The sequence below is a fragment of the Falco peregrinus genome, chromosome 5 (assembly GCF_023634155.1).
Source record: "Falco peregrinus isolate bFalPer1 chromosome 5, bFalPer1.pri, whole genome shotgun sequence".
NCBI classification, from domain to species: domain Eukaryota; kingdom Metazoa; phylum Chordata; class Aves; order Falconiformes; family Falconidae; genus Falco; species Falco peregrinus.
Window position 1 is genome coordinate 15146400 of NC_073725.1, and position 1064849 is coordinate 16211248.

At 39.8% G+C, this 1064849-nt stretch overlaps 14 protein-coding genes and 3 long non-coding RNA genes across 38 annotated transcripts; 10 read left to right on the forward strand and 7 right to left on the reverse strand.

Moving 5' to 3' along the window:
- Window positions 1–1387: 1387 nt before the first annotated feature.
- PIK3R4 (phosphoinositide-3-kinase regulatory subunit 4) lies at window positions 1388–30126 on the reverse strand. Its single transcript, XM_055805699.1, has 20 exons — window positions 30010–30126; window positions 29011–29793; window positions 27574–27707; window positions 26812–27394; window positions 24439–24573; window positions 22856–23077; window positions 20234–20407; window positions 18945–19090; window positions 15996–16199; window positions 14571–14772; window positions 12665–12864; window positions 11494–11704; window positions 9428–9593; window positions 8551–8715; window positions 6463–6674; window positions 6047–6178; window positions 4558–4658; window positions 3459–3547; window positions 2955–3063; window positions 1388–2004 (listed from the first exon to the last, which is right to left on the reverse strand). The coding sequence occupies exons 2-20, from the start codon at window positions 29738–29740 to the stop codon at window positions 1834–1836; spliced, it is 4086 nt and encodes a 1361-aa protein (XP_055661674.1). The 5' UTR covers window positions 29741–29793; window positions 30010–30126; the 3' UTR covers window positions 1388–1833.
- Window positions 30127–35353: 5227 nt separating this feature from the next.
- LOC129784625 (uncharacterized) lies at window positions 35354–53578 on the forward strand. Its single transcript, XR_008747595.1, has 4 exons — window positions 35354–35776; window positions 48386–48487; window positions 49384–49434; window positions 53430–53578. It is a non-coding gene; the product is annotated as an uncharacterized LOC129784625 (long non-coding RNA).
- Window positions 53579–66292: 12714 nt separating this feature from the next.
- Window positions 66293–130743, forward strand: ATP2C1 (ATPase secretory pathway Ca2+ transporting 1). Of its 5 annotated transcripts, none has more exons than XM_055806733.1 (28): window positions 80732–80926; window positions 81384–81630; window positions 97397–97507; window positions 98432–98548; window positions 100201–100290; window positions 102998–103033; window positions 104986–105047; window positions 105389–105497; window positions 107181–107336; window positions 107980–108048; window positions 109604–109679; window positions 110185–110251; window positions 111378–111502; window positions 112764–112861; window positions 114565–114660; window positions 114769–114858; window positions 116328–116432; window positions 118065–118221; window positions 119511–119681; window positions 120647–120744; window positions 122392–122442; window positions 123218–123384; window positions 125167–125235; window positions 126482–126598; window positions 127261–127408; window positions 128032–128127; window positions 128917–129058; window positions 129910–130743. In XM_055806733.1, the coding sequence occupies exons 3-28, from the start codon at window positions 97439–97441 to the stop codon at window positions 130044–130046; spliced, it is 2718 nt and encodes a 905-aa protein (XP_055662708.1). In that variant the 5' UTR covers window positions 80732–80926; window positions 81384–81630; window positions 97397–97438; the 3' UTR covers window positions 130047–130743. The 5 variants fall into 5 exon arrangements, with proteins under 5 accessions (XP_027649551.1, XP_055662708.1, XP_055662706.1 ...); XM_055806731.1 differs by having other exon boundaries at window positions 81384–81552; XM_055806732.1 differs by having other exon boundaries at window positions 81402–81552.
- Window positions 130744–134662: 3919 nt separating this feature from the next.
- ASTE1 (asteroid homolog 1) lies at window positions 134663–140065 on the reverse strand. The gene is given in 5 exon segments (XM_013303069.3): window positions 134663–135135; window positions 135421–135616; window positions 136525–136735; window positions 138646–139209; window positions 139211–140065. Coding segments are annotated over 5 exon segments (2016 nt in total). The 5' UTR covers window positions 139961–140065; the 3' UTR covers window positions 134663–134840.
- Window positions 140066–140109: 44 nt separating this feature from the next.
- Window positions 140110–224025, forward strand: NEK11 (NIMA related kinase 11). Its single transcript, XM_055803698.1, is given in 20 exon segments — window positions 140110–140192; window positions 143865–144117; window positions 160573–160738; window positions 165767–165827; window positions 165830–165886; window positions 171933–171947; window positions 172145–172173; window positions 172175–172193; window positions 172669–172795; window positions 180752–180812; window positions 180814–180867; window positions 180869–180903; window positions 180987–181065; window positions 181578–181663; window positions 190180–190493; window positions 193286–193410; window positions 198963–199026; window positions 203249–203306; window positions 206248–206343; window positions 223044–224025. Coding segments are annotated over 19 exon segments (1818 nt in total). The 5' UTR covers window positions 140110–140192; window positions 143865–143950; the 3' UTR covers window positions 223249–224025.
- Window positions 224026–238265: 14240 nt separating this feature from the next.
- LOC114013524 (uncharacterized) lies at window positions 238266–257652 on the forward strand. 2 transcript variants are annotated; one of them, XR_008747597.1, is made up of 4 exons: window positions 238266–238770; window positions 252823–253009; window positions 253115–253399; window positions 256187–257652. It is a non-coding gene; the product is annotated as an uncharacterized LOC114013524 (long non-coding RNA). The 2 variants fall into 2 exon arrangements; XR_008747596.1 differs by having other exon boundaries at window positions 252823–253399.
- A 21763-nt stretch (window positions 257653–279415) lies between these two features.
- MRPL3 (mitochondrial ribosomal protein L3) lies at window positions 279416–310567 on the reverse strand. Of its 2 annotated transcripts, XM_055805247.1 has the most exons (11): window positions 310347–310567; window positions 308240–308418; window positions 307112–307203; window positions 306121–306219; window positions 302275–302374; window positions 300307–300367; window positions 291558–291666; window positions 289551–289628; window positions 288162–288239; window positions 281165–281215; window positions 279888–280018 (listed from the first exon to the last, which is right to left on the reverse strand). In XM_055805247.1, exons 1-10 carry the CDS (start codon window positions 310442–310444, stop codon window positions 281204–281206), a joined length of 906 nt encoding a protein of 301 aa, XP_055661222.1. In that variant the 5' UTR covers window positions 310445–310567; the 3' UTR covers window positions 279888–280018; window positions 281165–281203. The 2 variants fall into 2 exon arrangements, with proteins under 2 accessions (XP_055661221.1, XP_055661222.1); XM_055805246.1 differs by lacking the exon at window positions 281165–281215 and having other exon boundaries at window positions 279416–280018.
- Window positions 310568–316432: 5865 nt separating this feature from the next.
- CPNE4 (copine 4) lies at window positions 316433–631946 on the reverse strand. Of its 3 annotated transcripts, none has more exons than XM_005242246.4 (16): window positions 631838–631946; window positions 512583–512770; window positions 436013–436192; window positions 420316–420387; window positions 416395–416469; window positions 410551–410634; window positions 409984–410073; window positions 374390–374488; window positions 365003–365089; window positions 364342–364401; window positions 356468–356601; window positions 337670–337724; window positions 327851–327902; window positions 325826–325959; window positions 323396–323632; window positions 316433–317015 (listed from the first exon to the last, which is right to left on the reverse strand). In XM_005242246.4, exons 2-16 carry the CDS (start codon window positions 512760–512762, stop codon window positions 316884–316886), a joined length of 1671 nt encoding a protein of 556 aa, XP_005242303.1. In that variant the 5' UTR covers window positions 512763–512770; window positions 631838–631946; the 3' UTR covers window positions 316433–316883. The 3 variants fall into 3 exon arrangements, with proteins under 3 accessions (XP_005242303.1, XP_055662267.1, XP_055662266.1); XM_055806292.1 differs by lacking the exon at window positions 631838–631946 and adding an exon at window positions 561297–561436; XM_055806291.1 differs by lacking the exon at window positions 364342–364401.
- LOC101911354 (prostatic acid phosphatase-like) lies at window positions 616768–629428 on the forward strand. Its single transcript, XM_005242245.3, has 10 exons — window positions 616768–616881; window positions 618221–618316; window positions 620806–620892; window positions 621529–621681; window positions 622638–622736; window positions 623844–623939; window positions 626388–626520; window positions 627771–627856; window positions 628708–628814; window positions 629272–629428. The coding sequence occupies exons 1-10, from the start codon at window positions 616768–616770 to the stop codon at window positions 629426–629428; spliced, it is 1128 nt and encodes a 375-aa protein (XP_005242302.1).
- Window positions 631947–638538: 6592 nt separating the features above from the next.
- Window positions 638539–661015, forward strand: LOC101911180 (prostatic acid phosphatase). The gene is made up of 11 exons (XM_005242244.3): window positions 638539–638654; window positions 644578–644673; window positions 646048–646134; window positions 647087–647239; window positions 649817–649915; window positions 651381–651485; window positions 652507–652639; window positions 654039–654121; window positions 655918–656024; window positions 656602–656771; window positions 657700–661015. The coding sequence occupies exons 1-11, from the start codon at window positions 638541–638543 to the stop codon at window positions 657816–657818; spliced, it is 1266 nt and encodes a 421-aa protein (XP_005242301.1). The 5' UTR covers window positions 638539–638540; the 3' UTR covers window positions 657819–661015.
- LOC114013525 (uncharacterized) lies at window positions 649378–678499 on the reverse strand. Its single transcript, XR_003556563.2, has 4 exons — window positions 678209–678499; window positions 675481–675570; window positions 656654–656717; window positions 649378–649458 (listed from the first exon to the last, which is right to left on the reverse strand). It is a non-coding gene; the product is annotated as an uncharacterized LOC114013525 (long non-coding RNA).
- A 280-nt stretch (window positions 678500–678779) lies between these two features.
- DNAJC13 (DnaJ heat shock protein family (Hsp40) member C13) lies at window positions 678780–734239 on the forward strand. 2 transcript variants are annotated; one of them, XM_055805614.1, is made up of 57 exons: window positions 678780–679048; window positions 686012–686092; window positions 689310–689385; window positions 689878–690027; window positions 690350–690391; window positions 691487–691687; window positions 692799–693005; window positions 693092–693187; window positions 693342–693433; window positions 694232–694398; window positions 694498–694577; window positions 694659–694828; window positions 695536–695635; window positions 695885–695992; window positions 696551–696706; window positions 697448–697504; window positions 698773–698894; window positions 700098–700173; window positions 701195–701290; window positions 701440–701583; window positions 702762–702776; window positions 703289–703371; window positions 704499–704652; window positions 706831–706934; window positions 707008–707167; window positions 708198–708260; window positions 708580–708681; window positions 708827–708931; window positions 709327–709529; window positions 709959–710043; window positions 710522–710676; window positions 711642–711687; window positions 711906–712060; window positions 712694–712895; window positions 713661–713776; window positions 714588–714666; window positions 715245–715380; window positions 716493–716677; window positions 718130–718204; window positions 718388–718507; window positions 719353–719532; window positions 720426–720593; window positions 721198–721311; window positions 721615–721731; window positions 722260–722437; window positions 723516–723607; window positions 723980–724079; window positions 724535–724609; window positions 724778–724890; window positions 725300–725469; window positions 725841–725883; window positions 726796–726969; window positions 728007–728186; window positions 728458–728598; window positions 729081–729224; window positions 730062–730161; window positions 733392–734239. In XM_055805614.1, the coding sequence occupies exons 2-57, from the start codon at window positions 686025–686027 to the stop codon at window positions 733487–733489; spliced, it is 6738 nt and encodes a 2245-aa protein (XP_055661589.1). In that variant the 5' UTR covers window positions 678780–679048; window positions 686012–686024; the 3' UTR covers window positions 733490–734239. The 2 variants fall into 2 exon arrangements, with proteins under 2 accessions (XP_055661589.1, XP_055661590.1); XM_055805615.1 differs by lacking the exon at window positions 702762–702776 and having other exon boundaries at window positions 678781–679048.
- A 1190-nt stretch (window positions 734240–735429) lies between these two features.
- Window positions 735430–769404, reverse strand: ACAD11 (acyl-CoA dehydrogenase family member 11). 3 transcript variants are annotated; one of them, XM_055805620.1, is made up of 20 exons: window positions 769222–769404; window positions 767102–767201; window positions 766741–766866; window positions 762002–762163; window positions 761384–761548; window positions 759615–759762; window positions 758927–759048; window positions 757723–757829; window positions 757467–757590; window positions 755749–755826; window positions 755232–755370; window positions 755015–755122; window positions 753699–753797; window positions 741882–741948; window positions 740301–740386; window positions 740035–740106; window positions 739022–739176; window positions 737062–737178; window positions 736501–736610; window positions 735430–735988 (listed from the first exon to the last, which is right to left on the reverse strand). In XM_055805620.1, exons 1-20 carry the CDS (start codon window positions 769356–769358, stop codon window positions 735874–735876), a joined length of 2337 nt encoding a protein of 778 aa, XP_055661595.1. In that variant the 5' UTR covers window positions 769359–769404; the 3' UTR covers window positions 735430–735873. The 3 variants fall into 3 exon arrangements, with proteins under 3 accessions (XP_055661595.1, XP_055661594.1, XP_055661596.1); XM_055805619.1 differs by having other exon boundaries at window positions 755749–755850; window positions 769222–769398; XM_055805621.1 differs by lacking the exon at window positions 769222–769404 and adding an exon at window positions 768673–768705 and having other exon boundaries at window positions 755749–755850.
- Window positions 741955–751824, forward strand: ACKR4 (atypical chemokine receptor 4). The gene is given in 2 exon segments (XM_005242241.4): window positions 741955–746884; window positions 749761–751824. Coding segments are annotated over 2 exon segments (1161 nt in total). The 5' UTR covers window positions 741955–746804; the 3' UTR covers window positions 750842–751824.
- Window positions 769405–769667: 263 nt separating the features above from the next.
- Window positions 769668–780645, forward strand: UBA5 (ubiquitin like modifier activating enzyme 5). Of its 2 annotated transcripts, XM_005242242.4 has the most exons (12): window positions 769668–769881; window positions 770938–770983; window positions 771076–771165; window positions 772252–772361; window positions 772776–772862; window positions 773542–773626; window positions 774457–774561; window positions 774742–774869; window positions 776343–776478; window positions 776931–777006; window positions 777804–777910; window positions 778417–780645. In XM_005242242.4, exons 1-12 carry the CDS (start codon window positions 769736–769738, stop codon window positions 778498–778500), a joined length of 1200 nt encoding a protein of 399 aa, XP_005242299.2. In that variant the 5' UTR covers window positions 769668–769735; the 3' UTR covers window positions 778501–780645. The 2 variants fall into 2 exon arrangements, with proteins under 2 accessions (XP_005242299.2, XP_027649370.1); XM_027793569.2 differs by lacking the exon at window positions 769668–769881 and having other exon boundaries at window positions 770936–770983; window positions 771076–771160.
- Window position 780646: 1 nt separating this feature from the next.
- Window positions 780647–810135, reverse strand: NPHP3 (nephrocystin 3). 6 transcript variants are annotated; one of them, XM_005242292.4, is made up of 27 exons: window positions 809517–810134; window positions 809032–809157; window positions 807584–807734; window positions 805924–806076; window positions 804443–804576; window positions 804046–804206; window positions 802002–802149; window positions 801361–801435; window positions 800627–800803; window positions 799088–799191; window positions 798238–798352; window positions 797210–797353; window positions 796563–796660; window positions 795966–796068; window positions 795307–795389; window positions 794145–794283; window positions 793153–793317; window positions 792539–792636; window positions 791579–791701; window positions 791018–791207; window positions 790634–790875; window positions 790157–790232; window positions 788853–788980; window positions 786419–786659; window positions 784399–784524; window positions 783381–783496; window positions 780647–783184 (listed from the first exon to the last, which is right to left on the reverse strand). In XM_005242292.4, the coding sequence occupies exons 1-27, from the start codon at window positions 809865–809867 to the stop codon at window positions 783004–783006; spliced, it is 3948 nt and encodes a 1315-aa protein (XP_005242349.2). In that variant the 5' UTR covers window positions 809868–810134; the 3' UTR covers window positions 780647–783003. The 6 variants fall into 6 exon arrangements, 3 of the variants coding, with proteins under 3 accessions (XP_005242349.2, XP_055661591.1, XP_055661592.1); XR_008747404.1 differs by lacking the exons at window positions 780647–783184; window positions 783381–783496; window positions 786419–786659 and having other exon boundaries at window positions 788853–789036; window positions 809517–810135; XM_055805616.1 differs by lacking the exons at window positions 780647–783184; window positions 783381–783496; window positions 786419–786659 and having other exon boundaries at window positions 809517–810135.
- Window positions 810136–896270: 86135 nt separating this feature from the next.
- TMEM108 (transmembrane protein 108) lies at window positions 896271–1063690 on the forward strand. 5 transcript variants are annotated; one of them, XM_055805466.1, is made up of 6 exons: window positions 896271–896462; window positions 904883–905013; window positions 976988–977069; window positions 1051613–1052725; window positions 1061487–1061641; window positions 1063349–1063690. In XM_055805466.1, exons 3-6 carry the CDS (start codon window positions 977030–977032, stop codon window positions 1063469–1063471), a joined length of 1431 nt encoding a protein of 476 aa, XP_055661441.1. In that variant the 5' UTR covers window positions 896271–896462; window positions 904883–905013; window positions 976988–977029; the 3' UTR covers window positions 1063472–1063690. The 5 variants fall into 5 exon arrangements, with proteins under 5 accessions (XP_055661441.1, XP_027649386.2, XP_027649387.2 ...); XM_027793585.2 differs by lacking the exons at window positions 896271–896462; window positions 904883–905013 and adding exons at window positions 912749–912865; window positions 914470–914507; XM_027793586.2 differs by lacking the exons at window positions 896271–896462; window positions 904883–905013 and adding an exon at window positions 912764–912865.
- The last annotated feature ends 1159 nt before the right edge of the window (window positions 1063691–1064849 follow it).

Below are 1064849 nucleotides of genomic sequence, written 5' to 3' on the forward strand. Positions count from 1 at the left end.
GCCAGAGTGGAGTCTGTGCACTATACTGCTTACTTCCAAGAAAAAATTTGGGTGCTCATGTGCACGTACAGTAGCATGTGTTTGATTACACATACTTTACCTTTCATACTGGCTTGTTCCTTTTACACTGGGGTCCTTTGTGCTGAGCTGACTTGACTTTGAATGGTAGAAAATGAAACTGGAAACATAAAGACCCTTAAGACTATGGGCAAAGCGGGCAGGTGCCTGTGGTGGGAAATCACTTTCATGTGCAGGGCAGCCCCGTTGTCTGTGGCTGACTTGTTCCTGCTTTAGCCACTGCCAAGAAGGGGGCCAGGGTGTTTAGGGTCTCTTTTAACCCTGTCGAGTCCACCTCTCCCAGCAGCAGCTGATGCATCTTCAATTCCTCTCTTTGGCAGCAGGCATAGAAAGCCATACTCCTCTCCATGCCTCCTCTGCCCCCAAAACATCAGCAAGCCTTCATCCTTCCCCTCCTCTTCCCATCAGCATCGTGGGAGCTGCAAGACCCTTGCTAGTGCTGGGGAGAAGGGAGGAAAGGCAGATTCTGGGTCACAGGAATGGAGGTGGGCTGGAAAGGAGGACCCCCCAGGGCACAACCTTAAGGGAAAGGAAGAAGAGGGCTTTGACTTGGTGTGGGTGGGAGAGAGAAGGAGATGCCTTTAACTCGTGTAACACTACCTACGGTTCCCAAACCACCTCTGCATACTTGATGCTTTCTCACACTGTTGAAAGCCTTATTTTGCCTCTGGCCAGAGATGTAACTTCCTGCTACCTGAAAGGTGTTTTCCAGGCATTTGAATCTTCTTTATGGAGTGTCCTGCAACTGTGTGTTTTTTCTGTTAAGGATGACTAGAAATCCAGCAAAGTGACACAGGGTGGATGAAGTAACGGCTTAAGGCGTCACAGCATATATTCAACAAAAGTATGGCGAGTGTGAGCTTTCCTTTTCCTTCTTTTAGTGTATTCGCTGTATTATACCAAGTTTAGATTTTAAATATATACATCTAGATGTAGCCATAAGAAGCTCTTTTCACTTCAGTGGATGAAGAAAGCACTTGGTAATTTACAGTATCAAACATGTATGAATTTTTGGTTTTGAAATATAGTTTTAGGATAGTCTTAGACATCATGGGAGTTTTGATTTACATAACCCTTTGGGAGCTGCTATAACCCTTTTAGTTAGTTAGGTGTTCCTAGGACAGCAGAGCTTAGCATTAGACTCAGGTTTAAAGCAAGCTGAATGCAAGGCACAAAGTACAGTTGAGGATGTGACACAAGGTTAAGCTGATCTCAAACTACAATTAACAGCCTAGTAGCTCTGGCTGCTGAGATTACAGAATCAGCGCAGAGGAACAACGGATATAAAGAAACCCAAGTACTAAACAGGGAAGCTTAAGTGGACTTTATTATAGTGATTAGAATGTACAGGGACAGTAGTGCACTGATTCTTATTTCGTTTCTCAGATTCAACATAGGAGCAGTTACACACAGAAGTACTTGTACCAGCTCTTTGCACATTTAGAATGTGTAATGTGGGGTGTCTTTTTAGCTCATTTTCTGAAGGATCCTTGAAGAGCAATGTAGTCACAAAACCAGGCCAAATCATTTCTCTAGAGATGGCTTGGTATTTCAAGGAAATGCTATAGATACCAAACATCTTTAATAAAATAAGTGATTAAGAAGTGCTAACAGAGTGGTAGGATACAGATAACTGATTTTATGGTCACCTTTATAAAGTCCCTTCTATTCCATGATCTGGAAACAGTCCTTGAAAACTTCATTATAACACTACTACTTTATTACAAATATTTACATACTATGTATTAGTACAATTTATTTCCACACTTTAACGATTCCATCCCTTGATGCAGTTACGATAAACCCTTGTGTGGTCTGGAAAGTTGCAATATCTGTGATAATATCATGATGTCCAACTGGGAGAGACTCTGGACCTTTCCGAGGGGCCTCATCAGTGGGTCCCAGTTTTTGCTTGTTTTGAATTTCCTGTACAAAACCAAAAAGTGATAAATATTATTTACAGGAAGGTGAGCATTTGCAGAAAGGAATTGTCATACATTAGGTTGTCAGTGTTAAAAGACCAAAAAACCTCTTAAACAAAAACCCAAACACAAAACCTCTCACCTGCTGGTAGCTTTCTTAGGACTACACCTGGGTTCATTTCTTTTCATCACACACAACGTAAGTCTTAATCTGAACTGACATTACAGCTCTCTGATTAGGGAAAGGATTTTTGTTTTCCCCCTCTTATATTTATTTCAATGACACTACTAAGATTTTATATTCGGGGGGGTGGGGGGTGGTCAGCTACAGCAACACATACACCTTAGCTCCCCAAGGCTTTTATAAAAGCTGGTTCAATAGCATGAATGTAATTGTTTAAGAACTGCAGATGAAACACTAAAATATTATAGTGCATAAGCAGACCCTCACTGACAGGTTTTTTTTCCCAGTCACCTCTGAAGTAGCATTCATTCAACTAAACTGAAATAAAACATTGTGCTACTCAACAATGAGCAACACTGCCAGTTCCAAAAGTCACTCTGAAGTTTGTAATACAAACCATATTATTTTGGTCCCACTACATCTCATATTGCCTGGCTAATCCTACACAAAAGACATTCCAAAGACTGATCAAGGACAAAAGTGTTAAAACACTATATTTCAATATCCCAAAAGAAACATATGAATGGCTTCTGCATGTAAGTAGTATTTGGTAAGTCTAATTCTGTCCAAAACAACTGATTTTTTAATTTTGAAATAACTTCTTCCTAACTGCCTGAAGACACAACACTGACTCCATCCATGAAAGGTAATAGTTAGATAGATAGTTATAATTCAAGCCATGTAATTAATACATCAGTGATGTAATTAATATCACCCATGGGGCCATCCAAAAGGCAAAGCAGAATAGCTGTCTATCAAAAGCAAAATACCTGAACCACCTCTGTGCCCTCAATTATCTTCCTGTAGTAGGAAACAGATGGGCAGTTAGAACTTCCAGCAACAACATATGATCTCTCAGGGTAGGCTAGATCCCAAAACCTAAACGCAAAGAAACAAAATGAAGCCAAGATGTTCAATTTTATCAGCTTAATACAGCTGTTTAAAAGCTGTCTTGCACTTAGGATGAAAATGAGCGGGCACAAATGCTATATGCTTTCTACACTTAGTAGAAGAGTGATGCAGAGAAATCAACATTCATATCAAGCTTATACATAAGTTATTGTTTTGTTTCTTGTCACGCAGCTTATCAAGAAGCAGCAAGTTTTGCATATTTTTGCTGAGAACAATTCTCTCAGCATACTGATGGTACTTACTGACTGATGAACACATCTTCAGCATTATTGTTCTGACTCTTTGGAGCTTACTTAGGCAAAAATTTAGTACACCAGCAGGGGTGGAGGGAAGAGTGTCAAACAAAAAAGTTGTTTTATTACCTTATTTTCATGTCTGAGCCTGCTGTCAGTAATATGGGATTACCAGATGCTGGACTACAGTATATTCCGTGGATGCTGTGAGGAGACGGCTGATAGGGAAAAGTGATATATAAAAATAATCACCAACAGCTGCTGCCATGCTTCAGAAAGGGAATACATTCTTTACCACATTCATCCACCCTATTTCCAAATCTTTCTGACAAATGCCAAGGTATTTTAACAGACCACATCTTAAATCTGTTGCATTTCTCTGTGAAATGTAAAGAAGGAATCTACTTTAACTCTCCCTAAAGCCTTTCTTGGAAATTACATTCTCAATGATGGCAAATGAGAGAGATTATTTTAAAATAATCAAGAAAGGAAATCATTCTGAAAAGCACAGGGATGCTCAATATATATGAAGTCATTAAGGGTCAGATACACAACAGAAAATTAGCTTGAAGCACAATGTTCCCTGCGCATAGAGCACATTAACAAAATGAACTCAACCTGCAATCTTTGTAGCATGTACAAATTCAAGTTTAGGTAGATCCCAGATCTGCATTTACAACATTTATAGAAGCAGATGTGGTTATTTTTGGTTTTGTGTTTTAAGAACAATATCCCCAATTAACTCCTTGAAGAAGAGCAACTTCATGCTTTAAAGTAGCAGTTAAGTGTAGCAAAGCCATTATGTTACAGAAAGAATATGCAGAAGGAATATGCAAAAGAGCAGATGCTTACAGAAGGATGCACAATCCCAGAAACAGTACGTCAAAGTATAAGATGCTACACCATGAATTTTGACTTTGCCCTAATCTTTACAGGTTTGACCAGCCCACTGGCTTTCTAAGAACATCACTGGATATAGTGAGTGTTACAAGTACATTCCACAGATAATGGAAGATACCAATGCAGATTCAGGTTACACTGCTGTTTTACAAAGGAGATGTAATTTTGACAGCAAAACAATTATGGTACCAACATAAATCCCAGGACAAGTTCCTGGTGCCAAACTGGCAGGGCCATGGAGTCAGGTAACTGTACTGATGTACAGCATGGAGTCTGAGGTTGTTTTAGAACTGGACACAACAGAAACCGGGGAAGAAGGAGACCAGACCTGCAGTTCTGAAAGAGGCGGTGCACTGCTGGCCCACAAAGTGAAGCGTCGATCACCAGTTTCCATATCCCACATGGAGACTTCATTGTTGCCTTGGACAGCTATAGGAAACATATAGCCAACACAAAAAATATAAAACAGGTCAGTTGGTTCTCACTACTTGTTCTACTGATATGACATAGAGGGTATGACACAGAGACACTCTCCACTTGCTTTCTGCAGCATTTGTGTTAGTCTTGCTTTAGCAGTAAAGCCATGCACATGTTTTGCTTGGTTTACCACTTGGAAGCAGTTTCACTGTAGTAAAACCACCTAATTTAAGAGAATTTATAGCAAGTTTCATTTAATCTCCAACCCTATTAAAAAGGTATTAAAACTTCACCTTCCTACCTAGATAACTTCTCATCCTTCTTTAAGAAGGATGGATCATCTGTTCAGCAGGGGCAGCAGTGACTGGACAGCTAAGACAGCAATCCAAATTTACAGAATTCAGTAGCTACAATGAAGTTCCACACCTGTGGTTAGTGTGGACAGGCAAAGAATTCTGTTCAAGGGATTGTTTACATGCCTGGCAGCAACCTAGCAGGCAGGGACTTTTTAATAATATTCTGAAGTCATGAAATCTTGTCACTCATTTATACTTCAGCAGGGAAGGAAACACTAGAAAACATTGAGAAGCTTGCTTTATTTGTATGTTTTTTGAAGAAATTTCTTTTTTCTCCCAGGGTGGTTAATAACTAAAATAAGAAGTGAAGTCTAAGAAGCAAGTAAAATACAAAACTCAAATTACTCCCATTTTACAGCAACTTTATCAATTTTATTGTTGTAGGATTAGTTTAAGCTACTTCTCCACATCAGGATGTGTTCCTGACACAGACATTTCAAAGTATATGACAGTGCTACATGCAGTGAGGATGAAGCAGCTGTGAGCATACCAGATGAGGAATCTTAGGAGATTTTTGAAAGCTCTAACCCCTGACACAGCTGGGTTAGATGCAAGTGGGAATTGGAATGGGACCACCTTTCAGTCTCTGCTCTACAGAGGCACTGAAGGCAATGGCAGAATTCCCATCAAATTCGATATATGTCATGAATCTGGGTTTTCTCTTTTATAACATTTTGTCCTTAAAAAGTGATGTGGTAGACAGCACACTAGGAGCAATCCTCGTGAGAGTTGTAATGCTCAGCAGACGAGAACTGTAAAGTCTGTCATTTTCATAATGTCTTAACACTACACCAGCCTCTCTCTCTTTATTTCAAAAAGCCACAAAGAGCACAGTGGCAGAACACAAGTATGAACCTTCCCTTTTTCCTCTCCCCAAGCAAAGTACAAGAAAAACTACAAGGAATTTAAACCCCAAAACAAAACAACACCACAAACAAAGAGACCCTAACAACTCCCCTCAGGGCTTGAAGCAGAAGCTGAAACAGAAGCTGCTTTAATTACAACCTCTGGCACCGATGAGGTTAAGTTTAAGACATCTTTTACCTGCAATTACCCAGGACTGATAGACAGGATGCATGAGCAGGCGTCTGATTCGGGCCTTGGAAGGGTGAGAATGGCTGGAGATAGGTAACTGAAACCTCATGTCCCAGCATGCCATGGTACCATTGCTTGTCCCTGGTGAGAGAAAGCTCCCCAGAGTCAGGGGTATAAATATATGGGGGTTTGCCCATACCCCTTCTGCTCTGTTCTTCAGGAGATAGACTTAAGCCTCAAGTGCTTACAGGGTAGAATACTTCCCACAAATGAAGAGGTGTTTCTCTCATCTTGTTTGAGAAAAGCATATTCTAGTCAAATCAGATTAAACAAAAGCTTGATCTATAGTTATTTTAAACGAAAAAACAGAAGGGGGTGTGGGGCTGGAAAGAGGGAAGCTAACAAGACAAGAAATACAGGCTTACCAATACACAGCCAGCATTGGTGTATGTCCACAGCAAACGAAGTTATGAGGCCTAACTTCAAATCATGTTTCAGTGTCCAAGCATTGCTGCTAGATCGCAAATCCCATCCAACCAGAGATCCATTAACTGTACCATAAGCCAGTACTGACTGGGCTCCTGAATTGAAGTGATGCATATCTACCACACAGCCATCATCCTTCAGATCTAAGGACCTGGGTTAAAAGAACAACTGAATTTAGAAACAGATTATGACTCCCTCCAAGTTTAAGACTCTTTCCAATTCACCTGATGCTGAGCAGCATTTTCCTCTTCATGTCACTTCAACACATCTGCCACAAACAACTTGCCACTTTTAGTACAACAGATGCTTATGCTCTCTCAAATCTCTCTGCCCTGACCCATGCGCAGGACTGAGAGACCCAGAGCACAGAGCTATGTTTATGTCTGCAAAGAGCTGCTGACAGCATTTTACTAGCCCGTAGAAGGCTTGCAGGTCCTATCAGCAATCACAAACACAAAAACAGGCTGGGTGGAGAATGGACTGAGAGCAGACCTGAGAAGAAAGGCTTAGGGGTGCTGGTGGACGAAAAGCTCAACGTGGCCCAGCAATGTGTGCTTGCAGCCCAGAAAGCCAACCAAATTCTTGGCTGCATCAAAAGAAGCGTGACCAGCAGGTCAAAGGAGGCGATTCTCTCCCTCTACTCTGCTCTATGAGACCCCACCTGGAGTACCATATTCAGCTCTGAATCCTCCAACATAAAGGAGGACATGAACCCGTTGGAGCAAGTCCAGAGCAGGGCCACACAGATGCTCAGAGGGTTGGAGCACCTCTCCTATGAGGACAGGCTGAGAGAGTTGGGATTGTTCAGCCTGGAGAAGAGAAGGCTCCAGGGAGACCTTATAGCAGCCTTCCAGTACCTAAAGGGGGTCTACAAGAAAACTCAAGAGGAACTTTTTACAAGGGCCTGTAGTGATAGGACAAGGGGTAATGGCTTTAAACTGAAAGAGGGTAGATTTAGATGAGATATTAGGAATAAATATTTTACTGGAACAGGTTTCCCAGAGAAGCTGTGGATGCCCCCTCCCTGGCAGTGTTCCAGGCCAGGCTGGATGGGGCTTTGAGCAACCTGGTCTAGTGGAAGGTGTCCCTGCCCATGGCAGGGGGTTGGAACCAGATGATCTTTAAGATCCCTTCCAACCCAAACCATTCTGTGATTCATGCTCCACATTTATCAAATATTCACCTACCCGGGCAGGAACACTCCTCTTCATGTTATACTGCCAGCACTGGCATCACTCACTTTACTGTGTGTGCAAACAGATACCTTCAGGCACAAATGCAGTGTATACCAAAAAGGGAAACCTGGTTTGTTTTGATTAGATTTGGCTTATTTAATTTCTGAATTTAATCTCAAATAAGAGAGGATATTTGAGACAGATACCTTACTTTTACTTTGGACAGAAAAGAGGTCTTTAAGATGGTCGCTAGATTTGCTGGAGCCTAGATGTGTCCCTCACTCAAGGTGGAAGATTAAGCTGTTGAATCAGTGCCAAATACTCAAAACCTGCTCATATGGAGAGAGGTAAGAAAGAGCTAAACCATTCCCAAAGATTCCCCTAAATAGTGTCCCATCCCCCATACCTTTGCTGCCTTACTCACATTAAAAGCTTGAGAGAAAAAATTGCAGGTCTGAGACCAAACCACATGTATGTTTGTAAACATTTATCTAATGACCTATAAAAGAGCCTCCAAAATAATTTTATAAGCATTAACATTGCAACAGAGGAGGTAAGAAACTACCAATCCCAGTGCATAAATAAAAGACTTGAGAGCTATTGAGACTGTTTCAAGCTGACAATGAATCCAGTGACACAGAAGGCACCAATAACGTAGAGCTATAAATTCTCAGCCCTACACAGCTGCCTTTCAACCCTTCTTTATGAAGCAGAGTAAGACCATAGATTACAGCCTTCCAGTACAGCCTGAGCTCAGCCAGCAGGAAGCCTAGAGCAAATCAAGTGATCTAATCAAGAAATATACTAACAGCCTGAGCTGTGCAGTGAGATTTAACTGCTCTAAGTACATACCTGCTTTGTATTGGATGAATTTTAGGAGATTTAGGGAGCTTTGAAGCTTCAATACTAAGAAGCTGGATGGCACCATTATCCGAAGCTATAGCCAAGTAATGAGAGCCTTGGCAGAATGTAAGTGTCTTTACATGTCCCCCAATCCGAGAGTATGTCAAAATTGATCTAAACAGTATAGAAAGGGAGAGGAAAAATAAGAAATGTTTTAATTAAATTAAAACAAGAAAAGAATTACTCCTCTCAAACACCTACTTCAAACCAATGGCTCTTGAGAGAGCTCTGAAAATAGCATTTTCTGAGTGTTCCAAGCTCAGAAAGCAACAAAGCTTGTGTTGCCTCTGCAAGCTTAACTCTCCATCTTTGAGCCTCTGGGTTATAACAGTCTCCAACTGCAGAAGCACACATCCGTCTATCAGTAAAATGAAAGTCTAACCTAGATCTGTATCACATAGCATACCACACCACCCATGTTCCAACCAGCAAAACAGCTTTCCTGCATCAAGTATCAGTGGATGAGATAGTTAAGCAAAAAGCTAATTTGTTAAAAAAAATAAAAATAAAAATCAGATGGCTTTTAAACAACATGAGAATATATTTATGTATGTGTAGAAATGAAATAAAAAAGCTTGTAATTACTACAGCCACAAAGCAGTCTCTTTGCATTTACTAACCACTTTCTTCTTTTACTAATTGAAACAGCTGCATGTTTCATACATTTTTAGCTAATATTTTATAGCTGCATGCCAAGAGGAACAGCAGTATATTTCATTATTGATATCTCTAGCACACCCACAAGGGATTCATATCTTCCTCCCTGCTCTACTTCACTTCACAGTCCAAAACAGCATCCCCCAAATCCCATGAGTTATAAAGCTACCTGGTTGTAGTGGTTTTTCCTTCCATTTTTTGGCTGTTCCAGATTTTCACTGTGCCATCATTTGAGCAAGTGGCAAAAATGGAGTGTTCATCAGAGACCCGAATGCGGTTCACCGCAGACTTGTGTTCATGAAGATGAGCTACCAACAATCCTTTGGGACGCCATCCTACAGGGAAAACAAAACCATAACGGTCGGTGTTGATTTCATAACCTAATTAGGAACAAACAAATCTCCCTGATCCCATCCACCAACAGCTGTATTGGTATATAGTCATTACAGCTGCAAAGCACAGAAGGCGGCATTTTAAACATTAAAGGCAGAAGCCTACTTTTGCTCAATTCTAAACTAAACCCTACTGGCAGATCTGGGTACGATTTTTCTTTTAGATGGGTTCCATGTATATTCAGTGAAACTAGAAAGAGTGCTTCTACATAGAGTTTGAGAGATACTAGTGCACAGTTCTGCTATCATGCAGATTGCTGTGCTGCAAATGGCAACTCAATACATGCCCAAAATGCACATGATGAGCAACAAATTTGAACAGTCTTGAGTTCCTGGATTGTCTGCAGAGTACTTGAATGGACAAGTTCAGTGTTGCACTATGTGCTATGCTGTCAAGCCTTATGAACCCAGGAAAATGAAAAAACAGCACTTCTAAATCCCACATAACATTTACTCAATTTCTTTTTGAAGGACTGAAGGAATTGAGCTGACACAAAATAACTCTTGCCAAGAAACTGCCAACATTTGTGTGACGTTTCTTCCTCTGAAATAAGCAACACATAAGTATCTGGCTGCACTTCTAACCGGCATCTACTTTAATGAAGGATTAACAGCAGATGAAGATAACAAAGGACAGACCACAGCAAATTTCAGAATATGACACAAACTTCAAATAAGAACACTTTTTCTGGCATCCACTCCCTTGTGTAAGGGAGCACGTCAGCTACTTGTATTGGGCCACGTTATTTCATAGGTTGTAAAAGTCTCAAGACGACAAACACATGGCTTAGCCAAGCTCAGTCAAGGTTAGCTATGTTCAAACGCTATCTGGTTGGATCATTTTCCTGATGATTTTCTACTACTTCCCTTAAATTTACATGGTAGCTGTATATGCCTAGGTATGCATATCTAATGCTAGATTTACCAAAGACTTTAGCATCACTGCGTTGATTACTGCAAGCCTAGCTGGTACAGACTCTGCTCTCAATATCTGCAGTTTAAGCACAGGAACTCCCAACAGTAAAGGCCAGTGAAAAATCTCCATATGGGATACCCAGTAACAGCAGAAAACACGAGCAGAAAATGCTAAGGACTAATCTGAGTAAATCCCAATATCAATTTGGAGCTCCAAATATAAGTTGTGGCCATATAAAGATGGTTAAATTATGTTTGCTGCCAGAGCCCTAATCAGCAAAACCTGACTGGCGCTACCAGGGAGGAACAAGAGGTAAAAATGTCTCTCCTTTCCCTCTGAAAGCAACAATGTAGTATGAGAATACACATCTTCTCTTTGTGGGTGGGCACTGTGTCACTGTCCCCAGTGCTGGTGGGGACAGGCTCCTTTGTGAAAAAGCACAGCTCAAGCAGCCCACCCCAGTATGCATGCCACTGGGTTAGAAAACCTGGCCAAGAGTTTACAATACCCACAGGATGGCTGAAAATCTGGAGCCACCCCAGGCAGAATACATTTCTCACCTCCCAACACAGCGTTTCTCCTCTTGCCCAAACCAAGCTACAGGCTGTTACAGGATGGCAAGTTATCTGCCATACACCTGGTTACAAACAATCTGCTTCAGAAAACTCACTGGTAAAAGGTGCACAACCTGGGCTTCAGACCAGTGGTTTGGGTCCACCACTGCAAAGGTAAAGATCTAGGTTCCAGACCCTCTCTCATAGGTCACGTATATATTCAGCCAAATAGGTGTTCTGCATAGGAGGCACATTTCCTAAACTAATAATTTCCTCTTTTCCTTGTCTTTTGCATTTTTTCCCTGAGATTATGATATTTTGACTTTCTTGTTTGTTTGTTTGTTAATAATAACCTCAGTGGCCCATGATTTACCTGGAGGTGGGGGCTTGCTTTCCCACTCGGCATTCTCCATCATCTGTTTGGCAAGTCTCTCTGCATTACACTGTTCTCGCTTCTGCTGGATCAGCTGCTGAAGTTCAGTTTTGCAAGTGGTGATGCGTAACTGGTGTGCAGATGGGGATGCTGTACTGCTTAGTACCTGCATAGTCTGTTTCCTGGGTTGAACAACTGTTCCATCAGATGCCTGTAAGAGATAAGCACTTAAAAATAGATGCCTTCCATTCCACACACAGATAAATCCTGCTCTTAAGATTACTGGGTCACACCAAAGGAAAATGTAAAAATCTTTTTTAATTGAATCAATTAACAATGAATTAGCATAAAAAAAATTCATGCTTACATGAAAACAATTTAAAATTATCATTTACAGAAAAGCTTACCCACTCAATTCTACCCCATTTGCCTAGTCTGTTCTGTATTCTATTTATAGAAACTGTAATGTGCCACGCACACCTCTATGTCATTAATACAGAAGCAGTTACTGCTCTCAAGACTGACAGAATTACAGGTTAGCTCTTGAACAATTATTTGTTTATATTGGGCTGTAAAAATAAAAATTAAAATGTGAAGTGTCTCCCTCTTGGTACAGAATGGATGCATTTAAAGCTAGCAGAACTTAAGCTCCAGCTAGTAACCAAACAGAAAACAGTGTTCCATATCAAGAGATGCCGCCACAGCTTTGAGGGCTCCCAGCCCATCCTTCTGTAGCCAGTACAAAGTATTACAGGTATGGGACGTTTCAATGCAGCCATGATGTGATACACCAGTTCCAAGTTAAAATCATGGCATCTCTTCTCTTCCTCATAGGGCATGCAATTTGAGGAAAAGTCTTCCCTGCCAGAACAGCTTACCTAATAACTGGCTAATCCACAAAGCCCCATCCCTTCGTGCAAAGCATATATTTGTTAGTTAAGCTCTTCTGTTGAGGTGACTAAAATTACTTCCATCCTCTCTCAATTCCTATTTCAAAACTAAGAACTCAAAAGTCAGCTACTCTGCTGGAGAACACACCAGGGAATAGCATGACCAGCGTCAAATAACCTCCAAACAAAATAAGAACACCACATCCCTATAGTCCCACTTGGCTTCAAAACAATTGAATCACTTCAGTTTAAAATGCAAAGATAGTATTTTTCAGGAATACCTGTGGAGAGGATGACAAAGTGGCACAAATGCCAACTGAGGACTCTGAACGGAGTGGTTTCCCAGCCTGGATGGCTTCAGGATCAGTAGTTTGCCCATGTCCTTTAGATATTGGCTGGGAGATGTTTGTTGGTTCCAGGGACCCAAACATGCTTTTCCATTCTTCATTTACATTTGAATCTTGCTTTACATGTTTTCTAGCTATAAGCAATTAGGAGGGAGGGAGGTGATGGAAAGAGGGGCAGGGAGGAAGGGGGAGACCAACCACATTATCATGACAACATTCACTCACGCTGGTCATTACTTTCAGGCTATATGCAAGTCCAACATATACGTGCCAGTTTATTATTTATATATAGAGAAAACTCTACTTCTACATTAAGTCAGCTGACAGGAATTTATGAGGCAAACAAAACAGAACACTTGCCACATGTGTGCACACCTCATTAATCCTACAACTGACTCATGCAATAAATCATTCCAGTATAGGGAAAGTTTGCATCTAGAAGGTCACAGGATTAAACTCCATGTGAAAATTTTTACTTTTTAAAATATTTATATATAAATAATAAATACATAGATAAATACATAAAATAATTTTTTTTTTTTTTTTACAATTTATTACAGAACCATAGAATGGTTTGGGTTGGAAGGGACCTTCAAAGATCATCTACTCCAATCCCTCTGCAATGAGCACAGACATCAGGGATAAACTGGTAATATCAGAGTATGCAAATTATTGCCAGTGTCAAATACAATCAGTTTTCTGTCACAATTGCAACATCACCTGTAGATTCAAGAATGTTATCTGTAAACAGGAAACGTTTTTATTTTCAGCATTCCTTGGGAGTCACTTAAAACATAAAACAAAATTTGGGACGAATTTGATTTGGACAAAGTCAGTGCAGAAAAGTTAAAGGCATGAAGACTTTGCAAGGGACGGTTTTGGGTGAAATAAGTCAGTTCAAATACAGACTTCATATACACTCATTTTTAAATCCTGTCCACTACTGACTCCAGAGGATGCAAAAACATAAAATGAAAAATCCTGTGCTTATGTATTTTCCTTTAAATGATATGCAAGACATTTGCAGACAAGCATCTTAACTCTGGAAATAAGATGCCAATAGCTACATGGTTTGCAGATATTTCTGTATTTTTATGTCTAAAAACACAGAACCTATCAGCAGTGTAACAGAGGATGGATTTACAAGCTTGAGAGAGCAAAGCAGATGCTCAAACACTGTATGGAAGAGAAGAATTTTGAGGATACAGAGAACTGGAACAGTTAGCAGCAAGTGGATTTCAAAGCTGAACAAGGAAATGTAAGAGGTTTTTCAAGCTGAAAGAGGAGCAGGCAAAACAGTAAAATGGGGGTAGATGAGCAGCTGAAGACCCCTAAGGCCAAGAAGCATGTACTTGATGGGTGAGCAACAGTTGGCACCCCTCTGTGTGAGACTTTCAGCATCACACCTAGGCCTCAGTTTTCTCCAGGTTACCTCAAGAAAACACCCTGGATTTTCACAGTTATAGAACTCATCACTTCTTGACAGGAAGCAGACAGAGCAGAAAGGTAGCCTTCATAATTGACACTGTTACCATGGGTCACTAGAACCCTATTTGTCACAACCAGCTAGACAACTGCTGCATATTACTACTGCAAATGCAGTCAAACTGATTTAAATATTCTCGGGGCAAAACATCCCCATCTTCCGCTGATCCAGAAAGCATTCCACCACATCACATTTCAAATAGCAGCAGTAATCCTGTTATTGCAAACTCAGTAAGGATGGTGATAGTTATGTAGGCTGAATTACTGAGAATAATTGTTGAGTAAGTTAGACTTAATTCTCTGATTCCAAAAGAAAGGCTATACTTTATCTATAAAGCTCACAAAATGTACCAACCACGTTTGTCATCAGGCTCCTGCTTTGTTTTAACAAGATCCACTTGTCTTCCAGTTATTCCCAGAGCTGACAAGTCAATCACCCCTTTCTGACTGCTGTCGTGCAGATGGCTCTGATCCACTATATTGGCTTTAGCTTTATTTGATTTTAACATAAAGTCTTTCAGTGCTAACAGCTTGTCTTCTTCCTCCTCAGTCATCCCCTATAGAATAACAGGAGAGATAATATCATTTGCTTTTGAACAAGAACATGCATCACAGCATGAAGATGTAAGAAGCAGTAAAATTAATGACTAACTCAGAACTGGAAGGAGAGCGCACAACCCCAGCATTCAAGACAATACTCTATCGCTCATACAAGATGTTAGGTAAGCCACTGTGGTATAAGAATATCTTTCCTCCTCAAGAACAGGGCTAGAAATAGCAAAAGGGCCGAATAGCATTTAGTACTGAATTGCTGTCTGGTGCGAGCTGCTTAACTGCCACCTAGGCCGTACCTGGGGCCCACAAGCCCTAGGGAAAAAACAAGACACACTCAGCTGCAGTTCTTCCTCTTCCCAGATCTCAATACTTTGTATGGGTGATTCTTTGTGCTTCCCTCTTCATATAAAAGCGTCAATACTTTCCAGCTTTGGTTTTGGCACTGCATGTTTCTCTCTTCCTAGCATCGTAGAATGGTTTGGGTTGGAAGGGACCTTAAAGATCATCTAGCTCCAACCCTCCTGCCATGGACAAGGACACCTACTATAGACCAGGTTGCTCAAAGCTCCATCCAGCCTGGCCTGGAACTCTTCCAGGGAGGGGGCATCCACAGCTTCTCTGGGAAACCTGTTCCAGTACCTCATCAACCTCACAATAAAGAATTTATTCCTAATATCTCATCTAAATCTACCCTCTTTCAGTTTAAAGCCATTACCCCTTGTCCTATCACTACAGGCCCTTGTAAAAAGTCTGTTCCCAGCTTTCTTATAAGCCCCCTTTAGGCACTGCAAGGCTGCTATAAGGTCTCCCCACAGCCTTCTCTTCTCCAGGCTGAACAATCCCAAGTCTCTCAGCCTGTCTTCACAGGAGACAAATGCATACTCCTTTATCCAACACAATACACAGCACACGTTCTGTAACACTGCTACACCACAGATGTGTCAGAAATTTGAGATGTATTTTTTTATTTTAAGAACTTAGGTTGTATTTGGGAAATCCAGACACAAGGTTGCCCTATTTCTGGCAGATCTTTTTAAAATCTTCCTTAACTTTTAAAGAACTTTCCTACAAGCATATACTAAAATCAATGAAGCTAATCGTTTGAAGTATTAGAAGGACTGGGAGTCCCTCACAGCAGCAACTGTGAGGTCAGGGTCTGTGGAAATGTACAGAGTCCAAAAGCATCTCAAGCCTGACTTTCAAAGTACAAATTAAAAAGAACTACCTGTGAAAGAAGCTTCTTCAACAGCTGTGCAATGGCAGGGTCCTCTGGTGGTGGGCAGTCAGGGAGAGCACCATTCCTCTTCTTTTGACGCATGTGAAGGTGTCGGAAAAGGCTTGTGATATCCTTTGATCTTAAGACGTAATCAAATATGGAACGGCTGACAGGCTCTTTAAGTACACTTAGCAGGACTATTTCTTTATCTATCTGCAATTCAAAAAAAAGAGACCAGTCATCATGGAGCACGATGATAGCCATATAAACATGAGAAAATCTAGCAGTAAATACTGTCATCTCATGCCTAGAGTGTTTGCATTTTTTTCTCCTATCATTAAAGTCAGTAACTGGATAGCTGCAAATATTTATATAAACATCTTCCTCTGAATGCATGTTCTGAAAAAAAAAAAAAACCAGTTTCCAGCTCAGTCCTTGTCCTGGTTTCAGCCAGAATAGCGTTAATTTTCTTCTTAGTAGCTGGTACAGTGTTGTGTTTTAGATTTAGCGTGAGAGTAATGTTGATAACACACTGATGTTTCAGTTGTTGCTGAGTAGTGCTTACTGTGAATCAAGGACTTTTCCAGTTTCCCAAGCTCTGCCAGTGAGCAGGTGCACGTGAAGCTGGGAGGGAGCGTGGCCAGAACAGCTGACCTGAACTATCCAAAGTGATATTCCATACCATAGAATGTCACGCTCAGTATATAAACTGGGGGGAGTTGGTTGGGAGCCACCAATCACTGCTGGGGGAGTTGGTTGGGCATTGGTCAGCAGGTGGTGAGCAACTGTGTTGTGCATCACTTGGGTTTTGGGGGTTAGTTTGTTGGGGGTTATTTATTTCCTTGGGTTGAATTCCTCTCTCTTTCTCTCTCCTTTTCATTAAAATCATCATTATTTTTATTATATTTTACTTTATTTCAATTATTAAATCATTCTTAACCCACTAGTGTTAACTTTTCCCATTTCTCCTCCCCATCCCACCAGGGTGGGAGGGAGCGTGAGCAAGCAGGTGCATGGTACTTAGCTGTCAGCTGAGGTTAAACCATGACAGTCCTAGAGAGATGCTTTCTAGCTCACAATAAGGAAAAAAAAAAAAAAAAAAAGTCACGTAGGACTTCAAAATTATTGCACATCATTGTGCCAATAACCTAGATTCAACTTCTCCCCTTTCTTGAAAATAAATACATGTTGGTCATGTCAGATTTTCTCCATTTTCTTTCCCCTTTCTGCCAGCAGTCTCAGAACAGTAACCTGGCATTGACAGATGGGATTAAAAGTTCTACTACTAGTATGATGATATTTCAAACACCGTTTTTCTCTGTCCTACATTTACCCTATGAAAACACCAAGTAGAAGAGCTCTTCCCCTGTGTCAGTCAGATTACCAGGTTTCCTACTATGTATACAAGGGAATAAGGATGCACAAACATGTAATTAATATTCAAAAGCATACTGGAAGATTAGTAAACAGTCGTAAGAAACTTATGAGTTAGGGCATAATTTAGAATCATTAACTGGGGAAGTCCTTAAAAAGATTGTTCATTACTACTAAAACAAACCAAAAAAAAAAAACCCACCAAGTTTCTGTTTTCCCAGGTAACAAATCAATGTCTGTTTGTGTCCAGAGAACATGTCTGGACAAAGTCTTGTAGGCAATGCAGATTACTTGCAGCCCCAATATTCCTTTGAGTTTATATCTTTTAGTACTTGATCTTTGTTGTTTCAAGAGCACATCTTAAGATAATGGGGGCAGGCAAGCCGTATTCATGAAATAGGCCCACAGTTACAGTCCTACAGTTAAATAGCCAAACCTAATTCAGACTAAAATTAGGACACAAATGCTTGTACAAAAGTTGGAATACTCAAAGTAATTAATGGGAGATGTTGGGGTTGGACTGCAATTCTTCCTTCACAACAGTGTCAGAAGACCAGAAGACCTCGTTCATATAACGTGCTTTGCATAGCTGTCTAAATGAAAAACAACTTCAAAAGTGAGTCCAAAGTGAGGACTTCCTCATTGCATTCTAACTCAATGTTACCCTCTACTTGCTTACTATATTTAGTGTTGCATAGCAAAGAAAAATTTACATACTAAAACGAAGCAAGAAGTGAAAAAGACAGAAATTTAACAATCAATGCCTAAAACACTGCACAAGGTGTCTAGGGAGTTGTAAACAAAGAAAAATACTATTTTGATGAAGTTACCACCTCCATGGTTTACAAGAAAGTGTTAAACACATGATGTACTTTTCAATATAAGTACTGCAACTGTTTCTTATCTATTTAAGCACTTGAGAGATGCATTCTGCAGGTCCTAAAATTATAGCAAAGATGCCTATATGATCATACTAGCAGCATCATGCAGGTCATTCCTAGACATGTGCTGTTATGATATGGCTTAACTCATTCACACAGAGAGCTCTGCCCTTACCCTTGGCAAAGCATAGAAACACAGGAGTAGCACTGCTGAAATCACAAGCACAGTAATCACTACTTAACAGACTGTTCGTGTTTTCAGAGGGTCAGGCCCACAGTTAAGTATGTTAGCGGGGCAGTGCTGGAATACTCGATCTTGTACATGAAGGCATAGAACTCAGAAACAATTGTTTCACAGCCAACTTTTCATGCCTTTTAGACTCCTAGAAACTAGCATAGTATCGCGAGAGTTTGATCGTAAACAAGGCAGAGGGGCTTGAACCAAAGACATATCTGTTGATTTTAGGCTTTGTAAAGCGTTCTGCAATTGGCAGCAAATTTGTGGAAGCAGTCTTTCAAACATTCAAATGGGCAATGCCCATTCTTCAATGTCTGCCAGCAAGTATCGAAGAACTATATCGTCTCTAACCTTAACTGAAAAAACACAATCTAATATCCTTATCACCAGGACCACAGCCAAGACAGACTTTAAGAATTCTAACTGGTTTAGATACATACACGTTAAAGTTATTTAAGGTATTACCTGTATTATTGGTTGCGTGATAAAAGGATGGAGGTATGGCATGAGCTTGCAGTAGACATCAGCAATATTCAAATACTGTGCTACCACAGTGATAAATCCAACTGCACCGTAACGTATCCAAAGATTAGGATGACACAGGAAAGGTGCTGAAAAAAAATTAGGCTGTTAAAATACATCATTCATGTTAAATAGAGGGGAGCATCCTATATATGGCAGCCTATGATGACATTTCCTTCCCCCAGAATTATCCCCAAACTGAGTCTTCCCTACTGCAGGGCACCAAGGTTAAAACACTCATACTGAGAAAATTATTTCATTGTGCCTGTGCTGGTCAGCTTCCTTGCTGTTGCCAAACAGCATGTTTTTCCTATTTATTCATGTCAATCCCTAACTGTCAACTCCAGATCTGCAAAGACGACTAATCAAAAAATAAGCCTCAACCTTATTCCAGACAATTATGGAGAATCCTAATACCAGTGATTTTTTTTTTTCTTTTTAGAGTAAATACTTTATTCTTTCCTTCTTCCCCTCTCTTCCTTGAATAGTCACTACTCGTACTGTAAGACTCAGAAATCCATTTCAATTATGTGGGTTTTAAGAAGTTGTGATCGAGGGACTGTATCTAGTCATGAGATATATTCACAGATCATCTGCCTCAAATTCTGAGCGCATTTGAAAAGCCATGACATTAGGAAGAAGCAGGCTACATCTCCAAAGATCAGTTGGTATTTTCTTTTCCATAAATAGCTGGTAAATCTTGGGTACACCTAAATCAAATTGATAAGCCTGATGAGGAAGGAGAGACCAACTCTGTATTCAGGGTTCTATTGAGTTAAATGGGGGGTTATGGTTTTAGAAATAGGATGAGAAGGGATTGTCTGAGGGACTGGCTTCCCTTCTTCCTCAAAGGTCAATAGGTAAGAGTTTGCAAGTTATGTGCCTGATCAACTTCCAGAAGTAACAAGGAGGTTTTCTTTATAGGAGGTTGGCATGAAGAACAAGGAAAGGCCTTAAAGCAGGAAGTTTTTGGACTAAGTGTTGTTTGCTGCTGTCCTGTATAAAATCAGAGAAGATGCCTCCAATTTGTTCCACCAAAATTATTATTTTAGAATTGGTTCTGAGCACTAACATGGTCCAACTAGCAATAGTTCGTTAACACAGTTTTTGTAGATTCTAAAACAGTACTATAGGTTTGCACATTGGACAGCTAAGCTGGCTGCAAACAGCTTTATGTAGTACTAAAATTTCTTAACTAGGAAAATAAGGCATTCTCCAGTATTCCAACTTACCAATATCACAAGCAAACTCGTAAATATGTGGCTTTTGCAACAGCCCCAACTGGCACATACAAGTAAGAGCATTGAGGGCTTTATAAATGACAAATTCTTCAGCATCACTGAGACCTTGCTGAAGTAGAGGTTTCAGTATCGATGAGCTCTGCCAGCCAACATAAGCAGCAACACCTGAAACATAAAAAGAACACATAAAACCCCAAAACTAGCACTTCCTTGCCTTTCCTCACCGAAGTTTAAAATTACTGTCCCACAGAGACATCTCAAAACAGATTATTAGTCATTAGAAAAAAAAAAAAAAAAAAAAAAAGGAAGCTGCTTTCCATTAAAGTCAGACTAATATTCTGAAAACTGTTTGATAAAAGCAGATCCTTGTGCCTGCAGAGGTCCTTCCAGAAGCCAGGCATAGATGTCAGCACACAACTGGCCAGCAGAAGCCTGAAACTGCAAGGCAACACCAGCAGCCTAAGGGGCGGGGATGCAGTGCCTGCATTTGTACATGGAAAGGACAACTGAGCAACAATGAAAGTCTCTGCTAGCAGGATTTTGTCTTTTAACTTAGCAGTGACTGTAATTTGGAAGACCTGAAAAGACCGAACTGGATACTGGGCTAATTTTCAGCAACAAAAACCTATAACATACATTCACTTAGCCACAAAATAAAGAGTCAGTAATAGTCAAAAAGGAACTTACAGAAAAATCTTCTAAAACTCTTCCAGCCTGAAACGGCTGCAAGATTTGCTGTTTAGTTAACTAGTCTCAAATTACTTGCTGGCATGAAGCCACTTTGACCCTAGTTTCAAAAATAAATGCAATTTTTAAATAACTTATTTCAAAATCTTAGAAGGAAGCCAAGACCAAAAGCAGCTAAGTGAAAGTAATTCCTTTGAAGCTGCTGGGTAAAAACGTATTAACCGGATCTCAGTAAAAGAGACTGCTTTCCTATCCTTCTTCCTTTCCCATGTGAAAACCACCCACTGGCCACATGAAACTGTCATTTGGAAATGCTTGTTTGGATTAGATAACCCACGTACAATAATTAATCTCTGGCAATGGTCAGGGAGATGGACCTTGTCAATTTCTATCTTTCCTCTAGCTTTACATCCATCAAGTGAACATTCCTTCCCAAAAAACAACTGAGCAAGTCCTCTTACTGTTCTCAAGAGAAAAAAAATGAGGTTTTCATTTAATAGCTCAGGCTTTTTGTTGCTATCGTCATTCGTGCTACATAGCACAGACTGTAACCGCCTCTGCTTCTAACTCAAGTCGTTTGGGACTGATAAATACCACAAGATTCAACGTCCTTTCATCAGAATCTAGATTAAACATAAAATTACTTTATCATAGTAAAAGTGATAAAGTTATAATTAATATACTTGCTCATGTATTAATGCTGGGCTTTGCAACTAATTGCTAAAAAAAGAAGAGAATAAGGTAGAAATAGCACAGGTAAGAGAAATCCCCTCGGTGCCGCTGTTACAGAAGGGCACGTGCCCACAGCCACAGGCAGTGGTGCCTGCACACACTTAAACACGAGTTTGAACACTCAGTTTTAAAGATGTGCAAAAGCTTTAAGTAAAACAGTGTGAAACAAAAATATGAGTTCTGAACTTTATCTGAATTCTTCTGTGGAGGTTTTGATACTGGGACAGGAGGAGGAGCAGCTAAAAATATAGTTTACATGTCTTGACTTTCACATTTAATTGCCTCACATCTACCTACATGTCTTTTGCAAGAAGGCAAGACACTGTGACCTGTGCTTTCACCACCCCATTGCTCCTTGCAAACAAATTCTGACAAGTTATTAGCATCGCATCTTGTCAGGGCTTGCCAGCACAGCACTTTGTGGCTTCCAGTCATAATGTAATGCGTGCCTACCATAATGGCCCTGCTGGAAGTTTGACCATGCTCTTTTTTTCTTGCCTTGCATCTGAAGTACCATTTCACCCCCCAGGTACTGCAATGGAAAACCTGGTCAAGAAAACCTGCAAATCCTGAGTGCTGACTCTCAGCAACGGTCATGTGGAATAATTTCCAACATTCATGGAACATTACATAAACTTAATAACAATTTTAAAAAATCTTACCAGTGATGACATCAGCTGTTAAGCTTTCTGAGATGACAGGAATCTTTAAGTGAGGTTTTAAGGCATTAAAAAAATGTTTCAAATTATAATTTTAGGCTATACCAGTACACAGTTTTCATCATGTGAGCAGGTCTACTGAAGTTAATGGGCTCACACACACGTGAAACACTGCATCTACTAGACAACTTGCAAAAATCTTAGTATTTACTTGTCACAATTCAGCTTTTTGAGTTATTTTCTTTAGCAAAGACTCAAAAATAAAAAGCATTTAAAGTTTATTGTTTATGTTAAACCAACTTATACTTAAATACCTCAGTCTCATTTGTATTAATTATCTGGACTAAAAGAAAAATATACTTGTAATTACATTGTTTCATCTTCACTCCCAATAATTCACCAAAGTCTTTTCCTATAAATTATAGAATTCTTTATAAGAAAGGACCTTTATATGACTGTTAACAGTTTCCAGGATATGCAAAACTTATTTACATTATTATCTCACTACTCTGTTTGGCTGAAACCCAACATTTACCAACAATGCTGTCAAAGAAAGCTCCTCGAAGATGCCAGTCATTCTTATCATTTAAGAAAGTGATCATATGAGACAGAAGAACATCATTGGCTTTCTGACGTCCAAAAAAGACACAGAGACGCGTTATTCCATTTTCCATCAGTGTCTGTTTCACAATATTCTCTGGGTCACTTAGCAAAGTCACAACTTTCTGCTGAACCATTTCATGCAAGGCTTGCAGCTCTGCAAGAGACAACACGATGAACATTTGGGTTGGCGAGAAGCATTATGTGCAGGCGTACTACCTGCTGCTAAAAGAGCTACACTCAGTAAGATGGGCAATGCAATATAGCCTCAACAATTCCAACAACTAGCTTACCAAAGACTTCAGACTAAGCAGGAGGGGGTGGCAAAGCCAAAAAGTATAGAGATGTGAGACATTCTTACCAAATCAATAAATTCTAAACTTGTCATAACTTCAACTAAGATGATCCAGCTTATTTCATATATATGTAGGTGAAATGCAGATGTGAAAAACAAAACAGAACCGTTCAACTGTCTTTCTTCCTTGTGTTACTTCTTTCATGTCCATGCTATTTTGAGGGGTAGGGGACAGTACTTCTTAGAAATACAATTCATACTATGAGGCTTCCTCTGTCACACCTCAGCAAATCTGAGCACCCCATGCTTTATGTGAAGGAACTCAAAGGGGATTTTTTTATGTTTGGTTTTGGTAGGTTTTGTTTGGTTGTTGTTGGGGTTTTTTTAAAGTATCATCCTACAACTAGTTAAGAGATAATTGAAACATGCCTTTTTCCCTACCAAATGGAGTATGTGTGGGATGTTTACCAATTATGATTAGTCACAGATTGATCTACTTAGCCGAAAAGAGAAATGACAGTTCTTAACCACAAACTCTTCCCAGCTTAGAAGACTTGCCTGGCATTGCTCTGGAAATTTATGCATCACTGAAAGTCACCGGAGCAGACACACAGGTCACTCCTTCCCAAGGGAAAGGAAAAGAAAAGCCATCCTTAGGATTTTAACTCATTCTCTGTCCTACAGTTACAATAGCACAGATAGCAGTGTTACCACCCAACGGCATCCCAACGTTCAGCTTCTTCAGGCAAAAAGACAAGAACTGCCAGGCATAGGAACAGAAAAGAAAGAATGACTGAAAAATACAGTACTATACCTATGGTAGAATCTGACAGTTTTTTTCAAAGCTAACACTGCTTGCCACTTCATCGGAAGCAGTATTTGGAACATAGCCATGTTTTCACAGCTGACTTGTTTACAGGACTGTGAGTGAAGCTGGATACAAAACCAGGCAGCCAGCACCACAGTCAAATACCTTGGGAACTTTTGGAGAAAAGAATGCCCATTTACACATTTTTTTTTTGTCTCTCACAATGCTCAGAACAGAGGTGTCTGCTTCTGCACGAAGCTGCAACACACGTGCTTTGATACTAGTCAAGGCAAAGCATTCTTCCCATTTAACAGGAAGGCTAAGCTTTAAGAGGTGAGGAAGATTAGTACTAACTAGGAGCTTTGGCCCATGATTTGCTATTATAAGCAGGCAAGGTAAGCAGAAGTGACATTACCTGTGTCATAGTTATCACTAGGATGAGAAGTTTCATCCATTTCTTCACCATTTGGCTCATTTTCCATATTGAGATTTTTCAACTGTACCAACTCCAGAAATCTCAGAGCTGTTTCTGCCAACAACGCTATGTTTTCTGCAAAGGAAAACATTTTGGTTAAGAATTGTTCTACTTTGCCTATTTACATCAGTCTGACAATCCCCCCGATGAGGGCTTATAACCGTTGACAATACCAGTCATGATGGACAAATGGAACTGAAATTACACAACATTCTCTGGTCAACCCACTTCTGTTGGCCTGACTCCAGCAAAGCTACCAAGTATATTAAATCACATGGTATTTTGTCACAAAAACAAGGGTAGAAATTTTAAGTATATCAAGTGGTAACAAGGACTAACTTCAGACTTCCAGAACTAGCCCTAAATGCCACCTAAACTCAGGCTAATGACTAAATAACTTGATAGAACTTAAAGGCAAATTAACCTGAACTAACTAACATGCCCACATGGTAGACTGCAGCAAAACAACCGCAACAAACCACTGTGCCAGGATATGTGTCCTAGAGAGTAACAACAGGGTTACCCCTAAGCGCTGGATTCCACTTTTAGAGCATTTATCCCCAAATCCATCCATGTGATTTAGCACCGTTCTGCAACATTTGGAAGTTGCTAACGCAACTCAGGCTATGTTATATGGGTCAGGCCACTGCTGGCACAGGAATGATCCTGTTGAGGCAGAAGACCCACTTAAGCAGCCATTCTGAGTGTCATCCAAGACAAGAGCAGCGTGCCAATGGAGCCTGTCCACAGCCCAGATCAAATCCTGTTAAGTCACCCCTCTGACCACTATCAAAAAGCGTGCTATAGCAACACAAGTTAATGTAATTATTAGACTACCTTTAAATACATTTATTTATTTGAAATTGCTTTCTTAAAAGAAAAGCTATCTGAAGTTAAGGAAACTTAATCAGACTTAACCACCTACAGTTCAAATAACTTTTTCAAGTTTCAGAAAATATTCTAGTTGTACTCAGTTTGAAAATAAAGTCAAAACCACTGAAGAACCTCTGTGTAAGCAGGTGCAACTGGAGTCTGTGGGTACTGAGACCTGTAGCCTTTTTGCACTTGCAGATAAGGAAACTGCATTTTGTTTCTTCTATTTCAGCTTATTTAACAAGTTCAGCTTTATATTAGTTTGTTTAAAGGTTAATTCTAAAAAGACTATAATTTTACAAGATTTGGGGTTTTTTTCTTATCTACAAATAAAAGTGAGTCATGAAGAAAACTGTTCTTTCATAAAGCCCTAAATGATCAAGGTGACCAAAAGCTGTTGGTTCCATTCATTAACTATGCATTGTCTTCAATAATTAGTTTTATCAGCTGACTTAGTAAACAAAAGAAAAACATCACCGGGAATTTTCAACTCAGTTCTACATTTATATCCAAAACAAACCAACACACTTAAAAATATGCTAGTCATGGCAAATAAGGGTACATACTAAATAGCAAACACAGGCATAACTAAAAAGTTTCTTCCTGAACCAGGCAGAACTCCTATCTGAATATCATGCAAAGAAAACATCTGCTACACTATAAGGCAATCTATTACATAACAAATAATGTAACTTCAGCCCCTAAATATCAAATTTCATTTTGTGAAACTACCTCTGAAGCACAGCAACACACTGATGCTTTTAGTTCCACATTTATTTCAGTTCATTCAGGCTGCTCTAAGCAAACAATCTGAGCTAATGAGATGTGAATTAAGGTAAATTAATACAAACAGCAAAAGGCAGGCAAGCTCAGAAAGCCCTGTTCACATATTTAGCTACACAAAGACCACCTAGACAAGTACTTTTCTTTGTTATGCTCTTGCTTATACAGGGAATAAAGCTGGGGGGCTTCCCTGAGCACGAGGCTCTAAACTGACCCTTACCTTAGCCATGGGCAGGCCTGCTGTGTTCTGCATCCAGCCTAGCCCAAAGCACATGTACACATTCTGTAAGTTGCTTTTACATGCAAAACTACAGAAAAGAATGAATGTTAATTTTAAAGACAGTTAATTCATCTAGCAGAGAGCAAACAGGTTTTGTCAACTATTTAAAATGTAATTATTTACTCTGGGTACAGATCTACACTGGAAATCCACCTGTTAGTATAACTTAACTCATTAATTATTAAGTTGCTGCCATCACCTGCACCAGTTAGCTTAAGTGAATACAGGTGTCTTTACCTGCAGTCATTTATGAGACTTCCGGGGAGATTTACTGAAATAGAAACAGCAAGCTCTGTGATGATTTTGAGCAGAGGAGAAAACAGTTAAGGAAACAGAGAAAAGCCCAAGACTGGAGTTTTGACTGGATTTCCTCTTACCAGCATATGCAAGTCTGACGATGGTGGCTTCATCCTGGGCCAAGTGTGCAATGCCTGGCAGAATGTATTCTGGGTAAATGTTAATATCATTGCGTGGCACCTCTTTGACGAGAGCAAGAACTTTAGTTAGTGTCCTCACAGATTCTGCCCTCACCCTGGGCACAGAGTCGTTGCTGAAATGTAACAGATAAGGAGTAATACGATCCAGAAGAATCTCTACACTTAATCTTGGTGCTAAATGAAGAATCAGTTCCAAAGCGGCCAGTTTTGAATCACAGTATTTCAGAGTCTGTAAACAGGAAGTTATCACAGACACTAGAATAACCAGCCCATTCTCTTTTGTCTCTCCCTCGGCTTTCTCTGTGCGATCATGCCCACAGAGATTGTGAATGATGTTATCCAGATCTTTACGTATGACCAATATACGCTCATCTGCTGACACAAATGTTTCCTTGGCAAACTGGGCCATGTAAGGCTGAAGGAAAGTGTAAAATATTTCAGGAAATGCATTGTTACGTTGCTGTTTCAAATAATCTTCAGCTGCTAAACGTTTATCTGGCTCGCGATGGACCATCTGAGTGACCTTGAGAAAGGCAGAAGTAGGAGGGAGTGGGAGAGAAAGATTAAAGGTTTAGACATTTGTAATACATAAACAAAACAAAAAAACCCCAAACCAAACAATAAATGATTTGTCACCAAAGTAGGTGAAATAGACTACAAACGGACCACACACATGGTTCTAATGCTGTAGTCTATCCTTACCAGTTCTCTGATACTGCGGTCTTCAATTTTGTTTAGGACTTGATCAGGGGAAAAGAGGCCATTTCTGTAAGCCAAAAGCTGAGATAAATCAAACAAGGGTACGCCTTCTGTGAAAAGCTCTGCTATTACACAGCCTGGGGAACGAAAAAAGAGTCAAGGATGTCAGAGGATTATAAACAGACACTTTAACTTCACTTTCTACATGTGGACAAAACCAAACTCTATGCAACTCTTATTTGCCTTATTTTTAATTGAGCTAAGTCGCCACATTAACTTGGGGAAAGGAGATGCATCTCAAGCTCCAAAAGCTGGCTTTTACACTTGATCCTTGAAATATCTCCCAAGTATTTTATTTCAAACATGCCAACAGTAGAGGAGTTTGCAATTAGGAAACATGAGGCAGTGACTTCAGCCACCTGCCAGCTGGAAAACACACCACCCGAAAAGGAAGCCGCATCACTGTCACGTGGAAGAAGAGTGCCAGTAAGTCAGCATGGATCAGGCAGTAGGTCAAAATTAAGCAGCCCTTTTACAGAAGGTAAGGAAATAACCTCTGCTTCCACAGTGATGCTGGGAGACTGCACAGATTCATTCACACAAGCTCATAAGCACAGTGAGAAATACTACAATTGCCAAACACAGCCCTCCCTGTTGTATGACACACAGTCTTTCCCAAGGTCCCACTCCCGCAGTTTGCTCCCAAGGGTCAGCATCTTGCTTTATCAGTGGAGTGCCCTAGAAGTCCGGCCATAAAAGCAGCTTGTAAAATGAAGTAACCGTTACCTTTAAATTCAGGTTTTTCAATCACTTTAAGAAAAAAAAAAAGCCAAACTTAGAGCTTTCAAAGTGCTGAAGACAAGCCCGAGACCCAAGACAAGCTCCCACGGTCAGACTCTTTAAGTATTTGTGAGTGAGACTATGACAGCAGCTTAGTTAGTTATCGAACCTCCCACCTGTGGGGAAAATGAAATGAGAATGGGCTTCTAAAGCCAATGTTGCCACATTGCCCTGAAAGCTGTCTCAGCCCCCAGGCAGCTGGATTTTAGGTGAACCACTGATTGGCTTCCTCCTCTTGGGTCCCATAAGGCATATGCTATGTGTCCCAGAACCTCAGCCACAAGATGATGGTCTGTGGCTTTGCAGAACCATGTCTTCCTCAGGGCAGAGTTGAGCCATAGAGAACAGTTTGTGACTTCCCTCCTCTGATAACACGGTGATGCACTTATGTAGCTTGCTGTATTGTGTCTCTACTTTTTCTGTGAAGGAAAGATCTGGGGTTGGGTCTTGCCTAAAAAAAGCAAGTTTTTCCGCATGCTGTTCTCTAAGCCCACTGTTAAAAAAACAAACAACAAAACAACCCCCCAAACCAAAATAAGGTTGTCTGCACCCCAACACACAATCATAAACACACTGCTTTCCCCTGATGGGTCCAAGTACCTGCAGAAAAGATATCCATGGCACGTTTTAGCTCCCCTCTTGTTCGCTGGTTGCTGTTTGCCAGGTCTACTAAAGGAGTTGAAGGGTCCCGCATGTTTTCCAGCTCTGTAGCAAACATACTGCCATCGACAAAGCGCTCGGGAGCAATGTAACATGTTCTCCTCCGTGACGTGTCAAAGAAATAATTGAAGTCAGCAGGATTGTCTTCAGGAAGGTAAGTTGGCTTAAAACTGGCAAAGTCAGTTAAAAGAACCCAGTTCCAGCTAGTCACCATGATGTTCTCAGTTTTAATATCCCCATGGCGGACTCCAGATTTGTGTGCTTGGTCCACCGCCGTAAGGATCTGGAAGGCAATCCACCTTTTTTCAATGTTGTTCAGGAACGGCCTAGTACTAATTCGATCATAAAGGTTGTCCCGCACGTACTGTCTGAAAAGCATGGCGGCCTTCTCGGACAGGGTCGCTTTCTGGAAGGGAAGGCAGTTCTGTGCCGAGTGCAGCCTTATTTTCAGCTCCTCCAGCTCCTGCTTGTAGCTCGTCAGGGGCAAGGTGGGGTCCTGAATGGCGAACACCTTCACCACCACCAGTCCCTCCCGGTGCTTGGCGCGGGCGACCTTGAAGAAGCGGGTGCTCCCCAGGCTCTTGTCGTATTCGAAGTCGTGGATGTCAGAGAAGTAGCTGTCCACCGAGAGGATCTGCGAGGGGGCGATGCCAGCCAGCTGGTTCCCCATGGCGGCACCTCCCCCCGGGCGCTGCCACCGCACCGCGGCTCTCCCGCGTCAGCCTGGGGAAAAAGCACACACAACGCGCCCTTCGCACCGGTCGCAGCCGCGGGCTCGCCCCACTGCCCCCGGGCCCTCTGCCACGGGCCCCCCGCCCCGGGCGGGCCCTGCCGCCGCGCCTCCCACCCCTCCGCAGGCCCCGCCGCCGGGGCAGCGCCGGGCCCGGGCCCAGCGGAGCGAGGCGCCGCGGCGGCGGGTCCACCGTCCGCAGCGCTCACCGGCGCGGCCCGCCCGGCCCAGGCAGCGCCGGGACCCCCGGCCCCGACGGCGGGATGGAGCGAGGCGGGACTCGGCGCGGCGGAACCGGCACCGTGAGGCGGGCGGGGAAGGGGCGGCGCCGTGAGCTCACGTCCGGGGCCGCCCCGAGCCCCTGGGGAAAGGGGCCGGCGGCGGGAGCGGCCTCAGCAGCGCAGCCGGGGGCAGTGCCGCGGGCCGCCCTGGGTGTCTCCTGGTGACCTTCTTCTTTTGCCGGCTGTGTGCCCTGGAAGGGCTGCTTCTTGTTTTGTGCCTTGTAATGGGAGGAGGCGGCAGCAGCAGCACGGTCATGGCCGGGCACTTCGCTTTGTTTAGCAGCGTCGAGGAGGACCCGAGGGGGATACAGCATAGCCGTTAATATTTATTGATAATTCGGTATCATTTCTGCTCCTGTGAGGTGGGCACTGGGGCAGCGCGAGCCATGTGGAGCAAGAAGGTGCTGGGAAGAGAGCGGGCGTGTTGGTGGAACAGGCCTCAGCTGCATCAGCCAGCACCTTCCTTCTCTCTCTCGGCAAACAGAACTGCTGCCGTTCCTTCTCCTGATGCTCGGCAGACAGAAAAGTCTGTGGGGCTTTTGTAGATGATTTCATGGCTAGTGCAAGATGACTTCACTGCTAGGTCTGTCCTGACAGGGTTTCATGTATCTGAAATATGAGAAAAAGGCTTTTCATAGCAAACTCAGAGGGACACAAAAAGGGCGCCTTTCTTACTGTTCGACCTTAAAGTGCTTGAGAGCAAGAAGCCCAAGGCAGAGTTTGTTCATCCTTCCCTTTGCTTTTTGCCTTTGCCATGTTGTACCTATAACAGGTGACTGAAGAAGTGATGTTTGGGTCCCTCGCACCAGTGCCTGTACAACCAAAACCTGCCCAATATATGATTTCCACCAGCCATGCATGAGGTCACTGAATCGCGTTCTCTCCGAAGAGGCGGGGGCTGTGCTAGCAAGGGCTTCCTGCCAGCAGGACTCTCCCACCGGCAGTTGAAACCTGGATGTTCACCATGTCCCAGTACAGAAATCTTAGCCAGGCCTAGGGTTACAGTTAGGACTAGGGTGAGGAGAGTAAGAAAGAAAGCTACGGGCAGGAAATAGGTGCCTAGGCGCCTTCTAGAGTTGTAGCTTGCTGCTGGGCCCTTTTTTTCTCCTTGGGATGCCATGATATGGACATAACTGTTCCACTCGCAAGACCTTTACCTGGATGGCAGGCAGGGTATACATCGAGTGCTGCTGAGGGGGATCTGGAAGAGAAGGAAAACAGAGTCACTCTTCTGCTCTGCTTGAGGCTTGGCAGGTCGGCTTCATGCTGTAACACTGATGCTCTTGACCTGCTGTTTAGCTCCTGTCATAGCAGGTAGAGAAGGGAATGTGGAGTCGTGACTTTTTGACTGAGATAGCAAGCTAATGGTACCCTGTTCTGATCACTCTTAATCGCCTAGAACTTCAGCCCCTCCTTTTAGGGCATGACATGGGTGGAGGCAGCTGTGTGGACGGAGTAGCTGCTGAAAGTCTGTGGCTAAACTGGACATTGATTGTCTTGTCAGTAGGTGGGTGATCAGCAAATCTTGGTTGGCTTGTCTGCAAAACAGTTATATAGAGGTTGCTGTCTCTGATGGGGAAAGGTAGTGGATTTAAAGAAAAATTTTCTTAGTTGAATCAGATGCATGGAGTACCAATTCAGAAGACAATATCTGAGGCTGTTCAGTAAGCATAAATCCCATGAAAACTACTTCAATTATGTTCTGGCTGCGTGTTCAATGAAGAACAGAACTTCCGTTCATGCTGTGACTTACTTCATGCTCAAATCATTGAACTATGACTGTAGTTACAGCAACCCCTAGTTAAGGTTTTGAAACTATCAGGGTTTGGTCAGAAGGCAGCCAGCTCACCTTGATGATGTGCCTATCATGCTCTTTGAACAGCAAACATGTTACTGCTAACGATGTTGGAGCCTACACCTCCCAAAACTGAGTGCACAAGTGTTTATGCTTCCCCATGACCCAGCACCCATCTTGGTTGTGAAGGGATGCCAGAGACTGCATAGTCAAGCTCCAGACTTGGCTGGAGAGGAGCATCTGTCAGCCACTGTGGCTTAGCTGTGCTCTCCTCCCTTTGCTCATAGGAGGTAAGTTCAGTTTTCAAAAGCGGGTGGGAGGTTTTGTAACTCCTGTAGGCAGACTTTGCTCCCAGCTAAGGTGTTACTGTCTCCTAGCTAAGACATATTGTCTGTGCATATGGTTGTGCTGGGCTAAAGTCACAGTTTAAGCCAGTTTTTCAGCCACTTGTCTTAGGGTGACGGCCTCTGCAGCTCTGCCGGGCGTAAAGCATGAGAGGGCAGAGGTGCTCCGGCAATAATAGTTGCACATTTTCATGCACTCTAATTGGAGTTAACTCTGGTTAAGCTAAACTGGTCACAATAAATGGAGAACGTACACTTGTGGCTTCAGAGCAATCAAATTGAAAAAAATGAGTGGCTTGTGTATATGCTCTCCTCCTACCATTCCTCCCCTTCCTAAGTTATATACTTTTCAGGTGCTTCTCTATATTAAAGACTGATAGAAAGGAAAACTTATCATTTCACTACGGTGTCTTTGGTCAGCACTTATTCAAATGTATGCAAGAAGTAAAGAGACACTTTGCAGTTCCTGTTGGCTACACTGAAGTTAGTGGAAGTGAAATAGGCTGCCAAATACATTGTCAACTTTTTCCCTCTCTCCCAAGTCTGATTCCCTTCTAAAGCAAACATCCATGGGTACCTATGGAAATGGTTTTGCCTTTTATCATGTCTTGAAAATGTCAGAACTGTGCTGTTTTGCAGAGTTGAACTTCGATACAGAAAAGCAAAAACATTTTTGTACTAGAAATCTCATTTAAATGGTGGACGAGGACTGAAAATACCCTGGAAACTCATTGTGCTCAGTGTTATACCCTACAGACTTCTATCGTTCCTCGCCCAGTATCAAGAATTTGCCCCATATGTAGAAATTCATGGGAAGGGATCAACATGCAGGTTGTTTTAAAATAACAGGTTGTCTGTAACAGGGGGAAGAATTGTGTCTGTGAATCACAAAAAAATGCTTCATCAGGCAATGAAGGAAAAGGCACAGGAGACATAACTCTTAAGGAAACTCCAGGGTTTATGGAGGTATTCATGTGGTATAAGGGCCCTTTCTGAGAAAAGGCTTTGTTCGTTATCTCAGGCTGCCAGGCTGCAGAGTGATTATGCCTTAAATTGTAGTGAGGAAGCAACTAGCACTAAATCTGGCTCTCTGAGCTCACCTGCAAATGAATTCTGTGCACACCTGTCTGCAATGAGGAGCATGCCCAAAGCCTCCACATCTTAAGTACTGGGGAAGAAGATGATTGTCTCAGATGAGCATGGAGGGAGTAAACAGCTTGATGGAGTGTGGACTAGCTGCAAAGGTGCTTTGCTGTATGTAGACATATTCCAGAGCAGAACTTGGGTGGATAAGCAATTGTATATAACCAGCACTTATGTATGCAATAAAGGATCTCACTTGGAGTCTGTGCTTTCATATGCCACAGTAAGAAACCAAAACTGATTTGAAAGAAAAAAATAGGTTTAATGAATCTCCACTCTAAAGCATCTTGGAATAAGAGAGTTTCTGAAACTCTCAAATCCATATGTTTTATTGAAAAGGGGCTTGGGAGGTTTTCATTTAAATGATTATGTCAGTGTTTTGGGTAACTTTTTGCTTTTTAAAAGGTTTATTGATCTATCAGTTTACTTAATCTGAACGGTGCTTTTTTCATTACTAATTTCCAAAGGGAGTCAAGATTTGTTCATCTTGTCCCTGATAAGTATGTGCAAACGTTTTAAAAACCTCCTGCAGCACCATTCTGCTCTATCAAATATTCTGACAGTCTGTCCTGCTGATTTAGCATGACTTCACCGCATGTGATATGGCAGTGATCCGAGGGACTTAAATGGGTAAGAGAAATGGTTTATAGAATACTTTCTTTAAAATCACCTAAAGGAGGACAATTGCCTGAAGTTTAGCCTCCAGACTGACGTACTGACAGATTTGTTCCCTAGCTATGTGCTAATTGTTTTGGAATGAGAATCACTTGCTCCTGGATGCTTCTACCAAAGCAGCATGTACAAAGTTAATTCCATAAAACTCAGCAAGAGACCATATGGAAGGGAAAAGTGATATTTATTTTAAACAAAGTTGATTTCAGTTACTAACATATTGTGTTATAGATGTCACTCCCTTGTACTCCCACACCATGTACTCGGAAGCATCAAGGCGTGTGCATGATACTTTCACACAAGCTTTTCTGTTAATGTTTCATTCAGACAAAGTTTAGTATTTCTGCCACACATAAAGTTAAACTATACTAGCATACATTCCCACCATTAAGTTGTACTAGAGCAGTTTTCTTCAGTGTCTGTGGCTACTTTTAACTGGGGGGTGTGTGTGTGTGTGTGTTTTAAAAAGAGAAAGTAGGAAATCGTAAAGCCAAGCTCTAGTAACACCCTAAACATACCTGTAAGCTGTTGGTAGTGCCTACCAGCCACCCCCTGGCAACCAGAGAAGAGCAGGAAAAATGTTTTCTTTTACAGAACTATGGAAATTCACAGGGAGAAATGTCAGCCCATTTCAAACTTGAAGTAAAAGTCTAGTAACTCATTAAACTCAAGGACTGACCTATGTTAACTTTCCCCCTTCCTGCCTTTGACTCCCCTGTCCGAGACTCCGAAATGGCTGTTCCGTATTAGCCACAAATCAGCTAATAGCCATCTTTTCTTGGCCTAAGTCAGCTCCAGTACCAGCCAAACACCTTTTGCTCTTTTATGTATTTATTGGGGTTTTTTTTTCAAGACTATGGCTATTTAGTCTTCCTCAGAAATCCTGGGTACAGAACCAAAGCGGCGCTCCCAGGCAGTGCTTTATTGAATACGTACTGAGCGTGTTCTTCCATAAAAATCCCAGCCCTCTGCTAAATGAGCTAATCCCGGCAAGATCTGAGTCCGCAGGTTTGAGCCCGGGGGAAGAGTCGAGCCCAGTCGTCAGGCGCGGTGGCACCGCCGCGCCGCCCCGCTCGGATCCGCTCCCTTCTCCGCGCTCCGCCCCGCCCCTCCGCCCGCCGCGCCCCGCCCCTCCGCCCGCCGCGCCCCCGCCCCTCCGCCCGCCGCGCCCCGCCCCTCCGCCCGCCGCGCCCCGCCCCTCCGCCCCTCCGCCCCGCCCCTCCGCCCCTCCGCCCCGCCCCTCCGCCCCGCCCCGCGCCGCTCCCCGCCCCGCCCCGCCGCGCCCCGCCCCGCTCCCTTCCCCTCCCCTGCCCTCCGCTCCGGGCCGCGCCGCACCGTTCCGCTCCGCACCGCTCCCTTCCGCGCTGCCCTGGCCGGGCGAGCAGATGCTTCACACCCCCCAGGGCTCGGGGGCTGCCGTCCAGCTGTGACCTCTCGGAAATGCGAAGTATTTCCAAGCAAGCGGACCTCTGCGGAGAGGTTTCGTGTGTTTCATCTGTTTAGTTTGTACGCGGATTAGAATGGGGGAAGGCCCAACAGAGTAGCTAGCACATTTCGGAAGTCAGTTTGTATAGGCAGATTTTACGGAAAGCGGAGACCTTCCCAAAACAATTGTAGCTCGCCATTTCCAGGGCTTTGGCTTCCCGTGCCTCACTAGTTCCTGTCTCAGCAGGCAAGAATTTTACCGAGAGAGGGGACTGACTCTTCAAGCATCTACTGACAAAAGGCTGAGTATTATGTTGTAAGTGCATGCACATATTAAGCTATCGTTTGCTGGAATTTTAAAGGCAAAAGACAGTATAGAACTGGGCTTGAACATAACATTTCCAAGCAAAGAACAGCAAGCAGGTCCTAGCTGCTGTGAAACCTGGATCTATGTTTAAGTTTTTTAAAGGGGTTCCTCCCTTGCCAGGGAGATGATAGGAGTGTGATCTCTTTGAGAACAGGTACAGTGTGGAGAAAGACTGCTGTGATAACTCAGTTGTTAAGCAAGAGCCAGCTTGCCTGGCACACAACTGGTAGGAGAATTGGAATGGCAGCATCTGGGGAGGTGATGCAGGGCTGGGAACATCTGGTTGGCCAGTGGCATTAGTTACAGGAATGTCAGCGAAGCAGGCAGTGAAATAGTTACGGCCAGTCCCATAACTGAGCACAACAATTGCCCTCGAGGCCTGTGTGTGAGAGCAAACACTGTGGTGCTGGGTTTGTCCCCATGAGAAAGGAGCAAGAACAGAACTGCTGCTCTTCATGATCTCCGCATGTGGACACACAGTATTAAAAACAGTTGCATCTTACTCTTTCAATGACAACTTCCTGGCAGAAGCAGAAGCAGTAATGTTTATGCTGTCATATCAAATAGCGCCCTTTCTTTTCCGCTCTTACCCTTCCTCACTGAAATACTAAAATATCAGGTAAAGCCATTCCTGGAGTCTTCTGTCTTGCTGGAGGCAGAGTTTATGTTTGGCTCTAAATCCCAGTCTGAATACAACATCTAGTATTGTCAAAGATTTTGGTTATTCAAATTTGAGAGGAACATGGTTGATTCAGGCCCATCTTTAGTGAATGATCTATTATCAGATGCCTGGGATAGTTGTATCAGAGCATAATTACATAAATCTGTGCAATATTAAGTTGTTATCATTCTTGCTTTATGATGAAACACATGGCAGTTTCTGGTTTTGATTAGCATCTCCATTACCTGCTCTCAGTAAATAGATTTTTTTTTTTTAAACAGAAATTGGCACGCATATTCACCTTCCACACAATCTAGTTATCCAGCCTGCTTTAATGTGTGCTGCAAGTAATAAATGAGCAGCTGCCATGGCTACTGTAGCCATACAAATACAAAGAAAAGCTTTTTAGTTTTTAAGGAGTGGCTGGAGTCAGGTAATTAACCCTGATTCCGCTCCTTGCACACAAAGCGCATGGAAGGAAATGCACAGGGCATCCCTGTGGGTTTTGCTTTTATGAGCGCTACTTCAAGGACTGCAACATCACTGCCATTTCTGGGTACAGCGAGAGAGTAAGAAAAAGCAAGGCTAAGTGCTACAATGCTCAACAGAATCCTCTCTAGCAAATCTAGTTGTGATTAAGTTGCTGATAACAAAGGGGTCTTAAAAATAATAGATTCATCTGGAGAGCATCCTTCTCCTGCTTCCTTTTCCCTGTTTTTCTCCTTTGGTCTAGTCTCTCCACTGCTTCAAGAAAAGCATCTCTAATGCGTCCAGGAGTGTGAAGGTGTTCACCAAAAGATTTTGCAACTTTTCTGAGCTCTTGGCTTTTTTCATATTGATGCATTGTCATTTATGCATCTTAATATGCCACTCCTATATTTTTAAAGAATCCTTGATATTATAGAACTATTTTAAAAATCACTTTTTTAACAGGCAGGGTAAACCACATTCTCATATGTAGCAGATTATTATTTTTCTGTCAGCTCACAGTAAGAGGTCTGATTTCTGTCTGCCACCTTCACTGGGAAGTTCTTGGTTTCCTATAATGAGGGTAAAATTGGGTCCAAGAGTGTTAAATTATATCTTCTCCAGCATAGAAGAGCACACCCAGGCTTTCAGCCATATCACTATATTTGCAAACACCAGTGAAATTCTTTTTTTGGTCTCACTGAGCCATGACAACATGATAGTCTCTTAGAGCTATAGATTGGATTTCAGGACAGAAATTGCTTCTACCAGCTAGTTCGAATTCTTGTAGAGAGGCAGAAATTCAGCCAGAAACTTGCTGCAAAACTGTACATCCTGCTTGAGCTGTAGGCCAAGAATTGCAACCTCTGTCTCAATAACAAAAAACACTTACCAGGAAAGCTACTGATATTAGTTTATTGGAGCATATTTTCTCTTGGTCTTTTTCATGTCCCATTCAGAGCTTACTATTCCTTACTTCACTTGCCTCTGAAATTCAAACCGTTAGTGGTTGCTCTTTAAAAGACAACAATAATTTTAATTTGCTATAAAATTAATCTGAAGCGGAAGTTGCATTTTCATTCATACTTTTACTGTTCATCTAGTATATTTTAAAGTGTATAGGGCTTTGGGCCAAACATTGGTATAAATCAGAATAAACACTTGGCTGACTGACTTGGGTATCTTCCGTCAGCAGTCTGTTTCTAGTTCATGGTTTGGCCCTCTTTGCAGCTGGGATACCTGTTTCTTTTCCTGCCAGCTTTTTCTCATGCGGTTTTCTTTCTTCTTTTACATCTTCTGTCTGAAGCAAAAATCCACCTTGGTTCAGCAGTCTAACATCTTTCTTTGTGATTCCTCAACATTCTTTCCAGTCAAGTTTTCAAGCTTCTTGGACTTCTGTCCCTGCAATCCACCTGTTTTTAAAATATACTGCTTATTACCTAGGTTATGTAATTCACTGTAATTTATTTTGCTGAGACAGCAGTTAAGAGTGATAACTGCTGGCATTGACTCACATTGCTGTTTGTGCCCATCCTGCCTATCTGTTGACTTCAGTAAGGCTGGTCACGGAAGGTTTGCAAGCCTCCGCAAGAAAGTATGTGCAGTTCCTCCTTATAGAGGCCCTTCTTTTTAAAATCCCTGTAGGTAACATTTCATCTCTGTTCTCTCCCCACACCCATCCTGACTCCCCAACCGTGTTTTCTGTGACCCCACTCCTAAGGCATATTTGAGCCTTGCATAATGCCTAACTGGAGAGGAGGGAAACAGTGATGACAGCTAACTCCCTTAGCTGGCTGGGCAACTGGCTGCTAAACTTAAGAGGGGGAATCAGCTTTTGTCCTTGGTCTCCACCATCCCCTTCTACACCAGCACTGACTGCGAGAGCCAGCTCAGTAACTGGTGAGGAACTGATTTGGAGTGACCGGATGCCTCTAGGGAGGTTCAATTCTAGGTGTCTTCTGGGCTTCTGCAGTCTTTTAAAAGGCTGTGTGGGATGTTTTGTTGTCCTTCTGTTGCTTTTAACTGTTCCATGTCTCTTTTAAACTTGGGGACAGTATTTGGGTAGCAAGTGAATGAAATAGTCCTCTTAGCATCTTTGGAAAATAATACTTTGAAGAGCAGCAGAGAGCAACCTAGAGGGAAAATATTTCCCACGGGACTTGCACATTTTGGGGTAATTGTGTTTGCAGCCCTGGATCGTTTAGAGACTTTCTCAGCATGCACACTGCAGACCACCAGGAAAAAAAAAAAAAAAAGCAAAAGGAGAGGCTAAACAACTGGATTTTCTACTGTACTAGCATCCACTGGCTGACCAATACACTCACTTTGAAAAAACGCATCGCAATTCATCCTGGTAAAAATCTGAGCAGTGAAAGAACAGCAACAGTGAGCTGCAGGGTAGGGACCACATCTACGTGGCTCAGTGCTGGTAAATTCACTCCGGCTATGAAACTGGAAAGAGGCTTTGAGCTCCTCTTGGGTCGTACTTTTGCGGCAAAGCCAACTGATGGCAAAAATACAGTAGGAAGGGACACTTGGGGAGTTACGGAAGATTATTAAGGGATGTGCCTTTGTAAGGAAATGCCTCTTCTTTGCACCACAGAGCCAGGCACAATACTTGTCCTTGTGCTCTTTGAATACAAGGACAGCCTGTGCCTCGTGTAAGAGCAGTGTTGACCATCTCAAAACATTTGCAGAGAAGCAAAGCACAGGAAGGGCCCACTCTACCACGTGCTGCAGCTCAGCTGCACAACAGCACTGTACAAGGAAAACATATTTTCTACCTTCAGTAAAAAGCTTATCGCATTAGAAGCAGCAGGACGAATTCTGCTATGCTTCCATTTTAAACTAATTGTGTATTGGGGTATACTCAAGATAATTTTAAAGCAAGATTTTTTGTTTCCAGCCTGCAAAAGATTCCATTTTCCAGCTGCTGGAAAACATCATGAGCTGATCCTGTAATGAACTCTCTCATGTAAGAATAGCTTTATTACCATTAAATGTTGCCAGCTCTTAGATTTGTGTTCTGCTGCATAAATTCCAAAAAGCAGCTCAATGTATTTAGGAGCTATTTCTCTGTTTTAAAAGGAACCAGAGTCTCTTCCAGGACCCAAGCCAGATCCTTTACGGTTTAAATGAAGACAGATTGCCATGAGCTTATTTCAAAAGATGAAGAAAAAGTTTTTGCAAAGCAATTTCTTTTTCCTTTTTTTCTTTTTTCTTTATTGCCTTCTGTTTTTAAGTAACAAGAACTTGTGCGCTTTTTTTTTGTTCTGAAGAACAGTGAATAAGCCCAGCAAAATTACACTATTGTATGTGCCCACTAGTCAAGTATTAACATTATAATCAATTTTTTCCTTTGGCAGAGGGCAATAAAGGTCCCGAATCCCTTCTCCCTGATTCTACATACCAATTCCATAGGGTTCAGTTCACTTCAAACCAGGGTGGAGCTGTGTTGGAGGGACTATTGATGAGCTCTGGAGGATTTCTCCCTTCAGTTGTTAATTTGAATATAATCCAAGTCAATGTTGATGACTTTAGGTCAGCTCTGTGTTGCCTGACTTTTGTAAAACAATGGAAGTCTCTTCTAAATCATGATGGGTGATTACTGCAACTTTTCACTTTTATTAGCAGCCTGAAGTACTAAATAGGAAAAAGAGGCAATTTTCTTTTCTTATCTAGAAAGGTATAGGCAGAGCAGCACAAGAAATTTGCACTGTTAGTCATGTTGCATATACCCATAAGAAATAGAATGGAATTTGCTACGGGCTGCAAAAGCACTTCACACAAATAAATTTGCCAAGGAGAACATCAGTTCTGAACTGTGTACCTTCCAAATATCTGGGAAATCTGCCTGGGCAACAGAGTATGTTGGATCTTAGTGGTCAGTGACACACGCATGTTGGATTTAACTTATAAATCTTTCCCAAAGGAGCTGAGAATGGAAAAAAACCCCAAACTATAATGCAGTTGGGCATTTGTCAGTTCCCATTATAAAAACTGGCTGCTTTCAGCATGTCAAGGCAGATTTAAACAAATGAGGTCAACTAAACAGTGATTGTATATATACATAAATTAATGCATGAGAGCTTCCAGTAATTTATCTATTAAAATGCTGCTGTGATTTTGACTTTGAGATGGGAAGTTCCTTAGAAGAATCAGAAGGCAGTATCCCATGGCAAACAACCAAAAGTGGATGAGTTCAAAGGTGCAAGAGGATATGTATTCAGTTTGTCCAAGAGGGAGCATGCAGCTGTGTCCTAATAAAAAGAGATAACTGAGTTTATTTGATCTCCTAGGATTGTTTCCTTCATAAACTATGCAAGAGAGCATTTTTTAATTCTGTGACTTTTTTTTCATAATGGTTTTCAAAACAAGGCCTAATGTCAAGAACCCTTCTTTTCTAGTGTTAGCCCTGACATTTATCTATTAGTGTGTTCATTACATAGGATCGCTCCTGCACTGCTCCTGGAGAACTTCAAAGCAGTCACAACAGCAGACCAGCCTGGAAGGCCACGGCTGTGCCTGGACTACAGGTTTCCCATGCATACTGGGCAGAGGTGTACAGAAAGGGAAGGAGCCAGGTCTGACATGACAGTGCTGGGAGAAGCTTCTAGTTTAATTAACACTTGGAGCACCAAACCATTGGACTCACTGCAGGGACTTCTTTCATTATCTGAACCTAAAATACAGTTTTGCTTGTCATGTCCTGACTAGAAGTAGTGTACCTACAGCATGCTGAAATTCCAAATGTATGTCAAAAATTTAACTGTTGTACCCTATTCAGCCATCACTTGGTGTTCCTCAGTTGAAACAAAACTGCTTTTTCTTCCACTTTTTCCTCAGAAAACCTGTTCACAATTATAATTTCTTAATGCAAGAAGGGCTGAAAAATTTGGCATCTGAACATCACCACCTTATGGCATGCTGTACCTGAGCAAAAATTCACCCACACGCTTTACAAAAGCGGAGTCCATGGAAGGAACAGTTGTAGCACTTTGAAGTGCTATTTATGCTGTCAGTTCTCTTTCCATAAATGTTTTTAAATCAGGGATTTAAATTAAGCACTCACATTAATCACTCTCAAACTAATCAGTGAATCAATTCCAAATCTGGCAGCTAGTCAGTGTTGATAACAAGATTTGCTGCATGTATACTCCCAAATTTTGTTTCCACAGTATTTTATTGCAAATATAAAAAGGAAAATGCAGTTGTCAATTATCAGTGAAATAAATCCAGGATAAACTGAAGAAAAAAACTTCAGTTTTGTTGATGAGGTGTATATACCCTCATCAACCTGTCAGTATGGATAAAACTACCTGTGAGTTGACATTTAGTACTTATTTGCTAGGTCTTCTTGTAAATGATAAATCACTTTTTCTTTTTGCAAACCACATGAACTGTATTCATCATTTGAGACTCTTTACATTATTAACAGCGTGGCAGGGAGTTCAGAAACTTAGCTGAAGAAAATATTCAGGAGAACCTATATAGTTTATGTTAAGATTCCGTGCTGATCTTTTGTACAGATGCCTTCCTATTTTACCAGAAAGTTTCCATAACTTTGTATTAGACAGGAAAGTCATGCTTTTTCACTTCCTTGGTGCATTTCCATACTGCAAGTATTCTGAAATACGATTTGAGTAACAAGAATCATAGGATCATGGAATGGTTTGGGTTGGAAGGGAGCTTTAAAGATCACCTAGTTCAAGCCCCTGCCAATGGCAGGGACACCTTCCAGTAGACCAGGCTGCTCAAAGCCCCATCCAAACTGGCCTTGAGAATTTCCAATGATGGGGCATCCACAGCTTCTCTGGGCAACCTGTTCCAGTGTCTCACCACGCTCATCGTAAAAAAATTCTTCCTTATATCAAATCTAAATCTTTCCCCTTTCAATTTAAAACAGTTTCCTCTCATCCTATCACTACAGGAAGGCTGGGATCTTTTTTACTCATGTAATGCATGCAGTTTACTGTGTACTTTAGAAAGTAAGAAGTTTTCATCAGAGCTGATGTGCCAAGGTGTAAATTTCTTCTCAGGAGTGGTCTGGCACAACATGGGTCCTAAAAGAAGCCATGGCAAAACAAGGGAAGGAAGACCAGAGGCTGAAGTGCGAAGAGCGTACAGCCAATTTAAGCAACTGGAGAACCTGAATACAAAATAATCCTATTCCTCCTCTGAAGACAATAACACAGAGAAATGTGTCTTTGGAGCTAAAGCTGGTTACTTTCTAGCCTCAACATGCTTCACAAAATTATTTCTATGATATAGCCAACAATAACATGCCATTATCTGATGAAGGCTGCGGTACCTTAAGAGCCTCACTGAGCGATGCAGAGCTGGGCCTGCATGTTTACTCCAAAAAATGCCAAAAGACAGGATGTCCCTGTGCCGGAAGGAAATCCCATATCCTCACTGGAAGAGTTTAGTGGCCAAAAAGAGGAAAAAAATCTACCATGAAAGAAAAAAAGAACTCTGAGGTTCAAGAAGCACAAAACAAAGTCTTGATGATGTATCCCTTTCTCCAAGTCCGTTTCATTATCTGAACTATACCTTTACAAGTTAGAAACTTTGCTAGTAATGATTTTTTCTGCATAAGACCCCTACTAGTATTTCCTATTTAGTTATTTGTTGCCCTGGGCTGGCCAAGAGTATGCAGGGCAGAGCGTACAGCATAGCCCCCTGATTTGAGAACAGGGAAGTAGAGAATACAGAGGACTGCTTCATCTGGGAGAAAACTCAGCAGGAAAGGGTTTGTGTTCAGGCATGGATCTCATACCTTTTTGTTGGAGCTGTAGTGAGCATGGGGAGGGTGGGCATGGAAGTGGGGGACAATGACACAGGCAGGGGTCTATTGCAGTATGTGCACTTGATTTTTAGCTATAGCAGTAGAAACCCTCGCCTTACGCTTTCAGTACAAAAGCCAGGGGCCTGAGCACCCTGGGGTACTTGTAGGTGTTTCAAGAAAGATGAGGACCATCCTGTTCTTGCACACCCCAAAAATCTCCACAGGAACAGCCAGGTTTGGCTCTAGGTCTTGAAATGACGTGTGGGCTGCTGCAAGTAAAGCTACTCATTAACTGTTTATTAATTCCTTTCTAGAAGTAATTTCTTCTTTTTTCTTTCTTTTTCTCCAGTAGACATCTCTTCCTCTGTTTTTGTGTCATGAAGATAACCTGCAGGGATAAAAGGAATTGGGTTTGTGCCCTTATTTCTAGAGTGTTTTGGGTTGGTGGTGTATCACTCGATAAAACAGCCATCCTATTGCTAGGCCATTTTAATAATGATTTAGACACTTTTCCCTGATTTATTGTGGACTTTTTTTCCTAGTTCCTTGTTTTCTTATTCCAAACATCCAGTTTATACATACATAACCATTTAATGTAAACAAAACATAGATTTCTTCCAATAGTGATTTGTAACAGTGATATAAAATTTAAAAGGAAGAAAAGCAGTCTGCTACACTTAAGGAACATCTAATACCTGCAAAATCTCTTCATTGCTCTAACCTATACTCTTCAGCATATAAGCTTTGTTTTTCTAACTGAAGGACCTGCAGAAACATCACATCTGCACATCTGATCAGCTAAAGCTAGGCAAATCTGAACATTAATTCAGTAGAATCATCTGAACTGGTAGACATCCAACTCAATTAAACAGCTATCCTGATAAGGAGAGACAAAAGTACTTCTGAAAAGACTTGCCATGGCATAAAGTACCCACCAAAGTAAAATTACAGCAATAAGGATATTATTCACAGCATTTCATTTTTCTTTGGCATTTATTTCCTTGTTATTACTGGAATCTCTGTTTGTGATGGAAGTGAAGTTTGGCATTTCACACTGATTTAAGGGCTTGGTAATACTTAATTCCCTGTGTCTGAATGAATATATCCCTGTTAAGCGGTTTTACTGTCATTAAGTATAATTGTGCTAAATTAGCATCCATGGAGATGTCCTGGTTTAAAAGTTTTTACTATACCAGCAATTGTATACAAATAACACAATCCTGACAGAAAAAACCCAAACCTGTGAGCAGTAGCTAAGGGAAGGAATTCATAGTTGCTCTTCAGAACAGCAGGCAGGGAAGTGTCTCCACAGCAGCATCTCCTGAGGCAGGGAAGATTGCTTTTGTCAGCTAAGTCAGCAAAATGGTCGTGGGCCCTGGGCATTGCTATTTGATACAGGTGTTTCTCTAAAAGAGATGCGTGACCATTGCAGCCTCAGGTTTGGCAGAGTCCTGATTTTCAGAGTGTTTGGCACTCTGGCTGAGTGGAAATTACCTGCAATGCTGGTGTTCCTCTGGCTTTCTCTGTGCACAAGAACAGTTTGCTGTACAAATTCTTCAAGTGGTCCTCTTAAGAATTAATGTTACAAGAAGGCTTCTTCCTTTTTGAGCTGTTATGCTTAACATCTAATTAGCCCAGAGTGTCAAGGCTAACATGATAATTCTGTAATCCAGATATTTCTTATGAGGAGTAAAGCATAATTTAAAATGGTCATTAGGAGCTGCATGGTCTTGAAAACAGAAATTATTTTCACTTAATCTATAACTTCGGATAATTGTGCTACAGGTTTCCTTCCAATTTAGTGCTCATTTCTGAAGTTACTAGGTAAAATAACAAGCTGACTTCTGTACTGTATCATATGCTTGATCACCTGCATATGCAGAAAGTGGCCAAAGAACAATTTCAGATAACCAAGTGATTTGATGCATGAGGGAATTTTCAATATAATTAATCAGCATCTGGGGACATTAACAAGTTTGCTTAAGAAGGATTGTTAGTTAATCGAGGTTCACAAACTAAGGTTACATAGCAACCTTTAGTTCAGCCTTGAAGCCTTGCACTGAAGGGTGTTTCAGAAAATTATTTGAAAAAATGTTTTTCATATCTAATAATTTGCCTCTAACCATCCTTAATTACTAGCCATTTGATTATCTTTCATCTCATGTCCAGTAAGCTAAACTGACAGAAAATTATCTTCCTCTTTTATATAAAAGCAAGACTAAGAGTTGGTCCTTACCTACCTACAGAGAACCTTTGAGTAACAAAACCTTGCTTCCAGTAGTGCTGAAGCATGTTAAGTATCATTAATTCATATTCATGTGCACACAACAAACAAATGCATATTTTGAAGCTATACTGATATAATCTATCACAGCCTGCTTCAGTCAAAGCACCAGGACTGTGTTAGATGGGAAGGAAGAATGAATTCTAGAAGAAGGTATCTCCACTGATCCTGCCTTTCCCAAGCCTCTAGACATTTAAACCCAGATATCTGCAACTGAGAACTTCACAGCTAATTTTGACAATTAAGCAAAAAGACCAATGGACTTCCTCAGGTAACCAGGCATAATGAGCTGTATTCTCTGGAGAGTAAGGGGTTTGGTTTTATAGCACAATATTGCCTCCCAGAGATGACTATTTATGCTACCTTTTCTGCATTGTTACAGGAATAATATTACCATATAGCAAATTGCTTTTTCACCAGCAGCACCTACCTCCTACATAACACACCTTCATTTGTGCTTCTTGGCAACTCTTGCACTGCCGCATGCAGATCCCCATGTTGGCTTGGCATACCAGATGGGATGCCTTGGCTTGTGCTTCAGACTAGAAGGCAGGTTTTGTAACATTTTGCTGCACATTTTCATGTGCTAGTAACAGGAGCATGTGATCCCTAATTCCTGAGGTACAGCATCACTTCCTACTCCCATGCCAAGCCTTTTCTGAACAGGCTTAGCCAGCTTTGAAACTGCAACAGTCATTTTTCTCTAACACCTATAGACAGGGACTAGAATAATACTGTGAAACTGCCTTTCAGATCTTGTGAGTAAAGAAGGATCTGCAACATGTGAAAAGCTAGTATCAAAATATCTTCTAATGCCATACTATCATCTAATGCTGGTTCCTGGGTATTTGATTTAACATCCTAGTATCATAACATTTCTATAGACCTTCAGGGCAGTTTTGAGTAAGGTCATTAAAATTGTCTCAGAAGCTAATAACTTTCAATATTTCATTCTTTTATGTTTAGTTCTTAATTACTCATTGTTTAATTACGTCTGAAAATGAGTACTCTTTTTCAGCGAAGAATGAAAGAACATGGTTTATACAATTTCTATTTTCATTTTCTTAAGAAATTGCTGTATGAAGGAATCACAGGGGCCACATTCGGACCGGCAGATTACTCAGCTCAATTGATCACTGGATTGGTTCATGTGTCACTCATGGAAGTTGTGTAATTTCCATCCCTGAAAGTCTTTGGTCACAGAGTAAACAAATGCTGTGAGGAATAACATACACAAAATTTAGGACAGAGCAATGGTCTATGTCAATGTTCCTCAGCCTTTTTTAGTTGAAGAACAAGCCAAACTTTAAGCAAAGGAAGATATATCTTCTTTGTTTTTTTCATAATTGTTTTCTTGTATAACTAAACAACATGTGGGCTGCAATAGGACTGTTCGTGCTTTAAGATTTTTACTGTCATTTTTATTCATTTGTTTGCTTATGTTTGGCTGTATATTTCACCATTATGGAGTTTTAAATTGTGCAGCAAATGTGCCATCTAAGATCTGACGAACCAGTGGTGAAAACAGTTAAGAAGAATTCAACTAGGTAACTTCTACAGGTCCTTTCTATCCATTTGCTTTACAGCTCTCTGATACTTAGGCATTTGCAAGCAGGTGTTCTCTGGCAGCCCAGCTTGTACCATTCACTCCATAGTAGTAAGAGTGAGGATGAGAGATTTTCCCCTGCATTCTGCTGGTCCTTTATACACACTGTTAAGTTACCAGGGCAAGCAGGAATGTTTACAGCTGCTGTCTACAGTCCATTCATCCAAATTTCATTCTTTCCATGACCTTTCTTGTAGTAGCTGTGTATAATGTTCGTAAAAACAGCAGATTTTGAGGCAAGGGATTTGTTTATAACTTCTCATTTACTTCTGCCTATTTTATTTCTGATGAAAGGTCCTGATTGACAAAATGAAGTGTAATCTGTTTAAAGACCAGCCTAGACTGATACTGCTTTACAGCTAATATTTTATGAGGTTTTGTGAGCTCTTGAGTCAGTATGAATGTCATTGTGGGAAATATGTTTCATCTTTCTGCACAGCTGTTTTTATCAACCTTCACCTCAACCATTAATAAACAGCTGATAATGCTCTCAGGGGAACTTGCCATGACGCATACTGAAATTGGTTTCTCCAACCTGTCCATTCTGTTACCTAGTGGAAAGTTAATGCTTTAAATTGGTCAGAGAGTTTGAGAAGACTTGGAAAAATTCAGGAGTGGTTACACAGGTGGCAAGAGGTCTGACCTTAGCCCACCGTCTCATGTGAAATGAGAAGACAACTCATCTCACTGGAACCAAGACCACTTTTTAAATGCTGTGCTGAATTTTGTGATTTGCTAATTTATATCCATAGCTCAGCTGCTCCAGATGGAAACTCTGACTCACAACCTGGGGGGCTGCAAGTGAAGTAAGGCCAAAGCACTTTCTGCCTGTCTGCAAGCTCTGAAGGGAGGCTGTAAGTACAGTAATTTGATAAATGCTATTCTGGACTAATGCTTTAAAAAGACTGGGCTGAAAACCTTCTTTCAGTAAAATCAGTAAGGACATTTCCATTGTTTTCAGTACAATCAGAAAATCATGCTGAAGAGGGAGGAATGTAATTTCAGAGTGACTTCCCTGACAGTAGAGGCTATATGCCATGATTTACCTAGAAAGTTATTTTTCTAGTGCCTGGGAAATTCTGGTTTTCAGTTCAGTCAAAATTACTCTGTGTTTGTCAACAATATTTATTCATGACACATTACTCTATAACATAGTCTTTCTTTGCTGTGTTTACCTGACAGAAGTGATTCAGCGGGACAATTATGCCATTGGGTAGATGATATTTAGGGTAGAATGTCTGAATTGTCCCTTGGCTGGAAGAGCATGTGAGTGTTGCTAATAGTTATTCATTGTGGCCAATCTAGAACTTAAAAGGTACTGAAGGAGTGCTTCAGTTCTGAAAATACATATGCTTTTGAGTGGAAAAATGGTAGTATTATAAGAGAACTTCTTTATCAGTGTTTTGTGACCTTGAAAATGATACCACAAGAGTGACAAGTGCTTTCCTGTGAATTTATGGCCATGTTCATACATGGCATCCTATAGTATCCCAGTGTAAACCTTTAGAAGTCTGACATGACTTTATTGGAGGTACTCTGGATTTACATCAGAGCAAATTCATTGGAAAGCATCCTCTGATACCTTCAGTTTTAACTTTCATGGTACTCTAGAATTCAATATGGTAGTTACACAAAGGGACTTTGTGTATATATATATATATAATGTCAGCTGTAGAAACTAAAGCCTTTTATTTGCAGCCAAGATGTAAAGTGTGCATTACTCTTGTAAAATACCTGTTTTGCCTTCTAGTGTCCCTTTAGCTTTTGGTACAGAGGATCACAGCTGAATCTGAGAATGGAGGTAAGGCTTGGTTTTCCTGCTTTTCACAGAAAATACATGTAGTAAACACTCCTCTTACAACAGTGCGTCATCTATGCTACCTGCATGTACATGCTTAGCACCGGACAAATTACATGAGGTAATTTTGCAATGGATAGCAAGTGGCTGAAAGATGGAAGCATTCTGTAATTTAATACCAGACCTTTGGAATTATTGGTTTTAAATGTTTAATAACAGATGCAACTTACAACTATTTATTAGAACCTTAGAGCACTGCAGGTTTGTTTAATATCCCAGCTAGTCAGTGTAACCATTTTGTGGTTACTGAGTGGTTTTCTACTGGGAAGATGGGGAGGCAACCGGAAGAGTGAAAGTCCAAGTAGAAGGTCTGGGAGGGAATCATTTCTATTCTCTCTGTGTCGTACACCATATTTTGAAAATGCTCAAATAGTTCAGTTACCAAACCTTTAATAGTTAAAAGTTAGAATCAAGGCAAGTGGGCAGGAAATGTTTTTATATATGGCTATTCTGTCATCAATATGCAATGAATCAGTGGTGGCACAAAAACCCACTTGATAGAGTACCAGTGTTCACTTCATCGTAGTGGCCATGACGAGACTAACTAGGTACTGGGACTTAAAGAACCTCTTACCCTTGGGGGAGATTTGGCCTGTATTTCCAGCTGCCTGAGCTTCATGTCTTGTGAGAAGACAACTCATTGCAAATGCATCGGGTAAATTATGCACAGATGCTGTACCTGAGACACAAAAATGGATGTAAAGACTGCTTTCCTTTTCACTGAAAGCTCTATTTCTGTTCCCACCACCTTCTCCTGTATCAGTACATTTATTTTATTTCCATTAATGGGCACTCTGTGTACCCATTTAATTAAGGGAACGAAATAACCCAGTACTGCTGAATCGAATTCTGATATAGTAAAAATAAATGCAGTTGCTTCCTATATGCAGGCTTCCCAGGTGGTTAATTGACAGTTTAAGCAAATGATATTTTTTTGCACTTAATAATTTGTTGTTAAGTGTGTCATAATACATTTATTTACAAAATCTAACTTTGTATTGACAGCCAGGAGTACAGCACACTTTTTGTAAAGTCAGTCTGAAGATTGTTATTTAAAGCAGAATCAAAGCCTTACAAAGAAGACAGGGTCTTTGCTTCCATGAGGTGATAAGGGAAATTGCATTGAGACAACGGAGCAGGTTAGCTTCCTGTGCTCTGGAATGGAGAGCTATGAGAAGCAAAGGGCAACAGTAGTAAATTACAGGGTGATGGCATCATGTTGTTTCATGGGATGCCCTGGCAAAACAAATGGGAGGAGAACAGTATTACATCTTATACATGCACTGTAAGCATCTACAGGATGACTGAGCGACTTGTGTGCTTAAGATGGGTTTAAATAGAAAAATGGGGAGAAGAGAGGGGTGAGATGCCCTGTTAACTCCAGTAGTGACACAACTAACTCCACTAGAAACCCTATTTGAAATGATCTCCTGAAAGCATGAAACATAACTCTTTATTCTCCCACCCCAAAATCATAGCAGCTCAAGAGCATTCAATAAGTTTGATTGTTCTGTGTAGAGGAAGCCCTTGAGGTGACTCTCACAACGAAAACCCTGAAATGGAGGCATAAGGATAATGTAGGCTTCCTTTTTTGTCGCTGTTTTAAAGCCAGCAGGGCACCGCTGGCATCAGCTTTCTGCATCAGATGGGGAAGTGGGTATCTTCCCTTACAAGATAAGTTGCTGTTGGAGAGCAGCAACAGCCTGAAAATGCCTGGAGCAACTCAAGACAGGCTGGAAGTGCACTGTATTTGATGCCTTAAGCTGGGCCCTATGGCGTATATGCCCAGCTAGCTTTGGCAACAAGCTCTCAGGAGCGCTGTTTGAAACCTGCTCCTTCAATCAAATGCATGTAATGCCAAGAAAAAATACTCAGGGATGGAGCAAGTTTTGCTGCACTTCAAAAGGCAATGCAACAAGGGTATAACAGTGCAGTATCCTAATCCCCAATGTGCACGTTCCCATTGCAGAGACATGGGGAAAAGACCCTGCAGTTGATACCAGCAGTGGATGATATTCTGCTGATGTCCTGATCTGTCCCAGTTCTGCAACGTTCTTTCTCAGATTTTCTCCATAATCCATAAGTTAGCAAGACTTTCCCAGTTATATGCTGCACTGAATAACCCAAATACGGGATTTGTATGGTAATTTTCTTTTCTGACTGACAAATTATATACTGTTCCTCTGGCATGAAAACTCGATTGAGTCTGGAAACAGCATTTGTGCATATTTGGTGTATTGATCATAACGGGGAGAAAGCCAAGAGCAGGCCTTCTCTATAGAAATGCAAGTGGGAGCGCCATGTCTTCTCTCAGTGATAAATGGCACTGACACTGTGTTTGCTTTGCTATTATAGTCTCTGGAGGTATCTTTATGCAATAAAATTTTTGCTAACATACCCTTTACTTCCCTTTTTTAATTTGCTGGGTGTTTTGTTGCCAAATTTTACAAAAACCAAACACATTGTATCACTTCTTCCCAAGAGACCTTTTACTAGTATCGCTGAGCCTGAAATTTTTATTTCCATGTGAACACAGTAGCATCATATCATTCAAAACAACTGATCCTTCTGTGGCTATACCAGATTGAGGTCTATTCTCAGTTACTCATAAGAATTCAGCAGTAATTTAGCTACAAATCCATGCACAAAAAAAATTCATCTGGTCCCTTACACCTAAAGACACCACTTCTGGTGCAGGAAATCCTTGACCTGCAGACTGCTGGAAACTGATGAAAGTACCATGAGGAAGCAGCACTATGTGCCTGCTCTGTTCTTAGTCGGTTCTTTGGGCATCTGTTACAAGCCACTGCAGGAAGCAGGTTTCAATGGACACATACTCTGATGAGGTACTGCTGCTCTTATGATCACTTAAGGCAAATGGTGGGACCTACGAAGAGAATCCACGGAACTGCAACTTGTGATACAAGAACATCACAATACACCTTCTGTTTGGCAGAAACGGATGAGGATAGTCTCTCACCTTGTGTCAGGGCCCTAAGGGCACTCCCCACCCCTTCTAGGGGTTTGGCTGCCTGGGCTCAGGGCCAGTCTAGTGCCCTGTGATGCAGCTGGTGGTCTTATGGAGAGAGTTGGGAGGACTCAGTTAGGTCCGTCCCAACTTCCCATTCATCCAGGATCTGGTTTTGAGCTCATACTCTGGCTCCTTGGGTCACAGCCAATCTACATTGTGCCACTTCATGGCCATGCCCATGCTTGGCTGTGGAACCTGCTGATGCATGCACTGACCCTGACCCATGAACTAGCTTCCCAGCCTGACCCCAGACTTGCCTCATCACCCATGGACTTGCATGATGACCTGGGCTCCAGGCCATGCCTGGCTATTCCCTTCCAGCCTGCCCTGCTCCCTCCATGAGGGCAGCAGGGTAGGCCCTGGCTGGTGAGGCCATGCCCTCCTGCCCTGCAGATCCCCCGTGGCTCACAGCTACATCTCTTTTAGCTTTATGTCTCACTTCTTGCTGTGCCACACCAATGTCTGTAGCCCACACTGACATCTGATGTGCTGTGAGAAGGTCAGTGACCCAACCTGTGATACACTGACCATTGAACATGGAGCAGGTGATGGAAGGTTGGTGTTTTGTGCACCTATGTCGTTTGTGCACGTATTGGATCTGGCTGAGCCTCACAGCAGCCCTCACAGTACTGTGCTTTGTATCAGTAGCTAGAAAAGTGCTGATAACACACTTCTTCAAACAAAGTGTTTTGGCCACTGCTGAGCAGTGCTTGCACAGCATCAAGGCTGTCCCTCCAACCTTCCCCCCGCTTCACCAGTAGGCTGGTGGTGGGCAAGATCTCAGCAGGGGACATAGACCCAAACTGACCAAAGGGATATTCCATTCCATATGACATCTGCCCAGATATAAAAGCTAAGAGAAAGGAGGAGGAAGAGGGGGCATTTGTTATTTACGTTTCTCTTACAGAGCAACTGCTATGCATACTGAAGCCCTGCTCCTGGGAAGCAGCTGAACATCGCCTGCTGATGGGAAGTGGAGAATACCATCTTTTGTTTTCCTTTGCTTCTCCATGTGCAACTTCTGCTATTGCTTTCATTAAACTGCCTCTATCCTGATCCACAAGTATTTTTTCATCTTTTCTCCCTATCCTCTTCTGCTGAGGAGGGGATGATAGCGTGGCTTGGTGGGCACTTGGCATCCAGCCAAGGTCCACCCTCCACAGCACACCTTTAACTGTGGGACACAGGCACACACCCTAGCTGTCACCCCCATCACCCCCCATCACATTGCCTGCTTGCCTCTTTGCCATGTGAATCTAGCAAATGCGGTCCCACATACTGGGAGAAAAAGTGCTAAGTCTGACAGTAATATTATGCTTGGTTATGCAGCACCACGGATCCTACAATTCAGTTACATCTTCACAGAGATTCTCCTGCAAAGAATTTATGAAGTTGAAGGTTGTGCCAAACAGAAAGGTTAGGGGTATGTACGGGCATGGCTGCTCAATAAACTCCAGCAACAATGGTAAAGTGACTAAGACATGTCTTGCCAGGGGTTTGTAGAAATTCTTTTGACTTCAAACAGGAGGTGGTAATAAAATGGCCTGGGCTGAAACATGGCTTATGGCTCACTTGCGGCCATAAGCTAGGTTAATGAAGATCACTCCAGCTACCAACAGACTGGTTATCAACTTATGCAGTGGTCAGAGTTGGGAAAAGTTAATAACATAGCATACTCTGCAATTGGAATCTGTTTATCCAGTTTGCCTCATGAGACAGAAAATTGGTGGTGGGTTTTCTCTTTCTGCCTGCCTGCCTACCTTGAGAATTCAGTGTAAAAGGAAGCTAGTTTCAAACAGCCCTGATGAATGATCATTTCTCTGAACAAAATATATAATTCAAGTGTCATCACCCTTTCCTGTCAACAAGTTTCAGTGCTGTTGGGAAAGGATTATTTCTATGTTACTTCCCGCCTCTGCTAGAACTGAACCATGTCCAGGCTCAGGATGAGAATGTACATATAGCAAATCATTTAGACAAATTGCTTGCCTCAGTAAAGCATCAACTTATATTAACAAAACTTTTAAACATTTAATATTGCATCTGGTCTGTAATTTGGTTCACTGTAATTTTTCTTTTAATAAAAAATCCATTTATTCATCTCTTCAATATGCCACAGTTCTGTTCAACCCTCTTTGTAACTGTGGTGCATTTTTTTCTTCCACTTAGAGACCTGGAGCACTTTTCCTGTCTGCTTACATTTGCACCTTACTGTGCCTACCCTCAGAACCTTGCTCCATTTCTCTCTAGCTGATTAATTGGTGTTTCATCCCTTTCCTTTTTCTAAAGAGTAAGTTGGGGTTTTTCCTCATAAGTCATCACATGTTGATTTGTTTGTATTTTTGCTAATTCTATTCGTATTTCCTTTTGCATCTATATCCTCCCCTTGTGTTTTGGATCAAAAGCATTATAAATAAATTAACAACTCTTTCCCTGTCTACCAGGATAACTGCTTATAAAAGTCTGGTTTCTAATACTATAGAGTTGATGAGGGACTTATGCCCTGAAGCACACTTCATATCCCAGCCTGTACCCTTTCTAATGAATGTTCCCATTATATGCTTACTTATCCAATCTTCTTTTGAATCTGAGTAATGTTTGGCCTCTGAGATGACAGATGCAGAAAAAAAATTTCCATGTTTTAATCACTTCCTATTTTATTCAAAAGAAAATCTATTAAAAAAAGAGAATTCTTTCCTGCATTTCAGATGTGCTGTGGCTTGGTTCTTCCGTTGTGTAGGGTAAAAGCAAATAAGACCTCAGCTCTTCTTTGCTGTACCTTGTTCTTCTGTACTGTCATTCATTTCCCTCTCTCTGTCTCCTGCCTGCTCTAAACAGTTTGCATCTTTTCAATCCTTCTTCATATAAAAGCTTTTGTATGACTATTCATGACCATGATCTGTCTCATGTCTTTGCACTTCTGCAGTTGTTTTTTGTCAGATGATCATACATCCAGCTATAGGTGCTCCCAGTTAGACACATCCTTGGTTTCTAAAAGAGAAAATAATACATCCTCATCTCATTCTCTTAGGCATACTTTTTTGGATCATCCATGCATAATGCACGCAATACCTTCTGCTTGATGTCTTTAAAGTAGCTGTATATCCTCTGCGCTAGAGATCTAGGCTATCTCAAACTGACAGGTAATTGAATCCTAAAATAATTTTTGGAGTGTGTACAAAGCAGAAAGAACAGATTGACATGCAGCTACTAGGAAGAGCATCCTTTGATATATAAAAATACAAAGTCTAAACCAGACATAATTTTCTAGAATCCATTTTCTGAATGTCTTTTTACTTCCAAATACCATTCTTCAAGTCAGCCATTTGACAATTTAGTACATGAAAGTCAGAGCCTATTGGCCAGGCTTTTATTCTACTATTGTGCTGATTATTCCTTTTAGCTGTATGTAGGTTTCCAACATGTTCTTCTTTTTATCTGATCAACAGAGAAATGAACTGGCCTGACAGGTGAACCTTTTATAAATGAAGTCTCTTACAAAGCAGGGTATGGGCTTTTTCAGTAGATTCTAAGCAGCTTGAACTATTAAATTGCACCTGGAGTTTCAGGTGCTCAGCATTTGGTCCTTACTCTCCACCAGCTTTCAAATTACATATATGCTTTCAATTAGATCCTTTATACCATGTTATTGGCAGGATTCACATCTTATACTCTAGGATAAGTCACATTTCACTTACAGTATCTCCTCTCCTGTCCTTGCTTGCTTACTTCATCAGCCTGAAGTCTGAGATCTTTGTGAAGACAAGAGGAAAAAAACCCCTAGAATTACCTAGCAGTACTCTTCTTAAACCATGGGCTAGGCCAGGTGGTTTAAAGTGAAAGGAAGGGGCCGCAAGGTGAGCCCTTATAAATTCAGTATTGCAACCCCCTTCTGTTTTTCTGTGGTGTGTAGTAGCCTTACCAAGAGACATGTTCCTAGAGGAACATTTGGAAGGTCTTCGGAAAAGAAGAATTACAGCCCATGAGAAGATGGGAAAAAAGGTTAGTTGGTTAGTTATTTTTGGTTCTGAGCTGTTGAATGGTAACTATGTTTAGAAAGAAAAAAGGTTTATATAGGTATAAAGCCACAAGGAAATACAGCACAGTATATTGAGCAGCAGGTTTGAGAAGCAAGGTTGAGTTGCTACAAGATACCACTTCTGCTTTAGTGAAGTGTCTCCTTAATTTCAAGGAGAAAGTTGTATGTCAAATCTGACAGAATGCATGTTGAGGTTTTTCTGTTATCTTTCCTAGTCTTATGTGAGAAATAATTTGAAAACCTAGTGCCAAGTGTTTAAGGGTGACTTGCTGGAATTTGACTCAGTTTGGAAAAGACTTCTCTTGTTTAGGTGTGAAGAGGAGGAAGGTAACTCAAAAACAAGCAGGACTTTTGGGTCTTACTATAACTTTTCTGAAAAGAGGCTTTAAAAATCTAATATTTTTTTTAATCTTATGGGGCTCCTAGCAAGAATGAATCTCTTATCCCTAAGAAGATGTGTAGATCTAATCCTTGATGTCCAGTATGCAATTTCTGTAAAGCCTGTACTTAAATAGGAGGGGTTTGTTAATAATCTGACCTTGTATGTCTCCAATTATGTCTCAAATAAGTGGGCCTATTAAAAACCAGGACTTAAGTGCTCTCCACCTGAGGCAAACCTCGAGTGAAAGTGCGTTTGCATAGGACTCTTCTGAATAAGAGGTGGAAAACATTCAGATGAGTCCTCTTCAGAGCTGGAAGATCTGTATGTCTGTGAAATGAAGGCTAATGAGAAAAGGCCCCCTTCATTGCAATACTACACACACCCCCTCAAGCATCTTCTGTTGGCTAGGACCTTACTGGGGTTTTGGATAGGCTGGCTGATTTCCTGTGCTTCAAGGCAAATCTGAGGATAGCTACTGCACAACAGCTCTATAGGATGATTAATTGTGTTAGGCAAACAAGACTGTGGTGATGTAACATGTTGGACCTTGGATGAGAGAGAGTTAGAGGCGAGAAGAAGCTCAGCTGGCTGCCAGGTTCACAAGCAGTGGACTTCAGCCTGGCCTCTCTAGCCCTGCTGCTCTGTCAAGCACCCTAAAACTAACCCACAGCCTACCAGCACAGTGAGGAAGATGCTTTCATGCTCTTTTGAGACATTTGTGAACAATTAGTTATCTTTTCTATTCTGGCAAAGTTAATAGTTCACAGTATATTATGTGTTCAGTAGGCAAATAAAACACAGTGGATTTCTGTTACCTAACTCTATCATGGCTTCTTGTCGCTATGTGCGGGAAGCTCCTTCAGGAAGAATTCAGTAGGAAAAAAGCCTTTCTCTGCTTCATAATCCTTTAATATGAATACAGAATTGCCTGGGCTACAATGTCAGAACAATTAACAATGAAACACCAGTGGCAAGGGAGCTATCAAATGGGATATCTCCCAATCAGTATTGAGTTTGGTATTAATTAATGAAAACCCTAATTAAGGTTTCTATTAAACAATCTGGAAGAAAAAACAAAGCATGCATTGATGAAATTTGCAGAGGCCAGGCTGTAGCTACAGAGTGATTGATCCAGAGATTTTGGAGTAAAAGGTATATTTTAAATACGGTGAGATTTTAATTTAGATAAACGTTAAACAGTGCACTAAGGGTAACACTTTATAAAATGGAAGGCTGCCGATTACAAGTCTGTAATGCAGAGAAGAACTTAGGAGAGCAAGTAACAAATGGGGCACAAATCCCAATACCATACAGCTTTAAAAAGACAAAAAGCTTTTTTGGCTGTAGAGAGAGTAAAAGGGAGGCCATTTGTAGGACAGCAGCCATAAGGATATCTATTCTGTGTTTCTAGTGTGGCAATGCAAGTGTAAAGCTTCAACAAGTCACCCTTGTGAAATAAACTCTTTAATTGTGACCTCAAGGTTGGATGGTAAAGGAATAAAGTTTCTGAACACGATGCAGAGGTGATAGATATGTGTACACAGCCTTGGAGAGGCACGTGAGCACAGTGTGCTCCACTGACAATCCATCTTTCAGCTAGGTGGCACCTGATCGGGCACCCTGCATATGATCCATTGATGCCAGCTCCTGATGCATTCCTGTACTTTGCAAAATGCAATGGGAAGGAGCTGCTTCAGTCATGGAAAATGTAGCAGGATATAAGAGCAGAACTTTCAGCCTTCATTTACTGTCTTACCAGCCTGTTCCTACCAGCCACAAAACTGAATTAACGGTATCTTCTGATTGGTGTGGAAGGCTGATGACCATGAATAACATAACCAAGGAAAGAAGTTTTGAGAGATGGGTGCTGCTTTTGAGCCTTCTTTTTAGAGCTGTGGTGTCTCTTTATAAAGTGACTTCATCTAGATTGAGGCCCTGGCAAAGCAGAGGTACCATTGCAGGCAGCTGCTTCTCATGACTTGGTACTTTTGGGAACTGAGATGTCTCTAGGAAGAAAAGGGGGAAGCAGACTGCTTCATGCATGTGTGGGAGAGGTAGAAAAAAAATCTCAAAATATTTCAGTGGCTAGGAGGAGTTATAGGCCAGTTATCTGGTCAAACAGTCCCAAGTAAGCTATTAGCCACATAACTTGTAGTTTATGTAGTTATTTGTGTGTTTGTGAGAATGCTTCTACACAAAAGTACTGTTTAATGTTTGAGAGTCATTATAAAGACTCAGGTAAATTCTTTCTTACAGTAAAACTAAATGTTATATTTTGGCACTGCACCAACAATGAAACTATACGCTTGGGAATCAGTTTACTGGTGACATTTTTTAAAATTGTATCTTCTTTCCTTAAAAAGCACTTATTTTTACACAGAATCAATGATACCAATTGCATATGCTTAGGACTTTTTTATAGTAATGGCTTGTAATTTCACAGAGTTGTACAATAGCTGAGGTTGGAAGGGACCCCTGGAAATCATCTAGTACAATACTATTGTTCAGTCAGAATAATACAGTCAGAAAGAGCAGACTGCTCAGAACGGATTGTAAAGTTTTTAATATCTCCAAGGTTGAAGACTCCACAACCTTTCTGAGCAGCAAGTTCCAGTTATTAATCACTATTACAGTGGCTTATTAAATAATTATTTTTAGATGGAGCTTCCTGTATTTCAGTTTGTGCCCATTGCTTCCTGTCCTTTCACAGGGCAGTGCTGACAAGTCTCGCTCTTTCTTCTCCATTTCAGCCCCTCAGGTATTTATGTACATTAAGAAGATCCCACTGAGCCTTTTCTTCTCCAGGCTGAACAGTCCCAGCTCTCTCTGTCTCTCCTCCTATGACTGATGCTCCAGTCCCTTAATCATTTTTGTGGCACTTTGCTGGACTTACTCCACTTATACCCATGTCTCTCTTGTACTGGGGAGCCCATAACTAGACGTGGAACTAAAAATATACTGTTTCATTAAAATCTTAGAAAATCTAAATCAGTGATTCATATTGAAGATCAGCGTTTGCATCATTCAAAATAAAAAAGGAACTGGATCAGGTTTTAACTAGAATTGAACTAATATATCCTGCCCACAAGAACAGGAAATTAAATGAGTTTAAAATCTTATACTAACAGCTATGTTGGAATTACTGTTACTTATCAAAGTAATGAGGTGGGGAGAGATGGAGGAAGAAGCAAATTCTTATTGTGACAATACACAAACCCAAAACACCATGCTTCCTTTAAGCATATCCTATATCCTTAAAGGATGCAAAAGGCATGGTTTCATTGGGATAGAGAATACTTGGCCTAAGAAACTTTGAAATGAAAGGTTTTGAAAGAGGGAGGTCTTTAGCTGAGACGTCAAGATGGTAGAAGATGACAAAACAGCTCACAATGAGCAAGAGTTATATCTTGCAACCTGTCTGTCCAGTTACTCACAGGGAGTAGTAGGACAAAGTCTGTATTTGTGTTCTATGTGTTTTGTGTGCATACATATATATAGGTATACACATATACCTGTATAGATGCGCATATATATATTATTTTTTATTCAATAAAAAGAGAATTATTGACATCTTTTACAACAGGATCTGGATGCTGTTTGTAGATTTTGACTGATAGTGATATACTTTATTGCTATCATTAAAGATTTTTATAATATGGGGCAGGGGCTGTTTAAATGCTGTATGGGAGCTGCTGAAATCACCTTGACTGATAGAACATGCATTAGTTAAACAAATAGGTTAATGCTATTCTTGTTGATACTGGATAGTTGCCATGCCAGAGCTGAGGGGTTTAGTCTGTGTTCTCTGCTGTTTTCTGAATACATAGTAGATCATTATTTTAGTATAAATTGGGTTTGTTCCTAGGTAAACCTGAAGTGTCTATATTTCTTTCATTGCCTTTTAAATATATTGTGGCATAAGAAGTCATGGGATTTCTTTAACAAAAACACAGGGCACAACAGGAAGAAACTGTTCCTTCAGGTGTCAAAATGCCTGTTAGGAAATTTTTGTCACATTATTTTAAACCAGAGAAAAGAGAATCTTTCACTAAAACTCTTAAACTAAAACATTCTGACAGCTGATGTAGCATGTTGAAAGCTTGTCTTTGCTTCCCTTGGCTTGTTACTATCTTTCTTAAAGGGGGGTGGAAGGGGGGAGAACATTAGTGATATGTACCACTGACTTACTCTTGTTATTGCACATTTTTCTAGTTAAGAAAGCCAGTTTAATACTTCATCTCTGTTGCAGTAAGGAGTTTAAGGGATATTAAAGAAAATGTAGACTTCTGATATTGGCTAAGGCCAAGTTATGTAGCAACCAGATGATGTCCTCCTACACTTTGATGGCTCCAGCCATCTGGATTACTGCATATGTCTCCCTTTGTGCTCAGTAAGTACCCCTATGCAGCATCTAAGAGGTGGGTGTACATGGGCTGCTGGAGCGCTGATGTTAGGCTAGCCTGAAACAAGCCTGCCAGTTAAGTGATCCATTCCTCTGGAAGAGCTTGGTCATGCACTTCAGAACTTTGTGAAGAAGCATCTTCAGCCTGGTGTGATTTTTCAGTGAATGGCATAAACCGTAACACTGATCTTAGGTAGAAGTTACAGGTTATACAAAACAAATATATCCTAGTATTTGTCCATTTTAAAAGAACCATTACAGTAAAGTGGAGCTCAATGCTTTCACCTACTTGAATCATCTATGTCTGTGGCTTGTCTTCAGTTTTACTATCCCTGTCTTTCTGCTTATGGCAATTCTGGCTTTGCAGAGTGTTTACAATTAAAATCTTCACGCTGTGATGTTTCACTGATCTTCATAACATTCCCCTGGCTTCACAGCAACAAGTGTATTTGGCAGTTCCCAGTGCTGACAACTCCAGTTTTCTTCCTCTGCTGTGCAGCTGGTCAGAGCCACACAAGTGCCAATAAATTTGATAAAGCACAGAAGCAGTGTTTCTGACTCGGCATGTATTTGTACCAAAATGAGGGCAGGAGAGGTATTATGCTGAGTGCTCAAAACTGGCTGGCATCTCTAGATGGGGAAAGTGAAGTAAAACTGGAAGATCACCTTGTAAGCAGGCCTGGTGTCCTCCAGAGAGATGGGCTGAAGTATAAGCAGCCAAATGGTCCTTTAGGAACATGAAATCGATTTGCTGAAGGCAGGTTTCCAAGCATGAATGTCAGGATGGTTGCCTGTGTCAACCCTCCAAACCTGAAGGGAAGGATATGTGTGAGAAGTGTGGGATGAGCTAACACTGAAAACAAACATGAAAATCTGTCTTGGATCCTTTCCTGGATCCATTGAAATATTTTTGCATAGCTGTGAGACCTAGAAGGGATGAGTGGGAGAAAAGTCCTGCAAAAGCTGTATTACTTCCCCACCATATGAATGACTTGCCACAAACTGTGCTGACAAGGTAAAGAAATTATTTCTTTTGCCTTCCACAGCTGTTGATGTGCAGGAGGCACATAATGTTGCTCTGGCTGGTTAGTCTGTGGCAGCTGTATTTAATAGCTTTGGGACAAATTCTGTAGTATTAGCCAAGGTCTAAATAATTTCCTATAGACTGAAATATACCTTAGCAAAGACTTTAAAGACTTTGAGTTAATCTCCAATGGCTGTGGAGTTGTGGTGCAGACTGAACTGCCTTGCTGTAATAAGAAGCCAGCTTCTCTCTGGGACTTTTCTGCTTAAAAGATTAACAACAAAGGGGAGGGTCTGGGGGGACCCAAGCCAAATTTCCATAACTCTAAACCTTAAGAATTTAGGATGATAACTGATGGAAGTGTGCTTTGCTGCTCTTCCATCCACTACAAAAGCTAGGCAAACACTAACTACTTCTCTGCTGATCAAAGGCACAAAGCAGAGAAGGGCTCACAGAAAGAGGAAATGTAATGACTTGAAAGGGAATGAGTTTGCAGGTAAGATTCGAGGCAAAACCTCCAACTGCAAGCTAAGCTTTATCTGAGCTTACATTGTTATGCCTTGTAACTGGTGCCTTGCAGTTCCAGTTTGGAAAGCGGAGAAAGAAAGAAAGCATTTATCTGGCTGAAATCCACATAACAGGATTGTGTGCGAAACAAAAGTGAAATCAGACAGTGCAGTCGGTGAAATACAGCTTGAGGAGGAGGGGGGAATATGCTAGAAACAGCAGTTTTCTAACCACTTTACTGCAGCTGAACAAGCTTTAAGAGGCATTAAGGTTTGTTCTTTGTGGCAAGAGGGGTAGGGAAAATCAGGACCTAGTTACTGTTGTTTGATTATTTTTTTTTTACAGCCGAATATTCTTACCAGGAGCAGGGCTGTTACAGCATGCTGTCAGGGAAATTATTTGCATTTTTGCACTGGTAGAACTGCCCCTCAGTTCTTCCAGCTCACACTGCCCTTGTGGCACTTTAACACTGGTCATTTGTTGTAGGCTGTGCACTTGATGTTTTGGTTTTCACCAGCTGTTCTGCAGAAAAGGATTGTGCAACAGTCAAGGACTACTGATCTTTGGGAAGAGGCAGAAAACATGCATTCAGATCTCAGACTCCAGACGGAGAAGACTCTTTAACTGTGCAGTAACAGAAATTGCTTAAATTATGGATAATCTGCTAGATAAGAGGTCTGTCTTCTATTTCATAAAGCTTCCTATCCATGCAATTTGGAGACTTGTATCGACAGTGAAAGACAAGAGGATTCAAGAAAAGGTAAAGCAAATTAAAACAGACAGACAAAAAAACCCAAACCCCAACCTTCAATTGCAGCCCTGTGGGTGATCTAGCAATATCGTAAAGGGAGAGGATCAGAAATGTAGCTGCACTGTTTTCTAAATGTCAGTATCTGGGATTAATGGCTGTGTTCAAGTTTTTATGAGAGCTCTGTGACTTTGAGAAAATTTGCCCTGAGAACAAAGGATTCTTGATTCTGAGGAAATTACTGGACACTTAAAGCAATTGAGGTCTGAGACGATGAAGCTTTATGTGGTCATTACCTGTCTGTTGCGGATCACAAGAATCCATATTTCACTACTGTTCTGAGCTGTTCTTAGTGTAATTCCAGTTCATCTTGCATCACTCATCTCCATCCTAGCTGGCTGAAGAAATTGTTAAACTTCCTTTTACTTTTGATAGTTTTGAATCTGCTTGTTACGCTAAAGATGGTATATCTGAGAAAATTAATTTCTAAATATGTATATAAAGTAAAGCAGACTTCCCCTCTCAGCTCTTTTGTTAGCCATAACTTTATGCTCTGCTGTTCTTAGTGCTATAAAGGCTTTGTCTCTACTAAGAGCTGTTAATTAGCCTGAGATCAGGTATAGGGACTGGTCAGTATTTGGGCCTTCTGCCATGTAAATCTACGTTAGATAAAAAGTTGAATTCTTGGCACTAAGGCTTGTAACTTGGTTTCTTAAATGTTTTGGTAGATCATGATTTCTTGACTTAAAGTGCAACATGGACATCCTTAGAACTGAATTGTTACCTGAAGCTGTTGCCGTCTCACAAGGAATTGGCAGCTATTTAGCATGGGAGGGAAGAGAAGGGGTGAGTGTGGAAGGGGGCCATCTCTGAGTTACTGTTCTTTCTCATCCAATATGTGCTTGATATTAAGCTATGTGATAAGCATTCAGAAGAAGCCTATAACCAGAGCTAAACTTCTGCATTCCTTTGAAATGGTTAAACTTCTTTGCTCTTTGTGCACTAAATGATGCTGAATAGCATACTTCTCTAAATGAGAGGTCAGCAGGCAAAGAAAGGCACATTCCTTTGACATGATATATTTTGGAGAAAAAAGTACCAGGGCTATAACTGGGGGGGTGGGGAGTGGGTGGAAATCTGCTTTTCCTGTTTTGGTCCAGTAATGTTCATTATTTTCATTCTCACTGCTAATGTTTTTACAATGGCTAACAGCTCAAGCACTACATGCTTAAAGAAACAACATGTTTGTTCTCTTTGGGTTTGTCCAATGTTGGCAGGGCTGATATCGACCAAATACTAAATTTTCTGCTTTGACTGTATAAACACTTACGGGGTGGGAAGCGCAGTTGAGCTCAGTGGCTTGCTCTACGTGGTATTGAGAATAAGCTTTTTATTTGAGGATTGCATTCTTCTATCTAGCAGGGTAAGTCTTTGGGATTGTTTGCTTAATACTGGCTCAATGCCTTTTAATAAATGTTATCGGTAGATGACTAACTGCTTTTTCTTTAGGGTTTTTTGCTGTTGTCTTCTCAATATTCACCCATTACTGATCTTGACAGGTATTAAATTAAAGCTCAAAAGAACTGATGGCTTCTGATAGGTTTTCATGTTCTGATAGGTTTTGTTGTCTGATGTGCATAGTGCTGCTTGTCCAGTCATGGAGGCAAAAATCACAAGCAAAGGATGCATGCAGAGCTAGTTGGCTAATAGCTTTTGAGTTGTTCAAGGCTTGTCCTGACAGCTGAACTTCAGAGGATGCATAGACAAACTTGTTCATTCATTGGTGGAACTGAATGGTTTAGAGAGCAACCTGTAACTTGATGCTAAATTTAATCATTCCATTTGTGTAACAATGTGAATATCTTTAGTGCAATATACCTCTGGCACTGTTTCTGGTTTCCAGACGAAAATGCAGCTCACTAAAGTGAGCATGCAAAACTGACATCAGACTGAGACTATTTCTGGCACTGTTGCTCCAAACTGCTGGAAGAAATGCATTTAATGAACACAAGCATTCACATGGTTATTAACATGTTAGTCCTAAGACAGAAAGCTTTACCAATATAAAGTGAATTGAATGTGATGCTAATACTCATTCTCTTTACATTGACTGATATTATGCACTGAATGTAATGAGGCTTGTTGAAGAACTGCTGTTCACTGTGACATTTCAGAAAAGATACACAGCCTAAAAGACCTGTCAAACATTTTAAATCAAATACAATGTTAAAGTAAGTCTAATGGTTTCAATTTCAGGTCAGCTTTGCATGCTCACTTTAATGAGTTGCATTTTACTCTGGAAACCAGAAAACTAAAAATCCTGTTTAACAGTTGCTTAGAAACTTCAAGAAACTGATCATCAGTAAGAATATTAGTCATCAAATATTTCAGTAAAAACTAAAGCTGTGGAATAAGTGCGTATCATTCAGAAACAACAGATTCTGGAAATTACCACAGTATCTTGTGATGTCCAAGAGATAAACAGATGATAAGGAGGACATGTGTATAGATAAGAACATCCAGACTTATACTAAGAAGGATAAACCTGCTTGCTTCAGGTACACAGTACAGTTTAGAAAGACTGTTTCCATACTGGCAGTGTATTATGTTTCCTTTCTTGGAAGACCTTCTGGAATCATTCGTTACTGAACATACCAGGTCCAGGAGCGCAGACTTCATGGAGTATCGGTATGATCCAATAATGGAATTATCTTTAAGATTTTCTCTCCTGTTTTTAACTCAATCTCAAATGTTTTAAAGCACAAAAATCTGAAAGCTGCTTGACAAGCTTTATAGAATGGTATGAAAATGTGTTTTATGGCTACATGGTAGAGTTTCTTGGAGAGTAAGTGACACTTTAACAGCATAGTTGAGTTTAGGAGGTAATTCTGGTTAAATGAGGCTTTTATCTAGACCTGTATAGCTATTCCTTATGGGAATATGCATTTTTTTTAAAAGAGTAATTCTTATCTAGTTCTAGACATTGATTTTTTTTCCATAAAATTACTATGACTAAGTTCTTAGAAGGTATGATACTTAATATTCATTCAGCCTGAGTAAGGAGATGAATGAGATAATGACAGTTTCACATCCTAGGACATTGACAGGTGAAGCAGAATTTTTTTCTTGGAACTTAAAAAATAAGCTCCAAATAAAAATGATAATAAAGGAATTTAGAAGATGATGAAAGGAAGACACCAGAGAGAAGGTGAAAATACAATGTATGTTTTGATATGGCTACTGCTTCTTTTTGGGGAGCTAGAAATCCAAAGCTGTGTGAATTTTAGCCTTGGAAGTGGCTGGAAGCAACCCTGAAATAGCAGCTGAGTAGCCCTGGAAATGAGGTTTTCCTCAGTGACTATGCAATGGGCTTGTGGTTTTAATGACCTGACCAACTAATCCCACTCAACCCCATTTCTGAGTATATAAATCAGAAAACTTTGTTTGCTTCTGCTGATAAAGCCATAGCATAGCTGTAAACATGACAGTTATTTTCTTGCCAAACCCAAAAGGCCTATTATTTCAAGGTGTTTGAGGCATCTCTGCTTAGATAAAATATGATAGAAAGCATGTATATGGCTTTTTTAATGGTGTATATGCTGGCAGGGTTCCCTCCTTTCCTTGAAGTAATTTTTCAATTAATTTGGCAAAACAAGAAATATATTTTGCCTTTGCTATTTTGGGTATACCTAAACTAGCATTTGAGGAAATGACTTTTCAAGAGTATTTTAAGGTTACCTCTTTCCAAAGCATGGCCATAAAACTTAGACTTCCTGTTGAAAATGCCAGTTGGACCCAGATAGAAACTTCTCCTTAAGGAAACCAGAGGATGCTTTTTTTCCTTTACAGTTGGCTTCCAAAGGTCACGTGAGCAATGTTAAAGAAAATGGAGGAAACATTGTTTGTGCTGAGAAACCACCAGCTTTCCTTCTGAATCCTAGCAGTAAACAGAAATTTCTGGCAGTTTGTCCAGACAATACTGCTTTAGAATTATTTTTGAGCTACACACCAGTCTCCATATGAATGCTAAAATAATTTCTCTAGCTAACAGTTCATGTGTAAGAGTGGCACTGTCAATGAGCATAACATACGTAAGCATTAACAGGGAGGGTTCAATCCCTTATGGAAACCACCAAATGAGCTCTGGAAGTCCAGAACTGAGGCAGCACAGAATGATTTGTACATTGTGCTTGGCACTGAGAGTATGTATGTCTTTACAATTAACACAGCTGCTTTGGCAGGACCCTTTTCAGCCTCTTTTCTGAAGGAAGTGAGCTGTATCTCTCCCTTTCCCCCAGCAACTGGGATTCATGGATAGAAGAGTCTTAAAGATGTGGAACACCCACACACTTAATGAAAGTAAGACTGGTAAGAGGGGAGACATCCTATCAAAATACCCTTTAAGAGTAGCATTTTATTAAGAGATCATGCTGGGGAGAGCAATTGTGAGTACTTCATATACTGGAAAACCTCCAGTCGCTGTTGGCACCTCTTGGGTATTAAAACAAACAAAAAACCCAACAAGCACAACCCTCCCAAAAAACACCCCCAAACCCTACCCTAGAGAACATACTTGAAAAAATCCTTGACTTAAATATCTGGTAGTGGTTGATTCCCTGCAGTCAATTAACAAGTCAATCAACCAGGGGACACCAGACTGCTGGAAACCAGGCAGGATATTCCCCTAAATGTCATGGGAGAGCTATTCCCTGCCATGAAAACCTATTTGTCTTTCTCAGGTTCACTATTTGCAATTCAATCACTGCTTTCTAAATTTGCTTAGAGGTGGATAATAGCATCTATGCTGAGTTGCATCGAGTTGTCCTTCCTTGAAATCACTGTCCCAATTGTGACTGGGCAAGATGTGTAAGTTGTTCTGAGGTCTGAGTAGGAATAGAGTACAGTTCCTCTTGTGAGGGTGTTCTTGTAACAGAACTTATCAGATGCTTGCTTGTGTAATGCACTGTTCTTTTGCCTTACCTTTTGTTATCCTCAAAAATGGCAACTCTGCTCAGTTTAACAGTCCAAGTCTTATCTTGAAGTAACTGAGGAAGACAGTGCTCACAAAGGATAGGTCTTTAATCAAAGAGAAAAAAGCTTGCAGGCTGCATGCAAATAGGAAATAAGGTATGCCTTTCAATAAGTATTTAATGTTTGGAATAATTTATCTGTTGTCAGTCTATACTCTGAAATTTTGGCTAGAGGCACTTATAAAAGACTTTATATAGATGAAATGGAGGTTGTAGTCTTTGTGCACAGTTTACAGATGTTCTCTTACATACACAGTCAGCTTTGATTACAGAAATAATTCCTCACAGCTTTAAAATCTACATTTGTTGAGTAAAAACGGCACTGTTGAACTTCATCTGTAACTGTAGTCATTGTATGCCAAATGACATTAGTGCAACTGAATCAAACATATGTTTGATACACCGTTCCTGAAATTACAGGACTACAGGCATTTTAAAGGACATTTTTGTGTCCTCAAGTGACAATCTAAGACTTTTGCAAGAATTAAATCTTGCAGGTGGGAAAGATTTTTGGACACCTAGTCAGCCTGGAGATGAGATACTGAGGATGAAGCTGAAGGGTCTAAACAGGACACATTATCCAGTAAAAGATTCAGCAGCTTTTGCTGCAATAGCTGGCACTTGATGTCTGCTTGGAGATGAACAGTACCTCCCATTGTGCACAGGTTAACCTCTAGCTAGAAGTGATGATGTCTCTTAGTATGTATAGAAGAGATCTATTATTGCCAGTGTTGTAACTGTGATAATGTTTGTCTTATGGCTGTGGTAGTCCAAGTGTTACTATTGGGTTAAAAAAAAGAGGGAGGCACGTGTAGTCTGGCTTTGTTCTGCTTTTTTAAATATTTCTGCATCTAAAGATGCATTTGGAGTAGCTGCCTCAAGTTTCCAGCATAAGGACTCTATGAAATATGCCAGTATTACAAATGACAGTATTTCTCTGCTAGGACAACTAAGAAATCTATATAGCTATTAATGAAAACTAATGGCTTTAGACACGTTAAGTTTGTTTAATAAAAGTGGTATACTCTTTGCTATGTAAAAACTATGCATATGTTAAATTTGAGATTATACATTAAAAGTGGTGCTTGCTTTGAATGACTAAGGTGCTATGATTTTTGTGGTTGAACAGAGGTTTGACTTGTTTCTCTAAAGAAACACTTCCCTAGTTTCTGGTCTTTATTGTTCTGAAGTGTAAAAAGCGCTAACGATTGCTTTGTGCCCCTGGGGTGGTATGTCCTGAGTCTGAAATACTTCGTGAGCCTCTGGGGCTGATGGTTATTATATTGTTTAATATTTCATGCTTAACACCATCATGTCAAAATTATTCTTGTGTCCTAACAGGTCCTTGCAATTCACAAATTCATTTTAGTGTCATTATAAGAGAACAGCAGCACTATGCTAAACAAGGATTCTAATCTTAAGGCATTGAGCTTCTACCTTTTTGACAAAAGTGAAGAGGAGCTGTGGTCCCTTAGCGTCTTGAACTTCTCTAGCTGCTTATGGACTGTGGCAGCAATTGACTAATGGTTTATACTATTAAAATTCTTATCTTAAGAATTTGAAAACTTAATAATCTAAATGGTCAATGATTTTGTGGCATCTGAAGTTTATGAGACTGTCTGAAGAATTCTTACATTGTTGACATTTAAAATAGAATTGTATTAAATTTCCTGAAATACTTTTTTCATTTAGGCACTTTTAGTGACACTCGCGTTATCTCAACCAGATATGGTCAGGTCCTTCACTTAGACCAGTATCATGACTGAATGGCTGCTGACAACAGCTACTGCTTGGGCAGGGGGCAACGGAGTGGGCTGGGTGCCACTTCTGAGATCTAGTAAAATGAAAAACCTTAACAGAATAGGCTGTGAAGTAGAAAGCTTCAAGACTAAAGAGAGACTAACTTCAACTTTTACAGCATTATTTGAATAACTGGTAGAGCAGTGTACGAGTATGTCAAGGATTGAAGGCCAAGAGAAAAGGTTTCAAAACTAAGATATATTCCATTACTGTAGCTTTATTTGTGTACAAATTAAACAAATTTTTAATTAAAAAAAATCTTTGTCCTATCCCACTGTTTCCTCCCTTTTTAAACTGAATAAGTCTGCCAGATACAGATGCATTGGATTTAATTTATGGGACCTTCATGTTAGCATTTCTAATGCCACAGAAAGACAAGAAACACCAAAATGTAGGTAGCATTTAAAGTTCTGAGACAGTCAAACAAAACAGATGCTTGTGATTCCTGTTTTCTTAATTGCATTTCTTCAGCTGCACTCTGTCAAACTAGCTTATCACACCATCAGATGCACTGAACATGTGCTACAATTAAGAGGTATTGGGCTCATGTACACTCAGTAACACATGTATGTATTCACATTTCTCCCCAGGAAATCGGACAGAAATATAGCAGCCTTATTTTCTTACCAGATTTTAAAATGAATTAGAGCAGAAAATGCTCAAGAAGCATTAAGAAAGGCTAGCTGAAAATGCTTCTTAAATGCTAGGAATTCCAGGACTGTTAATCGCAACAATTACAAAAATGATTTAGCCTTTAAAATTCTGATTTCTTGTCAGAGACATTTCATTTGGCCTTTCTATCCAAGTTTTGAGGTTCATTCCTTCAAGATTTTGCTGTGCAAATAAAAGGACTAGAAACTTCTTTCAGCATAGGCAAACACCTTTGATATACTTGCACAGTTTCACAAACCAGTATGTAACATCAAAGAATATGATATTAAAGCACAGGAACTGCAAATGCCATTAACACAGCAGTATGATAGGAATCAGGCTTTTGATTGTAGCCTTTCTCTGGTGTTAATGCCATGCCTCTTTCTTTATGGTATTTGCTTTGCATCCACAGGGAGTTTGTTATGAGCTACAACAGTCCAAACCGAGTCCACAGGACAAAGGGAGGAACCAGAATTATTGATAGCAATTTATTAATAGCAGTTGCCTTTCATAGTAGCGTGTGATATTTTCAAAGAGGGTTAACATCAAAAAAATATAGTAGCAACAATCCTATATACGGGACTCAAAAATGCTGGGATTGCTGTTAGAAACTTTGAAATCTAAAGTAGCTGCTCCTTCAATTACAGGGCTGCAAGAAGCACTGTGTTTGGGCAGGGCTGATTTTACATGGAAGCCACAGCTATTTTAAAAGGTTGAGTGGAATTGCTGTCACAATGGTGAGGCTGGCTCAAAATTATGTAAACATAACAAAAACAAGTCCTGCCTAAAGATAAGTGGAAGCTTGTATACCTGCAGTAAACCTGGAATGCATTAGAAAATATTTGCTAAAAAGTTCCTGTTGGGATCAGCAGTCATTGTGTGCAGGGCTGCAGAAATGTATTAAGTCACTTTTTCTTTTCTTCAAAATGGATGCACTTCTTTAAGTGGCCTAGGACTTGAGAAAAAAACGAGGGTTTTCCTTTTGCCACAAACAGGACAAGAAAATGCTATTTTTGTCAAAATCTTTAATCTAAAAATGGACTGTATTTTTTTTTCTCACTGATTTCCAGTTTCTCTGTAATGGTTTTGCATTCCTTATGCTTTGACCCTAGAAGCAGTAACTTGATTAGACTCCGTAGGATGTAATAGCTTAATTGTCGCAAAGCGTAATTTCTTCAAATCTAGTGCTCTATTCAGATATTCCAGTGAGACTATGTCTTAGGATGTAACAGACTTTATCAACAGGAAAGCATGAAACACTAAGGTTACCTTATTTAAAATCCTTTGTAATCTGCCCAAGGAAGTGAAAAACAGCATCAGACTGTACGCACATATTGAAGATGTGAGGCTGTAAACAACCAAAGATCCACTTTTCAAAACAGGGAAAACAACTTGGAGTAAAAATTATGGGAGATATGAAAGATAAATTCTTAAAAGCACCTGGTTTACTGGAATCTGCATCTACTGAAGAAAATTCTCTAGGAATCCTGTTCTGTAACTTCAAGTAGCAAAATCCAGGTTTTGGTTCCCAATGCATACACATGTAAGTAACTTCTAGTTAATCCATGTTGCTCCTACAATGTCAGAGGCTTCCAATGATAGTTTTATTTTTTCCCCAGATAGATGATTTTTCACATTTCAATGATAAGGAATCAGAAGCTTTTACAGCTTTATCTTCTCAGTTCAGCGTATTAAATAAACCACAGATATGTGGCTGGATAGATATATGATTATATATAACCTAGTGATAGATATAAACATATAGAATTATGATTAAGTAAATAATAGATATGATGTAAGAAATTTAAGATATATTTGATGTGATATGGTAAATAGGATCTCATAACCATAACATCTTAGTGCATCTTATAATATGATAACATTATAATTGTCTGGCCTTAAATATATTATATGAAATATGCAAGATATGATAGAAATCATGCCTCTGTTTATATCTAAACAGATTCTAGGCTGTTTTCAAATAGTGTATAGGATCTTCAGGGTTATAATTTAATTTAGGCTGAACTTCAAATAGGAAGCAAGCTTTTCACTGATCCATCACTACCAGTTTCTGTAGTCTATAAATAGTATTGTATCCTCAGAACTCCTCAATAGATCTGGATTACGTTGGAGGCCCTTAAAGATGGAATGGGAATGCCTAATATTTTTACTGAATGAAACGTCTTTTTTTTTTTTTTTTTTTTTTTCCTTCTGAGTAGACAGTTGGCATGCTGAATTTGTACAGAATGTCCCCAGTAAGCAGATGGTGGGGAGGAGGGCATATGGTACAAGTTTCAACTCTTTAAATTAAATCCCCCTCTGGTTCTTGCTGGCTTGTTGCAGATGCACAGAACGCAGCTGAGGTTAGTTACTGATTTTGTGGAAGGGAGAGAGAGGGGCACCTCGGGGCCCTTTTAACTCTCCCATTGTGATAGGCTGGTGGAATATACCCTTCCAGTTCATATGATATTACTGTAAGGTCTGTCCCTCCCATATCCACTCCTGCCCAATCCATCTGGGGCTGTATGCAAACTTGGGTCATGCATGGGCTTGAGTATGTGATCTGTTATGTTAAGAGTTAGGCTGAAGATGGTGATGTTGCTGGAAAATGTTCTAGCACCTATTTCCAAGGCACACAGGCGCCTTTTTGTGCTGCTGTGAAATTGATTTTGTTTTTTTTAATTCCCTTGTGCTGAAGTCTGATATTCAGCAGCAGTTGTACTTGCTCCCATCTCCATTTTGACCCAGCACAAGCTTGTGTAGCTGGGTAGGGAACCAGGTCTGAACAATCTTGTTAAGTTTGGGTATTTTTACTAAGTGTACTTTTAATTTCTAAGTGTTGCATAACCTGTGGTTTTACGCCTCCCCTTGCAGCCTTATTGTTGGGGTTGATTAAAAATGCATCTGAATACAGATTTGGTCTTTCAATTAACCACCTGGTTTACGTTAATGTTAGGGGTCTTTCATGCTAGAGCACATAGTTGCAACAGAATCACGCTGTGTTGATGGCTTTTATCAGTAGCCTCTACCAGCTTTAAAAAAATTACCTCAGAACACTTCTGTTTTTAAGACACAGGGGAGCAAAAAAACCCTCTGAATACTTGACTTTCATTTACATACACATAGTAGTAATTCTGTAAAGAAAAATAAGTGGAATGTGAACTCTTCTGTAAAACAAAAGTTTGTAATGAATTTCTCCCAACCTGAAAAGCTACCACATGCTTTCACTTGATAAAATGCTTGGCTCTGAATCTGAATAAAATTACACAGCCCAACACATTATGCATAAGTATTTTATCAAACAAATTATCTTAGTCTTGCCAGGAGCTGAAATCCTATAAGCATGTAAACGTCTGTTTACTCACTGCAAATTCCTTACTATTACCTTCACCCCATTTTACCCCCACCAATAGTCTTGAAAAAGAATTTCCAAGTGCCAAAGACTTGGTTGGCAAAATTACTTGTCTGTAATATAAGCAGCATTCCTGAAATTCTTGGCACATTAGCCTTGAATCAATTCAAAGTACTTTACTACCACTGGGGTTTTTAACTGTTTATAGTTTCATTGTTCAAACATCTTTATTCTCCACCACAGACATCTTACTATAATGTAACTGAAATCTTTCAAAAGTAAATGGACTGTTCTTCTACCCCATTCAACGAATTGCAGTAATCCTTTGGCAATATGTAAATGTTTGTTAGGTAACAGTTTTCCACCTTCTGCTATACTCAGGCCATAGCATGACTAGATGCAGCTGATGGTGCAGAGGAGTGATGCCTTTGTCCTGTAGCAGACATCGTAACAGGGCATGTTGCCTGTCCCAGCTAAGACCTCCAATAGTAAGTTGCTTCACAGCATATTCCAATTATAGAGCATAATTTCCTTGGACGTGTGTCTTGGCTGCCTTTTACAGGCAGCAGGAAACTAGCTCTTACTTCACAAAATGAGTAGGATTGTCTCTGGAGGTATGAAGCCTCAGTAGATAGGATAGAGGCCCTTCTGAGAGCTTCCACTTGAGTAATGAAGCTTTTACTGGAGGAGTCAGCTTTGAAAACAATCACTGAGGGTAAAACAGAAACTGCTGAAGAACTCTGTATGCCCTAAATGAAAGGAGGGAAAAACTCTATGGAAAATATGCAATTAATATTTTCAACTGTTTCAAAACAGTGTGGCTGAAGGAAAAGAATGGCAGGTAAATATGGAATATGTGGTATGGAAGGTTATCGAGAGAAGTATAGAAGATGAAATACAGGTTTGAGACAACAGTTGAGCACTATGGTCAGAAAATTAGTTCATTTAGTCTTTCCTTGAAGGACAGATTAAACCAGATTTCCTTGAATGCTCTGAGAGCATATGTTCATTACAGTTCAAACTGATTTAAGGTTGGAGCTCCCTTAGTCCTGCCACTGCCCCAGCTACCTTCCTGTACCAGTTCTCGGAGTTCATCAGTAATGCCTTCTTTTTTGAGGCAGGCTTTCTTCTTGGCCCCCAAGCTGGGTTGTAAGAGATGAGAGTGTCAGTACCAGAACATGGGAAGCACAGAACTGAGCATCAGCAAAAACAGAATCACAAAAGCCTGACTTCACGTTGACTTAAACTGTTGGGGTGTTGCACCCCCTCTCTGAATGTAGAATGTTGGTAGGGATGCTTATATAGGGATGGGATGAAAGGGTTAAATTTAATACTGTTTTAAAAATTAGTGAAATGTAATTTAAGATTGTCATAAACCCAAGTTCCTTACTTAGCATAATTGCAGTGTCAAGACAGGGATGAGCCAAGGTAATTTGGAAATGTAGCTGTGTTTCTCACTACTTAACATGCTCAGATTTATAAAATGAAATGGGTACTTGTTTCGTCTGGGGAAAAATCGTATCATCTTTTTTTTTCTTTTAAACTTAGTGATTTCATATACACACACACACACACATATATATATATATATATATATATATATATAAACATTCAAACTTCAGGTGGAATTGGCATGGATTTTCCTCTGGAGAATTCCATTCAGAGACGAGGTGATTGCTTCTATCAGCTCTCAGTTGAACAGCATGGGTGGAAAGGATATGGGGAGGAAATATGCAACGTGGGCTTTGCAAATGGCACATGCCATTTAAAATGTGTAAATGAGAAGCTCCAGTATCATCTTTCCCCTGTCTTGACTCCAGTCATACAAGTACTCTGCAGCAGACTGTAAAAGCACTGCTGAGTTTTTGACACCAAGATGAAAGACAACAAATAATGAAATTAAATCAAATCAAAGTCCATCTTACCAGAAAGTGATTATTTTTTTTCTTCCAGGAAAGCCAATTTGTGATTAGTGTATTGAGGGCAGTTTGAATTATACTTAAAGCAAAATAAGCAAATAGTTGAGAAGCTTGTTTTGACAGAAAAATCTCATATTAACCTTTTCTGTTCCAAACTGAAGTGCTGTAGAAAGCTTTGTCCATATTAAAACACTATTGATATTATGAATCAGTAAAATGTTTCTCTTACTATAATGTATGAATAAACTTCTCATGAGATTAACAAAATTTGTAGCAGATTTCATTAGCATTACTCAACACTGATGGAATTTTAACAAATGCATTTTTAGAAGAATCCTTTAAAAGGATCTGGAAGCTCACTTCAGAGCAACAAGTATTTCAAGTCCTATTACAGTCTGAAAAGTGACCTAAACAGAATTCCGTATAATATGTCTTCAATCTGTGAGCCATGCAGTTACAGGTATCTTTGTTATGTTTAAAATACATTTTACTACTTCTGGTAGTGCTATAGCACAAGGGAGTAGTTGATATGAAGTTGAATTGATTGTGATCCTGAAGACTAAATCAAACTTGAAGGTAAGCTTGCAGATAAACATACTGCAGGTTAAGGCCCTCTGTTTAATGTTATTAGACTGAATTCTCCCTTCTTTCCTTCCAACTGATCAATGGTACTATGTGGAATGTCACATATTTATCACCTTTAATTTTTTTCCAAGCCTTCCAGAGGCCCTTAATTCTTCTGAAGAAGTAGAAAGACAACTAAAAGCAACCATTTGAGTTGCCTTTAGATTCATACAGAAGCTAACTGTGCTTTTTTACAGCTGGCTATTAAAAAAACCTAACCAACCAAACCCTTCCATCAAATCACTAGTTTTCAGCCCTGAAGGCTTAAGGGAGCAGAGAAAGTACTGAAAGCTGCAGTACCTACTCATGCTTCCCATACCTGTTCCAATGTCTTGGCTGTGCCAGAACAACCACTTCTGGTTTAGTCTGTATTAACTGATTTGCTGGGTTATTCCAAACATGAATCAGTTACCATATAAACTTAGGTGCCGGTCAGTTTGAGGTTGTAGTTCTGAGATACTCTAGTGGCTCCATGCTGCTGATAGCCACTGGCAGAAGGCAAAGTCTGACCTGGATGTCAACAGGAGGTAGAGATAGGAGAATTCTGTTGGGAAAAGGAGGGGGGGGGGTGGTGAGGTGGCAGGATGACAGGAACTCTTTGTTAATGCAGGATGCCAAGGTGGTGCTGTGTAGCATCCAAACTTGACAACACACCAAGAGAAGGAGAATGACTGGGGCCTGCTTAAGCTGGTATTGAACGATCATGAAACTCTGCTCTCTGAAATGCCATCCCATTATCAGCAGGTTCACTTGTTTTTAGGAGGTATTCTCAGGTCCCTGAACTAGAAAGGCAAAACTGGTGATCCAAGTCTGTTTGGTCTTTTTTTTTTTTTTTTTTTTCCCCTCCCTTCCCAAAACCTATCAGTATTGCATATCCCTTCAAGAACTATTTTTTAAAAAAAGAGATTCTAACTGTGAAGTTTAGGGATTGTTTGGACTTTTATATTTGAATGTATATATGTTCTTCTAGTTTGCATATGTGTTTTCACTGGAATGATTCTGTTGTGGCTAGACATATTTGTTCATTGGATATTTGGAGAAGCATTTTATTGCAAGATTTTTTTACAAGATTAGAAAATGTAAAAAATATTATTGTAATTTGTGAGTGCAACTGGCTACAACTGGTTACTGTAAACAAAGCCTTTTTTTTTAAAGTTCAGAATTTAACTCCACAATCATATTCTAATAATGTTGCTTTGGTTTGCCAAATAATGCCTTTCCCACACACTTCTATGAGGTTTCCTGAAGATATTAAGGTTGTCCTAATATTCCTGCATATCAAGCTCACATTAAGGTCAGGATTTTTTAAGAACCAGTATTTAGCAGCAGGTGGAGATAAAATATTTCAAGCATTGTTTATTAAACAGCCACAGTTTGTAGGTATAGAGTATGGCAGAAACAGTAATACCATTTTCAAGGATGGATATAGGTCCTGGTATAATGCAGAAGAGGCACCTCCCAGCTGCCTGACAGCATCACAGGCAGGTATGACTGGCAGATATATGCTAATGCGAAAGAGATTAAGCCTCAGAGATGAATCTTTTTTAGTTTTAACTATACAGTAGGGCTTGCTTTTGGCTTCCTTCTTCTCTTTAAGGGCATGTGAACACAGGATTTTTCTTAGTAGGCAGGCTATCACAGATATTTAGATCTCAAAGGCTCCAGTTGTGAACAAGCTCAATGATATTTGAGAACTCCCAATTTTCTCCCCAGAACTTTTCACAACATAGTGTAGAGGCATTCAAGTATGCTGTAGATGTAAACGTTATCAGGACCTACAAGTTGGTTTTTTTGGGTTTTTTTTTACATTTAATGAGAACATCTGATATTGAAAGCAAGAGCTACCTGTTTTAACGAAGTGATTAAATGTTTTACCTAATGTGCATTGGGTTTGTGTTGAAATTGAGACACCGTAACTAGCATCACAAGTAGCTCAACATGGTTCTTAACTTACAAACAAGTTAACAGAAGTATCTTGGGGAAGAGTAACTACCTACTTGTAGTGGGGTACTCGTGGAGTAACCATGAAGAGATATTCAAGTAACACAGCAACTATATGGGACAGGTCAGAAATTATGCATTAGGTATTCTCAAACAATTAACCTGCTTGTTGTCATCTTATTTTCCAGAATGCAAACATCTAGGGCCTGTACTTTAAATCAGCACTTGTAACTCTTCTTTACCTCTCAAAATATATTGACAAATTTATATTAGCATTCAAACAAATTTATCTTAAAGAGCTCCAAAAGAAGCAAGTATGCTCTTTAACTTCACCTTGTTTAGCTGATGGATTCAAGAGGCATGCTGTTATGGGTTGGGAAATTTAATTAAAATGTTTAAAACTTAGTTCTGTTAAATGCTTCTTATGAACTGACAATGACTGATTTTTGGTTTATTCTACTGCTTAAGAGAAACAAAGCCAAGGTGACAGGTCATTAATGGTGAGATGTCAATGCAATCATATTTCTCCTACTGTGTTGTCATGCTTCTTTAGAAAGCCCTGCAATTAGCACGTCTCTCTTAGATTTTGACCTTGAAAGTCAAAAGGCATTTTGTTCTTACTAGTGCTGCGTGTCATACCTCAAATACAAAATGTATTATCTCAATAGAAATTACTTTAAAAATTTCCCCAGCCTCGGAGCTCAGCATCGGAATTGTGGTTTCAAGCGATACTCGTTTGGCATCTAGGTAAACATAATGGCATTGGTAAAGCATTTATTTTTTCCCACAGTACTTGAGCAGGGGCAAGGGCCAGTGGTTATGTGGTTGGTACCTAAAACCAGGTTTTAAAAGTAGTCACCTGAAGGGTTTAAGGTTCTGTATTGAGTCTGGTGGTGGGTGTTTGGTTGGTTTGTTGGAGTTTCGTTTTGGTTTTTTTGCTAACATTTGAAAGAGCACGAGGATTTGTCTGTTGATTCAAAACTAACTGGCCTACAACTCCAGGCTGGGTGTACTGTAACGCTAAAAATAGCAGCTACTCCGTCCGTCTGTGTGACACTAGTTTTTCACAGAACTACCGCTTCGGAGACGGGCGGCGCGGAAGGCTGCAGAGCGCTCCGAGGCCGGTGGGTGGTACGGGATTCTTTCCTCCCACGACCGGCCCGTGCCCGCAAGGCCGGTCCCGGTCCCCGGCCCCCGGCGGGGCACAGGAGCCGGCCAGCCCGGCACTGGAGCCGGCGGGGCCGAGGCACGGCCCGGGCTCGGCGGCGCTGGGGCCTCTCGGGCGGGGCCGGTCGGACGCGCTGCGGCGGCACCGCCGCCCCTGGCTCCTCGGCCGCCCGCGCCCCTGACTGAGACCGCTCGGCACTGCTCGCGGCTCCGCGTCCCTCACGGTAACGCGCTTTCTCTGCCCGGCAGCGAGGTGAGGAGGCTTCGCCGCGGAGGCGGGCACCGGGGCCGTAGGCCTCCACGCCGGGGGCACCCCCCGAGGCTCCAGCAGCGGCTGGGGACTTAAAATGCGTTTATTTTCGTGGCTCGCCGCGCAGTGGCGGGGCTCTCCGCAGCCTGCCAATCTCCAGCCCGCGGCTGCGGCCAAAGCCCACTTCGCGTGCGTGGCTGAGGGGGGTGACGGGGCCACTAGGGCCGCCCCGTCGTCCCCTCGGCAACCTCCCGCACGCCGCTGCCGGCAGGGAGCCGCCGCTTCCCTCCTGCGGCGCAGGCGCCCCTGCGCGCGGTGGGGGGGACCTGCCCGCCCTTCCGCTGCCGCGCCCCGCCCCGTCCGCTGCCTCCCCCTTCCCCCGCCGCCCGCGGAAGTGAGCGGAGCGGGGATGCGGCCGTGCCGCCGCTGCTGCCGCCCCGAGCCTCAGCGGTGAGAGGCGCCGCGAGGCGGCAGGGACGAGGCGGCGGCGGTGGTGGTGAGGGAGCTGCCGCTTGCGCCTGTTTCCCCTCCGCGCCACCCTGCTTCCCGCGGCGGCCTGTGCCACAGGGTGAGCGGGCGGGGCCGGGGCGGCTGAGGGAGCCGGGGCGGGAGTCGCCGCGGGCAGCGTCGGGGCCGCCGAGCTTCAGGGAGCCGCCGCTTTCCTCCCGCCTGGCGCTGAGGGGACGGGGTGCGGGGAGGGCAGGCCGGGGTATGCGTGGGTTACTTGGGGTGAGGGTTTATTTTTAGGTGCGGGGCGTTCATTCCGAGCGGAGCCCCTCCCCGGGCGGGACAAGGCAGTTGGAGGCGAGGAGGAAGCGGCGGCGCTGCTCTGTGCTGCTGTAGCTGCTGGGCAACTAATCCTAATCCTTGGTGGCCTCTGACAGCTCTGCGGGCTCCCTGCGTGCGTGTGCCTGCTCCGCTCTGGCGTGAGTGCAGAGACCGTGGAGACTTACTGGGTTCGGCTGTGGTTGGTTTTGTTTGTGTTTTTTTTTTTTTTAAATATCACCTTTATTTTCCTTTTTTAGCGCTGGTTTCTCTTGCAGATGTTGCTGCAGGTGGGGGCAAAGGGAGCAGTGTGATTGCCTGGGATCTTGGGGCATCTCTCTCTTCACCTTTCAGCTCCTCCTCCAGTGCTGCTGTCGCTAAAGGCTTTTGTAACTATCGACTCAAGTACAATTTCGATGGAAAATGAAGGTAAAGGTCTCATCAGAGTCACTGGCTTCATTGGAGCTAAGAGGATTTTTGCATGCGATTTGGTGACAACTCCAACTGGTGCGTGTGTATGTTTTACCGTTCCAGGGGTTTGCAGGGTTGCTGTCGTGTGTCAGTCTCGTGGTAGGAATTCTGATCTGCGTTTTCTAGTTTAAGAGTTGTAGGACCATTGCTTTTCCTTTATTTGTACTGCTTGCTTGTTGATCTAAATAGACGTTATTTCCTCTTTTGACAGATACTCAAAGCATCCATGGCGTATTTTAGTGCTCTGTGTGTTTGAAATAGAAATCTCTTATTTAGGGGCTTCTGAGCATTAGTTGCTTGGTATTTTGCTTAGATTATATGATTTCATTAAAATTCATCTTTCAGGGTGAGATTGAGAAGCAATAGTTGCATTTTTTTAAAAAAATATTTTTTGTGCGTATTTTGTAGTCTTAAAAATGACTGAACTTTGTTCTCTTGGACAGTATTTAAATAAAAAGTGGCACTGAAGTTTTGAATTCTACCACTTGAAAGATCTTGTGTGAAGTTGTAAACTCTGTGTACTGAAAGAAGTTGCTCTGTTAGGCTTTCCCCTTCTTGTCTAGCTTGTAAATGACTTAATCCAGAGAGTTATCTCAGTTTTAACGTATTGGTCTTCAGTTTATGCTTGGGGAACCTCAAAAGCCCCTTTGCATTGGTGATGATGACTGAGCTTCATTAATGACTTTTTTCTTTCCTTTTCTATTTGACTCTGGGTTTTGAAAATACCTGAAACATTTTTATTTCTATATATTTAAGAAAAAAACTTTTCCCTCCACCTCCACTTACATCATCAGTAGTTTTTGAAGATATTAGATGGATTTTTTTTTTTCAGGTAACTACTGGATTTCCTTTGCTATAGGTTATGTGAGACACAGGAGCTCTTTTTCTTCCCACCCCAGTCTGAAAAGAGAGGTACTTTTTAGTAGTATGACTTGAGTGAAGAACTTAATTGAATTTGTAGGTAGACTAACTGAATTATTTTCTGAGGTTGAATATTGTTCCGTTCTGACTTCCATGACTGAAGAGTTGTAATTGCAAAGTCCAACCTATGTTGAAAACTGTGTAGGTTATTATAACGTGGGATTTCTGAACTCTTTTCTAACTTAAAAATAAATAGTTTTCTTAATTGTAGTGATCATATCTTCCAACTGAATGTTTGTAATAAAGAGCATGGAACTTGCTAGGTAGAAGGAATTTTGAAGTGTGTATGAGAATCTCTAGAAGATTGATCTTTGTTCTGAGAGGCTAGATAGCTGATAGAAGTAGTGTCGGTGCCTTTGTGTTTCAGTCACCGGGTTGCAAGTAAAAGGTCTTTGAATGGGCAGCACTGAAAGTGGGGGAAGGAAAGCAGATGTAATACCGTTGAACAGAAAAAACAGGGTGGGGGAAAAAGAGACCTAGCTGACACTTATCTGCCAAAACTAAAACAGCAGGAAGACTTAATGCTTTTTAGTTCTATTACCAAACAAATAGTTTATCATAGATGTAGTTTATAATCAAGCTGCATATGATAGTATGGTCCATTCTAATTCTTCTGAATGCTGGTAGCACAAAGATGGCATTTCTTAAGTTTTTTATGGGATAAATAATGTTTAAAAATTGCTAATATTTGTATGATAAAAGTAATGTGAAAAAAGCTTTATCTAGGGGAAAAATACTTCAAAAGATTATCAGATGCCTATTTCAAAGGCATAAAGAAATGCCATAGTTTGTTGAGGGCTTTCAAAACGGAGTAGACTTCTGGGGGTAGAAGGAAAGCTAAACTCCAGTGTGAATAAAAAGACTGGTTCTCTTAACATTTGAATTACTTTCTCTCCCCTCCTTCCACACGCCCACCCGCCGTGTCATAATTGACTCTCCAGACAGGCACATATATTGACAACTGTCTACTGTCTGTTTTGGTGTTCTTGGTATTTCTGAGCCATCCTTTTTCTATATGTTTGACATTTTGAGACAGCTAGGCACTAGCAGTGCTCGTATTGGAACTTTTCAGAACTCTATTAAGGATCCTTAATGTATTTTCTCCAGGAGACAGCTGAAGAATCTTTGTAATCTCATAGAACAAAGATTGCAGTTAGACTATCTTTAAACTCTTTTATTTTGTTTTGTAAGATTGCATTTGAAAGGTCTCCTTACTTGGGATACTGAGCAAGAGATGGCAGATTTCCTGCCCCCCACCCCTCCCATTTGGATGGATATTCAAGATTGGGAAGTGATAAGGTGGTTTGGAAAATTGTTGTTTTCCTGTGTTAATTCATTACTCACAGGCAGTATTGTATGTTTGCTCTCAGTTAATGCTTTGTCCCAAGACTTTTGCAGTTCCTGTTTCTTGTGTTAGGATGATTAAACTTCTGCAAAAATCCATGTATCTCATGGTAATGGAGAAGAGAATTTCCCATCATAGGAAGACTTTGTATTTCTGTTCAGAAACGCCGAATTTTGTGACTTTTTTCCGTAAGTGGAGTTTTTTCTTACTGTAGACAGTAAAGATAAGTTGCATAGAGAAAACGTAACTGAGTGCAAACTAGGCTCTCTAATTTTTGGTTCTCTGTGTTAATGCCTTTGGGCTGTTTTAAGTAATTTTCTGTATTGTAATCTGTTCGTTCGTTCCCCCCTCCCCCCCATCTTTTTATCAGCATCTTTTAGATTGTGACAGGTTCTTTTTTTTTCTACTGAGGAGTGTCTTGTAGAAGACTGCCTTTTAATACGAAAATAAGGTTACAGTTTAGGCTACATCAGCTTTTTGAGTTTCTCTACTCTGAGGTCAAACTATGATTACAAATGTAAATTGTTAAATAGGAGCACTGTTTTGTTACCAAGGCCCTCTGCAGCATTTGTTTTCAGATCATTAAGTGCCTAACGGAAGAGGTAAGAGTAACATTTTCCCACTTGTAAACTAAAAAGACTTTCCCAAAATTATGTAGAATGTTGGTACAAAAACTCAGACCAGACTTACTGTAAGTAATAAAAACATCATGTGGTGATTCTGAAATTCTCCTTAATCTTCGTTGTTTTGAGTCCTAGTTAATTTCAGCTAATTGTCAAAGACTGATGGCTGTTAACTTCAGCCTGTAGTCTGTCAGGAGTAATTTCAGGAGTATTTTGATAATTAGATGAATGGTGAAATATAAGTCAAGATTTTTTTTTTTTTCTTTGAAAAAGGTGCTTTAGTTCTTCACATAATCCTGAGATGACAAATAGGGTTTTTTTGTCATGTGCTGTTGAATTTCTTAATGATTTTCATGTGTGTTTTTCTTAAATGGTGAAAATGGGTTTAGTTTCTAAACTAACAGATTGAAGATCAGTAAATAGGTTTTGGTTTTGGGGGGCAGTGAGTTAGCACCCTGGACTAGCTCATCGTGGGTTAGGCAGCTGTAAGTGTAAGGGGTGGAGGATGTATACGTGGAACTGACAACAGAGGGGTAAGGGATACCTGTAGCAGCAGTGACTTGAAAAGAGTGTAAATTGTTCCAGAGTGGCATTATCAGTCGTTTGTGAAAGTAATATCCAAAATAATCAACTAAATTTGTGATGGGAAACGTTAGAAATTCTGAAATGGACTTGGTGCTATTACAGCAGTTCATGTTTCTTTTGACATGTAGATAATTTCTTAATAATGTAGTAGGTAAAAGAAGAATTTTGATATTCATTGATTGCTGCTTTTTACCATCTACAGCTTGCAGAAGATCATAACCCAATACTTTACACCTATGTTAGCAAAAAAGTCACATCTCTTGTTTAACTTGGAGGGTAAGGTGAGAGAAGAGATTCCCCCCCCTCCCCTTTTGTTAAAAAGTGGAGTCTTCACTGAAGACCGGTTCTGATAGATACCTGCCTATCTTTTAACAGTGCTGTGTTAACTTTAATAACTAAGTTAACACAGCACTTCTCTTGCATTAGAAACATGTATTTTCTTTTAAATGGAACAGTCGGTGTCATCTTTTAATCTGTTGTTTGACTGTTGATGGAGCATTAGATAGCTTTAGTCTTTTCTTTCCCCTTTTTCCCTATGCGGATAAATCAGAAATGTTAAATCTATAATAATATAGAAGTGGTTTAACATGGAGTCTGCTTGAGTGCAGACATCACAGAGTGTATGTTTAGTTATTTTGCTAGCTTTGTACGTCCTTTACGTGGAGGGTCTATCGCATAATCTCTTAGTGAGTTAGGAAAAACAGTGTAATGAAATGTGTAACGAAAATGCAGACAGTTCTTAGGGTAGCTAATTTAACCGAAGAGAAACAAATATTTTCACTTGTCACTCTTCACCAAAAAAACCCTGTGGTGATCTTGGGATGCTCTTCTGTAGGACTGAATGAAAATGGTCTCATTACTGCTGAAAGAAGATCTTACTTTCAGCTGTCTTCCTGCTGTCTGCATTGTCCTGGCTACTGGTTGTTGAGTTTGACTGACTTGCTAGCTTGGTGGAAGGTTAGTCCAGCCCTTCTTTTCCCTAGCCCCCTGTTGAACAACTTTCTGTTGAATTAGTAAATTGAATGGGCTCACGAAGTGCCCAGTTGACGGTGGAAACAGTGAAGGGCAAAGGAGTGAGACCTCTTCCTGTTAGAACAGGCAGACCATTAGCTTAACTCAGTTCTTTATGTAATTGTAGCTTCAGTTCAGTATAAATTCACCCATAGGCCGTGGTGGAATTTTGCAAGAATGGAATAAGTTAATAAGATTTTAGTTGATACCTGTTTTCGAGTTCATGAAAGCATTCAGGTGATACCTTATTGGCAATGGGTGATAAAATTGGCATTTGTAGTGTGGTTTGTAGAAGCTAGAAGGAATGATGAAGTTTCTGTGCAGAAAAGAGAGGGAAAATAAAATACAATAATCAAGGTATAAACTTTGGACAAGCATCTATTTCTAGTTATTTGCTTTGTAAACATTTTATCCTAACAATTAGAAGGATTAAAATGGATAGTGGGTTATCAGATGCAGCCTACAGAATCTTTTATAAATATTTTTAATTCATAAATTTTCTGCAGCACTTTTTTTCTGCATACATAATTCACCAAAAAAAGCTTGGTGAATACAATGTTGCTGCTTTCTTAACGCTAATTATAAGAAAGCTTATTAACATAAGTAGAGTAATTATGCATTGAGTTATGTTTGCATTTAAATCAGCACTGACGCTAGCTTGGTACTGAGACCTGTTGTAAACAGTAAGTTCAGGATTTTTTTGGTTAGAATTTTGTCGCATTATGAAGTAACTGCATAGCTGTCAAGCATATAATTGTTGATTGGGTCTTGGAGCTTCACTTTTTTTATAAAACAAATACTGAGCAAATATTTTTGTTCTTTTTGCTTAATACAATTATGGCAACTGAAGTCTGCACATGTCATAGATATTGTAGTAGTATATCATAGGGTGCTAAAATTTTTACTAGTGTTTGCTGTTTGAGTGCCATCCTTCATTTTGAGAAGCTCAGCAGTTAAGTGTGTGAGATAAAGCAGTCTATTGGAGAGGAGCCATGTGATCTTATTTCTGAGCATAAATGTTCTCTTCTGGAAAGTTAGCACCTCTCTGGCAAGATAATTGACTGATATTTAGACCCAAAGGTCTTTTGACCTTCAACTTCTGAAAGATTTCATGTGAATCGGGATTTAAGCAGAGGCGTATGCTGTTTGGAGTCATGAGAGGTGGCCATCGGTGCTCTTCCTTGGGTGATGAGTTTCTGAACTGGCCCAACGCTGTTATGTATAAACTTTGCTTTCATCAAGGTACTAGCATTGATTTGGTCATTTTAGTGTGTGCTTAGGATTCTGTATCTTTTTGTTCTTCTGATTAATAAGTAAATGCAAAATGTATGAAATGTTCAAGCAGACTTTTTCCAGTGTTCAAGGAGTATTTTTGAACAATAAGAATCAAAGCTGAATATTTTGGTCAACCAAATACAGATTGGTCTGATGTTTTTTGTCAGTGCATTCTTGGTAACTGATGCCACCTCAAGGCTTTCAGTAACCAGGCTTTAAATTAGTCATAGTACATCCTCCAGAGTATACAGGAATGTTCTAAATGGTAAATCTTTTGTAATGATTGAATGCAAAGTTTCAATGTTTGGTGTTCTTAAGTTTCAAGTGTGTACTACATAAGTGAGCTAAAGGAAGATAAAGTGGTCTTGGGGTTTTTAGTCTGAATTTCTGTTGCCATTACTCTTACAGTCTACAGCGCTGCAGTTGAGTTAAGGTATCATTATTTTTGTGAAATATTTTTTGTAGCTGAAGAGGAGGCAAGTTGTCATTCACAAGGCTTGCAAGATTACCACATGGTATATATTACAATTACAGAAAATTGCCCAGCTTTATTGTTGTGTTGGTAGCCTCAATTGAACTAGATGTCCTACTTTCTATTTTTTAAATTAAAGAAGGCATGTTGAAACATCCTGAAAGAGTAAGATGTATTTCAGGTTGTAGGGACTTGTTTCTTGGAGAAGTCTTTTTTTTTTTTTTTTTTTAGAAGATATTTTTAGTACTTGAAAGTAGTTCTTGCGCTTTAGACTGCTGTAGAGTTAGTAAGTTGTATGTTAAATGGAGCATCATAGTTTCAGTCACACTGACTGAAGTAGATGGGGTTGGGGATAGGTTTAAGAAAATGCTTCACAAATGTTAAGATTGGGCAAACCTTGAGATTTAACATGGTCAGTGCCAGTATTCAGATCTGGTCAGAAATGCCAAGGAGCACAGTTCTGTGTTACGGCTGGTGGTTGGCCATAGTGAAAGTCCTAATCACTGCTGAAATAGTATTTGAATACACGGCAGGTTTTTTCAGGCTTACAGGCAGTTTAGCAGGTTGTTCTCATCAATTTGGGTATTTGAATTTCTTTGGTTATTGCGTGGTGTCAGTGCTAGGTTGAATATCACCCTTTTTTCCATCAAGTCTCTCAAAATAACACACAGTAGCAAGGGGCTGGAACTATGTGACCTCCCAGGATAGAAATTACTCTGCAAGGAGAACTCATCAATGCAAATTAGTCTTACTCTTTCCTTCTGGCTTTTTTAGAGACAGAACTTTTCTGTGTGCACTTCCTTTGATGTGGTAAAATGTTTAAACTACAATACTGTTGAATAGGAATCAATTTCTTTGAATATTAGAATACATGGCTGCTGCAGCTGTTTCCCCAGAAGTGAAAATTCATCACACTTTTCCAAAGGAGTCCATTCAAATGAAGATAGTAGACAGTAACTTCAAAGCCTTTAAAAAGTACTTTTTATCCTGAGCAAACAGTGCCTGGTAGAAAACAAGTGGCTCATTAGTCTGCAGACTTGAACCTTTTGGGGTGGGAAGGGACAGCTCTTTGTTGTGGCAAGTAAAATACACTTTTTGCAAATTGGTCATGGTTGTTTGTATTGAATGAGTGTTGGCACTTACTTGTCACTCTAAGAAAGCAGCATTATTTCCCATAAAGGTATTTGACAGGGTATAATACTTTCTGACCAGGTTCTTTTAGATAACCCACATATGGAGGGTGTAACGTTTACTATCAAATGTACGTATCTGATGATACTTGATATGTGGGATTTCTGATTTAGTGGATTGTCACACTTGTGCTATGTTTTCAGTATATTTTCTAAGTTACACTTAGCAAAATACAGAAATACGCAGGCCAATCACAATGCCAGTTTGGTTCCTGTTACTAGTCTCTATAATGTGCTCACCATCGTGATGCTGGGCATCCTCAGGTGGGGGATGCTCTCTTTGAAATTTTGTTGGTTGTTCAGTGCATATGTTGGACTGAGCCACATATGCATCCCCCACCCATGCTGGTCTGGCTAACTGGCATTCACGTTTTTTTGATGAAATTGAGGAGAAACATTTACAGCAGTAGAAGATTCACTCAACTGACATAGCTGTTTATCGAAAGCAAAGGCCACCGTCTAGTCCCCGTTGTGTTGAGGTAAAGTTAGCCTCCTTTCAACAGCTGTGGTTAGTCACACTTTCCACTATTTCCTGAGCTTCATGGGCACATGGCTATTGCCCGTCTCTTCTGAGCCTTGTGTTATAGGGGTTTATTGGTCAGTCACAGTATTTGAGTATTTTTCATATCTAAATTTTCAAGGTTTTGAGGCTCATTAGAGAAATTGCTAGTTGAGAATACAGGATGTACTTGGTCTTTGATTTAATCACATACGAGGTATATTACACGCAACTTTATCAGTGGAGTCTGTATAGATGAAGCCTTCCTGAATATAATGTCCAATTTTATGTGCATCATCAAAGCATAGATAACTAGTCCAAAGGTCAAGAGTAAGATATTAAAAAATTAAATTTATTTAATGTTAGTTTGTAGCTTGTCTGCATCTGTAGTTTGTGAACTTAATTGCACTGATTTTTATAAATTTTATTAAATCTGAATCCACTACACTCAGCTACTCCTACCTACTGCATCTATTAGCATAACTGGTGAGTTTCTCTGGAAATTTAATTCCTGTTAAAATCTCGCAGAATTGCAAGGAGGAAGTTTCGTCATTGTCACAACCATGTTGGGTAGTGCTTGTTCCAGAATGAGGGCGGGCTCTTCATGTGCTCTTGTCCACCCTGTCTCAACTTTTGGAATCCTGCTGGGCATCTGGGGTTTGCTGCTGGGTAGGCAGTTGATCTAAGACTTTTAACTGTTGAGTGTGCTTAATGTTTTTTTGTTGTTGTTTTTTGTGCTTGGCTTTTTGCTGTGTGTTGTCATCACTTGGTTATTGTTCTGTAGCTGGGACTTGTATCGAGGTTATTGAGGTTCAAGGAGCACCTTGCCTTCTAGACAAATGAGGGAGGCAAAGATGGCAGAAACATCTAGTGAAATAAATATTTTTGAGGGCATTGTTGGAAAGAGGCTCTGTGGAATCACAAGCATGATTCCTGATGCTGAGCAATGACCTATTTAAGTGGAGAGTTTGAAGATGAACAATGAGATGGTTAAAGATCTGGATCTCTGAAACCTCTAGCCACCACCATGTGCTTATGAGTAGGAGAAGACTTTGCACCAATGCTTCATGTCTGATGGAACTGACAGAAAACAGGATTACTTCTATTTTGGGTAAGAGTCTTCTCCTTAAAGATTCTTTTCTCCATCAGGAGTCTTTGCCTAGCAGGAGCTGTTTCCAAAGTCCACACACACACACACAAACAGACTCAGGCCTCTATGCCCATTGGCGTCTAGTTGATCTCTAACCCCCTGTGCTTTCAGGATTCCAGACAGTGCAGAAGAGGTAAGCGCTTGGTATTTTATTATGTTACTGTGTGCACAGATGTCTACAGTAGTTGATCTATCTGTCATTACCCCTCTGCACCCACCATCCTGGCTCTGAATTGTAGAGAACTGGAGAAAAATATGCTTAGTAGGATCTGAGTTCCTGAACCTTTTAGTATCCATCACAGAGTTTTATCATACAAAAAGTCCAGGAAATGGGAAGCTTGTAAGTTTCAGTCTGTTTTGTATTCAATGAAATACCTTTTTATTGTGCTCTTGAACACTATTGCTTTTTCAGTGTGGGGAAGGTAGATAAAAAAATGGAAGCTAATTCTTCTGGTGGGTGAGGAAATGCTGATTCTTTGGGGATCCCAATAAGAAAGCGACAAACACTTGCAAGGCAGGTGACTATTAATAACTCAGAAAAAGTGATAGCAAGGTATAAAATTGTAGAGGAATAAAGTTGGGTTAATTAGCATTGCTAATATACAACTGTGGGTTGGCTTCAGGGGTGGTGGGTTGACTGATGTAGATAACTGCACCAGCCACACCTGCACCTTAAGTGGTTGAGAGCCAGTGAAGAGAGAGCAGCCAAATAAGAGAGAGGAGGAAGAAGCAGAGAGAAAAGAGAGGGAGTGAGCACATGTGTCCTAGGTGAGGAGAGACTAGGAGAAGGCAGCAGAGGGACTGGCATGAAGAGTATGCTGGTATGAGATGGTAAAAGACCTTGTTGCAGCCAGCTAGTTTGGAGAGTGCTGTGACATAAAATCATATGTTCTTTCTGATGCTGGGAACCCTGAGATGATATGGCTTTGGATGGATCCCTGGTCAGGGCATGGCACACTGTAAATCTTGTCAGTTCTTGAGTTAGCTAGTACTCTTATGGGGTTTTGCTCACAGCAGAGATTCATCAATCACTAATAGCAATTGGGTTTGGAATGTGGGTGTTGAGGTGTCCCTTGGATAACATGCTCTGATACCCTTATCTCATTAATAAAGCTGTAGTTCCTGAGCAGGTACATGTGATATTTCAAGTGGAAAAGACACTGTACAGTATGTATAGTTAAGAGTAAATGCACATCAATTACACATCGATTGTGTGCATTCATTAATTTTATTATTGATTAGACATGGCAAGATTCAGTAGCGATCGTATGGTATCCATGTTAGTCATATACCTGGATGTGGGTCACTAACTGCTTGTACAATATTAGTCTTACAGATTGATCAGTACAAAGAAGTTGAAAGGCCTTTGTAGTACTTGAGTTGGCCTCAGAGGGGTTCAGTTACACAGGGACTAATGGGGTAGATTCAGGCCGACTTAATCAGCTGTTCAGGTGGATGGGAAGATTCAGAAGAAAGTGATAGGTATGGTTAAGATGTAACTATAGAAAGCATGCTGAGTCAGTGCTTCCAGTCTTTTTTTAACATTCACAGTTTTGCCATGGTGTTTTCTGAGAACTCTCTCTACTAACCTGCAGTTTGTCAGTTTCTTGTGTGGTAGGGTGAACACTTCTGAGAGTGGAGTGTTCAAACGCAGGTGTCTTCTATGTCAGTTTTCTGAAGGAACTTCTCAAAGAGCCAGCATTTCTCTCAAGTATCTCAACTTAAATTTCATGGTTTTGAAAACCTCTGGATTTTTTGTTTGGTGGTTTTTTCCCCACTTTTACTGTTCTCTGTAGTTTTGTTCCTACACCACCTTTGTATTTTGCACTTTTAGGTCAGTTGAGTAACTGTATGTAACATTTACAGGACTTTATATTAGCAAGTTAGCCAAAGTGTTTTGGTCACAAGTTTGTCTAAAAATAGGTTTTGCTGCTGGAGTGTTCTAAATTTTTAGACCACTCTTGGTGAATGTAGGTCCTGCCATTTGCATTCTCTGAGCAAGCAGAGCTTCCCCTTAAAAATAATTGTGAAGTTTCTCAATGTCAGTGAGCCCTGCTGATTGATAATGGACTCTTCCTGCTAATCTGAGAAACAGAATGGTGTAAGTTGTTGGTACTTTGTATTGATCGTGGTAGAAAGAGGGTAGACATGCTCTTGTAGCGTATGAGGAAGAAGAAAGAGTAGCACATTACTGGTAACTGGATTTTCCTTTAGATAAAGAGAACTCCGAATTTCTGGTAGTCTAAGCCTTCAGATGAATTTGTATTAATTTCGATAAACATACTTTGGTCACAGTTCTGTGGTCATATGATTAATGTGTATTTCTTGGCCTAGAAATAGTGGTGTACATTGGAAGTGGTCCAAGAAAAGTCCTTCCCGAGGCAGCTATTTATTTTTATTAGCTAGAATCCTGCTGCTTTGTTCTTTGGTAGCATTGCAAGTAGGGAATGGAAAGCTGTAGTCATAGCTCCAGAAGCTTCAGTGGTCATGTATGTATGTGCTGCCTATCTGATATAGCAGTATGGGCTAGTACAATTTCTTAGCCCAATTATCCATATGAAAACTTGGCCTACAACAAAGAATTTAACTGTATAAGGTATCAGCTGATAGATGCTTGAAAACTAATTGCAACATAGGATGGGAAGACATCTTACTATATGTGGGTAGACTCCTTTATTGTGGAACACTGGTTTTTTGGGGGTAGCTTCTGCTAAAAGGTGTTGCAGAAGCCCAGCTCTCCAGTGTATAGATCTGGGCAGCAGTGCAAAGCACTGTAGAGCCTTTGCCAACAGTCGAGTAAGTAATCTTTCTCTTGCTTTGTGGAAGTAATGCATAGTAAAGGCAAAATTACTCGCTTAAATATAGTTTTTGTGTTCTAGCAGATAGCAGGCACTCTTTCTAACTATTTTTTTTATCTGAATCTGTTGGTATAACTTGCTTTATATGTTGGAAGGGGGTGATGAAGGGAGCAGTAATCAGTTTCTCATTGTCTTAAGCAACTGGATTTAATTGGTAAAGTGTTAGATATTTGAAACACTTCTGAACTACAAGTGTAGCATAATGCACACAGATTGTAGAGGTTTTTGAGAAATTAGATGAGGATCCATCCAGAAGAGTCTTAAGATATCTAATTTTGCTCTAGAGAAAGGAGCTGGCTATAAAAAGACCTTCTGAGCCTTTATTTTTCTAATCCTATACCAGATTTTCTCTACATACAGTAGAGTTTTCTTTGTAAAAAGTGGGAGATGATATGAATGAAACACACGTTCAAAAGTAATGGCTTTTTGAGTCTGTCAAAAAAAGATTGTCAAAATAGGCTTTTTGTAGTACAATCCTTCTGTGCTAGTGAAGAGTTATTTGGAAAAGCCTGGTCTCTGTTTAAAAATACTTAACTTCTTAAAATATCCCTAAAAAGCATGTTAGACTTTCTGAAGTCCTAATTGGTAATACTAGGGAAATGATCTGTAATCAGTATCCTTTTTTGGAATTGTTGTTTGTGTTTAGCATATGTGTCAGGTGGTATAGGGAAAAAGATTTTTCTCCAGATTAAAATTTGTAATGCTGGTCAGTTGACTTTTGCCTGCTCTTACTGGCAAAGCTTGATTGCTCAGCATTTTTGTTGAATGTGGAGTCATCTTGGTCAAAGTCATTTGTTTGTGAGTTTGTTTTGAAACAGCACTTAGGCGTAATGATATTCAGCCCTAAACTGATGTTTGGTAGCTAATACCATGAATGTGGTATCTGTTTTTCAATAAAGATCAAAAGCTAGTACTTAAGATAGGAAATCTTAAAGAAAACATGAGCTGTAATTCTGTAGGGTGTGTTATCAATGAGGGGAGATTGTGGCAAAATTCTGGGTGAATTTTCGGTTTAGAAAACTGAAACACAAGTAAGGTTAAAATCCAAAGTATAACCATGTAAAGTATGAAAAGTCATAATCTCCAATGGCAATTTCCTGAGAATTGATTTAACTTAACATTGGCTTGTATGTGGACATTTAACAGCAGCTGTTAACTGGGTGTGTTAACTGCAAAATAGGTGACTTAGAACAAAACTTTCTTCCTAGGGTGTGGGAGAGGAGGACAGAGGATGTCTGAAGAGAGATATATGAGAGGAGGATGGAGAATGTCTGAACTGGCAGGGGATGAGAGAACAGCTGGGTATTGTGAAGGAGAGTAAGAAAGATAAACATGGTTATCTAGTAGCAAAAAGGTGTCTGCGTGCTTGTAGTGAATATAGCTATGTAACTGCATGAATGGTTTCTGCCTTGAGCCTGGTGGTACATATAGCTGGAATTTGTATCTGGGCTCAGAGATATAAATATGAGCTTCTCTGTACAATAAAGTGTCTCTGGTTGAACCGCAGCTGGAGTCTGTGCCTTCGTACTCCACAAAAGGGAATGAATCTTGTGAGCATCAAGTGTTTCGTGAATTCTGGTAAAAGTGGTTGTATGCTTAAATCAAAGGCTGTCTGTCTGCATGAAAGACTGAGTGATCATGATGATGTATCACTTCCCATAATGACATTTTGGGGAAATGAATCTGTAGATACCAAAGAGTATTTTATAAGGCTTAGGGTCACAAAGTCTGTATTCTTCTTAACTGAAATACCTACTATTCTGCTGCTGCTGTGGTCAGCTTAAGTTGATTTAATAATAGTTCGGTGTTGTAGAGGGAGTCTGTGGTGCTGTATTCCATGAGTAGCCTTAGACTGTGAAGCAAATGTTTGTCCCTCTGGTCCAGAATAGGTCTAACCTTGTTCATGTAAGGGCTTTTTACCACTGGGTTTTGTAATAAGACGCCTTGTTAGGACAGAATTATACTAATAATTTTGGTTTTCTTCTGATGTTGAAAGTAATAGTTCTTTTGAAATATCTCAAATGTACATAAAATGTTGAGAGAGGAAAAGCCTGTTGTTTTGTTGAACCATGGCTGAGATATTTTTGACTGATTTTTTTCTTATCTGATTTGAAACATGTAAAGGTATTTGAAAATGATAACTTGGTGGATAATTTTGTTTATGTATTTATAGTGTATAATAATATGTATTCACCATAATTTTAAAAGACTACTTACACTGGTGTAACATCAGTGTATATACTTAAGGTTTCAGTAAGTACCTAGCCAATGTTAAAGTGTATTTAAGTCACATATTTTGTAATACTCCAGAAATTAGGCCATAGACTTTCCAATTCTGGTCTTTGCACAAATGCATCGTTAAAAGGATAGTAAAGAACAAAACAAAGGTCTTGCAGTGGGATGAAATATAGAAACTGGAGTGGAGGTGTGGCAGACCATAGCTGAGCGTTTATTCCTGGCCTTTGCTGAGCTGCATTCCAGCTGCTGAGTCCTGCTGGTTTCAGTCTACAGAAAGCTGAGTGGGGCCCAAGGGACTCCCCATCTTTGGAGGCCAGTAAACACACCGTTAAGGTGCAGTTCTTTTCTCTGCCATCTCCCCTGCCCAAGAGCTCAAACCCACACCCCGTTTCACCTGCCTCTCACCTTAAGTCTCTAGACCTGCTTTCTTAGAACTACAGTGAAGGAGCAAGTCTTGTTGCTTTACTGTTTGACTAGGAGCTACATGGCAAGTGTAGAGAGTTTCCAAGGGGTTCTCTTGAAAGTGAAAGCGCGCGCACTTTCACCTTTGCTCATTGTTCCATTGGGCCCCTGGGATGAAATCTCTGTGGAGTCTCTTTAGGTAAGGAGCTAGAACAACATGTACTGAGTTACATAAATCTCAGCTATTCTATTTGAGTACATGGCAAACTGCATTCAGGATAGAAAATGAAGATTGTCCTACCTTTTTTAGGGGACAAAAATGCTGGAATCTCTTAATGTATTGTCATCTTCAAGTACTTTATCTTATATTTTATGTCTCAGCATCCATGGAGGAGATTTATATATGACAATTATTTTTTTTAAAGCATAAAACCACCTATTTGAATTCTGTGACAGTATTAATGGGAATACAATTTCTGTGGTGTGCATGTTTGCATGTTAGGTGTCTTCCAGTTAATGGAAGGGAGTGGATATGTGTGGCACGATGGGACGAGATATTAATTGTGGGTGCAATAAGGTAGTGAGGGGGGAAGAAAGAGTACCATTCCAGCTTCTCTTTTACTAAGTAAGAATTTGGAAATTCTGAAGCTTCATTAAATATCAAAGCAGTACTGAGCTGTGTGGTCAATGTTGCTATTGCACTGTGTTGTAGTTCACAGAATTTTCACTTTGGAAAATTACCAGAAAACATTGCTTTTTATAGCATTGACTTAAAGTTTTTGTACTATAGTCAAATTTTATTACTTTATTTGCATCTGTGCTCATTTGAGGTTTTCTTAATGTTGTTTCGCCTTTCTTTGTGTACAAGAAATGTGAATAGGCCTGCTTAGACCACCTTCATTAATGAGTAGAAAGTTGGGGCAGGGAGTGATTACTTTCTGACCAGCTATTGGTGATAATGAGCCTAAAGGATTATGAATTCATTTAACTGTTAGGATCTTTGTCATCGCTGAACATGTCATTAAAGAAATAAGTCTTCAGTTGCATGTCTAGCATTTTCTTTTATTATTGTAGGTGGTACTGCATGAAAATAAGCTGAACTGTAGATTTTAAGTGCAGTGGTTATCAAAAACTACCTTTTAATGACATTAATACTGTATTGCTCTGGTATATGTTTTTTGAAATGAAATGGTAGTGCACTCTTTCCCTTCAGACTTTGATTCTATTTCTTAGGTTGCACGTCTTGAAAAAATCCCTGATGGTGACAATGAGACAATGATTCCTGTACTGTCTTCAAAAAAAGCAAGTGAATTGCCGGTTGATGAAGTAGCAAGCATTCTGCAAGTAAGTGATTGATTTTGTATCTCTTAAGAAGACACTGATGTTACCAAACAATAAGTTTGTTATTTCTTAAGGACAGATCTTGTCATTGGATGTCTGTGCATTGTCATGCAGTTTGGTACTGGCTATTGCCTACTTCTAAAAGCATGTTGATTTTTAAATTGTTACTTGAAATATCCTGATCTAACATTTTTTTTTTTTTTTTTAAATTGAGGATTTGGAGGGGGGGGTGGGATTCAGCTTGAAAGTGTTTGGATTTCTGTACGCTTTGTATAAGATTTTTTTGTTAATATAAACGCCAGAGTCAATCTTATTAAATTCTGTCCTCTTTCTCATAGCTATTGCTTCAGTTTCTTTAAGGAATCCTTAATGTCCTTAATTTGTTTTGGTAGCCTCCATTTTAAGTGGAGGAACAGGACTGGAAAAGCTACCCATTGACAGATTTATGAACCATTGAATCTGGGTTAATTTTCATGATAGATGGTCTTTTTTCATTCTCTGTATGCTTGACTGCTTGAGGCGTACACAGTGGTAAGAGTTTGTCACTGACAGCTCAGACTTTGAAGCTATTGCTGTTTTTTGGCTGTGTGACCAAACTCCTGACATAATCCTCAAGGGTCTGAACTGTGCCCATAGTTTGGCTGCTTGTAGAGTTTCTGCAGGGAAGATCAGCAATCTTTTAGAGATGTTAAACAGCATCTGCTTCTGTAGTAGTTCTGTGAATTTTTTGTTGAATCTCTTAATTACTGCCAACTTGAGTTTTGAAATAGTTAGCTTATATTGTTGTACAAACATTAGTACCAAGTTTGTCTTTCTGATACCAGCCAAATTTGTATAATCTAAGGCTATATATTTAGGTGTTGGAATTCAGTTTGGAGTCTTACCAGTGTAATTGCTGACTGTTTTATTCTTTTCATATTTTAATAGGCTAATATTCAGAATGGCTTAAAAAACTGTGAAGTTTGTCATAGACGGGCATTCCATGGATGGAATGAATTTGATATTAGTGAAGATGAACCACTATGGAAAAAATACATTTCCCAGGTTAAGATTTTTGTCCTTTCTGCTTTTTGGTTTCAATACTTGTCAGTAGCATTGAATTTTATTTCAATTTACTTACCTTTTGTCTGCATGAACATCTTCTGATGAAAGTGGGGAAAATCTAGTAGAACAGGAAATGGCAGCTTCTGTAATTCATATCTGTTTTGTGTATTGAAAAAGCTTTTATTTAGATATATGCCAGTTTTAATTTAAATCTAATATCCAATTTAATGAAAATCTGGTGGTTTAATTACATGATTTGTTCTTGAACGTATCTTCATAACTAGCCAAAGTAGTACTGTTCATAACTAGCCTGAAGGCTGGAGAAGTAGAAAACAGTTCCCTGTAGGCAAACACTCGAGCACGAATCACACTAAGGTCAGGCACAGATGCATATGACTGTTGGTAAATATTTAAATGGAACATGAAGTATGAATAACTTGATAGACAAATTTTAAACAGCAAAATGGCTGCCTGTGAACTGAGGGTAGAGGTGTGAGGCACCTTCATTCTGGTGTTGGGCAGAACTGGTGAAAGTAAAGTATGATATTTTTTTTTCTATTACTGTGATTTATCTCATATATATATATATATATATGTGAATGAGCATGTGCAGCTTCCCTGAGTGGTGTGTAAGTGTCACTACTTCCTCTAGCCTACCTCTCCTGCCCCCCAGCTACACAAGATATTTACAACTAATTTTCACACAGAAGTTCTTTATAGTGAACATGTTGACATGAAATACTTTGGACACTGTTTCCTGCACCTTGTCTGAACAACAGCGCCATAAAGTTCTGGAGTAAACCCTGAAGTAATAGATGGTTAATTCTAAAGACACTGTTTTACTTGGGAGTGACTAAAAAAGGTGTTCAGTGCTCTGGTGATGTGATATCGGTGAGAACATCATCACATTAATGTCCCCGTCATTAATGTTTTATTTTCCCATGTGTAGTATCAAATTAGTCAGATCCATCAGAACGCTTCTAAAACATATTATCCAAGTCTATTTTAGATAGGATTTATTAAGATACACATTTGCTTTGAATGTGCTTATGTGCACTTTTAGAATGCTCTTTAATTGTAGGAGTGGGTTCTTTCTTGTAATATTTATTTAAAAAACCCCACATGTTAGCAACCAGTTGTCATGTACAAGCATGATTCTTCTTTATTTTAGCCTTAAAAATCTGAATAAAACATATGATCTAAAAGGAGAGCTTCCATCTAGTAAAAAAAGAAATAATGAATTGAAAGTTATGAAATACATTGCTGCCTTGATAGTGATCAGTTGCTGGTAACAGGATAGCCTGTTACCTCAAAGACAGTTTGATATGTTTGAGGCTTCTTTTTTTTATGTTTAAATACAGTATAAACAAATAAAGGAGATGATTGGTTTTGTTTTAAAAATGTGAATCAAATGTAACAAGTGTTTTTCCCGTTATATATCTAATACGGTCTTTTCAAGGTCTTTGATATTTAAAAAAACCCTCAGGTAAACATCTGAACTGTACAGAGTCAGATTTTCTTTGCACTGATAGGTTAGAAATATTTTATTTATAGAATAATATGTTTCAAAAGTAGATTAGATATACTTTGAGGGGTAGATAAAATGGTCTTTCTGTCAAGTACCACTAAATTACTGTTCTGTTTAATTTCAGTTTAAAAATCCTCTTATTATGCTTCTCCTGGCATCTGCAGTCATCAGTGTTGTAATGCATCAGTTTGATGATGCTGTCAGTATCACTGTGGTAAGGAATTAAAAATTTTATCTTTGGGAGTACTTCAGAATGTGTGATCGCATGTACTTTCAACATCATATAAATGCCAATGTGGGATGATATTACCTTATTCTAATTAATGACTTTGATTTGTATGCTGTCATTAAATCTTTTTAGCTTGTGACTGGATTTGTGTTTTAGGGTTTTTTTTTTTTTGTTGACTGATAGCAGTAACACATATCAAAATGCATCAATGAATAATTATCTGCCTGCCTCTCGCATCTTTACTCTTTCATTGGTTGAAATGCTTGTCTTCAGGCATGTGTTGCTATGTAATCTTTGTCTTAAATTATGCTTTAATTGCAAATTGAAACCAATATAAGCCTTCTATGAATTTACTTGCAAAATGTAATCTTTTAATAACGTCAAAATAAGTGAAGTCTTCAGAAACAGCAGATGGAAGTCCAAAGCTGAAATAATTTTTTTTTATAGAAACTTGCAGTTAAATAGGGTGCTAAACTAGTGAGCGAAATATAGTACTGCTAAACATTTGCTAATGACACAGAAAAATATTATCATCCCTTTGACCTTTTTGGGGTGACAGGTGATAACTGAAGATTGGGATTTCAGTATGATCAGAGGCAACTTCTAGCTGTTTTGTCTTGGTTAAGCTCTACACTCTCTATGATGAGTTTTCTTTTGTAATTAACTGTAATTAAATAAGGGTAACTGGGAGTTTGCTCCTAACCCCTCTAATTCTTTAGAGAGTGTAGTTTTATTTGGAATATAAACTATGTGTCTGCTTTAAGAAAAACAAGCTATTTTGAATTTGATTATAGTGTTAGTTTGGAACGGTCCATTGTATTCCTAAATTGGGTTTAGGTAAATCATTGTATTACGAAATGTATTTAATTATATTGTGGCTGAAAGTTTAATTATTTCATTTTTTTTTCCTTGGTTAGTGACCTTAAGTCTTGTTTCCTAACTCTTGAGCAAGGCAATGAGAAAAGAACAGGCCAGTTAGTGTAAGGGAGTGTTAATTTCTGCATTCTATGCTACAACTTGAGAAGGAATTTTTGATAGCCTCATGAATGTTAGTGGAGGTGTCTTAAAATACGGAGAAAAAGTATGGTTGCGTTAAAGTTCACCAGTTGTGGTTGTTGTCTAACTCTTGACTAACCTACCGTTTAGTCTTGTTGTTATTAATGCCCACTTTATCACCTAGTGAATATTTGTCTTGCTTCATTTTCAGATGATAGCGTAGTTTTTCTGTGACTGTGTATTTGTGGTCAGAACCTTGACAACAAAACTAATGTGCTGCTAAAGGTCCGTGAATTTATTTCTTTTGGTGGCAATGCTGGCTTGAGCAGCTTTTGTCATCTTTTTAGCTCTGCTGGTAAAAACATATCATAAAACTTCTTGATCTGGACTAGGAACTGATGAAGCTTTTAAAAAATTAGACTTTTTCCCATTTGGAGGATATTGGCTTCTTAATGTAAGCCATTGCACATTGACACAAGCTGAGACACCGATGTGAGGCTAGAGATGCAAAGTTATGTCAGGTAGCACAAACTGTAGAAGATAATACTGCTTCCAAAAGAAACACATGTAGCTTTGGTGGAAATTATTCCATGGAAAGATGGAATTTATATAATTATTTCCTAATACATAGTTGGTGAGGCGAATTTTAGTACCACAAATAAAGCAGATTTACTGGAGTTATCCTTGGATTTAGTGAAGAGTTCTTCAAGAAGGTTGTCTCTTAGAAAATGGTAATATCGTGGTTATTTGAGTGTCTTGTATCTTGGATATCTCGTTATTTGAGTTACAAATTCAGCTATTGTAACAAAACTCAATTTGAGAATATATTGAAGGGGAAGATGATGCTTAACTCTACACAAAGTTGATCTTTGTGACTTCCTGTAATAGATTTCATTGATTCATTCACTCACTCACTTTCACATCACATACTTACAAGCCCTGTGGTGTTTATATTGAAGTGTTGTGACCAGAATTGTATGTAATAATGGAGAACCTGTTGAGGCCTTAGTACTTCTCTTGGATTAATTGTGATAAGCAATTTTTTAAAGCTTTATTTGTTTGGGATCTCTTGCATCTTGACTTGTTTAGGGTATACTTCAGTGTCCTGTTTCACTCCTTGGGAGTCTTGGGCAGCTTATGAGTCTCATCTCCCTCTTGTTCTTGCTGGGATATTTTATGGCTTCAGACCTGTTCTTCAGCTTGCTACTTCATCTCTAGTCTTCAGTTTATTTTTAGTCTTTCTGTTACCTGTTGTTTGAATCAAACCACACCTATGATGCTCTGTAGCAGTTAACACACCATTCCTAACCGTTGTTCAGAGAGAACAGCATTCACACTTAATTCAGACCAGTTCTTCTTTGTGTCATGGATCTCTCTCCACTGCTGTCTTTTGCTCACCCTTTAGAAACAGGGAGCAGAGGAAGTTTTTCTTGAAAATTGCTGTCTAGTTATCGTAGTTTTAGTAAAATCAGGTTATTGAGTTCTTGGACATCACTAGAGCAGATGTAAATAGATAACGGCATTGCTTTTGTAACAAACCCAAGGGATGCAGCGTGATTCTGAGCATGAGAAAGTTTGTTTCAAATCATATTGTTAATATGTAGTAACAGCTGTGGCTGAGCAAACCCAAATATGATCACATACTTCTGTGGCCATTTGGAGTTCTTTTATCTCACCTGCTTTTGTTTTCTTGCAGGCAATACTCATTGTTGTTACAGTTGCCTTCGTTCAGGTAAGATAGCTGTTAAGATGATTGCTTTTATGTAAATTCTTCTATTTGTAAGACTGAAGTAGTTGTCTTGATGCATTGTGCTGTGAATGGTGGAGTACAAAGTGCTGTGCTTTTATCAGTCTTGCCTTTTCTAAATTGCATGATTTGTCCTGCTTTAACCACATTGACATTTACACATCTATATTGATATTATGCTCAGCCATAAAAGAGTACTTGTAAAGAAGTACTTAGAATAAACAGTGTAGAGGTACTTAAATATTTAACTTCATACAAAACAGATGTTGAAAACATAGCTCTGGCTTCAATTTTGTACAGGAATTGAAAAAAATATATAATCGTCTATATCAGATTGGTCAAGCATGATTAGCCTTCTGTGATGGAATGACTGTCTGGGTAGATGTGGGGGAGCAGTGGATGTTGTCTACCTTGACCTCAGCAAGGCTTTTTGACAGGCTTGTATAACATCCTCATAGGTAAGCCCAGGAAGTGTGGGTTAAATGATGGATTGAGAACTGGCTGAACAGCAGAGCTCAGAGGGTTGTGATCAATGGCACAGTCTCCAGCTGGAGGCCTGTAGCTAGTGGTGTTCGCCAGGGGTCAGTACTGGGTCCAGTCCTCGTCAACTTGATTCATCAGTGACCTGGATGGAGCGTGTCCTCAGCAAGTTTGCTGGTGATACAAAACTGGGAGGAGGAGGGGCTGATTCACCAGCAGGCTGTGCTGCCATTCAGCAAGACCTGGACCAGATGGGGAATTGGGTGGAGAGAAACCTGATGGAGTTCAGTAAATGCAAGTGTAAGGTCCTGCACCTGGGAAGGAGCAACCCCATGCACCGGTACAGGCTGGGGGCTGACCTGCTGGAAGGCAGCTCTGTGGAGAAGAATGTGGGAATGCTGGTGGATGACAGGTTGCCCATGGGCCAGCAGTGTGCCCTGTGGCCAAGAAGGCCAGTGGCATCCTGGGGTGCATCTGGAGTGCTGTGTCCAGTTCTGGGCTCCCCAGTTCAGGAGAGACAGGTGGGCGACAAAAATGATGAGGGGACTGCAGCATCTCCCTGATGAGGAAAGGCTGAGAGAGCCGGGGCTGTTTAGACTGGAGAAAAGACTGAGAGGGGATCTTACCAATGTCTACAAATACCTTAAGGGTGAGTGTCAAGCGGATGGGGCCAGGCTGTTTTCAGTGATGCCCAGAGACATGACAAGGGGGCAACAGGCAGGAACTGCAACATAAGAAATTCCTCTTAATATGAGGGAAAACTTTTTCATCTTGAGAGCAACAGAGCCCTTGGTGTGCCCAGCGAGGTTGTGGAGTCTCCTTCTCTGGAGACATTCAGAACCCACCTGGACATGATGCTGTGCAACCTGCTGTAGGTGAACCTCCTTTAGCAGCGGGTTGGACTAGATCTCCAGAGGTCCCTTCCAACCCCAGCCGTTGTGTGATTCTGTAGCTTTTTAAATCATAAAAATGTTGTTTAATTCTGTAAATACACAGCTTTACTCAGTGTGTGCCTAAACCAGAATTGCTTTGTGTCTCTGCTTTATGTCTTTGTTTACCTTAATTCTGTAGTGTGTTTACTAAGTTAAAGATGAGTTGTGTTACCTTAGTTCTTCAGGGGCTAAGAGCATGAACACAGTATTTTTCTTACTAACTTGTTAAACAGTAGAATTTAATCATGTATCTGACCCGAGTTTAGAAGCATTATTACAAAGACTTAAAGATACTGATGGAAAATGCAAAGGACCTCTGCTGTTCTTTCAGAAGAAATGCATGTAGACAAATCTGTAAATTTTTCAGTGTTTGGACCATATTTGCTTTTTAAAATGTGTAATGTAACAGAGCTGTTGAATGGCATCTGATTGTTTGGAATAGATGTGGATGTATCCTATTGCTGTTTAACTTTTGCCCGTTTTAAAAGATACCATCTGCTTTACTACCTAAAAATGTCTCTGCAGGAGTACAGATCAGAAAAATCTCTTGAAGAGCTTAGTAAACTTGTGCCTCCAGAATGCCATTGGTATGTAATTGTCCTTTCACTCCTAAATTTAATTTAACATGACTTAATCAGAAATGAGTAAATGAAAAAGATTTCACTGAACTTACTGCCTTTGTATCAAGCTCTTATTCTGGCATAGAACATGCTTTGCTTTTGCTCATTTTAAAGATTGTTTTATGAGCCAAAAACTTAATCCGCATTGCCCCTCTGAACCTTTCAAATGATGTTACTGATGTGTAACGTCAAAGAAACAAGCAGCAAATAATGTTTTGCTGAAACCAGTAACACTGCACACAACAGTGTGCTTTTGTCAGATAAAATGCCAAAGAAGACTTTCTTATTGTTCTTGGTTTTACCTACAGTGTACGAGAAGGTAGAGTGGAACATACACTTGCAAGAGATTTAGTCCCCGGTGATACAGTCTGCCTGTCAGTTGGAGACAGAGTCCCAGCTGATCTACGGTTATTTGAGGTATATACCTAATATTGCTTTAATACTTAATAACTTTTCTTTTTGTGGGACAGAGGGGAAAATAGCTACTGAATACAGAAGTGCAATAAGTGGTGGTGTTTGGAATTCATAACTATTTTGATAGAAATTTTGAAAGAATTACTTCTCAAATGTAACTAGGTTCTTAACAATATATGTAGTTTCTTACTGTAGGGCATGGAAGGAAAGAATGTGCCAATTTTATGTAGTAACGCATTCTTGAAAATTTTAGACTCCTTCTTCCTCGATGTTAAACTTTTTGTGAAATTATTTTTTTTTCAGTCTGAATGATACTTCGGCAGCTGGTTGCAGGTGGTTTTGAGTCTTTTATTTGTATTAATCTTTGGGATATAGTTTCAGTATTCTCTGATAATGGAATATTAAAAGAAATAATTGTGAAATCATACCAGTGTAATCTTTTCTCTCTGACACTTTTTCATCAGTGTGTGTTGTTCAGCATCTTCCAGTTTACTAAATATTTAATGTGTATCATTAACACTGCTGGAAGTGCTTGAGTTGAAGCAGTGGCACTGTAACAGTACTTGCAGATTCTCTAAATGAAGTGAATTGGGTATATATTAATCTTGCTTATTTTGATTCTTTTGTTTGAATAGTATCATGTTGCTTTCCTGTTAGATTGGGTGTCCTCAGGTTGTCCAGTCTGAGATGAATTTGTGGTGCTCTTCAGAAATTTGACTGGATCATCTGTTATGTTATGCATCCTGTAGAGCAGTTAGTACTTGAGTGGGTTTGTTTTTTGTGACTGTAGCCACTTTCTTCTTCCCTCAGCAATTGTACAGTCTCTGCATTGATACAAAATAGCTGTTGCAGCAGCATCTACTTTCTTGCTCATAGCATGCTATACTTACTGTAATAGCTATACTTAATCTAATAATGCAAAATTACTGTACTTACATTTTGTGAGCAGAGTTTTATGATTGAGTCTTGGCTCTTTTCAAGACCCATTAAAGTCAATACATTAAGATGTACAAATAGATGTCAGGTAGGGAAAGATATTTAATTTTATATTTTCATAAATTATTTTTTGTTTTGGATTGTATCTATGGAACACACATTTTCATCTGTCAGCTGATTAATACAGCATAATTTATTTTTAGCTCTTCCTTCTCTAACTGCCCCCACTTGCTACCAACAAACTACAAAAATAACACAAACGTTCCTCTAGTCTGTAAATGATGCCTGAAAATATAGCATATTTTCTCTAGAAGATTTGCGAGCAAAAACCACTGCATGAAATACGGTTCTCATTAGTGAGTTCTTAACAGACCGTGCTAGGAAGAAGTGGACAGAGGAAGAGTTGAAGGTAGTATGTATGTGCACTTGCATTCCCAGTTAATTATTTTGTTTGGTGACAAATGTTTCACAGTTGCAGCCCCTTGAATGTTTTATAAAAAACCAATAATGACTGCAAAATTTTGAGTAAACTTTTGAGTCTTCAAAGTGAGAACCTGTTGTATTGTTGCGGTGTTCTGTAGGAGTGCGCATTGCTGCTTTGATCCTTAAAATACAGTTGATGTTGCCATGGCATCTTAGCATATGAATAAATAGGATATGTTTTTAATAGTTGAAATCAGGAAACTTCTATTAACACTTCCAACTACTTACAAAAGATTGTCATGCTTTTTACCTATTTTGTTTTCAAAGGCTGTGGACCTTTCTATTGATGAATCCAGTCTCACAGGTGAGACAGCTCCTTGCTCTAAATCTACAACCCCTCAGCCAGCAGCAACCAATGGAGACCTTACTTCTAGAAGCAATATTGCTTTCATGGGAACATTGGTCAGATGTGGAAAAGCAAAGGTAAAGTCATTGTTGATAGGGAAGAATATTTTCCATGTTTCAACTATATGAAGGCAGTTCTTACTTTGAAAGTTCACCTGTCAATTCAGAAATGTACTTTAATGACTACATGTATGTTGAGTATTCTGATACAATAGAAATGGAATAGAAGTACACATTTTTACTGGAAATACAGAAGACTTTATTGTGATACGGTGCATAGCTGTACTCATTGGTGCTTTTTGAGAAACCGTTTTTAAAAGAAAATGAATCTAGGGGCAGGAGAATTTATAGGAAGCAGATGATGTGAAACTCTTTGGTCTAGGATATGGTATTTTACTTCTAGAACTACATTCATGTGTTTGAAAAGCTGTAACTGAAAAAACAGTTGTGGCTAGTGTTAGATAGGTGTAACCCTATTTGAGTTTTGTTACTGGTAATTACTAAACACTTTAGCAGCGCACAGAATAGCCATTAGTTTTACAGAGGCAAAATGTTTTTAGGAAAAACATTCCCTGCTTATGCCAAGAATTAATTTTATAAACAAAACTAACGAAGTTGTAGTAGAGTTAATGGTATTTGCCCACTCTCTGAGTCAGAGCAACTGCTAATAGTAAAATTTCAACTTCAGAGTTGAATTGGTTTTATTTTTGTTTTTTTTTAGGGGATAGTTATTGGAACAGGAGAGAATTCTGAGTTTGGGGAGGTTTTCAAAATGATGCAAGCAGAAGAGGTAAGAGTGAATATTTAGAAGCAAAGATATATATATATATATATTTAAGTATTTCATTAATGAAAACCTCAAATTTATACCATAGGAACTTAGTTAAGCATAGCTTTTAGTATTTTTTTCTCTAGTAAAACAAATCTTAGCTTTTGAATGTGAAAATAATTAAGTACAACAAAATATCCAAGCTGACCTAAAAATGTTGGCTGAAAATAATATTCTGAACCTGTTGAACAGAACAAATCTCACTGCAGTTTGTGGAAGTGTATTTCTTTCAGGTGGAACTACATTTGCGTGGAGGGGATTTGTATGACAGATTTGTGCGCTGTGTGCACGGGACTGTTTTCACTTTATTAGCAGTGTGCTTTGGGGTTATGCATGTGCCTCCTGCTGTTTCATGATCTCCACCTTATCCTTTTATAAGTTCCCTTTTAACTCTTGTATATCAAGCTCCCACAGAGTGATTTTTCTTTATTGCACTACACTGATCCACATGGGAATTCAGACTCTTGAGTGCTTTGTGTGTTGTTAGCTGCAGTGCCTTGCTACACATTTCAAGGGAATACTACTGTCCATTCTGTGAAGTGGAATCCACTTTAATACACATGAGGAAAATATGATCATCTGTTCAATAGTATTCAGTTTGTATTGTAAAAAGTGGAATTATTAATGAAAAAAAAAAAACCTAAGAGCGAGCCCTATGAGTGTTCTGCACCAACAGCATTCTGAAATAACAGAGTATTGTAAGGTTATTTTTTATGTTTACATTACAGTAAACTCTCTTTGTAAATTTTGAAGGTGAGAGTGAATCAAACTTGATACCAGCTTGCTTGTGTAGAGTGTATGGGCTTTTTTCATAACTTGTGGAACAAAGATGATGACCCGGTCTTCCTTTTTTTGCCAGGCTTTCTGTACTGTAGTCCACCATATATTACTGCTAAAAACCCCAAACTTATTGGCATCCAATGTAAAAATCCATTTTCCTGTTTTGTGGTGTGTTTTTTCTAATTCAGATTTTTTGCTTTGGGTCCTCTCCTTGTTTCTTTTTATTTTCTTTTTTTTTTTCCCCCACTATATTGTATAAATATTTCCATAATTTTCTGTTTGGCTAAATTGAATTTTTTGCAGGTGACTAACAAATTGGCCTTTCAGGGCTCTAATGCTTCAGTCTTGAAAAGTCAGTTTTATTCTTGCTATCAATAACTTTTTGGTCTTCAAACAAGTGCAGTGGCTTTTAGTCAACATGTTGTTGTGCGGGTTTTTTTCTGTATAGAATTGTTGATAAGACCTTTTGTATTAGATTTGCTGTAGACATAACAAAGCTCCCAAAGAATATTTCTAATAAATATTTCATTGAAGCATTCTTGAGTTGTCTTGCATTCTACACAAGAATGGAACAGAATAGTCTCTTTTCATAAAATAAACATGTAGAAACATTAGGGTATAACTGCATCTTATTCGTTGACAGCGTCTTGAAATCGTGTATCTGAAGTAATATGTGATACAGTTCATGGTTTTTAACCTGTGCTTGTTAACTGCTGTGTGTTTACCATTCATCAAGGCTCCAAAGACACCTCTGCAGAAGAGCATGGATCTCTTGGGAAAACAGCTTTCCTTGTATTCCTTTGGTATAATAGGTAAGGGAATTTACGTAAATGAATTACAAAATTGTATAATGTAACTGAAACTAGCATGTAGGCTTGGGAAAATGAAAGATTTGATCTTTTAAATATTTGGCTCTTCATTTTATTGGTCACTTGGAGTTCACACCGTAAACCGTATGAAGATTACTAATGTGACCTAACTTTGATCATAAGGGTATTTACTTGTTTCTTCCTGCAAAGTACTTTTCTGACTTTTTGTCCTCTAAACGCATCTTTTTAAATTGCAGTGTGTCTTTTTTTCTGGTTCAAGGTGTGCATGATCACCTCATTGTTGGTATGTTTGGGCAACTTGACTGGTAGAAACTTTCTTCACCTTTGCCATACTAGTGGAATCATACTTTGACAGTGAAAGGAGTAACAGATTTTTATAGATATCACAATGATAAGCTTAGTTTTAGCTGTTGGAGTTCTTTTTCTTGTCCCTTTGAGGCTACGGTATTGGTTTTTACATTTATCCTGATGACCATTTTCTTTACAGGAGTTATCATGCTGGTTGGCTGGTTGCAAGGAAAGCATATTCTTGATATGTTCACAATTGGTGTAAGGTAAGAATTTTGTTTTTAAATAGTGTGGATTGTGTATTACAACAAGTTTCTCAAAGCTAGTGATGTCTATTACAATATGCTTGCATACAGACTCTGCTTTGAAATTCGTATAAGGAATTAAAAATGAAAATAGACTTTGTTACAAAAAAGCAAATTCATACCTATTTTTAAGGATATGGTACATTGTCAGTCTCTCAAACTGCATTTGTATGGTGATTTCTGAGTGTCTTCTAGAAAATCTGCAAACAGATAAGAGTTGTACGATTTGAATTTCCATCACTGAATAAGTAACTGTAATTTTATAAGTGGCATCAGGTAAACTAAGTTACTACAGTCCTTGTCATGTATTTCATTAGCTCATTTTATAGCATATTATGGAAACTTAATCCCAGGGAGTTGTCTGCTGAGGGTAATGCTGAATTTAGATGATTTAACTCTAGCAATTCAGGAATTTTTCTCAGAGTACAACTACATGGACAGTGCAGAAAGCAGAAGTGCTCCTTTAAATTACAGGGTCAGACTCTAGAGATTTCCCTTTTTTTGGAGGGTGGGGGTTTTGGGAGGTGAGTGGGTCCGAGAAGCACAGTCAGCTGCATCTTTGAACATTGTGTAATGAGTTATGGTGATCTTGCTTGCACTGTTACTGGGTCTTTCATTTGTTTGTTTCTTAAATGATCTTCTGTGCCATTCCCATACTTGACTTGCTGCCACCTCATGATCTGGAAGTAACAGCTGTGGATGAGCAGTCAACATGCAGTGGTGGCATTTCCCAGTTCTGTTTAGTGCTGACTACACTTATTCTTCACAGTCATGCTTTGCACAGCTCTAACTGGTCTTTTCTGTAGGCAAAACAGACGTACAATTGATTTCTCCCTCCCCCCTGAGTTTTCTTCATACTTTTGCATAAGTAATGAATAGAAATGTCTTAAGTTACTGCATTTTGTTACTGTCTTCAGTGTGTGTTCTGTTGTGAATCTAGTTGTATATCATTCAGATGGCAGCTGATTCCTTTAACTTCCAACCTCAGTGAACAGGCACCTACAGAAACAATGTTTTGAAGTGTAAATGCATATGTATTCATGTATGATGTTATAAGACAAGATTTGTGTATTTACTTTCCTTACAGTTTGGCTGTAGCTGCAATCCCTGAAGGACTCCCAATTGTGGTAACAGTGACACTGGCTCTTGGTGTGATGAGAATGGTGAAGAAAAGGGCTATTGTAAAAAAACTGCCTATTGTTGAAACTTTAGGTATGACTAGACTAACTTATAAATAGTGTTTTGATACAAATATTGGGAAATTAACACAAATATTGATGACTAATAGTTAAAATAAAGCAGGTATTCTTATTTGCTGGTAACATGACATTATCTTTAAAATGTTTCTAAATGTAATGCATTTTACACAGTTAGAATGTTAGAATTCAGGTTTATGTTTTTGTGGGCCCTTTAACTATGTTTTTCATAGTTAACTGAAATAAACAGTCTGTCAGTTAATAATGTGCCACAGTAGCAGTATTCTAAACAGGCTGAGTGATTGGATGTATGGAATAGTCTTTATACTTGTTTGTTGCAAGGCGTTCTTGTTAAATGTGTAAAATGTTTTTTTAAAGTAAATTTTTGGTGTAAATTTAGGAGTGATAGTGACAGTTGAAAACAAATCCAGATATTAATATTAGAAAAAGCTTTTTAATCATAATGCACCTTCAGGGTGTTATGCTGCTCGTATTAAAACTTCAAAAACGTTAAGGCTTAAAAACATTCTGTATGCATTGCAGTCATAAAATGTAAAACACAAGGCATGGGAAAAAAAAGTAGAAATTCTAAGTTAAACGATTCTGCTGCATTTGAATTTCTTTTGGCATTTGAAGTTTGGAAGTATTTTTTCCAGTGCCTCTAGCAGAGATTCATTAGTTTTGCAAGGTTTCTCATTGCTTTTGCAATTTCACCTATTGTGTCCAGAAACATCAAGATACTGCAACACTCCTAAAATACCCTTTTCCTGAGTTAAAAAGGCATATACAATTTTCACATTTCTGTAATCTCTTCGATCTTACTGAAATTTGCAGGTTTAGTAGTCAGTCACAGTTGTGTGACGAAAACGTGGCTAGTGTTAGATGTTGCACTTTTTGATAAAGAAGAATGGCTGCTGTAAAGCAGGCTCTTAGCTTTCCTCCTCACCAGGAGTTACAATTTGAGGTTTCAGTAATGTACTTTGAGATAGAGTGGAATAAGGTGAAGGAGAGGTAGTGAATGGAAGTATTTCAGGTAAGTTGTGAATTTGGATTTTAATTACTTTTTTTGATTTATTGGATAAACTTGAGAAGAACCTTGTACAGTTATTTGTTAATAATTTAAAATTGGCTGTCTTTGTTAAATCTTGTTTTCTTTTGGGGTTTTTTTTGACAGCTGCACTATTTCTAGAAATTTTCCCTGTCTAGAATACTTTGTTCTTCCTAGTTACATTGTTCTAAACAAGCATTGTCTTATAAATGTTAATGGGTTATTTCAGGTTGTTGCAACGTAATTTGTTCAGATAAAACTGGAACTCTGACAAAGAACGAAATGACTGTTACTCATATTTTTACATCAGATGGGCAGCATGCTGAGGTATGTAGTGAGACTCTTAGACTCTAGTTTTCCTTTCCACTTGTGTGTATGAGCTGAAACATGCTTGAGCCCACTGCAGGTGAAACATCAGTTAAGAAAGCATAAATTTATTGCACCAAACTCCTGTTCCTCAACTTCCAGCTAATTTGTTCTTCATTTAGTATTGCAGCCTTTGAGCTGTGTTATCCAAGCCCTCTCTAGGTACAGAAGAATTTTTTTGTGTATTATGTTAAGTTCTTGAATCTCCTGCTGGTTGTAGGTCACAATAAGACAGATGCAGAGATATGGTACAAAGACAAGTTGAGAGATTGTGTTTCTCTTCATTACAGAAAGTTGAGGCTATTTTGCTGTTGCAGGTGCATAAAAACTTTTCATGTTACAAACATTTAAAATAGGGATATCCACCTTTTGACTGAAAGGCAATTTATTTTGTGAACCTTCATACTTAGTGCATACTGTCATTCTTGCTTTTTCATGATGGATGAAGTTGGAAGTAGGAGCAGGAGATGAAACATCAAACAGTGGTGGTTGAGGTTAGGGAGTTGTTGCAAGGACTGAAGTAAATGATCAAAAGCAGCAGAAATGGAAAAGCAGCAAGGTGTGGAGCTACATCTGGTTTTATGGGACTGTTTTAAAAAAAAGTTCTTAAGTTCTGGAACTCTTCTTGACCGGAGCTTTTTTCCCCACAATACAGTTAAGAGGGTCTTGTCATTGTCTTCTGTAGGCGTAAATACTGACACTTTTTCTTATTCTTTCCTGTCATTTACTGATGTTTGCTTATATATCCTGTTATTTATTTTTCTATTATTAGATATCTATAGGAATACTATAATTGCTTTTTCTTTAGTACTAGCACAGTTTGTTTACATCTGGGTCAAATCAGCTGCTCCTTCCTAAAATGAAAGAGAACTTGAAATGACTGTAAAATGTCTTGGCTGTTAGTGCTGTAGACATGGAGACTTTTTTAGGATCCTGATGGGATGCCTGGCTTATGTTCTCAAACAGGGGTCCTCAAACTATGGCCCGCGGGCCGGATACGGGCCCCCCAGGGTCCTCAATCTGGCCCCCCAGTATTTACAGACCCCCCTGCCGGGGGTTGCGGGGGGGAAACCAAGCAGCCACAGATGACTGCCTGCCACTTCATCCGCGCGCCGGCCCCCTGGTTAAAAAGTTTGAGGACCCGTGCGCTAAAAATACAGTTCTAGCTCTCTGAGACCTGAGAGGCTGTTCCATTATGTTGCTGTTGTGGTTGGTTTTTTTTTTTTCTTACTGGGTGAAAGTAGGACTCTCCTCTGCTTCCATTCCCCTGCAGGGGGTATGCATTATTAACCAGGATGAAGATGAATAGGAGGAAAAAATGAAAAAGCAAGAGAAATAAGAAAGATAGAAAGTTTGCCTAATACTTTAAGGAAACAACATATATTGCATTTATTTATGCTAAGAAATAAAATTGCTACTTTAAAAAAAATTAGTCTCTAATATATTTCATCGAACTCACTTGCCTTCAGTTTTTATTTCTTAATCTAGTATCTGCTACATTACAAGCTGAGTAGGAGAATCCATTAGCACTGGATAAAGTCAATCATTGTGGGTGGCGTTTTAAAAATTTTTCTATAGTTTATAGTAAAAAGCTGAGATTAAAACAGTTTGTGAACCTGGTGAATATCACATTGCATATTACCTTTTGGCTGTATGTCTTTCAGGTTACTGGAGTAGGTTATAACAGGTTTGGAGAAGTGATGCTTGATGGTGAAGTTATTCATGGTTACAACAACCCATCCATTAGCAAAATTGTTGAGGTAAGATCTTGGCACAGAGAGGTAAATTTTAATTGATGATGTAACTCAAGAACTTTGTATGGCATTTACTCTATTCTGTTTCCTCCCCTTCCCTTCCTTATCTTCTAGGCTGGTTGTGTGTGCAATGATGCTCTAATTAGAAACAACACATTAATGGGGAAACCAACAGAAGGGGCTTTAATTGCACTTGCTATGAAGGTGCGTACTTGATGGTGCTTTTTTGAATCAGGTGGCAGATGGGAAGTGTGTAGAAATAAGGTGTGGGTTTGGTCATCCCATCCCCATGTTGCGCTGCCCCCCTGCCATTTTCTTCTCCTTTGAGTCTCCTGGATTTGTGTTGCAACTGCTTATCTCCTAAGTTTCTTACTTGTTGGAACTCTTCGGGCATTCTAAAAGATGAGAGAAAATCGCTTAGAACTTAGGTGAATTATTTACTTTCAACTTTTTGCACTTAGTGCTGTCTCCGTACCTGCCACAGCTAATTCACCTGTTGAATATTGATTGTGCTGTCTCTTTCCCAGTTCTCATCAGAAGCAGTAAGAAGTTAACTGATGTAGTGGTGACTGTAGTATTTGTAGGGCCCTTTAAGTGCAGGGTACAGTTAGTTTGGATTGTGGTCACTGTGATTAAATGTTTTGGGTTTTTTTTTTTTTTAATAATGCTGTGATATACCCATTACAGCTACTAAGAAATGTGGCAAGCTATCTTGGCACTTAATTTTTTTTTTTAATTTCTTTCTGTGACAGTGAATAAACTCAAACTTTGAGAGATTAATGCTTTACAGTCTGTCTTTCCCTGTGTAGCTGAGGCCTGAGGTGTATCGATATTCTTTCTGAGACTCATTCCAAGTCCCCAGTCTTTGACTGGAGAGGATCAGAGTGGTGTTATTTTGGCAAGAGCCCGTAGAAACTGAGAACAACAGGAGTGTCTCACATCTGTTGCTGGCAAGGGAGGTAGTGAAGGAGTTGTGAAGTACAGTGTAAGTACTAGGAATGGCTTACAGCAGGCTGCTGCTTCTGCATCTTCTTTAGTTGGCACCTTCTCTTGGACTTAGTTAAGTGTAGAGCATGGAATGCTGTGAGTTGCATCAGGGGTGGGGAGATAACAGCATTTGAAATTAAATGCATTTTGTTTGGAGTCTTTGTGGTTAGTTTCAGATTAAATATTTGGGTGATTCTGATCACTAAAAGTAATTTCAGGTTGGATCATTCAAACTTAAAATCAGTGATTTGCCTTCCTCATACTTTGCCACAGTCTTGTGTTAGAATTTTGTAGGCCCTTCTAGCAGAGAAATTGTACAGAAGATACTGGGGGGAAAAAAATAATGCTCTGAGGTGATAGACATACTTTGTCAAACCAACATTGTCAGCCATTGCAAGATTTGTTTGTGAATGGTCATAATCTACAAAGGATTTCAAGATCTTTGGATCAAAGATAGTATATAGTGTTAAATGGTCTGACTTCAGATGAGGCCTGAAAGAAACTTCTAGGATTTTTCAGTGCTAGTTTGTCTAAACTGGAACAGCGTGCTCAAAAGCAACTTTGGAGATGAAACTGTTTTTTAACTAAATAATGATTATCTGAAATGTCTCGACAAGTCAATAAATTGCATACCTGTTTGAAAAGAAAAGGTCTTGACATTGTGGTAGTACTTCTGGTTTATACAGATGGGTTTAGATGGACTCCAGGAAGACTACATAAGGAAGGCTGAATATCCCTTCAGTTCGGAACAAAAATGGATGGCAGTTAAATGTGTTCACAGAACACAGCAGGTAAACTTCAGTCACTTCTTGCATTGTGCACTGGCTCTGTGGAATGGTTATCTGTCTTGTTTAATATCCTAGTTTTTTACTTCAGAAGTTATGGCAGGGTGGTGGTAGTGCATAGTCCTGGGAATATGGTTTGATAAGAGACAAATTGTAGTTTCAAGCTCTGAAGTGGAGGTTGAGAATTACAAGAAAGTCTTTGTGTAAAAGGCATATGGGGATATTATTTTAAATGTTTTGATACATGAGACTTTTAATGTGTACCTAGATGGTTTTTTTCTTCCTTCTCTTCCCCCCTCAAATATCTAAAGCAATTCTGCTAATCTGCTGCTGTTTCAGTGCTACATAGTTACATAATTAATTAAGAGCAAGATGTGTTGATGTTTGATTATGAAATACCTTTTGTTTGAAAACACAGGTTTTCTGGTTTTGATGCAGACTTTATTGATGTCAGCAGTGTCCTGGATTATCAATAGAAACCATTCTTTAACCTCTTCTTCTGTCTTCTGGGGCTTTCACATACATATTTGCATTTGTATTTAATTTAGACTAATCCACATGTTTTTGTTACAATAACTGAGACATCATCATTGCCAGTCTGGTAACTGAAGCCGCCTAGATAAGGGCTGTTGTTACATGTACAGTCTTGGACTTACGAAAGACTTCAAAGTACTTCTGACCAAAAAAAGGCTTGCTGACAGGGTTCAAGTATCACAGTGAAATCTTTGCCTTGGAAACAAGGCATTTGGCTCCTTTTATCTGTATGGATAGTATGTTTCTATTTTCCTTGTAACTGCTATATAATTTTCATCCATGTAAGGATTTACTGTGTGTGTGGTTTGGGATCAGCTTTTCAAAAGATTGTTGAAAAACTGGTAACAGTTTTAAAGGGAGCATAGGTTATATGAAGGCTAAGAAATGTAGCAGATTTAGAAACTTAGACCTCTGTCAGTTCAGCCTATCAGCAAGATTAAGGTAATGATTACTGTGCATAAATACCTTCAGAGGGATAAAACAGCTCTATTTAAAGAGCTTTTTAGCTCAACAGGACAGAAGATGAGAATCAGTGATTGGATATTGACCTAAGGCAGCAATTCTTGATGGAAAAAGGGGGAAGGGAAGATATGAGTTGATTTAGCATTGGAGTTAAGTGTTCCAGGTAGGTGGTGGATTCTCAGTCCATTGAAACTCTCAAGGCTAGATGACTATCTGGAAAATATTATAGGAGTTAGGCATGGTAAAAGGATGCAGGTGATTTTTTTATGACCTGTGCAGCTGGTCAAATGGTGAACTAAAGGTCCTTCAGGTCTAATGTTCTGTGTAGGTTTGATTTCTCGCTTCTGCACAGCCTCTTCAATATGTAAACTGTGACCTGCAGCATCTAATGTGTATGGTGAAGTGAGATATCAATTATTAGCTTGGCTTTTTAACATTACCACTTTTGAACATGCACTGTATAGAGATACTCAACAGATTTTTAGGATTGGAAGTGTAACTTGGATTTACATTATGTTCTGAAGACTTCATAGACAAGTATAGATATGCCATGCTTACATGTGCATGTCTATGTACTTGTGCGTGTATATTTATATATACATACATACACACGTTGTGTGCACATGATTTTTTTCCTTATAGGACAAACCTGAAGTTTGCTTTATGAAGGGTGCTTACGAACAAGTCATTAGGTACTGTACATCATATAACTGTAAGGGGCAGACCCTACCTCTTGTTCAGCAACAGAGAGAGCAGTATCAACAAGAGAAGACATCTATGGGCTCTGCAGGACTTAGGGGTAAGGATGTTTCAGTGTCTCAGAATAACCTTTTTTTTTAAAAAAAAAAAAAAAAGGCACTGCTTATTTAAAAGAAACAGAAACAACCAAAACCACTAGAAATTTTCTTATTGTTCAGTAAGGGCCACAGGTTTGCTTAGTTCAAAATGAGGGAGTGGAAAAACACGTGCTGTTGCCTAAGGCCTGTATAGTAACATGATTAAATTGCAAAGGGTGAGAAAAGGCCCTTGCTGGTTCCTGTCATCTCTTACCTGTGACCATAACTGAACAGTACATTGCTACCTAATAGCTTCCGTATCTCATAGATGTCTGTGGATTTTTTACAAAGTAAATATACTTTTTTTTTCTATTACTTTGGCTTCCAGCACCTGTCTGAGTTAGGCTAGCACAACTGATTATAGGTCAGAAGATGCCATTAGAATTACCTTTCATGTTAAAAAGCTGTGTAGATTTTAAAACATAACTGAAAGAATTTTTCACAACATGACTGATAGGTGTTGGGAGGCAAGCATTATATGTGGCTGGCTTTGAGCTCTGTAAAGAGACCTCTAGGCTCTTGAGTAATTTCCATAGCTTTTTAATTTTTATATTTTTTTAAGGTATGGGTACTCTGTGGCTCAGGAAATTCCTAGGATGCAAATTTCTAGAAACTGAGAGGATATGCTAAGAGTGGTATCTCTTTGTGCAGTTTTGTTTGGACAGTCATTTTTTGTCTGCTTCAGACCACTGTCAAAAAAACCTAGGGTATTTTTTTAAAACAAGTGGATTTGCTTTTCCCTTACAACTCTAATGTCACTTAAATATATTTGAATTAAATATCCTACTGTAAAAGACATTCCAGAAAATATTCATCATGTACTAAATGAAATCTGCTTCTCTAAAAGAAAAAAAAAAACAAAGCAGAAAATAACCATATTAACTGATCCTCCCTTTCATAGTTTTGCATAAAAGACTGTGCATGTACAGAGAAACCACAAAGCTAGATGCTGTTTCTTCCACACAGTGAAAGTATAAACACTTTAATCTGAGAATAAGCAGGAAAGTTGTCTTTAAAACCTGAAATATGTATATTTGGTAAGAAGACTACTCTTTACAAGAAAGGAATATACCCAAGTAGGCCATTCTGAATACAGACGATAATAGGCATTGCTACCAAGGTTTAAAAAAGAAAAATGGCGATTCCCGCCCTCTGCTTTATGCTGGCCTGCTATTTTAAAACGGTTGTTTTAAATGCTGATGTAAATGTTAATTTCAAATCTTAACCTTCTTTTTTCTTTGTCTCCTAAAAGTTCTGGCCTTAGCTTCTGGTCCTGAATTAGGACAACTGACTTTTTTGGGGCTTGTGGGAATAATTGATCCTCCACGGACTGGTGTAAAAGAAGCTGTTACTACACTTATCACATCAGGTGTTGCAATAAAAATGATTACTGGAGATTCACAGGAGACTGCAGTTGCCATTGGTAGGAATAGTCCACGTGTCACATTTCACTTGTTTTCTGTTTTGGCAGTGCCTAGCTAATTGTTGTAAAGCATAGGTATTAAGTCTTCAACATTTGTGAGTTCTGTGTATTAGGTTAACATATGGTACAGTGGAATTAGGAGGAAAAAAACCCACAAAACCCCAGCACCCTAACCTGAAGTGATCCTTTGATTTCAGCCTGAACTGTAGTGTTTCTAATTTGGTTAATGTATGACTTTTGCTACCTGAAACCATGCATTTTTGTACTGTATTTTGTTAAAACATGCTTGATTTCTGATTCTTGTTATTACATCCCCCACTAATCTCCCTACCGTCAGCTTTCAGACGCCCATCTTGGAGAAACAGTGAGAAACTAAAATAGTCGGCGATAATGAGTATTTAGGATGTATTGCACTTTTGAAGCTTAAGTACAATTAATAAATATTCAAACAAACTACTACTTTAATGTATTATATTGTAAAAAGTAAAAGTACTTTAACCAGAATATTATTTTTTTACATACGGGATGATGAACAAATTGTTGAATGTGCACATGAAAAGTATATTCTCAGATTAGCAGTGCTGTCAGAGGATTTTTTTCACCCTTTCCTCCCCCATGTCATTTTTCATTTTCTGTTTTGTTATTTTTGAACTGTGAATTCTTTAGAGATAACTTAGCTCTTGTGTTTATATGATACCTGGCATAATGAATTGCAGATTTTTTTAGTCCTAAAATTTGTAAGGGAAGAAATATCAGATTAGAATATACTTTGTAGCATGTGTTACTCAAGGGTTCAGATAAATTCCCTTCAGTATACTTAATTAGTAAGGTGTTAAGATGTTCTGTTCCAGGCATTTAAAATCTGAAATGCTGCAGAAAATAGTAGGTTTAAAAAAATAAAACTGGGTACTTAATGTTTTAAAAGGGTAAATTATTACAATGCCTTTTTTATTACTTATTTCCAGCAAGTCGACTGGGATTGTATTCAAAAAATTCACAGGCGATCTCTGGAGAAGAAATAGATGATTTAGATATTCAGCAGCTTTCTCAAATAACGCCAAAGGTTTGTTTTGATATACTACTTACTAAAATGCAATAAAGGACATATTTTATATTGAGAAATACTTTTGTCTGTGGAAAGCTAAACTAACTTCCGAGATGCAAATAATGTGGTTCTAATAGAAATGATAACAGTACATTACTAGAGGCTTTTAGTACAGAAACTGTCCCAGATCAAGCAAGTATCTTTGTTTGACATAAAACCGTACTGAAATATATTTCTCTCAACTCACAAGTTTATCTTTTTTAGTGAGCTTGTTTTTCTCTCTCTTAATGATTTGATTTGTTTTTACCTTTCAATGCCTGTATTGGAACTTTCATTTTGCCACTTCTCACTTTGAGTGACATCACCTTTTTGTCTTTTTGTAGTGTTAGACCGTTTTACTTTTTGAAGTAGCTCAGCTCATATATGTGTAACTTTAAAGTTATGTTCAGACAGTCCATCCTTTTGTAATTCATAAAAGGAGCTGTCTGTATCTTTAATGATTCTTAATTCTTAATGAAGTCATTGGTTGTGAATTTTGAAAGGGTCTATTTATTAAGCTACTGTTTAATAATTTTTAATTATTAAAAGCTAAAGGTATTAGCCAGTGTCAGTTTAAATGTGAAGGCATAATCAAATGCAGTTCAGGTTCAGCCTTGGCTATGTTGCAAAATTTATGCATGAAAATGCTGCCCTGTTTGCAAAAGACTGCAAAATTAGACTGCAGCATACTTGAGTCTGATGTAAGCAAGACAAAAGCCAGTATTTACAGTCAAGAAATGTGCATGACAGCTTTGTCTCTTTCCTTGGTGAGTCACACAAACTTCGAAAAAAAGAATTGTGTGGCAAATAGTAATTTTTGGTTTATTTGGTAATACTTGCTCTTAAGGGCTGTCTACTTTAAGTAGCTGAAATAGCTACACATTTACTTTGTGCATGTTTGACCTGAGACCCAATTAATTTTCTAGGCATTTATTTAAAATCTTACTAGGAATTAATTAAAATCAACCAGTAATATTGATATCTGTGTACAGTCTAAAGTGGCTGTTGAGAAGTCCAACTTCTTATCCAGTTTCTTAAAAAGGAAAAATACATGTGCGTGCTAACAGTAAGGTTATGGAAAACTAAATTCCACATGCTGAAATTTAAATTTACAGAGAAGACTAGAGACAAAAAAAATCTGAAAATTAATATAATCTTCTAAGATGAAATCTATATTAATTAGCTTTAAAAATTCGATCTGTTAATAATATGCTATGTAAAGTAGTAAAATTGAAACGTCCTGAGTAGCTTGGCACTAGTGCTGATAAGAGACAAGGACATTAACTGTAGTCAGCATGATGATTGCCTGCATGAATTTAGTCAGGAAGGCCAGCAGCAACCCATTCTATCTACCTCAGCTGCTCCATGATTTCAGAAGTTTTTAAAATTATATACTGTATCTTGAAATAAGTAGTACCAACTTTGTTTACCAGAGCACACTTTGAATCTTTTCTGGAATTAATGATTTCACTCTATTAAAAACGCAGCTTACTGGTGCTTCAACTTTAGAGCTAACGAGTACAGTTGACCTTTGATAGTATTTTTTTATCCTCTGGCTTTATAGAATCCAGTGTGATTCTTTTATTTTGTCACATTTTCACTAATTCTTCATTGTGCTTTTAACAGGTTGCAGTGTTTTACAGAGCCAGTCCCCGACATAAATTAAAAATTATAAAGGTATGTCTTACTAGAGGCTGGAATACTGGATACTGTTTGTGGTGCCTTTACTTAAATTATAACATGCTGCAGTGTATCGATATGAAATCGGAAATGCATTTGATTTGAAAGTGAAATGCATGTGAAAAAAATTGCCTAGAAAAATGCATAGTGCCCACAAGGGAAAGGCAGCTTGTGGTAGGCAGCGTCATGCTTTATATAGGGAGGTGGGGACTGATTGAGGTTTTGTCATGTAGCAGTTGAATTGACTAGGAACATGAAAGAACCATATTCTGATACTTCTTAGAACAAGATAAAAGGGCATGGATTTGAAGCCATGTCTGAGGTAATGCTTCTATTCAGAAGGTAGTGAAGAGGGACCTACTCAACGTAACAATCGGAAGAACTGGAAAAGCAACATTAAGCAGAAGGAAGTCAAATGTTAAGACAGTTGGAATGTATCAAGAATTTTAAGAGGGTGGTAATGTTAAAATGCAAGTACAATATAATCTTTCTGTCTAGAGGTTTTTTACTTTCTCTTAAAGGCAGATCTTACGTACCCTAGCTTTACAGTTTGGGCTCTTTGAATATGTGAACTGATGTTTAATCTAATATCTTGTATAAAAATTAATTGATATACAAACAGCTGCTGCTTTTCTTTTAAGGAAGTTACAGTGGAATTGTAAGAAATTGGAGGGGTGGGGGTGGTGACCAATGACGCCAACCTTGTATCTAGAATAACTTTATAGGATGGATTATTTCAATCCCTGATATAAATTGATTTCCCTTTCTTTAGTCCCTGCAAAATAACGGTGCAGTAGTAGCTATGACGGGAGATGGAGTGAATGATGCTGTTGCTCTGAAGGCTGCAGATATTGGTGTAGCAATGGGACAAACCGGAACAGATGTTTGTAAAGAGGCAGCAGATATGATCCTTGTGGATGATGATTTTCAGACAATAATGTAGGTGGCATTTATGTACATAACTTGTGCTATATAGTTTTAATGAAATGTGGTCTGAGTTAAAAACAAAAGGAATTCCCCAAACTTGTAAGTGTAGCAGCTGTGAATGAGTTCTCCACTAAATCAGGAGATTAATCTTTATGGTGATTACACGTATTATCCTTTTAAAGATCTGGGAGTATAATAGTATGAGGAGCAGCTAAGCATTTCTGTCTTTTTATGTATCTTAATAATATAAGAATGTATCTACATATTTAGAAGTTTTGCTACTTTGGTCTTGTACATAGATCAGATATAAGTAACAAAGGAGGTTATACATGTGTGTGCTATAAAAGCTAACCTGTATTTCTGCTTCTCCATGTAGAATTATGGTAGTAGCATATTTGGAAGTGTAACTGAGGTGGAATTGTGAGTCTGTTAGCTGTCAGTAGGATTCATCTTAATTTAATTTCTTACTTTGGAAGCATGAATCACATGTAAGAACAAGAGACCACATTCCTCTCTACTTAAAAATTTTACAGTGCTGCATTTTCAAGTCTCTATGTGGTAGTGTTTCAGAAAAGGAAAGGAATATAAGCTATTAAAGTATCACAGGTGAAAATAAATTACCAACTTCTGGTAACCAGCTGTTCACTATTTTGTTTGGTTGACTTCAAAGAGAGCAGAGCTAAACTTACCTCATTTTGAATTTAACCCATCTGACTTTTGAAGGTAGCGGTTGTTGGCAGAGCTGAACTGCTGCCTAGTGAGATAGGCTTCATTTCAAAATTATACATCAATCTCAGAACACTTCAGTTTGTCTGAAAGTATGATGCTTAACCCTTGGGAAGAAGTGAAATGCAGAAGTACAGTGTAAGAAAATCTACGTAGGCAGCAGTATGCCAACAGAAGATCTCTTACTTAAAACTTTCCATACTAATTCATCCAACAGTCATGTGCTGTTGTGCAAAAACAAAGGGAATAATTAAGCTATTCAAAAGAGTACATAGGATGGACATCTATGGTAAGTACTTCAGCTGGGCTTGATGAGGATTTTGTTGGAATGCTTTACCCAGTTTTGCTCACCTCATCAGGGAAGCTCTCAACAGGAGAGTGAAAAGTTATGAGTGCTAATGGGGGGAAAAAATATGAGCTTCCACAGTTCTACATCCTTCTTCCAACCCCTTGAATTTTTTGTCCTAAAAGTTACAAAAGAAATGCTGATTAATTGTTATTCTTGGCTACTGGGAGAATGGAAGGAAGAAACCTGTTTTATTTGCAGCAGAGTAGACTTGATTTAGCTATTTAGATAAAGATTTTTAGATAAAGTAGACTTTAGCACTACCATAGTCATGATAATGTGATAGGCAAGTTGAAACACATGCTGGAGGTTGAGAAGATGGTCTATCATTCTGGTGTAGTAAACATACATGGTCTTCTAAAGTCATACTGTATTTCTATGGTTTTGTAAAAGTGTGTGGGTGTGGGTTTATTTTAATTATCTAACTTGAATTGAAAGGCCTCATCAGGGATGATGGTGAATCTTGGACAAGGAGGAGATTTTACTGTTGATACCTCATTTTGAAAGTTAAGCAGCTGGAAAAATAACTTGTCATTAATCTCTTAGTGAAGTTGAAAAACTGACTGCTAAAGTTACAAGAACCTCAATTCAATTTGTTCTTGATGTTTGTATTGCTGCTTAAAGGATTTGTTTAAATTAATTTAATTAAATTAAAACAAAATTTATTTTTTTTGGCAGTAGTCTCGTTAGTCTAGTGATGTACTCTTTGTTTTTAATTGCAGGTCTGCAATTGAAGAGGGTAAAGGAATTTATAATAACATAAAAAATTTTGTTAGATTTCAACTGAGCACGTAAGTTTTTGAAAATTTAGCAATATCAGAAGGTTATAACTACATTATGAATTAAAGCATCATGAAGTAGATGCTGCATAAATTAATGTGAACATCGTAAATTTTGCATAGGATGCTGATATGCTATGCTTTTGAACATTCAGTAATTTGTATTTGGTGGCTTGTTTCATTTTTAAAGAACCAGAAAATAGTGCAATAAACAGACATCTAACTTTGTCACAGTTCTTCCTGTTAAGATGTGAAAAGTCAGTAACTGAGAGGATGGAGCATAGCTACCTTTGGGTCCTTGTTTAAAGGAGAAAGAAGTTAGTAGTCATTCCCTCCTTAACCAGAACATGTACATCAAATAGAAGAAACCAGGGAAATGGGAGGTTAGTTTCTCTGTAATCCATGTACTTGCTTGTGGAGTGAGATAGCTCTGAGAAGCTGAATTACTTTTCTTGCATATAAGGATTCCTATGCTAACTGTTTCTTGTCTTACGTACATGATGACAAGAGTTCAGATTTTTGCTGAATGAGTTACCTTTTTTTTTCTGTTCACCTTTGTCGGGAGAGCATAATAGTGTTCAGTAGAGCGCGAAACTTGGAATTACTCTAAGCCTTGCTCTCTTCTAGTTGGTTATGAAACCACTTAATCTTGCACTGAAAGCAATCTGTGCATACTAGTTTAGAGAGGTTTCTAATACCAGGCTTGCAAACAGCTAATCTGTTTCCAGTCTTTTGCCTAGCCTTCTCATCTTGCTAATGATGAGGGGTGGCAGAAGTACTTCTAGGAAGCTTGAGTAGTACCTTGCCTTGACTGATTAGTCAAAATAGTGACAGGTGCACAGGGTGGCTGTGTTTACATCAAAGATGTAAAAGCAATTTGTTTTTCAAAACTGTAATTAGAAGTTCTGTTTCTTGCACGATGAAAGTAAGGACCCAGTTGCCTGGTGAAAAATCAATTAGGTGAAGGTAAGTGATAACCCTGAAATGTTATCTTAAAAGTTTGGGAGGCTTCTAAGACACAAATTTGCTGCCTTTTTATTGCCAAAACAATGCTGGTTTAAATACGGACTGTGTCAAGATGAATAATCTAAATTCATTCATGTTCTACCTTTAAAGCTAGGCTTATGTCAGTCATGATTCACACTGTCAAAATCTGTATCTACTCTTAAGCAGTTGAAGTGTTGACTACAAAGCAGTTATCAGTGGATCTTCACAAATGTTCCATGCTGACAGTTATAAAAATGGATTCTTCCAACAGGAGTATAGCAGCACTGACTTTAATCTCACTGGCTACATTAATGAACTTTCCTAACCCTCTCAATGCCATGCAGATCTTATGGATCAATATTATTATGGATGGACCTCCAGCTCAAAGGTAAGTACTTATTTTAAATTCCAGTAGAGGTCTGTAGTCCTTCTGTTTCAGCAAGTAAAATGGTTGCTTATAAAGAAAACTTCAGTGAAATGCTTCTGAATCATCAAGAGTTTTTCTTTGAATCACAATGTTTGCATTGTAGTTCTATGCTCATTCCTTTTAGTTTGTTTTAGTATCTAATTATAATTATGGGGACAGTGTGGATACCTAAAGAGCATGGATATGCCCATGAAATTTGCGTGCAGGATTCTGGCTTCCCTCTGGGTTCTTCCTCTGACCCTCTTCATTGCAAGTAGATAGTGGAGGGAAGGTGGAAAGAAATTAGCAGTAAATTCCTTAGCTAGCTTGACAATAGTAACAGAAATAGGGAATGTAACTAATACTGCAGCTTGCTTTAAAATTAACATCTGGTAATTTTAATACGGTCGGATATCATGTGTTTATGGACTCTCAAACTGCAGTATTAGAATATTGCCTGTTACTAATACATTTAACTAAGTTTACAGAAAGTGAAAATATGTGCTTATTTGCATGAAATTATTCTTGGGCTGTGGAGAGAAGATTAAAATCTTTCTTTCAACTCAGAAAATCTGGTCCTTAAGTTAGAAGCAGTGAATTATTTTTACAATGATAAAAATCTAAGATGTTGTTTTAATTGTAAGTCTTGGGGTGGAGCCTGTGGATAAAGATGTTATTCGGAAGCCTCCAAGAAATTTGAAGGACAGCATTCTGACCAAAAACCTGATTGTTAAAATACTGGTTTCATCAATAATTATCGTGTGTGGGACACTGTTCGTCTTCTGGAGAGAGGTATGACAAAAATACAAAACTTAAAGCAGTAACAAAGTAAACTTCTAATTTAAAAGAAGTCCTTTTTATACCAGCAGTTGGAATTCAGAATTTGCATGAACTTGGCTGCAAGTTTTGTCCATGCTTATTAAATAATCTTCAGCTAGCAGGTTAGCAAGAAAGATTTTCAAAGTAGTTGTTGAAATGAGGGATACAGTTTTATTCTCCAGTCTCTATTTTAAGACAGACTTTTCCAGGTCCCAAATCTACTTGGGAAACCTTGGCCCATAGAAAGTAAATGTACAAATCTTCTAGCCAGACTGTTATGAAACAGCTATTTGACTTTCTTTTCCCAATAGAGAAAAATGTTTGAACTTTTGGTAGCACATCATAGAATTCTTGGTATTGCATGTGCTTGCATAAATGCTTGTCAGGAGGCTTCATTTAATCATAGCTTGGAATTACAAATTGTTATAAGTTACAGGTACATAATGTTTGCGGTATGATTTTATTAAATTAGCTTGGGGCAAACAAGTTGCTTTTGCTTTCATTTACTAGCTAGTAGAACTTGAATTGTTGTAATAACTTCGTTTAGTTGCAGAGGATTTAAAACATGCTAAAACTATTTCATTTTCTTTTGGCAGTTAAGAGACAACGTAATAACACCTCGAGATACAACCATGACTTTCACCTGTTTTGTATTTTTTGATATGTTCAATGCTTTGAGTTCTAGATCTCAGGTAAGTGATATATATTGTCTATTTACATAGTATTTACACAATAAGCAGAATTTTCCTTGAGGGATCTTGTTGCATTCATTTCAAATGTTTTCCAGCAGATTTACTTCATATCTGCTATTAAGCTTCAAAGTTTCACATATTTACTAGGTAGGATTTTTTGAATTACAGCTAAGTATTAGTTTCCTTAATGTGTTTACACAATGCAGAGCTGGTAGTAATACTTCTGTCCTGACAGAAGCAAGGAAGTTTTTATTCAAAGCTGAAGTGCAGTGGTCCTTTGTACTGCTGTATACACTTGGTTGGGTTTTTTTCCCTGAAAACTGTTAGTTCAGCATCCTAGCCAGAATCTGAAATTTCTGGAAGGCCTTAACTTTATTTTGTAACCCTAAACCCATAATCCAAGGAAAAATTCTTAAACTGTTCTGTCTATATATTTGTTTTAAGGAAGCAAATCTTGAAATCTTGTGCTAGTTGGAGAAAAGTACATTGCTGGTATAATATTACATTTACACTAATTTGCAGTGTATTTTCCGATGTGAATTATCAGGATCAACAAAACCACTTCCTTCTAGTGTAGAGGGAGTCCTCTTAATGCACTGTACTTGCAGAAAAGCTCAAAATAGAGGTTCTTGACTCTGAAGACAAGATTTGTACTGTTTAGCAGAGAGAACTTGTTCTGGATTATATAAAAGGTCAACAAGATTTTTTTTTTTAATTTTTCCAAAAATCTGGATGAAAAGAAACTGTAATCATGAATTATTTCAGTGTCATGTGCTGTTTGCTTTACAGACAAAATCTGTGTTTGAGATTGGACTCTGCAGTAACAAAATGTTCTGCTATGCTGTCCTTGGATCTATAATGGGGCAATTACTGGTCATTTACTTTCCCCCACTTCAGAAGGTTTTCCAAACAGAGAGCCTGAGTGTCTTGGGTAAGAACAGTTCCCTTTTCAAAACTGTACAATAGGGATTACTTTGCAAATGCATTAGCTGATGGTTCTGTAAGAGCACTTTCTGGCTGTTTGCATACAACAGGAATACAAACCCTGCTGACTTTTGGTTTTTTTTCTCTCTCTCAAAAAAATAAAAAAGTCCTTCTAGATGTTTTCTTTGGGAACCATGATTTAAATGCTTATGGTACACAACTGATCAGCACATTCTTAAATTTCATAGGTGTTTATGTGTATTAGGTTTCTTAACATAAGTTTTGATGTAGGCAAAAATTAAGCATAGACTTTATTGAAGTTTTTTTAAGCACTGTTAATAATGCTATTCAGCATTCTTTAAATATAAACACTTTATTTAGAAACGTTGATTCCTTATTTAATAATTAATTGTGTTGTTGTAGGGTAAAAAGACATGAGGATTTTAAGCAGCTATAGATACCGCTGTTGGCCTCATAAGACATTTATTATCTTGTGGCTTTCTGGAATTAAATGATTGTCACAAAATACATATTTTTACATAATTCTCTTTATTGAAGTGTTATTTCTGATGATACTAATATTTTTTCAGTATTAAGTTAATTATATTGCTAAGTGTTCTTTGTTTTCATAGTTGTTAATAAAAATAGGGTTATGAAATACATCAGAAGTTTGAAATACCATGGCCTCTACTTTTGATTTGTGCTTAAACTATGCATGTTAATCTTATGTTGCAAAAATTGATTCTTGCTTTATTTCTCCTGAACTTCTCCAATGATTGGGAGACAATTTGAAAGTCTTAATAGACTTGTTCTTTTTTAAGTTCCCTCAGCTTTAAATAGCAAATTATCTCTTTCCAGATTTACTGTTTCTTCTGGGACTCACTTCCTCTGTGTGCATAGTCACTGAGATCATAAAGAAGTTTGAAAGAAGCAAGGAAAAGATCCAGAAACGTGGAAGTTCTTCTTCGTCAACTTCGTCTTTTCTCGATGTATGATGCATATTGCATTCTTTTGTTTGCAAACTTAGAGATTGCTGTCTAAAGATGTAGGAGAAAGCAAAACATTATTTGGAGGATAAAGAAATCCTGAGGGCTTTTGACAAGTCCTTTGTTTCACTGGGTAATGATGAACATTCATGTTTCAAGACTGTTTAGAATTTAACTTCCACCTGTGGGAGTAACAAATGACATTATGCAACTTTGGTAACATTTTTCCTCAAACATAAATTTACTTTTGAGATTGAACGGGATTTTGCGGGGGTGGGGTGAGGGTGGGGTCTAATTTAAAGAAAGATCTAAGCCCAAGTCCCATTTTCTGCACTTAAAAGATATAACTGTGTAAAATCCTTCTCTTAGATATAAATATTTTAGTTCGGTTTTATTTAAAACATTGTACTATTTTACTTTTATGGTGGTGGGACTTTGCTACTAATACACAGATAAAAGAAATATTTCAGAGGCATTCCACTGGGTTTAGAGTCTGTCTCAAGAGTGCCATATTCTAGCTACTGTATTTATTTACTTTATCCTGCAATGTGTGAGCGGCTCAAGTACCTTGTGCTAGTTTTTTGTATCCCAAGTTTTGGTTTTTTGCACAGGATGTGACCGCTGTTGGATCACTGTTTCTCTTTTCTTTATTCTGTGATTGAAAAGCCTATACTGCAATTTGAAGTAAATGTTTGCTTTCTTAAAAGTGTGTTGTCTCTTTGTCTTAAAAGAAACTGGCATTTACACCAGATTAGCATGCTTGTTTTGATACAATTTTAGATCCAGTCTTTGTTCATGTCTTGTTCATATTTACTTTAGCTTATGACTGTTAGATCACTTGAGTGATTTTAAGACGGTACTGTTGAAATGACTTGTAGTGTATTGAATTAGAAAATGAATGCACTAATCCTCACTCTAATGGCAAAACCCCCCACCCTTTCTTTGAAAAAGAAGCTTGATTTTCCTTCTTCCTTCTTTCACTGTGACTATAAAAAATAAACTTTTTACTGGTAGTTTAACTTAAAAATTTAACCTACAGAATGACTTTTTCTGGCTAGAAAAGCATTGTAACAGATTTGTGTCTTCATATGTTGAAAGTATTAAGATATGATAATGCTTGAATAATATTCACTAATTGGAAATGTTCTTCAAAATAGACTTGCAGCTGTTGTCATTAGTGTCTTCTCATCACAGCAGGACTCGTCATTCCTTGAGGAAATGCAAGAAACAATCACTTAGGCAATCTTGAAAAGAGGATGTCTAGGATCTCTAGGGGGAGTTGGAGATGTAAAGGTATCTCTTTTACTTGAAAGCATGTGGATAACATACCTTTCACACGGTGGCCTCGAAGTGGAGCGTTGGTATTGGCTCTGGGCCCTGCTGTTACAATGGTCATCCTGTCAGTTAATGAGGAATCATTGGAAACAGGCACTGGGATATTTCTGCACTTACCTTTGTGGCTTGCCCCATGTGCCATGCTCAAAATCTGGGGAGTTCATGGTAAACAAGGCAGTTTGGAAAGTGCTGTTTGAACTCCTCTGCTAAGACATTATTTTAATTGTTTGGGGTTTTTCCCCCTTGGGAGATTCGCAGACTTGTTCAGGAAGTGGGGCTGCAGGCAGGATGTGAGTGTGCGACCGAGTCTGCTTTACATGGGCAGTTCATCCATTCATTGCTCTGGCTCAACCGGGGCCTACTCAATATGCACTTACTACCTGGACTACCAATGTACTGGAGATTTAGTTGTGTAAAGACAAAGACTGCAGCTTATGGCTCTCATCTCTTCCTGCATGGTTGTGAACCACTGAGCTGGTAGGGCCTGAACAAGATGACCTCTTACAGAAACACTGTCATGTTTTCAAGCAAAAGTTTATTTCCAGCAGTTTTGCCTCTCAGAAGTTGAACAGATTTGTCAGCGTTCTTCCTGTTGAACTATTAGTCTTTGGCAAGGTGGGGCTGTAGTTGCTCTGTATTGTAGTGCATTCAGTATCTTAATACAATTTGAGAATGCTTACTAATAAAATCTTTAGTATTCTATAGTAAAAACTGACAGTGCATGCTGATGAAGAATCTCTTGAACAAACTTGGGTTTTGAGAAACTCTGGGTTTTATAGCAACTGTGCCTTTCACATAGTAGGTCTTAACATGTTGATATTCTTCCATGGGTTTTGACTGTTTTGTTCTCTGCACTTGGAGTCTCGGAAATCCAGGTAAGTACAGAAGTGAAGTGAATGCCAGTTTTATTGTCTTGGCTTGGAAGTGTTACTGCCTAGTCTTTAAACAAATCTTATGAAGTACTCCTTTCCCAGCACAAGACTAACTTTCTGAATAAGGTATATCAGTCTAGACAAGAAATAAAATTTCAGTCTTTTAAAGAACAATTTCACCTTCTTGCAGGATGAACTAAATTGAATGTAATTCACTTTAAATATGCCAAACTATGCTTTCCAATGAAAGATGACACAGTAACAATTAATGTAGCTCAATCTCATTATTTACAGAAAATGCTTGGCCTGAATGCCATTACCTTTGTTTGGTGGTTGTTTTTTTTTTTTTGCTCCACTCTTGGTCATTGTCACCTAACAGAAAGGTTGAAAGATTTTTCTCCAGAGCAACTGAATCAATGGTAGGATCTTTCCACAAAAATTAAAAGGCATTTCACATGGGCTGAAAATAGGCAGCAACCACTGAAATTAGCTGGTCTTGCTAAAGCATGGAATAAAGAACTTTTCAGTTTTAATAAGGACCTTTATTTTTATTTTTCCTACAAAGAAGATAGAAAACCTATAATGATTTAAATGTTTCACTTATCCTTTTTGATTTAAATTCTGCATAGCAACCCTTGAATCAGTAATTACTTCAGCATACAGGATTGGTGGTTGGAACAAGATGTATTTTATTTTGTCAGCAACAAAAAATAGCCAAATTCTGCATTGAGAACACATTTCCAGTAGAGTTAATTCTTGATCATCAAGTCAGCACTCCCAAAATTTCCAAAATGCCATGTGATCATAGTAGTGTTTTTATCTGAAAGTGGAGTACTTGAGTTTATCCCAGTCTTCTGAACTATCTAATTGAAGATACTGCTTTTCAGCAAGTCTCAAGAATTTGTTCTCCAGCAGTTTTTCAGTATGGGATTTAGAGTAAATTAAGATCTCTTTTTCTCACATCACTAACAAAGTGGAACCAACCATGCCTGTATTTAAGACTTACTTTAAATGTGACTTACTTAAATGTTCCTGATGGTTAAAAACCATAAGGGCTTGGTAAAATGAAATGTGGATTCATAATGGATCAGAGGATGATTTAGACTATTAAGAATTGAAGGTTTAGTTACTAAAATCAAGAACTGTAAAGTTGAAAAAGGCTAAATTTCCATAGCCATCTGATGGAAATGTGACTAGGAAGTTGCAAATAGAAGTGTAATGGTTGTGAAGCGCTAGTAATTTGCTGTATGCTTGAGTGTAGATGCCATCTGCTGACAGTTTTAAGTAGGTTTGTACTGGGAAAAAATTAAAATACTATCACACACTATCTCAAAAATATTTTCTCATTAATATAATACTTGTTGTAAGTCAGTTCTCGTTAACATATTATGGCAGTATCAAGACTCAGCTGTATGGTATCGGGCATCCTTCCTGTAAGTCACAAGACAGTTACTTCCACGTGGATAACTTCTGTTAGGGGAGCACAACCAGATCTGAAAACAACATACAGCGATGCAGGGATCGAGCTTGAATTTTGGTAAGTAATGGGCAAAACTTTTTAATGATTAAAGGTGGAAATAACGATTTTCCCGAATATAAGAAAAAGGTATATGAGTTCTTGAGGAGAACATCCAGAAATGTAGTAATTTCACATGAGGAACACGCTGGAAAACCAAGTTTTATTAAAAAAAGCACTTACGCATGTATTATAATTGACTAATTTTGCTGGAAGTTGCTAATACAAAGCACTGAGAAATACTGATGATGTAGGATTTTTTTAAAATTGTTGTTCTGTATTACCACATTGATAGTAAAGGTTTGTCAAGTAACTGTGTATATCAGGGCCAGTTAAAACAGGTCTGTAATTTTCATACAGCTATTAGAGAAGGAGGTTTACTTGAACAACAACAGTTAATGACAGAAGATTGTACACAGTTACACTGAATTAGCAAACCTATGGAAACTTGCTACGATGTGGTAGCTTTGAACAGGCATTTAAGCATTTAACTCTTACTTAAACATACCAAATGGGGCAGGGATAAGGGGACACAACACAGAACAGAAGCTGGTTTCTCCCTGGGTGTAGTTTAGTACCTCTAATGCTCCAAGCACACTGCCTCAGCTATTGCTGAGAAAAGTGCTCTCTCCCTGAAAGTATAAATACTTGTACCTGTAAAGAGTATTTTTTAAAAACTTGTCAATCTCCATTTTCATCTGATCTGTAAGATTGTCATCACTGTTCCTCAAACACAAACTTAAAAATCTGATTTTCTGGACATCAGAAGTTTTCAGGGAGATAGAGGAATAGCCAAATATAAATGTTCAGGAAAATAATTCCTCTAAAATAGTCCAGCTCTGAAAGGCTGAACAACTTTGCTCTCATTGTCCACCTTTAAAGAAAAACCAAAACACCACAACTTTTATACAGCACCTCCTTTATAAGAATGTTGTTAGAAAAAAGGAAATAAAATTCCCTGCAGCAAGAATTGCTGGTAAAGACTGAATCAGCTACTTATGTGATTCCCATACAGTCACGTATTTTAATACAATTTTTCTTCCATCTGCATGGCATTAAGTTATTCCAGAAATAATACTTTCACTCATCCACTCCAAGTGATGCAAACCTATTAACATTGCATAAATGCTGAGTTTCTGGTATAGCACACCTGATAGGCTTTTTTTTCTTATTAGATGCTTTCTTCTTTTTGCAGGACTCAGATTTTGTCTTGGTCATCTTCTGAAAGCAGTCTGGAGGTACAGCTGACTTCACTGTATTTAACAAAATCTGATAAAGCCAAGTCATTTTTTGAGAGAAACTGAACAGATTTTCCACTGCAGGTGCTGATTTAAGCTCTTGATACAGTCTGTGCACAAGGGTCCCACTGTAAAGCCTGCTCAAAGGAAGGAGAGAATCCTCACTTTGAATCATACCTCAGCAAGACAGGTACAGAAGCATGCTGCTTCATGAAAAAACATGTCTGACTACAGACAGCATCCAATAGTAGGTTCCTATGGGATACCTATTCTACTCAGTATTTTTTTTCCAATCAGTATCTTTAAAGACAGGAGTTCAAGTACAGTAAAATTGGCCAAAGGAGTTTGACACATATAAACCAACATGTGAACACATTCTATCACGGGCTTGTGTGGAGAGTGGATCTCTGGAACATCCTTACCTACTCAGGTCTGGCTCAGAGAGAGGAGTGCCAAGTAGCTGGTTGAGATACAGTCCCATCTGAAGACAGCACTGCCATTGGCAAAAACTGTGTGCAGCATCTAAATCAAAGTCTTTATTTTGCAATTTCTTTTCCTTCCATTTTAGAAATTCATTATATGCAATACTGTCAACTTCAGCATGTAAAACTGTGGGATCTAGGTTAGAAACAAAAAATGACATGCGAATAAATGTTCTGCTGTGAACAGCAGAAAAGGTATCTACAGTCTACAGGGTCTTCAAACTTCCAGTTCCATTTCAGGAAGCATTAGTAATGTTTTCAAATGTCTCAAGCTGAACTTTCAAGATGTAAAATTCTGTAAACATTCAAGTATGAATATCCACAAGAATATAAAATTGTGAAATCGGGAATTGTATTTGTTAGGTAATTTGCTACGCTATTCTGTGAACAGATCAGTTCTAAACAAGATTTCCATTCTACTCCCACCCACTTGGGATAGCAGGTGGCAACCATGAAAGTCCAGTTTCTATAAACTAGAACCTAAAGAAACTGTATAACCCTGGCAAACTTTATCTTTGTCATCAAATGAAGGACTGCTAGAGGAAATGCCACCATGACTGTAATAGGTAGAAATATTACTGAAACAATTTCCTGATAATTTAGTCCTTTCAAATTCTTGCAATGCACAGGCAGATAAGGGGTGCCAGTGCAACTCAGTTTTAAGTACAGATAATTCTAGAAAAACTCATGAGAAAAACATCAGAATGCATCAGTAACAGTTATTATATTTTGATGCATGAGTATGTTAACCTTATTAATTTTTATATCAAAATTAATCTTTTAATCCTAAAGTAAGCATTTATGAAGGCAAATCGATGTTTTACAAGATGTCAAAGTACTGTTTTAACTATATAAAATGTGTTAAATTGATGACTAGCACTGTTCCTCTGTACTAACAGAAAGGGTGTGATGCTTCAGGATATAGTGTATATCAGTGCTAATTCATCTGAATTTTGACAACTTGCCACAAACGAGGAAAAACTAATTATGGTATAGATTTTCATAGTAGCTGAACACTTAAAATTGTATTCTTTGGAGACCTACCTGGATCACTTGTTATCCTGTGCAGTTCTCCAGATACTATCATTAGGAGTAAAGCCTTTAATTGATGCAAATTAACTTTTGGTTCTGAACAACAAATCCAGTAACATGTTACAGCAACAGGGAGTTGTAAGTGACTGGGGATAGATTCTATGAAACTCATTTTCACTCCTAGAGTCTCCAGCAAAAGCATCTGACGGCATGACATGGGTACCTGAAAACAAATTAAATTGGAATGGAAAATAAAGGCAAGATTTTATTTGCTGTGAGCAGTTTCCAAAAGGCAAATAAGCTTGTGTTTAAACTAGCTACTACTTCAGGTTTTCAACAAAAAATTAAGTTTCGTCGATATTCTGAACAGGAAATATTTTTAAATGCTACTTAAGCTTTAAAAACTACATGGTTAAATGTTAGGTAGAAGGATAAAAGTAGTTTTTTCAATTGCCTGAGGTTAGATTTTAAGAGGCTTCGGAGTTGTCTTCAAATCAGGTGACTTCTACGTAAAACTTTACTTGGACAATCTTGTAACCATAATGCAGTAAAAGTACTTTAGTATGGCAAATATATATGAAAAAAACTTCATTTTGTGCCTCTTAGAAGTTACCTTTGCTTTGTGAAATGCAAGGGTGAGACCTGTTCTTGATGCGTTTAAAACACCCTTACCTGTAATCACAATGAAATCCTGTAGTCTTCACCTGCAACATATTAATTCCTAGTACATGTTCCCTGTTTGTTGTGCTATTTAACTTCTAAAAAGTGGTGTTATAAACCTGATCCACAACTTCATGCATGCAGCAGAATCACAACAGGCTTAGGACGGTTTTGCCTATTCTTAGGCAGACATCCCCACAGTAGAAGACAACCTGATACCAGTTTTGGCTAGAGCACTTTAAATGCAGAATAACCCTTCTTATAACCTTCTGCTGAACTGGCAATTCCCCTGCCTTTAGTATGAAAAGTTGTAATAGCAGAAGCTCAAATTCATTAAAGCAGCAGCATACATACCAAGGCTCAAGAAGTAAGTTGTTAATGTTTCTTAAAATCCCCAAACATGATTTTTCTAACTCTTAAGTCTTTGCACGTTACTCATTTAAAAGGCCTGTAACAATAACTTGTGTAAAATAACCCATATGTAGGCCTTCGGATCCATAGCTATCTATAGTGTTTAATGGTTGTAGTAGTGATAAGACTTCGTTCTTATATATGAAATAGCCACCAGCAAGTAATGAAAACACAGCAGCACAGCCCACACACAGAGACATGTTAACAGCCGATCTGAATGCCAGATGCATAGAGCATGTGGCTTAAATATGCAGTATTAAAAGACACAGATTCTATTTCCAAATGTTTCAGAAATTACTGCATACAAAACTTCAGGTTATGCAACCCGTGAATGGGAAATTACTTTCTGTTCACAGCAAAAGTTACAGTCTTAATCATTAGAATTTAAATACAGAATTGCTAATGGTGACTGGAACTAACCTAGTACAACATCCCTTTGATTACAAGCTGTTTTTCAGGTGCTGTTGCGTCTGGCAAGCAGCAGGGGTCCACGTTAGCAGGATGCATACTCGTGGCAGGTAAAATTGCTGGACAGCTGCAAGATTCATACATGAAATAACAGTAATTTTTAGCAAAGAAGCATGGGTCTGATTCCGTTTTAAAGCATTGCTCTGAAACATCCACAGCTTGATCAAATATAAATTAACTTTTGTAGTGGTAAACTATACTCGTCTAAATGTCAGGAAACTGAGTTCCTTCCTATAGTTACAAAAGCAAGTATTAGTGTAACAGAATTCATAGGTATGAGAAGGGCTTAGAATGGAAAATTTAGGCAATACTACATATACACACAGCCAACTTATTGTATAATTTGTCTTGGCCCACTTGGGGGTGGGGGGAGGCAGAAAGGGAAGAAGATAAAGGCATAATCTATGTAGCTTCTGAAATACCGCAGGCCAAGCTGTGGGTACCTAAAGCCCTGTAGGTACCCATGAAGTAGTTACTGAGGTGGCCTAGTTCAGGCATCACGTTAGGAACAACCAGTTGGCAAACACGACTCCCAAGTATTTTTTGTCATGTGTGAAACATTGTTAACTGTGACCTGTTGTAACAACCATTTACCTCCATTAACTTGTCCAAAGTAAAATGATCATCACTAAAATCTGTGGGTAGGCTTGCTGCTTGAACAAATGTTTTTTTAAGTGTCTTTTGGAGTCTGTCAAATTCACATACAACTGGCAGCTCGTTGGTCTGCTTACTTGGAGAAGCGGCTTTGGCATTTTGAGCTACTTTCAGAAGCAGTCCATAGATAACTTGTCGAATGGGCAAAGCTGTGCTGTGTGCGCTAGGTCTCTGCATGTTCTCCACCTGAACGTGGAGGAAGATACTTCTTAGGATCAGGGCATCGCTGATGAATGGGGCCAGCTTACCTTTTGCCAAAGCATCAAGTACCCACCGCGGTACGCCTGCTTTCTGGGCAGCTTCACATTCGTACTTTCCATTCTGGAAAAATTCCTCAAGCTTCACGTCAGACGGCATATAATCCTCCACTGAAGCGCACAGAAGCTCCCTTATTTCTTCTCTCTGGTGCTTCTTAAGGTATTTCAGCACACCGTCCACAGCCTCGGTGGGCTCAGCGAACTGCGACAGCCAGTGCAGAAGCCCCTGCAGGCGGAGGTGCTTCCCCCCCCCTTCCCGACGCGCAGCCCCTAGGCAAGCGCACTTTGCTGAAGAACCCCTCGAGCGCTGCCACATCGATGTAGTCGTTGCCGTTCATGACGGCAAAGAGCGGGAGCAGGCGTCTGTCCAGGGGTCCGAAGTGCCTGCAGAACTTCTCCACGGAAAAGCAGCGCGCGGGCACGTAGCAGCCCTGCGCCCCCTCTCCCGCGCACACGCTCTGCCACTGGAAGTGGTTGAGGGGGCAGTACCCGGCCGCCAGGTCGAAGACGCAGAAGTCGCTGTCGAGGGAGAGGACGGGGCAGCCCCAGCGGTTGGCCAGGCCGGCGATCTCCCGGTCGGCCTCGGCGAAGCACTGCAGGAAGGGTACGCCGAGCCGGCCTAGCGCCTGCACGAAGGCCTCCCGGGTCAGCAGCGGCACCAGGCAGCCGCCGTCGCCGCGGGAGAGGCCGTGAGCCGCCCGCAGCCGCTCGGTGGCGCGGCCCCGCAGCGTGGGCAGCTTCCTGTCGTCGGCGCCGCGCCCGCCGTCCAGCACCACGAAGGGGGCGACGCTGCAGGCCCGCAGGCTGCCGAAGAAATCGCGCACGGCCGCCGCGAAGAGGCCGTAATCGCCGCCACGGCGGAAGTCGACGGCGGAGGCGAAGCACAGCCGGTGGTAGAGGCTGCTCCCGTCGATGACCAGCTTGGTGTCCCTCACCCGCAGCTCGGTGAAGAACGCCCCGCGCTCCTCCACGAAGCCCGTCAGCCCCTGGATGCCCATGGCGGCGGCGGCCACCCACCTCCCCAGCAACAGCGCCACGCCGCCGGCAGCCGTGCTAGGAGCGACGGGCTGCGTGCTCCGATCAGGGCGCCTCTTCCTCTTCCCGCCCACCGGCTCTCAGTACGCGTGCGCGGCGTCTCCTAGCGACGGGGCCGCAAACACGGGCCCGGCCGACGGGCCGGGGCGGGCAGCCTAACCGCGCCGGCCGGGTTGGCTCCCGAGGCCGGGCGAGGTAGGAGGCTGGGGCCGCTCCCTCTTTTTGCCTCGGGCTGGCAGCGCCTAGCCTCAGGCCGTCCTGAGGGGAGCCGGAGGACCCTGAGGGACCGTAGCCCCGCCGTCCGGCGGCCATGGCGGCTGTCCGGGGGCCGGGCCCTGGAAGGGCAGGAAACTTGTGGGGGAGGTCGTGTACCTGGTGGCGAATCCTGAGGGGTTCTGGGGAGCACCGCCTTCCCCGGAGGGCTGAGGGAGGCGGAGTGGGGGAAGGCATGGCGCTCTCTCCCGTCTGTGTGGGGGTATCTGGTCGGGGAAGCGGGGACACTTCGTACCGGGGGTGGCGCAAAGGGGAAGGTGCGCGCGTGCCCCGGTCGCTCGGAGCGTGAGGGGATCGCGGCGCCCTGAGTGTGCGTCAGGGAGAAAATTAATTAGCCTCTCTGATAGTCCCAGCTATCAATTTGACCTTGTTTTACCATCATCTGCAATCAAGCTTCTTTGCTACCGACGCTACTAATAAAATCTTTTTAGTTATCCTTTCTCTGGGAGGAGTAAACTGAGCCAAGTGAGGTGATGTTACTTTAGACTTGGCTAGGTTTATAATGATGTTGCAGAAAATTATAATGGCACCAGCGTTCAGGAGTTGGGTTTTTTTAAAATGAAAGAAAAAACCGAATAAATATTTCCCCCCCCCAAAAAAAATAAAAAAAAATTATGACTAGCCTGAAGTCATTGGCAGGAAAAAAAATCAAGGTAGTAAATACCGAGGATATTTAGAGTTTAAATATAAAAACTCTGGAATTTGTGTTGCAAGGGGTGAGGGGCAACAAATATTTATGTAGCATAGGGGTTCTTAAGGAATAAAAAGAAAACCTGATAGAATTGGAAAATGGCCTTTATTGGCAAAGAAGGGTTTATCTTGAAGTCAGGAAGTGTTATCTCTTCGCTGTTGCTAAAGAAACCTGAAGATTATGTAAAGAAAACTAAACCCCATATATTTCTTACATAAGCAAAGGAAGGTCAGAGGAAGAAGTGGAGGTGCTGTGCATTTAGCATGTGTAGGTGGAACTATGAAACCCTAAACAACAACTTTGCTTTAGCTTGCAACAACAACAACAAAAAAAAAACAAACAGGAAGGAGATTGAACTCTAGCCAAGGAAGAAGGGAAAATAAAAAAAGTGATCCAGATGATGTAGTTGCATTAGTATGGCATCTGCAGTCCGCCAGACTCTGGAATGGGGTTTGGTCCAAGGCGGAAATGAAGAATGTTAACTGTTTACCAGAGTGCTACTGGATAGAGCATGCTGGGATTTTTGAGGAAAAGCGGATGGAAAGTTGATTTCTTTGAGTTATCTCTAGTTCTTCTGAACTTTATTGAAGCAACTGATGTACTGCTCTTTGGGAAATACCTGTTCAGTGGGAGAAAATGGATGTGGGTAAAAAAATACACCAAAGGTTAGGCTAAAGGTTTGAGTGAGGTAGGAGAGGCTGCCCCATTCATATGCTTCCCAAAGAATCAGACTTACGGTTGAGTCAGGCTCTAAAGTCTAATGACTCATAGGGTATTTCTTTCAAATGCAGTGGCTCAGCGATCTATGTCTCTGTGCCATTAAAATGTGCCTGTGACATCACAACGGCAGTCAACAACCCCTGCCTTAGAACACTGTTCAGCAGTATATATCAAAAGTATTTCCCAAAGTTATATGACAGTCATTACTATATACAGAGGGAAATTGAAACAGAGTAGAGGGTGAGAGGCAGGGCTGGAAATAAAGTACAGCCATTACACTCAATGGGCTACTTGATGTCAAGTGTGATATTGTGGTGTAAAGGATTGTAATATACTCCTAGGGCCTAAGTAAGTAAAAAAAATTGAAAGTGAGCAGTGTTAAGGGACAGTTCTCCAGAAAAAAGGAATAGATAGTTCATCAGTTTTTGTAAATGTAGTTATTTTTAAAGGTTACGTGTTTCAAAGCTATTCTGTTTTGGAGTTTATAAAGGCGTCTGTAAAAGAGCAAATTCCTAGGAGAATAGGATAGTAAATGAAAAATATTAAAAATACATAAACTTTTCCAGAACTGGCAAAGTAATATTTTTATAGAGTTAATCTTACTCCTCTCCCCTCCTCCTCAACATGATCCATTTTTGCCTTTTCAGACAAATTCAGAGTTACAGAAGAAGTAATCTTCTAGCTGACATTATTTGCTTAGCATTTGCATTTCAAAATTTTTGTCACTTGCTGTCTGAAAGGGAATACAGAAAGAATCTCAGGAGTGCTTTTGATTAGAAACATACAGGATTTGTATCATTGTTAAGATGGCTTGTAATAATTAAAATTTGGCTGTGTTTTTCATAATATAGTGACACTGCAATGTCAAGCTTCTTGATACAGTGTGATAGTAGCTCAGCAGATGAATATTAAAATAGGTTCTTGCACACACACTGTTGTAAGATGCAAATCTGTAATCTTCATTTAAGCTCTGCATTTGTTCGGAAGTGAAGACAGCAACTTGGACCCAGCAGTTAGCTTTTAAAATTAACCAATTTGTCTTTTCTCTTCCAAACCCACCCACCCCCACCCTATTTTGATGTACTTGCATTGACATTAAAATACTATGGTGAACAAACCCAGTGTGGGAGCACTGCACTGCAGCGGGCAGTGCTGATAGTAGTATTGGTCACGCTGAATGTGGGATCTTGCAACATCTGTATTTGTTCCAAAGGATCCTCAAGCACAAATCATGCAGGCAGTGTTTTATAGAGGCAAGGTAATGAAAGCAATATTGTTTTATTATGTGCAGTTGAACACCCTTTATCTTTGGGAATGAGGAAGTTTGCGTAAACAAAGCTATAGTAAACTCACGTTCAGTTATTGAAAACCATAGAAACACCAGAGATTTGCCTTTGCAGTCCCTATGTTTGCAGAATTAGGACTCTGTTAGACAAGAATTTCAAGTCAAAGCTAAATTGTTAGAAATGTGGCTCAAGCAAGTTATTACAGTGAAAAAAAATGAAGAACTTTTGGAAGAATTGGATTTTACTGGAAGTCTTGTAGACTTCTGGGTGGCCATGAAGCTCTGATTTGCAGAAGGTACTAGTAGTGAATCACACAGAAGCTGTAAGGTCAGCACTGAAACACATGGTGAAATCTGAGGGGCAAACGAAAGAGTAGAGATAACAGCTTTGCAGTTATTGATAGGAGTGAATTCAAACTACAGGTGGAGATTATGTCTACTCTATACAAAAGTCATGAAACTTGTATTCTGAAACACAGCTATTTCTGGTGCCAGGTACCAAGTTGGTTATAAAAACAGGTGGTGAGGAAGAGTGCTATATCTAGGGGAACTGCCAAGTAAAATACAGGTATTGGTGTCCTTGCAAAAAGCACTTGAACTTTTAAATAAATTAATGTATAAGCACCTGCATTTTATTTGCCCTGTGTTGTCATTTCAGTGAATTAAATTAAGGTCCATTTAGAGGAAGGCTGATTATGTCACATCTACATTATATGGAGTTTCTTTATCAAGTCTGCAACTTAGCAGACTAATCAACTTAGCAACTAATGATTCCACTTAATCTGTGTTTTGCTGCAAGCTGAGCACCATAGGCACTGCCATAGAATTAAATGGTCATTTCATAGGGACTTAATAGGGCTAATACATTGACAAATAATTTTTTTTTCTCTTTTAAAAGTGTTTCCTGTGGGTGTCCATGGAAGAGTAAAAGGATCCGGAAGCTGCATTTGAGAGAAATTTCTGTAGTTTCTGTTACACAGAGAAATGCTGAAATTTCAAGAAACTGATAAGCATGTCGCTGCCAGATTTAATTCTGTTTGCTCAGACACTACAATTGCATGACGATACACTATTTGGAGGAAACTTGGCGATGGAAGCTTTGGAAATGTGTATCTGGTTTCTGAAAGAAAAGCAAAACAAGGAGAAGAATTGTAAGTAAACCCTTCACATACTTGATATAAAAATGTCTGGAACATATTTCTTGTATTGTGGTTGTTTTCTTTGTATGTGTGTCTCATCTCTGATGTTAACATTGCAGCCTTAACTTTAGACACAGGATAGGAGCAGGTTTTATGCTGACTCAGCATTATGGCTGAATCTCTCCTGGAAAAGACCCTTGTATTTGCTCAGAACCAAGGTAAATTTTATCATTGTCCTGACAAGAAGCAGGACAAAGATATATGTTAGGTTTCACAAATTTGCTGCTGCTCTTTGTAGCAAAATTGTTTGTTAAAGGCTTAAAGCTTTATAATTTACAAGGTACCATTTAACAATTATGTCAATATATATGTGTGTAGTAGTATTGTGTAGTTTATTTTTGCAGTCTTTTCATAATGTGGTATTTCATAAATAAACTCAGTTCTTGAAGCTCTTTCTTCAGAACACTCTACTAAAGTGCTGGCATTTGTCTTCCATCCCATACTTACCCATCTTCATGAACATCATGTTTTTGTTTTACGTGTGGAAAAAAAAAATTAGACTAGAATCATTACTCTAATCAAGTCCAGCTACTGCAATATCTAGCTCTATAATGCTTCATTCAGTTACACGTGCTCATTAAAGCATGGAACATTGAAAGGGAGCGTGAAAATGTCAGAATTTGAGTGTATTTTAATGGACTTCTTTCTTCGCTTCTGATAATTTCTGATTTTTTTACTGTAGATAAGTTTTTTGATAACGCATAATTGGAAGTTTTCAGGAATCAATTCTGTGTCATTGTAAGGACACAGATTGTTGGAGGGGTCTCAAAAGAAACTGTTCTATGTTGGTGTTCTATTTTTTGATAATTCAGTTGTCTAAATGAAACCTGAGAAGGAATATTTACAGAAATTTCAGTAAACACCTTTCCATTTACTGTATGCCTAACTGAGAGCACTTTTTTTTCATTGTCAGCAAATCTCGATTATTTTATTATTTTTTTTAGCCTGCCTGAATTTGGACAGGTCTTGTCAGTTTGGTTGATAAACCTTTTAGGATTCTGAAGCCACAAAGACAAAAGAACACTTTCAGGGTGTTCACATTTCTGTATGTGAGTTTAAAGTTGAGTGCCTGGGAAATGCATTACTAGCTGGACTTGCTGTTGTGTTAGAACTGTGTTTGTCTATCAGTTTGAAACCAAGTGAAATTTAGATGTGAATATTTTTGGTTTTATCCCATAAAATTTGTGAGGCTTTTTGTTTAAAGTCTCAAACATCTAATCAGTGTGCTTTTCAGCCAGAAATACATCCTTTCTTTAAATATGGGGGTCTATTGGTCCGTATTGATGAGTACATTAATGAGCACTATATGATAAAAGAGTTTTTTCTGATTCATTTGTGCCTCACTCTTGCTATTTATGACAATGCATTCTTGGCAATATTGCTTCAATAAATGTGCAGCCAAGGCATAGTTATTTCACTTGTTTTCCTTCTGCGCCATTTACAGTTTCTCAGCTCCTTGGATTAGAGTTAGAGGCTACTATGCTTTTAGCTTTTTCCAGCGGGCTTGTAAGACTTCTGGATCTCTCTTGGCCTTAGGTATGGTTTTCTGCAATAATGTTCTTTAATGAAAGCTTTCATTAAAACCAGTAGAAAATATTTTTCATTTTCTTTTTAAGTTAAATAATTTATCATGCAAATAGGGTGGCAGGAACTACCAGACTTATAAAACCCTTCAGAATTCAGCTATTTTAAACTCATTCTTAGAATGTTAAAAGTATAGTGAAATGTGTGTCTTCACACATTTGCTGCTGTAGCACAAGCTGCCAAACAAGGAATGCGTGCTTTGCCCTTAAGTAGTTACTATATCTATTTTTTTCCTTAAGAATTTTTTTTCCGAATGTTAGTTCAGAGTGACTGTGTTTTGAACAAACATTCACTGCCTGCAGCATTGAATGCCTGTGTTTTGTTAGGGATGAGGCTGAGTATGTCCTCTGCCAGCTTCAGGACAGACGCTGAGTATCAAATGGCGGGTTATTTTTTTATCAATCTCTTTGTGACTACGACGATATTGAACAAAGCGAAGTGGTAGTGTAATACTGTAGTTCATTCTTTCATCACTAGGGGGTACTTGTGTATCAGAGTTACTCATTTCTTCTGTGCCTCAAATGCAGATTTTCAAGTAGATTCCTCCAACTTTCTATCACTTACATTCTAATAGACGACAAAAATACTGGTCCAGGTGAACGTGAAAGCTCAGGTAGCATATTGAGCTAGAGTGTAGGCTATTTAAAAATACTGTTTCTCAAGGTGGAAAAATATATTAGAAGTCACATTCTTAACACTACTTTCAAATCAGAAAATACTTTCTTGTGCTTGTGGAACATTCCCAAGAAGGGTGGCATCTTAGATATTGGCACAGAAGCTGTTTGGGGATACCTTTTTCAATTTTCCACTAGTGCAATGTCTACAGAATGAGTTAATGCAGAGACAATGCTTATCATTTAATGTAATGTAATGTATGTTCAGCAAAGCTTTTGCATGTTTTTAGAAATAGCTTTTGGGCATGCCTTGTACTTTGTTACCTCTCAAGGATCTTGTCTGTGGTGAGTGAAGTGTTGTGCACAAAACTGCTTCAGCTGAGAGGGAGAAAGATTATTTGGGGCATGCCTCAAGTTGGCAGACTTACTTTACATAAAACTCACATACTGCTGCTCAGGCCAGCAATACCTGCCTCTCTTAGAAGTACGTGCCAGCTTCATGCAGATCTCCAGTCCTGTGCATGGATGGGATCTGGATACTGACTTTCTGAGATCATACTAGATCAGAAACATCCAGTGTGATATGGTGGAGTTGCATAGTCTATAAATAATAAGGTTATGAAGTACTACAAATATAGTAGCATATGTAAGTTTCTTACTTTAAGTCCCTCTTAAGTGTTGACTGTACGACACATTTCTTGCCTGTTGTTTTAACTTCCTCATTTGTATTTTTTGTAAATTGCATTTCCTGGTAATTTATGCTCATAGTCCTGTGTGATTTCTACAATTTTGCCTTCTTTTTTTATTAGCTGTCTCTGAAAACATTTTTAATTTCGCATTCTACCTTGTCTCAACTAGAAAATTATGTACTGCTGTAAACAGCTGTCAGTTACAGACATAGCTGTATACCTAAAAGGCTAAGTTAGGAAAATCCCTATTATACAGCAAGTCTTCTTGTGTCAGTGGACTCTGTTTTCCTTTAGAAAATAATAGTTGCAAGTCATTGTATAGTCTTAAATATGCTTTCATAGGCTCTGCTCACACTTAAGTTTACTGAGCAGTAGCTTCTCTGCTTGTATTGCTTGTGGTTTATGTTTTCCCAAAGTATATTATCCACAGTGGTCAGAGAAAGCCAAACCAGTGATTAGTATTCTGGAGTGAGATTGGGGTTATTTCAGACTGGTTGTTAGACTTAAGGATCACACTTACTTTATTCTGAGATACCAGCTTTGTGCAGACATGCGATGAATGACTTTTCTGAATTTCATAATAATTTCCTAAAAAGAAAAGTGCAAGTTCTTGATTTTAGGTTTAAAGCTAGGGAAGGTGACTTTTGTCTTCTATGTTTGTATAGAAAGTTACGCCATCGCCTTCTCACCAGGCATGACAGACAGTTAAAGGTCTCAGAGATAGAAGTTCCTGCAACTTTTGTGGAAACAAACAGCAGAGAACAAAACAAATGCCCTCATAAAGAGAAAAGTCAGAACCTGGGAGGCTGTTCACCATGAAAGAAGTTTCTCATGTCATAGACAATCAACACAGTAGAGGGATCATCAGTTTCCCCCAGTTTTGAAAGAAACTATGGTCACAATTTTTATCATAAGCCCTAAAGTCAGCTAAACACAAGAGACATATTTGTATGAATGCAAGCCTCTTAGTTCCCGTTACGCAGAATGGCTTGGTTTATGAATTATTTGATATTTTCCCTGTCAGATGTTTGCAAATCCTGTTTTGAGCCAGGTACTGTACATTCACTAAAACTGAGATTGAATTGCATGATGTTGACACTGTTTTCCATTCTAGTGGTCTCTAAAACAAGTTCTGGCAAGTCTTTATTTCAAAACGAAAACTGATTTACCTGATAGGTAATTGGATTCCAAAAAAGATTGGATACACCTGCAAGTATTTGCTGTGGTTTTTAATCTTTTCCAGAGTTTGAACTGAATTTAGGCACAGTAGGTGGGGATGCATATCACTAGTTGCCATTAGTGGAGTTCCACAAATTTTAAGCCTCTAAAAGGCTCTGGGTTTCACTCTTTTCAGAGGAAAAAATGGTAGCTTTAATTTGGGTAAAAACTACTACTTAATGTGGTTTTGTTAATTTTCCTATTTGTCTTTTGTAAATTTGCACCATTCATGAAGTTAGATCTAAGTGTCCCTCCTCCCCGCCCCCCCCCCTTTATGTTTGTATAATTTAATGTTACTAGCAACTAGCAAAGGATAAACAGTGCTACTCTGTCACTCTTCTAGACTCATGTATGCCCACCGTGGGATACTGTCTATTAAGAATGACTCTTTGCATGCATTTAGCACCTTTACTATTCTGAGACCTGAAAGCACTTCTCAGAGCTGTGAAGTATTACTATCCAATTTGCAAATGGGCAATAAACAGGAAGGTTAAAGAGTTTGCCTGGGTTCATGTAGCTAGGCTGTCGAAAATAAAGGGCCACTACTTCAGAAATCATTCCTTGATATCTTGATCTCGCTAAATGTTAGCAGAACTTCTAATGACATTGTAGGTGCTCGATCCTCTTCTAGAGCCTAATATCATAGGTTTCAGTTCTGTAGTTTGGAAACAAACTGTTCTGTGCATGTCAGGAAGGAAGCCTAGTTTCCTGTAGATTTACATCCTCTGTTCCCTTAATCTACCACAAGAAACCCTACCTTTTCACCACACATGTTATGACAACATTCCTGTTTCTGGGATGTCCCCTGTTTTGTTTTTTTTTAGTAGCTCCAGCTTCTCCCTTCCCTCTTGTATCCCCCCAATATTTATATTTTCCTTCCATATTCCCTAATTAGTGGTTGCAAGAGAAACAGGTCAAGCCATGGTGGTTCCTGAGCAGAGTGTTGGGTTAATGGTTGGACTCAATGATCTTAAGGTCTTTTCCAACCTAAATGATTCTATGATTGATATTCATACACTAGCCGCTTGGCAGGTCAAACAATGTGTAACTTTTGAGATCCAGGGCCCACTAAGGCTCTTGTGCTTCCTGCCTAGATCATTAAAGTCATCTTAAGATCCATGAAATTGCTACCCTTCTGACGGATTTGTTCGAAACTGGATGGTAGCTCCCTAAGATGAGTAGTGATTGCTAGATAGATTGTTTTTGCTTGGTAGACAAGGCTCTAAACTAAGGAAAATTGGAAAAAATTGGAAATGCTGGTGGAACAATTACACTACAAATTCTTCTGCACCTTTCCAATGTACTTGGTATTTAATACCTACCCTCAGTTCTTTACTAACATCATATGTAAATGCTTTGAAGCTTATTAGATCTTATTTGATAGGAAATTCAAGGTACGCCCATGTATGAATACAATGCCAATTTTGTTGGCAAAGTATCAGCAGCTCAGTAGTTATCAAGCCGGTACTGTTTTATAAAACTCTACCATCTCAATGGTCTGCTCAAATGCAATCTCTAATGACAAAGAAAAGGAAGGCATTTCAATATTGTGTCTAGAAAATAGTTTATATGAATTTTTGTAAATTGTGTCAGTATAGCTTTTAATTTATTGGTACATTCAGAGAAAATTTACAAATCACCTTCAAAATGCAGGACATCTGCAGGTGTTTGGTTTTTTCCCCCCAGATCCTTGACTTGCATATGTTTTTGCAAAAGTCTGTCTCAATTTTTGAGGAGTTTGCTTCTGTTTCTGGACATCATGGACCTAGACCTACCCAAAATAATTAGAAACTTGGTTTGTATAAAGTAGCAGGATTGTACCAGTATCTTTACAGCAAACAGTAATATTCCTGCAGTCACTTCTATCCTAGTCCCCCTGAGTAGCTTATTGGTTAAATTATAACAGGCAATTATGGTTAGAGTCAAAGCCTGTTATAGCAGAGATGTACATTCAGCAGTAGTCTTGAAGGACAGTGCTATCACGTATAGATAATGAATATCCCGATCAATTGTGCCAGGTGAAGCTCTAGGTTAAGTTTCACTAATTCATAACCATGCATGGGCAAGCAGCTGAAGTACACAGTAGGCAATAGGGACTTCTAGTTCATAAATATTCACAAGGTACTTACATGTCCCTATGGTGGAAAGCACACGCTGAGAAGCGCCAAACTCCCTGGACTGCTCCTGTGTGTGGTAATTGTGGGGCGTCAGCTCAGCCTCTGCATCTGACTTGCATTATACCATTAATCCAGACTCATGCTATGACTCCTTGGAAACTGTGCACTTAGCTGAATAATTTATCATGTGACTTTCAATTATTTATGACTTCTTATAACAAATGAAATAAAATCTAAAGCTGGAAGAGTTTTGTAACTTAGGAATATCCAAGTGACCATCAGCAGATTGCTGTGTTGTCAGTCCCTGTGTTTGGTGCCTGCTTGCTTCTCTGAAGGTATTCTATGGGAATGGTCATTTGATATTGAATTGATTAAACCAGTAAAAATTACTCCCTGCCAGTTGTTATCTGCACGTTCATCTAATTACGCTGCTTTCCTTTTTTCTTCTCCCTCATTTAATAATAAAAACTAGAAATTTAAACTAGAATCCATCGGGTCATTTTAGGTTTGTGAACAGATATTCATGATCACCTTGGAAACTGAACAAAGGTGCATTTCCTATAGGACCTTCCTGGTTGCTGCTTATTTTTAAATAAGCTTTTCCTAGTGAACCATCTTTTGCTTGGTTCAGTCAAGTGTGCCTCTGCATCTTCCTGTAAGGCTCAGACGACCATGTATCAGCTGAGCTGCCACCGTTACTACGGTGTGCAGTCATTCTTGGCCCCAAATAAGAATAACTGACAGAGAGGTCTTGCTGATTTAGCTAGAGCAGTTTGAAGAGTTAGCCTTCATGAGCTTTCCAGTTGAGTGGCTAAGCATGACTTTCATATTCTGTGAACAATGCTGCAGGAGTCAAGATGCAGCCAAGTGTCAAAGTCCTTGCTGAAATCTCTGTAGCCATGGCTGATGCTCTTGTGGCTTAGTTGAAGAGGACACCTGGAAATTCCACTGAACTGTAAATGTTTTTGTTTCAGTTTTGGTAGACAGTTGCAGCTGTGGCCACAATTGTTTCGGATAGTTTTTAGTGCAGACCAATACAGGTTCAGGGACCAGTTTGCTAACCCTGACTCATTCAAAGCAGTTCTCACTGAAGACTGTATGGGAAGGTGCTTTACTCCCTGCCTTCTGCATCCCTGTCAGTGCCCAGCTTTTCCTGCAGCCCGGCAATTGCTCTATAGGATTCCTCCTGGCTTTTGGCCCCTGGAGATCTGCAGACCTCTCTTGCAGTGGGAATTTGTCAATGCCAAAGTACAACACAGGTAGAGAAGGCAGGAGCTACCATTACAGCTCTGCATTCCTCTCTCCAGTAAAGCTATGCTTTTACACAGCTACCACAAAGCTACGGAAACAGACGCATACATGCATCTCTGCAGAAGGATGTTCTGCTAAAGCTGATAGAACAACAGAATTGATAGTTATGACACAGAGGAATCCAAGAAATGACCATCTCGTGCTGGAACAATTTATTTAGAGCTCAACATAAGAAAGTATTGAAAGTCCCTGTGCCAGATAAATCTCTAGTGGGGGCTGCAGGATAGCTTGACATTGGAGCACAGATGTGAGTTTTCACACTGCTCATGCTGGTGACAGATTTGGCAATTTAAAGTGACAGCCATGCTGGAGGCCTTTGGGCAAGCAATTTCTTTGTTAAAATTTCTAGTTCCCTTCCTTCTCAAAAAGTATAAAACCTGGTATTCTGTGGCTTCTTTGCCATTGAAGGGTGAATACTCAGAACATACTTGGGCTCTTTGCTCAGCTTGTGTAACACAGGTGCCTCTGAAAATCCTCTGCAGCAATGTCTGATGCAACGTTTGCATCTGCTGTCATCTGTATGAGTTTTGGTGGTATTGATATTTGGTTTTCTTTTTTTCTTATTTTTACACTTTTTTAACTAAGTAGCCTACTCTTCTTTCAGTGGGATTTGCCCATTTGACTGAGGTGCATTCTAACTATGCCCTTAATTTATGTGAGTGGGAGGCAGTGTTCCATAAAGAAAATACTACTTGGGTTTACTCCAAATTTCGTCCCCCACAGGCTCAGTGCTGTAGCACCTGCCATGTTCTGATCTTGTGTATGGGCACTGAGTGGTGCTGGTGGTTGAGTTCACTGTTTATCAAATTGTTTACAAGTAGCATTTCCAACATCAGGCAGAGAATTGTGCTTAAGGCGTTGTTGGTGAATTACTGGTTCTTTGAGATGCACAGCAGAGACAGTATTTAATGATTTTGTAATTAAGCAAATGCCTTGAGATCACTTCTGTCTCATTCGTTTTGTTGAAACTGAGATTTAGGGTTTATGCATTTGTAAGCTAGCTTTAGTAGGAAAGTTGAGAGGTATAGTATTATTACTTCAGGTTGAACTGTGACCACCTGCCTTAAAGATACAGTGTTTTTGCAACATTTGAATATGCCTGTCTATTGTATCTTGTTGCAGTTTACCCTTATTGGCAAGGTGTTTTCTCTTAAATTTGCATCAAGGATGTTGTCATTTCTTCCATGCAGAACAAGCCTCCAGCTCTTTGTTGTGTTCAGTACATTGTAATGAGAAAACTGCTGCAGTGAGTGAAATAAATTCTGGATTTGCTCGGCAGTCAGTGTATTTTTCCTTCTTTTCTGTTTTTTTGGTTGTGCTTATGTGACACAGTAGTAAATGTAATTCCTAGTTCACTGTTTCTCTTACATGCATGGTTTGCCCTTCATGTGATCTAAAATAACTTTTCAGTGTTGCTGGGTAGTTCCTTCATTTTTTAATTCACCTGTTTCACTGATTTCTAAGACCACAGTATCATACTCAGGAGGGCTGGAAAGTATTAAAAGATTGTTATCTAACAATAGATGTTATACACAATTAATTTCCTCAGCATTTCTTGATTCCCTTTGCTTTTGATTGTAGACTACTTAGTAATATGCTTTTGTAAAGGTACGAACTATGCTTTTATCTCTTTCTCTCCTCCCCCGCCTTTTTTTGTACCATAGATAATACATTGTATATCAGAAATAAACATTGCAGAAGATGCTTGCTGGAAAGAGACATGTAGGAAGAGTGAGTTTTTTCATTAAAGTTGCAGCAATTAGTATTTAAATTACTTATGGGAATTAGTTCCACTGAAGGGACAATACTGTTGACACAAATATCCTTGCAACATTGAAAGGAACATAGTTCTGCTTACCAATATATTTACATTCAGGAAAGAACCAAGTAAATTTTATACTAGGAAATGTTTTAGTTGAATTTCTATGGAATGCATTCTTATAGTGATTGTTAGTGTGCCTGGCTTCCCTTCAACTCCTGCTCTTCAAAACTGTTTTCTGTAAACTGGTGTATATGAAGCAGGTGATATGAGGGTCTTTCTTCAAAACTTTTAATTGAAACTGATTTCAAAATTCAAACTAATTTCTATACAAGGAAAATTCTTTTTGGCAGATGCTGCAGCCTAAGGATGCAAGTTGAAGAAATGTAACATTGCAATTTTGAGATGTTTAATCATATTATAATGCTTGAAAACAAAATGCTGCATCCAACTGTAGCTCTCTAACGGTATCTCTTTTATCTGAAGGGGAATATTAATTAGCAGAGAGCAGTTAATAGTGAAATGTATTGAGTGTGTGTAATGAAATCGCAATGGAGAAATGCCTGGTTTAGATGAGTTAATGTTTGATGGAATTAGGTCTTCAAAGATACAAAGAATAAACAAATTGTTTAGTCCTTGTCATATTTCTCCCTAAAATTCCATTTAGATTAGTGACAGCATGGTACTTAATTACATTCTTAAACAAGACTAGGATGTAGAAAAAAGGTTAAATGAACAGTAGATGGTGATAGTGCAACATGTAGAGATAAAGCATTGCTAAAAAAAGATTTAAAAAATTTACAGGTATTTAGTTTGCACGCCCTAACAATTTTTTTATAATTTTCCTGAGTAGACACAAATTTCTTCAGTTCAGTTAGTATTTGATTTAGAGCTTAAGCATATGCATAGACTATAAATCTAGTTCTGTTTTATCTTTTCATTTCTGTCAAGGACAAAAATTCTAGGTTTCAAAAATGTGGCTTTAGTGGAAAACTCTTCCTTTATTAATCAATGTCCACTTTTATTTTGTAATTTTTAATCAGTGTAGATGACAAGCCAAGAGATCCCAAAGAATTACACAAAATAAATAATTTTAATATCTAAATAAATAACATTCATGGATGCTTTTGTGCAGTAGTAATATGTCTTGTTCAGTTCTGTGCAGGATAACACAAGTACTCTGCTTTGCTTTGTAATTATTGATTTTTCCTCAGTGTTGGCACCTAAAGTTGACCAAAAATAATTTGAAATATGTGCCTTTGTATACATGAGATTTTTCTCATGCCAGAAGAAAATTATATAAGCTGTATTCCTTGAAGTTAACTTATTTCAGCAGTGTTCTCTTTCATGTTCCAGAAAAAATATTCTTTATTCCTTTGGGATACTAATTAAGAACTGTTAATTTTCAAATAACCATAAAATGTTTACATCATGAGCTGAACTGCTCAGTGTTAGTGCATATGTTAGAGCATTTGAAAATTAGGCATCTTGAAAAACATTTGTAGGTGCTATAATTGTGACTTGCTGATGGAAATGAAATGAATCATCCATTTCACTTGTAAATTTATGAAATCTTATCACCATTCAAAGATATTTAAGCTCAGTTAAATTCTTTAAAGTGCTTATTCAGAAAATGAAATTATATTTAATCCGTCTACAGATACTACAGTGTTCATACAGCAGTTGAAATCTTAGTGTTTAACTCGGGATTGGTTCTTGATGCTTGTGAACGTTTGTGAACAGCATGAATAGGCTGTTCTGGAGAATAGGAAAAAAACAGTCATTCATGAGTGTTACGGATTTACTAATAAGTCAATAGTGTTTGTGGGGATGGAAAAAGAAGTACAGCATTTGATTTAAGGAGTTGTGCAGCAATACATAGGATTGAAATGGGTTTATGTCTTAACTAATAAATCTGTAATGGCCGTAGGAATGATAAAAGGAATGCAAGATTTGATTTAAGAAATTGCGTAGTAACACTGAAGTTTGAAATGTTTTGGTTAATGAGTAAACATACGTATATAAGTAGGAGTAGGAAACAGCACTTGTAATTTGTTTTTCATTGGAAGTGTGGTAATCTTGATTTTTCCCACAGAAACCAAGTGCTCTTAATTTACTGTGAGTGTTTCTTTCCTTAACTAAAACCAAGTATTTGTTCTAGGTAGGACTGATTAGTGTGCTGACGTTTTGCATTTCATGGTTTCACCAGGTCCTTCTTTCCCTAACAGATAGATCAATGTCTTTAATCATCTGAGCATGCAGAAAATGGTGCTCTAAACATAGTGGATAAAATGTAAAGAATGATTATTTGATTTTTTCATACTAAGCTGTAAACTGCAGGAAAGCTAGTCACTGACACCAGGCAGAGGAATCTGGTGAGATTATTAGTAATGGGATAGCTGTATGTATGATGGGTAAGGATTAGATGAAAATTCCAATGGACTAGAAGACCAACCTAATTCAGGGAAGTAGTTTCCAGGCAACAGGGTGCCGTATAAAATCAGTGAAGTATCTTAATTGCAAATAAAAGATGGATGTGCTGAATTGAAATGTGATACAAAAGGAAACGTGTGGGAGTCATAATGCCTGATGGCAGGCAAGTTACTTTACGTGAAGAGAACCTCATATGCATAGTGGAATGTCAGAATCAAAGGAACTCTGTAATACCCAGATGTAAACTGTACAGAAAGGACAGTTTAAGTTGGAGATAGGCAGGACTATGTATCAAAAATTAGATTCCAGTAATGTAATATTTTCAATCTGGAAGTTATCAGCACAGATCTAAAATTATGATTTTAGAACTATTCTGTTGGCTGTAACTTGCAAATCTCATCAACTGTGCAATATTCTAGAAAGCAACTGACTGTGAGAAGTGGTAGTCATGGGTGACTTCATCTTGTCTGTAGGCACATGGTGTCCTTGTTACTGAATTTCCCATTAATACGTGGAAGCTGTTGTGCAGACAGGACTTCTGCATGAGGGTTGTCGCCTCTTCTTCATTTTGGCCCCCATTTGTAGAACCATACCTTCTCTGCTGTTTGATAAATAGAATTTAAGACATCATTAATTAGAGCTCACATTGAAAGAGTTATATTTCTTTTACTTCATTACCAGCAAGCAAATGTACCTAGTCAATAATTCATGTTGCAGTTTACTCAGTAAACAGTGCATTTTGAGAAAGGCAGTCTTTTGAGAATTGCAGCTGATCCGATTAACCAGATTATATAATAATAAAGTTTGTCATCAATGTAAACAAATACCAGACGGGTTGTAAAACATTTTAGATCAGTGCAAATAGACGGAGATAAACACTGCTGTGGCATATTGTCAGTCACTAGTAAAGCTCAGAAAGGGATTCCCACTGTGTGTCCATATCCTGGAGAATTCCACCTTCATGATTGTTTTTCTCTTGTTTTAAATCTTGCTCTATTTATGCCTATTTGCTCCACATAACTGCACTTTCAGATGTGGTGTGCTGGCCTGGCTGCATTTCAAAGCCTGACAATGCAAGCCAGCAAGGTTTTGGTGATGATAAGCTAGAACAGGGGTCCTCAAACTACAGCCCGCGGGCCGGATACGGCCCCCCAGGGTCCTCAATCCAGTCCCCGGTATTTACAGACCCCCCGCCATGGGTTGGGGGGAGAAACCAAGCAGCCGCAGATGACTGCCTGCCACTTCATCCGCGCACTGGCCCCCTGTCCAAAAAGTTTGAGGACCCCTGAGCTAGAAGGTGTTCCCAGGGAAGGTCTGTGAGCTTGCCAAGGCATGGGCCCTGCAGAGACAGGGCAGCTGCTTTCTGTGTTTTGGGGAGTGGGCTTATTGCTTGTGTTATTTTTCTGCCCTGAGGCGATGGATGCTGTTACCTGTACCAGACCCAACTTCCTCCGCGATGGATGTAAATAGTGACAGCCAGCGCTTTTTACTCCCAAGATGTCAATGCATTCACTGCAAGACTCTTCCAGTTACAGTCAGTTCAAGATAAAGTTCGAAGTGTCTTTGCACTATTAAATTGCATGGTTAGGGCTTTTTTCCCACACAGTTAACATCTGGAGGCTATTGTTCTGTATTTAAGGTATCTGCTAGCACTCCTATAACAGTTTTCTAGTTGTGTTCACTGACATTTTATCTTCTCTTTAGTTTAGGGACATGGGTTAGCGGTGAACTTGGCAGCATTATGTTTGAGTTGGACTTGATGATCTTAAAGGTCTTTTCCAACCTAAATGATTCTGTGATCCGCTTATGTGTCTGTATTCTAAATTAAATGGAATTTATAATAAATATATTTAAACTGGTACATCTCTTTTAGTATATTTGCTAATTTGGTATTTGGAGGGCATCCACATTTTAGTGGTTTTACCTGTTTTTCTGTCTGTGCCACCTAAACCTATGATCTCTTAGGTCATGCAAATAGTTTTGGACCTTTTAAGTCCCGCTTTATACTTGAGCCTAAATGGCAGAAAATATAGAGGTGGTTTTTATGAAAAAAGCTTCAGATAGACCTGTGTAGTTTAGATGGAGTCTTGACAAAGTCTTAACAGGAGGGTCTGTTATTCCCAATATCCATAATAAATGTTCATGTGGCATGCTTCAAAAGGTTTGTTTAAAATACTTTGTGTTACCTAACTCTGCTTCTAAACTCTTCAATGCAGGTTTTCAGCAGATGATACACTATGGCTGAAATACGAGCAATGATAACTTATTCTTTATTATAAGGCAACCTTAAAATGCAGGTTGGATCGTATAAACAGAAACACTTTTTGTCGCCTTCAAAGTGTAGAGCTGGATTTTCATAGTAGAGGGCAAATGCTGTCAGGATTGCTTAGCTAAGAAAAGTTTGTTCTTATGATTACTTTTTTTTTTTTTTTTTAATAGGCAGAGTATCAGGTTATGGATCTACCAGCCTATTTAGCATCACCAGGGATGTCTAATTTGAGTTTTCTTAGGAAATAGGTGAATCACAGAAATTGCTCATTTTATCTCCCTGTTCAGGTATAAGTTACTTGTGTAAACACTAAAATGGGGTAGAGTGAATTTAAGCACTCTTTAAGTGTTCTATGTATTGAAAAGTATAGTTAATTTATATAGATGAATTTCTGACTGAAGACTTCTAGCTTCATTGTTTTTCTCCTAAAGTTACCAGAAAAGAGCCGCTTCAGATCTGGAGGCTCGTCTGTTTTCACTGTGAGACTTCTGAGACTGACATAACTTCTTTGTCAATATTTAATCAACAGAGAGTTATTTAAGTATGCATTTTAAATTTTTAAGTGTAGGTATCAAAAGCTTTGTAGAAGGTATGAAGTCTAGTTACATTCTTTATATTAAATGCAGTAAAATCAAACCTTATCTACATATATACTTAATCTTAGATTGCATGACAAAAGTTTTCTTTCTAGATGCAAATGACTTCCAACTCTGGATATGAATTACCATTGTGTAGCAGAAAAGCAATACCTTATTTACAAAAAATACATTTTCCCGATTTCTTTTTCTGGGAATTAATTTAAATAAGAAAAACAAACACCTGTCTTGTCTGATGGCTGATGACAGCACCAAAATCACTGGGTGACTAAGATGACAAGCTATCCCTACGTATTAACACATCAGGCTTTTATTGCTGCCTTGGGTATACCAGAAACTTTTATTAAGTGGTGTTTAACAAAGACTCATTCTGTTTTGTCAGTTCTGTGACATGATCTATATGAAGGAAAGAGTAATGTCCCCATGTCAACTGGAGATGACAAGACTGGAGTAGGTGTTACCTGTCTCTGTGGTATGAAACTTGTCTGTAGAGTTGCAGACAAATTAAATGGCATGTGTTTTTCATCACACTGCCAGATGGGGATTAGGCAAGTTTATATAAAAATTTCATGCGTTGTTAGTCAGAAACAGGTGGTTGAGATTTAGGAAGAAATTTTCTTACGGAGAAATCAAGGGTTTTTTCCTTAGATCAAGTGAATTACTGTAGTTTTATCACTGTCATATTTACCTACTGTGACCTTACAACTGTGTAGTATTGAATAGGGAAATTACTAAAAGCACTGTGAAGACAACCTTTCAGTGTGGAACTGGCATTCCATGTATTCAAAAGTTATTGGAAATTCATCACTTTGTTTCAGTAAAATACCATTATATTCTCTAATAGTCTCAAAAGGCTCCTTCAGACATAGATCAGTAACGCATTCTTCAGCAGCTGGTGAAGGAGATAGAAATGGCATGCCTTTGTGTGATGTGTGCCTTTTAAAAACATTTCATCAGGAAGATCTCAGCAAAATACGCTTCCTTAATGTGCCCTGCACGAAGGGCTTTTTTCCAGAACAAGCTGACAATAAACTCTCCAAGTCCACATTCTGTTTAGAGTGAGGTCTGAACTACAGATTGTCCTATGGCATGTTCACATGTTAAAGTTGAAGAATATGAAAAATCCCTTTATTTTTTTCAGTCTTTCTCAGAGGATTTAGGGCCTCTCAAAGCAAATGTTAAGCACAGAAAATGTAGAGTTCATTGAAACAGTAGAATTAGGTTTCAACCACAAATCCAGATTTGCACTTTTCACTTAGGTGTTCAGGTGAAGGGCAGGCTGATCTTTGGAAAAAGAATTGGCATCCTGATATTATCACCAGAAAAATAGTCACAGAAATACTACCTTCTGTGTGATTTTTCTCATGCCTCCATGGAGAGACTTTGGCAGAAGCAGCAAAACCAGTTTCTTGGTGCTCCTTATTTCATGTATGAATCTTGAGCCATATGCTCTGAGTGGGTTTGAAGTCACTTAGATTTGATTTTTTCTTATTTATGTTTATTATTATGCACTAATCCCTACCACTGAAAACACATCATAAAGAAAGCAGTGCAATAGGGAATTAGTGGGAAAAATACTTCAAAGTAGTAGTTTCAAAATGTTGCTTAATCACTATGGTGCCTAGCATATTTATTTGCATTTTAATGCAGTCTCTTTGCTTACCCATGTTTGCCTCATTGGTTCCTGTTGCCAAATACTTGGTTAATGTCGTTATTTTTAATTTTAAGAAATTATGATGGGATTTTGAACATTATGTGATTTTTATATCTTACATTTTTCTGGGTTTATTAATATAAAGATTTCTTTTTTCCTCTAGAAAGGTCCTAAAGGAAATCTCTATTGGAGACCTAAAGGCTAATGAAACAGTTGAAGCAAATATGGAAGCACAGCTACTCTCCAAATTGGGTCATCCAGCCATTGTCAGATTTTATGCAAGCTTTGTGGAGCGAGATAGTTTTTGTATTATCACTGAATACCGTGAGGTGAGACTTGTAGATTACTTTGAAGAAATTTGACAGAATGTGTGCATTCATAGGGTCTTAAAAGAAGCCTAGCCCAGTTTTTTTAGGTTTTAGTTTGAATTTTATTCTTTGTTACTTGTGATGTCACCTGCTACTTGTTAGGTGTATTTCAAATAAGCAATGTTACCTGCTCACATGAGACTCATAGCTCATAGACAGACATACCAGAGAAGAAGAAATAGGTAATATTAAACACAAGTTCATTTCATTCACTAATTGGTATTATAAGAAGGATTTAAATGCAGACACTTTACCAGATCTATGGGTGAACTCAGAAAGGCTGTACCACATATGTACTAGTGATAGGTAAGAGAGGATGAGATTGGGAGTATGAGGGCACAATATGTAATCTGATATAAATGAGGAAGTGAAAACTCACTTGTGATTTGGAGGCGATTACAAGAAGCTTAAGCCTGATCATACAGATGATGAGTTTGGGAACAGCATTGGCTTTATGAAGTGAAAAGAATAGTATGAGTCAAAGACCAGAGTGTAGTAGAGGTAGACAGTAGATATTAAAGCAGGATATACTGCAGTATATTTGCCATTTTTTTTGGATCTCCGCATGTGGTTTAAAAACAGATTGCTGAAATTTTTCTTAAGGCTTTAAAATAAGAATCTAAACATATTTAAGCCAGCTTTTTAGGAGTTTGTGTAAAAAAGTGCCTACTTTATATTAAATATAGATGTGCTCTCTTTAAAAAAAAATCTGTCATACATACAGTGATCTTTTTATGAAACTGTAAAGCACACTCTTCAGTTGTGCTCTGCTAGACATTTGAAATGCTTTGAAAGCTAATGACCTTGGAATACTAAGTTACCTGCCCACAAATCAGGCTTGCATTAACTAATTTCTTCATTTCTTCAAGTATTTGGCTTGGTGTGAATAATTAAAGAAGTATTTACTATTCCTGCCAGTCACTACTTCCCCAGAAGCTTTCTTTGATGACATGATTCTTAAATGCCTATTTATTGCTGGGATTTTTGAACATTAAATCTGAAATGTTCAATTTATGTTATGTTATGCAAGCTGAATATTTGTTCACATGTTGTTCACCCATACAGAAGCTCTTTGCATCATTCCTTGAATGTCTGACAGTTGGGGCTTGATGGAAATTTGGTGTTGCCAACTCTGTGGAAATTCAGAGCTCAGAACTGAAGGATTATTCTAACTGCCCAGATATTCCCACACACTAAGATTTTCTCTCTGCTAGTGGTAGAAAGTGGCCCAACAGCAGACACGAGATCAGTTAAACCTATAGGAATAAAGGAGCTTCTTTCAGCTGCATTATATAGAGCTGGACTAGTGGCTTTGGGCCACTGGGGTTTTTTTTCTCTCTCTCTTCCCACCCCCCACCTTTTTTTTTAAAAAATCTGGAATAAAGTTTTCACCTAAAAAATAGGTGAATAAAAAAGAGCACAATATCAATCAACAGAGTAATCTCAAGCTGCTGCAGCACCCCTTGGGATTTTTTTTTAATTCAGGCAATATAAAATACCCTGCATGAAAACATTTCAGTGTGGAGTTACCCTAGGGTCTGGGAGTCATATACTTAAACACATGAGAATGTGTTAGAGCAAGGCAAATGAAGAAGTAGGAAATGGATGCGTTGGCTATGCAGCTGAATCTTCATTTTGAGTCTGCAAGGTCAGGTCAGAATGACAGTTGATCCACTGGGATATGCTTCTGACTTTTTCCTATGTATGTATGACACACTATGTAGTATCATTTCATTTAAGTAGTTATGATGTATTTAATCAAATGTTCAGACAAAAAAAGTACAAAGCAAGGTTTCACATAGTGCTATAATGTTTCTTTTCTGTTTTAGTGGGAGTATTTCCAGAAGGTATACTGTCTTATTTACTTACCTATAACCTGCCTTTGTATGTGGTGGGATTTGGACCTTTTACCTAAAAAATGCCTGTTTAAATTGCACATAAATTGAGAATGAGAAAAATGTCTTGCTACCTGATCCTTGTTTGGAAGTCTAGTACATTTAGTTTCTGGTGCATAGAGTAATTACCAAATTGGCAGTAATTGGTACTCTTGGGCAGACTCAAAACAAAAAATAAGCATTAAGTTGGCATAAAAACAGAACTATCCTCTGAGCCTTATTCTATTTTCTCCAAAGTAATGTGGCTTACTTAATAGCCACAGTACTTTGTTCATTCTTGCATGAGTAGCATAGAGTGAGTCTCCAATGCACCTGCCCAGTGCTATACCTGTCCTGTGAACAAAAGAGAACGCTGGTCTCCACTGCTCACCCGATGTCTTTTATTGTAACTGATTTCACTCAAAGTTGTAGAAAAGATGTCTATGTGTTCTGTTTTGATCTGCTTGTTGATCTTCTTTGGCAATTTTCCCAAATCACAATCTTACAGGCAATATAAACATTGTCAGAGAAGTCAGATTTCAAATAAAAATGCCTTCATGAACCTTGGATTTCATTTTATAACATAAATTAGACTTCAATAAAGTACAGTTTTTACAGAGTTGCATCATTTTAATACATCATAAACTAGAACTAGTTGTACTTTCCCCCAAACAATTATTTCTGTCTCTTCACTGTGGTCTCAGCCATGATGTGAGTTAAGGAAATCTGAGCAAAAGGAATAACTGAAGTAGTCTGTGCCTGTTCACATTATCAGCTGTAGATGCTAAGCTGTTTTAAATAAATTACTGGTGTGTTTGATACTCTTGATATTTAAATAGAAACTGCACCTTGGAAACTCCCTATGTACTTAATTTGTTAAATGCTTTATGAACTTCATTATACTGACCTTCCAAAACACAAAATTGGATTAACAAACTTCTTCAGAGTTTCATGGCAGCAGTATTTCAGCAAATTTGTTTGTTTGTTTGTTTGTTTTCCTTATTTAGACATAAAATCAAGGTTAAGTTATTTACAGGATGCTGAGACATGTCTTCTGTGCTTGAAGGTAAACTCCTTAGACCTTTAGAAGGAAGCGACCCCCAGCTTAAGGCAGTATTTGCTAGCCTAACTGTGTAGGGCCTACACTTCTTTTCTTTGCATTTCTAGTGGCAATGTGTGATTGTGAGAGGGGACACATTTGGACAGGGAGAAATGGTGATTGTCATTTGACATCTGTCATCACATGGATAGTACATAGTCCCTTGCAGCCAGTAGCCAGCTGACACATGTTTGAGCAGCCCCTGAGTCCTGGGCTGTTGCAACATTTGGCTCTGGATGGATGGTCTGGAGGAGCCGTCTGGAATAGATTATTTTTGAGGTGTGTGAGTATGCTCAGACACAGCCCATCTGGTTACTGTGCAGCAGAGTACCCAGCAATACTTTATTTTTCCTTCCTCTACTCTGCTGCAAGCAACCAGGGGGGAGCTGTTGAACATTTGGAGTTGCAAAGGGGAAGCAGCTGCTGAGAGGTCCAAGTTCCCAGAAGAGCTTCTCTCAGGGTTGCAGCAGGGGAGGCAGATGGAGAGCTGAAGCCATATTCCCTTCCCTAGTGAGTGAGATGATTCAGACATTTGAATTATAAGATTGCAGGACATGGTCAGGGAACACATTTTGATATATGACAAAACATATTTTCTTTTTTTAACACACTCAATCTTGCATGTTGTAACTTAGAACCTCAGGGACCACAGAAATTACTGTAAATTAATGTCGAAGTACAGGACAGAAATGTATGGATCTAGAAGGACAGAACCTACTTACTTTGCAGCAGCAGTATGAAGCACTGTGGTGTTGGAAACAGAAAAACAAGAAATGCTGAAGAGATCAGCAGTACATAGGATGATAGGAACAGTGGTACAGTTTAACCTGTTTTCTTATATATGGCACATAAAACTTCTAATTTTATGCAGAATTTATAGCATAAAAGTAATGATTTCAGGAGCTCATGTAAGGTAGTTAGCCACTGGAGTACAATGAGGCTCCGTCCCTTTGCTCTGGGATTAGTTACCTCAGCACAGTGCTTGCCACTAAGGTGCATTCTTGTAGACAAAGTCCATTTATTTTTTAAACTAGATAAACAACCAGATGACAACCATCTGTCTGGTTTTTAGCAAAATGAACAATTTTCATATAAGTCTTCTCAAAAAACTTTTATCACGCTGCTGTTCAACTGTTTTTTCTAAATGTCCCACTTAAAATTATCAAGTAGCCTTTTTCTGTATATTCTGCTTTATTTTCAGTGTCTACTGTGTGTCATATTGCTCCATCTCTGGTGTTACTTCAAGATCAATTTTAGTTTTAATGAAGTATTAATTATAACACATGCTACAGATTGTTGAAGCTTTAATTCTACTTTGTTTCTGGCAAAGTGGGTTTGGAAGAGGGATAAACTATCATAATTAAAAGAGACTGTATTTTAATTCTTAAGGAAACAGCATGGTTTCTTTGCTGACATGGTTATTTTAGCGTAATAAATGACAGTGTCTCTTAACTGTGCAATCTTTGACTTAAGTGGAAATGCTTTTCCCAAATTTATAAACTTACTTGGACTGATTGGAGCAGATTTAGGTGTCTCCATATTAGCCAGTCAATGCAGGCCCTCATCATAAACCTTTGCAGAGAAACAGCATTTCTACAACATGATCCATCCCTTCCTAAGGTAGACAGCTTAGATGGCAGAGGTAATTGCACTGTACAGATGCCTGTTCTTTGTGTTAACATTAAAGGGAGTTTAAGGTGACCGGCTCAGATGCACGTGTCTAAAGTTGGGTGACATGAAGTGAGAACAGTTGAAAAACGTCAATGATATTGTGTAACACTAAGAGAAAACCAACGTACTTTCTCTCTATGTAGCCAGTCTGCTTGATCTCATTTTGATCCTCGGTTGTGTATGCTTTTTCTGCTAGGAGAGTTCAGAATTCATGTGTAAGCATCAGTTTTACAGACTATGTGATAGGGAGCCTGAAGGTCTAAGAAAGTGGAGTTGTGTACTTTGAAGGAGAAGACATCTTAAGAACTTACTTTAAATGTACAAATACATTGTGATGTTTTTCAGGGTGATCTACACTTTAGAATTCAACAGTACAGAGAATCGGGGAAGACATTCGCTCAAAGACAATTATAGACTGGTTGATACAGTTGTTACTCGGAGTCAACTATATGCATGAAAGGTACAGTCATTTAAAATGAGAGCATTTAGCTTGGGAGGGGAATAGTAGGCTTACTGACTAGTTGTAGATATTCAAACAGAAACAAAACCATATGGATTGTCTTGTACTGGTATAAAGTCCTGTTCACCAAACTGCTGTAGTATGTCATATACCTAAAATGTAATTAACTATCCATCCTGCAAGAACACTGTGTATTAGTCTGTCTTTTAGCAGCAGTGGTAGATGTCTTTCAGCATTAGATATGCTTTTTCTAAGAGCCAAGTGAAGAATTTAGCACAATAGAAATAGTTGAATGTTGTTAGAAGGAAATGGATTAAAAGATTGTAACAAAGTCAGCTTTTTCAAGAGGAGTCAAAAGGATCTCATGAAGATATTTAATGTGAAGAATCCAATATATATGCTTGATGTACACCCTCTAAAATAAGTGAAGTTACATACATAAGTTCTTTGAAAACAGACATAACTTCTAACAGCACATCAAAGATTAACCTAAAAAAATACCGCAGGTCATCCAGACAGTGACATGTGGATATCACACTTGGTTTGGAGCAGAGGTAGATAACAGTTGAAGACCTAGCTGGTTATCTCCATGGGTGTAGTTCTTGCCTGCAACCTAATTTAGGCAGGCTAACTTCAGCAATTTGAACAGTTCCCTTGTTGCCAGTGTACTGGACACGTGTATGAGCCCTGTCCGCTTCCCTTCTCACATCATCCAGCGCTGTCACCTTTTGAAGTAGGTGAGACTATTTAGCATGGTACAAGGGAGACTGAGTGCTGTACTGAGCCAGGAGGAGAAGGCCCAGCACACTGCCACCCACATTGAGAGCTGGAGGAATGGCTGGCAAATGGGAATACCAAGCTCCTTTCCTGGTAGCTTTTCAGAAAGTAATCCAGTTGAAGTTAACCTGGCTTTCAGCATCTTCTTTTCTCTGGCTCCTCCCTCTTGCTTTTAGCCTGTTGGCAGCTGTGAAATGTTGTTAATGAACAAGACAGAGAATACTTTCCAAAAGAGCATTGTAGCCCAAAAGCCCAAGATTTTTCATCCTGCCAAGCCAAACTATTTGGACTATTATTCCTATTGAACTTTTAGAAATAAGAATGGCATGGCTTTAAGGGACTGTCTTAGCAGAGGCTAAGGATGTTTGTCTGTAATCATCTGCATGTTTTGGGGAGGTCATTTGGCTAAAATAATGGTCTAAATTATTAATTAATACAGACTGGGGGGAAGGAGCAGGGGAGAAGATGTTTATATTCGAAGGCTGCGTTACACCCAGAATCTGGAGATGAGAATTCAGGTTTTTTCAAGCTGCGTGTAAACTAGAATCCATAACCTTCTATCCTGCATGAGTGCTCAAAAACCAAGATTTTGATGAAAACACCAAACTGATGTAGCTGTTTCAGACATCTTTCACAGCAGGGCTTGGGTCAAATTTGGTTGCCTGAATTTGAGTTGCAAGAGTCGTAGATAAAGCCATTTGTCACCAAGAACAACCATTTCTGAGTTGAGCTGAAGTTTGTGGGATCTGTTTGATCTAAACTGATAGATCCCTAATGAGTTTTTGTACCTACAGTGTCAGAATGTAGAGGGAAAAGGGCAGAGTAAATTGCTGTCGCAGATGGAAGAGCATTTTGGTTCCTAAATGCCAATTAATCTGGGGCTTGTACATGAAGTGCTGCCCCCACCGACAGCAGCAATAGGAGCGCAGAGAAGAGAGCTCTCTTGGGATTCTGTGCTCTTCAACATTCACCTCAGGCTGAAAGGACAGAGGGAAATGGAAATAAAAATCCTGACTGTTTAACTAAGCTAGTGTTGTTTTTTGGTTTTTTTTCCCTTCTCGAATTCCAATTTAACAATTTATCATTAAAAGTTTTGATAATCCGAGAAGTCCACTTTTGGTGAAATCCTTTATGTATGTGTTTAAAGGATGCATTGTGCAGACTAATGCAGCGTAATAATAACTAGATGATCTTTGTAGGTCCCTTTCAACTGCACTATTCTATTGAATAAGTCATTATTTTTTTTCATTTTCTGTATTTCTTCATGCCTCTTTTATCTCTTGTTCTCCCATATGTCCTTTTTGTCTAGTCTCTCTATTTTTCTCATCTTCTACTTGTTCTCCAATAAATATATAAAAAAAACCCAACCTCATATGTCTTTGGTAAATATGTATATTAAATTACTGGGTTTCCTGAAGGGTCATTTAATTCTCCAGTGAAAGCAGCAATATTTGGTTTTCTAGACAGTATTTCATTTCCTATCTTTGAATCACAGCTATTTAATAGCGCCTCTCCAGATACATACAAACGACATGACAGTTTTGTTCTTATTTGAATTTCCTGTGTTGTAAAATGTGTTATTTGACTGTATGCACATTAGAAAATGTAATCTTTATCTTACTAGCTCAGAGACAAACAGTAGCTTAAGTGGAAAATGTTAGGCTTAAAATAATTTAGAACTACTTGCAGAAATGAATTTGAATTACTGAAATGTAGTAACAACCCTCTGTTTATGTACGGTCATACATGATTTCTTCTCTACTGGTAGGGAAAAAAGCTGTAATATGTTTGAACTATGTTCTAATGCAAAAACTTTTCCCTAGAATTAGAAGCTTGAAGTGTTCATTATGTGTGGGTTGGACTTCCTCATGCCATTCATTAAAAAAATTCAGCTGCTGTGAATGGGAATTTTTATTCTAGAGCAGGAATAATTACTATGTCTAGGTTTAGACATAGACTATTCTTTTGGTTGTCCTTCTTGCACAGCTTTAGTTGAACTTCTGCACTTTTTGAAAACTCTTATGCAGGAAACTTATTTTAACAGGACATTTTTTGCTGCCTCAGGTTATTTGGGTTTGGGGTTTTTTTTGTTTTGTTTTCCTGTGATTATAGGTAAAACACAGGAAAATCTAATCTGTATGCTTCATTAATCCCAAAGGGGGCATGAATATCTTGTGGCCATTATCCTGTCTAGTGGCTATTTTGCATAATTGGAAGATTTTTTTTTTATTTTAAACTTGAAAGCTAAATTATCTAGAATTAAATAGATTCAGTGTTCATCTGTCATTGATGGAACCTGAGAAAGAAGTACAGGACAGGCAGTGTAGTTCAGCAGTCTTACCTAGATGAAGACCGTTAGCACAAAACTATCATCTAGTGCAGGGGTCCTCAAACTACGGCCTGCGGGCCGGATATGGCCCCCCAGGGTCCTCAATACGGCCCCCGGTATTTACAGAACCCACTTACCCACCCCCCACCCCCCGCACCAGGGGTTGGGGGGGGAAACCAAGCAGCCGCAGATGACTGCCTGCCACTTCATCTGCGCACCGGCCCCCTGTTTAAAAAGTTTGAGGACCCTGATCTAGTGTCTCTGACTTGTAACCAGAATTCATATCAATGCACAAAATTGATCCCACAGCAATCAGGCAATGAGGCCGTTGATTCATTTAACCTCATTTTGAATCAAGCTGACCTTTTTTGATCATTTGGTCTGTAAAAAATGGATTGACCATTATCTATCACTTTACTAATCTTTATGGACAATATGCTAACACAGGTATGCAAAGAAAACTGTTGCTTTCAGTCTATGGAACAGAAGGCTTCACCCAAGTACTTTATCTGGATTTCATGTTGTCTTCCATAGTACAGGATTCAGACTTGCTCAGAACCTCTTACTTCTCTAAATAGTTCTTCAGATAGGGGAAAGAGACATTAATTGCTGGATATTTCACAGTGGTAAACTACTTCAGCTTCAATCAGCTTCATTTGCTGGTACGTTGCAGACGAAGCTTTATTCAAGGAGGCTGCCCACTGCTCAGTGCTTTGTGCTGCTTTTTTATGACTATGAGACAGCAAGCAGGTACTCTAGAACATAGGTAATGGGTATCTTTATAGCCCAAATTCAAAACTATCCCTAAGTGTTAATTTCTACCCAAAATGTCAATAACCACTTCACTGACTGTCAAATTAGAGTAAGTTTTGCTGGAGCCCAGTTAATTCATGTTACCTTTATAGGTCTCTCTTGCTACGTTAAAAAGTCACGCTCTTTCTAAAACGGGATTTACAGTGCAGGCTCAATATTTCTTACCAGAATTAAAATAGTTGTTTCAGTTAAGGTTTCAGCTTGTAACTTGTTTATCTTCTGATATATCCTGGCAGAATAAGGCGGTTTGCATTGAAGAGACATCATTGTGGGAAGTTCCAAAGAATCATCCCAAGTTTTTCTTAGTCATATTAATATGTAAAAGTATCTTATAATTACTGGTAATGCAAATAATGGGCATAACATTTTCATCAATATGTTGCAAGCTTATTGGCATTACATTCCAATTCAAACTAATGTGAGTTTCAAAACATCTTCTCTTCATCTCTTTTTCAAATAATATGCTACTGAAAGCTTTCTGGATAGTTTTTACAATTCAAGGTACCTGTTACTCAAATCACAGATATCCAGGATAATTTTAGGTTCAAAGAGTCCATGGTTATATTTCTACAAAGTAGTAGTAGTAGTAGTAGTAATAATAATAATAATGGTTAAAACCCACCAGTGCTCAACAATAGGCAAGAAAAATCTAACTTGGTAAAGTCCTTTTAAAGGCTCTGTGTGATGAATGGTAGGGAAAGGCTTTATGGATCTAAACTAACAGAGCAAGATTTATGTAAAACTGTGTATATATAGTTTTATGAAATAATAATGAATATCACTTTCGCTTAATTTCCTTACTGAGGTAATGTATGATGAGTGTACATGTATTGCTCCAGAAAGTTGCCAAGTAGAGCACAAATTATTTATAAGCATCAGTGGAGGCACACTGAATAAAACTCATTTTTCCCAATGTGCAAACCTTTCTCTACAAGCATTACATTCAGGACAAAAACTGGAGAGAGAGCCATAAGAAGCATAAAGAACTCTTTTCTTTGTCCCATAAAAATAGAAATGTTTCCTTTTCATACTCAGTGTATGTGCATACTAAAAGGTCTTCTATTGTTCACGGTTTTTTTTCCCCATTTGTGAACTGAGTATATTGAATTTAATGATTTTTTTCTTTTCTTGCAAAAATTGTTTTCAAATGAGTTGTGGACTAAATTGCTTATTTAAATTTTGCTGTAGAAGATGTATTTCCTAGTTGGAAACTAGGATTAATATGGCAACTGGTTTAGAGATCATATCTCAATGCGTAAGACTAACATTTTGATAAAATTTGAGGTAATACTTGAGGTTTGCTCAAAAAAAAATTAAAATAGATTTGTTTTTCCTGCTCACATATCAAGAATCTTAGAGTGTCAGTTGCTTTACCTGTTCTAAATGGCTGAACAACTACTGTATTTGTATTAGCAAATTCAGCTTCTGTAGCCGGTCCATACCAAATGCTATTCTAAGCTCCTCCTGAGCAGACCTGATGACTGTGTGTTATCAAGCTATTTTACAGACATCTTTTTCCATCAAAGACTGAAACAACATCAGAAGTGGATGAGTTCTAGTTTAGCTGAGGTTGTAGGGAACCCTTTTGGAAATGTTATTAACAAGAATTAATTGAGAACGTGTTTTGTACACTGTAAAGATATTTTATTTTCCTCAGGAGCTAGAGGAATACTGGCACACATTGAGATTTCAAGAAATGGAGAAGATGCTGTCTGTCCTCATGTGCTGTGTAGTTTATGATGTTGTTTCAGTCTTTGATAGAAAAACGAGTCTGTAAAAGCTGGTTATTCTTTTTCTTCTCCTTTTGATCTCTGTCCTTGTAAAGTTCTTTTATTTTTGACACAGTTGCTGTAAAAATTTGAACTACTAGCCTAGTCTATTATACATATTTGTTTTTCATTTTCTCTGAAGGAGAGTTCCCTGAGCTTTGAGAATCTCTTATTGCTGTTTTTCTCACCCCTTATTCTACCGTGAGGCATCTCATTCTCCTGGCAGAAACTACGAAAATAATTATTTTAAGAAAAGTCAGATAAGAAGACTTGCCTTTGTTCCTTCCTCTGCTCATGTTAAGTCTGTATCTGTATTCTCAAGCTGGGATCCCTGGGTGCATTTTTATTATCCTGGCTGCTTAGGCATCCTGCATGTGGGTGTATGTGAATGCACCTCTGTGTAGCTCCCTAATGCCATCATCTGTGAATTGTCATTTACAGGGTTGGAGTATAGCAGTGGTGGGCTGGCCTTCCTAACAAGGAATGAACTTAAATACTTCTTGTTATGTGACCATGAATGCTTTAAGTTGCATGAGGTTGAATTTCCTTTTATATTCCATGCGGATACTTAACAGATTTGAAAGCCAAGAATATATTTTTGAATAAATGATCTGCTTAAAATTGGTGAGATTTCCATACTTCCTAAAGATAATTTTAGTATGATAGAACAGTGTGGCAGATGTTTGTCTGTAAAGGGTTTTAAATAAAGTCATATCTGGTAGCATTTTGATTTGTGACAGTTGGACACAGGAACAGTGCCTCCCAGAGAGGCAGGGAGATCTCCGGCCTTGAAGGTGCTCCAAGCTTGGCTGGACCCGAGCAGCCTGATATAACTTTGAAGTAGGCTTTGCTTTGAGGCGGGGGTTTGAATCAAATGACCTTGTGAGGCCTCTTCAAACCTACATCATTCTATAGTTCTATGTTTGTATGGTGTTTTTATTTTGAAGAACTACAGAAAATTGTTTTTCCATATTTTAAAATACTGGCAGTTTTTTTTGACATACAGTCATTGTATCATGTCTAACAATAAACACAAAGAGTTTATATGAATGGATATAGGTTTATTTGAATGGATTATTGTTTCTGTTGTTACTTTTAGGGGACTTTGGAGTTTCTCGTCTTTTGATGGGTTCATGTGATCTGGCAACTACGTTTACTGGGACACCATACTACATGAGTCCAGAAGCACTGAAGCACCAGGGATATAACACAAAATCTGATATTTGGTGAGTAGTCAGCATGCTGTTTCGGTTGAATTAGGCATTTCTTTTCTAGGTCAGTATTTGGTGTTACTTAGGAACTACTTTTTTTTTTTTTCTCCTCCTTTTGAAAATGGCTCTCTATGTAGGGTGCTCACACCAATACTATTCCAGGACATTTATATCACAAGTTGCAATTTGAAGGTTTTCTTTTTGTGTTAAGAAGTGTGTCGTTTGCTATTGTTCTGGCTTGTCTGAGACTTTGAAGAGTGTAAGATTCAGGTCTGGTCTCTGCTGTGACAGAGGATGATTGTAGACCAAGTTCAGGTTTTGCTAGGAAGGGGAAAATCTTTATCTTTCTTATATTGAGACGAATGGAAAGAAGCAACTTTCTGTGAAACTTCCAAGTGGACAAGTAAAGAAGGATTCCAGGCTGGGAGGCAAGCAGAAGGACCTTAGGAACTGAACATTGGCAAATGCAAAAAGGAAGAAGGTACTTGGAAGGGGAGCTGAAAATGAGAATAACTAATTAAGTGTTAGGACAGAAGCGAAAAGGCGAAAAGGTAGAAAGACAAGTGTCAGTTCTGCACTTAGATCACAGAAATTACTGAGATGAAGACTTCTGAGGTGGTGGTTAGAAAATCAGGTTGAGATGCTGAGATATGTTGAAAAACTTAAGGAAGCCTTTAGGTGTGCAGCTATTCTTGCAAGCTAAGATGAAGAATGATTTTTTTGGAATCGAGAAAATATCTAGCTTGTGTGTCCTAAAACATCTCGTGCTTTAAGATGATAGAACTAATGTGTTTTTTAATTCTGTCATAGTATTTTTATATAAAATCTGCTTTCTTTTTTAAGAGGTGTTTTTTCTGTAGGTATGCATAACTGAAGGTTCTTTTTTAATGAATATTTCAAATCAGGAAATTTCCTTCATAAAACATTTGGCCACTGGAATGTAGTTTGTTAACTTGATAATTTGTAACTTCTGTTCAGTTTTCCTTTTTCAAAATATACTTGTGACTGCAGGATATAACTCTAAAAGTTGAGAACAGTCACCTGTACTTCCAACTGGTGGCAACCATTCTTCACAGTAATGTGTTTAATCCAGTGAATGGATATGTCAGGAATCTCATCTCATGGTCTATATAGCTGAACCGAGATGGATTTGCTGTCAGAGTCTTTCTGTTCATCTGTATCGAAACAAATATCCGTTATTACATGTAGTCAATAAAAATATATTGAGAGAAGATTTCAGAAGATGTCAAAACAAGTGAATAGACAGGAAAACTTGCCTTTTGTGCTCTTCTACTGTAAAAGAGTAGGTATTTTTGTTGCAGTTGAAATAGAATGTAAAATAATACTGAAGTTCTATTTGTGGTTACAAGTGTCAGTCCATATAAGTCACTGAAGCTGTACAGAGTAAATGAAAGAAGAGTTTAGTCCAGTATTTTTATAGATGATGTGTTGATCACTCTTTTAAAATTTACAAAATAGCTCACCCCCCCAACACACTAGCTCTTAGCTTTCTGCTATACTTCATGTATTTTGTAATCCTTCCACAGCAGTACCAAGGGCATTCATCTGAGGGTGGAACAACCTTCAGTAGGAGCTTCTTGGCCACCACTGTAGGGGCACTAAGGAGGAGGTGTGCCTCGACTCAGTAGACTCCCAGCCCACAAAACCCTTCTCTTTCCGAGCCAAGAAACTCTCTTTTGATCAGGACTTGTCAGCTGCCACAACTCATATGTTTGAAATTTTTGTAATGTCATCTCTTCATTTAATCTTTTAATAATGATTCTGTTTGATTATATTTTTTTTCTCACTTGCACCTCTAGCAGGGGCCAAGAGAGGAGAGGTCCCTGAGCGCCCAGGGGAGTCAACCCTGGAGGCTCCAGGTCAGATTAAATCCTTGTGCTGCTTTGCAGGAAGTTCAGTTTGCTCGTAAAGAAATTGTCCAGGTCTGGTTTAATGACGTAAAGAAATTGTTCAGAAATTGTAAACATAAAGAAATTGTTCATGTTTACCTGAAATTATGTTCTTCCTTCAGACTTCTTGTTCTGATCTCTAGCAGGACTCAAAATACGGCATATCAAAATTCTGAATTACAATTGTTCCCATATTAAATGTAAGAAAATGTAAACAGTTTGTGCTATCTCACTACATTATCATGGACCTCTCACCGTTTAGTCCAGTTAAGCATTGTTCATTTTTATGCTGCGTTAATGATGTACTCTATAAAGAGACATTGTGCTTTTCAGGTTCGCTGCAGCTGGCTCTTCAGAACTGGCTTGAATATTCACAGTGCAGCAGCTGGTGCAAGGAGTATTGTCCTTTATAACCCAAGGTCAACAGATAGGAAAAAGCCTCGTGTTTTACAGTTTTTACCTACTGAAGAAGTGCTGCAATTAGGCTCAGAGAAGCTGCAGTGTTTATGTTTGTCCTCAGTTAAAATTTTAGGGCTGGAGTTCTTTGCTGTTGCATGTTTTATGCCAAATCCTAATTCACAGGAGGCAAATTAAAATTGGCACACGTTTTCCTTGCCATCCCTGAGCCTGGACTGGCCAGGCAGTAAGTGAAAGCCTTTGCAGATGGCACAGTCTGGAGTTTCCCCCTCTGCAGGAGAGGAGCTTCCTCGGGGAGCTGGTCTCAATTCAGCAGCTCAGCGACCCCTCTGCCCTTCGGTGCTTCCCCGTAACGAGCCAGCAGAGGAAGAGTCAGCGCAGCGCCCGCAGCCAGGTGAGACAGTGACTAGCTCCAGAGGCCAGGCCAGGCCGGGGATTAGCCGCTGCGGTGTGTGCGTACATTTGGCAGCTGGGGCTCCGCTGTACAGGAGCACGGTGTGAGCCAGAGGCACAGCAGAGGGAGCCGCGTGAAATAGCCAGTAGCCTGGTGGCTAAGATGGTCCCCAGTGGTGCAAGGGACCAAAGTCAGTGTTTCTGGTCTGAATCAGATGAAGCAGAGACCTTGGTCTGAGCCTCTGATGTCCAGGACAAGCAGCAGGGTTGTTTTCAAAGCCCTCCAGGCAAAAGTTTCATCAAACCTCTGTGGCCGACAAAGCCTCCAAACTTCTTGTTCAGCCTAAGCTGATGTTCCAGTGATGTGCTCTTTCCCTGGAAAATGCCTGACCATCTCTGTTCTTACAGGGACACAACAAGCAGGGCTCATCCCCTGTGGTTAACCACATGTGCTAGGTGCTTTGGCCTTAGGCCGGTTGAGCTTATCAGTTCTTTTGTTTTATAAGGAATGTGTTGGTTTTATTTTGTTATTTGGGAGGGCTTTTTAAAAACTGTTGTTGGTAAGAAATAGTGGGTGAGAATCCACTCAGATTGTGTCAGCGTCATCCAGCTAAAACTGTCACAGAATTAGGGCACAACAGGTCTGCCAGCACTGACAAATGCAGATGGGGTCCCATCAGCAATGTTATCAGGAAAGCAATTAGAGATCCGAGGGGATTACATGAACGTCTTCCCAAGAAAGTAACAATTTTAATCTGTTTGCTTTCATTGCAGTCCGTACAGTGACTAAGGGTTCCCACTCCAGCCCGAAAGATGTGGTTTTCCTGACATGAGGCTGAGAAGACTGGGTTGTCCTCTGACTCCCAGAACTATTTGAAAGAAATGAGTGTCTTTCTTCCCACAGGAGAAGAAAGTGAAACAAAGCAGGTATCTAGTGCATTCAGGGACAGGGTGACGATGCATTAATGCATTAGTTGAGCACTTGCACTTTTTTCTCACATATTTGAGCTTTCCTAAACGACAGTGAGAGTAGGAGGGATACCTTTTTATACTTTCCAGTATCTTTATGCAACCTAGAAAGCTTAGACTTACCAAGGAGGTTGATGATGACAACTGCACATGGTCCTAAAGCTAAAGGGGAGTTGTAGCTTCCCCAGAGATGCCTTTTGTTCCAGGAGACTGGGGTTTCCCTTGGCACAAGGGTTCCTAACCTGTTTAGGTCCTGCTTTCTTCACACTGGGGACTGAGCATCACTCTTTCCCACCCCAGCTGAAACGATCTCCCTGTTCAGCTTGTGAGCAACGTTACCAAGATTTGCCTGCCGCTAGTGGTTAGCCTGTACTGCACCCACAGATTTTTGCAGGTTTTCTATGAGAGCTGGGAGTTGCTCAGATGTAGACGTAAATCTGTAGTTGCTGGGAGTCTGCCAAGGATCGGTATAAGTCTTTGAGTGCGAATATTGAGCACCCGTCTGTGTGGTGGTATTTTGTTTCTGAGTGGATGAGATAAAGTGTATGCAAACAGTTATCAGCAATAGCATTTTGTTTTTCTTTTCAAAGCTACGAGCATATAAGGTTAACTCCATCCAGGGGCTTTTCCAAGGATCTGTGCATTTTTTATTATATTTATATTGTTTAGATATTTTTATTTAATATAAATATTTGTATATTTATATAAATATTAAATATTTTATTATATTTATATTAAATATAAATTATCTCAATGGCAGAAATTATAACAGAAATCATTTAGTTGAAAAACAATGCTTTTTTTCACTTAAAGACTTAGCAAATTCTTTGAGAGGTACAAATAACTTCCTTTGTGTCTTCCAGAGACAAAGCAATATCACGGTCACATGTAAATCCATTGTACTCTATTGCCTTTCATCAAGTACTGTCAGATTTTGGCAGATGGTTTGTCTGTAGAGTTTGGGTAAACTGGGCTCCCTACACCACAGAACTTGGGACTTTCATTTTAATTGTGCTTGCTTGTCTGTGCTTTTCCCCTGGTTTAATATTTTGTTTAATATTAACAATCCAAAAATGGATAATTTTTTTTCCTGCTAAATTTTATGTAGAAGTAAAAGCAGTGAAGACCTGAAAAGCAGTGTCCGAGTGTCATGATGATTAGATTATCTCAGGTTGGGAGGGATCCATAAGCATGATCAAGTCCAACTCCCAGCTCCTCACACGACTGCCTAAAACTACATCATATGACTAAGAGCGTCACATTTATCATGCTTCATAGCAGCTTCCTTTTGTACATGGTAATAGACCTTGCGTCCACCCTCTATTTCCCAGCCACAGCACTGACAGTGTTCAGGTAGGTGTAAAGTTGATGCTGAGGTGATGGGGATCGGAAAGACAGCAGCGTGGGTTTCTCATTTTCTAATTTAAGGGAATGAAAGTATTTACAGAGGTTTGGGAGCATCCCTCCTCAGCAATAAGGCCTCGTACACCATCTGGAGCTAGTATCACTGCTGATGAGTATGTGAGGAAATTAAATTCAGAAACATATTCCTCATACACTTTGGAGTCAGCAAATTCTTAAGACCTCCTGGTATGATCAGGCTGAGAGATACAAGCCACAAAGGTATGTGCATTTACATTATCTGGCTTGTGGAGCTTAATTTAAAAGCTTGGAACTTACAGCCTTTGAAGAACTATATCATTTGGAAGGATCTACAAAAGATCTGAAGATATTAAATGGATGGCAACACTTATATGAACAATTAGAAGTTTTAGAATTTAGAAAATTAGAAACTAAAACTTCTCTTGAGAAGGAGAAGTTAGAGGTCTGTCAGTTGATATTGTAGAGAAGCCTGCCTGTCCAGATGCTCCATTTTATGATGTGATTGAGCGTAAGTAGCTCCAACGTGAAGTGATCATACATCAATTTTGCTGAAATGAAGTGCTGTTTAGGACCTTATATATATGTGTGTGTGTGTATGCACATATAATATTTGTATATATTTATAAATATATATATATTTTAAACATGATGCTCTTAGTCATATGATTTAGTTTTAGGCAGTCGTGTGAGGAGCAGGGAGTTGGACTTGATGATGCTTATGGATCCCTCCCAACTTCAGGTAATCTATGATTCTATGTGCACACATACTACCATCATGACTCTCAGACACTACTTTTTCAGGTCTTCACTCTTCTACATAAAATTTAGCAGAATATAGGGAGCCATCAAACCAAATGTGCTGGATGGATAGTTTAATGAGCATTTTAGTATTTTATAACACTGGTAGTTATACAAGATAAGATTAGAAAAGTAATTAAATTGTATGTTTGGGTCATGTGCAGATTGCTTATGGCAGGGGTCCTCAAACTTTTTAACCAGGGGGCCGGCACGTGGATGAAGTGGCAGGCAGTCATCTGCGGCTGCTTGGTTTCCCCCCCCAGCCCCCAGCTGGGGGGTGTCTTTAAATACCGGGGGCCGGATTGCGGACCCTGGGGGGCCGTATCCAGCCTGTGGGCGTGGTTTGACGACATCTGGCTTATGCGAATCAGGAAGCAATTTTCTCTCGTCCCTTACAAGATACTTAGACTGGAATGGTAGGAGCACAACTGAGAAATGCAGTTTTGAGGCAAAAGCTTGGTGGTAACTTCCTCAGACAACTGCAGCTCAGCAGCTATCCTGGGAAGAAACAGCTTTGCTCTGGGACCCAGGGCAGCATTTCTCATCTTAGGAGGTATTTATTTAATTTCAAAGAATTGTATCCTGCAGTAAAAACTTTATTCTTTTCCCCTCATTTTTCTTTTATTTTTTTTCATGGGACAGATGGGATTTTCCCCGGGGAGCCTGTTCATGGCCCTGGCTCAGCAGAATGCCCTGGGTATTCTTTTCATCTTTCTCCAAAGCCTCAGGTGTAGTCAAACTAGATGAATAAATGGGCTTCCCTGATGTGGCAAATCCTGTCCTCCTTAATGGCTCATTAAGCAATTTCTAGCTGCCAGAATCAAGCAGCCTCCAAAACCAACTGATTCTGCAAAAAGCAGTTACAGTGCACTCTGTCAGGTTGGGATTTTCCTTCCTTTTTTCTTCCTTCTGGCTGGTTTCCATTTTTGTTTGATGTTTTCAGATGCCATGTGTGCAGGGTTTTTTTGGCTGTTGTTTTTAAGTATTTTCTCACGTAATTATCTTGCTTCAGAGTTTGAACGTACATCATAAATATAGATCACAATCAAATACGACATTAAGAGTAAAGTGGCTCTGATATTTAATTTGGTTACTTAGACAAGTCTCACCCTGTAGCTGGCTCTTACAGGCATTTTCTGTGACCTTGAGTGTGACCTTGTCACTCATCAGTGCCTCAGTTCTTCTAACTGCAAACTGAAGGTAATGCTGAGCATCCTTCAAAGCCTGGAAAGCTCAACGCCCATATTTTTTTTAAAAATGTTTGTCAGATAGAACCTAGCTGAAGTGCAAATTGTTGTGAATAGTCATTACATAAATTATTGTGAGAATGTTTAATTTAAAATGTTCAACTTGATGATCTTTTATGATCTCCATTAGGACCAGTGAATAAAGCCTGGTAAATAAGGTGATGGTAAACCAGAGGCCCAATTAAAATTGTAATCATTCATCCTGGTTTTTAATGATTTAAAGCTGACACCAGTTCTTAGCTAGGTCTCCAGGACTACATGTTCAGATTTCTTCTTCTCCAAATAAAATTTGTTTTTATATGTTGCGATATGATGCTCTCATCTCAAAGTTGATATTTGAGTAGTACAAACTGATTTCAAAATCTGTTTTGAGTATGTGGCCAAATTAGTGAAATCACAGCAGAAGACACTTCTGTTATTTGAAACTGGCATTATTTAATTTGAACTCAAATTTTAGCCTCAGTTTGTTGTCAGATACTGATTTGCAAAACAATTTAAAGCTATGTCAAAACACCACAAAACTATTTTCTCAGTTAAGTCATTCTTAATGAGTAACCACTTAAAGCAGTTCATGTAATAGTTGGTAGTTCATGTAATAGGGTTTTGCTTTATTTTTTTATATATATATATACACACATGCAGAATTTAAGTTTGTGTCAGCACTTACAGAAATTGATGATTTCTCATCATTACAAATTTGTGATCTGAGTAAAAAAGTATTTCAGATGGAAAGGATAGCATGATAATGAACTACCCTGTTCCCAGAAGAGAAGGGCATAAAATTGTGATGTTACTTACGGCAATGTCACTTACAAAAATATTATTTATATGTCCCTATTATTTTATTCTTCAAGGTCCCTGGGATGCATTTTGTATGAGATGTGCTGTATGAACCATGCATTTACTGGACACAGTTTTTTTGTCTGTTGTGTTAAAAATTGTAGAAGGTGATACACCCTCTCTTCCTGATAAGATATCCAAGCCAACTGAATGCTGTGCTGCGCAGGTATGTTATTTTCTTATTTAGCAGGATTTTTAAGTTAATTTGGGAAATAGCTTAATTGTGACTTTTGGGTTTTAATGTTTCAGCATGTTAAATAAGAATGCTTCATTGAGACCAGCAGCAGCAGAGATCATAAAAGTCCCTTATATCGATGAGCAACTAAAGGTATATGAGAAAAAGAGATAGCTGTACACTTACTATTTGAGTATGTACTTTGCAAAAGCAGAATGGAGGCAAAGACAATGTGTTGAGGAAAAATAATTAATAGCAGTTCATGGGAGCATTAATCCAGGGGACTTTCAGAGCTAAATTCCAAATATGACTGAAGTACCGAGGCAGTGAGAAATGAAGCCCTTGTTGCTTTTATGCTGAATGTATATCCCCTTTTTGAGCAGTAATTAATTAATGGACATTTATGTGTAACAAGTGCAGATCATTCAGGCCTGGGTACATATTATCTCTAAACTGTCCTGCTTAGTAGTGTTTCTAAAGAAAAACAGTGCATCTTGCTTTTTCAGTCCCTGCTTTGGTGTATGTAATATCTGGCTTTCTAAGAAGTTGAGGAAAGAAACTGCTTAAGTCAAGTTTTACATTAGGACTCTATCGCGTCATAGCTGAAGAGTCGAGATCACTTTAGCCTCAAGTGTTGATACCACTTCTATTTTATTTCCTTGCAGAACATGCAGTACAAGTTCACAAACATGACTGTGAAAGACAAGGCAGAAAACTGGCAGAAAGAAGGTGCTCCCATGTTTGATGCTGTGTAAGTAGTTTTAAGTGTTATGATTATGGGCAACAGTATATGAATTTACACTGTTGCCAAATAATATGATGTTATTAATCTCATAGTGCTTTATAGTTAGAGAGACCCATTCCACTGAAATACAGAAGAGCAACCACATTAGTGAGACACACGGTTAAGATTTAGGGGGGATAAAAAGGATTTACAGATGAAATATTTTTATTATATAACTGTAAACTGCACGTGCATGTGGTGATATAGGCATATGTTAATTTAGTACCAATTGGTATGTAAATTATGACCTTTGTCTTTACGTTTTAAAGGTTTAGATCATCATCTTATGTCATGATCATTTATAGTGCTGCTGTTTGTGTCCCTATTGAAGGTGAAAGCCATGCTTCCTAAATGAGACCAAACTAAAACCATATACACTTAAACTAATATTCAGCTAATATGTCCATAGGGTACTATTATATTTGTCTTGTGAGTATAGTGAGAAATTAAGGCTAGCGATGTTTCTTGGCTCTTACGTCAGTACTGCCTTTGGAATATGCATGAACCCGTAATCTTATTATTACTTTCACTGTGTTTACGAGAATGTCAGCTGTCTGTGCTGGTAAGTAAATGTCTGTGGTGGTAAGTAAAATGCCAAATAATTTTTGCAATCCCAGATCTAAAGAGGTAGGTAAAATGAAATAAAAATACCTGCAAAATGTATTTTTTTATTTTGAGAGCAGAAAAGTGGAGGAGAAAGTGAATTTCCCACATCTGTAATAAAGCAATACTCTAGTCTAAGTTGCTTGTTATGGTGTCTTCCTCAATCATTGCTACTTTATGAATTTTTTTCTCATGAGGAATTATATTTGCCATGTATAGTTGAGTCTAGTTTCTGCTAGTAAAGGCCTTTTAATAGCTTACTATATTCCAATCCCATGCAAGTCATAACTTCAAATATTTAAAAGTAAGCATAAAGCTGTACAAGTTCAGTTGCAACTTGGATGAAAAATGGCTTTTTTTTCCTCAGGAGATTCTTATAATTTAAATCAGAGTTTTTTACCAGGGACAAGAAATATGTCTACATTATTCATACTTGAGGAGTTCCATTCCTATGAATAATTGCATTCTTCTTGTCTTTGTCCTTAATCTTCCATATTTCACACTAATATTCATAGCTTTACACTATTTCCCTCGATAGTCAACATTTGAAAAGCATAATGAAAACAACTCATTTATTAAAATCCTGATTTCAAAATGATAGTCCAGGAGTGTTACAAGTTGTATGGTTACAAAACATAGTAATTTGAAATTAATACTTGGTACGTATAGTAAAATACGTAGTTACTGTAGGATATGAGATAAAAGTCTGAGATCAATATTAGTCTGGTCAGAAAGACAGTCCATTATCAGAAAAAGGATATTAATCTCAGAGTTTGATAATGGACGAAAGACAAGACTAATATTGATCTCAGACTTTTAGAGATGGTCTATGGAGACCATTTTACCAGTGAGTTGTCTTTATTGATAAGGACCAGAAATTCAAGAGAAATTAAAGGAAAAATTTACACAGACGTGGGTACGACTAGGTTTGCTTTGATCACAACTCAGAGCAGGGCCACCATCAGTGAGTGGCAGAGAACAGTTCATCTATACATGCCAAATCATTAGTCAATGTCCAAATGTCCACACTCTGACTCTTTCTGAAAAGCTTGACTACTTTTTCATCTATGTTGTATATAGCACTTCATATTCTTTAGTGTTTAGTATTTGAGGACAGTATAAAAGGTTAAGCACAGTTTAAAAGAGTTTCTGTCTGCTTCTCTCATTGTTATAAAGACCATGGCATCAAGGTATTACTCACTCCTGCACTAGAGAGATAATTCAGGAAATGTTTTTCATATGTGTAAAATTAAAGCTACTTCCTTCTAACTCAGCATCTCATGGGAAGAAGGCGTGTTCACCTCCGTTGCTGCTCACAGGTCACTCAAACTTTGGAAACTCAGACCTCCTGACATGTAATCTTTCTGTACATACATCCACCTAGATTATCTTCCTTCTCTCTGAGATTTTTTTCGACAGCTTTACAAACCTGACCACATTTTATACTGCAGTTTCCATACTGCAGTTAACTACAAGGGACAAATCTTGCTTTCTTGATAGTAGGTTTCATTTCAACATCAAATTTTGAATTCTTACCATGGCCTGTAAGTTCAGACATGCAGGGTTGACTTGTCTCATTTCCACTTGGTTCATCATGTCTTATGGACACATAATCTCCTGTAGCGACTGGCTAAGACTGAATTGGGGGTTTTGAAGCCTGCTCGTCAGATTCCTTAGTTGAATTAAAGCAGCATGGAGACACAGGTACAGTTAGAGCTTTCAGCAGGAGCACAATACAACAGATGCTGGGACTTGTATTAGGCAAATACTAAAAAAAAAATAAATCCTTTTTTTTGGTAAATTATCAGTAGTGAGAGATTTAGTGTTTTTCCAGACACAAGGGGAAATCTAGTAACTAAAGGTAGAAGACAAGGCAAGATCTCATTATTTCTCTGATGCTTTCACTGACTGTTTCCAAACTGACAGTGCTACAACCGAACAGGCCTATCTTCTGTTGCAGATAGCTTAAAAGTAAAGGGACAGCTTATGCTGGGAGTCATTCCAAGACTTCATTCTTACTAAAAAGCCAGTTGAAACGTTAATATTCTTAATTAATCAAGTGAAAAGAACCACAGCCATGCCAACTTAGTGTTTAAAGGACTGCAGTTCTAAACATCTTGAAATTGAATGTATTTTGAGCAGATTTAGATTTAAGAGTGACTTAATACAAGAAAATTGTGCAATCAACAGAGTTTGTCGAACCATATATATACTTACCCTCACCATAGAGCCACAGGTTCAGCTAGGCCGTCCCAGGCTTTGATGCACTTCCCAATTATTAGTTTCAGAACAGGCCTGTGCCTCTAGTGCTAAAGAAAGCATGCAGGGAAACAAACGTGTTGTACACCGAATGTGCGTAAATGAGGCCTACCACAACCAGCCCATACTTACATGTAGGACATCGGCATTCAGCTGCTGAAAATTACAGGACCTGATTTCTTGCATTCCTTTGATATTTTCTTGGTATTTTTCTTCTGCCAGCTTTCTGGAAACACAGAATACTTGTGTTTAGGATGTGGTATCAGGGAGTGCACAAAAGGATCTTCTACAAAATGTGGAAAATCAAATTCCATAATTAGACTCCCATGGTACCAAATGCTCATCATGCCTTCTACTCAGTGCGAGGTTAGTTTTGGTGAACTCACAGAGATTCCAGGCCTTATTTCCAAACACTATTACATTTTTCTTTCACAACTTCATAATATAATTGAGAAATAGTAAATTATTAGTCCCAGTCTCATTTGTTTCTTCCAAAAGATCTGAAATACTTTGGACTTTATTCCACCACGTAAGTGCAGGGACTTTTCCGCTGAAGGCAGATGTGCCACATTTTGTGGGCTGTGAACGCCTCACCCTAGGGTTTTATTTCACTCTATAAAAATCATAAATCATAAAGCCTTTATAACATTTTGTTTCATTTTGATGCATGTTTTGATTAAGGTGCATTTTAATTAAGAGATTTGCCAATAGAAATTTATAGCTCAGATTATAGTCTTATCAAGTGGTCAAAGAGGGTAATGGATATGTTATCAAGGCTTTATGATTTATGATTTTTATTGAGTGAAACATAATAGAAGGGGAGATTTGGAGGAAGAATTAAGTACTGTTTCTGAGTGGAACAGCTGTAGGGCTATGTGTCTGTTATGCATGGATTCTTTTTCTAAATTAATAAGATTCTGCTGTTTTCACACCACACTTGAAGTTTTCCCCATAACCCTGTTGTGGCCAAAGCAAATTAGCAAGCAATTCAGTAAGGGCTAGCACAGAAAAACATTGCAAGGTGACATAAAGTCTGAATTGATGGCCTCAGAAACTCTGCAGCTACATATATATACTTGTGAATCAATAGTAATTGCAGTTGAGCAAAAACACTCTGTAAAAATCACATCCTAGTGTTACTTGTGCCAGCTTGCAATGCCCATATCCAAATGCTATGAACAAAAAGCTAAAGGCCTTGATTTCCTTTTGGAAAACATGTTTGATGAGCATTTATGTCTGCCTGATACTTACTTTTGTAAGCATTTGATACTGGAGATGGTACGTAAATTTATTGTCATTTTAAAAAACAAAAAATTCTCCCCGAATTGAAACCACTGTATAAAAGGTATTAAATTTACATCTCCTCTCCATGGTGTTTTCAATAATATGGCAGGCCAATTTTTGTACTTATATGGAGATTAGGAAATAATATTAATAGGGTAGTTCTAGGTTGCTTTTCATTTTTTCTTTGCTTTGTTGCATTTTAGTGTTTTCTTTCATGGGCTTTTTTTTCCCAGCAACAAAATTAAATATGTTTATTTTGTAATAAAAAGGCAACAATATTAATCTTCAAACCTTGTTGTCGGTCATGCATCTTGAAAATATATTAATCCCTGAGTTGTTTATAGCCAGATGACTTTGGCTGAAAGTGATTGCAACTAAACCCAGTGCCTTCTCAGACTGGAGTTCTACTTTCAGCAATGCAGATCTGGAGACGGATGGGAAGGGAACATAGTAATGGAAACTGGAAGAGCTGCTTGAGTGTAGCATCTGGCTTAAGTAGTCCCATACACAAAACCACAGTTACCAACTCTCCCCCCACCAGGGTGAGGCGTTCACAGCCCACAAAATGTGGCACATCTGCCTTCAGCAGAAAAGTCCCAGCACTTACGTGGTGGAATAAAGTCCAAAGTATTTCAGATCTTTTGGAAGAAACAAATAAGACTGGGACTAATAATTTACTATTTCTCAATTATACTATGAAGTTGTGAAAGAAAAATGTAATAGTGTTTGGAAATAAGGCCTGGAATCTCTGTGAGTTCACCAAAACTAACCTCGCACTGAGTAGAAGGCATGATGAGCATTTGGTACCATGGGAGTCTAATTATGGAATTTGATTTTCCACATTTTGTAGAAGATCCTTTTGTGCACTCCCTGATACCACATCCTAAACACAAGTATTCTGTGTTTCCAGAAAGCTGGCAGAAGAAAAATATCAAGAAAATATCAAAGGAATGCAAGAAAAATCAGGTCCCGTAATTTTCAGCAGCTGAATGCCGATGTCCTACATGTAAGTATGGGCTGGTTGTGGTAGGCCTCATTTACGCACATTCGGTGTACAACACGTTTGTTTCCCTGCATGCTTTCTTTAGCACTAGAGGCACAGGCCTGTTCTGAAACTAATAATTGGGAAGTGCATCAAAGCCTGGGACGGCCTAGCTGAACCTGTGGCTCTATGGTGAGGGTAAGTATATATATGGTTCGACAAACTCTGTTGATTGCACAATTTTCTTGTATTAAGTCACTCTTAAATCTAAATCTGCTCAAAATACATTCAATTTCAAGATGTTTAGAACTGCAGTCCTTTAAACACTAAGTTGGCATGGCTGTGGTTCTTTTCACTTGATTAATTAAGAATATTAACGTTTCAACTGGCTTTTTAGTAAGAATGAAGTCTTGGAATGACTCCCAGCATAAGCTGTCCCCTTACTTTTAAGCTATCTGCAACAGAAGATAGGCCTGTTCGGTTGTAGCACTGTCAGTTTGGAAACAGTCAGTGAAAGCATCAGAGAAATAATGAGATCTTGCCTTGTCTTCTACCTTTAGTTACTAGATTTCCCCTTGTGTCTGGAAAAACACTAAATCTCTCACTACTGATAATTTACAAAAATTATCTTGAAATTTACTTGAAAATAGACTCAGTTCCAGCTCTTGATTTTTCAATAGAATTTGGTTCTTGATCAATGGGCTAATACCAAAGAACAAGAACTAGAAGCAAGGCTGTAAGAAATGGTTTTATAAAGTTGTCTTACATGTTCATAGACTACAAAAACCAGACCAAGAAGCTCCCTAGTTACAACAACTAAAGACTGTTGAGGAAGGTAAGGAAAGGCAGGAGAGTGTTTATGAATGCCAAGGAGGCTCAGCAGCAGCCTATACTATTACTTCAGGACAGACTAAAATATCCTCTCAGGCATGGGAAAGGCTGGTGGGAACAACTAGGGAACAACTCCAATCCCAAACAGGTGGGGAGGCAAATTCTTTGGCTCATAAGCTGCAGTCCTCCTTAAAAAAACTTTGCTACACAAACAGGAAAGAGCCCTCAGCCAGCTTAGAGGATTGAAAGACCAGGCCCTTAAAGCGTTAGGGAGAGGAATAGAAAATAAAACACCTTATACTCTGCTTTCACTGAGGTTTAACTTTTTCCCAACTTTCAGTAAGTGTAATACCCTGTTCTTAAAATGTACTTATTAAACATTAACTTGAATGCTTTTCATTTATCTAACTACACTGACTAGGTTTTTCCAAACTTTCAGTAAGTGTAATACCCTATGTTTTTAAAATGAACTGATTAAACAAGGCAGTGTAGTTAGAGAAATGAAAATCACTATAGAGAGCCATCCTTGTTCACAGACATTTGTGTGCAAGTAAAAGCCTGGTGCAGTCTTTATTTACATCAGTTTAACCCTGAATCTAAAGTGCGGTGTAAAGCTGTATTGTTCTGTAAGGTGGACAGCTTAGAATAAAAACGACTGTCTTTCCAAGGAAGATAAAACACAAAGTATCTGCTACAGAATCTAGTATATAGTATTTTTTTGTACATACACAATCTTGGTGCACTTGATTAATTCCTTCCTAAATTCACACAGTGGGTTTGTAGATTTTAGCATAATGGTTTGGAAGCAGCGAAGAGACTTCCCAAGTAAGTTTTAAGAAGACTTTGCCAGAACTGTAGTCATTGGCCAAGGTGAGTTTTTTCAGGTACACTCTATTTATCAATGCCAAATTAAATCAGCATTAAAAAAAAGGAACTACAGTTAATATCAATGCCCCGTTGCATCTCCGGGGGATCATTCGGCTCGCCATTGTGCCCGCTCGGCCCCGCCCGCCCCTCGACGCTGTCGCCGGGGGGTCGTTCGGTTCGCCGTTTTGCTACTCGACACCGGCCCGCCAGTGATTCTGGCACTCACCCCACGGAGTTATGTGAGAGCCAACCTTATTCACACATGCTTTGTGTGCAGAAGTAAATGCGTGTGCATCTTTTTTATTCTAACAGCTGTGTGCACTAACTAACACTAACACTAACTAACACTAACACAAGTGCACAGTGCTGTTATTTCAATGTAAATGCATACGCATTTTCTTTCGCACACTAAAGTTGGCGCTCAGACAACGCTGTGGGGTAAGTGCCAGAATCACTGGCGGGCCGGTGTCGAGTAGCAAAACGGCGAACCGAACGACCCCCCGGCGACAGCGTCGAGGGGCGGGCGGGGCCGAGCGGGCACAATGGCGAGCCGAATGACACCCCCCCCTAACGGCGCCGGCCGGCCGGGCGGCTGCCGAGGGTCTGAAGGACGAGCCGAACGACCCGCCCCGCAACCGCGCCGCAGGACGGCCGGGTGCCGAACGGGCGGAAGGACGAGCGGAACGACCGCGCCTCCCGGCGGGCGGGTGCCGGGGGCAGAAGGGAGGGCAGAAGGGCGAACCGAAGGACCCCCCGGGCCGCCCGTCCACCCGGTGGGTGGGTGCCGAGGGGGCAGAAGGGCGAGCTGGTACGACCCCCCGGCGACCGCGACGAGGGGCGGGCAGGTGCCGAGCGGGCAGAATGGCGAAGCGAATGAAACACCACCACCACGACGGTGCAGAAGGGAGAGCCGAATGACACCACCCCCTCCCCGCTAACGGTGCCGCCCGACGGGCGGGTGCCGAGGGATCAGAAGGGCGAGTCGAACGACCCGCCCGGCAACCGCGCCGCGGAGCAGACGGGCGCCGAGCCTGCGGAACGGCGAGCGGAACGACCGCGCCGCCCGGCGGGCGGCTGCAGAGGGGCAGAAGGGCGAGCCGAACGACCCCCCGGGCCGCCCGTCCACTCGGTGGGCGGGTGCCGAGCGGGCGGAATGGCGAGCCTTAACGACCCCCCTGCGACCGCGCCGCGGGGCGGGCGGGTGCCGAGGGGCTAGAACGGCGAGCCGGTCCGGCCGGCGGCAATCGGCGAGCTCGTTATCGCCGGCTGCACCGATAGGCGGGCGTTTGCCGTGAAGGTAGAACGGCGAGCGGAACGACCGCCCCGTGACCGCTTTGTGGCCGGATACGCCGGTAATGATGGTTCGGAGTCGACACACGGGTCGCTGCTATATTACGGACTGCTACTTGTAAACAAAGTATCGCTGAAAAAGGATGGCTCTCACTTCACAATTGGGTAGCTATCGGAGTAATTTGCGGCCCGTTGCCGAAAAGGCATCACTGGGAGCCCACCGACCGCCTAGTGTTACTTCGGAGCTTGAGCAATCGCCTGCTCCTATAGTATGAACCGCGATAGCCCCGGGCCCGTCAGAGTCTTAAGAGGGGAGACTCCACCTACGGGGAGTAGCGCTAATGGCAGGGGCTCTTACTATGACGTAACCAGAGGTAGCGGTTAAGGATGACGCCTTCGGCAGCATCGATGGGGATAACATGTCTTCCCCTCGGGCCGGAAATGCTGCCATATTTTTCTGGCCCCGTGTAGACGTGGCCGCTCTTTTCGCAGAACGCTCCGGCAGCGGCCTGTCGGGCTCCCGGGCTCTCGCCGAAGGTCGTCCCGGGCTCCCGGAGCCGCGTAGACGGAATCGGCAAGACGCGAGTAACGATTTATTATTACTGGGTTTCGTTTCTCTTTTTTTTTTCTGTTCCTGTCTCAGTAGTGTCAGCAGTACTACAGCATCCATAGTGCACCGCGGTAAGCATGAGGCGATCGGTAACAGCTCAGTAACCGGTTAGACCTACACGGTCTCCTCATGAAAAAGACGCGTGTACAGAATTTAATTCTACGTTATTAACGGTGACGGAATTACTGCTTTCGTAGGCATTGCTCTACTCTAATACGAATGTAAGAGTAATAATTAAGCCGGTGCTAATCAATACCCAATGAAGAGTAACTTAAAGGACGCTGAACGAGCAATGTGTTTGTTATCTGACACGTACTCTCTTATGGAGGTCACTGTTGCTGCTTAAGCATTTAGTTAATGAACACGAAATTGCAATTAAATTGAGTTAAATAAATAAAAAAAACTTAAATAATTTTCCAATAATTTATTTTAAAAATCGACCAAAAGAGCCCCACGCGGCGCCTCAAAAAGCGAACGCTCCGTATGAAGGCCAGGTCTACCATGGCATCACGGCAGCGTGGGGCGGCCAGGTGTACTCGGTAGTATGGAGCCATCAGGGCGGCCAGGTCTGCCCGACGGTTCGGGCAAGGGAGACCACGTCTACCCCACGGTCTGAAGGGCCTTCCCACTCCAAAGCGAATTTTGCCCCCCACCTTCGAAATTACCATTCTCAGTTTCGGGTCCTGAGTGGAATGTGCTTTATCTTGGATACCCTATCCCTGCTGCTACTTACTCACAACCTTTCCAATTCTTTCTACATACCCTCCTGTCTAAACCGCTTTTATTACCATTTCCCCTGAAGACTGAGCTGACCCATGCAGTCGTCGAGCCTTGCACACTAGGAATTAACCCTGTGCATCTAGCAGTACTGAGACCTCCATCCCTAGTGTCACCGAAAATCGGGAATCAAACTCCTTAACACCAGTGTAGTATTAAGAAGCAGGCATTGCTTGCTGTGACGCCAGATATGCTGGGAATTGCTTCACTAAATATGCATCCACAACTGTTTCACGGGGATCAGTTTTATGTTACATCACTATATGTATTGATTACATGTCCAGTAATCAGCTGCATATATACGAGTCTTCTCAGGGCCTCCATTAGTATGACCGTGACCCTTTTTATGCCTGCGCAGGTGGTTGCCCCAATGATCTGGTAGTTGTTAACGTCCTGTTTACTTCTCTTCATCCCATTGTTTGCCCCATCACCCCCTGAGTTCTTACATGTAGTCCCTACTTGGCAAACCCCTTGACAAACCACAGAACTGGCTTGGCCTGTTTTTTCTGCTGCAGACCCTTTCTTACCACTTAACACATTCATTAACTAAGGTAAATATGTCCATAGAGGGTTAGCAGCTTCCTCCCCCCCCCCAAGTTCTCTTTCTTTATGCCTTAAAGATTAGAATTTTTCTTCCTGCCCAAGCTCCAATGTCTTTGTAATTTATTTTATTTTTATTCCTCTGTTTAAATCTTTTTTTGGTTTTTTAGCCACATGAAACAAGTAAAAAAGAAATCTACTAAACATTTTTATGTCGTATTGGTTGAATTTGATTTTCTTCAATGCAGTAATATGTAAAGTAAGTCGGTTTATATTTCTTTGAATGGCAGATTTAGTTGAGGAGAATGATGGAAATCATCAGCTAAAGTTAGGACTATGGTGATTTTTTACAGTTGAATATTAAGCATTTTTTTATCTTCAATAGTATTTCTTGCAGTAGTACCATGCAAGGATGGATACCAAACTTTTTTTTTAAAAGAAACTGCTAGTGTGAAAAACATTGTTTCTGGGCTTGGATGTAACTTTCCTTGATGAGTCAGTGAGGGACTGCCCAAAGTCAAAGCATGGGAGTTAGCTCTTCTGGACTCTCTCTCTTTGTGAGCGCTTAGGGCATCCCATCATGGGATGGCTGGTGAGCTGGGCTCCCTTGTCTTCTGACCCTGTCTCATGCTGGTGAGCCACGTCTCCCATGGGCGACTCTATGCCTTGCAGCTTTCTCTCTAGGAAAGTGGGGAATCTACTTTTTATCCAAAGAGTCATCACAGTCCAGCCTCTGCTTAGAATTCAACACATGCTTAAGTGCAGTTGCTGAGAAAGGACAGCTCCCCAAAGCAATCAGGCCTCAAGCCATCTCACAAAATCCTTACTTGTGGAGTCTGGGATACTAAAGGACTTCATCCAGAGCAGAATGGCTGGGTTGTTTTCCATGCTGTGAGGAATATGCTGATTGTACTTCATAGGCTCGTTGGCTTATAGTAAATTGAGAGAACATGATACCCAAGTATGCATAGCTTGACTTTACACCAGTTTCTTTTATTTTGTTATGGTTGTGCTTCAGGAAAATTTGGAAGAAGATAAGAGATTTTATTTCTTGTATATTTTAAACATGTGCCTGCTTATTTTTTTATTACTATTTTATATTAATAAAATAATAATTATTATTTTCCATTTTAGCTTAACAGTGGTATTCAGCACAGGTTATGTGTGTTAGAGAAAACCAAAGTGGGGCATAATGTCAGCTCACAAAAGCTGGATTCAGTTCAGTGCTGACCCTGCTTTGATGATCCCATGAGGTCCCTTCCAGCCTGAATTATACTATGGTTCAGTGATTTAAGCCCAAAGTCAATATAGATCCTTTCAGGTCATTAATTTACGGATGTTGAGGAACTGACCTTTTGCCAGAGAAAGCTTTAACACTGCTTATCATGTCATCGAATATGAACATTTTAACCTTAGAACCTATCCCATGATTTCAGTTAGGGAATGTATTGCTAGTAACATACCATGGGTGCTATAAAATCCATTTTGTCTTTAAAAATAATTTATTTTTTGTGTCTACATGCTATAAACTCATAACTGCTTTTAGAGATCCCTGAAGACCCAGAAATTGCAGAAGAATATTATAATGATGAGTTTGAATCCTGTTCAGAAGGCAGTGAAGAGGAGGAGGATGCAGAATCATCACAGACTGTCTCTAAGACAAATCACCAGGTATATATGACTTTTGGGAAAACAGTAGACACTTGATGCTCATTTTCCATGGGAAAATTAAGCTCCTTCCAAGATTTTTGTACTACTGACATTACTGAAATTTATTTTTGTTAAGAATGTGTGTGTATATCAGTACCATTAATTAATTATATGTGTATGTATATGTAATTCTTCTGAGATGTTGATGAGAGAGCTTTTTGCATTCCTTCAAGATTAAGGATATGAATACCATGAACACCTTAAGGTAGATCGTTGTCAGTAAAATGCCTTGTGACTGTAAAACACTCAGAGTGGGGTTCTCTCCTCTTGTTAGCTATGAGTAAATTAAGTTAAAGCTGAAAATATACTTCAAGCATAAGATCGAAGTTCCAGCTCTAATTCCCAAGCAGAGATAGGCACCTTTAGTTGCCACTTTTTCCTGCCTATATTAGACGTTTTCTAGGACAGTGTGTTGAACTATGAGCCTAAACAACTGCAAGACTTGACCAGCAAATCTGTAGATTTTCCCAAGAAACTCAGAAAGTGTCACTGAAGAGAAAACTTATTATTGAAAGTCTTAAAGTAGCTTTATCAGATGCTGCTGCTGCTACAAAAAAGTCTTGGGGATTCCAGTGAGAAGAAATTTGAAGATTATTGGAAAAGGCACCTAATCTAGATCTGATCAGAATGAGCTGAGGTGAATCTTGTCCGCAGTGACCAAGTCTCAGTGAAATCAATGAACTTAAATGCCCAAGTCAGTTCTGAAAATGGATCTTCCTAAGGCATTCAAGAACAATTGATTTCTCCCCTGGGCCACCAGCGTAAAACATTGAGTACAGTGACTCTGAACAGTATTGTCTGGTTCTGCTTAGGATCATATATGTTATTCAGTGTTTATGTGCAAATTTTGTAGAACAGAGTGTATGTCTTCTGCATTTCAGGGAACCAGCCAAGTATACTAATACTCTCCACTAAATTACAAATAACTTGTACTGATTTTTGAAAATTTTGAACGAATAGCTTCTTTAAGAGGAACTTTTTGAGGCAGAAATAAAATGTTTGCATGAGAAATCAGAACTCTACTTCTACCATGGTAGCAGGGAGTTCTGAAATTGTCTTATCAGTTAAACTTCAAGTTTACTCAGGAACAGCTTCATTCAATCTAGAAATGTCCTCCTAGCTTTCAAACTAAACACACAGGACGCTATAAAATTCAGGATCGGTGGTCTAAAGAAATTATTAGTCAGTTGTAAATCAGTGGAGTATCTAAGACAATGTTCTTTTTCAGTTTTATGGGTCTGTGCTTACCCACAAGACATAGACATGTACTGTGTTGCCCAGGAAGTCTACCGCAGATACCTTGAAAATAAATTATTGCTCAGCTTCATCAGACTCTCAGATAATTTTTTAGTTTTTAGTACACTGTTTAAAGTTTTCATTCAACTTTCATTGACAGTATCATTAAGTCTCAATCAGTAATACTTTTGAACAGGCACACTGCTGCTTAGAATTAATGAAGGGCAGAGGATAAAATTAGATTTCTCAATAATGCAGAAGAAATTAGGTGTTGGCATTCAAATCTGAGCAGGGACATTCTTTCATTTTGCAGTGACTCAGAATTCTGTAATGAAAAGAACCAGCACCATGGGCTAGAAGAGTTGTCCCACTGGCACCTTCTTGTCTGTATCCAGCCCTGATGGCCCTGAGGCTTTGCTTTACCAGCAGTCTGTGTGCTCACAGAGCAGTAAGCCCCTGACAACCAGCCTACACAGGCTGACTGGGAAGAATCCCCCGTGACCATTTGCCTTATAGGACTTCCTTTATCAAAGAAACTAATTGTCTGTCTTTGTTTTTTCTCATGTTGACCCCAGCACCTTAGATAAGGCAGAAGTGTGTTTCTGGTTATTGAAACAATCACCTTTTCTTTTTCTTGGGAAGTGAGCATAATTTTCAGTTTTCTCTTTCTCAAGTGAAAAATTCTGCAGTAAGTCTGAGGTCAAAGCAGACTGAACATAGCTGTACAAATCTGGACACCTGTGTCTGAACTAACCGAACAGAAAGTCTGTACATTAAAGGGGAGTAGGCAAGCATTTTTAGGGTATAATGTTATCTTGGTGTAAACATCTAACATAGGTTAGATGGAGTATACTAGGAAGTCCCTCTTTCTGGTGATTATAAAGGGATCAACAGTTGTTAGTATGCACAGGACATCTTCATTCTGGATGTCAACAGTTACGTGAAATGAATCCCACTCAAAGGTAGGTGGGATCATGCTCCATATTAATAGTAAGCTTCAAATCCTACCAGAATAGATTTGATCTTGCAAGTGTATGGCAGGGGTTTGCTTCCACAGTCATTTACTTAATACCAAAACTCCTACTCCTATTTCTATGATGGGATTCATACTCTTAAGCCCTTTCTTCAAAAATACCTTTATAAATTAGGCTTTTGGAGGTGTGTGCTATTAAAGAAGTCGTTCCACTGCAACACAGGGTAAGGACTTGTAAGATATTTACTTTCCTAATCTGTGCAAATCTCTCAATTTTCCAGTGCCAAGATTGCTTTACTGGTTACTTCTGTGCAGAGAGTGCAGAAATGCTGCACCTGGCAGTGCTCTCTAGTGACCCCATTACTTCAAACAATGACTAAAAAAATTTCTGATGTTCATGCAGTAGCATGGGGTCAGAGAAGTCATCTAATTGAACAACACATTGGGGTGCATGATGCAGAAAGAGATCTGAGCTATTTATTCAAGCTGTATTAGGTTCCCACAGATGTCAAGACAGACTGAGAAGTAGTGGCTTTACGTGGGATGTAGAGGAGGGAGGTAGGCACTGGAACGGTGTAACTTTAAAGGTATAGCATGGGAGCTGAGACAGCTGTTTTCCCCACGTTGATATCTTTCAGCACAGCCTGTGTGTTTTCAGCTACATCGTCCAGATGGAGGTGTGGAGTTACCACCAATTTCAGACCCTAAGCACATCTGTACCTCTCATCTTCGTTGTAGCATTGAAGTTTAGTGTCCTTTGTTTCTCTCTTTTGGAACAGAAATGCAGATTGCCAGATTTCAAGCAGCAATTTGCCAATTACTTTTCCAGACCTCTTACCTCTTTGAGCCAATGTCTCTTTTCCACATGTTTGGGGTTTTTTTGGGAACGTTGGTTTCTAACTACGGGAAAACATGAAGGAGAGTGAGAAACTGTTCCTAAAAAAATTAAAAAATATGAAGCTTGGGAGAGGTTTCATCTTGAAAAGTTAGTGCACAGTGAAGCTTTCATTGGCTTTGATTTAGCTGAGATGCTAATGGATGCTTGTTACTGCAGTTCATCACCTTGTGCTTTGTGTTTTCTTTTAGTGACAATAATAGCAAATTCACCTTTTCCATTATGACAAAGTCTACTAATGTGGTACATCAGCTTCCTATTTTCAGTCTCCAGGTTGCTTCTGAGACAGTCAAACCAGATAATCAGCTGGCCTAAATTATCATAGCTTCAGCAGCTGTGGGTGTTTGCGTGCTGTCACCCAAACAATGCTCCTAACATGTACCTTGGCATGACCTGTTGGTGTTAGAAGGGGGTTAATTTGTTCTGAATCTGAAATGTGCAAGCATTTATTCCACGCTGGCCCTTATGTGTCACCTTATGTGCACCTGCCAGAGGTGCATGCCTATTCTGTATGGCTTTGCTTTTACTGCAAAAAAGAGAAACATAAAAGAAATATATTAAATAGATAAACATAATAAATAAAACAGCTTAAATCCTCTTAGATTGCTAAACCCAAGTGGAGAGAAGGCATAGGTATTTTCTACTTCAGTGTAAGTTGATTAACCATCTATTCAACTGTTTACCACTGTGTGAAAACCACATTCTCTTCCTCATTGAAATTTTATTTCAAGATAGCCAAATTAAGCCAGCTAGTTTCCTTGAAAAGCAATGGTGATGAAAGTGTATCTTTTGCCTTACAGCATATTGAGAAAAAAATCAGCTCTGTTGTGGTATTTGGAGTAAATATGACATCCTATTGTGAGAAGTCAAAGGTTTGGTAGTTGCAGTCTTTATCCCCTTAAAAAAAAAAAAAAGGTTTTATTAAAGTAATTGTATTAGTATTTTATGTGGCCGTTTACCATGTTTTTTGTCTTGTCTCTGTAGATTTTCAGTTAACTGTTAGTGATAATGAAAATAAAAAGTAATTACCGATTTATATTAGCAGAAAATTAGTATAAAATATCAAGTTTGAATGAAAAATGTTTAATAACTTTTTAGTGAAGTCATAAAAGGTTCATTTGATTTTTTTTTGACAAATACAGAGAAATTATATCTGTAATATTAAGTCTGTCTTAATTCAATATTCAATGTATATTGTAAATATAAATGTAATGCATTCTGTAGCATTTCCTGCGCACTTTACTGCTAATTGACAAACCCTGGGTTAAGCAGGTTCAGATTAACTTGCTTTCTGAATTAACTCAGGCACTTTGGATGTACTGCAGAACTGTAAATTTGGTGCTGACTTTAACCAGCCAGGACTCCACAGGCTGCTCCAAAAGGACAAAGAGGCTCTTTCAAACCTATGAGCTTTTGGGTTATCTGTTGAAATGGCCAACCAAGAAGCTGATTCCCATCTTGCAAACATCAGCTAAAACAGCAGAGCCTGTTACAAGTATAAGCCCATGAAACAACTTAGGGTGATAAGATGTTAGATCGTGTTCATTCATAACAGCTCTCACTTGCACTGAAAGGTCACTAACCAGCTAACAGTCATTGCCAACAATTACTGTTACCCAGTTAAGGTATACTGGCAGTTCCTCAGTTTGAGAAATTTAGAATGAGCATTTTGAGTAAGGTTGCATAGAAATATAAAGCGGATTGTCCACTATAGAAGCTGAGGACAATATTGTTTCTTTTTATTCCAGTGTTTTAAATTTTAAAACCATAGGCAGATTTTTCAGCAAGGACGATTTTGTCTTTCATTTTTAAACAGTCAAGAAATGCCACGTTGTCAGATGTCATACAGCAGCAGCTTCTAGAAACTCAAGAGTCCAGGTTTGTCTTGGACTTCAATATACTTGTGACCTACTTCCTGGACCATAATCATGGCCAGATCTTTGAATTTCACCCATGTACACAAACAGCATTTCACATGAAAGGTATCATGGCAAAACTCTTAAGTCATCTGTCTGGTAGCAGTTAGTTGTTACTAGATATGTAAGTAGATGCAATTATAGGAAACGTAAGTATTAATTTGCAGTGGGCAGCTATCATAAGCATAAGAAACTTTAGCATAGTTAAGAAGTACATACTTGCCTTTTTCTGTGTGGTATTGTTTTAGATATTCCAGGACTAACTGGTAATAAATTGCTGGTGTTTTTTCAGAGATAGCACATCAGCTTCCACACTAAACATATCTTCTTTAAACTCTGTGCACAGTTGTTCTACACGCTTGTGTTCTGCAAGGAATCTGATGTAAATAATTGATTGTATGGAACACAGTGTTTATATTTAAATCTGGTACACAGTGTTTATATTTAAATCTGTGCTCACACTAATGCTATTCCTTATTTTATTTATCCACAGGAGGACAGTGATACTGAGGCAATGGTCAAGTATTTGGAGAGTGTCCTGAGTAACAGCTCAATAGGTAAGATGACATCTCTTCTTTAAATGCAGTAGCAGCAATTAGCAGTCTATATTAATCACAGTCCAATTATTTCCATTTTGCAACAAAGTAGCTCAAAAAATGTGACCTTCCTGAAAATTGCTTCCTTAATCTGCTGCAGAGAAGTATAGATATGCCAAAAGGCAAGGCATACACAGTTAAGTGCTTTTGTTGAAAATAATAGAGCCATAAAGCATGATGGTCAAAAGTCAGGAATGTTATAACAAAGACTTAAAAATTTGACTTCTGCCATCTTTTCTTCAGGAAGCAGGGGAAAATATTTAAGGATGTAAGTTGTTTTATAGTTTCTACTACTGGTAACACTAAAAGAAAATGAATTAAAATATTTGTAATTTTTTTTTAATTATGATCCAAGTTCGGATAATATTTTATTTTACAGTATCTTATTACAGGCACAGAAAAATCACTGAGAATTTAAGTTTGCATGTTAATCCTAAAATGTCCTGCAAATTCTGTCTGTAAATTTAGAGGTTTTTTGTGTTCTAAAAAGCTAAAAAGAAAACTTACACAAAAGAAGGCTATTTACTGAGGCTGGCATAGTCACGGTCCTTCAAGACCATTGAGTTGAACTGTGCCAGCAGCAGCCTGCGTGTGGTTTGCATGAAAGCCCAGCTGAGTTCCCAAAAGCTCCCACAGGAACCTCAGTGTTGTTTAGCTGCCTCATTTGCACTCATTCAGTCGGAATAAACCTATACATCTATTCTCTTCTGGCTCTAAAACTAGAATATAGTGGAAGCCTGGGAAGTCCTCCTTGTAGAGGTTCATCCAGTACCGAGCTCTATTTCACCCGTGCACGTGAGCATGAACTGGTAGGAAGAGAAAGCCAAAGAAGAAAAAGGGTGAAAGGGGGTAATCAAAGCTGTAGCTGTCATAGTCTTCTAGCCACTGAATCATGTCTGGTCACCTTCTGGGTTCCACATCAGGGAAATCCTTAGTACTGAAGGAAGGAATATTCATGTCCAGGTTGTCTTCACACTAACAGAGATCCCACAGTCTTCAAATTCTGCCCTCATTTATGCATTTGCAGCATCATTGTCTGCAGTGGGTTTGCAGAAGTGGAAATAGGAACAAAATTTAGCTCTGTGCTTCAGTATTTTGTTATTTTAATGAAAGAGAGGAATTGCCTTGAGGGCTTCTGGGAATAACCTAGAGCAGGGGTCCTCAAACTACGGCCCACGGGCTACATACGGCCCCCCAGGGTCCTCAATCTGGCCCCCAGTATTTACAGACCCCCCCGCTGGGGGCTGGGGGCGGAAACCAAGCAGCCGCAGATGACTGCCTGCCACTTCATCCACGCGCTGGCCCCTTGTTCAAAAAGTTTTGAGGACCCCTGATCTAGAGTATTAGCCAAACAGCAGTATTTTTTTGAAACTGTAGTATTAAAGGGACTCTTTTCTCCCTTTTTTCTTGCAGTAGTAAGAACAAGAAGATGCCTTTTTAAAGTATAGTGTTAAAGAATTAGATTGTGCTTTAATCCTTAAAAAAAACTCTGACCAATTTGTGCTGAAACTTAAAGCCTTTCTTCAAGCTGAGTTAGTAATTGGGTTTGTAGGATATGTTCCAAACAAATATATGTGATGATAATATGACAGAAATCTTCTAGGGTCCCTTTTATCTTTGTATGCACAGTGTCACTGAGGAAGTTTAAATGTTTACTATTTTATAGGTTCTTCCAAAAGCAAGCTACAAAGGTGCAAGTAGGGTCATTTTTCTATATTTACTAACATTCATTTATACCTCGCATTTTCTTCACTAGGCTGCGAATTCATGTTACATCAAAATTTTCTGTATATGGTGCATTTACATAGGTCAGACGCTTGTTCTCTTTGTTCACCCTAAAGCTAGTTATGCCCACTTCCAGGTCTGCATTTCTTTTAACTGACCGCTAGCATGTTGGTTATGGCCAAGGGATTGCCAGTACCAGCCTGTGCCCCAGCTCTTGTCATACCATGCCTATCCTTTACACCTTATCCTTTGTCCCCACTTTTCAAGGTATCTGCTGTTGTACCAGGCCTGTGTTTCTCTACATTAATTGAATTTAGTTAGTTATAAATATGTCATTCTGCACAGAATACTACTGTCCATCTAAAAATGGGGGTTGTACAATGCATAATAAGTGGAAATAAAACAAAGTAGCCACAACTACCTGATTGTTAGAAGAGTTGCTGTAACAGCTTCAACAATTAACTCAAAGTTCCTGGCAGGTCAAGGTAAGTTCAGACAAAGCCTGAAGCCTTGCAGGCTCACATCCAAGCTCTGTGACATGGTATTGCCTGTGACAATATCATATTACAGGGCTACATAGCTACAACATCATTATAATGGCTACTCCTGAAAAAAGTATGGATTTCATGGCAATAATAGGGCATATGCAGAAATCTGGCCTTGCCAGAATTTCTTGTAGGGTCTTTCATTGTTAAAGGGATTGTGAAAAACTTCATGCCATTTCAAGCAGATGTTAGAGAACATCTGAGTAGCATAAAATGAGAACTTTTTTTAGATCACCAAGGGCTGTAATAAAGAGGATGCAATAAATATACATTGTTTTTCCACTGTTAGAGTTTCTGTAGTATAAACCTCAGTGTCGGAGGGTAAAAGGACTTTTGAAGTAACTGAGTTTTCTCCTCAAGAGTTCCCACTGAGTTGCTATAAATACCAGTGCTTTAGTGTGGTACAAGGTTCATTTTGAGTTGGCTATACAGTTCCATGTGGATTGTGTTTGAAATAAGATAGTCCATGCTGACGAAGTTTGAAAAATTGGGAAGATCCCAGAAAAGAACTGCAAAATGCAAGAAACTTTGAAAAACTGTTTTTACAATTTATTGAATCTGCTTAGATTAAAGGAAGAGAAGGTTAAAGGCAGTTGGGTCACTTTGATTATAAACTCAGGAAAATACAGCTGATTCTAAGGAGCTTTTTAATCCTGTAGAAAAGGGCATTGTAGGATCTCTTACGTAGCAGTGAAAGCTGAAGAAAGAAATCTGAAACCCAAACAGAAGTCTAATATTCAGTGGAGATAATAGCTTCACAATACATAATGACTTACCAAGAGATGCAGTAGGTGTCACTAGTTATTCAGTTGTTAGCAGAAATGTTGGTATAGGAATGCATTTGGGCCATAATGTATGAAAAATCTCACTAGCTAATCATAATCACCTGTTTTAGATGTAAATACTTGTGAATAAATGTCAGCCAGAGGATTTATTTCCCTACAGATCCTTTCATCTTCCCTTTAACAGAGTAGGAAGGATGCAGTGAGAACCTCAAACTTGTGCTCCGTGACCTGAGAGGACAAAGATCTTTTGCCTTATGTTGTTCTCTGCAGTACTGGGCTAGACTCTGGGATGGTATTCATCTTTGAAATATATGTAGAAAGCCACAATACCTGCTTTTGAAAAGTCAGTGATCTTGCTTCATTTGATTTTGTTTAAAGAATCAAGAATGATATATTGCAAAATGCAAATAGTTACCTGGTCACTTTTTGAAGAATGGTTCCTTTTCCTGTGTTGGTGTGTGGGTAGGCAAGCTGCTTGAAGCTGGGTGCAAAATATATTACTAATCAAGTAACTGCTTTTAAGAAAATACCTCTGATACAGAAGTTGGTGTGGGTTATGAGTCGCCCAAGGAAAATTTTTCGAGGCTTTTTGTGGCAACAGTGTGTAAAGCTTTTAGCAGTTTTCACTGAGAACTCATTTTTCTATGACTAACGACACCTTTGCAGGATCCTACAATCTGTAGTCCTTGCAGGTGCCTCATAGTACCCAGGAAAGAATATTAAATGAGAGGAAGATAGATACTAGTTTGCATGTAGAGAATAAGTTTTGCTTGTCCAGCTGCCAGTGTGGAGAGCAGAAAGAGTAGGAACTATTTAGCCTGGAATCCCAGGAACAAGAAGAAAGATGTCTTTAATAATGAAATGTCAGAGGAGAAGGAGGTATTGTAGCAATAGACTGAACTCACTAAGCAGAAAGAGTATGCTGAGCTTTTACTACAGTGATATATCACGTAATAATAGTAATACCAGAATTTAGGTGGGACCTGTGGTTAAATAGAATCATAGAATCATTTAGGTTGGAAAAGACCTTTGACGACATCAAGTCCAGCCATTAACCCAGGACTGCCAAGTCCATCACTAAACCCTGTCCCTAAGCGCCACATCTATGTGTTTTTTAAATACCTCCAGGGATGGTGATTCCACCACGTCTCTGGGCAGCCTCTTCCAGTGCTGGACTACCCTTTCCGTGAAGAAATTTTTCCGAATATCCAATCTAAGCCTCGCCTGGTGTAACTTGAGGCTGTTTCCTCGTTTCCTGTTGCTTGTTATCTGGGAGAAGAGACCGACCCCCACCTGCCTACAGCCTCCTGTCAGGTAGTTGTAGAGAGCAGTAAGGTCCCCCCTGAGCATCCTCTCCAGGCTAAACAACCCCAGTTCCCTCAGCCACTCCTCATAAGACCTGTGCTCCAGACCCTTCACCAGCTTTGTTACCCTTCTCTGGACATGCTTCAGCATCTCTGCTTCCCTCTTGTAGTGAAGGGCCCAAAACTGAACAGAATATTCAAGGTGTGGCCTCACCAGTGCTGAGTACAGGGGAACCATCACTGCCCTAGTCCTGCTGGCCACACTGTTTTGCATACAAGCCAGGATGCTGTTGGCCACCTTGGCCACCGGGCATACTGGGGGCTCATGCTCAGCTGGCTGTCAACCAGTACCCCCAGGTCCTTTCCTACCAGGCAGCTTTCCAGCCACTCTTCCCCACGCCTGTAGCACTGCCTGGGGTTGTTGTGACCCAAGTGCAGGACCCGGCACTGAGCCTTGTTGAGCCTCATACAGCTGGCCTTGGCCCATTGATCCAGCCTGTCCAGATCCCTCTGCAGAGCCTTCCTGGCCTCCAGCAAATGAACACTCCTGCCCAACTTGGTGTCATCTGTAAACTTGCTGAGGGTGCACTTGATCCCCTTGGACAAGTTGTCGATAAGGATATTAAACAGGACTGGGCCCAGTACTGAGCCCTGGGGAACACCACTTGTGATGGGCTGCCAGCTGGATGTAACTCCATTTCCTACCACTCTTTGGGCTTAGCTATCCAGCTAGATTTTTACACAGCATGCTCTTTCTTAAGAGAATGTAAAGGTTATATTTTCCTTAGACCACTGGTGCTCAGGGCGTCAATTTTTTATTGCGTGTGAAAGCCCCACATCTGGACCTTAATTCTACGCCGACTTGAAGAGGAGTGTGCCGCCTGGTAAGTCATGAGCATTGCTTTGTGCAGCACTTGGGCTTTCCTCAGGGACACCATGAGGATGGCTGAATTTTCCAGTGCTGCTAAAGTAATAGAATGCTTACAGACTCCATGTAAAAATGCATGGATATGCATGTGTCGTGTTAAAGTAAATGATCAGGAAATGGTTGTTGCATCAATGGGTGAAGTTATTGGTTGCTAGTAGGAACTGAGCTTGTAAATTTTCATCTTTTAAGCTATGTTAACTATACCTCAGTTGTAATATTTAGGCATCAGACAGCTGTTAGCCATTAAGTGTAAAGAGAAGTTAGGAAAATGTTTTTAAAAGTCAAATTGTCCATAGCCAGATAACAGAGTCAGGAATTAATTTCTTCTGTGGTCGCTCTCTATGTCTACTTCCTATCTTCCGACTCTTAAGCACAGCTCTGAATACAGCAGACACTTACAGTGAGTGATTCAGTAGGATCCCTCATGACAGAAAGATTTTATCTCACTATTCAACCTCATGTGATCAGGATTTAGAATCATGTAAGACATAGAAGCTTAACTCTTGGGAAAGCCATGGTTACGCATTCCAGGGAAGCACTCTCTGGGGGTGTCTATTCTGCTTGTAGCGGCAAGGTAGCTTCAAGCTCCCTCTGGCTGTATGCGATCAATGTTAATGCAATCAAAACTAAACCCTAGCCGAGTCCTAGTGAAAAACCCCTGCTAGGAGAGGGAGTGTGTGTTCATGTAGACAAGGCATCGTGTTAATGTGTTTGTGTGAATTTTGGCTTGTTCATATCCCGTGCAGAGCCCTCCCATGTCTGTGCAGAACATGGGTCCTGTGTGCCACAGCCCACACATTTACGCAGGATGTAGTTCCACCATGATACATATTCTCCGCTTTTGGCAAGTGAAATCCTAATGCCAAATACTTTGCAAGAAGAAACTAAAATAGCTGCTTTGTTTAGCCTAGGAAATTGACCGTTGAAGTAGGATCTCTTTTTCCAATTATAAAGAAATGAAAGGAATATGGAAAAGGGAAGAGAAGAACTGTGTAAGCCAAAGAAAAAGGACTGGCACAGGAGAAAAATGATCATGAACTGGCCAATAGAGAAGTTTTGTTGGGAAATTAGAGGAGAGATTTTTAGCCACCAGCTCACAGTGAGGCTCTGGGATTGTCTTCTAGTGGGAACAGGTGGGGCAATAAATAAATAAACTCCTTAGGTTAAGCAGGGACTTGTGTGATAGAATGACAACATGAAATTGCAGGATATTTGAGCTGACAAACCTGACAGTTCTCTGTGATTCAGCACTTCTGTGTTCCTGTGAATGAGTACAACAATCTCTATTAGGTCTGTAGATACTGGAACAGCCCATGAGGCCTGTAAATAGAGAGAGTGTGCATATATGTATATTTCTCACAGTTACATATATATATATATATATATAAACATACCTCTGTGTATGTCTATGTAAAAAGAGTACCTTCATATGAAGGGGAAAGTGATGTCATAAGTTAAATATTTGCAGTTTACGGTAATAATCAAGCTAAGGGAGAGACTTGCCTGTTAGGAAGAAGGTTCTCACTCTTACCAGTAAGTGCAAGAACAGTGGAGAAAAATACATATTGTGTAAGTGAATTTCATTTTCTTGAATATTTACCTGTCTCAGGACTTCCTTGGGTGACTGTCCTTTCTGTTGTAATGTAATTCCCTGTATGATACACAAAAGGAAAATTGTTGTTACAATTCTGGTACCTTTAAGCTATAAATCTACTTATCCTTCAGAAAGGAGTTGCCCTTAATGTGCATTTAATAATCTAATTCATCTTTAATTAATGTGGCACTACCTTGTGAGAAACGGGAATAGTCTTCCTCCTTCTGACTGTCCTTGACTCTGCAACAGAGCTCAGGGGATGAAGATGAATAAGGTTATTGTCTGTGCATTGATTTGTAAGCTCAGGGACTGTCACCGGAGTGTCTCCAGAGGCGCCCCAGGGATTCAGAGCTCTCAACAGCACTACGGCTGAGACCAAACTGGAACACATGAGGGAGTAAGTAGCATGTTTATGAGTAACTAATGTTCAGACAAAGAGGATAGATCTGAAAAACTGCAGAACACAGCAAAGAGTTTTCGTTTTTGAAAAGAAAACAACAATGGTTTCATGTGTTGTTTCCCCACCCCAAAAAAACCCCTTAAAGTGGATGGTAAGGTATTCTTTACAGACTGGATGCCTGCTTGCCTCCAGAGAGGATGAAGGTTGGCTGTCACTTCTGATTGTTTTCTCTGCACGATCACTGTCATACCCCAGTTTGCCTTCACTGCTGTCGGTGGTGTTTTGAACTTTGCTTGCTTTGTTAGCTCAGCCCATGCCCATAAATTACCTGCAGATATTCATGTTCCCACCATGTTTGTTTCCTCACCCACACTTCATTCATGCCTGGAATGAAATACTAATGGATTTGTTTCACACGATGATACGATGATTTAAACCAAACGTGATTTCAGCTGTTGTCTGGGATTTTCAAATGAGACAGAGGAATTTACATGTGCAGCTCCCTTTGAAACTCATTGTCTAATTGATTTCAGCATCATTGATACCCCAGCTTTATTAATAAAGGTTTCAGTGTCTTAGTGAAACAAAGATCTGTGTTTCCTTCCTAGAATGTAGTAGTCAATGTATCTTGAGCTTTTGTCTTGATTCAGTAATTTCTGGCCTTCCAAGATTTATTGCACCCTAATTTAGGTACTGATCTGATAATCACAATGCTACGTATTATTTCTGAACTCAAATTTTCTTTGCAGTGTTACAAAATTCAACTGATCTCAGATCATAAACTTTAAAAAAAAGGCAGTTTTCTCTTGTGTAGGTGGACAGTGCCAACAGTATGGTGGATGTTATCAGAATACAAATAAGTTCAAACAGTTAATAGTAGTACTTATTTAAGTGAATCCTCTAAAGAAAATGAATGCATCCACAACAATGTTGATCCCAATCACTCTTTAAAACAAATTACAGCACCAGATGCACCATGTATTCAATGGAAATACCAATCAGATTTACCCCAGGTAGAAGTTGTTCAGTTTTATGATATTTCCTAGGGTTTCACTTCATGGCTTAGCCTTTATTGTGCAACTAGTTGGCATCACAGCCTACCACTCTGATTGCTTTCCATTCCCTTTTTATGGAAAGTACTTACAAAAATAAAAAAAATGCATCATGTTGTGCCAACTAGTTGCAAGGTGAGGTTGTTTAGCCCAAATGTTTAGTCACTAGTCTTACAGCCTTCACCTTGTATTCTCATGGCTAAAGGATAATCCTTAACTATGTGAACTTCACGGTCATTGCCTTTAGAGCTGAGGTATGATTAAATCTCTTGCTTCTTTCAAATTCTGTTTTTCCAGTGCTGTTTCATGGTTTCCACAGTTTGTTGGTTCTGATAGGATAAGCATGTATGTAGTGGTGATTAAATGCTGAAAAATTTGGAAGTGCTGTTATATGGTCCTTCAGAAACATCACATTTCAGAATAGTTCATAGAACAGCCATCTGCTAATGACAAACCTGATTAACTGCAGTAATTCACATTTAATGCATTAGACTTTGTGATTTTGGAACACTTTTCTGGTAATTGCATCCCTGAATGAGGACAGTCAGCTGGGTCTGTAGGCCAAAAGACCCACCCAACTGACATCTTGAGAACTTCCAGCAGACTGTACCCACAACCAATTTTCAAGTTACATTCATTAAGGGAACAAATGAAGGAGGGAATATGTTTTGGGTTTGTTTGTTTGTTTTGGTAAATAAAGGTACCGATCTCTTCTTGTGCACTGTAGCAGCTAGTTTAAAGAAGTCTATCAAAATATCTACTCACATTATTGCCCTTTCTCCTAAACATACTATGACCTTCTTGTTTTCTGAACATGTAAAGGTGAGCAAGTGTGTTAATTGCTTGGAAGTTAGGGTGTTAAATGAGTGAGCATAGTACCTAGCACGCACACACACACAAGGAGATCCCTGCAAACTCTTACATGTGGCCAATCTGCACACAGGGCACAGTGGGGGAGTTTTCAGTAGTGAGAAGGAAATAACATCTGGCTGCAGAATGGTGCATGGAGTCTCAACTGCTCTGCTCATCCCTCAGCAAACTTCACATGATGTGTTGTATGTCATCCACACAGCAGTGCCACTTAAGGAAGGCTAATATCATTTAGACTTGTGCTGTTCAGTTTTACTCAGGAAGCCACAGACTTACGTTGGGGTCTTCCAGATGACAGCTTCTGAAGAAAGAACGAACATGGGGTTTTTTTGTCTACAGAAACTGAGTAGCTGGAGTTCTCATGAGGAAACAGAAAAGAAGAGCAGGGGATACAATGTGGAAGTGCAGTGAAATCTGTTTGGGTGGAAAGTCACTACTGAAAGAGAAATATGAAGGTTTTGGATTTGTACCATTTTCAGATGCTAACAATAGTAGATTCTGATGAGGGAGACTCTTTTATGTCACGAATTGCTCAGAAAGTAAGCATTGTGCCTACGTATTACAAGTAACATTAATGAAAGAAACTCTCATTAGCTCTGATAAAATGGTAGATTCATGTAAAATAATACAGGGTCTAACAGCAAAAGGGCCTTTTAGCCATTTCTAATTGACACTTGAATGACATGGGCTTGCAAACTGCAGCAGGACAGTCACTTGACAAGATGTGATGTGCGCATTGCTTGAGTTATTGCAGTGTGCTGCACTAAATGCATTCTTTGACAGTAGAGAGACTTGTCGTTTATCAGAGTGCCACTTTAAGTAGTTTCTACTGTATTCTTGTGCAGGACTTTATAGAGGTACTCACAGGAGAGGGAAGTTCTGCTAAAAGTTTTACAAGAATGTAGAAGGAAGCCACACATGTTCTTGAATATGGTAGGTAGGAGTCCTTCGTCTCCTCCTATTTTGAATAAAAGAATGACTCAAGCGTAACCTGTAGACAGCCTTATAGTGTTTATGATTCAGTCACCAGCTTCCTTCACTACAATCCCTGAATATTTTCCCCCAACATATTTTTGCCAATTCCCATTGCACTCTGTTCTAGCATTTTGAATTGCTGTCCTCTCAGTAAAAGTCATGATAAAATCACCTACCCCAGTGACAACAATTTCTGGTTTGTTATACTTGTTATCAGTATTCATTATGAAGTTCATAGCAGCAGAGATTTAAATTTACCTTTCAAGTGGAGGTCATTCTCTCTGCAAAAATTTCTACTTCAGTGCTAACTATTTCGATATTGGGATCTTCTGCAGTGTTGATAAGAAATCACCATTTCTTGAACTAGCTCCTGCAAAGGTTATCTTGAACTTTTTCTCATTATGCTCCTTCCCAGCCTTGCATGTTAACAGTGAGAAGTCAAGCAAATACATAAATCAGAGTTGTGTCACTCATATTCCTCATATTGGGCTTTTAGGCTGAGGAATTCTTGGATGCAGGAAATAGGAGGAGCCGTTTCTTGGTGTTTTCTGTCCTGCCCACCATCTCATTCTCATGGTGGTTTGCATCCTTGATAGTACTGGGTAAGCTGGTGCATGCCTCAGTCTGAGAAGCTGTACTTTCACATGCTGTCCAGAGCCAAATTGTCTTCACCAGAGAGACCCATGAAGAAAAGCTAATGATGGTTCCACTGATGCTCCCCTATAGAGACTTTCTAACTACGCGTCTCAGAAAAGAATCATAGTGTTCTTCAGAAACAGCTCCTCAAGCCGAAGCATTTTTTCCCCCCATCAGATCAAATTGTTATAGCAGCTATTCCTTTTTTCCCTCTGAGGTCCATACTGCTTGTCAAAGTCTTTTTTACAAGATGTCAGAAGGCTTGGCAGTACCTGTTGTCTGAAAGATTGGCTTTGTCCCTAAGGAAAGCCTTTAGAAAGAAGAGTCATTGTAGCTAACACTAGCTTGTTTTCTGCCAGCTTCTGAAAAACTTAGTAGGCAAACTCTTCAGACTTGGGCTAACAGCTGTGATAGCTTGTAAGAGGCTAAAGAGGTCAAAATCTACATTAAAAGAGACAGTCCACCTTGTTTAGATCTCTAGCTGAGAAAGTTTTTCTACTTCTTTTCAGCTTACTGTATCTTACTATGAGGCGGCTCTTTCCAAATTTTTTACCACCTCAGACACAGTTTGACTGCAATGAAGGGCCTGGCAGAAGTGCAGAAGCCTATGCAAAGTCTTACGATGCATGCTTGACATCTCAAGTTTGTGCAGGTTTTCATGATCTAAAACAGAAAAGCAAAGGTGAGAAATATGACAAGAGTGTGCAGAAATTTGTGGACAACAAGCTTTATTAGGGGTTTTGGTGCAGCTGGCCGTATTCACATTTGCACCTCTCTATATTATGTAGCATTTGTATCCCAGGTCTCCAGTGAGTGAAGGCATCACCTTGAAGCCTCTTCAGTACTGTATAGCAAAATTAATTTCTTGGGCTTTGCAAAACCAGGATTTGTGTTTTACAGAGTAAGGATAATTTTTGAGTAATGGAATAGCCATGGAATAGAATGTATATCTTGTTCTCTCTTTTCTGAAAATATAAAAAGAAATAAAAATGTAGGAAATGAAGAAAAAAAAACTTAGTACAGAGTGCTTTGTTCTCCTTTGTGGAGTTATCTATGAATATATACAATGAGTCATTTTAATAGCCATGAACTTTAAGATGCAGTTTAGAATTCAATAAAATGTATGTCAGTAAAAGGAAGAGGCTTTTATGCCCCGAATTTTAAGTAAATTAAAATCCTTTAGCACAGCAGTAAGCACCTCTTAGTCAGTCCCTGAAGTCTTACACACAGCAGCATACCATGATCAGGCAAAAGACTTCATCATCACCCGCTGAGTGTAAGTAAAGCCATCTTTCAGAAGTCATGGAGAAAAGGCATTTGGTGATACTTCTGTTCCGTTCCTGTGAATACTACTGGTTTAGACTCATGAGCAGTATGCATATATACTTCTTGTACTTGTGACTTTGGTATCAGCTGTAATGTTTATTTTAAAAATTCAAAAAGAAAGGTCATACTGAAGTCATTGGATAGGTACTGGATATTCTTTAAGATAAGTAGTCCTAAAATGCCTGAAGTATAGAAGACTTACTCTGTGTTTGGTTTTGCACATTTTTTTAACAATTGCATGACATTGAGGGCAGCTTTAGGTGGAGGCAAAAGCAACAAAGAGAAAAGCTAATCAGTTTTTTAGGCTTCCGTAAAAAAAAATTCTCAGTGACCTTTTAATTGGCATTGACTGTCAGGTGGAAGGTGTCATGATGTAGACATAGATGTGGAATTCACAGACAAAAGATGTATTTGGACACTGTCTGAGCTATGACTGTTTTTTGCAGACAAATAGAGGACAGTATTCTTGAAGGTATTGATCCTGAAATGTTTTTGAGCATGAAATTTCCTTTTACACACACCACAGTTGTTCTGTTCAGCACTCCATTTTCTGGTAATAATTTCTTTCTGGTGATCCCAAGACATCTTACAGTATAACTGTAGCTTTTTGCTTCTTATGAGCTAAGCCAAAGTATTGCTTACTTATCCATCCTCCTCACCAGTATTTCTCACATTTCATTTTTAAAGGCCAGTCTCCATCTCTTTAATTGTTTAGGGCCAGATGAGCTCACTATGAAACACATCAAACATCTTAGCCCATGAGTTTCTTTTTCTTTTCCTGTTGATCTGTTTCAAGGTAATTGCATAGTTGCCTTCCAGACCCAGATTTGAAGGTCTGAAGTATTTTGGTTTTGCTGTTCACTTTACAGGCATGTGAAATAAGAATACAGTAAAACTAGCTGGGAATGCTAGGAGAGTTGAACCTGCCTTTATGTGACCAAGCTGGGAACTCGGTTCTTGGTTCCTGTCAGGGAGAAGTGAGTGAATGCTCCCAGCTTGTGAGTCCTTGCAGTCCTAGGGCAACAACTGAGAAAGGGGAAAAAGTGAGTACTGGACTCTTCCTGCCAAAGAAGAAATGAAGGTGAGCAAGGCAGTGGCTGCTGCCCAGAAGTGTAGGAGTCCTCTGCAGCAGAAGCAGTAGTTTCCCCCTCAAGGCTGAAGCTGGACTTGATGGTCTAATTCCCCAGGCATTTTCCATGGGTTTTCATTCAGCTTCTTCCCACTGTCCATGCTGTTCCCCTTTCCACAGCAAAAATGGGCTGCCTCTCTTGTTGTGTTGGCCCTCTGTCTTTTACAGTTCTCCATTCCATCCTGCATCTGGGGATGGGAAGAGCACGTCACCTGCTGATGCCATCATTTCAGCAGTTCTTAGCAGCTTTACGTTCGTTATGATGTACTTTGAAAGGAATAAAGAGAATAAACTTGGTGTTTGAGGTAGTGAGTGATTCTACTAGGGCATGGTTAAACTCTGATCTGTTTTCTTGGGATGCTCATCCTGGCACTCATTTTGTGCATTACTTGAACCCCAGGTCCAACTCTTAAAGTGTAAGATTTTGTGAATTTACTTAGATATGTAAAGAAAACTCAGACTTTTTCAGCTTCTCTACTAAGCTGCATGCCATAGATCTGTGAGCCATTCTGTTATCCTGAATTTTTAAGGATTTTTTTTTTTAAGTGGACAGTAATGTCATAATTGCTTTAGCACTACAGAGAGTTTTTATTCAGTTTGAAAATTGTATTCCAGTAGAAAACCACATAAAATGGTAAGTATAGACTCACTAATTTTAAAATTTCAAGTAGCCCCAAACACTTAAAACATTAGAAGAATTAGACTAATACATCTTTTTGCTTTGCACAGAAAGCATGATTTCCCTAGTTTCTCGTGCTGTGCATACATAATGCATAGATTGAGCTGTTCAGTTTTCTAGCACCTTGATTTTGTCAGTAGTTTAAAAATGGGAGAATGCTTTCATGTGGCTTTAATTATATAGTCTGGTTTTGATATGGAAGCACTTGAAGAATCTTGACAGTGTTTACTAGATGCAGCATTGTGACCTTGGGAGGTTTACAGAGACACTTGGGAGAAATATAGGTAGGGATTACGCAAAGGGCATTCACCAAACCCTTGCCAAGACTACTGATGTTTACCATTCCTGCATTGCTTCTGCCTTCATCTGCTTACTACTCTAATACCGTACTTGTCTGTAAGAAAAATCTGTCCTTTTCCTTCTTTCCTTCACCACATTTTTACTCAGTCATCAGATAGTGATTTCTTTCTTTTGTACATGTAAGTCATTTAAGATATACATCTCATATTCCCCATGTGGAAGGAGGTGAGCAATGTTGGTATCATTAAAAAATAGACCATGGGGTAGAACACCAGAGACTGGGCAACATGCAAACTGTCTTGTGTGAAGGAGAAGTTAGCAGACCCAAACCACTGCATTTGCCATTACTACAAAGGGAGCAGCTGCCACTTCTGAGAGTGTAGCGGCATCAGGGGTGACTCTGTTGTATGTTATGACTGCTACATTTCTGTAAATGTTATTAGAAATCTTCATTATTCTTTTATATGCCATATTTTCAGGAATCTAGATGTGCAATTATTTGATTTTCCAAGAGATATGAGACAAAGGAATGGCCAGGGTCCAATTTTGAAAAGTGTTCAGGTATTAAATGTTTACATTTGGAAAAAAAATAAAAGGACTAGACTGCTGTCTGCCTCTTTAAATGCCCAAATAGCTCTGTGAAGCTTGTCTCATTTTGATTAAGAGCCAGAAGAAACTAAATGCCTAAACCTTTCTAGGCCTTTCTGAAAGTCATAGGTCTACTGTCCATAGTTGGTAATTGCTTTTCTTTCTTTCTCTATAGTATAGTGTAGTCATGGGATTGTATGGCTCTGCCAAAATGTGGATTGACTTTAGTTCTGTTTTGTGCTATCAACTTCTTCAAGGGCTACAGATGTGTAAAGGGACCTGAGAGAAGTTGTGGCCTTAATCTGCCTACCTTCAGGCCCCTTTGAGTGGATATAGATGTGAACTAAGCCAAAATGGTTGATGTACAAAAACTTTACACATTTTTTTGTGTGTATATGTTAATATCTATTTTTATGTGTATGTGTATATGTGCATATATACTCGTCATAACTGGGTATCTCAGGATCAACAGTAGTTGGGGGTTTTTTTAGCTTTTAAAATGTCTTTTTGATTGGATTACTTAAGAGTATTATTACTTTTATGATAACTGTATGGTTGTTGAGCATAATTCAGCTCTCAAGTGCTGCTTCATCTCCCTCTGCTGTTGCACAGTACACAAGCCTAGCTGAAGGTTTTTTTAGTAAATTACTATGGGGCTTGTGATGTTTCTATCAAGAATTGTCCAGCTCCATACCAGCTGATTACATTAATCTCTCCATTGATGCACTTGACATGTTGACAGCATTTTAATGAGACTGGCTTATTGATAACTCAGAAATGTGTTGTTTTCCAGCCAATAGTAACATTTAATACAATATGGCTAAAGGCAACGCTTGCATTGAGCAAAAATATATGTAGTAGTATCTAATATTGTGATTGTTTCATTGAAATGCATAAATCTGTATTTTTTCCTTTCTCTGATGGGCAAATTGTTAGTTTTGTAACTGTCATTTTGGTGTGAGACCCTAAATCAGGAAAGACCCCCAAAAAAATTCAAGCCATGTAAAAGGAGATCAGCATTACCTCTGAATTACCACACAGCTGAATAAAAGATTGCAGTTTTATTCTTAAACTTGTATGACAACTGTATATAATTGTTGACTTTTCAGAGATAACTACTGTATGCTTGCATGCCCACATTCAAGAAGCAGCTGTATATTTTCTTGCTCTTCAGACACATCTGTCTAAAACAAATGCATTGACAATCAAAGCAAATGGCATCAGATATGTTAAATGTGCCTTGAATTTTTGCTTGATCTTTATCAGTGATGCTGAATGAGTTAAACTGATGATTTTTCAAAGATTCTTTGTATGCCACGACACTGTTAAAAACCAGGATGATGTTTAAAATAATTTTAGCAAGGCTAGGAAATCTCAAAATGTGTATAAAGAAACTGCTGCCGGGGGAAGCATGTTTCAGGTAATTCTTCATGGCCACTAAATGGTATCATTTTCAGCTGTCTTCCCCCCTGAAGAACAGCTCCACATAAGTAAACTTGTTTTTCATTTTTTATATTGGCAGTAAATTTGTTAATATAGGAAGACTAAAATTGAAATAGGTAGGTTTGATTTAAATGATCATGTTTTGTTGTGATTTGGTGGTTTTTTTCTGTGGGAAAAACTGAAAAACCATTTCCTCTTATGACAAACTATATTCTAAATCTGTAGTAGCTAGCATTCAACTAGCAGCTCGAAATTCTAAGTAACACTTCTTCCAAGAGCACATGTCAGCTTCAATTCCTATTTTACAAATTCATTTATGTCAGAAAATGAGATGCATGGAGAATATTATTGTTGATATTTTTTCAGCTGTGTGTCTACAGCTTTTAATAATAAGATCCTGCTTAGCTCATGGGAAAACATGTCCTAAATATGCTTTAGATTTTGCAGGTCTTTGAAGTAGGACATTAGAGAGTTTTGTTTGTAATCATATTAAGGTGCTATAATTCAGGAATTATGAAGTAATTAAGGTTGAATTATGAAAATTATCATTGTGTCTTCAAGTGAAGAAATTTTCATTCAGCAGTAATATGACAAAAGTCAAAGTCCATTGAGACTTGAAGGTGAAGTTAGGGGCTAATATTAGCAATTCAGATTTTCTTTTACTAGCTTTTATATAATAATTCTTTAAATTTCCTTTTTTTTTTTTTTAATTAAGCCCTTTTCTTAGACTTTGCCACACTTTTCACATTCCCAAGATGAAACAACTGTCAGAACTAGAAAGGTATTGCCCTACCTTTAGAAATAAGTTCCTAAAAAATAAGTCATGGAACTTATAATGAGCTTCTCCTAACAGATCTCAAAGGGTCTTTAGAAAGCAACAGACAAACTTTGCTGCAAATGCAATTTTGAACCTAGAGCTGTTTCTTTCAAGTTTCAGCACCGTTTTAATCGTTCATAATCAGTAATGCCAACATACTGAATGACAGGAAGATAACCTGAGAGGAAAGGGACCTTTTGTGTGGTAACTGAGATAAATCTGTTTGTTTACTGAACCATGAAATGCGGTAGCAGATAATCCTAAGATTTTCTGGTACAGTTAGAAAACAATATCTTGTATGAGATCAAAGATAGACAATTCCCTGATTCTTTTGCAAAGTAATTTCAGGAGATAAATGCAACACTTTTTCACCAAGATTCAGGTTACTACTGGTTAGCTGCAAAGTGGCACGATAGTACTCTGTTTTAAAGAGAAGTACAAGGTTAATAGATTCATGCTTAGAAATAACATGTTCAGGGACAAATCAGAGTTGGATGTAATAGTAAGTAATACTGCTGGACTCCATGGGGATACTGTTGAGTTAAGGAGAACAGAATTTAGTGACATCTGCTGAAATTAATCTTTCAGAGATCCCTACACTTCCTTTTACACCCTGGGAGCCCTTATCACAATGGATGTGTGTCCTATTTTACAATATGCTTGTTGGTGTAGGATGCAGACAGCCTGGCTGCATCCAAAAGGATAAATAAATGCCCACTGGAATAGGTATTCCATGTCCAGAAAGCTGCTCTTTTAAGGTTTGCCTTGAGGTAGCCACGAGTAACAGTAGTATTTTGAAATAACTTAATTTTCTGTGGTTGGCTTAGGAGCTGTGTGTTTGTTGCCTGTTATAGCAGAGGTGAGATGTTATTGCTGATGCCTGATCCAGAGGGACTTCCATGGTGTTATTCTGGTGTGCTCAGTAGTGACTTGTGCAGAGCATGGGCAGCTGCAGAGCCTCTCCTGGCTCCTGAGCATGGACCATGCCTCAGCTCCCTGGACGCACTAGTGGAAACTCAGTGTTTGTGAGCAAAAAGTGCTGCTTCCTTTTAGGGGTGGATGAGGGAAGGCAGAATGGTTTTAAATGATAGTTACTATCATGTTGAATGACATTTGAAAGTGAGAAGCTGAAAACCCCTTTAGCTGCTGATTTGTGTCGTAGTTATCCTTCAAGGCAGGCAATGACAAGCTGTTGAGAGATATTAACCCAGCTGCTAACACCCATGGAGGAGTGCAAAACTTAAGCATTAATCTTGTTTTGTGGCTTTTGTCAGTGTTGCATAAAGGAAGGTGTATTGTAATTGATCTCCAAACCAGAAAGGAAATGTCAGTATGTAGCTAGTAGTGGAATAGTCAAAATAAAGACCCATGGGATAATAGAAAATTCTTTTCACCCAGGGAAAGATTTACAACTTCCTCAGCCTGTTGAGAGCACAACATTATTACATTGTCAAATTTTAGTAATTTTGCACTGATGTGTAGGAAATCTGCTACAAATCACCAGATAGCCTGCCCAGATCCACTAAATGACTTGGAACCTTTTTAGACACCCTGAGTATAAAATTACAGTTCTCAAGGCTTCTGTTTAGCTCCCCTCTAACACTGGCAGCGAGTCAGAGTGCTAAGTGCCTATGATTTTGCTGATATTCGTACTGCTTCTCACATGCTTGGAAGCACCTTACCCTTGATAGAACCAAGTCCCTATCTCATGCCCAGATCCCATCAATAGCCACAAATCAGATACCTGCCTCTGTGGCCTTTGGGGCTTGCCCCAGCTGATTTTCTCCAGGTGTGGACTGAGTGCTGCACAAAAGCTTGCAGCAAGATGTGGGGTTTTTTTCAGACCACAGCTTCCACAGATGACAGTGTGGGGACTGGCAATATCTGCTGTCCAGCCAGTAGGTAGGTGGTTGCAGCGTACCTCCAGGCTGTGGAGGTCCCCAGCCCTGTGCCTTCTCTGCCTAGAGCATTGCTACTGCTCTCTGCAGCCAGGACTGAGGGAACTAGGGATCGCTGTTGAATCTCTTGCAGTTTGCATGAGAAAGCACACTCTCTGGGCACTCACACACATGTGGTAACCTGGATTTCAGTCCCCAGGACTGAAGGACTCCAAGGACTGCTCATACTATTTTATTCAGGGAGTTTTTCATGCAAATAATGCTTGCACATACTTCCAGTGTTGTCCATAGTCCTCAGTCTATCCAGAGTTATCCTCCATCATTGCACATGTTCTTCTGTCCCAAGACATCTGCTTTCATACAAATCAGAGTGGAAGTGGTGTCCTTTGTCCCCCATATCTGGTGATTATGGTACTGCTCTGGGAGGCATGTGTTTGAATCTTGTCCTTCCCCCAGGTTTCCAACTTTCTGGGTAAATGCTCTAACCATGGTCTCTATGTGTTCATGCTGAAGTGCAGCGAGTTCTGGGGGGGCAGAGGTGATTCCCAACTTCGGTAAAGCCAGAGAGGTGTCAGATTTAGGATATGCCTTTCTTCACTTGTGGTGGGCTCATGTTTTGGGTCAATGCCTTTCTGGGATTGCCTGCATTGTACAGGGAGCATAGGGTTCAACTAGAAAGCTGTGAATTTCATTGCTTAACAAGATGCTGAAAAGTTAGGAAACAGGATGCTCCAATGCCAGCAATGAATCCCTCCACATATGGAAGCCTCTGTAACAGTGAAACAAGAGAAAGAACAACCTGAGACATGACATTTAAGCACATTAGTGTATGTCATCCTGGGTGAGACCATTGGTTGGTAGAGCCTGATGTAACTTCTTTGATTTCAGCATAGCGAAAAACAGTTTAGGGCAGTGTGGGATGGGGTTGTGGCCCACAAAGTTTGTTACAGTAATGAAATCCCAGATGTCAGGTATCCCCTTTGCTCATGTACTCATGGCTGAGAAAGAAATGATGGCTCATTTCTGGCAGAAAATAGTGCATTTGTAGGTAAGCGAGCTATAAGACAACAGAAAGAGAATAAATCAGAAAACGTGGCCAAATGAGAGTGTAAGTGTGAGCTCTGTACTTGTTCTCACAGCACATTTGGTGGTAAGGCTTTTAACCATTTCAATACAGTGATGCAGGTGTCCTATATTTCATGTGAAATAGAAGTAACTATAAACAGAAGGGCATGGCAAAATCCGTAATCGTGCCTTTGTAGGAATTTGCATGGATAGACAAATATCCCCTAGCACAGGACTGGGGCCGTAAAGGGCAAACCTTGCTTTGCAGGAAACCACCTCCTCCTTCCCTCCATCAGGATGATAGATTCACTCAGTAACATCTATTTGACATTTAGTGTCTTAGATCCCACACGTCTACCTCTGTGACAGAAAAAGCATGATGTGGTAGCAGACTCACATTAATGCAGCTCTCAAGTCCAAACAGAGCCTGATGTCTTCTTTTGTAATAGCAAGTTGTAATTTTTGTTACCTACCCCTTAATTTTCAACCTGTGAACATTTTTCCCTGATTCTATTGTATCAGCTATTATACAGATTAGCCTATTTGCATGCTCTGCCAAGCTTAACCAAAAAGATTCAACTCTGCAGGTCACATTTATTAGCAGAAGGAATACTCCCAAGGTACGTTTGCTTAATTTTTCATCTTTAAATAGAGAGGATTGCCAAAAAATTAAACATCCTTGTCTTAAGAGGGAGAGAGGAGTCAGTAAAGGCATTGATGAAGTAGCAGTGATTTCAAAATAGCTTCTCATATGTTGAGTTTTAACCATTGGAGAGAAATACTGTGGTATTTCAGATTAAGTTTTGTGAAGAAATGTACATTATGTGCCAAACAAATCCCTACTTAGCTTCCTGTGGTAATCTGATTCCTAGGTTTTGAGTGTCTGATAATAACTTCCAACAGTTTTAGTTTTCCCCTAAACAGCACTGTTGGTAGAAAAAAATGCAGTTTCTAGTTACGGGAAGCAGGACTGAGTCGCATCTGGACCTGCAGAGCTTCCAGCTTGGCCCTGTGGCTTCTGATCCTGGGTCTTGGCTTTCTCTGCCCCAAGCTCTTGATCCACCTCTGTGTCAGGAGCCAGCAGGGAGTGGTAGTGTGTAGGCAAAGGGGAGATCTCAGCTGGGCATGACTGAGCTGCAGAAAAGCAGAGAGCAGGTGGGTGTGAGGAGAAGTGTTTCCTCCTGAGATCAGAGCAGACATCTAGGATAACAAGTAAAAATACCATATTGGCTGTATTGTCCGTTTTTACCAGCAGTAGGTCCTAATTTATATAGCAACAGGATTTTTCAGAAGTCTCTAACATGCTAGTGAAGTGGTTCTGTATTACTGAGGAAACTGTATATGTTTTCATATCAAATGAAGTTTGAGAAACAATAAAGTAAAATTCTTTGCAACGGTTTTCTAAGAATGGAGGAATTTTCATAATGTGGAAATTTTACTGACTGCAGTCTCACTATAACAATGTTATTACTCAGCAATAACAGGATGCCCACAGATGAAACATGAATTCACCCCTTTAGGTGAATTATGCTATCAGGTTAGAACAGTTGGCCTTACCCTGGTGTTAGATATGTAGCAAAATCAGTACAAAATCAGCAAAAAAATACAGCTGGAGTATGGGATGTTGCTGGAGGGTGGTGTGTGTGTTTTACCATTTAAACTGCCTTCGGGGAGTCTTGTGCATGTTCCCCTGAAGACACGATCTGCTCGTGCCTGAGGCTGTGCCGGCAAGCACACTGTGTGCAGAAGCAGGGAGCAGCTCAAAGCCCCCATCGGGGACAGTATAGACAGTAAACACTGTAAAAGCATGCTAATCCTTTCTAAATAATAGGCAGCTCACTGCTGGAGTGATAAATGAGGCAGTTCCCATCCTGGGACAACTCTGGGGGCCATTTTTCTCAGTTTTCCATTACATTTTCTCAGTTTTCCATAGTCTAAATTTGTAGAAAGCAGTGTGTGACAGAGAGTCAATGGTAAGGGAACATGAGCACAGATATCCAGGCTGAAATTTTGGAACACTGTGCAGTTTACTTCCTTGTACCTCCTTTTTTGTCTAAAAGAATTACCACCAAACAAAGTGTTAAGGTATCAAATGTTGTAACATGCTAGAGACACAATATGTATAGTGCTTGAGAAATACAAGAGAGCATTAGTTATTTTAGTATGGAGGGAAAATTTGTTGGAGAAACCTTGTTCAGATATGCTGAGAAGCTTTATTGAACAGGTCTTCATGCCATGATGGATTTCCTGAAAAAGGAGCGATTGCCCTATCTAAAACCCCTTGAAATCCTAACAAAATGCTAGTGGAAGGAAAGGCTGCTTACCACAACTTTACCCAACCAAAAGAAGACATTTTAAAATGCAAATTAAAGATGTTCGTGCAAGGTGATCCCAAATAGTCCAGCTTACTTTCTAAGTGAAGAGCATCATCACCCCTACAATGTGCAAGTTTGAACTAACAGACAATCAAATCTCAACTGCTCTAACATATAAAAGTTTAGTGAAAGAAAACAACACAAATCCTGTGGCAGATGTGTGCAAAGCAGGTAGATAGTTTGTGATATGCTGAAGGAAAATTAATCCAATATATTAATCAAAATATTATGAACCCATCACTGAATGGAAAATTTTATGTTACCTGTGGCTTGTGATACATGAATTTAAAGGTGTTTGCCTTTAGAAAAAGAAGTGCTGTTCATTGTCTTGTAGTTTGCAGATGGCTTTTCTTTATAAATTATAGCATTAAGATCCTGTGAGTGTATTCTTTGTCACTGAGTTACAGGTCTGTCTTCAGATAAAAGGAGAGTGCTGCAGGAAAAGAAAAAGATGTCAGTTGGCTTATGCTGAGCTTGTACAATGGTTTCCTTGTTATATGATAGAAGCTAAAATAAAGCAATGAATCCTGCAATGTGTTTGTTCATATAAAATGCCACTGGTGTATGGCTACTGGGGTTGCTCATTTTGGCTTGGATGAAATGCAGAGGCAATAATACATGTGTGTATACCAGGTTTCCTGTAGATAAAACAGTACGTCAGATTCAGCATGAAAAGGAATCTTGGTTTGTTAACAGTGATGATGGCCATGCTTCCCATGACATTACTATGGCCAGGTTTTTACTCCTGGGCTTTTTGTATAACAATCAATCACAGAGAAATTCCCCAGGAGACTTTAGTTCCTTGTACTGTCAGACAAATTGTTGTGGTTTAACCCCAGCTGGCAACCAAGCACCACGCAGCCACTTGCTCGCTCCCCCCCCCCCCCCCCCAGAGGGATGGGAAGGAGGATCGGAAAGGAATGTAAAACTCAAGGGTTGAGATAAGAACAATTTAATAGGTAAAGCAAAAGCTGTGCATGCAAGCAAAGCAAAGCAAAGTATTCATTCACCACTTCCCATGGGCAGGCAGGTGTTCGGCCATCCCCAGGACAGCAGGGCTCCATTACTCGGGAAGACAAACACCATAATGCCAAATGTCACGTCCCTCCCCTTCCTTCTTCCCCCAGTTTATATGCTCAGCATGACATCATATGGTATGGAATACCCCTTTGGCTAGCTTGGGTCACCTGTCCTGGCTGTGTCCCCTCCCAATTTCTTGTGCCCCTCCAGCCCTCTGGCTGGCAGGGCCCAAGAAACCAAAAAGTCCTTGATTTAGTATAAATATCACCCAGCAACAAATAAAGCCATCAGTGTGCTATCAACATTGTTCTCACATCATAGCCAAAACACAGCACTGCACTAACTACTAAGAAGAAAATTAACTCTATCCCAGCTAAAAGCAGGACACAAATGAAGTGCATCATTATATCATGTTAATCAAAGGTAGCTACAACATTTAGAAAAAATCAGTATGAACTATTGCTTGTATTAATATCTAATGTGAATTAACTTTTACTTGATCTTTATGTAATATTTATCCCCAGATTTGCCATTGAGAAGCTGGGAGTGGAACTTTTTGAGACCATGTACAGCTATCTCAAGCAAGCGAGACAGCAGAACGCCAGTGAGGTGGAGATCAGGAGACGTCTGGAGAAACTGGTTTCTAGAGCAAGCGATTGCTTTGAAGTGGATCAGCTTCTCTACTTTGAAGAGCAGCTACAGGCTTCAGAATCATGTCTTCAGGTGTAAAAGGTGTGTCAGTAACAGCGCTGGAAAGGCAAGGAGGTGTGAAGATGCTGAGCTGCCTTCCTCAGGCCAGCAAGCGTGGGAGGTGTTTAGAGGAAACTGCTGAAGGTAACGTAGTACACAAGCATGTGGGTGAACTCTATTTGAGAATCCAGACGGCAGTGCGAACTGGGTAAATATGGTACAGATTACAGGGGCAGGAGGAAGAACAAATGTTTGTGACATTCGAGAGGAGGATTCACTGTTACCAGAGTCCCCTTTTTTCACCACTTAAGGCATAAAGAAAGGTGTTCTGGGCCTGGGCCAGGTGTCAATCCTGCCCTCAGACATCCTGGCAAAGCTGCATCTGATGGAAATGGGGTTAGACTCCAGCTGCTGTCGATTATCCGGCACTTAACTGGTCCTCATGACATTTGAGCCCGTATTTTTTGTACTTCAGCAGATTTACCCTTGAACATACATGGCCACTAATTGTCTTGTTATTATTCATTGTTCAAAAGGACTGCATTTAATCTGTGTGACTTTCAAAGGAACTGTGAAATACATGCATACATGTATATTTATATTCATGCTCAGCTACGCAGAGATAGGTATATATATGCATAGAGGCAGAAGGATGTCAGGCCATATACCGAATGCATGTGCATGTGTAGAGACAGATGTGAGGCCTGAGCTATAGCCAACTATGTTAGATAGAAATCCTTACTGCGACTTCTAAGAGTTTTGGATCAAATTCATTGTACACAGATGGAACAATAAACGTGAGGGTTTTTGCTTGCACATAGTTACCATTAATGTTTTTTCTTAGTGTTTATGATCCTTTCTTCATATGCATCACACTTTTGCTGATGTCAGCTGTATATCATGCTCTGATTACATACCTGATGTTTTCCTTTCACCTCTTCTTTATTCTGCATGCTGAGCTCCTTCATCCATCTGTGTAAAACACTAAAAGGTAACAAAGTGGTACAATCCATAAGGGAATCTCAGATGAACTGTGGACCAAATTAATTTTAGGCATCAAACCATTATCATAATCCTTATAATTCCTGCTTTTATGCCACAACTCTTAAAGGACTCAGGGGCTGAATTAAATAAATTAAAAGAAATTAATAATATGAATATCAAAAAACATTGTTATTTGGCCTGAGATGAGTTATTTACAGCTAAGGATGCTGGTATTGATAGTAAATTAAGCAATGCTACTGATCCATCTTTGTGACATGCTTTAAGATGCTCAAAGGGAAAGGTAAGTAGGGTCATCTTAATCTGTCTCAGCAGCAACACAGACTGAGGAAGCAAAGGACATGCACAGCTACAGAAGATGTGGCATTGTATTTCCAGCTCAGAGTAATAGAAGATCCTGGCATGTTTGATTTCAGCTTTTATTTGGAATACATGGTGTTACAAACCAGAGGCTAAAATCTGCCGTGATGTTCACTGAGGCAGGGAAACATAAGGGTTTTTTTCTTCTATGTGGTGCTTCAGATCCCTTAGGTGGAGAGACAGTTTGAAGCCCAGATTTTCAGTAAGGTTCATTCTCTTTCCTGTTACTACTTCTTGTACTTACACTGCCCATCCTTCTCAGTGTTGTGTCTATACCTGCCTCCATATTTTTTGCACATGACTCCGTTTAAGACCATTTAAACACAGACGTGCCAAAGTCCAAGATACAGGAGGAGGGGTTGGATGTTGCAGGGACTAAAAAGTTCACAAAGCAAACAGTAACTGACACTTGGTGAGAATAATGTCAGAGAAAGATAATCTTGACTACTGCTCTTACCTCTGGCTGTGATTCAAAGTGATTTACCACAGAAACTTCAAAAACAGCCTCTGTAAGCAGCCAGTTCCATTTTATTAATGACAAACACCTCATCAGACTTTATTTGTGCAGCATGCAAGAAAGAGTTGCGTAGGAATGGGTCAGGCTCTTGAAGGCAGTCAAGCACTAGGAAGATCATTAAAGGGCAACCCTTAAAGCCTGGAAAACATGGTTTAGCCATGCAAGTTGCCCCTCAGGGAAACAGTTGCTCTCTGATGAGAAGTACTTCTGGTTGTTGCATGCAAAAAAGACATCACAGTGCTTTTTACAGTTACTTCAGTTGCTTTCTTCTTTCTGCAGGATATGACCTTCAAGTCATGTGAGGATCTGGAGGCTACTGCTTTACTGGTTATATGCTTTAAACGCTTTGGTTTGGTTTTGCCATCAATCATACCACAGTTAGGCGATGTGGTATACATATTAAACTCAGCAGGAACCTTTTTGTCTTTGTACTGTAGTAAAAGCACATAAATAAATACCGTGGATTTGACAGAAATTCTTACATGACTGTTTCTTTTGACAGTCATTTCAGAAAGGTGTTAGGTTGCATTATATGCCTTTGTTTCTACTCTGATTTTCCAATAAAGCCCTACCTTTTTCAGATCTCATCCCTTTCAAAATCCTCAGCAAATTGCTGGGTTTGAAACTGCATCATCCGGACCAGGACTGGCTCTTATTTTAGAGACAATTAGGTCTTTCTCCACCAGAACTTGATAAAACCCAATTAATTTGTTTCTGTCCTGCCTTCTGTACCCCAGGGAGGATATGCATCAGGAGTTCCACAGCTGACTTTTGGTTTGGTTTTAGTGATGTTTAAAGGCCTTATTCTACACTAATGCAGCTGCACTAATGCAGTGGGGATTTTGTGTGCTATCACCAAGCTTGCAGAGATGGGCATGTGCGTATATAGAAAAAAAAGTTGCAAGGTCTTTTTCCAGACAATTGCCATATCTATCTGTTTTACAACATAACAACTAAGTATACCCATCATACTGATATTATCTTGATAATGTATAGTCTACACTGTTCATGATTCATGTGATACTGTTATCATAAACCTTGCACAAACACACATGTCTCCTATCAGATTCTCTCTTGAGGTCGCCACTGGCTAAAAATCCACTGATTCTAAATATTTCAGACTAAATAGATCAATGAAGATTTTTTTAAAAAATATGTAGACACATGAATCAAAAATTGTGTATATTTTATAAAAATATATATAGACACATGAATCAAAAATTGTCTCTACACACCCTGGGGTAGAGAGGCTGGTGCCATAATATGGGTAGGCTGTCTTTGTGGAACCTGGGGAAGCTGCGTTTGGTACAATGGTATGAGTATTAAAGGTAACAGCATTTATTGAAATGTCATGCTGATAATCTCTATATGGTTACCAGATCAGTTATTTTTCTGTAGGCAAGTGCAGTATAAAAAGAGAATAGTAAATTTTGAACTGACAAAAAAAAGTATGGTAATGAATCCTTAGAGGTCCCTAGAAATGCCAAAAGTCTCAAGAAAGCAGGAATGGTCAGTGATCATGAAGTCCAAGCAATAGTCAAGCCCAGTCAGGCTTTTAACAGGCCTTATTGTTCCATGAACAGGTTAATCTACAAGGAGAGAAGGGCAGAGTTCTTTTCTAACCTAATAAAGCCTTGATGGAAGGAGAGAAACAGATCAAATTCATTACAAGGTCTATTACAAAATGCAGTGACTTGCCAGAATTTTTTTTTTTAGAAAAAATAAATCTCTTCATAGAAGATCAGATCTTGCATAGGATAGATTTTAGTTTTCAGGTTTATTCTGCTTGCTGCAGGAAAAGGGCTTAAGATGAAGAAAAGACTTAGTCCCTGTCTTTTATATATGAAATGCATTTCATATGTGAAAACAAAGGAATTACAAGCAAGTTCATTTCCAGCAAAATCCCATTGCTTGTGGTCATTAGTAGAAAACTAAAAGAAAGAAGGAGGGTTGTTACTATCATGTATCTTCAGTAATAAAAAAGCAACAGAGCTGCTGGAAGTGAATGTGAGGAAATAAATGTAAAGATGTTAGATTCCTGCAGATTGGGCTTCATAAAAGGTGTCATTTGACCTACGGATTTGTACCAAAAGCTTCACAAGCATTGGGCAACCTTGCTGCTTTTTTATTGACTCTCTTAAAAATGCTACGGGCTGTATTGATGCAGAGATAACTGCAAACAAAGGAAGTGAGGTGAGTAATTATTTAATGCTTTAGTGCCTTGAACCTGGTGAAAAGGTGCTTGAACTATAAAGGGAAAAAGAACATTTGAATTTTTTGATAAGGAGTAGAACTGTCAACATCTTGTCCACAGCTGGATTAGCAGGCAGACCAATTATATTTGTCACAGCAAAGAAAAAGTTAATCCTTTCTTAGAGGTGATTGGCCTGCCAGATAATCCCTAGAAGGCATCAGAGTTTCCTGTCTATAAAATGAATTAGATGTTTCCAGTGTCTGAAAATCCTACCTGCAGGAAAGGATCATCCTTCTGCAGGACCTGGCTCTGTGGGTGCTGCCTTGTGAGGACCAGCTCCGAGATGCCCTCAGGGCCAAACCACAAACCTGCAGCTGGCACAGCCAGAGCTCACCCCTGACCACTGCTGGCTCTCCAGCTCCACATGTAACTGGGGTGATGGAGCATCGAGCAGATACACAGGTGAAAAAAAGATAGGAGGCAGCAAAGCAGGCTTACAGACTTGCCTTTCAGTGCACTATAAGTGCAACTGGTGTTACCTGAAGGAATTTACTGGGCAAGAGAAGAAAAGCTCAAAGAGGAAAGTCACTTAGAGACAAGGAACAATAGGCATGTAGGCATACTTAATTTTATATCTGTAATATGTGTTCACAACACATCATAACCTGAAAACCCTTTAGTCTGTCTCCTCTGAAAACGGTGTTTTTCAGGAGAGGTCCCACAGAAAGTTTTCTGCATGTGATTATCAGTACTAAGTAGAAGTCTCATGAAAATACAGTCACCAACTGCTGATCTGGCTGATGATTATTACTGCTCAGGAATATGACTGCCTTGATGAGAACTACCCAGATGTCCTGGGCCTGTGTACATGAGAAGAGCTGGGAACAGCAAAGGCAAATGTATTTATGTACAGACTTGTTGGAACAGGGGGTGGGGAAGGGACAGAATAGAAAGAAAATGGTCATGGGTTCCTCCCTCTTGCACCTTCTCCTCATATACATAATTCCCCACCCAGTCCTACTTATTTTTGTCACTTTTTCATCACTGGGGGAAGGAAGGGAGAGTGGATGGTTTTCTGCAGGCACTGAAATAACTGGAATGAGACCAGGAGTGAAATCCTAGCAGGAAACCTTGACCTCAAGTGCAGTGTTCAGAGCAAGAGAAGACATGCAAAGAAGATATCCATACAACTATGGTTCCAATTTTCTTTTATCTGGATTGTAATATGTCCATCATATAATTAGTATTGACAGATAATTTGCCATGTTAGCTCTAGAGACAGGTTTCAGTCTTGAGTTGTTCACACATGGTTTGCTGCAGCCACCTGATTTTCGGTATTCCCACACTGTGTAGCTGGTCACTACCCCATCAGGTCAGGAAACAGAAACCAGGTCATGAGAATAAACTTCCCAGCAGAAAAATCAGTCTGTTGAGGAAAACAAACTTTTAGTCAGCTGGTTTAGAAGTGCATCTTTTAATTATTTAGTATATATTTATCCATTCCACTTGATGAGACCTGGCCAGGGATTCCCAGTGTTTTGCAACATGCCAGCAATGCACACATTGTGACTATCATCCCACAGATAAAATGGGCTCTTTTTTATTGTCATTTTCATTAATACCTGGGTAGCTGTTATCAAAGTACAAAGGCAGTGGTGTGCAAACAAGAAATAATACTTCCAAAGAAAAATGGCAAATGGAAGGGGAGAAGGTTACACCTTTCTACTAATTAACTGTCCTGTGTATTGATTCATTTTTCCATTTAGAATCTGCAGTCTGTCTTGGGGAATCTGAGAATGTTATATCTCCATATTTGTATCTATATAGAGAAAGTAATTGTGAATCTGTCATGATTTGTCTATCTGTCAAATGCCTGTACATCTACACATGCGCACACAGACATATATACACATATAGGTATGTATATATCCTTACGCACAGCACATCACCAAATCTTCAGGAATACTTTTTCTCTCTTAATAAACAAAACATCTGCCAACTACTCAGAAAAAATCTTACAAGCAGCTAAATGCACAGCTAAATACACCTTAAGGGGAAAAACCCCAAAAGTCCTGATAAGCACCAGCACCAGGCACTGTACAAAACAGTCCCAAGGCGATCCCAACTTCAGAGACCTCACAGCTGAAGTACCAAACTGGAAGATGCGTATAAGACGGCTCAGAGTAGCCTGAGCATGTGTAGCAAAATGCGACAGGCAGCCTGCAAAGTGCAGCACTCCTCTTGCTCCTCACCTGACACCATGCCAGGCAGTCAGGGTGGCTTGCAGGTACCGGGGGAGAGCAAGGTATTAAAGAGCAATGCAGTGCTTAGTGAGAGGTAAAATGAGTTTTAATATGGAAACTCATTATTTCATGAAATGTGACTCCATGGCTGTACAAGCGAGTGTGCAGGTGATGCACTATTGATAAGGTGATTCTGTGCCAGAACTTTATGCCCCAGAGGTTTCTGAGGGCTACAAACAAGCTGGGAACCTGTGAATTGCTCTGCTCCCTCCACTGCTATCTGCTGACCCCTCAAGGCCCACCTTATTGTACCATGTCATGTGGATATTTGCTTGGACTGTATAATTTGCCCTCAGCATCTCTAATATGATTTTTTTTTCCCTATTGAAGCCTCCTTTTTCTGGCAGAGGCCACTATATTGATCTGCATCTATAAAGGGTCAGCAGTGCGCGAGTAGTCTTAAAGTATTGGAGTTTGCTCCCTCTGCTCTCAGTGAGCTCTGGTGAAATGCTCCTTAGAACCACTGTGGAGCCTTCCCAGCTTGAACTGTCTCAGTTGCATTGTCTTGTCCTCTCTTCTCCCCATCTCCTCAAGGGCAGAAAGCAAAGCAAACTCAAGATGCTCAGAATTCAGAGAACAGATGCTGCTGTTTATTGTCCAGAGGCAATCCTTATAATCGAGGCAAGCTGCTTCTCTTTGTTTTGTAAGACAATTTTTGAGTGTGAGCATTACTTTATTGATGCCTGTATGCATCTGACAATCAGTGTCATTCTCTTGCCATCCTGTGTCTGCCAGTGGTTTTTTTCCCACCTCAAAATGAAGCTTGCTTGTTTTGAACACTCTGTTGGCAGGAGCTTGGCTCCTGATGCTGACAGTAAACGCTCCTGACTCCCTAGAGGCCTGAGTTCTGACAACTACTCATGCCAAGAAGCACATCCTTCTACAATCTGTCTTCACAACTAAGGGCTGTGTTTCTGGGAGGGGGTGCTATTCAAGCCAGAGTAAGTGAGGGCGTTGAGGTGGTCCTTATGTCAGCTGAGGAGGACGGGAATCACTGATGCGTCAGTCCCAGCCAAGGAGCATGGCATGGATGGTGGCAGCCAGAGCAGCCTCAGGTCTGGACATCTCCCCAGTGCTGTTGGAGGAGCCTCAGGGATTTGCTGCATCCCAGGTGGTGGGTGTCTGGGAGGCAGTGAAGCACTTGTGCCTGGGCCAGGAGGCTCACCAGCCCTTCCAGATTCACATTCACATCACACTCACTGTTTTGAGCTAATACTGCATTGAGGAGATTCACAGAGAGCAAGGAAATGAGTGAAGACAAGGAGTCTCCAGACTACCTAATGACTACTTAATGAGTGTCTAAGTACTGCACCATTATTGAATTTTAATTGCTTTCTTTCTGGCTTTGTGCTATAAAATGAAAAAGGAGCAAACACTACATGTAATGAGGGTAGATGAATAAAAAGCAATACCTAAGAGACACCCAAGCATTTGTGGAAAAGACCATGAAAATAATGTAACAAGAGAAAGCAATACTGTTGTGCGCCTGCCACCCCTTTGGATCAAAAGTACATTTTTACTTTTGTTAAAAACTGAAGTTTTCTTCAGCATGATCTGGCAGAAAAATAGATTATTGTGTGTCAGTGAGGTAATTAAAGTTATACTGAATGAAATACCGAGTAATTGCCAGTGTATGGAAAATCCAATCCACATCATCAGGTCAGTGCAGATGGTCTTTTCAGAGGTTGCTTTTTAGCATTGTGCCCTTTCTGATGTCTGCTTACATTATTTTTCACCATATCGAATGAACCTGCATTACGTGAGAAGTACACAGAGCAGAAAGGCCCAAATGAAAGAAGACAAAATGAGCCCTAAGTCCATCAAGCATTTAAACATGTGCTTAGCTTTGAATGCCAGCCCCACTGCTGCCAATCGCCAGGAGACCAGGGAACACCAGTCTGTAGTACTGAACAAAACACAGCACAGGCACTTTTTGCTTGTAAAAGATGTAGGTCTTCAGAGCTTGAAGCCCCAGCTTTGAAGCAACAGGCATTCAGAGGTCTGAGAAGACCTCCATCCACTGGAGATCTTGACAGTACTGCAGCCTGGTGGTCCAATCAGTTGAACTAAATGAATAGAGATTTATACAATCAAAAGATTTATTTAATTTAATTGACATTTAAATAAACAGAGTTCTATAAACAGATTGACATCCCCTTTTTCCTTTATTTTGTGTGTTCATAATCTGACTAAATGTAAAATGCAGCCGAGGCCTGGAGAGCAGGACACCCTTCTTAGCTGGGTTATCTCCGTTTGGCTGTCACCTGGCTGGGCTGCAGGGCCATGCATCACAGGTAGTTTTTCTCCCCTGCTACTCTAACAAGCTGTAGCATTTGATTTGACAGTGGGAACTCACCAGCGAGCAGCATTGGTGGAGCAGATGCATCTGTAATTACTTCCTTCTTAATGCTAGAAAATGATCTAAAGCAGCATTTGTCTGTAAATCACAACAAATCCCCATAAGATGACAGAAAATGTGGGTTTGGGATGATGACGACAACAGCCCACAGGCTCTCCCTTAATTTTACTCTTTTCAACTCTGAAGGATGCACATTTATGGGGTATTTTAACCTGAACCAACAGAAAACTCTGGCCAGGTGCTGACACCTCTGATTGTACCTGTCTGTTTCTCTCCTTTCATGTCCCGCATTTTGTCACCAGGCACTAATCTGACAGGTGTCTCTGATGCAACTTCTCTTTTGGCTTCTTCTCTGCTGGATTTTCTGGTAATTCTTAATGAAACATTTTGGGCTCCAATGTTTTCATAAAGAAAACAAAATCACACCCCACCCCACCCCACCCCTTTCTTTCTTTCTCTCTGTCTGTCTGTATTTGTTTGACTCTAAGAAGCTTTCTTATGAAATTTTCTTAGGAGTTTGTTGTACTGGGTGTCCACGTCCTGGTAACATTTCAGGAAATTATCCTTCCAAGCTTCTGACAGGTGTAAAGTTAGTGGTATAATTTTTCAGAAACTTTGGATCAATTGTTATGCTTTCTATCTATTTATTAATGGCTACCTCTTAAAAGACACCAGAACTATATTTCTGTCACATCTCTTCCTCTTGCTGTCCTTTTCCTTTTGAAGAGCTGAACTTTTCCTTTACACTTTCCAAGTGTTCCCTACATTTTAAATTAGTTTTGAACTTTTGAAATAATTACAAACACGAATTCTTCCTAGGGATGAAAGGCGAGCACCAAGCAATACTTCACAGCAAGACAGAAATACCATTCCAGCTAGAGACTCTACAAAGCAAAACATCAGAGAGAGAATTCAGAAAAAGGACCAGGTTTTCAGCTACCAAAAGAAGGGACAGTTTTTTCAGAATTATTGCCATGTAATGAAATACCTGCAAGATTATAAGAAAAATGGGAAGCATGATTTAGGCATTATTCTTACAAAATAAACCTACAGTATTTTAGTATTATCAGTACCTGAATCTAATTCTTTGCCATGAAAACAGCTTTTATATTACTTTGTTTATAGTCAGAACAGACAGGAAGAAGGTCATCCTGTTATTGTTATCTAAGAAAATACACAATTTTTCATCTTATTAAATCAAAGTTTGGCAGCAAAAACTGTAAAAGACTAAAAGCCTGGACAGATGACTTTGGAGAAAGTCACTTTTCTCCAGGATTTATGTCTTTTTTTCTAGAAAAGTAAAAAGAGTTTGAAAATGTCTAAAGTGTGAGCTGCATCAGCTGATTGTGTGAAAATGAGCTTCAATCAAACAGGCTTTGATTTCTCAAAGAGAATGAGGCACATATTCAATATATTCATTTGCAATCAAAAAGACTAGACAGATTTGACTTTTTTTTTCAGCAACAGATTCAGGGGTTTGCGGAACCTGAGGATGTGTTGATTTAATGACAATTCCCATGAATTATAATGAGTGGCATTCTCACACCTATGAACATTTCCATTTCTCCATGGTAGCGCACCAACTCATTTAAAGCTGCCTGAGACCAGGGATAAATTATTCCCTATGCAGTTACTATCTAGAAGAGCCACAAATGTCCTTGTGTGGACCATGTCTCAGGTCTGTGGTGGTAGAACCTGGTAGGGATGAGTAATAACAGAATCTTAGGCTAAAAGAAGAGCCTTGGTTCCATCTCTACTTGTGAGAAGTGCAGGTGCTATGGTGATATGAATGTGGGACTGCGCATGGGCACTGCTACTACCAGCAGCATCCCTAAGGCAGAACATGATCCTGTCTCTGCCTGGAGGTCTTGTTGCCGTGTCAATGAAAGGAGATGATCAAGGGAAATGGGCTCCCAAGGGCACAGGTGGTGTGATTTTGTTGGATCGCAAAAAAAGGAGACTTGAGCACCCAGTTCAGATGGTGAGGATGGATGGGGTGAATCGCTTCCTGAGAGCCAGGCAGAACAGGTCTGGGACCAGCACAGCAGCTTTCAGGTTTTTTTCCAAGGAGCCACAGAGTAAAATCTCAGTGCTGGTTCTACTTCTGTAAAAGGAGCCTGCTTGACTGCTGTGTGGTGCCTGCCTTTCCCAGCTGCTAACATCTGTCTGTAATTCCGACAAGGCAATGGAGACTCATGCAAATGAAAGCAGAGCTAGTACTGAGATGTGAAGAGTTATTGTTGCTGTTTAGTGCTAATGGCTTTCTGCATTATTCATGCCTATTCAAGCCATTCATGCCTATTGCTCGTGTCTTTGTCATATCCTTCTCACAGGTACAAGTTACTGTCACCGAAGACTGGAAGCAATTTACCGGTGCTGCTACCTACGCACAAGTTGCTAATTATAGACTAGGAGCAGGCAGAAGGAGCCAGGTACATTATGAATCTGTTTTGATTAACGAGCGAGCAGCTAGGCTGAGAGTTTCCAATTATGCTCTGTATGTCGACAGTGGATTTGCTTGTATCTTGGCTTCTGTTTCAGGAACGGGTACAGCAGTACCTGCTGGGTAGATGTGTGCTTCCAGTGGGAGCTGGACGTGCATTGATTAGCCTGCAGGTATGGAGCCCTGAAAGCAGTACACTGTGTGCTCAAATGCTGTGTGCCATCGCCCCCTAATTTAGCCTTTAAACACCATTAAAACCCACTAGTGTCGACACTCATTGTGGAAGCAAGACAAAAACTCATTTGCTGGTGAGGTGAGCTTTAGGCATTTATTCTCTAAAAGAGCTCTCGCTCTTGGATTTGTGACTTTCCACTTTTCTTTCCCTGCATTGCATGAGTTGCTGGCTATCTAGGCACAGTGATGACTTTCTGGCCACTGCTGCTGGTCATGCCACCGTTCTGTCTGCTGTGGGTCAGGTGAGAAGGAATATTTCATTCCACTTGGGCCAGTCAGCCCCCCCTGGACTCAGTAGTTGGTTACGTTTCCAAGAACAATGTAGAAGATGTATGAGGAAACTGTTTCTGGGAATGGGATGTATGAAGAGAGATGCAGAAACTCCAGATGAGCGGAGGATAAAAAGGAGAAGAGGCAGAATGCCTTGAAGATATAGACCTCAAACCCAGCCTGGTAAATGAGGACAAATAAGTCCCCTCAGAAGGTAGGAAGCCCTAAAAAAGAGACACATTTCTGAGGAGAGCCTTACTATCCCCATGGCTATCTGCCAATGTTTTAAGTTCTCTTTCAAACAAAATGGCAATTAAGTCTTTTGAGTACTAATAACACCATAAAACATGCCAGCTTTGTAAATTCAGATAGGCCTGGTGTGGCTGACCTCATGTTTCAAATAATTGTCCTCGTTAGGGCCCATCCCTTAAGACATCTGATTTCAGCCAAAGCAGAGCACTGGGGAACACAGCAGAGAAAGTGATCTTCCTCATTCTCCCTAGAGGATCAAATATAAATCAGGTATTTCATAATGTCAGCACTTTTTTAATGCCTGAATATTGTTAAATGTGTCTTGAGTTTAGAGCTGGGTCTGATGAGTTTAATACCAGCTATAAAATGTAATATAGCAGGGTGCTTGAATTCCCTTCCTGGGTTAATAAGATATACTGAAGTAGGAACAATTCTTTTCGTGTTAATAAACAGAGTGCTTTTTGTTGCTTTGGCAGCAGGAGGAATTTGAACTCAATTTGGAATAAAGCCCTTGATGTTGCAGTAGGCTGACTGTAGGCTGTTTGAATTACTTCTTTGTTTTAAGATTTATCAGTGTGAGGGTGAAGCTCATGTTCTTCAGCAAATGGTTTTCAATGAAATATCAGCTCCTTCATTAAGGGAAATTAGGCAAAAGGTGTCATGGATCAACAGTGCACCCTGAGATGTTTTTCTTATTAAATAAGGTTTGTGTTATGGTTTTACTCGGTGGCTGGATTGCCAGCAATGTACCTGTTCAGCAGCAGAGCTATCTCCAAAGGGTGTAGAGGTGAAAAAACAAGTCATGACAGGTGGCCAGAACAAAGGAATGAGAATTGAGGTGGCAAGAGAGCAAACCAGTAAGATCTATCAGCACAGGCAAGTCCACATGCACTACTCTTCTTCCAGAGAAGCACTGACTTATTGTCACATGACAGCATTAAGTGAACAAGGATGAAGCTGAGGGGAGTCAGGAAAGGGATGCTTGCAATAGAGAAAGTCAAAGGTGCTGGCTGGAGAATGGGATAAATGTGACTGCTCTCATCAATAGAGAGAAGGCAAGAACATGAGGTGGTAATGAAGGAATTGAGCTAAACCCAGGAGCTCTGGAAGATGAGGTTGGAGTCTGATGTATTTTATGGGTATGATAGGCCAAGAGATACAAAAAATAAGTTCTTCAATCACTGTATGTCGGTGTATGTGGTAGCTAATCACAAGCACAGTTTGGCTCAGAAAGACTCACACTGAGTGTGTCTTTGCTTACTGACCTGTGGGTAGCTCTGTTTGGTGTCCACTCCGCTCATTCCTTCGTGATAAATTGTGTTCACCACTTGAAATTACATGTCAAGACCCTGTACACTGGTTGTCTCAGGCTACTGGAAGTTAGCCACTGCCACGGTCTGGCTTGGGGGCAACTGAGCTGACAGAGCATTCTCAGTGCCATTTTGCAGTCTGTGGGTTTAGCACGGTGATAACCCAAGTGCAGCAGCTCTCAAAATGGGGAGCAAAGGGAACTTTATTTTTTTCTAATTCTGATCTGGGGAGGGGAGGAAAGTGCAAGCTGCCAGGCCACAGGGGGAATGGGGTTTTGGGGTGGACAGAGACGATGGCTAAGCAGAAACTAAACTGGCAAAAGAAGCCCAATATGGGGGTAGCGTGGGCAGTGTCTGGGGACAAGAAGGCATTTCCATGCTGAACCAGAAGTTAGTTCGTAGTCCTCCCCCTACTCCTGCCATCGCCTGTCTCAAATTTCTGTTCCCATCGAGATGACCCCACATTATTGATTTCCTGAGATCCTACAGAAATCACAGGGGATGGTACTGAGCAGCACAAAGAAATGAGCAGTTTGCAGTATCACTAAAGCCCTGTTAAGTGGCTTACATACTGCCTAACTGACAGCTCAGAAACTACCTGTCAGTAGGGAATTGTGATCCAACTATTTATTTTTTTTCTAGTGGGAATTGCAAGTGTTGGTACAAGGCCAACACCGCTCTGTTTCTGTCAGTGGTCTGGAATTGAGTATAATTGCTCTGCTGACAAAACATGACGGCACAACAATTTGTAATGGGTTTGGTGGGAAGCAAAATACACCTGACAGAGGCCAGCTCCTGGGCTCCAGTCAGCAGATGAAGAATCATGTCAACCCTGGCAAGGTTCTTGGGCCTCTACTGTGCCAGCATCTGAACAAGCATTTTTAACATAGTGATGTGATAAAACCTTTGCTAGCAGAATTTTTTCATGTCGAAGTGGAGGACTGGACCGTAGAAATAAGAAGGTGGGAGATACTGACCATCCTTTGTGGCTCACATACCATTTTATTGGTCTTATTTTGGAAAAGTCTTGGAAAAAAATGGGGAGGGGCACAAAAGATCCATGAAGGTCTTCAAGAACATATACTAAGACACATAGCTCAGACAGGTTATTTTATCAAAGGTGGAAGGTTAAAAAATGACTTGTTGATCTCTCATGTTGGGGAAAATACCAAGTACCTAAAGCTCTCTTGTATCTTGAGACAAAACATGTATCAAAACCTACAGCTGGCAAGGACTTCAGCTGTGTTCTGGTTGGTGTGTTTAACCGCAAGGACCAGGGAAAAGATTAATTCTCAGCCTCAGTGGTCTGAAAATAAAAAACTGGTAGACAGGCTTTAGCCCTGTACTGGTATGGGTATGAATAACAGCAGCTACAAGGTTCAAGTCACTTGGTCTAAGGAGGAGTTAGATAGGTGAAAGGAAAGGACCTATACAGGGTAGCGTGTCACAGCGGTAGACTGTAGCAGGCTTTCTGGCTCCCTGGGCAGCTTGGCAGGTATGTTTTTTATGCAGCCATACAAGCAAGAAGCAGTTATTTTTATCAGCACGATCTTTTCTGTGTTTGAAAGTGCTTGGGCAAACATTAGTTGATTGGAGAGGTGTATTCTTAAGGAACATCACACTGGGAGTTTCGGCCATGTCTGGTTTTCCTTTCCAAGCAAAAAGATGCAGACTGTGTCTTTTTGAATTGTGTCTTTTATGTAAGAGGGGTGGGGGGGTGGGGGGTGGAAGGGTTCAGAGGTGTTGTCACATCTTGATTGCCAAAGCAGAAATCGGTCTTCTCTAGTTTCAGAGCATTTGCTTCTGAAAAAATGACAGCCTCTCAGTGGCAGTGCACCACAATATAAAACTGTGCAGTTATTCAGTTAGAAACAACTTGCTGCTGCTGCTATCTGTTTAGTCTTGCCTCACTCAGCTCATGTCACTCAGAAAAGGACTTCCATTGGAAGGAGGGGATGCCTCATAGGCTTGCCAGATTGCAGTTTAATTGACTTCATTCCCCAGAGGCTAATCCTCAGAAGTTTTCAAAGTTGAAATTACAGTGGTGCAAGAAATGGTTTCCTCCTCCTTCACTTTAGCATCCCAGCGTGCATGTCCCCTCCCTACAGAGCTCACCAGTGGATTTCCTTGAGAAAATCACATGCTGATGAGCATTTAAGCTTTAACTCTGGTGGCATGTCGGGAAGAGAAGGCATGCAGAGGTGACAGCATGTGACAACAGTGCTTCCACAGAGATGCGGGTGCTCTGGAGAGGAGCAATTCCCAGCTGGGGCAGGAAGATGTGTCTGAGCTTGCCCAGAACCAAGGAAGAAGGCAGGTGGGTCTCAGTAGGGTGCATGCAGAAAGACCTCTGAGTGGTTGCCCACTGACAATTTGCCAGAGACAGCATCCCCTTGCTAACTACGGTATCTCTAGTATCTGCACTCTGTGCATGACTCAGACTTTGAAAAGCATTTCAAAGCCACTAACTGGATTTAGATATGCAGTTCCTATTACTGTCTCATTATTTGTTTTAATTGTCTGCCTAGATTAATTTATATTTGTTGATTAATTGAGCTTATGCTATTAAGACTGTTTCTTCTGATGTCTTAGTCCCAGTGATTCAGACCAGCTACTATCTACAACTGTCCTTGGTTCTATACAGAAACAATGGAGGAAGGATGCAGCATCCACTGTGGAGGCCAAAATAGTCATTTATAATAGCTTGCAAGAATAGGCTTACTGCTCATGGGCAGGCTGAGAAACTCTGACTAAATCAACAATGCATGGCTGTTCCTTGAGACAAGGTCTTGACAAGATTCTGGGAGCTGAAGTTGTCACTGTTGTAGTTTAACCCCAGCCAGTAACTGAGCACCAAGCAGCTGCTTGCTCACTCCCCGCCTCACGCAGAGGGGTGGGAAGGAGAATTAGAGAGGAATGTGAAACTTGAGGGTTGAGATAAGAGTAGTTTATTAATTGAAATAAAATAAATAAAAAAGGTCACAATAATAGTAACAGTTACAATGAAAAGGAGGGAAAAGGGGAGAGGAATGAAATCCAAAGGGAAGGGAGGAAAGAAAAAATGTGATGCACAATGCAGCTGCTCACCACCTGCTGACCGATGCCCAGCCAGTCCTTGAGCAGTGACCAGTAGCTCCCAGCCAACTCACCGCAGCTGGAAAATAAAGTGTGACGTTCTAGGGTATGGAATATCCCCTTGGCTAGTTCAGGTCAGCCATTCTGGCTGTGTCCCCTCCCAATTTCTTGTGCCCCTCCACCCTTCTTGCTGGCAGGGCCTGAGAAGCTGAAAATTCCTTGACTTAGTATAAACATTACCCAGCAACAACTGAAAACATCAGTGTGCTATCAACTTTGTTCTCACACCAAATACAAATTCAAACCACAGCACTGGACCAGCTAGTAAGAAGAAAATTAACCCTATCCTAGCTGAAACCAGGACAACTGCTAACCTCCAGCACAGGTCAAGCATCTCCTACAGTCAGGAGTAAAGACTACCAGATGAGAGACGTAAGACAGGGATGCATGGGAAGCGAGTAGTGCCTGGAAATTTATTTATTTGCTACTTGTCCTTTCTCGAACCATGCACGTTCCCATCCATTCTCAGCTCCATGGCTCTAGTCTGGAGAAAGGCAATAGGCATCCTTTCCTGCTTGCCCAAGCAGGGTAGCTCTTTGTGGTGTGAAACATACAAACACTCCTCCCCACACTGATATCTGGGTTTGAGGCATCACATTTACAGTTTCCTCTGAGAGAAGCACAACTCAAGAAAGCGAGTGCCTGACCCACCAGGTTATCTGCTGCCCCCCAGGTTCAGACCACACAATTGGGAAGTGCTAATTCTTGTTGCTTCTCCTTTTGCTTCACCTTCATGGACAGTATAAGATGCTGTTGGGAAGAAATGTAGTTACAGCTTCAGATGGATGACGCTACGGACTAGATTGAAAGGGAAAGCTGAGAGCACTGGCACTGTTCAAGTGCTCACAGACCCTGGGAAGGGTTTGTTGAAGTCTTGACTGCAGATGCAAAGCTTTTTGCTGCAGGTGTACTGGTGATACTCTATGAATTGGTATACTTCCTGCTGATACGCTCATTTGACCACAGAGGTGTGGAACTCACAGTACTATGTCTTCTAAAATCTAACTAGATTACTCAGAATTAACAAAACTGTATTTTAGGCTACTTAGTGCTCTCTCAGCAGTCTGTCTTGGGATGACTGCACACCCTGGTTCTCATGGTCTTCTTACAATAGATAGACTGAGGCATTGCTGAGCATGCCCAGCAGGCAGAAGGTCTGCTTTAGATAGCTCTGCTGCTGGGTTCTGTGCAGCTCCTTCTAGCTGAGTAACGGGTAACTGGAAAGGGCAGCCAATTAGCAGCTATGAAAAAGCCTGGTAAGTCATCCAACTGAGCTTTACCAAGCCTATAGGACCTTCTGCTTGGATTTGCCAGCCAGGCAGGGGACCTGCTGGGTGTCTGGTCTCCAGGAAACAGCATGAAGTTTGCAGCTTCTCACGCTGCTCTGGTAAAGAAATAGACAATCTTTCAGGGCAGTATCTTCCTAACGATTTAGTGCCTGATTCCAAATCTCAGTATTCGTACTCCTCCTTCAGCTGCTGCTTAGTCCTGGAAACCTCAATTTCCAAGTGTAACCCATCTGCCAGAACTTAACTGGCAACAACAAGGGCTGCGATCAAGCTTAAGAGTGTGAGCCAGAAACAAGGAAAACATCTACTAAATTCTGTTGTCCTTTGTGAGTTGATGTTCCGAACTTGCAAAGAGAAATCAGATGGCTTAATGAACATTATTTTTGTTAAAAGGGACAATAAAGCTCTAGCAAGATAGGTAAGCAGTAGCCATTGCAACTATTTTCTAAAGCAGAGCTAGAACTTAAACAATTGTCACTGCATTTTGTTTTGGTGAGGCAGCTGCTAGATTGCTTCCACTTGCTTCCTTGCACTAACCTAAATGAAGAAACTAAGATTCGCTCTGTAGCTGTTACAAGACCTGTACAACCTGACTGTCAGCTACTCCTTGCAGCTGTGTCCTTCAACCCCTTTCTCTGCCATCTATTTCCCATAGCAGCAGTCAGATGTACAAACTGCTACCAGCATTGTTGCACTCCATTTGTTCCCAAAAAAGAGGAAAAAATAGTAAGGCTACAAAACCAAGCAGAAACCAAAGGCATTTTGTTTGGTTTCAGGAGGGAAATGGCTTGTCCCTTTAGCTGTGCCACCATAACATCAGCTTTCAGCACTGGAAATGCTCAAGTCTTTGCTGTTCAGTTTGCCTGGGTGAAACGATACTGCTCCTGCTCTCATCACTCTTACTCACTGTAATCCTCATACTGTTTTAGCCAAACTCCTTGCACTAGTGAGACTAAACATGTGTTGCCCAGCTGTGCATCTGTCCTTCTTGGGCTGCTTCCCCAAGAGGTTCCCAGAGATTAAGGGTGCCTCTTCCAAGGATTTGGAGAGTCCATTGGAAGAGCAGCATTTGTTCTCTCTGAGCAGCCAGGCCCTCACTTGCTGATAGTACAAAACCAGAGTACCAGCTTTCTCCAGCAGCACTGCCTCCTAGGGAAAAGAAAAAAAGAGGGGGGGAAATAAGGTAATGAAAACAATTAATAGGTGCCATTCTGAACCACATCAACCTTGTTACACCAGTAAGGGAAGGTGGATGACTGAAAGACTGTGGTGATAAGGATGTCCTAGTAAGTAACTTCTGTATCTGCTTTCAAGAGAATATATATTTTACTGTCAGAAATATAATAAACTGCGTTCTTCCTGTGGACTGTTAGCTATGCCAGTGTAAATTAGTGATGGCAGTGGGTCTGCACTGAAGTTTTACTGCTTTATGGCCACTAAAGGTCTGGCTGCACCACTTACTGACTCTACAGACAAATCCAAGAACTTGCTTGACAAGGTTCAGACTCTGCAGCTACTTACAGATTAGCCTCAAAACAAAGCCAGAGGTCTGCCCCAGCACAGATTACCTTTTCCCAAATTTCAGGGCTAAGTCTGGAGCTACCGCACAGGTCAGGGTATCATAAGCCACCTTTTGTTTCTCAAGGCTTCATGTCTCCCCATGTAATTTGAGCTGGGAAAATACAATCTTGCTATTACCTATTCAAAACTATTTCCCTGCCTCTCACAGACTCTCTGAGGGTCTGGAGACACAGTGGGCCCTGGGACACAGATATGCAGAGGTGTGTCAAGCTGAAGGGACATTGATCCTGAGCACAGGTGCACACAGCTTTAGATCTCGTAGCTGTGTTTAGCCTGAGGCCAAAACAGCCGCACTACGGATGCTGGCAGCTGTAAGCTTAGTCTTTCTCTTGACGTACCACCTCTGCATGAGCCCAGCTGCACCTAACTCCCAGCAGCAGAGTAGCTGATCTGCCTGAAGTTACACAAGAAAAACTTCCTTTCGTGTGCTGAGCCTCACTTGTAGCTGACCTTAATTGCCCCTTGCTCAGTACCCAGCAGCATTATGAATTACAATGAGGCTGGTGGCAGGGAGCTCCAAGTCCAGAAACCGATATCTGAAAGGGCTATCGGGTCATCACTACCACAGGGGATCTATATAGGAGAGCATAAAAAAGCAAAGAAGAAAATAATAACAAAAATGGGGCTGGGAAAACGAAGCCAAAATTGCACAGGAAATAGCAGCTAAGAAGAAAAAGTGTTTGGAGTAGAGTTGTTGCAAAGGTCAGGGCAGGGTCAGGTAGATGGCAATGGCAGGAATACTAAGCATGTCAGGAAATGTAAATACGTTTTTTCCAGTGTTCACAGAGGGATAATGAGAACGACGCTGGGGACAGCCATACACCTTCAAGGGGAGTAAAAGAAATAATGAAGGGACTCCAGGTAAAGCCAGAGCAAGTGATAAAGAACTTGCTCTTGTTGCAGGTTACAACAAAGCTTCAGGGCAAGGATTCAGTTCCTGAGGATCTCAGCAGTGAGCTGGGAGAAGCCAGGGCTGTGCTGGATGGACAGACCTCCCTCATTACATTGCCACTGTGGTCTTGTGGCAAGGGCAGGCAAATGACGCAGGTAGTAATGAATCGGGTTTCTCAAATTGAACAGGTAGTGAGTCCAGACAGAACACCTAGAGAAGTGTAATTTGATTAAAAATAGTCTCAAGGACTGACAAAAGAAAATCATGCTTAACAGATTATATGGAAACTTATTGTTTCTGAAGTGGGTGACGTTAATAGCTGACAGGCAGATGCCGTGGGTGTAATTTACCTGGCCTTCAGTACAACCTTCAGTATAGAATAAATGAATATATTAAATTAGCATTTATATAGCCCCTTTTCATCTACACACCACAGCAATGCACTGTGCAAACATCACTGGGTCATACAATAGATGCATCCATGACAAGATGGGACAAAGAGATTATTGGGAAAGCAGGTCCTGAGGCTTTGGATTGGAGACATGGATGTCTTTTGTTGGAGGTGAATGGTCCACACCCAGTACCCACAGTCTACCCATAGAGAGCCACTTAATGATGAGGACATAAGCATGAAAATCACTTGGAAAACTACAGAAGTGAATTCCTGCTGTCCAACTAACACCAACTCTCCCTCCCTCCAAGGGGAATCCTCAACCAAGTGGTGTCTGGGCTGTACCTTACCCTCTTTTGGCTTTTAGGTGTATGATGATCGGAAGTAGCCTCACACCTCCCAGGTCCTGCAGCAGCAGGTGGAGCTGTATTCGTCACTATATCCTGCTCCTGCTAAGCGTGGCCCATATTGAACAAATCCCTTAGCAAAATGCTTATGAAAGCTTCTTTGCTTTTAAGTGGCCTCTGGTACAGCAATAAGGTAACACACTGCACTTTATAGAAGCACCTAAAAACCTCATTTAGAGTTGATCATAATATTTTAATAGGTGAAGAGGTGTTTTTTTTCAGTGAAAAACAGTAGAAGTGTTTCCAGGTAGCTGAGATGTGGTATATAGATTACCCTTATCAAAGGGTGTTTTCTTATTTTTATGAAAGATGGTTGTTGCACAGTTCTATGGTTGGAAATATTCGTGCAGCTGAACCCTGCTAGCAACCGCTTCAAAGCTATGCAAAGCAGGAGGATGGCTTTTTCACACTAAAAGTTTCAAAATCATGACTAATATGTAAGAATTAAAGATGACTTTCATGGCTCACTAGTGAAACCAGCTTGGAATTTCAAATTTTCATCTCAGAAAAATCACTATTAACTGCTCCCCCCCTAGGCTGGCACTGCACCAGGGAAGCTGGGGGCTTGTCTGCATTATCGCTAACAAAGAGACATACTCTGCTGTCCATCTCTCAAACTTAATGGCCAAATAATGAGTAGAATTTTATGACACATACAAGAAATGGACATTGTGGATTCATGAAGGTTTTCTAGCTTCAGTTCAACTCCACTTTGAAAGCCAAATGTCACCGCACTCTTGTTTTACTGAGGTGGGATTGTGGAAGAAAATGGGGGAGGTCTGGTCTTTCCTTTCCAAGAAGTGTCCTGAATTTTGGATGACTAAGAGAGGTGGCAGGAAGAGCCTACCAGCTGTGTGTTCAGGATACAGCCCAAGGCCTGCAGCTCCATGGCCCCGGTTCCAGCAAAGAGGGACTATAACTTTGTCTCCCTGCTCTCAGACCCAGGGCACTATCATGTGTATAGGCAGACCTAGCCAGGCTGCTCATGGTCTCTGCTCACTTCTGTGCAACGTAGCCTTTGCTGCCTTAGGTAACTAACTTCATAGTAATTGTGTCGGCAAGGATTTTAGCTGCATGTTGGCGTGAGGTCTCCACAGTACTTTGCAGTTCCTGGTTATCAGTTTATCCTGTGGGCTTACAAGCATTTCATTATCTCCAGCACTGCCGTAGTCCCATGCAAGCACAAGGCTAAGTCCCTCCACAGCTGTATAGTACGGCAAACTTGTAAATGGAAAGACTGTTCATCAGCAACTGAAGTGACTCTGACTAGCTATTTGGAATTTTTTTTAAAAAAAAGATTTTTCCCTCTTCTTTTGTAACTTGTAACCTTTTTTTCTGTTTTAAAGCTGTATAAAGTGCTTGCCGGTATAAATAGCAGTAACTTAAGGATCTAGCTCAAAGCTGTCTCTTCTTCAAACAATCCCTGGCTTATTCCAAAAGCATTTACTATGTGAAACAATTATGAGGAATTGCACTGACAGCCAAAGGCAACTTGTCTCCAGAGACTGATTTTAACAGATTATTTTTATTAGAAAACACTGGGGATTGTTAGTGAATGACAACTTAGAAAGCTGGTTTATGGAAGTCTTTTCAACAGCTATCTCTCCACGCTTAATCCACATCAATCTTAAATTAGTATCTCCTTTGAGGCTTATCTCATCTGCTCCAATTTTAGAAACAACTTAATAAAGTGCATTTATCACCTCTTCTCTGCATGGAAGCTAGGCTAGTTCTGCCTTTACTTGGCTTCGATGTGCATCTCAGCCTTGATCTCCTTTTCTTAAAAATATGCTTATCAGCCTTTTGATGAAGGGCATTTCCTCCTCCTTTTTTGCTCCTTGAGGCTAACGCCTCTGAGCTGTACTTATGCTGTTGCACTAAACTGTTCACTTTTTGTAGTTCAGCTTTTGATGAGAGTCAGTAATGGTTGTAGCAGGGTGTTTGTAATCCCACTGCCTTTATGTTTCAGCACGGTAAGGCATGGGGCATGATCAATAGCACTGTTTTGCAGGAAACCAGTTGCTTTGCTCCCAGGCTTCCAGTGCCACTTGATGTATATGCACGGTGGCTTCAGGGAAATCTCCTGATGGAGCTAGACTCTGCTTAAAATCCCAGGTGCCACATATGTATTCATTAATGTTGTTTAAAATACACACTGGGTAGCACTAATGAGATTTGGCTCTTAACACGTGCCAGCCTAGGCCAGGCCCTTCTCCCATCTGAAACTCCACTGGAAAGATAAACATACCTTTGTGATGGGGGAGAAGTGTGTTTTGGCACAGTGCAAAAATCCACTACTGTCGTCTTCCTGCTTTTCATTTTTTTCAGCTGAAATACTGATGTTCTTGGTTATAGTGGGAAGCAAGAGGGTGTAATTTGGATTGGCTCAACTTCCAGGATCTTTTTGTACAGCCTATGACTATTTCTTAGTAATTCTGTATTATGGGCTATCCCTGGGGCTTCTTCTCTCCAGCCCTGCTCTCAGGATGGACAATTGCAGTTTCAACATCTGTGCTTAGTCTTTGTCCTTCATGCTGTCACTTGGGGAAGAGACAGGGAGAGAGGGGACCCACCTGCATGGAGGGGAAAGAACATCCACAATCTGCCGTTCTGTGAGGAGCTGCCTCAAAGCAACGATGGGACAATTCCTGGGCCCTCAGGGCACACCAGCTCTCACAGGGCTTTACACTAGTATTTTATGTATGGCAGGCTCCCCCTGCAGAGTCACACACCCCTCACTGCCATGTAACCCCTTTGCTCCCAACCGAATTTAGTGTGCACTGGAGGGTTCATACGCTTTTACTCACAATCAGTTCTCGCCTCTCCTTCATCTCAGCATTGCCTCCACTGCTGTCAGCCCTCCTCTGTTCTGCGATCCTGGTTGCCTTCCCAATGGCGCACACATTTGCACGTTATTGTTACTCCCCTTCTTTTTTTCTGATGTCACAACTGTCCCAGATGCTGCAGATGTGTATTGAGAAGCCCACTCAAGTCTAAAGTGGTTCGAATGTTTCAGGAATAAGCCATCACTGAGTTTCCAAGGGTCAAAAATGGAGGCATTTCTCTTATACATGGCGTAAGTCTTGCATGGTGTGTGTTCAGTTGACTGTTGAAAGTTACCAGGCTTGCGTGGACTTGACAGTAACTCTAGCATTCATGTTTTCATGCATTGGAATAATTTCTGGAGTGACCTTCTATCAGACCATGTATTGACCACTTTTTTAAGAATAATGAATTTCTTTTGACCCACCAAAACAGAGCAGCGATGGGAAGGAAGGATGAGCAGAAGGGAAGAGGTAAATTAGCTCTTTTCCTGTAGGAATAGGGAATACGTAATAAAAACGAAGTCATTCAGAAAAAAATAGCTAAGATGGCATTTAAAACAAATCAAAGATACAAACACATACTTATTCTCACACAAACCCTTTAAGAATGGCACAGAGGGGACTGATCTTGTTCCTCACCTACCACTGGGAGCCATGATTTGTCTTTGCTTTGTTCTCACTACAAAGATGCAAAGGGGGTGAGAAATGGCTTGGCAGGAATCTAATATAATGACAAACTTAAGAGTAATATTGGGCTGCTTTATAAAGGTAGTTCAGCTTTATCACAGTTTCTGCATGACAATGCTCAGGCTCTCCCTCACTGGCTGCCTTTCTGGGACAGCACATCAGCTGGGAAAGTGTCTTCAGAGAATAGCCATAGTGATCTCCTGGCTTCTCAAGAAAGATTTTTAAACCCTTACCCAGGCAAGTCAAGGCTGCTGGAACATTAGAGTCTGACTTTGGTCTTTCCAGGGAATCAGTAGCATGTGTCCACAGAAATGTCCTTACACCTGGAAAAGCAGGAACATTTTTTTTTAACTGATTAATTGGCAGAGGTTACTGGGGCGTTGGCTGGATTGGGCAGCTGGCTGGTTAACTTCTGCAACAGCAGAGCCTAAAGAAAGTAACGCCACAGCACTTGCAGGGCCATGGGGGCTGCCACGCTCCACTGCGGGCATCTGCTGGACACCAGAGCCCAGGCTGCAGCTTGTAACTGCGGGGCCACACTGACCTGTGCTGGCAGACCCACACTGTCAAGCCTGCACAAGGGGTTTTCAGTGGCAATATACATCCTTTTTTTCCACCCTACTTGCCCTCGTCACCACTGCTTTGAAATGCCAGGTGTTTTTTTTTTTTTTTTTTAAAAAGGGAGGTGTAGCTCCTCAGGCATTTTTCTTCACCCTGTATAATCCCTACAGAGAAATGGAAATGGGTGGTTGGAGGCTCCTTCAATTCTTACTAGTGAAACAGTTACTTAAACCAAATAAGCCAAGCAGTGCATTCTCAAGTAAATCCATGAAAATCACACTACTGAAACAGTGATGCTGGTGCTCAAGGCTTGGGGGAAAAAAAAAAGTCTCCCCTTCCACCATCCTTTGCCTTCCTTACTTACAGTGGCAGATCCCATTCCCAACCTTCAATGTGTTATTCTGTTGTGATGCGGTGTGCTCAGTGACCAAGGAAAGACTACTAAGGGCATGCTAACCAGCATTTTTTCTCTTGGGAGTTTAAAGCCAGAAACCAAAGCCAGGTGTTTGGGACAAAATTATTTTTTTTCTTTAGGTTTTCCAAATTGCTGAGAATCACAAATTCAGCAGATGTCAAGCACATCCTCAGAAAGCATGTTGCAAATCCTCACAGTCAGTGGTACCTTGGGAAAAAAAATACCAAGTCAATTTTATTAGCTGTCTTAAAATGCACAAGAGTCTAAACTTACATCTGAAAATATCCTGGTCTTGTCACTTACCAGTCCTGCATTTTAATTTCTTAAGTGTAGGACCTAAGTATCTTACTTACCATTTCTAACTCAGGTAGAGGATTTTTGTATTCGTTTTTTATGAACTTCAGGATGCTACAGTCAGGATGTGGTCCCACAGCTACCCAGCCAGCCTTTTTTAGAGCAGACCTCAGTTAATACAGCTAATGAAGTCTTACTGTAACCAGCAAAAAAACCCCATTAGGATCTGTCACTGAATTTAGAGAAAAGTACTACTAGCAAGATAGTCCTTTACAGGATGACGAGAGAAAGGACATGATAAGAAATACAGGCTGTCCCAGTCCTTCAGTCTTTTCTTGGGTGATGAGACCTCAGAACTACGTGGCGCTTATTGACTGTGTACCAATTTCTAAGAAACCATGGCTGCACAGAAATGCATGCTACGTTTTTTAGCAGAGCCCGCAGCAGAAGTACCTGAAGCAAAGACCTCTAACACTTCTGCTAGGAGGAAAACACTTGAGCTTTGAAACAGGACAGCTGTCTGCTCGCTAGGACCAGCCGCTTGAGGGAGCCAAGATGACGCATGCTAAGAGCCGGCAGCTTAGATGAGCTGTCTCGGAGCTGGAGTAGCTCTCTTTCACTGTAATGCTAAATCTGTTGGGTCTGAAAGCTCTGAGAGCTGCTGCCTCAGAGTTAACTGCTATTTAATTTGGCTTCCGAAGAAAGCCTTGCACAGTTATGCTGTGTTTGTGTTTAGTCTGTCCCCTTTGATAACTTTTGGCAGTGTGACTCAGTTTCCAACAGATTTGGTAGCTGTTCAAAAGTCTCAACATTCACTTTCTACAAGTTGCATGAAAACAGACAGAAAACAGTCATGAAAATAGGTACAGTGGGGTCATTTTATGAAATCATCTAATACAGCTAGAAAAAATACACAGCTTCTTGGCCTGCAAAATTTCCTTCAGGTCCAAGCCTACTGTCTCTGTTTTAAACATTAGAGACTCCACAGAGGAGAAAGTTATAGATGAGTTATAGGAAATCAGGATCCAGTGGTCAAGGAGATACTTAATTTAGATATTACCCAGTGACTTTTCTGATATGGTTCCCTTTCCCCCCACTCCCTCTCCCCAAGACCCGGGTACTATTTTCTCCCACCTCATGAAATCCAACTGCTACCTTAATGTTAAGCAAGCATTTTCAGGAACATTATGACTCCAAGGAGAAAGCTCAGAGACTTAACTTGTCCTAGTTTTTTAGCCCATAGGATGGATTTACCATACAGTGAAGACTTCTCTATGGAACCAAGAGACTTCTCCAACTCCTTTGGATGCCTCAATAAATCTGGCCACTCCTAATAGCGCTTTGTGCTACCCAATTCAACAGTTTCAGTCTGAGGGTATCTGCATGCCAACCACCTCAATGACCATGTGTGAGGGTGGTGGGACCTTGTACCCATGACAATCTTGTTCCTGAAGGACTATGCTAGGCATGACTTGAGTGAGGAAGAGAGAAAACTGAGAGTCAAAGTAAGAGACAAGGGAAGGCAGAGCAATTTAAAAGAGAGCGTTACATGTTATACTTACCCAGCACCTACAAGGACCACCACATCCTTCCGTCTCTGGTTTTACAGAGTCATAGCCTTTGGTGGGTATGTCTGACAGGTTTTTGCAAAGGCTCTTAAAGGAAAATGGTAAAACATTGTTCAAGTTTTGTAAACAGTTGTTCAAGTTTCCTTTAAAATGCTATTCAAGTTTCAAAAATTATAGCTATGAGCTTGCAGAAAGTGACAACACAACCCTTTGATTTTACTTGTAATTCATTTCCACATGTACTGGGGAATAGCATTAGCATTTTGGCAGCATTGTTACCTTATGAGCTCTCATTTGCGTTTCTTTTTCCTCCCTGGTGGATTTTTTTTTTTGGTCCACATCAAAATGCAGAGACTGCTTCATCCATAAGATCCATGGCATACAAAGGAGATGTTATCAAAATGCATCTTACATCCTGGCAAGGAAAACAGCATTAGCAGAGTCATTCAGCAAGTGGACAGAAACAGGTGCCTGAAACAAAGTTTTCATACTAGCAGATCTGTATCAAATAAATCAAGAAATAAATATGAATAACACCTATCATATCATCACTATACATTGAAATACAACAGCAGCAAGTTTGGCCTATAATGTCACTTGACTGTAAGAATAATCCTAGAAAGACTCCACCTGGGGCTGGGGACAGGATTATCACAATACTGAAGGATGATAATAAAGATCAAGCCTCTTGCCCAGAAGAAACCTTTCTTCTGAATAGACAGGTGTCAATTTAAAAGCATTAAATCCATGTGCTTTTAAAAAAGACTGCATTTTGTAGTACATGTAAGTAGGTGTCTCCCTCTCCCTCTTCTTATAACTACACGTGTAAGCACACAAACACACGTACACTTCTTTCTTTCCTCAGCATCATGAAGGAGGGAAAGGCCCATAGGAAACTTAATGGTATAAAAATATGCCTCCTCCTAGAAGTCCAAATTAAATATTGCAGATGTTGTGAAGGATTATAAAAGTAAGTATCAGTACCATTCACCTTCTGTTGTCTTGTCCCTTGTATTCAGAAAAAAAATGTGCCTATATTTAGAAAGTAGAATTAGCACTGAAGCAATTTTCACATCACTGGTCCTTCAGCCTTCTCAAATATTGTTTATGGTATCTGCTTTCATGCAAGAGGATGGGGCCATGGAAAAGCAATCACAAGGATGGAAATGTTCTCAGCAGGAAGAAAAGGGATTATCAAAAAGCAGAGGAATAAGACTTCCAAATGTTTTGTGGTCCTGGGTATCCACATGCCATTTGAGCTATGTAGAGTATTAACAGATAGATCTAAAAATAAAGAATGCATTATTTATTAACTCATTAAGCTTTCAAAAAAAGGAGTTGAATATGTTTGGCTAATAAACTATATCAGATCACATCCACAGGAAGACAAACACATAAATTGGCTGAAGAGACATTTACAGCTCTTCATGAGGCCATTTAAAAGCTTAGAGACACAGTTACTTCTCTTCTAGGGAAAATGTATAGAACGGTGCCGTTTTTTAATAAGTCTGATGGCATCTATATACCGTCCTATATACCTGGCCATGCTCAGTTTTCCCTAGGTAGATATGCGTGATTCCAGATTTATTTCAGAAAAAAAGGTTTATCCAGAGGAAAATACGATCCAAGGGACTTATGATACCAGACAGCAAAATAAACGGAGAAAACAAACCACTGATAACATAGCATGAAGGCTGTTTGTTGGGATGTCATGACTCTCCAGACCTTTGGGATGAACAAAAACTGCTGAACGCACCAGGATGTAAAGAGCTGACTTACAAGTGGGACAACAGCCTGGATCAGCTTCCTCTGTTAGTCTTTCATAGAAGTCTGTCTATATTTGCAGACTTGCCTAGCTATGCTGAATAGAGAGATTAGCAGGAGAGGCTGGAGTGGTGACGACTTGTTTTGTGGTCTGATGCCTTTTTAAGGTCCAAGGAAAGGTGCACAGAGAGGTCCAGTCTGTCTCCCTGCTATTTTGTATAGCATAGGCCAGGTTCAGGGGCAAGGCATGGGTCTTGAACATTGTAATGATTTTTGTGGGAATTAGACTTAAATGCTAACTGCTCACTGTTATAATTTAATCACTTAAATGATAACTGCTCCTTGCAACCATACCCGTGGAGGTTATATAAAAAAAAATAAAATCAAGAGTTGAGGACTTCAGAGCCTGTGGGTTTTTGAGCTGGAGAATTCCTGGATTTTGGGGCTGGAAAGGCATGCAAAAGGCATGCCTCCTTTGCTCCACTTCCAAGTCAGAGTAGAGTTATGGTCTTTTGTGGGTGTAAAGTAAGGCTCCGTTCTCATTCTTCCTCATCCTCCAGCCAAGCATCTCCGTGTCGCCATGCTAACCATCCCTTCCCCACACAATGAGACCAACTCAGGACAGCCTGGTTGTATGCCAGCCCTGCCAGACGTCAAGGGAATGAAGGCCAGAAAGGGAGACCACGAAAACATATATCAGAATCATGGATAAATCTTTTGCAAAGGGAAAAGCCCTGATGGAAAAAGGTTGTTTGGTGATGAAGGAAAAAACTTTTCTACTCCTCAGCCCCTGATTTCAAGACTTGTATTATATATTTTTTATTTATGTATTTATCCACTGTCTTTTGCCAGAGCCTTTCTTGCAACCTCAACCTTGAAAACTACACTGCATGTTAGCCTAAATAACTAACCTGAATGCAATAGTGCTGTCTGGGTGCTTATCAGTAACTTCTGAAGCCACTGGGCAATGTTAATTGCACTTGGTAGGCTGAAGTTTCAAGAGAGGAAGTTTCTACTATTAGAGAAAAAAACAAAACAAGAGGGGTGAAAGTGACAAATAATGCCAACAGACCTTCCAGGCTGCAAGATGAACTCAGCTCATCCTAGAGAACGGAGGGCTTTCCCTAAAGGCACAAGGTCTTAGTACAGGCTTCATACTTTTGCTTATGAGTTGACTTACTTGGTTTATGACTTCCTTTTATTCCACTGTCTCCAGATGGCCAGAAACTGGTGTGAGATGCGATTGAAAGAACAACCATTATCTGTGTTTTAAAAGGGAATCCTACAAAAAAAAAAAAAAAAGGTTTTGTTTTGAACTCACAGGTTTTATTTTTTTTATATTCAACAAGAAAAACTTTTCCTGTTCTACCTGTAAAATTATATTACTTCTTGGTTTTGAAAAGGTCACATCACCTGATGTAGTAATTGCATGCAGCTGTTATGTAATTGTTCCTCATATTTCTATAAAAAGGCAGTAATGGGAAGAGTTTCTTGGATGTTATTATGTGGCAGGTACCTCCTGGGGAAAACAACAATAGCTATTCATCTGGAGGCAACGGTCCCCCATAGGGAGCTCAGGGCTGCCTGCAGGAGCTGGCATGGACCTGGCAAAGTTACATGCTCCAGCTCTTCACCGTGGAAGACAACAGTGGAGCGTGGGCAGATGAACTTTGTCGGCTCCATCTGTCTCACTGGCTTAGTGAGCCAGACTGGAAACCAGTGCATACATGCACACACCATTCCCTTCTCCCGAACCAGGAGCAAAAGGCCTCCACCTGCAAGGGCCAAACACTGCCCACAGCTGAGCAACTGCAGCATGGCAGCTCAGCTTGCTGCGTGATGATAGAGGGGAGCAGGGCAGGTGGGGAGGGCTCCTCCACCACATGAGGACACAGGCAGCAAGTGTGAGCCTTGCTCCCTGCAAGTGAGACTGTGCCCAAACATTTGCAGCAAAGTATGTGAACTGGGGACTGCTGGCTCCCTCCCTTTTCCTGCCAGATGCCCTGGAAGGGGCATTCGGGGCATCTCTCTCAGCAGTGTGGAACATGAAAGATTTGCAGGTCTGAATCCCTGTTTACTGGAATGCCCACGATGAGACTAAATGTCAATATATTAAAGGAAAAAAGCGACCCTCCTCTGTGTTCCATGTCACTGGCTGCAAAGTTCTGTTTTGCCTAACAGTATTGCCCAGCCTTCCCAAGCCCACAAAACTGTTCTTATGTCCTCTCCCTCCAGCTTTACCTGGAAGGGATGATGAAGGCCATACAGTAATGAGCAGTATTTACATATTACATTTACATCAGAAAACTAGCTTTAAATAGAGCCTTGTACCTTATAACTCAGTGTTAACAAGTTTCTGTTCAGAGGGGTTGCAGAGAAGCAATGCGTTTTTGTTCCCCCCAGCTGACTGAATTTGTTGTCACTAGTTTCCATCTCCTGGAGAATGAAATGACTGATATACACACGACACCACCCTGACCTGTGACAGTGCCAGAATAACTCATCTGAGGAGCTCCCCCACACTGGAGTGCCACTTAAGGCTAACCACAAAGCCACAGTTAATTGCAGCAGTCAGCTGTTGCATTTCATCTATGAGTCCTGCTCAGTTTAATTAACCTTTTGGGAATTAGCATTTCGTTGACTTGCAGTACCTGCTTTGAATTTCTGGCAATGTTACAGAAACACTGTCTTGATTGCAGAATGACTTGTTTCACGGAGAAGGGGGTGATATCTGAAGGCAATGACGTTAAGGAACAGTCTCTGGGCAGCAGCGGTTGATCCTGGGTCAGAAGAGCCTGGAAGAAAACAGCCCACACCTTTACTGGCACCTGGCTCATGCCCCCTGTGCTGGAACTGATCATTCACCCTCCCCACAGGGTCAGGTGAGAGTTCCTTGCTCCTCCCAAAGTCTCCTGAACACTCTTCATACTTGCTCATCACTGTGTGTTTACGGTAATTTCCAAGCACATTCTTCCAGTTGGCAGCTTCTCTGCCTGCATTTACCAAATAACATTCCTGTTCTGCCTCTGAAAAATGACCAGGCAACAGCTTGCTCATTGCAAGAGACAGTGCCCATCACAGGCAAGTGCAACTCACTGCCGTACCTGGGATGGACTTCTCCCATGCACCTGCTCTGTCTCCTGGTGCAGTGAGCCGTTGATAAGTCCAAGGAAGTGTTTGGCCAGGAATGAGACAGAAGTTTGGCTAAGCAATGTGTGTCTTGGGGCTTGCAGCTACCCAGGAGCCAGCCTGGCCTTGGAATACAGTTTTGATGAAGTTCCTTAAACCAGGCTGGCAGAAATACCTCCATCAAAGAAGGCATTTCCAGTTTCTCTTCAGAGGGCTGTACTGCCAAGTTCTCCCATGCCTCTCTCCTTTTCGACTTACATCTAGTCTGTGTTTTTTCCCTTCTTTGTTGATCTCTGGGTGACATCTAAGAGAACCACTGTGAGGGGCACGAGATGGGGTTATTGCAGGGAGCCAAAGAGAAGGACAGCCACAGGGGCTGCAGCAAGTCAGCCTAGTGCAGAGGTCCTCAAACTACAGCCCACAGGCCAGACACAGCCCCCCAGGATCCTCAATCCGGCCCCCGGTATTTACAGACCCCCCCGCCAGGGTTGGGGTGTGTGTGAAACCAAGCAGCTGCAGATGACTGCCTGCCACTTCATCTGGCCCCCTGTTCAAAAAGTTTGAGGACCCCTGGCCTAGTGCTTGGGCTGGAGAGGACTGCTGCCACATCGGGGTGCAGGAAGGGAGGTAATGTTGATGTGGCACTGGCTGGTGGCAGACTGGAATGCCAAACACAAGAGAGCTGCAAAGCAGGAGGGCATGTTTGTCACTGCTGAGTGGTGACCATGCTAGAGTGACTAATTGCTTCCATTTCATGCTGCCACTCACTATTTGTCCTGTTTTTTCCCGATTCAGCCACCACAACCACACCTGAGAGGAGAGGGCAGTTGGCCAAGGTGCATGTCCCAGAAGCTGGGGACCCCAGCCCAGCCCTGCTGGCTTGCAGGCACCTCCAGCAAGCGTAGTTAGACTGCTGCACCTAGAACTGGCTTAACCAGCCTCATACCATGAACTGACCTCCTACTGTTCTCCATGCCAAATCAATCCCAAGCTGCTCACCTGGGAATTAAACACCACCTGTCTGGACCTCTCCTTCATTTGACAAAGCAGCCAGGAAGGCATCTTCAGTGTGCCAGTACCAACACACTCTGCAGCCTCCAACCATCTGCTCTGTGGTTGACTTTCTCCCCTGCCTTTGGAGAGTGCTGAGACCAGAGGAAAATCAATGTAGTTGGTCAAATAATTGTGGATTGTGTTCTGGGGAGAGAACTGAAAAAGCACATTAAAGATAATCTGGATCAACAGGTTTCATGCAATATTTGAGCTTCTCCTGTTAGCTCTCATACTAATGCACTTTCATCTTTACCTCTGGTTTGGGGGACTTTAATGGGATCTACTGTAAAAACAGTTTTCTGTGGGAATGGTAAGAAGGGTAGCATATATGAAAAACAATGGGAAATGCTGTTTTTCCCATAATCATAATTAATTAGTTTTTTTTTTTAAAAGCCACTTTCCCTTCCCTACCAGAGACCTATAAACTTCTTACTCAGAAGTCTGACTGTAATTTAAGAACATAAATAAGAAACACAAAAACCAAAATACAAAAAATATGTATTCAGGTCATTTATAAAGCTAATGCACTGACGTTCAGCCATTTTCCTGGTAATTTAACAGTTGCTTCAGAAGACAACATAACACACGTTTTGCAGAAAAAAAATAATATGTTAAGTAGTCTACTGTCAAAGGAGTTGTCTCCCGCACATTTTCTGATTAAGGTTTGGTGGGGCTATTTTATTCTCCCTCCAGATGTATCTGTCTTGGTGTGAGACAGAATAATTACTGCTGATTTGCAAGGAAAGGTGATAATCTGAAGCACATTCGGACCTCTTTTTTCTTGAAGGAATTTAGTTGAAAAGCTGTTCTTTTCAACTGCAGTTTTCCATAATGCTAAACTACTATACCATTCAATGTAGGAGTAACTGATTTGCTGTTATATTGTTTGAGACAATGTTTACCTAACTGCTTATGTATTTCCACTTCTTGGAAAATTCTTTAGCAGAATATTATATTCATTAATTTCATATCAATTTGTTATTTTATGAGAAAGTGAATAAGGCTTGGTTTGACTGCTTCTATTCTATTTTTACAGGGAATGAGTGTTCAAAAGGGTCTTTGTTTTGTCTAACTGGTATGTTTCCTATAAATAGATCTAGTTACAATTTCACAGACTAAACTCACTTTGTTACTAAAGTTAGTGACTTTACCAGGGAAAACATTCTATTGTTTGGTTGTTTTTATAAATAAACACAAGGTTTGATTCACCAGTCCACCTACACTGTTTTGTCAATGGAGTTAACAACAGAAGAGCACTGGTTTTATAAAGGGAAAAATCATGCTTGTTACAGTCTATTACGAAGCAACACGTTTTTTTCCAGCCCTGCTACCTAATAAAATTATTTTTTTAGGGTATTATTCACCCCTCCCTGCTCTCCTCCAGACCAGGACATTCCCCATATTAGCCTGGGTAAGAGTAGAGGTTTGCATCTTAACATAAGCAATGGGTTACTTCTCTTCCAAAATCCACTGGATGAGCTGAGACATCCCACCCCATCCCCTGTTTCTTAGTAAGAAGCGTTTGGTTGGGCTGTTCAGGCTTTAATTTTCCACCTAAAGATGCAAGAAAATTCCCAGCTGAGATAATAGTTCCATCTACATTAATTATGTACCTAATTCTCGTTTCTCTGCAAGGATAGGCAAACCCCTGAGCTCCCTGGAGTTCAGTCCTATTTAGTACTCATCTGCACTGTCTCCTTCTGCTTGGCTGACTGTGACTCTCACCCTGTCAAACCTCTCCAGCCCCGTGGCAGGGATCAGGTTTTCAGGACATCCTCTCTGAACATCAGCCATAAGAAAAAAAACCCCAACCATCAGTACCACCCTTGGTTGTGCCTGCTTGGGTTAAATCTCTCCCAAACCATTTCATTCATGACCTTTTGCATTTTATTTTACGTCATCCTTCAGTTAAACAACAGTGGAGTGTATGAAAGTGAAGGCTGCTCTGGAGGTGATGGATGAGGCTCCCCACCACTTGCAGGCCATGAGTCATTTGCTAATTTCCTCAGCTAAAATTGGCAGTTACCAGGCATTTCATCATGGCCAACCAGTTCAGAGCTCACTTAATAAAATAAAGCACCTATGAAGTATGTGAAGAACAGAAATGTCTGTCTTTTGATAGCAATGACTACAAAAACTGCTGCCTACAACATTGTCTCTTAGAGCTTTAATATTTTATTGCTCATGCTTTGAGTTCTTGCTCTCTTTCCTCTCCTAGGGTTAAGATAATTTAAATATAATATTGCACAATACAGTGCATCCTGCATCTTTGCTGTTCCAAATCTTTCATCTGTATCTGCTTCTTTACCTTGCAAAACTCAAGAACTGTTAACTGCTTTATAAAAATACTGGAATAAATCACATTGTTGGTGGGTACTTTTAAAGGGTTCTTGTAAAAGGCACTCAGTGCCTCTCCCAATTGCTTCTGTATTTCAGATGATGATGTTTAGTGTGAATTTAGTACTTATAGTTTAGCGTAATAACTAACAAAAATCCCAGAGCTTCCCCCCAGCCCCGACCCAAGCCCTTTGGGGCTGTACTCTCAGCTTCCCTAGGCAGTGTTACACTGCTTAGCGAGGGTCTTCCTACCCATCTTCAGGTGGTCTAGACCTGTAGTAAAACCCTCCTCAGTATGCCTAGTGCTAAGGGCAACCCTGTAGCCTCCAGCCATGACACCACCACCAGCAGATGCTGCCTGCCTGTCACTGAGACCACCTGCTCCTCACAGCTCAGGGGCTGGAGCTGCTCTCCGCTGCTTGCAAGGTGATCAAGTGTGGGGCTGGGACCAGCTTCAGAGACTGCCATCCCTAACTGAGGATCCTATGTAAGCAAGACTCCGGCTGCAGGGAAAGGACCCTGTGTTCTCCCAGCAGCTGATTTAGGGGAAGCTTTTCAGGGCCACTCTAGTTCAAACTAATAGCAGAGGATAACCAGCCCGTGATCTACTGTAATGAAGGCTGTGCAAAGTTTCATGCTCATTGAGAGAATCTTGTCACCCTGCCCTTGTAAGGGCTTTTAAGAAATTTTATGATTGTCCTAAAACTGGCACATCAAAGCCAAGAGGTCCTGTCTGATGCGCAGTTTTGATTCCTTTCAAACTGATCAAATGCCTCATTTAAAAATGCATGGGCATCCCTAGCAGAGGATGCTCCAGCTTCAGAGAAATGACGTACCACAACGTTTTAAAAGGCAACACTTTCTTGGGTAGGGTAAACAACGCACATCTGCGCAGCCAGCCACAGCTAAAATGGCTTTGGGAGCTGGTAATACTTTTCATTCCCAGGAGAGCCCTGAGAGTACCAAATTCTGCAGTTTGACTTTATCATGTTCTCTATATGCTGCTGTCTCCCTCTCAGCTTTTTGATGTTTTGAGATGTTAAACCCCCATTATTTATACAGCAGAAGTAGCAGTGGTTAGCTGTGAACAGAGTTTGGGAAGAGACTGCATAGGCCTGATAGCCATCTTACATGGCCAGGTGGGCTTCATAAGATGAGAACCCTGGGTGTTAAAATGGACAAGTACAAGTCTCTACTGCTTAAGCCTCTTTTCAGGCTAAAGTTTATCCCTGGCCATTGAAAACCCTTCTTTCCTGATCTTCATTTCCCCACCTTCTGGCACAATTGCTAGAGAACAAGCATACCTCCTTCGTAAAAGGGCTCTTCTTCTCCTCAATGGCAATGTCCCCGTCCCTCTGCCTGTCCTTGTGTCTGTCCCTGTCTGCACCTGCATCCACTGAACCACATCTTCAACACTGGCAATCAGCTGCAGAAAATACTCCAGGCTTTAGTCTCCCTACTGAAAACACCTGGAAACTGAATCTTACTGTAAGGCATAAAATGTAGAGTACAAAAATTAGCCAAAATCAGGCATAATCTGGGAGTAAAAACATAATGTTTATTAATCTAGTTTCAAAACCTACACACACCTCTCACTCTTGGCTAGATCTTAACAGCTGGCAAGAACTCAGGCGCTAGAAATGTTTCTTGTTCTTATTTACTCAACTAAAAATAGCTGTCCGTGTTAAAGCATTCTAGCACTTCATCCTAGCACTTTTGCATTCTGTATGGGTGCATATATATGTAATGTGTTTGTATTATTTATATAGACACATGTGTAAAATGCATACAAAATATGTACACGGACATAAGTGTGTGCATCTATATGCATACATACACACACACATATAAATAAACACAATATTAATAAGTGCTTCATGATGCTATTTTGCATGAAGCAGAACATGCAACCAAAAACAGCCATGCAACAAATTCACATCTAATGTGTCTTACACCAGGAAACTTCTTTGTAGAAGTAATGGCTTATCTATATGGTGTTCACTCACTCCATCTTCTGCAACTTTATAAAACTTGTGCTGTCACTTAAACTAAGGTGGTTAAATCCTTTCCCTCCACTTGCAAATCACACAAGGTTCGTTCTCATAAAGTATTGATGTCACAAGCATTTATGGCTAGGGTAATCAGAGGAGGAAAGGTTACTGTCTATGTATGTGCACATTCATATGTATGACTTCTGCCAATTCTTTGTGTCTCCCCCTTTGATTCCCCAACACATCAGAAGGCTTGCGGAGGACCCAGCTGAGCAGCCACCTGCGGCGAGGAGGCACCCCAAGATAGTTTGCCGTCTTATCACAATGGCCCAGAGAAGGCAGGTGGGCTTCCCAGCTGGGCTTTCTGAAGAGGACTGCCTGAAAATGATTGTTTAAATTTCAGCACTCCCCAGGAAAATGTTGAGCCCTTCCTTTAGTATGTCTGGTTTTGTTAACACGCTGCCCTGGGCTAGTGAGCAGTGCCAATCCTCTATTATTTCATACAGGCTTGGTGCTCTTGTATGCCTGCTGAGCACAAAGGGTGGCCAAGGGTCCTGGAGAGGGAGCTGGATGTGTCACCCTTGGTCCTGTGTGAGCCAAGTCTGGCTATGATTTAGAGCTGCCAAAGGAGCTGCTCTAGCCTACAGCCCTGGCAGGGCACCTCAGCAGATTTCTGCCCCACTTCGCCTTCATTTGTCCTCTACATTTCTGGTATTTGAGACACACTGCTGAGAATATCCTTGCCCCTTCTAACCAGAACTGGGCCTCTTTACTGAGCCAGAGCATGACAGATCCTTGAACATGATGAATCCACCCAGACTCATTTCATTTTGTGGATATCCTAGAGCAAATACAGGCAAAAAAAAAAAAAATATGGGAAGCATGAGGGTGATGGGGAGAACAAGGAAAATAGGAGCCCTTAACTTCTCCATAGTTAACATCAACCAGTGCAAATCACACTTTCTCATGATGTGGTTCAATGCAACCAGTTGGGCACCCTATCAGATAGGAACCACATCCTTTTCTGACTCCTTTTTTTATTCCTCAAGCCTCTTTTCATCTATACTGTTCTATGGGCTGTCTGCGCGGGTGAGTCATTTCCACAAGGATTGCTGCTGATCCTGGCAGACTTGAAGTGGGAGTGTGACTGCACTCCAGGATGAAAATAAACCTTGCCTTGATAAATCCAGCATAATGAAAGGAAAAAACCCACAATCCTGTGAATTTGGGAACTGGCATTTATTTGAAACTGATCTTGGAACCTGCTTCAAAACCACCAGTGATCAAATCCAACAAGTTTGTGACTGTAAGTTATGACAACAGAATAATACTTTTTGTTTCAAGGAGCCCCATTCTCTACAGGAGCCTAATCCAAAGGCCCCAGGAATCAGAGGGAAGTTTTTGCTTACTCTAATGAGAGAGGCAGAGGACTGATGGCTGTCAGATATTTTTTTTTATTATTATTTGCCCCAGTGAAGTTATACAAACAATTTTTCTCTGCAAGAGGAAAACGTATCTGTTGACTGACCTGGCTGACTGAACACTGAGCCACTGTGATCAGAACTGGTGTGCTTATTAGTGACATGAATAAAAATCAAAAGCATGAAGCAGAGACAAAATGCTCAGGGCTTTTTAAAAGCAGGCATAACAAGAAAGTATGGAGAAAAACTAACCAGACAGAGTTCAGAAGTACCAGAAACAAACAATTATTTCAAGTCCTATAGAAAAAATTGTTGTTATACTTAATGAAAATAATAACTTCAGTTTTTTTGGGTGGGAACATGCAATAGCCTCCAAAACTACTTCCTCATTATATATATATATTTTAAAAAGTATGACATAATTAAGAAACAGATGAAAACACTAATACTACTATCTTCACAGACATTTTATGGATTAATATGGCTTTTGAATTACAGCCCTATAAACAGAACTCTCTTAAAGACAGTGGGCATTGGCCTGGCTTTGTGCCTATTTGGGTGACCCTCTTCAGCAAAGTGAGTTTCTCTCAACTTCTGCCCTTGAGTGGGTGGGTTCCTAAAACAGGGCTGTAGGAATGAGATCTTTATAGCTCTCTTTCACCTACACTTTCCCAGCTGGCTCTGCAACAGTGGGGTCAAATACCATTTGTAAAAAGGGAAAAAAAGAGGGCAGAAGCCTATTTAGAAACACTCAAGCTCCGTAAGTGCTGCATCTGCACCAACTCCAACCCCATCCTTTCTCAGTGACCCAATAGCATTTAAGGAGTTTTCACTATATCCTTTCCAAATGTCACAACATAGCACTAATTTCATCTTTGATCACAAGCTAGCCTGAGTTGCCACTGAAAGACATGGCAAAACCAACCCCCACACCAAACAGGCCCAGTTCAGCACAGATAAAACATCAGAAGGGAACATCACCCATCACAGCAGACACCTCCCCACGCAGCTTCCCCACATACACCTGTGTCCAGAGCCCTCAGCTGATGGTGGGCACAGGTTTTAGACATTTGCAGTGCACAGGGGTGACAGCTGCTCATTTTGGGATGGATGGGTGAAACCCTACTGTCCCCTAAAGGAGCCTGGCAAAACCTTGCAAAGATCCCACAGAGAATTTATTCCCTTAAGGCACCATCTTGAGACGCTTCCCCACAGAAGGTGATTCCTGATGGGAGGAGAGGAAAGGACAAAATCCTTGGGAGCACACAGAGCAATGATAATTAAGCAGGGCACTTACTAGCAAGGACAAAAGTAACAGAGCTAAAGATAACTTTTGGAAGAGACACTTGCAGTACGATTTCCTACTAATCAATGCAGCAAACGTTTTCAGCATCAAGCTTTGAAGACAGCCATAGTTTACTACCAATTTATTACCTGTTGTTGCATATAAGGTTGCAACAGTACACAGAGAGGTCACCCTTTCACCACAACAGGGCAGTGAAGGAGCACAAGTCATCCGGTTTTTGCTTATGTGTTGATGAGCTTCCTGCTCATCTTTCTCACAAGGGTAGAAGGAGTATCTGCACAATGCAAAATTAGACCATTTACTCATATGTCCACCTCTTATCTAGTGCCAGTAAAAGGCCTGGAGACGCAGCAAATCAAGAGTATATGTGTGGGGGCAGAGGAGGAGCAGGGACCAGTCAGCTCCACGATCTCACTCGCACAGAGTCTGGAGTAAAATGGCACCCATGGCACACCAACCCCTGATGCAAAGTCAGATCATGGTACCAGTCCCAGGTGACCTCACAGGATTTTCATCTTAGGCACAACCACACTTTCCTTTCTGCTCAACCTTGGCCCCAACTGATGCTTTTGCATGGCTGAGCATTGCTAGGTTGCATTGCATGCTTGAGGTTCAGGTGCAAGTCTACATCTTACAAGACAAGGAAAACCCCTGGGCTTTGGCCACTCTTCCTTGGTGGAAACATAACTGTCGAGGACTGCTGAGGTAGGTGGCTACTCCCAGGGACAGAACCAGCCGAATCAGGCTGCTGGGGCACAGTGATAGATGGGGGTCAGTGGCACAGAGCCAGGGAGAAACTTCCTTCCCCAGAGCCACACCAGGTTTCTGCCTGACTCCTTTAACTCAGGCACCCATCCCACTGGGCATAAACACTTTGTGTTCCCTTGGAGATTTGTTTGGACCCCATGTAACATGTGGAGAGTTGCAACCCCCTTCAAAATCCTCCATCTGGACTTGGCAGTAAGTACATTTTCCTGCAGGGCTTCATACCAAGCGCATTTCTCAGCAGGACCTAAATGTTATTGCTATTTACAGAGCAACCAAACTGCAGAGGGCTTTTGCAAGCAATCGAGGATGAAAATACACCTACCCCAAAGTGTTTATGCTTCACTAGGAAGAGACAACCTGTCTGCAGAGGTCAGATGAGATCTTCTGGAGGAAACCAGTGCCTGCCCTGACTGGGACACGACATTTTGGTGTGCCTCAGGGAGACATGTGCACTGGGGCACTCAACCTGCAGAATCCTTCATACAGCATCCCCCATGGCTGCCTGAGTCTGCTCCATAGACCCCAAAACCACCCCTGTGCCCAGGCTGCTCCTTTGGACTCTGCAGACAGGTCGTGGGGATGAGCATCCAAGCACCCCCAGGGCTACCTCCACAGCCCTCACCTGGCAGGGTAGACTCTTACAGAGACATTGAAAGTATTTTTGGTACTAGTAGGCATAGAAGTGTTTCAAACTTCTTTTTCTGCACTTACAGATTGTAAAGCTTAAATTGTATCTTGTTCCCCCTCTTTCGCTCCTCTGAGTTAAAACCCAGCAATCATCAGCACAATGGCGCTTTCTATTTCTGATGAGCCTGTGGAGAAAGCTGAACTGCAGAATGAAGAGAAACCCGGCACTCAGGCAGAAGAGTTTTTCTGCCTTTTTTTTTTTTCTTTAATATTAACTGTGTTTTGATTAATGCAAGTCGATCCATCCCTCAATAGACAGGGGAGTGCTGAGCCACACCAATGGAGCCAATGTACAGCACCTGCCTTCCTGTTATTTTCATCTTTTTAGAGCCTCCTACCACCTCTCCTGCAGACATTCATTTGAACTCTGCTCAATTTATGAGTATAAAAGGGGGGGGGGGGGGGCAGGGGGGGAAGCGTGGATTGGCTTAGATTGATGCTATAAATAATTCACGGCTGGTTTTATCCAATATAGGTGAAAAATCAGAGAGACCAAATAAATATGGGGGGTGGGGGGGGTGGGGGGGCAGCAAGCAAAGGAAGATGTACCAGTGAGATAACCAGTTCACCCTTCACTAAAGAGGCAGAGGCAAATGTCTGGCGCTGGAAGCCTTATCAAGGGACATTCTCACTTGGAGACATTACTAGAGCTAGGACAATATTGATCAGCTAAGGCTGTATCCCCCAAAAAACTTGCAGTGACCTGGGTTTTACCATCTAGCCCTACACTGTGCAGTGCAACAGGACTGTTTGGGAGGGGTGTCAGGCTCTGGTGCCAGATGGAAGAACTAGCTGCTCTCCAGGGGGGGAAGAAGCTGGTGCACTTTCTTAGAACAAAAAGTTGGGAATCTGAACACAACTCGGGACTTGGCAACTCAGATGCAACAGCTTACCTAGGAACCGTCATGGGAAACAACAAATTATCAGTAATTTTTCCAGAGATGCATCTCCTGGCATCTAGTAAGGAATTATATGGCTTGTGACTTCTACAGATGTAAAATCCCTTATCAACAGCCCCAGTCTGGCTACAGGTTCCTCCTGCCCAAAGCAAGGGGCTCACACCAGCACCACTGCTCATGCACCCAGTGGGAGCCTGGCTGAGGAAGGACTAGTGAAGACCTGAAGACAGAGCCTACTGAAATAGGCAGATCCATCATGTGTTGCTAAAGCTTACTGGCAAAAATAAAGCTAAATTTAAGATTGGGTTTATGTTTGAAAACATGATTATAGCCACATGGTTTGCTCTGGTATAAAATAGAGCTAGTGATTAAACTGCAGCTGTAGTCAGGCACTGCGAGTTTTGCTTGCTGCGGATGGGAAATGCACAGCAAAGGTTTTGACAGCACATTGCATTAAAAAAAAAAATAATTAACGCCCCTGTCCTTTCTGAACACACAGTAGAACAAAATTTTTTCTTGTCATTCATTATTTTCTTTTTGGCCATTTCATAACCATGAAGATCAACTTGCTGGCCTATACCTGAAATACAGACAGCCTAGGGTTGTTTTCACAGTGTCCCAGAAATGCTGGCTGAGCGCTGCCGGTGCCAATGTGCAGCAGTTGCCTTCCCATCATCTCTGACTCTCCCTCAGACACCAGTCTGAACTTTGCTTAATCTACAGCTTCTCAGTAACCTCTTCCAGTGTGGAGAAATTTCTTCCTAAATGTCCATCCTGAACCTCCCAAGCCACAATTTATGGACATTATCCCAGCTTACATATGACTTATGAAGAGCAGAATGCAAAGACCTAATTCTGACAGAGCAGCTCAGAGCTTTTTTTTCTTAGCCTTAAATTTCTTACATCTAAGTTTTAGGTACCTAAATAAATAGCCAAATAATTTGAAACACCTAGCTAATGAGATGTCCAGAGTTGGAAAATAAGCAAAACAATGCAGGAGACTAAATTTAGGTGCTTATTTTTTTAAAGTATCAGTCATTACAAGCAGACCATAAAGTGTAGTCAGTTTCTTAATTTTTATTTATGCTTTCTGTTTCATATTGTTCACTTTTATCATTCTTTTGGCCTGCTTTATTGATCCCCAAACTGACATAGGTTTAACTTCGGCTACCCAGGACCTGCAGAAAGCAGCACTTCCATAGGGACCACCAGCTTCTGGGATCCTCCTTCCCTGACTAGGGGTTCAGCTCAGTTAGCTCCACAAAGAGGGGCTGACCAGGCAGGAAGGCACAGCTCCTCTGGCTCCTCTCTTGCAGACTTTAGCAGCTCTTCCAGGCAAAGACCGCCCCAAAGGTACAAGCAGTGGAAGCAAAGGAGAGGGCCACTTCAACTGCACTCCCTAAGATCTTTGGTAAGATAAACAGCACTTGTTATTGATGCTGTAGCTGCTATTATTAATGATAGTAAGTAGTAATTTTAGACTTGAATACGGATTTCCAGAGATAACCCTCAACAAACAGTGAGCAGACAGGTCAAACTAGCTTGAAAGGCAGAGATATCATCTTTTCTGTAAGGAAAGCCCATTCAAAGTAATCAACAAGTCATATGAAAAGTGAGTATTTGAAAGGCCACCTTCACCTTGCTTTGCCCTTTAATTAGACGGTGACGTGTAGGATGGTAAGAAAAAAGGTGTGGTGAACCTGTGATGAAAAGGAATGTGTAATTAAGATTCATTGTGATAATGAAACCTGAGAATAGAGCTCATCTCCTCCCTTTTTTTCTTGGCTTGGATGCTTGTGGGTCTGTGGGACTAGGATTGGATACAAGTTGCATTCAACAAAGATACTTTATATGATGTTGGTGTTTCACAATACTGATGCAAATACAAGACTAAAGCAAAAGACAGCAAGAAGCTGCCAACAGTTTCCTTTTCTAAAAAGAAAATTATTAGCTTCTTAATTTTTGCTTTCCAGTTCTTTCAAAGACCCAAATAAATCTCATCACATGCATCTATAACAGCTCTAGTGATACAGTTTTGCTAAGGCATCAGCAAAAACCTATTTGCTTTTCCTTAAGAGGCTGCATCACTCCCTGCTCTACTGGAGGATTTTGGGGTCCAGCGCATGAATAGAGACAGCAGCAGAAGTCCTCTTAGCACAGGCAATGCAAGGTGAGCTACTCTGCCCTGTTCACAGGGAGCTCCAGCCTAGTCTGGAGCTGCTGCATAGAAACCTCTTTGAACACCCCAGATGGTTTGGTTGCCTCCTGTCTGTTTGTTCAATGGACTCATTAAATAAGACAGTGCTTGGCAGGTGTAACATGCTCACAAACCTGAGACAACCTCCAGGGCAGTGGACACCATTCATGGGCTGCAAGGAATGGGAACCAGCTCTGAGATTGGGACAGAGCTGTCAGCACTCCCCATAAAGTCAATAACTGGCAGCAGTTTCACTTCAGAGGCAGCGCAGCGAACACCAGCTCCTGCATGTCCCACCTGAATCGTCACATGCTGAAACACTGGGCAAGATACAACTCATCTTGAAGGGTAAAATGGAAGTGACAAAAATTTCCAATGAGCACTTGGGTTCCTACTGTTGCTGTCGGTGGTGCATACCCCATAATTAGATGACCTGAAATTTTTCCACACTCCAGAAAGCTTGCTCTGACTTTCTGAATAGTAATTGTAGGTCCCTGAGGACTTGCCTGGCTTTTTTGCTTTGCAGTCTGCACTGCTGCAACTCACTTGAAAACTGTGCTATGCTACATTGCCTCAGCACACAAAGGAGAGCTGAAGTGCATCTGTCCATGCAAAGTACATACATAAGGCCTCCTGCTTTTGTTAGTAATATACGATCAGCAAAAGGAGTTCATACTTTCTTTCTCATAAAGGTCTGGCTGCTTTATAGATGGATGAACTTAATGAAAACCCAAGCACCTGAGCCCTTAGCTCAAATTAATATCGTAGCCTACAGCATTTTACATTTACTGTATGAAACTTAATGACAGGAATTACTGGAGGAAGGTAGAAAAGTATAGGATTTTTTAACATAGGAGGTAGGTAATTTTCCTGGATACAAACAAAGCCTTTTTAAGCTTGATTTTTTCCTTAAGCCTTGATTTAACTCAAATTCTCTATTGCACACACACTTTTGTGGGCATGATTAATGTGATTTAGGGCAGAGACTTCTCCAAGGCACTCCACATTGGCTTACCCGTGTTCCCATGGGAACCACTGACCAAATGGAAACAAAATGATGCTGCAAACTTTCCTGAGATGCAGCATCCAGATATTCAATTTCTCTCACTGCATTTCTAAAATGAATTTTACAAGTAAACCTGCAAAACAGCAAACGAAAGGGGCCAACAGGCTTCAGCCGTCCAACTGGGAGTAAGACCAAGCAGAAGCTGTTATATACATCAACCTTAGTAACCTGAGTACAAGGAGCTGTTGGGGAACAAAACGCACTTTTTATAACTCTATATAATGCTTACCAGATCAGAGGAGCCCTCAAACCAGAGTTACATTTAGGTCCAAAGGCTTCCCTGTGCTACAGCAGGGAGCACTCCCAGGATGTGACAAGGCTTAGGACATGATATTTGGTTCTATAGGGCTCACCGGAGATTGCAGCACTGGCATCAGTTTTGAGGTTGGAAGCACAACCTTGCTCTCATCTCCCAGTGACAGGAAAGCATTTGGCCAGAGCAGAGCACACATTCTCCAGAGCTAGAAGCACATGTGGTCCTGCATTCCTCCAGTACAAGCCATGTCTTACAGTTGCTGCTTTCCCAGTCACACCCACATATCCCAGTCCTCCAGGTAAAGAGCTGACTCTGCAAAGCCTGCCCTCCACTTTCTTTTGAGTTATTGCTGCTGTGGAGATTGTACACCCACATTCACTCCCTCCACACAGGAGGGACACAGGTTCCCATGGGTCTGCCTTTGTAGCAGAACAAGCAAAAATATTTCTATATTCAGGGATTTTTTAAAAAGTATGCCTTTGCTGAAAGATGATGTGAAATCAGGAATTATATCTACAAGGTAGATTTTAGTTAACTTTGACTATTTGGTTACTCAGTCTAGACCTATAAAATCTGGTGCTAGATTTTGTGAGATCCAATTTCTAGTCTGTAAACTAATCAACCTCAGAGGACTTTAAGTTTTACTTTTGAATACTCGAACCCACAAAATGCAAAAACTGCCAGATCCTGCGCTGCTGTTCCCTACTTTAAACACAATGGAAAACCGAAAGAAGCGGAGAAGGAAAGAGGCAGCTGAGGAAAAGCAGATTAAAGTAACATGAAATAAAATCTATTCTGCAGCTCTCTGCAATGAAGGAGCCAAGCATACTCTGATTCTCACAGGAGAAATGAACCACTGGACTTCCCTGTGCAGAAACCTAAGCACCATTCATTGCTGTCACACCAAACCTGCAGTACCCGACAACAGATAATCAGGGTTTACAGACCTGGCTGGCAATTACAGTAAGGTACTGAAGAAAAAAAGAAAAAAGAAAGGGAAAAAAAAAAAAAAAAAGAAAAGAAAGAATTGGGCGGGGGGAAGAAGATTAAAACAAGAGAAAAAGAAAAAAGAAAAAAAAGATAGAAGAAAGCTTAGTTGTTACTAAGATATTATCACCTTTTAGGATTTTGTCTGTCAACACCTTTCTGGAGATGTTAACATAACCTGTGCTGTGTAAGAACTGCCAGGAAGAAAGATTTGATCAGTCACAAAGCCTGCCAGACACACGTTAAATTCCAAGTGAACCTGTCGAAGTATCAGGAGTGGGACTGTAAAACCTGTCACCCCATAGACATCAAGCACCACGGGTATAATTACATCTAGGCCTGATCCTGCATTCCCTCCCTATTCAAATATTTCATTGTAGCTAATTTTGGATGCAGAATGAAGCCTTTTATCTATTTAACTCCTTCCACAAAACATTCTCTTCCTCCACCTATCTAATACATTGCATCTTCTATGTTTCTTGTTAGCTTTTGCAGTAAGCTTACTGCCTGTAACACACCCAACAAGTCAGTGGTAGTAATAGAGTGTTATTAAATGACTGACAGCCGCTGCCACAGGGAGGCAGGTAGAGACAAACGAGAGGAGGACAGAGGGGCAGAGGCTGATGGACACCTCAGTACAGATCATCCTTGCATTGCACTCAGCTTTCAAAACATGAGGTCTGTACATCCTGCTGGCCCCATACCAAAATACTCTGGATATCAAGAGCACACAGCAGCTGGCACAGCAAGCAGGGGGCTACTTGAGAAAGCTAATAGGAATCACCAAAGATGGGACTTAAACTTAAATCCCACCCTTAATCAGGGAATGAAAGCCTAGTTGCAACTGGCAGGCATTTCCCTCAGAAAATAATTTAGTGCCAGAATTTCTCCTTTCAGGAGGGTTGCTTATCTTTTCTGCTGCGTTAAAGCACAGGGCTTTATCTTTATGCCCCCATCTTCCTCCAACACTGCCCTTCTGAGAGTTTATCTGTTTCTATAGGGTCATTCTTTCAGGTGATGCCCAGTCAGATCTTTTTAACACAGTCCTTAGCTACAAACACTTCCTAGATTTATTACCCACATCCATCCTGACTTTACAGTCTCTTCCCTTGCTCCCACCAACCTGCAGCACGAAGCCATGTTTCTCTCCTGTCAGCTGAGCCACTCCTCTGCAGATTCCTGGCCCTTGGGGGTCTCCTTCCCTGGGGACTGCAGCACTGGATTCCTCATACTCCTTTACACACCTTCCTCCTCACTCCCTTATCACTCCTCTCCCTCCCCATCAGCCTTCAGGTGTGCTGCCCTCAGTGCAGCACAGCTGTAACAACTTGCCCAGTCCTCAGCTGCCAGGTGTTTACTTTCCTCTTCTTCAAATCCCTTTTCTGAGCAGCACTTGCTTCTCCAGGACCTCACAAAACACTTGTCCTGTATTACATTTCATTTAAATTCCATAGGCCCTGGGACGGGGTATAAATCTTGCGGTTTACTGGCATCTCACAGACCTGTGCTCTCTTGTAGCTTACTAGCATAAATTTAAACACAGTTAACAGCTTTTGGAAACATAAGTCTGTGGTTGTAAAAATACTTTATAAATAAGGAACTGGGCACTAATAATTAATCAGGTGAATTATGTGATATGATTATATGAAAAATGTAAATTAACAGATGAGCTACTTACATGTTTATAAAATGGTAAATACCTTAACTTGATGTTCAGTAACTGTGAAATTGTTTTGTCAAAATCTCTCCATGCTTGCAAATAAGCAATTACTTTTAATCACCCACAATAAAGCTCATTAAGAGAGTAAGTGAACATGACCAGTTAAAACACAATGGCTTCAACGAGAACAGATGACACCACCTGATGATATTTCTGATACGGGCTGCATTTCAGACAGGAGCAAGTTTTGTGTTCACATCAAAGCATGTATTTTGGACATCAATAAACACGACAAATCTGGCTGTGGGGGATGCGGAATAGGGAAGAAAGCCAACATTTTAGCTTATACATCTACACTGAAGTTTCAGGACTGCGTTTGATTTTTTTTCGTTCCTACAAAGAGGGCAGAGAACAGACTGCTTTGCCAACTGCAGCAGTTTCATTGAATTGCAAACAGGTGATGCTTGAAAGCCTGTCACTGAGTCTCCCGATCCGAAATGAACAAACAGCAAGTGCTGGCAGACAGGCAGGCGCACACACACACACACACACACACAGTGTCTACACCATTATTGTTTGGCTTATTCAGCTACTAAGTCAGAGCTGGTACAAGTTCACAGCTATAAGAAGAGCCGCTGCACAGGGTACTTAGCAAATAGTGCTTCTAAAAGCACTTCTTTGCTTTTCCATAGCATGAGAAGACAAAGCCTCCCTGAAACTCTTTCCATGCCACGTGTATGGCATGGCTGGGTGAGTGTCCTCAGTGCACCCTGTAACACGTAGACTTCAGCAGCGGCACCATGACATTGTCCAATAGCTTCATATAACAAAGCCTGAAACATTCTGCCTCTGGCGCTTGGTGCGGCTGCAGGCTGATAGCCTTGGGCTCAGAGCCGTGGCCTTATGGATCCAAGACAGGGTGACAAAGAGCAGAAAGACATTTCTCAACATCTTCTCTGTGGGGATGAAATAGCAGTTTAGAAATCAACTGGCAATTTCACAGAAAACAATTGATTTTCTCTTTCAGTAGCATACAGGGAAAACAGCTCTCTGTTGACCTGTGATCAAGGGAAATAAAAGATGAGAGAAGGGAAATCAAATACTTTTATTTTCTGTCAGGCTATTTCTCCATATGCAGCTCTAAACTTTCAGGTCAAATAAAGGAAAATCTCAGGCTAGCCTAAGGAAGAACATGGATGCTCCCAAGGAAAATCCCCCTTTGAAAACAGGAGGTGAGATCTGAGAACAAACCAGCAGACAAAAATCCCTTTCTTGCTAACTGCAGAGAAAGGTACCACAATTTTTCAACTATCTACACCATGTGGTAAATCTCTCATCACCCACTACCAAATTATTTCATGCATATTTTGTGTGGTGCTGGACAGATGCATATTAAACAAGACTGAGGCACCAAAACTTTTTGTGCCACAAGTTCATTACTGTATGGAGCAACTTCACATCTCAGGCAGGATTTGGTGAGAATCTGTGTAACACTGCTTTCAGAGAGGCTCATGCAGAAAAGCCTCTGCTTCAGCAATGTTAATCTTTCCTCTTGACCTTGAAATCTTGATCTAGAAATAAAAAAAGAAACCTTTATAACATTACTGTCTTGCCTATGAAAGATGAATCATACTGATTTTCAATAGAGCAGCAGGTTTCCAGGGGACCCTCTTCAAGGTTATTGTTTTGAGAACCTGCAAAAACACCCAACCCCATTCTTTTATTAAGGTTTTCTACTACTTAAAAAGGAAAGGAAGAAGGAGATGAAAATGGACAGATGAAAACTTGACTTAGCTGAGCGCAAGACTGTGCACCCAGGGAAATGTGAAGCAAATTATATAACACAATTTGAATGATATCAAACTGGTTTAAGTCTATCTTCTGTTGACAACCTCCCCTTGCAATTCCACCCCTGCCAAATCCCCAGAAGCTGGATTCATCCATAGTTTGACTTCAATATGTACAGCTTATGGCAGAAGACTTTACACACTGCAATTCAGGAAACAGCAGCAAGCAACAGAGCACAAAAGGCTCCATCTCCAGGTATACTCATTAAGTTACAGCAAATATTTCAAGCCATTTTCCACATTCACACTGGTTTCTCAGCTGATTGCCTCTTCTGGGTTCTGTTCTAGTGCTCAAAGTTACTGCCATGAAAGTGAGTATTAATCACAAGCAGTGAATTTCAGTTCATCATGGGCAGTAGCTGGGTAGAAGCTCTAATTCTGCAGATTACTGGTTGCCCACTTAAATCAGAAAGGAAGAAAATACCTTGAGTCTTCACTTTTTAAACAGAAAGGAGTCTATGGCATATCAACCATGCACACAGGTGGGAACCCACACGTGATGTCCTACCGGTATGAAGGAAGTACAAACAGAGAGAACTAGCATATTATTAGTCCTAATGTTATCATGGATGTTGACGCTGCTAGAAATCTTTCTTGTGACGCCCACTCCAGTGATGCGTTCACCCTCACTGCACACATGCTTCTGTAAAGCAAGGGGAGAGATGCAAGGAAGAGCACACTGCCAGAATGACAAGGGACTGAACTGGTGTGACAGTCCTCCTCATTTCACATCACACATCTTTCTGGATACTTCATGAGGTAGGTCAGCTGGCTGCATTAATTTGGAGACTATCAGTCCTAATGTACAGCCTTACTACCTGACACTATAGCTTGCTGCAATACACAGCCCCCAGGAAAAACGGCCAGCCTTCTATCTGTTGGGCGGCCGCGCACCTCAAACACAGCAGAGCTGCACTGATAGAAATGAATTCTCTTGCTGGTGTGATAAAGTTAAGGCTACGTGTGACCAACTCAAACTCCTCCACCAGAAACTGCACACATTCTCCAAAACCAGTAAATACCCAAGACGAAGGTGAGCATTTTCGCATGTTTTCACAGATGTTAAGAGCCATCAAGTGTGTTATATAAATAAATTATACTATGCTATGTTACACACTAAGGTGTGTAACAGCACAGGGCAATTTGCTGCAGGTGAGAGATGCTCCATAATGCAATTAATAAGCACTATCTGTGCACTGAAGGGCACAGGAGCTAATTAGAAGACAGGGTGTCTAAGTAATGCTTACAGTTACAAAACCAAGGCACTCCCACACAAAATTTCAAGGAGATGTGGGAATAACATAAATCAGGAGAATGATCCCAGCCAAGTGATAGGAGTTACAGACACAGCACTAAATGAACTCACCCCACTGCTGTCCACACTGTGGTTACTAGGACAGGAACCATCCCTCTAATCGACAGACTTTATAAAGCACTCTAGGACTGGGCCAGCAATTTCTTTAAAATAGCAATCACCTTGGCATCATGCGGGAGCCCTGTGTGCCAGAGCTCACAGTATGGGGCTGGGACCAGTGCACTTGCCGGCTCTGCACCAGGCTGCCAGGGCAAAGCCACTGGTTGCGGGTGTTGGGCTCTCTGCTGCCAGGCATCACGGGGGCAGCTGGGTTACGCAATGTCAGCCTCCCTCATGGTCCACATTGTCATCAGTCTTCTTTCAGTCCTCCAAAGATTTTAGAATTTCAGCAAGGAAACAGCAATTTCTGGAAAAGCTTGGGCCACACCAGGCTCCAAAATCCACATGGAGGGTGGAGGAAGGTGAAAGTCTACATATGAACTCCTGTCATCTTTCAGCTTTTACTAGAGTAACGTTTATTAAATACTAAAAGAACAAACCACATTTTTCCACATCAAGTGAAAACAGCAAAGGAAAATGTTTATTGGTCTCACATAATGACAGAGCAACGGTATTTAAAAGTATGAATTCAAGAAAAATAAACTCCTTGTTTATCATCAACGACTGCAATTATGTTGTCAAGTGACAAATGAGTGTTTTGATTTCCTCTTCCTGCTGTCTTTTTACCTCAACTTATATTGTAAGCTTGCCACTGTTTATTCATGTACTATTACAGAACCGCTGAGAGGGGTTATTAATGAAGAGTATTTATTTTTCAAAGCAGTCACGCCATGAAGCCATGGATACAGCTAAAGCTTAACACTACATGCTCCTCCAAAGCAGCGTGTTAGCGATGCTAAAGACTCCTCCAGCCCAAACAGAACAGCCTAAGGAGTGGGTAACGTGCAAAGCCCAGCTCAGGGTCTAACCCATAGCCCTTATATTCCCAAATGCCTGCAGAAAACAGACCAAATCGAAGGCACTGCTTGGTACCCACGCTTTGCCTCACTGTTACAGAAACTTCCAGACAGTCAAATTCCCAGGGTGTACGGGCACTCGTGTAGGTGTTTTTCCAGAAAACACGAGCAAAAAAAAGCACTGCACAACATGTTTCCTGGTAAGATGGTAATACAGTAGAGGCCACAATAAATCTACTTGCACTCACAATTTTAAAAGCACTCACGCTTTTTTGCTGGATCCTCTCATGATTTTTAAGCATCACAAAGCAAAATGGTACATGCCAGAGAAAGTGCAGGCCCTTTACCAGCCCAAGGACACAGAAGAGGCTGAGGAGAGTGTGCACGACTTCCAAGCATTATACTCCCAGAAGAGAGGAATAATTTGCTCTCTCTCTGTGCTGAAGCAGCTACACAATTCACAGCAGATCTTAGCTGTTTCACAGGTTATGGCAGTGGCAGCAGAACTTGCCAACAATTACTTATTCAGACAGTAAAACGTTGGATAGGATGTTGTCCTATGGGATTCAGACTCCCGGTAACACGTTCAGCTCCTGCTTCTTTAATAATCTACAGGTAATATAGAGTAAGAGCTTCCTTTTGATGCTGTTATTGCTGCCTGGGCGTATGTTCCCTGGTGGCTCTAAACTTTTGATACTCGGGCACAGCAACAGAACGCACAGGTTATCTACTTGCAACTGAGCCCTTGGTTTGCCTTTTAGAAAACTGAACACAGCCCTTAGCACATGACACTGGTGGCTAATCAGACATGAGGACTTGGTATTTGCCTAATTTTGTCTGCTTTTATTTGACTCTCAAAAGCACATCTCTCAATAAACTTCAACAACCTTCAGCCATGTTGAGGAATTAAAGAATACTCAGCTCCAGCACCTTTGATAAAATCTAAAAATACTTCAGTAAGCACCCCTTAGCCTTTCCTAAGAATAAACTTGTAGGTGGGCTTAAAGTATTTGGTATCATTACACTTTTGAACAATTTTGGCCCCTGCAATAAATTCAGCCTGCCTTTTCCCTGCACAAAGTCCCTTCATTAGGCAGAAGAGCAGAAGACAGAGAGATGGAGAGCGTGTGGGAAATTAAATACAAAACACCATAAGCCTTCCTACGCCTGATGGAAGAACAGGTCTAATAGATGTTTATGTTCCAATCTAGGTTGCGCTACTTTGAGGTCATGTCAACAGATCTTACTCACCCATCTCACCCTGCATCTGCTCTACAGAAAATACTTACATTCAGGACATCAGTCTTTACTTAAGCCATGAAAGCTCTTGTCTTTAGAATCCAAGCACTCTTGATAAACAAAGATGGAAAAGGTTTCACTTGTACATCTCAAGAAAGCTGAGACCAATAATTACCTGAATAAGCTACATCTCAAAAAACAAAACTAACACCCTCACTCCCACCCACCCCAACACACGCACTAAAAAAAAACCCCTGACATCCCACATGCACTTCAAAAGCACAGCTGTAGAGACTACTCTGATAGCATATAGGCTTCAACAGAAATTTTAAAGCTAAAGAAATGGAAGGCAATGTTAACTACAGAATTTCCTGGATGACTACAGTCATTCCCTGGACAACAAAACTGAAAAGTAACATGATCAGATCATTGGAATTTCACTGTTTATGCCAAAAAGGGAGAAGTTCTCATACTAAAGAAACAGGAACTCAAGTAGGTTGTTGGTTTTCCCCTAAAGCTGAAATGTCATTTGATACCGAGTTAATCTTAACTTACTTTTTAAACCTGTGGCTCCCTTTGAACTCACATTTGATTCTTGGTGCTTTCCAAGGCATGTACTGAAAGCAAGCCCAGAATATAACAACTTACAGGTGAGGATCCCACAGTCTCGCAACCTCCGGCTGAGAAAACATGTAGGAGAAAGCATCTCTCCATGTGATCACCTCAGTCATAGTCCTGTACCATTACAAATTAAATTAAAAAAATAAAATAAAAAATAACAGCAAAGCTTCTCAAGGAAAACTTATGGGTGCCAGAATTATTCCATAAGCCAGCCCAAGAACAGCAAGCTACACACCTGTGCACACCCTGCTTTAAATATGTTCAAGGGCAAAAAAAAAATGGAAATGCTGTAACTTTTAAAGTATCATGGTCAAAACCCGACACCCCACTGGGTTATTTGCTACGTGTATAGGCTTTTTGCACCACACCTGCTGTGTGCGTGATGTCTGCACTTGCAGAGCCTGTGTTACTGAAGGGGAAGCATGAAGATGGTGCTGTTCTCCAGCATTCTGATGCACTCATTTCAATTGCATTTTTAACTCAACTGAATCCAGCTAAGAGGATACTCTACCATGTAGATATTTACCAGTTCACATTTCTATACCACAGTCTCTAAAGATGTCTCCTGGTCTCCTATAAGCCAGTAGTAGACAGTACAGCCTCTTTAAGATGGCATGTGGTTTCTTGAAGCTATTACCAAAAAAAAAAAGTCAAAATATTTTCAGTAACTGACATACCATCATGACAAGGACATCACCTTTCAAACTGGATAGTATTAACAAGGTCTTTAGAAATCTTGTATTTACTGTAGATATTTGATGTCTTGTGATGAAACTGCAAAGATGAGCAGACAGCACTGTCACAGTATTAATGGTAGGTTAGTATATGCAAATTCTTGAACTACTGCAGGGCTTGTAAGTGTGTGCTCAGAGGCCCTGACAGTTACGCAGCTACTTGCTTCTGCATGTGAGAGGATTTACAGTGTTCAAAAGATCAGACTTTTAAATAGTAAAACATGTAAGATGAAAAATAAATGGAGCATATTGATTCCAGCTGTCATTGAAAGGCGAGGTAGAAGGTAACGAGCACTATCATAAAGACAAATCCTTCACATTTGGCCTGTTCTCTTTATAATAGCTCTCCTGTAACAGCATACAAATCTAATACGGAGACAAGTGTAGATGTGGAGATATTTCTCCAGAGAGCATGCAAGGGATCCTTTGTGAAGTTCAGAACAAGTTGTCAATGAAGGCGACAAACAGGTGGCCACTGCAGTCTTAGTGCCGCTTTGTTACTGAACATTCCCCATCCAAACACCCCCTCACTGTACATGCTGCCAGAACTCCTCTGAAGGCAGTGGTTGGTATCATCTTCCCTCTAGAAAATTTGTTGTGTATATGCCACATTAAACTCAACAGAACACTAAAGCAAAAGGAGAGAAAGAGCTCTGGTGAAAAGAAGGAAACAAAACAAGCTCATGCTGCTACAGAGCATTTTCTTGTTTTATTTTGGATTATTCTTCATGGATCCCCCCAGAAGCAGATTTGGAAGCTTTTTTGATTGCTCAGAGTTGGACAGAATACTTTCCACAAAAGAAAAACAGAGTTTGGTAGCATTTAGAAAATTAAATGGAACCACCTTCAAAACAAGTTTTTCAGAAATGTCTAAGTTTTCACAGCCCGAGACAGAGGACAGAGGATCACTGAAGACAAACTATCTGGCGTGCTTCACAAGTTGTCCCTCGGCCTCACCTGCTGCTGTAAATACAGGTTTGAAACTGACAGCGGTAAATCTTATTACCTGACCAAAATGGCAATATCTGAAGTGTTCAAGTCAGTTGGCAAGACTGCAATTCATAGGTTTATTTTTATACAACATTGCAAAGTTTGTGAAAATAACAAAATTGTGTGTTTTTGAAGCTGTGAAGAACTTTATGCATATGTGACAGATGGGTCTGTGAACTGGAAAACCTCCTCATCATACAGGTCTTCTGGTAGTTTTTCATCTCCATCAGCAAAAAACGTAGGGAATGGAGGGTTTGTATTGCAGTCTTTGTAAGTAGGCAATCTGCTATCTTTGACCTAGAAAGCAGGAGGGGGAAGGGTAGGGTTAATAAGTCTCACAGAAGACATTCAGACAGTGATACACTAGAAATTAAAGAAATCACTTTGCATGCGTAAGAAAAAAACCCCAACAGCATTCCATTATCACATTACACTTGTATATGTGAAGAATCCCAGGTGTATCACCAGTTACTTTAACATCAACCCCAGATACTGAATTTAACATTTTGTACCCGTCACTAAGGAGTTTTTAACAAAACAGCAAAACAAAACAAAAAAGGAGAATTTATCACTTGTATGATAGGTTTATCAGTACTGTGAGAGAATCAAAACCAACCTACTCTCATTAATTCATTGCTCAATATTTTAAAATGTTATTAAAAGACATGTAAGTATGGCTTGTTTAAACTTTGTTTATATCCCACAGCACTTTCCCACATGACATACCAAGGTAAATTGGTATAATCACCCCTTCAACAACCAAGACATGCTTTTGCATTTATGATACAAACTAATTATGGCAACTAAGTTTGCAAAGACATGTGCATGTGCTGTATTCAGTCCTTCTGCCTACCGCAGAGCTATTCAGTGACTGCAATTAAGCATCTAAAATTCTTCATCTAGGAATCAGTACCCAAGTTTGTCAAACACGAGTTATTTCCAAGAACTGTAGTGCCACAGGGAAATTACTTTCCTTCACTGACCTCTCTACATATGGAAAGATTTAAAATCTAGCCCCCTGAAACTCCAATCTCTGAAGAAAATTAGTAGCTAGAATTATCAGCAAAAAGCAGTTTGTCTGCAGTAGATAGCTGGTATCTCTGAAGAAAAAAGGCTACAAATTCCCAAGTGATGAAATTTTATTTAAAATTAACTTCTTCATTTTTAAATTATTACATATGATCTTCCTCCTCAGCTGTAATAATCCCTTTCATCCACTATACTCAAGTGGATTAAAAAGAAAAAAAGTACAAATATATTAAACAAAATATAGAGAAGACAAGCTCTTCCTCTTATTTTTATGGTGGCCTTTTAAAGAACCAGAAGCTTGCTCTTACTTGGTTGGACAAAAACCTCACATAGGACAACCGTGATTTATGCCAGAAATTAAATAAAACAATTTTATGCCCACTGAAATTTCTGTTCTGACAGCACTATATTTACCAGATTCATATATGCGGTTACTTGAGCCTTTCCCAAAGTCTAGGATGATTCCTGCAGATGAAATGCACAATAAATCTGACTTACTTCAGCTTCTGAAGAACTGTTTTGGTTCTAGTTTTTTGTTGGTTTGTTTGGTTTTGTTTTTTTTTCCCCTGAGGAAGTTCCAACAGTTTTCTAAGCACAGGCTGGATAAACAAAATAAAACTTTTTTTCTAAGAATTGAGGGGTGAAGGGCTCAACATGTTGCACTGGTTAGGATGGCTACAGCTTTTCAAGCTGACCATTCCTCTTCTGTCAGACACTTCCCTATGAAAAGTGGTCTCTATTCACTTGTAAACTGCCATGTGTAGCTACCAAAGCACCTGTACTCCTGGCAGACAGCAATTTACATTGTGTATCTACATGGAATAGACGAGGCTGAGGTCCACATCCAAAGACCTCTGCTGCAACAGTTCCACCAGCAGTGGGTTCAGAGGAAACACAGCTTCAACGGTACCATCTGAACTGCTGAAGCTGAGAAGTCATCCTCCCCTTCCATTACGCTGCCACTGTTTCTTTTACCATATGAAAACAGGTTTTAATTAACTTCACCAGTTACCTATTATTTGCCTTGCCCCTTTCTCTTTTACTCCCTAATCCTATTACACATCACAAGCCTGCTTCATCAACAGTAAAAACCCCCATGGTCTCTACACGAGTTACCATAATATTAGGAAGATTAGAATAAATTATTTATTTCTGATAACTTATAACTTTCATACGTATCTTATTAAAATGCTTTGTTATTCTGGATTATTCTCACCATGAAATAATATTTGCTGTTACATACAGGCAGTTTTGAACATCTAGAAAATGAAACGAATTTAAATGGCCATGTTGTCCCCCACCCCCCCATCTTTTCTTACAACAACTTATCAACAGGGTTTATGAGTTGCCCTTAACTGAAGGCAAACCCAACAGTCTAATCTTAGTCCTGCATTAGTTTATCTAAATAAATGCAAAATTTCTGTGCCACCTTAACATTGTATTTTACATATTAATGTCAGGTGGCATTTTGCAGATAGTGCCTCTTGTGTGATAAGGAGAAATCTTGAAGTACTTTTAAGATTCTTACGAAACATTTTCAACAGACCATTGTTGTTCTCAGAGGAGTACAATACTATTTCATTTCACCCCTTCCAAAATCTTCAGATGCTTGACAGATCCCAGCAGCACAAGCCACATCTGATATTAAAATGATTTCCTTCTGATATGCTTTTTCTTGACTGGCATAACTGAAACAGTTCTTTTGACTGATGAAAATTACTGCTGCTCTTCCATTTTCTTCCACATTCATGGCTTTCAAACATAATTTAAGTTCTACTCCTGAAGCACCATCTTAGAGCATCCCTAACAAACTGAATGACCATACTCTTTCTCCATTCTAAGCTTCAAAAGTTAAAACAGATACTATTATTACTCCTCTCAAAGGGAAGAACTCAATTTCATTTTACATCTGAAAGTACTGATCAGCAACTTAAAAAAATTACCGAATGATTTCCTTTACATTTACCTTTACTGATCAGCAACTTAAAAAAATTACCAAATTATTTCCTTTACATTTACTTTGGGTATGGGCAGCACCATACCCAAAGGCTTCCTGTATGTACTACCTCAGATTCCTGCACAATAATTTCAGGGTATTATAAAGGGTTAAATGGTAGCAGCAGCAGTTACACTTGTCTGTATAAGCACATACACAGACAAGAAGTACATGCGACCCAGCACAGCTCTTCCTGCTCTCCCAATAACCTTCTGAGAACATCCCTAATAAAAGAGTAAGTTTTAATGCCGTGTTAGAAAATCCAGTGAATTTAGCTCTCATCCACAGAAGGAATCGGGCTGAAAGCCCAACTTGTTATTACAATCCATAAAAGCATTCACTGCATGACTCAATCTAACTAATCACTTGGCTTGCTCAACTTCTGTACTATTACCACTATATGTTACAGTACACTGTACTATAGATAGATGGTATATATTGTATATAAACTACAGTATATTCTCTGTGAAGTTTTTTATTAACAAAGTTACCAGCGAAAGCTGAAATCAGAGCTAGCTGGGATTTTGTCACTAGATCTTTAAAACAGTCATAAAGGTTTTGCAGACTAATAAATTGCACATATGCCTGTCCCATATATTCACTGCATAACAGATAGTATAAACAAATACAAATTCAGAAATCTATCACCACAAAATACTTAATATGGCCTTAAACAAGGCATTAAAACTTGATGCTTAAGTCACAACTCACATCTGTAGTTTAATGGGGCTTCAGGCTGTTAGCAACCACAGCAAAGAATGCAAGTTGTTTGCTGAACAGTAAAATGTGCTTAAATATACAGAATATTAGAAATAATCACCACAGGTGTCATATATTACCTAGCTCAGCTTCTCTGCTATTTTTGAAGCTAGACAAAAAATTGAATCCAAGAACTGTATCCATTTCTGACCAGCCTTATTTTGTCTTAAAACTAAAAAACCACCTTCACTCAATTCTATCATGGGGGCCAAAGTATGAAAGCATCACACTATGCTTGCATGTCCTCAATTTGAGCACAGCTCATCCAGCTTTATCAGCTGCTAGAAACAGAGACAGCAATACTGGCAAGTGTGATACAAAGTAAGTAGGATGCAAACCACTATGGACTTCAGCCCTGGCGCTGCCTCCCCCCCAACACCCCCCCCCCCCCCCAAAAAAAAAAAAAGCAGCAGTAGGTGAAAACTGAGAAGTTGTTTATTAGCTCAAGCAGAATGCTAAAGCAACTGTGTACACCAAGTTTAATTCAATTCCAGCATACAAAAAGGCCAGTTCAGTATCTAACTCGCTAAGTAATTCCTATGGGTTACAGGACTGGCCGGAATTTCTGCTTTCACCACAAGTGATATATTCAAAGTGATCAACATTGAATGTCCTAAGAAAACCAGATGCTTTAAAATTAGGACAGGTATAAAACATTATCAAAGACAAACTATAACATCCTGAATTATAATACACTATATTACAGTATCCCCTCCATTACAAAGCATCTACTTAAACAGGGTATTAGTCTTGGGCTTCTCTCTTGAATACCAGAAGAGGTAACTTTTTGGTAATACATTTCAGAGAGAAATTGAGAGCCACAAGCTTCCAAAAGAAAAAACTATTAGCTTTTTTTCTAGAGGATCAACACCACAGACGGTAACTATAGGCCCTGTGACCTAAGAAGATACATCAAGAGAAACAGGTATTACCTGAGGTAGGCTGCCTCGATAGGCACAAAACACTAATCTACAAATGCTTACTCTGTGATGTTACTCTTGTAACAGAAATATTCCATATATTCTAGCACACTGTTAAAGTTTCTTAATTTTATTAGACCTTGTCATTGAGAAAGAAATCCATGCTAAAGTAAGCTTTCCGATTAGTTTTCCAGTTGGCTAGAAACATTACTTATGTCAGTTATTTACATGCATGCTTCAGCGTGCCATAACAAATGAAAACTGATTTCTAATTAAACCAGGAATCCAGCAAATGCAGTATTCTGCACTTTTATTCTACTGAAAATGAAACTTGAAAAATTAAGTGTGTCACCTCTGTCTTGATATAGTGCTGATGCACTAAGTTTCCAAAAATAAAGAACATACAAAAAAAAAATAATTGCTTTAAGGAGTACTGTGGTTTTAATGGCTACCAGGCAACAGAGTGGGTACTGAGCACAAATGCCTTCCTCTTACAGACACACAAGGAAAAGCATTATGCAATATTCCAGTTTTTGAGCTCAAAACCAGATGGATCCAAATTCCCTAGACATTAGTCCTACCTAATTATAGGCAGGTATTTAGTGGAATGAACAGTAATTATGAATGCTAATATCCCAATTTCTCCCCCCAGCTACAGATACAAACAAATGTACAACAATGTATAGAAAGTCAAAGTCTATATGCAAACAAGAAAACACCCTGGAACAAAGGCATAAGACACAAGCTAAAACCACAACAGGTGAGTGCAGCAAGATTAAACAGAGAAAGAAAAACCAGAAATTAGAAAATACATGCTAAATAGTATTGCTTTGCATGCTTTTTTAACTAAAGCCTTCTCTCCTCTTCGGACATGTATTTGGAAATATAAGGGAAAAAAATCTAATTAATATATGTAATTCATGTAGCTTATGGAAGGAAACAAAACAGAATGGATTTATCAGTTTATGGAGCTGGAATGAACTGTTGCTGACTACATACTCCCTCCAATCACCAAATATGTGAGTGGAGGCAATTTAAAAAAAAACCTATTTCATAATAGTAATACCTACCACTGTGCCTTCATCTCAGTGTTATTTATTACTAAAAAGCCATGAAAATTGGAGTCTTGAGCACTTTGGTCAAGATCTTTCAAATACTATATTATGTTAATCAAACAGCTTGAAGGGATGAAATCCCTCATTCTTCCCATGGATCCTCAACCCTCATTAATGAAATTACCCACAACTCTAAAATGGGTATACCAAAATGCATACTTGAAGATACCTGGACTTCTAAACTGTAGATAACTATGACTTGAAACATTTTCAAATATAGCTGACTTATGAATACAATTAATCCAGATTCTGTATCTTGTAGAAGTCATGTACAAGGATTAATAAAGCAGTCAGAAAAATGCCTTGTGCCACTTAGTTAATACTGGTGCATTAAGTTTACTTTAAAAAAAAAACAAACAACAAACCACCAAGGGAGACATTTTAACTTTTGAACTTAGGATAAAGTTCCAACCATCACCCATGACAAATCAACTGAACAGAAATCACTCCTGGACATGGCAAGCACTTAAAATGGTATGCAGCAGACTGCCATGGCAATCAAAGTCCACTATCCTCTTCACATCACAGATGTCAAAACGGTTGTTTTCCTGCAGTATGCTCAAATAGCTTGGTCCAGCAGTCTCCTGTTAATAAGGCTGTTGACAGTACTGCTGCCTAAGAATTTTTTTAAGCTAATAGCAGGACTGCTTTCAGAACAAAACAGTAAATCCAAGGTGTTAAGGAGGATGCTTTCCTAGGCAAAAGTAATGCCTGAGTAAAGAGAAAGAAAAAGTGGAAGGAAAAGGTGGAAGTGACCCAGTCACGAGAGAAAGCACATAACACTTGCAGTAGTTTCTCCTCCAAGTGTAACTGAGCAGTGTCTGATAAGCAAGGGGGCATTGACTTGTTTAAATGAGATATTCATGGTGTATGTAAGAATGTGTGGTATTAACACACACGGCTTTGCTTTTAAAAACAGTTTATATTACAGGTGTTTAAAAAATGTTTCTTTTCTTAACTCACTTAAAACCAGAAATCAAAAAATTAATTTACTGAGTCTAGCTATTATGAGCTGGTAGAAATAAGTATTGTATTCAGAGTCTCAATGGCTTCATAAAATGTTGTATCCTTGCAGATAAGACAGAGATGTGCACATGCAGCTGCCACTGAATGATATAAGTGTGGATTTTAACAGCATGACTAGGAGAACAAGATGTAACATCTCTTGCAACAATTAGCTCTTGCTTATGAGCACCACTAAGATCAAAGAATGAAGTCTGGGCGTCAAATGTTACTCTTTTATTCAGCTACATGATGCTGCTTGCATACATACGTTGTCATTTAATTGTGCATTTGTCATAGGATGTAATTTTTAAACCTCAGACTAACATATAGCAACCAGGTTCATGGCTCAGGATTATAAAAAATTCTTAGAACACAGTTGAAAAGGGCATTCAGTCCAATACAAGGATGAAAACCCAGTCAAACTACAGTCTTACGTCTGTGTCACTGATGTCATGCCAAGTTATTTTGCAGCAGTTATCCTGAGAACTATTTCTCCTGGACATCTGTTAACCAATTTTCACTGTCTTGGGTGAGAAATGCAGGATGTATTTTCCAGGCTTGGGCTGGACATTACAATCACAGCAGTTTAAAGATACCTCACTCAGAAAAAAAGGCGATATTTCCAGTGAGAGAAACACAACAATAAACTTCATTTTTCTGTGTGTAAAACACCTACTCAAAAGCTAGGGTTGCTTTATTTAATGCCCAGTAACTGTGGAGTTCTGCTCCACAACTAGAAAACACGTAACAGAAACTGGGTGCCCATAGTAAAATATGACAAAAGCGTGAATAAACTAGTTGAAAAATCTGAACTTGAACTCTGTAACTTTTCAAGAACTGGATCGTTTAAATCCCTACAATACTGAGAATTTTAAGCTATATATCAGATACATAGGTATATGACCAACAAAATTTGCACTTGCAGTTGTGTAAATATACCTAATTAGAAAGAAAAATCTATTTTGAAAATCCTTAAGAGTACTTTCCTTGCTTTGATGCAGATTATTCACAAGAACACATATCAGAATCTTCATTGTTTCAGTTTTTCATAGACAATGCTGAAACAATCTCCATAAAATTTGAAATTAATTCTGTAGACTGCCACAGAAAATAACACTGACACATTTATACTTGTTGCAAAGGGAACTTGTATCACTATTGTGAACTCCAGCTGTCTCCTGTACCTCTCCTGCTCCTTAGAAAGGTAACTGCTACTGTTATGGGAATACTTTGAATAACCTTTAAAGCAGTGCCTGTTGTGCATTTCTGTTCACGAATACAGCCCTTAAATAACGTTCTGGAAATCTCACCACCGTGCTGTTGACTCAGGTTAGTGTTAAAAGGGATAGACCCAGCTCTGAGGGTCCTGTAACAGGGTTACAGTGACTGTGTTGGTTTATTATATGCTACATGGGTGCACAACCCCAGTGCAAAGCTAAAAATGAGCCATTTCAAGGAAGCTGGTGACCCACTGCCCCTATTAATCACCCTTTTACATAACTGATCCTACCATCCTTTAATTCAATAGTACAAGATGGGACTCTGAAGAAATGAAGATTGCATTGTAGAGAGCTTAGGAGTCACTAATACCACTAAGTTGAAACTAGTAAACATACCTTCACCAGACAATTTGTGTGACCTGGAACAGACCCATTTACATAAATAATATCATGTTTTGTGTTGATCCTCCACACCTAGAAGACAGAAAAAAAACCCAGACACTGAGCTCATATTAAAGACTATTCCCAGCTTTACAAACAACAGTCCAGCAAAGTACAAACTGATTAATTGGAGGTGGTACTCTGGGCAAGAAGAATGTTCTGCACAGGCATAAACTTGCCACAAAATTCAGTGACGTGCTACTCCGAGCGCAGAGCTTTCTAACACGGAGACTACTAAACAGTTCTAAAGGGCTTGTGATCAGGCTATGTTTGGTAAGGCAGCTCTTTGTTCAGTGTAACACCAACCAAAGCTCCAAAGCCTTTCCCTCTAACAGCAACAGCTGTTGAAAAACCTAACACCTGACAAATTAAACCAAATATGCTCATGAAAACCTTACTGTGCCCATTTGTTTGTTTCTTAATTCTATGAGGTGCTCAACTGAACACACATGTTTTTTGTTTCAAGAAATTAATTTCAGTTGGCAGACAGCAGCAGCACCACTTTTTTTTTTTTTTTTTTGGCAAACTAGAAGCTAATACACTTTTTGTGCAAACTGCAGAGGTTGCCTTTAGAGACACAGAGTAGTAGCTGTAATAGCAGAGGAACTGCTGCAGCTGTGTGCACATCAGAACCTGGACAGAAACTATAATCCCCTTTTTGCACATGGAAGTGAAGGACCATGATAAGGTTAGAACTTCAAACAACTCAGGCTTGGGTTGGGTTTGAAACAAGTGGAATAGGTATGAAAACATCACAGAATGGTCAGGGTTGGAAGGGACCTCTGAAGATCATCCAGTCCAACCCCCTGCCAAAGCAGGTTCTCCTAGAGCAGGTTGCACAGAGTCACGTCCAGGCGGGTTCTGAATGTCTCCACAGAAGGAGACTCCACAACCTCTCTGGGTAGCCTGTTCCAGTGCTCTGTGGTCCTCAAGGTAAAAAAGTTTTTCCTCATATTCAGATGGAACTTTCTGGCTTTCAGTTTGTGCCCATTGCCCCTTGCCCTATATCTGGGCACTAACATTAACTGAAGGTCACCAGAAGCCTGACTGTTTCCCATTCCAAAGGCAGAAGTCAAGGGATACAGTGAAAAACACATCAGATGTGGAAGTATCCCCTGGAAACCCAGTTCCCAGGGTACACAGATGCAAAGGGAATTCAGATAACTTATTTGTAACCCACAAGAAGACAGGAGTACACATTTGCTGCTCTTGTCTTTCCAGTTGCTTACTTCAAGATGCTCTGGATTCTAATAGAAATGACAGACAGTACACCAACACAATGGCTAAATCTATTGCTTGGCAATGCAACCCCCTCATACACATTCCAGTATACTCCAAACTCACCTTTAATCCAAAAGATGTCCTATAGATATTGCCCATTTTACCAGGCATTTTCTTTCCACGATAAACTTTAGCAGCTTTCTAGACAAAACCAGGGACAATAAAATTAATGTAACTGCAAGAGGTAAACTTACAAACTCAAGAGAAGTACCGAAGAAAATATGCTGGTATTTCCAATGTTGAAAATATCTAATATTGATTAGTATTTTAAATACCTCCTGCTAGAGATTAGGTATTACTCTACATGTTACCTGAAATACCTGCCCTCAATCATAAAATTGCTATACATACTGTCATATCAACAAACGGATTCTAGCTTTGCTTAATACTTAATGTGTATAGATTCAGAGCAAAATCTGCACTCATCCCATGTTTTCATGTCGTAAAAGTCAAGAAAAGTTTTTTTCCTAAAAGCTCTGTCAACACAAGACTCATCCACCTCACAAGACTGTAGCAAATGGAAACTTGCTTAAATTGTGGATGCTACCATAGCACTCCAGAGCAGTCCTGCCCAGGAAGGCTCCCAAAACGAAGATAATACTGTAGCTTCTTCCCTCTCCTTAATCCATGTCATTTATACTGATATAAACCAGATTTTTTAAAGCATGTATTTTTGAGAACTGAATTTTTAATTACATTCCTTGCTATTGCTTAGTTTTGGTATTCCATTTTTGTTTGGCTGGGTATAACCTGGAGAACAAAGGTGGAAAAGAAAAGGCAGGAGTAAGAGCAATAATTTTCGGTTCTACAGTATAATCAAGGCATTTGTGTCAGCTTCCTGCACCAATCTGTCATGCATTAATAATGTTTTGGTTTGGTGGTTTTTCAGGTTTTTTAATCATACGAAAGTCAGAATTTCAGGAAATCATCTGCAATTAAGTTCTAGTGACAGGATTCTGTAATAGACAATGCAGGATTACAAAAAAATATCTGAGGTGGTCAACACTGGACTGGAAAATAAAAGTCAAGACATTTTTTTTCCCCTATTGCATCCTTTCACTTTGTCTCCTTTTCATGATACCCATTTCCAATACTATTTCCCATTCTATATACTTTGTGAAATTACATCCAGCATCACTTCTTATGAAATTCTAATTTGAAGAGGGGTTATTTTGTAATGAATACAATCTGCTAACAAAAAAATAAATAAAAAAGTGTTGTACATTTAAACGTTTATATTTTTCAGTCTTCAGAGAAAATAGTGCCAGGTGTAAAATTCATTTTCCAGCTGAAATGAAGGACTGTAAATCAGTACTGTATGTTTTTACATTCTCAATTACTCTAACTTCATTGCCTGGTGCCTTTTTGCTTTTTATAATCCTTTTTCAATTTTTCTTTTAATTTCTCTAACAAAATTACAGACAATTCAGGTTCAGTACCGTGAATCAGTTGGTCTTAATTCTGTACAATGAAGCTAGTTTGCAAAAATCCCTCTTAGTTCAGCCTAAATATTGTGCAGTCTTTATAGGGACAAGCTTTAAATTAATCTGTTCCAAACAGCTTTTAAACTAATATTATTTACAGTTTGAAACTTAAAAATATGACTCTGTAATCTGCTTAAAAATTCTTAGAAGGCAACAAACTATTCTGTGAATCAAAAGAGTTCATTAAGCAGCTATGCATCCAGACAAGGTGATAAAAGCAAATAAGGTTCCAAAGAATAGTACAATATTTGCAGTATAAAATAACAGCTAAATCCTTTCCAATCTATAAAAGCTGTGATAAAAGATGCACAGAACTCTTTGAAGCATGAAGACTAGTTCTCTCAGCTATATCACAAAATACCACAATTTGCTCAGTTAGAATATGTTTGCTCACTTATAATCAAGGCATAAGAGAACAGCTATCTGCGTTGTTTATTATACAGGTTTCTGAACCTCCTTGAAACAGCTGGGATTCACTGCTACCACCGAGTATATACTAACAGCTAACTATTGTGAAATCGTTCACTTTTAGTAAGCAGTTCTCAAAATACTGAAGAATGTTTAAACAGGAAATAGGAACCCTCACATTGGTAGATATTGCTCCAGGACGTCTGTGAGTCTTTGTCTGGCCATGGCTTGCAGGCTGACCTTTAAATCCCCACCTCTTCATGACACCTTGAAATCCTTTACCAATTCTGAAAAGAAAAATAATTAAGAAACAAATCGGGGTTAGTTGGACTTAAGGTTTCTAGCAATAACCAGTAATTTAAATCAGGCTCATGATCTTTTTACCTTTAGCAAAGCTCAGCAGACAGAAGACTACACACATTTTAAAAAAATCTGTATTTTATACCATAAACATATTCTAGTGCAATACTTAAAGACTGCTTTACAGAATAAGAAGCACTAGAAGATAGTGAAATAGGCAAAAACACTAACATAAAATGCTCCTTGTTACGAAGGTCCTCAATACATGGTACTGTAATGAAGCTTTTGGCAAGGGGACACCGGAATAAACAAAAAAACCAACCAAAAAACCACAAATAAAAAGCAACTATGTAATAACACATACCAAAACTTAAGGACAGGACATAAGCATCATGAGAGGGAAAAGACGGCTGCTTAGACTAGTATAAAAATAAATGAAGAAACATTTATTTTCCAAACTAATCTCTTAAACAGTTTGCTATGTAGTGAAAACACAACTCTCTTGATCGGTACTCATCTGACAAATAAGGTCTAAACCACAATAACAAATAAAACATATTTTCAGGGTCCATGCCTTAATCTTTGAGGCACATGATAATGTTACTGGCTTTGGAGTTCTCTGTTTACTGCAGGGACAGACTTGACAGGAAAAACTCCCTCACCACGGCACAAAAGAAAAGCCGATTAAAGCTTGTGTTTAAACCAGCATTGTCTCTTTCCAAAAGAAAAAGTCTGACCACAGGGTTTATGGCTGCCTGATTATTTAATTAATTTAACAAGATGATCCTTTTCCTCCAGTTTACAGAAATCCTTTCCCTGCTAATGTACTTTGCAATGTCACGGTCCTATTACTTCAAGCATTAGAACCTTCCAGTCAAACACAGGAAAATAAATCTGGGTATGAGTATGCGCACAGCTGTATATATGGACTAAATTTTGCTGACTCCCCTGATAAGAAAAGCATTACCATTAAAAACTACAGAAAAATATACAAATGTGGAAAACAAAACCTGGATTCTTTCCTCTTCTATATTCTCCACTGATTGCTGGCCTACAGCAAGTCAAACTACAGTCAAAACCAGCCACAAACAGCAAGACTCACTAAAGCCACAGAACTGTAAGGAAACAAGACTAGAACAACCAGGGTGTACGTCTACCTGCTCAGAACCCAGTGGTCAACTCCAGTTAAATCTGGTACAGAAGACAGATATGTAATTGTTTGAAATCAAAAGTCCTGAGGAAATGCTAAAATGTGATTCAATTGGTGACATGTTCCTTTGGCTTGCCAGTTAGCCAGTCATGCAAGTGGTTGCCACCAGCAAGAGTCCTTCCAGGCCAGCTGACAGTGGTGAAACCTGGGGATATGGAGAGGGTCAGGGCTATGGGACAGAGCTGATGGCATCTGCAGGAGGGAGGACCTGGGCTACCTGGAATCAGGAACACAGGACAGAAATCTAAAGGATGCAATGTTTTGTTACACCAGTTTCTCATGAATCAGCTTATTTTAAAAGCCTGCAGTAACAGACAGAGATAATTGTGAAAAACAGTTTGAAAAATACACTTTAAGAAAGGCTCAAAATTTGTTTTTCTATGTCTGCAGATTGCTAGGGAATTAATAACTTTAAAATACATAGCAGAAACTAAGCTACACAAAAACTCTTATCTGCTCTGCCAAAATGCTGTTTTTTTCCTTTGGAACTATCTATTACTGGCCATGTTTCCAAGTAGACTGCTGCCGGCATCTCTAGCTGGAAGATGGAATTAGCAAACTCTCCAAACCCAACTGCAAGTGGGCTGCACAACAACAGTCGTGCAGATAGCTAGAGCAAGCAGATTGGGGAATTGATTGATTCTTTAGCTGAAGAAATGTACTTGCATTCAGAGAAAACCATACAACCATCAAAAGCTATCATTTCAAAAGAAAACTACTATCAACTTTCATCAAGAAGCATAAATCGCCGATGTAATGAAACCACTTCAATATTTCATCCAGATTGTTCGTTTTTAGACATGAACAATTTAGAGTACGGTAAACTGTACTTTTTAATAAAATATAAAAATATAAGAAAGAGTTAACTGTAAGAGATACTTTTTGAAAAAATGTTTACTTCATCAAATGCTATCAGGTATTTTCAGCAAGAAGCAATTATGTCACATGATATAATTGCTAGTGTTTAATGTCTTATGTAACAGACTATGCTCATCTTCTACTTGGTCTTTCCAACTACACATTTTCTGTGAAGACTGACTTGTACTTTACAATATTGAAGTCTTAGGAAATTCACAGCAAGTGTGGCCAGACTGAAAAAAGAACACTCTGGTAAACCTGAACATTCTTACGCATCTGTTGATCTGGAATATGAAAACAAATCTCCAACATCTGAAATACTGTGGCTCAAGTCAAGGAAAGATATCTCAATGATGAAATTAGAATATTTCATAAGGTAACAATGCTTTACTATCTACCAAGGTTCTTTTGTCATATTAGTTCAATGATAATGTTTTAGAATAGTTACATTTTTTAATTGTGAAAAACTGACTGAAATCTCTGAATTACCTACACACACACTTTATTTTTTGATTTTTTGAACATTTTCTATTCAACATGACACCGCCATCATCATGATTGAAAATAAAAACAAGTTGTTATTAATTAAATAAAAAGCTATAGTTTTCTTTCATTTTGGAGTTTTTGATTTTTTTAATAAACAGTTTATAATGTCCTTTAAACACATGTCAAGATGAAAAACAGTTACTGAGGTAGTGTATATTTCTTCCTAGACTCATGCTCTATGTGAAATAAAGCTGGAACCAGAATAAAAACTAAAGGGTTATGTAAATAAAATGTAAAATTTAAAATAAATTAAGGAACTACTAAGATCTTTAAACCAAATTTAGAAAGCAGGACTGTTCAACTATGTTCTTAGTAGCCCAGCCACTATAGCTCATTCGTTCTAGAAGAATACTGTTTTTCCAGCCTAAGTCCACCTTGATGTGACTGTGATCTCTGTGCTCAGGCAAGTGGTGAATTTCTGTACTACATGCGAAAAAACAAATATAAGGACTACATTTTCCATGACTCAAAATTTACCTGTATTTTTAATGCAACAATTTTTATATTCTTCCAATTGTATGAAAAGCAAAGTCCTTTTGAAATCAATACTCATATAAGCAAGGAAGAGAACTTAGATGCATACTGTTAAAAAAATATTATAGAAAATCTGAGAAGGATTGATACAGTTTGCAGTTTTTTAAACTATTTTATTTTTTCCAAAAAATCACAAATAAATGTAAGGATATTTTCTTGTTGACTTCTGAACAGATGCCAGATGTCAGCTAATAGTATCACTTATTAATTTCAAATTGTTTAATTGATTTCTTTGATCTTCTTAAAATTCACTAGGTGTGAATGCATTTAGCAAGTTATCACCAATAAAATACAAGAAAACTAATAATTGAAACTAAACCTAAAACAGTATTTTGCAAAAATGAATGAAAGACAAAAAATCCCCTCAAAGAACATGGGATCTTCTATTACTTAAAAAGTCTTGTGAGCTCATTTCCAACAAATATTTCATAACATTAAATTAGTGTGAGCTAGCCAAATCAAAAGTTTAAAACATATTGTTATTAAATATGCGATACATACTGTTTCATGTATACTATATATACATAATTCTATTTAATTTATTAGTCAACATATGTATAAAAGATACCAACCAAGCATGTACCTCTCCTGAAGTTATTTTCTTATGATGATCTGCATCACCATTTCATTTAAGAATGCATCAAAGGAATCCCTTATTTCCCCCAAAAAAGTCCTAACTACTGACATCCCACCACATCTAGCTCATTACAATCTGTGAAATATTTAAAAAGAAACACAATACAATTCTAATTTAGAACAAACTCAAACATGCATCAGAAGTGGTATAACTCCAAATCTCTCAATAGGCACAAGTACTGACAACTTCAGATATTTTTGAACAACATGCATGGTTTGTCAAAGTGGGATCTTAATCCAGAACCATCTAATAATTAAACAGAATTAATATCTACATTCCATTCTGAAAGAATCAAGTTGTGTGCAGTATCTGAGATGTGATAATCAAGAATGTACACTGAAGTAGAACATCTGTCATCCTACTTAACACTGTTGTAATTTCTTGCTAATATATCTTTTACCTGTCATCTTGGCTTGACTTAAAGACTATATATTTTTGTTCTGACAACAGTAACATTAAACACCATAACTGAACAAAAACCCATGCACAAGACCTATCTTTATTAGGTATGATACGCCTAATGCCACTGTTATTCCATAAATGAATTTAGTCACTGAACTTTGCTTTGCTGAAGCATGATTACCTGAGTCCCAGAAAGGAATCACAGGCAGCAATGATGATATGCAAAGCTAAGATACACAAATGTTAAATGAAAGGAAAATAATACTTCTTTAGAATTAAAAATATAGCTTAATTACAGTTGTTCTAGTCTCACCTGCAGGAAAGCAACTGTTCAGGTTAACCACCTAATTTTGTGCAAAACCTCATTTTCCAGGTTTGATACAAGTAAAATGCCAGTACCTAATGAGCCAGCTTTCATTTAGAAAGTTACTGGAATAAAGCACTCTAATTAAACAACAATTTAGTTTGCTGCTAACTCTTCAGACTTAGATAATTTAAAAGACAATTAATTAGATGCCGCAGAGGAAAAGGATTCCCAACTACTTAGTCAAATAATTCAGACAATCATAGAGCATACTTTCGGGCTCAGATTACACTGTTAACCTAGCAAAGCTTAAAAAACCCCCATAAACACACCATAATCACCACTTAATTCTGGCACATTTCAAATAAAACTACTGTTGGCTTTTTCTTTGGAATGACAAAACTTCTGATGTTCCAAAGGTTTCCTGAAATGTTGATGAAACAGGTCATGAAGTGGCAGAAAAAGGAGGGTATTTTTATACCTCCACGTCCATACAGCATTGGGCTACCACTGTAAGGCACAGTCCCACCTCTCCCCATCCTCATGTTTTGGTCATCTTTGTACTAGTGCAGAAGCTCACTCAGCTGATCAACAAGCTGGGACATGCAACTGATTCAGCTGAAAACTAACCTAGTGAAGAATACAGATTTCTCACACTGATCTTGTCCTTCATGCAACTCAGGATGCCAGTACCAGTGACAGAAGGTCAATGGGAGCTCTGTAGGAGCAAGCACCACCTCCCCTTTGGGCAGCAGCCTCTACTATGTTGGCTTAAAGAAGTGACAGAAGTGCAGCCCGTGAGAAGTGTTTGTGGACCGTGATATGTATTTTAGCCCAAAGCATATCAGGGTAAAACCAGACCATCAGCCCACAGGAATTCTGAAGTTTATTGCTGTCCCTAAAAAAGGCACCAAGCCTTTACATGTTTTTGAAAGATGCCTCTGAAGCACCAAGGAAAAGTCTTGTCATTAAAGACTGCTATAAAACTTTGGGATTGAGCTTTTAAATTGCTGAAAATAAGTATTAAGAAAAAAATTCAGCACTAAAGAAGAAGATTGACAGCATGCAGACGCACTGCCTACTGTCAGTGCTTTAAAAGCTACTCATACTGTGCTGAACAAATTACGAGACTTCAAATAAAAACAAACCGCACACATCTTTAACTGAACCTTCTTGTTTTTGTGAAAGTGTTTCTCTTCAGAGGTACAGATGGATCAAAACATTTCAAAAGACAAAAACATTTGCAAGGGAAGTTTAAAAGCAGTCATAAAAAAACACACTACACTTTGGTAACCAAATCAAGATGCTTAACCACGACTTCCAAAATGTAGTGCAAGTATGTTACTTAGTATGCTACGATAACTAAGAAAAGCTTGCTCAATTTTAAGGAACATATTTTTGATTTACATCTTGGCAGAAGGAAGCATACAGAAGGATATCTTGCTCATCGGAATCATTAGGAGTTGGTAAAAAAATAAAATATCCTTTATATTCCACTATATTATCTCCCCATTGAGGTGAACCTTTTTAAAGGAATAATTAGAATTAATCGTGCTATTAACAATAACACTGCTATTTTCATCTATATGATTTCAAACATTGCACACTTCAGTGTTTCCTCCAGTAAAACAAAACTACTGACCATTACAAAAAAGTAAAGAACATGTTCATGTAAAAGTATATCTAAAAACTTCATTAACGGCGATAGCAAGTTTCCAGGAATTACTGCCTTTTATGTCCATAATGATTTGATTCAGGTAGATGGAAGTTGTGGGAGGAAGGAGAGGAACTCACACTGTGCTCCCTATTGTAACCCAGCATTATATCCTGAAGTACCTTTTCAAAATGCCCCTATAGCTCAGGATTTTTCAAGTGCCTACACCACTTTTGAAAATGGGTCTTTAGAGAGTAATGTACAAAGGCTTTATTTCACGCTGTGAACCCTCCCCAGGTTCCCTCTTTGTTCAGTAGGGAGAAGCCGGCTTCTCTTGTGGGGGGTTCAGAACACAAGTCCAACATTAAGTATGTTCTCATGTTTCCCCCACAGCATAGCCCAAATGCTACAGCTCAATGCTATAATAACTTCCAAGAAAACTTTTTTTGCCCTTCACTGAAGCATTTCTTGGATATTTTTATGACATTGTGAAACCTGTACTTACAAGTACTGTAACTAAGAATGACAGAAACAGTATTCTGAAAAATAATGAAAAATCAAACCCTGCCCAAGTACCTGACTTAAAGCAACACTGGATGAAATTGCATGGAATAAAGTAAAAGACTCAAAGGAAAACTAGTAACTTAATTCTTGCCCAAGAGTTAAGGGAATGTGGTAAGTGCAACATTCCAGAAACATGGAAATTAAGATGAAAGAAGCATTAAAAGTAGAAATCAGCACGCAAGCAAGTCATAGAAAAAGGTTAAACTCCCCCCAGATACAGAAAGAATGGAATGATTAGAGAATCATATTGACAGAAATCCCACGATAAAAAAAATATAAATTTATCTTTCTCTTTGGCTGAAGAATTTTTTCTTCACCTGTATAGTAATATTGCATATAATAAGCTATCAAAATCAGCACTACAAACAAAAGGCTAATTTCTGATATGGGATCATAAAAATATCTGGAGAAAACAGATTAGAAATACTGAATTAAGATAGGATGGGTTCATGAACATGACCAAGAACCCAGTCTATTTTTAGCTTGCTCGTATTTTCAAATACATATAGCAAGATACAAATCAATACCCTGTGGCTGCTTACCAGTATCTTTTACATTACCAAAAAACGCCTTTCCTAGTTCTTGAAATCCTTCTAGGAAAGCAAAGCTTTTCTGCATTAACAAAGTGCACTTAATCTACGCGGAATGAGTGTATTCCTAATGACACTATGCTTTGCTTTGCAAACAAGCTATTGCCTCTTATAGGCTGTTCACTGAATGCAATTGAGAAGCAGAATGAATAATATACGAGCTCCGAGTATTACGTAATGAAGTTTGACAGAGAAAAATATTCATTCCAGTCAACTCCTTTACCTCCTTTCTCAACAGGGTGCCCTTACATGTGTATTAGAACTGACAGCTTGGCTGTACTGATATGGTTGGTTTCCCCATATATACAAAGCCCTGTGAATAATATTAGACATCTTTAAGTATTAAACATATGTGAGACAATTACAATGGATGACATTTCAACAAGACAAGTTGGATATTACCTTCATTACACAAAAAATAAAACATCAAATGGAAAACATTATCTTTGTATCACAACACAACAAAAATACACTTCATTGAAATACAGAGCTAGGAATTCTCAGTAGAAATCATGGACGTAATAGAAGAGGTAAGACTTAATCTTTGCTGCATGATGCCAGTTTTTCTTTTGACACCCTCTACCACTTGAGCTCTAATTTGGCATTCACAGTGGTCTGAGAGGAAATCATTCCTCCCACATTAAAGTAAAAGATCATTAGCCATTGCTGGCAAGGAGATGAGCTGGAACACGAGAGAAAACAAAAACGGAATCTGACAGCTCTGTTGTTCTGCTGAATGTATTCACAATCTTTTTGCTTTTCTTTTCGTCCACATGTTAAATCTCTCTCTGCCAAATCAAAATTAAGCAGTTTTTCTGGGAACTGATGCCTTTATGCAATTATTCCCCACTTTCACATATCACAGATGCAGCATTATAGACCTCTTCACCCCTGCTAAGCTAAAGGACCTCTTCTCAAGTTGTCTGTCAAGCCCTTCCATGCTAATCATACAATTGTTTAGGTTGGAAAAGACCTTTAAGATCACTGAGTGCAACTGTTAACCTAGCACTGCCAAGTCCAGCACTAGACCATGTGCCTAACTGCCACATCCACACATCTTAAATACCTCATGTATGTGTGACAGACAACACATCAGCACCATAGCTCTAACAGTACTATTTGTTGACCTTCGATATTCAAAGTCAAAAGTAAGCCTCAGCAAAGAAAGATAATTTTATATTTTTGACCCAATGGCTGAATGGACTTGTATTTCCTGCCACTACCCTTGCTTTTGTAAACCATGAGTTCAAGTCAAAGTAGAGGGGGAAAAAAATTCAACCAGTCTATTTGGAAGATGAACCATACACATTACATCATTAGGAACCTACGTTTTTGCAGTAACATCCACGAACTGCCCTGGGCGGAAGTGAGCAGCATACAAAGGAGTACCTTCAAAAGAAAAGAGATCATGTTCAGCCAAGTGCTGAAAACCTCAAACCACTATCCAGTCATTACCATCCAGCATAGATTACAGTCACAGGGAAGGAAACAAAACTTTATATTCACATATTATTTGTTCTTCCTTATAAACACCAACTAAACCAGATGCTTTGTAGTTACTACTTAAGCACATTTCTCAGTTCCTACCCCAGTTTCAGATGAGTAGGACCAGGAGGGGTCAGGACTTTACTCAGATATGCTGCACTTCAGACGCCAAAAGAGACAAAGCCCAAAATGCTTAATTAGTGAAGACTCACAATAAACAAACCTGGCAAGAAAACAAAACATGTTCCACTTATAACTACTAGCACTTCACAAGGTGGAGGGTTTTTTTTAAAAAAAAACAAACCCCTAAACGCTTCCTATTAAAAAATGGGGTTAGGAATCAAGAAAAAGATTTTTGCAATGCTTCCTCTTTGTTAAGACACAGTATTTCCAAACTAAAAAGACTGTGGCAGAAGTACAGATTCATTCACTGGGGAACTGCCCATTACAGTAGCCTTTAACAGAAGCAGTGCTACTGTAGGTCAGTGATATCACTCACCTGACTGCAATTACACTCATTCCAAGTGCTTGTAGTAGCAACATTTTAATTCTAATTAACATTTATTTTGTTGTCAGCATTTTTTTCATCTGAGTGCAATATTCTTTTATTAGCAGCTTTAAAAAAACACCCAACAAAACACCTGAATTGATAACTTAGTTAATTATAAATTAACTTTAATCTGGAGATGCATGCAGCAGCATGTTTAACAGTTTCCAGCCTGTTTTAAGACAATTAAAAAAAAGAAATTTTAATTGCTTCATATCCACACCTATTTTCATTGTGTTTTCAAATTTCTATGAACACAAACTGAAGTGATGTAAACCTCTCCTAAGTGTCAAGCATAAAAATACTCATATTATTTAATATTATATTTATACACACCTAGGATAAGATGCCTGTCAACTGACAAAAAATCATGTACATGAAAAGTGTTATGTACAAAATACACACAATTAAAATCAGTTTATTGAGAACTTCCAATTCTGCTTTATCTCAAAATTTTGCTTCCATTTATCAGTCCAGACTTCCTCTTCATGTCAGATTTTATTTTAATCAGTCACTGCACTGTCTTAAAAGGTCTTGCAAAAACCTTCTTTAAAGGTAAATAAAGATATGTATTAGAATTTCCTACGCTACATAATTCTTGGGAAAATACCTACAACTGTCAAAAAGCACAAAATGAAAGCAACCTAAATACACCAGCTAGTAAAACCTTAAAAACATAAAACTTTTCATTAAATCTCCAAACTTCTAAAACTAATTTTTAGTGAGAACATTATAATGTTGTATATAAATATATACATATACTATAAATATAAAGTTGTCAGAAAAAAACACTATATATGATAGCCATCAGTCCTACTTCTGAGTGCAGCAAGAAGAAACAAACCTCAAACTTCTATTTTAGGCTCCTGAGAAACATTGCCACAAAATTCTGTGCCCTTCTCATAAGGATAATCAGATAACTTCTTGTAAATGCATTCCTATTTATTCCCAACAAGTGAGTCAAGGTTACAGACAAGTATTTTTTTAACTCAATGTTCATATTAGCTAGTTCGGATCAGACATTCTCTAATCAATGGAAACACAGCATCCAGGAAAAAGGAAAAATCCTACTTCTCATCACCTAGAAAGTAAAGCCTAATTTCTAGTTTTCCCTAAGAAAAATGTTTGTAGTAAATGACAATGAATTAAGAATTCAGCAATTTCCATAATAAAAACTAAATACACGTGTCAACTTGGTTTAGGTCTACAAGCAGCAGATGTTAAATGATTACACATGTAATATGCAGTAGCTCAAAAAGATTACCTGGTTTAATTATGGCATCATCTGTTACGTTAAATGTTGTAACTTTCTGCTTCCGTGGTACTCCAGCTTCTTTAAAAATTTCCATTGCAGCCTCTGATACCTGTAACAAAGAGCAGCCATAAAAAAGAAGGATACCCAAGGATTAACCTAGCACAGAAAGGGATTGCAAACTGTCAACACCACTCAGAGAAACAGATATATCATACTACACTTTCATCCTGAGACTAGCATTTTAACTCTATAGAAAATCAATTTAAAACTCCTGTGTCTGCATTTTATTTTCTGTCAACTACTTACCCTACAGCTACATCACATAAACAAGAGACATACGGAAATTTCTAAGATCAGAAAAGAGAAAACAATCATTTAGAATGTACATCAGCTATATTACTGCCTTTTCATGGCTTTTAAGGAGTTTTGTAGTAATTTAAAAGCATTTTCTCTTTTTCAAAGCTTCTAACGACTTAGTTCCACACCACCATAAATATAATTTATTTAACTAACAAAACCACAGAAATAAAGCCTAGTCTTGCAAAAACTTCTCGAAATGCTTAACCTCCCACAGAAACCAAGCTAGAGTCTCCGAACAAAAAAAGAAAAATGAAGAATAATTTTACGATTCATGTATTTTTAAGATATACCAAGTACACTCAGTGTCAAAAAAATGCTGACCTATTAATGAAGGGCTCTTCTTTTGCAGTCTGACAAAACCAGAAGTACTTAAAATTGCTCTCAGCTCACAAGACAACTCATAGAACAGCTGGCCACTGAGATGATACCAAGCAATGGAAACTGATGCAGGAAAACTGTGGCCACAGGAAAAAAGCAGTGCAGCTGATTGTTTTTCAAATGAATTCTAGAAAGCAATTTAACCACCTGTGAATACTGTCACACTTGGATAGTCACATATCTGAGGTTCACTTCACAAACGTTCTGCGCAATTCTTTCTCTCTCTCTCAAAAATAATTTTGTGTATTTAAAGAGAGAATAATGTGAATGGCTTTAAAATCATAACTTATTTTGAAAATCTGCATGTTGACCTTCCTTTTGTTCTTATAGATCTGGTTTAAAAGTGTTAGGAGAACAAAGGAAGTTTTGTGAAGAATGAGGGAGCAAGATGATGAGGATCTCTGACATAGATACAAAATCTTAACTTTAAGAATCTGTCCTTATTTGAGGACAAAGTGTGCACACAAAGTCTTTGAGAGTTAAAAGGATTTTTGGAGTGGTTTGTTAATTTGAGTTCATAGTACAAACCCAAATTAAAAAACAAAATTAATCAACTAAATAAAAAATCTCCCCTACGACCACAAAAATTTAAAGCATCAATGGAGGCTAACTGTATTAAACTGTAGTAACATATGTAAGAATTAAAAATAAAGAAATCTGCTTCTTATTAAACGCCTGCATATTGATCCTTTATTTCCACTGTTATGCAAAACTGCCGCCTTAAGACGACAGCAAGGAGAGCTCTGTGCTCAGCACAACTGCTTGCAAAGAGCTACTACAGCTGAAGAAAAGCATAGTAAAGTCAAAGGGTAAAAACTGCTTCCATCTCAAGAGTCCCACCATAGCCTTGCACTCTTCTGATTCCAACAAGTTTTCTTCAGACAGTTAAGTCCGAGAGATGTACTTCTACAAACAAAATACTGCAGTCTTTACAAAGCCTTCCTAAAAAGCAATACTAAATAGAAGAACATTGAGTGAATTCTCAGATGTTCTTATTTCTGAAAAGACCAACAACATCTGCCAGTATTATAGAAACATGATCAATATGTCCTCACTTCAGGGAAGCATATAAAATATTTCTGACAAAAAACTGTTGTTACACTTACAGAATTGTACTTTCTAGAATAATTTTGCATTAAAAAAATCATGAAAAATCTGTTCACTTGTAATAGACATTCAAGTTTAAAAGAAAAAAAATATCTTGCTAAATATGCAATATTATGCATAAATATGTGATCATTTTCCAAGCAATATGAAATACATGAAACTCTTTCTTAGTAAAATTACTGATGGAATCATTACATTGAATTAATTAAAAATCGGTAGCTCTGAGGCATCTGAGGAAGAGAGATGTTCCTACAAGGAATTAACAGAAGATAAACTGCTTATGCTAATACAATACAGTATCATTCAGCTTTCTTTTAATTCTCACTTTCAGACACTTCAGAGATTAAAGAAACACATTAAAAGACTGATAAACATAGGAGAGCAATGATTCAAATCTGCAGCTAAGCCACAGAAAGACATCACCCAACCTTAACAAGCAAAATTGTTCAGAATCGGCATGCCAAATTCTTTCTTAGAAATTACCTAGTTTGTACAGTGATGATAACAACAATGGCAGCATCAATAACGGTAATATTACGGAGCTCAGTCTCAGGCCATGTCCTCACCACAGATTGGTCTAAGGGTATTTAATTAATTTCTTTACTGAAATAAGTCTAAATCCAATCAAATTAATAGGAGCTAACTTGTGAAAAGTCCAAGAGAGTCACTAACATAACTCAAACTACTAAAAAATCCTTGAGCTGACTTTTTAGGTAGTTTGGCTTTGAAAAAATTTTCTTAGTTCTCAAGAGCTGTTCAAATAGAAATTTTTTATATACCTCCTTGCTTCCTGCACATTTTTACTCTGACAATGTATTGAATCACGGGTAACATCATCTTTATGAAAAGATTGACTGTAAGGAGTCTAACGTGTGTAATAAAACTTGAAAATTATTATTTACATGATTCTTGCATGTCTTAAGCCAAGGTAACAGAAAACTAAAAACACAGCTGTCATTTCTCCAGGAAAAATGTCACACCTAGAAAATGGAAACGGACTGAAGTGACAGGATAGACACGAGAAAGTACAAGCAATGATGGTGAAACATGGCACAAACCCACTGAATAAAAGAAAGATAACTTTAAATATAAGCCTGTTCAAAATATAAAAGCCAAGAGATTTATCAAATGAAAAAAGCTCCTCCGTCTCTCACCTCCACTGAAGCAAAAACAAGTACACAGATTAATTTTGAGGCTCTGGGAAAACCTTTTGTTTGAAAAAGGGATATGTATGTCCTCAAAAAGCCACAATCACCAACTGAGACAATCTGCTTTGTAATCACAAGTCCTATTTATATTTACTAGTCTAAATCAAACAGACAAGTGTCAGGATACTGCAAGAAGTGAAAAGTGGTATTTTATAGAAATAATGGATCATGGAAACTGCAGTCCTTTGAGGGAAAGCTTTGTTCCTGCCTTGATCTATAATTCAATTTTCCTCAGGAACGACAGCTCTGCTAGACAAGCTTAGCCACTGAAGATTTCTGGGAATTCCACATCAGGCAACTGAGTTGTTTAGACAAGTGAGTTGTTTTGATACCACTGTCGATGAGCTAGAATCACAAAGCTGTCTTCCTGAAAATTAAGTCTTAAACTTATTAATCAGTAAAATTATATGCAAATTAGACAATCTCAACAGATCTGTGGAAAAATTACAACTAAAGCTAATAAAACAGGAAGAGTAAGGTAGAGAACAAAGTCTTCTGAAAAACTGATGAAGCTGGGTAAGTTTACAAAAGGCCATTAAAGCGTGTCTCTTGCAGTCCTTGTCTCAAATTGCATTTCCTAGAGAATCAAGAGGCAAAACCTTCAAAAAGTTCTTGCTATTCTCTTAACCAAGAATCAACACCAGCATTAAGGAAATAAGCAAAGGTGACTATGATAAAAGATCAGTTCCACAGCATGCATGTCTGCCAATTAATCTCTTGGAGAAGGCTACCTATGCTACTTTTGTACTGTAATCACAACAGAAAGTTACTCTAACAAAAACACTCAAAGTGGTTCACTTACAGAAAAAGGAGATGTGTTTTTGCCTCCAACAAGTAGCTTAGCTGTTTTTCCCCCTGACTCTTCTTTTGAAATGTATCTTAAAACATGGCAATCTTGCACCTTAAGAAAAGAAAAACAGTGTTTGAGTATATGCAGATTTGTATGCTCCAGGACCTTAAGTAAGAGATTATCAAAACAAGTGAAACAAAGTCAGTTTCTGTTTTCATTTGTATTTACATAACAGGAGATCCAGCCTACAAGAAGGGGAGTGTGTTACCTTTTTACCGTAAGACATCCTTCTTCCAATCAATTAAAGGCTTATCTATTATTAGTAATTATAATAAACATACTAATCATATAGTAAATATACTAATTATAGTATCTATTATTACTAATATTAAAATATTAGTAGAATGCAAACTATATTTCTATAAATGCTCTAGAAATCAAATAACATCCTACAGTCATCTTTTGCCTGCAAGATCTGTACAATTCCTACTATGTGCAGCGGTACAGCATACAGTAAGAGCCCACAGTTTAGGCTTCTGCTCCTTTACTCTGTAAACCTGACACCCTTCACAGCACTGGTTCATCATATGGAAGCAAGAGGTCACTGAACAGCTTCATCACTGCAGTTGCTGCCAGAGAATGTGAAGCAGCAGCTTCAGAGCTACAAAGGCTCAGAAATCAAGGTGAAACTTGTGCCTGCAGGTAGCAAAATAAAAGCAGCGAAGAGGGGCAGTTAAACCCAGCTTTATGCTGCCTCCCATCTCCCCTCACGTAATACTATGCACAGTTCTGCAGCACTTGAATAGCAGAAGGCAGACCACTCCTAGAAAGTTCAGGATATAAACAGAATAAGCATGGTGTACTATGCAGGGTTGAAAGAAATGGTTATTTTCTTCAGAGTTTTCCTACTCTGTACGAGGGATAAGTTTCACTTTTGCCTGAAACTTCTGGTTAACAATCTGAATACAGTCCAGGAGATGAAATTATTTATGATTTATTTCACCTTAAGTAGTGTGACAGCATGTTTTTTTCCTGACTTGGTCCATATTGGCATCATTCCCAGCTTTACTGCAACAACACCAACTCTGACAGAACCTGTAGATCAAAACAAAACATGGATGCAATTCCATACTTAATATTTGAAAGAGCCCATCTCATAACCTGCAAAGTCCCATTAATTCTGATCTTTCCTAAGGCGAGTTGAAGAAGGCGAGAAAACATTGCTGACTCCCTTTGTGAGTAGGCTGGGAATAACCTGTTCATTGCTTTTAATTCCACTAGCCATAAAGTTCTATCTGTTTCAGTTGTGTTTGACAGAACATGCAAATTAGCTCCCCATTTAAATAACCAATGCTTCAGACTCCTTTTTTCTTTTAGAAAACACAACACCCATGTAGTATATTAGAGCCGAAGAAACTATTGAAAAGTTTACTGTAGGGCATTCCTCCCAGCCCAAACCTTTGCATATTTTTTTGTCCTTGTAACCATACAGCAAAGGCAAACTGTCAAGTCTGGCTTCTGACAGTCCGTGATGTGAAAACCAAAACACTTAAGGTGAAGAATAAATGCTTTAAAGCTTGAAAAAAATGCCTTTTGTTCAAGTTTCCACTGTCATACCTGAGGATCTTCTCATGGATTTTCAGGCTGTCATGTTGTTGTTTGCTGTCAAGGGATGTGACCCTTCTGAAGGCTCAAAAACTTTACATTGTGTTCTAGTCCATAAGACTTTGGAATCATTGAACAGAAGGGATGTGTTAAATATTACACTTTTTCTTCAGAGTCCAGTGATATTTACAAGAACATTTTCAAGTTCACATACTTCACATCCTAGGGAGTCTTCTTAAATAAATTTTTAGTTTATTATCTTGTCATTGTGCAGCAGTGGGACTGGCCAAGTGCTGATTTGGACAAAAACCTAAGTTCTTACAAGGTTCTTAATACCTTGTAATACTTTAAATGCTCTTCAGAGAACAGATGTATTACATGTACTTACTGACTAGGACATGTATTGAATGGCTGAGGTAAAAGCAAAAAGAATACTTTATAAGACACAATCCTGTTGTTAGTGAGTGCAACAACAAAACAATAATTTCAGCATGAGTTTAGTATTTCAGAAGAGAGACTTTCTCACCTGGTTTCCACTCATTCAGTGCCCATGGCTCATCTTTCAGAGGGCACAGCTTGCTGGCTGTCTGAGCTTTGTACTCCTCCGCAGTTACCTTCTTGAGGAACTGGACGTTCTCTTCAGAAAGATGCTCATGCCACCACGTTACACTGTTAACGTGCCTGACTACAAAGCCCAGCTGTCCCCTTTCCAGTGGTGGGAAAAGTATTTTAAGTGTCTTATCAGTTCAAATAATGTCTCACAACACATATGTTCGCAATGTAATACATACCACATACCACAGTGTAGTCACGAAGACAGAAACCATACTAGCATGCTATTCAACCAACACCAAACTGGCCACCCTTGACCAACACCACCTAATTATTCATCAGGCATTCGTCTGACTTCAAAGTATTCTAAAATCTACCAAAGGGGAGCAAGCAGTAACAAATCAACCAACCACTCCTACGATAAAAAAACCTAGATCTGTGAACAAAGATATAGATAGCAGTGGGTTTTGTTTACTTGAACTTTAGCAAGGCTTTCAGCACAGTCTCCTGTGGCATCCTTCTCTCCAAACCGGGAGGTTATGGCACAGATGGGTGGGCTATCAAATGGGCAAAAACCTGGTTGGATCATCAGGCTGAACGAGTCACGGTTTACACGCTACCAGAGGGCCAGTTACAACTGGAGTTCCTCAAGAGTCTGTTCAGGGACTTGTCCAGTTTAATACCTTTATCAGTGACCTCTAACAGAGGATCAGTGCACCCTTCTTAAGTTTGTGAACAAAACTGAACTGAGGGGAGCAGTTGATAATGAATGCTCAAGGGCGTCCCTCTGTCAGTCAGAGGGAAAAGCCAACAAGGAACCCAATGAAATTAGTAAAGGAGAAATGCAAAGTCCCACAACTTGGATGGAATAACTACTTGCAATAGTACAGGCTGTGACTTCAGCAGAGCTGCTCCCCAGCCAGGCAAAGGACCTGGGAGTCCCGGGGGCAAAAAGGTAATAAAAGGAGCCAGCAAGCTCCTGGCAGCAATGAAAACTAACAGTAGCCTGGGCTGTATCAACAGAAGCACGGTGAGAAGATCAAGGGAAGCAGCTATCACCCTTTCTTTGGTGCTCCAAGTAGACCATATCTGTAATACTAAATCCAGTTTTGGGTCCCCAGCAGGGACACTTATAGACAAGTCCAGCAGTGGTACACAAAAATACAGGGGCTGCAGCACTTGCCTTACGAGGGGGATTGAGGTAACTGGGCTTGTTTAGTCTAGAGAGGAGCAGGCTTGGGGGGATGGGGGGGGCTGACAGCAGCTTTCCAATACCTATGAGAAGTGATAAGACAGGGCCAGGCCATGCTTACTGAGATACACTGCGGAGGATGAGAGAATTGGTATAAACTGAAAAAGGAAGTTCTGATTTGACATATGGAAAAAACGTTAACATTCAGCCTGAGGCCAGTCAAACACTGGAACAGGGGCCCAGAGATGCTTTGCAGCCTCCATCCTTGGAGCCCTAACAACTGCCCTGGCCTCAGAGCTGGCCACACTGCGAGCAGGAGGTTAGACCAGAAAGCTCCTCAGCTCCCCTCCAGCCCCAACAACTCTGATTTTATGTTTGCTGCTAAACAGCCTGCCATACTGACATAACTTTTAAGGGCTCGGAAAAGCTCAAGCCCCTCCATCCTCTGCAAGTACAATGAAACAGAGTATTTCACCATGGATTTAGCAAAGGCAGGTAGCTAGCTGTGACAGCAGGCCGAGGTGCCTGAAAGCACAGCAAGTCAAGTCGTTCACTAGGAAGCAAAGGTGCTCTGGATGCACACACGCGTGTCCCGCCGTCACTCCCACACGGCCTGGGGCTATTGCTAAGGCTCGAGTGCCCCGGCAGCAACCCGCGGCCCCACCACCTCTACCCGTGCAAACGCCCCGGGCGCTGCCGGCAGACTGCACCCCGAGGCCTCTCCCAGCGGCGGCGACCAGAGAGGCCGCGGCCGGGCAGGGGCCGCCGAGGTGTCCTCACGGTGTCCCTCGCCTCGGGCTGCGGCGGCCCCGCCTCTGCCCCCGCTCTTCCCGGCCCTCGCCGCGCCCCTCCCCGCTGCAGCCCCTTTCCCTCCCAGACCTTCCGCTACCTGCCGCCAGAAGCCCCCGCCGCCGCCCAGAGCGGCCTCCCTGGCGCTGCGGCCCGCAGCCGGCCCACCAGCCGGCTCAGCAGCCCCCCGCCCGCCATGCCGCGGCCGTCAGCGCACCCGCCGCCAGCTTCCGGCGCCGCCTGCTCCGGCGCTGAAAACCTCCCGTGCGGCCGCGCGAAGAAGGTTCCGGCCGCGCTCCCTGCGAGGGGGGCTGCGGTTAACTCCAAAGTAACTGTCCCGGGGGGACACGCTGCCCTCCCCAGGCGAAGGCACCTGCCCCGCGGCACTGCCTGCGGTTTGACCTGGGCCCTGGCGGGCGGCCGCTGGGCTGAGGGCTGCCCCGAGGCCCCGCGGGTCAGGGTTGCGGCATCCGTGGCGGATGGGGCTTCTCTGACACGGGGGCGGGGGGTAAGACCTCACGCAAGGGGGTGATGAGAGAGGACATGCAGAAATAGACACGAGCACCCTTCCCCCCGCAACACCACCACCCCTGCCATCGCTCCCCTTCCTCCGCTCTGGCCGCCACACAGTGACACGCGACATGTCGGCGTCAGCGGCGGCGCCCCCCGGAGCCCTTCCCCCCGCCCCGCCCCGGCGCCCCGCGGGCGGGCTGCGGCGCGTCTGGGTGCCGGAGCCCCGCGCAGTGTGGGGTTGGCTGCCTCGGGGGCTTCTCCGGGTGGGTAGGGCACGCAAGGAGGGAGGGAGGGCGACATTTTTGGTGAGAGTGTTTAATATAGTAGCCGGTGAAGTTACTGGTAAGGTTACAGCGGGTGGGCTGGGCAGCCTGGCACAAGGCTGGTACCTCTGGCCGGTCCCGGTGAGGTCTGGCTTTCATCAGCATTCAGAATTAACTCAGCCTTTCCCCTGAGCAGGGCACCAGCACAGCTGAGAGCGCACTAGTTAGGGAAGCGGAGGGCTGTGGACCCGAGGCTGCCTTTTGGTTTCAACAGAAATCTTTTTTAAAGATCTGTGACTGGTCAGGGTGGTCAGCTGAAGTCGGTCGTGGCTTTGCCTGTGTGTGCATGGGTGTTGCACCTGAGGCTTGTGGCCAGCTAGCCAGGCCTGACAGGGGCCGCAGGCACTGCAGGGTGGGCAACTGAGCAGAATTTTGGTGTTCACACCCAAAACTGTGACCCAGAAAACTACCAGCAGGTTTCACACATGCTCCTTGTCCTTATGTTTCCTTCTTGTCTTTTTAAGAAGTAAACACAAGGTGTGTTCTGAAATGCATCTCTCAAGTTCACGGTCCAACTGATACTCCCTCTCTGAAGCTGGTTAGTCATCTCTGCTACCATAGCAACCACTGCATCTTTTTGTTCTCTCCCTGACATCAGGAACCACAGGGGTGTTGCTAGATTTCATATAGACACTTTCTTGGGGTGTCCATCAGTAGCTTAGGCTGCTGCTCTGACAGGGACTTCTGTAGTAGGGGGAAGAAGGGATCTAAAAATGCTAAAAGTGATACCTCCCAATTTCTAAGCACTGTGACAACCCTACAGTGATGCTTACCCTGCCAAAGTCCCCAGAAGTAGCGAAATGCTATTTATCCTTGTTTTAAAGATGTGGAACCAAGGCACACAGCAAGATTAAGTGACTTGCCAAGTCATGATGGATGTTCCAGCTAGAGAAGGGGGCTGTCTTGATGCTAGCTAGCCTTGTTGCCACGGTATGATGCGTTTCTCATCTAGCATGCACTGTAGCTGAGATGATGCAGGACTTCATGTAGCAGTAACTTGGAAGTAATACATGCACACATTTTGGAAGGAAAAGTTTTCTCCTTTTTAACACGATGATGCAGTAGCAAACCTTTTTTAATTTTTTTTTTTGTCCATGCAGCTTTTCGTGATGCTAAAAAGGCATGAACTCTTGTCAATTTGTGTGCGTGTGTGTGTGTGTAGCAAGACGGCTGCAACTTTGAATGCACTCAGATTGCCAACTGCCTGCTCAATTCAGTGAATTCAAGTGCCTCCTGAACACAGCAGTACAAGGCTTTCTGCACAGTAGTAGAAAAGGCTAGCGCTTCTCTGGAGAGAAGGAAGAGAAAGAAACAGTGCCCATTACAAAATAACCTTCCCTGCCAGCCTGCTGCCTTGGGTAGTCAGAATTGCAGAAATGAGGAAATGGAAACATTGCTTTTGAACTGGCAGCCTTCACAAGGCGAAATCTCCTAGGTTCACTTGATCGGTTTGGAGGATCTCCCCAACTATGCAATGAAATTGGAAAAACAGAAAAGAGGGGGTGTGAGTGCAGGGAACTAATGGTTTGCAGTGAATGTTGCACGCAAATGTACATCTGGGCTGACCACTGTCACACACCTAGCTCTCTTAATTGCTGAACTTGTTTCTGGTAAAATGCAAGTTCTCAGCCCAGGCCTGCAGGTACAAGTAAGAGCTATGAAGGAAGGAGGATGGATAGTGCTATAAACTCTATTTTCCTTGTGGCAAAATGGCACTTTCTATAAATAAAGAGAAAAAACAATCTGAGGTGTAACCTTACCCTAGGAGTTCTCCAGCTCATCCTTCCCATTCAAAAAAATGGGAATGTAAATGTACCAATGCTTTGTGCCTGCAATGTCCATGCTACTTAGCAGTAAAGGGAGTTTGTCTAGTACCTTGTTCACTCTGGAAAGGTTGGATATAGGTTTAGATTCACATAGCAGCTGTGACTGCAAGACCCATAATCGCAAGTGAGGAAGGTCAATCTCAATAACCAGTTGGGTTCTTTCTGGGAGTAAACCATGTCCTGTTCGTGTTCGTGCAGCTGGAAAGCCAAGCTGAAGGAGGTAACTCAGTTTAACTCATCGGCAAAGATCTTACTACAGTACGGTAATGAGGCTCACTAAGCCACATGCTGCTCTGTCATAGTATCTGGTGTGTGAGTAAACCCAAGGAATGTAGTTGAGTGTTGCAGAGCTGCAGGGCTCTGTTGTGCAAATCTGCACAGGACTGGGGCCTTCCACCTGTGTATTTGTTGTAGTATCACCTCTGCAACCTGCAGCAAGCCTTGGCTCAGACTTCTGTTCTCCGTCGTGCTCAGCAGATCTCTAACAGATCAAACCATAAACATTTTAGCTGTCGTCAGTTGCATACCTTTGATAATTGGAGGCTAAAAGAAAATACGTGTTTTAAAGCAATACTATTATTATAATTTTGTTTTCATTACATACCTGTAGACTGTTTCATCAAATGCTATAGAACGTTATTGCTTATCATGGTAAGAACTTCATATGGGTAGGTTTCACTTTAGGGTAATAAGCAATTAGCAGTGTATAAGCACTTTTTTTTTTTTTATTATTGTAGACTTGGTTTCACCTACACAACTAAAAATACAACTTGGCTCAGTATCTGGCTCAAGATTTATGGGTGTTAATGTATTTTGGGCTAATAGGGATCATGAAGATATTTGAGTACTCTGGGACTTCTGGGTTTCGAATTGGATTTGAGAGATAGTAAAAAGGAAGGCAGGATTGCAGTTGGCAGAGAAGATATTTTAGATCATCAATTACTTCGAAAGGACAAGATATAATTTATTCTAAAGGATTTTTTAGAATTTAAAATGATCTATCAAAAGGCAGAAGTTTAAATCTGCATTAAAAAAATCTATAAGAGAAATTGATGGCGATTCAGCCTAAAGGCAGGATAGCCTTGCTAAAACCCTAAATAGATAAAACAGGAGGAAAAAAATGCCATTTCAGAGATATATTCCTATACTTAATGATATGACACTGCACAAAGCCCACAGAATCTTTTTGCACTGATTAACTTGGAGCAATGAAATTAACATTCAAAGCCTCATTAGAATGCCTTTGCCATATGGCTAGTTTTGTCTTCTGTGCATTCTCCTATACCAGCTCATCACACTACTACGTGCTTGTTTTACATTCTGGGTTCTGTATAGATTGAAGGAGATTTCCAGTTGTTTTTTTCAGTATCAAGGAGGTACCTTTTCCAATACCTTAAGGGCTGCTACAGAATTGCTGATCTATATTACCACTGATAATGACTTGTTTTTAAGTAGACAATATTTATAATCTGGATTGTGTGAAGTAAACAGAAAGATCTGCAGCAACTCTTGATTCTCTTGAGGCACTTATATAGACCACATGAAAATGACTGATGATTTATACAGCTCAGCATACAATAACTTGTTGATCTCTGCATTTTATGTGATGCTACGTTATAGAAGCACCTTGTAACACTTCTGCTAATGAAGAGTTGTAACTGCCAAATTCTATGTAACTATAAACACTTCAAAAATCAGTTTAGCCAAAGATCATACATAACAGAAGAACAATTTATCTGATTCCTAATTTTTCTTTCTGAAATCTTTCTTTTACTTTCCTCTAATCTGGCAAATAATAAAGAAAAGGCTTACCCCCTCCTCAGCTGTACATTACTTCTCTAAATTCATGTCCTAGGGTAATACTTTTTATGTGCTGAGAGCACAATCATGCCTCAGAGGATCTCAAATCACTTTTCAAATATTAAAGTCCTCCAGTACCATTGTGAGATATTTATGAATATATGGCAGTGACCTTCATTTTACAGAAGAGGAATCTGAGGTGGAGAAAAGTTAAACCTGGCCAAGATTACAAAATAAAATACTGGAGGAGCAAACAACATGGAGTCATTGATTTTTCAGTCATGTGCTTTACCAGTTAGAAAATGCTCTTTCTGAGAATAGGGAAGGAAAGAAAAAAGGGGAGAAATGGGTGTAAGAATCTAGAGACGTTGTACATGAAAATTAAGACATGTTGGCAGAGTGGTGTATGAGATGTAAAGGAAAATCACAGTAGCTTCCAGCTGAAATACATCCACAGAGGGAGATGTGCAGCTTGCTGGGGTAAGCTCTGCAATGAAGTGTCAGCCAGTGGATTTGAGATCTATCAGTTGGGATGTCTTCAGACAGTTTATACCTATGACTAAGTAATAGTGGCTGCTGTTCAATATTCTATCAGCTGAAGGAATCTTTACTAGCAAGCATGAATGATTGCACTGCAGGATATAGATGGAGCAGAACTGAATGTGCTGGGGAGACAGTCACATGCATCTTGGCTATCCCGTTGCCTTCATTTTATGGTACAAAATCATCAATCAAAGCTGATCCCATGGAAGTTACTTCTAAAGGAGAATCAGGGAGCTAGAGTTCTACATTACCTGCAAACTCATTTAAAAATAAATATTTCTAAATCAACCCCCCCTGCTCACAGGTGAGATTTTCCAAAATATTCAGCACTGGCCCCAAATGGCTTCTGGAAGTAGCAACAAGAATGTTTTCAATTCAGTGGGAGCACAACTGATCCAAAGCTGTGCCCTTTGGACAATCGCACACCAATTATTTTTGGTCAAATTTTACCTGTAACTTCTAACAAGTCACATTTTTCACTATTGTCTTTTAGCAAATGAAGAAGCCAAAATTCAAACACGATAAATAACAATGGTCTAATTTCTTCATTTATATACATAAATATGTCAACAGAAAGATCAATACACTGCCAATCTGTTCTTCTGTGTCCTCTTTAGGGGAATAAAAAAAAAAAGCGGATGGAAAATTATTTTGGTACAAAGGCAGTTTTCTGTGACACACGAATGATCTGCATACGCATGAAGTTTGTCACAAAATCAGGCTGTGTGAAATTTCTTTCAGAAAATGTGTCACGCAAAGTTTGATATTGGGTATGAGTTTAAAACATACAAATGAAACAAAATAAGAATTCCCAAACATAAGAGATTATAACTTTTTTTAGCCAAAACACAACCTGTTTGAAAGCCAGCCAGACCATTTGAATTAAGTAGGCATATTTTAAGACATGCAGTCCTGATGGATTAAGCCCTCCAAGCCAGACCTGTTTACAGCTATGGACTGAACCCTCCAGAACAACCAGATACGTCAGGCTTTTGAAAAATTGCTGCTCAGGCCACAGACTGAGTGGTCATGTTTGGGTGGCCATGTTACAAGCTGCTAACATTAGAAATGCCCATGTTTCAGGCCAATATCTCTTGAAACACTTTATTACCCTTTTATTGGAATATGGAAGTTGAAAGCAGGCAGCCTTGTGGCAGAGAGAGAAATAAAGACAACTGCAAAACTGTGTTGTTTTTATTTTAAACATGCAAAATACAGTTCATGCATCTGCCATTTTGAAAAATCTCTCAGTTCTTAGCAGATTAAACCAAATACTTTTTGGCTATCAACTCTCAATAAATATTTCAAAATGCTTTACAGTGTAAAGATAAGAAATTTAGCAAAATTTGAACAAACCTGTATAAAAAACAGATACAGATAACTTTTTATTTCAACGCGACATGCTGTAATGTAAAGAGTTCACTTTTTTTTTCTGGATTTTTTTTCTCATAAAAAGTTTTCAACAATACAACTGCTTAACAGATTTAAGCCTTTAGGCTACACATGCAAAAAAAATGGTTATTTTAGTTAAAAATCACCAAAACGTGCTATTTTTTTGTTTCATTTTTAAGTACAGTAGTTGTAGACAGTAGCATTTTTCTTTTTTAATTTTGTAAAAGAGTGCAGGCAGGTTCATGGAGCTAGTGTCCTGGAAGACTCGTACTCTGACATACATTTTGGTTTTATCCCTTTGCCATTGTAATAGTCCACGACTTGGTTTGGAACTTCAGCCAAAACGCTTTTTGCTAGAGCAGCTGGGGATGCCTGCAGGAAATGGTAGAAAACAGAAGCGTTAACCTGTCTCTCTGTTAGAAGTGCCATGGGTTTTCGAGGCATTGATGCCATGAAATCGAGGTGGGAAGTATGGTACAGAAATGGAAGGCAAAAAAGACTCAAAGTGAGTGGCACTGTTGCTGGAAACTCATTTTATCAGTCAGTTTGGGCATGTAGCTGTAACTGCCTGAAAGTACACTAAAGCCAGAGGTGCTCTACATGTTCTTCAGGTCTGTTTGTATTATTTTAAGTTCAGGCTAACTGAAATTCCCTGCACTCTGAGAGCACCATATTGTAATGAAAAGGGCTTTAAAGACTCCATTCATCAGTACTCAGCACAGAACCCTGCAGAGTTGCAAGATGAACATGAATGCACATCACTGTAAAATGGAGGCCCTCCCTTGTCACCATTCTGCTTGTCAGGTGCATGGTGTTTTAATGGCTGGGCAATTTTTTATTTCAATAAAAAGTAGTTTGTTTTTATTGAAATTAAACCATGGTCAGGACAAAGCTTCAGTCTAGGCTTTGTGGAGGCTTTAAAGCTCTTCCTGCAACACATAAATGGAGGGTGTCAACTAGACTTAGGAACTGCTGACCTTGAAATAAAGAGATGGATATAGAGATGACCACTGGCTTTTCCCCTGGACAGGAAGGAAGGCTACCTTTCAGTGCAATGAGAAACCATGCCCTCCATCAGCAACACACAATTGCTGCCTCACACTCTGACAATGCCTAATTTTAAGCAGCAGAGCCTGTGGATGTTTTGTGGGCAACCATTACCTACATGTGCTGGAGGGATTTTCCTTGGTCCCTGAATTCAACAGTAACAAAACTGGACTCCTCCTGTACTCCCATGCAGCCCAACAGCACCTAATGCAAGTGCCTGTATGTCCATTTGAGAGGTTTAAACTGATGTGTTCATCTCCAGATAGAGCACCCGTGGATCACCAATTGCAGCTCGGACGATGCATGGGTCACACTTTTCTGCACACCAAGTGCTTTTTCCCACATTAACGAACACTTCCCTCCTCACGGTCTGTTAGGGTGTCAGCCAGATTTAAAAACTACCTTGTCACAAAGTAGTTATATTGACTGTTTATTGCCTTGCCCTATTTCATGGGGTGGGATCCTTATAATTCCAGTCTTAAAATCAGGTTTACATAGGATGTAAATGGTAAACTATTTATAGGCAAGTTAATCTGGGGTTGCAGAAAGCTCCATTGCTATTATAAATTCCAGTATCAAATGCTACAATACTATAAATACAAAGATAATGCTAGCAAAAGCAGAAACAAAACTAGTTTTTGTATTATGGTATTTTGAGTAACATATGTGATTAGTAATGAATAAAATGAACTGCTGTTTTCCTACTGTGACATTTATACCAAAATATTTGTGCAGGCAAAAAAGCCTGCACCATTTCTGCATGAACAAACTGGCAAAGCAGAGCCCATACTTTCTGTAACAGCACAGCAACCCTCTTCAGGTGTTACACAGTAACAGAACCCATTTATTTTAATCCTTTAGAGTGAAACGCATGGTTTTCCACAGTTGCTGTTCTTGCGTAAACCTGTTCTCACCCAAATCAGCAGAAAATACCCCTTGGAGTCTGGCAAATAGCTGATTTCTATTTCACTACTGAGAATTACTGTTTTTATAAATCTTCTTCCCAGTGTGCCAAAGCAGTGTATACCTTAGCCTGCTTCTGTGCCACCTTACCAAAAATACAACCCTACAGAAAGGGTAAAAACAGGGCATGGGGGAAGAGTCCTGGGCTTGGCTGGACACACAAGCCCTAGCGATCAGGAAACTTCCCTCTGCTCTATCTTGAAAAAAACAGGAGCATTTGCCATCAGCCCCTCTGGATCACGTGTAGTCCACATGTCTGAACACTGGGCCAACACTCATCTCTCTGCATCATCCTCCTGCTGCCCCTTCTTTCTCTCCTGATGCCACATCCATTCTTCCTGAACAAAGGGTCAGCCCTTCAGAACAGGCTCTGTCAGGGCTCAGATGCACAGCTGAATCACCGCCAATTGAGGAGTCAGCTATGCACTCCTTGCCCAGCGTGCATGCGAAGTAAAAAGCCTTTCACTGACGTTTAAGCTAAGGCATTTACTGTGCCCACAGGCTCACAGGCAACATGCAGCCGCACACAGAGTGGCCCTGGGGTAGCTGGCTTGACTCTGTGCTTCAGTCTGAATACGGACAACTGTTACTTTACAGAGTTTTATCATGCTAGTGATGTCAGTTGGTTCTGGGGCTCTTTCTAGCAGGGAGCATCCCAAAACCAGGTCAGGGGTGATTTCCTGTCTGACAATTTGGGCCATCTGTACCTTACATACTTTTGTGGTGGTAAAGCACTCTTACTTCTAGACAAGATAGCACAAAACAGGATTTGTGTAAGTAAGAATCAGACCCAGTAATTTCTGAGCTAAAATCCATCCCCAGTTCAGCAGTGCTAGGTAAAGGTTACCTTAGCTGAGTTTTTAACATGGATGGTACATTAATATTTTACTGTAATGTTTTCTCCACTGTTTAACTCCTATGCTTGAAAAGCATCCTAGCAATAAACACCTCAAGATGAATAGTTCTCAGCTGATGGCTAATACACAACAATCAGATCAGCCAGCAGCAGGAATATAATCCCCTTTGATGATAATTGGTGTATATTACAAATTACTATTGATTCAGTTCTATAGCTTCACTGTGCTTAATCTTTAATTACAATGCATAGTGTGAAACATTGCTCCTTGCAAGTAGTTTAAGAGCTGTGCTTTTCACATTTGTGATATGTGTTATTAAGTCACAGTCGTTAGCCTTTATGATTAAATACAAGGCAGAGTAGAATACAATCTACCTGTGGCATCAGATCTATGCACAGTAAATAGATCGTGCATCCTAAAGGCAGAAAATTTAATCTCTTAAAATATGACTGTGAATGGATTGAGACAAGCAGTTTTCTTCAACTACATTTCAGCGATTGTGAGCATCACTGTTCAGATGAAGGACACTCACATTGCTGGGGTGGTCATAGTTATTGAAAGAAGAAATTCACTTGGGTTCAGGGAAAATATTTTCCTTTTGTTTGTTATGTTCCCCTGTAGTGAATTGCATCTGTCACTATACAATGGGACATCTTTTAAAGCAGTAATGGTTAACCTTGGTTTTATCAAGCCTCTGCAACTATAAGATTTGCCAAGAATCATATAAATGTTATTAATTTGATAGCTTCAAATGTATTCCTTAAAGAGAGAGTCAAAAAGGTAAGATGCTTTACTGAAGTAATCCTGACAAACTACATCATATAGGGGATTAAACCCCTACAACAGAGCTTTCCGTCTACATTGGGTCATAAGCCAGTAAAACACGGAAGGAGGTATGAAGTTTTAGGTTTGTGAATAACTGTAACTAATTGAAATATGTTAAATACCCCTATGAGTGCCATGCAGCATCAGAAGCTTCTCTGAAGTCATGCTTATAAAATAAAAGGGATTCACTCTGTAGATTACTTTTTAAAACTTCTTTCTCCCTCCTTTCGATTTTCTCACAGGAGCAGCTTTTGGATAGACTATTTTTGATGTCTTTGGATAGATATGAGATTTTGAGTTACAGGCTGACCTGAGACTTGAAGTAATGAAAAAAAAATATCATTTGGGTTGATTCCAAATGAATTTTGGTTTTTTGTTTCAGCAGAACAAAAAATAATTGCTCACAAATAACATTTTCTTCCCTCCTTCCATCAGTAGTTGAGGTAATATGGATTTAGGCATAAAGAAATACTTGATTTATCAGAAAAACCTGTAAAACTTATAAAACCTGATTTGCAGTCTTTCTAAAAAGATCCTTCAACATTTTTTTGCTGCTTAATACACTAAACAGAAGATACATTGACAAAAGGGATCTGATTTTTAACTAAATACATTTCTTACTTATAGCTGTCAAAAGTAATATGCTGATTTATTGTAATTCTTGTGTTTGACCAGAACTAATCTGACAGAAATCTCCCAGATGTATTAAATTCACATTTCTCTGTTGGGAAAAATAAGTTCGAATCAAAACATCACACTCATTTCTCCCATGAAAAATGATTGCACTATTTGATGCAAAAGGCATGATCTTTTGTTTGTGCTGAGGATAAATAAGCAAGATAGCTGTGAATGTCAGTTTGTTAAGAGAGGTATTATTTGGCATATAGCAACAAAGACATTCAACCAGAAATGGCTATTGTTATGGGCACTCATCCATTATACCGACATTTGTTGAAATACTGAAAAATCACAATAAACAGCCTAAATATCGAGTTGCATAAGATATACTGGCTTTTCTGATATAGCAAATACATTACCTATCTCTGTATTATCTCTGCTACTGAGAGAAAAGGGGAGAAAAATATCACTATTTAACAAGAGCAATACATTTTTAAGATTTCTATCCTCTCCCAGTACTGAAGAAGTTAAACTAAACCAGCTAAAAATAATATATGCTTGTCATTTGACCAATGCTAGCAATTAAAATCACACATAGATTCACTCACAAGTTAACACCAGAGGCACAATATATTCAGTGCCCAGAACTGCAACTGCCAGCATTAATCTATTCAATCAAGGAAGATTTCAACTTCGTTATAAAATCACAAAATGAAACTAAAAATAACAAATGCAGGTGGCTTTGCCAGTTCCTTGCAGAAACATGTTTTTGTTTCTGCAAAAAAAGTAGGTCTAGCACTAGCCCATAAATAACTTCCCTCTCAACACTTTTACGATAGACTACAGCACAGCACTACGCACTTGTGATTATCTGATGAAGGAGAATCACAAGCTATGAGCAGGTCATGCTCATACTTCATTCCAGCTGATAGGTGACTGAGTGACACTGTCAGCATAGAAATGTATGTATCTACAGTTCAGTGGCAAAGCTGCAGCCATTTGGCATGGTGTCACCAAACTAGTAGTGCAAGGTGAGTTTTCCCTCCTTGAGGATCTATTGTTTACCTAAAGGTAGAGGGAAAAGAGGAACAAGCTTGTTTCTCTTACTCCTCAGTGAAGTTTGTGAAAGTAAGTGCGTCTAGATCTAAGACAAATATGGCAAAATTGTATTTTTAAGTGAGAAAAGAACAACTCTTGAGAAGAGGAGAATAAAATGAAAGTATCTTGGAAGCAGCAAACAGAAAACAAATATCTCCTGTGGTAACAAGAAGCCTAGAAAAACTAAATAAATGTAAGCACTACGAACCCATATGCAGACCAAAACCAACCCAGAGTTGAAAACTTCTGTGTGACATATCCAGATCTAAGGATCACTAGTGTACGGGAACAGATTGGAAAAAGCAATCTCATGAGGAGAATGATTCAATGACACTGTGGGATAAACAAATTTTCAAATCAAATACTAAGGATATCCTTCTTAGACACTAAGGTGAGCAAAAAACCTGTCTGGAGACCCACTTAAATATAACAGAAGGACTGAGGGGCAGGAAGGGAGAGAAAGATGGAAAAACAGAAGGAAAGGGATGTGATCAGCAGCATCACCAAATGACCATTCCATGCCCCCATATGGAGGCAAAGGGCCCTGAAAAAAACATCTTTGTGTGGGAAAGCTCCTTCGGTGGGTGAACACTGTTTCTACCCATCTGCTGAGAAAGTCCTCGGAACAGGTGCTGCAATGTAGGGCAGGTGACTGAGGAGAAAAGTACACAGCCAAGGCATTATTTCAGATTTGGCAATTTAATGTTGGGTTTGTCCCTTCCTCTCCTACAGAGTGTCTCCTACACCACATTGGGCTTGGATAGAAACAGCTGGATGAGGGCACAGGGAATCTCTTAGTAACACCACTTTTCTGGTTGTGTTCTTGTATAGTATTTGAGGAAAGGGCTTGGAGGCAACCAGGATGCTGTGGGTGGATAGTCCTGCCTTTGAGAACTTAGGGACCTAAATTTCAGTAAGGAAACAGCCTGCTGGGGAACACTGTGAGTACAAATTCACAGCCATTTCAGCTGTCTGTGGAAATGAAGGGATGGAAAGAAGAATGAAGTGGTCCTAATAACAGGTGCAAAGAGAATGGAAAAGAGATACCAGGAAAAAAAAAGTAAGGGAGAGCAACCACACTAAAATCAGGGGGAAAGTGGAAGTAAAGACTGGCACCGTAAGAAGTATATGGATTCTGCCCCATCTTCCTTTCCCACCCTTACCATCTCACTAATGCAGCACATTTCATTCTGTATTCCTTTTAGTCTCCATTTCTGACACAATAATGCCATAGACTTACTAAACATTTCATGCCCACCCAAAGTTATGCCCAGCCCCAGGGACTGTTCAATATATGTTATATACATTTACCCTTCTGCAGAATGGATGGAAAAGTCAGCTTACATGTTTGAAGTTCCTAAATGGCACAAACTGGACAATGTCTCGAAGCACAGGCTCGCCCTTGGGAGACCTCAGGATCCCATCATCACCATCCAGCATCTGCATGTCACTAAAATCAGCGTTCCCCACCCCGACGATGATGACTGACATGGGAAGGTGAGAGGCATGGACAATGGCCTCTCTGGTGTCAGCCATGTCTGTGATGACGCCATCCGTCAGGATCAGCAAGATGAAATATTGCTGAAGTTGTTGGACAAGAAGTGAAAAATTACATCATTAGTCAATCTTCCAAAGCTGCTTGCCTTTTTCCAGTATAAAAGTGTTTCTGGTAAATCACTCATGGACTTTTTTAAATAGAAAAGAGGCTCAAGGGTTAAGTGCGTTTCCCGTCCAAACTTCCTTAGCTATTAATTTCTCCTCTTCTGGAGTTTAGCTGTAGTTCAGGTAATTTCCATGAGCTTGAGGGAGCCAAGGGATGCAGTGTAGAAAAGGGAGTTTCTAGCTGCTAGGGCTAGGAGAGTCAGGACTTTGGCTGGGAAGTCTGGATTAGTCCTGAGATCCTCACTAGCCCTGTTTTCATCTCCTGCACAATCACTTCTGCTGACAGTTTCTGATTACTTTTTTTTTAACCTTTGGGATCCAGTGGGAGGCATGGAGGGACAGGGTACTGAAGTGTTACAAGCTTGTAGCAGAGCTGTCAGGGAGGTTATGACAGCACTTTGCAGAGGAGCTTTTCTAACAGGTAAGTAGGATGGGTGCAGCTGTCTGCAAACTGGAGGCTGACCCACTGCCACCTGTGGGAGAAGCACCACACCATGGCAGGCCTACTGCATTCTGCGGAGTAACCGGGTCCCTGAGGAGAGCAAGGGCATGTGCAGGGAGGAATATACCCATCTTCAAACACTTCATAGACAGCCCTGAAGAGATGTTTTCTCATTCTCAAAAGGAGAGCAAGAAATTTTATGCACTTTTTTTTTTCTTTCCCAAAACTTCAAAGCCCACTGAACTGGAATCATGGGCTATGATACATCTTCACTTGGTAATGGGGAAGGGTAACTCTCACTAGGTTGCTTTATGAATTGTTAGGCAGCTGGAGTCATTTAACAAACATGCATTAATAGGAAAAATGAACAGGTCATAGAATTTGGTCACTCTGCGCAAGCAATACCAACACACTAAACATCATTAAAGTTTGTGTATACACAGCCATATAAACTCAAATGTTCTGTTCATCACTTCCTGCCATGAACAAAACAAAACACACAGGGAGAAAACCTTATATTGAAGACTTATGATATAAATTAATTCATTTTTCAAACAGAAAGAGGGGAAGCTTAAGTTTAGAAGAACGAAGCAACTTATTCAATATGACATACTAGTTCAGAGGCAGCACTGGGAACAGAGTGAGCCACCTCAGGATTAGGTGGATATGGAAATTCAAACATACCAATTCCCCATTTTAGGACTGGGACCTAAATACTATCAAGATCCTAGAGATGGCAGTGGAGTCATAATCACAAGCTGACTCATAAGCAGAAATATTTGGGAACTGCTGCCTTAATAGGACTTAAAAAAAGGCTCAGCACATGAAGAAAGCTTAGAGAAAGCTCTAGGCCTGGTAATGAGATGCATATCGGTGTACAGCTCTCTTCTGTTCATATACACAGGCATTTTACTTTCTGCAGTATACAAGTTCTCTGTTACATCCTTTATTCCCACAACACTATAAATGTTTCAGGCCTACTTACTCACATATTCTCTCATCTCCCTTTCTCCCTTTCGTCTAGAAGGCAGGAGAAAACCAAGCCTAATGCATTTCAAAGATGTACATTTAAAACACAATCTAGGCTTAAGTCTTCTAGCCCAAGAAATCTGTTGTGGGTTTTATGTCAGATGCAGGCTAACAGACTTGTCTCCTGATTTCTAAAATGCATGCGATACTCCATGTCAGTAATAGCAAATTGAAAACTACACTGAAAATCCCTACAGTTTTCAAAGGAATGGTTAGAAAAATCCCCTAGCTGAACAAAAGAGTCTTAGTACATCCTCTGCAAGAGACTTGAAACTGGGTGAGTGTAGGGAATGGTTTGAACTCATCTACTTGTATGATCAACACTCTTTGGGCTTGGCCTCTAAATTTTTGTAACCTTAGTGGTGCCATTTATGTTTACACAGTGAAGAATTGGATGTCTTACAGTAGCTTTAAAAGCAGGAAACAGAACAGTGAGGGCAGAATTTCAAGTTGTGACTATCAAAGCTATAAAGGCCAGATACATTGCCCCAGCTGAAACAGACTCAAGCTGCCTTCTGTGAAGGCAGTTAGTGAAAACTGTGAAGGCATGATTTACATACATGAAAAGGCCTTGTATTGATGGCCTACAAAAGATCCATCACAAGACAAGAAAAAAGCCAAACACAGCATTATGTCCTTACCGAGGCCTCCTTGGTGTTGGTCTCCTCTGATGCTGATTTTGCCACTTTCTGGATGATGGGAGCAATGTTTGTAGGCCCATATAGCTGCAGCTTGGGAAGGCAGCTCTGATAAGCCTCCACAACACCTTGTATTCCTGGCACAAAAAGCCACACAAAAGGAAAATAAATGTGGAGTACATCACCAATATCATGCTTGTTTAAAATGTAAACAACAGGCAGGTTCTTACTGAATAAATTTTAAATATAACATGATTAGCAAGGACTAACTGCTTCAGATAATTTCCAAGAAGTTGTCTCTAGCTGTCTTGAATCTAGTTTGTAATATATATAATTCATTATACCATGCTTCTCCTTTCCAGGAGTTTTTAATGTCTACTTTCCAGCTATCAGCTCGCAATGCCATAGCTTCCATCCTTGTCAGTTCAAGGTGGAAGTGATCACTTCCTGATCACCAGCTAAGATTCATCAATCTTGGGGTAGACATCAATCAAAAACACTTCAACACTTCTCTCTTCTCCTCTTCAGATACATATTTATTTCTGTTTATCATGGTAGTTATCAGCAAATTTGCCCTTTGTACTTATAACTTAGAGCTGTCAAGGAATTCAAACATCTTTTCAAATACCTGACTCCCCTGTGCTAAGAAAATAATTTTTCAGGGTGAATTTGCATAATTGCTCACAGGTTGAATTCAGCTATGACCAAAACACTGTGAAATCTTGGGAGAAACAGCAGGATGCTTTGCAGTCTACAGAAAAATCAGCTTTAGTCAAGAAGTTTTGATGGAAAGCTAGCTATTTTTGGCTTTTTTATTTCAGGATATGTAGCCAGACTTCTGCTGACACACTTGAAAGATCACAGAATGGAAACTGGTGTTTTCAATCATCAAGAAGAAGGATTTGTTGAAGTGATGCATGTTAGCCTCAACATTCAGAACTCCCAGCTTACCAGACCTAAAGGATTAGAGGTCAAAAGTTGGAAAGAAAGTGATAGACTGAAGAGCTTTGTAAAGGATGCTGAAGAACGGAATTACTTCAATAAGATCCTAAGCCAGTTTCAGTTTGCACTGAGACTAGCTCACTCAGGATATTTTACTCAACCATGTTTAGAGGATATATGGGTGCAGATCGATTACTAACAAATCACAGGGAGCTGTAATTGCTTTACAACAATACACCTGAACCTCCTATGAAAAAATGGTGGAGAACGCAGTCTTCTTTCTTTATAGCTACATATTTTTCTATTGCAGTGCTCACAGACAAAAGAACACGCTCCAATTATAGCTACGATTGGCTAAAATGTAATGTTACAACATTTCCCTTGGTAATTCCAGTGACTGAATTACATATTGCAAAACTAACGTTTGTCACTTACAAAGACAAGACATACAGCAACATCTGCTATGTGAATCTGGCCTCTGACTACCAAGGATTAGTGAATATTGCTAGAACACACCAATACCCTACACTGTGTTACAACAATCTCCTACTGCATTTGCTGTCATGGAAGTACGCTTCCTCTACCACAGTAGTCCTCAGCTTTACCCTGACCCTTTGGTGCTGGATGTCACTGGGCTGATTTGCAGCAGGCTACTGTAGCTACAGGTCTGGCCAAAGAACTGGCTCCAAGCTGAGGGAATCTTTGATCACAGAGGTTCACAGCCTGCTTTTGCATGCTCTGCCCTTCTTAGCTGCACAACCTATGTTGTTGATGTAGCTGAAGATCTGGAATGAATCTAGAAGACAAGGCTTTAGTTTTCAGGAATTGCTAGTGATTTGGGAAAGTACAAGTGCTGAATGTCCAAGATGGTATACTTTCAAAGGGACATATTTTTCAGGAAATTAATGTGTGGCACTTTCTCAGGTTTCTAAAGCTAAGCCAAATGGCTTGGAGTCTGTCAGGTTTCAAAAATCCTGGCTGCTTTCTTTAGAAACCACTTTGGATAACACAGGGGATACAATGAAAAATGCAAGCACATTTTGCACACAGCAAAAATACGGCAGTCTGTCCTAATGTGAGTGTTACCTGCACATTCTGGGTTGTCTTCATTGAAATTAATTGCAAAATCATGAGAGACCTGCAGATAAACAGAAAGAAGAGAAGACTGTAGTCAGAAAAAATATTCCAAGAGGACCTGCAGTTAAACAGCATTTACATTCTTTCTGCATGAAACCAGAGATCTCCCCACAGAAACAAAGTAATAAAACTAGAATCAAACTCATCAATAACAACAACAAACCCAAGAAAAAATAGCACAAAGAAAAAACACCCAAGTCCCTGAGAAATCACATCAATATGGTGTCAGGACTGGGCTATCAATGCCAGGCACTGAAGAGGGAACTATGGCTGAGGAGATTTAAACGCCAGCTCTCCCTAACTCAGCATCTCAAACTGCAGGAGAGAGAAAGCAGGTTGTGATACAGAACTGACAGAAAATCAGCCCCCTTCTGAATCCTGCACTCATATCTGTGACCAGTTCCTCATTTGAAGGCCATGGGAATACTGGGAAAAAATATTCTTCAAAGAGATCAAGGAAGTCACCCAGACCCTCTGTGAAATAATAATGTAAGAAATTTAAGGGGTCGAAGCTGGTTAAGAAGTTACGTTAGGCTGGGGGGAAATTAATAAGAAAAAACCTGAAGACTCTTGTTTTTCCTCAAATTTAGTGAATATCCCAGCCCCCACCCCCACCCCCACCCCCCACCCCCCAAAGAAATGACTGTGAACACAAAAAGGTTGCTGATTTTCTAATAAAACAATGTATTGTATCTTTCAAGGCTTAGGAAAATAATACAAGGCTTCTGTATGCACAAATAATGCAAGAGAATGCAAGTCTCAGGTTCCAGGCTTCCTCTGTCTGTTGCTTAGAGTTCTGCATCCACAGCACAAATCTGTTGGGACTGAAACTTTCTTCAGATGCTCTTTTCTGGTTCTAAGTTTTGTTCTTGCCTGCATTTTCTCCAGATTCCTTTTTGCTCCTTTGTTTGATCAATAAGAAGGCTTGATTCCTTTTAATCTCAGCTCTGAAGCTCAGTTTCTTAATTCTCCTGTTTGTCTTAAATTGTCTTGAATGAAGCCCAACTTTCGTCTTGCAATGCAATCTATACCTACATCTACATCTACATCTACATCTACATCTATATATCTATATCATCTATGTATTTGGTATGCAAAAGGTGGATATGGCCAAGAGTTAAGCAGGTGATTTGCGTAATTTAAAGTTGACATCAGGTATATCATCCCCAATTCATGAAGGCATTTACATATCTAACTCCGATTACACACATTTGAGACTTTATAGATCTCTGTAGGGCCTTCAGAAGCACCAACGGTCCTAGTCATATGGAAAGCAATCTGTTAACTCCCTTACAATGGAACCTGGATTATGTGCAGAGAGAGATTTATTTGTTGGACGTCGCTGGTTTATTTGCTAGTTTAGACAACTTGACAGCACACAGAAACTGGTCTATGACTAACAGACCCATAGATCAAATGTGATTACAGAGAAACTTCTGTGAAAGCAAAGTGGTGTAAGTTGGCTAATGACTGCCAAAGAGAGTTTCTCATAAATTGAATTTCCCCATCAGATGCTGGCCTTGCTTACCCCAGTGATGCTCACCATTGCTTATTAAGAGGTTAAATAAAGCAGGACTTCTACCACAATGGTAAAGGACTGAAGCAAAAACTCACTGACGAAACTGTAGGCACCTCAGCCCAGCCAGGAATTTGGTATGTCTACACCAAGCATCAGTTGCCTTTTATGGAGGGTTTTGTGTGGGCCATTCAGGCTACCCTACTTGGTCACGGAAGATAATCCATGAAGTCCCTACCTATGTTCCTCACTGAGCAGGCACAGAAGAGCAGGGCTGTCAGTTACACTCAGTAACTCAGAAGTGCTCCAGAGCCCTTCTGTCTGGCCGCTCTGCTATGTCTCTGTACACTTTGCCCAGCTGGTATCTGCCAGACTCATGACCAGCTGCAGGCCAAAGGTAATTGCAGCTGTCAAGAACAATTATATGAATTTTCACTCACTGATGATTTTTCTGTTGTTTCAGTAGCCCTCCTTCCTTTAGGTTCTCTATATTTTGTATTAACTGCATCTCAAGAGCAAGAAGGACAGTGATGCATGTTTATGTATTGCAGGCTGAGTCTTTCAACACTGTGACCCTTCAGTGATTTTGTTTTCTCCAAATGCATTCAAAATTATAGCTAAAGGAGTATCACAATTCTTTTCCAGAGCTATGAATACAGTATTTTAATCTCACGTGCAAGCATAGGCTGGATCCTTTTGTTGCTATACCTCTTTCAGAATCACACTATGCAAACAATTTATCTGGTTCAGAGCTAAGGCACCCAGTCTATTATTTAAGAAAAAAATGTAGACAATGGTTCAGGCTAACAAGGAAAGCCCAAGTCTAGTAAGTGTGTACAATGATCCAAAAAATATTACTATCTGAGCAACGGCTGCTATCCTCCCAAAGCAAATGTGCCTTCACACATTGTCATCCTCATTTACCAAGAAGAGTATTGAAACGTATCCTGAAGATAGGACAGGAAACACGGTGAATGTGCAAAAGATTAGGTTGTTTCCTATGCCATCTGAACAATATATCACAATTTAAACAAGATGTAAGTATAATGTGAAGGGGAGAAGTTCTTTGAGCAGCTCAGTGATGGTTCACAAACAGGAAATCATCACCTAAGGCAAGCCAACTTTTAAAGCAGAGTTCCTCCAGATGTCAGAACTCATTCTCCACCCAGGTAAGTAAAACCAGCTATGCTTCAACCCACCCCTGTGCTGTCTCCCCTGTGGTGGCCAAAGTTCAAGAGGGTCCAAGCCAGCAGAGACTTCAGACATATGACATGTACTAAAGGCCTTACTGAACTTGGGCTGCTACCTGATAAGACTCCATGTAAAGCCTACTCATGTCAGAAGGTGGTTTGGATCAAAGATTCAATGCTTTTGTTTTCAAAACAGTGCAAGGTAATGAGCCTTCCTCCTTTTTTTTTTTTTTTTTTTTTTAATTAAACATGCAAGGGCTTTTGTGACTAAAATGCAAACCATGCTGGTGACAGAGGACCAAAAGCTGGTATATTAAATGGCATCTTTCTGATATCGAATGGCGCAGTCCTCATGCACTCCCAGAACTGATAAAGTAATGAGGAAAAGGAGGCAAAACTGTGAACATATAAGATGCTGAAGTCTGGGAAATCCTCAGGGGAAACAAGAAGACACTTGGCTGTTCAGAAGCACTAGGGTGGTTTGTAAAATGGATAAATCTAACAGTCAGGAAATCCTGGAATATGGCAAGTCACACAAACACAGAGTGACTGCTTTACATTAGTGCCTGGCACAGAGAACTTTGCAAAGAACTGCAGATCGTGCTCTGTGGTAGAAGTCAGCCTCATGGTAAGGAATGTCCTCGCAGAACTGTGACTGTGTCATGGACCCTGGATTAAGTTTTGAATATGTAGCTGGCCCTCTGCTCAGCCCTCCTCCTCTCTCTCAACATCAGTCCATAAACTCAATAAAAGGAAAGGAAAGAGAAATTCTGGAGTGCAGAGGTGATTACATGTGATCAGTCTGGCATTACCTGGTTTGCTGCACAAAGCACCACTCAAAGCCTCTACCTATGGGCTTTTACTTGAACTTGACTACATATTAATCTTTTGCCTCTGCAGGACTCCAGATAAATTATTTAGCAGATAAAATCATGGATGTGGGATTATTAAAGCACAGCTGTTCAGGAACTTCCTGCACAAGGAACATATTATTTCGCAGGTAATTTCTTCAACTTTTTAACAAGAAAAATAAGTAGCTCTACCATATATCATGATGTAGATTACGATGACAGCATTTCTGAGGATATATCAAATAAATAAACAATCCAAAATATTTTTGCTAAGGCAGATTATAGTAATTTTTTGTCTTACTGCTGTACAATGCCTCCATTGCCTGTACATACACAGTGACAAGCACCTACATACAGAAAGGTAGTTGTCCATCAATGTGATGGCACCCATGAGGCTCTTGCAAGAATCATAACCATACTTCCACATGCTTATCACCAGTTTAGTAGAAAAGTCCCCTTGATTTAATGTAGCAGGTAACTTATTTCCCTTGTATTGGGGTGTAATGAAATTCACCCTCTTAGCACGGTCCTTGCTAAATAGGTTTTTAATTAAGTCTGAAAGGAGAATTTCCTAATTAACGAGAATTTCTGAGATTTAAAAAAAAAAAAAAAAAAGTCTTCTGGACTCAGACTGAAACCTCAGAACACAAACAAAAACCCTGCCTTGGAATCTGACAAATAATAAACCCCCACAAAATCATAAAGCAAATTTCTGCAAAGCTTCTGGACTACACAAAGTCATTTTATTTAAGTTGCATCAAAATATGTTATTCTATTTTGGCCTCCACACTTTTTTAAACCCCTTTAACTGAACTTCCATTTTTTAAATAGAAAGCTGTTTTGACTCAGAAACCACATTTTTCATTCATTTTGCAAATGCTGAATGTGGATGCCTGAATTCTGAGAATCAGTAGTACTTTTTTTCCCTCTCTAGATTGTTAAATTAATTTAACTTAACCTCCCTGTCCTAAATAGCTCCAGCTTTCCTGAAATCTCTATGGTGATGGTACTGGGACTACTTGACAAACAATCTGACAAATTCAGGCATGTTTAGGAATGCTTTCTTACTAATTTAAATAGAGATTGTCAAAAAACCATGAACAATACTTGCATACAAGCATAAAGGCTGAGATGCACAATGTTGAGCACTTATCTGAGAATAATTGAACACTATTAAGCCACTGCCAGTCTGAAAATTAAATATGGAATGCCTGCATATTTTGCAAAAACTTAAGACACTAACAAATTTAAAGAAACATTGCTGAAAAGCTATTATTTTCAGAATGCTCATTAATCAAATAGTTTGGGAGCTGGACAACTTGTGTCTCTGGCTAAGACTATGTTGTAGACATTTCTGCTTGGCAAACCCTGGCCATTTATTTTCCTTTGTACTTGATGTTTGAGCATGCTGCTCAGTTTCCACATGTAAATCCAAGTTGCGTGGATAAGGTGACAAATTCTGCTTTTCCCCTTGCTATGTTACACATCTTTCTGTTGGTTCTTTTTTTGTCAGGTTTGCATGTATTTTTTCCCTCCAGCTCCTGAAAAGTGCAGGAATCACAAAAAGCATAGCACTTTTCAAGTCCCTTACCTGTGCAGCAAACCAGACAGTGCAGGTTAGGGTTGTGAAGATGCAGTACTGTTTCTGTTAACTGCAGTAAGGTTCTCTCCAGCAGCTCTTCCCAGCATAAGCAGTGGATGAAGCTTTCATTAAGAAATGCAGAAATAACCAGGACTTCTTAAAACAAACTACAAGTTGTTTTGTACTTATTCAGGTCCCAGCCTGCAGTTCTTCTTTAGGAAAGACCACTTCATTATTGGCAATACAACCATCATGGGGCTGACAAAATTCGAACTTTCTTTCCATTTTAACAGTAAGTTTTGTGCTGCTGTGTGTTTTTTCAGCTGCTTTGAGTCCTGCCTGCTAAGAAATCAGTGTGTGTGGTCCAGCTTTCTTTCCTCCTCTTCCCTGTGACCTTTTGCAGCAGTGTCTGAGTCCATATTATCTGCCACCTCTTTGCTTTACGTCAGACTTCTCAGATATTTCTCATTGCAAAAAATAAGTAATGGGCTGCAGACACTGCTGTGGAATAACCAGCATGTTCTGCAAGTTTCATGTGATAGAAACTCAAGAGGGGAACATTGCTCTCAGAGGTTTACTTAGATCAGTGAGCAGGGTGACATGTTTGTTAGGCCTTGGGGAAAAAGGGTCATATTGCCAAACATTAGAAGAAAGATCTCTAAACTGATGCAGAATGTTATATATGGCAGTCTTGCCTTCCTCGCTCCCACAGGTTCCATATACCACTGAGAAACTGCTGGGTTTCTGCTAACAGCTTAAGTGTTTCATTTGGAGCTGAAATGAGGGAAAACCAAGTCAGTGTAACATAGCGGTGTGCTCTGGAAATGGAAATTCTGTAGAAAGCATATACAAAAATATGATTTAAAGGGGTTCAACCTCAAGAGATTAATTAAGAGCCTGCAGAGGTGGATACTGACATTGTTCTGAAGTGCTAATGTAAAATGGGGGAGGCGGGTATTTTTCCATGGGGAATAATAGTTGGCATAGCAAACATTGCTTTTCTTGTAGCATGTAAAAGGATGTGAGAAGGCTAGCATCTCACTAAACGGACAGGTGGATACTGCCCTCTAGTACCCATCCCAGGCTACTGGCAGGAGCTCAAGACAGCATGAAACCAAGGCACTGGTCTGACAAGGCTGGAAATGGACACCTTTCTCCCATGTGGCTGAGGGCACCAAGGAAACCTTAGCAAAAAATATTAAGAGCTTACGGACAACCTGAAAGCAGTGGCTTTCAGCTGCTAACATTGGTTAGCATTGATTCACGCTGAATAGTGAGTTACAGGACTCATTTTTCCATAGCTTGTGACTGAGCATGATATAAATTAGACATGAATCCACTCGATCCATTTCGCCTACTGTTTTTATCAGGCCGCTTACTTCTGTCCCTCCCTCACTGTGTTACTGTCATGCATATGTTGGTCAGCTTTCATTTAGACTTTCACGGAAGCTATGTTGTTTGAAGGGTCTCATGGTTGGTTACTTAGAAACCCTTGGCAGTGGGAATAATTTTTTTTCCACAGCCCTAGAAATTTGTTGTCTACTGGAAGAAATAAAAGAGCAGCTGCTGGTGTGCAGAGACCAACATGCTATGAGCAGGTTAGATCATCTCATTAAAACTGGAGGCTTGAAAGCAGACACTCTAAAATGAAAAGCTGATCTATCCACATGATGGGGTCAGAACTTGGAATTTCTTGTAATGATTCAAACTAAATTTGAAGATGTGAATTATTACAGTTACGATACTGCTGTCCTGTAATAAAGCAAAAGATATGTATGACTTGTAATACCTTTGACTGATAACATCAAAAGAACTTTTGTGTAGCACAAGATCTGCAGTGTTGCTGTGGTGTCTATAGTGTTACCATATTTTTGCAGAAAAACATAAGAAGTTATGGGAGACAAGTTGGGAATACTTTTTTCTACAGTCTTTCTCACTTCTAATTATAACAGATTCTTCTCTGTTTCTTATGCATCTTGGCTATGTTCCACATCAAACACTGATGTTGCCTTTAAATTAACTTTACGATACCAGTGTAGACTAAATTACTGAAGGATTTTCAGGTTTATTGGTCTTGACTTATAAAGGCATCATGATGAGGCTGACTCTTCACTCTCTTAGAGGGCGTATCTTTCAATTCAGAAGTGCAGCCAAAGGCAAGCACAAATTGGGAACTGCTGATACAGTTTATTTTAAGAGGACAAATACATGTATGGACTGTGTAGAGTATCACAATAGCACACAATGGATGGCTGTTAATTCCTAATACAGTTCCACTTGGATGTGTCCATGATAGACACCAAGCAAATTATTTGTGCCCATCTGGGGCACAAGAAGAGCTAGTCCCCCTGCGACATGGTTCTTCTCTTCTTCAAAGTCTTATTACATTGGTAAGCTGATGCCATGTCATTTTGTCTTTGTCATTTTCTGTCACAATTTTCCATAGTGGAGATAACAGACATTCTTCTGCCACTCACTTGCATATCCAGTTACTTTGGGACTTGTTGTGTTTCTCACACATGTTATCCACAAGCAAGTAGCTCCATCGTCTTAAGTCCCCCCTTACTCTTCCTGAAGTTTTCAAAATCTGAAGGTCATGATTCATCCCTTTTCTTACTTTGAGAGGTTAGTAACATACAGCAAGACTCTTCATCCATGCATGGGCTACTAAGTTCAGTGCAAGTCTCCAACTTTCTTAAGAGTAGTTGTCAGGAAATTATCCAAACACCAGTTCTGCCAAAGCAGAAAATCAAGTCATGTTGGTGACTGTAGGAATATCTGGTTACAAAGTCCCTCTGAAATCACTTTCTGGCAAGACATGTTTTTCAGCTGACACCTGAGATTTGCTCTCATAATCAGGTGAAGAGGCTGTTGCTGGGGTCTGACAAAACTAGTATGTTGCCAATATGCTCATGTGACCTGAGGCATCAATGCCATCAGCTGATTATTTTGGCTGAGAAAGAAGGAGTCTGTTAATAGCTCGTGCTATTAATTTCACTCTACTGCCACCACCAGCAAAACAGTGAAAAGACTTCAGCTGGTACAGTAACATCTTCCTTCAAGCAGTCCTTAGATAAGGATGGCTCTCTGCAGCTGAAAGAATTGCAAGTTTTCCCCCATGCAATGATGGCCAGTACTGGACTTGAAAGAATGATCTGGTTGTGATGTATAGCCCAACTCACCCAGTCAACACTGCTATACAGCCATGGGTGGGGAGGCACATATTCATGGCAAAGGGATGGACGTTTGGTAAGTAGATACTGCATTTCACTAATGTATCTGGTGGTAAGAGGCTGCTTATATTTATTCCCTAAAACACTTCCCCCTTATATAGTTGGATATAACCTTATATATGGTTGTCACTTGCTGCAGTTGGATTAGATAAACAACAGGCACAGATATTCTGTGCACATTTACCACATTAAAATCTATATCAAAGTTCTGGAAGATGTCTCTGATTTTGGAAAGCATTAACACTGGTGTTACTTTTCAGGAACAGAGCACTGCCAACACCTTGTCAGCCACAGTGGTCTTTTTTATAACAGTGCTTTTTAGCATAGAAGGCAATGTTGTTAAGACATATGCTGACTTACCTTAGCCACCTGTTTGCAAGACCTATCAAATTTGCTGTACCTCACTACTGTTACTTCTTACACAGGTATCAAATCTACAAGTCATGAGGAACACACTGGTACATTTTTTTTCATCTGCTGATTCATGCTTTACAATGCTGAGTGACACACAATCCCTCTCTGCACAGAAATTCTCACCTGCCCGGTATTCACCTCCCTACCCCAGCCACAACCAAGAGACACAACTCAGAGCAGGGGACAAGGGGATACTGGATGAAGTCTGCATAATCAGAAGTCTAATGCTGTTCTTTTCTAGCTAGTATCTGAGTTGCAGAATCCCCAGCTAGTTTTTGGTTACTTATTTGTACAGAACTACTCTCCCGCCCACATTACCTCTACATGTGCAACACAAGATCTGAACTTCTGCCTATTTCTTCTTAGGCCTTTCTCTGTTGGATGTTCCTTCTTTTACTCCACTGTCTCCACGCCAGCCCTCCCAGACTGCATATTTACACTCACAATTGCACCATCACTGTGGATCACTCTCATTTTGTTTATAAATACTACTTCTTTCCGGCATGGATACATGCTCTCATATTTCTCTTCCTGGTACTGATAATGTCCACAAATTTGCAGATCAAAACTCTTCCCAAGTCTTTGTTTTCAGGCAGATGTTAAGTCTCTTCATCATAAAGCATGGATGCTAGGTTACTCACTGAACCACATCTTCCAAACATGGTTCCATCAAACCAGGGCTCACAAAGCTTCAAAATATGCTTGGCATGTGTTGTTCAACAAATCAGTTCTCCTCTTACTAGACTAGCATCCGTTATCAAAGCTTCACCAATACCATGACATATTTTGGGTGTAACACAACCATCTTAAGTCTAGCCTTGATCTCTGGTTTCAGTGAGGTATCACTGGGTGAGAATGCCAGATGAAAGAAAACAAGCAGTAGGAGCTGCTTGCCCTAGCCCCTGCCCTGCCCCGAACAATTTCTCCCTTATTTTGTCCCTCATAAACCAAGGAAATTATAAAAAGTAATTTATGCACCTACTTTGTATTCTGGGGGTATCCTTGCTCCGAATCCAAAGGCTGGGAACATTTTGTCACTGAAAAAGAACAACAACAAAAAAAAAAAAAAAAAGAAAAAAAAAGAGATCCCACAGAGAAATGTATTTTGTTACAATAAACATTTATTCTTCTGTAAGCATTCATCAGAAATGCAAAGCAGTACAACCGTACAGAAATGGCTTCTACATTAAGAGTGTTACATGGCAGACTGGAAGGGTTTTGGATTAGAGAAGCAAGGGCATGTGCTGAGCAGATGGGGGAGTGATACGGGAGATCTTTCAGGGGAATCCCTAGTATTTTTGGGAAGTTAAAATCATTTGGAGAATACTGAGGGATCAAGATATCTTGCATTTCTCCCACAACTGCAGCAACAGGTCTGTATCACCCACTCTTCTGCACTACCTGACTGCAGTATGAGCATGAGTTGTCTTAAGAGCCTGTCACAACATTTATTTCACAGAAATACAGATGTGCTCTCCCAGCTCAGAAAACGGGTATAGTGAAGATATGACTCTGTAATTAAAAGTGTTTGCAAATTTGGGTTCTTACAGTTGTCCAGGTGCAAAATAGACTTCCAAAAATACCTGAAAGGGGCAATTTCACCCCCCCAAACCTGCAGGTTCTGTAAAGTTTTCCTGCATGTTCAGTAGTTCCACTGAAACATGAGATTATTTTAATTAGGCATAGGTTGACTGATAACCTAGCAAATGTGTAGTATGGTCAGTTAGCTTTCAAACACTTACAGAGAGGTTGTTCTACCCCAGTTAGATCTGTAGAGACAAAAATTCCTGATTCAGAGAACCTGGAAACTTCAAGGCTGCTAACACCCTTCCAGAAATGCAATAATGTCTCACACAGCCCACACGCTGTCAAGCTGCCTCTTCCCAGATGGCAAAGTGGAAAACAACAAGCTGTAAGGAATGTCTCGTCTCTGAGTCAGCAAAGCACTGGATCACACACTGGAGGTTAACAATTCACCCAAACATATGCTTAACTCTAAACACATCCTGAAGCCCCACTGAAGTCCCTGAACTGTACTCTAGTGCTCTGATGAATCAGACCCCTCATAGCTTGATCCTATTCTGCTTACTGGGCTTCAGGGCCCTTGGAAAAGTTGAGTTCCTACTACCATTATTGGCACTTTCAAAAATTCCAACAAGAGGCCAGAAGCTTCAGTTTCCTTCGTATAGTTCAAGACATTGCCACTCCAAGTATCAACTCAATAATTTGTTTCCCAGACATACTCAAGAAAGATAATAGCACCCATTAAAGCTCCTGGGTTACTCTGTCTGGCATTGGCTGTGAAAGACACCATGGTATTTCTGACAAAAGCTAAAGAAAAATGGAAGGGTTTAAAAGAAAGCAGAAATAAGCACACACACACCCCCACCCTCCAATTAACCACAAGATACAGACATATCCAACAGCTCGTTGGGAAATTATGATTGTCGTGTAAAGGTTTAGCTCTCACAATTGGCGTTCTGCTACAAAATGTAGTTGCCACACAGATCCTGGGAGCACAATTCTCTGTACCACATGTTACACTGTGTGACAATGGATGTTGGAGAGGAAGACTAACATCATTTGCATGGTAATGAAACATTTTTTCCAAGAGATGTCAGAAATGAAGTAGCTGCTGATACTTGATGCTAACCACCTGCTGATAGCCTTCTCTTTGATTAAACACTCCTGGAAGTGGGGAAACCCTTATAAGTAGATGCAGAGAATTCAGGTGCACACTTAGAGGGCAAGAAATAAGAAGCCATTAGAAAAGAATCTGAGGGGAGAAAGAAAATCTTGTTTTACATTAATGATTAAGCATGGTTGGGTTAGAAAATCAAACCCTGTGGAGTTGTAAGTTAATTGATTTTGGGCAAGAGCAAACAAAGACTAAAAAAGAATTTTACTTAGGTAGAACATAAGTGTCCAAGTTCAATATAGCGATCCAAAAGCTGATGTTGGCAGCCATTACCCAACCTGGGAGATGCCTAAACACATAGAGTGCCTGCATTTGTACTGCAATGTTTCTCGAATGTAAATAAGTGTAGGCACTCTTGTATCTGCAGCTCCATCTTCTGCTCTGCAGCAATTCAGAGACAGCACTAAGTGATACCTCCAGCAGCCTGGATTCTCCTTCTGGTGGGGAGACTCCCACATTCCCAGTCACCCAGTGGCATAGCCCCCACTGTTATTCTGCACATAGAATACCTTACCACCACAGTCAAGACACTTGCCTTTATGTCTGAATCTCCCATATGTCCTTTTTGAGCAAGTGCTAGTTACTGCTACCATTGCCTTGTGAAAGAGTAAAGCCTGATCAGGTACCCCTTCAAGACAGGATTCCACATGGCTGCTTTCTAGAGGGAAATGCATAAACTCTAGAGAGAAGGGGTATCCTGGGGTGCACTCCTGTGCTTAGTACTCTCTCTTGGTTCACTCAGAACAGCTCCACGCTCTCCTTAGGAAGCCCTTAATTTTACAGAGTTTAGGTACATACCTCTCATGTTTGGATTCAAGTTGCTAGGACCAAGGAATTAACTTTCATGTGCTCCTGGAGCTTGATCTTTAAAGTAAGAAGGGAACCTTTTGATTATATCTCATGAAATTCCTTGCATAAAAAAGATATGTTATTCCTTGATATCCATCTCAAAATTTGTGACTGACAGCTTTCAGAATAAAATAAAATTTTACTGTAAGCAATACTTTGCCTCCTATCACACAAAATAAGGTGTTTAGATAATATAAAGATCTCATTCTTTTGTAAGTATGCAGTTTAATGGCTTAGTGATATTTTACAAAGTAACCCTTTCTAGTCTTCCCATCCACCCCTCATTTGTCATCTGAGAAAAACTGCAGCAGCTGAACCTGCTGCTCTCGTTCTGCTTACCCTGCGCAACTGAGACACAGCAGGGAGAAAGTGACCCAGAAGGGAAGCCAAGGACTCTCTTGTTTTCAGGACAGTCCCTTGTGGTACAGAGGCATGGCAGAGCTACTCTAGCAGATCCAGGGCTATCATGGCAGCTTGCAGCAGAAAGAAGAGCAGCGTCCCAGCTTCTGGAAGCTATGTCAAGGGTTAGGCCATCCAGGCACTGAAACTACAGTCAGAAAATGAAAAGGTTTCCTCCTGCCTCAAGGGTGAGTTGCATGCATCACAGACTCCAGCCCTGTTTCCTAACCTTGCATTTCAGCACGAAAGGGATCTGCTCTAGTAACTTCTTTTCTTCTTTTTTAATTTAAACTCACTCAAAAGAAGAAAAGTCAGAACCAGTTTTCTTTTCCTTTGTGTTGCTTGCTCAGGCATTGGGGCTTCACAGGAAATAGGCCTGGGACCCTGACTGAAGCACTGGGACAGGACCAGAGACATGGTCTGTTAGCACTCTCCCTGGCACAGTGCTGGCTCCTGCCAACCAGCAGCCTCCAGAGCCTTCCCAGGGACAATGCTGGGGAGAGCTGTGCTTGAGACTGCTCCCAGTGGCAATTGGGCATCACCAGTTTGTGCTGGGAGGAAGAAAGCTGAGATACAAGGACACGGACAGTGTCATATCCTTGGCCTCAGGCCACATCAGGATCTTTGACTTGTTCTCTTTAAACCGAGCCAGAGAGTCCTTGGCATATGCAGGGAAACTGCCCGCACTGTCCTGCTGGAGACAGATTGCTAAAGGGACAGGAGAGAAATGCAGGAAAAGCAAGCTGGTTGTATAAAACCTCAAATTTACAAAATCAAGCAAGAAAAAGAGGATTGTGGCTTGACAGAATCTTTACAAAATTACTCTGTCAAGTCTACTTCACATTCTATACGGTTCTTTGTTTTATACAGGTTCCTCTGAAAATCAAAACTTGGCATAATTTTCAAAAAGCTGAGGTACTTGTCAGGAAGGTCAAAAAAGCAAAAGCATTAGATTTTGACTTTTATACCTGGTTATATAAGGGCCATGAGTAGTCATGCAAGCACAGATGTATATGACTTCTGGTACTTCCTTCAGTCAAACAGGCATATATTACTGAAAGATACCAAAGACTGAGCAGATCTAGGTTACACCCTAAAGGTAGAAGCAGGGAGAGGGTTCAGGTTCAATGTTCATATTGGTAAATGTAAGTTAGTGCACACAGAAAGAAACTGTCAGGACTCCAGGACTGCAGTCTTCCCAACAGATATATAGCCAGTTAGAGAGAAGTTCCTCAATAACCTCAACCATAACATAATGCATAGCAGAAAATAAATTCTGAGAATATCCCATATTATCCCTTTGGAACATTGCTCAGTTTTAGTCATCTATCCTTCAAGCTATTCAGTGGAAACAGAGGAAGTGCAATGACAAATCAGTATATTAATAGGGGCAGAGAGGAGAGGCATGTCAGTAAGCTGTGCTGCACAGACAGGAAAAGAGATGAATAGAGGAAGTAGTAAGGTTTTGACAATTAGTAAAAGTGATGCAGATAATACCTTTTTCTGTTTCACTAGGAATCCTAGTGATCACTGGAAGGTAAGATATATGTTTATAACAAAGATAAGGAGACAAAATTAAGAACATTAACTACTAGTACTCATTAACTGCTGGTGCCCTCTGACATCTAGTACCATTAAAACATGGAGCTCAGCTTTATCCTGAGAAGGATTTGCTATTTCTAGTAACAAGAAGAATTCCGGTAAAATTCTTCCACTGGGTGAAATTAATTAGTCAGGCATTAGAGAGTCTTCTGCAACTTCCTCTGAAGCTGCTGGCATAGACAATGCTGGAGATAGAGATAGATACTTACCAGTGTGGCAATACCTGTACTCAGAAAGCAAAACAAGAGCTGCCAGGGCCATGTGCTATGAAAATCAGTTCCCTTTTAAAATCTAAATGGGGAATCTAAGTTCTTAATTGCATGGAGTAAATGTAGGGGTAAAAAAGGCCTAAGCCATTCTATATGCCATTTATTTCTGAAAGATGAACTTCTATCTAGCCACTTACACAGGTTGTTTGGGATTCATTTTACTGGTGCTTGTGAAAGCTCCTTGGTATGTAATTATAGATGTACTTACCTTTAAGCTCCTGAAGTCAATGCAGCAATTTATATGGATGCTACTGAACTGACCTTGAAAAGCTTCAGTCTGAAAACATGCTCACTTTATGCTAGAGCAACATAGTAGCATCAGCAGTACTAAATATGAAGTGAATGGGGGGAAAAGAAAGAAACATAGGGTAGGAAGAGAGAAACACTAAAACCTCATCTTCAGTTTCAGGTGACCAAGAATCTTAAATTCACATCTCTTTGAAATTCTTGTAAGGAATATACATGATAGAATCCCTGGATATTAAGGTGTCACTTCTAATTTTGGTTTTGGGTCAGATCAGAATTATCAGAGAGGTATTTTTAAAGTACTGAGCTGGATGCAGCAAAAACAATTACTGTGCCTTTTGTTTTCAGTTCCAATCTTAAAAGAATAAACTATGGATCTGCTGTGCTCTACACACTTTCCCCATGATGAAATCAGATTTTTTTTCTCTGTTAGAAAAAAATGTCAAATTGCCCAAATATAAAAGGAGTGTCAGTTACACGTATCATGGACAGAAGTGTGAATGTGAGGAGGGGGAGAAGGAAAGGGAAAGGGCATGGGAAGAGGAAGAGGGAGAGAAGAGAGAGGAAAGGGTAAAGGAAAAGAAAAAGGAGAAAACAGCAAATGCCACAAACAAAATAGAATCATCTCTAAACTCAATGAAAATTGTAATCTTTCATGTTCAGGGAGCAAACTGGAGGAAAATGAACTGAATTAAGCGTTTCTTTTCTAAACCATATGAATGAATCATGTTCCTGAGTGTATTATTTAGTACTTATCTGAGAAGGGCTTGATGCCAACAAATTCTGAATCATAACATCTTACAGATTAGCAGCAACTCCAAAGAAAATACAGAAATCATTTGAAATATTTAAACATTTTCAGTCCCTGCTTTGCAAGCAGAGCTAGGTAAATAAAGGACACGATCTGTATGATCAAATAAGGCTAAATAAAACCATTTAAGTGGAAGGGACCAGAACACATCTGCTTCACCCCTTGCAGTCCTGCACAGCCACCTGTGCTCCTCCAGGATGGGCTGGAGCTATAGCCAGGCTGTGGTCCAGCTCTCAGACTGCCTCAGTCAGGGTCAGAATGAGCACAAGAGTTCAGCAGGAGCAGTGTTTTCTCCCCAAACTGCTATTCCTCTCTGGGGGACCGCAATGCTGTCACCACATATTCACTGCGCTTGTGCCTGGTTTGATACAACCACACCTCTGGTTTGGACCAGTTTACTGCGTGTTTAAACAAAGTTGCACTGTACCTAAGAAGGCTTGGCATCCAGCCCATAACGCACAGTGATTTTTAATGGAGCAGCAAGAATGAACCGATTACCATACATCTTGGTCACAAAAGAGAGCTGGGAGCATGCAAATCAGTGGTAAATCACTGCAACAGCTACATTGTTTGGTCTTTCACAGAGAAGCTACACAATTGTGCAAAACCCTGATGTTAAAATTCACTCACTACCTTTAATTACAGCTTTTAATCACCTTAGGGGAGCTGGAATCTGTTGAATACTGAGAAATAGATACTATCATGTAATTGGGTTTCAAGAATACAAGGGAATGCCTGTCTCACCTGTGAGGGAAATAGTTAATGAAGCAGGGGAATACAGACTCCCAGAAGCTAACCACCAAAAGGCATCAACTCATGAAATAACTAACAAAGCCAAATACAGGTACAATGGATTTAAACTTTCCCTTGTTAACATTAACTGAATTGCAAAAGAAGCTCTGCAGGGTAAAAATATCAAGTGAACTCAGAAATTCCTAGACTGAGGAAAAGTAAATACCCACAGAAAAAAAAGTCATCAGAGCTTGAAAGAGGTAAGCAAAATGAAATGGCAGCTAGATATAATTTGCTAGGACAGCCTAATAAAATGGCAGACTCAAGAAGGTGAGAAAAAAAGTCAGGCTTCCCTGCAAGATGACAAATAAATTGCAGTGACCTGATTTATAACTACATGAATGATCCAATTCAGTAAAATGTATCTAAGAAATGGGACTTTGTAACTGAGATAAAACTAGGGAAGGGGATGCTGTAAGGGAATGCTGCTGTAAGAGGCTACAGAGTTACATTTAACTTCTCAAAGCAGGCAGGTTCCAGACAGTCCTATATAAAAGGGTTGCACATATGCTCCTGTACCTTCCAAAACCTTAATTCTAGAGTGAATTTGCATATTTGTGGGATCATATATGGAAAACTGTACCATCACTAAAAAGGTCTTTCTGACACAGATTGTTACCTCAGATGTTTAAAACTTGACATGACTTGAAGACGACACTGCAGGCAGCAGGCCAAATTCCATCACGTAAGGTGCAGATCATCCAAACCGAATGGTGGTGGGACCCTGTCCTCTTGAAACACAAATGTGGCTTTCAAGTTTCAGGATGCACTGCACTAAGCCACCACAAGAACTAAAGCTTTGCTATGTATGCACATAATTTTGCCCTTTTTTTACAAATTAAAGTGGAAAGGGTTTGTCAGAGACCCTCCTCTGCAACATTTTCTATCAGCAAATAACTACCTATAAGGGGTATGCTGAGAAGAGAGGAATATGGGACTGCATCAGCATATGTATGCCGGAAGGTGCTGGCAGAGGAATTTCTCACCAAATGCTCTCAAGATACACATGAGTTTTCTAAGATGAGCAGGATAAAACCATTATAGAGAATATACTGTCATTTAATGTGACTAAACGAGCTGTTGATGTGATTTTACCAAAATACAAAATTACATTAAGTTAAAATGAAGAACTCTATCAAAACACGTTAGAGCAAAATTGTAAATGAAGTATACTGATGACTAACATTCAGCTAGGCATCACTGAATCTGTAGGAGGAAATGGGCTACTACCCTTTATTCATCTGCTGATTTGGAATCTCTGATCAAGGTTAATTTCACAATAATTTGGAGGAGATATAGTAAATGGAACCTAATTCACAAGAATTGCCTAGCTTTAACTGAGAGCAATTTGACCCACAAACATCCTGTTAAAATCAACTCAGGCAAAAGGTATCCACTTTCTGTAAAGGAGGAAACTTGCATGAGAAGATCTAGGCCATGGTGTTTACTTACCCCATGAATGGGTTTCCAAATAGGAATAATTTGTTTCTCAGCTATACGCTAATATAATGGAGTGGATGACTAGAATAGTTATAACCTTAACAATGCAAGGGGGAAATTCATGCTTCTGAAATTGAAGAAATGGTTGCACTGACTAAAGATACACCAGATCAGTATCAGACAGCATCAATGAAAATGGCAAGATAAATTGCTATCTCCTTTATTTATGCTTATTTACTTATAAATACTTATTTATTTACACAGGTGCCTAGTCTCTACAGCAGTAGGTGGTATGCAATTTCACATAAAGTTTGTAGGGTTTATACTTCAAGTCATTCTCTTCAGAAAGAAATGCTGACAAAGAAATCCCAACAGTACCAGTCTGCACAGTTCCAGAGAAGTGTCAACTTCCCTGACTACACAGAACAAAGCTCTTCCTCAGAGATTTCAAGCTGAATTGAGAAATAGCAAAGGCCACATAAGAAAAGCCATGCAGAGGATTCAGATTTTGATGTATCTACCAGCTGGCAATGCAGCAGAGGTCTTTCAAAAGCATGCAGAGGAGGCAGTGGTTTTGCTAAGCAACTTGGAAGGGACTGCTCATGACTGATATGCTGACATAGGAACTGAGTTCGTGGAAGAAGAGGCAGTGTACAGAAGACAGTAAGATGGAAATTCAGTAAGGGTAAAGACAGAACTGTAAGAATTCACAGTATCTGCCTAGATAAAGGGCCTGTAGATATATATACACACATGCATATATATATATATATACATACACAGATACATAGACATATATGTATATATGTATGTATGCATGTACACATGCAAAAGAAACTGTTACAAAGTCATCTCCCTGACACAGTTGTGGTACTAGGCTAATTCTCCTGTACTGGTTCTTAGGATAAGAAGTGGTGATTGCAGAAACCCTGTGTGGCAGCAGTCTGCCAATACACAATATATATGTATATATATATTATGCAATTGTGCCAGCCTAGGTCCTCAACAGTTAAATCCAAAGATTTTCAATCCAGTTTTGTGATTAAAAGTAACAGCAACTCCTTTTTCCCAGTGCAGTTTTAATCCTGGGTTATCCAGACACTTCAGAATATGTTTAATCACACCTGAGCTTATTGATAAACATAAGCTACAACTTTTTATGGATAGGTTACTGTTTTTCTGCTTTTCTTCTGGTTTATGTCTATGCAAATTTGCTCCTATTAAAGCACTAAATAAAAAGATTCATGTCTTTTCCCCTACGGCTTTTAAACTTGTTTAGATATGCTAATCAGCTTTTTTGCTTAACTGTCTCCAGAAAGGTTGTTTCTGTAATTAAAGTAATAAAGAGAGATGGTTAATAATTAAGCATATTTTTACTTATTGATCTGCAAGGGTAGATTAAATTTTTAATCTGTAGCTCTATGTATGAATTTCATGAAATATTTAATGTCACACATAGTGCCAGTTATTCTAGGCATCATTTTTACCCCAGTTTTAATGAACTACTATTACACTACTATCTCAACCAAAGCAAATTTCTGCTTTTCTCCTTGTGTTTGGCATAATTACCCCAAGGTATTTGATTCAGATCCCTCCAGTCAAAGTAACCCTCTGAGTCTTCATCCACAAACCCAGATAGAGCTTCAGGATGAATGACCTGTTAAGTAATTCTTGGGGATGAGGCTGTGATTTATAAAGCAGATTTCAAGGTGTAAACTCTGGGATCTCTTTTCCACTTAAAGCCTCAGTCCAAAACACAGCATTTAAGTACATACAGTTCTTTGTATTTGGGACCAATTGCACTTATTTATGTATGACTTCCATAGCACGTATTGCATTTTACATACCTTGTCCCCTGTCTCCTCCCTAACTGCCCTCTGCTGGGTACCACAGGAAATACGTTTCTGGGACAGATGGACCTTTCATCTGACTGACTTGGTTTTATTCACTTCTTAGGTCTACACTGATAAGACTGTGAACCCTAGTCTTTTTATTCTCTCCTTTCATTTCCCCCCCCCCCCCCCCTTCTTAATTTTCAAGTGCACTTTATTGAATGAGGGAAGGAAGGTTTTATACACAGTTTTCAGAGTGAACACACTCGCTCAGGCCTAAAATACTGAGGAAGAACTCATAGAGGAATTTCTGCATCTAGTCAGCTACCGTTGCAATTCATTGATTGCAGAATCTAATGTTGAAACTCAAACTGAATTCATGACTTGCATATCTTTTGTGGAACATGGCCCAGTTTTTAAATTTTCACTCTTAAGTATTTTATAGAGCTCTACACATAAATAATTTCTGCACTTTGCAGGAATAATGTACTCTTTGCTCATTAGTGGCCTTTGGGGAGGTTGCTAGACAAGTGTGTTTTACACAAGCAGTTTATTTGCTAACATATGATCTCAGTGTGAGTGTCAGTTTTAAAGAGCTACTTGAGTATTTAGAGTTAAGGAGGCTGTTTGCCTAAATGAAAGGATATTAGTGTCAAGAAACAGAATTTATCTTCCATGTGTTTCAAGGGCTCTTGGAAATAAAAATTAAAATCTGCAGTAACTTTAAGACTGAATAAACAGACATAGAGATTTAAAATAATTAAGAACTATTTTTTGAAATAGATTTTGAATACAGATAAAATGAAGAGCAATTTTATGACATCATTTTACAAAGCTATGTGGTCAAACATATGGACTCGTGAGTTGAGTGCATAGATCAGAACAGGGATGGCCCATAAAGAATGGGAAGTTCCAAAAATTTCCAATGCAACAAATGCTTAAAAGTATTTGACAAAATAAATCCAACCTTTGTCTTTTTCAAGGTATGAGTATTGATTTGACCACAAAAAAGCTGATTCTCACATGTGCTTGTGGAGCACTTTTTATCAATCCAGTGAAGAACTCTGTATATTTGCACAACTATAAGACTGCGTGTAAAAATTAATCATAAAGATCATCCAGGTATATGGGAGGAACTGAACATTAGGGTGTGGTGTGAGCAATTAACAATAAAGTTCAAATTCAGTAAAACCCTTAACTCCATCTTAGTGCCACCTGTATTTTGCATAATACTTCAGTGTTTGCTTGAGTCAGACTGATAATAAGCTCTAGTGTCTTGCTGAATCAGAATAGTTGTTTTAATGAAAAAATAAATATTTAATGTAATAGAAAGAGACTTGTAATAAGCAGAAGAGAAAGGAAAGCTAGTAATTGCAGAAAACAGATTTCAAACTGAGGAGCAGATTTGCAAGTCTTGCCATGGGCTTCGCTCACAATATCATCATTAAAACCTCTAATAATGTAAGATCGTTGTCCTGGTTTCAGTCCTGGTTTCAACATGCCACTGTACTGGAAAAGGATGAAGCTCTGGAACAACTGCAATACATTGATGATATCATCATGTGGAGCAATACAGCAGAAGTTGTTTTTGAGAAAGGGAAAAAATAGTCCAAATCCTTCTGAAAGTCAATTTTGCCATAAACCAAAGTAAAGTTGAGGGACCTGCAAAGGAAATCCAGTTTTTAGGAATAAAATGGCAAGATAGATGTCATCAGATCACAACAGGTGTGATCAACACAATAACAGCTACGTCTCCACCAATTGATAAGAAAGAAACCCAAGCTTTCTTAGGCACTGTGGGTCTTCGGAGAATGCATATTCTAAAGTACTGTCTGCTTGTGAGCCCTCTTTAACAAGTGACCTGGAAGAATGATTTCAAATGGAGCCCTGAGCAATGACAAGCCATTGAACAAATTAAACAGGAGATAGTTTGTGCAGCCCTTGGGCCAGTCCAGACAGGGCAAGATGTAAAACATGTGCTCTACACCACAGCCAGGGAGAACAGTCCTACCTGGAGCCCCTGGCAGAAAGCACCAGGGGAGAGTTGAGGTCAACCCTTAGGGTTTTGGAGCCAGGGATACTGAGGATCTGAGGCCTGCTATACTCCAATTGAAAAAAAGATATTGGCAGCTTATGAAGGGGTTAGAGCTGCTTCAGAAGTGATTGGTAGTGAAGCACAGCTCCTCCTGGCACCATGGTTGCTGCTGCTGGGACAGATGTTCAAAGGGAGGGTCTCCTCTACACATCATGCAACTGATGCTACATGGAGTAAGTGGGTCACACTGATCACACGAGATCAAATAGTTGTCCAGGAATCTTGGAAGTTATCATGAATTGGCCAGTAGGCAAAGATTTTGTAATGTCACCAGAGAAGGTGATAAGTGCTGAAGAAGCCCCACTATATTATAAATTACCAGAAAATGGGAGGCAATATGCTCAGTTTACTGATGGGTCCTGCCGTATTGTAGGAAAGCATCAGGCATGGAAGGCAGCTGTATGGATCCCCCTATGAGAAGCTGCAGAAACAGCTGAAGGAGAAGGTGAATCAAGTCAGTTTGCAGAGGTAAAAGCTATCCAGCTGGCTTTAGACATTTCTGAATGAGAAAAATGGCCAATACTTTATCTCTACACTGACTCATGGATGGTAGCAAATGCCCTGTGGTGGTGGCTACAGCAATGGAAGCAGAGTAACTGGCAGCTTAAATGCGTAAACCCATCTGGGCTGCAGCATTGTGGCAAGATACTGCTGCCCAGGTGGAGAACCTGGCTGTGAAGGTATGTCCCATAGATGTTCATGTACCCAAGAGCTGGACCACTGAAAAAATCAAAATAACCAACAGATGGGTCAGACTGCTAAGACTGAAGTGTCTTAGGTGGATCTGGACTGGCAACATAAGGGTGAAGTATTTATAGCTCAGCGGGCCCATGACATCTCAAGGCCATAAAGGAAGAGATGCAACAGGTAAACAGGCTCATGATCAGGGGTGGACTTGACCATGAACACTATCACACAGGGTATCCATGAATGTGAAACATGCGGTAAAATTAAGCAAGTCAAGTGGTTAAAGCCTCTCCAGTATGGAGGACAATGGCTGAAATATAACTGTGGGGAGGCCTGGCAGACTGACTGACTATACCACATTTCCACAAACCCCCCAAGGCAAGTGCCATATGCTAACCGTGGTGGAAGCAAACACCAGATGGCTGGAAACACACCCTGTGCCCCATGCCACTGCCTGGAACACTGCCCTGGGCCTTGAAAAGCAAGTCTTATGGTGACACTGTACCCTAGAAAGAACTGAGTCAGACAACGGGACTCATTTCCTGAACAACCTCATAGACACTTGGGCCAAACAGCATGGCATTGAGTGGGTATATCACATCCCCTATCATGCACCAGCCTCTGGAAAAATCATGTACTGTTTAACAGTATGGACTGTTAAAAACTACACTGAGAGCAATGGGTGGTGGGACCTTCAAACACTCGGTTCTGCATTTAGCAAAAACTGCCTGGTTAGTCAACACTAGAGGCCCTGACCAATCAAAGCTTTGGCATATTGTAGAAGGGGATAAAGTTCCTGTAGAACACATTAAATATATGCTGGGGAAAACTGGTTTATTCCTGCCTCAGGCAAAGGCAAACTCCTCCATGAGACTGCTTTTGCTCAAGGACATGGGTGCACTTGGTGGGTAACGCGTGAGGATGGGGAAGTCTGGTGTCTGCCTCCATGGGATTTGACTTTGGGTGAGAAGAGCCAATGAAATGGATTAAATTGTGTGATGTTGATTACTACATGACAGTGTATATTATCACCTTGATGGTGGCTAAATGCCCATCACCACACTGGGAACCTTGTGGTGCCCATCCCTGCCACTCTGGTTTTGGGGATCTGATTCTGACTCCCTTCTGATCACCACATTAATGAAAAATGAACTTCGATGAAACCAGACAAGCACAGTGGTGATGGAATCAGAACTGGCTTGAGCATGCAACAATCTAAGATGACACATCATCTTTCCTGCTCTGAAAGACTGTTATGACAGATGGAACTCGAAGTCATTGACTAAATGAACTCAATGGAATTTCATAGGGAAGCCCCACAGAGTAAGGGAATGATATCTACGTGTATATATCAAAAGACAGAAAAGGTGATGCTGTATTGGAAAGTGTGGGACCTGGGCATGACGTAAATGGTATAGAATAAGGGGTGGATACTGTCCTGCTTTCAGCTGGGATAGATTTATTTTTCTTCCTAGTAGCTGGTGCAGTGCTGTGTTTTGGATTTAGTATGAGAATAATGTTGATAACACACTGATATTTTGTTGTTGCTAAGTAGTGTTTATACCAAGTCAAGGACTTTTCAGCTTCTCAGGCCCTGCCAGCGAGAAGGCTGGAGGGGCACAAGAACTCAGGAGAGAACACAGCCAGGGTAGCTGACCCAAACTGACCAAAAGGATACTCCATACCATAGAATGTCATGTTCAGTACATAAACTGGGGGGCAGATTGCTGCTCAGGGACTGGCTGGGCATTGGTCAGCAATTGTATTGTGCATCACTTGGGGTTTTTTTAGCTTTTTTGTTTGATTGTGGGTTTTTTGTTTTTTTTCCTCCTTGAATGTTATTTCTCTTTCTTTTTTTGTTATCTCCCTTTTCATTACTACTACTACTATTATTATAATTATTTTCAGTAATAATAATAATAACAACAAAACCAACATTATTTCAATTATCCAATTGTTCTTAACTCAACCCATGGGTTTTACCTTTTTTTTCTGATTTTCCTCCCCATCCTGCTGTGGGAGGAGGCAGGTGGTGAGAGAGCAGCTGTGTGGTACTTAGTTGCTAGCTGGGGTTAAACTATGACAATCATTTAGGAAATAATTCAGCTATATTATATTATATTCAGCTATTAGGAAATAACATTGTGTGCATGTAATAGCATTTATCCTTACACTCAAGCTCTTTGCAGTCCCATTCCAGCCCTTTTTTCTTTACCAGAGCCATCAATCACTGTAGAATGAAAGATGAGCTACACTCATGGCTAGCTGGTTGTATTCCAGCACTGGTAAAACAAATCATTAAGATCAAAGGACCAGCCATTTTAATAAACTGTGTGCACTGTTGTTATTGTGACTTATGGCTTTGCTCTGCAGAGGCACATTCCAGTACTATTTGGGTGCTGGTTCTCACCTACACAAGGCAGCTGCGTTCTGTGCAGCTTGCAGGCACGGTCCCTGTGCCATTATTCAGACAGTACATTCTTCTGCAGACCATGGGAGCTCCTCCCTGTCCACATGCCTCTGTTTCCTTTCAGTAGAAACCAGGATGCATGAAGGGGAAGGGAGAGGACATAGTTCAGGTCCTGACTTAATGTCAGGACATGGCCAGACCTTATGCTGGGACACAGGGGAAAGGATATGTTCCCTGATTCCCCAGTTTAGCTATAGGCTTCTCTGGCTTACAAAGCAGTGCTGTTCCATGCTGAGCAGGGGGCAGTTTTGTGATACAAATGAAAAGTATTTGGGGAACAGAGAACAGGACACATTCAAAGTTATATAGTAATAACTACATACAGAATTTCATGGCTTTTATAAGATTCTGGTTCACAGGTCTGATATTTCAACTGATGAATGAGTCTGTCTTTCCTCATATCTGGGTATTCAATCAGCAAAGACACCTGCCATCTATCTTCCGAAAAGAGCATTCTCTTGAATGGGTGTCCATCAGGCTCCAAAACAAAAAGATGGGCAAACGCATTGTTCAGAATTGGTGAAAGTTAGAAGTCCTAACGCAGCCATAGTGCACAGAGAGCTAGGTATAACCTCATCTGTCGCAAGTACACTTGCTAACTCATTGTTCAAAACATGTAGAGGGAATATACGCACATTTGGTAGTGATCAACTTATTTTTGAGGATCCTGGCTAGGATGATACTGCTGGTCATCAGAAACCACTTGATTTGACTTCTGATTCAGAGAATTCAATACTGAAATTACTGAGGTAAAGAATAAAAATGGAATGATACAGAAGCAGATCCTTTTAATGTTAAACACTTCAGTGCCCAATGATTTTTCATCATTTTCATCTATACTACAAAAAGATGGAGAAGACTTCCCAATTTCAAGGTAAAATTACACCAGCGATATAATTCTTAATATAAAAGAAAACTTGTGAAACGTTTAAATGGAAATAAACATTTCTCATTTATCTGAAATAAATTCTTCTTCATGGAGCTGTCTGCTTATTTTACCAAATATTTTCAATAATAACTTTTTAATGTGTTTTCCCCTTTCCAGTATTTCTAAGTACATTTTAGAGCCCAATTCCTTAAAACTAATGAATGCTTCTCCTTCCGTTACGATCCATTGATATTGTTGCTTAGCCACTGATTGTATCACATACAAACTTCATCTTATCTCTTATGACAAATGCTGTTATAGCCTGACACAATTCCACCATATAGATAAAGTATTAAGTCTTTTGTGCAGATGAACAGCTCTTCCATTTCCCACACCATTATCAGATTGTCCTATTCCCATGGGACTGTAGCATTTCTATAATCAAGATAATAATCAAAGTCTATTTCTCATTCTCTGAATATTGCTGTTGAAAGAATGAATCTTACTCTTTCATGCTTAACTGTGCAGAACGGCGCTATTCATTTAAATGTTTCAGGAATCTCTGAACCATACAGATAAATGGGCTTTTGGATGAGCAGGGATTATTCCACTGTATCAAGGGATGTGAGTGAGGCAGCACTTAAATTGGAGCATTAATTACTTAGGGATACATTAGGCTGATATGTACAGAAACCTAAATTATGAGAAGATTTGGCTTGATCAGCAGAACTAAATAAAGTATATAAAGGAAAATTTTAGATTGTGAGTGTGAGTCTCTCTCTATATTACTTGCCAATCAAATTCCTCCCAAATTACAAATAAATTTGAATGTTTCTAATTAAAGAAGTATTTTAAGTAATAGCTATAGGCTTTTTTTTTTCATTCTTTCCAAATTATAAAAGCAGTCTCTCAGTATATAAGTGTAGCAAAAGTACTTAGCATTCAATAGCTGTGCTATTGGAATGCAAAAAGTATTTTATTTATTGGAATAAAATACTTTATTGCAGCTACTCTTGCATTTGACGCAAATACATTAATCCTGAGACACAAAGAAAACTACATAAAGGTTTGCTCCTCCTTATTTCTTCTCGTCTGTAGAGAAATTATAAGTTTTCATTTTTAGTTTGCTGGATTCAAAATGTGCAAGAAAAGGCCCTCGCTTGACATTTTGATCAGAAAGCACTGACCATGTTGAATCAACTTGCCCATGGAAATATATTAAGAGCATGTACAGGTCAAACACGTGCCAGAAAGGTGACATTTCCCTGGGAAAATAAATTCTGGATTTTGTTCAGCCTTACTCCATAGCTCATACAACCTCAGTTGTGCTGATCAGCATCAACAGGCATTTTCTGCAGCAACACAGAACTGAATGATGCTGATGATTTTATTTGAAAAATGACTGGCCATTAATTTTTGTACTGATTGGAATATGCTATATTGGGAGAGAGAAGAATCCTGATTTGGGATTAATATCTCCAAACAGGAGGGACTGCGCCACTTAACTATTTTATCTTTTTTAAAAAATACACCTTAAGTGATACATAAAAACAATCTGTGTGCATAAACCAGCCCTTTTTTATTCCTTTCCCTATTTTGAAGTATATTAATCCTCTGAATTCTTGCTAGTAAAATATCTTGCTGGATAATCACGAGGAATTATCAGCTCACATACAAAGAAATATGAATTTTCTTAGACTCATTTACTAAGTTTGACCATCAAATTTGTACAGAAATTGTATCAAGGCAGGATTTTCCACATTCTTTTTCGAGAAGACATTTCATTACCATGCAAATGGAAGTGCCTCTGAGCAGGCTAACTGATATATGCATCGTGTAACATGAAAACCACAGTATTAAGTCACCCCACAATTTATAGAGAAAGGATAGTTCAAATTTGATTGGAAATACCATTGGTTTTTTGAGATGTGGTATTTACATATGGCAAAGTGGTGGGTGGATGTCTATTACATGTGCAAAGTTTAGAAAGAATAATTGTGTAAGATACTGTGCCTCAGGAACAAAGAAAGAACATTTAAAGGAAATGCACTTAGTAATTAGATTAATAATGGGCAATTAATTTGACAGAAGCAGGCTGCTTATTTGAAAGCAACAGAAGTACATAATGTAATCAAAGCATATTTGGCCCAATTACTTGCATTTGTTTATTTATTTAAAGGCATGTTGAGTGCACACATTACCACTATTTTTTAATACTTATTTTAGAAGTGACTTTAATATTCAACAGGTCAGAAGAACACTGAAAAAGACCACACATTTATTTCTACTAGGCATGGCCACTAAGCAGTTTAGGCAACTACAAATTCAGTTTCGAACACAACATCTTGGGAACACTTTCCTGTAGGATGGGACAGAACCAGATTCCCAAGCATATCAGAAAGGATGCTATAGGCATCTGCAAAACAGGCTTCAAGTTTAACACGTGAAAAATCCACTAAACCATGCAATTTTGGCATGTGAATACAAACATGAAACTAAACACATGTATAGTGAAACAGCCAAGAACTGGGCCTTTCATTACCATGAAGCTAATCTAAACCCACTCAAAAGTATGTCAAGATAGACTAATCTTCCTGACATGCAGCCATTTCTCTTAAGTGACTAAACATGGAGCTACCGCAGCTGGCAGCAGGCAGTCATTGATTTCACACTGTGAAAACACTTTCTAAAGACAACTCTGTTATCTTATGTGGTTATTTACCTGTCATAGTCTTGGCAAATCTCCCCAACAGCTACCAATGCTTTCAAGTACTCATTGGGTTGATAGGGGTGGATATAGTGCAGTGAGCAGCTGTTCCTAGGATCACCATTTGATGCAGTAAAGTCTATAGCTACCTGGAAAAGAAGAAAAGTCAATGTGTTGCGGAGCATTTCTGGACATAAGTATACCCACATCAACCATGAACCTTTACCAGAAACAGTTTTCTGTAGAGATCACAGCCTTACAGCAAAGGTCATTTTATAGTGTCCTTCATCAAATTTGATTTAGGATAGTATTGATACATATGTCTAAAAGTACATGACAGCTTATAAAATAAGAAGTAATAAAAATAAAATGGCATAATTAGGAAAAAAATGAACTGCATTATTATCCTACGTGGAAAATTATGTTCTAATACAAATGAATCAAACTATCTTTAGGTTCTCATACTTAATTAAACTATTCCAGCTCAGGTGATGATCAGGACATAAAAGCTTTGCAGCAAAAATGTCCTGAGATTTAGAAGTCCTACTAAAACTACAAATTAAAAGTCCAGTTAAGGACATTTCTAAGCTATTTAGCCCTTACTGTGGCAGTATTAATTGTAGTAGATACTGCCTGTCTGGTATTTTTTATCTTCAAAGCATTTAAACATTAAATAATTAACCCTCCCAATGGCATAGCAAGCTCAAAGGTGAGCGGCAGGGTAAAAACAAAGCTTGAACACTGCACAGATTTTTGTGTTGAAAAGGCTTAGAGAAGATTGTGGGAAGCATTCAATGCAAAAGCAAATATTAACAAATCCTCTTAAAATTAATGTCTCTCTTTTAAAATGCTCTTTATACTTCTCACTGAATACATACTCTGGCATGCATCTTCCTGTGATAGGACTGTCATAGACCAGAAAGCCCTTTTCTGAATTTGTGATGTTGCTTTCTAGGAATTCCTAAAAGGAGCAACAAGAAACCCAAAGGCTCTCCTGAGGGAACAAAGCCATTCGCAAACTTCCTTATGATTTTGTCCAACAATGCTTCATCCAAAAAACCTGCTATACCTTGGCTATTCAATAGATGAATGAGCAGAGTTCAGATTTACAGCGCAGTTGACAGGTAAGGGCTTAGCTGAAGGCTGCAAAAAGAACTTTGAAGTCCCAGCATGCCACTGCAGATATGCAGCTTCCCCAGCTGAACCCTCTGCTTGGCACAGGGAAGACTATCTTATGCAGCTATAAAATGAAAATGAAACATGACATTTTCATTCTCCCTTAAAAAAATGACACAGTTCTGAAACTTTTTTGTTGCTAAAAACTAAAAGAGAAAAATCGTACTGGGTTTACCCAATGTGTCTTTTCCCCAGTGTTTCTGATTTTCCACCTCTAACTCCTACTTGAAGACAAATATTTTTCACTGGGCTCTAGTTAGCTTGGAAATGCCTTCAACACCTTGATCAACTATGAACCATTGGTACCTCACCACATTTCAGTCAGGAGATGTGAGCTTGATTTGGCTTGCAAAAAAAGTAATCTTTCACCTCTGCTTCCCTACTTACTGTTCATGCGCTGAAGCAATGAGTCTGTTTTCCACATAGGTCTTTTTCTGAAAATGATGGCTTGATTTAACTTGAGTAAATCAATGGGAAACCTCTCATGTTCTCACTTGCATGCATGTATGTAAGTGAGGAAGAAAGAAATACCAGTGGTTTGTGAAACCTGAGGTAAATCCACAGATGCTTGTATGGATTAGATTAGTTTGGGGACACATATTTTTAACAAATCTTAACTGAGGTGTGCATATTTTTTAAAAAATATGTGTATTTCCCCTGGTATTAATTTAATCTCAGGTTTTTGTTCTGATTATATGAAGTGCAAAAATGTAACTGTATGATAAACAAAGGGCATTTCTATAACATTGTTAAAAGTGAGCGTTTTTACTGATAATCTCAAGACAGACATTAAGAAGATTCAAGTGACAGATCAGAAAGGAGTGGACAAGTCTTCCTTTGTGGCTGTTAGCCATGACTAAGGGTTTTTTAACTAAAACCAAGAGCACAGTGTAGGAATAAGCAGTGGCTTTCATGAGCTTGGCAAAAAAGTCTGTGGCTACTGTTTGGGAAAATAAAAAAATCTCAGAACAAGCTTCCTTTTTCGAAACAGTCCTTGTAGTAGAGATCTGTGATAAGCAAAAAATATCCTAACTTCCTACCATGAAGCCTTTATTAATATTTGTAGTTGGATGCAGTGTGCTTGACTGACAGAAATCTCTGTTTGACTCCTGAGGGCAGGACTTTTAAGGAAGGTGACCGTCGTTACTTGCCATGATTCCAAAATAACAACACAAAGCTCTGCTCTTTTAGCATTACCCAGTAGCACAAAGGTTTTGTGCAAATACATAGGATAAGGATTTGTAACTAAGTTAACTTATCACAGAAGTTAGGCTAATATCAAAACAGAGCTAATATTGTGGGCAGCAAATCAGGAATCTTTCTTACCAGTGCATACATTTGATTTTTATCAGTGTATCTTTAAATCTATCAGTCATCTTCCCACAGCTAAATAAGAACATAACATAGCAATAACTACACTGGTAATACATTTTCCCCTCAGCCTTGTAAAAGGGTAATTTTCATTGCACTGGAAACATCCTACATAGCTTGGATCTGCTAGATCTGTCAGCAAGGAATCAGCCTACTCAATACCATGACCTGCCTGAGAGAGAATCTGTCCAATATATCTTTCTATTACAGTTCCTTTTATGCATGTTACACATCCTTTCTGCTGTATTTCCTAAACTGATGAAAATGTCTTCTGACTACAGACCCATTTGCACTTCCAGCTTCTGAACATTTCTTCTGCAGCAGGGAACACTGTCTAATAAGAGATACAAGGTTTTGCAGTAAGTAGTGCATAAAAATAGCAGACTGGAATCAGCACTATTGATCTCTATAGATGAAAGCTTGTTAACACTGAAGGAAAAGTTTACTTTTGATTTTCAGAAATATTCTTTCTAAGTATAAATTATGTTTCTACAATAGATTTACAAAGTATTTCAAGAACACACAGCATGATGTCACCAAAGCCTTCATTAGTGCCTTAAATTAGCAGGTACATCATACTACAGCCTTTTGTTATCAAATGTATGCTTAGCATCCCAGTTCCCCTCCCTCAGCAAGTGCCCTTTCAAATCACAGTTGTATCATACTGCCTGTACACAGCATGAACTCAATAGAAACGTCATTAATATTAAGACAAAAACAACAACAATACATGTGCCAGGAGAGTTTCAAACAATTCCAGATCCACTCGAGTTAAAAGAAATGGAAACCTGGGAAGGTGGAAGGAATAGGCCTCCTTGAGTTCAGTGATCTGAATTAACCAGGTTAGGACTATGTGAAAAGGAGATTATGTGATGTGTGCAGAAAGCAAGGCAACACTGAATATCTCCCCTGCAGGCTGCACCCTTTTGCTTCAGTGTCCACTGGAGAACCTCTGATATGTTTCTGGAAACAGCAACACATCTCACCACCAGTCTCTGCTACTATCACTGGGGACTGGTGCAAATGAGGCAGGAGGAAGAGTCAGATTGTGACAATCTTTAAGCAGAACCACTAAGTTATACATGAACAGAGCTACAGGCACAGAGCCATCCACAACAGCTTCCCCTGACTCCATGTAGGTTGAAAATGGATAGTGGTGAGTTTACACAATACTGTAGCTGGTGGATTTACCACTGAGGTCAGCAGTAATTCAGGGATCTCTGTGGTTCACAGTATATTGGATCTTTCATTTCCTTTTTGTCCTCACTGTCCATCCTTGCAGATGAATTCACCTAAGTTTCCTATTATCAATGGGTTTGTTTCATTTCAGTAAAATGAAACATTACAATAGTAAAATATAGTACAAGCAATACTAACGTTTTTAACAGAGACATTTTCAACTTGTGATTCACAGCCTACTAATAGGAAGTCTGTGACAAGTAAATAAAATGGAGCCAAATTGCCATGACCCTTCAGTGTGCTCTGTAAGGACTTGCTCTTCCACTGGAAAACATGTAGGATGAATCAACAAGTGTTTGAAAAGCACAGCTGTAACATAATAATAAGTATATCCCTAGACACTCTCTAATGGTTACAGAGCTCCTGTGCTTAAGCTAGAGTTGTGGGAAATGCATATTAACCAGTCTTTACATGTGCTTAAGCACCTGCCCCAATTAGAAAAGGCTTTTAAATATTACTTAATGACATTGCTGTCTTTCTGCTAATGACCTTGAACACATTTGATAATTGTGTTCTTCCAGTCGTATTTTTAGAGAGGAGATGTCAGGAAAGACATATCAAAGAGGTTTCCAGGGATGGGAAGAGTTTCAGACTTGGAGGAGAAATGGGCTTTGCAGGCAGGTGGGGATAACAGAAGAAGAAGCTGGCTAATATTCAAGTATCAGTTCCTCCCAGCTCAAGATCAGTGCATCCCCATGAGTAGGAAAACAAGCAAAGGGAGCAGGAGGCCTGCATGGATGAGCAAGGAGCTTCTGGCAAACCTCAAACAGAAGACAGAAGTTTACAGGATCTGGAAAAAGGGACAGAGAATACAGGGATGTGATCAGAATATGTAAGGAGACAACAAGAAAAGCAAAGGTCTGTTTAGAATTAAATCTGTCAAGAGAGGTCAAGAACAAGAATAGCTTCTTCCAGTACATCAGCAGAAAAAGGATGACTAGGGAAAATATGGGCCCACTGCTGAATGAGGTGGGTGCCCTGGAGATGAAGGATACAGAGAAAGAGTTACTGAATGCCTTCTTTGTTTCAGTCTTCACTGCCAAGGCTGGTCCTCAGGTTTCCTAGACCCTGGAGGCAGGGGAGGAAGTCTGGAGAAAGGAAGATTTTCCCTTGGGCAAGGAGGATCATGTTAGGGATCACTTAAGCAAACCTGACACCCACAAATCCATGGACCCTGATGGGATGCACTCCCGAGTGCTGAGGGAGCTGGCAGATGTTATTGCCAAGCCATTCTCCATCATCTTCGAAAGGTCATGGAGAACGGGAGAGGTGCCTGAAGACAGGAGGAAAGCCAATGTCACTCCAATCTTCAAAAAGGGCAAGAAGAAGGACCCAGGAAACTACAGCCCAGTCAGCCTCACCTCCATCCCTGGAAAGGTGATGGAACAGCTCATCTTGGGGGTCATCTTGAAGCACATTGAGGAAAAGAAGGTCATCAGGAACAGTCAACATGGATTCACCAAGGGGGAATCATGTCTGACCAACCTGATAGCCTTCTATGATGGAATGACTGGCTGGATAGATGAAGAGGGAGTGGTAGGTGTTGTCTACCTTGACCTCAGCAAGGCTTTTGACACTGTTTCCCATAACATCCTCATAGGTAAGCTCAGGAAGTGTGGGTTAGACAGTGGATTGAGGACTGGCTGAATGGCAGAGCTCACTGCTCTGCCAGATCAATGGCACAGAGTCCAGCTGGAGGCCTGTAGCTAGTGGTGTTCCCCAGGGGTCAGTACTGGGTCCAGTCTTGTTCAACTTGATTCACCAGTGACCTGGATGAAGGGACAGAGTGTACTCTCAGCAAGTTTGCTGATGATACAGAACTGGGAGGAGCAGCTGACCCAGCAGGAGGCTGCGCTGCCATTCAGTGAGACCTGGGCAGGCTGGAGAGCTGGGCGGGGAGAAACCTCATGGAGTTCAACAAAGGCCAGTGTAGGGTCCTGCACCTGGGGAGGGACAACCCCACACACCAGGACAGGCTCGGGCTGACCTGCTGGAAGGCAGCTCTGCGGAGAAGGACCTGGGAATGCTGGTGGATGGCAAGTTGCCCATGGGCAGCAGTGGCCAAGAAGGCCAGTGGGATCCTGGGCTGCATCAGGAGCACGGCCAGCAGGTCGAGGGAGGGGATCCTCCCCCTCTGCCCTGGTGAGGCACATCTGGGGTGCTGTGTCCAGTGCTCGGCTCCCCAGTTCAAGAGAGACAGGGAACTACTGGAGAGGGTCCAGTGGAGGGCTACAAAGAGGATGAGGGGACTGGAGCATCTCCCCAGTGAGGAAAGGCTGAGAGAGCTGGGCCTGTTTAGCTTGGAGAAGAGAAGATGGAGGGGGGGATCTTACTGATGCATACAAATATCTTAAGGGTGAGTGTCAAGAGGACGGGGCCGGGTTCTTTTCAGTGCTGCCCAGCGACAGCACAAGGGCCAATGGGCACAAACTGCAACACAGGAAGTTCCATCTGAATGTGAGGGAAAACTTCTTTACCTTGAGGGTAACAGAGCCCTGGCACAGGCTGCCCAGAAAAGTTTTGGAGTCTCCTCTGGAGGCATTCAAAACCTGCCTGGATGCGACTCTGTGCAACCTGCTGTAGGTGAACCTGCTTTAGCAGGGGGTTGGACTAGATGATCTCCAGAGGCCTCTTTCAAACCTGACTATTCTGTGATTTTTTGAGAAGGTGGAGAACTAATCACACAGGACACTTTGCTTGAGACAAGACAACTATAAAGATTTTTGTCCACTGTAGTAGGTATTTCCTTCAAAACCAGAAAGAGGGTCCTCAGTTCTGGGTGTTACCCAATGAGTTTACGAGGTGTACTGGCCAAGTGCATGTTTTACATTTCAAAAAGCTGATTTGTACACAAGAAGATAATCCACTACTGTCCATAGCTGCTGCTGTTGCTGAAACTTTCTGTTGGGGCAAAAAAAAGTATTTCTTTTTATTGTTAAATCTTTTTTCGAAAATGAAGGCTTGTCTGGAAAAAGTGAAATGGAACATTTCAGTAGCATCCAATGTCTGATACTTGATACTTGGGAGCAGAAACAGGGCAGGGTGCAACAGGAAAAGGAAAGATCTCCAGAAGAAGAATATTACCTTGGAGCACTAGATTTTACCCCTGTAACTGGCATGAAATTAGAGGTCACATAAAACAGACTGTAACTGAGCCAAAGTCTGTATTCCTGTGCTGTGGGAAACACTGATATATTATTTTATTTTAGTTTTATTTTATTTGCCAGATTCAAAATACCAAAAAAAAAAAGAAAAATCAAAACAACACAACATTGAATGTTTCTACAAATGATTATTTGGAAATGCAAAACATTGTATTTCTGTTTATGGAGAGCTCTGAAAATAATTTTATCCCCTATTCCTTGAATTAAATAGCTTCTGAATTCACTCTAAATTACAACTGTGTTCCCCCTGTAGTGCCATTGTACTGTTGGTAGCTATGGATAAGGTATGAAACATCAGTATTTACCCTAGCATTTACTCCAGACAAGCAGAGAGGGGTCCCTGGCTGGACTACCTTTCTTTCTTCTGCCAGTGACTTTCTGTATGGTGCTATGAGATGGGTAAAAACTTGCTTTAATGAAGGACTCATTCTGGAAAGGAAGACTGGCCGATAGGACTGATGAACAGGACATCTAAAATTTAAGTAGCTAAAGGTAGGTGAGATGAAATCCCTCCCTGTAATACAGCCCCAGCAAGGGAATTTATTCGAAATTCTTGTGAACAAACTGAGGCTCAAAAGCCAACGGCCAGTCAGCACTGTCACAGGGGCTAATTCAGCTCCCCAGCTTTTGGGACAGGGTGTAGCTTAGATGGAATTGATGGGACTACACCAGCTTAGCTTCTGACCCCTGTATGAAGTTGTCTTTACTTTTTGCAATGTGATTGTCATTGCTGCAAAACATAAAAGTAAATTAGCATGTGCAAGAAAATTCTTACTGCATTAGCATAGTTTTATTTTCTAGCCTTAATACATTTTGCAAGAAGACCTTAATAATTCATCAAGGAATGGCATATAAGAATAATTTCTCTGTGACAGTAATGATTTAGTATCTAAGGGGATTCCCTTTCTTTAAAGTAAGTTAGAGAAGTAAGACACTTACTGTAAACTGTATTTGGCAGCCTCCCATGATATAATCTAAGAAAGAATGCATCTTGTGGATCTGCAGACAAGAAAGTAAGACATTCAGCTTAGCTTTGTACTGCTAAAACATCAGAGAACTGCCTGGAAAAAGTAAATTGAAAGAAGGGGAGGAACCAAATGAAAATAAGGTAAATTAAGAAAGCATTAAATATAGTTTGAGACCGAAACAAAAATGTAAACAGAGAAAATATCGAAATTCTAAAACCATAGAAAGGAAAATTCACATCAAAAGTAGAATTAAGCTCTGCTACTTCTCAGTGGGAAGTCAGTGGAAATTTTGCTATTGATTTAGGAGGAACAAGAGCAATTTTGTAGAAATGATGGAAAGATTAGAAGGGAAACACACAAAAGGCCAATTGGAAAGCCTGTAGGTATGAGTTTAGTGCTGCCTACTCCATTGCACAACAGCAGGGGTCAGGCAAGAGAAATGAAGGAGCAGAGCTGGGGACAGTTAGCTCACTTTTGGGATTCAAGTCCTTGTCCTTACTTTTTGTAGTGAACCAGTTTCCATTGCTATTCTACTGGCAGTTCCACTTTGTTGTCTATATTTCCAAACAACATTAAAAAATATTGCTGAGAGCTTAGTAAAGTAACAGCCAGAAAGCAAAATACTTATTTACCTTGCACTGGTTAAGGATGACAATGCCTGAGTTCTTGTAATTCTTCTTCTTTGCCTTGTACTTGGGGTTAATGCATTCCCATTGTACCTGTGAAAAACAGCAGTCACTGCTTGAAGGAAAAATTATGTACAAATTGAATAATAAACAAAAATGGCACTGTCTGATTTCCATAGTTGACTAAATCCTACCAAATAATGCTGCACACAGAAGAAAAAATGAAAACAAATAACTACACAGAGAATTATCTTAAAAGAAAAGTTCCAGGGCAAATATTTGTCTTTGAACGTACATGTGTGGACACAGCACTAAGAGAGATACCCAGAATCATGTGTCATCATCTTCCAGTCTTGTAGGTTCAGGTGTTACATAAGCAAGATTGAGGATGTTTTGAGATATTTAAGAGGAGAAAAAAAGAAGGAACTTAATACAAATGACTTGGGGGAAGCAATCTGATGCATCGTGTTAACTACAAAACCGTCTACACAGTAACACTAGTGTTTAGTTTTAAACTGATGATTGGAGAAATTCTGATGAGAGATCATCTCGCTCTCTCTTGAAAGAGAGCAACAGTTTCTCCTTTAAGTCCAACAGTAGAATAAAAAGCCAAGAAAATCACTAAAAACTGCACGAAGCTGCAGTTAACTAATCACTGATATATTTGAAAATTATCCCTAGAGAAGATACTAAAACCTTTTCTTTGGAAAATGTTCTGATTGGTTTTATTTACAAATAGTCATTTTTACAGCAAAACTGTCCTACCTTGTTACTGAAATATGTTGTCTTGTTCCCATCATAACATCTCCCAGAGCCTTACTGACTTCCACTTCAACCATTCTGCCCTCCTCTGGTTTCAGGCAGATTGGTAAGGCCAACCTTTCAGACCCTGACTGCTGATGTCTAAAATATTATACGTGCCTCTTACTGCAGGAGTAAAATGTACGTTTGTTTGTACATGTAAGTATCTACTAGTATTTGTAAATCCAGAGTTGTATCTGTAATGTGCTATTAAATACCATTAAGAACATTACTATTTTCTTTGAGAGAGGTGTTTTCAAGTGCTGGGAGAAAACATGTGACACTGAGTAACATAATGAATATATCTCCAAAGGGAACCATGATGGCCTATTATCTAAAAATCCCTATTATGACATTTTAAAATGAAACATATCTGTCTTAAGTGTTACAATACTTTGTCTGTAGTGAAGACATTCATATAGAATCTGAGCAAAGTGTTTGAGCACATAAAACTGTTTTTTACCTTATGAACAGCCCAGTGATTTAATCAAGCTTCAAACAACTGCCTAACAGCAATTATTTGGATGCCTCTGAAGTATTTCAAGCTTAGGGTTTTTTTCAAATGTCAAAAAAGGGAAGCCAAAACATATGGCTTTGGAGCAATATGAGACCTTTTCTGCATAGGGGAGAAGTATTTTCATGACTGTTATTGGAGACAGGTGTCTGAGTGAAGAATGGGAAAAGACAAAAAATATTCCAACTGGAGGAAGCACATCTGCTTGCTCTCCCAGTTAGCCTACAGCTCAATTATTTGTCTTGTGAAATGAATTTTCCAACTGAGAAGACAGGCAGACACAGGCCCACATGTTCAGGGGAAATCCTCCATACGCATTTTTCCTCTACTCAAGAAGCAGTCAGGCTTAAGAAATAACAGCCCCTCTCTCTCCAAGAAAAAAGTGCCTTGCGTGACACAATGCCAGAGTGCAATAAGCTCATATTTGGGAAAGCAATCTGACAGCAAGGTAAAAGCACTGCCCACTCACGTCTTGATATGTTGCTGTCTGGCAAAATGGTTTAGCATACAGTTCTCTCCAAACTTGTTGGAAGCATTCCTACAGAGAAATTGTGCTGACTGTATATTATAAAGAAATTGTTATATATTGAATAGAGAGAAAAAATGATTCAGAATTTGTGTTCCTTCTTTTGACACTGAACTACACTGGGGAGACCTCATTGCTTTCCCCTGAATGCCCAAGGTGCACTTCCTTAATTTTATCATCCTCCAGTATGAACACTTTTCAATGTGCATGTTTAAACAAGGCCTGACCTATATCAGCCCCTACATTATGCACATAATTCTTCTCCTTGGGTAAGGGATTATTAAAGCCTGATAAACCTTATGTTCATGTAATTGTTTTCTGGAAGATGTTTGCACTATATAAGGACCAAAGCACCATAAAACACTACTTCAGGGGAGAAAAACCTGTGCCTGTGGCCAGCCTCTCAGCTTCTCTGTGCTAACTGTAGAATGTAACTAGGAATGTTCACCTACTTTTGTAATGCATTTTGAGATATATGGATAACAATTCTCAGCAGCTATCTAAAGCTCATTAAAATATTCCATGTGTAAGTCACTAACATGTCATTGGCTGATGTGGATAGTAAAGCAAAAGAAAGACTAGCAAATTCCTAGAAAGTAGGAAAACAGAAAGAAATCATAGTAATTTTGTACCTGCTAAATCTGTTGATGTGATAGTATAAAGAATGGAAGGGAACAGGAGAGGAGAGGAGGGAGAAGATATTTCCCCATTCATAGCCTTAAAAAAACAGTAAGACTGTTTTACATGAAACTCTCAATCTTCACTTACCCACCAAGATACAGTTCTGACTTTGGCAATTTCCACAGTTTGAGCTGGAGATGTGACAAGCATCATTTGAAGGAAATTCCATATACAGGCCTTGTCATATTACCAGCTCTCCTAAAGTGAACAGAGTTCAGAACACAGCTCTAAGCAGGTAAGTAATAATGAGAAACAATTTTCAAATATTTTGCTTGCACTGTGAGGCCAACCTCAATTTTCAGTCTGTTCCTACTTTCCCAGTATTGATTTGGTATCTGACATTGTTTTTTATTGATTCATTTTTGTCTCTTAAATTAACTTTTCAGTTGAGAGGAAACTAAGGCAAAAGCCTGCAATCTGACACTAATGGTAACCATCATGAAGTTTGGATTCATCATTCCTGGAAGTCACTTAGCATTTCCTCCAAATGCCTGGCACCTCTGAAATAATGCAGGCTCTTTTCCTGTCAAACAACACAGTGAATCTGAAACAGAAAGCAACCTGGTTTTAACTAACTCCTGTTATTTTAATATAAGTACTGTTGCAAATGTTGGTAATGAACTGCCAGACCATACTGCTTTGGTGTTTCTGTTATACCCTGAAATTTAAACCACTGTGTGGAGAATTTCTGAATGTAAAGCTAACTCCATCCAGCTATCCTTCAGAGAAAGTCAGCAAACTAATGTTGACACTTGGAAGGTCCTAATGCTCTCATTACTGTAATGAGAAGACACAGGTCCCTCAGTGGGAGATGTTACTCTCTGCAGTGAAAGGTGCCGCCTTCCCAAACATCCCTACCCCTTCTCTTACCAAACCTTCAGAAGAGAAGAGCAAACAATGTGACCACCCACGCCACACACCAGCAAAAGGAAGTGGAGGTGACTAAATGCAGGCAACTGTTGTACAACCAAAATTTTGACAGTATGTGGCTACCAATAGCACAAGTTATTCAGAGAAAGAAACGAAGGTGTCAAGAGTTTCATGTACTGTAAGGCAAGAGAAATCATCATATACAGCAGTCACTTTCTCTGGGATACCATGCTTGCACACTGGGACATTGGGTAGCCCTGCCAGGAAAGGGCTAGAGAGCTACTGCAAAGCTTGGGTTATCATTAGCATGTTCTCTTGCCTCCCCTGCTTTTTTTTCTCTCTTGTTCCTTCATGTACAGCTACTGCAACAAATTGCACAGCTTGTAAATAGGCATCACAGTCTAATGTACAAGGCGAAACCCCCTCATCAACAGCAGGCAGCGTCATATCCTGCATTATCTCTTTCTGACACCTCAAGAAAAGCAAGTCACTTTTAAGCAAACTGCAATAGGCATCACGGTCTAATGGACAAGGTGAAAAACCCCCATCGACAGCAGGCAGTGTTATATCCTGCATTATCCTTTTCTGACACCTCAAGAAAGGCAAGTCACTTTTAAGCAAACTGCAAGTCCTCCTGCCTGAAAGGATAGTTTATTCCTGCCGTCCCTTTAGGCAAGAGGACAGTATGGGTTGTTGCTTTTTTTTTTTTCCTTCTGTCCCAGAAATACATTCACCATGGGAGAAGAGCTGCTTTTAATCACTATTAGAAGTTTCTTCTGGAAATTTGCACCTAGGGCATGCCATGAGAATCCAAGCATTTCTTGTTTCCTCAGCCAAGGCCCCAGCCTCACCCACGCTCCTGAGGTGGCACCACTGGTTGATGGGATCGCATGGATATGGCAGGCGCCTGACATGGCTGCACCCTCCTCCGAGGCCTCTGCTGCCCTCTCTGGGGCCTGCAGCAGCTGCTGAGGTTGCAGACAGTCCTGGATGAACTTGACTGTCTCCTGATAAAACTAGGTATGGAAATGTCCACTGGTGTCAATAAACTCCTTGGCCCACTACCAAAGGCTTTTAAAGGTCCATGCACATTCACCTGACACAAAGGCCCTGAGCGAAGGCCACAGTCAGATATCTGGGCAAACAGGTGAACCTGACCCAGATCCCCGCAGGACCCCATGCAATCCTGTTCACCTCAGCAGCCTTCCTCAGCCCCTGATAACACACTGAACTTGTGGGAATGCCAGTGGAGATTGGAAGTGCAGCAGGGTTTCTTCCTCCCCTTTCCGTGTGTGCATGTGTGTATACACACATGTCCATTTTTATGTAATATAGGAACAGATTTTTCTCTTATGTAACTCCCATGCTGCATTGGGATCCAGGTGGTTTATGTTTCTGTGACTTCCCCCCCCCTCCCCCAATCCTTCTGGCTTTATTGCCTCCATTAAAAAAAAAAAAAAAGTGACTTTTTTCTCATTAGCAGAGGATTTCTCCTTTCAACTATGAAAAGCTTTAACAGTCTTTAAATTTTTATCAAGCTTTTCTAGTCTTGTATTAGAATGTTTGATAGATTAATATTAGAACACCTTATGAAATTGCCACTGTACACACATATTAAAAATGTATATTATGCATATATTTGGAACAAATCTTAAGCATACAATAAACTCCAAGTATTTACCAGTATTTCACTAAAAATATAACTGTCACAAAGAGGGATGCACTTGTTCTTACTTTGTTTTCTTGTGTCAAGACTAAGGTGAAGGAGTAAAATGATGAATTTTGGAATGGTGGAAAATGTTAAATAGAAGGTTTAGAAATGCCTGCTTCAGATGTGCATTTGAACAACAGCATATTTTTGTACTGTTTTTTGTTGGTGGTCAGTATGAAAACAGGCTAGGTGTCAGAATGTAACGGTCTGTGAAAACAAGGTAATTATTACAGAACAGAAACACACAACAAGCTATTATCCTGAGGTCGTTCATGATTAGGAAGTCTTCTTAAACAGTGTGAATTAATTTCATCTGTACCACCAACCAAAGACCAACAAACATTCCCATAATTCAGTCCTTTCAGTCATGGAGAAGCAACTGTCACTCTAAAGAAGTCATAATTCAAGACCTGTGAGTATCGACCAAGACCTGCCACGTTTAGAAAAGGAATTCATAAACTACTCATGCCACTTCTGATAAAAACAAGTCATCAGTCCTTCAGATAGGGAATCTGCTCTCCTTCCTTCACACAGTACTGGTACAACCACCAGCAAGCTGCCAGTGCTAGATTCACAATATTTATCTAAATGATGCCTGGTCTCAGACACAAATTCTCAAAAAATCTCACAGTGGAGGCAAGCCAGCAAGCCAACCATAAAATTACCAGATCCAACCATAAAATTACCAGATCAGAGGCTGACACTCAAAACTTGGGGTAATCAGTACGCAGCCCAGGGATGGAATTGAAACAGTCTTAAGAGCACCGCCACCTCCTGTAAGTAAGCAGGTGACACATACATATTCTGATCACCTCAAGTGGTTCTGTAGTGGTTGACAGATGGGCTACAAGATACTTCTATCATGTAGCTAAGAATGGAGCTTGAAGAATGGGTCAGAATACTCTGTGTTTTCTGGAGGACAAAATATGTACAATTAAAAGGCAACTTCAAGATCCTTGTCAAATGCTCCATAGATGAGGTGAACTGATGAAATGGTGAGAAGTACTAGCAGTTCACAGATAACACACAGTTCTTCCTGCTCCCCAGCACAAACTGTGTTACTCCCACTCTCACTGCTTAATGCACTTATGACAACTTGTGAAGCTGATACAAACTAATACAGACATTGCTGATGAGCAGAGAGAGAGAGCTGTGCCATTGGTGTAGCCTTCATTAACACCGCACAGATTTGCAGCTGGAGCTTAAGGAGAGTTCCTGGATCCCCTGTCAATGATAAATATTCCCTCCTGTTCTGTGCAGTTGCCTGGGAGAGTGAAAAACCCTGGCTGACAATCACTCGGGTGTTTTGATTATCTTTTGATTACCTTTTGACAGATCTATAGCAATGTCCATGAAGTCTACTGCACAAAAGAAAATATAACCAGAATAAGATCCTTCATAGTATCTCCTTAGCAACTCAAACAGGGATGTCAGACCTGAGTTCTGCTCTTTACACTGGTTTCCACAGCATCTGAGATGAAATTCCAAGTTTTGGTCCTCATCTTCAACACTCACTGTTGCGATGCTATGTGAAAGAATGCTTAATACCATGGGCTGGTGGATGTAGCTGGCAGTTTTATTCCTCTGACTGAAAGAAGTACTACATGGAAAACAACATTTTCCGGTCTGAGGTTATGAAGGAATCTCTTCTAGGAACAAAGGACTGCATCTAACCTCCTTATCACCTCACCCACGTGTAATTACATTTCTCTGATGTGGCCTTCCTTATTAGAAATACCTAGCAACACATCCACTTGAAGGCAGAACACCTCCCTCTTCCTTTATCATTCCCTTAAGGTTTACTAAACCCCCTTTATTCAAAGTAAACACTCTGTTGCACATGGTTTTTCTTTGGGAAGAATAAAACTAAGGAAAAAACCTGACAAATGCTTATCACATTACTTAATGTTGCACAAAGGATGTTGAGATAAACTATGCACTAAGATGTATTTATGGGGTCCACAGCTAATGGCATATATTGCCTTTAGAAGCAACAGTTATTCCTGGTGAATCAATAAAAGGAGATAGGAGGAAGGGAGGGAGGGAGGGAGAGAATAGAGAAAAAGGAGAGAGGATGAGGGAGGGAGAGGCAGAGGGAGAGATAAAGAGAGAAAGGGAAAGGGAAAATGCTCTCTGGGCTCCAGCCAAGTAATAAGTGACATGGTCTCCCACACAAGCAACCTCTCCTGTACAACATGTGATTACAACACTTTTTCCATAATAGCTATATCATTTTCACTAGGATCTGCTCAAACTTCCTATTGTTTGCACTTACCTATCATGCTATTAGCGCTCACTGAAGCCTGCTTTCATCAGATGCAACAGCCATCTAGCATGTGCATGCATATTTTTTGAGCAATATTTATTAGCCACTTAAATGACAATTACCTACTATCTTACCGACTAAATCTTGTTTTCCTCTAACTAGACTACAAATCAAGGATTACAAAAGAGGGGGGAGAAGTACGAATTCTCACATTGGTGGCGATTATGTCCTATGAGAATGGCTATAACAACATCATTGGGTTTCGCAGGTGCAAGCCCACAGAATAACTGCACAGTAACAGAATGAGAGCAACAAGAAAGAAATAATGCCATTATGCCTTAGGCATGTGGAGGAGAAAAAACTGCACTTTTGTAGTGAAAAGCAGATTGCAACATTACAGGTAAAAGGCAGCCAGTGGAATGCCAAATGGTAGGCCCTTAGCAAGACAAAGGTTCAGACACTTAAAGCATTGCACAACATGAAAACATTCCTGGATGGCACTCTGATACTGCTGTGTCAACTGAGAACAAGAATTGACAAATGGCTGCACTAACTTCTTGTGCCTCTGAAAGAGTAATCATCCTTTTTGCTAGCTGATGATGAAAAGAGTGGACTGTTTCTCCATCATAATAAAGAATATATATTCTTCACAGCCATTCCTGGCACTCTGGACTGCAAATCTCGTCTTGGCCAACAAGCTGTCTGTTCGGGAAGGACTGCAATGCTCTTTTGAAGGCATTTACATTGGAAATACACACCCTTTACCACTCTCACACAGTCCCTTTCCCAGCTGCAGGTATTTGTATGCAAAATTGGAGTGTTGTCACATCACTGGCCTTGTTAATGTTATTCACACTGGAATCTCTTTACCTCTTTAGGTATATTTACTAAAATTTTTAGTTCAAAATTTTCAGTTTTTTAAATTGAGTTTGGTTTAAGTTTTCATCCTCCGACTCAATTTCAGAGAACAAAACTGGGTTTCATTTACACTCAGGTTCTGTTCAGAAGTTATTCGTAATGGATTAATATATGACTGATATATATCAACAGTATTTTACGCACATGAGCAACATTTGCTAAACTCTAGGTTGTTCTAATTCTAAGAACATGAATAGAAAATATCTAGAAGACTCATAAAAACTACTTGACCTATGGAATAGCCTAACTGCTTGCCATTTATTAAACTTCTGTTGACTCTTTGATAGCTTTCTATTAACACACTATAAACAAAACCTTAATATAAAGCCCAAATAAAGCTTATTAGGCATTTGTGTTTGGTTTTGAGATCACATGAAGCAGTGAACACAAATTCTCAGCAGATTAGAAAGTCAACATTTTTAACTCCCTCTCAGAGAATTTATCAAAATTAACACCTTCAGGAGTAAGTAATAAGAGGAAATGACAATTTCTGGAATTAGATATGTTAAATTATTTATCATATTCAATAATTACCATCAACTTCAATTTGAAGGGATCAGGCTGACATAAGTGAAATTATTAATAAACTAACAATTTAATTTTCCCTTAGGATTGTAATTCATGAGATATTTAGGAAATTGATTACTTTCATCATGATGGGTTCAAGTGAGAGCTGGCAGCAATGAATGCAGCACATGAGAAAGAGAGAAAGACAGAATGACCCTCACTCATTAGAGGCCTTTAGGTCAGTAGGGCAATGCTTCGAGTACCCAGACTGTGCATCTGCTTTGCCATAACAGCACAGCAACTCACAGAAAACGTGTGCTTGGGCTCAAAGGATATAAATCTTAGCAGAAAGAAATGCCTGCAGAATGTGAACTAGAAAAAGACCCTAAGTATTTCAGGCATGGAAATACGGGAAAGGCTGCTTTTTACATTTTCAGATTACCATGCTCAGATAACAGTAAAACTTAAAGGAGAGATCAACACAGCAACTAACTTCTGAGACGATGAGGCAATATCACTTGCTTTATTACAGTATTGTCTGAGGGACACTGCTCTACAAAGCTTACATATTGAGACTGCTTGGGTGGTTTCCAACTTACCTGTCTTCCTTCCATAGCTCCTCGCATTTCCTTGAATGTCGAGCTAAATTCTCCAATGAAGTCATGCTTTCCATTCGAATCCCAGTCCCAAACTATGCACTGGGTAGACAAAGGGGAGAAGAACAAAAGAGCACATTTTTCTTTAGCTAGAGAACAGGTTTTATTGAAAAATACTACAGGAGAAATTATAATACGCATTGCGTGGAGTGTTTTACCCAGAAGGAAATCACAAGATATAATAAAATCATATCCTTGTCTGGATCAAAATGTAACGACAAGCAGAATTTCAACGCAGCTTGCTACTGACGAAAGCACATTTATGTATTTTAGAAAGAAATGATTCCTTGACTCCATCTTTTTGCTAGGTGTAAAAACACAGGATTGTGTGTATTAGCATGTTCATGGTCAAATGGTGTCCTGAATTAAGGGTAACTTACCTCATTGAAGTGCTTTACAAATATAAATCAGTATTCATAAGACTAGTTGTTGTGGGCAAAAATTACCATTATCATTTTTACAGGCAGTGAAGGTGAACCAATAGTTATAATTATTTGCAATGGCTTTGAATTTATAGATGTCAGTGTTTGGTGCCCCTAGCTTGGCTTTTTTTCCAGTGTTGCTCAACAGTGAATATTCAAGCCAAACCCTGCCAGTAAAAATTCCTAAATTCATGCATAAACATGAATATGTTAATGAGTTTGAGCCGTGAGAATTTTATTTTACAGATATTGCTAAATACAATTCAGCTAGCCAAGACTGAAGCACATAGCAATAGCTACATGCTTTGCTAAACATTAATTTTAAAACTGGCCTAAAGACAACAAAGGGGCTTACAACTTTAAAGAACAAAATCCTGAATTCAGCCTCATTGGTCTCGCTAGATAAAAGCTCGCATACATTGACAGATTCAGGAGGCCTTTACTGAAAATGTCCTGCTACAAAGTATCTTTTCTTACTATTTTTTTTAAAGCAGTAATGCCTCAAAGCCCTCTGCACTGTCACAGGAGGAGTGTACTGCCATTTGGCTATCAGATGACTTTGAGGGGAACTTCGACTTCCTACTGAGGGCCAGAGGCCTCTAGGTCTGCGCATGGGTGTAAGGTGAGGACGGAACTGGTGGAAGTAGTTGAGGAGTTCCCTACTGAGAAAGGCAGGAATGAAACATAACTGGGGGTGGCAGGGCTGCAATAGTGGGGTACCAGGCTTAACAACAGTGGGTTTTATCAGGCCACTTTGTCTCAATGAGGCTCAGTGCTTTTAACCCAGCACTGGTGGTCAGAAAACACAAGAAGAAGCACCTCAGAGAGTCCTCAAGCCATTTGAAGGTTGCTTGGTCCCAAGGGGCACTTTGAGTTCACCCAAAGGGGAACTGAAATTATTGGATCTCAGGTGGATCTTGAGTGTTAAATATTTCCAGGAAAACATTTAATTGAAACAGACTTCCATGTCCACCAGCTATGCTTTCTAACCAGCCTGAATAATCCAGTCAAAGCCAGTATGTGAGCACTGTAGCCAATCCCTTTTCACCACCAAACTAGTGGTTTGTAAATTCACTTTGAGGATAGAGGGAAGAACTCTATAGAAAGCTTGAGGTATGGGCAAAATGACTGAATTCTTTGAGTGAGAGCAAGAAAACAAACAAAGTTTCAGGAGAAAGACTGTCTAAAACAATTTAATTCACTACATTCGGGGTCTCTCACAAAGTTAGCCTTAATGGATGTTTATCACCTAACATCCTCTCACCACAGCCATAAATTAATAAATAGCATCTTCCACACAAATGTTTGTCCATGTGAGGTCCACGGACTTGAAGCACAGGTAGGTCTACATCTAAGCCAGCTACCTGAATTTATTATGCTGTTAAGTGCCCAGGCACCTTATTTGCCTTTGTAGAAGCAACACAGGTGGTGATCTTACTAAACTCATACCCAGAGCTCCTCCAGGCAGTATACCATCACTGATGTTATCATTTAGATTCCTTCTTTTTTAATAATTAGTCTAACTTTCTTTTGAACTTTCAACATTGTTTCACTTAGCCCCAGGAAGAGATTTGGTTTGAAGCAAGGGAAATTTCTTTGATCCCTATAGTAGACGTCCAGTAGCGGTACAAAGGACTGCCTATAGGGAAAGAGTACAAGTATACCTGTTATTGCTACTGACATGAATCAGTTGAAAGAGCTCCTGGTCAGGCAAAGACCTGGTTCTTGAGCCTTGTTACCTTTCCATCCTATCATCTGCAATTTTACCATTTTTGTTTCATAGAGCTTGAAAGAGCTTCATTTTCTTTTCCTGAGAAATTTATTGTTGATATAAATTCATCAATTTTTATTGAAATTACTTTCTAAATATTTAATGAAAAATAGATTTCATGGATGAAGCATGATTTAAAATTTTTTTGTTTTCTGTAATGATTGTGAAAATAAGATTTAAGATCCTAAAATGTTAAGTAAAAAGATTTGTCAAAATTTCATAGTAAAATTGATATGAATGTGCAAAAAGTATAGTTTTAGTAATGTTGGCAACTTTTCCAAAGATGTTTTTGAAAAAATGGCTATTTCAAAAAGAAAAAACAACAACCCTTATTGTGAAATTTTCCAACCAGATTTACTTTCCAGGTTCTATCTTTAAACTCTATTGGAGCATAAATACAAGAACAGACCCAAGGTTATCAGAGACTTCCATGAAAAAGTACTTTGAAAAAATTCTGTTTGGATGCTTGCTCTTATGAGGAAGGAAAAGCTCAGAGTGCTGATTTGTGGTTAGAATTTTAACCGGAGATGAGCAAAGTTAAATTAGATTTAAAACGTCCACCCAACAGGGATCCTGTGGATAACTGACTAGCTGAAAAGGGTCACATAGACATAGTCCAGCTGGCTGGACAAAAATGCACATCGCTCTCAGCTTATCTGAAGTAAAGCAAAATACACTGTCTTTGGCTGTCCTTGTTACACAATAACAGGAAGATTTTGGTGGGAAAAGAATGTTGCAGGTGGGAACAGAAAACTACAGAAGAGAAACTAGGGGTGGGCTTGGTATTTAGGCAACTAACCAATAATGAGCTTAACTTTTGTAATATGTATGGAGCTAATTATAAGAAGGCATAAAAGGTGACTGCAAGAGACAATAAACGAAGTCTGCTGATCACTCATATTGAGTGACTGTGTCTTCCCTCCGTCGCGACAGGATCCAACTGCTTTTTCAGTCAAGCTAGAGGTTTTCTAACTTTAGCTTTCAGAAAGTCAGATGGTACTTTAATCTTCATATTGGCTTCATGGAAAAGACAAACAATTACAGTATTATCTCAATGCCATTTGCACAATTAGAGCTAAGGGAGAAGCGTGGTCCCTATAAGTACATCCATTACAACTTCTTTTTCTTTTCAGAGTTTCACATCTGGCCATAGAAACGTATTGTTATTCTCAACAACAAAAACATGTTGTACACAGTAATGATTCTGCATTTGAACTGTATGTGAAAAGTATTTCTGAAACATATAAATACTAGACCTCAGAATTTTTATAAAAACTCAGTCAGACAGATAAAATAAGCAGGGAAAGACCTTTACAAATAATCCAGAATCAGGTAAAGAATAGAGGTGAGAACCAAAGAATTATTCCCCTATGATATACTTTACAGTTGTTTGGGGTTTGTTCCCTTTTTTTTTTTTTTTTTAAGAAGGCCCTATGTGCTTTTCAAATCAAATCCTCCACAAAACATTCTTTATCTTTAGGCAAACCTTAATATGCTCTTTGGGTGTGTACTTTTACAGGTTGCTTAAGCAGAAGATTAACAGTATACCTGTTTTACATATATATACACACACACACTCTCTCTCTCTCTCTCTATATATATATATAGTACTATATACTACACTGTATTAAAAGTCTCATTAAGAAGGCTTTCCATATGTTTAATTTTAAACATCGGTAAATCAGTGTTCAGATAACTGGTGAAAGAATTCAGTCTCCTACCTATTGGTTACAGGCTCAAATGCAGGGAATAAAAACATCTGTCCAATGCTGCATGGTGTTGAAATAGCACTGACTGGAGTGATGGAGAACATCTTCCACCCTTGCATGGTGCTTCTTCCCTCCCGAAAATACCTGCTGACTGCAGGTAGAGGGAACACTGCTTCAGGCCCTCTCAAGGCAAGGCGCTGTGCCTTACAGAGCTAACCAGTAGACTCAGTTAAGAGGACATCAGAGGATCACTTCTGGGTATCCACATCTTCATTCCTTCAGCTTTTTTTGTAAATAGCTCAAAAGGAAAGATTTCCTTTCAGGCTGAAATTGAACTTTTCACTGGAGAAAGGAGGGAGAAAGGTAGATTTTAAAAAGAAAAAGGTATCTCAGGTTGATGCAGATGGAAAATTTCCCTGATTTTATTTCTGTTCAGCTTTTTCACCAAGTGTAGATTTTAACAACACTCTCACTACAAAGGGAACTTCTGGGCAGCATGCAAGAAAAACTGCACTGGCACTGGAGCTACAACAGCACGGGCTCCTCTGGCTGAATTTCCTAATGCTTCTTGGAAGATGGCAGCCAGATTAATCTTCCTACCTCTGTGTGATCACAAAAACTCACTTGCACAATTTTTGATTTTAATATATATTTCACAAAAGCATTATCTGGACCATCCTCCAGCTCCAGCCAATACTGATAATCCGTGATGTGATGATGCCTAGAAATAAAGAAACCAATTTCTCTATGCAATGTCTCCCACAGAGTGAGGCAGTTTTCCTCTTTGATAATTCAACAGCAAAAAAAGAATTACTACCTCAGATCCAGATCATATGATCCAAACTCAGGTTTTAAAGTTTAATTTATGTGATCTAACTTGAGACAAGAAAGTGGTGTTCCAAATCTCAATATGAAAGTCAGACTATGTTTTCACTGAGCTAAATTCTTGTACAAGTGTCATAAAAAAATTCTTCCCATGCTCACCTAGCTTTAATCACAAGGAAATCTAAGAGAAAGGATTGACTACTGTAAAGTATGCTTTTGTGTGTGGGTGTCTGTAAGTACTGAGATAATTTTCCCTATACACCTTTAGGGAAATGCTTCAAGCTATTTGTCCCCATTAGACTGTCACAATGACAGAATTATTATATACAGCACCTTTGGGCAGGGGTAATGGAGAGACTTGTAACTTAACCTTCCAATTTATGAACCAGCCCAAAACATGCTCCAAAGATTAGTTTCTAAAAGACTGGCAGTGAATCTCATGACTAAATCCTATCTGGAAGCAGCTGACAGCCAGACCATGGAAATGTACTTCTTGAAAATAATCCAATTAAGTTTTTCCCCAGCTGGCCAGACACTGCAGTTCATAGCATGCACAAAGCCAGCAAAAACTAGAAAATTCCCAGTCTTCCCAGGCTGAGTTTCTTCAGCTCTGTGTATACTCAAAGTCCAATTATGAAACGTTAGTATGCCTTGTGCTGGTACTACCTTGCCATCTGGTTGAGGAGGTATAGTGTTAGACAGTCCTCCTGAAAACGTAAGATTCTTCTGTGTGTTGTTACTTCAGTATCTATCCCGATACTCAGTAAGGAGTGGAAGGGATACCTTTCAAGGAAAAGAACTATCTTTGTCCATTAATTGCCTGTAGTGCCTAGCTAGGTGTTGGGGGAACAGAACTGAACAAGAGTGGTTTGAATTCTGAACAGAAACTGTCTTGGATGGATTTTCCTGGCATTTCTGTGAAACAAGGTATCTTGTGGCTAGGCAAGAAGAAGAATGCTTGAATGTAATAAGTAATGGACTTGAATGTAATGAGTTATAGCCTGGTCAGTTATAAAGTTCTTACCTAAGTTCAACTCTAAACTAAAATAACACGACAATAATTTTTAGGTAGAGTTTATGTGACACTTACTTTCTCTCAAATAAATGAAGTCTTGACCCAAATGTCAGTGACCTACTCTAATTCTAGAATCACTTTGAGCTGCAGGTGGTACGAGGTGGCAAAAGGCTACAAACAGAAACTCTTCTTCAGTTCACTCTCTAGGATGAGTGACAACATAAAAAGAAAGAAAGAAAGAAAGAAAAAAAATACTCATAAAAGCCAGAGAAAGTGGAAAAAAAAAAACCTCAGAAAAAATTTACTTGATCATCAAAGTGCTTTTTCTGGAACAGTCTCTCTCTCTCATCAGGGTTATTATTACTTGATAACGAAGTAAACCTCCTACTGTACCTCCCTGAAGTATATGTACCCCACTTGGAATACTTCAAAGAAGGTCTTTTTATAGGAAGGCCTTTATCCACTACCTACCCATTCTCCTAACTTGGGTATGAGAAAAGCTACACAAAACCTTCAGTAAAAAAGCTAGAACACTTCATTTTATCCTGTTTCTGCAGTCATCATGTTCCAAGGCCAAATTCTAAATTAAAGACATCACGACCCTGGGTTACATGCTGGAGAATACCTGTATAGAGATTTGCTCTTTCCTGCTGTATATTAAATTCTTCACTCTGCTGCTTTTTTTTTTTTTTTTTTTTTTCATCCAAGCTGGCCATCACAGTTTTTTTCACTAGTTGCTCTTCTCCAAAAAGTTAAAATAAACTTTTTATGGCTCATTTCAGATTTCCTCTGAAGTTGGGCTCCAGTGAGAACAGAATGAAGCAGCTGAAACGAACCTTTGTTTCTTGCGAGCCTCTCACTAAACTAAAGCTTTTTTCAGAGCACTGTAGATACAATATTTGAATTTTTCCTCTTAGAAAGATTAACTCAATTCTTCAAACTAAACTGCTCAAAACCCCCTGGGCTAATGGGGGGAAAAGAGCTCGAACCCTATACTATTAGGCTATCTGCAGCCCCTGTGAGGCCCATCTGGAAGCAACTTTCAAAATTTTCTTCTTGACTACAAAGCCTCATCCTTTTTGAAAACTAATCTTCGGTTCTGAATGGACCAATACTCATCAATTCACCAGTGCAGCTGAGTTTGCTCCATAAGCATTAGGTGAAATCCTGGCTGCACTGCAGACAATGAGACCTTTCCTATTAAATTCCACAAGTGCCAGGATTTCATCAATACCTTTGTTCCTCCTGTACATGGATGGTGGTAATTGGTATTTTGAAAGTTGACAGGGTTGTATTGGATTCAGATCCTTTGCCCGTTGAAGGAGACTTGAGAAAGACAGTCATTGATAGCTTCTCTTGGTTAATCGTGAGTGATTCAGCATTCCCTTCAACATGCTGCAGTAAGTACAGCACCCAAGACAGTCAAAACACAAAGGGAAATAATCTTCCCGTGGAATCTAAATATATGGGGAGTTTGGTTTTAAAATCATCTGCTTGGGAGAGAAGAGTGGATGGAAGGCGAATTCTTACTTTTCTACAAAAAGTGGCAGGTTCTCTGATTCAAGATCAGAGTGAGTGAGTCATATTTTATTGACAGCTGTGATACGACACCAGCCTAAGCCTATTTCACCTCTTGCTGAATGAAAACAGGGACTGTTTACAGAGCTGTTATCACCAAGGCAGTCTCTCTACATCACCATAAGATACTTGAGCACATCGGTAGTGGCTCAGCAATGACGGGAAGCCTCACAGTTGGATGTTGTCTCTTCTTGACAGGTCACCGCAAGTAAGAACCATCTGGGTCATTCCAAAACCAATTACTTAAAACCATAGCTTGTCGATTACCCTTATTTTTATTACAAGGGTGCCTAGGAGCCTCAAACATAGATCCTTCACCCTGTTCAGTGCTGACAAATGAACCTCAGAGATATTCCTCTGAAACAGAGAAATATGCTGTAAGTTACATAATTGAGGGACAGCTTGTAACTGGATTTTCAATAACTCTGTAGGTTTTGAGGGTGACAACATAAATAAGCTTCTACTTTGCAGTCATAGTTAGGTTTATGCAACAAAATCCTCAGTATATATACCAGAAACTGTGCAGTTACTAATCATGGATATGAATGTGCACTTTGATTTGTGCACTGGCCTAAAATAGAGGTCTGTACAGTTGTAATGCATGCCTATACATTTATTAGAAACTACACTTTCTTTATGTTAAGGGCAAAGAACTCCACATTAATTACATTTCTTCTTTCCTATTTCCTCACCCAAAACACCCCTAGTAGCTTAATAAGCAACACAGAAATGGGACAATTTTTCAGTATCCTGCTTGTGTTCATGAAGACGTAGCTGTCCAGCAAATGAGAGAGCAGGCTGGAGCACTTTTTAAAACAAATATAAAATGGTGACCTTCCATCTCAATCAATGAGATTGGAGTTTTTGAGCCTATGTCTTTGGCCTAATCGCCCATAACATAATGTGCAACTTTTTTTGCATAAGATATGATACACACAAACCCAATAAAAAATAAAAAAAACCATAACAACAGCAAAACCATCTGCAAATACTACCCTAATGCTCCTCTTGTGAGATTATTAATATGTCTCAGGTAGTTTTCTTCATGAGTATCCTTCCTTTTAGTTCACTGACTGTCTTTATGCAAAAGAGCCTGTCTTCCAAAATTTATGTGAGAGGTGATAAACTGGCATACTGACCCAGTAGTGCCTCCTCTCATTACATGTAATGGAGATACCTGCACACCTAAGTAACAAATCCCTGTGTACCAGAAAAGGCACTGCTCATGGGCAGGCCTCCCTGAAGTACCTACTGGAGAAGCTGCAGGCAAAGCAGTGAAATTTGCCATAATTCATGGTAGCATAACAAAAAGCTCTCAGACAGGAGAAGACACAATCCAGTTCCCATTGTCTACTCTCAGTTCCTAAAAATAGCAAAGCTCAGGTCAGCTTTATCTTGCACTCTGAACATCAGGAGATCTTTATCCATCTACCATTGCCTTATATCCCGAGCAGGAAAGGAAGATGATGATACTTGGCAGAAAGAGTACAAAACACTCTTCCCCACCAGAGCAGCATGTCCCCAAACACCACTTATAATAATGAGTGTTTATACAAAGTGACTGTTACTTTCTGTTGTCAACACTGTTCTTTCTGTTGTCAATCAGTGGGGGAGTTAATTACACACATCTCTTGGATATCATTCCAAAAGAATTACTGGACAAAGAGCACTGGGTTTAATGGCCCTGAACCGGTCACTCTGTTCAGTGGATGATACAACAGCATAAACATACGTGGAGGTGAATCTTCAGAATTATGGGCAATTTATAAAACTAAGACTGGCAGAGGTTTCAAACATGGAAAGTTTTTAGTATAAAGTGGACAAGAAAATTAATTAAAAAAAGTGAAGCAATATGACATGTTATTAAACCTATATTCTAAACCACATTTCCTACAGAAAATGAAGCGATGAAATACTTAGATTTCTAGATTAAGTAGAGACCCAATGCATATGCCACTATAACTGAAATGGCTGAAGTAACATAAGAAGTCAAGGTTAAAGGTTAAACCTAAGCTTAATTTAAGGGTAAAGGTCTGAGAATAAAGGTCACAGTACCTTACCTCATATTCACATACTGGATTTTTTAAATCCTTGTGAAACTTATACTGAAAATTTCGCACTTGATGTAGCAGTCGTCACTGGGTGTAAATGGTCTCATTTCTAGGGTTTTTTTGTTGTTCTGAACTTCAGTTAGCATCCTCATGCAGATACACTGTTGCTTGAAGGAGAACCGTCCACATATCTCCTCTTGATTTGTGCACAGATTACATACTTATAACCAAAACCTCCAGCCTTTTTCACCACTGCTTTTAAGTTAGTGTTCTGGCCAGAGTCTTATTTGATCTCTTATTTTGTATTTAGTTTTGAATTAATCTCCTGTATGGACACTGAAAGCATTTCCATGAAGAATCTAAAACCCTGCACTGCCACAGGCTCCGGCAGCAATGTAGTGTTGAAGATTTCCAGTAAGACTTAAATTAAGATCATGACATGGTGTCTGGATCTTTAAAAAAAAATAACACATATCAGCTAAATACAGATATTTTCCTTGGAAGCTTACAAACAAGCTAAAACTGTGAAACATAACACTGCTGACATACTGTATTTTTAATTTAATTTTTCAGATCTTTGTGGTTTTTTGTACACTTACAGTAACCAGGTTTCTGTTTTTTGTTCTTGTACTGGGTAGAAAATAAGACTTTAATAGATTACATTAACTGCCTGCATAAATCTATAAGGTTTACTTTCCTATTTGTAATTTCCCTTCCATCTATTCAAGTGCTTAAAAAATGTTCTCCATAATAAGTTCTCAGTAACTGCTCTGTATTTTCTGGGTTTATTTCTTTCCATAAAAATGGATGTGACACTTTAGATAAGCAAACAGGCTGTATGGTGGGGTGAAAACTTGAGGATGAGCTCACTAGGAAAACTGGCACATGAACAGGGAGCTCCTCTTATATTTGCCAATTAGGTTTGTTTCCAACATCTCTTAAAAATCAGGAAGGAACAGACTGGAAACCCAAAGTGCTGCACCACAGTTACCCTAGATGACTGGCAAACCTTAAGTTACAGGCATATATGGATGGGTTGAATGAAGCAGACTCTTCTGAAAGAACATTTTGTAAAGATAAAGGCATGGGAGGAAGGGAGAAAACTTGTGGTAGAAAATATGCCACAGAAAATAGAACCATTGAGGTCTCCACGTGGGTGAAATGATCTAGAAACCAGATGAAAGCCTAAGTCTAATGAGGTAATTGAGTGGCTTGCTACAGCTTCTAGTGAGATCAGATTTTCCCCCTGTGGAGAAGATGAGACACTGTGGAATATACACATATATTGTAATGTACCATATTATAGTTCTATATTAATGTAAATAATATAGAATAAATTTATGAAATATAGTATATATAGTATCATATATACTATCACATATATAATATATATACAGTCCAAATCAACAATTAAAATAATATATTAAGCTTGCTTTATATGAATCCTTCCCTGCTTCTTGAGTAAGGAAACATGATGTCGTGTAAACGTTGACTTATAGGGAAACTGGGCTGCACATACTGAAACTAAAGAAGGAATCTGACAGCTTTCTGTGAGCCTAACAGTATTTCTGAGAGGCAAATAGTCTGCTGCACACAGAATGCCGTAGAAAGTAGTTGCCTTAAATCACTGTTGTGACTTTTTTTTACCAACTATGCAAAGCAAAGCATGTGCAAGCAGTATTTTGATTAATTTTGTCTCCCTCCCTCTTCTGAACAATCTACAAACAGATGATGATTTTTGTGAAATGATATATTTTGAAGAGTTTCTGTGCTTACCCTGTTTTCATCTGTGAGCAATTTCTTGTGACTAAGGGAAGGTTCAAAGTTTGGTACTAAACAATGTCAACAAAATTCTGACATATTCATAAAACAGCAAAGTTAAGAGCCCAAAGTGCCTAGAATCAGTGGTGAGAAGCCAACCATTAAGATTTTCAGGAAGGAAATACCCATTCAAATTCTATTTCTTGGCATGTTTTCTAGTGACAACAAAAGGTAACGTTGCTTAGTATCAAGTTTATTTTCAGGATTTCTCTGTTTCCATTGAACTATCACATTTCTAACAGATACTCAGCAGTTTTGAAAATAATCCTGTATCCAACCACCTTTTCTCCTTCAAAATAAGCAAATAAAGATTAGCACCAAACAGAGAAACCGACCCATGGCTATCAGCAGTGGCATATGAATTAGGTGGCAGAGATACACACCTTCACCCTACTCCAAAGAGCCAAGATTTTGGCAAAGGATCCTAGTGAAGACAGACACTCAGAGCTGGACTGTGGATGGCACTGCTGTTATTTGAGTGAATCCTACGTGACAGGGTACAGGGTGGGTTTTTCAATACAGGGACGACCCTCCAGATTCAGGATGGGAATGAAGCTTGCAGCAAAAAAATTCTGCTGCAACACTTATGTGCCACTGCTGCATCTGAGATGTGGCAAAAAACTTCTTCAAAGGACAAGAATGCTGACCCTGTTTACTGGCCTGATTCCAGCACAAGCAATTACATTTCTACCATCTCAGCAACCCCTGCAGTTCAGACCAGAACAGTGCTATTTGCTGTTCCCTGCCCTGAACTGTCGTAGTGTTTCTGCATGCTGTTGAGGAGTTGCCACAGTTCACCTCGAAAGATGGCTGCCTAACAGCAGCAGCAGAAGCCCTGCTCACATGCAAGACTTTGGAATTACTCTGTCAAAAGCAACTGAGAGCGAAGGCCTTCACTGCTTATTGTTCCACCATCATCTCTCATCAGCTGAAGAAAATCTAGGTCTAGCCCCTTTTTGTTATTGAAGATGACTAAGTTGTGAAGAGCAACTTAAAATACTTGTGCTTCCATGGCACAACAGCACAGAAGAATAAAATGAAAACATTTGTACATATCCGCCTATTTTCTGTTTCCTTCTCTGCACTTCAAATCTGTTCCCAGGGTGTACATAAGCAATGAGATTAAAGGAAAGAAAATTGCTGATTGCCTGTTAACTTTCTGTAAAAATAAACCCTATATATTTCAGAATGCTTGCTCTCAAGTTAAAACTACCCACTAACACACCCCAGACTGAGGGACACTGCAAAGTAGAATGGGATAAAAATAGTATGATCATCATGCTGGAGTATTTTATAGCATGTGGAACTAGCAAACAGTTTTGGAAAAAAGGTAGCAATGCCTGTTACCACTGGGTTTAGCAGTGGGCTTGGGTATTTTGAGAATGCAAAGAAATGCAGCGTTCTGGAAAAATGTAAACTTCAATAAAGGGTGTAACTAGTACTCTAAAACCAGACTTTCAATAGCTGGGCTCTAGGTTTGTGCTTCAAATAAATGGTAGGAAGTAACAGTGCTCAGTATCCAAGTACCTTCTCTGAATATGTTGTCAGGTTCTTAGATTGCATAAATGACCAAAATTATGCCATAAATAACTGGAGGTGAATAAAAAGAGGTCTGTTAAAACTGAGCTGATAATTCATTCCCTAATGTTAACATTTCGTCACATTAATGTGCAATTTCCTGTGCATTCAGGAAAATGATGTAGGTGTGGACATTCTTTCATTACTCTACTAGGTGAATTACAAAGCTATCATTAAAATAATTACCAATGGAAGAGGAAGAAGAATCAAACATTTAATTCAATGTAATTATAACCACTATTTCCTCCTTATGTGGGTCATTTATCTCCCTATGATTAAAGGAAGTAAGGACACTTAAGTAAAACACGTGACTGTATCAATAGGCTAGCTATTAAACAATGATCACATTCCAGTAAAAAAGAGACCCTACACAAAGAAGACTATTCAGGCATAGTAAAGTAGTTATTCTAACCAGTCAGCTGACACTCTCTGAAGACTACCCACAAAGAAAAGTAAGTGAAAAAAAAATCCAAGTTATAAATACCAAATTCATTCTATTAAACAACTGCAACTGGAACTAACTCTATTTCATCATGTTCCTTCTCCCAGTTTCCCAAACCAAGTGGGATGTTTGCACATTGATTCTGCACAGGTCAACACTTCTTAGAGATATATTTTCATGCATTTATGTAAAACATAACTGTGAAAAGGAGATGGAACAAAAAGCACTGAAAATATATCAAAATCCACATATTAAAAGTAATAGTAATAAAGAAACCACAGCAGAATACTCAGTAGTTGGGCATCCTTTGGCACTAGAAGACAGGCTTCCCCATCAAAAAAGAAGAGAAAACCCCTCAGAAAGATGAGAAAGACACAAAAGAACAACATTAATCAGTTAGTCATTCTGATTTTACCCTGCTAATAAAAAGAAAAATATCTCAGGTTCAAACACAGTTTACAGAGTACAAGCTTTTCTTATTTATGATGTGTGCACAGGAACTGCACTTGCAATCAAGTGTTTTAGCAGGTTCCAGCACACTTGGTATCATAAAGAGCTACAGAAAATAATATTACTGAGATTTATTGGATGTCCCTAACAAGTCACCAGTGCAAAGATTTTAGTTTCATTGGCTTCACTTTCAAGACAAATAGCGAGAAATTTAAGTTCTTATTATGGTAACAGAAATAAAGCAGCTCTTCTTAAAATGCAATGGTTTCTATAAATGACTGACTATTGTTATTCTTCCTGTTCCTGTGTTCAATGCTTTTATTATTGTGAGCCACACTATCTGAAACCACTTGTATAAGGCTCTGGACTGCAGGTGGCACCATTATGTCATTATGAAATGAAGCAACATTACTTCCAAGACAAGTAGGCAGCACAGAGGAGTCTAACCTACTTGGCGAAATACTCCATGAATATAAAGTATGCAATCTAATCGTAGTAATATATAGGAAGAACAATTCTCTCTGAGGCAAAGATTAGGAGGTATCATCTAATGCAAACTGTCAATATTAGCTGAAGTAAACGGAGATGTATCATTTAAACCACCTGAGAATGTCCCATTGACCTTCAATGGCCTTTGGAAGGGGCCCTCAGAAGGAACACCTGAGATAAAAAAACCGTGTAAGCATAATAGTGTGAGATCTCTATATTTAAAATAGGTGTGGTTTATGTACAGAAATGTATCTGTATGTACCTATCCTATGTACAGCTAACAAAAAGTTTGTGGTGGAGTTGGCAGGAACAGGATGCTACTTGGATGAAATAACAGGATGCTTCGCGGAGCTACTTGGATGAAGAGGGACCTCTACACCACTTACCTTAGCTGGTGCTATGACACATGAAAAGTACATTAGACCTGTGCCTAAATCTAAATCACCCAATGTAGCATGCTAACTGTGGAAGCTCTGCAGTCAGCACAAGACTTTTCTCTACCTTTCACGCGCAAACACAGAAATATTTCCAATTTGTGATGACTCTGCTGTGTACAGAAACACTGATTCTCAGGAGACTTCTCAGAAGAGGTACCTCTTGCAAGGTGTACAGCACACAAAAGCATTCACTTCCACTAGGTGTGGACCAGCATGTCAGCACTTAGCTTCACTGTCTTTCAAGTTTCTGCAGTATCATCAGGAGGAGTTCTGTAAGTCAGCAACAGCTGTCAATCTCCCTTTAAGCTAGCTCCCACCTACCAGTTTGATCAATTATTCCAAAGCTATATAAACTGTCCCAGGGAGGCCACCTCTGGATGAAGGAAAAATGTTGCTGCTTAGCAGTCAGTCAGTTAACAGACAAGATATTAAGGTGAGGCTGAGTAGTCAGCAGGGACTCACAAGTGGAAAGATGAAATCCAGGGTAAACTGTCTCAGGAATTATAAAGAGAAATAGGTAAATAACCTTTTATATGAACGGGTCTGAGAGTACTCAAGGCTGAGAGAAATCTGTATTCCAGACAAGTTAACAATATAGAGGATAGAAAATTCTTCAGTATTTGTCATACACTTTGCTTTCTGACCGCCCACAGAGCAGTGTTAGGCTTAATTCCAGTAGTGTATAAAAAAGCTGTTATGGTCCTTAATGGAGATTCAAATCACTGAAAACAGATCTTGGACTGAAGTGGATTGCACATTTTGAAGTCATAATTTCATTTCAGTATTGCACTATGCAAGTATGAGCTGAAATAAATGATGAAATTTGCAGAAAGATGTCAACTTATTACATGTAATTAAATTCTCACCATCTTACTGCCACATTCAGTTGGAAAGTGTATGTACAAAACGCTTCATATTCCGAAATGACTTGTAGGTACCTAAGCTCAAGATGCAGTGTCTGGAACTCCTAGAATAATTTGGAGCCAGGAGTTAAATTCTGTGCATTTTCATTTTTTTTTCCCCATCTGTTAAAAGGAGGTAACAACAAGCAAGCTGGCTAAGTACTTTTTTTTTTATATCCTCATCAAGAAATCCCTAAGAAGGAGCTGTTGCTCCTTTTAAAGGGAATTAATTTTATTAAACATTACGTTATTAAGCTACTCGTGCTATATTCTAATTCCTGTCCTTGGTCAACAGCCTAGCTATCCTGCATATCTCTAAGATCCTGCCTTGTACACCTGTCCTTGATAGCATTTGTAAATAAGAAATCTTTTTCTTATGAGACCATGAGGGAAAATGTTTTCTTCTCCCTGGAGGACTTTCAGGATTTCAGAAGCCTCCCTGCTTCTGTATCAGGTCAAAGCTGAGACTGTTCATATTTCTCTTAAGGACTGAGGGAGGGAACAGAAACCAGCATTTCTGCCCTGTGGGTAGGGCACTTTTTGCTTTGACTTCCTGCTCCACCATTTCCCCACTTTCCAGTGGCAGCCTTTATCCACTGAGCTATTCTAGGCTTCTGCTTGGTGCCTCTCTCTTATTCTCCGTTGGAGCTGTTTTGCTTTGCATAAATCTTTAAATATTTATTAAGGCAAGGTTTTGAACCTGAGTTTCCCACATCAAAGGAGAGCATTTAAATATCAGATGATAGCATCAGCCTCTCTCTTGTTCACTCCCTCCAGTTCAATTATACAATGTGGATCTACTTCAATAGAAAAGACTGGTAAAATCAGCTTGCAATTAGCCAATATGTGAATGACTTGTATTCACATGCCTTTTCCACATCTCAGCAGCTGTTCAGGGCCATAGGCTCTTGCAGTACTAATCGCTTGCTCCTTCTTTCTGTCATTCTAACCAGAATTTCCCATCCTGCTTAAAATATTTGTCATGGGAAATTTTTGTCAAAATAGGTGCATTTCCATGAATTTTCAGATGTAGTTAAATCAACATCTTCTGGTGTACAATCACCTACAGAAAACATCTATTGATGCTTATCACCCATCTTGTAGCATTGTCAAGTGTCAGGAACAAGTGGTAGTAGGTTCTAACACTGATGTGATCTCAGTTAAATTATTTACATACATAATCACTTTTTCCATTCACTGGCACCAAGAAAAAAGTGGACTTAAGGTGCAGAATTTCTTGGCTATGCTGCTGTGATGATGTCCCTGCATTGAACCAGAAGTGTGTTGTAACTTGTCCCAAATATCATAACATTTTTACATTTGACCTCCTGGAGTCCTGTGACTATATCTCAACTCACATATATAAAAAAGTGAGTCTTTGTACATATAAAAAAGTTTGAAAACCTGAACAGAAGGTAAGCAACAGGTTTTAAAATTGTTATGCTTTTACCTCACTTGTGTAACTTCCTGTGATCTGATTCATTATTTTGAACAATGGTGCTTGGCAGTATTATCTGAGGTAACAGCAGAGTCTAGGGCTTTACTTTCTCTAGTTCTCTCCAGGTGATTGTATTGTTATTACACAGCTTCATGTCCCGAGTATATAAAATTGTATATAACATGAAAAGTATTTCAAAATCCTTGAAGGAAATGCTCTGAATAAATACCAAATATTAAATCTATTAGGTGAATGTGTTAAGGAAAGACACATTAGTTCCACACATTGAAACTGTGAAATAAAGAAATGTATTTAATGAATGCACAAGAAAGTAGAAAAGGAATAACTCCTTTCAGTGGTTATAACCCTAATCTTTCATTCACTTACATAAAATTGGCTATTTATTACCACAGCATACTAGCTGAAGTTACAAAATCAAATGCAGTTAGCAAGAGTGTGTTTTAGCGATGTGTTCTTCACTGTGTTAGAAGATCCTGTCTTTCAGAAGTACTGAAAAATACCATATGAATTCATCAAGCACGACAGTTAACTGGCCCCTACCCAGGAACAATGATCCCTGCCTCTGTGTTTTTAAATTTAACAAGACAGCTAGGTGGGGGGCGGGGGGTGGGGTGGGGGCTAGACATATATCTAAACAAAATAATAAAGATGAGATACAGAAATAACTTCACAAACCAAAATTTTTCATCAGAGACTTGTGATTTTGATTCCTCCAGCTTAAGACTGTTCCAAGAGATTTTTCAGGAAGTGCTGAGAACATACCCCTTTGAAAAGCCAAATCTTCCTAGACTGCCTCAGGTTAGGTGCACAAAAATAACTGGTACTTTTAAAATCATAGCCAAAAATCTCCAGTATGTTTCAGTTAAAAGCACTTGAATCAGACTTCCTTCACATGGTTTCAGTTTACTTCCAGCTTAGGGACAGGATTTGGAGATTAAAACATCTTTCATAGTTATGCCCTACTTCTACATATTCATCTAAGAGAAATCCTGTTAACAAGGTCATTTGAATTCAAAATGTTAAGGTCCCTTCCAGGCTAAATTATTCTATAATTTTGTCATCATCTATGGGTATCTAGAATCTTAGCAGAAGGCCATGGAATTGCTCTCATTTTTTCCAGGGGATGACTCCTGGAACTTAGGGAGGTCTGTTATCCAGTGATTCAGTACAGACCCACGCCTGAAGAACACCTGTGATCTCATCTGAGCTCTGAAAGCCTTTCTACAGTTTAAGTCACTTCACTGATATGCTTTATTTATGCTATTAGTATCGTGGATGTAATAAAATATTTAAGGACTTCTGAGGGGGCTTTGGAAGTAAATGTAACTAATAAAATCTGTAGAAAAAAATATGCTTTAGAAGCGCTGATATTACGTTGGCTAACCATGATGTAAGAAGTGAAACAGAAATGGCTAGAAAAAAGTCAAGGTACCATTCCTGAATATTACAATATATTATCTATCCTTTTTGGATACGTGATTGTCCTCCTTCAGTTATCAGTGGGGAGAAAAAAAAACAACCAACAAAGAAGTAATGCTCAGACCTGTATTTGCTTTAAAGTAGGTTTGATACAAAATTCAAGGTAATGTAGGAACAAGGCCAGATATCGATATTAAAATAAAATACTTCTTGGCAGATTGGGGTCCACCTGTCTTTCATTAGCTGATATGTAATAGCCATTCTCAACAACTGAGAAATGTATGAAACAATGAAGCCCCTTTTTGGGAATCACTAAGAAGCAATGGAGACTCCAAATGAAAAGGAGATTCACATCACCTCTCAAAAAAAACCCTTGAAAAAAAGGAGTCTCACTGAAATGGCTCTGGTAGACCTTTCTAGCTGTATGTGAGGTAAGTAGGGATGGCAGAGGAGAAGCTGAGCTAAAAAGCACTGGAAAGCCAAAAACAAAAGCAGGAAAATAATTTTGGCTCAGCAGAAAAGAACTTGAAAGTATGAGCAAAGAAGCTGCCTGCCACTTGACTGTTGTGTTCAGAGTAACAGGGTTTTACACACTTTCTGTTAAAAAAAACACAAACCCCAAGACTTAATCAGAAACACTCCTGAGTTCTGAAACAAATGCTCCTCTCTAAGATGCTTAAGTATAGCATGAGAACAAATTTTCATTAATTGCAACACACTGGAGATGGTTCATAAGCTAGAAAGAAAGTTTCTATGATTCTAGTAATTATTTTATTTCACAGTATTTTTTTTTAATTGGGGCAGAAAGGAATGAGAGAAAACAAGCTGACAGGTTTCTTTTCCCAGCTACTACCACCTCTTTTTTTATAGATAAAATCACAGAGGTCTGAAACAGGAAAGGGCACTAAAGAATTATTACTAGCATGGAAATGCCACATGAAAAATAGATTCCTAAGGAGGAGAAGCTTTAAGCAGCTTGTTCAGCCTTTAAGAAACCAAAGTGGAGTATAAAAGAAGTCATGTATTAAGCTGTTTTTAGAAAATCCAAGCACAATTAGTTTCAAAATACCAGTCTGTTCATGTTCATTGAATAAAAGTATTCATGCTTAAATGTGGTTATGTTTCTCCTTTGTAAGAAATGACAGTAAATGGAACATGCAGTTTCTGCTTGCAGTGCTGTAACATTCATTTTAATAACACATCTCCTGTAGATGAAAACGGTATTTTATCACAAAGCCAATGGCAATGTAACTTCTCAAGTACTATTCCAAATTTACAAGGTAGTTTAAGATTCCCAGAGTATACTCAAGATACTTCATTTACAGGATACACCAGGAAGAAATTTAAAATGACTGATAAGTGGTCCCTTTTCATACAGGACAGCTGGGAATTGAAGATCTTGTCTATATGAAATGCATTCTTCCAAAATCCACCTTTCTACAAACCGTGAGGGGGCTTAAATCAAGCACCTGAACAGCAAAGACGCTGACTGCCTACTGCCTGTTCCCCAAGAACATCACCCTAGACTCACTGCTATCCAGTCTCCTTGCACAGGAACAGAACTATGTGAAATCCTATCTTCATTGGAGGTTGCAAAAGATATTATGCAAACTTGTCCTGTTTGATCTAAACCAATTAAAAACACATAAGACAACAGAAAAAGTCACGGGGTTTCAATTCCCAGTTTTAAAATTTAAGGTAAGAGAAGAAAATTTATCTATGAAATGCTGCCTTGAGTAGCAAAACATAAATATATTTGGTTTGCCGGGGACTCCTTTTGATGAACCGACTGGCAAAATTGTCATAGGTTCAAACTGTTTCAGCTGAACCAAGCAGGAAGTTTTGGTGAAAAAAGCTGGGATGAAAATCCTGTCAAACTTTGTTTAGCCCTTTGTATTTCTTCTGGTTTTAGGGGATATACGTTAAGCATAAAGATGGTATGAGCAGAGGGATGGGTGAAAAAGGGAATGAACACACTGCTGTCCCAAGGCTCTCCTTCAGCACAACGCTGTGTTGGCATAAATAGGCTATTCACTAAGTGCTCTTGTGGGGTTGCTATTGCAGGCTTGCACAGATACTTTTCTCTGTCCAGAACATCAAGTGGAAGCACACATCTAAAATTCACAAAAGGATCCTGGCATCACTGGATTTTGTGCAAACTTTCCTAAAGGATACAGGATAATATTTTTGAAAAATGATCAATAATTCTGGATGTTTCCAACAAGCACAATGCTGAGACACTGCAGCAATGGATATCCTGTGAGCAGCATGAATTGATGGACAGATAAAATATGGAAGGTGAAAGAAGAAGATCCTTCTTGGCAACTATTAAGAGAATAGTACTGACAAAATGTGCATCTTTTTATTCTCAATCCTGGCAGATAAATAAGGGAAGCTTTCAGTACTAAAAATATGCCTATTTTTTGCAGAATTCACTGGCATCTGTAGTGTTTGGGGTTGTGAAGGATCACTGCATCTGCATCTGCAATTGGGGGATACATATACTATGTCCGAAACATCATAAGCAGAACTGATTCCAGTACCGGCCTCTGCTAATGCTGTACTCCTTGAAACACAATTATTTTTTTTTTTAATTAACACAGGCAAACCTCTGCATGCCTTTTAAAATGAAAGAGTGCTTAAAAGTAATATCCTGTACAGATAACACTTGGCTTTACAGAAAACCTAAGCTATTTATAGGCTATTTGCCTATAAAGGAATGTTCACTTATACAAGACTAAGAAAAGGAATATCCTTCTTCGCCTTATTCCTCTTCCTCAGACTTCGCCTTTACCTCCTAAGCTCCTCTGAATATCTATCCTATAAACCTGATCTTGATCTTAAACTTGGTACCAAGCCTGTCCCTGTGCACACAGTGATGACAGTTACATAGTAGTGACCACAGTGATGTGTTGCTTTCTGTAGGAAGGCAGGAAATTACCAGCCAAAGGCATCAGCTCAAGAAGCTATATATAAGATAGATCAGGCCCTTACTTCTGTCTCATTACAGATCGAAGGAAAGAACTCAAATGTCAACAACTTTACAAGTACATGCTTAATGCTCTGAACAGCCAGGAAAATGGGAACAAGTCAGCCTAGGAGAGCATTCAATGAACATTACATTACCAGGATCCTGTATTTTACTTTTGCAGGTCACCTTAAAGCTATGTTGCATTGAGAATTTAAAGCTTTTAAGGAGATTAAGGGTTCAAGTGCTGTGAACAAACAAATTTAGGGTACTAAAATCACAATTCTAAATTTTAAAATGTGCATGAGATGATTATGAGTATGAGTTAGTGATTTTTAATTATTTTGTGCAAGTTTTACATATTCATAAGTCTGTCTGGAGAAGCACACGCTGCATTCTGATGAGGAATGCCATTATCTCATGCTCTTAACACAGCTTCAGTGCAGCACAAGACAAGGTTTCAGGGACAGGATGTAAAATAACATTGCAGTGGACTCAGTTTCAAATGTCCATAGTATGACTGGGGGATGATACTATCACAACCTCAATTCTAACCACACATGGCACCTTCTGCTGCCTGGCTCTGGCCCACCCACTCTGCTCAGCTCTGCCCTGCCCAGGGCTGACAGGCTTTAATCTGCATGAATTCCTCCTACCCAGATTAATATGGGGAACGGCTAGAGCCAGGCCATGCTTCTGCTTCCCTCATCTCAGCCAGCCCCTGCAAGTGTCACAGCTGGGGTCACCCAGGACTCCCAGGAGAGGGACAAGGGATGCTCAACTGTAGCAGAGGGATCCCATACTTGAAAGAGAGTGGGAAGGCATATAGGTTTTCTTACTATGCCCATGACAACTACTAGATGAAGTCCCCCATGGCCAGATCCTGACTCTTCCCAGACAGCTCAGACTGGTTGAGTAATGGGCACCTAGGGAGGAAGGAGACACCTTCCCCACAGGAACCTCTGTCAGATATCTGGTTGTGTCCTGATACCTTTCTTTCCTAGTGACAGTATCATGAAAAATTTAAGTGATAACTTTCAGCACTGCTTGGATCAACATAAGTAATTTATTAATAACATTTACAATCAGCCTGCAGCAATATTTCTCTGCCCCCCCCGGTGCCCTTGTATTCATGAATGGTTGCTTATAGTATTAACAAGAAAATACCTTTTGAATCTGACAACAGGCAAATTTTTTACTTCCACGTTTTAGCTTGGTCATGAGTTGAAGACTCATTTTTGGCACAAGTCTAAGTAAGTATTTTTTTCAGTATTTTGAAGAGCACTGACACACTTTTGTCTGCCTAAGAGAAGAATCATGATTGCCTAATGTGAGCAGACTACTTTTTAATTAGCCTGCAAAAATAAGCCTGCCTTTCCAGACATCTAGTCATCAGATTTTCAGATGTTTTACTTGCAACTAGAAACAGGTTCACTAAAACCCAGAAATAGCTGATATCAAACAGGGATTCTGTTGAAAGGTAGTATTTTTTATGAAAAATGTATAAACTAATACATACAAGAAAGAAACACAGCAGAGGGCTGTGCATGTGTAACCAGGGTCAGAGTGAGTATTTGAAGGCACACATAGAATTCCCTATGCTCTACTGCCGCTGCCATAAAATAGCAAAGGACTAGATGATCTTATTTATGTGTTTAGACACACTTAATCTCTAAATAATCCATTTACCTTTCACCTTTTCATGAAATTGTACTGGAAGAGAAGAAACCTTGTACCATGGCTCACTAGCGGTTTGTGCATACTCTTGCTATGAACATGCACAATTTCTCATATAATGAAATCCTAACCATTTAGAGCTTTTTCAGATGAAAATCAACACTTAAATTTCACTTCGAAAGCTACAAGCACTCACCATAAGAAAATATTAAAAGTACATGGTATAAGTATCATCTTTCTGTCAGATGCTAGTGAGTACTTGAAAAAGACTATGTAAGACAAGAAGAAGTACATTCATCTTTACTTCATCATATTCTCCCAGTTAACATCAGACTACAACTTTATACTCTTCTACAGCTGGAGAGTATCTGATATATGCTGTTAATAGCCAGCCATTGCAATAATAATTCATAAGTTTGTCTAGTCCCATTTTTAGCCTATTTACAGTTTTTGGCCTCCTGATGTCCCATCAGTGGCTGTACCCCATCATTGAATTGTGCTGTATGGAAAGAGAAGTCCCTTTTGTTTTAAGCATTGTTCCTGGTCACGGTGATTTTCAACTTCATGTACCCTGAGGACAAGTAATCGAACCATTCCCTCGCCATTTCCTCCAAGTCATTCATGACTTCAGAGTACCTGTATAAATTATTTTTCTTTCCAGTCTGAATTCAGTCTCTTTGCAGAAGGAAGCCTTCCTGTGATCATTTTTGTTGATTTTCTGTGGATCTTAGTGCCAATCATTAGCACTAAGATCCTTCTGTGACATTTTGAAGTCAAGACAATCCTAGATTACTTGGTCACCTACAAACTTTGTTACCCTGTTTTTCCCTTTCTCCAGTCATTTATGACTATCTTAAACAATATCTGGTCCCAGAAAAAGATAACGAGAAACTTCCTGCAGTTCTTCCCATCTTTTATTTCTTTTCTTTTATTCCAGGAAAAGCTGTCAACAGAAACTATGTTACTTAGTACACATCTAACTGCATTCTGCACAACGGTATGAATGGACCCAGCATTTATCTTCTTTGGGGCCCCAATACAATGGTCTAGTATCTTGGCTTCTGCAGTTACTTAGGAGGTCTGATGTGATTCAAGGTCCCATATATATTTCATGTACATTAAAACTGGAAATTATACTACTCTTCAGATTTCTGACGTGCTGTTCAGTATAATGCTGTGCTATTAATTCAAGGCATGGGTATGAATGACAGAACTTGTCCTGCTGTTGTAATTGTTTAAGAGGTATCACAAAGTCTTTGTCTGTCCAGTACTCCTCCTCTACTGCTGAACACTTGTTAAGTAATGGCAAGAGTGTGGAAAAGTGTGTGAGACTGAAGAGATCTTGCTGGCATTCCATGAGGAAATTTCCTAGTATAGATATCAGTAAATCCTGGACTTTCTCAGAAATAAAACAAATGAGGAGACTCAATAGGAACTCCAGGCTAGTCATGCAATGGTCAACAATGTAACAGGTGATTAGTAGAACTGAACAAACCTTAGGCAGTTGATAGCTAAAGAGTTGTCTAAGAGATCAGCCCCTGCTGCTGTTGCTGTTGCTGTTTATATGTTGTAACTTTAGACCAAGGCAATTAAGAGCGTAGGAGGCAGGCCAGCCATAGCCTTTCTAATGATCTCTTCTGAAAGCAGACAAGAAAACTCAACTGTCTGTAAAATACTGGTAACACCAATAAATTGTTTCTCACATGACTCTCCTTCTCCTTCACTTAAGGACGTATGGACTATCTATGCACTTATTAGAAGGGGAAGGATTAGTATGACTGTGATAGGAAACACTATCCCTTTTTTAATCTCAGCCAAAGCAGACATGATGAACGTCATGCTCAGGACACGAATCAGCTGCATAGCCACAAAGCAGTCTTAGGCTCAAAACAGCTTGCACATCCTTCGAGATGTTCAGTGGTAGCAATGAACTGGACACACTAATCTGGCGGCCACCTTGAACAATTCTATTGAGCAAGACTTCTATGAATAGCATGATGGAAACAGCCACACGGAAGGGGGAAAGGATTGCTGTGCTGCAGCTGGCCAGAGTTGGTGAGAAGCCCTGAAGAGCATTAACAGCCGGGGCTGCTGTACTGGCAGCTCAGAGCAGAGGGGTACAAGGAACACCTTTGTCCCAGGCTTCCTGAAAATATCCTGACAGCATTACTTTTGCTGAGCAGACCATTATAGTAACTCCACTGTCCCTAGTGAACAAGCAACTCAATTTCTTATTTTCTTAGGGGGACTAGGATGAAGGTTTCACAAAAAAGTTTTATCTCAACACCGAATCCTGCCCAAAGCTCAGAGCTAGTGGTAGTCAAATCTATGGTAAAACTTTCCTGGCATGCTTTAGCAGCTGTAACATACAAACAGAACAATAACTACGCACAACCACACTGAAGTGTCTGATCCCAAGAGCCTTGGTTTCTTCTAGCATTACCACAAGGAGGGTTGTGATCAGCTAACTGCTTTTTCTGGGGAGTCCTGCAGAGCATAGCTATCGAGCATTTTCAAAATAATTTGGAGATCCAACATACACTATAAACATGTTTAATTTAGATTTGGTAAGGCAGATAAAATTTTTTTATGACAAAACACAGCTCCATTCGTTATGTAAGGTGCATATACATTATATACATGTATGTACACGTTACCAAACATGCATGTCCTCTGACTGGGAGGAAGCATGCTCTTGGCAAATGGAAAATGCAGATCTAAGTTATTTTAACAGAGTGAGTGGTAGGTGAGATCAGTTTGTATGGAAGGGCTAAACACATATTTCCAGTGTGAGACAAAGTCCACACTTTTCAAGTGACCCCTGTGTACTGAGACATCTTCTTAAATAATAAAGTTTAGACACACTTAATAGCTATTTCTGCCCTAATACTGCCTACAGTATCACAAACATTAATTTGTAATTAGGTCTCTGAAAATATTTAGTGTAATTTTTTTAAAAACAAATATATTATGGTATGTCCTCTGAGAATAATATAATTTAGAATACACATTTTATTATCTGCACGGTGTAACCATTTTTGCGTGGCAGAATGTTATCACATAAACTATAAAGATTCAATGTATGAGTAGAATTTTAAGGTAAGCTTTCTATCTAAGTAGCAAAAATATACTGTTCATAGCGAAGAATATATTTATTACAACAAGAGAGGAATTTCCATGAGTCTATAATTTTCAGTTTAAAAAGATATCTGAAAAGAAACAAAGGTTCTTTATAAGTTGGTTATGTGTCAGCCAATTTAAGGCTTTGCTACTTTAAAAGAGTCTGAAATAAGATTGTCTGGAAATTGCCTTCACTATTTTTCCAGTCTCTAATGAAAGAAATGAAAAACGAATATTAATAAACTCCTTACATTTTCATTTTCTCTCATTTTTAATATAATGATACTGTAGGGCACACAGCAAAATGTCCTGCAGACACAAAGGTATGAGACTTACAGATTTTCTTTAAGATATGTAACACTTTAAAATTCACTACAGTGTTCAGCTGCTTTACAAGGTTACAGCTAACTCTCAATCTACTTTAGTGAAAGCAAAGCTTCTTTTTATTTTTTTTTCAATTCAAAATGGTAGCACTTGTTACCATAAGTACAGTAAGCAGCCCTGCAGCTAATATTGGGGTCTGTAGGATGTTCAGTACATTATCAACACAGTGGCCTGAAAATTGGAAAGAATGCAGAGGTCATTTAATTCATTAGCATCCCCTAGGCCCCACCCTCCATTGTGGAACTGATCCTCATTATCAGGGCTTTGCTTTGTCTCATTTTAAATGGTCCCAGGGATGGGATTTAGTACTTTATCAGCCATTACCCTGTGAAGGAACCAGACACCTCTGCTTTGGCTTATAGTCAGCAACATTTACAGGAGCCTCTGTTTCATTTCAGAGGATTAAAACTCACTTTCAAAGACAGCTCAAGACAGGCAAGAGAGGGCCCTTCGAAGTATTTCTCATACCGATGACTTGCGTAGCAAAGCTGTAGAAGGCTGTATTTATTTGTCTTGGGATGGAACTATAGAGGCAGTAAGCAATTTGAAGAAAGCTAACAATAAATGCAACGATGAATTATTTGTAGGCAATTATCTCTTATTTGGAAAAGAGAAACAGAGAAAACACTCCTCAAGTCCCCTAATCCAGGGAAACAAATTCCCACACAACATTTTTGCTTGTTTGTTGTTCTCTGCTGTTGTTTCGCACCATGAATGCTCCTTGCAATGTCAGGGGGAAGTTTCTTCATTTCTGTCCCAGGGCTCATGGAACTGGGGGCACTGGTAAGGAATGGCAAATAAAAATCTCCTTTTACAGGGTGAACTCTGAAATTCAGTCTGTCAGAATCACCCAACGGATGGGAGGAAGCCTCCTGTCCATTTTATTCATATGTAACAGCTCTTCAGCCGTTTATCACCATCTTTATTAGCAGCCCAAGCCCTTGGAGATGTGACTATGAACTCTTTTTAACCACTGTATATCAGATGATCTCTCTTGTGCAATCCACTTGCACCCCTAATTGTTGTGACAACACTTGTCATTTAGATAGCTCTTTCATCTTCAAAGCACTTCACAAACATCAATTAACCCAAATCTAGATTAATTAATCTGACAATTAAGTTGCTATATATCTAGCAGTTACAAAAATGAAGAACAAAGTAGTGCCTATAAAAGTAATCAGAATGAGTTCCCTTGTCTCTAATAAAAATGGGGTCAAGCTAATTTCTTGAGTCTATTTCTCTCTCCCAAATCTTCATCCCCAGCATCTTCAACTGCTTCATGAAGAACACAGCCAAGGAAAGGGGAGAAGAAAAAAAAGAAAAAAAAAAAAAAAAGGAATCTGTGAGCTGAGATCACACAGATAAGGAGTTAATTAGTTTTGTTTTAAGGATGACCTTAAATCTTGCACTCTGCCTGCACAGAGTGTATGAAGATTGATCTCATCAGTCCTTGACATGCTCAGATAAATCATGGTTTCAAACACATTGCTGCAATTAATGAATTCAGGAGGCACTCATATTATAAACCCATTGCTAAATTATAGATTAACCCAAACTGACAAAACAGGGTGAGTAGTTGCAGCGAATTCACCACAATCATTGTAGACCTTGTGAAGTAAGCCACTTGAGTTTTTAATAATTGGTGTGGACCCTGGAACCACAGGCACATTGAGAGAACAAGGGGAATATGAGAGAGAAAGGAAGAGAAACACTTAAGAACTGTAGCATTCTAATGAATCATTTACTGGAAGAGTAGGTCCGATGGCATTTATACAAGGTGGTGTCAGAAATTGGCTTTCACAGTGTGTCATTTAACTTTATAATAATCCTCAAAATAATGTATCATCCTCTCAGAAGACTTTTAAAAATCTTACTTTGGTTAAGTAGTATGCACTTATAGAAATATTTCTATTAGCTTTTTAAATATACACCACATCCCAATATTTAAGCCTAATTTTTTTGTGGGTTTTTTGACCATGAAGAAGGAACTTTTTATTATCTAAAATCATCAGCTGCACAGTCAGCTTTACAAGAACTTCTCTGGAAATTCACAACACGGTAACATCCTTAAAATGACTACTAAATAAACAGTATTCAGATGATAAGGATCTGCACCTTCCAAGAGTGAGGCAATTCTAAAGATTCCAGGAAAATGCCCTGACCTAATGAAAAAGAAAATACTTCTGAAAAAGTCATTTCAAGGCATCTTGTGATTCATATTCAAGACATGTAAAGGTTCAGTCCCCCTTTCTTGTTGTTGAAGACTTTCCACAAGTAGGACTCCATATGCAAATACATCTTCAGCAAGATCAGGGTAAGCAAGCAGGAAATTATTGGCTTCACTGGCATTAATTGTGTGAGTAAATTGAAGGGGAAAATGTAGAACTGTGTGGTTAATCAGGTATGACTGAAATCGCCCAATCAAGTAAATAAACATCAAGTCTAGCCTACACTGTAATTAATTCTTGGTGCCAGTCTCTTCCTACATGGAATTAAAAGCCCAAAGAAAACTGCAACCAAAAATGAGTGTTGTATTATGGAACAGTGTGAAATCCTTCAGCTCGTGCTTTTCTAATCACCGTTTGACACTGCTTGGACTACCCAGTTTGTGCCACATGCTTTTTTAAATCCTCCACAAATTATTGCTGTTGACCATAAACTGTATCTTTTCATGTTAGTGTTTCAAACACTATGACAGCTAAACTGTGAAAGAATAAAAGCACTAATGGATTTGTCTGAAAGTATTACTTATTGCTTATCTCTTAAGCTTTACTTGGCCTTCTTCACAGGTTCTGCTCAGTTACTTTCACCACTGGTTTTCAGAGATACTGAGGGCTTATTGAAGGATTACAGTTTACAATACACCTGTATAAGCAGAGCTGTAGCCAAGTATTAAAGGTCACTGAAAGCTTATTGATCTAAAGAACACTGCAGTAATAACTCAGAGAATATTAAAATAACCACTGCTATTTGCTCTGCCTTAATTCAGAATGGAGCAGCCAGTACACTTACAGAGCTTTAAGAAACATTTTTCCCCCTAATGATCCATCATTTTGCATGAAAGATTGAACACTTTGATGAAGAAAGCAGAAGGAAACAGAAGGTTACAACTACACAAGGAAAACCCAACCTTCTACCCCGCAAAGTGCCGCAACAGACCCTGGGGAAGAGATTATTAAATTAATAATAATAATTTTTAATTTTCTTTTTAAAAAATGATAAAATTAAAATGAAGCGATTGTCTATTTCCATCCAGCATAACATCAAAAACTTTCTCGTACACTGTGGAGCTTCTTCTATTAATATTGTAAGCAAGGATCACATTATATAACAGTATCAACGAGGCAGAAGAGGCACTGTATAGATTATTAATTTAAGCGAAGTGCAGACCGCTCAAGAAAACCTTGTAAACAACGGTCTACCACAGAAACATACAAAATTCATGGCCTGTGAAAATTCACATTGGAAAGTACAATGTATTGCTATTTAGAAAGGTCTCAGTATGGAAATGAATTGAAAATCACATGACCGTTAAACTCTTTGAGTGCATCTCACTAGCAGTAGAGCACCATAGACATACTGGGGCCTACTAGCATATGCAGACAGACCCCTCAGCGGAAACTCAAACATGTAATTCATGTGCTAAGACACAGCTGCTCCAGCAGGTCAGCTGGACAGAGCCAAGGAAGCCAAGTGGACACAAGAGAGAATGAAGAAGAATGGCAGAACAAGGTTTTAATGTCACTAAAAGTTCACAGGAAGAGTCAACCTTCTCACGATTACCCAAAAGTAAGCAACAGTAATGTCTCAGGGCTTCATGCTGCAAAGAGCCATTCATATACACAGAGGCTTTATGACCTGAGGCACGTAATAGCCCTGGTAGCCACAGCTGTGAGTCCTACTCATAACCATACATGCGTAAATGTCATCAGGAGCAGGATCATCACCTGTAACGTGGGTTAGGCAGGGATGAAACAATAAACTAACTGACAATGATACAGTTGTAACACAGAGATATTTGAAAGGTAGAAAAAACATCCAATGGACTTTCTTTGGCAAATTTCCCCTATGTGGGTGGAAGATGGAAAGGACTTTCTAAACAGATATGACACGTGCTTCCCTCTCTCCTTGCAGCTTAGTACTTCACCTGCAGCAATGTTTTTCTACCAGTTTTTTTTTGCCTCTTTTCCTACTTTTCCTTATGAAAATAATTTATTTCAGTAAGGTTCTCTGTACAACCTCAGCAGAAGATATTCTTACTCCATGCCACATGCACTGCTTGGCCTGTGCTTCTAGAGGCACCTTGTTAGGTGTTTATTTCCCAAATATTAAAATATCTAATACCAAAACAAAAAGAGATTATTTTTCTGTGTACATTACTAGGACTCCCACAGAAAAAGAGGAATGTTGCAACTATTAGTATGGATGGACAGTAGATGATCCCTACCATAAGATACTCAAAATGCAAGCCTGTATTTCAGATAAACCTTTGACAGCAACATACTTCACATGGTGAACCCAAACCTGAATGCCAAAGTTTCACAATTTACAGGACCTTCAGCACAGCAGACTAGGATAAAAACTGCTCTCAGAAGGATTATACCCCTCACTTGATTTGTCAGTAATTACCATGGTGAACTGAATCTCATTAAGTATTAGGAAAGCAATGCACAACTCTTGGATCAAAGAGGTATTTTGTTCACTTTAACGCATACACAAATTGTCTTTACCGTTAACATTAAAAGAAGTTATGACCGGCACTGAAGTGTGACCAGACTTCTCAGATGGTTTCAATGTCTGGGAAGGAAAGCTCAGTAGGTTCATAAATCTAATATATCTTTTTCATAATAAACCTAGAGCAGCAATAATTGCACTAAAGTTTTACAAGGCATCCTGAGAGAAATAGAAAAATTAACTGCTCTGCACCACAGCTAAATAAAGCAAAATTAAGATATTTTTTTTTTTTAAAGCCCATAAGGAAATCAAATGTATAGACTTTGTAAAGGATGCTAGTAAAAGACCTTTGAGGCAGACTGTAACCGATCGGTTTGTTTTTAGTGACCTTGCTTATCTTATCTTTCTAAACAGGCATTTAAAACAAGAAAGTTTCAAATGCCCCGTGTAAAGGCTGCTTTGGGTGCAAGACTTACAAAGAGCAAACTTCTGTAAGTTAAACTGAATTGGTTTAGTGTATTTTTGCCAAGTTAATCCTTATTTTTCATAACACAAATCAGACCACTGAGCTCCGTACACATGTGATTTCAGTGGCAGAGACGAAAGGCCAAGGCTTCAGATGCCAAACAGCCTACAGAGGCAAGCCAAAGGTAGTGACAATTGCAATATATCTGTTGTTGATAAAAAGTCTTCCTCCATTTGCAACATTTCCACAAGTTGACATTTCCCTCCAACCATTTCTGGTGCCTCTTAAAGCCTTAACTTTGATTATGCCTTCCAAAGTATGTAAAAAGGAAACAGCAGGTACAGGTACAAAACTACCCAGCGCTCCACAATTAATGTTCACAGTGATCAAGCAATCCTGGCGAGAAGCTGATGCTCTGCAAGGCAGCTGGAATACACTAAATCTCCCCACATTAAATATGGCACAGGGAATTCTTCCAACACTTAGCAGTAACATATTGCTGTATACTTTATGAAGTGAAACCAAGCAACTAAAGTCAAAAGTTCCAAGATATGGTAGCGTGAAGACTAGAATGCTTTGCCAATGTAAATCAAAGTATAAACATTGACACAGTCATAAACCTGTCACGGACACTTCACTTCTCTAATTCTTATAATTTTGACTTTTCTGTCCTTGCTGCCATCAAATTCCTAAGTTATAGTCTGTATAGAAAGCAAACAGAATAGTCATCTGACAAGTACTATATGCTATCTTTCAAACACAAGTGATTTTGGGGGTTGCTCTATCATAGCAGCCTTATCCTACACCCAGCAAAAAGTATAAAGGGCCTGAATTTTAAAGACTTTTCAGTTTTTTTCTTATTTCACTGCCATAATTAATTTTAAAATATTTCTAAACTCATGAATGATCTGGTGCAACTCATCCTATTTTTAGCTTTTCTGCAAATGCCTGAACTGCAGCCGCAGGCAACTACTCAGATATCTAAATCAGGGCCTGCAAACATTTGCATACATTAAAAAAAAAAGATATATTCTCTAAAAAAACAAAGGAAAAAAGAATATTCCACAGAATCAAGACTATTCCAAAAACTGTCAATAGGTTCATAAGATCCATCTTGCCCCGGTTCTCTTCTTCACCCATTCCTTCACTGAGTTTCCCCTCACCTTCTCTACAGGCAATCCGAAAGACTATTCTTGTTCCTCTTCCCTACTTCTTGAGCCTGTCTCTTGGCAGTATCATCTGCAAAAAATTCAACTACTGTCTCTCTGCTCATAGCTCAAAGACCCCCTTTATTCCCAGACCTATCTTCTTCTGCCCAAATTGAAATCTTAGCTATTCTCATACTTCTCACTTCAGTTTTGAAGAGATGATAGCATGTTTCTTCCTCCAGAACCACCTTTCTCTATCCTTACGCACTTGGCACCTTCTCTGACATTCTAAGCTTCACATTTTGTTTGCATCTCTTCCTAGGTTTTCTCATCTAAGTGATTTAAAGGCCAGATATACACAATGTGGTGAAAGCAGTGTTGTGCTAATTCTGCTTTTCATCTGAGTGGCAGAAATCTGATTCATCTCTTGTCTGAAACCTATATAGTCACCCTTTTCGATTTAAGCTGCCTCAAGAAGCAGATCCTATAAGGGCAGGCACAAATAATTGCTTGTTACTGTCAGATACAAGCTGGACTATGTGATCTGGGACCCTGTGCCAAGGAAGATGCAGGGTGCAACTTTCTGCATCTGGTTGTGTACAGTGCACCCTCAGAGGGGCTACAGATAACACAGATAATGTCACATTACATCTCTTCTTCAGCCTCTCAGCATCTCATGTTCTGAGCATACTATTTCTTTAGCATTGCCCTCTTCAGTCCTGCTCCCTTTCACCTTCACAGAATGCTGCAGCAGCTACAGCACTCCTACCTGCTTGAACCATGTCCCCTCTGTCTATATGTCCCACCAGTGGCTTGCCCTTCTCTGATACATCAAAGAATTGCTCACCCTCCCTTTCCAAGCCTTTCCAGGCTTACTCCTGGCAAAAGCTCAGCTCCCAGCCCTGTCTGAATTGTGAAGTAAACTCACTGCCCAAAGATGCACTGTCCGTGCTTATTCCAGCACTTCCCCTTTGTCATGAAGTAGCAGCCCAGTCATCAGAGGTGCCAATGGAGGCTCCAGCCATGGCAGTGCTCCTTGTCCTTGATCATCCTTTGAGTCACTCATGTTACTACCTCTGGAAGGTAGCTGCTCTTAGCTCTTTTTCTTTTCCTCTCCTGGAGATCTACATTGCTTATACAACACAAAGTAATTCACTTATCTTCAGGCAACTTCACAGATATTTAATCTACCCAGGAAGCTTATAAAATTGCAGCCTTACAAGATAACAAAGTCATTATCCTGACACTTGACATTGTTACCGTCCTATGCATAGTACAGCAAAAACCTTTTCTACATTTCTTAATTTGTATTAGAAATCCTCTTTAGCCAATACTGTTAATTTTGCTTGCAGTTTATAATGGAGGCTGCTCTTTCCCTACACCTCATTCTCTATTTCATCTGCTACACCTCTGTTTCAATCCCATTGGACATGCCAAACTCAATTGGTTTGACCATTTACTGACTAAGGGGTAAATGGAAAGATCTTTCACAACTGCTTCCCTGTACCATCTGAGGTGCTGAGCTTCCTTCCAACTTCTCAGATGCACCTGTCACAAACATGTTGGTCTGGCCTCTTAAGTATCCTGTGCTCCATCTACTTCATCCTTCACTTTTCCTTGCTACATCTCTCATTGTTTTCCCAAACTTCCTCATTCTTTTGGACTCATCTTGTTTGTCCAACAGTGCCACAAAGGACACAAACAACATATAAAAATAACCATTCATACCTGTGCCTTTCTTGTGCATGCCAATACTGTACAAACTCTGTGTCCGTACCACTGTTGTTCCATAAAAACAGTGCTGATTTTGTGAAGTTATAAATCACAATTATCATGACCAGTAAAAATCCAAGAATTCATAAGACCACTTTTTACCTTTTCCACCCATTTGTGGCATACATTGTAACATATACACACCAGGCATTTTAGTTTTCTTATCTGCACAGCACATTCTGCTGAGTGAAAAATTACCATACAGGTTCTGCAGGGTTGGGCAGCTATAATGACAAAAGAGGAAATTTTTTTATTATTTAATTTGGAAAGGTAAGAAAAAAACCCCACCAACATACTTTTGGGTCCAATGTCCTTTCATCAGGTCCAAGGGGCTGAATAGCCAATGAGGACAGTGCTCTTCATTTAACAGGTTTTAATTTAGTATTATTCTTAAACCTGATTAGAGTTTAAGAATAACTGGATTCAGCCTTGATTTAACACAAATTATCCAGAAGATGAATTTTTCTACAAAAAGCTCCAAGTTCCCAACAATCATTCTTTCTGCTGACTAGTAACACTGTCATTACTATGGTGCAGGTCTTTTTGTGGCCACCCTATTTATCAAATATAACAGATCTCATAGTTCAGCGCTTCTTTTACAGAGGGTCTCCAGACATAAGTGAGGAAATAGTAGTTAAAACAGTGGTAGAGCTGCCACTTCCCTTGAATATACTTCCACCAGTTAAATGATAGTGGGTTCAAATTATCCAACTGATTAGCAAAACCAGCCCCATCATTTTCTGAGGTTTCTGTAAGAAGTATAGAGCATAATCTACTGATTACAGTGGATTATGACTTCTCTGCATCCTTAATTTGATTGTGGTAATCATAAAGCAGCTGTGTGATCATCTTTTCCGTCAAAAAGGGCAGTTCAGGGTAGCAATCTTCAATTGAAAAAGAGAGACAAAGTTTTGTTTTCTATGAGTAGAACTATTCAAACAGTAGGAATGACTTCTGACCTTTAGCCTGCGGTCCTGGTCTCCACTGCACAGAGAATTTACAGACACTTTAAAGGTCTTCCAGGCTGGATTTAAGTTATTCATCACAACCTGTGAGTGAAAAGAAAGGAACGGAACCCTTAACATTTGCTCATCTCCAAACAGAATGCTAACAAGAGCCACAATTTTCAATATGGTACATTCACCAGAAAGAGAAGAACACAGAGCTTAGCTGGAGGTTTGCAGAAAAACATGCATGGGATATGTGCCCTTGAGCAACCTGCAGTTTGCAATATGCCTCCTCTGGAAAGCCCCAAAAAGGAGCACAGGTGGGAAATGGTCCCATACACAGATGATGCCACAGAGAGGTTGCAGAATACATCCCTGAACTGGGAGCCATGGAAGGCAGACAGGTCCAGGCAACGGAGATGGGCAGCATCAGTTTATAGCTATATGTAATTACACAAGAGATAGAAGAGTTTTTAAATGTGGGTGCTTGCAACACCTTTTATGACATGGGAAGCATAAACTATTTCTCCTGAAAGCCCACCTGTGTCCTTGGAAAGTAAATCCAACCCTATTCCTTACCTCAGTCCTGTGAACAAGTTGTTGGGTTGCATCATCATTCATGCGGAAAATCTCCAGAAAAGGATCAGATTTGCTGAAAAAATCCTAAAATAAAATATAGGACAGGTTACTCTTGAGAATTCTTTTTCGTTGAGCTTTTCAGGCACAGTGCACTGGTGCTTCCCTGACTGCTAATGAAAAAGGAGAGTCAGCATGGTTTAGTGCCCTTTGGTGTCTCTCAGCAACATTTCATTCTTGTCCTTGTTCCACAAGGATTTCTGTGGCATTGCTGTTCTCAGTTTGGCTGTTCAGTCATGGCAGTCAAAATATCATTTTAGAGCTTTTTACCTGCTTGAACCCAGCCCGGATTACTGAGCTTTAGCTCCTTCATCCACCTAACTTGTTTCTGTCCCCATAACCCATTTGGTCTTTTGACATCAGTTTTATCATGCAAGGCCCTTTGAAGCATATTCTACAGTGGGGTTGAACTTCACACTATTCACCCACCCTCTCAAAACAGAAGTTAATTGACCAAGACATAGTGCTGCTACCACCTAACACAAGTACTGGCAAGACAGATTAAAGAAGGTTAAAGAAGCAAGTCCTCTTTGGGATGTGATAATACGGTCCATGCTAAGACGACAAACAGAGCAGGGGAGTGCCAAAAATTACTTGATATCTCTAAGTACAAGCAAATCCATGACAGACATTAAGGTTCACATACTCACTGCACTGCAAACACCCTCCTCTAGTCTTACATCTAGCTAATAACCCTGAGTGTTCTTACAGAAACCTAGATTAAGTTACTTTCTGTAGCATTGTCGCAGTCTGGCCACAGCTTCTTTTGTTTCAATGACATTCCTTCTGGACATGCTGGCTGGGAGGCAGAAGAGTAGCTGGGTGTTAGCCCTCCACGGCTGGAGGGGGAAAGCTGGCTAACTCAAATTTCTAACTGTGCAAAGCTGCAAGAGCAGGATTCAAATGGACTCAGACCATTTTCTGTAGTTTCAACTCCCATCTTTATTTTCTTCTACAAAAGAGCCACATGATTAACTCTATGCATATCAGTATCATTCTTCTCTATAGGCCATATCCAAAACCACAGACCTCCACATCAGTTTGGAAAGTTTGCTCTCCCAGCGTTTCCATAAGAGCATTAATGTAAAAATGACTGTAATATGCATAGTTCTACAATTTTCTCCATACCAAATGCACACCATACTTATTTTTGACTAGCTGGATAGCCATTAGGATAGGAACAGCTTCAGGTAGATGCTATTCCAAGTATGTCTTTAAAATTTGACCAGTTTTACATTTTTGTAAAATGTAAATTTTCTTTACAATTTGACACATTTTTATAATTCCACAGCTGTGAAACATGCAAAGATATCAGGGCTTTGAAAAGGGACACCTTAATTTGAAAGTCTGGAGAAGGAAGTGAGTTGCTAGGGACCATGAAGCCTTGGGCAAGGCTCAAGCAACCTAAAGGTTTTCCCATGCCCTAAATTTGACACCTATCAAGACTGTGTTCAGTGCCATTCTGTGAACCATCTATTTCTTTTCCTCCTAGAGAAAAGGCAACAGTATGTTTAGGAACTGAAGCAAAGCACATGCATATGTATTTGTTAGATCCTACCATGTGGAGCTCTAACCAACAAAGCCAAATGTTTGCTTATTTGTTCCAATTATATGGACGCAAGACATTTAATGTAAGAGTGTGTAGAACCAGCACAAAACCCAACAAAGTCTGTAACTCCAGAGTTTGCCTCAAGGTCGTGATGTAGTTTTAGTATCTGGACTCCATTCAGCACTTGAAACTGATAGTAAACAGGGGGCTTTGGTGATCAAATTCTGCCAGATTACTACTGCATAGCAAAGAGAACAAGCAGAGAGTGGGGGTGCTGGTTTCAGCACAGTGACACCAAAATCCAGAGTGCATAGGGTTAAAAAAGTTTGAGCTGCCTCTTCTCACACATAGGCATACTGATTGAAGCTGAGTAAAAGCTTAATGTTAACAGATTCTTTATCAAATGCAAGTTTGACAAGAAAAGTTATCTGAAATAAAACATCTCAAGATGATACATCCAAAGAATGTACCTTGGAGTGCAGAAAAATTCAGAAAGGAAACCAGGATTTTGTGTAAGAATCAAAATATATCATAATTCCCGGTTGAGTATCATGAAAGTTGAAACAGCAAATCAGCAAAAGGGAAGTAATTTTAATATCTGGTTTTAACTACCAAGGCGATACCACCTAAAGGGAAAGATTTTAATGCTGGATGACAGCTTGTATCACCTCCCCTTCAATGCAAAAACAAAGCCTAATTCCTTTCTGAATGAAGGTACAAACAAAAAAAATCCTTCAATATTCAAGATGCCTCATAACAACTCAAAAATGGTAAGCTGAAGAAACATTTTGTTTCATAGCTATTAACATTTTCAAAGCTTTTTGGTTGTTACGCTGAATCTAACAGCTTTGCATTATCTCACAAGAATATCCTCTGAAAGAAGAATAGCTGCAATAAAGGTTTAATGTTCTGATATTTTAATAATGGTTAAATAATTAATGTAATGCATGTGCTAGTGGCATAATGCGTGTTGTTCTTTCAGTATGTGCAGCAGTTACACAGCAATAACACAAGTACCTGGCTTAAACTTTAAAAATTTAGCTACCTCTGTTTCTGAGTAACTACTTTGACACGTCTTTTAGTATATTAATCTTCAGAGCATGACACTTCTTAAAATTCAGGTTTTGGGGTGAAAGAGGTCTCTCAGGAAAGGGCTGAAGTAGCCAAAAGACACTAATAATTTTGAAAATTCTTCAGCAGCAACACAGGGCATTCAAGGATTATTTGTAGTAGCAGTAGTAGTAGTAGTAGTAGTAGTTTAGTACCAGGGCAGTATGTAAAAAAGTAATATTGGAGCTTGTATTTTGCAGACATTTGCTGGAGAATCTTTCCCAAGCAATAACTGCCTCTCAGAACAGGAAAAGAGTTTGCCTGCCTCAGTGCTCATAATATATTATAACTATCATAAAAATTTAGCTGCTTGTTATGGTAATTATGACACAGCTATTAATGCAATAGAAACTTTCCAAAAGACATTGTTCTCCTGTGAAGTGTTCTCAGTGGGTCTCTTGAAACAAAGATGTGCCACCTGAGCTGACAGGGCTTCAATAAAACATAAAAATGCAGTTATACCTTCCAAGCAAGCACTGCGATAAAAAAAAACAACCTTTATCTCTGCAAAGTCAGTTAAGTAAAGGAAAATTTCATATCTGTGACTTTCCTATAATTTTTCACTGAATTTTTCAGCCATGACTCCAGGGAAAATTGAGTAGGCCTTACTTGTTTTGTGTCTTCTCTAAAACTCTTGCAGTTTTATGTGGAGGGAGTAAAAGCAAACACAACAAGCATATTTTCTTTAATCTGCCAAAACTGTGTTGTTTACATCTTTTTCCTTAGTGGAGGAAACTCACATGTTTAAGGACACCGGTCTGGATCCTCTCTCAAAGAATTTTCTTTTAAAGGATGGAGGAAGAAAATTCCTGTCCATCCAAGTTACCACTGATGGTAATAGATGGAAAGAAATTCTTCTTCTTTTTATCCTTAAAGCACATCCAGAACCTCCTTCCACCTCTTCCTTTACCTGCAAGTTGTAAGACATCATAATTCAACTTGTCTTTTGCCACCTCCACAGCTACCAGTTCAGGAATCCCTGGGGTTACAAAGGTGACCCTCTGTAGCAGAGCATGAACAACTGCTTCCACAGGCTTCCTCTGTCTTTCAGGAGACTCCAAGGCCAGTTCCAGCTCTCAGTCTGCTTCTCTGATGTTACTTCTCTACTCAGGTGTTCACTTCTCTGAGTAGGGAGAGGCATGCAAAACCATGCTTAGGATTTTACAAGATGGGCTCTTCTCAATTCTCTGATTTTTTTTTTATCTTCATGTGACATAGGAACACATGCTTTTTCACCAAGGGCTGAACTATACAATTTAAGTAATTGCAAAATGACTAATAGGGCCTTGCATCTACTGACATCAAAGTATATTATAAGCCATACCAAAAGCCATAGCCTTTTCTTATAAATGAGGTAAGGAAAGGTTCAGCCAAGTTTAGAGCTACACCTCTAGCTGGAGGAAACGGAAAGACTGCTTTCAACTGTAATAGGCTTCCAGTGATTTTAATCAGCTGAAGACAGGAGTTTTGATTCAGATAACCCATGATGAGTCATTGCTTGAGCCGCACACTGCATCATCCAGGAATTTTTTATTAGATGAAGCCCACATTGACTGGAAATGTTAAAATGTCAGAAATTATAATATTCTTGCAATATTTCAGAAAGATCCTCCTTAACTTATCCCCATATAGTGTTTCAATCACTCTCTAAAGCTGTTGCCTAGACAGCACTGACCTGGCTCATAAGTGCACTCTGGCAGCATCCTTTTAATTTATACCAAGAGTCATAAGCAATCATAATATTTACACCAGATCACATTTTACATTCGTGGAAAAGGAATGACGAAGTAGAGTCTTATTACGTTGTATACATCCTTTCCTTTTATCTACATGTGACAGCATGTGCAACAGGAAGAAACGTGTATAACTTTGGAAATCACATCTAAAGATGGCTGTCTAAAGAGAGGTTGTTAAATCTACATTTTGACACGTAAATACATGATTTGGAAACATTAAGACTTCAGCAACTCTGGAGGAAGAGGTAATTAATCTTTCAGATGAGAAGCAAATTCAGGTCCTGATCATTTATGATTGTTAATGATCCTGAGCACAGTAATGTTATTTACCTGTATGTTCTACATAAATTCCAGTACTATTAATCTTTCTGTGTACTTTCTGCTTGCCTGAGATTTTCCGGTAGTTTCAACCGAAAATATTATTCATCAGTTATGGCCTGATTTTGAAAATCTGATGTATGTATCCAAAAATACTCTCACTAATGTGATTTTAAACTACTTACATGTCAAATGTTTACAAGCATTTGCTTGGAGCACCAGAATTATAAACTTTTCTGTAGTGTTAACATATGTTTCCAATTAGAAGCAGCTTCACGTATAAGAGACTATATACTAATAGTAGATACTGTGATCCAGTACAATTGTTATCATCTGATCTTCAATTATATGTAAAGCCCGATTATCTAAACAGGATCGTAGTCTTATGACATCTATTAACTACAAAGATATTCCCCTGATTACCTCAAATAATTATGTCTGCTATTACATTGAGATAACAGGCAGTGTGCCTTACAAGCAGTCATCTCCATTTCTGGGGCTGTGTGTTGCTTGAGATGCTTATTTTATATATACATATATATATATATATATATATATTGCTAAACAACAGTAGATATTTTCAGAAAGAGGTAGTCCTTATAATGAAGAGTAGTGTTTAAGTCAGTGGAGAACTTTCTTATTAAGGAGGGAAAAAGCTTTTAACAAATATTCAAGAATCTTTCTTACATTAAAGCTTCTTTTTGTTGAACAAAATGCGTATCATAACTGAGCTGTTATGAAGTTTTCTAGCTCTATTTTAAGACACTTTCAACTGTAACATCTTTGACTAGTTATAGAAAGTTTCACTTCTCTATGCACTTCTGATCTGTCTCATTTTAAATAATTAAATTGTCTTGGTTATAGAGTAATTAGCTTGTCTTGGTTTTAATTAGATTCCATTGGGTTTTTTTTAATTACTTTGCAACTTGAGGAAAGCCTCATTGTGAACATTCATCTGAAATCTCTGATGTGTTTAATAATATAAGCAAAAAATATCTGTTAGGGAAAACCTCATCAAATTAAACTTGCTGGCATTCTTGTATCTTTCAGTAAGGTTAATATCAAGCAGCTTACCTTGTCATCCAATTTCCGTGCACTGAATGAAAGTTCAACGTAGTCGTCATTGCCAGACAATTCCTCAGCAATCACCTAAATGGAAAGCTACATTTGAGTTTTGCATGGTGTAATGGAAGGGGAGTAAGAAGCCATTTTCCAGTGTGAAGACTCTAGACCCCATTAGGAAAAACTGAAATGTGGTACAAGTTAGTACATTTCTCTTTGCAGTCTGGAAGGGCTAAAAGCATTCAGTGAATCCTTTGCTCAGCAGATCAGTGCCACCCTGTTAAGCCTACAAACCTGAATCACTTTGTAACACACAACTATGCCTTGTCAATCACTTGTCAATGGACAGACATCAACATCCATCAGGGATCCCCTTCCTCTGACCAAGTACTTTTCCTCAGGTAGGACAAGGGAGAATTTCACAGTATCACACTGTCCAAGGAAACGAAAAAGCTATACAAGAGTTGTATTACTTCAGTGTAAAGTTTAATTATTTTTATGCTGCTTCAGCATCATTCGGCAAGCTAAATGGAAAAAGGAGTGAAGTCACCCATCTTAGTTGCCACGAAAGGCACACTTAAAGTAGAGGAGTTCTGGTATAGTTTTTCTGCAATAGCTACATCAGCAAAACCATTTACTCTAGACTGAGTCAGAAAAAAGTAACACAAAAATAATCTAGTGTGATTCTTTCAAATGGTGTAGGCTAGGCTAATAATGATGCCAGTTGCTGTGCTGTGCAATACTGTTAAAAAACCCAACAAAACCAACATAAACAGTCTTCCTGACTAGCCATTAGAATGGTTCAGTAGAGAGAGGGTATTAACGAAACCTGGGCTATTTCACTGGAAAATGTTTGAAACAAACCACGCTACATTCTATTTGACAGTTATAAAATCTTTCCCTATTGCAAATATTCTCCCCACAGATTAAATCGCCCCAAAGAACCGACTTATTGAGCGTTTCACGCCCATGGCCACACACTTGTCAGCCATGTCAGTCCCCAGCCAGGCTCAAACTGTCTCCGCTACATGGACTCCAGACTCCTTGGGAGCCACTTGGGACACCCCCCACTATTCTTCAAACCAGCTGAAGGCTGCTGAGGTTAGAGCTGCAGTCAGAGCATGCAGTGTGGGATGCATTCACTGCCCACATATGCAGCTCCCAGTAATTAGCCAGGCTGTCCACAGCCTCAATAAACTTCAGCATCACAGACTTTTTCTTTCTTTGCTGGAAACTTAGACTCTGTATCGGGCATAACTGGCAGGGGTTTGGTAGCAGGGGCTGCAGGGGTGACCTGTGTGGGGAGGCTGAGAACAGCCCCGTGTTTGTCACAGCCAGCTCCAGCTGGCTTGGCAGTGGGCAGAGGCTACAAACTGCACCCCAAAACATCAGCCCGTCAGAGGTGCATACAGCACCTCTGTGTGAACATATTTAAGAAAGGGCAGCAGCTGGTAGAGGCAGGAGGCACAAAAGGAGGAGCACTAGGAGGCCTGTGAGGCAACTGTAAAGATGATCCAGGAGGAAGCATGGCGAAGGGGATGTTGTTGGGGACACGGTTGGAGATGCACTCTTGGAAGGAGGTGTGCCATACCAGAGGAGATACCTCTGAGGGCCTGTACCCACAGGAAAACCTACACTGGAGCAAGGATGCCTCCAAAGAGACTGTTGCTCATGTGTAAGCCCATAGCAGGGCTGAAAAAATTGGTAACAAAGAGCAGAAAAAAAAAAAAAAAAATCACTATGCTCTGATCCTGACCTGTGCTACCCATCACCTCACCAAAGGGACTGAGCATAACATATAGTGAAGGCAAAGGGAGTGGAGACTATGAAGGGGCCAGGAGATGAGTCCATGGGAGGGTGAGGAAAGATATTTTCCCTAAGAGTTTGCTTTTCATATTTGTTTCTTAATATCAATCAGTAATTAAAAGTTTATGTTAATTGGCAATAAATTAAATTAAGTAAAATTCTCCAAGTTGAGCCTGTTCTGGCTATGACACATCACAGCCAGTGAACTGTGGTGCTTCCTCATGCAAAATATTCACATACAGCCATGTAGGAGCACAGTTGCTTAACTGTGCATTAAAGTACCATCACACAGGCACATATGTGGTGTTTCACACGTTCCAGGCAAATGTGAGCTTGCTGGAAATTTGGCCTATAAAGTCTGACACATTTACATGTAGTCTGATGTTTTAAAAGATCATAAGCTGTATATGACCAACAGTGGTCCAGGATTTGCACACCAAGTCTCACAAATATTTTTAACTGAAAATAATGAACCCTTTCTTACAAAGGTTGACAGACTTCTTAGTGGAGAAGGTGAGCAATGCCCTGTTTTCATCCCACAGCCATATAATAAAACTGTAGTGGTGAGACGTTATACAAAGGGCTAATAAAATTCCAAGAAAACATTCCAAGATAGGAACTTTCAAAATCCTACAAAAAACCCGTAATTCAGTACAATGAATGAGTTAGGTAACTAGTATTTGTAACTTCCATACTTGACAGACAACTCGTATGCCCCCAGGTCCAGAAATACTGACAAATAATCCACTTTGACTTATTCTGTCAAGATAGCAAACTTTTCACACAGTAATTTTTGTCTGAGTTCAGTTTCTCCCATCCAAGTAAAGTCAGCTTGCTCTTCAGTACTACTGGCCGAGAGCCAAAGCAAGGAACCAAGGTCTGCATTTCACAATTATCATCCAGTGTTAGGCCAGCAGGAACTATTAACGCATTTTCTCTCATCTTCTGTATATCACAGAGCATTATTTTTTGCCAGAACACTGTACAAACGAGCCTAATGATTTTAGTTGAACTAGAGTATTTGTGTTTTCACAAGACTAAACTCTGTGTCCCTCGCAAAACAGGAATTGCATCTAGACCACAGTGGGGTGGACGAGATGAAGTATGCCCAGTTAATCCCAGCAGGCAAACCACACCAAATTATTCAAGAAGAAAAGGTCTCTCCTGGTTCAGTTCAGCCAGATGAACAGGGAATTCCTTTCCAACCCCAGACCAAAAATGAGTTTATTTTATGCATTTAAGCAAATCACTTCCCAGCTAAGCAAGGAAGACATCTAAGAAAGAAAATTCCCTGGGCTCTCAGAAAGCATTATTTCTCACAGTCTGCTGTCTCTTCTGGGTCTGAAGAGAGGAAAAAAAATCCAAACAATCAAGCCAAAAGAAACCCATCTGGCTAATTGCACATCAAGGAAAAAAACTCCTTCTCAACCCCACGAGGCAACAGAGCAGAGATCCCCAAAGCAGAATATTTTACTGTAGCCTTTGTCTTAAAGCAGAGCTGCAAATGTCACAAGCTTGCTGATGCTAGCTTCAGTGCAGACAAGCTTGATCTCCCAAACAAGCCAGCAATAAGAAAGATGAAAGAGAGTCAACACATCGATTTGCAGATTTCAAGATACACATGGGGCTGTAACTATCCAGTGTGTAATTGTGTTACAACACAGCTAAAATACCTATTCTTAGCAAACTTCTGGATTTGCATATGGTATTGCTGGGTGTCTGTGTCTGAGTTGGTTTTTCTTCTTTTTTTTTTCTAGAAACTGGAAAAAGCCCAAAGTCCAAGAAACATCAGACTCCTTCATGTGTCAAAGCAAGCCAAAATGAATTTCTGAAGGTTCCAGAACTTCAACTAAAAGTATTCAAGCAGCACAACTTTCTTGCTGTCATCAGAGTACTTTAAATGTAGTAGTAAATATTGTGCTTTTGTACAAATCATACATTATTTGTTGCCATTTCCTTACAACAAGCATTTGCCTGAAACAGTACAAGTAATCTGTTAAATAATTTTAATACATTTCTCAATCAAGGGTTGTTCTGGTGACTTAGCAGGATGCTTTTAGGGAGAATTAGTCACATCAGATATTTCAAAATAACAGGAAAATAAGACTGTATTTAAGACTGACTTACTGTTATAGATGACTTTCCTGCTGTGTTCCCATGTTTAAGTAAGGACTTGGAGAGTTTCCTCTGAGAAACAATCTGCAGAAAAATAAAAACAAAGGGGGGGGGGGAATCGAATCTGTAGTAAACACATGGCTTATTTTGATTTTATGTTGATTTTTTTTTTAATCAAGGTAGTGTCTTAATCCATGATCAAAGTTAGCACAGTAAGACCATGACTGAGAAGAAAGGTTCCCAAGGAAGCCCACAGACAGGATGCAATGGAAGGACAAAGCAAGCGGAAGGGGTGGGGCAGAATGGGAAGAACACAGTTCGTTGAGTTTAACAGAATAGTGGAAACCACATCTCTGATTTTCCTCAATTATTGCAACAATGGTGACAGCAGGACAGCAGTAAGCTTTAAATGGACTTAAAAGGCAGTCAGAGGACAGCTGTACACAGCAAATCTATCATAGATGCCTCCAAAAGCTGTTTAATTTTACAGGAAACTGAAAGCCATTTCAAAGAGAAGACACTTATTTTATTTCAAAATATCAGCAAGTCTAAGCTCAGGACAGAAGCAAGCAATCTGCCCCATAGTTTTAGTTCCAAAATTGCCTCCTTTGCTTACCAGGTACCAGACCTCCTCTAGAACTCAGCATTGCAAATGAACTTTTCTGTACTTCAAATAAATGTTACCAGAGTGACACTAACAAAAGGTGTCATTTCCCATATATAATAATCATTAAATTTCCTGAATCATCCTGAAACATTTATAATCAGACCAGTAAAAATACTAGAAGAGGAAAAAACCTTACAATAATGCATAATTGTAAGCTATAGTGATGTCCCAGTATATTAGGTCCCTCTTCTCCGTAAAGTTAATGCAGTATTTATTTATTTGTTTTTTTAATTGGAAAACTTCCAAATGTAGACAGAGGTACAGCTAACTCCAAATACAGCTTAGGAATCACAATTAGTATAATTTTTAATGTGACAATACTGCAGCAGGATTGTGCTGTGCAGATACTGAGCAAAACATTGCTTCTGCCCTACAAAAATCCCTAACCTCTGGAATGTGGCTTTTATACCAGAAACAGTCCTTTCCCACATCCAACAGTACTTGGACAACCTCATCCTCATGGCTAATCCATAACACTTCAAATAAAATCATCCACAAATAGACATCTTTGGCAAAGCATGCATAAGTATTACTTGTAAAGGAGAGGCAATCATCAAGGCAGAAGAATGGCTCCAGGCCCCTCATTAGAGTCCTGGGCATCATACACATTTCGGCAATAAACCACATCAGTGGGTAATGGCCAGAGCCAGAGGAGTGTGAGTAATGCAAAGCCATGGCCAGGCAAAAAAGGCACTGTGAGACTGGAGTCAATAGGATGTAAATTTTTGCCCAACATCTCCATAGCGAAACATGTTTGTCCTGCCCATCAGTTTGCTGAATTGAACAGAAAAGCAAAATCAGCAGCTCAGATTATTCTTAGCTACTGTCATGACAGAAGCAGCAGGAAAGAAAAAAAATTAAATGGGCTTTATATGTGAGATAGAAGAGCCATGACAGGGCTGGAACACAGGCCTGCCACAGGGGTGGACCAGACATCCAGAATTATTTTACCCAGCTTCCCGGTCCTAATGCAGGACCAAGTACACCTGGGTCAGCTATAGTTGACAGGTGTGTGTCTAATCAGTTCTTAAAAATATCCAGAGGTAGAGGGAAACACACTCCTCTGGCAATTTATTACGGTATTCATTATCCTTACTGTAAATATGTTTTTCTAACACCTAACCCAATTATCTGCAGATTAAGCCCATTATTTCTGTCTAATGCACCATGAATAAGTGAAACAATCTTTTTCCCTTCCTCTCTCAAGCAGCCTTTGTACTCGAAGACTAACAGCAACTCCCTACAGTCTTCTTTAGAGTACAGAACCCAAGTTTGTTTTCTCTTTCCTTTTTGACCAAATTTTCTAGCCCTCAAGCCATTCCCACTGCTCTCTGCTAAGCCCTCACTGACTGGCCTATATCCTACTCTTAAGAGTAATGCTCAAAACTGGACATAATACTCTTGGTTCTTCCTATGCAAGAAGAGCTTCTCATATCTTGCAAGCTGTGCTGCTGATACACTCCAGAATTGCATTTGACTTATTTTAAGAACGTCACGATACTGTTAACTAATGTTCATTTTATGACCATGTCAGATTGCCAGCCGTTTCTTACACTGTATTTTTGCAGCTTGTTATTACTTAAGTGAATAATTTAACACGCATCCTTTTTGGACCGCCTTCCATAAACCAGCTTGCTGCCATCATCTCACTCACTTTTGAATATTAACTTTTGGATTTGACCACTGATATTGGTCAATGGCAACAACAGACAGGAGTAAAGGTAAGATGACCAGTAATGCCACGATTCAAATGTCATTTTTCTTCTGTAGGATCTTGGAAAGAGTGCTTGCTGTGACCCCGTACGTCACCCATATCTCTGTTTTCTTGCCAGCTAAACCAGTTCAAGAACAAATTGTTGCATTCTCGTGAATTGTGAGGTACAGTTTAAAAAAACTTGTTTGAGAATCTCAGATGGGAGGTAATACAGAAATATGACAGATTGTTCTTAATATATAATCAAAATTCTGTACCAACCAGACAATTAATTATGGCAGTTGGGGAGCAGGGCCCTTTATCTCTATGACCTCCACCTTCCCCAAGATGCACAGACAACTTTGTAAAACACATTAAGCTCTTTCATTGAAAGCTGTGGGTATTGTGTACCGGAAACCTTTTCAGATATGTTATATCTGATATATATACACCCATGGTATGAGATAGAACTTGGGTGGGAACCCATCCTTTAGCTAGACTCCTTTAGAAACATCAGGATCTCTCCCCCTGAACTACCCAAATTGCACCAGTTCCCTTTGCCGCTTTGAAAAGTGTCCCAGCTTTCAAGAGGCATCGGGCAGACAGAAACCTGAAGCTTGGGAGCTCCCATGCAGGTGCCAGGTAGACAGCTTGCAGTTCCTGAGAAGATAATTCATTCTGACATTCCCATTAGCAGATTGCATTAATAAGACTTGCTCTCTAAGCCATTAGCATCATTGTGACACTGTAAGCATTCTGCATACGTAAATACGTGTATTTGGGTGCAACCGTTTATCAGTTGCTAATTAAGTGGCCAGTAAAATGAATCTTCCATCTGGCAACAATGTGCCAACATCATTGCCTCAAACTGTAACTAGTGATTTAGGATCTGCAGGCTATCATTGCAGTAACTGTCAAAGAATCTATTTTCCTTAGCTGTAAATTGCCCTTTTTGTTCATGCGCTGTGCAAACCAGCTCTCATTGATTAAAAGAACCACTGGTAAAGAAGTTGCCATCGATTATATGTCATATTCATTGTTTACGTATCAGTGTAAATCTTCTGAAAATTATTATTAAAAGTTTTGCTGACCTGATTGCCAGACAGCAAGTCTTAAATAATGAAAACTCAAGGGCCTAGAAAGCATTTGCCTAAGTTCAGAGTTAGAGATAGCTGAACTGGCAAAATGGCTTAAAAGAAAGTAATTAACTAAAGGTCTCCGATTTGCCAGAACTCTTTGGTTTGACTCTTCGTTGTGGTTTAACCACAGCCCACAACTAAGTACCATGCAGCTGCTCACTCACACCTCTCTTCCCACTCCCCCCAAGTTGGATGGGGAGACGAACTAGAAAAAAAGGTAAAACTCATGGGCTGAGATAATAACAGTTTAAGAATTGAAATCTAAAAATATAGTAATATAATATAATATAATACAGCTCTAATACTACTAGTAACAGTTATAATAATAGTAATGAAAAGGGAGACAACAAAAAGAGAGAGAAATAAATACGAAGCCAGACAAGTGATGCACAGTACAATGCACAGTACAGTTGTTGACCCCCGACTGACTGATGCCCAGCCATCTCCTGAGCAGAGATCAGTGGCTCCCCTGGCCACCTCCCCGCAATTTATATACCGAGCACAATGTTTGATGGTATGGAAAAACCCTTTGGCTAGTTCGGGTCAGCTGTCCTGGCCACGCTCCCTCCCAGCTTCTTGCATATCTGCTCGCTGGCAGAGCATGGGAAACTGGAAAAGTCCTTGATTTAGAGCAAGCACTACTTAGCAACAACTAAACCATCAGCGTGTTATCAACATTATTCTTATACTAAATCCACAGAACACAGCACTGTACCAGCTACTAAGAAGAAAATTAACTCTATCCCAGCCAAAACCAGGACATTTCTACTTCAAATACTTGCATTTTACAACTTCAACTACAGAGAAAAAATGTATTTTGTTCTCCAAAACTGATGTGAAGTGCATTGTCTTTCTAAAACACAGATAGCAGAATCCAGTTCAGCCCTAGTAAATCTCATTACATTTCTAGAACACATTTTTTCATTAACATTTTATTAGAACCATGACCTACCAGTGAAGAAATGGATGTAGAAATCTCAGAGATCTAAGAAGTGAGGCTAAGAGAGACTTAGGAAGCGATGTTAAGTTTATTTGCTGCTACTGCCACCTATAAACTACTACCCAGTTCTGGTCTGAGACAGCCACATGTCCAATAAAACATATCACACTTAATACATTTGCAAGAGATGGGAACAGGAACAGCATATAAAAGCAGGTCATCTCGACTAGATTTCTTGTCTGTGGTGCTAAGGGATATCGGCTCTGTGGTAATATGGGGGTGGGAAATTCCCTCGAAGATTATCTCAATTTGCCTTATTACGTACAAGCCCGAATAGGCTGACAGATCTGGATTCACCTGCTGCCAATTTACAATATAGAAAAAGTGCCTTGCTTTTTTAAAAATTTATTTTAGAAGTATGAATAGATTCAACCCTTGGAAAAAGCACAAAGGCACTGACACTAGCTGTGTACAGTGCACTGCTCAGCAGTCACTCAGAGACAGGGACTCTGATGAATGTTTGCTCTCTCCTATGTCTGAGTCATGACTAATCAGCACTGTGTAAGATGAGCTGTGAAATATAATGACCTATTTCACCTGGCTTGTTTAAGAACCTTTTAAAATATATTTCCCCATGTGGTTCTTCCTTAACCAAATATAAGGATAACTTTCGATAATACCATACAGAATTCCCAATGCTTATCAATCAAACTAATGAGAAAATTTTAGCATTTAGTGATTTAGCATTGGTGGGAACAGATAAATCCCATATATCATACTGAGAAGTCCTGTTTACATTGACAGCTGGGACTGGTCAAAGTTCTTTCAACAGCATTGACTCAGTTTTCCAAGGTGCCACCCTGAGCCAGAGGCCCGATGGTCACAGCCCACATTTGCTCTGGGATTAGAAAGCTGTGTTATTTCTGTCTATTTACTTGCTTCAATTAAATTGACTTATATAATACCTAGCTCTGGACATAACACCAATGTTCTTTTGTTAAAGGCGTCTTGGAATGTCCATGGATAATGGCCATAGCTCCTTCTCTATTCATGTCCTATGCCACTTGGCTTTTGTTAACTCTTGTGGCATGTGAACCACTGGTCTCTGATTTTGACAGAACCAAGGACTTGGCAAATACTCTGCTTAGTGACATGTAAGAGTGTACACAACTTAGATTTGTGGTTATAAAACTAGAAGATTAGGATTATTTAAAATAACTCCTTCAATGTCTCAAATTCTTTATTCACACTGGGCTCTTCTGTCCACTGGATTTTCTTCCAGGAAGCCCAAATTTAGTTGTCTAGACAGCCAGGTTAAGCACAAATTTCCCTCCATAGTACACAGCTTGAAGAAGTCTTTGTATCTCTTCCTTGCCAGCTGGTACAGTCAGACAAATAACTTTAGCTAAACAATCATTCCCCAGGACCTCTGTGTTAATTCTTCTTCCAGATTTGTTATTCCTGTTACATGGACTTGCACAGTTGTTTAACTTTCTTCTAGCAGACCCAACTCTTTTCAGGACTGCAAAGAGCAGCTACTCACATTTTACTAGCATTTTTCACTTGATCCAAACGCCTTTTTCACAGACTGAATCTTCACCATCAAACGCATTCACTTGCCCAGTACAGAGCCCTTGATGCCACACACAATCCAACCCTGAGTCTGGAGAAGCAACCTCCCACCAAACAGCAGTGGTACACGCAGGAAGAGAATGCTCTTCTAACCGCATCCCCTAGAACCATGTTGATATAACAAGAAAAGAAAAGTAACTATCATACTCTTTCAAAAAATGTCTCTCTTGACTCTTTCACCAACTTTGTGTTGTGGTTTAATCCCAGATGGCAACTCAGCACCACACAGCCACCTGCTCACTCCCCCCAGGTAGGATGGGGGAGAGAATCAGAAGGGTAAAAATGAGAAAATTCATGGGCGGAGATAAATATAGTTTAATAGGTAAAACTAAAGCTGTGCACACAAGCAAAGCAAAACAAGGAATTCATTCACCACTTCCCATTGGCTGGCAGGTGTTCCGCCATACGCAGGAAGGCAGGGCTCCGTCACATGTAATGGTTACTGAGGAAGACAAATGCTGTCACTCCAAATATCTCCCCCCTTCCTTCTTCTTCACTCAGCTTTATATTGCTGAGCACGACATCATATGGTACAGAATATCTCTTTGTTCAGTTGAGGTCAGCTGTCCTGGCTGTGTCCCCCCCCAGCTTCTTGTGCACCCACCAGACTACTCATTGGCAGGGTGGTGAGAGAAGCAGAAAGGCCTTGACTCTGTGTAAGCACTGCTCAGTAAGAATGAAAACATCCCTGTATTATCAACACTTCTCAGCACAAATCCAAAACTTAATCTCATACAAGCTATTATGGAAAAAAAAAATTAAACTCTATCCCAGTCAAAACCAGAACACCTTGCTAATATCTGCAAATTCTTCATTAGACATGTAAGTACCCTCCAGTGGATGTTAACCCTGATCAGCTCTGTGGCTTGATAGGGCTTCTGACTCAACATGCATTACTTTTCCCACCTCCCCTAAGTGCTAAAATTTGTATCTTTCCAAATCGCAGTTGAACTACCTCTCTAGCTGCAAAATGACCACCGTAAGCTCTCAGTCTTGTCCATGGTTTTGGCATCATGTTAGCTCATGCACCAGTGTCTAGCTTAAGCCTCAAGAACATTCCCGCTGCTTTTGGACTGCTAGCCCATGCACCTTTAGCTGTGATACTGGTCATCTGCCCAACCTCTCTGAGCTAATCTTCTCGTCTTTTCGCCCACACTATGCATGTGCTTCCCAAGTGGCATATTACATGCAGCTATCAGTACCTTTTTTCAAACGTGGCACTACTTTGTTACAACAGTGTGTACACCTCCCTGTGGTGGTGTTTGTGAGGCCAGCTATGAAGCACATTCTGCCCAAATGGCATTCCTCTGTGATATCATGATTTACATTTCACAGTACCACAGCTCTCTTTCCTTCTCCTTCCTTAAAACTTCAGCAAGGGCTAATTCTGTTCCCTGCAGTTGTCTTTTTGAAGCATTTTGCCTCAGTTATTAGTTATGATTTAGTGTCTTAAGATGGGCTCAGTTAATACCGCGAACTGACAAGACTGAGTCTTCAACCTTACATCAGCCTTCCATATTTTCATTTGTTTTTTCTCAATTTGAAAAATGAACATGCTCCTTTTCAAAGGATATTCTTCAAATTCCTGTAATACATTGTTAGGTGCTCTTCTCCAGTTAAATCAAGCAATACCTACTAAAACATTAAATGCTTCAAACCCACTTTATAAGAAGACTGTCTCTATTTTACTGTCATCTTCTTTGCCGGCACCTCACTGCTTTTAGAGAGAGGATGAATACTATTTAAGCCTTCTTGGGCTGTCCTCCACATTTTTAGAAAGGAATCATTGTGTCACATCTTTCAATCGCTACTTTGGTTTTTTGGGTTTTTTTTCATGTTGTGCTCGGCATTGCTTGGATTCAACAACTGAGACAAGTACTTGTGAAATTTCACCTCCAAGTTCAGACTGCTCGGCACTGTACAGCAGTCTGCTTTTCTAAAGCAACAGTTGACTTGAATGAGTTTTTCAGGGCCTCCTAAAGTTACAGCTTTTTTAATTGTTTGCTACAAAAGGTGCTAAAATGCACAGCTTACCTAACCTAAAGAATCTTTTGTCTGAGTTCTGTCCCTTTCTTGACAAGCAATTGCTATCTTGCCAAGCTGGGGCAGAGATTTTAACACACTTAAAATGAATTGACTGTGTTGCAAAATCACTTTTATCCTCCGTACATAGGAAGGAAAGGATTCTGTGAAACGCAAAACTCAGGACATACCCATATGAAAAGCATTTACTAGTTATGACACATGGTCTCTTAAGCTCCCCCCTTCTTGCATAAAAACAATTAAACCCCTTAAAGCACCTTTTTCACAGCTACAAAGTCACCCAAGTGAAGAACTGCAGTACTTTTGCAATATTGCTGTAAGTAGAATGATACAACCAGAGTGGCTTGAGAAATGAGTGGAGATTTAACATTTGTAAAATGTATCTTGAAGCCTGTCAATTACAATATTAATGTGCTCTTAATACAATCCATTCAAGTCAAATACTGAAAGTCTCTGAACACCCACAAATAAAATGATGGACTTTACCGACATTTCACTTGTGTCAGTAAATGACCAATTTAAGCAAGGGCAGCAGAACTGAGGTAGCCCTGGCTCACAGTGTAAAATATCTCTCTTCTTCACACATTCACCTTTAGCTTGTTTTTTGACTAAGCAAGATTTGTACAACTCTGATGTGCTTGTGTCTTTCTATCTATCCTCCAGGAACTTTTGAACCCATCTAATAATTTCCGTGAATGGTGGCAGACAGTCGAAGGTGCATCAAACATGAAGAAAGACCAAACAGTAGGTCTGGTGACCTTGCCAGTGACTTTACTCCACTCTCAAGGAAAAAAAAAAAAAAAAAAAAAAGGAAGAAAAAAGTTTTGGGGATGAGTTTACCCCTTCACAGATACCCAGAAATCCCTGCAAGTTCTGATGCATATGTCCATAATGAAGGATGTTGCTGTCTAACTGCTCACAGAATTCTTGTTTCTTGGTAGAGCAGTTCTATAGCTATAATCATCCTCTTCCTATGTATGATACTTTCTGTACCATGTTCACCACTCTAAGATTTCTTTTGTTCCCTATAGTATTGATCAGCTCACAGCCTATTTACAGCTGAATTATACCTCTCCCTGTCTTTGTTAAAGACCTGTAGCTGAAACCAGTCAATCAAAACAGAACATTGAGAAAAAAAGATATCCCTAACACAAGTGGCAATAATGTTATTACAGGAAATGGCTTATCAATAGCATAAAAGGTCTTTGAATTTAATTAGTACGTAGTGCAGCACCCCTTTTAGAATTATGCATAATAATAACTCATTACAATAGCAAACTAAATTTTAAATTGCTTTTCTAAAGACTGCTACATACAAAAAGATGAAGTATATAAAAACAAAGCAGTACACACTGTACAAATAATTCCATTAAATTTGACTGGCAAGATTCATCTAGAACTGAAAACCTTACAGCTTCAGAGACGATGCTGCAATGGCAAACCAAGAGTTTCCTGGGGATAACTGAGGTGTTTAAATGGTTAGGTAAAGTTAGGGAGAGTGCTGTGTTGATGATTGGCTGTGCTCCGAGTCAGCCCTGGTAGAAAATGACATTCATACCTAATAAAGTACATTATTCATCCTACTAATGAACTGAGCAACTTCATTTGGAGGAGATCAAAGGCCAAGTATTTAAAGGTATTTAGATACCTAAGGAGGCATACAGACATCTAATGAGATTCAGGAATTCAAATACCTTGAAAAAACTGGTCCTATTGTCCTTTGCACCACACAAGCAGTCAACAGTCTATTAAACAAATACTCTTATACAGATTACTTCAATTTAATTAAATTCAAGTGTAATCATGGCTCTTTTTGCCTTTCTCCAATTCAAGAGTAAGGGGATTTGCAATGGCTGAAACTAAACTAATAATCAGTCAGCATTTTCAAGTACATAATCTGCTAATTCCATATACTATTAAAAGCACATGAGAAACAATAATATTACTTACTGAGAAGGAGTGTTTTCAATATAATTTTTACACAAAGACATGCATGAAAAACATTAAATCTCTAAATAATACCTGAAAACGTTCTTGGGAGGAAAAAATTACATCTCTGCAGTTTTCTTTACTTGTGCTACTAGCTGAGCAAGTAAGGGAGTTGTGAATTTAACTATAATTTAACACTTCTGTAAATTAAAGAAACCAAACATAAAATGGAATCACAGATTTGAAAATGATAAAGACCAGCCATGGTAAGTAATGAAATAAAAGCCACGAAGGCTATTCCCAGACTGCAGAGCTGGAATGGTTCACAGCATTTAAGAAATAAGAACTTTACTGGTTCCTATAATTTAATGATGTCGCAGGCATAGCTGAGCAGTAATCAAGAATGTCTGGGCAATTAAAATTTGTTTAGTTCTCATCAGAAAATGATTATTCAATGAAATATTTTTGGTGAGTTTTTAAAGCTCAGGCTGAGACACAAGAAGAAAAGGAGTTCCTAAGCCACCCTCCTGGTACTTAGTTCCCGTGAGGTTAAGAAGTTAACTTTGGCTATTAGAAAGTTTGATCCCTTGATGCGATTTCAATGCTTTGTAAAGTTTATGGAATACAGAACTGAAGAATTCCAACAAGACAGCTTTAGAGAGGCTCATTACACGTGAAGGCACTAACACATAAACAGAAAAGGATTTGGGTTTGGGGTTCTGTTATCCCAGCTGAACCATGAAAATTAGGCTATCAAATTTCTGACAGTACTTGTCCATCTAAAATTCGTTTCTATTGTTTCTGCACGGATAACAAAACCCAGCCCTCTTGACTGAACCCCCCTTCCCCCTAAACAACTATATCCTGCCCTTTGAAACAATCAATCACAGTTTTTGTGAGCAAAAGCCAACAGAAATATAAAACCTCCAGTGATTAGATGAGGGTTCAGTTGGAAGTGATGAGTCTGTGTGAGTGGAGTGCGTGAACATTTTACCTAGGAATGGGGAAGGGGAAAAGGAAAAACAAAAGTGGAAGAGAAGGGGGAGAATTTACTCTGTTAGAGACATCATTTGTAAAGCCAGAATGAAGGATGAACTGATTCATAGCACCTAAAGCAACTATATGAATGCAAGAGGCCACCTTTATATAGTGGTGCCCCAAAATGGCAGTTAAAATATCACTGCTTGCGATTTCACTGCTTATCACTACGAAGATACACGGGTGACTCTGATTGCCAGTGCCTATGCAAAGAACAGCAACTATTTAGAGTGAATCAGAAAGCTAGAAAACTAGTGCGCAGATGCACAGCCTGATGGAGCATCCCAAGCCACTTCTGTTGCAGTGAAAAGCACAGTGCCAAACCACGCTCCAAAGCATGAGAGCTGTCATCTACAGCAGCAGCTTGAAAAGGCTGCTATTATTCCCTTCCTCCCAAAGCAAGCCCAGCTACAGCTAAGTCATCGCTGCTTGTTTTACTTCTGATTTGCATATTCAGACTTTCTTTTACCACTTGAAGGCTACTACAAGTATTTGTAAATATTTCAACGCTACACAAGAGTGAGGGTTCATTATGCCTCTGCTTTTCTCTGGTCTTGCCAGAGGTAGGCAAGCCCTAGGGACAGGAAGCCATTGCTGTTGAGACAGTGGCAAAGCACTGGGACAAAGCCCAGAGAGGCTATAAAGATCTCCATCCTTGGAGACATTCAAAATGGGACTGGACAAGCCCCTGAGCAATCTGCTCTAACCTGTTTTGAGCAGTAGACTGAACTAGAGACTCCCGAGGTCCCTCCTCGCTTAAATTACTTTACAATTTGAACAGGAAGAGCACACATTCCCAAATGTCTATGCTACCTCCTTGCATGGCATTTCAAGTAAATTGCACTAAACTTTCCCTCCAATTTCAGCTTTCGTTAGGCCCACTTGAAACACACACACTGTTCTGTCACAGTTTAGTCTCTGCTTCCAGCCTCACACAGGTTTCTCAACCATATCTTCTCAAAGTTATTTCATGTGGAATGAGATTATCCAGACTCAGCCTTGAACTCAAGAATTAACAGATTCTGTCAGAACAAGGTGGTTGCATGCTCAAATTCTGATAAGAAATGTCTTCCACATAGGAATTCTGTGCACAAATACCTAAAATTAGGGTAAAAACTAGAAATGTTAACTTTCCTAGAATTGATCCACTCTTTCTATAGCAATATTTCTAAACAACGTCAAAGGTAAAACCCAAATAACGTTTCACAAACACATTTGGATAAAGGATGCTTCATGCTCTGTTGCATTTTGAAGAATATCACTGTTAAAAAAAAAAAGGTGTCCCATAATATCACAAATACGTTTCAGATTTGGAATAATCTTTGTGATGTTACAAGCACAACACAGTATAGTTTCCTTGCTTAAGTAGCTACCATATGACTACACAGCTTAATTGTTAAAAAACCAGTATTATTAGATGTTAGTCTTATTCAGTTACTTAGAAATTACCTCTAAAATGAAAAATAGTATCATATTTTAAAAATGCAGAGGTTTTAATTATGTGCCTTAACCTACCATTTAACAACGCCAGTTTATTTAAGTAATACAGCATGGATAGCTTAATTGGTTGGAGTATGGTAGATTCTTTGAGGTAAAGATCCTTAAGAAACTCTATTTTATAAACTACATGCAATTGCAGACCATATTTTAAGATTATGCTACTGATTGAGGAAAATTAGTTTGCACTTCCAAATTGAGCACCTTCTCTAGTATTTTAGGGCTTTTTTGATCTCACTATCATTCCATTTGTTAACATTCTGCAATTCGGCACATTACCGAAGAAGCTGGGAAACTGGAATGTAAAATGAGTCTTTCTGAGTGGAAGGAACAGACTTTCAGTACTTTAAAACAGACCAAAAAATTTCCACAAAAAACCTTGCACTAAACCTTCTCCCCCTCAAACCCTTCAAGAGGTACTGCTGTTATTTTCTTTGAAAGGGCAACTTTTGAGCATGATGGACAAAAGAAACTACTTTAAGGAAATGTCTCTATTTAGCACATTGACATTTTCTTAATTACACTCAGCAGGTATCTATCCACAACCACTTGTTCTAATGTGTTTAAATACTGTGGCATATGGAATTCCCCTTGATGCATCTACTCTTCAAATCCAGTTATAACTGACTGCACGCCAGGATGCTGCTAGCCACAGTATTTACCAGTAAAGGCACAGAATTGGATTGCCCTGGCAAGAGCAGAAGAAATAAATCTTGCTGAATATCCAGAGGGATGTCACTAGACGGTGTACATTCAGTATCTAACAGCCTACAAGTCACTCCCTTGGGACATAGGTTTATTATACTATAAAGGTTATTAAACTACTACTACCAATACTAATAAAAGTATTAAACTACTAGTAATGACACCTTCTGAAAGAACACATTTCTCCATTGTTCACATTCAACACTCCAAATTTTCAATAAGCTTGTATCTATCAGGTAGGCTACATGTAGGATTTAGATAGATCAGAAGAAACAGAAAACTCACTTTCCTCTGTCAGCTTACTGTATAACCATGCTATCGCCTTCCCCAGCACTTATTATTCCTACTGATTTTGTTTTAGGTAGGAGTATTACATGATTCTGGCAAAAATGCAGGTTTACTACACATCTAAATGATGATCTACAAACAGGTACGGGTAGCAGCGAATCTCTTATAGACCAACTATTACCTAGAAGAGAGCAACAGAAGTTGGCACATTTATGGTGGAGAGGGAACCAGTCTTTCAGACTATGCGTAAAAATCTACAGCCTTCCTACATGTATCAGGTAAGACCTACTTGCAATGGGAAAGTGAATTGATAGGCAGGCACATACTCACACAAAATCATGTTTTATTCAGGCATTCAAGTGAGGCAGAGCAACAAAATCATGTCAAAATTATCTCAAGAAAAGCCACGGCCCTATTACCATTAGTTAAAAAATGCAGTAACTACACTGAAGAGTTAAGCTTACGTGTAAACTCCTATTGTACAGCCTGTACTGCAGGATTTTCAATGCTGGATTTCTCATAATGGCTTTGCTTGGACTGCAATTCCAGTGTTAACATTTTTGGGTTTTAAATCAGTTGAGGAATTATGTAAAGTTAAAAAACTAGAGGGGGGGGGGGGGGAAACCCCATCAAAAAAGTCTAAATATGAGATCAGAGTCCTCAAGGCTACAATACTGTGAACAGATTTCACACTGTTATTATTTTTTCTTGGTTACCATTAAAATTACACTGCAACCAACCCAGCTGTGTGCTATTTATAGAGATCAAATCATTATAAAGACATTTATGCTACAGGCAGCAGCAATGACTTTTTTTCCTCCTCCTTTTTCAAGCCAATTAAGCAAGAACACTGTAATAGCTTCTTTCTTTTGTTTCTCATTCTCCTTGGTGTTATAGAATAGCTTATTTTCATTAAGGCCACAAGAAGTCTGTCAAAAAAACCAGACTTTATATGCACTTTAAATATCCTAAATACCAGTATCTTCATGTTGAGCTTTCAATTTAGTAAATACATCTATTTCATATTAATTCTCTCACTGAGAGGACTTTTCTTCTTTCAGTGGCTTTGGGAAGAAAAATAAAGGGATTCATGTGCAGTAAGGCTGAGGGAGCAACAACAAAAGGTGCGAAAATAGGAAACAAAAGCTTTGCAGCACCTTCCATGCCAAGCTACCATGTTCAGGGTACAAATTTACGTGGAAACACCTCAAGGGATAATCTAAATGAAAGCACTGCCTGTCTCATCACACGAGCTACCACAGAATGGAGAGCAAATTCACACTCAGCTCAGTGAAACTGAGACCATCCTTGGCATTGCCATTATGGACAGAGCCAAGATCTGTGTTATGAGATCCTGCATAACAAGAAGTCTGCCAGTCAGAAATAAACTGTGATACCTGGGACACTGTAGTGTGCTACCAGTCAACAATACAGGATTTCACTGCAGACCTGGCTCTGACAAGCTCTAGATATTGATCCTGTGGGTAGGACTCATCACCCTTAAATTTAGTCATCTAAAAAGTTAGGTATCTACTCTAAGCCAGCTGTCTAGACCCTCTCTGATATCTGATGAGGAAAGACAAGCATCTCCTCAAGGCAATTTATTGTAATCTATGATGGGTGTTCAGGTGGGATGAATCAACTCTTGGAACTGTCTGTTTCTCTCCACTGAACTAAAGATGGAAATCAGAAGAGTAACTTAACCTAGACACCTAACTTTTGAATGACTGAGAGTCAGGGAAATGAATCCAACCCTATCACTCTATTTGCCACATCAGCAGGCACGACTTCCTGTGAAAAAAAGTGTATTTGTAAGCATTCCTCAGACTTGGAACTTGCTTTAAATCCCATAAAGTGTTAGGAACAGTAACTATCTCCCAAATCAGTCTAATGAACCTGGTCTCTTACTGCACAAGGCCAAACACTGCCACTCAGTTTCCTACAACACTGTCTGACTTGAAGCTATACTACAGTAGTAAATCAAACCAGTATAAGTTCTTAATTATTCTGTTCAAAGTACTGATTAATAATTTTGTCATGAATGACAAATCTCACCCACCAGCCATTTAACAAAGCGATATATTTCAGATACATACAAAAGATGAATGACAAGGGGCAAAAATGGCAGCGATACCTACCTGTCCAAGAGTGCACTCCATGCCACCAAGAAAATCTGCTTCCTTCAGCCCATTGTGATTGCTGCTAATGTCATGGACTTCAAAACGCAACCTCTGCACCTCTTCAAAATAGAAGTCCACCGTGAACAGCTTGGAGAAAATGGGATTTATACAGGTTCGAATCACTTCTGTCCTGTCAACCTGCCAAACAGAAAAGAGGTCATATGAGTGGTTTCTTTTTCTACCAGTGACGGAATACAACGAGCTCCTCAAATACAGTTTGCTCATTTATCAGGACTGACATCTGTGACTGTGGCCATGAACACTACTATTTGTATGGGCAGCTGCTTCCATGTTTGTGCAGGGCTGGCCACATGCACAAGGTAAGGCCAGCTTCCCTGGTCTCTCCCTTCTAACAAGTCTTTTGGTAGACATTGGTAGGAATATGGGGCACAGTCTGCAGCCTCCTCTGCAGGGTGAGCAATGACTGCTCCCCATTGGGTGTACTAGATCAGTTAGGTGTCAGAGTCAGGAGCTGCACATAGGCAAAATGAACATCTTGTGCTAGACTAATAGCTGGGAAATCAACTATAGAATAACTACAGAATTTACATCTCCAGCAGCACCCATCCATCACTACAGAACAGCAGAGCAATACAGTTTTTTTCAAATTAAATGGAAAAGCAAGCAAATCCCCCAGTAATTACTCATTTTAGACAACTTGCATGATTAAGGAGAGGAGAATTAGATCCACAGCAAACAACTTTTCTTAAAAATATATCTATTTTTCCACATTGCTAACTTGCATTACAAGAATTTGATGGGTTATACGCTACTTATCCTACTTATCCCTACCTCTGAGCCTTACAACTGCTAAAGAAACACCATCAAATCAAAATTGCTATTTATTCAAGAAAGTATTCATAGAATACTTTCCAGTTCTCCCAAAACGTAGTACTTGGTTTTTGAAGTAGGCTTTTGCTGCTTTTCATTATGATGCATTATTGGTGACAGCATAAGCAATGAAGCGATTTCCTTTTTTCCACTCTCTTTGCTCTGGCACAGAAAAAAACCCCTAATAATTCTGTGAGATTAAAGGAACTGATCCTAAAATGAAGTAGGACTTGGGCGCATCAGTCACTAGACAGGAGGTAGCTGGTGTGCCATGGAACAGACAAATCAAATTGCTCAGAGGAAGAGTGATGAGATCCTTTGCCTGATTCCTGATCAGGAACATCTGTTGTGCAAAAAATGACAGCCACTTGCTTCACTTTTCAGGGTTTGTAATGCATTAGCCTTACTTGTAGTTATCGGCAAGGACACAAAGAGTCAAGCAAATCAAAAGCAGAGGGGAAAAAATGAGCATTTCCTGGTAGCACATACTTATTTTAGTGCTCATCAAAGATGTCAGATTGACAACTCTAACAGCTGAAAACTTTTAGCTAATCACCAAACAGATGCTACCAGTCATTGAACAGATGCAAACCAGTGTTGCCATTGCTGTCTTCTCACACAGCTGTGTCAATGTGCTTTGACTATGCCAAGACAAGACTGTCACAAGAAGGAAAGCAGCCTTACTTACGAATTCAATTCTTAATCTCTTTGCTTAGACTAGCTAAAAATGATGGTTCTGGTAACAGTGATGCAAAGCATGAGAATAACGTAAGTGGGAAAGGATATCGGCTACCTTCATTCAGGTCCTTAGCCTATCTCAAAATTTTTTTGATCTCCTCTTGCAATCAATGTGACTTGAAATCACCATTACTGCTAAAACATGAAATATTCCTTATGTCAGATGACCAGTCATTTAAATAGGATCTCCATGAGATCTAAGTGGAAAGTGATTTATTCCAACCACTTGCAGAAGAATGGTCACCTCATGAAATAGTGCATCAGCAGATCCAATAATCAACACATTTAAATGATCAGTTTGAAGTCTTTCTTGATAGCCATAGCAATCTCCTAAACTCATTCCTTGTAAGTATATAAAGTGTTAATTTAATGGTGTCATTTTAATTGCTTCATTGGTACAGCAGATGTCCTCAGGCAGTAACTGAATTTTCTCTGTTTACCGTTTCTCCTCATCTCTACCCTGCTGCTGGAATGTGGGGAAAGGGTTCTCCATTGCAAAATGCAGCAGGATCTACACTTGTGCTCAACACAGGTTAAATATGTGACTACTCAAAGGAGTAAAGTGCCTGAAAATGGAGGCACAGGTCTGCACACAGGGATGTTAAGAATTTCAGTCTCACATAGCAGTAAGACACTTGGCTTTTTCCAGCCTGTGACTGACTGACATTCTTTCATTGACAGACACAGTATTGAAATACAACCATTTCACTGAATTTCCCCAGTCTTCCCACATTATTGAAATAATGCATCAATCCAGCACGTCAAAGCATGGGATTGCATGGAAAAATCTATGTCAAAAGAAGCAATGCCAGCAGCTACACAAGCAATACACAATTCTTCAGCAGCATGCTGTTATCATTAGCCTTAGTGTACCTTGTCTCCCATCTGCTTTGTCAGTGTATTTCAGCTGCCCTGTTCTTTGGCTAGAAAGTCTGGCAGGTCTTCAGCAAGGGAAGCCCAGCTCCATTCCCTTGCTTTGACTACTGTGCAGCAGTGCTAAGCACTGATAACCAGCTTGAGTGACTCATGACAAAGCAGCAGTGGTGAACAGAACAGTTCAATAAATTCAGTAACTCTCACAGAAGACTCTAGGTTAAGAGAAGCTATATAAACACAAGATATAATCTCCATTTGACTTCTGCCACTTATTAGAGGCTGTTCTTTCTCAGGTATTCCTGCTCTCATAGTCAACTGCAAAGCCTTAACACTCTCTTTAGAAATGCTGGATGAGTGTGAAACCTTAATGAAAACTGGTGAGAATACTATTGCTAGGTGCAGTTCCATGCCACTAATCATCAAGGAGGTCATGATCTACAGTGCCGCAGACACTTAAAAAAAAAAAAAAGGCTGACTCGTCATTGGCCACAACAACTTATCCAATACCTGCGGGATCCATTTCATGTCATCCATGCGTCATGTTCCATACATACTAACCTGAAACGCAGGTCCATAGCAGTCTGACACAATGTTGACCCCATGCTGTATGTCCTTAATCCTGTCACCCAAAATCAGTAACAGTACTTCTACTTGCATGGACGATGAAGGCTCAAACACTTAAAGAAAACACTATTTAGCTTTGCCTAGCCTCACCAACTGAACATTCAGAGTTAGAACTTCTCAGCTTGAACGAGCTCCCAAACACAAAGAAGGACACCAGCAACCACATAAAACTTCCATTACTTTTGGGAAGACAGCTTTTGAGACCAACAACAGCACGTTATAAGCAAGTAGAACTTACACTTTGGGTCTTGTTACAGAAAACACCAAACTCTTGGGCAACCTAATCCTGAAGGCAGGTAGATTTCTCAACAGGACGTGGACAGGGGTCATGCCCACAGCTTTAGGATTTGCTGATGCCTGACATATGAGCCATCTGTTATTTCTAGACTTTGCTAGAACAAGGAATTTCTCCAATCTATTAAAGCAAAACTAATTTTCAAAAGAAACAATTGACAGCTACATGCATCTTTGGGCCGTGTCAACAGACCTTAAAAAGATCAGTGCTTCAGCTGACACCACAATCTGAACATCTGTTTTGTGGTACAGCTTTACCTGCACTTTCCCTTCAAGGACAATTTATACAGAGAATAGGACTTGCATCTTCACCTCCTGGGACGGAATCACGCTGCTTTCCCTCTTCATCTCTTTAGGCCCTTGTCACTCCACAGAAGGTGGCACCCTGCTGAGCAGCCAGGATTACTTGGCAGGCCCATCTGGATGCAGCCACCCTGTGAGCTTCCCCTTGGGGAACTGTGAATGACATACAAACACCAAAGCAGGCCTCCACAGTGTAAAGCATCATCTCAACAGCAAAAATTAAAATACAGTGAAGAAAAGGTCTGCTTGCTTTGGACTTTCTGAATCCTCTTGTGAAACCCAGAGGAAGCTGGAAGCTGGGTTTGAAAGTTTTCTTCTCTCTGTGCTGCTCACTGTGGATGGACAGTTAGTAGAAATGTTTGCCTCCTTTCCTGTCGGCCCACCATCACTGCCGAAGAACTGCAAAGCCACCCTTACAGTCAGATAGCGTCAAATCAAAGGAAGCTCAAAAGACAGACGAACAGATACTAAAATTCAGCCTTCTTATGCAGTCTGCATGATTCATCTGTGAGCTTATGAAAAGCAGTGAGCTTTGTGGAACTGTGATAAACACGGTAATTTCAGTGAGGAAACAATTCTTCATCCTAGCTAAAATTTCACTGACAAAGAAGTAATTCAATGGTTAAAGTACAGACTGAGGATCTCCTCCACATCTTCCACCATTAGTTGAAAAGTGAGGGTGAGGAAAACCAACCAGCCTGAGAGGGATTTTTTTCTTCTTCTTCTATCAAATTTAAATGAAGTATAAGCTATTACATATATATGTATGAACAAGGATTGGGTAGGAGCTTACTGTCACCTTGTAGCTCAGGCTTTCAAATGATCATAACCACAGCTTTGTCAGCATGCCTTTGGGAACCAAGGAAACAGAGAATTACCTACAGGACCTAAAGCTCTGCATCTCAAGACCATGCTTTAGCATTTAGCACAGATCAGCTGTGTGGAGAACTCAAGTGTCTCACACAGATAACTGGTACCTGCTCTCCACTCTGTTTCCAGCAAACATGTAACTAGCACAAAAGCAACATATTTTCAGTGGATGTTACTTGACATCTTTGAGGTGAGAGCAGCCAAGAGTGAAAGGACTGTGGAGAATTCACTGTCTTCTCACCAAAAGGACAATTATTTTGGGGAAATTTTAATCAGGCTCATGAAATACCATGGAAATGATATATTCAATAATGATACAGCTGTCTCATGAACTGAGGAAAATCTTTGGTCTACAGAACTATGGTCTGAAAATTCATCCTGCTGCTGCATTTCCTGTAAAAAAATAGTTGGAAAACCATAAATATGCAAATTCTATTAAATAGAGAGCAGGTGCTGCTATTCAGCCCAAAGCATGTTTTTTTGTGGCTGTTACGTTTTTAGCAAGTTCTTAGTTCAACAAATAAACCCACTGTTCCCTATACATTTTACAGCCCAACAATGAAAAACCAACAGTCTGTATTTTCAGTAGAAGTCATTATAAAATGCTGACTAAATCTATACGAATCACATTTGTCAGCTGAGATGACAAAAAGTACAGAAGCAAAGGGTAGCATTGTTTTTAGGTCATCTGAATTTTAACAAGACTGAAAATTTCCATGATACACTACCTTACGTGAAAATTTGACACCAAGCAGAAAGCAATTTACACTTTGCTTGGTGACTCCTGAGGAAGTTACTAATAATTATTTTTATTATTAAAAGTGCTTTCACACCATCACATCTCTATCCCACAAATGAAAAGTCATTGCAAACGTCACCATAATTTATAGCCCTTGTTTTCAGTTTAATTGATGATTAAAAACAGTGAAAACAAACCAGTAAACCAAGTCTTTAACTCTTTTTAGGCTGTAAAGCTCAAAGCTAAGCACAATCTTGCCAATGTTGGCAAAAACCTTTTGCCCACAGGTTGGCTGGAAGAGAAGCATTTAATTCCTGGAAATTATGGGCTTTATGGAAATTATCTGCAAGTAGTTTATTTTATTTATGTGACATAAATATTAGATAGCTTGTAAACCTCCCAGTCACAACCATGAAGATCTGCTTCCAAGCGCTGTAAAGACAAATACATAGAAACAGCCCAGGCTTTAAGGGGTTCCAGTCTGAACAACTGGAATTACAGTACAACAAGCATTATTATTTCTTAGTTGAAAAGTTCTTCATTAAGAAAGCCCAGTTGTCTGTTCAGGGCCACTGACTGTCCTCTGCTTAATAACTTTTACTGTCTCAGTTACTTTCCATTGTTCTGAAGCACGAAGCAGATAATTTATAATATATACTATGTATAAATTCTTTGAAAAGTTCCTGGATGGAGTTAGCCTTATATGCTTGAAAAGACGAGAGAAATATGATTGTTGATAGGTATTTGCATGTAGTTTCTCTCATCTACTCAGTAACAAAATATGATACAGTTAAGTAGCCTCTGCACAGATGGGCACTCAATATTTGCACTTTAAGACTTACACCGATCCTTGGCAGACTCCCAGCAACTACAGATTTATGTCTACATCTGAGCAACTCCCAGCTCTCACAGTTAGAAAACCTGCAAAAATCTGTGGGTGCAATAACCGCTAACTACTAGTGGCAGGCAAATCTTGGTAACGTTGTTCACAAGCTGAACAGGGAGATCGTTTCAGCTGGGGTGGGAAAGAGTGATGCTCAGTCCCCAGTGTGAAGAAAGCAGGACCTAAACCGGTTGGGAACCCTTGTGCCAAGGGAATCCCCAATCTCCTGGAACAAAAGGCATCTCTGGGGAAGCTACAACTCCCCTTTAGCTTTAGGACCATGTGCAGTTGTCATCATCAACCTCCTTGGTAAGTCTAAGCTTTCTAGGTTGCATAAAGATACTGGAAAGTATAAAAAGGTATCCCTCCTACTCTCACTGTCGTTTAGGAAAGCTCAAATATGTGAGAAAAAAGTGCAAGTGCTCAACTAATGCATTAATGCATCGTCACCCTGTCCCTGAATGCACTAGATACCTGCTTTGTTTCACTTTCTTCTCCTGTGGGAAGAAAGACACTCATTTCTTTCAAATAGTTCTGGGAGTCAGAGGACACCCAGTCTTCTCAGCCTCATGTCAGGAAAACCACATCTTTCGGGCTGGAGTGGGAACCCTTAGTCACTGTACGGACTGCAATGAAAGCAAACAGATTAAAATTGTTACTTTCTTGGGAAGACTTTCATGTAATCCCCTCGGATCTCTAATTGCTTTCCTGATAACATTGCTGATGGGACCCCATCTGCATTTGTCAGTGCTGGCAGACCTGTTGTGCCCTAATTCTGTGAGTTTTAGCTGGATGACGCTGACACAATCTGAGTGGATTCTCACCCACTATTTCTTACCAACAACAGTTTTTAAAAAGCCCTCCCAAATAACAAAATAAAACCAACACATTCCTTATAAAACAAAAGAACTGATAAGCTCAACCGGCCTAAGGCCAAAGCACCTAGCACATGTGGTTAACCACAGGGGATGAGCCCTGCTTGTTGTGTCCCTGTAAGAACAGAGATGGTCAGGCATTTTCCAGGGAAAGAGCACATCACTGGAACATCAGCTTAGGCTGAACAAGAAGTTTGGAGGCTTTGTCGGCCACAGAGGTTTGATGAAACTTTTGCCTGGAGGGCTTTGAAAACAACCCTGCTGCTTGTCCTGGACATCAGAGGCTCAGACCAAGGTCTCTGCTTCATCTGATTCAGACCAGAAACACTGACTTTGGTCCCTTGCACCACTGGGGACCATCTTAGCCACCAGGCTACTGGCTGTTTCACGTGGCTCCCTCTGCATTCTCCATCAATTATAAAACACTCACTGTCCCAGAGAAGCAGACTGCAACCGCATCCATGAACGCAGTGCCACAGGGCTGGTGGCGGGGGAGCGCCGGCCAACCCCCAGCACCGGCGTCAGTCCCACTACACGGTGCTTTAAGGCCAGGAAGGGCCACCAGGAGCCCGGCACAGCAGTGCCTCTGGCTCACACCGTGCTCCTGTACAGCGGAGCCCCAGCTGCCAAATGTACGCACACACCGCAGCGGCTAATCCCCGGCCTGGCCTGGCCTCTGGAGCTAGTCACTGTCTCACCTGGCTGCGGGCGCTGCGCTGACTCTTCCTCTGCTGGCTCGTTACGGGGAAGCACCGAAGGGCAGAGGGGTCGCTGAGCTGCTGAATTGAGACCAGCTCCCCGAGGAAGCTCCTCTCCTGCAGAGGGGGAAACTCCAGACTGTGCCATCTGCAAAGGCTTTCACTTACTGCCTGGCCAGTCCAGGCTCAGGGATGGCAAGGAAAACGTGTGCCAATTTTAATTTGCCTCCTGTGAATTAGGATTTGGCATAAAACATGCAACAGCAAAGAACTCCAGCCCTAAAATTTTAACTGAGGACAAACATGAACACTGCAGCTTCTCTGAGCCTAATTGCAGCACTTCTTCAGTAGGTAAAAACTGTAAAACACGAGGCTTTTTCCTATCTGTTGACCTTGGGTTATAAAGGACAATACTCCTTGCACCAGCTGCTGCACTGTGAATATTCAAGCCAGTTTTGAAGAGCCAGCTGCAGTGAACCTGAAAAGCACAATGTCTCTTTATAGAGTACATCATTAACACAGCATAAATTAAGGTCTTTCCAATGAAAAATGATTAAGAGGACTGAACACTGAGGGGACCATGATAACACAGTGAGATAGCACTACCTGTTTTTTCTAGAAGATATTTTACATTTTCTTACATTTAATATGGAACACTTGTAATTTTGAATTTTTGTGTTTAATATTTTGAGTCCTGCTAGAGATCAGAAGAAGTCTGAAGGGAGACCATCGCTTCAGGTAAGCATAAAAGACTGAAGCAACTTCTTTACAAGCAAACTGAACTTCCTGCAAAGCAGCACAAGGATTTTATCTGACCTGGAGCCTCAAGGGTGGGCTCCCCTGGGTGCTCAGGCATCACTTTGGTCCCTGCTATCACTGCCCTGTGTAGTCTCATGCCTCAGCATAGAGGATTGTGCAAGCTCTTTCATCTGTATTCCTGCTTAAATCACAAAGTTGTCTTCATAATTAGCTATGAGGTATCACTCAGAATGACCTAACACAATACCCTCTCAGGCATCCAAAAATATAGGCTTGCATTGCCGAATAACTAGTTGCTTTAAAGCCTTGACTTTTAAAACAAATTTTATTATTTTTTCTAACTTGAGGTACACACAGTACTTTGGAGCATAGTATCAATCTGTGAGACGGAGCCAGCACTCCAAAACAGGAGCTACCACTCAGTGTAAATGGTATGCTAGACCTTTGATGCTCTTCATCAGCTGAGGGAAGGTTGTGGCTCCATCTTCCTATAGGAGCCTCCATGTTGATGACATGCTGTGATCATAGTGTCATTAACACAAGATTTTCCAAAGGTGCCTGGGGACCCCTCCCTTTTAACCTCCAAAATCTGTTTGCTCCCCTCCCAGAAGTGCTTTGAGCAGATTTCTGTTCAAAGTGAATTGCCATTCTCCCTCTGATTCTACTGCCAGTTGCCATATATAGCAAATTACAGCAGCTCAAGAGCTACCTTTCTGCATTAACACCTGGCCAAAATGGATGAGCATGACTTGAAGTTTAAAAAAAAAAGACTTGAGCTGGCCCACATTCAATCCCCTGGTGAGAAAGCCCAGCAAACTCCCTGAGGCTCCCTTTGCACAAGGCCAGCAGCTGCAGGAGGTGATATTTTGGAGGCCACCCCTTCCAATGGCCATGGACGGAGCTGTGTTTTGGAGCAGGCAGCAATAAGAACGCTGCATGCTTGTCTGCACCAGCTTACCTCCTGCAGAGTCATTACAGAGAGACAAGCAATGATCATGCTACTCCTGCTAGAGGGTTCAGACAGTAAATGGAATTACGTCAAAGCCCTTTCTCTTACTCTGGTAAGACCTTCAGAGCCTTAACAAACATATATAAAATTGTCAGCTATAGACTCTTTGGTATTAGAGAGAGCTTCTGCTGAGGTAGTCAACACATCCTGACCCAGCTGTAAGTACCACAAATAGAAATCATTCAGTGGGAGGAGATATCCATGTATTGTGCTCCCTGCATATTTAACAAGCACTCAGCAAACATCAACACAAGTGGATAATGACCCGCACCAGCTCATGGGATAAGGTGCTGTAACCCACTCAGATGTGATTACACTGGCATAAGAAAAAAAAAAAGAATTAATTTTTTCACTGAAAACTCTTGAATGCTACCTCAAAGCTGAGCCCTGAAGCCTGGATGCTAAGTCTTGTTTTACTTTATATCCCAAATATAGCCCAGAAATTTAAAGACTGTGATGACTGCTGTTATTCCCCAATATTCATTTGATGTTGAGAGTGTCAATCCAATCTTCTTAATTTACATGTCCCTGAGGACACAGGGGTTTTGTAGAGGATAAGGCTGGTCCTTCGAAGTGGCAACAAAAATATTCACATATTACACCACTTAGCTCGACTCTCGACTAGTCACAAAATGCTAGTAAGCAGTGCAGTGCCTGGCAGCAGTCTGAAAGTCAAAGCACCATGCAGCTATTTGAAGGCTCTTCAGCCATATTCCTCCACAAATTAGAAAGTGAGCACTGGGAATACAGGTCTTCACTGATGGAGTTTCAATTTCATTGTTATTTGGTTGCTCATTTTTAGTCCACTTGTAGGGAGAAATGCAGTTTTGTTGTTTATTTTCACGCAACAAGGACAGTTTTTTATCAAGGCGTGTATCAATCACTTGACTGCTTTTCCCCATACAGATGATATTTTAATGTCTCCTCATCAGCTAAATTTTAAGTTATTTACTTTAAAAGGAAATTCTGTTTTGAATGTTCTTTTGATTCACAATGCAATGTATGACCTTGCCTGCATGACAGAAACAAAAGTGCTACATTACTGCGTTTTGGAATATGATTTAAAATGTGCCAGGTACCTGAAGGTTGCTTTTTTTCAAATGCAATTGCTTGGGAATCGTCAGTTCATTACCAGAATACTGTACTCACACAATTATATTCTGCTGCAGCATTGTACTACAAACAAATGAATTCAAACTTACTTTAGTCAGGATGCAAAGTATTTATTTGCTAATTACACCTTTCATTACTTGACAACTGACTTCCAGAATTAATTTTCAGTATTGCCAAGTATTGCCACCTTTTCCTAATCTCACATCCTGGGCACTGGGCTTCCACAGCAATTACAGGCGTTTTTTCTTCTTTGCCTGATGTCCTGGAGGGCAAGAGATTTAGAAGTTTAACGAAGGTATTGTAGTGCCAGCCCAATTTAAACACTGTTGTTGAGCAGCAATTAAGCCTGCAAAGAGGTCTTTAGAAGAGTGCATGGTGGCACAGAATTGATCAGGAGGGAAATCTGGCATCATACCATTTCTCAGGAGTTTACAGGTAATAGAGAACAGAGAAAAATTAAGTGATGGGATGATCCTTTGCTCACCGCGTATCAGTGGGACAATGTTATACTAAGTAGGAAATCTACACTGCTTCAGTAATTTGCTCTTTAATTAACCGGCTATAAATAGTGATTTGATAATTTATTTATGCTGAGAAAATTCTCTGCCTCATACACTCAGGTAAGTTAAGCACAACTAATATAGATTGTCATATGGGTTAATGAATTATATCAATTGATACAGGCCTAGTCAAGTTGTTAGTTGAAGAAATTAATTTGCTATCAAAGTGCTCATAATTAAAGATTTATTAATTTACCTCTAATGTTGTAATTCAACTGCTAAATCAATTATATCATCGAGGCATTAACAGCAGGAAGGCAACACGCTTTCATGCAAGACACATGCTGCTTTATCAGGCTCTTCTGAATTCCTATACCAGAAGTAACTATTTACAAGGCCCATTTAAACCAGTTTGAGTCTTCCCAAACAACTGGGGAATTTGGACCACGTGTTCCAATGACTGCCTAGAAATTTAACAGATTTCTTGTGACTCATGTCCATTATAAGCAACTCTCTTTTCTTTTCTTTTACACAGGCATCTTATTAAGCTTGTCAATGGGGTTGCCATTTGCTGGAATCACAGCAGCTCAACAGCTTGATCCACTACCCAGGAACAGCAGTGGAAGCCTTTCTGCGAACTACTACAAAACCCACGAAAATAGAACATGACATTATTTATTTTTCAGCCCAATTACACCCACAAGCACACGTTCTGGCACTGAATAGTACACAACTAACTGATTAGAAGTAGAGAGCAAGTTTAGCTGAGCTATATTACAGTTTTGCAGACAGCATCCTACCTCCTGACTCAGGAGCTGTTTGGTTTGCACTACTCTTGAAGGATCTCAGTTAGTTTGGTTCCTGTATTTATCTGGGAATATCTATGCCAAAGTGATTTCTGGAAAACAAAAACCTTACAATCAAGCTCGATATAGATGCCTGCTACCCAAAGATATATAAACGTCATCTGACATGACCACAATTTTCCCTTCCCCAAGAATGACTGCAGCCAGGGATACGCTAAATCTGACTTGCTCACACAATCACTTTGGGCAATAAGCAGTTGAAAGCTGCTTTCTGTATAATGGCTGCAGGCCCTCCTGGAAAGCATTATGACTTTCAGTTGCTTGTAAGCAGTATGCCTGACATGTCCGCCAGCATCAGATACATACAGCACACATACACATCAATCCCTTTTACATTCGTGATTTATAAAATTGGTTGGTATATGCATAGTTGTGAAGCAGGCTCATATTTGCATAGCACATCAAATCCACCCTGGTGCACCTCTTGGCAACAGCAGGGATGCTAAATACTGGCTTTTTCAACTAGTGAGCACAAGATTTGATCATAAAAGACAAGTGTTAGTCTTGCAGGTACTTCCACTAAGTGGAAGCAGTCCACAGTCCACATATCTACTGTTTCCTACTACCATGTTCTGCATATCGTAAACACAGGCCTATTAGTATAATTTATACATGCTCCATAATGATTCAATATTATACTGCTGATTGTATTACTTTAGAGCTGGAATTTTCAAGGGAGTTGGTTTCTCAAAAGTTTTAGCACCTTGTTATTTGAGGCCATAGGGACAGAAAAATTAGGAAGTCCCCTTGTGCACAGAAGAGCTTTGAGCTCAGAGAGGAGGTTTTCCTCATCTGTGATATAAACTCTTCAGCATCTGATTTGCTACTTTATCAGGTGCCTTAGCAGATGCAAGACAGTACATGGAGTTATGTCATGTCTTAGCGAAATAACTTGGAATGTCTTCAATAATTCACTTGTGAAGAAAAAAAATTGGCACTTACACCCGCACTTGCAAGAGCATCCTAATTATATAAATTAATTAAATAAATAATTCCATTTCCAGATGGTGTTTAAATTCCTGGTTTGAGATAGAAGATTCTAATTAATACTAATAATTATTCAGGAATGTTTTTAGAGTGGCCCCTCAATTTTAATTTTTTTTTCCCAAACTTCATTTTACTTCTATGTCATTATAATTAACCAATTTCCCATCTTTGCATGTTTTCTGTTTCCCAACTCATCTCACTGTCCTTCAGATCTTGTCAATCAGAGCTATTATTACTTCCCACTTTATAACACAGACTTCAGATGCGCAATACAGAGGCAAATCAGGCCCCAGACCAGCAATGAGCTAATTAAACTTTTATTTACTAACTCAACCTGAGAAGGTGGTAATAATTCCATGGCTTGGGCAAAAATCACTCCAAGGTTCTCCTGTCTGATTTAGGCCATAAGCTTAAGAAAGCACAAGTCTAACAGCATGAAGAGCCTAAGACAAGGTATATTCAATCACAGTGAAATTACACCTGCCAGTTTCTGTATTCATCTCCTTACAGCACACCATAAGGGGAAGGGAGTTTGGGATTTTTAAACCGGAGTATGAAGGGTATGTAAGAAATTGCTGACTACTGTAAAGATGAGCCATCATTTCACAATGCAGAATCTGTATATTCCACCATGAGATACTTCAGCCCTGGCACTCAGGGGTTTTAACTTATGATGAAACAGCCAACAGACAGAGCACAACATCCTGTGGAAGATATGCCTGTTAGGAGAGTGGTTAATACAACTATACAAGAAAGCTAGGCCAAAAATATCGCAGAATAGCTAAATCTGAGCAATCTTCAGATAAAACCCATGGAATTCACAGTAAGGCCCATGAAACTGCAGACGCTAATGGCCACAGTCAGCAAGCAGTGTCAGCAGGATCTGGTCTTCTTGGTAGAAGAATTTAAAACTTAGCTGTGACTGAAGCTATGAAGCAGCAGCTTGTAGCAAGGCAGATTTTGATGGAGACTTGTCCAGGTTTAGTTCAGGGTTGCCCTTCTGAGGCTCATAGTAAGGCTGGCTTTAGGCACAGGCAGACACATGGGTGTGAGAAAACAGTTTCAAAATGAAAACACTGCCCAGGCTACTCTGACTTCAAGAGTAGAGGCAAAATGTTCAGCATTCCCAAGCTGTTCAGCATGCCTGCAACATGTAGCAAGATCCCCGTTCTCACCCAGTTTGCATGCAGGGCACCTGCTCGCTCAGAAGGGGACAGTCATGGCCAAGGCTGTTCACAGCCCTTACACTTCCCCACCCCTGGTTCCCATACCACCTGCCCGGGGGACCACTGCAATGGAACTTGCTTACTCAGTTACTAATTCATAAGCCATTTTGACTTTATGCACGGGGTCTGAAAATTTCATTTTGGTGACACTGCTGAAAAGCTACGAGCTGTTTCTGGGATGAAATGCATCACTGAGAGACATTTTGGCTAAAATGTCCTGCATTTTATCTACTTTTAAAAAACAGAAGAAAAAATTAATGAAACCAAATATGATCAAATATTTTCTCATCCCAGAAGGCTGCCATGCTGGACTCACACAGAAGTACAGATTTGGCAGTAAGATTCTCTTGCCTTCACCTTCCAGTCACTATGAACCTGTTATAAACCAAAGAAAGCTTTGAGTGGATTTCAGTTCTCTCTGTCTGAGCTGTTTGCCTGATACCAGTAATTTTGAAGTCAACAAAACTCAAATATGCATTCTCATGTTTTGCTAAACAATAGAAATGGAAAACAATGGAAACCAGTGGCACTTGTTAGTATGTAAGTATGTATCTGCAGTGTGAAATGCATTCATTTTTTCTTTTTGCATAGAAGATGTTTTCTAAACTGGCCTTTCAGCCTAGTAATACGCTAATATTTCAGGCATGCTGTTTTTCAGCTGATACATTCAGAAAGTTTATCCAATCTTCCATGCAAAAAAATTAATATCTGCTCTCCACATCTTGTCTACAACTCCCTCTGACAAGACTTCTTTTCAGTACCTTCTCTGTGCATCATGGCATTTTCTATTAAAAAACTGATGTGAAAATGAGAAATGTAAATAATGTTTGATGGAAGTTCATCTTTATATCTGGAATACTCTAGAAAATTGTTCCTGTTGCACAGGTTTGGGCGGAAGAGAAAAAAATATTTTTGCATTCTGTTCCAATTTGAGAGACTTACAGCAATGCACTTACTCTTCTCCTATACCAACAGTCCAACCCCAAAACACATTCATGGTTGAGAGAGGATGCTCTCAGTAGTAGTTTCAGTGCAGAGCCTTGTGGTGAGCACAACATGGCCTCACTAGGGCTGAATTTAAACATGGAAGAGATGGGTTCAGGCACACTGCATGTATCCTCACTGAGGTGTACTTCCGTGCAGACTTCCATCAGGCTGCCACCTATCCAACCAACCCTGGCATTAGGTAATCTCTGGTATGGTGTAGCAAATCCTTTAGCGCTTTCCAGTGATTGACAAAACCAAAGGAAAACTCTCCCTATAGCAACTAAGTACAAGAGAGATCTCGGCTGAACCACACAGCGGAAACAAAGAGCAGCATGTCAGGGCACATCTTGCATTGATCCTATCATTCTAAGAGTATTGCCTGCATGTAGATATCACTGAGAGAACCCTTAGGCTATATGATCACTGATGGGACACTGGCAGGTTGCTCTATGTGTGTTAGAAGTCCAGCCTGTAATCCATTCCCTATCAGTCTGTTGTGTGTTTGGAGGTCCAGTTGCCAGCCCTGAAACACAAACATACTGCACTAAATGACTCTTCCCTGGGTGCTTCAGCCCAGGATATTGAGCCAACTCTCTTTGCATACTGAGAAAAGAATCCAGGGCCTGCTTGCTGCTGGACTGAGGCAGTGGCATCAGTGCTCTAGCAGAGTGACACACTATGAAATGTGGAGAAGACAGGTGAATAGCTAGCATGGCTAGAGGAAAATAAAGGCTAGGGAAAAGGGACAGCAGTAGGATGAAGCTCCCATGATACAATCGGGAGTGGAACATTGTTCATCCTGCTATCTTATTGCCACTCCGGCAGAATAAAAAGATAGCGGTGTGAAAGAATAATTATCACAGACACACTGCTCTCTTCAGCTTCAAATGGAGAGAACCAGGTGAAGTAGATACCAATCATGACAAAATATGTCAATATTGAGACACAATAGAGACATAACTGGTCTTCAAACAATCCGCAGCATCTCCAGAAGGCTTCTAATAAATTCCTGCTGTTCTTTTTTGATAGGACAATACTTCTATGTAATCAGAAGAAAGCAGCTCAAGGAGAATGCCTTTCTTTAACTAGACATGTTGAAAGCCAGGAAGAAAACAGTACAATCAATCAATTATTCATTGAATCCTACAGCCTTTACCCCTTTTTTCATCGTCTACTTCAGTTTTCTACCTTTGCTTTTATTTTATCAATAGTAAAGGATGGTTTCATATTTCTACCAGTTAGCAGATTTAACTGTGTCTCTAACATCACTTCCTGCATTTGCACAACAAATCTCTTGGGACTAAATGTATTCAATGGCGGCCTTTCATTTCAGGCATCTTTGTTGCAGTGTCTATCCATCAAGATACGTGTAGTCTGCCTTTTAAGGCTGCTGTGCTCCCAGCACTCCAGCTGATTCCAGCAAGAACTGTGAGTGCTCAGCAGTTTTGAAGGTCATATCTAAACCAGTGAGCAGTGGGACAGCCACAACCCAGCTTGGAGGTCTCCACAAAAGAATTCAGCTCCTTCGAGGTGTGAGGGAGCACAGAGGAAAGAAAAGCAAAGAGGATTGCATGTAATTTAACCTGGGGGTTATGCAGAGTTGTGCTGGGATGTTGCTGAGAGCAATGGGCAGAAGGTAGGCTAGGGAATTGGTAAATGCATTGAAAACTTAGTTACAATAACCTTTTCTATCCTTTCCAGTGCTGTCAATTGTCTTGGTTTTGCTGCAAGCAATGTGAGTTTTGGCACCTCTCATAAAGATCCCAGATGACACAAGTACCAGTTTTCTTATCTAAAGTTCTTTCCTTCATGTTTTTGGGAGAAGTTCTGAAATATAAGGAGAATTACCTAGTAATCTGAGAAACAGGATGACAGCAAACAACTACAATAGAGTTAACGTACTTTTCCTAATCTATTTCTTTTTCAATGACCTCACAAGCTGGAAGAGTTGATGCAATGCCCTGAAATGTGTGAAGCTGGCCTTGTCAACGTCTGTAATGCCTGCTGTAATGACATGATTGGTTGAGTCACATGTAGGGAATGAGTCCAGGATTTGATGCTTTTAGATTTTGGCATCCTGGGTTTGAATCTCTGGCATAAACTGCCACAGCATAGCATCCCACTTGGTCCTGTAAGCAACAATTTCTAGGAAAAGCATGAAACTATTAGTGAAAATTAAAATAAGGAGCAGGCAGTCATAGCTACAGAGTCCTGCTAATAAATGTTTATGTACTAGGGCCTCCCCATTATAATTAAAATAGATTTAATGCTAGCTACCAACAAATGCACTAGAAGTTGCATGCATCCATCAGGATGTCATTAGTGATCTAATCCACAGCAGTTAATGAGCCTTTCAGAATGTAAATCACTTATCTTCATTTCAGAGTCAGTTTTGGTGCAGGGAGGGGCTATCTGCTTCTAATCCACCTCAGCATTAGAGAAAGTTGGGTTTTCTCTCCATTAACTATGTAATGATATTGCAGAGAAACCTCAGTGTTAATCTAATATGTGAAAACATGGCTGTACAGGCTGCTGCCACCGCAGTTTCAAGGGACAGGTGTACCAAAACACAGGGGACAGCTCAGAAGAGAACAGTTTAGCCATGATCCCGTTAGGCATAATGAGCTGTGATCCTCATGAAGCAAAGTGATTTGATGAATCAGATACAGAGGACCCTCAGCTTTGCAGAATGAATATAGGTATATGTACTGTTTACAGGAAAAAAAACCAAACAAAACCAACCCACTTTGAGTTGAAAACCTAAAAGAAGACACATGAACGATAGACCCAAGCAATCTCCTTCTTCGTTTCTCCCCATCATCCCAGTTTAGCCTTTATTTTCCCCTCCTAATCATAGCTAGGTCTTCTAAGATACAGTGGGGACATTCCTAGAATCTAATTTAGCAGCAGAATATTTCACCACAAGTACTGATATAACAGGGGTGGAAAAGTTTAAGAAGGACATCTGCACAGATGCACCCATGTCAGCTGATGTGGAAGTGCAGATCACACACACCAGTGATAACGTAACTGTCTAACACTGCTTCCCTGCCAGTAAACCCATGCTTGAGATATCAGTGTTCAGAACCCATGTAAAACCACAGTGTAAAAGGACGTATTTCAATCATTGCCAAACTTTTCAGTGTTTCTACAAAAACTGTAAGAATGGATTTGCTGCCATATCTTTTTTCCAAAAAATGCCCTTTTTATTCATGTACTGCCCTATTTATTCTAGGAAAATTAACTATGTATATATGAAATCTTGCAGGGCTCATCAGAAACTAAGTTTTCATGGAATAGTAGGCAGTGCTGCTAATTTAACCCCGATTCAATGAAGCATTTACATACGTCCTTTCATGTAGGTGTAGAAGTCTCCCCAGCTGTAACGGATGATCAGACTGCACAAAGGTAATGAAGTACCTAAGTGTCTTGTGAATTGGGGCACTTCGTAGTACTTTGATTATGTAGCAACGTAACTCTTAAAAGTCATCTCTGCTAAGTCACAATATTGCTGTTTAAATTGCACAGGGGTCCTGTTTTAATTAGCCACTGCTACCCGGTATCTTAAAAACCTCTCTGAAAGGACAAAGACCTAACAATTATCTCAATAGTTCAAATCAAGCTTATTTTTGCTTGCTACAGTTATAATTGGGCCTTCAGTTAGTAATGCTACACACACTGGCACAAATATTTCCCTAGATGTTCAAGCATTGTTCAGTCTCATGGGACAGTTTTGCTATTGCTTATTTTCAGACACACAGCATTTGGGGCAAAAAGTACTGCAGGGAGGCAGGGTGTGTGAACCCTGGCTTCAGCACTCCAACTAGTAAGTTCTATGAAAAAGAACCTGGGCATCCCTGAGAAGCAGCAGGCCTGCTTTTTGTGGCATTTCTTTGAAGGACTGCCATAGACATAGTTATACAAGAAAAAATCACAGATGAACCACCACTGATTTCCTCAGCAAAAGAAAGTTATGGTTCTTGACATCTGCTCCTGCTCCATATGGAGGAAACAGGATTTTTAATCCCAACCTTAAAAAAAAAATTACAAATCTCTCACCTGTATTCTAGAAATACTGTAACATCCTACGTGGACTTGGCATCAATTGAATATCTTTCAGCATCTGTCTTAATCATGATACCCACCTTAATGAAAAGGGACAGTGATTTCATTCCTTTATCTTCTGCAGGGAACAGTTGTACTTTTAAATGCAATTTCTTAATTGTAATGGGGCATGGAATTACTGTAAGGCAAAGCTAAAAAAAAGCACCTATTTACAAATTCCTCAGAGCATTATCTTGGATTTTTTACCCCTGCAATATAAACCCACTGCACTGTACACCCAAACTCTTAATATATCACTGGCATTTTCACAACGTGACACAGCTATGTAAACAGCTAGTCTCAGAAAAAGAATTTGGAAGGCTGGGGTCAAGTTATTTTTTAGAAGGTAACTTATGTAAAAAGCTCCAAATGAAAGTGTACTTTGCACAGTTTTCCTCAGCTATAAAATCAATGACAGAATGAAAAAGAAAGGAAAAAAAAGCCAACATCTCTAGAAATAATCAGCAAGTTCCTGGAGTGGGTGTTTTTCTCATGCTACTCAATTGCTGAGATGTTCCTGGGTTAAAAACTGAAATCCAAACTTGTGCTGGTGATGCTTGGATGAAGCTCTGGGTACATAAGGAAAAACTGCACAGGGTCTGTCCAGACCAGATTTCAAAATATAAGGTGAAACTGTGCTTAAATTCCAATATCTATGGATAAAAAGTCACATAGATGATTGCTACAGTGAATCATCCAGAGACTTGAGATTCAGAGGGAAGGGCCACTTCGCTGTTACCTGTGGAGACATACTCCCTAGAGTCACAATAACAAAAATGAGAAACTAATATAGCCCCCACATTAGATACCACATAGTCTCTTTTGTGGTTACTTATGGAGCCAGCAATACCAAAAATATAGGATGGAAAAAAGCTACCAGTAGATCTAAGGGTGCAAAAAGACTACAATGTATTGTTGGCTTGTGATGGTGGCAGACTATTTACTGCTTGTATATTATTACTTATGAAATAACCTGAAAATCTAAATCTTTCTGCAAAGGCACTGCTCATCTCATGAGAAGGCCTAGAGTCTTTGCGAAATATTCTGAAGGGCAAAATATTCTCACATGACACATTTCGTTAAAAGAAGTGGGAGTTATTTCAAGGTGGTATGAAGTACAATGGAAAGCTTGTCAGGTGGCATATGGAAAATTTAAGCAGCATGTGCAGGAGTGCACATATGGCTGCGAGGCTCTTAGCAGCACTAGGAGAAGTGGCCAACAAGCAGCAAGATGATACCTCTGACACTGCACCGATCAGTTACAAGAAAAGACTTGTTGAACTTGGCTTTAGGTGCATCCCGTGACAAACAGCAACACAAACCACCAGGATTGTACAGAACTCTTGTTCACAGCAGATGTACATTACATTGAGGTAGCTCAGCAAACACATATCCAGTCCAGCACTCTCCTGCACATACAGTCCTGCTGGCTGAAAGGAGGAAGGTGCTTTTCAGATACTGGCTGGTTTTGACAACGTTTCATAAAACTCCTGAAGACCAGGGGGGCTGAACGCTCTTCTCCTGAGTACTAAACAGCTACCCACACCTTCTGTCAAGTACATCTGTTATTGCCAACAATATCGTCAACACCTCTATTTACAACGTAACACATTTGTAATTCATATCACTTCCAAACTGTGTGCACACACTACTATCTCCACCTGCTTCCCCAAAACTCAAACACATGCAACTCATGGAAAAGTTTCATGTGAAACAGAGAACCAGATTCTTGGGCAGCCTGTGATGGAGGCCACTAAGACCTGGACTCCTTTGCCTGTGCTGCAAGCTGGGTAGCTGAAAGCCAATTCTCATGAAGAAATCCAGCCTCTACCTTAAGGGGCCTAAAAGTCCTGAGAAGCTATACAAAAGCAAGCACTAGCCAACATCTGCCCTGTTCCCAGTATGTTTCTCCACACAGCTGTCACTGGCCACTGTAGGAGACGAGACACTGGTTATTTTTTTGTAGGATCTGTCAGTGGTGTAACACCGTGGTAGCCAACTGTAGCTAACTCTCCTTGGAAAAATGAAGGCAGAATCCGAGCACGTCCCATCAAATCCTGACTGGCCCATAGAGCTCTGGGCAGTGCAGAATCAGAAGGACATGCACTGACATTAGGGAGGAAGACTGTCCACCCCATCCTTCTAAGCTGCAGGCCTATGCTGAACACACTTCCACTACAGGCTTTACTCCTCACAAAGAAGTAACAGCAGAGAGAAGTCAGGAGAGGCAGAAGAGCTGCTGTAAATCCATATGCACATGGAAGCATATTTAGATGTGTCTCTAGATTTTCACACATGTAGAATCTGCTCTGAAATCTGTTTTCCTGAACAACTGTTAACAGAAGTGATACTAGCCATCCAATATAACACTTGCTAATTATACACAGTTTACCAACATTGCATCAAAATACTGAAATTTTCTTCCCATTTTTAATTTATGGTTGGAGCATCCTATTGCCTGGATGCACATGTACTTCAGTAGTGTCCCCCAAGCTGTGTGGTGCAGTAGACGTGCTGAAAGGAAGTGATGCCATCCAGAGGGACCTTGACAGGCTTGAGAGGTGGGCCTGTGCAAATCTCATGAAGTTCAACAAGGCCAAGTGCAACGTCCTGCACATGGGTCAAGGCAACCCCTGGCATCATTGCAGACTGGGCAGACAATGGACTGAAAGCAGCCCTGATGAGAAAGACCTGAGGGTGCTGGTGGATGAAAAGCTCACCATGAGCTGGCAATGTGTGCTTGCAGCCCAGAAAGCCAACCATATCCTGGGCTGCATCAAAAGAAGCGTGGCCAGCAGCAGGCTGAAGGAGGGGATTCTCCCCCTCTACTCTGCTGTGGTGAGACCCCACCTGCAGCACTGCGTTCAGCTCTGGGGCCCCCAATATAAGAACGACATGGGCCTGTTGGAGTGAGTCCAGAGCAGGGCCACACAGATGATCAGATGGCTGGAGCACCTCCCCTATGAAGACAGGTTGAGAGAGCCGGGGTTGTTCAGCCTGGAGAAGAGATGGCTCTGGAAAGACATCTTAGCAGCCTTGCAGAACCTAAAGAGGGTCTGCAAGAAAGCTCAAGAGGGAATTTTTACAAGGGCATGTGAGAGGACAAAGGTTAATGGCTTTCCATGGAAAGGGGATAGATTTAGATTAGGTATTAGGAAGGAATTCTTTACTGTGAAGATGGTAAGGCACTGGCACAGGTTGCCCAGAGAAGCTGTGGATGCCCCCTCCCTGGCAGTGTTCTAGGCCAGGCTGGATGGGGCTTTGAGCAACCTGGTGTAATAGAAGGTGCCCATGGCAGGGGGGATGGAACTGGATGATCTTTAAGGTCCCTTCCAACCCAAACCATTCTATGATTCTACGGTAATATGAGGGAATTACAGGATGGGAAGGATGGCTGGCATTGTAAGATACCAAACCAAAACTACATCACTGCTCAGTAATATGCTCAGAAGTGGTAGCAAATCATAAAACTCATTAATGTTCAGTGGATATTATGCGTCCCACTTGCACTCAAATCAAGACTATTTGGTTTGGTTTACATTTTAAATGGTTGTCCTTGCGTTGACTTTGCAAACACAAGGACCTTTCTATTTAATCTTGTGTTAAGATTCCCTTTTCTGCTTTAAGAGTAATGTCTTGTCTCACAGTGGTAAGGGGAAAATAAGCCCATCATGCACATATTAAGCATACAATCATAAAATTAATGTCAACAAATTATAAAATGTTCCTCCTTGCTTTCATTAATCTTTAAGATGATTAAAAAATATTTGCAGAAGTCATTTAGCCACAATGATTTAGTCTGATGCACATCATCAGTTAGGGAAAGAAATGGACCTAAATCCAGATGTGAGCACCATGAGCATCATGGGCATTGAGAGACAGTGCCAAAATTAAATGGGGTGTTTAGCTCTGGATGAAGTAATTCAAACAAAAGTCAGAATTACTCCAGGGTAATAAAACACTCCTGGAAAAGCTACACCTCAGGAAATGTGTGCTGTAGCTACTATGAGCTTCTGATTCCTCTTAAACAGAGCCATCCCATTCAGCGTGGAGAATTTTGCCTCCAGTAACCTAAGACATAAGTGAACATATTGTGAAATAATAAGCAAGAATCATTAGAACTGATGAGTAACTCAGGGAATCTGTCCTTACTTTACCTTCCTCCTGACCCCCAATACTATTCCTATAAGAATTTCTTCCATTGGACTGTTCCTGGTAAACAAGGACAAAATTCTGTTTAATGCAATACTACACAGGCAACAAAATGCTTATTGTTGTAAGGGAAAAAATACTCCACCGCTTAGCCTGATAGAAACAAAAAACTCTCTCAGGAAGCTTGAAGAAAATGGAATATAAGGCTGTTCTAAGAAAAACAAGGACTGCCTCAGTATAACTCAGGTTTACACACTTACTGGGCTAGGGAGCTACTGAAAGTGACTGATATTTTCTAGTCTGTATTTACAAAAGGATAACTGAAATGTTTATTTACACAGTGTCTTTAAATATACATGTACATATATTATATATATATGTATTTGTGCTTTTAGAAATAGGTAAATTTAGTCATATTTACAAAGGACTTGAGCACTTCAATCAGAGGAGGAGGTTTTCAGTACTTCTAAACCGCAACATGCTCACATGTTTTTTTTTCCTTAATATTTCTATCCAAATCTACATTCTTTCATAGAGGGATAAACCTCACTGCAGTGCCCTTATACAGTGCAGGTTGTCAGCCCCTCCCAGGCTCAATTCACCTGACACATTTGTACTTCAGTCAAAATGTATGTGAGATACCAACAGAGCTACCGATACTAGTCTTTTGCCATACAAGCGCACTGCCATCTCACCTTGGAAGATTTCCAGAAATTGTTCAGAGAAGCATACATCAGCTTAGACAATAATTAAGAAGTAACCAAAACAAAGAGGGAGCCAAAGTCAAGGTTTCTCAGGGGGCTCAAAATCTTTCACCTATTGTTTTCCATGCAATTATTAATCTCTCAGTGCTATTCACATCTTACTCATCCCATGCTGAGGAAGGAGAAATACACAGAAATAGCAAGCTGCCCAGTCCACTGCTACCACCACCCATGTGTGCACACTCATGCCTGAAGTGAGACTATGGCTTCACAGGATTCTCTTCTCCTCCCACCCCACCACACACAAAGGACAGCAAGGTAACAAAATACATATAAACCTCTTTAGTTTCAAGGAATCAAAGGCAGGGTGGCAGGGAGAAGAGAGAGGTATTTTTCCTCACTCTTACAATCTAGCAAAGGTACTACCTGACTCCCACGGTGTTTCTACCAGCTGTCAAAAATATCTCACATATCTGACAGTTGTAAGGGATATTAAATATCAGTGTGTTACCAAACTTCTAAGCACTGATTACTGACTTTTCCGTAACAGTAACAGGGGTTTAATGCAAAGGACATACTCTTGCTATATAGGTTCTTGATAAGCCAGTGTTATATTTGTTACTACAGATTTAAAGAGGATTTTGTGCCTAAGACAAAAGATTTCCTAGTTTTGGAAATGTGAATGATCAAAACTAAAATGGAAAATATAATGAAAAGTTCTGTAAAGAAAACTACTTTTCTCTGAGAGCTAAAAGGAGAAGTGTTATTCCTTCTTCCATCCCCCTCATGTTTCAGGAGGAAATGGATTTAACCTAATTTACTGCTCTCTAGGAAGAAACCATTCGGCCATAAGCCTCCCAGGGAGCTTCTGTTAGCTGTACAAAAAGCTCAAAATGTCACCGCATTTACAAATGAACAGAGCCTCTTACTCAAAGGGCTTCAATGGAGTCACCAGGAAGAGCAGTGGTCTGCAGGTTTCTTCCTCTCTGGCTGAATACTTTATTGGCAGGATAACATGCACGTTTCCATCAGAGAAGAGGTGCGATGGCCTTGGCCTAGGTTCAAATACATTTATAACCAGGTGTGGCCTCTCATTTCTACCTGTGTGAGCGGGGTCAAGGAATACTCTAATACACATCATGTGCATGATGCGTCCATGAGGTTATGCAAGATCAAATGTACTTGGTCTCGGTTTCGTTGCGGGTATTTCCAACAGCTTGAGCTTTTTCCTAGAACTGCACAACAGTTTCTTCTCAGTCTTCTACAGTAACAACATGGTGGGACCAGGTCACTCAGGAAATCAGGACACCAAACGGCGCTGAGCATCCAAATCTTCTCTTGGCTTTGAAAATCTGTTTGAGTGTCTGTATTATGGTGCTAACCACCCAGAGAGCTGAAAAGCACGGGTGAGCTGTGGCAGTGTCACAGATTCCTGCATACACACACCTGACTTTTGCACACGTACTGCCTCCAGATATGCTTGGACATTATTTTCTCCCGTTATAAATGTATGAATCCAAGTAATCCTCAAACCCTTGTTACTGTTAGCCATCTTTTTCACGGCTCTGAATCTCTGCCCTGTGCACTCAGTTTTCTCTTACCACAGGAGGAACACGTAACAATGGTGTCACAAAGTGCAACTGCTGGATGCTGCTGGGTGGCTGTTTCCAGCTTGGTCTAGATTCCTATATAGCTGTTTATTTTGTTATGGGAACAACAATGTTGGTGTACCCAGTTTGAGAGACATATTTTAACAGTTACTCAAACCTCAAAAAAATCTGCCTTTCTGGAAATTTTGGTTCTTGTCTCAGACTTTTCTCGCTTGACCCTTTGGTGACAGCTCTCTGCCATGGGCTTGTGCCAATTTAGCTGTATCAGGTGTCACTCCTGTGTAACACAGAGGGATCACCAAGTCCCACCAAATAAAGTTCTACCAACAAAACTGTTCTTTGCCAATAAGTCATTTCACTTAGGATGTTGTCTGGGTTTGCACAGGCTTTGCCAGCTAAGGGGCAACATTAGCTGTACCCCTAGGAGCTGTTTGGTGGTAGCTCTACCAGGCAAAACACTGATTACACAAACTTGGCCTGTGTTCATTCCCTACTGACATTACTTTGCCTTGAAATGGTTTCCCTGGGAGTTAAGAGCTAACATATGTTATAGCAGTATCACTTGCAGTGCTACGCAGGTGGCTAAATCCATCATCATATGGCATCCACTGCAGGCAAACTAGCTGTGAAAGGCACAATGCCAGCCAAATACAGACATGAATAGACAGAATGGGAAAAAAACCCCAACCACCCTCTATATAATTCAAGGCAAGGAAATATACAATTCATGAACAGTATATATAAAATATATGAATTCAAGGAAGGGGTTGAAGGAGGAGGGGCAGGGAGATGGGGCTATAAAATTCAGAAGGTGCTTTTCGCCACTGTTGCAAAGTCCCATTGCACCAAAATAAATAACCTGCCTTACTTGTGTGTATTCCTTTTTTTTTTTTTCTTTTTAACTGTGTGTACAGATGTGTGCATGGGTTTAAAAGGCATGTAACAGGTGGCCATTTAGCATTGGAACACTCAGCAATCTAACTGTGAATTCTCCACAAACTTGTGCATGTATGTGAGTACACACTAATAGCGTATGCATGTGTCTTTGAAATCTAGAAGTTATGCGTACCTGTGCTGCGAAATGGTTCACAAAAATGACAACACAAAAAGGTAAGAAAAAATGCTTACCATGGTCTAACAGAATCTCACATGACAGTACTTCTTAGCTCTCCTTCAGGAGAATAACAGAAGATTAAAAAGTCAATAAAAATGTAACAGAAAACAAAATGAGGCTTTGTAGCATTTGTTCAAATGATTTTTTGGCTGGCTGGGATACATACATAAACACAGTTCTCTCTTCACACATTCCTCATGTTCCTCTGTACCTGCACAATGACATTTTGAAAAAGAAGAGTCCCACTCCTTACCAAAAAAGCTTGCTACAGCAGAAGCACACACCTGAGATACACTTCCCACTAAACTGAGAGACTTGCTGAATTCCCGCTGAACTGAGAGACTTGCTGAAAACCTGCAGAATACTAAGTGTCAGTCATGAAGAGAAATAAAATACAAAACAGTTACATTTGCTTTTGTAAATGATCTAGCTTAACAACAGGAGAATATTTCTAAATTCCCTGCTTTCTTATTTTAACACAGTAATTCTGTGTGCATTTTAACCACACTCACTGATATTTTTCAACTGACAGACACTAAGATACCACACCACAGGAGTCTGCAAAAAGCTTTGGTTTTCTGACGTTAAAAATGCTTCCTGACAACACTCTTGACCAACAGGAAGATTGTCAGAAAAGTAGCAGAAATTCCTTCTGACAGGTCTTCTGAGCGGAGTCCTCGACAGATAATACAACAAGAGGAAAAATTAATCTATATTGTATTTGTTCTTATTTACTTTTATGTCCTTTCTTTAAAATGTGAGAACTATTTTTCTCCTTACCTCTCTTCCAATTAGGAAAAAGGACAAAACACCACACAACTCCGTGAGGATCATTTCCTTCCATTATTTACACTTAATGCAGTATTTTCTGCATGTACCTTAAACACTGAAGGTGTAATTCAGATGAATACATGCCCTACCCATAGAAACCTTAGTGTAATGACAAGGAGACTCGGAACACGTGAACTAGCTGATCCTATATTTGCATTCTTCAACTTCTCCAAGCCAGCCCTCAGTGTTTCTGTACGAGCAAAGCCTATCAGGCTTATCATATCATATTCCTTCCACAAAAATTAAACTGCATTTTAATTTACTACAATAGACCCCAAACCCACTAGAAAACTTATGCCTGTACCACAGTATATAATCTGATCAATAAAATATTGTAATGATTGCAGCATGCAAGGATTTTATTCAAGCAAGTTCAGTCTCAAGCAGACCCTTAAGTCTGTCCTGATTCTGCACAGCATACACTCAAGTCCAACTGATACCCAGGACGTTTAAATACATACTTAATTTTTTAATGAAAAGAAGTATTATTTAAATCTAAGATTAATTATTCTTCAGTTCAGCCTGTATTCCCAGGAGTTTGATTGGAAGAGCTGCCAGCTCCATGTTGAAAAAAAAATCACACTGCTTTAAAACCCAAAAAACACCTTATAGATATATTCAAGAAAGAGCTGTTGTCATCTTTGTACACATCTTAGGAAGAGGAAGCACACATACTCCAGCAGAAAACCACCTTTGGTAGGCTTGCTTTGCACCTCTGCTAAGGGGCTGTGCTCTCAAAGCTCTGCTGCCTTAGTTGCGTAGCACAGGTTCCATAGTGGTAGACAAAGCACAGCATTTCACTTGGATTTAGCAAAAAGAAGGGGACAGATGCATCTGCTAAGTCCTGAAAAAATTATGGTCAATGCTGGAAAAAAGAAATCCACAAGGATAAAGAGAGAAAATTAGCTGCATTCAAACTGCGTAATGAAAATCTGGATTAGTGCTTTATATAGGAAGACAGAATTTAGCGTCTTCTCTCTCCAAGCACCACCGAGTACAAATGAGATCAAACTATAAAAGGGTTCAGCCAGGTCACATTTTGAATTTAAATTGATCTTGTTTCATTGGCCTTAATAATAATTGTCTCTGAGGTATCCTGGAAAGACATTACCTGAAAGATTTCACATGCATTCATTCCCTTATTGTTTTACTTTTCCAGTTTTCTTAAAGGAAGTTCACTTGCAAAATGTATGCTGTGTAACCTATCTACTAGGCTTTCACAGCGTGCACTTCCCAATAGCCTTCAAGTACTTGAATCAAAGATTATGTAAAAATGAGCAAATAACTAGCTTTCAATTCATTAGATGTTTTTAAGACTGTCATGAAAGAAACCACTCTGAATACTCATATAAATACAAATCATCCTCTGCTTAAGCTCCAGTTAAACCAGGCTTCTAAGTTGCATTTTAGTGACTCTTCCCTCAGCAAAGCAGTCAGTCGCATGCTCAGTAATACAGGTAAGTCCTGGTAATAATATACTTAAGTCCAAATGAAAACAGCATGGCTTAAAACCCAGCATTTAAAACTTAGTGCATATTACAGCATTTTACTAAATATAGCTGATTAGCTGAAACAGATTTCTCGTCTAAATAAATACAATTTGGCTTATACGTTATTTAAAGGCAGCTTACATAAGCAGTAGCTACCAAAAAATGCTATTTCTATTAATATCAGTAATAATGAGTTAAATAGTTTTAAACTTGCATTATATAAACATGACGTACTATAATTCAGATGTAAATTAGATCGGTTTTATAATTTAATGGTTCCTTACAACCTTTTTTTCCTTCAAGTCATCCCCACCTTAAGAACCTGGTAAAACTGTCCTTGCAGAGATGCCATAAATCAAACACTGCAGAAAGCTAGAGCAGGGATGTATCAAAAAATGCATACCCCGAAAGAGATCTCTGATCCCAAACAAAAACCTCTGGAATATTTCTGGAGTGTGAGTTTTGGCCAGATGTGCAGAACAGATGCTCACCATTTTCTCTGAGCCTCTCTCCCTCAAAAACAAAATAAAACCAGTCAAAAAAGTCTTATTTGGAATCACAGATTTGATACAGGCATGGCTGAGCACCTGCCAGAACCCTGTTAAAAACTACACTATTTTTAATAAATGAAAGATGAATATTTATTCCACTTTTTCTTAGAGTTGTCAGTTGCACTGAATATCTCCTGGATGACCTGAAACTCAAAGAGATGGGGATACCACATTCTCAGATGTGAAGGAAAGAGAAGGCAGGGAGGTGGAAGTTGCAGAAAGCTGTAGTCTTGCCACAGAAATAAAACACAGAAAAAGCCTGGACAACATTTCCAAGTGAATAGACTATGCATTACTCTGTGTGGCATCTGCTGTTCCATTAAAGTCTAATAAAGCCAGTTCATAGAAGCTTCTGTCTCATGTCACAGAGGCTCTTTGAGCTTGTACTTTCTATAACTCAATAATTTAAATACTGTATTAGCACATTTAGTGGATGCTCCTTGATTGGCAGCAACCTGTAGATCACTGCTGATTTCAAGAACAGGCAATGGTTGCGACTTTGTTTTAAGACAACATATCCACAGGACGGGGAAGGATTCACAGCCCCTACACGAGCGAATACAGCATACTTCGAGAGCTAAACCTCTTACCTTAGCCTCTAAAAGATTACTTTGATTTAAAGGACTCATTGCCAGGCCCTGGTCAGGAGACCTTCCCTAACCCATTAACTGCAGCACTGAGTGTTCAAACAAAGCCTGTAATGATCACATAAGGTCAATTACCATTAAAGAGTTTCCAAGTGCCCAAAGGGCTAGAGAAGCCATGGGAAATAGTAGCCTGTGCAGGAAACTGATTTCCACAAACTTTCACAGCGCAGGACCCTACCAGTTCCTTTTCCCCTCCCTTTCAGGTCACAGAGCTCAGCATGCCGAGGCAGGTAGGTGAGGGCCAGTTATCTGTCCGAGTGGAAAAGAGCACAGACCTGACTGCGATGGAGCAAGCTGTACCTGCAGCTGCAACCAGCACACTGAAGAAGGATTCAAGGACAGGTCTGAGTTGCTAGCGCATGCTGAAGTCCCTGTCATTCCTTGCTGATTAAAGCTATTGCTGCTAAACCCGAAGAGCTGCCAGAGAGTAGGATTGAAAAATTGGTCTCATTTACACTTGAAAATGAGTGCAGTACAGCGGCACACACTACCCCATCCACCCCCAACTCTAGTGGATACCCAATCTGAGATGTGTACAGATACATCAGCTCAGATCTGAAATCCATAGTGTCATGCTGATGCAGTGGGGTTATTGGCTTTGCTGGCTACATTGCTGCGTAATCCAATCTGTCCTAAACCTGTATGTCTCTGTATTACACATTAGTTGGACAGAACTGACAGCTGCTGCTGTGTACCAGAAGACAGGAAAAAGGAGTAAATTAACCCAGCTCTTACAGCTGGCTATTGGCAAAATGAGAGGAGAAGCCAAACCCCACCGAGGACCACTTCCTGAACTGTACTTTCTCCAAGACACCATTTAAGTCAATCTGGCATGACTCTTACCAAAATGAATGCTTATTCTGCAACTCCTGCTAGGAATGGAAGAGTTAATAAACCAATTGGCAGGTAGCTAACTACCACACTTGAGATAAGTAGAGCTGAAGAGCATCAGGAGACATCTGGAGAGTTCAGAAACAACAAAAAAGTTTCTCTTAAAGAATGTCTGATTACAGCAGTATCTGGGAACAGTGAAAATAGTAACAAGGTAATTCAGAAATGGCTGGCAGGTCCCATGGATGGATAAAATGAGGATGGCTCTGAATTTCATAGCACAACCCAAGCAGAGTGAGGAAAGGTCCAGCATGGTGTTTTGGTGCTGGAAATTGCCATATTCATTTCACTTTGACCATCACTAAAAATCAAAGCAAACCATAAAAGTTCTATCCTGAAATGACCTTAAAAAATGACGTGTATTGCCAGCCATAGTACTTTGGAGCTGAAGGCCTCCAAGAAGAGACCTGCTATCCAAGCTCAGAGCTCCAAAGAAGCCTGGGATTTCCAGGGTCCAAGGCTCACAGCAAATCTTGTCTGAGGAAAACGTCAATCTGAATCATAACTTTTTCATGTGAATCATAATGCATTCACTTTGAGAGAAGTGAACAGCTTTGCCATTCTGAGTCCAACCGGCCTAATTCCAGGCTGCATTATTCTGAATACCATGCTCCTGTGCCACAATTTATATGATGCCTAGAGTATTGCATGGCACACACACACACAAAAAAAAAAAAAAAACAAAAAACCCACATAGAAAGCAATGTGAACCACTTAAGAGAGTATTATCTGTGGTGTCTTCTTTAATCAAGAATTTCAAGGTTGTTATCTGCAGTACCAGTAGTAAGACTTCCAGTTGACTAACACCAGGGCAAAAGAGAGAAAAGTGGGCAAAAAGGAAAAATTGCACAGGGTAGCGCAAACCATCGCTGCTGTATAACTTTGCCCCACTGCAATACTTTTCACAGAAAGATACTCCTTTACAAGCATTAATCAGCAGGATTTACTCTTGCATTTAAGTGTACAGAACTGGAAGGAAATTAGTAGACTGTGATGTAATTTTAATTGCATTAATATGCAATAAAAGTATGTTCTTGGCAGAAAACACTGTCACTATACTACTTATGGGTTTAAATATTAAATACAATTCTCTTCTTCAGAGCTCCTCTCCTAATTACACTTTTTATTTTCTAACATATATTTGTCTTCCTAAAAGCATTTTGGAAACTAATGACAACTTTCAGGTTGGATGGATTCCATTCTTTTTAATACAGCCAAGTAAGATTTAATTTGAAATCTGACAGCACCTTAAAATATTAATAAGATCAGGGTAGTTTTACAGTGTATATTCATCTTGGTGATGGAAAAGAGCTTGATAAAGTTGGTGCAGGCTTTAGGTATCTTAAAGTGTAAAAAAATCACATGTGAGAATCATATCAATATGCAGATGTATCTAAATCCCCTAGTTAGTAAAGGAACAAGAACACAGATCAAACTGAGGAGCTAAAGTACAGATTTTGTTGCGAATTATACTCAAAGCCAGCAACGCCTTGAAATCTACCCAAGGGGAGATGGTTCCTGGAACTCCGTATGAGAGAGAAAGGGTGTTATGTCCTCCCATAGGGATGTCATGCCCTACCACCTAACTCCTGCGGCAGCTCCACACACACAGCTGCTTCTGGGTCACACAGTCAACGTCAGCTCCCTTGCTGACAAAATTTAGAGCTGGCCAAGGCCAGCCTCGTTAGGTACATGGTCTGTAATCAATTGAACTTCCGGCAGCTCTCTTTCTGGGTAAACAGCGACATTTCCAAACTGCCTTCCTACTTGAACCATGCCATTTTCATTAAACTTAATTTCAGTGGCTTGGACTGTGGTGGACCAGCAGTTGAGAAGAGCATTGTTAAAGTTGTGGCACAATAGCTGTTGAGTCTGAGGAGATGTTAAGCTCCTTGTTAGAACCATGCAAGTTTGAACAATAGGAGCCACCACACAAAATCAGAGCCTGTGTCCAGGAACAGCAATGTAAGAGTGGATGGAGCTTCTCTGAATGGCTGAAAGAAAAGGTGAAAAATGGGGTTTACCTTGGTGAAATTACGTATGTGAACACTTACTGCCAGAAAAAAAAAAAACACTGAACCCAGAAAGAGCACAAAGTCTGGGACATCCATGGAAGCACTTAGATATTATGACCCCAAGAGGGAAGAGGAGCTGAAAGACAGCTTTCCCCTAGAGTCCCAATACAGAGAGAGCAGAGTTTTGGAATCTAAAAGAAGGAAAATGCCTGCTATGATACAATTCCTAGTGCGTCTCACAAAAGCAAACTTAGCATACAGTTTTGTCACAGAAACAAGACCAGATCAAAAAGGTGCAACTCACAGATATTTTTTTTCATATTTTTTTTTTCCAGAACGTCAGGTAACAACAATGTATGATCTCAGAATTGCAATAGCGACAGTGCAATGGACTCAGTGCAAGATAAGAGGGATGGCAATGGCAAGTGATAAGAAATCCTGAGATCAGCAGGGTCAAAAACCAGTTCTATATTAATTATTTTAACCACGTACTGTGCCGACCCAAACCGTCTTTGGAGATGATTTTGCTGCTTAGTGGTATAAGCAGTATAAATGTTGTGGTTTGAATAGGATCATCGGGCTAGCAGGGGCTTATAGGGTCTTCCATCAGTTTCTGGAGGGTGGATATAACTTCTTTGCCCAAGCAAAACAGAACATTGTATTTCTCAGGAGCTCATGAGTTATCAGTAAAACTACACTAGTGCCCCTCATCATGCTTAATTTCAATATCATACACAGCAGTACTGAAGTTTCAGCTCCCCAGTCCTACAGTCCTTGCAACAAGATGATGAAACATACGCTGAACTAACTTGCAAAAGGAAAACCATAATGCTTCCCGTCTGTACACATCCTACTCCCACAAGAACTCTCATAATGAAGCAATCTGTTGTAGCCATCAATTTTTTCTCTTATTCTTACTTCTGATTCTGTCCCACCCTTGTCACTCAAAGAATAGATAGCAAATTAGTCTATGCGAAAAAGACTAAAGAAATTATAGCACGGTGTGCATTATTACCACTGAAAACTGCTAAAGGTGCAATAGTTCTGAAGGGAAATTATTTTCAATGCCAGATTTACAAAAAAAAGTTACAAAATCCAGACTTTGGGCTAGCTGAAATTCCAAGTACCATCATGAGCAGTGATGATGCAAAGGATCAGAAATTCCAGTATAAAAGCAGAGAATGTTTTATGTAGCCAACAGAAGATTAGCAAACCTCGATCAGTTTAGAATCTCATTTTTTCTTTTCTTCTTTTGATGGGAGGCCATAGGGAGAAAAATAAAACATCTAGTTGCCAACTGTTGACAACTGATGATTCAAAAACCTGAAATATTGTAGTTACTTTAAAGGTACTAATTGCCTTATCTATTACACATTTCTTCACTTTTTCCCTCTTGAAAAAAATTCTTAAGAGACATTTTCATGCACACTTGTAAGCATCCCTCAAAATTTTTGATGTATCACTACTTCATTCTTGACATTTTTACCCACATTATTGTCAACATTTTTTGCCTGCCAGAAAAACAGAAAAGGAAACAGGTCTTGGTACATTAAAATGCTTCAGTGATACCCAATCCTTCTTTGTAAGACTGAAATCAACTCAGAATTAAGCTAACTGCCCAAAGAAAGTAAAACCACTAACACCACATTAGTTCTTCCTTGCACCTGTTGCATGTAAGCAAGAGATCTGAATTTAAGAATCTTGTTGGTAACCTTTATCTCCAACATTTTTTGTTACCTGCTTAGCTGAAGTCCATATACAGTCTATTGCCTTAACATCTGATAATACACCTATGTGACTTACTGTTTTGTAAGTGGGAAAGTAAAGGTACTTGGTCTTAAGAAAATGACTGCTATAAGCAAGCTATTGCCACTGGATGTGTAAGGAAAGACAGCACACATCACATTAATTTCAACTAGATAGTCACCAATAGACAGACTGTGAAAGCCTGATGCTGTATGTAAAGAAAAATACCATTTCTCATGCAACCTCCACTTTTACGAGGTTTTACATTTGAAAAAGCACAGCTCAGCTGCTCACTTTTAGGAAACAATATACCAGAGACAGGTAAGAGAACACTAGTGATTTAACACCTCAGCCTTTCTAGTTAACAACATTCATATTTAATTGATGTTAAGTGCTCAGTTTTCACAAAAGCTTTCTACAGATGTTTATCAGACCAAAGCAGATAACTGATGTGTTTTATCTAGGATGATTCTCAGTTTCACTCACCAAAGCCAAATATACTAGTATCCATCTTAGAATGTGATTTACTATCTAAAAGCAACAAATCTATCTCTAAGCATCAGATTCTTTTCTATGGAGAATCTGAAAAGGCTAGATCAGCTGAAATAAAGACAGTAAGGATTCTCATCCTTCCCTCCACCTGCATTTGTCATTTATATGACTATTTATTGAAGAGAAACACAACTATACATGCTAAGGAGAAAACAGGTTCAACACACTGAATACCTCCTTCAAAACATGCAATTTGGCATCAAGTACACAAGATCAGTTTCTAGAAGCACAAGACAGTTATGTGCAAAACTGGACAATCCCAAGAAATTGTACTGCAAACGTTGCTTAAGCTTAGGTGTGTGTTTGACAATAAAAACTGCTTGTAGTCAGAACCAACTATTTTAGCTGTATGACAAAAGATATTTTCACAGGGCCCTGTCAAGACTGTCTTACACTGTTACTTTCCTTACTATAAGGAAAGTAACGGTGACTCTTGAAGAGCCAGGAACTGTCTGTGTAAGCCAAACATCTCTAATAGCTTGTCTGTGGGAAAGAATGGTCTATACTCAATGCCACCATTTTTGGTTCCCATCAATAGACAGGACAGCCCTAAGGAATGTGCTTAGCAGAAACATCTTTTTGAGCAGAGATGCCTTCCTGAACAGAGACCCAAAGCATACACATAGTTAAGTGCTAAAGTCCCACTGAAATTAAGATCTAGGTTTGTGAGCCTTCATGCTGAGGGCTGTTCTGGTTTGTGAAGCTACCGTGAGGCTAGAGAGAGCCAAGTGCAAGAGCTCTGCAAGGCTAGAAGTGCAGAACAGCCTTGTTGCAGACATCCCAGACTCACATCTATAATCAGTATCCATTCATTTAGCTGCTCTGACCACAACAGAGCAAGGACTGCTGAACATCACGGCCAAAGAACTAAGTAATCACTGTAGTCCTGTTTTGCCTGAGAAAAAAAGAAGTGTATGTTGTCCTATGTATTCATCCATCTATATGTCCATTTACCTTGTAATACTTTAAAAGTAAATGCCTGTACTCATTGAATGTAAATATTCATAATACAAGGAATTTATTTTAAGACTTTAAGATTCCAAATATTTAAAATAAACTACAAATTTTTGTTAAATTAGGAAACAATTAAAAATCTGGGGGAAAGCACTATAAGACTATGCTAACAGACCCCATCTGGTCCCAAAAGTATGTATACGCAGTATTTTGAAAAGATACTTTCTCCCTCAGGAATGCCAAACACCGTTCTTCATGAATATGTATAATTAGATGTTCTCTGTGAGTGAGAAGTAGTAATTAATTCAGTGTTAAACATCACAACCTATTACTTGAACTCCATGGCAACCAACATTGGCAAAAGAGAAAATAAAATTTCAAAGCCTATTTTTAAACTATTACAGTTACACACTTCCCAAAATTTCAAAGCAAGTTTGTGCTATTTTTGGATACAGGCCATTTAAGTTAATTTCTCTAATTGGTAAAAGATTGAAGAGACAACTAATGATTTTTGCTTTTCTTTTAAAAAGGCCTGATGGCAGTAAATTACTGCTTCCGTGATACTCAGGGGTTTGAAGGCAGAGAAGAGGAAAGGTAGCTGACATTCACAGTAGTTACCCTGTGATATGCATAGCACTCCTAGGGATGTAATCCCGGTGGTTTTCACAGTTTCAGACACATTCCTCTCACTGACTGCTCTGACTGACCAGGCTACCACATGGGGATTTTAGGTTCTGACCTTAATGCTTGAACCAGTGATTTTTACCCCTGAACCCACTAAGGATGAAGGTAGGCTAAGGAAAGCCACTGCGAATCAGCGTATCTTCAAAATCTGAATAGCCTGGTTTAAACGTGGATGTTTGTGCCATTGCATTTTCTTCCTACCTAAAGAAAGCCAACAGGGACTGCAACAGAGTTTACAATCTTTGGCTTAGGAAAGCGGGAACAGCAAAATAAAAATCAATGGCATTCAGGGAGGCAAATTTCAGCACACACAAGAGATGCGACTACAGATCCCTAGGAACACTGGTCTAAAGGAAAAGGGTAGTAAAGAGTGACATTTCCTTAGAGAAAAAATAGTAATGGCAGAAATACAAAACATCCTGTGGGTGGAGGTAAAATAGCATACGTAACTAGAGGATGGATTTGACTATGCCCTGAGCACATCCTGTACCTTAAATTCAAGACAGTTTAAAAGCACCAGGCCAGTCTGTTAGGGGCAGGTAAAAAATACAGTATGCACTGGTATTTTCAAAGTCAGGAAAGCCAAGGCTATAGTCAGATGCAATTAACAAAGACCATCAAGAATAACAAGAAAGTGTCCTATAAATATTTTAATAGAAGAAGAAAATCAACAAAAGTGTCAGTCTACCACTCAGTGAAACTGGGCCTTCCTTAGGGATGTCACCTGGAAAGGTGAAATTTGGAATGCCTTATTTCGCATCATCATGTCATTAAACATCAGTTAGCTCTCATAATTAATACTAGCAACTGATGAAGACATCAGTCTCTAATCAGGAAAGAAAAGGATTAGATTACCTTGGTAAATCAGACAGTTTTAGTTTGGTCTGGCTTTCCTTGAAGAGCTGCTGGATGAGCTGTTGGCATTTATCTTGGAGGTCCCCTGGCATACAGTGAGTTACCAGAAAACTGCAAAATGGCAAACAATAAAAAGGAAGAGCCACAGACCTATAAAACCAAAAGCTTAGCTTCAATTCCCAGAACTGTAACAGAATAAATAATCAAACTACTTGTAAATACCTAGAGAAACAAACAAGAAGATGAATAACAGACAGCACAGATTGGTCAGGAAGGAGCCCCATCAAACCAACCTAATTTCCTTCTATGACAGGATAATGGCCTTTGGGGATAGAGGAAAAACAGTAGCTGTCATATTGCTTTACTTAAGTGAGTTTGACTTTGATTTCATGTGAGATTCTCTAAAACAGGATGGAAATATTAGGAAGTTCTAGAAATGGTTGGAAAAAGCTAGAGAAAGAAAACATACATGGCTCATGACAATTAAAGAGAGATGCATGCATTCAATGATATTCCACAGGGAAGTGTCCTAGATGTGGCATTACTGAATATTTTTCTTAATGTACTGAAGGACGGGAAAAAAAGTTTCTTACACAGCACTCAGCTGGGAGGGAGTTTAAGTATACTGGAAAGCAAGACTTCAAACTATCTTGGCAAACTGGAGAACAGGCTGAAAATAGTCAGTGCATGTGCTACCTGTAAGCAGTGTAATGTTCTATACCTCAGCAGGAGTAATTAGGTATATCACTGCAAGTCAGGGAATACCTGGCTACAGGGAAGGCAATCTGCAGATCAACAATGGACACATGACAACTGTTCCACCATGCTGTTGGGAAGACAGCAATCTTTTTATGGCAGTGTACAAGGCGAGGTACAGCTTGTGAGATGCACAAAGTGCGTCCTTCCACTCAGCTTTACCCAGATGGGTTACCTGCTCAGCTTGTGCATTGCATTCCAAAACAGGAATAGCCCCCTGAAGCATGCCCACAGACAGAATAATGAAGAACAAACATGGCTCTGGAAAACTTGAGGGAAAGACTGAGCAAACTGGGTTTGATGTCCTAAAAAGACTGACAGAAGTTTACAACCAGCTACTTCAAAAGAGGAGGGAAAAGTCTGTTCTTCATGCTCAGAGGATTTAAGTGCTGAAACTGCAAAAAAACCCAACCCACTAAGGTTAAATGCAATGGAAAATATAATGAAATGAACTTAAAGAGTAACAGTGCTATAACAGGATGCCTGGGGAAGCTCTGGATTCTCCATCACTGGAGGTCTTGAAGAGGTGAGACATACATCTGCTTTCAGAGCACAGAAAATGGACAAGGTCCTAGACCCTTTCCAGTTCTGCAAAGGACAGACAAAGAATCCTTTGCAAGGGGGAATAATGGGGAGAGGTATCCAGAAAAGAACCAAATCTGGACGACCTTTTGAAACTACTCAATATTAGACATGCCTCCATCCTCACCAGAACACAGAAGAAACAGGCACAATGATACTGCAAAGAGAAGTGCTTTCTTTAACACACAAGTAAGAATAAACCAGGGAGAGCTGGGCACCTCAGTGATGCCTACTGCTATAGTCAAAGCACATTTTCTGTGTCAGAGATTGCCAGATTAGGTGTCACTTAACAATCAGACATAGTCGGAGAGAGAAATTTCATTAGACACAGACAACAGGTGAATATCTGAATTAATGAATTGCTCAGTTACCAGGGAGCTCACACCATCTGCTGGATTGCCGATTCTGGCTCCTGAGCAAGCGCTGCCTAACAGTGGCAGAAGCTTTTGCCTGCAGTGGTCTGAAGGTAGTAACAATCCACTCCCAGCCCAAAAAGGCAGCTCTTAGGTCAAGTTCTCATTGCACTTCTGTTCTTTCTGTATTTCTCAATAAAGTTTAAAAGACAACTTTCCTTTTCATGTTACAACATCCGTTTTCTCAAAGAACAAGACATCTGACAGTAACTGGACAAGAATCTGACTTCCCCCAGCAGGCTACTGGCTGGGAAGAGAAATCATGGAGCCACGTGAAACTTCTGCCGATCTCCCTGTCAAGAAGATCTAGGAACACCACGTTGCAGTAATTAGTCAGGTATTCCCATTCTGCTCAAAAGTGAGACTTCACAAATAAATCTTACCGGCAGAGGTTTAAAAGAGTGATCAGCATTCTCTCCTTTTTCTGAGATGAAGCCATTTGGGGAACCAGGAGTTGAGAGCAATTAACTTTATGGATGCACTTCATATACTAGTGAAACAACAAAGCATACTGGTCTGCAACTTACTGATACTCCAAGGCTGCTCCTCAGCTGATAGAAAATGGCCTGCTTCTGCTTGCTGCAGGAGCGCTATGCAAGTTTGCACTGCTAATGATTTGCGTTTCAATTTCATTAGACTGCTGAGGAAAGGAATCTCCAAAGTATGGGAGTAATCAATCAAAGAGCACACCTGCTGAAAATGCTAAGACACTGAAGCAGTTGATACCGTAGTGAAAAGGAGTGAATGAAATTCTCATCCACATGTCATTTGTGCCACGATCAGCTTTTTTAATGCTTTTGTATCTAATCTTAGAGTTTCTAGAGTAGACAATATCTCCAAGGTGACTAATCTCTTGATGGTTAATCCCATTGAAAATATTTTCATATAGAAGAAATGCATTGTGTCCACTGGGATATACCATTAAAATTTACCACCCAAAATGTCAGCTATTGTTATGCATTGAGGTGCCCTGGGGAAAGATAAATAACACCATTGTCACTGAAATGTTTAAAAATACATTAAAAAAAAAACCCAGGAGAAGTAAGTGGAAAATGCTGCAGTGCAGTGTGTAGCACTCTGCTGGCAGTGCTGGGGAGAGACAAGTATGGCAGTATAAGAACACCACCAGGTGAAGTGAGATGAAATCAGCAGGATATGTCATGAAGACTTCGACACCACTGTTCCTGATGCTTATTCTTACATAACTGTCACTGGCTAAATAACAGTGACCATACTTCTTTCTCAAAGCATGAAGAAAGCTGTACATAACTGGAAAATAAGTGCTGCATGCAATAAACATGCCAGTTTGAGAGTGACACTCAAAGGTACTGTCTTTTTCATGGTCTCTGAGCTGCAATATTTCTCATCAAAGAGCAATGCGTTCTTTATGAGAGGATGCCACTTCTATGACACAAACCATCACTTTCGTAAGTGGATCCTTGCTTTCAGTTATCCACTGCTACGTAAACATTTAATTGGTAGGACTCCAGTTACTTTTAAGAAAATATAACATCAATAAGATGTCCTGTAATAAAAAGCCACAAATTCACAAATATAATCAAAACCATGCTGGATGTTTTACAGTCACATCCCTGGCCCTGCACAATTCTTTGCCCTAAATGCAACTTCAACTCTTACTGCTTGCTTTTTCACTCACCTGGGCAGTTCGGATGTTTAGGAAGCCTGTGCTAGATGGTCTGAGCAGCCAAGCCTTTAAATCAAGAAGAAGCCATTGCATGTACCACAAACCCAGTCAGATCACACAGCTGAAAGGATAAGCTCCTACTCTTTCTAGTCACAAGATTTATTCTGTTTATACTATTCTTCCTCTTACCATGTTGAAGAAACAACTCTGAATAATTTAAAAAAAAAGTTTGTAAAAATTGTACACATGAGGATACAGATAAAAAACTCCGAAAAGCCAGGGTAGGTTTAAAAATCTTACTAAAAATCTCACCAAGAACACGTTTAGAGTTCCTGATTCCCTAAATCAGTTTGAGGGTTATTTTAAGGTTAATTTGATATTCTACTGCTATTTACTGACTACCTGACAATTGGGCAGGAGTTCCTAAAGCAGTAAAGACATTTCTGAAGTCAGGAAAAAATAAAAAAAATTGCGCTGGGGGGTGGGGAATACTCCACAGAAGAAACATAAAAATTATATTAAGCTTCTGTTTTCTCCCTGAAACTAAAGGATGTTTGTTGATGGTGTGAGGTACATAATAAAAAGCCATCCATTATCATAACACAAGTTCTCCGGATTCTTTCTTCTTTCTTTTTTTTTTTTTTTTTCTGAAATACCATGCTTCAAGGTGTAGAAATAAGTGGTATTTGCTTAAAAGAAAATACCTGTTGCTGAAGAAAGTACCAAGAGTATCACAGATGGGGTAAAAAAATAGACCAATTTAAACCTGTTTGGAAAGTAATTTTCCAGTTCTTAATTCCAAAGATAATGCCTCAAGCCACAGAATGCAATAACTCTGTGTCTGCAGGGGTGGGATTTATCCTGATACTGAAGATAGCTCAATTTAATGTCTACGTGTGAGCTAGATGTCCAACCCTCCCATTATGGCCCATGGAGACTAACAGAGGCGGAAAGACCAAAAAGCCATCCCTTCAGCCAAGCAGCTATCAGGCATCTCTCCTTTAGGATGAGGTGGATCTGCACCTCCTTGCTTCCAGGTCTGGAGAAGGCAGGGAAGGAATATGGTTAAGCACAATCAGAAAAAAGACAAACTCAAACAACCAGCAGCTACACAGGAACCCCATGGTTGTTCAGAACTACCTGCTGTCACAGCCTTGTTCCCTCCTGTAAGCACCTCTTGATCAACTTTAGAGGACTTTGGTCAGTTTTAACCATGTTTGAAAGAGAGAAAGAAGCCTCAGAGAAGTGAATTCCTACAAGTTTGATGAAAATTAGAGACTTGAATTAGCACTCTGAGTGTCCACAGTAGTAGGGACATAAGTATTCAGTTTTCTTTTTCTTAGTGCTTCCATTTGATATGATGCAGAATTAGTATTTCCCCTCACATAGCAGGAAATTTTAAGATGGGAGCACACAAGATAAAATGCTCAGCATTTTATGATGTGCAATAGTGTTACTGTGTATTAACTATGTTTATGTAATACTGTCACACAACTTAAATAGACACACATACCCCTTGCATTAGAAAAGCATTATTAAAGTTGCTACATGAAATACACTTCCTTTCTTCTCAGGGTTGCCTGTACAACCCTAATTTTGGCCCTTTTGTCCATATACATTATGATACAGTTCTTAATTACATGTTCACATCCCCCTTTTTTTACCTAACCTTTGCCTCATTCAACACACAGAAAAGATGATACTCACTTCATGAGCAGCTGTCTTCTTCCTTTCTTCTTATTGTTCAATGTGCAACCCCTTATCCTATCCACTGCAGATTATTCAAACCGGGCTCTCAAAGCAGCATTAACAATTTTGTGGGATTTTCTGAGCTGTGCATCAGAGTGATATTTAAGTTCTCTACAATCAGGGACAAGTTCATCCACTAAAATCTAAGAAAATTTGATTAAACATAAGTTTATGGTTTAAAACATGCTTATTAGTTTTCTAAATACGGGCAGATTTTCCTAGAGAGGGCAACCCCTTCACCAAACTGCTGGTGGGAGGCACTACCTCTATCCAAAAAAGTGAATGCATCTTTGAATACAGGCAGGATAACATACTGCGTCATTAATTCCCCCCAACAAAAGGTTTGATGAGAGCAAAGATGCAGATAAAGTCACTATGTTCAGTCTGGTGCAGCGTAATCGTGGATGTGCAGCTCAGGTTTGATTCTCAATATCGGTTTCATAACAGCATATTTTGCCCTAGTCTAGTCATTAAATAGCTGGGGTTGGTACAAACTTCCACAAGAAATAATTCACCAGAAGGCTTATACCTATCTTGTAGCATGCCAACACAAACAGAAGCAGTTTGGCAAAATCATAAGCAACTGAAAACAAATTTTTAGCATGGAAGCATCAAAAGGTGTTTATAGTCATAGAATCCTAGAATGGTTTGGGTTGGAAGGGACCTTAAAGATCATCCAGTTCCATCCCCCCTGCCATGGGAGGCTGGACACACTCCACTAGACCAGGTTGCTAGTGGTGTTTTCATTAATATAGGAGCATGCTGTTAGCAGTTCTTGGTGAGCTGACTGCAGCATAGCATCACACCAATGCACTGTGGTGGACTGAAATGTGAAGCCTTCTTGGCGCAAAAGCATTGGTATCTAACCCGAGTGGTATTCATCTTCTCAAATTAGAAACATATAGCTGCCACTGAGGACAGCAAAAGCAAAGGGAAGAGCAGGCAACAGGAAAGCATGACAGAGAGCTGAAAATGAAAAGGCAAAGCAAAAATAATTTCTGGGTAAAGATGCCAGCTATTACCAAATCTTGCATGACCACAACACCAGATAAGTGGGGAGCTGAGATCTGCTCATCCTTTGCCTCACTAAGCTGAAGTCTGTAAAAAATTGCAAGTCAGTCCTCAGCATCTGAAATAGTAATTCTAGCCTCAAAAATCCTAAGTTGTTGATTTTCTTGTTTTAAATAGGTACATATTCAACAGTTCCACATTTACACTCCTTTTTGTGACCTTACAGATATACTCTCTCCTCCTTTCCATGCAAAAAGCAACAACTCATTTTTTCTGGGGGTGGGGTGAGGGGAGAAAGAAAAGAAGTGAGAGTCATTATGCCAGGAGGTCTGGCGTTAAGAGAAGCAACATATTTTATGAGATTTTTCCTGTGGGGCACAACACATCCCTTTTCTTAATTAGCTGCCCCTTATTAAGTTGACCTTTACTGTGCCATACTGTTAGATATGACAGTGACGAGGCTGAAGAAATCTACTGAAAGAAGATTTAGTAGCCCATTTATTCTGGCCTCTGGCCTATTTTCATAAAACTCTGAACTATGTGTGTTTGTTACAGAGCAACCTGTAAGAGAAGCACAGGCAGTGAGGTTCAGCCATTGCATTACTGAGACAGAAGTGGATGCATTAATCTAGAAACACAGAATTTGAATCTGAACCATTAGAACTCTGCCCACAGCCGGAATCTGCTGTAGTAGGAAGCATAATCTAGGAGAATTTTGTTTCATATTCATTTAGATTTCAGTAGTTATAGCATTGTACAATGAACTGGCTGTTTTCCAGAGAATACATCCTGGGAGACTATTCAAGAAGGAATGATAAATTGATCAGCAAACTGGTATTTCCATGCCAGTAGGAGGAAGACAAGCGAGACATTGGCCTGACAGTGCTGCTGGGGTGATAAAAGGATATTTAATAGTAACCAAGTATAAAACCCAAATTAAGGATTTGAAAGCCAAACGAGTCAGTCTGACAAATACAAGATAGCTATGTAAGTGTAATTCATCCATTATTCTCATTTGCTAGGGGACTCAAAGCTTATCTGATTTATGCAACCTCTTGGTAAGACACTGTGCCAAACAGCAGAGTTAGGATTTCTGAACAGCCAGAGCTGCACACTGCATGACTGATGGCACCAATGCACTGGATCAGCAGCCCAAAATTTTGCCATCCTCACTGTTGCAGCCTGCTTGGTTAAATCAAGCCTCAGACCTGGAGGCCAGAGAAGCACTGCCCCCATGTAAAGCGCAAGCAGCCAACTTTACACTGCACAGACTATAAATCTTTGACAGAATGGGATTCCTCAAGCTCTTTCAGCACAAAAGATGCAGCTGTAATGCTCTGGATTTGCACTGAAGTTAGCAACTACACTGCTGCACTGGGATGAGCACAGGCACTGCAGCTCTGCCACCTCTTGTCCCAGAGGCAGCTCAAAGGAGGTTGCTTTTCAGCTGCCTGGACCTTTGCTCATCAGAGGTCTCATTTCCAGCCCCAACACATGAAGTGAGCAAGCACCAAGCGCTTTGATACAAGGGATGTGGGGTTGTAATCAGAGGAGTTTCAAGAACATTTCCTGAGCTTTTCAGCCAGACCTCACACAATATTTTTCCAGATAGACAAGCATGCATGGGGGGAGGGAAGGGTCTCTCTTCTTGGATAACTGCAGCAAGGTGAACAGGGAGGATCAGAAATTGCTCTAGTGGTATTCATATTAGTGGATATCAAGGATACAAGATAGTAGACTATCCTAATCTATCCGATAGAAATTTTCATGTGTTACTATTTTGGGTATGTATCCAAAGAACAGCATACATTATTTTTACATTGCATACATGTATGTTTTCATCCCCTCAGACTACTGTATGAATACTCAGCTTAATGAGTAGTCCAGGTCATGAGTGTCAGACACTAACACAAAGGACTACCATGCCTGGCTCCTGAACCAGACTACTGGGAACAAAACACTCAGGTCCTTCCATGCTACCCTATTTCCCCTCCTGTCTCTCTTCCCAGCACCTCTAGTCTGTGAGCAGTGGTTGCCGCAAACCAATGGTTTTTAATAATATATGTGGTGAAGAAAAGGTTGCATGTCTGCCGAAGATGGAAGGGCAACAAAGATAAGAATGATGTGAAAGGAAGTGCTGTTAGGAAGGAACAGAAAAATGAGCCTATTGTACTACTTCCTTCCCACCCAAAATCATGCATTTTCATAGAATCATAGAACAGCTTGGGTTGGCAGGGAACTTTAAAGGTCATATAGTCCAACACACCCTGCAGTAAGCAGGGACATGTACAACTAGATCAGGCAGCTCAGAGCTTCATCTACACTGACCTTGAATGTTTCTAGGGATGGGGCATTTACCACCTCTCCAGGCAGCCTGTTCCTGGGTTTCACCACCATCATCAGAAAAAAGTTTCTTCCTTATATCTAGCCCGAACCTATTCCCTTTTAGTTTAAAACTGTTACCCCATGTCCTATTGCTACAGACCCTACTAAAAGTTTTGTCCCTCTCTTTCTTGTAAGCTCTCTTTAAGAACTGGAAGTTTGCAATAAGGTCTTCCCAGAGCCTTCTCTTCTCCAGGCTGAACAACCCCGGCTCTCTCGGCCTGTCTTCATAGGGGAGGTGCTTCAGCCATCTGAGCATCTGTGTGGCCCTGCTCTGGACCTGCTCCAACAGGTTCATGTCTTTCCTGTATTGGGGGCCCCAGAGCTGAACGCAGTGCTGCAGGTGGGGTCTCACCACAGCAGAGGGGGGAGAATCACTTCCTTCAGCCTGCTGCTGGCCACGCTTCTTTTGATGCAGCCCAGGATATGGTTGGCTTTCTGGGCTGTGAGCATTGCCAGCTCATGTCCAGCTTTTCATTCACCAGCACCCCCAAGACCTTCTCTGCAGGGCTGCTCTCAATCCCTTCATCCCCTAACCTGTATTGATACCAGGGGTTGCCTTGACCCATGCGCAGGACCTTGTGCTTGGCCTTGTTGAACCTCATGAAGTTTACATAAGCACACTTCTTGAGCTTGTGTATCTTCCCTCATATTAGTTTACATGGGTATTCATGGGTATTTATTTGTAAAAAAAACCCTGACATTGTATCAGGCTACAGAATTCCCATTGATAGGTATGAAACCATGGCAGCATATGTACAGTATAACAAAAAGGCGGGAAGTTCAAGGTTTCTACAGTCAGCTTCTCCAATTAACTGCTTAACTGACCACAGCCCTTAATTTTCCTTTCTTTTCCTTTCTGTTCCAGTCACCAGGCTATTTTAGCCCTTACTTACACTATCTGTATGCTCACTAGCTCTCAGCTGTACAGAGGCTTTGGTAGAGGAGAAATCAATAGGTGACCACTTGATATCGTTACCTGCTGACCAGCTTACCTCCAGACAGGACTGATATGCCAAAACCTACCCTTCTGAAGGCACCTGGCTGTTATCTTTTTAAATAGAATGCCCTTGCAGCAGGAAGACAGGTTCTTACCTGACATAGGCAACACTGCATAGCCTCTGTTCCCCAGTTAGCTTGCCTTGAAGATCCTCCCTGGCCTGAGGACCTACAGCCATCCAGCACCACTGTTCAGAGTCACAAGACCCCCCGGCAACAGAGGAGCTCAACCACCACTGCATGCCTGCCTGTCCTGCAAGGGCAAGACGGCTCACACTTCAGCAGCTCCCAGCTCTCCCACACTGACAAGCAAGTATAAAGCTTTCCAAAACAACAATGGCAGAGCAGCAGGAGAGCACTCTCCTCCTAAGCCAAACACCACTCTGGATGGCAATTTTTTCCAGAACAATCCCTACCATATTCAGATCTTACCCTTCAACTGACCTTCTTCCAAAACATTCAGTCCCTCTCTGCTCAGTAGGCACCAGGAATCAAGACTTAATATTTGATTACTTTTCCTCATCTGCCAAGGGAGGGAGGTAGCCAAAGAACTAGCACTTTTGTATCTACCCAGAATACATTTTTATCTACTCAAATGGATGATTAGGAGACTTGAATAGTACAAAGACTTAAAATAGAGAAAACGCAGAAAGTCAATAAACTTAATAAAGACACAATTACCTTGCATTTGTAAAAACACTCCCCCATCCACATAATTTTAATTCTGCTTTTTTGAAGATAAAATTCCACGAAGTATTCACATATGCTGTATTTTTTCAGAAAAACTGATGAAAGGTATTTGAGACACAAGTAGTAGTTCATTGCTCAGAAATCCATTCCATAATTCAGAAAAGTAAATTTTAATCTTTTCCATATTTATTTAGCAGCCTTCAAGAGACAAGTTCCTAGTTATACATTTGGAGAGCAGCATTTCCTTACTGCTTGTTTTGCTCAGCCTCTTTTAGGAAGGTAATATGGAATGAGGGGAAAAAATCATCACTAATTATTTCCATTTCAGTGTGTTTAGTTATTCCCAACTGAGGATTACATCTACAACACACTGCTCTGAAGACTGCATGTCTTTACATAAGCAGTACGGAAATGAACATGTGTGGAGCAATGGGCATCTTAGTTTCCCCAATAAGAGAAATCATGAAACTGCTCATGTCATTGCAGAGAGCTTTACAGGCATCACAAGGGACTGTTATTTTTGACAAGAAGTGTCCTTCATCATTAAGGCATATGTATGCGAAGGAGGCAAATCTCAGTTGTTGCTTAAGCCTGGTGCTCCTTCTGCTTGTGAGTCTCTTTAGTCTGGGGAGCAAGAAGGAAGAAACAACACTACCACCAAAGATTTGCCACCCCTGTAAGATAGGATATTAGCATTTTTATGACCTTCATACAAGAGAGCTGGATTTTGAAAAACTTTACTTCTACCAGAAGAAAACCCCAACAAAATAAACTTCCCCTTCTAATATTCCATCACACTAAACCTTGCTGAACTACCTTCAAAAAGCAACAGCATTTTTTTTCTCCTCTCTGGGATCTGGCCTAGAACCCAGAGACAGTATGCATGGGTCAAGGACCCATAAAAGTTCAGGAACAAACTGAACTCCTTCCCACTCCACTCCATGCTGTATGATGAGGGGACACAACTACAGGGAAGATGCCTTACAATGCTGCACCAGACACCTGGCACACACCTGAGGTCAAATGAAGGCCCACACCAGTCAGGACTGCAACATCACAGGAACTCCTCCATTACCATTTCATTTTGTGCCAGAAGAATGGTCCATTAGCGCATTCCTTGAATTGCTATCTTCAAGTAAAAAGCTGTTTTGTTCAGCTATATCTCTACCCATATCACAACAAACTTCAGGCTTTAATGGGCCAATGACATTTTTGGATTCAGCACTTGCCTGAAATACTCATGTCTAAGGTAGGATTTAAGAAAGAAAAAAAAAACCAGAAAAAAAAAGACAAGGAAACAGGGAAGAGATGGAAATTTAACAGTAATTACAAGTGAGTCCATGCTTAAAAACAAAGCAACAAAAAAAAAAAAGATTGGGAGATCACAAACTCTAGCAGAATTTGGGTCCAAAATCACATTCAAACTTTATGGGTTTCTCTCATTATAGAACTCATTTTCAATCCAAGTCAGATGCAGTTCCTGAAATGCTAGGCTGGGTTTGGTGGGCTCATGAAGTGTTTCTCTGGGTACTGGAGACCAATCTGCAAACTGGGAGCCGCTTACCTAACCCACAAGTGGAGGCAGGCAGCACTGTTAGATCACAGACAAGCTATAACAGAGCATATGACAAAGGAGCTCAGGGCTATGGGGCCAGCCCAGCGGTGCACCATTAGCCGCTCACACAAGCACCCAATGTCTCCACAAACACCAGACGCAGCTTAAGCTTTTCCATGCAGAAGGCTCATCTGTCCTATTTCTTTTCTCTGTGTTGCCCCTCAGAATCTCTCTGCCATTTTTTTCTCTTTCTCCTTGATTATAAGAGACAAGTCCCTGTGGTAGTTTGGGACTGGATTTGATACCCCATGGTGTCTTTCACTAATTGTGAAGCTTTCCTGAATGACATCTCAGAGTAACTTTTCCACTTTCTGCCTATTCAGTCATTTTGGTTCTCGCACACAGAGGGATATGTACATGTACAGAATCCATACCTAAAGTCTGGGAAGCAACTCGACATCTGGTGGTCTTGTGGCACATGCTTTCTTTGTAGCCATGGGTCTAACTTTTCACAGTGAGGATCATCTGTTCCTTCAGCTGGCTATTCCCAGCCGTGGCTCAGACTACAGTGTCAAAATGAAACCATTTCACACAGTCAGTTGCTCGAGCGACTGAAATAAAGACCAGTGATTATAAAAAATATTCTTAAACTACCCTCTATAGTTTTGTGCCACCACCATATTGCAAGGGCAAAGAACTATGGATATTTGGGTACCTCAGCACCTTAATATCAATTTGTGCCTCAGCTTAGGTCATTTACAGGCCAGAGAGACATAAATCCATCCTAAAATAATTTGTATTTCCAGCTTGTGGGTGTGAAAAAACATCACCTAAAACATGTCTTCTTGCTCATACTGTATATTTGATTTATCTAGCCAAACTGACATATTTTCCTTCACCTTGCAAAGAAACAAGGGCATTTACAAACTTCAGTGTAAAGCTAAACCACTGCAGGATGCTTATTCTAGCAAGTGAACGTCATCTGAGAAACCTTGTATTTGAGAGTAGTAAAAGACTATTATTTGTAAGATACTGGTTGGTAAGAAGCCACAGGATTTGCAATTAAAGTATACAAAACTGGAGTGGAATAGTGCTGTGTAAATTATGCACGTTTCTTACTAAATCAAATCCCTTTAACTCCTCTTCTCCTCCCCCCTCCACTTATTATACAACTTGTCATCTCTTATTTACATGCCATACGATACACTACCCAAACAGAGAGGGCAAACATCCACAATATGTGCAGGAAGAGAGATATTTGCATTTAAGACATGAATATGCATTAGCAGGCAACACATTCCAGATACATAGTTTAAAAGCGAGACTGTTTATTGTGACAGGCTTATTGCTAGAAATGCCACTATGTGCTCCCCCATGCCTCACAGCATGAAGTTGGTGCTCTGACTGAATACACAACACCCACCTTAGAAAGAGCAAAGATCCTGCTAAGCCAGTTTCAAAGGCATGGACTGAAGCCAGTTTCAAAGGCATGGACTGAAAAGGAAGCCATAACACTGGCAGGTGGAAGCAGGAACGTCTTGTAGACAGAGGAAGAATCCATTCATAGCATCCTCTCTTTTCTCCTTTATTTTTTTCTCCTTCTCTGTTCACTGTAACTTCTCTGTGAAACCAGAGAATTCCTCTGAAAAACTGGCATCTGCTGGAAAAAAGTACCACCTCTGAAATTAAAATTGAAAACTACTGGGTTTGTTTCTGAAATCAAAATAGGAAACCAGTCCTGAAGGGAAAGAAGACAACCCCTTGGGTGTTTCTCTCTTTTTTTTTTTTTTTTTTTTTGTCCTCCTTATTTGTCTCTGCTTTTCTCTCAAGCAAATGAATAAGGTCCAAAAAATTAAGCGTATTGCTTGGGATTTAAGCAAGCTTTATTCAGTTTCTTCTATTCCACAGATTTCTTATGTAACCTTGGGCAATCATTCAGATCACCTACTCTTGGATTATACACTTACACAAACAGCACAACAGTAAATACCAGCCTCACAGAGGTGATCCAAGTATAAATGAACTGGTACACAAACATGTGAATGAGGTAGATAAGCTAGACAGATAGACAACCCGCCTGGTCAAGGCACTGAACTCTAGAATCCAGGCTCTGCCATAGACGGGCTTTAGTTCTCAATTCAGTTTTAATTCTCAGCTGCTCATTCACTGGTACAAAAGAACAATACTTACCTTCCTCTCTAAAACGCCTGAAGGAATTAGAGAGTTTGGGACATAGCTGGCCAAATCTGAGACAGGAGATGGCATGCTTTGTTGTTGTAAAAGGGAAATGTCAATTTTCCCATTACATTTTTCAAACTTTTATATAAAAATATAAAAATACCCAAACACAGACTTCTCTTTCAGCCAAAATGTTATAACATATGGCTGCTTGAAAGGCACTCAGTAGTTTTCAACTTAAATGTACAGAAAGAAGTACTTTTCGCTCAAATAATTTAAGATAGCACCTTCCTCACAAGTGTCCAGCTTCCCCTCCTCATGGATTTTGCTAACACTTTGTGAAATGCATGAAAAAAAGAACCTGGTTCTACTCTATTTGGTTTTCCTTTAACTTTGAGTTGATATATACTTAGAGGTCTCCCTCTTCTTTCTTTTTTCCTTCTCTTTTCTACAAATCTACATGCTTTGTCCTGAGTTTCTAGGCAGCTGTCTAGAAACAACAACAGCTAACATAGTCGAATATGCTAGGCTTTGAGCAATGAGACTTGTAAATTTCACCAGCATGAAAGAACCAAAGAAGAACAAGAGTTACCCTGGACTACTACACAATCTGGACTGTGCAGCGTGCAGTAATTTTTCTTGCAACAACCCCAGAGAACTTGTCAGATGTACTAGGATTTTATAAGGGGTTTTGCTGTTGTACACTTTTTTTTAACCACCTAATACATCACAGACATCCATGGTGTTTTATGGAAACAAACTGACAATCTACTGCATGAGGTTCATAATATGAGGGTTTTGTTTGGTTGGTTCTGTTTATTTTATGCAAAGATGAGATTTAGAGAAGGGTTGGGATAGGAAAGACATGGTTTGCATAGGAATGCAACTGAATGGTTATTTGAAATTGAGCAACATTATATTCACACTCTTCTAAAATATAAATTCTGCTAGGCTTATTTTAAGTTATTCTAACTTACCAGAATCCAAAAGACTATACAGAAGTTCCAATAAATTCAGGGCCAGTCATCAAAAGAAGTTGCTTAAATGCATAACATTTTATATTCATTCTGGTTTCTAGCATCCCAAAGAAACTCTCAGTCTTCAGATGTGGCTTTTCAGAGCGGTTTTCAGGTGAGGCAAGAGCTCCTCAACTTGAACTCCACCAGACCTCAGTGAAAGCCACATGGTTATTCAAGAACGGTGACAGCAAGACCGTGCACATCCGTGACCTTCAGTATTAGAAAGAACTACTGTGTCATCATCACCTGGCTTACCCTGGACACACTGTGCTAATAGAGAAAGCTACATTCATAAGACACTAAATCCTACATACATTGTCTCCCATTGTAGCCATAACTTCAGCATGCAAACCCCCAGTATCATTGGGAGAGCATGGTATGGTACTTAAATAGAAAGACTGGTGGTAGTCTGCTCCTCAAAAGAGGCAAAAAGCACTAACCTGAACAGCTTAAAATTTTCTGGCCACCAAAAGAGAAATGTTGTGCTATCAACTGTTGAGCATCCTTAAGAACAGGGGTTCTCAAACTTTTTGAACAGGGGGCTGGAGTGGCAGGCAGTCATCTACGGCTCTTGGTTTCCCCCCCAAAACCCTGGCAGGGGGGTCTGTAAATACCGGGGGCCAGATTGAGGACCCTGGGGGGCCGTATCTGGCCCACGGGCCGTAGTTTGAGGACCCCTGCTTAAGAAAATACCTGGGCTTCAGAAAATGTGGGTCATGCCACTGATTTCATATACACCTTACTGTGTCTTTTGTCATTCCACTTAAGGAGTTTCAAACTGTGTCTGACACTAGTTGTAATTTATCTTAGACTCAGTGATATTTGCTTGCTAAACTCATGATTTAAAGCAGACAATACCATGGGACTTCAAGATACGTCAGGACACAATACTACCTGTTCAACCAGAAGACACAATTTAGGAACATTTTCTCTATATATGTTATGAATTTATAGTTAATAGTAACAATGTCATAGTAGAAAGACTTGCATTTTTAATGCTTTTAAGTGAAGGAATTTGCCATGTGGCCAACAAGGGGATACACTATGATCCTCCCAGACCAGGAAGGTTCATTAAGTTTATCTTACTAGCATGCACAGAAGGAAACGGGCATTTTTGGCTGAGGTGATTCAGCTTAACTGATGGTAAACTTACATGAGTGCTTTAATTCAGTCAGGACTGCAATTTTTAAGCCAGTCACCTGGTCATCTACTCTTACTGTGCATTGGTTGACATTATGTGCACATGGATCCACCCTCCTTTTGCATGAAATTAAATTGGAAGATACACTCCAGGAGTGCACCTAACACACTCCTGCCACTAACGAACATCCTGTGTCTGGAAACAGATGAGAAAGACTAGAGTTACAACTAGAAAAAAAAGTCTAAAACACAGAGGTGAGTGGATGTCAGGATGTCAGCACAAACTATTTTGCCTCACAGATCCACTCTTACCGGCCTGTGTCATTTACTAATACTAACATAGCCTGAGGGGTCAACAAAGTCAGCAAAAGCAACTTAAGCTGGAAAGAGTCCTAATTTCAAAGATAATTTCTGAGCTACAGAGGAATGGTTCTGGGTCAGTCCCACTGAAACAGGCTTTTGTGAAAACAGAAGCATGGAAAATAAAGTCTGTCTTGGATTTTCCTGTGATAGAGTAAGGAGAGACTGTGCTTCACAAATCTGTCCATCCGCAAAGTCCTTGAGTTAGGTCACTTTAGATCCAAATCACTGCTCCAGTCTCCTGGTGCTGCTCACATCACTGACACTGGAACCAGGGCTGGGGCTAAAAGGTAAGGATGGCTTCTGTGCACCAAGTGATGTGTTGGAGAGACAAGAGATACCAAATACTGAATAGGCAAGATCAGCCCTTGGGAAGTAACAGGTCCTGAGCTGAACTAATGAGAAGGATACTTGAGGCCAGGTTCCTGACACTGGTGAAGGAGAGATGCAACTTTATTAAACATTGGGGGATTTCTTCTTTTCTGGATAGCAAAGGGTATCCGATGTGGCTTCAGCAGGGTTTCTAGTGCATACAGAACACTCAAGGGAACACCACAATTAGTTTTGTAAACTAGTAAGTACAGCCACAGTGTGACACAGTCTTACCCTTTGGATATACTATATTCCCTTCTTTATATTTCAGTCTGTTTCACAATACCTGCAATTCTGTACACCATAGTAACAGAAACCCTTCCACAGCTTTTGCTGAATCATGTATTTTTATATTAAACATTGTACAGCATGCCAAAAAAGAGAAATTGAATTAACTGAAGTACCATAAAAATAGTGAGAAACTCCATAAGCTTTTAATACACCTTTGTGGCCAAAGATAATGAAAACTGTCAGGTTTTTTTACACAGTTGATGAACAGAATCTACTATTGCAATCCATTAGACTTTCAAACTAGATCAAAGCACATAAGCATATGGTACAAGCAGAAAATCCTACACATATAGCAGGTCTGCCTAAATACCTTTACAGGACTTCTTTGGCAATAAATTTACTATCTGTAATGAAACTGTTACATAATCTCAGGGTGAGAAATAATTTTGAAATAAGAAAGAAATAAGGTAAGCAGAGTCTCTTAATGTTACTTTCTCAGAAAACTGGGAGAACTTCAAGCCGGTACCATTAAAGAACATGCCATTGAGACAAGATTAACTGACATTTCATGTGTTTCTAGACCAAAATATCTCTTGTTCGCATAAGCAATCTGTTATCACACTGAATGGGATGCCAAAAGGAATGCAATTTCAGACCTGTCAGCAGAAATTCAAAATCCAGGTAACCAGTAGCTAGGAAATATACTATCAACATCACTACTTATATGGTCCCTTTTCTTCAGCTCACAATAATGTCCTATCCATCTAAAACTTGCAAACACAACTTAAAATACTTCACTGTCCTATGAAGAGTAAACCTACTGACTTGGATGGAACTATTCACAGTAATGGCACAGACATCAGTGCTCCTAACTTGCAAAAATCAAGGACATATCATTCATTCATATAATTTATAATAAGCAGGGACACTTAAATGATAAGACACAACAAAACAACCAACAGTAAAGCCCACGATAGAAAAAAATGTAAATCTCTTCTGGGTAGGGAAAAAGGGATCAAATGGTAGCACTTGCAAATATCTACAATAATTGCCCTGTTTTTTCAAGTTTTTCCACAGGTAAAAGGAAAACAACCCAAACCTAGACAAGTCTCACTCACTCCACGCCCCTTCTCCCACACAGCACCAGCAACTTCCCACGCTCACTTCACTTCTCCCAGGCTTCACAGAATCAGATGTATGCACAGCCACAAGCTCAACCACATCTGGGAAATGATCCAGCATAGTCCACGAGAAAGTGACAGCCCGCTCTTCCTCACAGTTACTACCTAACTGGGTCATTTCCTCACAGCAGGACCCACCACACTGGTGCCAAAATAACCTCACAGAGAGGCTACAGGAGAAGCACCCCTTTAGAGACCGAGATACAAACCAAGCCACAGAGGACATGGCACCACTTGGTCACTCACAATTACTGTTGTGCAAACACCAGTACTTGTTTAAAGGTGAAAGCAGTTCCCCTTTACTGAAGGCACCCCTAAAACAGGGGGCCTGTCCACAAATCTCACGGTCACAGAAAAATGCAGCCCTTTGATGGAGCTCAATTTGAAAAAGCCCCTTGGCTAAAGGGAAGCTTCCTTTCCGCAGTCAATGGGATGTCACTGCATACACGCTGATTCATGCACGCTGAGCTAACAGTGTGCATAAATGTTTGCAGGATCAGTATCAAATAACCACATTCCTCTTCAAAAGCTCTCTATATAATCTGCAGGAAGATTCACACCAATTATATATTTCATGACTAATTATTCTAATTAAACTGACTGGTAGCACATTAGCGATTCAGACAGAAAACAAAATACTCAGACTTTACATTCTCCTCCTCCACACTCCAGTGAAATCTCTAACATACCTTATGATGTAGCATTTATCTCAACCCAGAGGCAAAAATACGTTAAGCTTTTCCCCAAATAAATTATATCAGCTTCCTCCAGACTTTTATAAGAAATCCACGCAGTATGGGGAGATGCTGATGCTGTTTAATGTCATCCTCACTGTTTCACAGTTGCATTTTAGAAAAGATTTCTGCATTGGCATATACTTCCCCACACCATCCCGGAGCACCACTGCAAGTAGTCACAAACTGTTACCATGAGATGCCTGTTGGCAGCTTCTCATTGTATTGCAGCTATTGTATTACAGAGGTTCTGGCTGATGGTTCACGTCCCACTGAAATTCCAGTGAGTGACTTACAGACCCACCACTATAGCCCCAGCTGCTTGCAATCCCACCTGTGTACATCTGCAAGGGGCTGACTGCTCTATGGAGAGCAGAAACAAAAATCCCTCTATTTAGGACAATTATCACCTCTTGCTGAGAGTATACATTGCCACATTTTTGTACTTTTGAAAATAAAGCTAAGGAAGCAAATTACTGTCTTGTGTCACTTTATACGAGTAAAACATCATTATGTCCCTGCATTTCCATAGGGCATTCCAAAAACATCCAGAAAGTCTTCATTAAAATGAAGACATGTAGTTCAAAGCCAAGTACTCAGGGTAGTAATTTCCAGAACAAAGACTACCTGTACAGCCACAGTTTCTCTTTGCACCTGTGAATAATGATAAGTCTTAATTATGTGATGATTCCCTCCTCCCCTGCACCTCATCCCCACAGGTCTGCTGTCTCACATGGGGCACAGGGTAGACCATACTCCCATGTGGAGTACTGAAAACACATCTAAAGGATTGTTTCTTCTCCCCTCTCCCTGCTTTTACCCGGGACAAATCAATACACATAATTTACTGCAGTGCTTATGAACATTTCACTGATGAAAATACTTTCTTCAAATACTGAACTGATATGGTACAACTGGCTACTTTTACATGCCTGTCATTTCTTTTTAAACTTTTAAATGTCTTCCTGGTGACCTAAGGAACTTCTTCTATGCATAAGCAAAAGAGAAAAAATAAAATGTTTGATAAATCGAAAGATCCTAAACTAATTTCTTTGTCTGGGTGATATTCTTAAGATGACTGGCCTTGTAAGACCAAGAGGAGAGGATCATGATCTGCAGCTCAATGTGATTGAGAATTGGAAGCACTTCAAAATCTGAAGAGCTCAGCACCACACTGTTCAAATCAATTCCTCACCAACTACTCAAAAGAAAAAAAGAATTTAAATTACCCTACAATGTGCTGGCCCAGAGTTCTAATTTCTTCAATAAGATCCAGGTGCTCTTAAAAGTCTAAAGCAGCCTTCTAATTTTAAATTGATCTTCACTGCATGTGCCATGAATGCTCTTGAAAAAGCATGTCTAAATCAAAACACTCCATATTGCAGAATTTGTTTATAAAAACCCCAATGTCCTGGTCAAGTTCAGTGACAAGCCATGTTTAGTATCTTCTCTAAGCAAAAGATAAAAAAAATAATCTATGTATATAGTGCTCTGTTTTCTCCACACTTCAAATAAAAACTTTGACTCCAGGGTAAGCTACTACTTCACTTCAGCTGTATCAGACTTACTACTGTTCTGAGGCCTATCATTATGATTATTTACATTGTGATAGCACCTAGAGACCTAGATAAGATTCTTACTATCCTTTGCAAATAAAACAAAAGAGGTATTGTTAGCCCCTAAAAGTTTATATCTAAGTAGTTTATAAACACAGACAACAGCATGGCAAGCAATTGGGAAAAAAAATCACCAGAGCAAAATGACTACTTTTGGTCTGAGTTTGCATACTTGTATTTTTAGAAGAAAACTGCAATTTGTGAGATTGTGTATAAGATCCTTGTAGGGATTTAAGAGATCACCTTTAGCAGTGATGGTGAAGAATACATCTATCACACCTATACCTAGTGAAATCTGCCACATGAAGCATCACTCTGCAGATATACCATAATCAATCACTTTCATACAGATGTTGCAACTTGTACAAAAAGGCAAGAGTATCCAATAAAAAAATATCCACCCTGGTGAAGTATGATCCCACCTGAACTATATGCCAAGCTTTGGGTCCTGTAAGATTATTTCACTGAGAATGAAAATGGGTTAGAATAATACAATCATTTGGGTTGGGAAAGACCTTGGATGACATCAAGTCCAGCTGTAAATCTAACACTGCCAAGTCCACCATGAAACCATGTCCCTAAGTGCCACATCTACATGTCTTATAAATACCTCCAGGGATGTTGACTCAACCACTTCCCTGGGCAGCCTGTCCCAGTGCTTGACAAACCTTTCAGTAAAAATTTTTGTCCTAATACCCAATCTAAAACTTCCCCTGGTCCTCCTTGAGGCTGTTTCCTCTTGTCCTATCACTTGTTGCTTGGGAGAAGAGACCAACACCCACCTTGCTACAACCTCCTCTCAGGTTGTTGTAGAGAGCGGTAAGGTCTCCCCTGAGCCTCCTTCTCTCAGGCTAAACAACCCAGTTCCCTCAGCTTCTCCTCATAAGACTTGTTCTTTAGAACAGAGTAGCTTCCTAGAGTCAGTTAGCTTTGATGCAACTATTTTAAGACACTCGTAAAGAAGTCAAATGACCAAAGTTTTCCTTCCTCACAGCCCTAGTTGTCCTTTAGACACACCTCAGAACCAAAAGCCTATTCTGTAAGCTTCTCTTTGGCCCACCTTCCACTGCTCCCCAGGCTGTATTAAAGTTTCCGTGCTTATTGGGTTTTAGATACAATCTCATTTTGATTCTACATTAGCATCTCTTCCATCTTATCTCGATTCCCTCTTTCTCCCATTCACATATACATACAATCCCCAAATAAAACTAGCTTGAGCCCTTCCAGCCAGATCATTCAGTACTTTCATTAGCTCCCTGTTTGGACAGAATGTTTCCCAGAGCTGCCATAAAAGAATGCTGGTCACAAAATAAGATGTAGCCTGAGATTTTGAACACTGGCTGAAAGCAATATAGAGCTGTAAGGAAATCAACAAATATATCAGGAAAAAAACTCAAACAACTGCTTTTGAAACAAACTAATCCATCATAAACATTTCTCTTCAGTACTATGTGAGACACACCAGCTTTCTTTGTATTTCATGTCTTAACAGCAACTGCTGGCACAAAGCTGACTTCTGAGTAACAGAGTATGTAACTTGGTCAGCAGTTTACCAACCAGTTCTGTATACATGTTATACAACTGCCTCCTTTTCAGCTTTTCCTCTCCACATTTGTAGTGAAAGAAAAAGGGAAAGATGGACAGATGGTCAGTAAATTATGTATTCTTACTGCAAAGATCCCCGGGAGTAGCCAAATCATACAATGGTTCACAAGAGACATCAAGATAAAAGTGTATGCTCTTTAAATAGACTGACCTCCAACTCCAGCTAAAATCAGCAGAAAAAGCAGAACAATACAATGAAGAGGAGGAAAAAAATAATTAGTCCACATCAGCTGTGCTGCAGTTAAATCGGTAAGAGCACATGGCTGCCTTGAAAGAGGATATACAGCTGGAAAGAGGCATACTATGACAACGTAAATGCTATGAACTCTAGCACTGTGCCAGATTCGTACTTAAAAATATTCCCAACTGATACAATTAAAATGTATTAAAAAATATGGACTTCCTTGTTTTTAAAATTTGTTAAAGAAGCATATATTCCTTGCCGTTCTTAGTATTACCTCTCCAAGAATAACACAAACATAAACCCTTGATGCTCAGCTTAGTAGAGAATACGTACAGCTCTTCTAAATTACAAAGAAAACCTCAGGCTTTTGAATCATTCCTTAAAATGCAGTAACAATTCCTTTCATTCTTTAACTCCAAATTGTGTGAACTGGAAGGGTTTCTACCATAAAAGAAAAGCTGAGAGACACAAATGCTATCTAGTTAAAAGTGCTACACTAAGTGTGTTATTCTCCATTAAAACTGCAACTTGCAACCACCTTTTTTCCCAGAAAGCAGGCACACCTGGAGGTCAGGACACAGCCACTTCACATCATAACAACATTAGATCGATTACAAAAGGCAAAATCTATAAAATATTTTTTTTAAAAAAGCATGCAAACCCTGCAAGCACTTTATTTTTGGTGCCAATACTGCAATTTATTGTCAATCAGCAAATCCACAACCAACCAAAATCTGAGCAAAAAGCTCTAGAAGTTAAAAACCAGCATAACATACAAATTGAATAAAAAAATAGCACTTTTCTGTGGAAATGGAGTTGCACATAGAATTTTAACTTTTGTTAAGGATAAGTCTCGCTCAGTACCACAGGATTAGTTATTATCAACACTTTCCAATATTATTAGAGAATCTCAATAATTTCCCAGTGAAAAACACAAGTTATATATACGAAAAAGGAAAATTTGGCCTGTAATGTTTTGATGTGCCTTCATCATGGAGCTATTAGGCTAAGCATGGGAGACCATCAAGCAAGTCCCACCAACCTAAAGGAAGAAAGAAGAGACACTACTTACAAAATACATTAATAGCTTCTTTGTTAAGAGGAAGAATAAGATTAATGCAAAGATGGTCAAAGAACTACTATGGGATTTATATTAAAGAACCAAGGAAGCTAGCAGAGAAGCACAAGGCCTTTAACAATGTAAGCACACACTGGGCTGTAAACAGACTACTGAAACATTGGGTAGTAACTGACAACGTAAAGGCAGTGACTTCAAACAGAGAAACAAAGGCATAGGAATTTATATTATATGTTCCTGTGCAGAACAGGGAAGACACACGCATGGCAGCTGGCATAACCGATGTAAGCTGGAGAAGTGCAGATAGGGTTCTATAACAGCAAATGTCACTGTTTGTAAACAGTTCCTGCAGCCATGTGGAATCCAAAGGGCAGCCAGTGGAGTAAGGCTGTTGAAACTAGTCCAGTTCACATCGCAGTGACACGGCACAATCGTTTTAAGTTACACAAGTAATAAGGCTACTGCAGACTAATCAGCCCTCAAACAAACATATAAAGTTAAAATACAACAAGGTACGGTGATCATCATAATGCTTCCCTGAAGCAGCATTTAGAACTGATGTAGTACGCCTGGTTCTACAATAGCAGCCACTTCTACACCGACGGCACGCAATATGTTTTTCCAAATGTTGGGATAAACAAAAGCCTCAAACCACTTTTTTTCCCCCCTCTGATTAAGTATATCATAACAAATTCAGATTACCACAGTGGGTATTTTCTGCTTTAAAACCACAACATACTGGGTTGGTGGTGTGGAATGAAAACCGAGCATCTCACAAAATGATGAGATCTACCTCAGATAGTTGCAGTTAATATTTTACGATGAATTCAAGCTAAATTATAAAGAATCTCACTGAACAATACCTTATAGGTCTTTGAGCAGAAAAACTATTGATAGGGATCTGCAGCAATGATTGCAGTTCCAATGACTTACATGCTCTTCTAGAGGAGACTGTTCAAACCAAGAACTGGCTTATCACATACTTTTATTTCGCATGACATTTTGAACAAAAGACAGGTAAAATCTGTTGAACCAGATCACCTAAGCGACCTACACCCAAATAGTACAGACTGTCCATAGCGCCCTGACATTTTCTTGGCAAGTAAGCATCTTTGTAGAGCCAGGATTGGTAAAAGCATTTTGCTTTGCTGACAGCAGCAGTGGTGTGGTGGTGGCAGCAGCCACCACAAGCCCCCTGCCAAGAATAGGGGATTTTTTCAGCTTTATTGCTTTACTCCTCTGAAGCAGTCTTTTACCAGTTCACACATGCTACCATCTCAGATCTTCTTTTGGAGAATGCAAAGAGTAGTAAAAGAAACAAGAGCAGAAATCACATACACGATTAACACCACAAACTACGTAAGAAATCTCAATGCAGGTAATTAATGCAATGCGGTTCTGCTTGGATTTCATGGGGTTTATATGCAAAATTGTGAAGTTTTCAAGGGGAGAAAGGAAGAAAAAGTCAATCTGTTCCATTAAAAAAAAATTTAAAAAATCAGGCAAAGACTGAAAATATCTGTTAATAGATGAGGTCAGCATATCTATACAGAAATATAGTTTGGACACACTTAATTCTCAGTTAGATTTCATGGAGTCTATATTCTGTCTCGATTACAACAAATGTGAGGTAAGATTAAAAAAAACAACAGCTCCAGTGACATTGCTTTTACTTTTACATAAACTTAAAACTCCATCAACTGGTATCAACAGCATACTATCTTGTTATGCACTGGTTTTAAACCAAACCAGCTTAATTAATTTGGTCTCTCTTGTCATCAATATTTGAGTAGAAGATTTTTCAAAGAATATTCACAGTAATTCTGGCTGGTTTTCTAAATCAGTTAATCTCAGAGTTTCATAACCACTCTTTCCCTTCAGGAAACAATTCATATTAGGCTCTAAACCCCCTCCCAGTAAAAGCAGAAGAGGTTCAAATGCTGACAATCTCTCAGTCCTGTTCTGATGCTATAGGTTAAAATTAGTGCACCAAATCAATCAAGTGAATTATCTACCTACAAAGCAGCTCCAAAGACTCCCGTTTACTGTAGGTTTATCACAATCTGTCAGACTACTAAAGTCAAGTCAGGCTTAAAATCTGTCCTGGAGATGTGTGAACTTTGTGTATCTGTAATAAATAGCTCATGAGAGGCAGACATATCACTGAGTCAATCTGAAATGTGCATCTGCCTGCCCATGATAAAAGCAGCCTTAGACTCTTCAACTAAATTTAAAAATATTACGCATCTGATGGATAGATAATTAAACTGCAGGGAAAGAGAGCAAAAGAATAAAAAAGAATACTAAACGCAGTAAAGATACGCTTAATTCTAAATATAGTGATAATACATCCTCCCCACTTCACAGATCAGAGTTGGATCTCTGCAAAGTTCTCCCTAAGGCTGTTCAGTCACATGAGCTACTGGTATTCTGTACCTCTTCATCAGGAATCAGAACTATTTTTTTTTAAAAAAAAAAAGTAGCAGTCACATTTCTTTATTTCTCATATTTTTATTATCAGCTCTTTGGTTTCCTTTACTTGCTAAATGCCTCTGAAAAAGCTCTTTTGATGACCTATATCTGCAAAAGCCTAGTATAGTACGGCATGAAAAAAACACATCCCAGGTTTTATTTTACAATCTGGTTTAATTCATGAATGAAAGAGAAAGACGGAAAGCAAGCTCTTTCTTAAACTCATCCTTCATGGCTGTCAATTCTTTTATCTTGACACGCAAGGGAGCTGCAGATGAAGGCTTCCCACCATCTGCACCTTCTCAGTCCATGTTGTCTCTGCCCCACAGGGACACATGAAAACAAAAATAACCCTCCTCTTTAAGCATCTCTACCTAATGAGGCTGTCATTCTACTTAAAGGCTGTCCTCACACACTTGTGTACAGAAAAGCTCAAGTGCCCTTTTTTGTGCATCTGGGATTACTGCTACAGATTTTAGAGAAAGACTGATTGCTTTCTGCACTGGAATGAAATAATCACTCTCAGCCAGCCACAGGGCCCTCAGATCTATTCCTGACGCTCTGGGTACCGTGAGGAGTACTACTAGTAAGTACCATACACCAATGCTCAATCTTACAGGTGTGAAAGACAACTTCATATCTATTCTATAAAGATATACATTGTGACAGATTACCAAGCCAGTTACCCAGTGTTAACAAAGCAGTGGGAGCACTGTAAAGCATTCCTTTTCCCAGTATCTTCATTAGATAATTTTGAAAACATTTTGAACAGTCTCTCTTTTTTTCTTTTTTTTTTTACCCTTCTCATATACCAAAACTACAAGGCTTGACCTGGTTTAAAACATCAGTAATAGAAAACTCTTTTTTTATTAATATGACTGAGAACACTGTTCAAGCGTCACAGCTTTCATGGTGAGTCATCCTGAGAAAAAGTTGTGAAAAGTTAGTGAAGCATGAGTTGAGAACCATCAGACAGCATGGCTAAAGGTGGTATTTGCAAGCATATCTTAGGACCATTAGAAATACTAATGAAAGTGCAATAATAATAAAGAAATATTCACAACTGGGCGGGCAGAGGGTGTGGGGGGTGTGGAGAAGTGCCCTGTTTCTGAAGCAAAAAAAGCTTTTATTAATAGAAGATATGTATTTTGTCAGCCACGGTATTTTGATCAAATGTGATAACAAATAAATGATAACTCCTCCAAGTTGTATTCATTGCAGTATTTCATGTCTGCAAATTACTCAACAGTTAAGATGAAGGTAAAATTCCCAGGCAGCTTAAAACTATTCAAGACATTTCTACCAGCAACAATACACAATCATTTGCAAAGGTATAGAGAAGTCTAACAACTGAGCATTCATCCCAGTTCCCACTTTCACAGGCACAAATGGGAAGATACGTGCATAGTGCTGCTTGCAAAAACACTGATATGCACTAATTGAAGATGGCTGCTGGAGTATGGTTATACTGAAATTGTTCACGAGAAATGAACAGAGTTCTTCCTATCCACCGTCCCTGATCCACTGGACACTGAAACAGGATGTAAACAAGTACAGGTCTTTCAGATTTTCTTCTAAGCTACTACAGTATTAAACTGATTTTTAAGCAGGTAACTATTTCTCAACATGGAAAAATGACTATGTGATCCCACAAGTCTTTTGACTTTTTCATTTCCGTAGCTCTCCCAGAGGCAGATTTACCAGGCAGAAGGCTCCTGTGAAAACTGATCCCAGTGCAGATCTTCCCAGTAGATGATGTTCCAGGCCACAGGATCAGGGAGAGACCTCGTAGCTTTTACCACCTCTCTGTGTAAGTGTTCCTTCCTGGCTTCTCAGGAGTACACTTGCTTTTATTCATTTATGTACACTATGAGAAAACACTCTTCACTTTGCTATGACATGAAGACAGGGAACCTGAAGAGATTTTGTTGGACAGATGCAGCCAGAAGCCAGCCTCCGGCTGCTGCTACAGGCAGGGATCCCACAGCTCCAGTAGAGAGGCAGCAGCCTGCCCAAACATAACCACTGTCACTAAGAAAACAGACTTCTACAATGCAAGTTTTCTCTCCTTTGGTCATGCAGTATGTTTTACAAACTGCGCTACAGAGGCAGAAATTGCTGTTTGAGGTAGTGGGACATTATGATAGTTCATATATGATGACTCAATGTGACAGTATTTGACTTTAGTTGAGACAATCTGATTCAAATTAATTCAAGTTTAAAGACTAGTGGATTTTAAAAGATAGGGGGGGAAAGCACTGTGGCTATGTTTAAATGCTGAAATGAGGAAGCTCTAGAGAATGCAGCATTGATGGATGAGATAAAACCAAAAGTTATTATAAATTCCATTTAAAATAAATAGTCACTTATTACTACCTGGGGTGTAAAAAGAAAAATCTCATCAAAACCTAATGATGTTCGTGTTTCTGAACTAGGCACAGGAGGAAAAAATTCCCAGTACCAGCTTCTAATCAAGTATTTGCCAACACAGAAGATTTACAGCCTTTAGTTTTCAGACTTCTGACTTTGAGTATGTAGTTAGAAAAGACCTGAGAGAGGAAGAAGGTTGTCTTTCTTTTAAAAAAGAAGGGTAATATAAAACACAGTTCCAGGTTTTGAGTTTATGCATATATGTTTGTAAAAATATACTCAGTGCATTAGGAGTTGGACAGAATATTAAGGATGTCCTATAAGATATGGAGGAAAACTTCACAGTAGATTCCCTCCATAGAGAGAACTCTTCCCGAAAGTGTTAATGATAGGAGTTCTTCAACAGGCAAACACTTGGAACAGAGAATGCCTCCAAAATATTAAGGCTTGGAAAGTAAAATATCCAATTAGATGAATTCAGGCAGAGAATGGACCGAGATAAAATATTCAATTACCCTGCAGCCTGACCCCACAAACTTACATTGCTTTTTGAAAAAGATGAGCTGCCTTTGTCATTCACACCATACAGAAAGACTTCAGGGAAATTTACCAGCTGCAGAAAGCAGAAGCTAAAAGCAAATCTTAGCAGGAACAGAGGTTACCGAGTAGTCCTGAGCAAAGAAGAATTCATTAGCATCAACATACACTTAATGAAAAGTGAGAAAGAAAAGTACAATATTGAATCATGATAATACAATAGGCTATAAAGACATATACACAGGCACATTGCTGTGGTGTAAATAAAATCACAGCTGTTTCAACAGTTAGAACAAGAGAGATCTAATGGTACCTGAAAAAATGCTTAAGCATCACCTTCTAGGAATACTCCTTAGGAAATGAATGCAGCAGGACTGCTCCCATTTCTTCTTAGGTCCAAAGGTCAGTAATTGACATTTGTGCTAATAGATCATTACCTGCAAGATGCGCAGGGCACAGATCTGTGCACGAGACTAAGCGCTCTAAAGACCTGAGAGATCTGGGCAGTAGGGCTCAACCAGCTAGACTGCCAGCTCAAAGTCAGGAAATGTTGGACCTTGGCCACATGGTGGCTTCATTAAAAAAAAACAAAACAAAACAACTCACTGCCTTCCTTTTCTGGTGAAGATCTTGATCATTTCAGTAAATGACACAATTCTTCCCCGTTGGCTTTCACCACCAAAGAGTTGCATGAAATCAAAGATAATTACAATAAACCCAATATTTTACTAAAGACCTTATCCTAAGCTTTGGCCAGAGAAATTCAGGTAGCATTTCCAATTATCAGTCCCATTCTACATCCAGAAGAAAAAAAAATCCCAAATCTGCAAACAGATCGGAAGCTTCTTCACAACGAGAAGAGCTAACTTAACTTCATAATAGATACTGAATGAAAGCACCTCCCTTGCCACCAAATTGTGCATAATCTGATAAAAACCATCTCATTAGAACTTTGTAACTCCCTTACTTTGTCAGAGAAAAATCTTCATAAGATGGTATGTTCATCTTACTGTTACCTCATTACTTACAATTAATCTTATACAGGATGTTTGTTTACCAAGTTGAAATCTTAGTGAACTCAGAAAAAAAGAGCATCTAGAATCTGCTCTAGCATTGCCTATTATTAAAAAATAATAATTCAAAAAGCCACCAAATATCCAATAAATCAGCCCACTATGAAGCCTTGCAGCTCTCTAAAGCAGAGAATAAAACCCAAATCACTGCCTAAAAATCTCTATCAGAATATAGCAATCACTTTTGGCACAGCATCTCTACAGTGTTCTGAAATAAACATGGTTCAAATAACCATCCAAACTAATCCATGTTCCTTGACAGGTTAGATACTGATTTGTCACAGAAAAATCAGAAGACTAAAAGCCCAAATTAACAGAGATTTTCATAGAATGATAGAATGGTCAGGTTGGAAGGGACTTTAAAGATCATCTAGCTCAGGGGTCCTCAAACTACAGCCCGTGGGCCAGATACGGCCCCCCAGGGTCCTCAATCCGGCCCCCGGTATTTACAGACCCCCCCCGCCAGGGTTTGGGGGGGGAAACCAAGCAGCCGCAGATGACTGCCTGCCACTTCATCCGCGCGCCGGCCCCCTGGTTAAAAAGTTTGAGGACCCCTGAGCTAGCTCCACCTCCGTGCCACAGGCAGGGACACCTTCCACTAGCCCAGGTTGCTCAAAGCCCCATCCAGCCTGGCCTTGAACACTGCCAGGGAGGGGGCATCCACAGCTGCTCTGGGCAACCTGTTCCAGTGCCTTGCTACCCTCTCAGTAAAGAATGTATTCCTAGTATCTAATATAAATTGATCCTCTTCCACTGTAAAGCCTTTACCCATTGTCCTCTCACAACATGCCCTTCTAAAAAGTCCCTCTTGAGTTTTCTTGCAGACCCCCTTCAGGCACTGCAAGGCTGCTATAAGGTCTCCCCAGAGCCTTCTCTTCTCCAGACTGAACAACCCCGGCTCTCTCAACCTGTCTTCACAGAAGTGCTCCAGCCTCTGATCATCTGTGTGGCCCTCCTCTGGACTCACTCCAACAGGCCCATGTCGTTCTTATACTGAGGACCCCAGAGCTGAACGCAGTAGTCCAGGTGGGGTCTCACCACAGCAGAGGGGGGAGAATCCCCTCCTTCAGCCTGCTGCTGGCCACGCTTCTTTTGATGCAGCCCAGGATATGGTTGGCTTTCTGGGCTGTGAGCTCATGTCCAATTTTTCATCTACCTGTACCCCCAGGTCCTTCTCCTCAGGGCTGCCCTCAATTCCTTCATCCTCCAGCCTGTATTTGTGCTTGGGATTGCCTTGACCCAAGGACCCTGCACTTGGCCTTGTTGAACTCCATGAGGTTTGCACAGGCTCACCTCTCAAGCATGTCAAGGTCCCTCTGGATGGCATCACTTCCCTCCAGCACGTTAACTGCACCACACCTGGTGTCATCGGCAAATTTGCTGAGGGTGTGCTCAACCTCACTGTCCATGTCACTGACAAAAACGTTAAACAGCACCAGTCCCAATACCAACCCCTGAGGAACACCACTCGTCACTAGTCTCCACTTGGACATCAAGCCACTGATCACAACTCTTTGAGTGCAACCACACAGAAAATTCCTTATCCATTAAGTGGTCCATCCATCAAATCCATGTCTCTCCAGTTTAGAGATGGATGTTGTGCAGGACGGTGTCAAATGCTTTGCAGAAGTCCAGGTCGATGATGTCAAGGTTTTTTTCCCTCATCCATCAACACTGTAACCCCATCATAGAAGGCCACCAGATTTGTCAGGTATGATTTGCCCTTAGTGAAGGCACGTTGGCTGTCACTAATCACCTCTCTGTTTTCTCTGTGCCTTAGCATAGCTTCCAGGAGGAACTCTCAAAGCACAGAAGTGAGACTGACTGGCTTGTAGCTCCCAGGTCTTCATTTTTTCCCTTTTTAAAAATGCGCTTTATGTTTCCCCTTTTCCAGTCATTGGGAACTTCACCGGACTGCTACAGCTTCTCAAATATGATGGATAGTGGCTTAGTCACTTCATTTGTTACTTCCCTGAGGACCCGTGGATGCATCTCATTGTGTCCCATGGACTTGTGCACCTCCTGGTTCCTTAGATGTTTTTGAACCTGACCTCCTACAGTGGATGGTTCCTCATTCTCCCAGTCCCTGCCTTTGCATTCTGCGACTTGGATGGTGTGGCTAGACCACTTGCCAGTGAAGACTGAGGCAAAAAAAAAGTCATTGAGTACCCTCAGCCTTCTCCATATCCTGGGTAAAAGTTTCCTTCCAGAGAGGGCCCACATTTTCCCTAGTCTTCTTCTTATCACAGTATATTCCTTTTATCATAGTATCTTCCTTTTTTTTCACGGTGTCTCATCCTATACAGGAACAAGGGACTTAAAATGAATCAACAAGTGGCAAGTTCAGAAAATACAAGTAGTATTACTTTATTCAATCACCATTTAAGCTGCAGAACTCTTATGTCCCAGGATATCATGAAAGTTTATTTTTTTAAATACAGTAACTTTTAAAATCATTTGAACAAAGGTATGGAAGTTATTCTACCAATATTTTTTAACTACAAAGACACAAACTCTTATTTAAGAACTCCCTAAGCTGCAGAGCACTGAGGGCTGGTAGAGCAAGCTGGAAAGACACTTATATTTCCCTCACACTTCTTCACTGTCAGCAACTAGCAAATGCAAGACAGGGTTAGACGGGCCTTGAGCCTGGTTCTGTATGGCTGCTGGTGGTGGTAGTTCTTGTTTCTAATCATTAAAACTTTTCACTTCCATCCAGATGCTTCAGCTATTACTTTCAGTTCATGTAGATGAACAAAAAAATGTATTTATTTGGGTTTATTTGTATACCTATATATAGATGATGTTTTTCCTCTTCACAGTGCTTTTGTAGTTATTTTGGAACAGTTTGGTAGAGTCATGGAACATGTCAGCCCACAGACGCCCCTGTTTCATGGCTTGTTGGCTTCTGCGGTGGGCTGTAACAGCCACAGATGGATAACATGAGAGACTTTTGGGTTTCTATGGAAACAAGTAGCTGGAGTCTGACTCGAGGCCTTCTCTTCAGATCCCTCCCCCATGCTAGGAAGGGGCAAGGAATATCCCATGCTAGGAAGGGGCAAGGAATATCCCTCACCCTCCAAAATGCAGAGGAGCGAAACAAGGCAGCAGGTGCTAGGAAGCGAAATGGGGAGCTGAGGCAGGTGAAAAGGTAGAGGAAGGAGAAGGTAGCTGGAATTAATTCAGAAATGAAACAAAAGACAGAGCAGGACTACATGGAAAAGAAAACAGAGATTAAGAGCAAGACTGTATCCTTCCTATAGCTTGATTCCTAGTTAGCCCGTTTAGTAGGCTGCACTGGTATTCCACACATTCATTAGTTGCATGCATTTCCAAGGGAACTGTTCTCTACTGTCTGTTTGCATGAAAGTTTGTGTGGATGAGCAGGGTTAGTTCTCAAAGCAAAAGAAAAAAAAGATAACTCACTTTTGGTTTTTTTAATCATGCCAAGCTGATCCTTGAAATCAAATGTCATGCTAAATGGCAAGTGGATGCCTTTTATTTTAAATACACCAAAATTAAAAGTTGAGGGTTTGCCCTACACATTTTTATCAAAGCTTACTGAGCTTCACCAAATTTGTGACTTCAGATAACATTTTAATGAAAAAACTATTTCCATAAACAAACTTATCCATCCAAAAAATTTCACCCAATTCCATCAACATGAATTTTACGAACTGTACATTGCCTTTGTGTGCTGCTTTATTTGCTCTGCGGTTACTTCAAGCTTAATAACATCTTAGGGGAAAAAGCAAAAACTCCAGCTGGCTGTTCAGACCCACAAGGTAGCAGATACTCCATGTCCTGCTGCAGAAAGCTGTAGGAGTACAGCTACAGGAAGCCCACCCTGATTTCAAAACATGGCTACTGTCTTCTTAAGCTCCTCTCCTCTTTTCATAGTTACAGACATCACATTCCACCTGGCTACTTCAGGCTATATTACACCTTCTGATCTCATGTAATCTCGTATGACCAGACACAGCTCAGCAATCTACTTGACTTTCAAAATAACATGTACTTGCCACATGCAGGTTACAACCTGTGAACAGGCCCAAGCTACTTTCTTAGGAATAAGAAGTTAATGAGAATTTCAATGCTAACACATCTCAGCTGAAGACTGCAGTGCTATATACAATTAACATTTCTTACACAAGGACATTCACACTGCAGGTGGGTAAAATAACCATCGGAGCAAAGGAATTTATTATCATCTACCTTTGCCTGACTCCATTACCCCACTCAGCCATTCACCATCTGAAGCTTAGTCCATTAATTAAACTCCTTCAACATTCAAATCAATATGGAAAAACAGCCATCAAATTATTATCTTACATTGCTTAAGAAGTATAACATTTGGCCACCCTGCAAGTGTACCTGCCTAAAATTAAGGCCAGAAGAGCTAAAATTCAGCCCCGGATCAGCAAATTGTCTTCTGGTATGTTTGGACAGCATAATCTTAAATTCTGCTGTATCACACCAAAAACACAAACTTAATCTAAGAGAAGGAGTAAACTGCCGATTTTCCTGGGAGACACAATATATCATTTTAACTCTAGATCGGTGTAGATAGCGCTTTTCAGACAGCATCAACATACATACACAGAGAAATTTGAGGGGAGTGGTATGTCTTCACATTTTGAACATGCAGGTTTGTTTATGGGGAAACATCTACCCAGATAGAAAGATAAAACCAGCAAGCATATCTGTGCCAAAACTGGGGACAATACTCAGATTTCTTTGAGTACTTGTCCATGTCCTGCACATGTTCCTAATGGTTTCACGTCTGAGGAATAATATGGCCAACCTCAAATGATGCAGGGAACTACAGGCTGGACAATCTCACCTCAATTCCTGGGAAGGTGATGGAGCAGTTAATCTTGGAAACCATTTCCAGGGACATTAAGGATAAGAAAATCATCAGGAGTAGTCAACATGGCTTCACCAAGGGGAAGTCACGCTTGACCAATCTGACAGCCTGGTAGATGACAGAAGAGCAGTGGATATTGTCTACCTGGACTTCAGTAAGGCCTTTGACACAGTTTCTCCATAAGATCCTTATAGAGGACCTGTTAAGGTATGAATGGATGAGCAGACAGTGAAGTGGACTGAAAACTGGCTGAATGGCCAGGCCCAGAGACTGGTCATCAGTGACTCAAAGTCCAGTCCTCTTTAACATCTTCATTAATGATCTGAATGATAGGGTAGACTGTACCTTCATAGCAAGTTTGTAGATGGCATCAAACAGAGGAGTAGCTAATATGCCAGAGGGTCATGCTGCCATCCAGAGGGACTTTGACAGGCTGGAGGAATGAGTGAACAGGAACCTCATGAAGTTCTGAGGGAGATGCAGAGCCCTACCCCTGCAGAGGAATAACCCCATGCACAAATATGTGCTGAGGGTCCCAACCAGTTGGAAAGCAGCTTCGCAGAAAAGAACCTGGGGGTTCTGCTGGACAGAGTTGATCATGAGCCAGCAATGTGCCCTTGTGGCAAAGGCACATGGTATCCTTGACTACCTTAGACAAAGTATTGCCAGCAGATCAAGGGAGGTCATCCTTCCCCCCTACTCAGGATGGGCGAGGCCGCAGCTGGAGCACTTGGGGGTGGAGTGGATCTTATCAATGTATACAAATACCTGAAGGGAGGATGCAAAGATGACAAAGCCAGGCTTCTTTTTAGTGGTGGCTAGTGGCAGGACCAGAGACAATAGGCACCAGTAGAAACATAAGAACATCAGGAAACACTTTTTTTACTGTGAGGGTGACTGAGCAGTGGCATAGGGTTTACAGGGAGGTTGTAGAGTCCCCCTCCCTAGGTATATTCAAAAACCATCTGACATAGTCCTGGGCAATTGGCTCTAGGTTGAGCAGCAGGTGCTGGACCAGATGACCTCTAGAGGTCCCTTCCAACCTCACCCTTTCAGTGACTGAACAATAATAGTAATAACAATAATAATAATAATAACAGCAACAACCACGAAAAACAACAAACCACAGAAAATCCACCACATAAAAAAAAAAATACACATATGCTATTTCCAATCTCTGGAAACAGCACCTACCCACTCTACAACATCATGGATAGTTTCATTCTATATTTATATGTGCAAGTGGCATAATTTACACAAACACATATGCACAGTACTGCAGAACTGGAGAGAGAAAGAAAGAGAGAAAGAGAGAAAGAAAGAGAGAAAAAAAGAAAATTTCTCCTAAGTGACAGGCTGACATGTGTTACCAAAACTTTGCCAGAGACAAATATGCACAGATTTCTCACTTGCACGGATTGTCTGCATACGTAGACTGAGGCCATCATGTCCTACCATCTATAATTGCACCTACAATGCAATCCCATTAGCCTAAGCCCACCAGCTTCAGCTGCAGCTGGCCTAGCAGGAGCTGTGCAGTCAGTCCTCAGTACCTTCCATGCATTTCAAAAGCACCTATTTGCAAGAGCACAAGCATATACAGACCACAGCTTGTGCTCCATGTTTGTAAATCCTTCACACAATCAGAATGTGACCAGTATGCATGTTTCAGTAAGACTAGATTTTGCTACAGCCTGTTTGGAGACATCCAGCCTCCAAGGGGTTTAAGGTACCTGGACATTCAAGACAAGTTAATGAAATCACCAAATCCATAGATGCAAACCTCTTCAGTTCCACTCCACTCTGGGTTGCCATTTAGTGATTTCTATGTTGAATATACTCACTTCACTGGTAACTAGATTTTTTTATTTTCAATTACTAGTCTGCCTGCCATCTCAGGTCTTACTGGATCATTGATTGTCATCAGCAGAAGATCCTTGCAGCCAAATTATGTCTTCAGGTATACCTGAGTGACTCTGATTAATTTAGCTCAGCAACTGGAACTTGATTAAAAATTCTGTTGAGAATGTGCTGGCCAGAATAGGAAAAGGCTCATGTCAGAGCTGTATTAGCTCTGCTGCACTGATAGGAACATGAACTAATAAAAACTTTTTGTTCATACTAAAATGAATACCCTGGACTTTCATTATACAGTAGCAGCAACTGACATAAGATGAGAATCATATCAGCAAGCAGATCTGTTCTGCAAGAATTACTCTATTCAGACAATCACTTTCCAAATTAAAAACCACATCAAATAAAAGCAATCTCCATTACAACATAAGAATATATAATTTAAAGCTGCTTACCCTGCTCGTAACTGGCCACAGACAGACCATGTGAAATGCACTCACTGAAATGGCCCAAAAGATTTCAATCTTTCCTTTCCAAACAGGAGTGTTTCATTTATTTTGACCTTTAATCCACTGCTTGTTTAATTTCTACTATTTGAGTGATTACATACAGTGCAGCTGAATTCTCTTTTCTACATGACTAGCTAGAATTACCTTTTGGGGGGCTATTACATCACCTTAAATTTCAATTACATGAAGACACTGATTTTTGCAGCACTAGGACAATTGTGAAAGTTTTTTTTCTACTTATAAACTGGTTTCCTACCAGGCACCTATCTAACAGTTCCACAGCATTGAAATAAGAAAAGAGGAAAAATACCACCAAAAAATCCTTAACTGTGCTATGCTGCTACTGACCCTGCACTGGAATATTTCCAGAGGTCCATAGGTCAAAACCACACAATTGAAATAACTGGAACAAAACTCCCAAAGTCTGACAAACTTGGCTGAAAATGCTAAATTAAAACACTCATGAATTTGAGACTTTGCTTTCTGGATATGTTCACAGTTATTATCATTTTTATCTTCTGAAAGATAACACAATCTTAATCTGAATGCTAAAATGTCGAAAACAGAGGGATGAATGCTTACTCAAAATGAACTGGATTTAATACATTCCTAATTTTCTCACACATACTTTCCATTAAAACTCACACCTATTATAGCCTGATTAATCACAAACACTCAAGTGTAACTTGTAAGTAAAATAACCTACAAGATATCATTTAAAATATTACATTCCATTCTAATGTTCTTTATTTACAATTTGCATGCCTCTAAGACATCCCGTTTCCGTTATCTATGAAATGGTTTCTAAGATTAGGTAAAATAACACAAAGTGGGATATTAATCAAACCTGCAATCCAACTGTAACACTCAAAATTTGCAAATCAAGCTACTCTGTCACCAAATTCCTTGCAAGCTAGTAATAAATACTCCTCTCTTTCACAACATTTTTCTTCTTTAGATTGGAATACATGATGGTCACTATCATTACCTCTGATATTATACAGCTTTTATGAAACAAGAGGGCCTAAAGGGAAAAGTTTTATGATGCTTCATTCTTTATTCATCTTCATTTTTAATCTAGACTCCAAAGAGAAGTTCAAAGTGTCATTAAGAGTCTGATTCAAATTGTGTTAGAGTTAATGGAAAAATCTCCCTTCACTCTTACACGATTATGCCACATGCTTCAAATTGCTTCTTCTCTTTATTGTTCCTGCTATTTGTATTTTGCCTCACTTTGTCTATACTGTCCTAAAGCATCAGAAGAATTTTTATTCTATTAAACACTCACCTCAAACCACTGGCCATGTGACTGCATTTTAAGTATGACACAGGGATCTGGTTTTGAGAGGGCATCCCTGTCTGATATGCCTTTGCATGCAACTCGCAGCTCCACTTTAGTCAGGCATGGGCTGTTAAAAATTCCCAGGGTATTGGCTGCTGATTCGTAGATGTTGCTCATCTTCTTCATTCCTTTATCTGAAAGAGACAAAAAGTCCATTATGAACAGTGCACGCATGGTACAGTCTGTCCTCCCATGCAGAAGCCAACACAATATTCTACTAGCCAATGGGACCCCATAACTGTGAATGAGGTCCAAAGCAAGAGGGGAAATAAAATCAAAGGAGTACCTGTAGAAGAAAGAAATACATCGTCTTGTATGTTTAGAAATAAGTCAAGCTCAGAATTAAATTTTCCACCATGCCCCTGAACTCTGGGGGTGAACTGAGACCTCGACTTCCAGTTCTGTCCTTGCCAAAGGATAGACAGGATGGCAACTCTGAATTTCTTCAGATAACACCTTATTCCAGTAACAAGGCTAAATTAAATTTGTTAAGCACTCCTTCAATCTGCCTTTATTTCTCTATACTCCATCTAAAAAGCAAGTGGTTTATCTTACAGAAACTTTTAACGTAAATGCCATAGAAGGACCCTTTCATATCAACCTTAAATTCCCAAATACATTTCACTCTCTATTTCCACATTACTGCAGAAGATTACACCACCACCCCATTCCTAAGCAAGTAGTCAAGACTGACATCCCAAGCAGAAAAGCAGGATATTTATGCTGGCAAATCTTGTTGTTACACAGTTCTCGTGGTTTAACCCCAGCTGGCAACTAAGTACCATGCAGCTGCTTGCTCTGTGAAGTTAAAAATAAAACCAAAACTCACAAAGCCACACCTTCAGAATATCCAGCTTTCCTATGAATTATAAAGGCAACATTAGAAAGGTATTTCTAAATTCAGCGTTAAGAACAGTTGGCAGTACAGTGAGGACCTTGAATACATACAGATAAACTTAAGGAAGGTAAGCCTGAATGATGATGCGGACGATCTGCTCTCCTTGCAGATGAGAGAAAAGCTTGTTAACAACTTAGAATTCTTCAGCTCTATACAGCAACTTACTATATGACCACTGATCTGCTGCAAAAACCCAGCCTTCTGGTTTCGAGATGTTTGTAAGTGAACTGAGTGCAGATGGGCTCTAACTACCATCTCTAGCTCAGGCTCTGTGGACGTTTTTCCTTACGGTAAAACAGGCTTCTCGAAACATGAGCCGTGACACAACCATAGTGCCTGACATCCTAAGATCAAAACAGCCTCCTTCAGCCCTTCGCAGTCACCTGACCTGTAAATGCTGCCAGCTAAACTACGTTTCCTTGGATTCACCCCCAGGAAAGAAACATGACTGGGGAAAAAAGCAAAACTAAACAAACATGGTAAAATAACATAATGACATTAAGCTATGTTACAAAGCCCAAGGAGCATACTCAACTTCTACACAGTCTATTCCTATGCACTAGTTTAGCTTCTCATACATTTTTAGCTAAGACTCTTAACACTGAAAATAGACAAGCACACCTCAGTTCTCACAGTCTTTTACAGGGTAGGGAACAACATTTTGTGCTGGGTCAATTCGGGTCAGTGATGGCAAAGATCACAGTCCTACCTTGAAAGCAATGCCAAGGAGGGGGAACTGGGCTCTAGCCTAATCGGAACTACTCTGATAAAACCATAACCTGAGAAGCAATGATCTGCATGCAAGAAGGACTTGCCACCTCAACTAAGCACGACAATAATATCTGGACTACCAAAAGTGATGATTCAAAACAATGATTGGGAGACTAGTTTTCTTCTTTTTGTTGCTTTTTTTTCCAAAAAGAGAACAGTTTAAGGTGGTGGTAACTTTGACAAAGCCACTGAAGTCTATTTAGCTAAAAATTACAGAGAAGATTGTATGTATATGTATTTTGCTAGCAGTCATCACAAGTCTGTTTTTCCATTCTATTGCTGATATGTCTCTGATATATGATGTCAGGTACCCAAGTTTCCATTAACTGGGATTATGAAAAGACACAGAAATTGAGGTGGAGGAGAGACTGTTATCTAATTATTCATCATTTTATAATCCAGTCTCCTTCAGAAAGCTGCTCAACAAGCTCATCCCACACATTTACAAGACATTTTTACATGCTGCCCTTTCCAAATTGAAATCCATTTGAAAATTGGGTTAATTCTCTCTCATGCACATCTTACATCATTAATGAAATGTCATCCATTGTGCAGAAATGGGTTGGTGATTTAATTAAACTGGATGATTTCAACACTAAAGAGAAGGGGAAAAAGTAGCAGAGTGAGGGGGAGAGATGTATTTTTCCTCCTCCCACAATAATTATACACTGGTTTTTCAGAACAGCAGGCAAGTATAAAATTACATTTCTTTTTATCACTACAACTATTACAACAAGCCATAGTCTTATTCTTTTGTCCCATTATATTCTTCTTTTAGTATAATCACCAGCTTGGGCTGTTGTACTGATGTCAAGTTACCAGGAAGCTGGCAGCCTGGAAAATAGATTCTGAGTCTACTGAAGGTGGCTAAAAAAAGTATTATTTTACGTAAATGTAGATGAGGTAGATTGCGTAAGAAGTATTTTGTCAATTAACTATGTACATGGAAGAATAAATTGCTCATTTTTCATTGCTGCAAACTCTTCCTTCTTCACTTCATTATAACCTCATTATTTCTTCAATGTCCATGTGGCTTTAACATTCACTGAATAAGATCTGTTTCTGTGAGAGGAAAGTGACACTGTAGATAAGGAAGTGAACTAAGTGATAAATCACATACTACTGAAGTTTCCAGTTCATTGCTGCACACGTTCTTTTTCATTTCCGAGGAAAACAGTGTATCATCATACACTTCCCACACAAACTTCTTAGCCAGTGCTAGACTGCACAGAACGAGGAAGCAAGACCAGGCCTTATGGTTTCACCTCTCCATGGTGAAATAGCAAGGAAGAAGGCAGTACCAACTGGACAAAATTTAAAGTACACTGTGCTGAAACTGAAGCATATACTATGTTAACAAAAAACCCCAAGCCAAAGAAGAAAAAAAAAAAAAAAAAAAAAAAAGGTGTGAAAGACCTTGATAGCACCATGACCATGTACCCTATGGAATACAAAGAAAAAGTGAGGACCTTGGAAGACGGTTCCACTGTCCCAAAAATATTCTATGTCTAGCATACTTAGAGCTTATTTAGTAGAGATTAATGTGCTCTTCTGACATTTTTTTAAGAGATTCATGGCTCAGAGGGATCTGATGTGTATAAATTCCTGATGGGGGGGAATAAAGAACATGAAGCCAAAATTTTCTCAGCAGGGCCCAGTGATAGGACAACAGGCAATTGGCACAAACTGAAATACTGAAAATTCTGATTAAACAAATGGAAACTTTCTGCTGTAAGGTTGGTTGAATACTGGAACAAGCTGCTCAGAGAACTTGTGTCGACTCCATCCCTGGAGACACACACCTTGTCTGAGTGTTCCTGAGCAACAGGTTTGGGTGTTTGGGTGGAGACACCCAAACCTGAGCAACCTGCTTTGAGCAGAGTTTTAGAATAGATGATCTGCAGAGGTCCTTTCCAACCTCTAGTACTCTGTGACTAAGCAGGAGACAACGAAATTGTAAACTTCTTAGTTTACAGATTTCCTTTGTGATCTGTTTTTCATGTGCTTAGCACAGATGGATACTAATCAATGCTTTGGGCCCCTTGGCTCCAAAATCAGGTAGAAAATCAGAAGACAGACATGAGCCCAGCATTTCTGGTAACTAGCGCTACAAAAGCTCCTATGTGTAGCTACTGCATTAAAAGTAATAGCATGGAAGTCCAGAAGTCTGGCCTGGCTAGATAACTGGATTACACTGAAAACCAGTATTACACGTTTGCTAGCTAGTCTTTCTTCTCTCAGAGAGACTGAATGGCTTAAAAATGTTTAGCCATCTAGTGCCTACGAAAGTAAGGAACTCTGAGGTGAAATAGAAACAGTACATGCCTCTCATCGAGATCTAAAAGCCTTTAATTCAGCTCACACAATCAATCTACCTTGTTACAAAATATGATCCACAGAGGGCTTTAGAGAACCTCACTGCAAAGTTGTAACTGGGCTCCTTAGATTCATGAAATAACTCTAAGATGTTATCTGAATTCAGATTTCAAATTTTCTCCCATGTCCACACTGCCATTTTGCTGTCCTACACACACACACAAAAAAAAATCTCCAAAAAGCTTTTCTTCAAGTTGTCTGGGTGAAGTATAAGAAGTTTGCTTCTCCACAGCACCTTGCAAAGAATCAGGGAAACATGCACACTCAGCCTTACCGTCAGTTCAGGTAATAAATGAGTAGGGAAGAAGAAAGATGCTGAGATTAAAAGGAGTAACCAGTGTGCTCTGCATTTGGAAACAGGGCCTACTATTCTGAAACTTGTACTCCAGCCCAAAGTACATGCAAATGAATTTGGGAGTTGCAGGTTCCCCATCACCATTTGTTGAGGGCTGTGTCTGAACCATTTCTTTTATTGGCACTGTGGTCATGAAATGAAAATGAACCAAGAGCATCTGCCTGCTTCTGCAAAAATAAACAGCAAGACTCTACTCCTGGAGAGGTAAATGTTGTTTACAAGTATGTGCATGCAGTGGGAAATACTAACGGTAGTTATCTGAAATAAGAGTTGTGAATAAGCACCTCCAAAAGAGGGAAAGACCTAAAAACACTAGATGTTGTAGCATTAAGTGCTCCCTACTTACTTATACCTCCATACAGGACAGAAATTTAGCATTCAAGACAGGAGCAGCTGAACTCTCTAGACGGAAAGCTTTGAACCTACAGTTTCTGGATTTTCCAGGGCTTAGAGTCTAATAAAAATATGAAAACCAAGTCTACAGTTAGCAGCTTAAAATTCTTAAAACTCAGACTACCAACTTCTCCTGGAAAAAAGTTAGTGCTCCACAGTTCGAACCAGATGGAAACTCATTTTTCTACATGATTAAAAATGTGATCCTGTAGCACTAGGAAAATTGTTTCCTCTAATTCTGTTCTAGATTCTCAATTTATGTTATAACTCCGGCAAAATCAAAGTCTAAATAGTCGTATTCATATTGGGGTGAAATCACTAGCTTTAAGTGACAAGCAGAATCTGATTAAACAAAATACCATTGTGAAAGTATTTACTTTTTATAGGGTTTACTTTGAGATCCACAGAAGTCAGTGAGAAAATGTCCCACTGATTTCAATAGAGTGGGCAGCTGAGTAATATAGCACCCCAAGCAATCCTGTCTTCTCCCAGTGTATTTTATCATTTGACAACACAGTACTGAAACATAATCATCAGGCAAAGAGGGTTCAAATGCTTCAGAACCACCTCTTGGGGCCTGACCCAAATGCCACTAAGCTTATTCATTGGCTTCAAATGTGCATTTCTCAGGCCTTGAGGATTTCATGTGCTTCTCTCCTATCTCACATTATGATGCAAGACCAAGCTACACAAAATACAGTAAGGGCAAGATTTATAGAAAAAGATGAAATTACTTTGGGTGTTCAGGAATAAAAGTTTTAAAAGGTTCTTCTGTTTAGTTACCTGTTGAGCTCCAGCAGAATGTAGGCCACAGAGCCCTTCAGGAAATGATACTAATTGAGATAAGCAATAATTTTTCTTTAAGAAACTACACAATTTGGAATTCCCAGTCTCACTGAATTACTCTATCAGTTGTTGGCATCAAGGCTTCCTTGGCTGTAAAAAGCAAGCCCATTCCTTCTCATTCAGCTGCATGGTTGGCAAATAAGCTTTGCACAAATGAAGAAAGATGGGAATTCATTGTGACTGGAGATTCAGCAAGTTGATTAAATTAATATTCCATGTACGTAACGAGGAACTTGCTAAGACACCTGGCTGGCCCAGGACTGAAGGCAGAGCCCAGAGTGATAGTAGAGAAAGCAGACCTATCTTTATTACAAGTGTATATGAGTGATTGGAAACTAGTGATCAGCCACAACAGCTGATATTCATTGCCCTCCAGTTCCTCCGTATAGCAGAATTTTTTTCTCACTATAGCATTTTCATAGCATAGGGTTTTCTGCAACCCCTGTTACATCGTTTGACCAACCTCACTATGAACTATTTTTTTCCTTATTCCTAATCCTTGTTGCAGCTGTGACCACTGCCTCTTAGCCTTTCTCTGTGCATCTCTGCGATACTAGGGGAACTTTGCCAGTATGCGTAACTGTAAACGTTGCAACTGATGTATCCATGACATTGCTGAACTGTACAACACTGTATTATGTAGTTTAGCTACTAGTAGAACAGTGCATCATATAGTTTATCTATTAAGTAGATAAGAACCGGTCTGAAACAGAGACATGAGCCAAGAGTGGTGAAACAGGGCCAGAAGAAGAGAAGGTCATGAAAAGGATAAGAGGAGGAAGATGACAAAGAAGAGGATGAAGATGTCCCAAAACCACCACCAGAGGACCCTCAACCCATAAGGCCACACATGCGTGGTAAGAGTGTAGATATGATAAGCAGTTCTTGGAACTGTAATGAATATGCTAACAGTTTTTCAGAAATGTCATTAATATGTATAGATCTGCCACATAAACAGTGAACAGAGTCGGTATGCACATTGGGTGGAACTTATTCCCCGTGCATCCAACGCCGAAAATAAAGAATGCCTACTTTCTAAAACTCCAAACTGGGTATTAGAGAGTTTTGTCTCTGATTTTTCCCTATCATCTGGAAACTTACTTCTTACAAACAATCAATACTACCTTTAAACATGGTCATTCAATTACTTATCCTTAACCACACTACCAGCTGTATCTCTTATCACTGCACAAGACTCCTCCTATCAGTATTAAAATACTGTTCTGGTCAACATCAACTACATTATAAATTGCTACAGAAGTTTAAACATTCACATTCACAGGTAATACAGACAAAATGCCAGCTATCAAAATTAATTTGAATATAAATTACTATATAACAAGAAATCAACAGGTTAGCTAGACCCCTCCACAGGATAGTTTGTGCAATTAAAAATATTTTTTCCTCCTTCCCTTTCATTCTCTGACGCATACAACAATTAACAGGGATTATTTAAAGTTATACCTACTGAAGTTTGAAAGAACCCTTTGCTAAATGAGCAATAAACTCAGTAACGAAGGAGGATCTGGAGAATCCAGAGCAGTACTATTGTGAACAGTAAGACAGATCTGATAGTGTAAGCAATTTATTTGGACAGGAGGGGAGAAGGTTCAGAACAAAGTGCCAGCAGTGTAAATGGAACTATACACACATTGACAGTTCAAAAGGACTCATTACCACAGAGCAAATTACCAAAAAGAAATTGAGACACATAATGTATGACAGAACCCTGTACAAAAGTGTGCTGCACCTATACAAATAACTCCATTTCAATTAAGGGAGGGGAAAGCCCCACAATAACTGGAGCACTGGGAGATGCTTGAATGTGCCCAGTTCTGGATGCTCTGAGTAGTCCCCATTGCAGGCAGACTCACTTGACGCAATACAAACCATCTGTAAAAGTCAGCAGTTAAAATACATATATTCCATTACCCTCTACTAGAAGTACATATCTAAGATTCTCCCTTGTTCCTTTAGCATGTAGCTAACTAATGCCATCAGTCACCTCTTACTTTACAAAGTTCCCACTGTCTTCCCGCTTGCGATGTTGTAATATGTAGAAGAGACATCTTAAAAATCATTAATAGGAAAGACAGGAGACTGAACAAATTAAGAGACCAAAATAACTTACCTATGGATAAATGCAGACAAGAAGATCCTCCGCTACTGGAAAGCAGTACTGATGTTTTTTAGTGGGCAAGCAGCAAAGATTTTTCACAGAATTAAGCAAAGTCATGTTCACTGGATTTGTACCAGTCACAAGGAGTCTGCCTTTCCTGCAGCAAGGCTAGCTTACAGGCTTTTGGACCGAGGGTGCATATTTTGCACTGTTTATAAAATGACACCTTCTAAGACAGCGTGGCGTCTTAACAGGATAACAGAATATATTTTATTGGGAACAGCGTAGAAGCCAGGGAGAAAACAGACTAACTCCTCTATAGGCTGACACACTGGAACAGCTAGGCCCATAATTGTCCTCTTATCCACAGTCTTGTTTCTTAAATGTGCCTGTCCAAATCCTTCACTTAGAACTCGATACTGCCAAGCAAAAATATTAAACAGTCCCAGTGTTGCTCTTCCCAATTGTGAAAACAGCATATTTTATCTAAGAAAATATTAAAGAAACTGGGTTCGTTCTTAATTTCACTTCCATTTGCAAAGCTGTTAGAACTGATGTTCTACAGCACTTTCTCATAACTATAAAAGTTTAAAATGTATTTTAAAAGCAAAGGAAAGAAATACCAGCAAAGTTCAGATTGCTCTATAACATGACTCCATGAGCTGAGGGTTTACAAGCAGGACTGCACAACATGAAGGCCCAGTAAAATTCAGGCTGCCAAACAAGTAAACGACTTGCCTGATGGTTTGGCTATCGAATCTCAAGGAGTCAGCAGTATTATTGTTGAGATACCTGAAGCATAGGTAGCTGTAAGCGCAGAGACTAGGCACTGACACACAGAAAATCTCAGGACTATTGAATCCACTTCAAATGCCATACTGAGGAGTTTCACACAAAAAAATAACCCATTATACACACACCATGTGTGGTTTGTGAATGTAAGTGAAATGTAAGCATAGTAAATCACACTAATGTAATTGAATATCTTGAATCAACAACTTCAAAGCTATTAGCATGTGACGCTTGACTGCTTATCACTAAAATCCGTTACAATTATCTTAGCTTTGCCATTCTAGTTTGCTGCTTGTACTATGTAATATACCAAATGAAACACCGGAAAAAACCCTCTATTCACTCTGAGGATATGTTTGCTGCTTTTTTAAAATCAGTTCTCCCAGTTAGGTATTAAAGGAAAAATAAAACAGGGTTTGTCTTAACAAGAAGCCTTACAATATAGTTACTTATCCAAGAATCTTAAATAATTAAGGTTTAACTGATATTCCACTACACTTCAGAGAAAGATAAGCCTGGAACAAAATCAAATAGTCCCAGCACTCCAAGGTGTAGAAATCACAATTCTGCTATCAAATAAATCCAGCTGAGAGCCTTCAGAAGACATTTGAGCCAAAATAATTGTTCAAATAATTAGCCAGTTCTGAACAAGAAAGATTAAGAGTCTACTGTGTTAATTCTTGCATTATCATATAGACATATATAAAATACATTTGAAATGACAGTTACCCACTATCAAAAGCACGCTGGCTACCAGCTGCAGGGAAATCATAGAATCATAGATTTGTTTAAGTTGGAAAAGACCTTTAAGATCAAGTCCAACAGTTAACATAGTGCTGCCAAGTCTACCATGTCCCTAAGCACCACATCTACATGTCACAAATACCTCCAGGGACGGTGACTCCACTGCTTCCCTGGGCAGCCTGTTCCAGTGCTTGACAACCCTTTTGGTGAAGAAATTTTTCCTAATATCCAGACTAAACCTCTCCTGGTGCAACTTGAGGCCATTTCCTCTTGTCCTATTGCTTGTTACTTAGAAATGAAGCAGCAAATTGTATTCCTCAGTTATACTCAATTACACCAAAGTATCTATATAAACACATGTAATGCTTGGAAGAGTTTATCCATTTACAGATATAACATATTGCAAACTGCTCGTTTTCCTCAACAGATGGCCATAACGGCTTTTCCTGGAGCATAAAAATGATCCTACAAGAGAAGCTTCTTTCTGCTGCTAATCCAAAGATAGGCACATTAAGAACAACAGTGAGGACACTCTTCCCATTCAGCATTTAATTTCTGGATTTGCAATGGAACCTGAAGGTGTACTTACTATAAGTTGGCTTAGGGCTTCTTAGCAGTGTGAGAAAAACTGAATTTATCTACTACACAGGAATGTTCTTGGGGCCATGCTGAGCCCAAAACTGGGACAGAGCTTTAAAGTCAAGTTGTCCTGTCAGGTAGGCAGAAGAAAGGGAGAAACTGATACTGCCACAGGCAGTTGCTCTCTCACTTCATATGCTCCCCCAACATGCTTGATCCCTTTCTCAGCAACAACCAGAAGCTCTGTGCCCTCTCAGGGCTCTGATGCACAAAGAGCAGCCTGCCCACCCTCAGGGGGCTGCTTGGCAATGGCCAGCTTTGGCTGATCACTACAGCCAGTCCTGAGTTCACTTCCTTTGCAGCAGAGGTTCAATGACAACAGATGGGGCTTGTACCACTATTTTAATTCAGAGCATGAGCTTTTCTTCCTTCTTGTCATTTACTTACTATTTTCTTTTCAAGATCCTTGATCAAATGTTTGAAGTGTCACCCATGTGACTTAGGCCAAGAACACACTTCTACTGCCTCAACTAAATCAGCAAGGGATACAATGACATTGCAGCTCCAACTGAAGGCACCAGAAAATCCTAAAGGATTTTTGGCAGCTCTGCCAGCCAAATTATACAGCAAGTGTTCAGTTCTTTCCTAGATTCATTTCTACTAGCTTAGTCTGACCTTCCTCTGTGGAGCTATATCCTAACCCACTTTGGAAGTGCTCTGCAATCACAGTACCCCCATACCATGATAGACTCAGTCTCTGAAGAAGCCGGTAGCTGGTTTTGGTATCAAAATGATTCAAAAAATAATTGCAGCTCGCTTGTCAGCAAAAGCTCCTATCGGTGCCAAATGTACTGCTGGTGCCGCTGCCTTACCATTCCTCTGCTGGCAAGTCCATGCTCCACAGGAATAGTGAGCCACCAAAGCTGGGTCCTAATGTGTCAAGACACAGCGTAGTCTCACATATATCCTAACCTGGGCTCTGGAAGCAACAGAGCTTTGTCAGCAGTGTTATAATGGAGCTACTTCCTCCTGTCACAGTGCCAAGGCTTTGGCTTAACATCACTTTTGGAAAAAAGCTTTAAGGATCCAAGCCACCAAGAGTTTTCAAATGTTTCTCTCCCTCAGGAACTGTTGGGACATGAGAAACATCTTTGTTGTGAGCTAACACAGATAAGTAGTAAGATACTTGGAATGTCTTTTACAAAACTTTCTCTGACACAAGATTGTCTCTTAAACTTTTCAAAAAAGGAACCTAAGAGCATACACAGGAGTTACGCCTTCCTTGTGAAATCTGCAAGTCACCATCAGTCTTCGTTAGCATATACTGACAACAAAAGGATAACACAATTCAGCTCTGCCAGTTACTACAGAGTTTGAGGATGGAGGGAAGGGGTTCTCAGTTCTTAAATAACGTATACCAAAAAATAAGGACTCGTATCATCAGTATTGATGGAAATCCTACTACCAACCGCCACACACAAAGAACAGCATAAAACCTGCTGATCTTGACATCACTACCTGGTAGGAGAGCATTTAATGAAGTTCACATTAGGCAGGCAATACCCCTAAGATCTGGACACATGTTGCACAGGGCTTCACCTATATCCATCTGTCTTTAAAGGACAAATTTATGCAAATGAACCACCCACTGCAGCTGCTAGTTAAAATTACAGAGAGAATGCCAGTGAGTCGAGTCAGCAGTGATGCCACTCAGTGAAGAAGAGACAGAAGAGGGTGGTATCGAAGTCCCACCCATAGGTTTCCACTTCACAATAGGTCTGGTCAAATTACCTAAGTGCTGTATGAATTAGAAGTTTTAAGGCATCCCTGGGCTTCCTCTCCAAACCTGTGAAAATGATAAGATGAAATGAAAATGAAATTATTCTCTCCCCCACCTGCCCTCTGCTGAACATGATTTCTCTCCAAAAAGAAATTTATCAACTCTCTTACATTGTTTATTAAGAGACAGCTGCAAAGCATCAAGGAGATTATATAGATAAGGAATAGCAAAGCAGGGTCACCGTGACGTAATAATCCACTTTACATGGTGGGTGGAAGAACTCAGAAGATTACAATCTTCGCCCTAAGGGTAAATTGCAGCAGTAGAAAGAAAACAAGCATTTCACTTGAGCATAGCTTAAGTAGGTGTTCAATATTATGGTTTCTTTGAAATACCAAAATAGTTGCAAGTTTTATAAGCCTAAATAAAAAGGCTGTCAGCACTTTGCTCAAAAGTGATGCTACAGAGTTTTTAGTAAAAATAAAGGTGTGAAGCCAGACTGCAACATCTGGTTGTGCCTGTCATTCCCTCCACACTAGCTGCATTTGACTGACAAGAACTTGTATTGTGATGTTCTCTGCCTCATCACCAAGGGACAGAAACATCAAAACAAGCCTGGTCAAACTCTTTATGCTTATGGAGAGATTGATATTTCCTAAAAGCATGGAAAAGTAGAAGCCCACATAGAAGACTCAGTAGATATCCCATGATGCCAAAAAGGAGTGGTGATAACTAAGCTGTGTTCCAAGTGTCCACAAAAACTGCCAACTAAAGAAAACACAAAATCTAGAACACACTACAACCTGATCATTGCTCAGCGCACAAAGCAATGTCTTCACTGTTCAAGTATTTATATCTGGATTTTAACTTTAAAAGCATAGCCATCAGGCTCTATACCTACCTAGTTTTAGAGTTAGGAATATGCATGTTGACAGTAACTAAAACACAACTGTACCAACAGACAATACTCCAACTATACAAGACACTTAATATGTAGTCTGTGTTTATCCGTGTCTTAACCGCGATCTGCATTGATCCAGTACAAATAGGTCCAACAGTGTGAGATAGTTTTTCATAACTTTTTAAAAATTATATTGTCAAAATTTTATGTAACTACCTGTTTTAACGCGTAAACATGCTCATGCTCCAGCTACACAAGTGTAAGGGAACTCCAGACGGAAGAGATTTGACAGGCTTTTGTGAGTATGGAACCCAAGATCATAATTCTTGTTCCTCTTAACTAGCAGAAGACTTTTTTTTTATTTTCTTGTCTAGTGCCAGCAGTCCCCATAGGTAAAGGTGCTTGGAGAGGAAAAGAACAAACAAACAAACCATACAAATGAACACTGGAGAACGAACATAGCTTATAGTAAACATATGTCCTCACAATATCAATGTCTCAGTGGCAGATCTTTACATGCTTCTTCATACAGATCTGTGGTATCAAATCCAGCTGTGGATACCTATGGAAAAGATGTACTCAAAAGTTTTAAGACATTCTGAAAAGATAATGTCCTTTTAAAAGCATTGTGCTGTTTCAGTCATCAGCACTGTCTGCCAGTTACAAACACTACAGCAATTCAGATCTGGTCCAGTGAATGATGCATGACATTATGCTCTGGAGCCAGAATGCAAATTTTACCTATAATTCCTGCCCTGTACAAAAATTGGGTTATACATTCACCAGGTGCTTGACTGCTGTTGCACTAAGCCTGTAACGAGATGAAATGCAGTCATACCATTTAGTGTTCCAAATTGCTTCAACTTTGGAGTAAATACATCAACAAAGACTGAGCTGGGATATTAAGTTAGAGTAATACATCAAAGAAAGATGTTAATTTTCTGACATTACATGAAAATTATTTCTATATTTCACTGAAGAATTCTTCAAATGATTCACCTGTGTAATATGCTAGTAAATGAAGCACATAAAGAGAGACATCTTAAACATTAATTTAATTGAAGGTAGAAATAGCATGGACAAATTTTTAATACTTAGTGGAGGAAAACTCCAATTCTTCTCATGAGATTTTTACCGTAAGGTCGAAAGCCTGGCCTGAAAGTGCATTTCCTACCTGAATTACCCTGTGCTGGGTCTTAATTTTCCCCTTTTCAGGAACATGGGCATTTTGCAATGTTTTAAGAAAACTGATTCAGTCAAATTATTACTGCAGCATTTCTCACTTAGCTACTACTTCAGATACAAAGTTTCAGCTTGCTTTCTCCATTCCTCCCCTTTTTTGGCCTCTGAGCAGCTGTGTTTTTTCCTCTGTGGTAAGTAATCTATGACTGTCTTTTCCACCTCAGGCTTCTGCCAAGATTATGCTTCCAAGCGAGATGGGTTGCCTAAGAAAAATTTCAGTACAGTTTGAATATACCTACATCATGAGAGACAATGATATCACAAAGGAGCTCTTTAATTTTCAGTCACTGACACTTTGACATCTGACAAGATACGGTATTACTAAAGTGAAATTGCACTGGGTCTTTCATACAGTTAATGCAGGCAAACTGTCTGGTAAGAATAATTTAGGTTGAAAGGGACCTCTGGGGGTCTTTATTTCTAATCCCTAGCTCAAAGCAGGTCCAGTCCAGGTGAGTTCTGACTGTCTTCAAGGACAGCGATCCCACAGCCTCTCTGGGCCTCTATTCCAGCATTTGACCACTATCTCACTGAATAATTTATTGTGTTTCCTTGTTGCAACATGTGCCTGTTGCTACTCTTCCTACCACTGACCCTCCACGAAGAACCTGGCTTCATCTTCTCTGATGACAGCACTAAGACCACATCCCTTTGACCTTCTCTCTTAATACTGAACAAAGCTTGTTCTCAGATCCTTCCAGGACTCCCTTGTGAATTCACTGACTTAACTGGCATGTATCAGAAGGGCTGGTTAACTCAGTTACAGCAATTTAGGACAAAGAAGGAGAAAGCTCATTGCCACTTCCTGCATGTTACAGGCAGAAGACAGGCTTTAGAAGACCATAGTTACAATCAATCAAACAGCATATACCAACTGGGAGCTGCATCCATAAATGACTTTACAGAAAGCCATTTGCAATGCATGACAACTTTGGCTGGTCAAATCCTATGAACAAAACTGCAAGCTCTCGAACATCTCATTAACACATTGCCTACAGAGTAACTAATAATACATCTTTTATGGGGGTGTAGTACTTCCCATGCATTCCTTTAAGGGACACTCAACAAAGGTAAAACAAATTAACGCAAGTTTAGTCTGGTTGTTACAATGAAGTTTCTGAGTAGAAAGGTAGCTTAGCAGAAGACAGTGATAAATAGGGAGGACTGTTTAAAACTTTATCTTTCACTAGTTGGTCTTTTTGAATTTGTGAATAACTTCTTTCAGTCACTGAATACATTTGAACTCAGACAAATGGTATCTGGAGATTTTTTCCCCCTCGGAATTTTGTTCAATCAAAGACTGCACTGAGAAAATTAAATATTTAAAGTTACTTTTACCTTCTAATTGTTCAAAATGGTTTGTAATTTCTCTCTGCAGTATTTTAAAATTAAAAATTTCATTAAAATTGCACAGCAATTTTAAGAGTATTAATCTTCCTTGTTTCCTCAGCTTATCTATTGGCTGCCCTTTACAATTAGTATTTCTTAATGCATGAAAATTAGCCATTTGCTAGAAAAATTACTGTCTTAGCTTAAAAATGATGTTCAAAGTGAAAACACTTTGAATCTGCCTGTTATATAAACTTGTCTAGGAAAGACAAAGGAAGTTTGGAAACAAACTTATTGATACAGACTCTAATAAAGGCTCTTAGTTTGTCAACAATATCATGGTTTCCTTATTTGCCATATAGGTTGTAACTTTTAACTTTGCTGGAACCTGCATGTCTGACAGATGCTGGCCTTGTCTTTCCTTAGTAGTTAAAGCAATAATCTAAATGTCAGCTCAGCGCAGAAGTTGTATTTTCTATAGCCTTATCTCCGATATTCTCGTCTTTGATTTCTTATCTTTGAAATTTCTTCTCTGTTTCATGTTATTTTTGAAACAATAGCCTCAAACTCCCTAACAGCAAGATAAAAGCCCCAAGACATCAAAACTTAATTTTGTTCTCCCCATCCACAGAGAAGTAATACTTAGAAACTACTTAGAAAGAGATCACACAGAAGTTTCCTGCCAAAAAAAAGTGGAAAATGCTTCCTCAAAAACAGCTTTAAGCTTTTTTTTTTTTAAATCCTATTTCTGATTGCATTAAGCTTAGTTCAACGTAAAAAGGCAAAAAAAAATATCACGCTTTTCCTCTGACTACATGAAAATCCAAACTATTTTGCCCAAATATAATTTCATTACTCACCTGGCTACTCAAACATTTCAATTTTTGTCATGAAAATAATTTTATTTAGGCAATACCATTTGGAGTAGGTTTTTTATTCATTTATATTGATATAAATTATATTCATTTATAACGATCTAAAGGCAAGGAACCTTTTATATTGCCCCTCAAGGACCCACAAGCTAAAAACTCCTAAGCTGACACACCAGAGACCCCAAGCAGGAAGAACTCAGACCTGTTCTGTCGTTCCAATGTCTTTTTCATTTGCAATACAGAAACACAACAGTGCGTACAAATATCAATGTGTAAAATTGCATTCCTTAACTAACAACCAGCAGTCCGTTAGCTTATATGAGAACAAACCCAGGTGTTTACAGGAAAGGAGAAACCATTTCAATCTAGCCTGGCTTTGCTAGTTGTCTGACCTTATCTTGCCTGGTACTGAACTGACAAGTACTTATCTCTGCATCAGCAAAATCAGGACCTGCTATCAAGAGAAACTGAGTACTTCTTTGTATTTAAATAGTACAATGCATTTTGTTCTAAGAGGCTAAAAGAGGCTACCCAAAGTGTAAGCTGATTTAAACTACCCTGATGCAGAATGCCAAACTGCACCTCAGCTATGAACCACACATTTCTGCATGGCCGAGAACCTGACATCCCCGAACAGCAAATAACTCAAAGACCACACTGTTCCTCACCTTCCCTGTTTGTTAATGAGGATGGAGTGGTCCCGCTTCTAGCCTTGTCTGGTGCTGTTAGAAGTCCAGACTGGGGAAACCATTAATGCATTCTTCACTGTACACCTTTTTACATCTTTCTATCTCTGCACATAATATGCCTTCTAATTGCAAGATTTCTCTTTTATTTTCCTTTACCTAAGAACATCCCATCTTACACAGCTATCATTCAAGGTCAAACCACACAGAGGCAGGTAAATTCTTCAGATAATTAAGTCTGGTTTGATATAGCACCATGACTTAAACATTTGGGTAATGCTATTCATGGTGGAAAATGGAAGCTACATATTACCGGTAGCTTGTGCACTTTAAAACTATTAGCATGTACTTGTGCCTATCTAGTTCGTTCCTACCACCACTCAAATCAGCAAGATCACAAATGTTTATACACCCCTGTCTGCTTATAAGGATACCACAAATACACCTGTATGAGGTTTACCAGTGACCCAGAGGGAGAAAGCAGCATCTCTGACTAGCTGTCTCCCTCCTAATCATGGGGAGTCAAGGCAAACATTTGTTCTACAAAGTATATTTGAAAATAAGGGAAAATATCTTCAGCTGGAAGGCAAGTTCCACAGGGCACTTACTTCTGCCACAGCATGTTGCCCCTCAAACAGTTTGTGCTTACACAAACAACAACCTTTAGGATTTCCTATACACCTCCGCCTTAGATCAACAAATTCTTAATTCCAAGTTAAAACACAGTCCCCACACCAAGCAATGAAGTTCATTTATCAATCTATTGCCTGTAGGACTCCAAAGGTGACCTCCAAATAATCAACACGGCAGCCGATGACTCCACCTATTCAAAAAAGGACAGTGTTTCCAAACCATAGAAGGTAAGACTAAAGCCCTTCTCCCATTTGCCTCAAAATAAGGCCCAAAGCAAAACCACACACAATTCATGTCTTCAGAGCAGATATTATGAGGCCTAAACGCATAGTTACTGTGACTGAACAGAGGTCATGTGAAATTGGGGAGGGGCTACTCTTTTTCCAGTAGCCAATGTTCTGTCTCAAGGGTAAGATTTGGGATACTCATTTTGTCCTCTACTGTCAACACAGCAGCTGTACTGTTGTGCTCTTTGGTTAGAAAATAAATATATGGTACATCTTGCCAATAATGAAAACAGACCAACTGCTTCCCTTCTGGAGTGACAGTGAGGTTTGAGTGGTTGGGAGTTCCACACCCAACCCACAGACTACAACCAAAATCCTGTCACCTCCAGAGTCAGAAGCTTAGCTCTGATACAGCCAGTATTTTGCCAAAGGTATTTGTGCAAGAAAAGCACAAAATACCCAAAATGCACCTTTTAATGCCCTTAGCTCAATTATTCTACAGTGTTTAGTGGGACAAGTATTGTCACTGTGGCAATAGCATGGTCAAGAAGGACCACAAAAGCCACAAGAGAGAAAAAGAAGGGTATAGACATATTAGAGACTGGTTATGAACACAGCAAGGTGTTCCTGCCCCTAAAGATCCCCTCAGTGGCACTTCAGACAGTTAACATGCTGCAGAATTGAGACCCTTAAGACAGAAGCCAGCATTCCCCCTCAAAAAAACCTACAGTAAGCAGCAGTTCTTATTAAAACCCTTTTCAAAAAACTGTCTACCTCTGACTTTCCCTTTATTTTTCTTTGGCAAACTTATCACAGACCTTCTGTCCCATCTCCACCTTGGCCAGCTTCCCAATCTTTTTGGCAGCACTGCAATGTCACTCCTATTGCCAGCTATGGAAAGCTGAGTCTGCTGCTCTAGAATGATATTTAATGGACAAGAGGTGGAATGCAGAGGATGCACACAGTGTGGCACCAACATTCTCTGTCTCCAGCACAAACAGATGCTTTTTGAGTTCAGATAGGATTCATTCAGCTGGCAAGAGAAAGAAGAAAGTAGATCTGAACTGCTGAACCAAATGTATCCAGTAAACTTCCCTACACAAAGTCTGCAGCTGCTCCAAAAAGAGTGATGATTACTATAGATGATCATACTTAGCCAGGCCCACCTATCTTTACCCAAAAAAGGCAAGAAATCTCTCAATGTTTCCCCTTCAGAGCAACAAGGGTCAAAACTTTAATAAAGGAGGCATTTTCTACGCCACTTAGAGAAAATCCTCTCTCCATGAGATTTTGGTCATATAAGGTCAAATCAGAAAGACGACAGCCAACCCGCTGGCCGGTCACAAGTATGTAATAAAAACGGAGATCAATATTTATTGAAGAATGTTGTTTGCTACTCAAATTTTATTGAACAGCAAATGCACTGAGCACATTACCACCTTCTTCATGGACATTCTGCAAACACAGGGAGAGACAAACATCCGTTACATGAAGTATCCATTCAAAACTATTTGCACAGTTAAAATCATTTTATGGCTACAGAGTGGCATTTCCAGTCTTTCTGCAGGATTCCAGTGGCTCTCCAGATCAGAGCCTTCTGTCATTTACCAAGGCGTTCCAGCAACCTATATGATAGTATTATCCCTAGCAGAGCTGCTGCACACCGAGAAAGCAGATGAGACCCTTACAGTAAATTTGCAACATACATATGGAAGTAGTCATCACGTCAGAGGAAAAACTTGCTTTCAGTAACTGTTTTTTTATTAAACTTTATGACTTTCATATTAATACTCTTTGATTAAAAGATAAGCAATACAGCTATGCAGATTTCCAAGATCCTTAAAATGCTGTCAAGTGATATCCTAAGGTTGAATACTGCGAACCTTCCATCACAATTACACACAGCTTGCACTACCAAATGCTTTGTTCTTTGCAATTCCCTTGATTATAAAAGGAATTGATTTTCCAGCTAATTTTAGATCCTTTACAACACTGTAAATTGCATTACTAGATTGGAACATAAATCTTTACTGTTCAGGATGTTTTTCCACCTAATCTAATGAATTGCATCAAGGAACACACTTGAACAGTGAAGCATCCAGACAAATATTTAAAAAACAGGAAAAAAAACCCCTTTGTTTTGTATTATTCAGTGTTTGGAAAAAAAACCAAACATGCTTCCAAAATTAACGGAACTGCACTGAAGCAGTTCTTCTACATGTCTTCCCATTAATTAAGTCATTGGAGAAGGAAAAAGTTCCAGTCCAAATTTTGTCTCAATTTGAAGCCTACTCTAAAGCCTACTGAAGTAAATTTAAAGATGCCATTTACCTCAAAGGGCTGTGGAGTTCTCGTAGTCACTTGCTTTGGCAGCATTTGATCTTTGGTGCAGAAAAGCTATGGAGTGAGTCATCTACAAACCCATATGCTCTCAAGAAGAGTGGTAAAATTGCCACCTAAGATGGCAAAGGCCCTCCTGTTGCAGGATTGGCACCAAGAAAAAGGCATATGATCACTTCATAAAAGACAGTGTCATAACACACACAAGCTAGAAGGCTTAGTTAAGTCCATATGACACATTCTGTTCTGGCACTTCCTGATCCTCGAGCGCTTGGCTTTGCTTTTCAAAGGAGGGAGCTACATGAAATATGCCAGAGTTATTTAGAAAGTAAACCATAAGCAGACAGTCCATTCCAAGAAATACTTGATGGTACCAAACACTTACAGACATCAACAAGACAGAGGGGGTTTTATTGCATAGATATCTGCTGTTTGGAACCTCACAGCAGTAGTAGAGTTTCCGGTCTACCGTAGGCCATAGCAAAGTAAAGGCTGTGACAAAACACAACCTGTGGCAAAAGGCTCTGCACAAGGGGGCTTTGCTAATCCACTTTCAGTTAGTGTCACACAGGAGAGGAATGACTCCCTGATGACAGTTGTTGGCATAGGCATACAATACTCAGATCTTTGTAGCAAATACACTAAATGCAAAAGTTTTTGTGCCAAAAAGCACAAGAGCAGCAGAGGTGATGGGAGGAAGCACCTGGTTAACAAAGGTTTTTTTCATTGGAAGCTCTGCTATAAATTGTAGACTTAGAAGAATAAAAGGAGGGGCGAAGGTCCCATTCCAGGCTATAGCACAGCTATATAGCTATATACTGCTCCTTTATTAACCCTTGTTTTCTGCCACCTCTGCCTACCCTCTCTCTTTTCTACCCTTAGCTCGGTCTCATTTTCTGTTCCTCATTTGAGCTAAGATCACCAACCTTCTACCAAATTTCCTTGTTCAAATAGATACCAGCCTTAAATGCTCAAGTGCCTCTCAACCCACTGTGCTCTCCCTACTACAACATTTCTTTTGTTCTGGGTTTTTTGTTTTGTTTGTTTCTGGTTTGGGGTTGTTGGGGGGGGGGGGGGGGGTTTGAGGTTTTTTTTTGTGGTTTGGGTTTTTTTGTTTTGTTTTGTTTTTTTCCAGGAGGGGCAGGGGGGCTGGTTGGTTTGTTTCAAAAAGAAAATCCTCCTTGCCTTTTGCTCCCTCCATCCAGGTTTTCTTGCTCAGGAGACTCCCTATCATCTTCCCACCCAACCCTTTAAGCCTGTATTTCATGTATCTCAGCTCACTCCTCCTCCTCACTGTTGTTTCACAGCACTGGTCTCTGCCCTGTCCTCACCTCCTCAACAGAGCTCTTTCCAAATCTAACCAAGTTGTTACCTAACCCATCCAATTTCCTTGCCTAGTCTATAGCTCTCCTTCCCTTCCACCACAGGCTAATCTAATCTGTTTCTCTTCTCAAAGACAACTCTCAGTCCCTTTTGCCCAGAAAGGAAAGACCAACTTGAAATCACTGGTAACAACAGACAAGAAGGCTGAGGTAAACAACAACTTTTTTTCTTAAGTCTTCACTGGCAACCTCTCTTCCCACACCTCTCAAGTGGGTGGATTGTAAGACAGGGATGGGGGTAGAAAAGTCCCTCCCACCATAAGAGAAGATCAGGTTCATTACCACTGAGGAAACTAAACATACCAAGTCTATGGGACCTGATGAAATGCATCCCCGAGTCCTGAGGGAACTGACTGGCATAGCTGCCAAGCCACTCTCCATAGTATTTGAAAAGTCATGGTGGTCAGCTGAAATCCCCCAGTGACTGGAAAATGGGAAAATTGCACCCATTTTTAAAGAGGGTAGAAAAGGAGGACCCTGGGAACTACCAACCGGTCAGTTTCACCTCTGTGCCTGGGAAGGTCATAGAACAGATCCTCCTAGAAGCTATGCTAAAACACACGGGGGACAGGGAGGTGATTCGAGACAGCCAGCATAACCTTACCAAGGGCAAGTCTTGTGTGACCAGCCTAGTGCCCTTCTGTAATGGAGTGACCACACCAGTGGATAAGGGAAGGTCTATGGGTGTCATCTATGTGGTCTTCTGTAAGGCCTTTGACACTGTCCTCCACAACATCCTTGTCTCTAAATTGGAGAGATATTGATTTGATGCGTGGACTGTTCAGTGGATGAAGAACTGGTTGGATGGTTGCATCCAGACAATAGTGGTCAACAGCTCAACATCTAGATGGGGATCAGTGACAAGTGGTGTCCCTCAGGGGTCTGTATTGGGACCAGCACTGTTTAATATCTTCATCAATAACATAGAGGGATCAAGTAAATGCTCAGCAAGCTTGCCAATGACACCAAGCTGCGTGGTGCGGTTGACACGCCTGAGGGTCAGGACGCCATCCAGAGGGATCTGAACAAGCTCGAGAAGTAGGCCCAACAAGGCCAAGCACAAGGTCCTGCGCATGGGTCAAGGCAACCCCTGGTATCAATACAGGTTAGGGGATGAAGGGATTGAGAGCAGCCCTGCAGAGAAGGTCTTGGGGGTGCTGGTGAATGAAAAGCTGGACATGAGCTGGCAATGCTCACAGCCCAGAAAGCCAACCATATCCTGGGCTGCATCAAAAGAAGCGTGGCCAGCAGCAGGCTGAAGGAAGTGATTCTCCCCCCTCTGCTGTGGTGAGACCCCACCTGCAGCACTGCGTTCAGCTCTGGGGCCCCCAATACAGGAAAGACATGAACCTGTTGGAGCAGGTCCAGAGCAGGGCCACACAGATGCTCAGATGGCTGAAGCACCTCCCCTATGAAGACAGGCCGAGAGAGCCGGGGTTGTTCAGCCTGGAGAAGAGAAGGCTCTGGGGAGACCTTATTGCAAACTTCCAGTTCTTAAAGAGAGCTTACAAGAAAGAGAGGGACAAAACTTTTAGTAGGGTCTGTAGCAATAGGACATGGGGTAACAGTTTTAAACTAAAAGGGAATAGGTTCGGGCTAGATATAAGGAAGAAACTTTTTTCTGATGATGGTGGTGAAACCCAGGAACAGGCTGCCTGGAGAGGTGGTAAATGCCCCATCCCTAGAAACATTCAAGGTCAGTGTAGATGAAGCTCTGAGCTGCCTGATCTAGTTGTACATGTCCCTGCTTACTGCAGGGTGTGTTGGACTATATGACCTTTAAAGTTCCCTGCCAACCCAAGCTGTTCTATGAATTTTAAGAAGTAGGCAGGCAGGATGCTAGGGAAAAAGACATTGTACACAAAACCTGACCTGACCCTGTAGCTCCCAGCTCAAGTAGGTGGAGTGGCTCTAAAGACTGGTGAACAGTCAGAGCTATGAAATGCCCTGGCATACTCAAAGAATCAGACCTGATGGGTTTCAGTCTAGTCTACAGAAGTTCTTCCATTTTTAGCTGATATTCCTTGCAGCAGAAGACTGAGTCTGCCAAATTTCAAATCCCTCATCTACAACACAGAGAACTTAGTTTTATTCAAAGAAAAGACTACTGTATTTTATTTTAAAAGTATAAATATAACACTTTCTTGGAACCTTACTTGAAGAATGCTTTGGCTTTTCTTTGCAGTTACGAGGTTTTACATAGTATGGAACACAAATTCCAGCATGAAAGTTTATCAGAGTCAGCAAGCAATTCAGAATGGAGTATTGTAGTGTGAGCTGTCAGATGACCCTAATAATAACACACCATGCTCTTCTCTTCAATGTAAAGGGATGCAAAATAGTGTTGCAGTTTCTTTAAGACCATGGGTACCAAAGACAAAGTGTTGTAAAATATGCAGCAAGAAAAACATACATTCTGAACAAATAAAGTTTTAGGTTAACATCAGATTATGCCTACATTAACAGAGGCATTTGTCTCCCTCACCCAGCATGATCAGAAGATAACCAATCCCTTGGAGCTTACCATTCGTTCTTCCTTCATTTTTTAAAATAACATTGAAACTCACTTTCAGCATCCACCAAGATGAACTTCTGCTGACATTACTGCCTGAAATAATTTCATGTGACTCATGAATTTTCACAGGACGCTGTGGAAGGCTCTCCACATTCTGAAGAAATTAAGTGCTTAATTTAATCCACATGTATTTCTTTGGGTTTTCTTAATTATTCATTTATCCACAAGAACAGAATGTTGCAGGTCTGGAGTTACATATAGACATGGAAGTGGAAAGCAGAACAGAAGTCACTTGCCATGTTTGTTTATTTTGCTGGGCAAACTCAACACCTGCATGAATTGAGAAAGCTGTTAAGATACTAACTCTTTTGCCCCACCCGTAACTCAAAGAAACCCAAACAACAAAACCACACCGCAAAAAAAACCAACCGAACACCACCACCACAGTCAAAAGATCCATTATATAGATCCATTATATAATAGCACAGGATCACCTAATGCTGGAATTGTCACAAGTTTCTGTAACAGCACCTTGGCAGCTCAATCGGCACCTCTCAGTGCAGTTCACACGCTTATCCACCAAGCAGCACTGAGTGATCAATCAGTCCCAGCAGGGCACATACCCGATCAAATGGTGATGATAGGAGCTATCTAAACACTTCACAACTGCAGCTTAACTCAATAAATCTTTTTAGTGTTAAGGTATTTGACAGTTTGGCTTCTTTACAAAAGTCAAAAGGAGCAGCTCATCCAAACAATTTCATCATGGAGGTTTGGCCCTGGCAATATCTTCCCTTGTTAAAGAGCTGGCCGAGAGGACAGACATCTTACTCATTCACAAATACTCAGTGAGCTGTAATATTAATTCTCGAAGATGTGTTGCAACATCCTTCAAATGGACCATGACAAGAGGAGATTTAAAAGAAAAGCGTGATTCGTTTGTTAGATGCTGTGTTATTTTTTCTCCTTAATATTAGATATCACCCATTGCATTCATCAATAAACTTAGCAGGACACTGCCTGACATTTTTAAAAATGCAATCAATTATGAAAAGGCATGCTGTTTGAGAAAAATTTATCCCACACTGAAAATACAAGTTTAGTGACTCTCTCCAAGCTTTTAAGCTAATCTTATTATCCACATAATAATGTCCAGGGGCACAATAGTCTCTAGAGACATCAGACTATTGTGTCACTCACAGTGGAGTAAGTCTGTAGGAAAAAAATAATTACCTTGACCTTATCTAAATTTTTCTGATGGAAATATCTGAAATCCAGTTTTTCAGGCACAAGTGTTTATTCAGTACCCTCCTTTTACAGCGACTGAAGGACAAGCGGAATTCTGGCCTCTGCTTTCAAGTCCACTCCCACCATGCTAACCCACAGAGCTTACTCAGACTACCGCAGGGCAGTCCTCTCACACACAACTCAAAGCAAGCATATTCTTGGATGATCTGGATCCCCTCCCTAACAGCTGGGAGGGACTCTCCCATTCTAGCTTTCCCAGGGGCTGTTGACCAAAACCAAGAGCCAATCCCAAGCAAAGACATGGAGAGTGAAGTGGAAAGGACAGATACTGTTCTTGGGAATGGAACATTAATTATTGGCAATGAAAATACCCTTTTCCTTTAGAAACCTTGGTGAAGTTATCTATTCACACTTAACACTAAGAGGAAGTAATTTCTTTTTCAATTATCTACAAAAAGCAAACTGTGAAGTGAAAGAAAGTTGAAAGTGTAGCCCTGCCTCTACATGCATGCATATTTACTATACCTTATTTCATAAGATCAGCTGGTTTATATGTGGAAGTGTTAGCAGCTTCTTTCACCTAAAGTGAAAGGAGTCTTAATCAGCACAACTGTGGTTAGGTTTAAACCTTTATGCGAACAAGTCTTGCTTAGAAGAATCTAATTCCAATCTCTTTATTGCTCACCCAAGGCATCTATTGCACTTGATAGGCTGTGAAGAAGGGCAGCCAGACTGATCCCAAGGTTCTAGGATTGGAACTAATAGGAACTGTTATAAAATTTTAATATATGCCATCTTCCAGACGAAAGGAGACTCTAGGGAGAGCTGACCTTTGAGCGCAGAAACCTTAACAACATGTCAACAATGGGGTTATGTTTTCAATAAAAAAAAAGAATGACAAAATTAGGGAGACTGCACTACAGTTGTACTTTATAGAAATAACTCTCAAAGGAGAGGTTTCTGCTAGATTTAAGTGCATTTATGGGTTACATAAAAGACTGAAAAAACATAGGGCCAAAAAAAAAAATGCTGATATAGTTGCCATTGATTTCAGGCAAATCTGTACCAAACAACAGAACTCTTTTCATAGCTGATGCAAGCGTCACCTCATCTTAGCTTCTGATCACACACCCACAGTATTGACACTCTTTTTAGCAGCACAGTTCTCCTTCAATTTGTACCTTTCCATTCACAGTCACTATTAAGGGGCGGAGGGGGGAGCAACTATCTGCTCTAAATAAGCAGTTTATTCTTCACAAAAATAATTTAGGGAAAACAAAATTATTTGAAATTAAATTTACCAGATACTTTTGGCTGGAGAAAAAAATGTGGAGAGTCACAGTAACTTAAAATTGCAAGGGACCTCTGGAGGTCATCTGGTCAAACCCAAAGGAGGGAATATCTAAGAAGTTTTAAAGCCTAATTTTAAAGTTTCAGAATCGTTTTGCAGGTGATGCAATCTACGATTGATGACATGTTTATTTTCCAAATTTGCCTTCAAAAACATGCATAGAAAGTTGATACTTTCAAGCTGATCATGTCCTATTTTACCCCAATTGCTCTGTTCATGAAATGTTTGGTGGTGTTATTATTTTCCACTGTCTCTTGATTACATGGCTCTACCTAGACTTACATCCCCAATGTCTTTAATTCTTTCCACAACAAATTTAAATCCTCTTATGCATCTGATGATAGGAATGGTATTTTAAAAAACCAAAACCAATGAAACCAACAAATTAAAAGGTCCTCAAAAGTGTCCTTCAGGAAGTAATTCAGTGTCTTCGTAGAAACAGCATTCAAGAAATAGATAAGCTTCAGGAAGATCAATAGTTCCTTTCACATTACGAATATTTCTTATCTAGCTGCTTTACTGAATATGCTCCATAGCATTGTGCAGTACTCCCAACGGGTTTTATTAAAAATTCAGAATATAATATGGAAAGTTTATTGATTATTTTTCTGGTGTTTGAATTTGATATAAGTGTCTGGCACCCAGCGAAGAGGGGCTGGCAACTGACCTGTGGTAGTAAGTGAAATACACAAGCCTATATAAAGCATAGGCTGTCACCCATAACCACCATAAATTTAAATTAATAATGACCTGGAAAATACTTAATGTGTTATATCTCCTAGTAACAATAACTGGAATACTCAGCCCTTTACTAGACAGTCACATCAAGACAACAGTAATGAAAAAAGTGCTTTTGCCTTACAGTCATGCTTAAAAACATTCCTTAAAAAGCACTGGAAAGAAAAGGTGTATGCTTATACACAGCTTTGGGGTAAAGCCATGTACTTCCCTGTTCTCACTAGCTTTGCACAAGTTGTCACATATGAAATGACAATGATCCTACACTAAGTCTATATAGCAGATATATTTCTGCCTTTGCACTGTGTGATACCATTTGCTGAAGTTTCCTGTTTACTTTCCAGATCAATTACTCAGCCACATGTGCCTGCACAATATGAGGGTTTTTAAAGCACACAAGGCCTAATTATTTTCCTGGCTTAAATAACTAAACCAGGATTACCAGAATGTTTATCCAGGCATTTGCATTCAAGAAAGGCTGCTGGAAAACAAGCAAAAGCCAAATATTCTTCAAATACCTTCAGGAAATGAGGATGGAATTAACTTTAAGGAGCCTACAACCTTTTTGTTCTGCCAGCTCTATCATGACAGACCTGAGTCACAGTGGAAATCGAGAAAATTGTGAAAAAGCCCTTGTCACACAATAGGCAGCAGGAAGATCAGTCCTTTGTCAGCTGTATTTAAGGCACTCTAGAGACGGATGTGGTATGTGCTGCTCATACAAATGTGGGGGAATGGCAAGAGCTTGGGGTTAGGCAGACATAGATAGAAATATGAATATAGATGCTTTTATTCATTAAATTCTTCTAAAAAAGTTACTTTGACAGATTGATCTAGCAAGATCACGGGGCTAAGATGGAAGTCTCCATAGCAGGTTGAAGTAGAGCTCCTCCATATTACATATGTTCCTTTGATGAGAGGTTGCCAAATGGATTTTTGTATTCAGTAACTCAACATAAGAATGGGCAAATGAAATTAATTATGCCAGGAGATTATCTGGAACTTCTGGAAGTTCTAGACTATTTTAAATAGACATGGTAGCACTAGTACAGTCCCCAAAAAGGATGGCAGTCTTCAAGATGAAGTAATTCTAGGAAGTCCACAGAATCAAGCTGTGTGCTGCCTGCAATTGTTCACATTCTTCCTCCATGTTAAAGAAAAAATACCTTCTATAACAGGATATTACAATTACAATTAATCTACTTTGCTCCTATACCTAGCACTTACCTCCCCTTATGGTCACAGCATAAGGTGCAATGATGCATACCTCAGTATTGGTCTAAATAGAACTTTGATGCGATTAGCTTTGGGTGACTGCTACTTTTTTTTTCCTTTTTTTTTTTTTTTTTTAATTAAAGACAACACTAAATAAAGCATAAGGGACAGCTCCACATCATTTTGGTGCCTCTAGCTTCCCACTGATTTCCACCAATGCAGATACAGGAATCAGGCAACTATCTAATGCCATAGATGCTTCACAGAATCACAGAATGCTCAGGGTTGGAAGGGACACCTCTGGAGATCAACTAGTCTAACCCACCTGCTAAAGCAGGTTCATCTAGATCAGGTTGCTTTCTCTTAGCATTAGCTTAGATCAGGAAAGACTGTTCTAAATGACAGGTCAGTGGAACAGGATTTGGGAAGACAAATTCAAATTCCCAGTGAAAATTCCCAACAGAGCTTCAGCCAATCACCCTATATGTGGTTTGTTTATTTTTTGTTCTTGTTTTGTTTTTTAATCACCCTGATGATTAAAACCTGTGGTGAAAAATAAGACAAATCCTCCCAATGACATGCTGAAAAGATGGTTCTTAATTTTGGACTGAACATTTTGGAGACCAAATACAAATTTACCACTTGAGCTCTCGGTAATGTGGTATTTCCAGCCCAATATTGTCACACAGCAATAACTTCAGCTACAGGGAGCAACTCTCCAGTCAGTTTTCAGTATGTATCTATGAAAGAGTACTAACACAAGCAGTGACTCCGAGAACTTACAGTGTTTTGCCGTGTCTTCTTATTGTGTGGTTTATATTCATGGGTTTTTTTTTTAATCCTAGACATCCATACACTCTCATCTAGGAGTTTCAGTGAGAATATTTTCTGTTCTTCACAGCACCAAGCAGACAACATGGTCCTCTTCTCCCCAAAAGGATGCACAGACTCTGTATTGCAGAGTCTATTGGGCTGAGATTGCAGTCTCAAATAACCACGACAAAAAAAACTTCCCAGGATGACTCTTGCACTGCACTTCACCCTATTCTACAGAGTAAAACAGAACTGTAAAATCAGCCATATAAATCAAAACTTTGAAAAATGTATTACCTTAATACACTGTTTTGCCATGAAAAATTGCCAAAGCATATCTGCAGACTTAGTAATTCCTTTAAAAACTGGTTTCTCATTATTTACTTACCTAAACAGCAATTTTACTGTTTTCTGAACCTAGAATATTACATTAAATAGCTTTAACATTTTCCTCTCCTGCAATCAAGTTCCTTGAGACTCAGGAGACCAGACCATGCCTGATGGAACAGAGCAATTCAGTAACTTGATTAAAAGGACCAGGCTGCTCAACAAATAGGTCCAGCAAAGGTCCTGTGTTGAGGCTTTCATGTGCTAACCTTTTAATATCAGAATGACATTCAATAAGGGCAATAAATTAACTAATCAAAAGGACCTGCATGAGTGAGTTAGAGGTGGCTGAACTTGAACTGAGAAAGCATGCACATAGATTAAATAGAAAGGATAATAACTATATACACGCTCTCCTTTATAAGGACTGTACCTGCTGGGATACCCACTGTACCAGCACTTCAGAAAGAAACAAGGTAAAAAAAGGACTTTCTGGGAATATCTCTCCACTCTACCACTTTTTAAGTATCCACACCAGTATTTCCAGATCCTCATTTTCAAATCCCACACTTCACATTTCCAACTTCTATTCAAGATGCCCTGATAATAGGGCTGCAAAACAAGTAGTGCACTGCCAGTACCAAAACCCAGTCAATTCAGGAATGACCACACTGAGAATCCTTATTACTGTCTGAATTAGAAGCAATTCTCCCCACTGTTAATCTAGAGGCAGTGCAATTCAACAATATCAGGAACAGTGTATTAGTAACAATAGTTACTGTACCAGTCACTTAATATTCTATGATCATTATCTAGATGTGCTTTGAACAAGAAGAGATGCAATACCAGCACTAGAGGCATTCAGAGCATGCCATTCAAATACTGCGCACAGAGCTGAGAAAGCGATGTTTGACATATAGTGGGCATTCATGTGCCAATCTGACAGGGTCATCAAGGGCACCCATCAGTTTTTTGCACCCATCTCTTCTGCCCAAGAGAAGACATGGGAACATGGGAAAATTGCAGACTTTCTGGAGCACAGGCCAAAACAAGAACTAGGGAGGAAGGGAGTTGTAAACGATTCACAGGAAACAAACATTTTTCAGGTTTGGGGCAGGTTTCATTTGGTTTGTTTGCTTTTTTAAACAAACAGCAAATTCCTACACTTTCACGCCATCCAAGAGCAAGTTCCTGTATTTCACTGAAGGATTACTGAATCGTGGGTTCTTTATATGGTGCACCTAGCAGCGGTCTCACTGCATGCCCCCAGCCACAGCCCACATCCCTCCGTGTAAAGCTCTAGGGCAGGCGAGCACGCCGCGCACTGCCTGCTGACAGCTAACCTACAAACTCCCTTCTGCAGCCTTCTGACACAAATGCACAAGGAGCTCCTGGCACCAGCAAATTCACTCCAGCGCACAACACTGATGAGCCTTCATACAAGCACGAGTGACCTGAAGCAGAGCTCTACCTCATCATTCAAAATTCATCTTGCATGTATTCCATCTTTTCGAATAAGCTCTTTTAACAGCTCTCCCATCTCCTTTTCTGATTCATGAGCAGCATCTGACAGGGCTACGATACGCACAAAGACTGACAAACCATAATGTCACAAAGAGAAAACAGCCCTTCCTAAAACGGCTTTTTCTTTTTAAAACACCCACCATTCATAACATTTATTCAGCTACTACAGTCTGCGTGCTGTTTGTATTTTACTTATAGCCATTAAAATAAAAGAGAATTAAATGATGTACAGGAGAGGCCAGGAAAAACATTCTTTGGATCCCATGCTCTTTAAAACAGCCTCATCTTACAGATGACAGATTCAGGTCAGGGAGTCTAAAATGGGACACTATTGTCACATATAACACCATGAACAAGTAGTTAGTGCCCGCCCCCCCCACCCCAACACACCCTCAAAGAGACCTGACTTAAACACATTTGGGTTTATGATGCTTTGGAAACCTTTGATGACATCATATAATAGATATTTCTCTGGCACTTTTTTCTCTCCCCCGTAGCCCTGTATAGCACAGTCCCGTAGACAAAATGCTGACTCTGAGGTAGGCTCCCTTGACTTTACTGTACATCAGCAAAGCCCAAGGAGTGAAGAACAGAGTTGCAGAAACACTTTTGAAATAAAATTTCAAGACAATAGGGAAGAAATACACACATAGATACATATATTCATGTATATCCACAAATCTTGTCACTTTACAAACTAGTAGTCTTTAGGGGAGGCCTGTTTTCACATTAACCAACATACTGTAGGCACAGTAACAGCATAAAACCTAGAAAAACAGGCTCTCAGATCTGTTTCTATGGCTGCCAGAGATGAGAAAATGAATCACTGTAGAAGTCTTTTTCTGGTTTCTTATATCATCATTTCTACATCATCAGATCTCCCCTAGTCTGACACCTAAGCAGTGCAATGTGCTGAGCTTTTCCTTCCTCAACTTCATTTTCCCCAAGAGCTGCAAGAGTCCATTTTATACTGTGGAAAACCAGTAGGCATATCAATTATGTCAAAAACCAGATACAATTCAACTAGGTGAGCACATCGTAATAAACACAGAATACAACATAAATTTACTATCCAACCCCTGAGAAAGACAACAACTTGATGTCCTGATTCTGCAACAAGATTCTTATCTTGAGGGCAGAAAGGATCACTGTAAACAAGAAGTTTGATATTTTGCATCAGAAATCAGAAAAAGACTGTTTTCACCTAAGTTTTAAAGCAAGCCTATGACTCATCATTGAGTGAAGGACGAACTTTTATAAAGATAGAAATTATGAATAAGAATTACAATAACAATGAATTCACTACATCGGTAGTAAGTGCTTCCAAAGCTTGAATACTCTATTAAAACAAACACCTTACTGCAAGATTGGCTTATTGAGTATACTCAGCTGTTCATAATTGGTTTACAACATTAGTTTAGAATTTTCTTTTTTTTTATATGAGCTCAATATTTCCTGAAAACCGACTTTTTTGTAACATATTTCACCTATAGAAATAATAAAGTATGACAGAATTATGAATTTTAAGAAATTATTTGAAAATGAACATTCTAGATTGCTGCTACTTTGAAGGGTGCTTATAGTACCTTATAAGGGGGAAGAAGGAGGAGGTGGGGGGGTGGGGGGGAAGGAATTAAAAACCTTTTACAGCCACGCTCCCAGGTGGCATTAAATTATGTACCACTAGTTGCTGCTGAGAAAAGAAATGACTTCTGCCTGGGAAAATATGGTTCCTAGAGTTCAATTTGAGTGTTTTATAAAGAAAGATAGATGGCAAAAGCGTCATGTGAGAAAACAAGTAGAAAATTAAATAAAATCTGCATTTTTAACTGAACTGTGAACTGCTATTTGACTGCCAGCACACATATTCTCCAGCCAGGATTCCAAAGTGGATTGGCTGGGCTTGTCGGATGTTTACAGAGATACATCTTTCTTACACAGATGTGCCTGCTTTAAACTTGTTCAGTCGCACTCAGAATTACAGCAAGCTAGTTACCTGATAAGGGGGGATTCTTATTAAGCAGAGATTTTTAAGACAATCAAAGCTAGATGAGGTGGAAGAATCAACACTGTGCCTTTGCCTACACTCAGAAGACTTTGCTGGGACATCAAAATCTAAGAATTCTGTCACAATCATAGCAGGTATAAGCCTGCTAGTATAGTTTGGACCTCCATGAGCACTTTTACATGCTTTAACCTCTTTAACTTATATATCTTACATCAATATGAACTCGTGAAAAATCACAGGCTCTACAAAGATGTCTTGTGTAGGTACTGTGCTACCTGTCATTGTCCCGTCCCTATGGCTGTGACAGTAGAAAGCACTTTCTAATCTCCTTCCAGCAAAGTCAGTTGGATAACTCAAATCCACTCCCACATGCAAAGCAAGTTAAACTAACATCACGGATTCAGACTGAAACAGACTGGAATACTCTCACACATCTATTCTGCTTGCAGAGCTGTAGGGGAACAATCTCTGGCAACATGGCACTGGCAAGTACCAGCAGGTGACATCAACTTCAAATAGTGCAGCAACACGAACAACTGTTTGCAGCCAAAGATTTTGATTTCCAACATTCAGCTACAGTAGTCTAAAGGAGACACATGGTAGTCAAGTTCAGAGCATAAACATGGAGAGCTAACATGGCTCATCTGACTTACAGTAACTTGCTAGCCCTCCTCGACCCATGGTTCAGAGCCTGATATTGCTTACTTGAATCCCCTTCCTAAGCTTGGAAATAGCTGATAGTATCTGAGAAGGCATTGGGAGAGGATTCACTGAAGTACAGGCAAGTATTAGCTTTACTGGACAACTGTAGCAACAAAAGCAAAGCTACCATCTACTGATGGCCTACTGGTATTCCCCTACCCTCCTGCAATGCCGATAAATTAATTTAAAGCTGAGTTAATACAACTGAATGAACAAAGAAACCTTGCACAAAGTCTCAAAATGTTTTGGGGGTTTTTTTGTCTCTTTAAAACATCCTGGCAAAAAAAATGTTAGGACATTGCACAGGAATACCCAACTTGTTAAAACATTTATATAATCCCACCACAACCACACTAGAGACTAAGGAAAAAACATTCCTTGACTTTAGCGGGCTGTGGTCCTGTCCCTTAATGGTATATCTCCCGAAGTTTGATGTGCACCAGTTCTTTGTGCCCCTTAATGACCCACCCCTTAACAGCTAGGTCTTAAAACATCAGCACTTTAAATACCTGGTAACATCTAAATGTAGTGTAAAACTGAACTTCTAAGAGAGAGCGACAATGGTATCAGGGTAAGGCTAGGAGACTGCAGACCGTCTCCAACCACCACCCAACCCAGAATAAGCTTAATCCCTCCAGTTTCCCACCAAGGCCCACACCTCTAGGCAGGTCTCACCTGCATCGTCCTCATTCGTAATCAGTCCCCAAGCTTTCAGCTCAGCAAGCTGTGCAGTACAGCAGCATCTTGTTTATACCTCCAACACAAAGCAGCTGCTTGTCTTCTCGAACAGTAATCAAAAGTGATACTAATTCTCAAAAATCATCCACTGCTGCAGCCACATGGTTTTAAAAATATACATTATTTCAAGTAAAGGACAAGCTAACTGTGTATTGCAACATGATTTAAGTCACTGTCTTCCACATTCTTCCACACATTCATTTGGTTGACAGGCTGGAAAATACCAAAGCTCTAAAGGTTATTAGACTATTGTTTATATCAATGGGAGTGTGGAAGTTTGCCATCATGATAACATATTCAACATAAAAGAGAAGAAAATTGAAGACATGATTAAAAAAAACACCCTTACACACAAAAGCTCTGACTGTCCCTTTATGCAGCTGACAAAAGAGCTTTCTTCCCTCCTTTCCTCATAAAATTCTTTTAATCTCAACATATAATAAAGACTGAGAGGAACAGAAAAATTAATTTAATGGATTTTTCTACGTGCATTATGCAAAGCAATTTTTAGTCTAGAAAGAGGTACTGCAGTTTACCTAAATTGACTCTTGAGATTATTTTACTTTGAATGAATGTTTAATAGATGTTAGCTCAGTTGAAGAAGTAAATAGCTCATGGAAGATAAATAGCTCTAAATCTCTTCATAAATAGTAATTTTTCCACAAGTGCTTCTACATAGGCCAAAAGCATACCTGCACTATTGAAGTATCACAAGCAATTTCTGCCTGTCACTTAATTTTTTAATAGAAACTAATGAGAATCTTGGGATCAAGTTTTCTGCTCTTTTCTTCCAATATACACAGAATATGCACAAATGCTTTTTTAGAGGAATTGCATATAATTGTGTGCTGGACCAGAAGTCCAAACACCCCTCTTCTGGTGCCTCACTGCCACAGATCCCTAGTGTGAGTGCAGACAGATCACATAACCCTGCTGGCCCTCAGTTCCCAGACAGCAGAGTGGAAGCAGCATTGCTTCCCCTCTTTACACCAAATTTGAAAAAGCACAGCAGCAATGTTTGTGACTCACTCACCAAGGCAAAGAGGAGCAAAACTATTCAACATCTGTAAGAATTCATAAGCTGTTGGACTGTGACTTCAAAGGCAGTTTTTCTTTTTAATCTTCCCTTCCTTTTCTTCCTGCTTCAAGCTTTCATATTGCCTCTTACTTCCCAAATACACACCTTACAGAAGAGACACCATGACAGGGAGCAAAGGCGGATCTGTTACCCTGCATTGCTGCCCAGACATTCCTCACACCTGAACCCTGCTTTCCCCAGAATACTTCAGTCCCTCCCTACAGGAACAAAAGCAGAAAAAGCTGAGAGCCACCACTTTCCCTGACAGCTAGTAATACCCTGTGCAATAGTAATACTGTCTGGAGTTTCACATCAAGTTGAACTGGATGGGGGGAGAGCTACTGAAAATATTAGGAAAAACAACCCCAAAACCCCAGAGTTTTAGTCCCTCTGTCATAACAATTTATTAGTGATTTCCACTGACTTTGCTAAGTGCTTTCAACTAAAAATTGAATGACAACGTACATCAAAGAGCTGTAACCAGCCTCATCTTTTGTCCAAAGAATATTGGCCCCGGACAGGAAAAAGATTCAAGTTCCTCCACCTCTAATCAAAATGATTCAAAGGCTTTCCTCTCTCCTTCCAAACATTAGTGCTATTAATCCAGTTTTATTAGATATTTTGTACTGACGTCTAATGCATCCTTTTCCACAGAGGTCAACTGTGTTTTCCTTCCAATGGATGGCTATTAAGAACATTTAACACCAATCCTTCATTTATACATAAACTTTAAGCTGCACACTAATTTTTCCCCCACTTCAACACTAGTGACTTGATCTTCTACCTTATTTTCCAACTGCAATTTCAGTTCCAACACAGCACAAAATCCATAGTACAAAATTTCTTTGCTGCCAGAGCATAGGTCACATCAGAATCAGTTTAGAGAAACTGAATTGTGGTCTAACTTCTGTCATTCCTAAACCAAGAAAACCACAATCAATAATAGATTATGTTCGACTGAAGCTTCTTGGCAACAGCTGCATGAAAAATGTTAGGGCTACTCTCCCCTTTGTTTTCCCTTATCTTTCAGAAATCACTGGGTACTGCCACTTTTGCAGATCTCATGCATTCTGCTGGCAACCTACAAGGCAGTAATTTGTAAACATTGCTTGAATGCAGCTCCTATTTTGTCAGTGAATTTAAGGAGATCAGCTACATTGCAAGTCACTTGCTGAATCCATCTTCCCCGATTCTCTTAAGTTGAAGGAGAAATGGACCATTTCAAATTGATCAAATCCCCAACATTCCTCTCTCTCTGCTATTTTGTTCAACTCCAATTTAGCCTCTGGTCACAGATATAAAACTGCACCTTTTGAAAAAATTAGTATGTGACAAGTCATAGATGGTCACAGGGAAATGGATACAACAGCATGAAAGAATTATTCACCTGCTAAATGGGTCATTAAATATAACTACTTCCACAATAAAACTCCACCAAGACATAAGTGCAAATAAGTAAATTAACTCTGGGTACTCACTAAAGAGAGTGATTATACAGTAATTATTTGCCCACAGCGAAATGCATTATATCCGAGAAGGTAATAAAATTTGAGTCATGTAAAAATTTGCTTTTTGCCAATTATGATCATAAATGCCTACAGAACACATTTGGCTTCATCATCATCACTTATAAAAGTCATGCTTCATCTTATACTTAGTACGGACCAGCTTTACACTTTCTTAATACTATGTAGGTAGTATTTACATAAGAAAACTGTCAGGACCAGATTTATTTCAGTAAAAGAAGGCCAAATACAGCTTAATAGGACAGGAAAGGAAACCAATTCATTAACATCACAAGTAGGAAGGTGTAAAAATTAAAGATTCGTTTAAGGCAGGAAACAAGCATCCTCACCATGAAACTACTTTCTGTGAACACCAGTTAAACTTTGTTTAAACTGGTTAAACTTTGGTTCAAACCAAAGCCATTTCCATCACAGACTAGAACAGCTAACTTTACAAACTCCCCCAGTCAAGCCCGCTGAATATCACTGCTAAACTTCAAATACACCTCTTTGAGCAGTTAACTCAAAAAGTTTCAAGGATGCTTCCTCAAAAAAGGTTTTACTGAACTTCAAAACAACTGGTCTCTGATATTCTTGGGTTTTTTTTTTTTAAACAAACAAAGCAAATCCATCTTAGAACCCATAATTAAGTGAACAGCTAGAAAGAACTAGAAAGAACACTGCTCTAAGAAATTTCAGCTGAATGCAAGAACCATTGCAAGTTGTTGTTTTGCTACAGCATGAAGTAAAGATCACAGATGGACGGAAGAAAGGCCATAATAAAAATGAGGATTTCAGTCTTGTCATCCATTCAGTTAACTGTTTCCAAAAGCAATACTCACAGAAATTGTCCTATAAAGACTGTTGCAATTGCTCTCAAACTGAACACTTCACACACAAAAAAAAAAAAACCAACAAAAAATCCCCACAACCAAAATAAAACAAACCATGAAATACACCACACGCCAAAAAATAAACCTACACACAAACACCACCACTCCAGAGAGTAAAATAATCCTTAACAATCCAATTACTTATATTTTACTGCAGAAATAGTTAGAAGACGACTGGTGTGCCAGTCACTTTGATAACACCTGATGAATGCTTATGCCACTATGTCTGAAGCTTTAAGTATCATCTCTTAGAAGAAGATACCACATCCTCTGTCCCTATTCATAAGAAGTAGTGGGAAGTCACTCAAGTCACACTTGAGACTCAAGTCTCTAGTGGCAATAAAGGGGTGGCACTTTTCAGAGATGTCTGACTGATACCTGTACATAATTGTAAGTCATAGGGGCCACTTTTGGTTGTCAAAATAAATATCTAAATTGCAGCAGCAAAAAAATTTAAGAGCATTAATAAATAGCCAGTTCACAAGTAAGTACCATCACAGATTTGTTAACTCTTGTGATTTTATGTTAGAAACACATTGGCTTCCTTGATGTGCTGCACAGAGATCAACAATTTAAGAACTCTTTGCCTCCTGTGTAGAAGGGATCAAACATATTTGAAAGTCTGCTTTCTGGAAAATTTTATAAAATCACAAAGGGTGTGGTTGAAACATAAACTGCCCCCAAAACCGAATTAACTTTATCTCAAGATCTCATGGTAGATACTCTCTGTTCGTAAAACTTCCAGATGACTGAAATCTCACTTCCTTCAGAAATATTTTTCAGTTACACTACTGTTCCAGTAAGAAAGTTTTTCCCAGTGTTTGACCTGATTTTCCATTGCATATGGAAATGCTCCAAGTTTGTAAACTTAAAAATACAACAAAAAATTTAGGTTTTTTCCTGACATTCGAGACAGGAGTAATTCCAGCACCAGTGAATGCAATGTAAAGTTTTGCTTTGCATTTCAACAAGAGTCAGAAATTTACCAAATGAGTGGTTTTTAATGAAAAAAAAGCCAAACAGGATTTTTGATCCTTCTGCCTCTCAGGGAAATACGAAAAGTGTCTTCTCCTCTCTTCATAAAACCTGTTCTTATTTTTCCTTCTCTCCAATTTTACCTACTGCACCACCTTTTCGTAACTGTCACATAGAATGTAACATAGCAGGCCAGTATACTCATTCTCACCCTCAGTCAATTGCTCCTTTACAACTCCTGTCAACACCCTGAGCTTCATCTTCACCTGTTTCTTTAGATGGATTTCGTGCCATTTTTTTTGGATCATAGAATCATATAGGTTGGAAAAGGCCTTTAAGACCATTAAGTCTAACCATAAATGTAACACTTCCAAGTCCACCAGTAAACCATGTCCCTCAGCACCATATCTACAGGTCTTTTGAATACCTCCAGGAATGGCGACTCAACCTTTTCTGCAGCAGCCTATTCCAACGCTTGAGAACCCTTTCAGTGAAGATTTTTTTCTATCATTCAATCGAAACCTCCTAGACACAAAAAAAAAAAAAAAAAAAAAAAAAAAAAAAAAAAAAAAGGCGTTCCTTACCACAGGCAATCCATACCAGCACCACTTGTCACTGTGTAAGGCCAGGCAAAGAGCCAATTATAAACCATATTAGTGTCAGAAATACACACTGATGGATAACAGTCCAGCACAGAGAAAGCTTGTTACAAGGCTTCTCCTGCAGGCATTCAGTTATTTTGAAAGTAGTTCAAACAACCTTGCAGCTACTATTTGCTGTATGTCCTCCTAAGGGAATCAGCATAGCATAGCTCATACTGATTTCACACCTCAGCTTTCTGTGAATCCTTCTCCTAGGGGTTCAGCTGTCTGTGATCCAAGGCCTAGTTATGACACACTCAGAACTGCATAACCTTGAATCAAACTTCTGAGGAAACTGCCAGCTTGCAAGGAATCTGCGTGGCGATACTTAGACTTGAGCCATGATACATAAGAACAGTAAATTTGCAGTTAGACCTAAGATCCTTGAAACATAGGTTGTTAACTGTTCAAGCACTCAAAAAAAAAACAAACCCCAAAACAACAAACCAAACAAAACCCCATGAAAAGCTATGAAAACCTATAGTAGAAAAAAACCCTAGGGAATCAGAATATAGCATCTCCACAACACTGGGCATCAGTCCATCCAAGAAGCAGTAGAAGTCAACCTTCCCCAATACTGACGGCTGCCAGGCCAGCAACCATGCCAGAATGGGTGAGGCCACTAGAATACTGTGTCCAGTTCTGGGCTCCTCAGTAAAAGAGCAGCATGGACATACTGGAGAGAATCCAGCAAAGGGCCACAAGGATGATGAATGGACTGCATGGACTAGAGCACCTCACATAAGAGGAAAGGCTGTGAGAGAGCTGGGACTGTTCAGCCTGGAGAACAGAAGATTGAGAAGGAAGATCTTAACAATGTATACAAATACTTGAAGGGAGGATGCAAAGAGGACAGAGCCAGGCTTTTCCCAGTGGTGCCCAGTGACAGGACCAGAGGCAATGGGCACAAACTGAAACACAGGAGGTTCTCTCTGAAAATCAGGAAACATTTTTCACTGTGAGGGTGACCAAGCATGGCACAGGTTGCCCAAGGAAGCTGTAGAGTCTTTCTCCTTGGAGAAATTCAGAAACCGTCTAGACACAGTCCCGGGCAACTGGCTCCAGGTGGCCTTGCTTGAGGAAGGGCGTTGGACCCAATGACCTCCAGAGGTCCCTTCCAACCTCAACCATTCTGTGCTTCTGTCTTAACTGGAGTCTTAACTGGAGGTGGTATGTCAATGCTTTGCCCAGTTGCGCACTAATCCCATCTGCTACACACCTCAGTCAATAAATGGTTTAAGGTTACATCTCTCTTGCTTCCATAGTCGCTTCGTGCACAGTACAGTGTGAACAAAGTGGCCAAGAAAGAGCACTAAAGATAACTGCATTAGCTTCTCCCCGCAGGGGCAATTAACAGGATCTCTGTCTAACAGGATCTATGCTGCTGACCAAGTACACTGAATAGTTCTTAGAATTCTACTGTTATGAATGCACTGATGAAATAAGAAAGTCTTTGTTTATAATAAGTCCCTACAAACTAGGCATTTTATCTTTGTGTGCAAAAACTGGAATACCGTCTCCCTTACCAGCCCATGGAAGACATTTAAGTATTAGTCACCTAAAGACTGCTTCTCCAACAAAATTATCCTTGCAAACAATTTTATTCAATGTTGCAGTTATTCTTATTTTTAAAACTGTATCGAGTTGATGGGGAAGCATTAGATCAGCTTATTCAGTTCTATCATGTGCTATCTCTTTCTTGGGTCCGTAGTTGCACATAGTCCACCTATAAACAAGACTAATAAAATTCCACCCCAAAAAAGATGTTATTGTATAACTGTATATTGTGTAATTAGTCACTTTCATATCATTCTTGACACAATAGTTAGAGAAGTGACACAATATTTGATTCAGTACCAAGGGATAATCTCATAAACACATTTGTTTAAACATTTTTCATGCGTATACTTGTTGTGTATACTTTGTTCTAAATCAGCCATTCATTACAAATCCATGTTCAGAAAGATGAGGGTTTAGTCTCGTGTTTCTAATTATAAGCTGCATCTTGATGACATTTCAAACCAGTTACAACATGCATATAACAAGCATTTATTTTGCTTCACCTCCTAGCCCTTCAATAGAGAGAGATACAAAGTATCTCAGCTTGTGCAGAAATGACTTTCAAATACAGTTCACCAGCCTCCCCAGTTCTGACTACTCTATAGCCCTATGGCTCAATTCTTTCTTCTGGAAGGTAAGACTTCGATGGATATGAGAAGGAAGGACTGTCATTTTTCCTATAAGTTGCACTTGAGCTTTTAAGATATCAAATCAAAACTGACAAATATTTATTTTTAATCTCTATCAGTTAGGATGGCTGCTTATGTCACAAAGAGAAGCAAAATTAAAATTAAAGTTAGTCAAGCAGCAGTTAATCTAGGTGAAGAGACAAAAGGACACTTCCTAAGTTCAGAGGAAATTACATGTGCCTTTAAAGCTTCCGCTTGGTCTGTGGCCAACTCCAGCATGTACTGTAAGCCCCAGCACGAGGGCCGACATTTTATTTTATACATCCACAAAATAACAGAAAGCCAAGTTGTAGCATAGCAAACCTTCTTCCATTTCTTCCACACAAGTGAAGCTGAGCCTCAGCCCAGACCATTAATACAAGCTTAAGACTGAAAGCCTTTCTGCAAGTTCAGAAAACATACCCAGGCAGTTTACAAGCTGCCCACAATCTCTCACAGAGAATTGGAACCTACTCTGACAGACAGACTAGTGCAATTTTCTCTTTCTCCTTCCCTTATTCCTCTCCTCTCCTTCATCTATATGCTAACTCCACACAAATAATTTCATAATTTTTTTTTCTTCCTCATTCCTTTGATCACTATGCAAAGATGCTCCTATCTGGCCAAATGTCTGGCAAGATCTCAGAATCATTTTCAATCTTTCTCAGTGAACCTTCATGATCCCATAAAACTTTCAGCATAAATTAACAGCCAAGTAAAAGCATCTGTTTTATCCGTTACCAACACATGATGTACCAAAGCAATGTTTGCACCAAGAGTATACAAATGATGCTCAAATCCATTAGCAAATCCAACAGTAACAGCAATTAGCATAAAACCAAATAAGAAACGGCTGTCTACATTACTTAGCATACTTTTAGCTGTGGATTATTCCTTTGCTCACATTTCCAAGAATTTTACTGGCATTGACAAAGTGCCAGTCACTTACAGTCCTCACATAACTGTACGGATATATCCTTACTGCAGATTATATACAAGGTATTTTTTAATTCAACAAGACAATTCTGCATGTATCAGAATATCCAGTTGCTTACCGACAGAATCCTTCTAGGCAGAAACTAACATTAACAATCCTAGTCCTTCATGTTGTGCAGAGCCACAGTGACAAGAATTACTAAAGACAACAATCTTGCCTGAAGGCTCTAGACAAGATAATGCAAGAGGAGAAACTCCCTTAAGTAAACAGACAATTAAAAAAAAACACGGTAGAAATTAATTCCAAATATCACCCCTGTCCAAGCTGTACCCCGTAGCCAAATGATTGGCTTTTGCCACCTGTGAGAAGGGTGTCTTGCCCTCTCCAGATGTACAGTGAATATCTGTCTTGCTGCCTGATGACTGGCAATCCATGTAACATTCAGTGATCGATTCGAGTAAATAATTTAAATAATTCACTGGAGAAAATTACAGCAGGCAGTAGATTAGGAAAGCGTGGATTAACTGCACAGAGGTGTCGTGCCAAAACAGTTCCACAGCTCACAATCCTTTCCACCAAGAAAACTCTTCTTACTTAGGACTCATCTTTCCATTTGTCTGCTGTTCAAATAAAGGGAGTCTTATTCTGTACCACCCCAACTCTCCTTAACAGTCACTTACAGACTGCGCCGATCCACGAATGAGCCTCATTACCGAATCAAATGCTGTAGGTACCCCCCCCACCCCGTGTCAATCTACTGAAAATAAATGAGGAATCGAAGTCACATAGGTAGCTACAGCTGGGAACCACTGCTCTAGCCAGGAAAGGCTGGCCTGGCCTAGGGTCCTTGTGGCACCCACATCAGGAGGTGCTCAGGCTACCAAAGAAGCTGGCAGCCATTTCATTGCCAGCTTCAGAGGGGCTGCGCTGGAAAAGTAGGAAAGGTTAGCGGTAAAATGATGTTGGTGTTGGGGGCGCAAAGAGCTAAGCTAGGAGAGAAAACTCCTCCCGGCCAGACAACCTCCCGTAGCTAACCAGGCCCATCGTGAAAGGACTCTGCTGTTGAAGGACTTCTGCCAAAGCAGCGTTTTCCTCGCCCCGTGCCCCTCTTCCAGCAGCTCGCCCGCCAACACAGAGGGCCCGCTCCCTGTGGGAGCCAGCCAGGGTGCGCGGGCACCCGTGACACCAGGTCGCTTTGCCTTGCACAGGGATGCGGGGCAAAACTCATCTGAACCCCGCCGGGCAGCGCACCGCCCCGCCTCACCGCCGCGCACCTCGGCGGCCTGGCTTCCCTCGAGGTTACCTCGCTGCTGTCCGTAAGCCAAGGCCAGCGGAACGCGGCCCCTCACTGCGCACACGAGGGCGCGCAGGCGGGCGATGTAGTTTACCCGAGGAGTGGATCGGCTAAATTGGGATTAACGGCCCCACTCCGAAACCGGCCCGGATCCCCCGGGGAGGCGGCGGGACTCGGGCGCGCCCGCGCCCCGCACACCGCCGCCGCGCTCCGCCGGTCCTCGGGCGCCCCCTGGCGGCCCCGCGCCCGAAGGGGGCCTGGGGGCCAGCCCCGTTCCCCCCAGCGGCGTGCGGCCGGCCCCGTCTCCGCTGCCCTCAAATGAAGAGAGCGACATGCGGGCGGGCGGGACCGGGACCGCGGGTCCCCGCGAGCTGTCAAATTTACCAGCTACTCTAGCTTGTCAAATCGGCCTCACAGATTGCCACAAAAACGTTATTATCGGGCAAATCCCACAGTTTCTGCAAGCCACTGGTGGAACTCCCAAGGCAGTTTACTTGGATGCCCCCTTTATATGTATTTGGACGCCCCACTTTCTTAATGTAATCAACGGTAAGTAGAACAGTTACTGCAACAGTTTTCACCTGGTATTAGAGTATCAGAGAGAAAGGGAGAAATCCTGGTGAGATTTCCCAGCGAAGCCTGAACTAAGCCACTGGCAATGTTACGCTTCCCTTCTTGTCTGATAGCATGTATAATCCCACTCCTAATTCATTTTTGCTGTTCGGATGGTCTCCAAACTGGCAATGTTACGCTTCCCTTCTTGTCTGATAGCATGTATAATCCCACACCTAATTCATTTTTGCTGTTCGGATGGTCTCCAAACACCTGCACTGAAATACGTAACAAAGACTGTACTCAGCTGCAGCAGACTTCGTAGGTATAGTATTTCTGCACGCTCACAGCTGTGATTCAGCAAAGCACTCAAGCTTATTCACCAAAACATTTGGCCATGTGTTAGTTTTTAAGCATGCACGTAGCTCCCCTTTTCTCGGCACAGCTTTTTCTAGGGCACAAATGCCACTTTCAAACTTAACCTTTCTTTGAGAATCAAGGCTGTTTAAGGACATGCACCCCACCTTGAAAAGTATGTTCCTAAGCCAGAGCTAAAGGCAACTTCACAGCTGTGTAGCGTCTGCAGCATAAAAGGTCAAGCAGAAGCAATCTAACACACTTCTTTTTGTTAATTTGCAGTAAACACAGAAACTACAATTGGCTCATTAGTGGTAAACACCATGAGGGTCTTCAGCTGCTCAAACCTGAGTTTACACAGAACAAATGCCTCTCTCTCACTGCCATCAGCTAGCATCAGTGGTGCATGCAACTGAACCAGCAAAGGACACTCCAGTTGCAACTGCCAGCAACAGCAGAGCTCCTCAGGGAAGCACACCCTCTTACACAGAGGTTTTGCTGTCAGGCATCTTGGAAAAAGCTAAAACTGTTTAGCTACTCTTTAAAATTGTATGTTACAGTTTGTAAGAGCAAAAATGGACTTAAACTTTGAGTCATGAACACTTAAACCTCAAAGTTATCATTTTCACAGCAACCTCAGCACAGATCTTTGTAGACATGTATTCTTCATCCTCGAGTTAGAACTTCCTGCTTGCTTAAAGTCACCTTTCCGATGAAGTATGTACAGCGGATGATATTAAATTTTAGTTTGGATATTTATGTGAAGCGTTGCTGACTAATGGTTGCATCGGGAACCATAATGCTGACCACGGGCTATCTCACATTCAAATTCTCCACTCCAACACTCCATTAAGAGTGTGTTGTTTCTGCATGGAGTCTACTAGATAATTTTAAAACATTAAAATAACAAATCTAGGAAAAGGGAAGCTATGACAGCATAATCAAATACCAACATCTACAAAATATGCATGCAAAGACATAGAAAGCCATCTAACAGAAAATCACTTCATAAACTTTGAACATTGTAAGCCAACCACCGGATGCAATACCTAGAAATATCTTTATTTTATAGCATAATTCAAACGATCTATAGCAGACAAGGCAGACAATCCAGGTAGGATTGCCAGTCTAGACCTTCTCCCATCTGGCTTCAACTTCTTGCTCTTTCAGACTTCTCAAGTGACTCAGCAAGACACTTAGGAAAATATGAGGGATGTGGAGAGACAATCCTACCCCTATAAAGACAAATCAGCAATTACGATATTTCATTGCTAACTGCCATATAAATGCCTCCTGTAAACAGCACCGAACATGTAATACCACAATGTGTACTCCATTAGCTTTTCTGCTTATGGAGAGCTCCAAGCTTTGACATGCTGCTAAGAAGATAGTTTTTCTGTCCAAGGTACAAACATCCAATCTTAAGAGTACAATTACTTCATCGTACTCCACCTCACTTCAGTATTTTAAACTGGGGCTCATTTAAGCATCCTATTTTAGAAAAATCTCTCCCAAAAGATTAGGGGATGGACAGTTAGGCATGATAGCCCAGATACATAATGGCTACTGAGCTACACAAACCAATAAAGCTCTTTATATGCATATTAAAAAAATCTTTTTGAATGTTACCAACAGTTTGTCACTAAAGTTAAAAGTATTCAGGAAAGCAATTTGTGACAAAATCACAATTTAGTCACAAAAAACTCTAGCCCAGGAAAGCTGTTCAGCACATGCTTGAGTTTTTCCCATATACCTGTCCTTAAGGATATCTGGTACCCAAGCCACCAATGTGGCCATGAGGTTAACAGTACCAACACATGTCTCTACAGACACTGAATTTACATGCATGTATTCATACTGGATCATGGTCTTTGGGAACACCAGTACTGAAGTACTAACAGTTAGCTAACAGTTATGCTGGTATGCCCTAATTCAGAAACAATACCTGCTCTTTCATAACCAAATCAAATTGCTCCAAATACAGCAAACACACCTGCCCCACTAAAGATTATTTTAAGGCTATTTGAAACTTTCCAGTAATGTGCATTTGAACTCTACAGACCACAATACAGTGCCTTTTTCTTACTCGAAGAGCTAGACTGATGAGACTTTTGCCACCTGAAATTCCAAGGACCCAAGAACAAACTTGAGAAATGCCACCCCAAAGGAGTTCTCATCTGAAAGTAGGTACAACAAAAAAGTGTTGGGTTTTGGGGGTTTTTTTTGTTCCACTCTTCCCAAGCCTGGTCCTATATTGCTGCTATTTGAAGTGCAAGGAAGTTTCTATTTTATTTTACTTACTTTCGCACCTTAAAAAAAAAATAATTGACAGCAACTTTTGCAGTTGCAGCAACAAGAAAAGTTCCATGAACAACTGACTAGAATCCGTAACCCTGCTTACTAACAGGTATTTTAGGAACACAGAAAAAACAAAACTACAATGACTGAATAGTCAGCTCATGCGTGGAAATGGCAACCTGCAAGCTTTTCTGGGTGCAACGCTCTGTTTTCTGTAATATTTCTGCATAATCATACCAGAAAGGATGCTCTTTAATGGAGAGACGACAATTACATGCATGCCTGTACATCTTCTGTTACAGCTGGGTCCCTGGTTCCTGGTTGGGACTTCTAAAGCTCAACTGCGACACAAGCAGTAGGGAATAAAACACATCCAGGAATGAAAACAGCTGATTTTACCTGGCACTGCCAGCAAAATACCTATGCATTTCTAGATTTCAATCAGTATCTTCAAAGGATGTCACTCGTTTCTCTGTTTAACCAACAAGTTTGCTCTTCTTTTAAGGCAGATAAAACAGTTGTCCTGCTCCCTTAAGACATGTCAAGACTCCTTGAAGCGGTGCACCAAAACTAGTTTGACTCGAAAGTACTTCGACTGGACCAGTGAAAACAAGACCTAGATGCAAAGTTACCTAACGGAGCCCATACTGCACATCTACAGCCAGTTAGTTGTGTAACAAACCTCAGGACAATTTTACAGGTCTTAATCAGGCAAAACTCCCTGCTGATTTCCACGAGGGAGCTCTAATCAATCAGAAGCTTGCAAGGACTGGATCCGGTTTTCTCCTTTGTAGTGAAAAGGTTTATTCTGAGCTACGAGAACGCCAGATTATATGAAGTCGGCAAGCCCGTAACGCTCGCTTTAATGGCATAAGGAATTTGCCCCGTTTAATCTACCGACCACAGAAATTAATCCCGTCGGCACTCTGCCTTTGGTAGCAAACGAACCGCAAACCCTAAACTGACATAAAATAACTTCACAAATAACGGAGCCGTTCTCCAGCTGCGACCCTCGTACGCCAGTTAATCAGACAAGACGGCGCGGGCGGCGGGAGATGCGCGGCTCTGCAAGTAAACTACATCACCTCTGGGTAAGCGGGGGAGCCCCGCGTCCCCGCCCGGGTTCCCCCTGAAGTTGCGCCGCTTCCGCGGCAGCCGGGGAGATGCCGGCCGCAGCCGCTGGCGGGACGAGCGGGCACCCGCGACGCGTCCGCAAGCGGGCGGCGGCGCGGGGCTCCCCGGCTGCCGGTGTGCCCGCCGCCACGCCGAGACCGCGGCGGGAAGAGCCGGGCGGGCCGGCCGTGCCCGCTCCACGTGCGCCCCGCGCCAACGGCCGCCGCGCCCGGGTGAAGCCTCGCGCCGTAACCGACGCGCGCGGCCGGGGCGGCAGAGCCCCGCGCGCCCGTCCCGCCGCCACCCGCTCCCCAACTTCCCCTCAGGTTCGCCGCCCGCCCCTACCTGCCCGCCGGCGGCGAGCCCCCCGCGCCGGCTCCCTCTCGGCAGCTGGCAGGAGCGCCGTCCCTCCAGCAGGGCGAGCCCCATGTGAAGAGGAGCGAGGGAGCCCGGCGCCACCGCCGCCGCCGAGGGGAGGGGACGAAGGGAGGAGGCGGGCGCGCCCGCCCTGATGCGCCCGGCGCTCCCCCCGCGCGGTGCCGCCCCGGCCCCGGCGGTGCCGGAGCCGCGGAGCCCGCGGCAGCGCCCCCTGGGGGCCGCGGCGGGCGTGGAGCCTCCCTCGGCCGGCTCGTGCCCAGCCCCGCTCCCGTCGCCGGTGCCCGCCCAGCTGCCTTGGCCTCGGCGGCGCGGGGAGGCCGAGCCGCGGGGCTAGGGCGGGGCGGGTGCTGGAGCCGCTCCGCGCCTCTCTCGGGCGCATCTCCGCCCTCCCGGCCGGGAGCAGCCTGTTCTTCTCGGGGGCCGACCAGCAAACCTGATGGCCGGGCAGGAGCTGCGGTTCGCTGCGGCTGAGAAGCCCTGAGCGCGGCGTTAAGTCCAACCAGTATTTCCAGAAAGCCTTCTGGTTCAAGTTTAGCACCTGGTTAAATTCGGCCTGTAGCATGCACATGGCGGCAAGCAGCACAAATGCATCAGGGCCCGCAAGCCCATGGAGCAGCAGTGGCCTTGCAGGAGCGAGCAGGCAGGGCTGGTTGCTGAGGGGCCACCGCTCCTCCTGGCATCAGGGCTCTTGCTGATTCTGCAATGCCTCCCTAGATGACCTAACAGGGAGAAGGGATAGAATGGCCTCAGCTAAGCAGAAAAGAGTTCTTACAGTTAAAACACAGCACAAGGACCTGGGATATCAGGATTCACTCTTTGACTTTGCCCACCCATGGTGGCCATGCAGTACTTGATCTACCAAGCAGCTGTGGCGATGGCAAAGTGTGCTCCTGTGAAAAGCCTGGCTGGCTTCCCAGAAAACCTCAGATTACGAAGAGAACTGGATTTGCACTTGTCAGTTAAACACATGCCTAAATGTTTGTGGAATACAGCATCTTTGTGTCATAGCTTCCCATCTGTATAATCTAATTTCCACTCCCCACCTCACAAGAATCTGATGAAAAGAAGTTTATAGACGTCTCTGAGGCACACCGATTTGACAGTGATAGAGCTCCTGGAGCACAGCCACCGACAGAGAGATGCTGCAGTTGCATCCGTCCACCCCCAAATAGGCATAAAGATATATGCACAAAACATTTTGAAAAGAGAGTATCTCCAGTGATGCAAATTTTCCAGGAAAGGAAAGGAGCGCAAAACAAGCAAATCAGTCTTATGCTGCGAATTTGACATCAGGTGTTTGCTGAGCCGGCAAATCCTGGAGTACTGCTCCTGAGCACTGTGAGGTATGAAATAGAGAGCAGGCAACCAAACAAATTTGCTAGCCCATACCAGGAACACTCGTCACAAGACTTCCAAATTAAAAAGTATAACAACTGCTACTTGGGGTGTAGCTGAAATCTTCTGCCAGAAACCCCAGACTCTCTAATTAGAGACTTCAACATCATACTGCCACACGTTAGAAATATACACTGTAAACCTGGGTTTTTTTCACAGTGCAGATAAAAAGCAGCATTTTACTGAGCATATTATGCAAAAATACTGCTAATCGGTAATTTGTTCACAGCACTAAAAGCAAAGATCAGTCATTCTATTTCTGCATCTACAGAAATAAACTTAATTTACTTTTATAGTACAGTGAGGTTTACACAAAACTCATTTAAATATCATTTACTGTAATAAACAGTATGATCTCCCTTGTCTTTTCTGCTTACCTCATCTCTGTTACTATTCTTGTAAAAGAAAAGTTGAGATTTTTTTCCCTTATGCACCTAGTGCATCATAGCATAACCACAGAACTAATCAAGCTCTCCAGAGAGCCAAGGTTTCCCTTAGTTTTACTTGGATCTCACAAATATTTTAGCTTAATAACAGCAGAACCATATTGTGCTGAAATATATTGGTGAAGCCACCAGGGAAAAAAATCTATGTATCAGTAGGTACTAGTGCTGTCCCAGAATAACTGTTGGGCAAGGCTGCTTGGTTCCTAGACTCTGCATGCTGTGTCATGGCTAGGAGCTGTGACAGCACACTGGATCTGCTTCCTGCTAGTGGGACACAGCCTCTCTGCACACCACGGTGTTGGATGTTCAGCTCCACTCTCTAGAAAACAGCAAGAAATCCAGGATGCCCTGCAGGAACGAGCGAGACCTCGCACATCCGTAGCTCTGGCAAGATTTTCACAAAAATGTATTTGTGGTCTAGCTGTAGACTGGTGCCTACCACTTAGGTAACCGACAGTAGGGACTGTGAGAGGAAGGAGCAGGATCCAGCCTCAATCTGCACTTAACTGAATCCTGATGAACACCAAGCGTGAGATTTCTGTTCTCTATCTTACGCTCCAGCCCTCAAATCATACATCCCATTCTGAGGCATGGATACAATAAGGGCCTTGAATATCACCTTTAGTTACATGTCCACACAGATAGATGCCTCGACGTTTCCTCTGCTTGCTAATATTACCTGCTAGTCTCCTGCTAGTATTGCTGAAGCACCCTTCACAGGGCACAGAACTGCCGAAAGTACCTGCGTCCTCCTGTGGGTGGCATCAGAATATCTTCAGTGGACCAAGTGTTGCTTGGGAAAGAAGCAGGAGGGAGAAGATACTCCTTGCCAACACCTAAGTATCATTGCAGTGCAGGTGCTGCTTTTGCTAAGAAGCTCCCATAAACCAGTAGATCCTTAAATTAAATGAATGATATAAAATAGTAAGAATTAGCACCGCTCCAGCAACTCTTTTAATTCTGATAAAGAAAGCTCTATCACACCTTGCGTCCACGCCCTCTACATGTTGCAGTTACCACAAGAGGAAGATGCAAATGTGTGATTAAACATCTCAGCTTCCACAGCTTCAGCAAAATCAGAACTTTATCACCACCAGGAGTAGTGTCGCATCTTTTCATGTTGCCCTCAATGAGACAGTTACAAATTGATGAATATGAGTGAATCCCCACAGTCATCTGACAGGACACAGAAGTCTAAGTGCAAGCCAGGATATCAGAGGCTACAGATTTAAGATGTTCACTTGTAACCAGAGCAGGGTTGCTCTGTGTTTTTAAAATGTCATGTTACAACTGTCATGCTTGGGTTTGGTAGCTGTATAGATCAGGAAAGATCTTATTGCACTGAGATAAGTCAGTGCACACCCCGAAGCCAGTATGCACTTTCAAACACTCAAGTGCTAATGCGCAAAACTATATGGGTGTAACTACTGAGCAAATGACTATCTTACCTTCAGAGTATTACACAGCCAATATTTCTTAAGGCTAAGAAAGATAGGAATACAAAGCTCATTCTTGTGCTCATTTTAGAATACTTTTTTCAGAATTTCAGAGAGTACCTTGTACTGTTCAGTTGCCCATATGACTAAATTCCACAGCCTGACACCATAACCACAGCAAAGCTTAATCAGCATACGCCCAGAAACCATGACTGGTTGTAAATGGGGGAAAACAGGACCTTCAAAAACACATCAGGAAAAGCATTTGTGTTGGGTTTTTTTTTCCTTTTATTTTCTTCCCCTTCTTTAAAAGCATTTTAACTGATAAAAGTTGGTGTTTGTTGGCTTTGCAAGTGCTGGTCTGCTCACTGAACATTTACACCAGACTCTTCTACCAGATGTGTACAAGATTTTGCTTAGGAACTTCATTGACACTGTTGCTTGCAAAAGGCCTGGACTAATTGCATTTGAGACCAAATCCTTGATCTCCACAATGACTAGTGAGGTAAGATCCCTTTGTTTTAAAGTTTATATATGTGAGAGAAGGCTGAGGTTAAAATCATCCACCTTCTGAAAACTAGGTTCTTTCAGGGTGTTTCCAGGATCAGAAATCACATATGCTGCCCTAAAACTCACCTCTGATCTATGCTAATACAGGATCAATTCCAGTTTTTCATTTCCTCCCATGAATTTATTCCTAACAGTTATTACACAAAAAAAAGCAAGATTGGTTCTCCTGAGATTATGATTCTGTATGTACCATAGTCATTGTGAGTAGGTGGCACAGACTAAGGGTTTTTATCTTGTCAGCAGTGTTGCTGTTCTTAGTTTTCTACGCGGTCCTTGTGTGTGTCATAGGCACAATAGATACACATTGGCAGCTTTGATAGTATCAGAAAGGAGCTGATCTCCCAGTACAGGAAATCTCTAAAACTCTCATTGTATTGGCAGCAGAATTTTAACCAACAGTTCCCAAGAGCCTCCACCAGCACATCATTGCCTTTAGATGGCTCAGAGCTACTAAACATTAGAGAAAATGAAAATGACATGGGAATTATAAAAAAGAAAAAAAAGCAATAGTGAGTGGGGTTACAGCTATAGCTTGGGACCCAACAGTTTTACAAATCAACCAGGTGATCTTGTGATGCGTGGCAGTACCTGAACCCTTATACTGGACTCTCTTGGCTTCAATCCTTAATCACTCTGGAGTCCCTTAGCATAGTTTTGTGTCACCAAATAGCCATAAAGCTGATGCTATTGCTCTGTGTAGGACGTAATACTGAGTAATGTGAAAGAGGAGAAGGTACACATTAGCTTGAAGGCAGGCACTATGCTTTCTAGCAAAGCTCCTTTGGCCCTGCTAAGACATATCATCTCTTGCTGCCTGCCACTGCTGCATTACAGTCATTCATGCCATAGCAAGAATGACATGGAGTCTGAGTAGTGCCCAGCAGCTCCCAGGAGACAAAAGTTATCCCAAGCAAGACAATGACAAGCAATAACTGATGCAGAAATTACTGCCACTGACTTAGCAAGATCATATTATCTTCAGTTCCACCTGCTGAGCTATCCAACATCTCTGGAAAGTGACATCAAGTGAAAGAATTGGAAAAAGACAAAGATATCTTTGTTTCTCTAATAAAGGTTCCTGTTGAAGAAAACTATTGAAAAAGCAAGATAATCAAAGTAATAAGGGTTGAAAATTCTAAGGTACACAAAATCGCTTCAGCTTTTCCTGCCCAGCTTGCTAAGGGGTCCCCAAGCCATTTTGCCATGGATGGTAGTGTCGGCATCCCTATTGTACAATCTCACAAAGCCAGCCCTGCCTGGACATCAAGTCAATCAACACAGAATAAAAATAATCCTTCCTCTAGATAAAAAATATTTGTCACTGCCCAAAATTTAGCAAAGGAAAATTTAATCCTCCCTCATACTCCCCAGAAAACTCACAGGGGTTTTCTTGTGGCTACAGTGACAGTGGCCATCAGTGATGCCAGAGACATGTCCCATCTTGTAGCAATGCAATTCAGCTGCAACTGTAAGCGGACTGAAACGTAGAGCTTCCATCTGTGGATTTTAGGTCTTTAGTTCTGCTGATTTCAGTACATGCCTGTGTGATTCTGGCCTGAAGGCTTATTTATGAAGAACCATATAGGTCAGCAGAGATCAGCGTAAGCAGTTTTTATCAACTTGCAGAACTTGTGGCCACTGACACTGTAGCCACAAGAAAACTCCCTATATAGGTATATAGCTTCTCTATAAGCTCTGTAACCATATTCAAAAGACATTCAGCTACAGTTACTTTAATTTCATGCTAATTAGGTATTACAGAAATTAAGTTCACAGTGTTAAGGTCAGGGCACTACTGCAGGTCCCACTAGTACCACACTCCCTACATTTCATGAGTCTCTGTGTTGTCAGATAAGTAGTTAGGAGAGGCTGTGCCTCTCTGCCACTACAGAATCAATATTTTGGCTCCATTTACCCCTATACACATCTTCAAGCCCCATACAAGCAGCCAGTATGGCCTTTCACTGGCCAATGGACTGGTGATGCAAGACCTACCCAACACGTAGGATGCTGTCATGGCATCTGGCAGCACCACAAACAGGCATTGGTCAGGGTATCATAGCCATACTGCCTTCCATATGGTGACAAGGGGTGCAGGAGGCAAGATAACAGTGCCTATACTATAAAGAAGCTGTTCGCAACCTTTTTTGTTATATCTGCACTTAATGTGGGTGAATTTAAAAGACAGTTAAAAATGTAAACAAGCTATATGAAGATCATGGAAAAGTGAAGGCAGATCACAGCATCTAGACAGAGGGATATTGGTTTAAAGTGGCATTGTGTTATTCAATAAAGTTTTCCTTATAGCAATGGTGGAACTGAGAGGAATTACAGTAGGCCTCATCTAATATACTTTGGTGATCATTTGGCAAGGATATGCTAATATAACAATACTTTTTCTCTTACCAGCCTCTTCTGTGTTTTGGCAGCCCGTATATTTTTTTTGTGCCCCCTCCACTGCCCCCAGAGAAAACCAGAGAATGAGGAAATGTCACAGCCTAAAACAAGCTGAGAATAACCCATCCATCATAGCCTTTTTTCTGAATGAAACATGACATTCCACCTAAAAATAAAGGCTCCATTTGACTGCATTTTGTTCATCCACTAGTTAAGACAGGGTAAAGGTTACGCCTCATACAACACTTTGTCCACACTATTGCCCAAATGTGTTCGGTCATTTGCCATTCTGGCTGCTTCTTGGCAGATTTTTAGCTACTGTGTAGCATGTGCATTTCTATCGCTCTGTCAAACAGCCATTGATTATGCCAGCCTCATGCTATTTTCCTTGGAAAACTCCAAGGCTTGTTTAACAATAAGTGCCTGTTGCTTTCTCTCAACAATTGGCTGAGAGAAAAAGCATCTTTTGTTAGAAATAATGGTTTGCTTAAAAACACCCAGCTCCCTTTGTGCTTAAGTTTCATACACAGCAGGAGGCTATCTCAGTGTATCAGTAATAAAAAGTCTCTACCGTCAGGGTCAGAGGTGTTTCTTTACAAGGTACCATGGTTCCTGGCAACACTTAGAGCCCTGATATCATAGAAGATATTCAATACCCCATATTCCCTGTAACCTACAGATGGTAATTTGTAATGTTTTTTACAAGAATATGAATAAGGAGCTACTGTACCAAACTGGAATTTACCAATAAAAGTACATTCAGAGCTTTTAAATATCTTATTTTCACCATTTAAAGGTGTAGTTAAGCCAATTCTCTATAATAAGGTAGTAGTCTGTGAAGGTAAAATCAGTTTTTCAGTGTCAGAACAGAAACCTCCTCTTACACATATACTCCAGACAAGAAACAGAGGAAAAGTGCAAGTTCAGTGTCTTCTGATGCAAAGCTTCTGATCACCCCTTCCCAGTCCAGTTCAGCACTGGTGTGCTAAACTCCCATGAACAACCAAATAGTTACAACTCACCTATAGGTTTTGAGCATAGAAAAGTACTTACTATTAAGAAGCTGCTCCTTATTCAAGAAAAGCATAAGCTTTACAGTTGGAAGTGTACAGTTATCCCAGTGAACATTTCAGACAATCTAGCAATCTAGATTGGGATGACCCCTGGACTTTCACAAGAGAGGCATAGAATTACCCCCAAAATGCCTGTGTACACAACGTTTTTAACATTTGGTTAGGGAGAGCTATAGCAAGGACAGGGTGAGGAAGATGTCAGATGTAAACAGTTGCCTGAGCCACTCTGCCAGCTTTTGTGGCTAGTGCTAAGACAAAGACTTCCCACAGTGGCAAGGGTAGAAGAGGTCTTCTGGGGTGATGAAAATATATGCTAAAAGCATTTTACACAAAAGGATACATTAAATGTGTTCTTTGCAATCATTTTAACTAATACCATCCGAAGCAGGATGCTATTTTCTCTCTTACCGCTTCTGCTAGCGACAGGAGAAGTGTTTTAGATAAGTGTGAGTGATGGAACTTCAAACAGAAAATAAAAATATGCCAAGTGAAACTAGAATAAGGTAACCCTTACAGGGAGATTCTTGCCCTGTAAGATTACAAGGGTGTTCTGCAGAATTTAGCGGGGATCAGTCACAACAAATCACATGACAAGACAAGGGCTTAAAAAAACCCACCCACTATATTTGTAACCACACTCTTCAGAACTTACGACTATTTAAAAATCTAGTTGTTTAGAAGGAGTGCAGCTTTTCATACAGCACAGCAAATCCCAACCCCTATCTGACAAGACTAGGAAGAAATTGTGCCTGTGTACAGGTTACTCTAGATTAATCACCTGCCCACCGAGGCAACATTGCCATTCACAAAGGTAAGATGTCAGAACAAGATGAAGCATGGGTCTGATTCAGCATGAAACTTCTTACATGCTGCTGCTTTAGGTTTTCCCCAAAGTGCTGACTTTTATCCTACCCGAATTTAGTTCATACAAAAGTATAAAAAAAAAAAAAAACCAAAGGAAGAAAGAAAGATTGTCACCCTTCTTTCTTTAGGCTGCTGTGTGTGCATGTGTTTTTTCAGCCTGTGACAGGGCTTCCAAAAATGGGGTCTGTGATGTTCCAATGTTTCAGTCATTTTGCATCATAAATAAAAGGAGTGAGGAATCCTTAGATTTCCTACAGGAAGACTTTCCTTTGTAGTGTGGCTAACACTGCTGAGCTGATATTTTTCTGCATAATTGCTGAAGATGGAGGCCAAGGGCACTAAGATTTAATGAGAAAGGTTATCTCCTGGTGTGTCCCTTTTCAACGGCTTCTTTTTTCTTTTCTTTTCTTTTTTTTTTTTGCAAGTTAACAAAATATTTCCAAGAGTCTACCGTGATGCACCTGAACTGTTACCTGTGAAGAAGACATTCAACCATCTACTAAAGCATTTTTATATAGCACCTTGCTTAAGTCAGAAATGTTAGCTGAGGTAGTAATTCATGACCAAAGGGAAAGGACGCATGTGCGCATCTGTGCCTCAGAGCAGTTCTATGCAGGAAGCCAATGGGAAAATTAGAAACTCATTGGTTTATCCTTTCTAAGCTTCTTTTTTATCTTCTCTGTACAGGTCCTGCCTTTTTTCATTGATCTTACCTCTGGCCCATCATCTGGGATTCCATTTTTTTCTCTCCTCTTTCCTCATCCCCAATTTACTGACTCTTCTTTTCTAGCTCTATTTCACTAACCTCAGGTTTGGGTTTATTTTCCTTTCCAAACAATATTTAGGACTACAAACATTATCATTAATGACAAATTTTATCATTTTATTAATAATCTTTCATTATGCATCTTCTATACTGCTGAAGTCAATTAGGAAAATAATTATCTTCCTGTGTCTGAGCAGCAAATTGGCTTAACTCCAGAAAAAGGTGTTCCCCAGAAAGGCTTCCTACTGAAATGTAGCTTATGACATACAGTAGCCTGAATGCTATGGATCCTATTTACTGAGCCCTAGCCAGCCACAGTCTTTATTTCCCACAGCAAATTCATCAGTGATGAATCACTCAGTCCAGCAGCTCCTGTCAAAAGATTTGCACTTTCTTACTGGAGGGAAGCCTACATCATGTTACCCACAGACTCCCCTCAAGGGTCATCATTAGCTAAGAAAGAGCTTATTATTTCTTATATGCCATACTCTAGCCAAATGCAAATCAGCTACTGAAGTCTTTCTTGGTCCTTGGAGGCCATCCAAACCACCAGCCCTGACTGCCCCTGCCTAGCCTCCCTGGGGCTCTCCTCACCCTGCCCACTGTCCCAGCATCCCCAGGAGCACCAGATCCTGCCCCAGAAATGATGCAGCAAGGCCAGCCTCCAGTGTCCTACAGCCCTGCCTGGTCTGGCTATGGACCCCACTGACCTGGGGCCACATCCCGTCCCATCCCTGTCCACAGTGAGGTGTCTGATGCCCAGGGGTGGGGCTGACCTACTCTTCACTGGGATGGTGTGATGGGCCCTGGCTGCCCTGCAAAGTTCTTTTGAGTCCCTGTCTGTTAGGGAATAGCTGGCCCTTGCAGCACCCTGACAGTAATCACTATAAAACCTGTACATGTGAGACTCATTGGAAGAGTTGGTAACATGGATACTGACAGCTAAACAAAAAATCCCATTTCTAAGCATGAAGAACAAGAGATTCTCCTCCCAGAGAGGAGTGAGTGAAGTATTTGCCACAGCTATGAACAGAAATTAGTATGGATCACAAGGAAGAAATAAAGGGGACCAACTGAACAGGATAACAGCAGCATGAAGACATTGCAGCCATCATCCCTCCTCTTGCTCTCATTTGGTCCACTTTTTATTCTGGACTGCATCCAGTGAGCTTCCCTCCCAGTTCTGTAAAGTCCACAGTTCCTAGCTGAAAGGACAATAGGACCTGCCATATAGAGGTCTCTGTAAGAGCCCTATAAAGTCACACAGAATCAGATTAGCCACAATTCAGTGTCTGTACAAAAGCAAATATTCAAACATTGTTTGCTGCATCTGACCACAGCCCAGACCACTGTCTGTCTTGATTCATCCATGGACTTGCCCATCAGCTGGAACACACCCTCTGCCCATGTGAGGGGAAGAGCACATCCATCACACCAGCCACTTGTCTGATATAGCCCTCACCCTGGCCAACCGTGGTGGCAAGGACCCTCAGGACTTCAGAGTCTGACCAACAACCAACACAAGCCATTTACACAGGAGATCCTAGGCTCTGCTCATGATTGTGTGAAACCAGTGGGCAGCACATTCCTAACTTGGCTCAAGCTCTCCTCCCCAGGCCATCCACCTTCTGCTTTCTTTTCTGTGATTCTTCCCAAGAGAGTGGAGTTTCAGAGTCTTTCACCTCCAGTGTGCCATCCATCAGTCACATTCCCAGATGTACTTTTTCATCTTCTTTCCATCCCCATGCCTGCTGCTCTGCTAACGGAAGTCCTTTTCTATCAGCATTACCCAGCATATTGTGAAAGGTAAGCCTTTCGTCTCCCTGATGGGGCTACCCCCCACAGCTTTCCATCGAAGTGGGCTCTTCTCTCTGTACAGCCCCCATCATGGCTGGAGAGTGCACATCAATTAGGATGGCGGCAGGCAAGTACTTACCACCTCTGAATCAAACAATTTTCGCTGTTGCTTTCAAGTTTTATTAATGTTTATTAATTCCTGTTGATATCTTGCCAAAAGCATTTTTGGAGAATGGCAAAATAATTAGAAGATACCCATGCTCTTTTTCCCCCTCCCTCCTGGATGCTGACAAATTGTTTATTAAGGGGAAGACTAATTCATTATCCACAGATAGTTCATAACCGAAATATACTGCCACCTGCACACATCTATTTCTGGTAGCCTATTGAAGTATTCTGCCTCATAAAGTCCTTCAGTTCTGAAGCATGACAACAGAAAATTGCTGTGGAAACCTGAGGACAGAGGATGACTAACCTCTAACTCCAGTACTCGGAAAGGTGACAAGTCTGCATTTAATTTTATTTACCAGCTACAGCACAGCAAGAGAAGTGTTTACTCCCTTCAGTCCGGAGTTGCCACTAAGACAATAACAGCAGCTGCACTAAGACAGCTCTTTCCAGTTCTAAAGCACTTTGCATCTATTAACGCTTTGAGCCCAACAACTCCTTGAAAAAGGATAACAAAACAAAGAAAACTGAAGCAACTTGCCATTGAGAAATCACCCAAGCTACAATTACCTCTCAGAAGCATAAGATGTGTCCACACCTGTGTCTCCACAGTCTGCCAGTTTCTCAAATAATACTGCATTTATTGTCTTTATCCTCACCCACATAGATAGACACCTCATCTGCAAGCAAAAAAAGATAATTTGGTTCTAACAAGGAATCTGGAAAAAAAAACTCCTCAAGAAACAAAGATGCAGCCAAGTAGTAAGGGAAGAAAACACATAAGTGAGTATGAAGAACAAAGCCAAGACTCTACCCCCACAGTCTGTAGTTGTCAAAATGGACAGGTGTCTACCACTCCATCACACAGACATTTTAAAAATGCACTCTGCAGATGGGGGCTGGCATGTAGATCCCAAGCTGATTTTGAAATATCCTTACTTTTATATTTGTTTGACCACTAAACAAAGGTATTAACCTATCTGTAAAACACAAACCTGAATATAGAAAACATTTCCTGTTCTCAGTGCTACAGAAACCTACATAGGAAACCCTCATGACTGTATTTTAACCCTAAATATGCTGTAGGAGGACTCAGTGTATAGCTCATAGACAAATTTCTGGTGTAGAAGGTAACAAGTCTCCCATCTCCTCACATGACATCAGAGAATGACCTGCTAGTCCTTCCTGGCTGAATTTACACACTGACAGTGTCATTCTCATAGATCTGTCCTGATAAAAGTGGATTGCACTTTATTGCACATTATGATCCTACCAGAGCATGCCTAACTGGTGAAACTGAGGGGCAGAAGGATAGCTACCTCAGGATAATTACCTCTGTGTACAGTACACTCCAGAGCAAATATAACATTTTTCAAAACCATTATGTCTCTCCGTCTAAAAGGAAATAGGTATTCTGAAATACTGTAACTTATTCTGTGGCGGAGGGTTCACATGGAGAAGTATTCCAGTGCTACTATAAAGGAATAGTTTACACCAGTTCTGCAAAGTAAGTCTTAAGCCTTCTGTAAATTCATCATGCAGTTGTGCAAAAAGAAAGTGAACTTAGGATATTGTCAGTGAGTGGAAGACCTTTCACATCACCTCTTTGGCACAAAAGCAACTGTAGTAGTTTAACTCCAGCTGTCAACCAAGCACCATGCAGCTGCTCACCCACTCCCGCCACAGCGGGATACGGGAGAGAATTGGAAGAGTAGAAGTGAGAAAACTCATGAGCTAACATAAAGACAGCTTAATAGGAAAAGCAAAAGCCGCGCATGCCAGCAAAGCAAAACAAGGAATTCATTCACTGCTTCCCATTGGCAGGCAGGTGTTCGTTCAGCCATCTCCAGGAAAGCAGGGCTCCATCACGCCTAACAGTTACTCAGGAAGATAAATGCCATCACTTTGAATGTCCCCTCCTTCCTCCTTCTTCCACTAACTTATATATACTCAGCACGATGTCATATGGTATGGGATATTCCCCTGGCTAGCCTGGGTCAGCCATCCCAGCTGTGTCCCATCCCCAAGCCCCTGTGCCCCTCTAGCCTTCTCACTGGCAGAAACTGAAAAGTCCTTGACCTCATAAAAACACTACCTAGCAACAACCAAAACCATCACTGTATCAACACTGTTCTCACACCAAATCCAAAACACAGCACTGCACCAGCTGCTAAGAAGAAAACCAACTCTACCCCAGCCAAAACTAGGACAGCAACATTTTTTGAGGCTGTCCGGAGAGCACATCTAGAGACATGAAACTGTAGCAGAGCATGACCAGGTTATGTTGTTTTGCAGTTCACTATTAAACCTTTATATGCTGATGGTGAAACTCCACTGCATGCTCTCTAAATAACAACAGGAGGCAAGAGCAGATTCTGAGGCTCCAGGGAAAAGAGCTCTTTCAAGAGACAGAAAAAGGGACAAAGCAGCACAGAGGAAGTTACGGACAACTTACAGTGCTTTCCCTAGTACTACAACAAGGCAAAGTTTCAGTTACTCTAGAACTTCCTTTTTTTTTTTTTTTAAATGGTGAGTTCCTTTTCTTAGACATTCTCTAAGAAAAATAGATTACTTTTTTCATTAGTAAAGCAAATCAATGAGGTTTAGTGAAGTTTAGTACATTAAGTTTATTTCATCTAACATCAGCCAGATCAGGAAACTCTGACAATAATCACTGTCATGACAACACCACAGGTGCATCCTGTGTGCTTGTTACTATTCCAGGATGGAGCTATGTAACTCATAGGCTTTCCTGTGCTTTGTAATATATAGAGTAAATTCTATTTATTTCAGTTCCATAGACTTAGCAATTCCAAAAATGAGAAAACAAGCAACAACTTCTTGGCAATCCTTGCAACCACAAAGCTGTTTTGTATGAAGATTTGCTTACTTATTTTTATTTTAAGGGACAATGTTGTGTTCCAAAGGTTTCAGAGACACATAGAGAAGAAGTGGCTGGGAACGTAAACTGAGGCAATGTAGAGGGGCTGTCTTTTATTCAAGGTCTCACAGCAAGTCAAAAGCATCACCAATAATATAAGACTTTCCCTTATATGACCTACCTGGGTTTTGGAGACTAGTATCTACAAGAGAGATGTTTATTGTTATGAGCCCTGAAAAAAACCCTACCATTCCATACTATGCAATTGTAAGATGACCAGAGACCATTCTGCATATGTTATCTGTCTGCTGGTAAACATAGCGTCAGCAAGATTTTTAAATTTTTGTTTAACAGAAGAAAAAATAGTGAATATCCAGATAAAATGCTACTCTCAAATCAAGTACTGTTTAAGGATTGCATTGAGGGAGATTAAAAAGCTCAAAAGAATAAAAGCTCTGAATTTCTTACTCCATGATGCATTCTACTAATGTGTTTCAGTCTTCTGAGCAGTGACAAACAGATGGACACCCTCAGAAGACCCCTGATGTCTGGCCCTTGCTAAGGGATATTCTAAGCATCCTTGGAGCTAGCAGTCAAACTGCATTCAGAGCCCACAGGGATGTCCCCCTGCCTTGTAAGCTATATCAGACTGCAGGTAACCTTGTCACCAGCCTCTCAGAGGAAAGATTAGTGACCACTTGCAAAGTAAGGGTGTGCTGACAATGAATGAATGCAGTAAATTTAAGAGGAAGACTTTTCAAAAGGAAGCATTTTAACTTGCACAAAAGTGCTTAAATTGATCCCATTCAGAAGCCAAAGTGTACTTCGGGTCTTCTTGTTGAACAAAAGGTAATAATTGAGGCATTACCCCAATAACAGTCCAGTGAACTGCAAATATTCCTCTACTGTCAGATAATAGTTGAGATGGAAAGAATATTAGTGTCGTTGATGCAAAATTGCAGCACATTTTCATATTTACAGCTTAGTCAGCTACTCTGAAGAGTTCTGAATAGAGTAAGGAACAGCAACATGCATTTCCCTATCCCCATCATGCCAGCTGGAATACCTATGGAGGCTGCATTTCCTACTAGCTCCAAAATCCAGGCAGGCTTGAGGAGACCAAAATTTATCCTCAAGAGTTGCTACTGTTCTCAGAATTTATTTCAGTACAAATGCTAAATAATTCCCCTGGAGCAGAGGAAAGCACTTCAGGATGATGCTGGGGTACAGAATTGTATCCCATGATTTGTATGGTTTTCCTTTCCCTTCAGCACTGATTTTTGCTCAGTGTAATCATCTGATCTGGGGTCATTAATGGAAGTTTTGAGCTTATATAATAACCAGGCAATATTCTTTAGGGGATGGAGTGAATACCTAGTGCATTGATTCACTTAATTTCTCTGTAGGCATTGCCCAAACCTGTATCCTCAGTGGATCTAAGCAGTCTAATGTATCTTTCTGTTCAAAATGGCTAAAAATGTTTAGCTGCTTCGTTGTAAGTTTCTGCTCATGAAGAGCTGTTTCTTTTATGTAAAATGTTAATGTGTCGATACTTATAACTGAGATATGTTGGAGAGGTTTTCTTCCTTTAGCTAGCTACTTAAAATAGCTAGCGATGTGTGATGTATATTTCTAGAGGCTGTCAGGCAATGCTATTTTTGATGATACAATATGTCTGCTTTCCCTTACCACAGAGGAAGACAGTAATGCTGGACTGAACATGTTTTTCTCCCAGATGGGATGTCTTTGGGGAACCATCAAGAAAACTGACAATATATACACAAGAAAAAAGCATAATTGAACAGTTCCTGTCATAAGCCCCATTGTTTAAATGAAAGACAGTTTTGAATCGTTGATTTTATCAAGGAAATCAATGTCTTAACAACCATAGATCTACTCCTGAGATCAGTAGCAGACATGACAACTTTCAAACATACTTCAGACAGTTCACTTGTTCGTGTTGTTGCTATTACTGGGTTAGAGAGAGCAGTCTGCTAGTAAATTGGCATTCTAATACCAGTAGCAGTGTCACAAAGTAGCAGAGAAAAGCTGTAATTTGTGAGCTTGTTTGTTGTGAGATAGCTGTAGGTGTATGCAGTAGGAGTATAATACAGTCACCAGGACTATGTTGTGATTCATGCTATAGATCTTAATATAAACTAAGATGGAAAACACATTTATTAAAAACTGGAGCGTGCCTATCCCTTACAGGGACACACAGAAGTAGGAGTATGCTCTCTCTACCCAGTGGTCTTGGTATCAGCAAGTAAAGTTGTGCCAAATGTGTTCATAGGTGCCCTGCCTTTGCTGTTTATCAGATGCAATAGACTACTAAACTCAGCTTTCCCTTTACATACACAAATCCAATTGTTCTACAATTAAAAAACCCATACAATTAGAAAGACTTCTAGAAAAATGAAACAAAATCCCATAATGACATCACTAAAAGATGGATGCTAATGTCTGTGGGAACAATAGTTGGTACAGACCAAAGATCTCAGTTCTTCAGTGAAAGGAAAGAGCAGAATCTGGCCATGACATAAAACCCCTTCAGTGTAATAGTCTGTAATCTTAAATTAAATTTATATTAATTATATTATTTATTATTTATAGTAATTATAGTATAAATAATTTATATTAATTGTGTTGTAATTAATTAAATATGTAAAATTAAATTAAATTAAATTTAAAAAGTAATAGTAAAAACAGCATAAACCGTGATAGTCGAAGTATATGCTGACCTATAGAAAGCAAGTAGGTGTTTATGACCTGATCAGCTCCTACATGACTGAGCATTTCTACCACAAACCAGTCTGGTTCTTTCCAATCCCATCCTCAAGGACTGGACAAAAACTGGTTAAAAGACTGTTCTGGCAGATAAAGAATAAGCCTCAGCAGTAACACAAGCCATAGCAAAGTACCCTGATTCAGATTGCTGAAGTTTAAACACCGTTCCTAATTAACCCGAACTGAATCTCCACTGACTTCCCTGGAGCTGAAGTACAAATGAGTTTAGCCCATTGTAACCAAAGACAATAGCAAAACCAGAAGCCAGATGAGAAATTGCTCCGTGGTGGTGGCAAATAACAAATCAAGGGTCAGAAGAAACCTCCCATAGGAAGCATCCACAGTTACATACCTCCTGAAACACCAACATTGCTGTTTCCTGGTATAATGATCTGCTTCTGAACAGTGGATTTGCAGGCAATGAACAGCAAAATAAGACATCAGGATATTTAAGAATCTGAATAAGCCTAATATCAGGCATGAAAACATTATAAACTTATTACTGATCCACTGTAGCTATGAAGCCATAAGATATCAGAATCCTGTATCACACAGAATATGGTCATGCTAAACTGTACCTCATCTGACACCATTCTGGATAAAAGTATGTCCCACAGGTGACAAGGCAACTAAGTATGGCCAACAGCCACAAGGCACTCCTCTCTTTCCTCTTATTTTCCTTGGTGTTCAGTCACAGGTTTTCATCCAGCTGGTGGGAGAGCAGAGCCCTGGGGCAGAGGTCTTACCTCAAAGGTTAGAGCTGTAGGACTGTCTTCTGGCCCAGCAGATGAACTATCATATGCCTGCCCAGTGTCATTAGTCTACCTTGTACAGTCAGGGGCCTTATTGTTATAGTCAAACCAAAGTTGCTGGGTGCTGGACACTGTTAAAAAACAGTAAGAGACCTTGCCCAAAGGGCCTTGAAGCCAAAACCAAGAAATCAGCAATATCTTTACACTCTGTGGAGTCTGTTTCTCTGTTACAGATGACTGTAACTGAGAAAGACTTGTCAAACTGATTTTAAGTGAGAGGTGAGATGTTTTCATCCTTGATCTGTTCCTCGCTTAAGATGTGGCCCAAACTGAGTTTTATATGAAAGGAGGCTCTGCTGTTTTGCCTAGGTCTCCCCACAACTCGGAAAAGAAAGCTACTTACTGCTTGATTTTCCTTGGGACAAACAAGAGCACTTGGTCCAGATGCACAGAGGACACAGGAGCAGACAGCTGCAGGTTTGTGGAAGGGACGTGCAAGTTGCAATGCACCACAGAGAAATGTGTGAGTGTAGATGCAAACTTTCTTGCAAAACTTGTGGTCTCTTCCACCAACAGAAAGTTTCACATGTTAAATTTGCTACTAGTAAGTTGCCAAGTTCATAGTGCCTTAGAGTGTTTTGGTACAGGCAGTCCCACAACAGTAGCTGAACTTCCTTCCAGGGAAATTAATCCTTAACTTTTTAAAAACAGCTGATAAGCCTTGGCCCCTGATTTATCTTGCGGAGCCGCAGTATGGTAAACTGCCAGATGCTAGACAGGACCATCATGTTGCTGCCAAACCAGAAGGTGAAGAAACTGCAGTAAAGAATGACCTACAGTTTGTATTTAATTCAATTTTTTGGTTTCTGTGCCAGCTTGGAACAGCATTAGGGGTTCAGAGGGGCTGAGAGGAGTATAAGAAAAGATGAGCTGGAGAAAGCATGGAGGATTTTAAGTACTGAAGCAAGGAGATAGTGCTGGGGTTGAAAAGACAGTATGTTTTCACTGCAGAGAAAGAGGAAGTTTGATAAATTTTTTATGAAAAAGTGAGATTTTTGGCTGCAAATTTTTCCAGAGTGGCGTAGATGTATTCAGTCAGTTCCATAGCTTGCAAAGTATCTTCCGTGTGTAGCTTTTCCCCACAGAAGGGTGAAAACAGTTCGCTGTGTGTAACAGAGCTACAAAGATACAATTTAATAACTGACCCAATAACCAGCTTCTGCAATTCTATGTCTACCTTCTCTTGCTTTCTACAAATGTAGAGTTTTTACTTGTGTGTATACAGTAGTAATTTGGTTTACAAACTTCCTTGGCCTGTGAGGAAGTCTCTCAGATACATTTTCACTTGTAAATTATTCTGCATCCAAAATTTCTGAATGATGTTGCTGCACGAAACTACCTTCCCAGGCCACTGTCTGTCAACGTGGTTACTAGAGGGAGTAGACACAAGAGATTCAGCAATCACAGGTGTATGAAGCACAGCGGACATACTTTACACTTAACACAATTGCTTACAAGATTTGATTCTCCAATAGGCAACTTTCCACTTCAGCTATTTTATTTTATTATTCCTTCATAAATGAGTTTCTTTCTCTTTATTTCAGTGGGCTTTCACTATTAATTTCTGTAGAAGAGTGAGCTGACTGCAGTTATGTTCTCTTATTAGATCATACATTCAACCCACTGCATCTTATAGGATTAGTCAGGAAACAGGAGAGCACACGCTATTGGATTTTGGGCTTTGAATTTCTTGTGCATAGCTCAGATCACTAGAAGGGCCACTGCAACTTAATTACTCACTAAAATCAAGAAGACAAGTGCTGAGTAGTAATGAACTGCATTTTTCCCCAAAGTCCCTACCAGCACTCAGCATCTACTCAGATGTGCTTTACTGGTTCGTTTTTTGGCAGGGGATAAGCTGCATCACAAAATTTTAAGGGCCAAAGTACTTTTGCTTGACTTTCCCAAATCCCTTAGCATTTTAAAGTGAGTGAAAACTTAATTTGTCTCGGTAATCTACCATCAAATTTCCAGAGCCACCTGCAACCTTCCCTCTATATCCCCTCCATAAGTACCCATACACAAATAAACATTTCTTTTTAGCTGTACTAAAGTAAAATTTCTGTGACAGAAGCATTTGTTTTATGCAATATATCTGATGGAATCACAGCTCTGGAAATACATTTCTAACAGCCATTTCTAGCTATCTGGACAGATGCGTAATAAAACAGCTATCTAACTCACTCTGGATGTGTTTTCATGTGCACTGAAGATTTTATGTGCAAGATGACTAGATCCAAACATGTATGTAACTGAGTATTAGCAGATCATAAGCAGAGCAACTGAAATTACTGTCTTTGTATGCTGAAAGCATATTGTTTGCAGGACACTGAAATAGCAAAATTTATACCTGCTATGCCCAGTTGCTTCACTGAAATCATATCAAAGATGAGGCTCCCTTTTCCCCATGCACATAGCATTATCAGTCCCAAGGGAAAACTTAGGGGAAGTAGGAGCCAACAAGTTCATTGCTGCATCCTAGAGCAAGGTAGGATGAGAGGTGGCATTTCCATCCATACCATTCACACGAGGTCCATGTAAGCTGGTTGCTTTGCCAGCACCTTCTGTCTAACTCACGTGATTTCTGTGATGGAATTAATTTGAGCAGTGACCACCGTAATGGAGATACAACACTATCCCCTGGAAATACCAGTCTGTCTTAACTCTACTGAACCCCATAGTCCAACAATAAATAACAGTCTTCACTCCTGTCTTGTGCAACCCTAATCTTTGCCCGACCATCAGAAAATTAGACATTTGACACAGTCCCATGCAAATACTAAACCTTATCCTCTCATCATAAGCTTTGAGGAGTTACAAACAAATTGTATCTTTCACTCTCATTTTCAATAATTGTCACCTACCTGCAGCTCTGCCTTCCTCTGGCAGAGGAACTATGATGCTACTCAAGCTCCATATGTAACACTGACTCATGAGAATCATAGCTTTACTTCTAGGCTTTTACTGGATTCAGGAAGGAATTATTATATTTAGTCCTCTAATACTGACCTTAACCCTTACTCTTTCCCTGACAGAGCGCCTCAGTCATCTTACAAACCATATATTCCACACTGAGCTGCAGAAGCATGAATTTTCACCCCAAGTTTGTGGGCCATTCTGGATCGATCCATAAATTGCTTCAGTGTGATTCCACTAACCACAACTTCATCAGAAAACTAATCTGAAGCTTTCCATGTCGGAGTGAACTTAGTATTAGAAAAATGTTGGGTTTTCAAAATAGATTGCTGGGGGAAGGCTGTTGTATCTGACCTCATAGTTCTATTTCTTCTAACCTACATTTCTATTTCCAGATGTTTGTTTTAAAAATTAAGTTAATGCTCTTCAAAATGTGACAGGCTGATTGTACAGAAGTGAAATTTTTCTGTCCAGAGAAGGCTCACCTGTCGAGGCTCATCATCACAAAAGCAGAAGAGATATACACATGCTGTTGATTAATTGCAGTGCAAAATCTCAAGCGTAAAGTATTTCAGCCCCCCACAATCCCTTAAGACATTAGGGTGCTTTGTCAGGAAATCCCCAAAATGTTTATGTTATACAACAAAATGTAATGTTGCACTCCTACCTTAAAACTTCTCAAACACTTCATCCATAGCTGTCTGACAGCTTGTGAAGGAGGGTTACCACCACCTGAATGCAAACCAAGGCGCTTGGTTAGAAATTAAGTATTGGAACTGTCCTCGTGGTTTTGAATCAAGAGGGTCCATTTGAACTACATGATCATATTCCAAGCTCTGGGGGAATATCTTGCAGGGCCTTATTAATAAGCATAATACTTGCATAAGAGTCATCATCATAGAAATCAAAGTTTGAGTAGGATTTTCCCCTCCTATAATCATTGCAGACAAACTCCCTCTCTTTTTTTCATAATTCACTAGTCAGTCAAGTCCAGACACAGAGTAATATTTCAGAAATAACAACTTTTTCTGTGGGCACAAAATCTTTCATGACCTTTACAAACCCTTGTGTGGAATATCTTATGGATATAGATGATGTTGCCAGAGTCCATTTTTCCACCTTTGTTCACATAAGACGGGGACAGAATTTTTGCTAAATCAGAACCTGCTAACTATGCAGATATATTTATTTGTGCTTCTTTCCCTAAGGACACAGCATTCCAGTGAACAAGCTCATAAACTTTTAAAGAAAGCTTGATGTGGATGGAGTATCCACAGCATTACTGTGTGCCATAATGCAGATTTTCAGATGAAAAATAACATTTGCTGCTCTGAGGCTATAAGCAGAGTTCTCTGGACCCCATTTCAAACTCAGCCACCGGTCAGGAATGTGCAGTTGTCCCCAAAATAGCAAAAAAAAAATGAAAACAAAGCAAGAAACTAAGCCCTTGTGCCCAAATAAGGGTCTTAAACATTTATTAAAGTAAAACTACACCTTACACCACCTCTTATCTACCTACAGGATTTTGAATAAGTACACAGTGCCACTCAAGAGCAATCTAAGGCAAAGTCTTAATGTCAGAAGAAGATTTGCAGCTTGTAAGAATGTCTGTTTCTAATTTACCGTGATGAAATTTTTGCTCGTATTTCCAATTTCTGATGTTGGAGCAAATATCTGCAAAACCCTCTTAATGTGTAAGTAGGATCAATTGATCTATACACTAGCTACATGCAACTTTAAGGTACATCTTTCATGTTTCACATCATTCAGAGCCAAAAAAAAAATTAAGATTTCAGTAAAAAGAATTTATTTTCTTAAAGAGGAAATTAAGGGAAGATGGAACAATGTTCATTTTAATAAACATATTCAGCCAATCCATTTAAACCAAAGCTACATATTTGTTTCCCATAGGAACAAGCTTGAACATGTTAAGATGTAAATAACAGGAGGTTTTTGTTTCTGCTCACTGTAGGGAGTATGGCAATCATTCACTAACTTCAATTTCCAATTATTCACTCCTGTTGCACACCAAAAGAATACATTCTATCAAACATGTCAGGTACGAAGCAGTCAAGAAAATCAAAACCACTGACAGTCCATATGGACAGAAAACAAACTAGCCCCTGCAACAAAAACTAAATAGTGTCTACCCTTAGAACTGAAAAAGAGAGTTTCTCTGCGAGGACATTGCAAGAAGAGGTGGGAAAAAACATCTAAAGACGCATGATATCAGCTTGTCTTGCAAAATGTCATCATGTTGGACTAAACATACATAGAAAGCTGAGAAGACTGTGGCCTCAGTCATATTCTCTGGACTTTGAGCACAAATTTAACTTAAATGTTCAGTTTAGAGATCATCTTGGTATATCTTTCAGAAGTGCTCCCATCTACTCTGTAGTTACACATTAACATTAGTTTCTTAAGCAAGTATGATCATGCCAAGATTAAGCAGGTGATTTATTTTTTTTAAACAGTGTTACATATGGAACCTAGAAGGTGCATTTGCATACATATATATCTGTTTACATGCCAGTATATGTTAACTCCTGTATAGATATCAGCCATTGCTCTTACAGATGGGAGAGAGTCTGGTAACCAACGATTACCAAAGTATCATATGAAGACGTAGATTAGTTCAATCACAACTTGAAAACACTCTTTTTCTGTCAAACATCAATAATTTCATAAGTATGGAATCAAATGGACAACTTAACTTAGCAAAGGAAGCACTCTAAAGACCCTTTCACCTTCATTCAATTTTCCACACTAGGTTCAGCATTGTCTCTGTATTAAAAAAATTCATCCTCCCTTCACCCACAGGGTCAGTAACCTAGCTGCTGCCTGGTGATAATGACAGGGGGATGAAAAGTGACAAGATGATCTACTAGATTATATTTCAGCATTAAGAATAATGAAAGACATATCCACACACAACAGAATGTGATTGTAAATATGTCTATGGGTAGTGGTGAGAAACAGCTCTACTGCACTGCTATGTACCTTCATTAGGAGGGCTGATCTCCATCTTCAAAGGTCATTTGAAAAGGAGCTGAACAGTGATTTGAGGAGCTAGCACAGATGTCAATATCCAGGCCCTTTCTAATGCTTCCAGTGAGTCACCTAGTGACAATGGGAAGTCACTGGCTCTGAAGGAATAGAAGAGATAGATTTGTGGAGGAGGGTGCCTGAGGAAGTGCGCTGAAGTCAGAAGACCCACAACAGTTAATAGCAAGTGAGACACTATTTGCTCCTTTTCCCACCCCCACCCGCCTTGAGATTTCTTCTCAGTTTTCAAAGTCTACCTTTTTTCTTCTTTTTAAGTATGGATTTTCTCATAGGAAAGCAGAAAGAATTCACACCTCTACTAAACGCTAATTGAAGACCTGACTAAACAGTCCATGGAAGCAAAGAAAGAAACACTTCACAAGATAAAAGGAAAGAACAGTTCCCCTCCTTGTTACATTGCCCACACCAGGTTTCCCTTTAATTGAGGTGAGAGGCCAGCTCTGTAATTCTAATTGTGCTGTAATTGTCTGCTGTGTACCTTTAACACCTGCCTGTGCCATAAGGATCCAATACCAGTTAAGAACTTTTTTTGCTTTTCCCCCCTTCATGTGGTGAGTACTGTTTCTTTTCAGCTTGTCACAGTTAATATTATCTTTGTTGACATCTCAGTTGGCAAGGGAGTCTCTCCTCAGTATTATGTTAATCATTTTAGAAGGTAAATACACAGTGCTAATCCCTAAAAGACAGACAAATGAAACATCACTGTGTACCTGACTACAGCCCTGAACCTGAAATGACAGAGCTATTTTGTCTGACTGCAATGACACTGATCTCTCTCCTTCCATAAAATTATGCAACCATAAACCAAACCAGTGGTTCCATTATTTGAGCATCCAGCAAACAAAACTGGACATTATATCCTGGAACTTGGACGTCTGATATATGGACAGCTGCACCAAATGTTTGGTTGCTGGTAGACCATCTGCAAGATGTGTCACTGTAAATTGATTTATGGGGAATGGAAGGTAAAATTCTCTCGAGATACACAGTAAGTTAGACTCGCAATTCAAGAAGATTTTCCTCTTAACTACTGCAGTAATACTGAAGATTGGAAAAAAACACCCAGACACAGATGTTCCCCAGTTTTGGCTAGTGCTTGGTGACGGGCAGAACAATGAAAGTCCCAAACTTTCCTAACTTTCCTTTGGTAAAAGACCATGAGAACTTTGGGTCCTTGTCCAAGAGTTTGCATGTGATCCCATTTACCCAGTGCTCTTCTTTTTTTTTTTTTTTCTTTTTTTTTTTAAGAGCAAATAAAAGTTTGAGAATATTTCATTTTCACTGAAATAAACAGTATCAGAATTAAACTAACTTTTCTGTTGAGACAAGACATTAGTATAAACTCTGCAGCCTTGTAGTCAATATAGTTCTACTGAAGTCGATAATATTTTATTACACCAGAAAAAAATTGGTTTTCAGGCTCTTTTGCCCACTTTTGGCATCAAAATAAGCTAGCAGACCAATTCAAGCTACATGACAGTGGTCAACTGTATAACACATATCATTCAAAGATGGTTTAGTGCAGTGTGCCTCATCATTTGGGGTTGGTTATTCTGTATGCAAAGTCAGGTTGTTCAACTGACCAGAAAACAGCTTTGTGTCTGTTGCCAGGAAGGTGCAGGAGACAGCTCCTCTCCAAGCAAAGCAGAGTCGGGAGCCCAAGGTGACGCCAAAGCAGACACAGGGTAGTGGCCTCACTGAACAGAGGTGTTCAGTCCCGTGGCACCTGAACAAAAGTAGGAGCTCAAGGCTGGTGATGCTAACCTGGCTAAGCTGCTGAGCCAGTGATCATCAGACAAATCTATAGCAATAAGGCTCGTTGAGGTCAAGCTGGAAAGTAAAGCCACAGGTCAGGGTTTATCAGTAAGGTACATGGCCAGACATGGGCATGGCTGGGATGTAGCTGAAGCTTTCCTCTTAGCCTGTGCCTGATCTGCCTTGCGGCTCCAGAGCAAACAAGGGATCCTCTGATCAGTTCTTACACATCTTTTTACAGGAGTGTGATTCAAGGTGACACAGCCATGCCCTGAGTCCCTACAGCCATCCCACAGGGTGGGAGGCAAGAGGTCACACCTTGGGCCTGCACATCTATATAGGTTCTCCCTGACACTTTAGCAAGAGACAGGTGTGAACTCTATATATGCTAAGGTACAGATTTTAGATTGGGATAAAAAGCCAAGCTCTTGAGAAAAAATAATACTTTCCACATCTTAAGCAGTGACAATCTCATTGATTTTTATCTAGAAACCATAACTTTTATAATGTCTTTAAAAATTTCCCATGAAGAATATAGATCGCATAAATCAATATTTACCAATAAAACCAAAAGTTTTGCTCCAAACCTAACACTGAGCTAATACTATATTAGATACTTCGGTATGCCTGGTTTTCACAGGATTGAAGTACTGAAATATTAAAGGTTCTTCTCAAGATAGTCCTTGCTGAACAAAACCCAAGAAGTTTATCAAGATATATTTCCAGCCAATGGAGTTTGAACAAGTTTGCGACAAGGCATCTAGGTTCCTAAATATTTGAATCAAGGCTCTGAACCATGACAGGTAAAAGCATTCAAGAATATAAAAGACACTAAGAAAACAAAAAATGCCAGTGGGCAAAATATAAAGGCTATGTGACATCCTGTAGTTACCTATGACAGCTTTATAGCATTCCAAGAATATAACAGATACAACAGAGATTGCTCCAGAACGTTAATTCTTGGCCATACTAGCTCAAAAGAAAAAAACAACCAAAAACCAAAAACACACACACAAATCAAAAGAAGTCTTCAGTAGCTCTTCTGTACAGTGAAATACGCACTTTCATAACTTTGTGTACCGCAGCAACAAAACCATAGTGGTTCTCCCAAATTTGTATGTTAATATCTATGTACTCCAACTAAAATATGAAAAATTCTGAAGGGAAAGTACTAAAGTATTTACATTCATTCCATTCACTACTGCCAGAAACCGCAATTTCAAAACTGCTAAACAGAATTCAGTAAGAGAAACAAAACCAGGTACATCCAATTCAGAAATAAGCAAGCTCTCTAAGTGCCTTTTTCAAATACTAAGCTATAAACTGTCAGAAATAAAATATAATTGCACAGTTCATATCATTTAGGAAAGTTAGTCATGAAAGGCTGCAGGAAGCAAAAAATTCTTTGTGAAAAACACTGCACAGGTAAAGGCAGTGCTGCAGATGCAGCCAGACTTCATTAAACACATCAAGGAGTAAAACATTCTGAACACAAGCTTAGTATTAAACGCATGACTCTTGTGAGAAGCTGCGGGTGACAAAATACAGCACTGCAGCAAATTATGACCGTAAGAGGAAAGGGACTTCACTCATTAATCATTTTGATCATTACCACTGTTGTTATATAATAAGCAGCATCTATAAAAGTGAACAACATTAGGCTAAGTGAGATACGTGCAGAGTAGACTATAGCCCCTGCCTCCCTAGGAGCACATCCCTGCCCAGGCTCCAGGACAGAAACAGTTCAAAACAGGTGGCCTCTCGTTCAGTGCACTAACAGCAATATTGGCTTCCACTTAGATTACACTTTTAGAGGCAAGAGAAACTCTTGTGAAGGTTAAAGACTTATTTCAGGCTGCCTGTATCGATTGGCTTCCTTAGGAAGGAGCCTGCTGCAGGGTTTCTCCTGAGGTGCTTCCCTCAGAACCAGCCTTTCTGGAGGCTGTTGCCCAAATTCAGGGTTCACACAGATAAGATACATGAATGACTGCTGAGGAATTCTTTAGCTTCAGTTTAGTGCCAGGCCTGCTGTTGCAGCCACAACTCCTGGCCATCCAAAATTGACAATTTCAAGTATTAAACCTAAAATATTACTGTTACAAAATTGCTTCAGAGAGAATTGTCATGAACCCAATGGGAGCTAGTGAAGGCAGAAAGTCATTCTAGTCACCACCCATAGCTCTCCAGGGGACCATGGTTTGTATAGTTAATTCATCACACAGAAAGCAAGGGGGTAATTAAGATGTCTTACATAAAGAGCAGTTGAGAAGGGGAAGATTTGGTCCTGGCTACAATTCCCCTGTCTGTGTCCTGACACACCAATGCTATTATCTGTCCTCTCATTACTTACTCTTAGCAAATGCTAAAACCTCCTAGCCTTTTCTTTGCTGATAAGTTATCATTACTGGCAACTGGCCCTAAGGTTAAAAATAGCCAGCGGCAGCACTCCATCCATGCTGCTTTCAGAAAAAAAACCCTTAAAAAAATAATAGAGCCGAACACTGTAAAACTCCTTCCTTTGTGTATTTGACAGGAAGCCCAGTTACACTTCAGGGTCAGAGCCACAGATAGGTTAGATGGCACAGGGACTATCACAGACATCCATAGAAATAAAACATGTAAAGATCATCAATTATTACACCATTTAAAATAAGTAATTTTTACTATAAAGACATTAGGAGTTCATTGATCCCTCCCATTCCTACCTGAATCCCAATAATGCTGTCTTCCTTGATTTATTAAAAGGAATTAACAGCTCATCTAAATCACTCCAAATCTCTGTAGTTCACCACTAAGATATCTGGGAATTTGGATTTTTAGGTGGAGGTTTCGCTTTTCCACTGAAAAAGCCTCTTTATATCCTCTCTTTAATGCTGAGCAGTTAAGTACTGTATGCAGAGCCTACCTGATAGCAGCATAACTCCTAAGAATGAATTATTGGAAGTCCATTCATTCATTCATTCATTCACAGAATTAAATGAAGAGGCTGGCGATATGATATCACTAAGATATCCCAAAAGAGATTTTGGTCAGGTACTTTGCACACAGCTCTTGGTGAAGCACAGATCTTATCAGGAAAAACACCATATGATCTCGTGTGCTTCTCCCACAAGAAGGAAGTTCACTTTTCCAAGGAGACGATCATTGAAATAACTAAGAAAAAATACTGAAATCTCCATTCTCTAGCCAATACACTGGATATATGTAGAGAGCAGCAATGAAGAATATAAGGAGGAACTTCTTGTCTGCTAGGGAAGAAATTACTGACAAAGCACTACCTTCCCCAAATAGTCAGCACTCAATAACTTCCACTGGAAAAAGAATGAAGAAACCAACCTCACAGCAGCGTCAATGACAGAATATTTAGAGAGTTAAAACCATTTTGTGAACAAGGCTGTACAGAACTACTAATTTGTTTAAAGTGCACTTGTAATCAGGGCTGCTCCCTCCTCATAGGCACATAAGGGCATGAAAACAGCAGAGATGGTCCAAAGTGGAAAATCACCTATCCCAGGTGTAGAGCCAGAGTACATCTATGTCCTGAAGGCAGTGGCAAGAATTTCCTGAGGCAAGCCTTTCACCTGGGTACTTAGAGAAAGGCATCACTCTGTTATTCAAAGGAATCTCTTGTCTAGGCAACCTTTTAATTTTTTTAATTTCCTTTTCCTCAAAAATGCATTCTCTATACAATTTAAGAAGGTTGATTTATTTTTGTTGTGGTCATTGTAAAAAATATTATGCAAGTGGTTATCATACTTAAAAATAAACCTTTATGTTGTATACTTGGAAATTCAAAAAAACCCCAAACCCTTGAATGTCAGTAATTATTACTACTAATTTTGAGGGTTTTCAACCAATCCCATTGTTTAGTGAAACCACAGCAAGACGCAAAAAAAAAAAGAAGTAAAATACACCTCTTCCAGCCTCACCAGCTTCCTGAGTATCTTCCCAAAATGGGAAAGTACTAGTTTATGCTAAACAAAAGTACACTGCTGCATCATCTTAAGAGCACATAGCTGAAAAAAGGCCAGTAATATACAGCAACTTCAGTTCTCACAGTGCATCAGGCAAACCTGAGAAGGAGATGATAGAAGTGAACCACCACTGGTATATGGCTCAGGTTAGGGTGATCGATCGTTATTGCCATGTGTTTTTGGAATAAAAAATTCCCAGAGATGATAGGACAGATAACAAAGACCACAGAACTGTAAGCCGCCTCATACTAACACGTGGCCACCACCAGAATACAGAGAATAAAGATCCTAAGTCCAACCCTACAATCCACACTGCCACTTCACAGTACCTCCACATGTTACTGCATTGCATGTATTATTGTATATACATGCACATAGATTTACAATTTGCAGGTCCAGATCTGAACACAGAAATGACAGCCCTTTAAAGGAGGACAAGAGGTAGAAACACTTTCTTCCAAACACCGAAAGTCATTTACTTGAACCTTTAATTTCTTTTTTATAAATTAGCATTTTGAGAATGAATAAGGCACAAAATGTGTCTTGATTTTGAAAAGCTTATTTAACTCTGATGTGGTCTTTCATATGGAAATCAGACAGTATTTCTTCCCCTGAACAAACCTTATGTTCAGTTTATATGGAAATCTAGATTTACACATCCCTAAGAAAAGTAACCCCCCTATTTATTTCCAAACTCATTTTGAAATACAACCCAGACTCTGGTGATTTAAGTGATTGACCCACTGCCACCTACAATCTATGCAAATACAGCCAGCTTTGGCAAACCTTAGTCTTCTGCTCTTCCAGGATTTCTGCATGTTGTTTAGACAGAAGTTCACTCAAAATGGTTACTACAAATCAGCAGTGCGCAGCTGGTGTTTTTTGCGCTTTTGCTAAACAAAATCTGGAATTCCTAACGTTTTTGGCTTTCCACATATTGGGAAGATAAAATACTGATTTAACAGCTCGGCTAACTGGAAACAGACCAGAATCACCCAAACCATACATTTTTGTGACAAGAATGTATAATTAGCAACATATCAGAACAAATGAGCGTCATCCATGCCAAACTCCACAGAATCCACATTTGCTTAGCACCTAATATTTGACAAATATCTACCCTAACATGCTGATCCAGGTGAGCATTAAACAACTGTGAGCTGAGGATGTTGCTTCTAAAAATTCATGTGGAGTAATACAATGCACGTTACAAAATAATCCTTTTGTCTCATTGTTACAATGCATCTAAACCACACCGTAATTTTCACTCACAGTACTTATTTTTTTTCCCCACTCTTCTTTCCCTATGAACATTCATATCAGAGATTTTTCTGGCATTTGATTATTTGCAAAAGTTTAGAGTCTGGAACTGACATATGACACATTTGGGAGAAGGACCATTCACATGGGAACAACTATGGATCTACTTCTGCCAATTAATGTCCTCTCCAAACAGAATAGTAATAAGTGACCTGGGAAACCAGATCCACAGCATTAAGAGCAAGGCATAGGAAACAGTTAAAACTAGGCTGACTACTCCTTAAATTAAGACAGTGACTCAAATTCCCCAGTAGTGTTGGGGAACAGCGAGGGCCAGGGAAACAGAGCCAAGAGTTGATGGTGGCCACAATACAGGGCATGCCTTTACCACCTGGGCACAGTCCCACAGGGTCTGAACACATCAGACAGACCTGGGGACTGGTAAAAGGGTCCTTCAATAGCCACAGACCCAGAAAGTGATGAATGAAGTCCAAGGGTCCAACCACAGGCTTCAGTCAGGAGGCAAAGAAGACAGAGCTGGAGATAAGGCTATAACACACAACTAAGGGGTTCATCCAAGAGATGATCTACATGCAGCACATGGCAAAGATCCAGCCAGGAGGCAGAGAAAGAGGCAGACAAACCCGTAACAGCTCCTGAAAACCAAAGGCCCCAGGCTGAGCTTAAATGGGCGTGGGTGGAGGCCGCAGATGGGGTTGCTCAGAGCCAATGAAGTCTGTTAGTGCCCTGAGGGCCCTCACAAGAATGAGACAATGTCACCTTGTTTAAGGACCTTCCTCTGTACCAGTCATCCACATAGCAGTAGATGAGCTTCCTCTTGTTTAAGGAATTTTCTTATAGATCATCTGGTTGCTTACATGTTACACACGAACAATAACATAAAGACCCTATTGTGATCAATAAAAGCTTCAGTGCAGTCAGAATTTCACCCAATATGTAGTCAGCGCTCTGTTTGGAGCTTCAAAAATGAGGACCTGCACAAGCCTTTGATTCTGCAGAGCTGTGTGTGCATTAAACCCATTAGTTCTAAACATACAAAGCTGTATTTGAGTTTGTGTGGCAAGGTTTTCATAACAGGAGGGCTACAAGGGTGGCTTCTGTAAGAAGCTGCTAGAAGCTTCCCCCCATGTCTGATAGAGCCAATACCAGTTGGCTCCAAGACAGACCCACTGCTGGCCAAAGCTGAGCCCATCAGTGACGGTGGTAGCACCCCTGGGATAACATATCTAAGAAGGGGAAAAAAAACCCACCTGTGGAACTGCAGCAAAGAGGCAAGTGAGAACATGTGAGAGCAACAGCCCTGCAGACACTCAGAGCAGGAGGTCCTCCAGGCACTGGAGCAGAGATTCCTCTGCAGCCCGTGGTAAAGTCCATGGTGAGGCAGGCTGTGCCCTGCAGCCCATGAAGGCCCACAGTGAAGCAGACACCCCCAAGCCTTTTGTTGTATTTTCTCTCCCCTGTCAAGCTGAGGAGGGGAGTGACGGAACAGCTTGGTGGGTATCTGGTGTCAAGCCAGGGTCAACCCACCATAGAAACTTATGATCAAAAGTTTTCTGTGCTGTCATCAAAACCTACATGTTAGGGGCTACATACGTTCATCTTCTGTGCTAGCAGAGATCTCAGAGAACCAAATACAATGGCTTTGGTTGAAAGCATTAATGTTGGATCCCTTTATATCCAGGTGGACATGTTCTCTCCTTTTCTGTTTTCACAGGACACAATGGATGCTGGAAGAACCGTCACTCATCATACATTGCAAACATCCCCAGATGTCCTCCAGGGTAACACAAACGCAGGTAAAACAATGTAGCTCTCTGAGACTGTTTTCTGAGGGCTTTAATTTTTAAGAGCATTAGCTACAAGTGAGTTAACACACATCAGCAATCCAGTAGCTGCCAAGAAAGCCAGTCACAAGATCATTATGGTGGAGAACACGTTCTTGTATTTGTACACCTCAGCAGCATTACAATGACTAAATGCATACAAATGTCTAAAGACAGTGTAAACTGCACTTGATCATGTATTTTACAATAAAAAAAAAGCCACCCTTTTCCTTGTATTTCGTTTGCAATTAACAGTTGCAGAGCTGAAGGACAATAAATATGTTGCAGAGTTAAATTGTTGCTGAATTTGAAATGTTGATGTTTGATCCTGTGGAATAGAAATTAATTCAAAAGCACTGCTATGAAAAACTTATTAAATGGAAACGCTCCAGTAGGATAAGCTAGGCACTGTGTATACACATGTATTTCTGAGGTGCCTGGAATTGTTCCATGGTTCTTTGGTAGTTTTCTAGTGAATTTCTGGGAACCAGTATATTTTCCTTCTCCTTGCCCCTGCCCTGCCCTGCCCCCCCCCCCCCCCCCGACTTCATTTGTTGTTGTTAAATATTACTCCGTTCTCTGTACAGACCCATAGCAGTTCAAGCCACCCTTTGGTAGCCATTCAGAAATCTCTGAAACAAGGACATTCAGGTCACCTTTCTGCTGCATAGATGTTTAATCCTAGACCCATCAAATTCAGAGCAAAATTCTAGCTGCTTTCTATAGCATTGAATGAAAATAGTCTGAAGTCAATGGAAAATTTCTATGTACTCCAACAAGGCAGGATTCTAATACAATTGCCAACAGAGATTATTAATACAATATGAAGTTTCTTACCTTTAGGCTCTGTCTCTGAAACAAAGACTGCTAGTGTTCACACAGCATTTTAAGCATCAATTAATTATGATTTATAACTGGGCTGAACTGTGCTAGATGGGATGGACATGTGACAACTGACAGGAGCCTGTTTTGTCCAGCTTAAGAAAAGAAGGCTCAGGGAGACCTTGTTGCTGTCTACAACTGCCTCGTGACAGTGTAGAGAAGAGTCAGACTCTTCAGCTACACAGTGGGTGGAGGAGAGGCAATAACCACAAGCAGGAACTTGGGACACTTCCATTAGAAAAAAAAAAATAATTACTGTCAGAGTGGTCAAACACTGGCCCAGAGGGGTTGTGGGATTGAACTTGTTTTGAGCAGGAGTTTGGACTAGAAACCTCCAGAAGTTACTTTCAGCCCTAGTGATTCTCTGCAGCTTCACCAACATAAGCCCCCCACTACAGATCCAGAAACACTTTCAGACTTGTCAAATTGGGGTCATGCTCATTTGACCAGAAACAGGAATCCAGAAGGAAGATTTAGATATAAGAAAAATGACTGCAGTGAGAAGATAATTTCCTCAGACCAAGAAGGAAGAATAAGAAAAACTGTGCAGTTTTTTTTATACATGAAAGATGAGCTTCTCACTTCACATCTCACTGCCAATAAACTACCCTTGCCACTGTCTCCAGGAAACTTACTCCAATTTATGCTGATGTAGCTAGAAATTGCATCCAGTCTAGAGAATTTTCCAAACTTTTCCATAAAGCATCACCCCCACACCATCCCACAGGCACTTTGCCTTAGCAGTATTCAGCATTTTAAGTCTCACTGCAAAAGCTTAAGCATACTATAATTTTGATGTCTGTATTTTTAATTCTGCCCTGGGTAACACTTAGAAGGCACTGCTAAACTCAGAAAATATTGGGTTTTTTTAAGGCACTATATATGTGTTTTTGCCAAGGACATCGGAAATTTTACACGCTACTTATTCTTTCAGAAGTGTCTGGTCCTTTCATTTATTCCCTACCTGAAATTATAATCATCCCAAGGTGCATAATCATTCCTGCACCAACCAATTGATTTCATAGATTATTCTTTCATCGGAGGAATAAGCACAAGGTGATGAAACCTGCAGGAAAGAAAAGCATCCTTGAAAACTTTCCCCCATCCCTAGCTAAAAAAAAAAACAGAACAGCAGGCAAACTATATATGCAACAATTTCCAAAGTTTTCCTGAGAAACAAGTAGTCAAATGATAGTCAGCAAAGTAATGAAATATCTGGACAATCTGAGCATTGTGAGTGTTGATGCATCAGCAGATGCCTCTCTGAACTGAAGCCATTGTTGAGCTACACTGTCCCCTGTCCTTTTCTGATTTTCACTGACCAAGACTCCTTATATAGCAGATATCAAGAGAGCTAAGCAGGCTTCATGGGTACTACCAAGTGGTGCATGCCACCCACAAGTGGAAAGTTAGCATAACTCCATGTAGCACTGCCATCTTCCAAGCATCTGAGTTAGGGCAGTCCTAACATCTCCCGAATGCCATTTAACCCAGCACCCTATGGGAATGAAGTTGAATCATAGCCCCCTCTACACATCTGCATCAGGTAATGGAGGCACCTGAGGTATAGTCTCTTTCCACATTACCTCCCTTCTCTTGCTCTCCTACTTCCCAGAGTAAGCTATCACACCCTCTTATCAGATACAATCCTGCTCCTTACACTGACTGAATCAGAAATACAAAGAGCAGGTGCTTCCTAGTGACAGCCTAACACAATGGCTCTTAATCTTATGCATGCCACAGCCACTTTCACACAAGGTCAACTGCACCTATAATTTACACAAGCTGAACCCTCAGCTACCACCTTATACAGCCTTGCAAATGCATAGGCTGCACAAAACTGTATTGTTAATTAATTTGTCAAGCAAGTGCTAGGGAAAAACAACACTGGTAATTTATACCACAGATATTCGAATGAAACATCTTGCCTGAGTAATTTAATGTCAGAAAGTAGATCAGCGGCAAAGCAGAACAAAGAATTGGAGTCTTCCACCAGCTATTTCTTGTAGGAACATTACTGCAACATGTTATAAGCTAAATTCAGACCAGTAAAAACATATGGTCCTTCACTGAACTCATCTGGCTAGATTTTGGCATTAAAAATGGTTGTGAAATTATACACGCACATCCTATGTAAAGAGACTCTGGGATGATGAAGGATGCTAGAATTCAACCAGAAAAGATCTGTATGTTATCTCAAAAGGGCAGATATAGAACAGCTATTGGAAATATATGTTCCATCCTAGTTCTTTGCCAAAAAAAGCAGGACTGGTCACCCCACAACCTCCTTTTCTTTCTCCTCTCTTTACCACACTTAGTACTGTCAGAGGTATCGGGACCCTCATCCTTTGTTACTTGCAGTCCTCTCCACAATAGAACTTGTTGGTTGTAGTTGTTGTTGTTACTTCTTTCATGTCTGAAATTGAACTTCACTTTTTAAAAATGCTGCTTGGGTGATACTGCAGTGTTTTGCCAGCGTTATCTTAGATTCAGTTGACTTTTAAACAAATCAAAAGTACGATTCCCTGGCTTCGTGACTGCAATGGGCTTCACAGTCACTGACTTGGGACACACTGTAAGATAGAATGAATGCTTGCAGTCCTGGCAGAGTACTCTGTTTGAAAGTCCCAGAAGCTTCAGTTCCAACTGGGACAGCACCTCATCTCTGCTGCAGTGAGTTTTGGAGACTTGGTGAGAACTGCAGAATTTCTGATCTTGGATTAAAATCTATCTCAAAACCTGGTGTTCTGGAGTCCTGCCCTGCAAAAGGACTTCCTCAAGACTCAAGACTTCCAGTACCTATCAGAGGTCTGGGACAGCTGACATAAAGAAACTAAAGTTTCTCAGTCCAGAATCCGATACCATGTTTCTTGTTTTCCACGGCTTGGAAAGCTCTCGCCTATGCAGTCAAGCAGGAGCGAAGAAAAAGGAATTCTTACTGGTGGCAGAAGTTAGGTAAAGCATTTCAAATTTTGCTGACAAGAAAATGCCTTATAAACTATGAGAAACATATCCTTAGATGTATTCACAACAGATGACGGGACAAACTGCACCTCTATGAATAAAGAGGAAGAATTAAATAACGGTTCAAAAGAACTACTTCATTTTCCATGAGTATTGCCAGTTAGGATGTGATAGCCACATGAAATAGGCCTTCTCAGCATCTAGATGATCCATTTTCCTGGCTTGTTTGTCTTAGGATGATTCAGTGTGGTAAACCAGTGTATTTCTGAATGAGTGCTGGTAGAGCAAAACTCTTACTTAATTAGGAGGGCATAAATGTCATCCATAAATACTTAATAAATTCTGTGTCATTAATGCCACTAATCTCTTTCTCCCTTTTCCTCCATCAGGCATTTTCTACTATTTCTTTTTTTAAATAATTTGTAATTTTGAAATAAATGTAAATGAGAGATTCAGAAAGCTTAGTACAATCTAGGTATCTTATTCCTTATGCAGTTATGAGTAAGGAATGCTTGGTAAAACTTGTATGTAAAGTAAGTGAGAAATAAAACCAATTTTTTTCAGACTTTCCCCATAGAATATTTATTGACTATAGATCACCTTATTCTACTAAAGGATAAATAAAACTGTAAAACTGGACCCAGAAAGCAAGCTAGCTCCAGGTTGTTATTCTGCATTTGTGCAGAATTATAATAAATGACTGTGAATTGCTGACTCAGCTTCCAGTTTACTAATTTAGCAGCACCTTAACTCTTTCACAGGAACTGCTCAGTGGGATGATACTAACACTGTAACAGCGTTCAGTTGGTACGTACTAATCCAATCACCTAGTGTGACAGTCAGTCTAACCAATCTAAAAAATATAGGATGGGTAAGAGGCAATCATGATTAACCTATCCAGAGTATTATACTATAACCATAAAACAGTAGGCATATATCATTATTAAAAAATCATTAAACTTTTCAGCCTATCTCTGGTGGAGGATCAGTTTTCAAAGGAATGAACACAACTCATATCCCAGCAAGTGAAACTATGGGTAACTTTAAAAGGGAAAAAAGTAGTAGAAAGAGCAGACTAGCTTACACAACACAGGTTTTGTGACTGGAGAGAGGACTGACAGCCAGCACATCTGGCTTTGAAATCCCACATTTTTCATTCATCTCCTGGGAATCCATGAACAAGTCACTTCTCTTGCCTTGACTCCCTTGTGAATTAACTGGAACTGATGCATATGTGATGGGAATGTGACAATCCTGATGTGAATACCAGTTGAAAAGATTTTCAAAATCTCATATTGGAATGGATGGGCAGGACCAACCTCTTAGTTGTTTAATGAAAATTGGTTTTACTCACAACTTGGATTAATTCTTTCTCCTCTCAAGAAAGTTCAAGTTAGTAGCTGTCGGGAAGCTTGAAAATCGTATCAGCGGCCATAAAGACCAGCTACATGTCCATTACACTATCACCCAGTTAGAAATGCAGTACAGGGACTGCCAAATTACCAGCTGGCTAATGCTTCAAAACCCGGGACAGAGTGCATTACAACCCAGTAAGGAAGGAGACCATTTCTAAAGGATAGTAATCATACCCTGAATGCCACATAATAATTGTTCAATGGTTTTCAGCTGTAAAAATATGCTAATAGGATTAACAAACCAGGATAAAAAAAATTTGAAACAATGATGAACACAGACACAATAGCTCATTGAAGCAGAGATATTTCCACATGGCAGCCAAACATGAGCTAGGAAGCATTGCAGTGTCTTTTCTGAATACAAAGAAATAAGCAAGTGCCCAGCAGCAGACCTTACCTTAAAGCTGTACTTATACAGGGAGAGAAACTCAGTATTAGTTAGGGGCAAGGACTGTGAGGTTGAAGGAAACAAATCTGTACCATCTCATCTCATTTACAGACACTGAATACTTTTTTTTTTTTTTTTTTTTTTTTGACACTTTGGCCAAAAAGTGTTGACTGTCCTGTTACACTTTTAAAAAAGACTGTGGTCTGTGATGAAGGCCATGTTTTTTGGCTGTTGTACTTCATTATTTCTCTGGATACCTTCACTCCACACCTTTTGCTAAGAACTGCAAAAAACCCCAGGATCTGTCATAATTCTGACTGAGTTTTCCTGAGTAATCCTGTTCCTACTTGGAAATTAATAATAAAAACTCCCTCAGCTTTCTCTGGATTCTCTTCAAATATTGCCTAAAAATACCAAAATGGTATGCATCCATTCTCTCTGCCCTCAAGTTACCAACCAATACTGCTGACTAGATATATCCACACAGGTGACATGGTATGAGAGTTTATATTCCAAGGCTGAGAAAGAATGATGGCACAACGTCTGTTTCAGTTCAGTGCAGCAGCTAAAAATTCCTGTCGTAGTTTAACCCCTGCTGGCACCCAAGCACCACACAGCTGCTCGCTCACTCCCCCCATAGTGGGATGGGGGAGAGAATCAGAAGGGTAAAAGTGAGAAAACTTGTGGATTGAGATAAACAGATTAGTAGAAAAAGCAAAAGCCATGCATGCAAGCAAATAATAAAAAAATCCCATCAGCAGGCAGGTGTTCAGCCATCCCCAGGAAAGCAGGGCTCCATCTCTTTTAACAGTGACTTGGGAAGACAAACGCCACCACTCCAAATGTCTTTCCCTTCCTTCTTCTTCCACCAGCTTACCCAACATGATGTTTTATGGTATGGAATACCCCTTTGGCTAGTTTGGGTCAGCTGTCTTGGCTGTGTCCCCTCTCACTTTCTGGTGCCCCTCCACACTTCTCACTGGCAGGGCCTGAGAAACTGCAAAGTCCTTGACTTAGTATAAACATTACCTGCAACAACTAAAAACATCAGCATGTTGTCAACTTTGTTCCCACACCAAATCCAAAACACAACACTGGACCAGTTACTAAGAAAAAAAATCCATCCCAGCTGAAATCAGGACAGTTAGCTTCATCTCATGTGAAACCTAGCCTGTTGAGTCCATCAGATGTGAAACTGAAGGCAAAAACCAGACATCGTTGTAGTAGATAGCAAAACACAGAGCATGCCAAGAGTAGGATGGAAAAAGAGAGGACCTGCTGGCAAAAATTTTATTTCTTTTTTTTTTCTTTTCCACCAGAAAATCAGACTGGCCAGGAAATGCCATTGACCTCTAGAAAGTAACCTCCTGATCCTTACATTCTCAGACTACACTGGCTTGCAGGGTTACCATACAGGCAGCTACATCTTTTAGGGTATGTAATGGAAAGTTAGCAACACAATAGCTGGCAAGGTGGGTCATTTTGTGTTAAGTGGATTCCAAGAGGGATTCCAAGGAACAATGGCTTGGATGCTTTATTCAGTGTTCTGTTAGTTTAGTTGCACAAACATAGGTTTGTTACTTTAATTCACAAGTCACAGCTGATATGAAAAGTGCATTTGGTGTGGATGAAAGGCCCATGTAAGTGTCTAGCTGTCAACCACTGATGTTATTTTGTTTACCTCCTGCAAACCACACCTTTCTGTTTGAGAGAACATATACCTTGTCTAAAGAGCAATCACAGGTCAAGCTGGTGTTTTGAGATGTGCATTATACTAACATAAAATAGGCTGCAAGAAGCTGAGAATTACTACAGAGCTGCTGTGAACAAGATCAGATTGTTGGATGGGTCCCATTTGACACAGGGAAAAGGGGTCACACACTGCACAGAATCACAAAGGTTTCAGTCGTGAAGACTTCAGAAGAGGGAAGCACTTCAGAGATATTTATTCCTTCTCATTCTTGACTGCTTTTTTTTTTTTTTTTTTTTTGTGAGGAGGGTTGAGTAGCTGGCCACGTAGAAAGCTGCTCTTAATGCAGAACAGCCTACAACAGCAATTTCTATGATGCTAGGACCTGGCACAGATAGTGTACCATGGCCAGGAAGGACACCGTTCCAGAAAAGAAAAGTTAGCAAAAAAACACTTGTTCAGTTATAGGACCAGCATAAAGTAGTTTTAAAAAATATTATTGATATATGGACTTTTCAATCTGACATGCAGCAGAAGATCAAACTAGTTCATCCTAGTAATCATCTCCCACCCAACTCCCATACTAGCTACTTGAAAATGTGCTTCTTCACCATCTCCTCCCTCATTATTTGTCTCATACTAGTCATTTCCATTTTCTTCACTGTAACAACTGTTATGCTGCAGCTCCATGTAAGAACAAAACTATTCAATCAAATCATCACTGTTAAATATGATACTGCAAGTATGCAATTCTGATGTCCTTTGCAAGTTTAAGCTAGACATACTTTTTTATGCTGGCAAGCTCAAAGGAAGAATGCCTCTTAAGGTAACCCTTATAATTTATATGCAGCACAAATCATGGAGAAAATTGAAAGCCCAATGTATGCCTCTAAAAATTATGAAAAGAAGAATGCTTGGATCAAATATTAGTAGACTGTATAATTTAACCAAATTACTTAAATCACTGAGGTCCATACATAACCTTTTTGATCTAGTACAGATTAGATTTCATATAATTGGAACACTGACAGGAAATCTATGCTTGCTTTTCTTCTCATTATTTAAATGTTCACGCTGAGAAATAATTCTGAACATATGAACAGCTTGTTGACTGTACTATATTCTTCTTGTAATATTGCAAAGAGGTGACAACTACATGTAGTTTAATGCTGCCGAGAATAAGACTGAAAGTCAGATGAACAAAACTAGATAATTTTGTTAGTAAGTTGCTTTTGCTGTCTCTTTAGGGTAGGAAATACATCTACTTTCATATTTGTATGTGCCCAGTGAAGATATTCTAAGCCTAAAAACACCTTTAAGGCACTGCAGAAGAAAATGCACATTCTTCATAACTTCAAAGTTAACTCAGTGAATTATGCTAAGTAACTTGTGATTCTTACAAAAGACAAGGTAAATATTTTTTTTATTGCACAAGGTAATCATCAGAGAGAAGATTCATGTTTGATGTTCCACAGCCTCACTTTCATTGAGATTCAATAACAGCACAGATCTAACCTGACTCTGTTTACCCAGCAAAAGAACGTTAAAGGCAGGCTCATGCTCCCCAAGTGGCAAGCCCAGGAGAGAAACATGTTTTGCAGATCAGAGATGTCAGAGTCTGAAGCAAGCAAGCACCAGATGTTTCTATACATCACAGCAGAACGATTTATGATTTCTTGCAAGGCAGGTCACTGGGACTTTTGGAGACCAGTAGTTTGAATGCATTTGTGCGTGCACACACACAAGCATGTATGTATACAGCTGAGTCACAGATGTGACACTAAGACAGAGGTGCAGTACAACAGATGACCATTTGCCTGTTTTTCTTCCTCCATTCCATCTTGTACTAGTTTTCTAGTTTTCCAAAAAAGGTCCTCAGTTTTTCCTGGCAAGGTTACTGTCACAGACAACATACTAGCCAAAACTATTACAAACATGTCTCAGGAAAGAAACAGCTTTACTACCAGCTGTAAATAGAAAAAACTGTCTGTTGCAGCACAAACTAGTAGGCTACAACAAGGCTTTTACCATTGGTCAGATTCTACTGTCTGTCTTGTTTCTTCAAACTCTTTAGGTCAGTCCCCCTGCTTCTTCTTAGCTCGCTCACTCCAGATCTCTCTTCATTGGCTGCTCTTCTTTCATACAGTCCTTAGAGCTATTTAACTACTTAGCAGGAACCAGCCACAGCTGCACCTTATCCACATCAGCCAACCCACCGCCCCTGAAGCCAGCCCACAGCTGTATATTGTTAATTAACCCAGCTTCATTCCTCTACAACTGCCAGAGTAGCTTTGCTGGATGCATCTAACATTACTTTAAAATAAGAGAAAAAAATAGTACCAGAGATACGCAAAGTGTAAGAAGGAACAGCTAATTTATGAGTTTCACTCTCATCTAGCTTTTGTTAATGATTCCTTGACTAATATAAAGAGGAAGACCTCAAGCACTGTACAAACTACCTCTGTGCAGCAATTTTATAGTATACAAACCTCACATACTCAGTTTGGCCCCTCTACCCCACTTGATATCTGTCTGCACAGATAAATGGATAGTTTATAGACATCTATACTTCACAAGGGCTCTGATTTTTTTACCATTTAACTGGAGTTCTTCCTATGGAAATGGAGCTAAGGGAACCTGGTACTCTGTTAAACAGCTGTTGTGATTTCCATTTTATTAAGCGAGTCTATCCAATGTGCACTCTCAGCCAAATACCTGGCCAGTGTTATGAAGACCAAGTGTTTGAAAGAAGCTTTGCTTTGCTTAAATCCTTGTGTTGGAAATGTTACAGTTTCTGCCACAGCTTCACAGTTGGATATGTCACAGTTTCCAAGGTACATTAACACTGTTGATATGACTGATGTTTTTTCATGCAGCAGGACCATGTTCACATGAAGGAAATTTTTTTAGTATTCAGGATCAGAGAACTTCCTTTTTCTTTTCAGGAATCAATATATTTATTAAGCAAAATCAGGGTCCCAGGCCAAAACTTCATCCTTTAATCAGCAGCAATGAACACAAAGGGTGAAAGTTTATCCAAATCCCTGACTATGTGAAGAAACAAACCAGCATGAGCTTCTGGCACAGAGTGCTGAGAAAGCACGCCTTCCAGCTGCATGTTCAGTGTATTCTTCCCACATCAAAGTATGTGATCCTAAGTGAGGAGCTGTTGTCTCCTCCCTTTGAAAAGTTCTCGAAGCTCTCAAGTCTTTGAGATATGCATCTCTGTCGCAGGAAAATATGTCTGTGGTCATAGGGACTGGAAGTTTGGCCATCTCCACTCTTACAGAACAAAGCCCCTTAAGTGTTGCTTTCCAGGCAGTACTATTGGAAAGAAGCCAAAGGTTGAACTGTTCCTTAGCCTGAAGTCTGTGCACTTGAAATCCAAAGGTTTTTTCCCCTTTTCTGAGAAGACAAGGATAAGGAGGTATAGGTGGCAGATTTTGATTTCTATAAGTGGTAAAAGGCATTTGAACTCCACTACCTACACACTGGTAGTGTCTGTCCTTGAAATATGTGTCACTAGGGGAGGTGGAGAAATGTTTGTGCGTAAAGGCAGTAGAGACAAAAAACACTTTCAGGACCATGAATCCACACATGTGTGGATTTACACATGACTCTTGAACTGGGAAGAAAGTTAGGTCAGCTTTTATTGAGATTAGACTTGTTTTGTGCTGTTGGTTTGGGGTTTTTTTAATACAGTTGAAGCATCCTACCTTTCTTAATAAGGTTTTTTTAATGCTTAAGATCTTTATACTAACTCAATTTTTAATTTGCTGAATAAGTATTGTAAGGACTTTAATAAGTTGTTTCATTCAAATCAATTCAATGGCTGTTGTAACAGGGCCGTCTTACATGTAGTACTAATACAAGTGTTATCCACATGACCAGAAGTGGAAATCATTCTCCCAGTAGAAATCTTGGCAGTGAAGAGCAGCATCAGACAAATTAAATTCAGCATTACTTGGTAGTAGTCAGCCATGAAAACTAAAATGGTCAAAAATGAAAAACAAATTGATATAAAATTCAAGTAAGAGCCTCTAACCATACAATAGTATGCCATGGATACACATTTCTTTACGGTCTGAACTGGTGATCAACTTATGCTCTGGACATCTGAAGGACAAAATGCTTCCTGAACAGTACTGTAGAAATCCTATTCAGAAAAGTCTCCATTTTGAGCTTTAAAAAACCCCCAACAGACAACTAACACTTATAGGGAAGTTTATTATTGGGTTAAAATGCAAGGAATAATGATTGGGGCAAAGAACTAGAAAATGGAGCTGGCACATTTCCTACTTCTTTTCTAACTAAATGAATTATCTCACCAGTAGTAACAGACATTCACAGGCAGAAAAAGGTATACCCACGCTGAAACTTTTAGCAGTAACAAGTCAGGGAGGATGGGTCCTGGAGGGATTTCAGTCACAGTATCAGAACACTCCAACTCAGCTCATTCATTCAGCTTCTTGTGCAGCTACACTTAGCTTCATGTTACTGCTCTGCACTGCAATCACAGGGTGCTTCAACTGACGATGCCAGAGACAATTTATAACAGCACAGTGGTCTTCCAGCTGTATTGTTTCTGGTATATGGAATAGCTAGATCTGTACTAATTCATTATGTCTGCATTGCACTGTAATTTTTAGGAAGTCACACAGGAAATCAAATGTGGTCTTAGACTGGAGCCAGGTATCTTGCAACTCAGTTCAGGGCTTCACCCACAAAAATAATTTCTCCAGAATACTACAGATCACAGACAATTCATTCAGTCTTCTGCCATTTTCTGACTAGAGGAAGCTAAATATCTCTTCTTCTACAAGCCTGACAGTACCAAAATCAGCAGCTAGTAAGCAACAGAGATAATCATGCCTTTGTGCATAGGATTTAATGCCCATCAATTCCATGTAACAGATGATCTTCAGCTATCTAGATGTTTTCCTGTCATGCTGCCCATCTTTTACACTTTAACTGCACAAGCCTTGGTTACGGAAAGGATTTTGAAAAAATCCCAACAAAGGGAATTGACAGGGGGCTTGAGGGCAAAGTTTCTACAGAAACATCCAGGATGTGCTTCATTAATACAACCCCAAAAAAATTTTTTTTTGGCAGAGAATGTAATTTCTTATCTGTGTGCATCAGGTGGAGTGGCTAGTAACTGTGCTTGACACTTTGAATTTGGTCTCATTGCTTTCAACCAACTCATAGCTTCAACTATTCAACAGTACCATGGCAGAATGGAATTAAATATCAAACAGGTGAAAATGAACTCCATTTTTAAAAATGAACTTCACTAATTAGAAGCTGTACTATGCAATGCACAGAAATTAAATTGCCCAGGAGACGGTGCTTTAAAGTTGTCTCTAAGTGCAGCAGGCCATAACTATTTTCTGCTATCCAGACCCAATACCCAAGTTTTTAATTGCTAGAATTTTCAGTCCCAAAAGAATATCTGGTCCCTCAAACTAAATATTAGTAAATAGTACAACCCAGGACATTCATGTTGTGAAATCATAAAATCAGTGAACAATGGGAATGGAAGGGAAACCAAGAGGTGAGCTCTCCTATTCCAAATTCCACACAGCAGGTATGTATCTATACTCCTATAGCAGATATTCATGTAACTCACTTCTAAACACCTTCAGTGATGGAAACTTCACACTCTTCATAGGCAATACTTCATGTTCCTTACTTTTAGTTTGCGTTATTGCCTAAGCTCAGTCTGTTTCATTGCAATTCCAGACTATGTTTGTTTCTTTCCTTGCTCAGTATGGGGACGATTATTACTTTCCTCTTAGCAGCAGCTTTTAAATATATGAAGACTGTTGTGACGCGTTCTTTAGTCTGAACAGCCTCATTTTTCCTCAGCCTGTAAATGGTGGTGAACATGAACATTCAAATTTCAGGAGTTCTGAAAACAATAGAAAGACTTTTAACCTTTCCACTATATCCATATATAGAATTTAATTTTGTTTTTCACTTTTTTAATAAAAAAAAATCTATAGAACAGAATATAGTGAAGAGGATTCCTCTTTCTTGAAAAACAGAGATGGAAAATGTATTTGCATTAAGAGTTTATAATGCTGCCTTTGGTTTTTGAGAGGAAGTTGATTACAGTAAAAAACACAATGGCCTAGTCAGACCTGAAAGCCAGACTTTACATTCCTCCAAGAGATTTCTCTTGTATAGCCTTTTGGTTTCAAGGAGTACAAATTCATTAAAATTTTCTTGTAGATTTGGATAGTGTAAGGCATGCTACCTTACAAAATTGTGCAGCCGTTGAATTTTTATTGTTAGCACATGGGCACGGATGTGAAGATTTTGAGGGTATGTGTTGTATGAACCTGTCTGATCACTCAGTTTCAATTCATAAACAATTAGAACAATCAAGAACGAACATGAAGAAACTCACTCTAACAGATGGAGGTCTGGACCAATGGCTCAAGGGTTGGGGAATTAATGGATGGTTATTAGATTTGGTTAAACAAGGTGTAACGATTTCAGCAATTATTTTGTTTTTTAATACTTTTGATTCCTTGTATTCTTAAATGTATCTATGGAATAATAGAAAAGGCTATTAAGCGTGTTTTGATAGTCCAGGAAGAAAAAGGGGGAATTGTGGCAATGTATTTGGGAGAAAAGGGACACCTGGCCTATCAAAAGTAGCTCTTGCTTTAGCAGCTTGATATGATTAAAAGCTTTATCTGCCCAGCAAGGCCGCAAGGTTGTGTGAGAAAGACACCTGGAACAAAGAAAACAGGATCTCTGGCAGTTAAGCAGGCAGAAAAACAGGAGCTGTGCTGGGAACTGATGACAGCAAGAATGTCAACAATTTTAAAGATGGGACTAACCGCTTGTATGCTTTTAACCAATTAGTATCTGTATAGCAGCATGTGAACAGTGTATGTAACCAATAGAATTATGGTGTGACGTATGAATATTAGCATTGTATATAAGCCTGCAGAAACTTAAGTAAAGTGGATTCAACTAGGATCTTAGTGATATGTCACTGAGTCTGTGATTTTGCTCCTGCACATAGCCAACAGCTTAGGCAGGAGAAAACAAAGAAACATAAAAATTCTTTTAATAGCCCAAGGGAACAGAAATGATGGCTCTTTAGGGAAGTAGCAATAATATCTGCTCATGATTTAAAGAAAAGGGAAGGGAAATTCAGTTATCCAATGGACAAAGCAACCAAGTCAAAAGGCACTGATATCGCATTGCAATACTTGTATCATCCTTATGCAATGTTCCGCTGGTGTAACTCCACAGTAGTGTCACTTACTTACATAATAAATCTGGAGCCATTATAAAACACAGGTCAGTCCCAGAACATTGTGTCTGTCTCATGGTTTCAAAGACAGATAGTAACTCAATTAGAAATGCATAATGATATCTGCTAATGGGATCGCTCCCTTTCCTTTTTTCTGAAAGGGAAATCATTCATACGATTTCCAAAACTGAATTTACTTGTAATTTTCCCAAATTATCTAAGACTGCCTATGTCATTATCAAAACTTGGTATCTGTAATACAATGACTTCAGTAAAGTATGGATTTCCAATAGAATATTGTAAACAGTTTAGTGAAAGATCAAGCCATACTAAGCCTTCCAATATGTCAGAAAATGTTGTTTCCAGGAAACTAAAATTTAAACAGCAGAGTGTAGATTTAAATATTCTTTGCTTCACAAGGTGATAATGAAGGGGAAAAGAAACCCCAAACTTCTTGAAAGTAACTTTGTTAGACCATTATAGACAAGAGGCGAAGAAAGTGCTATGAAATCTGCCAGAAATTACCAACCTCCCAATCAATAAATGTTAGTTGTTTGAAAAAGAGCAAGTAAGAAACAGAGCCATGTATTCAAAAACTAAAGACAAACAAATAGAATATGGCACTGTATGAGAAAAAAAAATCCATTGCAGCCACGATTTTCTGACAACATAGTTTTATCTGAAACCAAACTTTAAAGTAGCTTAGTTACAAATAGCAAGCACAGGAGATGCTGCTAACTTGACTCCGACAAAGCTGGCTGGGTGCAAGTACAGAAGCTATACTTGCTATTCTTAAATATGTTCACATTTTTAACTTTAATATGTTCAGACATAATACAGAGTTAAGAAAGCTTCTGCTGCTTCTTCTCAGGATGTTCATTCTCAGGATGAAAAGAAAACAGACATATTAGCAGTCTAATAGTTAAGTTATACATACATAGGTAGGAAATAGATAAAACTCTGAATTTGTTTTTACCTTTCCAAGGCTAATAGATGATGAAATATAGAATAAACTTCTCCCTTTTCCTTTTCCTTCCCCTACCCAACAACTTTCAACAAATGTTTAGTGTAAATATGCTAGTTTGGAATGGCTGAAAACTTGTCTTCTATCATTTGAAAAAGATGTCTTAACAGAGCAAATAGCACTGCTGGATGTACTGGAGCTTTTATTATACTGTTTCTAGGTAAAACTAGTTTGTTTGTTTTTTTTTTTAAATCTAAGTCATACAATAGGAAATTACAGCTTCAATCACTAAAGTACTGAAAAGTTTTATATAACTATAAAGCAGGATGTCACAGAGGCAAAAGTCCTTTCTAAGAGGAAGTGTTTCCAGCCAGCTGATAGAATTCTAACCTTCAGTTCACTATCTGGAAGTCATTGCTATGAATCAGGGGAGTCCAAAGTTAAGAGAAAACATGGAAAGAGAGATGTGAAAGCAATGTCATCTTTGAATACCAACCAAAACAATCTACATAATTCCTCTGTTTCACTTTAAGTAAAACTCAGAACTGAGATGCATAGAAAAGGAGAAAAAAACCAACCCAATAAAATATGTGAGAGGAAAAGAAGCTACATTATCCCAGCTTGATCTTTGTGGCCACTCAGATTCTCTCATTTTGTAAAATAAATGCAAATGCCTCTCTTTCTACAAAGGTGTTGACTTCTTTTGAAAGATGACAACATAAATGAAAGCATACAAAGATAAAATTATTTATATACTGCAAGTATATAAAAACCACAACATTGAAAACAAACATGTTTTTTCACCACTTGTCATAATACTGAAAGAATTGGACGCCAACCTTTACAAACTCCTTCTGGAGAGTAAATTTATATTACCAGCAACCCTGAATATAGGAGTGAATATCATTGAACTTAATCTTTATTTATTTTAGAAACGTGGTCATATGTTCTTGTTGTCTGGTTGCAGTGATGCTGTTCTGCATTTCTCAATATGGATTTCCAATGATTCTCACAGGAGTGACTGTCAAGAATCTACTGCAACTACGCTAGCCCGAAGTACAGCAAACAGAAGAAAGTTTAACACTAGATGGCAATATGCCTTTACAAAATATTTCTCTGAGATGCCTAGACCTAGACATAGGTAAGTATTTTTCCAATCGTTATACTATTTCTTAGTTCTTATGTAGGTTTAGGCATACAGTTTTTGTTTTGTTTGAACTAAAATACACTTTCCTTTCATGCTATTGCATTTTTCTCATTGTTTGCTTTAAATTAAGTTTAGACGGTACTCTAACCTAGAGCTGACCAAACAGAAGAGATTCACAGTTTAACTGGAAGTATGTTATAAATCATTCACTACACAGTGTGAGTGTAAAAAGTGAAGAATCACATGATAAGTGTTGACCAATTGTATCATGCTTGGTGAACTGTAAATCAAAAGAAAGCTTATTTTGTGTGCCAATACCTTTCATCCACTGATGTAAATCAGAACATGAATGTGATCATGTACCTATTCAGCTCAGGATTCCTTTGAGTTACCTAAAGCATTAATCTTGGTTAGCCGTTTTGTGCTCATGCCTAAGCATGTGGCCTCTACTGAAGTCCAAGTCAGTTATGCAGGTCGAATAGCATGGATTGTACTACAGTTATCCAAGGTACTTTGGATGGCTTACCTATACTTAGTGTAGCGCTTTCCCAAATTCCTTGGAAAGCCTAACATGTTATAAATCAAATCTATAAACCCACACTTTGTAAAACTAAACTCACGTTATAATTACCTACTAAGCTGCTAATTAATGGGTTGCTTGGTTGTTTCCAAGAATGATTAGTATTTGAAGGTAACATTGATCTGTCTCAGCAGTGGCAGCATCTCAGAAAGCCCTTGGCCAATTCCCTGTGTGACTTTGAGCATGTCTTCCTTCTACTGGTGCTTCTTTTTTGATGAAAATGAGTCCTTGAAGCTATTACCACTCCCACATGCAACTTACTCTTCCTCCCACCGATTCAGTAAGTAACAGATCCCAAAACAACACAACAGGTTAACTGCCAGTACTATTCTTTCTGTTGATCATTTTAGCTATTGCCCTCTGAATAGTTTGTCTCATATTTCTGCAAAAGGAACTTCTACATCTTTTGTGATTTTATGGATGTGCCTGTGAAGGAAAACATGGACAATGCACAATTATAGTAGGCAAGAAGATGGGACATCTTTTTTAAGTACTTTGTAGAGGCAGATCAAAATACCTGACAGAACAAGCTCAATGTCACTTCTTAAATTAAGTGAAAGTCTGTAAACATCTTGAGTTTCTATTACCCTGATATGTAATATTTATTTCAGTTCAATTTAACATGAGAGAAACTGGATATATGACCTAGCAAAAATAGCAGTTTGCTTCTAACAACCACATTGACAGTTAATGAAAATTTCACTGATAAAAGTCACATTGGAAACGCCAAGGAGAGCTTGGAAGTAATACCAACATGCAGCCTATTTAGTATTCATAGACACAGTCCAGCAACATAAACCCACAGTTTTCCATTGTAACAGCTCTGACAGTTTCATTCAGAAAATGTTTGTGGTGATATTTAAATCAATCACTAGCCTCTCAGGAAAACACTTGATCAAAAAAGATTCAAAATCTGCTGTGAAAGTATGCCTATGACCTAGCATAAAATGCTTCACTGATTAAAATGAAAGAAGAGCAAAAATAACCACAAAGTCCAAGAATCCAAAGAGACTGAAGTATGAAAACAGTGTAGGACGAGAAGGAGGGGGGATAACAGTTTTGAAGCAAACAGCTAATTTACTAATTCAGTAATTCTTCATTCTTAATTCAGGATTTAAGTACCAAACCCTAAACTACATGGGTAGTTGACACATTACCAGCAAGATCCAATATTTATGAGAAATTGCTCTTATATTTGACCTCAGTTTGGGTTTTTACAAAGGACTTTTTGGTTTATTCCAAAAGAAATAAAAAAGTTACTGAAAGAACATTTCTTCCCTCCAACATATTTGCCTTCCAAATCTTAGAGCATTGTGCTAGGGCATGATCAGAAATCATTCCAGCTGAGCAGAACGATTGCTTTAATCATAGTTATTGTAGCCTACCTCAAAGTTAAATATAATTACTAAAATTTAAAGAAAGCAGCAACCCAAACCCCTCAGGTATTCTAAGGTGTACAAGGACAATAGCTTGATGCTTGATTACACACAGGGAGGTTGCTGTTGTTTGGACTTAATGTCAGCACCTGGATGAAACACTTCTGGTTTATGCCCAAGCTAGACAGCTATGATGATGGCTGGCTTGAAGAAAATGTTCTTTTCCTCCAGTACAAGAAACATCTCACCTCCCATTGCCAAAACAACAGGATCCTGTCAGTCCCATGCAACTCATTAGTAAGTCTAAATGACTAGATAGTGTTAGTGGTCTAAAGGTCTCTGTCTCCTAGCAATTTGCTACAAGGCTTACCTCTCTCCTGCAGTGGCAGTCTGGTTATGTGATACAGCCATCCATCACACCCAAGCAAGGTTGCTTGAATTCATTCACAGAATTTGGGAAATAGAATAAAGAGCTTTTACACTGCACAACATTCAGGTTTGTGACTCGCTGATGGCCTAAGACCAAAATAAGTACCACCACTGTGTGGAATAACGCCAGCTAAATCCCTTTGTCCTGATATTACAGTAATCATCTGTTAAGACACAAATATCAAGATGCACCTTAATCTGCAATTCCTCCATGTCAGTCTTGCTTCTCTGGAGTGGTATATTTTATGACAGCAAAGGTCAATCACATGGAGAGAAAAAACATTTGAGAGGAGGAAGCTTTACAGTCACACAAAACTCCAGACAAAGGTTGGATCTGGAATTTGATCTATTTTTGCACCAACACTGGGACCCAGGTTTTTAATAATGCTTTTTTTATCAGAACAGGTGGAATAAATTGATTTTAACATCCTCCTTTTCCTGTATTTTGAAGTACCTGTAAGCCAGTGCAACTCCATGAAAGACAAAGAGCTAATCTAACTCATACCAAATTAGGATCTGGAGCAGCAGATGTGTATGTCCCAAACACAGCCACAAAATGCAGAAGATCAGAATGTGCTGAGAAGAGCATCACTAGAAGAACAGCTGTGTAAACCTCAAGGGAAATATATCTGGAGTAAGTTCATCAACTTCTGCGCAGTTACTCTATATTTGCATCAGTCTAATGGAGAAGAACCTGGCTACAAGTATTTTATCTCAGATTGACATCAAGAGTGCAGCTTTGAACCCAAAGAGAAGGCAATTGCTTATAATGCTGAATGGCCTAAGACCAGCCAAAGCCCCACACCTTACAAGTCCCAAGACCAACTGCTGTCTCTGTTTTCTGCTGCCATTTAAGGAAGGTTTGGAGAATATGGAGCTCTGCCTCCTGCCAGCAGCAGCAAGAACATCACACACTGCTTTTTAGGGTGCCTGTTACCATTGCAGATTACTCTTATTTGCAGAGTGCAAATGCTCCATTTTGCTCATACTCCTGACAAGCCTTGACCCAGCTCCTCAGAACAGCTGAACATGCCTCTAAATCTTAAAATGGGCTGAAAGAACATTGCATGCCAGCCACTGAAATCATTAAGAGAAAGTGTGTATCTAATTGGGGGAGAATTCTTTTTGTGGTGGGGGTAATGTGTCCCTTGGACACAGGCATGGTGACATGACATGCCTTTGTTTTTTTTCCTAACGTTAAGGACCAAAGAAGTCTGTTAAGCATTAGCTAAATAGAGCAGCTGATACCTATCTATTTAGATACTAAGCAAGTGGCATGGAGTTGGAATTTTTTTGTTCTGGCTGTCAGTTTATCGCAGCTGAATGAATTATATCCTCACTATGCCCCACTAGGGGGCATTTCAGGAAAGGGGGAATGAGGGGAGGCAGGGTGGGAAGGTTGAAATCCTCCTACACCTGCCTTCTCTCCCCACTAATTCTACACTGAAGTCTTCTCCTAATATGCTTATCAGTGTATCTTCAACTGATTCTGATCCTCCTCCACTTCAGATGAAGACGTAGCATCTCAAATTTAAGTCCAATCCTACACTGTGTTTAAAAACCAAGCAGATTTTACCCTACACTTAAAAACTGGAGGAGAGGGTAAGCATCACAGCTTGGAGAAGATTCTTCACATTGCAGTTTGGGGAGAGAGGGCCAAATTTTGTCCTTTGGATTACTGAGCTTTTAAATACAACAACAGCACTTAAACTGTGAACCTACTTTAAAGCTCTGAAGGACTGTTAATGAAAACTTAAATTCCCTAAACAATGTCAGAGATCCAGCAGCATTTCTTAACACACTGACTCTTCAGACACCGCAATACAGGACACAACACAACACAACACAAAGCTGTACTTTTACTTGCTTATATAATGTTATGTTCATCACGATGCCTCAAATATTTCATCAAGTTTATTGGTAAAATAAAGGCATACAATCTACACCTCAGATATTTTCATTTGTACTTCCAAGGCAGTGAGGGAGGTTCACTTACTGTCTTTATCATTATCTCCTCCTCTTCTACCTTCAGCTGTTGTTTTAACACCGGCTGCAGGCATATTAAAGTATCAGTTACCTTGACTTTGAAAGCAGCTACAGTTTTCACACCTTTCACCACCTGCAACAAGGGATTTCTGCAGGTTAGAGTTAGCTGCCAAGAATGCTCCATTTCCCGCTCCCTAGAGTTTCACTCAGGAACACTGGTACACTGCACAGCACACTGTTTCATTCTCCCTCTATGACCTTCAGCAGGAACAGAGTTAACCAACACGGTGTACTTTAAAATAACTCCAGCCCTTTATGTGTCTACCCACAGAATTAGCAACACCAAGCTCAGATTGAAGGAAGCAAGTATCAGTTGTTACACTAATATTTTGCCATCTCCAAAGAAAGAGTAATTTCACCTTGCTTGTCAAAGAAAACTCACATAAAGTATGACACAATGGGTGCTTGAAAAGAATAAAGTTAAACCTTTCTGCTCCTGTTGTATATCTGCTGTCCCTGCTAGATGTATCTACAGTATCTGAAGAACCTGAATGGAGCCTTGCCATCCTGAGAACTTGCCTGCTTTTCCTTAGTGATACCAACTGGTCTAATTAAAAACCTTGCCTTGCAGAGCAGTGTATTTTAGGAGTGGCATCTGATGTCATGTCCTCTAGAAACAGCAAAATACATAGTCTCTTCAAAGAGCTTTTTGAAGTATGACAGCCAGTGGAGGCAAGAAAATGTACAGGGTGTGAGCAGCTTTAATTAGTTGACCCACATCTCCCCTTGGTTCCTTATCTAAAAAAAAATAAATAAATCTTTCTCAATAAATGCGGATGGTTCCCCGTATTTTTCTATTTCTGCATGAGTGTGTTAGACTTGTCAGGCACAAAAGCAGAAACAACAGATGAGCCATCTTGCACCAAGAAAGTCTGACCTCTGGAAGTTCCACAGAGGAATCTCTTCAGCTTTGACAGACGTGAAAGGTACAGCATTGTTACTTTAGGAAAGAGAACTGATGCCTTTAGACAAGGCTGTACCCAATAATTATGAAGGAAAGTTTTGCTTTTTGTGCCTTAAACTGGGCTGAGAGTATATAACCTTTTTAGGTAGCAATACTTTTGTTTCCACTAATTTCTTTTACATTCTTACATACAGAGAGCTTTTGATCATTCAGAAATCACCCTCAATTTTTTACATATTATCAGGGCTTCCATTAACACATGAATGTGACTGAACATAGACCAATAAGCTTGTAAGATCAATCCTGTCTTTTGCAACACTGTATCCAAACTACATTTTTTCTTTATTTAAAATATACTGGGGAAATGACAGAAACAATGTTTGAATTATGCATGCTGTAACAATGTGAGTGTTTGCAGCAAGAAAGATTTGAAAATAATGAATTTACCTAACTGTATTAAATTCTGTGGAATAGTTCTAGGAAACAGTGGCACACATTTTGCCACTAGAGACACAGTCAAACTACTGTAGAGATTAAAAGTTCATCCATGTAACTTTTTTTTTGTTTTCAATGAATTTGGTCTTATCCCTGCTCGTGTGCAACAAAACCTTCTGCTGTCTATTCCTTCTACAGACCACTGCCAAATCCAGGGGAAAATCCATAGATCCTTTATAAAAGAACAAATGTTAGCACTGGTCCTTCTAGCTTTCTAGTACAAAGTTCAGAGAAGCCTGTGTGAGCAGTAGGTATGAGGATGGTTTACTAGCTCTTCTGCATACAGCAAGAGACAGCATATCTGCAGCATTTTCACTTTTGAGAAGGCTGATTGACCATACTATATCCTAGCTTAAATAACAGAAGGCATCTTCTAGTTCTTTATGTTCACCTGCCTTGCAAGTGCCAGGACAGGAATTAGAGTGCTCAGAGATGCCACTTCATGTTATACATGGGACACAGAAATGGAGTGCAAATGCAAAATACACTTTTCATTTCACAAATCTCCTGAAAAGCACTAACCTTAGAAGGGAAAAAAGGGAGGAGGATGCAAGCTCACAGCCCGCTTTTGGACTTCACTGAGCACAACTGACTCCTCCCCTCTTAACCACATATCTACTGTACCACCACATCAGCCAGGGACCTTGGTGTGCAAAATAGCTGAAAGCTACCCTCAGGATGAGAGCAAGGCAGCTGGTGTGTGGAATCTGGAGTCTGTGTTTCATGTTCTGCCTTTTCTGCATCTTTCTTCAACAAACGACAGCTAAAAGAAAACTGAAGTTTGTGTCCATAGTAAGTAGATAGTTCATGGGCAAATGGAATTTCTTTAAAACTTGTCACTTACGGCTCTTGTACTCTAGGATAGGGGGGCAGGGGGCACTTTTTGAATATTTGTTTCCTGCATATTCAAAGTTCACTGTTGCATTGTACAACAAAATCCTCAATTTTAAATAAGAATGTATAATTTGTCTCCTTTGTGCAGTCCTAGATGAACTTAACTTTCTGGATTGACAAAGAATGCCTTTTTTATAGCACTAAGAGAGGAATCATGTAGAATTCTTCTTTAAATTGTAGAAGAAGATTTCACAACTAGTGCAAAAACCCTCTTTACCATGGAAGAGTTCCCACTTTTCCAGTGGTTGCAATGGATTAACATGCAAAACAAATTTCACTATGTGAAATCCAAACTAGTGTACTATGGCACTGAATAAGCAACACTGAACCAGTGTTGTGAAACTATAGCTACTTGCAATGATTATGATGTACTGTTTGTTTGCAGGAAGCCTGAATCTTGTTCTGAACACTGTATGTGCTTGTAAATCACTTATATACTATTTTTGCTGCAGTTTTCAATTTTATTTCTCTCTACTTGGATTAAAAAATAAAAAAAAATCTGGTGGTTAATTTTTAAAATTATGTGACACATAGATTAATATATATATACAGGAATTATGCTGGACAAGGAAATAATTCATTATAGAAATAAAAAATCTAGATGCATCTTTATAGATATACCTTCTATGTGAACTGAAATTGCAGAACAGGTTCAATGTTTTCAAACTAACAGTTTAGTCTGTATTTAGATATTGGATGACACTTCTATCATCTTGTGTGATGAAACTGTCAACAGGTGGCTTTTTAAGGCCAATTTCTTCCAAGAAAGAAGGCTTCAAAGCAGTCAGCCACAGAAACAGTATCTTAGAGCAGTAGTTTGGGGTTTTTTCCTTCTGAATTCCCCCTCAGTCCTACCAAAATATTAACATTATAATATTTCTGGAAAATTACTTACATGCTTCTGTTTGTTTTCTGTTTATTTAATGTTGTGATCTATAGCTCCTGAAATATATAAACCCTCTTTAAATTATATTAAGATATTTTATAGTTTTTATGACTTACCAAAATTTATTTAAGCTCATTACTTTTCAAATGCCAGGAAAAAAAGACAAGTTACACTTGTCTAAATAAATCAAACAGGTGGTGTAGCTCTCTAGACCCAAGAAAAGCAGCATGAGTATATTCAGCATCTGTCAGATACAGTACTCGCTGTCTTTGCATATTCCTTGTGACTGCACTAATTACATCTATCACAAAAATCCCAGTAATGCAAAGGGAATTCCATCTATTTCATCAGGTATTTCGTCATGGTGACCACACTCCACAAGAGTTTTTTCCAACTGACAACCACAGAGAAGTTGCAAGGCAGCAGGGATACGGACAGCTTACCAAGGTCTGTTTTCTTACCTGGCCCAATATACTGAAATATTGAAATGTAGCGTGTTGATATTTGGGGTTTGGAACTTTGTTCTCACTTGGGGGAAGCCCATATTAAGGTGCTATATATAGCTCTCCAAAAGGACAGCCAAAGAACTTACTAGGAAGCTACAGCTACGAGCAGTCACTGATTTTAAACGAGTCAGCCTGTTCTGGTCCAGTAGCAGCGTATGTTGAGTTGTTTGCAGATGTGGGTGTTTTGGGAGGAGCCAAGCACTAGTGACCATCACAGTCCACCTGAGACCAAACATGATGCTTTAATCATCAGTGGCATAAGGCGGTGGAAGTGTTCACAGACCAGCCTCAATCTCTGCTGAGTAGGAGTGCCTCCTAGCTCATGAACTACTAAAATCAGTACTAGCAGAAATTTCTCTCAAGCTGTACCAGGGAAAGTTGATTTAAAGCTCAGCTATTTTAGTGCAGGTATTGGTGGAATACAGCAGAGCTGAGCTTGCACACACGCATCAGCTGATGGCAGTAACTAGTAGCAGCTAAGGCAACTGCAGAGTCCAACTGCAGAAACTGTGCCTCTGCATTAACTGTAATTTTCTTAGCTGCCACCTCTTGTGAATGGAGCAAAGGGTGAACTCTTGTATCATCAGACTGTAATGGAGTATGTGGACACTAGTGGCTTTAACCCTTCTTCTGCTGCACTCCCACCAGCAGTACCCACTGTGTCTGTGCTTCATTCCTTTTTCCCCAAGATACGTTTTTTGGATAGAAAAATCCACTGGTTATTTGCCCAGGATCCTGGGAACCAGGCAGCCTCACTGAAGTAGTTTAGATGTGCCAGAAATCTGATGTTCCAGATGAATGGCTCTTGTGTATATGTAGGCAGACTGTGAGGTGTGTGTCTCTGTTAGGCTGCTGAAGTGAGTTCACTTACACACCTTATGTCCAGTGGGTCCAGCACAACGCACATGTTTTTCTCTCCTAGAGGAAGTAGCCACTTGCTAGGTCTTCACCAAAATCAGAATAGAACAAACGGCCTGAGGGGTTTCTCTTCCTCCACATTCTTAGGAGGCCAAACTGATCTCCAATGCAAAAGTCAGGCCTGTTTCCTCTCACGTCATCTCCCTTGAAGAAACAGGAGTAACAGACCAGCTTCCTATGCCTTAACTCGGCTGTGACTCAGTCATTCCACATAGACACTCTGTGAGTTCAGCACTACAAGCCAGCTTGTTCCAGGGCATGGAAGGCTTCAAGACCAGGGTGTCAGGATTTAACAACACACGTTAGGCAAGTTGGGGCAGAAGCCTAAGTCAAATATACCCTAGGAAACTGGATGCACAATTCCAGCAACAGAAAGAGGTGATCACACACACACACTGTGGGCCACATCTGGCACTCTGGATAATGCCCTGACTAACTTGGTCTGACCTCATAGCTGACTCTGCTGTGAACAGGAGGTTGGACTGGAGACTTCCTGAGCTCCCTTTCAACCTGAATTATCCTATGACTTACAAAAGGACTTTAGCAAGCAATGAGTAATCACTGTACCTGTGACTCCAGTGCAGAGTAGTGATTACTTGAGCAAAGTTGAATATATTTCTATGTATGCCACATAACACCAGGTACAAGTAAAAAGATAACAGTATTGAGACCATTACAGGGACATTGCATGTGATTCTCATGTCACGTGTTTACCAAATTATGTTGGTAAACTGGAAAATGTTCAGTTAGAGCTACTAAAATGCTGAGGCTGGAAAACATTTTTCTGTGAGAGTAGAGAATTGTCATCTACTTAGTTTAGCACAGAGATTAAGTGACTTGATTCCATCTTACTGATTATTATCTTACTGGGAATAAGATCTGTGATGGTAAAGAATGTGTCATTCAAAAATGTAACAAGATCCACTGACTGAAAACTGGGAACATAGAAAAGAACCAAGAATCAAATGTTTTAGACTGTTGATAATAATTAATCATTGCAGCAAAATACCTGAAGCGTTAGAGGACTTCTACTTGAAATCTTTGATTCAAGATTCAGGCCAAAACTGTAGCCTCCATACAGAATCACTGGTGATACTCTATGGGACTCATACCCTGGATGTGTCTTCAGGGACAGGTGGTTACTCTGAATTCCCAGTTAATCAGCTGTGAGCCATCCAAAGAGCAGAAACTAGACAGATGGTGTCAGGACATCTCTATGCCTGCTGTAAGTCACCCTGCCCCTCAGCCAGTCTTACTGGCTTGGATAAACATATACATAGCTTTCTGTAAAGCACAATGTAAAATGGCATCCGTCAGGAAGAGATCTCTAACATTATCCATTACTGTACATGCAGCAACTTTACTGCTTTTTTCCCCGTCTCCTTTCCTCCATTTTATAAAGGAAAAAGGTATTTGTCAAAATAATATGAAATACTGTCTCGTTTTTTGGTTGCAGAAATGGATGCATAGCACACTTCTTGAGCCTCTTACACTATTCTGTTACTTCTACAGCTTGGCATACAGCAACAGTATGAGCTTGGACAGTACATGCGGAGGAGATACTCTTATTTCCTGAGTGTCGTATACAAGCAGTGTGAGGCAAGTACTGGATCTGGGAGGGAAGATTTTTTTTCATGGATGTTAATGAGACTTCCTGAATGCATGAGAGTCCAAACCTGGTGAGGTTGGAGAAAATTTAATACCCACTGAATTCAATGTAATTTCAAAGTATCCCTGAAACTGGGTCAACTTTTATTCAGGCAGATGGCTAACTGAAAACCATGTGAAAGACTTTTTAGGCTATCACGTTCAGATGCCTCACTGTTGTATGGCAGAGTATCTATGTTGGATAACTCCAGTGCTACACTTCCACATGGAGTGCAGGTACAGCTTAGTTGTTTTCATTTAGAGTGCAACTGTTCAGTGCATACGCAATGTCCCAAAGCCTAGTGGTCAAATGGAGTCATTCTTATGCTTTCCACTAGGATTTCTAAGTGAAATGCTACCATGCTGCAGCTCACTTGTCCAACAACATTTTATTCCAAGGCCCTATTCCAGCTTCACTCTTTCTCCCTCCTCCTTCTTTCTCACAGCCCTTCTTCACCCCACGCCATTTTAATGAAAGCTTCCCCAGCACAGTACTGGTCGCCTTCTTTCCTACCAACAGAAAAAAAGAAACCCAAAACCTAAGAAGAGAAATGACCTTTCAAAATTTTTGTCTTTTTCTTGCTCCAGATTTATGTTCAAAGCACTGACTGTGATCACACACTTATGAGTGCTCAGGCAAGTCTTGCTGGGCTGTACCCACCAACACAGGGTGAGATTTGGAACCCCAGAATTCTTTGGCAGCCAATTCCAGTTCACACAGTGCCACTGTCACATGATAATGTGAGTATATACTAGAGGCATTTGTTTTCCCTTAATCATTAGTAAACTGCTTAGGATATGAGATGAAGAGGCCGCATAAAGGGCATGATAAAGGCAACGAAAAGTACATTATGTAACAAGCATTGCACAGAAAGTCCTAATAAGCTGAGTAGAAATATTGTCAAGAGCTTCCACAAGAATGGACTTATGTATCAGAGACCCGGACCTAACAAAAAAAGGAAGAAAAACAGAAGTCCTAGGTACAGAGAAAAAGAGTTATCCTATTATGTGAGTTAACCACTATAGAAGCAGATTAATCTTAAACTTATCACAAACATGGCTTGCTTTGTATGAGAAGAGGAAGCATACCTGTTTTCACTAGTGCTTCAACATTTCTCAGTTTGCAGCCAACAGAAAAGACAAAATAATTATTCTGGGACTTTCATTACTGTGAAAATTGAGTTGCAGGATTGTTTTTCATGCACTTTGAAGCTCAGTGCATGCACTTTGAGGTAAGCTGTGGTAAGTCCACTTAATACAGCTGAGTATGCACGAAGACTCCTATTGCAGTCCAGTTGCTGCTTGGCAATTTGTTGCAAAAAGGTGACGGTGTGTTTAAAGAAAGACTGAACACAATGAATGAAATCATCCCTGGGGAAGCCAAGCACAAAGCTGTACATGAGGGCTTGTGTTAGTCTTCTGTTGAGGGACAAATTTCATCTTGTGTAAATGGATCCCTTAACTTTGAACTACTGCAGCTATTAGTCCTCTGAACATTTAAAGATTATTTTGTAAGTAGTCATCAGTATGACTCTTACAGTCCTGAAGATTATTATCCTTGAAAACTACATTCCCAAATTATTTTTCAGCTTGTTCTAACTAGTGCAGCCAATTAGAACAACAATCTTGCCAGGGTATATTGAATTGCAGAACATAAAGCACCTTGCCTAACAAGTGTTTTGCAATTTTCTTTTCAGTTGTTATACTTACCTTTTTCACACTGCCCAAGATACAGTGAGCTTCTGAGAGAAACCTTTGAAACAAGGGATTTCCAAAGGCAATTCAAGCAGTACAAGGTAAAGTATTTTCAGTTCTGGAAATCCAGTTAAAATGGACCACTTTTGTCAACATTATCTAACAGGTAAGTTTAAAAAATGGCAGTCAATATGCTCCTTCCAGATCTCTAATCTTCACAGTGGGTGTAGGCAACATACCCAAAACATTATTACAACATTATAGATCCAGCTGGAGGGGGCTATTCCCATCAATTGAAAATTGGAAGTCATAGAAAAGATAAATTATTGACTACCTTGCAAAAACCCAGCCCACCTACCTTCTAGGACAGCAGACAAAACAAAAACTCAGATCAGTCGGTGCCAAAACCTCTCAAATCACTCCAACACCTCTCTCTGTTTACTCCCATGTAAAGCAATTCCTCTGTCTCTGTCTATATAACTCTCTGCTAGTTCAGATTCCTCTTCCACCTTCCTCATCCACAAGATGCTCACAGCTCAATTTCCCAGATTTTCTATAAAACAGACTCAGTGCTTTCCTCAAGTACCCGTTCATGTTTCACACCTGAAGTCTTCATTCATTGTTTTTGCCTCTGTAAGGTATCCTTTCCTTTCTTTCTCCACCACCAAAATCTTTCCATGGCTATGTAATCACTTGTTTATTCTGCTGCAACCGTCTTCTTCTCAGGTTTATTAAAAATGACACTATCAAACTCACCTGGTTTTCTATAATCTTTAATCACTGACCTCAGCCATCTATCTGTGGCTCTACATCTGGGTATTATACATGAGTGAATCATAATTCCCAGTTTTATCGTATTTACATCGTACTTCCCTTCTGCTGAGTACCAACATAATTCTGTTTATCACACTTCCTTTAAGCACTTTCTAAATTTCTGCCAGACTTCCTCATATATCAGTGTCCCTTCTACTCTGCCCCCTTCTGAACATTTCCATCAAGCATAAACCACCACCGTACTTCAAATCTGAACTCAGGTCACCAACCTTGTCTAGATGAATAGGCCTGATTCTCTTACCACTCAGCAACAGTTCATTGCTTAAGTGCAAAGACTATCTTGGTTCTAAAAATTACTATCTTCTAGTATGGCAGTGTGAGGAAATGATGTACAAAGGCCCTGTGTACTAAAAGTTTGCTTTTTTGTTTTCCAGCCATTTCTGAAGTTTTTAGCCACTCATACAGGATACCCATTGAAGAAGCTGAACACTGAAAGAATTCTGAAGCTCTCTGACACTTTACAATATGAGGTAATAATATAAAGAAAATTCCAAAGGTCCAATAGAAATACTTACACTTTCACAAAATTGTTTTAGCTCTTATTTCTACTGTCTGTAAGACGTCAAAAGAGGGTATCTCTGTGCTTCCAGACCTTTTTGAAGCACTATTTGCAGCTTCTTCCCCAGAAACCCTCACCTAACATCTAAATTGCAACTGAAAATCCTGTAAAGACAGTATGACTGTGTGAGGCTGCTGTGGGTCGTCCACCACTATAAGGAACAGAAAGCAATGACTTACCAAATTCAAGATCCTGTCAGTGACCGCATATGAGTTAGGTAAAAGCATACCTTTGGATAAAATTATCATGTTACTCCTCCAAACCCCTTCACAGAGATGCACACGAATAAAATATGTTGCTGGCAAAGAAACATAAGCATCCTTCCACAAAGATTTTATGCACATTGTATAAGCAACATAAGTCATTATTTGCATATGGACAGTAGCAGTCAAGAGTATTTTCAGGAATTAAGCAGCCATTGGAATGTCACAGATGGCTATTTGGGCAAGTTTAGGAGCCTGTTCTATGCAAAGGAACCAGGCACATCAGAAAGAAGCATGGATTTTATAACAAAAGGGGTACTGTGGTGCCCAGCTGTCATGGGTATCTGGGTCCCACAGTCTGGTACCTCTGATTGGAATTCGAAAAAATCCTGAGTGCCCTTAATGTAGCAACAAGCCCCTCTTCATGTCACTTCAAAGTCTAGACTTATCTCAGCTGAAGCAAGTGAGAACTGCAGTCTTGCGTTAACAAGTTATTGTTGCAGGCAGCTTTCACTACAAATGCTTTAATGCATAATTATTTTTAAATTCAAATAATAATGATAAATCAGTCATCAGTACTGGAATATTCCCTAGAAAACTGAGGCAGTTTTAATGTAGATTTCACAAGCAAATGTAATATTTGGGTGTGATGCTAATGAGTTTACCTTCTGTCCTTGCAGTTTCTGCAAAGGCCCAACTTTGGTCCAAATGGACCAAATGTTGAATAGAATGTTAGGCAGGCCTTAAGTTAAATGAAATGTTAACATGTTGGGATATCTCACTGTAATTTCATTGAGGTCACCCTTTCATATTTTCCAAATGCAGGATAGCTCAGCACCACAACTTTTTATTTCAATTGTTATATCATACTGAGAAACCTGTGCCATCAGAGAAATGTGCAAAATCAACAGCTCCCATCAAGGATCTAGCAAAATGTTGGAAGAAAAAGCTCATTAGTTGGGTTTTTCCTCCTAGTGTTAGATTTGATGAGCTTTGGTCTTTCATACTACTCAGTGAAGACTCTGGGGGTATCAATTAAGAAATCTACTATAAAAGCCACTCTCACCCTTTCAAGCATACAAAGAGAGCTTTCTCACATCGTTTTATAAAATACAATTCATGAAACTACAGTAGCTTGCATTCTGTATCTGTTACTTTTGGCTAAGTATCATCTGACTTTCAAGTGTCCTGGAAACTGAAGTACTTGCTTGCCTACAGTACTGTCTTAAATAGCACTCAACTAGCCAATTTTCCTCTCAAGATACAAATCATATCTGTTAAAAAAGAAAGTGATACATTGTGACCTGAGTTGGTGTAACCTAACATGTTCCATTGTTTCACTTGTTTAAACAAATGCGTTAAGTAGTTTGCATTTTCCTCAGAAGTCGTTGTTACAAGAACACTCCCTTTGGTGAGCTCAGTCCAATGGTTACATTGCACTGAAGGAAATGTACCCACCTTGTTTAAACAGGAATTCAAGGTAGTGCAAACCAGGAGTGTTGGGCAGATCTTCCCTTCTCATAGTTGTAACCATTAACATATCTTGGGCTGCATCCCTAGGGAAAGACTAATCCATTCCACTTTAGCTTGAGGACTGTGTCATTATCCAATAGACCTGGTATAGGTAGGTATGAATTCCATCTATGTTTCTAATCCTTATACATATAGCTTATACTCTGGTCCATCTGACTACAGCCATATATATTCCTACTGGACCTCTGGATCTCACTCATATCTCAGGGCTGCCAGCCCCTAAAATCCTGACATCTATCTAGGGTTTGTTTCAGTAAAGATCTCAGGATATATGCCAGTAAATGGCTGGAAAAGAAAGAGTCATAAAGTTCATTTTTTTGCACATGAAAACTGCATTAGTAATTCGCATAAATAATGCCAGTCACTTTTTGCATAATTTTTAGTATTATATTTCTTCTTCTTGTGGAACACTGCCATACAAATTTGTTTTGACCTATGTGATGCTATAAATAGAATACTACAGCTGTCTAAATGCAAAATACACTCATTATTTTATTATAGAGAAAATATTACTTGAGTGAAACATTCAGAATTTGTTCTGACAAGCATTTTGTGCCAGAACAACCAACAGTTAGCAGTAGGAATCTGTACGAAAATCACCATGTTCTCTTTCTTCACTGTAGGATATTAACAATTACACTTTACCTGTTTGGGCTACTCACGGTGTCAGGACCAAGCTGATAAAGCTCTCAGAATTGTTATTGCAGGCGGAATTTGGGTTCCACAAACGAATACAAAAATCACGTTTGCAGGGAGGTAAGCCGAATTCTTACCCCATTTAAAGCCACGAGTAGAATGGGAAAGAAGAGAGGGCATATCATAAAAATTGCTACTGATTCCGTAGCAGAACTATGAAAGATTCCATGATGTGGATATTGGTGATCAGCACTGAAAGATTTTGATTAATGCGAAGAGAGATGGTGAGGATATGAGTCATGAATATCCTAGTCCAACATTATAATGGAGGTATCATTTTGGTTACACTATACAAGAAATCCAAAGTAATATAGAGATCCTTGCTGAACAGAACCAAGTCTGAATTTAATGTAAAGCACCATGCTTAACTTACTTAAGAAGAGATTATTTGTAATAATCTCTAGGATGGTAATTTTGTTGCCTTACAGTCTTCATACACCATTACTAAGAGTACTAAAACGAGATTATTAAACTGCTTCTAAACTTTATTCTGCTCAGCAAATAGTAGCTGAAATTTCAAAATAGTTTATATCTTTTCAATCATTCATTCTCCTCCATTCATCCACTGTCACCTTTCAGGCCTTTTTTGTTTTATTTGGACACTGTACAGTCAGGCTCTGTGAGCTACAAGGACAAGTCACATTAAGCATGGACCAATTTGTTCGCTTTTTTGGAGTTCCAACTTACAAAACTAAGCACAAAGTTCACATCTCTGTTCTTGCTTTACTAACAATTGCTATTAAAAAACATGTGCCAGTAGCTGAAGACAATACATGTGTCTAATTCTGCTAGCATGTACGGTTCTCATTTTAGGATTTTAATTTGTCGAGATTCGAACCTTATGCTAACATACTGCTAGCACGGCCATTGATTTAATTCATATAGTTTGTCATACAACTTTTCAGCAGTTAACGTTAACAAAATACAGACAACCACATGATTTAAGAAGGCCAAGAATCCAAAGGATATGCTCTTTTCCTCTGGAAATCAGGAAGTCAATGGAGTTACACATAAAATAAGGTAGTATTCATTACCCTGCTCTTCTTGCACTGTTCTGCTGGCACAAAGCAGCTGTGAATGCACTGCTTGAAGCTGTTTAGGCTATTAGGGACACCCAAAACATTTCACGCAGGAGTAAAATAGGCCCACTGTTCATATAAGAGATAGTATCAGAATTAATCAGAGGACTCTGCACAAATCACCTATAGTCAATTGCATTTAAAGATAGATTGTGTTAAAACACCAACAAGTGATACAGATGTTGACACAAGCATCCCTTTCATTATCATTGCCTCCCCATTTTTTTTCAGGTATTCTTTTAAAAAATATTCTAAAGCATATCTCAGATGCTAGAAAAAAGCCTTCACACCAGCAAAAGATGGTTATGTATTCTGCGGTGAGTCCTTTCTGTTTCTTTTATGCTCCCTTTCTGCAGTTATTAAATGCAGTGAAAACCATGAAACTTTATTTCCTTCATGAAATGCACCTACAAGCATTTTTTATTTGGTTAAAGTTCAATATCACTGAATTATTTTCATTCTTTGATGAACAAATACTACTTTGAAACCTGCAGAATTCCATTTTCCACCTGATGTCATGGCTTGTTTCACTGTCTTATTGCTGGGATTGAGCAGAGAACTGGAAATACCATGCCTCATGTTTTATTGAATTTTTATGACAAAGATAATTTAGCAACAAACCTCCTGCTTCCTGTATCTTTTTCAGATGCCAGAAAAAAAAAAAAAGAAAAAAAAGAAAAATTAAGTTAAAGTTAGTTATTTTAGAAGGTCTTATGAAGTCAGTTACTCAACTGTGACTTTATATTTTGGCTTAGAATGTGCAAACACCATCACTGAGAAGGAAATACTTGGATTGCTGTCAGTTAAAAGCTCCTGTTTCTAAACTGCAGATAGATTATGACCTATAAGTTTTATATCGGCCAAAGAGTTTATTGATCTGATGTCAAATACTGTTTAATTAACATGCAAAATCACTAGTCCCTTTTAAAAGAAGTTTTAACAGCTCCTACTAACTTTGATAAGAACTGCAAGTGACTAAGACTTCTTAAATATTTACTTATGTTTATTGTACAGCCATTAAAAGGACAGTATTTTCTCAGTGTTGCAGAGGGCAAGTACTAATGAGGCCATGCAAGTAACATTAAGTGGACAGATACAGTGCTGGTTATATTGTTAAAAAATAGGTACATTTCATAGGCTTTTGATTAAAGGTTTCTTCTGTTTACAGCATGCAGCCACCATTGTTGCCTTACAGATGGCACTCAATGTCTTCAATGGGAAATTGCCTCCTTACAGTGCTTGTCATTTTTTTGAACTTTACCAGGAAACAAATGGGCAAGTATCTCCAAGCTTTACTGCTAACATAGACTTTTTCTAAAAAGCAATGTACTGATACCCCAGACTAATTAAACTGGATACACAAGGTTCACTACATAGGAAAAGATTATAGATTGATTTTAATTATTATAATTGGACTCAGTAGTTATTGACAATAGCAGAATTACAGCACTGCAGCCAGAAAACCCTCTGTCTGTTTCTTCATTACAGTTGTTATCTATGCTTTTAATCTATTGAACTCCTTGACTCTCTACCAAGAAGACAAACTACATGCAAGTTGGTGTTGACGAACTATTGTTTAAAAAGATTTCTTCAGACTACTAATGATAGATGTTAACAGCCAGACAAATAAGCTGGCTAAAAGTTTGTCCAGAAGTACAATCACTACCACATGGAAAGGCTGTGTGGTTTTGCATACCTAACTTCATTTTGACCCTTCTGTATTTTGAAACAGGCAATACACCATAGAAATGTACTATCGGAATAATTCCTTGAGAGGTCCTCACCCCCTCACTCTCCCTGGATGCAAATTTCGCTGTCCACTGGAGAGATTTACTCAGTTGGTCTACCCAGTCCTAGTACATTATTGGACAAGAGAATGTAGGATGTAGGACATTAAAAGAGGTAAGTTAAGTGTTTTGGGCACATGTACCCGAAAGTAAAGTCAGGATTACATCTGCCAAAAGCTCATTTGAAGTAACGATCATTCTCATAAGGGTCTGGTCTGAAATGAAAGACATGCAGATCCAGGAAGACAGAATTGTACCCATGGCCATAATTTCTGCTCCATTGATGTATTTATTCCAGCCCAACTTTCTAGTTCAATGGAACCAAGGCTGATTAGACTTTAGGATACTATTTTTCATGGGGTTTTTTGTTTTAGTACAGTCAAGAAGACCTGCAGTTACTGAAGAAGCAGATACACATGCAGTGAATTATAACAATTCACCTTATCTTCTCAAACTGTAGAGTATTTGTCCAAGCTGATATCAACATTATGCATTCCCTTGATTTTAGGAGACATTCAGAGGTCAAAGCAGGTAGATATTGAATAGCATACCAGTCTGGTACCAGAATGTCAAACATATACAGGCACACATTGGCATACTAACACATTCTCTAGTAAGTTGTCTGTATCTCCGTATTAGGATGCCTAACTTTCCACCTTGACCACTGATGATACTTACATTTGCAGAAAGAGGGAACAGGAAGGCAGAGAATTACACTGTCTCTCTTGTTTCTAGCTTTATATTCCTTAAGGGAGAGGAAATGCAAACAAGCCCCACTATTCAAAAGTGTCCCCACTTTTTTGATGATCAAATGTTGTACCTAATGTTAAAAAATCTGAACAGATTTTTGAATCACTGATCTTAAAAGAATTTGAAATTTCAGAGATTAGAAGCATGCAGGCAAGCCAACTTACCTTGTTGCAAATAATTTCCTATTAAATATCTTGAATTCATGAACAGACTAGAGATAGTTTAGCCAGAATGAATGAATAACTAGCAACTAATGATCATCTGAATATTTTTCTTCACTATATTAATTGCTCACAAATTCTCAGGAAACATCAGGAAATCAACACACTTAATTGCAAAAGGTAATTCATCAAGAGGAAGTTGGTTCAGACGACCTTTTTGGTCCAAGCCACTAATACAGTCATGGAAGACAGTGATAAGCACTTCATGTTTATACTGTGGCGTTTAGTAATCTAAGTTTTGTGGAGATTAGTTCCCCTTCTTCACAAAACAAACTGTATAACTGACCAAGCAAATAAAAAAAATATCTATTATATAATAAAAATTTAGCATTAATGAAGACACAATGTTTTAAGTTCAACACAAAGGCTGCAGATTGTTTTGGTTCTCAATTTTGCTTAAGCAGAACTTAGATGGTGTTCAGGCATTTTACACCACCAAGTCCAGCATCACTGCTGATGACTGCCTTCATTAGTGATACTGAGTGCTGAAATCACATACAGCCCACAAAAGAGATTTCACCCAGAACTGACACTCCAATTAAAATATTTGTCATGTTGTCAGATCAAAATTTGACACTTTCCCCTATTTTATCCTGATTCAGAATGGTTCCATCTCAGTACGTGTTAAGGCCAGAACCCAATTGTGGGGCTCACAACTCTTCCTGCAGGCAGAAGTTTTAAACTCTTCTGTGCTTGAATGGCACTTAAGAAAATGCCAAAAAACACTGCCCTGCAGCCTGCACAGTGCAGCACACTGGCAGAGGGACTGTGCTGTGCTAAACCACTGTGCATTACCAATTCTCAATGAATGCAGATAGGCTGGAACAGCTGGTCTTTAATGCCAGGAAGCCAACCCAAGCTGAAAAGTGATGCAAGGAGTTTACACGTCACATTTACACCTAACATACACAGCTGCAACATCACTGATTTCAGCTGTTTTCAGCTTTGTCAAAAATCATCTCAAATATTGTCCTTTGCTAATACATATGTTAATACTTTTATTATACATGCATTTGATGAAAAGAAGCCCATAAATGTGATTTTTTTTGAGTGAAATCCAGGAGTGTGACTGAGCTCAAAAATTTACCTCACATAGCTATTCGACATGAAGACACCATTTCCCAAACATAAAGCTGTTTCCAGAAAATGCTTAATTGAAATCTCATGGAGATGACTTATGTCCCCAGTATAAGGAAATATGGGGTTTAGGGAAGTAATGCTATTACAAGTCACACAAGAGCAGCAGTATTTCTTCCATGTAATGGTGGCCACAGTGTGGAACATAGGAGATGAAGACAGCTCAGCATATTTGGGAAGGAGATACAACATTTCTGTGTTCTTTTGGTTGCTCAAGAAGTTTTCAGTGTGGTTTGGCTCACCATTTCAACAGACTCTTCCTAAATCCATCAAAATGGGAGCAAATTTATTAACTCTTCTGCACTCAGTCTAAGCTACCCACTTGGTGAGGTACTATTAACAAATTTGCCATGTTTGCAGAGAACGAGGCTATACGCTAAGAACAATTCTCTTTTTTTCTTACCTTTAGGTGTTCCCTCCAAGATCTTCAGTGTGATTAGTTTTATGAAACAACTCCTCCCACTGTGATGTGACTACATTTCTCATTAATGTCCATCAGCATGACCAACAATCTCCTGATCTCTGTTGAAAGAAAACATCCCTCAGTAAAACAAATCAAAATTACAGAAAGCAGTGACCTATCCTTCATAAACATTTGCTTTATTTTATCAAGTGGCAAGACCTAAGTGTAATATGAAACCAGAGAAGTTTCTCAAAATCTATTCATTCCAAGAATGAAGAAGATTAGAAGAACTAATTTGAGAATGTAATTATAGTTACAGTGTTTTGAAGAGCTATAGCCTTAATTTAGCAAAACTGGAAAATACCTCTGAAGGAGTGTTGCCCTCTTTTGAAGAATGAGACAAGGGCTTCCAGGATTGGTGAGAGAAGCAGTGCTTCAAAAGGAGCCACCAAAAGGAGTATTCCAGTGTCCTTCTACTTTCCTTCTACTTTATTTTATTCAAGAAGTAATGAAGCATTTTACACAAACAGGTCACAGAAGCTACAAAAAATAGGGTAATAGCTGTTTACTTACCTAAGTGATATCTGTCTTTTTAATTTCTGTCTTATAAATGCACAAGTATACCACCTCTATACAGAAGGAAGGTGAGACTTATGGAAATAACAGGCCATGGATCTAGACCTAAGAGAAGCCTACAAACAGCCAGCCTGGCTACCATGAAAACCTGGCAGGCAATTAGCTGACCCAACAAGGCTTTTGGGTGTTAAGCCATTCTGTCTCTTTCCAAAAAGACAGCAAAGCCAACTGTTAATTTTGGAAGAAAAACCATTTGTGGTTGTCAAACAGCAGTGGTTTCAAACAGCTTTTCAAACATCTTCCTTTTGTTATATTACCTTGATTGTATACTCTGATCTGATCATTAAAAGTCTGTGCTTCAGGGAAGTCTGTAAGTCCATACTGTTCTTGACAATAACAACAAAAAGATCTTACTGACAACACAAAATGAAAAAATCCAGAGCTACATGCTAGTTAAAACATGCAGAACATGCTAGGCAATCCTTCGCTAGTTACATTTTCTAATATTGCTGTTGCAAAACTAATTTGTGTTCTTACTATAAAAGGTGGGTCAGAACAATCAGATGCAACTAACTTCTGAAAATAGTGGAAACCTTCTTTGCTTGAAAAACTAGGCTTTCTTATTTATTATTTCCTCACAGTGGACAGGACCTTTGTCCACAGCCTTGTTGCCCATGGATCATTTCAAAGAGAACCAGAATAGTGGATGAGATGCAGAAAGTTTTGGCATTCTAGTTCCTTTCGTCCGACTAGGCCTTTAAAATAGATGCTAAACCTATGAAATCTATATTCCTTTTTAGAACTACAGCATAAGCAGGAAAGTACTAGTCCATAAGCTACAAAAGAATAAAAAGAACAAAAAGATCCCTTCCCCCTCTAGCAAGAACCTTAAGTTTCAGAATTCTCACTGCAAAAGCCTATTCTCTTCTCAGCAGGGCCCAATTCCTGTGCTTCCTAAGCCAGCATATGAAACACAGTTCATCAAGAAGAGCTGTTACATTTCACAGCAAAGAAGTTCAAACACATAGATAAAAATAAATTATTCCCTCTAGTGAAAAATGCAATCCCTTTTATCATAGCATCCAAACAAGGGTAAAAATGTTTTCCAACAGCATGAGAAAACCATTTCTAAATGCTTCTAAATGCAAAGAAGAACAAGCTTGGTTTTTTCCATATTATCTTAACATCTATAATGGACACCAGCAGACAGCCTTCCTAAGTCTGGCAGCCCTCACAGGAGATTTAGTGCAAGCAGTTTAAATGATTCATCTCAAAAGCACACAGCTGATCATCACACCTCCCTTAACAAGAGGTAATTAAAAAAACATTGCCAAGAAAGCAGAGAGGAAAATTTAAGACTCCATCTTTATCGGTATTAGACTTCTAACAAGACTGTAGCCTTGGCTGCCAAAACCAAGTTTCCAGTCATCTTCTCTTCTATTTGGAACTTGTTCCTATTTCTCCTTTTTCTAAACTTGTGCCAACTTGTGTTGCTTGAGTTGCTTTTCATGTTTTGTTTGTGAAATATTTAGAACTAGAAGCTCAAGAGCTGTACAGGTGGTCTCATTCTTCTCCCATCAAATGCAAGGGTAAATTTTCTGCTGATTTCTTGACTCGGCAAGGCTCACATAGAAAATGCAATATAGAGCTGAGACATTCTTCATTACTCTCTTCAGCCTCCAGTTTCCAGTTTCTCCCTTCCTTCCTCACCCAAATCCATCCCAAAAATTTTCAGAACTGCATGAAGACCCTTCTGCCCACAGATTTGTCTGGAATGGGGGATCATGGAGCTGGACCCTGGCCTCAGCACTTCAGTTCAGTATGGAAGTGCATTCTAGCTGAGGCTGCTGCTCACAGAACACCAACAGAAGGTCCTCCTTTTCCATCACATTATAGGAAGATATCTTACCTTATATAGATTTCCATCACATATAAGAAGACCATGTCTTCTTCCCTGTTACATGCCCTAGTGAAAGTACCTTGGACATTCTGACTTCTGTTGAGCAAAATTAAATTTCAAATTAATTTCCTAAGATATTTCTAAAGCCTCATCCCTATTCAGCAGAAATCCCATCACACACATTCTTCATGTTTTTTGTTCTTAGGACTTTCCCTGTAGGAACACAGAAAGGAAGACTTCCTTTATACCTTGCTTACTTCAAGGAAAAATAAACATCAGTGTTCATTAAGTCTGAAACATCAAGCCCAGATCTTGTTGTAGGAATACAAATTGGGAGTGTCAGTGAATGAATAATAAAACACTTTAAATGATGTTTTTCTACAACTGCACCAGCTGACTCCATTTGAAAAATCTGTCCCATAGTCTTTTGCAGGTAAGAAACCATAAACAGTTTAATTTCAGTTCCTCTTAAAGAAGAAATGAGTAAAATATTACAGTTCAGCTTTGGAATTATTTAGAATGCAAATGAAAAGAATTTTTTATATTATGTTGCAAAAGCAGTATCACATGAAAATGGAACTCCCTTGCTTCCTTCACAAACAATGCATAGACAGTCCAGTCGTATTTAAAGAAGACTTGCTATAATACAATAGCCTGAATAGTCATAGGTGCTGTAATATAGGTGAGACGTAGCTCATGACACCCACTATTTTTCCCGTTGTACACTGAAACAATGTCAGTAAGATGGGGAATGAACAAAAGAAAAGCAACAGTAATCTTGTGCTGCCTGGGAAATGTGGCACCGTACTACCTGGACTGTAATTTTCCTTTTTTTCACCACTTCCTTTTCTCTTTAGGTTGTTTACTGAGCTGAGTGACTCCCTAAAAAAGAAAGAAAAAACCAAACCTACCATAATTCACAAATATGGATCAAATTCATTGACTAATTTTGATTTGTTTCATGGTAGTGCTACAAGTAGGTGTTCCTTCTTTTTACTTAGTGCTTAGGGTACTCATCTGAAATGTGGCAGGCACAAATTCAAATCCCTCCTGTACCGAAAGGATCTCACCCTACATCTTCCAGAAAAATAAAATCACCACCAAGCTGCAGAGTTTCAGAGAGGAATGTGAAGATGAATAGTACTTTCTACCTCTTTCTCATAGCAGTTCACTTTGTTTACATATTTTCTGGTGTGCAAATTAGGCTTCCTATGTCTCAGTCAAACACCTTAAACATAAGACCAGAAAGAAATTGTCTGAGTGCCCTGTAACCAGGTGAATACTATAAATTTGGCTAAAAAATTCTTAGGAGACATTGAGTAGACACTTTCTTCAACTCCTCCACCCCATCTCTCTTAGAATAGTAACTTCATGCTTAGAGCATTTTCTCCTGTATTGCAAGACACAGGTTCATGTCCTGTCACCAGCTTAAGCAAGTTAACTCTTCCCGTGTCACCAATGAACACTTTATCCCTTCCTACTCCCCACAATTGGGTGAAATCACCCCAAGACAGGACTGCAAGAAAGTCTTTTGGTTTTGTCATAAGTGCTTCAACACAGTTCTTGGAAAATTTGTCTCTTGTCACCAAAATTTTCTTTCCCTTTTCCAGCTCAAGAAAAAACCCGAGAAAAATGGTTGCAGATAAATCCAAACTAGGTTAAGTGCTGACCTGCCCATTCAGTCAGTGACAGATCCTGAGCTGTTTCCCCATGTGAGCAGCCTGGTCCATGGGTGCTGGCAATGCTTTCACACCCAGCTGCCTTGTCTGCAATGGCTTCTGCCCTTTCAGTGTGTAGGTTGTGCTTCACCAGCAGCAGTTACCTAAGGTAACCCTTGCAAACACTAAAGCATGGCTTCTTTTGCAACTATCCACTTCAAAGCCAATCTAGCTATGCTTCAGCAAGCCTTCAAGGTAGCTACATGCACTTAAAATGGACAATTGGTCCTAAGCTAATTCTACTTAATGCCATAATTTCATAATTAAAATATATGCCAATGAGCAAAATTAACATAAACATGATTCAGATTGTTTAGGTCCACTTGCATTATAATGCTTGGACAACTGTAACTAGATAGATATAGGAATGATTTTTTTTTTATTTTGAAGCAACTTTCCCCAAAAAAGGTAAGAATTTAATTGTTGCAGAACATGACAGTTTATAGCTGCCAAACACACAGTAGGAATGGAGACAAAAGAGAAGCAAGGAAATTTCCAAATTAAGTACATGCTACCAACATACTTACAGACTACCTCCAGGATTCCTACAGGACCCTGTCTTCACCACTATGACACATAAATGAGGGTATTCTTCCATTTTGGAATGTGTAGAGATTTATTTAAGATGTTGCAGTGCCCATTCTTTTGGGCATAAAATAATTTCACTAGCAAAGTATACATGCCAAAGGGAAGAGTGAAACCACAGAAAGTAGAACTATGTATCATATGCTTGGATGTTAGCAAATTTTTTCTATACAATGCAGATGTTATGTATTTTCAAACATTCCTGAATGATGCCATCAAGCATCACAAAAAATTGAGTTCACATCTAAAGGGAAATTACTGTAAGGGTTCTATAATAATGAGACTTCATTAGTCATAGTCACTCATCAAAGAAAGACAATAAACCAGCAAACCTTATAAAAACTAACGAGTTATGAATTTTATAAGGACCTAGGAAGGATGGCAAAAAATTCTGAGAGCCAACAAGGAGTCCTTGATCCAAAAAGTTTAGGAACCACTAATCCAAAAAGCTATGTAGATTAAAAAAGTAGGACATTCATGCTTGATTTTTGAGAGATATTGAAATATTCTAAAGAAAGCAAATTTTATGACCTGCACTCTTGATAGAGGAAGGTGATCAGCTTACGCTTGTTTTCGGAAAGACAAAGTATTATGTATTTATGAAGTACGGATTACTCTCTTACACCTTCTGCATTGGCACAATCATACCAGGAGAGACCAAAATGCAGGGTGGGGACATAACAGTGGAGGAAGAGAGAAGTGGTGAAAAGTGGGCATGGACTGACAAGAGAGATGGGAAAGCCTGGGAGCCATGGTCCTTCTTCTTCCACTCCCACCCATCAGATGAAATGAATACATCAGGTTATTCACACAACTCAGAGGAAAAAGCCCTTGAGGCTTAGTGGGGTTTAGGGCCCTAAAGACAGAATTTCTGGTAAACTGTAAAATACCAGTTGTAGACAATACTGTTGCAGAGAGCTCAACAGAAGACCCTGACACAGGTTTGGTTATAACAGAATGGGATGACTCAGACAATACACAGTAGATCTTAAGTTTTAACACTGAGAGAATTCTATTTATGGCCTCTGCAAACTGTAATTTATTTACTCAGAAAATCCTTATGAAATCAAGTCTAGAAATATCATTATGCTTATTTTATAGAAAGGAAGTCAGCCAAGGCAAGCTGACCAATCTTCTCAAAGTCAGTGAGCTATTGTCAGAAAGAGTGCTCTGAATCAGTAACAATAAAAATGAGAGCTCCAGGGCTTGTTCACAAGAAATTTAATAGAGAACTGAGGCTAAAGAAGAACTTGACAAAAGCAGTTACACAAGGGGAAGTATAGATATACTCCAAGGGAAAAGAGCACACACAAATTGAAGAGCAAATAGCTGCCCAGAAAGGAGCCTAAAGAACATACTTGTTGCAAGATTTATTCAACTGTTTTATCTGAGGGACTAGTAATTTTAACCTACATGAAATGTTGTTTGAAATAATTATACTGTTTTCAAGGGACAATGTAGAAGAGGAAAGAAAAAAGGAGGGGAGGAAAGCTGAAAAGAAGACTAATTGAGCAGCAAAGAGGAAAGAGAAACAGTATTGCCCAGCTCTTGATTCTAAGTTCATCCTCATGGCCATGCTATAGTCTGGAAAAATTCCAAGCCCTGAGAAGTGGAAACAGAACAGGTAGGTTGAAACATTAGGAAAGTTTAGTAACTCCTTCATATTTTAACCTCATCCTTACACTCCAAAAGAGAAAAATATCACAAAGGAAAAGGAACTGAGTTATGATTTGATTAAATAGAATGTAAACAGTAATTTGAAAACAAAGGGCAATGCAATTTGTTGCGTAGTCACACAACATTCCTCTTGGATTTGAAATTCACCAGCAGCAGTTCCACCCCTTTTGAAAGTACAGCCTGACGTCTGGGCTGTTCAGCCTGAGCAGCTGCTGGAGCTACAAAGCCTTTTTCATCCTCTGCCAGGATGGAAGTGATACGGTTTCCCAACCCATCTAGGATCCTATGTTTTTATTTTCATATTATCCTCATTCTGCTTCAGCAGACTACTGCAGAAAGAGAACTGAAGTTTGTGGCTGTAGTAAGTAGATTTTTTTCTATCTTGTTGCGGGCAACACAGGGAATTTGATAGGGCTGTTTAATCAAACAAGGTGTGTAGCTTCTTTGCTTCTTTTTAGACTTAAAGATAACCACTGCTGCCCTTCTGCTCTACTGAGGTTAAAGACTTTACTGAAAGAAGATAAAAATGCCTCAAGATACAAAATTTTTCATCTCATGACCTCTAGTTATTCTTTCAAGATAACCGAACAACTTAGCTTTGTGGTAGATGCATAGTGCACAGGAGAGATCTAAGGTCAATGTTTACCTGTTCTTGCTTAATTTAGCTGAAACTGATGCATAGTCTGAGAGCTGATGATTATGGCCTACATTCTCTGTTCTTGGAAGCTGAAGCTTATGATGTTACAGAAGTTACCATAAAAACAAATGTATTTTCCATTTCAGAATAACTGAATTGGCACAGCAGTACACTGAGAAACAGAAAAGGGCATTTTTATGTAGAGATTTGAGATACATGTTGCATTAACTGCAGCTTGGTTGCAAATGGACTGTAATAATTTTTGGTGGGTCACTTCTTATTTTAAAGTCTCTAGACACTACTCCAGTGTCATTTCCCCAATACCTCAGGTAAAAGAGAGATTAATTCAGTGAAATAGTTTGGATTGTAAAGGTTGCATCACAGTCCTGTTCATTATAATTTCTTTTTTTTAGTAAGAGATATACTGATAAAGAATAGTTAGTGTAAATGAAAATTTTCAATACGAAGTTGTGGGGATTTGAATTCACATTTAGAAATAGGAATTTTAAGATCTTCTTCCACCTTTCTCTATTTGACACATTTTGTGCATGTGCAGTAAATAGACAGAAGTACAGTGTCCAACACATATTACCTAGCTCTACGTAAATTATTTCATATCTAGCTGTCTATTGGCTGTATTGTAGATGTGCCACTTGGAAAGAGGCCAGAGTCCACAGGAAAAACCAGTTCCTACTCCTGCTGAGGTTTACTGCCCTATCAGACACTACACATGGCAGGGACTCAACACTAACTCCAGTAACCTGTGTATAGCAATATACTTAAATGTTGTTTTAATGATAAAACGGAGACCTGGATATGCAGATGAAATCAAGTAATCAGCAAGCTTTGGAGAATTAACTGTTTCAAGGGGAGGAGACACGTATTGAATTGCAGCTGTTACTGTGTTCTATCAAGCAGTGATTTTGCAGCAGGAGTTACAGGAAATGCTCACCACTATGGAGCTAGAGGTTTCCTATCCAAAATCAGCTGCTTACCACAACTATGCAGCCACCTACCAAAAAAAAATAATTAGGATTTTATTTATTTATAAGGTAGCTTATCACAATTAATATTAAAATAATAGGTAAATTTAATCTAAAATGTCTTCCTTTTATCCCTGATACTTTTACTCAGACTGACCAATCTGCATAACAATTTACAATAGGCTTAATTTTATTATCAACATGCATCTCTTTTCTCAAGGCATGGTTTCTGTGTCTTCAATTGAATTTTGCCTTCTGAACTCACTGATTGAATTTTCATGGGAACAGAACTGCTAGCATGGACAAATAGGATAGGAATTAGCCCCAGAACATTTCACTGATATAATGAGATATAACGAGGGTATGGCTACAGTCAAGGTAAGTCTAAAAGGCATTTTTCTGAGATAATTCAATAGCCATTTCCCAGCTATACTCTGTAAGTTGCTATGTTTTCACCTGGGAGTAGTACTGCATTGTGAAGATATGTCATAATGACTTCTTTAAACTTTTTCAGCAGAACTGCACAATATAAATACATCTACAGGGAAGAAAAAATGGATAAATGTTCCCTTTTGCTCATTTCTAGAATTGTTCTGTGCTCTGGGAAGGTGACTTAATCTCTGCTCATGATATCCATCTTTGTGCTGATTCTGTGCATTTTGATTACTGGCCACAAGTCCTTTTGGCTGAAAAGCTCTAATTCAAGCCAATTTGTCAAAATGCTATTTTAATTTTCTTTCTCACATGTACATATTAGCCTTCACCAGAATTCCTGTGCACTGAATTTAGACTAGACATAAAAGAAGAAATTAGGAAACATGTAGGAACATCAGATGCCCAAGTAGAAATGAAATACTGGTTTATTGTGTCTGTATAAAGAAGTTCTGACCTGTAATTTCTGGCTCCACACAGGCATTTCACCTGTCATATATACAAAGAGGTGCGGTTTTTGAAGTACTGTGATTTCATCATGTCTTTCTTCCTGTAACTCAAGATAGGAAGTGTTGACTGAGCATGTCATCTATGTGTCTGATCAAGCCAAGCCATTTGAACCTTGACAAAACATGCTCAGTGTTTCTGCATCTATGATTTCCCTGAACTGGCAGCATGACTGGTTCCATTTCTCTCTTGCTTTTTCATCCCTGTTGCCAGCTTAAGATAAAAATCTTTTTGTTTGAAGTTGAGTCTGTCAATAAAAAATGTCTGTAAGAGGCTCACTATTACTCAGAGTCAGATAATTAATGGCATTTCTGAATGAAGATGTTATGTATATTATACATGCCATATTCTCAGTTTACCCTCTCCTCCACCCGTTTTTCTCCAATATGATTTTTCACCTAAGATTACTGGAAGTAAATACTGGCCGAAGTCTGAGCCATGTGGCCATTTTGATCTGAAGTGATCACCCTCACAAAGTTACAAAGAGTGAATGGGAGAACCCAGACACCAAATCAGGTTCAAGCTGTATTAGAGCTGAAGGAGAGGGTATTTGGTAACTATCCATATATTGCTTTTGAGAACTGACTGAGGTGAAGCACCTCAGATAGAAGTACTGAAATAAATACACCAAACAGGTATACTTTGCTCCTTTTGTGTACATCCTCCTTGACCTCCCTTCCTTCTTGATTTCTAGTGTCTTTCCACCTTTTACGATGCCTCCTTGTTCCTTTTCTCTCATCCTGCCATGTTCTGTCTTCTGAAAGGTCAGGAATGCAATCTGTAGGCCAGGAGTAATAAATGCTGCAGTACATGTATTTTCAAATTAATTTGAAGGATCAACTCCTTTTTAACAAAATCCAAATGATGAATGTTGCAAAGCATATACTGATGAGCAAGTCATGCTCTGCAGGGAAACACTTTCTTTCCCTAACAGTATCAGGTGTTCTAATGAAAAAGACAAAACTTCCAAATACACAAGCTCTTCTTAAAGCTTTAAAACATATACTAAAAAAGTATCCTAAAATGTAGCTATGACTGAAGGAGTTAGCCTTTTAGGTTAAGTGGCTGTTCATAAGGTCATTGTTTCATTTCCAACTGCAACTGAAACAAGGTCATTTTCAGAAATAGCAAGCAAGGAGGTTTGAGCTCAAACAAAAATCAGTTGGCTGAAAAGCTTAGTCCTTCAACTCCTAAAAACAGGGTTCTGCTAAGTATCTGTTCTGTTCTTGCTACTTCCAACTTAGTATTAATATCACATTTATATGTCACTGTGCAATGAAGGTGCAGAAATACAAACAAGGAACTGAACTTTTTTTCTATTTTGTGTGGACTTAATGAAGCTGTGCTGCCTTTTAGAAGAGAACATACTCCACTGCTTCCATTTCTTAAGGTTACAAAGATAAAAAATATTTTTCTTTACATCACCTGCTCCCACATATATTTGAATATCTTTAAATCTTGATCTTTTTGCCCTCTAACCTCTGTTCAGATAAAATGCTACTCTGTTATGGCTTATGGAAAATTTTTAGGGTCCGACTGTTGTGACAGTGAAATACACACTGAGGATTATGTTGCACATTTAGTATAAAGTATCATAAACCAGTATTTAAAATCTAACATATTTTCAGTAATTTGTCAATAATAAAAAAGGCATATTTATTGGCAAAGTGTTGATCCATTGCTACATATTGCCTAACAAAATAATTTAAAGATGTCAGTCAGTTGGAATAACTGTTAGTTACCCATAAAAATGCTTTTCTGTGAAGCTGGATAATTTAAGAAGAAAGTATGCAGCTACATTTTAATTGGGAATTTAACCTTCATTCTTTAGAGTCATTAGCTTGTCCAGAAAAGCTGATGAATCCTACCTGACACCTATGTATGTCAGCATGTTAAAACACCAAGGAAATAAGCAGTGACACAAAAGTCCTCCTCACTCATTTTTCTTGCATGCAACTGAATCAGTCACCTGACGATGTAGCTCTTTACTTATTCTCCTGTTCACTAGAAATGATCTGAGAAATTATTATAAAGAACGGAGATTCCACATTAGAAAGAAGAGAATTAAAAATTGCATAGAGAAGCAAAAAAAAAAAAAAAAAAGAAAGCTTTTATGGACTCTTGCTGTACTTGAACTCAGAAAAAAAAAAGTTTGGTTTTTTTTTTCTTGAAAACTGTGCAATTTCATGTTGATCAACATGTTGTTGATCATGGTGAAAAAAACTCCTTGATTTGCTGAAAAATATTCACTTCAATTTGGTCACATCTTTAGTGAAATTCAACTAGCAAAGCAAAAAAGTAACAAGCAGTTTTCTACATGGTTCTAATGGTAACACTTAGTCTAGCAAACCTTGCTGCCTATTGTAGAAAATTAACATAGGGAGAAATCCAATTCTGTTTGCTTTTAAAGGACAGTATTTTCCACCTCTGAAGTACCTGCTCTAGCACAGGTTCGTGCACATTAGTCCAGAAGGCTGATGAAAAGGGTGTGTGTTGTAATTAAAACATTAAGCCACACTGCTTGTGTTTACTTTGAAAAATATAAACATAAAACACCTCCCAGTGGGAGTGGCAAACTAACTAGCAAGTACAAACCTCTCTGATGTTTGGGCAAGAATGATGTGGCTTAATAAGGCAATGGAGAGTATTAATTATAATCAAGCTCTATACCAGTGAGGTATTATGGAATAAATGTCACTTTATGAACAAATATACCATTCTGCCACATTGTCATTTTATTCTGCAGGAATGAGGTTCATTATGTGAACATTGATGCAAGCAAAGGTAATGTTTGCAACAGTTTAGGTCAGAATCCTGGAAGATTGTCTGGAGCCCTGTGAATTTGTATTTCAGCATTTCCTCTAATGTGAAACTTTTGTGGACTTCATTTTTCTAAGCCACACATGACATACTTAAGGAGGGTAATCCAGAATTTTTCAGAACCATTTAATCTAGAGTTGGCACTTCCTTTGTATGCTGGAAGAAAAATACAAAAAAAGGCTCATTTAAGGTTTCTGATGTAAAAATAATATGACTGAATGTATCACACTGATATTCACCATGCTGGAGTGTTTGGGATAGGAAAGCGACCAAATTCTTTGCTCTCACTGAATTTAACAGAAAAAAAAATCAACAAACCTACAGACTTTCAAAAGTATTTTCATACATCTATGTAAAAGTATTAATAAATATTAACTAAGCTAACAGTCTAAAAGTTTATACTTTTTCATCTTTATATTTTAGGATGACTTTAGAGATCAAACATAAGAGTCATGTGTACATGGAGTTACTATTGAAGATACTGCTATGAAAAAAGCAGTTACCAAAAGTTTCAAGTGTCTATGCCAAAGTAATTAAATACTAATATAAGCACATCAGAAACTGGTTTAATATTCAGAGGTGTCGAATGTACAAAATTCAGTCAGATTTCTTGTCTGAGTTCCTAGCTATGGATATAATCTCAGCATTAACATCTTGGCTGATTAATTTTATGTTCTAGGAGGAAGACTCATCAGGCTCACGTCTGCTAAATTCCTATATAATTATACATATTCTTGTGTGTAAAGAATGTACTCCGATCCTACATGACTAGGTTTCTGCAGACTCTGCGATATTTTAATTTGAAAAATGGCACTGGAAGTGTAATGTATGCTTGACTTCTAGCTAGGTAATAAAGGAATGTTAACAGTAATTAAATAAATTTTTTTCATTGGTAATATTGTTAGGTTTTCCGACATGGTGACCGAACACCAATTGTAAACTTTCCGACTGATCTACACAAAGAAAGTGAATGGCCCCAGGGATTTGGACAACTTACCAAGGTACATTGACTTTCTTAGAACTTATATATGCTACTAAAATAGGAAGTGGGCAGATTTGCTTACGTGTGCCTCAGAAATGTTAGCAAATCCCAAGTACTAACAGTTGGTATTAGCAATACCCCGTAATTCCTAAACATTTTTGTAACATTATTCATCCAATTACTGTTAAATTGAAATCTTGTTCATCATAGCTTTATAACTACCTTCCTAAAAGCAACAACTTCCTGATAGTGTGTTTGCATTCAAACAAATGGCAAGTTTAAACGTTGTCTATACTCTTAACATTGATGAAGTTCCAATGACCACTACGTACTGGGCCCTGTGACAGGGTAAAGGAATGACGCCTGCCCACCAGGTCAAGTGATGAGTCCACATCTCATCATTTGACTGGTAACCAACTACTCGCAAAACAAGGGATGTCTTGCAGGAGAAGGCTGCTTCTAACATGCCTTCTAATAAGGTTACTTTCAGCCCAGATTTTCAGTAGGATGCACTGAACCTACTTCTTCAACATCTAGCCTTAGCTCTTTAACTGTATCTGACATGAAATTCTGGAGCAAAGAAAGGCCAATGCATTTCCTAATACTTTATCATGATGCAGAAGCATGAATCAGAGTCAATTCAGCATTTGGTTTTTGAAGTGAGGCTTGAAGGATCTGTAAAATTCAGACGCTTGCACAACACATCACTATCTCCAGGTACATAGCTTATGTTGTAAGAAGAAACAAAAGTTTCTGCTTTGGCATGAATTTTGAGAGCTTTTTGCTATTCTATTATCTTTTTAGCAACAGTAGTAAAGAATGTAATTCTCTGACATCTAGAAGTTAGAAAGTTCAGCTCACAGCTTTTGAAATGAATAACAGAAAAGACAGCGTGCAATCTAACACAACTGCAGGTGCACCAAGGCAAACGTGAAAGAAAATCACTTAAGGCATGATTTGCAAGGCAGAAATTTATCAGGTTGATCCAATAGCAAAGCAATGACAATAATAAATACCAGGTTATCAATCACCCTTTCTCAGCTGTCACTAACTGACATGCATTGTAAAAAACAATGTTGATCATTAATAACTCCAGGAACATCCACAGAGCTACAGCACTGTGGAAACAGTACTTGTATAGAATCAGGCACATTGCCTTTCCTGTAGCAGATGTTGGAGTCTTAGCATTTCAGAATGTATCATTTTTCATAGATATGAGTATTTCTGTTAAAAATTCTAGATCACATACAACATATACAGTACTTTATATAAATGGTTAATGATCACTTAAAAACTGATTGCTGAAGACAAAAAATAAAACAGAAATGAAACTTCTACGTGAAGATCCTTCAGTGACCTTAATCTAATAGTCATCTGTTTGTTTGCCTCACAGACTGGAATGCAGCAGCTGTTTGAACTGGGACAGTACACAAGGGAAAGATATTCCAACTTTTTGAACAGCACATACAACCGGCAAGAGGTATATAGCAGAACTGTCTGGAGGACGTTTCTCTGGCATAGCAGAACTATAGACTTGTGCCAGATAAAAGCACATCATCATATTAATTTCATTAATAGAAAAATTAAGGTAATAAAAGAATAGCCCGGCTATCAAGTAAGGGTAAAAACATAGACTAGAGTCTAACTTTCAGCTCCTACATTTAGTTCAGGTCTTCTACTGCCCAGTTTTCCAGGACTGAACAGCTCCATGCCACCAAATTAATTGGGAAATTATACATAGTGACCCAATATTCCATTGAAAGGCGAATGAATGAGTATCCAACCATGTGATGGGCCATGCTCACATACTTCATCCTGTAAAAGAGAGGTCTAACAGTTGTTTGGATGTGTTTTTCGCATGGTACAGATCCATCGTGGGGAAGATACCACTATCATTTTGGTCTGTATGTGAGGGATCCGTTGATGGGAAGGCATAAAAGACTATAGCATTGCCCTGCTTCCAAGAGAAGTTTAAGTGCCTTCATTCCTGAGGTACAGCAGATGGATCATGGAATCATAAATCATTTAGGTGGGAAAAGACCTTTAAGATCATTGAGCCCAACAATAAACCTAGTGCTGTCAAGTCCATGGCTAAACCACATCCCTAAGTGACACATCTACGTATATCAATATTCCTCTGAATCTCAGAAGATAGAGTTTCATTCTTTTAAATCACGCTTTCTTATTCTTCCTAGTTCAATCTGAGGATCAGATTCCAAACTGAAAGTTTGCTTTGGCAATTTCATTTATGCAAATGAAGTAGGGCCCTAGGAAGCTGAGTTATGCTTTCACTGCTTTGATTTTAGGCAAAACGATAAAACTAAAAATGAGAATCCAGGATTTATGAGTTGGGTAAAATTTCCTTCTTTTTGGGTTTTGTTTTTTTTTTACTGTTTCCATTTTATTTTTAATCTTTTCCATTCTATCTTCAGTTTTACATCCAAAGTACAGACTATGATCGCACCATTATGAGTGCCCAGTCATACCTTTCTGGCCTCTTCCCACCAACTAGCAGCCAAATTTGGAACCCTGACCTTCTCTGGCAACCCATTCCAGTTCATATCCTGCAAAAATCAACAGACCAGGTGAGTACTGACTGGACACTTCCTATAACACCATAAACTTTCCCAGAATCAAAAAAGAGGAAAAATGGGGAAAAAAAGCTAAAAAATATTTTCTATTCTTTTTGAGTTCAATCTAATAGAAAACATCAACTGCAGCTACTGGCTGACAAGTATGTCATAGGCCAACTGTAATAGCTGCATGAATATCCTTCTTCTATAGTAACAGAATATCTGAATTGTCATATGTGCTACCATTTTCTTCAAGGTACAGCCCTAACATTTCTCCTGGCAAGGACACTTTTGAACAATATTATAGGGAAGTTGCCTAAACCTTTATAGAGAACAAGTGCTTTTCTAAGCACCAATCAGCTAGACAGGCCTCTCCTCTTTGTCAAGTTTGCCCCATAGTTTATTCAAAGAATGGAATTTTCACCAGCCACTGTCATGACCTCTCAATTATTACTTTCCTATTCTTGTAGCACTTAGGCACCTTAATTACAGACAAGGGTCCTTTTATGCTCAGTGTTATACAAACATTTAATGAAACCCTAGTGCTTGCCTTGTGGTTCATAGTAAGAGCAGACCTACCTGAATAATAGGTCTTGCAGAGAAGTTTTACTATACATAGTTCTCTCTGACTGACTCAGTTGTACATTTTAATTTCCCTGGCTCCAGTGGCAAGGATCGTGTAAGGAACAGTGTGTTAAACAAGGATAAAAAGTTACTGAGTGTAATGACAGAAAGGGTAGTTTTCTTCTGCCTTTAAGGACACAAGTTGAGTTTAAGGAAATGTATACACCCCCCCAACTCCCCCATTAAATAACCGCCTGTCCAGTCACCAACATCAGAGGATGGACTCTGTCATTAGGGGGTGGCCGCATGTGCCTCCCATTGGCATTCCTCTATTCTCGGAGGCCATGCTTGAAAGCAGGTACAGAGAGAAGGGGTTTCCACAAACTGTATTAGGCACAATGTGATTCAGCTTGAAACTTCAGCAGAAGACTGAAAAAGCATCAAAGTAGGGAGAGCTTTGGCTAAATAAAACCTCAAAGGCCTTAGGGGAATCACAGTGCAGTACAATGACCTGTCTGGAGAAGGCAAGCTCATTTGTAGGAAACTATGGTACCTTACCACTTCTGCAGCTGCCTCGGGGAGTACTGATGTTTCACTGAAACACAACTCTAAGGCAAGTCAAAATTCCTATTAAATATGCAAATCACCCCAAAACAATGGTTCCCTTGTTAAATGAAGGAGAAGTTTGAAGGAATTTTCAAGCCCTAAGCAACAGTGGTAAACTGAGGCCAAGTACAGTCCTGTAAAAAATCCTCATCACAGCTTACTTTTTGGCCTGACAGGCAACAGTACTGAGTACTGCTTGATGAGGCCAAAGGGAGTGGCTTAATTAATAACATCTAGAGTGGGATAATTATACCATAGAGCAGGGAAAACATTTGTTATTGTGTAATTAAGCAACATTCTCCAGTTCATATTGCAGCTTTAAGCCTTCACCCTCCAGTGTGCTGCTGTTACAGAAAAAATGCACCCTTGGAAATCCGTCCATGTGAAAGTGTACTAGTGTCAGTTGGTGGCTGCTGCAAGCTTCATGTTGATAAATCAAAAAGAAAAGATGCGCACTGGAAGTGCAGTCTGCTAAGGCTCACCCAAGACAAAGCAGACCTTCTTGCACATACATAAGCCATAGATCTTGAAGTTAATTTTACCACTGTATATTAAAGTCAGTTCCTTGCCATGATTTGTACGGTTGACAGGATAATATCAGTGCCGGGTCAAAAATGCTCTAGTGATGCAACATAAAGTGCTGAAACAACACAAGCTTATTTTGCTCATCATAACTTTCTACTGACACTTTATGCTGGATCAGATATCATCTGTCCTTCTGCAACTAGTGTAAAGTGTATTTGCTAGAGCAGCATCGGATGGACACATATGTATTTACACATGGTTCAGATAAATATGTACTATCAGGTGACCTCGTAAAGCATACACTTGGAGTTATTAAAAGTGAACCATATCCCTAAAAAAGAACAGAGCCATTAAGCTCACAGCTTTTTAGTATTTCAGGAGCACAGTTTCTTTTTCATTCTTCTTTCAAGTTCTGTCCATTAAGCGATACTTAAAATGCTTAATATAATATGCTGCTTATCTCCAAAGAGATGAGAGCAGGATGTGTAGATGCAGAAGCAATTCATATTCCAGTACCAGGTGGACTCAAGCTGCACCTGGGGGGATTCAGAAATTAAGAGGGAATTGTTAGCTTTTTTAAATTCCTGATAATGGACCTTGATCCATTTCTCAAAGTGATCCCCTGACAGATTAGCATAATTGCTTTTTGCCAAAACTGAGACAAATCAAGCTATTATAGCCACAAGTAGCCACTGAAAAAAGCAAGTTACCACAGTTCATTGCTTATGGTAACTGAATTCATGAACAAGGTACCTGAACAAACCATTATGGAGTAGCTGTACACAGCCATAAATCTATATAACAAATATTACATCAGCAATCTCAGGAACAGAAAAACTAGAAGTCTGATGATTAATTATAGAACTATTCTAAGTTTTGTATCTCTTGTTTCAGAGGCTCCATTTTCCTCTGCCTGACTGTCCCCGTTTTGATGAACTTCAGAATGAAACACAAACATCTAATGAATTTCAAAATAGAATACAACCATACATGGTAAGACAAAATAAAAAGGAACCAAAATCTAAGAAGAAGGAATGTAAGTAAGATGTAACAGTTACAGAATTGCATTGTTTCCTTTCACTAAAATGAAAAAAAAAAAAAATCCTGAGGGCTTTCTTAAAATTGGAAATTTAGGCCAATAGAATCAAAAAGTATGTTTTATATGCTTATGCATTTCTCACACTTTTCTATATCAATCTTTTAAAATGTGACTTTAACATTAATTTTCTGAGACTATTTAGAGCTGTATATAATTAAAGTTCCATGATATGAGGGGAGAAGAAATTTCTGGATGCAGTGATGTCATTCCACAGGGTAGCACAAAATGAATCTGAGTAAATCTGATAAATGTGAAACTTTGGAAGTTTTATTCCTTCCTGCTGTGCTTTTCTGAACTTGACACTACAACAGAGGACTAAAGAAGCCCATCCAGGTGAACACTCTGACTTAAGTAAATTTTTCTGAGATGTATTTTGGATCCATTACAAGACACGCTTCTGTTTTGGCCCTGACACAAGTCTTGACAGTGAGAGATTAAAAATTTCTGACTCCAGTGCTGCAGAAAGATGTAGGTATATGGATGTTATACCTGACTCAAGCAAATGTGTTCTTGTGGATAACAATTGCTCTAAACAGTGGTTACTGCTGCTCTCATTTGTCTACCATGCACTTCATAATAGCACTACTGCACAAAAAAGCATGGGTCTCATGTTCCTCATACCCCGACTGCACCTGTACACATTCTCTCTAAGTCACTTCAGGCTTACTGCTTGGGCTAAACCAAACAGTTTCCTTTTTTGGCTTATTTCTAACCTTTTGCTAGCTCAGCTGCTCTGGTCAGCCTTACTCACCTGCAGTGGGAGGGCAGTTAGGGCTTCACAGCTATCCTATCTCTCAGCTACTAGTATGAAACAGGTAACATGGGAACAAGGGTTATTAAAGAGTCCCTGTGGTAGCATGTAGCAAGAATCCCTATGGGAATTGTTGTGGAACTATTACATAGATATTCAGCTCCTCTTTAATGGTAGAAGGAAAACCTAGTTTCATTTTCAATTTCTTTTTGCCTCATCTTGAATATTTGCCTCAGCTGTCTTTAATTTTCTATTTTCTCCTCAACATTTTTCTCATGTTCCTTTTCCTTTAGTGCCTTCTGTGTATCTGAAGGCTTGAGATGACTGAGGTAGTCTCCTGGAACAGTCAGAAGAGAGAAGAGTGCAGTGCAGAGAGCACCAGACTTATCCATAGCAGGGCTGAGAAAAAGCAGTGTCTGAAACAGAGATCAGTACCTTGAGATGATTACAAAATGAAATCTGCAACAAAAATCTTCTCCTAAAAGGGCTTCACCCATGTAAAATTAAACACTACTGTGTTGCCAGGTTGGGTGTTAATGAATCTGTATGCATATATGTTCCATATGTATTGAGTATTTGTGGTATACACTTCACTTTTTTCCCCCCAGGATTTTTTACGAACAATGGCAGTTAATACAGGACTTGAACTAAATCATCTTAAAATACTGGACAATTTCCAGCTCTGGAATACATACGATACTCTACACTGTGAGGTAATAATAATACAATAGAGGTCAGGAAAGAGTATAACTCCTAAGCCGGGTTTCAATTAAACCATGGCAATGTGATTTCATAGGAATGAGTTGCCTTCTCTCATGGATTTGCTTGCTTCTTTTTTTTTTTTTTAGTTTGAATTTAAGTTCTAATTTAGTGCATTGGTAAAAGATAACCCAAAAAACATGGTTTACAGCTTGGGAAATTGCTGTTTCCTTTCGTTTTCTCCTGAAGTACTGGTACCAGAATCCATTCCTTTTATTATCTCATTTTCCTTCCGAATATGCTGCTATAGAATTATTTGAGCATGCTGCCTAGGTCATATTTATGATTTTTAACAGGAAAATGACATTATTTGATTTAATCTATCAACAGCCAAATGTCTAAATACTCAGATGTTCAAAATGAGAGGTAAGATTATGATCTCTCAGTTAGAAAATTAGGAGATTATGATTGCTACCAGGGAATAAAATCAGACTGGCTCAAAGCATGGAATGATTCTGTTTGGCCCAGTCATTATGAGCAGCGTGTGAAGGCTGCTGAACATATCCTCCACACACTGAGGCACTTAAACACTGTAAGACACTGTCACTGTTACATGACTGGAGAGTGACACTTGCCTGTTAATGGCCAGTGATGGAACTGGCACCTGACAACTGCATGGAAAAGGCAGGAAGAGCTGTAGCTAGGTTATACCCTGAAGACCCAGAGGAAAGCAAGAGAATAAGACACGTCTGCAATCTTTCACACTAGCAAAACCAAAAACATACATATATAGCAAGAACACATTAAACCTACAAGAGAATCCCTTCACATGGGTGTTTCCCCTCTTCCCATCCACCCACTTCAGGCTGATCCCCATTCCTACAAAGTGTATTTCAGGGAATGCTGGTGAGTGAAACCTCACTGGGCAAAGAATTGCAGGACAGAGAGTCTAAATGTGGTAGTGTGGGGCTGGGCAATAGGATGATGGAAACCAGTTGAAGAAAAAAACATTATTTTGTTTTCCTTTATCACTAGGGTATTCACAATTATACTCTCCCTGTATGGGCCACCAAAGATGTAATCGACAAGATGGAAAAACTGGCAGAATTGTCCTTATTATCACTATTTGGGCTTTATAAAACAGAAGAGAAATCACGACTACAAGGAGGTAAATTAAAAAATGCACAGCTCCCAGAAAGGAGACAATGTTTATGATAATGTGCAACATCCTGTCACCTGACTCATGCAAAATTATTGATACAGAACATTGGTTTGTAACTATGGACATTGGATGCCATATTAAGCATGAAAATACATGCTGAATGCTGGCATTTGCATGGATGATATATTGAAACAAGGTGTAAACATTAATGTATTAAGTTATACCATAGTTTTTAAGGGATTAGGATTTTAAGAAAGAATATAGAAAATCAAGGGAAAATTCAAGCCCTCATGGGTATGATCATTATTTGTCTCATACTAGGTTAGATTAAGTTTATATTCTGTTTCTCCATTTATTCTAATTGTTTCCTGACCTTTGTTTTTCCTTTTGATGTACTGGTTATATATTGCGCCCAAACCTTAGCAACACATTGGTAGCTCTCTGAGAGACTGATATAAAGCTGCTCCAGAACAGTCTGAGTCTGATCAGAATAGAAGATGAGAGATTCACGTTATGTCTATACTGCAAGAAATGGCATTACTGCTTAGCTCCAAAACTGGGGCACACAGGTTATGCACATGCTAACGCTACTTCAGGACACAACCCAGGAATTTATCATATGATCCTCAGGTGTCCATGAGCAGGAAACCCAAACAAGTCAGCTTGTATGTCTGCAGGCTGGACTGTTCGGGGCTAGCCTTTGTAATGCACGTACCCTGCAGTCTAGACCTAGGTAAAGAGTTATTAGCAGCCTCATCATCTGGGCATATATATCACCAGATCCATCCATATAGTAATTACAGGCCCAGCCTGCATTAAAGCCTTCTAGCTGGTAGCTGGCCATATCATGTGCTCAGGACGTTTTTCCTAGTGTTACACCAGTTACGTCCTCTTTCTCTAGAACTGTATAAATTGTGTTATGAGGAATTTCTGCTGCCCTTATCCCATTCGTTTTCGAATATCTCTGGTCTAGAGAATGAGAACAAAAGAGCTTTGGAAAAATGAAGAATTGATACTGTGTGACTTGTTGGAAGTAAACAGTTAAAAATATTTCTTCAGCATGTAGAGAGGAAGAGGCTAGCACAGCTGTCATTATTGCAACACTCCAAACAGACAAAAAATGATGGAGAGGAGATCTCAGCATAACAAAACTGGAAGCATCATTAGCCCCAGTTCTCAATAGAGTTCTAGATGATTTCCTGTAAATTCTGCCTCTTCACTTGACCTGGATGATATATTTCACCTCTGTAACGTTTTCTCTCTAGTTATGGACTTATAGTAAGCTAAAAAATGAGCACAGGACCCGAGTAGATGTCTTCTATTTGATACTCAAAATCTTTTGTCTTTTTGGTTTCTATGCAAATATCATCTCTTCATTCCTCTTCCTTGTTCCAATCTCTTTAAGGTGTCCTTGTGAATATTATCTTAAATAGTATTAAGCAAGCTGCCAATTCTTCAAAACAAAGAAAAATGGAGGTCTACTCTGCAGTGAGTATTTTCATGTTTCATAAATCTTGCTATGATTTTACCCATAAAAGACCCTTAAAGAGAATAATCAGTCTCCCTGTAAGTTAAATGAATGAATAATATAATATAGTTCAATTCAGCTAACAAGCTGAACACCAGTCAGTACAAGAACACAGCAGAAGCATGGATCTCACCTCAGTTTCAGTCAAACCGCATTTGGTAAAGAAAACTACATATTTTACCATCCATTTTTTCTGCCTAATGGTAGAGTTTCTGTAAGTTGCATCTTTCCTTAACTGCTCCTAACTCAGAGATGCTGGCACATAGCAGAACTTCAGTTGCGCCTCCAAACCTTTCCTCTGCTTAGAATAGGATGACATAGCTGTGGATTCTTTTTGTTTATTTTAGCGGATGAAGAGGGCCATTCGGGTCAGACCAAGCTCCACTTAGCTCATTCATTATCCTGTCTCTGACAATGGCCAACGGCAGGGAAGAATGTGAGAATAATGTCAGCACAGAGTGATGCTTCCCCTGATACAACCGTCCAGCAATCTGTGGCTTAGGACTTCCTGAGATAGAATCTGTATCTGAGTGTTTGATAGCTCTTGACAAACTTTCTTCCATCAATTTATCTAATCACTTTTTTAATGCATTTATACTTTTGGCCTCTGCAACATCCTGTGGCAATGACTTGTGTATTGAAAGAAAAAAAGTACTTCCTTATTTTTTTTTTAAACTGAGCTCCTTCTTAGCATTTCTATTGTGAGAAACAGGGGATAGTCATTCTTTATTCACTTTTTCTGGGTCACTGATGAATTTACTATTTTCTGTCATACCTCTTCCACCTTTCCTTTTCCAAGATAGAGTCCTACTCTATTTAAATCTTTACTCATGTAGAAACCACTCAATATCTTAAATCTTCCTTGCTGCTTTTTTCTGTTTTCTAGCCCTATTGTATTATTTTTGAAAAGGAAGAAGTGCATACAGAATTTTTTTCATTGCTGCTTTAATGCCTTGAAGCCAACTATACTCTTATTTTTGAAACTGATCAGTCTAAAAAGTTCCAGATCCTGAATAGAAATTAAAGCATAGCTATTAGACTATAATACAAATAACCCTAGAAAATATGTATACAAAGATGCTTGTAAAATTTAGGAATCGAGGTGACTGGACTTCCTTCATTCAGCTCTTCCTCCTGGCATACCCTGCAAGAGGAGGGACAATGGGGAGAGAAAGAGACTCAAGATGGAGGGGAAACTCATTCCATCAAAATAGAAGCCAAACTGAGATTTTATTGTATAAATCCAAACGGAAGGAAGAACACTTCAAAAAGTTCTGGAGTGTGTGTGGAGGCGAGAAGAGTAGTCTTTGTTCACAACTGTTTGTCTGTTATACCACTGAAAAAAAGTACTTGTATCTTCACTTGAAATGACTTAGAATATATTACTTTATACTGCCTTAATCTGACCTTGGAACCCAAAACACTGCTGAAGGAAGGAGTAGCAAAATGCACTGAAAAACTAATTCATTATTCAGACCACATCTTCCTTTCCCTCAGTATCTCTGTCTCCAAAATATTGCCAGATGGTGTAAGACACATACTGCAGGAACTCTTTGAAAATGCCTCAGGGCTGTCTGTAGTAATCTGTTAACATGTTTTTCCCAATGATTAATATACCTAATACATTTTTATGGTCAAATTTACATAGTTTTTGTTTTATCTTGATTTCCACTCCATCTCTACTCGTCTCATTACTCTGGATAAATGGTAGTTGACTTAACTGACTTTCAATGATGGATTATTTTTTTTCCAATAGCATGACACCACAGTTGGGGCCCTCCAGATTGCTCTCAGTATTTTTAATGGAAAACTGCCACCATATGCTGCTTGCCAGTTTTTTGAACTCTACCAAGAAAGCAGTGGGCAAGTATCCTCTTATCTATGCAAGAACAAGGAGTGTTTGGAATTTGGTTCCCTCTTCCCCAAAATATTTTTCATCTCAAATATTGCGAGGAAATATAAATTCATTTTAAACTGGTACTTCACTGAGTAGGCACAAAGTTGTATTAAAACTAGGAAAAAATAAGTTTGCTTATGCGTATGCATCTGTGTGGTTTGAAAGAGAGGAAGAAGAGGAAAACACACTTTACCAGCTGGAAGTAAATGGTAAAATAAATTTTCCTGATTCTTCAAATGATAGCAACAACATATCCAAGGCACCTCATAAATCCCAAGGTAAACCAGTTGGTTTACAAGAGCCTGGTGCTGTTGCCATTCAAGGAGCCTTCAGAAGGGCCTTTTGAGCTGACTGGTGACCTGTGCAGTAGTGTAACCAGCTTTGGCAAAGTGAGCTTTCCAGGTGTTTTTCACAAAGCCTCCACTCCTGAAGAACAGGTTCTAGAGCAGGATGCCAGAGCCTATTTCCAACATTCTATCTCTAAATAGGAAAACTTCAGTTTAAGAACTTTTTTTAAAAAATCTTTTCAATGTTGTTAATCAGGCGATATAGCATTGAAATGCATTATCGGAATGACTCTTCAAAGGATCCTTACCTACTCACTCTGCCAGGATGCACCTCTTCTTGTCCACTTGAGAAGTTTGCTCAACTAGTTTCTCCTGTGATAACAGAAAATTGGTCAAAAGAATGTGGGAAGAAAGACAAAATGAAAGGTAGTGTAACAGCATTGTATTTTCTACATAAGACATGGAGGCAAAAATTGTATCAACGGCTCCAAAGGTACCTTTCACACAATAGATAGATCTCCCTTTAACAAGTGCGGACAGCTTTACTACAGACAGGGAAAGCTGACAGAAATTAAATTTCTCTGAAAATGTGAAGAGTAGACTTGTCCACCAGTGTGAAGGCAGTGCTACTATTAGCATACTCACATAAGGAGCTACTTAAAGGCCATGGCCAAAACTAGAGCTCTGCTTGTTGAGAATGTCCAACAGAAGTATTAATGTGGGTGCTATGAAAGGAGTCCTGTGTATGCTGGATGCATCAGACCTGCAACAGACATCTGTAGATGTGAAGCAAAAATGGCTTGCACATGCACAGTAAGATCGATGCATCTGTATTTCTGGCACATGTACTATGAATTGACACCTTAACCTCCACTGTACAGACAGAGTGCAGCTGATCCATGCAGACATAGCAGCTATTTGCCTTGGACTACCAGTCAGCTGACAGCTGATAACCTCTTCCTGCCTCGATATTATTTCTAGGAGGGAAGTGAAGGGCAAGGCAATATATGCTACTTTCAAACAGTCCTGGTATTTCCCCCTTTCTACATATATTTGGTGTTTTGCTGATCCCTGATGAAACTCCTCATTGCGTTAACTACACATGGTCTGTCTTGACCTGTGAAAATCTAGGAGTAAGATCTACCCATGCACAGGAAGCTACCTATGCATTTCCAGGACTGAAGTATATGCTTTTGTACTTATGTTGCGTATGTCAGTAATGCATATGTCAGTAAATGCAGGCTATGTGATCTTGCCAGAAGTATGAACAAAATGTAACTATATTTCCATTGTACATGATATCTATGCATGTCTTTCATTAACTCCCTTTTCCTTTATTGTTTTTCCTTCACAGATATTTTTATTGGATTTGATGTTGCTGTTGGCTTGTTGTTCATTTTTGACCTTGTACTGCTCTACCTGCTTTATCATTATGGACGCTGCAGGCGCAGAAACAATTACCAAGACATTTAACGGAGAGGTAAAGAAATGAAAGAGAGAGCAGCTAGACACTGAGCAACCCTTGAAGTTGCTTATATCCATCAGTTTGCTCTGGCCAAATTAATCTCCAAAGCATATTCAATAATTTTGAACAGCTGAGGTATCTGTGGCCTAGCTCCTAAAAGACTAAACATCTGCAGTGAGACATACTGTAGAAATACATTATTGTTAAGAATTTACTTTTGTAGGAAGATGGAATTACTCCAATTTATATCTTTAGGTTTTCTACTGCCATTGATCACTCTTAAAGTAACCAGTGGGGTGAGGAGATGCTATGGCCTCTGTTTTCTTTTATATTGCCTATTACCATTTAGCCCTCTGCTGCTCAATGAGTCTTCCTTCAAAATCACAGTTTGTAATATTTTCCTTCTTATAAATGGCTATTTTGTTGATGCACAGGAAGATGTTTCAGTGAGCAGAAGCTGCAATTACTGTGTGAAAAAGATTCATGCCAGCACTTGGGCATACTGTTTCTGCATTTATTCATGCAAATCTATGCATGAGTTTTGACCTTGGCCTTCAGCTAATAAAAGTCTGCAGCCTGCTTTTGAAAGGAGTTACACTACCATAGCTATCACTGAAATTGGCAGAAACTGGGGAGAGCTCTGTCACATACCCAGGCATCAAACAAGAAGCTTAGTGCAAAAGGATCTTGGTCAGTGTCCACAACTTCAGTAATATGGATAAGCAAATACATAAAATCTATTTCTTGTTGCTACACTGCTTTGCTGTTTTTCTGAGCTCTGAGTCATAAATGATCCTTTGCCCTGCATCTTTTCTACAATGCAGCTGTTTACTGTCCTGCTTCAGGTCCCTTCTGTAATTTTATTTCTTCGAGCCACTCTTACAATAATTTCTCAAGCTATCACTCCGTTCATCACTTTTCCATTTTAATTTGCAATAACTCCTTTATGTCCTTCCTATGTTCAAAATCCCTTATGTTAGCAAGATACGCACTGAAAGTAAGGAAATAACATTTCTGCTTTTTGTAGGTTTATCTCTTCTGTGTAATATATTTTTTTCAGATTGTAAGCTCCTAAGGGCAGGGAATGTGTTTCCATAATTGCTTTCTAGTATCATAAGCACTAATATTGCTGTATAAAATACTGCCTATCATCATATGTTTCAAGGGCTGAATCAAGATTTTTTTATCCTGTAGTCCTGCAGAGGATACTGTGAATTACATTACCATGGAGAAGCCTTTTTGAAAATCAAGACAACTATACAGACAGGTGCCAGCAGCAAGTCCAGCCCAACAGATATAATGAGCAATCGTGTGCTCAAGCTAATGAGTCCTGTTGAGGTGCAGAAGTCTAGAGAAAGCTGAGAGATGGAGCTGCTTAGCTCAGGCATAGCATCATATCGATGTGAATACGTTGCTTCCGGACAGACTGACTTTGACTCACATCTGTGGGTTGCAACTTGGAGCCCAGAAGCTTGGCTCAGCTACCACTGATCTAGAGATCAGCCCTCAGTATTGCAGCTATGGACACATTTAAAATGTGATGTAGTTAGATGTACTGATATTAAATAGGATAAATCAAAAATAATAGCAAAACTTGTGAGAATACAGCACTTTCCAAACATCATTGCATTTTCTCATAGTCCCTTCAGGTACTGATGTGTCCACCTTTTGAAGCAGTATTTCCCACTCAGTAAAAAGCTTTTGCAAGTATCCCTGATGTTTCCATTTTATCTGTTATAGGAAGTATCATAAATAAGTGATGGATTTGATTCTTAGATGGTAAGGATGTTTTATTGTATAACAATTTGGGGCAAAGCTGTCAAAAAGCTGATCCTTAAATCAGATTTTTTCGATGTACAAGCTTCATATTGTAACTAGTAGTTCTGATCCTCAGTGCAAAAACTTAAAAGAAAAGTCTATATTGCAGTCAAAAGTGTTACAGTAGCTCTAGGAAAAATGCCTGAGCTGGCTTGCTTACTGTTAGCAGTGTACCCATAGTGGGGAAAAACTCAGGACTGACTGCAAAACTGATCCTGTCTCCTGAGTATATATATACTCAGTAATTAGCTGATGCTGAGCTCTGTATTACCACGGCCACAGCGTTGATGGTACTCACTTAAGGATTGATTGAGTATCTTTTATTAGAGGCAGTCAGATGCTTGATAAATGAAGATATATAGTTGACTAATAATGTGCAGTAATAACTGGTTTTGAGATATCAGAAAGTCGGTTGCACTCCACAAGAAGTAGAATGGGGCATGTTTTTTCCAAGATTGCTTCTTATTAAAAGAACTACAGACAGACAGAAAGTAAAATATGAAGTGTCTGAGACATCTTTTGTGGTTTATGATACTCAAGCCTAGGCTGTTACAGAGAATTTCAGGACAGGAGGCAATACTAGCTGCAGCAGGAGCTATCATGAAGTAATTTTATTGTAGGGACGCCTTTTTGCTAACCGACTTGAAAATGACCATGCACTTTTAGAGAGGATCCAGTGAATGAATACAAGTTACACAGAATGTAATGGATAGGTCCAGATGCTGTAACTTCAGAATTAATGAAGGTACAATAAAGATGTAATACATTATTAATGCAGGCCCTGAATCTCAGTTATAGTAAAGATGCTTTGTCTTGCTGTGATTAAATCATGTAAAATTTCTCCAGTGCAGTAAAAGGTTGTAAGCACCAAGACAAGCTTGTGGCTTTTTAAATTTTTCAGCCATATTTAAAATTTGCTTCGTATAATCTGCAGACTGTTTGTAATTAGAAAATATCTTGTCTCCAAGCAACTTGTAGCACTGCAATAAAGTATATTAAAGAAACAATTCAGCATTTGCAATTGTATTTGAGTGAAAAATAATGGAGCTTTCAGTATGCTTAGAGTTTCCAAACAAAAGTGAATGTTCAGATTTGCTCTTTCTGTAAGAACAGATTTTTAAAACACTGATGCTTTGACACAGATAACACTAATGTTGATGACATTAAGCTCTTCCATTTGCCCTCTAGCAGTGACCTCATCTGCCTCTATGATAATTATGGTAGCAACTAGAAGCTCTGCAGCAGGGTTTTCTGGTGCATATGGTAGACAGCAGTGCATACACAGCACTTTCCAGCTATGTCTGGAACAATCAATTCCTCTTACTGAATTGATTTCATTCTGGAACTTGTTTATTCACAGTCCTGAATATTGCACACACTGGGTCAGTAGAGCAACACCAGTAACACCAGCTCAGTCTGGAGCACTCATGTTCATTTGTGCCTGTAATGTAGGGACATTTGATCCAAATGATATTACTTCTTCTCACTTAAATGCATTTTCTTATGTGTGGTAAGATACAGAAAACAGAATAAAAAGTGCACTGTATTAATAAAATAAAATAAAATTCAGTCCAAAAAATCTTGACTTTGGATTGAACCCAAAAAGACAAAGGCTATGTATCTAAATTTTTCTCCACAAACAAAGAAATGCTAAAATCTATACTCTACAAAGAATAAAGATTTACAGTGATGGAATTTGACAGTGATGATGGGGTACAGGCTGGGTTACTCTTGGGCATATAACTTTGGCCCTTACGAATCCATGTTGAGGTGACATCAGCAATATTGCATGGGATTGTATTCTTGGCATAAAATAGCTGAAAATACTGTACTCCTTAAAGCATTTCTTATAAAATGGGGACGAAACGTGGAAATTTACCTATAAATGGCTAGCTTTATTGATTCAGATAATAATGCTTCTTCATCAGAAGTTGCCAAGTATTAACACTGAAACGAATAAATACAAGTTGCTACTGAAGTAATAGTAAATCATTTGAACTATTACATTACATGGTCTCTTCTATGACTAGGCAATTTCACTTCCAAAGGGATTTTAGCACTGGCAAGGCCTGCAAGAGCACATTTAGGAGATCAGGTATAGTTGAAAAGACAGTTAAAAAGACATGTCCAAACTCAAGTTGTGCTAATTTCTGTAACTTCTCTTAAAGTAGAATAATGACACTACTTCCTCTCCTGAGACTGATAGTATACTGCCAAATTAATCCACCCTGCTGACTGAGGTTCCAGTGATCTTTTAAAAAATACGTAGAAAAATTTATTTTTCAGTTCAAAATAAATAGAGGCAAAAGACAATTACCCTGGCTCCATTTCTATACATTTAGCCAGAATCAGGTCCATGTCAAAAAAAAGGGTAATTTCTCTGTGCTTTCTTTATGGCAACTAAAGCTCTTGCCCTCTTCCTGTAGGGAGCCCTTGACTTCAAAGGACTTAGCAATTCTACTAGCTCACCTACACTATAAACTATGGAAAGAAATGTTGTAAGATGCAGGATGATCATAAAGCCTTTTCTTTAGCAAGACGTGTAGATGTGGTGCTTAGGGATATGGTTTAGTGGTGGACTTGGCGGTACTAGGTTAACAGTTGAACTCAAAGATCTTAAACATCTTTTCCAATCTAAACAATTGATTCTATGAGAATTAAAAGGCTATATGGACTTAAAAACCTATAACTTAAGGCCCAAATAGGTAAGTACATGTCCTCCATTCTCTAAAATACTGGTCTGGACAGCGTTTGGATCTATAATTACAGGAAGACTAGCAAAATTCTGTTATACCCACAACTATCAAGCTGATTGAGGACATTTCCAGTACTTCAGCGAAGCAGAGCTCCTCCATACTTTCCATTCTAAGGCTCCTCAGAGCTTCTCCTGGCTGCTCTTCAGGAAGCAGCAAGAGCTGAAGCAAATCTGAAGCTCAATTCTTGTTCAGAATTTTTGAACCACATGCACTTCAGATTAGAATGGATATGATAAATAAATTACTGTTTGTTGTATGACAGTTTTTTACTTGCAAAATTAAGACAGATGTATTTTTACAGTACAGGCCACCTCCTCCAGGGCAGAAGAGTTAAATGAACAATTCAAACATAGTATGTTACACTTGTAAAAAGACGAGACCATTTGCTACTGATATAAGCAGCCCTTCATGACAGTCTTGTGTATCTTCTGCGATATTCAGGTGGAAGAGAGCTTCATCAATCCATTTATGCACAAGAAAGAGTCCTCTTTTCTTGGTAAAGGAAGATATGGATCAAAAACCACATTAATCTGCAAGTTCAGACTCTTCAAATACGCAGATGACAATCTTCCTCTGACAAACGAAGGCCTAATTTTCACTTCATTGTTTGGAATGGATTGGATTTGGCAAAGACAAGATATATTAAGCAGCACTATGTGGTGGTTGGCCTGTCTCCAGTACAGTTATTCAGTTGTCTTCTCTTATATGGCTATTTGCTCTCACTTCTGAATCACTGGTAGGATGGAGGTGAAGAACAACAAATCTACTAAACTGTAGTGAGCAACACAAGCTGCAGTTGCTTACACCTACATGTTTTAACCATCAAAACTATTTGGTCATAGATGTGAACCAAATGGGTCTTTAATGCCCTCAACCCTCCATTCTAACTACCACACTCAACCTTAGTGTATGTACCAAAGCATAGTCTCTGCTGATTTATGTCTCTCCCTTTCTGACTACATTCAATAATATCAATATCGTAAAAAATCCATTAGCTGAGTTGCAACTGTCTTTGTTGGTCTGGTTGTCTGGATGATGTTTCACTGTAATTTTAGTTCAGATTCTCTGTAAAGGAGACCATTCTCCATCATGAAGTGCTGTTGTCATTAATAACTGTCTCACTTGAACCTTACGAAAAATCCTATTTTATGCAGAATTGCAGGCAAGAGCACCATTACTTAATAATTATTTAGTTGTTGCTTCAGGCAAGTATCTCTGAACAGAACACTAGGAGATTTTCAAAACCGCAGCTTGCATTATCAAAAGCAGACTAAGCGCTCTAGGCAAACTTTCTTCTTTATTTCAGTGAAGTAACTGCCACTTTGGAGAGTGCAAACACACTCTGGCTCTTCTTGAGCATGTTTGTTGAGTTTATAATGACATATCTTTCTGTTTTAGAATGTAGTTTTAGAATGTAGTCCTAAGTATGTTTGTTATCAGAGAAAACACAAACACTGATATGAGGCTCTTGATGATGACAGGCCTTGATTGTTCAAGAAAGAGACCAAATAACCTGAAATAATAATGATAAACTTTAAAAGAACTGCATTGCTGAGTCAGAAGCATTTTACAGACTCCTACCTGTTCAAAGCAAATCCAAAGACAACTGGAAATACTATAGGAATGGTCATAGAATAGTATGACTTGGGGAGGTTTATAATAATAAAATCTAACACTTCTGAATATGAGGTCTTCTGTCAGGAAATGATTGGGATGGTTCTGAAGCTATTCTTTCTGTTCTTGGAGATGTTTTTGTTTTCCGCCACATGCTTACATGTGCATGTAGTTAGTAGTAACGAGTAAATGTTACTGTGACCGGATCACTCAGGATTGCCCCTAAGTCTGAATAAGAGTGTATGAGGGAGGAAGAAGGGGAACTGTGCACAGCTGGACACCACATTCTCAAATCAATCTTTCATTTATACGCTAAGCAATTGATGCAAAACCGATAGCAAGCTTACACTGCAAATGGAAGGGAGCTCCGACAATCTGCATGTTTCATGATGTATATTCCACTATTTTTCAGGGAAGATATAAGCAGGAGAAAGTATCTTGAAGACTAATGGCATAATGTTAGTCTAACCAAAGCATGCAGTAGAAATGTTAAATAGCCTGAGAAGGAAAGCAAAAAGTTTCTGCATACCCATGTGATGCCCCAGTAACCATTGGCAGAGCTTAAAGGATCAGTCTTAGACACCAGCTTAAATATAGAAGCACCTGAGGAGGTATACTTTTAAAAATAGCATAATATTAATAAAAACATAATTTTCATAATGTTTGGTTATTTTGTAGTTTTATAATGCTTTCCCCATTACAAAAATCTATGTTTATAGATTCTTCTACTTTTAAATCTTGTCTGGTGACAAAACTAGTCCTAGATAATCTGGTGAATGCTAAGCATATCATTCCATAAATCAGATCCAATCTTTTCATGTAGTGGATGAGCAGCTCCCCCAGGTGTTTACCAACCATTGGGTTGTGTGGTTTTCAGCAGTCTTTGGGCAGTCCTCTACCTTGATACAGCAGCCCAGTCCTAGGTGAGTAATGAAATGACTCAGTGTATTCTAGCTAAAGCCCTTGGCAGTCAGCAAAATAATGGCATAAGAAACAAATGTGATGGGAGAGACAGTCTGTAGAAGCACCACAAGCTTCCCTTGCAATAAAAGATATGAGACAGAAGCTAAAGCACAAGGTATTTCCCTAGGTGCATTAATTATTAGCAGCAGAACATCGTGGAAACCCCTCAAGGTGAATTTAAGTTTGAAAAAAATCTGTTAAATAGAGAAAAGTAGATTTGTTCTACATTAGCGTCATTTAGGGAATGGCAAGCATGAAAAAACTTTGTCAAGACTGGATGACATTTTTTTTGGTACTGTACAGAAGCTATTTTAATGGGATGGACTGCTGTTTGGAGAATGCTTTAGCACATCATTTATGTCACATATATGCAGAGAGTAGTGAAGGCCTTGGTTTATCTGTAGACATCTTCAGACATAATAATTCATGTGTTAAACTCTATTTTGGTTTAAAAAACTTCTTGAGGTATCTGGAGTTAAGAGGGATTCCCAAGTAGTGAGTAAACTAAGGCATACTGTTTTGTAGAGGTGGCAAAGCCATGAGAGAAGTAGCTTACCATGCACAAGTGGCAAATCCTCCAAAGCAAGATCAAGGTCATCCAGCTGCTGCAGGGCAGGATAAGCTGCCTTTACAGTTACTTTAGGAACTGATAGTTCAGGGTGCATAGAAGCAACATCTCTGCTCCTGGCAAGTGCCAACCAGAGTATCCCTGGCATGCTTTATAAAAGTAGGTAGTCTGTTTGAACCCTAGGATTCTCTCCACCTTTACATCTCTCCTTACATTTTAACTACAGCTGCACAGGCATTAAGAAAGGCTTGAGTCACAACTACCTACTGATTACTGGGAGCAGTCTGCCACCTATTGCCTATACAAGCTCTCTGTCTTTGCAGCTTTCCACCTAAAGTGTAAGAAAGCTTGTTTAAATGGGATTTAGCTCACTTTGATGCTTCAGAATCTGGAGCCAAATTCCTCTTGGATGTTAAAAGGCCTGTTCTGCCCTTCCAGAATCAACTTCTTTTTTAAAGAAGTAGAGAAGATACTACTAAAAATTTTCTTCTAGATAAAGTATGCAGAAGTTGATGACAGGTAAGTTAGTGCCAAAAGAACAGATTCTGCAGCCTCAGAAAACACTACACAATTGGCTCAGGGATTAATCAGTAAGTTTCTCACAGGAAAAAATTCCTATTCAGTCACATTCAATGGCTAAACTTCAGAGGATGATTACATTTTTCTGACCTTCTGTTAGTCTGTGTCCATCTTATCTGTGTTTAACTTCTGAAGAACACGAGGAGAAACATATTTGATCAGTCTAGCTGTTGAGTACAGGCTCAGTTTTGCTATATTCAGTTTTCATCCTGACCACAGACTTTCCACCACTGTTCTCTCACTTCTTGTTGATTACGACGATGAATCCATCACATCACATCTGGCCGCTCAGTCTGACACCAGGAATTTCAGCTGGGGATTTTTCAACATTTTGTCACCCGAAGTCAAATGCTGTTGTCACACACAGATGCAAGCTTTCCATCAGAAGTCACCAAAAGACACACTTGTTTTAGAAAGCTTTTTTCAGGCCTAGCAAGCTTGAACTTCTTTTGTTTTTTAATTTTGGGAAAATTTAGAACATAAAAATTATACTAAGCTATTAATGGATAAGACTGCAGTAATGTGAGAAATGTCTCATGGCAAGGAAATTCACTTCTCCAAGTTTTCCTTCAAGATCTTGTGCTAGTATAACTACCTAAAATTATGATATATTGAAAGAAAGCTGTTTTAACAGATTTATACTGCTTTTAATAGTAGTAATCACATTAAAGAAGGCATTCCTTGAGGTAGCTGAAGTTAATAATCAGAAAATGATTAGTAACTTTTCAGTACAGAGCAATGCTGTTTGAAGTACATTCAGACAACACATGAAGAAGGGACACACAAGAGTACACATGAGACAAAAATAGGGAAGGGGATGTGAAGATATGCAATATACTTGCAGCCACCTCCCGGAAATCCTCACCTGTGTGATTATTCATCACATATGCTAGTTCCATTGACTGATCGCTCACACTGAGAGTACTTGCATAAGCAAACGCCTGCAGAGATAGGTCTTCCTACATAGTAAAGGCATGAGCAGTAAAACAAAGAACTGGTAAGATGCAAACATTTGGGCAGGGGGTATTAAGTCTCTAGGAATTTGAGAGGAGGACAGAAATCCCTTCCTAGGTGTCCTGGTTTTGGCTGGGATGGAGTTAAATCACCACAATGAAACAGTAATATTCTGCACTGGGATTCCTGAAGCCAATAGCTATCAGGAGCTGAAAGTAAAAGGAAACAGAAACCCATGTGATGAACTTGTTACAAGTTGGAACATTGTCACACCCAGCTTCAGTTTTTTCAGTTTTGCTTTTAATCAGCAAAGTCCATGCTGGGCCCCTGTTTACTGATTGAACTAAAATAAATTTAGGGCCACAACTGAACAGTACGTCTTTTATCTGCCAAGTGAGGAGTCATCACCCTGTGCTTCTGTCAAAAGCTGTATTAGTGTTCCTAAAAAACTGAGTGCACCAGAGCTCTAAGCACTGGTCAGAAAGAAAACCAAGTTTTATTCAAAGACATAATTGCTAGTCACTTTTATGTAAGAAAAAGAACAGAAAATAAATAAATACCACACTTCAGTTCCTCTTAATAACTATCAAAATGCTTGAGTTTATTCAAATTCAAATGAAACAAAAATTCAAATTAAAAAAAAAAACAACAAACAATTCAGGTTTAGGCTATTTCGGTATAGAGTATGTTCTATAACTTTCTTGACTTCAATCTTACTTGTGCATAGAAAAATTTTCTTGTACAGGTCAGGTTGCTTCAGATCATAAGATTCACATTGGAAGTAATTAAATCAGCATATCTGGTGTTATGCAAATAATTACTTCTTCGTAAAAGATCCAGTCTGAACACGCTTAGCTTGTTTGGTAACAAACCACTTATTTTGCAGATTGTAGAGAAAAATTATCAGTAAAAAGCTTGAACAATTATGAAATTGGTTTATAAATTCATTAATTTTATTCCTGACACTCCAATAGTGGAATAGAAATAATGAACAACGATTTGTCAAAATGGAATTTGGACCAAGAGCAGAAACAAAAGCATTCTGTGCTTGCATGATAGAAAACACTATCCTCTTCATGGCTGCTATAATATCACCTTAACGGAAGGACTGTTCAAGCATTTTTAAATACTTTAGTCTACCCTCCTCTCAAGTGGATAGCCTCCACTTGCTGGCCAACTAATTAAACAAGTATACTAGCTAATTTCAGTTCCCTGTTAAGTGATTTACCAAACAACTAATTACTTCATATAATCCAAGCCTACTCTATTAGTATAATACAATAATAATTCAATATTTTTCAGAAATAAAGATATGTAAATAGGGATATATTCAAGCTTCTTTTCTTACACGCCTCTCTGCCATACAGTAAAAATGGGACAGCAGAAGTTCAGGGAAATTTGGCCAAAACCCCAAGCATTAATAGTATCATTACAAACTAGCACTAAATAAGATTACATAAGTACCCATATGCTTATGCTTAAAAACAACAGCATATGCCTTATATACCATTTGATGGTCACGATCTGTGTTAAAGCAATGCAAAAGGAGTGGGAAGATAATATGGAAAATATACTCCCTGAAATGGATGCTAGAAGTGGTGTTAGCTGTGTGCATTTCTGCCTTGCTTGTTGTGCTTTCTCAGATTCATATACTTCTGTTTCCATTAATTTAGCCAAATAACCCAGTGATCTGATTACAGACAATTTTAAGGTTATTAAAAGCAAACTACTTTTTCATCTTCAGAAGCGACACTTCTGAAAGCTGAAATGCTGGTATCTCTGCAATAATGAGAAACTGGCAAGGGAATCAATGATTCAGTCCTAATAAGAAAACTAGAACCAGGAACAGCACAAGAAAAATTAAGGTGAAACTGCAAAGACCCAAGAAAAAACAGAATCTACCAACCCAAAAGAAAAAGAGACATTTCCAAAGTCCTGCTTCTGCTTATTACAAAAAGAGGAAAGAGCCTGAAAATTATGCTGACTGATGCTCTTAATGACTCACTGTGTCTGGCATTCTTACAGTGTAGATGTCATTCAATAACAGAGGAAAGGCAAACTACTAGCTTCTGTATGGCCACGATTTGCAATGCAGGAGTTTAGCATTATTGCAGTATAAAGCTACACTCTCCTCCTATTGTTAACATAGATATAATCCGATTATCCCTGTAAATAGCCCACAACATGAGCTTCATAAGCACATCACCTGTGCCCATCTCCTCTAAGACTTCTTCCAAGGAGAGGCTATGTTGCCTGGTGATATTCCCCACCCTCGTTCAGATGAGCACTAGTGATCACTGGTGTTGCACACTGACCTACGTATGAATGACCAGACCTCTTGCCTGTGCTCAAGGGTGAGAACATATTCCTATGGGGAATACCAGTGAGTCCACCTCCATGGGTTCTACCCTGTCGTTTTGCTCCATGGGCTCCACTGTGTGTCATCATTTGCATGAGCACCAGCAATGGCTCATGTGCCTAAAACAACATCCCAGATGTCCCATTTCTTAACCTTCTGCCTTTTCCTGCCAAGTTGAGTGATCTGGTCCATGGTTCAGCAAAGAGACGCCTTAGTGCGCTACCCAAAGGACAGCAGTCACTCACCTCTGCTTGCCTTGATCCTGCTTGTTCCAGGTCTCCTTGGTGCTACAGGGACAAGGAGGTCAGTGACTTGTGGGCCAGCTGGAGCTTGTTTGCCCTGTAGTACCAAGGAGATGTGGTAGCTCTATGTCCTGACCTACAGGCTCTGGTCTATCCAACAGGTCTGAGATGGCAGGAGGGTTTCATGTTTTAATACCAGATTTACTTACCTGTAGATATTTGATATTACATTGGAATTTTTATTTACAAGAGTGATACAGCATTATGCCCAAATGACACAAGCATGACGTAAGATTGTAATGTATGGTAGAATCACAATACAAACCAATTCCCCATGCCAGTCTCTACATGCCCCGCTGCCACAACAAGAAAGGTTTTGTCCTACTTAGAGAGGTCCCAAACCATGGACCAAATGTAAATACAGTCTGGAATCTATAGATGGCCTGCACAGTGAGGGATGCTTAATTTCTAAGAATGAATGTTGTATCTTTTTTTCTCATGTTAAGTCCCAGCTCTCGTTTTAGCCAGTACTTCTGAAAGACAAACCTTGTATTTCACTGATACCAAGTCCTGAAAGCCCTCAGAGGGAGGAGGAGAGCCTACGCACATTGGTCGTTTTCTGGAGATTCAGAGTCAAGGGCTCCAGCGTAATTGTGCACGACCTTTCAGATCTGAGATCTGTCTGCATCGAGGAAGGGGCACCGCCGACTTGAAACATCTCCCAGCATCAAGGATTTTCTGGCTCCATCAGGAGTTCCAGGTTTAAATGGCAATTAAATCAGATTTAGTGCCTTGCACTATCAGTGTGTGACATGCCAGCTCTGCCATGCAGGGACTGAGTGGCCCCGTGTGCCATCCTCTGTGGCAGGAAGTTACAGCAGGATGTAAAACTACACATGGTAATATAGTCTGAAATACCATTGCTGATGATTTTTAGGCGTTCTGAGCAAACAAGGTGAAAACAAAGCCACTAATTTTCACTTTTCCATCGTAAAAAAGGGATGGGGGGAGAGAGTGGCCTGGTAAGATGTGTACGCTACAAACCATACATACACAGAGCTATGCTAACCTTTGAAATACTTGTAAACAGTTTCTGTAGAAAGCAGTAGATTTTAAGCAGCAGCAGCAGCAGCAGCCAAAATGCGGAAAGCAGCAGGTGTTGTGCATCCCACTTTCTGTGTCGTGGTGCTGGAGCCAGGGGTGTCTGGTGAAATCTCAAAACAGTCAAATGCTTTGAGAAGCCGAACACAGCTCAGCAAAGCAGATCTGAGCTAACGTGGACTGCCTGTCTGCCAGTAAAGAGATAACTGCACTCCATTGTTTAATTGAAATGTCATGAAACTAAAATACACTTTGGTAAAATCCACCATAAAAATCCATTCTGCTTGTGGATCCTGCATATAGGGGATTAAGCTATTGTGGGGTGGAGGTCTCTATCAGTTACACAGATAATGCTTGAGATTATATTGTTACAAAAACAATACAACTTTCGCATACCATGCAACTTAGACTTTTTAGCTAGAAGTCTTTTCGTTGCTGCTGCTGTTGTTGGTAGTGATCTGTTCATAGATGGATTAGAGTTGGGGAGTGTTATTAGGCAAAAAAATGTTCTCTTGTTTTTGCAAAACCACCTTGCATCTGTATCATTTATACACAATTAGTCTGCTTTTCTCAGCTACCAGTCATTCTAAATGGTAAAGAGCACACCGCTGGACTAAGGGAGGGTTTCTTTTTAAAAAAAAAAAGTAAAATGAAAGAAACCTTCTGATTCCCATTCTTTCTCATGAGGCTATAATTTCAATGGCTTGGCCTGCAAGTTATGTCATCATAATCTCCTCTGTTCTCTGTGCTTCATGAACAATTTTTCATGAAGGAAAGGCTGGATATACTCAAGAACATTCTTACTCTTTGAAAATAGTAAGAATGTTCTGATACTCTGAGGCATTGTGGGCAAGGTTAGTAATTCTTGTCTGTTGCTTTGTTCACAATTACTACAATCTCACTCTTATTTCTATGTTGGGATTTGACCCCAGGGCAGGGAATCAGAGGATTAGTACTCATGTTTCCTCTAGATGCTGCAAAAGCTGAAGTGGGGAATCAAGTATATATAATTGACTTCCTCTTATTCTCATGGATTAGTGCCTAGGCAGAGAGCCTGTTGCTTCCTTTTCAGAGGTCCTCTTGGTTTGGATGATCAAATTTAAATTCCTGGAAGGCACTGCAGCTATAGATACATTCAAAAAACCCCACCGTGATTTCCTGAGTAGTTCTACAAAAAAAATCCCTCTGACTGAATTTTCCTACTGTCCCACTAATTCACTCTACTCCTGAAAACCTCTGAACAGTGTTCAAGCTACTTTTTTGGAAGCATTTTTTCTTTTTTGTTACCTTAATTGCTGAACACAAATCTCAGACACTCTGTCAACCTCCAGCTTCTCATATTAGTAGCATTCCCATTCCTGAGCTAGTATTTAAATTTAACTTAGCCCTTTCCACAAGAATCAAGCTTAAAAAAATTGACAAACAAATTGGCAATTGAAAGTCTTAAGTGTTTGAACTTCACAAGGCAGGAGTGAACCTGTTGGTGTGGGTCCAGAGGAGAGCCACAAAGATGGTCAGATGGATGGAACAGCTCTCCTATGAAAAAAGACTGAGAGTTGGGGTTGGAGAAGAGAAGGCTCTGGGGAGACCTTATTGTGGCTTTCAGTACTTAAAGGGAGCTTATAAGAAAGATGGGAACAAAACTTTTTAGCAGGGCCTGTTGTGATATGACAAGGCATAATATCTTTAAACTGAGAAAGGGTAGATTTAGACCAGATATGAGGAAGAAATTTTTTACAATGAGGGTGGCAAAACACGGGAACAAGCTGCCCAGAGAGGTGATAGATGCCCCATCCCTGGAAACATTCAAGGTCAGGTTGGATGGGGCTCTGAGCAGCAATCTGCTCTAGTTGAAAATGTCCCTGCTTATCACAGGGGCATTGGACTAGATGACCTTTAAAGGTCCCTTCCAACCCAAAGTATCCTATGTTTATGTTCTCAAATGTGCAAGGTATGTAAAACATGACATGACATGGTGTTATATAGGTCAAATACATTGAATAAGCCTGCAATGTATAGTATCATCTGTTTTGGTTCTACCGCCCATAAAAAGAGACATGGAGAGAATCAAACAGCAATTCTATATTTTTACAGAAAGAGTGTAGTTTTGCTAAGAAACACATGATTTTTAGAGCTTGTGTAGGATAGCTGGAAATTATATACAAGAATATACAGAGAAAGAAGCATTAATGCACTTTCAACTAGTCAAATATTAGAAGCAGAAGGATGTTGTGAAAATTAATTAATATTTGTGGAGCACTCAGTGTACTGAAGAATGTCACAGAAATGTCAATATGGAAATTAATAAATTTAGAGCTTGAATAATAGAGTTGGTACAGCTTACATTAAATAAATCTTGGGCCATCAAATTGAGCAATGTGGATAGAATACAGTATTGCATACATGTTGATTGAATGAGTCCTTCGATCTTGTGGAGTGAATAAGGCAAAGTTCCCATGGAAAAAAAATGGTACATAAGTATACAACTACTTGCAAAGATAATCCTAATCTTCTGGTTGTTTTTAACTCTTAAAGTCTTCTGGTTTTACAATGTCAATATTGCATAGCTGTTTATGTGTGTAGATGTATAATATTCTAGGTTTATCTAAAAAATCCACATAACTATGATGTGGGATTATATCATATACTACATCCAGATCTGCAACACAGATCTCTGACGAGAGGACTAACAGTAACTAGCAACAGAATTAAATTGACATCCACTAGAGCATGTTAAATACATATTTGGGCATTAATTTTTTCAGCTGGAGTCATGCTGGAGCCATTGGTTCTATTTTAGCAGACTGTTGTGGGTACTGCTTTTTTTGCCCTGTCTTTTTCAGCCTGTTACTCTGCTAAGCCCTCTCTCCCTCTCCTTGCCTCTACATTTGAATCTTTCTAGCATCCTATGTTGACTAAGTTCGTATTCCTCACTGTATTCCTTAGATCAGTCCTTGTCTCCTTTCCCAGCCATTCCCAGCCTTTCCTCTCAGCTACTTGTATCATTAACAGTGTTTCCCTATGGCAGACCTAGGTGTTTCTCTCCTTACTCCTTTTACTTTCCCTCTTCTGTGAGTTCTTAGTACTAGTCTTCTTGAGGAAAAAGTCCTCTTCTCCCTACGTAAGTGCTTTTTCTGTTCATAGTCTATTTTTTTCAAATTTTCCAAAATCATAGCCTCACAGTTCTTCCTATCTTTCCCGTTCTCAGGTCTAGCCTGTTGAAGCTAACTGGTCACTCCTCCCCACTCAGCTGTTCCAAGATCTTTATCCACCCTGTGATTCCCATATGCAAAACTCACTCCTACCACATTGGCCCCAGCTAGCACCTGATCTCCAGTTCCTCTCCTATGCTCCTTCTTTTTTCCCTGAGCCCCTTGCCTTTATTACAGCCTACTCCTTCTTCAATGCCTCTCTGTGTTTTAGGCCATTCCACTGCAAAGGCAGTGTGTCATCAGTGGGAAGACAAAAACTGGGATATCTTCTGTACCTTCTATCACAAAATTGTCCCCAATAGCCAGATATTTCAAAGAGCAGTTTACCTCAAGCAGGTTTGCAATACTAAGATGAAGTGTCCTCAGGATGAATTAAGCATTTGGAAATATTCACTGTTGTATTTTATCAAAGTTTCCACTGAACATGGGTGAACGCAGTTTTTTCAGATGTACACAACCGAGCTAAATGCAGTCAAAAGAGAAGGTATTTACAGACTTTATGAAATGGTTTCTATTTTCTTTTACATGCAATAAACAACATATTTCTCCTTTACTTTTTCCTTTGAAAAAAATATAAACACACATTTTTAAACAATGTAATTCTGTTAATAATTGTTGTGCCATTGTCCATTGCTATTAAGGCTCATGAAAAAACTCATTGTACAATGAATGACATCTGAGATATGAAGTAAATTATTACATTCACTGTACTTATGCCAGATGTACCCACATACACTAGTAAGACTGGATTGCAACTAATATTGAAACCTATCTATTGGAAGGTAAAAGAGTTAAAAGATAATACACAGATTATCTTCAAAAGACACACCAAAAATACTGAGTTATACAGGACTATAGGTAGATGAAGAGATCAAAAGTTAATCAGCAGTATTTACTGCATGTAAGTAGATGCCAAAATGAAAAGAATATCCAAACAGAAGAGAAGGGCTTGTTGTAGCCAAAAGGAATAGTATGAATATGAATACAGTTTAGCGTGAATCACTGTATTAAAGATGCTCCTTATTAATAATTCAACAAAACTCAGTAACAGTATTGTGAAGCCAATTAGCTTAGGCTGCAGTTATTATCAAGCTATTAGCTGTGACAACAAACAAATATCATTTAATGAGTCTATCAGGAAATATGGAATTATTAATAGGGAGCACCCAGAAATTACCTTTTAATTAATCTCACAGAGATTATAAATTAAATTATCAATATTATCTGCATTTATTTTTAGACAAAATATGTCAAATTACATAAAAAACTTGATTTAAGCTTTGAACTGCTGGCAAATACTCAGCATGGTCTTAATGCACCTTTGGGATGAGAAAGAGTAGAACAAAGACAGATGCAGTAATCTGGGTCTGATTCGCAGAAGGCCATCTGTGTAACCTGTGTTTTGGCATCAGCAACAAATTAGGAGTAAAAGTAACAAGATTCAGGAAAGAGGTTTTGAAAGGCATCTTACTTTATTGGTTTCAGGTAGGACTTGTACACTTACCTCCCTCTTGCCCCTTTGAAAATCTTTCTGGTATCCTCTATCAGTCAAGTCCTATAATTAGGCATCAAAGTATTATTGTTGTCTGGTGACCTAAAAAATACAATTATTAAGCAGATTATCTTAATATCTCTTGATTATCCTACATTTATACTAAGCTGTAGTGTACCACTTACACACAAACTTTAAGACTGGATAGCTCCCCATCACCTTATGGCAGAAAATCAGTAGTTGGTCTGAGTGGATAGTCCTGCACCTTCCTATACTGTAAATATATCGAGTAAGAAAGTGACATAACTATTCGCAATTCTACTAGAAACCTATTTTCTTGGTAGAAAAGGAAGAGTGAAGGAGTCTCTCCTTTCTCCAGAAAGCTGACACAAAATTCTGCCCCGTCATTAGAGGCAGTACTGGGAAAAGGAGTTAACGTGTCCTTTGCTCACTGTGTGCAAGTTGGGTAGAAACTTGTTCTTTATAAACCACAACATATCCTTTTTAAAAATAATAGGAGCTCTGCTACTATCGGTTGTATTTAAAATCATCATATTTACTGCTGCTGCAGAGAATCCTTGTATAGGCCCTCTACTGTATTTTTTCTGTGGTGTGCTTGAAGAATTCAGCCATCCTAAACCACAGTCTTTCAGATTAGGTGCTGATCACAGAAATAGCCAGGGGAGTGTTAATTATTTAGTAGTGGACTGGAACTCTTCATTCCTTCCGGATTTCAATAATTGGATGGTAAGGAGAGACCTTGCTCTCTAGACTGGTGGTAGCCTGCAATCTTTTGCAAAAGACAGTATTTAAACTGACAAGGTCAGATTGACATTTGCAGTACTTCTTCACATGAAAGATCTAGAAATAACGAAAATGTGTTCACTTCTCCAAAGTGGACTGAAGCAATTTAGCATTTTATCTTTCAGGAAGGCATCAAACCCGTGCTTTTTTATTCTTATTTTAATAATGAGAATGGCTCTAATATGGTTCCTGAATGTGTGACTGGGAAAACTAAGGGTGAAACAGTACCCATGTCACAGCTAATAATAAAACTGCCATTGACGTTAATGGAGTAGGCATTTTGTCCGCTTTCTTTTTAATAGCTTTTTAAAGTAAAATTTTAAACTTTAGAATTAAAAGATTATGTTAAAAACTTTATTTTGTATTCCAGGCTTTCAACACAACTTTAGGTAAACAGAAAACGCCCTTTCTCTAAAAATATGTAGTACCACCTCATGAGAAAAAATGACCAAGAAAACTAAAATTATGTTGTCTGCACACAATCATAATTTCACACATGCTTTACAATTAAACAATTATGAAATCCTGATCTATTTTAATTTCTGAAAGTCATTTTGCCATGTTGACAATATAATTTCCAAAATTTGTTGTCCAAACTGCTAAACACACCTTTCTTGTTTGCTTTTTCTCTGAATAATAATTTCAAAAGTATTCTTTTACTTCCTCTCATATTTTCTCACTCTTGATCTGTATCTTCCCTTCCTTTTATCATTTTTCTGCATTATAAACCAAAGTTAATATCGCTACTTACACAAAATCATATCCAAAAATAGTGGTAGTTCATAAAGTAAAACAAACAGGTAAACACATAGTTTATTACTGAAATACTAGCTTGACCAAAATAAATATGCTGAAATATAATCTATGTTGTCTAATTAAAATCTGGCTATGAAAACATTGATTCCTAGTTACATCAATTTCATTATGCAAATATCATTCTTCGTTCTCAAGTAATAAACATCTAACAAGCTGTTGCTTCGCTTGTTGTTTTACCCACCTATATTAGCAACACAAAAAAAGTATTAATACAAAATACAACCCTTCTGAATAAAAAAATTCTCCAAGCCAGCTCATCAAGAACAGAAAAAAATCTCTCCAAACCCCCCCCAAAACCTCTTCCATGCACTCAGCCAAAGAAACTCTTCTGAATCATATCACCTCCTTCTGAAATTGCATTTCTGCAATTCCTAGTATGTTAATAAAACATGAAATCTTTTTTCCCCCTCAGTTCTGTGACCAAAAGTAATTTATCAGCTTCCCATAAGTAATGTTATTTTCCCATTAGCACTATTTTACAATGGTGACCCAGATTCAGAGGACTAGAGTTATCAAAAGAATGACTTATTAGTATTTAAATATCTTATGTAAAATGTAAGAGATGAAGGGTAGTTTATATGATATTAAAAAATAGCAACATACGGCCTGTGATTTTAATCTTATTTTTTCTCCAAAATAATTAGCTGCAGTTACGATCTGTTCCTCATTTCTTTCATCTGCAGACTTTAAAAGCACTACTTTACAGGAAAGGCATGGTAAGCTCACGTGTTCTTCTGAGTCACATTTCAAAATATTTATGTCAATCTAGGCATTTTAATAAGATGGTGGCAAGCTGTTACAATGCTGCTGTAGTTTATAACATCTCTGGGAAATCTTATGTTTGGTACAGAATATGGGAAGTCAACAGAGAGCTTGAAAAGTCCTGTAACAACTTCCGATGGTGGCTAGGCAACCACCTAAATCAGTGCTTCAGCAACATTAATAAGGGATTTAACATTTTTACAACCACACAAATAATACGCATAACTTAAAAGCATACTTTGCTTTTTGACTGTTCAATGTGCCTTTCATGCCCTGATGATGTACATTCTCTAACAGGAGATGGCAGGTTAGCAACATTTTGTATGCAATTAAAGCACTTCTCTCATTAGATACATACTTCTGTGATGAGCCTAAAACCAGTACCAGGCCTCAAAAATGCAGTAGCAGGATGCCGAAGGCTCGGAAACCTGGCGGTGCTGGAGATGTCCATTCTCCCAGCGCTACACAATCACAAGTCTCCAGGAGCCGGGCGCTCAGGAAACCGCCAACTAGCCCCAAACTAGTTGACCTAGTCTAGACAGACTAAACTCTTGTTAAAATACAACAGAGAGCAAGACGACGAGCTGAGCCACCCAGGGCGCCGGGCAACCCCCCAGCCCGCCTCAGGCGACACGCCACCGCCACAGCCCCAGGCACTGCCCCGACCTCTCCCCTCCCGCGCCCGCTCCCGCCACGCTCGAGCTAGAGCCCGCCCCCTGCGGGCCCCGCTCCCCGCTCCCCGCTCCTCCCTCCCCCCTCCCCCCTCCCCGGGGCCCGCGGTGACGGGAGGCGGCACCCAGCGCCTTCGCGCCTGCGCACGGAGCCACCCCACGCTCCCCCCGCCCCGGTTCCCGGCAGGGCAGGGGGCAAGGGGCGGGAGGAAGGAAGCCAGGCGAGGCGGTGGGGCGGGCCGGGCCAGCGCGGCCGCGGGAGGCAGTATATCAGCTGACCGCGTCCCGTGACGGCCCCGGGCTTGACGGCGACTGCGTCGAGAGGGCGGTCTTGCTGCCGGAGCTAAGATGGCGGCCTCCAGAGCCAGGCTCTGAGGGAGCTGGAGAGGTGTAGCGGCTGCTGCCTGGCCAGGTGGAGGGCGAGGGGCGAGGGCTCCTCTCGGTGGCCCTTCACCCTTATTGCCGGCAGCGGCGGGAAGCGCGGTGCTGGTGGGGGCAGGTCCGGGCGGCGCAGGCTCCCCGGCCAGGTAAATCTCAGCGGCGGGGGAGGTGAGGAGGCGGTGGCGGCCGCTGCCTCCTTCCTCAGCCTCAGGCGGGACCGCTGGCACCGAGGTGCCGCTTGAGGCCGGGGGACGCGCCAGGCTGCCGGGGCTGCGTGGGGAGCGGGGGCAGGGCGGGAGGCAGCGCGCTGTGTGCCCGGGGGCAGGCGCTGCCGCGGGCGGGGGGGCGAGGGCCGCGGGGCGGGAGCAGCCGGCCGGGGCGGCCGGGATCCCTAGGTGCGGCACCTGTTTTATTACGAGCCATTCTCAAGCCCTTCTCTTCCTGCATCTCCCAGCAGAGGAGAATCTGGGCTTTACTCTATCCACAGCCTGGCTGGTGCTTCACTGAACGTGCTCTGCACCTGATGCAGCTTTTTTAGCCGTGGGGCAGAATTTGTCCTCTTTCCCACGTGAGTACTAGCGTGTCCGTTCAGAAAAGATGTGTTATATTTTCTCCTCCTGGCCTCAGATGAAAATATACTTATCATGAGATGCTTTGGGAAATAATTTATGAAGAGTGGGAGAGGTGAGGAGGAGACTTGCTGTCACAGAGATGACATTTTATTTCTTTTTTGAGTGGTAATAGTATGCCTGGAAAGCATGAACAGAACCAAATGTATCTTTCAGAAAAGCTACCCTTAACGTGCTTATTTTTCAAACAGTTTTTTGATTTCTCTGATGGATGCTTTTTCACTTGCTTTTTGTTTTCTGACAGTCAAAACAGGTAGGCATGCTGAATGGTTTTCTGTCTGCAGTGAGCTGCCAACAGTGTTCAGGATAGATTTCCCTGTCGGGTGGTGTGGAGCATGCACCTTTTGGTAGCTGTACCTGTACTGAGGGCCAAGCACTGGACTGTACAAATTTTGTTTGAGGATGTGTGTGTTTCTTTCAGCTTAGTGCCCTTAGGCCAAAGGAATGTTTGAGCATGCTGCTTGGGGGAAACGGGCATATAAGTTTATTTGGAGTATTGCTATTAATGCACTTATTCTCAGCTCTGTGGCTGCTTTTGAAGTTAATTGAAATGTATTTTCCCTTTTTCTCTTGTGTCCTTTCACAAATAAGATCTATGGCAGTCAGTCTGAGAAGGTGAAGCTGAGTAGATAGCTGCTTTGTTTCCTGTTACTTAGTACTGATTAAATAATACTGTATTTAAGAAAATATTCCTTGTTTTGGAACTCAAGTTACCAGAAGCTGAAGCCTCTTCTTGATTATTAGAAGGTTGCCTACATAGGCTACTTGCATGTAGTGAGATATGTAGAAAAGGAAGAAGGCTGTTGAAGGAACTGCCAGTGACTCAAGATACATCTTGGAATTGACTTAAGAAGATGCTGTTCAGACAGTCTGCCGTGGCTTAGTTCAAAATAACAGGACCAGTATTATAGATGTAAAAACTATGCTTGGCTCTAGCCTGCTTCAGTTTGTAGATATGCGTCTTGGTCTAATCCCAGCCTGCTTTAGGCAACCAAGTGCCAGAACTCTTAACCAGAAATGAGACTCCTTTCCATTATTACTGACTCTTCCCCCCTCCCCCCAATTGCAACAGATTTCTAAGTGTTTGGAGACTCAGACCTGAGTATCTGTCCCTGTGTAATATAGTCTTTCCAGGAACTTTATCTTGTATTTCAGCCTTGCTGGAGTACAGTTCTAAAAAGACTTTGTTTCTTATGTATCACTTGCTCCTCTGGGGGTCATGTGGTATTTTTCACAGTTTCCAAATACATATCGTCCTGAGGGACTGAATCACTGAGCACTTCCAGATTTTAAGTGGTATGCTGGGTATTGGTCTTAAGGGCCAATCTGTGCTTCAGACTGAGCAAATAACTTTTCTTTTAACTTGTGTTTGAGCCTCAGTAAATGAAGATTAGTGAATTAATAAAGTAATACTTCAGCTGGCATTCAACTGTGTCTTGGAAGTGTTAACCTCAACTGTTTAACCTCTCAATTTGCTTCCAAAAAAACTACTCTTATGCCAAAAAAACCCATAACAATTGTCCTACCTCATTAATAAAACTTAAAGTAGAGCAATATTCTGAGGAAATATTACACTAAGGTTAAACTATGTCTGAAAGGATGACTTTTTTCTTTTCCCTGATTAGTAAATGAACCTTTTTGTTCTGATATTCACCTGTCTAGCTGGTGAATCAGATTGGTTCATTGGTACAGCAGAATGCTAATGTAGACGGAAAAGAGAAATAACAAGCATGGAAGATACCAGTCCTCAGTGGGGGAAACTGAACAGTCAGATGAAGGATGGATACTACTGTCATCAGCATCATTTCTGGTAGTAGTAAAGTTGAAATTCTCAGCCTGTCTGCATCCTGGACCAACTAAAGGCGGCAAAGGCAGCAATGAGGCAGGCTGCACGAATCCTCTTCTAAGGATCTGGTGGATCTCAACTCTTTCTACTCTTAGAAAAAGGGCTGTGAGTTTCTGCACAACAGATCAAGAAATCTGGGTTTCCACAGCTAATTGGGCTGTAGTGCTTTAAGAGTACTGTTTAGGGAATAGGGGAAAAGTTTAGTGTTTGTTAGAAAGCATCTGTCTGAGGCAAAACTCTGCCAGTTGGTGCACACAGCAGTGGAAGAAGCAGATGAAACCTAGACAGCTAAAACATTTTGGTGCAGAAAAACTCATTTATTTAAATAACGCTTTTAAAGCTACAGATGAGTAGATGACTGGAAATCAGGCTCCAGACCTCTAAGCTGAAAGGTAGGTATGTAGAACCACAGATTAACAGAACCTTGGGGCTTTTTTCAGTGCTTTACTCTCTTTCCAGTTGGTCCCTGGGTTTATCTTACTTGTATGGCTTTGCTCTCTCAGAAAAGACACACTTGAGCTTGATCTGAGTGTCTGTCTCTGTGTAGTATAGACTTTCCAGGAACTTTACCTTGTATTTTAACCTTGCTAGAATAAGATTTTTTTTTAAAAAAAGAAATGTGAGTTTATCGGCATTTCTCTTCCTCTTTCCCGCAAGAAATCTCTGTTTCTAATCAGCATTTCTCTTCCTCCCCCCCCAGTGGAAGAGAATAATAATCCTATGTGGGGCTCTGAAGTGCTACTGTAGCATAAGGCAAACCTGTGAAACATACGGAAGCTTTGTAATTGTAGAGGAATAGTATGATCAGGAAAAAAAGTCAAACTGAATTCTGCTCTAAACTTTGAACCCATGTTCAGACTTCTGACTTTATTTAAACTAAGGGACACTTATGTATAATTACAGCTATGCCTGTTGGCTTGATGCCTCCAAGGTCACAGCTTTGTTTCTAACTCTGCAAGTGTTACTTTGAGACTGACTTGTTTCTGTTTCCTGAAATAGCTTCTGTTTTCCCACATGATAATTTTGTCTGAAGAAAGTGAAATCCCAGAAAAGTGAATGCAAGTTGAACACAGCTTGTATAATATACCTATTCAGGTAGCTGGCAGTAGTTCAGGCCCTTTAATTTTAGGGGTTCCTACTTCTGGTATGTGTAGCACATGTGGTAAGTAGAAAATGTGGTTTCAACTCTTTCCCCAAAAAGTTGTTTCATTGCTGCTTACGGTACCACATGAACCAAATTGGAGAGTATTGCTGAACTTCTGTCTATGAAAAAGCTAATTAAAATATCCAGGTATTAGGGGAGTGCTTTAGTTAAGCTCCCAATAGAAGCTGTGAATTGTAGACAATGTTTTGCCTGCAGGAACTTCAGATTACTTGACTACTTTGCATTCAGCATGCTTGCACTCTCTCTCAACCAGATGAAACATGTCTATAAACTGCTCCTTTCAAAGTACTTGTTGCCTCTACTGCAATGGAAGTAGAACAACTGAAACAGGTGTTTCTCTAGTATTAAGCCTTTGAGAGTCGTGAGTATGGGGATATCCAATGGTTGTGCTGTAAAATGTTTGAAATAACATCTGAAGTTATTTTCTATTATTGGTTACCTCAGGACACTAAGATGATAATAAAAATTGGGGTCTTACTCTGGATACTTTTATGAGTGAAGTAAAGAATATAACTCAATTTTTGTGAAGTCAGTAAAGTTTTAAAATGTTTTCTTAATACAGGAAGAAGATGTACAAGTGACAATAATGTTCTATTGTTTTTGGAAATTGATAGGACTAAGCAGGCTGCTATAGCTTACACTGGCAATATGGCTAAACTTGATTAATCATAAAACCTGATGTGCTCTGCAAAGTCAATGGTTGCACTGTCTCAGGTAATAAAATTACAGTGTATCATACTGTAGAGAGTATAGTAAAAGTGATGCCACATTGATTCTGCCAGAATGAGTGAAGGAAGGTAACTTCTTGGTTTCTTCTAAAATGTCTTTGTCATGAACTATTTTATCTTGCTCTTGCTGCAGAACCAAAGACAACTGAAAAATGATTGCTGGACTTCAACATAGCAGCTCAGAACACTGGGCTATTGTTAGCCTTGTTCTCAAACTGCGGGAAGATGTGTACAAGAATTAATTGTTATTAGGTTTTGGCATGTATTGCCTCTGTGCTAGTCTTCTCAGTGGGAGAGATAGTTACAATCACTGTCCAGAAGCACAGTGAGTGAAGCATCAAAGCTTAGTGACTTTAGTAGTTTTAATCTAAACAGAAAAGCATTGTGGTGAATTTGTCAGTTCCACTGCATGTACAATACTTCATGTGTCGGTAGTCTGAATTGTAGATAGTGGTGCTAAAATTAATGGAAGCTGCTAGTAGTTCATAAATGAGTGTTTCTTGGTTCAGTATTGTTAAGACGTTTGCAAGTGTGAAAACATCCTGCTTTAAATACTCTAAAGCAGGTGGTGTTCAGGTCTGGGAGATTTAATAGAGCTGGTCAGAGGACCGGTATTGGCGAAACTGGAATTACAGATAAATAGATCTTATAATCCCAAACTTAGTGGACTAGTCTTATAAACCTTTTATTTTTATTAATACATTAGTCAATGTCAAGAAAATGGCTTAAAAAGGGAGGTATGAAGATTGAGTATCTTGTAGAGGAATGAAGCTGGGTTAATTAACATTGATAGTATACAGCTGTGGGTTTCAGGGGCGGCGCGTTGGCCGATGTAGATGAGGTGCAGCTGTGGCTGGTTCTGTTAAGTGGTTGAGAGACAATGAAGAGAGAGCAGCCGAGGAAGAAGCAAGAGAGAGCAGGCCCTGGATGAAGCGAGACAGGGAGAAGGCAGCAGAGGGACTGGCATGAAGAGTGTGTTGATATGAGATGGTAAAAGACCTTGTTGCAGCCGGCTGGTTTGGAGAGTGCTGCAACGGTATCTGGCTCTTCATTCTGAAAAATAACTTTAAAACACATCAGATCTAAAGTGTCCTGCTATACAGTAAGATCTGTGTAGTTTGAACAGTGTACTGTTCTGATGCTTATCTGTGGCAATAATAATACAGTATAGTTCTTAAACTGAGCAAAATGGAGAACTTCAAGAATAATGCTGTTGGATATCTTACCCTCATGAAATTTTATTTCCAAAAACCGGATTTAGAGAATTTAGCTTGTCACAAGTCAGTGGGATATTAACTCTGAAAATGTGACTCGAAGATTGGGTCATTGAAATACGTAAATACTGCTTTTCTCTTTTTTTCCAGAGGCAGTACCACAAGTTCTTTTCAGTAGGTAGTGATGGTTGTGCTGGTTTTTCACCTGAGGGAAGGAATTCTCAAGTTCATTTCAGTCAGGCTATCCATTCTTCATGTTTGTGACTACATAACTGCTACAGTCTCTGCCCAGAAAGAAAATAGCCTGAAGTTGCAGAGGGTAGAAATTAGCAATGAGCTAATGTTACAGGTCATCCGTCCTAAAATGAGAGATCTTCCTTTGCCAAACCAAGTGGTTAGCTGAATGTATAAAGATAACTGGAGTTGTAGTCTAACTTTTAGTGGGGTGCTGACTGGGATTGGATTACTTTAGTGTTGCTTCAGGCAAGCTATGAATATGAATTCTTGCACATTAGTTTGTGTGTGATGTTTTGGGGATGCTACCACATTTAAGGGTGTGATCCTGAGAGTAGTACCAGTCTGCAGTCAGGAGCAGGGGAACTTGTTTTGACACATTCGGAAATAAAACCAATGCTGTAGCAGTAAGCTTGAGTGACAGCTTTGCTCTTGCAGCTTAGTTAGGGTATGTCTACTTAAGTGCCTTGTATATGTAATAAAGCAAAGTGAAAAGGAAAAGCAACTCAACATGCATCCATTTTACTCATGGAAGGTTGTGTGTAGTGTTCAGAAGCATTCCTTGGAACTTAGAGCTCCTAAGGCAGTGATCTAGTCAGGCAGTTAAGGGCAAGTTTTACTAAATTCTTAGAGAATAGGTATTCGTGTGTGAAATAGGCATGTCAGGATGTTATTGGTGGGATTCCTTAAGCTTTTAAAGTAGAGAAAGGGTACTTAGCTCTTCAGTCATAATTCTTAGCTAGTAAGTAAACTTCTCAACTTCAGATTCCATCTCAGACTGGAAAATAACCTGTTACATGTGTCCAGGTTTTTCCTTGCTGTGTATTTAAAAATTGCAATAGGAATACGGCTTAGCTGGAGTTGTGGAGTCAGGGTACTCAGGTTTTTTTATTACACATATTTCAGAATATTACACAATTTCCAGGAGTTAAGCATTCTTGAAAGGATATAGAATTTAATTGAATTTGAATGTGTGAAGGTGCAGCAAAAATAGTGATTGAAATAATATGGCAAATAATGGGGTGTAAATTACTGTAACCTGGTACTGTTAGAGTAACTAGTGTAACAAAATCAGTGGGGAAACAATTTCATGTTGAACTCCATGTGCAACTTAGTCTGTGCATTGCTTGATAAACCTAAGTATTCCTAATATTATTTTGTGTGGAATTGACCAAGCAATGACTTGAATGTTTAAAAACCAAGTCTTTCTGTCTTGAAGCATATTGATGATTAGTGAACTTTGGTTTTAAATGAAAATCGTGGGTACTAACAGGATGTCTCTTTTGTTTTCAGGTCTTGGCACAGAATGAATATAATCAGAGAAAACAGAGATCTTGCTTGTTTCTACACAACAAAACATTCATGGAGGGGAAAGTAAGTAGTTTCAAGTTTGGCGTTTTTTTTTTAAAGTGTGAGACATGACTCTTCTCCATTATTGGATTTAACTGCGTAGTTCATGTATTGATGGATGAAAATTGAACTAAAGGCTCCTGATGCTCAATCTCTGAACAGAATGTACCTACACTAGAACCAATTTGGATTTAAACGCTTAATTTTAGCCTTCCTCTGCACATGTTCCCACACTTCAGTGTAGCTCAGAAATGGGCCACCTGACATAGCTTCTCAGTCTCTTGAACTAATACATAAAGCACCAGTTTTGAAGTGGAAATGCTTCTCAGAACAGGGTCTTGGAGGAGTAGTGTCTTACAGACTTTAATAGATGAGGCTTGCTAGTTCACACATACACTTAACATGTTGTCTAATAGATTATCTATTAAACTACTGAGATTTTAAAGACTTCTGTTAATAGAAATAAACTTCATCCCTAATGGGGGTCTTGGATCTAATAATGAATTTTCAGTGATGCTTCTGACTGTAAAATTTAGGGAACTTCTAATAAAACTATCCATTAAATTATCATAACTGGCATCTGTCACACAGTGTTTGAAATCAGCTGTTACGCATACTTTTTAAGGCTTCATAGGAATTTCTTTGGTATCCTTACCCATTGTTCCTTCTCACATGCATAGTAGCACTGTGGAACTGGGATTTTTCCTTGCTACCTAAACATCAACAGAACAAAGAGGGTACGTTTTCTACACCTCAGGAGCATGACTACTGCTCTATTTTAGTAAGAGGTGATGTCTAAATCTGTTTGTCCAGTAAGTTGAAACTGGCGCTCTTTGTTGGCTGTATGCTGATAGATACTTAATGAATTCTTCCTATCAAAGACTGGGAATGCTGGGAAGGAAAGGAGGATGGGATTGCAGGGAGTGGCAGCCACAGATCTTTCTCGATTGTGCTTTGAAGAACTATGAGATTGTTTCAGTGTCTAATCAAAAAGCTTCTTGCCTTTGTCAGCAAAAATTACAGCCCTGGGTAGTTGAGAGTCCAGACTAGACTGAGCAGTTGTCTGAGGACAATCTTTCCTCTGCCCAGACAGATTCTTGATTGACCTGAAATAAATAGCTTAATATTTAATTTTACCTCATTAGAATTCTGGCTAATACTTGTGTAGATTCTTACCTGAGTTAAGATCCATGCATTTGAATTAGTGTGGGCATGGGTAAATAAACTGTTTCCTTTAGTAATAATAAGAGTAGTGATGTGGGGTATAACATTAGAACTGTTTGTCCCTTTTAATCCTTCTGTTGCCCAGCAGACAATACCAGGTGCCTCTATCTGAAGTTTCTAAGGCATATGTGCAAATCTAGCGTGCATGTGATATGAGCTACCTGGTGAAAATCAAATACATAAACTCTGATTTCTTCATTTGCCCAATGCCTTCCATTAAAGAGCCTGTTCCTATGTGATGCAAGCTGCTGAAGTTAGAGTAGTATGATCTTGAAGTCTGATGGCAACATTCTGATAAACTATGAAGTCTTGCGGAACTTCAAACTAAGTCTAAAGACTAAATCGGAGGCTTAGTTTAAAAACTCAATGGCACTTTTCACATAATGAGGGGAAAGGCATATCTAGTGAGTAGTTGTCTTGTGTTGCAGCAGAAGCTTATATGGCTTGTAGTAAGCTTCTATATATTCCTATACGTATATATAAGAATTCCTAATTCCACTCAGATCATAGTTACACATTCTCAGTATAATCTGCAAACAACATAAAAAGCAGGACCTTAATGTGTAGTGCTAAACCGGCCTGAATCACTTTGAATATTTGTATGATTTATCACACTGCTGAATGAGGGCTGGGTACATGGCAGAAAATATGAGAAGTATTTTCTAGTAGTGCAGATGATAATGCTCCAGTGTCAGTCTGTAGTTCTGTAAAATTAATGAACACTGTCCTTCTCTTAAGTGTGATGGTATAAAACTTGGCTAGCAGGTTCATATTAATTTAAAAAAAAATGTAACTTTTGACTTCTACAGTGCTTCAGAGAAACTAGTGAATAGGCAATAATAGCCTTTTTACTAGGAAGAGCACATTTGCTTCATATTCTTCTTAAAACAGCCTGGCGTTAGACTGTACTTCAGTGTAATTTGAGATAATTGACAGTAGAATCTTCAAGGCCTGAAGGTATAAATACCTTCTTACATATTTAAAGGTGAAGTTCTGGGCAAGAATATGTTTAGGCTGCATCTAAGAACTGACTTGGTAGTCTCCTCTGTTCACGCAACAAGACTTGGATTTTCTGAAGTTGCCTAGGGAGACAAGATGAAGGAAATGGTAACTCAGTAAATCTGCTGTTCTTTCTTGCTTTCCTTGTTGCATCACATATTAAGAATGCTGGATAATAAATATGCTTCTTAGATATTGAAGTGCTGGCTTGAGCATGAGGGAAGAAAAAGAAGGGGCTGTAATGTTTGGCAGATGTTCTTCAATTGTGTGTGATCATGGCAGATCCTTATTCTGCCACAAAGCACTGTGAAGCTCTGTAGTATGTTAAGTGAGTAAACAAAACCTTATGCAAGTAATAAAGTGCTTTATTACTTGTGAAAAGTTCTTTAGCACAGCATAAACAAGAATACCTACCTAAATTGTGTAACATGAGGAGAGGGAGCAGTTGATTTTGGTCAGAGGATTTTGTTATGATCTAAGAACTGGAGCATTTTTTGACAAGCTGAATATAGTGGAATTATTAGCAGCCAGAGTAACTTCAAATGTTATGCTTCATTACTATGACTTCTTGATCTGCATCCTAAATAAAGAAAATTTAACTACATGGAAAAACAAATAGGTTTTTCAAACAGATTAAACAAATTTAAGGTGGCAGGTCACTTCAATAGTACAGATTTTTCTAAATTTTGAAGAAAATAAGCACTTCTTAATTCCTAGATAAGCCATTACTGGCCCAGATGAGTTTGAACTTGCACTAATTTGAGTAATAATGGAAAATGGTAGGGCAAAGTTATGCGTGAAGAAATATATTTAGTAGTATTTAACTTGTATGTCCCTTTTATTGATATATTAAGAAGAGGAGCTTAACGTATTACAAGGGCAAATTGCAAACTAAAACCAAAGAAAACTATATCAATTTCCTACCAATAATTTCTATATAGCCTCTAAACATAATTTTTGCAGTTCAGTGGGGATTTTTTGTGACTTCTGGAGAAACTAACTCTCTTCTGTATTCTAGATATAAACGAGTCTTTTCAGTTGGAACCCATGCCATCACCACATACAATCCCAACACACTAGAAGTTACAAATCAGGTAACTACCATTTTTAAAGTTGATTTCTGACTTGCGTTCATTATTCAGAGTGAACAGTGGTATTCAGTCTTTAGAAGCTATCTAGTCTGACAAGATCTTGGCAAAGCCAGAAGGTATGGCAGCAGTTACAAAAGTACACATAACAGAAAGCTGGTGTTGCCTTTACTAACTCTATGAATATCCAGTGGGTTTTGTACTTCTAGGCAGTTTGTCTTTATTGGCTAATAAGTAGTAGTTTGCTTCTGGGTGTGCTGTTCCGAATGAATGGGGCTAAGTTTGATCACTGTAAGGCTATGTCCCTGAAGGGAGCTGGGACGTTTATTTACTTTGCAGAGTATCAAATAGGAAGTTCAAGCTAAGGCTGTCACGTAGACTGCTAGCTATTGTCTCATTACAGTAACTCGGTTGTTATAGGTACTAAGGGGTTTTGAGTAGATGAGATGTAGCTTTAAAATTACTAACAGTATAACCTAATTACTTTCAATTGTCTAGTGGCCTTATGGAGATATCTGTAGCATTTCTCCTGTTGGAAAAGGACAAGGAACAGAATTTAGTCTCACTTTTCGCAAAGGGAGTGGAAAAAAGTCTGAAACACTTAAGTTTTCCACAGAGCACAGAACAGAACTCCTTACAGAGGCACTGGTAAGAATTTTTTTCTTGGCTATCATTACATTTTGTGGTAGCTTAATAAGTTTTCTTTCCTTATATAAAAAGTATGAAAGCAAGTTGTCTTAGGCTGTTATCTTAATGACTTGATCTAGTGTCAGTTGCAGCAACTAGTGTATGATTCTTAAATATTGAGTAAAATTAGAAATACTGAATGTATTAAACTGCAGTGGAGTGGTGAGCTTTCAAGGAGGCTTAGTTTGAGTTTCTTAAAACAGGGTCAGCTTAAACATAGACTTCCTGCATGGATTTGCTATCATATTTGCATTCACTCATGGTTAACTTTTTTAAAAAACAGAGATTCAGGACAGACTTCTCAGAAGGAAAAATCACAGGACGGGTAAGTGTCTGGCTTGTCTGCATCATGTGCAGTTTAATGAAATGATCTAAAGACCTAAACTTCTACTTTGTTCATGTATATTATGCTAAATATACTACCTAAAATAGCTGTTGTAAATTTGAATCTGAAGTCTTGCTTTGAAAAAAAAAAAGTTTGTTAAAAAACAATGGGAACCTTTTCAACAGTGGAATATTTGAGTTTTCTTCACTTGACCTGAGCCTTATGGTGGTACACTTGAATACTCTGAATGTTACTCTCAAATAAAGGGCTTTGCCTTGTGGAGCTCTTACTTGGAGAGAAGAAAGAAGAAAAACATAAGTTTTCATTATTCAATGTTTACTACTTCCAGCACTTTCTAACTAAATAGTTTTCTGTGTAGCATCTTGAACACTTGATGTGGGAATATTGTTTTCCAGGAGGATTTCTGTACGACAAATTAAAGACAAGATTGCCATTTAATGTATCTTGGTAATATGGTAACAAGCAAAGCACACAGAGCTGGACTTTATATTTGGTGTTATGTCTTCTGGTCACAGAGGATAGCACTTAATGTAACTTGAAGCATTGTATAGAATAAATCTTAATTGATGAGTCTAGTAATGTTGCTGGAATATGGGGGTCCCTTTTGCCTTGCTGTAGTTTAGAATAGATCTCTAACTTTTGGTGGTTTCATTGTCTGTATTTGTAATGGAGTATGACTGCAGGAGATGAAAAATTTGCACTGTAGTGATAGGTTTACTTTAGTTTGATTAGCTGAGTAACAGTATCTGATGCAATAGCTATTTCCTTGTCTAACCACAGCACGTGTAGTCTGAGAGCAGACAATCTGCAGTGGAAGAAACTTACTCCCTTTTGGAGTGGCTGTTTTGGGATTGCTGTTCTCACTTCAAAATGCATTGTTTAAGCGATGACTTCCTTGTCAGTTGACAGCTACTTTCCTTTGATTCATAGTGTTCTTAACATAGATAGGAGCATTAAGGAAAATGATTTAATTTTTTTGAACTTTACACCCACACTGCTTACTAGATGGGAAAAGAGCTATTGCTGTGTAGTAAAGGAGTGTGTGTAGATGTCTAAAAGTAGCTCTCTCTGCAGAGGTATAACTGCTATAAACATCACTGGAGTGATTCAAGGAAACCTGTGATTCTGGAAGTGACTCCTGGAGGTATTGACCAAATTGATCCTGCAACAAATAAAGTCCTGTGCTCCTATGACTACAGAAACATTGAAGGCTTTGTTGATATTGCTGGCTATCAGGGAGGCTTCTGTATCCTCTACGGAGGATTTAGTAGATTGGTGAGTACTAAACCAAAACGTCTTGGTATGGTGCTTAGGATGTTTAAGCTGCATATTAAATAATGAGGATTCAGCATAATTTGAACATACAAGTATGCATGTCTTTGGAACTCAGCTGTGGAGCCTCAAGGCTTGTGGACAAGTTTTAACTAATTTCCTGTAAAAAAAGAGGTTTTAAAAACTTTTGAGAGCAATGTGTTAGGGTGTTTTTGGGTTTTTTTGCTTATTGCATGTTTAAAAACTACTGAGCATAAAATGCCTAGTTATTTATATGGGATAGTGAATAAGAATGTAATGTGAACATGGGAGTTTCCTGACATTTCTCAAAGCTACAAAAGTGACAGGTAGTGTTGCTAATCTATTTGACTAATGGAGGGATTTTATGCAGAAATATATTGATCAATGGTGATGTTTTCTTTTTAGGCCTGTGATCTGATACTCAGCAGCTTTGCTTGGGAAATACTGTGGTGTAATGCTGGTTTCAATCTTAAAAGGGTTTCTGTGTGCTACACTGCAAGCAGCATAGTAATTCTTACAGGAATTAACTTAAAGTTACCAATGTAAATACAGCTATCTCTGTCACTATGAACAAGATAGGACTGTGTTCTCTAGATCAGGGTTTCCATGTCTTACATACTGCAGCATGCTTTTCTCTTGCATAAAACTAGCAATATATAATGGATCCTCTAGATCTGTCCTAACCTTGCCTAGCCGGGCTGGATAGCAGCCCTTAGAGACAGCAGCTAGGGCTACCACTGTGGTTCCTGGCTCCTCATTCCTGCCAGGCTGTCAGGTTCTGTTGCCAGGGGTGGACAGGCAGGTCATGCAGACCTTTAATGGCAGCATTAAAGTAGTAGCTGGAGTAGCTGCTATAGATAGTTCACATTTGCCTTTCGGGGAAAAAAAAAAATAATAGTGGATCTCTTGTGTAATAATTAGCTCCTCTCTTTATACCATGCACTTATCAAAGTCACGCCCAGCTGCTGGGAAGATTGGCTGCTGTTGGGTCGATTGTCTGCTGTAGGTTATATAGTGGAGGATTATTTATGGAACTGACTTCTTGAGCTATACCATATTTTTCACCTGCTTTTTTTCTTGTCAAAATTTGCAGCACCTGTTTGCATCTGAGCAGAGGGAGGAAATTATCAAAAGTGCAATAGAGCATGCTGGCAACTTCATAGGTATCTCTCTGCGGATAAGGAAAGAATCCCTAGAATTTGAGCAGTACTTGAATCTACGCTTTGGAAAATACAGCAATGATGAATCTGTAACATCTTTAGCAGAGTTTGTTGTTCAAAAAATAACACCTAGACACTTGGTAAGGGTATTGAACTAGACCTACTTGGTTCCTCTTAGGAAAGAGAGTACTTAGCACTTAACATGCCTTTTTTTTTCTTCTTTAAGGAACCTGTGAAAAGAGTACTAGCTCTTACAGAAGCTTGCTTAGTTGAGCGGGATCCAGCTACTTATAACATTGCAACTTTGAAACCTTTATGTGAGGTAAGGAGCAGCCTTTCTTTTACAGTTTCTATTGGAAGAAGTGGCACTAAGATGATAATAGTAGGCATTTGATAGTATACATAAGATGGCCTTAATTTGTAGGCTAGATAAATAACTCCACTTTGTGAGTGTGACCCTTATTTCTTACTTTTAGGTATTTGCAATAGTATGCGACTATGAAAATCCTCAGCTTTTTACCATTGAATTTATCAAAGGACAAATTCGGAAATACTCTTCAACAGAAAGGTAACTGGAGCTCCTGTGGGTTATAAATTCAGATGGAAGTTGGCATTGTAGTACTTCTGTTTTCTCAGCTTCCATAAACTCTGACCCTTGTAAGTGTTAAGTCAAAGCCTTGCTATTCTAGTGGTCTGCTACTTAAAAATCAAGATTTGTAGGGATCTAAATCTCTTCGATTTACCTTCATCCCAACTTAAGGAAATCCATCCAGAAGTTTTCTGATGAATATGTAAGGGTGTTGAACAGTTAGATGCAGCCCGTTTCTCCTAAGCAGTGTTGTTCTGTGTATGTTGAACTTGGTTAAGCAGTATATCTGACACAAGGAAAGAAAGCACAATGTAAGTGATACAGAAATGTGAAGGCTGTAAATCCTTTGAGCTGTGCTGTCTGCTTGGGATAGCCTTAGTTGATTCTATTTAAAACAACCAACTGAATAGTCCCTGAGTGCACTTGCAGTTGTAACATAGTCTAATCCTGCCAAGTGAGGTTTTGCAGAAGGCAGAGGGATGAAGTGGCTTGCAACATTTGTAACTCATTAACAGATAATCTAGAGTTGATCCCTTTAGTGGAAGGCTGCAGCTGGCTATACTGGGTGTAAGGCAGCTCTAGTCTTACAGTGACTAAAGGAATGCTTGAAAGTTAATGATTTCTTCCAGAGGTGTAGCTATTTGCACTAGTGTTGGTAAGAGATTCAAAGCATTGCTGTCTTTCGTTCTATATTTGAATTTTTTTTTGCCTGTTTTTCTTACCTTGATTCTCTGGCATTGCTTTAAATTGTATTTATATTTCCTTCTCCCAACCTAGAGATTCTCTCCTGGCTAGCTTGTTAGATGGAGTGAGAGCTTCTGGTAATAGAGATGTTTGTGTGAAAATGACCTCCACACACAAAGGCCAGCGCTGGGGATTACTTAGTATGCCTGTAGATGAAGAAGTAGAGAGCCTTCATCTGAGGTTTTTGGCTGCTCCTCCAAGTAAGCTAACGCATATTACCTGGTTTTATAGTACTCTTTAAAGCATCCAGATATTTAGTCAGGTACTGTGCACTTAACTTCTATTATGTCTTCTTCCAGATGGTAACTTTGCAGATGCTGTGTTCAGGTTCAATGCTAACATTTCATACAGCGGGGTACTACATGCAGTTACACAAGATGTAAGAATAAGTCCTGTGTCCATCCTCTTAAGATGTTGTTAATCCATAAAGGTATTAATAATTGTTATTTCTTAACCCCAGGGTCTGTTCTCAGAAAACAAGGAGAAACTAATTAATAATGCCATAACAGCATTGCTTTCACAAGAGGGAGATATTGCAGCATCTAATGCAGAGCTTGAAAGCCAATTCCAAGCAGTAAGACGACTAGTGGCTTCAAAAGCGGGCTTCCTTGCCTTTACTCAGCTTCCAAAGTAAGTGAGAAGTCTCTTCAAGCTTGGAAGTAGTAGGTGAAAACAACTCTTACGCTTTTGATGTCTTATTTTTAAAACTGAGAATTGGGAGTTAAGCCTCACTTTTGAAAAAGCCTAGAAGAATCTGTACATGTTTGTCTGCTTCTAGTAGTATGAGGCTGTCATCAGGCTTTAACACAAGTTGAAAATCCCAAATGATCATTAGTATGTAAAGCTATCCTTTGCTGCATACTCTCTGCCTTGAGTCAAAAATGGTTTAATGTTTTTCCTAGTGGAAAAACTTCTAAAATGCACCTTCATCTGTCCTTGAAGTAGGTGGTTCTTCATTCTTAAAGAATGTTGATGCCATTACTATCTTGAGTTCAATGCAAGATAAAACGTGATGTTAGGAAGCAGACTTGTACTCCTACAGTAAGTACAGGCTACTTGGAGTTTGTGTCTTAACTGGACGACATAAGAAAGCAGAAAAATTGCTCACTATCACATAACTACAGAAATATCTTTGTTTTGGTGAGCGTGCTCTTTGCACGTTGTTAACAGTGAAGTCAATATTAGTGTTTTCCTACCAAGGAATCTCATATATATGTAGATGTCAAGGTCCTGGCTTGCCAAATGCAGTGGGAGCAGGTCAGTTTTGGTCTTGGTTGGACTTTTATCTTAAAACTAAGATTTCTGTTTCCTCTAATTTTTTCCTTTCCTTTCAAAAGATTTCGAGAACGATTAGGAGTGAAGGTTGTGAAAGCCCTCAAAAGGAACAATGATGGAGTAACTCATGCCTCTATTGACATGCTTTGTGCTCTTATGTGTGTAAGTATTAAATTGCAGATTCTGCAACTTTGGGATGAACTTCAATCTACTGAAAGATGTAGAAGCAGGGACTGTCTTTCAACTTGCAGTGTGCTCAGACATGAAATAACCTATGGTACAGTGATTTCCTACTGAATTTTAAGTAGGATGTGCTTTTTATGGGTTCAGAGCGTGGCTTTTGGACTACGGCTGTTATGAGCTCAGGGTTGAAATGTGACTACATACTGAATACTTTTTTTTTTTTTACAGCCCATGCATGATGACTATGACTTGAGGCAGGAGCAGCTGAACAAAGCTTCCCTTCTTTCTTCAAAGAAGTTTCTAGAAAACCTCCTGGAGAAATTCAATTCCCATGTGGTAAGTCAAATTTTGAAAACAGCTTCAAGTGCTTTTCCAAATTGCTATGGAAACACTGCTGTCATACTTGGATATATCATTGAATGTATTTGTACCTGTAATTGAAGTGCAGAAAATAGAGCTGTGTCTGGCACTGAGGTTTGTTCTAAACACCTTTGGATCTTGACAGGTTAGAATGTAGCTGTCTATGCTGCAGAACGTGTCATGCAACAAAAGTTGTCATGTTTAACATGGAAACCGGGTCCTTTTAGCCAAAAGGATAGTGTAAACTGGTACTTAGGGGATTAAAACCAGAAAAAGTAATTTGCAGCACACTGATATATGAGGTCTCCAATATATATAGTCTCCAATATGCTCTAGGAGCCAGTACTTTACCAGAGTATTGCCATACTCAGAGTAATGGCATATTGTAAACTTGTAATTTTTCTTTGCAGAGTATTTTGTGGTATTACAGGGAAGAGCACCTTCAGCATCATGAGTACTGAATAAAACTTACATGAATACTGTTGGGCAGGAGAGAACACTATCTGTATTACATACCTGTCTTCCTAATTTCAGGATCATGGGACAGGTGCCCTAGTAATTAGTTCGCTTCTGGACTTCCTGACATTTGCCCTATGTGCTCCATATAGTGAGACTACTGAGGGGCAGCAGTTTGACATGTTGTTGGAAATGGTGGCATCTAATGGAAGAACGCTATTTAAGCTCTTTCAGGTAAGATTTCATAATTTGTTATTATTCTTAGAGGCCTTAGGTAGTCAGCGAGCATGAACTTGCTTGTTCTCCTGAATGACAAATTTGTCTACTGTTCAGCTGGTTAATGTGTGTAAACCTTTTCTACCTTGGTCAGTTTTTTAGTGACCTGTTGCCTTATCTTCATATATCAGATTGAGGTGGTGAATGATATGCCAAATTGTAGAATAGACTGCCTAAGACTTGTTCCTAGAAACATTTTAAAGTACCAGTTAAATATTAAGCTAGATTGAGCAGATGCACAGATTTTTCTCTCATTGGGAGCATTTGCCGCCTTTTAATTTCTTTCACAGTAAATGAGAGTTGAAAGGGTTGCAAAACAAGAGTAACATCCTCTTCATTAGTAAACCTGTAAGAGTTCTAGGATTTTTAGCTAAAATGCAAATGCTAATTTTCTCTAAAAACGGTAAGCTCCTTGTTCCGAATCAGCTTGTCAGTTTTCCCAGCATTATACCAGCTTCTTTGGTATATACTGCTGTTCAGTGCCAAGAAGTCGATCTGATAGTCGCATGAGAGATTCTTGTTGATAGGCATACTGTAGGAGCTCTTCCTGGTGCTAGCTTTCACAAAACTGGAATACTAACCTTTTGCCCAAAACTGGAGGTAGAACAGCTGTGTAAATGCATTAAGGAAACTGAATCACAGATGATCTAATCCTCAGATTTTGCACTTGGGTAACTATTTGTCAATGTTCTATTTTAGCACCCTTCCATGGCAATTGTCAAAGGAGCAGGTTTAGTAATGAAGGCAATAATAGAGGTGAGACTTTATCAGTGTTATCTGGGCTAGCCTATTAAAATATGTATTGTCTATTTCAGACCTGCAGTTACTTACCAGAAGTTGTTTGTTATATTAGCTTCTTGCAGGGGGTTGGGGGGAGGAACAGAACACTGGCTTAATTGTGTGTGGTTTAATACAGCAATTTGCTTTATCTTCCACTTGGGGGTTTGGAAGGCATGTGAGTTGGGACATTAGGTAGTGTGTGTTTTCATACTGCAGTCAAGAGGTGGCTGTTGGTGTTGTATGTAGCTCAGTCACATGCTTCAGAGCCACCAGACTTCTCCTGCATGTTAAAGAGGGTCTCTTGAGGAGAGGCCGTATTTCCTGGGATGCATTGCCAGACAGAATGGGACTGGAATTAACAGGTAGTACAGTCCCAGAGCAGACGAGTGATGTCAGTGCCTGTTCTTGCTCTTTCTGCTTCAGCAAAGGATGATTTGGCTTTGTTAGTTTTCATACCACACGATCTATGGGCTAAGTCCATACTACTTAAGGGCTGCTCATGATTGTTGCAGGGTGACCTTGCTAACTGACTCTTGACACTTCCTGTGTTGAAATTCAGGGCTTAACTTAGTGCCTCATTGTGTATCACAATGGCTCATGCATTTGAAATGCATCTAGTACTTTCTTGGAATGGAAGTGAATGAACACTTGAAATAGAGGTATCATAAATCTTCAAGTTTCCATTGATATAACTGATAATGTTAGCTAAAAGTTTTTATGCTGTTTAACACCTGTCACTTGAACTATGGTGGGACATGGGCAAGTAAAAACGCAGGGAAAGCTTTTTCTTAATTACTTATTGCAACTAATGTATCTCAACTGAGTGACAATCTTATCCATGTGGCTGTTTAAACAGTTATTCTTAAATGGTTACACTTGACAAGCAACAAGCAGTTACTTGTGGCTGTCGTTCTCTGCAATTGCAAATTAGGGTTAAACAGTATAGAAGTGGTACTTGTAAATGTACAACCAACCTCCTGATCTGTGATGAGAGGCTTACGTCTTATCCTGTCCAATTACTGTCCTCAGATATAACTACAGATTGTCAGGTCTGTGGCTTTACTACAACTTTGATCAGTTGCTGTTCAGAACTGGCACTTAAAGCGTGTCATACTATAGCGTCTGGCTTTTGGATATTAGCTGACATAACTGATAGTCAGGAAGGCCTTGGAACTGTAGACTTAAGGTAAAAGCAGCTTAACTAAGATTCTTTCTTTAGTAATCATCTTGCCCTGTTTCCAAAGGAAGGAGACAAAGAGATTGCTACCAAAATGCAAGATCTTGCCCTCAGTGAAGGTGCCTTACCTCGTCATTTGCACACTGCTATGTTTACAATAAGCACAGATCAGAGGATGCTTACAAATAGGTATGTCTGTGTCACTTGCTATATCATGTTTAAAAAGTCTTAAGTAATGGCCTAGCTAATGTTAGAAACATCAGGAGATCAGGGAAGAAATCCTGAAGTTCTTCAGGAAAATACTTTTTTCAGCAGCTGGTATGTTTAAGGAGAGCAAGCTTCAGCTGAGACTGCAGCCACTTAATAAACGTTTGATTTTTTTTTTTAAATTACTTTTTTCCAGAATGGGACATGGGTTGGTTATTCGTTAAAGGCTCAAGTTTAGTTTTTTATTTTTGCCTGAAAACATTCAGGGAAAGAAAAGGCAAGTAGAATGTCTGGAACGTGTATAAAGGTTTAACTTGTATTTTACAACTGTATAAATCCTGGTTTGCACACCTTTGGCATCTTGCATGCAGTTAGACTCATTCAACCTGCCAGAGAGAAGTCTCCTCGTGCAGAAATCATTCCCTGAATTTAGCAGTCTGTAAAACTTGCGTTTTGGTAGCGGGCCTGAGGGTATACTGGGGAGGATGAGTGATAATGCAATTATTTCCACTGAAATACAAGATTATAGAAGGTCTGGGTGCATGTTCCTGAAGTGCCTAAAGAGTTGCAAAGCAATGTAGTGGCAAATGGAACTTGTTGCCACTGTCGTCCAAGGGGGAGCTAGTGTGAAGCCTTCTGTCATACTAGTTCTGTTTGGAGCTACTACTTATGAGCTATTTGTAAGCAATGCTTCAGTTCAGTGTAGTAGAACTGTAGTGACAAATTCTGGCAAAAAATGTCAGTTGGTGTAGAAGGCAGGCTCCCAAAGAGGTTTTCATGGCCAATAATGGGTGTTAAGAGCTTCAAGTAGGGCAGTTAACAGTTCTTGATGGCTTCTAGACCCTTTAACCTTAACTTAAGATTCTCTGGATAAACTTTCATTTGGTTATTTGATGATTATTTTCTGCTCTATTGCTCAAGTGTTCTTTTGAGGTCTAGATCAAAAAGCATGTACTGCTACTGTTCCACTAACTTCACTGGAACTTCCTAAGGGCAACACTGTAAAGCATGCTAAGCATATACTTGAACTGGAACAACATAATGCTTTTTGCTCTTACTCACTCAAGAGCATGAAGCTCTTGCTCATCTTCATTTCACCAGCATGGTAAGGGTGTCAGTTTAGTGGTTTAACAAGCTGTTTAAAATACTAACCTGCAGTTTATTGATTTCAATGGCTTTTTTCAGGCAGTTAAGTAGACATTTGGTTGGCCTCTGGACAGCTGAGAACAAAACTGCTATGAATTTGTTGAAACGTATTTTGGTGAGTAAAAATGGGATACAGAGTAGGGAAAGAATAAAATTGGAGAGCCTGCAGTACTGGGAAACTTGGGGTAGTCTATATAGTAACACTAACCCCTTTTCCATCCAAGGGGGAAGGCTAGCCTGGAAAATCACCAGGTTGGCATCTGCTGTTTAAAGGATGCTGATGGCTAGTAGAAAACATCTTGAATTCTTAAAGTACTCTGTTACTTTCCTGCTACTTTGAAAAATAGTGTACGACACAAAACTTAAAAATAAGGTGTCTGATTGCTTTTTTTTGTTAAAAGGAAAAAAATGTGGGAGACATAATAAACATGATTTTTTACTGGCACTAAGCATTAGAAACTTAAGGCCACAGTTCTGTCTCCACTTCCATGCTTGTTCAACTGCTTATATTGTAGTTAAATTTATATATTGGCTGATAGTTCTTATGTTCTTTCACCCTTACAGCCTCCTGAAAGATTCTTGCTTAAGTTACTTGAGTGAAACTAGCTCAGATAGTGTTGTAAGGATTTGTTAAATCTGGAGAAATACCAACTTTTACATTAAAAATGGTAGTTCACTTTTAGCAGAGCGAACTGGCCTGATATTGGTTACTATCTTCTGGAAGGCTTAGTAAAATGAAACTATCTCATCTCTAATGTCACATGCAACATTCGGTCCATATCAGATATGGACAGATTCTAGTACTACAGTATTCATCCCTCTCAATGTTGTTGTGGGATCGACTCTTCTCCCTGCAGTCCTTAGCTTCATTAAGTGCTCCTTTAAGAAATGGGATATAGGCAAGAGCTCTGCTGTATGGAAGCTAATCATGTACCTCTGTTGAAGGGTTCTTTCGAGTATGGTGACATTTCACAAATAAAAGCAAAAAGCTGCGGTGGCTTTATATACTTGCTTTAGAGTAGAATATAAATTCTTTTTTGAAATCGCTAATTTAAAGAAATGAACTTGTTACGTAATATGATGTTTTCTGTTCAATTAACCACATGTGTGTTTACGCTGGTTTTAAATGTTTCTAGCCACCAGGTTTGCTGGCATACCTTGACAGTGCTGATCCTGTTCCTGAAAAAGATGCTGATAGGATGCATGTTAGAGATAACTTAAAAATTGCAAGTGTGAGTAAATGCCGCTGTCTTACCTCTTCCATTGTACAGATGCACAGTTTTAGTGACTTTTCTAAAAACAGATACTTAACTGTTGCATTGACCTGCATCCAACATGATAGACCTGCAACTGCAAATAACTGATAAGATCTGTTCTGCAGGATCAGTATGGCAAGTTTAATAAAGTACCGGAGTGGCAGAGACTGGCTGGAAAAGCTGCAAAGGAAGTTGAGAAATTTGCCAAAGAGAAGGTGGATCTAGTCTTGATGCACTGGAGAGACAGAATGGGCATAGCTCAAAAAGAGGTAAAAGTATTTGGAACTTTGTTACAGCAACTTGATTAAGTGTAGAGAGGAACACCTACAACTCCCATGAAATCAGAGGCAAGTTTGACAATAATAAAGTGTAGAAATGTGAAAAACTTCATAGTTCTGCTTCCTTTTCGCAAACTCTCTACCTCTTACCACTCTTCATCTTCAGTTAGAAATGAATTCCAGGGAGGATGTAAAGCAGGCAAATGGATTCCTTCAGTATATGCATTAACCTTTTGCTTGTTCTTGGTTTAGCCAACCTTATCAAACTGGACTGCAGCTTATGTGTATTTCTTCCAAGATAATTATACAGGAGAATAGTAAATTCCTTGAAATGTGGCAAAACCAGTTTTTAAACTACATCTGGAAGAAACTATGAATGCTCTTTGCATCCAAAATTACGTACTTTGTGCTAGCTCGATTTTTAGCTATGGAACGTGCTTGAAGAAGCTTAGTATTACCTTTAATATAGGTCTCTCAGTACTTAAATTGCAACATAAGACTATACATGAAACCACGGTTAAGACAGGAGTGATAAGTGACTGGTTTGATCTGATAGTATAATAGGATAGCCCAAGCACTGCTTGAGTTCTTACTGTTGGTCTCCTTTTTCTTCTGATTTTATTGTTGTGTTCAGTTTGACAAACTTTTTGCATTATGAGCTGTTTACCTTCAGGCTTAGTCAGGAGACTAAAAGTTGTTTTGTGTGTTCTGGAAATGAAACTATTATATATGCAAGGAAGGATGAAAAGAGCAATGCAAGGGTGTTGGAAATGTCTGTCTTTGTGCTTGATCTGATGTAGCAATAAGCTTTAATTTAAGGAAACGTGAACTTGGTAAAATCTAGCTCAAGTTTGTAGCCTGTGGTGCAGAATATTGACAGGTAGTATTTCTGGAATAACAATGAACTAGGTTCAAAACAAAATATTAATGGAGAAATGGAGAAAACGGTGGAAGAGCAGATTGCACTTTAAATATCTTGTCTAAATACTGAGTTTAAACAATCATTTTTCTGTCTGGAGTTCTGAGCTGTTTAATTTCAGAGTAAATGTATGCAAGTGTAGCTTGGAAAAAATAGTAGCAAGTTTGGTATTAACACTTTGAATTACTTCAGTGGCTGTGGCTTGTTAAACGTACCTTTTCTTTTTCTTCCAACTCTCAATCACAATCAGGACAGAAACAATATGGTGAGTCTGTATTCTCTGCCACTTGTGTGCATTATGTTGCTTAGACTTCTGCTTGCATGTGGTACCTTATGTAGAATATAACACTGATTTTCATGCTTGATCATACTAGGGAACCTTTCGGTGGCCAAGTCAGGTTTGTGACTAATTTCTGCGACTTGATCTATGGCTAGTTCCTTTCAAGAGCAAAGCATTCTTGTTTTGTGGGATTCCCCTCTTCATCAGCTTTGGAGCTGATGAGTGCTTATGGTATTGGGAACTAAGTTTTCCTCAGGGATAACTTGCTTCTAAATTAATGACTTGTTAAACAGCTGAAAGTTTCTCTGGCATGATTTAACTTGGCATAAATAACACTTGTGAAAGTGTATTGCTACTACTTGCTAGAAGGGAGACCACCTTAATGAGGCTTAACTTAGTGTGGCTTTTGAAGCAGTAAAAAGCTCCAGCTTTTTATTTTAAAAGGGGAAAATGGGGAATATGTTTCTACTGTCTTCCTAAATTCGGCTCTTTTGCAGAACATTATTCAAAAGCCAGTGATATTAAGGAAACGACGCCAAAGGATAAAAATAGAAGCAAACTGGGATCTCTTCTATTACAGGTAAAATATTAAGATTAATGTGGTTGATGGGGTTATGATTTTTGTTAGTATCTTCTGAGTTGCTGTGGCTTGATTCCAATTTCTGCCTGCCTTGAAACAATGCAAGTGCTTCATAATAGGAACTTGGGAAAAATTAAATCCTAAGGTGTTCTTAAGGATTTAGCTTGTGTTTAGGAAAGGGGGGGGGATTTGGAAATTTTCTCAAATGTTATCAAAATACATCCTTTTTTCCCTTGACTCAAAAGGAAGAGTGAATAAGAAACTACAGGTGCAGATCTGCATGATGTTGGAGGCTAAGCAAAGTAGCACTGAAAATTATTGTAGTGTGTTGGTGCATCAACCTGTAAGCTACTAAATGCAGCTGGCTTGCCTGTGAGTTCTTACAACTGTCAAAGTTTACAACTTACAACTGTAAGTTTCCATTTGAAAAAAGTTATTATCGCTTTACTTTGGTTAGGTGTCTTAAGGTAAATGGACTAATTAAAGCTTGACTATTCAACAAACTCTGAAAGGAAGCTTGAGGAAATTCCTTGAACTTCAGCTGTTCGATTTGGTGCTTAACGTTTCTAAAGGTCAAATACAGTCCATTCTGCACAAGTGTTGTAAGAAAGGAAGACTTGCACGCTCCTAAACTTCCAGTATTAAAGTGCTGCTCTCAGCCACTCTGTGGATCCAAAGGCTGTTTTGTAACTTCTACTGAAGATTGTCCACTGGCTGTCTTGTGACACTTGAGATGTCAAATTCTATTTTTTCCTGTATGAACTACTTTTTTTGTTGAAAGCATACGCATGGTATGGGCCTGTCTGCTGCCCTGGGTTATTGTGCCCTTGAGGCCCTTACTGGCAGATATAACAAATAGCTTGCATGTCTCCTGGTCATAAACTGTATGCAGATAACAAATTGAGCTAAAAGGGATGACAACAGGCATACTTTAATCTAGGCTGACCTCCATGACTGGAAATACTATACAAGTGAACAACCATAATTACGTAACAAACTAGAGACCACTACTCCGTGCCTTCTAATAAAGGTCCACTAATGAGAATATTCTGTAGCTTGCCAGCTGAGTCTTGTCTGCCTTTCAGAAAATGTTTTGAGGGGTTTAAGCTATGTAACTCCCTTCTTAGATTTCTTCAGGATCATGCTAGATCGAACTTGATTTGGAACTTCAAAACACGGGAAGAACTGAGAGATACTCTTGAGTCTGAGATGAGAGCATTTAATATCGACAGAGAACTTGGTAGTGCTAATGTTATCTCATGGAACCATCAGGAGTTTGAGGTAAATGACCCACTGTAGGAAAAACTGCATATGTAAAATGTCTAGTTCAAATGTCACTTTTCTGTCCCTTAACTACATGAGTGAATCTTGTGTTGACAATAATGGACTGCAAGCTAGGGTTCTTTAGGGAACAAACTGCTAAAGCTTGAGGCTGTGAACAGGTACTGTTGTCCAGTGTCACTCTGCAAAACTGAACTCTCTTCAGCTGACATGACACTGTGGAAATTAAACATTGATCAGAACCCTTGATACATTCTTTGTATTAAGATAAAAAGAGAAGTTGGGTTTACGTTGTTGTCAGGGTAAGTCATACTTGTTCTTGAATTGTGTTTTATGAGACTTGTTTTTGTTAGTTCCACAAGTCACTTCCTGATAACAAGTTCATTGTCTTTATTTCCGTCATGTCTCAGTGATCATAAGGCTGTCAAATATTGGGTTGCCAAACCACGAATAGATTATGTGGCTAAAACAATGCTGCTCTGTAGATTACTGATTGAGGATTCTGTTTTCACATTCTAGGAACAGCAGTATCTAAAGTCAGAGTAGCCTTCCAGGCTTCTGCAAAACAATTGGTATGGTCCCAATTGGCTTTCTCAAAACAACTTGCAAGATATTTGAGTGATATGCTGATAAGAGCAGAGTACAGGAAAGGTTTATCTCCAGTATTGTTATGGTTCCACACAGTTTTAATTAATGTGTAATGCTAAAGCAAAGCAAGCCCACGCTTGAATTCAACTGTTAAGGTATTCTTAGGTGTTACTAATGCCACCCTTGTCACAGTACAGCTTTCTAGCTGAAACTTGAGCAGAGGAATAGTAGTGAAATGAGTAAACTGCTGCTTTTGCTGAATTTTCAGTTGACTGGCAAATTGAAGAATTACAAGACATGGGGTTAATGCTTTAAGAGAAAACTACTTTATTGTAATCAGCTGTGTCTCAGCTACAGATTACTACTTACTTGATGCAGTAATTAGCTAAATTTGAGTTTGGATTAGTGTTTTTTGCACTGGCATCTATCTTTCAAAGTCGTCTTTAGGTATGGGTCAGGCCTGTACAGAACTTCTGGGCACCACAGTGTCTGCTCTGTCTCTGTACTTTAGAGATGCTAAGTGGCATGAAATCAAAAGTACAGATTTGAAACTCAGTAATGTGGGCTTCTCACCTGCACTTTGCAATGCTCTGTGACTTATACTGCTGGGATCTGTCACTAGGATTCTTGGAGTTACAGCCCAGGATACTTTGGGACTGGTTTGAGGGACCTTCTGTCATCTGGGCTTTGGGCAGCTGCTGTCTCAAAGATGTGCTTTTAAATATTTTAAACGAATACTTTATCAGGCTATGCTGTAAGTATTTGAACTATGTAGTGTGGTGACAAAGGCTTCACTGTCAGCTGTGGAACCTGTCACTTTGCCAAGTGGGATGGTAGCTTGAGATTGGTCTGAAAGTATACTGGTTAGTGGGGATATCTTTGTATTGTGTGCTGTGGTCAAATCTGTAGGTAACTTACGTGGCCTCATGACAGCGGCCTGCAAACTAGAGATAAGAAAACAAACTGTGAAGTGTGGCTTTTGTGCTGTTAGAGGTACCTCTAAATGAGTTGCTTGCCAAATGCTTAAAACCACTGGGCACTGAGGCATGCGGTTAAATCTAATGTAGTTGCTCTGAAGTTAATGATGGCTCTCATTGTGCAAATTCACTTCAGTTTCTTGGTGTGTATGTACTGATGCCTCTAGGCTTTAATTACACAGTGTAATAGCAAGTGTAACTAGTAATTAAGTCATGCTTGTGTTTCATGCTTGTAGTAACTTTGAGTGGAGTACCTTGCAATGGAATAACTACTTATTAAAGTGTGAGTCACTGAATACACCGTGTATTATCCAAGTGTAGTTTGTAAAACCAGCTGTCGTTAGAAGTAAGTTAGTTAAAGGCTGGAAGCCGAGATTTCAGAAAGATGAGAATTACTTCGTTCCGGGGACCAACAATAGTTTATGGCATGCATTTTATAGAGGTGTGTTTCTTTAACAGCAAACTTGCAGATTTCAGTCTTCCTCAAACAGTAGAAGGGGTTGCTAACCTTGCTGAGTTTATGGATGCAAGGAAGTACAGTGATGTTATGCAAACAAGAGCTTAATGAAGGAGAAACAATATTTACTATTAAATAACTTGTTCTGTGTTACAGGTAAAATATGAGTGCCTTTCTGAGGAAATAAAAATAGGAGATTATTATCTAAGATTGCTACTAGAAGAAGATGAAACTGAAGAGAGTGGAGCAATCAAAAAATCGTGAGACATTATTAAAATCTATCTCATTCCCAAGGTTCCAGTTTTCTTCTCTAAACTCTCATCTCTTTCTTAGTTATGAATTCTTCAATGAACTCTACCATCGTTTCTTGCTTACCCCAAAAGTAAATATGAAGTGCTTATGTCTGCAAGCATTGGCAATTGTTTATGGAAGATGTCATGAAGAAATAGGACCATTTTCTGATACTAAATACATTGTTGGCATGTTAGAAAGGGTAAGAATTATTTAAAATTACTTGATATGGTAGTTAACATACTGCTAGTCCAACATCTTTAGATCCTTCTGGTTGCTGTGAAACACAGGTTTTACTTTTACATGATTGAAGCTGCAGAATAAATATTTTTCCATGCTGTCACCAAGTGTTCCTAGTATCTCCCCTTAATTAAGTTGAAGTTTTACTAAAAAAATTGCTGATCTTAAAGGTATTTCAAAGTAATGTCTAGATCTGGATTTTGTTGACCTTAACAGCTTTTTGGGTTGTACAGTAATAGTATGAAAGAACATTGTGGTATTAATCTTGTGCTTTTGAAAAATGCAGAAGTATAAAGTTTTTTTTAAGAGAACCTTGTTCCATGTCACATTATTTCAAAATACTGATTTCAAGAGCAGTAGCAACAGCCCCAGACCTAATGAAATGGTAGCCTTGGGTGGGCACATGTGATGGATTAGATTTTTGGTGGTAACTGCTTTTGCCTATTAAGTGTCTGCTAAGTTTTGTCTGACAACTGATACAGCTTGCAAAAATACATTTCCATGCAGTCTGAAGAAGGGATTCTTCATGCACATCAATATGGGTTTTAGATATGGCTGTTGTAAGTGAAGCTGAACCCATGCAGTCTCTTGTTATTTTGCCTCGAGTCTTGATCGTCTCACCAGGGACGTATCATCAATGACGCATTCAGTCTGCTGGCTGAAAGCATTCTCTTTTTCTCTCGTATTTGTGTGAACTGGGTCACTGGGGGATTCAAACACTCACCCTTTAGAGCAATAGACTTGGCAGAAAAGTAAGTTTTAAGTGTCAGACCCAGAGCAACAAAGGGGATAGGGAGTAATGAGGGTTTTCCTTCTCAGTGGCAGAAAGCTACATTTATTAGCTGTGCATGAAACTGGACACTTAATAGTCTGCAGTTTTATCTGGGGCATGAAAAAAGTAAATGAGTCTTTACAGGGTCAACTCAGTTGACTTTTGAAGGTAACTTCTAATACACTATCAAATACTAATCTGTTCTCTTCTGCTGCAACAGTGCACTGACAGACTTGAGCGGGACAGATTGATACTGTTTCTCAACAAGCTGATCCTTAATAAGGTAAGGTGGACATGCACCCATAACAGTAGTTGATCAGTCTTTCCGCTGTATAAAATGGCTTGAACTAGTCTTTCAGGGTTAAATTGAGCAAAAATTCAAGTCTTGAGAAGGTCTTAAAAACAATGTTAGATACGGCTCTCTGGGATGTGGTGGCAGTTACTCACTGGTGAGAAAACTGAAGGAAACACGTAGATACTGTGGTGATGGTACCATTCTAGTTACTTTAGAGAATGACTTGACTTTTCTTATAGACTGTTCAGTACTTGTAATAACTTTTATCTAGAAAATGCTTGTGTTAATGCAGTTTATCCATTGACAGAAAAATGTGAAGGACCTTATGGATTCAAATGGTATTAGAATCCTTGTAGATCTGCTTACTCTGGCACATCTTCACACGAGCAGAGCTACGGTTCCTCTGCAGGTATGTAGCCTCTGTTTATTACTACAAGTGTTCTTTTGCTAAAAGGACAATTCTTAACAAAAAATATGAAACAATGTCCTTTTCACACTTCCTGTAGAAATGTTATATTTGTGATAAAGCTATTCTTATAAACATCAACTTCTAGAGCAATGTGATTGAGGCAGCACCTGATATGAAGAGGGAGAGTGAGAAAGAATGGTACTTCGGCAACGCTGACAAAGAAAGGAGTGGTCCTTACAGTTTTCAAGAGGTACCTCTCAGCTATGAACTCTCAAACTGGGCAAATTGTTTTCATCCTGGTGACAGTGTGTTTAAAATACTGAGAGGGGAAAACTTTAAATGATGTCAAAGTATATTCTCAAAGTAACCCTTTAAATAAGGGTTAAACCTAGATAAGAAATTTGATATTGCATCAAGAACGACAGCCTTTGGTAAGGCTGCCTACCCCTCCACACCCCAGTTATGCTGCAATTAACCTGACAACTTTTTTCACGTTTCCCAACAGAATTACAAATACATCAGAATTTCATGCAACTATAGTAGTCTGCCATACAGCAGTTAAAAGCTTGTCTTGAGTGTGTATGTTTAGGAGTAAAGGTAGCTGTGAATGCTGAATCACTAAATGAATCTCTAATCTTACAATAGATGCAGGAACTATGGAACAGTGGAAAGCTGACTTCAAAAACACGTTGTTGGGCTCAAGGTATGGATGGATGGCGACCATTACAGGTTATCCCTCAGCTGAAGTGGTGCTTGTTAGCCAGTGGCCAGCCTGTGTTGAATGAGAGTGACCTTGCCACACTTGTACTCAACATGCTCATCACAATGTGTGGATATTTTCCCAGCAGGTAAACAATTTTCAGCAGAAGTGGTTAACTTTCTCTGGCAGATGCATAAATTGATAAATTCTATCTTAAAGCTTTTATTAGAAACAAAGTAGTATGTTAACAAACTGCAATAAAGCCTTTTACATAGTATTAATTAGATCTGCAGGCAAATAGTTTGTAAATGAGACAATACTAGTATTGTGAAAAGGACTGCATGAATGCACAAGCCATGTGCATTTCTAACACTTAGTGGTATAGTCTTACGCTTGCACACAGGTTATTGTTTAGCTTAAACTGCTATAATGCATGACATCAAGTCTAACAACAAGTTTGGAAGTTAAAAATGACGACACTGGGTATGATCTCACTAGTGTGGTACTTAGTTGTTCGCTCTTGAAAGAGAAAAGGCACAAGTGTGCTTTCTGCTGTGTCACTTCTTTTTTTTTTTAGGGATCAAGACAATGCTATTATAAGACCTCTGCCTAGAGTGAAAAGGCTGTTGTCAGACAGTACTTGCCTTCCTCACATCACTCAGGTATGCAAGTCTTCAAAAATGTATCTAAACTAGCAAAAGTCTGACTTTACTATCTTTGAATACTGTGTGAGTACTTTGTGTGATAAACACATCAAATGACATCTGTAACAAACTGCAAACCTCTGGAAAAGCAGTTGTTTATTTTACTGGGTGTTACAAATTTCATGGTTTTTCAGCTGATATCTCATTAATAAACACTTACGTCCTTGAAGATACTGAAAAGCCGTCTGGATGTGGTCCTTGGCAACCAGCTGTAGGGGACTCTTGTAGGGGGCTTTGACAAGGTGACCTCCAGAGGTCCCTTCCAACTCTAAACATTCTGTGATTTGAACTTCTAACTCTTGGGCTGAAGTATCCTTTAACTGAAATTCTTGTAAATTTACTGGCTTGTCCCAGTACTGGATTAGTTAAAACTTCAGTTTTGGCTAGGTAACTTGCACTACTCAAGCAGCTAATGTAAATGCTTGTTTGATTGCAGCTACTACTGACTTTTGATCCTATCCTTGTGGAAAAAGTAGCTATACTGCTGTTTCATGTCATGCAAGATAACCCTCAGTTACCTCGTTTTTATCTGAGTGGAGTGTTCTTCTTTATCATGATGTACACGGGTTCCAATGTACTTCCTATTGCAAGGTGAGTAAAAAAAAAACAACAAACAACCTAGAAGTGCCTCTTCACCAGTCATGCTTAGTACTGCTGTTCTAAATGCTCCAGGGAGTGTGGCTTGCTAGAACCAACATGAGATTGCAAGCAAATGCCCTTTACAAGAATCACCTCCACATGGTCTAGTCAGTCACTAAGAAGTGAATTGTTTATTGACCCTAGCAGGGAGGGAATGAGAGCATGTCTGGTCATACGGTTCTAACAGTACAACTAGGCATGGTTTATCATGGAAGAACAAATTGTTAGAAGCTCTAAAGAGTATTAATATAGGCTATTGATACGCTAATGTAGTTTTTGATAGTAAGCAGCTATCGAATGCTGAGAGAACATCTAATAGTCCAGTCTAGTATTGAAGCCTGAAACAGCTAAATTGGTCTGTACTGCCTGACACAGGTGCACTGCACATGCAGGTATCTATTCCAGTTCATTCCACTACTCGTCCTCTAAATTCAATAGTTCATAAAAAGCCATCGTACAATTCCAGTAAGTTTCTTGTGTAGCAAAATGCATTGGGAAATAATGGCATGTTTCCATGATGACTGTAGTGTAACGGGACTGCCCAGCAGTTAATGTAAGATCACCTTGTTTCATCCCTGCAGTGATGATCTAACTGCAGGGAGAGGTTTGTAGGGAAAGGTGGTGCGTGTCTGTTTGATTTTTAGGGTTTTTTTGTGTGGAGAAAGTAAACTTTCAGGAATAGGACTTTCAAGCTGAAACAAAGAACATAAGGCAACATTTATAACACAGGATTGCTTAACTTAAAATTCCCAAGGGTTTGATGGACTTTGTACAGAGATTCATTAATTTGATGCTTTCACTCTTTTATCTCCAAGTAAATGTATGAGACTTGCCAGGTGGTCTGTGTTGGTCTGTTTATCTTTCAAGGGTACTTTAGGTGTCAATTAAACAAAAAATAACTGCTGTTTCTCTTCTAGGTTTTTGAAATACACACATGCAAAACAAGCTTTCAAATCTGAAGAAGTGAGTAGATTGCAAAAGTAACTACCTCTGTTTCCAAATGCTTTTACAAACTGCCTGTAGTTGCTTTAACATTACTTGATGCTTGTTCTTTTTCTGAGTTCTCAGGATTTAGAATTTAAGAACCAAAGGGAAATGGGGGAGGGTTCTTTACATTTCAGGTTGGTTAGCAAGACTGAATTCAGCTTACCTTTGAGGTGACAATGTAATCTCTTCTGTAGACAAAAAGCCAAGATATAGTTCAAAGAAGTATACTTGGACATATTCTTCCTGAAGCAATGGTGTGTTATTTAGAAAACTATGAACCAGAAAAATTTTCTGAGATATTCCTTGGAGAATTTGACACTCCAGAAGCAATATGGAGCAATGAAATGAGGTAACTGTTTTCTGTCAGGGGGACAAATTATTCTGAACAGTGTCTCATGCTGAAGAGTTCTTGTCTTAGACATTTCTAAAGAAAACCCAAAACACCTGGATTCCATGGTTTCCATTGCTTCCCTCTTTTTGTCTTCTGTATGTTCTGCAATGTTCTATGTTTACCTTCTGCTTGTATCAAAAATAATAGGGGTGGGGGGAGCAGAATTAGCTGCAGGAAGGGGAATATTTTCTGAACATCTGACAACATGCTTTGCATCTGCTTCTGTCATACTTAAGTTCCTTTTATGAGTGGAGACTTCACTATGTATGTAGACTGCTTTATACTTAGTCTCATTTATTAACAGTAGTTGTCTGGGAGATACACCTCTAATAGTACAATACAATTTTAGGGTCTCCCAAAAAAGAGGTGTTGAGGGAGGGCAAAATGTCACTTTACACTGTTTTTAACACACTTTAATTTCATGGCATTGAAATAGCTTTATAACAGAATAGGACTGAATCCTATTCTGAACCCCTTCTGAAATGTGGGAAACTACTAAGGGAAAATCTTTTCAGAAGAAGTCATTGAACACACTTCTGCAGTCACTGAGGACTGCTTGGCAAGCATTAAACCAAACTTTGTAACTTTTAGGCGTCTTATGATAGAGAAGATTGCTGCTCATCTTGCTGACTTCACCCCTCGTCTTCAAAGCAATACAAGAGCACTCTACCAATACTGTCCTATCCCAGTTATCAACTATCCACAACTGGAAAATGAACTGTTCTGTAATATTTATTATCTCAAGCATCTTTGTGATACACTCAGATTTCCAGACTGGCCAATTAAAGATCCAGTAAGTAAGAAGTATTTTAGGATTCGTTTAGTTCTTGATTTTTTCAGAGTGGAATTTGTAACAAAAATTAAGGAAATCAAATGCTAGGTTGTTTTAAATAACTGATTGATCTTGACTTTCAGTTCATAAGCGCAAATATGTTAAACAGTTCTTTATCTTGAAGCAAAACAGTCTTCATGCCAAATAGCAACATGTTAAGCATATCCTCCTTGTGGCAGCTACTAAAATAGAAAAGTAAAGCATCCAAGAAACTTCAGATAGTGTTTCAATGAACCTCACGTGGTGGTGGGGTGGGGGTGAGAAGTGATCACTTGTAGGTTCTCGTTTGTCCATGCTGGACAAGAAACTGAGCTAACTTGGTATCAGTGTGTGAACTGGTGAATCCTTTCAGTACAAGTCTATGATCTAGATCTGTCTAAGCAGCTTTACTTATTCATGTAGCTCTATTGTAGTTTATGTAGTATTGAGATGTGAGGCAGGTGTAATTTAAAGTGATTTTCCCCTCTTTTAACATGACTCTTACATAGACGTTTTAACCTTAAAGTGCTCCTTAACTTGAATAAAATACAGTGCTGCAGTGAAACAAAGTCTAAATTGCTTCCTGACTGCAGGGGGAACCATAATTACTGAAGTGGGTAGGTCTAGGTCTTTGAACTTAGGGTATCGGATGATAAAGATTCATTAATAAAGCATCACTTTTTTTAAAGAAGATGACGTGTACTGGTGTCAGTATAAATGAAACACTAATGAATTGTAATTATGTAGGTTAAACTGCTGAAAGATACGCTAGAAGCTTGGAAGAAGGAGGTAGAAAAGAAACCACCTACCATGTCAATAGATGATGCTTATGAAGTCCTTAACCTTCCCAAAGGACAAGGCCAGTAAGTTGTTTTCAGTATTTTAAGTTGTAGAATTACTTACATAAACTCCATACACTGAGCAAACTGCGGTTTCTTATGATAGTACTTGCAGCCAATTAGTGGTACCAGTTCAGTGCACCTACTTCTCTTGCAGTGGAGGATTGCTTTATCTAAAAAGAAACTAAGTTTGAAAACCCAACTCCAGCGTTTGAGAGAATAGTTGTCAAGGGTTCAGATAAACTGAAACTGGGGAGAAAATGTTCTGAGCTTCAAAGTATTCACTAGGTAGTTTTACAGGATAAACAGACCCATAGTGAGCAAAGAGCATGGCAGAAATTGACTGTATTCAAAGTAGAACTTGGTTTCTCTAATCATCCTTCTTACCCCTGCCAAATATTGTCCTATTTCTTGGTGATAATATCCTTAGGATTTTTTACCTTCTATCTCACCACTGGTTTCTGACTTCAGGCCTGTAGAGGAGAACTAACAGCACTTTGTATTCATCCTTCAAGAACAGTGCACTTGCTACAAATCACAAACTACTACTTTTACCACTTACAGCTTATTTAGGGTCTTCATTTTGAAGATTCAGGGACTTTGTGCACCTTCTGGTTAGTATATTCAGTACTAAAATGCTTTGAATTTCTAAAATTTCTGTTCTGTGGCCACATGATTACCCCTGTTCAGTGTCAGCTGATAAAGCAGAATTTTCAAATTGAAATATGAGCGCTATGTAGTTTTCACTTCATTGCAGTTACTACTAGTACTGCTGTCAGAATTCAGGCTTATTCTTAGGTTGTTACTCAATGTAATGGGACTTGTTTTCTCATAGGCATGATGAAAGCAAGATCAGGAAAGCTTATTTCAGGCTGGCGCAAAAATATCACCCAGACAAGAATCCAGAAGGCAGGGTATGTACAACACAAATTTATGGTGTTAAAGGTGGGGACAAGTTCAGCTGTTATGTGTACTAGAAATTCTGAAATGCCCACTTAATTTTCTTTCTTCCTTTTAAAAGCGATGCCCTAGATGAATACTAGAATACAGATTAATACTATGAGTGATTTAACTGATGTTAGTCAAGGAATATTAGGATTCCTACAGTAAACTGATGTAATCGGGTCATACCCACATGTTGGAAAGTGTCTGGTTTGGAGTTAACACAGGACCTAAATAAGCTAATTACTCCCTTTCAGAAACAGACTGCATCCTCTACACACTCTTACAGTCAATTAAACTGTACTTACTACTTTTGTCATAGTGGAATTGACATAGTTTTAGGCTCTTGCCTATGGCAGAGTTTAGGAGACAAAATTGATCTGTGAGTCAGTGTTGAGATATTTTCTGAAGTGTAATAAGACAATAAAACTAGTGTTGTGGCTAATAACCTGGAATGTTTTACTTTACCTGTGTCTAAACTGATGCTACGGACTTGTAGTAATTTAGGGGGTTCTTAGCAATTTTTAAGATTATTCTTCTTTATTTGCAGGATATGTTTGAAAAAGTTAATAAAGCATATGAGTTTCTATGCACAAAGTCTGCCAAGGTGATAGATGGGCCAGATCCAGAAAACATAATTTTGATCTTGAAAACTCAAAGCATCCTCTTCAACAGGCATAAGGAAGGTAAGCATGCTGTCTCAGAATGTTCATTTCTTTAGTGGTTATTGCAGTTGGTTTTAATCTCCCCTGCTCTTCAGTCTGTGTTCTGTTTATCTGATTTCTGGCTTGCCACAGCATTATGTAGCTATAGTAAAGGACTTCAAAATAGGACTTTTTCTCCCGTGAAATAAATCTACAGTAAAACTTAATTCAAGAAAGCACAAATAGCTTTTTGAAATTCTCTGCTCCAAAACTACTCAGTTTGAATCTTCCTCTGTATATACCTTAGACTTACAGTTCTGTCTATGTAGAAAAGTCCCCACTAGTATTCAGTTACCTAGATGGCAGATCCTGGGTATAAATTGTCTCATTTTTAATAGCCACGAGTGTAATCTTGCAGAAATGGACTAGTGTTCATCCTCTGGTGAGTAGGCTGCAACACTAGCTGTTTCGCAGCCCAACTAGGAAAGAGGGGTAGCTAGAATACCCTAACCCTTGGCTCTACCTACAGTCTCTGGCCGGCCGTTGCCGGCATGCCCATGTCTTGCAGAGTCAGTGTTCTGCTACTTAAGTGTTACACTAAAATGGTAAATTAAGAACCTTGTATGCATTCATAGCTCTGTCAGTTGTATGGAGGCAGTGACTACATCAGTGTGGAGTAGGTCAGCTCAGTCAGCTCTGTACTGCAAGATGAAATTGTTCTTTAGTACTGCTGACCCCTAAAGGAATGAAAAATATAATTGTTTAAAATAGATTGCCATGTCAAACTGGAAAAGTTATTATAGGCTTATTGTTAGACAGCTTTGCCCGTCCGAGGCTAGGATTGTAGTTGTGTTTCTCGGAAGATAGACAAGCATCATTTGGAAGACTCTTGAGCCTTGCTGAGCTGGAGATAAATCTTTTTAATCTTAAATGAGTTCTTTCTATCAAGCTCTGTTAGCTTCTAGCATGAATGGTCTTACGTAAAAAGGCGTCAGATTGCATGGACTGCTCTAGTCTTGCTCCAATTTTCCTGGGCATTGGCTTGCTTTGATACTTAGTCCTTGCATATCTGATACATCTTCAACTCATAAGTGTGCCATGGTTTAAATTGCTTAGACACTGCATATATGTAAACTTTGACTTTTTTCTTTCAGAGTTGAAACCTTACAAGTATGCAGGCTATCCTATGCTGATAAAGACTATTACCATTGAAACATCAGATGATCTTTTGTTTTCCAAAGAATCTCCTCTGTTGCCTGCTGCAACGGAACTTGCTTTCCATACTGTCAACTGCTCAGCATTAAATGCAGAGGAACTGAGAAGAGAAAATGGAATTGAGGTAAATGGGAAGAAATTTAGTGAAATTATTTACTTTTAATTTTCCACAGCTAAAAATCCTATATCATCAATGCATAGGATATCAGATGCAATTGACAATTGCTTTTAGCCTTGTTGAGACACTTGTCCATTCTTAATGTCTCTTGATGCAGCAGAAGCCTCCTGCAGAGGATCCCTCTCTCTGGACCTTGGTTTGTCTGTTGAACTGTGAATAAGGAAACTACATATGATGTTTCTCTACTTCTTTACAAAACTTTGAGAGCTTTTGCATTCTGTATGTGAAAAAATAGATGAAGGTGAACAAGTCACTTGCGCAATGAAAAGCCTTTCTGTTTGTATTAGAATCAGTCATTTAAGTTGGAAAAGACCTTTAAGATAAGAGTCCAACCATTAATGTAAGACTGCCAAATCCCACTAAACCATGTCCCTAAGTGCTGCATCTACACATTTTTTAAACACCTCCAGAGATGGTGATTCTACTGCCTCCCTAGGCAACCTGTTCCAATGCATGATTCCCCTTTCTGTGAAGATTTTTTCCTAATATCCAATCTAAACCTCCCTTGGTGCAACTTCAGGCCATTCCCTCTTGTCCTGTTGCTTGTTACTTGACAGAAGAGACTGGCACTCATTTTGCTGTAGCCTCCTTTCAGGTAGTAGTACACAGTGATGAGGTCCCTCCTAAGCTGCCACCTCTCCAGGCTAAACAACGCCAGTTTACGCAGCCACATCTCATCAGACTTGTGCTCCAGACCCTTCACCAGCTCTGTTGCCCTTCTCTGGGAACACTCTAGCACATTTGTGTCCCCCTTATAGTGAGGGACCCAAAACTGGACATAATATTTGAGGTGCAGCCTCACCAGTGCCAAGTGCAGGGACACAGTCATTTCCCTTGTCCTGCTAGCCATGCTGTTTTGGATACAAGCCAGGATATTGTTGCCCTTGGCTACCTGGGCACACTGCTGGCTAATGTTCAGATGGCTGTTGACCAGCCCCCCTGGGTCCTTTTCTGCCAGGCAGCTTTTCCCACCACTCTTTCCCGAGCCTGTAGCATTGCGTGGGGTGATTGTGACCCAAGTGCAGGACCTGGCACTTCTTGTTGAACCTCATACAATTGGTCTCGGACCATCAATCCAGCCTGTCCAGATCCCTCTACAGAGCCTTCCTACCCTCAAGCAGATTAACCAACACTCCCCCCTCCAGCTTGGGTGTCATCTGCAGACTGACTAAGGCTTTAGCTCACATGTGGGAATGCTATCAACTCAAAAAGCACCGAAGTCTAGTAGCAGCACTTGCAAGGAATTTTGGTCCTACAAACTATTTGAGCAAGCAGCAGGCTTGGCCAAATGTTTCCCTTCTGCCATTAACAATGGGTTAACCAGCTAATGTTTTATTTTTGCCAGCATTATTCAGTTTTTGTTGTGACTGAACTTTGTTCATCATCCAATCCTCACAGGTATTGCAAGAAGCATTTAATCGTTGTGTAGCAGTCTTGACTCGTTCTAGTAAACCAGATGATATGTCTGTACAGGTAGGTTGCAGCAACTTTGACTGTATCAGCTTCTCAGAAGGCAGTATTTATGGGTGTATATATACATAATACAGTAAAAAGTGTGGTTTTATATAATATGGATATAGTATTACATATGTTAAATAAGATTGTAAACATATTTTTCCCTCCACTTGGAACCAATAAATTACTGCTTTTTTTTAGGTGTGTGGCTATATTAGTAAGTGTTACAGTGTAGCAGCTCAGTTTGAGGAATGCAGAGAGAAGATTACAGAAATGCCTAACATCATCAAGGACCTCTGTAGACTACTGTATTATGGCAAGGTAAGAGCTCCTTTCCTTTACCTAAATGGGTATTTAACTATTATGATTAGGGGAACGCTCACCTTTTAAGGTGGCAGATAAAATAATTGCAGAGAGTGATGAAATCCTTCTGTCAGATCCCATCTAATCATTACAGGATACAGAACTCTAGTGCCTTGCTCGCAGCACTTGTATTTCAATCCATTTGGTGCACTTAAAATGCACTCACTACAATGATTCACTACTTATTGCTTTTTTATTGATATGTCTACCTGACTAGCTGACTGTACTAAATCGGCAGATTAGAACAGAAGGGCTAGATCTTGCATTAAGGAGACTTCTAAATCAGCATAAACTCTGGGAACAATATTCAAGAAGTTTTTGATCCCATTTAGCACTTTAGAACTTGCCTGACATTATATAAATGCTGAATTTTGAACTAAAGGAAAGCTTGTCTTGAACTTTTCATACAGGGCATGTGAAAACAGAAGACTCTAAAATCAGACTGTAGTAATTGATTGTAGATGCTTGTGTGTTCTCTAGTCCCTGCAGAATATGTGTTACCATAAAAAACTCACGTCGGAATCTCTGCCAGCTTCTTGAATTGTTTTTCCACCAGTTCAAAGGAAGAGCACTTCAATAGTTGTTTCATGTAATTAGAAAGAAGCATTGATGAAGGATGCAGACTAATTAACTGGTTTTTGGCTACCAGACGCATGTTGTTCCGAGTACTTCAATTTTCATCTCTGTGCTGCTTAGATAGTACTCTAGAATTAGCAAGTTTGGGCTTTTAAGTCTTTGGTAAGGAAGCTAGTTAGCTTTTGTTGGTCACAAGTACTAAGGCAAACTTTTTTTTCCTTCTTCAGAACATACCACGAGTAGCTTCTTTGGGAGTAGAGTGTGTTAGCTCCTTTGCCTTAGATTACTGGCTACAAACACACTTGTTCCAAGCTGGAGTTCTCTGGTACTTACTGGGTTACCTCTTCAACTATGACTATACGCTAGAAGAGAGTGGTATTCAGAAAAGTGAAGATTCAAATCACCAGGTAATGTTAACAAGGTGCATGTTCTCAGAAACTAATGGTTGTTGCTTGCCATATCTTTCTAACAAAGTAAGTGTATTCAAATACTTATTAGAATCATTATTGTTCATGTAATTCAATATTAACAGAGCAGTTTTGAAAGGGAATTTTGTGTAGTAGTGTAAACACTGTTATTTGGGGTTTGTTTTTTCTTTTTTTTTAGTGTAGCTTGTGTGTTGAGTTCAAGCTGCCAAACCCTGTAGCTTATTAGAAACTTAATGCAAGAGATGTTCTCTACAGTGATAGTAAAAAAGTAAATTTGTGCTATCGGAAGAAAAGGTCTGTCTGAAGCTCAGCTGAAGGGGTTGTCTAGTGACACATGAACTTAACCTGAAATGTCTGCTTCAGAACAGTATTGTCCCTTTGCCCCACAGCTATGTAAGTGGCTTCACATTTCCGTTTCCTTAAATGGTGACACTCTCAGTATGGCACTTTTTCCTCAGCTACTGGATGAAATGAACTTTAAACAGTATTGTAGTTATTAACTCTTCTGTCACTATCATAAAAGGTTTATTATGCTGATATTTGACTGTGCTAGCAGGAATAGTTGTCTGGTCAGAAGTTATTACACTAAATAGCTTCTGTAGCTTTCACCTCATCTTGATGGCCCCAGTTTTTCCTACTTACTAGTGCTTATGTCTAACTGCATTTATCAAGCCCACGACACAGTTATCATACTGCACTGTTCTGCAGCACCTAGTGTTTTGTTAGACAATGCATAATTAGCAATGGAGATAAATAGATAATACAAACTGTTTGTTCTGGTGCCAAAGTGTTGAACAACTCTTTCTGGCTATTGTGATACTTCTTCAATAAGCCATGGGGCTTTTTTTTACAACTGTCTTTGTATTTTTCAGGAGGTAGCAAATAGCCTTGCTAAGCTCAGTCTCCTGGCCTTGAGTCGCCTTGGAGGGTATCTCTCTGAAGAGCAAGCTACACCTGAAAACCCAACGATCAGGAAAAGCTTGGCTGGAATGTTGACACCCTATATTGCAAGGAAGCTTGCTGTGGTCAGTCCTACTGAGGTAAGCATCTGTTGGCCAAACCTTTCTCTAGCAATTTATGGAAGGAGTATCTGGTAGCTTCTAAAACACTGAATGCTCTTAGACCAACCTGATACAGAGAACAGCAGTATAGTTTTTCTTTGCAGTTGGATTAACTGCAAGGAGAAGAAGCTGGTTTAGCCTCAAACACTATAGACAGGAACAGAGGCCTATAGAATATTTGTGAAACAAATATGGGAACGAAGAAGTTGGGTTAATTGTTGAAGGCTTAGGGATGTAATGATGATGGAGAGCAAAGGTTAAACTTCTCTTTAAAAGTAGTGCCGAGGAAGTCATTTACAAAGAGGTACTGCAGGTAGCTGCTGCTCACTGTCAAAAATAGGAGAATCTGAAGTAAGTGTGGCTCAAAGCAGGATAAAGAAAAACTAAAATATAGATTGTACTGTACCAAATAATTTACGCTGTTTTTCCAGTATGAGGGATACTTGACACTTAAGTTGCTTATGAAATCAGCTTGGTTATTAATGAGATTGGATTAATTTGTCATGATGCATGCAGATTACTATGCATAATGACCCACAACTGTTATAAAAATGTTACATTGTGTAAATTCCTTATTTCCTAGACTCTGAAGGTGCTTAACAGTAACACAGAGAACCCCTACTTAATCTGGAACAATGGGACTAGAGCTGAATTACTTGAGTTTTTGGAATCTCAACAAGAAAGCATGATTAAGAGGGTGAGATAATCTTTGCTTTAAATCTCACTAGTAATTTTTAAAAAAGGTTTCATGTTTTGGTACATCCACTTGTAATGCTGTGGTACAGTTAATACAAGTATCCCTTGTTGTCTACTCCTAAGTCACTTCCTTCATTTGGCAGTCATAAAAAGAAAACAAAGAGTTTGCTTGTCTACTTCCTGGACTTCTGTTAAAGCCTTAAGTGTTCTGTACAGTTATGGTTTGTCATTATTGGGTTATAGCTTTACACTTTCTACAAGATTACTTTCTGTCTGAGCTTGTGCTGCTTATCTCTGCTTAAAGGGTGATTGTGACAAGAGCTATGGATCTGACTTTGTCTTCAGTGACCATGCAAAGGAACTTATTGTGGGAGAAATTTTTGTTAGAGTCTACAATGAGGTCCCTACCTTCCAACTAGAGGTGAGAGATAGCTAAAACCTTCCTGTTGAAACTAGTGTTTGGAATGTTAGTTCTTTTTTATCTATCAGTGCAAACAGCATATAAAATTTCCTTCAACATGATCAGCATCTTACAGGTTATCTCTGTGTCCGAGCAGAATAAATTAAAAAGAACAATGAGTTTTTCATAAGATGTGCTGCTTCAGATGTCCTAATGCCTTTTCTCTACAAGCTTGCACTGCAGATGCTTGGGCTTATTCAGTAATTCCAGGAGACAGTGATTCTGCCTAGTGGCATTGCTATCCATCCATATATATGGACAAATGTACACCTTAAGAGTGCTGTTGAAGTAGTGGCAGCTTTCTTAAGGGTATGTGTAGGTAGAAATAGAGCTAATGTTGTCCAGATGTTAGTGATCATAGTAGAAAAGTGCTTCCTGTCTGGAAGAAAGGTATATGTGAAATGTAGAAAAGTTATTCAGATATACTTTCCACGAGTGTGAATATTGTTACAACCCACACCTAAAAATGCTCTCATCTCTAACTTAAAGGTTCCTAAAGCATTTGCTGCAAGCCTCTTGGATTACATAGGCTCACAAGCACAGTACCTTCATACGCTAATGGCAATAACACAGACTGGGAAAGTAGAGTCCAATCAACATGGAGATCGGTTACGGAGAGTTGAAATGGCCCTGGAGGCTCTGAGAAATGTGATAAAACACAACCCAGGTAGGCTTAAAACTGAACTACCCCGATAGGCCGCCTTGGGGACAACCTCAAAAAATGCAGACCTCTGTGATCTTTATCTTCTAGTGAGAAGGAAGCTTGTTTTGCTGGCTAACAGACTTTAGCATTGTTGATAAGCTGTATAGGCTTGGTTTTATTTGGTGGGGTTTTTTACCCCCTGGAGAATGTTATCTGTAGATGTATTAGTTTTGTGTGAAGTCCCATCCTTATCTAGTTTCTTTCTTGAAATGCTGGGGTTTAACTCTAGTTCTAGCCTGTTACCAGGAGGACTTGGATGAAACTTTCTGCAGTCCTTCAAAGCATCTTCACTTGATTTTTAAACTTCCTTGCCTCAAAAAGAACCTCCTTGAGCAGAGTAGTGCATACTACTAAACACATAAAATGTTAGGGCCTTACTAAAGCAGGAGGAGAAGATGCTCTTGAGAGTGGGCGGGTAACACCAGCCAAGATTTATAAGCCGGTGTCAATGTACAGATTGGAAAAGCCTGAGAAACATGATTAGGATGTTCTCCTGTGGTATTATATGGTAGTTCTGAAAGCCACTTGTGTTATTATCATGGCTTCTAATACAACTGGTTAGGTTGCTTCATACTGCTTTCTCTGTATTTGGCGATTATAACCCTGAAGGCAGCTGTCATGCAAATCACAACCCTACTGTGAGCTGGGAGAGTCAAAAAGGGCAAGTGTATTTGAAGACAAGAAGTACTAATCAATGATAAATGAAGTAACTACACTTGTTTAGTTGTCTTAGTTGTTTTGTAAGAATGCAAGTAGCTAGGTAGTCCAAGAACTAGCTCAGTCAGTTGACTCAGTCAGTACCCTCTGCTTTTGAAATATTTTTGACCTGAGACATTACGGAAGCTAGATTAATAGACAGGACTTCATAATTTTCAAATTCTGTAGCAGGTGCTGTCCTGTAGGAGCTGTTAAAACTACTGTGACTTTCTATTTAGACACAGACTTGGGAACACCTCTCTGTATAGTGAAATGTGCGCTTGGGATAGCTGGCAGTGAATACTTGGGCTAACTTGAAGAGAATAACTTATTTGGTCTCTTGCAGGTTCTGAGTGTGAATGCATAGGTCACTTTAAGTTGATATTCTCCCTTCTGCGTGTTCATGGAGCTGGCCAAGTGCAGCAGTTGGCTCTGGAGGTAAAAACCAAACAAAATAACAAAAAAACCCTGAAAAAAGACACTTTTAAAAGCCCCCAGAGCCCCCTGTCTGGATGCTGTATATAATGAGAATAAACAAACCTGATTGTGTAACTGTTAGAATAGTACCTTAAATGTATGAAGACTGGTGTTCCAAGGTGTCAGCTCCTCTGGGGGGGAACAAGTGATAGCTTTTTGCCTGAGTCCTTGCTCCCTTTTTCCCTGAGGTGACAAGACAATCTGGTGGTAGGGATAAATATCGTAAATACTAGTTATGTTGGCCAGCGAGGTGACTGACTTCATACACTGCATCTTTTGAGCAATGTCTTAATAGCTGGTATATAATCAAGTGCTGTTTCTGATCTTTTACAGGTAGTAAACATAGTAACAAGTAACCAAGAATGTGTTAACAACATTGCTGAGGCAATGGTTCTGGCTAACTTACTGGCACTCCTGCATTCCTTACCTTCAAGTATGTACCATACAATTTTTAGTCTTGCAAGGCAAAGGGTTTCCAACTTAGAAATCAATTAGAATGCAGCTGGCTGAGCTTACTACTGAGTTTTAGGTTAGAATGGCGTTACAGTGGGGATGAGTAAATAAAAAAGTTGTTTGTCTTAAATCTGAGAGATGAAACATGAATTGCAGATATTCAAATCATGTTTGAATTGTGTAGTATTTTGTTGACCAATCCTCTTAAGGAATTTAGGTGATAAACATTTAACTAAGAAGTTATGCTCTACTAAAATGTATGATTCATTTGATGTTTCTTAACTGGCTGAATTTAGCCAGAAAGCCCTGAGCTTGCAATCGTCATAAGCTTTATTGTGGTTTTGCTACAGCTTTCTGTTAAGATCTGTTTAATTCATCTTTGATTAGTTAAGAACTTTGTGCCATATAGACTATTAAGAGTTTTTATTTTGACAGGTCGGCAACTTGTCCTTGAAACATTGTATGCTTTGACGTCTAGCACAAAAATAATTAAAGAGGCCATGGCAAAAGGTACAGTACTACATTGAAAGCAAATATTTCTGCAGCACTGGACTTAAAGTAAATACAATGGCTGGCCAAATTGTACTCTTCCCTCTAGAACAATCAATGAGGAATTGGTGAATTCATACTACTTGTGACCAGAAAAAAATTTGAATGTTTTTCTGTCTCTTTGTACAGGTGCTTTAATCTACTTACTAGATATGTTTTGCAACTCAACTCATCCACAAGTCCGAGCCCAAACAGCAGAGCTCTTTGCCAAAATGACTGCAGATAAGCTGGTGGGTCCAAAGGTAAGAATCTTAACAGCTCCCATTGGAACACTTAACTTGATATTACCCACCCTTCTCAAGACGGAACAAAAAAACCTCTTCTGCGACTGAAAGATTCGTGTGAAGAGCAATCTGGCTCTTTCAAAACAGTTAACTCTTAATCTGTGAGCAGGTTTCTAGAAGCAGTTGTATTTATTGTAACTACTATAAGCAGTTCGACTTCCATTTGTAATGACTTCAACTATAGATACCTAGATTTCAGACCTGTCACTGGCTATTGCTATTTAAAATGATAGCACTATCTTATCTGGTGGTGTTGTGTTCTAGCAGTTGACATTCAAGCACTACAAATAACTGGACTTCCTTGAGTTCTCTCTCTGTCACTTTTTCTCATGGTATACTAAATGTCAATTCTACTTGTCTGTTGTAGGTTAGGATTACACTGATGAAATTTTTACCTGGAGTCTTCATGGATGCCATGAGGGACAACCCTGAAGCTGCTGTTCACATCTTTGAGGGAACTCATGAAAATCCTGAGTTAATTTGGAATGATGCCTCCAGGGAGAGAGTATCAACAACAGTTCGAGAAATGATGCTTGAGTATGTGGAGACCTACTGACTAAGCATTTCCTTATCTGAGACACTTTTAGTGGCAATAAACCAGAGTTGCTATAGAAGAACTGTCAGACAGAGCTTTGCCTTTAAAAAGTAGAAGCCTTGCAAGCCAGACTTCGGTGAAAAGGAACCTGTTCACTGTTTGTATATCATACCTGTAACTCAGTGACGCAGGTGCGGTTTGTGCACAATCCAGCTATTTGCTCACTGCTATGAGATTTGGGAGGGGATTACAATGAGGAGAAAATGGGGTTTAGAAACTGGAAGTACTTCACAAAGGTGGAGGGAGACTGAGATGTCAAGTAAGGAACAACTGCTTCTTTTACTGCTTGCTAAAACTTACTTTCTTTTTAAAGGCACTTTAAACTTCAGAGGGACAACCCTGACACTAACTGGAAGGTAAAAGCATACTGTTTTGCTTTGAGTGCGTCCAGGGAGACTGTAAACCAGCTAATAATATATGCATCCATGTAACTCTGACAGGCTTTCCTTTTAAAATACCAACAGGAACTCACTGGTGTGCTGACATAACTGTATTGAATGGATGCTTTTGTTACTAGTTATACCTTGAAATCACACACTGTATTGCCAGCGGTTTTGCCAGTAATACTCTGAATTTTCTCATAGGTAATTCTAAAAATTGTCAACAGTCAGCAACAAAGGAGAATATAATTTTGCTAGTGACTGTCACTTACTATGTAGCTGTAGTAAACTTGATCTTGGTAGATGTTCAGGTATCTTAGTAAGCTACTGAGTCTCAAATTATTGTCCTGAGCCATTCCATCACATCTGGCCAGTCAGTGAGATGTTTCAGTATTTCTGTAGTATTTCTCAATATCTGGGAGAGGGCAGACGTGACTTCCAATAGTAGTCTAGTTCAGCCTTAAAACCACTTCATGTGTTCATGTGCAGGATGGCTATTCTGATGCAGGTCGGAACTGGAAACTTCTTTAGGTTGATGGTGAAAAACCTTCCCCTGAAGCGTGCAAGAAAGGAAAGGACTGTTCTGTCAGTCTTGTTGCTGGTGCTTCTTTTGAACTAGAGTTTACCACTGGTGTAGTTTAGACTGAGTTACTACCTTTCTTTGAAAGAAGAGTCCACTGTAGTAGTAGTGCCTGCACCATTCTTTATACACTGATTTCTTACCTCACACCTCTTCACGATAGTGTTTATTAGTCTTGCATAGTTCAGTTTTGGAGAATACAGTTAGTTCAGTGACCCTTGCTGCTTAGTCATGGTGTTATGAATTAGTCATGAATTGCAGCTCTTGCAAATACCCTTGCCAGTAACTCCTACTTTATAATTCAACAGCTGCCTGAAGACTTTGCTGTGGTGTATGGTGAGGCAGAAGGTGAACTTTCAGTGGGGGGAGTCTTCCTAAGGATTTTTATTGCCCAGCCGGCCTGGGTTTTACGGAAACCAAGAGAATTTCTCATTGCACTGTTGGAAAAGTTTACTGAACTACTGGAGAAAAATAACCCCCATGTAAGATGATTTTTGTGATTCTGCTCTTTGAATTTGTTTAGTAGTCTTAAGCTTCTGGTCTTCAGTATCCGATTAACTTGAAGTCTCGCACTTTCTTCCCAACACGAATGATTTTTTTTTATGTCTATTTTCTGACTCTCTAAAGTGTGTAGATATGTTTAGGCAACTTCTGAACATGAGTCAGTGCTTTTTAAGTCCCTGAAGCCACAGAACTAGCTTCAGTAAGTTTTAGAAGCTTATTTTGTGGTAGAGATGAGGTCTAACAAATGAAGTGTCTTCAATTAATCTATGACTGACCAACCTAAGAAAATGCCACTTGAGCTGAAATTTTTTAGGTAGTGCAGAATTCGACACTTCTAGTGTCCTTCTGCAACACTAACTTCCAGCTCTAGTGTAAATTGTGACCTATACAAGGCTGCCACATAACCATTAGTATAAAGCAGAAAGACTAATGTGTTACTCTTGAACATTGTCAAACTGTAACTTAATGATATTACTAAAACCTGAATTTGTTAAACAGTGTTTAGACTCTGGGTTAGACTTGCAGGGAAAGAACTAACCTGTATATTGTATAAAGCAGACTTCTTTGTAATAAAGAAGTGATAGCAGTTTGTGTAGGCATGCAGAATACAGCAAGTGCAGTGAGTGCTGCTGCACAGGCTGCAGAACCCTTTAATGATTCGGGTTGTCAGCCTAAACATCCGTTCTATCATGCTTCCACCAGGCAAAATAGCACATATGCTGCTGTGCATGCAGAGGCTGCAGCCAGACACTGGCTTCTCCAGGTACCAGAAATAGTGCCTAGAAACTTCCGTGATCTGTGTTCTTGAAACTAGCGCATGCCTGTCACTACTGGAGCTGATCATGTTCTTCTAAACTTCTTGTTCTAACAACTTCAAAGCATAGTGACATGATACAAGCATTAGGGAAAAAGTCTACAATACAGAGCATGTGAGAAATGTTACTATTATGGTGATACATAAGCCTTTACAGAGTTATACTTTCTGCTGATTTTTTTGTTTGTTTGTTTTCTCCAGGGGGAAACTTTAGAAACCATTACCACAGCAACTGTGTGCCTGTTCAGTGCCCAGCCTCAGCTAGCTGATCAAGTTCCTCCGCTTGGTCATCTTCACAAGATAATCCAAGCTATGAATCACAAGAACAATGCCATTCCTAGAAGTGCCATTCGTGTCATTCACATACTGTCTGACAATGAGGTACTAAATCATTTAAGTGCTCAAGGGGAGAAAAAAACATAACTGGAGTTACTTGTGGTGTTTAGTATTGTTCCTAGAAGGGTGTTACTGTAACTATAAACACTGTGTACCAGGTGAACGGGGACTTGAGGCTAATTAATGGGGAATTGATAGATTAAAGACCCTGAGATATTTATGGTCTTGGCTGACCATATTGGTCAGAACTGTCAAGCTGAGTGTAAAAAAAAAAAAAAAACCCAACAAAAAACCCCACCTGTTTCTGTCTCTGCAGCTTTGTGTTCGAGCAATGGCATCACTAGAGACCATTAGCCCTCTCATGAATGGAATGAAGAAGAGATCGGATATAGTTGGTGTAGCGTGTGAAGCACTTAATCGAATGTTTCAGAAGGAACAAAATGACTTGGTAGCCCAAGTAAGTAGTACATTCTCAAGCTGTAAGTTTGATATTTTTATATTTCTGTATCTAAACTGTTCTTAAGAACAGAGGTACTGTTCGGTATGTGTCCGTGAGGCTTCCTAGGAGCCATCTAACTAATGTATTTTTCATGTTGGAGAAGTCAGAAGTCGGTTCTTTACCAAAAATGTAGACCTGCTCAAGGATGTTACCCGAGCAGTGAAGCTCAATGTGTAGGATGGTGTTGGCTTGTCTCTGCTGAGAAAGCATAACATCGGAATGCTAGCTAATGCGATGGAGTTTACATCTAGACAGGGCAGAACTGCTGGACAGTGTCTTTGCTTTCTCTTATATTGTATTTCATGCAGCTCAGGAAAAACTGACTGGCATAAACGTAATAGCTGCTGGCACTTCTGGTTCACACTAGTGCTAGTGATATAAAACATCTGAACAGAGCTTTCTAGTCCATGTTAAAGCAACTCATCTGGGTATATTTGCAGGCTTTGAAAGCAGATTTGGTCCCTTACCTTCTAAAGCTGCTTGAAGGTATTGGTCTTGAGAACCTGGAAAGCCCATCTGCCACTAAAGCTCAGATTGTTAAAACTCTGAAATCCATGTCTCGCAGCCTGCAGTATGGAGAACAGGTAAGTACTGACAAGTCCTTGACTGGGTTTTGGACACATGGAAGTTCAAACTCTGAACAGCCTTTGTTTGGTATTATGGCTGTCATGTACATCATTCCACCTAAAATGTTAACACGATGTAACTACAAAATCACTATGGGTTTGGAACATCTCCATCTCTTGTGGAGAAGTCATTGGTTCAATGCATGGGAAAGAAATGCAAGCAATGAGAAAGACAAATCCTAAATCCAGAAATGTTCTGTAAGGTAGTAGGCTTCTACTGACAGCTCTTCACAACTTGGGTTAGAAATGTAAATTGTGTTTTGGTGTCCATGTCCCCCCCCCCCCCCCCCCCGGATAAATACTGTTGTAGACAATTGCAGCAGTGCTAAGGATGTAAATTCAAGTTGGTGACTTGTCCCAGTAACTGTTAATTCTTGGTGCCTTTTGCTTGCCCCTCTGTTGAAAACTTTAAGGGGAGGGAAACTGGGATTAGGTCTCTCCTCCAAGTTGGCCCTATCTCGCTTTCCTCTTCTACCTTGGCTCTAGATGCGTGGCAAGTGGCTGCTTGCAGGGTGCTTTTCCTTGTCACCTAACTGGGCAATGAGGGAGGTAGTCAAACCACTAAATGACTTCTTTACGAGCTCTTCTGCATTATGCATTCAGCTGCACAATTCAAATGGGAAAGCAGGTTGCTGTAGTCACCTTGGAAATGTGTGATTCCACATTGCAGCCTGAACTACTGCCACGCTGTCCGGTAATCTCTTCAGAGTGGTTTGGTTCTAGAAAATGAGTCTATTCCCCTAGAACGCTACAAATGTCACTTGCTCACTCTGTTAATGTCTTCAAATACTGTAGGTAAATGAAGTTCTGTCTCGTTCTTCTGTGTGGAGTGCCTTTAAGGATCAGAAACATGACTTGTTCATTTCTGAGACGCAAACAGCAGGATACCTCACAGGTTAGCAAATCTTTCCTATTTGTCCTGAATCGTACTGGAATGTTGCTTGTCACTTGACTCTGGAGATACTGTTACCCTCAGGATCTAGTGCCATCACATGGCCTGAACATTCAAAACTGTAAAAATCCAGTGAGTTTTTAAAACACTTAGAAAAAGCCTAACTATTTTGTGGTTGAGGCTGTATTTTGCTGGATAGACATTGCTGTACCTACTTCTAAAATAGCAGAGCAATGGAATCTGGACACAGGCAAGTCTTGCAAGTACCCTGTAGTGATAAAGCAGAGGTGCAATTGGAGTAATGAATGACAGTAGCTTTCCATGCTTTCTCAGGATCAGTCTGCTTTAGGTCGAGAACAAACTGTTTTCCAGGGTTAGGGGGAGGAGTAAACTTTGTTCAAAGTCACTTAGACTGTATTAATTGTGCCATGTGAATTGTGTTGCTTTAGCGCGTTAGGTGTGTAAATGTAGTATTGGAAAAGTTTGAATGTTAATAGCTCGTTCAGATCGTGAGGCCATGTTCCAGTCGGTCTGTGTGCTCATAGGGCCTTTCTCCGGTGGGAACGGCCTCGTGCCTGTACTTGGAGCTTGTGGTGTATACTTCAAAGCACCTGTGATGCACTCTGGTTGAGTCCCCTGCTGGTGCCACCAAGAGTAAAGTGGCACTCCAGGGTCACCGCCTCAGTGCCGCTAGCCGTGTAGAAGAGCATTCTTGCTGTGTGTGCAATTGATGTGAACTTCCTCGCTGGTAATGGCACAGCGGGGACGTAACCCTGGGACAGTTAGGTCACAGCAAATCAAACTCTGGTGCTTCCTTCTCTCACATGCAGCACTTGATACATACATGTTTAATGATTGCGTTCTGCGGCATCACAGTCCAGAGCTTTGCTATCACAGATTACTTGCTATATCTGAAAATACTTTACGTAACGATATTGCAGCAAACTTTGTCTAAAGCAACACATTATGAAACCACCTGACTCCTCAATAGCCATCGGCTGAACAATCATTTGGTCTTTAAAAGTTTAGCCTCCCAGGTAAGTTGTGACAAGTAAACATGAACACTTCTGTGTGCCACATGGAATGTGCCTCATCTAACCCAATATAGGAATCGTAAAGCTTTTGAGTGTAACTGTACCGATGAGGTATAAATCAGAAGACTGCATAGACAGGAAAGTTATTCTTGCAAGATACTCGCGTGTATTTTTAGAAAATGAAGCAAGAACCTTTCAAGTCAGGAATTCAGCATTTGTTTAATACTTTGAGAGTAGGTATATTGCAACACTTGATGTGTTTTTCCACACAGGAAGGACACAGTGCTTTAGCTCTGAGCAAATTTTCTGTTTATTGCACCATCTACTGTCGCTTAGACGAAAGAACACTTGATTCAGTTGGTACTGAATTGCCTTGGTATTTCATAAGTACTGTAAAACTAGAAGTATGAAGTAAATGCTGGCTAAGAACTGAAACTATAAGAGATGTTGTCAGGCTTGAGACGGGGGGCAATACAGCTATCCAACTGCCCAAAGGCCTGTGCTGCATTTAAATAGCATAATGTTTAAGTGCTTGCAGATGTAGAGTGAAGGTGCTGTACAAATGCAAAGTATAGATGAAAACTAAACAACAAGCTTTATTTTTAACCTGCTTTATCTTGTATTCTGCCTTATGTCTTGCTTCAAATTGCTTTGCTACTTGCACTTCCCTTGAAACTTCCCTTGCCTATTTCTCTTCCCTCAGGTGTCTCTTCTCCTTCCCTTCTAACTGGCAGCAGTCCCCTTCACCTGAGAAGCGGGCTTTAGATCTGCTCTGCCAGGCAGCTTGCTAACTTCTGTGTAGCTCTCTAAAGCAGGTAGATACCATCTTGCAAAATGCATGCTGCACTTGCTGCATTCCAAGTAACAGGTGCATGTCGTAGAACTGTAATTTGTGGTCCCAAACTGCAAAACGCTGATAAACTTGCCTTCAAGCACACAGGAGCAGAAAACTAACAACTGCAGTGGCTGAGACTTGCTGGTGCTACAGGTGAACTAAACTTCTGAATGGAAAAGTTTGAGCAATGAGAGAACTAGTGGAATTTTGGTGCTAGGATATGTAGCAGCGGGTCTGGCTCTTCACAAGTGCCACTGATGGGCTGGCAAAGAGAAGTCACCTTCTGAAGCCAGAGAGCTTGGCTTTTGTTTTGTTTTTTTTTTTTTACCAAAAGTCACTGCTTGCTTTGCTCTCCTGCTTGCAGTAGTAGTATAGGACTCGTTGTAAGGAGACAGACCATGCTCTGATGTTCTGGCTCCAGGCTGTGGTGTGAGAAGGGGAGGGTGGGGCATGAAGGAGCAGTAAACTTGGGAGAACTCAGCGCGGATGACATAAGGGGGGAGGGTAAAGGACCCAGTGGAACTTACCATGTTAAAGATCGGCACTGTAGGCTGGTGGTCTCATACCAAGCTGATCACTGCATTGATGCAGGAACATGCTGCAAGTTGGCAGTTTTCTACAGCCATTGATCTGGTAAGAGTTGCTGTTGAAACACCTCACGCCGCAATAGGAGTTTAGTCTATTTGTGGAAAGCTTCTATAGGACTATAAGCTTTGAGGGAGAGGGGCTTTGTCTGCAGTGCGGACCTGATTGCCCCTGTAGTAACAGTCATGGAGACTTATTAATGGGAAGGAGTTCTGTATCTCCAGTAGTTTGTGCACCCTGGGAATGCTGTTACTTTTTCTAACTGAAGGCACAAAGAGCTGCCTAGACAAGCATAAGGCAGTTCGGCTCGTTCATGGGGCAGCCTGTTGAGCTTCCTTTAAATATACAGCTGGGAAAACGTTTGCAACACTGAAAGCATAGATGTGGAGCCCAGCAGTGGAATGCACGCCTCAACTCACTTCACCTTGGCAGCAGGTTCTTTCCCGAGCAAAGGAGGGCCACCCCTCTTTACTGCCGCTTCCATGGAGGAAGGTCAGATGGGTAACTGTGGTGGTCGGGGTGCTTTTGTAACTTACTTGGTAATAAATAGGAATAAAGCAAGTCAGAGAATGGCTTCCACAAGCTACTCAGTCCACTAAGATGCCTTAATTCCTAGTGTTCCTGGATTCCAAAGAATCTAAACGAAAACTGTTAAATGTTCTTGGTTTAATGTGTCTGGCTGACTCTGGATGATTTGGGTGTTACCAGAGGGAATAAAGCTGTGCAGTCGTTCCTTAGCTTCAGAACTAATCACCAGTGTTCTGTTTTCTTCCCGAAAGGCCCTGGAGTTGCTGGTTACCTTACTGCAGGGACGACGTCATCTGTAATGCCCAGTGTACCACCCCCAGTAGACAACGAAGTGGGAGATGTCAGCTAAGGACTGGAAATCCTTGTGAAAGAGACAAAGGCAGACAGGCCAGTGATGAGGAACAGCACTTTCCTCCGACACATTGAAGTGAACTTACTGCCTTTCCAAGTGTTTATGACAGTGTTATTCCTTTTTCTATGACTGTTTTGTTTTTGTTGGGTTTTTTTAGGAAAAAGTTGGTGATACTATCTATCACACTGTAATACAAGAAAGCACTCTGTGGATCAACTGAAATGGGTACACAAGATTTTTTTTCTTGTCGTACGTAAGCACATTTTGTTCCTTTGTATTTGTTTACAAGACTGTGAATCAAACTTTCCTAGTTTTTATATTTTATTAATTAGCATGACTGGAGTTGAGCTACAGTCTAGAGGAATTGGGCTAAAATCACTTTGACCTCACTGACCCCCCCCCTGAAAGGGCATCCCTTTTCCTGGTCTGATGTGATCACTCCCATTGAACATGACACGTAAAGGGTTTGGCCCTGCACCAGTTCACTGATGTCCTTAATCATTAACATTATCTTCTTCCCCGAGATCAAACAGATTTAGACATTCATATGTATAACTGGCTTGACCAAATTGACAAAGCTTCAGCAAAAAACCTTAAAGTTGACATGTTATGTAAGAAATTAGTGTAATTGTGAAATGTTCTATACATTATCCAGTATATAAAAACTTTCTATATTGAGTGTACATTATACAGATCATTCATATGTACATAAAATTTTAAAATAAAGGGAATTAAGAGCCTTGTTAATGAGATAAAGGTGGTGTTCTTATGTAGATGTTCTTTGAAGGTGTGGGAAATGAGGGTGAGCCAGAGACCTTAATTTTCAGTGGGATTAAACAGGATTCCTGGGCATTCTTGCTTGGCAAAACACAGCGTGCAGATGTTTTGCTCCAGGCTGTTGACTCCTAAACCACAGGTAGTGGTACAGCACAGGTTGTTTTGTACTTGAAATGCACTTCAGCCACTGACTTGCTGCTGTTCTTGACTTCTTAAGAAGCATTCCAGGCAGGAAGCAAGAGGAAACTTAAGATGGATGGAAATACAAACAAGAATTACTGCTTTCTAAAAAGAGATTATAATCTTGGTTTTAGGTATAATGAACGGAGATGAGAGAAACATATTTGTGGGAAGCATGTGGTTCTAGGTACTCTGAAACTAACCACCCTGACTGCCTTCAGCAGCTCTAGCTGGGACACCCTTCTGATGAACACTTGGCTGCAGGCTCATCCTGAAGATGGAGCCAAAGGCGGCGTGTTCTCTCCAAGCTCCAGCACTATGCTAGGGTGGTTTGTTTGTTCATGCAAGAAGTAAAAGCTTGTATTCTTAAGATAATTGTTGATCAACAATTGTCTTAACTTTATAGGAAGTAGACCTACTGCCGGCACAGTATGCTGGGAGCTGCCTGGTGCTGTTACTGTACGGAGAAGTTCTTGTAATTAATGTCAAAGTGTCATTACAGGAGCAGAGCTGAGAAACTCTTGACCTTTGAGAACATCACAAAGGTGTATTGGGCATAAATGGCAGAGCCTGTTTTGGTAGCAGAGGTGGCCGTGAACTGCCCTGGGCTGGTCCCGGCTGGTTCCAGCCAAAACTCAGTCCCTCAGAGGGGAAGGTGCTGCCTGTGCTTAGATGTATTTAAGAAAGAATGGGAGCAGCTGGGGCCAGGAGACAACTTTGTGTGAGGATGCACAAAAGGGGCACCTCTAAGGAAGAATGTGAGAAGATTTATTTGGAGAAAGCAAGTAGAGGAGTAAAAAGTGAGGAGGAGCAGGCAAACAGCTACACCCTGACCCCAGCCTGCCTCCCTTGAGGAGAGGTGGGGGAAGGACTGAGCATAGCATTAGTGCAAGGGGTGGCAGCTCAGAGCAGGAGCTGGGCAGGAAGGTGTGGGACTGCAGGTGAGCTTTGGAAAGGGAAAAGAAAGGCATTAACCGAAGTGCTTAAGTCTCATTTAATAAAAAAATAAAAGTTTATCCTAGCTTGCAATAAACAAAATGGGGTGAAACTGCCAAATCAAAACTGCTTTGCCTACAATAAAAGGACAAAGGTGGCTTTGGCTCAGAGCAAATAAAGCACTTCAGGCCTCTTTGAAAACAGTCTTTATTCCATGTTATAAAGAACCCAGACAAATTCTGGTATTAACATTGGCATTCTGCAAATTTTTAAAAGTGTGTAAATTTAAAAAGTGTGAAAATTTTAAAAAAATTTAAAATTACTATACTCCTGATTACTTGTAATTAATTACTGTACTTAAAGTGAGCAAATAGGTATTGCTTCAAGCTAGAATCAAGTTTTTATATTCATCCTATCTTACCTTAAACATTATTGCACGGAACAAAATTCTAAGTCTTCCAACCATTTCAGATGGCTTTATGTTGACATTAGATTTTTGCAGTTAGCTGCTTGGACTGATCAAGTAGTTCCAACTTTGCAACTGTTGAGAGATGAACTTCATCCGGCCCGTCCGCCACGCGCAAGGTCCGTATAGAAGCAAACCTGTGTCAGAAGAGCCAAATTAGGGGTAGATTTCTAATCGTGCCACAGCAGCAAGCCACTCTGACCGCAGAAGTTCTTAGTACTGTTTTTGCCACAGCCACCCTCTTAGCTCTTCTCACAGATACTATTGTTATCACACAGGAGATATTACAGCAAAACCTTCCCAGCAGGATTGAGATGTGTGGGCTGGAAATTCCAAAGGCTTGCCTCTCCCCAAGGCCCTAAGGGAGAATACTAAGCTTTAGAAACAGATTCTCTGTGCTGCTAAGAACTAGGTCTAGTGCCAGTTTTCAGTTTGTGGGGCGGTGGTGGTTTTTTGGCAGGGCAGGTGTAAGAGTAAAGCAGTGCAATTGCACTGGAGTTGAATTATGAAAGCAGTTGTCTTAACCTTTATAGCTGAAAGGTATACGGACCATTATTTTGGGCTATCTGAGGTGAAAGAGATGTACTACTGTTACCAACTTTCCTTAAAAGCAATACTTGGACTCTACAGGTAAGTTTTCTTTACTCACATAGAAGCCAAAGGAAAGTCCTGGGAAACTCCAGCTCCACCACACACTTGGATTGCACAGTCAATGACTTTGAGCACAGCTCGAGGGACAACCACTTTGGTCATGGCTACCTGCGGTGAGAACTCACATTACCGGTGACAGTTTCACAAGCAAGTGAAAATATATATCTATTTAACAGCGCTTCTGAAGATTGGTATCTCACAGTACATTCCTTCCTCTTTGGATTTGAGGAGAGCTCTGCTGTCTCTGTTCCCTGGGTAAGGTGAAAATGTTCCCAGTCACCCAGAGCTATCTCATTGTGTTGAGACAAGTAAGCAATTCTTGAACTACTTCAATTTTTAAATACCTTATCACATTGATCTCAAAGTTTTAAACAGAACACTTTCTAATCCTGTGACAACCAAAAGCACAGCTTAAGGCTGCCTCTTTTCAACATGAAGTTATACTCTACAATTAGAAGAATCATGTTTAAAAATGTTTTAGCTTGTAGCTCAACCAGCTGAATGCAGAGGTACTGTATCCCCCAAGTCCTAGCCTACGGCTGCCAAAAAGAAATTTTACCTCTTTTCTTGCTCTTCTGTTGCCCAACGTGTCGATCTTCCTGGCTGTTTTTAGCGTAAGCAGTCGAGCCTGTTCTATGCTAAGGCGGCATTCAGCGATCCAGTGGGCAACAACTTCCTGTGGAAACCAAAGCCAACAGATAAAGTCAGTCCCTGCCTCCCAGCGTCCCTGGGTGAAGACGGCCCTCTTCCTCCACATGTGCAGGTTCAGCCACTTAGAGATGCTCTTGTGCAAATCACAGATAGTTTGTTGCCATGCGCTCTGATTAATGAGGAAAAAAGAAAGAGAACACTTGACTGACAAATACTTAAGCTAGAGCAGTTCTCTTCCTGGCAGGAAAAAGTGAAAAGGGGTAGACCTCCCCATTCTGGCACACTTTCATTTCCTGGTCAGACGCACTGCTAGCCATTTTCCTGGAGCCCTTCAGCGCCTGCTTTTTACACCCTGCTTTCCTTTACCCAGTACCATGACTCACAACCCGCTCTGTGTAACATGCCCCAGTATACAAAAATTGGGGGGTGAGGGGTAGTTGTGAAAGAGGAGAGAAATTGGTTGTGTTTTGCTTGAACTACTGGTGAACAGCTGCAGGGTGGTACCTGCTGCATCTGTCTGTTCACATGGATGACAAATCAGCAGCTCACTTGATCCAAAATTACAGTCTTGGCAGCCCTTCCCTGCTCCGCTTAGCTAATCTGCATCTGCAGCCAACAAACCACAGCAGAAAAAAAAGTACGTGTGCTGGCTGTCCGTGCGAAAGCTGCTTGGAGCCTGAGCCAGCCTCAGATGCTGTGCTCAGAAGCCTGTGGATGCGGTAGCTGTGGCAGCTGCAGGAGGCACGAGCTAATGCTCAGCACTTGCTTCAGTGCAAAGTCTGGGGGCTGAGCTTAGCCCATGCCAGCAAAGGTGGTTGGAACCTGCATGGAGGCGTTCAGACACTTCTGCCAACAGCTCCCAGGGCTGTGACTAACTCCACATGGGCGGTGGCGAGTCAGCCTGTTAGCCAAGGCAGCATCCCCTCTTTCTAGCTATCCTAGAGCTGTGGAGAATGTACGTGGCCTATGCAGCTGGCCTCCAGGTCTTGCCTGTGGCTCCGTCAAACACTGGTTTTACATTTATGAGCTTCTGAGAAACAAGAGTGCACCTCATCCAACTCATTAATTCTAGGTTACGGTTGTGAATGGAAGTTTGGCAATGACATGACTGGAAAATGGATATGTAAGATTGTTCCCTCTGGATCTGTACAAACAATTTTCTATAACCTGTGCCAGACACTAATTCAGTTTCCTCTTTCCGTTGCCTTTACTTGTTTTTTCCAATAAAGTCATCCTAGCTTTTGGATAAGACTGAGGAACTCTTGAAATGGGATGGGCCAACTACTAAATGCTGACAGTTCTATAAAAAGCAGACTGTCATTTTTTTATTATTCTTGCAAGCTCTCCCTCACAAAACAGTATTTCAATTCAAGAGCAAAATAAGACCAAAAATCCCCACATGGCCTTGGTTTGGTCTGTAGTTCCATAAGTAAGTACAAATAATTCATCAGAGAAGTAAAACTTTTAGTCAAATGTAGACCCTTGAGTGTCTCTGGTAAGCACGAACATAGATGTCTAGGTGACAAAATCAATGCATGAAAATGGTGAATTCACATTTTAACTACAGAAACATAACCTGTATGCCTGAAAAAATACCTGTCCAAACTGATCAGTGAAAGCAGAAAAAAACCCATGATGACAAAACCCGTATTCAAATCCAGCAAAGAATATCCAATTCGTTGCAAGGGGGGAAAATATCCTGCAGGTTATAATTAAAAATGGGATTCTCGCACTGGGATTTTTTTCCTTTGCCACCTATAGCATTATGAATTCAAGGTTAGGGCACACCAGAGTCACAACGTTCTGTGTGGGCAAAACAAAGGGTGATGTTGGGAGCACGTGAATTGAGACAGAGGGAACATACTTACATGGTGATACAGTTTCTTCCCAAAAGTCTCTCTCTGTGCTGCGCGCTTGCACAAGATCTCTAAAGCTGTTTCAGCCGCACCGAGGGACCTCATGCAGTGATGAATGCGGCCTGGCCCAAGCCGACCTTGAGCGATCTCAAACCCCCTGCCCTCACCTGGTTGGAAAGAAAAACAGGCACATGCAGACTCAATTGCCCCTTGACATGATCCACGGTTCTGAGCAGAAGTGGCTTCAGAGCACCAGAGCTAGAAGCAATCTTCTTAAAAATTTATTTTACACTTTACAGAACTGTTGGTTTTTTACTCCAACTAAATCTGTACTGACAGACAGTTAGTAGCACTTATAGCACCAAGCACACTCCTAAGATGGTTTCTGAGAGGATTTGATTTACCTGTTTTAATTTAAATGTTAATCTTAACTGAAAAATACATCCATGGGATCTGGTATGAGGTATGAGAACCTGGGGGGAAGACTCGGAGGTTTCCAGGTCCTAAGGCTACTCCGGAAAGCTTTCAGTGAAATAAAAACAGCAGAGAGGAGACAGAAGAAATCAGGATTTATAGTAAGTGAGAGAAGCAGAGCAAAGCTCTCCCTGCAGAAGGTCACGTGCTGGCCTGCTCATTCCTTCCTTTTTTTTCCATTCTGCTAAGTCTGTAGGCACTCAGGCTTGGACAGCCGTGGACTACAGCAGAACACTCTTTTTAGAAGTCTGTAAAGTCTGTGAGAAGTCAGTTTGGACAAAGAATGCCACTGACAGTTTCTGGTTTGCTCTACTTCAGGGAAGTGATTTGCACGTGACAGCTACAGCTGCCCTGCTTCCTTCCTTTACCTTTCTGCTCTGAACAAGTTACATTCAAGCAGCAGGTAGACTGCTAAAGGAAGAGTGGGCTCCCCCTCATGTGTTTGAGACCCTGGCTCAACTGACCATAGCAGGTTCATAAAATAAACCACCATTTCATAAAACTTGGCTCATTACTGTACTTATTAAAAAGGAATTAATACTGAAACTCACCCAGTATGATATTGGAGACAGGTACTCGCACATCATTAAAGTGTATCTCAAAATGTCCTCCATGGATCTCATCTACAGGGAAAGAGAAGACACAACAGCAGGGTAAAATGGAGGAGGACAACAATATGGGTCTTCAATTCCTAACTCTTCTTCTATTACATGCATTTCACTCATTTATTTCATGTACAATATTTATTAGTATTACTGCAGCTTCTGAGAGTACTAACAAATTAATACACGTATAGGTGATAAATGTTACCACCTACCCAGGTAGCCAAACACTGAGAGGGGTCTTATCAGCTTCAGCCCTGGTGTGTCCATGGGAACAATAATCATGCTGTGCTGCTTGTACCTGATCAAGACAAAATGCACACGTTATGATTAACTTTGAGTCTCCCTTCTGTCCCCTCCCACCACTTTTATTTTCTATCCTCAATTTAGCATCACATAAAGCCAATATTGAGATTTATCTCTACTGACTGCAGCCACCCTGCCTGCATGCAGTGTGGCATGCATGCTTCAACACTCCCTGAATCACCAGTCAACGAGTTAAAAGGTACTACACCAGCATCTAATGCACCACAACTGTAAAAATACTGCTTCTGTCCCTTCTGCATCACCCAGTCAATTTCCCACACTCACCACCACCTTTTGTTTTTGTTCTCAAAACATGTTTATCATCATCATCATCTTGGTTTGCTTATAGTTTAGGAAAAAAAATCCCAATGTTTAAATTCCTTCAGAATATTTAAAGTCAGCTATTAGTCACACAGAACGGGAGGTGACATCTCAGGTCCCTGAATTCAGTTGCAAGTCCTAGCAAGTGCAGTATCACATAATCCCCTCCAAGAACTTGCATTCAGCTTCCAAGAGCTTTACAGATGCCACTGTCTGCACAGCTGCTGCACAAACCCTGCTGTAGGCTGGAAGTAAGTTAGTGTTTACTTGTCAACGGAACCTAGCCAAATCTAAAAACTTAATCAGTGGAATTTGGGCTAAAATCCAACTCGGAGATATAAAAGTTCCACTTCTTTTGCATTACAAGCTGCGTGATTTTAATGGAACCAGTCACGAAGCATTTTATTCATCATTTGCGTAGGTTTTTGTAAAAGGCAATTTTAGTTTGGTAATGAGTTGAACAACAACATTTATTTTAAACATGAAGAGGGAAGTATTATATTACACAGATAGGAATGGAATGAGTAGGTCTGATTAAAGATGTACAATGCTGTCTGCTCCCACATCTTCACAGAACAAGCATCCCATGTTTCAGACTTAACTTTCTACGCCTACAGATAACTTTGTGAAAAACAGTAGATACCTTCAGGTCTCTGATGTACCACCGGTACTCATTCCATTCAGGAACCCCAAAAGTTTGGGGTTTTTATCATTTAAGCACACAATTCTTCCTCTTGTTAATTATTTTGTATGCTACACTCTGGAAATAAACTGCAAGCCAGAGATAGTTGTTGGTGGAACAACTGATGCAGAATAGAAATAATGTGGCCAACATAAAGTTAGTGAACCCCAAAAATTTCCTGATCCAATTCATCACACAGCTGCACAAACAAACACTAGAGCTAGTGCCAGTGCAAGGGGGGAAGCATGCCAACGCAAGCTGGTGACAGCGGTAAGGTTGAAAGGCTTCAGTCAGCAGCAGCTGGTGGCAAAACAGGAGCTCGGTCAGTAACAGACACATGCACAGGTTTAAAACCGCCCTGTAATTCATGAGCACATCCAACTGATCAAGGCACTTCACGGTATTTCACTTAACAAAATTTTTGCAAGCAGTGATTCCTCCAGGGAACAAGTTCTAGGTAATTCTCCACGCTCCTATGAATCCTTACCTGGATGCTGAGGAGTTCTTGGTTTTGCCCATTACAATTGCAACTTTGCAATTTGGATTCCCAGCACCTTAAAAAAAACACAAACACAATAATAGCTTTCAATATTAAAATCTCAATGTAGGATCCAATGAAGTTTCATACGAATAAATCTTACTCCCTTCCTTTCATGACACAGGAGCAAAAGCATGCAATCTACTTCAGTGTTCATACTCCGAGTAATCAGACAAACAAAATACACCTTCTTGCTTAACATGGAAAAGGGAATTGACTTGTGAGGAGGGGAACAATGAAAAACCAAACATCCAAATCCTCAAGGATCCAGCTCCATCATCTATTCCTATGAAAAGAGAACAAGAAGGTATTTGAAATGGAATTTAATTACTTCTTTCTCCATTATGTGATACCAAAGCACACCTCAAGCTGGGATGTTGCCATTTCAAAAGTAAACCTTCTTACAGCTATAAAGACTGGAGGATCTATGTGGGAATGAAATGCTGACCACAATATAACCAAATTACACAAATAAGGCTGTCAAAGGGTTATGATGATGGCTTTGCTACTACTTCAGTGTAAATTCTCTGGAATGAATGGTTTTTTTCCCCCTTTATGCAAATAATTTTAGTTTGCACTCCAAAGAAGTATCCGAATGGAAATCATTGCCTGAAAATAATCTGCCAGCACTTAAAGGCATTGATAACATTACGTGTCTTTGTAGCGTAAAGCTAACATTTTAATGTACAAGCCCTAAAGAAGATTCTACCATTAATTAAAATGGCATCTTATTTCCAAGAGCCTTAATCCTCGCAACCTTTTATTTTAAAAGTTTCTTAGTACCAAAGCATGCTCTCATTCCTTTCAAAGTCTCACAGAGATGACAAAGCTAGGGAGCTTGGGAAAAACCTGATTACACCTGACATATGTAACAAACAGTATTTTTTTTATTGCTATCTCAATGCAGATGACAAGCTTTGCAGAGATACAATTCAAGATTTGATCTGCACCAACTCGGTTTGTTTTGAGGTCAGAAACAAAGATGATTTTTTAACTTCTCTGGCAGCTGCCATCACAAGGTTTGGGAACATCTGGTCTAAACAATACAACCACCTGGCTTTGAGCTGAGCTACTTCCTCCTAAACACAGTCACAGTGATGGCTGGGAAGCGGGAGACAGATTTATTTCGTTCTGATAAACACTGCCTGTTTTGTGGGCCAGACCGCTGGCTGTTTACTTTCCTGTAACATGCGATATGCAAAACTTTGCAACATGCTTTTCACCCATTGTTATTGAAGTGGGATTATATTCGTGGCCCTTGAGCTGTACAATGCTAATGAGCTAAAATATTTGAGTGAAAAGCTGGGTTGGGGGAAGGGGGGGGGAGGACGTAAATCAGCTTGGTAAAAAACAGAGGTAGCTCTCAAACAGTTGGCTCATTGGGGCAACTACAAGTGCGTGACCAACCCCAAAATAACACAACATATGCTTTGGAATGCACTGTCCTGCAAAGAGAAATGCTACAACTCTTAAGGGGTATTTAACTCTTCTCCTTTTCCACAGAAGGTAAAGAATTGCAAAAGTGGTATTTTCTAAACATTTATCTTGAAGTGATGTTTACAACAAAAGACATTTTGACTTTCTGGAATATCTTCACAAACTATTTCGTAAACAATCCTCAAGCCACATCCCTGCTTCAAGAAAAGACAAATTTCACCGTGTTGTATGAAAAAAATCCAAAGAAGCTTCCATGTTGAACTTGGAGAGTAGTTCACCGAGAGATAGACATCTGGTTAGATGCTCTAAATCATTAGTACTAGTTTCTGGAAGGCAAATTAATACCTCTGTTTCTATGTGCTTCTTCCCATCTGAACACAGCAAAGGCATCCCTTAGACTTTAAAGTCCTGAAAACCTAAAGCAAATTTTATGCAGCTTTGACCCATAAACACCAGAAAGAGCTCTGGTCTAATGCAAGACTTCAGTCTTTCAGACTCCAGTGCTCTGGAAGAAATGCAGACTGCCTGGAGGGAATAAACCTCTGATTCGTAAATGGCATTTTTACAACACTTACGGAATTCAAAGAAGCTGCTGGAGGATGGGGGAGAAGAGTCAGCGAAGCCTGACTTTTTGGCAGGAGTTAAGACAGTAGTTTTGCAAGAAACGCACAACTGACCAAATAGAAATAGAGATTTTAGAAGGTCAGTTTTAAACATATTTCCATATGGATAAGCTTTTTAAGAAGCTTCTTCATATATATGTCTGCACAACCTATCCAAAACTTTTAAACTGTAATGTTGCTACATTGGGAAACATTATAAGTTTAATGTATTACATTTTTTAACTCTTCATGGCACCTACATAGGCAAAGACTATATTTTTCAATGTGCTAAGAGGGTTGATCAAAATCCTACTAAAAGCCTAGTCTTTGCTGTCAGGGGGTGTAGTATGCTTAAGATTACTGATCCTCACACAATCAACTTACACAGGTTCCTTCTGGTGGAGAATACTAAATGTGGCACAGACGGACAGTACAACCTTTACTTAAAGAAGCTGCCATATAACCTGGTTTCAGAAGCCAATAGCACTTAATTCTTGCAGCCTAATTAGCTATTTTTCAGTGTCCAGTCTTCAAATTTTTGTCTAAGGTGATTAAGACAGGATCATCTACTGCATGAATGCTCAGAGTAACTATGACTCTTGCCGTATTGGCTGCTGCATTGGTAAGCCCAGTGGGTTACCTCACTCTGCTAAAGATCAGGGGACTGTGGTGACATTACAGACTTGGCAGCTTCCTAGAAAGGCACTGATAAACACATATTCTGGACTCTCCTACAAGAAGAAACCGGACGGAGTAGGGTGGATGGCAGCATGGTATTGATTGTTGTCATATGGGAATCTTCTGAAGGAGCAAAGAGGACACCCCAAGAGCCTGCAGTAATTTCTATCCACTAGCACAATGTATTCCACATTTTTATCTCATCTTCTCCAGATAACGCTGCTGAGCATCTGGTTCACATATGACAAAGATCATAACGTAGCTGCAAGCAAATTTGCTACAACCGGTAAAGACAGAGTCAGTGCTGGGGTTCTGCAGCTAATCAGCAAGGGCTATGTCCTGCCACTGAATGTGGCTGCTAACTGTTCCCAGGAGGGCGCACAGTCTCAGATGGTGCCAGTGAGAGCCGCTGCTGAGTTTAAGCATCTTTTTTTCCTCACCTTCATCCCACTTTTACACAGCCACAAGTCCTTCTTTGTTAAACAAGATCCATTGTCATGCTGCATTCACTCTTACTTATTTTATGATGTTTATTATTTTTGAGCCTATAGGGCCATATACTGAAATGTAGTACTACATAACAGTATTACTTCTGAACCCTGACTGGAAGGTTCTGTCCTCCCTGCACCCTGCAAAGTCACAAGGAGCTGGGGCACTGTAATAAACAGCACAAGATTTACATGAACAGCGTTCCTACAGGCTGGCCACAGGGCCTCTGAGGCACTGGTAACACAGTCTTCTTTTCTGCAGGCAACACACGGAGATATTTCCCTGGAAGCTTTCTTAGTCCTAGCCCGATTGTTCTGTCTTGTGGGGGACCGTATTGAGACAAAGCCTATTCAAAACTGAGAGATTCACCTATCGCAAAGAGATATAGCTCAGTCATCTAAGCAATGATAGGACCTGCAAGAAGCAGATGGGCTGGAAGCAACACAAATGTCTTATTTGCTGCTGTGAAGTACTGTGATAACTCAGGATAAACACATTTCATAAATATTAGGAGCACTCTTTCTCTAGATTCCAGTGCCTCTTCCAACCCATTTTTCTTTCTTGTTGTGAATTCAAATGAAGATAGAAGCATGTGGGAAACGCCTGGCCATTACATTCTTAGCTGCCCATTTTGAAAAACCTTTCCTTTCACACATTCCAAAATAGTTGAAGAACACAGATGGCTAATCCACCCATGGCACGTGCATCCATTTAGTCAATGTATCACAAAGCAAAACCTGACTTCTGTCTGCTCAAAATCTCTCTCTGTTGTTGGCCTTCAATATTGCATTTACTGAAACTCATTAGACTGCTACAGGATACAGGATAATTCAAACAAAATAAAAGCTCTGGAAGACGATGGAAGGCTCCTGACAGTCTGCACAAGGTACTCTGCAGAAGAGACCAATCTGAAGCTGTAAAGACTGTGGAAATTTAAGCAAGATCCAGTCATTTTAGGAATTCTTAGCACTGGTAGATTCATGCCTCAGCGCAGAAATGCTAATGTCTGCATGTAAATGGCACAACTTCCTCATCTTCCCTTTCCTCTAAAATAAAACAAAAATACCTACAGGGTGCAGGACTATCTGCTTATACTCTGCTTGCCAATTTACCATGTGCTTTCACATCTTTTCCCTATCATCTTCCTGGTTTTGTTTAGTACCACATACTGAAACAGCAACCTTCACCATCTCAGAAAAAGTAACCTCATCTCTCCATTGTATCCCCTAGAAAGTTAATTAAAAAGGGAATATAAGGATCCCTTAAAACCTTATATAGGCAGCCATTAAATGCACAGTAGTCCCCTGAGGCAAAAATATAGTGACTCCCTACAGGTAACTCTGCCCCAGGCAGACCTCCCCTTCTTTCTCTCCTTTTCACCTTTTAAATGTTTGAGTTGATAAAAGCCTTTTGATGATGTAAAAAAAATATTTAGACTTTCAAGAATAAAACAACCAACACCACAGTGAAAGAGTAAGAGAGTCTTGACCTTCCACTCACATTCTGGTTGGAACAGGGAGGAATGTAGGAAATGTATGTGTTCAACATGAGAAGTTTCCAGGAAAGCCAGATTATTTTTTTTATTTTTTTTTTTTTTAACTGACAAGCCAAAATGAAAGTGCAACTGACTTCCAGATGAGGGTGTGGTGCTTGAAGACAAAATGCAATGTGTCAGACCAATTCAGATCATTTCACTGAAGCACATCTCTATTGCAGTACCGGCTACTAGTCTACTGACAAAAGGAGGTTAGTTTTTTTTAATATTTACTGCTCTGTATATTATGTGTGATATACTTACCTTGTTTACATAGAGAAGAGCTAGGATTTAATGTAGTTAAGTTGGCTTTACAGAAATACGTCATTTCACTAAGGCACATGCTCATTTCCAGTCTTAAAATTAGATTTGTTTAGCAGAAGAACAGAAAACTTTAATTCATGAAAGAAAAAAAAAAACCCTGTCTGTTTAAACTGGGGATATTAACTTCATGTTGAATGTTGTATATGAATACTCATAAAATCCCTTGTCAAGTTTAAACACACAGAAACAATGAATTTGTGTCTAAATGTAAGGCTGGAGTAATTCTGCAAGAAAACATACAGGCTGTCTGTTAACATATCTATTAATATACCTCTTAGAAAACACTACTTGAAAAAAACAGCTGAGGTTCTGAGCTGTTTTGGGTACTTGCGGGCAGTTTTGTATGCAGTAAGAATGTTTTCTGTGCATAACATCCTGAGAAGTCTCCAGCTGTAAGATGCACTGTACCCACAGCAATTTGTATGAAATTCCACATAGGCTTAAGGCAGCTCACTGTGTGGGATGGAGACTAAACTAAGCCTATTCCAGCACCGTTCAGCACCCCACGGCACTACTCTGCTTTGCTTTATGTAATGAGCATGTATACATGCGCCCCAGAAAAAAGATTAACAGGAATGACAAACATGAATGGGTATGTTAGCCAAAACATAACTGTGTTTTTATAGGAGAAATTTCAGCGGTTAGAATTTAGGTAACTTTGTTTCTGTCAATAACTCAGGTCAGGCAAAAGCCTATCAAGGCAGCAGAGCATGTTCCTCGCCACTGCCAAACCTCTTTGCGATATGCAGACTTGTTGAAGTTTGCACTGAAATGTTTATTGTTTGTCTTTCAAGCAAATTTGCCAGTGATACAATTTGATTAAGCATTCCCAGATGGGTTCTGCAATAAGTGTTTTAGATCACAAGCAAATCTTTTCAGTTTCATTTTTATTTTAATTCTAATCTTGGCTAAATGGATTAAACTCTCCCTACAGCAATTTCTCTTCCACAACAAAAAAAAAAAAAGATAAATTTGCTGCTGATCTCTGAATCTCTCCTCAAAGTGCCATAAAGCTGCAAAAGATTACCCATGCTGAAAAATCCTGCTAAAATAGCTTGTTAGGCATAGAACAGACATCTCTCGCAGCAATAATAAATAGAATTACTGTATTTTTCCATTCTGCACACCTCATTTAGGCAGCAGTAAATGACAGATTACAAGACTTAAAATAAAAGTAATCCGTTTTAAGGTTTAATGGGAAGTGGTTTGAAATGTTAACCAAGTAATCCAAGGAGGTCATTAAGGATGAAGCCAAACCAAACAGTTCATTTCTAACACACTTTAAAAAAAATTTAGATTGCAGATTCACTGCCGAAAAATAAATATCAAGCAAAAGTAGATATTATTCATCCCTTTCTATTTAATTGGTCTGCATCCCTGAATACAAGATCAATCATTTTTTCCTGGCAGACAGAATATATTAACATTTTTTTAAGAGATACTGTTCACAATAAAGGTTTGCCAACCCTTCATATAAACCCTGAAAAACAGAAATGGTATTTGGAACTTTTGAAGCTTGAAAAAGCCAAACTGTAGCTCTCGGGCAGAATAGCAGATAAGAATCTGCTTTCAGAAACGCTGGCCTCAAATTCCGAAACACTGCAGATGATGAGAAAGGGGGATGTGCTTTTAATTCTCAGCTGCTTTTTGCTAGTGCTGTTAAGAAATCTTAATCCCATTTATTTCAAGAAAACAGGGCACTGCTGGACTGTAGTTGACAACAGAAAGAATTTCAGCAAATTAGTCAATGAACACAATTCCAGGAAAAGAAGAGAATACCGTAGGACATGACTTGCTTAAGACTTATCTGAAGATAAGAACTCTCAAACTTCAACCCTAAGCTGGCAGCAAGAATAGAGCCTTAGTTGTTTACAGAGTACTTTGTCACGAAAAACAGGAGAGTTTCTGAGCTGTTTGGGTACTTGCGGGCAGCTTTGTACGCAGTAAGATTCCTTTCTGACATATCCTCAGAACTCTCCAGCTGTAAATTGCAGTGTACCCACAGCAACTTGATTCTGTATGAAATTCCACATGGGCATGGCTCACTGTGTGGGATGGAGACTAAACTAAGCTTGTTCTACTGCTGTTCAGCAACTGACTCTACTGCTGTGCTTTATGTAACAGGCATGTATATGTGTGCCTGAGAAACAAGCAAGCACACTCTCCCTATGTTACACTCGTATCCCGGATCTGCCAAAATTTATGACAGTAGGCACAGAATATTTCTGCTTGCCTCTCAGCTTTAATCTGTTAGTATTCCTTATGCACTCTATTGTAATAGCATTTACAGCCTTCAGCTGGTACATCTTTGCTTTGTAGAGGCTGTAGAGAGGAAGGTGTAATTTCAACCCTACAAAGGTACACATTTATTTTGCAATTAATATTGTTAAACGTAACTCCATCAGAGCAGTTTAAGCAATGATGGCTCCTCAACTGAAAGGTGGAGACCAGTGAGGTGCACTCCAAGCACCTTGCAATCTCAAACACTAAGGTTAATGAAAACATTTAAATTTAATCCCTTTTACTCTGTATTGCATGTGCGGATGTAGTCAGTTACCCTATTTGATGTAAGAATGTGAGACAGTCTGTTCTGCCTCCATCACTGTCTAGCTCTAATGTATTCTCAGTATCCAACTTCTTTAAACTTAAAATGTGTAAGCAACCTTGAGCAAGGGATTTAGGCTTCAACAGAATTTTTAAAATGTAAACCCAGTATTATTTGTTTGGTCTTCCCTTCTTCCCTGCTTTTTCTTGTGTCTTGTAGCTTTGCCATGGGCTGGGATACGAATAACTCAACCGATTACTGGATTGAGGATGAAGAAGACTATCTCAACTCTGTAACAGATTACAATACATATGAGCTTCTCTGTGAAAAGAGTGATGTGAGAAATTTCAGTAAATTATTTCTCCCTGTGTTCTATGCATTGGCTTTCACTGTTGGAGTTGCTGGAAATTCATTAGTGGTTGCAATTTATGCCTATTGCAAGAAACCGAAGACTAAGACGGATGTGTACATCATGCACCTAGCCATTGCTGATCTGCTCTTGCTCTTTACACTCCCTTTTTGGGCTGCAAATGCAGTGCAGGGATGGGAACTTGGAAACTCAATGTGCAAGCTCACTTCTTCTCTGTACACCATGAATTTCAGCTCTAGCATGCTGTTCCTGGCCTGTATCAGTGTGGATAGGTACAAGGCCACTTCCGAATCCCAGAGTCATAGAAGAATTGGTAAACACTGCAGTGTTACCTGCATCTGTGTCTGGCTGTCTGCTATTTTCCTCAGTATCCCTGAACTGATATTTAATCAAGTCAAGAAACACAATGACAGGAATGAATGCCTTCCTGTATTTCCAATGAACATGGAAACACTCTTAAAAGCAACCATTCAAATCTTGGAAATTATCCTGGAATTTCTGCTTCCTTTCCTAGTAATGCTGATCTGCTATTCAGCTACTGCTCGAGCAATCTTTAGATCTGCAAATGTTAAAAAATCTAGACCTTTTATGGTTCTGCTGGCAGTAGTGGCTGCTTTCATTATCACCCAGCTACCTTACAACATAGTTAAGCTCTGGCGAGCCATAGATATCATCTACATGTTGATTACTGACTGTGATGCAAGCAAAACCATAGATGTTGCACTCCAGGTCACCAAGAGCATAGCTTTGTTTCATACCTGCCTGAACCCTCTTCTCTATGCCTTTCTGGGTGCCTCTTTTAAAATGCATATTATGAAAATCGCAAAAAATTATGGATACTGGAGAAGACAACAACAGAATGGAAGACCTGAAGAAATTTCTATGAATTATGAAGACCACACTGAAGAAACAATTAGTTTCACTATATAGCATCTCCATTACTTTCATTATCTTATATAACCAAGGGAATTATTTACTAATTCTGGTGGTATTGTTTCAGCAGCTTTTTCACTGCATTTCAACTTTCAGATGAATTTCTGAACCTGCAGACTAGCCAAGACAGTACAGTGCAGTTCCAAGTGGAACATATTGATCAAAATTAGGCATCAGGCGAGAACTAAATCCTGAAATTCCTAGAAACTACTAGAGCTGTTTAGTAGGGGAAAAAAAAAAAAAAAAAGAAAAGAAAAAAAACCAACCCAAACCCAAAAAACCTACAACAAACCCCAAACACCTAAAAAAATCCCAAGATGTAAATTTAAAAGTGTCACAGTAGCAGGCAATTAAATAGCTGTGTAGCGAACAATCTGTACACGTGCAAACATCTACATAAAACAGAAAAAGGAACCATCAGTAATAAAATAGCAGTACAGATTCTTTTGTACCAAAAATTAATAATCTTGTGTTTCTCCAACTATTCTGTAAAACTTTCGCACATTTGCCTAATAAGTCAGTTCCATTTCTTTTCCTCTGCTATCATTCCATATACTTTTGCAGCTTGAAGTGAGGTATAAGTTCATGGCTGAGAACTGAGAGAGAGGAGAAAAAACCCATTCTGTATGTCATTCCGCATACATATAGCAACAACAATATCCTCCCCAACGAACAGTAAATCCTTCTCAGTAACTACCAAAAATGACCTTTAACCTCTCCTTTTTGGCTCACTCTAAACTTCAACAAGCCCGGTGCCCCGTGGGAGGCACATTTTAGATCTCTGTAAATGCTACCCCAGTGTCAAATATACAAAATAACGTTAAAGCATTGGCAGAAATGTAACGAAAAGTTAAGTTAATCTTCAGATACAGGGCCTGGAATTTCTAGTCTGAATTTGTAAAATGAATCAAACACTACAACAACTGTATCTGCTAAAATATATGGAGATAAAATAAAATCAAAGAATACAAGTACGCTTTCATTTATTCGTGCCTTTGTCTTTGTTTTAGTAGATACTGACATATCTCTTCACAGGCATTTATCAATTTATCAAGCTGGAGGGCTTACTTGATGAACAATTGAGGTTCTGACTCAATATGGAGCTCATGGTCAGTGGGATTTACAGTTTTCTCATGGAGAGGTACCAAGGTCGTCCCCTGCCAAAGTCCTGGCAAGGATGCCAGGAAAACAGCAGTTTTCCATGAGTGTCTGCAAGCATTTAAAATATATTGACATGCTAAGCTTTCAAGATGAAAAAAGTGCTATTACAACATACTGTCCCTGCCTTCAAACACCTCATGGGCTCTGAAAAAATGCCTGATCTATGGCTTATGAAAGCCAACAAGAGTGTCTCATTCCTAGACACTGTTGCTAGTTACACAGTTATGGACTGGAAGAAAAAGCTCTAAAATGACAGACAAGGAACAACAGTAGGATAAACACAGCACAAGCCTCTTCTCTCTGGGTGGCAAAAGCTTACAGAATTTCTGCCCAGTATTTTACAAAGTACTAGGGCGTGAACAGACAAGTCAGAAGCGCTTGACAGATGGTCTACACATACACCATAAATCTGACATATTTAAGCCATACTGGATTTACTGTAGACATGCAAAGCACCCATTCCACAAAGGAACTGACTCCTTCCATATGTGATTTATGACTTGTCTTCACAAATACAGAGTGGTTGCACCCAGAGCGACATTCTGACCAGGCTGCCAGGCTTCTGGAATTCCCAAATGCCCAAGGTCCTAAAATCCCACTCACAGTAAAAAGGAAGAAAGAACCCCAAACCCTCCGAAACCAAAAAAACCAACCAGGCAGAAAAGGAGACTCTGAGCTGCACGTATGTGTTCCTCAATCTTCTTGAAATCACGGTGCCTTTTAAGCATCTGTCTTTATGCAAACCTGACTGTCCTAGTTATTTTGATCAGAAATAAGACAAACCAAATCATGCTTACTCTCTTATGTTTACTCTCCTTTTTTTAATCCACATAAGTAATATTATGAATAATATTTTTGTGTGTGACCTCCTACAAACTTTCCTATTACTACCTTAGGAACCGCAATGCACAGCTGGGAAACGCTGATCCAGAGCAAAGGTAGCAGCCAGCAGTTAAGCAACGCTCTCATGTCAAGAGACAAGATACCATGACACCTTTTGCTGCCCGTTTTGCAGTACTAGGAAAGAGAGAGCCCTATTTTCTGGTAAGTCTAGGTATTGCACAAGCGTGTATCAGGTAGCTGCCACTCTCACAAGGTACATAAATGAAACATTCAAGTTTCACTCCAGTTGGCACCTCACTGTATTTAGTTGGCTTCCAGACTCCCAGGGAATGATGATTTTCAAGTTGTTGTCACGTATGTTTTGGTGAAAATGTAACAGTGCTACAGTACCAAGGACTTATACTACTTATGGTACAAATACATTGATTTCTCCGCGAAGTACAGTATAAGAAAATCCAGTTCAACTGCATCACAGGCTAGTTTAAAAAGCAGCCAAATTCTACTGTAACTGCACAATATACTCAAACCTCACAGACAAGCTCCCAAAGGCAGCTTCATAAGAACAAAGTTTAAAGGCTACAGCCTTACAGAAATACGTAAGTTACCTGATGGAAACAAAATTCAGAGGTTCTAAAAAGGGCCCAAACCTGCAAGGTGGATTCGAGTCTTGGAGTTTGCTTCAAGGAAAAAAAAGCTTGATTCAGCTATTTTCCTTATTTCACATTCTATTACCTTTACTCAAGAAGACACGTTTTTCCATCTCAGAAATGGAGCATAAATATTTTTGGTTTATCAGTTTTTGGAAAGAATGCTAGACTTAGCCATTCTTATATAGGGTTTCCATACTTACCACTGCTCCACCACTTCTTGCCATTGATCACATAACTGTTTCCATCTCGCTCAATACTGCATTGCATATTGGTAGCATCACTTGAAGCCACGTCAGGTTCTGTGTTAAATAAAAAAAACACCACCAAGCCACTGGATTAAATATGCAGGTAGTCCTACCTCCATAAATATAGGGATCTGGATATACTCTATTGACAGGAACACTATTTTGCTCCCGGTAGAAAAACTTTTTTCAGAACCTCACTCTGCTGGCGGTCAAAGGCTTTCTATTTTCCAACAACCCACATTGGTTGGGTGTTCCAACAACCCACATTCACAGCCCATTTAAACTTACTCGTTCTTGAGCTCAGACTATCCTTTATAGTCAGTAGCCTTCTTCCTTCCCTGATGTTTTTAAAACCTTCCTCCTTCCAATGTACTTACAGGCAAGTTGTATCTCTCCTCAGCCTTTTTTTTTCCCCTAGGCTCTTCTCAAGTGAAACTAAAGAGATTTACTACTGCTTTTGTGACAGGTTATGAAATAGGTTACACAAAGTTGCCAGCAAAATGTCATCCATGATTGTTTAGAACAGGAAAGATTCTTCCTGTCCTTTAACCCTTAAGTTCTTTTATAGGCCACCTTCTTTAAAGCAAAACCATCCCTTTCCTCTTGGGAAACACAGTGAAACAGAATTTGCAAGGCTGAGTTCTCTTAACTCCTGCTGACACAGGAAGATCAAGATTTTGACATCACATCTTCAAAAGCTACCTTCCTATAGCAAGAGCCAGGCCTTCCAGAGACGCTGAATGCCACAGGCTTTCAAGAGCAAAAATTAATACAATGCTGAGCTACAGACATAACAGACATAAAGCAAGTGAACCATATGTTGTACAAGTTATCTTCAGGTTATGTCTTAAAACCTCTACCTAAGACATACTGCAAAACCACACAACTTTAATCACAATAATCATACTTGTATCTAATTGTATGTTTCTAGAGAACCCCAAAGCACATTACAAAAAAGGGTAAGTGTTATTGTAAACCAATTTGGTACAATAAAATGTATTTTACTAGTACTAAAAATAACCTGAAAATATATGGAAAGCAAATACTGATTATTGTAACCATGAAGAATGGTAACTACTGGGGAAGGGCACCAAGAGTGCTTCACTTTGCATTCACAGCTCATAGATGATTTCACCTTCAAACACATTCACAGGTACAGTGGAAATTTCTGTATTCACAAACACATAACAACTTGTAGGTTTGTACTTTTCACATATGCCATATGAAATTTCCGCCAATTGCATCTAACTTTCTTCTGGAGAAAAATTTACCTGTCATGCAGAAACAAGAACTAATCTTCCCTTCTAGGAGAGGCTCCAGCCACTCCTTCTTCTGCTCTTCAGTCCCATACATGTGCAGGACTTCCATGTTTCCAGTGTCTGTAAAAGATCAGCAGTCATGTTTTCTTCTTGAAACGCCCAACTCAAGGCATAAGATGCCCAACTTTTTAATGCTCTCAGTGTTGTACTTATGGACAAGGTTGCTAACCTGGTGCGTGACAGTTGAAAACCTCAGGAGCAAAGCAGCATTTCCCCATCTCCTCAGCTATTAGTGCGTAGTCCAGCTGGCTGAGACCACTGACATCTGGGAGAAAAAGGTTCCACAGACCTTCTGCTTTGGCCATTTCCTGTTGAAAGAATCATCCGAGAAAAACATAAGCAATAAATCTTAATAAATCTTGCTGCCCTTTTTCTTCCTTTCTGCCTAACATACTGTCCAGTGTATCTGATGCCTTTTTTCAATAGCTATTTTCAGTAGGTACAGTCTTTGACTTCAAATTCAGGCATACACCTCACAGAACTCACTTTTGCTTTCCTCCTCTCTCATTCGTATCTCCCACCTCCTTTTGCACACTTCCTTCTTCCTTTCCTTCCACTATTCCTCACACTGTTTCTTTCCATGCAGAGTAACTTCTCCAGCAGGATATGCCAAACATTCTTATGCTCTATGTCAATGCCTGTTTCTTTTACTGCTAGAGTGCTCAGGAGTATTTATTATCTGATACCTTCAGTCTCTCAAGCAGTGGTGGTTTCTTCCATTTTTCCTCAGTACTTCGACATCCAGCATAGTATTTTATTATTTCCTTAGAGAGACAGTTTAAAAGATGCTGTTTAAATTAAGAACACATGTAACACACAAGTAATAATATGGTATCTTTTCCAGCCCTACACCCCAAAGAACCAGTACAAAAAAAATTCAACACAGGTTTTTATTACATAGTTGGTTGCATTATAAAATTAAAAATATAACTGACAATCAAACTGCAATCTATTAATTTTGCAAGACTTTAAATGCATCATGGAGATGACCCCAATCCGTACCTTATTTCATAGCAGGAAAAGATTTGGGATGTTTTAAAGTATGTGATGATGACGCTAGAAGGTGAGTGATTTCTGATGATACAAGCAACTGTTACCAAACAGTATGCACAAGAGGCATGAATCCAAAAGTAAAATAATCCAAAAATAAATAAAAACCTGAGGTACTGACATTTAAGATTCAGGTTTCCCATCATCGTATGGAGATATATAAGCCAGTTAATCTTTTTTTAACTGAGAAAAAACCACAAAGAATACTTTTTATTTTCCTGTCAAAACAATTCCTTAACAGATGATACAAGCAGTCATTCTGACCACCAATGATTAGTATTAAGTAAAACTGTATATTCAGTAATCCTAGTATTTTCACAAGCATGTTTTAGTGAAACACAGCACTTCAAAGCTGGCCCAGAACTAGTTTTAGAACAAACAAAATAGTGCCCTCTTCTGAAAATCGCACAATAAGACGAATTCTGAAGTAGATTTTATAAGTCTCATTCACAATCCCTGTTATCAGAACTAACTTACAAGTCCAACACTACTCATCTGCAAAACTGGCATGGCTATTTGTGGTTCATTTGTTTTTAAAGCAAGTACTTCAATTATTGCAAGGCTCCCTTGGATAATCCAAAGCTAGTTACAGATAGACTTTCAAGAAACTTTGCATATCAAGAGTTTCTGATCTCAATCCCTGCTTGTGATAGGCAGAGGAATTCATAAATCTTATATATTAATACATTCTCTGCATTTCTGCCTGACTACAAATCAAAAGGGGAAAAAAAATCAAAAAGCCAAACCCCCCAGTTCTGCAAGAAAAGTCACCTGTGCTTCCACAAGGCTAAAAGTTGAACCAACTTTTTAAGTGGAAAATTTCTAATCTCTCTAGGCTAATTCATTATCTGATTTCAAACATTCACTGGTATTAGATATATCCAGGAATGAGGGCATGTTGATAGAACAAAAAACAAGATTCCATAATGTAAGTGTCACATTTTAAAAAATAAGGCAACAAACAGAAACATTCCATTTTGTATGGTTAAAACCAGCAGTTTACATTTTTTAACTAAGCATCTTTCCATTTAGTATGTAAGAGTTCTAGGTTTTTGTTAGAAGTATTTTGGCAAACACCTTTACAAAGTAACTCTTTAAAAAGAGTAGTTCTTAAACTTTAAAAAAATTAAAAAGTAACTCTTAGCTTTCATTAGCAATCCATACAACATTTTAGTTCTGAAAAAAAATTGATGCAGACTATAATTTCTGTTAATATTTTGCAATGTCACAAACATCACTGCAAGAAAATAAGAATGCTTTGAAAATAAAAATAAAAATAGGACATACTTTACAATTTTCATAAACTCCAGTCATAAAATGTACATTTACAAGTAGGTTTACTAAAAGCTTTTACCTTCTCAGCTGGATATATGTGCTGCTTCATGAACTGCTTGACTTTCAACAAAATTTCTTGGCCTTTCCTACTTTGATGGAACAGCTCTCCAGAAACACTGTGATGTGTGCTGCTGAAAGATGACCTAGAGAAGAACGTTCAATGCAATGACAAGTAAGACCAGAATTTCCCTCATAATAATATAAGCTACCTCGTAGAGGCATTTAAATAAGTGGAGACATTGTAAAAGCTTTGCATTGCCTTTGACCACACTTACCTTTCTGAGAGCTCTAACCCTCTCTCTGCCAAAGGCTTCACAATCTTTGCAAATTCATGACTATTCTCTGCAGAAGCATTTCCAATGAGATATCTAGCATATATACCCTAAAACCAAAAGGAAGGCATATATGGTATAATCATGGACTTAAAATTGTCTTTTTAAGAGAATAGTGATTTCTTGAACTACGGAAGTAACACTTAAATTCTCATATTCTTAAAAGGAAAAACTTAGCACCCAGACAGATTTTACTGGGATATGTTAATACTGCTTTTGGTCCATTTCTGATATATTGGAGATGCTTGGTGCACAAGAGATTAAAAAAACCATACCACAGCTAAACCAAACTAAAGGCAAATCACAAAAACTAATAAAGGGTGGGGAAAAAAAAAGAAAAAAAAGGAAAATGTCTGCACATGATAATGCAAGCAAGCCCAATCTGTCCCTTAAGCCAACTGACAACAGTATACACATGTAATTATTATCCACTATTAAATTCACTACCCACAGACACACTCTTACTCCAAATTAATACCAAGTAGCTTATCCCACATTTGGCATGCTGATCTCACGCTGCAACTTCTTAAAATGTATTTATGCCCTACAGTGCTTGAATATATAATTAAACATTTACTTCTGTAACAATGAACCAAGAAAACTTATTTTCTCCTATAATCACATCTCAAGATTGGCCTCCCATGCTCATAATAACCCGAGTTCACAACACATCCTTTTTCATCTGGGTGGCACCAACAGGATCTTACTGATCTATGCTGCTATCTACTTCCATGAGAGCTGCAGAAACTTAGAAAAGATCTTTGTTTCACTGTAATACAGGATTTAAATGAGCCAGAGAGTGATAATACAGGATTTAAATGAGCCAGAGAGTGAAAATGGCAATGACAACATTGGATGCATACTGGAACACGAGTAAGAAAAGTCCACATATCCACATTTTCTTCATTTTTAGGCTACTTTCCTAAGAAGTCAGCTATATCTAACGCAATGTACTTTAGGTAGCAAGAATGCTATCTTAGAGACTTATCAGTCATAGGCATCTAAGATACTGCTTCTAAAGTAACAAACTGAAATGCAGTGGTTCTAGTATTTTTTAAATTACTATTAAAATTTTGAACAAGTGTTACCAGCTACAAATACTCATAATAAAAGTATGTGACATTTCAACAAACTTTGAGTGTATTACCTGGGATATTGCTGCCATTTTAAAATATGACAAAGCAAGAAAAAAATTGAAGTTGGATAAAGTAGTGCTAATACCCCGGCAGTGGCAATAAATGGAAACCAGTTCTTCAAGTGAAGGAGTTTCTACAAAAAAAAATCAGAATATTTTAGAATATTCAACATTTTCTACAATTTTTTCCACCTGATGCTTCAACATTTGACCAGCTTTTCAGCTTTATCAGATATTCCATTTACATAGTAAAACCCCGTGATTTATCATTTCTTATGACCTAAGTGTGATATGGAGAGCCAAAAGGCAATAGGAGTTGTCAGAATTCCAGGTAAGCATAAAACTTCCTAATGCCCCTCGCCTCCACTCCAGTCAGGAAATTAATTTCACCATGGGGTGGGATGCCTTTATTTGTTTAAATAAATGATAAATTTGCATTTAAATTTCTATTTTCCTCCATTATCTCTAAGAAACATAAAAAAAAAAAATTATAGAACTAGTATACTGTGACAAAGCCACAGCTTGTTAAAGCCTCACTATCAGCATGTTTCCTACAACGAAGAAAACTATGGAAAAAATCTTTTCAAATGCAAAATGATGTGCTTATTAATTTAAAATTTTATTATTGTTTATGAAGGTAACATATCAAATAGAAATCAACCCTAGAATTCATTTCAACAGTAAGATTACAGTTTCATACCTATGGTGTCTTTGAAACCCAAGACAGTTCCTTGAACTAAGTCCTTAGTAGATGTAGGCCAAAAGTAGAAGAGACAGGCATATGCTAAATCTGCTAAAGGATGACCAGCAGTTGAAAGTTCCCAGTCCAGCACTGCCAAAACACAAGCCTTAAATAAAAATTAAAAACTCAAGTGAATGCTGGAAGATAAATTCTCTCCATCCACAAATGAACAACCCATTTTATATCCAACAGCTTTATTCAGTTACCATGTGTTTAAAATTAAAAACACGCACTGTACCTGTCTACAGCAAAACCAGTTCCTTTTAGTACTACGTAAGGATCTGCAGAAAATTAACATTCACATAGGGGCAGAAAACCAGGCATTTTTCTAATGAAAATCTGTTTTAATTTCTACTTTTTTGAGTAGTGTTCTTCCTGTCAGAAACTTCTAAACTCTTCTAGTCACAATATGACTGAATTAAAATATCCCAAAGAACAGTAGTATTGACAGCTGGGGGGTTTTTTTCCAGTTCTGTTGCATAGTCCTTTTGCACAGATACTCATGGACAGCCCATGCACTAAAAAAAATTATCACAGTATTATGCATAGATTAACACTTAGATGGGGAACTGAGTTTCTTAAACAGGACAGTCAATCACTGCCCAGATAGTGACATCTGCTGCTGCAAATAGTGCATTTGCAATATTAATATGCATAAGCAATACTGCATAATAATGCAATAGTGACATCCTCTGCTGCAAACATCCCTTGCAATGGTGTCTTCAGCTGGATGGCTGAAACTCCCCACACAGTCCTTCTGAAGAATTCTTACAACCTAGCTGGCCTGTCATCCTGAATGACCCTCCAGCCTACTTATGATTAAAAGACTTCCTTCCATGATCGTTCCTGCACATACAGGAAAAGTTTCTACAGATTATTTAAAATTACCTATGTGCAGTTCGGTCAATTCTTTCAGATACATCAGGAGTGGCTGGGAGAGTGTCCGAGACTGCCAGATTTTCTGCTCAGGGAGTCAGTCAGCACATTTAAGCCTACAAATAGTGTCTATCAACTGATCTATGCACAGCAATGGGTATCTCTGGGATCTGCTGCTTTCTTGTGAAGCAGGCATTGCAGGGTATTGGCCACAAATCTCAGGCATATCTTCCGATCACAACATAGCAAACAGCATGGAAAAAAATAATGAAAATTATGTTCTGTTGATAGACAGGTAACACACATTTATTTCCACAAACTAGAAAAAAATCTCTTCCCTTTCCCTAAAGATGAATAAGGAACTTTCAGGGTCTCTGTGATCTGTGTGTGCTCCATACCTAAGCAGCTTTGGCAGATTCTTCTTTGCTTCCACTAGCATCACGCATTCAGATCATGTTCCAAAAGCCACCATTGTTAACTGAAGCCATGCCACAGATTTCAACAGGCTTTGGATCAGACGCTTATGTAGTTTAATGAAGTGAGCCTTCACTATGTCCTTAAGTTGCAGTGAATTAAATAGGATTTATGCATATAAAATATTTTGTTCCTGGACTTTGAAGTAGGGACTAGAACTAAGGAATAAATTGAGTAACCACCTCCCGCAATGAAAACCAGGACTCTATTAGGTACCTAAACACCATACACAGTGCATAGAGGAGTTAAATTCTCTACTGTTCCTTTCAAAGATGTATCATGCACTAAAAGACCCATGTAAATGTCCCATTACATTTGTTTGTACTCCTACCATGGAGAACCTAAAACTACCCAACATACAAAGATGTTTCAAATACCTTTGTGGGGTGGAAGATGATGTTATCTATTCTAAAGTCCCCATGAATCAGCCTTTCTTCATTATCATCAGATGGCAAGTTGTTTGCTAACCATTCAGCCAGTTTGGTCACGGCAGGAATATCTGCATGAGCAGCTGCATCATACTGTCTTTTCCAAGTTGATACCTAAAGAAATACAAACACTTCAACAGATTTTCCAGCTGATTTACAAGTTTTTCAACAGCACAAAATTCTGAAGCACATGCTTCTGGGCTTTGGTTATTACCGTGTTACCTGTAAATTCAGTAAAAAACACTACCTCAGCATTTGAAAATGTGAACTGTGAGATCAAAAGATGCAATGAAGAGTGCCTCTATTTTCTATTTCAATCCTATTTACATAGCTCAAATCTAATATTATTTCAAAAGTGAATGAGTATCATTCCCTGAGTATAGCATTACAGAATTGATCTGAATGTAGTAGCAACTTTATAGTCTGCACAAATAATTGAACTAAGGTGCTTAATAGCTAAAATATGATGGTTACTTTCACAAGTCATTAATAATTAACAGTTTAGCTTCCAAATCAAATAAATCTTCATATACCTGACAAAACAAGAGAATTTTTTAAGAGCTGTACCTGTCTTTTGCAGTATCCTGGTCCTTTACCATATCCTTGGAGGCCCAATGACTGTAAATCAAAGGAGTGCAGCAAGGCCAAAGTTTCTATCATTGCAATATACAAAGCAGAACGCTCTGCTGGGCCCACTTCAGGCAGAGAGAGGTCTCGGAAGATGCGACCCTAGAAACATCATGAATTAGATATTTGGTGGGATGTACACGAAGATGAAGAGGAGTACATCTATACACTCCAGCAGCAAGAACAACTGCAGTGAACCAACACTCCCTGTGCAATCAAAAATTCCTTCCTCATTTATTTTATTCCTTGCTCAGAACAGATGAAGGGATTCACAGTAATTTCAGATCATTGGTATACAGGATATCTATTGCAGGGCAATTAAAATAACAGATATATTCAGCAGACGAAAGTCTGAATTGGAGCACTCAGTCCAGATATCCTCAAACTTGAGATTACCAGGGAAAAAAAAAAATGTTACTTCCAGAAGAAATATCAATGAAGTCCTTGGAGTGGGCTGGAAGAGAGCTGGCAGAGAGAGCTGGTGAATAGTTGGGTTGTATGTACAAAGAGGCGAACAATCCAAAGAAATTCAGTTGCATTCTCCTTAAAAGCTTTTTTTTTTGTATTAAGCTATTAAATCTCCTTAAAAGCTTTAAATGTATTAAAAGTTCAATACATTTAGAAGATGGGTGTGGTTTTCCATTTTCTCTGTTAATTTTGACCCTGTCAGTAATAGATTGGAAAAGAAAAAACAGTCTCTTCACTCCTCTAAGTTCCTCAGTTTCACTGGTTCATATGCTAGCTTCAATATATTTACGCAGCTAAAGCATCAATAGAACTTTTTTGCTGAAAGAGTCTGCAAAATAAATCTAGAAATCACATTTTGTATGGTGGAATAGTTCATTCAACACAGTAAATGTGTAGTTGTTTTCTAAATACACCATGCATTTGTCATAAACAGTGCACTGCTGTCCATCTTAGAATGAATAGACTGTAAATGTACATCCTTAGAAATGTAAATACATCAGTAGCAAGTTTTTTTATTAAGGAATCACTTTGTTTTAATCAAAACCAGAAAAATTCTCCATCTTTAATGTAAGAAATTTGTTTCAAATTCTTCATAGCTTGTACATTTTATTTATTACTCTTGATTCATGGTTTTTGTAGGAAGGTTAACTTAATCTTCAGGAACTAGCCCACAAACTCTTACATTTCTAATTTCCCAGTGAACCTGATAATAGAGTAAGATGTAATAAAAGGGAAGAGGCCTGAATTCAAATCCTTCTCCCACAGGGAAAAAAAACACCCCACCATGATAGAGCAAATTTACACTCAGAATCACCAGTATCTAACAGAAACAGTATCAACTGAGACAACTGTACCACATGGACACTTCACAAGAAGAGGCAGCTCCCCGACCTACTTGCCACCAGGCAGGCAGAGGGGACCTAAGAGACAGGGGGGAATGGAAACAGGTCCCTGCTTGGGGCAGCAGATGAATCACCTCCCAGCCTACTCCACCTTCCCAGGTACTCCTATACCATAGGTATGTGGCTTTGGAACCTGAGAGCCAGGAAAATAATGATGTGAATGAAAGCCCGTTCAGGTTGAAGGAGTTGCCCCACACATCATGTCCAGCTCTGCTAGGAAAAAAAGAAAGGTGGTTGTCATCAGCAACTGTACTCCAGGAGAAACAGAAGGCCCAAAACAATGCTGACCAAACCCAACCCATTGGGAAGTCTGCTGCCTCTCTGGGGCCTGGGTAAGGGATGTTTCTAGAAAACTACCTTGTCTGGTACAGCCCTCTGATTATTACCCATTACGGGTTTTACAGGTGGGCAGTGATGAAATCCAAACAAGAAGCAGTCTGAGGGCAATTAAGAGAGATCTCAGAGCCTTGGGTCAACTGGTTGAGGGATCAGGAGCACAAGTAGTAACTTTTTCTATTCTGCCCGTTTCAGGGAACAATGGTGCATGCAATCGGAAGATCACACAGATCGACACCTGGCTCTGGGCCACTAAATTTTGGGTTTTTTGATCATGGGTCAGTTTACACAGCAGTAGGCCTGCTGGCAACAGATGGGGTTCAGCTGTCTCAAAGAGGGAAAAGGATTCTAGGTCAGGAGTTAGCAGGGCTCACTGAGAGAGCTTTAAACTAGATTCGAAGAGGGAAGAGAATAAAAACAAGCTTGTTATAGATGAGCCTGGGGGCACCGTCCACTGAGGTGAAATCGATAGCACAACTGAAGTGCATTTATGCCAGTGCCTGAAGCACGGGCAACAAACAGGAGGAGCTGGAAGCTGTTGTGCAGCAGGACGACTCTGACATAGTCACCATCAGGGAAACATGGTGAGATAACTCGCATGACTGGAGTGCTGCAATGGATGGCTACAAACTCCTGAGGTTATGCAGGGCAAGGATTAGAGAGGCAAGAGCCCTGCTAGAACTCAGACTGCCCACTGCCATAAAAGTCAACATAAATGTTTTTACAAATACAAAGATAATATGCATTCTTTACTGGACGAGGCAGGGAACGTTGCCACAAGGAATGAGGAAAAGGCTGAGGTACTTAATGCTTTCTTTGCCTCAGTCTTTAATAGGAAGACCAGTTACCCTCACAGTACTCTGCTCTCTGCACTGGAAGACAGGTATGAGGAGCAGAATAAAGTCCTCACAGTCCAGGAGGAAATGGTCAGTAACCTGCTTCTCCACTTAGATATGCACAAGTCTGTGGTGCCACATAGGATCCATCCAAGGGTACTGAAGAAGCTGCTGGAGCAGCTCACCAAGCAACTCTCCATCATTTATCAACTGTTCTGGCTGACTGGGGAGGTCCTAGAAGACTGGAGGTTAGCCAGTGTGATGCCCATCCACAAGAAGGGCAGGAAGGAGGATCCAGGGAACTATAGGCCTGTCAGCCTGACCTCGGTGCTGGGGAAGGTTATGGAGCAGATCATCCTGAGCGCTGTCACGCAGCATGTGCGGGACCACCAGGTGATCAGGCCCAGCCAGCATGGTTTTATGAAAGGCAAGTCCTGCTTGACGAACCTGATCTCCTGGTTGGTGATGACCTGCCCTAGTGGATGAGGGAAAGGCCATGGATGTTGTCCACCTGGACCATAGTAAAGCCTTTGATACCATCTCCCACAGCATTCTCCTGGAGAAACTGGCTGCTCATGGATGGCTTGGATGGGTGTACTTCACATTGGGTAAAAAGCTGGCTGGATGGCTGGGCCCAAAGAGCGGTAGGAAATGGAGTTACATCTGGCTGGTGACTGGTGACAAGTGGTGTTCCCCAGGGCTCAGTATTGAGGCCAGTCCTGTTGAGTATCTTTATCGACAACCTGGATGAGGGGATAAAGTGCACCCTCAGTAAGTTTGCAGACAACACCAAGCTGGAGGGGTGTTGATCTGCTTGAGGGTAGGAAGGCTCTGAATAGGCTGGATTGATGGGCCAAGTATGAGGTTCAACAAGAAATGCTGAGTCCTGCACTTGGGTCACAACAACCTCAGGCAACTCTACCGGCTTGGGGAAGCATCCCTGCAGAAAAGGACCTGGGGGTGCTGGTTGACAGCCAGCTGAACATGAGCCAGCAGTGTGCCCAGGTGGCCAAAATGGCCAACAGCATCCTGGATTGTACCAGAAACAGCATGGTCAACAGGACAAGGGAAGTGGTCGCCCCCAGTACACGGCACTGGTGAGGCCACACCTCAAATACTGATTTTGGGCCCTGCACTACAAGGAAGACATTGAGGTGCTGGAGCATGCCCAGAGAAGGGCAACAAAGCTGGCAAAGTATCTGGAGCACAGGTCTTATGAGGAGCAACTGAGGAAACTGGGGTTGTTTAGCCTGGAGAGGAAGAGGTTCATGGGGGGCCCTTATTGCTCTCTACAACTATCTGAAAGGAGGTTGTAGGCAGGTGAGGGTTGGTCTCCTCTCCCAGATAAAAAGCAACAGGACAAGAGGAAACTGCCTCAGGTTATGCCAGGTGAGGTTCAGATTGGATATTTGGAAAAATTTCTTCACTGAAAGCATTAAGCATTGGAACATGCTGCCCAGGGAGGTGGTGGAATCATCATCCCTAGAGGTTTTTAAAAGACCAGTAGATGGGGGCTCTCAGGGACATGGTTTAGTGATGGACTTCGAAGTCCTGGGTTAACAGTTGGGCTTGATGATCTCAAAGGTCTTTTCCAACATGATGATTCTGTGGTTCTATGAACTCAACTACTGCACCCCCAGAGTGATGGACAACAGACAGAGCTACGCCATGTTCTTTCTGAAGCCAGTGCTTGAGCTAGAATCCTGCTTGGTTTTCAAAAAGAAGTGATTGTAGATTCCTATCTTCAGTACTAAGCAGGTTCCAGGATGTCCAAAGATTCCGTTTAACTTTATAGCTTGATTGTTCTCCCTCTGACTTGTGTATGCTTTTCAGAGAAGCAATATTGCCTCATTTCAATACATCCTTCTGAGAGCTCAAAACAAGAACAGGAAGTTAAATACTGAGCAGAAAACGTCAACAAAGTAGGAAATAAGTCCTGGAGAAGCTGAAATCAGCGAGAATCTCTAATAGCGGCATTTCTTAAAAATACTAAAAAATATTAAAAATAAGGATTATTTATGTTCATATCACAAAACTTAGTAAATGCTGCATAAGGTTCTAACAGAAAGGTCTTAGACAATTTAAAAGCAGTTTGTAGTAGGGAGAAAAAAAAAATCTCTCACATTGGAGGACCAACCTGCACATGCTGCATTACATAAAATTCTGTTCCAATGATAGAAACGTCACTGCAATACAACAGGGGCTCAGGCACTGGAAATCCAGCTGAAAATAAGGCTTTCTGCACACGATATTCTCTATCAACCTGAAGACAACACAGAAATTTAGGTTCAATGAAAAGCTCCCAAACATAAATGAGTACAGTGAATGACCAATCTCCCTCTTAAAATGCTGAGTTACATGTATTGCACAGAAAATTGGAAAAGATCCAGAAATTCACTGCATTTCTGGATACATTCAACCATGTGCCACACCATCGTGTATAGGACTTAGCAACTTGCAATAGAAAGTGTTTGGAGCTTAAGAAGAATGTTACTTACGTTGTGAGCTCTAGGTAAAAGGGGGCCATGGGGCTTCTTCCTGAGCACGTAAACCTGCCCACCCTTCTGAAGATAAAAGGTTGGATTTGACTGGCCTGAGCTACAAAAAGAAAGATTCTAATTACTTACAAATTCAAGTACTTACAAATTTACAAACTTTTAACAGAAATGATGCAGAGTACACTGTGACTTGGGCTGAACAAAATGGCAAGACAGATGAAAGGGTTCTTCTCAAGAGTTTCTTCTCTTGTTATTGTTTTGTTTTGTTTTTTGGGTTTGGGGTATTTTTTTTAAATATAGTCTTACAAGGATGCAAGTGATAGCCTAAAAATCAGAAGTCATATGTTCTATTCCTACCTATGAGAAAGATATCTTATTTCATTGCAGAGAGGTCACAGATACTCAATTTGTTCTCCTGTGAAATGAAGGCAGCATTTACCCCTCCACCCTAAAAAGACATCATTAATGTTTTCAAGGTATGCGTAGATACTAACTTTAAAGCTTTCTGATTTAGAGGAAATTAAACAGAGAAGAATTCACACTAGCCCACAATTGTATCTGCCCTTTGGTGAGCTGTATTTTGAACAATGTAAGCATAGAGGAAACTTTCCAAGTAACTGATGATTCTAGTACCCAGCCCCACTGTATTCTAGCCTGATCATCACACACCTGCACTATGCTTAAGGGGCTGCCAATAGTAACTGTAAAATTTTAAAGAATGAATGTTGTAGTGACAAAGAATCATAGAAATTAGACATTTCAATCACAAACACATGTAAAAGAGAAGGACAGCCTGGTTAAACCCTTCATAACACCTTGCTCATTCTATCCCAATCAAGCTCATTGATCCTTATTTTCCTCAAGGTTCTGTGCTCATCTATATGCCTTCCTCTCCTCATTCTAGATCATTTTTATGGCACATTCTGAACTAGTCTAGTGAAAGATTAGACAACCATTGGAAAATCAGAATCAAGTGGACTTTTGCCCTCATGCTCCCCATGACATTTCCATTCTCCCTGAGGTAGTTAGGGCACAGTCCGTAATATAATTTAACAAGTATACTGCACGGACAAGTACTCTGCCTGGCACAACAGAGATTTAGATCAGCTGAAGCCTTGAAGTGCAACCACAACACTAACAAAAAGCAACAGCATAAATACTGGTGATATTTTAGCAGATTTTGCTATCAGTTACTCTCCTGAGACCCCTCCTAAAGTCTCGGTTCAAGTACATACAAGGATTAGAGTACAGCTGAGGATTCAATGGATACTTTCTATTTGTATCAGAAGACAATGAAAACTTGTTCACTGTTTCTTAGTCATAGCTGCAGATAATGCAGCTGAGGTCATGTTGACAAAGGAATTAATACTTATATTTAGAATAACTTCTTGTAGCTCCCAATTTGAAGTCAGACAGCTGCACCACTAACTCACTGAATGCAAGTGAACTAGATGTTCTGTGCAGCAGCGGCTTAGGAGCCCGGGTGCAGCGCCTCACTAGTGCAATGCATTGCTCTCGGGGTCTTAATGGGAATCTCAGCGGTGTTACACTCTTCTCATGGATTTGCTTACCTGGCGATAGCCTGAGGCTTTTAAAGTTGACTTCTCAAGCCATGTACGTGCTCCTGAACATTATTATTTGATGTGCAATTAAAGAGGAATCAGACAAATTGTGATTTAAGAGTAGGTAATAAAAAGAGTTGTGCGCGTACTCCAACAGGTCGCACCACTGGGGGCCAAACACACATTTTGCAGCGGACTGTGGGAAGGCCACCCACCACATCGCCTGCTCGCAGGCAGACAGCTGCAGCCGCAGGCTCTGCCTGTGCCAACGGCCACCCCTGCCGCCACCGCCAGCTTCAACCTCTCCAGCCATCCAAGGGTCGAGCTGTCACCCTGCTGTCCGCCAGCACCGGGGCCAAGGGCACCAACCCTCCCGCCGGGCAGCGAGCGAGGCCGCGGCCGCTCTCCTCGCCCCACCGAGGCACGCTTGGGGCCCGCGCTCTGGCTCCGCGCCCCGGGGCGCCCCACGGGCCAGGGCCCAGGCCAGCAGGCACGGCGGTCGCTGCCCGCCCCTCACAGGCGGCCTCGGGGCAGGAGTGCGGCCCACCCGTGCGTTACCTGTACTGCCTGACCGCCAGAGCCCCCGCGGGCTGCCGAGGGAAGCCGGGCAGGTGGACGCGCAGGTACCGCTCCAATCTCTCCTGGTCGAAGCGGTGCCGCGGCCCCACCTCGGTGGTGCCCGGCTCCGCCGCCATGCCTGGCCCCTGCCCTGCGGCCGCAGGCGGAGCTGCCTCGCCCGGCCCGGCCCGGCCCTGCGTCGCCGCGGCAACCGGGGGCGGCTCGGTCCGTCAAGGAAAGCGGTCCCCGGCGCCGAGCCAGCGGGGTTCTCGGAGCCGGGTGGCTTCTCCTGGAAGAAAGCAGCTCCCAGGAGGTAGTCACCCCCCCGGCTGACACCTGCCCTCCTCAGTCCCCGCCGGAGCCCGCTCGCTGCCCGCTGCTGCGGGGCAGCAGGCCCCCTCGGGGCGGGAACGCTCCCCGAGGCGTCGGGGCGAGCAGGGGACGGCGCTCCCTGCCGCTCCCGGAAGCTCCCTCGGACGGGGAGACGTGTCGCTGCGGCGTCGCCGGCGCTGCCATGGCGGAGCCGAGCCGGCTGGAGCAGCTGGAGCGGCGTGTGCGGGAGCTGGAGGAGGAGCTGGCCCGGGAGAGGAGCGGGCGGCGGCCGCCGCGGGCCCGCATCGAGAGCATGAGCCCGGAGGTGACGGACTCCAACCCCTACAGGTGCGGCCGGCGGGCGAGAGCGCTGTGGGGGAGGGGGCTGCGCCTGCGGAGCTGGATTGCGGCGAGAGCTATGAGGAGGAGGCCTAGAGCCCGTGTCAGGGTGTGCAGGATGGGGAAGAGGGAGGGCTCTGCGGCCTCAGGAACTGTGGAAAAGGGGAAGAGGCACGTGGAGGTGGGCTGGGGCCGGCGGGGGCCCGAGGGATGGGGCTGGGGGTGCTGGAGGTGGATGCTCTGTGGGGAGGAGGGGAGAGATGCACTCAGGTTTCCCACCTGGCTGGGCTGGCAGGGGTGTCCACCGGGGTTATTTTATGTTGTCTTGCCTTACAGCACGGGCAGACAGAGAGGAGACCCTGTGAGTTTTTCAGCTAAGTAGCTAATAAATGGAACAGCTGTTGGTATTACATGAGGTCTCATTCCCGTTCCTCTAACTTAGGTGGTTTAGAGAAGTCTTGAGGATCTCGGACCCCTTCTAATGCTCAGGTCTTCTGGAAATCTGATGCACTTTTAATTTTCAGGATACAAGTTGATACTTGTTCTTTCATTGATACTTTCAATGAAAAAATGCAATAGTAGGATAAAATGTTACTTTACAATCTCTCCAGTTATCCTCACAACCTGATCTTCTCTATAACTTTTTTTTTAATGTTATATTTGAGTTAACCAAATTGATCAGAAAGCAGTGAAAAGTCTTCACTGGCCTGCTGCCATATGGTTCATTACAGAAAAAAGCATAGGCTTTCATTCTGTAAATCTGGGATTATTTTTCAAAAATAGCTGTGCGTCCTCCTGATTTCACTGATGTTACTCATACCAACTGAGTAAGTGCATGAGTTTCTGCAGGGTTCAGTACTCTGTTGCTCATAGGAAAGCACCCACTGTCTCGTTTAGACTGTATCTAGCTGGCAGTTACAACTACAGAGAAAACAGCAGGCTTGAGTTTGGTGCGTGGCAGGGTTGTTTTTAAAGCAAAAGTGATTTTTAAATACCAGAAAAGCAAAATTGCTATTAGAAAAGTAGAGAGGATTTTCTGTATAACATTGCTGTTTTTCTTTGTAGTCGCTTGATGGCATTAAAAAGAATGGGAATTGTCAAAGACTATGAGGTAGGATTCTATCTGCATTAAAACACCCTTGCATTTTTACCCTGCAAGGACCACTTTTGATATACTGATCTGTGTTTTATTTCTTTCTACAGAAAATTCGTACCTTTACAGTTGCAGTAGTAGGTGTAGGTGGAGTTGGCAGTGTGACTGCTGAAATGTTGACAAGGTGTGGCATTGGTAAGGTAATGAGAGTTTTCTTCTACTTCTTTATAGGAGATGGACCAGTCTTTTCACAGAAGAGTTAATTTGATTTCACTCAGTTGATTTTTCCCAAATAAAAAAGTACTGTGAAGACGCACTCAAGAACAGTACTTGTGTAAACATCACAAACAAAGAGTCTGTATTTTTCTTATGCTAGTAAAATTGATTTACTTAGGGCTTAATTCTGTATTGTGTGAATGGTTCTTGTTTGGATATTGTCTTCTACATGCTTTTATGTAAGCTCAAGTGAACAAGTTGATGTTCATGAAATGGAGATGTGGTAGATGTCAGGCAGATATTTTTATCGCAAACATTAGTTTGTCATACGGCAGACTTAAAGCTAAAAATTTAGCAGTGGTTAAAAATAATTTGATGGTGTCTAGATAGCAAGGACCTCCAGAGTTAATAGAACAGGATTTTTCTTTAAAGGGGGAATTTGTGCAGTGGCTTAGATGTTTGTATTTCCAGGCAAACCTGACCATTGATTCTTGGAACTTTGAGAAGTTTCTTGATACAGAGGTGATGCAGCTATTGCAAAGTTTATTGCCCCTTTCTCTGAAGGAGCATTTCCTGAAGACCAGCATCTTGGGTATAGAAAAGGACATTGGATAGTTGATTCAGAATCAACATGTCCCTGTCTTATTTAGGTATTTCAAATGAATTGTTTTTGAAGAACTACATGCCAAGACAAGTAAAAGAAATTACACATTTCCAGTTAATGCCATAACAGCAAGTAGGAATGTGATAACAGAGGTGATACTGTTCATGTAGATGATCTGAATTTTCTTAGTTTAAATCAAATGGACAGTTTGCTTTTTATTAAGAGTGGTTTTCATGACTTAACGAGTCAGGTCCTGGTGAATGGCAGTTGGAATTCAGTCTTCGCGTACTTACAATGTTGGTACCTTTTGTATGTGAACTGAATGGGACTGCAGGGATGGAGGGCATGTTTAGTTGGGGGTTTTGTTGTTGGTTTTAGAGGAGTTTTGTTGTTTAAAATGTCTTGCTGTAGTGCTGTGGTTGCAGTCTTTGGAGTTTCACGTAGATTAATACTATCTTTATTGTAGCTGCTTCTGTTTGATTACGACAAAGTGGAACTGGCAAACATGAACAGACTCTTCTTCCAACCTCATCAAGCTGGATTAAGTAAAGTGCAAGCAGCAGAGCATACTTTGAGGTATAACTTGGAGAAATGGGTATCAAAATACGTTTTACCCACAGTGCTGCTCCAGGAAACTGGTGTTTCACTCTTAATCACTCGCAAAGTAGCATGATATAATTTGGAGATTTGGGCATAAAATAGTTGTGGGAAAGGTTGATATTTTAAGGACATTTTTGTACTGGCCAAAACCTCAGTGTGAGTCTACTTTTTATGTATAGCTAATTTTGCTTGGAAGTTTGGTATAAACTATGCCACTTCAATATGTTGTGGGGTTTTTCTCATCTGGTCTGGGAATTTTTGACAAATATGGGTGTATTCCAGACTTCGGACTGGAAGCTTAAGGCTGTAGCTTGTGTAGTTAGTGAAGTTAGGGAGCAGAATGCAAGTTACCATTTTATTTATTAATATTCACTCTGTTTCCTCCATAAGGAATATTAATCCTGATGTTCAATTTGAAGTACATAACTACAACATCACAACACTGGACAACTTTGAACACTTCATGGATAGAATAAGGTAAAAAATCTCTGAACAAAAGCATGTCACTAACTTCTGCTGATGTGTGGTTCTGTACAGCCTCACATTTTTATTCTTGTTTTGTTTTTTTTTAATTTAATGACTGCTAATTGGAAACCAGTGGGAAATATGTATATATAAAGACGTTCCAGCCTAGACCTTTTCTCTGGAGCTGGCATTTATTTCTACTGTTACAGTTATATATTATATTAGTGCATCTTTAGATTTCCAGCCAAAGCTGCAGGTCTTAACAGGCTTTTTCCGTTATAGAAAACAGATCAGATCATATTTTGACTGCTCTGGAGCAGTTTCAGATATGCTTTGTAGAATGAAGAAAGGAAATAGTTATTAGTGGATCTCAGACTAGGTTCTGAAGTAACTTTTCCCATTTGCAGTTATGTTGTACAAAGGTGCTCTTTTGCAATACTTTTTATTGTGACTGTATACTACATACAACTTATTTTAATCTAAAATGCACTTATATTTAAAACCCACCTTCAGCATGCTCTTGTGTCTATTGTAGATCTATGATGCTAGTTTTGTCCTGTTCTGCATTTGCACAGGTTTTATTAGAAATACACTTCCCATGTGCTTCTATACTCTAAAGCAGTATGTTGATTCCCCTGCTGGTATTTAGTTCTGCCAGCAATGTTATGCAAACTTCTGATACTTATTTCAGTAACGGTGCGCTAGAGGAAGGGCAGCCTGTCGATCTTGTTCTAAGCTGTGTGGACAACTTTGAAGCTCGCATGGCTATTAACACGGTAAGGCCATTGAAGGTGTGAGCTTCACATATTTTCTTCTATGGTGTTAGGAATTGTGGGGACTAGAGAAAGGACAGGAACTTTCAGGAATCTTCTAAGAAATTTCCTCCTTGGTTTAACAAAACAGAATCTGGGCTTTTTCCCAGTTCTTACGAAACACATTTTATATGTATAAATATAACTGTAGCCTTTTAAGTTACTGGCAGGTAATGCTTAGTGGAAGAGTTCAGTATTGTGAGCCCTCTCTGTCTTTCCAAATTATCCTGTTTATATAAAGGTATTATCAAAGCCTAGTATGTTAAATCTTGCTAACTTTCAAAAGACTGTGTATAGCTAATTGTATACTTCATATGACTTTTTGTATACTAAAAACATCTTAAGGCTATGTACCTAATCAAACTGGGTTTTTTTGTAGTAGCAGCCAGCATAGGGTACACGCCAAATGCATGTTTTCTGTTACCCTTCAGCTAACTTGATTCGTAAATCGCATGCACTGAAGGTACACAGATGCACAAACTACTTTTAGTCATGGATACAGTGTAATTAGATTCTGTAGTGTGCTAGTAACTGGATCACTAATGCATGTTCAAAAATCTCAGATCCTCAGGAAAGCACAAAGGGCTTCATGAGGATGACTTTAATTTGTCCTTCGATTTCCCCTTTGACTCTGATAAGCAATTTCTATTCTACCTTTTCTGATCATAACCTTTTTGTCTTAAAGTAGGAAGATCAGTGTGTTTAATCACTCTCAATTTACTATGTTTCTTTTTTACTTTTTTCTTTTCCTTAAACTTCTGCAGTGCTGATGTGTGTGTTTCTGTGTTTCTAAGGCCTGCAATGAACTTGGACAAATCTGGATGGAATCTGGAGTGAGTGAAAATGCAGTGTCAGGCCATATACAGCTGATCATACCTGGTGAATCTGCTTGTTTTGCGGTATGCAGTACTCTGCTGAATAGCTCGTTTGTCTTTTAAAGTGGCACTGGAAATATGAAGATTAGCTGGGTAGTGAATGTGATCCTGGCACAGCTGGTGGAGTATCTTAAGATTGTGTGTGATCTGTGTGGCGGGAGCGTTCATACTTCTTTTAAACTTAATTTCTTTATTTCCCATCAGTGTGCGCCTCCACTTGTAGTCGCTGCAAATATTGATGAAAAAACATTAAAACGAGAAGGAGTTTGTGCAGCTAGTCTTCCTACAACTATGGGTGTTGTGGCAGGAATTCTCGTACAAAATGTTCTGAAGTAAGTGATTGAGTTGTTGCTTTTCGGTATGTAGAGGAATGAAGGCAGTGGGTTGATTAGCAGTGATAACATGCAGCTGTGGCCTTGCCTCAGAGGCCGTGGGTTGATTGACATGGATGATGTGCAGCTGTAGCTCGTTCCCACTAAGTGGTTAAATAGCCCAGAGGATGGGGGGGGGAGGGAGGAGTAGTGTGGTCTGACCCCTGGAGGAAGGAGATACAGCACAAACAGTAGAATCTGACCAACAGTAAAGCCTTGTTGCAGTCTACTAGTTTGATTGTGCTGCAACAGGTGTACAGCACAGTAAGAGAAAGAAACCTGAAGGAACATTTCATAATGATGGGTTTAGTTCTTTTTCTGTATTTGTGGCCTGTTTCCGTAAAGGTATTGGCATTATTGGACAGGGCTGAAATACACACTGCTTGAATTACTGGTGTGTTTACTTTGGGGTGGCTGTTCTTAATAGAACTTTTCAGGCATAAGAAAAAGGTCTTCAGAGTTTCTCGAAGAATTTCTTTTACTGCATACACACACACACACATTTTTTTCTTAGTTCTGCATTTAAATGTATTATGTGATCTCATTAAATTATACACAAAAAATGCTGAAGTGCTGAAAATGTGTCTTTGAAATTTTGTACATGGACAAAGAATAAATAATTTCTCTTGCAGTGTTTGTATTCTAAAAACCTGAGGTGGATTAATATTAGTTATACAGCTGTATGACCTATTTTAATATTGTCAAGAAGTAGTCACATGACTCCAACTGCTAAAAGAACTGCATGTACCAGCAAGGAAAATATTTGAACAACTTTGTACCCAGTTTTACTGTCTTTTACAAGCATCTTTGAGAAGAGGTTCTTATTTAGCCTGTTTGTAGCCTTAGCTTGGCTTTGTCAGTTATCCAAAAATTTATGGTTACAAAGAATAAAAGTTTTCAAGTTTGCAAGTGCCTATAAACAACAAAGCTCCATTTTCAGCTGTGCAGAGAGATGTATTATATAAAATTGCATAGCAACATCTATGTTTCTTTAATGAAGAATGCAAACAATGCAGCTTAATCTAAATCTTTATTTTCATTGCAATTCTGACCCTACAGTAAAGATGATTGAACTGGTTCTGATTAGCTGTTGAAAACTCTCCCGTTGTAATATAGGGCATCTGAGTGTTTCAAGCAACGGACTAGAGCACAGGAGAAAACTGCTTACTTACGACTCTAAATGTGTTTTTTCTGAGACTGTAGTGGACTTGTTCTCACACACACCACAAGAGTAGCGGGTTGTTATGTTGATGTAGTTACACTGTTGTCAGTTGATTACAGCTTATTTTAAGACAATTACAGTAATTCTTTAAAACTTCAGTAGTGTGAAAGTGTATTCTAAAAGTTCTTTGAGGAGAAGTTATTCCTTGAGCAACTGAATTGTTAGGGTTGCACTGGTATATAAGGGCCTACTTTCTCTGTTTGTGTTTCTAGATACCTGTTAAATTTTGGTACCGTGAGTTACTATCTTGGTTACAATGCAATGCAGGATTTCTTTCCAACTATGTCTATGAAGCCAAACCCACAATGTAGTGACCAAAATTGCAGAAAACAGCAAGAAAATTATAAGGTAACAATGTTTTGAGGTTTGTTGTTTGGGGTTTTTTTGACCTTAAAGTCGTAAGAACAAAGCAGGCTACAGATGTGTAGTAACACAAAACTTTCATTGCCAGTGCAATTTTCAGCAGCCTTGTCTTCAGATGGTTGCATGTTCTTCTGAAAATACTGTACTTAGAGTTATCTTAAAGCAAAGGGTAGGCAGAATGGCTTGTGTTCAGTTAGATAACATTTTCTTCTACAGTAATTATTCAACCTTTCTGGCAGTCATGTATTTTTGAGTATTAATGGGGTTTGTGTTTTTTTAACTTGCAGGTATTCCACCTTTTTATGCCTAGCAAAGTTCTAAATGGTGACTACATATCTTAAGAGAAGTGTGAATGTTAGATTTTATCTTCTTCACTATAGTTGAAAACTGGACTATTACATATATTGTGGGTTTTATCTTTTTATGTTTTCCCTCAGAAAAGAGAAGCTGCACAACCAAAACAGGAAGTAATTGAACAGAAAGAAGAAATAGTACATGAAGACAATGACTGGGGTAAGTAATCAGCTGGAGACTAAATGATGTTCACAGTACCAAGATTCAATTGAAGTCTTTGTTTTGGGTGAACACACTGTAGGGCACAGAGACTTCTTCTGGTTTGTATTTTTTGTTAACTTGCACTGTGTAATTGCTGTTGGCTTTTCACAGGTTTTGACAGTAACGTTGCCACAACTTAATGATGCATTTTTAGTGTAACGTGCAGGTTTTAGGCTCAAAACGTAACCACCATTTGAATAAAAAACTTTCTTGAAAGGTGGTCTGAAGATATGAAAGATGTGTGAGGAGGTGTATTCACTGCATATTCCTTTTAAATACATAACTAGAAAGCATTTGTGATTTCCATAACCACTGTGCTGAGGCATCTCATGGATTTTTATGTTCCTCTGGGGGCTTTAAGTTAGAAGGAGTTGTGTTAAGGAGTGGTAAGTGTGTTTTATAGAACGATTTGAAGAATGGATATATACCTTCTGTTTATTACATGATATAGAAAATAATCTTAAGATTGCCATCAGGAGAAGTGTCCTCATGGTAAGATTTAAGTGGTAAGGACAAGGAAGTCCTATGGGAGAGGTGCCATTCTTGTCTGTAAGTTATCTGTGTAGAATCATTTCCTGTATTGTAAAGGATACTTGTATTGATAATGGAAGTCATTGAAATCAAAGGTCTTTCTGCTTTTGAATTTATTGTTTTGGAAAAGTAGCTGCTGTTTTCCTCTTACTTTGACAACTTGGTGATAGAAGAAAAATTTCTTTAAAGTTGTAATGGAGTTCTTGATTCCTTTTAATGCAAAGGCATCGAATTAGTATCAGAAATTTCAGAAGATGAGCTGAAGGCTGCATCTGGCCCAGTACCTGAGCTTCCTGAGGGAATTACTGTAGCTTATACTATCCCAAACAAGGTAATATTTATTCTTTATGAATTTTTGAAATACAGTTTAAACCTAAAATAAAATTGAAAACTGTACCTCGGTACATCAGATTAGTGCCTTCTACGGTCTAGTTTTGTGTTTCTATATAATACATTTAAGTATGAACGCTAGCGTGAATGTAGTTTTGAGATGATAGGAACGAGTGTATTTGGGGGGGGGGGAAGGAAATGAAATGTGAATTTCTCAGTTGATATTTTGGTCACTAATTGATTTTTAGCATATTTAATTTGTAAAAGCTATATGCAGTTAAAGAGCAATTACTGGGGAGCACAGAATCTGTTATTTATTGCAGCCAGAATGTTCTAACTCCTAGTCAGAATAGTTTACAATTTAAGCTTATAATCACTTAGACTTAATTGTGCAGTTGAGCACTTGGTTCTAGGAAAGCGATGTGGTGTAATGGCAATCAAGCTTACTTCTGTGGGGCTTTTTGTTTGCTATTTTTGTTGCCAACTTTTTCTTCATGTTCCTAACAGGAAGAGAACTTGGTAACTGAGGAAACGGTAGCAGAGTCTGAAGAAAGCCTAGAAGAACTCATGGCCAAAATGAGAAACATGTAGCAAAACAAATATGAAGTACAACTTCTGGGAGTTTGGATTGACATTGGATTTTGAGAAGACCAGATGTCTTCCCCCCCCCCCCCTTATTTTTACCTCAACTGAAGCTTATTTTTACCTTTCTGATGAAACGGAACTGTTACAGGGACAGGAAGGGAACAGACTTAACGTTGTTTATATTCTGTTGTCTATTCATGTCTTTAACATAAAAGAGTTGTGCTACTGTAAATTTTAATTTCTCAGCATTGCTAGTGTCCAGATACTCAGTTTATCCATCTCCTTTTATTATTTATCAAAAGCAGGTGTAGCATGTTATATGCAGTATCATGCAACGAGAACAGTACATGGTATAGGACAAGTGAAAGATGGAATCTGCTGGAGTTGGACTGAGGAGGTTAAGGGCAGATGCTAGTGCCTCATTCAGATTGCTGCTCCTGATTTTCCAGGCACTTGTACTCTGTTGTTGTTCACTGTTGTCCAAATTCTTGGCATGGATTGTGCTGTGGTTACTTTTTCTGAGTAAACAGAACATTTCAGCCTTTTTATCTGCCTTAAATATCTCTGGGATGGATTTTTTTTTTTAAATGCCTCTGGTTTTATCAGTGTTTTACTACTGCTTGTTCTTAAGTAGCTGCCTATATGTTTTGCATGTGATAATGCTTTGAGTATGCTGCAACAAGGCGAAGTCTTCTGTCAGTAATTACACTAGCAGGCTGGGTATTAGTATGTCACCATTTCAGCCAGCAGATGCTTTTCATGACAAAATTTTTTCAAGACTCACCAGCAACACTGGAAAGAAGAGATTTTATCTATCTTTTTGAAAACCTAAATTTTTTTTTTTTTTGGTTATTAGAAGTTTAGCTATAATTCTGATCCATCCCCATCACATGAGCTAGATTAATGAATATAATTAATCAGAGTTTGCATGGGAAAGCTTCTAAAATTAAGTGCTCTAAACTTTGTTTGGTGTTGCAAGTATCTTCAGGGGAGTAGCTTAGCTATTATATTTGTCTTGTGAATAACGTTAGTACAGTCATACTACCTTTTAAATTACCATGCATCAAACTGACCTGTAAATGTACCCTGCTGAACTGGAAGGATCAATTTCACACATTTTAACTACTGTGGGTGTCTGACCCAGAACTTGATCATTACTTAGATTTGGCTTAGTCATAATTTCTTATTTTTTTTCAAAATTTGGCTTAGAAACGTAAATTTCAGCCTTTGCGGTGCAAAATAATACAAGTATCTCTAACTTGGGCTGTTCATAAAACCTTTCCACAGCATGATAACAGCCACCGCAGAACCAGCTGGCAATGGTAGTAGCAGCATCCAACCAACATGTAAGAAGACAGTGATATTGCAGAGGTGCTTCTGTTTCTTAGGGCAGCTGAATGATTAATTACTTAAATGTTTGATTTCTAAGCAGTGGTTACAAATGTCAAGATCTGGTTTCTCCACAGCTAAGACTGTATTATATACATACAAATCCTCACTACATTCAGAGATTGGGGTTTTGGTTGGCATTTTGGTGTGGTCCATTATACTGTAAAATGGAAGTGATTTTTTTTGGATTAAGTTCAGTTTTGGAGAAACCAGATTTTAGAATTGAACTGTAAAGAGGGATGGGAAATAGAATAATGAGGTCATTAAAAAGGTGCATAATTGAATCTATGTCACTAAGTCTACATTAGTTTGATCCAAGTGTCAATTTAAGTGTTACTTAGGTTTCTTTGTGACTTTACCTTTCCATTGAGAACAATAGAAGTGAGACACGCACCTGGCTCCTATAACAGCCCAGATAATCCTGACTCTTAATTATTTGGCTGACATAGAATTGTAGAACTATTTAGGTTGGAAAAGGCCTTTAAGATCATTGAATCCAAACAGAAGAAATTTTTCCTCAGTGCTATCACATGACTGACAGTCAGCTTTACAAGAGGCAATTGTTTACCATTTTACTTCACGTACAGTTTTATGACCAAATAAATACACTTTTATATGCTTATTTACAAAGTATGCAAAATGGGTCTCTTGTTACTTTCAGCTTGTATATATAAGAAGAATTGGAAACAATTAGAAAATACATTAAGATGACTGTATGTGCCAGTGGTTAAAATTATTTTAAAATAAACATCAAAGACAGAAGCGGCTTTAAGGGTCTTTTTTTAATTAAAAAGGCATTTACAAGTAGAAATCTGCTCCAACTATAAAACATAACTGAAAGTTTATTACTTTTGTTACGCATTACAAAGCACACTGCAAGGGTTTCATCCAGCTTTGTTTATTTGGCAAACCCGTAAAAGAAGTTCTCCATTTCTGCAGTATTCTGACTATGATGAAATCTCCATTGAAACTGGTGACGCTTTGGTCTGAGGTGCAGTTATACATAGAAAAATTATTTGGCATACATCAGCTATACAGTTATTTTTTAATGTCCATGAGGTACAGCTACAATGACATGGACAACTATCTTGAGGCTATTCAGCAACAGTCACACCAGCAGCAATAGTTATGGCCAAAATGGGGCCTGCAAGACCCTCCACTGTTACTCATAATGCTATTTTATTTCTGTAATAATTTTGGGGGGGTTGACAGGGTAAGCAGATTGTTTCCTCACGGTCTCTGCTAATGGGCCATAGGTGGTTGGGATCTGCTCTGCTTTTTAGGGACTGATTTTTCTTCCAAAAGCAACCCTGCAACCTACGAGTAAGTTGGAGAGAAGTCACTCAAGGGAAGAATAGTAACAGTTCAAAATTGGAAATGACTAAATGGGAAGAGGGCTGATAGAACACTGAAGGTCTAGAAAAGCAGCTCCCTATTTAAGCCAGTAACATTAAGGAAAACTATTTAGGAGAGCAAGGTACATCATTATACGTGTTAAAATCAGAAGTGATAAGCTAGATACGACATCTGGTAATTCATAGCACAAAACATTAGAGGAGGGAATTACCAGGTCTGAGAAGAGTAGGCAACAGACACACATACAAGCTGGCAAGGATGAGGTTTTTGGGCTTGGCTTTGGCTTTTTTTTTGTTTTGGTGGTTTTGGTTGGTTAGTTACAAGGTTGGTGGGTTTTTTTCCCTTTTTGCCCCTCTCCTTACTCAGTAACAATCCTGCAAAGAACTCTGTTGTTTTCAGAAGTTTTCAAGGTGGCTGGAATACAGTGGATTCTTTGATTAAATCCCCATTTTCTAAAGTAAAAGGAAAATACTTAGAGAGCTATTACAAAGTGTCAGCTCTTGTTGATGTACTGTAATAACTTCAAGAGCTATATATTTTTATTTTTTTCCAACTAAATCGTAATCTTAAAAATCAAATTTGGGTTGTGTATTTGTTCTGTCAGTTTTATATACTGTTTCTTTTGCCAAGTTACAGCCTTGCCAAAATATTTAAATCCTTCTAAACAAAACAAAGGCTGAACAGGTTATATTTAACTCTACTCTAAAAAGGAAAAAATGCTGTGGAAGATAAGTACCCCTTTGACATAAAGGCAATTTGCATTTTTCAAACTCTATCAAATAAATCTTCACATCAGTTGCTTCGAACATGATAGTGAGGCTTCAAGTAATTTTTCACTTATATTCAACTTTTTACAAAATCTTTTCTTTAGTATGTATTTAAATTGATTCACAGATTTATGCATTGAATGAGAACAGACTTCAAACTGGTTCTTCTAGATGACCAGGGCATTAAGAAATGACCGGCAGGTAGAATTGACTAGCATCTCTTTATCTGAGGGCAAACTGTTTTGTATCACTAGGTTTCTCCAATACAAACATTCTTGTATTTTAAGGGATTCAATGAGATTTAATAGTGAACGTATCACTAAAGGGTCAACAACAGGGAGCTGGGTCACAGAATCCCTCACTGGAAATATTCTTACTGAACACAGTGAATCTGTTAAACACCTGTAACTGTAGGTGACAATATATTTAGATATATTAGCTTTCCAAGGAAACCCAATTATTTTTGCACAAATCCCTTGAATTAAGTTTGCTTAAAGCTGAAATCACCCTGCAAGGTAAAGCTTTGGGTGGAACAGTATTTTGACTTTTTCAAAATTACTCTCTCTTTAGAAACAAATCCAAAAGCTTCTGAAAAGGCAGAAAAGATTGATGAAACAAAAATACACAAATCATCTAAGCCAGGCTATTACAACACAGAAATAAGAACTACCCTACAGAGTATATACAGTTGGTTCAACTTGCTGTAATCCTGGCGCTTAAGCTAAGAGGTATCAAATCCACATTTTTGGTGTTAACTGTAACTTTAGCTAGTAATTAATATGCGTATCTATATACAATGGAAGAAACTCACTTTGTACCATAGAGTCTGCAAAGTTAACGTGGAGGGATTTCAAGCTTAAAGATCTGTTTCCCCGTCATTCATGAAGACAGGTGTTGGTCCCAAAATAGTACATTAGCCTAGGAAAAATAAGTTTGTCTTAATTTTATGTCTGCTTTACAATAGCAATAGACTGCCTTTTCTTTGAGCAGGTTTATATCACCTTTGTCCATGTTCCAGGAAAATGTTTGGTGATAACGCACTTTTTAAGCTGAATGTATCTCCATTCGATGAGTGTCGAGAAGTTGCTTTTCCACCTATCAACAAAGTCTCTGCTTCTTTTATTTCCATAGCTCTCTTGTAAAGTTCAGCTGCCTTCTCAAAGTCTCCCCCTTCGTAGCTTTGGAGCAGAGTAAAACAAAGTTGAAACAAGCAAATAAAACAAGTCAATTCATTTAAATTGAAATGCATAATATGCTATCAACAAAGTTTACTTAAAGCTCTCTACTTTCCTGGACAGAAGTCCAGGATGTTTTGTTTTATCCAGCAATTTTTATAGTAACTTGATTTTATAGGGCTAAAGCATACAATCTTACCTTAGCACAGCCAAGTTTTTCAGAGTTTCCCCGACACGAGGATGCATGTGACCAAAGCTGTCTTCATAAATCTTTAATGCACGTTCATAAAGAGGTAAAGCTTCAATCTGCTTTTTCTTTGGGTAGTAGAAAGTTTGTTACAGACGTAGATTACATTTGTTATTATTTTTTCCAACATAGTATCAACACATCCTATATTCAGTCATGTGTATTTAACCAGACAGGTGTTTTGAGTTCTTGATACTGTTGACAGATGAGTATGATAATTGAGATTGTCAAAGCAACTGGCTTGCACTTGCAAATGCAATTCCCATAATATTATCATAATTAGCACCTGGGACTTCTTCAGCAGTTTTGAAAAAATCTCAGTCCTAAAAGTCTGGAATTACCAGATGCTCTTTGATTTTACCTGAAGCAGCTTTAATACTTGTTTAAAATCAGATATGCAGATTGCAGAAATACAGGAAACAAGCAAACAATCTACAGCTCACTCCTATTGATGCTAAATAATTAATTTGGCAAGCTGATTGCACCTCCTTTGAATCTCATAGTAGTTGCAGACTTCCTAGACAGTCCACAGCCTTCTCAGGTTTTTAGTTGCACAGAGTTGCAGTTGGCCACAGTGAACGCTCTTTATTCATGGACATAAATTTCAAAGGATTGTGTTTCCCTCCAAGTCAGCAGTGGAGCTGTGTTTCATCTTACTGTGAGAACCACCATATTGCAGAAAATGCTGTACTCCAGCTCTAGTCTTATAAAGCATGTGGGCATGCTGAATAATCTGAAAAGTATTAGCCCGAGCGTTCTTGTGAAATACCACTGACAGCAATTACCTGTTCCCTGCATACATTTTCCTTGCCAAATAACCTTTCAATCTTTACAATGGAACCTAAGAATTTGCAAATCTTACAAGGAATTTCCCTTTTAAATGTGATCAAGTTTCTTTGGTATCATTTAGGAACAAATCATAAAAAGCCTAGCACAGGAATAATAAACATGTAAGACATGAAAAACTTACCATCTGACAATAAAGGACAGCCAGATTTACCAAAGCAGTTGCTACACTAGGGTGTTTTGGGCCAAAAGACTTCTGTCGAATTTCAACCGCTAGCTCGTACAGAGGAACAGCCTTGTCAAGTTTTCCCTAGAAATAACAGGGAAAAAATGATTCTGTTCTCTTGTGTTAAAATGGTAACAGCCAAATCTATTTTAAACAAAAAGCCCTGGAGATGTGTTTCCAGAATAAGGGTTTCACTTTCGTTAATTCATTCTGCACAGATTGTTTCTCATTAATATTTATCATGAACTAATTTTCCAAAACACTGAGCATATTCAACTCCCAGCTAATGTGTTTCTCAGTTATGTCTATTTCTTTAACTTTTCCCCGTAAGTGTCTCATTGAGAAGGCTGTTTGTTAAAAACAATTTTCAGTTGTACTTCTATCCAAATAATTTTCTCCACTTTTATTTCCTCATTCTGCCATACAAGAAAGCAGAACTTACTTTTTGTCCTAAACGGACTAAATTTCACTGGTGATATGGGAATGTAGCTGCCTTAACTTTCGAGCAGTCTTCTGCTTGCTGAAGTGGTGTTTGCACCATCTTTGGAACAGCTGCAGTGCCCAGCGTCATTTCAAGTACCTGTTGCTTCCCAGTCACCATACTGAGGCTTTGGTTTCTCTAAAATACCCTTCCCTTATTCCAACTAATGTTTTAATGTAGATTATTTTTCCAGAAACTCTGTTCTCCTCCAATTCTCAGTCTGCTCGCACATGAACTGGACATACTTCAGAAGTGTGTTGAGGCTTCTATTACTAGAATGTCAATTCCCGTGTTTAATAGCAATCAGAACTTAAATACAGCAAACGTCCGTTGTATAATGGTTTACCATAACTGCAAAATTCAAATCAAATTGCTTCCTTTTTTCAAAGCATCACCACACCACAGTTTGAAGATGATTAGTAATTCATCTGGAATAAATACTTATTTATAAATAACTGTAATTTTCTACATCTGATTCCCGTCCCTTCTCTTCCTCCCCTCTTCCCTGCATCACTAGTACACCATGAATTTTGATTTGTGCTCTTAATGCAAATATTGAGTGCTTTTGCAGTTTCCAGCAGCACAAAAATTAGAAGCAGAAGTGAGCAGGAAATACGTGACCCAAAACAATTTAATGGACATAAGAGCAGGGAACAGTTATTGAGCACAACCACAGGCGCATCTGATCCAGGGGATTATCTTCACGGACTCTTTTCTCTTCGAAGAATGGTAAAATGTGAAAATATAAAAGAAAAAAAAATATTTTCATACTCTGGATTTGATCTTGGTTCAACAGCTGGAAACCTTACATCACTCTTACACTTATGATATTGAATGATTAGAACAACCATCTGCAAGCACAACTATTCATAAAACATCTTGAAATGATGAAATGCAGAAGTTTATACTACTGTTAATGTTATTCCCTGTAGTGCATGTCACAGTGGGTTAACTCTTCTTTCAGTGAATCAACATAAGCTTGTGGTGGCTCAGCCAAAGGGATTATTTTAAGTATTATGTCCCTTGTGAACCTTCAAGTTACTCTCAATTTGACTGTAAAATTCAAGGTCACTGTGTAAAAAGAACTATCCCTACACCCTGAAACATGATTTTTCTATTAAGGCACACATGACCAAACTCTTGTATGCACATGTCACATGGCAGACACTGGAGAACTCAAATACAGTTGGGAAGAGCTTCCCTCACTGCAGCTAAAACACTAGCTTTTAACCAAAACAGAAATTCTCCATCGTGAATACTGAGAACAATGAAGACATTATTCATAAATAGCTTTCCTTTAAGTAAAGCATGCTTCGAAAAATCTGCTGGGCTTTTTGGAAACAGACTGAGGCCACTGACTACATCTTTCATGCATGGTGTGTGTGGAACACCAATAGCAGACAAAATTCCCACGCCCCACTCCTCTTGGATTGAAGACTGTAGCAATGCAAGGCATTGCAGTTAATTTAGGTGGTAAGAGAAGAGGCTTGTGCTTACCATCTTTTTGTATAGCACTGCCAGGTGTTTCACAGTATAAGCCAAGGAGGGATGATCTGGAGCCAGTGCTCTCCTCCTGATATCTAAAGCTTTTTCATAGAGTTCCTCAGCCTTGTCATAGTGCTTCTTCTCATTGTACAAGGCTGCCAGATTGTTCAAAGACTGTGCACAGTCTGGGTGGTTGGGTCCCAGGACTCTCTCTCTCATTTCCAAGGAGCGCTTCAGAAAAAGCTCTGCTGTCCTACAGAACACATTCATTCAGTGATATTTTAAAGCTGGTAACATCTGTACAGGCTGAAGTGAAACAGAACAAACTCAGCCTTGGAAAGTGCACAAATACTGACATCTGGAAATAGACTTTTCTCAGAATAAGCCAATGCCAGATCAGCAATTAATTTACACAGTGAGGAACTATACATCCCAGATATGGTCCTGCTATGCAAGCTGACCATAAGAATGCAGACAGAAAGCTGGTCAATATACCCCTGTGCAATCCTGGATCCCTCCTGTCAAGGACTGACAAGCCAATCTAGCAGATTTCAGCAGACTTTACACTACCCCATAGCTGCTCTTTTCTTTAATTCAGCCTATATCTTCAGTTATGCAAATAATCCTTCTTTATTCAAGACATTCTACTGACTTCAGGGCAACTCCTCATAGTAGTCAAGTACTTCCCATAGATAAAGCAACAGTGGAATATAAAGTAAAGGTTCAGAACGCCCCACTTATTTTTCAAATAACTTTAAAGAATAGAAAATATACTACAGAGTTCAACAGACAGCTTTCATACCAAAGGGCGAGAAATTTATGTGTATCATGAGCTAGATTATGGCGGTAGAGCCCATCTAGAAGTAACAAAGTAGAAAAGACTCTGTGTAATGCCACCATTCAAGTGTTTCCCTGTCAAAAGGGTATATTTTCTCTCACTAGACTAGCTTACTACCATTCCGTTACAGATTTACAGCAGCTCCTCCATCACAAACAACGGGTGATCCCCATGTAATACTGGTAGCATCCAGTATAACTAGGCAGTTTGTCATCCTGACATACACCTAATTCTGCGTGACACTATTCCCAAGAGGTCAGCTTAGTAAATTGGAAAAATCCACTTCGCACTAGATAAAAAAATAAAAAAGACCATTTATACACAGAACTGTAGGTTCAATTCTGGAACTCTTAGACAAGTGTCAAAAGGTGCTGACCCCATGCAAGGGCTAGAGGATGATGTGTGATATAGCATATAACAAAGTGACATAGCCTTCTGCCACTGATTTCATTCTAACTGCATCAAATTTATGAAAAAAATTCGATTTTGGACTTGCCGATTCAGAACAGACATACAATACCCATTTAGAGAAATGACTTAAACCTTTACTAGAACAAAGTTTAAACTTTTGGTCACCTATGAAATAGTGGAGATATGGTTACTCTAGAAGCGGGTTGTGTTGGACAGGAACTACATATGAATAATGTGGAATATAAAATGATTGTGTATGAGGTTAGATCGGTATCACTCCTTTATAATCAGTCGCTTCAGTATGACTTCATGAGGGTAAACTGACGAAAACTCCTGCATTTCCAACAACTGTTAAAAATCAGTTGCTTCACTGTAAAGGTCCTGCATTTAACAGAGATTCTGTGTTCAGATCCTACATTATAACATACTTCTGTAGTTATCCAACAACTACTGGTGACATAAACATCAGATATAGGAAGAATGTAAAAATACTTCCAGAATTTATTTGGTGCTTTTTTGCTGTGCACTTACTTTCTCCTCTGAAGAGATTCAGTTCAGCAGAGTGGGATTTAAAGTCACTTTACAATCACCCCACAACACAGTTTTAGACTACTCTGTGGACTGAAGAAGTTGATATGAAATGTGGCTAACCATGCAATCAGAACTGTTCTGCACATTTTGTTCCCCCTCAAAACCCCTGCTTATCTCTCTGCTTTTAGAACACCTTTGTGCTTGTTCTGTCCTCTTTTTCCCTTAAAAAGGCTAGCAGGGTAGGAGCCTGAGGATTACAAGCACATTGAGTATTTAACTCGTTATCTCTTATAATATGACAATTTGGAGTGACAACAATCCTGCTCTTCAAGGATGAACACTATAAAGGAGGGTAACAAAATAGTGAAGCTGAGTAGAAGGGGCATAAATTTTGAGAGAGAAATGGTATTTGCAATGAACGCTAGTTAACTGTCAAACATCAATTCTGAACACAGAAAATGCACTGACTTGGTAAACACTCACATGCTAACCGCATGAACTCTAGAAAATACAAGTAAATTTCACAGTAAACAAAAACCAGTAGAAAGAATCAGGATGGCACCATAATGAGTCATGTCTCTACATTTAATGCCAGTCCTCAATGCTTTGCTTCCATTTAGATCTATGAGAGCACTCAGTGTATGTGTCAAAACTAATACAACTTACTCAAGATTATTCTGCAGGTAATAGAGGACTCCAAGCTCATTGAGGGTTCGAGCATTATCTGGTGTATCCTTGCCTAATGTGAGCTCTTCCAGTTGCAGGGCTCTCTGACGCAGGAGAGCAAAGCCACACTACAGCAAAGCACAAGGTAATGCAAGCCAATCACCATTACTTTTAAAGTGTACAACTGAAAACAGAAAATCAAAAGACTCAGTTTGGTGCCACAGCAGCACAATAATCCTACCTAAGTTCTCATTTGAAGCTAAATAGCACATAGGCATTCTGCTTATTTACAATCCAACTGTGAATTTCACCAAAAATGCTTCCAGGAAATTTAAATTACTGTGCTGTCATACAGCTTTGTTTTCCCTGTATCCCACATGCTAATCTGCTTAAACTCCACAGTTCAAATAACCAGTATGGATCAAATTCTTAGTTTTAGAAGCTCAAAAGTTAAAATCAAGTTAAAACTCCTATCCTAAATGCCATATAAAAAATGCATATAAAAGTATTTCTCAAGGCTTTACATGGATCCTTGTAGAATGGACTGCCAAGCTAATGTTTACATGCGAAGGCAATTACAAATAAAAAGTGCAGCCATTGATACACACTCTACCTATTCTTGATCTTTGCAGTCTTAACAAAAAATATTTGTGTAGTAGAACTCATCGCAGAAATGGACAAAACTTCCATGATCCAAATTAATTTGTATTTGAGCACTGTGGAAACAGAACATTTTTATGGCTTTTCACCACTATCATTAGAGTCACAACTAGAATTCTGGAGTTACTAAATGAACTCCTGTAGGACAAGCACTACATTACAAACAAATCCTTAGCTCTAAAAGTACAAAAGGAACTCTGTAGCTGAAAAACACAGAAGAAAAAATAAGGAAGAATTCAGTATGGCACCTAATACTATTACTGGGATTATCCACTGCAGTAAGCACTGTGTTCACTAATATTTGTAGGATAAATGGCTCAGTTATTTTGGAGAACACTTTCTTTCTGTTGCCACTTTGACAGCCAATTCTATCAGCAGTAAATCTGTACCCCCAAAACCATATATCCACTTATTTCTTTTCCACCTTTCTCAACTCCATACCAGTTGTACTGATGCATCTTCACTTCCAGCAGAGTTGAAATTTCCAGCAGTCACCAAAAGCTGCTGCTAGACTACTTCACTACCTATGTCCTTAATTATCAAAAGCACTGGAGCTTTGTCAGCTCTGCTGACACACTTTATCATCTATTTAGCAGAGTCGCAGCATGCCCTGCACTTTTATTAAATATCAAAAATTTCCTTACCAGACTGCCTTTCTGCCTTGCTGCTTTTTGGCGTATTTTGAAGGACTTTTTTCTCAGTTGCTCAGCTTGTTCATATCTGAAAACAGTTATTTATAGTGTTAAAAGAATGCCAAATGTAGCATCAGTGAGTATTTTGGAAAGCTTTTAAGTTACTTGAGTATTGCAATTTAATAAGAATCTTGGGGAAGAAAAAAAAAAAAAAATCACATTTTTTGTCAAAGATAAAAATATCCAAAATGCTTTGGGCCAGAAAAATCTCCTCCTCTATCTCTAGAGGTTTGTTGTTAAACTAAGCACAAAAGTTGGCCCCTATTGGGTGGCCTGCTACAAGAACACAGAGGGGATGCTCATGGTTGCATTGGAACTTCTGAAATCCTCAAAAAGAACCAAAGAAACATTCTGGCTTCAGGGAGAAAATCTTTGCTCTTATTTTTGTACCACCTCAACGTAAACGGAAAATACCAGTGTAAAGCTTACTTGTTCTGCTTTTGGTATAAGGTTGCAAGTGCATCAAGTTCACGGGCTACCTGAGGATGTTCACCTCCGTAAGCATTTTCAGAAATTTCCAGTGCCTGTTTATACAACTGTTCAGCATTTCCAAACTTTTTCCACTGAACATAAACTCCTGCTAGCTGGTGGAGTGACTGCGCCACCCTTGGGTGGTCTGGATCCAGTGCAGTCTCTCGAATCTCCAGAGACCGCTGCAGAGGAGCTACAGCCTGTAACAACAAAGTTCAGAACATAATGGCAGCAGGCAGCATCCTGTATGCTACAGTAAGTTAACAACTGCAACAGAAAGCACACAATGAGCTCTGCTTAATTTGCCTTCTTGCTGTTACAACAATCTCTAAATGTACTTACCTGACTGAGAAGACCTAGGTCCTTAAGAAACCGTCCCAGGGTCTCATAAAGATCAGCCAGGCAGATCATACTTTCCTCTCCCTCACAGCTTTTTTCATATTCTTTCAGAGAGTCAAAATACTCAGCTGCCATAGAGCTCTTATCTTTCCCAACCAGCTGCCAGTAACTCAGCAATTCTGCAAAATGTCCCCTGTTTTAACAAGGAAATAAGAAGCTCATCTTATCTCTGATACCCCTCTATTCAGACTGATGCTAACTTAGAGGAAAAGGGCCATATGCATGAATGTTGTCTTTATGCTACAGCATCTACAGAGACAATCCATGGAGACTAATGCTATTCAACAGCAGTATTTCTCCCTTTACCAACCCCCAGGTATAACAGAATAGAAAAAAATACGATTTTTAAGTTTTGAATAGCAAATTTGAATTTGTAATTGAATTTAGCATTCCAGGCTCTACTATTTAAGTTCCTTTAACCTCTATCTGTCATTTTCTGATTTATATTGACAAAGAATTACTTTGAAATATTTATAACTGCCAAAGCAGTGGCTACCTTTGTACCTTTTGTAAAGGTTTTGGGATACAAAGAGATTCAAAAGACACTTGTGTAGCTTTTGCTTATCACCCTGCTGTTGGAAGAGCCAGGGAAGTTCATCTGCACTTCTCCAAGTCACTCGGTCTCGACTATTGAAAGAAAAGCAAATAAAAATAAAAACTCTGAGAAGCCTAATAGAACTTGTCAATTTGATGTGAGAACTAGGCAAGCATACAATTGCCATACCTGAATGACTAAACAGACTACTGCAAGACCTACGTACTCCATTTCCCCACATCTTACTTTTACCTCAGAGGGTACTGGAACCCCCAGGTACCCCACAGGAAGCTGCTCCTCCCTCCCATACGGGCTAATCTACGCCTGCTAGCAGGACTACAGCTCTGCAGCAGCCCACTGTCCCTTCGCACCTCCTTTGCCCGGCACACCATGGCCCTCTTAGCTTTCTGCTACCTAAAAGTGGATGCTCTGAGGAACAGTAAGTAGTAGCCCACAGCTGGGACACACTAACTCAGGACTATAAATGCAAATCAGTTTTCAAGCTGGATATGAACTTGTAGCTGTTCAGCTGCTTACTGCATCTCCTCTTTTGTATTGCTGAATGCATGTGGTCTTCTGCTGCTCCTTCATGCTCTGAGCAACCTCAAATTTCCTAGTATTTACTTGGAGCTAAAAATCCACACGAGTCAGTCACCACAAAATAACTGATGCGGTACAAATTCATGTCCTACCATTACACATGATAACTTCACTCTATGCCCATTCCCCTCCACAGCCCTCAATCTTTTCCAAGATTAAAAAGCAACATATCAATAATAAACTGCTAAGCTGACAACTAGGGTTTTGGAGAGTTATTTTGCCATAATAATGTACTAAACTGAGTCAAAGAATCTATGTGAAGAAATCAAAAATATCCACAGGGCATAAAACCTTTATGGTTTAGCACAGCTTGAGGAATTCTGACCTACCTTAGCTGCATGGTGAAATACTCCACTAGTTTTTGTCTATAGGCAGAAATAACATTTTCACCTTCTTCCATATACTCTAGTCTCACCATCTCCCAAGCCTGAAAGAGTATAATTGAGAGAAAGAGAATGCATTTTATTAAGTGGTGATGATATACAGGGTGCTATGAAACTTGTCTCGTGTTGTAGAACTGAATATCTTTCTATGACAACAGCACTACAAACAGGTCATCTTATATTAGATCAAAGCTCTGGTTTTATTCAGATAATATCTGGTATTATTCAGATAATAAATATTCCCTTCTCCTTCAATTCTGCTTGGTTTTTGCGGAACCAGTTTTTTCTATGACACCTGAGTTAACAACTAATAGATCAGAAATTTCTGAAGGTTTGAAATGCCAGGTTTTCAACTGCTGAACAATACTGACCAATACTGGTATCATAGTTCTAGTAACTTTCAAGATGATTCTAACATCAGACCAGATGTTAAGGAAAACGGATGAGCAAACACAAACAATATCATGGCCTACCTAGTTAACAACAGAACTTAACTAAGAAACAGCAGGGGCTTAGGGGGTCAAGTTTTACTTACACATGTTTAGAATTACAAAATTTACCTGGAGGTGCTGGAACTTCAGCAAACCACAGCCGTATGTCAGCAAACACATTTTGTGCAGGCTATGAACAAGCGAGGCTAACACTGCAGAAGATAGTTCAGGATAAAGGTCCATCAGCTCTGACTCACTCACACCATTGTGGCTAACACCGATGACACACAGTATCTACAGAAAGCAGAAAAATAATTTTACACAGTCAGCAATATTTGGTACACAGTTTAGTTACACAATATTTTTTTTGGCATTTCAGTGTATCACTGTGTATAACTTTATATGCCAAGGGGAAAGAAAAACCCAAACCTGCCTACACAAGCCCTTTCCCTCTTCTGTCCTCAAAGAGTAGTCCTCAGCACTAATAGATTAATATTCTAATAGATAAAGCACCAAATAGGATGCTCTGGGACAAACAAATGCCTCCTTAGACTTTCCTCTAGAACACTGTGGGAAAATAACTCCTTTACCATAACGGATTTCCACCTAAGTAAAATATGCTAAAAGGTCTTATGCTGCCAGCACCAAAAAACTTCCAGCAATTATTGAGTAGCATGTCCTAATCAAAAAAATGTCCCACAGAACAGGGAAATTCTGCAAAGGTATAAAGAGGAATCAGACATCTAGTAAGTGGTGCCCTGTATTCACAAGATACCATGTTTTAATTACATTTACTATGCTCAATGCAGTTAATCATTGGATCAGGGCAGTGATTGGCAAGGAAGTGCTAATTCTGTATCTCATCATAGTGCAAAAGTTCTGTTCTGTTCTGTAAGACAACGGCTTAGTTGAAATTTAATGCAAAGCATTTGTATGTTCTATAGTTCTGCAATAGATACAATTAGATTAATAAAGTTTCCTTTGTATACTACGAACACAGTAATCTCTGAATCATACACATGAACCAACAGAAATTTATACTTATTTTTAAGTTAAGAAAAAACTTTTCACAGGAAAGAATATACTTTACCTGTAGACACAGTGATACATTCTCTGCTTACCTCTCTCAAAAGACTTTTCTCTTTATCATTCTGCAATGATTCTTGAATTGATCTCAGAACAAGCCTGTACAGCGACACAGTGTCTTGACATTGAAAACACTGTTGAAGGGTTTCATCAATATTTCCTGTATTTCCAACGCTGAGCAGAAGGACAAAAAGGGCATGATTTAGCATATTACATTTGGCTGAGTAAGATGAATTTAAACCACTGAAGAGCTGTATCTTAAAAGTGCTCTGAATTCCTACTGGGTTTGAAAGGTGCACAGCATCTAGAGAGATTAAACACAGAAGAGGTGAATTCCTGAAACCACCTTCTAGCACACTGATTTTTCTAAATTGCTGCAAGATCTTTCTTTTTTAAAAAAAGTATGTTGCAGTGTTCCTTCTTCCAGGAGTACCAAATAGGAACATCAGATTGGATAAAGATAAAACTACATGCTGCTGTTTCTTTTAATGCATTTACAAAGCATGTTTCCAGGAGCAATTAAACATTCTAGGATATAGAACAAACAAAAAATAATGAAAATCAGTCACCCAGAGTAAATTATCAGTGTATCATCTTCTGGGTGCCTCTAAACTAAACCCACATCTTTCTCAAGATGAAGTCTAGGTTAATAAGTCAATGCACTTATTAAGTATTCTCTTGCAAAAGAGGGAAGATTATTTTTCTCCACAGCAGGAATTATAGGGCAAAGTACCCTATGCAGCCTGTTAAAATAAACAGTTGCTGAACTTCCTTTTAGCCTTAAAAATCTATGAGGCAAACTATCTGGTACATCAGCAAATACAACAGATCTGAATTAAACTGTTTGACAGAACATACCAACATTCTCCAAATACCTTTAAAAAGCACTGAAGCAACCAACATAGCAAGAAAGCAGAACAACAGGAAAAAAAAATAAAACCAGAACAGCTAAAAACAGACAGATGCAACTATGTGGATTCACTTGAAGTATCAAAATGGTGATTGCAAACTCTCTGATTTTTTCCTCACATCGCATTCACAGTCAGTGAAAGGGGAAAAATCTGTACATTGCTCCACTGTTTTTTCTTAATGAGATTCATTCTGTGTTAAATGAATGTATTTCAAAATGCTAACAAACTACTTGAAGTCTTTTAGTCTAATGATGAGTATAACAATTTCAAGATCATCTCAACTTACCAAGCAATGGTTTTGCCCAGGAGAGTGACATACAAAGCATTGCAAGTTGTGGCGGAACGACAATGTCTCTCAAGCTTCTTCTCCTACAACATTTTAAACAAAATCTGTGAGCCAAGATGAAATTAACCACACCATTAGAATGTTCAGTTTTGACACAAAATTAAAGAATTCCAAATATGCTTCTATCTGACTATGACATAATAAGTAGTGCACAAAATAGTGCATGCTTTTAGAGCTACACGAGCATACAAGTGAAAGTTCCCTTTTGAATTTAAGATGAAGGGTTAGGATCTAATCATTGTATGAGGATTAACTTACAGAATCAGACTCCAAGGCAAAAAGGTAAAATACTCTTTTCGTACGCTGCTAATCATTGTTACAGTATCATGCAATACTATACCTTCTATTATTCTAAAATAAAATATCACGTTTACAGCAATATGTGCAACTGCATAACTAGTTTTGTGTTAATTTACACTGTTCTTTCAGAGCTACGAGCCATGAGGTAGAAATACTCAAATTGCATGCTATTTTGAGCAGCAGCATTTAGTTAGCCAAATATAATACCCTTCTGGCAGCTGGACTTGTTTCATCTTTCCATGTTTTCATTAAAAGTTATACTAGAGAAAGGTACTCTAGAAGAACTGCAACAGACATACCTGCTCTTTAGTCAATTTAACATTTGCAGAGTTACATTCTGCACTAATGAGAGATTTAACATCTTTGGAATTCAGTGGATCAAGATGAAGCGTGGGCCACAACCTTTGTTAAAAGAGAACAAAGTCATATTCAGACCTTATTAAATAGCACACAAAAGGAAAAAAAAAAAAAAAGACATCAATGTTCCAGAACTTTTTAAAGATTTATATCAAAGCAGTAATTGAAGCTATTTCCTGCCACTAAGTAATTCCAGTCATCACAATTCAAATTTCCACTTTTAGCCTTATCCTGGATCTACATCATGGTATTGAGGTTTTTCACGTGCATCTAACTGCATTTACAGTCACGTGCATCATACAGTCACGTAGATAGATCCACCACAGTAAAACAAAACCCTGGTTTCCCAACAGCTAAAACCCATCCTCACTGCAGCTGCAATAAAGAAGCTGTCATTGCCTTCAATGGTTGAAAAATCTTATCTTATTAAGTCTCCAGATCTTGACAAATCTGACTGTTTTCTCTTCAATGAGTAACCGTAATTTAAAACAGTAATTCTAACCCAGGCTACTTTGAAACATCTCAGAAACATAACGTACCTCCAAGCCTGTGGACATGTTTCTACATTCACTGATACAATCACCCTCACGTTGACTGGCAGTGGATCTATCAGCCACTTCATATGCTTCTCAGCTTGCTTAAAAACAAATTTGGGTTATTTAATACAAAGGTTGTTCAAAACAATGCCAGAAGTTGATACATTTCATTAACTACACAGCTCAGTGAAAGAAGTCTTAAATTCTCCAGTGTCCTTAAAAATTGTTCATGATCTGGTTCTCGAAATGGTGCTAAATGATCCACTGATATGTATCAGCATGACCGTACATTAAATAAAGCAGATAGAATACTACTGTTGCAAAGTTCACCTCATAAAGACTAGGCTATTTACATGTCCAATAAGTTAGCTCACAGCCTTCAATCTTTGGATAGATCATGTAACTGGACTGCTCAAAAATTAAGGTGTTAAAATAAATTCAGAAGTAAAAAAAACCCAACCCAACATAAAATCTATCTATAAAAATTGAAAGACTACTTTAACTCATTCACACTGTTTGCAAAACTATTTTTTATATGTACTCTTTAGAGCAAGGCAAACAATATTTCTATTACATAGCTATAGCTGAATCTATTAGAGTCGCCAAGGTTTCCTTCAGACTGACAAATGGCAAGTATTTTGAAAACATACCTGTATTTGGTCAATAGAATCAATAATTATAATAATGCTGCCTTGATGACGTGCCGAAAGTTTTTCCAGCCAGCGGGGAAACTCTTCCAGAAGTTTTGCTGGATCCAAAGTCAGAGGTGACACTAGCCAAGAATGCTGCATAAGCTGCAAAATTATAAGCATATATAACAAATTCTACCTTAAAAATCAACTAGGATAGTTGAATGTAGTCCTATAGACACTAGAGGGGAAAAATAACCCAAAACAAAAAAACCCAACACACTATCTTGGGGCAATTTTTCTAGTCAAGTTCACAAGAATTCTTTCCTTCTAGTGTATGCAGAAAGCTGGCATATGCAGAACAAAGAATATTTATCGAACTTGTTGAGTAAATTCCAGACAGATAATCTGAGTTTACACAATTGAAAAGGAATGTGGAGACTTAAAGGCTTAAAAGTTCCACAGGTTAAAAAGGCAGACTTCTAATACATGAGAAAATTGCAAGGAGTGCACAATCGATTATTTTTTCTAAATGTTATAGTCCTGTGAGGCCCTTAGTGCTACCCTACAAAGGAAAAGGAAAGCTGAGACCCTGGCACAAAAATACTCCTCATTTCTTCCATATAACAGACAATTAAAAAATAAATTTTAACATAGGAAAGAGACTAGTCAAGGAACAATATGGTGCCAATTGGTGAATACAGCCTCAGGTTTCAAAATACATAGACAGAAGAGGTACCACCTGCATCTCTCATTGGCCAGATGGCAGGAAGTTTTGGAAGAAGCTTACATGGTTTTATAAGCCATCAATATAGGTCACTGGAAGCCTAACTGCTAATGCCAATCTATTACGAATATCCAGAGATGGTATTTAATTGATCTGCATTCAATACACAGGATCAGATTTTCCCCACTCTATAATGCTTTACATTTGTATTACTCTTAACTGATGTAGAAAATCATGTAGAAAATTCTATCTTTTGACACATGCACACAAAGGCACTTTCCAAAGAATCATGCAATGAAAGGTAGGTAATAATACAGCATACCTTTAAAGTAAGACGTTTAATTATCAATGCAGATTCTGAGCTAGTAGACATAGGCCTCCCAACAAAGTGATAAAGAATCAGAGTGTTTGGTGAATGTTTCTGTTGCAACTGAATCCTAGTAAGAGGAAGAAACGGGACAAAAAAAGAAAAAGCACGGAACAGACTGTAATTCTGCAAATATCTCTCAAATGAACCCCAACAGTTTTGCCAAAGGAAACAAGAGTGTCTGAGCTAGAGGTGTTCCATGTTTATCTTACGAAATAGGATGATTTCCTGAGCTGTAATTGAACTTTTTATGTCAGATTTCATTTTTGTTCTCCCCGGTATTGATAGCCATTGCCCAGTGCCCCTCCTGGCACTGGATAGTCATGTGTCACTAAGCTTTTAAGAAGTAATGGCTATCAATTTATTCTTATGTGAGCAAATTTTGTCATAGCCTACAAGTGACCATAAAATGCATTTCTATGATAAATTATTAGGTCTGATCTTTCCTTTGTTTCAGTTAAAAAGACTCCAAAGCATCCTTCTCGTGTATCAGAGAAGGGCAACACTACCAAGCTAATAAAATCACACACTAATTCTGCGCAAAGACAGATCTGTAGGGTATTACAGTTGGAGTCAGGGACATGTGGAAGGCAGTCCAGATGGAATTAGCTACTCAGTTATTACGAATCCTTCCAGGATGCTTCAATAGCTTCAGTGCTTTGTAAATGCTCCCATTTTACCTTCAATTAAACTGGTACAATCTTTGAAATGTAATATATTTTTTTCTTGACATTCATTTATACAAAAAAAAAAAACCCAACAAACCCAAACAACAAAAAAAAAAAGGATAAAAACTTTAAACTACCATTTGGACAGAAGGAGAGATTTCCCAGAGCCTGGTCCTCCTGATACAAGCAGAGGTGGAATTGGTGCTGGTGCTGCTACTAGGTCATTTAGACGTTCAAAATACTATAACAAAGACACAATCATTACAAACATTTCACTGTTTAAGGGACAAATATAGTGCTTGGTATTATAAACCATCTAGATACAAAATGCACGTACAAATTCATTAAGGTAAAGGAATATATTGAAATGAAACAGAATACAAATGGAAATAAATTTTGTAATGAAACACTTAAATCACAGAATTTATCATCTCTTCTAAAGAAAGTGTAAAATACTATTTTTTTTTCCAAAACTCTATTTAAGATGGAACTTTCAGTGCTAATAAACTGAGTTCCTGTTACTACAGTAAAGCAGCTGGGTACTATGTTTGTTCAGGCTTCCTCGCCCCCCCTCTTCCCCAACTACACCACTGCACTGGATATGGTTGCCAGGATAAAGCCTTCAATGTTGACATCTGCCATGAACAGTATTTTGAGGCACTAAGCACAAAAAGAAAGGTTTTCTTTCACCACATGAATGCCCAAGAATGTTGTAGCAGAGTTCAGGATGACAAAAACAAAAACTACCCTCCATCCACTTGGAAGAAGTATTATTTTTTTTTGAAATTTTTTTTGTCTGAAAAAAAGCAGCGGAGGGACATTAAGATACACATTGGTATTTTTTTCTATTAATATTCTATTATTTTACTGTTCTAGATGTAGAAAAAAGTGTCACAATCTGCCAAACTATTGCCAGTATATGAGTAGTGAAGAAAAAGAGAAGTTTTGCTAGTCAAATAGTGGTAACTACAATGTCAATACAGTAACAGAAACTGCATGGTTATGTTACATTATAACATCAAGGAATGGTTGCCTAAAAAGGCTGTCACATCACTTTCCATGGCCACTTTGTTTTTCCTTCCTACATTCATTACACCTTCTCTACATATGTAACTGTTTCCAATACCCCCAATTTGAAATATTTTTAAAAATTTATTTTATTTCAAGTAATGAGAAAGGACTGAGCTATTCAGCAGCTCTCTACTTTTAAGTTTCCTGTCTTCTTCTCACATATGTATGGCTGCATGATGAGTTGAAATCTTTTCATTAGTTATCTCCGAAAGACCTAACTCCAGGTGTCGAGACAGAGTTCAGATTTCCTCATAAATCAGAAAAGAAACAAAAAAAGAAAATAAAAAGACATTCAGAGCATTTTCTATTGACAACCAAAGTCTAGCAGGACACCTTACTTCTGACATATTGTTATAGTGCTTTTCCCCAGTGCAGGAACAACAACTGCTGCTTCATCAATGTCATTCAACAACACACAAATTGGCATCTCTCCCAGAAAATAAATATGCCATCTATAGAAGACATATGGCTTATTCTAGCCTAAGGAGTAACAGCCTCAAGTACGCCCTCAGACATCGCTTCTTCTGTAGAAGTACATCTTGCCTAACAAGAGACGGAAATCAGTGATGACTTTCTCTTCACCCACATACGCTCCCAATACTTACTTTCTCAAATCCCAGCTCACATGTTGAATTAGAAGCCTGCTGAAAAGCTTCCATCTGTTCTTGTTCATCATGTGCATCCCACAATACATCACCAAAAACTTCTTCAGGAGTAGTGGACTCTTCCTTATTACCCAAATCCTTGCCTTCTAGTTCTGCCATTTCATATCCCAATATATCCTAAGTAAAAAGAAAATTACGTGGAGAAAACCACAATTATAGTTCTTAACAGTGCAGGCACATTTGGCATTAGTCTCAATTCCACTGTATATGAGTGCAGCTCTGCTAACATCAATATGCTCGCTTCCTTTCAGGCTAGCAGGGAACATGAATAAAAGAGCAATCAGATGAAACTAAGTTAACTCTGAATGCATAGGTCTCAAAACACTGGTTTTAGTCTTCTCACAGTGGAAGCAACTCACCACGAGCAGGGATAAGGAGAGCATGCCCTATGCAATTTTTCCTTATCCTATGATATGGATAAAAAGAAAACAAAAGCGAATTAAGGCCACAAAGATCCCTTTCCCCTGATAATTCTGCTTCTGTCCATAAAAGCACTGCTCAGCTTTGGGTTTTATTTTCTACTTGCAGATTTCCTTGCTTGCTAGATATTAAAGATGAAAACAAAAAGAAGATTCTCTCAATTACATTTAAGTGTATAGTAATGACGCTGAAATCATTTAAGTTCATAAATCAAAGTAGGAACAGAAAAAGCTGAAATGCATCATGTACTCTACCTGTTTAATTATCTTTTCCACACAATTATAGATTTCATATGCTCCTTCCTCCACACCTCCAATATGGTCAATTATCTGAAAAAGTACAAGGCAAAGCATGATGCAACTCTGAACCCACCTGGGTTTATTTAGGACTTCCAACACAAACATTCTGGAATACATTTAAATTCCATTCTCTTGCATTCCTTAGGTAGGATTCACTTTCCCTAAGCTTTTAGAAGTTGGGCATCTAGTTTCAGCTGTTCTCAACAGTTATCTCTGTAGAGGGAAACAAATGACAACTGATCTATTTTCAGATGGGAGGAATCTCTCAGGAGGTACACATCTTTCTCTTCAGTGGCTACAGAGGGACCTTAGATAAATAACTTTGCCATTCAAATGGCTAAACACAGGTGAGAATTTCTATTCTTATAGTACAGGGAATTTTTTTCAGTGAAAATGCAGTAGCTTTTTTTCTCCCCTGCTAATGAAAATTTCATAACATTGAAAAAGTTCAGCTTCATCAATCTGCTTATATAATGAGCACCCAGAGCAATGAGTGTAATGCAATTTCTCCTAAAATCTGGGACTACCAGCACTCAATGTTGTTTACAGCAGGAAAGTAAGCCTTTTAAAATACAACAGTCTTTAAAATGCCATACCTTTGCTTTGTTCATGTAAGAAATTTGTTCGATTAATTGCTGGACTGAGACTGAACTGACTCTGCCATTCTCCTTTCTGTGGTAAATTAGCCGGGGTTTTTCTTCTGGATTCCTCAAGAAGGCTTCCTCATAGTCCTCCAACAAACAACTAGATTGGAAATCAGCATTCTTGTGCTATATTACACTGCTGTAGTAAACAGTTCAATCAACACAAGCTCCAAAGATGGGTTTCACTGCAAAATCTAATTCAAAAGTCTCATCTATTTACAACAAAGGGCAAGCAAATATTTCAGCAGAGAATAAGATAAAAGTCTGACACAAGGAAAAGCTAAGAGCTAAATTTATGCTACTTGTACCAAAACCATTAATTTACTTTTTTTATGATTAATTGCTTTGTAAATTAAAAGTTTATCTCCCTGTCACCAGTATGCAGAGTGAAAGCTAATTAATTGCCTTTCATGGAAAGAACATGGAATCACACGATTAATAAGCATCATACGCTCTGCCATCTCTTACTTGAAGGTTCTGTTCTACTCCTTGGCCTTTTTAGGGTAAGTCCTTCAGTATTTGTCAGATGTAGGATAGCCTTTTAATTTATAGTAGTTGAAAGGGAGAATTACACACCTCTAGACTAAAAAACATTTTGCATTTATATATGTGAATGATATCCATGGATATCATTCTCAGCAACGCTGTTCCACAGAAGGAGCTATACAACTTAGGAATGCTGACATTAGCAGACAGGATCTCTCAAATATTATGTTCTTTATATAAGCACTACAATTTTCAACACAGTCTTTTCTGCGAGAAACTCTCTAACTAAATACTGTTGTCAGGAATGCTCCATTGTGGTGTTTTTTTCTCTTGCTTATTTTGTTCTCGATCACTTGTGACCCACATACATAAAACCATGTTATTTGGCAAGAGTATCCCTTCAGAGTGCCAATATACCCTCAGCAGCTGACATTATCTTTCTAAGACCATAAATGTACAGTAGCTCTAGTCCGATTCCACTCTGAAAACAAAAGCACATCTTCTGTGGTACCTAGCTGCTCCCTGAAGCACTTCACTGTTGTAACTTTTAGCCACTAGTGCCTTCAACCAGCCTTTTTTCAATTCTCTGTGAAGAGATGGTTTATTTACAGAAACAGGAGGTCTAGTTAATACAGAGCTCTAACAATTCAACAGTACTAGAAATCCCTAGAGTTCAAAATCTACCTCTAATATGAAACTTAATGCATACCAGTATTTTCAGATTTTTGCATTCAGAGATGTTTTGGAATGATCACTCTGTGATCCTTAAAATTATCTTTGCTAATCCCTTTTCCTCTCCTTCAGCAAAAGGACAGTCTTCCCTCCTCCAAATATCAAACCCAAACTCCACTCAAATTCCCAAATGCGTAACTGAAACAGTCCTAACACAATTCTACAAGTACCCCTGGTTCGGTGTTTTTCATTTAGTAACTCATGTTTCTTCTTCTAGAAAGTTAGGAAATTACTCACTGAACAAACAGAACACATTGCATCACCATTTGTCATAAAACATCATGACTTCAGTAAATTAAGCCACAGAAAGCTAGCATAAGGTATCACACAGGACAACCATGAAATCGGTCCAAAAAATAGCCAAGGACAGGAAATAGTAAGTGACAGAATAAAACCAAAATACTACAGACAGATGTAAGGCTAGATAAGCACATGAAAAACACTGAGGACATTCACACCAGCCATCTTGAATTCCTAAGACTCTAGCAATATGCACGACAGAGAGCTGCTCTTGGAAAGCAAAACAGACATTTCTTTATTATGAAGACATCTTTCATACTGTATTTTAAGAGAACCTGTAGCTACAAGAAAAAGATACAATGCTGATATATTATTTTAACTGTCTGCACTAGCAAACCTAAAGTTTGAAGTAGTATCACTTCCAAGGCACTTAACTTAGGAAATGTACTGAGCACAGCACCACATACATTTTAATAAGCCACGCACTCTGCAAAAATTACCAGTTTCCATTTGCTTTACCAGTCTGAAAAATACTCACCTTGGCAAAGTTAAATGCAGGAGCAAAATGACTAATGAGCTTTTTTCAATCTCCCATTTTCTTACATCCTTAAGAGGCCTTTCATTTTCTGCTGAAAAATGAACAACTTGAAAGAAATACCCCATTGTTTCACAGAGTCTCTGAAGTTTTGGTGAGTAGTTCTGAAAGCAAATTTAAATAAATTTATTACTAAATCTGCATAACACTAAGGACCTGTTACATAAATCTCAGTTTCTTTTCTCTAGGCAGTTTCTTTCCCTGAAGTCCTCGACAGTACTTTCACTGAAATCGGCTACACTTAAATAAAGCTTTCACAGAATATTAGACAAATTTCTGAATAAGTATCACAGTTGAAGCAAAGAACATACAAGTTAGCGTAAGTTTGTGAGGTACTCACTGTAACAAAGATGTCCACCTCTGGTTGAGTCTCATCAGTACTAATAATGAAACACCTTACTGTGTTACTCCACAGAGAGTGGGAAAACAGAGGAGTAACCTGTAATAAACTGGCAACAGCAGCATCCCAATCATCTGCCAATGAAAAAAAATGCCCAAAATGAAGCCTAGAGATCTTCACATCTGATTACGCTGCGTAACAGGTAAGTTATCACCTCTTAACATTATTAATACTGCACTTTACTTAAAATAGTAGTAACATCTTTACATACATCAACTATTTCAATTTTATAAATTTGAATGCAGAAAACCTGTATCATCTGATACTGTCACATAATTTGATAATGTGGCAAAAAGACTAGTGTTAAATATATTCATATTATCATTACAATATTCCCTTTAAATAGGATTGATGAAACTTATCCACAAAAATCGAGCTGATAGTTGTAAAAATATGCAGAAATAATTAAAATCGCTCATAATCAAACATTATTTTATTTCTTTCTCTAGATCTACATATATTTAAATTAGACCACACAAATAAATGACAGCAAAATATTATGGGAACTTCCTCTTCAGAGAAAAGTCCATTGCTTTCTGTAGTACTGTATGTCAATTCCCTATAGAAGCAATGAATGTTAAAATTTTCTTAGGTTCTTGGCTTTGTGGCTGGTTATTGTTTCAAGATAGGAATAGGTTCTCCTTTCAGTGCCACATGGGATGATGAAAGGCTTTGTGTATTAAGCTGGAGCCATCACAGAGCAGACCTTCCCCTCCCACTTTGCAGACACAGACTTTTTGAAGCACAGCCTGAAGCATTGAAGGAAAAAGGGAAAAACCTGCCATGAAGTCAGCTATATGCAGGAGGAGTTCCAGGGCCAGGACAACAGTGAGGGAAACCAGAGCACGGGAAGATAATTTACAACAGGCCATTTGGGAAAAACGTTCAAAAGCAACAATTATTGACAAGAAAAATATCTAACACTGATTCACATAACAGTGCATACATCCTAGCCTTGCAATCAGATTTCCATAAATGGCCACCTAAGCAGAGTCAAAATCCATGAAAAACCAATAAAATAAACTATATCCCTGGGTTTTTTCAACATGAATGTATCATTCATACTCAGGAAGTAAAGAATTTGAATACAAAATGGAAAAAGGAATGCCAGCAGATACTGAAAGAGAGATCACCATCTTCCTTAGCCCACATAAGTAACAATTTATTATTTAGTTTACTCACAATGAAGCACCATTCACTGCTGTTTGCTAAAATCACTGCTGCACATACCACAGTCATCAAATATATTAAACACAACTTAGCATGCACAGTTCCTTCTATTTTTACAAAGAATTCCAAATAATCCTTCTAATAACCCAAGAACAGACCAAAAAGGAACTAAGAAAGAACAGAATTACTTAAGAATGGATAGAAAAATTACACAGACACCTATCATCCCAGCAAAAAACCTGATTACTTACCCCTGTTTATATTTGCAAATGGTCCCTCAACATCTATGGAGCTATGAGCAAATTCAGGCCCTCTGAAAGACTGCTGAAGTTGCATCATACTACCCATGGATGGTTCACTTCCCAAAGCTCCTCCATTCCAGTATTCAGATTGTGCCCCAGCAGCTAAGAATTGGAAAACAAAAAAAAACCCCTCGTAATTGTCACTGAACAAGGTAAATTGTCAGCCTTAAATACTCTAGCTGAAACTTACTAGCACAGGCCAGTGACCATCATTTTCACTCATTCGGCAGCTTTGCTCACACTTTTGTGTGCTTTACACACAAGCAATCTAAATGGGTGCTTATCCCAAGTTAATGAGAAGCCAGGCTGCTAAAGGATGAGGTTATTTGCTAGTATTTGTTAGTATACAGATTGCTCGCATCTATTGGGTTCAAATGCTGAATTGCATTACAGATCAGAAAAACAGTTCACAGTATTGCTTCAGTCATTCGTGCACCTCACAAAACTGACAACTTTTGTTCAGGAATGTCCCAGCACTGAAAAAGCGTAAAGAGGCTGTAGGTCAGGACTGAAATACATTCTCTGTGCCACATGAAAGAGCTTTCACGGTATCTCTTCACAATATGCTTGGATTACACTTCTGCCAATCAATAGAATAGAACATTCAAGACACTAAATAAATACTCCATGGAGAAAACCAGGACATTGAAAAAGACAGAAAAAAAGTAAGAAAGGAGGTATGAATTCAAAAATTAATTTAACACAAAAGAAAAAAGATAAAATACATTAAAGAAAAGACTACCTGTACCACTAAAATTCACCAAATGCATAATTACTATGCAAAAAGATGACCACTGGATTTTGAAACATTACTACTTTTAAAGACTGCATATTTATACTCCTGCCAAGATGTGACAGTCAATATAACTCAATAAGCAAAACAAAGGTTAAGCAACAGCACTTGCACAGTTTTTCCTCAGCAACCCTTCATGGTGCAAGAAGCAATGGTGGCCATCCTTAAGAGTGTTAAGGTGCGAACTGCTACAATTATTGCTCTATTTTGACTGATACAAAGTCAGCGGACTGATCACATACCTATCTGAATTCTTAGGATGTTATCAAATACCTCTTCCAGCATACAGAAGGTTTTGCCTTTTATGTCATTAAGTTTGCTAGGGCTTCCCTTTGAAAAATTCTTCAATGACTCTCTGGTCAGTTCATTTTTGGTAGATATCTAACTGCTATTCTGAAAAGTACAGCAGCTGAGACTAGCACACCTCATGAACCAAGACAGCAAGTCTACCTAAGATTCCCTCTAGTTTCAGGTGTCCTTTTTGGATCCTTTGGAACGTGATCTCTTACATCTAGTATGAGAAAACTCAAAAAAAGACTAGAAAACTCAGAATTGTTCATGGAACAATTTAAAAAAAAAATGTTCAAGTCACTGTGTCTAGACAGTGCTCTATTTTCTTCATCTATCCATTCATACAACTAGAAATGTGGAGTTCCCACATCTACACCAAGTTTGTAAAGTCAGCTGCTTTTACTCTTTATGTTGCTATTCACCTGGATTAACTAACTTTTTTCAAAAGAACATAATTTGTCTTGTGCTTTACTAATCAGAGTTCAGTCATGTTCCAGCACAACACGTTGGGGATGAAATTCTCACCCGTAACATCTGTACAATTATCATCAGAATCAGACTCTTCAGGATCAAACACTTGGATTCCTTGGGCCTGGAGTCTCTGAAGTTTTGCTTCCAGCTCTCGTTTGGCCCTCAGTAAGTCCTGGATCTCATTTTCTTTAGTTTCTCTAAAAATCTATCGCAGGAAGGGGAAGAAGAAAAAAAAAAAAAAAAAGAAAAAAACCACCAACAAACGATAAATCTTTCAAAATTCAGTATCAGTTCCTGAATTCATGTTATCTGCTTTCAATTGGAAAAATAAGTTTCTAGCATTCATTTAGCAGGCAAAGGCATGAAAACGAGAACAAGAAGCCATAAGCAGCCTATAATTGAGCAGGAAAACATAGTTTATAATTATCTATATTTAAAATTTTACCATTTTATAGCTCAACATAATGTTTTGAAAGTTAGAAGTCTACATCAGTATGGGAAGTTCATTAAAAATGGCAAGTAATTTTCTTTACCTTTTAAAGTTTATCCTCTAAAATCACACTACATGGTATAAACTCTTTCAAAGATTCCCTTTTACTCTTCCAAGAATTTTTCTACATTTACATATAATCTCATATTTACTTTTTATTGTTGCAGAAATTAAAATTTCCTAAGATAGAAAGAGATCAAACATCTCCCGTTGTCTTGTTTGTAAAATATCACCATCATGTTGGGAAGAAAACACAATCACAAGAAGAGAGGAAATCTTCTTTGAGTCTCATTTTCTTAAATAAGGTCAAAACCAACCCTCTTTTTATGTATTTGCCAAACATGAACACCTGTTGCAATTCAAGACATCAAGAATCTGAAAACAGTGCAAACCCAGGATCTATTGCCCTGTTTTGGGTGGCAGAAACCTGCATCAAGGGAAAAGTGGAAGCATCAGCCTGGCCTTTCAAGTCATCCCTCCAGAAAGTGCAAAGGCTTTTGTCTTTAACTAGCCATCATATTTTAGTAGCCAAAAGAGATGCACCAATACACACCTTTCTTTAATAAAAGCTAGAAGTGTTAAACATTCTAATACTATATGTAAAATCAGAAATAGTGGAACTCTGTTCATACGTTCCTTCAGTATGTATCAGTTTGCAGCCCGTGTTTTCTCGTCACTCTCAAATATGAAGATACTCCTGTGTTCAAATAATGCAGGAATTTATGATGCATCACTGCACATTCTCCTTTTATAATATTTAAAAAGATATATTCTATTTTTTCCTCACAGTTTTACAGAGAAGTTTTGGTAGGCTCATCTTAAACGGAATAGGCAGCTACAGCTACCATACTGTGCCCCCCCACACTTTTTTTTTTTTTTTTTTTTTTGAGGAGGAGAGGTCTGCATGAAAGCTATGAAAGCTACTGGAGAAAAGTTCACTGGGGCAATGTGACCAAGTGACATCACTCTTCTTTTTGGTCAATTTCCCAGGAAAAGAAAAGTCAATCCATACCTTGAATTGCCTTTTGACCTTGTCTCGATCATGTTCAAAAGTAGCAGCTCTTTCCATGGCTTGGTATTTAGCTTCTAATGCACTTTCTTTCTCTCTAAGTATTTTCTGGTAAGTTTTCTGAAGTGCCTGCAAATATTTAACATACCAATTTTCTGAGTGAAAGCAATCTTTGATCAATGGTTTTAGATTACTTTTTTGCCTGACTGCAACAGCATTATCCCAGAACCCTACACCTCTCCTTGCTCGAGGGAAGACAGCTGCGCACCATGTGGTCCCCATCCCCAGAGGCACACCTGAACGTGCCCCCACAGCTCACCAGGACTGTCCCCCGAACACCTTGCCTTCCTTGGGAAGGAAAAGCCATCACACCCATCACCTCCCTGCCACAGCTTTCCTGGGAAGCAGGCCGAGTCCTTTGCGGTTTCACGCGCAAGAGCCCTGCTGCGCTGCTCAGTCCCCTTGCCGGAGAGGGCGGCAGGCGCTACCTGCAGCTCAGCGCGCAGCCGCTTGTTCTCCCTGTCCAGTTTAGCCTCCTTCTTCACCATGGAGGCCACCTCGTTGTTCTTGCTGACTCGGAAGATCTCGTACTCCTTCTTCAGGCGCTCGTACTCCGCCACGCACTCCAGCTCCTGCACCGAGGCCGTCGATTTGAAGCTGGCGCCGATGAGGCCGCCGGGCCGTGAGGCCCCAACGCGTCGCAGGGAGCCGCGCAGCAGCCGAGCTTTGGGCTTCACCTCCACCGGGATCTCGCAGGCCTCGCCGCCGCCGCCGTACGTGTCCTCGATCACCTCCCCGACCCCGCCCGCCGGGCTCACAAGCGACGACGCCGTCCCCATGGCCGGGGAACGCCGCTGCCGCGCCCACCGCCGGGTGAGGCTTCAACGCCGAACGAGGGAGCCACCGCCTCCGGCAGGCCCTGGCGGCGGGGACATGCCTGAGGCGCCGCGTTCCCCGAGGCGGCAGTTCCCCGCCTCCCCCCGGCCAGCGCCTCTCACCGCTGCCCCGGCCCGGCCGAGCCGGGGGGCCCTCCGAGCCCGCGGGCCACGGGCCGCTCCTTGCGGCAGCCGGACGAGGAAGAGAAGGCGGGAGGCCCCGCGGGCCGCCTCCCTCCCTCTCCCCCTCCCGCCCCGTCCCGTCCCGTCCCACGGCGGCTCCCGTTCGGGGAGCGCTGCTGGAGCAGCCCGGGAGGGGGCGCGCGAAGGCCGGGGAAAGGCGGGGCCTGGCGGCGCCGGGGGACGGAAATCTGCACCTCTGAGGAAAAGTGGGAGCTTTGTGGGGTTTTGCTTTTCAAACCAGGAGGTAACGTGAGGGCAGGGCAAGCCCTCCCATTCCTCGGCCTCTGCTGCCGGGCCGAGCAGCGTCCGCAAAAAAAGCGGCCATTTTCTCTTCAGAGAAGAGGGCCCGACCGGGTCCACCCGCCGCTCCGAAGCCACCGGGCTGCTCCGCACCCCGGATTGGCCTGCACGTTCACAACGCCCGGTTCTCCTCAGCCAAACAGGGGCGCACAGGTTGTGCCACAAGCTTTTGTGAGGTAGAGACCTTGTGGGGGAAATCTCTCACCACCCTAAAATGGTGACATTTGAGACCAGCTGGCACACTCTTGAAAAAGAAGAACTGAGAAGAGACAGTAGTGGGTCCACCCAGAAGTAAGTGCTGGGTAATGGCTCCCTGTGCTACCCCTATTCAGTGCCTCAGGGCCTCGTCTGAAACGTGAATTCTCTGTTTGAAGACCTTTCCTTTCAGGAATAAGGCAGTCATAGATTAGCTGTCCCTTAAATTATCCTAATGCGATTTCCCTCTCTTCAAAAAAAAAGGTGTGGTTCCTTCACTCATCCTGGTGATTTCAGAGGAGCAGATCCCCAAGACTGAGGAGAACATCTGATTGTTCCCAAATCTCAGAACCTGCCCTACTATTGGCATGAATAACAAAAATGTTGCTACTTTAAAGCAGATTTTGCCTCATGTGTGCCACGTTTGTTGCCATGACCAAGGGAGTCATCTGCTTTTAAGGCTGGGGGGGAGTTTTGGAAATGTCTTTCAAATGGTATGTCCCTGAATTGCAAAATCTCTTGGAGGGGAGAATTACTTTTGTGTACAACAGAGAAAAAGTGTTGGTTTATTTCCCAGAGTAAAAACTGGGTTTGGGGAATATGTGCTGTTTGCCCTAATTTACCTCTTTGTTTTAATGAAAAAAAAAAGAAAAAAGAAAAGGTAATTTCTTGTCTGAATATCATTTATGGTTATGTTGGTGATCTATTCTGGTTAAACCCCTTTTCAGTGAAAAAGACAGATACAGAATATGTGACAATTGTGGGAAGAGGAAGGATGCTACTGTGTTTTCCCTAATATTGACTATAATATAGCCTGCACAATATTAGGTGATATGGCAAATAAGCCTGTAATTCTGTAACAAAGCAGGGCTCTTGATTTTTTCATTCGCATGTTGGTATCAGGCTGTTTCTCCACTTCACTGTTGTTTGGACTCTGGGAATAATTAAAAATATGTTCATGCTGGTGCTTCAGCTGAATTGTTCTCATATTCTGAGTTCATGAAAGTCAAAATCTCCAAGCTTCAAGCCTAGAATAGAAAGTGTAGTATTGTAGAGCTCCTGGATTCCTTCTAATAGTCCACTTGAAATTAACAAATAGATTGGAAGAACTGTAAATACTGTTTCTCTAATGCTGCTTTTGGGTGCATTACAGAATTTTTATGGATAGTGGAGACCATATTCACACAACCCTTTCTAAACAGAAAAATTACACTACTTTCCTGTTGCTTCATGGATTGGTTTTCCTAATGTTTAGGGATTAGATTAGCTTGCTTCAACATCTAATTTGTAAACTAAACAAAGATTGCTTTAAATCTCCAACTAGGACAATTCAGAAAGAAATCCAACTGTTCATTGCCCAGATGTTGGAAACAATTCTCAGAGTATTTGAGGATGAGCTGTCTTAACTTTCAAAAATGAATCGACCCAGAAAATTAATTGCTGGAGAAAATATATTATCAAGTTCTTTAAAAACTGCTTTGTCATGTTATGTTACTTTTTTAAGCTTCAGTTAGGGCAGCCCAATCCTTAGTCCATTGAGGACATTAATGCTGGGTGAATTGTGCTGTAAATACAGTGCAGTGAATACATTTGGGATACTTGAGCAGCTTCATGTTTAACATTGTTATTATTTACCTAATTTAAAAAGGTTATTAAGACAATCTCTGTGTGAGATTCGGTGGCTTAACCCTGGTCAGCAACTAAGCACCCACCAGTTGCTCAGTCAGTATCCCAGCCCAGCGGGATGGGGAAGAGAGTTGGAAAAGCAAAAGTGAGAAAACCTTGTGGGTCAAAATAGTGACAGTTTAACTAGTGAAGGAAAGAGAGAAAAGAAAAAAAGAACTCAACAAGTGATGCAGAGGTGGTCACTCACAACCTCCTACCAGCAGACCAATGCCCAGCTAATCTCTGGGGAACAGCTACTTTGGAGAGACCACCCCAGGTTTTATTGCTGAGCATCATGTTATATGGCATGGGATATGCCTTTGCCCAGTTTGGATCATTTGTCCTGGCTGTGTCCCCGGCCAGCTTTTTCCTACCCTCAGCCTATTTGCTGGTGGGCAGAGTGAGAAGCAGAGAGCACCTTGACGCTGTGCAAGCACTGCTCTGCAGTAGCTAAAACACATGTGTTAGCAACACTGGTTTAGTCACAAATCTAAAACAAAGCACTGTACAGGCTGGTATGAAGAAAATCAGCTCTATCTTACCAGACGCAGTACAGATGTATTTGTCAGATGAGGACCTGTACTTTGTAAAGCTCCTTCCTGACTTCAGCTGTAACAGAACCAGACTGCTTTCCATCTCTGAATCCACATAATGAGGAGTACAGTACATTGGCAGATCCTCTTAACAAATTTATTCTTCTACCTACACCTTCAGGGTCAGTATACAATCTAACTCCTGATCCATCATGGAACAACTGCTCTGCCAATGTTTTCCTCCTACGGAGACTATGGGGGTATTTTGTTGTATGTATTACTTAGAAGCCCATGGACCTTTGTGTTTTATGGCATAGACAATTTTGTGCAAACATTCTAAATACTTTATTTGCTGATACTTAAAATCTGCTGGGCTACAGTTTAAAAACATCTATGTGGCATCTGTAGGGGTATTGCTTTTGTCTGTGATATATCTACTATATTACTACATGATTTATTGTTGAGGTTTCTTTCTCTTTATTTCATTTTAGGAGTTGGTGGTGATTGTTGACAACAAAATTATGGATCTAAGGATCTGTCCCACAGAGAAAAGTACAGCTGTGGGAAATGGCCCTCTGAAAGAAGGTTGGTTTTTTACAAGGATTATTATGGTTCAGCTCAAAGTTAGCAGATGTTCATTTTATAAAATAATATGTCTGGTACGCTATTGCCTCTGTATTCCTGTAGAATTTAGTGTACAAGGTCAGAATGCAGCAAGATCAGAGGAAGCTGAGGAAGATTTGAAAGTGATAGTTGCCACAGATTGACTACCCATTAAAACAAGAGTTGCTGTGGTTAGAATGAATGTTGATAATGACCTGAAAGCAGAAGATGCTTTGAATGAAAGGCAGCTGACCAAACTTCTACACATCCTTTTTGTTAACTCAGATGCTGGAGTGACAGGGCTATATACCACAGACATAAGCAAAGTCTGTTAGAAGCCCTTCATAAATCACTATTAAATTGTTTGTGCCTGTGCTGAATCAAGTTGATAATTCTTTATGATCTCCATTATTCAAAAATATCTGTGTCTGATGGAGCATGATTAAGAGAGTTATATTGAAGACACGCAATGAAAAGATGTAGTATGGTAATTTTTAAAAGATTCACTTTGTCCTGGATTATATATGATTCTACTTCCCTCTTTTTAGTGATGATGAAGACTTTGCTCTAAGATGTTGCTTGCTGTTGGGCTGGTTTTTATTAACTTGTTGGCTTTCCTCCGTACTCTACCCTGTGCAGGAAGTGCAAGCCTGAATAAGCCAAATGACTGATCTACTTATTCAGCTTCTTTCTTTTATATAGCATGAGGCCTGATGTACAGCACAGTGAAGTCAGGGGGAATTTTTCAATAGAGATGGTCTGTGTTGTATATGGTACTCTAGTTGTTCCATAAAAGCCTGAAACTGCCAGATCTTAGCTCAGAGCATGATAATTGTTGTCTCTGCCCTGTTGCAGCACCTGCATTTTGTTCATCTGCATGAAAGGCATCTGCCTCTGTCCTCTGATACCTTCACGCTAAGTGGCAGCAGTTCCATGATTCACCAGCCACTATGACTAGTGTATAGGGTTCTGGAGCTGTGTGCAGCTGAGGGAATGTCATCTGGATGGTGGGGAGGCAGAGGTTGTCTTCCCTTTTTCATGTGACCCAGCATGGCTGGGGCTATATCCATCATTATGACTGGCTTATGCCTTGCACAGTCTTTCTATGACCTGACATGAAATTGCAGAACTGGGGTTGGAGTAATTTGAGGTATATTGTGAGTACAGGAGACAGGGTAACTAAGAAACTGATTCATCATTAACTCAACAGGTTAGAAGTTTACATTCCTAACCATGACTTTGTTATAAACTTAAGCTTTATAAGTAGAACTGTACAGCTGAAATCTGAAGAAACGTGCTGAAAATCCCACCTAAAGTCTTAAGATAATTTATTTCTATTGACACATTTATGAGAGTATCTAATGCATCCGATTTTTCTTTTCAAGCTAAAAAGAATACAACATATAGGTGGGTAGTTGCAAAACAATTCAAACAGCAAAATTAACAAATTCAACTTCGGGGCATGGTTCTAAGTTCAAATAGCTATTGAACTTTGCTGTGTTTCACTCAGTAACTTTACTACAGTCGTCAAGCTGAGATCATCAGCTTCTTTCAAGAATCCATTTGGTGAGAGACCTGAAAATTACCTGGAGCAGAGATGATGAAAATCATAATGAAGGAAGGAATGTCTACTTTTAAATGCCCCCATAACTTTACATGTCATAGTTCTTTGCCACTAGAGGACAGCACGACCTCATGAAAATGGGGTTGTGTGAGGAGGTGGGAGAAAAGGACAGTAATTGCATACACAAGAGTTAAGAAAGTATTAGTTCAGAAGTTACATGCTTCTAGCTATAATCAAGCTTTTAAAAGAATTGAGACAGTTTTGGAAGATGTTTCAAGACAAAATGCAGAGGAGACAGATAAATAAAACCTAAAGTTTTAGTGTACCGGTTTGCCTGTCACTCACAGATAGTGTAATTTGAAAAGCATAACACTAACTGGTTTCAAGAACCATATACTCCTTCCATTAAATTCATAAATACTTTTTGTATTGGTTTCAGTAAGAATAGGGCTTTTCTTTGCAATCTTCAATAACTGGTAGGTGTTCTGATTTTTTTATGAAAGAAATAGATGCCCTTATGCAGGAAGGTTTTTGCTGTCTGTTATTTAGAATGGAAATAATAGTCTGGAATCTTCTGCCTCCACACCTGTCTATTACTTTAAATTTTGTTTATGTTTGTAACTTGTAATGCAAGGACACATTAAATGTTTCAACATAAGCTATAGGAAATGGTTTCAGAACAACGCAATTCATAATCAGAACCAAACTTTTCACCTTCATGGCCTCAGTGTGTCAGACAAGATAAACTTTAATCTTTACAGCAAGTCACTTGGTAACATTTCTGCATTCAAAGTTTGAAACAAGCTTTGAAGTGACCTTAGTTTGTCAGAAGCCTGAATTGAGTTTTAACTGAGAATTCCACAATGAGTTATAATCCTAGCAAGAAGAGGGTTCTTGGACATCCGTTTTATTATCACTGAACTGAGAAGGACATCTCAGATTTTGCAGTCTCAAGGTCATTTGATTCCAGGTGAATTGGATTAATACTGTGTGTGTTCACAATGCTGAACAACAACTAATCTTGCTCACCAGAAAAGTGGGGTGAAAGGGAAATGTCCAACAAGCAGTTGCTGTTGCTGTGCTCTTTATTGGTTCAGCCTAGAGCTACAAAACTACAGTGGTGCGTAAGAAGGGATGAATATAGAAGAAATAGTCTGAAGATTGCACCTAATAATTTTTAAGATCACTTAAGAGTACTCTTTACAAAACCTTCTTGTGCTAGTGGGAGTGTGAAATTCAACAGGACCTGAGTGAAATTTCCAGAATATTTTCATGTTGTATTGTGCACACCCAGAACACCTGCCTTCTTGGCAGAGCCAAGTGTCCCAATAGCTTATCCTGATCTGGATATGCAAATTAGGCATCCTAAATCTGAACAAAATTTTCTTCAAAAACAGATGGTGGAAATGGACCCAATCCAAATGGTTGATACCTGAGTGGGTTCACTGGCTTCTTTAGCCTACAGCAATTAGATCCTGCATGTTTTGTTTCTCGGAAGGGTGCCCTGACCAGGAGGCTGTAGGGAGGGCTGGGCTCAGACCTTCTGCAACTGTCTGGGGAGAACTAGTATGTCATTCAGTAGGGAGTGCATGGATTATGGGACCAGAGAGAAAGAACTATAAGGATCATGACTCTTTAATTCAGTGATTAGGACACCTCCTCTCTTACAACAAGCTAAAAATAAAAGTCTTCTGTCTCCAGATGTACTCAGCCATACACAGATGAGGTTGAAATGAACTCTTGCTTCAGAGAGGCACCTGAGATCTCAAGGGTGATCAGTTATAAAACATAGCCATTTTCATCATTCCTTTAGGTAGCTGTCATCTTTGTTATTCAGTATTCTGCCTGTGAGGGTCAAGTGTGACCCTCCCCCTGTAGTGCCTAGAGAAGTCAGACATTTAAAGTAATGGATTGATTGCGTCATCAGGACAAGAGGCTTAAGAGTTTGCTGTGACAATACTATAAGATGCCATATTTGCCTCTTTCTAGAATAACCTTTATTCAACGATGCAAATGGCTGCATTTCACTAATATATCAATTTAGCAATGTCCTTAATCGTGTCAGTATTTACTTTGATATTAAATCCCTTCCTGCCATTTTTTCTTGTGGTTGGTGTCATTCTCTTATTTTCATGCAGAAGTAGTTTTGCTTTTAGGAGGTATAAAGGCAGTCACATAGATTGTTTTCTGACTTGATCAAATGCAGAAGAAATTATGTTCATATCCTGGGAGATGAAGGTTGTTCAGAAATGCCCATGTTGCTAGTCTAGCAGTAGAAGTCCCAACAGGGGCACAGCAGATAGGATGTTGAATCCCAGCGTTAAGAAGGTAAATACTAGAAAGCTTCTCGGGAGTTCTTAGCATGTACCTTTGAAACTCTGATTTGAGCTCTGAATAGATCCCTATAGAGGCTTAGATGCTCTGATCTCCTACCTTCCAGAGGAAGGTCCTTTTCATCTAGCTGAAAATGTAAGGTTTTCGTTGATCCCTCCAGTTTTAGTTGTGTAACAAAAGTGCTCACTGTTGAGGAGTGCTGCTGTACTATATTGTTTGTCCTGCTGAACAGTATATCATTTGAAGAAATGAATCTGGGTAGTGTAGAAATTGCTGAAATAAATGAAGAATCTTAGGTATTTTCCATGTAAATCATGTTATTAGAAAGAGCATGTAGTTACTTCTCTGCTGCATTAATTTGGCATGTATGAGCTGAATCTGACAACCACGTGATGTAGAATTTTATCTTTAAACCATTCATGTGGCATATTAGTGGAGTCAGTTTATATAGTTTCCAAAAAACCTTCTTGGGCTATTGGGCTGGCAGGTTTTTTTAGCACTTCATTGTTTATTGTGCTTAAATTATATATATGAGATGTGTATTGAAACCAAATGATGTTTCTCTTTTTATAACTGCAGCAAATTCTGAATGTCTTGAGGCTATAATTGACTGGCACACAGAGAGATTAGATAACCATTGCATAACAGGAATAGCTGGAGAACAGTGGAGCTGCATATACTCCTTTAAACATGTAACTTATAAAGTGTGACTCGAATGAAGAAAGGCTTTGTGGTCAGATATATATTAAATTAAGTTACAGCTTACTTAAACACACCAAAGCTATGTTGTGGCATTGCTGAAATTAGACCAATGGGCTATAATATGGGAGAAGGTCTACTTAATTTTTCTCTGAAACATGTAAGGCATGCCATTACAGTAACTCTTCTGGGAGTACTTTAGATTGAAGGTGTAAAGGTCTGTGATTGCATTCCAGGTTCATGTCACAACTCATCTTACTTCAGGAGTTTTGTAGCAATGAACTGTGACTAGAGAGAATGGGAGGAAGGAAAAAAAAACTTGTCTGTAGTGCATACAGCAGAGATGTGCACTTGTGAAGTGTTTTGTGGTGTGTTCATTGCTACTTTAAGTCTCCACATTTGGAGTGGCTTCAGTTTATGAATTGCGAATATGTATATATATCTGTAAACAGAGCATGTTCTTTATTGTATAAGAAATGTGGTTGTGATCTTGTGACCTTCTGGAAGTTTGGAACTGGGGAGTATCTCCATGGTGTCAAGTGGTATAAGTTCTTACTAGGTAGGTCTGGCTGGTTGTTGTATAGTGACGCATGCTGAGGATTGCCCACTGTGCACATGCTAATCAGCTCCACTGTGCCTGTGCACTGAATTTGTTGTTGTAGAAAGTGTCAAATCAACATGCATCTGTTGTACAGATTATCGGTTTGGGGCCCCTCACTACAAGAAAGACAGGTGCTGAAGCGCATCCAAAGAGCAATGCAGCTGGTGGACGGTCTAGAGCACAAGTCTTATGAGGAGCAGCTGAGGAAATGGGAGTTGTCTGGAGAAAAGGAGGCTGAAGGGAGACCTCATGGCTCTCTACAGCTACCTGAAAGGAGGTTGTAGGCAGGTGGGTGTTAGTGTCTTCTCCCAAGCAACAAGCAATAGTATGAGAGGAAATGGCTTCAAGTTGCACCAGGGGAGATTTAGATTGGGTATTTCTGCACTGAAAGAGTTGTCAAGCACTGGAACAGGCTGCCCAGGGAAGTGGTGGAGTCACCATCCCTGGAGGTGTTTAAAAGACTGTAGACGAGGCACTTAGGGACATGGTTTAGTGGTAGACTTGGCAGTATTAGGTTTACGGTTGGACTTGAAGAACTTAAAGGTCTTTTCCAAACTAAATGATTCTATGATTCCATCTGCTCAAATGCAGTGGATCTGATCCATATGAGATATACTGGATTTACGGAACATGCACTACAAGCTGCAGTGTGTCCATAGTACTTGTGCCTGGGAAACATGACAGCTCCATTTGTACACAGCAATTCTACTTGTGTGTGCCCTGTATCTGGAGCCACAGCTTCTCTGCAGTACACACAGAGGCATTTCACAACTGCATAAGATACTAGAAGTAGACTTTACTGAAAATGTCTTGAAGACTTCAAAAGAAGGGACATAATGCATAATCATTACTTGATTTCTGAAAAGTTGTTTGCCATGCTGTCCTTCTCATTCTACAGACTTCATTTTTGCTCCTTTCCAGGCTTCATTCCCATCCCATTCCACCTTTCAGTATCTTTCAGTGCATGCCAAAGGAATAGTAAGAGAACCAGATAGCATTAGCAGGGGCTCTTCACTCCTTCTGCTCAAGCAGAAGCATTTCAACAGCCAGCCATTTCTCTGCATTAATTTAGGTATTGCTCCACACCACAAATCTGACTGCTGTCTGCTTCATCCCCTTAGCTCCTAATTCAGTCTTCTGTCTATTTTTTGTTTTAAAAAAAAACCCCACAAATGAAAACTGTGCTGTGTGAAGAGACATCACATATGGTAAAGGAAGAGGAAAAAGCTTGGGGTCAACAGATGAAGGAAGATGTCTTCTGGCAATGGGAAAACTGGTTTCTCATTATTTTCTCTGTGGTAGGAAGCAGATCACAGGTGCTACAAATCACTTGGAAAAGAATGCAAAGTGCTTGGTGTGAGGTACAATCTTTAATACCTGCTGGTATCTCAAGTACATTAGAAACCTGTCTTTGCAATCACAAGCGCTAAACTTCTTGTATAAAGCTTCTGCTCCACACAAAGAAAGCAAGCTGCAATGAGAAGAGCAACCTGACTCCCCAGAGCAGTTTCAAACAACAACAAAGCAGGCAAAGTCTTTTCTACTTTTTTAAAATACCTTTTATATTGCCTTCAACAGGCAAATATGCCATAAACACTTTTTCAATGTATTTTTAAACAGCAAATTGACACTTTATTCTTAAACAATATAAATAAAGCCACAAAATGCATAGCTCAGACCTGTCAAAAAATATACTGCCTTTAAATGAGAAGAAACATTTCACACTGCATGTTGAAAACAATTTTATTAGAATTCTGTCTAGCAGTGAGACTAGTCTTGGAAACAGTAACCCTACCTAGCTTTCCATTGTTAAATGTCAGAGCTGGGCTTATGTTCACAATGGAACTAAATGATTAACAGCACCAATTGAATGACCTTTATTGAGTAAACAATTTGTTGCAGTCTCTGGTGAAGCCTTTTCATTGACATGACTTTAGATTAGGTGATACGTTAGAATAAACACTACTGATATCTAACAGTAAAGGAAACATTCAAAATATTACTTTATTTCCCCATCCTCCCTAAAGTCTGTCACTTCATTCTCATGCATCTGCTAAAGCAAAGCCCAAGGCTACTTCAAACATTCAGAGTTTCCTTTGAAAATTAATCCTCATGGAAGAGAAATTAAAAGTAAGGGCAATGCCTGTTCTTCCTGCTGCACTTGTGTATACAGATGATAGACTAACTGTAGTTTCTAGGTTAAGGGCCAGTTTGTGTCTGGAGCTCAGGCAGCAATGAGCTGTGCTTTTCCTTTGCAATACCTGAACAGCTTGCAAATGAACTGGGCACAAGTGAAGTACCTCTGCTTTGGGGTATAATGACAGGGCTTCCTCAGTGCATCAGGAGCACTGAGGAGAGTATTCATATCTAGTAAGCAGCAAAGTCAGGTGCTTGGTTTCAGAAACAGATCTCTCCAAATTCCTTCTCTTAGCAATGTGGCAATGCTTTATGGGAATTGCATTCCAGGGTTCTCTGCAGGATGTGCTAAGGAAATGAGGCTGTCTCTCTGTTGTCCTCCTGTTGCAGTTTAGGGCAATGGCATTGACACAGAGTAGCTTGCTATCCTGGAGAGGATGCTGCAGTGTTTGAATTCATCTTTTCAAAGGCCAACATGTGTTTGGTCAGCCTGCAACATAGAATGGTGTTTAAATGGTATGGTTTGTTTTTCTGAGCACAGGCAATTGTATGTTCTATATGAAGTGTCTCCTTAGGCACGAAGCGCTTTCAGAAGGGTGTGAAAGCAGAATATCAGCCTAAGAATGCAGCTCACAGACAAATGATGACAGCACAGATGGGATTCAGTGCCTGAAGCCCACAGGGAATGAGCAGCAGAACTGAGCATGCTTTTTCTTCGATGATGTTTGGGTAAAGACTATGTGCTTGGTAGCAGGTTCTGATTTTGTATTTCAGAGCAGTCATGTGAATTTTGATGAGGTTCAAGGAGCTACCTATTTAGTTATCACACCTTAGGGAAATTTTCTTATGCTAAATGTTCAGGTTGCTCTCTTATAGCATGTTTCTATTGTTATCATGGGAGAAGAATTGGAGTCTTTTTTTGTCTGTTATTTAAAACAAACTGGTGAAAAATGGGTGTAGTAAGCAATCATGTCTGTGCTAAAAAGTTCCCCTCTCCAATTCTGTGCTAATGGATGGGGAATTTACTTATATCCATGACAAATTCAACAGAGAAAGTACTCAGCCCTTGTGTGTGGTAAATAAATTATTTCTTTGTCAACTTGAAACCTATCAGTAAGTTTATTAGGTAAAGATAATAGGTTTAGACATGTTCATGCTTCTGATATTAATCTAGCTGTTTAACTTCTTTTATAAGTTTGATCTTCATTAGCTGTCACATGCATAATTTATAATCTAGTTTTTCAAATAATAGAATTCTGTATATTGGGTCCTATCTATCTTCCTTTTTAGTTTTGCTACAGAAAAATAAAGAATGAAGAGGATCAAATCATATTAATGTATAAAGTTATGCATAGTGAGTGACTGAAAAAGCAGTATATATCCCCTGCAGACCAGTAACATCACTGTGGGACTCCAGCTCTGTGGACAGGACATGATATTGTTTGACTGATTTTTCCAGTTAGTGATGCATATATACTTGGTTACCAGAGACATCTAACATTTGTCTAAAATAAGCTGCAAGAATTGGTAAATTTGGCAGGATGCTTGTCAGTGTTCAAGGTCATGTGGCTGGGTGACCTGCTAGAGCTCTCAAGAGGACAAAAGGATGGTAAGAGTAGGAGGCTGAGGCTGCAGTGGAGCAAAGGTGGAAGTGGGAGCCTGCCCCAAGGCAACGCGTTTGGATATAAGTGAGGAGGTGAGAAGTGGGTATTAAGAGAGCTTTATGCAGCTACGTTCCCATATGGTTAAGCATCTGTGTGCTTGTTGTTCTCAAAACCACATTTTCCTATTACAGCTCGGAGCTGATTTGTTCAGAGATGCGCTCCAGGATGTAGCAAAGTAGAGGAGTGCCTTGCTTTCTACTTGGGTTGTGATATTTTAATTAAACACCAGGTAAAATATTAAAAAATCTTCTAGGTGACTTAGAAGTCTAACTATCTTTTTAATCAGATTTCTTAGAACAATGTTGAATACCCATATCTAATGTGTACCCATATCTTCACTTTAAAGAATCCTTGTGTTTGTTAGGAAAGATAGAAAATGAGAAATATTATTGTTACACTCTTCCTTTGAATCAGTGCAGCTGGCTTGTGAAGCTGAATAGCAAGTGGTAGTATTAGCAGAAAAGAGTAGGAAATGAACTAAAAGTGTCAAGGAGAAACCAAAGCAGAAAGACATTAAGTACCCTGAAGAATTATTTTTCTTAGTACATGATTCTCTCCTAGACTCATAACACCACCACTGAGCAGACTATTGTATTCTTCATTTTTGTATCTTAGAAGTCTACATAATTTACACTACTCAAACTGCAGAACCTTACCTTTGAAACCTTCAGCAGTCTGTTGTAAATACATCTTTGTATTGTAAATACGTATTTGCTTTTGATGAAAGAAATAATTTGTGTGTGTGTGTTACTTGGTTTTGTTTTATTCTTTCTGTTCAGTCATTGTTTTATTTTGCTATAATGCTTTATCTAAGTATTTTAAAATAATACATTTTAAATAGATTTGAACTTGAAATATGGAATAAATTTGGAAGATGGTAAAATTTTAAATGCAGTTCAGAGATGTTTGCTGACACATGTCTTTACTGGGTGACAGAATATACTGGATAATGAAGTTATAAAGAATTATGAGGTTATGTAATATTTGGATTTGAGCTGCTCTTCCAGGGTTTTGGTCCTGAGATAAAATACATGCACTTTGGATGTAGTTTCAACAGCTCTTTTTTTCCTCCATTTTTAACTAGTACCAACATTAATGAAATATCTGGGTACACATGTAGGTAAAAATCACTCATCCATGTTTTTTCTGCAAAGCTCATACAGTTAGAAATGCTGGCAATCCTCAGCCTTCACTTTTTAGGCCTTCCTGTCTTTATGCAGGAGTAATTCCTGGAGATCTAAATTATCCTGAAATCTGTGAGGAGAAATCCAAACCTGAACAGTACTAGAAATTACATCTTGCCTTGGAATGTGACAAGGACTTTCTTCTGTTTATATTTCCACTTTTGCAGAGGAAAAGGACAGTCTGGATGTAAATATCTCTTCTACATATTGTGGGGGAGGGATGAAAATTAAAGTATAGATTCACACATGGCACCATTTTCATCACAATTCAAAATTTTTAGGAAACCACATACTTTTATTTATCCACTTCTTTCAAGAAAAACTTTGTTAACATACTTGAATTAAGATAAAAATAATAGCTGAATATCCATTTTACTTACTCATGTTTTGACTCAAAAATCCTGATGTTTGTGGAAAAATGTTATACTGCATCATGTTTCTAAATCTACTATTCATGTAGCTGTATAGATTATATCCAAAAGGAGAAGGTAAATCTTAAAGAAGCAACTCCTAAATCTTCCACTAAGATATGTACTTACTTTGCAAATAAATGTGTGTTTCATAACAAAGTGGATTAAAGAAAAATAAAAGCTACTTGTGAAGAACTTTTTGCAAAAATATCAAAAGACACTAGAAATTTCACTGAATATAATAAAAGATGTAACAAAGAGAAATGCTTTTCTTTGAAAACAGAAGTAAAAATTCTCTCCTATAAAAATCTTCAAAAAGAAAAAGTAGGATTATTTCAATTACACAGTTCACATCATAAACTTTCTAAAGAAAGTGTAATCCTGTGTTAATGCAGCTTCTTTAACTTGACAGTACAAGATTTGGTTTGAACCCCAAAACCTCTTCTGGAATTTTAATACCTCCCTGAATAAGCTCAGAAAAAACAGGGAGGTTCTGCAAAGAAGACTTTGCACCAGTTATTTTAAGCCTTCCAAAAGGAGCTTTTGCAAGTTTTATACATCAGTTTTTTTGTGTTTGCAAAAGCCCAGACTTGTGAATATATCTTTCTTTCTCATAACCTTGAGCATGTATGCTTATAAATGTCTTTTAGAGTGACTGATGATAAACTTGTACCCTGTTCAGTAACAGAAATACATCAGAACTACATTTCCTAGGATGTTAGATTCTGCATCACTCAAAATTTTTCAATCAGCATTAGATTTCTTTTAACAACTTAATTTCATTCAACCACAAATTTGGGGCTAGATTCAAGGATTGTGCTGTAATACCTAGAAGATTTATTTTTTTTTTTTTTAATCTCAATGTCAGATTACATGATTGTAAATTCTTTTCAGATCTTGAAATCTTTCATTGTTCTCTGCATGGACAACGGATCTTGAAAAAGAGGGAGGGGATTGGGGAGATAGCATGGGTGTGGAAGTTAGAAACCACTAAATGAAGGCGGAAGACAGAATGGCATGAAAGGAGAAAAGTATAAAATAAATGAGATAAAGGAGGACATAGATGAGAATGCAGTTTCAGAAAGCCAGAAGAATGTATCTGACACCACAAAAGCAAGAACAAGGGGCAATGCTGATTGAAGAAGAATTTGCTACATTGCACATTTTCATCAGAACCAAGTTATGCATTTAGGTGGCCAAGCCTTCAGCTTCTCAGGTGCACTGGTTCTATCCAATGTAGTTGGATTAGTTCCCTCTTTCTTTTGCCTGGTACTGATCAAAAGACAGGAAAACAAAGAAATTTCTGAGGGCCAACAGGCTATGAAATTCATTTTGAATAATGCAGCTACTTCTACAATGCAAAATGAAATTTATTGGCTTAGTTACTATGCCAAATATCTATAAATAAGTCTTGTCATTAGATAAAAAAACAGCTGTATATTTCATATGATTTATTTTGCTTTGTCTGATGGCAAACACTGCCACATCATACACATCATACTGCCACATTGATATCTGTAATAGGATTTCCAGCTGATATAAAATGTCATTATTCCACTGACTTAAATGTCTCAGTTTAAGTTGGGGGTTTGGCCAAAGACAGATGGTGCCAAGAAAAGGAACAGTAGTGCAGGGCGGGGAGAGAGTGGTGAGTAATCTTGTTTTTACAAACACTTACTTGATTTCTGAGTGAAAATATTCTGAAATGATAGATGCACGCTCCCATCTTACTGAGTAGCTCATTTCCTGTTATGTACGCTGACTACAGAGTCCTGTAAAGGACTGCATTCCTTAATTGCACACCTTCATTCTACTGAGGGAAAAATCTTTCAAATATGGAGGTTTTTTGCTTTATGTCAATGAATGGCAATGAATTTAGTTGTCCAGTGAATCAGAAAAAACAATCTGCTGAATTGTTCTGTAGTATTAATAACTTCACAATGGCAACAAAATAGTTCAATTACTGTTTCCTTCCTATATTAATAGAGATATATTAATTAAATAGAGATATATTATTTGAACTCCTGGTTTTGTATCCATATCAGCTCCTGATTTTTCCCAGTTTCCTGTAAATTGGAATCTGGAGTTTCTATGATTTCTAGGTAATACTGAAAGGCTATTTGATAATTTGGGTAGCAGTTGGTTATGAATTTCTCCAGACATTTCTGAGTTTTGAATCAAATTCACTTGGTACAGGATGAACAATCACTGATCATCACAGCCACTCTCCATCATCTTTGAAAGGTCATGGAGAATAGGAGAGGTGCCTGAGGACAGGAGAAAAGCCAATGTCACTCCAGTCTTCAAAAAGGGCAAGAAGGAGGACCCAGGATACTACAGGCTGGTCAGCCTCACCTCCATCCCTGGAAGGGTGATGGAACAGCTCATCCTGGGGGTCATCTCAAAGCATGTGGAGGAAAAGAAGGTTATCAGGAACAGTCAACATGGATTCACCAAGGGGAAATCATGCCTGACCAACCTGTAGCAAATGACTGGCTGGGTAGATGAGAGGGGAGCAGTGGATGTTGTCTACTTGACCTCAGCAAGGCTTTTGACACTGTTTCCCATAATATCCTCATAGGTAAGCTCAGAAGTGCGGGTTAGATGAGTGGACAACAAGGTGGACTGAGAGCTGGCTGATGGCAGAGCTCAGAGAGTTGGGATTAATGGCACAGAATCTAGCAGGGGCCTGTAGCTAATGGTGTTCCTCAGGGGTCAGTACTGGGTCCAGTCTTGTTCAACTTGACTCATCAGTGACCTGGATGAAGGGATGGAGTGTGCCCTCAGCAAGTTTGCGGGTGATACAGAACTGGGAGGAGGGGCTGATTCACCAGAGGCTGCGCTGCCATTCAGTGAGACCTGGACATGCTGGAGAGTTGCGCAGAGAGGAACCTGATGGAGTTCAACAGACGCCAGTGTAAGATCCTGCACCAGGGAGGCACAGCCCCACGCCAGGATAGGCTGGGGCTGGCCTGCTGGGGGGCAGCTCTGTGGTGAAGGACCTGGGAGTGCTGGGGGACAGCAAGTTGCCCATGGGCCAGCAGAGGCCCTGTGGCCAAGAAGGCTGATGGGGTCCAGGAACTGGGGCATCTCCCTTATAAGGAATGGCTGAGAGCTGGACCTGTTTAGCTGTGAGAAGAGAAGGCTGAGAGGGGATCTTATCAATGCCTACAAATATCTGAAGGACGAGTGTCAAGAGGATGGGGCTGGGCTTTTTTCAGTCGTGCCCAGTGACAGGACAAGGGGCAACAGGCACAAACTGCAACACGGGAAGTTCCTTCTGAATTTGAGGAAGAACTTCTTTACCTTGAGGGTGACAGATCCCTGGAACAGGCTGCCCCAAGAAATTGTGGAGTGTCTTTTGCTGGAGACATTCAGAACCTGCCTGGATGCAACTCCATGCAACCTGCTGAGGTGAACCTGCTTTAGCAGGGGGTTGGACTAGATGATCTCTAGAGGTCCCTTCCAACCTCAACCATTCTGTGATTCTGGAGTCTGTGATTCTGTGATATGAGAGAGAATGAACTGCAATGAGTTAAACAGCTACAACTTATATCAGCCCTAGAATGAGTACCCAAAGATGAACAGAGCTTAAAGAATTGTTCCTTCAAGGCTTTGGCAAGAAAGAAAGAGAAGCTGTCATACTTGTGCTTCTTTAAGGGGCAGATGAACCAGCCCATGAACAGTTTCTTTAAAACTTTTCTACTTCCAAAGGATTCAAGTGCAGGTGTCTTATTGAGTTTCTTATGTGTATACCTGGACTACTGATTTCTACGGTGCCAAGGAATTGGAGTCAGGTGAGGATACAGACCATCATTTCAACCCAGGGAAGACCATGTCAGCAGCCCCGCTCCTCAGTATTTTGTAACAATGTCCACTACTGAGAAAACAGCTTAACTTAACTGCATAGGCTAATTGACACCAAATAACTGGGTTGAGAAGAATGGCTCAAAGTCCTAAAATTGCTTGAATATGGAGAGCTTTTCTTCATTGATCAAGTAGATAAATATGAAGTTTCCTGATTTGTGATGACTTTAAAAAATAATGATAGCCCTACAGAGCCAAGTGCCAGCAATAATAATAATAATAAAACCATATATATTTGGGCATCATCTTTTTCTTCTTTACAAATTTAAGATTAATTGTGTTTGACCGCAGTCAAAGACAGTGTGATTTTCAAACCTTTATAGTAGTGCTTAGAGAAATATTATCAAGTACTCCATAGAGTCTAATTTATATTCCTGGTTAACCATATTAGAGTTTTGACAGTTGCATTTTTTCTCTGCTGATTTTATCCTTTCTGAAAACTGTTGTTCCGTCGTCCCCCCCCTCCATCTGTATGATACAAAAGCAATCTCTGAGGCTGATTGTCAAGGTACTTTATTTCCATATTTTTTAACTGCATGAAAAGAAAAAGAGTACAGCCACATACAGCAAGCTACTACCTTTCCAGAGCAAAGTTGCTCAACCAAGACATTCAGCAGCAAGCATTAAACAGAAGGTACAAGGGCACTGTTACATTTTGGGCTTATGCAGGTGCCTAACTTCCCAGGGGACAGGAATAGTTGAAGTAGAGACTGTTCCTTTGGAGGAAAAAGGTCTAAATTTTTCATGCCACTAAAGAAGAACCCAACCAAATGTTTTAGGGAGCTGTCACCTCCTTAAATGCATACAACTGCAGATAATGCAAAATTAAAGACAAAAGAAAACTATGAAACCGTTCCCTATGAACTGTTCTTTAGCACTCTGTATTTTCTAAGGTGCAATGATCTTTGCTGCTGATAGCTTCAAAGGGAGAAGAAAAGTGAACTTTGAGGGGCACGGAGTATCACATTTGTAGTGTTTATGAAAAGATGTTGAAAGACTTCTGGAGAATGTTCACACCTCTTTTACAATGAGACAGCTTCAGTCTGAGTACTTCCCTATTAAAGTTCTGGTGTTGTATACTGAGAAAGATGTGAATGCCAGATAATGGTTGCTGAAAAAAAATTCTTATGCTTTCCATCATGCTGAATAACTTTTGCACATTTTTAAATTATTATTCTGCATGTACTGAAGCCCTGTGTTTAGATGTGATAGCTGTGATATTTCACTACACAGTATTTTAGTTGAAATAAACAGTCTAATTTAGTACTTTAAATAATACTTGCTAAATATCAAAAAGGCCACCATGTTATATATGTCCCCTTGATACACAGGAATCAAGTATTTTAATAAAGTAACTTTTTAGATTAACCCCCCCCCCCCCCAACTTTACAATATTTTGAAATTCTGACTCTGGGCCAATAATGGTATAAATTAGATGAAGTGGCAGACCTTTGATTGCAGTGCCTTCAGTTTTCTTAAAAATAGCCTGACTTAAGGAGAGAGCTGCAATTTAACATTCACATACTTAATGCATAGGAAAGAGAAACAAAACACTTTTCAGTGCCTTTCCAGTAAGGCAAGTGCTGTTAACGCAGAGTTTGTCTAACATCCCTATGGAATACCAACAGTGAGGCCTTGACCCTCAACTGGCATATAATAGCTTAGATCTCTGTATCCGTGAAGAATCCTTTTTAAGTCATTGGTGTACACCTGAGTGCTTTTCTATCCCATTTTATCATCTGGTTTATTTGTTTTAAAAGATCACAAGAATTTAGCTGAATAAAATCAGTTTTAATATACTTCACAATAATAGGGCAGGTTAAAGAAAAGGTTGATATTACAAAAATGGCCCTGTTAACAAAATAAAGTCACTGTGAAACAGAGATTTTAATCTTGGTTCGAGCAATGACGAAATGGAAACAACAGTATGCTTGATTCCAGGTGCACAATTTATATGCTGCTTTTTCTGCTTGCAGAGAGAGAGGGAAGCGATCATTCATATAATATTCTTTCTTCATCATAAGAAATAGGCAATTGCACCTGCAGGTAGATTAAATCTACCAGCTTCTATCTAAGAACAGAATTGTACCCCTACTTCTTGAAGGAAGACATACTGAGCTCTTTGCCACATGCCTAAAGGAATGGTTTATTTTGACTTTACTGTACTCTGGAGGTTCAACCACATAGATATCTTGTTTATTTACTCTTGCTTTGTATGTCCTTACAAAAGAGGCTTCAAATGGCATAAGTAATGAGTATTCAGCAGTCAGTTACAATACCAAAGCTTAGAGAAACCTTGGATTACCTTTGTTTAAAACCATACCTTGTACAGAACAGTGTAATTATTTGCAGAGGGGAGATGGAGAGTCAGCACCTTCCCCATTTACAGAGTATCTCACTTCTTTTCAGCCAGGTCTTGATCCTCTTTTAGGAGCGTACAACACAGTTCCCAGCACCTGCCCAGGGGGTTTCCCTCAGCCTTGCAGGTTTGTACTTTTAATAGAGTCACTGTAAGAAGAAAAGATATATTTTTTCCAGTGTGCCTGTCCTGCGCTGACTGGGGGATGAGGAGTGCCAGAATTAAAGCCAGCGCTCTTTTAGCTGTGCAGCTTATTGTGTTTAGGGAACGTACTACCAAGACTTGCTAAATCCCCCTCTCCCCCTCCCCAAACCAAAGCCAATACTGTTACAAGCATCCTGGCTCAGGAGGACTATTTAGGAAATATCTGGCCTTATCTTTGTTGTGTAATATTAAACGCTAAGAAAAGGAAATACAGATTTTCAGATCCAGATTCTCAGACATATAAATACCTTTGAGAAGCCAGGCTGTAGTAGCAATGTAGTTGTTATGCTATGGGGCCCATTTTGTTAGATGCTGTGTACACAGAAAAGAGAAATTGTACTTTTATCTTACAAAGTAAATCTTAAATATTATAAATATTATAAAATGGATGTAAATGAAGACCAAAAAGGGAGGACAAGGAATCAGTGGGCTGCTTTCAGTCAGTCTGGTAGCCCGTTGTGTTAGCCCGACACCAATTTAGCTAATGTTACCATTCTGTGAAGGGTGCCTAAGCAAAGAGAGATGTGAAGAGAATAATGAGGCAGCTATGCAGATGTTGATGTTAACAGATGCCCAAAGTATCAGGGACAGCAGGGCAGAAAGCACAAAATATTTTACTCTTCACCTGCTTGCCTGTTCATTTAGTAAGCCTAAAATTATTTCAGCATTGGCAGATCACCATGTCAGTAGAAGTCTTTTGATTGGGTAGAGATACATGTGCACATTCTGAAAATGCATACCAGTCTTTTCTGATTTCTTGCAATAAAAGAGGGGAACCAGTGGAAGGATGTGAAGAGACAGCTGTTGTAATATAAACTTGGAAAATTACTGTTTCAGCAGCTTTCTGAATGTGTATGAGCAAAGCCAGCTTGCATTGATCAGGACCAGTGGAAAGGAGGTTACGGTATTATGAATATCAGGTAATGAGATCCAGATCCTATGGTTAGATAGCATGTACAGAATTATAGAGGTGGAGTGGAGCTTTCTAACTTGATTGAGTTTTAGATGTAATATGGGTATGAGGGTTTTAGAGGGAAATCTAACTCAGAAGTAGTGATAGCTGCTGTATATGAATACTGATGAGAGACATTTAGTGGCTGGTAAAGGAAACAGAAGGGAGTGATCAAAAGAAAATGTAAGAGATTTTTAGTCATATTGATGAATGGATGTCTGTGAGACAGGAGGAGGCAGATGAGTCATTCGGTTTAAGTTATGTTAGTAAATATTACAGGGTGAATATATAGTTGTCCAATGTATTCTTAAAACAGTCTCCAGTGTTGGAGCTTCTGCAACTTATCTACTTTCTCTTTTTTATTGATTGACTGCCTCTCTCACTTAAATGTTGTTCCTAATGCCTAACCTGAACTGGTTTTGCTGCAGGTTGAACGTCCCCTTCAACCCTTGCCTTAAAGATTGGTGCTATATTAGTTACCTTTCATTCTTCTAATGCAAAAATAATACAGTCACTTCAGTTAATAGTTCAGTCACTGACTAAGGTAGGATTTTGAGTGAGGTATATATTGATTTAGTTCTGAAGTTTACAGAGGTTCAGTTTTGGTGTAGATTCATATTTTTTTGTCCTTTCTGTTTTGAGGACTAAGAACACTGCCATTTCATAAAGTGTCACAGAATCAAAGAAACAGTATAGCGTGGAATGGGAAGTTTGGAGGACCTCCTGGTTCAAATCCCTGTTCAAAGCAACTCCAACTTAAATCAGGTTGATAATGGTCTTGTCCAATTTTTAGTATCTCCAACAATGGAGCTTTTGCAGCCTCTTTGAGCATCCTCTTCCAGTGATCAACTGCCTTCACGGGGACATTTTTTTCCTCTATATCCTCCTATGAGGTTACTGAAGACCAACATGCTTTCTAGTTCAGCCTCCTCCAGCAGCTGCTTCCTAGTATTAGAAACAAATATTGAGGAGTATTTGTGCATAGTTCTTTTTGACCAATGCATTTCAAGAGCTGACTAGACAAAACATGGTCCTTTCCAGGAATTATCTGGACAACTAACATCCTTCATACCCACCACTCAGTTTGTTTTGAATGATTTTGCAGAAGACTTACAGAAATCTTGATTTTTCTGATTTTGCTGATTTGGTTTCATGACTAAGTTTTCCAGAAGCGATCCCCTATTCTTTTTCCTGTTCATTCTTAGACTTTCAGTGTGTTCATCCACATTACAGGACCCAGAGCAAACCCTTCATGTGCAAGCTAACATCACCTTTTTTTTTTTTTCTCTCTTTTATCTTCCTGAAACAAACTAAATTAAATGCAGGGCAGTTCACTGAGTTGTATCATTGGATCTCTGCTTTGCCATTTATTTCATAGCCCTGATCATATGCTAAGATTTTTACCACCTCCTGGTTTTTTGCTTTAGTATGCAGACATCTAAGATGATCAGTGATTTGCACCATTTCTTCCTTTCGTCCTTCTGATTTCATCTTCAGCCATTTGTTCTGACAGTATTTCTTTTGCCCATAATGTTGGATAACTGTTAGTAAAACTGGATTACAATACAATTTTTAAAATATCAAATTATTAAGGAGAGCAGCATGTTTCTCACGGTATTGTGTAGGAAACAAACTGTTTCCATGGAGTGCGTTTTCTTCTGAGATTACCTGTAAGCACCAAGTTTATAAGGAGTCACTAAATACCACAAGTGCTGAGACTAATGTAAAGAAAGATTACAAATTAAGTTCAGTGTAAATGCATTAGAAGTCAGGATAAGAACTGATATCTCAAGTTCTGAAAAAGGGATCATGCTTTTTACAATACAATGCTTTCAAGCATTTATTACTCTATAAACTACACCCAGAATTTTAAATGAAGGGCTATAATCCTGTGAGATTGCAACATATAGGATGGATAAATTGAATTTAAATGTTTCTTTCCAAACATAACATAAGCAATAAAATAGCTAATACATACCGTGCAATATGAATTGCACTAGCATTTTTATTACATAGTTAAGGGCAAAACATGCCAAAGGAAGCAATATAGCATAATTCTTAAGTTTAGAATTATGTCTATCAGCAGTGGAAGTAGTCTAAAACAAAAAATGTTTGCTTTATAATCTATTTTTGTCTATGAATGTTGAATGTGAAGGCCAGTCAACCCTGTGGCCTCAACTTTTGTTTAGTAGTGTAGTGTGTGTGTTGTTGGCTCTGATATGCAGGGTTCCTGTGATTAGAAAACATAATTGTAGAAAAACATAATTTGAGTATTGAAGGTTAATGACCTTAGTGTATTCAATTTCGTGCTATCCACAAGACAATTCAATTGAGTTTGTTATAAGGCTGGTTTTAGTAGCTGCTGGACATTTTCCATTTGAGAGAGCACTCCCAGTAATTACAGGGCATCACAAGCCCAAACAACTTACAGAAATTTAACCCACTTTATCCAGCCTGAGTGTTATCTGGGTTCATTGCTGTTGAAATCATCTGACTCCTAGTTCTCAAAGGTAGGTGGAGTTTGGCTGGGAACAAATCCCTTTGACTGCAGTGCATGGCATGCTGAGCTGTCTTTGTGCCCATTGAAGTCCAGTAGGAGCAGAAAAATTTGGCAATTAAGATTAGTCGTCTTCAGGCTTTGCTGTTATCTTGACTAAGGAACTCTGGTCAAAGTATTTAGTGTATGTTTTTAGGCCATTATGGTACAAGGTGTCTGCTTTCTAACTCACCTTTACTTCTGCAAAGAAACTGCTCTCCAGACAAGTATTCAGAGTAACCTTCATTTTCTATTAAATTCAAAAATAATAACAGCATTATAGATAAATAACATCCTTGTGGCTAATATTATTGAGGATATTCAATTGCTTGGATGGCTTAAGACAACTGTCCAGTAACTGTCAAGGATAACTCTATCCTTGTCACTCCCCTTGACCTTCACATTCTGAGTGCTTTCTTCTAATGGTCTTCTACTGATTTTTAATATCCTGTATTCCTGTACAGGATAACTTATATATGTAATATATATACATAATTAGGTTTCAAAAGGGAAAAACACTTGCTTCTTGCAATAGTTTAAATATGAAAGGCAATTTATTTTCCCTTGAATGCAGAAGTAGTCTTTTTATTTCCAGCTTCTTATTGAGTATCTAGAAATATTTTTTTAATTGTTCTGGATTAGTCACTGATCTTGCTTTCAGATACCATACCTGTTAATCACAGACGTATGAGTCTTCTGGTTTAGGTGTGAAAAAGCTGTTGCAGTCTGCTGTCTAGCTGCTCAGAACGCATGTGTTTTAAGGAGCATCACTCCCTCACAGACAGGCTTTCAGGCTCTCTGCTGTTGTTTCTTTCCAAAAGCTTAGTGATGAACAGAATTCTCAGCAGCAGATAAGTGTTTTCTGAAGAATTCGGTGGATTACTAGAATCAAATCCTAATTTAATGCTATAATATTTCTTATAAAGAATCTGTCCGTGTCTTTCAATGTCTACAACACATGCCAAATGTTCTTTTTGTCATATCTCACATATATCATATCTGTTTTGATCTGACATCTTGATTGCTCATTTATACTGTAACTGCCAGTAATTCTTTATCAGATACAAAAAAATATTCATATTTCTTATGTACTTGGTATGCCACTACCTTATCTTTTTGCAGACAATCTCCTTTTAGATATTTATTATATATATTCTCCATATATTTATAGATATGGAGATGTAGTTCAAAGGTTTTAGAGAGAAAGTAAATGGACTAGAAATATGCTGTGTGTACCTGTGTTATAAAAGGAGAAGATTATTGACTTTTATCAAGCCGTTACTTGTTTTCTGTCATTCCAGTATATTCTTAGGTAATATCTAAAGGAAATACCAGGTTTGCACCACTGCTTTGATTTTTGGAGGGTTTTATATTTCAGCCTCTCTTCCCTTCTCCCCCTTCCCCCCTCTGCTTTCCAGTTTGGGGCGATATTTTTCTTTGTGTTCTAGGACAGCATATTGTCTTGAAAGATTGTTTCTATAAAGCTGTAGTTTGGAAGGATTCAGTTCCTTATGTAGCTATCCGTCTATCACACACATGCTAATGTATTGTCACCCCTTTATGTTTCCTGTGAGCAAGGGAATGAATTGCTCTGCTCCTAGTTACAGAGCTATATTGTTGGAAGGCAGGGCAGAGTTTTCCCGGTTTCTATAAACTGTCAGGACATAATTTGTATGAGGATTTCAGTTTTACTACAAAATGAGTCATTTGATATAAAATGCTTCGCTCCTTGTAGATTAGTGTAATTGGATATAAGTAAGAGACTATAACTGTGTTCGCTTAGGAAGTTACATTGCCACTGAAATTGGCCTCATGTCTGACAGAGATCCATAACTGCTATACATTCAATGGTTTACAGCAAATTTTCTTTGTAAGGTCAGTTGTTACATTAGGCCTCAGTTTAATTCTTGTCCTTCTGAGGGGCATTTAAATAATGGCACTGACTGTTTACAAACAGGATCCTGTGTTCTGGTTTCTGGTAGAACTATAGGATTTTTCCTAATTGTTTCATGGAATGGTAGTTTTTACTTGCACAGTACTTGTGTTTTGGCAGTGTGCAGTTTTACAGATGGAGTGGATCTAAGGATTCATTTTTCTGGGAGTGTGATGAAAGGAGGTTGTAGCCGGGCTGTCAGTCTCTTCTCCCAAATAACAATTGATAGGACAAGAGGAAGCGTCCTCAAGTTGCACCAGGGGAGGTTTAGATTGGATGTTAGGAAAAATTTCTTCACTGAAAGGGTTGTCAAGCACTGGAACAGGCTGCCCAGGGAAGTGGTTGAGTCACCATCCCTGGAAGTATTTAAAAGACGTGTAGACAGGCCACTTAAGGACATGATTTAGTGGTGGACTTGGCAATGTTAGATTTACATTTGGACTCGAGGACCTTAAAGATCTTTTTCAACCTAAATGATTCTTTGATTCTGAATCGTCATCAGATTGTAACTTAATCATGGGTACTGCCATCAACTAGCTGCTTCACTAGTTCCCAATCTGTAGTAACAATATAATGGCAGAATTTAGTCCTTGCACTTCACTGTCTTCTGGAGGTAATGACAGCAGTTAAATTAAAATAGTCTATGAATTACAATGGGGAAAAAAAACAAAAAACAACTTGGTTAATTTTTTCTTGGGTGGTGGGGTGGGCAACACCACTACTCAGTTATCATACTTCTTTCTTTCATGGTAAAATTATTAATCCTCAGTGTCATTTTGGTTTTTAATATATTTCTAGGCTGACTGCTATATGCCCCTTACAATGTTGTGAGTGCAAATCCATTATTGCTCTGTTTCTGCAACTATGTTCATCACTATTTTGCTTCTTGGAAGGAAGAAGACATAGAAGTAATTTTCTGACTCTTGTAACTTTGTTGTTTTAACACTTCCAGATCTAAAACAAATTTCTCACAAGGGAAACAGATGAGGAAAATTTCTTGGATACTTTCCCATGATGTGTGCTTGAAAACAGACTTAGAATTAAAACCAAAATTGTTTGGGTACAGTATGAATAAAGAAACTATTCTTTTAAGCAAGAATATATTTTGAAAGTCAGTGCAACTTTCAGGTCAATGGAGACAAATTCAGTAAAACACATTCTGTACATCTGTCCTTGCCAGGTGAGATGAGACAAATGACCATGCATGTATTGCAAGTGACCTTAGTAATATAGTTGTCTGGATAGGGACTTTAGCTATGGCTCAAATATTATATTGCAAAATACAATACATTAACATCAACTAAAACATATTTGGAATTCTTATTTCATTTATTATGTAATTTATAGCTGCCGTAATTTAGCTACAGCGTAAGTTAAACCCATCATTTGTCTGATGATCTTTAGATTAATCTTTGCAATTCTCCCAGTTTATGGAAATAAATTACTTATGACAAAGCATGGGATTAAAAGTAAAATGCTTTTTTTCTTCTTTAAAATGAGAGATGTAAAATATGAAAAGAGCATTCCACTCATCCTTTGGAGTTCTGTGTATGTAGATGTCAGGCAGAACAACAGCAGTTAGTAACCTTATTTTCAACAATATTTTGGCTAGTCTAGTTTTGATATGTGAGTTAAAAACCTTAGCTGTGTAAGGATCTAAGAAACAATTATTTGTAACTTACATTGATTTAATGTTAACTGTAAGATGTTTCTTTACATGAATGAATACTTAATGTGAAAAGAAACTGTCATGAGTAAAATTAAATGGTACAGTGAAGCACTTATGCTACTGGAAAGAGTTTTGGTTTTTTCAAATCAATTGGTACACTTGGGGGCTTCCACAATGTAAATAATGGGGAATGTAGAAATTATTACACTCACTTGCCTTTAACTAAGAAAAGTATTAGATTTGGATTTAGACATGGTTTTGCAATATTTTTATTAAGAAATTAATGTTAAAAAAGAACTCTGAGACTTAAAAGTATGAGATAAATCTAGTTACCATATAATTACTTAGCAATTAGATTAGCAATAAAGACTTCATTACAATATTTGTTATATAAACCCCCACAAAATATTTAGATATTTAAGACCTCAGTCACTAAAATGATCTAGATCTTACTTATAAATTAGAGCCTTTAGCTTCTCTCTCTTACAACTAAACTCCCTTCTTCAGTCTACTCTGAGATAAATCCCTGTGAGATGGTAATCTTGAAACTTCTGTGTTGAAACTTGCTTGAACACAATTAAAATATAGAGAGGATAATTTTCTTTTTATCCCACTCGCTTGTAGCAGTAACTGTAATTTTAAATTGTAATTGCACTCTTTCTCCTAGTATGGACATCTCTTTACTTTGAGTGAAACATTATCCTGCATACGCCCTCACTCTACTTATTCTGTACACTTAGTGTTAATACAGGAAATAGTGTTAACACAGGAAATTAGTGTGTATTAGCTATTGAATTTCAAATTCACCTGTTAACTTCCTGATCTAAACAAGGCTATGGATGAACAAAACACCCACCTTCAGGTGCACTTTAAGATAGAATTTACAAGTCAAAAGAGTCTTGCATCTCCTTGTAACTCTGTGAACTTTCACAGAAATAAAGGCAAGGATGGATACTCTCATTTAACCCATGTCTATTCATGCAGATACCATAATTGAAATGAAAATTCTGACCATTTTCACATGCATTGCACACCATATATACCACCATCATATTTATAGTGCTTATAAATATACACATATATACTCTAATGTACCTAAGATATTATCTGTATCAAGAAGATATAATTTAAAGTTTTAACATTTCCTCCTGCATCTCAAGATGTTAAAAGAAATTCTGCCTTCTCATGAGATTCAGATCTATTTTGATGTACATGCATATATATCAGTTACTGAATTTTAGTCATGTTTTAATTTCAAAATTAGCTCCAGCTGTCTTTCATTCTCTCACAAAGGTAATTACATGAATAGGCTGGTTTAAACTACTGTCAAAGTCTGGCTGTTTGAAATCTAGTAGGATTACATATCTTCAGTCTAATCTCAATTCCAATGTGATGTGGGTTACAATTTTTGGTAATCCAGAACAAATTTCTTCTTGCAGGAATGTTTATTCAGTTGGCAATAGACAAATAGTAGGTTTCTCATGAATGTGTGGCTCTCTTGTACTCATTTGGAGTTACTATTGGAATAATTTTGTATTTTAAAGAAAAAGCTGTGGGTTTTAAAATGGTTTTTTTTTTTTTTTACTGACATACTGAATTTCTAGAGTATAAAAATGATGATCTATGCTATGTAGATTATGCACAATATACTACTTCTATTTTTTCCCCTCTTGCAACCATTTGTTGATTATTTCTGTTAGAACAATGATGAACTGTGTAGTATGAAATGGTATAAAATAATTGCAGTCCATTCATCAGTGTTACTAGTTTGATCATTCCAACACAATCTCAGAAAGAAGGGACAAAAGGCAAGAATAAAAGGGTTGGGGTTTTTTATTTTAGTGAAGACAATGTTTGTATCTGTTTACAACAAAGAAAGGAGGATCGGTTACATCTTGCAGCCTTTGCAGCTGCTTCAGGTTGAGGTGACAGGAGGGCTCACAGAGAGTAAGGATGGTGACATGAGGTTTTGGGGAGGGTTGGATTGCTGTTTCAGAGGGGATGCAGTCAGCCCACATGGAGACAGTGTATGCCATATGCAGTCATGAACATCAGAAATAAAATGTACAAAGGTATGTGACCTCCTCTTGAGTCTATAATGCTTTCTATTCATCCAGCACATTATTTTAATTTGTAAAACTGTCCTAAAAGCAATGTCAGGAGTTGCCAAATGCAGCTATCAGTCAGAAAACAGCATATAGTTCTTAGCTGTATTTACCTGAGTACAATGGTAGATCACAAGTATCTCGTAGGAAGACTTGTGAAAGGAACAGTTGTTTGTACAACAAATTAAGTAGATCATGGCATACAAAGCTGCTGTTTCAAAGCTATACAATAAAATAGCTGTATTCATGTTGTCCTGTATTCATACTTATGTATGTTGCCAGTTCTTAGCTATTTATAATTCATTTCCCTTTAGTTCAAAAGAGGAGGAATTAAAATACAAAAGGACAGGTCAGAAAAGGATAATATGTTCTAAACATAGTTATAACAGGTTGGAAGCTTGGTGTATAAACTCCCCTCCAGTAATTAACTGAAAATAAATAGTAAATACCTTAAGCAAGGAGAGATCCTGAATTCCTCCTGGAAAAGAAGGAAATGATGTTATCTCATTGTGTTTCACTCGTCAGAAACCTATTGAGAACTGGAGAGATTTCCTGAAATTAATATGCATTATTCAGGTCTAAATGCTTCAGTACTAAACATGAGAGACTCATAGTCCTCAGTGAATACCAATAGGTACAGATACAGTTAGAAAATAACATACTCAAAGCACATGAAAGGCATCATATATAATATGTATAGCTCAGTAACCTTACAGTAAATTGTAAACATGGAATTAGCTGAACACAGCAGTATGATTGTAGCTCTTAGCTGCATTATCTTCATACAAACAAAATGAAAGGTGGCAGGCTTGGGAAGAAGATGAGATACACCTCTTCCCGTGTACCTGTGGAAACCATATACTTATTTGAGGCAAGAGCCATCTGTGCTAATCTCTATGCCTCTGTGTTAGACGAGGGGTATCTTTTAGTAGCATCCTTAGTCCTGTGTCTTCATGAGAATTTTGCTGCCTATTTGTACTGAACTTGCAGCTACATGAGGCAAGGTCCTGGGTGGAAGAGCTGCACTGACTACTTTGAAAATAGCCATCATCATTGTTACAGTTGTAATAGAGCACATGATCATCTTTAAGGGCCTGGACTCTTCTTGAAAGGTGTGAAAGGGTGGTGCCACAAGTCAGTATTTCTAGCAGAGACATTGTAGAGTCATGGTTGTTGCCTCTGTGGTCTACAAAATTGGCAGAGTATTTACATTTTCTGATGTTACACTAGAAAGAATGAGTTAGGCAAATGTTCTGGGCCAGGTAAGCTCGTATATTAGAAGTGGAAGTCACAGACTTGGCATTATGAATCAGAAACTGTTCAGAATTTCCTTAATATGTATCAAAATATGTAAAAGGGATAGATAAATTTATATGAAAATTTTATACAAAATGCTAAGCAAAGCACACAAAAATTGCTTTGGAGTTGGAGAGTTAATTACATTGTCAAATAGGAGTTTTGGCCCAGGAAGAACTGTGATTGTTTCCAATCCCTTTAAATAAATCCATTCTTTTTTCTTCATCTCCTTCTGTTCTGAAGTTTTAGCACACAGAAAAGGTCTGTGTAGTGCTTTTGAACACGACTCTACTTCACACCAGAAGTATTCTTTTGATGTGGTCTTCTGCTCCCTCCGGGGAATATTACACTGCAAAACTGAGGATTAAAACAACGTAATTGAGAACGATCTAGGCCTACTGATGGGTAACAGGTAGGGGAAGGATATTTTTCATATTTCTTCCTTGCCTGGAATGACCAGGGGCTGGTAAACACAGTGTTGAATAGAGAATGATAGAAGGAAGTACCAAAGGTTATATTGTAACAGCCCTGGGTAGAAAAACAAAATGTAGGAGTGGGAAGAGATATGTTAGAGATGTTCTGTTTTTGAAAAAAAGAGAGTAAGAAGGGTAGCAGGGCTGTAGAGGAGATTGTGTGTGGTGCAGGTGCCCAGAACTCTTTAAAATCTAATTAAATGAAGCAATTAAAAAATCTTATCTAACAAATAAGTAATCTACATTTGAGTATCATCTGTTTGGTGGGGTGTGAATCCATGACCCTCAGGGACTATAATAAATCCGGATGTCCATGAAACCTGATGTTGCATTTGGATCTCAGTCTAACTGACAGATACGTAAAATCTCATGAAGACAGACAGCTCCCCACTGGCTCTGCATCCGAGGAAGGTTCCTGTGCAATGTTTTAATTAAGGTTATTTATTTCTTTATTATGATGATTGCGTTTTAATTGCTTATGAAGCACCCCAGGGGTGGAGGTGTGGGTACCTTATAAATATTATATGACAGTAAGTAAAGGGGAAAATGTTGCAGTTTTAGAAAATACACCAGCAGCTATATAGTTCTGATGCAATTTAACAATAAAAGCAGAAATGCTTCTTTAAACTCTCTCACAGCTTTGCAAGTAAATAACATTATCTTATTAGTCTTCTCCATTTAGTATAGGTGACTGGCAGTGTAACTCATAGTCACGTCCACATTTTGCTTAATTGATACGCTAGATAGCCACATGACAGCTATCTGATGTGCATATCCACTTGCAGAATGTAGTGGGATCTTTTGTCCCACATTAATGCTCTCAGTCAAAGCTCTGCCGGAGTATGTCTCTACTAGGGGAGTAGGATGGGAAAAATAGCAAAATAAGGAAAAAATTCTGCCTTACGACACCTAGTCCCTTAGCTGCTGCTTCTCCAGGTGTTCCTTGGGTCTGTGTTTGGGAAGTGGACAAGGTATAGATAGCTGGACGTGAAATCCACATTGTACAGAGGTATGCCCTGCTTGTATGGCTTTATATAAGCCTTAGGCTTTCTCCTTCTCATCTGAGTAATGGTTTTGCAGCCAGGAACTCAAGTTCCCTATCTATGTTTCTGTATACCTCTCTTCACATGCACAGATTCTTGCAGTTACAAATTCTTGCTTGTGGCACAAACTTGGTTTTGGTATATAACAAAATATTTGCATCCAGCTAAAGTGATGCTCCAGAAGTTGGGTGGTTTTTTCCTATTGGCTATTTTTTCTATTTAATTCCTGATTCATAAAAGGTTATTGTACAGAGACGGAAATATTTTTTCTTTCTTCCCCAGCTTTATTTTCATCATTTAATTTATGAATTTTTGAAGTGATATTTTTCAAGATGTCTTTTATATGGCCAAGCTGAGCTTTTTGGCTGGCTTCCAACATTGAAAATTGTTCTCTGCAGAGAAAAAAAATATGAAGCATTTCACCAGCTTAAATTATTTGACATTGTACAACAATTTGAAATCTATTTGAGCTTTTCAGGTTTTAATATGCACTTGAATTAGAATGAGATTTGGCATTTTTTTTCACACAAGGACTTAAAGGAATATCTCATTTGCATTGTAAACAAGAAGTCTAGCACCATCTATCAGGGGATACTTTTACTCAGCAGTCAACATAAGATCATATGTCTGATTTTCTCCATCTGATTATTTTATAGATTGCCACATTCAATAAGGTACTGGAGCATGGCTTACTGTCTAAATTGCAGTTTGCGTAATGTGGCATTAGAGCCTGAAGAGCTCTAGTACTTGGTATACCTGTTAAGCCACCTACAAAGTTCATTTAAACTATGTTATAGCCAGGAATTAGGTACTTTTGCATCATCTTGTGGTAGGATAGTTCCATGTAGTTTCTGTATGTATCAATAATACTATGGGTTAATAATAATCCCCTTAGAAACTGGCTGCATTACAACTATTACTTTTTCAGAGCTAAATCTCTTATCTCAAATAATAAAGGATTCTGTATGTGAGAATAACCAGTTGAATCCTTGCTGCTAAAAATAGTATCACTATTCATATGGCCAGTTTGTATGTATGTATGCGGGTGGTTTTCGTGTGCAGAAATAGAAACTACAACTTCTAAAACATTCTTTAGATCTGCTGCTCTTTTATCTTTCCTCTGTATTTTACTGGCAGTGCATCAGAAAGGACGTTCTACTCTCTGAATCTTCTCAGAATCTAAAGAGAATAAAAATACAGTGCTGAGGGATATTTTATTTGCTCTTTGTTGCGCCTATGTGCCAAACATCCATGCTAATGATTCGGTTGCCGGAACTGTTTACAACAATGTTTCTTCCGCAGCCACTCACTGTTACATGAAGTTGGTGGAGCCAGCTCTTCACCACTGGAGATTCCCCTCTTTGTAGGTTCTGTACTTTGAGGGCTATAGGTTCAGAGTAGCAGAGACTTTATACATTATTTCTACATCACACTGTGGTTATTCAGTCATTGTGTGTAAATAATTTGCATATGAAATCATGCCAAGTTCCCTAACCCTCATACCATTTGTTTGCTAGATTGCATTTGTGCCCCTCTCTGCTTTGATGGAAGTTCTCTCTATCTTGTCTTAGCCACTATCCCACTCAGATTTTTCTGCTGCAGGTTCAGGATTTTATACAATTGTGGTTTTGTTAATTGCTGTAATGATTTCATTACGTTGGCAGTAGTTCTCTTTCATAGTGGAATCCAAGTAAAATATCTTGTAATGTATTAGAAATGCCATGGAAAATTACATTAACTCCATTGTGCACTTAGCAAATGATGATATAGTCTGTCTTTAATTAGAAAGACCTTGAAGGGTCAGATGCATGAGACATATACACTCGGGTAGAAATTCTTTTGATAAAGTGTATTTAACCCAGTTTAACGGCCGGTCAGCTCAGTAAGAATAGAAAAGGCATATTCTGTATGGAGAATGAGTGCAGAATAGATCTGATTCTTTGCTATTCTTCCCTTTTTTTTAAATCCATCTGCAGCAATCCACTGAATGCTCTAGACATTCTATATGATGGATTAAGAATTGCAATACAAGCTTTGACAAAACACTTACTATAAGTGTATCTTCATTTTCTGCAACTTCCTCAAAAGTTGTAGAAACAAAGGAGAAAAGTATGAGCTGGGACTTTGGTATGTAGGAAGTAACAAACTCTTTAGAATGATCATGATCCTGTTGAAATAATGCCATTATAATTAACCTATTCAATAAATACTCGTAGAGCTAAGGTCAGGGCCTGTATGTGTTTTGAGGGAAGTGGTTTGATACAAACAATTTAAATAGCAAAAATATTATCCAGAAATGCTGATTATAATTTGTTCCGTCTGTCTTGAAGGCATTTTTAAAAGAAATATCTTCTGTGGCCTGATACAATATTAGGTTTAAGCTTTTTCCATCAGTTGCAATGAATTACCTACCCAGTTGTGAATCTGATGGTTCTTCTGCAGAGATACATGTAGCTGGAAACCTCTAAAGTGCACCTTTAAGCTGAGAACTCTTCGTTCTTGTTTTTCAATCCTAATGCTTAAAATATTAATAAATATTTTAAATCCTTAACAAATACGTAGTCTTCAGCTTTCATACTTCAAACAGTATGACTTAACAGAAACAAGATTTTGCAAGTACCTGTAAGTTTGCAGACTTTGGCCATGACAGCTTTATATCTTGGACGCACATTTCACTTCCTTCTTGTAAGTGCTACACTTAAATCCTCTAAAGTCCATTTTATCTCATCTATTTTTATAGCATATGAACATGACTGTCTATGATCATTTTAAAAATAAGCAGAATCTCTTCCAGTTCAATGCATCAAGGTTATTTTGGGCTAGCCTTCCTTTTGCCTGTTTTTCCTGTGTGTGTCTGTGCCATTGTCCTGTTTTAGTAATGTCTCTACAAAAGACACTGTTCTGTTTATACAGTCTTTCAAATCTCCGCACTGATATAACTGACTATGTTAAATATTAGGTAACAGAAAAGCCTGCTCTTACTGTTAGTCACATGTTAGATCACAGTTCCCAAAACTACAAGTTTTCCCTTCTCTGTACCATTTGAGCTGAAAATTTGGCCATATATATGATACGGATATTGAAGAGAGATTGGGGGAAGGAAGGGTTTCTACTGGAAAATTTTTATCCCGGGGTGCTTGAAGAGCTAGTTGTTATTTAGGGCTTGTTTGTTATAGGCACAACTCACATTACACAAAAATGTAAAAGTCTTCCAGGACACAGAGATATTCCTTTCTAAACATCTGATAAGTAGATGCAACACATACCCAGGTAATAATAAAATAATTACAATTGATAGGATGAACAGTGACTTTAGAATGCCAGTTGCTCATTAACTCCAAGCATTCTGTAGGAAGCCAGGCATGAATACATTTCCATAATGGTGCTCATTTCTTTTCACATTTTGATGCTGTGTTGCACCAAGTAGTTCCTCAGCTGGAAAACAAAGATATTTTTTTGTTTCCTACTCTTTGTTCCAGTAAAGTCATATACTCAAAAAGTCTTATGCATCATCTTGTCCTCCCTGTTTTCAGGAGCCTGAAAATATCATTTTATTTCCAGATGTATTTGTCTGTAATTCTTTTCCAGTGGTTCACAAGTATTTTATTTTGTGAGCTTTACTGAAGAGCACTGTCAGTGAAACAATTGTGTTTATTTTATTTAGACCTTATTTAGGTAAGGTCACTTTTGACTTGCTAGAGCAAAGACTGCCAGGTGAAGATTTAGTTGAGATTTCTTGAAGGGTGTGACAGTGAAGCCTGTTTGAGCTCTTGTCTTTTCCAGCACTACTTGGTTCTGCATTGCAATCTCCTTTGGAGAAACCAAGTTTCTTTGAGACAGGCAGGGTTTTTTTCTCTTTTTGTGCAATTGGTTTAAGGGTATGTTCTGTTCCTGTCTGCAAACACAGCTCTGTGAGACTGTAATTTTCATTCTCTGATGTTGGACTGATCTGGAGGTGTTTAGCTTGTTGTGGTTTTTCTGTTGTATCTTCCCAGTATCTGTTTTCCAAAAGTATAATTTCTAAAAGTAACTTTATGATTGCTGGATACTTAGAATTTCTGTAACGGACTGCTGAAATGCTGAATTTCTGTTGTTTCCACTTTCCTTCAAATAGAGATTTCTGCTGAAACACTGAAAATAGCTGTTGTAATTGAGATATGCCATTATGAGACATGATCAAGTAGAGTGGTAGAAATATACTTAAAGTTATTGATTTATATGAACCCTCACAGAATTTATACTTAGTAACAAAACTGTATCTACTTGAATGCTGAAAATACTAGCTATGCTTTTAATTGTGAAACAATAGTTCACTATTTTCATGCTTTTCAGATTCAATGTAACTTGGCCAGCTGGTTATAGGCGCTTTCAAAAAGCGAAGATGTAGCTAGCTATAGATACATGTCTTCATGAATGTTTAGAAATGTAGCCATATGTATGGCACACTAAGTATTACCAGATTGTTTAAATTTCTGTAAGCAGCGCAGAAGAATTAGGGCTATATTTTCTATAATATCTATTAGTGTCACTGTTTTAAAAATAATAAATATATGACTATATTCATAACACAGGTTTGTCTTTTTATGTGAATGTTTTCGTAATGAGAAGAGTACAATCTATATATCTGAAATAACAGCAGGTTTGCCTCCCATGTGCTATTGGGTAGGAAGATGACACTTTGTAGACTAATAATTTTGGCAAAAGCTATTCTGTTGAGCAACATCACAGTCTATGGAAAGGCTACATGCTGTTACGGGATGGTGTTAATTGGCATATAACAACGAATGCATTATAAACATCTTACATTCTTTGGAAATACAGTCATGCTATGTGTTTGGTGGTGGATGTATTTAGAAGATTAAATAGACAAGCTTTGAAGAAGTTCAAAGTGGTTTTGGTTTGAACCACATCTAACAGTGATGTGTACTTTACCTAAATTAAATTAGCAACCATGAAAATAGTTTTTTCATCCTGCCTTCATTGAAAAGTCCTATTAGAATTATTTTTGAAATAGCATTTGTTCAGGGTTGTTTTTGGAGAAAGAGGGAAACATGCTAGCTATCTAGTAAAGATCATTATTTTCTTAACCAGTTCTATAAATCACTTTTTAAAGTCATATTGGTGTTGATCCTTTTCATTCCTCATGGCTCTTCTGCCAGGTAGGGTTAGTCTTCAGTGAAATCCGTGTTGTGCAAAATGGATCACATAGTGTGACTTCATACTTGCCTATTGCTCTGTACATGGACTTTTCATAACTCTGATTCTTATTATAGAAAAATATCATAAGTAGAAGCCATGTGTCCTGCATAGCTTTAATGTATTGTTATGCAGCATGTTAATGCTAGAAGCAAGGCCTTTATGGAATTATTATAAATAAGACCATATGCTTATATGAACATTTCTTGAGCTCTGACAATGGGGATTGCTTAATTCCATCAGTCATCAATGTGTCCCAAAACCTAGTATGTGCAAAATATATGTAATAGAGGATTAGAAAAACTTTAAAGGACATCCATGTGTGTGTAATGAAATAATTCTTGTTACAGTTTTGGGTGGAAGCTGTTGAATGAAAGTTGTCCTTTCATTCAGTCTAAATGAAGAAGCAGTTAATACCCTTTTGTTCGGCCATAGTAAAAATGGCCAGTATCCTGACCTCAGGCCTGGATAAGAATGAGCAGAAACTATTTAGGCTAAAGCCTTTTCTTGGAAAATGATAAAGCACATACAGGAACTAGGATTGACTGGAGAAAGGGGAGAAGGAAAAGGAAATGCAGCTAAATCAAAAGCAAAGAAGCCAAAGTCACAATGACCTTTGAGAAACAAAGGGAGAGGCAGTTTTGGGCTGAGTGCTTACTACAGTAAGGCAGGGAATTCCTTACTGGGGTTCAGGGAAACAGGAGTTTCCTGTTGTATATAAACAAGTTTATATTGAAGGCATTTGTGCTTCCATTATCAGTTTTTCTTCTCCAAGGGACTAATCTGAAATCTGCCAAATTTGACTAACTACTTCATCCAAGAAGTGGGCAACAGTAACCTGAGTCAGACCCTGACCATCTAGTGACTAGGTATTCCAAGATGGTTTCCTACTAATAGCTCAGCTGATCTGGTCATCAAGAAGAGTAAGCCATAAGAAGACATTAAAAAATGACATTCAAGGGTATATTGCAAATGTGTGTGTCTACTTGTTGGCTTGCTTCCAGGATTAGCTGCTTAGACTGTGGAGTCAAAAGGAGCATTTGGATGATCTAACAGTTCCCACTGCAAAGTACAGATAATAAAACTGCAATTAGTAATCAGACATTAAGTCCATTTAGGAGGCTAACTATTTTGTAGTTAAAAGTTGCAACAGCAGGGAACTCCACACTCTCTAGGCTGCTCTGCACCTAATCATGTCAGTGAGGGGTGGGGAAAACAAGCCAGCCTTAATTTCCTAGCCTCATTTATCAACCGTCAGAACTAGTTATAGTTTTCTCTTATAAACTGAAAAATGCTGACAGTATAAATGGGTGGATCAGACTTGCTATTCTGGTAAATGGTTACAATTCCATTGAAATTTATTAATTTCAGTGCCATTGAAATTGCCTGTAAATAACATTACACTGTTAAGGTTTTGGTATGCTATTTGGAAATGTGACCTTACATTTGGGTTCATGTAAATGATCAATTTTATTTGCATTTCTTCCTTCTCTTTGCTATCTCATTCCTGTAATTGCAATTGAGCCTGTCTATAAAAATATTTGAATGGTTAAGATGGTAATTTTCCAGCTTGAGGAAGACTTTATTTTAGTAAAATGAGTTCAAGTTGAGTGAAGTTGTCTTTATTTTTCATCCTATGCTAGTCAACACTCAGAATTTTAATACCTTGAAAAATAATCATACCAGAAGACTGAGAAAGTTTATGATTGACAGTAGAAACATGGTTGCAATACTGTCAGTTTCCTACAGAAACAAAGAATTTTTGAAAATATATTGCAGGTTGGCCTTTCAAGTCAGCTTTCCTGTCATCAACACAGATAACTTGACTGTCTTATTTCTGAGCTAATCCTGACATTTTTTCCCGCAGTCAAATAAGCCACATAGCTACTGCAAGTTCTCTTTGGCCTCACATAGACTAAATCTAACTCTGTAAGTTCTGACATAATAAAAGTTAAGGAGAGCATTCTCTGCCAGCATTATACTAGCTTAGAGGAAAGCACAAACACTTTTGCTAGCCACGTTGCCAGCAAAGGAAATAGGAATTAAGATGCTTTTTGGAAACTCTGGAAAGCTATAATATTGAAGACCAAGAGGCTGATTTGTTAAAATAAGTGGGACATAAACCAAGTAATGAAGACATAAGACCAAGAAGTGCTGAATATGAAATGACTCAGTTACTTGTATTAGTTGTTTGTTGCTTCACTTGTGCAAACCTTTGGCTTCCATTTGCCTACCTCAGCATTTCAGTGTTGTTTTCCTTTTATACAGACTCCTTTAGGATCTGGGGCTTCACTAAAGTGGCAACCTTTTTCATTCGAAAACTTCAAACTGTACTTCAGTGATGTAGTGTTTTCAGTTTTCCCCTTCTACTACACTTTTTTCACCTCTGCAAGTTTTCAGAAATCTTGAGATAACCTGACAAAAAATGCCCAGATGCATATCAGTTTCTAAAGAAAAAATAAATCAACAGACGTCACCTATGTGGCATCTAAGTCTTTCAGAGGCAGCTTTCCCTAGATGTATAAAGACAGTTTAAGAGTCCCATCACATTTCATATTTTCTTTTTGACAGTCTCTTGTTCATATCATACAGTGAAGTAAATACTTTTGTGACCATGAAACCTGCAAACAAATGAAAGAGAGAATCAAGAATTCTGGAAGAAGAAGAGTTATACAGTAGTAGTAGTATAGAAGTGACTACGGTCCCAAGCTGTAAATTGTCAGAAATCTATTGCTAAAAGAGCATAATTGCAACAGTTGAGAGTCTGGGCATAATTTTTCCAGCAAACCTTTCTTATTGTAGTTGTTACGTTTGGGGGGTTTAAAAGCCAATATTGATAAAGTTGGCATGAGTCTGACATTTGCTGCTTATTTTTTCTTTTAAAATAGATCAACTACCCATGTCTATATAAGAGACAAATATTTTACAGACTGTGAGCCTGTACCCAGACTGGAAAATGAGCATGTCTTTTCATCTTCAGTGTATACAGGGATGTCTGGAACTGAAAGACACTGAAGAAAAGAGACAGTCACTAAGTAATTCCTGTCTTTCTATTGCTAAGATTCAGACAGCTTGGTCAGCAGTCAACACAAATAAATTCCAGAAGAGAATTATTATCAAGACACTCATGTCTTCCATTCAGCCCAAAACAACATGGAACACTGTTACTTCCAACATATATCTTCAGAAATGATGGGTAAAAGGAAACTAGAACCCTAGTGAAGATGCCAAGATGAGAATAACTATGTCATCTTTTCTTTTCAAATGTTAATTTTATTTAAAGATAAAGACTGTACTGTTTCAGATCTGTTATAATTCAGTTTTCTTTGGAAGGGATTAAGTAGAAAATATTTTTATATCTTTCTTTAGGTGATTATGGAATATTTCTTGATAGAAAGTGACCTATTTTTTTGGTTAACCTAATCTTCTGAGGCTTTTATTATGCACTTGGCACTGTGGTATCTTAAGACCACCTCGAAAAGTGACTAAGTTAGTTCCATAATTGGGTAGAAGTTTCTTCCTGACTCAGAAGCATTCTATTTGCTACAGTGCATACTGAAATATGCTGTTTTGTTTCCTGTAATGTGTTGCTTTGCCTAGGAAAAAATGCCAGTTGCCTGAAAAATGGCTTGTGGGACAGGATGTGCTCACCCAGGGTAGTACAGAAGTTGCAGTTGCTGACTACTTACTACAGCCTAGTTCACCATGGTTGCTTTTTAAAGTTTTACCACACTCTTTGCTTCGGTAACATCTTGTAGCACTAGTTAATATGGTGTGTATACAAATAAAGTATTTAAAATATTGGTAAGTGCATACTACTTGTTTTGACATTGCAGGGCATACTAATTGGGCCTTTTTTGAGCATTTGATAACTTATTAGACTGCTTTTGATCGACTTGTATCTGAATGTCCAAACCATGACTTTACCCAAAGGTCCATATGTAGCAGATTTTGCAGACCTAGGAGCAATGGAATCCTCTCTCCATGTTGGCTTCAGGGGGAGGATTGCATGTCCCTGGCCTAAACCATCACTACCATCATGTTGGCACTTCTGTGACCACTGCAAAAATAAAAGTCATGAGCAAGCATGAAATACAGACCTGCATTTTAGGGGCTGAGGGATGTACTCAGTAATTTTTGACAGGGCCTGAGGGATGGATTAGAAAATCTGCTCATGTTCCTACTTGTCTTATTTTCTATTTTTCTGGAATAGTCTCTTTGTATCTTTTTCTCCTCCCACACTGGCTCTTTAAATACAGTGAAAGCCTCTTTGCGTTTTTCTTTTGAATATTCCTAGAAAGCTTGGGAACCATTTTGGAGTCTTATGTTTCTCTACTCCTGACTTTGTTTTCTTGAGGTTCTTAACATTAAGAAAGATCCTATGACAGTCTCTAACTGCCTCTAAGGCATAGTTATATTTTTCTTTATTCTATTTCTACTGGATCATTTTTGGGGGATGAGATCACACACCTGCATGTAATATTGAAAGTGAAGATGCATAAGTGAGTTAGATATTAGCATTATAGCTTTAGTAGTATTCTGTATTTCCTTCTTAACGCAACTTAATGTCTTATAATGATTTTTTAGGTACTGGCTGCATATTGAGCAAATGTCTTTATTCAGTTCTCCTTGATGAGTCCTTCATTTTTTTTTCAGCGGGATCGTATAACTAATTCAGAAGTTTAAATTGTTCTTTCCAATGTGCACTAGCTTGCAATTTTCTACATTCAATGTGATCGGGTCATCATATTATCCAATTGCTTTGTTATAATAGGTCCTTGTGGAGCTCTTCAGAATCATTAGCTCAAACATTCCTGAGCATTTTATCCCACAGCCTTTTCTGTCAATATAGTAACATGCAACACTTCAGCAGGAGTTAGGAGATCAATATGCCACTCCAATGGGAACGTCTTATGCAACCTAATAGAAATAAAATCAGTAGGCCTCCACGTACATTATTATTAAAAATGTATGTCTCTTATTAAAACATGACCTTTCTTTCTATGGGTTTTAAAATTGTGCCTAATATAACCCTTTATTCTTAGATGAACTTTAGTTGAAAATTCAGAAGGATAAGACACCATGGAAAATTTATGTTTTTCTGAATGATATTGTGTAAGTCTCTTCATAAGAGACACAATCACAATCAACACTAAAATATACTAATGTGTTTGAACAAGAAAATGTACTTTCAAGGAGAAAATGTATGAGAAATTGTTCATATATTTTAGAAAGGACCTATTAATAGGCCCTAAAATAGAGATAAACAGATACAAAATATTCCTAGAATATGATAGTATTAAATGATCCCTGGCTTGGTAGATGCTTGATTCATTAGCAGTATATGTGTACCCTTGTATTTGACGTAACTTAAGGACAATATCAGATCCCATAGTGCTCTCAGGTTTTGATGGTTTTGTAGCTGTGGGTAGAAAAGTTTACTTTTAAAATTTTTACTTACTTGAACTTATCGGGCAATGCTTCTGTTCTCACTAAGCTTGTAACTAATAGAAAAAATATTCTGTTTTCAACTTTCAAATTAAACAGTTTTTTAAGGTGTTTGGGTTTTTTTCCCTAGGCAAATTTTTTCTTTCCATTGTACATTGAATCTGTTCTCTTTTTGTTGTTGCTTACGCCATGTTCCAATCTGTTTGCTGATTGATTCAGGAGAATCTTAAAAACTTCTTAAACAAGTTCTTAAATTTCCTTGAAATTTAATTGTGTTGCTATATTCAGGGCAAATTATTCTAACATAAAAAATAAAATTCACTCAAAATCAAGGCTTTATTGAATACTTATTTTAAGTAAAGATTCAATTCAATTTACTTCTTTCTATGCAAGCCTATCTACAGTTTAATAAAGTTATCATCCATAACTTTATTAACATACTTCTCTGGGCATTTGCAGTCATAGGTAGGTACATGTGTCAGTAAGGCTATTGTTACTTTCCCTACTTGTGTGTCCAGTATTAGACTGGCAACAAAATTATATAACCGATTTTATTAATATTTTCATTGCTTAATTATACACAAAATAAAATTCCAGAGTGGTTTGTTTTATTTTTTCTACAGAGTCATGAACCTCTCATCACATCCATATTTATCAGTCACACTAGAAGATTAAACTGAAATGCTTGTGTGGTACATGTTGCATATGTAAAAAGGAATAGAAGAAGCTGGAAATCAAAATGGTGTTAATTGCTAATAAATGCAGGATGTGCAGCTGGAGTGAAATTTTATTGTTGCAGTACTGTTTGTAGGTAGAGCCAAGACCCATGTTATTTAGATGTTGAACAGTACCTGCAAACTTGGTTGCCTTTATATATTCCTTCCATTTTCAGCGCTTCAAAATGTGGAAGTGGAAAATGAGAAATTCACACTGATGCCCTATCCTCTCTATCATCATTCTAGAGAAAGCAATAGCATGAAGCTATGGGAGAATACTGCATTTGACAGAATCTTGCTGTTCATATAAGCTATTCATTTGCCTCAAATACATGTGAGGAATCTTATGTGGAAAGGTTCTTTCTTCAAATGCTGGCTATCCCCTTACAAATAATATCAAGATGTAGACTGAGAAAAATATCGTTTTTCAGACTGTCAAGAAAAATGAGAATTTCACAGAGCACAAACACACTCCCTCTCAAAAATCCACACAAGATGTCAATTCTTTCAGTAAAATAACTGTCTGCTTGCCCATTGTAAACAAAGCACCAAGCCATATTCCATAATTGCATAATGGATGGAAATACTTTTCTTTACTATTTTAAATAACAGCCCCATGAGAAATCCATTCTGTTTTTCATGATTAAAACATTTATACAGAGGGAGTTAGAGATTGGAATCTATTCATTATGGAAACTATTTTCATGTTGTTGGAGCTTTTATGAAAGATTCCAAGTTTCCACACCATTTATTAGGCAATAACATCACAAGAGAGAAACCCCAGGAATATTTTAGATTAGAGGAAATCTAATAAGTACCTTCAGAGTTAGGGTGAACATGTTGTGCTGGAGATTTGAAAATGTTTCAAAGAAATTGTATCATGGCTTCAGAAAAAGGGAATAATCCCCTGCACCTCCCTCCCATATTATCCGTTTGGACCAAAGTAGTATCTTTGCAATTAAATTCAAATTATTATGAGTCACATGGTGATTTTCTGTTCTGTAATGGGAAACAACAAGGATGTTGGCGCAATAGTCAGCGAAAGGATTCACTGAACTGGAAAATGCAGTTTTGACTGTGAACTCCAAATCATTTAAAACCTATGGAGATGTGATGATGGGCTTTGCTGGCATTTTATGGAAAGGCATTTTAAATTGTCATCTGTTTAACTGTAATTTTGCTGGAAGATACAGCAACTGACAATGTAAAAAAATCCAAGGGGAAAAGGAGATAAAAGTGTGGTTTATTTTGCGTTTGATTGCCCTGTAAAAAGGTCAAATATATACCTGTGACTCATTGGGCAAGAAGCCCACCTTTTTTTCCAGGGGAAAGTGATGAATTTTTCTTTCTGTGACTAACATACCAAAATCCAGGAAGAAAGCTGTGCTTTTCTTTTTCATTTTATCATCAAAATCCCAAAGGTACTGGGAAGTTTCTCCCTTGGTTATCTGTGTATACTGTAACTTTAGAGCTTGGAGAAGAAAAGAACTGGAAATTCTTCGTGCCCAGAATCAGTTCAGGGTAGGACTGATTCCTGTTTTGCCCATTTTAATGTACCTGAGTCCCAGTCTCAGTGTGCTTGTGAAGCCTGTCAAATATAAGTGATTTTCCAATGGCAGGCTATGTGGAGCTAGCGAAAACCTAGTAATTCCCTGCTGTTGCTCAAGATACTGAAGAGGATGATACCCTTAATACATGGTTAATACATCATCCTTAGCTGTATTAGTATAGCTGCTTTGTCCAAGCAGGAGCTACTTTTGTTTGGTTGGTTGTTTTTGGTTTTTCTTGGGTTTTGTTCTGTTTTAGTCTATTTATTTAAAATCTCACAATTTTCTTTAGCTCAAAAGTTTCTGGGAGAGCCACCACCAGTAATTCTTAAACAGAATGCAAATCATACACACAGCATAGAAGAAAATGTCTTGTATCTTATATTTCACATATATGGGTTTGTTTTATTTTATTTTATTTTAATGTTATTATTAAACATATTATTTAAAGGCTTAAGATTTTGAAAGACTCAATAAGAGATCAAACTTTTTTTTATCTATTCCCTTTGGCTATACCTCTTGGAGTTGCTAATCTGTATTTATTTATTTGCTTTTATTTTTGGCCTGTGGTAAGAGAAATCTGCAAAATCATTTTGAAAACGTTAATGAGAGAGAGAGAGTGTATGTGTAGGGGAGTATGCGATAGACCATTATTAAACCATACATTACAATTCCTTTTTTTGTCTGTGATACTGTTCAAAGCCTCTACAGACAGGAGCTTCTTTTTTGGTAGTATCCACCTGCTCTGGATTCTTTCACCCTTACTAAAGTCTCCCATAAGTGGTACATTTCAGAGTCATCTGAAAAATGTAACGTTTGATAAAAAGATTCAGCATTTGTAGAGTTAGCTCAGTGGCAGAAGGCTGCAGCTACCCAGCACAAAGCAGCGCTGTACAGGGATATCTGTGTTAGATCATATGCTAGAAATTGTATAGTTGTGTTCACCTAAAGGAAGAGCTGTGCCAGTTACCATTGCTGATAGCAGTAAAATGTTCTCCATAGCATGAGACCAATAAAAATGTCAATAGGAACTCCTGCAAAATTAATCCAGTCAGGAACCTGCCATTAGCAGTCAGAGGCCCACTTCAACTGTAACTGGTAAGTTCCTGGAACTGATCAGTAATTAGCTTTATTGGCAATCTGTTTCTTTGTAGGACATAACAGTGCAAGGCAGACTGAAAGATAATAGAAATCTATTCTTTCACTGTGCATCAATGCTTGCCAGTCAAATCATACTTCTTACTTCGGTATTTCCTAGCACTGTATTTTATAGCATTGTTTGTTTGCATTGCACCATGCTTTTTTATTGTTTCCATTTGCAAAAGCCCCAGAAGAGTAGTAGAATTACTTAGGTTTTGTTTTGAAGAATAAGTAATAGTTCAGAAAAGGAGAATAATTTACTTGATTTTCTGATATTTATCAGGAATGGAAATACTTTATTAGATCATTCAGTTTGCCTCTTTCCAGACACATTGCTTCCTTATCATATATGATAAGTACTAGTGTTGCAGCCACCTGAATTATAAATTGCTTTCATCTTTTCCCTGGATAGACTGTTCCATGCTCTGGGAGAGCCCATGAACTGAAGGTATGTCCTCCGCATGGGGTAGACAAACCTGGACTCACAGCAGCATAGTCATTAATTTAAAGTTGTACCAAACCAAACCAACCTGGATCTAAACCAATTCAAGGTCACTGAACTGAATGGAGTTACTACTTATTCATGACAATGAAGAAGAGAAAAAAATGGGAAAAGGAAGGGAAGAAAGAGGATTAAAAGACAACAAACTACAAAAAGAGAAAGAGTAAGGGAGGACTGGAAGGCTTTTTAACCAGAGTGAGATGTAATTTCCCATTGACATCTCAGTCTTCCCAGACACTTCAATTAATAGGCTTTGTCCTATTGATCATAATGGGCTTAAAGCCAGGTCCTTTGTTTTTCTGTATTTATATTTTCAAGCAGGAGCCAGGGAGGCAAACCTGTCATCACTAACATGCAGAATGCAAGAGACAATAGAGAACTTTTTCCTTGCCCTTTGGATCTTTTGTAATCACCAGCAATGCAGATCTCAGAAGACTGTGATATGATAATTGATGCTTTAAGTCTCAGTTGTAAAGGAGATGCTGAAGAGGGATGACAGATAAGCGAAATTAGGCCCAAAATCCCAATAGAAAATAAATGTAGATGAAAGGTTTCAGATGGATTACTTGTGATTTGACATACGGATGTTCTTACATTTAATTATATAATTCTGAAATCCAGATATGTCCAAATGAATCCCAAAGACATAGATTTTCAGTTGCTGAGACTTAGGAATTGCATATCTGTATCTAAACTCTGCAGCAGATCCCATCTCTAAAGCTGGGCCTGATCACTTCTCTGTTGCCTGAGTGCTTAGAAGCATATCTTCCAGGCATTAATTGTTGATATCCTGGGGTTTTTTTGTACCGCTGTATCGAGTAACACCAAATCTAGTGGTATGCTGTTTCCTGTCAGAACTTGGCTGGCCTTAAATAGAATCATAAAATCTTTTACATTAGAAAGACTCTGGGAGGGCATCTGGTCCAACACCTCCCACGCCAACAGCTTTCTTGAAGTGGGGATAACTTGCTAACAGAAAAGATCTTGTGAGAAAAACAGTTTATATACACAATTTTGGAAAAAAACATTTTGGGTATAGCCTACAACAAAGGAAGGTGCTCAGCATCTTACAACATTAGATCTAGAACGGTTACAGAAAGTGAAATTTATTTCAAGTGAACATGTTCACAGTATCCCAAGAAAAGTGACTTCCTACTCACATTCAAAATTTCATTATTTTCCATCAATAGAGGATGCTTGATTTCAAGTAAGTGTTATAAAAATAAACTAGTGTGTCTGGCAGATAGACCCATCTTGGGAGTATACATCAAAGAGGTTCCTAATATTTTAACCATGTGATATATTTTAAAAATGGTTTAGCTGAGTTTCTGAGCTATGGAGTAATTACATAAAATACAAAAGTGAACAAGAACTATTATCCAGCAGCAAAAATATTAGCTATTTTCTCCCTTTGATACGTTTATTAAAATAATGTAAGATGCAGAAAATTTTGTTGTGTAATGCTGTTTCTCAGCAAGATATCTGTATTTTGTTATTAGTTCAATGAATCTTTATGCTGTTCATTTTTTAAATGTTTTTTAATAGCGTACAAATGAACTCTGCTCTCCTGGTCCCATTTCTAGATTTTAAGAAATGTCAATAATGGTCCAAAACAATGAGTTAATAAAAATGGAATGCAAAGACTATTCATGGTATTATCCCATGAGCAGAATGGGCATTCATAATCTCTGCATTTTCATTGGGACTGGAAGAGAATGAGTTGATGAAAAACTATAAACTTGTTTATAGGAAAAACCTGTACAAGATCTGTTTCCCCCCTCAGATTATGTCTTCAATTAGGCAGCCAAATATAATGCTACTTCCCCCCCACCCCGTGCCCAGCATGAATGTTGGGATAGCTTTAAATACATATGTTAGAGTTAAAATCTTGGCTATAGAAGTAGTTTGTCCTTCTGGAATGGAGCGATTGTGATTCCATTTGAAGATGCTCAGATGCTTGGGGTTCTTACCAGCATAAAGCTTTGCTAAATGCACATTGCACTTGCAGCCTCCATACCATTCTGCTTGCCAGGACAAGTGGCAATTTGTCATGCAGCAGTTGTATGTTTGTATTGCAGCAGTGATGGTCTTGTGAACACAATGAAATCAGTTATAAATTAGTTTGGCTATTGCTTCCAAGGGTCAACACAGAATGACAAGTTAGGTGTAGATTTTATTTACTGGGTGCTTTTTATGGCACAAACTGGTCTCCATGTTATTACAGCTACACCTTTTGAAATTTCCTACCTAGCTTAAAATTAACCAATTAAACTATCGTTTAGATACATACCTATGCTGTCAGCATTGTCATTAACAGTGCGGAGGTATCCTTCTGCTTTGCACAGAGCCTGTTCTGAGGTTCATGAGACAGTTCAGAGACCTTGACATGACCTAGAATCGTGCCATGGGGTTTCAAAGGAGTTCTTCTCCAGAACGCTTGAGTACTCAGGTTGTACTGCAGAGCTAACTGGCTTTGGAGCAGGCGTGCTCTTGCAGAGTTGAGCACGTGCCTTTGATTTCAAGGGTACTTACATCTTTTGATAAATCATGCTGTGCACCTATAACCCTTTCTAGGATCTGTATCTGGGAATGTTTTCTTATGTGAATAGATCTTACCCAGCAGAGTGTTAGTGTGAAAATAAATTCTCTGTAAAGATACAGAAATCTCAACTTTGAGTACTGTTTTGCAAATATGAAGATCACCTGGGGATACTACATGCTATTCTAAGTGTGTTATGAGGTTTCCACCATTGTATGCAATCCTCCCCATATGAATTACCTACTCAGATAAAGAAATTATGTCTTCCTTTTCTCCTCAGTAAAAACTGTTGCAAAATGGGGTTTGGATGTATGAAACATTCTCAAAAGATGTTCTCACACCAGTATTTTAAATCTAAGAAAATAACTGCAAAACATTGGTTAAGCAACAGGATTTCCAAATGTGTTGGCTGTGATTTGTAATGATTAATTCACAGAAAAATTGACACACATTTTGGAAATTCAAGAGTTACCCTTACATCGGTATTTTTTCTGTCTGAATTTGTAAAATGTAATTTCTTTTAAAATCTTTACATGAAGAGGGGAAAGCAATTTCTGATATTGTTTGAAGGGAATGATATCAGTAAGCCGTTAATTCACTTTTTAAACCCACTGTTCAGACTAAAGCTTTATACATCTCAAAATTTAATACAGTTTTAATTAGGGTTTTAATTTCAGAACATAATTTCTTCTTGCAAATTAGCCATTATTGGTAAATTGTTCTCTACAAGGTGTGCATTATAAAACCTGATTTTTGAGAATGGGTGATTTTGACTTCCTGGTTGCAAATTTTTCACCTTCCACCATATTTACTTATTCCTGTGGGATGCTAAGAACCCTCAGCTCCCTGTCCACAACGAAGCTCTGAGCATACTTAGATTCTTTGATTAAAAGTTTGTTCCTTCGTTTGCTTTGTGCTCCCAAAGGTTTTCCTTCCAGGCAGTTCACATTCATTAAAGACTGTGGAAAACACATGGGACAAATTTAATTCAGCAGTGCCAGTCCAGAATAGCAATGCATGTTCGGTAAGAACAAGGTGCCAGACAGTTGGCTACTTGGGAGTTGTAAACCGTCACCAAGGTCTTCAGAGGCACGTGCATTTGCTGGAGATGGCACTGTGTATCAGGGATATTGGATCTCTTTTCAGTAGAAACACAGTGATTTTAAAGGTTACTGTATAAGGTGGAATCATATCCATCTCTTTATCCATTACAAATTCTCATACTACTCTTGAACTATCTACAGTGTACAGCATATTCTTCTTTCCATTGCTTATTTTGGATAGTTTGGGGGGGTTCTATTGCATGTAAGAGAAATAGGCTTTGGTGATGTTTCTGCATTTACCGAGGTACGTGAAGTTTTGCCATCCACTTAAGCAAAGGGCAAATTGGATTAAAAAAAAATAATGTGTATTGTTTCGTGTATTTAGTAGTATATGTACTATACGGTGTAATAAATACCCCATTAATAGCTAGCAAGTACTTTTACATGTAAATTAGGAATGAAGTATAATGCAATTATTCATCTCTGATCTAAAATATTTACATTTATTAACTGAAATACAACTACAAGTGTAATTTGCAAAAAGCTATCATAAATGCTACTTAATTTTTTAAAAAGAAACAAGTACCAAGTATACATACAGATTGCCTAATAAGGTGATTCAGCGAAGAATGTTTGATCTTGGTGAAACAAATTCTGCATCTATTGCCCAAGTGACTTTAAGGAACTACATAATTAGGATATTTAGTTTTAAATGTAAATTTTATTAAAGTTCTGTGTTTTCCCTTAAGGGCTGGAACTTCTTCTCTGTGGCAATAAGTCATAGAATATGATATATTTTATAAAAATACTTCTTCTAAGTAGTTACACTAGAAACTGCACAGCTATTTTTAATCAGTTTGCAGATACCTAAAAAGTATACACAGCATACCTAAAAAGGGAAATTAGACATCCATATGTATATGTAGAAGCTTTTGATGCAGCTTTTCCATGTTTGCAAGAGAAAGAGTTTTTTGCAGCTTTCTGACAGGGCCTGTTAACCTATAATCCAGCCTTTCATTTTCAGCCTGGTTCCTCGGCAGCATAAGATATGACTCAAAATGAAAGCTGCAGGAGTCCAGACTCATGAGGCAACAGTCAGCAAACAGAACCCCAATTCAGACAAAAGCCTGAAGCATCCTACATGCAAGGTGGGCAGGGTGGGGGTGGGGTGAGAGTAACAAAGGAAGGAAGACAACCACTGGTGCTGCTGGGGCTGTTTTGCCAGTCAGGTCACTGCAGAGACCTCTAATGAATATTTTTTAGGCGTTGCTTTGTTTCATAGTATGTTTTACCTGTTTTCTGATGAAAGATGGATTGAGAGACTGCTTTTCCTTCTTTCTACTGAAAGGAACGATGATGGAAAAGGTTCTTTCAAGCCATTTTTGAAAGAGAAGGAATTGGAGTTTGGTATGTGTGGTTTTAGGAGCAGAAAGGATGAAGGATGAAGCTGAAACCTTTCTGGAGTCAAAAAGATCTTGTTTAATTTTTCATCTTATGACATGTGTCAGTTTTCTGACGTAAAAAAATATCCATTAAATAGCACTGCCCAAATACATAAGCTGATCTCTAGAATTTCCAGCATATACAGTAAAAACAAAACTTGCAATGAAAAGCAAAATATCACGTTATTTCTGCTTTGGAAAGTTTTTCAACATCTATGGAAGCCATTTCTCCTTCTGATATTATTGAACCAGCCACTAATGTTTGATGGATTAGGCATAAGCTAGTGCTTTTGTCCTGCTGCTCTACTTGTAAAACTAGGATTTTTTTTGAAGTTTATTCCATTTTTATCTGGATTTTGGAGACATTAAAAATTATTATTATTTTGTTAAGCACAAGTTGTATTACCACCATGGTGTGTTTAAGAACAGAAATAGCAAAAGCTTGGTTGGGCGGCCATGCTTTAGAAGGATCCAAAAGCAATATCTTGCATAGGTACTGCTGGGTGACTTTGATTGCAGGTAATTGGCAAAGGATGAATACACTGTTAAGCATTTCATTTCTCACTCCTCGTTCCACTACCATGAGTCAAAACCTCAGGAATAGGTCAGAGAAACTTTTTATGTGTTGTCAGCTAAACTGAAACCAGTACTGCCTTTAAATTGCAGAGATGACTGATATGGCCAGTTAAATCATAGCATGCTATATGCTATATAAGCTGACATTTTTGAAATATTGCTCTACAGTCCCACATTTGTCCTGCACTGAAGAACAAGCTTACAACTGCCATGTTCTTGGACATGATATAAATAAAAGGAGAGAGTGGGCTTGCAGGGAGAATTGAAAGTAATGTAAATAGGCTTGCAAAGAGTTCTGCATGGAAAAAAATACACAGAATTTAAGACAGGTGAAGACAATAATATTCTTAGAATTTAACTGTATCATTTTTGAGCGGTGAATGACAGCTTTTCAATAAATGACCAGTGAACCCTTTTCTCGAATGCTAAGGCAAGAGTGTGATTTTCCATGAGTGAAAGCCCAGAACCTTCAGACTTTCAAGTTTCTTCGCTCAACATGTGTACAATTTAAGAATATATTTTCATCAAAAGTACTTTTAGTGGCAATAAAGGCAGAATAAGAGTTATGTACCGTATAGCTCAAACAATTGCTTTCTCTGTGTAAGGAGTCCTTAGAGCCCTTTTTAGCAATTCATCAGTTTCCACAGTTTATTTCATTCCTTTCAGAAATTAAACATGGTTTTGCCATTCAGTTATGTTTGGTGATGAGAATTTACTGTGTTCTTAGGGCATAACTTGCCTAAGTGAATATAGGTGAAAGGTCTTGTTTCCATACCAAGAATCTGGCTTTTAACACTGTGACTTTTCTGAGCCACAATGTCATACTATATGAGAGGCCAGTAGACCAGTGAAGATCTCCTGATGGGGAGTAAAGCTTGTAAAAGCAATACTAAGAAATGGGGTTTTTTTCTGCAGCAAAATTGTGTTGTTGGATACTTCAGTGATGACAAAGATTCATCCTGTTGGAAGTTTCAGAGTGCAGTTGGGCTGTAATCATGACGTGCATTTGCTGTTTTCTCTACTTTCAACATCTTGCTCTAGTAGAAAAGCACTGTCTTCTCTAAAAGCATTGGCTTCAGTCTCCCATGGCTGGTCATTTGATGAAATGGGTTTATTATGTGGGCTTCTGAGTGAGAAAACAAAAACAGAAATAAAAAGCAATCAGATTGGCTGTTGCTATGGCAATTCTATCCTTTGTTAGAGTTTGATATAAGTCTTAGGAGCTAGGGGAAATGCTCGGAAATGGTAATTAGTTTTTTCAAGGGAATGTAATTTTCCATTGTGAACAGAGATTATAAAGTCAGCAATTAAACTGATACAACTGGAATCTAAATTTTATATTATCTGTTTCTTAAGGAGGGGGGACATTTTCTGTAAGATAATTGTTTTGTTATCTGCAATTCCAATTATGTACTGTCACATTTTACTTCAGATTATTGACCTTTTTACAAGTATATATTGGTGACAATTGTTAATAATATTATCTGAGCAAACACAAACTCAATAAAATGTGTTATTTGTTGCAAGAGCTCCATTAATTTCAATATAAAACATGATGCTAGAATAACTTAGATTGTCCCAGAGCCTGAGATGAAATTATTAGGTGAGTTTTGGGACACAGCTTTGAGGGATGATCTCGGGGGAAGTTCCTGAAAATGAGATAGAGTTGCAAGTCTGTTGTATTTATCCATGCTGTACATTTAGTAGGTAGCAAAGGACTTCCAGATTAGAGGTTTGATGCCAAGCCATATTTTCTGGAGAAGAAATGTCTGATGACAATGTATGTACTACTGGTGCTAAGCTTATGAAACACCTCTGGGTTTGGGGTAGACTAATGGAGTATGCAGTAATACTCTTCCACATTTATTATTCCAATTACACTGGCTACAGCACAGACATCTGAAGGCTCTTATTTATATATTGCTTTCTTACCCTGAGACTCTCCTTATATTCGACCTTATTAAGCATTTTCCAGTGATGGATTTTTTATATTTCTGAAGATGGATATTGAATAGATTTAGTGGTTATTTTAGAAATGTAATACCCAAAATCCTCTGTAGAAACTGCAGCACAACCACAGCACACTAGTTGTGTATCACTAGATATTTCTTTCCAATAGGGTTGAATTGGTAGGAGATAATGTTTGTTCCCTTGAAGAACAATAGATTCCTACCCTGTCTTTTAAAACCAGCACACTTATAAGAAATTTTAAATTTTTACCATTTGGGAATAGCTGCATCCAATATCCCTGTATTTTCTTTTGGGAAACATCCTGGAAACAAAGTTATCTCACTACTGTGGCTGTAAAGACAAAGGAGACATTCTGGGCAAATGTGCTAAGAGAAGAGGGAAGAGCAAGGCCGTTTAAAAATACCCACAGAAAAAAGCATGGAGTCCAGCTAACAGCTGAGTCACAGGATAGGCTGAAATGAGCCTACAAATGCAGCCAATCATCTGGCTTTATTTTTCCTTCAGGTTCTCTTCAAGAAGATTTTATGTGAAAGTATATTGAAGTGGTAAGTTAATAATAATTTTTAGAGCCCTATTTTGAATAAATTGTCATTGCACTTTAAAGGACATTTTAAAAAATATATGACAGCAAAACCCAGTCAAATTTTGAATTATGCCTTTGTTTCATGCCAGAGTACTATTCTAAAAGGAACTTCAAAGGAAAGGGATACTATAAGTCACTATCTTCCTATTTTGATGCAAGAGATTATGATTTACAAAAAAACCCCCAAAAAACAACCAACCCAACAAAAAGGGGAAGAAATTAATTGCAAGGAGGAACACTTCAAAGGCTGAACATGATTTCTTTCTCTTTTGTTAATACCACTGGCTTCTGATTCACACAAATTAGAGGAAAAGCAATACTGTGTGTTTCAGTTAAGAGGTACATAGGAGTATTGGACATGAGTGGAGAGAAGGCTTTTCATGCATGTGGATGCATTCTCCCTCTGAAGAAGTCTGTCTCTTTATTGTCACCAAATGTGTAGGGAACATCAACCCTTTAGCTAAATGGTTAAAAAGACAGTGTAAATAACCTCCAAGTGCTGCACAGAGTCATATTTCTGAAATTAGTGGATATTATCCTAAAACCCCCATATACTTGCAGCATACTTGGAGGTTTTCAGTGAGGACTAGACAGCATTCTTGGAACAATACCCACTTTGTATTTGTTATGGGATATTAATTAACCTCAGATATGACCCAAAGATATGCATAACCTGCTTACAGAACTTTTCATACCCTGGTCTGCTCTGTAGGGAATGCCCAAGTATGACTGAGGGCTGCACTTGCCTAGTAAGTGACCCCAAATGTAAAAGAACAGATGTGTGCACTTCTGGGGACTGCGGTGGGGACTCACAGCAACGAAGGTGTTATATAGCACTTCGCAGCTCTGAGAATCCATTAGGACATCTCATAAAGCATACTTTATCTGGCCAGAAGCCTTCAGCAGAGCTCTTAGTGCTCCCAGGGAATTACTTTGCATACCTATGTGTCTAGACTTTTTGAATGATTTATATTGTAGAAAGACACCTCCAAAATGAGCCTAGAGAAGTATTTTCTCAAGAGTCTGAGGACAAAAGCATCTATTCAATTGTGTTGATTAGATTTTTATTAAGTTTTTCTGGTATTACCAGCCAGGCAGTAAATTTATATTGGTTATATGCCACACCCCATTGAAACAACTTAGTACAGTGAAGCACGTAAGTGCCAAGATCAGGGAGAGCACTTTGTCCTTTGGCTGCATTCTGGGTTCCTCACCAACTGGAATATATATACAAGAATGCAGATTTTCTTACTCTGTCATGGCCACAGACTTAAATGTGCTGAACAGACAAGTTTGGAAGGGTCTGCAATATTCACGCCAGACACAGAAGGGCATTTTTAAGCCTATACAATGCTACCAGCATTCTTTGCAATCTGTCCCACCTAAAGATGTGGAGGTGAGAGGCCAGTAATAAGATAGGTCTGATCTAACAAGGAGAGTATACAACTAATATACAACTAACTGTAATGTTGGAGAGTGAGATTTCATCTCCATAGTCTCTGACTCTGTACGGAGATGACCCTGAGCACTAATCCAGACTAGGTCCTGATACTGAAGACTAGTCTAAACCTAGTAAGAGGCTGTGCCCTGCAGTTACTCAAGTTAGGGTTTTAAGACACTTGGCAAGAAAGTATTGAGTCTTCTCAGTCAAATGCAATCAGCTGCAGGGTTCTGTAACAGTTATTCCTACCAGGAACATGACACAAGCATTGTCATCTTCCTTAGTGTCCTAAAATCTGACAAAGGAATGCTCCCATTTATTGAGTTTGACCCTGTGCACGATGACAAGGGATGGAAGCATTCAGAGCTGTTGCCTGCATAAGCAGAGGGTCAGATCCCTCTGGCATCCTCTGTAATGGAAAAAGAGAGAGAAGAAGTAACAGTAGGGGAAGTGAAAGAGCCAGTGCGTTGAAGAAAACAGAGCAGTGGGAGGTGTTCTGGAGCATTGAAATGTCTTGGTGCAAGAGCACCAGCTCCATGACATTTTCTTTCCTCCCTTGGGTAGTGGAGATTGCCAAAGTGAGACACAGATTTTAGCAACATTGGGAGAAACAAAGCAGAAATAGGCAGCATTTTCACACAGGCACATACTTTCTGAGCGATTAAACCTTTTTAGTTCTGCAGGTTACTCTGTGATAATATAATACTGATACAGTTTGTCATATCTTCACAATGTGATAAGCTTGGAGAGAACAGAAATTTCACAGTAAATGGACGTACAGTGAAAGTGCCTTCTAAGGTTCACACTCCATATATCAATGTATTAAAAAACCCAAGTAATTTTGGATGATATCTTACATTTTAATGTATTAGTTAAAATATGGTTCCTGGTCTAAAATTAAACAGCCTAGGGTGGAGGATAAAATATTAATCTCATTGTAATTACAGAAATTAAATATAAAAGATTGAAACCTAGTAATGTTGCATTTTGGAAAAAAAAAAGATTGTATTGTAAATCTGGAGGGTCATGTAACATCCACTCCAGGATTTAAAAATATTATTTCCTAGCTTTAATAAACGCGTTTTGTGTTGAATTCAACTCTTTCCTCAGTAAAACAAGCGAACAGTGTCCTTTCACTGAACGGTGGTATCATGGTACAGAGAATTTCCATATTAAAATGTACGTTACTGGTTTTGTTTCATGTATACAAATTTGAAATGTGGTGGGGTTGCAATAATACTACATAAGTAATGGAAGCAAATGCTTCCATCCCTGTCAAACGCATACACACAGCAGAAAATCCCCTTGAGATCTACACAAGGAGGGTGTGAAAAACAGCCTAGAGAAATTAGAGGCAAGGTGATGTCTGTTTTCAAACAGGCAAAAGGTTTCTAGAAGAAGAGACATTCTAGGCCCATCTACTGTTATTCTAAAGTAGTGCTCTCAGAGGACATAAAAAAGCCTGTAATTTGTACCATGTAACAGCAATCCACCTTCATTATGTACTTCCCCACCTGTTTAGTGGAAATCTTAGATAAAGCAGTTCTGAATTATGATGAGACTATATGGCTGGGAGCAATTATCGAAAAAAACATGGTTATGAGAAAACTAAAAAACCTGCTTGAACTTTAAGTGAGGACACTTCCTATTCTACCTGTGATTTACTATTAACTGCAATGAAATCAAGGTTTCCTGATTCTGTAACTTCTGAAGCATAAGTTTCTGGCCTCTCTGTGGCCATAACAAGCCATAATAATATTATAATAGGATTTTAGATTGGAGAAAGGAATATAGGAAACAAGTTCAAATACCACTGGGCAGGTTGTCATAAGAGAACATATGGCTACAGGCAGAAGATCAACAAATCAAAATATATGTAAACATAAACTTAATTCTGATGTCAAAAATGCTTGTAAAGGAGGAGATACAGTCAAATAAGCATAGAGAAACCTAAAGGCAGGTATTGCCAAACACCTTAGACTTTTGCTACCTCTTTTCAAAGGCCAGAAGGGATAGTTTAAGCATCAACTCTAATAGACAAATGAAAATGGTGAGAGGTGTAGATCCCTTCCCTTGTTTTATCTTTCCATTATTGCAGACAGAAGCTGTTCCCCTGGACCACACTTGTTTAATTTTGTTGCATTTATGATCCATTCTTTGATTTTTTTTGTCATGTGAGCAACTCTTTCAGTAACAGCATAAACATCTGGGTCTGTTTTATATTCTGAATCTCATTAGACAGGTGACACATACCTGTCTGGGAGGGCCAGATCAGTGCCCACTTAATAATGTGTCATCATTTTAATGGTCCGTCCTTTCGCTTTGCAGTATTGCTATTTCATGCTTATAGTACCCAGCAGTGCTGAAGAGCAGTCAAGCATAAGGCCCTGTCAGGAAGAGGTCTCTATTTTGAAAGCATTTTGATTATAGTATGGAGCAAGAACTCTCATGAGAAGGTCCAGGCCTGTGCCTAAATTTAGGCATAATAAAATTTGTATGGATGGAAGGAGGGTAGAATGAGAACATGCAGATGATAAGGACTCTTCAGGTAATCAGTTTATTGAGCTAATGCATGTGACGAAAGTGTGTAGGTGGATTTTCTCCATTCTTCTCTGCATAAGGTGTTTCATTAACTATGTTTGTTCTGTTCTTGTTAATTTCAGAATTGCTCTTACATACAAAGGTTGGATGACCAAACCTCTAGTAATTTATGGTTCCTTGCTATGTTATCTAATTTGTTACCATTTCAAAATATATAGGAATGTTAGATCTACTAAACACTGAACCGATGGCAGCTCTGGTGAGAGTTATGAGTTCACTTTAGCTGTCTAATGATGAAGGAAAATCTCTCCAGCAATGTAAGGAATAAATTATTTTTAGTGAACGAAAAAAATTGTTCTCTTTTTAAGTAGGGAAATAAACGTACTCATTTAGACATACCTGCAATGTAGGATGTAGTGATCCATGATATCCTCTCAAAGTAATTAATGTAAGTGGTGCAGTAATTTTGGAAAATCTTTTGATCATGCCTGCAGAAAACATGTATTGGTCATATTCGACCTGTCTCCTTTTTTTGTTTAATATTTTTTTTTCTATTTGCTCTTTTGTTAGAGCAAGCTGTGGTTATTTGTACATCTAAAGTCAAGGTTTGGGGCATCTGAAGCTCCACTTAGCCCCAGCAAAAGAAATTTCTAGTCTTCTGATAAGGTATCTTGGAAATACCTTTTCCAGCCTTGAAGAAGGAAATGTTCCATAAGAACATATGTAGGAGCATACATGCATACATCCGATTTTGAACCTTTACAATATCTAAAACATGTTGGTTTCAATTGGCACTGAGTATTAGGTTCTTGTTCCACAAACCTATAATGTTATATAGGTAAATATAATAAATAAACCTGCAGAAAGTAATATATGCATATTGCTTTTCGTAAAGTAATGTAAATCAGAGTTGTGACTTGCCTTCTAATTTGGAGAGGGGGAAAATTCGTTTTTGTTGGGCTTTTTGAGTATTTTATATTGGCTGTCAACCAAGTGTCATCAAATGTAATCAAACATTATGATCTTTCCTTCAGTCTTGTCAGCAAAGCAGATGGTATTCAACTCTTCATTGTTTCTCTAGTTTTCTGTTGAAAATACTATAAATGAGATGAAATTGAGCATCTTCCTTGTAGGAAGACTGATTTTTTTGGTAATTAAATATTTGAAAAGCCTCCAGCACCTTTGACTCTAATCACCTTTTCTTTCTCATATAAATCAGCACAAATCAAATGGAAATCTACACTTGTGTCACAGGTTGGTACTGAAGGTCCTAAGCTGTGCTTTTCTGATGTCATGAAGAACAGGAGAGTTTAAGGAACCCTTTCCCTCATACAGGAAATAAAAAGTCAGGGTTTGGGGGGTTTTTTTTGGTTGTTTTTTTTTGATTGTTTGTTTGTTTGTTTTCTTACAGTAATTAATTGCTTGCTAGGTGAGGATAATTGAAAGAGCTCTGACCTAACCACCAGTTCATTTCATACAACCCATTTTAACCATTTGCATTTTTTTGAGTCAGGAATAAGTATTAGCTGTGCACACACTAAGTAACAGAACATCTGTGCACAATGGATTTCTGTAGGAGATGGATGTGGCAGTATTCCTGCTTCCCTGCCCTTCTCCATAACAGTTGAGGTAAAACTTGATCTTGTGTCCAATTAAACACATCCAGCTGTTAAATTAATAAAAAATGGCTGTGGTCAGGGCTCCATCCAAAGCTATGGCTGCAGCAACAATAGCAAGAGGGAAAAGATTGCACAATCTCTGTAAACAGACAGTCCTTTAGCTTTTTCCCATCCACACACCAAAGCAAGTAAACTGCTGTCAATCTTAACATCCACGATCTGAACAGGAAATTAGACCTTGTCCATTTTTTATGAGGATGGGTGGAAACTAAATAATCTTTTTTAGCATTAAATTGCAGATTCAGAGAAAGGGATGCTCGTTCTGGATGATAGGACACAGAAAAATAAATCTTACTGCTTTCTCAAATTAACACATCAGATTCTAAAGGCATAAAAGTAGTTTTATTTTCTACATCCCCTTTGTTTACCTCCCTTTTTTGGTTTTACATTTTAATGCATTTGCTCCCCATTTTGCAAGAGACCGAAGTAAAACTTGGGTATACCACTAAGGTGGAAGAAAGAAACTATAGGCCCTACACCTCCTTTCAATTACACCAATGTAAAGGAACAATTTAATTGAAATCAATGACATTTCCCTGGTGTGAAGCCTGCTGACAGCTGTAAGCCCGCTACTAAGAATCTAGTAAAGTAAAGGTAGTTGATGGATTTGTTGTTCACTGTGTGCAGTGGCAGCACCTGCTTTTCCATTGCCAAATTCCAAATATTAGGCCACAATAAAATCTGCTGCTTGTGTGGCTGCCATTGCAAATATGGTGCTTTGATATAAAGGAGAAGATAAAATGTGACAATAAAGTGGTTGTCTGTCTTTGGCAAATTTTAAGGAGTTATTTAACAAGAAGATATAATTGGCAAATTTTAAGGAGTTATTTAACAAAGAGAGACATTCTTTCTGCACTCCTTCACAGTGGTTTTGGTTCCCTCCTTCACCCAGTGTCATTTTTAAAGCCTTGTTTACTGATTGATGGTAGGAAGATCAATCCTTTTGCAAAGAAATAAGGACAACTTTCCTCAGGCTCCTTTGCTTGTTGCCATCACTCTGCAGCCACTCTGTTTGAAATGTTACATATTTACAAGCTAGAAAGACAACTTCTTGAATGTGTTAGAGACTATTGACCCTAGAAAAATAAGCTAGCATTTCCATTTAACTACTGCCCTGGAGTCTTCTCACTTACATGTTATGGATCATTGTCTGCGCAAAAAAGCAAGCTGAAAAAAACAGGTGAAAGGGCTGGATACACATGTTAAATGTAGAAGAAAAGAGCCTGCATATCTCAAAGTGCTTTCTGGGGATGCTGATGTAAAATCGAACAGAAAGTCCAGTTCTCTAAATGTCAGTGATGTAATACACTCCCAACTATGCCTCCAGTTTTAATTCTCATAAGTAATGCTGGCTTTCTCCTGTGTGTGCACACACACACATGTTTAGTTTTGATCCAGTAGCTTAACCCAGTGTTTTCCCTTTTTGCTTTCCTCAGGGAAGTTACGCTCAGGAGTGTAGCCTGAAGTAATTTAGTTCTTTTTCACAAGATGTTGTCTGTAAGAGTATATGGAAGATATTTTTCTACTCCATTGCATACTTTTCGCTATGAACTACTTTCATTACAGAAGAATTTGTTAGCTAATTGACTCCTATCTCTTTCCTCATGGAGGCTGGTAATGTTATATATCAGCTCTCAGTCTAAGTCCCAGCCCAACTCAGTGTTGTATGGTGACGAAAGAGCAGGCTAAGGCTATAACTACTGAGGGGCAGTGAGATCAAGCAGAAGAAAATGGGCTCTTTGTTCAGGAACTACGAATTCCTTATGTGCAGCACTATGTTCCTTCAAGAAAGTAAGTTGGTAGCTTCCTCACACACACAATAGGGCATATCTTCTTGTAATGAAAATGGACATTGATCCGCTGACATTACTGGAGGTATCTGGATCAAAAACAATTGAGGGCTTGGTCCTGTAACCCTGCTTTTCCATGCTTTTTCTTGTGCAGAGGCTTCCAGTTGGAATCCACTGGCAGCAGAGATGGTTTGTCATCACTGTTCAAAATAGAGACATCTCTGTGAGAAGCACTTAAACAGGGCAGGGCATACCTGAGCTGCAGAGACCATCAAAACAGGCTTCAACATCCTTGCTGTGAATGTGCATCAGCTTAAACACAGCACAGCGCTATATTATGCTGCTGTATAGTTTTCAGTTACTATCTTCACCAGTGACTAGAGCACGTGGAGCTACCAGCTCAGTTTGAGCAGTCGTGGGAAGCAGTGAAAGTAAGAGTTACATGGCTGAAGACATAATACATATCTATATATATACACACAAGATATCCTACTATCTAGCATTTAACTGTGATGGGGGATTACATATCAAGGCGGGAGTTATCTTTTCTGCTGCTGTCTTACTGCCACTGTGAAGCAGCAATGAAAAATAACTGCTAAGAGGTTTGTTTAGGCAAACTGCATATTAATTTTCCCTGGAATATCAAAGAATGGTGATTTCATTAGTCCTTCTATGAGCTGAGAGTCCAAGGACAGGTAAAAAAATAATTAATGAATTCAGAAAAAATAATTAATGAATTCAGATTGCTTAGGACTAAGCTTTTTCTACATCCTTTGTAGGCTTCTGATCTCTAAAGACAAGCAGGGTTGCCATACAGAAGAGGAGGTTCAGTTGCTTTCCCATCAGAAAGGTTTGCTCAACTCCATTCTAGTGGGGTTTTTTGCCCCATGGCTTGGAGCTGTTCACAATAGAATCACATATGTTCCAGAAACATAGTTGCCAGATTCATCTCTCTTCCAGTCTTTCAGGATCAATAAACTATTTACATTTGAAATGTTAATAAATTCTTAATCCATCTGCATAATTTTAGACTGGCTGCAAGGTTAGCAACTGCAACCTTTGATATACACTTGGACTTCAAACCTGTTTTGTCAGTGTCATTCCTTCTCCAGGTGTATGCAAGTTACTTAACTATTTCCATCATTTTAATAACAACCCAGGTTATGTGTGAATGTCAGATTTGCAGATGAGATCTTGCTTATATTTACTGCTTAGCACATATATTTAGCTTTAGATTGGAAATGTCCTTCTTTTAAGTTTCCTTTATTGCAACTAGAGCAGATGTAGGCTGAAAAAACACAAAATGCATACTACAGGATGTTAAAAGGTCTTGAAATAGCATTTAGAGCCTGTATAAAGTTATGCCATAACTATCACAATCAGGTGCCATATATCCATTTTTTACACAACTGGTTTATGTTTCATACTTTAAAAAGTCCTTTAGCTGAAAGTTTTGAAAGTAAATGCCTATAATATGACATTTACACCTGTATTCAGACACATAAATAAAAGTACATGACTAAATGCATAAATGAAGGTACATAGCTGAGTATTCCTTTAGACTCACAGCTTACATGATGACTGGTGATTTTGTAAATAAAATTTCTTACATACAACAGCTACAGCAGGTCAGACAAGAAAGCAGCCTTCCCCAGTAACTTTGGCGATGTCTAATATTGGATGTTTTAGAAAGAGTACTAAAAAATGACAAGCATATAGTGGTGCACTATATGCACACATTAGGGGCACCTCTTGAATTGGAGTTTGCACTTGTATAATATTTGATAGCCATTTAAGGGTTTTTCTTACATTAATTTATCTAGTAATCTTTTGAATCTCTTCATAAATGTGCTCTCCTGTGGCCATGAGATCCACTGCTGAATTATTTATTGTGTTAAGTTGTTCTTCTCTTGTGCTTCTTATTTAAGTCCCTACCTTTAAAAATAGTAGTGTGGCAAGCTCAGTCTCTCCTGGTCTCTAATTATTGCTTCAATATTTTAAGAATTATTTAAGAGTGTAATTTCCGCTTGGAAAAAAATATAGTTCTTCTTTCTAGTAGTTCTTTAGTGCTAACTAGGCTAAACGTTCCTCTCATGTAGATACCCTCCACTAGTTGCCAGGAGGCAGACAATGACAGTACCATATGTCAGTTTGTAATGTTCCCAGGTGGTAGGTAAATGATTTCCAAACACAGAACAGATTGGTGATGTTTTAGATTCCTTGCTCTCTAAGGAAAAACACTTCCCATATAGCTCACTGTTGTAAAAGCAAGTCAATTTCTTCAAATATTCTTAAAAAGCTGTTTCTCAAAATGCTAAAATTAGAACACACCTGAACATTTCACATAAATTAGAATAAAGAAATGAATCTTCAGTAGGAGAACATATTGCAGAAGCTCATACTTCTCTTCCCTTTCTAACTTCTTTTATACTGACATTCATGGTTTTTTAAATTTCTGTTTCTGACAAACAGGAGCGCTATGATACCTATTAGAGAGATGTAAGCAGTTTCTTAAAATGAGGGTGGTGTTTGCTAATGCCACACCAGTGCCTTTGAAAGTTTGCAAGGATTACCTGTCCAATCTGCACAGCAAATTTTAGCACTAGGTAAGAAATACATTTGCTGCTGGCTTTAGGGCGGCAAACCTACTATTCCTCCTTAATGCATCTCCTCAACATTTGTGCTATCATTTCAAACTGCTTGTTAAGGAAAAATCATTATGGCACAAGTATGTCTTCAAATTTTAAACTATCTGTTCTTCCTGCTAGGGAAAAGACACATTTGGGTGAATCTGAAGATAAACAGGATTCCAAAGTGGCAGGTCATGATTTTCCTCTGCTTGAAAATGTCACAGCTGTCTGAAAACTAGATCTCTATCAGTCTTACCATGATAAAAAGAGAGGCTGAAAGAATTCCTCACCCACCTATAACACATACATCACTAAAGTTAGTCAACAAGTTTTTATTTTTTGGGGTGTGTTTTTTTAAAATTCTCACTTTATGAGAAAGAAACTTTAAAATAGAAACGTGCCAGTTTTGATGAAAAAATATTTGGAGTTTTTTACGTTCAGGATATGGGCTTCTGCAACAGGGGCACATGAGGAGAAGATCCCACAGCAGCTAAGAGCCGCTAACCAAGGTACTCATTTGGGATAAGAACAGGTCTGGTTAAATCATCAGTATGTTGAATTCGTAACAAGGAGCCAAGCAAGCACTGACATATCCTATGAGTGCCTTACAATGAAATGGTTGGCTTTTCCAGAATGGGAGTCCTCAGACTCTCTGGATTCAGTTACTGTGCTTTGTGTAAGAACTCCACTGCTCTTGACACCAGAGTAATGGGAGGCTAAGGTTGCTCTTCAGCTTAAGAAGAGCAGGACAGTGGAACTCTGCCTCTCACATGTAAGGTGTTGATTCCCTTGACTTAAATAATCTGTGTTCAGCATGTATAGCATTTTCCTGAGAAAATACTGGCAATACCTTAAAATGGGAGTAGCAAAAGACTGAAATCTCAGAATTTTTCATGCATTCTAGTTTCCTGACCAGCTGTACAAAAGCATTCTTTAAAGGGACTTCTTTTGTAGAGGCACTAGGTTTTAACCGTACGGTACTTTTAAGAATGTGAAAAACACTGTAGTTTATTGGAGAACAAGACCTGAGCATTGTCCTTATAGTTACTGCTGCATCTAGATGGAAATGTTTTACTCCCCAAAAAGGTTTCTAAACAATGCAATGAACATGTAAACATATTTTCTGTAATGTATGTGGCATATGCAATATGCAGTATGGCATAGACATTCAAGTGGTTCAGTATGGGATGACACTCATAACTTCAGCGCCTCAGAGCTCAGAGTTACTAATCCTTCCCCTGTTCCTACTGCTTATCACATTGTCAATCACATGTTCTTTCTTCTCTGAGTGCAATAGACTAAGACTTTTTTCTGCCTCTCTATCAATCTCCTTTAATCAAAATATGAAACCAGTATGGTTAGAGTCACATTTTCAGTCCATTTGTCATCCTGGTTTTGGCTGGGATAGAGTTAATTTTCTTCTTAGTAGCTGGTACAGTGCTGCATTTTGGATTTAGTATGAGAATAATATTGATAACACACTGATGGTTTAGTTGTTGCTAGGTAGTGCTGACTCTAAATCAAGGACTTTTCCAGTTTCTCCTGCTCTGCCAGTGAGCGGGTACACAAGAAGCTGGGAGGGAGCAGAGCCAGGACAGCTGACCCGAACTACCCAAAGGGGTATTCCATACCATAGAACATCGTGCTCAGTATGTAAACTGGGGGGAATAGTTTGGGAGCCGCTGATCACTGCTGGGGGACTGGCTGGGCATCAGTCAGTGGGTGGTGGGCAAGTGTATTGTGCATCACTTGTTTTTTCTTCTAGGTTTTATTCCTCTTTCCCTATTATTATTATTATTGTTGTTGTATATTCCAATTATTAAAGTGTTCTTATCTCAACCCACGAGTTTTACCTTTTCCCCCAATTCTCCTCCACATCCCACTGTAGGGCTGGGGGAGAGTGACTGAGCAGCTGCATGGTACTTAGTTGCCAGCTGGGGTTAAATCACAGGACCATTGTATTAACGGATTACAATTGCTCAGCACAGGTTCTGCTCCTTCCTCCATAACTTAAACTAGTCATTGGGGAGATTTAGAATAGACTTGTACCTTCAGTAAAATGCCAGTGATGTCTGCACAATGATACCACAAGGAACGAGAAATAAATGATACGTAATCAACTTCTAAAAACAGCACTTGGCATTGCTTAAAATTAACTGCTGACTGTTCAGAAGTTGTAATTTTTACTGGGTACAGTAGTGGAAGTCATTCCTTTTTCTGTTAGTTTCTGCATGACCATGAGATTTTGGCATCACTTCATCAGAAGGATGTCTGTCCTGGTTTACAGCTATTATTTCTATCCTGTGATATATTTTTGAGCTTTAAAGTGATCAGATTTCACTTATTATTTAGACTAAGGGAAAGTTGGCAGCTTATAGGCAGTACATGAAACACTTGGCATCTGCTGAAAAAGAAGTGAAAAATAATTCCTTTTTTTCTCTGCTAGTTTGCAGATGGAAAAATTATTTTCCAAAGTATTTATTTGTAATAAAAATCTGAGATTTTATGTACTTGTTTATCTGTCTGTTTTACTTCTAATGCATGTGGGACTTAGTCTGTGTAGATTTTTAAAACAGAGGGGTAAATTAGATGAAATTTTACACCAGCCATGCATTGTGATTTGGACTGAGTTGAAAAATGTGAATCTGGTTTCCCATCCAACTCTCCTTATAAGTCAAAGAAATATGAACTGGAATCATGAGTTCTGGAACACTACTCTTTGTAAATAAAAGGCAAGTATGGATATGGAGGGAAAATATAAACTTTAGTTTCAGGGTTTGGATCTGATATTTTGGTTCATGTCCAACTCTCTTTATCTCTCTAAACTTTCAGTTCAGAAATGTAGATATTGTGTACCCTGTTGTTAGATTCCCAGAAAGTAAGCACTTCACACTAGCTGCTTTCCATTTTTTCATGCTTTGCTTCCCATCATAATTTTCAATAAATCTGAAATGCTAACTGAAATGATATTTAATATAGGGATAAACTTCTCTATTGCTACTACAATAATGAATTTAAAGCATGGGAAATTGTGTAGTCTCACTTCAGTACATTTTGCCAATGATGGTATCTCTCAGTTTATTCCTTAAATATTGGTGGCTGCTGAAAGCTGGATCAGAACCTGAAGTAATTTCTCAATTTTCACCTTACTTCTGCAACCTTCTCTGGAAATCAATGTGATATAAACAGGAATTTACACAATACTTCATAATTCGGTCTGTTGGAAAAGGGAGCAGTGTGTGGCACCAGAAGGCAGTGCTGGTTTGTGTTATCTCTTAGCTTGTCCTGGCAAAGCTGCTCCAAGGGATCTCTGTTAGTCTCATTCTCATGCAAAGACAGTGGAAATGATGTATGTTGAATAAAGCAGTGAAGATAAAGATGACAATAGAATTATGAAATAAAGCAGTAGGCCAGGTTCTGACAAAACAGTCTGGTTTTACTCCATTTGTAGATAAAACTGTGACTGACTTCAGTCACTTCACTTGTACTAGGAATTAATTAGGGCCTTAAGGTTTGACCAATACTAAATAATCACTCTAATAATCTACAATGTGCAACTTAGTTACACCATGGAAAGGGCAGTAATAATTACAGGTTATAAATAACTTGGTAGACAAAACATGAAGACGGAGACCTCTCATTTGGTTTTATATGAAAACCCAACCATTTGATCTTTATTTGCTTTGATTTCTTATTGAAGAAAAGATAGTAATCTCACATTAATATACTGCTTTTCACCTCAAAGCACATCAAAAAGGTAGACACATATAGTAGCATGTGTGTATAATATCTTATGAGTTTGTGTCTTAGCTGGAAATGAGGCCTTTTATTTCACAGGAAGTAGCAAGAAGATGGAGGCTTAGAGGATGAAGTGGGAATAAACCCCAAATAACCATTTAAAATTTGTTGGGCATTTAAGTCCCTACAATATAGTTATAGGTTATAACAGGTTAGAACTGGTTCTGGGAACGGGGTTCCTGAACATTTTATAACACGCAGCACTCAGCATTTCTGGTTTATCAGTGCAAAGGCATCATCTTCATGACAATACGGTTGCAGATTGGGTACAGATCACTTACTGTGGCCTCCATGACATTGGAAGTAATCAAAACCATTGGGATTTTCAGTCATCTGCAAAGGCCAAAATCACTGGTTTTGTTTCACCACCTGGATGACAATCACACCCATCACCATGGTAGTAATGAACTGCCTAGCTGCTGATTTGGCTTTGTAACTATTGCAGGTCCTGTGGCTTTGGGCTGGAGCTCCCACTGTCAAGTGCAGTGCTGGCCTGATCCTCCTGAGCTTATGAAAACTAAAGCCATAGCCGCAGGTCTGCCATAGGAGAGAAGGGTAGAGAATGAAGGAGCAGCAGTCCCACCCTAGAGCTGATTGCTTTGTGGCAGTAGATGTAGTATTTAGGAACACATTTGTCATTCCTTACTTGCAATAAGCATTATACAGGGCAACCAAAGTAGAGAAGGATCAGATAACTCAGAATAAATGGGCGGAGAGGCACATGCAATGATGCTAATGGACAGAAAAAACAACTGTTGTGTTCCTTATGGTCCGAACAAAAGCAACAATGCATGATCACTCCAATAAACACACCAAAATGTAGAAATGTTATGTTATATATATTAGGTTTTTCTTCTGAATCGTCTTTGTATATTAGAAATAAACAAAGTAGAGGAGGTTGGGTAGAAATAACAAATGGAGACTTTTGCAAAGGTTGCCAATACATAGTTAGCAGACAAACTTAGTAATGGAAAATGATGTAGTAGAGTCTGAGGCTAAAGGAGGAAGGCAGGGTCTGAGCTTGGGGAAAGAGGAAAGAAACACTTTTCAGGGTGTGCTCAGAGCCTTGCAGAAGTGATCTGAAAGCAACATCGACATGCATCAAATGTGGGCAGGGAGTTTACAGTTTGATGAGATCTGTCCAAGCCTTTCTTCCTTCTCTGGACTTCAAAGAAAACATCATGTGTCACTCTAATGAATACCAGGGCTAGAAAGGTGAGTGGTAAATAGCATTTTCTATTGTCCTATCATGTAAATCATGCTTTGCAAGTCCTTTTAATCTTAGCTACATCCACTGCATTATTGTGGGATGGTAAAAGCCCTGCCAATGTCAACCTTAGTTACAAAAAGCATTCATTTTCACAGGTGAGCCATTTCCTTTTGGCATAGGCAGCAGCTGAGCCAGACTGTTTTCCCCAGGGCCCAGAGTAACTGTTATCTTTGAACTACTTTTTCCAGTTGATAACTTGGCCTGATCCTATGATCATAATAGCCAAGTTGTCGGTTTGGTTTTGGGTTGTTGTTTTTTTTTCTCATTGGTATCATGAGTATCTCCTTTTTTTTTAACAATACCGTCAACTGGAACCACCAGTTCAGTGGTCCAGCAACTCACCATAGTCCTTTGCAAACTACATATCTTCTTCTTCTGGTAAGACCTCTGCTTTAATCTGCATGGTAAACATAAGATTGAGATAGGACACACTCTGTCAGACTGACAAAACATGAAAAAACCAAAAACTTCACTGTCTTGTCACCTACCTGGACAAGAACTTACTGCTTTCACCAATGAAATTGGTGAAATTTCACCAATAAAAAACATTATTAAAAGCAGTGGGCCTTCAGTGGTGACAACATCTCTGACCTTGAAGGTTAAGGACATATCAGCTAAATTTCTTGAATTTTACACAGTCAGACTCAGAAATAGGGTGCATTTTCAGTTGACAGTTAGTAGAAAAATGTTTTATCTTACCCCTTGATGATACAATATAACATCCAGAGGTTCCTTCAGGCCAGAAAGATTTTGAAACAATTCATCAAGGTGAACTTGTAATTAGGAAACAATAACAACTATTGGAGGATGAGTCGGGGTTCAGGGAGATTGTAATACGACCTGGGGAACCAGATCCTAGTCAGGGGCACAAAATGTGGGAACATGTCTGCAGAGGACATCTGTAGCACTTATTTTTATGATACGTTCCCGAATACTTGTGCGATTTTGTTCAGATGTGATAAGCTGCAATTAATTTTGCCTGTGCAGAGCTATATGCCTCTCTAGGTGTTTATTGGGTTTTTTTGGGGTTTTTTATTCATTATTCAAAGGTTGGCCTTGTCATTTGTCTGCAGAATGAAGTTCAGGTACCTCTGGATCTTCTCTTCAACACTGTGAAAACCATTCTGAGTACAATAACCAGACAGTCTTCCTACCAGCTTTCCTACTGTCTTTTTCTAGGTGTAAGTACAGCACTTTTAGAGCAAGAAGTTGTGAAACAGGCCATGTATGTTTATAGTAACTGAATTAGATGTCCATCTCTTGCCTCTCTAGTTATCTCTAATACTTCAGCAAGTGCTTGTTTCTTGGCTTGGTTCCTCCAGTCTACCACTTTTCTTCTTCAGAAAGAACCTTGGATTTTGTCCTCTCTTCACAGGTCTTTTCCCAGACAATTTCTTAACATTTTCAACACTTCCTATTTATTTCTTCCCAGCTGCCACCTCATACCAATAAATTCATGCAGTAAACATTTCAACAACAGAATAACCTGAGAGAATGTAAATCAGCACAGAGCAGCTGAAAATCTTTATGATCCAAATTTATAAAGCCCAGAGGTCTATAGATTTGGACCTTGATCACAGTCAACTCACAAAGAAATGTGTGGCTGGTTGTGTGTACCAATACCTGCTCTATAACAATCTTCATAAGCAACTAAGTCTGTTCAGTTTCAGGGAAATTCAGTGTCACCTCTTAATAACTGTTTCTTACCTATACCCCCCTGCCCCTATTTCCTAGATAAAAACTATAAATGCCTTGCCAATAAATTGTCACATGAAATGACTGTGCAAGGCATAAAGTACTGTGTGCATGTGTATGTGTGTGTGTGACAGAGAGACAAAGCTTTTGGAGAATGGTATTAAACCAGCTAATACAGTTGTGACAAACAATTAGGCTTCACATGTTTTTGTCTGGAAGCTTTTCCATTTTTCCTAACTGTATCATTTGATCTAATGAAAGGATGTGCCTGTCCTACAAACCTTGCTTTATTAGAACTGTAACAATACTTTTTTTTAATGCATCATAGTTTCCTCAACTCATGACTTGCTAGCAAAGCAAACTCATATGCATTAATTAATCTGGCACTGCAATCCTGTCAACACAGGGGAAATCTGAATGACGTGAAGGAGTGGATGTGAGAGACTGAACTCAGAAACATTCAAATGATTCATTGAAAACTACATGAAGATTTAAGAATACTCCTGTTCATCAACCCTGAGACAGCAGTGAATAAATGTGTTTCAGTAATGATCCAAAGAAACAACAAAACACAGCCGTCTATTATTAGACTGTCTATTATTAGGAAAAAGAGCAGAACTAAAAAATGAAGTGAATTGCTTGCTGCCTGTATTGGATTAACAAGTAAGTTATCCAGACAAAGATGGAGAACATAAAGAGAACTGATGTTTTTTTTTATGCCTGATGGGGCAAAAACTACATGCTTGACTTAGGCTGAGCACGACCTATTTATACCCATGCTTCTGCAGACTTAGTGTTCATTGCAGCATCTGTCCTTCAGTCAGGACCATGCCTTTCTAGTCTGTAGGAGGGCAATGCATGCAGTCAGGTACTTGCACTGTGAATAAATGTGTCAGAATTGTAACCTTTATTTATAGCAAAGGAGATAAAAATTAGGGATTTGAGCTCTTTTTATCTGGAATGTTTTGTGCAGTTGAAGGTCATTGTAGTTCATAGTAATTTTTTAAAGGTTTATGCAAATTTGAAGTAGAATTATGTGCATTGAAATCCAGTACTACTGCTTTCATGCTGAATGGCTAGCAAATCAATAATAGAACTCTGTGTGTGTTAAAAAATTAAAAATTATTAACACGAGCAATGACTGATATAACTACCTTTCTTTTGAATACAAAATTCCTCAAAATGATTTTCCCTTAAAAAAAATTCCGTTCTTCTTGTGAGATAACTCATTCCCATTTCTCTTCTGTGTCACTAAAGTTTTGCCACAGATCTTTCAAAGATAAGACAAATAGGCAGCATTCTCAGAAGCATGCAAGTAATAGAAACACTTAAATCCTGCAGATGATTTCTGAGGAACAGTTTTTAAAGCAACATAAGGCAGACTGGGAGGGCAGAATTGTGTTTTAACAACCAGGATATAGAGCCTTACAAAGTTAAAATGAGAGAGATGGAACTGAACTGCTTCTGGCTAGTAAAGCAAATGGTAACTCACCTGCATTTTTCTGTTAAAAATTGCGTAAAGACTGCCTCATTTTATCAGCATGTTGCCATTATTTCCAGTGACATAGACTGTACGTTCGAATAGGCAGAACCTCACGCTGAAACTCTAGAATCCCCCATGTCCTCTTGCTGTACTATAACCTTTAAAATAAACCCTCATTCGTATCAACATTTGTAAGTCTGTCCAGGTTTTGAACAAACCTAGGTCTGGTTTTCAGTTGTGTCTTCCATCCCATTATCCATTCAAACAAGAGTAATGTGCAGAAAAATACAAGTGTACTCATTTATATTTTAGTGAACTTGGGCAGCTTTTTAAGTAGGAAGAAACAGAATCCTTCTTCTAGCAGAAACCATACCTCGTTGAACAGAAAATCCTTCCCAGGTCAACCCCTTGAATCATCCCAGTTGCTAAAAAGAGTGGTGGTAAGACCAGAAAACTTAGTATGAATTGTGTCTTATCTATTTATTTTTGTAATCAGGGTGTCTGATCAGAATGGGTAAGTATTGTTTGTTAGAGCATACACTAGGTATGCATTCTTAGACAGCTTCTTTTTTTCATTAAAATTGCCTATACACAAAAATTCATGTCTTTAATATTTCACAAACATTTGCTAGTTTACAGAACAGTCTTGAAAATAAAATGTAATTTTAAGCAAAATGCAAGGAAATCAAACCTAATTCTGCAAGAGGAAGCTGTCTGTTCAAAGCCAGTACCAAATTTTTTTTTTTTTTTTTTTTTTTTTTTTTTTTTTTTTTGCAAGGGCATAACGTCCTTCCAGACAAAAAAGTCTGATACCATACAAAACTTTTGGGAATTTGCATCTTCTAAAGAAATTGTTTCTTACTTTTTCTGTACAACACTTAGCACTGTTGTTGGTCCCATGTCTGACTGGCACAACTCCATGCTATTTTTAGTTTTCCCTTAGACTTTTGTTGCTCAATTCTATTTATCTTTTTTTCACATTATGGACAAAAACCCTGACTATTTGTACGTCTGCTGTGAAGTTATTAACCAAGGCTGTTAGTGTCATGGAAACAGATATAACTTCAAAATGAGATGTGAACTTTGAAGTGGGCTGTTTCCCTCCCTGATTTTTATGCCTTTTATTTCTTAAAGTCTTTCCTACCCTGAAGTCACAAAGCTGGCCAATTACAATTACACTCCAAAGGAAAATGTTCCTAACAGATTTTGATCTAATGCAAAAGATCTTGCAGTTCTTATTTGCTCTTGTTTTCAGGGGCATTAGTTATTTATAACCAAGTAGTTATTTTTTAGTCATTCTACTCAACAAGGTAGGAAGAAAGCAACAGGTAAAGAGAAGGTAAAACCACCTTTGATGCTAACAGAAAAAAAACCATTGTTTAGAAAGCAAAATTCTGACTTGTGTCTGAAATAAAGTTCCTGATCCTTTGAGTCAACAGCAGGGCTTATATTTATGTACCAGTGCCAAAGGTCTTGTGATAACAATGCAGATGCTGAGCATGCTGCTCAACAGGTTAGAGGGGTTGGAGGGATATCCCTATTATTAGCAGCATGGTCTTTCTAGCCTGTGTTGTATAGCACAGTTATCCATAGCGGCTACTGAGACATCTTAGGGCAACCACCCAGAGCAGGAGCAAACTTGCTTACAAGACAGCAAGAAGCTTTCTCCCTGTTATATTCTCCCTCTTCAGTAATGGATCCATGCAGAAGAAGAAAAAACTTTTGTTTTTTAACCAAAATTAAATCAAGCCTCCAAATCAAATTTGAGTTTTTACTTTCCCAACTACAGAGTTCATAGAATTGTGCTCCAAGTCTTTTTTATGGTGATCTGAAGCTCAGGTCTGAACTTTGGCACAGTTTTTACTGGCAGATCCAGAGGGATTTGCTCTGGAATTTACCTTGGGTAACAGGGGAAAATACTTCTCAGGAGCTAGAAAAATACACTTCTGGAAGTAGAAAAGTACTGGTAGATCAGCATTATGTAAAGCATGACCGTGTCTTTGATTTTTAATTTATTTGGGGGTTTATGATTTCTGGTAGTATTCAGAGAGATGTTTAACCAAGTTTGTCTCTTTAGACTAAATTTTCTTTTGCCTGGGTGGATTCTGTTTCCTAAATAGTCTTTCTTGCCTTGGCTAGGAAGCATAGGAAATAAAAATTATGATGAAACAGGAGGATCAATTCTATTTTGTGTTACTAGTGATAGAAGTCAGAGCTGACTTTAATATTGGTAATGTGAGAACACAGATTTTTCCTGACAGCCACACAGAGAAGCTTTATGATTGGAAAAATCTGTAGTGAGTAATGAAAATATATATATGTGCATATATGTGTGTGCATGGAGCTGACAAAGAAAAATGGGTTCTTTCACTCCTTTCTTTAAGAAATGGAGAATTGCAACTCTCCATTAGGTAAAGCATTTCTTGGAGGAGGTGAATAAACAAGTGCCTAGTAAGCCATTCATGAGGGCTGAGATGAGGCAGGTGCCACACTGAATGGCATTATAAATCAAAAGGCACAGAATAAATAAAAGCACTGGTTAGAAGAAGTTGATTATGGGTTGGCTAAAGTTTGACTTTAGTCTGTGATGAGGCTGAGAAGACCCACTGGAGGCAGGAAGGGTAGGGGAACAAGAGGTTTAGAGATTTCTCATTGAAGAAGTAATGAAGGATGAAGTCCAAACATTCAGCTGTCTGACACAGAGGTACTAAATAAAGCTAGCATTTGTGTAGGTTGAAAATGGTTTCATCAAAGCTGAAATGTGGTCAGTGTCTCCTAAAATAAATTCAGAAAGAGAAGGGAAAATTTAAACTTCTGAATATAAACATGTGTCACATGAGTGCTAAAATTCCACAGACAGATTATATTAGTTGGTCTTTTACAAATGTCTTTTGTTTTCTGTTCATTTCTTCATTCTTTCTTTCGATCCTTCCAGCTTTAACTGCAGTGGGAAAAACTTACTCATGGTCCTCCTTTAAAACAAAGCAAACTGAAAAAAGAACAGCACTAACACATACACATTCTTTTCAACTGAATACAGCTTTGCATTTACTTTTTCCTTAATTAAATTTATTTTTGAATGGCAGCTTAGGAAAAATAAATAATGTACTGAGATACTACTCACACAAGTGCAAAATTCAGTAAGTGGTTAACTGTGTGAATCTGTTAAAATTTTGCCTGCTCCATTACATGCCTACAACTTAAGTTGAAGCTGAGTGTATTTAAAAACTCGGATGTAATTGTGCAGTCCTGAGGGAGCAAGGCTTAATAAGTACTCGTACTTCTTCCCACTTTGTTATTACTAGATTATTGCTTTCTTATTCTGCTCTCTTAACTTGTATGACTTGACTGTTCAAATAGAAACTCATTGACTTGAAAATGAGCCGCATTCAGTTGGCTCTACAACTTTTGCCTTGGAGGATAATTTTTAATAATGTAAACCTCATGAAACTGCAGACATTTGCATAGGAAGAGAAAAGAATGAGGCAAATATTTCCACTTTGTCTTCAAGAGAACAAGGAGTATGTAGGGACATTGTATTTTTTGTTTCTGTGTCTGCAGTTCTTAACCAAATGCTTTAATATGACTGAAGTCCTTATTCCAGCAAAATTATTAACTTCAAAGTCTCAGTATATGGCCACAGGCCTGTAAAACCATTAGGATCATCTTGGTCAATGTATTGTAGGACTGTGAATTGCTAGGGGGTGGTTAATAACAAGGTTGAATTTAGCATTTGAAACAGAACGAGACAAATAGATTGGAAACCTCCATTTTCCATGTGCAGCGAGGAAGTTACAGGACAGACGGGAGCACTGTAAACTGTTAAATGGTCTAAGAAAAATCCCTTAGTTTTGAGCTGAGAAGCTTGCTCTAGTGCCGAAAAAACACTTGACTTAGGCACACTGATGAAAGAGGACACAGATGCTACTTGGAATTGAGCTGCAAGTCACAATATTTATTTGCTGCTGCATGTGTGCACATACACATATGGACATAATTTGTTGTCTGTTCTCGGAATTCGAGGCATGGCACAACACCCCTAGTGAGGGATTGCCAAGTCCTGCTTGGGTGATTGTTTCAAGAGAAAGCAGCCCTGCTCCTATCAGTCCAGGCTCAGCATCTACCAGCCTGACTCCTTTACACTGCTGCTACAAGGCTGGGTGAAACATTACTCCAAATCTCACAGCCTGAAACATCTATTTTCTTTCCAAGGATTGGCCTGCTGCCATCCCAATGCATTCGATTCTGTGCATTTCAGAGCATGACCAATGTTCAGCCAAATACCTTGAAGTGTGACACATTATAAACAAAATCACCCACATTGAGGACCTCCCTTTTTACTGGATGTGAATAAGAAGCCAAAACATTTGCTGATCCATCCTTTCCCAGAAAATCCCTACATGACTCTCACAAATATCAGCAATTGTGCTAGATACACTGAGTAACTTGTAATTGCTTTAAAATCAAGACAAGGTGGATGCTGTGCTTGCTTTCTGTATTGTATCTTTAGAAGTGATGGAGCTTGCCAATAGGCTAAAGACCTACTTACAGGCATCTGCAAACCTTCACCCTGCTGCTGCATCTGGTTGACAGTGGGAGGGTTATTATGAGTCCCTGAGGAGTAGCCTGACTGTGCATCACCTGAGCCCGGTACTCTCCCCAACATGGAACCAGGGAATGGCACCCTTTGAGACTTGTTTCTCTGATCATAATGCTGTGCCTGGCAATTAATGACAGAATTAATTAATATAGCTAATTCATACATATTAGAAGATAGATAAATATCCACAGAGTATCAGAACTGATAATGCAAGTCGAGGTTTTGATGGAGATTTGTATTGCAGAGCTATGGGCTGGTCTTTCCGGAAGTTTGGAAAAGTCATGGGAGAAAGTCAAACACCTGAACCTGTAGGAAACTAGTGGGGAAAGGCTGTTTAGGAGGTTGACCCTGTAAAAATACCTGAGAACCTTTTGCAAGCAGGCATGAAAGCAGCAAATGGTAGGCAAGAGGATGGCAAGTGGGTGGAAAACAAAGAGGGTTTTTCCCCCCTGGAAGATACAAAAAGAAAGGAAAAGGTCTCTCTGGAAATAATCTTTGTTTTTCCCATCTGTGTACTAAACAAAAATCTAACACTCTGTGGACAAAAATAATCAAAAGAAATCAATATACTGTAATAGAATTCACATGTCAGGCTTCAGGTGTTTCAGTGCCATACCTAATTTAACTTTTTTTTTCCCCTCAAAGAAAACAGCCACATTCTATTTGTTTTGTCAACACTCCACATTTATTTTTAATAAATAAAAGGCAGATACCTTGGCTGTATCTTCTGTTTGGCTGAAATACTTCCATGCTTCTATCGCAAGTCATATTTAGAAAAAAAGGTCGTCTTTTTCTTTCTTTGACAAAGTGAAGAAAAAATACTGTTGTCAGGACATGGAGGCTGTTATGGAAGCCTTCTGGAAAGCTGCTTTGACTGGGAGATTTCCAGGAGTCACACCAGCAGACAAGTCATGCATTAGTGAATCAGAATCCTACAGTGTATTATGTGACCAAATGCACTTAAAAATCTCTACAAAATGCTAACTTTTACATGGCTGAATTAATAGCCCTTGAAAAAGGCCTATTAATATTGGTTTGTTGATGCAGTTGTTCAAATACTTTAATCCAACTATAGAGAAGAGATCCAGTAGGCTCTAACTGGTTGTATTTTCATAAAAACAGTGCCATAATGGCAGGTAGATAATTTTCTAACTGGATCAGGGACAGTGCAAACAATTTTTATCAGACATCTGTTTTTAAAGTCTCACTTTCTAGATTTATAAGTTATGTGAGATCAGTTTTCATTACAAAGCAGTCCCAACCTTTGAGGATGGAAACACATGAATTTTCCTTCTCTCCCTGAAATGCAGAGTTCGGAAGAAGACAAATAACAGCTTATTTTAGTTTTCTTAATTCAAAGAAGTATAATAATTAATTAATCCAATCCCTTTCTAGTTTGGAACCTGATTGTAGTTTTAGGGATTTTTACATTTAGGAATAAGAATTGCACTATATTTTCAGGGGGACTTTTAGCTCAATATAACCCTTTGTAACTTTTTGGAAGTCTCTGGTGTTCACTGTATGTTTAATTCCCGCTTCTGAAAAGTTCTTTTAAAACTAAATGCATCCAACCAAGCACTGCTGTGTGCTACTCTGAATCTGGACAGAACAACTCTGAAGGAAAAGAGCGGCCATTTAGGAGGAAAAAGCAAGGAAAATTTTACTTTACCTGTGTTTACATGACAGATGGTGAGCAGAATCCTGGGTAATCTGTTAGTCCTTGTAAGTGAAATCAATTAAGTTTAGAAAAGCTATTTATTGCCCGGGAGATTAAAAAGCAATTAGCAATTATAAAGAAATCTGCAAAAGTCCTAATTATAACAAAGCAATGAATTTAGTTTCTGGACAGGAGGGAGGTTCTACATACAAAGGAAGTTTGTATCTTATGTGTTGTATATTAAGAAAATAACAGACTCTATCTTTTTGCTGTTATGGTGATGGTCTCTGGAAAGGCCTCCAGGATTTTTATCATGATGCTGACACAGTAATAACAGCGCCAACAGCAGTTTATTAAAACCCAACTGCAGGATTAAGTACTTAGTTAAGAACATTTAACAACAGATACGGAAAGAATTTAAGATCTCATTACTGTTGTATCTCATATTCTTTCAGAGGTAATCAAAACTCTTCCTGCAGTTGCTTTTAGTTTTTGTCATTTATTTGTACCATTATAATAATCTTTTTCCCCTCTGTTTCCAAGAGCTGGGCCTAAGGTCCTTTTGAGAATTATTTGACACCACTAAGTTTCCACAAGGTGTACATCTGGCTCCCTGACTAAATTCCACCTGTTTGAGGCACATAATATTTTGATAAGTTCTTGCAGTAAGCAAATCTTTTCTTGTTTAAAAAGTCCATTGTTTTCAGGTATGCAGATCTTTTTAATGAAAGCTCACTCAAACTTGCATGAAGAAAACTTGCTTGGGGAGAGCTCTCCCGATGCAGGATGGTCAGATGATACACAAATGCCTGAGCAGCTGTCTTGGGGTGCAAAATGAAGTAGAAGCTCTGCAAATATGCTCCAATGCAGTTCCCAGCACAAAGCAGTTTACCAGGTGATCATCAGGGATCTTCGGCTACTGCAAAACACATACAAAACCCCAGCATAAAGGTGGTCATGCAACATTTCTGTCAACCATGCAGACATAAACTAGGGAAGCACCTAAGATGAAGGAAAAGGCAGCAGCAACAAAACCCTGGAGTTTATGGGACACATGAAGATGTGTGGTTTGTTGAAGAGGCTGTAAGGGGAGGTCTCAGTCATTTGCTGTCCAGAGTGCCTGAGTTTCTTCCCTGCTGTGCCACTGTTGTTGATCCTGACTCTGATAGACACATGGTAAAATGGAAATTTAAGCTTCCATTGTTTTGGTGTGATGTGGTGACCCTTCAGGAAGACAGATCCTGCCAGTAGTAGTTGCTTGAACAGTAGTAGGAATTCTTTATGCCCGAGGGCTTCTTTAAACTAGATGTCTTTGTTGACATGTTGCAAGAAATGCTTTTCTCCATGTAAACTACTCTAAAATGGCTATGCTGGACAAAATACCCCTATTTTTATTTCCAGTTGCCAGTGATCATCCTCAGAAATGTGTTTCATTAGGATATGTGTGAGGTATGTATGTATCCTCAGCATATATACATGAGATTTTGAATAGTCTCTTCAGCACATCTCTAAGAAAAATATCCATATTTTGAAGTCTGATGTGCAATATTTAGAGCACAGAACTAAAATAATTGTGATGAGCATTGAAAATTTCATATTCTAGTTTACTCTTTTCAATGGTATACTCCATGCTTTTCAGCAGAATACCTAAACAGCTGCAGTCTTACCCAAAGAACAGTACTCTTGAAGTCTTCTAGAGTCTTCTGTAAGGCTTAAGGTTTTTTCTTCCCTCTCTGAGACCTTTTGTAGAGTTGTAGAGAAAGAAAGCTTTGGTAATTTTTTTTTGTTGTTGTTGAAGATTTTTAATATATTGCTTCTTTTTCATCTTTAAGATATTTGCTTAATTAAATGCTTAGAGACTGGTGATATGTTTATGCAACCAGCAGAAAAACAACTTTCCCCTATTAAAAGCTGTCTTTTTGAGAATCCATTCTGGTTAATATGCATCAAAATGAAATCTGTGAAGCTTTGTGAATGGCTTGAGGAGCCATCCAATATATAAGCATGTCCTATGTGTAAATGACTTTGGCATTCATATCTGATCATTCTGGGGTGCTATAGGATGATTGTGAGAGACAGAAAAGGATAGAAAACCCCCAGATATGAAGGTCAAGGTTTTTAAAGGTTGTAGGCTTAATGTTAGACTTCCAGGACCAGGTGAGAGATTTAAGTAAATGTTACTCAGTCTTAGAGCTGCTAGGTATTTATAGCTTCTATGATTGTCAGTGAAGCAGGTGAATGTTCAAGATGCCTGAAAAGCAGACTACTTTAAATACCTTAACTATGGTTTCAGGGACTTAATGTTAAGGATACACGTAAATAAAAAGAGACAGTAGTGAAAGCACACTCCACTGCCTCCTGTTATCTGAACTCCCCATCAAAATCTGTCCTGCGAATGCAAAATAAGAAGCATTATTTTAAAAACTTTCTAAAATCTCAGGCAGATGTTGTGGTCCTGAATGAATAAAACTCCAGTATTTTCAACATTATTCCCAGTATTTTTACTGTTACTTTTATCAAGCCTTCATGAGGTCTCTCTTTCCTGCTACCTTATCCTTCTTAGCACATGAATAATATCATGACTTTGTAAAGACCTAGAGATGAATTAAATTTGAGATGAAAGGAAAAGAGATTAATACTGAAGAGAAAAAAGCTTTCTCCTTTAAAAAAGTGACTCTGATACTACAAATTCACTGCCAGTGCTTTTCCAATAAATATTTATGATCACAGATGTTTATAAGCCAAGAAATTTTTGTTAAAAAATGTAGTTTAAGGCAAAGTTTTATGCACATAAGGAACACATCTTTAACAACTCATCTCTAGGTTTTATTTTTAGAACAGTGACACAATATTTTAGTGTAATTTATTAAAAACTTAATAGGCTGTTAGCTCTCACGTTGTAAATGAAGCATGTAGGAGGAGAGGGATTACTACTGTATGGCTCCTGCAACAGGGAATAATTATAGTCTATCTAGAATAAGAAGGGGGTGGAAAAATACTGTGTAATAAGTTTTCTATACTTTTTCCTTCCAGGGACAGACTGATTCAGTTTTAAAAATTGCATATTTATAAGCTCCTGCTGGATGTTTGATACCCACCATGCGACTGGTTTACAGAGAGGAATTCCTGCAGTCATAGAGGGCTCATCTGTGGTTCCTCAGGGCTGTAGCTCTGGGAGCTGGCAACGGAATCACTCCTGTGTTGTCCAAGAGAGCACCCTTGCTGGGGCATATTTTCAAAGGGACACTGAAAAATTTGGAATTTGTTTGCTGGCTCTGGTTCTGTAAATTTGTTTATATTGTGCCTACTATTCCTAGATGAAATTAGGAACTTTTTTGAGTCTGTGCGCTTGTTTTTAAAGACTATGTCTATCCCAGGGAGCTTGAAGTCAAGCTGGCCAAAGACAGGAGAGAAAAAGAAGTCTGAGAAATGACCTGGCTTGTCAAAAAAATGTTCTAGCTTGGTGGCAGTCTCAGAAAGAGAAACCTGACTTCCCCCGGCTCCTACATGAATGGGTTATTAACACTGGATCAGTGTTGCTTGTGCACCTCATCCAGATACTTTGAAGGTGGTAGAGTTCTATCAGGCTTCAGTTCTCTTGACTGCTAAGGAGTACTTCAAGGACAAAGAACTCATGTATATACCCTCGTTCATCCCACTTTACAACTTCCATCCATTTTACAAAGACAAATTTTACTTTGTATCTAAAGTAGTTAAATGTTGATTCTCTATGCACTGAAAATTGCCATTTATTTTGGTTTGGAACTCCTTTTTTGATTTTTCATTAGGTACAAGGATGAGTCATGTCTTGTGCTTTCACAAATCCCATGAGGATTTTTTAAATTTCTTATAACTATAGTTATAACATCAAAATTAATTTTGTTCCAGTGATGAAGAAATTCCAGTCCTTCTTATTTGTTCTTTATAATTACTTATGAATTATAGTGCCTCAAAGGAGCCAATGTTGCTGGGTTTTGACCAGAGACAAGCCATAACCTCTTTTTAGCTTCTAGATCTCTGAAGAGGCTGAACCTCAGTCTTCTTCAGAAAATATCTTTTAACCTATGAATAACTATTGCTGGCTAGTTAAAAATAAATTACTAAATGGCCTTAAAGTGGTTAACCTCAGTCATCTTAAACATAGACAAATGATTTCTCTGAAACATCGTTTTCATATGTGCTCTGTGTGAACACTAGGATGTTTCCTCAGCAGCTGAGATTTCCTCCTGAATTGCACTAAGCAGCTATAGAAAAAAAAGCTTTTACAGAACAAAATTACTTTAAAAGATTAACAGAATTGATGGACATTCTGCCAAACAAATCCCCTCTGTGTGGAGCATAGGGGTGCTTTTTACCTTTGGACTGTTATCTTTTTCTATATAGGGCAGCAGGATGATTAGGCAAACCGAAGCTCCTTTTCTCTTTGAATCTGGACTAAGGTTTAATTTCTAGTGAAAAAAATCCCTATTCTTCTTGATCTAAGAACAGTTACTCCATTTCCAACACTGCTTCTGCATCAGGTCTACTCCATCAGACTAGGATCTGAAGTCCTCTGTTACCCACTTCCAGTAATATTCCCGCTACTACCAACTTAACTGCTAGCAAAGGTACAGTAAGTGCATAAAATCCAGAAAAAGGAATTTTTAAAGGGTTTGTGGGCAAGATAAGTTTCCTTGGGGAGGACATGCTTGATCCCACTAGTTGCTAGAAAGCACTGCCTATTAAAAAGCTGAACTGGGCATTTACAGCTAGAATTTTCGCAGTCCTTAGTTGGGCACTTAATGTAGATGGAAAAATGTATTTTACCTATACAGACCTTTTGTTGCCAAACTCTGGACCGCTAATTCTCTCTCCTCCTCTATAACTCTTAACGTTATTGACTATGATCTGGAGCCTATAAGCTGGCGATCAGTTTACTTAGTTTGGGCATTGTAAACTGGAGTATCCACAAACTGGCAGATGTAATTGAGGATGCTGATCTGAGAAATTGTCCTCCTGTCTATCTGATCATCATATAGGAGGCTGGGAATATTATGCTTTCTAGTCAGTAATGGGATACTCCATTATTACAGCTCAATTAGCACATTTAGCCTAATTATTTAATATTTTTACCATGATTTGAAAACATAACTGACTACAGATGTTGTTAATTGTTGGTGTATGACATGTATTCAGCCATTCATTTTTTATTAGTATGCAGCAACTTAAAGAAAATACTGGACAAAAGAAGAAGAGAGAAGGGAAAGCGGTAAAAACAAGACAGTGGTTGATGCTCCTGCATGGATAAAGGAAACTCTCATTGAATAATCCATAGTTTCAATGTTCATAATATTTTACCAGTAGCAACTCTTTCTTTAATCAGAAAGAAGACTGCAAAGATTGCAGAGCCTTTGGAATGAAATGCTGAGCGATCAGGCAGCTGGGAAAACCTTACAGTGGCCTTTCAAGTACTTAAAGAAGGCTGGTAAAGAAAGAGGGGAACAGACTTTTTAAACAAAGAGGGTTGGTTCAGAGTAGATATAAGGATGATTTTTTTTTTCCCCATGATGGTGCTGAAATGCTTGGAACAGGTTGCCCAGAGAGGTGGTAGATGCTCCATCCCTGGAAACATTCAAAGTCAGGGTGGGTGGAGTTCCAAGCAGCCTGATCTGGCTGAAGATGTGCCTGCTGGTTGCAGGGGGGTTGGACTAGATGACCTCTAAAGGTCCCTTCCAACGCAAACTATTCTGTGATTGCTATGACCTATCACATATGTCTGAAGCTGCACATACCACTTTCCGCTCTTGGTGGGTACTTGACACGCTCATCATTTCCATTGAAGTAATAAGAAATAACAAGTAAGATGCCTACACTGGCAAAAGACAGATGTAGCTAGCAGCTTTGTGTTGGCTGTTAATAATTATATGGCAATAGAAAACCCAGAACAAGAGAGTAGGATGTTACCTTCTATTAGCGAATACAGAAAAATACAAACCGATAAATATTTCAGTTAACGAGGGAAGAGGAACAAAGGCTTAAAACGTGCAGCAAGCAGTAGTGCAACAGGGTAAGGCGTTAAACTGGAAGGGATGTGGGATGGGAGCTGGCACTCTTGCTGGATCTGCACTTCCGAGGCGCAGTTTCCCTCCGAGCAGCCACACGATGTACCTACAGAACAAACGCTCGCTCGGTGGTGGCAAATACCCTCTAGGGCTGGGGGCGTGTGTCTCCTCCAGCCAGGCTCGAAACTGTCAGAGCTACCCTGCGAACAGGCGAGCCCTGGCCTAAGTAAGAGCAGTAAAACGCTACCAGAATGTCAAACAACCCACTGCTTGTAGCAAAAGGGCCTGCGTGGAGCAAACCGCTGTAGCAGCCACCTGTAATCTCTTTGTAACGCCGAACTCCTGTCAGCAGCTTGTGCCGTGCATTTAACCTTTCCAGCCTGCCCCCCCCCGCCCGTTCCGGACTTCCCCTGCCGGCCCAATTACGGCTAATCCCGTACAGCCCCTGGAAAACCCTGCCCTAATCCGCCTCCCAGCCGCTGCCGCAACACCGGCTCCTCATTTACATTCGCTGCCCGCGCCTCCCGCGGCTCCGCACCGGGGCTGCCGCCGCTGCCGCCTCCCCCGCGCCGCAGCCGGCGCCGCTTCCCGGGGAGGCCGGGCCGGCGGGAGCCCCGCCCGCGCCGCGGGGAGCGGGAGCAGCAGCAGCGCGCGGCCGTGCGTGCCCGCCAGCAGCGCCGCCCGCTCCGCAGCGCGGGGGGAGCCGCCGGCGCCGCGCCTGAGGTAAGAGCGGCAGCCGCCGGCTCCTTCCCGGGGCTCGTCCGCCGGGGCGGGTGCTGCGGGGTGGGTTCGGCATCACGGGCTCTAGAGCGAGGGGTGAGGCGGGGGCTCCGCTCCCGAGATGGGCTGGTTTATCGGTTCTCTTCTTATTCCACGTATTTTATGAAATATGATCGGAAGCGGCAGCTGCTTAGGGCTTTGCGCTGCTAGTTTAAAAAGCATTGCATCATTGTAGCTTTCCTGCGGCTCGGTGGGCTCGGCTGTATGTGAATAAGCAGTTTCAGGGGTAGGCACGTAGTGGAAATCGCGTGTGGATTATTTCCACTCTTTTTGAATGGGTGGGAGCTGGGAGGGAGGGTGACGTTAATACCTGTGGCTGCATGAATAGCATCGTATCTCTTGTGGAAGGCAAGATGTTTAATTTTTTTAAGCAGGTGCTACAAGGTGCTTGTCGTGACTAGTGTGTTTGCCGAGATGCGGATCGGTAATACACAACCGAAGGCACGAGACTGCTCCATATCGTAATGAACTGGGAGCCTGTGGCTTGCATACTGTATTTAAAGTAGAGCACCGCATGAAAGACTGCATCCTTTTTTAAACCGGTCTTGAAGCATAGCCCATTGAAAAAGCCTGTTGTAGTACTGTGATAGGCAGTACCTTTTATCTAGGCAGTTCACGAGAGAAAGCCTTCATATATTTCTCTCATATAGTAGGAGGGGCCAGATGACTGTTTCAGGAAAATATTTTAAAGCATACATTGAATATATGGGTTATAACAGAGATAAACCAACTATGGATAAGTAATTAAGGATTGAACTGACTTCTTCAGGAAAAAATGGGAAGGAAGCCGAACTGTGCTATGAATAAATGGTTGTGCCTGTGCAGAAGTGCAAAATATGTAATCTAAGAGAAAACCCACCTCTCTCAACTGCAGGAAGCAGCCATACATTCAAGGTCTGTGGAGGGAGTCCTTTTTATGGAGAGGCTTCTGTGGAAATAGCTGCTAATTAAAGCAAGCAGGATCAGTCCCTCTTTATCCTATTGACAAGTTAATGTTTAAAAATGACCCTTTGACTGCCTCAGGAGGTAAATCAGCAATGGGAATATGCTTCTGATGAATGAGGCTGTCATTTTAACAGCTGGCTTTTTTTTTCTTTGGGGGGGGGGCAGAATAGGAGATTAAGGAATGCAATTCAAAAGCAAATTTAAAAAAAGCTATGATTTTCTCCTGATGCTCTGCAGAAGTACCCCTGGAAAGCAGATGCAGCCATTCAAATCTATATTAGGTTCCGACTCTTACATTGCTGAGTGATTTTAACCAGATAAATTGAAGGAATAGGTAACAGTATAGTAACAGTGACACTACCTGTATTTGAAAATATTCTAGTGACTTGATTTAAAATCTGTATTAATTAGACCTAAATCTACACATGCAAGCAAGTGGATATTGCCTACTATGTTGTTGTCCCAGAGTGACCTATTCTCCTCTAGTTTATATAGCAGACTTACTTATAAATCCTAATCGTAAAGTAATCTTTGATGCAGATACAGTGAAATTATAATGGTAAATTTCTCCCTACCTATTCTGATTATGGTGGACCATGCTAATCAACTGTTTGAAGACCACCTATTCCTTTAAAAAAAATTGTTGCTTCTCAGGATTTTAAAATTGCAGAAATACCTTTAATCCTATTAGGACTGATGGAATTTACTCTGTCCTTGTAAACTGATGTTCTCTGGATTAATGCCAGATATGGAATAGTTTGAACTTTCCACTGGAGAGATTAAGGAAAGAGGGAAGGCAATTACAAGTGTTACACTGGTAGAGATTCAATTATGCGATTGTATACAGGATTTGCAGTTACAACACCATAATGCAGAATAAAATAAAACAAGTTTATTATTGGCAAAGCCTTTTATTTCTGCTAATAAAACTGACGTGCCAATATAACGCTAAAGTAGCTGCAATAATAAGCATACATTATAGACACTTTATGTATTGACACTGATTGCCTTAAAAAGTTTCAAAACACTGGGCAATCTTTCCTCTCCTGGCAAAAAGAGGCAATATTCCTAAGTGCTTGTGCTGTAGCATCTGCTCTGGTGCTGCCTTCCCTTAGAGGTCTTGCCAGAGCTGTTCTGCCTTAGCAGATAAGCTGAATCAGCACAGATTGCATTTCTTCACAGCCTGCAGCTGCCCATAGCAAAAGTTTAGCTAAGCTGGATCCCTCAGAGGGCATGCAACAGACCTCAGTTGCATCAACCAACTCATCCTCCAGTCTAGCTCACTGCAGGTAAACAAATAATTCTCTGAGGATTATCGCTAGACCAGAGGTTTTGGCTGTGCTCTAAAATGGATTGATCAGTTGCCAGGTATATAGAGGCAATTAATGTACACACAAATTCTAGCATATGTACTTGCAAATTATTTATTCTGGTCAGAGTTAATGCATCTGTGTAAAAACTTTCACTGAATTGTTTCATTACATCCTTGTTTGTGGAATATATGAACTGGTATGCCTGGCTTTTATCTACTAAGCAACAAAATGAATTAATAACCAATAAATTCGTGAATAAATACTAGGGTTTTGCATCCAATGCTCAGCTGTGTGGTGGAGCACAGCTGAAGACAATGTGGTGCCTGCAAGAGATTGCCTTTGAGTGATAGGATGTGAATTTATGACTGTGATACTGAAGATGGTTAACTTAAAATCAGTAGAAATTAAAGTGAACCAAAAACTATCTTGCCATTCCCTGCATTATTCAGAGGAAGCCATTAAGCAGCATAGTTACTGGAGGGTAACTGCAAGTAACTCTGCTAGAGGCACATGCTGGCCACAGGAAATATACAAAATAGGAAAAAGGAAAATTGCTGTTAAGTTCCTAATCTAGTATCTACCGAAAAAGCTTCATAGTTGACTATTGTCTGACTGAGGACTGAGTTATTCTTCAAAAGAAACAGGAGTGAGACCAGATTGTAATTTTAGACCTACTTTGTAGCCTGTTGTAAATAAAGATTTTCAAGCTCAAGTTTGAGGTACTAGAACTCAGAACGTTGAGGTTAGAGATGTTTACCTATAGATCATTAATGACAGGAATAGGGTAACACTGCAATAAGGAGTGATGGGTATGGGAAAGAACAACCCATCTCTTGTTCCTGGTTGACTGAGGAACTGGATTATGCAGAACACGTAGCCATCTCTTTGGATAAGAACATGATGCATCTCTGCTTGATACTGCGTAGCCCTTGCCACTGATGACAATACATGTAATCTGTAGCTAAAGCAGTCGTTGTGACCTTTGGTTTTCTGATAGAAAGAAGTGTATGAGCTGCCACACTTACTAGTTTTCCTTTGCAAAGCTCTCTTGAGCACTGGGTAAAGGTCTAACTTGTTCGTTATTGTGGGGGCAAGTTCTTCTCTCTGCTTGTTCATAATTTCTTCTGCGTCAGAAAGCAGGTTTTATGCAGTGTACTGTGATGCTGAGGAAAAGGTTTGCTAACTAAAATTGCTTTGGTAGTTTTTGTTTGGGAGCGTGATCTAAAGGGCAATACATAAACATAATGCCACAACTGGGCAATGCATTAAATGCTGCAAGCAGAGCTACTGGTCTTACTGCAAGCAGCAGTGACCGCTGCAGCTTTTTCTTCTCTGGAAAGCACAAGAGAAGTTGCGTGATTCTTAGAGTAAGGAGCATCTAGGAGTATCTCTAACTCTAGGTTAATTTTCAAAGTCATTGTTTCATCAGTCCCTTCCATCCATAAAGTGTGGAGGCCTCAAATGAAATTCTTGTCCCACTGTTCAGGATCAGATTTTCACCTTAACCATGTCAGTAACATATTTCTTAAACTGTTCCCTAATTATTTTCTTTATAGGCTGACAAAATGGCTGAGGTTGCAGGGACCTCTGAATGTTGTCTGGTCCAACCCTCGGCTTATAGCATTTAGAGCAGGTTGCACAGGACTCTGTTCAGCTGGGTTTTGAATAACTCCAGTCTCTGGGGATTCAGACTCTGCAGCCTGGGTGACCTGTACCTGCGTTGGACCACGCTCTCACTGCAAGAGTTTCTTATGTTTAAATGAAATTGCTTGTGTTTTGGTTTGCGCCTGTTTCATCTTGTTTTTTCATTGCACATCCCTAAGAAAAGTCTGGCTCCAGCTTCTTTACTTTCCCTTCTTTGTCAGAAGGGCACCCCTCTGGTTTATGGTCAGCTTTTCCATTGTGGCTCCCAGGTCTTTCTCTGCAAAGCTGTTTTCCCAGCCAGTTGGCCTCTAACCTGGCCTGGTACAAAAGGAGAAGGGAGGAAGCAGAGGAAAATGACAAAGAGGAAATGGTAGAAGAAGGGATTGGGGGGATGGTAGTGTGTAGAGGAATGCAGGCAACTATAGCCAGTATGGTGGTTGCAGCAGGCTGGTTGACCTCAGCCTCATTATAATGCTGTTGGGGGAAGACCACAGTCTTGAATGTCAATCCACAAGTGCTTCGATGCTTGGTAGTTTAAATAGGTTTTAATGTACCCTGCAACTGTAAATGATGATATTAATATGAATCAAAAAAGATGTGTGAGTTTTATTCTGAGATTGGTATATATGCTTCCAGGGCAGCCAAGATGCTTTCCTTTTCAACTGTCTTTGCAATGGTGTAGTTCTGGCAGTACTGGTATGACAAAGAAAAATTTTTCTGGGCAGCTCATGTTGCGTTACTAATCTCTGTCTATTAAGGCAGACTTTTCCAGGAAGGATCATGATGCTTCAAAGGAGCAAACATAGTTTCATGACACTAGTATAGTATATTAGCTGTGGAAGACATGGGGGGAATTGGTGCCGAAAGAAGCCTTCTGTCATCACTTAAAGGATCACTGGCATTCAGCAGTAGTCCTCAAGAATAGATGATGCAGGACTACATTTAAGAGTCCTTTATGATGGTCCTGAAATGGATGTTGTGCAAGCTTCATTATTTGCATGTACATTTGAGCATATAACTCTTTCATGTTTGGAAATAACACAGGTGCACTGGGAGTTCTTCATATTTGAGAAATAGTTTGTCTTTATCATTGGTCCAGACCTGCATCCGCTGTAAGTAGGTCAATCAAAGTCAATGGAGCAGTACCTGTCTACCCTTGCTGTATGTTGTCTGTTGTGTTTTTTCTTCCAGAAGGTTGAAAGCCACCCAAGACACATAAAATAGAGGGATTTTCTTGGTCAGTGGTGTTCCTATTCAAAGATTTCAGAGGTGTGATCCGTATGATATCTGCCAAGCTGTTAAAGCATGTTGTGCAACTTCATAGTAGAGAGGTGCAGGTAGAGTACTCTCTGTACAGGAGCACACACAGGAATACTACGATCAGGTTTTTGCATGTTAAGATTTTAAGAGGCAGAGCTAACATCTCTGAGTGGAGTTGAAAGCACTGCGATCATTTTTACATATTGCTAATGCTCCTTTGCTCAGCTTTTTTTTTTTTTATACCTTTGTAGATTAACAGTGTTACCGAAATCAGAACAGTAGCTAATAAAGATGTGTTATCTCTCCAACAGCTCAGTTTGCTTCAGTTTCTGAGTAAATAGTTAACAGCAGATCGTGTAACCAGACACTTGAAGACACTCTTGGAGGTTTTTTTTAGTTAACCTGCACTTTCTGTGGTTCATGTAATGTCTATCAGTATGTAGGAAAACACTGTAAAATAGTAACAGTATTATACACAAAGGACTAGAAATAGTATATATCCAAGGTTTGAATACAAAATAGTATTGTAGCGTTCTATTTGTAATGGTATATTCAAGGGGATCTCTAGTTCATTTCTGTTTGTCAGTGTTTGAGCAGAGCCTGTGCATCCTGAGGGTAATCGATCTTGGTGATCAACCAACAAAAAAGTTTTAGATGTCTTTTCACTCTATCGTGCTTGCTGCTGTTGGCTCATTCCTTTCTGTTCTCTAATGCAGGCTACCCTCCTACCTATCCCTGCAGTCACATAATTGACATGATTGCATACACGGAGTCCTTACTCTATAGGACTTTGGCACGTGACAACCAGTTTTTCCATTGAGCTGTAATCAGTTCTTCAGTAGTGTTGTAGGAGTGGTACACTTCACAGTTCTCTTTACCTGCATCCAGGCATATGCCAAAGCCTATGTCCCACATGTCCCTTTTCTTAACCTGCTGCCTCTTCCTGCCAAGTTGAGTGATCTAATCCATGGTTCAGTGAAGTACCTCTTTGGCCCACCATCCAAAGGACAACATCTACTCTCCTCTGTCTGGACACTGCTTGCTTCAGGTCTCCTTGGTGCTACAGGGACAAGGAGATTGATCACCTCCTCACTGAGATGGTTGGCTGTGTAACGCCAAGGAGACTTGATGGCTGTTGGTCCTGACCTACAGGCTCTATTTTATCCAGCAGGTCTGAGATGGCAGGAGGGTTTCATGTTTTAATACCAGATTTACTTACCTGTAGATATTTGATATTACATTGGAATTTTTATTTACAAGAGTGATACAGCATTATGCCCAAATGACACAAGCATGACGTAAGATTGTAATGTATGGTAGAATCACAATACAAACCAATTCCCCATGCCAGTCTCTACATGCCCCGCTGCCACAACAAGAAAGGTTTTGTCCTACTTAGAGAGGTCCCAAACCATGGACCAAATGTAAATACAGTCTGGAATCTATAGATGGCCTGCACAGTGAGGGATGCTTAATTTCTAAGAATGAATGTTGTATCTTTTTTTCTCATGTTAAGTCCCAGCTCTCGTTTTAGCCAGTACTTCTGAAAGACAAACCTTGTATTTCACTGATACCAAGTCCTGAAAGCCCTCAGAGGGAGGAGGAGAGCCTACGCACATTGGTCGTTTTCTGGAGATTCAGAGTCAAGGGCTCCAGCGTAATTGTGCACGACCTTTCAGATCTGAGATCTGTCTGCATCGAGGAAGGGGCACCGCCGACTTGAAACATCTCCCAGCATCAAGGATTTTCTGGCTCCATCAGGAGTTCCAGGTTTAAATGGCAATTAAATCAGATTTAGTGCCTTGCACTATCAGTGTGTGACATGCCAGCTCTGCCATGCAGGGACTGAGTGGCCCCGTGTGCCATCCTCTGTGGCAGGAAGTTACAGCAGGATGTAAAACTACACATGGTAATATAGTCTGAAATACCATTGCTGATGATTTTTAGGCGTTCTGAGCAAAGCGAGGCGAAAACAAAGCCACTAATTTTCACTTTTCCATCGTAAAAAAGGGATGGGGGGAGAGAGTGGCCTGGTAAGATGTGTACGCTACAAACCATACATACACAGAGCTATGCTAACCTTTGAAATACTTGTAAACAGTTTCTGTAGAGAGCAGTAGATTTTAAGCAGCAGCAGCAGCCAAAATGCGGAAAGCAGCAGGTGTTGTGCATCCCACTTTCTGTGTCGTGGTGCTGGAGCCAGGGGTGTCTGGTGAAATCTCAAAACAGTCAAATGCTTTGAGAAGCCGAACACAGCTCAGCAAAGCAGATCTGAGCTAACGTGGACTGCCTGTCTGCCAGTAAAGAGATAACTGCACTCCATTGTTTAATTGAAATGTCATGAAACTAAAATATACTTTGGTAAAATCCACCGTAAAAGTTCATTCTGCTTGTGGATCCTGCATACAGGGGGGGAGGAGGGGTATCTGTCAAGTTCACAGGTGGGGGAGTCAAACTTCCAGCTTTTGCTGATGAAAACTGTAGTGCCTAAGCAGTGAACCTGTTGCTTGGTTTTCAGAGGTCCTCTTGGTTTGCATGACCAAATTTAAATACCTAGAAGGCACTGCATCTGTAGATACATTTGAGGAATCTCACTGTTATTTTCTGAGTATTTCTACCAAAAAACATCTCTCTGACTGAATTTTCCTACTGTCTCCCTAATTTGCTCTGCTCCCGAAACCCTTGACAGCGTTCAAAGTCACATTTTTGGAAGGCTTTTTTCTTTTTTTGTTACCTTAATTGCTGAATATAAATCTTGGCCACTCTTTCAACCTCCAGTTTCTCAAATTAATAGCATTCCTATTCCTGAGCTAGTATTTAAATGTAACTTACTTCCTTTCCACAAGAATCAACCTTTGACAGATAAATTGACAATTCAGAGAAGCAAGTTATGCCATTTTTTTTGTACAGTAAAGTGTTTGAATTTCATAAGGTAGGAGCTGTTCTCAAATATGTAAGATATACACATATGGAATGTGATGTTCTGGAAAGTCTGCAAAGAAATCCTAAAGAATCCTCTACTTACATTCCTAAAAATCAATAACCTACAGAAACACTGTGGTCTGTAATCCATTACACTGAAAGCTCTGGAGAGCAATAGGAGCAATGTGGCATAGAGCCATATGTGTTTAAATTTAATGCCTTGTAGAATAAGATTAATAAACACCTTGGAATAACACACCCACTTCTCTAAATTTACAGGTTGCACCAGCAGTCCGATTAAAAGTAAGAAAATTAAGAATTTGGAAGAGTTGCTATTACCAGGAAGATCTGAACCAATGGACTGTACGGATACAGGCATGTTTGAAGGCATCTGCTCTTCCCATTACAAGGTAAGACACACAAGGATTTTTCTGCTGGTTTGTTTCTCTTCGGTGCAGTGCAGCTCTCTGTTGTGGCACTGCCCAAGATGGCAATGGAGGTGTTCTCCAAAGCTGGTTCAGTCTAGTGGCTCATTGCTAGTAACTGTAGCCTATAGTTAATGTATAACTGGACTATATTCAGACCCAAAAGGCCTCAACTTTCAGAAGTCAGTGACAAATGTGGATCCTCGGGACCTGTAAAATTCTAAGTTTTGTAATATAAAGTGTCTGTTCAGATGACTCTACAAGTTGTCTATTTCTTTTTTTTATGTGCTTATTAATTGCTGTAGACTGAAGTGGAGAATCAGGAGAAAGTATCTCAGAGTTGTATGCCAGAAAATGTGTCTAACTGAAGATGCAAGTTATGCCATTTTCTTTGTGAAGTCTTAGTGTTCTTTCGCTTTCAGGGTTGTTATATGGTTTGTCTACAAAAGCTGCTGCATTTTTTTTTTTCCTATTCCATTAAGATTTGTTACATATTGGTTTAAGATGAGGGTGGTGGAGAGCTTGGTGCATTTTCTTGGCAAGTTTTTGCCTGATACCTGGGTGTACTGTCATTTACACGGAATGCTTCCTGTACTGAGTTGTTTTCATGGAAGGTACACAACACAGATTTTCAAAAACTTATTTGGGACTGGTAGAAGCACTTGAGAGATACACGAAGCGAACTAATGTAAAAGTAAAATTTCTTGTTTCCAAGAAGTAGTTCTGTGTGGCTGGGGGATGGATACATGGGACTTCATATTCTAACAATTTTGACCAACACAAGATTGCTACAGAGCAAATGCAAACCCAAAACACCAGCTCTGTGTTATTTGGGAGCTCAAATCAGGCAGTTGCCCTGTTACAAAAAGGGGCCGTTACAACTGGACTTAGCTGGTTTCTGCTTTAACCCAGAGAAGACTTTCAGCTGAAGTCAGCATGACACTGTTTCTCCATTTTCACCAGCCAGTGTTGAATGATGAGGTAACAATCTGTGCTGGGGCAGTGCACTGCCGTTGCTTCTATGGCGTACAGAAATACTAGCCAACAGTGTCCAGTATTAGCAGTCTGCCATTTTCACAAGCATGGTATTCTTCATGCCTCTCATTCTTTTGTGGAAGAACTAATTGAAGTGATCCTCTTCCTAAGGTGGGGAATGTAACAGACTGTGGCACTGCGTGCTGTAGAAACAGGAGGTACTCACTTGTATGCTGAAATAACAGGAATGAAACTTGTAAAGTATTTAGAAAAATGCAAAGATAAGCAAAAGTAAATACAACTTAGAAGGAAAAATGGATTCAAACCCTTGAGTACTTGAGACATTCCAGTAATTTTCTGTAGTTGTTGTTATGGAGAAATGTAGATAGACCATAAAGACCTGTAAGATCTGGTCTAGATAACACCTCCCTAAAGAGTTTTATTTCCCTTCCCAGATGCTTGTGTGACCCCTGGTGTCCACACACAAGTGCTCCAGTGGAATCTGTATCGCCACCGGGTGTTGCCGGCTTCCACAAGTATAAATGCTGGCCTGGTCTGTGCTTTCTTGTTTGAAAGTCTTTACACTTGCCTTTTACAAAGTCCCTAGCTTTAGTGCAAATTCCTAATACAATGTGTGGGAGGGGAATGACAGCTTTGGTTCCTCAAATGCAAAATGAGAATACAATTTTGTGTTGCCACCTGGCCTGCTTTAATCATGTCCTTCTCTGAATCAGAGCTTCAGAGTTTGTCCTGCTTTGTGAGGGAGAGAGCCCAGCCTTGGACAGGGCCTCTGGCTGTTGCATGGCAAGTAATCCTTCCAAATAGGATTTGCATTCTTGCAGCAGCCATTCTGAGGACAGAGAATGAATCCATGGAGGCGAATTCTGCTTACACAGACATAGCTCAAGTCCAGCCATTCAGAACACGAGTCAGTGACAGACAGAGTTGCACGTAAATTGAGTCCTTTCTGAAAAGGACTGGTACTAGTGGCTAAGAAAAATGTACAGGACCAGAGTGTCTGCAATGTCTTAACTGGATTTATAGGCACTTACTTAGAGGAACAATGTTCGAGCCTCTGAGTTGCTTTGTTAGTTTTATTTTAACAAAAGCTGCCAGCCCTGCAGAGTTGTCATGTGGAAATGTGAACATGCAACACAGCTACTTCTGTGTATGGTCTTGGTCTTCACTTAAAACTTCATTGCTCTTTCAGTGCTGTATACTGTGTGCTTTAAAGCACCTGACATGGTCTACTATAGTGACTCTTCTATTTGGGATGGTACCCTGCAGCTGTAGGATAGAATAAATAACTGGAGCTAAGAGCAGCTTAAATCAGAGCCAGACCTTGAATCCCTGAACTTTTGAATTGCCATTTATGTGTGGGCATTATTCTTGATAGCCTTCTAGGTGTGTTTATCCTTTTTTGGCTGAGAAATGATTGGAACATCAAGCAAAACTTAGGAAATGAAAGAATAGACTACCTTCTGGTTTATACCCAACACAGGTGTTCTGATATTAACAGAAGATATGTGAGTTTCAGTTAATGTTGGGTTTTTTTGCAATCTAAGTTTTAAATGAAAGCCTGAATAAGCACCAGAAAACTTCAAAACAATAAAAAACCTCCTTCAACTCATCAATGTTTTGTAGCTCTTGCTTTTTTTTTTTTTTTCCTCTGCAGAGCGTAAAGATGTGTTTGGACTCTATATTGAAGCACTGGTAACTTATAAGTGAAACATTTATTTTCAAACTTCAGGATAGTTCAATCAAAACCAGTTCATTTTGCTAGGAGTTCACAGTTCAGTGAAAGATTTCCTTATAATATATGAATAAAATTGATTTTTCTTATTACTTAGTCCTGTTTTTTTCCTTTCTAGTGCATTGAAATTGGTGTTTCTATTACTCACTTATACTAGTAAGGGACCCCATGTGTTGACAAGGCATCAATTGTGCTGGGTACCATGCTGTGTACCTTGCTGGGTCCAGTATAAATTGTAAATGCACCTTTCTGCAAAAAGTATATGACCAAAGAGGCAAGAAATATTAGATGGGCACAGACCCAGGAGCACAGAGGACAGTGAGATTTTTTTTTTTTTTTTTTTTTTTTTTCCCCATCAGCATGGTAAGCAGTGGCTTCAGGAACCTGCAGGCAGCCATTTACATATGCAACTCTATAGCCTCGAGGTGGTTGTGTTTTAAGGTGGTGGAGAATCAAAGCATTTCATCTATGCAAGCAAGGAGGGATACAAAGAATTGCCCGTAATGTCATTATAGTACTCCATGCTGGTTTGATTTGAATAAGCAGTTTGCTTTAAATCAACTTGGAAATTGGAGCAGCCTCTTCACAGTGTGGGGAAGCCTTTTGCTTTTGGAAGTGAGGGTGACATACAGCTTGTCTGTCCTGCAGTATAATTTGTCATGACATTAGCTGGCACAGTAAGTTCTTACAAACTGCAGTGACACTTGCCCTATGTGACATAATTCGAAATGCTTTTTCATAATACTTCCACTTGAGCTGAAAGCGGCAAACTGTCGTTTCTAATTTCAGCCCTTTTGATCACTTGTCCCCAATGATAAGTTCTGCTTTGCAATGTTTCCCAGTGCTGCCTGAAGTGAAAAGATGAGATAGCAGCTAGCAGTCCAGGGTTTTTCCCCTGTTGCTACTTGAGAGCATGCTAGAAGTCATTGATCCTTCAAGACCGAAATCCTGTAGGAGTTAGATTCAGAAGTTAGCCCTCCCAAAGCAGACATAAAGATGTAGAAGTAACAACAGAGCCAACTAGCAATAAGGTGTGTTTGTGCTTGCCTCCATTTATTACTACTAACATTGGATGCTAGTCACAGAATATAATACTTAAAAACCCATCAAAAGGAAAGTGGTATGGAGTGAGATCAGAGTCTTCGCAATCAAAAACAGTGCGTTTTTCTAGTTTTTATATGGGTCACCAAGTGGGAATTATTACGACTTTGTTTTTAATTTCTTTCGGCAAGGAGAGAGTCTTTACTCAATAAAGATTGCCTAAACTCTTGTTGCTACTTAGTGATCTATTCAAGTTGCATGTGGAATGCTGGAATTATTTCCTAGTGACTAGATGGAAAATACAGTTATTTTGGTAACACTTTGTTCATGCTGATGCTATTGAATATGCATAATTCACTCCACTTGATGCTCTGGCCTTGACAAGTTTGATTACTGTTCCTAATAGTAAGAAATAACAGTTCTTTTGGGGTGGTAGACAACTGCTAAGTACAATGTGGATGAAAACAAGAAGTGTCTTGCGGGTGCAGTTAAATGCAGTCAAGCGTGGTGGGGAATTCACCAGTAACCAGTAAGGGGAGAAGTTTGGGAGTGTGAGCTCTTGTTTGATAGCTGGTATAAAAGTAAACTGCTATACTGTGTAAAATCAGACAGGGAAATCTGATATAAAGATAAACTTGCTATGAGACTAATCTAATAGACTCCACAAATACTAGTAAAACGAAAGAAGCGGGCACCTGGTTATGCAGGATGCGTAGTGCTTCCTCTGGTTTCTTGCTAAACAGAAACAAAAACTGGGACACTTTTAGGTGTCTACTTATTTAGCCTCAGGTTCCTCACAACCCATGAGTCATGGTTTTGAGGACAACCTTATAGCTACGTGAGGTATGGAAATGCTCTTATCCCACCCCCCTATACAGATGACCACTGAGATTAGCCCAGGATCGTGCAAAGCAGAGAACTAAATTCCACTTCTAAAACCAAGCACCAGACTTGACTATTCACTCAATACTCTTACACCAGTGGGTTGATCTTTCTGCAGAATGAATAGGCTATACCACTCCTATCCTCAGTTAGATTCAGGATCCATCTGTTGAATTTCAACTGTGCATTTCTAGGTCAGATTTAAAGTGAGTAAAAAGGTCACACTTTGTTTCAACTATGTGGTGTTCAGGAATAGAACTGAAAATAGTAAATGGAGTACAGAAATTCAGGAGACACTCAGATTTGGAGTTCAGCTTCTTCCAAGAAAGAGGCCAAACTGAACTTTTAAATTCTAGTCAGTCTGCAAAGGTGAGGTTGCAGCTGAGACAGCATCACCTTGTTGTGCGAAAGAGATCCCTTTAAGTTTACCATGCTGGAAATTAAGTCAGTACAGAAAATGTTGCAAATGTATACAGTGTGACTTGCATATTTATTTCTGTATCTGTGCTGTTAATTGAATGTTAAATTACTAAAAATACATTTTTTAAGCCCTACTTGTGATACAACCTTCTCTTTTTTTGTTTCTGTTTTCATCTTTTTTTAAAAAAAAATCCTCCTTACATGCATGTGCTCATTGCTTAGATTTAGTTAGATGTATACTACTTAAAACCAAACCTTGTAAAAGCAAATGCAAAGTAATTTTTTTTTAAAACAAGTGTCTTCTGGCATTTAGCATGCCAACAGCAGTGCGAAGAAGTCAAAGGAATGCTTGAGTAGGAAGGCAGAAGCACATCATGTGAAGTTTCACAAGTGAAAGCCAGCAACCTTTTTTGCACGTAGTTGGAGTTGTTTATAGCTGCAAAGAGCTGGCTGAGTGCTGAATCAAAGTGCTTAAATAGCGGGGAAAGATTTTGACTTTTGAATGTTCTGTAAAATCATGTTTTCATGCATTTCAGTGTGGGATCCAAATTGTTGGCATCTTTCTAAATGTGTGTTAAAAGGCATGGGAAAATGAATGTATGATAAACTGTGTCGGAGGAAGGAATGGTGGTTTGCTAGGAAGTGAGACAAAGATGGCCTAAGCATGGTCTTACTCACAAGATCTGACTGGGTGTTTTTGTGTGGCTTTAGACAAATTACCTAATTTATCCACCTTAAATCTTTCCTGTGATTAAATGGAGTAGTAGTACTAGCTTCATTTGACTTTGGGAATGAAATGAGAGGAAAAAAATGTATGTGCAGTTGCTGAAGATCCAGGTAGTTAAAAATGCAGAGTACTGTTGTTATGTGACTTTGGTTTAGTTTGAACAACGTAATCAGCAGGAAGCTTTGTCTAGGCATCTTAGTGAAGTACCAAATAAGTATTTAATATCCTAAATCCTCTCTTGGGGTTGGCTTTTGATGACATCTGTGTCATAATTCTTTCCTTTTATAGGTATTCAAAGAAGAGATTATCTGATGTTTTTTGAAAGTTCTATTTTTCCAAGTCCTTTTCCTGAATGCTTCCTGAATGAAGAATTGTACTTTTTGCTCGTTTAGCTGCATCCTTGCTGGCTTTCCTTGCTCAGCTTAGATTTTGGAGGCAGGGTATATTGTCTATAAACTTCAGGTTGTTCAGCTACTCTGCCTTTTATGCTGAGTCTTTTTTTCTTTTCCACACTAGTCTCCAGATGAGACTTCAAAAGCTAAGAATTACTGCAGAGTTTCACCTTACACTAGTCTCTCTGATTTGTTCTACTAGCTGCTTATGTGTTGTTTTACAGTACAGGAAACCGTTCACTGAAAATGGTGCATGTAAAATCTTATTCTAAGAGTTCTAAGAGCTTTTCTTTAAACTGAAGAAGGATGTTTTACCTATCACAGTAGGCTTATTAACTTGCATTTGTTGCTTTCTCTTTTCAGATGTAAACTTTCATGTCCTTGAGTGGAATCTCACTTAACATGCTGTTGTCTTAGGCACACAGTCTACTATATTTCCTCATTCTGCCACAGAACCTAATAGCTTTCAGGATGGAGGCTGTCAGGTACCAGTTGGCAGGAACCACCACACTACTCTTACTTTGGACTTTTCTTTGGCAATTTAATAATACTGTATTCTTCAGTTTTCTGTTCCTCAGCAGTAGCTTACATCTATCTTCATCTTTCAAACTCTATACGTTTATGTCTTGCCTTAATTTTCCTCTTTTGGAGAATTTGACATCTTCTACCCTTCCCCTTAGGCTGTTGAAATTCTTCCTTCATCTTACTGCGCCTTTCCAGGTTAATTTTAGCTGTCTGCTTATGGGTGATCAATCTGGTTTTATCCAGCTTTACACTAAGGAGGATCTTCTGTGTGTTTCTTTCCTGGGATTGTGTCATCCCATGAACTTTTGCTTTGTAAAGAAATAAAAATATTCTGCTTCTTGGTCACAAAACTATCAAGCACATTCCCATGTTGGTAGTTAGCATTTTATTGTCTTACCTAATCTCAGATCAGAAAGATTTACACGATGTCTTTTCATCTACAAGGGAATTCAGCTAGCATTCCTGTTTTCTTGTGCTAAACTTACTAGACATGCATGTGTAACATCATGCTTGTCTTTTGCAGCTTCAATTACATGTATGTATATGGAAACAGTACTTTGTGCTCTTCACACACTTGTATATAACTTCCCAGTGACTTTCTGCTGGGTATCTCTTAACAGTTTCCAGGTTTGTTCTCTCCGGCATCTTTTCTAATTTAATGTTGCTGCACTCATGATTCAAGTTGCAGGATGCCTGACCCAGACTTGGAGGAGTGAAGGAAATTTTTTGGAAAATTGAAATTTCAAGAAGTGGAGGTAGTAATTTTCAATAGCTCATCCAGTAATGGGTTAAGAAATCCTGATACCTGGTTTCTCTCTGATGTAAGTGGTGCGGCTTATTTTAAAGCAACCTCAGGAATAAAAGACCAAAATAGAATGACCTGAGGCATGCACTGTACACAGAGCAGATCAGAGTAAAGGAGTCCTAATAAAACTGCCCTTCTTTCTCTCTTCACATAAGCAGCTTCTGGGAAAGAAGGGTTATGCTTTTTCTCTTGCATGAGTAGAGGAGGCATAGGAAAGTGATGTGGTGAAATCTGTTAGGGGCATGTTCCTTGGAAGTTTTCCTAGAACGTTGACTCAAGTATGAAGACTGTCTGCAGTGATCAATGGAAGTCTCCAGGTATGGAGGAAGCTGTTCTGCATGTTTTTCTGCAGCTCTTTTCCCCTTTTAGATATCAGAGGCAGTCTCACCTAAAACGTGCATCTGTTGCAGTAGACCAGGGAGGAATGTGGAAAAATGAATGTGTTTAAAAAAAAATGTGGTTCTCTGAGAGAAACTTGTGTTCATATCAAAGATCAATTTATTAAGATCTTATAATTCATAGTGAAAGGAATAACTGAATGCAAGTGAAGAGAATGGTTCTGCTGCGTCTGTCAAGTTTCCTGTGTAACGGGCTAGTAAATGAACAAATGTAAAAAGCTTTTAGGATCTTTAAAAACCCCACACAGAGATTGTTGCTCAGTGTAATTAACAGAAGGGCTAGGCAGCTAGCCCTGGCTGATTTGAAGGCTACCATTAGGACCTATCCACGTCAATATCAAATGTGGCAAGACGTGTTAAAATCTGACACTTTGTCTATAATGGTGGATTTCCTATGGAAGGTGTGGTGTTGCTGCACAGAGATTTGTTTGGGAAGTGCTTTAAGATTTGTAGATGAAAGTTATGTATGAAATGTACAAAGTGTTAGACTGTCAAAGGGGTATGTTTTTTTATCTAAGACTAGAAAGAAATAATCGGCTGCTTCCCAAAATGTGTGTTTAGTTTTCAAGAACCATAGTGTACTGTGTACCAGCAGGGCTCCCTAAGAATTGGGTTTGGATACATGGCTGCCAGCAGCGCCTTTTTCTTCAAGGAATAGGTGATTTTAGGTATCGGCACCTAATTGTACAAAACCAGTCTGATGCTCAATCTGACAGCACAGCTGTTGCAGTTTGTTTCTGAGGCAGGAGCTTGGGAGAGTGAGTAGGGAAAGGCATTGAGGAGGTGGGAGGACGATTTTCACACTCTGTGCAAGTAGTGTAAGCTCTTTGTTTAATCTAATATTCTGAAATCTGACATGGATAACTATCCAGGGGAGATATTCAAAGACTGTAACTAAGAAGTTTTTATGTGAGGAGAGGATAACTCACTGACACGCTGCAGGAAGGGTAGCTGTAAAATATTTTCCACATATTTTTTTTCAATGCTTTTTATATTCAGTTTAACCTCATGTTGTACTGAATCACCTTCATTTTCTCTGTCTGATATAAAATGCATTAGTGGGTTATGGCAAATACTCAAGTCTATCAAGGGGATCATTTGCTATTTTTCTTTAAACTACTAGTAACGGTGTTCTGCAGCTGTGGCATACTACCTTGCAGTGATGCAGAGAACCAGTGTCAGGCTTGTCAGGTATTTTGTGTGCATTAATTAAACTTCACAATACCCTTCTGAGGCAGTATCTGACTGACTTTAGGCAGTGCTCTGTGAGTAGTTATATGCTAATTAGTGCAGCTGTTTATGACTGTAAGAATGGTGCTGGGTAAAATCATGGAAGCTAGCCCCATCACATATCATATACCCTTCTCCCAATGCCTCAATGCTATGACAACAGGAATGCCAAAAATAGAAATCAGGAGTCTTAACTTCTGGGAGAGTGAATTCATCACTGGGCAGTGTTTCCACCCTTAGGACTTTCTTCTGTGTGTGTACTTTAACCTGACTTCTTTCTACCTTTGTTGCAGAGAAACAGCCTGGCCCTAGATCAACATCTAAGTGAAAGGTAACTGCAGCCATAAATCTCTTCCATAGGGGGTTGGCACTGTCTTTCTTCAAGTTAGATATAGTAGGAATCATACTGAACTGCTTCTTGCCATGTAGTTGGTAGCGCATGAAAATTGACAACATTTGGGTATTTTTTAATAGAATGCCCTTACTGATGTGCAAGGCAAGCCAGTAGTTAACCAAAACACAGCCACTGTTTTTTGTTTTTTCTCCTATGCCTGTTCCACGACCCTCTTTTTTATATAGATGTTCAAGGCTAAAATTCTCATTCTTTAGAGTGGAGCTGTGCAGGCTCTCTAATATTGGTGGGTCTATCATGTCAGGTCTAATACAGATTTTTTTCCTACTGTGTTATAAATACAGCAAAACTCATGAAACGTGATCACCAAAGGACTATTCAAGCAGATTTCTTTACCACTGGAGCTTACAGTCTGTAGCTGACAGCTGGGTAATCATGTAAGGTCAGGAGTAATCCACCACTTTGCATTCTGGCACTGTAGACCCTTTCTAAATACGGTAACTAGCTGCAGAGGGTGGGTTCTGTTCGGATCTCCCTCACGGCATACACAATGTGATGAGAAAAGTGGCTAATGAAAGTTTAGTTTCTTATTTCAAGAGGGGTTGCCCAGTTCCTATTGTTAAATAGCCAGCTGCTCACTGCTTTGCTGCAACAGCATTATCCAAAATAACATACTGACCACAAATACTGTTCAGTAACAGAAAAATTAGTTGATACCATACTGCTGTGTGTAAGGGCTGGAACTCATACAGGGTCTTTCACAGATGTCCGCTGGTTTCTGGGATGGGATGTGTCCCACGACTGAATTTATTTCCTTTGTCTGCTTCTGTATTCTGAACTGTGATGGTCTATTTTTTTTTAATTGTTGGATTGTTTTTTTAATTGGTGTGGAGGTACCACCTCAAGGGAATCCCTAGGGTAATTTTCTCCCATTTATGTAGCACTTTCTGCTGGAAGGATAATCTGGTCCCTACTTAGTACAAGGCAATCTTCAGTAATTTATGCATATGTCTTGACTGCAGAAAGTAGATTACATCGTGAATATTTTTGAAAAAGCATGGAGGATCACTTACTGAAATTAACAGTAATCTTTCTGTTGACTTAATAGTTGAAGTTGTTTGGTGTATTTGTGCAGTTGTTTTCAATGATTTGGACAGGACTGATTACAGGAGTATGACAAAGATTTGACAGCAAGAAAGTAGGGTTAATTAGAAACTGTATAGTCCTGCAGTGACCCTAGAGATTGCTGAAGTAAGTGGGTCTTGTGTTAGATGTGATACTGGTTTCTTGGCTCCAAAGCAGTGGTACCCTGTAGCATGGATAACATTGTTGTTAAATGGCCTTCTCCAGAAGGTGTCATTCACTGAGGTAAAGCAGCTTTTTTGTTTCTGTTTTGGAACAGAATAAACATGGAGATACTCCCTCTCCTATTTACTCATGAGTCAATGTGAGAGATTTTGGCCCTGGGCTATTAATGATCATAGTTTTAATTACAATGTTTTTGTACAGTGTCTATAGTTGTAATTCTTCTCATGGAGATTATTTTTTTTTATTACTTTCTGTACTATGCAGCGTTATTTAGCATACTTTAAAATTGTTTTGCCCAATTTTTGACAAATTTCTTCTGTTATTTTGCAGTACAAGAGTGTTGTACATCAGGGATGAATGGCAAATACTGTTTAGTCCTGTCCCTAGCTTTTCTTTCTAATCCTTTATCTTCATATCAAGGAAGAATTCAACTATTGATGGTTTTATTCCCCTTTATTCAGTGAAGATATAATTTGAAATGTAACATCTAACTGCAGAGTGCCAGAAAAGTCTAATAAGATAATAAATTACCTTAAAAACTAGACAACTTTCTGGTACTTATTCTTGGTTCAGGACCATGCAATTTCACAGCTGCTCACTTAAGTCAATGTCCTCTCAGATGTTCTCCCACAGCTGTTACAGTTGGTCAGTTTTGGCCAATGTACTACTTGGTGTAAACAGGAGTATCAGAATCTAGTTTCAAAATAATTTATCTGTTCTGATCTTTTAAATGAAATACCAGTAGTTTCAGGTGTTTTTTTAAGTAATAATTACAGTGTATTTATACTGTCTTTGAATTCATATAATCCAATGGCAGATGATTAAAAAGATGAAAGATAACTTAATCCTGCTTTGGCACAGCAATGAATTGTTCCTGGTGTCATATTTTCCATTGTTTTGCCTAATACACTTTCTGGTGACTTGAAAGACAGATTGCCCGTAATTTATTCTTTCTCTCTAGGTAAGATTCAGGCTCTTACATGAGTTTTAGTAAGAGGGTTATTCTTTGTTGCAGTAAGTAGTTCATCAATGTAGAATGACATTTGCCAAATTGATCAAGATGAATTTTATGTATTTCATGTAGTAATGGAACAGTGTATAAGCCTTAATGGCTAGATGGTGAAATTGGAAGAGAAGGCATATGACCCCTTGACTTACAAGAGTCTGAACAGGTAGAGACATTGCTTCTTCAATGTTAGCTATGTAGTCATGTGACTGTCTCTTTGCCAAGGAGAGCACAACCAGTCAAGTGGGTAAGTACGCTACAGGTTATTTTAACTAACAGAGTTTATAAAGGGAAAAGCTGCACTTTGCTGGAAGACTACTGCTTCCTCAAGTCAGCAAGACTTCCTAACTCGAGCTCTCACTGCTTACCCCTTTTATAGATTAACAGAGTCTTTTCAGGTGGTTTATTAAGTGATTGTTTTTAGGGCTCAGCACTAAACATGGGGTTTTGCATTCCAGTCTCCAGGGAAAATTCAGTGGTGAGTAGGTTGTCAGACGTGAGAAGTTGTTGTTTCAGTCCCTTAGTTAGGGAAGTGGCAGTGTTCCATAACTATAATTACTAAACTCCTTGTAATCTGGAGGGAGAGGCTGATCTCATGTAGTATGAGTCCTTTTCCTTTTTATAACTCTTAATCTACTTGGAAAAAACCAGGCAGTCCAGCCTAGTTATTTAAATTCTTCTTAATCCAGCTAAAACTTTTCCTTCCTCCTCTCTTCTGCTGTCCACCACACTTAATTCCTCAACTAAAACTTTAATTATATTTAAAAGATTACTTTTATGATGTTTCCTTTACTTTTCCCCAAATTACACTTAATCTCTTCCAGAAATAATTGTCAGTGGGAAAGTGCTTCAAGTGAGCTCCTTCTCCAAGTGGAAAGTTTTTGTACTCTCTTTGCTTATTTAATAGGGCAAAGCATACTGAAGTATAAAGCTTGAGCCTCTGGAGCGTCTATTGTCACTTAACTCAGCTGATGGAAGTGATTACTGAAGTACGTACAATCCAGCATTTATCCCTTGATTAGCAGATCCATCCACTGAATTTTGTTCTTCCTGTCCCTGTGGAACTGAAGCTGCTTGCCCAGCCTTCTGAATTCTGGCCAGATAACTATCTCTGCACGATTAAAAAAAGAAAAATAAAAAAGGCAAACGGTTTATGTGTAGTTTTGAAAAGAAGTGTTAGATGTTCGTTCCCATTTGGTCTTATCGTTAAGGAATTGTGCTGACAAAAGCACTTTGCTTATGAAACAAGAAGAATGGAAGGGAGAAGGGAAGGTGAAATAAATAGGACTGAGGCATGTGCATGTGGCTTGGCAAATTGAGCAAGGGGAGGAGGTGGAGTCAGAGTTCCCAACTTCCCAGCTGATTTGTTTGCTCTCTGAGACAAAGTACCTTTGCTTTTCAGTATGTGTGTCTGCAAGAAGGTTGTGTTAGCTGGTTTAATAAAGGGTTCTACAGGTTATTTGTAAAACTTTGGGAACTGTGAATGAAAAGTTGTATGTAGATAGGTGCAGATGTAGAAATGAATGCAGACAAGCACCTCAGCCTAGTGCAATTACAGAGCACATCATTACTGCCCTATGGAAAGGACTGGAAGAAACCTGCTGGGATCTGCTAAGTAATTCCTCAAGTCTTTTTAGACATTTACTATGTATTGTTTTGGCTTGGCAGCAAACATGGGTGTGATATTCATCTTAGTGCATTAGAAGAGCACTGGAGGGAGGGGGAAGTATGGGGAGAAAAGTTGTTTTTTTTTTTTTGGGGGGGGGGTGTTATTTTTTTGTACTCTTACCCTGTCACTGCAGTCAAAATTCATTCTTTCTCTCTTCTAAAGCCCTAGATATTTACTCACTGTTAAGCCACTGGCATTTTAAAATGGAAGATTTTTCAGTAGCCAAGGATTAGGTCCTGAGGGGAAATAAATGGCTTTTTCAGACATGCTTTTCATTGAAGACAGAATACCGGGTAGATGGATGGCTGATCAGTTTCAGGATGGCACTTTTTAGATTATAGCAGCTCTTCTCTGAACACTTGCTTCTCCTACTACTCCTACCAATTACATTTGCACAGCACTCAATTTTTAAACCATTTAATGACACTGTCTTAAAAACTATTCAAGTTACAGTGATCTACCAGAAATAACACCAGCCTGCTTTTCCACAGCACTATAGGCTTCATTCCCCTTGCTTTGTATCTTCTGCATATTTTTTCTTTTATTTTTTTCCTTCTCTTTCCTCAGTTTCAGCTGTCCTTGTGACAGTGTTGTTCAGATGGAGTAGAAAGCAAGAAGGAAAATAATTCCCTTAATGCATTTTTGCTGCACAATTGAGAGAAGCCTATGTGTCAGCAGGGAGGCAGGCAAGAGGCAACAGATGGCATGAAGGGAGAGCTAAGAAGCCATGAAGATACAAGGGAGCAGTATTTCTCAAAGAAAGATAAATAATGTTTTCAAAGCAATATGCAGGGGAAGGAAGACAACTGGGGGACCTAAGGCAAAGTTGGTGAGAGCTTGAAAGTGGACAAAACACCAGTCTTCCCAGACAGAGCATTCTTTCTGATGAGTGGCCCATGGTGAGCTGCTGCCTACTGGGGATGAACCTTTGGCTTGTCCACACTGAGCTAAAAGACCCAGGTTTCTAGATCAAGACATACAAACATCTCAACTGCTTTGATTCATGTTTCTTCTTGGATGTTCAGGATGGAGCCACAACTTATCCTATGCCATTAGGCCATGCTGCAAGGGAGAATCATAGAATCAGAAAATCATTTAGATTGGAAAAAACCTTTGAGATCATCAAGTCCAACCGTTAACCCAGGACTTACAAGTCCATTGCTTAAACCATGTCCCTGCGTGCTGTGACGCTGCAGCTGGGAACTGTTTATCTTACCTAGCCAGTGTGGCTGCATCAGTATTAATAAAATAAATGTGGCTGGCATGCCCTGAGCACAGCAAGCTACATGTAGCTTGTCCTTATATAAGTAAACTCTTTTAGCTTCCGGAAGGTAGCCACCTGTAAACTGCTTGCTTGGGGTTCTATCTGCATGTTGCTAACTCCCAAAGTGTGCCTAAGCATTGTCAAAAGTTAGCCAGTAACCGTTTGAACGATTTAGCACCATTGATTAATTTCCAGTGCCCAGGGTGCAACAGGTTGGCCTTCTCCAAAGGGTCTGGAAAGTTGGAAAGCTGATGTTACAACGATAATGTAAGGTCAGGTCAGACACAGGCAGTGAGGAAGCACAGTGAGACATGTTGATCTTGACAGTGCCACTATGGTGTTTTGGGTTGACTTTACCATGCCTTCAGGAGCTAAGAGAATGCTTTGAACAAGTTTTTCTTTTGAATGTCTGCAGTTTGTTTGAGCCTGGGGAGCTCAGTTGGCAAAGTGGACAGGGGCAGGTTGCAAGCAGTCTTCAACAAAACTGCTTAAATTTTTCAGACCTCTCTGTACAAGGAAAACAAGATTCTTGGGGCTTTATTCCATGAGGACCAGCCATAAAACAACGCTTAAAAGATGCACTTTCCTGTTGACTGCACAAGGAATTGCACTTGCCAATGCCATTATATGAATGTGATCCTAATGCCTGTTTGCAGTAGCGCTGTGAGCAAACTTATACCATGGTTTATTTCTAACTAATTAGAGTCTTATTTAGGAATGAGTAATTTGTACACAAGAATGAATTTATTTTAAACCACAGAGACAGGCATTTCATACTGAGGTCTGCTGCCTCTGTAGTGCAACTTGTTATCCCAAAAATGATCTGGGGTTTCTTCTCTCTGAATCCAAGCATCTGTGACGTTAATGTTACTGCATTTTGTAATTGGTACTTGATAGTTTAAGTGGATAATCAGCTAAGACATAAATGCAGCTTACCAGGAAACAGTTGAGAATTTAGGATAATAAGACTGATTAGACACTGTGTTATGCCAGTTTCATGCTAAGATAACTCTACTGAGTTCAAGTTGTACAAATAATTCTGTAAGGTACACAGTGGTCAAGCAGACCCCCTTCACATATGCTTGGCTGCTTGTCTTTGAATAGTCACAGTCTAAATGGTAGTAACATCCTGTTAGTGAGAAAGATTAAATGCTCAAGCGTAGGATTCTAGACATCGCTTCCCTGAGATCTTTACAACTTCCTTAATAAAGATGTTAAAAAACTAGTTAATAATATCCCATAGCAGTCATAATTTCAAATATTTTTCTCCTGTTATCTAGGCTTAATCTTGTAGACTAAAACATGAAAGGAGAAGCATCTTGTCCAGCATTACATAAACCTGGTGGGTTTTAGCATTCATTGGAATCGTGGTTTGCTGCTAAAGCAGATGTTAATGCTCTGCAGAGGAGGTAACTGCATGCATTCTTCTGGCAGGCAAGCCCAGGACAGAGCTCGTGATTTGTTCAGGCCCTTAATTCAGGGCCCAAGCAGCGGAACCATGTGGTTCATTCACGTTGTTTGGGGGAAAGATGAACATGTAAAGCTTATAATTACCTTCACCTTGCAGGCTCAAGTCTTCAAGGGGACCAATAGTCTCTGGCACAAAAGGTAACAGCCTTATTCTGGGTATCAGAGGGAGGTGAGACAGACCCTCATGTGGGTGACATTGCTGCTGGATATAGTTTCTCATGGTGTTATTTGTGGTACAGGAAGACCGCCCTTGTGTCCCAAGGGCTCATTCTGCTCTGTTTCACATGCTGTGGGGATGGAGAGCAAATGGAGAGTTTGCTGATGATACTTTTTTTTTTCTTCTAGTGTGTGCAGTGCTTTTCTGATACCAGAAAGTACTTCAACTAAGCAGATTGACCTGTCACTGTCTTGTGGTGGTCTGGGACTCACATAACCTGAATTGTTTGGATTTGTTTGTCAGATTCCTCTGTACTTTCTAGGCTTGTGAAATCCACACACTGAGCGGTTAATGCTGTCTCCAAAAGTGCTGGCTAATTCCCTGAGTGCCTGTTTGGCATGCCTTTGACAACTTCAATGTCATAGGAACAGCAGCTGGAGCTCTATGTTCAGTGGCCATGCAATGGCTGGTCGGGATGTGTTAGACATATGCTGTGTGTTCAGGGCTATTTAAAGGCTTAATTTACACAAGCCATGCAGCTTAACTGAAGCTAGTGATTGTCAATCTACACTGATTACTCTGCCATGCTTCAGCACAATAAACTATTCATCATATTCCATGTTTTTTCTTCCTCCCAAAAGTTAACTGCAGGAGGGAATACTAGAACAGCCTCCATAACTGGTTAGAATGGAAAGAATGAATTTATTTCCTCCATGGAGGAAAATGCAGGCAGAACTTGCCTGTTCTAGGCTCTGTCTGGCAAAAACTGGCTGGCCAGTCTGTCTGGTTCATAGCTCTGAGCCACAGCACAGTGTTCTCTTACCCAGGGAAGTAATTGGATAGTGGGCTTTTCTAGGATTATTAAGGTACGGGGGGGAAAATACTGTTTAGGAAACAGGATGTCAGTGAAAGAATCACTTTTTAAAGCAATCCAGTGGAATGAATGCTTTTTGAAATAACATTAGCAAACTTCTTTAGCTATTGTCTATATATTGGGTTATTATTTTATCTTTTTACAACAGACTTTTTCCTGTAATGGTACTTTTTTTCTGTACAGTAAGCATCATTTCACTGTGTTGTGGTTGGGGTTTTTTTTTGTGTGTCCAAGCATATAAAATTTCACTTTTTTGCTTTCTTTGAACTTAATAGCTATATTTTGTGGTTCTTAAGATGAAATATTTTTTTTTTAATACTTTTGTTGTAGAAATATGGTAAAAGTCCTGGCTCCATTTTTAAATTTCTGTTTTGATGTCAAAGTAATTTCTGTGAAGGAATAGCTCTGGTCTCTTTCAGAGTTTTGCCACTGAGAACACGGCTGAACTGATTTGAGTAATATCTGGTAAAATTGGCATCATCCTTAACCCATGGAAAAACACACTTCACATCCTTGGGTTGCTTGCTAATAACAGCACAATACAACTTCCATCAAGGTTAGAAGATCCTGGACAGTTTCCTAATAATTACCTAATTGTAACTGTGTCAGTGGATCTGAGTCAGGAAGACGGAGATAGTGATTTCTGTCCATTTTTGGGGGTACCAACTGTACATCTGCCTGACCTGTCAAGCTGCTATTGCTGCCTAGGCTATACGTTAAATTTCTAATAGACAATTTTTTTCCTTTTCCCCCCACATCTCTTGTATTTATTCACTTACCAAGCATCCAGCAAGATGAATCTGTTCGAAGAGCAACTGAAAGCTGACTGTAATTCAGCCATGTCCTCACACAGCATTTTTCCAAGGAGAAGTGGAATATCTGACTATGATAGTCATAGCCCAGCTGCTAATCTTAAACCTGACTGAAGCTGTGAACAACTCAATTGTAAAATTTAAATAATGAAGGAGACCTGAAATGTTTTTATTGTAAGCAGAGAAATAGACACACATTGAATATGGCCCTGCCCCTGTTAACTGGCGTAAACCACTAGGAAATGTCATATTTCATGGTGCAGTTAAAAACCCAACAGCCCTATCTCAGAATAGTTGCCACATTTATATTGTAACAGTGTTTTATGATGTCCACTGTTTTTATTGATGACCCTTGCTACCCATATAAAATGTGTTTTCTTCCAGCAACTGTATTATCAAACTGACATCACCCACCCTTCCCCCTCTTTTCCTACTCCACATCCGAAGTAGCTTTTCACAGTAAATTGATCCAGGAATTTCACCTATTTGGGCATTTAAAAAAAAAAAATAAAAGTAGTAGGCTAAAACTGTAAGATGAAATGATAACATTTCTTATAGCTCCTTTCACACAAGAGCATGTGGCACAGAACACTTTATTGGAAAGAAATGTCAAATCCAAGTGCTTACATAGCAAGAAGAACTAAGCCAGCTTGCACTAAAGACCATAGAGGCTGTTTTGTAGGATTTAGGAATGATCTCAGCTTTGGTAATAAACTGAAGACAAATCACTTGAAAAATCTGGGCCTTTGCCTTGTTTTTTCAGAGGAAATGTACTAAGCTTATGGTTAAATAGCCATTTCCAGTATGGTTAAGTTCAGAGAATCCAAATTGGCAGCAGTCAATAGGATGGGACTTTTTGGATTATTTTGGCACCTTTTATGTCCTAGTTCTAGCAAAGTTGGAAATACTGTGTGAATAGTGCCCCCTTGGGGGGTGGGAAAAAAAAAGTAGCTTATTTGCAGGCTGGTGGAAATGGAGAGATCTAGAAGTGGCTTAAAATGAAAACCACAATAAATTGTTTGGATTGAGGTTGGTGCCTGAGGAAAGCTTGCTCTGAATGCTGGACTACTTATTACTCTGCATTAGAAATGTCCCAGTTATTCAAAATGTGCATTAGCTAGTAGATTTTGAGGAAAAATTATATAAGACTGAATTTGTTTAGGGATGTCAGTTGAAGGTGCGTTGCATCTTGGGATGGGCAGTTATTTGGAGAAACGGAGCAGGCTAGATAATCTTTCTAGCTAGATAGGCGAGCAGTTTCTCTAGGAAAAAACAACTGACTGAATTCTTCCCTTTCAAAGTAGGTAATGTTTTTTCAAGGTCTCTTCCTCAACTTTTACAAGCAAAACATAAACAATGAGGGATCAATCTTCAGTGCATTTGCTTCATGTCAGCCAGTAAGAAGTAGCATGCCTCTCAATGGGTACCTAGGCCTTACTGCATGTGAGTCGTGGCCTGGACAAGCGCAGCAGTTCTGCTCATTTCTAGTGATATTGAACATACTGCACTTTGGTATATTTAATCCACAGGGCAGGTCTTGTACAGTTGATCGGGATGCCTACAGTTTTCAAATGCATTTTAGATATGAGCTAGTCCTCTCTGACCATGGCTGTTCAGTGTCCAAAAATTCCCGACAAAGAATCGTATCTTTCTTGTTTTCTTTGTCTGTATGCTCTTCAAACAGTAAAAAAAGGACATAAAGAAGAAAACAGAGTAGCCCTAATTGAAATCAAAGCCTATCATAACAGATGACATCAAAGTGAGGCAGATAATATTGAGGCTTCTGAGGCCCTCAGCTGCAAGGAATTACCCAGTCACGTTGACTGCACACTCTGTCCCATTGCTTGTCCTCCCCCATGGGGTCTGCAGTTCATAAATAGGATTATGTTCTCCCTTGCCGACTTCAGTGTAAGCTTGGTGTGGGTTCACTTGGAAAGCTGAAGATTAAAAAACAGAGATGGAAAGTAGAGTAAGTGTTCTCACCTGTTTTGTCTGAGGAAAGGCAAGTTGTTTACCGACCTTTTCTTGCTTTAATGATCTCTGTGTTCCACCTCTTATTCCGGGAAGCTCTGCTTACCTGTTTTTACCCATGACTAGAGAGCATTATCCTGGACACTTGGATGACAAAGAATTGTTTATTTACCACCTAAGCAGCTGCAGTGTTGTAGCACAGCTTTTGAGGATGAGAACACATGATGGACACTAATTGGAAGGCTTAGACAACTGAGCAGTGCCTGCCTTGAATTATAACCTTGTGCTGTGCTCTACTCAAGATCTGTAAGATCAAGGCAGAAAACCTCACTGAGAGCTAGGATAGAGTTTCAGAGACTGCAAAAAATCTGTTGGAAGACCTTTATATGTCTCACTCAGGGATGAGTGGTAGACGTGCCTCTCGATTGCATCTGTGTGAAGAAGAGGAACAAGTTTTGATGTGCTGTTGGGGAATTCTAAGCTGTGTGGTGTTAGTTTGGCATACGTTGCAAATCTTTGTGAATTTGGGGGAGCTAAGCCTTGAGACCTGAACAGGCTGATTTTGCTATATGTGGAGTTCTGCAGAGACTGCTTTGTAGGTTGTTTTTTATATAGCTATGAACTTTACGTGCCACGGTACATAGACTGATGCGCAAAATGTAAACCAAATACCAAAAGTATGGACAATGAAAATTATCTTACCAGGAGGTGTAAAAAAGGGAACACCTTAGTGGCTAGCAGCTTAGTGACAAGATCTGTCAAATGATTTCTTTTCCTCTTTGGAGCTTTTCTGGAGCTGCAAGACTGTGAGTTGGGTATCAGGGATAGGAACCAAGCATCAATTTTAGTGGAACATTCATGACAGCAATGATTGTCACATGAAGAGAGGTGGTGATGAGGAGGCAACGGCTTGATGGTGAATTACCTTGTCATTCTCCTAAGAATGCATCATCTAAGATAGGGGGGGCTAGAAGAAATGCTACTTGTATATCGCAAGACGTTTGTGTTGTAAGGACTAATGCAGTGATGTTTGCCACTTTCCTTTGCATTGCTGCCTGACAGCCATACTGTTCTCAGGAGCAGTATGCCAGCTTGCAGCAAAGAAAGAGTTGCAGGTTCTTGGTCACTTTTGGTGGTTTCATCAGTAGACCCCAGTTCAGTGACAAGATCCTGTGTTTTCTGTGTGTCCCCTCGAAAGGAGTCATTGCCCCTACCCTCTATTTTCTTTATAGACATACAGCAGTATGTGATGAATCAGGAATTCAGGCTGTTGTCCTGTGCCAAAAATCTGTTCAATATTTTCATAATGCAGCTAGAGTGATTTTAGGCATGTGTTTCTTTTCTTTAACATGCTTGCAAGTCATGTTATGCTTTAAAGAGCACATTGTTCAGTGTAATGCTTGGCCATCTTTGTGATAACCCATTCCAAATGAGGTGTTGGTTTGTGTCTAAAGACTGGAAACTTTATAGTCTTGGCCCTTCACAGAGACACATTCAATATAGCTACCCACTTGGTACAAAAAGTATAAGGCTAGATGTAAGGGAAGAGTTCTTTGCTTGGCTTGTTGCTCCTTGGGCATAGGAGCCCAAAGAGAGAGAACCTGCATCAAACCAGAGTGTAAATGGCTGTGTGGCTTTTCAAATGCAGAGTGATGATGCAGAAGGCATCAAAGGCAAAGTGCAAAGCAATACAGGAAGCCTAATTGTCAGCCCAGGAAAATGCTGTGGAGGAAAATCACATACACACAAAATAGATATTTTGTGGCATACCTCATATACTTCTGCACCCACTTTTTCTAGGAGTAAGGCTTAAGACATTTTGATAACAGGGCTGATGTTATTTTGATGCACTGATTTTTACATAGACATTTTTACATAGCTGCATCTAGTGCTGGTTGCTCATGTAGACAGACATGCTTTTAGCATGAGGTGTTCCCTTGCAGGACTGTTTTGCAGATGTATTATATACTTCTCTTATCATATAAAAAAAGGTATCTTTTTAAAAATTATGCAGGTTTTTAACCCGTGTATGTGAAATGCAGGTCTCGCTTTCATGGAAGTTCCAGAATTAGAGGCTCACGTGTTCCTGTACAATAAAAAGCCCTTCATTGCTATGTGTGTTTCATCTCAGTAGGAAATGTTGACCTAAAGCCCTGCTTGTGTTTCTCCTTGTATATTCTGGCAGCAGAGTAGTTGTTGTTGCTGCTGCATGAGTAACAAAGGCTTCCTATTACCATCTGTCATGCCATACTTAAAATTTTCAAGATCCAACCACAGCCCTCCTGGTGCGATTGACTTCAAATCATGATTGACATTAATAGCTATTTTTAAAAGTCAAAAAACCAGGCTTTGTTTCTGACAAGGGGAGCATATTTGATTGATACTGAACTCATTACAATAATTTAGTCAAGTCCAGGACTCCTGGTGGGGTGACATTTATGACAGCTTTGTTTATGCATGCGCACTTAGAACTGCATTCTGGCTGCGGTGGGCTTGTTCTGATGCTTTGAATTTAGTGCCGTGTTTTGGGGGTCTAAGAAGGAAGGAGAAGCAAAGAGGCACCTGTAGAGAAAGTAAACAATGTTTTTAGACAGTTGCCCTTTTACAGAGTGGGGGAACAAAAATGAGTTATCTCTAATGCATTGACTTCAGCCAGTTTTTTGTTTGCGTAGATGGATATACTTTCCTTTAAGCGGTGGCATGCTGGAAGTGGAGTGCCTAGGGAGTTGAGATGTTTTCTGCCTGTTGAAAATATCAAAAATGCTTTGCAAAGCTACCAAATCCCCTGCCATTGCAACAGGGTCATTACATGCTTGGGAAAAGCAGACTTTTCAATTAGCCTTACTTCTGTTATTCATGCCTAGTTGCTTTTTATTTAATATACAGTAAGTAGTTATGAGAGATACAGCCGAAAAGTTTTGATTCAACTTTGAAGCCAAGATAGAAATAAAATACTTTTACAAAAAAAAAAAGGCAAATAGACTTGTGTGAACTAAGTTGGCAGAAGTAAATATTGCAGTAGCTTTAGTTGCATTGATTACAAGAAAAAGAAGGGACAGCTGGGAATGAAGTCCAGAGGATGACAGCTGTGGCCTTAAAAGTCAATATATTAGAATAAATTGGGTAGAACTCTGGCTGTAGTTGAAAAGCATGTTCTGTTAAGAAAATTTTTAGAAGTAGGTATTGCACTTCAGGACTTCGCTCTTCTGTTCAGTAGTTTTCCTCCTGTGCGTTTTTAATAATTTTGAACAAACTAAATGAATTTTTGAAGGTATGGAGGTTTTTTGTGGCAAGATTCTAGACTCAATTCAATACACAATTCACAGGACAGTTTTAAGGTTAAATGACTACAAAGTAGCGTCTTAAGTCTGCCACCAAAACTGGCCCTACTACTTCTGTGCAATATTAAGGAGATTTTTTTGATGATTAATAGCCTGTTTCTGGTCCTTACAGTAAAGTTTTTAACAGGTTCCCTTCTAGCACTCTGCCTCGTTTATACAAGGTTGTGAGTTTGAAGGGCTGGACTGACACCAAAGTAAAACAGAGTTCTCATCTCTGCTATGTGAGACATGGAATAAATAATAAGTGGTAAGGACTGGATGAGCTCAGAAATTCTGCATGAATGAATAACAGGATAAAAATCAAGTTTGTGCAGAGTCAGAGGCAATTCTGACTTTGTCATAATTTTTAATGAAACACCTTACAAAGATGTAAGTTTATGGAATAGTTTGTGAAAACAGCAAGCTATGGAAGGCATGAGTTCTCATAGGGCTATATACCAGCATGATACATGAACAGAATTGACTATATCTGGTTGTACCCAATGCAACTTCTAAAATAAAGCAAGACTTTAAAGAGGCATTTGTAGTTAGAGCCCTCTGTCAAACAATGGGACGGAACATACTCATCCTGCAGTGTCTGGGAGCACCTCCTAGTATCTAGCTGACACAAACACTACAGGCTTTCTGGCAAAAGTTTGCTCACTGCTACAATAAAACAAACTCAAATTTGCGTAAGTATGTTGGATTGCTGTGCCTACAAGCAGATAGCACAGCCCTCAGGATGCACAGCCAAGCTATTGTTTGTGTATGTAAAAGAGGGTTTTGTTCTGGTAACCAATGCATGGACACTTACCTAGGTACTTTTTGAACATACTTGTGAAAACTTGATTTTTTCGTTGGTAGCCTCATGGACTGAGACTATATTTTCATTTCTATTAAAACTAGACATGACTTGATTTTTCATGAATGTCACTGAAGGAAGAATGTAATCTATGTTCAGGCCCATTAAACTTTGTCTTTTTTGTTCTTCTAGACTGTGGTGGTTTGTTTTGTGTTGTAGGGTTTGCTTTTTTTAAAAAATAAAAAATTAAAGTGGTTCTTGGCAGGAATCTGAAATTTCTTCTGAAGCAGTCTTCCTTTTTTGAGCTGACTTAGCAAAGTGCCCAGCTGGTTTATAGCATTCATGCTCTGAATGCAGGTTTGAAATGCAAAGAAGGCGTCTGTTTTAATACCACTGGCCAGGAACAGTGAAGGCAGTGTAATTCTTCTCACTTTTCATGTAATTCGGTGCTCCTGGTTCTTGGGGAGTGAGTGCTGGAAGAAGAGTCTTCAGTTGGGAAACTATGTATTAGCCTTTGACTAGTTTTGATTTCAGATCCATGACCAGGTGAGATGCCTCACCAGGATGTAATGATAGGATCGTATTTTGAAGGAAAAAAAAGTAAAGATGGAAATAGGTGGGGCAAAAACTTTTTAGCATTTTTGTGCATAATACAGACTATTTTTTTCCAAGTACATGAGTGAATGTTTTCTGTAAAATCTGTAATGACTATTATGTATTCTTTTTATGATCTACGTATTAAAAAGCTTAAAAGTAAGGTATTGTAAGACAGATAATTTTGGTCAAAGTTGGCTTTCTTTAATTTGAAAAAAAAAACCCCAAAAAAACAACCCTAAATAAAAGATATGAGACAGTGTTATCCTCTCGATCTGTGAGGCTTGTGTAATTTTATCTACAAGGAAAACAGAGTTCAGTTACTAGTTGAAGGTTTCCCACTGAAGAACATGCCCATGCCAGTATGAGCAGACTTGTGGTGGCAGCACAGTGGTCATGGAGCTGACAGTCTGCAGATCTCTGGGTACCACTGGGATACTTATAAATATTCTACAACAGTCAAAGTCAAGTAAGTTTACTGTCAGGAGGCTTAAATTTGTTTGAGACTCAGTCTCACCTCCATTAGAAAATACCTGGGGAGGGGTGGGGTGGGGCAGGGGGTGTGTCTGCAAATGAAGAAAGACTGCAGATCACTAGGCTACACAGTTATGTATGTATGTTTATAACAAGGAGTTAATCTAACCCAGATTAAAAGTTCTCAAGGTGAGTTATTCTAATAATTGGATTAATGTATATACTGGAAAATAAAATGCTTTTCTTCTCATTTCTTCAGGTGAAGAACACTTAAGCATCAGATATGATTTGTGGGGCAAAAAACCCACCAGATTGCTCATGAGAGCTCTCCTACATGAATGATTGATCTTTTTTGAACTATTTTAGCAAACAGTCCAAATGCTTTTATGGTCAGCCATCAACTAAGAAGGCTTTTAAATCTGTTATTTAGATATCAAACTACCTTGGCACAAAAGTTACCTTCCAGCAATGACTTTCCAAGTAGATTGTACTCCAGAGAGAAATCAAAGTGTCTATCTGCTGTAAGTGTGATTTATGCTTCCAGCATTGTGCATAACTTCAACAATAAAATTTGCATACTCAATTCTAGTTACAAGTTAAGCTTTTTAATCATTTTAGTTACTTTTGCTTAAGTGATGTGTGAAATGGTTAACATAGACCGAGTTTAAATGGATGGGGCTAGCTGCTATAATATGGATGCTTTCTCAAACAATTTCTATGAAATTGAGGTGAGTTTCATGCATAAATTTATATTTAGATGTTAAATGCTTACTTTTGTCTGGAGATTGAGGTGATCACATGTAAAAATATTTGTAGACTGTTTCCTTAAGTGAATCTTTGTTTATAAACTGTAAGGCTAGACTAAAAACTACTAATAGGCTAGATTTTTTTTTTTTATTTTTTTAAGGAGATACCAGAATGTAGAATGATCTATTGTTTTACTTTGGTTTCAATGCATTTGAGATACTTGTAATTTTTTAGTATATGCATATTAAAATTCTAGTGTTTAATTGGTTTATTTTATATTCCTCTTTGCTCTGAATGAAGAGTACTTGTGAGCTCTGGCTTTTCTTAATTCCCTTTTAAAGAAACGGATTACTATACAAGGCTAGCCTTGTATATGATAGGATCATATTTTGAAGGAAAAAAAATAAAGATGGAAATAGGTGGGGCAAAAACTTTTTAAGCATTTTTGTGCATAATACAGACTATTTTTTTCCAAGTACGTGAGTGAATGTTTTCTATAACATTAGACTCCGTACCTTGCATATATGAGGAACTCAGAGCACCTGAAGGATTTTTGCAAGTTATCCTATGTCTTCATTCAATTAGAGAAAGAGCTTGTGATGAGGAGGGGACTTTGCAATTGCTACAGATCTCTGTTAATCATCCATGTGGCTGTGTCTTACTCTGCTCACTGAAGATCTTTTTCTTAGCCCTGGTCAGCATGGGGAAAGTAGTGTCTTCAACATCTCTTCCTTTTGCATACATTCTTGTAATGTTACAAGATAGTATATTTCTGAGGATGATAGATGGCAGAGGATTCCAAACACATCCTCATGAAGTAAAATCTTCCACTTCAAATTGTCACTAAAGACTCTCCACTGAGTGAGAAGCGCTCCAGAAATAGCTGTTCCAGGAGAATTGCCTTTTACATATTAATCACCAACCAAGTACAAAGTCATAGGATCATATAAATTGTGTTTAGAAGAGGTCTCTGAAGGTCACGTGGTCTAGCGTCCAGCTCAAAAGGGGCTACTGCCAAAGGTTAACTGTGGTTTTGCTTTGCTGAGTCTTGCAAACCTCCAAAAGGTGGAGATTCTGCAACTTCTCTGGGCAAAGTAGCATTCCAGCATGGTGATTTTGCTGTTGTGCAGGAGTTTCAGCACCCAGTTCCAGGCAGAAGGAGGTATTTATCACTTAAACTGTAAGACCTACACTGTAAGTCAAAACACTTGCCATAATTAGGTGTGGTGAAGGGAAAGTGAACGTAAAGGGGTAATTCCATGCTGGTTTCCTTTAATCACTTTAAAACTCAACAGAGGAATTTGAAAATCAATTATAAAGATACAACTGCAGGTCAGCACAGCTCTTTTGGAAACAGCAGAATTTTTTCTTGTTTTGCTGATCATGTAATGAAGAATGTGAACAAATTGGATCTTAGGCAATGTTTTATCAGCAAAACAGTTATGGATTTGTGGTTAACGGTGTATCGACCATGCATTTTAGCACAGTTAGCAGTTTTATCCTTTAATCTGCTTGTAAGCCCTTTTTGCTGGCTTGTAAGATAGACTTTCTCAAAATAGGTAGACTGTAGAGGGGATTGTGTGTAATGTTATACTGAGGTGAGCACCTCTTGTGATTAATATGATGCTACTTCTTTGTAGTAGGACTATGAAAACATTTTGATAAATAATGTAGGTATTGATTTAAATAAAAAGAAAGGACAAAAACAGAGTCAAGAGTAGATCAAGCTGGACTGAACTAGATACCATAGTTTGAATGTATACTAAAAAGCTGGAGTAAACGCAAAAAAAACTGTATTGGGGAAAGACGTGTACTCAACACTATGGCTTTCAGAAGTAGTTCCTGATTTCTGCTGGAAATAAGACTGTGTACACAGGAATAACAGCAATAGAGTTTCTTTGAATTACACTGTTGTTTTTGTCGTGTGTAGAAACTCATCAAGATTCTTTCAAACTAATTTCCACTGAACATTTTGTGCACCTTTTGCAAACAAATTTGCCATTGTCTTTTAATTTAAGAACAAGCAGTTGTTTTAGGTTGCAACTCTTAATTATGGAATACACCTTTAAATTTACAGTATTTGTAACAACAATACAGCATCTAGTTCCCGGGAATTTGCCCACTTGAGAGAGACATGCCTGAGAGCAGGTCTTGCTTTTGTGTACCACTTCCCCAGTGAGCCCTGCAGTATAGGTGTGCTTATCCAGAGATGGACTTCTCCGTGCTGCAGTTGAGTTTGCAGGTTGCCAAGAGCATTAAGCAGTTTGAAGTGTGTCCTTACATTTTGACAGCAGTGAGTTCCTGCCCTTCCAGGGCTGGCTGATAACAAAGTTACTGTGTAGAAATGCATAGAGGACAAATGAAATGCTTCTGAAAAGCTACATTGTGACAAGCAGTATGGAGGAATAAAATATTTCCCGGGCTTTCATTTGTGCTGCATTATGTGAAGTGGATGAGAAATGGTTTCTTTGTTCAGTCAAGATTTTTGTTATGAGGCAGCTAGGTCACCAGGCTTGGCTTATGGTGAAAATGGGAAGGGAATATTGCTGAACCTCCATTGCTAGCCAAAAGCAGGAGTGAACAAAAAGCAGTTCATTCACAACTGAGAAACATGAAATGGCACAGAACATCAGCTTTCATTTTTTATGAGAAAACCTAAAGATTTTTTTGCTCTCATTACGAATACTCATTGTACTTGATTGTATGTACAGTCATAGATATTTCAGGTCTCAAAGCTGTATTGGTACCATTAGCAGTGGCCCTTTCTTGCAATCCATGCCAACTCTGTAGTACTTACATCTCTTTATTACATTAAAATATAATGATCTAGAAGTCTGTGTTTCTTTCCATGTCTTTCCTTCCTCTGTTGGGTTAAATGTGTTCCATCTTTGCAAGAAATGAATCGATACAAATGGCTGAAACTCCTTGAAATGTATGTCATGTTTTTTTTCAGTTAAAGGGGTTTTGGGATGACAACACTTAAGGTCTATTATGTAGTTAAGAATCCTAACCTGCCCCTAAGGTAAGTAAGTAATATTCTCTCTATTTACAGCTAGTTAAACTTCAGTGAAAAGATAAAGTAGCTTGTCAAAAACAACACAGCATCAGTGCCAGAGAGGAGGCTGGGACCCAAAAGTTCCTAATGTGCATTGGGACATACTTTTGAATGACTGGGCTTCTGTGTCCTGACAGCATAATATGCCCAAATGATTTGCGTGTAGCCACACAAGTGAACAAGAATGCTGTTTTCTGTATTTTTTGACTTTCCTCATCCCAGTCATATGCTGTTCATTTAACCAGTACCATTTACTCGTACTTTTGGTAGCCCCATTGTGTATTTTTTTTTCAGGTTTTCTGAGTTCTGTGTCACTGATACACTGAGAAAGTCATACATTGCTAACAAAAGAGCAGGAGTTGACTTCAATAAATGTCGTCTTTAGCCTTTTTCTTCATTGAGTGCAGATCTCTCTGCACCATGTGCCAAAGACTAGTTGATTGCTTGGTACAGTAAATCAAACCTGTGATGGAATAGGTAATGAAATTCTTCAAAGGCTTGAAATAGTAATTTGCTTTCCTGGGGTAGGGCTCCTTTTCAGTATGTTTGTCTACCCCTTTTCAGATTGTCCCCATTGATCATTGTGCAATGCTTTGTTTCCTTTTCTCTTTTACTGTTTAAAAGTTACTTTGTTTTCTGCAAACAAGGCAAAATATTTTGTGCCTAAAAAGCAGTGTGGAGTATTACCTCTCTGTGTTCAGAAAAAATATGGGAACAAAACTGAACTACTATGTGTACAAAACTTAAAATGTAAAAATACTGTGCATATATGTGAGCACATAAATACACGTGCAGATAGAAGTAAAGTCACATACCCATGCACACTTTTCCTCAGTCACTCTAGAAGCATCTTGTTCACAATTGTATTTATGAACATATTGACACATGTACATCGACGCTATTTTTTTTGCTTGTATCAGAGAGGGAAAAAAATAGTGTGAGATGAGGTTGACATTGTATGATAGGCCCAGGAAGAAAGGGGTACGTGTTTTATGTGTTGAATGCTGGCAAAACAAAAGGCCCTTCTAGCTTGTAGTTTTTCCAAACTCTGAGTTGGAGCTGCAGGGATTAAGTCCCTACAGCACTCTGACAAGAAAAAGGGGGGAACAGACATCCCAGACACTGGTAAACACATCAGAATACCTTTATCCAGAACTATTAAAATCACTTGGAGTTTGGTATGGGGAAATCATCCAGCTGTTTGTGTAGGTGCTGTTGGACAGCAGCTTGACATCAGTTCGTGTTTAGGACAAGGTGATTGAAAGTAGTGTATTGCCCACAAGGGCAGGTAGCTTCAATCCTTGATATGATGCATTGTGTCTGGCTGGTGAAGACAGGACAATCTGAGAGATGTGATCCTTGATGTGACTTTGCTTCTGACATTAAAGATTGAATATGTAGCATTGCTGTTGGTCCAGATGACTCATGACTCACGCTGGTTGAACTCTGCTAGCTAGTTTGCATGATATAGCAGAAGGTGAAGCTTTTTATCTCCCACCTGTTCAGGAGACCTGCACTCTTTTACACAGACCCAAGAACAGGATAAATCTTACAGGGATGTAAGTGAAATTCTTCTACCTCTCTCCCTTCTGATTACATGGTCAAAGTCACAGCTCAATCATCTCTTAGCAGTGTATTGTGAGAATGATTCAATGCTAAAAGTTAAAAAAATCCGTAGTTCAGTGTCACTCTTGTGACATCTGCTGCCCATCTGATGCTGTATTCAGTGGCTTGTACAGTGAAACTCTGGTCTTATACACACAGAAAATAAATCACTTTTCACTAAGCTGAGCAATCTCTGGAGTGGGAGATAGGAGACTTGAAAGAGCCTGTCATAGTTTCATCAGAGTATCACTTTGAAACTGAGAGAGGATGTCTACAGACTGGCAGAATGTTGTTTCTCAGTGAGAAATTAACAGCTGGTCATGATCTTCCAAAAGTACCTTAGGGTTTTTTCAGCCTGGTACCTGATTTTTGCACCTCCTCTAAAAATGGCACCTCCAGCCCTTGGTAACACACTCGTTTGTCTGCTCAGTCCTGACTCTGAGGTGAGACTGCCATCTATTGAATCCCTGTCTCCCACAAAATTTAGCTTTCCATTCAAATACTGACCAATTCCAGTCCTGCTTTGTTTATGAGATGTGACAAGATTGGAGTCCTCTCTGGCATGCCTACAGGCTAAGTCACCTTGCAAGCAGCCGTTGAAGTGTCAGAAAGCAGCAGCTGAGCAAGGTGTCATACCTTGCTGCACTGATTCCTTTTACCCTGAAAGTAGCCATTACAGATTCATTCTAGAGTTTGGTTGTCAGATACCGTTTTCTAGGGCTTGTCAACTTCGGTAGGATGCAGCTGTCCTACACCAAAGAGAATTTCAGGCACTTGATAATAGAAAAAGACAAGAATAACTTTCAGAAAATATCAAATTGGGACATGATTAAGAAGGAAGAAAAAAACTTCCATTCAGCTCATTGATTCCTCTCGATGGTTTCTTTCTGCTTTCATTTATATGCAGGAATATTATCTAGTATAATAAGTTTCATACCCTGCACAGTAGTAGTAGAAATTTTTAAAAGCACTGGTAGTATGCAATTTTCAGGTGCCTCCTCCCTAGACACTACTTCACCTTAATAGTTTGATAATGTGGAAATCCCATAAGCACAACACTTCTCACTTATTCTTTTGTGTTTCAAGATGTGTTTTGTGATTAAGAGCCTGCTCCAAGGCCCGTGGAGATCCTCTGCTGAACACAGTGGACTTCAAATCTGACTCCCTCATTTAAAGAATTAAAATGGCTACAACCCAAGTTCATCTGAACCCATGTGGCTTAAAGTTCTTTCCTGGATGCCAGTGCAGCAGAGCTATAGCAATTTACCTAAGCAAACTTGAGAGGCCTTGAATGCCATTGCTAAAGTGCTCGTTCTTAGGCTCTGGGGACTTCTCTTACAAAGTGAAGAAGAGCATGTGCTGACAGGTGGCGAGGCAGCTGGCCAGCTGTAGACACACAAGGGTCACTGCTAACCTAATGCCTGGTAAGTGTTTTCAGGCATTCTCTCTCCATGAACTGAGCAAGCCAAAGATGCCTAGTTGAAAACCTCATTTCACTTGACATTTTTGCATATCTCTCTAGAGGACCTCAGGTCTCTTGGGCTCCTTCACTGTGAAGCTTTCCTTCTTTAGTGGTTTTCCTTGGAATATCTATTGCGCATAATCATTTTCAATGCTATCATCTCTTTCAACCAAGATCCTAAATATCATGCACTACAGGGTGTGGAGCTAAGCACTGATGACATCTAAGCTTAAGTTGTGGATCCCCAGAATGTTAAGGGCTCCCACTTCGTTGCCTTTAATGCTAATGCATGCAGCTATACCAACTGAGAAATAAAGAAATCACAGCCCCAGTTCTCCTCCTTTGCTCTCCCAGGAACTGACGGAAGTTATTGTGAGCACTCAGTTCCAAGGTGTGGTATATTTCCCTTCAGTGATAAGCTTGTGCTTGCAGATACTTCCCTTTCGATTTAGAAAGCATAATGCTTTCCTGTTCAGGCACCGCAAATGAGATGGCCCATCACCATCAGAAGGCAATGGAAAAAGGAAGGAGCAAAAGTTAACATAAATCTTATGCTAGCTGGCATTGCCTGGATATTGGGAATCTGCTGTCCCCTGCTTACTTTCTACAGCATGAAGAGCAGAGGCCTCATCTTGTTCTGCACATGCTAGTCAGTTCGGGCGCTTAACATGAAGCTCTATAAGCAATGAACTCCTAGTGGAGACTGAAATGCTCAGCCATTGTAATGTGCAATATAAAAGATGGAAATGTCTTTATCCCTGTTAAGGAGGTAAATTGAACAGACACAGAAAAGGGAACAGAAAGGTTTGGAGCAAATGATATGTTTTGCCACAAAAGAATATCAGCACATGCTGGCTGAACATGCTGCTTAAAGGAGTGCGCTAAGGCACATGACTGTTGTCTGTGGACACGTGTGCTCCTGTGTTCTTTGTGGTGGTGTTCTTGTTACCTGCTTTTCTCGCCATGCACAAGCAAATGTGGGCTTCACCCAGCCTAATCCCGCACAGTGGTCCCATATAAGGACTTTCAGCACAACAAAAGTATTTGCGTAATAACCTCTGTCTGAACTGTGCCTTGGGTGGGGGATAGGGTTGACAGAAAATGGCATCAGAACTGAAATACGCTTTTCTTCCTTGCTAGATCTCTGTTTTCTCTGTTTGCCGGTCATCCTTGGGGTTTTTCATTCAGACATCAATAAACTTGTCCCCAGGTGCCACACACCCAGGCAGTGATGACCGACCAAGAGCTCGTTGTGTATTGCAAATGGCAGTATCTTGTCCATGGCTTGACTTCTAAGTCTAAGGGAGATCCGATTTCCCTGAGCACATTGTGGAAAAAAACGGAGGGTATAGTTGGACATCTACAAAAATAAATTTCCCCACTTTGTGTATGAAATATTAGTCAGGAAAAACAAATAACTAGTTTAAGAATATGGCTTATTCCTCCTGGAGCACGTATGAATACAGATCATCGTTTGTTTGTGCTGGACAAAAAAATTACATAACTTTAATAGGGCTTTCTATTAGTTTGTGACAAAGAACAAAATGTCAGTATATTCATCATTCCAAACCCATTAGAGCTGTCAGCTTTGGAAATGATTGATAAAATGCTGTGATTCAGACTTGCACATTTTATCCCTTACCACAACCACTGCTTCTTGTATGAGGCAGAGCATTCTCACTAATTTCTCATCAGGGATAACTAATTGGCCAATTAAATCATAGGCCATGATATCTTGTAGAGTGGAGTTAAATCAGTGATAGTCTAGCTCTGAACAATTTGAATCTTAATGTAGGATAAATTAAGCTTTCTCCTTTGCAGTTGCCTTCATATGAAGTTCTCTGGTTTGAATAATGAAAAATCTGAATTTGTCAGTCAGGTAGGGTTTTAGATCTCTTTATTCTCACAAATGTGTTGCTGGTCTGGGCTCCAGTTCTACATTTGGTACTGAAAAGGTATTACCAGCTTGGTTGTTAAAATAATACCTTCCTTGTTTATGGCTATATCCTGACGTCTTGATAGCAGGAAGAGTTTTGTTAGTACAAGGACTGCAGGACTTGATTTTGGAGCTTTCACAGATTACCTTCCCCCAGTAATCTCTGCTTCTCAGTGGTCATAGTTGCACTAATGTTAGTCTTCCAGTACTGTCTAGAGGTTTTGAGCTGCACCAGAGGCCCACTGTATCATAGATGCTGTATAAACCCATAGTGGGGAAAGGTCCCAATCCTTGCAGAGACTGCAAAATAAGCAGGTAAGACGATGGGTAGCAAAAAGGAAATGTTATCTCTCTTTTTCAGATGGGGTATCACTATTCACGTGGGATAACAGAACAGTAACGCTGTTTTCAGAAGTGTGGAGAAGTAAAGCATTTTGCCAAATGTCAAAAAGAAAGTTTCTGTCAGAGTAGGGATTGAGCTTAGGTTTCTTGCGTCCTGATACACTGTGATAAAAATACAATCGTCCTCCTTCGTGATTTCTAAACAAAATTCAAGCATACCTCTGATAGGCTGGAAACTAAGTAGCATTCTTTTGGTAGATGAGAGAAAGTATTGTGTGGAGTGGGTAAGGTGCAAAAAGTAAACAGATATAATGAAAGTAAATTAGCTCACCTTTTTCCCCCTCTTAATAAATTACAGATATCTTAGCAACACCTCTAAAAATCTAAGAGTTGCTTCTACTTTGACGCAGAGCACCACCTCATACTTTTTAGCACTCAAGGTTAGCCTGGATGCTTGGATAAGTAGGAAAAAAACAGGTAAAGCGTGTGTTTGAGTGCCAGTAACACAAGTTGTGTATGTGACCTAGGTTTGGTGCTTACACTCCTGGGTCACATTCCTGTGCTGGCAGTGGCTGTTCCCTAACTCAGCCCTGCATGTTTTTGGGAAAGTCCCTCCCTGAAATAGGCAACAAACTCAAATGCTGATTTTTAAAGTAAGCCCGTGCCCAGATATTTTTCCACACAGAGGCAGAGACTCCAGCAGGGGAGTTACAAAAGCACAGTTAAACCTGTAACTTCCCTTAAAAAACAGAATCATAGAATTATTTAGGTCTGATAGAGTCCAACTGTAAATAAAATCCCTTTGCATTTTTGAAGAAGCCTTTATCTCTGCTGATAAAACATGGCTTATCTATTCCTAACCCATCCTTTGGGTGCAAGGCAGAGAACACATTTCCAGAAGCAGTGGTAAGACCATGAAAAGCTCTACTTTGGGTTACATACTACCGAATCCCTGGAGCTGCACCTGGCTTCCAGTAGTGAAGAATTTGGTCTGATGTCTTTTGGCAATTGCAGGGGCAGATGAGGAGGGCAGTAATGCTGCTTCTGCCTCACTGGAAAGATTTACTGGTGACGAAAGGAAAATGTCAGCTTTGATTGTGGTAGGGCTTTTCCCAGCACAGCATGGAAAAATGAGTTGTTGAGCAATTCTTTTTGGCACTCTGTGAACTTACTGGAGGTGGATCATGTTCTTGTGTACTCGTACATTGAAGAAGGAACAGACATGGCCTTTCACACCACATTGGAAGAGGCTGATTGCTTTTTTGGAGGGGATGTGCCCAGACACCATCAGGGGATAAGTAGTAACCAGCTGGTGAGAGGTATTTAGAATGGAGACACATTTGGAGATTAAGTTTGGACTGTTACACTGATGGCCTTCAGCCTCTTTGCCTTAATGGGGCAGACTTGGCAGCGCAGAGGAGTAGGAACACCTGTCTGTTGGCTTCCCCAGCTCTGGCTTCAACACTGTATCATCTGACACGGGACATCTGCTGCTAGATGTTGGTCGTGTGAGCACTTGCATACATTTTCGAATAGCTGCATATGAGAAAATGTAAAATTCAGCTGGGACAGGGTATAGGGAGACATAAACTGAAGGCAGACAAACACGTTTGCTTCTGGAGTGATCAGTGAGCTTATTCAGAAAGAGCTGCAGAATAGTAGTGAAATGGGTCTCAGCTGTGATGCACGCTAGGTTTGTGCAGACTCTGAAAACAAGATGTAAAAAACACCTGCATTTAATCAGTCTGGGGAGAGTTGACTGAGCTTTGTCAGGACTGCTGATCAACTGCTGGTGCCTAACATCACCCAGGGAGGCACTGAGAGTTATGTCACCAGCAAGATATAATGCTGTTATTAATTTAGTGCTCTTTAGATTAATTTGGAAATTTAGATTTAATCAAATGTCAAACTTACTGTCCAAATTCCTAAATTAAACATGAATTGCTTGAAAGCTTTTCCAGAACTGCGTTTGTTTCATCTACCCCACAGTCACTTTTATTGGCTGTAGGAGTAACTATTTTGCAACAAACTAATTTCACCCTTGCTACAGGAGCTGGAATAGCTGCCTTAAGATGTTCTAAGCCCTTGCTCTGTAAGAACCTGTGATTTTTAATAACATCATCAAAGTCATTTTGATGGAGGCTGAGCAGCAGTGGAATAAAAACAAACAAAAGGAAGGGGAATTCCCATTCTCATTTTGGCATTCATTTAGTCCCCCTATCTTGGTAGTTGTCTGCTTAATGACTGCCGTTTTCTCCATCCTTCCAAGGGTATTCACATTTGTCTGCTTTTATAAGAAATACTCATCTAGGTTGGTCATCTTCATTGTATAAAAATATATACAAAGATATAAATGTAAACACTAGGGGTTTGTTGTTTTGTTTTTCTGGTTAAAATCATGCTATATAAAATCATGCTCTGCTATCTAAAGTTGCTTTGTAATAGCTTTATGAAAAAGGGGAAGACCAGATATAGAATCCAAATCTGTGTGGTTGTTTGTTAACACATGAAGCTCTGGAGCAACTTTTTTGTTTGGTTTGTACTGGAGTTTTTTGTATAGTGTTGTATGTGTTTGACTGCTACTTTACTGCAGTCTGACTCCTTGCTAACAGCAGGGCTCATGGGAGTTGCGCGCTGCTGAAAAGTATGTCCTGTTTCTGCGTGTGAACAGTTCACAATTGAAATACAGGTGCATCTGTGTTTTATCCACTTCCCTCAATTCTTGGCACTTTGTAATAGTGTTGAGGATGGGCTGTGAGACAGCAGCTATTCCGTATTAGAGTACAAATGCCATGTGTCTTCCCCAATCCCCTGAAGAGCTGAAGTATGTGGAGTAAGGGCTTTGCGTGAGCCCATTTTTATTGTACAAATGCATGTGTTACCGGAACAATTCTCTGGACAGCATGTTTTCTCATCTTTTGTAAATCCAGAACAACTGAAACAGACTTATTCCATACTTCTCTTAAGCTAATTTAGTCCTTAATGAAGAATACAAAAATGAAATGATCGTTAGGTTCAGTCCCTTGAAATAACAAGTAATGCCATGCGAAGTCCAGAAGGGCTTACAGAAACATACTCTGCTGCTCCTCCCTTCCCAGGATCACAATGCAGAACCTCTTGCTCCATAAATAGATTTAAGAAATACCACTAGTACTTAGATTTTTATTGTATTTTTGACTAGCTATGCCCCCTTTTTTTAGCTTATTCATTAGATAGTGTTCAACAGATGATCTTTCAGCTTTTCTTAATAAAACCAGTCAGGTATAGTTCACTTGTGCTGCTCCTGGAGTTACTGGAAGAAAGGCAGTGACAATTGCATTGTGTTAGTGCAGGGTGGATTTTTCAGTATGCACCTAAATTTTGGCCTGACCCATGTACTCTTTATGCTGAGAACACCAAGAGTCTCATCTCCTGCATCTATTCAGAGATCATCAATGGTACCAAAAACAGATATTCTGGTCTCTGTAAAAAGAGGTGAATCTTCACTCCAGCACTCCAGAGAGGTACTTGGGACGGTTTGTTGTAGCAGTCATAGCATTCAGGTGTTGATGGGACTCTTGGCCTTGTTAGATCTATCACAGCAGAACGTGACTGAAAATTTTTCAGTCTAGACCAGTAAAAGCGTGTATGTTTGTGTGTAAGATGTGACTTCTCTGAGTTCAGCTGAGCTGTTGAACAGTTTCAGAAGCCAGCAGGCAGCTGCTGTTTACTTTCTCCTCACTCACTTTATTTTTTACCTTACATTGATTTTGTTTCAGCCTTGTTTCCACCTGCTGCTCAGGCTGGTCACTGACACCTGCAGGATGTGGAGCAGGAAGGAAGTGAAAGGATGAGGGAGAAAGGGAGAGGAAAAGGAGTGGTCAAAACCAGATGGTATAGGGGTATATTTGGGGGATGGTATCTTGCTTCCAAGAATATTTTATACCCTTGTTATTCTTTTTTTTTGAGTTAGGAGTCTGCAGTTAATGTTGCTTAGTTGCTAACATGTAGCAGCTAAAATGTGTTCCTTCTAGTGCTGTAGAAAGCTGTGTCGCAACAGAAGTGTGAAGCGACATGTCAAAAAAGCAAGTGACATACTGAGTCCTGAGCAAGACACTTCTTTTTTCCTGAAGAGTAACGAAATCTGCAAAAGAGAGAAAGCTGTTTTAGTTTAATATTTCTGGCTTTAATGTGAATCTGGTAAAGGGCAGTAAGGGTATGCTGTGAAGTGGACATACAGAACGGGTAATTTAATTTTGTTGCTGTTGTAATCTTCTGGGCATTTTTCCAAAACAAGAGTAGGGAGTAACTGGCATATTGCATTACAGCTGCCCAGATGACTAGGAGGAGATTAAGCCTTTGATTACAAGATGGAGCATCCTGAGCCAGAGTTACAGCTTGTGTCTGAAGCCACAGCCAATCCTAGAAAAACCTAAAGGGTTTCAAATAGATCACCTGTATATACCTGCTAAAGACTTTCTGTCTTGCCTACTTACATATTCATTTTTTTGAAATTATACATACATATATATATATATATAAAGGATTAGTATTTCCCATGAGTCTGGTCTCATAAACAAGTGGCATTGAAACAAACTGACAGCCAGTTCTTTTCCTGTATGTTTGCATATCAGCAACATCATTTTTAATAGGTGCTACCTTGTGTGATAGGACCTTTAAACACAAGAGTTAAACTTCTTGTCTCCTTTTTGATTTTCCTCTTCAAATTTGCAAGGCTGGTTGCCATCAGCAGTTGTGAATGATTAACATTCTTGCTGATTTTGCTTGCCATCAGACTGTCAAGCTAGATGACATGCAATACTCATGTAAAAGTGGCAGAGAAAAGATTTTTTTGTATTTTTTCCCTGTTGTAAAATAGGTAAAAAGCTAAATGGACTGAAGATCAGAAGTAACAAGGAGGGTTGTCTTTTAGGAGTATTTAATTAAGCCAGCCTGTGTGAATAAGTGGATTTCTGTTTTACTTGGAACATTTGGGTGGATTTCTGTTTTACTGAAAACATTTGGAATAACTATCTTTCACTTGAATATTTTGGGTTTTAGGGAGCTCCTTCGACTCTATGGGGCTCTAATGGGAGTTGGGGAGCTCAACTTATTACAGGAAGAGTGCCCTAAAATTATTCCCTTATGGACAAGACTCTACATGATTAAATTTGGGAGCTGTCTGTAGATGGAGTCCTATTCAGGAAAATGTGCTGGAATAGTAGCCAGAGCAGAGTGATAAAATTTATTCTACTAGTTCATATACATATGTTGAAGATTGGCATCGAAAGCTGTATTTTGCCAATGTCAGATGGTCTGCCAGTGAAATGAATGAGATAAGCATTCACTGGCATAATGCTTGGGTATTGCAGACAGTACCTGGCTGCGAAGAACAGTCATTCTATCTCAGATCCATAAAGTTGTAATATGTGGGTAATTTTGTTATTCAAATGCCTTAAGACCTGGATTGTGATCATTGATTCTGAATGATCAGTTAGCTCTTCTCTCCATCCAGGACGGCTCAGAGCAGCTGGCCACCTTGGTAGAGCAGTGCTACTGGACTGTCCTGGGTTAGAAGTTAGCGTACCCTTGCACTCTGGGTGTAAAGCAATCATTTAGCTCCAGCAAACGTTGGGAAATTCCTTTATCTCATTTGGGAATCGTGGAAGGTGTTTGATGAAACAGAGGCTATGAAAGTCTGATATAAGGGCACTTAAAGGCACCGGAACAATGTGAATAGCTTTATTGTCTCAGAAAAGCTGGCCTTGTCTCCCACGTTAGGTTATGGGCTTATATGTTTGAAAAGGGGGCAGCTAACTCCAGTTTAACAAGAAATACATCAGAGTTTCAGGCATTTTTATACGCACAGTTTTTAAGATTTTCACCTAACAGGTCTGGCCCATTTGCGAATTACTGTGTTTTTCTGAGGGATCAGGAGAACATATCAAATAAACAACACTCAGTATTCAGAGTGGTGAAGGAAAAACAGAAGTGCCCTTAAAGAGCTCACAATATGTATTATAATTGGCTGCAGGGGTATTAAAGAAAATTTGATTTTTTTCCTCTTTTTCATATTATCCTAATCAATGCTGAAAGATTTTAAAAAAATAATCACAGTTTCAGGTGAGTTTATGTGCACAGTATTTAATTTGTGGCACAAATCAATGCAAATCGGGAAGAAGAGCACAGAAAAGTTGAGTTGCTTTGCCAATACTGTTCAGTGGCCTGGTATGTTTTTTTTCGTACTTGCTGCACATGTAGGCATCGATATGACTCTGTGCAAGTATAAAAGGATCCATTTTTGTGCAGGGTAAGGATCATGATTCTGGTGGTATGAAAGTTGGCATTCTTGAAGCCTCCCAGTATGAATAAGTTTGAAGGATTCCCTGTGATTTTAACAGAGCAGGAACACACAACATGGGGTTCAATGAGCTTCTCTACAGCATCAGGAAACTCAAATCAAGCTGTGCTTGATGTCTGTGGTAAACCACATGAAAAAACTTGTGGGAAAATGGGTTCCCTTATTAGTGAAACAACTTGTGCAAGCTGTAATTCGTGGGGGGTGTAGTCATCCAGGTCCTCTTGTGCAGTTTATCAGCATCTTGACTTTAGATAAGTTCTGATCTTGTAAATAGTTCAGTATTTCTGCACTAGTTGTAGTATGCATTAAAAATGGCAATTGAAAATAGCCATCAAATTGGACTGGTTTTTTTGAACACACACTCAGTATGTCTTCCTCGTGTGTCTCTGCCTCTTGTTGGTGTGAGGTGCCTTCTCCTGAGAGAGATCTCTAAGAAAGAAGCAAAAGCGCGGTTTTTTAGACATTACAGTGGGTTTGTCTGAGAGAGCAAGAACTAAGTTGTTGCAGATGTCAGCTGTAGTTGAACAACTGAAATATTGGTGGCCATCGAGAGAAACACCTAAAAATAAGCATGAAATTCTGCTTTAATGGGGTTATTGTGAAAAACGATGTCCTGTGAGTGCCCAATTTTAGACTGGTTTTAGTTGCTACCCAGAAATTCTGTAGATGACCAAAAAATTTTCTGGAGCAGCCTTTTGCGTGGGAAAAGTGTACTTCCTTTTTTTGCAATACAGCACAAGCAGGCAATGGCTTAGTGAGTTGATCCTTTTCACAGCATCTCAGTTCAGGCAATACCACTGTTATATTGGTGGGATTTTTCTGCAACTGAATTGTCACTTACTATTTTCAAAAGTGAAAATACCACTGCTAGCTTCTTTGGAAAGGAGTTTTGTCTTTGAGAGCTTTGAAGTTGACGTTGGGGAAGTCAGTAAACTAGCAAACATTTCGATATATAGAGGTCCAGGATAACTATTACACTGGCTGGCAGAGAAAATCCAGGCCTCTAGCAGTGTGTTCATGCCACAGCAAATTATGATCGGGCAGTTAAATAGCCAGGTTATTTGCATCATCCATGTGGCACTGCTATGCTATTAACCATTCCTCCCAGCATCCTTCACAAAAATGTTTTCAAGAGTTTATGTTTAATTGCATATCTGTCCTGAGGCCCAGTCTTCTTGTCCTTGTATTAGTGGCTTAACAAGGGTACCAAGAGCTGCAGGATAGGGCATATTACTGTAGAATAAGAATAAGAAATCCAAAGACTTTGTTAAAGTTTGTCTTTCCACTATTTGTTCTTGTGTATTCTGCTTTGCATCCTTTGAACATGACAGGAATTATTTTTTTTCCCCAATAGTAGCATACATTGTGAGGACCATATATGTCCCTTGGCTATGGCTGAAAAATGAAGGAGAGAACAGTTGCAGCTATTCCTTAGCCAGCGGCAGCAATCACTGTGTGCAGTGTTGGCTGCTCTATAGCTCCCTGCTCAGCAGCTCTTAAAATTACCTAAGTTTATTTATGGTTATGGGGTTACATAAGGAGTAAATTTGGGGAAAATTTTCATGATGCATGTGGGGGCATCAGTCATTGCACTAACTCAGCCACCTTACCTCAGTTGATGCAGATGCTGAAATGCCACCCTGCTATAAACATCTTTCTTGGCTGTGCTTCTGTCGCTACGCATCTGGGTGTTCAATGGTCAGCCCCATTGAAAAAGAAAGACAGCCAGCAGAGGGTACACCTGCACTAGTGTTTTAGTTTGGTTTAGGAATATGCTTTTGATGTGAATCTCTCCAGTTGTCTGCACTTGCTATGCTTTTGTTTACAGTAGTCTTGGTGCTTATGAACTGGGTTGCTCTTGAAAGAAGTTAAACCAGAAGGTGCATCTCACATATCCAAATGCTAGCTCTTACTCAATCCATGGGAGACCAAAGCTAGGTTAGTCCCAAGTAAGCCACCTGGAAACATATGCAGTGTGGTTGCTGAGCCCTTAGCCACCACTGTTTTTCATACAAAACTATTTCTATTGGGCTACACTACTTGCTCAATAGACATAGCCCAGGACTACCAAGCTGTGTAGAGCAACTCACTCCCTGGAGTTCAACTCAGGCCTTCATATATTGCTGCTCCTGTGTGGAGGACTCCATATTCAAAACCTACCTTGACAGAGATGGTGGTGGTGGTTGTTTCAGCAGCCCCTAAGTACTCACACCTGGGGAGGGTGAGATCACCTTTTTAGACACTAGCAGCTGGGCAGCTGCTGGCCAAGGAGGAATGCCTCCTTTAGACTACGGTAATTGTGATCCTTTGGAGATGGGTGATCCGTATGAACTTCATAATTCACTTTCCTTCCTCAGCATTGTGAAGAAATGCTACCACCAGGACTCTGGATCTCTTAAGGGGTGGAAGAGCAGTTATGTCTGCTTAATTTCACATGCTGTTAACTAAAAAGTGCCAAAGACAGTGCAGGATACAAATACTTTCTGAGTAGCAATGTTTATTATTGCTACTATCTGAATGAAACAGCAGAAATTAATGTAGTTATATAGTTGATAAATGATCAACAAAAAGCACATTGTATGGAGGCTGTGAAAGTTCAGAAGATGCCCTGCAGTAGCTGAGCAAAAGATTGGAGTTGCAGCTCATTTCCACCAAGTGGACTGTGTATTAAGCCGTGTATTTCATCCTTGTTAGGACATCTGGGTGGTCTTCATTTCTCTCGTGCTGCACCAGAAAACTGTCTCTGTGGTAGCTGCACAGTACCAGTGTTCTCAGTATTCTATTACCGTAACTGAAAATACTACTGAATTGCTATGAAACAGCCAAATTGTGTCAAATAACCATGGTGCCATTTGTCTGACAGATAATATTTGATTTTCTGAAGAGCCATACAGCATGCAGAATTAGGCGAGAGGAAATACGCTGCATGGTTATTAATTCTTTAATACATGAGACTCCTTAGCAATGAACATGTAGATCAAAGCTTTGCTTGAGAAGATTGAGCTTTTGAGACAGGAGATATCGCGAGCAGTCTGGAGCAGTATAACGGAATCCTGCAGGATAAAACCACCACTGATTACATTTCCATTAGTTTTAAAATCTCCTTTGTGTTCAGTTTAGACATTTTCATGGCTCTTGTATTGCAGGTTAAATGTAACCTGTTAGGCGCTTGATCTGTTTTCCCAAATTGACAGGCACTAGCTTTCCATTTTTAATAAATATACTTTATATTATATAATATAATATATAGAATATATACAGTAAATATTTGTATTATATAACAAATATGCTGGAATTTTGGAAGCCATCATTTAAGGAGATAGCAAAGGTACTAGTTGATCTCTGATTGTTACCTTAGATTATGGAAGAAAGAGATGGGTTGCAATAATTCTTCACTGAAACCATACCCAAAAGAGGTATTTCAGACAGGTCAGATTTTTATGTTGCCTCAATCACTATAACTCACAAAATGGAAAAAGGAGGGATAATCTTTTATTCCTTGTTGTGATGTACATTTAATAATGTGGTTCATATTTAAAGCCCAAGCCTACTGTAAGTACATTTGCTATTGATTTCATTGGAAACAAGAAATAGTGTTTTTTACCCCAAAATTACGTAAGCCAAAATCTGACTCTCCTGAAGTCAATGGCAATTATACTAGAGATTTTGAAAGTGACAAAATTTGGGCTCAGGTTTTTCTGGATGTATATGTGAGCTTTGGAAAATGAATTGGAGTGCTACTCCAGTTCAATGACATGAAAAAGAAAATAAAACATTAAGGGTCATTTTCCTCTCTTGGTGGCTTTTTAGCATTTAATACACTCAGCAATTCGATAGTATCAAATCTTCTGAGATGGTATGCTAGTGTATATTACAATTTAGCGTTATTAAAAAGGGTCATTTAAGCGAAATACTGATTTTCATTGAAAACCATAATATTTCATTAGAAGTAAATGCATTCCTCTGTGTAATTTTTAGCTATTGAAGAGCCTGAATTTCATCTCATGAAGCTTTAACTCAGTTGAAACAAATTAAAATCCCTACAAATCCTATGTTAGTAAGAACAGAAACCAATCCAATGCATTCTTTATATTTCCTTGATGTATAATATGTGTTTATTTCTATAATTAGTACAAGTCTAAAAAATAGCACAGATTAAGACAGTAAACAGTCCTGTTCATAGAGCTTTGACTTTGACTTGCTGGGAAGGGAATGCTGAGTACTGGATTAGTTAAATATATGAGCCAAGTAAATCGTCAGAACAGAAAAGTAGGCTTTAGGAGATGTTAATGCTACTTATGTTAGTAACCCTCCATGTGATACAAGAAAATGTGATACAAGAAAGTATTTTTACCATCGGTGGTTTTGCCTTTTGGTACTAACTGGCAAAGCTTCAATTAAGGAAGAGGTCACCAAAAGGTTAAATTGTTCATGTGGGTTTTTTAAAAAATACTTTGAAAATAAACCCTAGGTTTTTAGCTTCCTTCTCCACCCCCCCCCCACCCCCCCATCTCCTTCCATTATTGCTACTGCTACTTAGAAACAAACACTTTTGGGTCTGCTTGATTTGTCTTTAATGGGTATAAGCAATAACGGGCCAGATTTCCAGCATGTCTAAAAATCGATGTGGCTTCATTGACTTCAGTAGACATACATTGATTTTAACCAAACAAGACTTGGTATTTTATTTTTACAGTGTCTTTTCTTCCAAACAGGTGCCTGAACCTTTACTTTCTTTTTTTTTTTTTCTCAAGTCTTACAGACATGGATTTAACATTGCTAGATATCAAATGGCAGTTTCAAAACAGTGGGAGTAAATAACAATTAACAGAAAGTATAATCTGCCATAACAGAAATGTAACTCTATCTTCTATGGCTAATTAGCAGTTGAAAGTCAGAGTTTTACGTTTCATTTGGGTATGAATAGAGCAAGTCTTTGTAATTGAAGGTTGTCAAAAGAGATTTTTAACAGCTAGCATTTAATTTATAAGGTGATTAGTTCATTAACTGGTTCATGGCTGCAACAATTTAGGGTGCATCTGAGTCTATGGGCATCCAGCGTGCTGGCCTGTGTTTTAGCTGCGTACCTCTCCCCTGGAGGCACTGCCACGTGTGAGGCTGTTGTCTTGGCAATGAAGTGCTGTGAGGTATGTAGAATATATGACAGTGTATAGCAATTTGGACGCTCAGCATGCATCAGCCCATTGAACATGCATGAGGCATGTTGGGCAGCACCTTGGGGAAGGCTGAGTGATTTTTACCTACCCAAAATGTGCACCAGTGGTGCATTAATATGTGCCTTGTATCGGTTCATTGGTACTGGAGTATCAAATTCTTTTATGAAGAAGCAAATGCATAAAATTAAAAATGAAGGAGCTTATACATGGTAGACTAGATTGCACCTTGAGGCACTGTGTGTGTCAGAGCAGAAAGGGAGCCTTCTGGTCCGTGATAGCAGGTGTTACTGAACTTTTCAGAGGTGTGATCTGCACTCCCCTCTGGTTTCCGCTCACTTCTGTTGGGCTGAAGTTGAGAGGGAAGAATTTATCCCATACCTTTAAAAAGCAAATCAAAAGAGGTCTAAATCTGCTAATTTTTCTGCCCTGTTTTGACCTGGAATTCAATGTACCATGGTATCATTCAGTGTAATGGTGGCATGTTAGCAGTAACACAGACATGTCAAAAACACCGAGGGGATAATCTCGGATGGTACCATAAGCGAGAACTGATGATGCAGGGCCCTAGCTGTGTTCTCTTGAATTTTGGACATGTTTACTGTGTTCTTGTCTGTGCTTCTTTATATAGTATAGCATTTCAGTTTGTGGCCATTTACTTGATGGCAAAGCAGTTGCCACTGATGTTGCTATTTTGTCTCTGCATGTGAAGATCTGCGCAGTCGGTGCTTCTGTTGGCACAGAGCTTTGGGATTTGACCTCTTAGATATGAATTGGAGCAAGCCTGGATGTTCAAAATACAAGCTTTGTCAGAAAATACTTTTGCATTGAAAGGAAAGTGTTGTTTTGCTAAAACATAGCCATTTTGTCTAATCACTGTTTCTCAAGTCCAAGATAGAATTTCTGGTCACAAGAAGAACGTCCCTCTCCAGGATATGTAATGCTCTCCTGATTTAGACACTCATGTGAGAAGCTGAAGCTATAGATTCAAGACCTCAGTTGAATCAGACAAAGCAACAATTTGAGCTTTTTTTTCCCCTAGATCCTCGGTGAGGTTTTGTTTAGGGTTTGAGGGTTTTTTTCATTAACACAACACTTTTTTTTCCCAGTGTGGAACAGAAAAATATTCAAAATGTTGACAATTTACATAACAGGGAAAAAAATCCTACCCTTAATACTGCATTGCTGAGGAGTTCTTTGTTTAACTGATGCATCCTTTCTAAGGAAAACATGATGACCTGTAGGACTCGGTCTGCAATATGTCCTGGTCTGGAACCCCATCTTGCTGGCAAGTGCTGGAAAACAAGGAGGGAAGTCTCCAAATGCTCCCGGTTGTGACAAGGGAGCTTCTACATTAGCATACCAGGTTTTGGAGCTGCTACATCCACGCTGTTGTAAAGATGGAGAAATGTGGGAACACGATTTAAGCTCCTCTCTGTAATGTCTCCACTTGTGGGGACTGGAGTCTGCATTTTTGTGGAGAGGCTGGTTCTTATGCTGTGTGGAGGACAAGGACATGGGTTCTTCCTGGTCATTGTGGAGCACTTTGATGGGAGGAGAAGGCACTTTGGGCTTCAGTAGGACTCTTACTACCTTTTGTTACTACCTTCTTTTATAAATACCCTTTAAATGTACATATGTATGTTTAGGTATACACAAACACACACACATGTGAGTGTGTGTGGGTATTTCTTGGATTGTCCCGGGGATGGGCAGGTGGTCAGCAGGTGGATATCACTAGCACATAGCAAATGACCCGATTAGTTTTCCTGTTAGTCCAGACAATGCCAGCCCTGCTAGTTATTTCTGGAATGTGTTACAGCAGAGCCATGTTCAGCAGACTAGCTTTGTTGCTAAGGAATAGTGGCAACCACAAAAAAAAAAGCTGATTTCTAAGCTTTTCAAAAACAATGTCTGGAGGGATTTCCCTCTGGACTTAGAGTACATTAATCTTTCCATCTCTTATCAGAATTGCAGTGTATTCGTGTTCAGGTATCACAGCTTGGCAGGGGGAACATTTGTAAACACAAACAAATGTGTCTCCGCTGAGCGGTAGGGATCTTTTCATTTCGGGAAAGAATTTGGCCACTTTTAGTATTTCTTTACATCTTGTGAATTCAGCACTCAGGTGAGGCTCTGGCATGGCAACCCGAGGTACATGGAGCTTCTGTTTTGCCAAACAGCTTTTACTTAGGAAAGGCGGAGAGAAGTTGTCTTTTCTAACATTTGGTGAGCAGATCGGCACCTGGTCAAGAAAGAACCTAAGTAGTATGGCAGCAATGTCGAGTTCTTCACGTCTGCATCCATCCATATGAGAAGAGAGACTCTGTGCATCCTTCTAAAACTCAACAGAGTTAATTCCAGTGGTGCTTGTACAGAGGGGACATGAATTTGCTACTGTTGCTAGTGAATTGCAATATCCCTTTAGGTCCAGAAACAGGTGAGCTTTGGTGCCTAAAGCTCTCTTGCTGTAGCTGCTGCAGGTGGTCAGTGATGGTCATTCCATATGAACCTGTTAATTGTAGTTGTTGTAGCTGCTGTTCACTAAATTGTCTGAGTTGAAGCTTACAACTTTCTTGAAAGAACAACAAATAAACAAACATACAAGTGAAGATAAAAACCGTGAGGGAGGAAAATAAATCTGTGTGTGTATCCAATTAGTTGCAAACGTCATCTCTAAACCAGTAATTGGCTTAAAAGCCAGATACAACTTATGCCCACAGTAGAAAGGTGACAGGTATTGTGAACTGCAGTTGTCAGTATCCTTTCCTGTCTGTGCTCATGCGGAATGGTCAGAAAACTGGATAATTATGATATTAATACCTAGGCACATTAATATGAATTGTCGCTCAACATTAACTCCCCATTTTGCCTTCAGAGATGTACTACAAAATTTATTTGCTTTCAGTAAGGCATGAAATTATAGAAACTTTGGTCAAGAAACTATTTCCTATTTCAAGAGAGAAATTCCCTGTAGCTAAAACAAGGTTTTTTGAACCATCAAAATTCTAAAATATACCAGAATATAGATTGTTCGATTTTATTTTTCTTGAGTATTACTGTCAGAGTAAATCCATAAAGATGAATAAAAATTGGCTTCTTTTCTCACCCCTTTCATTTGTAAGGAAACAAATGTGCCAGTCTCAGCAAACAGATGTCCACATCATAACAATCATCATCACAGTTGGCTTGAGATGTCTGTCTCGTACATGCGTCTAAGGACTGAAGAGATGTGGAGTTTTACCTCTCTTGGTCTTTCTACAGACCTGAGTAAATAGCAAAGGAGAGTAAAGAAACCTACTTAGTTACTTAACATGTTATATTGTATGGGTTTTGAAATCCCATGCTTTCTGGCGTGTCCTTTAGGAATATCATGTTATTAAAACAGACATATAAACAAAAAGATGTAGGCAATGTTGTTGCGGAATGGTTAGTTTACTCACATCATGCTCAGCCTGAGAGGGGGGTGCATTAAGGATTTAGTGCAAAGGGAGTGAGAGAAGGAAATCAGTTTTATCCCCAGCTCTGGCACAAGCACTGGATCACTGTGAAGGAGTGAACTTAGCAGAACAGGAGGGATGATCCGAGTGCTTTTGGGGTTTGCTTTTGCATTTTTTGGGAGCATTGTGCAAATGCTGTCACTGACTTCTGTAAGTATGTAAGTCAAACTCATTAGATATGCCTGGGGTGTAGTAGTGTATTTTTCAGATTCAAAGATTGCTTGAAAGTACAATTTCCTGAATCCTGGCTTTCCATCCTTTCTCTGGATAACAACAACTCTTAAAAGCCAAATTTATTGACAGAATAAGGTGTTTAAACCAGTACTTTACTGAGGAACAACTTAACATTTGCTGTGGGTGGTTTAACTTATCAGCCACCAACATATGCAAGACATAAGAGCAGGATCCTTTGGGAATGTTTTTGTTCCTGAACAGGTTGCAGATTTACTAAAGACTGAGACGTCTACCAGTCAGCATTGGTAAGTAGTATCTCACTACAGGATGAGCATGGAGATCAAATTGTTTGAAACACTGAAGTCCCACTTCATGGATTACTGTGCTGTTTGGTGCCTATGCAAACAGATGGTATCTTAAAGTGCTTTTAACGACCTAAAGTTGGATTTTTTGGGGAGAAGAGTGGGTAATTTTAGTCTACTACCTAGTAGGGTAGAAACTGCTACAAACCATTGTCTCTAGTTTCTGTGACAGCTGATGGTGCCACAAGCGAAGACTACTGAAGCATTGAGATGGGATGGATCTTTCCTCAGAGTCCTAAAAATATTCCCATAGCATAAAAACGGAAGTGTTGGTCTGACCTGTATGAGGATTCTTGCCATATGCAAGGCTGTGGTGTGCTATACACAGCATTGGGTCTTTTGGCTCATGTGCTGTGATCTGCCGTGTGTACAGGTTGATAGGATGGTAGGGGTAGGGAGGGGTGTCAGGAAAATGGCTCTTTCAAGAGAACTATATCTTGCCTGCTTATACGGAAATGATAATGCTGAATTTTTACATTGTTAATTTCCATGGCAACGAAAATAATCTCATAAATATGAGATTATTGCTTCAGGATCAAAGAAGGGGAGAACCTGGGCTGTGAAAGAGAAAGTTCATTTTTAAAATATCTTAGCAGTAAAAGGAGTAACAAAACAACTCTTGAGATCTGAGTGTATTTTCCTTTTACTTCTTGATCACTTGCAAAACCAAGCCTTAAATATTAAGCAAGTAAAAGCAAAAATGTGCACCTGTCTTGCTGCATTAGCTTGTCAGCATTGTTCATTACTTCTGAGTGCTCAGCATGATGATGAAACAATTGCAGTTGGAGCAATAAAGTATATCTAAAGGAAAACCCCTTTGTCTCTTAGCAGTGCCCTGGCATCAATTGGCTGGGAGGGTTAGAGCCCAAAAGAGAAAGTGATACTGTCTGCATTGTGTGGGTGACTCATCCGAGACTGCTCTGGGAAATACTTATTCTCAGCAGGCTGATTTTGGAGGGCAGCAAAAATGCACATGGGCTTGTTGAAGAGTTCTAGATGGAGTCCACTGCAGTTTTCCCCATGAGAAGATTGCTTCAAGCATCTCAGTGTCCTCTGCTTCTTTTCATCACATGTCATTTTGAAGCTGTTTGTCTCCTGCATACCTATTTACATATCATAAAGTTACAGAGGAAATGTAGGTTTGTAAAGGGGCTCACCAGCTGCCATTTTTCCTAAAAGAAAAGCTGCAATTTAACTTTAACCTAGCAATTAAGCAAAAATTTACACTAACATGCTGCTTTCTTGCATAAAAATCCCTCTCAGCAACTCTGAAAATTATCTACGAGAAAGGTAATAGAATAATTTCCAGCATCTTTGATTTGGAAAAGCCATTTTCTGGCATGATTGATATTTCCTTTGTGTTGGCATGGGAGGCCATAGAAAAAGGAGTAATCTCTCTAATGGGTGTGCTCCACGCTGGTGCCTGGGGTCCATGATACATTTGTCAGGCTTTAATTAAAGCACTGGAGTTGAATTTCCACAGTAATTAACTTTTATTTGCAGTTATACCATGTCTCTCATTTTTGACACTGACACTTTCCTGTTAGAGGTAGGAGCAGCAATTGGTGCAAAAAATAAAGAATGTGGAAATGAGGAATAATTTAAGAAATGGTATTGTATTTGCCATGAATTCTGAGAGAAAACCAGATTTTCTTTCAAAGCTGTTTTGTTGTTAGCTACCTAATGTGTTCTCTCTCCTAAATGAACACCTATCCCATTACCTTGACTACCCTTTCTTATGCAATATCCAGTAGTAAACAAGCAAATTTTGTTCAGTGGCCAGCAGGTACCATGCATCCAAGTTACAACAGGCCTTTCTTATTATGTGCAGAAATGTTTTGTAACCTTTTGGCAAATGTCTTTTAAGCATGAACAATATATGTGCTAGGGATGTTATTCAACCATTACCCCTGGACTAAGACTCTTAGTTCAGTACTGGTTAGGTTTTTTAAGAGTAATGCTATTGTTAGCGGTGGGTTTGGATTGCAGGAATCTGTCTTATAGAATGTACAGATTGCTTTTATTAATAGAAGTTAGGTACTTGAGTCTGCTCTTTAGATTTCAGGTATCTTTCTCTCCCACTTTTAATTCAGGTAGTTTTCTACTTACATTTCACACGTACTGTGAAGTGCTATTATGTAGGAGCACAAGTATCAAAAGCATAGGTCGTTGTTACTTGGCTTGTCCTTAACAAAGCAGCCTTTCCATGAATGGAGAAACAGACGGTGAATCCAGTCCCCTTCTGTCTCAACTGCTGTATCAATGACCTTTTGACAGACCCTCTGAGTTCCATTTTAAAAGCTAAGTGTTTTTATTCCAATACTGCACTCTGTAATCTCTGCTACTTAGTGACTATCTTTTGATTTACAATCTCAATGCATTCACAGCTGGCTATCACCATGTCCTCACCTGTGCCAACCAGCACGTTCCTGTGCTCCTGGGTGAGATAGCTGAAAGCCTCCTTGCAGGGTGTTATAGTTGAGTTAGAGTCCGAGCAAAAATTAATTTCTTATATATATGAATGTTGTCTTCTCTCACTCGCAGAATAATCTTAGTGCCTTCCAGAGAGGAGCTGGCAGCTTGCTTTTTTTTTTTTTTCTCAGACCTGTTGGTGTAACCTAATCTTGGAATTTGCTTTCTGTAATTTACAGTAGTATCTTCTTCCCAAAATACTTGAAATGTATCCCTTGTTTCTAAACTACAGGTCTGGACTTGCTGCTGTAGCTTTGAAACTGATGATGGGATGATCCCTCTGAATGCAATACTACCAATAAAGAAACAGCTAAGAATAGTATCACTTCTCAAATAAAGCACTGGAGATAATTAAGTAGAACAGTGTAGTGAATCAGCGTGGCACTTAAGGGCATTACGAAGAAAGGTAATAAATTGTATGGTGAGAAATGCTAATTGATCAGTGCTTGCAGTTTCAAGCAGTGTCTCCAGATTTCATTATAGTATCTCTTGTGGACTGAAAAGCAAGTGCAAAACTGAACTGGTTGTGTTAAAATAGAAGCATGGAAGCTAGAGAGAGACGTGAGCTATTCAAGCACCAAAATCCTGTGAAACTATTCTGTCTGGCAATATATTTCCAGGTGTTTTGGCTGTCTGTCTTATAATGTGCTGCTCTACTCACCCGACCTGTCTTGGAAGACTGTTCCATAACAGAATGTATCTGGGTACCATGAAATCCTTTCTGATATTTTATCTATATGTTGCCTTTCTTAATTTGTCTTGATTCTTCCTCTTTCTACCATCTCTATACTTCATGTTGTCTTTATAGCATTTACCCACTGTCAATTAAAATTGTTCCTTATAGATAATTTCTCCAGCAATTTGATCAGCTTTATTGCTGAACTTACTTCAGTCCTAGCATCTATTTAGCAATTCTGTGTTGTGGACTGAATAGCATATTTTATATGCAGTTGCTCTAGACATATTATGGGGAAGAATCTCATCTGTATGTTCTACTGCAACACCCACTTGGAAAAGAAACATGTTTTAAGCTAAGGCACTAGTCAGGAGCTCTGGAAGCCTTTGTTTGATTTCTGACCCCACTCAAGTTCCCAGATCTGATTTTGGACTAACCGGTTAGGCTGAAATTGATTTCACAGTCTTTGTTCTCTAAAAAAGGCCTGTTCCCTCGGAGCAAGGCTCCTAGGCTTTCCATGTCATCAGTGAGGGGAGACAGCTACCTGTGGCTAGTGAGCCATCCTATTTTAAGAAGGGTTTCATCCCAACTTTGTTAAGACAAGCTCAGTTATCACCCAGGACACCCTCTCTTATTTGCATTGATTTAAAAGGAGCTTATGCAATCAGCTTACATGAGATTCCCGATTTGTATATGGCTAAAAAAAGGGAGGATGAGCCTTGCCTGAAGTCTACTGTTAAGCTGAAGAATAATTCCTCCAGACACCATGGAGCCTTGCAAAGCAAGATCAATGTGCGTGGGTCCTGCATTGGTAGAGAGGAATAGCCACTAATGAGGTCAAAACTGTAAACCAGCATTTTGCAGTTTAATAGCCACTAATGAGGTCAAAACTGTAAACCAGCATTTTGCAGTGTTGCTGGAAAACTTGTGTGTGATGTTGCTGTTAATCCTTTTTGTTGTTAGTTCATTTCCAGTGTTTCCTTCTTCATCTGTACAGCATTTTATGCCATAACTGTATAATTATTTTCTTCCAGGGTCTGTCTGTTTTTCACACAGAGCTATTACTTTGTATTTTACAGAGAAATCTCTTACCAGGATTTGGGTTTCCTGCCTATTACTTGTCCTTTGATGGAGTTTTGCAGACCAGTCTGAGTTCACTTTGCTCCTGACTGCCACAAAAACACAGCCTTGAATGGGAAGCCCTGTAGCTGTCTTAGCTATACTTGATCCAATAAGCTCTGTCAGGAGGTCGGGTTCATTCCCTGGAGCATACCACCACATTGTGTGGCTTTTGCCTTCAGCCAGCTTCCATTTTCAGCAAAATATGTTTGCCCTTATCTGAAAAGGCTGTGTAGATGTAACACAGATATTTAGAGTGTTTGTCTGGAACTGCAAGCTGTTGGCTCCTTGGGGAGATACTTCTTTATATGTAGATGATATCTAGGAGCAACAGTTTTCTGTCATTCCCAAGCCCTTCAGCTGTTTGAAACCCTGCCCTTAACATTGTGAAACTGGGACTGCACATGGATTCAGGATTTTGGCATATATGCAAGTTGAGAGCGTACTGCGGCATTGACTGGAATCATCCCATCACATGTGGAGGTTTTGGAGGCAGCTGCACGGCAGCTGTAGTCTTTCTTGACTCTTGCTGTAGTCAAAGTATTATCAACACAAAAGAAAAATGCAAAGTTGCCTCAGCTACTTTGCATCCATGGGCCTGTGCTTAGTATCTGACAAAATGTGCATACATTTGTAACAGGGAGTAGCTTGGTTTAATGTTGTCCAGAGATCTCAGGCTGTTGGTGGTTAGATGTCTCAGTCAAGAAATAGAACGAGGAAATAGCTACCTGAGTTTTAAAGCTATGCATGTCAGTTTATTCTGATTACCTAAATTACAAGCTAGCAGGCTACAGCATCAGTCTGTGTCTCTCAGTTTGTCCTGCTATAGCTGTTCTTCCTCAAATAGTTCAGTGTTCGTAGCCAGAGACAGAGAAACTGACCCTGACACTTAGTGGACAGGGCACTCACATTACAAACAGGAGCCTCAGGTTCATGCCTTTGATGTTTTTAATGTCTTAATTATTTATACAAAATGGAAAAATAACTGTAGCAGGGCAGTAAGAGAAGTCTTGTATTAGGGTACTCAGCAGAGTGATGGTTGTGGATAACTACCTTAACCACCAAACTACAGGGTTGAGCCTTATTTTTCTGAGATAAGAGTTGAAAGGCCATTTTCTAATCCAACAGGAGTGGGCAAATGTCTGAAACATAAAAAAAAAATAATAATGTTCAGGGATAGAAACATGTCTAGCTGGTCTTACTGAACAACACTCTGTTGTATGTACCAGCAGAAAGTTGACTTCATATGTCACTTTTCAGTTTTGCATTTCTACAATTGACTAAACAGAGAATGGGGCAGCACTGCGTCAACTCTGCTTTCTCTGCAATATTCTAAGCCCGTGAGCTGAGGCAGTAAAAAAACAAGCCAAAAAACGTTAACTCATGTTTGGACAATGATTCTCCAAAATGCATGAGTAGGTGAAACTGGAGTAAGAAATTACATAAACTCCTTGAATTTGCAGTGTTTGCCTAGTGCCATTCCAAAGTCTTAAGTACAAGGAAGCTGTACATACTGTAATTTCACATATACACATTGTCCTACTACTGGCATATACAGAGTACTGTGTACAGGGCCAGCCTGCTTTAGGAGCAGTCATTTGTCAGTAGAAGTGTCATAAAGCCTAGGTAAGATAAATCTGAATATATTGATCTTATCTGCATTCGTAGCACAATGGGAAAGACAGACAGAGTAGTGAAGATATAAGGAATGGAAGCTTGCAGAATGCAGCTACTGTGTGCTAGGTTGCTTAGGCAGCCTGAAGATAAAGATATGTCCTGTTTCTTCCCATATTCATAGGAAGGGTTATTCAGAGCTGCAGTTGATTCATGGATGATGCAGAGCTAGTATATTTTCAGTGGAATGCAGAGAACTGGTTCATATGGATACGTCATTAGTGAGCAACAGCACATGATTTTCTTTCCAAGTGAATAATCAAGCATTTGCATTGCCCTCAAAATGTCTAATGTTGACCTTTACCAACAACAGAATATCAAATTCAGTAGACCACTGCTTTTTGTGGCTGCACCTGGTTTATAGATCCAGTGGTTGTGATCATTGTGACAAATCCCACTGTTCTGTGGTGTGAGATGTTCTGTTTTCTCAAGAAAATGTTAATTACATAAAGTCAGTCTCCCTCCCAGCCCTAACAAACTACACCAGAATTGCTCTTTGTTTGCATCGTTCCATGTTCATTGAGCATTTTGGTGAATAGCAGTAAAAGAGTTTTGTTCTGCTGTGTCACAGCGTGCTCAATTGTAGTCCTACCTGGTGGGAACAGATGTATCTACTTCTTCAGAAATGCCTTGCAGGGCTTTGAGACTTAAAATGGCCTATTATCTACTGAATAACAGATGTCTTCACAGATTAGCCTCTCTGAGTAAAAACACAATCACACCACACAAAAGATGATGATTAGCTAGTTGAATAACAATAGGCAAACTCCAATGCAGATGTACAGGAACAAGGAAAGGATCAGACACTTATATTTCTATTTTTCTGAGTTCATTATATACATTCATTTTTACAATGACATCTTAATGTTAAAGATGCCATTATACAGCTTTCTGTTTCAAAGCTGCTAACATGTTTTTTTCAAATTAAAATAATTTATTAATATTTCCTTCAATTAGATGCTAGTAAAAGACTTAATTCAGTTTGCAAAGAATTAATGCATTTCTTGCAAAAGTATTCTGTTATTTCAGGTAATTTCTTTAAATATTTTTCAGTTAAAGATTTGCATTCATGTCTTCCAATATGAATGAAATTGAAGACCTCTGCAGTGATAAATTCTGTAAATCATAACACACCTCTAAGTATATAGTCCAGCAAAAACCAGACAGAAGTTTTGCTTGCCTAATTTGGAGGGAAATATATGAAGAATGAGATGTGTATCTACAGGACTTCCCCTTCCTGATGGTTTGATTGCTTCCTTCAAACAATTTAAGTTCCTTATGTGATTTGGTGGGTCAGAGTCGTCTTGAGTGCAGAACAGTACAGACAAGGACTCAGTTGACCTTGAATCTGGTAAAAGTTGTCTGATGCCTCACTCAGTAAAACTGTTCTCTTACCATTCAAGGTGAAATTTTCCAACCCAGAAGATCTCCATTCCAATTTCAGCCTGCAGTTTTTTCATGTTAGTAGAAGTAGTTCAGTCTCTGAAAAAAATCCCCACAACAGAGGGGGTATCATGTTTTATGAAGTTTCAGCACCTTCTATTATTTTGTGGGACTTCCATGTCACAGATCAGGAAACTGAAATTTATCAGGGAGAGAGGAAGATGCAGGACAAAAACTAAGTGGGATTTCTATAGTGGGAGTCAAGGTTAAAGACTCCTGCATTTTAGTGGAGATCTGCCAGATTAGACTACATTCTGGTCTAAAAAATTCTTATCCGTGTATGTTTCTTAAAGTTTTACAGCTCAGCTCTCCTAGGATTTTGTTAGTAGGCAGTGTGCTGCAGACCAGGTATATGAATGTTGTGACCATGGTCTAGGTGGTTGATCTGGGTATTGAAATGATTAAGAAAGAAAGGACCAGGCATGGGGTATTGTCCCATATGAATATGTGGAATGAAGTGGTGACACAGAGAGTAGGAGCAGAGGGGAACTGCAGAGGGACGGGTGGGACATTTAAGAAGGGATGAAGGCAGTACACAGGAGAGAGATGGACAGGGTTCTGACAGAAGAGACCAGACTAGTAGTAAGGCAAGGTCAAGTGTTAGCTCAAGTGTTACAAGTCAGGGCTGAGGACCTAAAGGCTCCAGTTCTCTGTAGAATTTTGTGGGTGGTGGTAGGGCTGTGTGAAACAATTTCTGAGTTAGGGTCTTCTTTTCTCATTTTTCTGTTGTGGCTTGTGTTTTTTAAACTATGTAAGTCACACTTAAAAGCCTGTTAAGGGTACAAAGCAAATCTCTTTTAAATAGAGATTTGAGTCAACACTGTTCAGATTAATCAGTATTTTATTTTATCTTAGTAGTTCATTAGGTCACCCCTTCCTCCTGTAACTGTACATCATTCAGATCCAGCTTTGAGGCCAGAGTTATTAATTTCCTGGGGAGCACTTCTGCGTCTCTCATTATTGTGGCATCTGAGTACTTCACAAATGTTAATGAATTTATCTTCACAATAAGGTGAAATGATATTATACATCAGGGAAAATGAGGACAGAAGCATAATTTCAAGAAGGTATATTCAATTTAGATGCCCAGCTTCAGATGTTTGTGCCCCGATTTTCCAGAAATAGTGTTTGATCACCCTTTCTTTGTTCTGGAGTCGGCTTTTGCCAAGTCAGTCACAGTTGGAATTGTTCCTTGCTTCCACAGATCAGAGCGCAGGTGTTTTGCGCTCTGCTCTAAGCAAACAAGATGGAATTAATGACTGCCTGTGCAGAGTTTGGGTTTTGTGACTTCCTTGGCATTAGGCAGAGAGATAATCCAGTTCCCCAGGGCAGCTTTCAGCTGCCCTAGGCACAGCCATGGTAGTTCTCTAAGCCCTTACCTCATTCTCATCGGGCTGTCCAGTGCTATCAGTGATGAGGCAGAGATGCAGCAAACAGCAGGTTCCTTCTTGATGTGACCTTGACTCGCTGGACGTGTGTGGACAGTCCCTGCTGTTACATTGAATGAGGCTGGATAGTAGACAAAAAAACTGAAGCGAGTTTATTATTTGGGTTGTCACAGGATGTACAGACTATAGCCAGTGGAGACTTTGGCACTGCAGGGATAGATGCACCAAAAGAGCTCTCATTGCAGTTTATTGATCCCCATCTCCTGTAACTCTGTTGTGGCAGTCTTAGCACTCAGGAGAAGGGGCCCCTAAAGCAAGAGAGAAGCTGCAGGTTTTTTTGAGAGGGATCTAGCATCCCCCAGATCCTCTGCAGTGCGGTTCTGTACTTTACACAAGGCCATTCTTGCCCTTTTTCTTTCATGAGTTCATTTTCATACTCAATCACATTGTGCTGTGACAGAGTCACTGGGAATACTCTGGATTTGCGCTCAGCAGCTCAGAACATGGTTTAGCCCATCTTAGTTGCAATGCAGGAAAAGTATATCTGACATACTGGAAACTATCCTCATTGCATTTTAGCTGAGGTGAATTATTCAGTAAGAAGTTTATTTATTAAATCCACCTATCAAACATGCAGTCTCAGAGATTCCTGTTCTTTTCCTGCTTGTGCTGTTTCTTACCTCTTTCAGAAAAACAAACAAACAAACAAAAACCACCAAACCAAAACAAAGCCTAACAGAACAGCCTTCTTGGAACAGTGGCCTTTGCTTGCACTGCTTTACAAATTCTGAGCCAGGTGCTGGGGTCTGTACTGAAGCAAGGCTCCCATCAGGGTCAGTGGGTTTTGCTTGAGGAAGAACTTCGTATTTCTGGGCAGTAAATGGGAGTTTTAACTAACCTATTAGAACAAATTGTGCATCTGAGTGTAATCTTACTTGGTAGCTTGACGTGTTTTCAGATACTGCTGTTTGGGATTTTTCATGTTCTTTCATATGTATTTCCCTGTGGCTAACTTGCACCTCTATATATGCCAGTGTTTGAAGCCTTTGAAGGGGGGAAGATGAGCTGTTTAGCCAGTAGCAGTCTTGCTGGCTGCACAAAGCAAAAGGGAAGAAAATCAGACATGCAATGATCATTGTGCTAAATCCTCTCTAAAGCTACAGACCTGTCACTAGAGCTGTATCTCGGATAGCGCCAGGTTAGCACTGCACATACCCGTCTCTCCTTCCCTTGCCTTCCGTCCCCTCCTCCAAAGCCTGAAGTTGTTGACATCACGTTGACACAGAGCAGGCCATTATTATTCAGAGTTGCATAAAAAGTGAGTTTACATTGAGTAAAACCAATAAGCTGCACTGCTCTGACATTTAATTTTCATGGAAACTCTTGCTATTGAATCAGGCAGGACTACATACATTTTCAAATGAAATGCAGTGTTTGCACTACACTAACCTTGTATGGACAAGAATGAATAATTTTGAAATTACCAAGAGCTTATTTCCTGCCACCTACCTCCAAACCTGAATTTTTGTGAGGATATATTTCTGTTTGATACAATGTAAAATTTTCATTTTATTCCCACATGCTGTGTCAAAATGGTGTGCAAAACAATCATCTGTAAAAGGGATTACTATTTATGACTGGGGTGACTGGCTGGTAGTCCCCTATTCTTTCTGAGCCCACTTCTTCCTTTGACATCAAACCCTGGGGCTGAAAGCTGGGGATAAGTCCCTTGAACTAGACACAGACATAATAAACTCTCAGATGAAATGTCAAGTCTAAGCAAGTGTACTCTTCTACTTTTCAGTGTATGTTGATCAGCCCTCCAAAGCAGAGCAGTCATATTTCAGAGCTCACTTTATCTCCCTTCTTGTCTTACCATATTGAATGTCTGATTATAAGAGAGGTAGTAAAGGGCTCTATTAAAAGGAGGTTTAACCAGGGAGACGTAGGTCAAGACATCATCTTACTTTTTGTGGCGTAGGATTGTCTACATGCATTTATGCATCCATACATCCAAATCTGCCAAAGATGTGTCTATTCTTAGAGTATGAGTTGTTATAATTTCATAGAAGCTACTTCAGACAGACTTAGTCTTTGAAGTGATGTATTTTATTCTAAGATGAATGTGTGCTCTAAATGAGTTGTTCAAAGGAAACCAGCAAACAGTTCAGTTGGGATTGGCCCAGAACTAACATCCTGTCGTGGGAGCAAGAGGATCCGGCAAGGCACCTGAGGAGATCATAAAAAAAACCAAACAACCTTTTCTGTTTGTTTACTATACTGATATTGTTAATAAAATATCATTATAGACCATGTTGTTTTTGTTAGGAATTTATGCTCTGTTAAAAAAACCAACAGTGTGGATTACTATTAAATATATTAATGCACCATTGAGACTGAATGGTTAAGAATTCAAAAAGTGGTTATGTTTTCCTACCATGATTTTTTTCAGCTATAATAAAATGTTTCTTTCAATCTTAGGCACTTATATATGTCTATTATTACCTGTCATTGTAAAATTAGATCCTTATGCTATACTTACATGTTATGATTAAGATCTGGTTCAAAACACTCCATCCAAAACTGACACGGAAATATTCTTAAATATATATTTAGATAGGAATTTTAGTATTATTTTCTTTTCACTGAAAAGAAAAAGTGAAAATGCCATATATGTTTAATTTTTTTCCTTCTTTTTTTTTTCCTTTTGTCACTGGGAGTGGCATGCTAGTATTAATATGGAAATAAGGAAAGACAAGCAGAAAACGTAGTCGTCATCTGCTGTATGCTTACATAAACATATGTGTGCAATTCAAAATTGCAATAATAAATGCATTGCTTTTTGTTTAATTTTTTTGGCAGCTGAGCTGTTTCTGTTCTCCTTGGTTATGTCATCTTGTTTGGTACAATAGAATGGGCCGCAACCAAAATATGCTGGTGGGGCACTGTGACCGGATTCAAAGCTCTTTTTCCTCACCTATCTTTGGTTTTCAAAGTCTGTGTTTGTGGACTGGATTCAGCATCTGGTGGAGTCAGAGCACTGTGTTGCTATCCTTCACTGGCAATTATTTCCCCTGTGTTTTACAGATGTAAACTAGCCAGGGAGTTGAGAGACAAAGCAGAATGTATAGATTATGGGCTGGGCTCTTCTGCACTTATCTTACATGAGTTCAGTTGAAATTCCCCTTGAGATGGGCCAAAACTTAATTATTCTATCTTGACCTTTTTCTTCTTCTATATCCCCTTATCTTTTTAATCTTGAAAGTCTCTTGAGGAAAGTCAGTAAAATGAGCCTTCTTTACAGTTAAAAGTTTTCAAAGCCAAAAACCATTTTGTGAGATTTGTAATCTAAGCAATTACAGGCATTTTCCTTCCTTAGCTCACATCTTTAGTTCACTGTAAATCAGATAATGGTGATGCACAGTATTGAGCCTCCTTTGTGATGGTTTATTAGGAGTTATTTCTTTAGCTGGGTGATTGTGGTGTTTACTAAAGAGAAGATAATCTTGCAGTTAAAATATTATATTGAGATGCTTCTATCTCTACTACAGATTTTCTTCGAAGCCCTCTAGGGTCAGTGTAACAGTGTTTTCAGTGGTTCAATGGCATTTACTTGTATTTTTGAAATACTCAAGCATCTTTATGAAACTTATTTTGGCCTAGATTTCAGACATGCAGAGCATGCATACTCCTCTTTGTTTATAGCTGATGCTTTCAAATGCTTCAAAATTTGACCCAGTCAACCTTAGGAATACAGTACCATATTATAAGAGAGGGAAAATAGTACCTTCTCTTTTGCACCCTTTTTTCTTCTCTACTTGCAATATTTACATTTAATCAAGCTGAATAATGTGAAAAGCATTATTTCAGCTGCTTCACAAAGGTACACCTTTTTCCGACTCTCCAGTGTTTATTATAGTGCAGGCAGAGATATTTGCTTGCCTGTTCTTTACATTTTTATTTTTTATTGTGTATCCTACACAATAGGAACAAAGGAACAGTTTAATGCAGCTGCAGAGAAGTTAACCCCATAAACCTTGAGATCCCTGTAGCTGGAGAAAACACTGTGTGGGCTTCCTTTGTACATATGTTGGAATCCCCATTTTCAGTGTTACAAGCTCAAATCGATGGTGGACCTTCAGCCCTCTCAAACTCAATGGAGTGAGGTGGCCCCACATAGGGAATGGGTCTTCTCCTTCCAAGAGAGATACCCATCACAGGCATCAGGCTTCAGAGGAGTCAATCTACCTGCTGTCTACAGAGGGACTTCAGCTGAGTAAATCACATGTTAACATCAGCATGGATGCTGTCCCTCCACATGGTCCAAAGGTGCATACTCTGAGGCAGATGGGATGCCATGGGAGATCCTCCAGGGAAAAGACACCATCACAAATGTGATGTGGAAATGGAGCATATTTCTACATCCATTCCCTGCTGTGACTGACAAGGAAGAACAAGCTGTATTTTCTGTTTTTTTCCCAGAAGTCATAGAGATATCTTAACTAGCATAGTCTTGTGTGTCAAGAAAGTCTTTTAGCAGAAGTGCTTCCAGTGGTTATAAAGTTTTCCTGTGAAAGAGAAGACAGTTTAAACTGCTGAATGTTTCCTGGGCATAGCACAGCATGTGGAATTTTCATCATGAACTTGATACAATATGAAAAGATTTTCTTTGCTTTGGCTCCCATAAGACCCATAAAGAAAATTTTGAAAAATTACACAGCTTAGTCTTAAATCTATCATATTTCACTTTGTTGTTGTTGTTGTGTTTAAAAAAAAAAAAAAAGTCCTTTTCCAGAGAACAGTGAAATGTATTTTTCACTAAGGTCTATTTCTATACAACTTTCTTGACCCAGTTGTTTAACTTTTATTGTTGTTGGTTTTTTATATTGTAATGTGAGAGATGATCCTCCTCCTAACTCAGAGAAGTTGGACTCTTTTTCTTCAAACAGTTAGCAAAAATAGCATGTTTCAAGCTGCGCAGTAAAATTTCATCATCAAAGATAAGTTTCAAATGACCATTAGTAACTGAAAAGAAAGAACTGCAGTGGAAATATTTATGTAGCTAGACCTTAATATATTATTATTAGTTTTCCAGTTGAAGTAAATTTACAAAGCACATAGTTGTATGTGAGATTTCCTGAAAGAGGTTTGAATGGCTCAGGTATGTGTGCTGTATCTCTTATTACTGTTAGATAATACAGATTTTAAAGTTATTCAGGTGGCAGAAGTCACTTCTTCCACCTGGAAAACAGCACCCTGGTACTATGATTAGAAAAAAAAAATCCTTTTTAAGCTACGGAAGGCAAATAAACACCCACCAGACCTTTTGTGGCGATAGATCTTTTGTAAAGTAAGAGCAATGGCATTCTATAGTGCCTTAAAAAGACTAGTGTCACAATCCAGTGTTAGACTGTAGACACTGACTTGTGGGACTTCTTTCAGCTTTGTATAACTTGATGACAGTAATGGGATCATTAATTCATATGTGAATAATTGGCAAAAGTGAAGAAGTGTTTTTACATGTGGTGTAATTGCAACTAAATAATATGTAACTAATAAGCAGTGCATCTTGAGTAATGGTGTAGGAGAAGCAGCAAAGGAGCTTCTATTACATAAATGCTACTGCATCAAAATTCAACCATATAAAAGTTTTAAAATGCACACGAGCGTCTTCTCGCCACCCCTAATGTGTATTAATGACCAAAATCTAGTTATCGCTACAGCTGCTAAGTCAGTTTGAGACTTATGGAGAATTTAGCTTCTTGGAGCTCCACAGAGGTGAATGCTGAAAAGGAGAAGCTTTTTCTTTTTCTACAACTGGACAGACAGATGCACACACAGAGTCTTGTCTGTGTACCTGTGGGAACAAGAACAAACCAGAACAATTGATGTTCAGACTTCTGTCCCACTGGAGCTGCCTTCAAAAGTATTTGCTAACAGTAGATAATTAGGAACAATATTAGGAAATAAAGTCCCTTGTACTATCGATGGAGTGTGAAGGACATTCAATAGCCTAGTGCTTTATAGTTGTTCCGATCTCCATCTCTGGGACTTCTGTTATGGTCAGCCAAGATGGTAAAACTGTCTGTCATAGCTTTTCCAAAAAGGTCATGGGGCTCAAATTTGCTGGAGGGCACGCACACATCAAAGCAAGGAAGTCTCATGTGAAATGACCTTTTATTTACACCCTGGTATTTTTCCTCTCCGTTTTCCCTACCCTTTCAGTGATCCTTCATAAGATTGCCACAGACACCAAGGCATTAGACAGCCAAAGGCAACAGCGGTGTTACCTGACCTTTTCAGACTACGTTCTTCACCTGGACATGAGGTTCTTCAAGCCCATCTATGACAGTGAATCCCAAGAGTGTAGACCTTTCCTCCGTCTCCCTTTCATCAACATGTCTCAGGTTCAATTTGTGAATAAAAGAAGATGAGGAATGAGTTAGCTGACAGTGTCCTCCACTCACTACAGTAATGACAGTAGCCTTTAAGTGATCATCTAGCGTAGGAGTGTTCATGGAGACACTATTACAGTGGGGCTGAGGCCTGTGGGAATGTAATAATTCATACTATGATGTTAGCAGGGTGTGTTTATCTCTGTGGTAGTGGGAAGGTATGGATTCAAACACCAATACAAGAACAACCACAGCCAGTCCAGTGGGGATGCTCTGCATCTGAATGAAGAGAGGAGAGGCTTTGGGGCTGCTGGGGGTTTTTCTGGATGCTATGAGATTCTGTGTTTCTAAGTCCAGTTACATAGGATGTAAGTCTTGTATATGCAGAAAAGCACGGTAGTATCTAGTTCAGCTCCTACCTGACTATTCCTTATGTATGTATGACAGGTCTACATGCCAGCAAGACTGATTCTGTTCAGCTATGATATCCTGAGGGTAGACCCTCTCTTTGGAGACCTTAGGAAAGCGAAGGGTGTACACTTTTGAGGATGATTGTGGAAGCAGATGAGAATTGTTCTTTCTTAAATCTGCAAAGAATAAACCATTCCAAAGAGTGCTACAAAAGATCTATGTATAAAGAGAACATAAATATAAAAAGTGCTGCACTCAGGATGTTATGAAGAAAGATGGTAGTGATGGTTTGCATGTTTCAAGCAGTGGGAAATAAATCACAGCAGACAATGTGGCACAAGTTAAACATGAACACAGAATTCTTGTTTGGAGGAATCTTATTGCTGTAAGTTAATCATCTTTTTGGATGATTAACTGAAGCTTTTTGGGATATAAATTTTGCAAAATAACAGCTGGATTGTGGAACTGGGCCACTGAATTAAGAAACAAACCATGCAAACTTGATAACACAAAGTTGCACTTTAGCCCTTTGTAGTCAAGAAGAGTACACCTGCTTCATTTTATGAGGCACACTTGAATAACCACTTAAGTATAGGAAGCAATGGGTGAAGACCTTGGTGGTGGAATTTACACTGGGTGAGTAACTCCTGGAGGGAGTCATAACTCTCTGAGTGAGGAGCCTCTGCTGTTGCTATCTCTGTAAGGCATTCATTGAACATCACAGGATAGTATGATACTAAAACGACCAGTTTCCTTGACTGGGGATTCAACAGTGATTGGAGATGGAAGAACTTCTGAGTGTGTCATCTTTTTCTCCTTCATTTACTGCAGAACCAGGAGTAATACAGTGGAACTGTCAGTGATGTAGCTTTTTCTTCTTCTCAGAATAATCCACAAGAGGAAAGAAGGCAGTCAGAAATAACATAATAAAGTTCATATTCTTCGTGGGATGGAAGTGGCATGTCTTTTACCTGTCTCCTCTTTCCATTACTGATTTTTCAGCTTCTTTATTTCAGTCTTCAGGTTTGTGTTTGACAGACTCACAAAGAAAAAGGAGTCTCCATTGACTGTTAGCTTTGCCCAATGCTCACCTTCTGTTCTGCTCCATTTCTTCTTTAATTTAAGGCACCGTTGGTATTTTTTCCCTGTCGGGCATAATGAATGACTGGGAGCTGTCAGTTCTTTTGGACTCTTTCATCTTCTATTCATCATTGTCTTGATTGTCCTCTTTAATTTAGTTGTGATGTTGAGGGTATCACTTACTGTGAAAGACAATATTGCTAGATGTCCGTAGGGATTTCATACATGTATTCCTCATCCTGCATAAGATAAACTATACTTGAAATATTGTGCACTAAAAAGGGCAAAATAAGTAAGTCCCTTTCAGACACTGAATGATTAGCTGCTATTTTCAAACACAGGTCTCTGAGGCTAGGCATATGACACCTTTTATGGATACAAATTTCTACCAATTTAACTGCTGAAGATGGGTCTTTCTAAATTAAAATTGGATTTGAGTACAAACTTGCACTAGCTTTATTACATTGTTTCAAAATACATCAGTAGGTACACCAATGTGAATTGCAATATAGAAAAAAAACACCAAAGCCATCATTTGGGCCTTTATTTCCTAGTTTTCAAAGGAGAAACAGTGGTTGTTCAGAGTAATTGGGAATATGCCCATTTACTTGGAGACCTAACTATGAATCTAGGAAACTAAGGTTAAGAATCCTTAAAAAAAAAAAAACAAAAAAAAAAAAACAACCAAACAAAAAATCTTAATCAAAGATCTGGTGTATTTTTAACATAATTCCCTCAAATACTCAGAAACGCTTCTCAAACATTAAAGTACAGTATATTTTAAAATTAATACTTTGGAGAAGCGTATACCTGAGAAGACTCAGGAAAGTGTTAAAGAATAAAGTGATGATAAAGTGGGTACAAACCCTAGGTACTCAGATTAGATTTTGGATTATTAGAGTTTAACACACTTTTTTCCAGGACCATTTCTGTTTCTGCTCACTCTTCTTTTTTTTTTTTTTTTTTTTTTTCCACCGCCGTGTAAGTAAGTGACAGTTTGTGCATTTGAGGTGGTGATACTCTGGTTTTACATTCATCTGCCCAAGGTCAGGAACTGGCTGTGTGTCTGCATTTTCCATCTACATGCGCACTACTCTGCTAATCTATTGGTGACTAAAACTACAGGCTCAAATACCTAAGAAAACATGGGTTGGTGAACTGGAGCACTCTAAGCTACCAGCCACTCAATATGTAACCTTCCTTGCTTGTGAAAAATAAATGTGTTTATCACAGAAGACCTGAAAAATGTTTTCATAAGCTAAAGACTACAGAAAACAGGTACTTTCAGGAGAAGACCTTTTGAATCCAGTGTGCCCGCATGGCCATGAGATGGTGTGATGGCTGGACATGGGTTGGTGATCAGAAAGGGAGTTTCTTCTGCAGCTTTTCAAATGCCTGGCCATGAACCTTTGCTTTCTCTTGTTAGAGATACAGATTTTCTGTGATTGAACTGTGTTTGGAAGCTGCTGAAATTAGTATTAGTGTTGAAACTGTAGCAAGTTCAGAAGCTGTTATATACAACAGGTGTGTGTTTGTTATATAATAATTCAGGTCTTCATTGCGATCTCAGAAATGTCATGGTAGTAAGGGATGGGGTGGTAAAATGGCAGATGAAATTCAGTGCTGATAATTGCAAAGGCACATACACAGGCGAAAACCAGTCCTCACTCTGCCTATCTGAGGATGGAATCCAGATGAGTTATTGCCACTCACGGATTTGTAGCAGGCAGCTCTATAAAACAGAGGAGTAAAGCTCAGCAGCAGTCACAAGGGAAAAGAGAATCATAAGGCAGAATTGGGAATGGAATAGAGAAGAAACAGGAAACGTCGCTGTCCAGTGTGAAAATCCAATACACACCCAAATTTTCATGGCTGCATGCAATTCTGTTCCCTGCTTCTCAGATCCAAACTGGAAGGGATATGTACATCTTAAGACATGATGATTATCAAACATAGGGTATGTCTTCTGTATGAAAGAAACAAAAAGGCAAGAACTCCTCAGCTTGGAAAAGACATTCTAAATGATCTAATGAAAGATTAAAATTGTGTATGACACAGAGGAGATAAGTGAGGGATAATTATTGTCAAGTTAAAAAACATGGCAGCTCAGATGCTGTATTCAGCTCAGGGTTGCTGGAAATAGAGCAAGCTATGCTAGGGTGTAAAGATTATGTTGTTTCACATGTTATTTCCCTACAATCCTGCTAGCAGCTAATGTTAAGGACAGGGTAGTGGGCTTACTGGAGCTTTCATCTGGGCAGGTGCAGCAGTGGTTCCTTTGTTCTTATATCAGGTCTTTTTGATTCAGGCACTTAATGGGCTGGTTCATCTGCCTGAACTTCGTGCAGCATTGATAGTTGTTGCAATCAGTCTCTGTCTTTGGAAAACCATTGTTGGTGTGATTTGGCTTCCAAGGGTATACAAATAAATCTCATAAAATGTCTCTTGCCTTACAATATCTGTAAAATAAATCCTTGGTTTGCATGCATTTCCTGTACACAAGAAATAAGGTATTAAAAATTATGGAAAGTTTGATTGCAGTATTTTCCACCCGTGTTTAAATTTAAATCCGTTGGAGTAGATGATCGAAGTAGGGCCTGCCCAGCTGAAATACACTATTCTGTTCTGTTAACCCCAAGTCATACCAAGGACTTTGAAGAAATTGAGAGGTTGTAAACTCATGGCAACATTTGATTTATGTATCTTCACTGAGTTTTCTGAGTATAATTTTATAGCCCTGTAGTCAAAAAGGTAAATCTAATTGAGGGCAACAGAAAAAACATAGTGAAAGTTTTCCAGTGCTAATCTTTGTTTCCTTCCCCATATGCACATTGGTTCCTGTTTCTTAGCACAGGGTAAATTACCCTAAGAGTCCTGTATAAATAAATATATACACAAACCCATACTATTTATTTTAACCACAATACCAGAATTTATAAGCAAATACCTTTATACATTATGGGTAGCATTAACTTGGAGATTGAAGAGAAATATGAAAGAATTGTAGTTCATAGCCACAAACTGTATCACATCGCAGTTGTGAAGCACAGTTCAAATTACACAAAGCAAATAATGTGAATTTAGGGTTGCAATTTCAGATTCTCCCTTTTTTCCAATGTATTTTTATGACTTCATATGGGCCAGTGCTTGTAAAACCTGTTTTGACACAAACTTACAAGCAGAGTCCGTGGGGATATGGAATCTACATTGTCAGTGGCTTATCTCATTCTTGTCCTTTCCTGCATATATATTTATTAATATCTGAATGGATGCTAAACATAGGCTTTCTGTATATGAATCTTTGAAAACTGCTATAATAGACTATATGATGTCTATTTATGCATAAAGACTGAGCTTTTACTGCGCTGTTGTTTGGTAAACCTCAAGGAGAAAGGGGTGAACAGGAGTCCCTCAGCAAGTTTTCGTGATCAAACCATGGCCTGAGTCAAATTCTGATTTTGACTAAAAAATAGTAAATTAATTCATTGGTGATTGCTTTCCATTTAGGGGAAAACACCTTGCAAATACTGACATTTCCACAAGTTTTTCATGTTTTTAAGGTCCAGTTTTAAATGGAAAGGGAAGCATGGGAGGATCAAAAAACATGGGTTTTGCATACATAAATTTCTGTATCTAATAACATAACAAAACCCAAGAAAGTTTTTATTGCAGAGCATAGGCAAGGAAAGTCACAATCCTTTTGAGGCTTCACATAAGAGTCGAACATAGTTCTGTTTTCACAAACTCTTCCGCATTTATTCAGTTCAAAGGTGTTACTAATTGGTTTAACTTGTTTATCTTATACCTTCAAGATTGCATTTTAAATAAGCTTAAAGATTAATATGGGGGCATGTTAAAACAACTCAGAAATATCCTGAGGGTTCAGAAGATGAAATTACGTTGAAGTGAAAACTAGAGGACACTACATGCTATTTAATATTGACATGAAGCATTTTAGGAGGATGATCTGTGTCCTGTCTTTCAAAGTTGGTTATGAATGTTTAGCAAATGCTTTTTTATGGAATGAAGAACTTAAATGTTGTGTTATCTTTGGGTACTCAGTGAGACATTACTCATGACAGTGCTTTGGGACTACATTTGCTTTTTGCTTCCGATTTATGCATTTATTTTCCTCACAATATGAATAATTAATGTCCGCATGATTGGGATTTATTTTTTCATAATATTTTTTTAACTGAGGTGAAAAATATGTGACATGTATTTGAAAATACGATTTTGGTGACATGAGGACACATAAAATGTTGTTAGTTGCTCCCCAATGGGCAAAAGCGGGGAGATGTGGTAGTCAGATATTTTCGCCACATGCCATTTTCAGACAGTAGTTACAAGAATTATGAGATTCCCTCCTACACCGAGATGATACAGTTTAGGAGAAAAAGAAAGTTTCCAAGGACATAGAGAAGCTTTTCCAGTTGCCACTGCTCTGGCTGCAGCCCTGGTAGCTGATGGGGTAGGTCAGGAGGTGATGTGAGCTACAACAGTTGGCTAACATGAAGCTAAAAATTGCTTCAGACAATTCAGACAAAAATGCCCTCTGTGCTATCATTTCAGCACAGTTTGGGATCTTCCCCCTTCAGCACCACTGGAGTTTTGATTGGGAACGGAAGGTGGACTTTATCCTTGTTGTACTTCTTGAGGGATGTGAAAATGTGAGATGTGGGGAGGAGACGCCAGCTCGGTGTGCCCAGCAGAGCTGTCTAGCAGTGTCCACATCTCACGTTTGCTTCTGCAGCGAGGACCCTTTCTTCAAACTAAAAAGATTCATGTGAGATTGATTTTATAAAGTCCTAGGCACAACACTGTAGAGGAATGAAGCTGGGTTAATTAACACTGATAATATACAGCTGTGGGCTGGCTTCAGGGGCCGTGGGTCTAGATAAGGTACAGCTGTGGCTGGTTCTGTTAAGTGGTTGGGCAGCCAGTGAAGAGAGAGCAGCGGAGGAAGAGAGAGGAGGAAGAAGCAGAGAGAAGAGAGTAAGAATGCATGCCCTGGATGAGGAGAGACTAGGAGAAGGCAGCAGAGGGACTGGCATGAAGATTATGTTGGTATGAGATGGTAAAAGACCTTGTTGCAGCTGGCTAGTTTGGAGAGTGCTGCGACACAATGTGAAAGTAATTCTCTGTGCATGTCTTTTGTATACTCTTGAGACTTTTTACTTTTCTTTGGCCACAGCTCTGCCCTTCGCTGCCGAGCTGTTGGTCAGCATGGCTAGCGCTAGCGAAGCGCAGTTAGGCAATTTCCTATTGCTAGTTAAAACGATTCTCCTGTGAAGCTTCATCCTACTTTGTAATCAACAGGTATAATGATAGAACATACATTTTGCAATACATAATTTTCTTCTTGTCTTGGTTTTCCTGACAGAATCATGAATAAACTGGCAGACCAGCAGGACCACATGATACCATGAAGAGAAGCTTACAGGTCCTCTATTGCCAACTGTTTAGTAAGTAAATATTAATATTTATATATATATATAAAAGGAACTATTAAAATCCTCATATAATATAGTAATGTTTATGCAGGGCACAATTCAGAGAGGTACTTAACCATGTGCCTTGTTTTAGATACCTGAAGGAACCATATGGAAGTTAAATTACCTTATTAACTGAGGTATTTGGAGGTGTATTTAAAAAAATTAGTTGAAGCATCAGCGATTCTGTGGTTTCATACAAAAATAAACATGATTTGCTGTGCCTTGCAACTGTGATCACCCTTAAAAAATGAGATGTTAGAAACAGTACGGTGGTTGGAAGAAATAATGCAACGTTTTTGTGTAATCATGGTTTTGTCTAGTTCTCAGTGGACAATAGAGGTCCATCCCACTTGGCACATGTGGTAGCGGTTTCTCAATAAAACATCTATGGGTGAGGGAAGGGAGCTCCAGAGTCACTCAGACCTAAATTCTGTTTCACTTCCTGAGATGACTAGTTTCTCTTCTCTTAAGTTTTGGCTTTCAGAAGAGTCCCTCCAATATGAAAGTCCAGCAGAAAGATTCAGGTGAAATTTAGGCTATGTAGATGGGAGCTGCCTCCCCTGTTCATGGGAGTAAGGGGAGGCTTTAGCTTTAAAATCGTATTGACACTGTTAGGGCATTTCTGTAGACTGACCGTTTTCAGTGTCAACATCACAAGCAACAACTTCAACATTTTAGAGCTAAAATAAAATAAGCATAGGCAAAACGTAAGTGTAATCACTCGTTGTCATATGTTTTACAAAGGAAATTGCTAACTTAGAGTAAGAATCTAAAAATTTTTTTAATGTTTTCTATTCAATTCAGCAGAATTTCTGACTTTGAGATACATATTTCTATAGACAGTTTTGTCTGGATTTGTCTTATTTTGGTCCAAGCAAGACAGAAACCAGAAAATCATGGTAGTATACGTGCAGTGAGCAATGCAAGGACTATTACTTTTATTAGCACGTGTGAAAATTAAGTCTAACAAATATTTTATGTACTGTTACCGAAAACTAGTTAATATCTTTCCTTTATTCATTGCCTTCAGGGTGCAGAGTGAGAGATCTCTTTTGCTTTGCTAGATTGGCTAGTGTTCCTATTCTTATCTACAGCTTCTCCTATGACGTAGGATAAACTCAGCTGTGTCTTCATGACATCCGAGGGGAGACTCTGAAGGTGCACCCAAGATAATTTTGCTTTCATGAGCATAAAGCTAGGCCAGATGTGCCTAGACAACCTGCCCAGCAGCATACCTTTGGCTCCCAGAGGTTGGTTGGGTGGCTGGCTGAAGTGCAAGGGGGGGAAGAGCTACTCAAGGAGGGCTGTAACCAGAAACCCACCGACAGCAGTGGAGGCAGTGGTAGTGTTACAATAGCTAAGGGCCCAGAATCCTTTGTCACATTTTGATGTGCTTCTGAACATTGAATTGTAACTTAATTGTAAAATTATCTTGGTTGCTGGACCAACATTAGGTTCACTGTAATGAAAATATGAAACTAAACTGTATGAATACATTTCTACCAGCGTGGTAGGGGAAAAAAAGGAATGTATACTCTACATCCAACCTATTACAGTGTTGGGTCTTTCTGCAATTTTTTTTTTTTTATTAGTATCATGCTTCCCTGCTTGGCAGCATTCCCCATTGCTATCCCTGCTCCTTGAAACTGTGTTTTTCAGGGTAATATGTTGGAGATCTAGGAAGCAAATAGGTGAACACTGACAACGAAGATGGAAAGAGTGACCAAACTATATATATGTATGTGTGTATTTATATATATAGTATGAATAGGCAACACTATTATGAACTCCATGATACAATTTGAAAGGATGGAATTTGAACATACTATTTCTACTGGCAAACTGTTTTATTTCTCTGAATGCAGCAAAAATGTGTACTAAATGTAGTTATCATTAACAAATGCAACAGCTATAGTTATAGAAGAGATATTTTGGGCAGCTGGAATGAGTTTTTTCACTGGCTGGTTGGTTGGCTGGTTTGTAAAAAGCCTATGGTAAGATCCACCAAGTTACTTAATTCCTATTAAATCAGTTTTCCTTTAGATATGCTGTAGGTGTTACTGAGCTCCCTTTTTCTGTAGTTGCACCACAATGCTAAAAATGATAACCAGAGAGTACATTCTACAACCAAGGAAGAGGAAATTAATGTGTTTCCTGTAACTATTCTTTATGCTATAAGAAGGGCCTGCAGCATGGTCTTACTTGTTTCATTTGCACAAAAGAAGGAAGGTTGCTACTACTATACAGAGAAGGAAAAACAGACCTTCAGAGAAAGTGTCAAAAGATGTTCTGCTTTGGGCTGATTCACCGATGTCATCTGCCTGCCTGCCTGCCTTCCTCATCTGCAACTGTAACAAGTGGGTCCATGGTGCTGCCTCTCTGATGTGGCAGCATCTTCCTCTTTCCTGCTGTGTTATTAATGATTAATTGAGGCTTTGGGCTATAGGGAGAGGTGCCCTATGTATGTACTCTTGTGAGTCAAAAACTAGGATGGCTTGAACAAAGTGTTGGGGTTTTTTGTAGAAACAGTGATCAGGGGGAGACACAAAGCTGTTGTGCTTGTGTGAGCATGCCTGTGGCTAAGAAATGTAGGAGGAAGCAGTTTTATCCCAAACTGATGTGTTGCTATGAGGCTTGTCACATCTTGGTTGAGTTCCAGCTGTTCCGCTGGGCCAATAGTGGCTAAACTTTTCTCTGTGTTCATTTCGACCTCTGTTCATTTGTGCTGTGTTCAGCTGTGTCTGTGCAGAGTCTTGAGACAGTGGGGCCCTTGTTTTCATCACAACTGCTTAGCTTTGGGGCTGGAGGAAAAGACTTACATAGATATTTTTGTGATGTACAGACTAATGGTGTTTGTTAGCTGTATTTTTAAGTCAGGCCCATATCTAAATAAGGTTTTACATGAAGCGTATGTCTTTTTTGTTGTGAATTTTAGGTGAGTTATGTAATCAGTCTGTTGCCATCCATGTCCTTCTGCTGTGCTTTCCAAAAAGAGCATATTCCATCCATTTATGCTGATCAAGAATAGCATGTGAAAATGGCACTAGCAGCAGCTGCTCTTTTGAATATGGTTGTAGCTGGCTTGGATCTGATCCCAGTTGTCAAGAGGGGTAGGCACTGTAAAAAATTGCAGTGCTACACTTGGCCCAGGACAGGGGCGCTGGGCGATGCTACTTTACCTCTAGTCACTCGTAACTTATAAGTAGTTGAACATGTGGTGTAACTGTGAAGAAGCAGTGCTTTCAAACTGTATCCTAAAGATTCTATTTAATCTGAAATCTCTAAGACATTTAAAAAAAAACATAAAAAGATTAAAATAAAAAATGTGGAAGAGGTTTCTTGGTAAGAGCTCTTTGAAGTCACTATCTAGGTTGAGTTGATGAGGACCAATTAAAGCAAAACGTGTCCACAATTTGCTGCCATTTGTTCTAGGCACATCTTTATGGATTAAGTTTGTTGCCTCTGTAATGATGAAGATGCAAATGCCTTTCCCGTGAGGCTGAGTGATCTCCATTTTTTATAAAGACCTAATGTGATGATTTAAGCCCTACAGCATGAGCCACAATATGTCTGCATTTTCTGTAATAAAACATGCACATTATAATTTACCATGCATGCACTGTTCACCAAGGGCTTCCAGGTTGCATATAAACTGAGAAAAAAGTGGAGAAAGGTAACTAGTGAAGCCCTTGGTGTACAAGGTGTATACAAGACTTTCTTCAGACACTTGTTTTCCTGGAAAATGGAAGGACTACTATTTTCTGTTTGCTCACAGCACCAGTGTCTGTATGAGACCTGTTTATAAACATCAGTCTGAGTGTTTCTTCATGCCATTGTCACTTAGTGCATTCCTAAGCATCACCCTTCTGTCTTCAAGTCTGGCTCAATGCCCAGTAATATCAATAGGAAGAGTCTCCTATGTACAGTCTTGCACCGTTCTGTGTAGCAAACTGAGCAAAAATGGCAGTGAGTGGCTGTGCCTTATAACACAGGCTGTCAGTATCCCCTTGCTGTGGGTGCAGCTAGCCTTCCTCAGTTTTAACTGCCAGCCTGACTGACTTTAAGTCTCTTGTGGTGAAGTTCATCCTGTAGAAAGGGTTAGCCCACACCAGTGCTTCATTTGAGACGGAAGCAAGTCCAGAGGCTCATGTGTCTTTACATAAATATTTGATGAGCAATGTGAGTTTGTCAAATTCCATTTTTAGAGAAGATCCAATTCGCAGTGCCTTCTGAAAGGTGCTGAGCAGCATTGTCTCTTAATGCCTATTGCCTGTAATAGGAACCCACCAAGTCCCATTTCTACTGTCAAGTACTGTCTGTGAATAATTACGTGTGGTAGTAAGATGGTATGCACCGATGGCTCATTTATACAACTATACGTGGCTTGTTTATAGCAAGTGAGGGAGGCATAGTAACTGCAAAAAAGACTACTGCCAGAAGCAGAGGAATAACCTGTTCTCTGCCCATAGCAGTAGATAAGACATGAAGAAATGGATTTATAGAGCAGGTAGCTTGCCATTAGACATCAGGCAAAAACGCTTTAGAAGGTTAGGACTTTGAAACATTAGAACAGCAGGCTAGTAAGGAAGGTTTTAGTCTGCCACTGAAGCACTGAATGGAAAAAAACCCACATCTGTCTGGGGAGACAGAGGTCATCTAGGTGATTTCAAAAGCTCCCATGAAACACTCTGATCCTGTGACCACTAGGTACTGTGTCCTTAGCGCAAATGAGCCTGCTTGCTTTGATAGAGGGCTCTCGGTTTGCATGAGCCATGTATAATTAATCCATGCGATAGAAATGTACAGCTGATGTATGCTTAAAGGTACTGGGGATCACCTGATACAGATCAGCAGAGAGTCTTTTCCTATCATTCACAGAGAGAAAAGAAAACAATGTTTTTGTTGTCCTCTGTTAGGCTGGTAGGTGTTGGCTTCAGTAAAGAGAGCAGCAGGGAGTGGTTATCCAGCAACAGATTCCAACTGGTTTGCTTAAAAATTGGAAAGGTAAACAGCCTCTGGATATGCAGTGTTTCATGTACAAAGCTTTTTGGGATACTCACTGGGCTGGAGCATTTGTATTTGCAAGTCACGTGGCTTGGTAACAGACTGCCCATCAGGCAGCTTGCAGCAAGCAGTGCATCAACACTTGCTTTTCCCAGAATTCAATTAAAAGTTGTTGCTTCAGTTTCTCAGCAAAAACCTTGTGCCTTGAAAGAAGCTGCAACCTTCCATTTTGCGGTCCCTTCTTGGAAAACAGACCTTTTTAAAGACAGCTTTAGAAGCAAACTGATGCACCTTATAAAGAAATGAAATTGAATATGCATTTACTTACCAGATGTAGGCTCCAGAGTCCTTGATGTGCGCTTTAGTGAGATTTCAACTGCACTCACACAAGAGAACTTGTTCCTGCTTGCCCTCTGGATAAGCACCACTCTGTGAATCAGATAGCTCTTGTCATTCTAAACCTGAGATTGTTCCCATGAATAGTTTGCAATATTTATTTTAAATTTGCTGGTTCCATGAACATTCTTGCCTTCAAAGACATAACAGTTTGGCAGTGTTTCACAAATTGGATAAGCTTACTGAAGAGTTTGAGGTACATCTATTGGAGAGGGGATTTTTTGCCTTGTTCTGCCAGGAGCAGGTACAAATTCAGGACACAGCAACCCTCCCAAACAACTAATATATTGTGGAAGCTTCTCCACTGTTCTTGCAGATTTGCTGAAACACAGAAAGATGTGGAACAGGCCTGGGGCTGTAGAATTTCAGGTCATGGTTTAAGTCCTTGACTCTGAATTTGGGATGAAAAGCCAACAGACAGTTACATTATTATATTTGCTCTTTCTATTGGCAAGCAAGCAGTTTGTGCCTTTGCATATATCATTTGATAATCTGGTTATGTTCTTGGCATTAAATACCTTCAATTTTATGCTTATACTGGTACTATTTGCATTAGAACCCTGTAGATTTTTTCAAAATTACTGAGAACATGGATAATTTCCCTGTGTTTATATTCATCAAGCATTCACAAACCAGTTGTGGGACATTTCTGGTAACAATGTCCATGTTCATTATGCTAGAAAACCAAGAGATATTAAATATGTATAAATATGGATGTTTACCCAAGCTGGAAGATGCTGCAAGGATTTGGTTTTAAAATTCCTTTCTGTCTTGTTAAACCATTATTTGATAGGTCAAAAGTGAACTCACAATATTATTTCCATCTTACGTTGTGAATTACTTGTGTTTTGGACTTGAAGCAGTTCCCGTTGTATGACAATGTATCTTTCTAATCTTCTATTTTAGGTTCAGTATTGTTTGCCTCAACCCTTGAGAGAGGGGTATTACAGGGAGAGTGAATAGGCAACAGTACAAATTTTACTTTTCTCTATTTTCCCTTTCAAAAGTCTATTCATCCATCTGTAATAAAAATGAAACTTCAGGAACAAAGACGTAGCAGCTTGTACAATTTTATGTGTGTCTTTGAGACTCAGAGTCAAGTCAAGTGGAGGAAGAAATGTTATTGATATGCAGACAGGAGCCTAGCAACCGTGAAATATTGGTCCTATTGAGTTCAGTGGCAAAACTCCCACTGACTTTAGTAGGATTGGGATTTTATTCCCAGCCTTCATGTTCCCATCTTGCTTTGACATGTTGCTTTATAAAACAAAAATATCCTGTCAAACTTTTATTTCCTTCCCCGAAGCCGCCTTTTCTTGCTGGTTGTGCCTAAGAGACATTGATATGTTTTTGACAATATTGCAATCAAGCCCTAATCCAGGAAAGGCAGTTAAATATGTAAATAGAGCTCTTAGCACCAGGCAGACTGCTCCTACAGCAGCCACTAGCCATAGGCTTGAATCTCTGTTGGACTGCATTTCAGTAATTTGAAGTAAGAAAATTTTTATGTCAGCACGAACACTGGTGTCTAACATTCATGAATTGTCCAGTGCTTGTGACAGTGTTCCTATGAGGAAGACAGAAAAATGGCTGTTAGATACTTAACATACCTTGGTACCTGGTATTTCCCCACGTGTGAACTGCCATGCACAGGGACATGTACCACTGGTATCAGTAATACAGTGATATTTATACCATCGCATTTAGGTGCTGGAACTTCTATGTGTTAAAAATGTCTTGACTTTTTGCAAAGCCTTTGAACTTTTCTCCCTCCACCTGCCCCTTGGCAATCTATATCCCATTATTTTTGAACAAGGAAGACCTAACTGTGAAGATTATGGCACCTTTGATCACTCATGTATGTGTCCATTGTAGCTCACTGCAGGCTGTGGCAACAGTTTGGAAGAAATACATATAAATGAAAGTGTTATCCAGCTTGGCAGCATGTGGTGGGTACTACCCCTGTCTCATCTCTAAATAACAAATATATAGATGTCCTTTCCAGTTCTACAACAGATCTCCAAAGAACTTGAGCATATGCCAAAATTTAAGCACATTCAATTCAATGAAAGACTTCAAAACTCCACCTGCAAAAGAACTTGCTGTGAGCGTTACCTAAGTTAGCCTTTGGAATAAAGCCATTGCTTCTCAAAGCAGTGCATCCGGCTGGTCTTTATTTTGAAGATAGACATCTGCAAAACTTCCTTGACAAATCAAGGCCTATACATAATCGGTATGAATGTATTGTTTTGTAGTAAATTATCGGTTTAAACTATGTGTATCCTCTAATGCATGAAACCTCAAGGGCAGGATGTGGTCCCAAGGTCTGGAAAAAGCCCACAGTCTCATTTCACATTATTTTTTTTCCCCCCACATTGTTCTTGGATAAAGGAAGATGCTTGTTTTATGTCTCAAAAGATTTTTGAAAAGTGACCTTGGCAGGAAGAATACTTTAGCAGTGCTGTAGTAACTTAAACCCACTCTACTAGGTTCAGAAAAGATTCTGGAAATTAGGAGAGAAAGTTTATAGCATGCTTATAGCACCCTTCAGCTAGAGAAGACAAGGGAACCACAACCCCAAGGCTGTGTTTCCTTGGAGCAGAGGAGCTGTGCCCCCGTGCCGGCTGGTGTGTCTGTTAGGATGTGCACCACGAGTGCCCAGGAGGAACCCACCGCTCCAGGCTTTGAAGGAATGGTACAATGTAGCCCCACTAGTGTTCCAATCACTGAGCTTTTCTGCTCTGCTGTGATGATGACATGGTTCTTGAGCTACCCTTTTCACTCAAGTCCAGGCTCCTGTCATATCCAGGGACAGGGACAGGATTTTGAGGCCAAGTTTTCCAAATCAGCAAATGCTTAGTAACTCAGTTGAGCACTCAGTGAGTTTTCTAAGTCCCTAAGCAGGCTAACTTGTGATCTTCATGGTGACTAAGTAAGAAACTTCTGCAGGTACCTTTAAGAATTGCACTAGGCTGTCTCTCTGATAAGGAGTGCCAAGATACTTTGGAAAATCTGATCCCTTTTCTCCTAATGTAACGGAGCGGAGTGTTTCAAAACTGTGTAATACCGTGCAGAATGTAAGTCTTTTGCCTGAGGCAAAAGTTGGTGAAGAATAATCAGTGCTTACAAAGACTGAGTTATAAGGAAAGGAAAAACAAAAGGGGGTGGCACAGAATCAAGTGCACATTTACAGTTCCTAGTAGTGGTAGCAAATGCTTCTTATGTAGTATTTTATGAAGTCACAGCACTATGTAGATGTTAATTAATTAATTTAGGTTCCAGTGAAACTATACAAGTAATTTCAGTCTCCAATTTAAAATGTTACAACTGATGAGTGGATCTGTCTCACACACTAGGGTGTGTATTCTGTCTACACACTCCCACATGCATTTGTTCCACAAAGGCTGCTCTTGTGTGTTCACACTGCCCTGCAGCTTGCCATGGTCAGAGTAGCTTTCACAAGACGTTGCTTCCTAATTCTGCTATAAGAGATTCCAGCTGCTGGGAGAAGAAGAAGGAAAAGAAACCTTTTTTGTATCCTGTCAGTGAAGGGATAATCAGTAAAGGAAGCAATGCAGAGAAGGAGAGATGGCTGGATATTTCTCTTAATAAAGCAGATATATTAATTTCTTATTGCAGGTATAGTTGCAATCTGTAAGTGTATTTCATATACACACTGAAACACTTGTGCTGATCAATTTTATTAGGTGCACATTCTGTATTCACTATACTGTTGTTCTTACTCTGTACTGCTGATGCATACAGATATGTTTATGTATGCATCATATGTATGTAATAACTGTCGTCGTTAGTAGAAGCACATGTGGTGTGTGCTGCTACAGAATAAAACATGCTTTGCAAAGAAAGCTAAAATATTGCTTAGATGGAACTGTTCAGACCATACAACAGCCTCTGTCTCATTGTGGTCTTTAACCCATGGACCTTCCTTATTGCTAGAAAGGGAACAAACAATCTCATCCCTGAGGAGTATTGGTCTTATAAAACCAATGTCATCAGTAGTTATGAGTCATTACATGAGAACCTAGAAGAGTCTGAAAATTTCTGCACTTATACAAGGCCTCACATCACATTTCATTGTGGCTTTCAAAGTGAACCGTGGAGTATTAGTGGCAGTACTTGTAGTATAAACTGCATGAAAAACAGCATGATTTCTGGCCAGATTATAAGTCACATTGTGTAAATCCCAGGGCTTTGCTGCTGCTAGAATTCCCTTGTGGCCAGCCTTTGAAGGGCTCTCAGTACTTCAACATGAAGTTTCTAACTGTTTATGTATTTGAAAAAGGCACTGTTTCTTTAAGTTAGCATCCTGTAAGAAGGAGAATTATGACTTTGCAGTTATCTTCTGAAGATTTAGATACCGCTGGCTCCTGCAGAGGCTACAAATCCATTATGTTATCACAGCTTCTCATTGCTGAGGGCATTAACAATTAACATAGACACGACGATTAAAATGTTAAAGAGAAGAAAGTGAAGATAACAAACATGAGAGCACCTGATAAATAGACAACCATATGCTTTCAGGGCAAACCGATTGTATTTGTATGGAGAGAGTTAATTCAGAGCTTTAAAGCACAGGGAGAGAAAGAAAGTGGTTTCAAGCCCTGTGACCTTTTGCTCTTGTCTTGGAGGTAGAATGGAACAATTATCTAATGTTTTATGTCTTTCAATTCACTAGTGCTTGGGTTTGGCAGTGTTGTTTCTTTAGAGCATCTGGCCATTTCACCTAGTTCAAAGGTGTTTTGTTCAGCCATATCTGGAAGGAAGAGCTGTCTCCCTGATCAAGGCCTCTACATGCCTGAGAGCCTCATGTTGAATCCCTGCCCCAGGATCTACTTCTTAATGCTGAGGCTGCGAAGCATAAAGTTAATCACATTACAGTCTGTGCTGTGCAGAAGCACCCTGAAAGTTATTAAGGATGAAGCCTGTGCTGGAGAAAGAGCAATAGGTGCTAAAGGAAGGAGGATGCTCTGAGACCAATTCCCAGGAGTGGGCAAGGAGGGTGTGCAGGAATGGAGTAGTTGCTACAGCTTAATAGGAAGGGACACTAGCAGCTTTTTTTTTCAAGCAGAGTGATCCCTTAGGAGAGAGGTCATCTACAAGATGGAGAAACAGGACCTTGGGCCTCAGCTGTGCATATTGCAGTGCATCTTTCCTGGCCCTTGGGATGTTTATGACTGGGACCATTAGTTGCAAAGTCACTGCAAAGCACTGACAAGGAATCAGATATAAATCCTCTGGTCTCTGAGGTGGAGATGGATGGAGTGGAGACAGCATAAGACAGAGAATGCTTAGTGTACATTGTCCAAGGAAGGGCTTCTACGTGATAAAGGAAGGTTCTCTATTGCTGTAATTTACAGAGCCAGAGAAAACCTGGGGAGACTGTTGTGCAGTGTATGTAGACTTGCTCTTGTTTCAGGAAAACCTGTTTTAGAAATCAAAGGTAGTTCTAAGGAAAATGTCTTGGTCTTAATCATTATTAGGAGCATTTCTTAATGTTCCTGGCTATTAAGCTGTTCTCGATTACAACGCACCTGTCTTCACTGGCATTCCCCAGCGTGGAAAATATCCCTTTCTATTGCAGAAGGTGACAATGCCATCTGGTGACTTCATGTGTTTCCTCACAGCCCTGAAAAGACCACTGCCCCCTCCTGCCCGTGCTCCCTGCTTCTGGCCTCAGATAAAATAGGTAGGGCAGCGAACCCAGCAGCAAGGAGAGCTGTGGGGATGCTGTAGCACCAAGCCCAAACCAGAACATGCAGTTAAATGTGATTCACTCCTACCAGAGCAACATGCCTTTCTCACAGTGGTTTTCACTGGTACATCAAAATTTTCAGTGCGGTTCCCCTGGTTTGTAGGCTCCGTGGTGACCTAGGGTGGTTCAGTGTGGGAGCATGTGCTTCTCTGGACTCTGGGCTGGCTGTGCTCCAGAACAGCACCATTGCAGAAAGAACAGCTTGAGGGTTACATTCAATTAGCATAAATTGCCAAAGGCCCAAAATATGTTGTAGAGCTCGTGTGGATTGTTAAGCCTCAAAACATGTTCCCTTTTTCTTTCTTCTTTATCTTTGCTGACTCTGTGGAGAAAAGGCTTAGAGCCCATTTTGTCATTCTCAGAGGAGGGATGTTGCTGATGTAGCTGCAAGAGTAAAGCCAAATCCACCTCCTAATATTGGGGAGAACTTGGGCTGCTGTTGCTGTATTTCTCACTATCTCCTGTTCCTACATGTCTTATCTGTAAGTGTTTTGTGCTAGGAGTTGAGAGTATTTGGATGTGTTATACAGTGCCGATATACATTTGGCTCTTAGTTAGAAATTATAACAATTAATAAAAAATGCCATATGGCTAAAAATATTGTAACTCTCAAAAGAATTGTTGGGCCATTTATTTTTTGTGCATATGAGTGTGTGCCTCATTTAAGCCAATTATTTTTCTATTAACAGCCATTGGTTATGCCATCCTTCTGCTTTTATTTTTAGAAGTATTCAGGTTATTACAGAAGGTGTGAAGAATGAATGAAAAAAGAAAGCTGTCTCCTACTACTTGTCTTTTAAAATTAAATTTCCTGGTTGAATAATCCTACATTTAATCCTCAAAGGGATGTGTCCCCTGTAGGGAACGTTCTTTGCACCCTCAGGTGCCTGCTATCAGAGAATGGGAGACGAATCCAAATGAATTCATGAATCCAAGTACTCGTTTGGAAATCAGGTGGTGTTTGATCATGGCATTACCAACACCTATCCTAACATGTTTAACCACAAATGTGAGATCCGTGGGGTAGAGACATGTTACTCTCAAATTTCAATTTGCAAGTTTTATTCTGCTTTTCGGACAATGCAGCAGAGTTATGATAGAGTCCCTCTTACTTGCTGTCTAGTGACTTATGTGAGACTGGGAAATTTCAGTCTTCAGTATTTCAAGATGAGGTTTTCATGTCTAGCGGAGGTGATACTTTTCAGCATGGTATGGACCAGTATAAAGCCTCTTTTGTCCTGTAGGTTGAAGGGATTCAAGCGTTATATCCATGGAGGAAGGGAGTTCACACATGGTCCTGCTGTATCTCCAGACTGTGTATTGCATGTCCTGCTTTTTGGACTAGAGGCATATTGTCACTGGCTGAGACAAGCGGTATGTTGCTGAGACTGTGATGTAGTGCAAAGGATGCACCTGGGCGACAGCATTCACAAGGGAATGAAACTCAGACCAAGCATTTGGGTCATCTCGGTAATTAAATCATCAAAGTAGCGTTTACAGTTGATCTTTAAAGTAATGCATGAGCGTATAGAGGTGTATTTCTCTAAAGTTTAGCTGTGAGTAGAATATCATGTTTATTGCTGTTAAGAAAGGACTGTCATGCAGTATGTCCATTTCACTGATAATTTTGGAAGAACTATTTCTTGTGTTTAAATATTAAGTAGAAATTACTGAAAAGCTTTGACTACTGCCTTCATGAGAACCAAAGCACAGATAAGTACATTTTTAGTGTGGTCTGATACGCTGAGGGGGAACATGGGGAAGAGGTGTGCAGGAGGATGCGCGTTTGCATTAGTATCTTTTAAAAACAAACAAGACTTTCTTTTGTGAAATAAAGTTGGTTTGTGGTGCCAGATGTATAAGGACATAGGTTGTTTCAACCTCAGGTGTTACTGGCAGATGAATAACAAGATTGTGAGAAGAATTGCAAACAGATCAGCAAGGCTGATTTTTACCAGTCAGAGAGCTTTTGGAGATTACAGTATAGCATAAAGAATTTATCCAGGTGATTTATCCACAGTGCTTGTTGAGTACATTAGATCCATACTCTGTCTCAACTAGTATGGAGCAGGTCTTGGTATCTACAAATGTGTTATTAATGTTTCTTTGGAAAGCAATACGGTTTTGCATAGTTTCAACATCCTTTGTGTTCATGGATTTTGCACGTAACTCTAAAACTCACAATAAATCTGCTATTGAAACAAATAAATTTGGAGAAAATATTAATAAAAAGACTTTTAAAAATGACATGTCATAACAATGTTCAGTCAGCCTTCCTGCTGCTGAGAGCCCCTGGCAAACACAAATGGAAACCACTATAAAAGAAACTTCTGAAAAAACAAAGGGGGAAAACTACCCATTCTGATTTTGCCTGTGGCACTGTTGTGGTGTTTTGGAAGCTTCCATCATGATGTGTGGTTTGTAGAAAAGACAGGTGGAGAAAAGCAAGTTAAAAAAAGGCAATGGAAGAGACATTATTTCATTTTCAGTACTCGGCTTTTCCTCTGCATCCATCGGTTCTTGTGCTAAGAGGGAAGCACAAAAATTTACTTGGTAGAAAGGGGAACTAATAGCATTTTTTTACAGTCAGAGGTAAGAAAACAATCATGCTAGGAAAGACTCTTCAGCTTATGTGGTTTTCTCAGTCATGGGATCAGTGAGGGTGAGTTCTTCTCTCTGCTTCGCAGTGTCAATCAGTTTTTCAGCCGTCCACCCCCTGCTCACAAGAGCCTCTAACAGACCACACTAATGTTTAACTCCTGCCCATTCTTGCAGGGTCCATCTATTTCATTGCTCAGCACCTACAGCCAGGGATGAGTTACTGAAAGAAGTAGCTCCTTTACAGCCACTGGAGGAGGACCCACACCTAGAATTTCTTCTGGCAGCATTTTTGGGTGCTCCTTATGAAGTGCAGAGAAAGGAGTCTGGCAGACCCGCCCCTGTTGCAGCTGGCTAGCCCTTCAGAAGCCATCGTTGAAGGAGAAGAGTGGAGTGGGTGAGGATAGCTTACCCAGTAAGGGTGGGGAAGATTACTCTCTGATCAGTGTGGTTCCCTGCACATCAAAGCTGTAGTAGGAAAGAAAATGAAGTCGTTCCGTGAGGCTAGTCATCTGTGGCTGCTTTTTCATGCAAGAGAAAGCAAAACATATTTTCTATGGTGCATCTGTGCAAGAGTAGGAAACAGTCATGAATTTGTCAGTGAGAAAATTTTCCCTTTAAGTTATTAGCTGTAATGTTTTCACTTTGACAGTCCTGAAATGCACAAGACACTAAATTGAGAGCTACTCAGGTTTTGAAAATTGAAAACTGGTAGTTCTGGACTGACTTATAGCAGAATACCGTGGAAGCCTCTGATAAATGAGCTTTAGAGATTTACATTCTTAGGTTTGCTTTTCTGCGTAAGGCAATATGTATTAATGTAGCAGGCAGTATTTTTTATGCAGGAAAGGTAAGATGCCAATAGTATTATACTTGTCGTTTTAAATGGTCAAAAATTCATTAATTTATAATACATATTCCGATTTTAAGACCCTGTTAATTTCAATGAATTGCAGGGTTTGGTTTGAAGGACGAGTGCTTTAATGAAGACATAAATCACCAGTCGTAAGCACCTCTTTTGCCATTTTCATATATAAAATCAGTAGCTGCATTAGAGGTTCACTGTTATCATTCACAGTGATTCTGGCAACTATTGAGGATGTATTTTCATGACAGTTCTGGCGCTTTGTCACTTATATTAAGCTGTGAGAGTTATAGATTGGGAACTGTATGTATCTAGGAGAAGACGGGTACTTCACAGTCTACTGAATTTGCCACATATTTCAGTGTTTTAAACATTAGTATATTTTTTTTCCATTACTTAATCCATTTGACCATTGTTCAGCATAAGATAATTTCAACCTGTGCACCATACATGCTTTAAGCACATCTGCTACGCTACGGCATGTTCATCGGGCACTTTAGATTGTTAAGGTGTTGCCTCAAGGGCAAGTTTGCATATGAACTGCATCAATCTTGTGGTTTCTTCCCCTTCTCCGACCCCATTTTCATTTTTAGAGGACCTTGGCACTGCTGGTTGTCATAGGAACATGGTAGGATTGTTTAACAGGAAAAGGGGAGATGCATAGCTCTGCCCATAACTCATTCAGGCTGCTACCTCTTGGAAATGCCCATCAGCATCAGCAAGGAGCACAACACGGAAACAGTCATCAGTGAATTTGCTGTTGCAGTAATGTTCTGGTGAGGGCAGTGGCATTTCAACATTTCTATTTCCAGCCCAACAGCCTCTACAGACCCCAGCAAGGACCTAGAACCTGTTGTTTTAGGTGCTCTACAAACAAAGGTGATGGATATCTGCAAGTGAAGTCTATACCCTGTTCTGTGATCTCATGGAGAAGATGTATTGCAGTGATACATTTGACAAAAATATTGCAGAAGTTCTCAAGTAATTGGTGGGGAGGCACTGGAGTTACTCAAGTGTCCTGCAGCCTTTGCAGAGAGGCAGAGACTCAACATAACCCAAACTGTGTTATGGCTGGCTAGTCTTCACCCCCCAAAAATGCTCTGTGGCACAGTTTGGGGATGATGTAAAGGGGAGACCTTGGAAATGTATGTTTGACTGCTATGCTTCTATAGTATTTGTGTCAGCAGCCTTCTAGCTATATGTTCAGCTTTGAATTGAATTATATTTGTGATGACTCCTCTCTACAGCCGATTTTTGTGATGGAGGGGATTAATGGGTCTCTTTTTTAAAGGAGCTTTACTTAGTTCTAAGTCAGTATGCTAAAAGCACCCTTAGGCTGTTTTTAATGTATGTTGGGATTGCAGTACTCTCAAACGCTGCTGGCAGTGATGGAGCACCTGCAGTTTTCATTCCTTTAATTTTATTTCCTATCATTTGAACAAGAATTTATCAGACTGTGAGGAGAATGCTGCAAAGTGTAGGTAGAGTTGTGGCTACCCAAGCTGCTTCCCTCAAAAAAAACAATGTCCGCCCATTCCTCTGTGACTGTCTCTGCTGGCAGTCACTAGATCAAATGCTTAGCCTAAACAAGTGAATGGCAGGTCCAGCTCAAGAGAAGATGCAACTGTGACAACTGAGATGGAATTCATTAACATGCTTTGGTAGAAAGGAGGGTCAGCAAGTACAGGTCAGTCAGTGAAGCAACAGTATGTATAATGGGAATGCAGAAGCATTGGAAATGAAGATTAACTCATAGTGTTGTTTAGAAAATATTTAACACAAGTGAACCAGAATGCAGGAGCATGAAACATTCCATTATTGATGCTTCTATAGGATCTAAAGATCATACTCTGTCTATAGTAAAGTAAGTCCAGTCACAGCATTTGGATTTCTTTAATTCACTGAATCAGATTCCCAGTGCACAGAAATAAGTACATGATTAGCTTCGTTTAAATCATTATCACTCCACTGAAATAAATTACGCTATTTTATATATACTTTATGTATTATGTATTTATTTTATGTATTATATTAGTAAAATATGGAGATAGAATCAATCGCAGAATCACAGAATGGTTTGGGCTGGAAGAGACTTTAAAGATCATTGAGTTCCAACCCCTCTTCCATGGGCAGGCACACCTTTCACTAAACCAGTTGCTAAAACCCACATCCCACCTGGCCTTGGATACTTCCAGGGATTGGGCATCCACAGCTTCTCTGGGCAACCTGTTCCAGATGGTACAGACAAGTAATGACAGATATAAACCAGTTACTTATGTGAGCTGTGACTGGCTTTCTTGTGTCCTTTGTCAGGGTATCTGTTGAAAACACTGTTCATTCTTCAAACCCTTCTTTTTTATTAGCCTCGATGTATATAGTGTATACAATATATGCAGTGCAATGAGTTAAAGAGCACAGTGACTGTGTGCACTCATGTTGTGCATCCCTGTCCTCCCAGCAGTGTGATGGGTCCTGAAAGTAGTAAATAGTAGTTAATTTAAAAATTTTGGGTCCTAGTAATACTAGTAAAATTTAGATTCTGTTTCATAGCCTTGCTAGGAAGGCTTCTTGCCCATGATGTCTGTGAAAGCTTGCAAGTAGTTAAGCAACTGATATACTGTGACGGGTGTTTTCTATACTAGACAGAATAATTTTATAGTGTCCTGTTGTGGATGAATGCATTCGGTAAGCCACAGTGTCAGTGAATTCAACATTTTATTCTTCTGTTATACATAGGTATAAACTTAGGACACCCCTGCAGTGCAAAAAACCCACCCTCAATTAGTTGGTTAGATTCAGGTAAGCCAAGACAAAATTAAGACAAACAGTAAAGACAAAGCAACTTTTAATTCAAGTTAGGACTTGGTCAGGTAAAGTAAAGCTCATCTTTTAGACACAGCTTTATTGTAGTTAATAAAATACTGATACTGTATTGCATAGCCATTGATTTAGTGGAACATTTATTTGCAAAACTTGAAGTTAGCAGATATCCATTGAAGCATCTTCTTGAGGCTGTTCCTCCAGTTTTCCACATTAGCATAGTCTCACAGAAGCATATATGGAAGGTCTCTGCAAGTCCCTTTTCATGCAGCTATTCACATGAATACTCCAACTGAAATCCCTCAAGTATGTCTTAATTTATTTTCTGGTCCTTGACAACTTCTTTCTTTAGCTAGTACGGGCATTTAGGCATTGTCAGAACACAGCTGGTGCGATCAGCTCCAGATTCTCATCTTGGTTACTCTGATGATTTAATTTGAGGAGAAAAAAATCTAATTTTAGTAAATCATCTTTGGATTTATACTAGCATTAAATGTGATTTGGTTCCCTTCACATCTGTTCCAGTGAGAAAACTGATCTACTGAATTATTTTGTCTATATCCCTTCCTTGCTGCATTTTCTTTAATTTTTGCCTATTTACAGTAGTCCTAGATAGTAAGCTGGCTGATTGTGAGTGTGAGAGACCAATAGTGGACACATGGCAAGGGTAGGGTGCTTCACAGGAAGATGATCGCTTGAAGTATACCAATTTTGCAGCTATACGAGTGGTGCGCACCTCAAGGAGGAGAGTTGCATGGAGTGACATAGGATGCCCCTAGTTGACTTCTCTGTAGGTGCAGGAGAACCAGATGCAGGCACAACAATGTCCAGCCATATGATTATATGTGCCTTTGACCCTGAAGCATAGCTGTGAGTAGTAGTTAGACCGGGGGTTTGTGAGTTGTTTTTCCATGGCACAATGTGCTTCTCTCAGGAGAGCAAAAAGGGAAGAAAAAAAAAAAAAGTAAAACAACAAAATAACCACTTCACTGCTATGTATCGCACAGCAGACACAAGCAACTCTGATAATTTGGACACAGACACAGTTACGAACAATTAAGAATAATGTTGTGCATTATTTCTTCTTTTGAGGCTCTCATGGTGTTTTGTGCAGATAAACCAAACAGCTCATACCTCATTAGTGAGATCCAGAAATGAATCACCCCTTAACTACCCTAGAACTTGGTGTACTACAAATACTTGTTGTAGGTAGAAATAGGTAGTGTAACCAGGTACGTAGTTAGTGTCTCTGCCTGTTCTGCTGGTGGGAAGCCAAATTATGCAGGGAAGAAACTCACAACTTGAAGACCTTTAGCAGGTTGGTGGCAGAACGGAGCTGGGGTGCCATCTCCAGCAGCCCCACTAGCCACCAGCGGACCACCCAGCTATGGCAGTGCCATGCAGCCAGCCTGCGCACAGGCTCCAGGCATCCTGGGCTTTTAGTACACCTGAGCTGGAAGCGTCAGGTTGAAGGTTTAGGTGTGCAGGATGATTAGACTCACATTGCAGAAACATCTGAAGGATGTTTTTTTCTGTATAATTCCTGGTTGTTGTACATTTTTGGTGAGCATGGACCCAAATTTTAAAGTTTTCCTCAAAATGTTTTTTTTCCTTGACTGGGTTTAGCTCAGACGATGACTTGATCAAAGCAGGAGACTGGTGATTTGATCTGAGATTGCTTTTATTTTTTGAGTGATGGCTGAGTAGTTCTCCTTCCTTCTTCGATGAAGTAATGCCTGACATGAACAGACATTAATCTCTACTGAGAACATTTTGTATAATGGAAAATTGAAAGAAAATGAATCCAGGTTTTTTTTTTTTTTTTAGTTCTTGGCTTTCTTCTTCCATCACCAAAAGAATGGAGTGTTTTGTAGGAAGGGTACCAGTTCTCCCTTTTTTGGCCCCAGCCAATGAGGAGCTAAAAGGCCAGTTACAGCAAAGTGACTGTACAGTCAGGGTATAGTGACCAGGCTGATCTCTGGTATGACAGACCCTATTGACTGCAGGGGAGCCCTACACTCTCCGCATCACCGGTCTTGCCCACAGTAATGGAATTGAATAAGGAAACCTTAACTTCAGGAACCTTGTTCCTCTCACCTATGAACAGATCCAACAATTTCTCACTCATCTTTCAGGTGGAGCGATGGAAATCAGTATGTAGAGATCAATGGGGCCATTTAAGGTGAAGTTATTACAACCAGAAGAGTTTCTCTCAAACACAGCATTTTCAAGGTTGTGTTGCCCATCCTCAAGTGCTAGGGACAAGGGCACAAAAGTTGAGGAAGTCTTTCTGTTATTTATTGTTTCTAGTGGTAATGGTTGTCCTGTTGTATTCAAGCAGGAGAAGGGCTCATTTTTTAAATGCTGTACACACGAGTGCTATACCGTCTTAGATCCTAATGCATTCAAAATCTGAACAGAGGGAAGATGAGCAAAAGCATTATTTTAGTCTTGGAAAACTGAAATGGTGTGGAATTGGCTTCCCCAAGATTACAGGGAAATCTGGTGGATCCAAACTCGACTGTCAGGGCTCTTCCCAGTGCTTTAGTGCAAGTTCTTCACTCATTTTATGAACCAGTCTAGCTTACTGAACCAGGAGAAAATATGATCCTGTGCTAATTTCTCTTTCTGGTCTTCAGGACTGTAAAAAGAAAAAATAACAAAGCAGCAAAGAGTAAATGACTCAATTTTTATTTCACTGAGAACTGTATAGTAAGTGTAGGTCCTGCAGATAGGTGCTGTGCAAGTGATTAGCACTCTGCTCACATAGGGAGCTTATCTTCTGGGGAGGCAGAAGTCCCCTGCTGTTTCCCCATAATCACTATAGCTTTGTGAAGTAGAAAAGCAACACAGTTTCTATTCAGAAAGGGAGGCTCTGTGCTTATCACCAAAGTGGATGAACTACACTGAAATGGTAGTCCCTGTTGAGCACGTGGCAGGACACCATTGCTTGCCACAGGACAATGAAATAAGTATATTTCTTTCCCTTTTTACTGAAACCTTTGTCCTTGCTTTTCATTTTTTATCTTTATTACAAACTAACCAAGAATGTAATATAATCTAATCCCTGAGTATTCAACAGGTAGACTGAGCACGCCCTGAAGTGTTTGTGTGTACCTCTTCCTTACTCACTTTCCCTGGGAGAGATGAGATTGCACAGAGTTAAATGTTTTTGTCCTATTAAAAATCACAGATCCAAATCCTCTGTTTATATTGGGTAATTTCAGCCATGTTGGGTTTTCTTACTCTCACGTACCTTTTTTGACAGTTTCCTTGTCTTCCATTTTTGTTCTTGTTGTGTGGATTCTCCTTACCTCTTACATTTGCTCAGCTTGCTGACCCTGGCCAGTGGCATTACCGTACTGAGTACTGCCCAGCTAGGAGGGATGTCTTGTCTTTAGCAGAGCAGAGCAGTGCTGAGATGTTGTTCTGAATAACTGGCTGCTCTGCTGACTTTCTCAGTTAAATTTCCCATTTAACCTTGGGGGACTTAATCCTTCTTTTGCCTCGTTTCCCCATCCCTGCACCTCGCCTTGCCCATGTCCTGTGCAGAGACTGGGACGTGCAAACATAACAGAGCTGGTGGCCATAAGTAGTGTGGTGGCTTAATGTTTTCTTGTGGGTTTTCTTTTTAAATTGAAGCAAACTCCCCTCCAGCAGCACTCTCAGATGAATAGGCTTTTAAGAGTCTGTGAGCTTTAGCAGGAAAGGAACCACTTATTCTGCATGAACCTGAGTGTGCCCCAGAGGCTTCTCAGAATGAACACATTTGAAGAAAACAACAGCTGACTTTTCCAAGAAAATAAGGATTTCAAGTAAGTCTGATCAGAGCATCCTCTCTGAAACGGACTCAGACCTGCCCTGTTCCTCTGGTTCATATTCGTTTGCAAACAGCAGTTAAACAAGCTTTTATGTAGGCCCTTTGGGATTATTCTTGTAAACCAAGCCCTGACTTGGGGGGTTTTGTGCCATATGTGCAGAGAGTTACCGGCATGACTAGGGCTTTGCATATGTGGAGAAAGAGATTGAGAGAAACAGAGGTTTGCTTATCAGCTCAGAAGAGCTGTCCTGCTGTGGCTCCTGGACACATGCTCATTGCGTCAGGAATATGTGAGTGTAAGATGTTCGACGGTACCAGGGATGTGCACATGCTATAACTGTCAGAGAAGGGATACTTCTTCTAACCTTATGCTTACAAAGTGTTAGGGGCCATGTGACCAAGTACCATCATACTCATAAATTTGATACTCTGCTTTTAAAAGCTGATTTTGTAAAACTGCTTGCTAGCACAGAAACACAGACACTGGAAACAGGAAGAAAAAATATTAGGACATATAGTCTATTTTTACGTGCTGCCAATTGTTGCCAGATGTTCCCACATCATATTTTCCAGCCTTGATACACTCCTGTCTTTAATCACACCTCTGAGTCTAAAAGTTACCAAGGAATAACAATTTAAGGTCCATTATTATCTCTCCCAATACCTTATGACTACGCAGGACATGAAATCTAAGTTGAATAATGCAGAGCTAGAATACGTGGAAAAGCCCACAAAAATTTTCCCTACTTCCTGTTTCTTCCTTTCTTCTCATCTATATACCTTTGGTTTTGATATTGAGCTTAATTTATTCCACATTGACCCATGTGTTCCACTCCTGCTTGGTGTTCATGTGCAAACGTAAAATGCAATGGACAGATACTCTATTGCATTACAGAAGTTGTCCAGGGAAAGTTAGAGGTTTCACTAAATAGACTACATCTTTTAGGACTTCTGATTCATTGCACAGTATCACTTGATATTGATTAAAAACCTGATTAGGAGTGAACCTTCTTTTCACAAAGCTGGAGGTTGCTTCAAATTTATGCTTGAGGAACCTTTTGTAATAACAGACTAATATATTGATTTATATATGTAATAATTACTAATACCTGCTGCCAGTGAAAAAGCACCTTGCACTTCTTCCTGCTGATAAGATGATGAGCCTCTTGAAATGATACTTATTTGTCAGCATTAGTATTCAGAGTGAACACAGCTTTGGAATGAGTCATCACATATCCGTTCCAGAGCTGGCACTACTGCTTATGCCTTGCACAGATCAAATTTAGAAGGGTTCTATGTTTGGTGGGGTTTTTCCTGTACTAGCAACACTAGCCATTTTAAATCAAATCTCAGGCATGAAGCTAAGTTGTAACTTTAAAGCTGAGGCATTCTTATGGCTCTTTCCATCCTCTCATAGCTATATATTCAGTGGAATTTGATCATTTTCTTTCCTTACACTCTTAATTCTCGGACTGTAAAATCCCACTGACTGATTCACTGCTGCCTAACATGCCATGTGTGTGTCTGCCAGAATTACCATGGTGTCTCTTTACAGGCCAACCAAGAGCAGGGTCCCTGGCACCAGGTGCTAGTTCTACAACAAGAAGTAGGTCGTCTGTGTCCCCATCCATATACCTTCACCTCCTGTCGTACTATGTGTTTCAAGAAATTCATTTTGGAATTTGGCAAGGGAACAGGAGATCATACATGGACAGATTCGTCAGCACAGATAGCAAAGCAATTAGTTACAATTTAAGACAACATTCATCCAAGCTACTCTGCACAGAGCCAAATTGAAGTATACCTAAATCAGACTGCAGGATGTGAGCCTAAATTTGAAACCTCAATAGTCTTAGAACTTGTCTTTTTTATTTAATTATTATTTACTATTTGTTTATTTTGTAGCAGTTCTCCCCTCCTTCATTAAGCAGAGCATTTCCATTAAAATCAGCCAGTCAACTTGTGTAAATGTGGCAGAATCAAGCTTTCAATATTAGTAATAAAGAATACATTTATGGGACAGTTTTTCCACAATGTAATGCCAGCTCTTCTTTCCACCAGGAGAGATTGGCTGTTCCATGGGAACGCGACTAGGCATATGGTTTTTCATTTGAAACATCCTAAAGAGACTCATAACAATGAGGCCCACTCAAGACTGATGGGAGGGAATTGGTGATTTTGAATAAAGTGCTGTGACCATTTTAGACAGGGCTATTTTCTGAAACAGTAGGGCAGCAAGTCTCTGAAAACCCAAATACAATCAGGCAAAGAATTAACTTCTGCTTTATTGATGCTAAATTGAATTATCACTGAAGGAGAAAAAAAATCCCCAACAGTTTACCCAGACATTGATTCACTGTTGTTGTCAAACCCCAGCTGCTCTGTGAAAAGGAATACTGGGGTCAACACACCACTCCTGTTCCACACCGTAGAGGATCGATACCTGCAGTATAATTCAGGTACTTGTAATTACAAGGTCTTGGCAGCTTTGCCTGCAGGTTAAGTGACAGTCAGTGCCAAGTTAGGAGATTTCTCTTTCCTGAAAGTCCCAAAACGTGTGGGTTTTGCTGCTTTTCTAACAAGATGGGATCTTTGATTCCTGCTATTTTTAAATTGCGTGCTCTGCAGAGTGGTGGGTCTGCCAGGGGTGGGTGTGTGGGGTTAACTCTGGCACCGTTTACACCAAGTAATCACATTTATTTGCTTCTCATACAGCCTGTAATTACTCCTATTTTATAATGTTAAGAGAAACAGATTCTGCAGGTCATGATGTGAATGGGAAAAGGCCTTTCCAGTGATGGGGACGGATTTCCCTTTCAGGACAAGAATGAGGCTGAAGTTTCCAAAGCGGTGGCATGCACTGGTGGGTGGGATGGCAACTCTGGAGTCAAATCACCAGCGCTCCAGCAGATGTGCTGGAGATTTGGATGGATTGCTGCTGCTCCTGGGTTTCAAGTGCTATCTCAAAATTCTCACCCACAACAGCTGTCACTGTGGATTAAATTCTTCCTGTTCTTACACGGTCATACAACAGGATGAACCATAAAGCTCTTTCTGTACTTATGTGCAGGCCGGCATGCCTACCTAACGCTGCTGCCAGGCTGCCAAATTACAGCCCTCGTTGTGAGCTAAGCACAGGCTTTATGACAGACATCTTGTCCCTGAGGAAAAGCGAGTGGAAAAACTCAGGCGCTGGCAGGAGACATGATCACCCTTGAAGTGCTGCTGTTCTGCTTGGCACTGCCCCTTCTCTGCAGGCCGATGCACTGTTATCATCAAGCGAGGTAGAGGGCAAAAGCACAGGTTTGGTTCCTTAATGGGACCATGGTTTTGAGGGGAGCTGTTGTGGTGCGCAGAGCCCCCATACAGACAGCCAGCTTGCCTGGCCGTGCTTCCCTTTCCTGCAGCCAGCCTTTGGTTTCCAGGTCTGGCTGAGCTCCTGCTGGGCAGGGGAGCAGTCTGGGGTGGGGGCTCCTGCTTTACTCCAGTGTGGCTCACCACTGCTGCTCGGCCATTAGCGGTAACTCCCATTGGTGGGAGGAAGCAGGTGGCATCTAAGACAGCAGAAACTCGGTGGGATCGATCAGCATTATATTGCTGGGATCTACCTGCTTGATTGGCCTTACCTGTGAAATAACGCAGGCAGCGCATCATGTGAAACCGTGCACATGAAGTCTACATGTAAAAAATGGTGGTGTGGTGCTAATCGGCATAAAATAAAAGCAGCGTGGTCTGCTGCCCCAAGAGACCCCTGTGCTGGGACAGTTGGAGCCCAGCTGAACACAGCCCAACACCACACTGAATCCCAAGAGCCCAGAAACTAATCTAGTGTGTTATAGACTGTGCTATTGTGCTTGCATCAGTTTGGTATCATCAGTTCAATATTTATGGGTGCTGCTGAATGGTCCAACTTACAATAGCATTAAGGAGGGGGGGAAAAACCATGAGTTACATTAGTTTGTGAATGCTGAATGCTTTTTCTGATATTCAGTACAATCTGTGGCACTGGAAGTGTCTACAGACTGATCTCCTTATATATAGTCCCTGGGAGTATGTTCATGTTGAAAGTTTTGTATTATCTTAGGTATTTCACCCAGCATTACAAGAAAGAATGAGTAGATTACTTGCCTTGATCTCCCTATCCAGAACCTCTCAAAAACCTGATATCCCTGATGTGCACTTCCAACAGGGTTTCCCCTGTCTTTGGAACAGTGCAGCAGCTCCAGAAGTTGAGTTGGCTGTTACGACAGCACCTTCATCTGGAGGGACTTAGAGCACGAGTAGATATTGAAAGAAAAATTCCTGAACTTCAAACACAGATATATCATTAATATACCAGTGATGGAAATTAAAAAAAAATATATCCCTGGCTTACCCCTGCAAATAATATTTGTTCTCCTGGCTTCTGTTTCATCTGAAAAAGTAGCATCCCTAGCAGCACCTGAAAATCACGCTCTGTGTTGACAGAGAGGGAAGTGTGCCACCCAACAAATAGCAAATACAACTGTCAGCAGTACCCAAACCCCACAATTTTTAAGAGACCTGTCATCTTAGAATTTACTAGACCAAACCATAATTAGCTGGTGAGATCAGATGAAATAATAGATGAGCTACAGACTGTCCCTGCTGTGGACAGCTGGTAAAGTCATTTAATTTTTAGCTGGAGATTTATTTGCAGACACAGACTTTCACTTAAATATCCCTGAATACAGAAGCACAGAAAACAGATTATATCTATCTGTCTAAAAAAATATCTGTAATTGTTACATATTTTAAAGAATGAGAGCTTAATTCTGTGTCAGGCAGTTTTCAAGCTTGTGTTTTTCTGATAAAATATAGATGCTCGATACATCAAGTTCACAAAAAAATGGAAGGACAGTGTAAGCAGCATAACTTCAGATTTTCCATATGGGTGGGGAATTAAGCTGTTTAACAAAATGAAGACATCTTTCAGAAAAAAAAATAAAATTAAGTTTGCAATTTCTGTAATCTCTCTACAATTATGGGATAGACAACTAATTGAATGGGCTTTTCATTTTTTACTTACACAGAAAATCCACCCTGATCCTTGTTTTCACTGAAACATTTGGTGTTGGAATTTATTTGGGTCTCCTTCAGCTAGAAATGTCTGTGACAGGATTTTCAACTGAATAAATGGAACAGAATGAGGAAACAATGTTTACAGGAGTCCCTTGAGTCTAAATCAAGACATTAACAATTGCTACTGTAATAACAATGAAAGGTGCATCCCCTCTTGGAAATTTCTGTTGTTTGCTTATCTCATGTGTGGCTCTCTGGTGTTTTATTTGAAGAACGTTTATTGATTACTCCTCATTAACAATCATGTTGTATTGAATGAAAAGAGTCAAGTCACGTTTGATATACTGCCCTCAAACCCTTAAGCATAGCACATCCATTCTGGTTGTGTTTTTTCCCCACTGCTCTATTCATTAGTTTTAATGGACACTTTGAAAACTGCATGGCTAGGAGCTGATTGTGCTTAGTGCACTTTTCTTTTTTTTTTTTTTAAATAAGGGAAGAGCTCTTATATTGGAGGAACATACCAGCTCATCCAATTTGGCACATCCAACATCTAAAGCTGGGTATATCTAATCTGATACTGTCTTCCTGAGAATGGCCAATATACTAGACAATGCACAAGAGAGTACTTAATGACTGACTTTTGTCCTGAAATTAAAGGGTTTATTGTTCTTTTTTAAGCTGTTTAGATTAGCAGTGTGCAGTTTTGGAGGTTTTTTTCCCCAGGTAGAGCTAGATTAGCTCTTGTTTGAGTCATTAAATTTCTCTTTCTACAAGGATAACACAAACTAACTGTGGTCACCACTCTATTCCTTTCTCCTTCTGTTCAGGACTGCGTACAAGACTAGTTTTATTTCTACAGCTTTTCAGTTTTCATAAATCTTGCTATTCTAGATATCTAGATATTATTGAATTCCCAGACATAATACATAGGACTGTTAGATTGACCTTTTCTGATTATTAGTGTGCAGAACTGTCTTGCAATCTTTTCTGCGCATATCATCTCTAAGCCTTAAATTTTCATCTCTTCATCTTTGTGAAAACTGTAATGACTTAGTTATTTTTAACATCATTCACATTTGGCTCCTGCCAGAAGACACAAGGTATTGATAATTTTGGGGCTCAGCACAATACTCTGATTGTGTCTGTTCCCGATTTGAATGTCTATACTTTTGCTTCAGCATATTTAGCAGAATATTGGCTACATAATTAAAGAGAACAGGACAGGTTGTAATGTTACTTGATAATTGTATAAACAAATCATAAGCCCAAGAAGTGACATTTTAACAATCATTCAGATAATTGAAGTGAAACTTGGAAATAATTGGGGACATATGACCTGTATTTGAAGAATGTAGTCCTGCTCCTTCAGCATAACCATAATTCTGCTGCCTGAGTCATCAATTCCCATGCTGCCTGTTGTTTTCTAGTTGGCAGTGCTGTACACATGCATCATGCAGCACTGACACAAACACAGTTTATTAAGCCACTTTCATCTCTGGCAAAAGTAAATGCTACTGCTGATGCCTGCTGCAAAGTCATCTGTATCAGCTGAAAAAGTTCTGCTATTGTTGTCATATTGTAGGCCGTAATACTTCAGACCTCTGGAAAGAGAAAACAGTGCCGGCTACTGGTTGAATTGAAAAATGGGCTGTTTTGGGGATGCCTAATATGTATTTTGGCTTTTTATTTTTTTTCGTCCTCAGCAAAAAGTCTATTCTATAGCAATATATTTTAGATAAATATTTCCATCTCCTTGGCACCAGTGAGATTAATTCACAGATTTATATCAAAATGCTGTCCGAATAGAAGTCAGGTGTGGGTAGATACCCTTCATCCCATGCCATGTCAATTATTCATTCCTGATACGTTAAACAGATGCACCTTGTGGAATGCTTGTTCTCTCTAAACCAGCTGCAAACTAATTGCATTTTGCTCTCTATTGTCAGGTCATTTCTTTCTTATTGTATCTTTAGTGGGAAGTGCAAAAGGGCCAGGTGGTGCCTGACAAAGGACAGGGTTGTGAGATTTTGTCCAAATAAGATCCCAGAACATCCATTTCTGAGCAGGCAATTTCTTTATATATGACTTTATCATGCGTTTCAACAAGCAAATTCAACACCTGCTGCATTTACCTTACCCACAGAAATTGTCCTTTGGGCGCTCAGCTTAGATTTCCAAGAAACTTTCTGGCCTTAAAAATTGTGGAAAAAGCTCAAGAATGTGACCTCAGTGTCACAGGACACCCTACTGTGGACAAGCCTTTTAGGTGATTGATCTCCTCCGCAGTTTTGGGCTGTTTTGAAGCACCCCCAGTCTGCACACTGACCCTACTTGCAATCTCATCGCCAGCCCATGCATATGATTGATGCTTTCCAACAGATATGTATGTGCACAGATTTTGCTGGCTGGATTTTGCAGGAAGGTTTCCTAATGTGCAGCTCTCACTAAGCAGTCTTTTTTTCTCACCTTAACAAGATCTCACCTCTGGGAGACACAGCTATTTCCAGCTTCCATCCCCCTTTGAATTCTAAAGTTACCAGAGACTGTGAGACAGCTAATTTCACAAAAGCAAAATCAGCTCAGGAGCAGTATCTCACACCAGATACTGTGGCACACTGTGTCACGCTGTGGCTTGGTGTTCTGGGCTTGTGCTGGTTTGGAGCTGAATGCCTCCAGCAACCACCAGCCACCTGGCAGCTGGAACCCTGAGTCAGGAGACCTGAGCTGGGATCCACTGCTCATCACAGATTAAGAACCAGTTATCAAGGGTCTTCCAAGCCAGACTGCCCCACGCTATCTTTAGGAAGTCAGTGAGAAAAGTGATTCTTAGCATACACAAGTTAATGCGTGCTGATGTAGCCTCCATTATACGACTCCGCAGCTCCTTTTTAGATGTAAGCTAGAGTCAGTCCCTGGAGGGTGAATGTATGAATGAGACAACTCAAAAACTGACTACAGTGTCTGTATAATAGGCTTTGTCTCTGCCTAAATTTGCAAATAGCCTGAAATACTGGCTTTGAGCAAATCTGAACTAGCCTGTTTATCTTACTGGGATGTTTAGAAACAAAAATCACAAAATGAAGCAGTGAAAAAATTGGAGTACAATACAAATAAAAGGAAACTGTCTCTTAAAGTAAGCAATATTAATAATAGTGCCCATGTTGAAAGATTCATTTTCCTATTCAGTCCAATACCTGCTTATTTGAAAATAACCTGCAGCTGTCCCACAAATGTAGTATTTAGGTGCTCTGCGACAAAGCTCGATTCTTGCCACCTGTCAACTGTTGTGCTCATGGCTATGATTCATATGTCTGTGATGTCTGCCTGAATTTCTCTGAGTGTATGTGAGTATTTGAAAACCAGACCTTGACTTTGTGGTGAATTGATCCTGGCTGGAGGCCAGGTGCCCACCGCAAGCGGCTCTATCACTCCCCTCCTCAGAAGCATATAATGAAAGGGTCATGGGTCAAGATAAGGACAGGGAGAGATCATTCACTAATTACAATCATGGGCAAAACTGACTCAACTTGGGGAAATTATTTCAATTTATTACCAATCAGAGTAGGATAACAAGAAGTAAAAATAAATCTTAAAGCACCTTCTTCTCACCCCTCCCTTCTTCCCAGGCTCAACTTTACTCCTGATTTTCTCCACCTCCTTCCCTGAGTGGAGCAGGGGGATGAGGAATGGGGGCTGTAGTCAGTCCATCACACATTGTCTCTGCCGCTCCTTTGTCCTCAGGGGGAGGGCTCCTCACACTCTTCCCCTGCTCCAGCGTGGGTCCCTCCCACGGGGTGCAGCCCCTCAGGCGCAGGCTGCTCCAGCGTGGGTCCCCATGGGGTCACAAGCCCGGCCAGCAACCCTGCTCCAGCCTGGGCTCCTCTCTCCACGGGTCCTGCCAGGAGCCTGCTGCAGCACAAGCTTCCTGTGGGTTCACAGCCTCCTTCGGGCATCCCCCTGCTCTGGTGTGGGTTCCTCCATGGGCTGCAGGTGGATACCTGCTCCACCATGGGCCATCATGGGCTGCAGGAGCAGTTTGCCTCACCACGGGCTGCAGGGGAACCTCTGCTTTGGTACCTGGGGCACCTCCTGCCTCCCCCTGCACTGTCTTGGGTGTCTGCAGAGTTGTTTCACATATTCTCGCTCCTCTCTCTAGCTGCAATTGCACAGTAATTTTTTCCCTCTTCTTACATATGCTATCCCAGAGGTGCTACCATCATCGCTGATGAGCTCGGCCTTGGCAAGTGGCAGGTCCGCCTTAGAGCTGTCTGGCACTGGCTCTGTGGGACATAGGGGAAGCTTCTAGCAGCTTCTCACAGAAGCTACCCCTGTAGCCACCCCACCCCACTACCAAAACCTTGCCACACAAATCCAATACAGACTTAGAAGAAGAAAACCATCTCAGAGGAGCCAAATCCCTTGACAGAGCTGTTGAGCAACACAGACATGCACAAAAATCTAAACAGAAGACCAACTTGTCTAGAATCCCAGTCTCTGCCTGATTCTTCAGGACCTCTCTCATATCAGTGTTTTGCGAAGGATACCTGTTTGTCATCTCTGCAGAAAGAGATTCTCTCCTGGCCGTCACAGTGCAGAGTCCACAGGCAGCAGTAATGCCCAATTCCCTGCCCACTGCAGTTCTCAACAGCAAGGTGGAAGGTCTGCCATGGGGACAAATACGCCATTCATCTCTCAGTGTCACCTCACCTTCTTTCAAAAAAACCCCAAAAACAAACAAACAAAAAAAACCCCAACCCCCAAACTGTTCTTCACAGCAAAACTACAACCCCCAAGTTCTTTGTCAGTTTTGATGGTGGCAAGAACTTGGAGCACTTCTGAATATTGGTCTCTACTTCACCAGTTAACTGCTGCCAACTGTATGTTCTTCATGTAGACCGTGCTAAATTATCAGACAAAATGGCAATATTGGCTCCAAGTAATGATCCATTTAGTACTGTGTGCTGGTCAAGCTCATATAAAAAAATTCTGAAGCTTATTGGTACATCATGGATTTTTTTATATGGGTAAAGGTGGCTCTATTGTAGGTCTTGGAGTTAGTATCAGAGCACTGGCGTGAGCTTTGAAACGTATGTCCATGAATATTTTCTCCACTGCCCAAGACAATTTATCCTATGATCATGTACAAACGGTAGCACACTGATGGATAAACAGTGTTCCTGCTGCTTCCTGTTTGGGGGTGGTAATTATTACTCAACAAATTACTGGATACCCTGCTGGGACAATATTTAATGTTACCTCAGGTGCACAGGAACTGATTAATTGAATGCCCCTGAAAGCAAGCATTACATTTCAATAGGATTTTATTGTTTTATCTCCCCTCCGTTGGGTGCTTGGAGGGCCTTCTCATTGCTTAACTCTCCCATGTCACAATCGTTTGCATCTGAGGCAGAGGAAGGAGATCTAGCTCTTCAGAGTCTGTCTGGGACCAGGACTTGGCTTCTGTGAGAGTGTGCGCCGTATCAGTTAATGTAGGTCATAATGGTTAGTTCTCAAGCTGATGCGACTGAAGGTTTTCCTCCTCATCTAACCCATACATCAGATTAGTGAAACCATTTAAAATTACTCTTGATCACAAAAGAGAATAGTAATCGGGGCACTTTAGCCTCTGTATCCACATGAGTACATCTGAGATGGAGTTCGCCCCTTGTATGATGGTTGGGATCTTGCTAATCAGGACGGGTTAATGGAAAGATGAGTTTGGACTGCTTGTGAGTTAATCCACAGCAAAAATCTAAATTAGCTGTCTGGGTATGGAGAGCATTAGGAGATTTTATAAACCTTTAAACTGCTCATGCAGTTCATGTATTATTCTGCATTTTAAATCAGCCTCATGCAAATCAGCCTCATGGGAGGAAAAAGGGTTAGTTAGATCCTGATTTCTGACCTGCAGTTTTGCTTAAATTGTGTTTTTCTGGCACTGATTTACAGTCCTGGAGTATAATTCTACAAGCAGAGCCTCAGATGGACTAAAACAACATGGTTGTTAGGGGTGTACCATAATTTAGGTCTGTCTCCATTTATGCTGCAGTAAAGGAACTTATTTTTGTTCTTTCATTTAGCTTTATTCAGTGGACTTGGTCCTGCAGAGGAAGTAGCTCTACAGATGACAAAAGATAGTTTCGAGCTCCCTGAATATATTTCTGTTAAAGCATAAACATGTTCATACTTTCGAAGTGTTCTTTAGTGTCCGGCTGCCTAATGCTGTTTTCTAGTGGTTTTCACACAAGTGGCTGTGTCCCTCGTTATGAATGTACTGATGGTTTCTCAACTCTTAATATCTCTCTCAGCTAACCAGCATTGTTACCTGGATAGATTACCTTAACGTCCACGATCAGATGTGTGCCTGCATGTGTGCATGCTGACTTCTCATTGTGTGTCAGCCACAACTGAACATTAGCAGCACACACATGAAAAAATTAATCTGATAAGCAAGTTCTCTTTCCTTCTTTTCCCTTCTGCTCCTTAAAGACCTTAATTAATCTCAGTGGAGAAAAAATAATGATCAACACTTACACAATGAGTTTTTGCTTAAGACTCAGGGGGAGTATTTTTTAAGTAGATCATGGTGGTTTAGCCATGTGCAACTCATTTGAACTCAGTCAGAGCTGCATGCCTAAAACTATGCAAAGCAGTTTGAAATTTGTGCATGCAGCAACGTACAAACAGAATGAATGCTGTCTGCTTTCAGGTAGTTTTTCATCCCACATCTTCTACATAAAGAGGCACCAATTCTGCTGAGACATTTAGATGGGAAGATGTCAGAAATTACAGTGTTTTACTGCTGGCACCTTCCCAGACAGAACACAAAGCCGACAGTATCTGTGAAGATGTTCACATCTGACTCAGTATCTTTTCCTTTGTCTATTAACTTACCTTTAAAGTCTTCTAACTGTAAACAACTAGTGTCATCAGTTTCTTGGTTTCTTGTTTACCTAAAGCAGAAGTGGCTGCCCTTATTGTGGCCTCAAAGTACTGTACTTAATTCACATCCTGTTACTCTGCCCAAGAACGCTCTAGATTTCAGTGACTGGTTCCCATTTAGACCACCAGTCTAGGCAAGGTCAGCATTTTCATTCAGATCAGGAAGATACTTTTGAAGTGAATCTTCTGCCTGTCCCCACCTAGTGCACTTTGGTTCGCTACAGGGAGCTTTGTGGTTTGGTTCCTACGGATGAGACTAGGACTGAGTCTGTGCCCAGGGAACACACTGATGTACTGCAGCTCCTGATGGGTGCTAATGAGAGTAGCCCCCCTGAAACACATACAGCACAGATGTCGGGTCCTCAGCACCTCCTGTTCTGCTTTAGAGCTCCCCACCACACTGTTTGCTAATGTGGGTGTTGGCACTTGCTTCCAGAATCCTCTCATGCTGTGAGTCAGACGAGATGGTGCATGATCTCCACTCTTAGTCAGCATTTCTGGGTGAGATAGGTGACTCCAAATCAGTCACAGTCTCAAGCTTCATGGCCACACCAAATCCATTATCATTCTATAGCAAAAGCATTGCTGCTGTAAGATTTACATATATATGCACAAGGCAAAATCAGAATTTTTCCTTCAGAACTGGGTTGGCAAGAGACTTAATGAATGAATGTGCAGCTCTTACTGACACTGGATACCTACCTGATTCAAAAGTCATCCTGCCTGTGTTCAAATCGTATTTACCAGGAAGTGAGAAAAACTTACTCATTTAATTCGTTACATTTATTTTAATTTGCTTATTTCTCAGTTTTCATGCACTATCAAATTTTGAGTCCCCTCTTGTCAGGTGTAATTACTTCAGAAGACTTGGTCAGAAGAACCAAATAATGAAATTTTCAAAATCCTTCTTGATACAGTTCTTAAAATCCTCTTGCCTGCGATAGGAAATGCAGTTAGGCTAACTTCGTAAATGCTTGAAATAATTGAATAAAATCCTAATTTGAGTATAGAATACAGAAGTTCAAAGCAAATGGTTTCAAATTCAGAGATTAAAATAGAAATGCTACATAATGCGTCTTGAAGAAGCAGGAGAAAAAATTCCTTTCATTCTGGTGAAATGCTGAGTTCTTTCAACTTCCCTTGCAGCGATTCTGGTTTTTTCATCATTTTGTTTTAAACCACAATTTAGATTTAACACAATGCCAAATGAGATAATTTATCTTTGTCTGACTGTGTACTTCTGCTCAATCTACTTAACAGATTTCTGCTAGTTCTATCAACCATAAACATTACTCTACCCTTATACAAATGTGTTTCAATGCTTGTGGCTGTGTGATTACCTTTCCCATCTTTGTTCCTGTAAGCTTTCTTTCACACATAATGGCTTACAGCTCAGTCAAGACTTCCCCCAAAATATTTTTGTATGCATCTGATTATGCTGCGGGGAATATAGCATCTCTTCTTAATCAGGAATGCATTTTGAGTATAGAGCAAAACTGCTACTCAGAAATACTTTTGACTGATACTGTGTTTAAGTACCTTACAACACAGAATGTCCAGTTTTGCAGTTAGTTTTTTGTGATATGAGTAAACAAGCATAGTATTTTGCACATTCTCAAGTTGTGTAAATATACATGAAACGGATCTCTCGGGCAGATCCTGTTTCGCCCAGCCTTGCTCCCACTCCGCATGTGTTTAACACTGCACCTCTGGAAGTGGTTCCAGCTGGTCTTAATCCTATTCTACATCTCTCATGAGTACTTCAAACTCTTTGCGCTAGTATCTACACTAGTAAATTAAGCACGCCTGAGAACAAGCCTGAGAGCTGATGCCAACTGGCACGAAGCAGTGGGCTGCTGAGGTTTACTGACATCCCTAGACTGGGAAACTCTCCGAGCCTGCAGGAGAGGGTGGCTGATTCCCCACTGTGCTCGGCAGCAGTTTGGTAGCCCCACTGGAACACTGTCAGTCCTATGCCTGGGAACCCTTTTACTTTTGGATAACATGGACAACTGCAACCCAGGACCTGAGGATCATCCTTCTTAATTAACTAGTATAGGCATATCTTTATTCAATGTTTGTGTGCTGTTTTCCAAGGAACTTAGTAAGTACAGGTCCCTAAGTCAGATTTGCGACTTAAGATTCATGTTTCTCTGAGATGGTAAGATTTCACAGCATTTCTGAAAGAAATATTTAAAAATTTTCATGCTGCCTAGTTGTCATGCAAGGGAAAAAGTGCTAACAGAGTAAAGGGGATGGAAATGAGATTGAGATTTTGCATGGCTGTTCTGTGGAGCACTCTGATACCAAGGAAAGTCAGAAGTGTTAGACTTGGAGATCAGCATCAGTGCTGTGTGGTAGAAAATGGTTATGGAATTACTCCTTTTAGTTGACTTACAGACCCAAGTTTCTGTAGAAATGTACTGTGCTAGGACCCAGTGTGAAAGACTGAGAAAAATTTCTGGCTTTGTACCAGAATCAAGGGATAAAGAGAAACGGACATAAAAGAAACCTCACTGATTTCTGTTATGGTGTTCTGTTTGCTGTTTTCTGTTGCAGTATTATGATCAACTTTGGTACTGAATTAATGTATAATGAGAGAGCTCAGTGTAACAATTTTTGTCTCTTGGATGGGGGGGTTGCATTGAGATAACAAAGAAAGCGAAAGTGTTACTTTCACTCAGTTTGTTTGAGGAATGGTTTTAGTTGCCAAATCATTCTTATTTTCAGTAGGGAAAGGGGAAAAAAAGTATTTAAACATAAATCAGAGTATATGGCAAATAATTCTCCCTTCCAAATCAGTTATTTAACACAGTGCATTTTTTAGAAATAGTTTCCATTGATTAAACAGTATGTAGCGAGCCAGAAAGTTCTGACTCATTTTTTTGCAATGATGTATTGTAATAAGGTTTATTCCTGTTTGAAGTTAACATATATCAGCTGCATTTAATTTAGGCAAAAGAGCTGCAACAACAGCAATAGATCATATTCTGTTGTGTTGCATTTTTGGTCCACTGAAAAAGATGGTAACAGGAGCTGGTAGTGTTTTGTGCCGAATAAAGGAAAAAAAATGCCAATCGGTTACTGACTGGCTCATCTCTTTTGGATGCTATCACCTGTGTTCATCATCTTGCCATAATGAACAAGATCAGCTGAGAAAGATGGAGAATTCGTCTGCGATGAAATGAAAGTGAGGAGATCAGTTAATGTTCTGCTGTTAAACATCCTCTCAATAGGGAGCCTCTGGCTCAGTTCAAGATAATAGACAGTGAAGCTCTAAGACAGGAGCAATTTAAATTACATTTTAATCAACTCTCAGGAGGGAAGACAGCATTATGTGAAACCATTAATAGAAAACCAGCAATGTTTCTTACTCTATCATTTGTGTACATTATGCCTGAACAATCTGATGAATTAACAGATTATCTCCTAATTCATTCAAACACTTCTGTGCTACTTTGAAAAAAAAACCATCCTGCCTTCATGACACCTTTTCAGAGCAATAACACCAGATAATAAGTCTCTAATCGAGTTTCATTTAAAATCTGATAGAGGAGTGAGAGTTGAAGGCAGCGTAAATGTAGGAGGCAATGTTGTTCTCACCACTGTGTTGTGACTTCGAACAGAGGTATCGTGGCTTCCTTAGACTTCTACAAACCCTGTCAGTGTTGCTGGAAAGACCTGTAATCTGTGCCTACACTAGACACTTGGCCCAGAGCCCGATGAGTAGGCTGTACTTTCATATAGCTTGTTCTTCTTCCAGAAGGCCAACTCAATCAGCAAAACATACCAAACATAAGAATTATTTAGTGTGAGGTATCACTGACAGAAACGAAATGGCAAGTATGCTGTGTTAATCCCACTTCCCAGGCTGTAAATGGAAACTGCTGATTAAGAGCCGCAAATCAATTTGCTAACTATAGCTCTAAAAATAAGGTGTGCTGCAAATAGAAAATTAATGGGAACTGGATAATGTTGAATGGATTGATCAATGGAAATGTAGGAGAAGACAAATGATGTGTAACTTTACTTTTCCCTTGGCTAATCAACTTCACGCCCCTATGTAACCAATAAAGGGAGAAGGAGAGATCACATTAATAAAAATTAACCAACCACACTGAACACCGCGCCTCCACAACCCTGAGGAATTAGTGTGAAAGACAAAAAATGTTTTACATGAAAAATGCTTGTATTGCCAAGAGCCTTGGTTTAGCTGAAATAGATCTGCTATGTGTCTTACATTATCCCCAGACTTGCCAGTCTTTAGTGAGGAGATACTGGGAAAGGGCAAAAAAGTACACAGGGGCATTAGCAGAGGGGGAAGGGGTGATGTCTAAGGAGCTTACACTGAGCTATAGGAAATATTAAAGGGTGACCTGTTTAATTGTTCATTGCCGTCACTGGCTTTAATTTGTGATGGTGACCATGATCATGGTTTCACCTTACATGCTATCCCAGTGACTGGTTTGAGTTTACTTAAGCTGAAAGAAAGTGGAGAACATTGATTCTTATGGTCAGGCAATGTTAGTGACATTTAGAGGCAACAAAGCAAAAGTAGATCTCCTCAGCTCAGAGATGCAGTTGTGCTGCAACCCAGATTAGTTCAAATGTCTGCAGTTGTGCTGTCTTGTTTCGTGTTTCCTCTTCCTCCTTCTACAAGAGAAACAGCCAAGTGACTCATGACCTATTCTGGGGGTCAAGCAAATATGTCTGCACGGGTCTCCAATGCTAACCTTGCACTCTTTGAGAACTCGTGTCTCTACGTCACACTATGTCATGTCTTAGTTCCTAATCCAGAAACCACAGCAGCATTTCTTATTCTTCCTAAGCATGGAATGGTGGAGGGTCCAGATAGAATCTGTTATTTTTGGAGCAAAGGTCTCTTTTTCAGGTAGTTTTCTCTCATAATAATAGGGGGTTTGAACATGATTTTCATTTAAAGTATTGATTTAATAGGTAGTAACCTGTATTAACCTCTATAAAACTGTAAACGCTAAAGATGTTCCAGTTTTTAGAAAAGGGGGAAATCTGGGGAATGTTTATCTTCAAGAAAGTCAAAACTAAATTATTTTTTGTTTTGATGTTTGAAGATACTCAAAATCTAGTTGCTTTTTTCCTTTTTAAATAGAAAAAAAAAAACCAACAAAATCCCAAAACATTTTACGTGAAGACAATTCAAAGCCCCATTTCTTTCAGGAAATGTTTACCAACTTCTGACCAGAAGTTCCTCTGATCAAGAAGTTCAGAATTAAGTCCAGCACAGAGAGAGAGGTCCTGCCAGTGTGGATGTCTTCTGCAGGCTGCTCTGTGCATTCTAGCTGCTCTGGGCAGCTGACTGTCTTTTTGCAGACCAAAGATTTTGCTAGCTCTCCCCCCAAAGCAGGCGTGTCCTGGTGAAGGTTGTTGGCTTTATGGCACTGACTGCAATTATCACAGTGTAACTGCATGTTAAGTTCATCTCTTTTTCATGAAGGAGGTCCAGTCCCAACGCCATCATGGCAGGTGCCATCCCATGGCCATCGTGGCTTTGCACAGGCTTTCCACAGCCAGGTGTATTTATCAGTGGCTGGAGCCCTTTGGCAGAACAAGATGTCTTCACCATATCCAATAATCTTGCTTGTGGTGCTAGTAAAATGTACAAGGCTTGAAGAGCTGTGATTGTCTTTCCAGTAAGCATTTAATTGTCCTACATGCAGAACCAGTTTGTAATTAATCCATAATTGTGTTGGGGTGCTGAAGTGTGTTCTGAGAGGAGCTATGTATTTGTATAATTATTTATTTACTTTCCTAAGCATGAATGAATATAATAAACGCAGTCACCAGTCTGCAACAGGTCAGTTGCAGATATCCAGCACAGTGAGACATCCAGCTGAGATCAAATCCAACTAACACCATCAGTTTTCATGGGGCTTTGCTTGATTCCTTGGGGAACAGAGGGAGAACTGGGGAGGGGAAGGTCTGAGATGGAGATTTATATGTGTGAGATGATTAGGTGACCTTACAGATGATATGTGCCGTTGAACAAACCAGATAGCACTTAATAAAAACTTGAATGATTTTGGAAGCTCTCCCTCAGAATGATGCTTTCAGAGAGCATGTAAGTCAAATAAACCCGACTGTGCTCTTCATCTGGCTCTAAAAGCCAAGCAACCTCGAGGTTCCTGCATCAGGAGGTGACCATACTAATCTGCATTTGTGTTGCATCAAGTGTCCGTGTTATCACCAGTGTCTGGGTATACAGAGAGCTTTTGATCTGGCATGGCATGTCACCCCAAGGAGAACACTGTGCCTCGGTCTTCAAAGACACTCTTGTCTCATCGGCTTCCAGTTGTGTTTATTGGCAACCTGCAGCGTGTTGCCGTGCAGCTGGTATGCAGGCTGAGAGGAACATAAAGAGTGCAGCTGAGAGACAACACATGCTGCTCCCAAAAAGAAAATAAATCTGAAATACAGAAGCAGCAGCAGAAAAACATACATTTGGATGAGAATTCCATATGGAAACAAAACAAAACAGAGAACCAGTTTCCCAAATTACTGTTCTTGTGGCAAACCTTCCCTCTTCCCTGATGCTTCCTCTTCAACAAACTTCAACTGTAATTCCTCACCATTGACTTAAGGCGTTTGGCAACCTACAGGCATGGGTCTAGCCTGCAGCTGGCCTTTTTGGATCTGCCATCCTGCCAGGAAGGGATGCCAGGACCACCTTATCTTTGCTTTGCCTTTACTAATAGAAGCAGGCCTAGCAGTCCTGTAGCTCTAGGGCAGCAGCACCCATCAGCTCAGGGCTGTGGCCAGGACACTCCAGCCATGCTCTGCATACGCAGTAATGAATGTTAGAGCACAGGCTACTGGTTTTGAGAGCAATGGCAGTGTACTGCAGGCCACGTTCTTCCCAGCCCATTATGCTGGCAAGACAGCTTAATGTCCTGGTTGGCTTTCTTTCCCGGATCCCCCACTCTTCCACCCAGCACTGGCTTTTTTGCACAACATCCAGGTCTTAAGGTGTGTGTTTTCTTTTCTAGCTGTCATGATAGTAGTTCATGAGAGCTGGGTTTTGCTCCAGCAGATACAACCTGCTGACACTGAAAGCATTGCCTGTTTTTTTCTGCTAATTGCATGCAAACTACTCAATCTGCCTTACTATCCCGCTTCCCTCTTTCTGCTAAGGACTGCAAATCAGCGCATGCCAGGAAAATAGGCTGAGGTCATATCTGAATTTCATCTTTCTGGAGAAACCAGCATGTCAGAAAAGAACAGGAGATCAAAGGCAACCTTTGCCCTTCCAGTGTATTTCAGGCTCCTTGACTTCAGAGGTGCTTTTCTCTTCGCTGCTTGGCCTTTCCTTTACTCTGTTGGCATCTTTTGCATCCCCCATCTGAAGCTCTGCTTTGTGAAGGCAGGATATTATCAGTGCTCCGTGTCCAGATCAAAAAAGTACTGGCAGAGGGTCTGACTGAAGTGAGTGCCACAGCCTTTCTGCTGGAACAGGCTTGGGCTCGGCTTTGGTAAAACCGGATGTCAGGGATCAGACATGTGAAAGGCGAGCAGTTGTTACAAAGTAATTTACTAAATAAAATAAGTGGATGCCACATACCCAGCTGGAGTCATCGCAGCCCTAAGTGCTTGAAAATCATTAGTCAGGCTCCAAGAAATCCTGAGATTGGCTTAAATAATAGGAGATTAGAAAATGCTTTGGGGGTTTATTTAGTTGCCTTTTGATATTGAAGCATTAAAGGCTCACATGGGACAGAAACATATTTTTATTAAAAAGTGAAGCTGAGCTTTTCAAGTGAGGTTGTTTCCGTGTTTGAAGAAAGTCACAAAACGTGACAGGAATCACTGCAACAGTTCCCCGAGTTTTTGATCTGGAAAGGAGAGCATCAGTTTTCAATGAGTAAGCACCTGGCTCCCCTAACTCCACAGGCGTCAAGGCCACTGCTCCACATTTACACCTGAGCATATGAGACCAGAGTCAGAGTAGACTTCTGCTGTCAAAAAATGGTACAATACATTGAAAAATAATCTTTTCTTTGTTTACTTTCTAATTCCTTCACATATTTCTTCATTTTCTACATCAGGCAGAAAAACAGGGCAAAAAAATGTGGAGTATTATATAATGAATATGATGTTCATATACTCAGGGTCATGTTTTTTGCAGTAAAGATGATTAATTTCTAGTCAACTCCATTTATATGCTGGTATGAAGATGCCATATGAAGATGAGAATTTTCTTTTGAGATAGTCACCTATCTCCAAGAATGATAAAATCTGTCAATTGATGTAATCCCTAAGTAGCAGCACTGAGGTATGTTTTGTTGAGTGCGGTCTGAAAATTTTAAAAAAATCTGTGTCTTCCTTATTCATACAAACTAGTTATACCTAAACGCACAGCAGTTTTAATTAAATTGTCAGTGTAGTGACAGTGACGTTGAGAAGGTAGTTGTCCAGTCATTCTTTTTTAATGATGTCTCTTCTTGGTAATTGGGGTAATTCCAGATTTATGAGGATTAGAAGAGCCATATACCCTAAATTCTTTCTTGAAGGTTCTTGTAAGAGACTGAAAGTATTGTGTTGTTGCAGTGAAACCAGAGGCAGGGTGATGACAGATAATTCTGCCTTTCTGAAATCATGTCTTGTGTATTCTGGAACATTTTCACATTTATAATATGTGCGGCTAGAGAAACCATAGGCTGCCCACGGGCACAGAGACTACACTAGCATGGAGGAATGTTGGAAGAGTTTTTCTGAAGCAAAAAAGGGATGCTGCTTACAATGGTGAGACCGTCTCCTACAGTAAAACCTTGCCAGCTTTTTAAGTGAGCCCCATCATTTAGGGCATTTCAATATAAAACACTGAGGAGGTTGGAGAGTGAGTTTTTAGAGGACAGGTAGTAGCAGCCTGTTCAAAATCAGAATGCTGTAACGTTTCTGACATTGACGCTCTAGAATACCCAATGTTTCTAAAGGAAAATGCATACATGAAAATATAAACAGCGAGCAGAAAGTGGTAATTAATGTCCAGCACACATGTGCAGCATCACTGATAATGTTGCCTGGTAACAGAGGAAGGGATGGCAGAGACCCGCCAGGAGTCAGTGGTAGCCTGCGAGTCCTCTTCAAGGCTGAGGTTTTGTCCGGGGGGAAGAGAGCACCCCACAGACAGTGCTGTCCTCGTTAGCGACCCCCGTATACAGACATATATGTATGCATACATTTCTTTTGGAGCTGCACAATGCCATCCTGAATAAATAAATACATGTATTCTCTTTTCATCTCATACCAGACACTTGTATTTTGCTGTGAGGTGCCTACAAAGGGCTTTGAATACAATATGTTCCAGTGAGGAAAAATTTTGCATCCTGTTCCTTTGATCATGATGGCATGGTGAGAAGGAAGCAGACTGTCTTCATTTCTGTAACTAGGTAGGGTGCCCAATTTGACAAGGAAAAACAGTTCTTACCCTTCCAATTTGTTTTTTATGACCTAAAGAGCATTAGAACAATTTATGCATTTGTAAGTGCATTAGAAAGAGGCTTGAAAAGAAAACTGGGAAATTCCTTAGGAGTCAGCATTCTTTTTCACTCCTTAGCATACTCCATTACAGGGAATCATTATCTGTTTTCCCTGGTTTTCTTTAGTATGTTTTCCACAATTACAAGGTCAGTTACAAGTGTCATTTTGGATTTGTCCTGCAGTACATGGAACTGTTAACTAAAATTTATGTTCAGTGAATAAGCAAAAATATTTTATTATTGCAGCAACTACCAAGGCCACAAAAATACACACTCCTAAATTTACACTCCTGGCAGGCCCCAGCAACGCTTTTTGGTTCAGGTGCTCTCAGTCCCACCCGGTGCTGAGAACTTGAAGCCCAGGATGGAGTCCACCCACAAATAACATGTATTGTCAAGTGAAATGTGTGCTTGGAAACAGAATTTCTGTCTCATAAGGACAGAACTAATTGTATTAGGCGTTTTAATGCTGAGACGAGTCAGTCAGATTATAAATGGTTCTCATCAGCCTTCCCAGAGGTCACAATAGTCTTTGTCTGAAGCTGAGTGGTACCCCAAAAGGGTATGCATTTTCTCTTCTTTCAAAACTGTCTAGTGAATTCAAATAAATTCCTTCCTACCAGAGGTGTGGCAGAAAGCGCTGGTGGCCAGCAGGAGCTTGTGGAAACCATCTACATGCTCATCTGTATAATCTGATTTTTGCAATTCATTCACAAAATAGTTTGTTTCTCTCTGTAATTCCTAAATGTTTTATTAAAATGTTGGTGGCATTGGCTGGAAAGGAAATAAAAGGATTTTGTAATTTACAAATAGCCTGTAAGTAATTATAGTTCATGCCTAGGAAGCTGTGCAACTGCAGTAAAGCCTCGAGACCTTTTTTATCATCTACCTCTAGCTATTTCTTAGAGTGTAGAAGATTAGAATTAAGAAACCCTATTAAACAATTGAATGCCTGCTTTTACAATAACTATAATCTAATAAAAGATTAACCCCTCACAGCAGAATTATATGTGTTGCCAGTAGAAGGTTTTTGACTGAGCCGTTAGAGGTGTTGCTTTCGTCACAGCTTAATGGCTAGATAAATAGAGCAAGCTCATCATAAAAGAATTTCAGAAGGCTTTTTTATGGTAATAAAATTAATTTCCTCCAATCAAATGTGAAAATATGAGTACACAAGGGAGATCAATTAATTCAAGAGAATCATAAAAATTGTTAGGAGAATTTAGAAGTTACAACACATACAATGTAATGCCTCTCATCACAATCTTAGTATCCTATGAACAGGAGAAACACCAGCTTTGTTTTCGAATTATAGCAACAGTAATTGACGACAATAAAGAATAAAAATGTCATCTTTTAAAGGCACTTTCAATTTATAGGCTACATTATTCAGAGGCTGAGTGCTGAATCCACTGAAAACCATATCATGTTTAAAATCCTGACCCATACAACTTTGCAAGAATGATATGCAGCCCCAGTTCTAATTACTTGCGGTACAAGGGATCGATGGATTTTCTGTTCGCTTGGGATTATCACAGGAGCAATGAACAAGGCATTTCTGAGCAAGAGACCTAGTGAAATATTACCTAGCATGCTGAGTAGCCATGAGATTGGAGGGAAGGTTAGATACCCTGAAAGGTGCTTTTCTGCAACTTTGAAGCCATGAAATTGAACAGCAGCCAATCCCTTTAAAAGACTGTGCAGTAATGAACTGTAAAAAGGGGGGTAGTTCAGTGGGGTACTGCTTTATAAACAGTAGGAGAGAGATTTTGGCTAGCAGACAAACTCCTTCCAGCATCGTGATGAAGCATGCATCACTTTCCTGCTGGGATGCTGCCCGTTAGCATCAATCCAGACTATACTGCTTTGGGTCTTCCAAAGGAGTGTTTTGTGCTAATGACATTAAAAAATATAAATTCAGATAGCACCTTTTAACCTTATATGGTTTCTTTGTGCGTTTTATTATTACTAAACACATCTGTAATCACAGTAACAACATATCTGAATTGGGCAGTAAAATTAGGACACGGAAATACAGTGCACCTCCACGAACTGGTGTCGGGTTGTTCATCTGATCTTAGTGAGAGCTTCAAGCCATGGCAGTCGTGTTGCTGTTAATAGTGCGAAATATAGTTCCGTGACTCCCTTACAGTGAGGAAGAAAACATAACCGGCAAAGCTCGTTTATCTTCGTGTTCCCTATTTGCTGAGGTCCTACTGTAGTGTTTTTGTGACTGCCACAAAAAACACATGGCAATGTTGATAGCTGTAAGGAAATGATTCAGTAGAGGCTGTTGTGAATGGTGTCCTGTCTTGTTCTCAACGTAGAACACAATGTGGTTTGGTAGGGTTTCTCCCTGACCACCTGCTCACTTTGAACATTTTCTGATGATATAGCAGGCTAAATGCTGATCATCAGAACTTTTCTTTAATGCTGTAATATGAAGTGGGATGATCATGGCAGCCATGGGGGAGTGACAGAGAAAAACAGGTAAGCACAGCAAGATGGACTTAGGTACCATCTGGCTTCAATACCTTTTCATTACCTGGGTTTTCTCATTTTCTGTGAATTACTTCTGCTGGGGAGGGATTATCCCCCTGGAAATCAGCTCACTTTTGTAAGGTGCTAGAATACATACTAACATACTTTACATATTTCATGATGTCTGTCTAGGAAGTTGCAGTTTGAATGGGAGTGAGATAAAACTTACGGAAAAGTTCATTTTTCTTTCACATAAAACTTAATATGATTCTAATTTTGGCTATGTGTTAGAACTGTGCTCTTCGGACCAAATTTTTCTGTCATTGTACATCAAAACTTTAGTTTCTAGGAGCTGAATTTGGTCCAGAAAAGGGAAGCATCAACAAATAAAAAAGTAGGAATGCTTTCCTGTAAAGTATGTCATCCTGGGCATTGAGAAGTGAGTAACCTTTATGAAGGCCAATTTAGAAGCACATAGACCCTATTTGGCACCATTTTACCCATGGTTGGTCCAGCATATTTTGATTAGCCAGGGATCATTCAGATAATCCTTCAAAAGTTTGGCCAGTTTCATCAGTCTTCATGAGGCTACTGGGCCCACCTCAGTGGTTTGGAAAACACCAAAATCAGATCCTCAGGAGATCTCCAGTATGGTTTTGTTTCTCAGGAGTTAAAAATTCTCACAGATAGAAGGATTTATCTACAGATGGCTAAGTTATGCTTTCACCTTGATGGAATATTTGAGCCAGAGTCTTGTCTGTTCCAGTTCTTCCTGTATGCTGTAACCTGCAGCACCAATTAATCTGGAACATAAACCTGATGGCGACATTCTGCGTAGCTATTAATTTCATTTACCTTATACCTGTGTTCTACAGTGCCTGTGATTTTATGGCATACTAGAGGGAAAATGGCTCATAAGGATCTTTGGTACCCAAATCTTTGTGTTCACTTGTATGTCAAAGCTGTTGAAACTGAAAGGTTTCTCCTGTTTCATACATATCCCTGTTCAAGATAACCCCACCACCTATAACATAGTAACAAGAACAGGATGCGGTCCTGGAAACTGACAAAAATGCAAACCTCAAAGCTTCCAAATTAAGTAAATTTGTCAGAGAAGCAGTGAAAGCATCTGCAGGCTGAATCTCATGAATTTCATAAGGAAGAGAATTCCACCAAATTGGGGCCAGGCACATTCCAGATGGCACAGATGGTTTAGCAAGTGACAGATTGGAAACAGAACCCAAATTATGAGCAAGTACGTAAACAGAAATAAAAATTTCTCCAATAGGTAGGAGTCAAAGTTTAAAGGGTCTTCAGAAACAATAATAACATGTTAATTTCAAGCCTCAAAAGGTAGCCAAGTGCAATGCCTGAATAAAGATGGAAGATAACAAGTTGTGATAAGAGCGCACAACTTTTCAGTAGCTGCCAAGTTTGGAGTAGATTCTTAACAAAACAGAGAGGCAGGAAATGGCCCCCCAAATGCAGCTATAATCCAACCTGGAAACCGCAGATAAACAAGTCAAGATTTCGTTAACTGGCTCATTGTGAAACTGATCTGAAAGCTGGATGGAAGAAATGACATTGTTATGTCTTTTTTTAATCAAAATGTAATTTTGAATGACTTGTATGAGAGCCAGTTTATATATGGGTGGAAATGTGCAAATCATAAAAACAGTAAGTACTCATGACCATGTGAAGAAAATGTGTGAAACCAATAGGAGCAATGAAAGTAGAATCAGAAGTAAGAATATTTCAATATCAATAAGGGAGAGAAGGAAATCACAGCAAAGCTAACCCTCAAAACAGCATATGGGGAAAAGTGAGAGGAATCTTAGCTTAGAGTTAAGAGAAGCGATGATTTTATACTTCAGTAATACAAGCCACCATATGTGCTATCCTTAAATTCAAGACAGCAGAAAATTTTAATTAATAGAATGATAATGCTAATTACATTGTAGGGGCAGTATAAGAATTTGAGTGTGAAAATACTAATTAGAGGGGTTTGTGTGATTATGTACATATGTGTGCATATATATATTTATACACAGAGACACATAAGATGTGTGCGTAAAATTTTACAATTGTGAGTGTCTCCTACTCCCTTTAAGCCATTGGTAATAAAGCTTCCAAATAGCCATCTTCTTGGTGACTATGCTGTCATCCATTACTGATGAATCCCTGGATATTGAACACAGGCTATGGTCCTTAGTCATATGTGTGAATTGGTTTTGTAACACAGTGAAGGATTTTTGTAAAGTCAGCATGATGGGGAACATGCCATGGGGCTGGCATGCTCTCTCTTAATACCTCCTAGACTTTTCCTGGCTTTATGGACAAAGGAGTATTATGCTGGGGAAAGGGAATAATAATAAAAGTGGTGATGATTTGGTCTTACAGGCATGATTAGCTTTTCCATGTGGTCCTTTGGCAGAGGGGCTATGGACATACTGTCTCTTCTTGCTCTTTTTTATGGAGCGGAGTATGTTCCACCTCCTAGAGCCACTGACAGCCACATACCATGAAGAGGCTGGAGTGCTTCAGTACTCTGCTGTGTCCCACCATGCACACGTACATTCCCCTTCAATTTTCAGGATTGCAGAGCACCATTTAATCAGATAGGGTCTGTTAATGCTTTTATCTGGCCAAGTGTGCTAAACGCACATTCCTGGGAGCCAGGTCAAGCTCTGGATTTGTTCTGGAGGCATGGTTCAGAGGAACTGTCCTGGAGCAGGGATTGCTCCATAGCACTTTGGTGCAAAGCTGTGGCGTAGCTCTTCTGTCACCCCGTGTCAGAAAACCTTTAGTTCAAAGAGAGTATGTGTAGCCTATGGACAGAGCATAAAATGTGTATTTGAGAAAATTAAGTCAGGGGGGAAGAGAGCATATTTAAGTTGAGCAGTTTTGCCTGATGGCCAGGCACATCACCTCTTTTCTTCATCTTTTAACCTGGTCTGTCTGCAATACCGTGATTGTGCCACCTCCCTGGTTTCTTATTTTCCTGTCAGTCTCTGCCCTACTCCTTGCCCCACTGCCTTTCTGAATTTCTTTGATATTCAGATCGACGCAAATATGCTCTCAGATCAAGCAGCAGAAAAAAAAATGAGAAATTTAAGTCACAGAGACCCATGCCCATTATAAATCTCATATAGGTGCTAGAGGTTTTTCTCTGTATCTGCCTGCCTCCCCTCCAAACATCACCAGAATGTTTTCGGGGTCTGATACTGCCTGCCTTCTCGATTTTTCCTGAATAAGGGAGAAAAATCCCCTGTGGGGAATGCAGAGACCCCAAAGCCTCTTGTCTCCTCTGATGTGCAGTGTCTGCTGATTGCAGGGAAAGGAGGGGAGGCAGCATTGCTGGGGGGAAGGGGGGAAACACATTTTTCACTCTTTGGGTGTAGGCAGCAATAGCTTAATGAATTGGTGGCTTTCATCTGAAGAGGGGCTCACTCAACGTCCTTAATTGGATTTCTCTGAAGAACTGTAGATCCTAGATCATGGACTGGAAGGGGAAGGTAGTGACAAAGGCGGACAGGCAATATACTGCGGCGTTGTGGCATTGCTGAAAGGGAAGGCAAGGCACTGGGTCTGTGACAGGGCTCCAGCCCGTCAGCGCCAGCATTGTGTGACAGCTGTGATGTGACGGCAGGCACTTTGCATGGGGGCCACCTCAGTGACTGTGTCTCAGGCACAGCAGGAGACCCTATTAAAAACAGGAGAATTCTAACTGCCAGCCTTCCTGCAAAAATGCAGCTCCCTGTGCGACAAGTTGTCTGACTCCAAAGGGATGGCTGCATCACTGGGGGAAATCTGTATTCCCACCTCGCTGCCCCCATTGCTGACGCTCACTGAAGTTGTGCTGACCATCTATGGGCTCACCCTGTTGCCTCCACTGCCTCCACGGGGTGTGCAATGTGGATGCTGGAGGCACTGGCAGCTGGTCCCCCAGGAGCACCTGGTTGTGGGGTGGGAGCCTGGTTTAGGGCTATGCCAGGGAGCAAACAATTCATTGCTAATTAAACATGGTGTTAGGCTGTGGTCACTACACCTTTGAGGTGATTAAAAGAAAAACGTGTTGGCATGCCCTCTGTTTAGAAAAACATGTTTAAAATCTCCGTGTCCCACCACCTGTGGAGGTGGCAATGCTCTTTCACTAGAGGCTTGTGACAACATGCAGTGGGCTCTTCCTACGCAAGAGGCAGATACTGGGGAATTTTCCTGATGGCTGGGAATTCCCCTGCAAATTCTTGGATAACCATATCTTGCTCCTGTTGGAGTTGCTGTTGACTTCAAAGGAAGTAAAGAGACAAATTGGGTTTCTGCATACAAAAGGGTGTTTTTGCTGGTGCTGGCTTTGTCAGAAACCAAAAGGAGTCTTTACACCAGGAGCAGATTATCTGACCTGCCTGTTGTTTTCTTTTTATTATTCCTTCTATTATGACTGTTAATTTTTTTAAGTAATGTTGTTCTTTCCCTTTCCCAAGTCCACTTCAGATGCTTGATCCTGCCTAGTACTTTCTCTCTAACCACACAGTCTGTTGCCATGGAAATTCAGCTTTGTAACTTCACTGATGGATTAGGGAGAAGACAAAAGATAGACTGGGTAGGAAGGGAACCTTGATTTGCTAAAAAGGCAAGACTGTGGGTATGGCTGTACTGCTACCAAACCTGAGGAACCTCAGAAAGCAAAGTCCTGACCCTGGATTTGCTGCGCCATGCCTGGGATCGGGCTGTTGCCCAGTTTATGTGTGACAGCACTGGGAGAGGGGTATAACTGGCAGCCCAGTGCTGGAAAAGAAGGTTCAGTCTGTGCCTTTGCCTGCCACAGGTGGGTCATGTCTCAGTGGCTAGCAGATGGGTGCCAGAACATCAGTGTATGGGCCCCTACTGGGAGCCAGGGCTCCTCAGGCTCCAGTGATCTATATGGTTGCAAATTCAGTCCTTGATTTACCCAAGACAAAGCACACAAGGTTCCCTGAAATGCTTGCGTTTCAGTAGAAGGTCTGAAAGAAATCCCACAAGAAAAGGCTCTCTATTAGCAAGGAGAGGCCAGATGCCCATTTAATATTTTTACTTATTGCACCTAGTGTTTGCTGTAGAAAATAATGAAGGATATCCTTTGGCCTGCTTGCCCCCGGGGGATTATGTAATGATCTGAGTGGCTTTCCAAGAGGGTGGATCAGCCCTGCTGCCCCCGCGCCGTGTGCTGCACTTGTTGCTGAGGGAGCATGGATCCAGCCAGGCAGAGATGTGCAGCACTTCGCTGATCAGGTCCTGAGATCCCCTCAGCATCCAGGACACTGTTTGACATTTCGGTACAATCTGACAACTTGCAGCATGTGCCCAGAGCACCATGTTGATGTCACTTTGCTGGATGTGGGCCAAGCATCCAAAGGGCAGCGAGTTGGTTAACATGATAATCACATTGCATCCTAGCGTCTCCATATGACAGAGCTTTCCATTCCTATTCATGATGCTGCCACATTTTTCTCTGAGGGTAAATGTGACTTAAGCAAAGTGGCAGAAGGGAAAGAGACTAGTCAGCATTCATCAGGGGGAAAAAAATATCTGTGGTGAAAAACAGTAATATTAGTGATGATAAACATCAGGAGCAACTACTGCCACTGTGGCGTCCAGTCTGCTGCGTCTGGTAAAACTTTGAGGACTGAGAACCCCAATGCACAATGGAAGTGTTGGAAAATTAATAATGTAATGAGGATCAAGAAACCTTGGGGTGGCAGGGACTTCCATGTCCAAGCCAGCAAAAAGAAGGGACAACTGCCATATCACCAAGAGGTGTTGCCTCTTCTCAGAGGGAAGATGAGAGCCTCAGCAGCTAGAGATAGTGCAGCTGGCTGCAGGCAGCATTTAACAGCTGGCTTAGCATCCAGCCGTACTGAAGGGCAGAGTGGGCCTCACGCCGTGGGAATTACTTGAGTTCCCAGCATGATTTCATCCTCTTGCCAAGGACTAGAGCAGTGCAGGGCCACGACCATTTGGTGGGGACAGAATAAGGCCTACATGCTTGTACAAAATGAGGGCCAAACTAAGGGTTTTATCTAAAGCCACCTTAGATTAGTGGACATCCTTCCACTGATGGCAGTGGCCTCAGGGTCAGACCCTGAATGCATCTTAACTTGAACAAACCAGAGTCATTTGTAATGGAGTCATCCATGTTACCCTAAGAATTTGCTAGTATTCCCAGCCCTGAAATGACCTGTGCTTTCCCCCTGCCTGGTGGTTTCCTCCCCCAAGATAACCTTATCATGGAGGTGTCACCAAGGTCCTTTTCCTCTGGGTTTCTGCAGGCATGGAGGGACCTCTCTGCAGGAGCCTCCGGCCACACCTGCTTCTCCTGGGATTGTGCAGGCTGAATTTGGTGGTATTGTTTGAGCTCCTTGGGGCAAGGGCTCTTGGTCGCTGTGTGCTAGTAATGGGGTTAGGCTTGTGGAAACTTACTCCTGGCTGCTTTTTCCAATTTCTTGGTCATAACTTGGCCTCATGAACAAGGCAAACAGAGCACAGGGAAGGACAAGGGCTGTGATGTACTCACCCCATCCAATTTCTTTATCTTAATGGATGGCATTAACCAGCAATTCTTTGCTATTGAGTTGGATGTTGTATTTTAATGGAGAATATGGTAATATTGCTCATGCCATACATTTCCCATCATCAGTCTGAAATAGAAAACTGTTTGGTATTATCAATATTTGAGTGGCAAAGCTGTAATATCACCAGCTGAACCAGAAGCACTTTCAGCTCAGTGGCAGAGTCCTCTCTTAATGTAGCTATACAATACTTCAAAAATATTTGCAATGGATTTATTTCCAGTTGGATCTAAATCCTCCAGCAAACTCTAGATTTATTACCTCTGTCATGTGTAAAATACCTTCTTTATACCTCGCGTCATCTTCCTTCCAAACCAGACAGTACTTACAGTTTATGGCATACTACATTATAGTCATTTACCATCCTACATATTGTGTTCTTCCATGGCTTTAAATGTTAAAGGACACCTTTCTGCCCTGTTTGAAAGGAGGGGGAGAGCAGAAAACCCATGTATTAGGAAAATTGCTGTCATTTATTCCATCACATCAAGGCAAGTACAGTTGAAATAACCAATCCATTATAAGAGAGGTAATACATCATTCGTTATTTGCTGCTTGCTATGGCAAGCCACTGGCTCAGCACGTATAGACTTATGGATTTGGTACGTGGAAAACTATAATGAATGTGCAGTTGTGATGAGCAAAATTAATGCTAATATTTACTGCTCTACGGCAACCGCTATGTCTCAGCTGTTTCCCCCTCCCTATTTGCCACCCTCTGTACATGCAGGCAGATGTTCCATCTATTTAATTTCCATCCCAGCTATCACTCAGTAGCAAGCTCATCAGCTGGGGCTCCTACCCTTTAGCAGAACAGAAATAGAACGAAACCTGAGGGAGGTTGGTTTGCCATGCCAGTTTGCCCTCATGTCTTTGGCTGCTGTCGTGCCTGTGTGTGAGGGCAGCTGCAGAAAGGTGCTGGCTGTGCACCTCTCCCTCCACCAGGTATTTTAATCAAAGTATATTGAGTCAACTGGAGGATGTCTGGCTGTGCAAAGCAACAGTGAAATTTGGCACCAAATGTTTTGAACTATTGTAACTTTGTGTCTTAAAATGGTGTGTATGTATATTATACGGTTTATGTTTATTTCTGTATCTATATATAGATATAAAACCGTATATGGAGTAGGTAGATAGACTGATGATATAACATGCTACATGTTTTTATATATATATATTTATATTACTATATCTTTAAAAAGCCATCTGGTTGCAGCATCCCATAGTAAGTCCCTTTATTTAAGCCCCTGCCCCATTCATTACATGGACAGTGGGGCATAAGCAGGCTGGATCAGCTGTGTCCTGCCCCACTTTGGGCAGGAGGAGGCCAGAACATCATGGGACACAGCAGGCTCTGTCCCTCTACTCTGAGGTGTTGCAGACAACCATTCTGCAGCTTCACAAGAAGGTTCCTTTGGCAACTCCTGAAAAGGCAGAGGCAGGCAGGGCAGCACATCTGATGTCAAGGCTTGGGTGGCTTTCCTTGTGTTCCCTGCTGTTCCTTTACATGCAGCCTCTGAGGTTCCTTTTGAAGAAAAACGGAAACATCCACATGATATCCAAGCCTAGCTCTTCACAGTCACTTGTCTATCAATGCAACAGGGCATGTTTGAGGCTTGGTGTTTATAGTTTCTGGACTCATTAATTACATGCTCAGGAAGTGGATCCATAAAACAAATTGACCGTGCGCTCACGGTGATGCATCAGTACTCCCTATGGTGCAGACATCATTCCTGTACTCTTATTTTTGCGGTGTAGACAGCAAGAGCACACTGCAGGACTGCTGAGTCCTGGCCAGGACATAGAGGTACTCCATATGCACATCCCAGGCAGCTGAGCCTGTACTACATCACATGCCCATTGGAAAGGCAGCGAGAAACACAGGGTCGCCTGCCCACTAAACGTAACTTCTTTCATATGCAGTGCAACCAGATCCTGTGTGTTCTCTACTAGGATCCCACAGCCCTGCTGACTGCCTGTCTCTTCTGCTCCTTCCTAAAATCTATCTGATCTTGTTTTCCCACTTTAAAAATGTCTTTTTAAAATATATATATTAAAAAAAAAAAAAGAAAAGAAAGAAAGGCTTCCTGATCCCCGTTCCCCTAAGTCCCTGGGCAAGATTGTATCTGCTTTTCTTTAAATTGTTGCTACTATTGCTTTACACCATTGTTTTCAGGCTTTGAAATGTTTTTCTAAACAAATTCCCCTGGTGTTCTGAATGCTGAGTTGCAGATGCTTTACAAATACCATTATTCTATTATTTTTAAATAAGAATGCTGTGTGTTCTTGGAAAGTCTGAGTGGTAAACCTCCTATTAATTTGTCCTCAGCATTCCCACATCAGCCACTTTAGCTAAATGGGAGTTACATGCATGCACCTTGGGGAGCAAAGCCCCATAAACGTGCATACCCTGTAACTCATTTCTAAAGAACAGCTTCACTATTACACTTGATTTCACAAAACAGCCAAAAGATAATGGGTCCAAATCTGCCCTCGGCTCTGCTAATGTGAGTTCAGTGCATCGCAGGTGCCTCATGGAAAGGCAGATCCTGCTCCCCTTTGAATCTTGTTATATCCTCATCATCATCACAGCATCAAGGTGAGACTGAAACTGATGGGGAATCATGCTACAGGATGACTATGCAGGCTTTTTGTCTTAGAATCATGAAGCAAAAATGGCAGAGCAGGCATCTGGGTCCTTGAGAAACTGCTGTCTGCTGCCCACAGCACTTGCTCTTGATCACCATAAAAAAATGTGTTTCAGCATCTCTGCGTCCTCTCTTTCTGGTGATCTAGGTACGGCCATTTCTGTCTCAGTATTTCTGTATTTACCAGGAGAGCTTGGTGAGGAGCAAAGCAAGTCATTCATGGCTCACTAGAGCAGTGAGTAGTTGCAGCTTTTGACAGTGTGACAACTGAGTAATAACATGTTTTCACGTGGTGGCCCCACATGATGTCCTCTGTGTCTGCATGCTGTACTAGAGATTCCCTGTCCCAGCGAATGACATGTGAAACGGGGTACTTCTGTGGTGTTTCATAACCACTGCCTTTGGCTAAGGATGTGCATGCAGTTAGGCTGGTCAGAAGGCTTTCAAGTGCAAGTAATTTTTAGTGAAAAAGGGACAACTGGAATTAAAACAGCTTTTCTTGTCCATCTGTGTGTGTTATCCACAACAAAGCAAGTTAGTTTTTAAGCACCAAATTCAAATTCCTCCTTGAACCCTCCACTGTGAGCATTTGGAGCTGGGGCTTTTGTTTCCAGTGGCTCAGATTTTTAAAAATCTACTTTGCTTTTCTCAAAGCTGCAGTAGACATACATGGATGCAAGTTTTCATTGGAGAACAGATGGATGACTACAAGGTCTCTGCAATGTCTAATGCAGTGAGGACCCCTAAATCCAACTGATGTGTCTCAACATGAAAGCCATAAATATATCGGATGATGATGATAAAACCCCTGGGCGGGCTTTGCAAGCAGCAGTGTGGAGTCCTGCTCACACGGTTCTGGCTGCACTCTGGGCTGCAAGGCTGAACTTGAAAGAGGGAGCTGCCAAAGCAGGCAGTGAGCAAGGATCTGGGTGAAGTCTTGCAGATGTTTCTGATAGTCTTCATGGCAGGATTCCTGTCTGCCAGACATACATAAGAAACCGATTAAATTTACCCTAAACAGCCTGTGATTATCTGATGCTAGGAACAAAAATGTCTTCTAGGAAAGAAGAAAGCCACAGTCCGACTCAGGAGCATGGAGGCTCTTACAAAGCTAATTTATGATGGAGGCGTGGGAATTGCTGATTACTCCTGTGGAAACAAACCACTGTTATGGCTTCAGATTGATTTCTGTTTCCAGGCTTACCCCCGTTTTCCACTTGTTTCTAATTTTCTTAAGAAAGTTCCTCAGGGGGTGGCAGTGTACTTTTCAGGCTTGGCCTCAGCCTAAAGGTGAATATTTCAAGAACTCTCAGCAAAATCAGCATGGCTTTTCTTTATGATATGTGGGTGTGAAGAGAAACCAGCTATTCCTATTTGTTCCGGTTGCAGCTTCTCTGCCCTCATAACTCAAGAACAGCTGACGCTAGGAAATTTGAACTCGGCTTGTTTTATAGACCTCGGTGATGAAGGAGAAAACAGTTCATGTCTGAAGAAAATCAATTCAATGTTTCTAGAGTTGGGAGCAATTAGAGTCGAAGGCCAAATTTTGCTTTGAAATACAGCAGCACAGCCCCACTGAAATGCCAGTCTGAGGGCAGAACTCATCTTGGCACATTTTGTACATATCCATGAAGAAATTTGTTTTTCCTAGAATGTTAGACAGAGGTCAAAAGGAGGAATGTCAGATTTATTCTGCACAAAAGGCCCCATTCCAGCTCTGATGCGAACCCATGGGCTGAAGTATAAATAATGTGCATTCAGCATGGAGTAAATATCTCGGCCATGTCAATGGGAGATTTGTGCAATGATCAGAAAAGGGGTTTGGTCATGTATAGCAATTAACTTTTGCAGGTAACATTATTCTGGACATATTTCTTGTATCCAGCGTCGCTTGGTAAGAAAATGTGCGTACTCCACCGTTTTCTATGCCTGCTTTTCTCTGTTCCCCTTTTCCTTCCTCTGTCTTTCTCTCTACTCCCTGAGGCATCTCTTTTGTCCTTCCTTCATCTTTTCCTTCCTTATACCAATGGTCTAAGCCTGCTATCTGCAGGGGTCTCTCTAATATCTTCCCCATTCCAGGGAGTGGTAGTTAAAGAGTTAATGGTGCCATTTACATGTCAGTTTCGGGCTTTGACTTGACATGTTAGTGACAGTAAAGAGAGACAAACTTTCATTTTTTAGAAACCCAGAACACAAGTATAAACTACATCTTACCAAAGTTATGTGCGATCAGTCACGTAAATCCATTCAGTGGGTTTGAACTAGCCTTTGACTTGGGTTTTTTGTTGGGTGAAACTTCTTGTTTCTATCAAGCTGAGCCTTTGTGTGAAATTCCACATAAATTCCCCATAACATTCCACCAAATCTGACCCTTCATCTTCAAATAAGCTGCTTGAACCAAGAAAAATCACTGTAAGCTGTAAATGGTTAAAGGGAACAGGTGTGTTAAAACCCCTCAAACCCATAGCATATTTACAAAAAGTGGATTTTCCCAGCCTGTGCCCATTATCAGATTGTCACTGCTGTATCAGGCAAACAGCAGAGGAACAGCAGTTAAGAAATCAAGTCTTTCTACTCCTAAACCATCTCAAGAAGCCTCCCCAAATGGTCCAGCCATCCCCTGGTATCTCTTAGTGCTATTCTCTACTTGGTCCAACAGCCATGTGCCTCAGCAAGGCCCCCTGGGTCTAGCTGAGGTCAGTGTGTCAACCAGGGCTCTCATCCACTCATTTCAAGATATTTTACCTCTTCTGAATTGGTGTCAGAGCACTCAAACCTGACACCTGAGCTAAGCTTCGGTTGTCATAACACACATTTAGAGTTAAGCAAATGTGATTGCGGCTTCACTTTGCGTGAGCAGGCATCCTTTCAAATAGATTTTATCTTCGTAAGCTGTGTCGTGGATACATGTAAGAGGTTTTGCCATGTCAAGATGGTGCCTCCATATGAGATAATTTTGCCCAGGGTCTGTAATAAAGACTAAGAAGGAGCCTCGCAAGTCTGAATTTTTATCTCCTGTCCCAATGGAGACCATGCTGTGTGGACATTTAGACAACCTCAGCATGCTCCATCTGATCCATGGTACTGTCTTTCTTGGGCAGCCTGTGTCACTAGTTTTTTCTAACTTCTGACAAATGAAAGACCGTGATGTGTTTACTGGAAGAGGAACCTAGATATGAACTATAAAATATTGTGGTTTTTTCTAATCTGTTTATTGATAAAAAGATGAACAAGAAATAATATGTTAGTTAGAAATAACACTGATATGCCCAGCCTTATTCCCCCGCAACTACTGCCGTAGCGTGCCTGTTGCCTGTGGGTACACAGGAGGGAGGGCTTCTCAGTCCACAGATTTCATCTTTGGACAAGAAGACTCTTCAGCATAATCATATACACATAACGGGAAGGCATGTAAATGTACACCACCAGGAGTCTGCTAGGAATGGATTTGCATAACTTCCATCAGCAATGCTTATTCAATGGAGGATGAGTTTGATCATATTCATTCCTGTGAATGAATGGATGGGTGATTCATTTTTTTTAAAACGGAGATTACAATTGGTTATTTTCTCATGCCATCTAAAAATATTATTCCGTTTCTCCCTTCCCCTTCAGTCCTCCCTTTCCTCCTCCCTCTTGCAATCAGTGTGTTTGTTTAAGGCTAGTAGCTCAACAGCACTGTCTCAGGAGGGAGGTGTAGGGAGAAGCCCACATTGACGTGATTCTGTTAATGAACTGTGCCACCGTGGTGAGGCTGGAGCTTTGGAGGGGTTGCTCTGCACTGCTGGCTTTCAGTGTGTTGTGAAAATGTCATGAAACGATAGAGTGTGCTTGGCCTTGCAGCTTTCCAGGTGCAGAGCCAGCCCCAGGATGGCCTCAAGTTGGCAGTGCTTTTGGGCTTTCGGTAGGGCCGGGTGACTCATATGAGCTGAGGGTCTGGTCTGTTGCTCTGAAGTGCCTATGAGATGGTCAAGCATGTGTGTTGCCTGGGCCAGGAACTGAAAATGAAGGGCTAGGTGGGGTCTGCTCACCCCACACATCTGCTGCAGGAAAAGCCAAATGAGCTTCTTCCATCCCTTTCTCCCTCCCTCCCTCCTTCCTTGTGCCTGGAGAGGTTGAGGCTTTTCAGCTCCATCTCTTGTGGAAAAGTTAACACCCTCTACAGTTAAAAAGCCTCTGTGGAATCACACAGGACAAGTTTTAGCCTGCTGTAGAAAAAGATCTGCATCTTTACTAAAACTTAAAGGATTTAAAAGAATAATTTCTACAGCAACCTGCTGGTTTCATCCCTGCTAAGATTTCCCTGTGGTTTTTCTCCATGGTCCCCATATGGGCTGCATGGAAGCAAGTAGGAAAACCCTGATGCTATCTGCATGTGATACCTGGCCCCAGAGCTTATGATGCCCTCTCTTTCTCACTAGACCATTGTCTGGAGCCACAAAGAGATAGAGTTTTCAAATATTTCCCTTTGAAGCAGTGATGAAGCAGAGCAGCTCTCTGCAAAGTGATTCAGCCTGCCCTTGAGCACGTCTCTTGCTGCCATTCCAGAAACCAAGAGGCAGAACTTTCCCAATACACCATTTCCCCTTCATCAGCCCTGTCCCCCACTCACGTCAAGGTCTACGTTAGACAGTGAGATAGAGCTGTTAAGATAATGCAGGGCTATGCAGACAGTCTTCTTATATCAGAAGGGCCTTGTCGAGTGAGGTCGTGATCTTCCTGTGCCTCCAGAGGCACTCTGTAGGTGACTGGACAATAAAGCATCAGTGAAAATCTCCTGCTCTGATTAAAGCTTGCTGTCAGTTGTTTTGTTTTCCAACAATTCCGCATGTTTCATTTTAAAAAATAAATATTTATCTTCAGGGATGATTTTTAAAATAACTTGTAAAAATTGTTGTATTCATATTCACTTTTTAATCATGCTTTGCCAAGAGCAGCTGCTGCAGTGGTGAAAAGGTGTTTGTGTCCAGCTGCACCCAAGACCCTAGTGAGCAAGCAGAGATGAGAACTTCCTCTGCTTTGGTTCAGGGCTGAGCCTTATATTGCTCCTTCTCCTGTCTTCTGGAAATATCATATCTGGACTGACTCCAAACCTGAAAATTTTTAGCCCAGTTAAATAATTATTGTGACAGTCATATGTCTCTTAAAACCATAGGCTTATTAGGGAACCATAATTTTGGTCAGAGCCCTAAGTACATTCTTCCCTTTTGCCATCTTTTCAGTGCTTTCTAAACTATTCCCCATATATTTTTAGTATGTGCCAAAGATTTTACATATAAAGAGAGAGAAAGTTTGGAAACAGCACTGGATAAGTTAGGTAATATGATGTAATTTCAAGGAATAAGTCTGGATATTTTTTTCCCCCTACATGGTGCATGCCACGTAGCTTGGGAGATCAGTTACTGCCTTGGACGCATGCATGGTAGCTAGATGATTTTTTCAAGAGGCATACTGAAAAATTAAGTAGCCAAGCCTGAGCCCAGTGTGAAGTTATACAACCTTTGACTCCAGTTAGTTACTACACTCAAAGAGAAATCTGACAGCAGAAATTAAAAATGTGTTAGAAAAAACCCTGTAAAGCGCCCAAGGCACTGCTGATAAATATGAAACATTTGTGTCTTGCTAAATGTATTTTTTCATAATTACCAGTGTATGGATTTGTATTGTTCAAAGCCCTAACAGTGAATCTCCTGTGATGGATGTGAAATAAAACAGGACTAATTGGAAGTATTAATTTACACAGAGGCAGAAGTTGTCACAGAGTTCTGAGTAAGACGTGCTTTTTATTGCCATAGCAAGTACAAAGTGTTTGCCTGTTGTGTGCAAGCTCAAATCACACCACCTTCACAAATTGTTGCAAACTGTTGCTGTGTCATTTTTTCCTCTTTTTGTTTTATTTCTCTCCTGGTAAATATCTCGGCCCCAAGGTCATCTTAAGGAAATAGTTGCAATGCAATAGAAATGTTGCTGTAGGTGCTGCTGTGTTTCTGGCACTGTAATTGACAGTGAATGAGCATGCAGGAGCAGCTCCCAGCAGGGACACTTTTGAATAAACATACACTAAATAAGCACAGCAGAATGGGAGAGTAAAGTAGCTGCATAAAGAACTGCATGCTGTACATCCTCTTAAAAATCTTCTCTGGTTTAGGCCTGTAACAGCAGAGGTTCGTGTTGATTTTGCTGCTCCCTCTGCTTCATCGGCCTGCTCCCGCCCTGGTCCCGGTTCAGTAAAGTGTTGATCATGTGTGATGGTGACGGCACTGACATCAGATGGAAGCGGCTCTCACTCCAGGGCCTTGCTGAGGCAGGGCCAAAACCTAGAAGTCAGATTCTGACTGCATCAAAACATAACCTTAGGCGGGTTTCTTGTTACCTTAGGCATTTCTGCCACTAACCTTGGTTCATGTCAGATAACTCATTTTTAGCTACTATATACAAGTTATGGTTTGCAAATAAACTTGGGCCAAGCAGCTGTTTTCCGCATCTTTGGTAGGCAAGTACTTGAGTTTTATTTAAATCTCCTGTTTGGCTGAAACACTAATTTCCAACAAACCAGGAAAAGGGGAATTAGGCACCCAAGCATTAATTGAGCTGAGCTGCCATGATGGGTTCAGGTGGCCCACCCAGTACCCAGATTTAAACAGAACAAAAGGCGAACCTCTCCACTCCTTTGACTACTCCTTCCAGTTCTTAATTGCCATTAAACTTCAGATTATTTACTTTTCATTTGGTCATAGGCCTTCAGCTCCCAACCTTGTTTCACCTCTGCTGGTTCCTTTAGTTCCTGTGTTCTCCTCTCAGAGTCATTTGTATGCTGAATAATCTTACTAATTGGAGAGGGGTCGTCCTGGATTTACATTGGTGCAGCAGAAGCCACCATCTGTCCTGGTGGACTTTTTCTGGCACTGCTATCAATGGTCCTGAAATTGGTCCCTCAAGCAAGCCTTCCGTTATTTATTTCCACCCAGTCCTTTCAACTCACATCGAATGGGGCTGAAACTCAGCACTTTATCTTAAAATTATGTCCTTTCTGTAATGCTTCTTGGTATTCCTTCCTCTTGGTGTCCTGACCTTTACTAAGGCTGTTGCTAATATATTCTCTTAGCCGTGGTAGTTAACATTAATGCAAAGACTAATGTTCTTCTGCAGCTTTAAGGCTGATATGCCACACTTAGTGCTCTGTCTCCAAACAGAATTGCTTTACGATATTGCACTTTACTGTGGGAATAATTTTACTGCTTGGGTGCAATGACAGCTGAGAATGCTTAAAAAGAGAGAAAGGGGAAAAGTAATAAGGCAAAAGCATGACAAGACACTTACGTCAGTACTATCATTGCATTTCATGGGAATGTAACATATGACTGCCACACAGCTCCTCCAGCATCTGTCTGTTGAGGACCCAGAGTGATGTTTATCCGTAGTTCATTCAGAGTGCTTGAACAGGAAAGTTCTATGTTTGTCGTTAGCTCTGCTGTGCCCTAGTTTCAAGGTTATGTTTTGTATATTAATAAATTAAGTCCAGACCAAGGAAAGCCTGGATCAGGGCAGTGTAAGCAGTAAAAACATGTTATTAGCTATTTCAGAGATGAATTTGTCTTTCCAAATGCACCACTGGGTATGTTTGCACTTGCATCGTTTCTGAGGAGGGAACCCACAGCTGTGTTTAGTTTGTTGCCGATGCATCAGGAAATCTCAAGCCCTCCCTGGGACCCAGGCAGTCAGACATATTAAGGGCAGTGCAGTGAAGCCAGGTGCTACCACTGAGGTAGGCACTGAAACTACCAAAAATTGAATGTTCCTGATACATGGCTGACGTTCCTGCACTGCCACCAGAAAAAAAAATAAAAATCAATAGCTTTCAAAAGCAGAGCAGTCTGATCACAGGGCTAGAGACAGATCACACAGCAAAGTATTAGGACAAGCACCTCAGGACTTTGCTGCTGTGATGCTTTCTCAGCACAGGACACCCAGGCTGTACATTTGCTGTAAAGGCAGAGGTGTCTGAGCACTGGGTGCTCTCTTGGTAGCCATCCAGGGTTGCTGTGCAACATTGCACAGATGCTCTGCTCCTGGAGGGGAGATGGTGCAGGGGAGAGGTAGGAGAGCAGCTGCTCTCTGGTTTGCCCGCTGGGTCCATCCCCCATCAGCAAGAGCTGAAGAGTAAGTACCACGCCTTGGGAACTATGTAATAGCCTGACTGAAAATAAATGAGGCTTCCAGCGTGGTTGCTGGAGGGGGAAGGAGAGAGATAAGATGTCCACGTCATATCACCAACAGCATAACTGGTATTAACAAAACAGAAGTCAAGGATGAATGAACATTGGGGCTGAGCTAAATTTCACATCAAGAGAAGATCCCTGAAGGGCTGTGTGCTGACAGGGCAACATGGAAACGCTGGTACATTTAATCTCTTCACAAGGGCTGTTCTGTGAATAATCAGAAGTTGTTAGGGTTGTCAGCCCAATTTCCTTCCAAAATAACATTGTGGAGGTGATGACATTTCAGGAATGGGTGAAGTAGATTCTCTCCTGAATATAAATAGAGGCAGTTTTAACCAGAAAGGAGAGGCAGAATATCTTACTTGTAAAGTACTGAGCAAATTATGGTGTGATAGGGGCTATGCTCATTATTATTACTATTATTCCAAACAGTGACTCTATGTTGATGGTGTGAAGAAGCGCATATGACAGCACCAGCCTGTCACATCTAAGGCAGGATGAAACTCTAATGACCTGAGACCACTGTGAACATTTAAACCATTGAATGTAAATGATATTTCAGATATGCAACGTGTTCCTGTCAAAAGACAAGACCAACACATGTTCAAAGTAACATTCCGAAGTAGCACATACATATTGGTAGTGAATTGTTTTTAAAAAAATGCAAATGTGCTTGTCGAAAGAGACCATCCACACAGAAAGGTGAAACATTTTACTTTGTTTTGTAACTGCATTCATGGTGAATAGGAAATATGAATTGCAGACATGAATGAACTGCAGAGTTGATAGAGCATATTTTTATAAAGTGAGATCCTGTTCCTAACTCCATACGTATTTCCACTTGAATTCCTGATCCCCTGACTAATCAAGTACACTGTATCACCATGTCATCTCACCCTTATGTTCTTTGTGTATGATATTGCATATCTCCACCTCTCGAATCTAATTCAGGAGCAGTAACACTGAGTGAAATATAAGCAGCAGAGTCCTGCTCTCATTAGCAGAAATTATATCCAGCTACTGCTGTGACCTTACTTACAAGAGCATATGATTTACTACATCACGTTGGACTATCATTCCTTCAAAGGATGGCAAAAAATCCGTATCTTCGTACCTGTGCAATCCTGCAATTCACCTAATGGAGCAAAGCCCCCTTTCTTCATCTCTGCAATGAGCAGCTGATATGTTCAAGAAGGGAATTTGGTCTTTCCCTTTTATCCTTGTACATCATAATGCAACATGCACCCCTGAAACTCCTGAGTTTCAGGCATGCATCTCCATTTTTTGCAGGCTGTGGAGGGCTTCCCCCCTCAGGCCATTAGCAGACTTCCTGGAAGAGCAGCTCATGGAGCACCCACGTGGCTCAGTGCAGCTGGGCCATGATGAACTTCCAGGTTATTCTGGAATCACCCTTAGCTGAAGCCAGGTTCACCTCAAGATAGCTAAGAGGCAATACAAACTTCTGTTCCAGAAGCCAAAAGAAAGCTGTTGCTAGTTTGTAGGAAGGATGAGCAGAAATGAAAAATAACAGCTCACTTCTTTCCCTAGCAACCTCACATCCACTCCAGAGGCTTTGCTAGCCCTCTATAATCCAGCAGATAATAAGAGCAGCACATTACAGCCTTTCTGGCTGATTCATGTGTAACCTTACATCCTCGGGCTGTGCTCACAGGGGAAAATCTGGATGTGGAAATTGTCGCTGCCTTTTATACCCCAAGTCCACCTTGGGAATTATTGCCATTTCTGACCCTTTGTACCCCCAAACCAGTAGATAGTCCCCATACTGGAAATGCTGACTCCCTTGATCCTGACCTGGTTTGTTTCTGATTTGCCCAGATGATAAACTGGAACAGTGAATAACTGCACAAGCCTCTGCTGCCCATTTACACGCTCTGAGGCACAGTGTCCCTTTTCCTTCAACTGGGCAATGGTCAAAAAAATGGTAAAGCTTTCCTGTAGGTAAATGTAACAGTTACTTTCTAATTGTGTGTTACCTGCTCACATTAACAAATTGGTGCAAGTTCCTCATTACAAGCTCTCATTGGAGATCAAGCACAAGGATAACCAGGCACTTGGAGATAAGAATGTGTTTGAAGGGGACATAGGTAATAAATCATCCAAATTACTTAGAGTGAACAGATGAAATGACTGAAATACCTTCAGGTTTTGTAGAAGTTAGTCAGCCTATGCATAACTATAACATCCCTTCTGGCTGCAGTATCAACATTTCTGTACCTGCAGCTGGAGAATTTAAGAACAGCTTTTGCAAAGTAGAGAAAAAAAGGTCTGCATTGTCGAAGCAGAGGGATCCATGAGTAGGACACACTGCTCTGTCTCCTCACCAGTTGTCATACAGTGTGTTAAAATATTTGAAATCAGCCATGGATCAGAAGTTACTGGGAGAGACAGAGGGATAGACAACCTGCCTCTAGAAATGTTTCCTTAGAAAAGACAAGCTAAAAATGACTATGCTGTAATGAAGGAGTATCCTGAGCCTCAAATAAGCATCCTTGATTAATAGGTATGTTGGTGTAAATTACTTAGAGCTGGGGGCTTGGTGCTGAAGAAATTAGGTTTGGAAGACACATCATGTGCTGGAATCAAAAGCTTCTGACTTGGTTACCTTCAGCTGCAAGTGGGAGAATTTTGAAAATAGTGCAGCAGGTCTAGGAGCTGTGCTTTTTTGGAAAAAGGATTTTGCATGAGTAAGTGGCTCCTACTTCCTCACACTATCTGCTGCTTTCCAGTTCAGCAGGCACCAAACGTCTTGCCTTGCAGGGGTCAGGCGCAGCTGATTGGTAGTGTGCTGTTTCTTTGAGAGGCAGCAGCTCCTAGATTCAGCTGAATTATGCTTGCCCACTTACCCTCTAATATGGGAAGGAAAAATGCTTCCTAATGCATTACCATGGAAAGGCTGCCAGGCCCTGCTCTAGTCCACTCTTCATGCCAATGAAGCGTTGCTCTCTATGGCTCGTTGTTTGGTGTTCTGTAGAAACTGATTCTGAACGTCCAGAGCAGTAGGGTTTCCTCTCCTGGAAGGTATTGTAATACAGAGACTACTTTTCACCTTTTCAAACATCACTTTGATTTAATACCTTTACTGTACTAAAATCCTTGGTTTGCTTTATGATGATGCCATGTAAATAGATAGAGGGATATAAGGTGGGATTCATCTCACCTAATTTTCATCAGCTGAAAGCTGGACATCTCGTTAAAGCTCATCATCCTCTATGTGACCTCTTTTGCTAAGGGCAAGCGAGGAGCCTCTCTGGGGTCAGCCTGTGGATGGGGTGAATTGCCTGCCAGAGCCACGGCTGCCTTAGACAAAGCATGTAACTTTTACATATCTGAAGTTACTCACTGTTTTGGGGAGTTGTCAGAAACCTTTTTAAGATGGCTTTGAATCCTTCTTTCCACCTTCTTATTGCTGCTTGTGAAACAGATACCCTTGCTTGAGTCAGCATCTGGACACCAACTCCATCCTCTCTTTGGCAAGATCCTATTTTAAGCTTTCCATCAGAGGCCACAGCTGTTTGTGTCATTGTCAAAACTCTTCAGAAGGTCCAGTGACATTGATGGTAGGTCTTTTAGAAGCCAAAGGTTCTGCAGTAACATAAATAGGATCAGCAACACTAAGTGCAGGTGAAAGAAAAGCCAGCTGCACATCCTTTCTGTCTCCCTTGGCAACAGCATCCTGCCAACAAAAACTGCTGCCAAGTAAAGGCTGGAAAGGAAGGGATGTGCGTTTGCAAAGCTGGGGCTGGACAAGCTTTGTGCAAGGGGGGAGCTGTCAGACTAAGGAACACTCGTGTGCTTTTAAAATTATTTTTGGTTTGTTCCATGTGGTTTTGGACAAGGGAATGCACAGAGCCTCTGTCCTTATGAAGAGTTTTCATCTGAAATTCCAAACAACAGTCTCTGCAGTTTTGAGCTATATGTTTCCATCCATGACAGCACACAGGGAAGAAATCTGTGGTGAGTTACTACTTACAGATGTGTCAAATCCTCCAGCAAAGGTTAAAATATGTGGCATGGTTCTCTTGTTACGCCAGCTGCAGCTTCATGCTAAATCATTGTTTCAGCAGCAAGCTCTTAATCAGCCCTGAGTTCTAGAAACTGCTAAACAAGCTATTTGTAAGGACCTTTTTTTTAAATATATAATGCACTGGATATCTTTACTTAGAAAAACCTTCAGACTGGAAACAGTAAGGGAGAGAAGGAGCATCAGCACGACAGCACAAAAATGCAAAGCACATCTAAGGTTATTATTTTCACTCCATCTTTCCATGTCCTCCATGAAATGATCATGGCTGTGAAAACAGAGTTTGTATAACTATGGGTAAAATATACTTGTGATATCATATATGCATCTGCCTAGCCTTCCTGATAGGGACTTCAGTCCCCAAAAATCAGCACTGGGGTCACTGTCATAGGCCTCATAGCTGCTAGTGCTGCCAAATCTCCAGCCTGTCATCACAGCACCATTCTTTTCTGACTGGGCCACAGCATCAAAAAAGAAGTCTGGCTGCAGCATGCTTGTATCTAGGACCTGGAAAAAGGAGGGTCTTCTCACCTGGTATGACAAGAGAGAAGAAGGAACTAGTTTTTCCCTCTAGCAAAATACTAGGAGTTAATTTTGCGAAGAGCCCGTGTAACAAACTTCCTGGGCTGTTGTGGCACCCCTAGATACAACAGGGTCTGTGCATGAAAGACGGAGAGCGGGGATTGCCCTCTGACTCCTGGGGGATTCTTACACTGATCTCAAGAAGCTCCCAGCTTGTTGCTCTCTTACCATCTCCCTGTGCCTTTTGAGGGATTGGTAGTTGGCCGCATTTTTGTGCTTTTCAGGCAGTGTGTTCTTCCAGACACCCAGGTGTGCCAGAGGGAAAGAGAGAAACAGAGAGAAGAAGAAATGGAAGAAGGGAAGTAGGATTACGGCTTCAGAGATCACAGGATCTGTGGTCTTCTTTATGGTTACAAAGTAGAAATTGCCCATTCACTGCTGAGGGGTGAAGAGATAAAATGCAGAACATGCATTTTGATGCCAGGGAAGGAGAAGGAGAGAAGATGATCACTGTTTAATTCCCCATATTGTCCTCTGACAGGAATATTAGTATCATTAGAGGTAATTGAATAAAGTGGAAATCTGGCGGAGATGCCGAAGCAGGAGGTAGATCTGTAAAATTTATCCACACATGGGAAGCTAAACGCTGCACTGGAGGGAGGGTACTCTGCCTTGAAACAGGGACTGAACAGCCTCACAAGGGCGTGCAGCTGGGGTGCTTGTTGCTGTTTTGTTCCCAGAAAACGAGAACTGCCAGCAATCCTCTGGCATCTGAATAGACCCGTGTCAGACAAACTGTATCTGGACTTGATGAGTAACCAAGCTGGAATACCAAGCAGCCGTTCGATCCGCTGGCAGAGAGGGGGACTGGCTCAGTAAGTAACCTTGCCTTGCAGTTGCAAAGGTACTCCATAAAGGAGCAAGCCCTCTCGCTGCACAGCCCTGCAAGACACGCCTGCCTGGGCTGTCTCTGTCCTCATTCCTCCAAACCAGTTCCAACAATAACAGCAACTCCTGCGTGCAGCTGCCTCATTAGGGAGAAGATGCATTTTTCCTTTTTCTATTGAGGGATGAAGCTTCCCAGTCTGTGTGATGTGAGCAGGTGAGGATGTCTGCTGACAAGTCCAAATGATATTTTCAGGTAAGTGATTATCTTGAACAAGCAGCTAGACTCAGGCTCTTTCTTTTTATTACCCTCCTCTCAGTAATTACTGTTGTCCTAGATTGTCAGTAAGCCTTTTCACAAGGTTCAGCAGCTTAGATATCTGTATATATTTAGCTGAACAGGGGTTATGAAGCATTTCTAAAGCACCTATTCCCAGTATCCGTGAGTCTCTAGTGCAGTGTGAGAATGAATTGGGAGCTGCCTGCTCTGTGACTACATGACACTGTCCTCCTATTTCTATCACCCATTGTTTAACTCCCTGGAGGACCAGAAAGGAATTTTGATTTACAAGCTCACTCTCTCAAAGTCTTTGATGGAAGTGCATCTTAGAGGCAATAATAGTGTTCTGCAATGTTTTTATATTGTTAAAGGACCGGGGCATCTTGCCACATGAAAACTGTAGCTACCGTTACTGTTGTTGCACAGGGAGTGTCAGCGAGTACTGCTTAATTTGTGTTTGTACATGTGATTTCCAGAGCTTCTGCTGGTGCTGGTTTTTGTTATTGCAAATAGAGCTGTTACTCTGTGTGTCTCGCTCCCTGCATTTTACCAAACACCTTGTTGTTTTCAAGTTGGAGTTGATTACCCTGTTTAATACTTAAAAGGGAAAACGGACAATAACTTGTAAGTTAATATCTGGGAGTTCTGGCATGACAGCCACTGATAGGCATGGAAGAGAAATTTTCTGTGCAGAGTAACCTACTTTTTCTTCCCTCAGTTCTGCCACCAATCATGGAGATGATATTTGCTTAACTCTTTATACAAAGACTGCTTTATTATGAGTGAAAATGATATTGCTTTGGGAGATTACAAAGAAATGTCCATAACAAAAGTAATAATATATACTTAATGCACAGTTTCCATCTATTAAAGATTCATTTTGCTTCCTGTAATGTTTTAGGTTTGCTGAGAGACACATGAGAAGTTAATAGTGTCATGAAGGAAGCTTTCGTTACAACAATAACATTGCTGTTGCTTTGAACATGTTTTCCACAACCTTCTCTCACCATTATTAAGTCAAGACTGTTAGAAGCATAGAGAGGCTTCAGCAGCCCATACGCTGCCCATGTGCACCCAAGCCCTGCGTCTGTAGATAATGGGTCCTTTGTAGGATGGCTCCCTTTGCTTCCCTTGCCCATGGCAGTCCGAAATAATGAGTCCAGCAGTAGTTCTCTGCACAAAAAGCTCTTCCTGACTTCCTAGAGCAAAAATGTTTGCCAAGTACTGCTCAGGGTGGCTCTGTTTGTCTTGCTGCAAGGTCCGAGGTAGCAGAGGCTAGAAGGGGTCAAATACCAGACTGAGCTCATTGTGCGTATTCCAGCACTGTAGAAAATGTGATGTGAAGCTCAAAAGTTTCCACTGTATCTCCAGCAATTAGGACTTGGTCCAAAGCCCGCTAAAGTCATTGGGAACCTTTCCACGGGCTTTAGATCAGAAGTTATGTAAGTTTGTGTTGTTTAAAGGGGTTGCCCTGGGGAGGCTGAACGCGTGAGCTGACTAGACAGCCGCATGCCAGCTCTGCCATGTCATGCAAAAAGGCTGTTCTCGAAGTGCCCATGAAGTGTCCCGTGCAGCACCAGGTGGTATTCACTCCTAAATTAAGCCTTTTAACGTTGTCCTGTGGCAGGACACTGGCTCCTAGCGAGGGCTGCTGAGGTCCTGAGATAAAACAAAGAACATCAGGGGCCCAAAGTGCTTTGTTTTTCTGGTTTGAAGGGAGGCAGTTCTGCTTCCTGCTTGCAAATAGAAGGGCCATGAGGAAGTTCCCAAACAGTACGACCCTGCAGATTTCATAGTCTGGGAAAGCAAAATACTTCTCTCCCCGACTTTACTGAGATTTCCTGAGGACATCAGCTGTGGTCTTTTAAAACGTTGCTGTAAAGAAGCTCCTTAATTTTCTTCACCTAAACAACTGCACACACCATTTCTGGACTCCTCATGTGAGTGTACCGTGGGAAGAAGCACTGCAGGGAGATCCTGTTGAGATTTGAACCATTACACCGTGTTGTCAGGAAGGAGTTTTTATGGCTAAATGCACATCAGTACCCTCTGTGTACACTCTGCTGTCACTCTGCTGTGCTTCATCCTTGAGTTAATTCATTTTGTACTTAATATTCCCTTCTTGGTGCACTATGCAAGACCACAGGATGACACAGTTCACACCACAGAGATGTCAGGTCAATCAGCCGCCTCATTAGGGTTGAATGGTTTTAATGTAGTCATAAAATTAGACTCCAAAAGCGGGAAATTGACACACAGCATTTAAAAGCCAAACCAGTTTGACCCCTTCTCAGCCTGAGCATCTATACTGTAGAAATGGCCCCTTATGAAAAAACTTAATGGTGTGAACTGACCTTTGAAAATATAATTTATTATTATTATTTGCTATAATGAGCTTACATTAGTCTGTATACCATTATGCTAGTCCTTACCCAAGGGGCTTACGCTCTTAAGTAACATGAATCCCAAGAGTCTTAGGCAGCCAAAACTGAAGGATTTCCGCAAAGAGCTGCAGGACTGTGCTTTGAACTAACCAAGAGCATCTGCAATGTACCATCTCACCTGGGATATCAAAACTTTGGCCGTGACAACTTGATAGCAACCAGAAGGTTTCCTTTCAGTGGTAGTCTGATGGAGGGTAAGCTAAGGCACTGGGGGATGATTGGTGTCATACGCACCGTGGCCCTTTTCTCAGTGCAGATGCATTTGTGAAGCAGAGACAGAGACTGGGAAGGGAAGAAATCTGGAGCTGGTGAAGTTCATTTCTGTGACAAATGCCTCCTGCACCTTAATAGAGAAATTCAGAATATCATTTTCCTAGGCTTAAGCCAAAATTGCCAAAAGGGCAGTCTAATATCAGGGACCTCAATAAGAGTCCCACTTTGTAAGACACTGCATATCCTCAAGTGATAGAAAAGCAAGCAGGAGCTCTGGGCACTCCAGATCACCGCAATTCCAGCCAGAGCATGCTTAGGTGATGATGCAGAGCATGTGAAAATACCAATTCCAGCTTTACTTTTGCTTTCAAGTTGGCTGTTGAACAGTTATAAAGCAAATTAATTCTACTTAAAAGGACCAGCAAAAGCCCACTGTGAAGTTCTTATTATCAGCTGGTTCTTCCTAAATATAGAGCACTGGCTATTTTTACAATAATGTACTAAACTGAATGTTTTTTCAGTAGTCAGGGGCACAGATTAGCTCTGGTTGTCACTGAAGGAGTTAGTGGTACATTCAGGCAGTAAAAGAAAATCCTAAGAAGCTGTAGCTTAGGGGGCCATGGTGGCTTTGCAGAGGCTGTTAAACGGAGTCTAGCAGAGGAGCAAAACCTGACTGCCACAGCCTGAGACAGCCAAATGTCATGGGGGTTATTGTTTATTGTCAGATAAATTACTTCTGATGTAGTATTTCCTTTGAATAATTATTCATACTTTACAAGTCACTTAAAGGTACTAACTAAATGCATCTGGCTTCCCATGCCTGATGTGTGCTGACCTGCTACCGCAACAGACTGCCCCAGAGAGACTGTAAATCTTTACAGCAGCAAGCTTCTGATTTACCAGTATTTCAGGAAGTGGAGATGGATATTAGGTAGGTTTTTAGTCAAAGATCAGGGTTTCTAACCCCAGGGCACAATATGCAGAAAAGCTGACAACTTCCTTATTCCTTAAGGAATATCCTGGAGAAGAATATTAACGCAATAGAGATGTTTTTTCTGCATGTGAGCTGTGAGAGAAATTAGTTACACAAAGAACATCCAAAAACTTTAGCAGGCATTACAATCATTATAATCTAGTATCTCATAAGACCTGCCAATGCACTTCATCTTGTGTGCTCAGAACAGCAGGCCTAAAGTATCCTGAAACATTATCTTCACACACCAAATCCAAAATAAATTGTCATCCTTTCCTCTTTGAATTTGTTTGGTGGCAGCAACTTGTCTTGGCATGAAATATTAGCCATATGGACACTAGAATATCTGCTTTGACCTTGACCTCAGAATAAGTGCTGCCAAAAGTGTGAAGATAACTCCTGTCTTTCATTTCCAAGAGTGATGCTCCATGAGTATAGCGTGATCTGCTCTGCTGTTTGCATCTCAGTGTACAGAAATTTATTTTTTTTTTTTTTACTAGGTGTGTTCTGCTAAGAACATATTGTGTGGCTGGCTAGGAACTGGTAAGCAGTATCCCAGGTGATGGTTTATTTGGCAGAGATATTTATTTGAGAAATAACAAAAACAAAAACAACCCCCCCAAAAAAAAACCAACCAAAAAAAGGAGCTAATTTTAGCATCATGGGAAGTGCACTGCTTGTAATTGGCTCTCGCTGTGTTCACCAGTGTTTTCATCTTCTGGATGCTCTGCAAAGTAACAGGAGGCTGGGGGCAAGATGGGGTGAATTTTCTCAGTTGCAGAGCTCTGCTCTGTTCTGGTTCAGAGGTGATGGTTAGTGATCAAAGCAGAGCATTTAGCTGGGAAAGAAGAATAGGTACTCCTCCTTTGGTGAGTTTTTGCTACATTTATTGCACCGCTTGCGAATGGGTGTGAATGATGCACAGGACTTGGGATAAACACATTTCATGGCATTTGCATCTGCCAAATGTGCAGCAGAGCCCTAGGGCCCAGTGGACACCTAATCAGAGATCTTCTTTCACTTTCCCAAGTCCCTGTCTTCCTTTTCTGCTGGTGCCCATAACGTATACCCAAGTAGGGTAGAAGTAAAAGGCATAATCGCTCACAGAGAAAGCTGGCAAGCCTGGGAAGGGTGGAGAAGGGGGCAGGAAGGCACTCCATAGTCTTGGCTGGAAGATGATCATTACCCAGTTTGGAGTCCTGCAGCTTTGACGAACTCATCTCTCTGATTTGTTAAGGCTGTGACAACGTTTTTCACCTTGACACCACTGGTTGAAATTCACACTAGCACAGTGCTAATGATGCCATCTGATGATGCTCAGCGGACTGTGCAAAATGGATTTATTCTGTGTGCTTCCTAGTGGGCAGAGATCCACATTACACTCGACAGCTTCAACATATGGAAATGGTGACGTGTGATTGATGTGGTCCCTGCAGGTCACGCTAACTCACGGTGTATTAGCCCTGCGTCCCGGGGAGGCTTATGCTACTGCAGCTGCCCACGTCCATTATCTGGATTAGGAATAAATGGAAGAATGGATGTTCCCAGCGGTGTGAATCTGGCACCTCGTGAAATAATGTGCACTACTGAGGGTAGCGCGAGGCAAATTTCACACAATCCAATCGCACAGCACATGTGAGCACAGAACAGGTTACAACCAAACATTTGTATATGGGTGAGAAGGGTGGTTCTGTTAGATTTGAGTCAGATCCCTAGTAATCATGTGGCTTTTTAAAACGGCTGCAGTAGCTATGTTTTCTTGTTCATTTTTATCATTTGGACATTTTCCACGTCTCAGATTCTAAAATAAATGACTAGATGTTCCAAAGTTGCTAAGTAAAGGATGGCATATATAACCCAAGAAGCCCTCTGATCAGACATCCCTTCTTGACCTAATTTTTGGCTAGGGCTAAGCAGCTGGTCTCTCAAAAAACAGATTGCTTAATGGCACCCAGGACTGGAGGCAGCCAAATTTAGGGTTTTTCAGCCAAAGGGATGAGCAGACTAAGGCTTCCTATAATGATACAGACATGCATGTGGAGGCCTGCCTGGCCAAAACAAAAATGAAAATGTCTTTTGTTTCTACCCCTAAAGAGTAGGATGCTTTGTAGCTTCTACAGGGAAATCACCTGCTTATGGCATTTCAAGGGACTCTCCTGAGGCCATACTGCAACCTTGTCTCCCTTTGCCACAGAGATTCCCTGCAATCTTCCCATTCCCACCTCACTGCTCCCGCAGCCGCGGGGCCACCACAGCCCCTGCAGATTTTCCTGCTTTCCCAGAGAAGCCAACAAAATTGGATACTAACTCTTCTGTCCTTCTGCAGAAAACGGAAGATATTTCTTACTGCCAGATGTGCAAGCCTGTTCCCTGTCGGCTGGTCCCTCCCTGGTGTCTCACCCTCTCCCTGTGCTTTTTCCTCCAGGTGTTCTACTGATCTTGGCACTGACAGAAGAGCTGGTGTTTTCTGTTCAGGTACTGTCTCCCACTGTCTCCTCCTCTCAGGGCTTCCCAATGGACACTACCACTACCACAGCCATGGGAGCAACACCTCGCCACAAAGACCACCACGTGGCAGAGCCCCTTCCCACAACTGCTCACACCATTCCCCATCCTGTCAGCTTGGCGGAGAAAGCCCCTTCCACCGGGCAAAAGCAAGTGAGCAGCCCTCACATCAGTGAAAAGGAAACGTATCATTTATACAACCAGAGTGCTTTGTACTCGGGACAGACTCGCCCCAAGGGGAAAATATTCCAGGTTTTCAAAGGCAACTTCACAGAGTCCTCAGAGCCTTACCTAAAGACCACCCTGCACTCTCCCTTCCCTACCCTGAGGAGCCCTTTCACAGACCACCCGTTTCAGTCCCAGACCGCAGCATCCAGCGATCCAAATGGCACGGGGCTGGCAAGAACTACACACTCAGACCCTTCTCCCCACCGCAACGCCTCGGGAAGCCTTAGGGAAGCAGAGCGAGGGGACGGGGCCGAGCTAGTGGTGCAGGAGGCAGATTTTGCCACCACAACTGCTGGACCATCAACTGATCCTGAAGCAGTGTCGGTGCCTTTTAAACCCACCCGCTACGGCGTGTGGGATATGCTGAGCAAAAACAACTCTTGGGTAACCTTGAATCTCAGTACAAACGTCCCTCTGTTTGCTGGCCCTGGATCTGCAACAGCAGCAGCGGGTCACTCGGTTCAGACCAGTTTCGACGTCAGCGTCTCCTCCCTGGCAGCAGGAGACCCCAAGGGACCTGCTCCAACACAGCATGGCGTGGTGACTAACACAACCTTGCTAGGCAGGGCTCTCTCTGCAGCACCTGCCACAAGGTTGTCCAGCTCCCTTTCCACAGCTGGCTCCACCGCCACCGGGAACTTCCTGAACAGACTGGTTCCTGCTGGGACCTGGAAACCCGGGGTGCAAGGAAACATCTCCCATGTCACCGAGGGGGACAAACCCCAGCACAGAGCAACCATCTGTCTCAGCAAGATGGACATTGCCTGGATCATCTTGGCTATCAGCGTACCTATATCTTCATGTTGTAAGTTAATTGCTGCTTTATTTTGCTTTTTCTTTCCTTAAAATTCAGATTTCGGCTCGTGATTCAAGGAGGTGGAGAGCTAACGGAGACAGGGCAGCTTGAGGTGGATGAGAAGCAATCACTAGACAGGGATCACATTCACTGACCAAAGTGCTTCGCTTCAAAATGCAGGGCCAAAATGTTTGTGCTCAAAGCATATACTTGTTCTGTTGCTATTAGAAATCACTTTGGGGCCCTCCATTTGAGGGTGTGACACAAGGCTGAAAAACTCTAGAAGGTGAAGCAGCTTTACTTCAAGGCATTTAAGCTGGTAATGAAAAATTGTGCAAGTCTTTAATCTAGAAACCGCTATATGCTGCCCTGGATTTTCAACTGGATTTGAAAAGCCTATTCCTAACCCAAAGTATTAATGACAGTTGTAATGACTAATACCTTAGGAAACACCAGTTTTCCCATGCGATAGAATATTTCATTGCAGGCAATTTGTAAACTATCAGACTTTAAAGTCTGATAATCAGAGTGCCGGTTTCCTCCATTTTAATTCCAATTTTGCAGCTGTTGAAGGAGAAGGAAGAATTTTAAATCCTGGCCTTCAGACACCAGGATTCAGCCACAGAGAGGACCAGGGCAGGTTGGGTTCCCAGAGCTGGCTTAGGGTCTTGTCATTTGCCTAAGCTACAAAAAGCACATGAGAAACAATGAGGAAGCTTGTGAGTGGATGCTGATGTGTCCCCTGCTTAGCAGGGTTATATCACCAAGGTAGGACAACATACGCTCTGGGCTTTCACTGTTGTGGGGTGTGATTGTGCTGCTTTGTCTGGAGTGAAACAAAACCAAACGTTTCCCAGCCTTTGCTGCCTGAGGAAATATTAAAGGGGAGCAGCCAACAATATTGTGTGTTAATTCAGTTATTTACATCTACTAGCTGTTCTGAGGACAAGGCTAGATAAGCTGACTGGGAGAGTCTTGCACACAGCTTACTCCTGCCAAAAAGGACAGTGCTGCTGTCCCCTGCTGTCTCTGGGGCGCAGCCACCTGATCTTGCGCCTCTCCTTCTGCCCAGGCCTGACTGACACTTCCCTGAGACACTTCCAGATTGCTGAAGTGGCCAAAAAGTGCTCGCTTTTCTCTTTGGCACTTTCTGTCCACCCAGTGAGTTGAATCAGCTCCCTGCAGGGTCAGGTGAGCGTGAGACGTGGAGTGGATGAGGCTGCAGGAACATACACCTGGAGGGGCAGCCACGCTAATCCTTTCAGCAGCTGCAAATTCTTGGATTGGCTCAGCGTCTCGGTTAGGCTTGTCCCTTCTGCTGTTGTCAACGTGGTTAAAACCACGGGTGAGAACAAAGCTTAAACCTAAAAGATGGAAAACCAAAATAAAGATAAACCAAAGCAGAAGTGTGCATAGATACATCTGCAAAAGATGGAGAGGAGAAACTGGGTTATAGCACATGATGAGAAGCAGTGATATTTGATGATTTTACAAACAGCCTTGTCTTATCAATCAGTAGAAATAGAGGATGAAATAAATTCTTCCAAGCATTATTTTTTCGGCCAATATTCAGAAAGGAAGGTGATCCTAATGGAAAGTGTCCAAACAAAATAAACCACAAAATACAATACCATACAACACAAGCATAGGAAGCATAACTAGTGTGTACACTGGTGTATTCTGCCTGCAGTGTGCCACATATGAGCTAATAAGTAATGATAGTTGTTATTTTTATTAATAACAATAATAATAGGAGTCTGTTGGCAGGACTTCTAACGCACTATTCATTAAATAGTGGTGTTTAACCTTTTCTTCTTATCATGTGTGCCATAACAGTATGTGTTCATATGGCTGTGTCTGTTCTGTTTCTTATCTTTATAAGCTACATTTTTTAAAAAGGCAAATGTTATTTTGAAAATTATCTATACCAGCTCTAATATATCTGAGTGTTTAAATGATGCAGATATTTAAGTCCTGCTTTGAGGACCAGATTTCTGAGGATGGTCTTCAGTGGGACTCTCCTTTTAAAATCTGGGGATCCTCAGACATATTTCAGAGTTTAAAAGACTGGCAGGTAGGCTTTTAACTGGGATTTTTTTGGATCTGGCTGAAGTGCCTAGGGAATTGCTTTCATCCAAAAGTTATGCCGTTAAACTATTCCATGGTAAGTGCTGTTGTACAGGCATAAGTTATTCCTAGAGGAGAAGAAAAAGAAGTTACAACAACTTAAAGCATTTTTACCCAGATGCACATGCATCGGCCATGGCTCCCCTCTGTGCTGCACACTGGAGGGGCACTTTCTGTCCTGGCCCTCGGGCAGCTGCGTGCCTTCGGCAGGGTGCGCGGTGCGCGGTGCAGTCCGGGGTGTGCAGGGGACTGTCGCCACCTCCCGGGCACAAGCGCCTGCAGCTGAGGACAGAGCTGGCATTCACTTCTGGTCTAGGGGGGGCTGATGCTAAGAGGCGGTCGAAGCGTACAGCCCTTTGGATTTCATTTCATCTTCAAGGCATGAAAATGCTCTCACAGCTGCTGTGGGCATGGACTGGGAAAACACTGTCCTGCCCCCGCCTTGGCATGCTGAAAGGTGGAGGCATCTCCGACATCAAGACTCGGCCCCATGCTTTTAAATATCTGATCTGCCTTAGGAGGGAACAACCACGGGGAAAGTCACGGAGGGCTCCGATCATGGGAGGCTGGAAGTTATTGCTACCCCGGAGCTGCAAGCTGGCAGCTCTGTGCTCGGGCTGGCACCCTCAAGGCTGCTGGCCAGAGCCACCAAGGGGGGCGGTGAGCCCTGAGCTGCTGCTGGGACATCTGTGAGAAGGGATAAGGCCCTGCACCAGGCAGAGAGGCAGCCCCAAGGCAGGGAAGTTAGCAACAAACCCTGGAAAGGAGTGGAGGGAGGTGAGGAGAGGCGACCAGAGCCTGTGCGCAGCTGCAGAGCTGCAGGAATCTAATGAACTCGGCTCCCTCCTCCTGCTAATGAGCAGTGCCCCTCAGCCAGCTCGCTGACCTCGGGGCTGTTGCCAGAGCCCTTGCAGAGCTACGCAGTGGCCGGTGCATCTCTCCTCTGCCAGGAGCCCTGGTACCTTTCCCTGGAATCCCTCCCCTGCACGAGGAGTGTAGCGAGGAGGCTGGAAAAGCCTTCTTTCTCAGGGGGCTTCTGGGCACGGCTTGTGCTGCCCCACACCACCATGCTGCAGAAACATGTCTGTCCCTCTCGAACGCCTGGTGCAGTAGGGCCCCGCACACTGCTTGCTGTCACATCTTTTATTGACAGGCACCTGTTAAATGAAAACCTGTGGGCATTTTAACTTCCGTAGCAGGGGAAGTGACCTGCTGGAGAGTGACTGCAGGAGCCCTTGGCTCTTCGTCCCCACTGCAAGAAATGCCTGGGATGCTGCGCTTCTTGCAGAAGAAAGACCCCACTGGGGCTCCTCGCTGGCCCATCCCTGCCATGGGGATTTGCATCTAAGAGCAGGAAGCAGCAGAAGCTTTGTTCAGCATCGTTGTGCTCTGGCATCTGAGCCCCACTGTGGACTGGCAGGTCCTGCCAGCCATGCTGGTAGCACAGCTCAGTGGCTATAGCACTAGCCTGAAGACCTGGGCCTCAGGAGCTTGCCTACTGAACTAAGAGATGGGGTTTAGCCTCCCCGTCCTTACAGTATCTTTTTCTTTAAGAATGCATAGGTTTCTGAGTCCCACTGAAATCCCTTAAAATGCTGGCCAGAAAAGTGATGCTTTGAATAGGAATGCTTGAGCCATGTCTGCTCTGTGAACCTGGGGAAATCATTTCACCTTTTGCTGCTTCAGTTTCATGATACAAACAACAGGGGTAATGTTGCTAATGCTATTTAACGGCTGCAAAATGGAGGATTCTGTATCATTGCATTCCCAGAAAAGCAGTCGTATATAACACTGATATCTGTATTTTATGCATGTCACAGTTTGAGTTGGTTTTGTGGTGTCCTTCAGGCAGCCTTGAACATTTTTGTGCACATGCAGTTATGTGTGTGTGGCTGCCAGCCTCTGCAGTGCAGAACAAGACACAATATGAACTCTTTTTAAAACCCAATATCCCGGTCCTTGGGCTCCCAGTACTTACATCTCTGTAATTACAGAATGGCACGATAAAATGTAGAAGAACAGAAACTTGCAAATCAGATGCACAGAAGTCAATTCATTCAGTCAGTTCTGCTGACACAGGAAAACACGAGAGGAAGGCTGAGCCTCTGAACACAGGCGTCAGCAGAACTCAAAGAATATATGAAGAATTGCCTTGGACCTAACCCCACTTAGATCGCATTTCATGCACTGGGATGCTTTCCAAAATTATCTCACCCATTTTCTCTATCACAAAGCCTACAAATGTTTGCGTCCTTGTCTGAAGCGGGAGAGATCCCAAGCCCTGAGTCTAATCCCCAGGTGAGAGCTCAGGCTGAGCTGGAGAAGAGCATCCTGTCTCCAGATGTAAGCAGTCACGGTCGATAACCAAACCCATTGTGATACCTTTATCATGGCTAAGGCTGTTCTACTATAGATGGCCACGGTAAACAAGGGAAATCGAAAGAAATATGGAAAAACCTCTATTTTAGTAAACGAGGCAAGGATTCAATAGAAACTTCATTTATGTTATGATCTACAGGCATAGGGAGAAGTAAATGAACATCCTTCGGTCTGAGTATTTCCTGACTTTTAAGCGCTTGCAATATTCAGGTTTGTTAACATTGTGTTTTACATGGGAGCTGGAGAGTGGGGCATGGGGCTCCGCAGCTATATAAGATTGGTAAAATATTTAATCGAGTTGAAAAGAAAGACAGAAGACTATCAGGAAACTGTAGGGAGTTGGTATGATCTCATTACACTGCATTTATGAAGCCGGTATTGAATATGGTGTATAATCCTGGTGGTTTATGTTTAAAAAAGAAAGCACTGGAAGAGTAGAAAAGAGCCATTTGAATGATTTAAGAGCTGAGACATCTTGTGTCACCAAGTAGTCCAAGAAAAGGCTGAAGCCCACATATATAGGGGACATTTCTGATAGCATAGTGGAAACTTTTAATAAAAAAAAGCAAAAGCAGATTGAGGAAGTGGCGGCTGAAGCTGGAGGTATTTAGACAACAAGGGGAATGTAAACATGTTGCCACAACAGAAATTAAGCATTGAAACAAACTTTGTGGGGATGGATTCGTTATCCGGTCACTCCATGTCCTTAAATGAAGGTGGATATTTTCCCATGAGATAGGCTGTACCTTAAATGCAGCTTGTGGTTAACAGGTGAAAGTCTCCTGGTTGAGCAGGTGTCGTGCAGTTGAGAGTATATGACAGATATGTTCCCAACAGCCTAGAAACCTGTAAATCTGTGAGAATCTCATTTCTCCCATTTGCGGGATGTATTAAGTCTTGTTTCGTGGGTAGGGGGGACAGATAATGCAGTTGTAATTTGCCTTGGGGTCAGAAAGAGGCCAGCATCATAGCTGGAGCTTAACAGCTCAGCCCCTGAATGTGTGGGTTGACTTTTCTCCCTCCAGACTAGCCACAGGTCAAAGCATATGAGTTAGAAATGCTTCTGAGCTCCCTGAACCTCCAGTGTCCACAAAATTGCACAGAGCCCTGCTATTTCCTAACATGTATCATCATCTTTGTATGTAGAACTTCAGGCTGACACAGGGACAGCACTGAAGTGTCATTCTCGGGGCACTAGCTATTGAGCAGGCAAAGGGAAAAGTTCGTCTAACTTTTCAGACGCGAGTCCTTGAAAACCAGAGAAGTTAGCCTTCTTCCTGCCTGAAGGGTTGGCCAGCTCTGAAACAGAGGTGATATACATGGCAGCGCTGAACAACAGCACTTTCTCGTCCTTATGAGGACATGACATAATGTACCAGGAAGGATAAGCAGGCTATTGCAGCTACTGTTTCTCTCTTCAGCTCTGTTGTTGTTATTGCCATTTCTCCCTTCTAGACCATCTCTGCCCTCTGTGTATTTCATCCATTTAATATGTCCTTGCTGGCCATCGCAACTGTCTTTCTGGAAAGAATTTTTTTCTGTAATACACATAATTCTAGTCATAGGAGCAAATAGATTTCTAAGAATATTTGTAAAGCTGTACCCCATTCATAGTATTGTTCTGGAAGTGAGCGGTCCTGTGTTAGCTACGTTAATTTCACTAAAATATGCCCCCAAAGGGTAGATAATATGAGATGAAAAGGGAACAGCCTCATTCCAGCGCTGCTGTCCTCTCTGTCCCTCTTAAATCAGGTCTCCTCATCTTTGAATTGGGGCAGCTTAGGTAAATAGCCTTCTGCTAAAATATGTTATATTCAAGGAGGCTCAGGAACCCATTTTCCAGTGTCTTCCATCCGTTTGCTTGTGTGTGCGCTAATGTTAGAGGGCAAGAGTGTAATTAACGGAGAGAGCATTATTGCCTTAGAGCAGCCATATCTGCACATGGCAAGGCCATTTCCTGCTGGAAGAAGCAGAGTTCTCGACTCAGTGTCACCGGCTTTCCAGCCCATAAAACCCAAATCTGATACTTCTCTGTCAGCAGTCACAATGTTTTGTAAGCTGTAAAACCTCAGGTTTTCAAAATACTTGCACAGTGGTAGAGTTGGCTTTACTGGGGCTCTCATATCCTCAGGCACCTTCAAAAAACGCTCCGTGCCTTAAGGAGTACCAAAAGGTCTGTTGGATCTCACCAGCAGTGGGGAAGACTAAATGTAGGTCCTGCTTCACTTTCTAATCTTAACAAGCCTGCAGGCTGGGCTGGGACACAGAGAGCGTAGCAGCAGAGCAGGGAGCAAAGATGTAGCCCTTCATGAGGATGAGTGTTTCCCCAGGCAGGGAGGGCAGTTCTGGCAGCCCCAACGTGGTGCCTGCCTACGGGCGCAGCAGCAGGAGTCGGGCTGTCAGCACATGAAGTTATTGGTGATAGAAAGAACGAAGCAATATGAGTCAAAGATAATAGCAAGTTTGATGGTGACCTGCTTTTCTGAAACACGCAGGAATAGTGTGGGAGATTTTTCCATTAGTTTCGGAAGATTTATACAATAAGCTCACCTTTCCCTTTGAAGAGACATAACCTGCCCGAACTCAAACCTGTTAATTTATTTTTTTCTTAGTAGCATATTGTTTTGTTTTAAATAGAGCTCTAGCCTTGCACTTTTGTATTGCCATTTTATGTGAGTAGACGGAAAAAGAATATTAGACGCATGGCATATGAGTAGCTGCAATGTTTGTCAAAACATACAAAGCAGCTTTGACCTCTCTGCAGTCTTTTCTTTCCTCTGGGCTATAATTCTAATAAATAATTTTGGCTGTAGCTGAGAAAATAATATATTTTTCTGCTTCATGAATATTTTCTCTCTTTCTTTCTACCATGAGGGGTTTAGAAATAATGGAGTGAATTTACGAGAGGGCATTCCCTATTTCACAGGTACAAATCAAACTAAGTACATGTCCAGCTACCTGTCTGTCTATATAAATCAGGCAGATTATAAGCACAACTGGTCAATTAATTCCACAGGTGTAAGGTAAGCACACAGAGCTTATGCATTACTCCTCTGAACAAACCCTTGTATGCACCTCAGCTTATGCCTGAGCCTGGACCATTGGGAGCAGTAAGTTTGTTACAGTGGGTTTGCCTGGCTTTCATAAAATTGCCAAGATTACCCATCTGAATTGCGAGAGATGACTAAACCAAAAGCAATTCCAGAAAATAACATTCAACCAGCTTTGCGTTGGGCCCACCTGCCTCGGGCGCAGTATCCTGGCATCTCTGCCGTCAATGGGTGCCTGTGGCCTTGAGACCAGACAGAAAATTGTATCAGGGAGTTTCACTTGCTGGTCACTTCATCTTCATCTTGCTTAACTGCTCTACTTTAAGCTCAAGTATTTCAGACTGCAGAAGCTTAAGTGTGCTCCACAGGTAAGAAAAAAAAGCCAGGCTCAGACACCACCAGTGCTCAGGGAAGTGTGGGGAGCAGATTATGCTTATCAGTAGATCCCACATCCTGATATGGCTGATGGAGACAGGCAGGAAAAGCCCAGCTCTGGGGTTAGTGGTACCCTGGAAGCATAAGCTACGTGGGACAGGTGCCAGAGGGGATCTCCACACCACCTCACCACTGTCTCATCCTGCTCAGGAGCCCTTGCTGGTCACTGATGTTTTGGAGCATGATCACAACGTACCCAAAATCCAAGCTATGAAGGGCAGGTGAGAGAGGCAGGAATCCGTGGCACTTCAGGGCAGAAGCTTTTGGTATTAAAGACGTGCAGCTACAAGCATTTAGGAATTTGGTATGTGAGCCTAGGACAGGTGCCTCTCACTGCCCATTTGGTAATGTGCCCTTTGCTGCAGCACCTGAACGCATTAGAAGTAGAAAAGATCTGTGCAGAGGCATCCTTTGCAGTCCCTGGGGAGAGCCCTCTGTCCTAGAGGGTCTATAAATCCCTGCTTAGGTATTAAAATAGCATCAGCTACAACACCCATACTTTCCATTAGCCACACAGCCACATCCTGAAGATTATAAACTCACATCAAAAAGAAAGTAAAACCTGTATATTCTGCCAAGCCCAAAGCCTCATCTCCTTGGCCCAGATTCTGACTTAACTGTGTGGGGTTTGTTAGGAGAGAGCTAGATCTGGCTGAGAGTGAACTGTATGAACAAAGGTCACCAGCCCTCTCCTTAAGTAATGTAAAAAACAAATCCATTGTACTGATGAGTCGTTATTGAAAGGAAATAACCACATTTTTACATGTTTCTATTGACAGCAGTTCTGCTGACAGTCTGCTGCATGAGGAGGAAGAAAAAGACATCTAACCCAGAAAACAACCTGAGCTATTGGAATAATGCTATTACCATGGACTACTTCAACAGGCATGCTGTAGAGTTACCAAGAGAGATCCAGTCGCTGGAGACTTCAGAGGTACCTCACTTGCAGAACTAGTGTCTGAAAACTGTAACTGTAGCCGTGCTGGGAGAAGGGCAGAGGAAGTCGTATTAATAACACCTTGAAATCCCTGCGCACATTCAGGGAGAGACAGCTTTTTGAGAAGGAGTTGCCCCTGTGCATGTATAATATGGGATAAATATGTTAACCACAGTGGTATTGCCACCCTGTTCCCAGCCATTGCAGATATATTCCATATTGCTGTGGGGTCATGGGAGTTAACCACCTTTTGGTGAATTTGTTCCCGGGTTTCTCTTCCTTTTGAGCCTAAGGCCAGCGTCTAGGCATACCATGACTGCTTAGGAGAGCTCTTCGGGCTGGCTTGTTACTGACAGTCAGCCCTTCTAATCTGTCTCGTGCATGTCCCACACAGCATCAGATATAGGGGTTGTGGGAGTTAGCACAAATTTTGTGCGTTTATGTCTCAGGAGCTGCCTATAGCTTCTCCAGTTCAGGGAATGAGTGTTCCCAGCATATAAGCAATCAAAACATCAGTATATGGGAGTGTGTAGTGGTGGTGTATACTCATCCTTTACTGGTTCAGTGGGATTATTCATATATGGGCAGGTGATCTTACTGATGGCCTCAGAGATAGAGAATAATAAATTTGGTTAGTTCAGAGGTATTTAAAACCTAGAAACAGTGGAGAGTTTGGGTTTATACTGAAGTAATCTTCAGATCAGCTAGCTGACTTAACTCATCTCATTAAATAAAATCTTAAAAAAAAAAGTGTTCAGAAACGAACCTGTCAGATGTGATTAGACAAGTACTCACAGTCACTTCATTAATCCCACTTTGCTGGCAATTATGTTGCTCAAACTAAGGCAGGATCTGGTCTAGACTTACCAAGAATCAAATCAATAGAACCATAGAATCGTTTAGGTTGGAAAAGACCTTAAGATCATTGAGTCCAACCCTTAACCTAGTACTGCCAAGTCCAGCACTAAACCATGTCCCTAAGCACCACATCTGCAGGTCTTTTAAATACCTCCAGGGATGGTGACTCAACCACTTCCCTGGGCAGCCTGTTCCAGCGCTTGACAACCCTTTTGGTGGAGACATTTTTCCTAATAGCCAATCTAAACCTCTCCTGGCACAACTTGAGGCTGTTTCCTCTTGACCAGTGATAGACCTACTGACATGTGGAATGGTCTCCAAAAGCTGTCATCTGAGTCATTTAAACCTGATCGGAACATGACTGAACTGCAGCGTGCTCAGTTAGCTTGGAACCGTATATGTGGCTTTCTGACCTTAAAAAGAAGCTGAAAATGCATCTTTGAAGAGTCAAAGCCAACTGATAGAGAGGAAACTGTTGCAATGCATCGTGAAAGTGGAAAAAAAGATATCAAAAAAGAAACATGAAAGCTCAAATTCTGCTAAGGGACCTGAAGTTTGGTGCATCTGACTTCTGTGTCCCCAGACTGAGAAAGAATCAGCGTGACTATCAGAGGAGCTCTTCACTCGCATCTCCTACTGCCTGAAGAAGCTCTCCAAACTGGCTCACCAAACTTAGCTCTCCGGGAGCCCGAGCCCCCAAAATTCAGGCACTTTTGGAGGATTGGGAGAAGTGATAAAAATAGCAGTTGATTCCTCACATGCATTTGCACAGGGCAGCGGAATGCCCTGGTGTGCTCGTGGAGGGTTAGGGGTGTGAAGTGCTCACCCTGTTTCTCTTTCTCCTAGGACCACCTCTCTGAGCCGCGCTCCCCTGCCAATGGCGACTACCGTGACAGCGGGATGGTCCTTGTGAACCCCTTCTGTCAAGAAACACTATTTGTAGGACACGAGCAAGTCTCTGAAATATGACCCCACAGCTGCCCACGTACTGCAGTTTCATCTCTAATGTCTCCAAATTATAAATAAATATATATATTATAAATATAACCTTTGTGTAACCCTGAATTACAAGAAATGTTTTCAGCTTTTCTTTTGTCCCTCAGAATTGTCAGCCCCTTTTTTATAAGTGTGGTAAAACTTTACAGAACAAACTGTGGCTTTATAAAATAAAGGTATTTCTAAGCAAAACACCTCTCAGGTGGGCTGTTTTCTTTGCTGTCATTTACAATCTGCTGCTAAATATACTCAGTCTGGAAAAATATGGGATAAGGCTGGGTTTGGTGGAGACAGCATGTGTTGCGTGTTGCGTACAGCGCCCTGCATCCTACGTGAGATCATTCAGCCTGGCCATGAGCGTTGCTGCTTGGTGAATGTCCCTTCTCGTACTGTAAAATGACTTCGGTCACTCCTTTCTTCTAGGCTGCAAAGCTAGAATACAAACCAGACAGGACCAGCTCAGTTGCCAGAAGCAGTCTGTACGGCTCGTGTGCCAGTCTTGTATCCTTTGAGTGACTCCAGTACCGGGATATAGAAGGGCTCACCTTTCAGAGTTCCCCTTCCAGTAGAAACCAGCCAGGGTCTGCCAGCTCAGCATGAGGAGAGAAGGGGAGCTGGGCTACAGTGGGATGATGAACAAACCTGACGTATGCATGGCATCCAGGGCCACGCAAGACACAGGCAAACCCATCAGGGTAGTAATGTTGCCCCGTGACTTTTTTATATTATCTTCTTCAGGCTTAAACAGGAGAGCCAAGTTCCAGTTTGAACTCCAATACTGTTTTACATGAGCACAGACAAGAATGACCTTTTTTCCTGCACAAATGTCATAACCATGCTGCACATTGGACTCACAGCTCCTCCACTCTGGCCCAATGAGTCAAGTCCTGAATTATTTCCTGCAGAGCAAACAGCCTCAAAAGAAGGTACATAGAGAGCCCCCTTCAAAGGAACATAAACCTCCTCTGAACTGATCAGAAATCTTGAAATCTAGTGACTAGGGACTCCCACCAATTGAATTGACCACATTTCCACTTCCCCACTGTTTTATTTATGTTCTTCGGCTGCTAGTGCCATTGAATCAAGTTTCCTCATAGCCCCCTCTCTCAGAATGTTCTTACCCCCTTAGGAATGAAAACACAGTGTTTCAGAGCAAAATGGCATTTCAGTCCTGCCCAGTTAAGCACTAGATTGCAGGCTGTAATGGTGTTAGGGGAATAGTAGGGGTGAACAAAGCTTAAATGATGGACTAAATATAGGTTGTTACAAGGAGAGGCTAACAGGAAATGATGTTGCCTAAATCAATGCTCTCTCTTTGAGTAACCCAGAACCATTACTGTGGGCTCAATTT

Coding starts and splice junctions, on each gene's coding strand:
- PIK3R4 (XM_055805699.1), bottom strand. CDS start 29,740: ATGGGGAACCAGCTGGCTGGCATCGCCCCCTCGCAGATCCTCTCGGTG. Junction 23,078..24,438: donor TAGTGATAACTATGACACAG/GTAATGTCACTT, acceptor TGTCTCTTGCAG/AGCTGCAAGCCTTGCATGAA. Junction 4,659..6,046: donor TCAGTCCTGGGTAATTGCAG/GTAAAAGATGTC, acceptor TGTTTCCTATAG/CTGTCCAAGGCAACAATGAA.
- ATP2C1 (XM_055806731.1), top strand. Junction 111,503..112,763: donor GCCTATTGTTGAAACTTTAG/GTATGACTAGAC, acceptor GGGTTATTTCAG/GTTGTTGCAACGTAATTTGT. Junction 112,862..114,564: donor CAGATGGGCAGCATGCTGAG/GTATGTAGTGAG, acceptor TATGTCTTTCAG/GTTACTGGAGTAGGTTATAA.
- MRPL3 (XM_055805246.1), bottom strand. CDS start 310,444: ATGGCGGGCGGGGGGCTGCTGAGCCGGCTGGTGGGCCGGCTGCGGGCC. Junction 302,375..306,120: donor AAAACACATCTCCTTTTTCT/GTAAGTGAACCA, acceptor TCTTTGTTACAG/GTATCAGAGGCTGCAATGGA. Junction 291,667..300,306: donor GTGGATGTTACTGCAAAAAC/GTAGGTTCCTAA, acceptor TTTTCTTTTCAG/AATTGGTAAAGGATTTCAAG.
- CPNE4 (XM_005242246.4), bottom strand. CDS start 512,762: ATGAAGAAGATGAGCAACATCTACGAATCAGCAGCCAATACCCTGGGA. Junction 416,470..420,315: donor CAGGAAAGTCATCTATAACA/GTAAGTCAGTCT, acceptor CTTTCCATTTAG/GTGATTGCTGAGGAATTGTC. Junction 374,489..409,983: donor ACCAGGACCGCAGGCTAAAG/GTCAGAAGTCAT, acceptor TTGTCTACCCAG/TGCATAGTTTGGGACTGGGA.
- LOC101911354 (XM_005242245.3), top strand. CDS start 616,768: ATGAGAGCAAGGCAGCTGGTGTGTGGAATCTGGAGTCTGTGTTTCATG. Junction 621,682..622,637: donor TGCCACTGTCACATGATAAT/GTGAGTATATAC, acceptor TTTTCTTTTCAG/TTGTTATACTTACCTTTTTC. Junction 622,737..623,843: donor GGCAATTCAAGCAGTACAAG/GTAAAGTATTTT, acceptor TTTGTTTTCCAG/CCATTTCTGAAGTTTTTAGC.
- LOC101911180 (XM_005242244.3), top strand. CDS start 638,541: ATGGAAGTGATACGGTTTCCCAACCCATCTAGGATCCTATGTTTTTAT. Junction 646,135..647,086: donor GCACATACAACCGGCAAGAG/GTATATAGCAGA, acceptor TTCTATCTTCAG/TTTTACATCCAAAGTACAGA. Junction 654,122..655,917: donor AAATGGAGGTCTACTCTGCA/GTGAGTATTTTC, acceptor TTTTTCCAATAG/CATGACACCACAGTTGGGGC.
- DNAJC13 (XM_055805614.1), top strand. CDS start 686,025: ATGAATATAATCAGAGAAAACAGAGATCTTGCTTGTTTCTACACAACA. Junction 701,291..701,439: donor ATAACTTAAAAATTGCAAGT/GTGAGTAAATGC, acceptor TCTGTTCTGCAG/GATCAGTATGGCAAGTTTAA. Junction 723,608..723,979: donor TGCAGCAGTTGGCTCTGGAG/GTAAAAACCAAA, acceptor GATCTTTTACAG/GTAGTAAACATAGTAACAAG.
- ACAD11 (XM_055805619.1), bottom strand. CDS start 769,358: ATGGCGGCGGAGCCGGGCACCACCGAGGTGGGGCCGCGGCACCGCTTC. Junction 767,202..769,221: donor CTGGCGGTCAGGCAGTACAG/GTAACGCACGGG, acceptor TTCTTTTTGTAG/CTCAGGCCAGTCAAATCCAA. Junction 759,763..761,383: donor TCATCTTCCACCCCACAAAG/GTATTTGAAACA, acceptor TTTTTATTTAAG/GCTTGTGTTTTGGCAGTGCT.
- UBA5 (XM_005242242.4), top strand. CDS start 769,736: ATGGCGGAGCCGAGCCGGCTGGAGCAGCTGGAGCGGCGTGTGCGGGAG. Junction 769,882..770,937: donor ACGGACTCCAACCCCTACAG/GTGCGGCCGGCG, acceptor TTTTCTTTGTAG/TCGCTTGATGGCATTAAAAA. Junction 776,479..776,930: donor AACAGCAAGAAAATTATAAG/GTAACAATGTTT, acceptor GTTTTCCCTCAG/AAAAGAGAAGCTGCACAACC.
- NPHP3 (XM_005242292.4), bottom strand. CDS start 809,867: ATGGGGACGGCGTCGTCGCTTGTGAGCCCGGCGGGCGGGGTCGGGGAG. Junction 796,661..797,209: donor ATTCTATTGACCAAATACAG/GTATGTTTTCAA, acceptor TTTGTTTTTAAG/CAAGCTGAGAAGCATATGAA. Junction 793,318..794,144: donor AGAAAAGTCTTTTGAGAGAG/GTAAGCAGAGAA, acceptor TGCTTTCTGTAG/ATACTGTGTGTCATCGGTGT.
- TMEM108 (XM_055805465.1), top strand. CDS start 979,384: ATGTTCTGCTTTGGGCTGATTCACCGATGTCATCTGCCTGCCTGCCTG. Junction 979,457..1,051,612: donor CTCATCTGCAACTGTAACAA/GTGGGTCCATGG, acceptor TTTTTCCTCCAG/GTGTTCTACTGATCTTGGCA. Junction 1,061,642..1,063,348: donor AGTCGCTGGAGACTTCAGAG/GTACCTCACTTG, acceptor TCTTTCTCCTAG/GACCACCTCTCTGAGCCGCG.